A 1,092,089-nucleotide genomic window follows, 5' to 3' on the forward strand; every position below is an offset into this window, starting at 1 on the left:
TATTGAAAAAAATATTTTCACCATGCCATCAAATTTAGTTTTCAGGGTGTCCATAGAATGAAAGAGCTGTCAGAAACGTGTGTTTTGAGGCGTAAAAATGTAGTAGTTGTGACACTTCGAAACATAGCGCAATAGATTGTGGACGTTTACGCAATACCGTACATAAACTAAAATCTTAATCAGAAAGATGAAAGAACATTGTGTGATTCTAGATTACAACCACATCTTCATAATTACCGCTGTAAAGTAATGATGAAGATTCAACCGAAATGCAAACCAATGGTCGCTTGCACAACATATTTGTCCGTGTTCCAACCACATCTTTATAATCAACGAATTTTGTCCTTGATTTTCGTCCTTGGATTATGCAACCCTAACTGTGACGAGTTTCGAGTAATACCTAATTTCTCCTGTGCCATGTTAAAATCTGCTTCTTTTGCATAAACACAGCAGAGTTAACTAATATCCAACTGTCTAACATTCTAATGCAGTTGAAATTGTGACAGAATCCTAAGACAATGTGTTATTAAACTAGCAACTGAGGACAAATCAGGTCAATTGTTACGAGGAAGCCCATTCTCGGTATAAAAATAAACGTTCAACTTCTTCATTTATACTATTGCAAAACCCACAGCAATTTTCGTTTCACCATCTACAGTATTTATGGTCCATGAAAGTTGCATTATCTCATCTAAACAACTGTAGCGCTGGATATGGAAGTTTCGCATATCACTCATATGGCAAAATACTTTCTGCGTACTATCATTTGCCAAAATCTTCTTCTGATATCTGAGACTGTTTATGAGACACGAGGGACTTATGAATATTTCATTCTGGTTTGTTCACTAGCGCGTGCGTTCGTGACGGAGCCGTTTACATAGATTCCATTTCCTCGACGTTGGAGACAAATAGCGATATCCTTCAAAGTTTAAAGAATAATTCAATACGTGATCTCAATTTCAGACGCCACAATACATGACCTAACACGCACCAAACGCAAAGTCATAGCGACTCATGTTTTTTACTGCATACTTCAAGAATTTCGTGCTGTAGTTTACGTAAAACCAAAAAATGGTTCAAATGGCTCTGAGCACTATGGGACTCAACTGCTGTGGTCATAAGTCCCCTAGAACTTAGAACTACTTAATCCTAACTAACCTAAGGACATCACACACAGCCATGCCCGAGGCAGGATTCGAACCTGCGACCGTAGCGGTCGTGCGGTTCCAGACTGTAGCGCCTTTAACCGCTCGGCCACTCCGGCCGGCCTACCTAAAACCAAAGTACCACAATAGCTTTGAGCATTAACGAAATGATAGGAGTTCATCATGAAGCTGACGAATGAAGCTATAAAATATGCGAGAATCAGAATTCATTACCGAATAGTTTGTTTAAAATTGCTTGAGAAAGATTGCAGATCGGCCGGCTTGCGCGGTCTGCTGTTCATCCAGTCAAGCGAGCTTAACAGGTTCCGCATTCAGCACAGGGCTGGCAACTACGCTACCGACCACTCGCTCCGTACTGAAATGTCAAAAGCTGCAACTTATTTTAAACGCACTACAGTTTTACACTGCGGTGGCAGAAGTCACGGTATGCCCCCTAATAATGTGCGAACCTCTTTTTCCCCGGCGTAGTGCAGCATGGACTCAGCATGTCGTTGGTAGTCCCCTGCAGAGATATTGAGCTATGCTGGAGGAGGAGGGTGTTAACCACCCGTCGACAACGAAGTCATTAGAGACAGAGCACAGGCTCGGATTAGGGAACGGTGGAGAAGGAAATCAGTCGTGGCCTTTCAAAGGAACCATCCTTGCATTTGCCTGAAGCGATTTAGGGAAATCAAGAAAGTGCTGCCAGTGCAGGATTTTGTGCACTAACTGATTTCTCGACTACGCCCCATAAAAGTTAGATGGGACTCATGACAGGCGATCTTGATGGCAAATCATTCGTTCGAAAATTCCAAAATGTTCTTCAAACCAATCGCGAACCATTGTGGGCTGGTGAAATGACATCGTTGTTTGGGAACATGAAGTCCATGAATGGCTGCAAATAGTCTCCAAGTAGCCGAACATAATTATTTGCAGTCAACGACCGATTCAGTTGGACCAGATGAGCCAGTCCATTCCAAGTAAACATTATGGAGCCACTAGCACTACCTTACACAGTGCCTTGTTGACAAGTGGGGTCCATGGCTTCGTGGGGTCTGCGCCACGTTCGAACCCCACTATCGGCTCTTACCAAGAGAAATCGGGACTTACCTGACCAGGTCACACTTTGCCAGTTTTTAGGGTCCAAGCGATACTGTCATGAGGCCAGGATAGGCGCTGCAGACGATGTTGCCCTGTCAGCAAAGGCACTCGCGTCGGTCGTGTGCTGCCATAGCCCATTAACGCCAAGTATCACCGCACTGCCCTAAGGGATACGTTCGTCGTACATTCCACATTAATTTCTGCGTTACTTCATGCAGTGATGCTCGTCGGTTAGCACTGACAACTCTACACAAATGCCGCTGCTCTTGGTCATTATGTGAAGGCCGTCGGCCACTGCGTTGTCCATGTGAGAGGTAATGCCTGTAATTTAGAGTTCTCGTCACGCTCTCGACACTGTGGGTCTCGGAATACTGAATTCCCAAAAAATTTCTGAAATGGAATGCCCCGTGCGTCTAGCTTTAACTACCACTGCGCATTCAAAATCTGTTAATTCCCATCGTGCGGCCATAATCATATTGGAAATCTTTTCACATGAATAACTAGAGTATAAATTGCAGCTCCGCCAAAACAGTGTCCTTTTATACCTTGCGTACGCGATGCTACCGCCATCTATATATGTGCATATCGCTGTCCCATGACTTTTATCACCTCAGTGTGCTTAAAGTGTATAAATAAAGAAAATGTGTGGTAACAGTGAATTACGATCAGATTGCACCGCGAGTTTGCATTGTTTATTAAATGCAAAGTTCATTAACTGTGTGGCGCTTTTATAATTGAAAAGCACAAAAACGTGGATATTTGTAAATATGAAGAGCCAGTCAAATGGTTCAAATGGCTCTGAGCACTATGGGACTTAACTTCTGAGGTCTTCAATCCCCTAGAACTTACAACTACTTAAACCTAACTAACCTGAGGACATCACACACATCCATGCCCGACGCAGGATTCGAACCTGCGACCGTAGAGGTCGCGCGGTTCCAGACTGCAGCGCCTAGAACCGCTCGGCCACTCCGGCCGGCAAGAACCAGTCAACATGTGTATCATTTAGTTGTGAAACTTTGTGATGCATAACAGTCAAAGTCAGTATATGTGATGGCGTAATAAGAAATCCTCACGTTGCTCTGATGGCACCGTTGAAACGTATGTGGCTTTCACCCACCTATTTGGGTGACGAACATATATCTATGTCATGCAAGTGACTGTAATTAGTGCTTTTGACTTCACGTATCGTATATGTGTTTTTCTCAGAGAAACTTGGAATGGAAAGGAAGAAAAACACGGAAACATGACGTATTTCTCGAGTAAAATCGAGATAGCTTTCGATCATATCCTCGCCAGCGAAGGATCTATCATTGTTTACAATACCGTGAGCCCTCGTCCACTTGGTACTACAGAAGACTTAAATGTTAGGCAAGGTGGAAATTTCCCCGCCTAGCACTGTCACGCTCTAACACAATGTGCAGAGACACGCACAATCAATAATCTTGCCTGGACTGTGCGGCTGGTCCCGGCCGAAGTTCGACTCCTCCCTCGGGCATGGGTGTGTGTGTGTTTGTCCTTAGGATAATTTAGGTTAAGTAGTGTGTAAGCTTCGGGACTGATGGCAAATGGTAGTTAAGTCCCATAAGATTTCACATACATAATCTAATCTAATAATCTTGCCTCCTGCTAGGCGGCACCGTGATTTGAAAGTTAGCGGACTGTATTTGCAACATTAATTACACCTCGTTAGCACGTTCAATTTGTCTCGAGAAACCCTGCATAGAATGTTGATAATGGAAGTTTAGGAAGACCAGTGAATAATCTTAAATATCTCGATGAAGTACATGTTTATCACTATTTCATAGTGTAATAAAAAATTAACTGGCAAGACAACGTTTCTTATGACGACTCTAGTAAGTACAACGATGATTATTCAGTGTATAACAGACAGCTGTAATGAGATGGCACGTTCATTTTCTCTCACACGTGTCAGCATACACATTCACTCATACAGGGTGTTTCAAAAATGACCGGTATATTTGAAACGGCAATAAAAACTAAACGAGCAGCGATAGAAATACACCGTTTGTTGCAATATGCTTGGGACAACAGTACATTTTCAGGCAGACAAACTTTCGAAATTACAGTAGTTACAATTGTCAACAACAGATGGCGCTGCGGTCTGGGAAACTCTATAGTACGATATTTTCCACATATCCACCATGCGTAGCAATAATATGGCGTAGTCTCTGAATGAAATTACCCGAAACCTTTGACAACGTGTCTGGCGGAATGGCTTCACATGCAAATGAGATGTACTGCTTCAGCTGTTCAATTGTTTCTGGATTCTGGCGGTTCACCTGGTATTTCACGTGTCCCCACAGAAAGAAGTCACAGGGGTTCATGTCTGGCGAATAGGGAGGCCAATCCACGCCGCCTCCTGTATGTTTCGGATAGCCCAAAGCAATCACACGATCATCGAAATATTCATTCAGGAAATTAAAGACGTCGGCCGTGCGATGTGGCCGGGCACCATCTTGCATAAACCACGAGGTGTTCGCAGTGTCGTCTAAGGCAGTTTGTACCGCCACAAATTCACGAAGAATGTCCAGATAGCGTGATGCAGTAATCGTTTCGGATCTGAAAAATGGGCCAATGATTCCTTTGGAAGAAATGGCGGCCCAGACCAGTACTTTTTGAGGATGCAGGGACGATGGGACTGCAACATGGGGCTTTTCGGTTCCCCATATGCGCCAGTTCTGTTTATTGACGAAGCCATCCAGGTAAAAATAAGCTTCGTCATTAAACCAAATGCTGCCCACATGCATATCACCGTCATCAATCCTGTGCACTATATCGTTAGCGAATGTCTCTCATGCAGCAATGGTGGCGGCGCTGAGGGGTTGCCGCGTTTGAATTTTGTGTGGATAGAGGTGTAAACTCTGGCGCATGAGACGATACGTGGACGTTGGCGTCATTTGGATCGCAGCTGCAACACGGCGAACGGAAACCCGAGGCTGCTGTTGGATCACCTGCTGCACTAGCTGCGTGTTGCCCTCTGTGGTTGCCGTATGCGGTCGCCCTACCTTTCCAGCACGTTCATCCGTCACGTTCCCAGTCCGTTGAAATTTTTCAAACAGATCCTTTATTGTATCGCTTTTCGGTCCTTTCGTTACATTAAACCTCCGTTGAAAACTTCGTCTTGTTGCAACAACACTGTGTTCTAGGCGGTGGAATTCCAACACCAGAAAAATCCTCTGTTCTAAGGAATAAACCATGTTGTCCATAGCACACTTGGCCGTTGTGAACAGCACACGCTTACAGCAGGAAGACGACGTACAGAATGGCGCACCCACAGACTGCGTTGTCTTCTATATCTTTCACATCACTTGCAGCGCCATATGTTGTTGAAAATTGTAACTACTGTAATTTCGAAAGTTTGTCCGCCTGAAAATGTACTGTTGTCCCAAGCATATTGCAACAAACGGTGTATTTCTATCGCTGCTCGTTTAGTTTGTATTGCCGTTTCAAATATACCGGTCATTTTTGAAACACCCTGTACATAGAGATACATAGTAGAGACACTGCTTAAGCTATCAGACCACCTTTGTGCATTGTGGGTCGAATGACAAGTACACGACGCGAGGTAGCAGCTTTTAGGTAACAGATGAAAGTCCGCATCCTTAGCTGAGTGGTCGACGCGTCTGATTGCTATGTAGCAGACTCAGATTCGATTCCCGGCCGGGTCGGAGATTTCCTCCGCTCGGGGACTGGCTGTTCTTTTGTTCTCATCGTCATTTCATCATCATCGTCACGCCAGTAGCCCAATGTGGTGTCAATTGAAGAGACTTGCAACTCGGCGGCAGAACTACCCAAGGTGGGGACTCTTGACCACCAACGCCATGCAAACACACACAATACATTAAAATATTTAGATTATGCTACTTCACAAATGACAACATTGTTACAATAATTTTGGCATCAGGCTGATTTATTACGGACGATTTGGATTCACGTTAATGTTGCTTCCATTGAAAATTGAAATATGTCATCAATTACAGAAAGGGATAACCGTATTGAGACGACAGAGCATGGAAAACCATACTTTAAATGTAAGTTATTTTTCAAACAATACAACATTATCAGTGGTTACAATACTACAGTTCTAACTTGGCCAGGCTAGAGAATAGAATAACAATGCGGCAGTTTACGTTGGCGACGTCTCCTCCAAGCCACTCTGAAACTCATCTCTTTTACAGCAAGCTCTTTGGTTTCCATATTTTTAGAGGAGGTAGCATGGATCAAAACAAGAAAAAATGTCCAGTAAAATGCATACCTGAAGAGCTACGTGCACTTGTTTAGTAGAACATATTTGTTTTACAGCAACGAAGATGAACAAGTGCTCATAGCTATTTAGGTGTACATTTTAGACCCAATGTTTACTGGATTTTGTTCTTGTTTGCTCCCATACTACCTACACCAAAAATCTGGAAACCAAAAAGCTTGCTGTAAAAGAGATGTATTTCACAATAGCGAAGATAAACCCATACATACAGGGTGAGTCAGGAGAAAAAGTACAAGCTTTGACGAGTGATACTGCTGGTGATTCTGAACAAGAAACTTCTAATAAACATATGCCCTTTTCTTAACCGACTCCGAGTAAACCAATGAAAACAGCTAGGAACAGGAAAGGTGCAGGTGACGGTAAATTAAGATACTGTTATGTTATGGTTTGTTTAATTGTGTACGTTTCCTCACAGAAGATGTTGAAACAGTCCACCGTCAATTTCAATGTATGTTGCTGGTCTTGTAGACAGGTGTTGTGTGGCCTATCGGAGCTCAGTTTTGCATTCCTTTACCTGGGCACAAGCATGTAAAATACGAGCGAGAAGTTCCTCTCTTGTGTCGACTCTGCGCTTGTAGACGTCGCTCTTCCTCCACCCCCACAAACAGTAACCCAATGGGGTAAGATCGGGTGACCTCGGTGGCCAAGCAATGACTCCAGGGCGACCAGGATACGTTGTGTTGAGATACTATGTCACTGGCCGTACCGAATGTGTAGGAGCTCCGTCATGCTGACAGTACATACGAGCTCGTGTTGTAGGGATATCCTCCACGTATTTAAATGTTCAAATGTGTGTGAAATCTTATGTGACTTAACTGCTAAGGTCATCAGTCCCTAAGCTTACACACTACTTAACCTAAATTATCCTAAGGACAAACACACACACCCATAACCGAGGGAGGACTCGAACCTCCGCCGGTACCAGCCTCACAGTCCATGACTGCAGCGCCTCAGACCGCTCGGCTAGTCCTGCGCGGCCCACCACGTATTCTAGTAACACATTTTGAAGAAACTCAAGATACCGTGTCCCAGTAAGATGGCAATCTAAAACAATTGGACCGATGAGTTGGTCATCACTAATACCGCACCACGTTGACTGAGAAACGTCGTTGAAAATTCGCTTCCACGGTAGCGTGTACATTTTCATTTGCCCATACATGAGAGGTGCACGTGTTGTTGATTCCGTTGCAGGTAAATGTTGACTCATCAGTGAACAGCAAACGTGGAATTAATCGCTCATTGGCAATGATCCATTGATAGAATTCTTGCCGGTTGCAGCATCTCCTTCATGCAGATGTACATTGTGCCGATGAAAGTGATACAGACCGTGCAAGTGTACTGTGCGTATCACTTGTGTTTGTGGAATACCAAGTTGGGCAGCAATTCCTCTAGAGCTAGTAGTAGGGTTGCTTTCCACTACTTGAAGAATGTTCTCAGCTTCATTAAGAGTTTATTGTACGGGACGTTCAGAGACAACATTTACGCTGGGAAGCGTACCATGTTCACGCAATCCGTGAAAGACACTGTTAAACACCCTGCTATCTGACACTCTGCGATTAGGAAATGGTTGTTGGTATTCTCGGACAGCGGCTCTGGAATTCCCATTGGACAAACCATACACAAACACCATGTCAGCATATTCTGCATATGTAAAGATCCGTGGCATTTTCACTGCACAAAACTATCCGTAGTTCACGTAAGAAAACTGTAGTACCGTGCACTACGACAAACTCTGTCGGACTGAGACGTGAGGTAAACAACTGCACCATGCGCAAGTGACCTGCGTACTGACACAGTTAGTAAAGGCGACGCTACACGTTTCCCGTTCCTAGTCGTTTTCATTGGTTTACCCGGAAACGGTTAAAAAAAGGGCATATGTTTATTATGAGTTTTTTTGTTCAGAATCATGATTTTGCTGTAAAAGAGATGAGTTTCAGAGTGGCTTGGAGGAGACGTCGCCAACGTAAACTGCCGCATTGTTATTCTATTCTCTAGCCTGGCCAAGTTAGAACTGTAGTATTGTAACCACTGATAATGTTGTATTGTTTGAAAAATAACTTACATTTAAAGTATGGTTTTCCATGCTCTGTCATCTCAATACGGTTATCCCTTTCTGTAATTGATGACATATATCAATTTTTTTTATCTTGGTCGTTCCGGACCAGGGCCCCTTACCTCAGACTGATGCATTTACCCTTCTCCATTACCCCTGAAAATTTCCAATTTAATCACGAAATCAAGCTACATATATGCATATTACGACCACTGGCATCCGTTCTTGTTTCCAATAAACAAACCTAAAAATAGTTGTATATTTTTTAAAGCGGTCAAAACATTGCTGAGAAATTCCTTTTCGCACTTGCTTTTAGTCAGCATCCAACAAATACGGCAGCCATCTTGTATAGATTACAAAGTATGCTGCAGTTCGTGCCCGCCCGGTTACCCGTGCGGTCTAACGCACGGCTTTCCGGACTGGGAAGGAGCACCTGGTTCCCAGCACGAATCCGCTCGGCGGACTTTGTGTCGAGGTCCGGTGAACCGGCCAGGCTGTGGATGTTTTTAGGCGGTTTTCCATCTTCCTCGGCGAATGCCGGCTGGTTCCCCTTATTACGCCTCACCTACAATATGTCGGCGATTGCTGCGCAAACAAGTTCTCCACGTACGCGTACACCACCATTACTCTACCACGCAAACATAGGGGTTACACTCGTCTGGTGTGAGACGTTCCATGGGGGGTCCATCGGGAGCCGAATCACACAAAACCCCTGAAAGAGTGGTTCGGTGTGGGGCGGCGGAGGGGTGAAGTGAACTGTGGTAGTCGTCGTGGGGTTGTGGACCACTGCGGCTGCGGCGGGGACGGAGCCTCTCCGTCGTTTCTAGGCCACCTGTTAACATCCAATACAATACTACAGTTCGCATTATAATTGCCTATTTCATAAGTCATTAATCCAATATCGTCAAATACCACATTGTGGACTGGCTCCATGTTTTCATCTGCGATTGCGTTTCTGTGACAGCATTCATGTGAATCATGGCCATTATACAGCACGTAATGTGACAGATTCGTTTCGCGGATGAGATTTGAGTTGGCAAACGATAGGTGCGTTCTGTCAGGCACCTCGGTTCGGCCGAGTACTTGCTGAGGATGGTGAACTTCAGAGTGCTGAATGGTGTGCCCAGGCCGCATCTTGGTTGCAAGTGGCCGCATCCGTTTTGAAGTCCGTTGAAAACAGCACTGAGCTTCGCTGCGAGGCACACCGTCTCCAGCTCGCAAGGAAGAGAACGCTTGTCAAGCGAGTGCAGAGAAGTATGCTACTTTAAGCACTGTGTGTGGTACCAGTAATATACGCAGTCGATATTACGATCAGATATTGCGCAGTTTCATGCTGACTGAAAATGGGGGATCTGCCAGGACTGAAGAAATCACTGGAGCTCCGATTAACAACAGGCAGCCAGAGGCCTGTCAACAAGAATGGGAGGTTAGAGGAAAGGGGCGCCGTGTATACAATGTATTACCTGACATAAGGAGCGACTGAAGAGGAGCTACGCCATTCACACCACGTGACACTGAGCAGCCACTCAGACTGTACATGCGGGGCAACTGGAATCCTGGAACACACCGACCTGACCTGTAGGCTGTTCAGTAACCTAGGGTAAACAGGACAACACAGAAATAAATTAACACAAGACACCATATACAACATAGCGCGTAACGAAGCTGCTTGGAACACACTTAACACGTTAGCCAACACAAAATTTGCAGCACTACACACTGGGTACCTAAATAGATGACTGCGTTGCAGACTACAAAATATGCAGAGCTAGGACAAAATTCCACGCGGTAAACAAACTATGATGATCGACGAATGCACAAGAGTCAAGACTCCACACAAGCTATCCACACAAGAAAATATAGACTACAAACGTACGACGTCTAGAAGACACTTAGCGACTAGAAAATAATCTAAAAATAGCCTAAAACACATAAATAGACGTATACAAGGGTGGTCCATTGATCGTGACCGGGCCAAATATCTCACGAAACAAGCGTCAAACGAAAAAACTACAAAGAACGAAACTTGTCTAGCTTGAAGGGGGAAACCAGATGGCGCTATGGTTAGTCCGCTAGATGGCGCTGCATTAGGTCAAACGGATATCAACTGCGTTTTTTTTAAATAGGAACCCCTATTTTTATTACGTATTCGTGTAGTACGTAAAGAAATATGAATGTTTTAGTTGGACTACTTTTTTCGCTTTGTGACAGACGGCGCTGTAATAGTCACAAACATATGTCTCACAATTTTAGACGAACCGTTGGGAACAGGTAAGTTTCTTAAATTAAAATACAGAACGTAGGTACGTTGGAACATTATATTTCGGTTGTTCCACTGTGATACATGTACCTTTGTGAACTTATCATTTCTGAGAACGCATGCTATTACAGCGTGATTACCTGTAAATACCACATTAATGCAATAAATGCTCAAAATGATGTCCGTCAGCCTCAATGCATTTGGCAATACGTGTAACGACATTCCTCTCAACAGCGAGTAGTTCGCCTTCCGTAATGTTCGCACATGCATCGACAATGAGCTGACGCATGTTGTCAGGTGGTGTCGGTGGATCACACGATGGCAAATATCCTTCAACTTTCCCCACAGAAAGAAATCCCGGGACGTCAGATCCGATGAAGATGCAGGCCATGGTATGGTGCTTCGACGACCAATCCACCTGTCATGAAGTATGCTATTCAATACCGCTTCAACCGCACGCGAGCTATGTGCCGGACATCCATCATGTTGGAAGTACATCACCATTCTGTCATGCAGTGAAACATCTTGTAGTAACATCGGTAGAACATTACGTAGGAAATCAGCATACATTGCTCCATTTAGATTGCCATCGATAAAATGTGGGCCAATTATTCTTCCTCCCATAATGCCGCACCATACATTAACCCGCCAAGGTCGCTGATGTTCCACTTGTCGCAGCCATCGTGGATTTTCCGTTACCCAGTAGTGCATATTATGCCGGTTTACGTTACCGCTGTTGGTGAATGACACTTCGTCGCTAAATAGAACGTGTGCAAAAAATCTGCCATCGTCCCGTAATTTCTCTTGTGCCCAGTGGCAGAACTGTACCCGACGATCAAAGTCGTCGCCATGCAATTCCTGGTGCATCGAAATATGGTACGGGTGCAATCGATGTTGATGTAGCATTCTCAACACCGACGTTTTTGAGATTCCCGATTCTCGCGCAATTTGTCTGCTACTGATGTGCGGATTAGCTGCGGCAGCAGCTAAAACACCTACTTGGGCATCATCACTTGTTGCAGGTTGTGGTTGACGTTTCACATGTGGCTGAACACTTCCTGTTTCCTTAAGTAACGTAACTATCCGGCGAACGGTCCGGACACTGGGATGATGCCGTCCAGGATACCGAGCAGCATACATAGCACACGCCCGTTGGGCATTTTGATCACAATAGCCATATATCAACACGATATCGACCTTTTCCGCAATTGGTAAACGGTCCATTTTAACACGGATAATGTATCACGAAGCAAATACCGTCCGCACTGGCAGAATGTTACGTGATACCGTGTACTTATACGTTTGTGACTATTACAGCGCCATCTATCACAAAGCGAAAAAAGTGGTCCAACTAAAACATTCATATTTCTTTACGTACTACACGAATATGTAATAAAAATGGGGTTCCTTTTTAAAAAAACGCAGTTGTTATCCGTTTGACCTATGGCAGCGCCATCTAGCCGGCCAACCAAAGCGCCATCTGGTTTCCCCCTTCAAGCTAGACGAGTTTCGTTCTTTGTAGTTTTTTCGTTTTATGCTTGTTTCGTGAGATATTTGGCCCGGTCACTATCAAGGGACCACCCTGTACATCACCTTGAAACAAGATTTCATTAATGTGAGCGCCATCTCAGTGCCGCGCCCATACCTTTCCATTTGGACATCAGCCTGACAATTAGGAAACTGAAGGAACTGGGGTTAATCATTGCACTCCCTCCACTCCAAGTTATGGGTTTGTTGTGTCATAGTGATGGTGGTGGCCGCAGATGAGAGAAACAGTCGAAATAGATAGCAGGTAACGTGGTCAAAGGAGCTGCGGTGGTAGCAGTGCAAAGGGAGAGATACATTGCAAGTTAGCCATTCGTTCGGCGGTGTTCTGCAAAGTGTTGAAGAAGCCCTAGTTAAAGGAAAGCTGGTGATGAAGCTGTTGCGGAAGCGTACATGTAACATCGACCATCCTTGCACTGAACAGTCACGAGAGTAATTGGAGGAACGTGCACAACATGTCAGTTCAATTATCAGGGCATTCTCAGTAAGTACTGCCTGCAGTCTATTTGTTTTCCGGGTATTGAAAATACGGCATTTGCATAACATCATAGGAGAGAGCTTTGCAAAGGACTATGCACATGTGAAATGTACAGCATTTTTCGTCCCATTATGTTAACAGGAAGTTTTCTTTAAATTGGAATTCTCGATGCGCATCTAACTGGATGGAAGCACTGAGGGAGATGAGTTTAAGACAGTGGAGCCACGTTCGGATGAACAGAGATCCAAATCTCGTCCGACAATCTTCATTTGAAGGAGATACACGTTGTGTGGCCATTTAATATCGCTAAAAGGTTGAGATATCAAGGTACATTTGGCCTGACTTGGTCGGTATTTATCTGGGAGAGTTCAGAATTATGTGTCACACAATAACAATCCATATCTGCTCATAACAATTTGAATGACATCTCGATGCTTCTGTTTCACTTTTCGTGGAAGAATGAGAAAGAAAAATCTCTCTCTGACATGGCACCATGTATCCATAAATTGCTAGACCAGAAACACTGAAGAGCCAAAGAAGCTGGTACACCTGCCAAATATTGTGTAGAGCACCCGCTAGCATGGAGACGTGCACCAACACGACATGGAATGGACTCGACTAACGTCTGAAGTAGTGCTCGAGGGAACTGACACCATGAATCCGCAGGACTCTCCATAAATCCGTAAGAGTACGATGGGGTGGAGATCTCTTCTGAACAGCACGTCGCAAGGCATCGCACATATGCTCAATAATGTTCATGTCTGGGGAGTATGGTGGCCAGCGGAAGTGTTTAAACTCAGAAGGGTGTCCCTGGAGCAGCACTGTAGCAACTCTGGACGTTTGGGGTGCCGCATTGGCCTGCTGGAATTTCCCAAATCCGTCGGAATGCACAGTGGACATGAATGGATGCAGGTGATCAGACAGGATGCTTACGCACGTGTCACCTGTCAGAATCGTATCTAGACGTATCATGGGTCCCATATCACATCAACTGAGCTCGTCCCACACCATTACAGAGCCTCCACCAGCTTGAACAGTCCCCTGCTGACATGCAGGGTCCATGTAGTCAAGAGGTTACCTCCATACACGTAAACGTCCATCCTCACGATACAATTTGAAGCGAGACTTGTCCGACCAGGCAGCATATTTCTACTCATCAACAGTCCAGTGTCGGTGTTGACGGGCCCAGGCGAGGCGAAAAGGTTTGTGTTGCGCAGTCATCAAGGGTACACGAGTGGGCCTTCGACTCTGAAAACCCATATCGATGATGTGTCGAATGGTTCGCACGATGACATTTGTTGACGGCACAGCTTTAAAATCAGCAGCAATTTACGGAAAGGTTGCATTTCTGTCACGTTGAATGACTCTCTTCAGTCGTCATTGGTCCTGTTCTTGCAGCATCTTTTTCCGGCCGCAGTGATGTCGGAGTTTGATGTTTTACCTGATTCCTAATACGGTACACTCGTGAAATGGTCTTACGGGAAAATCCCCATTTCATCGCTACCTAGGAGATGCTGTGTTCCATCGCCCGTGCGCCGACCATAACACCATTCAAACTCACTTAAATCTTGATTACCTGCCATTGTAGCAGCAGTAACCGATCTAACAACTGTGCCAGACACTTGTTGTCTTACATAGGCGTTGCCGACCGCAGCGCTGTAGTCTGCCTGTTTACATATCTCTGTATTTGAATACGCATGCCTGTACCAGTTTCTTTGGCGCGTCTCCCAGTGCGAAGCACAAGTTTCAAATTTGGCTCTAAGGCGCTTACAATTTTCCTCTGTAACGGTGGAAAGGCGTGGCGTCCTGTGACGTCACCCTCGGGCGACTTTTCAGACAGCAAGCTGTCGTCACATGCGAAAGAAACGCTACACCTCAGAAGTTCATGCGACGCGTGAAGTGTGTTAATGATGTCACATTGGCACCAAAGTTCACCACAGTTCTGCCCAACGCCACCGTGAAGGTCGTCACAACCTCTCTTAAGTACAGTTGACGCCACTGCAGAGGAGTTGAAATCGCCACACCCAGCGTTGAAATCACGTGGTGTTCCAATAGGTGACCAGGGAAAGCATTTCAGACTCATCGCCCTTCAGAATCGATACGAAAAGCCGTCAAGATATGGCATAAAGGGCGTTCAAAGAGGGTTCAAATGGCTTTGAGCACTATGGGACTTAACATCTGAGGTCTTGAGTCCCCTAGAACTTAGAACTACTTAAACCTAACTAGGACTACAGGGCTATTACAAATGATTGAAGCGATTTCATAAATTCACTGTAGCTCCATTCATTGACATATGGTCACGACACACTACAGATACGTAGAAAAACTCATGAAGTTTTGTTCGGCTGCAGCCGCACTTCAGGTTTCTGCCGCCAGAGCGCTCGAGAGCGCACTGAGACAAAATGGCGACAGGAGCCGAGAAAGCGTATGTCGTGCTTGAAATGCACTCATATAAGTCAGTCATAACAGTGCGACGACACTTCAGGACGAAGTTCAACAAAGATCCACCAACTGCTAACTCCATTCGGCGATTGTATGCGCAGTTTAAAGCTTCTGGATGCCTCTGTAAGGGGAAATCAACGGGTCGGCCTGCAGTGAGCGAAGAAAAGGTTGAACGCGTGCATCTGGACATGCTGGAAAATTGGCTCATGCCACAACTGGAGACCGACAGCGCCGACTTCATCTTTCAACAGGATGGTGCTCCACCGCACTTCCATCATGATGTTCGGCATTTCTTAAACAGGAGATTGGAAAACCGATGGATTGGTCGTGGTGGAGATCATTATCAGCAATTCATGTCATGGCCTCCACGCTCTTCCGACTTAAACCCATGCGATTTCTTTCTGTGGGGTTATGTGAAAGATTCAGTGTTTAAACCTCCTCTACCAAGATACGTGCCAGAACTGCGAGCTCGCATGAACGATGCTTTCGAACTCATTGATGGGGACATGCTGCGCCGAGAGTGGGAGGAACTTGATTATCGGCTTGATGTCTGCCGAATCACTAAAGGGGCACATATCGAACATTTGTGAATGCCTAAAAAACTTTTTGAATTTTTGTATGTGTGTGCAAAGCATTGTGAAAATATCTCAAATAATAAAGTTATTGTAGAGCTGTGAAATCGCTTCAATCATTTGTAATAACCCTGTACAAAGGGGTCAGATCACGGCCTGTGGTGTTGCAGTCCCACGATGTTCTTAGAGTAGGTTTAAATCTTCCGGGGGCTGTCAGCAGTGTCGAACGTTGTCAAGTACATCGTACTATTGTTCACTGCACGGCGAGCTGTTGTTTTCGACCGTGAACTGTGTCGGATTCAACGCCACCAGGGAAGGGGTGGTTTCACTGATGTCCTTTATGCCATCTCTTTTCCTGTCGATTCTCATTGGTGGTGTGTCTGAAATGTTTTCCTCGGCCACCAACTAGAAAATCGCGTGATTTCAACGATGGACGTCACCATTCGTGCTCCATCACAAATGCGTCAAAATAAGGGACGAAATGTGGCTAGTACGGGCCGTGACGATGTTCCCATCATGTGACACGCCCACAATGGCCCTGGGCAGAATTCTGGTGGAATTTGGTGCTAATGTTACAACTTTAACCCACCTTACACGTCACAAGAACGTCTGAGCTGCGGCTTTTTCCTCGCGTGTGTTGACACTTGCCATTTTAAGCGTCGCCGAGCCAGAGGGTGACGTCGCAGGACGCCACTCCTTCACAGCTTTACAGAGGAAGGTGTCGCTACCTATGAGCCAAATTTCAAACTCATGCTTCACAATGGGAGAGAGTTACAGGGTTTCGAAAAAGTGCCAACTTTACTCTTTTACTAGCAGTGTCGAGCACACAAGGAATGTGGTCGATACAATGCCTGTCTGGTCTTGTCTTCCCTCTGAGAATTTTGCGACGGTAGACAAGTACTTTCTGAAGACAATCGGTACAGATATCATCTGCGGTGTTTCGCGTCGCTATTAACGCATGCCATCTTCATTGTGGGCGTTATACTACTAATCCCGAGTGGCATAATTCCTATTAGAATTCAGTTACAGCCTTCTTCACCTGTAATTGTAATGGTCTCATAAGCTGTTCATCCTGCAACAGGTACTGACAGCAGACGGCTTGTCTCTTCTGAATGGGCTACCATCCGTCATGACCTCTTTCTACGAATTAGGCCAAGTTATTTGTCAAACTGTGCGAAAATCTACTATTTCACACCGTCCTGAAATAAGTAAACTTCAGAAGTTTAGTAGTAACTGGTTTTATTTACAGTACCACTTGTAAACGAAACGGACCATGATGCCTGCGGCCCGGGATGAGATTCCCTCCTTCACCAGACACTCCCTCCCGGCTGTTTTCTTTGAATGGTAGGGCGAGAATAAGTTTTCAACACCGCCCAGGAGCCAAGCTCGCTGGACCAATAAGGAGGTGACTGGCTGGAAGCTGCCCTTTTTAAGAAGTCTCTAAGTAATTGTAAAGTATGTATGTAGAACTGTAAACGGATCCTAGCCAAGGCTCGACATACGTTACGTACCAAGAATAATGGAGATGTAACCCTTGTGCGCAATTTCTGGTTAAGCCATCTCACAAAGACAATTATAAATTTAAAAATTACAGGGTTGCCACCAGCCCAAGGCTTTTCTAACAAATAAGAAAAGACCGAACTGGAAATTATCAGTTCAATTAAATTAAGAATTTAGTTATAAGAATGCAATTTTTTAAACACACTAACAAGATGAACAGCACTGTATGTCGTATACCAACGAGTTTGCTTAATTAAATTGATTTTTCCTCCCATTTTTGTTCATCACAAGCAAGCAGATTAACTTAAAAAAAATCAGGGATAGAAAATAAATTTGACAACTTGCATCAATGAGAAAGATAAAGGACGCAGAATTTATCTTTTACGTAGCACATTTATTTCATTACTGAATTTGATGCACATCCTACGAATACACATGACTGGTGCCTGAATGAAAAATTTAACTAAATAATTCGCCAAAAAATGGTAGAATAGCGCAATTAGAAAAGGAAAATCGCACAAAAGAGAAGTGGAACACAATAATTCAATCATTCCATCTACATACCCACGACAGAAATAGTTCAAAGAGATACCTATCACCATTATGCTCATGTACTAGCTTGGAAAGAGGTTTATCCGATTCGCTAGGTTTGTATAGTAGATATATGACATGGAATCCGCGCCTGCCGCTTACGAACTGCCGAACTTCAGCACGTGGTAAACTTGATTACGAGTTAACTGTTCAGAAATTAGACATTAAACCAGGCACAAACGTAAGAAATAAAATTAATTCGGCAAGGCAGAAACCCTCTCTAGGAGCTACGATGTGTACTCACCAATCGCTAGCTGCAAAATGTCCTTTCTCCACCGAGCTTCGCCTAACTACCGGTGCAACGGAAGCTACCAGAGGAGTAGGCTTCCGCCACCAACCTGACAGACAAACCAACCTCAGACTAAAAGGGGTAAACCTCTCTGTCCAGGTACTGGGATCCTAAGTTGGTCATCCTATGCTACCCTCCAAACGAGAAGCAAACATCACCTGTTCCTATCAGACGACAACCGGCTCAGCGTCCCCCACAGCAGAAACCCGAAACCACTCGTAAAAACACTCGTTCAGTCACATTCACGCACACATTGGGTAGGGTGAAGGGAAAAACGTAATAAATACAGGACATGACTTCCCATGGAACACAAAAAAAAATCAAACATAATCTCATTTAATAAACCTTGGTTTGATTGCTCAGTCTTTCCGGAAGAGTTAATAAATTAAGCCCCGCAATCAGGCGGTGGACAGAATCGGATGCACAGAATCCAGCGAGACAAGCGTCTTAAGAAACGACTCCACAGAGACGTTTCATAATCAGCTTTCAGATGATATCGTACGAAGTGGATTCACTGTCCTTCTTTAGTCGTAACTGACACGAGATGTTAAAATACTCAAACATAGTCTTAAAACTGTTCTAACATGGGTATGTCTTTATCAGATTCAAATCGCTATTCATATTCGAAAAATTCGCGTCAAAGTCGTCAGGTAGCCTCGATGCCAGTGGTGAAGCAAAACTTGATGAGCAAAGACTTTTGTCCACTTTCGAGCCACAAGGGGCAAGTCCCACTGAAACTTCTGCGTGTAACTGCTGGTGTTTTTAGTTATTTTTATCATTTCAACACTGACCTACAGAATTTTCCCTGACAAAGACAACTCAAACTTAACCTATTCATTTATTACCCACAATATACAAGCCCAACGCAATCTGACTGCTATACAATGACAACATGGCTTCAAATAATTAACGCAAAAGAATGGCCCTGAATTGCAAGAAATCCTAACAATAGCCCATACTTTTTCATAAGTCACTTATCTCAAAGAAAATCTTTATAACACGAACTACAGCAATTACAGCAAGCAGCAACTACAGCCAGTTAAAAAAAAGGACTCTAACTACTGTAGGCGCTAACTAGTAGGAGGCATATGGTTAGCAAAAGAAAGATTTTGTTGAAGCTGTAAGCACTATGGGACTTAACATCTGAGTGTTGAAGAGCAAATAAAGTATTTAGAAGATTTTACCTTATTCATGTGACATCCAGTTCCAAAAATTATTTAGTTGTCAATAATCCCACTACCCAAACATTACCAACTACATCCATCCTCATTTTACCATGTATATGCTACCAACACTGACTCTCCACTAAGACATCATGTCCAAACCCTTCACTGTCTGCTCCCTAACTGCTAGTCTGTCCAACCATACAATTTCTTGCCGAGGGCGCAGAACGCTGTCAGTGATGTTAATACAATCTATAGCGCTGCCAACATACAAACAGACTTCTTACATCACCAAGAGCTCATCGCGAAATTATAGTAGTAACCCTCTGCAAAGCGCAAATGAGAATATTTATTCAATTTCAAAACCGATACCTTGCTCAATTTGAAGACTTTAGACACGATATATTTCCGGAGAAATTACTTTCTAGATCTACATCTACATCTACATCCATACTCCGCAAGCCACCTGACGGTGTGTGGCGGAGGGTACCTTGAGTACCTCTATCGGCTCTCCCTTCTATTCCAGTCTCGTATTGTTCGTGGAAAGAAGGATTGTCGGTATGCTTCTGTGTGGGCTCTAATCTCTCTGATTTTATCCTCATGGTCTCTTCGCGAGTTATACGTAGGAGGGAGCAATATACTGCTTGACTCTTCGGTGAAGGTATGTTCTCGAAACTTTAACAAAAGCCCGTACCGAGCTACTAAGCGTCTCACCTGCAGAGTCTTCCACTGGAGTTTATCTATCATCTCCGTAACGCTTTCGCGATTACTAAATGATCCTGTAACGAAGCGCGCTGTTCTCTGTTGGATCTTCTCTATCTCTTCTATCAACCCTGTCTGGTACGGATCCCACACTGTTGAGCAGTATTCAAGCAGTGGGCGAACAAGCGTACTGTAACCTACTTCCTTTGTTTTCGGATTGCATTTCTTTAGGATTCTTCCAATGAATCTCAGTCTGGCATCTGCTTTACCGACGATCAACTTTATATGATCATTCCATTTTAAATCACTCCTAATGCGTACTCCCAGATAATTTATGGAATTAACTGCTTCCAGTTGCTGACCTGCTATTTTGTAGCTAAATGATAAGGGATCTATCTTTCTATGTATTCGCAGCACGTTACACTTGTCTACATTGAGATTCAATTGCCATTCCCTGTAGATCCTCCTGCATTTCAGTACAATTTTCCATTGTTACAAACTCTCGATACACCACAGCATCATCTGCAAAAAGCCTCAGTGAACTTCCGATGTCATCCACAAGGTCATTTATGTATATTGTGAATAGCAACGGTCCTATGACACTCCCCTGCGGCACACCTGAAATCACTCTTACTTCGGAAGATTTCTCTCCATTGAGAATGACATGCTGCGTTCTGTTATCTAGGAACTCTTCAATCCAATCACACAATTGGTCTGATAGTCCATATGCTCTTACTTTGTTCATTAAACGACTGTGGGGAACTGTATCGAACGCCTTGCGGAAGTCAAGAAACACGGCATCTACTGTGAACCCGTGTCTATGGCCCTCTGAGTCTCGTGGACGAATAGCGCGAGCTGGGTTTCACACGACCGTCTTTTTCGAAACCCATGCTGATTCCTACAGAATAGATTTCTAGTTTCGAACACAATACGTGTTCCAAAATTCTGCAACTGATCGACGTTAGAGATATAGGTCTATAGTTCTGCACATCTGTTCGACGTCCCTTCTTGAAAACGGGGATGACCTGTGCCCTTTTCCAATGCTTTGGAACGCTACGCTCTTTTAGACATACGGTACACCGCTGCAAGAAGGGGGGCAAGTTCCTTCGCGTACTCTGTGTAAAATCGAACTGGTATCCCATCAGGTCCAAGACATCAGTCCTAAAATATTGGACCGAGTATTTAATTTTCGCTACTAAGGCATAATTTCTTCAACACTGTAATGTGTTGATATGAGGAATTCTCAATGCCGTTGGAGGCTATAATTTTAACTCCGTGTTTCCTCTGAAAAACACAATTTGGTCCTATTGCACTCACCAGCTTACTGCGTGTGTAGATTAAGGTCAACACAAATAATAGTAAACCATATGCATTAGGTCATGTTTTTTCTAATATTCTCGGAGTGACATTTCTTCATCCGTAACAGTCAGTGTAATTCGTTACACACTTTATTTATATCATTCGTGAATGAAAACACGTTCAGAATCCGCCTGAGACGTTAACTTACCTTTTGTCTGTAAGGAATGAGGAAGTGTGACTTAAGCTGAAATCGCTTACAGCTATGATATCGGCTTATGAATTGCAAGCCTACGTGGCTAACAAATAACCAGGAAGAGCCTTACATCATGATTACGAGACGCGCCACGTCAGAACACCCATCTATAACAGCAGTGAGGAGAGGAGCTTCGGCGAGGTCCTGAAAGGACTTCCTGAGACCCTCCAGCCATCTGTCACTCTGTACACCTCGGGTGACACAGCAGCGCAGCCCCTGTGAATCCTGAGTTGCATATCAGCGCGTCGGGGGCTAACCGTCCAGACAAATGAGAGATCCAGCTTGATTCTAATACCAAGTACAGTAATGTTGTGTAGTGTAGTGCTGTGTACCATTGTGTTGTACGAGGGTAATCCCAAAAGTAAGGTCTTCTGTTTTTTAATAAGTACAGAACTGTTTGTGTGGCAGTTGGTAACACTGTTATGAAGAGTGCTTCATGTGCTGTATGTAAACATGCGCACACCGCGCTGAGGCGCTGTCTTGGCTTCGCAGCCGTTGAGAATGGAGTTCCCGTTGGATGCTACCGCCAAGTGCGAATTGCGCGCAGTTATTCGGTTTTTGAACGCAAAGGGCACTGCGCCGATTGAAATCCATCGACAGTTGACGGAAGTGTATGGTGAGTCGTGCATGGATGTCAAAAACGTTCGTAAGTGGTATAGAGAGTTTGCAGCTGGTCGGACCAAAATTGACGATGAACAAGAGAGCGGGAGACCGTCAATTTCTGAGGAGACAGTGTTGAAGGATGAGCAAAGCATACGTGAAGATCGGCGGATCACTCTGGATGATCTCTGCACGTTGTTTCCTGAGGTTTCCCGAAGTACCGCTCACAGAATTTTAACAGAAACATTGAGCTACTGGAAGGTGTGCGCAAGATGGGTGCCACGCATGTTGACTGAGGACCACAAGCGGCAACGAGTTGATGCTTCCTGCGCATTTCTTCACCACCTTGCAGCCGAACACGACAACTTTCTGAACTCAATTGTCACGGGTGACGAAACCTGGGCATACCACTTCACACTTGAGACAAAGCAGAAGAGGTTCATAACTTTCTGAACAGTATGGCGGCGAGCTGGTATGACATGGGCATACAAAAACTGCCACAGCGTCTACAAAAATGCATAGACAGAAATGGTGATTATGTCGAAAAATAGCTAAATGTTCAAAAAAAAGAAAATGGTTCAAATGGCTCTGAGCACTATGGGACTTAATTTCTAAGGTCATCAGTCCCCTAGAACTTAGAACTAATTAAACCTAACTAACCTAAGGACATCACACACATCCATGCCCGAGGCAGGATTCGAACCTGCGACCGTAGCGGTCGCTCGGCTCCAGACTGTAGCGCCTAGAACCGCACGGCCACTCCGGCCGGCTTTACTTTTGGGATTACCCTCGTAGTAGTGTAGTCCAGAACTATAAATTACAAAATTAGCGACCTACCAATGTCGCATAATGTAATAAGCCAGTAGCGTGTTCCTTCTGGGCTCCGGATGAACAGATATCTGCTCGTCGGATGCCCAAACGGTAGTATGCAGACTTCTTTTTAGTTATTATTAAATCATTATTATTGTTATCATTATTCTGTGTAGATTTTCTCCTCTTAAATAGCTTAATGCTTAGTTGTTACTAACGTATTGAAATTATTCATTCATGCCAATTCATGTGCATCATTCGGTCTTTTCTGTTCTATAGATAACAGACCAAAAGAAAATTGCAAATAAATAAATAATGTCTGTACGTTTCTCAGCCTCTCGACAATTGCAAAAGCTCCTTGTGCGCAAATAATTTTTACAATTGGCTGCTGCGTGGCATCGTCTCTGGCAGACTTCATTTCTCCGCCAGCAGCGTCTTGTTTTCGCTTCCCGTTTTACAGCGCTGCGTTACCAGGAAACCTGTTGGCGCCGCGCCACGCTGAAGGGCCGCACTTCATTCTCGTCACCGGAGTGTTTAACGAGCGAGGGAGCTACAAAGTGTCCGAGCAAACAGAGGAACAACTCACAACTTCAACTACTCTTATGTCGCTTCATATTTCAGTTTACACTTCCTGTTCTCATTCGACTATATTTCAATTGAGTGAGTTTTATGTAATGACCTGAGGGTACGTTTGGGTCCCAGACAATTCTGCGACGATATCAGCTGTGGATTTCTAGAGTAGGAGATTCCTCCTTGGGATCAATGATGAATTGCCTCGCAAAGTTGTATTTTCAGTTCCTGTGTGTCAATAAAACTCTGTTTTCAAATGTATTGTTAATTTTTTCAAAGACTTTCACCGCCCTCATAACTCTTTATTTTAAGCAAGAACGCTGATGATCTCGCTGTTTAACGCACCAAACCGCAAATCATCATCGTAATTCACCATCATGCGTGAGAAAATTTTTGTTCGGTCTAAGAACGGGATTAATAGACTGGTGTGCAAAACGTAAGGACGAAAGTAACTTTCGCATTATGTGTCGAAGCCAACTAACCAAGCTTGATGAAAATTGGACAATATATACCTCCCGCGATATGAGGGTACGTCCACGCGATCGTTTTGATGGTCCGGGTGTTACGGTGTGGGGAGGGCATAATGGTACATGGTCGCACTGACCTCCAAATCCTTGAACACGGTACACTCAACGGCCAAAGTTATTGTGGCACTGTGCTCACTCTCCAGGAGCGTCTTTGCATGTATGCATTCGGCCATGACTTTATTTTTATGGATCACAAGCGCGATCGCATCGGACAGTGCAGGTGGAGGAGAGATTATTGGGCGAATGGGGGGGGGAGGGGGGGAGGGAGATATTGCAGCACATCCACATGCGTCCGCAGCTCGTGGTCTAGAGGCTAGCGTTGCTGCCTCTGGATCACGGGGTCCCGGGTTCGATTCCCGGCCGGGTTGGAGGTTTTCTCCGCCCCGGGACTGGGTGTTTGTGTTGTCCTCATCATTTCATCATCGTCATCATCATTCGTGACAGTGTCTAGTTTGGACTGTGTAAAAAATTGGACTATGAAAAATAAATTGGAACTTTGTACGGGCGCTGATGACCGCGCAGTTGAGCGCCCCAACCTAGCATCATCATCACGTTCACATGCATCAACGACAATCCAACAGTTGTCAACCGCGTTGGTACAGGAATGGAACGCCCTACCACAAAAACTCCTTGCTAACTTTGTGGCCAGCATGGAAGCACGTTGCAGAGTGTGCATTGCCATCCTTGCTGATCACACACCCTATTAAGAATCGTTTCCCGTCTTTTATAATGTCCAGGCAAACATCACGAGTCGCGGTGACGTCAGTGTAATTACTGTCTTTGAATAAAAGTGTCGTTTCTGTTCGTCTCATTCCGTGTTCCTATCAGTTACTCTCTGTAGTTCATTGCAGCAGATCCTTCTGTATGCGGTCGAAATCTCATATATGTATGTTGCTTGCCAGTAACACATCATGACCAAGTTACAGTCGTCCATAAATTTTCCACTCCACTCTATTGGAAAACATAAGTAACAAAGCCTTTGGACACTGGAACCTGGAACGTATGACATAAATTCGTGAGAAAGAGTCTCCTACGGTTGGACGTCAAGAAACCCTTGCGATCTGTACCTTTGTCCACGTGCAGCGTCAACAAAGACCTGGAGAGAGCGGGAGCGGTTTATCATGACCGACGTAGAATTCCAGCGCAACTCTACTGGGTGATAGTCAAATTACGAGTTCCTTGTCAGCCCTTAGATTTAGCTGCCTTTATCCTGCGATGTCCGTGGTGAATCTCGTATGTAAATCAGGGGCTCAGATGATTCTGCGACGATATCGGTTCTGGATTTCTAGATTAGGTGTGGCGTGCGTAGGATTTTCTTTTTAGGTTAGAAGAATCCCTCTTTGGGATCAACGACTAACTGCCTGGCGAAATTGGAGAAAAATCAGCGACATTACTCTCAGACATTCGTCCTTGTAGATTGGATGTAGAAAAGGTTAATATGATATTAGTAAGCTGCAGGGTCATCCATGGTAAGGTCCAGAATTAGTACCGCTTATAATGCCCAGACAGTATAAGGAACAGAAAGATGGTTGAAACCAGAAGTGAATAGCAACGAAATCCTGGTGGCGGCCTACGATAACGTCTAGTGAGATTACTACGGATTCCGAATGTGGAATAATCTGAGTGAAGTTAAGCATCAGAGATGGGTCAGAAATGATAATCGGTTGCCTTTACGGATCACCTGCGTCAGGAGCTGTAGTGGCAAAGTGGTTCAGAGCGAAATTTCACAGTACTGCAAATAAGTTTCCTGGTCACACTCATGTAACACTCAGATACTTCAATTTGTCAGCTAGTGTGTTGGAGAGATCAAAACTGGTGCCAGAGAGAGGTATTCAAGGCACATTATTCTGAATGTCTTTTTCGAGAACTACTTCCAGTACGTATTTAGAGAACCAACCATTGAGGGTAACGTTTTAGACCTCCTAGTGACAAATATACCCCAACTTTTCGAATCAGGTAACGCAGAGGAGGCATCGGTGATCATTAGGCTGTGGTAGCATCAATGACTAAGGATGTTACAAGGGATGGTAAAAAAGGTAGGAATATATTTTTCAGTGTCAAGAATAACGTGACACAAACTGCAAAGCATCTGAGCAGTCAGCATCACATATTCAGGACGAAGATGAGGGGCGCAAATGGATAAACCTCAAAAACATTGTTCAACACTCCTTAGACAAATGTGTTCCGAGCAAAGTCTTAAGGGATGTAAAAGACCCACCATGGTTTAAAACCCGAGTTAGAAAACTGGTACGTAAACAAAGAGGGCTTCATAACAGATTTAAGCGAAGCCAAAGCTAAGCTGACAAACAAAAGCTGAACGAAGCGAGATAACTGAGAAACGCGTTCAATGAATCTGAAACTAAAATATTTCCGACCAAGCTGACTTAAAACATAAAGAAGTTTTGGTCATGTGCAAATCCAGTAAACGCATCGATGTCATATACTCGGTAACTCAGTGGCCATGTTGGCGTCGAAGTGCCAGATTGCAGAGACAATGCCAAAATACTTCATTCCGTCTTCTGAAACCGTTTCACAATGGGAGATCATAACGAGGCTCTTTCTTTCAGTGTTCGCAGGAACGCCGAAGTGACAGGTATTGAATAACCGATTGCCTAATAGTGGGAAAGCAATGCAAATTAAGCAAATCTATCCCAGGAGAAACCTAGCACGAAAATTAACAAGTTACTGGCGGGGAGGGGCTTAAAAATGAAAAATTAAACACTAGTCATAAAATGAGGCATGTTTTGCGGAACTATCACCAGTGAAACAAAGCAAGTAATTAGCTGTGATTAAGTGCAGACGTAAATTAAATGGAAAGTATGCAAATGTTCTGTTACGGATCGCATGACACGATTAACATGAATGATGGCACAATAACAGACTTGGAATAGGTAGAAATGAAGCTCAATAGCTGCGCACAAATTAATCCTGCTATAAAACATTTGAACCTAATGCATGGCCTCTGCACACAACCGAAACTCATCACACTGAAGTAACATTCTAAAAATGCAATTGGTTTTATTATTTTACGGATCACCTAACCCTTAGGAAATTGTAGGAAATCAGGGTTCTCAAAACGTAAGCCATGATTCTGAATACAAAAATTTTATTTGCACTAGTCAAGTGAATAGCTGACAACAAAATAGCACAGAGCAATGTTCTTAAAAACCAAGTAAACGAAAGTACAAATTATGCTAAGTACTGTGAGATTTGCATTTTATTGGAAGACTAGGAAGAAAGATGAATAAAACTTCCTAATTTGGGCAATTCGCGAATTCTAGATAAACGGGACAAGTATTAAATGCAAAAATTCAAAGACCTGAGCACAAGACGCATGACAAAATTAGTTTACTGCGAGAACGAGAACGTCCTTTAAAAAAAAAAAAAATAAGGGAGAGAGAGAGAGAAAGAAACAGGAGGACTCAGCTGAAACTTCTCACTCAAGCAGTGCAAAGATGTATGTTATGATTGATCAGGTCAGTATTGGTACCAATCAGTGTCTTTCCATTGGTTAGCATGGTTAGCGCCATGTCTGGTGACAGGGGCGATACTTCGGAACGAACAGTCCATAAATTGGAGGAAAAGCTACGAATTTCCTCATGCGGGCAGGGTCGCACCGTTAGGCGGCTCTTTTTGATGTGCACACAGAAACGCAAATTTCGCACTCGAGTACCCACAGGGACAGGGGAACTTTGTGGTAGCACTGCGCGTGCTGCAACAGATCGGCACCAGGAACTGATCGCAAGAACATTTCGTGACACAGCGAATACTGCGAATACTGGTCACTTCCGAAGAGGCTGCCGTTCCCTGCTTTTGAGACACAATGAACGTCTTCTATTGATAAATCGGTACACCGCCGTGCAACTGAGACTCACTCCCTTCCTGTGAGAAATTGAATAACTTTCCACTCTCAGTAGAAGTACAAAGCTCACGCAATAAATTATCAAGTAATTGTAGCAGATATGAAGCAAAAATCGTAAAGCGGTAAGTTACGTCACTCTGTCATCACTCCTCAAAAAAAGAATAAAATCCCAGTCTCGAAGAGTAACATTCAGGGGCTTAGAACTTCAGTCCTAGATAAAACTGAAATTGAGAATGAGTAGCTTCTCAGCCTGTGTTGACTGCGCAGGATTGATTTTAAAGATATATTGTTAACTAATTTTAAGTTAGTCAATTGTGTGTGCTTGAAATTTACAAAACAAAATGCAATGATCGTATTGCATTATCGGCCGGGAGACCCCATCTAGTGTTGTTCGGCCGCCTGGTGCAAGACTTTTATTTAACGCCACTTCGGTGATTTAAGCGTCGATGAAGAAGAATTAATGATGGCAACAACGGCCAGTCCCCGCACGGATAAAATCTCCCATACGGCTGGGAATCGGTATGTCAATTGTAAAAAATTGTCTTTTTCCCCTTTTATCAGGCTGTTACGACGTTACAGCAAAAATGTGTTTGCCTAAATGTAACAAAACCCTACATCCAGACAAAATTTTTTTTGTAAGAAAAAATACAGTTGATCACAAAAAAGGTTTCATATCCCTGTGGGTCCATAACAACTAACGAGCTGTATGTGTATTTTAATGTGCTTGTTTTTTTTAAAAAAAAGTCTTTTATGTAATTATGCAGTTTCTTTAACCAACTACAAGCTAATTTCTTGGTAGAATGTCAAAAAATGAAACTTACTCCTCAAAGTAGGGTATAGTAGCTCTTTATATTAGCCTGTTACAAATATTGTTCAGTAAAGATACCGTAACGTGAAGCAGACGTGAGCATAAGTTGCTCCATTCAGTGGTAGCTTTTGCCACAAGTTCAGTTTACAAAAAAACCAGTTATCTACAACTGCACTTGACTACCTCCTACTTGGGGCTAAGATCTTTTAAATAACTAGTGTTTACATGAGAAAATATTTTCCAGAAAATTGGAGTGTACCCCATGTGTGTATGTAACACAGCAAACAAGACAAACATTTCACGATCTGAGCATCTGCTCAGTAACAACAGGATTTCACACATCTTGAGCTTCCTCTCTCTCTCTCTCTCTTTGTCTCTCTTGGCTGATTTGCGTAAAATGACGCCGGCTCAAAATGGCTGCCACGTGTACCCATGTCTCGGCGGTGACACAACGACAAAGATCTTCCTTTGATGCCCCCCCCCCCCCCCCCCTGTGGCCGAAGATCGCTTAATCACCCAGCCGGCTTCCTTTTGTGATGGCTCCGCATTCTACAGGTTGGGAAGAACTCCATCGTCCTGGCCCCGCAATACCCCGTTTCTGCAACAGTCGGGAAGGATTACAATTAGCAAGTTTTACAGTCAAACACAGTTTTACATCAAACATGGTAATCCTAGCATGGAACTTCTTGGCCAAAGTATGATTCTAGAAAGGAATGAAAATCTGTGTAACCGTGAAATTCAAGAAAAAAAATCTTTAACATTTAAGTCCATAATTAACTTACTTAAATAGCAGAGCAATGTAATGCAAAATACGGTTTCCACAGTACTGTTTCTTAACTGCAAGGCCTTTTTCATTACTCTTTTTCAGTTCCACATAAAATTAAAACGTCAGGCCCAAAAATTATATAAATTTTCAAGCGCTCTTCTAGTTGTTTGTCCAAATGATAATGTGGATGAGGTGTTTGCTAATCACAGGAATTTCATACAGGATCGCGAAAATTCAGATAAAGAAACATATTCTAGCTGTCACAGGTAGTAAGTGTTCACAAGTGGCATAGAGAAAAACATAGTCCCTAACACAAATCAAATAAAGATTACTCGGTGTTCCTTGGGGAAAAACTGGCATCTGACAAAAACCTCTAAACATTTCGCCAAGACTCACGGGATTTTGTCTCGATGTAAGTTGTATACCACAAAATACGGTCTGCAGTGTGTCGTTGGACCACTCGGATCATCAAAAATTTGTAAATATTCCAGATGCTAAACACATAAAACTTATATGTAAACATAACCAGACTCACCCTTCGCAACTTAATAATAATGAGAGGAACTATCCACAAAAAAAGCTTTAATACAGAAAATTATATTCATGTTGTAACTGATCACCTCACGAACGACATGAGATAGCGTACCATCCATAGAAACTTTAAAGAAGACTGATAGATGACATATTGTTACCCTTTCCGTCACATTTCAACATCACTGAAAGAAAAAGAAACATGATCGACACATCTCACCGATATCCTCACTGATCGTTGCTGCAACACTTCATCTATAACATTTTATGAAAACAGGCATTACACTTTTGCACTACAGAATTAACAAGCCATGTGTTTATACGGTGACAGGTCAACAAGAAAATACCTAGATACTCTGACACGTCTTACAGTGTGGTTTTGCTGTGCGCGTCTGTTTCCGAGACCCAACGCACAACTTCACAAGCAAAAGGAAATAAATACATTAACATACCTCACTGATGACTGCACCAGTGCTCAAGAATAACATTTCCCCATGTGACTATTAATGCACAGAATTTTTACCAGAAGTAAAAAAGTAATACTTCTGTCCGCACACAAAATCATCGCTAACACAGATGCTATGGACGGCATGTTTACCCGTTCACAGCATATCAAACAGGCTACACAAACAAATACTGATTGGTTAGGAACACAGAATTAAACTCACCCATGTCTAAATGTCTAAGTTTAGACATAAATAACGCTAGACAAACCAATGAAAATCAACTGAATAAATACTTTCATGTTTCATTCAAGTCTGTTAATTTCTGTTGCGAGCTGGGTTTCGAATATCTGTCCCTTCGTTTCTCCACTCTCTTCGATGGCCTTTCACAGCATTTGGCTGATGGAATCTATCACCATTGTTTCCTAGACTCTGATTATGCCAGTTGCTTCTCTGCTTCTGACACCAGCTGCCATCGCCCCTTTAACCAAAATTCTCACTCGCGAACTCATCCTCATGTGAATTAGTGTACTGGTGTCCAGATTCTCTCTTCTGTCCTCCCTCACATACTCGTCCAGATTCGTTAGAATCAATTTGAATCCTTCTAGATCACCTTTCTGGACACGGAGCAGTAACCTCCTCTGTTTCGTCGGCATAATATGGATAAAGAGCAGTATCAGCTCGCCACCATTCACGTGTTTCAAAGAGTACGTCGGGCATGTCTGGAATCGCACTGCTGTCAGTGGCAGAAATTTTATGATGCTTATGCACAATCGATTTTGTTCCGCGGTTGACCGGTACAGTTTCATAACTTCCATATCAAACTCTGCAAACGTTCTGCAGTCTCTTCATAATGGCAAACTCTTGTTCAATTATTTCGCAGCTCATATGCCTGTTCATAAACTCTAAATTCTGCTGAATCGCCACGCTTTTGATGAGCTGTCAATCAACTGTCCGATCGACGCTTTTATGTACATATCTCCGCCTGCGGTGTACGTGAGAAATCCTCGTAACGAAAACAAATTGTTGTTTCGTAATCTTGCCCGGTGACGGGGACAGCCTCTGACGCAACGCCTGTCCCTCTCGCCCTAGGCCTCGCCTGCACTGGCGACAACGCGTCACTGGACTAACATGTCTTACAATTACCTTCTTTCGGGTATGTGCCGCAGAATTCTTTCTACGTCTGACACCGCCGGCGCCACGGTTCATGATCTCTCACCCTCCTGCTTTAATCTGTCCACATCTCGCCGTAGCGTGACAAATTCCTCGGTGTAGGGGAAGAGAACTGCTCCCATGACATCAGACACGATCTCTAAACTCTACACCCTTTGCGAATATGAGGAGTTTACGTCCTCGACTTTCTTCTTTAACGAGTCCAAGCCCGATTCAACCGGTCGCAGCCTAGACACATAGTCCTCTACCATCTTCATTACGTCGTCCAACTTCTCGTTTACTGACCGTAAAATAGAATCTAATTTTCTACATGCTTTTGACAAGGACTGGGTCCTCAACATTGATAAAGCTACTGAATGTTGTCATTGCGCTTAGGCTGCACCAAAATTCTTTATTGTTTATATATCACGATTGCAATTTCGACATTTTGTCATCATCAGGTGGTCTGGATGCAACCAGCCCCAGATTCCCCCCCCCCCCCCCCCCAAAAAAAAAAATTACAGGAAGCTCACATTTTCGATAATAATAAAAATGAAGAGTGTGTAATTACATTTGTGCGGAAACGGTACACACTTAACAACATGATGTTGTCATGTACGGCAGCATGGTACCGAACATTATAAAACAACAACATATGGTGGTATAAAATAAACCCGTCCATTCTTCAGAACACCACGCGAAAACAAATATTATTACCATCGGTTAAAAATGGCAAAGACCTGACACGATGATAAAACGTATGTTCACAACAGACTCATAAGGCAAGTCCCATGTAACGAGCGTGGTGGAAGAACCAACGGAAAGGAACAGAAATGAAAAAATGTATTAAATAAAATGGAGCTGAGGGGGAGGGCTGGAGAGTAGGAGGAAGAGGAGACGACGAAAACGATTACGACCGATTGCTTCCAGACCATCTGACGATTACAACATGTTGAAACTGTAATCGTGATACATAAACAATAAAGAGTTTTGGTACAGCCTAAGCGGAATGACAACTTTCAGTTTCTACATAGCGCTTCAGTCTCTTTCCTGTGACGCTTCGGACTGTACTTATTTTCTGTCTAACTCAGCTTTCCTCCTACCGGCTTCTGCTTGTTCTAAGATCCGCCTAATCCAGAATGGAGTGTAATCCACGGTTCCAGAGTTTGAATTGCTCTATGCCGTGGTAGTTTCCACTTTGTGAACTGCACTAGTCTCACATTTTCCTTAAATAGTGTGGATCCCGGGGTGTCGGGTGATGGGATTCACATTAATGCCTCCCCCTCGGAAAGTTCCGACACAATTTCTAGGGGTCCATATAAACTTCTTGACTATTTTTCTTGTCTCTCTTGAAAGAGGTTCCTAACAAATAAAGTAAAAGCACTGGCTCTTAAAGACTGGGAAATATTGCTAGTGGAAATTTATCAAATAAAAAATAACCCTAATCAACTGCAAAAATTTTGATACGCAAAAAATCTTCACACGCAACACAAGGTATATAAATCCAGCCCACAGACTACACGCACAGAAAAATACACACATCAAAAAAGTTTTGCATCACCCCAGTCCCAGAACTCCTGAAGATAGACGTTGACTGTGGATATTGTATCACAGACACAGTCCCTTTGACTGTTCAGAGATGTCACTAAACCCGCCCAAAGATGTAAACAACCATACATGAGCAAGGCCTATTAGACAGAGGGGGTCTGACAGTCGATCAGTTCCACTCATTCCACCAGGAAGGAGGTACACGGCACGAATTGTCTGTAGTTCAACCATGCCTAGACGGTCAATACCGCTGTTCGATCGCGTCCGCATTGTTACTTTTTGCCAGGAAGGGCTTTCAACAAGGGAAGTGTCCAGGCGTCTCGGAGTGAACCAAAACGAAGTTGTTCGGACGTGGAGGAGATACAGAGAGACAGGAACTGTCGATGACATGCCTCGCACAGCCCGCCCAAGGGCTACTACTGCAGTGTCGTTCTGGCAACAGAACACAGAGGAAACTAAAGAGGAAAGAATGCTGGCACGGATTATGGCTCGAAGGAAACCTGACAGCAACGCCACCATGTTGAATAATGCTTTTCGTGCAGCCACAGGACGTGGTGTTAAGACTCAAACTGTGCGCAATACGCTGCATGATACGCAACTTCACTCCCGACGTTCATGGCAATGTCCATCTTTGCAGCCACGACACCATGCAGTGCTGTACAGAAGAGCCCAACAAAATGCCGAATGACCGCTCAGGATTGGCATCACGTTCTCTTCACCGATGAGTGCCTTCAACCAGAGAATCGTCAGAGACGTGTTTAGAGGCAACCCGTCAGGCTCAACGCCTTAGACACACTGTCCAGCGAGTGCAGGAAGGTGGAGGTTCCCTGCAGTTTTGGGATGGCATTATATGTGGCCGACGTACGCCGCTGGTGGTCATAGAAGGCATCGTAACGGCTGTACGATACGGAATGCTATCCTACGACAATTCGTGCCCCCATCGTGCACATTTTGTGAATGACTTCCTTCAGGATAACGACATCGCTCGGCTAGAGTGCCCAGCATGTTCTTTAGACATGAAACCTATCGAACATGCCTGGGATAGATTGAAAATGGGTGTTTGTGGTCGACGTGACCCACCAACCACTCTTGAGGGTTCTTCGCCGAATCGCCATTGAGGAGTGGGACTATCTGGACCAACAGTGCCTTGATGAACTTGTGGACAGTATACCGCGACGAATACAGGCATGCATCAATGAAAGAGGACGTGCTACTGTGTATTAGAGGTACCAGTGTGTATAGCAATCTGGACCACCACCTCTGGAGCTCTCACTGTATGATGGTACAACATGCAATGTGTGGTTTTCATGAGCAATAAAAAGGGCGGAAATGATGTTTATGTTGATCCCTGTTCCAGTTTTCTGTACATGTTCCGGAACTCTCGGAACCGAGGTAATGCAAAACTTTTTTTTTTATGTGTGTACAAGGAAATCACGGTTCATATGCGCCAAGCTAGCAATGCCTATGCTGCGGCCACAGTTGTTTTGCACGCAGAAAGGAAGACTAGCAGATCGTCGCTACAATTTCTGCATTCTAAGATACACTTCACTGTGTCGTTCTGGCAGCAGAACACAGAGGAAACTAAAGGGAAGAATGCTGGCACGATTGCCATGAAACTTAAGCGTTTGTTTCTAAGCCAAGTCAAGTAGAAAACTGACAACGAGATAGTGCTGAGTCATGTTCTTAAAAACTGAGTAAATAAAGGTAAACAATTATGCTAAGAACTGTGGGACTTGCGTTTTATTCCAAGACTGCAGGAAGGAAAAGGAATAATACCCCATTTCGCAAATTCAACATAAACGAGACAAATATTGTATTCCAGGAATTGAGCATACAAGACGCGTAAGAGAATTAGTTAACTATGAGCTGCATAGAGAATGGATGGATTATGCTGAAACCTGAGCGACACTTTACATTTTCTAAGAACAGCGAGTGGGCACCAGTTGGAACGAGACGAAAGTCGGGACACGAACAGAATTCTACATCTAAGTTCTCTCACCTGAACTGCCCACAATTTTCAAACTCGTCTTGGAGGGGTGACTGAACGCCTCTGCCAGTATGACAAACGAGGCTGTCCTTTACCCAGGAGAACGCTGAGTCTCGTCTCACTCAAACCGTACAAAGACGCGTATTATAATTCATCAGATTATTACTGGTATCGAACAGTCTCTCTCCATTGGTTAACATCGTTGGTGCCACGTCTGCTGGTAGGGGTGATACTTCTAAACGGACAGCCCATAAATTTGAGGGAAAGCAAAGATTTCACGTTCAGATACCCACAGATGATCAATGCGGGGGCCGGTGGCACCGTGCCTATTGCAGTGGGTCAGCACCGGGGCCTGACAATAATAACATTTCCGGAAACAGTACCTCGCTGCGAAAACTGGGCGCTTCTCTCGTTTTGATAAACAGTGAAAGCCTCTTGCTGACCAAACGGTGCACTGAAATGCACACCAGACTCACTCTCTCCCTATGAGAGACTAGTTAACTTTCCACTCCCAGCAAAATATTAAGTACACCCAGTAAATATCAAGTAATCGTAACAGAGCTGAAATAAAAATCGCAAGGCGATATGTGACAATCATGTTCCAGCAGCTGGATCTGACAGATGCCTATGAGGTACTACAGAGATAATGGTCTCCTTTTAGTTGTCTTTCTAGCAGGAGTTTACCGTCGGTAAGTGAAGCAAGAAGGATCAAAGGACAGACGCAGATAATTAGTGGTCTACATCGTGAATATGGATTGGGGCTAAGAAATTAAAGAGGAAGCCGCCTGGTAGAATTTTGCACAGAGCACAACTTAATCATAGCTAACACTTGGTTTAAGAATCATGAAAGAAGGTTGTATACATGGAAGAACCCTGGAGATACTAAAAGGTATCAGATAGATTATATAATGGTAAGACAGAGATTTAGGAACCAGGTTTTAAATTGTAAGACATTTCCAGGGGCAGATGTGGACTTTGACCACAATCTATTAGTTATGACCTGTAGATTAAAACTGAAGAAACTGCAAAAAGGTGGGCACTTAAGGAGATGGGACCTGGATAAACTGAAAGAAACAGAGGTTGTACAGAGTTTCAGGGAGAGCATAAGGGAACAATTGACAGGAATGGGGGAAAGAAATACAGTAGAAGAAGAATGGGTAGCTTTGAGGGATGAAGTAGTGAAGGCAGCAGAGGATCAAGTAGGTAAAAAGACGAGGGCTAGTAGAAATCCTTGGGTAACAGAAGGAATATTGAATTTAATTGATGAAAGGAGAAAATATAAACATGCAGTAAATGAAGCAGGCAAAAAGGAATACAAACGTCTCAAAAATGAGATCGACAGGAAGTGCAAAATGGCTAAGCAGGGATGGCTAGAGGACAAATGTAAGGATGTAGAGGCTTATCTCACTAGGGGTAAGATAGATACTGCCTACAGGAAAATTAAAGAGACCTTTGGAGAAAAGAGAACCACTTGTATGAATATCAAGAGCTCAGATGGAAACCCAGTTCTAAGCAAAGAAGGGAAAGCAGAAAGGTGGAAGGAGTATATAGAGGGCCTATACAAGGGCGATGTACTTGAGGACAATATTATGGAAATGGAAGAGGAGGTAGATGAAGATGAAATGGGAGATACGATACTGCGTGAAGAGTTTGACAGAGCACTGAAAGACTTGAGTCGAAACAAGGCCCCCGGAGTAGACAACATTCCACTGGAACTACTGACAGCCTTGGGAGAGCCAGTCCTGACAAAACTCTACCATCTGGTGAGCAAGATGTATGAGACAGGCGAAATACCTTCAGACTTCAAGAAGAATATAATAATTCCAATCCCAAAGAAAGCAGGTGTTGTCAGATGTGAAAATTACCGATCAATCAGTTTAATAAGCCACAGCTGCAAAATACTAATACGAATTCTTTACAGACGAATGGAAAAACTACACTCCTGGAAATTGAAATAAGAGCACCGTGAATTCATTGTCCCAGGAACGGGAAACTTTATTGACACATTCCTGGGGTCATATACATCACATGATCACACTGACAGAACCACAGGCACATAGACACAGGCAACAGAGCATGCACAATGTCGGCACTAGTACAGTGTATATCCACCTTTCGCAGCAATGCAGGCTGCTATTCTCCCATGGAGACGATCGTAGAGATGCTGGATGTAGTCCTGTGGAACGGCTTGCCATTCCATTTCCACCTGGCGCCTCAGTTGGACCAGCGTTCGTGCTGGACGTGCAGACCGCGTGAGACGACGCTTCATCCAGTCCCAAACATGCTCAATGGGGGACAGATCCGGAGATCTTGCTGGCCAGGGTAGTTGACTTACACCTTCTAGGGCACGTTGGGTGGCACGGGATACATGCGGACGTGCATTGTCCTGTTGGAACAGCAAGTTCCCTTGCCGGTCTAGGAATGGTAGAACGATGGGTTCGATGACGGTTTGGATGTACCGTGCACTATTCAGTGTCCCCTCCACGATCACCAGTGGTGTACGGCCAGTGTAGGAGATCGCTCCCCTCACTATAATGCCGGGTGTTGGCCCTGTGTGCCTCGGTCGTATGCGGTCCTGATTGTGGCGCACACCTGCACGGCGCCAAACACGCATGCGACCATCATTGGCACCAAGGCAGAAGCGACTCTCATCGCTGAAGACGACACGTCTCCATTCGTCCCTCCATTCACGCCTGTCGCGACACCACTGGAGGCGGGCTGCACTATGTTGGGGCGTGAGCGGAAGACGGCCTAACGGTGTGCGGGACCGTAGCGCAGCTTCATGGAGACGGTTGTGAATGGTCCTCGCCGATACCCCAGGAGCAACAGTGTCCCTAATTTGCTGGGAAGTGGCGGTGCGGTCCCCTACGGCACTGCGTAGGATCCTACGGTCTTGGCGTGCATCCGTGCGTCGCTGCGGTCCGGTCCCAGGTCGACGGGCACGTGCACCTTCCGCCCACCACTGGCGACAACATCGATGTACTGTGGAGACCTCATGCCCCACGTGTTGAGCAATTCGGCGGTACGTCCACCCGGCCCCCCGCATGCCCACTATGCGCCCTCGCTCAAAGTCCGTCAACTGCACATACGGTTCACGTCCACGCTGTCGCGGCATGCTACCAGTGTTAAAGACTGCGATGGAGCTCCGTATGCCGCGGCATACTGGCTGACACTGACGGCGGCGGTGCACAAATGCTGCGCAGCTAGCGCCATTCGACGGCCAACACCGCGGTTCCTGGTGTGTCCGCTGTGCCGTGCGTGTGATCATTGCTTGTACAGCCCTCTCGCAGTGTCCGGAGCAAGTATGGTGGGTCTGACACACCGGTGTCAATGTGTTCTTTTTTCCATTTCCAGGAGTGTAGTAGAAGCCGACCTCGGGGAAGATCAGTTTGGATTCCGTAGAAATACTGGAACACGTGAGGCAATACTGACGTTACGACTTATCGTAGAAGAAAGATTAAGGAAAGGCAAACCTACGTTTCTAGCATTGGTAGACTTAGAGAAAGCTTTTGACAATGTTGACTGGAATACTCTCTTTCAAATTCTAAAGGTGGCAGGGGTAAAATAAAGGGAGCGAAAGGCTATTTACAATTTGTACAGAAACCAGATGGCAGTTATAAGAGTCGAGGGACACGAAAGGGAAGCAGTTGTTGGGAAGGGAGTGAGACAGGGTTGTAGCCTCTCCCCGATGTTATTCAATCTGTATATTGAGCAAGCAGTAAAGGAAACAAAAGAAAAATTCGGAGTAGGTATTAAAATCCATAGAGAAGAAATACATTGTAATTCTGTCAGAGACAGCAAAGGACTTGGAAGAGCAGTTGAATGGAATGGATAGCGTCTTGAATGGAGGATATAAGATGAACATCAACAAAAGCAAAACGAGGATAATGGAATGTAGTCGAATTAAGTCGGGTGATGCTGAGGGAATTAGATTAGGAAATGATACACTTATAGTAGTAAAGGAGTTTTGCTATTTGGGGAGCAAAGTAACTGATGGTGGTCGAAGTAGAGACGATATAAAATGTAGACTGGCAATGGCAAGGAAAGCGTTTCTCAAGAAGAGAAATTTGTTAACATCGAGAATAGATTTAAGTGTCAGGAAGTCATTTCTGAAAGTATTTGTATGGAGTGTAGCCATGTATGGAAGTGAAATGTGGACGATAAATAGTTTAGACAAGAAGAGAATAGAAGCTTTTTAAATGTGGTGCTACAGAAGAATGCTGAACATTACATGGGTAGATCACATAACTAATGAGGAAGTATTGAATAGGATTGGGGAGAAGAGAAGTTTGTGGCAGAACTTGACCAGAAGAAGGGATCGGTTGGTAGGACATGTTCTGAGGCATCAAGGGATCACCAATTTAGTATTGGAGGGTAGCGTGGAGGGTAAAAATCGTAGAGGGAGACCAAGAGATGAATACACTAAGCAGATTCAGAAGGGTGTAGTTTGCAGTAGGTACTGGGAAATGAAGAAGCTTGCACAGGATAGAGTAGCATGGAGAGCTGCATCAAACCAGTCTCAGGACTGAAGACCACAACTACAACAACAATCGTTGACGTCAGTCTGTTGCAGAATTATGGAACAGGCTTTCTGCTCATGTATTATAACGTTTTTGGGGAGCGAAAATCTCCTGTATAAAAATCAGCGTGGCTTTCGCAGGCAGAGATTTTGCGAAACTCAGCTCGCTATGTTCATCCATGAGACTCGGAGCGCCGCAGACGTGAGCGGCCAGGTTGATGTTGTGTTCTTTTACTTTAGGAAGGCATATGATGCAGTCCCGCACTGTTATTTAACGAACAAAATACTAGCTTACGAGCAGCAGATCAGATTTTTTACTGAATTTAGGATTTCGTTGTAGGCAGAACTCGACACGTCACTCTTAATGGGACAAAGTCGACGGGTGTAAAGGTAATTTCAGGAGTTCCACGTGGTGATGTTGTAGGACAATTAATATTTGTAACTAATAATCATCATCATAAACTAAAGGCTATGCCTCGTCGATTTAGCCACGTCCCTCTTTCCATTGTCATCCTCTTCAATTCGTCATACGATTTTATCCCCACATCTTCTTTGATGTTATTGAAATACGTTGCTCTTGGCCTGCCTCTTGGTTTGTCCCTAAAACTTTTCCTTTATTCCTATATTCTTTAGGAACTGGTTGTGTCTCATTATGTTCCCTATCATTTTTGATTTTCTTCTTCCTATATAATTTAGCAGCGTTCTGTTCTCATTCACTTCTCTTAAGACTTGTTCATTCCTTTTTCTGTCTACCCAGCTTGTTTTCGTCATTCTTCTCCATATCCACATTTCCATTGCTTCCAGTCTATTTTTCTCTTCCTTTCCTAGAGTCCACGCACCCTTTTATTTTGGAAAGCTTGCTTTGTCAAGGCTATTTTTCTCTTTATATCTGTGATACATTTATTGTCGTCAGTGATTATGTTTCCCAAACAACAAAAGTTCTCAACCTGCTCTAGAACATCATCTTCTAGTTTAATATTAACTTTACCATTTTCTTTTGTCTTCCCTACTACCATAGTTTTTTTCTTATTTATTTTTAGATTAAATTCTCTTAGGATTTTGGCAAATTTTAGCGACTCCTTTGCCTTTAATGAGTCAGCAAGTACTACTATATCATCTGCAAAACGGATACAGTGTATTCGTTCCCCATTAATTTTAATTACTTTGGTTATTATTTTCAAATTTTCAATGGTTCTTTTCAATAAATAAGTTGAACAATGTATGGTGATAATGGACATCCTTGCCTTACCACCCTCCTTATTTTTGCTTTCTTCTTCACACCATTCACTTCTATCTCTGCTTCCTGCCTTTTATACAGGTTCCAGATTAATCTTCTGTCCCTCCAATCAAGATTTATTTCCTTCATTATTCGGAATAACAATTTCCAATTAACCATATCAAATGCTTTTTGTAAATATATAAAGGTCAAGTAGGTTTTCCTATTAACTCCAATTCGTCTTTCTAATACTATCCCCAGAGCTAGTATTGCCTCTCTAGTTCCTTTTCCGGATCTGAATTCAAATTGGTCTTCTCCTAGGTTTGCCTCAATTTTCTTTTTTATTCGATTTTTTATTATGTTTAACATTATTTTGGAAGTGTGGGATAGTAAGGAGATGGTTCTAGTAATATACTAGCTTTTCACACGAGGCTTCGCCCGCATACGCGCATTTCACATACATTGCGCACCTCTCTTTCCCCCCCCCCCCTTCCCCTTTCTCTCTGTGGATCTCCTCTTCGCGTGCCTGTCTGTCTAGCTCCTCCTTCCCCTTTTCTCTGTCCATATCCTCCTCCTGCCTGTCTCTGTCTATCTCCTCCTCTTTACATAATTATCTGTACCACTATACAATACGTATCCCAGAATTCTTAACATGCAACACACAGCAGTTCAACTTTGCTTACTGCTGTAGAAAATAGCCAATACCTTTCAGGAAGAACCGTTATGTGGAGGATGTCTTCTATCTGATGATGATGTAAATGTCGAAAAGTTTAATGGGAAAAATAAAGTATTATAACTCATGCAGATATTACATTTTTCTTCATTTTATCGATATCTGACAAATAATACATAATGGACATCTGAAAGTGCTGTCACCTCGACCTGTCTGAGTCGTAGTTGCAAGGTAGTGGCTATTAGAGTCGCAAAAAGACACCCACAGCGGGTGCAGTGTTCGGCGAAATGGTCTGTGATTCCATTTTGGCCACGTGTGTGTGTGTGTGTGTGTGTGTGTGTGTGTGTGTAACGTAGCTGAAATAAGATTGGGCAGTTCTGATAAGCCTGACTTGCAACGACTTGCAATTCTGTGTTGCATGGAGCAAGTGTTGAAGTACAAGATGTTTCAAAAGATTCGTCCGATTTCACAAGACTGTCTTCTACATGTATGAAGACATAAACCCGAGATAAATTTTTACTTGCATATAGGACGACTATGTTTTTGTTTCCAAGAGAGCTGTGCGATTTTACAAACCCATTTCTTTTACATACATGCACAAAAAACCTCGCAGCTCTTGTCACAATTGCGTTTAGGACCAAAATTTTCATTTATCTTCCTCAAATGTTCAACGTTCTCTCTACTGGACGCACGGAAAATATTTACACTATGGTCAGACTCGTCCCACTATTTTTTACGAAGGGCGTTCATAAGTAATGCAACACATTTTTTTTTCTGGAAGCAGGTTGCTTTTGTTCAGGATTCCTATAAACCATGCTATTCCCTACTCTTTTAGCTATAAAGCCCTACTTTGTAACATAATCTCAGTTCAATGTGACGGCGTCACTCCACCTGGTACCAACATACTGTTCGACGTCGGAGTCTACGTCCTGCTGCATCAATAATCACCTCATCATCCACGTACTCCTTCCCGCAGAGTGCATGCTTTTTTGGGCCAGACAGATGGAAGTCGGAAGGTCAGAGATCCTGGCTGTAGAGTGGATGAGGAAGAAAAGTTCAGTGGAAGTTTCGTGAGCTCCTCTCGGGTGTGTAGACTTGTGTGAGGCCTTGCGTTGTCACGGAGAAGGAGAAGTTCGTTCGCATTTATTTTTGTGGCGATGAACACGCTGAAGTCGTTTCTTCAGTTTCCTGAGGGCAGCATAATACACTTCAGAGTTGACCGTTGCAACATGAGGGAGGACATCAAACAGAATAAAATGATAATTAAATCAAGACCCGATTAACTCAGTTTTTTTTATTACAGAGGGCAGCTAACCCTCTGACCGAACACGCTGAGCTACCGTGCCGGCGTCATCTGAGCCAACGAGGGCACAGAGGATAGTGCGACTGCAGGGATTTATCCCTTGCACGCTCCCCGTGAGACCCACATTCCCAACTTAATGTCTACACACTTCATTCGTAGTACCCCTGCCCATTACACCCATTACTCGCGGCAGACAATCTTGCCGAGTCTCGTGAGAGTTCGGTCAATGCGTGTGCATCCAGCACAGAAGAAGAAGGTCAATGGCCGGTTAGCCTTAACTATATGAAGATGGTATCTGTTCTTTAGGACATGTCCGAAAGAACAGATACCATCTTCATATCAAACAGAATAGCCCTTCTCATCCCCAAAAGATCGTCGTGACTACTGGCTGAGGGTGCGGCTTTGAATTTTTTCTTCTGAGGAGAGGTGGGGTGGCGCCATTTCACCGATTGCTGCTTTGTTTCTGGCACGAAATGATGAACTTATGTTTCATCCCCTGTTACGAAGTTCGACAAAAATTACCACTATAAGCCTTGTAACGCGCAAGTAATTTCGCACAGATGGTCCTTCGTTGCTCTTTATGGTCTTCCGTTAGGGACGACGAACCCAGCGGATACACACGTTTGAGTACCCCAACTGGTGATCGAGTGTGTCAGCATTACCAACAGAGACGTCGAGCTGACCGGCAGTGTGTTTGACTGTTATCAGTCGATCCCCTCGAATGAGAGTGTCCGAACGTTCCCACATTACACGAGTCACAGCTATTTTGCCGGCCGGCACGGGTGATATCGGACAGGTTTGCACGACCTTGCTGCGATGACGACAGACGTCTCGCCCAACGACTCACCGTGCTTTTGTTCACTGCCAGGTCTCCGCAGACATTCTGCAAGCACCTATGAATATCTGCGATCCTCTGGCTTTCCGCCAAAAGGAAGTCAATGAATGCTCTCTGCTTGGAACGCACCTCTGTTACAGACGCCAATTTAAAGGCTACGTACAGCGCCGCCACTAGTTGGACTCCACGAAACTACAGGGGCTGATGTCCCACAGCAAATTCCGCATTTTTTCAGCCGAAATTGAGTAAGAAAAAAATGTGTTGCATTACTTATTCAACGCCCATCGTAGCATGTCTGGAGTTATTTCATTCACTGTTGCTGCTGTGCTGTGACGCAGTTCGCCCAGAAATGGTTGGAAGGGGTGGCACGAAGGTCCCCCACGAAAATAACATCACATATCGTGAGATCAGGCGATGTTGGAAGCTAGTGGTGCAGCGCTAGATCTACTCGCCCCTTACGCTATAGGAGGTTTAGTGCCGGTTTCTTGACAGAAATGACGCCGTATAGATGAAACTGAATTGCACCTGTCGATATGGAGAACTCAAAACGTCTTTTGTTCCGTTTAGATCTCGACTGGACGCACGTTGGGTAATGCACAAGTGCGCGAGCGAACTAGCTTCTCGAGGGGAGGCTCTGCCGGCAACCACTTGAACAACGGGCGCCAAGATAAACTTCGAGTTTCGGTGGGTAACTTAAAATATACCTTTAACTTCTATGTTAACTCTTGTAGAAAATGTAGTCATGTTAAATAATGACTCTTTTTAAAATACTTTGCATTTGTGATGGGAGCACTTGCCTTGGCTCTAGGGCACGCAGAGAGAAATTAACAGAGCAGGGTGGTGCAATTGCTGGCAACGGGGGCCCTAAAACCGAGCAAGTGGTGCCAGGTTCGCCTGCGCAGACACCGGCGGGCCGGGCCAGATGTGCTCACTTTGTCCTCATCTGCCTCTGCACGCATGCCGGCAGGGCTTCGTCACCGCAGGCGGATTTACCAAATTTGCGTCTACGCGAGTACAAAGGCCACATATGCTATTTACCAATACGCTGTGGCCCATACAAAGATTTGCGTCTTAAGAAACTCTTTGTGGCGTCTACGGAATATAGAGTGCTGATAAGATGATCTTCCAGTTGATGCATAGCCCTATAATTGTGTTTTGTCGTTTTCAGTCCGAAGTCTGGTTTGTTGTAGCTCTCCAAACTAGTCCATTCGGTGCGAATCTCTGCATAACGACTACTGCCTATATCCTCTTAAACCTGCTTGCTGTAGTCAAGCGCTGCTTTCCGTCTACAATTTTTACCTTCCATTACCAAACGGAAGCAGGATAGACACCGACTGGAAGTGCAGCACAGAAATTAAAACAAGGATAGCAATGGCAAAAGAGGCATTTTATAAGAAAAACAGAATTTTCTACAGCAGTCTGGACAGAGAACCGAGGAAAAGACTCATAAAATGTTTTGGATGGAGTGCTCTTCTGTATGGCGCTGAAACATGGACTTTCTACAGCAGTCTGGAAAGAGAACTGAGGAAAAGACTCATAAAATGTTTTGGATGGAGTGTTCTTCTGTATGGCGCCGAAACATGGTCTTTGAGGAAGAGAGGCAGAGAAAGGCTGGAGGGTTTCGAGATGTCGACATGGCGGGCGATGGAAAGAATAAGTTGGATGGACAGAGTAAAAAAATTAAAAAGTACTGAGAAGAGTGGGAGAGAAAAGACAGTTACTAGAGGTAATAAAAAGAAGAAAATGAAATTGGATTGGTCATATATTAAGAAAGAATGAAGGACTGATAAAAACAATTTTAGAAGGTTATGTAGAAGGGAAAAGGAAGCGAGGAAGGAAGGGATTTCAGATACTGGACGACGTGATGGACGGTACAACATACAGCAGCCTTAAGAAGGAAGCAATGGATCGCAGAAAATGTAGAGGCAAAGGACCTGCTAATATAGCAGAAAACTGATGATGATAACCAAACGGACGATTCCTTGATACCTCAGGATGTGTCCTATCGTTTAGTCAAGTTGTGCCATACATTTCTTTCCCTCCCCCACCCCTCCGCCCCCCCCCCCCCCATCAGATTCAGTATCTTCTCAATAGTAAATCGATCTACCTGTCTAATCGTCAGCATTCTCCTGTAACCCCAAATGTCAAAAGCTTTTACTCTCGTCTTGTACGAAGTGTTTATCGCCACCGTTTCACTCTCACACAAGGCTACACTCCAGACAAATACCTTCAGAAAAGACTTCCAGCACTGAAATTTACATTCCATGTTCACAAATTTCACTTTTTCGGAAACGTTTGTCTTGTTATTGTTAGTTTGCTTTTTACATTCTTTCTACTGCAATTACTATCAGTTATTTTGCTGCCTAAAGAGCAAAACTGATCTTATACTTTTAGTGTCTCCTTTCCTAATCTAATTGCCTCAGCATCGCCTCATTCAATTCAGGTACATTCTATCACCATTGTTTTACGTTTGTTGCTTTTCAAGACACTAGCCATTCCCTTCTTGTTCCCTGGGGATTCCATTTCAATGCTTTTTTCTCGATGGCTCCATCTGGTTTTCTCAAGGTGTGCCCCAACCAGCCCCACTTTCTCTCTCGTATCTGGTCTTCTATAGGTATCTGGTTTGTTATTCGCCAGAGCTCCTCATTACATATTTTTTCTGGCCACCAGATATTCATGATGCGTCGAAGACATCTATTTGTGAAGCTTTGTAACTGGGATGTTATCTTTTTATTCATTTTCCAGCTTTCACTGGCGTACAGAAGGACAGCCTTGACATTTGTATTAAAAATACGGATTTTTGTTTTGTACATGATATTTCTATTTTTCCATATTGGATACAGTTGTATGAAGGCAGCATTTGCCTTTTTAATGCGGTTTTTCACGTCATCTCCAGCTCCACCATCTTCCGCCACTATATTACCCAGATACAGGAATGAGTTGACAGTCTCCACCCGCTGCTCACCTATTAACAATGGCACCTCTATGTTCCCTGAATTTACTCTCATTTCCTTTGTTTTGCCTATATTTATCTTGAGGCCAGAAGCCTCTGCTTCTTCTTTCAGCAAGTTTAATTTAGCTTGCATATCAGTCAGCCTTGGAGCTAATAAAACTATGTCGTCTGCAAAATCCAAATCCTCCAGACGTTCATGGATCCCCCACTGGATTCCTCGTCTCCTACCTTCTGTGACTCTTCTCACAACAGAGTCTAGAACGAGTAGAAAAAGTGTTGGTGACAAAATGCAACCCTGACGGACTCCAGTTGTTACTTTTATGGGCTCTGTCATATTTCCCTTGTGGAGTACGCAGCATTTGTAGCCATCATATAGATCTTTTATGATGTTTAAGATCTTCTGTGGTGTGCCATACTTCCGCAACACCTGCCAGAGCAATTTATGTTTCACGGAATCGAAGGCCTTTTGAAAATCAATGAATGCCAGGTACATGGTTGCTTGGAATTCTTTGCTTTGCTCTAAAATGATCCTAAGAGAGTTAATAAGATCAACACAACTGCGTTGTGCCCTGAAACCGGCCTGTTCTTTACGCAGTCGCTTTTCAAGGGATTCTTTAATTCTGTTTAAAATAATTCTGGTGAGGACCTTACTGGGCACTGACAACAATGTAATACCACGCCAGTTGTTACAGTCTGACAAATTTCCCTTTTTTGGGAGCTTTACCACCAAACCATTTTTCCACTCCTTTGGAGATTTATCTTCAAGCCAAATATGCTTCAGCAAAGGATGGAGCATTTTAACAGTATTTTCAATATCAGCTTTTAAGAGCTCCGGTGCTATGTTGTCTAGGCCTGGAGCCTTTGTATTTTTTAGTGTTTTCAAGGCAATCCTAATTTCGTCCATTGTGGCGCACTGCAAATTTATATTTTGATCTTCTTCTACTTCCTCTGTAACATCTCTTACTTGTTCCTCTTGGTTGTCTTCACAATTTAACAGTTCCTTAAAGTGCTCCTCCCATCTCTGTAGCTGTGCCTGTTGAGTTGTAAGCATCACCCCATCCTTGTTCTTAACTGGTCCTTCATGTCTGAAGTTCTTCATTGACAACCGTTTGCTAATATTGTAGAGCTCTTTCATATTTCCTTGTCTTGCTGCCTCTGCTGCTAATTTTGCTTGCTCATCTATCCATTTCCTATTATCTCGACGTAGCAATGTTTTCACTTTTTTGTTCGCCTCCGTGTATTCCTTATGCGATTCGCTCTTCTGCGCTCTTGTCTTACAAAAATTTAACTTAAGTTTTAGTTCTTTCCTGTGGCTGATTTCATTCCACGTAGCATCGGAGATCCATTCCTTCCTTTGATGTGCCTTAAATCCTAAGATTTTTTCTCCCACATCTAAATAACTGTCTTTGATTTTTTGCCAGCATGTTTCAATTCCCTCTTCCATAAAGTTTTCTTCAGAGAGGACCTGGAATCTGTTTTGTAGTTCAAGGGAAATGTTTCTTTGATCTGTTGGTCTTTTAATCTTGCCACATCTATTTTCTTGCACCTGTGATTGAGCTTGGTTCTATTTGCCACTATCTTCAGTCTGAATTCCGCCAAAACTAGGTGGTGGTCACTTCCAGCGTCTGCTCCTCTTCTATTTCTGACATCTAACAAAGAGCGTCGGAACTTGCGGCTTACGACTATGTGGTCTATTTGATTTTCGGTAACGTGGTCTGGAGAAACCCACGTTATCTTATGGCAGTTACGATGTGGAAACAATGTGCCTCCAATGACTAGGTCATGTTCAGCGCATGTATCTAGCAACATTTCACCATTTACATTCCTGATCCCCATCCCATGCATGCCCATGATATGCTCAAGCCCTTCATTTTCTGAACCAACTTTTGCGTTCAAGCTACCCATTAAAATTTTTATGCCCCTAGAATTTGTTTGTCTAAGGACTCCGTTAAGCTCTGTATAAAATGCATCTTTTAATTCTCCTTTAGCTATTTCAGCCCTTCACTTGATATTTCAATTCCTTTGCCGTCTCTGACAGAATTACAATGTCATATGCAAAATCTCAAGCAACTTTCTACTTGATTTCCGTTACTGCCACTCAATGAGGTGATAACAGTAGGACAGGTTCCAGCCTTGTCTCTCTCCTTGTTCAACTATTGCTTTCTTTTCGTGTCCTTCGACTGTCCTCTGATTTCCGTGCAAGTGTTAGATATTCTTTTGCTGTATTTTATAATGTTGCAGAATGCAGAATAACTGCAAAAGGTGTCATAAGTGAAGAGAAAAATGAATATGGAATAGGTGTAAAATAAGGTCCTCTGATTTCAGTGCAAGTTTTATTCTTTTGCTGTATTTTATAATGTTGCAGAATGCAGAAGAACTGCAAAAGGTGCCATAAGTGAAGGGAAAAATGAATGTGGAATAGCCGTAAAATAAGGTCTAGGTGACAGGAACAATGAAGGAAGAGTGAGTGTGGAGGTACACTTAAAATAGGTAATGAAGTTCCAGCAAGTATAATTTTTACACGAAGATTAAGTTCAAAAGAGTACACTGCATTGCTTATGTGGCCAGAAATATGAGTTCGGCCTAGTACTGATGTGTAGCGGCATGAAATTTGTATCTGTAAAACGGAAAAACACAGTACGAGGAAATGCAACAACAAAAAATGATGAGAACAAATTTGAACGTTTAGAGGATAAGGCAACTCTATTTTAGGGGGTAGAACATTGCAAGAAAGTATAAAAACTTTGAGAAATTACTTTAGCTACAAGTTAACCGGATATAAAACGAAGTATTTGCAAGGAATTTCAAGGATGGTGTCAGTAATACGTAATGTACTTACTGTCGATACGACCAATTCTTGAGTATTATTCATCAGTCTGGGATATTTTCGAGGTGGGGTTAATACAAGACAGAGAGGGAGATTGAACGAAGGCGGTGCGTTTCGCCACTGGATCGTTTCGTCGCCTCGAGAGAGTTGCGAAGATACTCAACAAACTCCAGTGTCTGACGCTACAAGAGAGCAGGTATACAGGGTGGTCCGTTGATCGTGACCAGGCCAAATATCTCACGAAATAAGAGTCAAACGAAAAAACTACAAAGAACGAAACTTGTCTAGCTTGAAGGGGGGAAACCAGATGGCGCTATGGTTGGCCCAGTAGATGGCGCTGCTATAGGTCAAACGGATACCAACTGCGTTTTTTAAAATAGGAACCCGCATTTTTTATTACATATTCGTGTAGTACGTGAAGAAATATGAAAGTTTTAGTTGGACCACTTTTTTCGCTTTGTGATAGATGGCGCTGTAATAGTCACAAACATATGGCTCACAATTTTAGACGAACAGCTGGTAACAGGTAGATTTTTTAAATTAAAATACAAAACGTAGATACGTTTGAACATTTTATTTCGGTTGTTCCACTGTGATACATGTACCTTTGTGAACTCATCATTTCTGAGAACGCATGCTGTTACAGCGTGATTACCTGTAAATACCACATTAATGCAATAAATTCCCAAAATGATGCCCGTCAACCTCAATGCATTTGGCAATACGTATACCGACATTCCTCTCAACAGCGAGTTGTTCGCCTTCCGTAACGTTCGCACATGCATTGACAAAGCGCTGACGCATGTTGTCAATCGTTGTCGGTGGCTCACGATAGCAAATATCCTTCAACTTTTCCCACAGAAAGAAATCCGGGGACGTCAGATCCAGTGAACGTGCGTGCCTCGACGACCAATCTACCTGTCATGAAATATGCTATTCAATACCGCTTCAACCGCACGCGAGCTGTGTGCCGGACATCCATCATGTTGGAAATACATCGCCATTCTGTCATGCAGTGAAACATCTTGTAGTAACATCGGTAGAGCATTACGTAGGAAATCAACATACATTGCACTATTTAGATTGCCATCGATAAAATGGGGGCCAATTATTCTTCCTCCCATAATGCCGCACCATACATTAACCCGCCAAGGTCGCTGATGATCCACTTGTCGCAGCCAAGGTGGATTTTCCGTTGCCAATAGTGCTTATTATGCCGGCTTACGTTACCGCTTTATGTGAATGACGCTTCTTCACCAAATAGAACGCGTGCAAAAAATCTGTCATCGTCCCGTAATTTCTCTTGTGCCCAGTGGCAGAACTGTACACGACGTTCAAAGTCGTCGCCATGCAATTCCTGGCGCGTAGAAATATAGTACGGGTGCAATCGATGTTGATGTAGCATTCTCAACACCGACGTTTTTGAAATTCCCGATTCTCACGCAATTTGTGTGCTACTGATGTGCGGATTAGCCTCGACGGCAGATAAAACACCTACTTGGGCATCATCATGTGTTGCAGGTCGTGGTTGACGTTTCACATGTGGCTGAACACATCCTGTTTCCTTAAATAACGTGTCCGGACACTTGGATGATGTCGTCCAGGATACCGAGATACATAGCACACGCCCCTTGCGCATTTTGATAACAATAGCCATACATCAACACGATATCGACCTTTTCCGCAATTGGTAAACGGTTCATTTTAACACGGGTACTGTATCACGAACCAAATACCGTCCGCAATGGCGGAATGTTACGTGATACCACGTACTTATACGTTTGTGACTATTACAACACCATCTATCAGAAAGCGAAAAAAGTGGTCTAACTAAAACATTCATATTTCTTTACGTATTACTCGAATATGTAATAAAAATGGGGGTTCCTATTTAAGAAAAACACAGTTTATATCCGTTTGACCCATGGCAGCGCCATCTAGCGGGCAAACCATAGCGCCATCTGGCTTCCCCCTTCAAGCTAGACGAGTTTCGTTCTTTGTAGTTTTTTCGTTTGATGCTTATTTCGTGAGATATTTGGCCCGGCCACTATCAATGGACCACCCTGTGTATCAGGGAGAGTGATATGTACGCTTTTGAATGGAAGGTATGCCCAAACTCTCGACCTACGTATAATCATACTACCCATGCCGATATGGTGCTGCGAAACAGACCAGTACTCAGTAGCTCTGAAGAAGCACTATAATGCCAATCAACAAGAACCCGCACTGCTCTTCAAATCATTCCCGCTCACAACATTCATGATGACTAGAGAACAGATCGACATGCACTAAAAGTACCCAAAATATGCCTGCGTTCATGCAGTAAATATGTCACAAATATGCACAAAAATTTTGGAAATATGCACTACAATTCGAGATATATACATTGAGCTGGAGACAGTCACGTGACAGCGATTTGCACATATAGAGACGGCGGTAGTACCGCGTACACAAGCTATAAAAGGGCAGTGGAATGCCAGAGTTGTCATTTGTACCCAGGCGATTCGTGTGTAAAGATTTCCGACGTGATTATGGCCGCACGAGGGGTATTAACAGAGTTTGAACGTGGAATGGTAGTTTGAGCTAGACGGATGGGACATTCAGTTCCGGAAATCATTAGGGAATTCAATATTCCACGATCCACAGTGTCAAGAGTGTGCCGAGAATACCAGATTTCACGTTTTACCTAACGCCACAGACAACGCAGTGGTCGAAGTCGTCCACTTAACGACCGAGAGCAGCGGCGTTTGCGTACTGTTTCCAGTGCTAACAGAGCAGCAACACTGCTTGACATAACCGCAGCAAATACGACGAATATGTTCCGGTGACGTCTGTTGACGTGGAACGCTCATTCTCGGCATATAAGATGCTATGCTATTAACAGACAAGAGATGCAGTTTCTCAACGGAAAATCTGGAGAAAGTGTTAGTTATTTACTTTGTAATTATGGACATGGACAATAATATAATTTGGATGTTTGTCAATCTCTTTATCTTTCTAGACAATAAAGTGTCAGATTTTGGTCACCTATTTTCTGGTTTTTAGAACCTGTTTTTGTAAGTGATAAAACCTATATTAGATGCCTAATTTAAGATTTTTTAGAACCTAAAAGTCCAAGGTCTAGTCATGAGTCTTCGGAATCGTTTGATGTGGCCCGCCACGAATTCCTTTCCTGTGCCAACCTTTTCGTCTCAGTGTAGCACTTGCATCCAATGTCCTAATTTATTTGCTGTATGTATTCCAATATCTCTCTTCCTCCGCAGTATTTACCCTTTACAGTTCCCACTAGTATCATGGAATTCTTTCCCTGGTAACTTTGATTTCAAACACGTACCCGACTCATACGATTATAGTTTGTGATGACTTTAATTTACTCTCGATATGCTGGCGAAAATACATGTTTAATACCAGAGGTAGGCATAAAACATCATCCGAAATTGTGCTAAACGCATTCTCTGAAAATTATTTCGATCAGTTAGTTCATGAGACTACGCGAATAGTAAACGGTTGTGGAAACACGCTTGACCTCTTAGCAACAAACAATCCTGAGTTAATAACTAGCATACGAGGTTGTCGTAGCGAAACTGAATGTTGTAACCCCCAAATAAAAATAAACTAAAAACATACCTATTCAAAAAAGCTTTACTTGATTACTTTCAGAGTACGCTGATGCATTAACTCCATACTTGACAATCATAAACAACCGTTCGCTCGACGAAAGATCCCTACCCCAAGACTGGAACGTTGCACAGGTCACACCAATATTCAAGAAAGTTAGTAGGAGTAATCCACTTAATTACAGGCCCACATCACTAAGATCCATATGCAGCAGGATTTTGAATTTTGAACATATAGCGTGTTCGAACATTATGAATTACCTCGAAGAAAACGACCTATTGACACACAGTCAACATGGGTTTAGAAAACATCGTTCTTGTGAAACACAACTAACTCCTTATTCGCATGAAGTGTTGAATGCTATTGACATCCCCAAGATAGTGTTATAGGCCCTTTGCTGTTCCGTATTTTTATAAACGATTTGGGAGACAATCCGAGCAGCCGTCTTTGGTTGTTTGCAGATAACGCTGTCCTTTATCGACGAATAAAGTCATCAGAAAATCTGAATGGTGCGAAAATTGGCAGTTGACCATAAATAACGAAAAGTGTGAGGTCATCCACATGAGTGCTAAAAGGAATCCTTTAACTCAGTCAAACATAAAGGCCGTAAATTCATCTAAATACCTAGGAGTTACAATTACGAACAACTTAAATTGGAAGGAACACATAGAAAATGAGGTGGGGAAGGCTAACCAAAGACTGCGTTTTATTGGCAAGATACTTAGAAAATGTAACAGAACTACCAAGGAGACTGCCTAAACTACGCTTGTCCGTCCTCTTTTAGAATACTGCTGCGCGGTGTGGGATCCTTACCAGATAGGACTGACGGAGTACATAGAAAAATTTCAAAGAAGAGCAGCATGTTTTGTATTCTCGCGAAATATGGGAGAGAGTGTCACTTCTGTATGGTTCAAATGGCTCTGAGCACTATGGGACTTAACATCTGAGGTCATCAGTCCCCTAGAACTTAGAACTACTTAAACCTAACTAACCTAAGGACATCACACACGTCCATGCCCGAGTCAGGATTCGAACCTGCGACCGTAGCGGTCACGCGGTTCCAGACTGAAGCGCCTAGAACCACGAGGCCACCCCGGCCGGCTCACTTCTGTATGTTAGAGTCCACATTGACTTCCTGAGCAAAGTAAGCATTATCTACTAAATATATCACTCCGTTGTGCGTGGAAGAGATGTTTTCACAGTTACCATGTCAGTCATCCAGCAGCAGTGAGTTCTAAACGTCACATTACGAGAGCCATTGACTGTCTTCTATCGGTAGTTTTATTTCTCAACTATTGCTCCTGATAATTTCACCTAAGTATTGTCTGTGTATTTTGACTAGCTTGTAATTATTTACTCATTGAGTTTATACAAACCCTGGCTTAATGACTAAGATTGCGAAATCTACACTTTCTTAATGCACTTTACGGTATAATTGTCTTGTGCTTGCTAAGTATTGTTGTTTGGGAATAGTCTTATTATACACAGATCTCACTTTCAATGTTGTGATTGTATTATATCAGTTCTTTGCACAATAAAGTGATGTCTTTAAACGTTCTACTGGGAAGTTCTTTAGCTTCTGAACTTTTGTTGTAAAATTCCTCGGAATTCGATTAGTTCTTCGAAGTGCACCAGCAATCTCAGTACAAGCTAGTGGAAACACATACGTACTTAGAATACAACAACTGATGAAGGTTTTCGTGATAACTACACTCCTGGAAATGGAAAAAAGAACACATTGACACCGGTGTGTCAGACCCACCATACTTGCTCCGGACACTGCGAGAGGGCTGTACAAGCAATGATCACACGCACGGCACAGCGGACACACCAGGAACCGCGGTGTTGGCCGTCGAATGGCGCTAGCTGCGCAGCATTTGTGCACCGCCGCCGTCAGTGTCAGCCAGTTTGCCGTGGCATACGGAGCTCCATCGCAGTCTTTAACACTGGTAGCATGCCGCGACAGCGTGGACGTGAACCGTATGTGCAGTTGACGGACTTTGAGCGAGGGCGTATAGTGGGCATGCGGGAGGCCGGGTGGACGTACCGCCGAATTGCTCAACACGTGGGGCGTGAGGTCTCCACAGTACATCGATGTTGTTGCCAGTGGTCGGCGGAAGGTGCACGTGCCCGTCGACCTGGGACCGGAACGCAGCGACGCACGGATGCACGCCAAGACCGTAGGATCCTACGCAGTGCCGTAGGGGACCGCACCGCCACTTCCCAGCAAATTAGGGACACTGTTGCTCCTGGGGTATCGGCGAGGACCATTCGCAACCGTCTCCATGAAGCTGGGCTACGGTCCCGCACACCGTTAGGCCGTCTTCCGCTCACGCCCCAACATCGTGCAGCCCGCCTCCAGTGGTGTCGCGACAGGCGTGAATGGAGGAACGAATGGAGACGTGTCGTCTTCAGCGATGAGAGTCGCTTCTGCCTTGGTGCCAATGATGGTCGTATGCGTGTTTGGCGCCGTGCAGGCGAGCGCCACAATCAGGACTGCATACGACCGAGGCACACAGGGCCAACACCCGGATCATGGTGTGGGGAGCGATCTCCTACACTGGCCGTACACCACTGGTGATCGTCGAGGGGACACTGAATAGTGCACGGTACATCCAAACCGTCATCGAACCCATCGTTCTACCATTCCTAGACCGGCAGGGGAACTTGCTGTTTCAACAGGACAATGCACGTCCGCATGTATCCCGTGCCACCCAACGTGCTCTAGAAGGTGTAAGTCAACTACCCTGGCCAGCAAGATCTCCGGATCTGTCCCCCATTGAGCATGTTTGGGACTGGATGAAGCGTCGTCTCACGCGGTCTGCACGTCCAGCACGAACGCTGGTCCAACTGAGGCGCCAGGTGGAAATGGCATGGCAAGCCGTTCCACAGGACTACATCCAGCATCTCTACGATCGTCTCCATGGGAGAATAGCAGCCTGCATTGCTGCGAAAGGTGGATATACACTGTACTAATGCCGACATTGTGCATGCTCTGTTGCCTGTGTCTATGTGCCTGTGGTTCTGTCAGTGTGATCATGTGATGTATCTGACCCCAGGAATGTGTCAATAAAGTTTCCCCTTCCTGGGACAATGAATTCACGGTGTTCTTATTTCAATTTCCAGGAGTGTATTTGCGTCTTTTGTATTCTGCAATGCAAGTCTTCAGCTTATATGCTGATTATGATGACTAGTGACTTCTTCAAAAAGTTACGAGATGATGTAACTAGTTGTATTGTGTGAAGAACTGTTTTCTCATGTCGTGAAGGACTTGTTTACAGACGTTATGGAATGGTCTAGTAGTTGCCACTCAGGTATTAGAAATTCTCACTATTTTAGAGTTAGACAGAGTGTAGCAAATGAAAAAAAAACTATTAACTTTATGTTGAGCAAACATGACCCAACTGATTAGTAGTCACTCTTTGCTAGGAACTATCATAGTCTTAATACTGCAAGAGTTGCAAAGTTTTGTTAGATGAACTTTGAAAGTTTAGAAGTAATACACAGTCAGATATCCAGATGCCACAGTTGCCGGTGCCCCATCATGTTGGTAAATGAAGTCGTTCGAATCAGTCTCCAACTGAGGGGGAGAAAAGTTCTCTAGCATATCGAGGTATGTGCTACCTGCAACGGTGTTCTTGGCAAAGAAAAATGGACCATACACTTTTTCGCGTGGAACTGCACAAAACACATTAAATTTTGAAGAGTCCCTCTCATGTTGTACTACTTCGTGCGGTTGTTCTGTGCCCTATGTTCTCACATTCTGACGGTTCACCTTTCCATTTAAATGGAATGTTGCCTCGTCACTAAACACTAAACGTGGAAGAAAACTGTCATCCTCCATCTTGCCAAGAACGAAATTATAGAACTCCAGACGTTGTTGTTGTCACCTTCACGAAGAGCTTGCAGTAGCTGAATTTTGCATGGTTTCATGTGCAAAAGTCGACGCAACACACGCCAGACGGATATCGGAGGCATGTTGAGCTGGCGAGCTGCACGGCGAACGGATTTCTGCGAAGTCCTTGTGAAACGATGGCGGATGCGTTCGACGTCTGTCAGGTACTCGGCGATTTACCTTTGCACAAACAACATGTTTTTCGGAATTGTTCATGTCATCATCTAATGCTCTGTGCTGTAGGAGGATACACACCATACCTAGTACGAAAGTCACGCTGAACAGTTATAACTGACCCGCACTGCGCAAAGCGTAGAACACAAAACGCTTTCTGTTGTCCCCATACCATTTTTACTAGAACTGAAGTGGGTGCACACTGCTGCTACCTAGCGAGAACCATGTAAAACTCGAGAGTTCGCTCTTTTAAACAGTACGTGTCCACGCACATATCTCAAATAACATAACAGTTATGATTTTTTAAAAATCGGATGATTCTTTTTGATACACCCCAGAGTGGGCGGTTTTCTGTCAACGAAGCAGATGTTACACCTACAGCATCAGTTCTAGCAAAGAAGGACGGTACTAACAGATAACCCATTTCTTAAAATGAAATAGAATACGCCGCCGGAGCCGCGAATACAGTGCTTTCTTTTCACTCGTTTCAATATTTCGCAATATGAGCAGATTTTAGCAACAGCAGACTTACGGTTATTCGAATTCATATATGCCAGCAGTGTCTGAATTTAATTGTCGAATGGTAAGTGCTGATGAAACCAAATGCCAATAAATGGAAGAAAGTTAACAATGCGCGGAAATTAGAAACGGCACATCAAAACGAGTTCAAGTTTGCTGGCCGGCCGGAGTGGCCGAGCGGTTCTAGGCGCTTCAGTCTGGAACCGCGCGACCGCTACGGTCGCAGGTTTGAATCCTGCCTCGGGCGTGGATGTGTGTGATGTCCTTAGGTTAGTTAGGTTTAAGTAGTTCTAAGTTCTAGGGGACTGATGACCTCAGATGTTAAGTCCCATAGTGCTCAGAGCCATTTGAACCATTTTGAACCAAGTTTGCTGGGCACGAAAAAGTTCGCAGCACATTCATGAAATGTCGTTTAGTCCATGGACACTGCAACCAGCTTAAAAACCTAAATCTAAGAGCTATTGAAATCAGCACGCACGCTAACAGCAACGTAGAGTCAGGATGGGCATAGCCTCTTATCGTTGAGAGGCTCGCTATTAACAGTCCACACGTCGTTTATGCACACTAGCGTTGAACAGGATTTTTAAGACGCGCTTGGTATGAAGCGCGGCAGTGTAGAAGAAGCCTTACGTCGACCTGACGAATCTTGTGAAATATTCTAGAAGCCCGCAGACATCAAATCTTCATCGTAAGCAAAAAAAATAGACGAGGAAAATCGTCACAATGCTTAACTGGATAAGGCAAAACGTGTCACGACGAGAAAACACTTTCTGCAGTTGCATACACAATACGAGAATTAATAAAGTACTCATCCAGCAGCTGCCGATACCATAGCCACACAAATGAAGAAACTGATCGATACTATTCCAGAAGTATCAATAAGTCTGATGAGTTGATGTAGGTCGAGCCGGCCGTGGTGGCCGAGCGGTTCTAGGTGCTTCTGTCTGGAACAGCGCAACCGCTACGGCCGAATGTTCGAATCCTGCCTCGGGAATGGATATGTGTGATGTCCTTAGGTTAGTTAGGTTTAAGTAGTTCTAAGTTCTAGGGGACTGATCACCTCAGATGTTAAGTCCCATAGTGCTCAGAGCCATTTGATATAGGTCTATTTATATCGCTTGTGCTGTAAATAATGTGCTTCATTTTTAGGTGTAAATGAGATAAACCTGATCAAGCACCATTTTAGGGAAGAAGAATAAAAAGACGTACACACACACACACACACACACACACACACACACACACACACACACACACGCATCAATGTTAATGTCAAGTGTCATAATGTTATTATCATGTTTGAAATGTCCGTCAGATTACATAGCAAGTGTAACTCACATTATTTCCATGTCAGAAATGTATGTCAAAAAGATACATCAACCACACACAAAATGTTTATGTCACGTATTACAGTGGTGTATCCGTGTCTAAAATATCTGTCAAAATACATACAAAGATCTTGACATTTCGATCGTAGACTGCGGCTGTCATTTGTGGTACAAAGATCGAAGTATGAGCACTTGATCTTTTAAGTTCTTAGTAACACATCAACTTACCAAGCGTCATTTTGGAGGGGAAGAATATTATGCATCATGTTCTATACTAGAAATATATAACTGATGGTATTTATTGGCTAATATTTCTTTTTATTGCATGTAATCTGGGCTTAGTCGAGATTCTGTGCAAACAAACTTTTGAGGAAGGCCGGGACATTTATCGATCGGAACTATGGAGCCAAGGCTCTCCACAACGTTTACAGTCTATTAAGAAGATCAATCCTTTCTGTTATTTGGGATCCACTTTAGAGATAGAGGGAATATCAGAGGTAGAAATTAATAAAGGAATTAGCAATGGAAGGAAGATCATTGGGATGCTCAACTCAATCTTATGCAGCTGAAATGTAATAAACTGAACCAAAAGAATCATATATAAGTCAATACTAGAGAGCATAGTTATGTATGGAATGGAGACTTGGACTACTAATCTGAAACACGTAAAAAAAAGTGCAAGCAGTAGAAATGGACTTCTGGAGACGACCAGTCAGAACTTCCAGAAAAGAGAAAGTAAGAAACGACTAAATGATAAAGAGAAAGAAAATAAGAGAAAGAATACATGACGTGATGGATAGAAGGAAGTTAAATTTTTACGGGCATGTAAGAAGAGTGGAGGTAGGCAGAATATCGAAAATGATCCTGTAATGGGAACCGGAGGGAAAGAAGAGAAGAGGACGCCTTGTGACAACCAACCTCCAAAATGTACGATTAACAACGAGAAGACTTGGCGCAGGGGAAGTAGATATATAAGATCGAAACACCTGGAGGGACATCGTGATGAGATAAATTAAGATCTTACGTAACGGATGTAATAACTTCCTGGTATTTGTTATGTTGGAAAAACACAATTCTAGAGAGGAAAATTTCAACAAAGATATAAAAAATGAAAATTTTATCATAATGCTCCAATATACGAGATGTAAAACAACGCAACATAACCAAAGACAAAGAAAATGACCAAGCACCATGTTTGAGGGTGAGGAAAAAGGCGTTTAGATAGGGTCTTTATTGAACTACATAGTTTTTTAATATTCAAATACAAGTCCGTAATTCTACAAATTCGAGATGTAAACATGAACAAAGACAATGGTGGACAAGGCTCTACAGACAGAGGAAAGTTCGATATCTGCAAAATATCACCTTTGCACCAAAATAAAATTATTTTTCGAAATACATAACGATTTCGAGTACAAAACACAGATGTTACTTAAAATAATGCGTAAGTATTATTACAGATCTCTGATTGCGAACAAAAGTTTGAGCTATGCACCAAAATAAAATTTTATTATTTCTCAAATTAACTGAGATTTCGAGTACAAAGCACACATGGCACTACTGTTGTAACTTAACTGTTCTGTAACATTTAAAAAAATGTGTGAGGCCTGCGTATTGGGACTACTGATAAAACTCAGATATTAAAAAGGACTTATTGATGATTGTAGTCGGATACCTGTACCAAACATGCAAGGCACAATTTGACCCTCCTGTATTTCTTATAAAATTACAGTGGCTAGCTTATTTGCATTACTGATATAAAAGTTAATTGACGAACTAAATTCAGTCGTTGTATCACACATTAAATAAACCAGAATACATGAAAACTGGACGTACAACAACACAAAATACACATTGGCATTAATGCAGATGTATCTGACAGCTTACAGTGCATTTATAGATGAGAATAGTCCAATCTCTGTACCAAAGTAAAGAATGTTATTCCCGGATCTCAATTTGTCAAAAACTCAGCTTCGCTAAAGCTGGTATGAAAGTCAGCCATATATTATAGTGACCTCAAAGTTAGGGTATTAATTTTATCTTGCCGTATAAAACGTTTATCATCTTCTGCTGATAATGCTTAATCAAGATGTCACACAGTGGAAACTACATGACACTTTACTTTCCATATGTCTCCAAGTTATAGCAAAAGTGTGACAAAATGCCCTATACATTGCCATGTTACAGGAGAAGTGTAACAAATTGCCTTATACATCTACATGTTACAGCAAAAATGTAACAAACAGCCATATACATCATCATTTACAGTAAAGTTGTAACTAGTTGCCTCATACATTGTGAATTAATGGTGGATACTGTTGGGACAATAATGGTTAGTTGATACATTGACTGCCATTACACATACCTGGATAAAATTTATGGACAATAATGGTCAGCTGATACGGTGATTATCATTACTCTAAACACAACTGGGGGGGGGGGGGGGCGGGGTGATGCTGGTCATTTGATATTGTGCTTGCCATTATCCCACATGCAGTTGGGAGCAATAATGGTCACTTGATAAAGTGACTGCCATTATCCCAGATACTATTGAGAACAATGGTGATCAGTCGACATATGGCGTCTACCATTACTCTGAATGCAACTGGGTCAGTTATGGTCAGTTAAAAGGGTGACTGCCATTACACTCTGATATTACTGGGTGGAGCTATGATGGCAATTAGATACGGTGACTACCTATATCGCAAACACATGGCAATATTATGGGTCCCATAACCTGATAGTGGGCGTCAGCTACTGGATCTCAAATACTGTGGTAACAACACAAGCCTGGCAGTGTGTCTGTGCAGTGGGTGTCAGCTACTGGGCTGACAGCTACTGGATCTTAAACCTGGGAATGGAAAGGATCAGAATGTCAGAAACTTCCACAATGCATTTCACTCACACAGACCATTAAAACGGAATGGAACAGATTGGAATATCAAAAAAAGTTCCACAATTCATTTCACTCTCAGAGATTGTTAAAACAAAATGGAGCAAAATGATATGGATATAACGTCAAGGAAAAGTTCCACAGTGCATTCCATCTGTACAGGCTGTTAACTTGTTGTGGAAAGATGTGGCGTGTTCCAAAATGCAAAAGCAGTTAGTGAGCAATTAAGACTAATTCAACTTGTTCCAACAATCAATACACTTAGTTTCATGACATCATGTGCGTACTGGTCATGACTACAGACTCTCAAATTAAATGTCGCAACATTTTCCCATATAAATTGCGTGTATTATTGTTTTGTAACAGTACAAAATATATGGCTCACTTTCTTGATGCTGCTGGAGCAACTTAGCTGATTCAGGTACACTTGTGCCTAAAACACTACTATGGACCCTCAAATCCAGTCTCTCAAAGCTGTTTCCTTGTCTAATTTGTCTGTGTTGAGTACAAAACATTTGTCATCTCCTGCTGATAATGTGAATTTATGCTGTAACACAGATGAAACCACACGACACTTTGATGAAATAACATAGTGAACAGTAATTTTAACATCTGAATATAATACACATTCAGAATAGTAAGAAACCAGGGTTGCTAATATTTCAGTTGTTCCTCTCCCAACTACTTTCAAGTCACCAAATCATGTAGTGATTGCCGTGGCAGGGTATGAACTTTATTTTGAAGTGAAAAACGGCGTCTCTCGAGTCCCCCTCCACCTCCATCCTCGCTACATGCATGTGACTTCTGAGAGACTGTGTTAAGATGTATACATATAATTACTCAGCAAGGTCTCAGACAAGTCGAAGCACTTTTGTTTGACGATCTGTAGTCGTTTCTTAGGCCTCAGGTGTACCATAATCTTCAAGTTGCACCAGCAGTATCAAAAAAGTGAACCATATGTGTTTTGTACTGTTATAGAACAATAATACAGACAGTTTAGACTTCAAAATAACATTGTGGCACTTAATTTGAGGTCATTTGCTTTGCTCCAATGGGGTGCAAATATCGGACTGCAGTCATCGTTAAATGTACCTTAATCTGTAAGTTACACCAGAAGTATTACAAAGTGTCCCACATGTGTTTTGTGCTGTTATAGAGCAATAACATAGACAATTTAGATATGGAAATATCAATGTGGCGCTTAATTTGAGGGTCCATCTTGTTTTATGCTACAAGGCGCCAATGTCAGTCGAGTGTGGGAATTCAAGGTGCTGCTGGGCTATGGCTAGATGGATGCTGTACCTGTCACCTGTACCAAGTGAACCCTTTCGATATGCAGATTTCCCCCCTCCATCTCAGATGTGATGTGACGAACTGTGTCCAACGGAAAACGATTAGGAAATCAATGGCCCTGACACATGACTCGTGGTTGTAATGTTGGCCAAAATTAATAATAATTAAAGGAATTAAGGGGTTGATCTAACTATTGAAATCAAAGATGGGTCCACTTTGACCAACATTTACTACTATAAAATGCAAAAGGAAAACCAAAAACATTATTCATGAACGAAATAATAACTTCTTCAAACCAAAAGAGAAGAGAAATTTGGAAACAGAGTCCATACAGTACATTCACTTAACGTAAGACAGTACATTGGTGAAGTCCGTAGGAAAGGGGAAAGCATTTGGTACTAAACTCATGTTCATTCAGAAATATCCGAATCGGACATGATGACTGCATCGTTCATTGTGGGATGAAGAAAAACACATGCAGGAAACAAACTACCTGAGTCATGAGCAAGCCATTGCTCACAACGTAATTCGGAACAAGATCCCCTCAACTTCAGAATAATGCTTCTAAGACTGACTCGACAGTACCAATCTGCGGTCATGCTGGCTGCGTGAACTTACCTGATGCTGTGGCGCAAGAAGCTAGACTGCAACCTAAATAGCTGCAGAGTCCAAAGTAAAACTCTTCTACAGTCGAAGTGCCTCAAAAGAGGTGTCCACAGATGTCTCAAAGTGCCCACAGAAGTCTCAAAGAAGAGTCTCCAGAAGAGTGAGCAGGACGAGAATGACCACGAAAGACGCTCTACAGAGTTCTGTACGGGGAAACTACTAAACAACTGTCTATTTACAAACCTGCACGACTGTTAGATGAGCTCCCAACGGAATGCTGCATAATAAAATTTGCCCTCTCTCCTCTGAAAAGTTTATCTATCTGCTAGGCAGTATCTGATTTCTGCAAGTTTAAAAAAGATCCTAATAGTATGGTATAGACTGCCTCTCTCAAAAAGTGTTGCAGCTCAGACCAATGCGAGAAAACCCGCGCCTCGTTGTCCCTGAAGGACAGTGCCTGACCACTCTTTCAACTTATTTACGCTCAGATGAATCATAGTGTCTCCTGCTGAGTACCACATGAGACGGCTCAACAACCTCTTAGTCTTGGTAACAGAAAAATGTGATGGCACTTCTTCGAAAGACGCGCTCAACATTCCACAAATTTACCACATCCAAGGACGTGGCGATGTTATCTCGCGAGATGGCCGTCTGTAATCTGTTCGTTTATGACCAGCGTGCGGCCTATAGACAGCAACCACTACAGGAGCATTGAAGATGGATAGAACAGACCGGTATAAACGCACAGGCCCCTTGCAGTTCCTGAGATTTCTTATTCCACACTGCCATAGGCTATTTTGCACGGACAACGTCGGTCTGAGGCGTCTTGCCACGGTCCGCGCGGATCCCCACGTCGGAGGTTCGAGTCCTCCATCGGGCATGGGTGTGTGTGTCGTCCTTAGCGTAAGTTAGATTAAGTAGTGCGTAAGCTTAGGGACCTACGTCCTCAGCAGTTTGGTGCCATAAGACCTTACCACAAATTTCCAATTTTACGGGCGTGTGCCAGACGCATGTTCAGTTTCTGCGACTGCACACAAAATTCAGCGGACTGGTGACTGACAGCTCTCCCTGGACCAGTGGGTGGTTGAGACACCCTCTGCTATGGCAAAGCCCTCAGAACTTGTGGAAGTCAGTTCCCTGGACGGCTGCACCTTCCGGTCAACTAGACACTCCGACACTGTTAAAGACTGCTCGGACACTGCCAATTTACCAGCCTAGTACAACATGCAAACCCAATATCAAATTAATAATAATGACATAATTAGCTTAATCTCTGCAGCTATCTGTGTCCCAATTCTGAGTATAAAATCTTGCATCTCTTAATCAGGGAAAATAAAAACGAATTTAATTAATGTGTGATCAAGGAAGGAACAATGGTAATAACCTAAATATGGATGGACAGTTGGGGATTTGAACCACTGTCCTCCGAATGTGCGTAAAAATAAAGCAACGGAATGAGGCACCAGCGTGACATGTTTCAGTGCCAGAATTGTTTCAAAGGTGGAAGAACAGTCATGTTATGACATCAAGTGGTTGGGGTACAGAGAACGCTATGGCTGGTGGCTCTGGGGGTATATACTGACTGGCTGTTTCGTTTTTAATGGCCTGCAAAATACGGGACTGTGACTGATATATATATATATATATATATATATATATATATATATATATAGTGCGTGTGTGTCTGTATGCATGTGCATGCCAACTCCGATCCCCCCGTCTCTCTCCTCGTCACCCAGTGTGCCTCTACATGTAGGCAACTGCGTCATGTGACGTCATAAATACGTATACTGTGAGCCAGAGGTCCCATAAATATGCTACTCAAGGAAAATCTAAATATGGATGGCCGGATGGGGATTTGCACCATTTTTCTCCGAATGTGTGTCCAGTTTTACCGCTGGGTCATCTCGCTTGATGTTGTGTTACATAACTTACGAGACAGGATATAGTGTAGCGTAGTGTTGTGTAGTAATGTGTAGCAGAGGCTCTTCGTAATAGGCGCAGAAATCCATCTATTGTGCGGCAGAGCAGTCTTACACATAGATCAATTGTACATCCACCTGCAGCAGTCAGATTCTAGGTAGTAGAATGAAGGCTTTCACGACCGGGTGACATGGCTGTTGATACATTTTCCGGGATGTGAGGTCGTGGTCCAAGAACTTTTCTGCTCCTTACGTTTCGTCCAGGACTGCGCTGGACTTCCTCACAGGCGCTGCTCCGCTGAGTCTTGCCGACTGACTGGTCGGGTGTCTGAGAGCGACTTATATATTGTGAGAAAGGGGGGCGTGGTTCAGGTGACACGTGATGAGCAGTGATAATCCATAGCAAAGATGAGGTTGACTATCGATTACCACCTTGTCAAAAATAAAAATTGTTAGCAATTTTGTAGAGCCACTGTCCATATATCGCTAAGTTTCATAGCCTCCTCTTTCCTATTAAAATTATCGTGATGTTTATAAATTTCGATAGCTTCTCTATATAGCCGTGAATAGTAATTTAACACTGTAGATAAAACTTCGGTATCCGAAAAATTCACTTGGTGGTTGCGTGGTTGAAGAGCATGTTCCGCTACAGCTGACTTTTCTATTTTCCCAAGTCGACAAAGACTTTTATGCTCTTTCAGTCGCGTGTTTACGCTTCTTTTGGTAGTACCAATGTAAACTTTACCACAGGTACATGGAATTTTATACACACCACATGTCGACAGGGTAGGGCATTTATCCTTTACAGATCGTAGTACTTGACTTATTTTCTTTGTTGGTTTAAAGATCGGTTTTATGTCATGTTTTCGTAAAATCTTACCGATCCGATCTGTTACTTTTTTAATAAAAGAGAGAACTATTGTATTTTTCTGTCGTTGTGGTTCATTCTTATCTTTTGGGTTTCTGTTCCTTGGACGCAAAATTCTATTTATCTCTTTTCTTGAGTAGCCGTTTTTTTCAAAAGCCTGCTTCAGATGTTTCACTTCAGCATCCAAATGTTCAGGTGTACATATCCGTTCCGCTCGATCGACAAGACTTTTTATGACACCTCTTTTTTGTTGAGGATGATGATTAGAATTTTTATGTAAATATCTGTCCGTATGTGTTGCCTTCCGAAAAACTTTATATTCCAAGCTTCTATCGGACCGTCTCATAACTAAGACATCCAAGAAAGATATTCTTTTATCCTTTTCTATTTCATCCAAAAATACAGTTTACCATGGAAAAGTCTTGTCGATCGAGCGGAACGGATATATACACCTGAACATTTGGATGCTGAAGTGAAACATCTGAAACAGGCTTTTGAAAAAACGGCTACTCAAGAAAAGAGATAAATAGAATTTTGTGTCCAAGGAACAGAAACCCAAAAATAAGAATGAACCACAACGACAGAAAAATACAGTAGTTCTCCTTTTTATTAAAAAAGTAACAGATCGGATCGGTAAGATTTTACGAAAACATGACATAAAACCGATCTTTAAACCAACAAAGAAAATAAGTCAAGTACTACGATCTGTAAAGGATAAACGCCCTCCCCTGTCGACATGTGGTGTGTATAAAATTCCATGTACCTGTGGTAAAGTTTACATTGGTACTACCAAAAGAAGCGTAAACACGCGACTGAAAGAGCATAAAAGTCTTTGTCGACTTGGGAAAATAGAAAAGTCAGCTGTAGCGGAACATGCTCTTCAACCAGGCAACCGCCAAGTGAAGTTTTCGGATACCGAAGTTTTATCTACAACGTTAAATTACTATCCACGGCTATATAGAGAAGCTATCGAAATTTATAAACATCACGATAATTTTAATAGGAAAGAGGAGGCTATGAAACGTAGCGATATATGGACAGTGGCTCTACAAAATTGCTAACAATTTTTATCTTTGACAAGGTGGTAATCGATAGTCAACCTCATCTTTGCTATGGATTATCACTGCTCATCACGTGTCACCTGAACCACGCCCCCCTTTCTCACAATATATAAGTCGCTCTCAGGCACCCGACCAGTCAGTCGGCAAGACTCAGCGGAGCAGCGCCTCTGAGGAAGTCCAGCGCAGTCCTGGACGAAACGTAAGGAGCAGAAAAGTTCTTGGACGACGACCTCACATCCCGGAAAGTATATCAACAGCCAGATTCTAGGTAGACCAAGTGAATCGTCAACAGAGAGGGTGTATTCTACGTCACACACATAGTGATATGCGAGTGCCTCGTCAGAGAGCTGTGGTCTTGCTAGCACCGTCTTCAGAGAGCTTGCAGAACTTTTTATCAGTGGTCTATACTGCTTACGTCCGTGTCACTTCGTAGGTCTTCCACGATGTTTTAGCAAATAGTCACGATGTCGTATTCAGGTGATCCCTCCTGACTGCTGCTGCGTCCTTGTCGGCGTCCTAATACGTTGGCCGTTACCGCCTCCTTCAGGGTGTGGACCTCACTGTACGGGAACACTTCGTTTTTCTAGGCTAAGCGCGGGATTCCACTCAGTTGCAGCCAGTATCTTTGTTGATTAGACCATCTTGAACCCTAATTTCAATGGCCTCTTGAATCACGCCGTCGCAGAAGGAGAAAGATTGCCTAAGTAGTTTGTTGTTGTTGTAATTTATAGTATGGCCCGTTTTTATACTATAGTCGACCATGAATAATCTGGTGGTCCGGCGCAATTCAATGTGGCCTCGAAATGTTCATGGCACCCCTTCTCTACCATGCATACAGTTTCCCCACAACGTGCTTTGCCACACTGGTGAGGAATTTGGTAGATTCCTGTTTTGAGAAGGCCTGGATCATCCTTTACTGAACCTAGTAGCGGCAAGGTCTTACGAGGGCTGGGCGAAATACACATTTACCACTGTTTCGCTCCAGTATTCTGCCGACTTTTATTGCGGTGTTGCTCACAAGTGGGATGCACGTCAGTGATTTGGTTCTGAGCGCTATGGGACTTAACATCTGTGGTCATCAGTCCCCTAGAACTTAGAACTACTTAAACCTAACTAACCTAAGGACATCACACACATCCATGCCCGAGGCAGGATTCGAACCTGCGACCGTAGCAGTCGCGCGGTTCCGGACTGCGCGCCTAGAACCGCTAGACCACCGCGGCCGGCGTTAGTGATTTGTTCTCCTCTTTTTCTTCCTGCTTTTGTCTAGGTAATACCTCTCTAAGCGCACGTATTGTCTGCTTGCTGCCGCATCCATTTCTTCGGAATATCGTCTACAGGTGTTTCGGCTACGTTAGATGGCTGTCTTGGTCGCAGATGGGTCGCGTCGTATGAACAAGTGTGCGTAAAGCGTATTCACGTGGGAGGCAGGTAGATACTGATCAGTGTATGTAGATTTTCTGCACACATTGTGTCCCAGATTGCCAACTGGTGTCCGTTTCATCTGGACGTGAAGAAACTGAAGTAAGCCACCCAGTTCTACCTCCATGGTAAACTTTATGTCGGTGTGAAGCGAGCTGAGGTGATGGAGAAATTAATCTAAGCTGCTTCATCCACGTGACCAAGCGAAGAACGTGTCATCCACGTAATGGTACGGACAAGTTGGTTTTAGTTCGGTCGGTTCCAGTATCTTATTCTCGAAATCTCCCATGGACAAATTCCCTCAACCGGCAACGATTCTGTTTGCCGAAGCCTGAAAAACAATAGATCGTTATTTTATAGGTTGTATATTACCCAAACAAAACTAGAAAGGATGCGGCTGGGCGCTGCAGTATTCCTTTGTTTTCTGAGCGGCTCTGGTACAATACTGCTCGCGTCATGGAACGAACCGATACTTAGCGTGAGATCGGCGTCGGTAGCTAGTAGTGGTAAAGGAAAATTGCAACTGCAGTCGACGACTAGGTCTTTAGAAAGTTCTGGTTGGTCAAGGACAGAGGAAATAAATGAGCCATACTCTCTTGAAAGGAACAGTCCAGGTATTCCCTACTTGGTTTGAACCTCGCCCCTCCTGAATACGGAGCAGTGCGGCGAAGCCGTGCGGTCTTAGGCGCCTTGCCACGGTTCGCGCGGCTGCCCCCGTCGGAGGTTCGAGTCCTCCCTTGCGCGCGCGCGATCCTGTGTGTGTGTGTGTGTGTGTGTGTGTGTGTGTGTGTGTTGTCCTTAGCGTAAGTTAAAGTTAGATTAAGTAGTGCGTAAGCCTAGGGACTGATGACTTCAGCAGTTTTGTCCCATAGAACTTACCACAAATTTCCAAATTTCCTGAATCCGAGTCCAGACTGCTACGCACTGCGTGACCTCGCAAGCTGTCACTATTACCGTCCGTGGTGCTGTCTGTCGTTCAGCGGTACAATGAAGAAATTCTGTGGCCTCATTTTTTACATTTCGTGGCTGAGTGCCCACGGGACAGATGCCAGTGAAACTACACGCATCCGACGCAGCTGTCTTGTCTGCGTCAGTTTCCAGCGGAGCCTCGCTCGTCTGACCTGTATCCTATACGACAGTTGTCGAACTGTGGTCTCTATTGGTGATCGTTACATGCAGGAGCTAGTAAAGACACAGGTAATGCTCACCAAGAATTATCAGTTTTAAACCAAAATCCGCGGAATAAACTACGTTCAACTGCTCTTCTTACATCATTTCGATAATCCTTTCAAGAGAGAATTACGGCTAGTTCTTAACGAGCCGTAATCTTCAAAGACACTGGAGTTGGTGCACTAGCTCAACTGAACAGAGATAGGGCTACACATCTGTTCTGGCCTGTTTAAGAAGCCGTTGAGATGTTCACTGGACGTGTTATAGGAAAACATCGAACAGTAAAATCAGAAATGTTGGTCGAAGATTGTCACTCTTATTTTCCACAATACTAGTCCAATCTTCCAGCTGCCTCCCTCGGTAGCGACTTCGTGCTGAATACTTCTTTTTATTATCGTATGTCGAGTCTGTGTTTCTAAACCACACAAACTTCCAGCTCGAGAACAGGAATCCTCCATAATTTCATTTGTTCAACAGCAGTGTAAGGCTATGCATCCAGCATTAATTATGTAATACAAAAACGGCAGTTTGTCAAAAGTAGTTTATTGCTTTCGTTCTCCGTTCACTTACAAAGCAGATTGGAAGGGAGGAGCACCGGTTATAACGCAATAACAGTAACCGCGAATAACTTTCTACTTCACACAAGCAGTTTGTGTATGCCTAATCTGTTCTTGATGGCAAAATTTGTGCACACAAATCCTGCTCTACTTGTTTCATTGTCTTGCAAACTTTACTTCTTGTGTGACAAACAGGAAAATAATCGAAGGGACCTGAGTCAAGCGATTGCGGAGCACACGGTATTGAGCTGCAGAAGTACCCAATTCCTCCCTACCTGGAGTACCCACGATCTCGGAACGCTTTCTAAAGTTGAACAGTGCACGCGTAGCTCTGAAGAACTCAGGCCAAAGCTCCGTGTAGGAAGACCGAGGACACCAATGAAGTGGGAGGGAAGACGTTATGGCTGAAGTAAATGAATTGTCGTGTGATACACGAGGTTATCGGCATTCCTTCATTCCAAGTAGGCACCTCGCGCGATTGTCCTGATCTTCCGTGGATCCTGTAAATTAATTCGTACGTATGCTGGGATGACTCCCGTAGCAAGGAGGCGAGCTATTACTTGTTGCTTCTTTTCATGTCCCTTCGTTATGGAATCCAAGCATCTTTTGTGGCTATGACGACACCGGATTCGACGAGACGTTAAACCTTAGCTTACCTTACCGCCTTCCGTTCAAATAGATCTCTTTCTCAAGTTATCTTCTTCACTGTAGTGAATAAGCAATGGAAGCCGAGAGTCCGTCAATAATGATAATAAAACAGTACAAGAAATCAATATTGCTGCACGAACTAACTGCATTTACCTTTCGGTGAACGTTTAGCTGCTGAAAAACCAAAACATTCTGGACAATACCTTTCGGTGAGCGTTTAGCTGCTGAAAAACCAAAACATTCTGGACAATGTTCTGAGCGACACAAAGCATCCGCTATAGTTTAGGCAGTTATCCGTTCTCCTCAGCTTCATAAAGTGTGGTTTCCTCACCTGCGGAAATCCAGTGCTTTCTTTTAACAGCACTGTTGGTCATTGCTGAACGGAACTCTACGCGTTTCTGGCAGTTGTCAATTAATTCCGACATAACGGACGTGTATGTAACATCAAGTGCGCTTATTCTTCCAAGCGTATTTAGACATGTTTATTGGAGCCGTGTATGAAATGGTGCTGCTCTTGTCAGTGCACAACAACGAGGTGATGTACCAAGTGAATTACGTATGTCAGCAGCAGGGAGATGAAGAGGAAGGGGGTGTGACGTCAGCTGCCGTCGTTTGACGTAAGCACTCCACCTGTTGTCGACACGTCTTAATCACAGCCGGATATACGGACGCGGTAGCTTTCTTCATACATGATAAAATTATTGTATATTTCTTGCAATTTTTTGTACTTCTCTTTACGCTAGATGCGACTCTTTTTGAGAACTGATTTCGATTATCAAATACTAGAGGCTTACTGTAATACGTAAAAAGAATGATATGACCACCTCTTAGACCTTAGGATCTACATTTTACGCTAAAAGTTCATTTCACTACACACGATTCTGCAAGTAAAAAATATATTCATAGTCTGAGTCTCAGATGTAACATAAGTTTTGCCAACTATATCTTAGGTCATATTTTCATTGCCATTAACATGAAGCTCGAGCGTAATAGTAGAGCTTCGCCAGGTAGCAATCCAGAATTTTTGTATAAGGTTGTACGAACGTATAGTACTAAGTATAACAACAATGAAACGCGACAAATAGCAGAAGAACTTTAGTTCCTGGTCCATTACATTTCAGGCGTGCAGCGATAGAAACTGCATTCTTTTAGTTGATATCTCGACCGTATAGTTTTCGGCCATCTTGCGAGTGATTTGTCAGAGTGAAGCTGCAACACTCACCTCTATTACTTAATTATGAGGGCCGTGTCACTGCTCGAGTAGCCACAGAATGCACAACGACCACGGATACTGTTAGGTAGCAAAGAGTTTTGTGTTGACGAACTCTGTGTATAGAGGCTCGATCCATGCTGGGATATGGATGCATCAATAAGAGCTCCACTGCGATGACGTTTTTGCAAATTGATAAAAGCAGGGGCCAGTTTACATGTTTTTTACAGGCCGAAACAGCTATATATACACTCCTGGAAATTGAAATAAGAACACCGTGAATTCATTGTCCCAGGAAGGGGAAACTTTGACACATTCCTGGGGTCAGATACATCATATGATCACACTGACAGAACCACAGGCACATAGACACAGGCAACAGAGCATGCACAATGTCGGCACTAGTACAGTGTATATCCACCTTTCGCAGCAATGCAGGCTGCTATTCTCCCATGGAGACGATCGTAGAGATGCTGGATGTAGTCCTGTGGAACGGCTTGCCATGCCATTTCCACCTGGCGCCTCAGTTGGACCAGCGTTCGTGCTGGACGTGCAGACCACGTGAGACGACGCTTCATCCAGTCCCAAACATGCTCAATGGGGGACAGATCCGGAGATCTTGCTGGCCAGGGTAGTTGACTTACACCTTCTAGAGCACGTTGGGTGGCACGGGATACATGCGGACGTGCATTGTCCTGTTGGAACAGCAAGTTCCCTTGCCGGTCTAGGAATGGTAGAACGATGGGTTCGATGACGGTTTGGATGTACCGTGCACTATTCAGTGTCCCCTCGACGATCACCAGTGGTGTACGGCCAGTGTAGGAGATCGCTCCCCACACCATGATGCCGGGTGTTGGCCCTGTGTGCCTCGGTCGTATGCAGTCCTGATTGTGGCGCTCACCTGCACGGCGCCAAACACGCATACGACCATCATTGGCACCAAGGCAGAAGCGACTCTCATCGCTGAAGACGACACGTCTCCATTCGTCCCTCCATTCACGCCTGTCGCGACACCACTGGAGGCGGGCTGCACGATGTTGGGGCGTGAGCGGAAGACGGCCTAACGGTGTGCGGGACCGTAGCCCAGCTTCATGGAGACGGTTGCGAATGGTCCTCGCCGATACCCCAGGAGCAACAGTGTCCCTAATTTGCTGGGAAGTGGCGGTGCGGTCCCCTACGGCACTGCGTAGGATCCTACGGTCTTGGCGTGCATCCGTGCGTCGCTGCGGTCCGGTCCCAGGTCGACGGGCACGTGCACCTTCCGCCGACCACTGGCGACAACATCGATGTACTGTGGAGACCTCACGCCCCACGTGTTGAGCAATTCGGCGGTACGTCCACCCGGCCTCCCGCATGCCCACTATACGCCCTCGCTCAAAGTCCGTCAACTGCACATACGGTTCACGTCCACGCTGTCGCGGCATGCTACCAGTGTTAAAGACTGCGATGGAGCTCCGTATGCCACGGCAAACTGGCTGACACTGACGGCGGCGGTGCACAAATGCTGCGCAGCTAGCGCCATTCGACGGCCAACACCGCGGTTCCTGGTGTGTCCGCTGTGCCGTGCGTGTGATCATTGCTTGTACAGCCCTCTCGCAGTGTCCGGAGCAAGTATGGTGGGTCTGACACACCGGTGTCAATGTGTTCTTTTTTCCACTTCCAGGAGTGTATTAATTAAATCCTTTGACAAATGAGTTTCCTAGATTTCTTTCACTGTTGAATCCCAGAACGATGAAGTCGACACTACAATTTGGACATAGTCGTACAGACCAGGTGGCTAGTGCCGATGCAGTGCTCTGCACTGTTGACTTATTAAGCTATAAAAGCCACGTGTATTTTCGTTATTTCGTGCATCTCTCATGGGCTGTACGTGTCGCCCACCCGATATACGAAAAGCCACGCTCGAAGTGGATCTTGCAAAACCCAGCCTTGTACAGTAAGTCATCCATGACAGAATCCTAAAGTGCTGCTATCTTCGGTGAGGGGGGACCTAGCCATCATATGATTTTATTTTGGTTTTAGCAGGCTGCAGGGACATTTCCGAAACAGGTCCTGTTAAATATAATTTCCAACAAACTCTAGAAGTCAGTATTAGAATTCCGAGACAGAGCGGTAAGAACAGACTCGGTCGGTGCAGAGGACAGTGATCCAGTTGTAAGCGCAGCTGTTCTGCGGCTGTTATCAGCAACACCAGCACATGAGCAGCTGGTTTATCCCGGCATGTCGCCGGTCTCACATTATACTTCCGCCAGTTGTATTAACTATCCTCTGACGAGTGAAGTAACCCAGCTGTAAAGGCTAAAACCGAATAAAACGATTTTAAAATACGGACAGGAGTCTGCTCTACTATCCTTCAAGGTCATTTATCTGCATTTCTTGCAATCGTTGTTTGATCAACGTGGGACAATGCAGGGGTTGGTTTAACAATAAATAAGAACATAGGAACGCTGATAAGCTGTAGAAACAGCACAGCGAACGCATTATCAAAGCCAAGACAGACACATAGCCAAACCGACCACAGACGTAAAAGTTTACTTGCCTTCTACCTTCGTAGATGAAGAAACTGAAAGAATCGATGACGAGGTAAAGTAAATTATTCGTATTGATAAGAAAAATTAATTGTGGTGGCGGACTGGAATTAGATAGTATTACAAGGAAGAGAAAGAAAAACAACAGAACAGCATAAACTAGAGGAAAGGAATGAAATGGGAAGCCATCCGATAGAATTCTGGACAGAGCATAATTTAATCGTCGCTAACACTTGAATTAAGAATCAGGAAATACGGTTGTTTGTATACGACGAGGTGATTTGGAGTCACTAGGGAGCTTCAAATGTGTTATATAACGGTAAGACATAGATTTCGTGAACATCAAAACATTTCCAGGGTCATTGGTTGTGTACTGCGCATTAAAACTGAAGGAATCGCGAAAGATAGAAAATTAAGAAGATGGGACCTGGATAAATTAAAAGCAACAGAGGTTAATGAGAGTTTCACAGGGAAAATTAGGCAGTAATTGGCTCAAACAGCGAAACGAATACACTAGAAGACGAATACGTAGTATTGAAAGGTGAAATAATGAAGGCAATAGAGGATCAAAATAGGCAAAATATGACGTCCAGTACAAATGCTTGGACAACACAAGTGATTTTGCACTTAATTGACAAAGGGAGAAAATAGAAATATGTAGCAAAGGAAGCTGACAAAAGAATCTGACACAAAGAGTTAAATAACAAAGTAGGAACGGCCAGAGGACAAATTCAAAGCTGGAGAAGTATGCATGACTATTGCAAACGTAGATGCGCCTCTAGAAAAAGTAAAGGAAACTCCGGAGAAAAGACAAGCAAATGTGTCGACAGTAAGAGCGCAGATAGCTAGCCAGTACTAAGTAGAGAAGGCAAAGCTGGGAACTGGAAGGGATACGTACAAGGGAAACGAACATGAAGACTATCTAATAGAAACAGAACAGTCCATGCAGATAAGGTGGCTGATATGATATTGTGAGAAGAGTCTTTCAAAGCACTGAAGAATCTAAGACGAAAAAGCATCGTTGAAGTAGAAGACATTCTCTAAGCATTATTGTAAGAACAAACCGTGACAGAACTACTGCACATCATATGCAAGATACATGAGTCAGCCGAAATACTCTGAGGTTTCAATTAGATTTCAATTATTCCAATATCAAAGCAAGCAAGTGCTGACAGATTTGAATATTAGTGAAATATCAGTTTAATAACTCGTAGTTGCAGAATACAAACAAGCATTATTTACTTACATGAGGATAGAAAAACTGGCAGAAGCCGAATTCGGGAAAGTTCAGTTTGAGTTCCGGAAAAGTGTAGCAACACGCCAGGCAAACCGTACTACTTATCTAGGTGACAGAAAAACTTGTATTTGCAGAATTAAAGAAAGCTTTTAACATTTTCTTGAATGTCATTCTGTTTATTTCACGTAAGACTTTACAATTTCGGCCTTATGCCATTTTCAAGTATCTAAAACGGAAGTGTTATACATTGGATACGTTAGTGACACTTGTGAGTTTGACATAGGAACAAGTCATACCTATAGACATAGTAGGCGCATTATAACTTACTTTATGGATGATTCTTTAGTAGTACATTATGCCATTTACAGTATGTCCTTGCATGTTATGCTCATAAAATAAATTAGAGAGCTTTTACGCTATCTTAGGAGCACGTTACTTTCGAGCAGTTGTTGCAAAGCTCTTATATACGTAGTATAAGGTACATGTTTTCACGTATTGAACACTGGGAAGCTTATTATTATTGTACAGAAATTTGTTAATTAATCTGCATATGCTTGTACTCTCAATTCTATTTATCGTTCATCATTGGTGTAATTATACTGTATGCAATGTCTTTAAAATAACTTAGAAATATTTGTTCTCTTATTGTGGAATCATGTCATTTTTGTATAGTTGTTGCAAAGATCTTTTATATAAAATCGATCACAGTACTCTAAGGAAACAGTACTGAAAACTATAAGAGTCGAGTCAAAACTGCTTTACTGTTGCTTCATGTTTCACATTACAGTCATATTTCTTAATGAGTGTAGCGATAATTTTACACTACATGGTTTTGAAATGCTTCGTTGTAGAACTGGTAAAAAGCTGTCTAGAAATTTCCCATTTCATTGGTAATTTAAAACTCTCTCTAACTGATCTTTTAAATGGACATAAATTTAAATTTCTTGCATTACATCCATGATTTTTCCTTTCTGTAACCAAAATAATATTTGAAATGAATAATGTCTGAAACGATCCATCTACATTAGGTATTTTATGGTTGGCGTCTTTCGAGTGGGCATGGGTTATTATTGCTTATTGTCGAGCGTTTTTTAAATCGTGTGCTAACTTTCCTTCCTGTTTGTACAATATAAAATTTTGAGCATTTTCACAGTTAATTTTGTAGATTACTGATTGCGAAAATGGCTCTGATTTCCGTGGTATGTGTTTCATAATCGTTGTAGACTGTCAGTGCTTCTGCGGCTGGTGTATAATTTTGTATTCTTGAAATATCGCGTAATCTTGTCGGAAATGTACCTAGATATGGCCATAAAGTAACTTTATTTTTCTGTGGTTCGTTTGCGCCTCTTGATAAAGTTATTTAATCTATGGAATTGGTATGTGTTTGATTGGTTTGATTTTTGAATAATAGCCGTTACTTACAGCCACGTTTCGAAGAAGATCTAGTTCTTTTTCATTTTTTTTTTCTTTTTCCAATGGTAAGTTGTCCAGTCGATATATCATAGAATCAGAATATGCGATCTTGTGTGCTCTCAGGTGGCATGATTGGCTGTGGAAAATTATGTCTGTTGTCAATGGTTTACGAAAAATATCGAATAGGTGTTCAGATTTTTCGTTTCAAATTTTTAAATCGAGAAAGTTTGTGCTCTTATTTTTTTCCGTTTCCGTAATGAAATTAATTTTTGAATGGAAACTGTGGAATTGTGTATGCATGCTGTTATCTTTCTATTATCGTGTCACTGAATAGGATTGAAATGTCGTTGACAAATCTATAGTAATAAAAGAGTTTTTTGACTGTTTGAGTGAACTTGTTAAAAAATTTCTCTTCTAAAGTACTAACGAAAATATCAGCTAATGTACCTGCTTGGCATGAGCCCTTTACTAACCCATCTTCTTGGAGATAAATTTTATTCTGAAATGAGAAGTGATTGTAGAAGTTCTAATGTTTCACTAACTTCTGCATGAACGATTTGCTAATATTAGAGAAAGATGTTTGTAATGATTTGTACAGTTTCTGTTACTGGAATGTTGGTGTACATGTTAGATATATCGTGTGACATTTTCTTGTAATTTTATATTTTTAATTGACAATTTTGTGACAAATTTTTGCAGTGTGTTCTTTCTCATATGTGTAATATTCCTTAAGGACTTCGTTGAGTTTTTTACTGACAGCAAGCATTGGGCTATTAACCATGTTAACAACTGGACGAATCGTGATTTGATCTTTGAGTATCTTAGGTTGGGCACGCAGTGGTCTTGCTGAATTCATTATTATGGAATCTTTCATGTCTTTTTCTGTGAATGTGAAGTTACATCTTTTTAGTGCTTTCTTTAATTGTGCATTAAATTTATTGGTTGGATCTCAGTCGATAATTTTAATATTATTTTGATCGAAAAATATTCGTATTTTATTATTATTATATTATATTAATATAATATCATTAATTATATTACAATTAGTATAAATTTTTTGTAACTTTTTCCTGGCATAATCGTCAATGTATTTCCTTTATCTGATATTACACTAATTCTACACTCTAATACCACAACTTTAGAAATTTAAAACTCTGCAACGACAAAAGGCAGAGCTAAGCACTATCTGTCGGCGAATTAAGGGAGCTATATAGTTTCATTTAGTTGTACATTTGTTCGCTTGAGGCGCTGTTGACACGGCGTCAGCGTCAGTTGATGCTAAGATGGCGACCGCTCAACAGAAAGCTTTTTGTGTTATTGAGTACAGCAGAAGTGAATCGACGACAGTTGTTCAGCGTGCATTTCGAACGAAGTATGGTGTTAAACCTCCTGATAGGTGGTGTATTAAACGTTGGTATAAACAGTTTACAGAGAATGGGTGTTTGTGCAAAGGGAAAAGTTCTGGACGGCCGACAGTATCTGGAGATGTTAGAGAATTGGCTGTTCCCTCAGCTCGAACAAGAAGCACAACAATTCATATTTCAGCAGGATGGAGCGCCACCTCATTGGCGCTTATCTGTCCGTAACTACCTGAACGTCAACTACCCGAGGCGATGGATCGGCCGCCGGGCAGCCCGTGACAGAGCACTTCATCACTGGCGTCCAAGAAGCCCTAATCTTACCCCCTGCGATTTTTTCTTATGGGGGTATGTTAAGGATATGGTGTTTCGGCCACCTCTCCCAGCCACCATTGATGATTTGAAACGAGAAATAACAGCAGCTATCCAAACTGTTACGCCTGATATGCTACAGAGAGTGTGGAACGAGTTGGAGTATCGGGTTGATATTGCTTGAGTGTCTGGAGGGGCCATATTGAACATCTCTGAACTTGTTTTTGAGTGAAAAAAACCTTTTTACATACTCTTTGTAATGATGTATAACAGAAGGTTATATTATGTTTCTTTCATTAAATACACATTTTTAAAGTTGTGGTATTCTTTTTGAATCACCCTGTATTAAGTTCTTCAAGTTCGTTATTAATCTGAAGTGTAATACTACTGCCCTTTGCTATTATCTTGGTTCTATTTTCTCGTTTTACTTGTGTTTGTACTATTTTTGCAGTTTTACAAGCAATGTGGTTTTGTTCATGAGGTGGCAACAGGACCATGTCAAGCGCTACTTTTGTGTTTGTAATAATATTTAGCATTGTTGACTGGAATACACTCTTTGAAAATCTGAAGGTAGCAGGGAGAGGAAGATTATCTACAACTCCTACAGTCACCAGACTGCGCTTACACTGAGGTGACAAAAGTTATGGGATACCTCATAATGTTGAGTTGTACCCAGCGTAGTGCAGCAACTCGACGTGGCATGGACTCAACAAGTCGTTGGAGGTCTCCTGCAGAAATATTGAGCCATGCTGCCTCTACCGCCGTCCATAATTGCCAAAGTGTTGCTGTAGCAAGATTCTGTGGACAACCTGACCTCTCGATCACGTCCCCCCCCCTTGCTCGACGGGATTCAGTTCTGGCGATTTGGGCAGCCCAGTCATTCGCCCGAACTGTCCAAAATGTTCTTCAAGCTAACTGCAAACAATTATGGCCTAGTGACATGGCGCATTGTCATCCATAAAAATTCCATCGTTGTTTGGGACCACGAAGTCCATGAATGGCTGAAATGTTCTCCAAGTAGCCGAACATGGCCGGTCACAGTCAACGATCGATTCAGTTGGACCAAAGATCGCACGCTTTTACGGAGCCACCACCAGTTTGCGCAGTACCTTGATGACAACTTGGGTCCATGGCTTTGTAGGACCTGTGCCACAATGGAAGCCTACCATCAACTCTTACCAACGACAATAGGAACTCATCTGACCCCGCCACAGTTGTTCTATTATTAATGGCAACTTCAGAGCTGCTCTCTGCTGCCCTTATCTTTTCTGAAGCCAAACTGTACGTCATCTAACACATCAGTTTTCTTTTCCGTTCTTCTGTGAATAATTCTTGAAAGCAGCTTAACGCATGAGCTGTTAATTTGATTGTGCGACAGTTCTCGCACTTATTTGGCCTTGCTATCTTCTGGATTGTGTGGATGATATTTTTCCGAAAGACTAATGTAATGGTACGCCTCCAGGCTTACAGATTGTACAAACCAACTGGAATAGTCGTTTGATTGCCATTTTTTCAAATGATTTTACAAATTCCAAAGCAATGTTATCTTTGCCTTAACCTTATTTGATTGCAGGTCTTCCAGAGCTCTCTTAAAATCTGACTCAATTCTGAATCTCCTACGTCTCCCACACAGACTCCCATTTATTCCTCAATCATGTCTTCCGATAAGTCCCTCCGCCCCTCGCAGAGACCATCAATGCACTCTTTCCACCTATCTGCTCTCCTCTCTGCGTCACTGGAATTCTCATTGCACTCTTAATGTCGACGCCCTTCCTTTTAATTTCAAATAAGCTTATTTTGACTTTTCTTTATGCTGAATAAATCGTTCCGACGACCACAAATTTTCTGTAGCCATTTCGCCTTGGCCCTCTGCACTGCCTATTTATCTCATTGCTAAATGGCATATTTCTTTATTCCTGTATTTCTCCGAATATTTTTTATAGTCCCGTCAATCAACTGAAGTATTTCTTGTGTTAGCCAACGTTTCTTCGCAGTTATCCTCCTTACACCTCTGCCTGACTGTCCAAATTCTGTGATTGCTCTTTCGAGTGATATCTATTCCTCTTCAATTAAACTGCCTACTGTAGTGTTCATTACTGCATTTATCAACAGCCGCACATCTCATCATTCATCAGTGCTTCAACATTTCACTTCTTTACACAACCATTCTTCCAGATGATTCTCTTAAACTACAGCCTACTGCTCATCATGACTAAATTGTGATGTGAGTTTATATGTGCTCCTTGGTACGCCTTACAATCCAACATCTAATTTTTGCAATCTCTGTCTGACGATGATGTAGTCCAGCTGGAATCTTAACTTATATTCCAGTCTTTACCAAGTATGGCACCCCTATTTATGATTTTTAGGCAGTATATTTGCTATTACCTGCTGAAATTTACTGTGGAACTCAGTTAGGCTTTCTCCTCTCTCATCCCTACTGCCAAACCCAGATTCTCCGGTAACTATTGCTTCACTCCTCCTCCCACTACCGCGTCCAACTCCCATGATTGTTAGATTATCAACACCTTTTACATAGTGAATTACGCGTCCAATATCCTCATATACTTTCTCTCTCCCTTCATCTTCTGCATGTGATGTCAGCATGTATACCTGAACTATTGTTGTCGCTGTTGGTTTACTGTATAATCTGATGAGAACTACCCTATCACTGAAGTGTACACAGTAATTCACACTCTATCCTATTTTCCTGTTCGTAACGAAACCTACTCCCATTGCATTTTCTGCTGCTGTTAACATTTCACTTTATTGGCCCCCACTGTATCTAGACTGAGCTTTTGCATTTCCCTTTTTCAGATTTTCTAGCTTCCCTACCATGTTCAGACTTCTAACATTCCGCATTACTACTACTCGTACATTACTCTTTTGTCGGTTGTTCCATCTTTTCCTCATGGTTACCTCCCCGTTGGCAGTCTCTTTCCGCAGATCCGAATGGGAGACTAACCCGGAATCTTTTGCCAATGGGGAAATCATAATGACCCTTTTTCTATTGTAGGCCACATGTCCTGTGAATATATACTGCCTGTCTTTACTGCAGTAGTTTCCACTGACTTTTACATCCTTATGCCGTTGACATTGCTGATTCTTCCGCCTTTTAGGGCAGTTTCCGACTCCAAGGGCAAGAGTTTGGCTCTTAAACTCTGTCCGCTCTTCTGCCCTCTTCAATGAGACTGTTGGCAGAATGAGGGTGAGTCCTTACTTATACTGGCAGTCTTTGGCCGGCATTGCTGATGACTTTTATTCGAAATTTAAACAGTGGTTAGGTTCGAACCCTGAACACAAGAGGTTTTGATTATTGATGAACCCTACCCTAGACCATGGGACGGACTCCAGTCGTACACAAGGGTTTGCTAAATACTTCAAAACTGCTGAAACTGTCAAATAAAATTATAGAACGAGATACAAGTAAGGTACATTGCAATCACCTGCAATAGAGATTGCAGTCCAAGCAAGGCCTGGGAACCTACACTTGCGTCTTTCGTTTTTGTCACAACTCCCGTGCTCAGCAAGTGATTCCTACTCAACTTCTTCAGAAAAAACCAAAAAGCCCCCGATCATCTGGGTGCAGATTAGTTGCTGTGCGCATCATCCTGCACAGTTGGCCTATGTTGTCCCACAAATAATTAACTGGGCGTAGCTGACAAGGGCGTCAGCGCACGTTGAGTCGTGGTTCCAATATGTTTGAGGTGCTGATTAAAAAAATGTGTTAACTAAGTGTCATTGTCAGTTACACTGTAAGCTACGAAGATACGATATTCCGCTCACAGTGGACCACACCTAATATGATATTGTGACTTCAGTAACTGTAGTCATCTTAAACACTGTTCGTCTAGCTATGTAGTTATTTGTAGCGGATGCTAAGGTCAACACACACCGTGATGCGCCGAAGGTCACATGACGAAGCGTCCGACAAATTACGCGTAAGAGCAAAGATACCAGTATAACAAGGACCCCCTTCTGTTCTGTATCAACCTTGGCATTTAATATGTCCGTTTATGGCGATACGTAGTTCGTGACGCTTTACGTTACTCTCACTGTCAACATAATCGTGTGATACTAAATCTTGCAAAAATAATGAGCGTGATTTGTAATCATTATAACCACAAAAGAAGACCCACAGAAATTACAGTAAAGGAGAGAAATGCAGCAGCTGCATTCGTAATCAAAGTGATACATGAAAGAGTGGCAACCAATGCTGATAATATGCATGACGAAAATACAACAGACTAGACTGAAGAATATGAATAGGCACAAGGTGTCTTGCCTGACTGTGAAACCTTATGGATGATACAGAACCTAATAGTGTGCTAGTGATCAAGAGTTGTTACGAAGTGATGGAAGCCAGTCGTCTGCTTACCTACCAAGCTCACCGAAGAGGAAGAAGTGGGATGATATACCTTTCGGAAAGGCAAAGGAGATAATTGCATTACAGGATTCTGCAAAAATAAAAGATTAAGCCTCAATGCAGTACAGAAACGATATCGTATGGTGCAAGACATACATTATACACGATATATACGAAACGTGGTAATGAAATGGAAGGCCAGCGCTCAGAACTGTACATGACTGACGATTTTGTAGCTGAAAACTTCAGGTTTGCGTGAACTGTTCTAGGCGCTAATGTTAAGGACACAGATATTCGTGCTTGAGGTTTAAAAAAGAATCAAGAAATAGGATTGATTCAATTCACTGGATTTATCCACAGATGGGTTGCGGGGTAAACGGAGGCACCATCTTGGTTCATTAGCAATAACAAAATATCTAATCGCCAAAATCTGAAATACATGTGGTCTCGTGAATGAAAGACGTGACGAGTTTCGCAAGGAAGTAATGTTCATAATGAACACCATGGAACCTATACAGATTTACAATACCAATCAATCTGGTATACGGAAAGAACTGCATTCTGCATTTCAAAGAAGGGAAGAAGGTAAGAAGTTCGGTGCAGACTGATCATTCGACACCTCATTCTTACACCACCCACACCGTTATGTCGGCAAGTATATACATGTTTCTAAAGATGCTGATAATTTGCCAGGATCGTAGAGATCAGTTTGGAGTGCGAATAGTACAACACTGCTGAAACCGCAAAATCTGATCTAGGTTGAATCGAAGTCCGGCCTAATCACGAAACTAGTCCTGACGCAATTCTCTCAAGATGTCTCCTTCCCATACGCAGTGAAGGAGTCTCTTCTTCTGGTTGATAAGCCCGGGACATATCGTAAAAAGGCTTATATCGATGCTATCCGATCGCAAAACATGATGTATACAGTTGAAACTACCCCTCCGTCCAAAACTGCAAACCATGGGCAAATATGAACAGGTGAAAATGCAGGTGGAGGTGTTAATCCCAAAGGAGAAGGGTGACTATGTAGTGATGTCAACAGATGAGCTACACTTGTGCCACAGAGACAGAGACAGAGAGAGAAATTCCTGGGATGGTTCAGACGAACATATGAGAGAGGGAAATTCAGTAAATCTAAGGCAAATGGAAAGCAGTAGGATGGAAATGCTGATGCCACACCTAAATTTTCAGATGGATTTGCACTGGCTTTACTGTGTGTTTACTCTAGAGGTACTGATAGAAAACTGCTGCAAATGAGGACAGCCCAAAAAAATTACGAGTTAGTGGAATGTAGTCAATGGTATGACCTGTGACATAGGGGGTACAACATTCTGTCTCACGGCTACCTTCACTGGAACAACCATAACGAATCTGAAACAGCCTTTGTTGCATTGTCTGCAAAAGCCACTAGGCCTGTTACCAACCTAGAACCATCCTATTTAAACGACATACTAAACCTGGATGCCCTTCTTTTGTTCAATGAGCTTATAGCCTCATACAGAGGCCAAATTACCATTGAGTGAATGTACCGACACGTACAGCAGTATCATGATAAGGAACAGACACAACTTCATGACCATAAATATCTCGGTCTCTGGTACTGTACTTTTCTGGTTTTGCTTTCTGTAACCTACGACTACATTAGACAGAAAACTGCCCACACGCTTGAACTCACAGTGCATCAACTACCAATGAACTAGACTAGTTATAGCAATAAGGATTAAGTAAGGATTAAATAGGAAACTACTTGGTAGATAACCATGAACCATGGACCTTGCCGTTGGTGGGGAGGCTTGCGTGCCTCAGCGATACAGATAGCCGTACCGCAGGTGCAACCACAACGGAGGGGTATCTGTTGAGAGGCCAGACAAACGTGTGGTTCCTGAAGAGGGGCAGCAGCCTTTTCAGTAGTTGCAGGGGCAACAGTCTGGATGATTGACTGATTTGGCCTTGTAACACTAACCAAAACGGCCTTGCTGTGCTGGTACTACGAACGTTTGAAAGCAAGGGGAAACTACAGCCGTCATTTTTCCCGAGGGCATGCAGCTTTACTGTATGGGTAAATGATGAGGGCGCCCTCCTGGGTAAAATATTCCGGAGGTAAAATAGTCCCCCATTCGGATCTTCGGGCGGGGACTACTCAAGAGAACGTTGTTATCAGGAGAAAGAAAACTGGCGTTCTACGGATCGGAGCGTGGAATGTCAGATCACTTAAGCGGGCAGGTAGGTTAGAAAATTTAAAAAGGGAAATGGATAGGTTAAAGTTAGATATAGTGGGAATTAGTTAAGTTCGGTGGCAGGAGGAACAAGACTTTTGGTCTGGTGAATACAGGGTTATAAATACAAAATCAAATAGGGGTAATGCAGGAGTAGGTTTAATAATGAATAAAAAAATAGGAGTGCGGGTAAGCTACTACAAACAGCATAGTGAACGCATTATTGTGGCCAAGATAGACACGAAGCCCATGCCTACTACAGTAGTACAATTCTATATGCCAACTAGCTCTGAATATGATGAAGAAATTGATGAAATGTATGATGAGATAAAAGAAATTATTCAGGTAGTGAAGGGAGATGAAAATTTAATAGTCATGGGTGACTGGAATTCGAGAGTAGGAAAAGGGAAAGAAGGAAACATAGTAGGTGAATATGGATTGGGAGAAAGAAATGAAAGAGGAAGCCGTCTGGTAGAATTTTGCACAGAGCATAACTTAATCATGATAGAAGGTTGTACACATGGAAGAATCCTGGAGATACTAGAAGATATCAGATATATTATATAATGGTAAGACAGAGATTTAGGAACCAGGTTTTAAATTGTAAGACATTTCCAGGGGCAGACATGGACTCTGACCACAATCTATTGGTTATGAACTGTAGATTAAAACTGAAGAAACTGCAAAAAGGTGGGAATTTAAGGAGATGGGACCTGGATAAACTGAAAGAACCAGAGGTTGTACAGAGTTTCAGGGAGAGCATAAGGGAACGATTGACAGGAATGGGGGAAAGAAATACAGTAGAAGAAGAATGGGTAGCTCTGAGGTAGTAGTGAAGGCAGCAGAGAATCAAGTAGGTAAAAATACGAGGGCTGTTGGAAATCCTTGGGTAACAGAAGAAATATTGAATTTAATTGATGAAAGGAGAAAATATAAAAATGCAGTAGAAGAAGCAGGCAAGACGGAATACAAACGTCTCAAAAATGAGATCGACAGGAAGTGCAAAATGGCTAAGCAGGGATGGCTAGCGAACAGATGTAAGGATGTAGACGCTTATCTCACTAGGGGCAAGATAGATACTGCCTACAGGAAAATTAAAGAGACCTTTGGAGAAAAGAGGGCCACTTGTATGAATATCAAGAGCTCAGACGGAAATCCAGTTCTAAGCAAAGAAGGGAAAGCAGGAAGGTGGAAGGAGTATATAGAGGGTCTATAGAAGGGCGATGTACTTGAGGACAATATTATGGAAATGGAAGAGGAGGTAGATGAAGATGAAATGGGAGATACGATTCTGCGTGAAGAGTTTGACAAAGCACTGAAAGACCTGAGTCGAAACAAGGCTCCGGGAGTAGACAACATACCATTAGAACTACTGACGGCCTTGGGTGAGCCAGTCCTGACAAAACTCTACCATCTGGTGAGCAAGATGTATGAGACATGCGAAATACCCTCCGACTTCAAGAAGAATATAATAATTCCAATCCCAAAGAAAGCAGGTGGTGACAGATGTGAAAATTACCGAACTATCAGTTTAATAAGCCACAGCTGCAAAATACTAACGCGAATTCTTTACAGACGAATGGAAAAACTAGTAGAAGCCGACCTCGGGGAAGATCAGTTTGAATTCCGTAGAAATGTTGGAACACGTGAGGCAATACTGACCTTACGACTCATCTTAGAAGAAAGAGTAAGGAAAGGCCAACCTACATTTCTAGCGTTTGTAGACTTAGAGAAAGCTTTTGACAATGTTGACTGGAATATTCTCTTTCAAATTCTGAAGGTGGCAGGGGTAAGATACAGGGAGCGAAAGGCTATTTACAATTTGTACAGAAATCAGATGGCAGTTATAAGAGTCGAGGGACATGAAAGGGAAGCAGTGGTTGGGAAGGGAGTAAGACAGGGTTGTAGCCTCTCCCCGATGTTATTCAATATGTATATTTAGCAAGCAGTAAAGGGAACAAAAGAAAAATTCGGAATAGGTATTAAAATCCATGGAGAAGAAATAAAAAAATTGAGGTTCGCCGATGACATTGTAATTCTGTCAGAGACAGCAAAGGATTTGGAAGAGCAGTTGAACGGAATGGACAGTGTCTTGAAAGGAGGATGTAAGATGAACATCAACAAAAGCAAAACGAGGACAATGGAATGTAATCGAATTAAGTTGGGTGATGCTGAGGGAATTAGATTAGGAAATGAGACACTTAAAGTAGTAAAGGAGTTTTGCCATTTAGGGAGCAACATAACTGATGATGGCCGAAGTAGAGAGGATATAAAATGTGGACTGACAATGGCAAGGAAAGCGTTTCTGAAGAAGAGAAATTTGTTGACATCGAGTATAGATTTAAGCGTCAGGAAGTCGTTTCTGAAAGTATTTGTATGGAGTGTAGCCATGTATGGAAGTGAAACATGGACATTAAGTAGTCTGGACAAGAAGAGAATAGAAGCTTTCGAAATGTGGTGCTACAGAAGAATGCTGAAGATTAGATGGGTAGATCACATAACTAATGAGGTGGTATTGAAAAGAATTGGAGAGAAGAAGAGTTTGTGGCACAACTTGACAAGAAGAAGGGACCGGTTGGTAGGACATGTTCTGAGGCATCAGGGGATCACAAATTTAGCATTGGAGGGCAGCGTGGAGGGTAAAAATCGTAGAGGGAGACCAAGAGATGAATACACTAAGCAGATTCAGAAGGATGTAGGTTGCAGTAGGTACTGGGAGATGAAGAAGCTTGCACAGGATATAGTAGCATGGAGAGCTGCATCAAACCAGTCTCAGGACTGAAGACCACAACAACAACAACAACAAGGATTAAATAGGAAACTACTTGGTAGATAAGGGAAAGTGCGAAGAATAAGAAAGGGTTAACTCAGATTGTCTACTGTGAAATGTTTGTTGAGGATTTTGTCAATATGGGAGAATTTCATACATTGTTGTAATAGTCTAAGAGTAATGATTCATTGGGATCACGTCCTGCAGGGAAGCAAGGACTAAACCTAGAAAATGTTTAGAAATAACCCTTGTGGTTTAAGTTTAAAAGGAAAAGTTTAAGTGTAAAAGGAAAATTAAGTTTCCTGTAGATAAATGCCATCTTGTAAACGTATACCGAGATTCTGCAGAACTACCATGAGTAGAAATCCAGAGGCAGGATTTTCTGGACGGAGACGTGTCGCACCACAAATAATAATAAATTTGGCGATGCCGAGAAAAAAATTACGACAACCACAGCTACTGAAAGGGCCCGCACAGACGGTCTGACGACCAGAGCTGACTGAACGTTATTGCAGTGGGGACTGCTCCTGGTACGTCAAGAACTGTGCTGCGACGCCAGGAAGTTAGTACATCGCAGCGTGCAGTCGGAGTGGAGTTATCAACGACACAGTAGGAAGTAAGAGCCGTTGCAGCGTCGGTGGCCCAGTTACTTCACATCAGAGCAACGGACTTGTGGCATATGTGATAAAAACCGATGTTGTAGCGACCTACACGAAACCATGAGCCTACAACTCTACAAGTCCACATTTCATCGAGTAGAACAGAAGTGATTTCTGGCGTTCCCCAAGACAGTGTTATAGGCCCTTTGTTGTTCCTTATCTATATAAACGATTTGAGAGACAATCTGAGCAGCCGTCTTAGGTTGTTTGCAGATGACGATGTCGTTTATCGACTAATAAAGTCACCAGAAGATCAAAACAAATTGCAAAACGAGTCAGAAAAGATATCTGTATGGTGCAAAAATTGGTAATTGACGCTAAATAACGAAACGTGTGGAGTCATCCACATGAGTGCTAAAAGGTTCAAATGGCTGTGAGTACTATGGGACTGAACTTCTGAGGTCATCAGTCCCCTAGAACTTAGAACTACTTAAACCTAACTAACCTAAGGATAGCACACAACACCCAGTCATCACGAGGCACAGAAAATCCCTGACCCAGCCGAGAATCGAACCCGGGAACCCGGGCGCGGGAAGCTAGAACGCTACCGGACGACCACGAGCTGCGGACGGTGCTAAAAGGAATCCGTACAACTTCGGTTACGCGATAAATCAGTCAAATCTTAAGGCTGTAAATTCAACGAAATCCAAGGAATTACAATTACGAACAACTTAAATTGGAAGGAACACATGGAAAATGTTGTGGGGAAGGCTAACCAAAGAATGCGTTTTATTGGCATGACACTTAGAAAATATAACAGATCTACTAAGGAGACTGAGTACGTTACGCTCGTCCGTCCTCTTTTAGAATACTACTGCGCGTTGTGGGATGCTTACCAGATAGGATTGACGGAGTACATCGAAAAAGTTCAAAGAAAGGCAGCACGTTTTGTATTATCGTGAAATACGGGAGAGAGTCTCACTGAAATGATACAGGATTTGGGGTGGACATCATTAAAACAAAGGCATTCTTCATTGCGGCGGAATCTTCTCACGAAATTCCAATCACCAACTTTCTCCTCCGAATGCAAAAAAAAAAAAAAAAAAATTGTCGACACCGACCTACATAGGGAGAAGCGATCACCATTATAAAATAAAGGATATCAGAGCTCGTACGGAAAGATATAGGCGTCTCTTCTTTCCGCGCACCATACGAGATTGGAACAACAGAGAATAGTGAATGAACCCTTAAGTGTGACTTGCAAAGTATTCATGTAGATGTAGATGGCTCAAACAGTCACCCTCTGCGGACTCTGCCACTGCTATCTGCAACCCTGCTGCTGGTGCCAAGTCCAGTGCTACGGACTTCTACATTCAAATGGCTCTGAGCATTATGGGACTTAACTTCTGAGGTCATCGGACTTGTAGAGCCCTCTAACCATTGGGCTACTTGGAGGGCCTACTTCAGATGCTGCTGGACTACAGCACTGGAGGTCTCTGGCTCTCGTCCATGGTCATACAGCGCTCACTTGCCATCGCTTTGACAGGCAAGCTCCTGGCTGCCTACCTCTAACCTGAACAGACATTACTGTCGTGAGGTGTCCTTTTACACTGGGTCCATAACGTGACCTCGCACGCTACAGTGCACCTCATCCCAGACTACTTGGCCACTCCTCGGCAGTGCAATTGTTGGATGCAGATTTGCGGCCTTGCCTTACCGTTCGTATCATCGCTTCTTGTCCTGCACGATCCTTCTGATCCACATGCTGACCACAGCGCCTTCTCCGTCGGCTGTGAACAGCTTACGTCCCACCGATGTTGAACCCTCTGACTATCGGCACAGCTACTGTAATACTGAACAATAAGTGTGCTGCTTATCAACGTTGTCTCCTTGATACGTCAGACGTCTGCCAGGCATCCACTGCTACATCACCTGAGTGGTGGACTATCGACAGACTGACCAACTACCTCATTCCACCATCCCACAGTTGTCGTAGCTGTTACGAATATTTTCAATTAGAATCCACTTGATGCATGTGGTGCATATTTCATCAGGCATACCAAGCCACTGAAATGCAATGATCACTTATTAGAGAATGCAGTTCAAAAAAGGTTCAAATGGCTCTGAGCACTATGGGACTTAACATCTGAGGTCATCTGTCCCCTAGAACTTGGAACTACTTAAATCTAACTAGCCAAAGGACATCACACACATCCACGCCCAAGGCAGGATTCGAACCTCGCACGGTTCCAGACTGAAGCGCCTAGAACCGCTCGGCCACATCGGCCGGCAGAGAATGTAGTACTCTGTTCTTTAGACCATACTGATGTTCAGACATTGCAGAAAATGAATGTCGTCATCAGGAAGGAAGTGAAAGAAAGAGAGAGAGTTGGAGGTTTATTTCCAAAAGTGAACTGAAAGTAAATGGCACGAAATACGATCCGTTTAATGTCACCCTACCTTACTACTTTGTACATGTTTTTCCAGAGATTTTGGATACTGCTCTTGTTTATATGCGTTTCTGATCTCGTTCGTATCAGACTTCGTGCGACATCTTTACCATATGCGTGCATTACGAGTACGTAATACTCATCATTGGCTTCAGACAACCAGAGGTGAAGAAGACGCTTTCTCGTTGGTGGAACGTTCAGACAACGCACATACTTGATTCTGTCGGACACATACTCGACGACAGCAATATTTGTTTACATTTTCGGAATTCTCGTATTCCTGAGATGATGAATGAACTTGTTCAGCTTTTCAGTTAATACAGGCAATAACTGAAACTCAAATGAGTATGACATGTATAAGTTATAGAAGTGTCTTGCAAAAAACCGTGTGCAAGAATTACCACAATGATTACTGTAATAGAGACAGGCTTTGTTCCAATTCAAAAATTATGCATTCAGATTATCCTTAATTTTGGAGTCAGATTCAAAAAATCTTTTGAGGACAGTCCGATTTCTTTATAGTGCCCCATCCTATTGATTCATTCCCATACCTAAAAAAAAGTGTCGCTGAGAAGAGCTTTTAGTTCTATGACGAGATTGTGGAAGCTGTGTTCAGACACAGTCTTAAAGAATGGAACGCATAGATGGAAAAAAAGGTGGACAAATACACACACACACACACACACACACACACACACACACATAATATAAATTTGCATCACCTCGGTTCCGAGAGTTCCGGGACCCTTACAGAAAATTGGAATAGAGATCAACATAAAGATCATTACCGCCCTTTTTATTGATCATGAAAACCACCATACAGCGTGACCTTCAGAGGTGGTGGTCCAGATTGCTGTACACAACGGTACCTCTAATATCCAGTAGCACGTCCTCTTGCTTTGATGCATGCCTGTATTCGTCGTGGCATACTATCCACAAGTTCATCAAGGCACTGTTGGTCCAGACTGTCCCACTCCTCAACGGCGATTCGGCGTTGACATCTCAGAGTGGTTGGTGGGTCACGTCGTCCATAAACAGCCCTCTTCAATCTATCCCAGCCATGTTCGATAGCGTTCACTTCTACAGATTATGCTGGCTACTCTACTCGAGCGATGTCGTTATCCTGAAAGAAGTCATTCACAAGATGTGCACTGTGGGGGCGCGAATTGTCGTCCATGAAGACGAATGCCTCGCCAATATGCTGCCAATATGGTTGCACTATCGGTCGTATCGTACAGCCATTACGGCGCCTTCCATGACCATCAGCGGCGTACGTCGGCCCCACATAATGCCACCCCAAAACATGAGGGAACCTCCACCTTGCTGGACTCACTGGACAGTGTGTCTAAGGCGTTCAACCTGCCCGGGTTGACTCCAATCTCACCTTCGACGACTGTCTGGTTGAAGGCATTTGCGACACTCATTGGTGAAGAGAATGTGATGCCAATCCCGGTCGCTTCAGTCCGGAACCGCGCTGCTGCTACGGATGCAAGTTCGAATCCTGCCTCGGGCATGGATGTGTGTGCTGTCCTTAGGTTACTTAGGTTTAAGTAGTTCTAAGTCTAGGGGACTGATGACCTCAGATGTTGAGTCCCATAGTGCTCAGGGCCATTTGAACCATTTGTGAACCTATCCTGAGCAGTCCATTTGGCATATTGTTGGGCCCATCTCTATCGCGCTGCGTGGTGTCGTGGTTGCAAAGATGGACCTCGCCATGTACGTCGGGAGTGAAGTTCTGCATCATGCAGCCTATTGCGCACAGTTTGAGTCGTAACACGACGTCCTGTGGCTGCACGAAAAGCAGTATTCAACATGGTGGCGTTGCTGTCAGGGTTCATCCGAGCCATAATCCGTAGGTGGCAGTCATCCACTGTAGTAGTAGCCCTTGGGCAGCCTGAGCGATGCATGTCATCAACATCGCTTTGGTTCACTCCAAGACGCATGGACACTTCCCTTGATGAGAGCCCTTCTTGGCACAAAGTAACAATTCGGACGCGATCGAACCGCGGTGTTGACCGTCTAGGCATGGCTGACCTACAGACAACATGAGCCGTGTACGTCCTTCCTGGTGGAATGACTGGAACTGATCCGCTGTCGAACCCCCTCCGTCTAATAGGCGCTTCTCATGCATGGTTGTTTACATCTTTGGGCGGGTTTAGGGACATCTCTGAACAGTGAAAGGGAATGTGTCTGTGTTACAACATCCACAGTCAACGTCCATCTTCAGGAATTCTGGGAACCGGGATGATGCAAAACGTTTTTTGCATGTGTGTATTATTTAGTTACAAGGATACCTCATCAAAAATCATAACTTTTTCTGCCTAGAAAAGTCTGATTACAATGCCCCGAAATTTGTTTCTTGTTCTTGTATTGTTATCACCTTGTAGGCTATCTTTAATGTGTTTGAACTAATATGTGTAGTTTCGAAACTTAGCAGTTGCTATAAATGAATGACTTATTTGCTTGGAAGTAAACGTCGACATTTCAGATTTAAATACGTTCTTTGTGTCACATGCTTCATAATAACACTCCGATATTAGAAACTTATTTTTGTTGATGATATGAATATAGGACGTGGTATGCTTTGCTTTTCATTCTTATTACGATTCTGACAAGAGTTATAATAAGTGTGCCAAGTGCATTAGTAATTAAGCATATATACGTTTGTTAACTCCAACAGAAATAGTTTCATCACAAGAAGACCAAGAAGAAGAAGAAATGAAAGAAAAAAACAGGCCGCAATCTGTAACAACAATTTTTTCCTCTCCACTGTTGTAAACTGTGAATATCACACATACACTGCACTATAATTTCCTTATATTCCTTACATTCACAGTTCTGCATTCAAATTTTTACTGTTTTTAGTATTATTCACCGATCTTATGATTTCAACATTTATTTTCTATTTGTTCCACATATGAATTTTACAAACAGAAGTGTTACTCTGTCTAGACAATTTTGTCAATGTAAACAGTGAATAAAAAAGCAAAGAAAAAACTGCAAATAAACGTCGCGACCCAAATGCACAGTGTATAATTTATGCAGTCTTCGTCAGTCTGCTAACGTCCTTGTAATTTTCACCATCACTTCCACATTATTTTTCAAAATTTCTATACGATTCTGTGTCGTACTGCTATACGTGTATACTTAAACACAGGCTGGTTCATAGCAAACTCGTTTGTAATGTCGCCAACTTATATATCTCTCATTCCAGACCGAATATTTGATACGCTTATTTCTATTTTTTGTGCATTCAGAAATCCTCGGAAAATTGCCTATTTGTAATACTGTACTCTACAACCTAATAAGAAAAGTTAAAGATATCTAGATTTTTTTACCTTCTCGCCACTTATTAAATGAACCATCCACTACAAGTGAATATCTTACCTCGTACTGGCTGATTTTTTTCCAGTCTTATCATGGACCACATCTTTCGGCGAATATGATTTGCATATTAACAGATCAACAAAATGAATTTTCAAGTTTGTACACGCATAGACAAGCGATATCAGGAAGACCATAGAGGTGATATTACGTATGAGAAGTAGTGATCCAAATAAATTAGCGAAGTATGAGACCAGTGTTATTTAATATAGCAAGAAAATATGACATTAAATGCAAGGGACATTGTATTCCGAAGATATTTCAAGTCGGACGACCGCAGTTGATGATAAGAGTCTGACCTTCCGCTGCTTTCTCTCAATCAATACATGTCCGGTTGGCGGCAATAGAAGACACATTACGAAGAAATACGGCAGCACCTCTCATCTAGTGGTCTTGAGAGAAGCAACCGCTGGCAACAGTAGTTATCGTATGGCAACACATGGCACTACGAAGCATTTAGCATGACTTTTCTACAGCACAATTCCCAACTTGCGTGCTGGGTTAAAGACTCAAATTTCGTTCAGCAGACTTCCCTACGGTTTAGAATATAGCCGGTGAGTTGAGATTTGCTGACAATCCTAGTGTTTATAATGATAACCATGTACATAATACGGCTACGTGGTTGGGCTATGCCTGTTTAGGAGCGTCATACTGCACAGTAATGGGGCTCTACGACATGGCTATCATTGTCTATCCAAATAATTACGAACAGCAGATGTTCATAACGATTTATATCTGAATTCTTACAGTGGGGTCATACTTTTCCTTCAGTCTCTCTTTTTCCATATTGAACGAAGACAGAATTCCATCACATTGCGACATGGGCCTTTCTCAAACCACATCATACCTCGCTTTTCCTCTGGTCTGTCGGCCACCTAAACTTCAATAGTTTTCAGTACAGTATCATGATTAGTCCTATACGGCATTTATGGATTTCTGGTAACCCATTAATAGTGTTGCAGTTTATTTTATCAAAGACCAACAACCTTTGTCCTACATAGCTTAAAAAAATCGGAACTATTTGTTTTCATGCCTGCTTCGTTATCATTTTGGATTATTTGCTAAATATGTCTGAAACAAAAGACTTTTATCGTGGCATCTGATTGCAGAAGATTTGGGCCGAAAAACTAGCACAGAGATGTCTTCAAAACTGATCAACGAAACAAAATCAAGAAATGTGTTTTGCGTTACGTAAACATCGAAGTCTTTAGTCCTGGAGTGGCAACTGAATTGAGAAAGGAAAAGTTATTTTGCATTTCTGGGTGGGAAATTCTAGCGGTTGTTTAGTCGCCTAGCAAGAACAAAGGCATCTTTCCTTTCGACACAGTTCATCCAGCGCAATGCGTAATGTCTTACGCACCTTGTTTAGCGTAGATACCTATAACGGGTGTGATGCGACGTGATGGAGGGACAGGGTACAGAAATGTTGTCTACTGTAGTAGGATCGTGCATAATCTGGTGCATTCTAAATCATCATAAAAGATAGCAACCATGACGTCACTGAAATACGGCCATTTTCAACCAAGAATAATTCAAGACAGGAAATAAACTGCTGACCAATAAAACTGCAACAATATGAAGGTGGCATGCAGCATATTTTAAATTTGCATGAAGTGTACGACAGGGTTACACCGAAGATGGACATTTTCGAACTGCGTTGTACTGAGACCGCAGTGGTGGGACGAGATCGTGGTGAGGTACTTGTTCTACACACAAAACGCCGTTTCAGTTACAGTGGAGGAGTGGGACTTCCACCTTTGTTCGTCTATGACAGTTTTGTTTGAAGCAGTGAGGCTATTACAGCTACGCAGCGAATGTTTCGTGTAGAATTCAATCTCGGTCGGCAAGGAGTTGTTCAGAGTCTTAACACAATCCTAAGATGGGTGAAACACTTCACATCAACTGGAAACATAGTGGATAAGAACCGTACAGGCCCGAGACATAGTGTAATGACGTCAGAACATGTTGCGAGAGTAAGGGACACGATACTCAGAAGCCCACGAAGGTCAGCCAGTGAGCTAGCAATCGATCTTGAATTAGTTCGATAAATTTTGCATAAATTAAAATTCCATCTGTACAAACTTCTCATTGTGAAAGAACTGAAGCCAATTTATTTTGCTGTACGTGAAGACTTCGCTTGCGGAACGCTAGTGGTTTTGAATGATAATTTCATTTTATTGATTTATTTTCATTTAAACGCCGACGTCTGGAGCACAACGGACAGTCAGCGCAGTGACCACGTTGACAGCAGAGAGGCGCACCGACAGTAATATGCCCACTGATAAGACTGCACACGGGATTGGCGCCGTGCCTGGAGACAGAGGAGAAGAAAGGTTCTCAGATTGCACGTCGTCATAAGGGACCAGTACCAGGTGCGGTGGTATGGGGTGTCATCACATATACAACACAATTAACTCTGGTTGCGTAGCCGGTAATTTCGACAGTGGCCGCTACATTTCTGACGTTTCAATGCTGGTGACTTCCCTACCTTCGAGATCTCTGTGATTATCTTTCAACAAGGTAACGCAAGACCACATGCTGGTCTTGGTGTCCTGACCCACCTTAACATGGAGTGTGTTCGACCGTTGTCCTGGGCAGCACGTCCTCCACATCCCTCACCCACTGTAATCATCTGGACCTGGGCTACCGACACCCTGGCACGCCAGCCACTATTATTCATAAACTGTGGCATAGAGTTGAATCAACATGGGCTGACATGCTCGAATATGCCATCCGAGCACACACACAGCTCAACTCAATGACCAGCAAGGTTAGTGAGATTGTGTGTTGGCAGCTACACGCCTTAAATTTCAAGCCATGTACACTCTCGTATCATCTTCAAGTTTAATCGTGTATTCTTCATACTGCACTGCTATTGTTCCTTGTGTTGCAGTTTCAATAACCAGCAGTATAGCTCGTTTGTGCAAAGGAATAAAAGTCCAAGACGAAGAAAACAACTTAATGAAACTTGAGTGCCGTGTATGTACGTATGAATGAATGAAGAAATGCATTCCTTTTTCATTTGCTCATATCAAGGTGGTGATGTTTAGTTGCATTTTGAGAGCAAGCATTACATAATTCAGGGATGAATGCTTTCCAGTTGTTTGTACTGTGTCTCACTTTATACTACAGCGTTCCCTGTTTAATGTATGTTTTGGGAGAAGTTTATTCAGTTTTAACTGTCTTCAAGTAGGTATTCTACTTGGGCAGTCCCTAATAACATCGCCACAATTTGTCGCTTGTTCTAAGGCCTACTCAGCGTTGAAATTTAATTAGAAGTTTCTCTTTGCACTGCTTAACCTTTGTATTATCGACGCTTAGGATGCTTGCCGTGTACTAAATACCGTAGTAGAACATTTTAGACTGAACATACAATATGGTACATAAAAAAGGACCACTAAAATTAATGCTGAACACACGCAACACTTATCTTCCAAAATTAAAAAGAGTTGTCTCTTTATAAAAAGAGCAAACGAGATGTGATAAGGTTAATTGGTTTTATTTTTCTCTCAGTATCGCAATTACATCAGTGTTCATTATACTTCCTTTTGATTGTATACTACAACTTGTACAGTCTCTCTTTACACCAAAGTAAGACTTCACTTAATTCTAACTTATATACACTCCTGGAAATTGAAATAAGAACACCGTGAATTCATTGTCCCAGGAAGGGGAAACTTTATTGACACATTCGTGGGGTCAGATACATCACATGATCACACTGACAGAACCACAGGCACATAGACACAGGCAACAGAGCATGCACAATTTCGGCACTAGTACAGTGTATATCCACCTTTCGCAGCAATGCAGGCTGCTATTCTCCCATGGAGTCGATCGTAGAGATGCTGGATGTAGTCCTGTGGAACGGCTTGCCATTCCATTTCCACCTGGCGCCTCAGTTGGACCAGCGTTCGTGCTGGACGTGCAGACCGCGTGAGACGACGCTTCATCCAGTCCCAAACATGCTCAATGGGGGACAGATCCGGAGATCTTGCTGGCCAGGGTAGTTGACTTACACCTTCTAGAGCACGTTGGGTGGCACGGGATACATGCGGACGTGCATTGTCCTGTTGGAACAGCAAGTTCCCTTGCCGGTCTAGGAATGGTAGAACGATGGGTTCGATGACGGTTTGGATGTACCGTGCACTATTCAGTGTCCCCTCGACGATCACCAGTGGTGTACGGCCAGTGTAGGAGATCGCTCCCCACACCATGATGCCGGGTGTTGGCCCTGTGTGCCTCGGTCGTATGCAGTCCTGATTGTGGCGCTCACCTGCACGGCGCCAAACACGCATACGACCATCATTGGCACCAAGGCAGAAGCGACTCTCATCGCTGAAGACGACACGTCTCCATTCGTCCCTCCATTCACGCCTGTCGCGACACCACTGGAGGCGGGCTGCACGATGTTGGGGCGTGAGCGGAAGACGGCCTAACGGTGTGCGGGACCGTAGCCCAGCTTCATGGAGACGGTTGCGAATGGTACTCGCCGATACCCCAGGAGCAACAGTGTCTCTAATTTGCTGGGAAGTGGCGGTGCGGTCCCCTACGGCACTGCGTAGGATCCTACGGTCTTGGCGTGCATCCGTGCGTCGCTGCGGTCCGGTCCCAGGTCGACGGGCACGTGCACCTTCCGCCGACCACTGGCGACAACATCGATGTACTGTGGAGACCTCACGCCCCACGTATTGAGCAATTCGGCGGTACGTCCACCCGGCTTCCTGCATGCCCACTATACGCCCTCGCTCAAAGTCCGTCAACTGCACATACGGTTCACGTCCACGCTGTCGCGGCATGCTACCAGTGTTAAAGACTGCGATGGAGCTCCGTATGCCACGGCAAACTGGCTGACACTGACGGCGGCGGTGCACAAATGCTGCGCAGCTAGCGCCATTCGACGGCCAACACCGCGGTTCCTGGTGTGTCCGCTGTGCCGTGCGTGTGATCATTGCTTGTACAGCCCTCTCGCAGTGTCCGGAGCAAGTATGGTGGGTCTGACACACCGGTGTCAATGTGTTCTTTTTTCCATTTCCAGGAGTGTATGTATAGGGTAATCCTTGTGATATTTGTATTGTCATAGAATAAAGTTCATTTGGTGACGTATATTCTTACTGGTGTTGTAATTTTCACGAGCATTAGTGTTTCTTCAACTCAGATACATCACCTTTGTGTTACATGCTATTTACTTACGCCACAAAAATTTTCCTTTCCATATTAATGTTTTATAGAACATGGGTATGTTTGCCATTTGTTCCTTAAGCTTCATATATTATTTTGCCTGGGGAAGATACATTTCTGAATCGGAAGGCACGCATTTACTACGGCCTGATTGAAATTAGCTAATTAACTCTGAAACGCAACGTATCGAACATTTTTCTCAACAACTACTTCTCATCACAACCTACCCCGCAACACCCTTTTAAGCTTTTCAGACTGTTTCTGACAACCTTGTACAGTGTTCTGTACAGTCCTAGGTTTATTCGGATTTGTTATTTCACTATCTTTGCCACATTATCAGGTAGAGCTGAGATCAGACTTGATGCTGTCTGCTAGTCTTCATTAAAGAGAGACTCCACCCAAAAATTGTACTTCTACTTTGCCGATTTCAACTGAATTTTAAAATCATGTCGGTCACGTGAAGATGTAGCAATACCCAAGTTTTAAAGTTCAGAACTTCATTCGTTTTTGATTTTGAATTATTAATACGATTTTAACGATATTACCGAAAATCAAGTTTTGGCACTCAGACCTCAATTTTCACATTCCAATTTTTAGTACACTCACAAGATATAGTTCAACTGTTCATTTTAAGAAAAATGTTGTTAATTTCCTTTCAGCATTTTTGCAACTTTCAAACTTAAACTTTAACTATCGGTACATAACTGTGATAAAAATAGACGAAGTACATGTTCGATATTATTAATGCAATGAAGTATGCAAATACCTCAGGACTACTTCCTGTGGAAATTTCATTGATATTGGTTAATATTTAGGATAAAAAAGGTTGGCACTGAACTTAGAAACACAAATTAACAGGAAAATGAATTTTAAAATTTAATTAAAAATTAATGCCAGTGCAAGACACCAATTAAAATTCACCAGTACTGTAAGTTTTCCCTTCCTGCTCCAGATAAGCAAATCTTCTAGGACGGTGATAAAGGAGTGCTGGGACTTGCGCATTCTTCTGTCGTCAAACACCCCGTACTGAACCGAGAAACAGCTTCTACAAGACCATAAAAGTGTCACTTTCTTCTTCTGGGCACTTGGTCGACATGGCACTGTGCAAACTTTCATTTGCATTTTGTGTTTTCCCGTTAATGCGTCTTGCCAATAGTGCATCAGATGCAAGTCTCCAATACATAGGCACTACTTTGATCACTTTAGCAGCTGCCAGTGTTCCACAGTCCCACACAAAGTCCATATTTCAAATATTTATTAGGTGAACCCTTAATTCGAATGCAGCCAAATGGGTTTGTGAGCTAAGAGTAAAGATTCCAAAGTGATGAAATAGCGAAAAAAAGTTTTTTTTTTTTTTTTGGAAAAAAAGGAAGTTTTGGGATGGAATCTCCCCTTGAGGCACATGTCTTCATGGTTGCTTCATCAAGATCAAGTCGATACCTTCACTCATTCTTCTCGGAACTCAGCTAATATTCGTTCCTGACAGTACCTGTGCAGAAAAAAATCCAAAATCTCTTGAAACTGAAACGATGACGGCTCTGCTGCATACTTACCTATTTCAGTTGCCAGTTTCTTTGTTTCCTAGTATGGAGGGCAATTCAATATTATTTGTGTCTCTGTGAATTTTAATGATACGGTTGTCTTTAAAATGCGATTCCAATCCCAAGTGTATTCACGTTGTAGCTTGCACAATGGAATTCTTAATTGTTCCCTAAGAATATTATTGGGACGGGGGGGGGGGTGTGTGTATGTTTCATACAACAATTTTGTTAGCATTTAGCATTCAGCGTCTTTATAGCGAACTTTTTGGAGCGGCTTGGTAGTCCCTGATTGGAAGCATGTCAACAAGCAGTCCGCTTGGAGGAAAAGAAGCGATAAATGTTATAAATATGTCAATTATTAATCAATGAACGTTTTATTCATTATATTTCTGAACGGTTTGGAGGTAAAATACTTTTGCTGCAAAAAATTCAGCAGAAATTCCTATTTTATCCCATCTATTAATAAAAGTTGAAATTATTCAGTTCACAAAAACTTAACACGTAAACAGTTTCACTATTTCATTTTAGATTACGAGGATTTTAAATAAGTATTCTGCTATGCCCCCATACAACATGCTGTTTTCAAAGTACGAACTAACATTACGAAAAAATATCTAATTGAGCTGAAAGTGGATTAAGTATGGTTTCTGACAACATAGAATTGGGTGACACGAATGATTACAGAAAGTGGTAAGGCATTTATTAAACGAGATTGTAATACAAGTTTTCAGTCTAGAAGGCAAGCTTCTTCATGAGCAGGTACATGGTCTGGTCCACCTCGAAGCCGTGCAGGTTGTTGGCGTCTCCCTGCAGACGCATCAGCAGGCCGCCGAACGAGACGTACGCTGCCCTGAAACACACAATTATTCGTTAGTGAATGATCATAAACCACAACCAAAATCATATACTCTGTATAGCACAAGATAATGTCATAAAAATTATTTGTACAATCGTAACTTGCATTTCAGTATTCAGTGAGGAGAGCCACGAACAAAGATAAATCAAAAAATATATGTAACAATGTCGTTCACGACAGTTTGAAGAAACAGCTGATAAAACGAACAAAAAGTTGAATGACTACTTTAATGCAGTAGTTAAAGCATATCATCCACCATCGTGGACTTTTTGAAACAGTAAACCTCAGCTAACTAAACGTTATACGTATTGGCAGTTTCAGCTCCGCTTTAGCTTTCTACAAATTCTCGTACCGTCAATCTTCTGAACCTCAATGCACTTTTTTATTTTTTTCTGACACTTTCTTTACAATACTTTGAACAGTCTGTTGCTCCTTATTATTCGTCTTCGGAATCCTCCCTTTTATCTGGAGTTAATCAGCGTTTGCTCTTGGCCTACAACTTACTTCACTGCTTTCAGTATACCCACGGTCCGCATCCCTGTTGTTCTATACCAGCGTTGAAATCAGATTAATATGGCAAATGAGCTGTCGCCCTTGAACTATTAGGCCTCGACGCGAACTACCACTTTTTTGCAGTTTCTTCGTTGATTTTCAACGTTAGCTAATAATTTTATTCCGGAGAAATCATTATGTTTAATGCTGACATCGGTCTATTACTAATTACCAAACCGGTTTTGCTTCCTCCATTTCCCTTTCAAGGTGGTTTTAAAGTTCCTCTTCGCTGACGTTGTAATTAGCTTCAAATGTTCGGTTGGGCAGCAGACTTCAGTAAAGTCACAAATTTCTTATAAACATGTTACTTTTTTCCCATTATGCTGCATAAATGTTATTGATTTTTCGAACAAATACCATCTCGCTAGTGGAGCATGGATAGCTCACGTACAAAAGGTAGTGGCAGTAGTGCAGAAATGTACTTAAAAAAATTTGGATGTACAGAGAGTAACAACTGGCGTACGTGCTGAAGTTTGTTGAGACATACACGAGAGGCGGCGGAACAAGCTATAAGCGTCAGATTTTGTCATTGCAGCCGCGAGAAGTGCACACAGTTTCGTTCATGCTCAAAATCATGGCATCTTGTCCTTTAAGTCTGCACGTTGTCCGAAGAAAAAAATGAACGAAATTCAGGGTTCAACGTCTCTTAGACTGCCAGATCATTAAAAATGGAATGGGCAAGGATGGGGAAAGAAATAGGCCGTATCATTTTTAAAGAAACCGTCCGGAATAAGCCTTAATCTACTCAGGGAAAAGGAAAACATAAATCTGGGTGTCAAGACTTGGTTTGAACCTAGCAGCTCCACAATACGAGCCCAAGGTCTTAACCACTGTGCCATCGTTAAATACGCAGTCCGAGTGGTGGTCATTGTCTAAACGAAATATTTGAAATGCTGGGAGATGATCGCCCTGTTTGTATAGTCATTCTGGGCAGTACTGAGTGCAGGGCGGATGAGTTACATATTGTAAGAAGGTCCAAAGTTATGACGTCGACTCTAGCCTATCACGAAAGAGCATAGCGTGTAGGGGCATGCGACCTAGTAAAGGAGTACATGGCCATTCCTAAACCGGCAGTTCATACCTTTTCCCTCAGACTATCTCCGTATTAAGAGCACGTGGTGATTTGGAACATCCAACGATTTAAACGACGAGGAGGTGCTATTACGTGTTTGTCGATGAGGTTAAATGTTCCATAAATTTAAGGAGAGATTATTTTGTAATCTCAGACGTATGGTAACAAGTGTGGAAACGTGTATTTAGTATACTGACATACCGGCTGAAAGACAAAATTAAATTGAGAGTTCGAACATGAAAACAGAACCTTGTGAGTGCTGAAATGGCGGCATGTTAAAATAATGCCGGCTGGTGTGAGACCAGCTCATACAGCGTAAAGTGCACACCCTAACTTGCGAGACAGCTAGGTGAGCCAGAGCGGGACCGTATCCGAGACTGGTGCACCCGTCAGATGAGTACGTGTTTTAGGCGCTTCCCCAAGCTCGTTTAGTAAGAGCTGAGCTGGTCCCCACTGTCCGCCTCAAAAAACAGGATATGGAAACAGCTAAAATATAATTACGCATAGAACAAAGGTTACACGCTTCACACATGTGACACACGGCTTCCCTCCGTAACGTAACGGACGACTGCCGTGACAGGAAAGACATCCAGCAAAGTTTAATAAAATAAATTTGCCAAATATTTGAGTATAGTGGTCCCTTTTTATAGTACCACATCTACAACTACATACATTCTAGATGGAATTAACGTCAAACAAAAAAATATATTGATCATCAAGCTAGCGGTGGAGCACTTGGAGCTATAAAAACAACAGCCACAACGTAGCCGTGTAACGTGAAGTGCTTAACTCGGCCAGGTCCAGCTGAAAAACATCCGCTACTCTCAAGAGCACACGCGTTGCATCTTCGCCAAATGAGCATACCCAGACACCGCTTCAGAGCCGGACGGTATCACCTGGCATTACTAGGCCGTTGTCTCTTCCTTTGACAGTCTGAAAAGTGTGAATTCCTCATTTCATGAACAGATTTTGAAACTGTGCCTTTTATAATAAATAGGACCACGTATGAGTTTGAATGATGCGACTCTGTAGTTCAACGTCCCGTCGACCTGGCAGTCATCACACAGGGAGTATTGGCTCAGCCGAAAGGAAAACTGCCATCGCGACCTTATTCAAGGAACCAGCCTGATATTTACACTAAGATAACAGAAGTCATGGGACAGCGATATACACATATACAGATGGCGGTAGTATCGCATACACAAGGTATAAAAGGACAGTTCATTGGCGGGGCTATCATCTGTACTCAGATGATTCATGTGAAAAGGTTTCCGACGTGATTAAGGCCGCACGACGGGAATTAACAAGCTCCGAACGCGGAATGGTAGTTGGAGCAGCGAAATTTGGCGTTAATGGACTATGGCAGCAGACGACCAACGCGAAAGCCTTTGTTAACAGTACGACGTCGCCTGCAGCGCCTTTCCTGGGATCGTGACCATATCGGTTGGATCTTAGACGACTGGAAAACCGCGGCCTGGTCAGACGAGTCCTGATTTCAGTTGATAAGAGCTGCTGTTAGAATTCGAGTTTGGTGCAGATCCCTCGAAGCCGTGGACCCAAGTTGTCAACAAGGCACTGTACAAGCTGGTGGTGGCTCCTTAACGGTCTGGGCTCTGTTTACATGGAACTGAACCAATCATTGACTGGAAATGATCATCTGTATGTCAATCTTTTCAGAGATTGCGGGACTCGGCTGTTTAGTACAGACTGTCAAATCAAATACCTTTCAGCCGTCTAATTACACTGCTGAAAGGTATTTGATTTGACATTCTGCTCGGAAATAACCATGTTCGGCCACTTGGAGACCATTTTTAACCATTCAGGGAATATGAAACAAAAGATCACACGCGTAAAGCTGAAATACTAAACACCTTTTTCCAAAGCTGTTTCACAGAGGAAGACCGCGCTGCAGTTCCTTATCTAAATCCTCCCACGAACGAAAAAATGGCTGACATCGAAATAAGTGTCCAAGGAATAGAAAAGCAACTGAAATCACTCAACAGAGGAAAGTCCACTGGACCTGACGGGATACCAATTCAATTCTACACAGAGTACGCGAAAGAACTTGCCCCCCTCCTAACAGCCGTGTACCGCAAGTCTCTAGAGGAACGGAAGGTTCTAAATGATTGGAAAAGAGCACAGGTAGTCCCAGTCTTCAAGAAGGGTAGTCGAGCAGATGCGCAAAACTATAGGCCTATATCTCTGACATCGATCTGTTGTAGAATTTTAGAACATGTTTTTTGCTCGCGTATCATGTCATTTCTGGAAACCCAGAATCTACGCTGTAGGAATCAACATGGATCCCGGAAACAGCGATCGTGTGAGACCCAACTAGCTTCATTTGTTCATGAGACCCAGAAAATATTCGATACAGTTCCGCATTGTCGCCTGATAAAGTAAGAGCCTACGGAATATCAGACCAGCTGTGTAGCTGGATTGAAGAGTTTTTAGCAAACAGAACACAGCATGTTGTTCTCAATGGAGAGACCTCTACAGCCAGGTTGAGATTCATTGGGAGAGTCCTTAGAAAATGTAATCCATCAACAAAGGAGGTGGCTTACAAAACACTCGTCCCACCTATACTTGAGTATTGCTCATCAGTGTGGGATCTGTACCAGGTCGGGTTGACAGATGAGATAGAGAAAATCCAAAGAAGAGCGGCGCATTTCGTCACAGGGTTATTTGGTAAGCGTGATAGCGTTACAGACATGTTTAGCAAACTCAAGTGTCAGACTCTGCAAGAGAGGCGCTCTGCATCTCGATGTAGCTTGCTCTGTCCAGGTTTCTGGAGGGTGCGTTTCTGACTGAGGTATCTAATATATTGCTCCCCATACTTATACCTCCCGAGGAGATCACGAATGTAAAATCAGAGAGATTTGAGCGCGCACGGAGGATTTCCGGCAGTCGTTCTTCCCGCGAACCATACGCGACTGGAACAGGAAAGGGAGGTAATGCAGTGGCACTAAAGTGCCCTCCGCCGCACACCGTTGGGTGGCTTGCGGAGTATAAATGTAAATGTAGATGATGTCATGTCACTGGGCCAATTCGTTCGACGAACATTCCGGACAGTTAGAGTAAATGATTTGGCCACCCAGACCGCCAAACATGGATCCCATCGAACATTTATGGGACATACTCAAGAGGTCAGTTCGTGCACAAAATCCTGCACCGACATCACTTTCGCAATTACGGACAGCTATAGAGGCAGCATGGCTCAATATTTCTGCAGGGAACTTTGAACGTCTTGTTGAGTCCATACCACGTCCAGCTGCTGCACTACGCCGGGCAAAATGGGGTTCGACACGGTATTACGACGTCACACCAGTGTACCTGCATTTATATAATCAGGGTGATCGGACAAGGACGAATGGTAGACTACTGAACCATTGCGCGACTTCGCTCACTGACTGCTTCTGGAGGATACCTAGTTCTAGGAGCTTTGTGGACAATCAGTAGACCTATTATAATAATTAACCCCTTAATACAAAGCAATGCTACTAATTTCGATGGTTTTGGTATGCACATATGAAACTTTACCAATGGCAAATACCACGCTGCGGACCAACAAATCACTAGTACAAAGTGAGTTTTAACCTGGGACCTCGCGATTATTAACTTAGTCTTGTCCAGTGGTCCCAGTCATAGAAACCCGTATCCGATACAAGTAAACGTACGCCACGACAATACGTCGGAGGACCGAGTTGGCGGCGATATGGTGAAAAAGTAAATGAACTAGTGAGGCTGTCAGATTGGGGTGGTATTTGGGAGAAAGATGGAGAAATGTTGGGCGGCGAGCGCAGGTGCGAGTCGGTCCGTTATTTATGTGATTGTGACACGGGGACAGTAGGGAGGCGCGCGGGCCGGCGCGGCAGGAATGCGGCGCTAAACATAGCCGCCAGGCCGGCCGCGGCGAGCGGACACCGGTCAGCTGCTAACGCGCTGGACAAGCCGGCGCCAGCCATTCGGCGGCTGTCGGCAGTATTTTATATTAGCTGAATTACGGCAAAATATGTCGCTAGCACGGCTTATGTGATGTAATCCTCTAAGTAAACGTCCAAACAGGGTGATCCAGTTCGAGGACAAAAGTTTCACTTGACGCGTCAAGTAGAGATGGGTATCACAGATGATATGATAAAATATTTTGGACCGACAATAAATGTCGGATGCTAAGTAATGTTTCACTAGAAACTGCAGTTATAAACATGGAGGATGAAGACTTTTCATTTTTCTTCCTTTTCTCATTTTTATTATACACTGCCAAACCCGGCAATGCTTCACAATTGCTAAGTATGTATGGGAATTTGATATACGTCCTAATCTCCTTCTTCCCCTATCTCTATCCCTCTCCTCCATCTCTCTGTCCATATCCTTCTTCCCCTTTTTTATATCCACGTCGTCCTTCCCCCGTCTCTCTGACCTTATTTATTGTTATCAAAAACGGAACCTTCATTGGCAATGGAAGTCAAAATGAATGGGTAAGTCGGTTGGAATCATTACTACACGGAGTATGAGAGAGACCTTTCCAGCTCCTGGATCTAAGGGGATGGTAGCTTAATTTTTTTTTATTTCGCATGTTTTTTATCTACGAACAGATAGGATTATAAACACAACTTTGTGTTTCTGTTAAAAATGACACCGAAACCAAAACCGCACATTTGGCATAAATTCAATCTTTGCAACACACCAAAGGTATGATCACCATCAATAGCTCGAGTTTGGCCGTCTGTTTTGTCGACGTCTCAAATTATTTTGTGCGTATGCTCCGACTGAGCGAGTCGAACTTGATTTTATCCGCTGTTCCGGAATCATTACCGATAGCTCTTCACAATTTCTTATTCAATTTGCCTCAAAACGCTGTCTATGCTCTTCGTTACCCACTGACTCGACAACCATGTAGTTGGCCTGCGTTGCGCGTACGCCGACCGATATTTCGACGTCACACTGGTGGCATTTTATCCAAAGAAATAAACCACGAACTGAATTCAACTGATTGTTTGCAGCGCAGCAAATTGCTACGAACTGACATCAATTCAATCTTTGCATCACGCCAATGATATGATGACAAGCGATAACACACAAACATATCGCCTTCAATTGTATTCTTTTCCGCAAAATATCAGTATTCAATGCGGAATTTGTTCTTGTTACGAAAACATGCGACAGCACAACTGTCACACTGAACGTCACATTTCTTTCATACCACCCAAATTTCCGACCTCTCCAGTGGATTTTCCAAAATTTTTCTTTCACACAAACCTTGTCCCGACAATTACAAAAACACACAAATCAGTCGAGCCGTTCTCAAGTGATGATCTTTCATGCATACGACAATTGATTATTATTTATATAGATATATGTGTCCAATGTAGCTGATAACACTTATTGACTTATTTACTAAGGACTGATGACAAATAGTATATACGACGTAATGACTCCAGTTTCAGGTTCCCTCTTCGAGAGCTTCTACAAATCAATTGATTGTAAACGACAACGTGACGTAATTCAAAATGGTTCAAATAGCTCTGAGCATTATGGGACTTAACTTCTAAGGTCATCAGTCCCCTAGAACTACTTAAACCTAACTAACCTAAGGACATCACACACATCCATGCCCGAGGCAGGATTCGAACCTGCGACCGTAGCGGTCGCACGGTTCCAGGCTGTAGCGCCTACAACCGCTCGGCCACCACCGTGACGTAATTCTTGCAGGCTAATATAATATACACAGGTGTGCAAAACGTATGGACGAAAGCAACTTCAGCATAATGTGTCAATGCCAAGTAACATAGATCGATGAAACTTGGACCATACACAGAAAGATCTATTACAGTATAGTACACAACTGAACTGAAAGAATTACGCAATGAGACGAACAGAAATAACATATTTATTCAAAGACGATAAATACAGTGAATTCACCTCGATTTATGATAGTCGCCTGGACATTACAAATATTCCTGCGTGCATTACCTGTGTTGACCTCTCGCTGTCTGAGGATACGTCCAATACACGTCGAGCAACATTGTTTTCGTGGTCCAGCTGTTATGGTATGTGCTCATAAAGTTGCATGGACGTACCGACATCCAGATCTTTGCATACGGTGCATTCACCTGTCGGTGTTATTGTGGCACTGTACTCCTTTCTCACGCGCGTCTTACCAAGGTTGCACTCGGCCCTGAAGTCATTTTTATGGAAGACAACGCGCGACCGCATCGAACAGTGCAAATGGGGTAGTTCTTGCAACGAGAAGATAATTGGCCGAATGGGCTGGCCCACCTTTAATCCCATCGAGCACACGTGGGATGCTTTGGGTACACGTACTGTAGGACATGGTCCAACGACACTCCAGCAGTTGTCAACCACGCTGGTAAAGGGAGGGATGGAATGCCCTAACAATAACCACCTGCCGTGATTACACATACCATTAAGAACCGTGTCTAGTCGTTTGTAATGGCCGGTCGGTGTGGCCGAGCGGTTCTAGACGCTTCAGTCAGGAACCGCGCAACCGCTACGGTCGCAAGTTCGCATCCTGCCTCGGGCATGGATGTGTGTGATGTCCTTAGGTTAGTTAGGTTTAAGTAGTTCTAAGTTCTAGGGGACTGATGACCTCAGACGTTAAGTCCCATAGTGCTCAGAGCCATTTGAACCATTTTTCGTTTGTAATGTGCTAGGGACCACCTTAAATAGCGGTGAGTACAGTGTCATTACTGTCTTTGAATAAAAGTGTTATTTCTGCTCGTCTCATTGCGTGTTTCTTTCAGCTGACTTCTGAACTACACTGTGGCAGAACTTTACATGTATGGGCCCATTGTCATCGATCTATGTTAATTGGCAGTCACACATCACCAGAAAGGTACTTTCGTCCCTAAGTTTTCCTCGCCAATCTAATTAATAGAATAACAAGCCCCAGAAATCTGGAGTAATCCGATTGGGGATAACCATAATATTTAATTACGAGTATACGACGACGCCGTGTTATCAGGTTATGTTTTACAGAACTTTACCATTATTTCTACGCATACGGAACCGTTTTTTTTTTTAAATGGGGACGTACTCATTCCGAATTCTTCAGACGTCTTTTAAGAACATTACATGTTTAGCGAGCCAAAATGCTATATAATTTTCATGTTTTAAACCAGATCCCCAAGCTAGAAGAAAATTATGCACATAACTTCAAAGGGCCCATTAAATGAACGTTTTAGAAGAAACAGAAATCTACATAAACACATGTAAATGTCCAGACAAAATTCTTAAAGAAACCAACTTAAAACATAAAATTATACTGACAAGTTCATTGAAATTACAGAACACGACAATGGATAAAACAAATTTGCAGGCAAAGACAACGCCTGCAAGTATTAGCAAAGAATTTACCAATACCACACACAAGTGCATAGATGAATAAGCTGATATGTAACCATGTAACGTCGTTGACTTAACTGTAAATTGAATGTCAAATCTACGAAAAATATTAAAGTCACAACGAATACTACCTAGCAACAAATTCCAATGCTCATACGTTGCATATTTACAATTCCGCCTACGCTACGCCTATGATACGCAGCAGTAAAAGGTATTAGACATCGACAGCGTTAACTACGTGTTATGGAAGTAAATATCACAAAAGATATAAACAAAACTTATTAGTTACAAACAGACACAGATATATGCGGTAACAACTCCGTATGGCGTCGAAATAGACTTATAGCAACAAAAAATAACATCGTAATAAAAATTCGTTGAATATAGCAGTGTTTTGGCTTACTGACCATATAATGTTCTTATTACGAGATACTCGCTTACCGCATTCTGTTTTATAGAACCATCGCCTTTAGAAATTGACAAATGTTCGATTATTCAGTCACCGAATTCAGTATCCGCGGCGTACCAAATCAACTTCGAGGTTAAAAGTTTCGAGAAAAGATGATAATACTATCAGACGAAAATACTTCAACAGTTCATATGTTATAGTAGGACATACAATACATTGCACCATCTATGTTTCGAATACACACGGCACTGGTTTAAATCATGTGCCAAATTAATTCAGTGGGTTGTACACGTTTAGTTACGCTTTAAATTTTATACACTACTCTCAAAGGCGAAAGAACTGACAACTTTAAAGAACAATTTTTTATACATATCTAGAATTTAACCATCCGTCACTGAAGTCGGGTACACTGACTCAGTAAGCATGGCGCAGCGAGTAAGAAGTGGGGTCAAGTTCCACTCCTTTTGAACACAACTGCAGTGCCTTAACCATATCGCCAAAAAGACGCTATTACTGCAAAATAACACGTCAACTCCAGACGCATAGGAAGTGACTTGCCCGAGGTGCAAAAAGTTTTGTGATGGACTCCAGTGCGAGGCTGGAGTAAAGATCGTTGGACACAGTCACGTTGATATCTCATCTGTTTGTCGCCAAGTCGAGAATAAATACCAACGGTCACACTAAATATATACTGCCGTACCGATGACTTTCATGAACATTCTGTAGTGTGTAACGTGTTCCCTTCTCTCTCTTCACTAACTGGTTGCCAGGATCACTAGCCACAGCGAAGCGGGATTAATCGGGGTACGTGAAACTTGTTAAGACGATTATTTCAAAATGTATCCCGATTGCTCTGTCTTCGCTGCATGTCATCACAATAATAAAATGGCACATAATGTACATCCTGGTCTGTATTCGAATCTGCTTTGAAACGCACATCAGATCCAGCAGCTTGGTCTCTCACAAATGAGGAGTGAGACTTCATAACAACTGGAGTCCCTTACACGAAGATGTACGAGATGCTTTAGTCACACGTCATCTATTTTTCTCATCACTGCAAAAGTCACCATTAAACTGAAAGCAGGAATTATTCTTTCAACATTCGGATAGTACGTAGGGATAATAACGTGGAAAGACTTTGAAGTGTGTTTAGGGTTTTATGTAGCTGCTAGCTCGGTCCTTATAGTTGAAGACGAGTCAGAACACTTCGTGAGATCTGTTACCCGACGTAATGTCAGATGAATTTACCTTTTTTATTTAATTCAGTCGCCGTAGATGATTCTCTTTAAGCAGACGTCCTGCTAATCAGTGCCTCTGAAATACCGTGTGTAGCCGAGGAAACGCCTGACTTCTTCGAGTTCTACAGCTGTTGTGGGAGCAAAAGAAGAAAACTTCTATTCACAACACGAAAAAGCACTTCCACTACTTTCCTTTCAAAACATATATTTCCTTGAATGGGTGTACAGATCACTAGAGTGAGTCATGAATTAGAATAGAACACAACTTTTCATACGACATAGACCTCGAAGGCTCCACATGCTATCCCAGATTACAATATATTTTGCCACAAAACCATCTTGTCCTTTGTTTTCATTCTTGGAGAGAGTTGTTGCTCCTTGATGGCCAAGCCGCGACATTAAAACATTAAAGGTTCCGCCCACAGCAGTTAAAGCCGTTTAATTTTACTTGTCATCACACCTTGCCGTTTTGGTATTGCACATCGACCGTTTATTGTCTGCACACACCCGCGCACAATATATGTTCCGCGCATTACTCGCTATTTAATATTATTTTGTCACGATCGTCTTTCCTTGTACTACACATGGAGTGTGAAATGCCGTTTGTTTAAACTGCATGTAACAGTCCAACTTCTTACACGAGTGTCTGAAACTTCTGTTACGACTTTCAACGGAGATACGAACATCAGTCGTCTGCTATCTGCGAAAGAGAGATCGGAGAAGAACAGAGGGCCATTTCGTTCGATGAACCGTCAAGCCTAGGGCAGTCTACCTCTACTCCACCAGAAAACATCAGTACTTTGGTAAACACTTCACAATAAGCATCGCACAGCCTCCTGCGAAATCCATTCAGCATCTTTAGAGTTATAATTACCACACGACCCAAAACTTCCACAGTTCTTCGCTGGCTGTCTTGTTCCGTGGATAATGAGACAGAAACAACAAATTCCAGCAGTGCAGGGGTGGCGTGGAGCTGGTCGGCGCTGTCGGCACATGGCGGGTCGCAAGGCAGTGCGGATAGTGGCAGTGAGCCAATTCCACACAACCAGCTAACCACACTGCCACTGCGGCCGCGCGCTTCCCGCTGGTGTCTGCCTCCTCCATCCGGCGACGTGGCACAGCAGCCGGCACACAGCGGCGACACGGAGCGTGTACTGCCCATCACTCGTGCTGAGTCCTCGCCACCGCTGTCTCATTCCATCAGGGCAACAGTCGACATGCCTCCTCCTTCGTTTGCCGTTACGGAAGGGGGCGCTTCACACGTGAATCTGGGCACGTTGCATACAAGCGTCAACTAAGCTCATTCTTGTGGGATACGAAAAGCGGCAGCGGACGTTCGTGAAGAACTCCGCGAAAGATTTTAATGAAGAGAGCTAATTTACAGTATGCATTCTGAATCCAGGAGTTGAAAAACTTAAAAGGTGCAGGGTTGGTCGGACTCAAACTACATGTAGCTGCTCCGCGGGCAGTGTCCAATCGAGAAAGTTAGGCAACACGCCTCACGCGCTCAAAAAGGCGCGTCTATACCGGACGCGCCGCGCCGCGAAAACCTAGGAAAGATGTTCGGCACAGCGTGGCGCAGCCAGTGCAGACGTCAAACCACGCCGCTCTGCGACGCGCTGTTCGTTCTTGCACAAGTTCCTCGCTGTGTCGGTACTTGAAAGAAAAAGATTCGTTCCTGCGTCGCTCTGTTTGGAGGGAGTTTCTCGTTTTCCATTGTTATTTATGCAATGAAACATTACTACGCACCTACGGTCACATTGCTCCATTCCGCGCAGCTCTTCGCGGCGCGTCCGGTGTGGAAGCGGCTTTAGGTTTAGCCGTAGCAGTCTTCTTCAATTCTACACAGTTCAAAGGCTGTTCGACGGTACTAGAGCTATCGCCCTGTAACACAGGGTACACTGCGGACATAGTGTAGTGTAAATCGGGGAGTGAAAACTGATCGCTTCAATTAATCTATTCCCAAAGTGTACTGAACTACCGTACTTGGAAGAAGAAGAATCACTCTTTGTGATTATAAAGGCTAATGGGAAAGATTCTTCAATACAAGCAAACGAGCATAAACGCCCTTAATGATTGTGATTCTGTTATACAAGCCTCGTCTGTCTGTCCTAGATGTGACTACCCTACTTTGCACACGCTGTACAAAATATTTGCATCTATCTGCATCTATTGCTCCAGTAGAAAGAAGTTTTTCAACACTGCGCCGTACAAAGACATGGCTGAGGTCGACAATGGAAGAGGATCGACTTAATGGCTCACCCTGACATTGATTGTCCTATTGACGACGTAATTAACCAATTTGGCAAGAAGAACAGGAGCACAGAATTCATCATTTAAGGAAGGGAACCACAGACTACTTTATATCATAAGATGCCATTGTCTTGTATATGCGTATAATCAGTTTAAATAAAATTTTCTTAAACTTTGCATGTGACTTGATTATTTTTTATTACGGTAAAAGTAAATGTCAATATATCTTTAGCCCCCCTCCTTGAGGTTTTTCTGTATCCTCCACTGTGCCTTGGGCATTATGTTTATTTCCAAAGAGAAAAACGCGAAAAGTCTTACTTTGGCATATTTCGATGGTTTTGTTTATTCGAAAAAATACTAGCAATAACAGATTAACGCTGAATGTGAATGCCTTAGTACTTTACAAGACATCTTAAACGCAGAATCCCAAAACTGTTTCAGGTCTACACGTTTCCATATGTATAATAAGAGAACCCTAAAAAATTAGTTTATCAGAGTAATCTAGAGCACATCTTTTTCTCCGTATTTGTTTTGTATAGTGACATAGCACTGTATCGCGGTGGAGGAAGCAGAATCGGAGCGACTGATAGGAAATGATGAACTGTAAATGTACAGCTGCATGGTCTCACTGATTTAAACCACCTCAGCCAGACAGAACTATGCATTTCATTTATAAATCCAAATGATATATTTACACCATAAGCTGTCGAAGTATAGAGACGCCATATTCCGCTAAGGCAGTTTTACGCTAGCTAAAAATAGCAGCACAGAGTCCAGACTTAGATTTGTTTCATATAAGGAAACTCCATGGGACTACCGAATCTGCTGGAGTAATGAAGATCTTCGCTCCACTCGGCTGCGCAGCCCTCGTTTACGCTCCGAATTTACAGCCAAGTCAATGGTGGATGTGCTTTGAACATTACACTGCTCCTCGCGAAGTGAGTCTGCTGCAAAAGCAGCCGATCTCCACCCTGATACTACAATAAACGACAGTTCGCTCTAGCACCGTAGGCCACGATAGACACTGAGGTGACAAAAGTCATGACATATCTCCTAATATCGTTTCGGACCTCCTTTTGCCTCGCATAGCGCAGCAACTTGACGTGGCACGGATTCAACGAGTCGTTGGAAGTCTCCCTGTAGAAATATTGAGCCATGCTGCCTCTACAGCAGTCCATAGTTGCGAAAGTTTTGCAGGTGGAGCACCATTTTGTGAACGAACCCAACTCCCGCTTGTTCCATAAATGTTCGATGAGATTCATGTCGGGGGATATGGGTGTCCAAATCATTCGCTCGCATTGTCCAGGATGTTCCTCCTTTGCTGACAGCTTCAAGCGCTGGTGGGTTATAGTTAAGTCATATGTAAGGGCACCAGAGAGGCAGTCTGACGTTGAGGTCGATAATGGAAGCATTACTGAAGAAAAATCAAGACATGTTTATAGGACTAGCCACTTGGAAAAACGTGCGACAATGTAAAATGGTTCAAGATGTTCGAAATTCTGAGAAAAGTAGAGGGTAAGCTACAGGTAAAGAAGGCCAATATACAATACGTACATGAACCAAGAGGGACCAAAACAGTGGAAGACCAAGAACGAAGTGCTTGAATTAAAAAGGGTTTAAAACAGGGATGCAGAATTTCGTCCCCTACTGTTCAGTCTATATATATCGAAGAAGCAACGACGAAGATAAAAGAAAGGTTCAAGAGTGGGATTAAAATTGACGGAGAATGGAGATCAACGATAAGATTCGCTGGTGATATTGCTATTCTCAAAGTAAGTGAAGGGGGAATTACAAGATCTGTTGCCTGGAATGAACAATCTAACAAGTACAGAATACGGACTAGGACTAAGAAAGACGAAAGTAATGAGAACGGCGAGAAACTTAACGTCAGGATTGATGTCACGAAGCAGATGAAGTTAAGGAATTCTGCTACCTAGGCAGTAAAAGAACCTATCATGAACGGTGCAACGAGGACATAAAAACAGACTAGCACTGGCAAAAAGAGTATTCCTGGGCACGAGAATTCTAGTAGCATAAAACACAGACCTTAATTTGATGAAGAAATTTCCGAGAATGTACGTTTGGAGCTCAGCATTCTATAATTATGACTAAAAAAAAAAAGGGTACGTTTTCTTAAAGAATTATTCAACGTATTTATTGCCATCATACCTTTGTGACCAGAACATAATGCTACACATTCATCAAATTTCGACCTCTCCGCAGTGAAGAGGGATAGAGGGACCAATCTCCCGTAAGAGACACCTGTTCTTGTCCTACGCGCATTACTGACTGCCGGTTGGAACACTGCTTACAAAAGCACCGTCGTAAAAATAAATCGTTGGTGAAATGAGTGCAACCGTGGAAAGCAAATACTTCGCAGACCACTCAAGTTACCTGAACGAAAACGAAGAATGAACACACACAACTCGTTCTCATCCATTTTATTCAGCTTTTCACCGTTCTGTTTTCATTGCTACGAAGGTAACTTGAAAGATTCATTTTCGCTATAATTACGTAACACATATGCGTCATTTAAACTTCTATCGGTTCGTAAAACGACTTACATGAGCTGCATCAGCAATAAAATCTTTTCAGAAACAGCAGGTCTCTAAAACGGTAACTGTGCACCTTCGATAATTTTGTATTTACAGATTTATGCGCTTTATTACTCTCTTATTCTTTCTCTGTCGCTCCTCCTTCCTTCCTTTGTAATATTTTATTATTGTCTAAGCTATGACAACCAGTTGAGTTAACTTAAAAATTTTGTCGGTATGGTGCTGCGTCATATTGGAAGCCAACTGTCACTAAATAGAACTTACGCTTTCCTCACGGTAGTTGTAACCTCCTCCTAAGTCTACTTTTGCTGTCCAGAGTCCATTACACTTCGTCACGATTCTCTACTGACTATGGCATTACGTCACAATTTTAAAAAGCTGTTGATCCAACTGGTCTCCTCGGGCGGATGGAGCGGGGAACATAAAATTAGTTTCCTGAGTAGGAAAAAGTGAGAACGTACTACTGTCCATTGCTCCTTGCAGTATGAGAAATGACTGAGAGTTTTCGACGAATGGGGGTTTGGATTCCTTTTTTTCCCTCCACATAGGGTACGTATGTTGCCCAGGACAACTTCTTGCTGGTAACGTTTGTGTTGTAAGTTGTTTGTGTGGGCTGTTGGGCTCCGATGGTTGGCAGTCAGGATGGTGCACCGCAAGAAACGAATGTAATACGCTTTACCACTGTTCTCTCCTTAGGAGACCAATATTTTTTTTTAAATTGTGACAATGTCACGTAAAGAAAAGGAATCCAGACAAAATATAACTGATCCACGACAACAAAGCATACCCTAGAAGATGGCCACTGCGTTCGTGGCCGAATGGTAGAATTTATTCATTGACAGGTATTTTACAATACGGCGCGGTACCATGCCCAGATAACTTTTATGTCAACTGACACTGGCTGTAGGAGCGTAAGCACGTAAACCATCAGAGTATTATGTATATAACTGAGAAAGATATTGGGCCACTACTATCTAAGAGCAAAACTTCACTTGAAACACTGACACAGAATTAGTGGTATTGATCACTCGTTTAGCGCAAATTTGGGCCACTTCAGTGCCTGTGAATTTTATATTATCTTCAACGCTGAGCCTCTCGCAACGTACAGGATTTAAAATCGAAGCTCGCTGCCTCTGTAGTATTCCTCTAGTCTATGGCTGTGAAACTTTTTGCGTCCAAGGCTCCCTTGAAATGAACATAAACGCCTGCGGCTCCTTTTGCACGTAACATCCGACTCGAAGTGAGGGGTAAATGAACTGAAGTAAAAAAACCAACAACAACAACGACGAATAAGAATTGTAACTTCTTTTTGAGTACTGACATTACACGTTTTAATTGCAAACAACGAAATCTATAGGAAGAACTAGCTTGCTTGCTTGTTTGTTTCTTCTTCTTCTTCAATATGGTCTTCAGGTCTCGGTACAAGACTGGAAACTGCGATTCTTATTTGTCTCCATATTCGTTCGCAAAATTTCGTGTTGTCTGCCAAAGCTGAAGACACCTAGTTCACTTACGTAGGATGTTATAAAACTAATACGAATTGTAGTTGTTCTGCGTCACTAAGCTCCACAACCCAAGCAGCGACGAGGAAACAGACTTTAATTATAGTTTTGAGAGTGAGTATCAATACATGTTTCTTGTTCTCCAGTGGTAAATGTTACTGAAAGTTTTGTGCTGAAGTATCTATAATCCACTTGTGTTGATCAACTACTTCTGGAAAGTACCTCAGTACGTAATCATTGAGTTTAGTCAAATGTTCCACAAAAAGTATTCTTCAATCAGATTTTAAAACCATGTGAAGAGCACGGAAAACATAATGCACATATTTACCATCCAACTTTTTCTACCACACTAGCAGTTTCTTTCAAAAGGCTGAGACTTTTTTATCTGATAGTTGCAGAATGTCACTGTCTACAAACTATTCTGAGCCCAAATGTTTGACTTTAACAAGATTTGTGTTTAGTCCGTTCCTGATTTCACTGAAAGGGAACGTGGAAAGTTTTGCAATACAGCTTTATTTATTTAATTTTCTTCGAAGTAATTCCCGCCACATCGAATACAGTTCCCCATCCTCCGAAACCAGTCCCTAAACCAGTTCTCCCCAGTTTCTATAGGGAGTAAGGTATACTCTTTCCAACCACTCACGAGATCCTCATTATTTAAAAATTACACTCCTTTCGGCTTCATTTTTACATTAGGGAATAGTGCAAAGTCACAAGGAGCACGGTCTGGACTGTAAGGAGGACGTTCAAGAAGTTTCAGTCCTGTACCCCGCAAATATTTGGTGGATGCTTTGGCGCGGTGAGCTGGAGCGTTGTCGTGATGGAGGAACCAAGCCCATTCTTGACTTGGGTCGAAGGTTCTTAAAAGATTGGATGACTTTGGGCGGGCACTGCTCACTGTAACACTTAGCTGTGATTGTCTTGTGTGTGTCCAAAACAACACGCTCCCCCATTCTACTCTATCTGAAAAAAAACACTATCGTTTTCGGCTTTACTGATCGGGGTTTTCTGTCGGCTACGTGTGTATCGATCTTCAAAGACCCAAACTTTATTTTGAGTCTTAGACGGCACGTCATAATAGAACAGCCACGTCTCGCCATCTGTCAAGATGTTATACACATACTGAGACTGTCCCTTAGGAAACGTCTTTAACATCTCCTGGCACCAAGTCACATGTCGTATCATCTGCTGTTCCGTCAGTATATGCACCACCCAGAGACGAATGATCATGCAGAATCGAATGAACTGCTGGTGCATTTAGCCCTACGATATCCTCTACCTGCTTATAAGTCACTTGTTGTCTTCGTCTAGTATTCTCCTCACAGCATCAATGTTTTCCTCCCTATCTGATGATCGTGGTCCTCCCGTCCTCTCAGTGTACTCCAGAGAGAAATTTCCTCTTTGGAATTATCTGTACCACCGCAATATATTTGTACGATATGGGCAGACATCCCAGAGTGCAAGAGTCATTTCTTCAAAGCACCTGTCTATGTTTAAACCACGCGCAAAGTTGTACAGCAAAACTGCCCGAATCTCACTTCGTGACTACGATGCCACAGCAAGCACTTCCAACCAACCCTGCTAGTTCACGACTGCACCCACAGATTCCGCACAGTGGCTACGATGCAGGTATGAAGCATTCTCTCAGAACACAGCAATAATCAGCGTCCTGCGACTTAGTGTTGCGTCAGATAGCAAAACTTTCCTAGTACCCTTTGTACATCCTTTCAAGACATTCGCACGTCAAAGACAGCGAAAGTTACTGTAATACATTAGGGAAATGTACTCAGTCTCCATATAAACGGATATCTGTTGCAAACATCTCGACTAAATTGGGCGACTTTTAATGAAATTTACCACTTCCATCACTGGTTGAAAAACTTGATGAGCGACGTCGTTCAAGCTTTGTGATACCAGTACTATTCGGCGGAATACAATGTGTCCAAATAGCATGAGAAGCCTCTTTACAGATGAGAGCTTTGAATCCGATGTAATGAGAGCTTTGAATCAGATGTAACGGCCAGCCATACTAAGACCTCTATCTGTACACATGGCTACACAATTTTTCCATACAATGTTTTCTTCCGTAAAAGAGAGTAGTATTTCGAAGAGGTATGTTGCTTTTGTTCCCACAGTTATTTTCCTGCAGAAAAGAAGATGTTAATGAAATCTGTTGTAATGTATAAGCCACACGTAGCAAATTAGAAGCGCTTCATTGTGAGTGTGTAGCTTCAATCGACTGAACAGCGGTATCACCATTACTTTTGAGTAGGCGCTGATGACCCTCGCCGTTGAGCGCCCATAAGACCCAAACACATGCTTTTGATTTTTTCAACCAAATTATCAGTGATGTCGTCAGCCATATCGAGTGTTCGACAACTAATAGCGTTGTTAGACAAAGGCATACTTGTGAGCCGCTTGGCAGGTGACTCATACAATACCAGATTCAGAGCAGCTGATAAAATATGGTCTTCTGCTACGATGTGAGGTTCTTGCATTTTGCTACACGGTGGGGATATTTATAAGATGAAAGAAGAGTGTTTGTAGGAATCTTAACTAAAGTTCTTTTTGTCTGTCATTGCTTTTTAACTCGTGGGTGGCGTATTTTAGTGTTTTATCTCTCCTATCATGATTTGATCCTAAATGTCGTTTCATTGTATTAGGAAGCATGCATTTAGTAGCTAGGAATTTGAAACAAAGTAACTGTTGTCACATACTCCCCGCATTTTCATCTTTTCCTATATTTAGAACTGCTTCAAACATTTGAAATATCAGATTTTGTGCTTACATTTAAATCTTGTCCATGCTGACAGAGTTACAGAAGTCACAGAAAACAAACAAAAACGATCTGCATTCGATAAAACTGATCTTTCAACTAACCGCTTCTGAATAAAAACAAGTGAGTCATTACCATGGGACTGCGATCAACAACGCTGGCACAGCAAAGACCATACTCGCTGGCTCGCTACGTTTCGCTAGCCGCATCGCTCCCGAGAGCCACGACGCAAGGCTTGAAAATGTTTGCTCCAGTTTGTTTCTCGTCCAGTTTGAGATCACTTCGCTGTCAAACGAAATAAGTTTTCCACTACGCAAATTTGTGACTTTGTACTGCGATACAATGAGTCCACAACAAAAGACAACGAAAATTCACCCTTCATTCCATTGTTTTTTTTTAATCACACAATCTACATTGTTCATCGAGATTAATCATTTTTCTTTCGAAGAAGAGATGTTTGCGCGGTCAGTCTCCAGCGTCAGTTCGTTTATGCCAGTTGACCAAACTTCCAATTTCAATTAGTGAGTACTTTGCATTCCTCTTTGTGTACAAGCAGTCAAATGTGGCACATAATTTGTAACAGTACTTTCCACAGTTACAAAGTCCGCCCCCGGTAGCTGAGTGGTCAGCGCGACAGAATGTCAATCCTAAGAGCCCGGGTTCGATTCCCGGCTGGATCGTAGATTTTCTCCGCTCAGGGACTGGGTGTTGTGTTGTCCTAATCATCATCATTTCATCCCCAACGACGCGCAAGTCGCCGAAGTGTTTATAATCGAAAGACTTGCACCCGGCGAAAGGTCTACCCGACCGGAGGCCCTAATCACACGACATTTGTATTTACAGTACAAAATTATTGAATGTCAGTGACCACTTGTAGATATATTTACCTATTGGCTTCTGTCTTGGTTACTTCGGCCGACGTTCATTTGATAGTTTTTCTGACGTTTCGCCTGCACGTCAATTTGAGGTAAGGGACCGGGGTCGGGAATCGATTTTGTCGAAAGCTGTGAAGAAAAATCGTTCTCATACCTCTGATAGCGAAACTCTTCTGCTGCAAGCTTTTTGCTTTCCATATTTTGGTAGTAGGTAGTACGGACCGAAACAAGACAAAAAGTCTTGTAAAAATGGGCTCGAAAGTGCACACCTGAGGAGCTATGGGCACATGTTTAGTAGATGATGTATTTAACAGTAGCGAAGACGAACAAGTGCCCACAGCTCTTCAGGTATGCAATTTAGAGCCCATGTTTACTTACATTTTTTCCGTATTTGGGTCCGTACTGTATCGTACCAAAATATGGAAAGCAAAGAACTTGCATTAGAAGGGTTTCACAGTCCCAGACGTGTGAGAACGATATTCGCTTATAGCTTTCGATTATGTCTTTCCCTCAAATTGCCACGTTTATCCTTTGCCATCACGCTAAAAGTTTTGTAAAATCATCTCGAAATCGTCCTGTAGAGGGAGTTCTTTTAGGAGAAAAAAATTTCGGAGAATCTCAGTTCTTGTCATGCAATGCCTTCTCACATTCAACACTGCTTAAAGTGAACGGAAGTCTCAGCACAATAATTTAATAACGCACGGTAATTTTGTTGGAACTGTTGCTGCTAAGTTGTTTCACTTCAGACTTCGTGACTTTATACCTCTTTTTTTAATTCGTAGACACTTTCCACATTTGAAACCTACGTAGTAATGGCCATTGTATTAAAAGGACACGCTTTCGGAAAGTTATTATTTCGAAATACTGATGAAATAATGGTAACAGATTAAAACGTGTCTGTTGGGAAAGAAACAATGCCAGCGTATTTTGAAATTTTTGTTTGGTGTAGTATCGAGGCATTATTGGCATCTAAAGTGTCAACATGCGCTGATGTTTACAGCCACAAATATGAAAATCTTCTCTAGCATCTTAAGTCTTCTCCGACTGTGTGTGTTACTGTTTGAAAATACACGCTAGTCGCAGGGACGTACACAAATTTGGGAATACTGGGCAAATCCATTTTTTTTTAAATTCGAAGGCTGAATTGTTTTCCTTCTGGTAACAAAAATAAATTTACATCGAGCTATAAAGCTTTTCCGTAGGAAGTGCTTCTTCTTCTCAGTTCTTAAAGTCACACGAGCTACTTTATGAAATATTAAAACGTAAATACATCGTTGGAAGATCTATTGTCTTTTACATCGGTTTCTTCTCCGTGTACCAATGCTACAGATGGCACATCTACTTCTGAAACATGCCACACGATTTTTTTTAATATTTCAGTAAAATATAAACTTGACTTTGCAAAGAGAATACAAGAAAGTGAGCCTGCCCACCTTTGAGGAAATAGATCCGTGAGAACAGTAACAGGCTCCTGCTCTTCAAAATTTCTCAGTTCCATTCCTCACTCAGATAACTGAATTTAGTTTGAAATTCAAAACTTATTATTAACTATAAGGTTTTCTGATGGCAGTGAAAGCACGAGAATTGAATTAATATGCGTATGAAAGATATATACTATTTAAGTATATTACTGTATGTGCTAACACGTATGCCTATGCTGTGATAAAGGATGGTGTTCTCTACAGGAAGAGGAGGAGGAGATTAGTGTTAAACGAGGTCATTAGAGACGGAGCGCAAGCTCAGATTAGGGAAGGATGGGGAAGGAAAGCGGCCGGCCCGTTTCAGAGGAGCCATTCCGGCATGTGCCTGAAACGATTTAGGGAAATCTTGGGAACCCAATCGGATAGCTGGACGAGGGATTGAACCGTCGTCCTCTCGAAAGCGAGTCCAGTGCGCTAACCACTGCGCCAACTCGCTCGGTTAACACCTCTACAGTCCGAAGACTGGTCTGAGGCAGCTCTCCACGCTAGTCTTTCCGGTACAGGCCCCCTGCTCTCTCAATAACTACTGCAACCTACATCTAATTACCTGTCGACTGCAGTTAAAGCCTTAGTCTACCTTTATAATTTTTACTAACCACTTCTATACCAAACTGTAGATTCCTTCATGGCTCAGGATGCGTCCTATCAACCGATCCCTTCTTTTAGTCAAGTTGCGCGATAAATTTCTTTTTCTCTAATTCTATTCAATACCTTTCATTTGCTATTCGTTTTAATACTCACCATTATTCTGTAGCACCCCACATCAGACGCTTCTAACCTTTTCTGGTCTGAAATTTAAATTTGCATTAGGCGTTAACAAATTCCTCTATTTCAGAAATGCTTTTCTGCTATTGCCAGTCTGCATTTTATATCCTCTCTGCTTCGGCCATCAATTATTTTTCTGTCCGAATAGGAAAACTCTTCTACTACTATGGGAGTAATCCAGTTGCCTCAGCATCGTCTGATTTAATGCGACTACCCTTATTTTATTTTTCTTGATAAACGTCGTTATTCTACTCTCTGAATTTTCCAAATGTCTTCTTGATTACTGTTACTGCTTCCTCATTCTACAGAATAAAGACCGTCGGGGACAGGCTACACCAATGCGTCACTCACTCCTGACCTACTGCTTCGCTTTCATGTCCTACGACTCTGGTTTTCTTTACAAGTTATTGATAACCGTTAGATCCCTATATTTTATTCCTGCCACCTCCAAGAACTTCAAGGAGTGCATTCCAGTCAATACTTTGTCATAAGCTTGTCCACGTGTAACTTTGCAAGTTTAAAAACCAACAAAATCACCTATAGTCAAACAGCAAGCTCTTATCGGGATACGTAATTGTTGAAGAACGGCAATTACTTTGCACATTAGAGCAGTGTGAAGTGAAGTAATGAGAGAGCAGCGGCCAGGCGCTGTGCTGTGGGGCAGGTAGGGCAGTACAGGACAGCGGCCATAGTACAGCACAGTACCTGGCGCTGGCCGGCGCCCAGCCCCGGCCGAGTATTTCTAGACTCTGCTGCGACCTTTACTGCCCGCGCCTTCTCCTGTCCCGAGACAGCTGGCAGCCCGCTACTGGAATAACCGACCCAACATCACTCGCATCTCGAAAGGAGTCGTTTTATTTCAATTTTTAATGTTAAAGTGAAATAACTTACGTAAGTGACCGCACTCATACTAACGTCTGGAGATCTCAATTACGACTGACAAGGGCCCAGAAGAAGGCGCAGAAGAAACTAATCTGAGTCAGCCTGGCTTCCTCTACATTACTATCCGTCGTACGGAAACAGCCGTTTTCATGAATCGGCAAATTTATTTTAACTATGTGAGCGGATACCCTTCTTGTCATGCATCATGTGTCTGCGAATCGTGGAAACTTTGTTCTTGTATTATTGTATTTTAAGTTTGACTAACTGCCCAGTACTAGTCTACACGACCGCTCAAAAACCCTCCTCGGACTGGCCGGTGCACACACCAACGGACACTAATCGTTTGCCTCATCTCCCAGTCACGCAAAGCAGATAAGCAGGTCCAAGTTATTGAGTCATCACTTGAGCATTGATGGTCCTATTCCGCTCATCTGCGGCACGACGAAACAATTTCTAGCGCTGCAGTCTCGGCTCTATTCAGATGTTTCTCAAGACTTCTTGAATTGACGTCTGTATCACTCATTCTCTAAGTAAAGCGATTCATGTGAAAAGGTTCCTGACATGATTATGGCCGCACGACGGGAACTAATAGACTTCGAACTCGGAACTGTAGTTGGAGCTGGATGCAAGGGGCATTACCTTTCGGAAATCGCTAGGATATTCAGTACTCCGAGGTCCACAGTGTCAAGAGTGTGCCAAGAGTATCAAATTTCGGGCATTACCTCTCACCATGGACAACGCAGTGGGCCTTCACTTAACGACCGAGGCCAGCTGGGCTGCGTAGCATTGTCAGTGCTAACAGACAAGCAACACTGCGCAAAATAAACGCAGAGATCAATGAGGGACCTGAGACGAAAGCATCCCTTAGGGCAGTGCGATAAATTGTGGCGCTAAAGGGTTATGGTAGCAGACGACCGACGCGAGCGCCTTTTCTAACAACACATCGCCTCCAACGTCTCTACTGGGCTCGAGACCATATCGGTTGGACCCTAGACGACAGGAATACCGTGGCCTGGTCGGATGAGTATCGATTTCAGTTCGTAAGAGCTCACGATAGAGTTCGAGCGTGGAGCACACCTCAAGAAGCTATGGACCCAAGTTGTCAACAAAATACTGTGCAAGCTGGTGATGGTTCAATAATGGTTTGGCTACCCAAATCGCCCGACAACAGTCCCATCGAACATTTACGGGACATAACCGAGAGATCAGCACCTGGAACGCTGTCGCGAATTATAGACGGCTACAGAGGCAGCATGGTTCAGTACTTCTGCAGGGGGCTTCCAACGACTTGTTGAGTCTATGGCACATCGAGTTCCTGCACTACGCCGGGCGTATAGAGGTCCGACACGATATTAGGAGGTATCTCATTTTTTTGCTTACTTTGACAAGTACAAATTTTCTAGACCCTATCAATAATTCCCCTACATTTTAGCCATTGATCACTCCTGAGATGTAAGAGTATCTTGCCTTGTCCAAGAAATGTGGCGCTCTCCTCGGCCAATTTACTGAATACGTAGTTTTTTTGCTGGTTTTCATTATCCTTCGTGAAATATGTTCTCCCCCGCTCCCGTCGCAAACTGTATGTTAATAACGCCTCAGTCAGCCCCCCAGCCCACACCCAACCCCCTCTACGACTTGGCTTCACAGCTTGCTATCGATTAGCTTGTTCGACTGAGATGTTATCTGTACAGGCTTCTCACTTTTGACACAAATTCCTGTAATATTAAAAGATTTGATAAAAGCAACTTAGTTTATGGCCGTGAATGAAAGCGGACTTATTTTGTCAGAACGCTTTTTCTCGATTTTATCTTTCAAAATTGTGTAATAAAAAGGGTGTACTTCTTGATCTGCATTTCTTTAAAAATTCTTAAATTAAACTCCGTAATATTCCAGCAGACTTATTCGATCTGAGAGTACCAAAATTTCACTCTTCGTTAAATAAGAGTTTTTGTATAAATTGGCACGGAGGTGAAATATGAAGACGGACGCGAAATCTTGAACGTTGGTAATCGCTGACCCCAGTCTCTATGAGTAGGTCATTAATGAGGTCAGGTCTGTTTATTACAAAGATATTTTTCTATAGGTCCGTCGTCGGTGTACTTTTTTCAATTACCAGTGTATCGTAATTTTCGGAGATATCTTTTGAAACAGTTTCACGTCGCCACCACCACATACGAATATTTAATTTTCGTCAATCTATTCTAAAATGCTATCTCCCCTCTATTGTGGAGAACACGAGTACTATTGAATTGAGATTCTCTCTGAAGCTATAATTTAATTTTGCAGAGGTGTCCGCTCGATTAAAGAAGGTTCCGAATAAAATTTCTAGCCTGTTTCCTTTCCGTGCAGCCTCTGTTTCCACGTCAGACGATTAACGACTTTCTAATGCTGCGGATTCACCGCCTCCAGCAACGCAATGTGACCTGTTTAGTAGTTTAACACCTGATACGATCTCGGACAAACTTTAATAAACATCGGACAGGTGTATCATGGTGTTAACACGTCCCATTTCCGATTTACAACCAACTGTAGGCATGGCAAGTGAAGGCAGTTTTATCAGTAGAATTCTGGGAAAACATAGCGCAGCTGCAAAGGAAACCTACTACTGCGTACAGCTCAAGTGTTTTGGTTCCGCACCAGATGAATATCGAAACTTAAAACGACAAATAATGAAAACTGTCTCGCTGTAATAGCAGAACGAATCTCCCACTTATTTGCAACGATGGTAACATAGCGTTCAAAAGCGAAAAGCGTGTTTGTAGCGGTCATCAACAACGAAGTGTACAGCTACATTTTGTGAGGCGGCATCCTCGGAGGCGTTTGTTTTTTGCTTTCATCAAGAAAAATAAAATCAGAATGATTACCAGATGAGAAGTCGTCCAAATGTCGTCCCTGGAACGGCTGGAACTGACCTATTTAAAAGCCTTTGCTAGAATGGATACACGATGATATAACAAATATTTTCTATCAGACTTCGTGTTTTTAAAGTAGCTGTCCAAGGACTGCTGAATATTTCTCTCGTCATAACTGAAGTAAAATACAGCACTGTTCCTTCCTTATATATTACATTCAGTTGTCAATTATTTTGGATAAGGGTACAGAAATATACACTTAAAAAAAACTCTTTGAAGAAGTATGCTTACAACATTCTTTTCTTCTCAGATATCAACTGTGGGAAAGGAGTGATAAATAAATCCGTGACATTCACACCACAGTTCCCCGTGGGTAAGATATTTGGTGTATTTTTTCGTAAAAGCGCCCCCTCCTGGACGTTGTTATGTGTAGGAGCGAAGAGTCAAATTAAAACCTTAAAAGTGTAATTAAAAAATCGACAATTCCCGCCACTGCTCAGTAAGATGACAGTACTGGTACCAATTATGTCCGAAATGCCCTACAGGCAAGTAAACCAGGTCACAATAGCAGTTCAAAATGGCTGCCCCGATTGCGACATGCAGCAAAGATGTCATAGGTTTTCTGAGCAGTGAAGATAAGTAACCTTCTGAAATCCGCAATGAAGATAGGTCCAGTATGGTGACGCATCTCTATCACTGCAGCAAGTGTGTAAGTGGAACAGAAAGTTCAGAAATGGCATGAGTGTGACTTCTCTGACAGACGCTCGGCGTTCGGGTCAGGCACACCGCGTTGTGACAAGTATACTGCAGCAGCTGAAGCCACTGTGATGGAAAATCGCCGTGTGACGGCGGATGAAATAGCCGCAGATACAAACATTATTCATGGCTTAGCACATCACATCACATCACATCACACATGAAATGCTTAAGTTGTGCACAGTGTCTGCGATATGGATGCCATGGCAGCTGACTCCAGAACAGAAAGAGCGTGGCGTTGACGTCACTGAAGAGCTTTTGTGGCGCTCTGAAGCAGAAAGTGACAGCTTTTTCGCAGGGACGAAACCTAAATATACTCCTACTACCACCAACGCGAAACGAAGAGAGCCAACAAGCAATAACGCCATTTCTCATCACCAGAACCCAATAAGTTACGTACGCAGCCATTTGCAGAGGAGGTTAGGCTGACATTCTTTTGGGATGAACGAGGCGTTGTCTTGGAACACTTCAGGACTACGAGAAACGCCATCACCAACAGGGCAGCATATTCCAATATGTTAAAAATCAGCGTCGGCCTGCAATAAGGTCAAAGTGACATGGACTTCTGACTGCCGGCGACATTTTGCAACATGACAACGTTCGGCCTTCATGCTGCCTGTGAAACACCTGCGACAATCGATAACCTGCACTTCGATACTCTGCCACATCCAAGGTATTCACGAGACCTCGCACCGAATGATTACCACATGTTTGGACCACTCAAAGAGGCGATTGTGAGGAAAGAAATTTCGTTCCGATGAAGAGATGCAACAGGCAATGCACGAGTGTCTACTCCACGATCAAAGGCTTTTTTCCCAGAGGAATCTATGCACTTCCTATGCCCTGGAGAAATGCGTTCAATGACAGGGAGACTATGTCGAAAAATGACACTTGTGTTCAGCTTTCATTCAATTAAATTTTTTGAAAAAGTATTTAAGATTTTCATTTGACTCCCCCTCGTAGTTTCTTGAAGTGTCTTTTTCTGAAGATTATATATATGGGGGGCTGGCGCTTCTAAGATATTACCGATATATCTACAGGGTAAAAAAAAGAGTTTTGTAAGACGTCCAAATGCTACATGGGCAGCACGTAATCTATTCTCCACATCTTTTTCAGATGAGCAGTTAGATGACAGTATGCTTCCCAGGTAGAGGAAATGGTCCACTTGTTCCAAGGGTGTATCATAAAGCTGTAGTCATTTCCACCCTGCTATATGGTTGCAAAACCTGTACGTTATATCGCTGTGATCTGAAGAAACTAGAACGCTTCAACCAATAGAAGCTAAGATATATCATGAACCTGAAATGGGATGACTTCATATCCAACACGGCTGTTCTTGAGAAAGCAAAAATAGCATGGAAGCTCTTATCATTGGGCATCAACTCAGATGGGTCGGACATGTCCAGCGGATGAAAAATGAAAGACTTCCACGCCAAATGCTGTAGTACAGCGAAGTGACCACAGGTAAAAGGCCACGAGGTGGCCCTCTCAAACGTTATAAGGATCAATACAAGAAAAATCTTAAAAACTTGAACATCGATCCGAGTAACTGGTCCACAATAGCAGAAGACCGAAGTCGCTGGCGCTCAGCTACCTCAAATGCTCTTCAAAACTTTGAGCTGGAACGTCGAAGAATGGAGGATGACAAACGCCGGAGACGTAAACTCCTCCAGGCTCAGCCACGTCCTCCACCTTCCATCAGCTGTAATGTCTGTGGCCGCCTGTTCCACGCTAGGATTTGATTGCTAAGCTATCAACGACACTTCCACGCCTGAACCGTGACAAAGGAAATCTCAGCAGAGAAATGAAAACTCGGATACGAGTATCAGCCGACGACGACGAAAAAAAGAGTTTAGAAACTGACATGGCACATCGGGAATACAACAACGATCAGGAATCACATAGGAACCAGGATCGCAAACGCCAGGAGGGGCCGTTACGGCCACGAGACCGATGCTTCACAGTGAGCGTCCTCTTCACCGATGAGACTGCGTTCTCAATCAAGGGTGCGATGAAAGTTCACAACCTGCATACGTGGGTGGATGTGAACCTACATCCTACACGTAAGCATGCCTCCCGATGCAAATTTACGCTTAACGTGTGGGCTGGCATCGTCGGAGACGTTTAATTGGGTCGTACATTCTCCAGGACCGAACTGATGGTCCCACGTATCTCCTATTCCTGTGAAAGGTTCTGCCGGACGTGTTGAATGATGTTCCCATGTCTGTTCGTCGCCGCATTCGATTTCAGCACGGAAAGCTCCGCACATTTCAGTAGACGTCTAAGGACACATCTGCAGGTAAACTTTCCCGGCCGCTGGATTGGTCTCGGTAGGCCAGTCGCATGGTCACCACGATCACCCGATCTGTCTCCGATTGATTTTTTCCTGTGAGGGGTTTCCGAAGGTCCTTGAATGTGAAACATCTGTTACATCGCCGGAGGACCTAGTTGGCAGGATTGTTGCGGCACGAGGATGTCTTCGAGATACACTAGGTACCTTTGAGAGGGTGCACCGTTCAATGCTGTGTAGATATCAGGCGGGTCTCGATGCATATGGACAAAACTTTGAGCATCTCCAGTAGTGGGCCTCCATTTTGTAGCATGTGACTAAGTAACTGCAACGCCATTCAGTAGCCCCGGATGGCCTTTGTGACATCCGTGTCATGTCAGTTTGTATTTTTTTTTAATCACCATGTATAGAGAACACAAATACCTACAGCCACTTTCATATCACATCTACATCCATCTGGTTACACTGTGGTAATAAGTACTGAGCGCATCATCTTCTTTCATTCTACGCAAATATACCAAAGAAATACCAAGCTCATTTACACTGAACAAAACTATTCACTGGATCAGTCACTTATTTTTCCACACGCGTTTCGATGGTTCACATTATCATCTTCAGGTGGAGAACTGCGTAGTTACACTGCTGGTGTTAATGAATGGCACGGCACAGACGCGTTTTCACAGCAGCAGATCACGCACAAAGCTGCTTATGTTGTATATTTTGTATTTTGCTGGCGATTTTTTTTTAAGAATTGGCAGTGTTAAAGTGAAACAACATGGATTTGTAAAGGTCGCAGGTTCGAATCCTGCCTCGGGCATGGGTGTGTATGGTGTCCTTAGGTTAGTTAGGTTTAAGTAGTTCTAAGTTCTAGGGGACTTACGACCTAAGATGTTGAGTCCCATAGTGCTCAGAGCCATTTGAACCATACTGCCCCTGACTGTATGTGCTGTTCACTGCACGTTTGTTTCCGTCGCCACTTCAAAGGTGTTGCACAAGTCATAATTACGCTTGCTTACACTGAATAAAAAGATAATAGTGAAGTGCAACTGCTGCAGCTTTGCTATTCGTTTCTTTTATTTAAAAAAAATATGTTTGGGCCGTAGCAATAAACTATGGACATGCGCATAAGCATGATAGAAAGTCATCAAAATAGTAAGGTCAAATGAATTTAATCCAGCGAGCTGTTACGGAATTTAGACGTCTAGTTATAAATGCGTCATGCATTTAGAGGACAAAAAGATAAAATCTAAATTTGCAGGTGCCAAATTTTGGTCATTTAGATTGCTGTATTAACAAAATTTTTCTATAACTGAATTGTGATCTGCAGAAAACGATTTCCAAGCTTCAGGAAATTTTACTTTCCAATTATCTTTGTATTCAAAGTAAGAAGGCATACCTCTGGCATGTAAACTGAAGCGCCAAAGAAACATGCATAGGCAGGCGTATTCAAATACAGAACTATATAAAAAGGCCGAATACGGCACTGCGGTACTGCAACTGCACGTTATCAAGATATAAGTGAGTTTGAACTTGGTGTTATGAGCGAAGGGACACAGCATCACCGAGGTAGTGATCGAGTGGGGATTTTCCCGTACGACCATTTCACGAGTGTACCGTATCAGAAATCCGGCAAAACATCAAATCTCCGGCATCGCTGCGGCTGGAAAATGATTCTCCAAGAACAGGACTAACGACGACTGAAGAGAATCGTCCAATGTGACAGAAGTGCAACCCTTCCGCAAATTGCTGCAGATTTCATTGCTGGGCCATAAACAAGTGTCACCGTGCGAACCATTCAACAAAACATCATCGATATGGGCTTTCGGAGCCGAAGTCACACTCGTGTACCCTTGATGACTGCACGACACAAAGCTTTACGTCTCACCTGGGGCTGTCAACATCGACATTGGGGTGTTGATGACTGGAAACATGTTGCCTGGTTGGACGAGTCTCGTTTCAAATTGTATCAAGCAAATGGAGTGTACGGGCATGGAGACAACCTCATGAATCCATAGACCGTGCATGTCAGCAGGGGAGTGTTCAAGCTGGTGGAGGCTCTGTAATGGTGTGGGCCATGTGCAGCTGGAGCGGTATGGGACCCCTAATACGTCTAGATACGACTCTCGCAGGTGACACGTACATAAACATCCTCCTGTCTGATCACCTGCGTCCATTCATGCCCATTGTGCATTCCGACGGACTTGGACAATTCCAGCAGGATAATGCGACACTCCACATTTCCAGAATTGCTACAGAGTGGCTCCAGGAACAGTCTTCTGAGTTTAAACACTTTCGCTGGCCAGCAAAGTCCATTATTAAACGTGCTGCTCAAGAGAGATTTCCAACTCCTCATACTATTACGGATTTATGAACAGCCCTGCAGGATTTATGGCGTCAATTCCCTCCAGCACTACTTCAGACATTAGCAGAGTCCATGCCCACGTCGTGTTGCAGCACTTCCACGTGCTCGCGGGGGCCCTACATCATATTAGGCAGGTGTACCAGTTTCTTTGGCTGTTCAGTGTATAACTTCTCTTAAGTGACAGCGTAGAAAAGTGTACAGTGAAGAGCACATAAACCAAGTGTCAGTATGCAGCATTTTCTTGACTCTACTTATCTTGAAAGTACAATTTATTCTTACAAATCCGTGTTTTTTAAGTGTAACAGTGACTTTTCTGAAATACTAATTTTATCACCAGCTAAAGACACAATATAAACACTCTTGCACTTTATCTGTTTGTGTGAAAATGCGTCTGTACTCTTCACTAACACTAGCAATGTAACTACACAATTCTCCACTTGAAGATTATGATGTGAACCATTGAAAAGCTTGCGGAAAAACATATGTCTGACGCAGTCAACTGTTCTATTTATCCTTCACGAATGAAAGCTCATTTACCTCATTTACACGTCGTACAGTGTGTGTGTTTTAAATTGGGACAACTAAATATCTTGAAAACGATGCATCGTACGAAAAAATAAGTTCTAGATGAAAAGTTAATATTAGTAAAGAACACGTCGGTCTGTGCTTCAGCTTGCTACCTCTTACCCAACCCTTCCGGGTGAGTAGGAAATCTAGCACCATGATGGTTACAGGCGAGGGGACTCACTGATAGCCGGCCGGTGTGGCCGAGCGGTTCTAGGCGCTTGTCTGGAACCGCGCGACCGCTACGGTCGCAGGTTCGAATCCTGCCTCGGGCATGGATGTGTGTGATGTCCTTAGGTTAGTTAGGTTTAAGTAGTTCTAAGTTCTAGGGGACTGATGACCTCAGATGTTAAGTCCCATAGTGCTCAGAGCCATTTTTGACTCACCGATATCAAACATCCCGATGTGAACAAAAAAACTATTACATCCACGTAGTCGTTCCTGGATCATTAGTCTTTTAAGACATTGAAACAGCTAACCATACTCTACTGTACAATCAAATCTGCAACACTAAAGTAAATTTCGAACATATAAATATCAACCGTTAGAATACAAAGATTTCCATTTACATCTTAAATGAAATATAGAATCAAATGAGTCGGTTTTTAACTGCAAAAACAGAGAATTGATATTTGTCGATCACAGAGCCGTCTACAATCGTCTAAGTAAACCGTACGTATTTTCTGGCGTAGAATCTGAATATGCAATAAAAAATGGGTGGCGTTCCGATTTTAAAATACTACAAAGTGGAGCCCGCCCACATATATTTCGCAACCTACTGCGGGCTACATAACTCCGTATATTTTAAGGTCTCCATCGTTAAGATTAGGTACGAAACTCTGCGTTTAAAATAATCACTGTTCTGTAAACACCACTATTCACGGGCAGCCTATAAAGTGCGACGGAGAAAATGTGCAATGTCCTTAGATGGTCTTACGCATACAGAATATTGTAAATGCAGCTCCATATTCCACAAACAGGTTATGTCACCAGCCAGCAACGCCCTGCTGCAATATGGTGCACATTACTTACGGTGGCTATCGGGAAATGTAAGACAGAACGGAACACGCCGGTACGCTTTGTTTCTGCACCTATGATGTCTGATATTGTAGATTAAAGCTTTACCGACATCGCTAGGCAGAGGATCTACGCTGCTCTCGGCTTACAGCTTCACAATACATGCAAGCTGGTGTCTAGTGCGCAATTAATCTGCTGCTTCTACAATAATAATACCGACGGCCTTGCCGCAGTAACACCGGTTCCCGTCATATGACCGAAGTTAAGCGCTGTCGGGCTGGGCTAACACTTGGATGGGTGACCACCCAGTCTGCCGACCGCTGTTGGCATGCGGGGTGCACTCACTCAGCCCTTGTTAGGCAAACTGAGGAGCTACCTGATTGAGAAGTAGCGGCTCCGGTCTCGTAAACTGACATACCGCCGGGAGAGCGATGTGTTGACCACATGCCGCTCCGTATCCGCTTCCAGCGACGCCAGTGAGCTGAGGATGACACGGTGGCCGGTCGATACCGTTGGGCCTTCATGGCCTGTTCGAGCAGAGTTTAGTTTTAGTTTTTCTACAATAATAATATGGAGTTCCTTCTGATGCAGGTTTATGTTAACTGTACCGTTATATTGTGTTTTCTAGGCATTTCTGGCCACTTGCTACCTTTCCACAATTACCATGGTGCCTTCAGCCTATAATCCACGTTACCCACGAACTAAAATTTATTCCTTAAGGGACAAATATTAATTCTAATACGTCGCTATCTGATTTATCCTATGTAACCAAAATTACAGAGAAAAAGCAACTGACTGTGAGGCTACATTATTTCCTTACCAAAAGACTTTCTACAGAAGTTTTTAAACGGTAGTACTACTGACAACATGACTCGTGCATGTGATGTTATTTATATGTACACTCCTGGAAATGGAAAAAAGAACACATTGACACCGGTGTGTCAGCCCCACCATACTTGCTCCGGACACTGCGAGAGGGCTGTACAAGCAATGATCACACGCACGGCACAGCGGACACACCAGGAACCGCGGTGTTGGCCGTCGAATGGCGCTAGCTGCGCAGCATTTGTGCACCGCCGCCGTCAGTGTCAGCCAGTTTGCCGTGGCATACGGAGCTCCATCGCAGTCTTTAACACTGGTAGCATGCCGCGACAGCGTGGACGTGAACCGTATGTGCAGTTGACGGACTTTGAGCGAGGGCGTATAGTGGGCATGCGGGAGGCCGGGTGGACGTACCGCCGAATTGCTCAACACGTGGGGCGTGAGGTCTCCACAGTACATCGATGTTGTCGCCAGTGGTCGGCGGAAGGTGCACGTGCCCGTCGACCTGGGACCGGACCGCAGCGACGCACGGATGCACGCCAAGACCGTAGGATCCTACGCAGTGCCGTAGGGGACCGCACCGCCACTTCCCAGCAAATTAGGGACACTGTTGCTCCTGGGGTATCGGCGAGGACCATTCGCAACCGTCTCCATGAAGCTGGGCTACGGTCCCGCACACCGTTAGGCCGTCTTCCGCTCACGCCCCAACATCGTGCAGCCCGCCTCCAGTGGTGTCGCGACAGGCGTGAATGGAGGGACGAATGGAGACGTGTCGTCTTCAGCGATGAGAGTCGCTTCTGCCTTGGTGCCAATGATGGTCGTATGCGTGTTTGGCGCCGTGCAGGTGAGCGCCACAATCAGGACTGCATACGACCGAGGCACACAGGGCCAACACCCGGCATCATGGTGTGGGGAGCGATCTCCTACACTGGCCGTACACCACTGGTGATCGTCGAGGTGACACTGAATAGTGCACGGTACATCCAAACCGTCATCGAACCCATCGTTCTACCATTCCTAGACCGGCAAGGGAACTTGCTGTTCCAACAGGACAATGCACGTCCGCATGTATCCCGTGCCACCCAACGTGCTCTAGAAGGTGTAAGTCAACTACCCTGGCCAGCAAGATCTCCGTATCTGTCCCCCATTGAGCATGTTTGGGACTGGATGAAGCGTCGTCTCACGCGGTCTGCACGTCCAGCACGAACGCTGGTCCAACTGAGGCGCCAGGTGGAAATGGCATGGCAAGCCGTTCCACAGGACTACATCCAGCATCTCTACGATCGTCTCCATGGGAGAATAGCAGCCTGCATTGCTGCGAAAGGTGGATATACACTGCACTAGTGCCGACATTGTGCATGCTCTGTTGCCTGTGTCTATGTGCCTGTGGTTCTGTCAGTGTGATCATGTGATGTATCTGACCCCAGGAATGTGTCAATAAAGTTTCCCCTTCCTGGGACAATGAATTCACGGTGTTCTTATTTCAATTTCCAGGAGTGTATTTGACGATTCTGGTGCTGATTCCGCATTTAACATTTGACGATGCCACTATGGCCGCAGTACATTAGGACTTTGTTTTTATGAAACAGATCTGATGATGGTCATTAAAGACGGAAACCGATAATCTGTTAACAAAAAGTTTGTGACCATAGACGTAAATTAAAGGAAACTTATTTCTACAGAAGCACAAACTTTTAGTCTCTACACAAGTGTTAGATTAAGGTACAGCGCCAAACACGTGTCAAGGTATTCAGCTTCTTCAATGTATCATATGTTGTAGAATGTGAAGTATGCAAACGTGAGTCCACAAGCTTGAATTAGTCTCAACAAAATAGTGAATAAAAGATAAAACTACTTCTGGCTTCTACCAGTTGCCATTCAGCTGAAAAGTAAAATTACATGACCGAAATAGAATTAAGGCGGATCCTTATTGTAATAACTGTTTGTAATTTTTAAGACAAGCCGAGAGTAGCGGTCATCAGTCCTGGAAACTAAACGCCTTGGTTTCAGCAATCTCTTCCATGTTGTACGAGATGTCTGAACCTAATTAAACGCAACTTCTCTCTCCATGAATATATAAGGTGCATACTAGTGCCTGTCACAGCTCTGAACTAGGAATTTTGTAGCAGAAGTTGGCAGAACGTCTACATATTTACAGCACGCATTTGTTGCACGTGTTTTGCCCGCGAAAATTATTTCAGACTACACAACTAAGTACCACTACGGAATTACGCTATCATCAACTGTTCTTCCGTTAGATTACCACAAAAAGAATTATTCTAACCAAATTTAACAGTGCATTTGACATAGATTGTGAATATAACTTCCGACAATTACGTTACCATTTGTGAACTTATAATTAGCATCAACTAGACCTTGTAATAAAACACAACATTATGTTTGTAGATTCGAACAGAGTCAGAACGAACAAAAAATATTTTGATTACTTTCCCTACCTACACTTCCTAACTTGTTTGGAAAACCCACATTATTCAATAGTAACCATTATTTTTCTGAGACCATCATTATTTTTCAAATATCGTTTGTGCAATATTGCCGTATAACTTTAGTTACCTCTCTCACCATTTTCGCAACAGTTGCAACTCCAACAGGAAATGAAAATTTTACGTAAGTAAAAGGCTATTAGACATATATCTGAGAATAAATTCATTGTGTATTTACGGTTATGCAACGGTTTTCATGGGTAAGGTATTCAGAATGAATTTTAAGCCTGCAGCAGAGTGTACTTTGATTTGAAACTTAGAATAGAAATGTGCGCATAACTGGGACTGGAAGCCTGTACCTTTGCCTTTTACGAGCAAGTGAAAGTTCCGGGATTCGAGTCCCGGTCCGGCATACAGTTTTAGTCTGGTAGGAAGTCACGGAGATGAAAGCGAGGGCAGGAACTGAAAAACAACACCACGTTATGCAAGGAAAAGGAAGACGCTCACCTACATGACTGCTATGCAATATAATGGGTGAGGCTGTAACAAAGAGCCACTTGCTTAACCACGAATTTATTTTGAAACATGACTCGTTTCGGTCACAAACATTAAACGAAATAATAAAATATCGATGAACTGTGCGATGCTAACACGCTGAAGCACTAAAAACGTGGCTACTCCCACATTTTTAACTCCACATTGTCTTTCGTGAATGTATGTTAATACTTGAATGGAGTTATTTTCTAATCTCTGCTAACTCCATCACTGAATACTGTCTCTATTGACTGCCAAAACAAATAAGTTCGTAAGAACAGCACAGGACGTAAGTCATATTAGAAACATTATGCCTCGATGCCAAATCCCATGTAATACTCACGGTGGCATGGGCGAAAGTTTGGTCACCAATGGACTTTCAGCCTTCTCTAAGTTTACCTAGACCTATACATACCGCAAGCCACCGAATGGTATATAGTGGAGGGTACCATGTACCGTCACTATTCATTTCCTTCCCTATCCCACTTCGCAAATGGAACGAGGGAAAAACGACTGTCTAATTGCCTCCATACGAGCCCTAATTTGTCTCTGCCTTCGTCGTTTTACGCTAAATGAAGGTTGGTGGCAGTAGAATCGTTCTGCAGTCAGCTTCAAATGCCCGTTCTCAACATGTTCTAACTAGCGTTTTACGAAAGGAACACTGTCTCCCTCCAGGGATTCCCAGGGATTTGAGTTCATGAAGCATCTCCGTAATACGTGTTGATCGAACTGAAGGGTAACAAATCTAGCGGCTCGCTTCCGAGTTGCTTATATGTCTTTCTTTCATCCGACCTGCTGGGCATCCCACACACTCGAGCAGTACTCCTCAAGAATGGAACACACTAGTGTTCTATAATGGCCTCCTTTACAGATGAACCACGCATTCCTAAAGCTATCTCATAAGCCGAAGTCTATCATTCGCCTCCCCTATTACCGCCCTTAAGTGCTTGTTCCATTTCATACTTCTTTGCAACTTACGCCAAGATATTTAATCCACGTGACTGCATCTAACAGCACACTACGACATTGAGAGCAAACTGCCATTTGTCAAACCAAATAAAAATTCTAAGACATCCGTATCTTTTTACATTCACTCCAATATGATACTCTCCCGCATACTACAGCGTCATCAACGAACAGCTGCAGATAGCTGCTCACCCTATCAGTCAGATCACTTGTGTTTACTAGAAAACAGGAATGGGCCTCTCTCACTTCCCAGAGGCACTCCTGACGATACGCTTGTCTCTGCTGAACACTCGCCGACGAGGACTGTGTATTGGGTTCTATTACCTCAGAAATCTTACAGCCACTCACTTATCTTTCTTTTGCATATTATCACATTGTAATACTGTGCGTTTCATGTTACACCATTTGATTGGTTTCGATTTACTTTTTAACTATTTTGCAATCATATTTGTGCCGGTTTCTATCAGTGAACAACTGTGAAAAGGTAATATTTGAAGTAGTTCGAAAATAAATCGCGACCGATAAATAGCATCCCGCTTGACAAAGAACTTCATAAAGTTTGGCCACATGTAATGGAAAGAATGAAAACCCCACGGATGTTGGCGAAATTCTTGGCTAAAGCAGTTGGGTACAAGAGAGCTTTTGATCCAGGCGGATCCACAAAGCCAACATTGCTATCAAAATATTGGTAATTTTTACTAAGTGTTATCAGCTGTTCATAACTGACATTTCCTTCTACTAATGAGACACTCCAATATCGATCGTACAGAGTACAATTATCAAGTTCTATAGTATGGCTTTTTCTTTGGAGACTTTTTTTTTTTTTTTCAAGTCAAATGTTACAGCGTTTAGGTTTTAAGTTTGCTCGATGTTTTCTACTTAATCAGCTTAAGCCAACCATTAATTTGCCTCAATACTTACCTCTTGGACTTTACTAAGTAAAGATGTTTCCATTACACTCCAAGATAGCTTCCAATCATTCATTCCCGCTTCTCAAAGGTCTGCGATTCATATTCGTAGCTTCACATATGTCTGTCTTTCGTAACAAGACAACTACTTTTACTTGTACTATTAGCTTGGTCACCGTGGTTCTCATTTTAATAACTGTTGCCCTCGTATTATTATAGAAGCACAACTAGTCGAGTAGCAGAAGTCGACACTGATCCATATCCATAGTACAATCTACAAAGATTGTGATTTACTGTGATTACTTTTCTATCTTTTGTACTAATTTTCATAGCTTCAAGTTAAATAACTGGATAGTGGATAACTTTGATGCATTGTTTCTACGTATACAGTAATGACTTGGAAATGATATTTCGGTTTGTGTATAAGTTTAGACGTCTTATCTCTCCAGTGTTGCACCATTTTTCTCTTCCATTTCTTGACAGTGTATCCTCAAATCTATCATACTGAAGGATTTTTCTCCCTTGATCATTTGAAATTGCATGTTGACACTCATCAGGATTGTTCGTGTTGAAACTATTTGCAGTTCGTGTATTATAGTCTTATGTATCTTATAAACCAAGGTGAAGGTTTTGTTAGAATTGTTGAAATTTCCTCTCACCGTAATTCATTTTCTTACGGCGTATTTAAATCAATTCTGCACTTCAACAGTTCTTCCAGATGAACTTCGCTATTAACAGTGATGAAAAAAAAAAAAAAAAAACGTTTCAGAATCAGACGATATCATGGGATTTGTTTTTACTACAGCATCCTGGAATTCAGTAACTTTGCTCCATCTTCTTTTACCTGCCACTCACTTCTTGAGGGACGTTTGCTGACTTTGTGTGCGCTTTCCGCATACTGAAGAACTGGAAATTACTCAACTGACGACACAGATTAAACAGTGGCAACTATTTTGTATGTAAGAACAAATTTGTTATCTTATGGTCGAATCATTAACTTTCACAACCTCATGTCATATTTATTTTGGACAAGTTTCTCAGTTATGAATATTCGTCTCCTAAGAAGATGATACTTTGATAACAAATAATACTAACAATAATAGAGAGGATACTTTGGAAAATAATAATAATAATAATAATAATAATAATAATAATAATAATACTTTCTCATGACGTTCACTAAAGGAGTGAGACGCTCCTCTTTCTTCATAACATGCAATATAAGCAAATAAAAATTTTAGAGAGGCTGTCCTGTAATTTCGTTGCATTTTACGATATTTTTAACAGTGATACATTATTGTATTTACATATCACAGAAAGATGTGTGATAACAAACGCAGATCACGTCAAGGAGAGCCTGGGCTTGGTAGGTGGAGGAAATGTGTGTGATATGTCAGACGATGGAGGGCATGGGCGGAGTGGATTTGGTTGAACAGTTGGTTGGAATCTGCAGAATCTTTATTTGGTCTATAAGAATGTTGATGTATGCTATACTTTGCTTTAGGTAACAAATGGATAGAATATTGCTATACTGTTAACTAAATCAAGGTCAGTCTAACAAACTACTCGGCGAATTACATTTCCGAATCTTGTGAGGACAGGGACAAACGAAAGAGGAAAGGAGATACATTTAGCAACGAAGAACCTACAAAACCTCTGAACAGAAAAGATGCAGAACAGTGACACTACTTCAGTGACACTACTTCAAAAAAATATACAATGCGATGGTATTAATCACCTCCCTACATGTACATCAGCGCAAAGGTGAATGTAGGTTTAAAAACACACCCTGAAAAATTATCAAGAAATGCTACGCTCAAAATCAGATATTCACCTTTGCGTAAGAAAGGAAGAGATTTCCTTATGGTTTTTCATAAGAAAAAATGTAAAAAAAAACTAATTTGTATGTAAATGTTCCACTTATTCTGATATGTATTATTTACCAATCTTTATGTATCTGAAAGTGCTACTAGTATGTACTTATTCATGTAGTTTTTGAAAATTTCACTTTTGGAAAGAATTTCCACAGCAAATGATTGTGTAAAATGTGTAATTGTTGCCTCCTTATTTCTCATCCTGAACTGTTTCCCAGACAGACGTCTGCTGGACTTTCTTAACAAAAAAAAAAAAAAAAAAAAAAAAAAAAAAAAAAAAAAAAAAAAAAAAAAAAAAAGTACAATTAAATTTTCTCAGATGTATCAATATGTCCATGACGACATGATTATTAAGTGGAATACAGTTCTCAATTTTCAAAACACTTCAGGACTGAAATGGTTAACAATCCCAGAAGTAGCACAGCAGACAGTATCTATTAATGTATTTGTGTATTTATTGCAGCTGTGCGATAAAAGTTTCGTACTGATACTTTTTCCTGGCTGTAGAAGGCTTAACCCTCGCAATACCAAGTGTGTGTGTGTGTGTGTGTGTGTGTGTGTGTGTGTGTGTGTGTGTGTGTGTGTGTGTGTGTGCTTACTTTACTCCCATTTTACAATTCTGAAAAAATGTTTATTGTTTTTAATGAAGAGTCTTCTACCAATTTTCATAAATGGTAGAAATTTTTCATTTAAACTTAACCCAAAATTTAAGTCTTTAGTAGTAGATGTGACTTGACATTCACTGGCATAATGAATATTTTCACGGTTCAGGACCCTACTTACATATCAGTATCACTTCAAAAATTATGTTGCGAGCAGTAGTCAACAGCAATTAATAAAATTTGTATTTTTAAAAACCTTCTTTTGTGGCGGTCATAACTCTCTCTCCAAATCCCCTCTGCCCCTTCCTTGCGCTAGTACACGTTATTGAAGGTGCGTTGATATTGCTTAGTGTGTGCTGAAACATATTTTTAAGTTCTGGACCCTACTTACATATCAGCATCCCTTTAAAGGTATGTTGCAAGAATAAATCTTTCTTTTAATGCTGGGAATACAGAAGTGGAGTACAAGGAACGTACACAGAACTAACTGAAATTTTAAAAACATCTATATAAATACATAATGGAGTTTCCCAAGCAACATGCACGCCTCTAATACCGCATAAAGCCTCAACGCTAAGTGTTGCTAACTATCTGCCGAGGTAGTAAGGAACTACATTTTTTAAACAGAACCATACATTTTTTTCCGCCGGAAATAGCAGCATAGATGAGAGGAAAGTAATGGTGAGAGACATATTAATGTTTACACTCTAATATTTCAATTAAATGCCTACGTAATGTTCAAAACGTCCGATCGAGATTTTCCCTCAGTTGGCATGTCAACATTTTCATGAAAGTTTCAACCAAAAGCGTAACCACGTTTTACGTCATTGCACTCATCAAAAGCCATCAAGTGCAGTTAAAGAAGTACAACCATGCATTACGAAAAACTTTTGTTGCTTCGCGGGCGTCATTCATATTTTCGGGATCAATACAGGAATTTTTTTGTTTTTCCCTATGGTCGGATCGCTGATCGAATCTTTTTAATACGTTGCTTCGGTAACTTTGTGGGTAAAAATATTGAATCTCTATGGAAACATGTGTGTTATGCAGCTAAAATGCAATGACAAGCGTGATTTTCGTAGAGCCACCAGACGTGGAATGTGTTGAGTAGTATTCAGTGATTGGACAGCAGAGGGAGAAGACCGCCGCCTGCTCCACCGCCGCCGCCGCCGCCAAGCCACGGCAGCCCCGAGGCCGGAAGCGAGCGAGCACCGGCTGGGAAGGCCGCGCCAGTCCTGCTGTATTGTTCATTGTCCTCTCTCCATTGTTCTGCGCCCCGCCGTTCCAAAGAAGTCTCCTTACCATTAGGTGAGATAGGGAAAATAACAACCACGACGAGCAATCACATATGCATTTATTGAGTAACTATCGATACCTCGTATTCACACACATAAAATAACAAAAAACACGATTGGAACGCTATATTATTTGCACAGTTACATCACAATTATGGCCAACGCCAGTGAAAGTTGACAATATCGCACATCATTTCCATCACAGACAAAATTATTTCTTTTTTGTTCTTATGACAAACTAAACTAAATTGAACTAATCGTTCTAAAATGAACAAGTCACATACTTTCTAAGACTATAGCAAGACGGCGACCATTTAACAAAATACTTTTAACTTGCAACGAGAAATATGATTTCACCCTTAACGTCCCAGGTGCGGTCTCAGACCACTAGCATTTATTGGTGCTCTGCTGCTAATGCATACGGGTTACAGTGTTGTAGTCGTTTCCCGAAGCTGCCGTGGTTTCCTTCATAAGAAGCCACTTGAGCATGACGTGGACCTATACTATTACTGCTTCTTTCGTGCTAGCCGTCTCTGAGACCGCACATGGGACTTTGCGTAATGAATTCAGTAGCCAGGTCATTGTCTGCTGACAGACCATACTGTTTTCTAATGGTTTGATGACAGTTTAGGACGTGATTTTGAATTAGATGGTGACAACGAAATTTAAAGTGAAAGTAGTTCAGAATATGAACAGTGCGAAAGTGAAGACGAATTTGGTGCGAAAGTGAAGACGAATTTGCTTTGCCACCTGTGAATTTCTTGAAAGAAACAGGTTATCAAAGTGATGACAGAAGTATGGAGACTGAATCTTTAGCTAAAGGTTCTACTATAAATATATTTAGTTGAAACAAATATCTCTAGTCGTCTAAGCCTTTTACAATGATGGCCCACCTGCATTATTTTTTCACATGTTGGACATAATTGGGGTGAATATATTTGTCCTACACAATTCCTACGAAGACAATACTCAGGTGAGTCGCCTTAATTTTTGGAAGATGCTTTTAAAGTCGTTGATGACACCACAGATAAAAAGCGAGTCACATAACTCGTAAACTTTGTGCATCCATTCACTAAGTTTTGCGTGTAGCACATTCAAGAATACAACTCGTCGCAGAACGACTGTAAAAAACGCACAACATGCACCACCTGTTACCAAAAATATAAGAGAAAAACACCTCATATTTGCCATTGGCAATCTAACTTCAATTCTCCACAAAATTTCCAGCAAGTGCAAAGAAAACCTCTGAGAAAAAAACTAAAAATCTAAAAAGTACTAGCGTAATTTTCATTTTCTTCATGTTGCATGGGAGTTTATGTTTTTATTATTACATTTATAATAAAGGATAAAAATTAACATAAAGTAAAATTTAAAATGCAGGGTGTTTGAGTTTCCGTAGCATTAACATTATCACGAGTTTTATGTTCATTTTGTCAGTTTTGTGTGTTAAACTGCGCTTTTTCGCAAAAGTAAATTTTGAAATTTATTTGAATATTTCTTTTTGGTGGTATTAATGTAAACTATTACCTAAAAAACTAAACTGTTTCACTGAAATGGCTGAATGCAATTTTTACGGCTATCTAAATATAGCCATCTATTGAACCGCACCTGGGACAGAGTGACAAAAAAATGAACTGGGAAGCTAACAGTTAAAAAAAGAACATTTAACTGGGTAAATGAAGCATCCTGGCAGCTGCTTAATCACTAATTTTTTTAACAAAAAGTATGATTACGAACTTGTAGTTATGATAATCGCCGAAGTCCGATTCACGAACGATGGCGGTTCGCCCAAGACGAAGCACGGACGGGAACAGCATTGGAGCCGGTTCCAAGCGACAGTTGAGGTATGTGCATACGTGTGCTTTCCGGTCGAAGAAAGCGTGTATCCTGCAAATCATGTCTCTCTCTCTCTCTCTCTCTCTCTCTCTCTCTATATATATATATATATATATATATATATATATATATATATATATATATATATATATATAATGGAATAAAAAGATCACCAATTAACTATCTTCGTTTTATGCTCTCACTGGCTGTGACACTCACAGCACAGTGCTCAGAATATCAATGAACGCACATTGGCTGTCGGAGAATGCACGACGTTGGTGCGCAGAACAAGCCTATACTCGGCCGCCATCGTCCGTGTGTCCAACAGCGATAATGTAGGACAAACTGGCGAATGTGGAAGGAAGCCTGAAACTGCGAAATTGTTGAACGTAGTCAGAGCGCGAATATGGCGTGTTCATACCGAAAAAAATCTGTCAATGGCCTACGAAAGAATCACAATATTCAATTTCGATGTACTAGTATACTTTTTCGATATCTGTTACAAACGTTAGTGTGTTTCTTTGCTTTCAAGAAAGATTTTGTAAAAGATATTTTACAATAATACACGCAATCGCTTAAGTCATCTCCAGAATTCCCTTTAAAATCAAAGGACCAGCGAACCAGCTTCAACTAGCTCTTACGTCCTTAAAACACACAATATTTCAGAGTATTTGCATTAAACATCTATGGGTGACAGATCACCTCACGGAGAAGTTTTACTTGAGACAAAATATGGACGCTTCTCTGCGAGGTTAGGCGTCCTTTAGTATTCGCCAGTCCTTGGACGCAGAGATTTCACCGAACAAGCGAAGCATACTAACCAGATGTCCCGCTTATTACTTATCCCACTAAACTGATGGACTGATTTCAAGAAGAAAACACTAAGATTCAGTGTGCACAAGCGGAGAAAGATTTTTTAGAAGCGAATCAATTTTTCTTCAACCGTCTTTCATACGCACGTCGCAGAGTGCCACTGCCCTGCCGATTCTCAGGGGCGTAACCAGTAGTAAAGATACACCTAGCATCGCCAGGAATTCAGCGAAGATTCTGTCTAAGAAATATCGTTTCGATTACGTGATCTATCACCCCTAAAAGTTTGACGTAAATACACACATCAAAAAAAGTTTTGCATCATCCCGGTTCCCAGAACTACTGAAGACCAGACGTTGACTGTGGATGTTGTATCACAGACACAGTCCCTTCCACTGTTCAGAGATGTGTGTAAACCCGCCCAAAGATGTAAACATCCATGCATGAGCAGCGCCTATTAGACGGAGGGTGTTCGACAGCCGATCAATTCTAGTCATTCCACCAGGAAGGAAGTACACGGCTCGTGTTGTCTGTAGTTCAACCATACCTAGATGGTCAGTACCGCGGTTCGATCGTGTCCGCATTGTTACTTTGTGCCAGAAACGGCTCTCAACAAGAGTCTCAGAGCGAACCAAAGCGATGTTGTTCGGACATGGAAGAGATACAGAGACAGGTAATGTCGATGACATGTCTCGCTCAGATCGCCCAAGGGCTACTACTGCAGTGGATGACCGCTACCTACGGATTAAGGCTCGGAGGAACCCTAACAACAACGCCACCATTTGAATAATGCTTTTAGTTCAGCCACAGGACGTCGTGAACGGCTAAAACCGCGCGCAATAGGCTGCATGATGCGCAACTTCACTACCGACGTCCATGGCGAGGTCCATCTTTCCAACCACGACACCATGCAGCGCGGTACACATGGGCCCAACAACATGTCAAATGGACCGCTAGGAACTGGCATCACGCCCTCTTCACCGGTATGTGTCGCATATGCCTTCAACCAGACAATCGTCGGAGACGTGTTTGGAGGCAATCCGGTCAGGCTGAACGCCTTAGACACACTGTCCAGCGAGTGCAGCAAGGTGGAGGTTCCCTGATGTTTTGGGGTGGCATTATGTGGGGCCGAAGTACGCCGCTGGTGGTCATGGAAGGCACCGTAACGGCTGTACGAAACGTGAATGCCATCCGATCGATAGTGCAACCATATCGGCAGCATATTGGCGAGGCTTTCGTCTTCATGGACGACAATTCGCGCCCCCATTGTGCACTTCTTCTGAATGACTTCCTTCACGATAACGACATCGCTCGACTAGAGTGGCCATCATGTTCTCCAGACCTGAAACCTATCGAACATGCCTGGGATAGATTGAAAAGGGCTGTTTATTGTCTATGTGACTCACCAACCACTCTGAGGGATCTACGCCGAATCGCCGTTGAAGAGTGGAACAATTTGGATCAACAGTGCCTTGATGAACTTATGGCTAGTATGCCACACCTAAAACAAGCATGCATCAATGCAAGAGGACGTGCTACTGGGTATTAGAGGTATAGGTGTTTACAGCAATCTGGATCACCACCCCTGAAGGTCTCGCTGTATGGTGGTACAACGCGCAATGTGTGGTTTTCATGAGCAATAAAAGGAGCGGAAATGGTGTTTATGTTGATCTCTATTCCATTTTTCTGCACAAGTCCCGGAACTCTCGGAACCGAGGTGATGCAAAACTTTTTTTTTTATGTGTGTACTCTTTGGAATGCCCTATATATGCAGAGCAGATTGTTACATTACCAAGAAAAATTTCTCTGCGGATGTTGCTCACACACACACACACACACACACACACACACACACACACACACAACAGAGACAGAGAGAGAGAGAGAGAGAGAGAGAGACAGCGAGGAGGGGAGGGGACAGGGGAGGGAGAGAGAGAGAGAGAGAGAGAGAGAGAGAGAGAGAGCACGCTCTGTAGGTTTTTCAAGACGGGAGCGCAGCGGGCGCCTCGCCAGAGCACAACTGCGAGGCCTGAGTCGGCCAGAGGGTGCCGTCACACTAGAGCCGCGCTCCAGCCCACGCTAGAGCACGGCGGTCATCCTGGGCGCGCTCCAATGCGTGGGCTCAAATATGCGGATCTGACGCGACTAGTGCGTCTCCTCACAGCCCTATCCTCAGCCTTTTACTTTATATAAAAAAAGAAAAGAAGAAGTTTACTGGGGAATTAAATTTACTTCCGAGCAATCGACACCTCAAACTGAAAGCCATCACGTATCCGTCATGCGTATAGCTACGTCGGACATATATTTATCATGCTTTGATTACAGACATCGAACGGTGTCACTCACCAACACACGAGCACGATACATCAGTGCGGCGCTGAATTCGTAAGCTGTCGTCGAATGTAACAAATCGAAATATTTCTTATTAGGCAAAGTTCTCTGGCGCATGGAGCAGGTTGGTTAGTTCATGATAAACAAAAATGACGTAACACATGAAGTGATAGTTCGGAATGGAGAAAAAATAGTGGCAGGGAGTCAATTCAGGAAAGTATGATGCAGCCTAAATCAATATATGAAGGCAGTTTGGAAAGTTCGCGGAATCATCAACAGATGTCCCAACTAGCGCAACTAGGTTCCCGTGTAATAAGAGGTCATCCTTTATTAATAAACATGTGACGCGTCAGCGCTCTCAGTAGATAGCTGTTGTGTGGACGCCTCTGTAGTAGTGGTTCCCGTGTAGTGATTAACTACATCCTTAGGAAAGGTATGAAAGCAAGGGAAATTCATATTGATTTCCAGAACACGTTTGGGAGGGAGGGGGAGGGGGGGCTACTGGCAAGTGGACAAACGAGTTACTTGATGATCAGCGTAGTGGTCGGCCAAGATGTGCCACTACCCCAGAAATTATTACGGAAGTACATAAAATGGACATGCAGGGTCTTCGACTGAAAGTGCGAGAAATTGCTGAAGCTGCAGGGATATCATATGAACGGGCATATGATATTTTCACAGCGTAGCTGCATACAAGAAAATAACCTTCCAGATGGGTGGCAGGAATCAGAATGGAAATGTTGAAACTATGTTTGATCCCGTTTCCGACGAACCAACAAAATTTTTTGCGACAGTTTGTGACCAGAGGCAAAAACACTACTATAATCAGAGGCAAAACAACAGTCAAAGCAATAGAAACATGATTCACCACCACCAAAGAAAATACACGTAACACGGTTGGCCGGATATGTTACGGAGTCAACTTTCCGAAATGCGAAAGGAATTCATCTGGTAAATTGTCTTCTCACTGGTCGAACAATTACGGAACAATACTAACCAATCCCCTGGATCGACTATAGAAAAAGACAACATAGGCCAGTTTTAGCAAGGAAGAAAGTCATTTTTCGTCAAGACAGTGCACGCCCACACAAAGTGTCGATGGCATAGCAAAAATACGTAAACTAAGATACGAACTGTTGCCACACCCGACTTATTTGCCTGATTTGACTTCATCGGATTTCCAGTTCTCAAAATTTTCTTCAGTGGAAAGATCCTCTCTTCATACGAAGAAGTGACAACCGAAGCTGGTGGGTATTTTGCAGACCTGGAGGAATTTAATTATATAGATAACATCAAGGCACTGGAACATCACTGGGCCGAGGCTATTAGCGTACAGGCAGACTACAGTAAAAACTAAAGCTTCGTTGAGGTAGCCGTCTCTTTCTATTCCAGTCCGAGAAGTTTTTAACCTACCCTCGTTCCAGAACGGTGATATGCAGCCCGCTCATCCTTAACACTGGTCCACTGACTCACCGTGACTACTCGCTCGGTTTGGTGACGTTCAGCTTATAATTTGCATACTTCGTCCCGTATTGTCGCACCTAACCTATTTGCAGAGCGCGCATTAAAAGAAGAAAAACATTTTACAGCGATTCGTCAGCTACAGAGACGTTTGGGAAGCAGGACAAGTGCCATCATCAATTACGCAAACACACAACACCGAACATCTCAAGCATTCATCACAGGCCCACACCCTAACCAATCGTTGAACTGTCGAGGAAAATATGCCAGACGTACTTAAATCCTAGACAGCAGGTCGTGGCCGATCCGTTAGCCGTTCTACTCCTCAGGGGAGGGGGCGGCGAGGAGGAGTGAGGAGGGGGAAGGAGGAGAGATGGTTCCTTCCACATTAAAATGCCACACCACAATACTAACTTAGTTCCCTAAAAAAAAAAAAAAAAAAATACATATTCGGAGCGCCGCTAAGGAAGTGCCCTTAAAAGATTAAAAGGGGAGCTGAGGAAATTCTGGGCAGATGCGATATTATGAGCCAGAGCTGAGAGGGAGGCAGTTACCTGTCCGGGTCGCGGTTTCGTTCAGTTGGCAGGTCGTCGAGGCGGCGGCGGCAGGCCGACAGGTGGTGGGTAGTGCCGGGGTGTCGTACCAGATAGTGCATTTACAGAATTCTGAAGGCCGTGTAAACGCGCCTCTGGCACGGGTCCCGGCACTGTGCCTACTCGCTCGCGCATGCCAGCCCAGCAGAACAGCAAACAGGACGGGGCGGGACACCACACCACACACACGCATGCACGCACGCTAGCAGTTACAAGCTGTGCAAGCGCCACGGGGACAGCAGTCTCAACTATTCGCGCTGTGTGCGACCGGGGTAATGACCCTACGTGGCGTATCAACTCGACACATTTACAGTCGACCTTAACTGTGCGTCAGGCCGATTGTATTCGCTTATTTACACACGAATACTGTAAATGCATATAGGAAAAGAAGGTCGCGAGTCTTAAACCAGGAACTAGTGACAGTGGAGCCGATTTTTACGTCTTCGGGCTGTGTGCGCATAGTTGGTATGCTATCTGACTGTTCGTGAAATTCTTTATCAGACCGGCAGCATCGAGTAATTCTTTCCGCGGAGATGTGAGACAAACATCACAACGTGAGTCAAGTAACATACAAAACAGGTACGAGAGAAGCTCCAAGATACTTTTTAATTGAAAACCTCTTAAGAAATACGTGACCCTGCATAACAGCCCACTGAGGCCAACAGGGCTGCAAATCTATTAAGCTCGATAAGCTGCTCTGAGAGATGAAAATAGTCGATCCGTACTTTCATTACGTCGTAAGACGCAAAGCTTAATGACTGGATCTTGTCGTTACGTCAGGAGCTAAATAAGTGCGCACACTTGACAACAGTTTGCGATAGTTGGGGAATGACACTGAAATGCTAGATCTGTGGCATGCACTTAAAGAGTGTAAAGATCAGCGCAGAACAGGGTGAAAGCAAATTCAGTGAAGTATGACACACACTACAATAATTATAGCGATTAGAAGCAATTATCTATAAAGCCATTTAACCAATTAGCTCGAAGTACGAAAGTAAGTATGGGTCTAGCAAAGGGAGAACGTCTTAAGAAGTTTTACCAACTGTGGCTTAAAACAAGGGGAACATAATTACGGCACAAGCAACATGCAGAGAGCAAGCAGGGCAACAGTTTGAAGTAACATGCGGATTCACAAGCTCAGCATTTGATTAAATAATAACACAGCTGCTTTTCCAGAAAAGAATATGTTAAAGTAAGAAAAGAACGACACAGTAGTGAAGCGGAGACTGGTCTGATAGTAATTCAGTGCCATCTACAGCGAGTCTACTTCAAATATCTACTATTACACAACCATCAGCCAAAAAGCCTTTCATAAATTTTTTTTCCTTTACTGCGCTTTTGTCGTAAGCGCCCTAGTTCACAGTATGTAGACGAAAACGGACTTATGGACTGGGATAATTTAGAACTCTGATAATTTATTACACGAATAGGCTCAACAGAAATCGACGCTACTTTTATTTTTTTGGACAATTGTTCACGGAGATGGTGTCCACCGCTGGGACTTCGAGCGAGCGCAGTCCTATGTGCTGTGTTTCTGCGGCAGTACGCAGAGCCGCAGCCGGTCACGTGGCTCGGAAAGACCAGCCAGGAGATGCCGGCTATTATGAGGCTTTACGACAGAACACTGCCATTCTGCACTTACGTAACACCAGTTTAAATAACGTCTAAGTGAGCCCTCTTCGCACTTCATGACTTACTTTTTGTCCTCGCCTCACGCAATCAGTGCTGTCCCTATAAACTGACACGCAATCAGTTCCGTTTATAAAGTAACATTACAAACTGGAAAATACGATCGATCTGAGGAAATAACTGTCCAAATAATTGTTCCGATGCGGAATTTAGCTCTAGATTAGCACTGATATATACCAGCCTATTAAAAGCGCACAAAGATGGGAAAGATTTAATTTAACAATGTAAAAACCCATGCAACGGGCAAGAACATACTTCTAAAAGTATGTAAGTCCGAATATGCTGAATGAGGTTTTATAGATAATTTGGACAATCCGCCACTAATTTCTAACAAGTTGCGCAAAACTGGGGAGGAAACGAGTCTGCGATAAAATGTAACATGTTACTTTGTGAACGGCACATTGCCTTCCTATCATGAACAAGTCTTAAAACAAGTAATGAAGCACAGTCTCTCACAATACTGTTTCGCCTGCCGGCAGACAGATAGCACCCTTCTAACGTTGCAACAAATATAGCGCGCTCCCAGTTGGCGGGCAACCAAGTGGCCGATCCTTCAGAACTGGGCCACCTCCTCGACACGCCTCTGCAGTACATCTTCACACGTACAAAATCACTTTGCACTAATACTTCTGCTGACTACACACGGCACTGAATGAGAGGTAGGCCAAAATTCTGTGCAGAAACGCGGCGGAGATTTGCAGTTGGCGGTGCTACCATTGCTGCCGCCGCTGAAGGTCGGAGGAACCACGCGAGAGGGCAGCGGTGTGTCTCCTCGCCAGGCGTGCAGAGTTGAGATTCACGAAAACTCCGAACACGAACGGCGCTGCTGCACCCCCGGTGCCACCCGGCGGACGACCGCAGTAAGTGCGACGAAGAGTGGCGCTGCTCTGCGGTCGTGGCGTCAACTACACTTAAGGCAGAGGCAGCGGCCGCAGTGCTGCCACGCTGCGGCTTTGTGCCCGCCTTCACTACGAAACGACTGCAGAATGCTGGGGAGCTGCGTGGGCACTGAGAGGAAACTGAAGCTTCGTTTTCTGTTCCATCCGCTCCCGCCTGGGACCTGCGAGCAACTGGCCACTTGAGCCGAACGGCTCTCTCCGCTGCACGCGATCCCTAGCCAGGTTAATTAAAGCCGCAGCGGCTGCAGTGATGCAAGGGAGGGAGCGGGCGCGGCACAGTTGGCACGACTGCTAGCGCTATTCTCGCCGCTCAGTTCGCAGGCACGTGCTACCTGCAAAGCCTTCCGGGACTGTGTGCAATTTCGACACTACAAGATATCTAAAACAAGTAGTACTTTTACGTTTTCTGTTTCCATTTATGATTTGGCTGAAGGTATTAAGCAAGGCAAATACATTACGTTTAGATTCGTTAAAAATGGTAGTCAATGAAGCTTGAGAAAATATTTATGATTGCCGTCCATAAATTCTGTGATATTAAAATGTAAGTAATTTGCATAGAAGAATAACGAGAGCGGTGCTACACAATGATTAATTACTTAAGCGCTGCGTCTGTTAGCTGAAGCAAAACATTTCACTTCTTATAAATATAATCAAAATGTGTTACCACTAGTTTTAGTTTTAAACGAAACCTACTGACGTTACCAGCCGCCACCAATGCTTCAGTCGAACGGGGGGAGGGGGAGAGAGAAAGAGAGACGAGCTGCCAACTGAACATATAATATGCGTAACGAAGGTCTCGAACGTAAGTTTGCTTGACCAACATCACCCTCCGTCTTTCTGGACACACACACACACACACACACACACACACACACACACACACACTATTTCTCTCGATGCAACTTGTACAATATGAATTTACACAAACGGCGATATAAGAGCAGGAAAACTGTTCAAGGTTAAAACACCAACTACTTTTATAAAATATTTATTAGAAACCAGAAATTTAGAGTCTGATAAATTCTCTTCACTCTTCTATTACCTGTGGAAATAGGAGAAATTATTTAAAGTGACTTGTGGGCAAAGGAGGAGCATTTATATGAAATACTGAAAATGGCTGGTAATACACTAATCACGATGCTCCTAACAAATGGTTTCTGAAGTGTCTGACGTAGATAAAAATTTATGTTAGTATTATCTGCATATTATTTTACAAATCGACAACGATATACCACATAAAGCACTTTTCTTCTACGCAGGGCGTATCTCAATTGGTAGCGACAACTGATCTGGGTGAAAGTATACGATAACGGAATTATAAAAGTTGTTGTAAACATAGGTCCACGACGAACCGTATGAGAGATAATAGGGAATGTGTGGTTACGAACTGTCACAGCTTCAGTATCGAGTATTATCCTAATTAGTGCAAATGTATTTGAAACGTAGTCTTTTCGATTAACTCCCTTTCTAATTGGCTTTCAGTTTCACTGAAGGCCTACCTAAATAAGAAATGCAACACTCAGCATGTTACACGTTATTGCTTACAGGTGTGTTTACTCCAAGTGTACAATAAAACTTAAGCAGTTAAATAGTGCTCTATATTTAACACATCAAAGTAAAATTATATACATTTTTTGTATTTCCTTACCACTTTCTGCGATGGAAACAATTTGTAATTTGCAGAATAAAAAGTCCCGTTACTGAAGTAAAAGTAACTAATATTATTTTCAAACTTCTACTCACTTTAATGGCTAGCACATATTATTAAAGCTACAACAATAGGATAGGTAGCATTCTTTATTTCAGTAAAAGCGTCTAAAGATATCAGAAATTGCCTTCAGTTCAAATGAACTGTGTTTTATTGTATAGCAGTGTAACAAGAGTCACAAATTTTATTGCATACGAACGTAAAGCTTTTACCAGATGCCCTAGGAAAGGCGTCAAATGGTACGTCGCTTGTGTGGAGACGAACCAGCCCTGGCAACTATTTAATACAAGTGAAAGATGTCTAAAATCACAAGCGCTTAAGATTTACAAGTGAGCGTCAGTTGAACGATGGCTGGAGACTAGCTACATTACAGTCCTTGCCATCACCCAATTACAGCAGGTTTCATTTCTTCACATTTATTTTTTTCTCCTCCGATTTGCGGTCGTATATTATATGGGAGGTAACTGATCGCATTTGTACCACTATGGTTAGAAAAGAAGGAAATGAAAACTACCGCAAGTCTTCCAGATGTGTACATCTTTACGACGCTGAACACGCTGTTAGGTGTTGTGTGCCTTCCCCTCGATCACCGTCTGAATACACAGCGTGTTTCACTGTTTTACACTGATTTAAAAAACCTTCAAAAAATTTCCCATCTTAAGGGAGAAAGAGAAATACATTTATTAAACGTTACACATTGTCAGTGAATAGTGTACAAAGCCACAGTCCATTTGCAACGAGCGTAGAACACACACACATGACAAACTTAAACCTTTAGATCTCCCAACTTTTATCAGTGTTTCCCGCAAGTATGTTGTTCTGTGTGTCAAGATCACGAAGAATATTCTTTGTATTGTGTGATATGGTATATAACAAGATAACATCTCACAAATGAGAGAACGGCTGTCCGTGAGAAAGACTTGTGTGCATACAAGACTGGGTTACTGCAGGAAATTTGAGAGTATCCATGAAGCACGAAACAACCACGAGCCAAATAATTATTCTCCGTTTTGCACAAAACTAATGGCGATATTCTAGAGACATAAGACGATTCTTCCAAAGACACTATGCAGTGACAAGAAAAATGACTTATGTCGTAGCAGTCAGAGATGAATTTGTGCTCCATTTTATGAATGGCAGGCAGATATATGAAATGTATTACAGAGGTAGATAAAGACATTTAACAAATTAGCGTTATCTGCGACAAATACTTTACACGGTATTAACAAAAATCTAGTAATGTCTATAACGAGATGCGGCATAGTGACAGCAAAAATCGACAGTGATCTAGGAACATACGTATATATTTATTTCAGTCAGGAATCAAAAAATGTTTATACCAGATTATTAATTTCAGTCAGTAATGGCCGTCATCGGCCCTGAAAAAACATGTGCGCACGCAGGTCTGAAGGTAGCCAATACTGACGGAAATTAATATTCTGCTATAAAAAATTTCTGATCTGTATCTAGAATAAATATATGAAGTAAAGTCTAAAGCATTATCTGGAACAGGAGACTTGATTCCGTTGGTTGTGGTTTGAATAAGTTTCCAACAACACACTTCTTTGATGCCTTGATCAAAATCATGCTGCTAGTCAGAGAAAATACATGTACTCACAGACAACGCATGTAATCAGCATCTCGTGATCACGAATGTGAAAAGCTTCGGCTACTGTCATATACGCCTATATAGTACGGATCCGAAATTGCGGCATAATTTTTTTCTGAATCTGTACTCTCGACTCTGGAAACTAACTAATGGCAGTTGCAGGAATCCTCTGAAATTGGCTCGTTTTCCAAGAAGTGCTGTTCGGAAAGCTAATAAATCTCGTTTGGTGTCTTGTCTACTTGTTATGGTAACACTATCATACTGAACATCCATATTTTTATACAATAAAGTAGTAGTGTCGTCGTCGTCCTTAAAGTACGTGAGAGAAAGAATTCTGTGAAACTAGCAAGCTCTCTTAACTTCATTTCTCATTTGCACTTTTGTCACCGTGTGCTGACGGTGGTGCTCGTATATCAGATTGTGACTCAGCGTGCAACATAGATATTTCTGAATCAGTTTGCAATATAGTGTATCAGGTCGCTGTAAGCTGTAAATCTGCTGGGGCCTTCCACGTGTACGTAGGTGACGTTCAACCAACCGTAAGTTTATAGAATGGTCAAAATGGAGGCTAATAATGGTGCAAGACGGAAGAGACCGATGAAGAACATACTGCAAAGCTATATCCTCTTATCTACACTGTCCAGCCACAGGAATGTGCCCACCTGTCAAACGCCTGAAAATTATCTTCAGCAGCGCGGATTGTTGCAGCACGTGCAGGAGGAGAGTCAATCAGCTTCTGGAAGGTACCGATAAGGATGTGGAGCCATGCCGACTCCAATGCCGTGACCAGCTGCGGTAGGTTTCTCGGTTTAGGACCCAATATCGCGTACGGTCCGATCGAGTTCATATTCTCGGCTGGGTTTAAATCAGGCGAGTTTCATGGCCAGTGGAGTACGGAAAACTCGTTCTGTGCTCTTCGAACCACGCACGTACTCTGCGAACTGTGTGACACGTTCCATTGTCCTGCTGGTAGACGCCATCGCGTAGAGGAGAAAAAAAATTGCATGTAGATGTGGATGCGGTTCCCAAGGATAGATGCATATTTGTGTTGCTCCCCTTTCAGAAATGCGATAACACCCACGAAATTCCACGAAAACGTTACCCAACCGTAACGATTCCTCCTCCGGCTTCGATTCTTTCGACAACTGTTGCAGTGTGTTCGCTTTCACACGTTTCCCGCTGTTCGATGGAGCATAACACGTGGTTTATGTGAAAGGGCCTGCTGTCGTCACTCAGTGGACGTCCAGTCGCATGCACATTCCAGCTTCGTCGCCGATTAACAGCAGTCGGCACAAATGCACGAACCAGGCGTCTGTTGCGGAGGCCCATACGCAGCAACGTTCACTGAACGGTCGTTGAGGAGACACTGTTGGTAGCCCCTTGGTTCATGTGGGTGTTCAGTTATTCAACAGTTGCACTTCTGTTCGCCCGCACACATCTCAGCATCCCTGTCTCCTATGGCCCGAGGTGCACCACAGTTGACTCTCGCCGGTTTCCGATAGCGGCATTTTGCCATGCAAGGCGTACTTCGTACGCCTCCGTAGCGCAGCGATAGCGTTTTACCGCCTACCAGTCAAGGGGGCCGGGTTCGATTCCCGGCAGGGGACTGGGTGTTGTTTGTCCATCATCGTTTTCATCATCATTGACACGCAAGTCGCCGAAGTGGCGTCAACTAAAAAGACTTGCAATACGGCAGCCGAACCCCGAAGGTCACTTCATTTTTACGGCGTACCGGTACTTTGATCACGCCGACAAGCTAACCCGAAAGCCAATGATCATGTTCTTTGGACGTCACATAACTGCAGCGTTTTCCCTTCCATCTCGCTTTATATACCCTCCACTGCTAGTGCTGCCACCTGCGCCTGTCACACACATTGGCGCCTAACATAAGCGGCGGTCACATTAATGTGGCTGGACCGTGTAAACGGTACGACAGCAGTTACACCTTACCTCAAAATTACGAATGAATTGAGCGTATGGCTCTGTGTTTAAGAAGGAATGTTAAACGTATGTAATTGAATGGCAGTTGATCAAAGACTATAATCTGCTGACTGAAGTCTTCAGTGTCTTTTTTTTCCGTTATTCACTTGTGGCGTGGACCTCCGTTTACCTTGCGGTTGGTGCGTAGTGGGCTGGGCTGAGCTGTCCGTGCTGTCTCGGAGCTGAGATACCACCAGCTGTGTTCACTCTGCCAACACCCGAGTGAACTCAGAGTGGCTCCCCGCTCCTCGACAGCCAGTAGCGACCACTTGTTGCGGCCCATTCACGGCTCGTCCTCTTCCTCTTCTGCTTCCCTTTCCTTTCCTTTCCTTTCCCGCCACCGCCGACTTCTCGCGCTGCAGGTGGTCGCTCAGTCAGGATTGCTGGACAGGCGTGGCGACTGCAGCCGATGCCGGAGGGACGCCGCTCCCACTGCACAACTGCCGATGTACAGTGTTCGTGCACAACCAACACCTCCTGTCAACGAAGCTAAATTTTGCACACAAACAATGCTACGTTTCTCTTCTCCCTAACACGACAAACACGCCCAAGACTAATTAATAATATACAACGAAATGCTACCGTTGAAGATAGTTGACCTTTATTTCCTTTTTCTGCGTGACTGCACGTCACACTGATATCAAGTAATTTGCGATAAAAACCAAGCTGTTCCTCAGACATCCACTGGGGGATCGCCATTTTCAGATCGCCTCAGGTGGGCTACGGCGAAGCTGTAAGAATGACAGCTCAATAGAGAGCAGAAAGATAATATCAAGCAAGATATGCGGATAGATAAGCAACTGCCTCTATGTCAATAACAATACGGCAAAGGTGCTTCAACGGTTTCAATGTTTCGAACGGTTGCCCGAATCAATGAACAGCACCTGCGGGTTCAGAATAAATTGACGAAAATTTCCACCCCGCACCTATCTCGAAACAGTAGAAACGTTAGTAAAAGCGATCATAAAACAATGATTAAATGTACTCTACTAACAGAGCTAGAGTGCCTGTCCCGTTACATAAAGAGGGATTAAAGGAATAGTAGATCGCCGTAAATAAAAGAATAACGTATCGGTTGTTAACGGAATTCCAAAGAATGGTTTGTCACGCTCCTGAGGGTTGCGAATGGCCACGAAGCACGAGAGAAGGATTGGCGAGATCGAGATCGAAACTGACACATGCGAATAGTGTGTTACATAAAAACTTAAAAATGTGCTTAACAAACAGGACCGGACCTCTGCGTAATCGTTCACTATCGCTGAATGATACCAGTTGGTTATGTAGGAAAACAGTCACCACCAATCCGCTCAAAAGAGATGAAGCACTTGTTTGTTGAAGAAACTATCCCGGTACTCGTCGGAAGGAAACGCTAAACGGACACCCCCTTGTGCGGATTTGGGACATTCTCCTGCCAGTGACTTTATTACGCCACCTCGGCCAGTTTACTGATTCTGTAACATACTTGAAATTCGCAGGGTTACCAACTGGTAAACGCAAAGTACTTGCAACACTTGTTTCATATAATATTTGTCCTATGGCGTTAATTATGCTGAAAGAAGTGTTTGTTGTTGGTATATTAAGTACCATAAACTGCAGATATAATTTAATCAGATCATGATTTTGAGACGACATGCAGTGGATGCAGTTAACGAACTATTTCGGTATCCGTGCTGAGCAGTTGGTCGGAGACTGAATTGCGATGTCCGGTAGTTCGAAAAACACACACACACACACACACACACACACACACCTTACCCATGCTCCTAGTTATTATTCGGTTCGTTACCTGTCTACGGATCACGTAGTATTCCCAGTAATGACTTGTCAATTCCAGATGCGTCACGAAAAGTTGGTTTGCGACAGAAGTCTATAACGAACGTAAAAATTCGTGTCACGGGATTTGGTTAAAAGATTTGGAATTGCTTTAAGATACTGTGGTAATGGACGAGTCTTTATTTCAAGGACGAAGGTCGGCGACACCGCACATTAATAACGTTTCTAGTGCATTTTACTTGCAATGCTACCGAAATTGAACACACGTTTTTATGTAATGAGATGAAATGCATCTATCACCACCAGACATTAAATACGCATGTACTGAATTTTGGATATGCTGAAATGTTAATCTAGAATTCTAACCAACACTTGTAAAATATGACAATCATATAAAGAATTAAGTTTATTGCTAAAACAGTACAGCGACGTGTTGGTATATTTGGCATTGTGACTCGCGGTCGCGTATATAAAGCTGGTTTTATCTGGCATCAGTTGAGCTAAATGAGCGATTATAGGAATGATGCATTGCCCCTTAAATGTTTAAAACAACAGCTGATGGTTAGCGACACGCTGGCTACGCCACAGAAAGTTAGTGATAGTTGAGCTGCTGTTCGCCAGATGGAGGACGCGGCGCACTCACGGGTTTCTGCCGCTGCTCTAGAGATGTCGCGGCGAGTACAATCAATAGCCAGCTAACTATCGAGCGGTTTGCGCTGTTCTGAGAAAGTGTTTCACACAGTTTCCCACCTTTGGACAATAATTACATGTGCGTCCAATACCGTTCAGCACCAAGGTTTCAAAAAGGTCACCGTGGCTACTGCACTGGGGCTGTACTTTCACACACAATGAAGCAGTTTCAACAAATTGCGTCATGTTAAATGCAACGGAACAGGTAACTTAACAAATTGATGCGTACGAAAGTGCCTCACTGTTAGTGAAAATGAGCTGTAAGATAGTGAAGCAAAATCTGAGCAGATCTCACTCATGTGGGCGCGCACACCAGTTTCCTTTTGTAATATATGTACTTTCAACTACGAAATCAACTGCTTAACGAGAAAGGGCGTGGGGTAGGTGAAGTGATGCTCCGGGCGTACCGGCGAATCTGTATGCGGCGCATATGTACCAAATATGCGTAAAGTTTCAGTTTATTTACTTTAAAAACATCCCTCCTGGTTTCAGCTGCAGACAATAACGTACTGTGTGTTTTCGTGAGTGTTGCAAGACATATCGTTTTCCTAATCGCTTTTGATGTCGATAAGTGGTAGTAAAAGAGAGAGTGATTGTTGTTATGATTAACAGAATTACTACTGCTGCGATTTCTGGGCAACCAATGCGTGATTTTCGCTGTTTTCAAGCACCGTTACTAAGCAGGTTTATTAATGTTATTCTGAAGTTTGACGAACTGGTGTAACATTATGAAAAATATTGCACACTTAATGCTGCATAAACTGTTCTTCAAATGTGTTTAGCTGGTGAAATTACTGCCAAAGTTCAATAGAAGTTCAATTACGCATTTCCAGAGTGACGCATGGCGAAAGCTAATATTTTGATGAACTTCGTACAGCGTTTTGACAAGATAAGTGCCAGAAATGTGAATCCAAAAAGTGTTCCTCCGTAATTACTGTATTATTCCTACATTATGAAGAGAAAGACACAATAACTGATTATCTCGAAGCAAAAAGGAAGATCGACCAGTGCGAAATTATATCTATGAACGAGTACGTGTTGCCCGCTTGCTTAGACCGCTTCCTCCACCGGCCAGAGCGCGAGTGCTGATGTTGTTTCCTGTTTGCTTCTAGTCTATTGCAAACATCTGACCGTGGGTACTACAAGACGAGTGACAGTGACTCATGCGACCTGTGGCCTGCTGTACCGGTCCGCTGTGATTCACCTGTGCTCTAGTCTCTCCACTCCCCCTCCCTCCAGCCGGCGCAGAGGCAGCTCATCACAGTCACATGGTATACCCTTACCCCTCCTCTCCGTCACAATAACTTTTGAAATATGTTGGAATACCTGAGAAATATTGTACACTCTGTGAGCAGTATTGGCAATATTGACAGTAATGACAGCCCTCTGCCACGCACTTCACGGTGGTTTTCAGACTATGGAGTAGATGGAGATATCCTTGCCGGTCGCTAAGGTCTCTGGGCTGTTGTGTTCGCTTTTGTATTATCTACTAAAATGATTTCACTACAAGAAGACAGCTCATATCAGAGCCGGAAATTTGAGAATGAGTGTAATGAGTCGTTGCTCACTAAATACAGAGGGTGGTATCCTACAGCTACGAGAATATATTTTTTTAATCTTCAAGAACAAATTTCAGGTACTTTTACGCTCTTATTTCTCATCCACCGTTTTTTTTCTCCTTGTGCTTGCAATAAGTAGAGCAATCACCACAGACCAGCATCTTGATCGTATCGTAAAGCATTTCCGTCCAGACTACCCAATATTATTCAGCATTCGAGGGACAACATCAATAATACTATACAACATCACTGAACAATAATATTCACCGTATGAAGGCAGCTTAAGATTTTATACAGCTCAGGATAGATTACTTTCACGTTTGCATGCTAAGAACAAAGCGGTGCCTTTGGCCGGTTCGTGTTCAACGGGCAAACATTGACTGGCCGAGGAATAATGAGAACGTGGCATACAGAGTAGCGCAATTAGGCGTTTATGAAATATTTGTTTATGCCCAAAAACCAGTTTTCGAGCCTTTTCAGGCCCATTCGCAGATGGGGCATGCCGAAACTACATATTTATTTCTTCTGCATGCCCCATCTGAAAATGAAGTGGCCTGAGAAAGCTCGGAAATTTTTTTACCAAAATCAGTAAATATTTCGTAAGTGACTGGTCGCAGTTATCTGTATTGTCAATTCCACTAATATACAGTCAAGTAGTCTGCAATATCCGTAATGGTGAAGCTTCACCCGGCATGAATGTGCGTTGTAGACACACAATTAATGCAGGAGCGGCATGAACCAGGCTGAAATCAGTAATATGATCTACACACCTTACAACTGGCGATCTGTTCCCTCCGAGCTCTTTAGATACACCTATTGCCACATTGAATATTGTAATCTAATTACTCGTTCTTAACGCAGCAGCATTTTGTTCGAAAACCTGGAGTGAACGATATTACTGTTGGTATAAGTATTGTGATTCAAATGTTATTCGGTCACCGATAGGGAGATTGAGCGTTCAAGACTCGACAGCATGTCGAGTAATAAAAAAACTTGGTCCACAGATTAGGCACCAAACACATGATATTGCTTTTGATTATAGTTTTTGTCACACAAAGTTGATGCGCAGAGTTAAGATAATCGTTCACTCCATTATACGATTTATCTGATACATTTTAACTGTCTCTGAAGATCAATTTCATACGGATGCGAATTTAAAAACATTTTGATGCTTAGTTACGGAATATTTGACACAGCACGTAACTGTACCGCAAAGAATGCCATTTAGCGTGTCACACTGCAAACGGAAGTTTGCCGTTTTAGGAAACATGAGTCTCATTCGGAAACAGGTGAGTCTCATTCGGAAACAGGTGGTTACCTTTGCCACTCGAGTCCATGTTCCATAGACGTTCAGATGGATGTTAAATGCCAAAGAGCGATCGTTTGGTCTCGCAGAATTCTTATCTGCTGTTCACCGGTGTCAGGAGCAATTTAAAAAGAGCCCTCCGATGAAAGAAGAGCACCATCAGAATGCTTTATAGAAGTCCTGTGTCCCGGGTTAGTTAGGCAATCTGTAGATATATGATATCACCTCGGGCTCAGAGTGAGCTTTCGAGGAGACAAAACATAAGCTGAATGTAATATCTTAAAATTATTAAACGCAATGTTGTCAGAAATAGTTGCTGGATTATATTATTCGCCTGCAAATTTAATCGGCTTACAAGATTTCTTCTCAGTACTGAAATATTTCAACCATTTCTTTTCAAAGCTGTTTTCCTCTGTCTTTTAATTATTTTCTTCTTTCTTCCATGCCACGCTATGTTGTGTGGCGCAGTCATAGGCTGAATGAAATGGACTGTTAATTTCAAGAAATTAAGCAAGACCAGTAAAAATCCTAATTCAGTACGGTATATGTGGTGTATTGGAAAATAGCAATACCCATAGGCCAGTGTTGTAGAGAGAAGTGCTCTTACGAATACGGTCGTGTGCAGCGCTAAAAAACAAGAGGCACGTTTATGTCAATGTGGAATTCCGTACTTCCCGTCTTGTCGGTCATAAACTCGCGACTAGTTACTACACGGGTGTGTACTGTCAACGTCCTTACAACAGAAAATGAAGTTACATAGAGGTAAACATGTTTAAGTTAAAACCATGAAAGCAGAACACACATTGTTTACGTAACTCTGGAAAACTTTATTCCAAGGGACAATATGCGAGGATCCTCAGAGAAAGCGTATAGTTTGCGCACTAACAGTACCCCTGTGAGTAACTCGCAATCTGGACCGTTCTATTTGCCGTTGCTGCTAGGCGTGCATGCCGACGACGACGGAGCGCGAAGGCCAACCGACATGCAACGCAGCCAAGATTCACCGTTCAATTAAACCAAGAAACAAATCAGACGCGTAATATTTTTGTGGCATTCTCCAGGACAATTAACATGTCAAAAATCTATCCTCGAAGATAACGACCACCTGAATATTATAATTCACTCCCATGTGAAGGGTGGGAATGGCACAGGCAAGACTTTTATAGCCCCCTCCTAAGTTCCTGTAGTGCACGTAAATCGTGTGCTTCTGGAGCCGCATCGATTCCTCGCCCAGGTGCTTCGGCAGCTGTGCCAAGTGCTGCAAATAGCATAACTTCATATAACCGTGGAGAGGGATAATCATCTGGTTGAATCACACAAGCTCGTCTATCCACTGCCTGTGATACACACGACAGTTATCTGGGCACTACCAGATGGTCAGAATAACGTGATCCGTGAGTGTAGGTAAATTGCAGATTTTGGGCGGGGCACTGGAGATATAATTTTCAAAGTAGAGGTCAAGCACCAATGAACTGGATGTCGATTCCATTGTTAAACTGAGATTAAAATAACTTCTGTGACTGGCGAACGTGAGTAGTGGCGGCGTGATAACCTCCCCCTCCCCACACAACACACACAAAGCTCTGCAGGTGGCTACAGTTTTCAGGCAGCACAGCGCCTGCGCTCAACCTCGTTGTACTTCTGCTAGGCGGTCAGCAGACTGTGTACTCCTGTTTCAGACTGTGCCTTCACCGTTACGTTAGATAATTACACTACTTGGCTCATGATATAGTCACAATTCTGTGCGTATTTATTACGGAGACAGTTGGCAGTATCACTTGATCATGTTCACTGAAAAAAACCGGTCGTGCATGACATATATATATTAATAGAACTGTTGTGGTTCTTGTCAATATTAACAAGAATAAACTGTGGAGCTCAAGATACTCAAGATTATTTTAAAGCATTTTTCATTATCCCATATGGCTTTAACAGGCACTTAACTGACTGCTCAGACAATACTGCATTGTTCTTGTTATTTTATTTCAAGTTATCAATTTCGGGTAAACTTGTCCCACCATTAGACGTGCCTATAAATTCAGGTACACAGAGTTTCCAGTGGTGGGTGGGGAGGGGCAGGGGTTTCCAAAGCACCCCTGAACAACGTCGATACGTGACGGAACGTCCCATCGCTCGGATCCAGGCCTCAGCCACTTTTGACGTACCACCAGTAAGATTATAAAACAATTGTCTAAGTGTAAACACCGCTGGTTTCCACTGATCCCTCATATGTTCGATCTGGTTCATGTCTGAGGAATAGGCAGGCCACTCCATTCTTCTGATCCTAACATGCTGCAGGAACTTGTTCAAAAGATCAGCACCGATGAGCGCGCGAGTTATCATCCAACGAAGATGAAATTGCCACCAAAACGTTGGCGTTAGGGCCACACTGTACACTGCAGAATCTCGTCCCTCCAACGTAAGGCAGCGAGATTGGTTCAAATGGCTCTGAGCACTTAACATCTGAGGTCATCAGTCCCCTAGAACTGATAACTACTTAAATCTAACTAACCTAAGGACGTCACACACATCCATGCCCAAGGCAGGATTCGAACCTGCAACCGTAGCGGTCACGCGGTTCCAGACTGAAGCGCCTAGAACCGCTCGGCCACAAGGGCCGGCGCAGTGAGATTGTCCTTAACAACGAGATGTGTACGATGGCCTAATGTAAGGCCACCCCAGAATATCGAGCCACCACCACTAACTTGTTGCACATGGGGGGGGGGGGGAGAGACATTGTTGGACGATTTCGGTATAATACGGATGGCTCCAAAATCGTTGTCTGCAATTATAATCGTACAAACAGATCCGAGTTTCGGCAGTACACAACAACCGACACTAATCCTTGTCCATCTGCAACGGAGTCCGTTGCGTTGCCTTGTACGATTTGCTGCTCGTCATGGTTGTCGCGAATGGAGATCCGCTTCGTGCAATCGTCTGTTAGCAGTTTGGTGCAATACACGACGTCCTGTAGTGTCTTCGAAAGCTGAATTCAGCTCTGGGACATTCAGTCCACAGATCATTTGAGTCAAAAGTAGCGGATATCTATCATCACGTATACCTGTCGATGTCCGCGCCACATCGCTTTGACTCCGGAGCATATGCCGAGTAACTTGCCTGTTTGACAAGCCTTCTGGGCGTAGCGTGATTATGCGGACCCGATCACTGGTCTTGATTGTCCTTCGTGGCATGACGGATGTTCACGTAACTGTTCCTCACATGTGTCTCTTGCGTCGCTACTGGTGCTTTACTCTCAACTGAAATGCTGCAATCCACCTGAGTCCGGGGTTCTACCCGTAGTTAGAGCTCTGGCAACAGTGTTCATTCCTTTGTTTACTAACAACGTCGGGGGTGACCACCCGATCGGTACAGGAACAATCACAATAGCAACACACTTGCACAACATATCGGGGTGATGCAAAACTTTTTTAACGTGTGTACACCAATCGCTTGATGTCATAGAGTTCTCAGGCGCGTCTGATGACGAGACAGGATTTGTCGAAGACGATAGCATGAAATAAACACAGTGCAGTCTGAGTTGTCGGTTACGTCAGAAAACAGATATTTTAATCGCTCGTTCTTGCCCACATGCCTGGAGGCCCTAAAATATTTAGGGCGGCAGACAGCGCAAGCAGTGTGAGGCGAACCGTCACGTGGCGACGCACGCGAGGCGCCGGCACCGGGATTCGCACGTCGGCCCAAGGCCGCCCCGCTTCACCGCTGCGACGTGCCCCTGTCAAGCCCAGAACGGCTTCCCATCCCTACTTCGTCACAGAGCAATGTCGATAAATTATAGCACTTTCACCACGATTAGTACCTCCGTCTCCGGAGAAATGCCACTGGTGCTTCCCGTTTTTATTCATGCTGTCCGCTAAATTATAGTCTTGTTATGCGGCACGGGCAGTTTGACACTATGCGGTGAAGGGTACAAAGACGCACCTAAGTCACGTTGCATTTCGCATGCCTCACAAATTAGGTCATATCGTACTTAGGATGATTTAACAACCTTGGCCAAGAGAACACCTTTCTTTCCTTGCTACCTATCAAACTGTGTTCAAGAAATGTTATTACAGGCAAAGGAAAAACACAGAAATGTAATTACTGTGCAAAATTATGGTGAGGTCAGGGAACGTGCAGACCATGGAATTGGTTCTCCTCTACCTATCCATCCGTCATGGTAGATGTCAGCCTGTGCATCAGAAACATTTAAGTCTGAAATGTGATGGAGCTGCTTCATGCATAAACCACATGTTTCTTCATTCCAGCAGGGGCATATCTTCTAGTAAGTCTTCGAGGGTGTTCTAAAAAAATCATGTCTGCCTGATCACGAAATTCATATCCTGCCATGTTCCTAAGGAACATATACAGTTAATTCGCTATCTGTGGCACACGTACACAATGGACACGTTAAAGACAGACGAATGACGAATGTATTGTCCGTGGCAATAGAACTCTATCTAGAGTATAATGAGTCAGAAGGAGCAAAGATGAGTGAAGTTGTTAGGTTGTTCATTGATAACTAGAAAACGAAGGATTTTCGGACATATTTTCATACGATTTCTCTTCTTACTCTGATGTAAACTGTCCAAAAAGTTTGTTAAGGATTTTTGGAACACACTGTATAAGTGCAGCAGAGACGAACGGGCAATCATTCTTTGGACGATATCGCCCAAAAATGAGGAAATTCACTCTAAGCGACTTTCACGAAGGGCCAGATTGTTATGACCTAGCGTCTGGGAAAAGAAGCTCTAATGACAACAGGATAAAACAATTTATGTGAAATCCGCATTTCGCCTCTATCCTTTGGAAGGTATCTTCAGTGGCCTGGAATATTTACAGAGTTTTGTTTATAATATTTAGTTTGTATTTAAGATGTTATATACAAGTGCTTCATTTTTAAATGAAGAACTGCTGGATCTATGACCTTCCGAAGGAGGTTTCTTTTTCGAAATATAGGCGTCTTAAAACGTTGTTTTAACGCTATTTTTTCGTCTGAGATACCGTTACGACGCACAGTCACATACCGTGCCAAATCAAGCACTATGTAATACACAGTTCGTCACTTTTTGTTTTTCTATTATGTAATGATAAAGTTCTACTCAGAGATTTCATGGATATTGATATACAGGCTGTGTTCTTCCTCTGACAAGTGTCACTTCAAATTTGGTTTTCTATCCTTCGCAGCATTAGGAATTGAACACACGTTTTGGTGTTATGTTTTGGATGGTGTTGCCAACTGTTCAGTGTTACTGTCAAAGACTGGTTGTGGTGCCTGAGACTTTGTGTGTGTGTGTGTGTGTGTGTGTGTGTGTGTGTGTGTGTGTGTGTGTGTTTTAATATGGCAGCCCGTACGAATGGAATGTATTTTATCTTTTATTAAGTTCAATAGTGTGTGTGTACTGATGTGTGCGCGCTCGTTTATCCGATGTTTTTTGTCAACAAAGCCTTTCTGGACGTGGTAGTTTTCGTGCATTTGTATAAGGCATTTGTTGTGGTTGTCTATTCTGAATACTTTCGTGTCTTGTTCCATGTTTGTACTATGGTGGTTCCAGTGTTTCAAGTGCTCTGCAAATTTGAAATGGTTTGTTTCATACTACCAGCATCTAATCTGTGCTTTGTACCACGGTTTAAAATTATTGCTTGTATTTTCTACGTATACTGCATCGAAACTTCAACATTCAAGCTTGTATATTTCTGATCCCTGGAATCTGCTCCTCTTGCTTGTTAGTTGGCTTTATTTTGACTTGGAGGTTTGCATAATTTTATATGCTACTTAGAAGCCTTGTTTCCTTAGTATATTTGCCACTAGCTGTGTTAATTTGGGTAATTCATAGTGTGTCCTCTGCTTCTTATTTGTGTGGTGTCGTCATTGTGTATGCGTTTTGGGTGTACTTGTGGATTTGGTGTTTGTGAGTTTTCCTGCATTCTGGATAGGTTGAATGTGTTGTGTTTGTGTTGTGATTTTTGACTGGGTGTGTTCTAGATGTGCGTCATACCATTTGTTCGTAGCTGTTTGTTTGACTGTACTCATTTCTTTTTCATAGTTGCTCGTGGAGAGCTAAATCCTAAGACATGTGTCTTAGTACCCCAGCTTCTGTTTGTTGGGACGATTAGATGTAGGGCTTGCTACTGTGTCTGTGGCTGTTGGTTTTCTGGAACTGTTAAAGGAATGTCTGCCATTTTCTTTTATTTATCTTATGTCAAGAAAATTTATTTGATCTTTTCTTTCTCAAGTATAGATTTGATGTTCGGATGTGCTTTGTTGATTTAGGGTGAAGTTGGTCTAATTTTTCATTTGGCTTATCCAACAAATGAATAATGTCATTCACAGGCCTACGTGCCACTACTTTATCGACGATGTAATATGGAAGCACCAATGATTAGCATGGTGACCGATGTACAGTTAACATGTAAAAAACTAAATATTTTTGTAAAAAATGTGATCACTGTAATGTGAAAACGGCAGGCATACGTAAGATAATATTTCACAACACATGGCCCTATTTAGTCATCACCAAATTATCTGGTTTTGAATTAAACACTTAACGCTGAGTATGGAAACATGTACACGAATGTAAACCAAATGAAGATGGACAAAAGTCCAAAACCGGTTTTGTTATAAATAAAATCATCATCTATCGTGACTGGTAGCGGTTATTATTCTACATCCTACAAAGGGAGTGTCAGGGAGTTCAACTGCATCCAGTGTAGATAAAATACATCCATATATCATTATCAATATATTATTTTAAATCTTACACCAGTGGCTATCTTTTCAAAAATCTGGTTTTCTAAATGACTAATAAATACGTTGGCTAAAGTTCCTGATGGTGGAGATCCCACTGGTACTCCATCACTTTGCAAATAATATTCATCCTCAAACTAGAAGTAGTTTTGCTCATTTATCAAACTGAACATACTTGTTATTTCTGTTATTGTTTCTGAAGTGAGGTTGCTGTGGGATGTGAGATTTTTCTATGTGCTATTAGGACTCCTGTGTTTGTAACTGTTCTCTTTGCTTTCTACAGGGTGTATTGTATTGTGTTGTATGTATTGTATGTTAACCGGGGACTAAGAAATGACGGAGAGGCTCCGTACCCGCCGCAGCCGCAGTGGTCCACAACCCCACGACGACTACCGCAGTCCACTTCACCCCTCCGCCGCCCCACACCGAACCCAGGGTTATTGTGCGGTTCGGCCCCCGGTGGACCCCCCAGGGAACGTCTCACACCAGACGAGTGTAACCCCTATGTTTGCGTGGTAGAGTAATGGTGGTGTACGCGTACGTGGAGAACTTGTTTGCGCAGCAATCGCCGACATAGTGTAACTGAGGCGGAATAAGGGGAACCAGACCGCATTCGCCGAGGCAGATGGAACACCGCCTAAAAACCATCCACAGACTGGCCGGTTCACCGGACCTCGACACAAATCCGCCGGGCGGATTCGTGCCGGGGACCAACGGCCGACCGGGCGGGCTTCTACAGGGTGACGCAGTTAAAAGTAGCCCGCCTACGCTTTGGATGTGAATGTAATATTTCGACTTTTGAAATAGAGTAAACAGTTAAAACAACGTGCAGCTTTATGCAATAATCGATTGTTACCATTCTTCTATCAGCATTTCCGTTTATTTCCTCAGTCAAGTTGGACGTTTCTTTTTGCTGTCTTCAAAATGACTTTTTCGATGAAGAAAGAATTGAAATTGTGAAAGCAGATGTGAAACATGTTCGATTAGGGAAACTCGCGAAATTTTCGGATCAAGTATTCGGATAGAGGACTTACCAGCAAAGAGAGCAATACAGAGTCTGCATAACAATTGGCGCACTCAGCAAAATGTAAAACGACAAAAAATTCCTTCAGTTTGCACACCAGATGTTATATCAAACATTCGTCGAAGAATTATTTAGAAATCAAAGTCTACTCGTAAATTGGCCCAATAGGCGCTTGAAGGACGAGGAGTTGCCAAACGGATACTGAACGTCTTAATTTGAAGCCATTATCGTGTCACAGTTGTGCAGCAATTACGGGAGGACGACGGGCCGAAACGTGTCGATTACTGCATGTGGCTTTCAAATAACATCAACGATTGTTTGTTAGACCTTTCCGTCACATATTGAGTGATGAAGCATGATTTCAGCTTTCCGATCATGTGAAATCACAGAACACGAAGTACTGGGCAACGGAGAACCCCAACACTTTGTGTCAGCAACCAATCCAGGATGAAAAATATCGGTGTTTATTGCAGTGTAACAGGAACGCGCATCACTGGACCGATACTGTTTGACACTGCTCTCAAACACGGTTGTACCGGGTGATCAAAAAGTCAGTATAAATTTGAAAACTTAATAAACCACGGAATAATGTAGATAGAGAAGTAAAAATTCACACACATGCTTGGAATGACATGGGGTTTTATTAGAAAAAAAAAAATTGCTAGACGCGTGAAAGATCTTTTGCGCGCGTCGTTTGTTGTTGATCGTGTGCTCAGCCACCACTTTCGTCATGCTTGGCCTCCCAGGTCCCCAGACCTCAGTCCGTGCGATCATTGGCTTTGGGGTTACCCGAAGTCACAAGTGTATCGTGATCGACCGACATCTCTAGGGATGCTGAAAGACAACATCCGACGCCAATGCCTCACTGTAACTCCGGACATGCTTTACAGTGCTGTTCACAACATTATTCCTCGACTACAGCTATCACTGAGGAATGACGGTGGACATATTGAGCATTTTCTGTAAAGAATGTCATCTTTGCTTTGTCTTACTTTGTTATGCTAATTATTGCTATTTTGATCAGGTGAGGCGCCATGTGTCGGACATTTTTTGAACTTTTGTATTTTTTTTTTGGTTCTAACAAAACCCCATGTCATTCCAAGCATGTATGTCAATTTGTACCTCTCTATCTACATTATTCCTTGATTTATTCAGTTTTCAAATTTATACTGATTTTTTGATCACCCAGTACATACGGAAATTTTTTATACTTTTGTGCTCAACTCACTGAATGTTAAAGACAATAATGATTCTTGCAGCAAGATGGGGCAACATGACACTCGTCTAAGGTATCTCTGGAACCAGCCCATGATGTCTTCACTGAGAAACAAACTGTCAGCAAACATTTATGGTTACCACGTTCGCTGGGTCTAACAACATCTGATTTTTTTTCCTATGAGGACACTTCAAGAGTAAAGTCTATGAAACAAATCTATACACAATACAGGAACTGAAATACATCAGCCGCGAAGCGGCCGCCATCTATAGCCCAATATGCTTAGATGTGCACATCTGTGTATTGATGTTACTGTAGGTCACTTTCTACATCTTCTATAAATGTATTTTTCATTGTAAATAAATGATAAGTCCATTTCAGCTCTTCATTTCTGTAATTTCACTGCATTTCCTTTGTACTTACACGGGCTACTTTTGTCTGCGTCACCCTGTATCTTACGGTGTTTTGTGATTATCTTTTGGATATGTTTGGCCATGTGATATGTTGGGGCTTTTCTGCCATTTGTAACTTCTGTCATTGGTGTATCGTTTTTGTGTATCTTTGGTTGGCTTTAGAGTGTCGGTCCTTGTGGGATGTTCAGTGTTATGAAGTATTTTATGTTTATCAGAGAGTGTGTGTTCAATATTTTTAAGTGTGCGTTACAGATTTGCCTGAAAACGAGTGGCTTCTTCTGGTTTCTGTTTATGTACAGAATTGGTATTATGTATGCTTTGGTTTTTATGATGTATTGTTCTTTGTCCATAAGTATTGTTGCATTTCCCTCGTTTGCTCTCGTTATTATAAATTAATTGGTTACTAACTATTGCGTCAACGTTTTCATGGTGCCTGCTTCTGTGTAGTTCTTATTTTGTTTCTGCTGTGTCTGTTTTATTGGCTTTTTTGGCTAATTGTCTTGTTAGTCCTACGTTTATTTCACAACTGTTTGTTGTTCTTCAACTGTAAGGACATCTTCTGTTTCTACTACTACATTTTCCATGCTCTGGTTGTGAAACTTGCTGTTGATACATTGTTTCAACCCTTCTTGCTACCCAAGAGCAGTCTATGTTTTTTGTGTAGTTCTCTCTCTTTCAGGTTTTTAAACAGGCCATGAGGACTGTACAATTTTCTACGTGCTGCGTTAACTCTACATGAGTCTCCCAAAGTATCATATTCAGGTGCTGTTCTAACACAGCATATTAATTTCGTTTAATACGAATACCTTTCTGTATATGATTTCAACTTTCGTGCCATTGTACAAATGTTTCTAATATTTACATTAATGTAACTTTGTTACTACAGCAATGTCAAGCATTCCCCGTCAACATATAAAACGATTTCAAGAAAATACATCTGAGGCGCCATAAGACGAGAAAGCATATAAAATTCAACAAAACCAGTAAGAGGAACAACTTAATTACACGTTACATTAATGTAAAGGTGAAAAACAGTTCTACAATGGCACAAAAGTCGAAATCATATGCAGGAAGGTATTGGGTATTAACGTGTTATATTCACAGAACAGTACCTGAATATGATGCTTTATGTGATTCATTTAGAGTTAGCACAGCACATGGGAAATCCTACAGTCCTCAAGGCACTAACAGAAAAAAACTGAATATTGTACACACACAGTTGTGAAATATATACAAAGCAACTAGAAACAGAAAATAATGAAACTAGCAACAAAAAAGATACAACCATACATTTACATTTGGAACGAGAACAACGTCAACACACATTTCACCCATCTTTAGTAAACTTGACAGAGGCAGAACATCACGACAAAGATAAACTGCTCTTTCAGAAGGGGTTGAAACACCGCATCAACAGTAGGTTTAACAACCAATATACAGAAAATCTCATAGTAAAAAGAGAACACATCCTTACTTGTGAAGAACAACAAGCAATTATAAAAGAAACACAGCAGACACACAGTAAGAACAACAACAATGAAGCAGCCACCTTGAAAACGTTGAAAGAAAAGTGAATAAACTGAATAAATTATTATCATGACAGTAGAAAAGGGAAATTTAACAATATTTGTGGACAAAGAACAATACATCGCAAAAACCAAGAAAAGCCAGTTCCATACAAAAAAAAAAAAAAAGGAAATCAGACCCAACCACTCGATTTCAGGCAAATCGGAAATGAACACTTAAAAGCATTGAATATTCATTCACTGATAAACAGAAATGTCTCATAACACTGAAAAACCCACAAGGAAATGGGAATTTGTGGTAAGGTCATTGCTCCCTAAGCCTACTCACTACTTAATCTAACTTAATAATTTACGTTGATGACACACATAGCCAACCCATGCCCGAGGCAGGACACTCGAGCCTCCGATGGCGGGAGCCGCGCGGACCGTGACAAGACGCTTCAGACCACGCGGCGAATCCACAAGGATGAACACCCCGCAGCCAACCCAAAATACACGAACACAATACACCAATGACAGTAGTTATAAATTTAAGGAAATCCCCAACGTACCACATGGCTAAACATGTCCAAAAGCTGATCATAAAGATCTACAACATAGAAAACAAATAGAATAGTGATAAAAACGGGAGACCTAACAGAATATACGGGTGCCACACAGAGCATCATCGAGTTCATTTCACTTATAAAGCATGTACTCCTCCATCCCTGTCGCAGAAACAAAAACCATAGAACGAAATCTCACATCCCACAGCAACCTCATTGCGGAAGCAATAACAGAAGTAACAACTATTCTCAAATTGATAACTGAACAAAACTACTTCCAGTTTGAGAATGACTATTGTTACCCACGGGATCCCCAATGTCAGGAAATTTAGCCAATATTTTTATTAGTCATTTAGAAAATTAAACACCTGAAAAGATAATCACTGATGAAAGACGTATAAATTTTCTTGACTAAACAATAACAAGGAAAATGGCAAACATACCGTTAATAGCTTGTGAAAACCAATGATCACAAACACAATTATAAATTACACATCTAATCATCCCCACCACCAAAAGCTTGTGACACTTAGACACGTGTAATATGGAATAAACATGAATTCACTTAACAAAGAGCAACTATGAAAAAGTGATATACAAATAGCTAGGGCCAAAGGGTATGGCAGTATGTATGACAGAGTATGCAGTACACAGACTCACTCAAAAAAATCAAAACACAAATACATAACAAACACATCTCATCCAACCTATCCAGAATGCAGGAAAATTCACAAACGCGAAACCCACAAATACACACAAAACACATACACAATGACAACACAACATAGAAAAGAAGCGGATGGCCCACTATGGATTACTCACGCAAATTAACACGGCGAGTGGCAAATATACTAAGAAAACGAGGTTTCGAAATACCGTATAAAGCTGTGCAAACCCTCCGATCAAACTAAAGCCAGCCAACCACCAAGAGGGACAAATTCCAGGGATCAGAAATACACACACCTGAATGTCAAAGTTTTGATGCAGTGTACATAGGCAATGTAAGTAATGATTTTAAAACATGGTACAAAGCACACATTAGATACTGAGGGTATGAAACAAACCATTCCACATTAGCAGAGCACTTAAAACACGGAGACCACCATCCTAAAAACATGTAAAAAGACTCGAAAACATACAGAATAGACAACCACGAAAAATGCCTTACACAAATGCACCAAAACTACCACATCCAGAACGCCATTACTGACACAAAAACATCTGATAAACAAGCACAAACAAAATACAGACACTCCACTACTTAATAAATGAAACAAGAAGATAAAAAACATTCCATTTGTACAGGCTCCATACACTTTCAAAACGAAACAAATAGCCACCTTCACATAATCATACCAAAAACAAAAGCCTGTTCACACACACTACAAAAACAGTCAGTAGTTGGCAATAACATTCAGCGCCATGCAAAACATAACATTAAATTTTTTCACTTTATAATGCCGTGAAGTGCAAAAAAGGACACTTCGGATAGCATTTATCAGAAGAAGCACCCAGGTTCAGCCACGAAATCTCTGAGTAGAACCTTAATTTATTACTATATCATAGAAAAGCATGTGACGAACTGTCATAACGGAAATACAACGTCCTAAATGGATGCTAAATAGTATAAACAAAATATGCACATATTCCACGTCACTGAAGATTATTTGCAAAGAATAAAGGCGAAATGAGTATTTCACAAAAATTGTGTTTTATTAAGTTTCGACTTCAGTTTCGATTCGATGGTCCCAAAGTAATAATTATCAGCATACTGCAATATCAAGCACGTGGTCGTGATATTTGGCTCGTCAGTATGTAAGCCGCAAACTAAAGTGCAGTGCTTGGCGGATGCTGCATAGTACCAATATGACCGATTTCATTTCCTAATGCAGTCGGTACTGAGCAAATGAATGAATACAAACAATATGCCTGTGCAAGCACACCACCCCACCCCCTTACCCCACTCTTCTGTTTCTAACTGTTCCACTGTTGTCACTGTGCGGAGGGTAATAATCTTAAAGCATTTACGAGGGCAGATTCTCGTTATTCCTCTAACTGCACCTGCCACCTTTTTGCGCTGGAGTTTTTTCCGCACGTCTCCAACGATTTGGTGTTAAGCACATTTATCACGTAGAAAAAAAACTCCTGTGTGTACCTTCCTACAAGATAATTTTCTTTCTTTGGGGCTCGCAGTCTACAAGATCTTCACTAATACTCATTGTTGGGTAGATCGCACTTTACTTCCTTCGTAGGCAATGTGCGTCTCCTTATAACATCCCTTGTCCAAATGCAAACACTCCATAAATTTGTTGAAAAATGTTCAATGTTACCTATGTTTTTCTAAGCACTTGTAGCGCTTAATTTTGAGTTAGAAAAATTGGGCCTTATATATTGACGTACAAACAGTCGTACACCCCCCCCCCCCCCCCCCCACACACACACACACACAGAAATGCGCAGTATGGTAGCTTGTAGCTGAGGATAAATGTAGACTTGGAACCATTATTACATGTTTTACCGGCCCGGTTCCCATTACGCTAATGCTAAGCCCAAAAGAAGTGTTTCGCTCGTGTGTCAATAAAATGTCCACAAATCGAATACTAAACAGGCAAGTGAAGCAACAAATAGGCAACTGATGCAACACGCAAAAACCCGATACAGTGCGTGTATCTATAATATCTTTTAGTAGAGAAAAGCTTTTTCCAGGCAGTGTAGTAGTATTTGTCTTAGCTTCTCATCAGAGTTTAGCTGGCGATCTTTAATCATTTCACCAGCAAAGAAAAATTTGACGGGCAACTTACCAGGTGTGTCTAGGCAACTTTTAGATTGTATTAAAAACAGGGACTGCACACTGGGAGGTGTCTTGACCACACCCGGGATGGTATTCCAACAGTATCTGAAGCAATGGACAGGCCTTGCGGCGTTTACCCATGATGATGTCTGTGGGCCACCCAATATAACAGATATACGTGACAGTTGTATTGTACACATGCGTAAAGTCATGAAACTCTATTTCATTCAAAATGTTAAGTTGATGTTTCAATGTGCACATTATTACTTCACTGCCAGTTAATCATCGAGATCCACAGTTTTCACAGAAACTATATACCAATAGTTTAGCATGTACTTCGCTGTTAGTAAATTCACAATAATATCACATTTCTAACACACAAACAAAAGCAAAAAAGTAGCAAAAGCTACATTTAAATGTGTGACATGAGTAATTTCGCATCTCGCAAAAATACACAACTATCGCGCCATGAGATTCCCTTTCCTGAACAGCAGAATCAGTACGCTCTGGTTTGGAACTTGGCGATGAGCCAACGTTATTTCCGAGAAGAAACGAGTCCAGAGTGCTGGTCTATCAAGTTTTTGGCACGGACTTGGTAGCATGCTTCTTAACAACTACGATGGTAAATTTGTGTTGGTAATACAGCAGAGTGAGTTACAGTTCGAAATTAAAGCCTGTAATCCTTCAAGCAAATACCGAAGCATTTCAACGCCTTGGATACAGTCTGACATTTCTTCTCATGGTAATTGGGACTGCTATCTGTACAATCCGTAACATCGATAGATATAAACATGCCCTGCACGGTACGAATGCGACTCGCTTTCCTCCCATGAATTAATTACAACACTAAAAAAACTCTCAAATTCTTTTGACAGGTGACTGTTCATGAGCGCGATATGCGGCAGAGTCCTCATTGTAATAACGGAATCCACTATGACCTCGATATCAATTTCGTCTTCATAAACGGCTCCATCTAATTGCCCCAGCACTTACCCAACTGAACGTTTTAGTAACAATCAAGCGTTCTACTGAAAAGAAAGGGTCGTCTAAATACAGCAAAATCGGAAGCTATTCGTTTACGTTGTGTCTAGGTTATGATTACCAGTACTGCACAGTCTACAAATAAATAGAAAATAAATGAAATTCACTTGATAGCTGCCAGTCATCCCCTTGCAGTACGTGTTTGAGACCGTGAAGCAGCCTCACTGAGCCTTTGGACGGAAGAAATTTTCAGCAGCACGAGTGTGAGGATAGAGGCAATCGGGAAACCGTACCTACATCTGCCAATGAACGTAAACCACCTCATTTATTTTGAACACTGTACTCATACCGAACACTGAAAACCACGTAATCTGACCATACTTAAGGTTCATAAATTTATTTTACGCATGTACACAGTGTATCCCATTAATGAGGTCGGTTATGGGCCATTCTTTAGCACGAGCTACATGCAGTAATTAGTAGAGGAAAGCGCCAAAAGCGAGCCCCCACTTTATTAAAAAAAATAAAACAGTAAAAGATTATGTTTTAAAAACATTAGTATTTACATTGTTATGCACATTTACATTTTACTCAGACAATATCATAAAAACTTATAATGAAAATAAATTTTCGAAAATCTTACATTTAGCGAATTCGAAAAATAGTTATCTAAATCGGACCCCTTCTAAAAACAAGCAAAATAGCACAAAACCATGGGAAAAGGTAGTAAATTTGAGAAAACTATCTACTTTCAAAGTTGGCAGAATATAAGAACTTCCACAGGGTTATAGAATTATTGGATATAGGTTCTACATGGTTCCTTTGCTGAGCCCAATAGCCCTGTTATGGTATGTTCCTAAGGCTTGCTTTCTGACAGTTTGGTTTTGTGACGTTTAGGAAAAACACTAATCCACCTTTCACCAGCAGTTTCATCTTTGAAAGGGTGTTGTTCAATGTTATTCCCATCTGCTAACTGTACGGCCATTTTTCGCAAGTCATTACGAGTAAGACCAAAAGAAAGAAGTTTCCATAGCAAGACAATATCAAATGAGCTCTTAAAGATCTTTACCCACAGTTTTAAGTATGCTTGTTTTGTTTTTGCCAGCCTCTTAAGTGTTGTTTTTGGAACGTTAAACTGTTTACTGGCCTTCTCCCAACCCATCTTTTTCTTAACAGCGCTGATAGCTTTAGCAAATTTGGGACGAACTCTAACTTCTTTGATTAACATTCCCATTATCCTCTTAGAATCTGCAAAAGAATTCTACAATAAGAGTGTGTTCTAATACATAAATCTTTAATAATCATGAAAAACTAACGGGTCCGGTTTAAGCAGCAGAAAGGGGTCCAGTTTACGCAACCACAATCCAAGCGAAGCGGGCGACAGGGTGGCAGAAACCTCAACTCTTACTGCAGGTTTCACGTGAATGTAGGTCCAAGAACCGAAGGTGGGGCGGAGCGGTGGAGAGGGAGGGTGGGGGGGGGGGGGGGCAAATCTGCTTTTGGGCACTTTCATTTATGAACGCATTTTTAGTCTGCAAGGGGTCTCTCAAAGCCTTCGCCGTCATAATTACCACATACACGGTATCTATGTTACTAAACGGCTAACCCAGTCCATGGCGCAGGGTCTCAGTTGTTGGCTGCCTACCCTAAAGGCTTCCTAGGACAACAAAAGCTTCATTTTCAGTGTTTCATACAATTATTGACCGAATTTAAAAAAATTAAGAGCGAACGCATTTAGCAACTTCCAAAACATTACACCTAATTTCAAACCTTGGGAAACATTTTCTCGCTAATTCCCTGCACCCCCCTCCCCCCCCGAAAAGATGATGAAAAATGTACGACAGGTGTTTTAGGAGATATGACGCCATAAACACTGAGATGCGTGAAAAATTAACATTTGCTTAAAGAGAGCGCAAATTACACAGAGTACACTCATTCACTGTTTGGTAAGTAGAGCACTTTACAACTTCCAGTAAACTTTAGTTTCCCACCTTCTCTACACTTTTTCTCACTTACATTCTTAACGTCCAATGCTCAACAGATTAACTCCTTTGTGAAGTATTCAGACGTTTGAAGCTTTTTAAACAAGGGAGTGCGCTCCTTTAAAGAATCGGGGATGGGAGTTATGGTTACAATCCTAAACCGAGCACTTTGAGATAACGAACTAAGTCTGAAATAACTATGCAGTTCTTTTCTAACCGCTTACACCGTATAGCAACAACTACAACCCATAGCAGCAGTTCAAAGCAACTATCACCAATTTCCAAACACGCATTACAGTGGTGAATAATATTCTGCCACATCCTCCGAAAGTTTTCTCGTGTCTATTGTACAATGAGGCAAACAGTTCCTCTTGCTTTCACTACGATCTGAAACACAAAATGAAAAAATCCGCAGTTGAAACATCGCAGAATACTGCGTATTGTTTGTGAACATGGCACGCCAGGAACACCACAATAGTAGTCTATAAACGCGTGGCTCACATCATTGCTCATTCAAAATATCGTACCGCCTGAAACATTGATTTACGACCACTGGTGCCTCATCTCTAAACAGTCTGGAATCTTCCACCACTTTGATGCCAAAGTTCCGAGACAACTGGCACATTTCAGTCCGACAACCATCGTAGTCACAGTATTTCAGGCACACCAGACAATCATTTTAGAGATTCTGGAGTCCATGTTGATGACAGTCTTCTTTGTTGGCCTGGATCTGCTTTCAAGACTCAGACTCTACAAATAATTGGGAAGTGAAGCTCATGGGAACTGAGTTTTTGGTGCGTTTTGAAAAACTTATATGCTACTTAAGAAGACTGAACATTTTCACATCCCCTCTGTCTATCGTGAAATTACCGTCAGTTCATTCTTTTCGATCTATTATTTCTCACTTCGTACACTTTAAATACGCTGCCCTTTATCAACGAAAGTAAACCCGCAATCAACAGTTGCGGCAGTATTTGTGAAAAGGCTGCAAAGTATACACAAAATAAAATTTTTTTTTCCCAACCTTGTGACTGCCTACGAAAAACAAGTTCACAATCTGAGAAATTTATTTCATACAGATCGTGGTTCTGGCCAAAAAAATGGTTTAAATGGCTCTGAGCACTATGGGACTTAACATCTGAGGTCATCAGTCCCCTAGAACTTAGAACTACTTAAACCTAACTAACCTAAGGACTTCACACACATCCATGCCCGAGGCAGGATTCGAACCTGCGACCGTAGCGGTCACGTGATTCTAGACTGAAGCGCCTAGAACAGCGCGGCCACACCGGCCGGCTAATCGTAAGAGATCAGAATTGAAACAAAGTATGATTGAGAAAGGAGCTAAACAATACAATTCTAGTGTACTACTGCACTACAAACGTCTTTAGTGCATCAAAATATTCGAGGACTTAGAAGTAAAATTAATGAATTAATCTGCATTGATGAATTCGAGTTATCAAACCCAGCTGACAATCTGCCCTCGGGTATAGATGTGTTAAGTGTTACAGGATTTGGCTAGCATCTCACTTCTGAAGAGCAGGAATGTAGAAAGGAGAAGTTACCACATTCATTTGGAACTGTTATAAATTTAAGAACATATACATTCATTCATAAATTTTTCTTAGAACAGCTTATACAAGCATGTGTAACAGAATTTCATAATAAATCCTTTGTAATAGTAAGTGTATACAAAACACCTGCAGGTGTTTTAATTTGTTCATAAAATAGCTTTAAATTTTAATGGCCAAGTTAATAGAAAAAAAATATTAGTGGAGACTTCAATGTAGATTTTCTTAAGAACAATTCCAATAAGAATTTATTGCAGCCAATAATATCATCATTGAAATATTTCCTAAAATGGCTTTCCCAACTAATGTAGCAAATTGCTGAAAAATCGCCTTAGATATCACCTTAATACAAAGGGCTAGCGAACAAAATTTTATCCAAAACCCAGAGTCAATGGTGTCGGACATTAACATGCACTTCCTCTTGTTAAGCGTTAATACTGATCAGAACACAAAATTAACTACATCATAGCTCAAGGGATTAGCCAGCATTTCAAAAACTGATATTTTAAGAAACTCCTTATTTGAAAGCTGCCCCCCCCCCCCCCAAAAAAAAAAGAAACCTAAATTACACGAAAGTCTACAAAAAAGTTTTATACAAAAAAGGAAACTGTGTCACTCGGAGACAGATCTGATGTTCATGTTATAGCTCTTTACAGCACATACTACGACATACTGACGACAGGAATACAGACATCAAAGCAAATTCATTACACAAAGAAAGATGTTTATATTAGATAAAATGAAGGGAATGAGGAGCCTGGTAGAACCAGGGATGAAGAGGAACAGTTAGTATTATGAGTAAAAGATACACTGGTAGCAGGTGTGTGTAGAATTTCAAAACTTTTTAACACGCATTTCATAACTGTTACTTGAAAGATTGTGGTGTCAGGACCGGTAGACGTTGCTTCGAAATATCTCAGACCACCTATTACAAATACGTTCAGTTATATGGATATGATGTTCACTATACTAGCAGAAGTACTGTCCACCATAAAGTCTTTAAATTGTAATAGTTATGATAAAATATGAACATAGTTAATTTAAAAAAAATTAGTTCTGGTTTAGCAACATTCTAAGTTATTTGTGTAAACAGTTATTTATCAGTGGAACTTTTCCTTAATGGTGGATATCAGCTTTGTATAACAAAGGCGATAATGAATTACCGTCGAAATTCTGTCCAGTTTTTCTTTAGTCAGCATTCTAAAAGAGTTTAGAAAAGGTAATATGTTATTGGCTTATACAAAGTCACAGTTTAGATTTCTAAAGGGTTCCGGATATTGAGAAGGCTATTTACACATATAGTGGTAACATACGTGATTCATTCAGCACTAAATTGCAGGCTACTGCTATACTTTATGATCTGTCATCGAAGGCATGTGGCAGTGTAAATCACAACATTCCTTTACATAAATTATGGTTCTATACTCCGTAAGTGCCCCCTTCAGTTTTACAAAGTGCGTTGATGTGTGCGCCATGACACGACCGTCTAAGGGTGTTGTTGCAGCGTATGTTGAACGCGACTCGACTCCGTTGCGGATATATAAGCACCGACAGGCAGGCATGAGATTTATGTGGCATTCACGTCTTTCCGATGTTCATGCGGTAAATGAGGAAACGAACTATGACGACTTTATTACCAAATGCGTTCAAACAGAACCAACGTGCTGTAATTCTTTCCTTGCCTGCCAGTAGACACCGGTAGACATCCATCGGAGAATGACGAATGTGTATGCGGCAGCGCGTCTGTCGAAGACAACCGTTGTGGAATGCTGCGCCAAGGGGTGCTTCCGCTTCAACATAATCCACGTCCCCATGTCGCAAATTACCTAATACAGAAGTTTCGCCAAATCAAGTGGGAGAAATTCGAGCACCCGCCCTGTAGTCCTGTCCCTCCCCACGCGATTATCACGCCTTCGGCCCCTTGAAAAACACCTTCAAGCGTCGACGATTCCCGTCGGACAAGGCTGTGCAGCAGGAAGTCACGGACTTCAAGCAGCAGGACACGGTGTTTTACCAAACGGGCATCTTCAACCTGGTACGTCGGTGGAATGATTGCCTTAATGCTCACGGTGATTTTGCCTGATTGGCCTGCACAGCCTTCGAACAGATACTTTTTAATCGGCTCTTATAAATAGTGACCAATAACAGTAAACTTGTTCACAGAATGAAATTTTCACTCTGCAGCGGAGTGTGCGCCGATATGAAACTTCTTGCCAGATTAAAACTGTGTGCCGGACCGAGACTCGAACTCGGGACCTTTGCCTTTCGCGGGCAAGTGCTGAGCTACCCACAGAAGTTTGGTAGGTAGACGAAATACTGGCGGAAGTAAAGCTGTGAGGACGGGTCATGCGTCGTGCTTGGGTAGCTCAGATGGCAAAGCACTTGCTCGTGAAAGGCAAAGGTCCAGAGTTCGAGTCTCGATCCAACACACAGTTTTAACCTGCCAGGAAGTTTCAGTAAACTTGTTGTTTCATTCAGTGTCAATAAGAGTAATGGTAAAGCTACCCGAAAACGTTCGGATTTAAAGTATAGAGAAAAACTCTTCCTGAAAACAAAAAAGTTAATTTTGTACAAGCAATACTCGCTGTCTTCACATATTGGGCTCAGCTGCGAAAATAATTATTACGGCTGGTTGCAGCCTTTTCTTCGGTGAAACAGCCGCACTGTTCTCAAAATCACGAATAAAATAATTTTGTCTAATTGTTAACTCTCAGTCCAAGATACATTCTACTGTCTTCCTCTTAAGTTAATCCGTTCACAATTCTGTGAATGTTGAAGGTATCTGCTGTTGCAGAAGCCGATATGACAATCTAACTCTTATGAATATCAAGGTGCACACAACCCACTTCGCCATGTCAGTCAATGTCTTTCGAAACTCACGCGTGAAGAACGAAAGCAGATGCTCGCATGATCGTTGGTTTAAGAAACGGTATGTCTAATACAGGTCTGCAGTGTGAATTCAAACATTAGGACAAGGGGCCATTTTACTACTGGTTATTTCGTTAAAATAAGTTTTGCCTAATTAATAACATAACCTCCCACCCCGCACTGTTAAGATTTCACATTAGACGTCAGCAACAGAAAGCGGTATTCCGACGAGTCAGTTCCGTTAGATTTTAGTGTTCCCTCTAGAATCCACAGACAATAACGCTACTCTCTCCCATTTCCCCAAGGTTTCAGCGACAATTTGTGACTAAGGTTGGTCGTAAATCTGTTGCCATCGCCATACAGCAGTTTCGGAGTTATTTCCAACAGTGTAACGTTGTTCAGCTCCAGTTAAATCAGTCGCGTCCTCTTTCCACAAGCATTTATTTCTCATTTCTATGTTAAAAGTATAACAATTACAGAACTAGGGGTAACCAATGAAAACATTAAAGGTCCGGCGCTGTTCATAGTCCAGGTGACAATTGTGGCTTCAAGTTTTCCTCATGTGTGGACTTGACCGAAATATTTAAGGTTAGGTATATCATTAAACGAGAAGTTTTTGCAACACGGTGTGCGAATGTGAAACGTTGTCAATTTTTGGTAAAGTGATGGAGAGATTTGTTTAGTGCGATTTTCTATGTTAGTTCAAAAATGTTCAAATGTGTGTGAAATCTTATGGGACTTAACTGCTAAGGTCATCAGTCCATAAGCTTACACACTACTTAACCTAAATTATCCTAAGGACAAACACACACACACACACCCATGCCCGAGGGAGGACTCTAACACCTCCGCCAGGACCTTCGTATGTTGGTATAGTGAGCCTTGCTTGCGGCTAGATTAAACAGGCAACGCGTGTAAGTGAGTGAGTGAGTGTGTGTGTGTGTGTGTGTGTGTGTGTGTGTGTGAGAGAGAGAGAGAGAGAGAGAGAGAGAGAGAGAGAGAGAGAGAGAGAGGGGGGGGGGAGGGGGGATATCGAACAACCTGAATGGCAGACGTCGATTACCTCGCGGAAGTACTAGAAGGCCTTTTCAATGATGAATATGCCCTCTACGCTCACGCAAGGGCCGCTAAGATGAAATTAACTGCATGACGAACAGTGGGACATCACACACACACACACACACACACACACACACACACGGACGGACAGCAACATTGTCATTGCACAAAAAAACTTTGACAAGCGCGTCACAGTGATGTGTGAGGTACCGATGTAGGTGAATCAATGTATGCCGTTGTTTCAAGAGGCTATAGCCCACCGCCATTCGATACTTGACAAAAACTGAAGAGCTGTGATTATTCAGAGTAACGAATGAAAACAGAAATCTGACCGCTGTCACTGTGGAGCGAGGTGAGCAGGTGCCGGGAGCGTCTCCAAGGAGACGCTTACGACAGCAGCTTACTCGCTCCTTGTCACAGACGTACACGGCGGTGACAGGGGACAATCGATTTCGCTGGTATTTATAGTATGCAGATGCTTCTGGATCGCCGAATGCCCGCGCAAGAGGAGCTGCTGTGACTGCAACGTTCCTTCGCGCGAAGACAGCACTCGTCAAACAGCCCCAAACAGTGGGGCAAAAAGTTGGATTCCAACGCCCACAGGTAGCGACACAAACACATCACTCAATTCAACTGAGCGTTGAAGCTTAGGGTGTCTCACATAAAAGTAAATTTCTTTTCCTTTGTTCTTCACATCTTTTCCTTGCAAACTACGGTCTCTTTCCAGCGTTGAAGACTAAGCTGTCTATCCATATTACACTGCTTGATGAGGGGGAAAACAAATGCAATGATACAGACTACGACATACTGAATTTGCGTGTACATCCAGAACGGAACGTTCGACGGAGTGTTCGAAACGAAATTGCTCACCTACTTCGTTCCGGCGCAAAAATAGGTGACCAAACAGAAGCGTAAATCGTAAATAAGAAAATTATTTTACAGTATTCTGTAACGGCTTCATCCTTCCTCAGTCGCGATGTAAATTCTCGTTATGTTTCGTGCACAAACTGTTTCAATACATTGGCATGTTATGCAACTAGGTAAGAAAAATGAAATCTCATTTGCAAAAATGCTTTCTTAAAACAAAAATGACGGCAATGATAGATACAGGATACTTAGGGTTAATGCAGTAATAGATGAGAGGACAACTGCGCGCTTCGTGAAGGATTGGTTTGGACACAGCGTCATTATCACAGAACTGCTGACTCAAATGGTTCAAATGGCTCTGAGCACTATGGGACTTAACATCTATGGTCATCAGTCCCCTAGAACTTAGAACTACTTAAACCTAACTAACCTAAGGACAGCACACAACACCCAGCCATCACGAGGCAGAGAAAATCCCTGACCCCGCCGGGAATCGAACCCGGGAACCCGGGCGTGGGAAGCGAGAACGCTACCGCACGACCACGAGATGCGGGCAACTGCTGACTAATTACAATAGTAAACACTATGACAAACGTACTGACAACAAGTACTCAAGTTTCCCTATATTTAAAAAAGAAATCGAGTAGCCACACGTAGCACGGTGCTACTGCTCCAACGAAAACATAGTACTTAATAGGAATTTGTATTATGTGAGACACGCCCCTCTTTACAAAAATAGATACACAAATGTTTTGAGTCGTAGGAAATATTCGTTTTTTTCCTGTGCGCCGTCGATGATTCAGATTATTTGCAAGTAAAAGTACTTTCAACAAAATGAAAACCAGACTTGGAAGACGCATGATGTGTTTACTAATCGGATTACGAATACAGGATCATGCTAGAACTTTTATACGTGAACTCGGCACCGAAAAACTGGGTGGAATTATCGTCACTATGTTACACAATAAGCACCATGCCAAGAGCGATATGGTAATTGCATTTTTCATGTTCATTGTCCTCTGCTGCAGCAACGTACTCGACCCATTTTTGCCAGCACTGAGTCGAGGAAAACCTCGTATAATTTTAAGGATTAACTGGAATTTATAGAGGCATGTTACAAAATCTATTTGCATGCCAACCGAAGGCAAAAAGAAAGTCTCTCATGAGACTGCTTAAAAAAAGATTAGTACTGTTTAAGAATTGATAACGGATATCTTCTTCCGCGAAATATTAGTTGCAAGTAAGTTGTATGGTTACCAATGTTCTATCCCCGTGAAACTTTTACTATGATCGCCATGAAACGTAGTTAGTTTGTGTGTGTGTGTGTGTGTGTGTGTGTGTGTGTGTGTGTGTGTGTGTGGACGACGACGACACTGCACGCGATATTGTCTCGATAGTTACTGAAGCAGGTATCAAACGAATGTGCAAAATGAACTAAAACTTACGTGAGTCAAATTTGTTACTAATCCACTTGACGTGTTTCGGGGACTGTTCTCCATTATCAGCGATGTAACTGATTTCTGCATGTGTATTTATTCTGAACGGAGCACTGTGGTAACGCATGAGTTCAGTAGCATACACCGAACAACGAGGCTCAAGTCACGATTTTATAGTAGAACTAGCTTAGCGCCCGTTGCTTCGTTCACGTAGACTGCACAGTTTTTTGTTTTTCTTTAATCGATTTTTTATGTTTTTCACAAATTCCAGCTCCTCCTAATTAAGGCAATAAAAGCATGGTCTTACCCGAATGTAGTTCTGTCAAACAGGCGATTATGGTAGCCGGAGTACACGGGATTTTGTTAATCGTGCCTTTTGCGTTCTTTTGTTGGTATTTCCATAGAAATTTTCATCTCCTAACACTTATTTCTTTATATCTAACCGAGAAGTGAAATACGAATTTTCATAGCTTTAAAAATGGTTCAGTAGTTCTTTAATCACGATGCATTTTCAAAAAATTTTCGCATACTATTTTACCCGCTGAGGCGTTGAACTATATTTTTTTCATGCCTAACCGAGAAGCTAAAAACCATTTCTCCAAGATTTGGCTTTAAAAATGGTTTCACAACGAAATATTTTCATTAAACATTTTACTTCTGTTTCACGAGCTCAGAGTCTGAATTTCCGAAAACACTGAAACATGTATTTTTTATTTATAACTGAGAAGTGAAATACCATTTTTCATAGATGTAGCCTTAAAAATACTTCAGTAGTTCTTTAATAAAGATTTTCAAAAAAGTTTTCATCCACTTATCACTCATAGGGGTTAAATTTCCAAAAATCCTGAAACACGTGTTTTTTTACTTCTTACCGAGAAACCAAATACCAATTTTCGTAGTCTTAGCTTCAAAATTGCATAAATAGTGACATATTTAAAAAACCTTTGGTCCGTATTTCATCCCCTTAGGGACGAAATTTCGAAAAACCTCTTCTTATCAACGCCTACAGTAAAAATGAACACCCTCTGCAAATTACACGTTTCTATGCTTAGTGGTTTGAGCCAGGCGATGATGAATCAGTGGGTGAGTCAGTAAGTCGGGACATTGCCTTTTGTGTATAGAGATACAACAGAAAGTATACGTCATGAAGTTACTGTTGTGCCTAACTATTTCGTTTGGTATAATAACAGTCGTGCAAATCCAAATTGCAGTTGGACACTGGCAGCATCAGGAATGCTGATTTTCTTTACTGCGCAAGGCGCTGCTGAACTCAACAAATCAGTGTGTTTCTGTGGTGTAAGAAGCAGCTGGCTCAGCGTGCCTCAAGTATTCTGAAGGTCGCTAAGCGAGAAATGCACTCACAGGCGGCTGGACGGCTCGGTGGCGGCGTCGTCGCCCTCGATGCGGTACACCTTGCCGTACATGATGTACTCGAAGCGGTCGGCGCGCGACCCCTCCGTCTCGCGCGGATTCCAGTCGCCGCTGTCCGGGTAGCCGTCCTCCTGCAGCGTCGTCGCCAGCACCAGCCGAAACTTGTCGCCTGCGAGCACACGAAGAACAGTCACACAACGTGCAGTAGCACGCGCTCCCACAAATACGTACATCAGTGCGCGCCCTGGAACCATACTCAGACGTCACTGTAGTTTTCTAACATTATTTGCTACCAGTCACAGGTATTATCTGCAAATGAATAAGTGGCCTCAATCTAATGTTCAGTCATGTAAATGGGTTATGTTGAATCTACCGATAACCGGGCGTAGGCTTTCACGGGTAACGGAATGATCATGTGGCGTTTGACGTACAACGTGCGCCGAAAGACAGTGGGCACAAAACTGACAATATTTATTTAGTCCACTTTAGATTGGAAGATGAAAGTCTGGTTGTAGTCGTCGAAGGCAACGAATGTGAATACTAAGTTTAATTGTGACATACTAGTAGGTAACACGGCCTCTGATCTAAGTTAGGCTGCTACTGAGGATCGGAATATTTTAGTAACTGTCTAAAAATGTAGGTTCTAGAAAGGATATCTCACTTGGCTAAAACAAATCCGCTGCTAAAAGTAAACAACTTTATTGCTTTACCAGATTTGATAAGAAGAGAATATTTCTCATGAACAAAGCATGTTCAACTGGAAAGTACTTACTGATCCGTCATTAAATTATAATTAACACTTTCGTTTACTGCATGGATATAAACATCATGAAAAAGCATAATTTCGATACCATATATGTGATCAAACATGTAAATGCTATCCATTATGATCACTTACCATCACAAGCACCGTTGTAAGAACTACTTCTAGTGTAGCACTACGGTAACACATCCATAAAGAACAAGTTCGACGTTTATGAGTATGAACCAACCAATGAGGTTAATTCAAAGCTTTCAATTTTAATCGTTACTACAAAATAACAATTTAAATTTTATTAGAACATTTTTCTTAAAATTATGTTCAACGCAGGAAAGAACAGCTATTACTTACTACACTTTACAAATCATTCATGTAGAATTGTTTTAGATTTGTTAAACATCACAGTCCTTAAGTTTTCTTTTTTTTTATGAACACTCAACACTACTAAAACTGTTTTCAACAGTCTATGTGCCGGATCGGGTCTCGAACCCAAACGTTTGCCTACAAGCTACAACCCATGGCGCAACTCAAAACGTCTTTTTAATCCGTCATAAATCTTAATTCCAGATCATAGATCAAGATGCTGTAGGGAACGACGCTGGTACACACACATTTAGAGGAGAGCTGTATCAATGCCTTCATGATCATCATCTGCTTCTCAAGAGAACCTATCTGTAATTAATCTGCATTTAGACAGCCTGCGTCGCTCGGCAGAACGAGGGTGGTGGCAAGGCCTTGTTCAAGTCAAGCGACATCAGTCCAGTGCTGCTTCAGTAATCAGGCCATCTGCAGCATACTATTGATCTGCATTCCCACTCGTCACTGGCCATTACTTCACCAGCACACGTCCTGATGCAGCATTTATCATTACGGAGCCAATGTCAGCGTAATTTCCTGTTAGGTCACGAGCTTGTCTGCTTTGTTCTGTTGTAAAGATGAAGCAGGAAACACTCCGCTATTACTCATTAGCTAAAACAAACAAGCACGCACGCACGCACGCACACGTACACGCACACACACACACGTAAGTGTTCGCAAGTTTATAATTCTGGTACGTGACAAGTATGAAATCAACGCACACTCGTTCTTCTGAAACGGTGGATACGGTTACTGCCCTTTATGAAATGTTGTTGCGGGAAAACTATGTTGTTTGTCGGGCGACCGCTGCCTGCAGCTCAGTGGGAAACATGAGAGGCAAGAGAATGAGTATTCTATTACGAATTTCTGGCGACATTCAGTTAACTTTATGTTCGTCCGCCGCAACTTGTGGCACAGTGCAGGCAACTAACAGACTATCACGGCGATAAACTGAAACATGGTTGCACAATCGGTAGTCCTCCAAGCATTAACACTCTTCTCTAGTCGTGAAACGAGAAATATTAATTAAATCGACAGGTATTCCGTAATACTGCATGTCACTGTCCAACGTCACACTTTATCAATTCAATCATTCTTCTGCTTCGAACTAATCTAATCCACGTACCTGAATACCCGACATGTAGCCGCAAGTTTCCAGATGGGTTCAGCAGAACACAAAAATTGGTTCAGCAGAACAAAAAAAAATTACGAGAAGAGATTAGTGACGTAACTCCAAAAATGCAAAGTGAAATCAATAAAAATTTAATAAGAAACAGCACGGAAACAAACCAGTAAAAACAATTTATTGCTGCTGTGGTGACCTGCATATATGCAAGACAATTATTTTATCATGTTCTTGTTCCAATATATATACGTAAGTAACGATGTAACAAAGGTAATTCACCGTGAAAGGCAAGGGCCCCAGTTATAGTTATAATCCCATAAATAGTTTTATGCCGTGAGGAACTTTCACATCATTCCAGTGCATTTTCCTCAATTACTAGAGAATCTTATTACCTGAGCAACTACCTATGTGTCACGCCGATCTAAGCACCTGCATTATTAAAATGACTGTAATGAGGGATTACCGCAATTGACGCAGAGCGAAGATACGCTGTCTATTGCGATTACGTGCTAACGGCATCGTTCATAAGGGCGCAGAAACGACTTTCCACAGTTAGAACAATAACTTCGTTGTCACCTCAGGTGGTCACTAACAGACACGCTACGCCAGCACAGACGAAACTGCTGTGCGACCCGCGGCTGCTCGGAGACGGCGGACACTGGGATGCTCCACGCCAGCCCGGCGCCGTCCCCAACCTCTCGGAATTCCCGGTGAGCGCCACTTGGCAGACGAGCGCCTGATTCACGAGGGAAGCCCACTGACAACTGTCGCGGGTCCTTTAATGCTCTGATCCACAAACTCTGACCCGGTATGTCACTGCGATGCACGGTCAACTTTCCTTATTACTTCTGCGACAAGCAATTGTTACATTTTGTCCTCAACATTAGCTACACAACTAATGCTGAGAAAAAAAATCTAGGGAAGTTCCGATTAAGACTAGCGAACCGAGGGTTCCGCACAAACTTAATTATGTATACAGACAATCTGATTTTGTCCATTATAAATGGTTTCTTTGAAAGCCTGCGACTGTGAAAAGAATAGGTCTGTTTAGGAATAACTTTTCTGCTACCAGTCACGATTTTCTATCATTCGTATTTTACAAAACATGTTTCGGGAAATTATTCCCATATTCAAATGTTTTTTCTTGGTAATATGCCATTTTTACATAATGTTTTCGATGTCTGAGGTTCTGCTTTGTTTTGTTCACTTTATGTTTTCCTATGGTCAACTTGTGCAGGGTCTCACATATGTTAAACATCACACATAACTTTCAGTGGGCAGTATGCATCGAGAAACACACTTGAAAATGGGAATCATTTTCCGAAACGTGTCTTTTAAAACATGAATGAAAGAAAATCGTGACTGGCAGCAGAAGAGTTATTTACAAAGTCAAAGTTAATCCATTCAGGGAATCGATAAGTTCGATGGTTTTTGCCTGTTATCGTATACCGATATTGGCAAAATACCAAAATATGTGCCATAAATGGCCGCATCTTTTTATTGCATCGACTTGGCAGCTTAATGTCTCACACCGCACAGAGACTGTAGACTTCATTACGTGACAAATTTCAACTTCTTATGTCTACCCATTCCTGAGAAAAAGTGGTCTTAACAGAAGAACAGATTATATATATATATATATATATATATATATATATATATATATATATATATATATATATATATCACTCTTTCTTGTGATACAAATACAAATTAACAATTTTTTCCTTTACTTGTACTGTGGAACCTTGCTTTCTGCTAAATAACATGATTTTAGGCCAACGGGAAGTACCCTATGGGTTTTGAGGAGTACGTTTGAGAGTGTCAAAATATGTGACATTAACGGCCGTATCTTTTGATTCCATTGACGTAGTAGCTTAAATGTTTTACTTCGCCAAGGGATCACATACCTTAGTATGTGACAAATTTGAACTTGAAACGTCTACCCGTTCCTGAGAAACTGTTATTAATAAACAGAAACCAAAGTATCCTATAAGAGCTCCATTTTTATCAACAGATGTACGGAACCCTAAAAATGAAGGAATATCAATGCATCTCTGACCGTGACACTGGTTCGCGACACTATATATACACCACGATTTTTCAAATAAAGAGCATACACGAGAATTGGTTTGTGCTGAACTGACTGCAGAAAAGGGGTGCAGAAGTACGCCACTCATACTGAAGCTATAAACAAAGTTCTGTAGCATCATAGATGGGTTAATACTACTCACCGACATAAAGACATCAATCAATCATAAGCTTTTTGCTACGAATTACGTACGCGAAGTAACGTCCCCGGCACTTTTGGAATAATATATGTTTCTTAAGATGTGATACTACCAACAACAGAATGATAAATACGACGGAACGTGAACGTACCTGGTGTGACTGCCTATTGGAGCGATTACAGTAGCAGCTGCTTGAAATAGTCGATGTGAATAACCGAGCTATGTATTCCCTTAAGTTACACTATGCGCGCTATATTACTGAAAAGGAGAATGGGAGGAGAGGGCGGGAGAGCATTGGAAACAATTCAACGCAATTCAAGATCTATGACATTCACAGAAAATACGGTGCTTGTTAATAACCTGACATTTTGGGTATGCCGTAGTCTATAAACAAATGAATTTATGCGACACCTAAGTATAAATGTTTTAGGTTGGTTGGTTTGGTGAAGGAGACCAGACAGCGAGGTCATCGGTCTCATCGGATTAGGGAAGGACGGGGAAGGAAGTCGGCCGTGCCCTTTCAAAGGAACCATCCCGGCATTTGCCTGGAGCGATATAGGGAAATCACGGAAAACCTAAATCAGGATGGCCGGACGCGGGATTGAACCGTCGTCCTCCCGAATGCGAGTCCAGTGTCTAACCACTGCGCCACCCCGCTCGGTATATAAATGTTTTACACACTTAATATATTGCGGAAGGCTTTCTAATTATTTTTAATTGTTGATTATAAGCGGAACACACGCTCGGAAAGTTTCAAGGATGGGGAAGGTAATCGGTCATGTCCTAAAAGCGGAGCCATCCCAGCGTTTCCCTTAAGGGATTTAGGGAAATCACTGAAGACCTAAATCTGGATGGCCGGACGCGCATTTCAACCGACGTCTTCCCGAGTATGGTAACTACCGCGCCACCTCGCTCGTTTTTTGATGTACAGTAGCTCGGTTAAGTGTTTGGTGTTATCACCACTTCCAGTCCCACAGCATACTGATTTAACTTGTTACTCGGACGGAGAAGGCAAAACCAGAGCAACTTTCCATTTGACGGCAGCTTTACATCTTATTAAAACCATATGAAAAGCGCCAGTGTTAAGGACCACGTTACAGTATGCTCCTTTGCTAATTCGCTAGCTACAGAAATAATGGCTATTTCTCAACAGTTAAGGAATAACTGAAGACAGCAAGAAGCAAAACTAACATTGGGCACACCGTAAGTGTAAAGTCGTTGCATCAAACACATCTTACTTGCGTCTGATGGAGACAAGTTAGTCAATACTGGTCACAGTCACACTTCTGCAAACATCCGCAGAAATAATGAAAAAAACCGTAATGTTCGCCTATTGGTCCGAAAGCGCTACTCATAGTAAGGTACCCTTTTATTGATCATTAACAATGCCCCCCCCCCCCCCCCCCACACACACACACACAATTAAAACAAGTGGCTGAACAAGTGACACACCATGCGGTTCGCCCGGGAGTGATCAAGAGCCCTGAATGAGACTGTGTGTGACCAGTCTGGCTGATTTACTTGTCGCACAGTTCACGTCGGCAGACACAGCTGTTCACCAGCATACGCCGGCCCCCTTCCTATATTCTTCCTGAGGGTTTTCCGAAAAACCTAAGACTTTTTCTGGGCTGTTGCGGTATTCATTCAGTCCTAACACGTGAGCATCTTGTCCTCACGTCATGTTCGGTCATCCTTATACTGCACTCGCTGCATAATTAAAACCGCGTGCTGTTTCGCGATGACACCAATATGAAGATAGCTAAGACAGGCTGTTAGCTACCAAGAGGACAACATATGTTGAGAGAACAGTGGAAGATTCCGTGCCTGGTAGTGCTACAAAACAGCCAACTAATTTGCTCTTTGATCTGAACATCTACTAGTGGAAATATCCGTAACAAACTTATTATTCTGTAATGGTATTTGTTATATCCATATTAGATTTTTATCGCGTCTTGGTAGGCTATCTAAAAGTGTGGCTACATAACTCACTGAAGCCTTATGACCCACCCGTGAAGTTCAGATAATATCACCCAACACAGTAGACAGCTGCCTGGTTATGTTTTGAAAGTTCTCGATGACGAAAAAATCGCTTCAGTATCATGTCCTCACTGCTAAGATGATCAACATTCTTCCGAATTCCGAAGTAGGACTCATACGTAAGCGACAGAGGATTCAGGAAGACTACTGTCAAAGTATGATGCAATCTCACACACACACACACACACACACACACACACACACACACATCTCCCGGCACTATGATACAACAATGTGACAGACTCGGCAGCGCACACACTCACGCGCACAGCACTTTGTCCAGCAGCATAAACAGAAGCTTCACCTGTCACAGCAGCCGCCGGCCAACAGTGTGACAGCACTGTTGCCTGCACGTTGCGTAACATTGAGCAAGTGAGGAGGGAGGCGCCTCGGCAGAGAGAAGACTGCGACGTCGGCGGTACGGTCCCGTGTGTCAGCATACTCACACACGCTAGGCGTACATCAAAGGCGTGGCGATCGATGCGGTAGTGCGCAGCAGGCAGAGAGTGATGTTTACGCTGGCGGCGCGGCGCGGCCGGCAGACAGCCGGGCAGGCAGCCGCCCCCGCCTGCGGAGCCCGCAGCAGCCGGCCGCAGACTGCCGCCGCCACAGGACAGGTCCCTCCGCCTCCGCCAGCGCCAGCGCCCGCGCCCTCGCTGCCCCGACCCCCGGATGCGCGCGCCGGCCTGCGCCAATCCGCTGCAGATATCGACCGCCGCCAGCCGTCGCCGCCAAGCTCGTGTGCTGTGCCGCGCCGCACCGCCCCGCCGTGCCGTGCTGTGCTGTGCTAGGTCAAGTTCGCACACCCTAGGTCAAGTCCTCCCGCATACCTCTCCGGCCCTTGGCGCTGCGCGATTCCTCCGCTCCCCACCTCTTCCCTTCCGAGACAGCCCTGATATACAGGGTGTATCAAAGAGAATCACTCGATTACAAAAAATCCTAACTATTATGTTATGTGAGAGAGGTGCTTGATCGACGTACTGCTGGAGAGAGCAAACTTTCGAGTTTCATATGGTTCCTGCTAGGTAGCAGCAGTGTTCGCCCACTTCAATTCTAGTTAAAAAAATTAATAATGGAGTCGGGACAACAAAAAACGTTGTGTGTTCAACGTTTTGCGGAATGCGGATCAATAATAACTGTTCAGAGCGACTTTCGTACTAGGTAGGATGTGGATCCTCCTGCAGCACAGAGCATTAGACAATGGCTTGAACAATTACGAGAAACAGGTTGTTTGTGTAAAGGCAAATCGCCGTGCCGTCGCTGAGTGTCTGTCACAGATGGGGCACCCGCCATTGTTAAAGGAAGCACATATCTCAGTATGCTTGAGAACATTCTACTCCCATAGCTCGAGACTGATTCGAACGACTTCATTTACCAACAGGATGGGGCACCGCCACACTGTCGTCTGGAAGTGCGGGAATTTTTAAATCAAAAAATTGCTGAACGATGACTAGGTCGCAATGGACCAAATTATTCAGCCTTACATTTCTGGCCTCCAAGGTCATTGGACCTGACTGTATGTGATTATTATTTCTTGTGGGGGTTGATAGAAGACTGTTAATGGGCCACGGTTACCAACAACAATGAATGAACTGAGACATTGCATAACAATGGCTGCTAAAGCTGTAACTCAAGACGCTGCAGTGTGGGAACAATTTGAATACCGCATTGACATATGCCGTGCATCTAAAGGGGGTATGCTGAACACCTATGAAAAGGTAGAAAAAAAACTGAGTTTCCCGTTCATTAAAAACCAAAATTCATTGTATATGTTTATTAGTTTCAGAAATACAGACGAGCCATATCGGATAATTCTTGTTTTTGCACCCTGTATATTGGGAGCTAGTAACGCGTGTCTTCCTGAAGAGGACTGTCTGCGATGACCTCCTTGGATGAGATTCCGAATTATCGTAATCTTCCTCTTTCTAACAGCATGTATGAGGACTACAATGTTCAAATGTGTGTGAAATCTTACGGGACTTAACTGCTAAGGTCATCAGTCCCTAGGCTTACACACTACTTAACCTAAATTATCCTAAGGACAAACACACACACACACACACACACACACACACACACCCATGCCCGTGGGAGGACTCGAACCTCCGCCGGGACCAGCCGCACAGTCCATGACTGCAGCGCCTTAGACCGCTCGGCTAATCCCGCGCGGCAGGACTAGAATGTAGAACGTTCGTAGTTTCTTTAGTAAATAGCGCAACTAGTTCAAATTGCACCTCGAGCTATTTATTATTTGTTATAAGATTCCGTGACTCAAGCTATCCACAGATACATTGGTCATGGAACGAGTCAGTACTTTGTTTACAGAACGATTATAAAATTTACTAACGGAAGTTACTGTATACCTCCTAATACCGTGAGGGGCCTCCTTTTTTTCTGGCGAAGTGCAGCGAATCTACGTGGTATGGACCCAACAAGTCGTTGGAAGACCGCTACGGAAATATTTAGCCATGCAGCCACTATAGCCGTCCATAATTGCGAAAGTATGGATGACGCAGGATTTTGTGCACGAAGTGATTTCTCGATTATGTCCCATAAACGTTCGATGGGATTCATGCTGGGCAATCTAGGTGGCCAAATCATTCACTCGAATCTTCCTGAAGTTCTTCAAAGCAATCGCGAACAACTGTGGCCTGCTGACATGCTGCATTGTCATCCATAAAAATTCCATCGTTGAATGGCTGAAAATGGTCTCAAAGTAGCCGAACAGTATTTCCAGTCAATGATAGGTTCAGTTGGACCGGAGGACCCAGTCCATGCCACGTAAACACAGCCTACACCATTACGGAGCCACCACCAGTATACACAGCTTGTTGACAACTTGGGTCGATGGTTTCGTGGGGTTTGCGCCACACTCGAACCCCACCATCAGTTCTTACCAACTGAAACCGAAATTTACTTGACACGGCCACGGTTTTCAAGTCGTCTAGGGTTCAACCAATGTGGTCACGAGCCCAGGAGAGGTGCTTCAGGAGATGTGCTGTTAACAAACACTCGCGTCAGTCGTCTGCTGCCATAGGCCATTAACATCAAATGCGCACTGCCGTAACGGATATGTTAGTCGTACGTCCCACACTGATTTCTGCGGTTATTTCACGCAATGTTGCTTGTCTGTTAGCGCTGACAACTGTACGCAAACTCCGCTGCTCTCTGCCGTTAAGTCAAGGCTGTCGGCCACTGCATTGTCCGTGGTGAAAGGTAATGCCTGAAATTTGGTATTCTAAGGTCATTCTTGACACTGTGGCTTTCGGAATGTTGAATCCCTAACAGTTCCCGAAATGGAATGTCCCATGCGTCTAGCTCTAACTAGCATTCTGTTTTCAAAATGTTAATTCCTGTCGTGCGGCCATATTCATGTCAGAGATCTTTTCATATGAATCACCTGAGTAGAAATGACAGCTCCGTCAATACACTGCCCTTTAATACCGTGTGTACGCGATACTACCGTTATCTGTGTATGCACATGCCGCTATTCCGTGACTTTTGTTACCTCAGTGCCACAAGGAAATAATGCAACTTTTATTTGAACAACTGGGTTTTATCACTCAGTCTTTTCAGTTGCGTTGGAAGCCTGTTGAAAATGCAACCTGCTGAACAGTGCACACCTTTCCGTACAATGCGGAAGGAAGTGTTACGCAAGTGCACATCGTTTTTTCGTTTTGTGTTCGCCGAATGAACGCTGCAGTTTCTTCTGGATGAGTCAATATCGTCAGCAACAAATCGCCCGACAGAATGCATGTACACGGACTGCGAGTTAGAATTCCGACACACCTGCACAACGGCCTACACCATACAAGATGACAGAGTAACTATAAGCAAAGTAAACAAAAGCCTTCGTGTTTCAGTGTCAGAGACAATAGGAATCATTGTTGTAGTGAAGATAGCACCATTCAGATTCTGCAGAAGATCTTTAATGTGACACTTTCTTGAAATAATCTCCCGTCTACCCTCAGCGGTAAGAACTTAAAATGGTTGACTACACTGCCTGTATGACCAGCTTATTCAGTAAAGAATTCCCAGCAGAAGCAGCATACCGATATAGTGTTCTTGATGTAGCAGGGGAGCATGTTGTTTGTTCAAGTAAGGTAAGGCTACATAATGTTTACGATGATACTACTGACAAGGCAACTGGGACTGGTTCATAGCCCGAATCTGTTGCCCTAGAACTATTCCTTGCTTGGACCAGTGGTTCTGGAGATAATTTGAGGGCAACGAGACGAAGCTGTCTGTGGAAATGAATACGACAGTTCACAACCTATTTTTTTCCAACGACGATTCGAGAGTTAGGTTCACCGATAACACACAAAGATCGCTCATAATGGAAACCACGTTGAGTAACAATCATCCAGCTATACGTGTAATGTAAAGAATCTGCATATTTAACGACGACGTTATGACTGTTTTTATATTATTTTCGGTACAGCCCTCGATCATTGAAATAAGGATGTCCTATCCTTAGCACAGCCAGTGCCACATTCAGTTTTGTGAGCTGATCTTCAAAGATGAGTCCTTAATATGGAAATCAATAAGTTTGCTCATGCCAGACGGCACGTAAATAGAAACGTGTTATACTAACTTACGAAAACATGTGAAGATACTGCGCCTCTTAGGAACTGCAGAAAACTAGACAGACAGTAATCGGATTGAAGGGGTAGAAATTTAAACCCCACATCTCACGAAAATACTAGGATCATTCAGAAAATCACGCCTCTGATTCTTCTGTCTTTATCTAAAGTACCTGATTTGAATACTTATTGTACTAAAGTAAGTACATTGCATATGGAATGACTGTCATTGTGTCTTTTTTGGTGATTATTTTCTAATGATAACTGTCCCACGGATAGGTTGTTATCTCAGTATCATAGACTAGAATCTGTGGAGTATAGCCATGTGCAGGCAAACAGACCACGTATGCAGACTTTATGGATGACTCCTTCGGATGTGGTGAAACATGTGCGAGGTACAAGCAAAGCTCTGCGTTCTGTCCGTGATGGGCCAATCGGGATCGACCGACCACCAAGTAATCCTCTGCCAAAGGCGTCGTCGGACGCGGTATGGAGAGAGCGAAGAATCAGCATACCGCTCTCCGCCCGTCGTCGGCTTTCTCGATCTTGGAGCCGCTACTTGTGACTCAAGTAGCTCCTCAATAGGCATCACGAGGCTGAGTGCATTCCGTTCCAGTCCTTCCAACAAGGAAAAATCCCTGGGAACACCAGAAATCGCACCCATGTGTTCCGCATAGCAGCCAGATACTCTGACTACTGAGATATAGAAGCTGACTGGAGGTACGAGTATATCATTAAGTAAATCTAGAAGATCGAGTGAAGTCGGAGTAGAATATACAACGTGTCTCAGGGGAATGGACGATATTCAAGGAAATGAAAGGAAACACCATTCAAAGCAAAAATGGTTAGTACATATGGCCTCTGAAATGCGTGCCTTAGGAGCTATCAGCACTACGTCTTCGATACTGTAAAACAAGTATCTTCTACTGCAAGCTCTTTTCTATCCACATTTTGGAACGAACCAGTCTGGACCAAAATAAGGAAAAAAAGTCCCGTAAACATGGGCTCCAAAGAGTATACCGTAAGACCCTTGAGCAATTTTTCGACTCCGCTACTGAGAAATACATCTCTTCTCCTGAAGATCCTGAAGAAGTGCTGCTCACAGCCATGTTTACTTGGCTTTGTTTACTCCGAATGATCGTTCCTGGGATCACTCCACCTGGGACACCCTGTATTTTTCGCTTGCACCATGACATGTTGCCCTAGCAAGTACACCAATAATTCGGAATTCGCGAATGCAGGTTTTCAGTTCTTGAAGCCTTTGAGAGATGGACGCTGTCCGATAAACTTTTCCAGGCAGTGAGTGTCTCCTTGGTTCTTTAATATATCAGTCGACATCCGCAGGTTGAGAATTTTTCGAGCACGGCACAAACGCAATTTTTCGTCGTTTACAAAACTGCGTAACTACAACCAGGGAAGCTGTTGAAATTCAACCGTGAAGGAAATGATCATTTAACTTCATTGGCAGATGCTACAAGAAATGTGTATTGTATCTATATTACTGAACCACTACCCCGGAACCCAGTAGCAGTTGTAGGCTGGCAATCTAACGGCTAACAAAAGCAAAAAAAATTGAGTCTCAATATTTCGCATAATTATTTTCGAAAATTAAACCTTTAAAATGCTTTCATCATCTACTTATCAAGAGGTATAATCCTACGTTAACAGTTTAAAATAACATGACACGTATTAGAATTAGAAACTGTGTCTCGTGTGGCAGCGTAACTTACAGAGAGGAAATTATCGAGCCTATATTCGTCCAGTGTATGGGAATGAGAACGCTTAGCAACTTCCAACAAACCTGACAACTAATTTCAAACCTTGGAGAAATGTTTTCTCGCTGGCACCCCTCCCCCTTTACAACAAAAAAATGAATGGAAGGAAGTTTATCGCTTCCAACATTATCGCTGTTCATGCATTGAATATTCAGCATGGGACATGACGCTTTAATTTGTTTCTTCTTTATTAAATGTATTTGCAACACATTTTGCAGACAGTACCCATTTACACTCCTGGAAATTCAAATAAGAACACCGTGAATTCATTGTCCCAGGAAGGGGAAACTTTATTGACACATTCCTGGGGTCAGATACATCACATGATCACACTGACAGAACCACAGGCACATAGAGACAGGCAACAGAGCATGCACAATGTCGCCACTAGTACAGTGTATATCCACCTTTCGCAGCAATTCAGGCTGCTATTCTCCCATGGAGACGATCGTAGAGATGCTGGATGTAGTCCTGTGGAACGGCTTGCCATGCCATTTCCACCTGGCGCCTCAGTTGGACCAGCGTTCGTGCTGGACGTGTAGACCGCGTGAGACGACGCTTCATCCAGTCCCAAACATGCTCAATGGGGGACAGATCCGGAGATCTTGCTGGCCAGGGTAGTTGACTTACACCTTCTAGAGCACGTTGGGTGGCACGGGATACATGCGGACGTGCATTGTCCTGTTGGAACAGCAAGTTCCCTTGCCGGTCTAGGAATGGTAGAACGATGGGTTCGATGACGGTTTGGATGTACCGTGCACTATTCAGTGTCCCCTCGACGATCACCAGTGGTGTACGGCCAGTGTAGGAGATCGCTCCCCACACCATGATGCCGGGTGTTGGCCCTGTGTGCCTCGGTCGTATGCAGTCCTGATTGTGGCGCTCACCTGCACGGCGCCAAACACGCATACGACCATCATTGGCACCAAGGCAGAAGCGACTCTCATCGCTGAAGACGACACGTCTCCATTCGTCCCTCCATTCACGCCTGTCGCGACACCACTGGAGGCAGGCTGCACGATGTTGGGGCGTGAGCGGAAGACGGCCTAACGGTGTGCGGGACCGTAGCCCAGCTTCATGGAGACGGTTGCGAATGGTCCTCGCCGATACCCCAGGAGCAACAGTGTCCCTAATTTGCTGGGAAGTGGCGGTGCGGTCCCCTACGGCACTGCGTACGATCCTACGGTCTTGGCGTGCATCCGTGCGTCGCTGCGGTCCGGTCCCAGGTCGACGGGCACGTGCACCTTCCGCCGACCACTGGCGACAACATCGATGTACTGTGGAGATCTCACGCCCCACGTGTTGAGCAATTCGGCGGTACGTCCACCCGGCCTCCCGCAAGCCCACTATACGCCCTCGCTCAAAGTCCGTCAACTGCACATACGGTTCACGTCCACGCTGTCGCGGCATGCTACCAGTGTTAAAGACTGCGATGGAGCTCCGTATGCCACGGCAAACTGGCTGACACTGACGGCGGCGGTGCACAAATGCTGCGCAGCTAGCGCCATTCGACGGCCAACACCGCGGTTCCTGGTGTGTCCCGCTGTGCCGTGCGTGTGATCATTGCTTGTACAGCCCTCTCGCAGTGTCCGGAGCAAGTATGGTGGGTCTGACACACCGGTGTCAATATGTTCTTTTTTCCATTTCCAGGAGTGTATATCACTGAAGATCCCTGAAATTTTATATTATTGCCCCACACAGAGTTTAGGAGATATTATGTTAAACATTCAAATGCGTGAAAAACTAGCTTTTACTTAAAATGACTTTGCGTACAGCATCTGACATTGGTCACAACAGAGGCTATGCCTCATCGAACTGATGCCATCTTTCGTCTGCTAATGCAGAAGCTTTTCCGCATTGTGTCACACTGCACAGTCGGGCATACAATAGTTTCCAACAAAGCCTCTATATTCTTACGTGATCGCTCCAAATAAATCGCAGTGTCTGTCTGACGGGTTGGTGATGGCAGCTTTAGTACCACGGAGGTATGACGTAACTCTCCCCTCTGCTTTGAAAAACATCGTGAGGACGTGTTGTTCCTTAATAAATTCCACTATTATGTTCGCTACGTTGAAGCACTCTTCCAGAGTTTTCAATAACATTGTGTTCTTTATTAGCAGATCAAATGTATGTTCTGCGAAGCCTATGCATGACGTATTAGTCCTCTACTAATTTTCGTGCAGCATGCATATTTCGTGCGTTGTCTGTGATTACTGCTACGAATCTCTCCGCACCTATTTCACTACTAACTCCAATTAGTTGCGTAGCAATGTAATGTGCAGTTTTCCTTTCCTCACCAATTGCATCCTTTTATACAATATAGATCAAGGTGCTGTCACGATAAAATTGATGACACTATTCCCTGATTCAACCGTCCATTTATCAAATCTTAATGTAAAAGCAGTTGAACAATCCAATTTCTTTGTGATAAATGTCTTCACACTATGATATTTGAGAGAAATAAAAGACGTGCTAAGCAGGTGGTGACTGGGAGGCTCTTAACCAGGCCGTATTTTTTTTGAAATGCTTTCACCAATATTTCAAATGCAGCATAGATAATGGAGCAGCTGAAGCATACTATATAGCCCTAACAACGACTTTGTCAGTGTCGCTATCAATTGTTTTACGGGTATCCTTAAGCCCGGATGAAGAGGATTTTGGTGACTATCAGAAGTTGTTCACTGAGAGAAGAACCAGAAGTCATAGATGGTAGCGTAGATGATGACGCCGTCTTTTATACTTCAGTATTCGGCAACCCATTATTTTGATATTTCTGTTCCCCTTTTTACATGAGATGCATTTTCAGAGGCTAAACGTTTAACACATTGGGCGCGAAGATTTCATCAGATAAGATTTTCTTTTAATCGTGACGCCACGGCGTTATGATATTTAGTTTTACAATATTGTCTGTTGCCTCAGTCGCTACAGTCTAGAACCGCGCGACCGCTACGGTCGCAGGTTCGAATCCTGCCTCGGGCATGGATGTGTGTGATGTCCTTAGGTTAGTTAGGTTTAGGTAGTTCTAAGCTCTAGGGGACTGATGACCTCAGCAGTTAAGTCCCATAGAGCTCAGAGCCATTTGAACCATTCGTTGCCTCAGTCTTACCATCACCTAGTCTTACATTGAAGAGATTCCACACCTTTGATCAAGGATGCATTCTACTAACTACAGTATCCGGTGTGACTGCGTAAGAAAGCACAGCGTAATGTCAACTGAGGTGTGTCAGCACTATCTGGCTTTATACAGAACTGTGGGCTGTGACTAGCTCTCTTCTAGGTATTTCCGGATTCATTTCCTTCATTCCAGTTTGAAAGCCCCTGACACGTATGCAATACCTGCTTCTGTATCGCACAGCAGGTTGCGTGACAACCGGGCTGAAAAGAACCATTCCTACACGCTTTTAAAAGGTTGAAAGCAACATGTTTGTCAATTAAACAGGACTAAACAGTATTTTTAAATCTTTGCATAGCCGTAAGTTTCGACACACACTGTTACATGTGAGAAATAAGAGAGAAGGGTACGACGGAAGTGACCACCACCAAGTCATGGGGCACTCACATTGAACATAGGGGCTAACAGAACCAAGCTCAATTGCAGGAACAGAAACAGAAATGTGGGAATGCGAAAAGACCAACAGATGAATGAAAGAGTTACCCTATAACTAAAAGAGAGATTTCATGTTGCCTCTGAAGAAAATTTTATGCAAGAAGGTACAAACAGGTTAGGAAAACTTAGAGACAGTTATCTAGATGCTGTAGAACATCTTAGGATGTGGACACAATAAAGGAAAGAATCGATCTCTGATGACACATGAAATGAAATTAATCGCAAGAAAAACTGGAACAAAAGTTAAATCACTATACGGGAAGAGGGCAGAAAATCGAAGCACATAAAGGATACAACGGGCAAATAAAAGAGTGAAAATATCGATAACGGGAGATGAAAGTACAGTTAACAGAAGAGGGTGCAATATAGGGAAATAAAAAGGAGTTGTACGGTATCACCGAACGGCTGTCAATACAGATCTTTGTACGTGGAGGACTAGTTAATAGCAACAAGGGCGGACTGATGATTAAGATGCAACAGCTACATCTACAAAGATTGGAAGAGCATTTAAAGGGGCTTTTAAATCGTGAAGACAGGTGAGAGGTGTTCCAGAGAGAGTCAAAGTGGGCCGAGATATGACTATTCCACAATAGACAAAATTGGCATTGTTATGAGAAGCCTAAAAAATGCAAACGCTCCAGGCCTACACAATATAGCACCGTTGCTCTTAAAAAACGATAAAGTTACAATCAAAATGTTCCTACCCTTGTTGAATGAATGTACTTGGCTTTAAGAGAAATCCCAAAAAGAATGCAAAAACTGGTTGGTGGTAAAGCTCAAAAAGAGGAATATATATCGGGTTGAAACAACTGACATTGTATTATACTATTGTCAGTGTCTAGTGCTGTCCTCACCTGAATTATTTTAGATAAGGTTGAACATTCACTTGAAACTCCAAAGCGTTGAGAACAGGCCAGTTTTCGGTCACAGTGCAGTTGTGTTGATCTTATTAATACTCTTCGGATTATCTTACACGAAGACAAAGAATTCTAGGATGTACCTGGCATTAATTGATTTTGAAAAGAACCTCGATTCTGTGACCAATTGCTGTGACAGGTGTATACCACAGTAGATTCATATCATCAAAGACCTGTATGATGGCTACTAACTGTGTGTGCTCCACGGCGAAAATCTCTCAACCCAACAGCGGTAACAACCTGAGTCCGCCGAGGTTGTATTTTATCACCAACAATTTTGTACAGAACTTGACAAGTTATGAGAAAGAGTCAGGGTAGGCAGAAGAACAGGAATGCATTGGCGGATGCGTGAACGTCTGGAGGATTTGTATTTCGCGGACGACACAGTTTTATTATGACAGATACGAAAGTTAAACTCATTGAAAAAAAGGACATATTGCTAGAGTCAAGATAAATGTAGATAATACATGTTCAGTAGACTTAATTCTTCCTTCAGTTTGAGGCTCCCAAAATCTCTAACCCAGGAGCATGCGTTGGCGGAGCCCTGTAGCACGCTGGGAGCTTAAATATCCACGAAGGAGAAATGGTAGGGGGCACTGGTGATGATTCTACTAAACACATATGTACTTTTATTCTTTGGTCAACATATCTGTTGATAGCTCCTGTCTTATATCCACGAAACAAATATCAAGACAACTAAAAGATTGTAAACCAATACGAAATGAGAGACAGCTTGTGAAGCTGCCGCCAATTTAGACATTTGATAAATTTAAAAGGTAGTGAGGTTTCTGCTAATTTATCTTCACATCACTAAGTTCCCACTTCATATCCGTAACGTAAATATATTTTTCTGTACAGATATTCACAAGACAATGGCTTCAAAGCCGAAACCGGCAATGAAAATAATTGACAGCTGAAGCGAAGAAAAAACGCCGCAGTCTTGCAATAAATATTTGGTGATGATACAGTTCATGAAAATGATATATTACGTAGGTGATTTATTCACTTTTCGTTCAAGTTCTTAACTTTGTCATGAGTCGGCTAAGTGAACCCAAGTGTAATATTTGTTTTGTATATTAAACTTGTTGTATCAAACTTAGGTCTTTTCTTTACGCACCTACAAAATCTCCTAAGTTTTCAGCTGAGTCCCTATCATCTCAAAAATTCTAGCTTCAGCCTCGTACATTGTACCTACTTCTGTAAGAGGTCGCCCCTGTTTTACAGATTTCCTGAAACCGCTCGCAGGACACAACCAGAGGTAAGTGTCATGTTGTTTGGCTAGTAGCAGAGCAACGACGCGACAATATTAGTTACTGATGAATATCTCTGAAACATCTTTGGCTCTCTGTCCACTAAGGACATCATTCGTATTGAGGCCATAACCCTGTAGAATAGGCAAATTAATCTATTTGGAAACTATCTCTTCTACATCTCCACCATTACTCTGCAATTCCTATGAAGGTGGGTGCCGAAAGGAATATTTTCGCAATCGGAGAGGAAATTGGAGATTGAAATTCCACGAGAAGATCCTGTCACAAGGAAAATCGCCTCTGTTTTAATAACTGACATCCCAATTCACGTACCATGTCTGCCCTATTTCGCGATAATACAAAATGACCTGCCCTTCTTTCAACTGTTCGATGTCCTCCGTCAATCCCATCTGATGCGGATCCCATACCGTAAAGCAATACTCTAGAAGAGGGCGGACAAATGCAGTCTCTTTAATAGACCTCTTGCACTTTCTACGTGTTCCGTCAATAAATCGATGTGGGTGGTTTGCTTTATCCGCAACATTACCTAATGTGATCGTTCCAATTTGCGTTAATCGTAATTGTAATCCCTTAGCATTTAGCTGAATTTACAGCCATATTTATGTGATTTATCGTGTAACCCAAAATTTATCGGATTTCTTTTAGCACCATGTGGATGATTTGACACTTCTCGTTATTTAGAGTAGATTTCCACTTTTCGCACCATACAGATACCGTGTCTAAATCATTCTGCAATGTGTTTCGATCTTCTGTTGACTTTACAAGAGCATACATGAGTGCATCATCTGCAAACAGTCTAAGAGGGCGGTTCGGACTGTCTCGTACGTCGTTTATGATCAGCAACAGTAGCAGCCCTGAACACTTTCTTGGGGAACGCCAGATTTTATTTCTGTTTTACTCTATGACTTTCAGTCAATTATTATTACATATTCACAGGTACCTTTGCCTTTGATCCAAATAAATACAGTTTCATTACATGATAACTTACGTCTACTACGTGTATATAAAGTAAAGGGTGAGGGTGACATATAGGTCGATTTGCCGAAGTCTTTATTAGCATTTTCAGTAACATGATAAGTTCTGTATGCGATGACATCACGGTCGACAAAGCTTTCGAGGCCGGATACATTTGGCACACCTGAACCACCACGTACAATAGCGACGGTTAACCATCTGTTGCCATGTGTGAATGAATCGTTGATATCGATGCTGAAGTTCAGTCTGCATCCACAGAAGACTGCTGGTCCATCCAGTAGAGAGTGTGCAGCAACAGATTTTATAGTATTCTTCTTCTTGTCTGCAGCAGATGTTGTCATTTCAACGTCTTCAATTGAAGACATGAAATCACGAATCCAGTCTCTCTGAGTCACTGAGACGACACTCATCTGATTGGAAGTCGTTGGGAGGAACGATGTCAAAAGCCTTCTGGAAATTTAAAAACATGGAATCAATTTGAGATTTCTTGTCTTTAGAATTCATTTGCTTCGTGAGCATAAGGAGGTAGTTGGGTTTCTCAAGAACGATATTTTTTGAATCCGTGCTAACTACGTGTCAATAAACCGTTTTCTTCGAGGTAATTCGCAATGTTCGAGAACAGTGTATGTACCAGAATGCTACAGCAAAACGACATTAGTGATATGGGAATGTAATTAAGCAGATTACTCTCATTTCCTTTCTTGGGTGTTGGTGTTACTTGTGCGACTTTCCAGTCTTTAGGTATGTATGGATCTTTCGGCGAGCGAGCGGTTGTATATGACTGCCAAGTATGAACCTATTGTAACTGCATAATCTGAAACTAATCTGACTGGAGAGAAACACATCGGTTTCGCCTCGTTCCTTCATATAAACCCCAAATCCATTTACGTTCCACTGGCCTATGGAAGGCACTTGTTGATGAAGTGTTTCTTTTACTGTGATCTCATCTTGCTGCTGACATTGCTAGTGGACAATATTTTGTGGCATTGTGGTCGAACTGGTTGGTTTTCTCCAGCAGATTTCGTGGTCTTGCTTCTGCCGATGAGTACTCTTCGCATTCGCTTGAGAGCATCAGTGAAACATAGTCTGACTTGTTTGTGACACCCGTTTTTTTGTTTTTGGGTATTTGTTTGTCAGTATACAACCAAAGACCACTTTTGCGACGTTGAATGCTTTGGCGTACTGCAGTTTTGTACCTTCTGTTGGGGTGTTTCAGGCAGCTTTTTCGTGTTGCTACAGCGTGCCACAGCTGACGTGGTAGCTATTGGACTGGCAGAAATGGTCAACCCAAGTGCAATGACAGTAACATTTGTGTGCCCTTGTATTACTTGTTTGCATCTGTGTAGCTGTATCAAACTTTTTCACAGTGTTCTTTGCCATCAAAACGAAAGATGGAGTGAATGTGATGGGCTGAATAGGCTCTAGTGACATGAGAAATGTCTTCTGTTCATTATTTGGCACTCTTTTCTTATTGTGACCTCCTGCACTACACGTAAAAGCCGCAGGTGTTGCTGCGTGACTGTTGGAGCCGTATGTGTGACACCCGCTCCGCGAGCCGCCTTGCCACGATTGCAACACGTAGCCTGTCCCTCAAATGAAGTGGCGTCTGTTCATACCGTTGGCACTTTGGTACGTCGACACTAATTATGATCTGACGTGGAAAAACAGGAAAAAACCATCTCTGTATGTGCTGCATCTTTCAACGACAACACACACTATTAATGATTCGGTTTCTTTAGTTATATACGCTCCTGAAGGAGGCGTTTCATGCCAGAGACTTTTCACAATTCGCAGATTTGTAGTGAAAGCTTCGAACTTTTCTAGAAAATAAAAGTCTGATACGAATATCATACAAAAACTTGCTGTGTTGTTCTATGTTCTCTTCATGATATGAAAACAAGAAAATGAGAAGCCTTGCTTTCGTAACGACGATTATGAGCTAATATTATTTTACAGAAGAAGTCTGTACGCAGTATCAACACGTAAACCACTCCGCCCACTCACTTGATGCCAAAGTCAATTCCACGACAAGCTGTTACCGTGGTTTTCCTTAAACCTTAGCCATTTATCAGGCGGGCTACTAAAGGCACTATATCCATCCCTAACAGTTGAATTAGTGGTCTATTTTCGATGTCCTTGTGGCTGATAAGATGGTAAACAGAGAAGAAAAGCTTTATACAAACGTCAAAGTTTATTTCCAGCCATAAAAATTTTCACGCTTCAAATCCGTTCGCAAACGTGTCATGTAAAATTATACATTTTCTCTCAATCTTACTGATATACACTGCCTGACGAAGTTCAAGCAGCCAGAAGGAGAGGAGAAAACGAAATGAAACTTAACTGGTTGAGCAGGTGTGTGATGTTATTTCAGTATTTTCGCGACGATCCAAAGCTAGTTGGTTATAAATGTTACAAAATAAATAATTCGATTTCATATCATAAAGCCTATAATATGCCTTCGACGTGAATGATTTCGTAACACTGCACATTCTTTGTCATCGAGAGTAATGTTGCTTTTATGATTGTTAAATTACAGATTTTGGCCTTCAGTCTCACCTTGAATCCTTCAGAGAGCTGCAGTTAACTAGTTAGATGGTAGCTTGCTCTTGTTCAGTGCTTTCAACAAATCTGCCTTTAGTACAGTCGATGAACAGTCACGTTTACGTGAACAGATTTCATTGCCTATGTCATTTTACACATGCCATTATACAACTGCTTGCAAGAAAAGCTCACCTAGTGTCTAACTTCTGGAAGTAAAACTCAACAGCCAAAACACCATTGTTGTTGTTATGGTGTTCAGTCCAGAGATTGGTTTGATGCAGCTCTCCATGCTACTCTATCCTGTGCAAGCTTATTCATCTCCTACCCTCCACCATGCTCTCCAATACTAAATTGGTGATCCCTTGATGCCTCAGAACATGTCCTACCAACCGATCCCTTCTTCTAATCAAGTTGTGCCACAAACTTCTCTTCTCCCCAATCCTATTCAATACCTCCTCATTAGTTATGTCATCTACCCATCTAGTCTTCAGCATTCTTCTGTAGCACCACATTTCGAAAGCTTCTATTCTCTTCTTGTCTAAACTATTTATCGTCCACGTTTCACTTCCATACATGGCTACACTCCATACAAATACATTCAGAAACGACTTCCTGACATTTAAATCTATACTCGATGTTAACAAATTTTTGTTTTTCAGAAACGCTTTCCTTGCAAGTGCCAGTCTACATTTTATATCCTCTCTACTTCGACCATCATCAGTTATTTTGCTCCCCAAATAGCAAAACTCCTTTACTATTTTAAGTGCCTCATTTCCTAATCTAATTCCTCAGCATCACCCGACTTAATTCGACTACATTCCATCATCCTCGTTTTGCTTTTGTTGATGTTCATCTTATATCCTCCTTTCAAGACGCTGTCCATTCCATTCAACTGCTCTTCCAGGTAATTTGCTGTCTCTGGCAGAATTACACCATATATACGTTAATATAATCGAAGTTACTATATTCAATGCTGATATTCCTGTAACCAACACAGATGTGCTACCTATTCTTCATCGTTTCATCTGGCAAGAAATGAAAGTTACACAGGCTGTTTTTAGAACAAGGTTACAAAAATAAGAATGCTGGAAATAAGTTACAATTTATACGAGACTGGTTAAACTACAGTATAAAGAAAACGTAGATATTTATTCAAATTTACGTAACAACAACATGAGAAAAGTGTTCTGAAACGAAGTTAACACCGGGACGCCCGCATCTCGTGGTCGTGCGGTAGCGTTCTCGCTTCCCACGCCCGGGTTCCCGGGTTCGATTCCCGGCGGGGTCAGGGATTTTCTCTGCCTCGTGATGGCTGGGTGTTGTGTGCTGTCCTTAGGTTAGTTAGGTTTAAGTAGTTCTCAGTTCTAGGGGACTTATGACCACAGCCGTTGAGTCCCATAGTGCTCAGAGCCATTTTGAACACCGGGACGCTGACGATGGGCCATCACAAGTGATAACCACTCTCACAATCTCCGGACAGCTGTATTCCCCAATCAGAAGCTGGTAACAACCCTGCCTTGAGCAACATCGGCGTTTACGTTGCTATTGATGCCCTATTTTTTTTTTACTTCGTTTCCTTCACCGGTTTACAGTTTTGATGAATAGGACAAGTTGGACGATACTGAGGCTGTCAGGCGAAAGTGTTTGCGGGGGGAGCTGCGCAGCACTTTGCGGGCGCGCAGGCCGGCTGACAGGCAGGGTCCGGCCCCAAGCCGCCCCTGGGGCAGCGGTGACGCGCTAACTAGTGGCACGCAATGCGCCAGCGGCGGCGGCGGCAGCGGCAGCCGCCGATCGATGCTGCAGCGAAGGTCAAAGTGCAGCGCGAAAAACGACGCGGTTTCACTGCCCGCGGCCCCGGCCGGGCGACGCCCCCGCAACCACAAGCCTGGCGCCTATAAATACTACGCTTCGTGGGAAAATCTCAAAAATTACATTGCGTAACTTTTTGTCCGCCTTGGCTCCAGTGACACATGGTACTTTATAGTTAAATGTGAGCAGTAGGCATTTTTAATCTTTTTTACAATGTTGTGCAAGTAGTGAAATAACTTCGTATGAGAATTACAATAGCTGCAAACCGCATGGACTACTCAAACAGTGCCGAAACGTGGAACAACAGGGTGGTACCGAGTGGATTAGATATAGTGCAGTTATTTAGGTAAAAGAGTATAACGAAGAACCGGCAAGACCAAGTCTTTCTGGGACAGCCAAGAAGGCTGGAACATACGTAGAACAGAAACAAAATAGTACACAGATGGAGTTTCGATTCTCTTTCTTTTTTAGTTGGTGGTGGTTTTACAGAAGTTCCATTTTAAATTATTTTAAGGTGGAAGTGATACACAACTTCTAAACAGATTTTTAAGCTATGTCAATCTATTGCAAACAATCGGTTACAGTCAGACAACGGACCATCCTTAGGTATGTATGTGCAATGAAAAAGAACATACCTAAGCACAGAGATCACAGAAAAAAAAACAATCGTCATATATCTGTATAACATTCATCATACATGTTTACAAAGCGACGAAAATTACAGGACGTGTCAAATCATGACAACTTGTTTCCAGAATAGCGCTGAAGACCGACTGCAACAAAATCTCAGTTTACATGAGAGCATCCGACTCACGTTAGGTTGTAAGTTAAAAAAGATTATTTGTACAGAAATGACATGTCGCTATTAACCACGGCAAGATTTTCCAAAAGATTCCATTTTATTTTTCTGAACATCTAGTTTTGCTACAAAGAGCTTTATGACAGTAATCTGAACGGCACTACCTTATAATTTTATGTTGCTTGCGTAACAATCAACTTTGAATAGAAACTCAAGGGGACAGGTCTTGGTGAAACAGCAGTTAATACTTGAAATAGGAAACACTGCGCCTACAGTCACCTACTGTTTCAACGCGCGGTTCGCAATATTTTAACAGACACTTCAAGCGAATGTTGCTCTTTACGGTACCTGACAGCTTTGTGCTCTTCTCAGATTCTTTTTAATTCACAGCAATCTCGAGAGAATATTTACAACTCGAACGCACAGCGAAATAAACTCCCAAGTGTTCATGAAATTCTTGTTGAACTACAGAAAAGTTTAACTTGAGGAAATATGTTTCTCGCGTATCTATAATAGAAGTCTTTAAAACCAGTCTTGTTGTGCAGATTTTCTCCGAATTGTGGCTCTGGCTGTTGTATAACTACGACCGGTGAAACTCAATATTCACAAAGCAAAGACGACTGCTGACCGAGCGAGGTGTGGTAGCGGCAGTGGCAGTGCTAGTCGTAGCGGTAGTGCTAGACTCGCATTCGTCAGGACAGCGGTTCTTATCCCCGATCCCGGTCCGGCCACTACATTTAGCTTTTCTGTGTCTTTCTTAAATGGGCAAAGCCTTTTATAAGCTAACGGCCAATTCCGTTTCCCAATCCGACCTTGCGCTTCGTCTTATTGATCTCGTCATCAGAGTGACGTTAAAAACTATCTTCTTTTTTCCGACGTTCAGGTTAGATATTACGATGGATCGCCGTTGAACTCTATTTTACGTTTAGAAAGTCATCGAACAAGTTTTTACGGCTGTATTAAGAAGCAATTAAGACTCCAATGGGGATAAATGGATACTTGTCTTGCTTGTACATCAAGGAGGAGCGGACTTTTAAAGAAAAAGAATTGTATTGACAGGTGCGTTGGAATGAGCAGATTTCGGGATGGAGGGGAAAAAAGTAGCGAGGGAAAAAAAAAGAACTGCTAAAATCTGCTTTTCAGTTAGTGTGTTTTTAAGCTCACTGGACGAAATGTGGGGTGGTTCGTAGCTGTGAAACCATTCTTCTAAAAATGAAGCGGATGGATAAACATAAATTTGAAGTAAAGTAGTATGAGATAGAAGACGGTGGGTGGGGGAGGGGCGTGAGTGTGGGGGGGGAGGACTTTACGGCTATGTCACCAATATGGGGCCATCTAGGGTGCAACTTAAGTTTCATATGGAGAGATGAACGTCAGATATTAAACAGATAGAGAACTATACGTGATAAAACAATGATGCATTTCATTTGGGCATGACTTCGTTCATTTTCTAGTTATGACTGATGTTTCTTCCTTACAGATGACGTGGACGGCGTTAACACAGGGCCAACGTGTTGACCGCCACTCGGACTGACCACCCATTACCCACAGAGCGCTAGTGGAACTTCTCGGGAAATTCCGTGAAACTGGCTTTGTTGCGAACAAACCGAATGCTGGACGATCGAAAACGGTTGCGGATGAAACAACATTAAAAGTTGTTCTGGCATCTTTCAGCAGGAGTCCAGGGCGCAGTACTCCCCCTTTCATAAGAAACTGTTACCAGCCGTGCACGAAGAATGAGAATTTTGGCCGCAGGTAAATGGCACCCTTATAAAATGTTACAACATATCACTGAGTTCGATCCAGATCGTCCGATTCACTTTGCAGAATGGGAAATACGCAAGCTCTATGAAAACCGACTTTTGCGCTATGACGTACCGTGTATGGTTGAAATTAATTTGTCTGTGAACGGAGAACTAAATAAACATTATCATAGATACTGGTTAAAAGTCAACCGTCACTGGATGCTCCCATCCACCACAACTGGCGCTTCGAAAGTGGTTTGATGTTCAATATGGGGTTCTCGTTCAAAATGGTTCAAATGGCTCTGAGCACTATGGGACTCAACATCTTAGGTTATAAGTCCCCTAGAACTTAGAACTACTTAAACCTAACTAACCTAAGGACATCACACACACCCATGCCCGAGGCAGGATTCGAACCTGCGACCGTAGCAGTCCCGCGGTTCCGGACTGCAGCGCCAGAACCGCTAGACCACCGCGGCCGGCAAGGGGGGTTCTCGTACTGTTGGTACTTCTTTCATTGGGTGTACACCATCAGAAGCCCGTTAACTATAGTTGCTAGACGAAGATGTGTTGCCCTCGCTGCTGCCTCAAGACGGGACGTATTCAACGTACTTTCAGCATAATAGTGCCCTACCTCATTACGGCTAGGCGTTCCGGCAACTTGGTACTCCATATCCAGTTTCCCCGAAGCAGGATAGGTCAGAGGTCTGGTGATGTAATAGGCGCGTTCCCGGGATTTAAGTTCATGAGATTTCTATCTGTGGGGATAGGCAATGACAACTGTGCATACAGTGAAAATCAGAATCCTATCACTCCTAAGGGAGAGGATTGTTGATGCTTTTGGTCGCATCCCGGTGCATGTATTGGTTAAAGTCGACGAGGAATGGGTGAAGCGGATAACATGAGTTGCTGTCACGCCTTCGTATGAAGCAATTGTATAACGATTGGAATTCACGATATCCAGTGATTTATGGTGCTACACGACAAGTTCTTTATTTGGATAGAAGCCTATGGGGCCTGAAGATGGCAGAATGAAATGACGAAACGGGTTGCCTTCAGAATAAAATAAAATAACTTAATGTATAGGATTGTTTGTGAATTTACTGACACTGAATATTTTTTACCTGGCACGCTTGGTTTCAAATGAGCTATTTTTATAATTAGGGACAGGTTGCCCATATTGGACCACTTTTTTATTTTGCTACCCCAAGCCTTTATTAGGTATCTAATTGAAACAAAATATACTGTACAAAAACCTATATTTTTACACTTTTATCAGGTGGTATTATATTTTGAATAAACACGTGGCAAAAATGGGTATCATTTAACATTTAGAAATGCGTGAATGATTCAAATTACTTTTGCTTCATTTGGACCTTCAGTTGCTTGAATTGGACCAGACGGGAAACCAATGAGTAAAAAGTAAATAGGAACTGCAATATTTTAAATAAAGATCCAATTTAACACATTTATTGAACAAACATAATATTTAGGTACTTAAGCTAATTACAAAAACAAAGAGGTTTGAAATATTCCGTTTCGAGTCTAGCTCTTGTTGCTTACGGAGCTGTGTGTGTCACAGAAACAACTACTTTCTGTAAAAGGATATTTATCCCACGTATAAAATCGTGAAACAAACGAGGCTTCCAACGACGAACACGGTGTTTTATATTTCCACTATAATAAAATCCAAAGAAGACTGCTGTATGAATTTCATCTTCCATACCCAGACTCTAAAAAAACATGTGCACGTTGTGTGAGATTGTGGGCTACCTGAGCACGTTTCGCACTACATCGGGCTTAAGAAAAAATTGAAGAAAATAAATAAATAAATGGCAAGAAGTCTCAGCCGAAGTAATAACATCCGTAATATTTTCAGCAAATGGAGAGCCTATACATTCGTGTTGAGGGCCTTATCTCTTGCTCGCAGCTTTTTGCTGAAGAATGTGTAACTCACATGTTGTTCAGTTACATAAGTAGCTCTATATTTGTGTGAATCATGTCTGCTCTGCCCCGTCCCCTGCACTGAGCACTTCAAGGTTGTGGTTGAGGACATTGTTGCACGTTAATCTCCGGAAAAATGTTTGGAATACAAGATTTATTTTACTTTAGTTACTTCTATGCATTTTTCTGTATCATGTTGACCGTAGTCACTATGTAACAATAATTGCGCAAAGCGTTATACAGATTATTATATTCTATTTAGGCCTGCAATGAACCTCGTTATTTTTAATTCTGTCATGCTGTTCTCTTAGTGCGATATTCTCTAAACCTGTTGTTTTTTCGTTCCTGAGTCTACTTCAAGTTCCTAACCCAGCTTCTCTTAATGATTAGAGAGAATGTGATGTCCCTGTGATCATTCTGTACTGATCCTTGTGAATGTAGTTGTGACCAACTGTTCAAAGACTTAAGGCGGCGGAAGAAGCCTTCTCTTTATAAACAGTGCTGCAGATCCTTAACGTCAATTTCCAATTGTTCATCCCGGCTACATCAACGTGCAAGATTAAATCTTCTCTTTCTAATTAATGTTGTAATGCACTCTAGACGTCGATAGATTTTTTTGTGTCAGGTTCTGTACTCACGATCTTAGTTCGAGGGACCCATGGTTGTTCTGATCGGGACTACTTATTTATACATGTTCCGGCTGGAGCAATTACTAGGTGGATTGAATAGCTCAGTAATTGCTGCTGCCAGTCACAAGCCCGGATAAAGGAGGAGGGTAAAAGCCAGAAACACCAAAAGGCAGCTGCAAATTTCCAGCAATACATCCGCTGCCGTACGGACTAACAATCCGTTCGATGAGGGTGAACTGAATAGACGATCAGCCACTCGCCCTGCGCAGACGTCCACCAGCTGACATCAACCATCAACTTAGCATGATGGAAAGGCAAGCATCAAAGCAACTACCTCAGGCCGTAACTCAGAAGAGCGAGGCGAATCTGCTCATTCGGATTCTGGGGGACCAGGACATCATGCAGCGAAGAGTCGGAGCTTCCCAAAACTCCTCAAACCAAAATGAAACCAATTCATTGCTACACTGAACGTACAGACATTAGTCCCCTAGAACTTAGAACTAGTTAAACCTAACTAACCTAAGGATATCACACACATCCATGCCCGAGGCAGGATTCGAACCTGCGACCGTAGCGGTCTCGCGGTTCCAGATTGCAGTGCCTAGAACCGCATGGCCACTTCGGCCGGCCCACCCTCTGAACGCCTCTCTCTACTCACAGTTAAGTGTGCCAATAAGGTCTATACACTGGTAAACGCACATGCTCCAGTCAATAACAATCCTTACAAAAACAAAGTGGAGAAGTTCTGGTCACAACTCGAGTGTGTACTTAACAAGATCCCTTAACACCCTGTCAAAGCCCTGTTGGGAGATTTCAATTTGCAAACTGGCAGAGAACGTGAACAAAGACATATAATTGGGAATTTTTCAGCACATCAACATATGTGGGATAGCCAACCTCCAAATAAAGTCCACTCACTGTAAGAAACCACCGAGGAAAATGTCTACATGGAAATATCGGAGCCGGCCGGTGTGGCCGAGCGGTTCTAGGCGCTTCAGTCTGGACCCGCGCGAACGCTACGGTCGCAGGTTCGAATCCTGCCTCGGGCATGGATGTGTGTGATGTCCTTAGGTTAGTTAGGTTTAAGTAGTTCTAAGTTCTAGGGGACTGATGACCTCAGATGTTAAGTCCCATAGTGCTCAGAGCCATTTGAACCATTTTATCGTATATCAGACTTAATATCAGTACGTTATGAGTAGTTATGCAGACTGAACGTAATTATAACGTCACATACTCGAATCTAATTCGTGCATGTATAAGCATTATTCCAACTAATGCTTGTGCATGTCCGAGGTAAATAAGAATGTGTGCCGTTATAATTACACACAGTCTAAATGGCTACTGAGAACGAACTGATGATAAGTGCACAATCATTTGAAATCTAGATTTGTAATGCAATAAAAAAGACAGACGACATTAAGACGGATGCTGGCCACCTTTCTGTCCTGGACTAAATCACGGTCTAAGGGCACAACCGTTCCCACGGAATCGAACACGATAACTTCTCTGATGCCTACTTGGAGTGCTCAAAGAATGCGTTTACGTCAGACGGAAGGTGTTTCATAACAACTCACAGGATGCACACGCTACTCAGATAAATGGACACAAAGTCAGTAAAGTTGAAATTTCACCAGGGAACGAATGACAAACATGTGATAGTACGCTTCCTGCCAAACAGACCGTGCGTGTTGTGACATGACGACTCGCCCTGTATCTGTGTCGACAGCCTTGTCGCAAGTGCGTAAGCAGTACCGTTCAACGCACAGAACGCCTGTCGCGAGCAACTCCACGTCACCAAATAGTTCATACCTGGTTCCGAAGTAACGAAAAATGAACATTCAAATGTGATGACAAACCGTACGACATTGTGGCTGTCTCACATTTTGGGAAATAATGGCGCTTCGTGACGATCAGGTCGAAGGGTTACTCGAGACGCCACTGAAGCTGCGAACTGTCCCGAAATCTATCACTTCGAGAGTTGTCTGCTAGCTGTTCACTTTCGCGGAGTACGAGAACAAAAGATACAACAGTTTCATGCAAAATTCGCAAGTGATGAAAATGGTGTTAAATAGCCCTCTGGATCGGAAGTACTATCATAAAACTATATCTGTTCATCAAATTAATCTTGGCTGTTTGATTATTTTGTAAAAGGTATGTTGTTAAACAGAGATTGATTCAGCCAATACAAACGTGATTCCGCATGTTTTTCATTTATGTAAGATCGAAATACTTCCAGTGCGAAGACTACAAGTAAATTATCAATCTGAATGAGACGACGACGGAGGAAACCAAATACGCTGAGGAGGCAAAAGCCGTAGGATAACGATATGGACATACACAGATGGGGGTAGTATCACGTACACAAGGTATATAAAAACGGCAGTGCAGTGGCAGAGCCGTCATTTGTACTCAGGTGATTCATGTGAAAAGGTTTTCAACGTAATTATCGCCGCATGAAGGGAATTAACAGACTTTGAAAGCGGGATGGTAGTTGAAGCTAGACACATGGGACATTCCATTCAGGAAATCGCTAGGAAATTCTGTAGTCCACAGTATCAATAGTTTCCGAGAATACCAAGACATTACTTCTTCACCTAACGACCGAGCACAGACAAGAGTTTGCGTAAAGTTTATCAGCGCAGACAGACAAGCAAGATTGCGTGAAATAATCGCAGAAATTAATGTAGGACGAACGACGATTAACGCGCTACGGCAGCAGACGACCGACAAAGAGTGCCTCTGCTAAGAGAACGGCATCGCCTGCAGCGCCTCTCATGGCCTCGTGGCCATATCGGTTCGACCCTAGACTACAACAAAACCTTGGCCTGGTCAGATGAGTCCCGGTTTCAGTTGGTAAGAGCTGATAGAAGGATTCTAGTGTGGCGCAGACCCCACGCAGTCATGGACCCAAGCCGTCAACAAGGCACTGTGTGATCTGGTGGTGGCTCCATAATGGTGTGGGCTGTGTTTACATGAAATGGACTGGATCCTCTGGTTCAACTCAACCGATCATGGACTGGAAATGGTTATGTACGGCTATTGGAGACCATTTTGAGCCACTCAAGGACTTCATGTTCCCAAAGAACTATGGAATTGTTATGGATGTCAATGCGCCATGTCACCGGGTCATAGTTGTTCGAGATTGGAATGTAGAGCATTCTGGACACTTCTAGTGAATGATTTGGCCACGCAGATCGCCAAAATGAATCCCATCGAACATTTATAGGACATAATAGAGAGGTCAGTCGGTGCACATAATTCTGAACAGCTGACAATTCGGCAATTATGGACGCCTTTAGACACAGCGCGGCTCAATATTTCTGCAGGGAACTTTCAAAGACTTGAGTACATGCCAGGTCCAGTTGCTGAAATACACCGGGCAAAAGGAGATCCGACGCGATATCAAGAGGTACCCCATAACTTTTGTCACCTCAGTGCAAAATATTGAACATGAACCTCTTTGAAACAGACGCTAAAGTTATACATGTCCTGGATCGTTTTTTGTATAATGATTTCGAAAATAGGTGACTGCTGGGAAAGCATATTGGCCTGAATACTTGAGTCGCAAACTGATGCAGTATAATTTGGCCATAAGGATAAGCCTGACTCAAAAAAACTAGGGCGAAAAAGGTGATGTTTCAACAAACCCGATCTTCTGAAAGGTATTTGCAATGAGCGTGTTTAAGGTCGCAGAAAGCTGCTGTTTCATTAGTCCAGACAGTGGGTATTACGGAAGGGAATGCACACACTCAGTTGTACGTGCGTTAAACAGCAAGATGTCGACTGCCGGTGCAATTGCCGGCGGCGATGGCGAACGCCGGTTCCCTGCCGCCTGCCCTACGGTGGCAAACGCACAAGCAGAGGCAGAGACAGCCGGCGTGCGGCGGTTGGCGGGACGCCTGCCCGCCCCGGCCAATCAGCCGGCAACACGCGGCCCAGCGATGGCGGCTCCGTGTGTGGCCGCACGTCTGCTAACATTCTGCAGTGACAGCCCGACAACCGAGCGCCTGCGACGAATGTATCGCAGGAAGACTTCACCTTGTAGAGCTTTGTGCGTCAGCGGACGAACAAAGGACAATGGCCTAACAAAAGTACATTCAAGTTATCAACAGACATTTAGTCAAGGGCGGTCCGTGACTGGCAAATTAGGTATAATTTCGTTCCTAATAGGATCTCTTTAGTCACAATTCTGTATTTCTCCGTTTTAGTCCAACGCGTTTCTGAGCTAGGATCGGGGAAAACAGACCGGTTAAGACCGATACCGGTACTTTAGTTCTGAATAATCTCGTATGCAATAGGTGTTTTTTTTATTTTTTACTAATAGAGTAAAAAACCGAACTATCAAAAATGAACAGCAACAGCACTAATTTTTTTAGTTTTTAATAGACCTTTTTTTAAAAAGGAATAATTTTCATTCTTACATTTTCACTGGTTTGAAATATTGCGAATATAGAGAACGGATTAGCGATCACTGCTATTTCAATAACAATGCAAAGAGGGACGAACAGCAAACACGTGGCGTAAGGATTGATACCGTAATGCTGAGACGAAAATGTCTCTGTTGCCTTGTGTAGTAGCTTAAGGTACACGTGTACGTGCAATGGGCAAAGCTTGCCCCCACCTGATCTTACGGTAGTCTCCCGCTGTCGTCGCCAGACATCTGTTGTATTGTAGAATGGCTCCAATACGAGTAGAGAAATATTTTTTCGAAATGACATAGCAAGATTACAGATTTATCTGCCGTTTTAGTGAAATAATAAAAGAATAAGGCCAAATTAACACGAAAACACTGTTTTTCAACCTGTGTTTTCATCCTTTGCCACTGACTAGTCGTAATGCGTAAATAATGGTTTGATCCTCGGTGGCAACATGATTTTTGAGCTGACTTTCAAAAAATTAGAATCAACAGGAAAAAAACTGGTCATTGTTTCTAGTATTCAACCACTTATCACTTTTCCTGAAAAGCAGGGAATGAAGGAGTGTTTTCTTTTATTTGCTTGTTTAATTTAATATATTGGTTCTATGTATCTTGAAACTGAGAGTATCAAAATTTTTCCATTTTTGTTAGATTTCAACGTTTATAACAGGAAATAATAGGAACAAAAACCCGAAAATCGGTTGTTTCAGAAAACTGTTATTTTGATCGGTTTTAACAATAAAGTTAAACCGGTATGCAAAAAATCTGATACAACCGAAAACTAACTGTCTCACTGATAACCGCCATTCCTATTCGGAGCTACAGCTCAATTTCAAGGGCCACATCGCCGTATTTTGGGCAGTGTATTAATTTCATTTTATCGCGTACCACTAAATGCACAACCAGTAGTTACGTTTTACGCGAAAAAAATCCGAGACGAAATTAACGTAAAAAGATACTTTTATCCATTGTGAATGAGGAACACTGCGACTGTGATGAATATAAAGGTTTCTTGAAATTAATGCAACCAGTCGCCTTTTGTTTTGTTCTTCAATTTTTTATTATTCCATTGCCGATTTCGAACCGCCTTGCGATTCATCAGATGGTACATATTCAATAATTGTCTGCAGAAGTGTGAGAGTTGTGTAGCTGACGCAAGATGTATAAACGAAACACGCGCAAGTACTGAGTGCGGCGAGAATTATTCACATTATGAGAAAGATTTTGTTACTTTACTGACAGTGGTTAGTATCCGTTGGTTAGATGTTGGTGTACACAGTATTTCCAGAATACTGGGATGGCGACTGCATCTTCCAACACGATCGAGCACCTGTGCATAATGCACAGCCGGTGGCGGAGTGGTTACACAACAGTACTATCCCTGTAATGGACTGGCCTGCACAGAGTCCTCACCTGAACCCTACAGAACACCTTCGGCATGTTCTGGACCGCCGACGTCCTGCCAGGCCTCACCGACCGACATCGACACCTCTCCTCAGCGCAGCACTCTGTGAAGAATGGGCTGCCAGTCCCCAAGAAACCTTCCATCACGTGATTGAACGTATGCGCGCGAGGAGAGTGGACGCTGTCATCAAGGCTAAGGGTGGGCCAACACCATATTGAATTCCAACATTACCGATGGATGGCGCCACGAACTTGTACGTCATTTTCAGCCAAGTGTCCGGATACTTTCGATCACATAGTGTACGTATTTATCGTCTACAGCAGTGTGGGAGTCGTGTAGCTGTGGCAAGATGCATAAACGAAACACTTAAGTACTGAGTACGGCGAGAATTATTCGTATTATGAGATAGATTTTGTTGCTTTAGTTACAGTGATTAGTGTCCGTTGGTTGGATGTCAGTAAAGTAACAAAATCTTTCTCATAATGTGAATAATTCTCGCCGCACTCAGTACTTACGTGTTTCGTTTATACATCTTGCGTCAGCTACACAACTCTCACACTTCTGCAGACAATTATGAAATATGTACCATCTGATGAATCGCTAGGCAGTTCGAAACCGGTAATGGAATAATAAAAAATTGAAGAACAAAACAAAAGGCGGCTGGCTGCAGTAATTTCAAGAAACCGAAATAAACCTGACATATGAGGATAATTTATAATTACTTTCATTGCCCACGAAATATCCATCATCTGCATAGGTGGAAAAATCCATATTACACTTAATACACTTCAAATGATGTAACATTTATGGCTGCACTACATTAATCAAACGTATAGAAGAAGTAATCGCATTATTATTGGCGTTCGTATCATTATTGTCGTTGTTTTCAGTCCAAACACTACACTATTCTGTGTCTCCAAGCCTCTTCATCTACTGAACCTACAACCATATCAGCCTGCTTATGTATTCAAGCCTTGATGTCTTCCTACAATCTTTACACGCACACTTTTCTCCATTAGCAAATTAGTGATTCCTTGGCGCTTCAGGGCGTGTCCTATCAACCGATCCCTTCTTTTGCTCAAGTTGTGTCATAAACTACTTTGCTCACAAATTCGACTGCAGATCATGTAACTGCTGAGGAGGTACTGACTAGAATTGGGGAGAAGAGGAATTTGTGGCACAACCGGACTAGAAGAAGGGATCGGTTGGCAGTACACGTTATGAGGCATCAAGGGATCACCAATTTAGTACTGGAGGAAAGCGTGGAGGGTAAAAATCGTAGAGGGAGACCAAGGGATGAATACAATACGCAGATTTAGGATGTAGATTCCAGGAGTTGTTCGGAGACGATGAGGCTTGGACAGGATAGAATAGCAGGGAGAGTTGCATCAAACCACTCTTAGGGCTGAAGACCACAATAACACCTCATTAGTTGTTCGATCAACTTGTCTCCTCTTCAGCATTCTGCTGCATCAGCACATTTCAAGAGCTCCTGTTAAATTCTCGTCTGAACTGTTTATAGTCCACGCTTCATTTCCATACACCGCTACATTCCAGTTTCAGAAAAACCGTTCCTAGTAGCTAAATTTTTATTAGCCCAACTTCTCAAAACTCTCTTTCAAAAAAGCTTTGGATAAAAAACGCGATAATAAAATATTTTGACTGTACGCAGCGTATTACTATGAAAAATATTCCTAACCTTAAACCTGATATTGGCTGATTAGCGCAGTTCTGTGGCATGTGAAAAAAATATAACTTCACTTCGTTATTGAGAATGTCCACACTCAGCAGCATATAGAGTGACCGAAATACATACTGCGTAAAACTTTTTTAATTTAGTTAGTAAGCCTGAATATAGACATGACAGCCCTTCAAAGCAGCAAGACATTGGCAACCATGAAGTGGATACCTGTGTCCCCAGGCGAAACAATTCGAAAAGATGTTGGAACTGAGGTCCTCATATAAAGGTACACCTGCCAACTATTCACAAGGCTGAAGTTTTATTTTTGTTTTATAATTGCCCTGAGCTGGTATCTATTCTACATGCAGTTGTCTAATGGGGTTTTCTGGAATCGTTAAACTTAAATCGCGTACAAAATACCGCGCTTTTATTTCCGTTTAACCATAATTTGCATAGCATTACAAGTTTTAAAGTGAATTAACTGAGAGTGAGACCCCTCCGGTAGGACCTGCCTTACAGCCGTCACGCCGCAATACCGCGATTATTATTGCAGTGACACGGTTTTACTCGCTTGCTTCCTACAACAACGATTTACAAATTAATTTTTTTTCGTTAACAGTATCTCAAACAAGAAACTTTTACAATACACTGAAAGGATGATAGATTTCTTTATTACAGTGTGTATGTGTTGACAACGTTCCAGTAAATATTTTCGAACACGAAATCATGCGTAGGCATCACACGACAAGAGTAATGAATGTGCCAGACCTGGTAAACTGGTGTAGTTCGCTGCAGCACAGCAAAGGCATTATGAACTATCGTACAGAAGTATGAAGAGTGGCAGACTGCATAATGGAGACAAAAAACTCCCAGTCTTTGTTAGAAAACTGAACATAATATTTTTAATTCCGTGTCCCGCCTTGTGCTAGTATCTTCCTGGACTGGTGGTCTAGGGTTACACCCAAACGAAGTTATTAGCAACGTTTACCCACTGAAATCATGTATTACAAGAACACATACCGCAATAAAAATTGAACACGTTTCGAGAAACCATGGGCTACTTTTGAACAAAAACACAAACGAATTATTATTCTCTTAAGTTCTTAACCAAAAATCAAAAAAAGCTTTTTACTGGATGCAATATAAAAGAAGCATTCTTATATAAGCTTCCTTTACAGATACTGTTAAGAGACGAAGGAAGGAAGACTACCGATTTAACATCCCGTCGATGATTAGATAACTCGAGACGGAATGTAAGCTCGGATTGGGGAAGGAAACAAATCGTATGCTTTTTAAGTGACCCATCCCGGAATTTACTTAACTCTACAAATAATACTGACTGTCGACGAACGGAATACATGACATTTTCGAAGAAAAATGAAAAATATTTCCATTTTTTATCGTTTACACAACCAACTTGTCTGCAAATTACTGACCAAACCAAACACAAAGAAAATTATGGAAAAAAAAAGAAAATTATGGAAAAAAAAAGAAAAAAACGATCAGCTGAACACAGTAGCATCCCCCCCCCCCCCCGTAAGAATACGAGGGAGTGGAGATCTCTTCTGAACAGCACGTTGCAAGGCGTTCAAGATATGCTCAATAATGTTCATGTCTGGGGAGTTTGCTGGCCAGCGGAAATGATTAAACTCATAAGAGCGTTTCTGGAGCCGCTCTGTAGCAATTTTAGAGATGTAGCGTGACGCACTGTCCTGCTGAATTGTCCAAGTCCGTCGGAATGCACAATGGACATGAATGGATGCAGGTGTTCAGACAGGATGCTTACTTACGTGTCACCTGTCAGTGTCGTATCTAGACGTATCAGGGGTCCCAATACTCCAACTGCCCACGCTCCATACCATTACAGAGCCTCCACCAGCTTGAACAGTCCGCTGCTGACATGAGGGGTCCATGGATTCATTGGGTTGTCTCCATACCCGTACACGTCCATCTGCTCCATACAATTTGAAAGGAGACTTGTACAACGAGTCAACATGTTTGCAATCATCAACAGTCCGATGTCGGTGTTGACAGGCCCAGGAGAGGCGTAAAGCTTTTGTGTCGTGCAGTCATCAAGCGTAAACGAGTGGGCCTTCGGCTCCAAAAGCCAATATCAATGATGTTTCATTGAATGGTTTGCATGCTGACACTTGTTGATGGCCCAGGACTCAAATCTGCAGCAATTTGCGGAATGGTTGCACTTCCGTCACGTTGAACGATTCTCTTCAGTCGTAGTTGATCCCGTTCTTGCAGGATCTTTTTCCGGCCGCAGCGATGTCGGAGGTTTGATGTTTTACCGGACTGCTGACATTCACGGTACATCCGTGAAATGATCGTACGGGAAAATCCCTACTTCCTCGCTACCTCGGAAATGCTGTGTCCCATCGCTCGTGCGCCGACTGTAACACCACGTCCCAGTTCACTTAAATCTTGATAATCTGCCATTGTAGCAGCAGTAACCGATCTAACAACTGCGCCAGACTCTTATTGTCTTACACTCCTGGAAATGGAAAAAAGAACACATTGACACCGGTGTGTCAGACCCACCATACTTGCTCCGGACACTGCGAGAGGGCTGTACAAGCAATGATCACACGCACGGCACAGCGGACACACCAGGAACCGCGGTGTTGGCCGTCGAATGGCGCTAGCTGCGCAGCATTTGTGTACCGCCGCCGTCAGTGTCAGCCAGTTTGCCGTGGCATACGGAGCTCCATCGCAATCTTTAACACTGGTAGCATGCCGCGACAGCGTGGACGTGAACCGTATGTGCAGTTGACGGACTTTGAGCGAGGGCGTATAGTGGGCATGCGGGAGGCCGGGTGGACGTACCGCCGAATTGCTCAACACGTGGGGCGTGAGGTCTCCACAGTACATCGATGTTGTCGCCAGTGGTCGGCGGAAGGTGCACGTGCCCGTCGACCTGGGACCGGACCGCAGCGACGCACGGATGCACGCCAAGACCGTAGGATCCTACGCAGTGCCGTAGGGGACCGCACCGCCACTTCCCAGCAAGTTAGGGACACTGTTGCTCCTGGGGTATCGGCGAGGACCATTCGCAACCGTCTCCATGAAGCTGGGCTACGGTCCCGCACACCGTTAGGCCGTCTTCCGCTCATGCCCCAACATCGTGCAGCCCGCCTCCAGTGGTGTCGCGACAGGCGTGAATGGAGGGACGAATGGAGACGTGTCGTCTTCAGCGATGAGAGTCGCTTCTGCCTTGGTGCCAATGATGGTCGTATGCGTGTTTGGCGCCGTGCAGGTGAGCGCCACAATCAGGACTGCATACGACCGAGGCACACAGGGCCAACACCCGGCAATCATGGTGTGGGGAGCGATCTCCTACACTGGCCGTACACCACTGGTGATCGTCGAGGAGACACTGAATAGTGCACGGTACATCCAAACCGTCATCGAACCCATCGTTCTACCATTCCTAGACCGGCAAGGGAACTTGCTGTTCCAACAGGACGATGCACGTCCGCATGTATCCCGTGCCACCCAACGTGCTCTAGAAGGTGTAAGTCAACTACCCTGGCCAGCAAGATCTCCGGATCTGTCCCCCATTGAGCATGTTTGGGACTGGATGAAGCGTCGTCTCACGCGGTCTGCACGTCCAGCACGAACGCTGGTCCAACTGAGGCGCCAGGTGGAAATGGCATGGCAAGCCGTTCCACAGGACTACATCCAGCATCTCTACGATCGTCTCCATGGGAGAATAGCAGCCTGCATTGCTGCGAAAGGTGGATATACACTGTACTAGTGGCGACATTGTGCATGCTCTGTTGCCTGTGTCTATGTGCCTGTGGTTCTGTCAGTGTGATCATGTGATGTATCTGACCCCAGGAATGTGTCAATAAAGTTTCCCCTTCCTGGGACAATGAATTCACGGTGTTCTTATTTCAATTTCCAAGAGTGTATATACGTGTTGCCGATTGCAGCGCCGTATTCTTCCTGTTTACTTATCTCTGTATTTGAATACGCATACCTGTACCAATTTCTTTCGATCTTCGGTGAATATGCACAACTGGACCACATTTTCCAAACGGGAACATCTGCCCCCCCCTCCTCCTCCTCCTCCTCCTCCTCCCACCATCTCGAGTTGTTAAGCTGCACCTGCGGTATTTCCTCGGATGTGTTCTCAGATGTTCTTCAGAAAGGAACCAGTCAAATTTAGTATATGACTGTGATTTGCAGACGAATAAGTAACTGACAGAGGGAACTGCATAATTAAATATCTGTAGAAAGAAACAGGGGATGGATTACTTTTCAGCAGATTGAATACTGTGTGCTGACTGTCTATGGCCTTTTTAGAGCAATTACTGTAAAACCGAAAACAGAATTTTGCAGGTAAGTGGAATTACAAGTCCGACAATCATCTCGAATTAAAACTCGAGCCATTCTCCAGTTTTCTCAACAAATCCTTCAGCAGTGCTTTTTCAGACACACATGAAGAAACGAAAAGGTGGTTGGTCAGCAGTACTACTACAACGAGCAATTTCCACATTTAACCTTGGAGCAAATGCCATGCAACATGTGAAGTTTGACAAGCCAATTAAGAAAATTGAGGAGATACAGTAGTTTGACCGTAAGTAAGGAACAGATGCACGAAGCTACAAACTGTAATGAAATTAGGTCTAACAACAGTTCCTGGGCTTCCGTTTTATAGTTTTCGTTTTCCCTGTATGTTTATCATCGGATACTGAGGGAATTCATGAACTTCATCTGATTCTACTGAAACAGTTGCTTGGTGTAGCTATTCGATGTAGTTTCACTGCAGGAAACTAGTCTTCTGTGAGTGACGTTTGTTGCTGACCAACTCACGGTTCGCCCGTCATCCATGTTCTTGTTCTGCATTAGCGATGTCATATATATTATTTGTTCTGCATTAGCGATGTCATATATATTATTCCTTCTACATTACCAATGGCGTTACCGAATTGTGTTCGACACCTGCGAGTCAAGGTATCCACTAATGCTTTAAATGGCGCTCCTACATGAAATAACGAAATGAATCAGTCAGTTCCTCCAGTAATGTTAGAGTACATTTCTGGAAAGAAAAAGCAAAGGAAAGTATAAATCTGGGCAGTAAAGCCACAATTCTGAGAAAAAAAAAATCTTCTGGAGCCATGAAAAGCTGGAAAGTTCCTTTAATGGTTTTTATTTTCACTATAATGCCTCCGATAAATATACGCCCTTCAGTGTTTATTTACTGACTTCATATAGTTTTGAAACACCTGGGCTCAGTTTCCTGTCACTGGAAAAACAGCGTGGACGAAGGGCTGCAAAAGGTCGTGGTTCTTAGTACCAAAGAGTGCTTTAAGCGGTTGTGGTCGACGCGATTTACGGTGGTGCTTTAATAGACGCTATAAAGTTCATTTCAATTGCTCGGCATTGTTTCATGTCGATAAAATACAGAAAACCCCACTTTTGGGAAACGTAAAAACGAATTACCTTATACGTCAGTAGACCAGCAGGAAAGCGCGGAATCACAGACAAAGAGGCGTCCTAACCACAGTTATATGTTCTTTTCTGTTTATAGAGGCATAAAACGCTAAACGTATAAAGGATTGTTTCGCAGATACGCGAGAAAATGGCACCGCGTGTCCACTGTTGGATTCAGTCATGACAATGGCATCTTTGTAGGTTCCTCAAAAGCCTAAGCACCGGATGTAGGCCGTACAGCCAAAATAGCAACTGGCGCAACCACGTACTTCAGAAAGAGTTAATACTGCAAGGAGTACTCCACCAGGTTATAAAGAACGCCCGACGTGACAGTGATAAACGTGTTTACAGTGTAGGACATGCGGCTGAACTGCGGAGTAACGCACTTACTGATATTCGTAATGGTCATTTCAAAACAGTCCGTTAAAGATCGTAATATTACCAAGAGGGGTAGCTATGAATGTACGACATGAATTACAAATACATCTTGCGTCAATTCTGAAAGCCAACAGTACACGGAAACTAGGTAATATTGCGCTGACGGAATATTAATGTGCTCGATGCGTTTTGTTTGAGCCACCAAACATAACACCGCGCTTTCCGTAACGTCCGTCGTACGATGACATACGATTATGCTCAATAACAGTATTGCCTTCTAGAAATAGAACTGAAATGTTTACAGCAAATTAACTCTCAATGTCCGAGAAATACATCACAGAACACGTAATGTACAAAGTAAAGGTAATAAGTTATAAGTGACTGGTACATTAACCACCAATTCCTTAAAATTGTATAGTTTAAAATCTCATTTATCACCTAATTTTGGAACATTAATGGCTCATTTCAAAATATGGGCTAATGGGGTAAATACTTTTTTAAAATATAACTATTTATTTCTCTTCTCCTTCATCCATTTCCAAAATTCTCATTTTCTCAGAATGGGCTCTTTCCCTCTCATCTCACCATTTCACTCCAGTTGTTTTCAGTTTGTTGTGTCTTCCTGAAAACCTATGAATTTCCCGATTTCTATTCTGAATTTGTCTGTTGAATAGAGCTCCTGTGCAATCTGCATGCCTTTTATTTCTCCTCGGCCGTTTCCTTTGTTTTCCTGTTTTGAAAGAATATGTGGACCTTCTTTGTCAATCTGGCTGCCTTCATTCTCTCTAGGTGACCATAGAGGTACCACGTCTTTTTCTGATCTCCTCTGGTTTTTAGGGCACAATTTTTAGGCCAAACAATCTATTGCTTTTTTTCAATCTACTCGGTTTCCATAGTTATTAACGTTTTGTATTTCTTCCTGTATTTTCCATTCTCTTAAATCTTTTTCCAGCACACAACTGAGTTATACCTACCAGCTCTCCTTGCGTGACCCCTGATACAATTTGGAAGTTGTTGTTGTTGTTGTTGTTATTATTATTATTATTCCACAGGGTGTGGCACTTAAAACCCGCCCCTACAGTCAACCCACGAACACAAAATGAAATGTAATGTTTTGAATATCATTACTCACATTCCCAGTACTTGCTGAAAGTGTCCTCCGCCAACTTCAGCAGACATGTGAGGACGCTTGAGAAGATTCGTGTAAATCCTTGTCAGTTGCGTTGTGGAGCTATTGATAACATCCTGCATCCTCGTCAGAGTTCTAAAACTGTGTGTAGATTTCATTCGTATACTCTTACCTTTAACAGTCCCCACACGTAAAAGACACAAGTGGGCAAGTCTGATGACCGAGGAGGCCACAAGCCTTGTCCTCTCTGGAGTAAACTCTCAGGCACACGGGACAATAATGCAGCGGAAGTGTGGCATATTGCACCGTCCTGCTGAAGGTAATATAATTGGCGCTCCTCTCTGCCGAGGTTGCATAATTCTTCCAAGATTCCCACATACACATAACTGTTCACTTTCGTCTCAAAGCCTATGGGGCCCCATGACGCGTGTGGCGGTAATGGCACACCAAACACCAGTCTTATCGTCATGCAAAGGTACATGGTGGATCGCGTGTGGGTTTTCTGTCGACCAATACTGGTTGTTTTGGGAATTTATGTATCCAGACTGTACAACCATGCCTCGTCACCCACGATGAGCCTTAGTAGCTCAAAAGATATGAACGGAAATGCACTCTTTTTTGCAGGTGAGACTCCTTCAGTTCTTCCACAACACTTATCCGGTACGGTTTCACCTTCAGTCCCCTTAAAACACGTCTGCAACTTCTCGCATGAATCTGTTGACCCTAAGACGAGTATATTCAAGACGGTTCACAGTTAAAAATAGATCCTGTTACTGAACATTCGACTCGTTAGGAATTATCCACAAGCGGTAGTAACTAATTTGAAGGTCTTTGTACCAAAAATAATTTAAAAACGATGCACTGCTGACTAATATTTACGGAAAGTGATACTAACAACACCAAAACGATTTTTTTCGACGGCGATAGGGGTCCTAATATTCAGCGCGCAATGGAAGAACGATATTTATAGAGAATTAATATTTACTACCAACGCGATAGTAGAAACAATGTCGCATCAACATGGTTCGTTTATTAAGTTTGATCCTCTGTTCCCAAACAATGGCGGTAGCCGCCTTCTCCAGACAAAGCTCTTTGAACTTTCCAAAAATGAAAATCTCATTACCTAGCTGCCAGTTTAAAAAATGACATGAGTCTATAGAAAGTGAAGCGACGGCGAAACATGCACTGGGAAATAAGGAGTTCTAAAGTGGTATGAGCATTGAAGTACACTCCTGGAAATGGAAAAAAGAACACATTGACACCGGTGTGTCAGACCCACCATACTTGCTCCGGACACTGCGAGAGGGCTGTACAAGCAATGATCACACGCACGGCACAGCGGACACACCAGGAACCGCGGTGTTGGCCGTCGAATGGCGCTAGCTGCGCAGCATTTGTGCACCGCCGCCGTCAGTGTCAGCCAGTTTGCCGTGGCATACGGAGCTCCATCGCAGTCTTTAACACTGGTAGCATGCCGCGACAGCGTGGACGTGAACCGTATGTGCAGTTGACGGACTTTGAGCGAGGGCGTATAGTGGGCATGCGGGAGGCCGGGTGGACGTACCGCCGGATTGCTCAACACGTGGGGCGTGAGGTCTCCACAGTACATCGATGTTGTTGCCAGTGGTCGGCAGAAGGTGCACGTGCCCGTCGACCTGGGACCGGACCGCAGCGACGCACGGATGCACGCCAAGACCGTAGGATCCTACGCAGTGCCGTAGGGGACCGCACCGCCACTTCCCAGCAAATTAGGGACACTGTTGCTCCTGGGGTATCGGCGAGGACCATTCGCAACCGTCTCCATGAAGCTGGGCTACGGTCCCGCACACCGTTAGGCCGTCTTCCGCTCACGCCCCAACATCGTGCAGCCCGCCTCCAGTGGTGTCGCGACAGGCGTGAATGGAGGGACGAATGGAGACGTGTCGTCTTCAGCGATGGGAGTCGCTTCTGCCTTGGTGCCAATGATGGTCGTATGCGTGTTTGGCGCCGTGCAGGTGAGCGCCACAATCAGGACAGCATACGACCGAGGCACACAGGGCCAACACCCGGCATCATGGTGTGGGGAGCGATCTCCTACACTGGCCGTACACCACTGGTGATCGTCGAGGGGACACTGAATAGTGCACGGTACATCCAAACCGTCATCGAACCCATCGTTCTACCATTCCTAGACCGGCAAGGGAACTTGCTGTTCCAACAGGACAATGCACGTCCGCATGTATCCCGTGCCACCCAACGTGCTCTAGAAGGTGTAAGTCAACTACCCTGGCCAGCAAGATCTCCGGATCTGTCCCCCATTGAGCATGTTTGGGACTGGATGAAGCGTCGTCTCACGCGGTCTGCACGTCCAGCACGAACGCTGGTCCAACTGAGGCGCCAGGTGGAAATGGCATGGCAAGCCGTTCCACAGGACTACATCCAGCATCTCTACGATCGTCTCCATGGGAGAATAGCAGCCTGCATTGCTGCGAAAGGTGGATATACACTGTACTAGTGCCACATTGTGCATGCTCTGTTGCCTGTGTTATGTGCCTGTGGTTCTGTCAGTGTGATCATGTGATGTATCTGACCCCAGGAATGTGTCAATAAAGTTTCCCCTTCCTGGGACAATGAATTCACGGTGTTCTTATTTCGATTTCCAGGAGTGTATTACAGCGAAGAGCACCAAACGAAATGGATGCAAATTCCTGTGAAACCTCGTGGTTGTAGCTAGTGTTCCTGCTCACGAATGCTTTATCATTCCCAAACTTTCATCAGGAAATGATTTTCTTTAGGAGACTATTTTATATGCGTCAGACGCTAGAGAAAGCCACAGCACTGACATTATCAACGATATCGCAGTTCACTTAATACGATAAGAACATTATCGCTCCGTTTCCGATTGTGGGATGCTTCCAACTGCGGGCTGACAGTGAATTCTACTCTTTCCCTCATTTCAGGAAAGAGCTTCTGGACCGGTCGAAGTGCTGGGGAGGTTATCCATGAAGCCAATGGAATTTTTCACGAAGTGTTTATCAAAATAATAGATGGGATGCCCCGCCAGGAATCAGTACAATGGTAGAAAATTGGCGGAAGAGGTAAATCCCAATGACTTAGCAATTGCAGTGCTGACCTGTTGGAAGGTTGAATGTTGCACAATCTTTGAGAGTTACCCTGGACCTGCGAGTTCGGCGAGAGAAACGGCGGCGTACCTCTTGTGTTAAGGTACGCGTTTTGAGAAGGAACCGTAGGGCACGATAAAGCGCGACGACAGTCTCTCAGTAGTTCTGGTTTTGTGAAAGAGCTTTGTCCAGCGGCATCGACTGATGTATGTAGAGCGAGCGCGACAATTTTAGTGTCCGGTCTGAGTGGTGGCATTGCTGATAGTCGTAGTTAGCTGAAGGAATAACCTTGGCTAGGATGCTTTAAAGCGAATGAAGTGTGTTGCTCCTCTGCAGCAAACATACTTACATCTTAACGACTGCGGGCTGAAGTCGTTTCAACTATCACCGTGTAGCTTTTCTCTCAAGAGATTCAAGGCGATTTGGATGGAGGTCTGTAGGTAGAGGCGAGAAGCGCTGTTTAGTTTCCAGTATAGCGGTCACAACTAAGATTTCTCAGTGCTTTTTTTTTGAGTGCAATGTAACAGCATTTAAAGCAGTGGTGGAAGTGTAGAACCTGCCTCAGTTCGTCTTGAAATGACGACGGCCGTTATTTATTCAAGTTGTTGAGCATGATAGTGGGGCAGCTGGAGCCAACTGTCCTCAGTCCGTAAACTGTTGTGAATACAGCTGGGCTTTACTAATACGGCCCTATTGGAGATTGTATATGCCCTTGTTTTTCTCTAAACTTCGAACTAACTGACGCAGCCAGTTAAAATTGGATTCCGAATCACCTTATACTTTGGCACTTTTTTCACATTTACCTGTCAATGCCAGAGTTGAGAGAGGTGATAGGTGACATAGAAAACACTTCTGATAAAAGTAACACGATTTAATGAGTCTGTAGCATATGCGTCCCACCTTTTCTGGTCGAGTTCTTTATCGGCAAACGCTATAATGGCGACATAGTTTAAACAAGTAGTCCGTACGTGTGTAGTATGGTAGAACATTACGTGCGAGGAATAACAAAATTTATTGAAACCTAGCAATTAGAGCCAACAGATGGCCATTTTCAATCCGTTTGGAGTTAGAAATCACAAACAAAACACAAACATAAAAGTTAGGAACATTTGAACTAGCCTTACCTAGCAAATTCTGATTTCCTTTAGAAACACCACGAACAATATAAATCCTATTTCAGTTTTCTAAGTTGCTTCCTTCTCTGTCCTAAAGGAAACCATCACGCAATGGACAATTTTTTGAAAAATCTATTTATCTTATACAATTTAGTCTCGTTCAAGAGCTCCGTGTTTAATCTCAGAAAATACAATAGTAACACAAGTTTTGCTTTGCTCATGGTAGAACATTACCTTTATCGGGAAGGAATTTTAAAAATTCGTTACTTAGCACTAAATAGGGAATATTTGCACGAGTCTCATAATAAACTTAACTGCCTTAGGTCTAGCTAGGAAGTAAGGGTCTTTAGTCCCCCCATGTGCTGTATATGAGTCTTCTCTGTCTGGTTTACCGTATACGAGATTAATTTGTATATAGGTCTACATTCATGAGCCTGAACTGTACGACCACCTGCTTAAATAGCGTGTTGGTCCACCTTTCGAACGAAATACAGCAACGATCTCCGTGGTATGGATTCGACAATTTCTTGGTAAATTTCCGAAGGTATGAGGCACCAGATGTCTACGAACTAATCACCCGTAAATACTGGGCTGGTGGATTGTGGGAGCAGAACTGGCGACAGATAGCATCTATCGGGTGCAATTCACGTGAATTTCGTGGCCGTGACATGAACCGTGAGTTCACTGTCATGCTGCTCAAGCCACTGCAGTAAGATCCTGGCCTTCTGATACGGACTGTTACCCTACTAGCAAATGGCATCACATCCAGAGAAAGCATGAAAGGTCAAGGGATGGACGTGGTCCGCAATAATAATAGTGTAGTCGACAGCTGTCGTGGTCCCTTCGCTTACTACCACAGGTCCCATGGAACTCCAGGTAAATGCCTCCACCCCCCCCCCCCTCTCTCTCTCTCTCTCTCTCTCTCTCTCTCTCTCTCTCTCTCTCTCTCTCTCTCCGTAGCTTATCACTGCTCCCACTGTACGCTGAACGCTGTGCTCTGAAATACTTCTGCCTGCGGCAGCACCGTACTCCGATGTTAGATCTGCTGCACATCATCGACTATCCTGATTTGCACAGCGGGCAATCCTCCGACCACACTCTGTGTTGAGGCGTGAACATCCAGCACATTGTTGTTTATTCGGTGTTCCACCGTCCTTCAACCGCTTTCCACAGATGCAACGACAGCAGCACGTGAACAGCTGAGTAGCTTCGACGTTTCCGAGATGGGCGTTCCTAAACGCCAGGCCATAACAATCCGGCCTGTGTCAAACCCGCTTATGTTAATGGAATTCCCCTCTGTGGGCCATTTTATCGCTAGAACGATTTCCCGTTCGTCTCTGCTCTGCTTGCATACTTTCCTAACCGTGTCACGTATCCGCAACGCCACCAAACGGCACTGAATCCCGCGATTTTCGCTCTTCAGTGTATTCATCCCCCTGCCCTCTTTTTTTTCAGAATGCATGGCCACTGAGGAATAGAGAACTGAAGGATGAAAGGTAAGAGTTTGAAGTCCCGTCGATGTTCCAGGTCATGAGAAATGGAGAAACACCGAGTGACAGTTATTCAACTATACGAAAAAACTTAAATTAGTTAGAACCTACGGCGTGTACACACTTTATTCAACATGTAAACGTCCATCATTAGCGATGATGTGGCGCAGACGAATAGCGAAATTCTGTATGATCCCTTGAAGTGTCGGAATGTCGATGGTGTCGATGACCTCCTGAATGGCTGTTTTCAGCTCAGCAATGGTTTTGGGGCTGTTGCTGTGCACACTGTCTTTAATATAGCCCACAAAAAGGAGCCGCACATGTTCACATCGTAAGAATATGGCGGACTATCGAGGAGCACACCAGGGCCTCTCGGCACCCCAGAGCCAGAATGCGGTCCCCAAAGTGCCTCTTGAGGACATCAAACACTCTTCTGCATCACCGGGATCGAGCTCCGTCTTACATGAACCATATCTTGTCTAAATCAGGGTAACTCTCGATGCTGGGGATGACATCTTCCAAAATCTACACGTACCGTTCGGTAGCCACAATGCCCATCAAGGAATATCGCCGCCAAACCAAAGCATACAGTGCATACGAATTCCCGTGAAGCCCCGCGGCCAACCGTTAGGTTTGAACGGCCGAACGCAAACTGTTCAGAGTTTTGACGATTTTATTTCATATAATTCAATATTTGTCACGCAGTATCTCCGATTGGGGAAGACTGACCGAGTGCGTATGAAAGAGATCAACGAGGCATTTGCCTTAAGCGATGCAGGAAAACGCCGTAAAGGAGTGGTCACAGGGAATTGAACCCAGGTCCTTTCCCGAGAGCAAGTGCTGTTCCTTAAACATTGCGCCATATCGCTCGATTAAAGTAAACGAGGCACGAACAGATGTGGCTGACGACCGACATTCACGACAATTATTACTGAGACACTTTACACTGTGCTAGAAACACCGCCGGATCTGAGCTGCTATAGAACGCATTAACTATGGTGAATCATTGCTTCACGTCTCACACAAGATATGGACAGTGTGACAAGAACTTTTAAGAGGGTGTTTCATTTAATACAGAAGCAGCGCACAAATTACTTCGTTATTGGATGAAATACATCTTAAAACAAGAGACGCTGCATTGAACTACTTATAGGTCTCTTGTCGTATTCTCTCAATATTTTTGCACTGTGGACGGAAATTAACGAGCTGACTAAGTTAATACTTATGTTCCAGTAATATGCAATCAAAATAAACAGACTTAACTAGCCTGCGAAAATTATACTCAGAATCATGATTGTGTGAGTACTACAAGCGAGTCAGAAAAAAATGGTTCAAATGGCTCTGAGCACTATGGGACTTAACGTCCGAGATCATCAGTCCCCTAGAACTTAGAACTGCTTAAACCTAACTAACCTAAGGACATCACACACATCCATGCCCGAGGCAGGATTCGAACCTGCGACCGTAGCGGTCGCGCGGTTCCAGACTGTAGCGCCTAGAACCGCTCGGCCACAACGTCCGGCTCAAGCGAGTCAGACCATCGTTTTTAAAAGAGTGTTGTTAAAAAGCACTTTTTGAAAACTACATACGCGTAGTCAGACGCCGCACAGGATGCTCATAAAATTAGAGGTAATCAAAGGCCGCAAGCTAGCTCCTTCCGTAATGCGACAGGAGAAGCAGCAATTACAAAAAGTGCGCCCTGGAGTTCGAGAGCTTTATCCTGTTCCACGTATCGGACCATTTCCCCGCTATCTCGACATGACGTTGGTCATTCACTGTTCGTGGGTTTTAGTATGCTGTTTTCCTGTATTGCAGAACCATGACGTCACAGGGAGGGTGGGGGGCGCCTACGCCGTATCGTTATGGGAGCGTGTCAGCGTTTAGCTGACGCAGCGCCATTCCCGCCTCATGGTTACACATCATCCACATTGGATGGAAGTGCAGCGAGAGTGTTTACAACACAGTGGCAAGAAGTAAGTTTGAGATATGCACTAACGTCAATCGTAACTATACATTTGTCACATCCGTAGACAAATCCACTACCGATTAAAATAATTATGGTAAAATGTTGCCTCTTAAGAAAAAAACGCTACCCATAAAATTCTGAAAAAAGAATTATGACCAGAAAAATATCGGAAACCAAACACCGGAAGACTTGTTCCTAATATGCTAAAAGAAAATGTCGCAGAGCATATTGGGTATTAAAAAGGATAAAACTAAAATAGAAAAACAGTAAAAACAAAACAGTCAGTGGAAACCTTAAAACATCGCTATATTCCATTGTGGATAGACTCTCAAAGACATCTGAGTGCACAAAAAAAAAAAAAAAAAAAAAAAAAAGAACCGTCACTCGTGGAGTTGTAAGGTTTGCTTAGACTGTACAAGGAGGAATGGTACCGATATAGGTTATCAGCAGACATTAGATTGCCTCTTTTATGTCGAGTTGCAAGGAGTGAAGGAAGATTAATATCGAAGGCAACTAGCGGTCCTTCCAGGTTTCGCACCTGTAGCTCTAAGTATCTAAGGCTGGCCGTTGTGGCTGACTTAGCTGTATATGGAAATATTTCTCGTGACTAATTCTCTGTTAGTGAAAACTGAATGAAAATATCTCCAGTAGTTCCTGAGATTAGCCTTCACATGCAGACAGAAAAACACAGCAGGAAAGTTTCTACTCATGCAATAAAGCGTTAGAGCGAACTGGGCAAGAATAAGACATCGATCGCTTCGGTCATGGCCTGAGGAGTATTTCTACATTCGCTTTGGATGATTTATGAAAACTCCATAAAATCCAGATGTGGATCCCCAATGCGTGTAGGTGTGCTCGGTAAATGTTGGGTTTGGATCATAAGAATTCGGTGGCGAATGGACAACTACTTTTTAGCGAAACAACGTACCAGAATTCAAAACGACAACATGGCGTGTTCATACATGCATCCTCTGCACTTACGAATAGTCCTCGATTAACCAGAGAAAGTAAGCTAAAACAATGTTTCGTGGCTGCAGTCGCTGACAACCTTAGCAACAGGAAGCCTACGCCGCTTCCTGTGAAAAGCACCAACGTAAATGACCAATAAGCCAATTGTTCTCTAGGCACTGATATAGCAGTGCAGATGTCAGGCATAGCACATTCTCAAAAGCGTTAACTTAAAACTGCAATTGGGCGCAAATTATGTGAACACGTTTAGGAAAGCTGCAAACCACGGGTTTGAGGTAGGCCTATTACAGGAATGCGGGATCCGACCATCTGACCCTTCCCCAGACAGGACCAGTTTTGGCTCTTGCGCTGTCTCGTTTCTATCGGTGTCTCTCAAGGTAATTGTGTAGCCACTTTTGTGTATATACTTTCTTTGGAGAATTTAGGTATTACACGAGTTCGCTTCTGACAGTGCGGCGGGCAAGGATGAAAATAACGGTGAGGATAACATAGAAAAGCATGTGGAGCAGGACCGAATGAGTACAGTAGGGAGAAGACTTAAAAGTGGTGTGTGTGTGTGGGGGGGGGGGGGGGGCGGCGGCGTCGAGAGAAGAGGTCCGGGCGAATGTCTATTAAATTAGTGTTAGTGGTGACATACAATTTGTGTGTGTGTGTGTGTGTGTGTGTGTGTGTGTGTGTGTGTGAACGCGACATTGGTTAACTAGGCTGAGATTTGGGCGAATGCCGGCGACGCGGGCAGCGGGCACGGTATTTGCGCCGGCATGACATCACCTGCTGTGCGAAATGGCCACCCGTGGCTGTGACGGGGGCCCGCTCGGCGGATTGCACAAGCGCGCACGCGCGGCCTTCGGGTACTCTTGCTGCCATCAGCCAAACTGCTGTGTGCGTTCTAACCGCGCCTCGGGCCACAGCGGATCCGAGCCGTAAATGAGCCGCACAATGACATCTTCCAACAAATAAGAAAAGTTTTACGTGCGCAGAACTCGTATTACTTAGCATCCGCTGTGTAAAACAGCGTTTTACTGCATAAACGAGACTGTTATTCACAACTTTCGTTATATGACTGCTATTAAACATGGCCTTACCCTTCCTTTCCGAAACAGGCGAATAAAATGTTGCCGAGACGCTGGACAATTATAAATATCTCTTACCTGCATCCACGTCTGCTGTCGGTAATTAACACGTTGAGCAGGCGATACCCAACATATTCCACTACTTTCATGGTTCTAGGGTATGTTGATCAATCATTTCCTCCTCAACCGAGTTCGCTATCAATACAGAAGAAAGTTATTCCTGCAGATAAAGAATAGTGTGACTATATACTGGCTACTGCGTATGTCTAATGTTACTGGAACATTTCAGATGTTGATTGCAACACAATATGTCCAGAGAACGCGTACGTGCAGTTTAATCGACAAATTTCAGGCTTTACGAAAGTCAAATAATTGGCATAGGTAACATTGGGAACCTGATAGCAATGCTGGTAATTGGCAGTTGGCTGTTGTACAATCATTGAAGAACGAATGGTGACGAAATGTTCTCAGGACAACTGTGTGACCGGAGGAGTAGGCATGGTCCCTTCTAGGAAGACTTTACAGCTACAAGATCGTAGGATTGTGGAACAACTTTATCAAGTAGACGGATATCAACAGCTGAAATCCGGGCAGAGGTAACAGGTAGTGTCAAACAGAACCGTAGGAAACAGATTATTGGAAGCTGTGTTCACATCTCGAGTTTCCATGCGTCATTTACAGCTGATAACATACCACAGACAACAGGAATTTATAAGGTGTGGCGCCTAAGGCATCTGGGAGTTGGCTGAGTGGGAAGTCTTGTAATACGAACCGCGATCTTTGGAGATGTAATTTATTTTCATTTGTCGTTACAAAGCATAGATCGGGATTATATTCTTGTCTCCAAGCTGCTGATACGAATGTTCCTTTATCCTTTGCATCAAACACCAAACATAAGCTATTGTCTTCTGCCCAGTTTACAACAGCTTCACCACATTCATTACTTTGCTTGTATTTCCATTGAGTATGGTGGCTGTTAAAATCTCCGGGGTATATGGCGGGGTGTTGTGACACTGGGACGACCTGTGAAAGCTGAGAGTTTATATACATTAATTGCTGCTAGTTCTATTTTTACTGTAACTTCGTGGATGTCACTGAGATCAGATACAGAGCATAGATGTGCATTCTTGACTGATGATCGTACATATGCTGCCAATCCGTAAGCACGGTAGTACGTTGCTCCTGATAATTCAAAGCCAGGAATTTTTCCTCTCTGATTCATTTGCTCTTCATTTTGAGTATGTGTTGACTGAACAGCAACAACATTGATGTTGTATTTTGATAAAATCTTCTGTAAGACTTGGCATTTTGATACACCGGGTGAACAAAAAGTCTGTATAAATTTGAAAACTTAATAAACCATGGAATAATGTAGATACAGAGGTAAAAATTGACACACATGCTTGGAATGACATGGGGTTTTACTAGAACAAAAAAAAAAATTGCTAGACGCGTGAAAGATCTCTTGCGCGCGTCGTTTCGTGATGATCGTGTGCTCAGCCGCCACTTTCGTCATGCTTGGCCTCCCAGGTCCCCAGACCTCAGTCCGTGCGATTATTGGCTTTGGGGTTACCTGAAGTCGCAAGTGTATCGTGATCGACCGACATCTCTAGGGATGCTGAAAGACAACATCCGACGCCAACGCCTCACCATAACTCCGGACATGCTTTACAGTGCTTTTCACAACATTATTCCTCGACTACAGCTATTGTTGAAGACTGATGGTGGACATATTGAGCATTTCCTGTAAAGATCATCATCTTTGCTTTGTCTTACTTTGTTATGCTAATTATTGCTATTCTGATCAGATGAAGCGCCATCTGTCGGACATTTTTTGAACTTTTGTATTTTTTTTTGGTTCTAATAAAACCCCATGCATGTGTGACAATTTGTACCTCTATATCTACATTATTCCGTGATTTATTTAGTTTTCAAATTTATACTGACTTTTTGATCACCCGGTACCTATGCCTTCAAAGTTGATTTACATATTTTGATGGCAGGTCTAAGGTTTGTAGCTGGAGGGTCTTGAGAAGAACCGTGTGAGTCCATGTCTTGTGACAAATTCATTTTAGCCAGGAGATCTTTGAGAGTATCTGGCTGCCTCTGTTAGATACCTGCCTTGTAGTGACTGTTCTTTAGCACCACCCAGGACATGTGTAACTTATGGTATGTCGCGGACGAGAACAATCGTTGCTGCAGTGGGAGAGCTACTGCAAGATTGTATGGAGAACGTTTCCCAAACAGACGTGCCCCACACCAGTCCCCGTTTGCGGCTATATTGAGACGCCTCAGAGAAGCCTGAAAGTTGCACGCAGGTATTTCCCACCGGAGGAACCTCCATTGTACAGGAAAGTAGTAGCACTTTGTGCTTGGTATTTGCGAAAATCATCCCCAACGTATTGTTTGTCCTTTGGTACGTGCCGAAACGTGTTGCGGGTCGCCCATACTCGGCTAGAACACTACTATTGGAGATGGTCGTGCTGACGACGTTCGAAGGCGACCAGTCACCAACACTCAGCACGTTGCACAGGCGCTGCATACGCGCAGAAGTGTCGTGTGGCGTGTTGTCCAGGAACCCCGTCTCCATCCATACCAACTGCAGAAAGTCCAGACATTACGGGAGGAAAACTACCAATGACGGGTACAGTTAGTGCATTGGTATTTACAACAATGCATACCCCAGTCACAATTCCCGAGCTTGGTGCTATTCACGGATGAAAGCACGTTTACTAGAGACGGCATTTCAAATTTGCTGAAAATGCATGACTCAGCGGACGAAAATCCGCGGGCGCAGGTGATTCAAAATCTGCAACTCAGGGTCGGTTTTCAAACCAACATACGTTCAACACGTTCATATTAGGAAATACTTTATGCACCGTTTTCCTCACTACGTGCTCGCGTGCCTTCACGAAATTCAGAAACTGAGAGATGCTATCCCCTGCGATCATGTCCTTGTGATTAATCAGATAAGCAATCTTACCGTATGAATCGCTGCCTATGCAGTGTAGACGCTCCAATGGCAGTTCTGCGGAATTGTACATCCCATAATTTATTATCCGAAGTGTCTTGTAGAAGGAACTATACTTAAAGCGTGATTAAGCGGCCCCAGTGAATGACTTGAGTGATTGTAACACAGACAAAGGCGTGCATGCATGTCTAATAATGTTCGCACGCTTGCCGTGTGAAGAAAAGATGGGAAGAAATTTGTCTTTTGTGAACATCATACGTTTTATCAGAGCTCGTGCAATTTTTTTCCCAAACGAAAAGAAGAAAAATCCTACCTACAATAATACGGTCAGACCAATAGCCGTCTACATCTACATCTACATCCATACTCCGCAAGCCACCTGACGGTGTGTGGCGGAGGGTACCTTGAGTACCGCTATCGGTTCTCCCTTCTATTCCAGTCTCGTATTGTTCGTGGAAAGGATTGTCGGTATGAATCTGTGTGGGTTCTAATCTCTCTGATTTTATCCTCATGGTCTCTTCACGAGATATATGTAGGAGGGAGCAATATACTGCTTGACTCCTCGGTGAAGGTATGTTCTCGAAACTTCAACAAAAGCCCGTACCGAGCTACTGAGCGTCTCTCCTGCAGAGTCTTCCACTGGAGTTTATCTATCATCTCCGTAACGCTTTCGCGATTACTACATGATCCTGCAACGAAGCGCGCTGCTCTCTGTTGGATCTTCTCTATCTCTTCGATCAACCCTATGTGGTACGGATCCCACACTGCTGAGCAATATTCAAGCAGTGGGCGAACAAGCGTATTGTAACCTACTTCCTTTGTTTTCGGATTGCATTTCCTTAGGATTCTTCCAATGAATCTCAGTCTGGTATCTGCTTTACTGACGATCAACTTTATATGATCATTTTATTTTAAATCATTCGCAATGACTACTCCCAGATAATTTATGGAATTAACTGATTCCAGTTGGTGATCTGCTATATTGTAGCTAAATGATACGGGATCTGTCTTTCTATGTATTCGCAGCACATTACACTTGTCTACATTGAGATTCAATTGCCGTTCCCTGCACCATGCGTCAATTCGCTGCAGATCCTCCTGCATTGCAGTACAATTTTCCATTGTTACAACCTCTCGATATACCACAGCATCATCAGCAAAAAGCCTCAGTGAACTTCCGATGTCATCCACAAGGTCATTTATGTATATTGTGAATACGACACTCCCCTGCGGCACACCTGAAATCACTCTTACTTCGGAAGACTTCTCTCCATTGAGAATGACATGCTGCGTTCTGTTACCTAGGAACTCTTCAATCCAATCACGCAATTGGTCTGATAGTCCATATGCTCTTACTTTGTTCATTAAACGACTGTGGGGAACTGTATCGAACGCCTTGTGGAAGTCCATAACAATTAATACTGTTAGGCCCTTTCCATCAGCACACAATTGAAGAATGGCTGCTTCCAGAATTAACCACAAGAGAAGTCGCCTGCAATGTTCCAATCCTGCAGGATGGTATTACTCTACTTTTTGTTCAGAATTCTGAACTACAGGTTCACCAGTCCCCGGACCTCAACATACTGTTTATTGCGCCCTGGGAACTCCTCATTAAGGAATCCTGTCCCGCCACACAGACGAATCAATTTAGTATCAGTGTGAAGAAAGGAGAAATATATAACGTATATGGAGTACTAGCAAGTGTGCCCAGAACCATTTGTCGTGAAATGGCATAACTGTTTCGCTGCTCACTGCGAACTCATCCTTAACACCACCACCACCACCAGCAGCTAGCTCCTATCCTGTGTGCGCTCTTCCTTGAATGACGATCATCTTACACTGCAGAGGCTATAAAAATTGGAATCGAACTCGGGAGGGTGCAAGCATTGATATAAGAATATGAAATTTTCAACATTGAAAAAGAATTTAAAATGAATGTCAGCCAGGGGCTGTTTAGTTTTCGCACTCTTTGCCGCACAGTGCACAGAACATCGATCGGCCCGGAGAGGAGCTGCAGTGCAGCTGCAACTGGCCGCTGCACCAGGCTTTTCAGGGCCCGCCAGCGCCAGCTGTGTCTTTGGAAGCAAGCCAGCCAGCTAGCCTGTGCCCTCGTTGAAAGGTAATTGCGCCGCTGATGTAACAGAATGGGCTCTTTTGTGTCCCGTGTTACGTCACCGTGCATTAAACATTTTCTGCAATCGCTGTTTATTTCCTATGTGGAAAACGGAAGCGCAGTTTTCCGCTGCAAACATCTCGTCCCCGGTCACGGGTTCATCCGTCCTACAGGAATCCCCATTAGAGTACGTGACTTACATTGTGGCCGTGCTTTTATCTTTTCGAAGCTCTGGCGAGTTTGTCTGCCTTTGACCTCTTCCGTTCGATTTGGCTGATGTATGAGCAAACTGTTTGCGTATTCGTATGGCGTTGTGTTTTTTTGACATAAATATGAGACTGGAAGGGAGGAGAGAGTAACAAAGCAGAGCTGATAACCACCAGATTTGTCGAGAAAAGCACGGAAAGGGATCCGTCCCCATCCCGATATTTCGACGAAGGGTTACCTATATTTGTAAACGGCTGTCCCGAGTCATGATTCACTATCCTAGTTAACAGGTTTGTCTGTCTAGCGGCTTCCAGGGCAACAAAACTTGACTTTCGGTATTTCATATAATTTAAAATGCTGTCTTAACATAATCTTATCTTAAAGGCTTAACACAGACAACTATTATAGTTAGAAACTGTGTGTTTGTCTTGAGTCAGCGCAACTCACGGCGCGCAAATTACGCAGAATATATTCATCCACTATTTGAGAGTGGCAGCACTTAGCAACTTACAACAAACTTTTCACATAATTTTAAACGTTCGGGAAACGTTTCCACAAAATGGTGAAAGGAAAAAAAGTTTATCGCGTACTACATTTTCGCTCTTCGTACAGCAAAACTTCAGCATCAGGAATGTTTTGTAATTTATTACTACTGACTGCATTGGCAACACATCTTAAAGACAGTATCCATATATAATACTGAACACACCTGCAAAGTTACATCGTTGTACATCTCACAGTCCACGTGATAATGACGTTATAAACATTGAGACGCGTGAAAAACGAGCTTTTGCTTAAAACTGAGCGCAGATTACCCAGCCTATACGCAACGCTGCTTGATAATGAGAGCATTTAGCGACTTACAACAAACTTTAAACAATTTCAAATGTGTTCCAATTTTTTTCTGCTTATATGCCTAACGTCAAATATTTAACACATTAAATCATTCTAAAGTAATCAGATGTTTGAATCTGTTTTATGCTTGGGAGTTCTGTGGTTTGTTGGTAAGTGAATATTGCTTTCGGTGACTAAGTAAGTGACACACTGCAAATCCAAAAGGGTAGACGATCCTAGGATTTTTATCGAGACTTAACGCTTTGTTACACCTGGGTCCTGAGCCATCGTTATGCTGTAGGTCCCCAAGTCACTAGCTAAGTCATTTCGGTGATCTTAGAAAGGCAAGGACATGCCACGACCAACCATTCATAGTAAAGAATTGCCTTGTTCAAACCAATTTTCGGGATAATGGCAGTTTTACATACGAATTGTTTATCGCCGTAAACACGTACCGTTCAGGATGTGACGTCAGGTCATTTCATACTGGAAAAACGTTTTGCTGCGATATATATGGTCGCTGTTTCTCTTTTCAGATGTATAGCGAATTAATCTCGGGGAATGCGGCCTAACACTGAGATCAGACTTTCATTCAGATTAGTGCAGTGTGAAGCTTTCGTCACGTTGGCAGTACAAACACTTCTAACGGACAACAAAGTAGAAATAATAGAAATGTTCAAGCACAGTAGGAGACTAAGAGAAGAGCTCCTCAGAGTGGAAAGGTCGAAATGTTGCTTAAAGAGTATGAATAAAGCTTAAAGAGTATTAATTAACAGCAAGCCGTTGTTCGCATGTTCCAAGATTCAACGGATACACAGGAGTTATAAGACTGAATTTAGCTCATCATCATGACTGTTGTGACATGGACAACTGGAGAAGAAAGGACAGGACAGTAACGCTCCGCTCACCTCGCTTTATTATTAAAGAAACTGAGACAGGTTAGCACTATGATGTTTACCCGTTCCAGCTATGGATCAGTCATGCAGAACCCATGGTGCATCTTGAAAGAAAATACAGGAGTTCGAAGTGACGCCCTGTATTCGCATAATGTCACAAGGGGGCCGTTAAAAACGCGTGTAGTTACCTTGTGGAAGATCAGTGTATCGATACGAAAGCGCGCCTTTTGTCAATTTGAGAGTGAAATTGTAAATAATCGCATAAACAGTTAGACGGGTCTGGTTTAAAAGAAAACGTGGAAGGACAAGGGGACGAGTACCAACATTAATCAGCCAAAACTCTGACTAACATGCCACTGTGATAGCTGAAGAGCACGTGGAGAATAAAGAGAAATACAGAAAGATTACAACGCAGTACAACTCACGATACTGTGGCATGGTGGCTGCGCATTCAAGTTTCACATTAGATTGCAAACCTGGTTCGCTTCACAAATGGTAATACCCAGATATCGTGACATTGTCGGGTGAAAAGAGTTAATCGTACACAAAAAAAGCTAACTTGCGTCGTATTCCGGGCTACGTTGAACTGTAGCTCCCCTATGAATGGATGTACCGATTGTCAGGTGGCAGGAAGTAAAGAACATTTCACCTCTAACAAGGGAACCTCCCCATCGCACCCCCCCCCTCAGATTTAGTTATAAGTTGGCACAGTGGATAGGCCTTGAAAAACTGAACACAGATCACTCGAGAAAACAGGAAGAAGTTGTGTGGAAGTACGAAAAAAATAAGCAAAATACACAAACTGAGTAGCCCATGCGCAAAGATAGGCAACATCGAATACGAGTTCAGGAGAGCCGTGGTCCGGTGGTTAGCGTGAGCAGCTGCGGAACGAGAGGTCCTTCGTTCAAGTCTTCCCTCGAGTGAAAAGTTTAATTTTGTATTTTCAGACAATTATTATCTGTCCGTTCGTTCGTTGACGTCTCTGTTGAATCTAATAAGTTTAGTGTGTGTTTTGCGACCGCGCCGCAAAACCGTGCGATTAGTAGACGAAAGGACGTGCCTCTCTAATGGGAACCGAAAACATTTGATCGCAAGGTCATAGGTCAGCCGATTCCCCTACAGGAAAACACGTCTGATATATTCTATACGACACTGGTGACGGCATGTGCGTCACATGACAAGAATATGTTGTCGACCCAGCTAACTTGTACACTTGGCGAATGGGTAAAAAGATTCTTCTACCTTGCCCGATTTCGGTTTTCTTGTGGATGTGATAATCGCTCCCAAAAAAGTGATCGCATCGGACGGACGGACGGACAGATAATTGTCTGAAAATAAAAAATTAAACTTTTCACTCGACGGAAGACTTGAACCTCTCGTTCCGCAGCTACTCACGCTAACCACAGGACCATGGCGCTCCTGAGCTCACACTCTCCTTGATGTTGTCTATCTTGCGCATGGACTACTCAGTTTGTATATTTTGCTTATTTTTTTCATACTTCCACACAACTTCTTCCTGTTTTCTCAATTGATCTGTGTTCAGTTTTTCAAGGCCTATCCACTGTGCCAACTTATAACTAAATCTGAGGGGAGTGCGATGGGGAGGTTCCCTTGTAAGGGGTTCGTCTAGTAAAGCGCTTCATTGTTCAAATAAACATTCGTGTTGAGGACAGCTTTACTGCTAGCACACTGTCTGGAGATCATGAAATGTGCCTGGCAAGTGATGTCCCTACACCACCACGTTTGCACACACAGCTCACTCGCTCCATAATTGTCCTACCGGTCGGATGGGAGTGTGACTTAAGCAGTGGAACGCGCGGTGGGTTCGCAGCCATAAATAGTCTGAATGTAGAGGCCGTTGAATCTCTGGTGCTGTCAAAGAAATATCGTTGTTTGCAAGCACAGCGGTCGATACGCGTGTGGTTAGTTACAGCAGGATGAGACAAGCTCTGCTGGACTACTCTCGGTCCATGCATAGCGGCGTGAGGCGCGCTGCAGAGGCTACCCGCGGGCTGGCAGCGATATCACGCGGCCGCCGGTTGGCCAAGCGCAGCATTGAATCCGAGCGGAGAGAAGAGCGCTGGTAATGAATCGCCCTCTTGGCAGGCCGGCCCGCAGTTCCTGGTAAGGGCCGGCTGCCCAGCGCGAACTGCGCAGTTCACTCGCGGCCCCGCAGCCTGCTGCACACGTGGCTGCCCTGAATGATTCCGTCTTTATTACAGCAGTGCGGAGTATTCGCTAAAATTAACACTCTCATTATCAATCTTATTCGAGATCTGTAGGTCTTTTGGCTACTACTTGAAAGTACCTACAAGTTTATTAGGAACCACATTACATAATGACGTATAGACTTAGTCGCAAAAGTATTCGGACAGCACGTAACGGCGCATAATTTTGCAGTTTGCTGCATGAACAAATACAGAAATTGCACTTTGTAATGTATTTGGGACTCTGGGTACGATGTCGCAACGTGAAACACGCGTCAAATACGAAGAATTGTTGGACATGTGTCTGTTACGTAATATTTCCTGAAAACGGCACGGGAAGGTGCAGCAAAAGTATTCGGACTAAGGCGGACAACGTGAGAGAATAGTTCATTCCGAGACGCACAGAGAGTGAAGCGACTGCAGTGTGTCCGACATTTCCGCGAGACAATAGCGATGATTAGTAAACACGTATCGCGAGCCTGTGCAGGTCGAAGTTAAGTCACACAGTTCTCAGAGCCATTTGAACCTGTGCAGGTCGACGATAGGACGAGTGTTCTACGTTCGAGCAAAGGCAACTTGTCGTTTATCATCACACGAAGGGGAAAACCTGCAGGGAAATTGCCGCAATAGCGAACATGAAGAAAAGTACAGTTCACGACATTATTAAACGGTGCGAGAAAGAAGACCGATTGGAATTCCGTTGCAGTACAGGACGGCCACGGACATTTTCACAGAGAGATGAACGTGTGATTGTGCGAAAGGTACAACAGAATCCGAAAATATCTGCCACACGAATTGCAAGTGAGGTGGAGGGAGACCTTGGTATAAAAGTTCATCCCGAAACCGTGCGGAGAGTAATACGACGATCGCAATACCATGGTCGAGTGGCACGACGAAAGTCATTCATAAATGCAGTGAACCAGAAGAAACGTATGCAGTTTGCGAGGGAATACGCCGAATACGATCAGGCTTGGTGGAATCGGGTGATATTTTGCGACGAATGTAAATTTACATTATGGCAAAGTGACGGAAAGGCAAACGTGTGGCGAAAGACCAATGAAGAGCTGAATCCCAGGAACCTCAAACCAACAGTAAAGTTTGGAGGTGGGAGCATCATGGTGTGGGGATGCATGTCCGGCAATGGTGTATTTGAATATACTGCGAGGACATTTGAAGCAGAGTGCACGACATCTAGGTATTGCGAACAACTTTCATTTTTATCAGGATAATGATCCCAAGCATACTGCGCATATTGTACAAATGTGGCTGCTCTTCAACTGCCCGAAAGTATTGCACCCCGCTCCCCAATCACCAGACCTTAACCCAATCGAACATTTGTGGGATAAATTGAAACGGACCCTCCGTGCGGAGGACAACATCTATACGAAGAAGACCTTGAAAGAGAAACTGCGCCAAGAATGGGCAAATATAGGCCCAGATTTCACGAAAAAACTCATGGAAAGTATGCCTAGTAGATTGGAGGAGATATTGAAAATGAATGGTGGACCCACAAGGTATTGACATTTTCGTCGTACAACTTATGAACATTTATTGGACAGTGTACGAATACTTTTGTAGCAGCGGGGTGTGCAGGATGTTTCATTTTTGTCGTTAATTTTTCTGTTATTTATATTTTGGAAACGAAATAATGCAATAATTCTTTTGTAATTAATGTTGTTACGCATATATATTGCTAATAAATATGTTTGGGTTTCATAGTCAGTGTTTCCCGAGTACTCATTGTGAAACTTCCCAGTGTCCGAATACTTTAGCGACTGAGTGTATGTCTATAATCGTAGTTTTCACAGCCTCGTTCCTGGCCGTTGCAGTTTATCACGGGACGATCCGCGATTTTTCTGAAAGCTTATTAGCGTGTGTTACTCCTATCTTACTTCCCTGTTGCTTTAAAAAAGGGGTTTTTAAAGACAAACTTTTTACAATTATGTTTAGGATGATAATTACGGTTTACTTTCCCTTAAATCTTCATGGTACTCTCCACCGTGTGCACAAACAGCCAGGTGATGGTCAAAATCGTCCCACACTTTTGAGAGTATGTTGAATTTACAAATTCTAAAATGTTCAAGAGGGAGGCACATTCACGGAGACTTTCACAAACCACCACAAAATGCATGTTGTAATCAAATTCGGAATCCAGCGGTACCAGCAAGTATCGATATCTTCGTTTACAAAAAGAAAAAGTCATATAGAAACTATGTCCTTAAATTTCTTTCACGTCTAAATATTCACATACCATATCCGTACAACTATGTTGAAATTTTAACATAAAATTTTGTAAATTCAATTCTCTTCGGTTTGGCTTAGTATACGCCACCGATTTTCTGTGACAAAGATGCAACTCCTCGCTTTGTGTAGTATTTCTATACTACTTCATCAAAAAAATGGCTCTGAGCACTATGGGACTCAACTGCTGTGGTCATAAGTCCTCTAGAACTTAGAACTACTTAAACCTAACTAACCTAAGGACACCACACACATCCATGCCCGAGGCAGGATTCGAACCTGCGACCGTAGCGGACGTGCGGTTCCAGACTGTAGCGCCTTTAACCGCTCGGCCACTCCGGTCGGCCTACTACTTCATCGTGTATAGTCTTGGCGGGAAGTTTTAATGAACAGTGGCCACTTCGTTTTGTAAGGCTGCAGAAGACGTATTGTTGGTTCAAATTGTGTCATCATCGAAACTGAAGAGTTTCAGAATACAAACGTTTAAAATTCGGATGCCTTATTTCGTTTCGTACTTTGAGAATTATCAGATTTGCCTGCGGACATTATCATCTTTCGAAAGAAGACTGAAAAGCAAACGTCAAGACAGGCAGCTAAGTAAAATCTTCGTACCTTCGTATGTGGATATTCCTTCGTCGCGGCTAATTTCATAATAATGACTACGTCCGGTCTGAGTACAACTCATTGAATGTGCAGCACTGACGAGGCATGTTACAGTGTTTATTTGAATTAGGTAAAAATGTCTCTTGTTGCCGTTTTATTGTTACCGTCATCTCGACATCACCCGCATTGGGTGTGGACGAGGGTACGAGCTAGTTGCTCCAGTTAGGGCGCTTACGTGAAGCGACAACTTAAAAACTGGCGCCATGGTGAACATGTAGTTTGGATACGTAACTTAAAATTTGCCCAAGGTTATATCTTCATTCCTACAGAACCTGGGGTGTACAGGCTTATTAGTAGTGCCGCCCCCTCGCCCCTCACTGGGTCTCTTAAAGGGCCACCACAAGTTCAAATATAAAATGACGCGAGTCAAGTTGTTATTCCGAATTTGGATCCCCCTGCCCCGGTGCCAGCTAGACTGGGCTCAAAAGAAATAAGTTCTGCAAGTGACCACTCTCTCCTTTTCGGTGGGTGGGGGGTGGAGTGGGAGGAGAGGGAGGAGTTGTACAAAAAAATGGTTCAAATGGCTCTGAGCACTATGGTACTTAACTTCTTAGGTCATCAGTCCTCTAGAACTTAGAACTACTTGAACCTAACTAACCTAAGGACATCACACACATCTATGCCCGAGGCAGGATTCGAACCTGCGACCGTAGCGGTCGCGAGGTTCCAGACTGTAGAGCCTAGAACCGCTCAGCAACTCCGGCCGGCCGGAGTTGTACAATATTAAAATATAGTTTTCAAATCGAATGAGACTTTTTGAAATACTTGTACAATTAATATCTGGAATGAGGTAGTTCCTACAGTCTTATTACCTTTACAAATTGCCTTTCGTAACTGCGCTGATGCAATGATACGTTGCGTTAGTTTTTCTCGGATTTATCTGCTCTGGAGCTCTACAGAAACTTAAATATATGAAATGCATTTACTGTCATGTTACTAAAACGGTAAGTTTTATCGTTACTGAACTGAAAAGTGGGATATTTTATGTTTCTCAGCTGAAGAAAGAATATCCATCGCTGTAAGACGTGGCGCACTTCACCTTGAAATCTTACAACCACCGACAATATGTCCAGCGTGAGGTGTTCCTGGTAGCTTAAAGTGTAAAGTGGCCAATCGGTTCACGTCGTTATTGTAGTCTTCTGCGTGTTGTAGGTCTACTAAGAAAAGCACAATATTCTGTTGGCCAGTCTGTCAGACTTGTTTCATAGGCCTAATAACTGGCAAGTACTCAGAAAAGACACCACAAGACAACATTACTTTTGTTACTGGTAACAAAATGGATAACTAAACACGCTATGTCACTAGTTCTGGTGTGATAAACATTACTTCGGGCCTTCCCATTTCGATGTTCATCGTTTCACCATCCTTAAGACTAGACTGACTTCCATTCATTGCTGTTGCTTTATAATATTGTTTCTTGACTACGCTGTTATGTCCCGAGCGCCTAGAACAAAATGGTAGCCTAAATTTACCATACATACTCTGCAAAACATCGTACGGCGCGTGCCAGAGTGTACTCTGTACCATTACTACTAATTTCCTTTCCTGTTCCACTCGCGAACAGTGATAGGGAAAAACTGTCCATATACCTCCTTACGAGCGCTAATTTCTCTTATCGTCGTACTCACGCGAAATGTCCGTTGGCGGCAGCACAATCTTTCTGCACTCAGTTTCAAGCGTCGGTTCTTTGAATTTTCTCAGTAGTGTTCCTCCAGAGATTCGCATTTGAGCTCCCAAAACATCTCCGTAATAATTGCACGTTGTTCGACACTACCGGTAAAAAAAGCCAGCAGGAGAATTACTTCGATGTCTTCCTTTAATCCCGCCTGGTGCGGATCCCGTACACAGAACAGTACTCAAGAATTGGTCGCACTAGCGTCCTATATGCGGTCTACTTTACCGATTAACCAATGTTTCTCAAAATTTTCTCAACAAACAGAAGTCGACTATTCGCCTTCACCACGACAATCCTCACATGCTCGATCCATTTCATTTCGCTTTGCAACGTTACGCCCAGGTATTTAAATGACGTGACGGTGTTAAGCAGGGCACTGCTAATGTTGTATTCGAAAATTACGAGATTGATTTTCCTATTCATCTGCATTAACTTACATTTTTCTACATTTAGAGCATGCTCCAATTCGTCATGCCAACTAGAAATTTCGTACACTGCACATATCGAGAGAAATGTGCATTTAATATTTAGTTTTGACCTTTGGAAAAGCTCTTATCTGGTTTACAGCGTTAGAATCATACACACTGGCGTACTAATGGCGTCTCAAGTTATGGTCTGTATGCAAATCATGAACTGTTTGGATAAAGTTTGTAACGACTGTCACTGTCTGATCAGCCTCTCCTTATACAGGGTGTCCCAAAAAATGCCGAAAATGTTAAGTATGTTGTGCGGGAAGGCACACTGATCGATTTTCGAGAAGGAACCCACATCCAGAAAACGCACGGCTCGGGCGCTAGAGAGCGTAGAAGCCGAGATGGATGTGCGTGCCACATTACGTCAATAAAACCAACACGAGCAGGACATCGCGCTGTCTGCATTACTAACTGGCTTCGCATTGCATACCTCCTCCGTCAATGAGGAGCCTAAATCGGTTATGCTGAGCCTCCGAGGACTCGAGCAATAAAGTCCTCCGCTGACGTTAGTGCCGTATACCATACTCTTCATACTACCCCACAGAAGATAGGCGAGAAGTGTCATATCTGGCGACTGTGCTGGCCATGTAAATGGTCTACCACTACCAATCCATCGATGGGTATGCGACGTTGAGGTGATTCCGCACGTCAACATCAAAGTGTGCAGGAGCTTCGTCGTGCTGCAGCCACGTGTCCATCCGAACATTTCGTGCCAGTGCTTGCAATAGGATAAGCAAAACGTCTCTAATGTGAGATAGATCGGTCCTGTTAGTCTGTTTGGGAATAGATACTGTCAAATGATATGGGCACCAAATATCCCGGCGCAGACTATATCCACTAACTTCGATATAGTCGGCGTTGCAGGGGGAGGGGGCACTTGAATGTTACGTCCTCTCTGCTTTTGGTCGCTACGCTTCAAAATCCAGGTCGACAGTCATGATGCAGGTCGCGTTGCGGACCAGGTAGAAACGTAAGAAAGTAGGATAGCTAGGAAATTTATTCACGCATTTCAGTTTCGCATTCTAAAAATTGCGAAGTAATTTGGAAATGTATGATTTCTATTCGTTTCAGGTGTATTTCAGGATGAACGTCTTTACAAAGTACGCTGTTTTCCTAGTGTTCAGAGGTCTGCGTTAAGATCACAGGTAACTACATTGCTCTGCAAAACTGAAGGATGAGCAAGATAAACATATCACGTTAACCACTCGGTGGAAATGAACAAGTGCGGTAGCATGTTCCCAGAGGTCTTCCAGTCGAACAAAGAAAATGGGCGTAAAATGGCATGAGATCAGCTTGATTATACCGCCAAATGGCGTTGACACCGCAACCCGAGGCAGTTGACGAAATGGGGGAAGACAACGTGTGTCAATCCACAAGCAGTTACGGTACACTATGGTGGTGAACTTCATGACACCATGGCCCGGAGACAACTTTTGGATAACTTTATACGGGCAACAATCAACAGCAAACTGGAAGTTAGACCAACTCATACATCCGTAGCCCAGGAGTTCGCTATTGGTCACAGCACTGTTTCAAGTGCTCGGGGAGCTTTCCGAACCACAAGCACTGCTGCCTAACGAGAGGAGGTGGTCGGCTACGCTTAACTACACACTGTCCCAGTTGTTAAGCGCGCTGATGGAGCAAAGGAGTGCCCTACCACAACAACTCTTACCAACTATGTGACCAGCTTCAGAACATACTACTGTCCGTGGTGATCACACATCCTACTGAGAACTATGTTCCGCCTTTTGTAATGTCCAAGGGGCAATCGTAAATCGTGGTGATTTCAGTGTAATTATTGTCCTGGAACGAAAACGTTATTTCTTTCGTTTACTCTCTACACTATACTGTAGCATTTCTTTGTATGTATGGTCCAAGTTACATCGAGGTATGTTACTTGGCAGTGACAAATCATACGAATTTTACTTTCGTCTTTACGCTTTGCACGCCACTGTACCTTGCTCATGTACATCCTAGTTTTTCAATGTCTTCTCTCTGAAATGGAATGAAATGAAAGCTCTAGTGAAATACATATGGTACCCAACTACAATTTTATCGTGAACGGCGAAAAGTGAGGCCAGGGACGTATATATGACATTCACAAAAAACTCAAGAAAAAATAGCCCATAAAAAATTTTGTAAAATAAATTACTCCTCAAAGAATACAAAAAAGTATGATGATGAACTCGAACCTACGCACAAAGAAATTGAGTATTATCTGAACGCAGGCCTTATTACTTGGCCACCGCCCCAATTGACAAAGATTTTTCATCTCAAACATACCTGGAACGTATTGTAGTCACGACCTCTGATTTCTCATGATCAAGGACTGAAAAGTATATATAAAACAATAAGTAATAACAGGTACGCTAGTACTTAAAATTTTTTATTAGTTCCTAATGTGCTGCAGACCGTTTAAGAAAATACAAATTCGAGAAATTCCGCATTGGCGAAGATTTTTCTTTTTGCTAACGAACTGTATCCAAAGTAATCTAAGCCGAACATTGTTAGAACAAGAACAAGAGAACCCAGAAGTGCGTTAAGCACGGAACTTAATTCACCTATCCAGGTACACCCCAAACACGCTGAAATTAAAATTGTCAGCTTGTCAATGTAAAAGATACTGCTAACATTCCATGACACATCTACAGAATATTGACCACATAAAAGAAGCCAGGACGAGCCAGTCAGTCTGATCTGATCCTCAGAAGTTTGGAGTTATCAGTCACTTCACAAAACCTTAAATCTGTGCCCCCGACTGTTTATTACCCAACACAAGGCGTGCTCGTGCTGGTGTCAGGCTGCCGCTGGTTGTGAGTCATGGGAGACGGCCGCACCGTGCCCCGATACCGACAGTTGAACCCGTCCGCGCCTTACAAGGACGCTTACACGTCATGCCAGACTGTGGGCTGATACTTCGCGCAACGCCTCCCTCTTCATCCTCCTCCCACTACATCTAACCAACAAACAATTATATTTTTCGGGTCTCGCTATCTACATGACTGCCTCAAAGGGTGACAAATGTGTGCGAGATACGATACTTTATAACTCTTATCAGTGAGCTAATTACAAATGCAAAACCGTAAAACGATGTTACCTGCTGAAAATTCTTCAGTATCAACAACTGCCCCATATAAATCTATTGTCAGCCTGAACAAGCACGGCCGGCCGGTGTGGCCGAGCGGTTCTAGGGGTTTCAGTTTGGAACCGCGTGACCGCTACGGTCGCAGGTTCGAATCCTGCCTCGGGCATGGATGTGTGTGATGTCCTTAGGTTAGTTAGGTTTAAGTAGTTCTAAGTTCTAGGGGACTGATGACCTCAGAAGTTAAGTCCCATAGTGCTCAGAGCCATTTGAACCATTTTGAACAAGCACGACAAAGAAAATATGTCATTCACTTTAATTTTGCAGTTACTGCGCACCTCAAGCAAATAACTTCGCCAGTCGAAAACACGACAGAATTGTGTGCCGCAGCTAAAGCAATTAAAGAGGATTTAGAAGAAGAAGATGGGAAAGAACTGTGTTTGGAAGACACTGTGTGCATGTTTTTTAACGATATCCCGATATCACTTTAAAGACGGAGGATGAATACGCATGCATGTGGGGAAACGTAATATTCCGTCCGGAATAGGTTAAAAGTAATCCATAAAACTTTCTGCAATCTAAAACTGCAATGATAAAATGTGGAGTACGGGTTCTCATCTGCATAACAGGAGATGAGGTAGTTACAGAAATACTTCAGTTCCCGCCGAGGATTAAGTGTAGTGCCTTTATTTTCTTTTCTTGCTTAGAAAAATTAATGACAGAAAAACTCTCACTTTCTAGTTGATTATCTGGTATATCTTTTGCCGTTAATATTCTGTAAGGAGAGCTCGCACAGATCCTTATTTGACAACACCAATAAAAATAAGTACAGTACTCCTCTTCTTTATTTATATAAATGATATGCCCTCTAGTATTACGGGTAATTATAAAATATTTCTGTTTGCTGATTACACTAGCTCGGTAGTAATGGATGTTGTGTGCAATATTGGCTGTGTTTCAAATAGAGCTGTTCACGACATTAGTTCATGGCTTGTAGAAAATAAACTAACGCTAAATCACAGTAAGACTCAGTTTTTACAGTTTCTACTATACAATTCAACAAAACCCGACGTTTTAATTTCACAGAATGGGCGTATGATTAGTGAAAGTGAACAGTTCAAATTTCCAGGTGTTCAGATGGATAGCAAACTGTCGTGGAAAGCCCACTTCAGCATCTCGTTCAAAGACTTAATGGTACCTTTTACTATTCGAACGGTTTCTGAAGTAAGTGATCGTTCGACGCGAAAATAAGTTTACTTTGCTTATTTTCATTCGCTTATATCATATGGTATTATTTTTGGAGTAACTCTTCCCATTGTCAAAGGATATTTTTGGCTCACAAACGGGCAATTCGCGCAATAAGTGATGTAAGTTCGCGAATCCTAAGACTTAGGAGCTTTCACTCATTTAATATTTGGCAGAAATCCAATTTGCATTTGGATCGTACTTCCTTAACTCTTGTGCAGAAAGGTGTGCAGTATACTGCTGCATCTATTTTCAATAAGCTACCACAAGAATTAAAATATCTTAGCAATAATCCACGCGCTTTCAAACCGAACCTGAAGAGTTTCCTCATGGGTCACTCCTCCTATTCTGTTGAGGAGTTCCTTGAAAAATTAAGCTGATTCCCATGTTATATTGTTGATTGCGTTTTATTTCATCTGTTATCACTTTTATGTTATAATTTCATGTACTGACACGTTCCATGACCTTGGAGATTTGCTGCTCAATTTGGTCTTACGGAACCAGGCGTGTAAATAAATAAATGTTTGTTCTAATAATTAAATTTAATTAAAATAGTAAATAGTAAACTAAAATGAAATTCATTAAAACTTCATCAAAATACACGTGGTTTTTTAAAAATTATATTACCTTTCAAATGTCATATAAATTAATATGACCAGTGATGAAAAAATATAGATTAAAAATGAAGTTTGAACTGGAGTCGAATCGCCGCCGCATACAACTTTATCTCACGAAGCTCGAATGCTAACCACTCGACCACTATTAACACAGACTTCCATTAATACATAAACAATAGACACGTAAAACTTCTCTTGCCATTTTCTCCGCATTGCCAGAGTAGTGCACCTTACTACTTGCACATTACGTTGTTTTAAAGGTCTGATAAAGGTGTACAGAGTTTAAAGTAAATCTGTCATCCCAACGTCGTGGCCTCCCCTTGTAAGATGTTTCACTTGCTAAGAGCAAGGCTCACAGGGACGTACGAAACAATTAGGCCTACCTCTCGTTTCAAAATTCAGAACACTTTATCTAAACCTTCTTAGGAGTAGGTGTCTAGCTGTAGACAATATATTCGACCTAGCTGCAGAAAATGTTCTAGAACAAGAACACAAATCTTGTTTCTAAACTCTCCTTACAAACTCCAACGCCATGTAAGAGTTTTAATAGGACGCTTGTCTTCGACAGTGGTTCCTTTTGAACTCGTTATCAATCCAGCAGCCTTCGTTTGTCTCAAGAGTTTGTGTAGTACAGAGAGGTTTTGTAATTCGCACGTTCTTTCAACGCTGAAATTGTTTCGGCCATTCTACTGTACTTGTAACTCGGAAATAATATTACGTACGTCAATCGCAATGATGGTAAGACGATATATACATGCTACGATTCTCCAAGGAATGAAAACAGCTAATTCAAAAGTGTCGCAAAAAAGCGGAAGATCCGCTGAATTACGTGGTGGTTGTAGTGCATGCAAATGGGCTGGCAGTCAGAGGTAACGAGACTTAATTGAGCCCTCATTCCTCGTTTGGCCCTCACTGTGAACACAGGGTTGCAATGTCTCTTCGCACGGCGTTTGTACAATGAGGCAGGTAAATGTGCACAAACACTACGTTACTGTTCCATAAAAACACGGGAGAACTGCAGGATATCAGTAACTTCCTGCCACGATATTTCGGCGCAGAGTCTTCTGGCCATCTTCAGGTGAATGCCACTGTAGTAGTACTACTGTACTACTACTACTACTACTACTACTACTACTGATATCCTGCAGTTCTCCCGTGTTTTTATGGAACAATCAGTATGCCGGGAAAGCTTTAAACATCACTACGTTACTGATCAGAAGGACAGGTTTTTGAGATTGACGATCCTGCTAAAACAGTGCCCGCCACATAAAAACGCAAAATTGGTGATAAAGTTCATCCGATATACAACACAAATAACATGAGAAAGACATAATAGTATCACAAAGCACCTATGAATAGTAAATACCCTCACATGTAATCCGTCTAGGGAACATAAAGACTACAAAATGCGCATGGGAAGTTCTACACTAGCTCTAAGACTAATCTAATTTGATTTTCAACTGTATCAAGTTCTATTCTGGTGAACAAGTCGCACCCTTGACATTTATTTGAATTTCTTACTGTTGCACTCGAAATGAAGGTAGCGTGAAAACCTCAAGAGGTAGAACTGAGATTTTTCATCACTTTAACTGTTATTTTATATACTGTGTTACGAAAATATTTAGAAACGATCGTTTCCATTGGTTCGTTTCCCATTCGTCAAATTGTCTTCAATAGGCTCTTTTCCTGTGTTAAAAATATGGTTGGGATTGCTGTTATTCTGATTGATTATAGCATATACATAACACTTACGATCAATATTCTTTCAAAATATCTATTATGTTTATGTAATTATAGCTTAAAATCATTAAATATCAAGATCTCGTCAAGTGATAGAAAACCCTCTGTTATTGGCTGATGCTCTGATGCCGTCACAGGCTAACAGTAAGACGAAGCTGTACGTGTGTTAAGGAGCGTTAGCCGAAGTTACTGTGTTTTCACGCACTTTATCCGCAAAGGTATTTAGGGATGGAAAACGCAATTACTACTTTTAAGTAACAACATAAAGGAATTTTGTGAACGGTGATAGTGGAAGCCTAGCGAAAGTATATGGGTTTATGCTCCACGCATTCAGAGCGGCAATATGTGCAACAACGGACATTCTTTTCCTTGCTCCCTGCAACTTCATTAAACTCCCTCAAAACTAAATTTTAGAACTTTTGCAAATTGGTCTGTATATTATACATATTATAACTACATCGTCGACTGCTACGACCCAAAACACAATAAAATTGTTCTTGGAAAAACTTGGTGCTGATTTCCCCTGTGGAAGACATTCAGTAGAAATATTGCATGTGGCAGGTGTTCGGTGGCGCAACGAATAGCGCGTCCGACTGGAGGTCCCATTTTCGAATCCAGGAAGGGTCATACATTTTTAAAAGTTTACATGAAATACGAAAACATCGTTAGCAAGAACTGATGTAGCAGCTGTTTAGATTGTGGGATGTATTATAGCCTATAGGTCTATAGCTTCACATTGGTCTTAGAGATGGACAACAGAGGATAAATGGGTTTACTTTGAGAACAAACAATTCACTTTTTTGGAAAGCATTGCTAGAAGTGGAGATATCATCATACGTCCACATGCAGATGACACAAACGTATGGGCTGTGATGTTTGTGAGTGTAAACAAACGTTAGCGTTTGAAGCAGCCTTACTTCACCTTTATGTAAGATGATGAAACTGCAAAAGTTTAAACACTAAGGATCCCAGCTGGACAGTACGAAGACAAAAGCATTGTTTCTTATAAAGCAAAGCGTGTAGTCACATTAACTGGAAAAAATCTTTCTGAACGTGACTCGTGTGACCAGCGAATGCAAATGTAAGCGCTTGTAAACAGCAAGGAAAACCAAATATTATTCTATTTCTGATCGCTGTGGTGAAGTTTCGTAATTGTGATTTGGTTTTCATAAGAGACGACTGTCGAGTCGTTTTACAATTAAGTTAAAAATGTTCTTTCGGGTTAGATTCGAAGCAGTGATCTATGGACGTCTCATAAAATTCGACGGTCTACCGCTTTAATGACTGAACTACCGAATAACTGAGGTGTAGTTGGGTAAAACGACAGTTTTCACTAGGTATTTAATTTCGTTGAGGAGCAAAAGTACATGAAACCACCCTTGCGAACGTCTGTCCTCTATACTGGTTTATCCACTTGTTCAAGCACTCCTCAAGACGGGGAAATTCGCCCTGACGTGACCTTTTTCTTCCTGTGCCTGAGACACTTCCGATGACACGATCTTTATTTTTTTAAATGTAGATGGTAAAACAGCGAACTCTTCTGCAACATCCTTTTTTGAAAATCCACTCTCAACTGCTTCAATAAAAAGTTATTTTTCCATTAATTGAAAGACGAGTTACTTCTAGCACTGACGGCTTTTCACAGTTCCATGAAACACGGTGTGAAAGCAGATTGTAGACCAATTGGGATATAGGTTGGAGAACCAAAGGGCAGACGGTCTGATCCTGTACTGGGAATCCTAGAAGGAGGTGCCTTCAGTTAAGAGTTTGGTGAGATGCCTTCACCACTACAACTTCAAATTACCGAGGGGAGCAAAACACATCCTTTTTTTCTTCAATTTATCGAGTATTTTGAAGCGAACAGGAGAAAATATCAAATTCTGAGTGATTCGAACTATCGAGAGTCGACTTTATTTTGTTTTGCTACCCCGACATTCTTTGCTTCAATGAGTTAAATAAAATAATATTTTGATATGTGTAGTGTTTCTCCTGCCTCTGTCTTTCCTTTCAAATAGCCAGTTCACTGATACAGAGTTGGATGCCAAACTTTGTCACCAAGTCCGTAATGTAACACTTTCTCATTCGCAAACTTGTTGACTCAGCAGGTATTCGCGGAAGGTTACGATATGTAGCTGTTCTGTGAAGATGGTACCAGCTCTGTAGACAATGCGTTTTGTTCTTGAGATAGAGGCCCGCAAGTAATGTGAAACAAATACTTAGCGTTGTTTTGTGAAGCTTGCAGACGTAAGTTTATTTTCGGAACGCACGCTGTGCAGAGGAGCCAAAATCAACGATTTATTAATAACTAGGAACGAAACCATATTTCATTTACGTTCACACTGGACGTCGTACGAGCACTCCATAAGCAGTCTTCATTATACTCACGATCACCACCACCATCACCACCACCACCACCACCACCACCACCATCAGCAGCAGCAGCAGCAGCGGGACTTAGTATCGTAATTCCATACTGTAAAATCTCGTTAGAACAATTGGTCGGTCAAGTGTATGCCGCTTAATTGTATCCCTTATTCCGGAATAACACGTTTTTCGTGGCGCCCTTTCATTCTGAACTTAGCCGCCAGTGACACACGTATCTAGCAAACTACATTACTGCGATTCACTGCGAATTTTCGTTCTTTCTTCCTCTCTCACAGGTAAACACACTATCAAGCAGCATTAAACTAATGAGATAGGATGAACCAGTAATCTCCCGTGTGTTAATCCTGTCAAAGCTCAGAGATACAGCGGTAATCGGACTGTTTTAATTATTATTCCTCCCCAGAGTTGTTCTGCCTTCCATATTGAGAATAATGGAAGTGAGCTTAATCAGACAATCTAATCTGTATTGAAATTACAGGACCGACCTGTGACTATTCCCTTTAGAAGATTTATTTATATATTTGTTTCATTTTACTCAGACGGAGCGGATTTATTTGTATACTTCTTTTTATTCAGTTGGAGAGGTCGTAGCGTACGCCACAACACACACAAAGCTTCCTGAAAGCAAATAAAACAATAATAAAAAATCATAACTACAATGTCAGAACGAAAACTGCACTGAAAAAGTAATAATAAATATACAATACAACAGTTTACTCAGTTTTACACGATTTTAGATTGGGCATGGATAAGCGCAGGAATTGGCCACAGCATGTTAGTAGGCACCGTTCTCGCAATCGAAAAAACTTTTGGATCCCTATCAGGATGGCTGAATAGGGTGAGGAAGCTGTAACCTCTTTGTATGAATAGCTATCGTACTTCATAATACGTATTAGTGACTTAAAATCGTAATAACGCGGGTACGTTAGCCTAAAGTACTCAAACATTGAACTGCTCTGCCAGCTATTTTCTGGCAGAGCCCATTTGACCAGATACAAATGTTGCACATTTGTTTTCATTTGGTAATTCACTGTTCCGCTTGGCGCAAAAAACCGTAGATTCCGTTAAAAGTGTTAGGTAATAATAGGTATCACATCGCTTGCCAAATAATCTCTTCAAGGTTCGAAAATAAACCACCAGCGCATTACATACGTTTGAAATGTTTCTATATGCGTGTCTTCGCATGTACGTTTCCATGCGTTACGTACTGCCAACTGCCATTTCGTCCAACTGAGGTAATAGTTTTTTACTACCTACGTAACAAAGCGTCAAGTTCAGATGAAAACGATGCAGTCGTTTCAGTAAGGAATGTAGATCAGTGTGTTGCGTGTAAGAAATTGGAACACATTTTGTAGTTTCCAGGAAGTTAGTGTTCTTTCGGAGTTCTTCGTTACCTGAACACCTACTTGCGACTGCTGCACCATCTTCTTCTCTTCCTGGTATAGGGGAAAAAAAAACAAAGGCACTGATGTCAAGCCGCAGTGCCGCCTTGTGCTTAAATGTCGTCATCTCCTTATTCACCTGCATGGCTCGAGTTCTTTGCGTTGGTGTTTTTATTTCTAGTTCGCGGCGCCAAGCAGCTATGCATCTCGGAACTGGAACGTGCGCACGTTCGCGTAGGGCGTCGTGTATTTATAACAGCCTTCACATGACTTCTTTACTTTGGTATTTGAAATATTCTGAACATTGCTGCTGCTCCCAAATGAATAACTGCATGCGCCAAATTAATACCAGGAGGCGAGTATCATGAAGATTTATTGCGTGTAGACCCATCTTCGCAGTTGCAAAACAATCGTCCCACACTGTAGTTACGAGAGTACTAGTCTGCAATAGGGTATTTGTTTTCTCGAAATTGTTCAAATGGTTGACATGGCTCTGAGCACTATGGGACTTAACTACTGAGGTCATCAGTCCCCTACAACTTATAACTACTTAAACCTAACTAACCTAAGGACATCACACACACCCATGCCCGAGGCAGGATTCGAACCTGCGACCTTAGCGGTCGCGCGGTTCCAGACTGAAGCGCCTAGAACCGCTCGCCCGCAGCGGCCGGCTCTCAAAATTGTTTTAAATTATTAATTATGTCATTTTATGCTCCTGATACGCTTTGTTCTCTCCTGAATTTCAGTATTATTTTATAAAAACGGAAATGAAATTCAAATAATTTGAAAGCCCGCTAAAACGCTCTATTCGAGTCACGTGATGCCCGTGAAGTCACTAGTTACCTCACTGCTTCTACTGTCAAGAGTGCTAATTCACACTTGATGTCTTGTTTTGGAATTTACGTTTCGGAAAATGGTTTACAAATGGAGTGTAGTACCACACTGTAGAAATATATTTATATAACTCCTGAAAAGTTGTTTTTTAGTGTTCCAGGAAATAAGGTATGTAGAATATGGTAGCAATGTACCGGAAAATAGCTCAACTAAAAATGTGTTGCACTGTGAAGTTAACATTAACTTCCCCACGACATGGCAGACGCATGGTTGACGACGTATGGAAGATTACTGGGTCTGGCTGCGAGTCGTATACGGATAGCCAAATGGTAAGGTGACAGCTCGCGATAAGTGGGATATCCGGGTTCGAATCCCGGCCCGGCACAAGTTTTCATTGTCGTCATTCCATTTGTTTCCATTGTCGTCATTCCATTCTGCAGCTAATTCTTATTCGCAATTGCGAATTCATTTGATGTGAACGAGTACTCAGAAAAACACGAAAATCCGCCAGTAAATAGAACAACGCTGTGTCTTTCAACTACGTAACGGAAATTTTTCTACTACTTACGGTCCGATTTTTATGCGCCCTTGATGTCGATACACGCCAAACAAAGCTAGAAAACGCATGGTTTCTCCTAAATATTACGCCGTATGTCTCTCCTATTTCAACTAAGATGTAATATTCACACACGAAATGAAATTAGACGTTACCACGATTCCAGTAAGGTATAATATATCTATGTTCGTAATGCAATGTGACCAGAATATGAGCTCAAAGTCAGGGGTGAATCATTATGAAATGGATAATAGTACAAGCTCCAGGAAGAGAGACGCCAACATGGTACATCCTGAGTAACAACCGCAACTATCCTATCACCTGCGATCCCATGGAGGCCACTATGAATATCTATTGTGACGTGGATGGGAAGCAGCTCTGTACGAGGTCTGTACTATTCCGGAACTTTGCCCACAAATTTTTCTACGCTTCCCTTTTATTTATTCTGCATGGTCTCCTTCGAAATACTTTCCTCCACAACTGATACACCGCTCCCAACACCGTTCCACTTCCGGAAACAGCCTTGCTCGATCACGCAAAGCTCCGTCTGCGATTTTTCTTTTATTTCATCAACCATTTCAAATCTTCGTGCTTTCAGGAGAGGTTTCTACAAATTGTCTCGTCACATATCTGGCCGTTTCCTTCTCACATTTACTCGCGGGCGTCACAGCATGTCCCGACAGTATCATTGATTACCAGTCTCTTTGCGGCACGAACTCATGATAAACTAATCCTTCAAAGTCAAAGAAAACTGTCAGCATGGCTTTGACATTTTGATCTTTCCTGAAGAGCCTTTTCGTCTTGGAGAACCTTTTCCGCCCCTTTGTGAAGACTGAACCCTGGCTTCAACATCGTATCAGTAGCCCCACGTCTCAACACCAGTTATGATTCTCTTAAGGAACATCTCGTTCTCATTTGCGCGATCCAAAAGCTCTTCACAGATTGCGAGGCGAAGGTCTTTCTGGTCTTGACTAATGAGCCGTGGATCGAACTTGGCGGCAACAAGATGCATTCCAAGATGCTGTGTCAGGATTTCAACTGAAATGATACATTCTTCTGCAATCTCTCGGACAGTCAGTCTTCGATTGGTGCGCACAATCGTTGACGTTCCCGACATGAGCGTCGTCGGTAGACATCGAAGGGCGTCCTGGACGAGGGTCACTTTAACTTCCGTCCGGCCGTTTTCAAACCGTGTGTCTGGCATTTCGGAATTCGCAAACTGTGCAACAAAACGTTCTATTCAGTACAACACTGAACAATAACTAACATACATACAACAATGAAACTACCGGTAGTTATACATTAAACATAGGCTCCAACACACCATTCGCGTGAAATTACTAAAGTTCCGGAATATTTTGAACAGACCTCATACTGTGTTCCGGGACGATTTTTTGTCGTTGCACGCACACCGTTCATTTCCGGACAAATGTTCATACGATCTTTTTCCCTTCATTTCCAGTCAGGAATTCGTCCCTGGAGTTTGTCGGTTTTATTAATGCCTACCCTTTTCATCTTCAGCCTCAGTTAACAACAAGCGGATTCATGCTTCAGTAGTGGTGACAATCACACAACTCGTCAACAATACATGCGATGTCAGTTTCCATAACAATTTGTTATGGCCAGTAGAAGGAAAGTTTTAACGGTGGAAGAAAATGTGAAAGTGATTGATGAAATCGAGAATGGAGCCAAAAAGTTGACGTGTGTGTAAGGACCTAGTATATCGGGAGCGTCACCGTTATGGACCTTGTCCCGACATCCATACAGCACCAAATTGTATCCCAATTTTGCAAAATAGTATTAAGAGCTTGGCTCAAGTATTCAAGTAACGCTATCTGTTAGCGCAACATGCAAAGGCAGCCTCAGATAGTTTTATACATGTCACCAAGTTTATGCTGACAAGGTCATCTGACAGATGGCGTTGCATGTAGCGTATACTTTATCGATGATGCAAGCACCTTCTGGATCTAGCGTCATCATTCGAGACTTTTCCAGTACTACGGGGCTGGAACTATTTAATCAGCACCACGAGGAAGAATGGAGCTCTTTCAATTAGAATACGGATCTTGTAATACGATTCTTTCTAAACGTAATACGAACAACGAGTCCAAGTTAAAAATGTTTCAAATATTTACTGCGGAGGGCGTGAAATTTATAGTGACTTCTATTTCGATGACTAAAGTATTTTTCTCGACTGTTTACCGTCTGATAAATTATCGTATCATAGCTTAGGAAAACGCCTAAGGATGGAAAGAGGAAGGGCCACTTTTAGGATGATTACACAAAAGAGTGGTCTTTCGTCAAGAAAGGACGTACGGATCAAATAGCGCTGTGAGAGATTTGTAGCTGTTTCGTCTCAGTAACTCACGGAGTTAAAGCAGATGTGAGGCATCACATTTCTAAGAAGAATCATACGCATAGATTAGTGGTAGCATCGACATCAAAGCCTATTTCTATATTCATGATTAAAGACGATACCCAGGACGAATTCCTCATTGCTGCTGCAGAACTAACAACAGCTTATAAAGTTGTCAAGCATCATCAGTCCTTCAGTTCTTTTGACGGTACGGTAAAGCTGAATGCCGTAATGTAGAGCAGTCTATAGCCGGGCCCAAAGCTACAGCGACTGTTAAAAATATTCTCGCACCACACGCCGTGTTCCAATGCATAACACAATTACAAGAAGTTTCACTATACGGCACAGGCACCGACGCATCGAACCACAAGGCTGAAAAGATGTTTCCTTTAGTTGTTCAATACTTTACTGAATCTGACGGAATCTAACAGAAGAAGATGAAATTTGATTTGTTGAATAACGAAACATCGGAGACAATTACAAATTCCATTAGATAAATTAATCGTTTTTTGTGGAGACAGCATCAATAACAGTTTCGAAGGGCTTCATCGATGCAGCCTGCGGAATGTGTTCCACCAAATCAAAAAAGAAGTTGAAAGAGTTCTGTTCATCAGACTTTTCTGTCTCACTCAAAAACGAGAAGGATGTCGTTAGTGTCCGCAGTTAAGCGAATTCTTAAGCTTTGGATTCCATCAAAACAATTTTTTGACGCCGAAGACAGGTCACCTAAAATTTCAAATTTTTTCATTTGTCGTATCAGTGAAATTTACTTCTTGTTTTTGCAGTCAAACTTGGCTTTGTTTGAAAAAATATAAAAAGCGTAGAGAGGAATAGTCTCGATATAAGAAATACATGGTATATACAAAGTCGGGATACACTTTCAATTATTTATTGCACAAGAACCAAACACTGTACAGATATACATACGTCATTTTGAAGAGAAAACCTGGAAGTTTTTTTTCATGTATACCGCCACAGCTTAGTTTGTAAATCTGCTGGTAGACGGCGCTAGACGCAAACATGGTGAGTTCAGGTGCGAGAGCACTTCGCCAAGAGCACTGCCACTGGGTATTCTTACTTGGACTTGTTGTAGCAATGGCTGATGCCTCAAATGCAATCGGACTCTCCGTTCATCTTTCAGCAGGATGGGGCTCCACCCCATTTTCATCGTGAAGTTCATGGGTACCTGAACACGGAGCTGCCGTATCGATGGATCGGCCGTGCTACAGAAGGGGACAGCTGTTTCATGAAATGGCCTCACCCACCAGTAGATCTCACTCCGTGTGACTTTTTTTCTGTGGTGACACTTTAAAGATCTCTTGTATGTACCGCATCTACCACGTGGTGTAGCAGAACTCCGGGAGAGAATACGGGAAGCGACTGCCACAGTCGACGATGCCATGCTGGGACGGGTATGGCAAGAATTCGATTACAGTTTGACGTCTGCCGGGTCACTCATGGTTCGCATATAGAATGTTAGTAAAAAAAATCATATTTTCTCTTCAAAATGCAATATGTATGACATCTGTACAATGTTTAGTTCTTGTGCAATAAATAATTGAAAGTGTTCCCGGACTTTATGTATACCCTGTATATTGACTGACACTCAAAGACGTCTGAATGAAGGGAAGACTGTCAATTTTATTGGCATGCGTATCAAGATAATTTTGAACAAATTTAAGGCGACAACGGCTTTCTGTACCACTATTTCTTTTAATAAATATCACGTATTTGATTGGATGACACTATCTGAATCCCATGATTGGGTGATGATTGAGAACACTATTATGTACCTGACTAAAAATAGTGTGAAGATTTCAGGCGACGATTGTTTTCAGGGATATACATACCTGACGAGCCTGTTAGAAATTAGAGACTTAGCGTGACTCTGCATAATGGAAGTCTAAACACTCCGAAAAAGAAAGGTGGATTTACTTTCTTAAGGAAACCGAATATCCTGAACGCGAACGCCGACTGCTAAAATTAGGTTATTTGTTTTCAATTCGGGCACACAACGCCACTGTGGAAAGAGTATTTTCGCCGATGGGTTGATTAAAGAAATTGTCTGCTGCCAGGACAGTGGAATCAATCTTGCAGTACAATTTTAACAACTAGCTGACGTGCATGGGGTTTTATAACTACGTAAAAGGGAAAAAAAGACTTGCTGCTAAAGGTGCAATTTTCCGAAAAATATGTTGTACCAACTACTACGCTGCAACAAGTTCCATGCAACTGTGCTCTAAATAAAAAGTAATTATATTAAATAAATTTTTCATTTCATTTCTCACCTCTATCTAGAGTGTCCAGACGAGGTCCCAGCTCGATATGGCAACTCTACGTGTGTCGTCAGTTTCGCCTCATGAATTCCACAGCCCAAACGATTTGGAAGAACGAGGATAAAATTGTTACTGCATTTGAACAAGATAGATCTTAAATTAAGCGGTTACGCAAAGCTGAACGGAGCGACGTGGATGAAGCGCTAGTTAAGTGATTTAAAAAACAGGGAATCAGCAATTTACTCATTTGTGGACCTCCCCTTACGGTGAAAGCAGAAGAATTTACCAATAAATTAAAAGATGTGGAATTTGTTTGCAGCAGTGGCTGGACTGACAGATTCCAACAACGTCACGTCATTGCTTTTGGCTAAGTGGGCGGTGAAGCCAACCAACTGAAATAATCCAACAATGGCTCACTATCGTGTGGCCTACAATTCGTGAAGGATACGCAGACTGTGACATCTTTAATGCAGGGGGTACTGGCTTTTTCTTTAGATTGACACCTGACAAAATTGTAAGACAAAATTGTAACATTCAAGTGCGGAAAATGTGTTGACGGCAAGTTATCTGAAGAACGAGTAACAGTTCAGGTTTGTGCTAACGCAGGTGGAACTGAGAAGAAAAAATAGCTCTTGACAGTGGAATTTAAAAAATCCTTGATGTTTTAATCGAGTAAAAAATCTGCTAGTGCACTACAATGGTGATAAAGTCTTGGATGACCTCTGAAATAAGGCGTTCCGATCGGTGTTTAGAAGACAGAAAAGGAACTTGTTGACAACTGTCCAGCACATCTTGCACTCTCTGGGCTGGAAAATATTAACCTTGTTTTTCTTTCTGCAAATATGATAAGCTCATTGCAGCCTATGCACCAAAGACATCAGGAGTCTGAAATGCGAGTATCGTAAGCTCATATTAATGAAAATGATACTATGTATGGAGAACAAGCAGGATTACTTTACTACACTGATGGATGAGGTAAGATCCATTATCGAGGCTTAGAGCCGAGTCACAGCCCATACCAGCAAGAACTGTTTCCATCATGCAGAAATCACAACTGAAGGAATAAATGCCGCCGAAACTGAAGACACGTTGGATGACACTGACGATCTGCCACTATGAACTATGCTGTCAGAAATCAAATGTGATATTCTCAATCAGTGCGACTATGAAATGTATGCGACAATAAATGTTGGCATTGTTACAACAGAAGCGCAAACTAGAGACAGAATTGCAAATGAGGTGAAGATTCAGGGCCATAGTGACCACGAAGTGTGTGAGTGAGATGATGAAGAGGTAGAAGAAAGAAATCAAGAGTCTATCCCCACTGTGAGTGACTCTCTAGAAGCCATTACACTTGTTAAATTGTAGAAGCTAGCGGAGGGAGCAGTGAAATTGCGAATGAAATAATGAACAGAGTAAAATGACCGATTACTTCACTCCTAAGTAAAGTAGTTTGGTGATTACTCGACATACTGCTGTATATACTGTATTCATGTAAGCTTAAGAGTGAATACATATGTAAAATAAAACAAGGCTAAATAAATTTGCCACAACATTAGACTGAAAATACGAATCTCGGTTACAACGACACTCGTTTATAACAACATAATTTTCATGGTCCCTTGAATATTGTTATGGACAGGTTCCACTGTACATACTTGTTAGCCGTCAGTATTGAGGACGCACATGACAAGCAACGCAGGGCGGTAGGAATCAGGTGTGTGATTGATAAACCATTCAAACAGACAAAGCGGGAAGTGACAACAGAAAGGAGACAGAACCACCAGAACATTAGGAGAGAAGAGAACCTGTACATCTAAAAAAAAAAAATTTAATACAGATCCGTGCATTTACTAATAGCATCAAGAGCATGGGAATGGCGGTTTCTTAAGGTTTCAGTTTCTTCCGGAACACTGAGTAACCGACTTTCCTCCGCAGTGTGCAACACAAAGTTATCGCTAACCTGCTGCAGCTGACTTTGGTTGTCAGTCAAATGCATTGTCAAAGCTTACTTGGAATTGGCCAGGTGTTCGTGTTCTTCAAATCTCGAATGAAAATTCTAGTCTGTCTGGCCAATATATCTGCCCTTACACATCTGGTTTGTATTGCATTGAATAAGATGCACGCCAGGTGAAAGCATCCTTTTTGAAAATTTCACGGTTCCTTAACGTACTGCCCAAATCTTTTGGCATGAAAAATGCGAGAACAATATTGGCAGACAACAGTTTCTTTCCAATCAAAAATGGTTCAAATGGCTCTGAGCACTATGGGACTTAACTTCTGAGTTCATCAGTCCCGTAGCGGTCGCGCGGTTCCAGACTGTAGTGCCTAGAACCGCTCGGCCATCCCGGCCGGCTTTCTTTCCTATCCTCTCTGACACTTATCCATGACATGGAGTATTGTAAAACTTGTTCCTTTTCTCCAATGTATTAAGAGTAATTCCTTAACGTGCTCCCCACAATCATTAGCATTTTTATTCAGTTTCTTACCTGCAGACCCTAAATACCCATCAAGCGAAGCAAAATCCTTATTATATCGAACTCTCTTTCATCTATTTAGGATTAATCTAAAGACAACAGTTTATAATTTAAAAGGGAAACCTTAGTACTATTTAAGGTGATCTTTAAGTATTTTGATACCTGGAGATGAGGATGACCTCACATAGTCAAGAGATTTTATTTGTAAGTAACATCCTGTTCTGCCTTATTTTAGCTTATAATTTTTAACTGTTTAGTTCCGTAACTCACTTAAAAGAAAAACTTGCAGATCCTCTCCCATTCCCATGTAACTTTTTTTTTTGTTAATACAGTTTACACCAGATGGCACTTTGTGTTTGCAAAACAGGTCGTGTATGCAATAAAATACAGTTGACTCAGAAACTGTTGTGCAGTCTCTTCATTTTACAAAATAGACTTTAACAGTTGTGGCTGCCCCCACAAGAACATCCCTTTGCCAGTCCCAAAAACGTTACAACAAACTTCGAGGGGTTGTAGAAAGTGCCTTGAGGAACAAATCGAGGATAGGGTCCCATGTCGGCAATCATCACACAATGACGCTACAGAACATCGAACTTACAGGCGCCTGCGCCTGCCACCCCTATGGCAGCACACGTGACTTTATGCTCTGACGGACCACAGGCGGAACGCCTCGCAATGTTGTCTGTTATTCAGTGGTCGCAACTGATTGTCATGGTCGCCAGTGGAGAAGATGGAGCTAGTGGCTGCGTAGCCCGGTCTTAGTCTCCTCCGAATGGGGAGCGATGCTCTGTTGCTTTGGTGGATGACGATTTCGGACACGGGTTTCCATCTGCACTTTACTTTTGTCCTGTATACCAAGAAACATTGGAGATATTACACGGTTCCAGGAGAAAAATAAACTGAGAATGGAAACTCTCTACGAAACAGTCATCTATCGAGACAACTGAACATCGCAATCGTAGGAGAGAATTCCTTTCTATGCAGCAGCTAGCTACATCATCTTCAACGGCGATCGTGGCAACAGCCGCAACCACTGAATACCAAACAGAGCGAGACGTTCCGCCTATGGTCCGTTTTTGGCGTACATGACGTTTGCTACCTAGTGGCACGCGTCGGCGCCTATAACTTCGACGCTCTGTAGCGTCGTTTGCTGATGTCTCCGGACACGAGTTCCTATCCTCGATTTGTTCAAGACACCCTCTCCAACCTCTCAAAGTTCGTCACAAGATTTCTGCGACATCCTGTTTATATGACTGGCCGTGTCTCTCTACAAATGTCACATCACGTAGCTCGCCATTGAGTATTTTTATTCGCCGGTTATGAAACATACAAAGGAAATGACCAGAACTACGAATATTTAGTGTCTGCATCACGGAGAGCGCCTCAGACGTCCTCAATAAGCACATAACTCCTAAAGAATAAGTATTCAGAGATAAGTTTCTCATTTCGAAGAATCCTTTAACAAGACGCATTAACGAAATGCAGTTGTGGTGTATAGTGTTATACAGAATTTAAAAAATGCAAAAGCAGCAACGCGTTTTGCCCACGACGCACATCGCCTGTTAACATCGAGTGCAAGCTGCTTCTCTTCGGGTACTTGGTGATCCCTATTTCCACATGCTAGTCAGCAGGATGGGGCGCAATCAGTCTATAAATGTATATCACTATGTTCTTCCTAGATGTATGTGTGTGAATACTGGTGTATCTATACATATGGCAGTAATACCCAAATCTTGTTTTGTGTAGTGCTCTCATATTTTATCTAGATGGTACTTACAGACCTGCACAAATTTCCAATTTTCTGTTGGCAGCTTTTAAACATTCTTACGCGGTATACAAAAGAACATTTTATTCCTAATTTAGAAACAGTGTCATTAATATGGGTTGAATTGGAAATATCCCAAATGTGTACTAACAACGACTTATTTCTTATTGTATTACCAGTAGGATTTTTATAGCATACTACCTCTATGTATCCTGTGTTACATTTTCTTCTTGTTTCACTCTTCTCAGTATAGGCCTACTGTAAATGTAAAATTTATTTTATGTCAGAATCTGACCTCCTTTAGGCTGATGTAACTTCTGGGATGAGAAGTTCCGCCTTATGCAATACACCTTATTTCTTTTGTTTCACCCATACATGTTTCAGCACTTTTTGTGCTATCATCAGTGGGTTCTATCTATTTTTAACTGTAAATTTGTTGTTAACATATTAATATTTTCGTCGTTTACAACATTATGTAAAAGTTGCATTTATAACTTAATTGGCGAAAAGTAACATACCTTACATTATATTATTGTCCTCTTGTTTTGGTAGCTGTTATGCTACACAATATACAACATGTCATCTGCAAACAGCAAAATGTAATTTATTTTCTATTTGTTATGTATTTACGAACGGAAATAAGACTGTATCACGTTTTCTTTCTGTAACTTACAGTTTTGAAGTTGTGGTAGGTTTTCCTGTTTTGTTGGCGAAGTAAATGGGCTTACTTCTTTGCCTGTGTTCGTGTGGCAATGCAGTTTATCGATTATTCAAAACATAGGCGGAGTTTTCGCTGCCATTACGTGTTGTTGTGGTTGTGTGGCGTTCATTTGTTTCGTAGCCTGTTCTGTTGGCTGAGGCGCGCGAGTTTGAGTTGTATTTGGTGTCAGTTGTGTGTGGTTTATGTGGGTTTGTCTGTGTGTGATGAGTACTGGGGCAGAGTGTGTGTGTGTGTGTGTGTGTGTGTGTGTGTGTGTGTGTGTGTGTGTGAGTGTGTGTGCAACTTTTACATAATGTTGTAAACGACGAAAATATTAATATGTTAACAACAAATTTACAGTTAAAAATAGATAGAACCCACTGATGATAGCACAAAAAGTGCTGAAACATGTATGGGTGAAACAACAGAAATAAGGTGTATTGCATAAGGCGGAACTTCTCATCCCATTTCTTAGCAAGCACGGAGACAACAAGAAGAACTGCACCACAAGATGATTATGATGTAACTTCCTACCAGAGTACGACTTAAATAAATGTGTACTCTGAATTGTTCTCTAGTACATACTCGTACTTCAATTTTTGAAATCCCAGTGTTGATAAAAGATATGTCCTGCAATCCAGTGCACAATGTGCTAGCAACATTAAGGAATGTAGTTTTGTACAACTAAATAAAAGCTTGTTCCCATTTTGTGCGCCGCTCTAACATTGAACAGTCTGGATACGTCATTAAAATAAGTTTTATCGCATTTACCGAATACAAAAAGTAAGAATTATGTCAGCACAAACCACGCACATTTCGGAGGAAATAGCGAAAAACGCCAAAGATGTAAAAAACAACGACGAACATTAAATTACCTCAGTAACAGCATATCAAAGTGCAAAACCAGTTTTTAAGTTTAAGATTCTGCGTAACATCTATCACTCAACTCCCAAGAAATATAACCTACAAGTGTCCTTCCAAATGGCGAACCTACGCAGGAACTAGGAATAACATTATTTACCCGAAAACTATGCGGAATGTCTTATAGAACAAGGCTACACAGTTGAATTGGCGCTTCGGGTGTTTTAGGAACTATAGCGGAATCTAGGGTTTTGCTCCGTATGAATGTCTCACAATAGTATTTTTACGAGGGCATTACGAGCTTGCGCAGCACGCCAATAAAGTCCTGCAGACGGCGCAATGTTTAGCTACTGGACTAGAGAAGCACATTTACACATTCTACAATTGAAAGGCAGATGTTATATCCTGTGGACCTTCACATTAAGCTAAACATCTACAAGTGTGTGTGAGAGAACGGTCGAGTCCACAGCGTTACTGTTAGTTCAACAGCTCCTTCAGATTGCTCGTTAGGTAATGTCATTTGTGACATTCACTTTTAGTTCCTTGTTAGAGCCGCTGTCTATTTTTAAGAGATTCTGAAAAAAAAGTAAAATGCTGAAGATAAAATAAGCTCAGCGTCTTAGCTCACGGAATAAATGCAATGTGCACGTAAGATTTAGGGTATAGTAATATCAGGTGCAAGCCGACTTGAGTGAAGTCACATAAAACATATCCCTTTAAGATAACGGATAAATGCATAACGCAGACACTGAACACGATACTTACCGCTTCTTGTGCATGCTTATTTTCGGAGTCTGTGAACATCAAGTTCTGTTTCATCAGCTAAATGCATCGGCTTGCAGCGAAATGATACGAATTAATATGGTACTTCTTTCTAGAGAGTCAGAAATCATCATGTCACCATGCTGCATTAGAAGTACCGTGTTACTTTGAGACGTGGAACTAATTCCACTAGGAAACAACAGCAACATGATACCAGGTTGTCAAGTTTCTACATCACAAGCATTATTATATCAACGGTTGACCGCATGGTATGCTAACCGATTTCGGTCTGATGAAGACCTTCCATAGTCTATCATACGCGAAAGGCTGCTCCACCGCACTTACCTTAATCAGTGAACTGGTCGTGATATTAAAATTATCTCGTCTACAAAATCTTCACAAGTTGCGCAATTAGATTTTTCTTTATGGATTTGGACGAAGACAGTAATGGACAGAAAGAAGCTGGATAGTCAGATGCATGGACACTACCGCCCCATAGAGGAGCGTCAAGACAGCCACGGTCAGCAACGCTACATGTTCTCCTGACAGGAACGAAGTTTGCTCAAGTTGGTATATCTTTTATAAATTTATTGTGAACTATAGCTAGTTTGTAACTGGACAAATAACGGTAATGTAGCTGTAACCAACTATTTCTTAATAAGATTTAACCTTACCATCATTTTGGTTTCAAAAGACCATTCTTGTCGCCTTCCAGAATATTTGCTTCCTTCCTGTGGGCCCCTGTCACCAGCGTACAGAAAACATCAAGAACATACACAGGCAGTAGAATGTTTTGTTTCAAAGTTGTCGTTCTGTGTAGAATAGATACATATTTTAAGCCTGGTGCTATAATCGCCTGTTAAATGACGTGATTACACCGGTACCTGACGCAGGCCCTCTCAATGCTATTAATTTTTCTCAATTCACTAATGAGCGGTGTATACAATTTCATCTCTGCAAAATACGGCTACAGTAAATCAAACACTTGCAATAAAAATTCTGGTCTATAGCATGGACGTGCTGTCACCGAATACAAGAGTAAGGTACAATTTGCAAAAAATGTTTCCTGACACACAGAAAGGTCATTTGTGAACCGTCCTTTGCTGTTGCTATCTAATACTGATAAAAACATTTTATTAACTTGTACCGTACCACTCATCTCCTAACACGTGGCACGCAGAACTACACCAAGCGCCCCGGTTATGAGGAACAACTGCAGCAGCCCAGACCCTGGTGGCAAGAGGGCCCTCGATATGTATATACTTCGCCGTCGGTACATGGTCCACTTCCGTAAGCTGCCAAAAGAGACGTGTTTCCAAACTATTACCCACCACCTAGCGATAATGCAGTCAGTAACTCGGAAGCTAATTAAATGGATCCCAATTTCTATTACACTGTTCATACCTGTTTTGTCGTCTACTGCGAGCTACTCGTTCTCTTCTAAATGTTGACAATCTTTCACTGTATCTGACAACAAGTACCTAGAACAGAACGTGTACTCATGCACGTTCTAGCTTCTCACATGCATGAAAGTTACGACACTGTGCTAGCATTCGAGGAGAGCGGATTTTATAAATTTTCATACCTAAAAACAACTGCATGGTAAATCTTGGGATATGGTATTGCGATGCCTTCTCAATCGTGCCCCCTGTCTCTCTGTAATAAAGGCCTACAAGTGTATTCCATTTCCAGATTTCTGAGGAATTTATGCTATTTTACAGTTTGAGTCGAAATTTAGCACACGCTAGCTCTAAATATTCGTCGAGATAAGCGACTGAATAGTCCACTGGCTGAGGAACATGTTCTTGCTATCTTTAGCGGTAATATACACTCGTAAAAGGCGCACGTGCCGTCGATAATAAAGAGCACGAACTTTTCACTGTCTGTATTGTGTAGCTTACGAAATACGGCAAGCTGACTTGGACTGTCAAAAGTAAGAACTTTTGACAGTAAAGTCAAAACCTAGAAACACGTACTTCTTGCTACATTTGCGTCGCATCTAATTTTTTTTAACAAGATCAACGTAACAGAATCTGACGGGGAACTGGAAATATACACTAGTAAATGCGTTCACACCACGAAACAAAAGCTACCAAGATTTCGGAGTGTTCGCTCCGCACAGAGAAATTTTCAGATCAAACAACGCACTTGAGAAAGGTAAAGCTTAGAGAACGCTTTGTACAGTATATCCTGAAGTAAAGACTTGCACTAAACTACCGCTGATGGAAGATGGTTTGCAAAGACGCGGAGATCTATCCGTGACGACCTTTAAATGGAGATCATTCGTCTTCAGTCTATAGCGCAGCACACGCCACTTTGGATATACAACGTGCAAGTTACAAGAACGTGCAAGTCGAGACTCTGACTCGCTCACCAGCCGCTGGTAGACACTGATCTTCCAGATGAACCATCCGGAGTCGCCGCACGGACAGATTCAGTTTTAGCTTGACAGCAGTTGACTTACATATCTACGAAACATTACAGAGGTTGGCCAGCGTCGCTATGGGCCTAGCAAGTGTAACGTTACGCGTATTGAGGCGAGCTAATCGGCTGTCCATTATTGGTACAAAGTACGATGCATTTGTTGTACGGCTGAACGCTAGCGGGCCCAGGCTCAGGGTGTGTGCCGTAGTAGCTCCGTCTAGGCGACCACTGCGGACGCGTCCAGATACAAAGACGACCAGCGTCATCGGAAATGGATAAAACCCAAAGCTGGGAATTGGAACGGCTGTTACTCGCATGGCCTTTGTGCAGGAGATCCACCGGCTATGGTGAGCATTCCGACAAACTGAAGGATGGCTTCTTACAGCTGTTTGAGAATTTATAACAATTTACTGTCAATTATTACAGCAAATCTGAATACATCTGCAATCTCGTAAAAATGAGGCGCACCCAATGATACAACAATACTGAACTATCTTTAAAACTACAGAAGTTAATATTTCACAGCATATAAATATTTTCACAACGAACCTCTGAAATAACAAATTTTAAACGCTTCATGCGATTTCAACAAACAATATCTCAGACGATTGCATTGCACTATAGCTATCATGTCTGAAAGCTACGAATCTCTATATTACTACGGAAATGTTTGACAGAACATTGTATTCTCCGCATTTACACAGGAAATGAATGCAGCACGAATCCATCATATTTTGTACTTGTCTGTCAGTTTACTCCTTTGCCAGTAACTTTATTTAAATGTTGATTGTAGGCGCTATTAAAAAAACTGTAGTAACTTGAAAGTGGTCAATCGCATATGTTGGCTGACACCACAATTGAAAAGAGAACCAAGATACGCCTCCGTCAAGAAGGCATAATAATTGTTTAAACAAAATCTAATGACAATTCTTTGTCATTTAATGTGAGCACACGTAGGCAAGAAAGATGGCTTATTTGTTTATGAACCAACTATTACTTACATAATGTAAATGGTCTCAGTGTAACTGAATGTATATGAGCTTACTTTATTTAAATAATGTTATATTAGTTTAGTCCGGAAAATGGTCATGTTGAGTCAAATGAGTCAGCAGAACGTAAGAACGATGTATTTTTTATGGGGACGACCTTCAGTCGATGGAAAAGCAGCCAGTAGCATAACACTAGGGGAGTCAAATGGAGACTGGGACTTTTCGAATGAATAGCTTAAAGGAGCGATTCTGGGCACTTTTACGTTTGTGCTGGAAGACAGACTTCCCAGTGGTAATGTGAGTGATTCAGACGTCTGGAAGATAGATTATGGGCGGTGAACAGCCGCTATAAGGCTAACTTTTGAAGACACTTTTCCGTTAGATCTTGAAGGGGTCTCCTGGATGTTCTTTCTGGAAGAAGGCGGACCTGCCTGAGGTCTCGTGTGGTTTTTGATGAGTTGGTGATAGATCCTGGGTAGTGAACAACCGCTACCATACTTTACGTTCCGAAGGGAGAGGTCTGAATGTGCTCCAGCGTAGGATAACTTTTTCCGCTTGTATTATAGAACTTGGGATAGCAGAGTATGATGTACTATTTTTTTGTATCGCGTGTATCAATTTGTGAATCATCATGTTGAACTCTGAACTGTTTTGAATCATGCTGAACTCTTCAATCTTGAGCTGGTGAATATTTCGTGAATTGTGATTACGAAATGGACTTAGTGTCCGGCTACCTTTGATTATAATTTAGTTTGGGGCTTTTGCTATCATTTTCGTAACGTTCTCAGCGTAACTTGACTGCATTTGATAAGGTTATTTTCTGTCTGCACTTTAACTGAATATCGTTGGACCACTTCTCATTTGAGATGTCCTTTCCTGATTAAACATTACTCAACATAATTCTCTATCGTCTATATCAATTACAGACTTTCGAATAAAATACTTGTTATTGCAACATTCATTTAAATTTTATTTTGTATCTCTACGTATTTAACTCGCAATTCTGGCCACTGCATGGACTATTTGACCGCAGGACTACAGCTACAGTTTATTATTTGCAGCGAACCAGCTGCGGGGCATGGAAGTAGACGTGCGCGGTTCGATCCTATGACTACATCGAGCTATTATTTTTCAACAGAGCTGTGCATAGCACAAGTACCTAATGTACGTGTAACCGCATATAAAGACGCAACTGGTTTTCTCGTATGGGATGCTGTTCGGAAGATTAACTCAGCAGGAAGTAACCATTACAGAGGTCGACATGGGTACAGTATCGCAACTGTTACGGGCACGGAATGTTTTGGTTCGTTAGGGAAGAATGCGATGAGATTAACATTTGCGCTTCTGGGCCTGATACCTAGTTCGGCATACAGTCTTAACTTGGCAGTAATATTGTACCTATAATCATCAAAACAATGTTTTCCAATGTTTTCTCGCATTTGAAACGCGAGAATGCGGGTGTCTTGTCTGTGCAATGAGGAGGACATTACCCGCTGATACCTCTGCACGCAGACCAGACCAGATCAGATCAGAAGTAGCTTATTATATGACGTCAGTTATACAATGAAAACAGACTGCAGTCAGTCATAAGAAAGTACTTTTTGCCCACGACGCGCTCTAGGGTTCCCAGATGATTACTGGATTTTAGCTCGCTAGCCTAGAACTCAGGAATGCAACGCCATTAGATGTCGTGCTGATTAATAGCATTAACCTGACGATCTCCGCATCCACTGATCGATAATTCTTTGTATGAATCAGGTGGTCGTTTTAGCTGCTAAACGTTGCAGTGGTATACTAGCCATGGCTGTGGATTTTACGCAATTTTCCACAGTCACTTACGGGAATGGTGACCTACCTCCCTAACACAGCGCTAGCTAGGTACACTAACACGTAAAGTTGGAGAACATAAAATAACCCTTACACTGTTTGCAGGAAGATTACGTACATGCCTTTCTCTCACACAAAGGGTGTCTAGCTACAGAAATACGCGTTGAGCTCAGAAAGCAAATTCCCATCAGACCCGCAAAAGATAATGGTACCAGAAAACTGGAAGAAAACCCTATTTATATAATTTTGCTTTTCGTGCTTATATGACGCATTACTGTAATGTAAGTGCTGATACATAATGGCAACCAAGGTTGTGGTCTTAAAATGTTTCAAAAAGACTGTATCCTAGTATGCTAGAGCGAGTAATAGTAACATCTCTTATTTCTCGGCGTGTATACATGCACGACCGGCACTAATTCAGATATACCCACTGCACTGCATGTACGTTACACTATGCAACTTTTATTACAAATGTAGGCGCTATGTACGGTATTACTTCAAATGTAACTACACCGAAAAATAAAAGGAAGGAGGTCGTTTTGTTAACTGCAATACGGCCAGTTTTTGAGGAAGGGGAAAAAAAACAAAGTGGACAGGCAGAACCCTGTTTATTTTTAGCAAAATTAAAACAATTTAAACACAAAAGGATTAATAAAATGGTTAGACTTTCAAGGAAGTATGTTGTTAGATACAGAGCTCAGTAATTATTATCCACCGAAACAAAAACCGCGTAACTTTCACGTGTGGAAAAACATTGTGAGCCACTCTTACTTTCAATGTGGGTCAGGATCAAGCAAACAGTGAAAGTCCTCGGGACGTGGAAAAGTAATGTAATCTCTAAGTATCTGCTCCATGTATACTGGAATCACAAGTAAGCAAAATTCTACAATTTCACTCAGTACTTTAAAATTCGTTTACGTACGATATCTAAAGGTAAATTTAGGGGAGAAGTATCTCAGTTATTTCACATAAAAACTGGTATTATATAAGGGGATGGTTTAGCACCTTTACTGTTTACCTGAGTTCTAGAAATAAAAATTAAGGATCTGTAATTTCGAGCTAAAAAAATCATTAAATTGAAGCAACAATTCAGGGAAAGAAAACAATGAAATTACGGTAAACCGCCTGGCTTTTGCAGACTATATCGCAATACTTTCCGAATTTCTAAAGACAGCGAATACGAAAATTTAAATATATTGGAAAAACACCAGAACAGAATAGGGTAGAAAAAATTGCAATAGACATAGGAGTAACAAAATGGAAAGAGTATACGGTTTGACAAAGAATGTTTACAACAAGAAATACACATCTAGAAACACAAAAATTAAACACTACACCACAGTGGTACGACTACAATGTTTACTTGAATGTGAATGCCTAACGGAACTATAAGCTCAACAAAATAAAGGTTCTCAAAAGACGGATCATTAGAAAAATAATGGGGGCAATACAAACTATGGAAAATGAGAAGTAAAGAGAAAATCTATAATATTGCATAGAAAATATCATAACAAACAGCTACGCTATGATTTATCTTTTTTCAACACCTATACCGAATGAATGAGAACAGGCTAACTACATATTTCTGTAAGTAGAAATCGACAACACTTCTGATTAAAGAGATAAGGAAAGAATTAGAAACAACGAACATCTACGAATTGGAAACCTTTTCAAGAATAAAATGCCAAATTTAAAAGCTTTCCAAGCAGCAGAAATAAGAAGTGGGAAACAACACGGACAGAAGAAAGGAAAAGACAACATGGGAGAATATCAGGGAGTACTGGAACAGTAGGAAACAACAAAGCAAGGAGACGAAGATATAACGTGATCCTTGTTGGGCAACAGGAAAATTATATATATATATATATATATATATATATATATATATATATATATATATATATATATATATATATACACAAAATTTATATAGCTGCTGCAGAAATTTGCCGTTCTTACTACACTAGTAATATATTATCTTTTTCGAATAATTGCTTGAACTTATTATTTCATCGAAACGTAACGTTTGACTGTCGACCTCTATCGATGCAGAAAAAGATAGGAAAGCCAGGTTTCAATCGTAGTCTGTGATACAATATTGCGAAGGCCGAAGTCATATCTTTAATTCTATTAATTTTAGTGCTTATCATTTGGTGGCCGGAGGAGTAACACCAAAATCCTAGCACGAACGCAGGTCCTCTACGTAGACTTTATGTCTGCATTCACGAAATCAGGCCTAATAAATCAGAAGTGTGGATGGTTGTTGTAAATGACTTGTTTTATACTAAAATTATGTCCATTTATTAAATCTCATAGTAAACCTTCTGAAGTTTTGTCTCGCAGAACTTTCTGCCAAGCATGGCACCAAAACCATACGTGATATTCAAGTCCGTCCGCTCTGTTGTTACAGCACAATAAGGTGATTATAATAGCGTAGCAACTGGTGTAGGTTTTCTAGAAGTTACGTAGTTTGTTACCGTTAATTTCTATACGTAAGATGCAAGTAATACAATAGGCATAATCATGGGAGACGCTTTGGGTAGCGTTAGTAACCAGTGCAGATGGGCTGAGAATAGATCGCGCTTATCTGGTTCAGCTGCCGTTCCTGGGCATGGGCGTTGTCAAAATAAACCAGTGGGAAGACGGGAACTCACTAGTCCGCTGTTATGACAGCGCGGTGGTGGGGGAACAGACGATCGATGCAGGCTCCGCCCACAGACGCCTCCGCAGCCACCCCACGGGAAGCCACGCCCCGCGGTGACGTCAGTAGCTGGGCCCAACCATTCGCGGGGGTGCTGGAGGATCGGCAGCGTTGGGGTTGGTCCACGTGACCACCAACAGAGCCCTCTGATACGCAACGGGCACGTCGGAAGCAAAGAAATTGTACTGAAGCTGGCCAAATATTTGGCACCAAGCTCAGCAGAGACCCACGATAGGTCTGTAAAGCCGCGTGCGTGCACGCACGCACACGCACACGCACACGCACACGCACACGCACACACACACACACACACACACACACACATTTCTTTAATCATCTTCTATAGTTAGAGGCAGTAAACTTTTCAGATGTTGCACACTCTGTTTCGGGACTGCCTCCTTCAATGACACAGGCCTTAACGTCCTACCGCTTATGTTTCTTTTGTGTCAATCTCCAACACACAGGCACAAGTAACCGATTACAGGGTACGAACTTCGGTTAACTGGAGAAATTTCTGTCAACACTGTTACAAAACAATACAATTTTATATCAAAAGGACTGCAGGCCGTGCAGTGCAGTATGATACCCTGAGGCCGTTCGGTATCTATGGACACACCAAATGCGACCACACTTTGTTCAATGCAGACTGTTACCAAAGTTTGATTCCTGCTATGTGACACACAATGTTTACAACATACCACAACAAGCAGCAGCATTTGGTTTTGGTTAGCCTTAGTTAAAAAGCACCTTTGCTGGTTCAGAATTTACAAATTCATCACCATGCTGCTTGGCTTGGCTTGCATGCTCGTATCAGATCGTCATGATACACAAATTTTTAGGAGTGCCGTCCTGAGAATGTTGAAACTTTTTTTTCTACAACTTTTCCAGTGTACAAAATTCAAGTTGTTCTTAGCGTGTTTCGCACATGCACACACATTGTTCATTATTTTTTACATCTATTGAGAAAAAAATATCGAAACGCACAACGATATTAAAAAATATATTTGTTTTACTAGAACACACACAGTCATTCTAAACGACTACAGCGTAGGACCGAAATTTTAATTAACTGTAGTTAATTTCGTAGCCCAGTGATTCCCCCTACCAAGAAACAAAATGATATTTATGTCTGAAAGACTCAGCTTTTAAGACAGTTTACGAATTTTATTAGAAGTGGCCTTGTCTACTACGAGATGATGTTAGTCACTGTAGCAAGTTGTCTAGAGGCTCTAGCTTGCCAGGTACGTCCAGATGCTTGTACAGAACGACAATTATTGAACTATATGAAGTAAGAATTAAAAAACGCTTTCAATCACAACTTTTCGTGTTTCATTAAGTACACGATGTATTTCGGACCCTGTGGGTCCATCATCAGGTGTCATTTGTCTTAATACAAGCTTTATTTCTTCTCTTCAATGAGGTGAAATGCATATTCTTGTGACGAAAAGATTTAATGTTAGGTTGTGAATTTACCAAGTCAAACGCGGTAAATATGTGCGTAACAGTGGAAAAGATGAACAGTGTAAACTTACCACATAATCCAAGAAAAGCGTTGTTTAACGTTTTAGCACCAACAAGCATTCTTTTCTGCATCACTTTCGTACATGCCACTTCATTCAAGAGGCACATTTGCACACACATGTTTGTGAACACTTCACAGATGTTTTTGCACATTGTTTTGTCAAACATGAATTTATTCGTAGTGCTAAAGACATAACTAGTAAACAATTGACATATGCAGAAAATAACTTTAAAATTACTGAAATAAATATGGTTTCCGCAACTGCTTGTTCATTTAACATAGATTCTGGTTTTTTGATTTTGTGGAGGTATATCTCTAGTTGTTCTAACAGATTTAGGGTCTTGGCTTCGTTATATAATACTACCAAATTGTTTTCTAAACTGTTGATGACATGTTTCGTTTCCAACATGTGTTGTGCAATGACTGATTTTTCGAAGTGGTTGAGCCTAAAAGCATTTACGTGTTCTGATAACGGGTTTTGAAGTTTCTGCCTATTTTCCCTACATAGTAGGCTGGACAACTGCGGCATGATACTTTGTACACTCCGCTGTTATATGTTTGCGTATTTGATTTTATGCTATGGACGAGCAAGCTTCCTAATTTATTATTAGTTGAGAATGCGACTGTTACTGTTGATTTAGAAGAAAACACCCCCAAGAATGAGATAGATACAATAAAGAGCATTGCCATAAGCAAAGGCTACACAGCCAAGAAAATTGACAATTTAAACAGACAACTACACAAAAGTAAGACAAGGACTGGCCACACTGTGAAAGAGGAGAAAATATTCGCCAGTATCCCATAGCTGGGCTCCATATCACAAAAAACGCTAATCTTTTCAGAAAAACAATGTAACAGTTACTTTAAGAGCGTAGTGCCGCCACCTAAGTGTGCGATATTGACATCGGCTACGGAAGTGGGTAAGAACAGACTGTTCTGAAATTCGAAACTGTCACATAGTAACAGCATTTTTCAATTAGCATTAGTTTGTAACTAGCTACATGAATGACATGAAACGTAGTATTTGAGAAAATAAAGCCCTACCAGTCACAAACAAAGATTTAATTATGCAAATAGGCCGCATCATTGCCAAATGTAACGCACTTACACCACGAACAACAAGCTGAAAATCTCGGGACCCAAAAGATTTTATGCAACGTTTTCGCAGTAGAAAAACTGAAAGAACAAAACGCGTTGCATGTTGTGTTAAGTTTGGCATATGAATTGCTCATGTAACAAATAGAAAAAAGATTATTAACAATTAAAGATTTTGCAGGGAAGCCGCGTTAGAGCCGATAATTAAAGAGAAGACATTGAATGAAGTGGATTTTGAAATAATTACTTACAAGGAAACTTTTGTGAGAAAGATCTTCCGTCATAGCGATCGACCAGGGATAACAGTTTATAAATGTACACCTTGCGTGTCGTTTCCGAGTAGCATTCCTAGATGGTGGATACGGCTCACCCGAACTCTGCATCCCTGCCCAAAACTATTCTCACCACCAGTACCTAAAATCCGCGAATATGAGCACACCTGATAAACTTATCTTAAATCTCCTTACTGACGAAAAGGAGACGATGTTTAAATAAAAGAAAATTATGTAATAATGAACAATTGCAATTACTTTTATTCAGAAGATATTTTGAAGTTAACGATAACATAGGGGAAAGTTGCCTTTATTGGACCACTTTTTTTATTTTGCTTCCCCAAGCCTTTATTAGGTATTTAATTGCAACAAAATGTACTGTAGAAAAAGTTACATGTTGGACACTTTCATCAGATGGTATTCTATTTTGAATAAACATATAGCGTAAATGGGCATCATTTAACACTTAGAAATGTGTGAATGATTCAAATGAGGAAACCGATTGCTTGATTCGTACACCCAATTGCTTAAACTGGACCAGATGGTAAGAAAAAGAGTAAAAATTAAATAAGAACTGTAATACTTTACATATTTATTAAACACACACATTATTTATACTATACAAAACAAAATTTTTAAATATTCATCATCAGTATAACGTTTATATTAGGAAATTACTGAAAAATTCTTACTCATACCTATAATCACTTCAAATCAAACCAATAATAAACTAGGAAACTTACTGCACAGAAAAATGTAAGAAAACTTGACACACTGAAATAAACTAACAATTTCTAATGGCTAGGTTAAGAATGGCAAGTTACAATTATGTCTAACCGCAATCTGAACAAAAAATTTCTTCACATTGGCACATCGTGTATGAAACAATAATTTACATGATTTATCACCTTTAATCTTCTTACACAAAACACAGAACCAGTTTAAATTTCCAACAATTCCATTTTACCTTCTGTTCTTTGAGAAATGGAGCTGTGTTAGCAGCTTTTTGTTTGTTTACTTGACCCGTCGACCGCTCTTATTGTTGCCTATAAGGGCTGCTAGTGATTACAGTGGCATTCTGTTCCTTTCCTCTACCTCGAATAGTAGGCTTGTTGTATGAATTTGGAAGGGGTGACACCTTGTTCACAATATTCTTGAATTTCTTCGTGGGTATCATAGGCCTACACTCGTCACGCCTTGAAATGTGAGATTCCTCTCTAACGGTCGTAGAATTGGGTTTCTCTAGACAATTATCATCGGCTTTTAAGCAATCAGCTGGTGATAAAAGATCTGAAAACACTTTCTTATTCACAGGCCAAATTCCTGCTGAGCGGAAGGCACCATCCGCTATTCCAACTGTTGCTGCTCGACCACAGGCTTCATTCAACAGTCCAGATACCTTAAAGAATGTTAATAATTTTACCTATGTTTTCACGTAACCACTTTGCCCACGCTTGATGAAGTAGGTTTGAAGAGGTGTACAAAACGAAACATCAAATAGTTGCAGCCTGGGTAGTGTGCCAACATAATTACAACAAGATAATACCACTATCACGAGCGACTCAACAGCCTCTCGATTTCTGCTGCGTATCGTGTGGCCATGAAGTGGCAGGAGCACAGGCGAATCCTTGCTTCAGTTCACATGGTTTCTGAAGTGTTCGTGCCACAACACAAACAACTCTGAATTCGTGGAGCCAGCATCTGACATGTCAACCACAATTCCTGATGGGTCACCAATTTTAAGTTCTTGCTGCCTCCTCTTACGCTTGAATATAATCATACGTGGAATAAAGTATCCAGCAGCACTGAGTGCAACCTCTTTTCAAATAAAAGGTGATCTGCGGGAAATTTTCCCATCTCAGACGTAAAGGTTGATTGTCTTCCGAATAACTTTAACTGAGAACGTGTTTTTACTATCAGCATGTTTCTCCATTGCAGCTTTGGATACTACATATACGCAAGCACCCTAGATAAGTCCGTGGTCACAGTATCTGTATGCTCGCACGGCGACCTTCAGCTCGTCTTCTATTTCCCGTACATTCCCCTTTTTGCCATCATTCAAACCTAAAAAGGTTACCAGTACCTACTGCTTATTGTAAAAATGCACTTAAATATTATTTGTTATGAGGGTCTCCTAAATTGGACGGGTGTGAATTAGGAAGCAGGCATAGATCCAACTTCGGAAACTGGACGCCATAGAAGTAAAGATAACGCCACAGGAACATATAAAATAAAACTCTACTTTTGCGATGTTTAGTTATTAAAAAACTAATGGCAGTTATGAACTATACTGCAGATAATTTACGTACTTACTCGTACTGTACAGAAAAGCTTATCATTTGTAGCACAGCAGTTGCAGCAAGAGCGAAGTAAATACGATAACGGCAACTGTTTTAATTTCAATAGCTATTGTCGACTACATCTACATCTACATCTATACTCCGCGAGCCACCTTACGGTGTGTGGCGGAGGGTACTTATTGTACCACTATCTGATCCCCCCTTCCCTGTTCCATTCACGAATTGTGCGTGGGAAGAACGACTGCTTGTAAGTCTCCGTATTTGCTCTAATTTCTCGGATCTTTTCGTTGTGATCATTACGCGAGATATATGTGGGCGGTAGTAATATGTTGCCCATCTCTTCCCGGAATGTGCTCTCTCGTAATTTCGATAATAAACCTCTCCGTATTGCGTAACGCCTTTCTTGAAGTGTCCGCCACTGGAGCTTGTTCAGCATCTCCGTAACGCTCTCGCGCTGACTAAATGTCCCCATGACGAATCGCGCTGCTTTTCGCTGGATCATGTCTATCTCTTCTATTAATCCAACCTGGTAAGGGTCCCATACTGATGAGCAATACTCAAGAATCGGACGAACAAGCGTTTTGTAAGCTACTTCTTTCGTCGATGAGTCACATTTTCTTAGAATTCTTCCTATGAATCTCAACCTGGCGCCTGCTTTTCCCACTATTTGTTTTATGTGATCATTCCACTTCAGATCGCTCCGGATAGTAACTCCTAAGTATTTTACGGTCGTTACCGCTTCCAATGATTTACCACCTATGGCATAATCGTACTGGAATGGATTTCTGCCCCTATGTATGCGCATTATATTACATTTATCTACGTTTAGGGAAAGCTGCCAGCTGTCGCACCATGCATTAATCCTCTGCAGGTCTTCCTGGAGTACGTACGAGTCTTCTGATGTTGCTACTTTCTTGTAAACAACCGTGTCATCTGCAAATAGCCTCACGGAGCTACCGATGTTGTCGACTAAGTCATTTATGTATATTGTAAACAATAAAGGTCCTATCACGCTTCCCTGCGGTACTCCCGAAATTACCTCTACATCTGCAGATTTTGAACCGTTAAGAATGACATGTTGTGTTCTTTCTTCTAGGAAATCCTGAATCCAATCACAAACCTGGTCCGATATTCCGTAAGCTCGTATTTTTTTCACTAAACGTAGGTGCGGAACCGTATCAAATGCCTTCCTGAAGTCCAGGAATACGGCATCAATCTGCTCGCCAGTGTCTACGGCACTGTGAATTTCTTGGGCAAATAGGGCGAGCTGAGTTTCACATGATCTCTGTTTGCGGAATCCATGTTGGTTATGATGAAGGAGATTTGTATTATCTAAGAACGTCATAATACGAGAACACAAAACATGTTCCATTATTCTACAACAGATTGACGTAAGCGAAATAGGCCTATAATTATTCGCATCTGATTTATGACCCTTCTTGAAAATGGGAACGACCTGCGCTTTCTTCCAGTCGCTAGGTACTTTACGTTCTTCCAGCGATCTACGATAAATTGCTGATAGAAAGGGGGCAAGTTCTTTAGCATAATCACTGTAGAATCTTAAGGGTATCTCGTCTGGTCCGGATGCTTTTCCGCTACTAAGTGATAGCAGTTGTTTTTCAATTCCGATATCGTTTATTTCAATATTTTCCATTTTGGCGTCCGTGCGATGGCTGAAGTCAGGGACCGTGTTACGATTTTCCGCAGTGAAACAGTTTCGGAACACTGAATTCAGTATTTCTGCCTTTCTTCGGTCGTCCTCTGTTTCGGTGCCATCGTGGTCAACGAGTGACTGAATAGGGGATTTAGATCCGCTTACCGATTTTACATATGACCAAAACTTTTTAGGGTTCTTGTTTAGATTGTTTGCCAATGTTTTATGTTCGAATTCGTGTTGACAGTTATGCCACGTGACCTCCACAACACTTCTCACCAGTGGAGCCAACCTGAAAGTTTCAAGTCACCAACACACAGTGAAATACGAAGGTACAACTTCGGCAATTCTCCCCTATGAGCTTTGTTCGAAAAACATATAAGTGAAATGTGTCCAGTTAAACATTTTTCCACTGCATAATTATGTTCTGGATGAATATTCATTTTCTTTGATCTTCTTGCCAGTTTCTGGTAAGAAACCAGAATTGAGACTATTTAACTGAATATAAGTAGGTCTGTACCGTTCTCAAGTTAGTCTTCACACAAAAAATATGAATGGTAGCGTGATTCAGTTCAAACGAGTTGAAACGAGAATAGAGACCCCGTACATATTCGCCGTTCTTGAAAGCGCGGAGGAATCGTCTGCCCAAGTGAATGTCTCTGCTCTATTAGAAGGGCACGTTGTGGCTTTCGTGTCCACACGGTGCTAGTACCTCTGGTCTGAGCATTGTCAACACTTCTGGTTATGACACAAGCGAGTAAACCTCCAGAGACGGATCACTATTTCATATCGGTTCCAACTTTGTGGTTTAGGAGATACACGCAACCTACTTTAAATTTAACAGAATCAGTGAGAGTCTCATACATTCCTTATTAAGCATCGACGTTAAAACGTGGTTCATGGTGTGGGTTCCTGTAGTCATGTCCTAGTTCATGAACCACGGGCAACGTATGAGTGGCCAAGTAAGTGGTCCCGACAGTCGGGATACCTAGAATAGGGCTGGGCATCTCGGACATATTCTGAGTCGTGGTCACCTTTGTGCTCATACGGCAAAGACTACCAAATCCACCGGTTAGTCCCTCAGCCGTTAGGGGTAAAACCCAATGGGACTCGGGGCAAGTAAGGCTAGCAACCTGCTTCCCTGGTACTTTAAATACGATGCTGGCAATAATCAGAGCAAAATGCCTCGGACCTTTGGAGGTGACGGAGTCCCACCTCTAACTGATAAACCAGGGACTCCTAAGATACGACTTGGCAAACAAATGGTAATGAGATGGGGAGCTATTAATATCAATGGGGGCTACTCTGGGAAGAAGGTAGAGCTGGCAGAGGCTGCAAGTAAGATGGGGCTGGACGTTTTAGCTGTTAGTGACATTCGGGTAAGGGGTGAGAAAGAAGAGGAAGTGGGAGAATACAAGGTCTACCTGTCAGGAGTCAAAGCAGGAATAGCACAATGGGGTGTAGGGCTTTACATCAGGAAAGAAATGGAACCCAGCGTAGTTGCAATAAGGTATGTAAACGAACGACTGATGTGGATAGATTTGACAGTGTCTAGCAAGAAAATTAGGATTGTGTCAGTATATTCGCATTGTGAAGGGACAGACCAAGATAAGATGGATAGTTTTTATGAGGCACTCAGTGATGTAGTTGTTAGAGTAAAGGACAAGGACAGTGTTCTGCTCATGGATGATTTTAACGCCAGGATTGGAAATCGAACAGAAGGGTATGAAAAGGTTATGGGTAAATTTGGAGAGGATATGGAGACCAACAGGAACGGGAAACAACTCTTGGATTTCTGTGCCAGTATGGGCTTAGTAATCACAAACTCCTTTCTAAACATAAGAACATTCACCGTTATACTTGGGAAGGCAGGGGAACCAGATCTGTCATTGACTATATAATAACAGATCAGGAATTCAGGAAGGCTGTGAGGGACACACGTTTATTCAGGGGATTCTTTGATGACACTGATCATTATTTAATCTGCAGTGAAATTGGGATTGTGAGGCCGAAAGTGCAGGAGGTCAGGTCCATATGTAGGAGGATAAGAGTGGAGAAACTTCAGGATAAGGAAATCAGGCACAAGTACATAACAGCGATCTCAGAAAGGTACCAGTTAGTTGAATGTAGCCAATTACAGTCATTGGAAAAGGAATGGACAAGGTACAGGGACACAGTACTAGAAGTGGCTAAAGAATGTCTTGGAACAGTAGTGTGTAAAAGTAGGATGAAGCAAACAGCTTGGTGGAATGATACAGTCAAGGCAGCCTGTAAAAGGAAAAAGAAGGCGTATAAAAAATGGCTACATACCAGAACCCAGGTAGACAGAGAAAGTTATGTTGAAGAAAGAAACAAAGCCAAACAGATAACTGCAGCATCCAAGAAGAAATCGTGGGAAGACTTTGGAAACAGGTTGGAGACTATGGGTCAAGCTGCTGGAAAACCATTCTGGAGTGTAATTAGCAGTCTTCGAAAGGGAGGTAAGAAGGAAATGACAAGTATTTTGGACAGGTCAGGAAAACTGCTGGTGAATCCTGTGGATGCCTTGGGCAGATGGAGGGAATATTTTGAAGAGTTGCTCGATGTAGGTGAAAATGCGATCAGTAGTGTTTCAGATTTCGAGGTAGAATGGGATAGGAATGATGATGGAAATAGGATCACATTTGAGGAAGTGGAAAAAATGGTCAACAGATTGCAGTGCAATAAAGCGGATGGGGTGGATGAAATTAAGTCGGAACTCATCAAATACAGTGGAATGTCAGGTCTTAAATGGCTACACAGGATAATTGAAATGGCCTAGGAGTCGGGACAGGTTCCATCAGACTGGACAAAAGCAGTAATCACACCAGTTTTTAAACATGGAAACAGAAAAGATTGTAACAACTACAGAGGTATCTCTTTAATCAGCGTTGTGGGTAAAATCTTCGCAGGTATTGTTGAAAGGAAAGTGCGAGTATTAGTTGAGGACCAATTGGATGAAAATCAGTGTGGGTTTAGGCCTCTTAGAGGTTGTCAGGACCAGATCTTTAGCTTACGGCAAATAATGGAGAAGTGTTATGAGTGGAACAGGGAATTGTATCTATGCTTTATAGATCTAGAAAAGGCGTATGACCGGGTTCCTAGGAGGAAGTTATTGTCCGTTCTACAAGATTATGGAATAGGAGGCAAAGTTTTGCAAGCAATTAAATGTCAAAAAAATGGCTCTGAGCACTGTGGGACTTAACTTCTAAGGTCATCAGTCCCCTAGAACTTAGAACTACTTAAACCTAACTAACCTAAGGACATCACACACATCCATGCCCGAGGCAGGATTCGGACCTGCGACCGTAGCGGCCGCGCGGTTCCAGACTGTAGCGCCTTTAACCGCTTGGCCACCACGGCCGGCAATTAAATGTCTTTACATGGATAGTCAGGCAGCAGTTAGAGTTGACGGTAAATTGAGTTAATGGTTCAGAGTAGTTTCAGGGGTAAGACAAGGCTGCAACCTGTCTCCACTGTTGTTCATATTATTTATGGATCATATGTTGAAAACAATAGACTGGAGAGGTGAGATTAAGATATGTGAACACAAAATAAGCAGTCTTGCATATGCGGATGACTTAGTTGTGATGGCAGATTCGATTGAAAGTTTGCAAAGTAATATTTCAGAGCTAGATCAGAAATGTAAGGACTATGGTATGAAGATTAGCATCTCCAAAACGAAAGTAATGTCAGTGGGAAAGAAATATAAACGGATTGAGTGACAAATAGGAGGAACAAAGTTAGAACAGGTGGACGGTTTCAAGTACTTAGGATGCATATTCTAACAGGATGGCAACATAGTGAAAGAACTGGAAGCGAGGTGTAGCAAAGCTAATGCAGTGAGCGCTCAGCTACGATCTACTCTCTTCTGCAAGAAGGAAGTCAGTACCAAGACTAAGTTATCTGTGCACCGTTCAATCTTTCGACCAACTTTGTTGTATGGGAGCGAAAGCTGGGTGGATTCAGGTTACCTTATCAACAAGGTTGAGGTTACGGATATGAAAGTAGATAGGATGATTGTAGGTACTAGTAGATGGGAACAATGGCAGGAGGGCGTCCACAATGAGGAAATCAAAGAAAAACTGGGAATGAACTCTATAGATGTAGCAGTCAGGGCGAACAGGCTTAGATGGTGGGGTCATGTTACACGCATGGGAGAAGTAAGGTTACCCAAGAGACTCATGGATTCAGCAGTAGAGGGTAGGAGGAGTCGGGGCAGACCGAGGAGAAGGTACCTGGATTCGGTTAAGAATAATCTTGAAGTAATACGTTTAACATCAGAAGAGGCACCAATGTTAGCACTGAATAGGGGATCATGGAGGAACTGTATAAGGGGGGGGGCTATGCTCCAGACTGAACGCTGAAAGGCATAATCAGTCTTAAATGATGATGACGTTAAAACGTGCTGCCAATGTATTATAAACATAAGTCTATCCAGTTTTAATCATGCTTCTATGCATGAAGTTCACGAAGCTTAGTTTTTTTTCCCACGCTCACACAGTAATACCGTATAAGATCAACGCTTGTGGAATGTTCATAACGAAGGCAGCACATTCTAGACGACGAGCGCCAATCCCAGCCCGCTGCCAGCGACCAGTCATTCGGGCCAAACCTCCCTGTCTCCCTGTGGCTACCACTTGCCCTCCTAGATTCTTCTCTTTTGTATTGTCCTCCTGAGCATGACAGCAAGGCAAATATCTTGCACTTATAACACCTAAAAACAATTAGCTACTAATCATCAATCATCTAAGAAAACAAGGGGCCGGGGGGTTCCCAGGTGCTTTTGTAGCACGGGTGTCCAACCAGAGGCCCAAGAAGTGAGCGTCTATCATACGATTAGCTAAGAAAATCCATACGATTCCGTTTATGTGAAGTTATGGTAAACTGAATATTTTCAATCTGAAACTCCCATCACATGACACTAATCTCTCATTGGTCCACCCCCACACCCCTCTTCGGCGGTTATTGTTAGATTAATGTTAAATATATTACGAGCGACACAAAAATACTAGTTTTCTTACAATGTGACTCAGTTCAGCTGTTCTGTAACCAAAGATATCGCTAGCGAAATTTGAATTGTAAACCGGTAGCGCAATATTTTCTCAAATACTACTTTTGTAGTTACAGAGTACCTTACAGAGTAATGCAAATTGAAAAATGCTTATATCATGTGACAACTTCGGTTTACAAAACAATCTCACTTCACATCTGAGGAAGGTCCACGTATACAGCACGCTTATATCTATATTCCGCAGACGAACTCAGAGTGAGTTGCGGAGGTTTCTTCGGGCATCATTATCAACTTCAACTGCTCCTGTTGCATTCGCGACCGGTGCGTGGGAAAAACGACTGGTCAATAAACCTACGTACGTAGTCGAACTTCTCTGGTTTTTTTCGCAATGTTCATTTCGCGAGAAGTATGTGAGAGCAAATAATATGGAATCTACAGCAAGGAAACAATATTGACAATGGATCGAAGCTAGACGCAAGAAGAAATGAAGGAGATTGTGATCAAGTTTTGGTAACGGGGCGGTCCTAAGAAACAGATAAAATCATCCAACTCTCTTCTTATTATTTAAAATGAAAACCAACATACATCTCGGATACCGTTCTTTTCTTTGCGCGAAGATGTTTAAGGTGAAATACCGACGTCACTCGCTGTGAGTCGCTTAGTAACCGGATACTTTGGAAGCTAAGTGAAGGAAGCGAGCTGAGTCACGGCCACGGAGCGAGATGAAGGCCGCACGCAGCTTTCATTCCGTCAGAGCCCGGTCCTCTGGCACGTGTACACAAATATTTGGCACCTCTCCAAGAGGGCTGGCCACTGGCTGACTTTGGGAATAAGGAGCGAAAGTCCTACAACCGTCCAGCGTTTTGAGGTCAGGTGCGTTCTCAAGTATAGCACCGTGGGCACACGTAATGTGATGTGCAAGAAAATCTGTGGAGGCCATCAGTGCATTTCATTAAAAGGCCATCAGGGCATTTAATTAAACTACCAAATGAAACAACCAAATAATCAAATGTGTGTGTTAGTAACAATGGTCATCAGTTATTGAATTACTTTCCTTCCAGGCAAGAAACAAGTCATCTGAGCGAAATGGTTAAAGAATTCGTAGAAGAATAAACGCTGCTGCAGCAATTTCTCTGCACGCGTGCGTTATTACAAAAAAGAAAACAAATGTTCATCAGAACCAAGTTAGCGTAGACCCTAAGCGCTCTGACTGCGACGATTTAGTTCACGGAATAGAAAACTAGTTCTGAATTATCCATAAAGTTCTCTCATTTTTTCCTACACTAATCTATCTCACTCAGCAATGTCGAGTAATGATAATTAGTTTAACGTTCCGCCAACAATTAGATCATATCGTGTAAAAAACAAGCTCGGATCGGTCAATAGTGGAGCGGCATGTCGGCCGCGACGAATTCAAAGGAACCGTTTTAACAATCGCTTTAACTGGCTTAGGGAAAATCCTGTCTAGTATCTCAACTACTGGGCTACGTTGCTCGATGTACCTCGTACATCGTCCTATAATCTTTGATCGCGGTGTATTAGGCCAAAAAAATGTCTTCGCCGCCTCTGGCAGTTGACTGCAAAAATGGCTCTGAGCACTATGCGACTTAACTTCTAAGGTCATCAGTCGCCTAGAACTTAGAACTAATTAAACCTAACCAACCTAAGGACAACACACACATCCATGCCCGACGCAGGATTCGAACCTGTGGCCGTTGCGGTCGCTCGGCTCCAGACTGTAGCGCCCAGAACCGCACGGCCACTCCGGCCGGCCGCAGTTGACTGCACATTGTTTATTAATGACTGCGCAAAAAATAGAAAATCTAATTCTGTTTCTGTTATGGGACATGCATTGTAGACAGCTCACTTGTATAAAATCAGGCTAGCAAAGTCTCGTTGCTTCGAAGAATATTAGCATGAAATTGTCATTTATATCTTGGGTGTTCGTAGAATTCAAAACAACGCATGGAGCTGTGTGCAGCAGTAATACAGAATAAATGTTCCGTTACCAACCACGCTTTTTACGAAAGTTTGACATTCACTTGTAATCACCAATGGGAAAATATCTTTTCGAAATAGGACATATGTGTAAAAAATATTTCTGTTGGCTTATGTGCTAATACACAAGTACGTAATGGCTTAATTGTAAAATACAAAAGGCCAATAAATAGAAATTCACGTTTTTGAAAGTTTTACGAAGCTACAGACGTTTTAATTTAAGCCCAAAATTTGATTAGTGTTTCTGTTTTAAACCAGGTAATTTGATAACCAATTTGTAACCGAACGGCTTTTTTACAGCCGCAATTCAAGACGGGAAAGAGGTGTGGACAAATTTACATATACGCAGAAACGAAGATGATGTACTATCATACAATTAGCCTATGCATCTTCGTAATTCCTTGTGTGGTGAGGGAATGCAGATTTCCGCATTATATATAAAGGAAAACGAATGCATAACTTAACTAAATGGATGTGGAAAGAGACCGAGGGCTACGTCTGGGTTTAGTGGTGTACCAGATCAACGGTCCTTATCCTAACCGCTGAATTCAGTCCGTACTTATTAATGGCAAGCTCGTTGAGTATCACGTCATTCAACCACGCCGGTGAAAGTGCTGTAGTTACGAATGTGTGTGAAACGTAGAGTATCTTCAACTGTGAATTATATGTAGGACGAGAAGCGAATTTTGAATTATGCTACTACTCGCCCACCATGAGGTTAACTCCTTCTTCGGATAAAATCTTAGTTAACTTCTTTGAGCCATTGCCTCGGCATCTCACCGATTCTGAACTAAAGTATGAAATTAACACGAGCAGAGAAAGCTGATGAAAGATGTCCATTAGGAACTGCACAAATATCAACTGGAAGACAAAATTCATTGCCAGCCGGGGTAGCCGAGAGGTTCTGGGCACTACAGTCTGGAACCGCGCGACCGCTACGGTCGTAGGTTCGAATCCTGCCTCGGGCATGGATGTGTGTGATGTCCTTAGGTTAGTTAGGTTTAAGTAGTTCTAAGTTCTAGGGGACTGATGACCTTAGAAGTTACTCAGAACCAGCTGAACCATTTTTTTGAACAAAAATCATTATTTCCGAGCATCAGTCAAGTAACTACGCGAAAGAAAAATCGGTAAGGAGATTGTTTCAGTCTTGCACTAACAGCTGTTTTCAACTCCAAATCAGGAATTAGTACACAGATTCAGTTTCGCTATAAGAGAGAAGGGCGAGCGGTACTCAGCTGACAGCTGTTTTAACCAGCTTCGGTCGAATGTTTTGTGCGTGTAAATTTTCATGTCACAACAGACCGATGGCAAAACACGCGTAGTTACCTTATGACACTTTTAAGCTGTAATTCCTTCGTTTTACTATCAAAGATAAACATTATTTTGTCAAATACGTAACTAAATAATATCCGCTAAAGTGAAAACTCAGGAAGAAGGAAGATAGATACGAAGTAAGCTAGTCAACGTACGTAATATGTTAAAACTACTGTCTGTACTGGGGCTTGAGACCAGACACCTGTCCTTCGTGGCCAGTGCTCTTTCAGGCGACCGGCAGTAAACGATTTCAAGCAGCCATAGACAGTAGTCAAGCTTTCAGCTCAAGGAGTGAACTGAACTCATAAGAACAGAGACGATTTGCACACAGCACGACGAGCCAACGACGTACTATCAATACCAGAGAGAGAGAGAGAGAGAGAGAGAGAGAGAGAGAGAGAGAGAGAGAGAGAGAAAGCGTTTAGCGAGGTTATTAGCGCCATTTTCTAAAACAATTTGAGATGAATGAAGTAGTAGTTTGTGGTTTTAGTCCGAATAGAGCTTCGATGCAACTCCCCACATTAGTCTATCCTGTGCAAGCCACTTCATCTCAGCAGGGTTGCTATCGACATATCCATTTGATAGGTGTATCCAAGTCTTTGTCTTCCTCTACCATTTTTACCCCTCAAGTATTTTTTGCATCACCAAACTGATGATTTCTTGGTGACGCAAGATGGTCCTATTAACCAACGCCCTCTTTTAGTCAAGCAGTGCCACATATTTATTTTGTCTCCAATTGTATTTAACAGCACGTCGTTAGTTACTCGATTTAACGATTGTATTGAAAAATTGTTTATTTAGAAAAGCCACTTCTAACGTACCTTTTCTAAATAAACCATTTTTATCACTAACAAAAGACGCAAAATAACCTACACTGGTCTGCGACTGTGAAAAGACATCTGTACTCTTCGCCAACGCCATTCATGTAAATAATCAATCATCCACTTGAAGATCGTGTGATGCACCGAAAATGTTTTATTTGTATTAATCAACAGTCGCAACCCTCACAACGGCGTCCTTTACGAACGAAAAATTCATAACCAACAATGACTACCACTGTCCTTGTACGCACGCGTTACCCTTGTACAGTCTTCTTTCCAATCAGATCTTTCTCATTTCCCAGTATTCTTTGCTACTGCAGTCTCCTTACATTTCCTTTTCTCAGACCGAGCGAGGTGGCGCAGTGGACTCGCGTTCGGGAGGACGACTGTTCAATCCCGCGTCCGTCCATCCCGATATAGGTTTTCCGTGATTTCCCTAAATCGCTACAAGCAAATGCCGGGATGGTTCCTTTGGAAGGGCACGGCCGACTTCCTTCACCAATCCGATGAGACCGATGACCTCCCTGTTTGGTCTCCCCCCCCCCCCCTCCCCAAACAATCCAGCCCAGCCCTTTTCTCAGGACTCTCTCTATCAGAAAACATCTATACTGTGCACCTATAAATTCTTTATATATCTTCCACTACCATCATCATCATTATCATCATCATCCGTGGCGTTGGCAGCAGCATTAGTAGTAGTAGTAGTAGTAGTAGTAGTCAGAACTATTTACTCCTATTGCCGCTGCACACACTCAAATCATTTTAATACTCTATTTCTTAGGTAACCATGACCTAGAGCAAATATTGCTTGTGAGAAACTATGGTCCGATTAAAGAGAGGACCTGGTCGTCTTAATCGGATCAGGTTAAATAAACGAACATAATGACAAGTAGTATTCTGTCCATTTTTCGTTCTGTTCATGCAGGAACTGAGGCAGACACCACTTTTGTCCAGGTCCTGAAACGCCTCATGGTGCCTTATGGGTATTACGCGAAAGACCACACTGGCGATAGCAACAGAAAATCTGAATACCACTGACTACGAGAAAAACCGTTTGCAAAAACGTGTAGGTCTGTACTTGAGTCACTTCATGCCGGTATACGTTTACACAATCACTCCGCTACAACTATAATGGATTATTCTTGCGCACAACCGTGGGGTTGTTTCGTCGTGCATGTCCTTTCCAGAGCTGGATGTATCAGATCTCAAGCTCTACCCGGAATCGCTACTCGTCAAATAGCGAAACACGAACACTTTCGGCGGGTTTGTTCGATGTCTTCGGGCATGAATCTACGTGAGTGAAAACTACCTCCACCAATGCGATTGCTAACAGATCTGATTAATCCTCAGCGCCCCAATGTTGTCTACAAAGGTTCCGTGAATACAAGTTCTATTCTTCCACCAACTTCCATGGGCTGTATAACCCGGCGATGATATTATTGCACGTGGCCGTCATCGGAAAAACGCGGTGACGTTACAGTAAACAAGTGGGGAGGTGACTAAGGAAAGGGCACCGCACTGTGATTCCTAGACAGCTGTGCACATACTGTCAAGTGGTTCAGCGTTCGTCGTGAAATATCACGGTAAAAATTCACGATTAGCCGACAGAAGCGCCCTCCGTCCTACGTGCAATAATATTGAGGTCGAAGAATAAAGTCGTGCATATCTGCGCTCAGCTCATAATACATACCGAAGGAATTTTTGCGTCTTGTCCGATATCAAAGACTGGAGTATAATCCACTGTGTGTGTGTGTGTGTGTGTGTGTGTGTGTGTGTGTGTGTGTGTGGTTTTTTATTTTTTTTTTTTTTTCGCAGCCAGTCGATGATGGCATCAGACCTTGTGGTGGTCGCCACACCTTGCATAATGCGTGCCGGTGGCTTCGCGGCGAAGGCACGCCTTGACGCGCTGCAGACCTGTCCTGCAGCGGCGGCGGCAGCTCAAGGCTTTCGGCGAAGCCGCGTCTCCAACAGGATTCAGAAGCGCGCCTATATTTATACCCGGCGCACGGACTGACACCGTAGTTCCGGCCTGCCGATACTCCGCTGAAGGTTTGTCATTGCTCACCTCTCCATGCTTATTACTCGTACTGAAAAACAAAATGGATTTAAAGTTCAGTGATTTTCTCGCATAAAATAGGACAGATAATGAACGACGAGAGCCTATAAGATTGTCCGGTATGCGAACGTGTTGGGTATGTGTAGCACTGCTGCTTCTGCAGTACAGGATATCACCATATTAATGGCTTTATGGTACTTTCAGCGTATATGCGATTGCAGTCTTTCTCGATGTATTCCAATGATGAATTCTTCTCGGGTTATCAGCCGAGTGGTGGCGTCGTCTTGTCGCAACGTTTATTGGTCGACCACAATGTTATTGCGGAGATGATGGGTACGAAACTCATCGAAACGTTGCGACAAGACGACGCCACCACTCGGCTGATAACCCGAGAAGAATGCATCACTTTCAGCGTAGTTTATTTAAGTCAAGCTTTGCCCAGTAAAGATCACGGAAAATTCGCGCCTAATTTAAAGAAAATAAATACAGTCATTTCCGGACACTCTCCGCCTACTAAGTGTCATTTTATGACCATAGCTTCACAACGCAGTATTCTGTTGTTAACTAGAGTTAGGGAACGCAAGAAACCAGAAGTACACAAGGCACAGATATCCTGTCAGCGGAGCGTCTCGACGAGCATGCCATCATCTATTTCTCGGTGTATGGATGTGATACCACGCAACAGAGAATACGGAAACGTTTTATATAAAACAGTATGAACAATATGGTCTAAATATTTACTAGTGGACTCAACACATACTCCTGACTTAATTTTTTTCTGCGTGTATAACGCGTTAATCTCAATATACTTCACAATTTCGCCACAAGTGTACTAATACTAAAGTGTGAATTTAGTTATACTGCAATAAACGTATGAACATTAAGAGTGCGTACTGTCAAGGCCTTGTGCGCAATGCAATTTCTGTACAAATGGTTCAAATGGCTCTGAGCACTATGGGACTTAACTTCTGAGGTCATCAGTCCCCTAGAACTTAGAACTACTTAAACCTAACTAATCTAAGGACATCACACACACCCATGCCCGAGGCAGGATTCGAACCTGCGACAGTAGCAGTCCCGCGGTTCCGGACTGCAGCGCCAGAACCGCTAGACCACCGCGGCCGGCAATTTCTGTACATCCTGTTCGTAGTGATTACTGTATGTAAAGCAGTATATCTACGCTATGGTGACACGAAATACACTCAATTACAATAAAATTGTTTAAATAAAAATGTCTCATTCCTACAGCATATACTACTGTTGAAAACGGGGGGAAAATCCAGAGCGTCAGCACCTCACAGTTTACTGTCTCTTCTTGCTGCAGTTGATTGCTTATATTGGTTAGGTTGTTCTCTGTGCTTAGTCCTCTGACTGTCATGCTGCTGTCAGATCTGGTAGTTAGAACTGTTTCTTATACCGGCCATTCTTTACGTATATTTTGAGGCCGTGCTTGCATTAGAGCACTGTGCGGCTGGTCCCGGCGAAGGTTCGAGTCCTCCCTCGGGCATGGTTATGTGTGTTTGTCCTTAGGATACTTTAGGTTAAGTGGTGTGTAAGCTTCGGGACTGATGACCTTAGCAGTTAAGTCCCATAAGATTTCACACACATTTGAACATTCTTTTGCATTAGAGAAACATTAATGGAGTGCGAGTAAATATTACTTTACGTGGAAAATGGCCAGGAACGGGTAACAGGCTCCCAGAACCACACACACACACACACACACACACACACACACACACACACACAGGGCGCGAGCGCCAACGTACTCAACGCAGCATTCCAGTTGCAGCTTGTTGCAGCAATCTTGGATCATTCGTGGCAAGGACACACTATCGTGCTACACCCACTGTTCGCATGCCGGATATGGAGGAGCGATGGGTATATGATGCTGAAATAAGTGAAATGGTGTTGCTAAGGTAAAAAGCCACATGCCACACACCTTGTGTGCTCGATTCTGCACGAGCCATTGCTCAATCGACAGCGTGCATAACTCTCAGGCCACAAAACCACCATGGCAAATAACAATTCTGCCGATAGATTCTTGGATTCTTTGGACCACTGAAGATCAGCAATTCAGAGACTGCGTTTTGCTTATGTATGAAGTGTGATTCACACAGAGTTGAATAGCAAACTGTCACAATAACCAAAGTGGACAGATGCGAAGTGTCGAGCAATCATGCAAGCACGTCATTCGTGTTGCTTCAGCACCAGTGTGCGGCGGGTGACAGGCTCCCAGAACTAATAACTGCTGTTTAACAACAATTTTAAGAGAAATTACCCAGCCACAGACCACGGTGACTTACGCACGGCGAAGCAACACTCCATTTTCTATGCCGTGAACGACAGAACGTAACAAACGTTTAATCAGTTATTGATTGGTCGAGTAGGACCAGTAATATAGCCTCTCTTATCACCTCACTTTCTCTTATACTGGAGGAAGTGGGGACATTTAAAGGCATCACTGGATTCCACACATCGACGACACGCACACTTTCCAGGAACGCGTGCCCCTTATGTGTGTGTAATCTGCACTCAGCGACTGTGCTATGATTTACAAACGTCACAGCACAGCAATCAGTCGTCCTTTTTTGCAGGTGTTATATGGCAAATCTAGGTTTCGGCTAGTGCCAAGCCATTATCAATGCACTATTTAATAGTATCAATGCACGTCAGTTCCCTGTTGTCCGGGCGTCTATTATAGTTTCAGATACCTTTTTTATGTCTATATATCTGTGCATGTAGCTCAGAACAAAATTCGTCTGGAAATGTTTCACAGGTATACATAGACATTTGTCATTATGCGGAAAAAATATCGGCGCCTTTGTAGTCTACTGAAATCACAGTTATAGATAAATTATATACGCTGCTTACTGCACACTGTGGTTTCAGAAGCAGACAATCCTTATACACACATGCAACGAGCAACTGAATAAGTATCCAAATTTGCAGTGCTGGAAAAATTTAACAAGTATAGCGGTTTAATAAAGATCATACGTCAAAGCTCTCTGGTTTATTTTTGGCTTGTAGACTATATTAAAATGTATTAGAATGCTTCAATAATGAACCATTTACTTTACATTTTTCGGCAACACAGAAAGGTCGATTCTTACTTAGAGACATCAAAGACATGAAGCGTGGCTTGTGCATTCCAGTTTATCTTTTTCGATGAAGTGGTGCCTGCTATTTACAGCAAAGTACTATAAGTTTATTGACGAGCTTTTCCGATTGAGCGGGAAGTGGGACCTACAAGACCGGTTGAGTGCATTTCGTACTCTGCCTCAAAGCGCCCTGCTCAAGAATTCAAAACACTAAACGAAAGGAAGACAGTCATCATACTCAGAAATAGGATCTTCTTAGCGACAAACTGGGGCACACGGAAGACAGTAACGTTAAAATACACCGACGGAAAAAAGAAATCGCAACACCAAGAAGGTTGACAGGTGTGTTTCTACATCTGAAATATAATGTCTACACAAATTACGTGACAGCTGCATAAGAGTGGCGCTACTAGCGCCGCTACGAGGATGTAAATCTGGTTTAAATACACGTTTTAACAGTCGGGAGCGTTAGTTAGCTTTGAGATTGGACGTGGTGAGTTTATGTTAGACAAGGACGCTTTCACGGCGACAAAGACGCCATTATCAGCATCTTACGGAATTTGAACGGGGTCATGTAATACGGCTACGAGGTCAGTTGAGGACCTGGAATCAACCTGCCTCTGGGCTACACACATTGGACCTACACTTGCAGTTATGGTTTGGGGTGCGATTTCGTATGACAGCAGGAGCACTCTCATGATTATTCCATGCGCCCTCACTGCAAATTTCTACATTAATCTGGTGATTCGACTTCTTTTGCTGCCATTTATGAACAGCATTCCTGGGTGTGTTTTCCAACAGGTGAACGCTCGCTCACATACCGCTGTTGTAACCCAACATGCTAACATACTCTACAGTGTGTCGACATGTTGTCTTTGTTTGCGCGATCACCAAATCTGTATCCAGTCGAGCACATACGGGGCATCATCTGACGACAGCTCCGGTGTCATCAACAACCTGCCCTAAGCGTCCCTGTATTGGCCGACCAAGTGCAACAAGCATGGATCTCCACCCCACAAACTGACAAACGTATTCTCGAAATTTCATTACTCTACATTAATTACTTTTTGGTGCTGCGATTTTTTTCCGTCAGTATAGTAGCGCTGTGAACAGCGCACCGTGCGATAGACGAGCGACATCGCAACGGTAACAACCTATTAGCGGACTGAAGCAGCAGTGTCTCAGAACCTCGTTTTCTAGGATACAAAGAGCTTGCCAAGCTCCCTATTGGCTCAAAGTTTAGTTGTGACACGCCGATTTTCCAATTTACTTTTAAGCGACTTCAATTCCAAATCAAGGCATCGTCAGATATAACGATAAGCAAGGCTCAAGGTTAGAGGGGGAGGAGGGAGGGGGCAGATGGAGACTCACTCTCTCTCTCTCTCTCTCTCTCTCTCTCTCTCTCTCTAAGATTCAGCTTTACTGCAGGTCCCCCCCTCCCCCCCCCCCCCCCCAGAGCACATTCCAGATCTAGCGATACATCAAACTGTGAGTAAATTCAATAGATATTGATATATCAAATACCTAATCTAGACCGTGCTATCATTACAAAGAATGCCGCCCCTCTGTTGAAAGGGATTTGCGCATAAAACTACGGCGTCAAGTTCTCCGTTATCAGTCACATATCAGCACCATGTCACAAAAGCGATAGGCCTATACATCATGATCTACTGTAGTCGTTGTGGAAGACAGAAATACTAGGGGGTCGTTCTCGTTGAAATCTGAGCCCATGCACTGATTTTACAAGAGCGAAGAAGAAAACTCGTCGTAACCTCTTCAGGGGGAAGATAACGACATTCGTCTAAATAGATTCAGGGAAACCATGGGAAGCCTAAATCTGGGTGAATGGGCAGGCATTTGGACCCAGCTCCTTCCGAAAGTGAATTAATGTCTTAACCTCTGCCCTTCGTGTATATAAGCAGCAAATAACTGAGGCTACTGTCATGCCGGCCGTTGTGGCAGAGCGGTTCTAGGCGCTTCAGTCTGGAACCGCGCGACCGCGACGGTCGCAGGCTCGAATCTTGCCTCGGGCATGGATGTGTGTGATATCCTTACGTTAGTTAGATTTAAGTAGTTCTAAGTTCTAGGGGACTGATGACCTCGGATGTTAAGTCCCATAGTGTTCAGAGCCATTTGAACCATTTGAGCTACCGTCACGACTTACCCAAAATTGTTCCCACAAGCACTGAATAGAAGAAGGTACAGTTATAAGTATGAGAGAGAAATGTTACCGGAGGTACAGATAATGTTCGAACAGGAAGAAACTCCCACTGAGCATCCGAACGACAACATACAAAAGCACCGGTGGCGCCTGTAGCTGATAAAGCGCAACCAGGTACTGTCACGTTTTTGATACTACATATAGCTCATAATCTTTAATGGGAAATCCACTGCCTGGAATCAGTTCACCTCTGTTTGCAGTATGCACCATCACTGCTAAAGCTGATTTAAAACTTCATAAACTAGTTAATTCTGCATATTTCCATTCACCAACGAGTTCTCGAGTCAGTTTTTCGGAGAATTAAATTCACAGGAAGTTTTTCAGAATATGGAGGTGCGCTATGGGAATTATGTCTGGTGTTAATTCGAGAGCGTCCTGCAGAGACTTCTTCAAAAAAATTTTGCATCTTCCTTCGTCAGAACCAAAACTTTTTCACAAAAAAGTGAAAAGCATGAACGTAAGACTAATATCAAAAACTACTTTTACTTCGAAGTGTTAGCATTAGCACAGAACACTCACATATGGGCACAAATGTATTCAACAATCTACCGGAGCAGATTAAGTCGCGTAGATAATGTTGTGGAATTTTACATTGCATTAAAGAACTTTCCTACTCCACTGAGGAATACCTCCATCCTCCATGCAACCGCTCAAATTTAATGTTTTTAGTTATTTGATAATTATAATTAGCACTATATAGTACTGGGCAACGGCCCTGCCGCAGTGGATACACCGAAGTTAAGCGCTGTTGGGCGTGGCCGGCACTTGGATGGGTGACCATTCAGCCGCCATGCTCTGTTGCCATTTTTCGGGGTGCACTCAGCCTCGTGATGCCAATTGAGGAGCTACTCGACCGAATAGTAGCGGCTTCGGTCAAGTATACCATCATAACGACCGGGAGAGCGGTGTGCTGACCCCACTCCCCCCCTCCTACCCGCATCCTCCTCTGAGGATGACACGGGGGTTGGATGGTCCCGGTAGGCCACACGTGGCCTGAAGACGGAGTACTACATAGTACTAGAGACTTTTGTAATGTTATTGTGATTTCATTGTATTCTACTTAAAATGTAATTACATCTTTGACTACTGTCCACATTCCCGAGATTATGCTTCGTGGGATCCACAGAATGCGACACATATAATTAATGTACTTCTCGGCTTTAAAAAGAGTAAACAACAGATTAACCCTGATTAAGATATACTTTATTCAGAAAGAGAGAAAATTAACTTTTCCAACAGATTCTCTACGGGCGCGAGAATGTTCCGATTTAAAATCGCGAGCAGTTCCACAAAAGACATTATTAATAAACTGTCCAACGTCACTTCGCCAGTTAATAGGGCACCTGGGAGACGAGTGAACGAGATCGTTATTTGAGAAAGTAAAACGAAAACTGAAACTATAGTCGTTTGAGAATTGTTGCAAATGAAACTGTCACAGAGGTACTCAATTTATCAACATAGGCACGGAGAAACAGAGTGGCAGCTGCCGCGGGTAGTTTATGTTTACTTCACAAGTCGCGAATCTGTCAAAATCTTGGGGGCTAAGGGCTGGCAGGCCAGGAAGGCAGCCTTTGGCAGCAGCGGCGGCGGTAACAGTAGTGACGCGCGAAGCGCTCGAGAATGGCTACCACTTGCCGTGATAGCCGGCTGAGTCATTCATCAGGCGAGGTGAGAGGCGTGCGATGGAACCCGCCGCGCAACTCTGTGCGCGCCTCCAGCCTGCCAGCGAGTCCGACTACGAAGAGAACATGAAAAACGGGCCGGCGCGGCGCAGTTAATTACCACCGGCCTGTTCTGCCGTGACCGGGCTGCAACAACAACTACTGTTACGCCACGCCGGCTCTCCAGCAACCTCCTCTTACGTGTTCCTTCAGGTAATTGTCGAGATATGCTCGTGACAACACCAGTCCCTATTCTGGTGCACAACTCAACTCCGTATCTGTAAGTCATGTTACCGATGAGGCGATAAGCCCTAATTTTCCACCATTTTCATTTATGTAAGAAAGGAAGGGTACTGAGTAACATCTGACAGAAACTGAAGTAGAGGTTGCCACAATCATCATAAAATTCACAAATGCTACGCAGTTTTCCCATCTCAACCCAAAATTGTCGCCCCATAGTGTGGATCGATCAAGGGCGCCACACAAAGATTAAAGGGGACATCACTGCTTGTTTCCATGTGTTCCGTTTCTACGACAAATACTGCTACGAAGCTTGCTGTTGGAAGATGGCGTCTTTATCACTGGCACAGGTATTGCTAGCTGTGTCTTGAGGAACTTTACTATTAATACAGTTAAAGAACTTACAAGGTATGACATCTCTCAACGTCGTCAGTATCGAAATAACAAACACGTATGTGTGGCGGACATTGGGAAACAATAGACGACATGGTATAAAAAAATATCGTACAAACCAAAATTTTTACATATACTTTGCCGGCCAGAGTGGCCGTGCGGTTCTAGGCGCTACGGTCTGGAGCCGAGCGACCGCTACGGTCGCAGGTTCGAATCCTGCCTCGGGCATGGATGTGTGTGATGTCCTTAGGTTAGTTAGGTTTAATTAGTTTTAAGTTCTAGGCGACTGATGACCTCAGAAGTTTGGTCGCATAGTGCCCAGAGCCATTTGAACCATTTTCTTACATACACTTTGCGAACATTTCAAGTTCTCAACTCTAACTGCTTCACCTGTTACTGTCCTGGTACACACGAATTTGGTCGTACTGTACATCCGATGATTGACAATGCGACAAATGCCGTCGGGCAGCACTATAGTTTTTAAGTGTGAGGCGTGCGAAGGATACGGTAGAAGTTGCCATTAGATGGATACATCTAGCGACAGCATTGTGTGAACACTGTTGAGGATGAGTGTTGGCGAGAGTTACTTCGTACATCGTGTTCATTTACGAACTACAGCCATTCTATAAACTCCATGTACATAATCACAGGTACTTTTACGATCAGAAATTCCGTTCCTGAACAGAGAATCATCGTGAAATTCGATGTCCCTCACATGGCATCATGGTTATAACAATAAACTCCGTAGTTTCCGCTAAGTATCCAGCAATATAGGAATTTATTTATGAGCTCCCTTTGACACGTTCACCTGATTTTACATTCACGCAGACGGTATCAATAACGCCGGACTTTCGTTAGAGTGCACAAGACCCATTATTTTACATTACCGTCACTCTCTACACCCTCTGATATCTTCAGATTTCTACGTACATTCTTTTGTTCGTTCTACGGACGGGGACCCACCTTAAAGGCAACCATTGCACGGTAAGCTCTGTAACCATTACTCGACTAAGTGACAGAAATAAAGAAAAATCGTTAGCATTCCTGTTCAATGGCTTATGGAACATAGTTGTAGATGCAGAATGTTGTTCAGTAAACGCTACAATTTGTTTGTCGTCTCCGGTGGAAAGACGCCAATAAAGACGGAAAAAAGGGGTGAGGTAGTGCTAAGAAGAGAGAACGAACACGATGTAAACGTGACGAAACTTACGCGTTGCAAGTATTCCTAATAACACAAAGGTGCACGCACTGATGACTTCGAGGTAAAGTTCGTAAATTTCACTCTAGGCTATTTGCTGCTGCTTTATCACGAGGCACAAAAGCTCAGAAGGAACGAAGAATGAATAAATCTTCGCACGGTTTAAGCGAAAATTGACGCCTCATTCTTGCCGGGAACAGCCACTGTGCGCCTATGATTGAGTTCCTTTGTGGAAATTTGTCACGGACTCCCGATACAGTATCATATAAAGAAAATTGTGTACTACTACAGAAAAAGACACCAACCTTTCAGAGACCGTCGTGCAAACATAGATGACAACTCGTCCTGTGTGAAAGGAAAAGGGAACCGCAAGGAAACAGAAAGGAAGAAAATGGTAGATGAATCGCATGTCCTCTGCTCAAGTAACCTACATCTGCATACACATCTTCATCTATGTACATAATCTCCAGGCAACTGCATGGTATATGGCAGAGTGCACCATGTAATTTCCATTTCTATTCCACTCGCAAATGGAACGAGGGACAAACGACTGTCTTTATCCCTCTGAAAGAGCCATAATTTCTCTTGTCTTCGCGGTTCTTACGCAAATAGTACGTTGGAGGCAGCATAATCATTCTGCAGTCAACCGCAAATGACTATTCTCGAAGATACCCTAAGGAGACTCCACGCCGCTTCCTAAGTGGTAAAATAGCCTCGTTCTTCTCAAAAGCCTAAATAGTATACGATGCCCACATTTCATAGCCGAACATAAATTCACTGTTGTATTAACGACGACGTCTATACTTTGTCTAACTAAAAAAGTGAGTGGCCGCAAGACGTCCACGGAGTTGTGAAGTATCCATCCCCTATATTCAATATCCGCGGCTGAAAAACATAAGGTAGAGAAATTTTATTTGCTAAGTTAGTTCAGTTTCATGGCAACTTTAAGACGCGTAGTAGTAGTACACTGACCGCAGTCATTAACTTAAATACAATTTATCATAAAATGGAGAATTTTATGTTCGAAAACTGCTGATGTCGTAACAGAAAAGGTGACGCAACATAAATGTTCAAATGTGTAAAATAAATTGTTTTCATCATACCGTACAATACTGAAACATACTATTCTCACGTCCGCCACACGAGAATTGTGTCCAGCAACACACACTACTTGACGATCTAAATGCCTCGTAACAGATCAGATCAGTAGTTGAATGATACTGTTTTGTTAATGGATTACAAAGGAACACGTATGCCTCGCGAAAATTTATTTTCACTTCACTTTTTTTCTGACGAAAAACTTTTTCGTACCGCATTCTGACTAAGAAAAGGATATATTTATAAGTCTTCCACGTATACAGCAGTTTCTTCAACACGCCAGATACTGACGAAAACCTTCCCGCACTAAGAACTTTTTTAAAATTTACTTTTAGTGGATTTTTGCTGGGAAACAATAAAGTCATTACAATTGCTTATTACGGTCATTGGCGACAGCTGTATGTTAAGTATACAACTATTTTATACATATATGATATTAAAAATGTCACTATTTGGTAAGTCAGATTTATATCCACTTCATCAAGGTAACGTGCTTTCAAACCGTACTTTCTAGGTTGTTATTACTCATTTGTTGGCAAGGGAATCTGCATTCTTGCAACGTTTTCCCAAAATTTATTTTAATTTGGAACATATTTACAAGATGTTGCAATGATGTGGTTAAGATCTGTCGTCTTCTGGACGTTCGCTGCATGCAGTGGAGACACTCAGAAAAACATGCGTGCTCCAACCTTACTCATGTAAATGATATAGCTCCTCGGAATATTCTTCTGAATGTACCACGGATTTCTTGGAACAGTGCGCTGGACAGTAGTCAATGAGAAGCCCTTTTTCTTTAGCAATATCTGCCACTACTGTTCCCATTGTTCGTATGCCTCTTTTGGAAGCTGTGTAAGTAGCGGGACCCTTCTTTGATGCTGTCTTTTGCGAAGGCATGTAATACTTTGGCTTTCATTATTACTTCCACTATCTCATAAATACAGTTATCTTATTTCAACTTACTATGCTCTAACTGCTTCAAAGCACTTCCCGAGTCAGTCAGAATTTATGTTTAGCTCCGTTTTTCGATTCCAAATACAATAACTTATTTAAGCGCGGTTACTTCTGCAGAACAAATACTATTTAACTATGGCATTTGAAACTTTTTGCTATATGCAACGTACCGAAATAATATGCGCAACGAATTCCCTCATGTGTTTTGGATGTCAGATCTGGCCATCCGCTTTTTAGGTAATTTATTACGTCATTATTAAAGCCAAACAGTTGACCCGACCGATTCTGAGTGGCAGGTAAAAGACGTCACGTTGACAGACAGGCCGTTTCATATTCTTTACATAAACATTGTAGTATTTGTTTCTTCTGTGTGAAATGAAACGTGAATCTGAGACATCGTAAGACTTTTACTAACAAGATGATCGTCTGATTTCTTCAAGGTACCGTGACAATTGTTATTACGGATATTTGATTGGTTCAAATGATGTTTTTGTAGTATATACTTTTGGTCATTTACGCATGGTAAATTCAAGTATTAGTTACAGTGTGTATTGGGCCATAGTATAAGATGATGAGACTGTCGGATTGGGCTGCTCACCACATACGATTTACAGCACCTAAGACTTCAGAGCTATTTCTGATTTCGTAACACTATGATTCACGCGTTCAGTGCGAGATAGTCTGCTGTCCAGCAGAAGGCGCAATACCTTTGCTGATGCTCATAAATCTATAAATATCATTAAAGTCCTCCGCCGCATTTTTCTGTCTGTGTAACGGTTAATCCCACAAACTATTTTTTAAAAAAAAAAAGAACTATTGCAGGGACTTCGATAGGGTTTTTACTAATAGATAAACTGATTCACGAGGAAGCTATGCGTCTATAATTTACGCTCTACGAAAGCATGCACAAATAAAAAATAAAAAAAGACGCACTACGAAGGGTTATCCGAATTGTACGGAAATCGGTATATGTGGTGAACATCAGACAAATGATTAAAATTTTAGAAAAATAAGATGATTTAATCAAGGAAAATAGCTTCACAAATTGAGATAGTCAATAACGCTTTGGTCTACATCTGTCCCTTATATGCAAGCAGTTATTCGGTTTGGTGTTGTTAATAGAGTTTTGGGTATCCTCTTGTGGGATATACTATCAAATTCTGTCCAGTAGGCGTCACAATCCCGTGATGACTGGAGGGCCCCGCCAATAATGATCTAAACGTTCTCAAAGGAGGAGAAACACGGGGATCTTGATGGCCGAGGTAGTGTTTGGCGAGCACCAATGCAAGCAGTTGAAACTCTCGCCTTATGCGGGCGGGCATCATCTTGCTGAAATTTAAGCCCAGTATGGATTGTCACGAAGGACAACAAAATCAAAATGAGGCGTAGACTATCGTCGACGTACCGCAGTGTTGTAAGGGTGACGCGGATGACAAGCAAAGGATCTTGCTATGAAAAGAAATGGCAAGAATTATTCCACATAAGATGCCATCTACAATTTTATAATTAGCAGTGCAAGCTGAAAAATTCATTGCATCCAAACTAATACATTGAATACCAATGTAAACAGATGTTAGTAAGTTTAACATTTCATAATATGAAACACACAACAGCGAACGAGCTAATTTTCTGCGGTTTTGCGAATTTCAGCGTGGAAAGAAACTACAATCGACGTACGAAGACTGCAAAACTGTTCACCTGCAAGTTAAGTAGTCAAATGATTTATAAACCAGATCTGCTCGGCTTCACCATTCTTCTTAGAACTACGAAGTACAGACTGCCCCATTTATTAATTCTGACACATAAAGGTACTAAATGTAGCAAATCTTTTTGATGAATGACATTTTATTTCTATGTCCCTAAAACCCGTAGCGTTGTAGCTACAACTCGTCTTATTTCTTTTTTTAATAGGTTGAAATCTTGTTCAGCAAGTGGCATTCTGATAACAGTGTAAACGGTGTAAGTCGTAACTCTCATAGCAGCCGCCTATGTAGCAGCACAAGTTTCTGCTGTTGGTAGAAACAGCTACGAGGGGCATTTCATGAATAAAATACGCACAGCTTGGTGTTAATGTGGATTCTTTCATGCACAATGAAAATTAGTTGGGAGCTTGGGAAGAAGCACGAATTCAGTTTTTCCGCTGTGTACTCTAACATAAAATTGACGAGGGGCAGAAATTGTCACTGCATCGGTCTCGGGTACTTAAGACTGTTGAAGACCTGAGGCGAAAACCCGACAGAAATCCGCAGTGCGTTAAGTGAGATTTGTGATGAGTTTAAGGCGGACCCGTAGTACAGTTTCACGTTGGGTTGATCGTTTTCGTGCTGCTCGTATGAGCATAGATGATAATCAAAGACCCATAAGCCCAAAAACGTCAAACGAACGAAGTGAAATACCGGACGCAGAGGCTCTTGAAAACGATCGCAGGGCGACTTGTGAGGAACTTCCCCAAAATCAATATTCCTTAATGTGACAAATCATTTAAAGAAGAGAAAAATTTCTGCGTCATTGGTCCAACACTGTTTGACTGCTGAAGAGCAACAGAAACGCCTGGACATCACAACCTTGCTCAAACAACGATTCGACCGTGACGGTCAAGGCTTCTTGCATCGAATTGTCGGTACTGATGAAACTTTCATTGCAGTCTTTGAACTGGAGTTGAAATAATAGTCCAAAGAGTGGAGAGCTCCAGATTCTCCACGTATAAAAAAAATTCGAAGTGCTCAATCAAAACTCAAGGAAATGGTGATTTTTGCTTATGATAACCAAAGCATCATTATGACGTACGGAGTGGAACAAATCTCACAGCAATGTATTATCGTTATTTCATGCAAAAGCTGCACAGAAAAATGCACAAACCCCGACCTCAGTTGCTCGATGCTGGACCAATAATTCTCCACGACAATGTTTGTCCGCACATCGGCAATGCTGTAGCTCAAAAACTGCGCGAATACGATTGCGAAGTGATGCCATCCTGCTACAAACCCGAATGTAAGTGCACCAGACTTCGACTTTTTCCCGAAGTTGAAAAAACCTATGCGTCGACATCGTTATCTTTATCTGGAAGAGCTTTCTACCACTCTTAACCGAGCCATTCTATAGATGAACAGAAGTTGTGTCCTGGCTGGAATAATAGAGCTTCCGAGACGTTGGGATTATGCCATAGAGAAACAGGGAGACTATGCTGAAAGACTATAGTGATAAATAGAAAAAATTAGTTAAAAACAATTAGTATTCATTATTTATGATATTCTCTCATATCTGCTGCCAGCTGAAGTAGAGTAGCTGGGAGTTACACAACAGAATACGAAGCGCGCTCCGCCCGTCCAACTGAAAGCCCTGACATAGGGCTTTAGTCCAACTGCGGTCACCAGAAAGCAATCCATTGACACGATCCGTGATATGGTAGTGGGACACCGCCGAATAAAAATTCATGAAATTGCTGAGACTGTAGGCATCTCGACTGAGCGCGTGCATAATATCACGCATGGAGGATTGGCTATGAAGAAGCTGTGCGTGAGATGGGTGCCGCGACTGCTCACAGTCAACCAAATGCGCATCCGGCACAAAATTTCAACACAACGTCTGGCAATGTTTAAATCGCAATCTGCAATGCATTTTTGCGTCGATTAGTGACTGCTGATGAAACCCGGATCCATCATCACACACCAGTGACAACATGGAAGTCAAGACGCTGGACAAAGGCTGGTGAAAGTGCATTAAGACAACTCCGATTTGTCACTGTTTTTTGGGATTCTGAAAGAATAACCCCTTACATTACTTGGAAAAATGCAGAACTACAACTGAACACAATTATGCTTCATTGTTGGATCGTCTGAAACTTGTGTTGGTTGAAAAAAGACGAAGGTTGACACGAAAAAACTGCGTGATACTATATTCTGGGTTAACTCTTCCCATTCACAAAGAGTATTTTTGGGCCAGAAACGGGAAGTTTGAGCAATATGTGGCGTAAGTAAGAGAACCTCTCGTCGTCAACACCTACAGTCTGGGAATTCTGACAGTCTCAATATATATTATCTTTAAAGTCGTTTGTTATTAACAATGTAAGCTTATGCTCAAGAATTACCCATTGTCACTCACTTAATAAAAGGTAGAACACCAGCATTTGGATCGCACTTCCTTGACTTGGGCGGAAAGACGTGTAGTATTCTGTTGCATCCATTTCAGTAGGCTGCCATAAGTATCAAAAAATCTCAGCGAAGGGTTTCTCTTGACTCAATACTTCTGTTTCATCAGGGAGTGCCTGAAAAGAATTTAATCCCCATATTATACTGTTAGTTAATCTAATGAAAGCGTTTAACTTGCCGCTTTGCAGAGAATTCATATACATTTTGTTTTATCTGTTATTACTTTTCTGATGTTAATTTCAAGTATGATTTGTCCCATGACCTCAATGTGGTCCCACGGAATTAGACGTGTAAAATAAAAAAATACAGATAAATACGTCCATTGAGACTTTGATCTGCTGTCTTCCTCTGTCATTCAATTGTTTGACATGCCACCAGACTACCAGCATTGTCATGATGAAAAATGATGCGGCGCTTTCTGTTTTTCTTGATTACCTTGATGACTTACGGCAAACAAATTGTTTTACAGCATTTAGCGTTAAACTCTAGCTAAAGTCCCCTAACGCAAGCGTCGTGACATGTCATATATAAGCAAAGAACCACTTTTGATGGCTTACGTCCACTTTGGGGCATCCCACATGCTGACTGATGCTTAGTTTCCAGTTCGTACGAACATATTGAAGTTTTGTCTCTTCTTACGGTGTTGTATACGGATTTATCATTTATTCGGTCGGATTTTTTAAACATTTCCTGACGTCAGTTGACACGAATGTGTTTTTTGGGCTTCGGTCAGATTTTACGGAGTCCATGTGGGCAGACCAGTTTCGTGGCTATAGGTTCCTGCAGTCTTTAGTGTATCTCATGGCAAGATTCTTCAATCATGCTGCGAACGGCGTCGTTGCTGATCGAAGACGGGAGCACGACCGCTTATAGATTCTGCAAACCAATACCGAAAAGTTTATTCTAAAGACGCGCAACTATTAAAATCTGAACGAAGAGATTCGAGGGGCTGTTGCTGAATTACGCCTTTAGAGAATCGTAGAAAATTAAGAAAATATTTTCTCGTAATAGTATTTCCTCAAGCCATCACTGTATACAATTTACTCGGACAATTTCTGAGCTGCCATTCCTAGAACAATAACAAATGTCAAAACGTCAAACCATAGCTGTGGCACATCTGAATGGCGCCAACTAGCGCTCGTTTCTAAAATCTTACACTCCCGTTGCAGCTAGTTTTGAGCGTAATATTACTTCTTTGGCACACTAGTAACGTAGAACGATCGCTATGATGATACAGTAATTTTTAACGTCTAACATACGGCACTCTTAAAGAGTCTCTAAAAATACTACATGTGCACCTCGACCGTCCTTGCCGCTTGTTCCAACCTCTGAAGCATTGGGAACCACACATTACGGATAATTTTCCCCTAATTTTCCCCAATGAGTACAATAGAGTAATTTTGTATTCAAAAATATCCTAGAATGCCAGAACGTATGGAATTTGTACACCGCATTTTGAACGGAACTAATTTTTGTACTGTATCAGTGTCGCGCAAGCACCGCCCGTTCGAGGGAGAGAAGGCACATGCTGCTCGTTTTCTTTCCTTTGGGAGGAATCCAGGAATTCAGTTATGGTAGTAGAAGGTGAAGTTCCTTAAAAACTGATTGATTTTCTTTTTGTTCAACGAGATGCATAGAGTTGCAGCATGAACTAAACGCAATGACTGGCTCTATCACGTCGTAAAGTAGCTAACATTAGTAGATAACAACAAGACCTTCAGCCATTAAACTGTGAGTATTTATGTGACTACTGCACATCCAGAAAGTGCCAGGTAGCATTAATGTTATTGTATCATCGTCGCATTAAATACTGATGCCAATCGTAATACATGCAACAACAACAACAACAACAACAACAACAACAAATGTCATATACACTCCTGGAAATTGAAATAAGAACACCGTGAATTCATTGTCCCAGGAAGGGGAAACATTATTGACACATTCCTGGGGTCAGATACATCACATGATCACACTGACAGAACCACAGGCACATAGACACAGGCAACAGAGCATGCACAATGTCGGCACTAGTACAGTGTATATCCACCTTTCGCAGCAATGCAGGCTGCTATTCTCCCATGGAGACGATCGTAGAGATGCTGGATGTAGTCCTGTGGAACGGCTTGCCATGCCATTTCCACCTGGCGCCTCAGTTGGACCAGCGTTCGTGCTGGACGTGCAGACCGCGTGAGACGACGCTTCATCCAGTCCCAAACATGCTCAATGGGGGACAGATCCGGAGATCTTGCTGGCCAGGGTAGTTGACTTACACCTTCTAGAGCACGTTGGGTGGCACGGGATACTTGCGGACGTGCATTGTCCTGTTGGAACAGCAAGTTCCCTTGCCGGTCTAGGAATGGTAGAACGATGGGTTCGATGACGGTTTGGATGTACCGTGCACTATTCAGTGTCCCCTCGACGATCACCAGTGGTGTACGGCCAGTGTAGGAGATCGCTCCCCACACCATGATGCCGGGTGTTGGCCCTGTGTGCCTCGGTCGTATGCAGTCCTGATTGTGGCGCTCACCTGCACGGCGCCAAACACGCATACGACCATCATTGGCACCAAGGCAGAAGCGACTCTCATCGCTGAAGACGACACGTCTCCATTCGTCCCTCCATTCACGCCTGTCGCGACACCACTGGAGGCGGGCTGCACGATGTTGGGGCGTGAGCGGAAGACGGCCTAACGGTGTGCGGGACCGTAGCCCAGCTTCATGGAGACGGTTGCGAATGGTCCTCGCCGATACCCCAGGAGCAACAGTGTCCCTAATTTGCTGGGAAGTGGCGGTGCGGTCCCCTACGGCACTGCGTAGGATCCTACGGTCTTGGCGTGCAACCGTGCGTCGCTACGGTCCGGTCCCAGGTCGACGGGCACGTGCATCTTCCGCCGACCACTGGCGACAACATCGATGTACTGTGGAGACCTCACGCCCCCACGTGTTGAGCAATTCGGCGGTACGTCCACCCGGCCTCCCGCATGACCACTATACGCCCTCGCTCAAAGTCCGTCAACTGCACATACGGTTCACGTCCACGCTGTCGCGGCATGCTACCAGTGTTAAAGACTGTGATGGAGCTCCGTATGCCACGGCAAACTGGCTGACACTGACGGCGGCGGTGCACAAATGCTGCGCAGCTAGCGCCATTCGACGGCCAACACCGCGGTTCCTGGTGTGTCCGCTGTGCCGTGCGTGTGATCATTGCTTGTACAGCCCTCTCGCAGTGTCCGGAGCAAGTATGGTGGGTCTGACACACCGGTGTCAATGTGTTCTTTTTTCCATTTCCAGGAGTGTAGAAAGCGATATGTGTGAGTTGCGTCAACAAAAAAGAAATTCGGGTTCTAGCTTTGGTGTGATGGATCTGTAAAAATTATAGTCGGTAATGTTTCCTGTATAAGAAGAGCAAGACAAAAAGAACGGATTACAGAACGTAGGAGCGTCAGAACAGCTAACGGCACGTCTGTACAATACTTGGCAATGAAACTGGCTAATGGGATCATTGTTTATCAGTTGTTGTACATTTTGAAGTAATTCTCTAAGTACACGAATCATGTAAGTTCCTCAGGCTTGTTCCGTATGGATGTTTTTCTTTATAATTATAAATAACTCATCGTACATTCACATTGTACATACCTATGTTCAAGAAAAGAATATAATTATCAAGGGAAGAGACACTGCTTACAGAATTGTGTAACTGGGTAAGAGTCAAGAGATGTACTAAAAATCAAGGTAGCAGATAACAAACCGAGATGGTTGTGTCGCGTTTCAGAATTATTGACAAAGGGGGTATTTGCATTCAGTTGGCTGAAGAGCAAGGCTAATTTTCTTTTACTTTAACACTCGTAAACGGTAACATTACACACAGGGTGAGTCCAAAAGGACTTTACAGATCTGGAGTGTTAGAAATTTATTGAGGTAACTCACAGAATCTGCGGCTATCATTCTGCAGCAAACAACCTCAAGTCTTTCGAATTGACGCCACTTCGGCGACTTTCGGGTCGATGGGGATGAAATGACGATGATAAGGACAATACAACACCCAGTCCCTCAGCGGACAAAATCTCCGACCCAGCCGGAAATCGAACCCGGGCCGTTAGGTATGACATTCCGTCGCGCTGGCCACTCAGCTACCAGGGGCGGACTCCGCCCCAGTGAAAGTAGCTATTTCAACAGTGCACTACGCTGGCGCTCCTGGTGGCGGAATGGGGTATTGACGCATTACGTAAATCAAACTTCAAGTGGTTTGCTGCAAAATGATACATCTACTGACTCTTAAGTTACCTCACCTCAATAAATTTCTATATAATTTCAAAGTTGTAAAGTCCTTGTTGACTCGCCCTGTGTATACTGATTAGCCGTAGTGTGGTGGTTCAGATCTAGCACACAATAAAGCAGCGATTCTGCATGACAGATTCGATAAGCCATTGCTGGGTATGCGGCACAAGATACCTAAGCAAAGATCACGCTAATCTCGTCAATTACGGACCGGTGTTTTGTGGGCGTACAGCCGACGTTCGATAGCATCTCAGATTTATTCCATCGGGTTCAGATTAGGCGAAATCGACGATCAAGACATCAACCTGAGCTTACTGTCATGTTCCTCAAAATCACTGTAGCACGTTTAATGCCCATGATGATGATGATGATGATGATGATGTTTGGTTTGTGGGGCGCTCAATGGCGTGGTTATCAGCGCCCGTACAATTACCCAATCATTGCTCAGTCCAATTTCGCCACTTTCCTGGATGATGATGAAATGATGAGGACAACACAAACACCCAGTCATCTTTAATGCCCATCTGGCACCGATAGTTACCTCGCTGAACGATGCCATTACCGTCGGGGAAGATACTGTATGAAGCATGGAGGTGATAGGCAAAAATGTTCACGTGATCTACAGCTGCCACGGCGCATTCGCTTACTACCAAAGGTCCCAAGGAACCCAAGATAAATATCCCGGGTAGTCTGCATCCGTGGCGCGTTGCATGTTGAAGCCGCGTGTTCGCCTGGATGACGGCGTATCCGGACACGCCCATCGAGTTGATATAACAAAAAAGGTAATTCATCCGACCATGCCACACGTATTCATTTACCCACCGTTCCATCTCGATGATAAAGTGTTCACTGTAAACGTGATTGAAGATGTCGTTGATCGAAGAGGGGAGCACGCAGGGTCGTCTGCTGCGGAACCACATGTTCAACGGAACACTTGCGCCTGCGCCAGCATTGTACTCTGTCAGATCTGCTACAGCTCATCGGCCAGCCTGCTTTACAAAGAGGGGAAGCCTCTGACCACTTGCTGTGATGAGGCGTGGACGTCCAACAGCTTGTCGCCTACACGGGGTTTCACCGTCCCTCAACTGCTTTCCACAGCTGCAACGACAGCAGCACGTGAACAGCCGAGACGCCGTTTCCGAGACGGTCGTTCCCAGACGCCACTCCATTACATTCTGCCCTTTGTCAAAGTCGGTTACGTCACCGATTTCACCATTTGTGACTCGGACCATCGCTAGAATAATATCCCTACTCGCCTCTGCTTCGCTTACATACTTTCCCTAGAGCATCACGTGCTAGCAACGCCATCAGGCAGCATCGAGTTTCGCTGTAGGCTGCAGTCATAAGGTTTTAACTCATCAGTGCAGACGCTCTAGTATCAGTTCACAGAATGACTGCAGCGGTATTTAGACAAATATTATTTATGGATGTTATACAAGGATAAGAAAAATCACTAACTTCCATCCAAAGCAGTATTGTTAATTCACACCAATGAACTCCGTAGTAAATGATACAAAGGAACATTATCAGTCTTAGCACTAGCTTCATTTTTTTGTACATCACCCAGATTTCGAGCAGATAGCACTTTCTTTTATTTACGGTACCGAGAGAAGTATTTTCAGCAAAGTAGGCGCACCAGAAATAACATTTACTACTAAAACTATGATCTTCAGCTTCTCCTTTCATCTTTTATCAATTACGTTATACCAAAGATCTTTATATGGTAGAAGAGTTTCAGCGATACTTTTAATACGAATCCCTTCAGATAAGGTTATGAATCTCCTGTGGAAGTAAGAATCAATTCCTTTGCGTAAACAGCGCAGCGTATATGCTCCCTTCGACACAAAATTGGATAATACGCTACGTGAATCAGGCAGTTTTAATACTGTCTTGTTTCCTCCTCTTCATACTCCACACTCGGCTCCAGTTCATTTTGCGATATTATTAGGGAGTTTTTGCCTTATGTCCAACATGTAAGTTTTTCCTTGTGTTGTTACACACTGTACAATTATTGCATTGTATGAGAAAAATTTTTAGCTATGCTTTCATTTTCATCCTTGAAGTCTCCAACAATGACTTCGTTCTTGCTCGCTTACTTGGGTTCTGTTAAGGTACTTCGCACGAGTATGCATTTCTTTCTCCGGGTTCCTGCGCGAAGACCATTCCAAGCGATAAGACTGCTCCGTTAACTTTTTTTATTACGTCGTAACTTTGAAATATCAAAGCGAAGTCACACACAGGGCAGAATACCAGAATAGCGCTTCCTGTTCTAGAAGGAAACTAATAGTGGTGTAAATACATATATTAGTAAACTTCTAAACCGATTCACGGCACCCGGTGTCAACTGCGGGTTGCCTATCTAACGGCTTCCAGGAGCAACAAAATTTTGATTTTCAATATTTCATGTTATTATTGATGGAATATACAAAATTTAAATGCTGTGATAATATACTCATTATCAGATATCATCTTACGTTAAGGATGTCACACAGTAAGACAAGAATTCAGTTAGAAACTGAATGTCTTGAGGCAGCGTATAACTCTCAGTACGCAAATTACCCAGACTATATGCATGCTGTATTTGAGAATGAGAGCGCTTCTTGACTTCTAATAAAACTTTTACGAAACTCTTAGCTAGCAACGCTCTCCCCCCACCCCCTTCCCCCACCTCAAAAAAACTTGGAGGAATAAAGTTTATCGCTTACTACATTATCACTATTCACGCAAAAAACTGCTGCATCTGAAATTACGTTTTAATTTAATTACTACTGATGTATCCGCAACACATTTTGCAGCCAGTATCCACATATGCCACTGAATACAACTGCAAAATTATAACACTGACGTCAAATCTCCTGAATTGTGTGTCGTACAAACATTGAGATTCGTGAACGACCAGCTTTTGTTTAAAACGCAGCGCAAATTACACAAGACTATGATTATCCAGTGTTTTGATACTTAACTATTTACAATAAACTTCAAGGATAATTTCAAACCTTTTCTAAGCTTCTTCCCGCTTATCCGCTTCACGTCAAATATTTAATGCATTACCTCATTTGTAAAATAATCACACGTTTTAAGCTGTTTTATGCATGGGGAATTAAGAGTCTTTAAAGAACCGATAGTTTACTGGTATTTTCTAATGAGTCAGCATACAGCAGTTACCGACGAAAATGACATCAGTACCCAGCACTGCGTCTGTCAGTGGATTGCCTGATGCGGTATATCATACGGGGAGAGCTTTTGTCCCTTACGACGATATCCGATGTTTGTCCATTGAACCTTCGCCGCAGCTAACCGATGTACATGAAAATATATGCATTTTCCATGATTAACATTTTGTACGAGAGAGATACTGATGTTTGTATTATGATTATTTCTGATCTACGACATCTAAATACTGTACTGCAAGACGCGGCTGACAAATTTTTATGATTTCAAGTAACAAAGCGACAGTAAATGCACTACTGATTTTTTTAAAGTTAAGTCAGCTGCCTCTTCAGTCTCTATTACGACGAATGTGAGCTACACAACTAATACATTTGCTCCACTATACATGACCGGAAGATTTTGTACGAAATGTAATAGATACAGTTTGGTTGCTAGGAACAGAGAGAGGGAAAAAAACCGATCAGCTGACAGTAATCATCGGCAGAACCCAGGTCAAATGAGAAACTGTGCATTCCTTCTAGGTGTCACTATTGCACAGACAGAATGGACACACAGAATAGGCGGTGTGTGTGGGATATTGACTAAAGAACCCCCCCCCCCCCCCCCCACACACACACACACACACACACACACACACACACACACACAGAGAGAGAGAGAGAGAGAGAGAGAGAGAGAGAGAGAGAGAGAGAGAGAGAGAAAGAGAGAAAGAGAGAGGGGGGGGGGGAGAGACCTAGTAACAAATGACTGTAGTTGTGCCTATATGGACAGTCAAGTTCCCAATGAACTGCGTACTTGAAGGGATTCTGGGCAATTACGGAAATGGTCCCACCTCTCGTCAAATGCACCATGGGGTGGTTGGGTTTCGGGTTCCGCTGGATAGGTCAGGAGTCCACTACAAGCAGGGGGCGGCTACACGGGTAGCAGGGGCTGTGTGGCGTGGACTGTGCGGTCTTTTAGGCTAGAGGGTCTTGGGAAAACACAAAAAAGGCTTCTGTCACGAAGGGTGCAGACCGAACACAGGAAGAACGTAGATACAAGAACCATCTGTGTAACAGTTGTAAATTGTCGTAGTGTGTTGGGGAAGTACCAGAACTCCAAGCGCTAATAGAAAGCACTGCTGCTCAAATCGTTATAGGCACTGAAAACTGGCTAAAGCCGCAGTTAAGCACAGCCGAACTTTTTGCGAAGAACCTAACGGTGTTCCGAAAGGAAAAGCTAAACACGGCTGGCGGTGGCGTGTTTGTTGTTGTTAGAAGTTACCATGTCGCGAAACTGAACTACATAGTTCCTGTGAGTTACTATGGGCAGACGTCATTGTTGGCAACCGGAATAAAATAATAATTGGATACTTTTACCGACCTCCCAATTCAGATGATACAATTGCTGAAAGGTTCAAAGAAAACTTGAGTTTGATTTCGAACACGTACCGAACTCAAACGTTATAGTTGGTGGTGACTTTAATTTACCCTCGATATGTTGGCGAAAATACATTTGTAATTCCGGAGGTACGTTATAAAACATCGTCCGAAACTGTACTGAACTCATTCTCTGAAAATTATTTCGAGCAGTTAGTTCAAGAGCCCACGCGGATAGTAAACGGTTGTGAAAACACACTTGACCTCTTAGCAACAAATAATCCTGAGTTAATAACGGGCATCAAAACCGATTCAGTGATTAGTGAACACAGAGTTGTCGTAGCGACAATGAATTTTGTAACCCCTCAAATCCTCCAAAGATAAACGAAAATATACCTATTCAAAAAAGCATATAAAAATTCATTTGACGCCTTCCTGAGAGACAATCTCCACTCATTCCGAATTAATAATATAAGTGTAGACCAGATGTGGCTTAAATTCAAAGAAATAGTATCGGCAGCAACTGAGAGATTTATACCAAATAAATTACCTCCTTGGTACACAAAACGGGTCAGAACACTTGCAGAAACACCGAAACAAACATGACAAATTTAAACAGACGCAAAATCCCCAAGATTGGCAATATCTTACAGAAGCTCAAAATCTAGCGCGGGCTTCAATACGAGATGCTTATAATAGTTTATCTTGAAACCTGGCAGAAAATCGAAAGATTCTGGCCGTACGTGAAGTATGCTAGCCGCAAGATACAACCAATGCCTTCTCTGCGCGATAGCAATGGAGATACCATCGAAGACAGTGCTGCCAAAGCAGTGTTAGTAAACAGTCTTTCGAAATGCCTTCACAAAAAAAGAAGCCACGCCTCGTCGCGGTTTGTGTTGCGATTCATCCAGAAGGGCGGGGAGCCGATGTGCCTGGAGGCATGATGTTCTCCCGTTCGTATTATCGAGTTCCCGACTTCTTGTGGTAAGACTGCTCTTTCCTTGTGCATTGTACCCCCCGCCCTTAAACTGAACGTGGTGGTTTTAACTGTAGCCGCTGGACTGTGAAACTGTGGCCGAAGTAAGTATTCCAGAATTCGAACCAATAACAGCTGCCAACATGAGCAACGTACAGGTTCCTTTCAGAGTATGCTGATGCAATAACTCTATACTTAGCAATATTGTACAACCGTTCGCTCGACGAAAGATCTGTATCTAAAGAGTGGAAAGTTGCACAGAACACACCAATATTCAAGACAGGTAGTAGGCGTAATCCACTAAATTACAGGCCCATATCATATCATTAACGTCGATATGCAGCAGGATTTTGGAACATATATTGTGTTCGAACATTATGAATTACCTCTAAGAAAACGGTCTATTGACACACAATCAATATGGATTTAGAAAACATCGTTCTTGTGAAACATAACTAGCTCTTTACTCGCACGAAGTGTTCAGTGCTATCGTCAAGGGAAATTGATTCTGTATTTCTGGATTTCCGGAAGGCTTTTGACACTGTACCGCACAAGCGACTTGTAGTGAAATTGCGTGCTTATGGAATATCGTCTCAGTTATGTGACTGGATCTTGATTTCCTGTCAGAGAGGTCACAGTTCGTAGTAACTGACGGAAAGTCATCGAAGAAAACAGAAGTGATTTCTGTCGTTCCCCAAGGTAGTGTTATAGGCCCTTTGCTGTTCCTTATCTTTATAAACGATTTGGGAGACAATGTGAGCAGCCGTCTTAGGTTGTTTGCAGATGACGCTGTCGTTTATAGACTAATAATATCAGAAGATCAAAGCAAATTGCAAAACGATTTAGAAATCATCTCTGTATGGTGCTAAAACTGGCATTTGGCCTTAAATAACGAAAAGTGTGAGATCATCCACATAAGTGCTAAAAGGAATCCATTTAGCTTCGGTTACACGATAAGATGTCTAATCCAATGGCCGTAAATTCACCTCAATACCTAGGAATTACAATTACGAACAGCTTAAATTGGAAGGAACACACAGAAAATGTTGTGGCAAAGACTAACCAAAGACTACATCTTAATGGCAGGACACTTAGAAGTAACAGATCTACTAAGGAGACTGCCTACAATGCGCTTGTCCACCCTCTTTTAGAATACTGCTGCGCTGTGTGGGATGCTTACCAGATACGACTGACGGACTACATCAAAAAAGTTCAAAGAAGGGCAGCACGTTTCGTATTATCGCGAAATAAGACGTGAGAGTGTCACTGAAATGATACAGGACATCACTAAAACAAAGGCGTTTTTCGTTTCGGCGGAATCTTCTCACAAAATTCGTCACCAACTTTCTCTCCGAATGCGAAAATATGTTGTTGGCACCGACCTACATAGGGAGAAACGATCACCATGATAAAATAAGGGAAATCAGAGCTCGTACGGAAAGAAATGTGTGTTCGATCTTTCCGCGCACTATACGAGATTGGAATTATAAAGAATTGTGAAGGTGGTTCGATGAACCTCCTGCCAGGCACTTAAATGTGATTTGCAGAGTATCCATGTAGATGCAGCATTGTCTGTGGTCTATACAGATACTAATCGGGCAGCAACGACAATAATTTATGTCCTATCATTAACTGCCTGGGAGAAACACATCAGTCTGAAGTCACTTCCGTGTCTTTCTAGGAAACGGTCAACGGAGTTATCTGGTTTCATTGGGACGTGCAGGTCCAGTTTCGCATACCCGCGCCTCTGAATTCTCCGGGGCACAAGGCAAACCCCGTTAGCAGCCTCTTACTCCAACTCCGAGTGTCTAGTAATGATCTTCACCTTGCGACTTTCGCAAATCATGTTACTGGACAGTATTCTGACGTATCTGATCGACAAAGCATCTTCAGTTTTCTGCAGTAGAATACAAATGTGCCGTATCCAACAGTATCAACGGCCTCTGGAAGAAGCTTTCGCGTGACCGAAGAAATACGAAAATACCATCCGTAATGACCTTAGTACGGTATTCTGACAATGCTTGGTTTCGTTTCGACTTACATTTCCGCTGCAAGCATGATTAACCCTAGATTACTAAACCCTCGTAAAGTATACGACTGTAGGGGTATAAAACAGGATATAATGTGCTTAATTAGATATTTAACGCACCAATGGAGATTTAATAATTATAGTTAACTAATGCATTAGCTATTAATTATGATCGCTCTGAATAATACTCTTTACGATCTCGTTTATCAAACCACTTCCGAACAGCTTTAACTTACGCCTCCGGGCAGGAACTGACTTAATGATATGTATTAAAAAACACCCGTCCGTACAGTAAACTAGCAGAAGTGTGGTTGTAACATGTTCACGCACCTCGAGTACTTACAGATGCAGTCCGTTAAAGGCAGAAATACTACGCCACCCATCAATTGGAACCAGTTATCACCAAATGTTATGCGTAGCTTTCAACAGCGATTGTGTTATAAAAGTCGTCTGTGTGTTCAAAAGGGTAGAAGGACGGAAAATTATCGACGACATCGAGGTCGTTAGAAATTTATTGCTAGCTCAATTAGACAACAACAGAGAAGTTAATTGGCCATGGCATTGCTGAAAAAACCGTCGCGACATGCTTCTCAGTTATTTAGGGAACTTATGGAAAGCCTAAATGAGGTTAGCTAGACGCCTATTTGAAACCTGCCTGTGCCGTTTAGTAAAATGGCTCTGAGCACTATGGGACTTAACATCGGAGGTCATCAGTCCCCTTGAACTAAGAACTACTTAATCCTAACTAACCTAAGGACATCACACACATCCATGCCCGAGGCAGGATTCAAACCTGTGATCGTACCGGTCGCGCGGTTCCAGACTGAAGCGCCTAGAACCGCTCGGCCACACCGGCCGGCGCCGTTTAGTAATCCCGCGTTTTAACCACTGCCCCACCGCGACTGGTATCCGCTCGATGAAATTTGTTCACAATACACGTTGAGTATCTACGTCTGTATGTTAAAATTTCTTTTTTTAATGGAACAAAAAGCTTTTGCATCAAAAGCAGATGACTATCGACTGCAGTGAAACGTAAACCGCGAATGCTTTCCACTGAGATGTAAGTGTCACGTCATGCACATTACATATTACAACTCATTTAGTTTCTTGGAGAAAATGTTTTAATTCCTTTCACAAAATAGTTGTCCTACACGTGATAGAAAAGTTTCTTCGAGAGTGTGTAGCGACGGCTTACGATTGCCATGGTGTCCACTACTTTCAACAGAAAAACTTTTGCAGCTCCTGTTGCTGTATCTCCGCAGTACGAATCTTTTTTATTAATCCCATTTGCTTTGCGAATATTATCTCTATCACGATCGAGTGTTAGTGTTTGCGGTGTCTTGCTCAAAAAGGGATCTCTCAAAATAAGTTGGATGCTATAAAACTTTTGCCATATAGTTTGCAATAGCAATGATACAACGTAAATAGGATCAATCTAAGTTGAGAGTCAAAGTGAATCTGCTGTAGTTACTTGGGAATATTAACATATTACATACAAAACAAGCAAAAGTAACAGCTAACAGGGAAGAGCACATACTAGAGCTTAGGTAGGCTCCTACTGTCAAATACATTCTTCTCTCATCAGCTGCAAGAGCTGCCGATAGTGACGCATGAAACCGAAATTGTGGACGCAGCTGGGCGGCAATAAGTAACATCGCCAACTGCAATGGAGCGCAGTGCGCTCGCCGCTATCTTCCGGACACGCCCCGTCGCGATCACGCGCTCAACGCATGCCGCACTGCTTCTGCGGAGTCTGTTGGTATATCACTAATTGTCCTGAACAGGTACTCTGTGTCAGTGGATGAACATCCCGCAACACTACAAAACTGTATTACGCACAACACACAAATAATTTAACTGTTGCAGTTAACCTGTGCTGACAGCTAGTGGCCTTTAATTGTGTTTCTAGAGGGTTAATTACTTACAAAAAGCAATATCGACATCACCGACCTCTTCCTCTCGTGAAATAGGTCTATAATCTTTTCTCAGATGGACCATGTTTCCATGAAATATAAATCTACACTGAGGCGCTAAAGAAACTGGTATATGCATGCGTTTTCAATTACAGAGATGTGTATGGCGCTGCTGTCGGCAACGCCTGTATAAGCCAAGTGTCTGGCGCAGTTGTTGGATCGGTTACTGCTACTACACTGGCAGGTTATCAAGATGTGTTATAGTCGACGCACGAGCGATGGGACACAGCATCTGTGAGATAGCGATAAAGTGGGAATGTACCCGTATGACCATTTCACGAGTGTGCAGAAGAATGCTGAAGATTAGATGGGTAGATCACATAACTAATGAAAGTATTGAATAGGATTGGGGAGAAGAGAAGTTTGTGGCACAACTTGACCAGAAGAAGGGATCGGTTGGTAGGACATGTTCTGAGGCATCAAGGGATCACCAATTTAGCATTAGAGGGTAGCGTGGAGGGTAAAAATCGTAGAGAGAGACCAAGAGATGAATACACTAAGCAGATTCAGAAGGATGTAGGTTGCAGTAGGTACTGGGAGATGAAGAAGCTTGCACAGGATAGAGTAGCATGGAGAGCTGCATCAAACCAGTCTCAGGACTGAAGACCACAACAACAACAACAACAACAACAACAACCATGAATATCAGTAGTCCGATAAAACTTCAAATCTCCGACATCGCTGCGGCTGGAGAAAGATCCTGCAAGAACGGGAACAACGACGACTGAAGAGAACCGTTCAAAGTGACAGGAGTCCAACCCTTCCGTAAACTGCTGCAGATTTGAATGCTGAGCCATCAACGAGTGAACCATTCAAAGAAACATCATCGATATGGGCTTTCGGAGCCGAAGGCCCACTCGTGTACCCTTGACTGCACGACACAAAAGCTTTACGCCTCGCCTCTCGGCCCGTCAACACCGGCATTGGACTGTTGATGAATGGAAACATCTTGCTGGTCGAACGAGTCTCGTTTCAAATTGTATAGAGCGGATGGACGTGTACGGGTATAGAGACAACCCAATGAGTCCATGGACCCCTCATGTCAGCAGGGTACTGTTCAAGCTGGTGGAGACTCTACAATGATGTGGGACGTGTGCAGTTGCAGTGATATACGACCCCTGATTCGTCTAGATACGACTGTCAGGTGACACGTACGTAAGCATCCTGTCTGATCAGTTGCATCCATTCATGTCCATCGTGCGACGGACTTGGACAATTCCAGCAGGGCAATGCGACACCCCATACGTCTAGAATAGCTACATAGTGGCTCCAGGAACATTCTTCTGAGTCTAAATTTCCGCTGGCCACCAAACAGACACAAACATAATTGAGCATAAGTGGGATGCCTTGCAACGTGCTGTTCAGAAGAGATCTCCAACCCCTCGTACTCTTACGGATTTATGGGGAGCGCTGCAGGATTCATTAAGTCAATTACCTCCAGCACTACTTCAGACATTAGTTGAGTCCGTGTCACGTCGTGTTGCGGCACTTCCGCGAGCTCGCGGGGACCCTAAACGATATTAGACTGGTGTACCAGTTTCTTTGGCTCTTCAGTGTAAACACACACACACACACACACACACACACACACACGTCACAACCATCTTTGCGCATGGCAAGGAGGAGCAACTTTAATTTTTCTGTGATCTTTACTTCTCAAGTAAAAGGTAGGAAAAAACTCTGCACGGATCACGCGCAATATTTTATTATTCCCATAGTTCTCGTGTTAAAGCGTACGCAGTTAAATCACTTACAGATCCCAGACAAACCATGGTCCATAAAACTACGTCGCGCAGTAAGCGTGTTCAGTTTTCAGCAACGTCGAACGTAAAAAGATGAGGTATCTGCAAACCATTCCGACACAGATTCAAAAACGTTGCATAGTATTTTCGGAATTACAATAGGAAACCCCTCCGTGTTGCACGACTCTGGTAGCGTCTGCCACTGGAGTTTACTGAGCAGTTCCGTAACGCTCTCGCGCAGACTAGAAGACCCTGTGATAAAACGCGCCGCTCTTCTTTGTCTCTTGTCTGTCTCTTCTATTAATCCAAACTGCTACGCAATACTCAAGAATCAGTCGAACAAGTGTTTTGCATCTCACGTCCTTCGTGGATGGATTACATGATCTCAGAATCTTCCTATGGATCTTAGCCCGGCATCTGTTTTTCCTACAATTCGTTTTATGTCGTCATTCCACATTTAGATTGCTCCGGGGGCTACTCCTAGTTATTTCACGGTGGTTAGTATTTCTACTTATTTGTCATCCACTGTGTTATCGAACAATTGTAAAATTCTTCGCTTATTAATATGCAATATGGTACATTTACTTTCGTTCAGGACAAACTGCCAGTCTCTGCCTAATTTATCATTAATCCGGTTTTTTTTTTTCCTGCAGTTAGTTACAGTATTTTGTCGTTGCTACTTATCAGTGAACAACTCGTGGAGCTTTCGATGTTATGCACCAGATCATTTAAATAAATTGTAAACATTAAGGGTACTATCACACTTCTTTGGGGTTGTACTGAAATTACCTGTAAATCTGTCCATTTTGTTCTGTTAAAAGCGACGTGATGAATTCTCTGGCCGTCACTCGATAGGTCCATATTTCTTCACTAAACGGCAGTGCGAGACGGTGTTAATGCCTTCCTGAAGTCTAGGAACATGGCATCTCATGCAGGAACAGTGGGGATCTTACGGAGGAACAGAACGAGTTGATCTTCCCATGATCTATGTTTGTGGAGTACAATTCTTCCTCCAAATAATAATAGTTTCTTGCGGCTCAGTGGCTAGGTGGAATCTTTCAATTAAACGACACTTCGGCGACTTGCGTGTCCCTAACCTAATCCAGTAATCCAACCACGGGAAGGGGTGAAATCCGAACCACATGTCGTTCCTAGCGACTCCTCACATCACTGAGGCGTGACGCTGAGTTAAAACGCACACTGAAAAATTAAAGGTCCGACTGGGATTCGATCTCTCAACCTTTTGGTTTCCAATCAAGCGCTTTAATGCTAGACCACCAGATCCGACTCATCTTCCAAACTCGTCGTAATCGTGAATATAACATCTGAGTTAGACACTTCTTGAATACGGGAATGACCTGCGCGTTTTTCCGGCCATTGGGTACCCTTCATTGCTCCAGCGTCCTAAGATAAACTGCTGTTAGAAAGTGAATACGTTCTTTCCCATAATCTCTGCAAAATATTAAAGGTATCACTGGGTCTCAATATCCGCCGTTTCGGGGATCGTGGTGTGATTAAAAGGAGGAAGCATGGTGAAACGGTTTCTGTGTTTTGGCGTTTTCTGTATCATTTTACGTAATCAAGTACCAAATGTCGATTGTCACCTACTGGCGCTGAACATATCATCTATCTGTAGACAACAATGCAGGCGCTGCATCTGCTGCTCCTGGCATGGCATGAACAGTTACCAAACTTTCACGTGGCCACGCTGATGTAAAATCATAGGGAACAGCAGCATATTCGAGGTTATTCTGAATGTAGTTCTAGATGCGACGGGCATTCTCTTTAACCATTCCGATTAGGAAACCTTTTCTTCGGCAGAAGCTGTAACTACCTATAAATCTATTTTCACCTCCAACATAATTTCTATCATATCTGTATTCGTGGAACCGTAAAGAACTGTATCGAGAAAAAGAGACGAATTCCCACACGCCAACGAAAATCGCTTTAGACAATGAATGTACACACAGACTCACATTCAAATAGTGCATAAATATCGCATGAAAATGTACCAGTTTCCTAAACATGGCCGATGGTGACTGAATTCGGTGCAGAATATAACGGAAGCCATTTCACTTATTTTAATAATGACACTACTGAAAGCTGGAGTAATAAATCACACTGGATGCTGTACTCGCCGGTCTTCTTTTGAAATGTTACAGTGGATCAGTACAGATTAATCCCAAAAACTTTCAGAGTGACCCTTGTACACATGAAGGGATTACAAAGAGAAACACTGTAATTAACTGGTAAGTTTTATACTGGTTTACTTCTCAAAAGCATGTTTGAACAAAATATGGAGAGGGTGATTTGTGCGGCTCATGGAGCATTTCTGGCCTAGCCCTGCATGTACCGCAAATTTGGACGAAATAGGTGGTGACGTGCAAGCGTGGTCTCCTTGATAGACCAGTTCTGAGAGAAAAAGTTTTAGGACAATGACATTAACACTTAAGTTCAATAAAGGGCTCAGTGCTGAAACCACTAATGTTGGACATTAGCTGAAATTAAATTCGTAAGTTTGCGTGTGAATGTTGCCAGACATACTTAGAAATGGTTTGTAGTGAACTATGCTTCCGTTCAAGACTGGATGGAGCTCTTGAGACGTTACAAGAACCGACTACAACATACGTAGAATGAAGCTGGCCAATATCAAGCTAGATATACAGGAGCAACTTTCAGGAGTTCATCAATGCAGTCACTCATTTCATATGACAGCGTGTATCTTTAAAGAGAAACGGCGGACAGGTGAAGATGATATGCGTCGAAAGCGGAAGCTTTGCTGATATCTACCACGACCCTGCCTCCACCATGGAGAGCATTGGATTTCGGCTCTAGTTATTTAACAAAACAGTAGACTTTATAGTCTTATAAAAACGCATACAAAACAAATTGAGAGCAAGATGGAAAACACACGTACTCTGTAGCAATGATGAAGATTTTTGTTAAAGCATTTCATTTGCAATTAAAATATCATTTTACAAAACTAGTAATTAACTGCAAGATTTAGATACCGTGACTTAAACGTGAAGCAGCAGCTGTTAACGAACGCACTCAAGGATTAGTTACAGTAGAGATAAGGTAATCCTGCACAGTATACTCTAACAGATAAGAGGTCAAAGAACGATAAACCACAGATATCGTTGCGCAGCTGATCAACTCATGAACACAAACGTACAGCGGCTGCGTCAGCAACCATTGTAAACGGGTCTACTGAAAAAGAAGAACGATGTCGATGATAAGAGAAGTAATTAACTTTGTTTTGTACCTGACACTCTTCCGCCGTGAGAATCACTCTATAATATTTTTCTTCTTTCCCTGATTTTTATTCTTCTTCAAATGTTTTGTGGCACCAGCATACAGCCATTGTCTCTTGTATGCTGCAGCCCCAAATATAAAGGAAGCTAGCGTTGTTTCAGATTACGCATCTCTAGTAGAAATGACATCAGGAAGCTTGCTTAGGAAGTAGCTAAGAAGTGACTATAGATTTTTGAACGTTGTGCTGGAGTGCTGCCACAATTAGTCATTTAGATCATTTGTGCAACATGTAATGCTCTATGACGAGGCACTTTAAAAGCTATGAAACAATTACTTCTACTGATTGAAACATATTGCGTATTACTTACGACCTCATGTTGCAAAATTTAAATGTGCTATAGGTTCCGTCTGAGCAGAAACAGTTTCAGGGAGAAACATTTTCAACATAGCTTTGTTATCTGTCAGACGTCTGATATCGTCAGACAAATGATCAAAAATTTTGATAATACCATTAATGCACAGTACTTAAGGGAGTCACACCTAGTGATACGTGGCTGGCGACCACGGGGTCCCGAGCTGAGTCCTGGCATTGCTTCCACTTACTTATGCCGGGCTCCTCACTTTTATCTTTCCTATCTGGCCACCCTCGGCCAGCTCTTTTTCTTTTCCGACCCTGACGCTATTAGGTTTCGAGGGCTAGGGGTCTTTCATTTTCCAACCTATACTTCTCATGCAGCGTCTGACCCGGAGCGGGCGGCTGCAAAAGGCGTCTGTATCCCATGTTAGGGGCGGCCTCCAGAACTGCGGAAGGCAACGGAATACCACCGCAGATTCTCTTCCCTGCATAATGCAGTCTCCATTTTATGCACAAAAAATGGCTTCCTCTCATGTTAAATCAGTGTCCGGAGGTAAAATAGTCCCCCATTCGGATCTCCGGGGGGGACAACTTGAAAGGAGGCAAAAAACCAAAACGAGAATTGGTACTTGGAATGTCAGAACTCTGCTACAAGCAGGAAAACTGGAAAACCTTAAAAGAGAGATGGAAAGGAATCATATGGACCTCGTAGGAGTTGCTGAGGTGAGATGGAATGGACATGGAGAGTTACAGTCAGATGAATATGTATTCTACTACTCAGGAGGAGAAATAAAAGGAATTAATGGAGTAGGAATGATTATGACAAAGGAATTGGCTAAATGTGTGGAATATGTAGACTATGCAAATGACCGGGTTATTGGTGTAAGGCTGAAAGGAGCACAAAAAGATTTACTGATTGTCCAGGTGTATATGCCAACTTCAGATCATGATGACCAAATTGTAGAGGAAACGTACAATGTAATAGAGAGAATAATGGACGAAAATAAAAAATGCTGCAAAATAGTAATGGGGGACTGGAACGCCATTGTGGGAGAAGGAAAAGAGGGAAGCATAGTAGGCAGTCATGGTCTTGGAAAGAGAAATGACAGAGGTGAATGGTTAATTGACGTCTGCAAGGAAAGGCAGCTGATAGCGGCAAACACATGGTTCAAGAACCATAAGAGGAGGCTCTACACTTGGAAATCACCAGGGGATAAATACAGAAACCAAATAGATTTTATACTGGTAGAAGAAAGATACAGGAATGGAATCAAGAAGGTGCACACATTACCAGGTGCAGATATTAATAGTGACCACAACTTACTTATGGCAGAAATAGAAATAAGAATGAAAAAACTGAAAAAGGCGACAATGGTGAAGAAGTGGGATCTAGAGAAGATAAGGTCCAACAAAGAACAAATTACAGAAATGCTGTCTCGGGACTTTCTAAACACATTACGAGACAAAGAAGCACCTGATAATGCCAACGAGTACTGGAATATGCTGAAAGAAGGAATCATTAAAGCAGGACAGAAAAATATAGGATATGTAAAAGGGAAAAGGTCAAAAAAACCATGGGTCACACAAGAAATGATTTCCAAGATGGAGGAGAGAAGAAAATTGAAAAACAAGAACACTGAAGAAGCAAGAAAGATGTACCGAAGGTTAAATAATGAACTGCGAAGAGAAACAGAGCAGGCTAGGAGAAAATGGCTAAAAGAGGAATGTGATGAAATTGAAGAACTAGACAGGAAGGGAAGATACGACTTACTATACAACAGAGTAAAGACTATGACATGGGAACAAAACAGAGCAGGAAGTGCTACTATGGAAATTTTTAGTAAAGACGAAGAGGTAGTGTACAAAGATCGTGACGATGTCCTCCAGAGATGGGAAGAATATATAAAAGAGCTATATGACACAAATAGCAAACCAGAAACTCTGGAACTTGAATCACACAACAGTGTAAGTGATGAAGAGAAAGGACCGACCATCATAATGGAAGAAGTAAAGTCTGCCATTGCTGCAATGAAAAATGGCAAAGCAGTAGGTACAGATACAATACCGGGAGAAATACTAAAATGCTTGAACCACAATGGAATAAGGGAAATATTGAGGTTATGTAATAAAATATATGACAGTGGTGAATGGCCTGAGGACTTTTTGACAACAGTAATGATTCCATTACCGAAAAAACAAGGAACCAAGAAATGCAGCGAGCACAGGACTATCAGCCTCATTTCACATGCAGCCAAAGTGATGTTAAGAATAATTAATAAAAGACTTGAAAATGTAATGGAGGAGAATCTCGGAGAGGAGCAGTTTGGCTTTAGACGGAATACGGGCACCAGAGATGCAATAGGGCTCCTACGAATCTTGGGAGAAAGGTTTATTGAAAAAGGAAGAGACCTATATATGTGCTTCATCGATCTAGAAAAGGCATTTGACAATGTGGTTTGGGACAAGCTGGCGACTATTATGAGGGAAAAGAGAGTGGACTGGAAAACCAGAAGACTTATAAACTCATTATACCTTAATCAAAAAGTTTCAGTTAAAGTGAGAGGAGAAAGTACAAACTGGATCAGACTAGGGAAAGGAGTAAGACAAGGATGCTGTTTATCACCTACTCTTTTCAACCTGTACTTGGAAAATATGATTGACCAATGCTCATTAGATGACAAAGGAGTAGAAATTGGAGGAAGAAGAGTAGGATGCTTGAGATTTGCTGATGACATGGTCCTTCTAGCCACAGGGGAAAAAGAATTACAGGATTTGGTGGACACCATTGCAACTAACGGAAAAAAAATATGGAATGAAAATTAACACAAATAAAACAAAAGTATTGGCAATAGGAGGAAATAAGGAAATAAAAATTGTGCTGAATGGAGAAACACTAGAACAAGTGCTAAATTTTAAGTATCTTGGAAGCAGGATAGACACCAACTGGAAGTGCACCACAGAAATTAAAACAAGGATAGCAATGGCAAAAGAGGCGTTTTATAAGAAAAGGAGAATCTTCTGCAGCGGTCTGGACAGAGAACTCAGAAAGAGACTCATAAAATGTCTTGTATGGAGTGTTCTTCTATATGGCGCTGAAACATGGACTATGAGGAAAAAAGACAGAGAAAGGCTGGAGGCTTTTGAGATCTGGACATGGCGGAAGATGGAAAGAATAAGTTGGATGGACAGAGTAAAAAATGAAGAGGTACTGAGAAGAGTGGGAGAGAAAAGACAGTTACTAGATGTAATAAAGAAAAGAAAAAGAAATTGGATTGGGCATATATTAAGAAAGAATGACGGACTGATAAAAACAGTTTTAGAAGGTTATGTAGAAGGGAAAAGGAAGCGAGGAAGGAAGAGATTCCAGATACTGGATGACATGATGGACGGTACAACATACAGCAGCCTTAAGAAGGAAGCAATGGATCGCAGAAAATGGAGAGGCAAAGGACCTGCTAATATAGCAGATAACTGATGATGATGATGACGATGAATACTTTGAATTGCTAACGATTACAATCAATTCCACCTTCGAATGGCTTTTTATAGCAAAATGACAGTTGATGGGAACTATCTGTTATTTATAGCCCACAATTGTGCATGATGGACGTTTCTTTGTAAAATATCGATGAGCACTACAACATTAAAGCATACTATACGTATTATCGAATGGGAAAAGACAAAATATGTGAAGTTATTGGTTCGTTTATCTACTTGACTAGCAACCAGCGACTCACCACTGCTGACTGAATTCATTATTTCTATTCTTCGTGTTACTTGAAATTTTATTTATAATGCATTCTTTCGTTTGAATCTTCATCTGCCGTTTGTTGTCCATGGCGCGACAAGAATGTATGTGTTAGATGTTTGTATGACGATTAAATGTTTCCTGACTACTCTCCAAAACAAGGGAAATAACGTAACGAAAAATACATTTCTGACACCACTGGACAGCCAATGGAAATAGATTATTTCGTTTTTCTTAACAGTTCTGCATTTTCAGTATTTCTAATATAAAAAATAATTAAAATCACATGCACGAATATTACAGTCATTCTGTTTTAAAGACAAAATAACAGCAAATGAAATAGTTAATACCATGGTTAAAATCTTGCGGGGAAAGGGTTAGAAATTACATTTAAACCAATTAACGTCATAAATATAACGATCAAAACATTTTCGATGACGATTTGAAAATAAATTTTATCGTACCTGACGAGATTCAAACCCACAGCCCTTTGCACAGGAACGTAGATTAACCACTACGCCACAATACATTCCGAATTTCTTTCTTCGTCGATTACTCGCAAACGTGGGCCCACGGATGTGAATGGCTGCAGGGTGAGATACCTGGGACCCTAACTAACTTCACCGTACAGATGGTTTTGAAGATTCGATCCCATTCATGTGGACATCTCGATGTAGGCTGAGCGGACTCCAAAACTTTAAGTCTTTTCTTCGTGATCCGATTCGGAGAAAATAAAGCCTGTATGTTGCCCCAGACTATGCCCATGTTATGTGTGAAAATCCTTGAAAATTCGCCCAGTACTTTTAAAGAGTAGTACACTATGCCATCAAAAGTATCCAGACACCCCCCAAAACATACGTTTTTCATATTATGAGCATTGTACTGCCACCTACTGCCAGGTACTCCATATCAGGGACCTCAGTAGCCATTGGACATGGTGAAAGAGCAGAATTGGGCGCTCCGCGGAACTCACGTCACGGACTTCGAACGTGGTCAGGTGATTGGGTGTCACTCGTGTCATACGTCTGTACGCGAGATTTCCACACTCCCAAACATCCCTAGGTCCACTGTTTCCGATGTGATAGTGAAGTGGAAACTTGAAGGGACACGTACAGTACAAAAGCGTACACTGACTGACAGAGACAGCCGACAGTTGAATAGGGTCGTAATGTGTAATAAGCAAACATCTATGCAGACCATCACACAGGAATTCCAAACTGCATCAGGATCCACTGCAAGTACTATGGCAGTTAGGCGGGAGGTGAGAAAACTTGGATTTCATGGTCGAGCGGCTGCTCATAAGCCACACATCACGCCGGAAAATGCCAAATCGCCTCGCTTGGTGCAAGGAGCGTAAATATTGGACGATTGAACAGTGGAAAAACATTGTGTGGAGTCACGAATCACGGTCTACTATGTGGCGATCCGATGGCAGGGTGTGGGCATGGCGAATGCCAGTGAACGTCATCACCCGGCGTGTGTAGTGCCAACAGTAAAATTCGGAGGCGACTTGCTGCCTTTGTTGTTTTGCGTGGCACTATCACAGCACAGGCCTACACTGATGTTTTAAACACCTTCTTGTTTCCCACTGTTGAAGAGCAATTCGGGGACGGCGACTGCATCTTTCAACACGATCGAGCGCCTGTTCATAATGCACGGCCTGTGGTGGAGTGGTTACACGACAATAACATCCCTATAATGGACCGGCCTGCACAGAGTCCTGATCTAAATGCTACAGAACACCTTTGGGATGTTTTGGAACGCCGACTTCGTGTCAGGCCTCAACGACCGACATCGATACCTCTCCTCAGTGCAGCACTCCGTGAAAGACGGGCTGCCATTCCCCAAGAAACCTTCCAGCACCTGATTGAACGTATGCCAGCAAGAGTGGAAGCTGTCATTATGGCTAAGGGTGGGCCAACACCGTATTGAATTCCAGCATTGCCGATGCAGGGCGCCACGAACTTGTAAGTCATTTTCAGCCAGGTGTCCGGATACTTTTGATCACACAATATTCATTGCATCCTGTTACACTCCCTTTATCACCTGCTATCAGTGTTTGGCGAACACTTTCTATGTACATACGTGACGCGTTTACTGTTTTATTACGAAGGTGGTATGGAAAGTTCTCGGAATCACCAAGAGAGTTCAGCGCTAGCGCAACAAGTTGTTCAAGTGATATTTATTGGATTGTTGCCTGTAAGCACGTGCCTCGTCAGGGCTCTTGGAAGAGAGCTGTGTCGGTGACCTGGTTCTGTTGCTGCTGCCGCTCAATGATTTGCGAAGTCGGAAAAAAATCGAGATTCGAGTAGTGATTAAGTACTTCGTGAAGAAAGGTACGAAAGCAGAGGACATTCATGCTGACTTCCAGAAAACACTGGTGGACTCTGCTCCTTCATGTTCAACTGTTACCAAATGGACAAATGAATTTAAATTTGGTCGGGAGAGCTTAAGTGATGGTACGCGCAGTGGTCGGCCAAGATGTGTCACTAATCCAGAAATCACTGCAAAAGTGCACAAAATGGTCATGGAGAATCGCCGATTGAAAGTATGTGAAATTGCTCACGCCTGCCAGATGTCATCTGAAAGGGTATATAGGCCGGCCAGATTGGCCGATTGGTTCTAGGCGCTAGTCTGGAACCGCGCGACCGTTAGGGTCGCAGGTTCGAATCCTGCCTCGGGCATGGATGTGTGTGATGTCCTTAGGTTAGTTAGGTTTAAGTAGTTCTACGTTCTAGGGGACTGATGACCTAAGATTTAAGTCCCATAGTGCTCAGAGCCATTTGAATCATTTTTGAAAGGGTATATATTTTAACTAAAGAATTAGAAATGAAAAAAATTATCTGCAAGATTGGTGCCGCGACTCTTGACGCTGGATCAAAAACGCTTGAGAATGGACATACCGGAACAATGTTTGGCCCGTTTTAGGAGAAACGAACAAGATTTTTGCGCAGGTTTGTGACCACAGATGAAACTTGGGTGCACTACTACACCCCAGAGAGGAAACCACAGTCAACGCAGTGGAAACATACTGATTCTCCGCCACCAAAGAAAGCAAAGACAATTCTTTTGGTTGGAATGGTCATGGCATCAGTGTTCAGGGATGCGAAGGGGATTCTGTTTGTCGATTATCTCCCCACTGGGCAAACAATTAGTGGATAATTCTATGCTAACCTCCTGGACAAATTGCAACAAAAGATACGCGAAAAAAGACCTTGTTTAACAAGGAAGAAAGTCATTTTCCATCAAGACAATGTACGCCCGCACACATGTGCCGTCGCCATGGCAAAATTACACGAACTAAGGTATGAACTGTTGGCACACCTGCCTTATTCACCTGATATGGCTCCGTCAGACTTCCATCTCATCCCAAAACTGAAAATTTTTCTTTATGGACGAAGATTAACTTCAAACGAAGGATTGACATCCGGAGTTGACAATTATTCTGCAGACCTGGAGGAAACTCATTTTCGAGATGGGGTCAAGACACCGGAACATTGGTGGACCAAGTGCATTAATCTACAAGGAGGCCACATTGAAAAATTAAAAAAGTTTCAGTGATGTAAGTACTTTTTTTTTCTATTCCGTTCCAAGAACTTTTCAAACCACCCTCCTATTACTATAGATGACATGAGACGAGAAAGTTCGCTAATCTACTTGTTCGCCGTGACATGGAATTGTTTCTTCTAGTTAAATTCGTATCTACGAAGATTTGTACAATCAAACCACCGGAGAAGAGCTTGACTAGCTTACTACCTACACTTCATGTACTTTAATTACCAGTCGCGTTCTGTCCTCTGCTGTGCAGAACTGAGTAATCCACTTGTAGGGAATCATTTAGTAATTCTCCTATCAAAATTTTTTTTCTTAGGATTTGACCTTGTTATAAATCAAGCCGATCATTCATAAGAGTCAGGAAGAACAATAAAAGGAGGACAGAAATTTATGCAATTCCACGAACGATTTCCATCCGGGTAGACACTATCTCCAGACTTCATCATTGGTGTAACAATTTTGTGTGATATGTTGAGTCTGACGAAACTACTCCATACGTATCAGGCGAGAAACACGAAAGCCACTGAAATTTACTTTAAGAATGTTTTCCTATGTAGTAGTACCTGAAGAAGAGTTCTAGGTGTTGAAAGCGGATAAGTGAACACTTGGTTCAGAAAATATGATCATTTTCACAAACTTACGAACTTTCTAATCATTTCAGCAGAATCTTTTAGGTAACTATCAATTTCAAGTCGCCAAAACTGCTAAGTTTGAAAATTCAAACCATGAACTTTTCAGTGAACAATCTTTTAACCATAGGAACTCGCATTCTGGTTGGGAGCTATACGTCTTGATCAAAAATTGTATTTTATATTACTCTTACAGTATCGAACGACAATCTTAAAAAAGAAGCACCAGGTGGTTATGACTGAAGTACAACTACTCATGAAGGTCCACTGTGTGCTGTAATAATCATATGGCAAGCGAAGCTTGTCAGATATACTAATGCGGAACCGATTTACGATGGAAAAAAATTAGTTCCAATTTTAGCCACCAGGTGCAAATGCGGCCCTTTAAAGCATCTCATCAACGTCTACAATCTCATATCGAACAAACTGTGTAAGTCGTAGTTAATAATAAAATCAACAATATGCCATTCGCACTTGTTCGACCTTTTCTGCCCATGTCCTGTTCCTAAACTATTACACGTGGAAACATTTCTATACATCTTTCTTGCATTCACAGCGCCATATTTGTACCTGGTGGCCACACGGGGAACTATTTTTCCAGCGTAAATTGATTGCCCATTAACGCATTAGACTATCTACCAAGTTTGCTATCATATTGCGACTACAGCTCCCCCCCTGGACCTCTGTGAGTAAATGCACCTTAATTGTAATCATCCGGTACTCAACACAGCATTGAATATCACACACGACACGCCCAGCCTGCCATCTTTCGGATTTACATTCAATGGTTTATCTATAGTGAGCCTCTCAGTACACATGCTCCAGCATCAATCACAATAATTACACATAAGAATATATAGTAAGGCGTAGAAGCGTTTAGTGGAAGCTCTATTGCAAGTTTAAAGTTTGATGTTGGAAAAAATTCTAATACTTTCTACATAGTAAAAGGGCAGAACTATATACGTAAGTTTAGCAAAAAAATTCTAATACTTTCTACATAGTACAAGGGCAGAACTATATACGTAAGTTTAGCACATTAAAGTTTTCGGTCCGTTATCGGGTCTCGACGAAGTAATTTCGTTATATATCACAATCTTGACTGACTGCTATTTTTCTTGGCTTTACTACGTACCATTTTGTTGTTCTAGATTTACCATACTGCTCCTGGAGCCTTGTCATCCATCTTAACAAAATTGTACACGTATATTTTCGTGTTTTGAGTGTGTGAAGAAATTTGTGTTGGAGACGTAAACATTCTCTAAAATCTACACTCAGGCTGGCTAGTTGGCTATAACACGACCTTTAATCAATTCCTGTGTGGGCTCTCAATTCTCTGTATGCCTAGCTAATGCTACATCCGTCGGGTTGTGTGTTAGTACAAAGAAACTAAATAAATTAATGGAAAACGACAAGAATAAAAGGAGAGAGATGTAGTGTAAAAATTTATAATCTGAACTGAAAATTGAATCGCGTTTCTCTTCACCCTCAGTTCGCCTGGGGAAAAAAAAGGAGACATTTTACACGTGCGCAGATTCCGGAATGTTCCGTAATGTGTTCCCTAAAATAATACGGAATAAAGTTAAAATAAAACGTGCAAAATGTTGGTACGGTGATTGAAATGTTAACAATATAGTAATTAGGAACCGTGTTGTGTGTGAATAAGCTTCGTCCACATGATTCAGTGCACCGCGCCAGAATTACAGACATCAGCAGGATGATTTGGAAAGAAAACGGACGATATCATAAGAAATAAGGTGCGTAATACGTTTTCACAACTTACCCAATTCCATGGGGTACAGCCACGTGTTGACGTCGAGAATGAGGTCCATCTTGAAGGACTCACTCTCACAATGCAGGCGGCTCACTGCACAGACAAGAAAAGAACGAGAGTAAGCAACAAGTCAAAGAATGGTTACGCCGTTTCCGGCGCTTAAAGGCACTAATGCTGACGCGCTCCAATGACATAAAAAGCTACAACCTCGAAATGCAGTTCCTTACATCACCAAATTAGCATCCAACAATCCATAAACGAATTATTTGGACAGGCGAGTGTAATGAAATCCGATCCAGTGTGAATGAGGCGAAGCGCTTAGGCTGCAAGCGCAAGGATTAGCACAACCCACGCGGCTATGGAAAGGAGCGGGTGAGGCAAGTCAACTTCCCGGTTGTTTGTTGTCAGCCGCTGTAGGCAAGCGGGGAGGGGAGGGTGATGTTGCGGTCACGCTGACGTCACAGTCAGCTGACTGCGCAGCTGCCAGCGCGGCCGCTGCCGTGGCCTTCCTCAGAAAGCCACGCCGAGCAATGTTCCCCAGGTCCGGAGGGGCAGTACAACTCAGGAACATCATTTCAGATCTGTGTCAGGGAGTGTTCTCTTGTGAAAAAGATAGTTTTAAAACCACGTCACTGCTTTTCAGACTTAACGGATCAAATGGCGAATAGTGAAGCAGCTCCGTAACTGTTATCGTATACGTATCCGAGTAATTTCAACGCTAGTTAACACTTCCAATACAGCCATCTGCTTGGACAGGGAGCACATTCAGGAATTACGACGTTGGTGTGCCTATTACGTAAGTTACATAGCAACGAGCACTGCGTCCTCCCGAGGGTCTCAGTTAATATCTGTAGTGTATTAGGTCTTAAGCTGGGCGTACATAAGGCATAAATGATCAGCGTAGAGGCAGCGATTTGTTCTTTCCGAAAACTTGCACTTTACTATTAAGATGCCGCGTAAACAAAAACTCACTTGTACTTGTGTACTAAGCCAGATGGTAAATAAAGACAATGAATATCTCTTGCTGCACTGCGTGGTATTTATTTCATTTGGGGAAGATAGCAGATTAAGTCGTAGCTGCTCTAGACGGAAGAAAGTGTTACATCGTTACCCAGGTTTACATCCACTAAGTACTAATCCGAAGGTAGGAATGATTTTAACTGTTCAGCAGTATTAATTATTCCCCCTCTTAGACGAATTAGCCCAGTCGGTACAGCGTTCATTATAAACGCAGTGCTCCCTCAGTTTAGAAAGAGTGGGAAAGCCATGGCCCATGGGCTTTTGTATGAAGCATTCTTGAATCATATTCACCTTTGAAGCGAATAAGCAGAACTGCGGAAATCCAATGTAGGATGGCTGGATAGATAATTGAATTTGGCTTCTCTAAAAGAAAATCCAATGTCTTACCAGAGATCCCCCTCTCTCTGGTCATTAAATATAAAGCGTGCGGTCCGATTCCGACAATGTTTGAAAAAAAAAATGTTGTAATTTAAATTTAACCACTGTAATTTGCCTATGATTTGGTATCTTGTGAACAGATTCCTAATTTATCGAAGAAGCTCAAAACTGCCAAATACTGGAATTCAAAACAAACTGAGTATATGGCTGGCAGTGACACCACGGTCTCCTATATCGACTTTTCATTTGCCGATAATCTAACTTAAAAGAGCCCTGGGTGTCTGCAAACAACGCCTGTCAAACTTAAGTTTTCTGATTATCTGTGCATCGAGCTCGAAAACATGCGATGATTCATGTATTACACAAAGTGACAAAGGTTGCCGATACGCAAGTAGTGCGATTTCTCAATGGCAGCGATGATTATTATGAACGGTTTCTCCACCATTTGAAGAGAGCGGGTGGATAATACGACAGTCACTTTCCATTACAATTCAGTAACTACAAAAACACACCGGAACTGCGAAATGCACTGCATGACAAACTCATTTGGTACCTCTTAGAAAAACGCCAAATAGAGCATTAAAAAATCTACGAGGAAATTCTTATTTAATACGCTTATTCTGAACAATAGCCACTGCACTTAATACATTTCTTTCTCGTTCCAATGGCTTCTGGCGTCCGCATGATCAACTCCACGTGTCTCAAGGAGATCTTCATTTGTGGGAAGAAGCTGACGTTTCATGGCAACTTTAAGTGACACGTGTCAATATTAATGACGTAGAGCGAGTGTTCAAGAACTTAAGAGGCAGACTGCTGATAAGTCTTTACAAACTTTTATCCGGAGTACTGGGGCGCTGTAAAGATGGAAGAACAAGTTGCCGATTTTCAAAGTTAGTCCGACAGTATCATGGACCTAACTCAGGAATTCTTCCTCATAAGACTTCCCAGTGAGGGTTTTTTGTAGGCTGCGTGCCACCCATTTCAAGACTATCGGTAAGATAAACCACACAGGCACCTCACTCTCCTTTGTTACAAATCGGATTTCCATCCGGCGGGTCAAGTGCCCTCAGTTTCAATAACACACTATCCCTTTTGCAATTTGGTTGGAAATGACACCCGTATCGTGTGTCTCCTATGACAATGAGATGCAAACACCGAGAGGTCCATCTCCGAATTATTGAACCGTTTCTTTGAAGCAACAGAAACGATGTGCCATCTGTTCCTCTATCATGGACTACGGTAACTTCCTCAACTGAAAGTGTTCTTGCAGGATGGTGTAATTTAAAGGTGCAGACAAGCGCCAGAGCTCTTCCGTCTGGCTGTACGTACGTAAATCGCTCGATAAAAAGAAAAGCCAACTTGTGCTGGAAACATGCCCGAGTCTGAGACTGAATAAAATGAATTAAGTGAACAGTAGACCTTCTCTCTTCTTCCCCAAAGACACTGGCTAATGACTGTCACCCACTGAGAAAATTTTGTTGTTGAGAATATGCTCATCGCATTTCTCAGCCTTACTCCAACGTTTCGTTACGCCCAAGTGGTTTAAAACTGTAGAAAAACCATAAGATGTCTTTACTACAGCGGAGAATTGTCTATGTGGAAATAAAAGAACAGAAACAGTTTGCGACGTGTTCACTTGTACATCCATGTTGCATAACTGCGAAAATAGTGAATTAAATAGATAGCAAGACTTGTGCGTCTTATGACCACTGTTCATCACAACCGCCGATTCAGGGACGCCTGTTAGCCTTACACGACTAGCGTGGAAGACAAGTAGTTGCTGCTGACGTGGCGGCAAAGAATCCCGAGGAAGCGGTTGCGAAATGAGGTGGTCTTTTTCTCCTGTTGTAAAGAGCGGAAGCAATGCCAAGGCCGCGACATGTGATCCAGCATAGGTGCCGGCGTGACAGCCGCAAAATCAGTTACATGTGACACAATTTGCCGTCGCGCCGACAGCTTTTAGGCAGTTGTTCGTAATGATATAGCGAACTCAGCATGGAAAGATCAAACAATCTCCCAGTGTGCTGGGCCACTATATGAATCTATCAGCAAAATCTCTCCGGAACCAACATCACGACAATACACACATAAGGCAATGAGTGGAATCGTAGCTGCATTTCTTAATTTACGAAAGAGCGTAAACTGTTTCAGTGTGGTTCTCTGACAGGTTATCTTTCTCACAGCAGAACATAAAAATAATTTATTTTCGTAAATGAAACACAATAATCTGCTTTTTAATTTGACTGGACCACGCTTATCGTTCCATTTTAATAAGTCATTATTACTTAAACTCGTGCTAAGTACAGACAAAAGACTTATGAAAAGGAAGTTAAAATTTAATGAGCCGTCCACCTAGACGTCTACTCAGTCAGGTGGACAGGGCTGGGGACTAAAATCGGTCCACACCCTGGTAATAAGCCCGTGCTCGCCTCCACGACTTTGGGAAACGTGGGTGGGCGGACGAGGATTTATAGTCGGCCCCCTTTCTGTCTACCTATTCAAAGCATGTAACTACTGCGCCACTTCTTTCTGTAAAGATAACATCTGTAATTTTCTTTGACATTCCAACTGCTGCTACACAGAACAGGAAACCTGACCTTTCACATTAAGTCTGCCGGCCGGAATGGCCGAGCGGTTCTAGGCGCTTCAGACTGGAAGCGCGCGACCGCTACGGTCGCAGGTTCGAATCCTGCCTCGGGCATGGATGTGTGTGATGTCCTTAGGTTCGTTAGGTTTAAGTAGTTCTGAGGTCATCATCAGTCCCCTAGAACTTAGAAGTTAAGTGCCTTAGTGCTCAGAGCCATTTGAACATTAAGTTTATAACAAATTCATCCGTATGGGACGATCGCAGACTCAATGACATTTGTTGTTATCCTATGACCTGCCATGCTCTGCTACTATACAGGTTGATTACAATTAACTTAAAAAAAAACCGAAGCGACGTAGATGACGCTGAGACAAGTAATTTGATACAAGACACATGGAGCCGCAAACGCCGGGAAACACTCGAAAAGTGGATGACAAATGCTGAACATGTGGCTAGTTGATCCTACCTTCGCCAGTAGGCTAGGCTTGGCTACTCTGTCTTCGAAAACCTTTTGTAAAAGTGATCTGTTGTACATGCAGTACAAAATTACTGCCCTCGTTGTAACGATGAAAATAGCTGTTTTAATTTTGTACTGCTTTCATTTTGTCCTTTTTTGTTCAGAGATTTTGTTTTAGTAAAGAACACGTAGATCATTTAATGCCAGCTATGCAGTTCGGAAGCCTATACTTGTTTACTTGTGACGCAATGCGGCAGGTTTTTGTTGTATTGTACTTTGCAATTAAACAGCGGAGACCGCGAGACCGGTAAATAAAATAGTTTATCTTACCTCAATGTAAACACATAATTGTCTAATGCAATGCAAAAAAGTACTGCCTGCCAGGTGCAAGATTCAAACCCTGAGCCCCACGCGCTCAAGTCGCGTAAATAGGACCGGAGCCATACCGACTTGAATACTTGACTTGGGTTGGGATGATCAGGTGGGACAGATCGATAGGCTCCACCGCTGCACGTGCGGGCAGGTACGTCATCTGGTGACGTAGATATTCAGCAACTGGTCATCCACTTTTGGGGTATTTTCCGACATTCGCGGCCCCATGCGTCTTATATCGAATTACTTGTCTCAGTCGTCTACGTCGCTTCGGGGTTTTTTAAACATTAATAAGAATCACCGTATATAACGATACTGGTAAGTTTGCATGATGATCTGGCGCACTACGATATGCAGTGGCTGCACAAGTAAGAACGGTTAATGCCTCAAAGAAGGAACTTTTTCAACGACAACACAGATTTTAGCATCTACCTACATCCTCGGCTGGCTAAAGGGTATTTTTTCCATACCTCTCATCAAGATTACTTTCCGTACCATTTGCGCTCGGAAGGTGGAAAACAGGAGTGCTTTTTTGCCCGAGCGCAAGCTACAGTTAACTGTATTCTATCCTTCATTCTCCACACGTGAGCGAAATGTAGGAGATACGCTTTAGAAGCTTATTCCCCGAAGTTTTCCTTCTGGCGTCTGAAAATTCAAATTTCTCAATTTTCACTCACAGAGACAGGACAAACAAATCTGCATTCATTCCCTCCGCCCTTACACGTATATGCTTGATATCCCTATAAGCAGAAGGATCCCACACACTTTATAGCAGTATTCTACTGTAAGTCAAAGTATTTGTATATAACTTTTTTAGCGGACAACTTTCAGAGTCTGAGTATGCTATGAACCAATCGATGCCTAAACTGAAGTAAAGTGATGGTCCCATTCAACACCACATTTTGTCACCCCTAAGCATCTCAATGACACGACTGATCTATTCATGACTAATTAATCTTATTGTCAAGAGTTACTATATTTTCATTTTTTGTGAAATGCATTAAGAGATAGCTGTCAATCTTTACCCTAAGTTGACAGTGTGTGTTACCACTGTTGCATTTACACTGGCTACATTATCGTCGTTGCGCACTTCTGTTAACTGCTGGCTTCGATTAACACTTACTTTAAGCCTGTCAACATACGCGCATACAGTTCTGGAGCTGTGTGCGTCTGTTTCGAAGATGCTTTCGTATCAAATGTAGACGGGGGAATGGGGGGGACTCACAACCTCTTTTTGAAAACTTCAACTACTAATACTTCATACAGTTCTTCTACCGAGCGAAGCTTAACAGTTCGAGTAGGGAAAGGATGACTGAACCAGCGGGCAGCGAATACAGCTGTGGAGCCTGGAGCGGAGGGCACCAATTTCGGCGAGGAAACAGTGCTGCCAAGGCCGGCGCGGCGGCACCCGCAAAGGAACAATGACGGCGGGGATTTCCTCTGATCTCCCTCCTCGGCGACACCAGCGGCGGAGAACTGCTGCACTGTACTCACTTCGCTTCAAATGAGACACGTGTTCCATTGTCAAATGGTTCAAGTGGTTCTGAGCACTGTGGGACTTAACATCGGAGGTCATCAGTCCCCTTGAACTAAGAAATACTTAATCCTAACTAACCTAAGGACATCACACATACCCATACCCGAGGCAGGATTCGAACCTGCGACCTTAGCTTTCACGCGGTTCCGGACTAAAGCGCCTAGAACCGCTAGGCCACCGCGGCCGCCTGTTCCATTGTCAGCAATCGGGCTTAGTACATCGTATGTATGTACCACGAAGGAATTATCCGATAGGGACGGAAATCGGTAGATTCTGATGTACATGTACGTGTGCGAACGAATGAGTACAATTTCAGAAGAAATAGATGATTTATTCAAGAGAAGCAGCTTCACAAATTGCGCAAGTCATTAACGAACTGGTCCACCTGTGGCCCTTATGCAACACTTATTCGGCTTGGCATTAATTGGTAGAGTAATTGGATGTCCTCCTGAGGGATATCATGCCAAATTCTGTCCAACTGGCGCGTTACATCGTCAAAATGCCGAGCTGGTGGAGTGCCCCGACCACAATGTTTCAAACATTCTCATTTGGGAAAAGACCCGGCAACCTTGCTGGCCAAGACAGGGCTTGGCAAGCATGAAGACGAGAACGCTCGCGATGTGCGACCGGGCATTATTTTACCGAAAAGGAAACCCAGAATGGCTTTTCGTGAAGGAGCGCACAATATCGCTGACGTACTGCTTTGCTCTAAGGGTGCTGCGGATGACAACCAAAGGGGTTCTGCAAAGATTCGATAATTCATCCTTGGGCATACAAAATCAGCACTGGAAGATACGAGCAGGGCGAAGAGGGGTCTCTCGTCATGGAACATAGTATCACTATTGGACAACAAACACTGCACCACGGGATGGACCTGAAAGTCAAAATGCTCACACAATTCTTGGCTGAAAGCGACCTATTAGAGTAAGCATGGGGCCACAGAATATAATGATATGGCTGCCGAAATCATCACCCAACCCCCCTGTTCCCCATTTCCACTCTCGGCAGACGTAAACTCGAAGATGCAAACAGTGTGAAAGCAGGACCCATCCTATTAAATGACATTCTCCCATTGCTCCATAGTCCAAGTTTTATGGCTTCCGAATCAAGTTTTTCTGTTACAGGCATTTTCATCACTGATAGTGGTTTTTAAATTCTAGCTCATCCTAAATATCCCTAATTATGGAGCTCCGTTTGTGTTGTTTTGGTGCTGACAGGATTCGCGAGGGCGACATTAAGTTCCGTAGAGAATTTTGGGGCTGTCGTGCTCTTATTTTCTGTTACAATCCTCTTCATCGACAGTCTGTCACAATCACTCAACCCACACTTTCGTCCGCGTTGTGACTTGATTGTTGTTGTTGCGGCCTTCAGTCCTGAGACTGGTTTGATGCAGCTCTCCGTGCTATCCTGTGCAAGCCTCTTCATCTCCCAGTACCTACTGCAGCCTACATCCTTCTGAATCTGCTTAGTGTATTCATCTCTTGGTCTCCCTCTACGATTTTTACCCTCCACGCTGCCCTCCAATACTAAATTGGTGATCCCTTGATGCCTCAGAAAATGTCCTACCAACCGATCCCTTCTTCTGGTCAAGTTGTGCCACAAACTCCTCTTCTCCCCAATTATATTCAATACCTCCTCATCAGTTATGTGATCTACCCACCTAATCTTCAGCATTCTTCTCTAGCACCACATTTCGAAAGCTTCTATTCTCTTCTTGTCCAAACTATTTATCGTCCATGTTTCACTTCCATACATGCCTACACTCCATACAAATACTTTCAGAAACGACTTCCTGACATTTAAATCTATACTTGATGTTAACAAATTTTTCTTCTTCAGAAACGCTTGGATAATGTTTCTCCGCTTTCCCTGTATGCTGTATAAATCTTGGATAAGATGTTTCTTAACATACCAAACCTGTCGGCAGCCTTCGTTACAGACGCACCATTCGAGCACCAACAATTTGCCACCGTTCCAACGCACTGAGCTCCGACGTAATTTACCAACAACTACACAGAGCGCTGTTTTCACCACGACTGACCCTTGCAACGTATTGAAGACAACGCACAGGTGCCGCTCGTTGCCAAATACAACAGCGCCACCTGCAGGTTTGGCTAGCATCTCCATTTACGTTCAAAGATGCGTTCCTCGCGAGGTTTCCACATTTTAGTCCGACCCCTGTAGTTGCAAATGTTTGGTGATAATTTCGCGGACCAAGAGGAGGATAAATACAGCTAGATGTGGGACGTTACGTCATGTGGGACGTTACGTCGTTTAATTCTTAGAATACAGTAGAAAAGGTTGCTGTTTGGCACGGAGTTCGACATCAAGTGATGGACACTTGTTCAGAATATTTCGGTGTCATTCAAAGTTAGACAGAATACTTCATTCTCGTGCAGTCGACGCAGATGAGTGCTAAAGTGTGTGTGTGTGTGTGTGTGTGTGTGTGTGTGTGTGTGTGTGTGTGTGTGTGTGTGTGTGTGGGCGCGCGCGCGCGCAGCGCGGACAGCGCAGCGGTGCCTGACGGCCAACCCAGTGTCCGACGGGGCCTCTGCGCGCCACAGCTCGCGAGAGGGGGGCACCTGTGTGCTGCAGCCACCCAGCCACAGACTAGCCGCGCCTCGGACAACACGCTGTGGCCTCCTCTTCTACCGGCCATTTCCAAGCAGTTCTGTTAGCAGGGAAATGCCCCCTACGTCGTGGCGATAGATCCTTTCCTCAGTATGCAGCAGTGCTGCGTCCAGCTTTGGAGGGCTAAAGAAAGATACTGGCAGAATTGGGGATATGATAACGGTTCGTGAGTCTTGTCTGGATTACCTGAGAAATGCAAGGTTCCATGTTAGAGTAATGCTTCAGCGCATAGTTTTAATCTTACAGGAAATTTCGAAACGGCGTACACACTGTTGCAGAGTGAAATATTCATTCTTCACTCAGTATACTATTCACACCTATCTCCTAAATGGACACACGTTCTGATGCCAACTCTTGGTACAACTTAGTAACTTGCTTCACCTGATGATGTCAGTTGACTGTCGAGCAGCAACCCCACAGCAAATTAGGAGATAGGTAACTATAGAAATACACGCATGTCTATGTGCAACACACCATGCAATCGAACATTATACGTACCCCCCCCCCCCCCCTTTCCAAATTCAGGGAAGTGCCTGTTCCCTTACGTGAAGTACTAAGTTTGAGTTCCGAGGTTTTCCCAATAGGATCGATAGTTGGAATTCATTCTTTTATCCAAATGAGTTCATTATTCCATTATTCTGCACAGTATTTTGATATCAGATCCAGTTGTGACCATGACTACTAAGAAGTCGTGAGATACTGTCTTACAACAGGGAGAGCTGACAATTGTAGGCTAATGAATTGGATGAAATTTGGTACAGATGTCCGTCACTGAAGAAAAAAAAAAGTGATGCTTGTTGGCTCTTAGCTCGACAAATGGTGGTGTTTGATCAAGCTGACGGTCAAGAGTCAACTCCACGGGCGAGTGGCGAGCGCAACCTTCTCTCTCAAAGTTTCTGTATCAGGCTGAAAGTCTGCCACTGGACTTTGAAGGAAGAATATTTTCACTAAATTATTTTTTTCACAAAGTAATCAGCATTTCAATACAATAAACAGTTTCATTCGTTTGTCATGGAAGCATTACTGAAAATTAACAAATCGTCATTTGACGTGGCTTTTCTTCCATTTGTTCGTCGAGCAATATACCTGAATTTGAATACATAATAAACATATACATTCCACATCAAACGAATAGAACTATTTATAATTTTGTAAAGCTAATTAGACTATTCTGACGGAACTACATATTTCACAATGCAAAAAACTTTCTTCAAAATTGGAAGGCAACATGAACCCGCTTACGCACACCGGATCGGCTGGTCAATTATTTCAATCAAAAATGGTTCAAATGGCTCTAGACACTATGGGACTTAACATCTGAGGTCATCAGTCCGCTAAACTTAGAACTACTTAAACCTAACTAACCTAAGGACATCACACACATCCAAGCCCGGGCAGGATTCGAACCTGCGACCGTAGCAGCAGCGCGGTTCCGGACTGAAGCGCCTAGAACCGCTCGGCCACACCGGCCGGCTTTATTTCAATCCAAGGAACTTAAATGACACGGAAGACATTGCTTTTCTCAAAAACTACGGACCTTGGCGCGGAAAGAACGAAAATAGGCGTACTTTAATTTTTTCAATGTGGGACCTGTGAGTGAAACGTCACTGAAATTTGTGCCTCAAAAATCCCCATGTCTCCTCTTTGCTAATTCTACGGAAGACGTCCGAGTATCTTTTTTTTCCTGGCCTTTAACCCGTATCTTTACGTGTGCGCCATGATGATTTTCTGTATTTGGGAATGTTAATGATAGTGGCCGGATGCCCTTCCTGCCACCCCTCGCCCACTGTTGCGAAACGGAATTTGCGTTCGCTATCTGTCTGCATCTAGTGTAACCTCACATGCAAGTGTGCGGACATTTTCTAAATGTTTGCGAATCGACTAACTGAGGCGAGACGTGGGCACCAGCCCGATATTCACCAAGTCAGATGTGGGGAAGCGCCTCAAAACCACGTCCAGTCTGGCCAGCACATCGCCTCCAGTCGTTAATTCGCCGGATTGATACGATACGGGACTAGCGCGCCGCCCCGAATCTCGCAAGCGACGAGCTAACGCGTGCAGCTATGCGTGGGGAAAGGGTGCACGTGGGAGGCTTCGGAGTATAGTGCTTAACAAATGGAAGAGTCAACTCAGATAGGCATTCGAAACTTACCATCTAAACTATGAGAATTTCTCTTACCAAATTTAAAAAAGTCATCCCTTTTCAGACACCCACTTAACTTACCTGTTTTGCACATGATATGAAAAGATACTCACAATCGGCAAGAGGGTCATGAAAATTATAATGGTGCTAGAATGCACTTGAGGCGCTGAGAACCACAAGGGCATTCATTTATGCTTCTGCCATCTGATAATCTTATGGTGCGTCAGGTTTATCTGTGCTGAAGGCCCACATTGTATACACGAACATTCACGAAAAGCTGTGTCACAGGTTTCTCTGACATTCACCTAATTGTGGGCTCGACGCTGGTGTGCTTTAGGCCTTTACGGTTCTTAGTGTTTCATTTGTAATACTGACGTCCTCGTCTAGGGTTGGCGGACAGCAGGACGTTTCTTTCAATAACATTGCCTCTGAATACACTCTGGTTAGTCAAAAAGCAGCGTCTCGAAAAATTCTATTATGTCTCTAACAATATTTGTCAAAAATAGTAAATTACTCCCTCTCCTCGTCTATCGTACTATGTCATATTTACGGAGATTCACTTCATTCATACGACTAAATCTGCTCGCTTTCCATTCGTCTGATCCACCACCTTTAATTTTATTTCTTGGCTTTAACAGAAGCAATTACAATGTTCGATTACTATTCCTATTTTGGTTGTTACTGTTGCAATTATTCTCCTAAATACTATTCTAAATTTAATTAGTGGTAAGAACTGTTTAAGTGTTTGTGCTGACAAAGTACCCAACGTTTAATACATCAGAACACTGTTAAATTGGTGTGGAACGTTGTTTAAGGGTAACTGCAACACCAGCACTACAAGATGTATCACCTGGTAACCAGAAAATACCGCTTCCAAGCAGCAATCATTAACAACTTTAAACACTACCTTAGCGAAATCTCTTCAAGAAACAGTTTTCATATTCTATATTGATCGTGCTACAAACTACACCTAAACCATTTATACACATGAACACTGTAATTATATTACCATTACTGCTATGCAACCGATATTCTTCTTCGGAGCGTATAGGTCTTTAAAATGAAATCTGTAGTTCTTCCCAGTCTCCTCTAACGATTTTCAATATAATGTCATGTGACAACCTATCTTTTACACCAACCGCTCGCAACTTATTTGCTCAATACTGGGTACCGAAAGAACAGGTGCTGTCGTGCATTGGCAGTTACTCAAAGGAAAGTGTCCAGCATGAACTAAACGGTGGCATCGAGAAAAGGTCCTGTTTCGTTAATTGTACGTCCACCATTGAGGGACCATGTCCGTGTACCGAAAACAGTACACGCGGAGCACAGGGCTCTCCGCTATTGATCGCAGCGCCGCCTGGCAACATGGCGCCCTTGACATTGGCGGAGCACAGCCGCAGCGTGACGTCAGGCGGGGGCGCAAGCGCATGCGCCTTGCGGCCGTTACGTAAGATCGAGCGACCCAGATCAGCCGGCTGCCGGGCACGGGCTGTACCTGCGCAATAGCAATAACTATAGCTGTAGCTGTGGTTCCACAGCCACCGCGCAGACCACCGCCAGCCTGTTTAAATGTTCTGCCAGTCGATGCGGCAAGTGAACAGCAGCGTGGGCTTGCAGCACGGTAGCCGTCTCTATGTCGCAAACACACCAAATCTGTTCAGGATGTCCCGCCAGGACCTCTGTGGTGAATTGTGGAATGGGTAGACTGTGGAAATTCGGGGGCAAGCAGGCCAAATATCTTGGATAAGGAAGTCCGCCAACGCGCTGGATATATGTCAGGAGAAAATGGGTAAGGAGAACGTTAATGACGCGCAACATTATCTGACTCAAAGATCGCTAGGAATATTATTAAAAGATTGGTTGTCAAAGAGTATCATTAACCATAGATTACTAAACCCTCGTAAAATTTACGATTGCAGCAGGGTATAAAACAGGTCATTTCGTGCTGAATTTGTGTGTAACGTACCACTGGAAAACTAGTAAATGTGATTAATACATAATCTAAACGTTATGACTTCCTTTGAATAAATCTGGAGTAGTACAATTTACGATGGTTTAGTAGAAATGTAACACTCCCCCCTTTAGTGTTCTAAAGTTGATAAATTGGATTACTAGTAACTGTTCAATTCCAAGCCACACCAACTGCTGCAAAATAAAGTTTATTAAAAATTTTGAAATCTGCTATCATTATACAGTTTCCACATCCAGTAACTTAGATTATTTACAATGAAATTCCATTGTTTTTGCTTGTATCTGCTATTGTCAGTGTACAGTATTATGCTAAGTGTGTTTCGATTACATTGGTATCTCTGCACGATCATAAAGAAAATAATTACGTGGATTACGTTACAAGGCAGTTCTAAATTCTATGGTATATTTTCGGTTGCTCCACGTAAGGATGTTAACGGGGAAAACTGTAAACAAATAACCGTAATAGACTCTCGTATCTTCCAAGGACTTCAACACTGTGTCTCTTTGAATGTGCAAGCTTTTGTTAATTTCATGTGAGCGCTGGACGTATTCTCGGCTATGAGCCTGTGTAATTCTGTCTCAGGACTCAATTTATGAGTTGCCCAATGCAAGAGCGAAGTACACTATTCTAAAAGCAGAAAATACTTTACCGGTATTTCAGCAGAGCCGTTGTGATAGACAATATGCTTTTTTTTCTTTTTAACTATTGGTTAGATACATATTAAAAATGGTGACTTTTACTTTGCTAATACGAATCAAAATCTTTAGTAAAACTTAATGGTTCTAATATCTAAGGCCTCACAACGTGATAATTATAAATTTTGACATCCATTAATTGTGTTCCACAAATTTGAGAGGCTATGAAATACCAGCCGACCAAGACTTCACGCAAATATGAAGTCATGTCCATGTAAGTGTTACTTTGCGGTCTTTCTTCGACCACTCTACAGACTAAATGTGTGAACCACCGGGAAAGAAAGTCAAAATTTCAGTGAAGCTCAAACGTCCCGACACATATGCAACCGTGGCGCTTGGTGCCAAAGTCACAAAAGAGGCAGACCATGGTTTTTAGTATGTATTTAAATGAAAATGCAGCAGCGAAAACCGTCGATGCGAAGCACCGCATAGAAATACGACTGGCTTGGTAATTGCACATTTTTAAAGGGAAGAATGAAGATTAATGTTTAACGTCCCATTGACGACGCGGTCATTAGAAATGGAACACGGGCTCGGATTTGGGAAGGCCGTCGTCTTTCAAAGGAACCATCCCGGTATTCGCTTTAAACGATACAGGGAAATTACTGAAAACGTACACCTGGATAGTAGGACGGGAGTTGAACCGCCGACCTGCCGAACGCGAGTCCAGTGTCCTACTATTGCGCCCCTCGCTGCGTTCAATTCGCTAGAGATTATTAAACACAAATGTGTTACGCGGACTGATTCTCTTTTCTAAATTCCACCATGACTGTTTAGGAACTTTAGTGGTTGTAGAGCAAGAACTGCTTGTTTTCTTTTTACAGACACAAGAAGGCTGTGTGAAAGCGAGAAATCTTACACTCATGACAGTCATTACCGGTATGATGTGCAAGGGGTGCCAAACCAGACGACTTGCTCTAGACAGTGAGTCACAGTTCCTCTCGCATCATTGTCATCGATGATGCACTGAAATCATAGCAGCTTTTAATATATTCAAGAAGTTTTTTGAAAGTGTAGTGGAAATCCCAGAATTCAGGCAGGCTTTATACATATTCTAACGGTGCAAGTGCCGTGGCAGAAGTAAAGTGATAAAAGAAAACTCCATTTCGTTGCGCGTTTCCGTAATGAATAGCAATAACCACAATCTGAAAACTGCATGTCGGAGCGATTGTGTTTAATGTCTAAATTGATAGATCTTCACAAATTACAGTAACTAAATCATGCCAACTCAGGGAAGATATGGGGATGAAACAGAATGGCTGAAAAAAAGCCATCATGTTTGGACGTCCCCACGACAACCGTGAATATGTGGCTGCTCTAGTTGTGTCCAAAGCGTCTATAAAAAGTGATGTACCTGCTCTCACAAGAGCACATAAAGCTGCACACCAAAGTGCCAAACAGCACAAAAGCTGGACACCACTTGTTTGGCTGTGCGTAGTGTGGTTCGACGAGTCGGCACTTTGCCTCTTTTCAAATTACTCAAGTCGTCAAGCAAACAGCCGATCCGACAAGGCTTTTAACCCGCGATGTGTGCAGAGTGTAATTAGGTCAGACGTGGTTCCCTGGTGGTTTCGGAGCATTTTTCGTACCGATACGTGGTCTCACCCACCCAGGTTACCGTGAACGTAGACCAGTATGCGTGTATCAATATCCTTGGTGACCAAGTATTTTTTTTTCTTTAAGGTATTCCTGATGAGTATGCTGTGGACACTCCCATCTTCCAAGATGACAACACTCTACTGGCACGACTGCAGGCATACGTTTCTGGTTTGACGAACTATATCACAACTCGACTGGCCAGTTAAAACACTCGATCTTAATCCCATATAAAATACCTGGGACTTTTTGGAACAGCGAGCGAAACGTAGCAGTTGACATTTCCACAGTTTGGTAACCCTATGGGACCTACCGTCCGCGAGTGGCTTCAGCAGGATATGGCATACCTGCAGAAACTTGTATACATACTTTCCGGCCGAATTCAAGCCTTTATGGAGGCTAGAGGCAGTGTGGCACGGTGTTTGGGTGATGTTCTCCTGCTGGTGACTAATTTCCTGTTGTGTGTCCTTATCTTTCTTATTCGCTTTCACTAGCGACTTCCTTGAACTGTATGTTAGTGAAATTCACTCTAACTCTACTTTGTGACTTATAGTCGAACTTAAACGTGAACATGAGTACCACAAATAATAGAAAACAACTGAATTACTCCACTGTATGCATACTACTATTGACGCTTTGTTAGCATCTTGAAAACACAGTTGCCTCCTCTGGGCTGGCAATTCGCTACAGAGTAACACAACGGGGTAGCCTTCGCACCAGGGCTCCCACTACAGCTGTCGAGTGCGTAGTAACAAGAAAATCACCGTGCTGTGGGAAAAGGGACAGCATGGCACCTCTGGCAATGAAGTTGTTGACGCTCTCACTAAGAGTGCCATCCTCCACGGGATAATGACGTACGATTATGTTCCTTGCACAGACCACCTGCAAGGCGTGCGGCTACAGATTAGAACCTTGCGGTACAGTAAGTGGCGCCTATCGTACCAACAATACTCCACTGCTAAGCAGTACAGACAGTTTCTGATCACCATGTTCCGCTTCAACCACCGACGGTTCCGAGTGCACCTCTATGTCATTGTGGCACAGGACGAAGACCACATTATTCTCGGCTGCCCACAGTGATAGCACGCGATAAATGAATTGCTAAGTGCTTGGTGCTTAGTGGACAACTGCTTCCTACACTGTGTAGATACAGCTCGCAGGCATTATGTATCACTGTTTACTCATATACAATGAAGTGCCAAAGAACCTGGTATAGGCATGTGTATTCAAATACAGAGATATGTAAAATGGTAGAATACGGCGCTGCGGTCTGCAACAAGTGTCTGGCGCAGTTGCTAAATCGGTTACTGCTGCTATAAAGACAGGTTATAAAAATTTTAATGAGTTTGAACGTGATTTTATAGTCGGCGTACAAGCGATGGGACACAGGGTCTCTGACGTAGTGATGAAGTGGGATTTTCCAAGACGATCATTTCACGAGTGTACCGCGAATATCAGGTACCCGATAAAACATCAAATCTCCCACATCGCTGCGGCCGGAAAAGGATCCTGCAAGAACGAGATCAACAACAACTGAAGAGAATCGTTCAACGTGGCAGAAGTGCAACCCTTCTGCGAATTGCTGCAGATTTCAGTGCTGGGCCATCACCAAGTGTGAACGTGCGAACCACTCGACGAAACTCATCGATATGGGCTTTTGGAGCCGAAGATATCCTTGATGACCACACGACACAAAGCTTTACGCCTCGCCTAGCCCCGTCAACACCGACATTGCACGGTTGAGCACTGGAAACATGTTGCCTGGTCCGACGAGTTTCGTTTCAAATTGTATCGAGCGGATGGACGTGTAAGGGTATGAAGACAACCTCATGAATCCATGGACTTTTCATGTCAGCACGGGACTATTCAAGTTGGTGGAGGCTCTGTAATGGTGTACGGCGTGTGCAGTGGAGTGATATGGGACCCCTGGTACGTCTACAAATGACACTGACAGGTGACACGTACGTAAGCATCCTCTCTGATCACCTGCATCCATTCACGTCCATTGTGCATTCCGACTAACTTGGGGTAATTCCAGCAGGACAATGAGACACCCCACTCATCCAGAATTGCTACAGAGTGGCTCCAGGAACACTCTTTTGACTTTAAATACTTCCGGTGGTCACACGTGTGTGTGTGTGTGTGTGTGTGTGTGTGTGTGTGTGTGTGTACACCTTTTCATTTCTAGTAATCAATCATTTATTGAAGGTTGGTTGAATGGATCATGTCCGAAGGCCACAATAAAAGAAAAATACGAAATAAAAAATAGCTGTCGAGTGATGGGCCACGACTGCCAAGCGGCGGTCTCTGAGCTCTTCCCGCCAGTGCGGCGCGGTCTCAGCGAGTGCCTGGTCACGGTGCTCGCTCGTCACAGCTCGTTGCCGCTTCTCGGAATTTCGGAGGCCTCACTGACAACTTCTAGCGTTCCTACGTCTTCAGTGAGTTTTCGTAATGATCAGCAACAGCAAACACTCGCAAAATTACACATAATTTTACGTTGGAAAATGTCGACTAGGAGAATACATCAATTTACAGATGCTTGCATTTCGATGATTTACTATGTCGATAGATGTCTCTCCTGATTAGGAATCACTGCTAAAAACAGCTAGTTACGGAGCCTCGCCGTCGAGAGAGAGAGAGAGAGAGAGAGAGAGAGAGAGAGAGAGAGAGAAGCATGTGAGGGTAGGACGAGGGAAAGGACGTAAGAAAAGTAGGGGGGCTGAGAGAAGGATTAGATGAAACACACAAATGTACTCACATCTATCGGGCGCTTTCTCGAGGGGGAAAAAAAAAAAAATATTTTTATTCAGTCTTATCTCCATTGCGAAGCCGTTAAAAAGACCACACAAATGCGCCGAATAAATTAGCTGTACACTTTTTATTCGGAGCATTGCAGAACACGGTTCAAATTATATAAGAGCCATGCTATTTTAACACCGGGGCACTTCGCTAGGTTCGAAAGTTTGTCAGTCTTAAGAACTATGACAAGTACAATCGGTAACTTTTTCAATGGTTTAGGGCCCCAAACTGTTCTATCAGGTACCCAATAAAGCTTACAGTCTTTCTTCCTTGTCTTCAAATCGAAGAACATGGTACGCTATATAAAAGAAGTTTATGTCTCGCGTAAGTTCGACGGAAGTTAACTATGACTGTCAACAAACCAGTAGTTTTTTTTGTTTCAAACTTCGCTGGAATTTTAAATTGCAATACACTGCACGTAATGTCCTTTCAAAAAAGATACAAAGTTCACATACTTCTTCCCAACCATTACATAGTGCTACGACTGAGAAACCAAATAAAATAGAAAATAAATCACCTTACCGGCACCGAAAATTATGCAGTAGTACGTTAAGTCAAGTAGAAAAACACAATACTGCTTTCTGACAACGTCCTAGTGGTTGTTAGCAGGTTGCAACGAAGGCAGGATTAAAGGCTTCATATATTTTAAAACTTTATACGCGCATTCCTGCATAATAAATATATGTGAAGACCGTTGTATCGTGCACAATAACGATGTTCAGGTACGGTCTGCCCTCGTTTGCGTATTATTTATATATGAAAAACAAGGCAGAATTTAATGTTTCATTAAGAAGAGGTACTAAACCGCGTCCAGTCAGTCTAATTTAGATTTTACGTGGTTTCTCTATGTTACGTTGCCGGCCGGAGTGGCCGTGCGGTTCTAGGCGCTACAGTCTGGAACCGAGCGACCGCCACGGTCGCAGGTTCGAATCCTGCTCGGGCATGGATGTGTGTGATGTCCTTATGTTAGTTAGGTTTAATTAGTTCTAAGTTCTATGCGACTGATGAGCTCAGAAGTTAGGTCGCATAGTGCTCAGAGCCTTTTGAACCCTTATGTTACGTTAGATGAGTGCCGCGATTATAATTTACTGAGTATTAAAGGAATGTCTAACAAAAACCTTCACCTTTAGCGCTCATAAAGGCAACCATCACTCAATAGGATATCAAAAGTAAAGACAAACCATCGCTAAATAGGACACCCAAAGTAAAGCAAACGACCTGATGAGGTTGATAGGGTGACGTCGAATCGAGCAAAATGTTCAAAAAATTATTGCTCTGAAATGCACAGTCGTGCTTATGGAATAATCTTGCCGCTGTGGAGTTAAGGCCAGAAAAAGACGGCGTATCAGCGACGAGCGCGTGACATTTTGTTAGGGAAGCGAGCGTGTTTGGTTGTGTGCAGTACTGCGATTTTTTCTCAATGGGGCGCGAAAATCACTTCTTCGACGAAGATAGCTTTGTACTCCGCCCGCATCTCGTGGTCGTGCGGTAGCGTTCTCGCTTCCCACGCCCGGGTTCCCGGGTTCGATTCCCGGCGGGGTCAGGGATTTTCTCTGCCTCGTGATGGCTGGGTGTTGTGTGATGTCCTTAGATTAGTTAGGTTTAAGTAGTTCTAAGTTCTAGGGGACTGATGACCATAGATGTTAAGTCCCATAGTGCTCAGAGCCACTCTCTCTGTACTCCAGTTGGAGGAACAAGTTTTGACCATTTGCTGTAAAATAAATAAAGTGGTTAGAGAAGAAACTGATATTTCTTTTCATTTTCTTAGTTCACACTTAGTAGTCCACTTTAATTCTCAGAATAAAAGTTCATTAATGCTCTCTGTACATCGCCAAAAATTAAAACATATGGCTTTGGATTTTATTATTTATAACACTGCGCTTTACTGTACCACATGTCGACTATCTTACAAGCGAATGGTCCAATTCGACACGTCGAAACCTACCCTCAAATTTTTCACACTGGAAGAATACACCGAAAGAAATGCGCTGCCAAAATTTTAGCTGCTAAGGCGCAATGCAAGTATTTTTTTAAATATGTTAAATTTACTCATATTCACCGCACGACGAACCGCTTATAACAGCAGTTTGAACAGTCCTCCCTGCCTAGTGCGCGATTCGGGGAATAAGCAAATGCAGCCGTAACGAAGTCCAGTGCATTCATGTAAATTTTAAGCGCTTAAACCATACCAAAAATGTCTCAAACCATTAATTATTTTAAAACCTGAACTTCATGTTGAGAGCTAAACTGTTGCAAATGTAATTGTTAGACAAGTGAGAGCAGACTACATATCGCAGACGCTGAAGACCGGCGTTTTGTTATTATGGTTACTATTGGTGGGAAAACAGCTCAAAGAGATATGGTTCTTTAAGTCAGTGTGTGTGTGTGTGTGTGTGTGTGTGTGTGTGTGTGTGTGTGCTGGCCGGCCGCGGTGGTCTAGCGGTTCTAGGCGCTCAGTCCGGAACCGCGCGACTGCTACGGTCGCAGGTTCGAATCCTGCCTCGGGCATGGATGTGTGTGATGTCCTTAGGTTAGTTAGGTTTAAGTAGTTCTAAATTCTAGGGGACTGATGACCACAGATGTTAAGTCCCATAGTGCTCAGAGCCATTTGAACCATTTGTGTGTGCTGTCTGAAAGCGTGACTGAACTATAGGTTTTCAATATGAAACCAACTGATGAGTGATGTATGAATCGCAAGAGTATAAACGTCCCGTTGCAACTGAAGTCATTAGCGATGGTACAGTTACCTCGGAATGGACAAGAATATTTTAAAGGAATCATTCCGACATAAAGGCCACGTATAGACTTTTCCATCCACAACCCGCCAGGCACATGACCTAGGTAGACGGCAAAAGGGGAAAGAGATAACATGGCACAACGCGATCGTAATTTGTAAAGCGTATTTCAGTTTCCCTTGATAGTTTCTCTGACACAATTGCTCACGGATACTATTCGCTTGAATTTGCAGCTCATTTAATGTCCATAATGATTAGCAATTTCCTTTGCGGTATCACCAACTGTTAGCAATGGAGATAAGACTGAGTAAATTTTCTTTTTTTTTTCGTATATTCTTGCTAATAGCAAGTGTCTTTGTTCAGGTTCAAGAGCGTCACATTAACGTGGAATCCAGTTAATATTTCCAACCTAACAAAAATGAAATATGAAGAACATTGTATGCAGTGAAATCACATGCTTCCTCGGAAGACCTGCATATGTGTTATTAGTTAATTTCTTGCTCAGTCATTCCAATGATGTCTACCTTTCGTTAGAAATTGTGGAAGTAGAATTAGAAGAAACAGGAAATAACTCAGACGATTCCGTGAATTGTGGTTCGAACCATGATTGTTGTGCTAATTAAAGTCGAGAACAAAACTACACTATGTTTCTAGCCAACACAAAACACGTTCGGTAATAGCGCCCAGTGACAAAAAAAAAAAAAAAAGAAAAGGCTGTAAATTATTTGGTTAAACGAAGGAGGGAGAAAACGCTTAAATTTAAGCAGTTTGCCAAGGCGGCTTCGTTTCGTAAAATCTGAACGTGAATTGTATAAATGGAAGAAACATTTACACGAGGTATGAAACATGTGCCAAAATGAAACTCGCCAAGGTGTAAAATAACTATTTAGAAGATTTAGAACTGCTCTTAAGAATCACTGTACCGTTACCGAGGGAGAGCGACGAGACTGGTCCCTCAGAATTGCAAGGGACATGAACATTACTGATTTTCGAGCTTATTCGACCTGGTGAAACAGATTTAGGAAATTATACGGAAAAGGGAGTAGCAGAACTACGAAGTTTACTTGAAGTAAACGTGTGGAGGAAAAATGGTTAAAATGGCTCTAAGCACTATGGGACTTAACATCTGAGGTCAACATTCCCCTAGACTTAGAACTACTTAAACCCAACTAACCTAAGGACATCACACACATCCATGCCCGAGGCAGGATTCGAACCTGCGACCGTAGCAGCAGCGCGGATCCGGACTGAAGCGCCTAGAACCGCGCGGCCACAGAGGCCGGCAAACGTGTGGAGGAGATGCCATTAATAGGTAATACTGTAGTCAAACTGGTGGCTGATGTAAAGACGAAGCTTATTTTTATCCTCTAAAATGTTGGGTATAAAGCCAATCAGTCAGGTTTCGTGCAAGAACTGCGTGCAGACCACCCTTTATCATTTCGAGCAGTGTCGCCTTTGCAGTTGGATAATAAGTGTCAGTGGATTACTGTCTCCGCAGCTATAGAATTTTGTCTTCAGGAAACTCAAGGCACGTTTTAGAAAAAGCTGTATTTAGTTGTAAAACTCGTGTATTCGATGTAGTACAATCTGGAAAAATGGGAGAGAATAATTTTCAATATTACATCCGAAATTTCTTCTTACCATTTGCAGAAAATAGTTCATTGCTTTTGTTGGGCTCTTGCTCTGGACATAACAATACCTTTGTCTTTAGAAGCACGAGGAAAAGATTGTTAACTGGAACTAATATAAATGTCGATAGAGAAAATGGTTGCTCTCGTCATCCAATACTATACTTCATATTTTTTGGCGCCTGTGGGGAATAAACAAGAAACTGCTTCATTGTTAGTAAAATATACATTAGTAAAAATTATCATAGGAACTGTGCTACAGGAATTTTTATAAAATATTTGATATTCAGAAATTAAAGTCCGAATGATAGAAGTCGTCTATAGCTTAACATCCAACTATTTTTCATATGACATCCATCGCGATAGAATTGTTCGTCTAACATGGCATACATAGAGGGAAAAATAGTTTCACATCAATGAGTTTTTACTGAATTTAATCACCTTGTTGCAACAAGCCAACGGGAAAACAATTTACGACGCAGCAGTGGTAAGCGGTTAACTATTTCCACGAACCAGCCGATAGGACAATGACAAGGAAAACGTCTCCGCAAGTGCGTTGCGATGTTCACCACGTTTTCGCAGGAGAAACAAGTAAAGAAATCGCTCGTATGGATTGCAAATAAAAATGGGTATTGGAAGTGTGATGCATATTTAGTCAATAAAAATTCAGCATTCAATTACAAAGTAGCTCTTAGGTGCACTATAAAAATTTTCCAAACAATTCGTCTTCATGAAGACCATGCTCGGTCTGTAGGAGCGTAGAAATTCGAATACTGTATATAAACTTTCTATACTGCTGGATATATAGTAATGCAACATGTCGCTAACAGGTAGTACATAGTCTTCACTTTACACAAAAAGTCACTGACAAAGAAATGCCTAAACTCGTATTACAAATATACCATTTAATTTTCTGTAAGATCAAGCAAGAGAAGCATTACATATGTATAACGATTTGAGCAATAGCATTGCCGTTAGAAGCTGCGGATGGTGGTTCACTACAACCGATGTATTTTCCCTATTCTCTTCACCCCGCGGCTCGACGTCGCGTGTCTGTTTCTTTCCCGTTACACAACGTGTCGACTCAAGTTCATCGGAAGGTCGTACAGACAAGTGCTGCTCGACAATGGTGTGTTGTCCCCCGACAAATACCACACACAACTGAGTATTGTAATACAATACAAAACTTTCAGACTGTTACAAAAAAGTGAAATTGCGAATATTCACTATAAAATGGATGACATCACTGAATGCGGTTTGTTTTTAACAGGTTCCTGCGCACCCATACAAATAAAAAAAGAGTTATCACCTGTCTGCACGTGGATACAAATGTTAGCTCCTGGTAAGTGGTGGCTTACGAGCTCGAAAAAACACTTAACAGCAACCTGAATATTGTTGGCACATTACACGAATGACTTGCGTCCTGCTTAAAATTGCCCATATAATTCCTAGCAATAAGAGTGCACGTTGTTGTTGTGGTCTTCATTCAGAAGACTGGTTTGAAGCAGCTCTCCACGCTACTCTATCCCGCGCAAGCCACCTCATGTTCGAATAACTACTGCAACCTACATCCTTGTGAATCTGCTTACAGTATTCATCTCTTCGTCTCCCTCTAAGATTTTTTACCCCCAACATTCACTCCAATATTAAGTTGGTCATCCCTTGATGTCTCAGAACGTATCCTATCAGTCTAACCCTTCTTTTAGTTAAGATGCCCCACCAATTCCTATACGCCCTAGTCTATTCAGTAACTCCTCATTAGTTATAACATAAGACTTTCCCTTCCAATCTTCAGCATTCTTCTATAGCAGAACATTTCAAAAGCCTTTATTCTCTTCTTGTCCGAACTGTTTATCGTCCACGTTTCACTTCCGAGAAAGGCGACATTCCAGGTAAATACCACCAGAAAATTCGTAACACGTGAGTTTTATACTACATGTTAATTTCTCTTTTTTACAGGTGATTCTCTTGTTACACTCCAGTGTGCGTTTTATATCGTCTCTGCTTCGGCCATCATCAGTTATGTTGCTGCCCATTTAGCAAACTCATCTAATATTTTTAGCGACTCAGTTCCTAATCTAATTCCCTCAGCATTGCCTGATTTAATTCGATTGCATTCCATTATCCTCGATTTCCTTTTATTGGCGTTCATCTTATATCCTCCTTTCAAGAAACTGCCCATTCCATTCAACTGCCACTCCAAGTCCTTTCCTGTCTCTGACAGAATTACAATATCTTCGGCAAACCTCGAAGATTTTGTATCTTCTCTCTGTATTTTAATTACTACTCCAAACTTTTCTTTTGTTTCCTTTACTGCTTGCTCAATGTACAGATTGAATAACATCAAGCATGGGCTGCAACCATGTGTCACGTCCTTCTCAAGCACTGCTTCCTTTTCATGCCCCTCGACTCTTGTAACTGCCGTCTGGTTTCAGTTGAAGTTGTAAATAGCCTTTCGCTCTCCGTATTTTGCCCCCATTACCTTCGGCATTTCAAAGAGAGTGTTCCAGTCAACACTGTCAAAAGCTTTCTCTAAGTCTACAAATGCTTTAAACGTAAGTTTGCCTGTCCTTAACCTGTCTTCTAAGATAAGTCGTAGGGCCAGTACTGCCTCGCGTGTTCCTACTTTTCTCCGTAATCAAAACTGATCTTCCCCGAGGTCGGCTTCTAATAGTTTTTCCATTTTTTTGGTAAAGAATGCGTGTGAATATTGAACTGATAGCTCGGTAATATCCAGGCCTGTCAGTCTTTCTTTCCTTGGAATCGGTATTATACATTCTTCTTGAAATCAGTCTGGGGGTATTCCGCCTCTCTCATACACCTTGCACACCAGATGGAATAATTTTTGTTATGGCTGACTCTCCCAAGGCCATCAGTAGTTTTGACGGAATGTCGTCTACTCCGAGGGCCTTGTTGCAACATAGGTCTTTCAGTGCGCTGTCAAATTATTCTTGCAGTATCATACCTCTAATCTCCTTTTGATCGATGACCTCTTCCCTTTCTATTACATCGTCTTCACGTTCATCTCCCTTTTATACACCCTCTATATACCCCTACTACCTGTCAGCTTTCCGTTCTCTGCTGAGGACTGGTTTTCCATCTGAGTTTCTTGATATTCACTATTCCGCTTCCCTTTTCTACAAAGGCGTATTTAATTTTCCTGTACGTGGTATCTATCTTCCCCCTAGTGAAATGTGTTTCTAAATCCTTACCTCTGTCCTCTAACCATTCCAGCTTAGCCATTTCGCAGATCCTGTCAGTCTCATTTTTAGATGTTTTTATTCACTTTTGCCTGCTTCATTTGGTACATTTTTATATTTTTTCTTTTCATCAATTAAATTCAATATCTACTGTGTTATCCAAGTCTTTCTACGAGGTCCTGTCTTTTTACCTATTTGATCCTCTGCTGCCTTCGGTATTTTATCTCTCAAGGCTACGCATTCGTCTTCCACTATATTCAAGTCCTCTGGTGTCCGTCGTTGCCTTAAGCTCCCTCTGAAACTCTCAACAGCCTCTCGTTCCTTAAACTTATCCAGGTCCCATCTCCGTCATTTCCCACCTTTTCGCAATTTCTTCAGTTTTTATCTACGGTTCATACACAATAAATTGTAGTTAAAGAGTCCACATCAAACCCTAGAAAGTCTTGCAATTTAAAATAAATAAAATTAAATACCAAAATTTTGCAAAAATCCAATGAAGAGAACACAGTTTCAACGTAAGTTGGAGTAGTAAGAAATAAACATACTTGCTGATAAGTTGGACGTTTCATACTGCTCAATATTTTGACGTTTCCCGGGAGGCATTTTCTTAGTTTATGTTTGCTATAAAACGCGTAAAGGACGGTAAGATTGAATCCAGACTGGTGTGACCTGCTACCACTGCCTAAATCAACGTGTTGCTTTTCGGGCATTTTGATTCCTATGTCCCCCTTCGTCGTACCCTGATTTCACTAACATGGCAACGCAGCGCAACTTCCGGTTACAAACCTCGATAGCAGGGAACATTGTAACACTCCACACGGACTCCAAGTCCGTAATTTGCCAACAACTTCGAAGGAGTTTTTATGAAAAGTCAGTCTGACAGAGCGCTAGTTTCGCCTTTATAAGCAAGATGTTATTACGTCTTCATTCTAAGGGCGTCAACCTCCATAGGAAACTATCTAAAGAATTCATACTGCAACATCGTTGACGATGTTCTAAATCGTCCTCCTTGGAAGGGCTTGCAACTTCACAGCTCAGATGCATGAGCCTGCGAAACTATTTCTCGCAAGAGTATTTCCTTCTACGCAGTTGCCATGAGGTGCTACTTTTAAAGCTACAAATGGTACAATTCCGTGCGTGCCCTACTGGAGTAGTTTGGGGGTTGGCTGATTCGGGAGAGGGGACCAAACTGCTAGGTCATCGGTCGCATCGTAGTTCGCCAGGCACCATGTGTCCAGTTTGTCTGTTGAGAGAATTGCCAAGCAGCAGTTACCTCTCCTTTGCTTGATGTATTGAAATGTGCGGAATCTTGACTCAGTAAGACTTACGTGGGAGGTTGTCGTGTTGGTAACCAGGCAGTTTAGCCAAAACTCAAATGACATGTTGATGCTCAGAGACTTTATACGCAAAACATCATAAAAGGAAGAATGTCCCCCTTGCAACATGCTGTTCTAGAAATTCTGGGAGCTGGTAATTGCAAGTGACCCTAAAATTACTTTTACGAACTAAGAAACACAAGGAAAACTGCAAGATACATTATGGCACGCACTTTAAGTATACACTGCAATCTTCATTCGTAGCGAAGCAAGCACATACGTTGACACCACGACCGTTCCTCGCAATTTGCGTTATACCTATATGCACTATGTTCCCAAATCCACGTTAAACTATAGGTTCACGTAGACCCGGATAAGTCAGTTGAAAGAGCGGTGGAAAACCAGAGCGTACCATCTTCATCAGAACGACACTGAAGCAAAGCTCTGTTCAAACAAACCTTCGAATTAAGAAGAGCTTTACCTCTACGCAACAACATTAAAATCGTAATCGAATACCATTTTCGACCTCTTCCACATGCAAAATACAAGTGGCTCTGAGAACTATGGGAGTTAACTTCTCAGGTCGCGCGGTTCCAGACTGTAGGGCCTAGAGCCGCTCGACAAATCCGGCTGGCTGCAAAATACAGTAATTGACTGCTGAAAGTTATGGACAGATAGCGTGGATACACAATTCGCGTAAATTTCTGTACGTCAGTCAGGTGACATGAAGCAGAAGAAACGATGACAGAGGTATTGACAATATGTCAATAACCTTTCACTTGTCTTCCTATCTAACACTAGACGTCAACGAGAGTGTGCGTCATCAGGAGTAAGGCAAGCGCGGAAAATGTACTACAAACTGTCTATGTAAGTAATAAGTAAATGTATGATCTTGCTAGAAAAGGAACGAGGCAGCATTAGGAACTGTATCGTTTGGCAGGAAGATGACTCTTCTATCACTACCTTAACCATGATTTATCAACCTTATACTAGTATAAGCGCATGATATTACTAGCAGGACGACTAAATGTTGTGAACTCTCGAGTTTTGTCTCAACGTTTGGAACGTGTACGGCATTCAAATCGTGAACCAAGTCAGTACAATCACAATACTGGTTTTATAACCAGAGGAAAAAGAAGAAGATATGAAAACCGCATAAATGTAAAGCGCTGCTACCATTCCAACAAAAATTCTGGTAGCAACACAGCTGATGAGTTCCGCAGACCACTACGGATAAAATATTGCTGACAGAGTGTTACGTTCAAACATAAATGGTGCAAATTAACTTGGAAAGATTGTCGTTCTGGCTACTTTCCCGCTTACCTGTCCAACAACCACGCGAATCTTAATCACACACATTATGTCTATGCACAGAACAGAAGTGTGCTTTCGCACTGCAAGTCGGTTTACGTAACACGTGGAAACGACTAGTCGTGCCGTTCCAGTGAGCTGCCGCAGCCCGTCCACGGAACGGATTTCGAAAGCTGGCGTCCGGAAACGCGGCCGGCGTAATTTTGGTAGTTGGTGCGCGGCGTGTGTTTGTTGACGCAGCGGCGCCAGCTGGCCAGCTGAGCAGCTGGCAAGCCGCCGCGCGCGTCCAGTAATAGCCCGTATGCTGCGCGCCGCGCCCACGCCGATGCTACACAGCTGTTCCTCCGTCCATGGCCAGCGTCGTCACGCCGCTCACAACCACGTAACACGAGCGCTCGTCGCAATACCGGAAAAATTATACGTAGTTACGACAAAAATCTGTTAGGATGTGAAACTTGGACGATAACGAGTCATACAAGATGAGAACAAACTTTGGAAATGTGGTGCTACAGAACAATGTTCGCCGGCCGTTGTGGCCGTGCGGTTCTAGGCACTACAGTCTGGAACCGCACGACCGCTACGGTCGCAGGTTCGAATCCTGCCTCGGGCATTGATGTGTGTGATCTCCCTAGGTTGGTTAGGTTTAAGTAGTTCTAAGTTCTAGGGGACCGATGACCTCAGAAGTTAAGTCCCATAGTGCTCAGAGCCATTTGAAGCCAATAACAATGTTCAAGATTAGATGGCTAGACCTTATAACTAGTGAGGAAGTGCTGAATCGAACTAGAGAAAGAAATAAACTTACGGCATAACTCGACTAAAAGAAAAGGTCGGTTGACAAGACTCATCCTGAGACGTGAATGAGTCATCAACTGGGCAATGCAAGGAAGCATCAGTGTGTAGTTGGGCTATAAATTGTAGGAGACCAATACTCGAGTACAGTAAGCAAGTTCAAGTGGATGGAGAATGCGGTAGCTACGCAGAGATGAGGAGGCTCTCACAGCACAGACTTGCGTGGGGAGCTGCATCAAACCACTTTTTTGGCTAAAGAGCACAACAACAATAATCATCTGCACACATCATGTAAAAACATATACTGATCAAGATAAGGCCAACTACCTTCCTTCGATGGGTAGGTTAGGACGTATCCTTGCTCCCCTACAAACATCTCTGTTTCTACGCATCATCAATCCACTGTCCTCCCTCACTAGGAATCACTGGTCCATGAAGCAATATTGCTATAGGGTTCCACAGCAGTAATGATAACAATAATTTCAACTGGACGCCACTTTGTCGACCTGCGTGTTACTAACCTAACCCGGTTATCCAATAGCAGGGGAAAGAAGACCTAAGTTTAATGAGTAATCCGAATCATGTGTCGTTCCCGGCAACTTCTCGCATTGTTCAAAGGTGAAGGCCAGGTTGAAACATAGACTGGAAAATTCTATGAGACGATTCTCGGTTTCCAGATACGTGCTTTACCGCTAGACCATCAGACCCGAGCTGACTGACAAGAAGACCACCCCAGCGATTAGGAGTGAGTAGTACATCTGCAGGCTCATTCTTCGCAAACACATCGGTATACTCTTAAGGATACGTTGCATCACACCGACGAAAGTTAAATATTTGTTCACAAATTTTAGAACTGATCATGGCCTCAGAAAAGGATGAATACTGCACCATGTCAAAATCTGGTGGGTCGTATGCGGCGCAGTGCATTATAAAAATCCACCAAGACGTGCAATAACCATTGGTGAAATAACCATCTGGAACAGTCAACCCAATCAATATGAAGCAAGCCAAGCGCTGTATCATATGTGAAAGGCGAGCCCAGTTCAGTGCTAGTAGCGCCACGTCACCTTCATGCGTCTGCGCGTAGCGCGCAAGTATTCCACCAGAATTAAGAATGAAATTAAAAATCAAAATTTATGTTTAAAACTTCGTTAAAATATAGTTAAGTGTTGTAATGTTTCAAATACCAAGTCTTTAAGTTCTAGTCTTAACAGTTTACGTAAAAATGCCGTTTCAAGATAAAAATAAGTTGCGCTAAATAATGAAGCTAGTAAGCCAGAATTTCGTCAGAAGGTGCAGTTAGAGCTCATAAATAAGTGGTGCAGGTTTCCAAAATCATATAACAAAAATTTAACACAGGAATCCACATTTTTAGGAAAAATCGAAAGCGCTAAATAATGGACTTAGAAACATGAAAATTTGTTTTATGCTTCAGTTCACCCCAAAAATAATAACTGCGAGACCACGTCAAGCTACCTCTTATAGTTTTTGAGTAATTAAGTAAAAACCAATTTTGTAACTAAAGTATACCCAGTCGAAGTACACTCCTGGAAATGGAAAAAAGAACACATTGACACCGGTGTGTCAGACCCACCATACTTGCTCCGGACACTGCGAGAGGGCTGTACAAGCAATGATCACACGCACGGCACAGCGGACACACCAGGAACCGCGGTGTTGGCCGTCGAATGGCGCTAGCTGCGCAGCATTTGTGCACCGCCGACGTCAGTGTCAGCCAGTTTGCCGTGGCATACGGAGCTCCATCGCAGTCTTTAACACTGGTAGCATGCCGCGACAGCGTGGACGTGAACCGTATGTGCAGTTGACGGACTTTGAGCGAGGGCGTATAGTGGGCATGCGGGAGGCCGGGTGGACGTACCGCCGAATTGCTCAACACGTGGGGCGTGAGGTCTCCACAGTACATCGATGTTGTCGCCAGTGGTCGGCGGAAGGTGCACGTGCCCGTCGACCTGGGACCGGACCGCAGCGACGCACGGATGCACGCCAAGACCGTAGGATCCTACGCAGTGCCGTAGGGGACCGCACCGCCACTTCCCAGCAAATTAGGGACACTGTTGCTCCTGGGGTATCGGCGAGGACCATTCGCAACCGTCTCCATGAAGCTGGGCTACGGTCCCGCACACCGTTAGGCCGTCTTCCGCTCACGCCCCAACATCGTGCAGCCCGCCTCCAGTGGTGTCGCGACAGGCGTGAATGGAGGGACGAATGGAGACGTGTCGTCTTCAGCGATGAGAGTCGCTTCTGCCTTGGTGCCAATGATGGTCGTATGCGTGTTTGGCACCGTGCAGGTGAGCGCCACAATCAGGACTGCATACGACCGAGGCACACAGGGCCAACGTCCGGCATCATGGTGTGGGGAGCGATCTCCTACACTGGCCGTACACCACTGGTGATCGTCGAGGGGACACTGAATAGTGCACGGTACATCCAAACCGTCATCGAACCCATCGTTCTACCATTCCTAGACCGGCAAGGGAACTTGCTGTTCCAACAGGACAATGCACGTCCGCATGTATCCCGTGCCACGCAACGTGCTCTAGAAGGTGTAAGTCAACTACCCTGGCCAGCAAGATCTCCGGATCTGTCCCCCATTGAGCATGTTTGGGACTGGATGAAGCGTCGTCTCACGCGGTCTGCACGTCCAGCACGAACGCTGGTCCAACTGAGGCGCCAGGTGGAAATGGCATGGCAAGCCGTTCCACAGGACTACATCCAGCATCTCTACGATCGTCTCCATGGGAGAATAGCAGCCTGCATTGCTGCGAAAGGTGGATATACACTGTACTAGTGCCGACATTGTGCATGCTCTGTTGCCTGTGTCTATGTGCATGTGGTTCTGTCAGTGTGATCATGTGATGTATCTGACCCCAGGAATGTGTCAATAAAGTTTCCCCTTCCTGGGACAATGAATTCACGGTGTTCTTATTTCAATTTCCAGGAGTGTAGATTAAATACCTGTAACTTTAATGATAGAGAATTTTGGTTATAGTGGATGATAAATCATACCAAGTGATAGGGCTATACCAAATTTGAGAGTTGTAGTATTAATAACTGCTGACATAAGTTCTAGTAAAGATATGGTTCAGAGGTAACGATTTACTGTTAGTTCCACTATAAAATTCTAGAAGGCAAAGTTTTCATTCTAGCGAGCTGAAACTTTTTCTATGCTTTCAAACAACGTAACTGAATGAAAATAAATATTAAGAGATTTCTGAAGTAATTTGTAACTATACTATCAAAGTTTATGTGCCCGAGAAAGCGGTAGTTCGGAGGCTGCTGCAGTATGCAGATAGCCGTAGACAACAGATGTTCCCTCGGCCGTCTGCTCCGGCATCTATATAAGTACAGCTCGAGAGGCAGTAGGAAGGTTCACTTCGCAATTAGCTACTGTAATATCCATGTGTGTTAAACGTCGGACAGCGCTCTGCCTCGGATAACGTCAGAGCCGAGCTGTGACACTGCGCCTATTTTGCGGTAAAAACGGATAGTGAACTCGCGAGGACTGTACACCGTCCTGGATCGCTTAAAATTCGCCTAAGTACCTGTTAGAGTGCCGTCCGTGTGAATTAACAATTCCGCGTGGCAAATGGTGACTTTGTTTCCACTTTTATGGCGAACATTAATTTTGTACATTTATTGCAAACTTTCATTGAGTAATTTTAGTCAGGGGGAAAGACAATCTGGTAGGAACGTACCGTAGAAGTCGCCTCTGAACTGCTAAATGTGCTGTCAGAACAGAAAGACTTGCTTTCAATTGAAAATAGTGACTTTCCAAGTGTAGTATGGGAGAAACTTCACGCAATACAATTTTGATTGGAGCTTTATACTTTTATGTAAATTTACAGTCCTGATCCCGCAAAGAAATAGGACAGAAACTTTTCTTTCAGTGGGCTGGACCAGAATGTGGCCATGCACACTGGAAACTAAGGTCAGTATGTTTCCCTTCGCTTTCTGGCTGACGACAAAATTAGTTGCCAGGTTCGCGTGAGAAAAACGGCGAACAAACAAATGATAAACTTTTACCCGCCGCCCCACAAATAGTGATAAAGCATTGCTTCTCGTATAACAACGACATGACGGATTGGGTGACAAAAATAATGTTTTGCTTGTTTTTCATTATTTGTCCAATCAAGTCATTCGCAAAGTCGAAATGACACGGGGACTATCTCTGCGGCGAAGGCCGGAAACACGCACACACATCAGAGGACATAGTAGACGCCAGTACAGAAACTCGGGTATAAACAGCGGTGAGTTGCCAATAATCTCTCACTGCAGTTGGAGGCTGCACAGCACGTCACAGACGTCGAAGCGTCTCAAGAAGGCCAACTATCAAGCTGCGAAGTATTGTGCATGAAAATGGTATTCTGATCGGTTCAAGATACAAGAAAGGTGTTTCCGGTAATTTATAATACGCAGAGGCGTGCCATTAACTCTTCTACGTTTTTAACGGCATTCGAAACCTACTGAAACGCTATATGGTAACATGCATTTACAGAAATCTTAAGTGACCCAGTATGCCTGTCGAATTAAGTGAGGACAAGATGAAATATGCTTTATCCTGATACCCTCGACATGGTTTCTCGCTGCATATAATGACGAGGCCTAGCATAAGAACTCCACAACACAAAGGACCCTCAGAAAATTTCTATTTTGGACAACACGCAGGAAAATTTCAGTAAGTTTGCGGTTTGATGGCCCTCCAGACTCACGTTTTGAGCCATCGCCTTGATTTTCTCCCTAATGTGGCTAATGCCAATGAGCAACAAGGCGAGCGATTTCATCACGATATCAGAGTGATTAAAAGTCTTTATCAACTGATGGCCTCAGAAGTTAAGTACCATAGCGCTCAGAGCCATTTGAACCATTTCTTTTGTTACATGTTTAAAAGGGAAAGATACAAAATAAATATAAGCCAATGGACACATAATGTGAAAGTAGTGATGGAATCGTTTCATGGTACTCTAATAAAATCTTTGTTCATGTTAAACAATTAAATTTCCTTTTATTTTGACCACTCATGTTTTATTTCTTTTGTAGTTCATAACAAAGTCACATTGCGGCAAAAGTGTACGTGATAGAAAAAAAAATTAAAGCCATATATAGGTGCAGAGACAGATAACTGTAGGATCCTAATAAAAAGTAATAAATTAATATCTTTTCGTAGATCGGTGTAACCTACTCATAACTAAACAAATAATAAAATAATTGAAATGAAATTAGGAAAATATAAAAATGTATTAATTGCCTTCTTATTGCAGAAAGTGCTGTGAGGCTGTAGCCCAGTCCTATGATATCACCACGGGTATAGATAAACCAGCTTATTAATCCTCCTGTCAGAGCACATAAAAGCGAATGCATTCCCCTTAAAAAAAAAAAAACTCTAGCAGAAAAGTGGGGAACCAGCTGCCTCCATCCTAGTGAGTTTTATTTTGGAGCACGTTCAAAGCTGTATTTGGCTTCATCACAGACCTTGGAACTTGCTGATGTACACCACGACTCTTGAAGGAAGATACTGTGTTATCAGTGCTGCTTCGAGAAACACAGGGTATCCCAGGACGAATGGTAAATATTTAGAGATATGACAGGAACGATCATTCGAAGCAAAAATTTCTAGTACAACATGGGCTCTAACACGCATATCTTAAGAGCAGTAAGCACTTGTTCAGTAGAAGAGATTTGTTTCACTATATCGAAGATGAAGTATTTGTAGCTCTTAAGGTAGGCATTTTAGAGCGTATGTTTACTAGACCTTTTTGCTTCGAATGATCGTTTGTTTCATATCTCTGAAGATTGACCATTCCTACTGGGACGCCCATACACTGGCGTAATCGATTTCGAGTTTATGCTCTTATCGAAGGGAGAGAACATGATATTTAATGTAGTCGGAACAAACTATATATGGTGTTTCACTTAAGGAGAGCACGTCACTCTTTCACACAAAGTCCAATCTACATGTTGCTGATGCCTCAGTAAACGGGCCTGACTCTTCATTACCGACAGCGGGGCTCCCACTGCTGGAAGTCTGGTTGGCATAGAAGACCTTCTGCTGCGAGTTCACCACACACAGTTTTTCCAGAAAGCACCACCTGAATCGGTTACAAGTTCTTCAGAGAGTTTTCCTGGATAGAGCCAATATTACTGCAGCCTGTGTCTAACCTAGTTCGATGCCTTCAAGTGTTCCAGCCTGTAAAACGAAAGGCCGAACAGCGTTTTTGTGAAATTACTCTGCAAAACACACCAATATTCTATACTCTGCTCACGACCGAGAAATTGTAGCTCCAATGCACTGCTTTCTACCATCTTTGAATCGCTTGCTTATTAAAACCTAGGCGTTCTTCTTGAGTTTACAGCTTAGACAACAGCGAATACTGATGAAATATTGTCGTCTATTTACAGCGACTGCTCACTTCCTGGCATTTCTGCACATAAATGTCTCTTTCAAATGGTGGCAAAAACGGTACTTTTATAAGCATATGGCTCAAGTTACATTTCAGGAATCAATAGGAATACAATGAATAAAATATTCTCGGGTTTCCAACCGCGTCAATTGCTTAAAACTACACGAGCTTTCGGCCAAGCACTCCTTGGCCATTGTCAAGTGGTCATACCACTTGACAACGGCCAAGGAGTGCTTGGCCGAAAGCTCGTGTAGTTTTAAGCATTGACGTAGTTGGAAACCCGAGAACATTTTATTCAATGTTATCGCCGCGAGACTCTGAATTCATACAATAGGAATACAACATTATCCACAATACAGAATGCAAACGAAGTCACGATTCAAACAGTCGCTATATTAATGAAATTTTAAGCTGTTGTAGTGCTTGCAGAAAATAATAACGAATTAAAGAGGGTCCGCCTTATTGCAAGAACACTTTTCTTAATCCCCACATTTTTGTTTTGTTTAATCCGCAAACAAAAGAAAACAAAGTGAAGCCCTCTTTAATTCATTATTTGCTGTATTTTGTTGGTGCTGCGACCAGCGAACGTCGTGGAAAACGAGGCAAAACAACGAGTTTTTGTCCGTTCTAGTTTCATCACAAGCTAGTAACGAGGTACGTGCGCAGTACCTGCATAATGAGTTTGCGCGCGATACGAAACGAAGTGTGGCTGGCTGGAAATCTTCCAGCAGAAGACCGAGGTACTATAGTCGATGCGTTTGTGCTGCAACTTGTCCACATTCTACACTCTACACTCTGGCAGACACAAACAAGCACGCACGCAAGTGTAGAACTGGAACACTGCGTGTAGTGGCGTTTTGCACCACAGCTTACATATGAGCAAGTGGTCTTTTGGAGCAGGTGTCTCCTGCGAGCCGCCACATCGATAAAATCTGCACAAAAATCACATATTAAAAGCAACATCTCGCCTATCAGCTGTCATAGCTCTGTTGAGAGAGGACGAGACAACTAAAAGGCCAGTCTCTCCCTGACGTAACGACATCCTTATGCGTTTAGAGACAGTTACACAAAAAAAACCGTAAAACATATACCCTTATGTTTGAACGGAAACTTGAGACTCGTGCTGCCGAATAGGAAGACCTGTGACACCTCACTAGATCAAAGAGAGCGCAGATAAATATCTACGTAAAAACTAACATTGCTTTTCATATTTCAACATTCAATTATCAAAAATACTCTTCACATTTTAAGGGAAAAATATAACGTTGCCTAAGTAACGTAGTCTGAAAATGGGTTTAAAGCACAAACTATTTATATTAAATTTATACAGTACTTAATAATGACAGTACTTAGAGAGTACCAACAAACTTTATATGTAATTTCAAACCATTTCTATACTTTTTTTCGTTGACATCCCGCACAAAATAATAAAAGGAAAAACGTTTATCGCTTACGACATTCTCTCTTTTAGTGCAGCAAAACTTAAGCATCAGCAGTAAAACTTAAGCATCAAGCACGACGTTGTAATTTACCATTTCTTTACTACTAACTCTATTTGCAACACATTTCGCAGACCGTATCCACATATACCACTGAATGTACCTGCAAAATTATGTCACTGTACGATCCATAGTTCGAAAGAGATAGCCTAAACACCGAGGTGCGTAATAAACTACGTAATTCCGCAGACTACACTCAATCAATGTTTGATAACAAGGGCACTTAGTGACTTCCAACAAACTTGAAACATAATTTCCTAAATTCATCTCGCTTACAGCTGTTTAATTACGACATGGACAGGAATATTTTTACTTGTAATACGCCGTCTTCAGTCACAATGTTATATTTTTCTGTTTAAGTTTAATGCGTTTCGAAGCTACAACTCAATTTTCAAGGACTCCACTGACGTTTTTGGGGACTACATCTACTTTCGTCTATCACCTCCATTTGGCCTCAAAATGTTCATGGTCTGCATTAGTGAATAAAAGAGTATCATCAGGGTGAATGTGAGTGACCTAAACTTTTACCTGGGGTTACAGCGAATACAAGGCAACGCTTAAGAGACGTTTGGCAGGCTAACGAACAGGAGATGCAGTGTGCATGTAGGCGGAGCTTCCCGCATGACGCAACTACAGGAAGCTTTTAACAGTCGAGACGTGGAATAAATCTGAAGCGCAACTATGAGACTGTCTCATTCATCTACCAATCAGATACTCTTACCCGAGTTATTCATGTATGCCACAAAGACGGCCTTTAGTTTTTTCGGTTCCTAATCCAATGAAGAACGTAACAATGATGCCAAAGACACGCCTACGTCGGCAAGACAGTAGTCGTACAGCGTTCCACAGACGGAAATTAAGGCTGGAAAGGTTCCAAAGATAAATAGAAGAATATGAAAGAATAACGAAGGAGCAACATGGTGTCGGTGCAAAGAAAGCTAGCAGTAAATACTGGATGACAAATACAGTGACTTTGACGACTCCTCTTCTTTTAGACTCTCCTTTTGATAGTATAAGAGGTGACGCACTAACTCGACTGCAAAGAACGAGTCATCGGGTCGCCGAAGAAAGCAATTTCGCACTGAACGCAGTAACATACGGATATCAGCGAACACCATATCACGGAGAGCTGATTGGATTTGGATCCCAAATATACTAGTTGCCACAAATCAAAAATCACTAATAAACGTAGCAAAAAATTAAAAAAATGCGTGGTGAATGTAAAAATAGTTTGTAAACTTGATAAGTCATAAATTATATATTAAATATCTATTCTGGAACTTTCAGTACTTTCGAAAAGCGAATATGTCAGTTTTGTGTAGTAATGTCACGCGAAGAGTTGTTACACAGAGTATCAATACAGCACTGTGTGACGCTGCTTATCACGTTGTCTGTGGTGTCCACAGTAGTGAAAGCAAGTCTTGTTGCAAAGCTGCTTCACAGGGCAAGTGCCCGGGAAAGAGAACTGCGAGTAGCACACGCTTCCAGAGGGCATCCCAAACATCTCCTATGAGATTTAAGACAGGAGATCGAGATGGACATCGATGAGCTGAATTAATTGCGGCTGACGATTGTGGCCGAACACTGTCGTCTTTTACGATGTACTGTTGCATCAGTTTAAGGAGAGACATAAATACCAATGATCTCTATGTGGTGTTTCTAAATAGTTGTGCTAAATGTTGAGGGGAAGCGATCCTTGAGATTAAAGTATGACTGAGTGTACATTATGAGCATTAATTTTTGTACAGCAATAGCTACCTCATCATGGATCTGAGACTCTACTCGATGGTAACTGTGTCCTCTCGAATAATTGTACATGCGTCCTGGAGTACGTTGTCCCATGTCGTTGCTGTTTTTAAGGGCAGTATCGTACCCCTTATTTCTCATTTGTCTCCGCAAGCAAGAATCCTGTATGTTAAGGTTACGGGATTTGGTGTACGCTACGTCAGTTTCCTGCTTTAGCTTGTGTAACTTTTTTGAATGAGCGTCAGTACCACTCAAGTGCTGGTAAAAGTTTTTTTTTTGCATGTTATCTTTATGTAGCGCGTCATTAGCAATGATTAAGCGGTGCGACAGAGTAGAAGCAAACCTATCGTTCAGTTTTAATTGCTAACACGAAGCCGGGTCGGTCGTCGAGTCGGAAATAGTTTCATGATTCAAGGAACGTATTATTCGATGTGAAACCCCTTGAGCCAAGATGCTTTTTTGGCTTACTGAGCAATGTGCTTTACGTGACCTGCTCTAATAGCGCAAAGCGTAGTGCACTAACTTGCGAGCCAGGGAAGTAAGCCAGATCAGAGTCAAATACGCACAGCGGATTACTAACAGTGGGCTGGTACACTGGCCTGCCTGACTTATTTTAGGCAAATGCTGGGCTGGTCTCCAATTTCCACCGCAGAAAATATGACACACAAACAGTTGATGTACGATAAGACAGAAAAAAATTCACACAGAAACTGTGCCCACGACTTCTCTCCCTTTCGTTACCTTGATGACTGTCGCATTAGGAAGAGCAAAGTTAAATAGTAATTATAATGAAATTTGCTAAATGCCCTAAACAGCAGGCCTCCAGAGAGCATAAACATTAGGGAAAAGAAAGATGCAACTTCCATTACGTATTGAGAACATAAGTACATCCTATATTATCGCACAACACAGCAGGTAGCGCCACTGATAATCAAATGTTCATTTCAAATCACAGTTTCCGCATTTTTGGTGCCTGTAAATTACTGCATCAACAACCGAATGCGTACGAAGAATCGATACTGACTACATGTGTAATGAAAAATAGAGTACTACCGAACTAACTGGAATTGGGAGCAATGTGCTGGAAAATAGCTCACAGGATTTGAATTGGACTGTGAATTATTATTATTATTATTATTATTATTATTATTATTCAGACGCTCTCTCTCTCTCTCTCTCTCTCTCTCTCTCTCTCTCTCTCTCTCTCTATGTTCCCGCTTGTCGCAACATTACAGATGCTGCACTTATATACTATAGCGGCCTGTGGACTGGAAACATTTTGAGGGGAGTAAAAAGCACTTTGGAGCGTTTTTTGGGACCAGCTTATATAGAGACAGTTAGGCCTTGAATCACAATTCGTACAGCGGCAACAATTGCTTTTAGGCTCACGTTAAAAGACAAACTAGATGCCCCACCGAGACCCCGTTTCTCAGCTTACAAGGGCAGACCTATTCTCCTTTACCTCGATGACCGATCCCACAGACGTGGAACCGTGGCCAAAAACCGGCTTACATCCAAACGGCAGTGCATTGGCGTCCAATCACACATGGACCAAATAGCGCGGTGAACTCTCTGTGACACATTTTCCAGTAATACACGCAAAATCTCCATCAAAATGGGACCGCTGGAAAAATTCTGCTTGTGAGTAAGTATCGTTGGAAGTGTTTCCTTAATTTCTTGCCAGTAGTTGCCCAAATTATACCGCCAACAGAGTTAAATTAGTCCTCAGTTCTATGTACAAGGGAGCTGCCTCTGTCTCATTACGAGTACCCCCATCACTTGCCGTATTTCTTTCTTCGCTTCCAATATTTACTTTTTTTTGGCTGTGATTGTTCGCACGTTCGGAATATCTGTTCAACCACCGTACAGTTGATAACGTTTACCACCTCATAACCCTGATTTACAGTCGTAGCTAGTTTCTGACGTTCTCACATATTTTCACTCTACGATCCAGCACCCCAGCAGCGCGTAGAGAGGAGTGGGGTTTAACACCCGTCTGAGGTCCTTAGAGATGGAACACACGCTCGGATAGAGCAATAATTGGGAAAAAATCGCCGCTTTTCTACCAAGGAAACCATACTGGCATTCGAATTAGACGACTTAGGGAAACCAATGAAAACTTAAATACGAATGGCCGAACAGGCATATGAATCCCGATCCTCCAGAACGCGAGGTCTAGGTCTGTGCCGTAAGCCCCGGCACACGGGACGAGGCAGCTAACCGTTAACGTGCACGCAGACGGGATATCCCACGTCACGAGACACACCGCCGCCGACACACGGCACGAGTTGGTTAACGGGAATTGCGCTATCCTGTGTCGGGTGTCGACTCTATTTGGCTCGCAAACCGTACTGTTTGTTCACAAAAATGGCATTTCTACGTTAGCTCTATTAAAGCGAACATTTCTTCTCCTGACCATATGCTAGTCATGTGCTGCCTGTCGTATAGATAAATAAAAACTTTAATATCCGTGAACGTGTAATAAGACAAACATAGAAGATTCATACCTACTCAGGAAAGACATCAGCTAATAAAGTTAACCACATCAAATTCGCTTCCAAGAGAGAGAGTTTGCATAACATCAAATATTGCAGAAATTATTTCTACTAACTTCATACGAAACTCCCACAACTGTTTAAAAGAAAACACTAAGGTGAAGAAACAATTTTGATACAGTGGGACGCGAACCGGCATCGGATTTCTCCTCAGTTCCGTATCATGTTGCCTCAACCAATTACGCTATATTGAAAATCGATTCACATCAGCATCCTTTTCTGTACTTTAATGCCCTGAGTGTTATTGACATTTAATTATAACAAATCCTAACAAGAACGACACGTTTTCATGAATATGAAATTGGTCGTTGCGTTAAAACGGCTTATCTCATAACACGCGAATAATAAATAAGAAAACACAAAAATTAATAACCACCAATTGACGTTTCGTTCTCGAGACATTCAACGTGCTGTTGCTTAGAGACAGCATATATTCATAGAGTGTAACGTGTAACACAAAACCCATCGAATATGGGCTTCTGCTAAACACGACAAATTCAGTATGGCGTATTGCTTTCTACTTGTGACGTAGGTAGCGTTCTTCTTTCCTATTGGTTCTACTTTCCGTGGCCCGTAGCCGGAATGTCACACAATTCATTTGTGTTTTACGTGACGAAATGACTGCTCAACGATAAATAGCAGGAAGTGACATCACAAAACTCGTATATCGCCACGTCAACTTAGCTAACTCGTTCCCTGTCTTATAAGTATCGTGTGCACAGGTTGCTGTCCGCGCAGAAAAAGCTCCAGATAAAGATGTGCAGATTCATTTGCACGACTGTAAACTAAAAGCATGTCGTCTTTATCTTGCTCTGAAAAAATTTTGTGTCACATGCGCCTACGTACACGGCTTTGCACCACTCAGTATTTGTTGCCCTTGTGGAACTTCGTCATTCCTCCGCTGTACGACATTCTGTTAAGGTGAATAGCCATATATAAAGTATGTATGCCCTAACGTTTGCCACAAATGTTTCGAAAAATCCTCCAGACCACGCACTCAAAGTGAACTACGTTCACTTTGAAGATATACTGTCCTAAACAGATATTACGTGGGCCGGACGTATCACTTTCGCGGATGTTTGAGTGACGAATACATCACTGTTCTTGTAAAACCCAAAACAAGTATACTGTCATTTTACACACTTATTCTGGACTCGGGTATACAGAGAACTACCCTTCATTGATCTACAGTCCAGTGAACATATTGAGGTATTCAGATTTAATAGCCAGGAGTGTATATGATACTAACCAATCGCAGTACCTGTTGTTCTGTACGTGGTAGTTCCATGTAGCATTAATGTGATCGTAGAAGGTCAACTCTCTTGTCAGTTCCCTTATATTTTTTCTGGGATAGTTTGGTTTTTCTCATTTCCTCTAATTTATTGGTTCCAATGTGCACGTTTCAAGTCAGTCAATAGACTGTGGCCGCGCGGGGTTAGCCGAGCTGTCTAAGGCGCTACAGTCATGGACTGTGCGGCTGGTCTCGGCGGAGGTTCGAGTCCTCCCTCGGGCATGAATGTGTGTGTTTGTCCTTAGGATCATTTAGGTTAAGTAGTGTGTAAGCTTAGGGACTGATGACCTTACCAGTTAAGCCTCATAAGATTTCACACAAATTTGAACAATTGAATGTACTGAGACTGAAACGAACTGCTCCAACGAATTTCAGTGTCATCGTGTTATATGGTACTTAAAGTATCTTTCCGTACATACGAATATTCAAGCGAGCACGACACATACAGTTTTATTCCTACACCCGGTGCGTGCCTGATAGCATCACAGTCTGAAATGTGACAGTTTTATGCTCAGTCTACAGTTTTATACCAGCTTCGTATTCGAGAAACGACGCGTGTAGTAGTTTTTGTGAACAAAACAGAGCCCTCTTTAGCAGAACGTGGCCCACCACAAGCTGGTGGCTGGCGCCCGGTAGAAGAAGTGGCGCGGTGCTGAATTCCGCTGCGCACCGAAAACTCCGCCGCTCCCCCCAGCCCCGCCGCGCGGCTGTGTGGCGCAGCAGCGGCGGCAGTGGAATCGGCCAGGACAGGACAGGACAGGCTGCGCAACCAGCGGCGCACTGTGCCGTGCTCTCTGCAGCGTCTCTCTGCTTACACTCCGCGGTGATTCACTGTGCTAGTTCAAAAGACACTTGTGTTTGCCTGTTCTTTGCTCGTATTGTGGCATTACGCAACGTTGCAGACACTGAGGCGCGAGCCATGGTTCGTAGTCACTGTCGACCGTAGCCTCTGCGGCAATTAAGTGAACGAGCAGCATTCGCAGTCGTTGAAATGTACAGCGTCGCATATCGCAGTGGACGAATTTGTGGGTGGTTGTTGAAAGATAATGACGAAACTGCGAACCTAAAACGGATTAATAGCACCTTGGAAAAGATTTAGGATCAGCCGACAGTATGGAAAGGAGTATCTCCTAGCGATATTGAGCAAACATGTATAGAAAAAAGGAAGCTAGCGCAGATCGGATCCTTCGTGAAGAAATGAGAGGAAATGCATACATCACTGTGGTACGGGAAATGGATAGCATCAAATCAATAACGGTTAAAGGCTAATTTGCGTACGTTTTTCAATTGCTTAGTCAGTTACATTAGTGAATCCGCCTCCATAGCTCAGTGGTCAGTGTGTCTGGTCACTATGTAAACGACCCGGGTTCAATTCGCCGTGCCGGCCGGGGTGGCCGAGCGGTTCTAGGCGCTACAGTCTGGAACCGCGCGACCGCTACGGTCGCAGGTTCGAATCCTGCCTCGGGCATGGATGTGTGTGATGTCCTTAGGTTAGTTAGGTTGAAGTAGTTCTAAGTTCTAGGGGACTGATGCCCTTAGAAGTTAAGTCCCATAGTGCTCAGAGCCATTTTTTTTCTTCAATTCCCCGTATTGGCAAGGATTTTTCCTTGGTGCGCAGACCGGAACGGGTTTCACTCAGCCTCGTGACGCTAGCTGAGGAGTTACTTGAGTACCGTCATTGGTATAGGACGGCCTATTGGGGGCCAGCACACAGAGCTTCTATAACGGGCGATCAAAAAGTTTCCGTTTCAGGGAGTTGCTGCAGTTTATATGCAAGTGGCGCGACTCCGATGAGTATAAAAGCACCGACATGTAGGCGAAGGATTAATCTGACATTCGTGTCTTTTTCGACGTTGGCGCGGTAAATGTGAACACGTGAACTACGGCAACGTTATTACCGAATGTGTCCAAACAGGACCAATGTGCTGTTATTTTTTTCTTGGCAGCCGAAGAGGAAATATCGGTAGAAGGTGTATGGGGGCACCATGCCTGTCGAAAACCACCATTGTGAAATTGTTGCGCGACAAGGGGTGCTGCTGCTGTATGATAACGCACGTCCCCATACTGCAAATTTCGTAATCCAGAAGTTACGGCAACTCAATTGGGAGACATTCGAGCACACGCCCTGTAGTCTTTGTTTTCCCGCGGGTTGACGATTCCAGGGTCGAGGCTGTGCAACAGGCAGTTACGGACTTCTTAACGGAGCACGACACGATGTTTTACCCAACCACTTTCAATCTGGTGCTTCGGTGAGATTATTGCCTCTGTGCTCACGGCGATTTTGCCTTATTGACATACCGATTCAGAACTGTATGGCCTTCGAACAGATACTTCTTGATCGCCCCTTCCATATTAACCACATTCCCTTCATGCTTCTCGGATCCGTGACTCAAATACTGTAGGTAGATTAAAATACTATTGAAGGTGAATATACCCACGGATTGAAACCTGCAAAAATCCGATGCTAAAGCTGGAATCGGCGTAGCGCTTTAACTGATGTATGATGCAACCATTCATGTTATATCTGTTAACAAAGTGCACTGCGTCAACGAACGTTATATCACTGAAGTTGTTTTTTAAACGCTTCCGAATACCTTTGAAAACGTATACTACTCCATACAATCCGGGCTTGCTTTTGTATCGCGGTTGATACAAATCATAAGAGATATTACTTACAGATGGGTCCGCAGCTCGTGGTCGTGCGGTAGCGTTCTCACTTCCCGCGCCCGGGTTCGATTCCCGGCGGGGTCAGGGATTTTCTCTGCCTCGTGATGACTGGGTGTTGTGTGATGTCCTTAGGTTAGTTAGGTTTAAGTAGTTCTAAGTTCTAGGGGACTGATGACCATAGATGTTAATTCCCATAGTGCTCAGAGCCATTACTTATAGTTGGTCCTACGGGAGAAAACATTAGAAATGAAACTCACATAACAAAAGAAAAAACTACACATACACTGAGGTGACAAAAATCGTACGATACCTCCTAATATCGAACCAGACTACCTTTTGCTCGGCGCACTGCAATAACTCGACGAGGCATGGACACAACAAGTCGTTGGAAGTCCCCTACAGAAACATTGAGTCATGCTGTCTCTATGGCTGTCCGTAAGTGTGAACGTGTGGCCAGTGCAGTAAATTGTGCACGAACAGACCTCTCGATTATGTCCCACAAATGTTCAATTGGATGCATATCGAGCGATCTTGGTGGCCAAACCGTTCGCTAGAACTGTCCAGAATTTTCTTCAAACCAATCGCGAACAACTGTGGCCCGGTAACATGGCGCAATATCATCCATAAAAATTCCATCGTTTTTTGGAACATGATGCCCATGAATGGCTGCAGGTGGTCTCCAAGTAGCTGAACATCCAGAAGTTCCAGTCCATTCCATGTAAACACAGCCCACACCATTTTGGAACCATCATCACCGTGCACAGTGCCAGTGCCTTTTTGAAAACTTGGATACAGGCTTTCGTGGGGTTTGCGCCACATTCTAACCCTACCATCAGTTCTTACCAACTGAAATCTGGAGTCATTTGATCAGGCCGCAGTTTTCCCAGTCGTCTAGGTTCCAGCCAGTAGTCGCGAGCCCAGGAGAGGCGCCGCACAGGCTGTCGTGCGTGCTGTTAGCAAATGCGTTCGCTTCGGCTGTCTGCTGCCACAGCACATTAACGCCAAATTTCGCCACACTATCTAAACGGATACGTCCTTCGTTCGTTCGACATTGATTTCTGCGATTATTTCAAGCACTGGTGCTTGTCTGTTAGTACCGACAACTTTACGCCAACCCTGCTGCTCTCGGTCGTTAAGTGAGGCTCCCGACCACTGCGTGGTGAGAGGTAATGCCTGATACTTGGTTTAATCGTCACACTCTTGACACTGCGGATTTCGGAATTTTCAATTCTCTAACGATTTCCAACATGAAATGTCGCATGCGCCTAGTTCCGACTACCATTCCGTGACCGAGTCTGTTAATTCCCGTCGTGCGTCTGTAATCACGACAGAAAACCTATCCATATGAATCACCTAAGTACAAATGACGGCTCCGCCAATGCACTGCCCTTTTACACCTTGTTTACGCGATACCATATGTGTGCATATCACTGTCCCATGACTTTTGTCACCTCTGTCTATTTGGATCTCTCCCAGCCGCAAATCCTACTCCTGTGACAACTGCAGTCATTGATTTTTGATATTCTGGATGCCAGGCGCATCTGTTGGTGGGGAATATTTTTTTTTAGAACTCTGAGTTTGCGTAATCCTAAAGAAAGAGATTTTTTAGGGAGTGAAAATGGATAGCCGTTTAAGAACCACAAGCGTCGAGACAGAAACTTCGAATCCGCCGAACTGCTGGCTTCATTTAAGTTTATACTGTGTTTTATCGAGCAACGTTAAAACCATATTGCATGTGGCTTACTACATTAATGTGTTTGTTTCGGCTATACGGGCTCTCAACAGAGAAGTTATCAGAGCCCTGACACGAAAAAACGAATGAGGAGAAAATCGCTAAAATTGTTCATACAGTGAGGATGAAACGTCGTGCATTTACTCCCACCTCACTCACACTGAGCTACACAATCACTCTATCAAAAAAAAAAAAAAATGGCTCTGAGCACTATGGGACTCAACTGCTGTGGTCATAAGTCTCCTAGAACTTAGAACTACTTAAACCTAACTAACCTAAGGACAGCACACAACACCCAGCCATCACGAGGCAGAGAAAATCCCTGACCCCGCCGGGAATCGAACCCGGGAACCCGGGCGTGGGAAGCGAGAACGCTACCGCACGACCACGAGATGCGGGCAATCACTCTATCTCACACGCTTTTAGACAACGGAGGAAGGTGCCATACCAGGGATTACTATGCAAATAATACTACAAAGGAGCTAATACAACATTAAGGGCCTATACAATAAGAAGTTAGCATAATTATGACAACGACTAGTTATAAAAACACTGAAGGTAATCATCAAGCAACGCAATTAGACGTTGGTATTCTCAATATATACGTGTTAAGATATACACCACAGTTGACGACATCATGAGACATTTTGTAACTCTAGCTGGCTATTCACAAACAGAAATGTGGAAGCAAACTAAGCGGGGTTTTCCTGACTGAACCGATTCTCACGTTATTGCGCGGAGGAAATAGTTCATGCCTCAAACAGGCCCAGGTCCCCCCGTACGAGGCCCACGAGAAAGACAGGCGGCGGTGCGTACGTCACGAAGGTAGGCCTGAACTCGCTCGCTCGCTCAGCTCAGCAGACAAAATGAGTTTCTAAACGTGTTAACTCGCAGCTGGGCCTGTACGTACTAACGAGAATTGCATATTCTACTGGAATCTGCTACTATGAAGTCTTATTGATTAATAGTACAACAACAAATTTTAATTTAAGATCAATACTCGATATAAATGGTATAAGGGCTTGTTTATGCATTTAGTCTCTTCTGCTTAACAGTCCTCATTTCATACAAGAAGTAGTGCCTTAAGGAACTGATAATAATTCTGGCATTTTATTTTTAATTTTATTGTACTCCAGTACAGCCGTAACAAATTATAAGCAGCCCTCTGGACGTTCGATCATTGCAGGACTAATAACAGTGAGACTCCATAACAGCTGATTCCAGTAGAAGATGCAATTCTTGTGTGCACGTACACACCTAGTTACGAGTTAATATGTGTAGAAATGTAGTTTGTCTGCTGAGTTGAGCGAGCGAGCGAGCGCACGCCCACTTTCTTGACGTACGCGCCGCGCCCTGTCTTTCTCGTAGGCCTCGTTCCCGTAATACTTACGCAGCTCAAACGGTGTATTCAAGGACTTCCATGTAGCAGTCAGCGCGGCTGAACATGGCGTATACCACTATGGACAAGAACTGTTTCGGAAAAGCTACTGACGGCCACAACACTCAACTGTGTCTCCAACGTAGGTCACGCAACCAGTAAAACAACGATCATGAGAGTTCTGTGCTCTTGTCTCCTACATATAAAATATGTAGACTGTCTTTTGTAGCAGGGCATTCCAAATACTACCTAAACCTTTCAAGATACCACAATGAGATTTGTGTGTAGCTATAGTTACTTATTAATCAAATTATCTATAGTCCGGTTTTTTGCAAGGTGTTAGGCATAGTAATGTGGTCATATAAGACATTTCGGCGATCAAATTAAAAGTTTTCGTAAGGCAGCCGGGAGATACGCTAAATGTGTGGCACAGCGCAGTTTGAACCACGTAACGCTGTATTTGCAGCGAATCTTGGCTGAACATGTATGGTGTAAGCAGCCTTCGACATCTTATTTAAAACATTTCTCGATTATTTCTGCGGAAAAATTCACTTTTACTATTGGTATCGTCTATGACTATAGTACACTATTGAGAAAAGTTTTTACACAATCAGATGATTTCGTTTAAAGGAAACCACAGTTATTATTTTGGAAGACGACAGGATAACGAATATTAACCACACATAAAGAGTGTGATACTATATTTTGCGGGAAACCTTGTTTCGATGCCTCGAACCGTTTGTGCAGTGTTGGAGGTGTCCACGTTGCATTGGACCTTTCCCCTTTTTCGGAGTGGAGTGCTACTGAGGATGTCACAAAAAGATATATGTGCGTGAGCAGGTGGAAGCGATGGAATGCCAACACAAACACTCGCAGAGATTGCGTCACGGGGGAGCAGGCAGCCCGCGTGCGTCACCCTGTTAGCGCCGCGCTGGCGGCCGCGGTCCGGGAGTGCCGTGTCGCAAGCGCGCCGATCACCTTGACACTGCGAGCAGGCAGGCAGCTAATCCCCGGTTCTGTCGCGCACGCGCACACACGTCCGATTTCTGACCTCAAAAGAACTCCTCCTTCACCCGTACGTGAAAGAAAGTAGCTCTTCACTCTCGTCTACGTCTACAACTACATTTATACTCCGCAAGCCACCCAACGGTGTGTGGCGGAGGGTACTTTACGTGTCACTGTCATAACCTCCCTTTCCTGTTCCAGTCGCGTATGGTTCGCGGGAAGAACGACTGCCGGAAAGCCTCCGTGCGCGCTCCGATCTCTCTAATTTTACATTCTTGATCTCCTCGGGAGGTATAAGTAGGGGGAAGCAATATATTCGATACCTCATCCAGAAACGCACACTCTCGAAAACTGGACAGCAATTTACACCGCGATGCAGAGGGCCTCTCTTGCAGAGTCTGCCACTTGAGTTTGCTAAACATCTCCGTAACGCTATCACGCTTACCAAATAACCCTGTGACGAAACGCGCCGCTCTTCTTTGGATCTTCTCTATCTCTTCTGTCAACCCGACTTGGTACGGATCCCACACTGACGAGCAATAGTCAAGTATAGGTCGAACGAGTGTTTTGTAAGCCACCTCCTTTGTAGGTGGACTACATTTTCTAAGGTCTCTCCCAATGAATCTCAACCTGGCGCCCGCCTTACCAACAATTAATTTTATATGATCATTCCACTTCAAATCGTTCCGTACGCATACTCCCAGATATTTTACAGAAGTTACTGCTACCAATGTTTGTTCCGCTATCATATAATCATACAATACAGAATCCTTCTTTCTATGTATTCGCAATACATTACATTTGTCTATGTTAACGGTCAGTTGCCACTCCCCGCACCAAGTGCCTATCCTCTGCGGCTTATAAACCTTCAAACTGCAGAGTGTAATTTCATTCTGGAAACTTCAAGCGTTTAGTCGGAGGAAACTACAGAAGGTATAAATTTTATACCATTTATTCTCTACGCTACTGGTTTTCTCCTTTTGCATTTACCGAGCCTATGTGAAACCTCTGTGCCTTATGGAAGAATTTCTAGGCCCCATTCTCTTAATGAATCATGAGTACAAATTCTTTGTTAAATTATACTGTTAACAGGATACGGAGTACAGTTTATCGTTGTATTTAAAATGGATGCTAGACTTTCTTCACAGGAATACTACAGTGCTTTATCAGAAGTATAAGGCTTCTTGGAACACACTTGGGAAATCTGATGAGCATCGTATTTGACTCAGCCATTTTTACCAACTGTTATTTCACTTTACCTGAGAATATTTCAACCAGGTCCACTTTACAAAGGAGCACGAAAGGCAATGAACACGCACACCATCCATATTACAGTCCACTGCCCCCTCCCCATTTTTGGGCGTAGGGAGAGGGGTGGTAGGGGAGGGGGGGAGTAGTCACTTAAACAACAACATTCACTCCGAGGGAAAGATTGCAGGAAGACAAGGATATTACTGGGGTTGAATATTTCTGCAAGTCGAAACTTGTCACGGATCCGTGTTCAAACTAAAATAGCCGTAGCGCTGTACCAACTGAACAGACGCAAACAGGCACTGCCATCTCCTTCGACGCTGTACACTTAGCACGACAACGACTGCTGTGTATTAACAGGTGGTGACAGCCAGAAGAAGCTTTGCACAGCTCTTTCTAAACCATTGGGACCGCCCTGACTGCAATTATGGCCAAAGTCGGAGATCCAGAGGTGATTCCCCATCCCCAGCCGGCACATAGGCTTCATCTGCCACAAAGGTTCATTTCAGCGCACACACTGGTGCATACTGATAGACTTCGTTCTAAAGCAGCAGACTGCTAGACTTCATTCTAACAAAAGCTGGGGCTGGAACGATGAATCCTTTGTGTCGATCGGTCCCTGGAGATTGTTGAACGAAGCAACATAAATGTTTTCATTGCACTGTTCGATCGAATAGTGCATAGTACAGCACCACTGCTGTATCGTTAATTATTACATCAACACGACCTCTCCGTTCTCATCTTCCCTAAAATCCAGTGGATTGCCTCCCTGACAGTCAAGTGTTAAGTCCACTGAATAATCCCAGATGTGTTTATGCTGCAACGACTCAAACATTTCTCATACTGCACGATGTGCACTGGTGAAAACTGATGGTCTTGCTGAATTCTATACTAGCTTCTACAAACAAAAACGTCAGCATTCACACTATACACTGCGCAACAGAATTAAAGGATCACTTTTTCGAAACCCCGTAACAGTCTCCCACTGCGACGCACAAGTTTGAATTTAGGTCGAAAGTGCCTACAACCTTCCTCTGCAACGGCGAAAACGCGTGGTAACCTGCGGTATCACCTTTGGGCTCCGCGACGCTTCAAATAGCAAGGTGTCGATCCATACGAAAAAAAGGCCACGGCTCGGAAGTTCATGTGACGTGTACGGTGAGTTAATGACGACACATTGGCACCTAATTTCACCAAAACTGTACCCAAGGCCATCGTGGACGAGTCACATGACAGGAAGGTCGTCACAGCTCATCTTATCCACATTTCATCTCTTTATAGTCGCGTTGAACAACTCGCATTTCTGTCCGATCCCGAGATTACAACGAAACTGACTTGTCATTCGGGCATCCTTAACTACTTCCGAGTAATACTAAACAACAACATTGTATTTCCAACAAACATATAATTTTCCTAAAGTCTAGATTTTAGTCACGAAAATGTTAAATAGTCGTGCGAAACGTGCTATGAATACAAATTCCTTTAAGATTCATTCCGACACTCTTTTGAAAACAATTCTACTCAATAAACCCGCCAAAAATATTGGCACAGCAATCACAGGAACTTAAGTACATTAGATTTTTAAAAAATTTAAATTTATTTTAAAATACTTTTCTTTAGTAATGTTCTAGTAAATATAAATGACTGTAGATGAGAAATTTTCGGGATGCACTACTCAATTTAGGCGACTGGCTAGTTTAAGCCCCCTTACATGTTTCATGAGGCCACAGAAATAATGCATAGGAGACTAAAGCACTCACTGAAAGACATACACATCCTTTACCGTCTGTTTCTTCATACACAATCTATTTGGAATGGGACAAACTAAAGGGTAGATGTATCAGAAACAGGTTTTCAGGTGGTCATCACGAAGGAGAATGACTACCATATCTATACGCACATACCTGTATACTGCTCAAGCTGCCGTATAGTGCATGGCGGAGTGTACATCGTACCAATATTATCGATTTTTTGTCCTGCATCATTCGCGCACCGAACAGGCAAAAGGAACTTCTTACCTGTCTCTATACGTGCCCCAAATTCCTCATCTTATTCCCCATCATCTCTACGAGAGATATACACTATCTCATCAAAAGTACAAGGACATCTGTACATAATGTGGAATTCACCATCACATGTCGCGAGAAGTAGATTCCCCAGTATAAAAGGAGGCTTGGAGTATGGACTGCCGCTAGAAATGCATTAACAGCAAAGGCATTTCTGTTATGCTTCCAGACGGGCTACACCGACCTGTTACGATCTTAGAAGCACTTCGTGAATTCGTTCGATGTATGTTGTAATACATATATGACAACGGCTCCAAACAGTGCAACTGGGCTAACTACCTTCTCGTATGTTATTTCCTTTGGAGATGCAGAGCGTTTCCCCAGAACCTTTCCAATAAATGTAAGTCTTCCACTAGCTTTGTTATTTTACTTTACTGTCTCAATTCATGTCGTCTCCGAGTACTTCCGCTAAATACTTATACAATGTAACTTGCTCAAGACGTTCATCACGATTCTTGTGATAGGCTACTATTAGGTTCTTCCGTTTTTCTTTATCGGCACAATTTTACATTTATCTACAATTAATAGAGAGTTGGTATTCGTTACACCATGTGGAAATTTCGTGCAAGTCTTTCTGCATTTCGTACGATCGTCCATCGGTGATATTTCCATATGGACAACAGCACCATCAGCGAAACACCTTACAGCGTTGCTGATACACACAATAGTGGAAACGAGTATAAAGGCAGGATTCCTGCGAAAGTAATATATAATGTCTGAAGCATACATGTATCTAATTTATCGTGAAAGTGGTAGATACATACAAGACGTAAACAATCATGACGGAATTACATAGCTTCTTTGAGTAACAAAATAAGGCATCTGAATTTCCTGGATACAAATTGGTATAAATGCACTCACCGTCCTGTTGTGTTATTGCAGTGTCAGTACTCTGAGTAACCTTCGTCCTTGCTAACTACCAATAAATTCTCTTCGGCATTGACTGTTGGGGTTTGTAGTTCTTGCAGTGAATTTGTCGCTCACTCTTCTCGTATCGCTCTTTTCAGCTTACGGCCTCAATTTGCTTTCCATTGCGATGACCACGTCTTGCAAGTATTCTCCAAAGGCTTCCCACGGGGTTCAAATCCAAGCTACTTGCAGGCCACGGCAAGACATCGACATCTTTAACTTTAAACAACTTTTTTGTTACGCTAAAGCTGCACAGATCAATTACCTTGTTGAAACATTAGACTTTCGTCCCCTAGGTCCAAATATAGGCTATTCTAATCCATTCTGTCTCTAGCATCTCAGTGTACATATTAGATTTCATTCTAGTGTTCACCTAAGCATTGCGTTTGTTGTTTTGTTTTGCTCTAGGACGCAAAAACAACCGGGGTCATACGCGCCCATGTCAAAACTATCGCACACGAAGACAGAGAGGAGTTAAAAAACGACTATACGTCAGTCCCAATTAACATAATAGAAGACAGCTAAAACAGGCACGTGGAAAAACGGCTAAAAAAGACACCATACAGAAACGGAAATTCAAAACAAAAAATTAAATGGCCTTCGCCATATTGCTTTGGCGGATAAAAAGTAAAACGTGGTCGACAGCCCGCGCGTCATTTGCTAAAACGGCCGATAAGTCAGGCGGCAAACCCAAGCGGGAACATAAACGGTTAAAAAAATGCACAATCCGTCAGGAAGTGGCGGACAGTTAAAACTTGGGCGCAATGTGTACAAAGTGGTGGGATAGCGCCACTTATCAAATGACGATGGCTAAAAAGGCAGTGCCCAATACGCAGCCGAGTTAAAATGAACTACTCTCGGTGGGACGGCCGAGAGGAGGTCGTCCAGGGCGCTGGAAGAGGCTTAATAAGCCAGAGCTTACTCCCGTCAAGGGAGGACCATTGGCGATGCCAAAGGGACACCACCTCCTGGCAGACGGCAACACAGAGATCATCAGAAGGAATATAGGAACTAGTGGGCTGAAGTACGAGGACTGCAGCCTTGGCAGTAGCCTCGTTTCCCGGCAGACTGATATGAACACGAACGCACGTAAACATCACAGTGGCTCCAACAAGAGCGAGCAAGTGACAATTTTCCTGGACCCGTTGCACTAAGGGATGGGCGGTGTACAGCGCACATAGACTTTGAAGGGCGCTCAGTGAGTCTGAGCAGAGGACACAACTGGAAAGTCTGTGTTGCCGGATGTACTCCATGGCCCGATACAGGGCGAAGAGCTCGGCTGAAAATACTGAGCAGTGTGCCGGAAGCCGATACGGAAAGACACGGGCAGCAATGACGAAGGCACACCCGACCCCACGGTCAATCCGAGAGTCATCAGTGTACACAAGGTACTATAGCGAAGATCCATGCGATGGTTCAAATGGCTCTGAGCACTACGGGACTTAACATCAGAGGTCATCAGTCCCCTAGAACTTAGAACTACTTAAATCTAACTAACCTAAGGACATCACACACATCCATGCCCGAGGCAGGATTTGAACCTGCGACCGTAGCGGTCGCGTGGTTCCAGACTGTAGCACCTAGAAAGGCTTGGTCACTCCGGCCGGCCCATGCGAAGTTTGTGAAATTGAAGGCGATAGAGCGAGGCTGGGGTAGTGTGCTTAGGAAGCGAATGAAGGCCAAGATTAATATGGGCCGCTTCATGAAGCCAAGGCGGTGAAGGGTTTACACCCACCGGGAATGTTGGAGGTAGTGTGAAGTTAAGCCGCCGTAGAAAGTACCGAAAGCGGACTGCAAGAGGTAACAGAGATGAGAGACGTTCCCATACTAGCGATAAAAGGAATCATCGAAGAAGGAGGCATAGGATGGGTGGCCATGCATGGCACACACATGGCATGCATACCTCCTGAGGAGAAAGTCACGGCGATAGGACAGTGGTAGTTCAGCAGCTTCAGCAACCAGACTCTCAACCAGGCTTGTGTAAAAGGCGTCAGTGGCCAAACGGATAGCACAATGGTAGATAGTGTTGAGACATCGTAAGAAGGATGGACGCGCAGACGCATAAACAAAGCACCCATAGTCGAGTTTCCAACGGACAAGGGACCGGTACAAATGGAGGAGGGTGTTTCGATCGGCAACCCAGCAAGTACCGTTGAGAACACGTAGGACACTGAGGGACTACGTACAGCAAGCAGCCAGGTAAGATACATGGGAGGACCAAGAGTGTTTCCTATCGAGCATGGGCTCCAGAAATTTTGTAGTTTCAACGAACGGAAGATGGTGGGAAAAACTAATTGTACCGCCAGAAATTCATGCATACAATTTTGTCAGTAGTAGAAAAACGAAAGCCACTGTCGATGTTCCAGGAGTAAAGACGATCAAGACATTGCTGAACACGCCGCTCAGACAGGTCCGTGGAGAACGAATAAATGGCAAAATCGTCACCAAAAACCGAGCCAGAGATGCCCGGCGGGAGATACGAAATTATAGAGTTAATGGCGATAGCAAAGAGGATGACGCTCAGGACGGTACCCTAAGGAACACCGTTTTCCTGGATAAAGGTGTCCGACAAGGCAGAACCCACACGCACCTTGAAAACTCGGTTTTTAAAAAAATCCTGAAGGGAACAGGGCAGGCGGCCATGGAAGCCCCACGTGTAAAGAGTACAGAGGACACCAGTTCTACAGTAGGTGTCGTAGGCCTTCTCCAACTCGAAAAACACGGCGACAGTCTGGAATTTCCGCAGAAAACCATTTATGACATGGATGGACAAAGTAACGAGATGGTCAACTGCAGAACGCCGTGCTCGAAATCCACACTGTGCATTCTTCAGTAAATTGCGCGACTCGAGCCACCACACCAGCTAGGCACGAATCATACGTTCCATCACCTTGCAAACGCAGCTGATGAGAGAGATGGGGCGGTAGCTAGAAGGAAGGCTTGTGTCCTTACCAGGCTTCGGTATGGGTATGACGGTGGCTTCACGCCAAAGTCCGGCAAATGTGCCCTCTGCCCAGATGCGGTTGTACGTGTTCAGCAAAAACTGCTTGCCCCCAAGAGAAAGGTGCTGCAACATCTGAATAAGGACACCGATGGCCCTGGGGCGGAGGATCGGGATGAACTGAGAGCATGATCTAGCTTCCTCATAGTAAAGGCGGCATTGTAGCACTCGCGATTCTGAGAGCAGAACGGTATCGCCCGAGCCTCCATCGCTCGTTTCCGATGGATGAAGTAGGGTGATAGTAGAAAGAGCTCGAAACTTCCGCAAAATGGCCGCCCAAGGTGTTGGAGATAGCAATAGGATCCACGATAACATCGCTTGCTACTGTCAGGTCTGAAATTGGCGAATGGATCTTGGTCCCAGAGAGCCATCGGAAATTGGCCAATACGACAGAGGAAGGGGTGGAATTGTTAAAAGAACTAGTGAATGAAATCCAGCTAGCTTTTTTGCTACGACACTTCGCACGCATCTGTTTATAATGAATGCAGTTTGCCATCGTAGGATGACGGTTAAAAACGTAGAGAGAACGTCTCTGTGCGCGAATTGCGTCGAGGCACACCTCAGTCCACCAAGGGACTGGGACACGGCGTGGTAAACAGGAAGTTCGAGGAATGGAACGTTCCGAAACAGTAAGGACAAAGTTTGTGAGATATTCCACCCGGTCATCACAACTGGGGAAATCTTGTTCTTCGAAGAACGCCAAGGAGGAGTAAAGCCGCCAGTCAGCCTTAGTAAGCTGCCATTTGGGTGTGCACGCAGGTGGGGTAGGTGTCAGCAAACGGATAGCACATGGGAAATGGTCGCTCGAGTAGGTGTCAGATAGAAAGGATCATTCAAGACGATGGGCACGCTGGGCAATGCAGAACGATAGGTCCAAATGGGAATACGTGAGCAAGAAGTCTGAAGGGAATGTGTGTGCTTTGGTGTTAAGGCAGAAGAGGTTGAGTTGATTACGATCAGCCAAGAGGACATCTTTCTGACAGGTTCTGGGAGAACCGCAAAGGGGATGATGTGCACTAGTCATCGAATAAAAGAAATGAGGAGGTAGCTGCCCAATAAGCTGAAGGAAGTCTGCCCTGGCGACATCAAATGATGGAAGGACATAAATGGTACAGACGGAGAAAGACAGATGAGGAACGACAAGGCGAACTGTAACAGCTTGAAGACAGGTAGTCAGGGAGACGGGTTGACTATGAACGTCACCCAGTATGAGCAGCATGACGTCCTCATGAGATGGAATGCCAACCTGGGGAAAGGTCAAAACGAACCAGAAAGAAATCTGAAAGCTCAAAGCGGTCGTTAGCACGCAATTTTGTTTCCTAAAGACAGAGTACAAAGGGACACTGCGATGTTAGGACCAGCTGTAAATACTCTTTGTAGGTCCGAAGGCCACAAACGTTCCATTGGAGGAGAGTCATGATGAGGAAAAAATAAAGAGGTGTCATCTCGGCGGCTGCCGAGTGGCATGCTGCAAAGACTCACTGCTGCAGGGCACCGAAGCAGGAGGAGGCTGTTCCATGATGTCCTCAGAAGCATCGGCTTGCTTGTGCTGACGGTCTGTGGAGTTCAACGCTGAAAAAAGGTTAGCGGTGCACACCGGCGACACGGAGGCTGGCAGGGCTAAGGTATCACGTGGCGATACCGTCGAAGAGGATCTTCGAGTCAATAAAGGAGAAGATAGCTTGCCTTTGATGGACTTCTTCGAGCCTTTCCGGTTCGAGGAAGACTCGGCTGTTGTTTGGCTGGAGGGAGGTAGGAAGTCTTCACGGGGGTACTGTCCTATCCGGCCTACTGGTTGAGTAGGTGGTGGCTTCGCCCCTTGACGCGATTTCACTACCTCAGAGCTGAATTGGAGGTCGCACGTCTGTGTGGCCATGTCCTTCATGGAGCGAGGGGTAACAAGAACTCAACTATAGGTGCCAGACGGGAGAACGCAGGGTTTGCGACTAGCCAGTAACTTGCGAGCAACTGGGTAAGGCACTTTTTCCTTTACCCGGACCTCTTGGACAACCTGCTCATCAGGATACACGGGAGAATCCCGAGAAGAGGTGGCATGACCGCCAATGCAGTTGATACGGGGGGAGGGGGGGGGGCGGGCGGGCGGGGGCGGACAATTGCCCTCGTATGCATCCCCAACAAAGGTGACACATTTGTCTGGGTGTCGACAAGACGTTCTACTGTGGTTGAAACGATGACACTGATAGGAGCGCATCGGGTTCGGAATGTACGGCCGGACTGTGATAAGTTCATAGCATGCTTTGATCTTGGACGGAAGTACCACCATATCAAAAGTGAGAAAAAGAGTGCGGGTGGGCCCTAAGCAGGAATCTACCTTTCTCATTACACGATGGACGGTATTGACACCCTGATCAAAGAGGTAAGATTGGATTTTGGTCTCTGTTAGACCGTCGAGCAGCTTAGTGTAAATAACACCATGGGAAGAATTCAAAGTTCTATGGGCCTCGACACTAACAGGGTAGCTGTGGAGAAGGGAGGCGACAATCAGTTATTGTGCTGAGAATCAGAAGTAGTCTCCAAAAGGAAAGTGCTATTCCGTAAACTGGAGCAGGAGTTCACAGGGCCGGGAATTGCATCAACACCTTTCTAAATAATAAACGGATTTAATGTGGCGAAGGACTGACTGTCTTCAGTACGTGAGACCACGAGGAACCGAGGTGCAGCAGGAAGGGTCTTTGAATCGTTAGCCTAATTACGTTTACGTTTCGTAGACGTCGATTGTGAAGGTTTGACTCATTGCGAGAATATCCCCCATGACTGCCAGCATCTGCGATGGGGCGCTCCTTCCAACTGGGGCCCCCTTCACGAGGGGGGCGCACCTGCCTTAGGTGATTTTTCACACCTCAGGCCACACCTCCCGAGCACCTGACAAAGGGACCAATCGGCAATCTGGGAAGGTTGTAGCGAAGGCAATCACTCCTCCCTGGTCCCGGCCTGTACCAGAGGTACGTGCGAACCCTACCTGTCAACCGGGGGGCTGGCCTTTAGGAGCGCACAGGGAGGAAGAAGAAAAAGAGGAATCTCAAACGCCGAAGTGGAGGAACGAAAGGAGAAGGGAAACAAAGAAAGGAAAAGGGAACGAAAAACGATGGAGAGACTTCTTACGACAGCGACAAACAGTGCAGAACATTCCCAATAACACCCCAGACACGTTCCCCAAGGGAGGGAAAAAAGAATATCAAGAGGATAGACATGCAGCACGGAAGGGAAAAAATGCTGCCCCGTGGTAGCCTAGCACGAACCTGCCAAAGGGTGGCGAGGCCCCTGGGGGAAGGTAAGCAATGCGTGATTTACCTTCAGTGCAGTAGTGCAGAATGCTGCTCAAATCATATAACACTTCCAACACCAAATTTTCTGTTCATATTTACCCGCTGCTCTGTTCTCAGATCATGCCAATCACACTGAAATCCATCGAGATCCTATGAGTTAAACTTGTTCTCGTTACTGCACATCACTTTATCCCAATTTTCTTTAACTCGAAAACAGCTTGTTTATGTTTGGGTCTTGCAGACAGGTTTCTGCAGTCGTTTCTTGAATGCAATACGTTTTGATGTGACAAAATTTGTTGAACACATCAGGCACTTACCGGCAACTGTAAATCAGCAACTAGTTTAGAGGAATAACGGTTTATGGCCCTTGCTTTGCGCAGTAACCGTTTCGATGCCACAGATACTTTTCTACTTTTCCCTTATTTTGCATTCTGTCCACATAGTGCGTCGAATCTAACGAAATTAAAAATCAGTGTACTTGAACGGTTCAACTTTTTTGCCATTTGACAATTAGAGAGCCCCGTTTCTTTCTACGCACCAATGTTTGCTTTTTCGTCGCACGATAACTGTTTCCTGCGTAGCTATGTAACCATCTTGGTGTATGTACACAATACGTGCTCTCGCTAATGGAAAGGCACGTACATACACACTAACAGCGTACAGAGCAGACTGCCTTTATACAGAGTTCCACCCTCTTTTACCTGAATCGCTTATGTCTTATTATGTACTTTACTACTGATGTCCAATACGATCCCATTTGACTACATTTGTCAATATACTGGATCTCTTGCTGATGCATATACACAGTGTGCAACTATTCCAACCGACAGTGTTAACTTTTATACAAATATCCCCGCCGTTATACTGATTTCCACTACTGTATGGGCAGTACCATGCCTGGCCAACTGTACATTCCACTTGGGACGACACTGAGCATTGCGGCCAGTTTAATCTGAATCGCAGAGTGCTCAGATAAATTAGGGCAGCTACGGCAGTGCTGTCACTCAGACGAAAGCACTTAGCACGTCTAAACTGCTTCCTCTTCTTCTGAAGGCAGTACAGTGATGGGGGAGCAAATCGAGACGAGGCGTGCGGCACTCAGTAGCAGCACTGTAGAGGAGACGCGGGCAGCGGGGCGCGGGTAGGCCGCTATCGCGCCGCAGAGGCAGAGGCAGAGGCGGCGTGTCCTTGCGAACAGCTGGCCGGGCGGACGTCACGCGGGCCGCAGCTGTGCGTGCGTGCGCGGGCGCGCGTCACCGCCAACCAGCCCGCCGCCTCCGCGCGACGCAGCGCTGGCGCACAACCGACACCTCAACCACACCGCTCTCCCAAGTGTCTGCAATCTACATCCCGTCTCCGTAAACAGCCATTCCTAACGAGACGCAGGTACAAGACAGCCTACACTCTGCAACATTCCGTGGCGTCGGGGTGTACCAGTGTCAAGACTTCTCATCCACGAAAAGTGTCGCCATCGTTACTACCGTTTTTAATTTTTTCATAGTTTACCATGATTATCAATGCCTAAACGGCAGTAGCGTTCCTTCTGAAGGAACTAGAATCAGTCTGGGAAGAAGTAAAAAATCATCACGGCGTAATGCCCACAAACAGCTGTGCTGCATAGTATCCGGGAACATTTTCTTTTTCGCCGTAGCCGTTACAGTGTAGTCTGCATGTCTTATTCGTATTCGTCCCCCTCCCCCCGTTTCCTGTCAAGGTCACAAACGATAAAGAACGTTGTGTGTATGTGGTTCAAATGGCTCTGAGCACTATGGGACTTAACATCTGTGGTCATCAGTCCCCTAGAACTACTTAAACCTAACTAACCTAAGGACATCACACACATCCATGCCCGAGGCAGGATTCGAACCTGCGACCGTAGCGGTCGCGCGGTTCCAGACTGTAGCGCCTAGAACCGCTCGGCCACTCCGGCCGCCTGTGTCTGTGTGTGTGTGTGTGTGTGTGTGTGTGTGTGTGTGTGTGTGAGAGAGAGAGAGAGAGAGAGAGAGAGAGAGAGAGAGAGAGAGAGAGAAGGGGGGGCAGGTAGAAGATAAATATAATTATTTATTGGGGTTTTCCTTTACTAAAGAGTCCGCTTATTCATACTGATATGTTTTTCACATACTGAGCTGCACCTTACTCTTAGTTGTGTATGTGTACAGCGACAGAACAACTGAACGGTACGTCGTATACTCCGTGGTCCTGTGTTGCTAACAGAGCAGTCACAGCAGTTGGCACCAGATGAAAAACTGCCTAAGATCGCCGAAGAAGTCTGCCATAATTTAATGGCGTGTGAAGCACGACGAGCCATAGGGTGAATTATTGCGTTGTTCTTGACTTCTGTCTCTTGTCTGCTTCCTTTTTCGTTGCAAGTTTTCTATCATTCCTCTAAATTGTACGTGCTTGTAATCGATAACGGTATCAGTAATTCAATTATTCTGTACGTATAGGGTTTCCCATCTCGCTGGGACAATATTTTTAAGAAATTGTCACGATAAATGGAGTAAAACTATAAACACGAACATTTTAAGTTAGGTTTGCCACAGACCGCCACTGGCATTGGCAATATTGTAGTAACAAATTACTGTAACCAGTCACATTTATTATTCTTTCTGCAAACATTTTCTGAGGATCCTACTTCCATCATCAGGTGGATTTATGACAATTAAATAGACACTGACGACTTTTGGATACCTTGTAACGTTACCCTTTCGCAGTCATGTGCTCATATTCCGATCGTATTTAAATCACATACACTTTGTATAGTTTACAAAAATACGGCCAAGTTGTTCTACGTGACGAGGGTGCAGTTTTCGCAGCTACCACACTATCGTTCAACCCTTTTCTCAACTTTGTCTTTCAACAAACTGATGATAAAAAATATTGTGCACCACTTTGCCTGTATCAACTACATATAACTATCCTATAATTAGACAACATAGCTGCATGACAATATGGCGTAACTGAAAAGAACAGAGGTGGGCAGAATTCCAAATAAAACATAAAAAGCGAGCAGTCACAATTTTAAAAAATCCAAAAAAGCGTCGAAATTTTTAAAATATATATAACACATTAGTATGGATAGATTTCAGATACCACGGAAGAGTTCCCGAGTTTGAACGCAACAATCAGCTATCACAACCGTTAAATAATAGCTATAACAAAACCACCTCATTTGTAATTAAAAGAAAGTTTCCTTTGTTTTCTGGCATCTGGCCTTACATAGCTATGTCATAAAGAATGAGAATCTACGCGTGACAAAGAAACCAATGATTTTATTCTTACTTTTCTTGCTGTTCCAATTTTACAGCTTTGTCTTGCGAATCCTCCTTATCTGCAGTAAGTCCTACTTCTGGCGTCTTTACAGACCTAGATTATTGTGTAAGTATAACTAACCCGCTGGCACCAGGTACCGTAGTGCTTGTTGTTAAGACATCCAAACTAGACTCATTAGGTACTTCTGGCCTACGTCATGTTTAACTTACTGATTCCTTATTGTGTAACACACTCCCGGCAAGCGACTGCTACCTGCGGCAGTTCGTTTTATTCAGTCTGTGCGCGAACTCACACCAACTAAATCCTTTTGTCGATAGCTGCGCAAACTCTTTTTGATTATCATGCATCAAATGCTAGATATTGCCCTCGGTCGACGTGAACGTTGTTAAGTCGCGATGGTGGTAGAAACTGACAGCAGTGAGTGAGATTTAGTGGTTCTCGTTGTAAATAAAGGTGACGGAAAGAGAGAGCAGACGAAAACAGACAGGATAAAACGTGTTTTAATGTTAACGCTAAAAGAACATTAGGAGAGGGAGAAATCACACCACAGTGTTGGCAGGAAGACACATCACTGCCGTTCACCCGCCGAACGGCAGGGCTCGACGTAAATCTGTATTCCGCAACACGTCGTACAGTATGTGGCGGACGGTGCACAGCGTGTTGGAAACACCCCTTCCTGTTTCGTTCGCGGGCGGCACACCAGAACGGAAATTGTCGGTAAGATTGCCGGCCGGGGTGGCCGAGCGGTTCTAGGCGCTACAGTCTGGAACAGCGCGACCACTACGGTCGCAGGTTCGAATCCTGCCTTGGGCATGGATGTGTGTGATGTCCTTAGGTTAGTTATGTTTAAGTAGTTCTAAGTTCTAGGGGACTGATGACCTCAGAAGGTAAGTCCCATAGTGCTCAGAGCAATTTGAACCATTTTTCGTCGGTAAGTTTTCGTTATACGGTGGTATCTTTGTGGTCATTAGGCGTGACACATGTTGCCGGAAATAATATGTTATCTCGTTTTGGAACGTAGGCTCTCAGGATCTAGATCTATACGTCGCAAAACCCTTACGTGCGTGGCGGAGGGTAGTTTGTGCAGCACTTACATTTCCCCACTTCCCTTTTCCAGGCGCTAATGGTGCGTGGGAAGAAGGATCATTTGTAAGCTTGACCGAGAACTCTAATATCTACAACTTTGCCTTCGTAGTCTTTTCGCGAGATACACGTAGAAGGAAATCACATACTGATTAATATTTCCAGCAATGTATGCCCTAGGAATTTTAACAGCAAAATCACACCGACGTCCACATTGTCTCTCTCGTTGTGCTTTCCACTGTAGCTGGATGGACAGCTCAGTGTTGCTTTTGTGCTTACTTCGACTCCGAGATGCACAACAGTACTGGGGTAATAAAGAGTTCTGTTGCATATAACAAGGTTCTGTTTACGTCAGTATCATGAGGATCTAACACCCCACTCTTTCCTCTCTCCTTCACCTCTCCCTGCTCCAAACCACTATGGTGGACCTAGCCCGTTTGCTCACAGTTAAAATGACGGTGTACAAAAATCCAAGCTGGCGCAAATGGAAGTGCCTTAATAGATATCTAGCAGATTGCCCACGTATGTTTCAATATGGTTGAAAACGCGATGTATTATTTATTTATCTATAAAAAATAACAATGGAGCAGGTAGCATCGCCATTGCTGGAGTATACAGCGCTCACAGAGCACGCAGATGAGGAGGTAACTGTCAAATGTCGCGCTGTGCTCAAGGAGACACGAGCCACCGCCAGGGCAGAGTTTCGCCAGCTCGGAGCGGTGCATGGGGAAGTATCGGCTGAGGTCCGGTTCCACATTTTTTCCCCACAAGACCACCTGAGCTGTTCACTTTATGCCCCTTCCACTACTAGTATACTGACTGGTTTGAAGAAGCACCCTGTGAATTTCAGTTCGTTCACCTCCACGACGACGACGACGGCGGCGGCCACCACCACCACCACCACCACCACCACTTCTCTACAGGCCAGTTTTAACAAATTCCCTACAAGTTTCTAAGGCTGTTTCGGTTCTGTTGACGACTGTGTCATGAGCGAGGCACATTGCAAGATGGCTGTGTGTGTTGCAGGTGTCAATGAAGGAGAAGTTAAAAGCAGCGGCATACAATATTATGAGAAGTTTGGTGGTAATGGAGAAAGATAACACTAAAGGGTTAAATATCTCGATTCGTACCGCATCCCACCTTAGAGCAAGACAGAAAAGAGAACTATGAGGCGGCAAGCAACGAGAGTATAACAGAAGTTATCCATATGAAGTAATCCACATGAGCAAACAAATCCGTCGCATTTACACAATAACATTAACAAGTTACCAAGCTAACAGGAAGCATTAGGTAGCAAGTTCACAATGAAAGTAGTATGCACAAAAGTAAAACGAAATCAGTATAACATGAAGGCTGGGGCCACAAGAGCGGAATGTGTCCACAAGGCAAGATATGCTGCGACGAAATGCACAGTCCTGTTGCCATGCTGCCAACTGCGGAGCGGAATGCGGAGAGCCAAAATCTGACTCATCTGCTGTATTCAATAAAAAATTGTTTACACAAAACAAAGGAAAGAACATCTGTATCTATTGTTGCCGTCTCAGTAAAACTTTTATTTTGGCATAAAAAATTAAAAACCGTTATTTTTGGATTGGCCTGTCTTCTCCACTGTGCAGTTTTTCTTTGAGGAAATTATTCGAAAAAACGAACTAATTCTTTCGCGTATTTCAAATATGTATCGGTAGCAACTGTACTTATAAAAAATGAATATATACCGGGAGTTTTAGAGTCTTTAAAGTCTTTGTCAGAAACATCCATGTGTGGCAGATCACGCCACATGATATAACTTTTATTGGAGACTGACGTGACGCTAGCCGTCATTTGAGTCTGGACATTCCCTGAGTGGCGGCAGTGCGTAGGCACTCTGCAGCATTAGTATGCAATGAGAGTTGCCTATCATTCGCTCTGCGTGAAAGATGGTGGGCTGATCATAACTGAAGTGCCTAATTTGCTTCTAAATATCTTTCTTCGCTTAGAGACACTCTTTGTTATGGTTTTCTTGTCGAAGATCACTGTATCGGTTCACTAGTATAGGAAGACCGGGTCAAGAGACCCTGCTAGTTAGGTGAAATTTCGTCATCTCACGGCGGCGAATACTAAAGAGCGCCTAGCATCGTTGGGAATCGTCTGCTAGTATTCTGTCTCTAAAAAAGTTATTTCTTACGTCATAATCTAACACCCCTAGGCATTTGTCGCAAAGACTTTCAAACATCATGAATATATCAAGGAAGTAATCGGATTTCCTTGAATTTCACAAGATAAGTTAAAGAGCTTTTAAGTAGACTGCCCAAGGGATTGATATGAAACAACTATAACGCTGAATGCGAGTTCTGTGTATAATAAGACCATCCATGAACAGCAGGGGATTTTTGCGAACATATGACAATTTACATCCGATTGTGCAGCAAGAAAATACAGACTTCGGACACCGGCTCACTTAAAATGACAATTAGAATTCGTTGCCACAGGGAAACTAATACGGCAACACTGAGATCCATGTGGCAGTGGGCTAGGCAACGGGTACCTTGACCAGAAAGTGAGTGTGGACTGCAACGTACAAAAGTGACACACACTAACAAATGTAGGGCACTCTACTGAAGCATGACACAGACAAATTATCACCTTCGTCCAAACTCGCAACGGCACCGAAATGTCGAAGCTTTACAACTGAGTAAAGATGAAACTTTCTCGTCAAATCAAGTTATGTATCAAACTACGAAGTAGCTGTCAAATACGATAATATTGTAATACAAGAGAGAGAGGACAAAACGTGGAGACGTCGAAATGACGCTACATATTTGTTATCATCTTCACGTCAGTAAATGTACAACACTAAATTTCCTCCATAAGTATATATTTCGGATGTTCTGTGAGAGTATGTGTATGCGTCAGCATTCCATAGAACTTGGTGGCGACAAATTATTAGCACACGGCAAGACATAGCCTACGCCAGAATTGTGCGTTAAATATCTGTATCATCTGGTAAGGCTCCAATAGATAGAAATTGCTGTTGTGCAAGTACCTAACAGCGAAGTACAGAATGTAACTTCAATCGATGGCGTTCTCAACTCACCCATACGTGACTTACTGTCCTTGGTATAGTATGAATACATTTAGATAATTTTACCGCAACACAAGTGGGCTAGATTTGTCATCTTGGATTGAAGGGGGAGGGAAGAAAATGAGATAATTACGTATTCCATACATCATTTGAATGACAGTTCTATAAAAATGACTTGGAACAAGTCAGTTTACGGAATATGTATACGTGATTAGCGGTAACATTAGTAGCACAATTTTTATTCTTACTCAGAAACTAAAATTGAAAACTACCTTTTTTTTTTTTTTTACAGGTTATCAGTTATTAAGTAGTAATTCGTCTTGGAACAGAAATAGTTGTTCAGGCGAAATAATTTTAGATTACATTTAAAAACTTTTTTCTACCTGTCAGAAATTTTATGTTATCGTGCAAAAAATCAAAATTTTTTGTTATTACATCGTGAATTCCTTTTAGAGCCACTGATAGCTTTAATAATGGGTAATAAAGATCATTTTTTCCTTTAGCATTGTGGCTAAAGGATCACCATTCTTCTCAAATTGTGGTTAATTATTTGTGGCTAATTTCATTAGCGGATGTATGTATTGTGATGATGCAATTAAAATTGCCTAATTCTTGAAGACGTACCTGCGTGACAATCACGGGTGAACACCGTATATTATTCTTACTGCTTGCTTTTGGGCAATCAGTACTTTCTCTTTAAGTAATGTGCTACACAGAAAACTATTCCGTAAGACATTATTGAGTGGAAATATGCAAAATACGTCAAGAGGTTAATTAGTTTGAAACTTCCTGGCAGGTTAAAACTGTGTGCCGGACCGCGACTCGAACTCGGGACTTTTGCCTTTCGCGGGCAACTGCTCTACCAACTGAGCTACCCAAGCACGACTCACGCCCCGTCCTCAAAGCTTTAATTCCGCCAGTACCTCGTCTCCTACCTACCAAACTTTACAGAAGGATGGGGCGTGAGTCGTGCTTGGGTAGCTCAGTTGGTAGAGCACTTGCCCGCGAAAGACAAAGGTTCCGAGTTCGAGTCTCGGTCCGGCACACAGTTTTAATCTGCCAGGAAGTTTCATATCAGCGCACACTCCGCTGTAGAGTGAAAATTTCATTCTAGTTAATTAGTTTGTTTCCCAGACTAACAACTACACGAAGAGCAACAGTTTTTGAACTTACCTATTTGAGCGCCTCACTAATTTGCTTTTTCACGTCTTCGTCAGTATTTGCATCTTCAAATTTAATTCATCTGACCCTGCTTACTGACTCCTGTTTACTCGCTATCAACTGTTGGGAAGGCTATTTGTTGTATAGAACTGAATGTAGTGCTTTTTCTCAAAATTAAGATATAGCCCATTTTCAGGGAACAACTCAATAGTGCTTTGAAAACACGATTAACAACATCTTCTGTTGCTTTCTCTCTAACTGAATTTAGTATAAGACTAGCATCATCCTGCAAAAAGTACCAATGTCCTTGTTCAGTGCTAAGAGGAGATTCATTCACATGTGTAAGGGATAAGAGTGGACCCAAAACTGAACCCTGTCTGTACAGATTATGTATAAAAATGAAAGGTAGATAGTCATTCATTGATCGCTGTGTTTAATAACGCGAACTAGTGCTACTACCTCTAAATATTTGTACGTAGACTACATACTGTAGTTCCAGCTGCCATCATACAATTATAGTGAAGAGGAGAATTTCATTTTAAGTTACATTCAGAGCTAGATCCAATACCTGCAACAAGCCAACTTGAGTTAGGTTGTTGCGGCAGGTGCTACGGTACCCCGGCCAGCTGGGGCAGCGAGCGGCAGCGCCAAGGCAGTTTCGCCACTGGCCGCCGTGCGGCGCAGGCGTTGGCGGGAGCGATTACTGCCAAAGAGCACGGGGCAATAAAGCCGATGGTGCAATGCCCACTGCTTCCTTACCGACTCCGACACACCACACTGTCGACTAAGAGTTCATTATACGATTAACGACTTTTTTATAAATTAACTCACGATCGGGCCCAAAAAGAAATTTTTGCACCGTCGATAAGAAGAAACGCGGTTAGATGTAACTCAACAGCGAATCTGAAGAAGAACCAAGCCAACTGCACCATAAGCATGCATAAATTATAACGATTTTGTATCATAATGACGAAAACAACCACATTAAATGGTGGTTTCAATGTATGGAGCTTGTCCTGCTAGACTGAGAATATTTAACAGTAGAGAATAGGTGTGCGAGTGGATGAGTAAGGATGGGGGATGGCGGGGAAAGGTGGCACCCCCCCCCCCTTAGAATATGCAGTACAGATTTTTTATTCATTACACCATTCTCATAAACGTTAATCAGGGATACAATATTTTTTGTGTTGCCTGTAAAATTTAGGTCTTGTGGCATGGCAGGTATCGAAATTGACCAACTCATTGATATCAGAAATGGTAACTTTAAAGACTTGTCCCCTCCTAGATAAATTTCTCCGGACGCCCATGTTTGCGAGTAAAACATAAATTTCACAAGAGAAAATTTCTTTTAGTCTCTTCATGATTCTATGACAGATATTACCATTGAGTGGAGAAACGCCTCTAACTCTGTTGAAGTGAACATCAAACGACAATATCTGATAAAGACTGAAAGAAAATCTCCATTTAACTCGCGGTAATGTACCGAAACTTGCGTTTTTATAACAAAAAAATAAGGACGTTAGAACCGAGAATGCAGAAATTTAATTCGGAGACGTAGACAATTTTACGTTAGTGGCACATGTCAACAGCTCTTAACAATTAAAAGCAAAGCCCAATAAACGTCCTGGAAATTCACAGATACACTGAAGCAAAGCAAGCGCTGTATCATGTGTGAGATACAGAGGCGAGCGAGTGTGCCGGGAATTACCCCAGTTCACTGCTAGTAGCGCCACGTCACCTTCACGCGTCTGCGCGTAGCACGCCAGTATTGCACCACAATTAAGAATGAAATTAAAAATAAAAATTTATGTTTATAACACTAAACTATATTTTAACAAAATTTTAATGTTCCAGATACCGAGTCTTTATGTTCTAGACTATATAGTTTACGTAAAAATGCCGTTTTAAGAGAAAAATCAGCGGCGCTAAATAATGAAGCTAGAAAGCCATAATTTGGTCAGAAGGTGCAGTTAGAGCTCATAAATAAGAGGTGCAGCTTTCCAAAACCACATAACAAAATTTCAACACCGGAATCCACATTTTTAGGAAAAATCAGAGGCGCTAAATAATGGACTTAAAAAACATGAAAATTTGTTTTATGGTTCAGTTCACCCCAGAAATAATAACTAAAAGATCACGTTAAGTTACCACTTAAGAGTTTTTGAGTAATTAAGTAAAAAACCAATTTTGTAACTAAAATTTACCCAACTGTTGCAGATTAAGTACCTGTAAGTACCAAGTGATTGGGCTATACTAAATTTGAGAGTTGTAGTATTAATAACTGCTGACATACGTTACAGTAAAGATATGATTCAGAGGTAACGATCTACCGTTAGTTCCACTATAAAAATTCAACAAGGCAAAGTTTTTATTCTAGCGAGCTCAAACAGTTACGGTGATTTCAAACAACTTAACTGAATACAAATAAAAATTAAGAGGTTTCTGAAGTAATTTCTAACTATATTATTAAAGTTTATGTGCCAGACAAAGCGGTCGTTCGGAGGCTGCTGCAGTATGCAGATTGCCGTAGACAACAAATGTTCCCTCGGCAGTCCGCTCCGACACCTATATAAATCGAGCCCCTGAGGCCGGGGGCGGGTCGGCGGGGGCTTCCCTCTCGGGTCGGTGCGAAACTCCTCCGCCCGTCCCACCCAAATCTCCTGGTTCCGACCTACTCAACGAGGGTATGTGTGTATTCCTCCGTCACTCACCTATCTTAATAGACCTAGACGAATTACGTTTATCAGGACATTCCTATCCGTAAGGTTCCCCCATTCTCGTATCAGCCAGGAGTAGCAGGCAAAGCACAATGAATGCTAACACTGCACCCACACGTGCCTGGGGATGGCGCTTTATGTTAGCGACAGCGACAGCAGTCGAAGGGTTCACGTCGCAATCAGCTACTGTAAGATGCACGTGTGTCAAACGTCGGATCGCGCGCGGCCTCGGATGACGTCTGAGCCAAACTGTGACAAAGCGCGTATTTTGCGGCAAAAACGGATAGTGAACTCGCGAGGACTGTACTCCGTCCTGGATCGCTTAAAATTCGCCTAAGTAACTGTTAGAGCACCGTCCGTGTGAATTACAATTCCTTGTACATTTATTGCAAACTTTCATTGAGTAATTTTGGTCAGGTCGAAAGACAATCTGGTAGGAACGTACCATAGGGGTCACCTCTGAACTGCTAAATGTGCTGTTAAAAAATAGGGAGACTTGCTTGCAATTGAAAATAGTGAATTTCCAAGTGCTGTATGGGAAAACTTCAAGCAATACAATTTTGATTGGAACTTTATACTTTTACTTAAAATCATAATCCTGATCCTGCAAAGAAATATGAGGGCAGAAACTTTTCTTTCAGTGGGCTAGACCAGAATGTGGCCGTGCAGACTGGAAACTTCGCTTTCTGGCTGACCACAAAATTAGTTGCCAGGCTCGCGTGAGTAAAACGGCGAACAATTAAAGATTAACTTTTATCCGCCGCCCCAAAACATCGTCCATAATACGCTTCAGACCGTAAATACAAACATATACGTATTTAACAGAGTGCTGTACGTCATGCTCACTCGTATACTTACTTGAAATGGTTAACTAGAAATCGCAAAAACTGTTTAAATAGTAGGATCGTATTCATCATGAAATGACAAATGGTATAATGATGGCTATTTGTAGGTAATTTATATCGAAAATAGGAGACCGATGACCTCGCTGCTTGGTCCCCTCACCTGAATCAGCCAACCAGTCAAAAGGGAGGTCAGAGTTGAACGTCCCGTCTAGAACGAGTTAATAAGAGATAGAAATTTATGTAGTTTTCAAAATGTTTTATTAGTTAATCGATTAAACTATCCTGCAACTTGTCTTTCTCGTCAGACTAGAAGGAAAACGGGTGGTCATGGTTACAAAAAGAACAGTAATACGAATGTATCACTCACGTATGTATGGCAATCTGCAATGAAAATCTGCAACACGAAGGGAATGATTAAGAGCACCATAGCACTGACTTCTTATGCAATGGAACCTAAGCCTGTAGCAATTAAATAGTATTTTAACGTAAATAGGAACACAATTGCGCATCAAATGACAGATTTTCAGAGTGAACTGTTCCCTGTTTCAAACTGAAGCTGACAAACAACTAAACTATCATGAATAAAATTATATGAAAACAAAAAAAGTCATGGACATGGCTGGAGCCAGCACTAAATTACAACAAAATGGAAACAAATATCCAATACGTCCGCCCCCTTGCGCTTGACGCTTAGATGAGGCAACAGCAGTAACACAAGACTGCCTGTTCAAACTGCGGCGTGGCCGTCAACAACGGAGTACACGCTCGACGTTGAGAAGCGTGGCCACCGCCGTGGAAATTCCCCGATAGCCTTACGAAACGCGACTGCCGCACCTCACCCGCTGCCGTCCAACGTTCCACAGGTAACGCGAGCCACAAGGCACACATCCCACCTGTCACTCACGAGAAAATTATCCAGCATCCTGCGTCTGCGAGCATGGCTTACCTGGTCGCTCTCTCTAAACACCTCTACACTAACACATATGTACACATACGAGAAGGTACGTAACACGTATTACGCTACGGATTAACGACGTCTAGTACAACGAAAACCACTTGCGAATCGGATACGTGGCTGCTACGTGAGAAAGTAAGCATACACCCATACTACAAAAGCCATCTACCAGAAGAAAAACGTGTTTATTTATGTAACCAGAATAATTTGGTTGACTGATGAACTAGTAGGCTGTTCTACAAAGCCTGAGAAAAAAAGTGAAGTACCTAGTAGGCATGGTCGGATATCAATGTAACATAGTTCACGTACCCATCATCAGCGTTATGGTATCTAAAATATTACAGCTGCAATTGAGGTGTTCCCTGGAGACGAGAAGTATTCCCTGAAAACGTTTTAAATGAAATAAAAATAGGACAGTAATTCTTATCTATTAAACTATCACACATATTCTGAAACTACGATGTTTCGTTTATATTTTGACTGAAATTTAGTCCATGTACGAGACTTCAAAATGAATAAAAAAAACTATTTAAAAACGTTTGTTGCTCCATACTTCAAGCGCAATATACCGAGTAGTTATAATTGAACTTTCCCAATTTAACGCGTTATAACACGGAAGCTAACTACCGTACGAATACCAAACTTGGTAGTATTAATGTCCAGAGTATTGGCCGCATGATTTCCATGCGTCACAGCGCCACCACCCAGTTCCAACATGAAGGGGTTAGGGAAGGGTTCTCTTTCTCCACCTGCAGTACCGAGCATGATGAAGTTCGAATTAACTGGAGAACAGGGCGTCGCTCCGGGAAGAAGCCGACGACCGGTTGCACCATAGATGATTGATGAAATCACTCTTGCTATGGCAGACAACGCTGCGCGCAATTCCCGATCTTCAAGCAGTGCGCGTCCAGTGTCACGACAGTTGAACATCCTGTGGTCCACAGTACGGAAGATGCTTCGAACCATTCTCAGATGGTATCCGTACAAGATCCATATTGTACCGCAGCTTGCACCACAGGACGCACAACGACGTGTTGACTTCTCTCTTCGCTTTCTCGCAAGGATTGAAGTTGACGAGGGCTGGCGCTGACCATCCTATAGACAGACGAAGCTCGTTTTTCTCTGACGGGTGAGGTGAACACACAGAATTGCCCAGCGTGGGGATCTTCACCTCCAGTCACAGTGCATGAAGTTTCTCTGTAAGGTGAACGTATCACCGTATGGTGTGGCTTCACAGCAACGTTCATCAATGGCCCTTTCTTTTTTGAACAGCTTGGCGCTTGAGGATCAAAGACTTACAGTGTGACTGGCCAGCGATACTGCGATATGCTTCGCCAGCATGTCGTGCCCGCGTTACAGGAGAGAGAAGCATCGAACTCAACAGTTTCCATCCAAGCTTGGGTCCCACCGCACATCGCTCGTGACGTTCACCTGCTTCTCCGAAGCACCATCACCTGATCTCACTCCCTGTGGTTTCTGGTTGTGGGGCTACCTGAAGGACAGGGTTTACTAGGGGAACATTCACACCTGTGCTGATGTGAAGCGCAGCATATCAAGAGAGGCAGCCAGCATACCTGCGGGCATGGTTCGTTCTGCAGCGCAGATTGCAATCCTGAGCTTTAAGACTCTTCTGCACACTGATGGGCACCGTATTGAGCCCCCTTTGGTACCAGTAATGTTACCGGTATGTAGTGGGATGATGTACCGCAGCAGCACATAAAAGCATTTCAACTGAATTGATTCTGCATTGTTTCTTTTCCCCATGGCCTTGACATTAATGCTACCAAGTTTGGTACTCGTACGGTAATTAGTTTCCGTGTTATAACATGTTAAATAGGGAAAGTTTAATTATAACCACCAGATATCTCAGTTAAGTAGTCGTTCCTGAGGACGTCTCAGTTGTTTACGGTAGGTAGTGTTGTTCGTGTTTAGTGCTGTTATCGGGCCTAGTAGGGTATATAAAAGTAGTGAACAGCGTCAATGTTAAGTGATAACTATGAAGGACACGGAGATGGTGAGGGGAGCCGTCTGATATACCTACACGTGACGGCTGGTGGTGATTCAGGGAACTCTTGATGACACATCGGTACTTTGCGGCATCTTGCGCCCTTACGTGCCACTTATCATGCGACATTATCGTGGTAGCATTTTCCAACATGTCAGTGCTCGTCTACACAAGGTACTTGTGTCTATGAACTGTCTGCGTGATGCTGAGGTACTCCGGTAGGTAGTAAGATCGCCAGATCTTTCCCGATCGAACGTGCGTGGGACCAGCTCGGACGTAAACTTCATCCCAATGCCAATATCTAGTCTATCAAGGATCAGATAAACCAGGAGAGGCTTCAACGTCTTTATGAGGCCCTTGCCAGTCGAATTAGTGCATGGAACCAGGCAACTGGGGATGGAACGTCATACTGATACGTGGACCCATAGTGCCAAGTTCTTTGCAAATTTGGTTTGATTATGTAATCACTGAAATAGCGTCACAAATCATTCAAGCAGTGAAGTTTCATTTCGTTACCGCGTCCCCTTCTGGGTACTTCGCTTTTTTTGTTAGGCAGTGTATATGCAACTACGTTAAGTGTGTTGTTTTAAATTATAATATCGTTTTCGTTTGTGTGTTGTAAAACAACACGTCTGGCCCGAAATCATACAATCTATCTTACTCTATGGTCCGCGAGAGAAGCGAACACATTTAAACAGAACTTACTGTTGCGCGGGGAATTTATCTAGGTTGTAATTCTGAAAATATTTCGTATCGTCTTGTATTTTACCACATTATGTTCAAAAACTGTCTTATATTATTTCACTTTTTTCCAGCTTATCCATGTCCTTTATTATTTACTACCTTCCAATTGTATAAACATACTGTATCTTCGAAAACGTCGAAGTTATGATTCCCATGTGTTATTTTAGTTCAGCTGAAGTAACGGCTACTCTCTTGTTAGCGAACAAAGTTCACGACAACTGAATAATCGACCCACAAAGCATTATTTCACGATCCATTAATCAACTAGTTTATAGCTGAATATGTGGTTGTAGACACCTATGTTTTTTTTTTTTTTTTTTTCTTAACGAACGAAGTCAAACATTCAATGTCCGTCGATATCACGATGATTCTTCACTGACTGAATTTCGCAGTACATCTTTGGAAGTGATGTCAATGCCACTTACTGCTTTTCTTTTTTCCGCCGCCTACAAACTGAGAACTCTTTTACGGTATCTACCACGAGCAGTTCCCGCTTGGGAAGAGAAACAAAAAGCTGGGGATTGCGCAACGGAGCGCTGTACTAAGGATTCTGAGAAATGTGCCGGATCCGGTGTTTCTTTTTTGAGGCGCAAAGCGAGGAGGAAGCGCAGCGCGGCGCGGTGCTGGCAGGCAGCTAGCCGCAGCCGCGACGTGGCACCAGCGCCCGGCCCGAGCCGTGGCGTGGCGTGGCGACCTTGCAGAAAGGCGCTGCAAGCCCGGCCCGGCCGAATTGCGGATACCCGTAGGCGGCCGTCACGTGGCCACTCGACTCGCGGAAACGCGGCCAGCGCGCCTCGCCGTGATTCACGGCGTCACATCACATCACATCACATCTACTGGCCCGACCCGACCCGGCCCGTCAAGGGCGACGCTCGTTCTGGCCCGTATCGCCCTGCCAGTGTTTTCCCACGGGCACCTTGTTTCGCAAGTTTACATATAAACATAGCGAAAAAAATTATTCAATGTCTAACATACCGCATTACTGATTTGTAGCATAGCTAGTTGCATATTAAATGTACTATTTATGGCTGTGCCTACAAGGAGTGTCAAACATTCCTGGACACTTCACAGGGGCGCCAGAGGCACCCCAACTATAACATTTCCAGGTGTTGACACTCACTACTTAGATTGAGGCGGGATTCCAGAGAAAATTGAAAACACCAGTCGCCTTTATTGACCTCTCAGCAGCTTACGACACTGTGTGGAGAGAAGGCATCATGTACAAAATTCTTCGAGCAATTCCTTGCAAATCTATAGCACGCTTAATAGACAGCGTACTCAATGATAGGGTGTTCCAAATAAGTATGGACACTGACTACAGCTCCATCAAAAAAACTAAAGAATGGCTTACCACAAGGATCAGTGCTCGCACCACTGCTGTTTAGCCTCTATATTGCAGACCTGCCGGAAACACAATCAAGAAAGTTCGGGTATGCTGACGATTGGGCCCTCGCTACAAGATGTAGCACAATTGAGGCATCTGAGGATATCCTAACGAAAGACCTGAAAATAATGGGTGAATATTTCCGTAAGTGGACACTTCAATCAAATGCTTCCAAAACTGAGGTTAGTTGCTTCCATCTCAACAACAAACTCGCTGGAAAGGAACTCACCATTCGATTTGAAAACACCGTTCTCAGGCATAATAAGACTCCGAAGTACTTGGGCATGACGCTGGACAGAACACTATCTTTTAAAGAGCACCTAACAAAGACTGCCGAAAAATTAAAGACAAGAAACAACATTATTCAAAAGCTTTGTGGTACTACCTGGGGAGCAACGGTCTCCACTCTCCGCACCTCTGCTTTAGCAATTGTATTTTCGGCTGCCGAATACTGTGCTCCGATTTGGCTAAACAGCCCACATGTGAAAAAGGTGGATGTCCAGTTGCATAACACTCTAAGGATGATTTCTGGAGTAATTAAACCCACTCCAACGCAATGGCTCCCAATATTAAGCCACATCCCGCCGCCACACCTGCGACGTACTGACGCCCTTGTACGTGGATACAAAAACATCATGGGAAATCTAAGCCTGCCAATCCACCAAGACATTGAGGCTGCAAACACTAATAGGCTCCGATCTAGGAACCCGCCAACAAGAACAGCAAGGAACTGTGTACAAGAAGGTTTCAGTATCACAAACGCATGGTCTGAAAAATGGAACGCATGGCAAAATCGTAACATGCCTTGCATCACACAAAAACCACCTGGTGTTGACCTACCACGCAAAAAATGGTCCACTCTAAATAAGATTAGAACTCGTCATGGCAGATGTGCTTACTCCTTGTATAAAGGGGTAAAATACTATCCCCTCAGTGTGACTACGGAGAAAGTCAGACCATCAGCCACATTGTTGAAGAGTGTGCCAGAAGAGCCTATAATGGGAGCCCCGACGACTTCCTGCTCGCAACTCCAGAGTCGATAGATTATATTAATAGACTTGATGTTTGTTTGTAATCCTTAAACTTTGTTATATTAGTAATGTTTGTTTGCAGTTATTAACGTTGGCGGTCGCAGGTTCGAATCCTGCCTCGGGCATGGATGTGTGTGATGTCCTTAGGTTAGTTAGGTTTAAGTAGTTCTAAGTTCTAGGGGACTGATGACCACAGATGTTAAGTCCCATAGTGCTCAGAGCCATTTGAACCATTTTATTAACGTTGGTTATATTAGTGATTTGTCCGTTTCTTTCTATGTGTCTGTATTGACATACGATAAATAATAAATAAAATATAACATTTCCATCAGGGCGTGTTACAATTAGTAGTGGCCGCTTGCGGGGGCCAAGCTGAGAGAGGTTCCCAACTGCATTTGTATAAAGAGCGCATCACAATTAGGAGCGAAAACTGGCACGGGTACTATCTACGAGGGAAAAGGGATGAGAGTGAGGAGAGGCGTCAAATGACAAAGTTTCTAAAAATGTTCTCAATTGGCCCTAACTTCACAAAGTATGTAAATAAAAAGCCTGGAACAGGAATTTTAGCTTCCCAGGTACTGCAGGATTCGCAACTTAGTTAAAAAAAAAAATTAGTTCCGAGCACTATGGGACCTAACATCTGAGGTCATCAGTCCCCTAGAACTTAGAACTACTTAAACTTAACTAACCTAAAGACATCACACACATCCATGCCCGAGGCAGGATTCGAACCTGCGACCGTAGCGGTCGTGTGGTTCCAGACTGAAACGCCGCAACTCAGTTACTTCAGAGGTACGATAGAGGGAAAATCTAGTCAGTCTAAAAAGAAAACATTGCATCCTAGAGTTCTGCTGAAGTCTGTGGGACCCACACCAAATAGCATTAACAGAGGATATTGAACGTTTCTACAGAAGGAAAGCGTATGTGTTCACGGATTTCTTTCATTCACGGGAGTGCTGCAAACCTGAATTGGCAGACGGTCGAAGACAGGCCAGTTATTCTGCAAACGTCTACTCACAACAAAATTGATCTCATTCGGAACGCGTAGACAAGACCAGACTAATTACAGCGTGCACATATGCTCTTAAGCGGTCATTTTTCCCGCATTCAACTTTATATATATAAAAAAAATTGGTTCAAATGGCTCTGAGCACTATGGGACTCAACATCTTAGGTCATAAGTCCCCTAGAACTTAGAACTACTTAAACCTAACTAACCTAAGGACATCACACACACCCATGCCCGAGGCAGGATTCGAACCTGCGACCGTAGCAGTCCCGCGGTTCCGGACTGCAGCGCCAGAACCGCTAGATCACCGCGGTCGGCCAACTTTATATCAATGGAACGGGAAGACGCCCTAACACATTATCCTATGGGAGTTACTCTTTGCCACGCACTTTCCAGTGGGTTGCAGAGTACAGATGTAAATGCAGATTAAAGGACACGGCCGATTTTCTTCCTCAATCCGAGCTTGAATAACGTCTCTGATGACCTAGTCAACGGCTAGTTAAACAACGATCTGTCTTCTCTCCAAATCTCCGCATGCAACTGGAAGAGTTAGACTTTATTGACAATCAAATTAACGACGTATTTCCTAAACAAAACACACAAAGAAACCTGCACCCTCAGATTCCTAGAATTAAAGACCTGAGAAAGAGTTCATGCAGTGTGGTGGAGTCAAAGACATAAAAGTGTTAAAAAATAGCTAAATGTTGAGTACCTGACTGGTTTAAGTCGACAGGTTGCGAGTTAGTCGTGTCATTGTATTTGCTTTATATGCTACTTAAAATACATATTTTACATTACTCCTACAGCAAGTTTCAACTTTCATACAATATTAATGGAGGAAATATATTACAGTTGTTATTAAATGGTATGTTTGCAACCTGAAATGGTAGATAAAATGGTTCCTCCATCGCTTCACTTCGAATCTCGTCCAATGTACTTAAGATTCCGATACCTATATTCATTCTGTGAAGAACGGGATCTACGAGGTGAGCAGTAAATCCTTTAACCTCTATCACTAATCCCCAGGCACTTAGGGTGACTTTCCACAGGTCATCACGGCTTCTTGGCACGAGGTGATGCAGGTTCTATCTTGTTCGTTTCCTTTCGTTTCTACTCAAATGTCTTTATAGGGGTTTAGGCTGTTGGAGATCAGCAGTGAAGATAATCTCTTTCTGTTCTGCAAAGCCACCATCGCAAGTACGTAAGCTGGAGACTGGTCCTGCTGGAAACATTATTCCCTCACTGAGGACATAGAACCACACTGATACGATCGTGTTGTTACTTTAAATACAAACCGGCCTTCTATTATGTGAGGCATGTCACGACCAGCAAATGAGTTCTAATGCCGCGATGACACAGACACATTGTCACACTGATACAATTCGTGGATTATTTAGCGTGAAATGGACTATTTTCAGTACGTATCAGGCAATCATTTTCTGAAGAAAACATCTATTTGTATGAAATATAACGTTTCACAAGTAACGATTGACACAGTATTCGTCAAATACTCGACGATAGAGTTGATCTTAAAGGTAAAAGCCTCTCCTTGAAGAAAGCTTTGTATCCCGCCCTCCCTAATACGGCGCCTAACTGTATCTTATGACTGGGGAAACGCGGTAGTACGCCTCAATTGCACTGCGTGCTAAAATGCATTTGAACTTGACGTATTAACCGCATCAATCGAAAAATGTCTTTCCAATGCATGTAAGACGATCCTATGAGGTTAGGCGTAGAGCTATTCACACCGATTCATATACCCCTGCTTTGCACAACCAAAAATTCTTAGGGTGATACGTTGTCACACACTGTAACTGGTGACATATAACGGGGGAGTTTTGCCGCCGAGAGTATATAGCAGCAAGTAGTGTCCTGAACAGTACGACGCCATGTGTTTCGAGTCCTCAAAAATATTTCATTTTCGTATTACATTTTATGTAAAGGGCGTAAAATATCATAGGTTTGTAAACAAGCAATAAGGCTATGTTACATGAGAACAATTTTATTAACTGTCTGTGACTGGTGCTTAGTATTCTATTGCGGACGCTGATTGTTATTAAAACTTTTCTCAACTTACTCGTATTTACCTCCGATCGCTAATGCTCTCACAAACATCGTATCCGCTTTCTCGAACTAAGAGTATGTTACGACGTTAGACTAATCTGATTACAATACTAAATATTTTTAAGGGTGGAAACTTACATTCAGAGTGGATTTTTTCGTATTGGTCATATGCAATAAATTTATCCACAATCATTTCATTCCAAATAAATCAAGTTGTTATTAAACACTAGCACTGAAACTAGAAGAACAATTCTCAGGCCATGAACAATTTATTCTTTGGCCCTGTACCACAGCCATTCGGTGGAAGTCTGCTAATACAGAAGACGTGGCCATTAAGTTTCCAGGTAACTGCAAATTTCATCCTTCTGGCCACTGGAAGCGAGTCCATCGATTTGTAGCCAACTTACCACACGCCTACGCTCAGAAACAGTTTTTGACATAAAATCTGGCCTCTGGCCAGGAGCCCCGCTAACTCAACACGGCCGAACACAAATTTGATAATAAGCTGTCGGAATTTTTTAATGCGTGGATCTGCATAAGTTGCCAACATCTCAAGCGGTAGCAGTGCGTACAAGGATGTCTCTATCATTTGAACAGAATGTTGCACGCGCCAGTTCACTACGCATCGCAACTACCGCCTCTTGTACGCAGCACTTGCTTTTCTGCTAATCACTTCAGCTAGTACGTAGCGCTTTAATGTTGCGTAATTTTTAACAAAAAGTGTCTACCATAAAGAAGGTTGAATACTGTGATGATCACGTTCGATGGGAACATAGATAAACTATTCAGATTTGAGCTGCATGAATTGATTCCTGAATGACTGAAGGAGTAATACAAGAGCTGTTAAATTAAATTTTATCAAATACTCATACGCAGTGTACCTAGCACAGAATGGTGTAAGAACGAGGTGGATGCTAGCAAAAAGTCTGCAAATTCTATATACGGTTGGGAAAATTATCGAAGCGATAATTTCTCTGACGGGAACCGATACAATTCCAATCGACTTATTGTCTTACACCAAAAAGAATTGCGAAACGAGCTTGCCTGAAACTCACAGAGCAGTAAATTACTGTGTCGTATACGAGCGGTAACATGCTAGTGCATATAAATCCTGTACTGTTAAAAATATGTAGCTCACATTTCAGACGCCGGCCGTTGTGGCCGAGCGGTTTTAGGCGCTTCAGTCGGGAACCGCGCAGCTGCTACGGTCGCAGGTTCGAATCCTGCCTCGGGTATGGATGTGTGTGATGTCCTTGGGTTAGTTAAGTTTAAATAGTTTCTAAGTCTAAGGAACTGATGACCTCAGATGTTAAGTCCCATAATGCTTAGAACCATTTGAAACACATTTCAGTCACAAAGCGAATACTGGAACGTTCAGGACAAAGGAAAACTGGTTCAAGATATCTAAATGTGGTTTTTGTAAACCAATTCACGAAAATCTCTTTACTCTTTTGCAACAGAAACTGCAGTACACACAGTAACGCTGCGTACGCTCATGGCAGTGAGTGTGTTCTACAAGAATCACTAGGAAAACATTACGGATTCCTGAGCACTTACGATGCTGAACTGCTAACGTTTTGTATATGAGCAGCGGAGGTCAGTGGCCACTAGGCAATGACTTACGGGAGAAAAAATGAAAACACGATTCGCAATAATGTGCTAGTTTTCAAAAATAGCCTATTCTGTTCAATTTCGCGAGGCCGATTTCAAGCTCTTTCTTTAATTTCCTGGCCCGGACGTTTTGTTAACATACACTCATCTTCTTGAAATTACAGAAAATAGCAGTCTTCAATAACATCGACTTTCCCAGCACTTTAATCGCCGAACTGACTTATCGGTTTATATAAAAAGCAGCAATTACACTCATAATTTCATTAGCGAACCAAAATTACGCTCTTGTAAATTAAATCATCGATCTTTTTCCTTGTTTTCCCTTCGTAATTGTTGATAGGTCGTATGGCTGAGCGTTACACCACGTGACTGATTTCTACCACATTACTTAATTTTCATAGCTGTAATTTATCAGCTTCATTTTTTCTGACTAAGGAACTCACGTGGTTGTGCACTGAACCTTCCTGTTATTGCCTCTCGCCTGGAAGAGTAAAATGAGAAAATTAACACATGTTTTACTAAGATATATTGTATTACTGTCAACATGTACCAGCGACATACTATAATGTCCAATGAGGCTCGAAGCTTCAGATACGTGCTTAGAAATGACCAAAGGTCGAAATTAGCGTTCACATAGATAATAATAACAATAAAAATTACAGCCTGTCTGGCCCATGTCTTCAGTCTAAAATTAACAGGGTCTTGCCTAGTTTGATTCACTGTTGGACATATGTGTAGGCCATTTTCTTATACTGAATACACTCGACGGAAGATAATCCACGTACTGACTCCGGCACAAAATATACAGTAATCAACATCCACTCTGAAAAGTCTGTTATTCTGTACAGTCGCCTTATGGTAAAAACAGAAATCGACAACTGCGTCACGTCACCTGATACGATTAGCAACTTACTACGTGGAATGTCGTTCAGCACTTTTATGAAGCTTGTTTTAGAGACCAGGATGCATTTTCCTCTACAGGAAACAACCTCGTGGCATTTGCAGCTTGTACACGTACAAGAAGTACTTCTCTTGAAAAGACCCACTCTGTTATCTGGAAGGGACGAGTGAAGGAGGAAAACAAGAGCTTTCAGAATACTGAGAAAAGATAGGTACAGTCGCAACAGGATGATACACTCTGTTTCATTTCTAAACAACTGCGCTCATGTATAACATGGCAAACAGCCCATGCTGCGAGAACAGCAAAGTAAACGCGTTGTAATGTGTGACTACAATTATATCTGAAAATCAGAGAGCGAAAAATTAATCAAACAATCTTAAAGTGACAAGGAAGGAGCCGGCGGGGTGGCCGCGGGGTTCTAGACGCTACAGTCTGGAACCGCGCGACCACTACGGTCGCAGGTTCGAATCCTGCCTCGGGCATGGATGTGTGTGATGTCTTTAGGTTAGTTAGGTTTAAGTAGTTCTGAGTTAAAGGGGGCCTGTTGACCTCAGATGTTAAGTCCCATAGTGCTCAGAGCCATTTGAACCATTTGATAAGGAAGGAAGTGTTTGTCATTCAGAAAAGAAGTTAACGCTCCCCCTTCCACATCAATAAATCATTTATTTTCCTCCTTGTACGATTAGGTTTCGGATTAAACTAAGTATTAACTATATTCTGTAAGGATAGATTGACCACTAACTGTTTCTCAAAGTAGCCAAGGCTATTTTTGGTGCTCGCAATCATATCAGTGACGAACTTCTTTTGAGGTGTAAGATATTATTCTCTCAGTCATTTACTACTTACCCACAATTTACCAAATGAAATGGAAATGCACAGGCAAATCGTTTTCCGGTAGTAAACCACGCACAGCTACGAAACAAACATACAATGAGATTGGTAGCGCAAAAGTCAGCGGGGAACTCACATCTGGGCGATATTTTGCTCTTAATGCAGTGCTTTTAGATCGAATGAGGATCAGTCGCTGTGCGTTTCTTCCTCATCTAATTCCACCAGATGTGCGTACAAAAACAGAGAATTTAGGATGGCTGATTTTAAAGGTTGCTGCGTGCAACGTAATTTTGGAGTTCATTGTCGTGCGCGGCAGAGATGACGACACTGTTCAACTCAACAATTTACTTACAATATTTTAAAAGAGGAACATCCAGGCAACTGTAATCAAGTAAACAGAGACATGAAATGAAGCGTGATTAACGGCTACCTGTCCAAAACGCTTGTGGAGCCACCCAACTCCTGGCCTCCTACTCGTTCAGCACACATGATAAGCGCCAAATTTGTTTTGTGCGCCGAGATTAACGCACATACGAGACACCATTTGTCGATGGGCGGGCTGTAAAAGTATTTCACAGGAGTTGCATACTCTGCGCAAAGATTTCAACATTTCGATAAAAACTGTATCGGTTTCATGTAAATAAGGCAGTAAATGTACGCAGATCTTCACTCACCAGTCGGAAGTGTAACGTAGGCAAATGAAGTTATAACAGTAAGCGACATTTAGTCAGTTTTCTGAAACTCTGACGACTTGCAGTGCAAAATGCCAGTCAGCTAAGGGAGATTAGTATCATTCTGCAGGTAAGAAGCACAAACTGAACAACAGATATGAAGTTGCGTTTGGGATAATAATTCAGGCAAATGGTTTCAGTGACATAGTGAGTATTAGAACTTACCTCGGCGATCAGTACACAGCAGATGATTCTTACCTTTGATATTACTGGGGTATTATATCGAGGCAGTTTTAGGTGGGGGTGTTTTGAATTATGGTTGCGTTGATATCGGCCGAGGTCGGGCCTGAACTGTCGCTGTCAACCTAACAACAAATGCAATATAGTCGCTAGATACTGCTCTGGGTACACCACTTTACTTTGTGTTGTGCGTTGCTTGTTGGTTTCTTTTCTTATTTTGAAATGAACGAAAAGACTAATCGTGATCCATCAAGGGGTTCGAGTGTGACTAACACGTCACCAGAGATACCGGCGATCCCTACACCACATGTCAGTTCTGCAGAGAACACAGACCTACCCTGCCGACACTAGGTGAGAGGGAGGCAGGGCTTGTACATCTCAACGCTCCTCTCCCCGCGGGCGGTGTTAAGTTCTCGTTTGTTTATGCTTGGGCCCACAGTCACAATAGTGTCCGCACATTAAGCCAGCGCAAGACGTAAAACGTCCAGTATAGAAACACCAGCATCCAGTGGTGAGTGTGCTATAGTTATTCTGTTTCTAGCTGCGCTCGAACGTAGCGCCAACAGTAGAAATAATGAATTACTGTATTTTGTACGCAACATACACTGCAACCGTCAAGCTGCAATATTCGCTATCTGTTGAATGGTACTTTAGTTATCTTGTGTGCTAAATTAAAACGCTGGAAGAAGCAATCTTCCGGGCACATGTTGGAATAACTGATTTATTCAGAAATGTGATTATTAAGAGAGGCAGACAAGTGGACAAGCAGTTCATCTTATTTTCAGCACAAGCAGTTTATCGGAAAAATCCGTAATTACACTAATAAGCAATGACATAGCCTCTGAAAGTATTACTTATGCAATTTTTATTGACATTGGTAACTGTCTACGAAAACTGTCAGAGTGGTACCTTCCATTAAATGTCAATGTATACAGAGATATCAGTAGGAGGTCAGTTACTGGTTATGGCATCAGTTGATGTGATGAAAGACAGAGAAAAAAATTCGGCATGTGTAAGGTTGGGGTGGCAAATGGGCTGTAGCCTTTTTCAAATAAATGTTACAGCATTACTCCGAAGTCACGGAGGCAAAGCGTAGCAATGACCCAATGAAACAAACATACCCTCAGCTATGCTGCAGCACCCGTTTCATCCTGTGGACAAAGGCAACAATAGTAGTGCCATGGACACCACACGACAGCAAAGGTGTTGCGCGCCCACCGTGATTCGTGGCCGTGAAATAGCTGATGACAACTACGGGAGACTGGTCGGATCAGGGTCCAAGAAGCGCACATTCCTCTCTAACCATCTCCCGCACATTCCTCTCTAACCATCTCCAAATGCGCTAATTACAACTAACATTAGTCGCTCACGAGATCAGTTACTTTCATGTCCACAAATAGTTCATCGAATCACTGACTGATATGAACGAACGCATTGTGATACATAGTCTTACTGAAACCAAAGATCTCCCATAGGGTCTTGTCGACAAAAAACGGTTCGTTATGATTTATCAGTGGGTTCCATTTTCACTGGCCAGTGACGAATGTCCCAGAGTGACAGAGAACTCATTTCATCCTATGTCAATACTCTATCCCGGGTTCGGAGTTTACGTTAAACTGTAGAAGCTCTATGCTTGGCTGGGAAAAATAGTTCAGAGGAAAGCAATGGCATACTATATCCAATAGCACCATGCCTAGTACAGCACTGTGACGTTCAAACCCATCTTCGGGTTGATGACACCTAAAACTTTTAAATATTCTCGACAGGAGGATATCACCACCGTCCTCTACTACACTATGCTGGCAGGAATGATAAATTCCCGTACGTCCTTTTGACGGCATGTACAAACATGCAACTTGTATATCAGAGCGATACTTTTCGATAGTTTATGCATCCAATAGTGCTGTTCTTGCGATCATGCTATTTTCGCCCATACCTACAGGCTATGTGAGGGAATCAGCTGAGTCACCCCGAGCGCCTCTATTCGCTGCTAAACCCAACATCGACGCACCGGAAGTTCTCAGCGTCGTGCTGAGCAAGTCGCTACCCCGACAGGTACTGGTGGACGCCTCTGTAGTAGGTCTACTGCGGACGCACATCGTGCAAATACTGCATACCCGGGATTGGCGCACTACGACTGGTACACAGCCCAACGAGAGACTTCCCTACAGCGCAACTGCACGAAGTCATAACCATTCCCCTCCTCAGACAGGGCCGCCCGCGGTGGCCGAGCGGTTCTAGGCGCTTCAGTCCGGAACCGCGCGACTGCTACGGTCGCAGGTTCGAATCCTGCCTCGGGCATGGATGTGTGTGATGTCCTTAGGTTAATTTGGTTTAAGTTGTTCTAAGTTCTAGGGGGCTGATGACCTCAGATGTTGACTCCCATAGTGCTCAGAGCCATATGAACCATTTTGAACCTCAGATTGTGTTACTGAAAGACAGCACAACAGTTTAACGAGAACGTACGGCATGCCCAGAACCGTCATATACAGGCACTTGAAATCCATCGTGGATGAAGGAGTGAAAGGGATCGTAACAAATTACTATCAATTAATTCAAGGACTAAACGAAACGGAATGAAAAATCTGAAGATAGTACACTTTAATAACACCATCAAGACTTAACAGAAGACTCTGCAAGGAATAGCGCGAGGTGGCACAGTGACAGGACACTGGACTCGCATTCAGGAGTGCGAAGATATAAATTCCCATCCGGCCATCCTTACTTAAGTTCTCCGGGGCCTCCTTAAATCCGTTACGGCAAAAGTAGGAATGATTCCTTCGACGGATCACGGTCAACTTCCTTCCCTACTTTCCCCAGGAGCTTGTCATCATCTCTAATTACCTCGTTGTAGATGGGACGTTGAACCAAAGTAGTCATCTTTCCTTTCCCTGCAAGAATTCCTCTGCTCCCTTGCTTCCAGCCTCCAATGCTGGTATTCTTGCGTGCATGATAGTTTAGTAGATGCCATCGGGAAGTAGACGCCTTTATCCCATTTTGTGAAATAGTTGTAATTTTATGTGATCTTTCGGTATCCAAGTAATTACAACACAACGAACAAAACGACTAGCTGATGTAATCCCCAATCGGGACTTTGGTATTAATTCGAATCAGATTCACATATGCAGTGTGTATGGAACTGAAAAACGAAAACTACAACGCTGCCACTGAGTCATCAGAGACAGTGACAGTGAGATAGGAAGCGTAAACGAAGATGGAAGCATCAATTATGGCTGGTGGCAAGTGGTAAATTCCTATGGGACCAAATTGCTGATGTCATCGGTCCCTAGACTTACACACTACTTAATCTTAACTTAAACTAACTTACCCTAAGGACAATACACACACACACACCCATGCCAGAGGGAGGACTCGAACCTCCGACGGACGGAGCCGCGCGTTCCGTGTCATAGCGCCTGAGACTGTGCGGCTCAATTATGGCTCACCACCCCACTAAATGGTGCAGTGATTTAAGTTGGATTTCCATATGCAACTACAGTGACACCAAGACTGCTGAAACGATAGTGGCACCTCATGTTGCTGTTTTCCACACATTCCTCTCAAAATTTTACAAGAAACCATTTACAATATGAGATTACCTGGATGGACAAATGTGTTGTCCTTCAGGTTATGGCATGAGCCACAAAACGAGTTAAGAAAAAGAGAAAGCATAGATATTAAATTCAGAAGTGGATTTTGCGCAGAAATAACAGGGGGTGTCAAACAAACTAGTAAAGGAATCAGTACATTAAGCTGAAAATCCATACACAAATAAAAACTGGAGACATTTTTCCCCACATAGTATTCAGTTTCAAGAAATGCCTAATCTCTTCCAGTTCTGTCTTTATAGCACTCATGTATGTTTGTGATTATATACTTATGTAGCTATGTATGGGAACTCTTCCCAAACCCCTGGATTGCTTTCAAACAAATTTGGTTCATGAACAGGAAAAGAAGAATTTCAGCACTGTGGTGTTTACAATCTCCTAGCTCCAACAGGATTTGAGAGAGGACCAAAAACGTGTTTTTTCAGCCCCTCCTGTATAGGCTACCCTGCACGACATTAGTGTTTTAAGGAAATATCGCCGGCCGGAGTGGCCGTGCAGTTCTAGGCGCTACAGTCTGGAGCTGAGCGACCATTGCGGTCGCAGGTTCGAATTCTGCCTTGGGCATGGATGTGTGTGATGTCCTTAGGTTAGTTAGGTTTAATTCGTTCTAAGTTCTAGGCGACTGATGACCTCAGAAGTTAAGTCGCATAGTGCTCAGAGCCATTTTTTTTTAAAGGAAATAGTATCAAACTGCCTCATCGACCAGCTTTGCAAGGCAGCCTACATGTCAGGGGAACAGGAGGAGATGGAGAGAGGGAGAGGAAGAAATGTTGAGAGAGGAAGAGGAGGAGGATATAGGTCAGAGAGGTGGAGAAGGGTAAGGAGAGAGAGGGGGCCACAGGTGATTAAACAGAGAGGAGGAGAGGCCGATAGGTAGGGGGAGGAGGTGATGGTCACAGAGGGGACAGAGAAGATGGATGTGTAGGCTGCCCTGCTCAACAGGTATGTTATGGGAGTAGTATGGGCATGCTTCATCAACATGTTTTGCATGGGCTATGCTTGGAAATAGGCACAGTTGGGGGAAGGTTGGAATGGCTACGAGAGATATTGTAAAGAAGGGGACAGGCGAGGATGACAAGGAGAGGGGGGCAAGTGGGGATGGACAAGGAGAGGAGGGGAAGAGAAGATAGATGGGGGGAGAGGAGAGAGAGAGAGAGAGAGAGAGAGAGAGAGAGAGAGAGAGAGAGGAGGAGGAGGAGATGGGCAGAGGTGGAGTGAAGAGGGTGTGGAGAATATTTAGTGAGACAATATAACACTTAGCCACCAAGATACACAACAATAAATAGAATTAAATGCTTATCAGACATACTGTGTTAAACATTAAATGAATAATTTCAATGTTTGTAGGGCAATAACCATCACCGTATGACAACAGATTTGCTCATAAAGTAAGTGGATTTTTTATTCGTTCTTGTGCTGGCACCGTACAAAGTGTACACTGCCACATTGAAAAGTCTAGCAGCAAAGTTAGATACAAAAAATGTTATGTCTAAGTCATTACTAATGGAATATCACAGCACGAAAAGCATAATTCACACAGAAACGAATAATCTGACGATCTCCACAAACTGTCGTTATGATTCTTGTCTTCCAGGTTAATTTTAAGTGTCCATTGTTTTCGTCTTTCTTATTTGTCGGAAATACTACAGACATGTAGCCACCGTCACAGCAATTTTTGCGGTTACCAGCGGAAAAATCTGGAATTGCTCTTTACTGTGCTTAAACATTAAAGCTATTTTAGTTACAGTATCAAAACGCCAATCAATCAAAATTTAGTGTACAAAAGTAGGTGTGGAAATCTAATGTGATAGCCATCGCCGCAGATTCGACTTACAACATGATTCGTTTATCTATGTTAAATCGAGTAAGACGAACCGACAAAGGAAATGAAGACCCATACCAAGACCTATTGTATTTCTACCAGCAAATAATTACACCATGGAATAGGTACTGGGAGCGCTAAAATCGGTCTACAACAGCACCGCGCATTGCAGTTCAGTCAAAAACACGACAGATAAAAAACACACGGCATCTTGAACTCTCGGCCAATCAGCATCAATATCACCAATTCCCTCTCCCCCCTCCCCCCTCTCTCTAATCGGTGGACGAGAAAGGAATGTGGAGTCATGAAAGTGAAGTAGGCTAACTTTCAATGGCATGGCTAAAAATGCCGTCAGTCGAGTGACGGCACACGAATCTGTGTTTTTCAACACGCAACTTCCGTGACGCCACTCGGGTGCGAGCTTCATATGGAAAACCAGTTTATGACACTGGACTCGCAATCAGGAGGAACTGGTTCAGATCCTCTTTTCGCTCGTCCAGAAACGTGTGTGCTGCCTCTCTAAAGCGCGCAAGACAAATCTCGGCAGCATATCTTCGAGAAGTACGTGGCCAATTTTTGTCCTCGAAATTCGAGCTCTTACTCTGTCTGTAGTGACCCCGGCGTCGAAGGGACCACAAGGATCGGGAGGGAAGGCACAGATGGCCCTCTGACAGCTAAAACGGAGAAGCTGGGGAGAGAGAGCTTAAACGATACAGATAACACGCAGGCGCAGTTTCGAAAGTACATTAAATTAAAAATGTAGCCTTCACTTCGGTTCGGTGTTATCTTTCTGTCAGCTTAACACGTATTTAGAGATAAATAAAGAGCGGTATCATCGCCAGTTTTTGTAGGTATTACATCGAACAATTTTGAACATTGTTAGGCTCATCTGCTGAATCTTAGAAGGTGGGTTTTGCAGTTCACAAAAGGAAAAAAAAAAATTGACTTTGCTACACACTGTAGGGCGAGGAAAAGTTGTGTAGGTTGTAGTTTTTGTTAATCTGGCATGCATAGGCAAACACAGTGCCAAGCAGCAGAAATCAAAGATGACGTAGTATTTTAAGATATGAAAGTACTTTAAGATATGAATGTTAAAATTGGGCTTCAGTAGCAGCTGAACTGACACTTCTGTATTCTCCACACGAACAACAGAATAGTCAAGTGAAGAGAAGAGAATGGACGGAGCTTATGAGAAGACATGGCAGGCTGGCGATATCCTTGGACAGCACAGCTGGGCTCGCTCCGACATTTAAAACGGACCGAGTCACGAAACACGAGTGGCCTTGGGCCGCAAACGTGCCGCCCGCGGGCTATCTTCCACAAAGACTAGCGCCTCAACAGCTTCACTGACCCAAAAGCCTTACGTGGTCAGCGGCAAGCCTTATGTATGCCAAGTGTCTACATCCGAAGCTCTGGATGCTCTCAATCCCTTACCAGTATCGAACATATTTGTGAACGGTAGTGAGGATCTGGCAATGTAATTGGAATGTTCTTACTTTTATTAACCAAATCGTGGTGTGTGCGATTGCAGACAATCCCACTCCAACCTTGAGAGTAGCCAGCCTGGGTGGCCGAGCGGTTCTAGGCACTACAGTCTGGAACCGCGCGACCGCCACGGTCGCAGGTGCGAATCCTGCCTCGGGCATGGATGTGTGTGATGTCCTTAGGTTAGTTAGGTTTAAGTAGTTCTAAGTTCTGGGGGACTGATGACTTCAGAAGTTAAGCCCCGTAGCGCTCAGAGTCATTTGAACCAGCCTTGAGAGTAGCTGAAACATGAAACTGGTATTCTTATCGTAGAACGCGTTGTTAACAGTGGGACATTTTCCTAGACCGAGAAAGAGATACATTCGGGAAGCTGAAAGTGAAATCAGGTCGACGCAGTTGGCCAACTCTGAAAACTGTTACTTGAAACGAATGAGTTTTATTATCGAGGTGTTACGTAATATCACTTTCTTCTAAAAAATATTACGCACATCAAGCTACTTTATTTATCGCTCTTGGTCGATTTAAGAAATATAAAACAGTAGACACGCAGTTCGTTAACTAGAATGTTACAGTTTCTCAATACTGTAAACAAGCTATGGGCAAGATTTCCTTTCTTATGACCGACAGTCTTTTAAAAACACTGCAGTTTAGAGTTTGCAATTCATTTTCGATAACTCTAAGAGAGAAAGACTGCACGATGCAGTACGTTCTCTTGCATTCTGGGAGAGAATCTTCGTAATACGCGAGCATCAATACTGACTTAAAAGGGCTTCTTGACAGAAATACCATAGTACGTCAAGAAATGCATAGCTTGGACTAGTTGGTAGCTCTGACTAAGTAAAACTTGGCAAGACTCCTGTAGTTAGCAATTAAATGAAGAACCGCTGTTTGAATACTAGTTTATGTAAAGAAAACGAGCACCACATGTAGTCACGCGAATTCGTGTTGTATACTGAAAAATGCTCGTTCGCGCCTGCTTACAAACTTTCCTACAGACCCTACGTAAATTCATCTTCTGGATCTGCAGCTCTTGTCTTTCTTTCCGCGTTTTCAGTTAAATTATTGGATACAGGTGCCGCCTTTTATGCAAAAACACTGTTTTTTTTCTTGTTACTCAAACATGTTTCGGCACGTCTGTGCCATCGTCAGTGGGTTTTTTTCAGTTTTCAATAAACAAAACCACTGACGATGGATCAGAGGTGCCGAAACATGTTTGGGTACCAAGAAAAAACAGTGTTTCTGCATAAAAAGCGGAACCTACATCCAATAAATTGCCTATACGTAATTTCATAACCAAAGAGATACCTGAACCAAAGCTACTGTTGTACGCATTAGAAGGAAAAGAAACTGAATGAAATGACTGTCTGAATTTAAAAATAAGACACACAGAAGACATACATTATAAATCTGAATTTAAACTTACGACACACAGAAGACATGCATTACAAATGAAAGCTCAGCTACCACAAGGAGAAGCGATCGCGTTGTTAAGTTAAAATTATTTCTGTCCAGTTCTAGAAGAGGCGAGAATTTCTATACAGGCCTATAGTATATTAGATACGTGAAAGATGGCCAAAGAAATCAGTGTCACTTTTCTTACATTCATGCGTAAATGATGAACCACTGAGACACAATAGGCAGACTAAAAACGTTAGAGATAGCACATGATAACAAAATGTTATGGGTCACAGTAAAATGACAAGAACATTCGTGTAATATGCAGCGTGAACATTAATACGAGGTGCATTGAAGTTCTAAGGCCTCCGATTTTTTTTCTCCTGACTGGAAAGAGATAGAAACATGCGCATTGTTTTAAAATGAGGCCGTGCTCATTGTCAATACGTCCCAGAGATGGCAGCACCGTACGGCAGATGGAATTTTACCGCCAGCGGCGAGAATGAGAACTGTTTTAAATACTTAAAATGGTTACTTTTCCTTACTTGAACAGCATGCAATCATTCGTTTTCTGAATTTGCGTGGTGTGAAACCAATTTAAATTCATCGACAGTTGAAGGAGACATGTGGTGATGGAGTTATGGATGTGCCGAAAGTGCGTTCGTGGGTGCGACAGTTTAATGAAGGCAGAGCATCGTGTGACAACAAACCGAAACAACCTCGGGCTCGCACAAGCCGGTCTGACGACATGATCGAGAAAGTGGAGAGAATTGCTTTGGGGGATCACCGAATGACTGTTGAACAGATCGCCTCCAGAGTTGGCATTTCTGTGGGTTCTGTGCACACAATCCTGCATGACGACCTGAAAATGCGAAAAGTGCCATACAGGTGGGTGCCACGAATGCTGACGGACGACCACATGGCTGCCCGTGTGGCATGTTGCCAAGCAATGTTGACGCGCAACGACAGCATGAATGGGACTTTCTTTTCGTCGGTTGTGACAATGGATGAGACGTGGATGCCATTTTTCAATCCAGAGACAAAGCGCCAGTCAGCTCAATGGAAGCACACAGATTCACCGCCACCAAAAAAATTTCGGGTAACCGCCAGTGCTGAAAAAATGATGGTGTCCATGTTCTGGGACAGCGAGGGCGTAATCCTTACCCATTGCGTTCCAAAGGGCACTACGGTAACAGGTGCATCCTACGAAAATGTTTTGAAGAACAAATTCCTTCCTGCACTGCAACAAAAACGTCTGGGAAGTGCTGCGCGTGTGCTGTTTCACCAAGACAACGCACCCGCACATCGAGCTAACGTAACGCAACAGTTTCTTCGTGATAACAACTTTGAAGTGATTCCTCATGCTCCCTACTCACCTGACCTTGCTCCTAGTGACTTTTGGCTTTTTCCAACAATGAAAGACACTCTCCGTGGCCGCACATTCACCAGCCATGCTGCTATTGCCTCAGCGATTTTCCAGTGGTCAAATCAGACTCCTAAAGAAACCTTCGCCGCTGCCATGGAATCATGGCGTCAGCGTTGTGAAAAATGTGTACGTCTGCAGGGCGATTACGTCGAGAAGTAACGCCAGTTTCATCGATTTCGGGTGAGCAGTTAATTAGAAAAAAAATCGGAGGCCTTAGAACTTGAATGCACCTCGTAAAACCTACAAACAGCAGAGATAGATTCCTGACTTGAAATGGAGGAAAAAAGGTGGTATGAACATGTATTCGGATATTCATCAGTGCCACGGTAGACGGTGCTGACGAATGATAGTTCCTCTGACCACATGCCGTGTTTTCCTTGTGTATTGTAGGCTGTGTGACTGACGCAACAGAACGGTTCGGTGTTCGTGCCAGGAATATGTCGAGGTGGTGTCTGTGTACGGCCAAGCAGATGGAAACATTCGAGAGGCAGCGCGGCTATATTAAAACAAGACACTCACAGATACCAACCACATCACATACAATTTCAGGCCATTTTTGGGTGTTTGTGTGATCATAGGTCCTTTCAGACAGACTTACGTCCTGGGAGGCGGCGGACTCCGCGTACACCAGATTTGGACAGTTTTCTACAGAATATTGAGACAATATCCAAGCTCCACGCAAGTGACCCGCCAACATGGTGCACGCCAAAGTACGATTACGTGTATCCTGCTTGACAACAGCTACTATCCCTATCACCTGCAACGCACAAGGAGCACACGGCACGTGCTCTGAGGAAGTGTCAATCGTCAGCGCATTCTGCCGCGGCAACAATGCATTTCCGGTCACAAGTTCAAAGGAGCTTCTTTTCACCATTTCCAGTCAGGAATCCGTCCCTGCAGTTTGTCGGTTTTATCAGAGCTCACCCTTTATGTAACACTGCCGTAAATGCGCTAACAGAAGCGCTTATAATCTCTAAGTTCTAACACACTTTATTTCAAGGAAACACAAAGTACACAGGAATATAACGTAGCACTCATACTCAGCATGATACACATCTAATTCTTACATTCCTAGGGAAATGAGACCCTTAAATAACTTGTTTGTTACTCTCATGATCGGCTTGCGTTACTAATCATTTGAGTATTCGCTCGGGTTTCTTACGATGTTGAAAGTTATACAGTATTAAAAAAGTAAATACACAGTATTGATGTTCCTCAATAATATTTATATAATTGTTCGTTATGAATCGACTCGCTAGGCCATCCTCAGATTACTTAAAATAGGTAGTCCACATACAAACAGAATTCATATCAATACAAATATTGTTTTCCAAAGATGAGTGACATTTTACGACTATACATCGATACAAAACACATGCATAATGAAATTCACAAAGAAGCTCTGAACAAATACATCTTATAATATTTTATACTCGAAGATTAAAAGTATAGGAATGCAAAAGGAAAAAAACGTTGTACAAATGAGAAATGGCACAGACCACTATCATAAGTGGGCAAACTGGTCAAAGTGATGAAAATACCGAAAAAACGGGGAGCAGAGGAGAGGAAGGAATCTATGGAATGTTGGTGTAGCAAGCATATTAGACTCCCTGCTGCTACTTTATTAAGGGTGAATAAGAAGACTTGAGTTTGGTCGCGAAGAAGCAGGTCTGTATTATTTGAGTGTTGTCGACGAATGTTAGTTATCTGCCTTTAATTCCGATATGGAAAACAACGCATTTAATATAATAAGAATGACATTCATTCAAAACATGTTCAGCATAGGTGGAATATTTGTTTTTAACCTCCAACTCCTTCCTTGGTCCGTCGGTCTAGTAGTTATAACCTTACCTGACTGACGTACATATAACTTGTCACCCAGGTTGCAGGAAATTTTATACATTTCACTCTGTTCTAAAAGTGGAATCTTTACTGTTGAACAGAATGTGCGCAACAATATTCCTAGTATAAAAATCTGGAGTATATTTCCTGGATTTTGGTCTGTTAGCAAGTACCTGAGAAGTCTTACCTATACATATATCAGGGAGCCCTATCAGTGTGGTTTAGTGCTTACCGAGGAGGATGGCAAAGTGCTATTATCCTCAGCCTCCTTTTGCTACTCAGGGTGTCAATTAGGATAGGACTATAACCACTGATGTACGCAATTTTTAATTATTTTCTACAAATTTTCAAAATTGATTTGGTTTGTGGTACAGATACTAGGTAGTGCACGATGGAGTGGGAGACTGCATGTTTGTGTGTAATGGGATGCTGGGAACTGGCAGGTATTACTGTGTCTGCAGAGGTTACTTTCCTGTACATCTTAAATAAATGTTATTGCTAACAAATATCAATGGAAAGGTCTAAAAAGTCAATAGTCCCCCCCCCCCCCCTTACACCTCCGTAAACTTAAATGGTGAAAAAATTTATTTAACTGTCTGGTGGTACCTGTCCATAGGAACAGTACATCATTCACAAACCTAGTCCAGTATTGTCTTTGAGAACTTTGGGGCTCTTTATGAAAAATATTTGTTGAAAATTATCCTTGATCATTTCAGTTAATAAGCGTTTAGAGAGAGGACCCAATCACAATCCCATCTGACTGACTATACAGAGCCCGCTGAAATTGGAAACAATTTTACTTTAACAATGTCTCTGATGCCAATTTTATACCGTCAGTCTCCACTGGCTTTGTTCTGTTTTATATAAAATTTCTGGAGAATAGGCTGCTGACATCAAGTGAAGCTGGCTTACCGATAGGTGGAATTGATACATCTTTTAGATTTTTTACTAATACAAACAAATTGCGTATTCCAAATATTGGTTGAAATTTAGTTTTGTTTTGATTTGTGAATGTAACTCTCTGGCTAATTTGTGGAAGGTGCTGAAACTCACGACACTACAGGTCGTATTGGAACACCTTCTTTGTGAAGCTTAAGTAACCCATAAAAATTGGGTGCTATTGGGTTCAAGTCTGTGAGGATATTTGGAATTATCATCAGAAAATATGCGGTTTGTGTAAACTACAATATCGGTCAGAGTCCATTTGCAATATGTCAGATGACTTCTCACTTTAGCATCACAGGTGTAACGACGAACAACAGTATATTATCTCCAAGACAAATGGTAACAGAATTAGTACTGATATTGGTCTTCTGGAGTGAAGCTGTGGCAGCTCTCGGTGGATCACTTGCGAAATGACGTAAGAACACAATGTACGGGAATAAACGAGACTATAATGAAGACACTTGAGATATTTATTAGGCGATTGCTGCAATATAACTGTAAGAAAAGGATAAGGAGCAGGTGCAGGTGGGATGCGAAAACGAGCAACAGCCGTAAAATATTCGCACTTATTATGTAGAGTGCCCGAGAAGTCCGTATGTCCTCCTTTACTTCATCGCAAAAGAACAGCTGAACTTTATGCACCGCGATCAGTGGCGCAGGATCGCATTGAAAGTGAAAGTAATTAAACCTATGTTTGTGATTGGTTCAAATGGCTCTGAGCACTATGGGACTCAACATCTATGGTCATTAGTCCCCTAGAACTTAGAACTATTTAAACCTAACTAACCTAAGGACAGTACACAACACCCAGTCATCACGGTTTGTGATTGAATTGTCACAGAACGACAACGAGCGCAATCTGCCAAGTTTTGTTGGTACAATTTTCTAACGCCTTATCTCGCTCAAGAATGTTATTTTCTTATGATTGTGTCAAATATCACAGTTCACATAGGAGGAATGTGGTATACTGGTCTAAGGAAATTTCCCATTGTGTACTAAAGTCCGGAAGGAATCTGCCTCACATTACGAAACGGTAGAGATGTCATCCGGATACTTGTTTCAAATCATATTTTTTTAAGGGTACGGGAAAGGAAATTATCAGGAAACGTTTCCAACGTGGTTCACAGATCAAAGACAAGCGAATCCTGGATCACGTTTGGTTACAACAACAAGACGATCCAGCACAATTTGCTATTCCTGTGCCTGAGTTCCTCGATTAACAAAATCGAGGCCTCTGGATTGGGAGTAGTGAAGTAAAACCCCGGCCCCACTGAAATGGCTACTACAAAGTCTGGACCTTACCACGACGGGAAACTCGTTGTGCGGAATAGTGATGTCCCATGTGGCTCAGCGTCTGCAGAACACTAATAAAGAAGTGCGGGAACGCTGAGGAAGCCTTTCGAAGCATAATTCCTGATATGCTACGCAAGATATCGAGGGGGTCACGGACACGCAAAGATCTCTGTGTATAGCACGATGGAGAACACAAAGAACCGCTGGATACGTACGTTTTTATATACTGACAGAAAAGAAATCACAACACCATATAAGCGAAAGGTGGTAGACGTGTTTCTTCATCTTAATAATGAATTCTACTGAAACTTCGAGCCAGTCGCACTACGAGGATGCAAATCTGGTTTGCTCTGAATACACACTGTAACGGTCGTGAGCGTTAGTTACCTATGAGACTGGACGTGGTGAGCTGATGTTAGTAAAGAGTGCCCTTAAGGCGACAAAGGCGCCATTAACAACAGCTCACTAAGTTTGAATGAGGTCGTGTAATTCGGCTGCGAGAAGGTGGATGTTCCTTCTGGGATATTGCAGACAAACTTGAGAGGAATGTAGCCACTGTACATGACTGCTGGCAGCGGTGGTCACGAAATATACGGTAGCAAAATGACTGGGCTCCGAACGGCCACGTGGCACTAACGAGAGGGAAAACCGTCGTCTTAACGCGTACGGCACTCGCGGATAGTACTGCATGTGCAGCTAAAATTTGAGCAGAAGTTAGCACCACACTGAAGCAAAGAAATGTTACAAATCGGTTACTTCAAGGAGAGCTCCGAGCCACACGCCCTGTAGTTGTCGTGTGCATTCCACTGACCCGAAACCACCGCGATATGCGATTTCATTGGTGTCAAACGAGAGCTCACTGGAGAGCAGGGAGGAGGTCTGTTGGGTTTTCGATGGAAACTGGTGCTGACCCTGTGCCAGTGATGGCCGTGTGTTGGTTGGTAAGAGACCAGATGAGCACCTGCAACCAACCTGTGAGCGTGCTAAAGACACTGGACCTACACCTGGAGTTATGCTCTGGGAGCGATTCCGTACGGCAGCAGGACTCTCATGGTTATCCCCCACATCAAGATTGCAAATCTGTACGTCAGTCTGATGATTCGACCTGTTGCGCTGCCATTCGTAAACAGCATTCCATGGGATGTTTTTCAACAGAATAACGCTCGCCCACATATCGCTGTCGTGACCCAATATGCTCTACAGAATATCGACATGTTGCCTCGGCCTGCTCGATCACCAGATCTGTCTCCAGTCGAGCACATATGGGACGTCATGAGACGACAACTCCAGCGTCATCCACGAACAACATTAACCGTCCTTGTATTGACCGACCAAGTGGGACAGCCCTGGTACTTCATCCCACAAACTCACATCTGGCACATGTACAACGCATTGCACGCACGTCTGCATTCTTGCATTAAACAGTCTAATGGTTAACCGGTTATTAATGTACCAGGATTTCACATTTGCAATGGCTACTCTCGTGCTTACATTAACCTGTGATCTCGCAATGTTAGTCACTTAAATATGTTACTTAGACGACTGTACTCCCGTAATTTCATTACGCTACATTAATTATTTCTTGGTGTTACTATCTTGTTTTTAGTCCGTGTATGTTAGGTAGTCCAATTTACAATATACCATTTTTAGGCAGGGGCACAGGCGCTGCTCGGACCCACTGTGGACGCGTATTTATGTGATTTCATGCGCTACAACATTCTTAAAAATGCGGACGCGAACAGAAGGCCTTGTAAGATGTAGTCGCGCACGAGTGCTTGCGCACATCGGTGGGTCGAGATCGTCTATCGGCTGGCAGGGACAGCCGTGCCGTGCCGCTGAGGGGTGACAGCTCGAGGCGGCCGCTGTCGGCGGGCTGGCGCGACGCGGCACTGGTTCCTGGAAGCGTTTCGACACGAGGAAGCGACGCGCACAGCCCCGCGAGGTTCGCCAGCACATATTCCGCACCGCACATCGCGGGCCTCGCCGCGCCGCGAGCTGCTGCGAAAGCGGCCAGGGGCCCGGGCCGGGTGGGCGCTCGCACCGACCTGACGTGACGTCAGGAGCCGCGCGAAACAGCTAGTACTGCCAAAAAAGTCAGGTCGCTCGTTCGCTCCCTCACCCGGCACGGTGCCGCGTTCTCACACACACGCACTTGCCTTCTGTTAAATTTAGTTCCAACATATGCATATTCTCTTCGCACCTGGCGCTGGGGCTGTAAGGGCCTGCCGTCGTCTAACAGCAGCACAAGGAGCTCATCACCGTAGTATGCAATTTAAATCTCCAAGCTATAATCACACTCTCATTTCTTGACCATCTTCGATATTAAAGTCCGTTCATCTTTCGCAACACTTCTATTTCCTTACCTACAAACTTCAGAGAAGCCACCTGCTTGCATCGTAAGTGTGTAAAAATAATCTATAATATTCCAAATTGCACTGTAGCAAATACAATCAGCCACTTGTGGGTGGTTGCAATATTTCATACAGTGTAATTTACGAAAACACTGCGGTGTTCTCTAACCAAAATGGACAAAACAATATAATAGTCTATTTTTAATCCTGTTACTGTGCAGGCAATGTTGTTTCTACATTGACGAACAAATGCGTGCCAAATAGTGAACATCATCCGAGAGTGCGAGATATTGTCGAAGTTCTCAGCGCGTCAATTGAGAAATAACAACCAAGCTTTGAAGATTACCTTTCTCCCTTAGCCAGAGGCAAAACAGGCTACTATCATTCCTGTTTATGTCTGCTCCAGCAATACATTCTACTCGCGATGACAAAGAAGAACTAGTCCTTGAAACATTGCGCATTATTTCAAAATAACGTAGCCAGAACATGGAATGTTTGGGTATGAAAGCGTATAAGGTAGTTCTTGTTTCCAGCTGTAATTACGATATCAATTTGGCATTATTTAAAAGCACAAAATGTCATTCATTAGGAAACTTCCATATATGTGATGTTCCGAAAGCCGTATCCAATAGAACAAATAGAGTGAACCAGAACTCCACCGACAAACTTTCAAAGTGTTAGTATGGACCAAAACAAGAACAAAATGTGCACTAAACAGGACCTCTAAAACGCATAACAAGAAAAAAAGTGCAGTAAACAAGGGCTCTAAAGTGATTACTTTAAGAGCTATGGGCATTTGTTCAGAGGAAGACGTATTTTGCAGAAGCGAAGATGAACAAGTGCTCACAGTTCGTACGGCATCCATTTTAGAGTCCATATTTAATGGACATTTTTTCCTAGTTTTGGTCCATACTATCTTCTCTGAAAGTTGTCGGTCGAGTTCTGGTTCACCTTATTTAACCTATGGAACATGACTTCTGAACCAGCCTGTAGATACTCCGCAATATACTGTACAGTGTATGCCGGAAGATACCAATATTGTCCTTTTGTTGGCCTCGTGCATTCTCGTAGTGAGCGAGTGTAAAATGACCCTCTAACTGCCACATCTTTCTCAAGATCCCTGTGCGATATGCAGGATGGAAGAAACAGCACAACTGTAGCACAGACTTCTTCGAATACCGGTTCTTAAAATTTTCTCAACCGGATTTCGCTAGAAAGTCGTAACTTTCGACGGTGGAATTCATGTTGATTCCATTTTTATATCTATCCGTAAGGCATTGGACACTGTCTCTCACTAACAGGATCGTCGGTAAAGCAGATGCCAGACTGAGATTCATTGGAAGAATCCTAAGGAAATGCAATCCGAAAACAAAGGAAGTAGGTTACAGTACGCTTGTTCGCCCACTGCTTGAATACTGCTCAGCAGTGTGGGATAGGGTTGATAGAAGATATAGAGAAGATCCAACGGAGAGCAGCGCGCTTCGTTACAGAATCATTTAGTAATCGCGAAAGCGTTACGGAGATGATAGATAAACTACAGTGGAAGACTCTGCAGGAGAGACGCTCAGTAGCTCGGTACGGGCTTTTGTCAAAGTTTCGAGAACATACCTTCACCGAAGAGTCAAGCAGTATATTGCTCCCTCCTACGTATATCTCGCGAAGAGACCATGAGGATAAAATCAGAGAGATTAGAGCCCACACAGAGGCATACCGACAATCCTTCTTTCCACGAACAATACGAGACTGGAATAGAAGGGAGAACCGATAGAGGTACTCAAGGTACCCTCCGCCACACACCGTCAGGTGGCTTGCGGAATATGGATGTAGATGTCTTAATGAAATTGCATGCCTGTGGAGAATCGATTCGTTTGTGCGACTAGATTCGTGATTTCCTGCCAGGAAGGTTAGAGTTTGCAGTAACTGACAAAGTCATCGAGTTAAAGAGAAGTGGTAGCTAGTGTTTCCGAATTAAGTGTTATAGGCTCTCTGTTGTTTCCGATCTATATAAAAGATTTGGGAGACTGAAGAGCCCTCTCAGATTGTTTGCAGATTATGCCGTCGATTATCATGTAATAAAGTCGTCAGAACATCAATATAAATTACAAACTGACTTAGACAATATATCTCTATGGCTCGCTGAGTGGCAATTGACCTTGGAAAAAAAAAAGTGTGAGGTCCTCCACATGCCTACTAAAAGGAATCCGTCAAACTTCGGTTACACGATAAATAATGCAAATTTAAACGTTGTCGATTCAGCCAAATACCTAGGGATTACAACTAGAAATAAATTAAACTCTAACCATTACGTAGAAAATGTTGTGGCGTCGGCGAAACGAAGACCCTGTTTTATTGGCAAAATACTTAGAATATGCAACATGTCTACTGAAGAGACTGCCTACACTACGCTTTTCCGTCCTCTGCTAGAGCACTGCTGTCCAGTTTGGGATCCTTACCAGACTGAATTGACGGAGGACATGGAAGAAGCTCAAAGAAAGGCAGCTCGTTTGTACTATCGTGAAATAGAGTGTGTTACGGATACGATGCGCGAATTGGGGTGACAATCATGAAAACATAGGCGTGTTTCATTACGACGAGCTCTTTCCACAAAATTTTACTCACCAACTTTCTTCTCTGAACGCGATTCCATCTACGTGGGGAAAACGACCATGGTAATACAATAAGGGAAATCACAAATTCCACGGAATAAATATACGTCTTCATTTTTTCCCAAGTGATATTCGACAGTGGAACGGTCGATACATATTCTGAACGTGGTTCTGTGAATCCTCTGTCAAGAACTTGATTGTGACCTGCAGAGTAATGCCGTCGATGCACATGACCTTGCCAACGAATATTTTAAAATTAATCATTCTCTCCTGTAAGTGACTCTCGAATGGGTAGTAATTTTCTCAATTTAGCTGATGTTTCGTCTTATCAGCGATCGCTGCTGAGCTCTCCAAATGTTTTAAGCGCCGCTCTTGCATTTAATTGTACCATCAGTGATGTTTTTAACATGGAAGATTACCCCTCCCTATGTACTGCCGCATTTTGTTTGCATCAAGTAACTTCCTATCATATACACGATACAGCATGCCCGCCGGGGTGGCCGTGCGGTTCTAGGCGCCACAGTCTGGAACCGCGCAACCACTACGGTCGTAGATTCGAATCCTGCCTCGGGCATGGATGTGTGTGATGTCCTTAGGTTAGTTAGGTTTAAGTAGTTTTAAGTTCTAGGGGACTGATGACCTCAGAAGTTAAGTCCCATAGTGCTCAGAGCCATTTTAGGATTAACATAGTTAGTAGGAAAGTGCTGGTAACATAAGTATTATTTAACGGTTTTGTCAACTTTGATGCACGAACATTTGCATCAATGGCTCGAAACTCTTCGCCGCTGAATTAGTGTCGTGAAATCAATGATCCACGAATTCTGTAACTGCTACCGATATCCACATATAACCTCCATAATAACACAGAGACGGAAAACCAATACTAGCAATGCTGCAATTAATTGAATTACACCGAGGTAACGCACGCCACGGGATAGCGATTTGCATATATACAGATGGCGGTAGTATCGCATACACGAGGTATAAAAGGGCACTGCATTGGCGGAGCTGTCATTTGCACTCATGTGATCCTTGTAAAAAGATGTCGGACGTGATTATCGCCGCACGACGGGCATTAACAAACTTTGAATGCGGTATGTGAATTGGAGCTGGACGCATGGAACATTTCATTTCGGAAATCGTTAGGGAATTCAGTATTCCGAGATCTACAGTGTCAGGAGTGTGTCGGGAATACCAAATTTCAGGCATTATCTCTCGGCACGGACAACACAGTGGCCGACGGCCTTCACTTAACGACCGAGAGCAGCCGCATTTGCGTAGTGCTAACAGACAAGTAAAACTGCGTGAAATAACAGCAGAAATCAATGTGAGAGTACGACGACCGTATCTATTTCGATAGTGCGACGAAGTTTGGTGTTAATGGGCTGTGGCAGCAGACGACAGAAGCGAGTGCCTTTGGTAACATCACGACATCGGCTGCAGCGCCTCTCCTGGGCTCGTGACTGTTGGTTGGACCCTAGACTGGAAAACCATGGCCTGGTAAGATAATTCCTGATTTCAGTTGCTAAGACCTGATGGTACGGTACGAGTGTGGCGCAGAGCACACGAAGCACGGACCCAGGTTTGCAACAAGGCATTATGAAAGGTATCGGTGGCTCCATAATGGACATGGAATGGGTTGGGTCTTCTGGTCCAAATGAACCGATCATTCACTGGAAATGGTTATGTTCGGCTACTTGGAGCCCATTTGTAGCCATTCGTGGACATCATGTTCCCACACAACGATTGAATTTTTATGGATTGCAATGCACCGTGTCAGCAGGCCACAATTGTTCGTGATTAGTTTGAAGAACATTCTGGAACATCTAGCCACGGGGATTGTACGACATGAATTCCGTCAAACTTTTGTGAAACATAACAGAGAGCTCAGCTTTTGCGCGAAATCCTGCACCAACAACACTTCCGCAATTATGGACGGCTATGGGGACAGCATTGTTCAATATTTCTGCAGGGGACTTCCAACGACTCGTTGAGTCCGTGCCACGTCGAGTTGCAACAATACTCCGGGCAAAACGAGGTCCGACGCGATATCAGGAGGTATCCCATGACTTTCGTGACATCAGTGTATAAGGAGCACTTTTGAAGCGAAGTTTTCAGTATCTGTCTCGGGTTCTTCGGCTGAGCCAACAGGCAGTTTGTCTTCAGTACCTCACAGTAACATTAGTAACTCATCAGTAGCAACGCTGGATTGCGCGCCATATAATCAGAGCGGCGCTCACTTGATAGAACACAGGAAATGAGATGTATGGGAGATAGGCACTGGTGAGGGAACAGGATGAAGCGAAATGCCGTTACGGAAAGTCCATGGCCAGAAGGCATCGGTAAAAAAAAAAGTGCGCGGGACAAAGGAGCGCAGAGCGTCGGTTTGGGAGTCGGCAGCGGACGCTGTAGCGAGCGCAGAGGCCCAGGCCCGGCTCCGCCAATGGCGAGCCGCGACCTTGTCCGCGGCCGATGACAGTGAGGCAGGACCTGCGCTCACGTCACCGCAGGACCTCTGCGGGCAACACCTCGCCGCGCCGCGCCGCTGCCAGGGCCGCGAGCCTCGGCCTCGCGCTGCGCTGTGCTGAGCCCTCCGTCTCCCACCCAACTACCTACATACACTGGGATAATGATACAAGCTGAAGAAATGTATCAAAATTTGTCACGGCCGGGACGTGACCCGTGTATAAATTTCGATTCATTTCTTCAGCTTCTGTCATTATCGAAGATAAAAGTTCAGACTAGTATGTCTCAAGGAAATTTTATTTCCATCAGATCTAATTACACTGCGTTTGCGAAAGTACCCGCTGCTATTCCCCTTGCACAATAACACGGGCATGGGGCATCTGATGTTGACGTGGACGCGGGCGGGAAATCCATCATCATGAAACACACAGCCCGCGTCACATGAGACGTGCTAGTTAACGTGATTTGTGACTACGGCACTCTTCGGCGACAGCTGTCACATGTACCTGGTTCCCAAAAAAATAGCTTGTTTACGAAACTGAACGCGTGTTGAATTCCTACGGTAACTGAAGAGAACTTCACAAGCCAAGATCGTTGAAAAACATTTTACTAGATGACTGGTTTCGACAGACTTATGCTGTCATCATCTGATCTTATGCTTTTGAATCTTTACAACATATTATACGTCAGTGTCACAAGTTTCAAAAGTTTAAGTTCCGATGATGAAAGCATACCTCTGTCGAAATCGGTCTTTTTTTTATTTTGGCATGCGAAACTTTCTTCAGTTGCCATACATTGGCGATCGTCGCCGGACAGGTCAGGAATATATTGAATTTCTACGTTAGCGCTATTGAAACGCACATTTCCTCCCAAGTCCCTGTGCTAGTCGTGTTGCTCTGTCAGCAGGATACATAAATAAAAGCCTCAATATCCATGAACATGTTAGAAGGCAAAGAGAGAAGTTCCATGTCCAGTCAGTAAGAACATTAGCTTATAAAACTCCACCATTCGGACAAACTCACTCCTGGAAGAGAGAGGACTTATACCTACATAGCCTCGAATAATACACAAAATATTTGTATTTTAATAAGAAAGTCCCACAATCTTTTAGAAAATGCGAAGTTGGAAAAAAAAGTTTCGATACAGCGATCTCGCTACACTTTGTTGATGGTTCAAATGGCTCTGAGCGCTATGGGACTTAACATCTGGGGTCATCAGTCCCCTAGAACTTAGAACTACTTAAACCTAACTAACCTAAGGACATCACACACATCCATGCTCGAGGCATGATTCGAACCTGCGACACTAGCGGTTGTGCGGTTCCAGACTGAAACGCCTAGAACCCCTCGGCCACTTCGGCCGGCACGCTTTGTTGAGTAACTCGGTGTCCCTACCATCTACGCTATGAGAATTTCTATAGCAGAGGACCCAGTCTTTCACTTACGATTCCTGAAGGCTTTAATCGCTGTTATGTTAACTGACGTTCAATTATAACAAAGCGTACCAAAAAGGGCGCGTTTTTGATGAATCTTCAATGCGCCGTTGCCTTACAACGGCGAAGTTTTATAGCGCGTTACAACATGAAAATAACTACTGCTGACAGGAAAACTTCTATAACCACCAGTATAACGTTTACTGTCATTTTACCGCAACAAATCGTACCAATAATGACGGGTTCTCGATAGATTCTCAATGTTCTGCTGCTCAGAAACAGCACATATTCATAGGGTGTAGGTTATAATATAAGACCAACGAAGTATACGCTTCTGTCGAAAACTATAAACAGAAAACCTTTCGTAGAAAATTGCCAAAATATCACAAATTTATTTTTGTTTCCTGCGCGCCAGTGGTTATTCAAGGTGGAATAACAGTTAGTGACGACACAAAACTCATACAGCTTTACACCAATGCTAGCTAACTAGTCTGGGCGATGACGGTTTAAGCGGTTGTCAATTTACATCAGCAGGTGTAAAGCTCACTTCAACGGTATATGCACGTGCCAGACGGATCGAAACGTTTGACGTTCGACCGCCGATCAGTCCTATGATTTATATCAATTACTTATGAATTGTTTCCCCTCTGCCAACGTTTGTTAACGTGAAATATGCCGAGTACCACCTTAGTTTGGAGACAACATTAAACTGCAGGTCAAAGTATAAGTGGCAGGGCGAAGGTTGATTCACACGGCAACCGAACATGAAATCAACAATTTCAGATGCATTATCGAATGAATTCAGATAGACCGGTTACGGAACAGGGCATCTACGTCAACGATTCTCAGGAAGAAATTTTGACACTGATGCTGCAGGAGGGAGGGAGGGAGGGAGGGAGGGAGAGAGAGAGAGAGAGAGAGAGAGAGAGAGAGAGAGAGAGAGTCTCATCACTTGTTAACATCGGAAGTTAACGTACAAGTGTCGCGCTCACTCATTTTATAGTTGTGGATTTTATGCTTTTGTGTCTTTTCGACTTTAATTTTAGTTACCTTTCTTTTCCTAACATTTCCCAAAGGTTCTGTCAGGCGCTAAACATTTTTCCTATTAGTGTTCTTTCACAAAACGTGAAAAAATATCTCAAGGCGAAAAATGATTTAGCTTTCACAATACTTGGACAAAGAAAAAGCCTACACTGTGCACAAATAGGCCAAGACATTCATGACACAAATTTTATTAGGTAAACTACTTTAAACAGAGACAAAATCACTTCTAGTAAACGAAAAAAGTAAGAGTTTTTGGCACCTAGGAAAGGATATGAAACTTAATGCGCAAGGTAAAAAGATCCATGTATTTCCTTCTAAATGTTATTTTATCTTTATATATGAATAGATTTTCTCGAGCAAATAAATATACTATAGTATTCCTTAAACTCATCTGCAACGTTCCCTCCAGGGCTAAGGAAGTGACGTTGTCTTGACGTTCCGTATAGTGTCCAACGCCTCCGTTGCAGTAAATCGGTTCAAAACTTAGGCAAGGAAACATCACTTCCTATACGACGTTGGATTTGTAAAAGTTGGTTATCCCCTTTTTGCATAGAGGTCCTCAGTTTCAATGGGAAAGACACCATGCTATAGCACGACAGAACTTACTAAACACACAGTGAATATAAATTTAGCTTCTGATTTTATTTATTTATTCATCGTATGGCAACAACAGCAAACATTGACAAGTACATAAAGTTTAATTTTACATGTATATTTGGTTAAGTATTTACATATACTTTTGTTTTACATTTTGGCTCAGACTGTATACACGTTTTTAAACTGTGAAAATTACTAACTTAATATTACTGACTACTTTGACTGATATAATTGCAAGTTAAAAAAGGAAGGTACATTTAATCATAGTTCAATATCTAATGATTCAAGCCAACTAACAGCAGAGGGAGTAGCATTAATAAAGTCACTATATGGTCCAGGATACTTCCTCTGAGGACTGTTTCTAACAATATGTTGAACAGTTTGTTCTTGGGCCCCACAATGATGACAATGTTCAATAAAATCTCGGTAAACTAGTGAAACTAGCACACTGCTGGTTCATCTACAGTATGTGGGAACAAAATATAACAGAGGGCTATTTCGGGCTATTACGTAATGCAGCTAAACTACGCAACTCGCTGAGTGTTAAGATCCTAAAATAATGCACAAGATTTCAAGCCCAGGGTTTGCAAACAGGTCCGTTTTTATTCCGCCAATAAATTCTGCATACATTGGGGAATGACAGTAACCTCATTCGGTATTCAGTAGCAGTTCCATAACAGAATGGAAAGAAACTGTAATTATAGTGTGATGAGTTTAACATCCTAATCCGCCATCCAAAACCTTTACCTTTTCTTAACAGTGGAAGTAAGCTAACCGTTCTCCAGCAATTGGCGGCAATCCTCTGAAACTCTAGCAGTAACTTAATAGCACTGAAATAAAAAAAACAGCGGCGTCAGTTACGATGATCCGGCGTGGGACTTGATTCTTTCATATATTTTTAGTCTGAACTGGTACATTTGCGACACTGCACGCCTATGTTTCGTTTGTACGTCCATGTGATATCACTGCCAAAGCAGAAGTAAAACGCTTATTGTTTCTCTAACGTTTCCAGTTCGAAAGTGCTTTGTGGTCTCCGACGGGGGTTGGCTACAGAGATAAAACTTAGCAGAGGTGGGTGCCCAGTGAGATCAATACTGAACTGGAGAGAATACTCGAAGGCGTATTTGCATAGAAAACCGTGACGTCGTTTGGCGGGTATGCCATATTGGCGAAGGGCATTGGGGTTGTTAGCACAATTTGTGCTTGCGACTTTCGATCTATTATTTCACTGAATTAGAAACTAATCCTCAACAACGTCACGTAGTATCTGTAAACAGTAATTCCATTTCTCCTGTTAAGCAGAACGATTTAGCCGCTTGCCCTGACCTGTCATGGTGCCTGTGACGTATTGCGTCACGGATTGGCTTCATGGAGTAGTCAGTAGTCACTCCGGTGAGCTAGTCTTGAGCTCACTGGAGCTGCCGCCTACTCGGTTGAAAAAGAAAATACGTTTAGAAACGTTGTTGAGGCGAGCCTAGACAGTACTTTCAGTCATTTCCAGCGATGGTAGTATCACAGGACAAAATGCTTACACTTTTCAAAATGCGCAGTAACGAATAATTAGTTTCTGAAATGTGCGACTTAACTTTTATTCATTGCTACAATTTTTAATCGAGACACAACAATTTCCTACAACAAAACACTACAAAATATCGGCAACTTCCCAAATTTTCAAAATGTTCAGATTCTTACACCAGCTACGCCAAACGCAGATATTAATATAGTGTGCTAGGCACAAATGTTTCGAAGGTGGATATATAGCATTTGTAGGTGAGCTGAACAAAATAAAATAAATCACTGGCGACTAGCAACGCATTCGCGTCAGCCTCGGAAATTGTTAATCTGCAATGCTTCTCCTCAAAAGAGGTAATAATAGCTCACAAATCATTCACATACGAGAAACTGTGGGTACAAATACATTACTGTGGCTACGATGCTTTAGCGCGAATAATGCTGCAAACTGCGTTCCCAGCTTTTGACGAGTACACATAATACCCCCCTTCCCAAAAAATAGCTATGTTGGTCTGGATGCCGATGTGCCGAAACGAAGTAGCACTAGCAGCGCGGTGTGGTGCTGTACAGCCTAGCAATTCAGTCGCGACCACGCAGGCATCAGGAACGAGCAGCGTACGTGGTTCGCTGGCGAGGGCTGCCAGCACGCTGGTCTGGGACCCTTGACACTGCACGACTGCTGCGTATTCCGCGTTGCGCTACATGCGCACCAACAAAGTTCTAATTGTGAGGGGCTAACAAAATCCCTGACTTTTACAGTCTAGCACCCAAGCAAAGATCCTTTGCCACGTAGAGATTAAAATTGAAAATGTATCGTAATAAAATCACCGTCTAGTCGGTAGAACGCAAACCATATGTAGGAGGAACGGTGCAGGGGTGCAACTGCGAAGCAAGCTGCAACCCGGCGATGAGATGTGAGTCGCCAGTCAATACAAGAACAAGTTAACATAATTTCATAACTGAAATCAACTAGTATTACAGCAGCTAAAACGACATATGCAGACGACATAAGAGAGAAAACGAACGCCGTAAGAAGAGAGCTTTTACACAGGTGTGCTATCTAGCGTAGCGGAGCATTCTTGCGTTGCCACAGCATCTGTTTCTCCCTCTCTTGTTCTCGTTTTGATTTTACTTCGGGAAGAGTAAATGCGTAAACTGAAGTCCCTGGGAGGTTTACATAATATTTCGTAGGAAGAACGATCCAGCAGAAAGTTAAAGGCTCGCTGCCTAAAGCGAATGGGGAATATTTTGACGGTAAAAACAATTTAAACGTCATACAGCATTGTTGCCTGCAAACCAGTATCCATGCTGTCTGCAAGATTTTGACATAAGCTCGAAAGACTACAAAATCATGACTTCATTCTGTGTGGCCCCATTAGTCATACTTTTATATACATAGAGACGACTCGACAACAAGAATGGGGGCAGTTTTCGTCTTGTTGCAGTCTATAAAGCTTGCTGGAGATGCGTTATGCTGGCTATCACGAATGCGTTGCAACCAAGAGACGGCTTTCTCCAGAACTACTTCTTGTACCTTTCGTTGTCAGAGAGGAATTTCACAGCCGTAAAATTAATCTATGGATACACTAAAGGTAATTTCTACCACACCCCGTAACATTCCACCACTTTTACACGTACCAAATGAAACGCTAGTTCGAACACCGACATAAAGCTGAATATGTGGGAATTTAAGTTTTAAGCATTTGTATCCCATCCTGGACACAAGGACGCACGGCTATGTTACCGATTATTCGTGGTAATTACGAATGATTTTTTCCTACTTTGCGACAAAATTAAATTGATCCACATTGCATAAAAAATAACTTAGGCCCAAATTATTTTTCTCCGAGATATAGTGTAAAATCGGAGAGGTTTAATGGAATGTTGCAAATTCGTTAAAAATGTTGTCAAATGGGACAATCTGGCATAATCTCTGTATAATTAAAGATATGATATAGTGAAAATGACACGCTCCTTGATGTCCACGGTAGACGGGAACTGCGACCGAGACACTATCTGATCCATACTTTGGAATGTAACATTTATACTGTTGTTATCTATCACTAGAAGGAATTACGACTGGAGAATTAGTGCCGGCACTCCCGCCCTTTGGCCGCTTCAGTTTTCCTACCAACACGTTTAGCCTACGTAATGCAGGAATTCAAAGACAGTGGAGTTACTTTCTGTTACTTTGCGATGAAAGTTTCTTTTGTCCATGAGACCTGTAACATGGCTCGAACTGAATCCTGCCAAAGTCGTATTTCTTTCCAACAGTTCGCATTTGGTTCTCTGATCTGATTTTGTTAGGAAGCAGCTCAGGACAGCGTCAGTGTGTGTGTGTTAGGGAGGAGGGAGGGGGAGGGGAAGGGGTGTTACACTGGAGGGAGAAGGTAAGGCTGGGTGGTGTCAGTATCGTCGTTTCTAAATAATCGATCCTCCAGAAACACAAGTAATGGCCGCCAGCTGTCAGCACTGGTCAGCGACTACGTGCTGTAACCGTCGTCACACGAAAGCTACTTCGCAGTTTATTCTTTCTAAAGTTAAAGACGACGACACAAGAATCAAAATGACATTCGCACTTACAAATTACCTTATTCCAAGATTTCAACCTAATTATTAACATAAACGAAATCTGGTCTCATGACATGATTCATACGCAACACGCTATCACCAGTGCGGGACATTTGATATTGCAAATGTCTGCCAAACTTTTAAGAGACGAGGATGACACGGCGGCCGGTCAATATCGTTGGGCCTTCACGGCCGGTTCGGGAGGAGTTTTAGTTTCTTTTAAACTTTTAAGAGACTGCTACCTTATAAATCATAACACGTAATGCAGCATAAAAATAGTCATCTTACGTTGTAAAAGATGAAATGTCATGTGTAAAAATAAGCTTCGTCGAAATATTGCCGGTGTTTTTGCCGTTATGGAAAATGCTCTTATTGAAAGTATCGAAAATAAAAATTCATTTGTAAAAGGCAGTGTGCAGGAAATTAGGATTTAATATTACATCAACTACGAGGTCATAGCAGTCTGAACACGAATTCCGATAGGCCGAAAATGGGAAAGCAAATCAGATATAGCGAAGGACGTTTCCGGCAATCGCCATAACAGATTCACGACAAGTGTAAATCGTTAACGTCGGACAGGGTTTTTGACCGCGCCTATCCCGAATGCGATCCAGTGTGGTCACCACAGTTCACTTTGCTCGGTCCCTGAACGGTCCCTGAACATGAGTTTAAGGTCTTCACTACCTACCTCGCTTCAAATGAGTCAAGCGGCTACCTAGCACCTACGCTAAGAATTTGGACTAACACATAATAACTACTGTAGTGTACGTCTACGTTTGTAGAAACAAATCGAAAACTGAAATACATCGTTCATTACAGGAAAATGAAGTCTAATTTCAAATGCAAATAAGGAAAAAAAAATTGTTACGGCATTGAACCTATTTTCTGTTACTTTTCTTTTCTATAACACAGTTACCTGTTGTGTTTATTTATTCGACGCGCCTGTTATTATCAAACTAAGTGTGACATGAGAAACAGGAATGTTCATGTAAGTGCAACAAGGAATTAAAACTTGTATCCGCACTTTGAAATGTGTCTGCGTTATGCTGAACAGTATTACTCAAATAAAGCAAAAAGAGAAACAAAATAATATGGAATGCAATGGAACAGTTAAATCTTCTAAGACCAAAGTTTTAGCGCTAAGTAAGAAATTTAAAATAGCTGTCTCATGATTGTGGGAATCTCGGGTTACTTCTAACACTGTTACCTCTGAAAAATCTGGATTACAGCCACGGGAACAAACGTATTGCTTCCACTGTCGCGTTGTACTAATGCGCATCAGTAACATGATAATGCATACTATTTCGTTGCAACAGTGAAACGTGTAACCTCGGGGCCACGCCTCAATGGTGCTTACGTTGCGCAGGACATCAAACTCGCGCCTCACCGCAAATAATCGCCCCGCTTTTGCATGTCAGTTGAGTGAGTGGCTACAAACTTTATCCGTCTGTACCCGTCAAAAGGAACGCGGTGTCTATGTATCTACGTTTCGAAAAAGTATCAAAAAGGGCTAGTGATACGACAATTCCGGGAAAGGAATGGACGAGTCACACCCACACGTTATGGCCGCCATTTGTGTAGTTCCGACGCAAGGCATAGTTCCCCCTTACCAAAAGAAAGTCGCAATACTCTTTGACAGTTCGCGACGTGCCGGCCCGCACGTCGCACTACGTGAGTATACTAGTAGGAAAACGTATTACGATACAGAAGGGCAAAATTAACATCGAACAGTGAGGCGCCGTCCGCCGGCCTCGCTAAAATGGCGAACATCAACAGCTGGCAAATCGCGCACGTCACTGTCATACTCTAGAGCTGCCCGCTCCGGAAGAGACATATACGTGCACTCTATTGCGTAACAGCGAAGCTCTTCTGTGAAATCCTATTTGGCCGGCCCGGCAAGAAGGTCAGGGTTTTATTTTTCGCGCGATGTGGCAGCGCCCGCCGGTGATCAATACCGGAAGGCGACGCCTCCGCACTTTACTAATCGCGTAGGTCTCGCAGGTGGAAGCTGCGGTGCCGTCGGCAATTAATTGTGCCGTGAGGTACACCGCGGTAGCGCCACGCTACAGTTCGGTCCCGCAGCTCCCGCCTGTTGCTGTGGCAGCAAACGAGGGAAGCGTGCGCGCGCGCAGAGCGGCGCCGGCAACCTAGGGCAAGGAGAAAAGCGAGGGCGCGTGCCAGAGCAGCGAGCAGGGGGTGGGGCCAGCAGCAGAGCGGAGCTCGGCTCACCGTCATCCCGTGGCAGCCGCGGCGTGGTCCCCGCGCAGCAGCGCAGGGCGCCTCTGCCGGCGACGTCCGCAGCCGCGGGCTGCCGTCAGACAACTGCGCCGCAGCGCCGCGGCCGCCCGCCCGCTTGTTATTTTCACGGTGAAGGTCGCGCCAGGCGGGCAGCCGCGCAGCGCAGTTGCCATGTCTCGGTATCCCTTCTATCGCGAAACTGCTACGAACGCGGGCAACTACCACCTCCTCCGCTTCCTCCTGCCGGTGCTCCTGACCCGGGTCCCCTCCGCCCCGCGAAAATCGCCAGCCAGCGCACAGCGCATGCGTCGACGGTGTTCGACTCCAGCTCCTAGAGCGCCGCTGCCCGCCGAACTACCGCAGACGAGATGAGAATCGACAGCACGATCGATAGTATCGCAGGAGAGGATATCGATATGCTAGCCGAAAACGTCATCTAACGCAGTCTTTTCTTTTTCTTTCGGAAATGCTTTATAGCTCCCAAGCAAGTGACGACATGTTGGGGGAAGACCACACTGTCTCTTATTGAAGGAAAACCAGAGCGGCAGGTCTTTGGCAGCAACAGTGTCATGCTGACCATGGCAACAAGCTGAAGCCGACAAATACAGCAAATGAAATACTCAATGAGAAGTTTCAGCCAATACTACAAATTATTATAACCAGTCACAATTTACTATTATTTCCACCAGCTATCTCAAACCGCTACTCCATCACTACGTGGATTTGTTAATGAAACTAGCTACTTCTGTAAAATATCTGGGAGTATGCGTGCGGAACGATTTGAAGTGGAATGATCATATAAAATTAATTGTTGGTAAGGCGGGTACCAGGTAGAGATTCATTAGGAGAGTCCTTAGAAAATTTAGTCCATCAACAAAAGATGTGGCTTACAAACCACTCGTTCGACCTATACATGAGTATTGCTCATCAGTGTGTGATCCGTACCAGGTCGGGTTGACGGAGGAGATAGAGAAGATCCAAAGAAGAGCGGCGCGTTTCGTCACAGGGTTAATGGGTAAGCGTGGTAGCGTTAAAGATATGTTTAGCAAACTAAAGTGGCAGACTCTACAAGAGAGGTGCGCTGCATCGCGGTGTAGCTTGCTGTCCAGGTTACGAGAGGGTGCGTTTCTAGATGAGGTATCGAATATATTGCTTCTCCCTACTTATACCTCCCGAGATCACGAATGTAAAATTAGAGAGATTCGAGCGCGCACGGAGGCTTTCCGGCAGTCGTTCTTCCTGCGAACAATACGCAACTGGAACAGGAAAGGGAGGTAATGACAGTGGCACGTCAAGTGCCCTCCGCCACACACCTTTGGGTGGCTTGCGTAGTATAAATGTAGATGTAGAACTAGGCAAAGATCTTAGTTTAGGGTATACAAAGTGAATGTGATGTAAACACGATAAGATACGTTCCATGCGACCAGTGACAGAAAAGCTACACATATAATAAAATACATCTCTGCCATACATAATTTACATAAATCACCGGATGACGGAGGTGAGCACTCGACACATCTTATCATTCAGTACTTTGATAATGTTGTTGATCTTTTAGCGTTATCTGCTTAACGAGGGGACCCTGCCTACTCGTCATCACAGATTTCGTCCAAATTTATGGTACATGCACGGCTTAGGCAGAAATAAAACTGACGGATCTCCAGATGGCCTAGCATATAGAAAAAGTAGAATTTTGAATGCAGGTCGGGCGAGGGATGAGCCATTTATGTCAGCGCAGTTCTCAGGCAGGGTTGTTGGAGCGGAAAGTGTACAGAACAGTAATCCGAGGTAGTTTGGATAAATGGCAGCATCCCGACGTGTAACACGGAAAATGTTGTTATTATGACATGGGCCTACAACGTTCGAATAGTTTGCTCTGAATATGGCCACACCGTGACCGAAATCGGGCTGTAAAATAAAGGATTTCAATCTTGCTTCCATTTATCCAAAATATATTGACGGTCGTGGTGCACAGGTTCCCAATTAAATTAGACATCAAGTAATGCGAAGGTCGTACGTTCGAGACCCCTGAGGAAATCAATTTTTCTTTTTTCTTTTTGTTTACGTTCCTTACACTGCGAATAAAACAGAAATATTGCTCAATATATTGCATATTAATATTTTCATAAGACTCGTAAAGGAAAGGCATAGGACAATGTATCACTGCAAATAAATTTTCAGGAAGGGATTGTAAGGTGCTGAGGAGAGCTTCGTATATAAAATTACATCTATTGGTTTGCAGTCGATGATTTACGCGTGCTGGGGTGACATTCGTAATAAAAACTGAGGAAGTAGTAATTTTCTCGGCATCTTACACATGTTATAAGCGCTGCATTTTTACAATTGCCTGGTTGTCTTAAACTGCCTTTAGAATAACACAATCGGTTTACACTCATTGAAGATTCATCCTCGTCGCACAGTTTTGCAGCAAACAACACCAAATATTGGGGCAGTTAGTTTATGATGTAGAATCGAATGTATTTTGATGCACTCTTCTCGGGCAGTGATTTCTTTTTTTCTCTGGACAAAATAAAATCAGTTTTGAATATTTTCGATTAAATTCTTTACAAGACATCACGAGTACTCCACGATGGCAAACCTTTTTCATCTCGAAAAATCTCGTCGTATAATAGTGAATCTGTTTGTTAATTACCAAGGGAAATTTTTTCCTCTGCACATAGGGCTTAATCGCATCAGTCTAAAGTCTTTTGTTGTATACGTCTGTTGTACGTTTCCTAGATTTTGCTGGGATACTGACGATATTCCCGTATTTTGTCGTGTACTCATCCGCCATTGTTTGAATCTTCGGTCCAAAAGAGTCAGTCCTCTCTTGTAGGCATACCTGGACCGTTGGCAATAATTTTATAGAAAGAGTTAAAGTATACTGCGTTGTACACGAGTGGTTTACTCTGTATATATACCGTCATTTCACGAGAACTACTTTTACCCCTCCATGGTCCAGGGTTCGGTTTAAGTCCACTGGTACTGACAAACTAGGAAGAGAACACGCAAATGTAAATATTTTATTAGACGTGACATTCAAAAAATAAAATACAAAAGAAATATTGGTTTCCCCATAGGGACTTGAATCTACGACATTCGGATTACCTTTCTGTACTCTTTCCACTGCCTGAAAACTGTGCCCACATAAATGGCTCATCCCTCGCCCGGTCCGGATCCAAAATGCTACTTTTTCTAAACGCTGGGCTATTTGGATCTCCGTCACTTCCATTTCCTACCAAGCCCTGCAAATACTATCAAGCTGGTCGAAATATGTGACGATAAGTAGGCGTGGTCCCATAGTAAATAAAATATCCAACTTAAAAAATCCTGTGATTATCATTTTTATTTTTCGAATGAACCACGTACATTTCTTTCCCGAGTGGAACGACCACGAAATTTAGAATACGCCGTATATTCACGCATCACCACTTCAAAGACTTTATAATTAATTGCAATACCACAACTGTAGTTTTAAAACTATGATTCTCTTCACCTAACAGGATAATGAGTTTAAAACATGTAATACATTACAAAAAATACGATAATCACAAGTGTTAATATAAACAACAAGAAGCGTGGTGGTATAACAGCAACATAAACTGACATAACCAGCATTCATAGTTGTTATTTCGTACTGTTTCCGCCGTGTTCGAGGTCCGTACGTTAAGAATACTGTATTTATGTGGCTATTCCAGCCGTCATCTTGTCAGTTCAACCTAAGAGGAGTGGGAGATTCGTGCCGCCATGTGTGTGCATTAAGGGCACCCTTCATACCGTGTATCTTCAAGTTTTAACTGACTATTTAACGTTATCAGTTCTCACTCTGTCCCTCACAGTTCAACTTCTAATGAAACGTAAAAAATCTGTACGCTGTTTATTTTAGTGTCATTAATCTGACACCATATTCAGTTTAATGTATTATAATCATAATTTCTTAAATTTTTCACTTTGACTGTCTCGTTTACAAAATTGCTAAACACAGCTATGCAAATTGGTAAAGTGTCCAACCTGTTCTACTGTATTATTCTGCTACCGATTCTAATGGTGGTTTCTGAATGTTACAGCCATAGTCTTTGTTTTTGTTTCTGAAATTTTCCAATTAGACGTGATGAGAATTTCTTAACATTCGTGTGCAGATCGCCTTAGCTTTCAACTATTAGTATCTGGTTGTCAGAATATAGAAATGTTAACTGTCTTTTTATATCAAATGGATTTGTTTCTTTTCATTTCTGATCCTCCGAAACCGAATGAAAGCATAAATGGTGTATTTCAGAGAGAAGACCTTAGCAGCACAGTACTGCTTAAGCTTCTTTGTCAGACGCAAGTTCTTCCACATCGAAGAAATAAATTCATGATAGCCCACATGATACATTGGCACTTGCCAAAGCTGACGATCATAAGCTAATGCAGATAATCGAATGCGACACGTCATTTCTAACTGCAGAATCCTTCCGGAGATTATGTGAAAAACAAACAGCAGTATACGTCGTATTTACCAGTGTTTCCCTCAGACTTAACAGCAGAGAGATTACACTTTCACGAGATATTCAGCTATCAAGATTACTTACCCATTTCCTTAGACGAAACTTAAATAAAAAATAAAAAAACTTAAAATGCAGCAGTCTTTTCGAACACTGCATCATAAAAAGAGAATCTTCGTACGTCATTTGTACTCCTACTAGAATTTAAGAACAGATCCGCCACTCATAGGCCTATATTGACTTCGTCAAATAAAAAAGCACTGATACCAAATGTGAAACAGATGTTGATATTTGACGATTTCTGAAATTTGAGAACTACCAACACGACCTTTTTTCTCTCTGATAATCAAGAAGTGATAAACTTGGGATACACCTTCGGCGGCGTCCTCGCTCTCGGGGTATCGTGGCCACCTCGAGAAACCGAGATCACCAGTTCGAGTCTCTTCTCGCACAGCGATGTGGGTTTCATTTGTATCGCTTTGTTTTGTCCAAGTCACTCTACACAGTCTCTGTGTTACAATTGATGATAACAAATAAAAATGAGCACCCCACAAGATACACACACACACACACACACACACACACACACACACACACACACGAGAGAGAGAGAGAGAGAGAGAGAGAGAGAGAGAGAGAGAGAGAGAGAGAGAGAGAATGGTAAATTCATGGGTATCGAGAGGATAAATTTTTTAAATTTAGAATGGCACGAAACCCTGCGTTGCCTATGAGCAGAGTTTAAGCATCTTTCCAACAACAGTATTCTACTACTTGTATGGTTGTCGCAAATCTCCTGGTCCATTCACTGAATTGGGAAAATGATACTGAACAATATTTACTTTACTGCGGAATACATATGTGTAGCAATAGGGTTGGATTGTTTGGGGAAGGGGACCAGACAGCGAGGTCATCGGTCTCATCGCATTAGGGAAGGACGGGGACGGAAGTCGGCCGTGCCTTTTCAAAGGAACCATCCCGGCATTTACCTGGAGCGATTTAGGGAAATCACGGAAAACCTAAATCAGGATGGCCGGACGCGGGATTGAACCGTCGCTACCACACATTTCCTTGTAAGGAAGTAACATGTCAGCGTTGTGAGTCACAGATTTCGCTGCTTTGATCAAATAAGCAAGTATGAAAGCTTACCATGACGCTGGGTAATCGCGTGGCAGTTTTACAGCAGGTAAAATAATCCTGTGAAATAATAGCAAATGAAAGCTACTAATGTCGTATGTGGGGTGTACGTGGCAGCACTAAACACGCTGAAGCTATTGATGTATTCGTACTTTCATGTTACGGACTACAAATTGAGGGAATGGATGCACCTTACCTTACCAATTAACGATATTCGTTGTCCAGATCAACTTGCGGAGCAGTAATCTATTTTTGACTTATTTAGTAAGTTTTCACATTGAAAAAAAGGCACTAGACTTAGCTGACGCGCTTTTTTGGCAAAGGGGCGTAAAATAAAATGATCCCCCGAATAGAAACGATACAGGATTGATGTTAAAAAAATGTAAACTTGTTCTACGAGTGTGTATTGTAATACTCAATAATTCTGCAGTTGTTCATTTCTGCCACATGTTGTACAACATGAAATCAACAACTAACCTTATTTTATAGCGCAAATATGTCTGTACTAGTGAATGATCATTTTCGCCACTGACTTGAAATGCTGTTTCCTGGACAGAGTTTGAATGGTTCTACCAGGTGCATAACGGAAAGGAGACAATTTGTCGCTTATTGAACCTTTTGCCTCAGAGTTTGCGTCACTGTCATTTTTTACAAAAGAACCGATTCGCGAAAACAGATTAGAATGTTGAAAATAGACGGAACTAGGTCACAAGGCTAAAATTTCTCTCTGAGGTTATTACTTTACTGGTGTGCGCACATTTCTGCTAGCCGATACTTAGAACACCTTGACAAGACCTGACGTCCTTCCACAGGCAGGGCTGATAAGGACTTGCAATCGGTTCGTGAATTTTTGCATTGCCATAATGGGTTATTAACGGACTGCTAAGGACATCATTAGAGATAAGAACGGGACAGTAATCCCGCCGCGTCCTTTGCAGAGTATCCATCCAGGCACCTCACTCGGTGTGATCTCTCAACTGGAAATTAATTTCTGAATACGGTCTAGCCAATGCGACAAAATGATTGATTTTAAGCTCTATATGTTTCTGTCTTGGCTGGTGCTGGCGTATTTTTGCTACAGTTTTTCATTGCCACAAAATTTTTTGAAATGGCGTTAGTTTCAATATGCACAAATACACTATTAGGTTCCTTACTATTCTTCTAGCCCCTTCATAACATATGGAACATGAAACAAGACAGCTGGAATGTGCATCAACTGGAGTTCAGCATAATAAAAGTCAAGTGTTTTACAACTGCACCACTTCGCCCGCGCCGTGAGACACTTTTTGAAAATTTATGGGCAGAAGCTATTTATTAAGAAAAACAACATCATTATGCATCAGAATCCATGCACCGTCTCACACGACCCCGACTAAGGCCACATTTGGTTGGATGTTTTTGTGCTGTTTACAGATTTTCCCAGTCTATCAGTTTGTCTCGACAACATGATATGCAAAATTCATATCAACTACGAGTTTCATTGGAGTCCCAAAACGCATCATCCATGTGTTCGCAATGCACAATTCCTTTTCAAAGGATCCATCGCGGCAGCTGTATTCAGTACTTTGGGGAAACCAAGAAAAGATAAATATGGATGGACTGTTTTCAGCTGTGGACACACACTCGTATCATGATCAAAAATTTCGCTAAACAACAGACTATTCCTGGTCTGCGGTATGCATCTGGTAGGACGTTTCCATTCTTGCCCAAACACCTTTAATTATTACGGCCACGTTAGTGTAGAAGGCAGAACTCAATAATTATACGTTATTTTCGTGAAAACCTTTTTGCTGAGCGATGCAGCTCAGCAGTAGGACACTGGACTTGTATTTGGAAGGATACTGAGACAAATTCCATTCCGATTTAGGTTTTTTAAGGTTTAAGGTCGTCTTATGTAAATAGTTCTTTTGAAAAAAGAAACGGCGGATTTCCTTCACCAATCCGAGACTATGCTTAATCTCAAACTTCGCCGTCGACGAAACGTTAAACTTGATTTTCCTTCCTTTTTGATAACGTTTTTTACTAGCTAGTTGTAGCGCTGCGTTTCTTAAACTATGCAATTTAAAATTGGAACGATCAGAGAAGTCAGTGACGAGTGACGTAAAGCGTATCTGAGATGCTAAACTAACGGAGCAGGGGCTCTGCCCGCGAAAGTCAAGTATCCGAGTTCGTGTCGTGGCCGCGTAAGAGTTCTTTTTCACGTGCAATTAACACAGCGCACTCCGCAAAGAGACACTGGAAGGTTTCAGACTGATTATATAATGGTAAGACACATTTTTTCGAATCACATTTTATACTGTAAAACATTTCCAGGGCAGATGTCGACTGACCACAATTTATTGGTTCTGAAATGAAGATTACAATTAAAGAAATTACAAAAAGATAGGAAATTAAGGAGATGAGAACTGGATAAGTTGAAAGAACGAGAAGTTATTGATTATGCTGTGAGGGAACATTAGGCAATGGTTGACTACAACAGGAGAAGGAAACGCAGCAGAAGACGAATTAGTAGCAACGAGAGATGAAATACTGAAGGCAGGGAGGGGGCCAAACGGGCAAAAAGACAAGACGTAGTAGATATCACCAACAAAAGGAAAACAAGTGCAATGAATGTAGCCGAATTAAATCGGACGATGTTGAGGGAATTAGGATAGAAATCGTGTCACTAAAAGTAGTAGGTGACTTTTGCTACTTGAACAACAAAATAAGTGACTATGGCCGAACTAGAGTGGATATAAAATGTAGACTGCCAATGGCAAGAAAAGCGTTTCTGGACAAAAGAAATTTGTTAACATCGAATATAATTTAAGTATTATTATTTTCTGAAAGTATTTCTACGGAGTGTAGTTATGTATGGAAGTGAAACATGAACGATACATAGTTTAGACAAGAAGAGAACAGAAGCTTTTGAAATGTGGTGCTGCAGAATCGAAGGGGGGAGAAAAGAAATTTGTTCAATAGCTTGACTAAAAGAAGGAATCGGTTGATAGGGCACATTCTGAGACATCAAGGGATCACTAGTTTAGCAATTTTAGGGAAATGTGGGGGTTAAAGATTATAGCGGCAGACCTACATATGAATATAATAAGCAGGTCCAAATGGATGTAGGTTGTAGTAATTATTCGAAGATGAAAACGTGTGCACAGAATCGAGTAGCGTGGAGAGTTGTATCAAACCATTTTCGGACTGAAGACCACAACAAAAACACACTCTGCAAAGAGTAACATAATTTTACTTCAGGGATGTATTAAAAATACAATGCTATGCTTCAGTTCAGCAGCAAACCCTACCACAATTCATATATACGAGCTGCTGTTACAAAAACCCATGATTATGAAATAGGATACAACTGGAACTTGCATATACAGGATAATTACCGATGAATTTGACACTTTATAGAAAGTGACAATATATACTTGAGGTGGACAGGAATATAAATATGATCGCTTTGGTTAGGAAAATCAGCCCTATGTCTTCCGCTAAGACAAATTCTCCAAAAACACGCTATTCGCAAGTCGTTTAGTCTGATATTTAGTTCCTTTGTCGTATTTTACTTCCAAAGAGCATGTCGTGTGCCTCTTGATGAACAACAGTTTTACAATCCAGCAATGCCCGCTAACTAGTTCGATAACCATTGAATGCAGCATTATGGAGACTAGTGCTCTGCAGTCTTTGAAGATTTTCAAAAGCAGATGTTTCTTAACACTTTGCAAGGATCAGAAAGCTCTTAATATTCTCGCGCTATAACGAGAACTCTTTTCGTCATCACAGACGCAAAATGACACCGATGACAGACAATAGTTTTCTATTCTCCTCAGCACTTCACGTTTAATACGTTAACAGTAATCTACGTATAAAAGCATGCTATTTTTGAGAGCTATTTCATGAATTTAAGGTACCTCTTTTTCCTTTTCGCTCTCCCCACTATAACACTTAAATAGAGCTATTCTACCGATACTAGTTGGACTTCTGTATGCACTCGCTCAAGGACTACTGTTTGTGTATTTTACGTTATTCTCATTGTTGTTTGTTTACAAGTATAACGACTTTTGCTAACTGGTAAGTGGATTTGACAAAAGTTGAAAAAACAGGGAAATGAACACTAGAGAATCAATTATTTTCCCTCACTACAATACTCTGCACGAACGACATTTCCATCAAGAATGCACAGTTAAGCACGGTAATGTTATTTTAAACAGTGTAACGACATGCGGAAAAAAACAGTACTTGCTTTCACAAAATGGATTCTTGACACACAAATAACGTCAAAAAGTAACTTGTCGGCTGATTACTTGTTTCATATTTGCTAGCGCAACGGTTCCGTAAAGGATCTGTAGTTCTAGCAACACAAAAAATGAAATGTGTCTCAATGGTTTATTTTTCGTGAAAACTATCCGTACCACCATCCCATAAAATGTTTCTCTTCCTTCTCGAACACTGCACATAGTCATATGAGCCGCAATGCCATAGATTTACTTTGCTTTTACAGTGAATAATGTTATTCCTCACAGCCTCAAATGCACTAGACCTCTGTTAGCTATAAACCAACTGAGGGTTTCGCAACGTTTGTTTCATCTTCTTCTAACCCGTTTCTAAAACCCCGCCGTCATCCTTCTGGGCTGTGGTGCACTTCTCTACAGATTTGAGACGACGGCGGCGGGAAACGGGCAACAAGAAGATAGAACAAATGTGCCGAAACCAGTCCAGCCGTTAGTATTAACGGTGGTATAGTGTGATCGAAACAAAATCATTCATACATAAATAATTGTGCCGCTTTGGCATGAAGGCTATTTTTTTAAAAAAAAGCACACTCCGCGCCACACATAGAGTTGATCCTGAATTAATCAACAGTGATCAGCAACTAGCGTAGCCGGACAAAGAATACGTACAAAACTGTCATTGCTATTTCTGCTACGGTCTATATGAAAGAACTAACGACGTCAATACGCCTAGAATATTTATTACGCCAGAGGAAACGTCAGTGGGAAAAAGAACCAAGAGTGACAAGCCGCGGCATCTTACGTAAAACTGTAACAAATATTTGTGCAGCTTTTTTTGGGACACGCGCGTCAAATTCGTCGCAAGTCACTAAAATTGTAATAATTTCAGTGCAGGAGAATAATCACTAGCCGGCCCGTGTGGCCGTGCGGTTCTAGGCACTTCAGTCCGGAACCGCGTGACTGCTACGGTCGCAGGTTCGAATCCTGCCTCGGGCAGGGATGTGTGTGATGTCCTTAGGTTAGTTAGGTTTAAGTAGTTCTAAGTTCTAGGGGTCCGATGACCTCAGATGTTGAGTCCCATAGTGCTCAGAGCCATTTGAACCATTTTTGAATAATCATTACAGTTTCATTCATAAATCATGTTACCGTTTGTACACAGAAATATTACTCCTGAGGATTACTCCAGCGGTTAAGTCAGTCACATCGGGTGCTAGGACGTACAGCCTCGTTGTTCTGACTTCCACAGAAATCAGTGTAACAACGACAGCCCGCCCGTCTAGCTAGATACCGTGTGACACTGAGCATTCCTCCACACCGGTTGTACGAGCTGATTGACAGACCACAGGAAGTACATGTGAAAACTTTCATTGCGACTCAGGGCAGAAGGGAAAACTCGCACTCTCAAGTCGTTTACAGTGTCCACTAACCGATCACATCTGCAGAGAACATTCGGTAAATCTGGCCACACGTCAAAGGGCATTTTTCTCCCCAGAAAAGTCTCTACTGTCTATACTACAATTATCTAGAAATTAAATACCACTATCGTAAACAGGGTGAACCCGAACCCACCACCAAAATTTCTAAGGGTTTCCAAAAATATTTTCAGAGTATTTTGGTGCAAGAGATCCGTGGTCGCTGGTGATTCTTTATAGAGCAACTACCTTCATTTTGATTTCTTAGCCCAGTTTATCTTCGCACCTGTACCGAGTTGAGTAAATCTTTACAACAATGCCAATGTCGAAGGTACGCACTGTATGCCTTGTTTGGAAACAAACTTGATCATTCATTCAAGGTACTTGTTGTGAACAATATTGACCAGTTGGACCCAAGTCTGCATTCGGTACTACTCTGTTCTGTCCTGGGTTTGTTTGTCCGGCAGCGTTAGTTGTACATCAACAGTGACGAACAACAGTGTAGATAGGTTCACTTATTAAGAGTTGACCGATACGCACCTCCTGTGTGGGTTCACTGAACGCAATAGAAGGCCGCCTACTGAGCTGACCCGCAGCGACAGCGGTCGCATCGGAGTACTTTTGCACCGCTGCGCCTACGAAAAACTTTATCCTTCTGGGTTGGAATGACTGAATGTTAAGGCTTTTTCAATGTCGTGAAATTATTTTCGTAGAAACAAAGGAAACTGTGATAACAAACCGCATAAATCATAATTACAGTTACTTTGAAACGTGTCTCGCAAGGTATCCCTGATACCAAAATACTCTGAAAACATACCTGAACAACCTCTGAAATATTGACGGTGGTGTTACGGTTTACTCTGAATGTATTTTGTCTTCACTATCACGCATTTCTATACGCGGCGATTTCAAAATAACAGTTAGCTGAGTCATTTTCTGCTTCGGATTTCACAGTTTTAGGTTAAGATAAGTCTTAATTTCATTCTGCTATCCGATGTTTTCGGAAAGCCTGAAAATGTATCACTAATTTTTTAAATAATAAAACACTGCACCAGTTATTTTTTTTAATGCATAGTCACAATGCGATTCACGAATTTATTTCTATTTTCAGTCGCAGCTATTTCTGTCCGTGATGTGTGTGTGTGTGTGTGTGTGTGTGTGTGTGTGTTCTGCTTTTTGGGCCTTCAGTCTTCTTTCACGGTTTTACTGCAATCGGTATATAGTCTGTTCTTTCGTAAGGCACTCACAATACTTGTTCTGGGACTCTAAGCGCCACTAACACATTCGCTTACGCCTGCCTGTCGATCCGTGCAAATTGTCATGTAACTCCTCAAGATGACTCGAAGAACCTCTGGGAGCTATGCGTTCACACTATTGTGCATCGCAATATTATCTTCAGTTTGTGCACTCATGGCCAACGGAATCAAACGAGATGTGTGTGCCCAGACTATGGTAGTCCCATACGGCACTATTAAAAAGTATTGAATAGTTTCTTTAACATATGTGGTCGATAGAACCTTTTCCGTCCTAAACTAACTACATTTGTTCATTATGCTTACTCTTTTCTCCTCACCTCCTGCATACGTACAGAGAAGTTGCAGCTATCGTTGAAGTTAAGGTGCCTAAGTACAAAGTAATGTCATTTGGAATGTTCTCGTTTGTAACCATACGATTTCTTATATGGCGCCCTTTAGTTGATGTGTGTGTGGCTTAACGTAGTGCAATTTGCATTTTACGTTCAACAACAACAGCTAACAAGTCTGGCAGAAGCCCTAAAGTTGTTTTCTTACATTTCTGCAGTTGATATGTACTGTTTCCTCGGAGTATTAAGGTCTCCATTTCTTCCAGAACGGGGTCTAGCTATCTCTGTAGTGTCTGTCACAAGCAACACAGAGTGCGGAAAGTGACAGGTACCACATGGTTGGTTGGTTGACCTGGGGTAGGTGACCCAACAGCAAGGTCATCGGTCCCATTGGAGTAAGGAAGGATGGGGAAGGAATTCGGCAGTGCCCTTTCAAAGGAACCATTCGGGCATTTGCCTGAAGCGATTTAGGGAAATCACGGAAAATCTAGATCGGGATGGCCGGATGCGAGTTTGAACCGTCGTCCTCCCGAATGCGAGTCCAGTGTGCTAACCACTGCGCCACCTCGCTCGGTGACAGGTAGCACATGGGGAGCTCACCCATGCACCGCCAGAACTAGAGCGCTAGCGTTCTGTCACTTCTGTGCTGAATATGAATGTTCAGTATGGTACAAGTCCGGCCATATTAGAAACATAGGTGTGGCACTTAAAGAGAACTGTCGCATTAACACGGATTTTTTAAGAGCTACACATGCAGATAAACTCAATTGTCTTGCTGGCATAGCCCCTCCTGAAATTAGACGCGCGACAGCTACTACGTGCTAGAAAAATAAGACTATGACAACACCTCGAAGCCTTCCCTTTTATATGGCCGTCAGACGGCACTTTTTCGGCTGAAATCAAGAAAGAACTGAAGAGGTAATTACTGAAGTTGATACAGGATGACCGCACGAAGCAAGAATCTCAAAGTGGTGGGGGAAATGTCAACATTTGGAGAAATGGATTATTCCGGAGGAAGACTCCCGCCTGGTAATTCAGAGAAGTGGAGGACATGGAAGGCTGTAAAGAGACTACGCTCTAGAACCACGAGATGCAAGACCAACCTGCACAAGTGGAGCCTCCCTGTGGAGTCAGTTTTTTGCAAATGTAGTGCTATGCAAACAACCATCTAATACAGCGTTCTTAATCTCCAACCACATGCAGCATGACAGACCTGACGAGGACGACACCGAATGCACTCGACGTCGCCAGTTTCTAGTCAACCAATGTATAAACTGATGTCAACGATCTATGTCTTTTTGTTGACTGTACGAGTTGCGATCAAAATGTAACAGGAATTTTTGTTTTTCTGAAAGAATGTTATGTATTCTTCGACATCAACTTTTTCGCCCTCAAAGTAATGTCCCCTCAGGTATAATAAAATTGTACCAGCGCTTTTTCCCATCTAGGAAGCACTTCTGGACCTCACTTTTCGTTATGGTTCTCAGCTTCTTCAGCGATGCTGTTTCTGTCTCATCAATGGTGGCAAAACGACGTCTTTTGATGGTTGTCTGCAGCGTCGGGAATAGAAAGAAGTCGCAGGGGCGAATACGGTGCCTGAGGCAACATAACGGTTTTGTTTTTTTCGCCAAAAAATCACGAACAAGCGTTCAGGTGTGAGCGGGAGCATTATCGTGATGCAATTTCCAAGAGTGGTTCTGACACAATTCAGGTATTTTTTTTGGAACTGCTTGCCGCAAAGGGCGCGTAACTTCCAGGAAGTATTCCTTATTGACCGTACGACCACAAGGGAGGAACTCGTGATGCACTGCTCCACTGTAATCGAAGAAAACAATGAGAAGAACCTTCACATGTTATGGAACTTTATTTTTTTGCGGTCGTGGCTCTCCAGGCAGTTTCCACTGGTACCACTGGGCCTTTGCTTCGACATCACACCAAAATACTCCGTTACAACCTTCTAAACAAGTTCGGGGTCGTCGCCGACTACATTTAGCAGCTCCTGAACAACGTCAACGAGCCGTCGTTTTTGGTTGAAATTCAACAATTGCGGAACAAACTTTTCTGCTACAAGTTTCATGTCCAAAACATCCGATAAATTGGTTATCACTGTTAGCATTCAATCGCGATTCTTATACATATATTTTAACAACGCGTTTCAAGAGACAATGCTCTCATCATCAAGTTGTAAAGTCTATGTCATGAAATTAAACGGACTAAAAATACAACATTTTTTGTCTTTTTAGTCCGTTTAATTTCATGACATAGACTTTACAACCTGGTGATGAGAGCATTGTCTCTTGGTGATGAGAGCATTGTGTCTTGAAACGCGTTGTTAAAATATATGTATAAGAATCGCGGTTGAATGCTAACAGTGATAACCAGTATAACGATAACTGCTACCTCGACCCCATAATGGATTATATTAAATCCGATAAATTGCTAGGAATGAGGCAAAGAATATATCGACATCATCACCAACTTCGTTGATGTTAATCTGGTGATTTTCCAGAACCATTACTTCTTCCACATTGTCGTCAGTAATTGATGTGCTACGACGTCCAGGACGGTCACCGTCTTCAACGGCTCCTCGACCCTCTTTGAAAGGTTTACACCACTCGTAAAGTCTTGTCTTACTCAGAGCAGATTCGCTAAAAACCACCGTCAACATCTCGAATGCGGTTGTGCACTATGTCTAGTTGTCAAGCAAAATTTAATGCAAATTCTTTGATCCACCTTTTTCGAAAGTAAAAATTCGCCGAACACTCGAAAATACATATAACCTTTTCGACTGTCAACAATAATCTAAATATTCGTAACAACTAAAAACGCAAGTATACGTCAGGAACATGATTACCAACAAGATAAAAAAATTGAAAATCGGACGTATACAATCAGGGAAGTTAAAGTTTTGATCACACTTCGTATACTTTATACTTACGACACGATAATTAATAAACGTTGTAGGTTTATGGCCCGAAGCGTCGGTTCGCATATTTGATCGCTGGAGACAGTTTGCCGCCAATAGTTTGGGTGCTCCCACAGTGTGTTCTCCGTTATTTTCTAACTGTCAGTAGGGAATGGTAGGAGGGGTAGGTGTGACGCCTCGCCCACCCCTGACTCGGCCATTGACCGGGGTGTGTCGGGGACGGAGATGCGCGCCCGCAGGCGCAGGGCCGGGTGGTGCTTCGGCGAGGTGAGGCGCCGTAGGCAGTAGCGGGCAGTGAATGATGCAGGCAGGCGGGCGGGCTCTGGCCCGGCGCCCCGCAGATCGATGTCTGCGGCCGTATCGAGCCCGCCGCCCACCTCCGGCAGCCCGGCGCACCCGCGCCCACACGTGCTCTCCCCCGCTGGATTTACGGCACTGCACTGTCTGCGTCCAGCTGCCGCCGGCCGCTGCACCTCGCCTCCAGACAGACGTCACCGGCGCTTCTTACACAACAGGGCTAAAGCAAAACATTACGGCGACTGGTGACACTCCCAATATAAAATACTTACACGGGTATACCGTTCGGAATCGTCTGTCAGGAAACGACAGTTTTCGATTGTAGTTTCCGTATACTCTACTGGACAGCTTTTCAAATTTGTTTAACCTTCTCACGAAGAGTTCACGCTAGAAGTCCGGCCAGTGGTTCACTTTGTCACACAAAAATCAGTCACATCTCTATAATGTAATACACGAAGGCTATCCATTAAGTAACGAACGTTTTGGTATATCGCGGCGGTAGGCGGGGTTACAGCCGTCATCTTGGTGCCATAACGTTCCTATACTCACGAGGGGACCTTCTGGGAGGTGCATCGCGTTATGTGCTCTCACTTCGCCTTCTTATAATGTGGGTAGGCACCTATCACACCCTAAAATTGTAGGTGCCAATGCGGCCTAGTTTTTGAAATATTGCCTGTTAAAGTTTAGGCAGCTCTTTATATACAGAAAAGTTTCACTATAGTGGCAAGTGAGCGAGTAGCCTAGCGGCAAGCGAGCGAGACTCCCGTCCAGGCGACCCTGGTTCAAGATCCGTCTATGCTACTTTTGTTTCCTTTTTGTTTTTTCAAATGCCTGTCTTAATTTATAAATAATCATGAAAATTCCGCAAGGAACCGATTAAAAAGAATTACAAGCCTCCATCAATCAAAATTACACATTGAATGTCAAATTTTGTTTTAACCTTTTGCGGTTTTTTTTATTTTAACAAAAAATTAACCGTGATTAAAACGTTGGCATACATAAATTTGCCTGTTTACCTGAAACTTGAGAGAAGTTGTTAAAGTATTTATTCGAAAATAGTCATAAACCCGTCATACAAATGTTGGGACAGGGTTCTAGAAAATTTTATACCTGTCAGATCGCTGACGCGTCGTCGCGCCCAATCCTGTTTATGGTCTGTGATAGTTGGCGTTCCCCTATTTGTACCTGCCGTTCCACGAATAAAGGGACTCTACTGTCTGTGTACTTGAGTAGCGACGGTTATAACTGCCGAATAAACGTTTCTCGTCAGTTGAAAGCTTGGCTTTGAAGTGTGCAAACGTTTATCCTTTAAAATGGAGCAAAGTGCAAGTTGTTCACGAGTTGTCAGTGAGTGAAATTTTGACAACACTGAACATTTGATGGAAGACCAAGGAGGTATTTTGTGGGCTCCACCTAACAATGAAGAACGGCAGGAGTTAACAGATTCAATTCATTGTCTACGGCAGTTACTTATCAGATATTTGAGGGAAAAAAAAGTATCATAGACGGGTCTCGAACTAGGGTAGCCTGGACGGGAGTCTCGCTCGCTTGCCGCTCGACTACTCGCTCACTTGCCACAATAGTGAAACCTTTCTGTATATAAAGAGCTGCCCAAACTTTAACAGGCAACATTTAAAAAACGAGGCCGCATTGGCACCTACAATTTTAGGGTGTGGTAGGTTCCTACCCACATTATAAGCAGGCGAAGTGGGAGCTCATAACTCGATGCACCTCCCAGAAGGTCCTCTCTTCAGTACGCATCCAGCGGTGGTAGTGTGCGATCTGCGTCTCTGCTACTTTCCTTGCTGTGAGGTGTTAAAACGTACTCTGCAAAAGAAAACCTCGCCACTTGTGAGGTGAGTTCTGTGCTCAGGTTTCCGTTGGCAAAAAAACAGCAAACCAACTGAAATTCATCGCGACCTTTGTGTTGTGTAAGGAAAAGGAATAATGAGTGAATGCCGATTGAGGCAATGGTGTACTGATTTTAAAAATGGCCGTACCAATGTTCACGATGATGGCAGCAGTGGTAGGTTTTGCCTTGAGACCGACGAACTGTTGATGAAAATCAACGACTAAATATGTGAAGAACTGTCATTTCACGATTACGGAAGTTTCGCAACATTTCCCGCAAATTTCTCAATCATCAAGCATAAAATACGCAATCTTTTTGGGGCGAAATGCCAGATAGTTTGGGTAAGGGTGCGAAAAGAATCGTCAATGGCCTTATTCCCATCCCGACGCTGATCGTGAGTGGTTTAAGAAACTGAGTACTGATCAGATGGGACTTTGAATCCCGACCTCTAAAACAGGAGCCCAGTTCCTGAATGACAGATCCATCTCACTCGATATATTTTAAGAAACAAAGCTACAGCAGTATACGCAAGAAATTACCACTTCTCGATGCGAAATATAAAAAATACAACAAATCTGTGCACGAAGTTAAGCCTTTGAAATTCAACTGTTTGATTTCATACTATAATGTGTTGACCCAGTATAGTCATACTGGAATTTTACTGACACGTTTGTGCTTATCTTACCTTCTAAAACAAGGAAGAAACCGCTGTTACACAGGAGCACAATGTCACTTAACAACATTTGCCTTAAGCTGCAACACAATGTTCATGCCTTCTTAATTGTAAGGTTGCTTGCACTCTTACGAAAGTAACGTTCCCCCACGAGATTTGCAGACTACTGGAGTAAATTCAATAGTGACACGTATTACGTTTAAACTCGGAGTTGTTCTACGGCGCAGGTAAGACTAACACTGATTTTAACATACTACCAATTTTTAATAAAATGATTTGCTTTAAGATTGCGTTAAGTTCTGTAGGCATGCATAACATTTCATACTGTCCTTGTCTTCTGCAGGCATTCCTCTGGATAAGGTCATCCGGTGCTAAAGATGCTCCTGAAATTCCCATTAATAACGGCGGAATGCTGCCAATAACACAATGTTCTTTTCTTTTGCAGCTCGCTTAATTCACGAGGAAATGCATCTGATGAAATAGAGCATAGCAACGCCTCAAATAAATACAGAGAAGAAAACATAGCTATAATTTTTCTCACTCAAAAAATTAATTTTCCATACATCATGAACTATCGTTCCATTATCTGCAAAACACTAATAGACTATTTCTGGCACCTCTTTTTTCAATATTTATTTGTCGACTTAACGTTTAATTTTTTTTGCAGTGACACATCTTAATTGCTTGAAGTTTGTTAAACTGTTTCCTAACAATTCACGAAGATCGCTTTACAAAATAGAAGGCCTTACTTGTCCGTCAATAATACCCCCGGAGTTCGTTTAATATGTAAATGCGAGAGTTCCTTTCTGTATTGCAAAACGAACATTACGAGAGTTATGTATCGAATTAGAACTGACTGTTTCTTCAAAATAACTTTCAGCATATTCAATGCCTCTCTTCATCATTGGAGACTACTCATCAAACCAGTTTTACCAAGCTTCTCACTGCCTTTCCATTCATCGTCTCACGTCTGTATGACTTCATAACCAACAAAAATATTTCCACTTTATTCGCTTGCAAACTCAAGGCAAACTCAAATGCGGTAGTATGGAAATTACGGAGAGGATGATCAACATTTTTGAAGCCTACTGAAGTTCAACAACCGACAAAAATTTTTGACGTTTTGTTAGACCGTTGTTATGACAGAAGCAACTATCAGATTTCAGTCTTCGATGCATCGGGTTAATGGGCACTGCGATTTCAGACCGGAATTGTTTCGCGTTCTAGTTCACAGAGACTCTTTGCTGAAAACTTTTAAGTTCAGCGACACCCATCAACTACAGATGCAATTACAAATTCAAACATCTGTTGCTTGCGTCAATTAATATTTGTTTTTCCCCTTTTAAACCTTACTGTACTTTAAGACTGTTTTTCAGAAGACAAATTTATTTACGGAACAGCTTCACTGGTCGTTCCGTAAATAAGGTATATATAATATGTTCCTATATTTAGGCATTTATAGATTAAAGACTGTTCTATAAATGGCAAAATGAAGAAACATGCCATATTTATTGAATGCCTACTGAAAATGCTTTGCATGTTAAAGCGAAACGCATCCCGTGGAAAACAATCTTAAAAGGGAAAACTGCGATAATAATTGATATATAACAGCTGCTGTGGAAGAGGGCCATGCAAACAAATCTATTGTTTTGCGACTTTGTATGACCCACCACATCACACAAAAGAAAACACCTCACACACCTCTCTCTGTCTCTCTCCAACACACACACACACACACACACACACACACACACACACACACACACGCACACAGTTTTGTCGTATGTGTCTGCGTTTTTCGGATGAAACGAGTACCTTTAGATTTCATTATTATTTTTATTATTATTATTTTTATTATTATTATTATTATTATTTGTATAGAAATGTGATGTGTCATCCGATCCACAGCGAAATAATGTGGTATCCACAGAAAACTGAGTTTTCTCATCTTATTGTGGTCGAGGAGAATGGCATGAATTGAACCTGCAGACAGATTCTAGAATCCCCCTATCTGGTGATATGACACATCTCCTACCTTTCCGTACTGAAAGGAATTAGCTTCAATGGGTGCCGAAAGGGGGTCGACCTGAGCGCGAAGCGTCTTCCGAAACTATGAACCAAATGAAATGACACAGCGTAGCGGACAAATTTCAATAAGACATTGGAGACACCATGTTGAAGTCATCAAGAAGAATTCTTCCACGAACCTTTGTAATACTTCTGTTTCTTCTAATATGTCAGCTTTTGACACTGGCTGGTGAAACAGCTACGAGAAAACAGCTACAATGTGTCACTGTGCTCTGCTCATATCGTTGGCAAACACGAAGCTAGATTACTCAAAGTGTCATAGTCAGGAGATCCTCAGATTATCTGACTGCCAGTATGTGCTAGTTCATTTAGCGTTACCCAGGGTGCACGTGTAGTGTTACACTACGGACGCGAATCCACCAAGACATTGAGGCTGCAAACACTAATAGGCTTCGATCTAGGAACCCGCCAACAAGAACAGCAAGGAACTGTGTACAAGAAGGTTTCAGTATCACAAACGCATGGTCTGAAAAATGGAACGCATGGCAAAATCATAACATGCCTTGCATCACACAAAAGCCACCTGGTGTTGACCTACCACGAAAAACGTGGTCCACTCTAAATAGGATTAGAACTCGTCATGGCAGATGTGCTTACTCCCTGTATACATGACGTAAAATACCATCCCCTCAGTGTGACTGTGGAGAAAGTCAGACCATCAGCCACATTGTTGAAGAGTGTTCCAGAAGAGCCTATAATGGGAGCCCCGAAGACTTCCTGCTCGCAACTCCAGAATCGATAGATTATATTAATAGACTTGATATTTGTTTGTAATCCGTAAACTTTGTTATATTAGTAATGTCGGTTTGCAATTATTAACGTTTGTTATATTAGTGATTTGTCTGTTCGTTTCTTATGTGTCTGTATTGCCATACGATAAATAAATAATAATAAAGCTAGATTAATAGTCTGGATCCTGTGGAGTGTTGGGCTGTCATGTTGATTTCTGCCGTGCCAGTTGCGACGGTATTGATCCTTGTATTCCGGCCGAAGTGAAACTCATATCAAACAGTGTCTCCATCTTAATGTGCAACTGCTGTGTTCTCTACATCTTTGTCGCGACATCGTCGGAGTTGAGAAAGTCAAGCTGTGTTGAAGGGGACAGTCCCTATTTGATTTCTCGTACATTGTTTTTGTTGAGATACAAAAAGGCTATTCAGATTGGAAGATTCGTCTGCTTGCCGTGCAACTGTAGCAATTGGCAACTGCCCCTCGAATTATTGTATTCAAATAAAATACACTGTCTTATTCTAGCCCTGAACAAAGCCCTTAAACGTTGATCGTCATGACTAACTATTGGCTCAATAATGTTTACGTTAAATTGATCATTTACTATATTAATCGGTAATATATGCACGATAATATTTACATTTAACAGATAAGACGTGCTATCTTAAAAGATAAGAAACTGATCACGCTGTGACAGTAGGCTGCTGAAGACTGCGCCGCCGGTCGCTTATCATTCTTCTTGTCCTATACACACTTTTCAGTTCGAAATACCACCATCATCAGTACAACCGCTTTGGAAAATCAAAGGTCAGTTTCAACGAGGGTAACAAATTTATTGCACAACTGTTAGCCGTTGAAACAAGTCCAAGAGTCACCAGCGATAATATTGGATTTCGTTTGCTGCTCTCAATTGTAATAAACGAAACAATTCAACAAACATCTCGTCACAGTACGTCAGCTGGAGTGCGTTCACCAACAGCACAGCAAGTTCCTTCATTTTTGTACTCTGCCTAAAGGTCTCGATATTTTCCAAGCGACTGCCGTGAGGAAGTTATACTAAGTGATGCCCACCCAGAAGACATGGGTGGATGACAATGTAAATACCATCTGAGGGTAATCAAGTAACTGCAATTCTCTGTGATAGATTGAACGGCCACCAGAACCCATTAAAGTTGTTGGTGTTTATCTTGTTACCAAGCCTGATGGAGTTTGGTTTATAAGGGGGCGTGAACAATGTCAGACGTCGAGTCATCACTGAAGGACACGGAGAGACAGCTTACTTGCGGGAGACAGTGTTATCAGTGCCGCACTGAATTTGAAAGACACCTCATAATGGGTCGTCTCCATTTGGCTAGCTGGTCGACTGATGCAATATCCAGATTTGTGCGGCATTCGGATGGGACAGTGGCCCAATGTTGGACTTCTTGGGAACGTAAGGGTAGCCATATTTGTCGTCAAGGTTCCAGTCAAATGGTTCAAATGGCTCTGAGCACTATGGGACTCAACTGCTGAGGTCATCAGTACCCTAGAGCTTAGAACTACTTAAACCTAACCTACTACCTACTTAAACCTAACTAACCTAAGGACATCACACACATCCATGCCCGAGGCAGGATTCGAACCTGCGACCGTAGCAGTCGCGCGGTTCCAGACTGAAGCGCCTAGAACCGCTCGGCCACAACGGCCGGCAAGGTTCCAGACAACCACGCCCGACCACTACGAAGGAAGTTTGCCGTATTACGTTTCTCTGCCTCGTGATGACTGGGTGTTGTGTGATGTCCTTAGGTTAGTTAGGTTTAAGTAGTTCTAAGTTCTAGGGGACTGATGACCACAGATGTTAAGTCCCATAGTGCTCAGAGTCATTTGAACCATTTTGCCGTATTACGGACCAAACACAATGTAACCCCTTCGAATTCCGCGCCTGTCAACCGAGAATATCCTGCAACATATTAAGTCGCCCCGTACCATTGGTCGGAGACTAGCAATTGCCGAAGTACGGAACTGCCGTCCCGTGAGTAGGCTGCCATGTATTAACACAACAAAAACGACTGAGTTTGGAATAATGCCGTGAAGGCGAGACATGGACCGCTGATTGGTATCGCATTATGTTCAGCGATGAATCACCGGTAAGTGGGCTCATACTGCCCAAGTTATTTGTGAATTTGATTCGATTTTGTAATCACTGAAATAACATCACACACCCTCTCAACCCGGAAAGTTTCATTTCGTTTCCTATTCCCTATCTGGATGCTCCGGTTTTTGCTTTTGTCAGGCAATGTATTTAGTGTTCCCTAATTAAATGTACAATACCACTGATTTCAGTTCACTTTTGTATACAAATAAACACATCGCGACTGGCTGTATTGGTTGTGCACGAAGGATAATAGCTTGAAAAATAAAGAGACACTCCGAAAATTAAGTTGCGTTAACAGGTCCTGGCAATAATGTAATTCAGGCGTCATTTTGTACATGTGGTATGCCAAAGATTGCCATTTTTCCTACACACAAAAGTTACGTGTCACACGAACATCAACAGAACAGAATGAAACCGGATGCCCGCGAGAGATTCGGGGAATTATTCCATTTCTAGATGAGCCACTGACAGCCTTGATAATCCACCCTGACATCTATCTAGCGGTATTACGTGGGACAGGCTAACAAGGAAATCAGTGCCTCATGGGTGAACTGGGAGTGTTAAATTCAGTACGTGAGGCAGAGAACAAAATACGTCAATGTCAAAAGTAGTTATTCAACTGCTACAAAATCTCGCTGCAGCAATGTCAAAGAACTGACGATCTAATAAGAGACTTCTTTTGCGATGTGCATTTACGCCCTATGTTTCTGCCTTTGTTTAGCAGAGAATACCCGCAATGTGAAACGGGTCTTTTATTAGGAACTAATCAACAGTTCTATGACCACGTGTAGCCAACAGGGTTCATCTTCTACCATAGAATCTGCACATAACAAACGTTCTCAATCCATCTCTCTTAGTCTACACGAGTAAATTCCCGATTCTTTAAAGACTCGAATTCCCTTGCATAAAACAGCTTCAAACTTCTGATTACCTTAGAAATAAATTCATGTGCTAAATATCTAACGTTAAGTATGTAAGCCAGAAACAATTTGAAGAGCAAAAGCCTGTTTTTCACGCATCCCAATGTTTATGACGCCATATTTCTTGAAGTGTGTTTTGTACAACGATGATTTTGAAGATACATTCAATGGTATATGTGGATACCGTCTGCAAAATGTGTTGCAAATAGAGCCAGTAGTAAAATGATTCAAATGGCTCCAAGCACTATGGGACTTAGCATCTGAGGTCATCAGTCTCTAGACTTAGAACTACTTAAACCTAACTAACCTAAGGACATCACACACTTCCATGCCCGAAGCAGGATTCGAACCTGCGACCGCAGCAGCAGCGCGGTTCCGGACTGAAGCGCCTAGAGCCGCTCGGCCACAGCGGCCGGTGCCAGTAGTAAAGAAGAATAAGTTAAAACGTCTTGCCCGATGTGGCTATTTTGCTGCATGAATGGTGAAAAAGAAGCCATAAACTTTTGGCATTTCATTATTCTGGGAGCAGCGGTGGTTGAAATTATTTGTAAACCTTGGTAATCACGAAGTGCCCTCATTATCGTAAACTCTCAAATGTTAAGATTATGACAGTATTTCATATTTTTAACTTTGGTCAATATTTCATAGAAATACTGGAAATCATACATTTGTTGCCACTGATAGCCGTTAGAAAGGCAGAGAGCTATTGGGACAGGGTGGCCGTGCAGGACGTTAGTCATTTCGTAATGCAGGTAACTTCCGACAAAACAAAATGCTGCCAAAGTTCCACTGCAACTGACAGCTCTAATTATCATTTGAAAAATCGAATGCGCGACAGCACATGGACGTTGACTGGGTTACAAAACACTTCTAAAACAGATATTTGTCTGTAACGTATTTTTGTTTTAGGAACAAGGGTGGCATTAGAAGAATATTCGGCGAATTTGAAACGGTGGCGATCTACATGTTGTGGATCCACGAATCTTATCAACATGTAGCAGGCAGTTCACAACGGGAAAAGGACACGTTGCACAATTCTCTACCAGGAACACTAATATTAAGATACAAGAAAAGAAAAGCTAGCAATCCAGTCAAGGGGGGCAACGTCTTTAAGCATAACCATTAATAATTTGATAATTTATTGCGAGTCAGGGAAATTATGATACGCCTTTCGACGATTCGCCTCGCCTACTGCAACCCATCTGCACTACAATGCAATTTTACAGATAGTGGGATTAACTAGTTTTTGCCACTTGGGAATTAGAAGAGAATTGTTGCATCAATAACAGGAGAGATATTTATCGCTAAAGAAACGTTTGAAACGAGATACCAACACGAAATGAGAAAATTTTCCATATGAACGACAGTGTAAAGTTGTTCGGTACATAAAACAAAGATGCATAACAAAAAATACAAAAACGCACAACGAATCCCATCTACTTACCTAAACCTGCTTCCACTAACGAAAGTTTTTTTTCTTTCCAATGGCACTAGATACTATGTAGGGGAATAAGAACCATCTAATAGGAGAAATGGACCCAATACCGACGAGGAAATAAAGTGTGCTTAGAATGATCCTTTCCCAAATTTATTTCCAAAAACTGAAATATATTCGTGATTTTTTTTAACGCCGAGCGAGTACTCACGATAGTATTTCCACGCAGTACTAACAAGCAAACCTATCCACGGGATACACTTCGAGTTTGATCGAAGTCTTAGTGTAGAGCAAAATACGAGAGACATATTATTGTATACATGCCCATACAGTCGATAAGGGGGTGAAAAACCCCATGAAAAAAATTGGGTTTAATATTTATGAATGAACACCGTTGAAACGGTAACTTTGTGAAAAAGTCTTATTCTTCGACATCCTCCGTGCTTGGTGCACAAATTCAAAGAGTATTCATCATTTTTTTGAAGCAAAAAATTCTGCACTTCCTCATTATTGTATAAACTTACAACCATGTTAGAAAAATAGTGTACAATTTCAAATACAGAATAATGAAATCTGAAAATTTACAACTTAAAAAAATGCAACAAATGCAAAAAGGAAACAAGTACAGCTCATGATTAAGATGTGGAGCTTATCGTGAAACTGGCTGTCCTTTAAGGAGTAACTGCAGATAGTGCGCCAATACGTTTTACACGCATGGAAAAATAAACATTCAGAGGATGAATTTGGCCAGTGGTTCCAGGTATGAATTTAATGTCACACGCTTTTCAGGACGGATAGTTTGCTCTAAAAGAGTTCGATTTTTATAAACAGACCAGGAATCAAGGAAAAGCAAAAGGGAAAGCAAAAGGACTGCTCATACCATAGTTGTAGTTCCCTTATGCCTATTACCCTACTCTTGCTTTCTGTGACGTAAATATTCCCTTCTGCCACAGCAGGATCGCGCGCACGACAAAGTCATAGGGGGGCCGAACATCTCCAACTTTTCACAGCACAATAAATAACTTTGCAACAAAATTACCGCCCAGATTAACAGTCGGTATAATTGTACACGATTGTATTAGGAAATTGTTAGTTGATATAACTCTCTTGGCAACTCTAATTTCCAGGGTTCCTTTCATATCCATTTCCTCTTCCGAACCCGATTGGTCGGAGTTGAAAACAAATTCCTTACTGAACGATGGAACAAGTTTGTTTATCTCATCTACCAATTTTCGGACCTATTCCGCAGTTTGCTGTGCATCATCAATTTGGTGCTTGGTTTGCAATTTCGTTACCTGTAGCAGTGTTTGAAGTTATGCGACCATCCACTGCTTTCCTTGGAATCACCGTAACCAATGTCACCCGCAATTTGATGTACTAACGTAGTCGCTATCGTGCAAATATCGCAAATTGTACGGAACATCCTGGAAACGTCCAAACACCAGTTTCTGTAACAAGTGCGCCAAGTCCTCCCTCGAATATCCGTAGTTTTTCTTATGCATTACCCTGTCATATTCTCGCAGACTTATTCGACATCTGTTCAGAATTGTTTTTTTACTGCGCCGCGGATGAACTTCCTTTTAAGTAATTATGATTAGTACCCACTCCTTGGACAACGACTACGTTTCACTGGAGACGGGATCTGTGGCTTCCTGTCCGACACAGATGATGAACTAAATGATTCGACACCTGTTTTAATATCGCTTTCACTTGTTAAGCACTTATCGTCGTCATTGTACACGTCAAGCACATGTCCGCACAGTCGAGCGCATACGATACCGCACATTACACTGAACAGTCTTGCAGAAATCTCATCTGCCATTTCTTTCTTTCTCTGCGGAATTCCTTTGTTTTTTTAATCACGAAATATCAACTTCTGGAACTGTTACTGGGGATATAATGCAATATTTTCTTTGTTTATAGTTGCCTTTGCTCTGCTTTGTATCAACACCACTACCATTGTAGCACTGTTCTCAGTTACTCGCCGACAAAGCAGTTCCAACTACGCTCCGTAGACACACGCTGTGCTCACCACTGGATACCTCCGGTCCCGCCCCCTGTTGTAGTTAGCAGCCAATACTGTTGTTGCACGGTAGGGAATATGTTGGGAGTTGAATGCCATAAATATCAATGGCCTTTTGCAAACTCGCACTCAAGGGATTCCTTCTCATTTAAAATGCCTATTAGTACTTTTCCACGTGCGAAACGAAATAAAATTCCACTTTTTATCTCAAATATACTAAATCGGATAGTAATTAAACTGGAAAATTTCGAGTTTGTTCGGACGTTTGGAGGGTGGACAGATGCGGCAACTAACGACCTCCAGTGGCTGATTCCAGAAGAATTGCATCTTACGAGAACTGAAGGGCGGCATATACACTCCTGGAAATGGAAAAAAGAACACATTGACACCGGTGTGTCAGACCCACCATACTTGCTCCGGACACTGCGAGAGGGCTGTACAAGCAATGATCACACGCACGGCACAGCGGACACACCAGGAACCGCGGTGTTGGCCGTCGAATGGCGCTAGCTGTGCAGCATTTGTGCACCGCCGCCGTCAGTGTCAGCCAGTTTGCCGTGGCATACGGAGCTCCATCGCAGTCTTTAACACTGGTAGCATGCCGCGACAGCGTGGACGTGAACCGTATGTGCAGTTGACGGACTTTGAGCAAGGGCGTATAGTGGGCATGCGGGAGGCCGGGTGGACGTACCGCCGAATTGCTCAACACGTGGGGCATGAGGTCTCCACAGTACATCGATGTTGTCGCCAGTGGTCGGCGGAAGGTGCACGTGCCCGTCGACCTGGGACCGGACCGCAGCGACGCACGGATGCACGCCAAGACCGTAGGATCCTACGCAGTGCCGTAGGGGACCGCACCGCCACTTCCCAGCAAATTAGGGACACTGTTGCTCCTGGGGTATCGGCGAGGACCATTCGCAACTGTCTCCATGAAGCTGGGCTACGGTCCCGCACACCGTTAGGCCGTCTTCCGCTCATGCCCCAACATCGTGCAGCCCGCCTCCAGTGGTGTCGCGACAGGCGTGAATGGAGGGACGAATGGAGACGTGTCGTCTTCAGCGATGAGAGTCGCTTCTGCCTTGGTGCCAATGATGGTCGTATGCGTGTTTGGCGCCGTGCAGGTGAGCGCCACAATCAGGACTGCATACGACCGAGGCACACAGGGCCAACACCCGGCATCATGGTGTGGGGAGCGATCTCCTACACTGGCCGTACACCACTGGTGATCGTCGAGGGGACACTGAATAGTGCACGGTACATCCAAACCATCATCGAACCCATCGTTCTACCATTCCTAGACCGGCAAGGGAACTTGCTGTTCCAACAGGACAATGCACGTCCGCATGTATCCCGTGCCACCCAACGTGCTCTAGAAGGTGTAAGTCAACTACCCTGGCCAGCAAGATCTCCGGATCTGTCCCCCATTGAGCATGTTTGGGACTAGATGAAGCGTCGTCTCACGCGGTCTGCACGTCCAGCACGAACGCTGGTCCAACTGAGGCGCCAGGTGGAAATGGCATGGCAAGCCGTTCCACAGGACTACATCCATCATCTCTACGATCGTCTCCATGGGAGAATAGCAGCCTGCATTGCTGCGAAAGGTGGATATACACTGTACTAGTGCCGACATTGTGCATGCTCTGTTGCCTGTGTCTATGTGCCTGTGGTTCTGTCAGTGTGATCATGTGATGTATCTGACCCCAGGAATGTGTCAATAAAGTTTCCCCTTCCTGGGACAATGAATTCACGGTGTTCTTATTTCAATTTCCAGGAGTGTATATGCTTATCGTTCCTTGAACAAGGACTTCAGCACTACCGGAAATTATGGCGCTGATAGCTGATAGACTTAAGAGACGACATGACTTCGAATTGATGACGCCGCGACACAAACTGTGCGGTGTGCTAGGAAGAACAAAGGACGGTATGTTTTATAACGTCCCGTCGACGACGAGATCGTTATAGACGAAGCACAACCTGGGATGAGGAAGGGCAGGGAAGGGAATCGGCCGGGTCCATTTCTAAGGAATCATTCGAGCATTTTCCTTAAGCAATTTTCGGAAATCTAAAAATGGTTCAAATGGCTCTGAGCACTATGGGACTTAACAGCTATGGTCATCAGTCCCATAGAATTTAGAACTACTTAAACCTAGCTAACCTAAGGACAGCACACAACACCCAGTCACCACGAGGCAGAGAAAATCCCTGACCCCGCCGGGAATCGAACCCGGGAACCCGGCCGTGGGAAGCGAGAACGCTACCGCACGACCACGAGCTGCGGACTCGGAAATCTAAATTCGGATGGCCAGGCGGGTATCTGAAGCGCCGTACTGCCTAAAGCGAGCCCAATGCGCTAACCAATGCACCGCGGCATCGATGCGATTCTACGGTTTACCTTGAAGCTTAGTTCAAATAACAGTAGTTTGGTCTTGGGGATAAACTCAGTCAGCATTCAAAGACACCAGTATCCCGGGATGTGTTGGTATATTGTTTATACTGATCATAATAATCGCCAGTTTGAAAACGTTACTACGGAAACAGTTGTTAATCATAAAGGAAATGTTCACGATTTGCCTGAAGTGTATTGCGTAAATTTTTTAATCTCTTTTGTTGGTTTCACTTACCCACTCCTATGATAGTTTTGAGAATGTAGTAAAGTGGTTCACAGGCCCAGATAGTTACGTGTAGCACGTCACATAGCCCAGCGACGAACCATTACAAACCCACCAAAGATCCAAGATTCCCAAACGTAGCTCGTTAGTCGTTAGAATTCATGTTCTACTTGTGCGCAGAGTGATTCTGTAACGGACGCAGAAACTTACATAAATGACAAAGAAACAGAATGGTAGTGACATAAGATCAGGAACGAGTGCCTGGAAACGGCAATTTATAGCCCAATACAGTGACCGACGGCCAGGAAGAGGTAACAACACACTAGGAACAACCATTAGGGAGAGTACAAAACAGTGATAACGTACAGAAAGTTTTTTCAACTGGGAACAGCTGACTTCTTGTATCGTGTCTTCCTTATTCGATCGCTTATGTGTGTGCACTTTCAGCGATAAAGATAGGTTTCTTTCAAAAAATATTCATATGTGTGTGAATTCCTAAGGGACCAAATTGCTCAGGTCATCGGTCCCTAGACTTACACACTACTTAAACTACGCTAAGAACAACACACACACCCATGCCCAAGGGAGGACTCGAATCTCCGGCGGGAGGGGCCGCGCAATCCGTGACATAACTCCTCAAACCGTGCGGCCACTCCGCGCAACTACAGGTTTTTTTAATATTCTATATAGTAACGCAGAGTGTGATATGAATCCGAAGTGCAACAGTAATGAGAAGCCACTAACGAAAGTTCTTGGTGTTACGGAGAGTGAATATAACTTAAATCAACACAGATTTCAGGCAATCTGCAGAGATCACAACCCACGTCTTTGAAGTCTGCACACATTGTTTGACGTGCGACTGGACAAAGGATGCAAACGTCCAAGCACAGGACTCTTATAAAAATCTATATCAGGAGGAAATGTAGTTGGAGGTTTTTTGCACGCCAAGGTGAGTCAACATGCCATTACATAAGATGATCATTACGTTCTGGCTGATAAGAGTATGCTTAGCAGACGTCCATTTTTGTTACATACTAAAAAACAAAACAGTATTCAACTGGTCATTAAAACACACAAATAAATATATGGAGTAACTGTATTATCAAAAGCAGTGCATCTTTCTGTACTACTATTCGTACAGTGCGACTCAAAACTAAGATATCTTATAGGTATTGGCTGAAAACAGCATCTATCGAATAAATGAAGTCTTCACGCTGAGTGAACCTTGCAAGGACAGCATTTACATATTAATGTGGCTTCAAGATCTGCGTTTCCTGCGTCTCTAGACCGTAGCCCGTTATGTAACTTAAGCCCGCATTTGAAGAGACTGAAATGGTCTCCACTGAGACAAGATAATACACAGCCTCTTCTCAAAATTTTAGTCTCCGGAGTATGTTAAGGTCCGTCTTCCCAATAAGCTCACTATGTTGGGCGTTATGATAAGAGGTAAATTATTGTCGCGCATATATAAGGCGATGTCTTGATTGACTGACTCATTATCGCCCAACCCCAAATGGAGAAGGTGTGGCTCTTACACGGTAGGTGTCGTTTAAGAAGGTATTTTTGGAAATTCCTGCGCTAAGGGGGGTGAAATAGGGGATGGAAGACTTTTTGAAAGTATACCGCTATTAAGGCAATTTTTAAGTTAGATTGGTATTTGGTTTATCGGTCAGAAAAAAAGAAACACGTGTTTCAGCATTTTTTGGAAATTCAACCACTAAGAGGGTAAAACAGTGGGTGAAAGTTTTTTGAAAATAAATAATTACTAAAGAACTACTAAAGAATTTTAAGGTCACATCTATGAGAATTGGTATTTGACTTCTTGGTTAGAAATAAATAAAGAATTACGTGTTTTAACGTTTCTGGAAATTCAACCCTTAAGGAAGTGCAATAGGCCAGAAAATTTTAGGAAAATATTTCGTTACATTAAAAAATTTTAGAGCTAAATTTTTCAAAATTGGTATTACAATTCTCGCTTAGTGGATGAAAGTTACTATGGAAATATCTCCACAAGAACGCAAAAAGCATGATTAACAAAAACTTTGGACTCTAGCCACCAGAATTGCTCTTTGGTCAGAAGTACATTCGGAAAAGATCATATTTATATGGCCTTAATTAGCGTGAAAAGCTTAGAAAGTGTTGCAATTTAAACAACATAAAAATCAGTTAAACAAAAAAATATCCTCAGGCTATATAGTCTACGCGGCCGAAGAAGCGGGCGCTAAGTCAGTAACACATATTCGGTTAGGACTCCTCTGTCATTAGCGTCTCATTTATGCTAATCTTTTGCTAAGCTTCATCGCGAATCTTCATCCTTTCCTAAATCAATCAACGTTTGAAAAGGGCTCCAATAATGCCGTATACACATGTGCACCTTTTTCATAACAAAAGGTCAGCAAAAACTTAAGTTTCGTTTACAAATGCTGGTGACATTGCGGGACTGTTTCCGCTTCCAATATTTACCTCCGTAAGGTGGTTGTTCTTTTTATGAACATACGTCATCTGTATTGTGTGTTCGGGTGATGATACCTACTAGTAGAAATTTCTGATCATACATAGCTATTTAAAGCTTCCTGGCGCTAGACTTTAGCACAAAAATGCCATTTCCCTAACGAGTTTGCAGAGTTTCTTTCGGTTTATTATATCACAATACTTCCTTTACAATGAGACCTTGACCTGCAATGAAAAAGGGGAAGCTTACATTAAATAAGTTGTCGTAATCATTAGCGAAGATGTTAAAAGTGCCTCTTTAACAATCGATTACTGATTTTTTCGATGTGATTTTATCTTGCAATAACACTGCATTTCTCCTTCTACTAAGGTTAGAAGTCATTAGCTCGTCTTCATTGTGTTCGCTGGTATCACTAAGCACCCTCCACATTAGGCAGCACATAGCGGTACATTTTCTTGGATACAGGTCATTCAAAAACATTTACTGCATCGGCCTCACCTCGTGGGCGCGTCGTACATATTCTTGGCCTTTCTCTCTGACATTATCACATCGTCCTCTATCAACTTCACGTAATTTCATAGATGTGTTGTGATCATGGCCAAGCGGTTAAAGGCGCTACAGTCTGGAACCGCGCGGCCGCTACGGTCGCAGGTTCGAATCCTGCCTCGGGCATGGATGTGTGTCATGACCTTAGGTTAGTTAGGTTTAAGTAGTTCTAAGTTCTAGGGGACTGATGACCTTAGCAGTTAAGTCCCATAGTGCTCAGAGCCATTTGAACCATTTTTTTGTTGTGATTATTCCGTCTTAAATCTCTTCCCTGTTGGCAGTAAAAGCAGACTTTCACTCAACGCTGTTGTGCGCCGCACGCTAACGAATGTTAGATGACAATTTTGTTCATGCGAGAGACAGAGAACGCCATGTCCGTAGCAATGATCACAGCAGGCGTCCACCTTGTGCAGTGTGAGTCCTTCGTTCTCCGACGTTACTCGAAAAAAAGTGCTTTCCGAGGCAGAATTACGTACTTCCTGATGCTTTGTTTCGAGAATATGCTGCAAATTCGCTTCTTTCAGCAAAGATATTCATTCCAACTGCACATTTATGGAACAAATTACACCGTAATTTTGTATGACGAAAACACGTAGCATTCGAGTATTGGCAAATTCTCTTTGGCGTAACTTGATTCTTAGAGACTCTATGACATCTCCCATACCTCTAACAGCATAACAACATATGTACCCCACCCACCATCAACCATCGTCTTTCTGCCCTCCTCTTGTGACCCATTACCTCTTGTTGCATCTTCTCTTCTCTGCGGACGTAATTAGTTAGGGCTGCATTCACAATTAATTCATGTCCTGTAGCTGACACGGAGGTGGCCCCCTTACTGTTCTTCGATGAAAATGTAACGTGAGATATGTATGTTTGGTTAAGTGAGGGGGCTATTATTATAATTGGTTACACATTCATTGTTATTTTCATTACGACTACATCGACTGTTATCACTGCATAATTTCCGTTTTTCCGTTGTTTACTACAAAGAAATTGTACGACTGCATTCGATGTACGGGTTAGTCTAATGGTTGCGAATACGAAGTCACGTCCTTCACCGAGACCTCGTACTTATAAAACTACGCAATCATCAAGTGGTGCACAAACAAGTAAATACCTTGGTGGAACAATAATCTCGAATTGCGGAGGAAGCAGGTAAGAAGACTACTCAAGTTTGTACGAAGGAAAGGGCAGTGGACAAAACATCGGTAGGCCCTTGCCAAATACAGTCTTGTTATTAAGCAAACGAAACTATCATCCTGGAAGGTATTCTGTGAGGAAGTGGAAGATACAGCTGTCTGGGCCAGACTTCACAAAATCCTCAGAAGAATAGCAAAAAATCCAGGAGGTACACTAAAAAAGGATAAGGACGAGTATACAAGGGCAGCGCATGAGATGTTGGATATGCTTCCCAAGATTCTCTTCTCTCAATAAACTGGCAGATGACACGGAAACATATTCACTTCCTGTGACGTAGTGTGGGTACGTTTCAAATGTTCAGGATGTCTAAATGTAATTTTTCTGGCTCTTCTGCAACAAGCATGAGAGAATAAGACTTCTATGCAGACCGTTTATAGTCAGTCTAGCAGTAGTCTAATGCTTTGAGGAAAGCGAAGTCCTTTTTTCTTTTCATTTCGAAGCCAAAGAGAACTTGATCATACTAAGGCTAAGGACATGAGACAGATCAGTCTGTTCTCCTTTCTTTTAAGGCCATTAGGAAAATTGGTTAATGTGGACGCTAGGGAAATTATGTCAACTGAAGTTCCTCTACACGAAAACGATTATGCATGTCAGCCAGGAAAGTCATGTAAAACAGCACTTTATCAGCCTGATGGGAAGGTTGAAAAAGCTGCACACTTTCAAGAAATTGCTCTCTACATCTTCCTGGATATTCAAATCCATGGTCAGAGCTGCAGAACACTATGGCATTAAGATCCCTATATATACAGGGTGGTCCATTGATAGTGACTGGGCCAAATATCTCACGAAATAAGCATCAAACGAAAAAACTACAAAGAACGAAACTCGTCTAGCTTGAAGGGGGAAACCAGATGGCGCTACGGTTAGCCCGCTAGATGGCGCTGCCATAGGTCAAACGGATATCAACTGCGTTTTTTTTTTAAATAGGAACCCCCATTGTTATTACATATTCGTGTAGTACGTAAAGAAATATTAATGTTTTAGTTGGACCACTTTTTTCGCTTTGTGATAGATGGCACTGTAATAGTCACAAACGTATAAATACGTGGTATCACGTAACATTCCGCCAGTGCGGACGGTATTTGGTTCGTGATACATTACCCAAGTTAAAATGTACCGTTTACCAATTGCGGAAATGGTCGATATCGTGTTCATGTATGGCTATTGTGATCAAAACGCCCAACGGTCGTGTACTATGTATGCTGCTCGGTATCCTGGACGACATCATCCAAGTGTCCGAACCGTTCGCCGGATAGGTACGTTATTTAAGGAAACAGGAACTGTTCAGCCACATGTGAAACGTCAACCACGACCTGCAACAAATGATGATGCCCAAGTAGGTATTTTAGCTGCTGTCGCGGCTAATCCGCACATCAGTAGCAGACAAATTGCACGAGAATCGGGAATCTCAAAAACGTCGGTGTTGAGAATGCTACATCAACATCGATTGCACCCGTACCATATTTCTATGCACCAGGATTTGCATGGCGACGACTTTGAACGTCGGGTACAGTTCTGCCACTGGGCACAAGAGAAATTACGGGACGATGACATATTTTTTGCACGCGTTCTATTTAGCCACGAAGCGTCATTCACCAACAGCGGTAACGTAAACCGGCATAATATGCACTATTGGGCAACGGAAAAATCCACGATGGCTGCGACAAGTGGAACATCAGCGACCTTGGCGGGTTAATGTATGGTGCGACATTATAGGACGAGGGATAATTGGCGCCTATTTTATCGATGGCAATCTAAATGGTGCAATGTATGCTGATTTTCTACGTAATGTTCTACCGATGTTACTACAAGATGTTTCACTGCATGACAGAATGGCTATGTATTTCCAACATGATGGATGTCCGGCACATAGCTCGCGTTCGGTTGAAACGGTACTGAATAGCATATTTCATGACAGGTGGATTGGTCGTCGAAGCACCATACCATGGTCCGCACGTTCACCGGATCTGACGTCCCCGGATTTCTTTTTGTGGGGAAAGTTTAAGGATATTTTCTATCGTGATCTACCGACAACGCCTGACAATATGCGTCAGCGCATTGTCAATGCATGTGCGAACATTACGGAAGGCGAATTACTCGCTGTTGAGAGGAATGTCGTTACACGTATTGCCAAATGCATTGAAGTTGGCGGACATCATTTTGAGCATTTATTGCATTAATGTGGTATTTTCAGGTAATTACGCTGCAACAGCATGCGTTCTCAGAAATGATAAGTTCACAAAGGTACATGTATCACATTGGAACGACCGAAATAAAATGTTCGAACGTACCTACGTTCCGTATTTTAATTTAAAAAACCTACCTGTTACCAACTGTTCGTCTAAAATTGTGAGCCATATGTTCATGACTACAACAGCGCCATCTATCACAAAGCGAACAACGTGGTCCAACTAAAACATTCATATTTTTTAAATATTAATAAAATAAAATATGTAATAAAAAATGGGGGCTCCTATTTTTAAAAAACGCAGTTGATATCCGTTTGACCTATGGCAACGCCATCTAGCGGGCCAACCATAGCGCCATTTTGTTTCCCCTTTCAAGCTAGACAAGTTTTTGTTCTTTGTAGTTTTTTCGTTTGACGCTTACTTCGTGGGCTATTTGGCCCGGTCACGATCAATGGACCACACTGTATAATTGGATGAAGACCATGCTGAATACAGTAAAGTCACCTCGATGGACATTCAAAATCAACATCAGAGTGTGTCCGTAAGGCCACGTTTTGTCCCCACTACTGCGTAACCTAGTGGTGAAAGAGCTAATTAAAGGGTTAAATGCTATATGTTACATTTGCCAAGGATACATCGCCGACTTAGTCATGGTAATACTTGGCAAATTTGCAAGTGCCGTTAGTCAAATGGCAAAATGCGCTCTAAACATAACGTAAAGCTGGTGTAGGAAGCAGGACCTAAGATTAGTCTCAAGAAAACCGTTGAAGTAGGGTTCACGAGAAGCTGTATCGAGGTCACGTACTGGAATCTTAGGACTCTTCGACGAAATTCTGCCACTAGATGGAGATAGTGACGCACCTAGGGATAACGCTGGATGCGAAACTACGATGGATTCCTCATATAAAAGTTCCAAGGGGAAAGATACTCTTGCTAGCACTAGATAGGCCTGTGGTAAAAACTGGGTGTCTAAATCCCAAGAGTATTACTGGGTACACACCTCTTAATAAGACCTACGATAATTTACGGGGCTACAGCATGGTGAAATAACGCGGAACGGGAGGTGGCCGCTATGGAGTTTGGAATGGTTCAGAGATTGGCCTGCCAGCCGTAACAGCTGGAATTAGCAGCTCACCTACTGCTGGAATGGAGACCATGCTGGACATGCCCCCATTACATCTGAGTTACAATGGAGACAGCGTCAGGGGCATACAAGTTAAAAACTAAAATCTTTTATAATATCCAGAACCCCACAGTAATATAATGAATGTGGTGAATATAGGTACAGGCGGGGAAATGACGGCTTACTATACTATGGCTTCCAGCTGATTCAACGACCCTCATCAATGTAACAACTGGAAGTAGGGAGCAGTGAAAGACTGAATCACGACAACGTGCAGGAAACATTTTAGTTTACTGACGGGTCGAAAACAGACAAATGTGCTGGAAGTACAGCCTATATTATACTGTGCAGTCTCTCTACAGAAAAAAAGCTGTGGTATTCCAGACAGAGATATTCGCTATTAGAGTAGGTGCACAGGAGTGATCTATTACCGGACGAAACTCTGTAACAGTTCTGAAGCGAATGCCAAGAAGTACTTCCTTCAATTTAAGAATCTAGTCTAAGTCACAAGGGCTTACGTCCGGGGAATGTGGTGGATGGTATAGCACTTCTTAGTCCAATCGACCAAACAAAACAGTCACAACATGCGCCTTATGTGCCCTGATATTGTCCTGCAAAATGATGGGCGAGTCCTGCAGAAACCGCGCTGGAAGCAAAAAGAGACAAAACATTTGGGTCATTAATTCTACAGAGATTGTGTCTAACAAAAATGTGGTAAATGGTCTCTTACTACTCTTCAAGGGCACTGACGGGCTTCACTGGAATGACAAAAAGAGAAACATCACAACAACCTCAGTTTTAATGCGGACAATAGGAGGCTAAGACCACTGTCTCTCTGATCAAATCAAATCAAATCAATGGTTACGAATTTGCTGGAAAAAATGACCGCAAAAAACGTTTCATGAATTATCGGCATATGTTTAACGCTATCGCTTGAGATCATTTCATTAGCATTCACCGACAAGCAGCTTGAAACCACCTTAAGAGTCAGTACTCTTGACTTTTCACATGTTTACCACCCACAAATATAAACTAAAGAGCCAAAGAAACTGGTACACCAGTCTAACATCGTTTATGGAACCCGCAAGCACGCAGAGGTGCCGCAACACGGCGTGGCATGGCCTCGACTAATATCTGAAGTAGTGCTGGAGGGAATTGATACCATTAATCCTGAAAGGCTGTCCATAAATCCGTAAGAGTACGACGGGGTGGCCGGCCGAGGTGGCCGAGCGGTTCTAGGCGCTACAGTCTGGAATCGCGCGACCGCTACGGTCGCAGGTTCGAATCCTGCCTCGGGCATGGATGTGTGTGATGTCCTTAGGTTAGTTAGGTTTCAGTAGTTCTAAATTCTAGGGGACTGATGACCTTAGAAGTTAAGTGCAATAGTGCTAAGAGCCATTTGAACCATTTTGAATGACGGGTTGGAGATCTCTTCCGAACAGCACGTTGCAAGGAATCACAGAATTGGTCAAAATGGCTCTGAGCACTATGGGACTGAACATCTTAGGTCATCAGTCCCTTAGAACTACTTAAACCTAACTAACCTAAGGACATCACACACATCCATGCCCGAAGCAGGATTCGAACCTGCGACCGTAGCAGTCCCGCGGTTCCGGACTGCAGCGCCTAGAACCGCACGGCCACCGCGGCCGGCACAGAACTGCTCAATAATGTTCATGTATGCGGAGTTTGGTGGACAGCGGAAATGTTTAAAATCAGTAATGTGTTCCTGGACCCACTCTGCAGCAATTGTGGATGTTCGGGGTGTTGCACTGTGCTGCTGGAATTGCCCAAGTCAGTCGAAATGTACAATGGACATGAATGAGTGCAGGTGATCAGACAGAGTGCTAACATACGTGCTATCTGTCAGAATCGTACCGAGACGTATCACTCCGGCTGCACACGCCACACACCATTACAGAGCCTCCTCCAGCTTCAACAGTCCCCTGCTGACATGCAGGAACCATGCATTCGAAAGGTATTCTCATATCCGTACCGACCATCCGCTCGATACAATTTGAAACGAGACTCGTCCGACCAGGCAACATGTTTCCAGTCATCGACAGTCCAACGTCGGTGTTGACGGGCCCAGGAGAGGCGTAAAGCTTTGTGTCGTGCAGCCATGAAGGGTACAGTAGTGGGCCTTCAGCTGCGGAAGCCCGTATCGACGATGTTTTGTTGAATGGTTCACGCTGACACTTGTTGGTGGCCCAGAATTGAAATCTGCAGCAATTTGCGAAAGCGTTGCACTTCTGTCACGTTGAACGATTCTCTTAAGTCGTCATTTCGTCGTTGGTCCCGTTCTTGAAAGATCTTTTTCCGGGCGCAGCGACGTTGGAGATTTGATGTTTTACCGGATTCCTGATATTCACGGTGCACTCGTGAAATGGTCGTACGGAAAATTCCCCATTTCTTCGCTACCTCGGAGATGCTGTGTCCCATCGCTCGTGAAACGACTATAACACCACGTTCAAATTCACCTAAATCTTGATAACCTACCATCGTTGCAGCAGTAACCCATCAAATAACTACGCCAGGCACTTGTTTTATATTGGCGTTGCCGTCCGCAGCGCCGTATTCTGCCTATTTATGTATCTGTGTATTTGAATATGCATGCCTATACCAGTTTCTTTGGCGCTTCAGTGTAAGAACGGCAGCCAAATATAACTGGCAAGTAATCCATGCCTGAAGTTACTATTTTTGGTTATTTTGGTATTAATGCTTGCTAGAATTATTCTTTGAGGCTGTCCCGACTACCTGCAAGTGATGTGCTGCCGCTTCCCAAGACGCAGCCACGTGATTCTGTGACAGTAGAGCATAGAATTATGATTCCAGTTACGTATGGTTCTGCAGTGAATTTAAATTGTTATTGCGCGTCAAGTGTCGTCTTCTGAATGTTTAGACTTAGAAAAAGGGATGAAAAACTTACTGACGTTCGGTGCCTTTCATTGCAGTTCATATGAGATCAATCTTTGAGGGTAGCATCCCGAAGTGGAAAGAAGCCGTCGTGAACGATCATGAGATTTACTCAGTGACACTCTGGTACACGGTCAAACTTTAATCGAATCTCTCATACATCAAACTGAGGAACCGCAGAGTGCCAACTACCGTAAGTTAAAGATCCACACCTTTAAATGTTTTACTTCTGATACATTGTCAATCTCTATTCGAATTCTGCAGTTTTTCATTAAGAACCGACAGAATGGAAGCACGAGAAACAGCACTACCATCGGTTATTTCATTTTCAACTTACGTAGGTCGGGATATACATATTCCCCGCATAGAGCACTAGGCAAAACGTACGAAGTCAAAAGTGTACCACAACACTCCGCCTGCGAGCAGGATTTACGACCGGTGCGCATGCTTAAAGTGGCACGAAACTCTTAACAAGGGTTCGGAAATTATCTGACTATGATGAATGAGTGACGACAGGCGAAGCTTCGCATACAGTTCGTTTGCTTTTAGCGAACTCTGTACAGCTCATCCTGGTCACGATTTCTTGTCACTACAAACAAGCATTGCTAGCTTTTCCCTCCCATAAGGTCGCGATAGGTTCGTTTCTCACTTCCTGCCCGAGACAAACAAATGGTCCATCATTAATAGTCCTGTAGCTAAGAAGAAAGTAGAAATTGTCGAATGCAGGAGGCGGATACGAACAATATATATCATTCCAGTAAAAAAAAAAAAAAAAAAAAGCGAAAATGTTGGTGAACCTTCAAACCAATAAATCACCAAATCATTACTTCTGTGTTACCGAAAGAATAGGTCATAAGTTTCAATTAGACCAATTTCACCATTTATTCGCGAGAAATATCTCTGACTGTTTTACAGCACAATTAACAATTTTTTACATAAGACTCAACAACCTACACGCCGACGTGAACGTGTCAACCACCAAACAGTCTTTCAAACCTGCTACTCTCCAACTGCATACCATTTTTCCATTTGCCACAACGCACGTTGCTATACAGACGGTAAAGTATTGTCATACGAGGCTCTAGGCAGAAAATCCAAGTGTCAACGTTCATGTATAGACCTATCCGTACTTGCATTCTAGTCAACAGTATGAGAACATCGTATCAGTTTCGTCGTCTTTGTTGATCAAGTTAGCATCGGATTGTGTCGCAATGGAAGGCAGAAGAGTGGCGACCTCTTTTTTTTCTCTCCAGACCTGACAGTGGGTCAGTGCTTATAGGAAATGTGTCTAGTGAGGGGCAATAACTTCGAGGAACCTTTTGTTTCGTGGAATGCTCCTCCGTCAATAGCTGAAAACTAAGTTTATGAAGGGAAACGGCCGTCTGTCATCCTATCATGCATGGGTCTTTCTCCACCTGCAAGTCTCCCCAGTCCGGCTGACCGCATCAAATTGAGTAAGAGTTAATCTTTTTAGGTATCACTGTCCTTTCCACAGGAAAAGATGGTTTACTGTGTCCAAAAAGAGAGACCCTTAAAATGCAGTTGAAAATATCTGGCGATGAGACTGCATCTGTAGCAGTCTGAAAAATCTGCTCCGGTAGAAGAGGGCAATGCTTAAAACCCCAATATTTCTTTTACTCAACAGTCATGTCATTAGCAACACAAACGGGCAACTCAAAAACTCCTTTGCCGGCAGCGGTTACTGTGTATTTTTTCGAATGGTTTTATAGATTAAGAATCTTGCGAGTCTACAGCAGCACGTGGGAAAATATAGTATGCTGCAGGTGTCGACGTAAGGCCATTAGCCAACTGGGAAAGCTAAGACAGTTTAATTTTGAGATATCATTATATCTTTGTTTATTCGTGAAATATAACGTTACTTCTAACGACTACAACACTATTTTATAATTATCTATGACTGCCGCTTTATATAAACGACGGTTAGATTCTTCTGTTCTGTTCTGTTTCATTCTATATCAAATAATACTGAACAGCAAAATGGTTCAAATGGCTCTGAGGACTATGCGACTTAACTTCTGAGGTCATCACTCGCCTAGAACTTAGAACTAATTAAACCTAACTAACCTAAGGACATCACACACATCCATGCCCGAGGCAGGATTCGAACCTGCGACCATAGCGGTCGCTCGGTTCCAAACTGTAGAGCCTAGAACCGCACGGCCACTCCGGCCGGCCTGAACAGCAAACGGGAAGTTTCGATTTTGTAGGTGCATATCGCACATTGCAATTCTTTGTACGAATTCTGGTACCAAGAAGTAGGCCTATTATTACAGGAATTTCTGCACAGACAAGACCATTTTGTCTCTAATTCCATGAAATAGAAGACGGCAACAGCACACTGAATTAGTGCAGTTTTTCTAATACCTACATAACCTGTGAGCAAGTTTTCATTGAACTAATAATGAGCACGATTTAAGCTAGGATTCTTGCTCGCTTACTAGGTATATAAGTATGAAACTGGGATTTCTCTACAGGGCGTCTGCGGCGCCATCTGCTTCCTGTAACGGCTGACGATGAATGTCAACATACACAGTAACCCAAGTTTCATACATCGGTATCTGTTTCAAACCGTAAACGTGTCGAGTTTTATACCTTCGAACTACGATTTGCGGACAGCATTATATCATTTGAAGAAAACTACTGCAGAATCGCATCGAATGCTTGTCAAAGCTTTCGGCGAACATGCTCTTGGGAAAACACAGCGTTTCGAGTGGTTCAAACAATTCAAAAAGCAGTGTTTTTGACGTGAGAAAGGACGAGTGCAGGACACCACCGAAGAAGTTCGAAGACAACGAATTGTAGGCCTTATTGGATGAAGATGATACTCAAACTCGACATGAACTCGCGGAACAATTGAATGTGACGCAGAATGCGGTTTCTCTTCGGTTGGAAGCTGTAGGAAAGGTGCAGAAATTGGGAAAATTGCTTCCGCATGAACTGAATGAAAGACAGCAAGCAAATCGAAAGAACTTTTGTGAAAGTCATTGCTCCAACGAATAGTGACAGGTGTTGAAAAACTGACATGTTTTGAGAATCCTAAGCGTCGTAAATGATGCGTGAATCCAGGCCAATCATCTACATCCGCTGCAAGATCAAATCGCTTAGGAAATAAGACAATGCTCTGCGTTTGGTGGGATCAGAAGGGTGTCATCTACTATGACCTGCTAAAACCTGGTGAAACCGTCAACACTGATCGCTACCAACAGCAAATGATCGATTTAAATCGAGCATTACGTGAAAAACGACCGGAATGTGGAAAAGGCAATACAAAGTCATATTGCTCCAGTATAACGCCCCACTACACACAGCAAAACGAGTCAGGGAAACGATCGAGACGTTCAGTTGGCAATACTAGGGCATGCGGCCTATTCTCCAGACTTGGCTCCATCCAAATATCAGTATTTGCATCACTGGGACACGCTCTCGCTGAACAACGTTTCATTTCGTATGAAAAAGTACAATGTGGCTAGCTGACTGGTTCGCTTCATAAGAAGAACTGTTTTTCTGGCATGGCATTCATAGCCTGTCGGAGATGTGGGAGAAATGTATATATGGCAATGGAGATTATTTTGAGTAAAATGTTGTTTATCAGTTTCACACAAAAGACCAAATTCCGGTTTCATAATTCTACACATGGTATACGGTGTTTTGCATCATTTAAAGGGGACCAAGGCGGCAACACTCTGCTGATTTGGTTAAAATTAGTGGCAAAAACACACCTTGGTATGAGACGATAGTTAGGTGACGCATGCGCTTATAGTGTGGTCGAACAACTCTGAATGACGAGGAACGACGTGGGATACCACCTCTCTGCGAAGCACAGGGGTTCGAATACCAGCGTTTCACAACCAAAGTGATAGTGGATAAATTCAAAAATCACACATGGATCAGTTTTTTAATATCTTGCACACTTTTAATATGGAAAAGGTCACCACCCGTTGGGTTCTAAGACTGACGACACACATTCAAAATGTCTGTCGAACCGTGGCAGTAGCCGAAATAGTCCAGTGGTTTCGGTCCCAATCCGGGAGACCAACTGCTTAATAACTATGTATGAGTGCTGGTTGTATAAATAGAGCCAGAGACAAGACAGGCAAAAAAAGCAGTGGAAACATGTGGATTCATGACCGCCGACAAAGGAGAAGACCCAATTATCGTCGAGTAAGATGGTGGAAAGTGTTTTTGGGACTGCCATTGCGTGGTGCTAACAGATTTTATTAAAAAGAGCAAACTGTCACAAGAGGATACTACCGAGATCTGACTACGTTACGAGAGGCTGCCAAGACGAAACGTCGGGGTGTTTTTGATCTTCGCCAACGCCCCAGCTCATTTCGCACACGACGCAGTCACACAGGCTGCTTCTTTGGGCCATCAAATTTTACTCAACTCCCGACATGGGAATCCGTGACTATTTCCTCTTTCTTCGAATGAAGAAACCATTGCGTGGCAGGTATTCCAGGATGACGACTAGGAGACTTTCGAGCTGGAGCGTTTCTGAACAGCCAAAACACTGACTTTTGCAACCAAGGCTTCCGCCAAGTCGTCAGTCCTTGGGGAAAATGTGTCATACCGAAGGGTGACTATGTACGGAAGGGACGACACCAGCGCCAAGTTTGGTGGCAGCAGTTGGAATTGCTTGGGGAGCAGCGCCTGACGGCACCTTGCTCGAGCGGGCCGCAGTGCGGTCATATGCACGTACCCCAGACCCCAGGCCGATGCGACATGATCGCGCGGCCCACTTGGCCGGTTGCCGCTGCTGCTAGCGTATCGAGCGACAGCGCCCCGTCTATTACCGGCTCAGGCTCCCCCGCAGCGGGCCGCTGGAGGTCCGGGTGCCGCCGACCAATAGCGAACCGCCAAAGCCGGCCCACACTTCCGTATTGGGACGCCAGTCTTCCGCCGCCATTTTGCGGGGCCTTTGGCGAAAATTGACACTGCTGCGCGCCGGGTCCACACACTGGGAAACTCCACCCTGTTCGCTCCAACCAGTCGCCATTTTGAATCCGTTGCGATGGACCCGCTCGTACCTACAAATAAGTATCTACAAATAAGTTATCCATCAGTTTTCGTACTCGGAAACGCATACAGCTTTTGGTATTAAGGATCCTTCGTGCTCCACGTAAATAAAGGAACGACAGAGACCACCAGCAATCGCACGTTTGGATACACTGCAACATTGAGGCAGAGAGTTATTTATTTCAAGTTTCTGCTACCAGTCACTTTTTATTTTATGCTTAATCTAACACAATGCAACGCGTTTCGAACATGTTCTGTTCATCTTCAGGCGTTTATACATACATACATACATACATACATACATACATACATGGAGAAATGTTACTTAAAAATGAACAGTCTTAAACTAGATTAATCTAGAACACTTTGTCCATTGTTTTTTACTGTAGCTGCTGGTATGGCATTTGGGGGGGAGGGCAGTGTATGGCTAGAAATCGAAATCAGTGATGTCTTCTGCTGGTTTTCTTCTTTGTGGTTGACTATGCATATCACAGCCCGTAGAGGATGCAGATAGATTTGCATCAGTTATGTATTACGAAAATAGTGTGAAAGGCTTTTATATGACAGTTGATCTCTTACAATTTCATCATCTTAGTACTTCACTTGCATCACTGGTGTAATGGCGGAGCTGTTGATTGACATTACACTATTGCACATTACATTTTGTCACTGATTGCCAACGTAATTCACTGCATAAATTGCTTCGATGCTATACACACAACACAAGATGGCGGACTGTAGCATGTTTGTCTGTATCGATTATCGAGGTTTTGTATCGATATTCTTGGTACTGACGGATTTGTAGTCAATTATTTACATTGACGTATCTTGAATCTATTGAGTTAGAACTGGCTTAAGACTGTTGAAGAATTTTGAGTTTTTGAATTCGATTATTTCATTAAGAATGTTATCTCCATGCTTTGTGTTATGTATGAAAATTTCCATTTCTTCCATGATATCCATTCTTTTACTTTTCCTATTTTGTATAAAATTTCGAGGTTGTCTTCGATTTTCAAAGGACGGCCTGTGTCTTTAATGTGAGTTGCTACTGCTGATTTGTTACATTTATCAAGCCTGTAGCAGTCTAAATGTTCTTTGAATAGGGTTCTGAAATTTCTGCCTGTCTGGCCGATATAATATTAATTACACTGGCTGCAGGCAATTTTATAAATGCCAGATGCATCAAGACTTGTATCTGGTGGTTTTATATTTTGAGTAAGCTTCCTACTTAGGTTGTTGTTGGTGTTGAAGCTGATTTTTACTTCTGTGTTTTTGAATAGTCTTCCTAATTTGTCAGATACTATTCCGAGATATGGCATTTTTACATATTTGACTGCTGGGGCACTGTCAGTGGTAAATGTAGTTTGATGTTGTTTGCTCAGTTTGCTTTTTATCTGTTGTGACATGGTATTAATTAGAAGAGTCATATCCATTGTTTATTGCAGTATATGTTATCAGTGACAAAATATAATGTGCAATAGTGTAATGTAAATCAACAGCTCCGCCATTACACCAGTGATGCAAGTGAAGCAGCAACATGATGAAATTATAAGTGATCAACGGTCATATAAAAGCCTTTCGCACTATTTTCGTAATACATAACTGATGCAAATCTATTAGCATCTTATAGGGGCTGTGATATACATAGTCGACCACAAAGAAGAAAACCAGCAGAAGATAAGAAGACATCAATGATTTCGATTTGTAGCCATACACTGCGCCCCTCCTTCCCCCCAAATGCCACACCAGCAGCTACAGTAAAAAAACAATGGACAAAGTGTTCTAGATTAATCTAGTTTAAGACTGTTTATTTTTAAGTAACATTTCTGTATGTATGTATAAACGCCTGAATATGAAACGCGTTGCATCATGTTAGATTAAGCATAAAATAAAAAGTGACAGGTAGCATAAACTTGAAATAAATAATTATCCCATACAGTCACGGTTCAAAACATAGCCATTATGGCTGAAAATAATTATGAGGCAGAGAGTGCTGAGGGGTAACGCTCTAAGTGCCACAGATGGTTATTTTCTAACTTGAGAAAAGTCTGGAGTATCGCAGAAACCTCCTTCAACTAGATTTACAGTGTTTAAGTGTTTTGTTTGTGACGTAAGGAACGCTGAATGTGCCGAGCGTAGTTAAGTGCAGTGTCAAACATGTTATACGCTAACCTGTTTCTCGCTCGCTTTCCTACAAGCAAGAAGCACTAGTAGATTATATTTCATTTATTTTCGACGTGAATCTTTTGTGTACAGTGATTTATGACGGAAAGGAAAGGCTAGGCTACAAATATTAAGCAGAAAACTGACCTAAGCCGTAAGAGCCGGCTGTAGAAAGAACCATCACAACATGATGTGCGTTGACATCATTGGAATCTGGAGAAGAAAGCCACTACTGAACGATTAGAGTATTGGCGACAAATCACTGGCAGAAAAACGTCATCATTGACTACCATAAAATACCTTGAGGTAAGCACTGTAAGTGACCTAAAGTGGAATGACTACATAAAATAAGGTTTGATTCCTAGGGGAAACAGCTGTAGCCAACGACTGCTTTCATTTCAAGTACTGATGGTTGCAGCAATCAGTCGCAATGACATTTATTGCATATCTAGATTTCAGTGCTAAAAACACATGTAAAGAACCAGTTACAATAAGGTAACATGCACGAGATCTTAAATTTACAGTTGCAGAAGATTTAATGGTTCAAATGGCTCTGAGCACTATGGGACTTAACTGCTGTGGTCATTAGTCCCCTAGAACTTAGAACTACTTAAACCTAACTAACCTAAGGACATCACACACATCCATGCCCGAGGCAGGATTCGAACCTGCGACCGTAGCAGTCGCGCGGTTCCGGACTGAGCGCCTGAACCGCTAGACCACCGCGGCCGGCGCAGAAGATTTAAATGTAAGTCAAGTTCATATCAGAAAACGTAAGGTAAAACATTAAAAACACATAAATATGAACGTAGTCCTAATCTGACTATTCATGTCAGACGCTGAGTTCACACTGATGTCACTTTTTACATTAATACAGCTGTCTTCAGTGCACATCATACCAATCTACAATGGAATTCTTACATATATGATGCATTGACAACATGATAGTTTATCTTCACAATTCATATGTGCTATCATTTTATTTACTGTTTCATGCTTACTTACGTACATAACACAAAAGAGATGGCTATAATTAAAAGCAGTGACCTATGTTTTACAGTTGTACATGGTGGTTACTGTGTGAACTATCCAGTGGTATCCGTTTCTGCTGCGCATTTTACAACTGAACATAATTTTAAAAAATAGGATACAGACCTAGTTTAATAAAATTTTATTAAAACAGTGTTATACACAAAGTACAGTTAAAGAAACTGGCACAGACAAGAGTGGTGCTATGTCGTCGTACCATCAGCAATATGCCGCAAAGACCAGGAACCTTTCTCCTTTAAAACGTCCTCTCCTATGAGTTTCGTACTCAAATCCATTATAATTTACACAGTTTGGTGTTAAAACTAATCAACCGTCAACTACATCATGTAATAATGTAGGAAATACATTACATTTGACTTCAGAGACTTTGTTCCCACATGCGATGTAGAAATGATCATTGTAACTAGATCGTTATTGTCAGATCAGTGCGTCTGTTGGGATTGGCGCATAGTAGCCGAACCTCAGTAATTTTTAAACAGTTCCCAAAACTGGAGCTTCCCGTGGCTACTTGCTCATTTAGCAGTGTCACGGGAGAAGACACTTAAAAGACATTTCAAATTCTTCGAACAGGTCCATACATTTTCCCCTCTCTTGCAGATGGAGCGGCGTAGTATGTGAGAGCGGAATAGGTGCGCCGTGTCCCTTTCAACGAAGTTAGATTTTTCTGTCGCATTTTTGCCATCTTATGCGACATGTTCGCTGAACCTGGCTTTCAGTACATAGCAAAGCAGCCAGGATGCTGCTAATTAATTATTTAATCAATTTTTACACACATACATTTAATAAGGCATGCATGTTACCTTCTTGAAACTTGGTCTTCACATGTTTTTAGTACTGAAAATTGCCACGCAGTGACCGAAATCTCGACGTGCAATGAACATCATTGCAACCGATTGCCGTACCCTTTACTACTTCATATAAAATAAACTGTAGGTAAATTAGGTGCGATCCACAAAAGAAGAGTTTTACAGAACAGCTATTTCGACAGATTCTTTAATATTATTCGTCAGTCTAGGACCCTATTAGATAAGAGCTAAAGAAGAAATGAACGAGATCCAACGAGAGCATTACTTAGACGCCCAACTGACTCCAGTGGGGGACGCTACAAGAGTAGCTGTACTACGCAGAGTGGTGCACTACTCAAATTCCGAGAGAGTACTTTCCGGGAAGAGTGTGACAACATATTACTCGCTCCCACATACATCTCGCGAAATGACCACAACAAGAAAATCTGAGAAATTAGAGCTAATATGGAGGCTTACCGTCAAAGGAAAAGATAATGGCACCAGAAGTATCTTCCGCCACACACTGTCGAGTGGAATTGCGGAATATTGGTGTAGATTTGACTGTCACTGAAGCACTTCAATCTCACATAAGCTAACTTAGCTGCTGCAAGACGGACAACAGGATGTAATAAGATTTCTATGTCTCATGAACTTTCACGTCATTAAAGACGAGGCACGAGCCTGGCGGAAAAGGAGGGAAAGCGGTGGCAAACGTTTTCGGGATTCCTATTCGCTGTTTTTGGACAACCAAATATTAAACTGATCTGAGAATTGATCGTTGTTCCTCCCGTATTTGTGACCAGTGCAACAAATAGTGCGGCACTTCGTACATTCATCATAACTGAATTACAGCATTGGTGGAGGTGTCATCTGTACTTCTGTGATTCACGTGAAAAGGTTTCCGAAGTTACTATGGCCGCATGACGGAAATTAACAAACTTTGAACGCGAAACTGGTAGTTGGAGCTAGACGCATGGGACATCATATTTTGGGAATCGATAGGGAATTCAATATTCCCAGATCCACAGTGACAATAGTGTGCCGAGTATACCAGATTTCTGGCATTACCTCTCACCAAGCACAATGCAGGGGCCGACGGCCTCCACATAACGACTGAGAGCAGAGGCAGGTCTGTCTGCGTCGAATTACCAGAGCTACCAGGCAGACAACTATGCGTGAAATGCGTCACAGCTGATGGAGGCCACATTGAGTAGGCTCAATGTATAGCTAAATGTTCCAAGTACGTTCACAAAAAATTTCGTTCTCCTCCTGCAAAAAATAAAAAAATTAGCGGCGACCGTGCAAAACTTTTTGAACGCCCTTTGTAATTCGTCAGCACTTAGCTTTATAACCGCTACAGCTGCAACTGCACACTAGAAATGTAAACATACTACTATGCTTCATTATGTATAGTTAATATTAGCTGTTACCCGTTGTTTCGCTTGCATACCAGTAGTTTTCTTACGATGAGTGATAGTGAGTAAGCGAGTTAGAGAAACATATGTATAAAAAATGTATGCAATGCCTGTGTGTAGGTTCATAATGACTATGTTTCTATTATTTTGTTTTCTGTCGAATCTGAAAGCGTGCGTTGTACACTGAAGCGCCAAAGAAACTGGTATAGGCTTGCGTATTCAAATACAGATATATGTAAACAGGAAGAATGAGGCGCTGCGGTCGGCAACGCCTATATAAGACGACAAGCGTCTGATCCAGTTGCTAGATCGGTTACTGCTACTAAAATGGCAGACTACCAAGATCTGAGTGAGTCTGAACGTGGTGTCATAGTCGGCGCACTGGCGAAGGGACACAGCATCTCCGAGGTAGCGGTGAAATGAGGAATTTCCCGTACGACCATTTCATGAGTGTACCGTGAATATCAGGAATGCGGTCAAACATCAAATCTCCGACGTCGATACGGTCGGAAAAAGATCCTGCAAGAACGTGACCAACGGAGAAACGACGACTTAGGAGGATCGTTCAACGTGACAGAAGTGCAACCCTTCCGCAAATTACTGCAGATTTCAACGCTGGACCAACAACAAATTTCAGCGTGCGAACCATTCAACGAAACATCATCGATATGAGCTTTCGGAGCCGAAGTCCCACTCTTGTGCCCTCGATGAGAGCACGACACAAAGCTTTACGCCTCTCCTGGGCCCGTCAACACCGACATTGGACTGTTGATGACTGGAAACATGTTGCCTGGTCGGACGAGTCTCGTTTCAAATTGTATCAAGCAGATGGACGGTAGGGAAATGAGAATACCTCACGAATCCATGGTGCCTGCATTTAAGGCAAGGGACTGTTGAAGCTGGTGGAGGCTCTGTAATGGTGTGTGCAGTTGGAGTGATACGTCTAGGTACGATTCTGACAGATGGCACGTATGTTAGCACTCTGTCTGATCACCTGCACTAATTCATGTCCATTGTACATTCCGACTGACTTGGGCAATTCCAGCAGCACAGTGCAACACCCCGAACATCCAGAATTGCTACAGAGTGGGTCCACCAGGAACACTCTACTGATTTTAAACATTTCCGCTGGCCAGCAAACTCCGCGGACATGAACATTATTGAGCATTTCTGTGATTCCTTGCAACGTGCTGTTCAGAAGAGATCTCCACCCTGTCGTACTCTTACGGATTTATGGACAGTCCTTCAGGATTCATGGTATCAATTCCCTACAGCACTACTTCAGATATTAGTCGAGGCTATGCCACGCTGTGTTGCGGCACTTCTGCGTGCTCGCGGGGGCCCTACACGATATTAAGCATGTGTACCAGTTTCTTTGGTTCTTCAGAGTTTTTTCTAATTATTTTTAAAAATGCACTTTAAATTTGTGCAGGAGTAGAGTTTTTATGGGCTGTTCTGGCTCACGTAGTACTGGATGTGCGATTCTGCCACCATAGCACAAACCGTTTCTCCCTTCCTTTTCAAGGCATTATGTTGCCTACATTTTTTATCAATCCTCCTTTAATGACTAATTTATAATTAACATGGTCAGTTAAATCAAATACAGCCTCGCCAAAAGCCTCTCACGTTCCACACTAACGGTACAACACTGTGTTCGTCGTACAGCCTTTAAATGATGCCGTCGTTCAGAGTCTTTAAGCGTCATGGAAGCTGTAATAGACGCCCGACGCTCAGTGTCTGAAATGCGACGGGCTTGTGGCTGTCGTAATGTCTGTAGTTCTTACGGCCACTTGACGTTCTTCATCGAAGTTCTGGCGGTCATGAGGTTGCTCTGAGGTTTGTTGGATTCGAGTAACTTTAGCAGCTTGAGCTCTCTTAAAACTATGTCTGATATAACGCAATCACAGTCTGTGAGGCTTATAGCACTAGTTTTGAATACAGTTCTCGGGCTTACTGTCCGTTTTTATTGTTTTATGTCCACCAAAACTCTTCAGCTATGCCAAGTGGTGGAGGAACAGAATATGATAAACCACGCGCACAGTAACATTGGATTTTCACAGCCACGGAATTATCTACAGACACTAAGAGTCGCCGAACATCGCGCCAGTGTCGCCTGCATGCCACTCACGTGTACTATATTTAAAAATGTCAATAAAATAAAAAAATACAAGTTTTAAAAGAAGCCTATGGCCTCTCTCTGGGTTCAAGGTATCTCCATACCATATACCAACGGAATCGATTCAGCGGTAGAATTGTGAAAAACTTAACAGAATGAGTTACTTTCGCAATTAATAATACTGGCATTAGTACGGAAGTATGGATTAAAAATGTGGAGAACTGAGTAAGCATTGTATTGATTACGTTCAATCACATTACGTAAAACATATCAATCAGTAAGAGGACTCTTATAAATATGATACAGTTCAGAAGTTAGAGTAAATAGCTTCTTCAAAGATTAAATATTTTTTCCTCAATTTGCCCAATACTCTTCAAATCAATAAATACTGTTCCTATCTCACGCCAAATTTCATGGACTTCGGTTCAGCGGTTTAGTCGTGTAAATTTAGTAGGCAGAGTTACTTTCACATTTATGGACTGGCATGGATTAAACACATTGAGGATTGTATAAGCACTGTATTCTACGTGTTACCCACGGCTGCGCTCGCGTAACAGTAAAATGAAATGAAATGTGCAAATGGTTTTATTGGCCGGGAGACCCCGGTTGGGATGTTCTGGAGCTTTGTGCAACTTATTTTGGTGAGATTCACGTAGATGATGATAAAATGATATTGGGGACCAATGTGTTGGCGAACGAGTACAAACGAACCTTCCGGATTGGAAATCGCCTGCTCTCTATGCGAGCAGGAAAAAACCGACCGAGGGATAGTAACGCCGGCCGGCCGAAGTGGCCGAGCGGTTAAAGGCGCTACAGTCTGGAACCGCACGACCGCTACGGTCGCAGGTTCGAATCCTGCCTCGGGCATGGATATGTGTGATGTTCTTAGGTTAGTTAGGTTTAAGTAGTTCTAAGTTCTAGGGGACTTATGACCACAGCAGTTGAGTCCCATAGTGCTCAGAGCCATTTTTTGATAGTAACGCCAACCGCATGACCACCAGGTATTCACTCAAATCTGAAAGCAACGAAGAAGTTATAAGAGACGCATGACGCTCAGCGCCTAAATGTGACGGGTTTGTGACTGATATTAGTATGTAAGTATGAATTACACACGTACATGATTGTATAAACACTGTATTCATTACATTGAATCATAGGATGTAGAACTTATCAATCAATGAAAGCATTTTCACAAATATGATGAAGTTCAGAAGTCTAAAAAAGCAAGAAGTTATTTCAAAAAGTTCCAAATTTCGCGTTATATTCTTCAACTCAATAAATATGTTGTACTACATACTTTATAAAGTAGCATATGCTCTTCCTCAACGCTTAGGCTGTCTCCACACCAAATTTTACAAAAATCATTACAGCAGTACAGTCGCGAAAGCGTAAAAGTCAGAGTTACTTTCACATTTCTAATATTAGTACGGAACTATGAACGGATACTTATGTGTTGGCGAACGAGTACAAACGAACCTTCCGGATTGGAAATCGCCTGCTCTCTATACAGGACACATGTACACTATGTGATCAAAGTATCCGGATACTCCCAAAACATACGTTTTTCATATTAGGTGCATTGTGCTGCCACCTACTGCCAGGTACTCTATACCAGCGACCTCAGTAGTCATCGTGAGAGAGCAGAATGGGGCGCTCCGCGGAACTCACTGATCCGAACTTGGTCAGGTGATTGGGTGTCACTTGTGTCATACGACTGTACGCGCAATTTCCACACTCCTAAACAACCTTAGGTCCACTGTTTCCGAAGTGTTAGTGAAGTGGAAACATGAAGGGACACGTACAGCCCAAAAGCGTACAGGCCGACCTCGTCTGTTGACTGACAGAGAAAGCTGACAGTTGAAGAGGTCGTAATGTGTAATAGGCAGACTTCTATCGAGACCATCACACAGGAATTCCAACCTGCATCAGGATCCACTGAAAGTATTGTGACAGTTGGGCGGGAGGAGAGAAAACTTGGATTTAATGGTCGAGCGGCTGCTCATAAGCCACACATCACGCCGGTAAATGTTGTGGAGTGACGAATCACGGTACACAATGCGGCGATCCGATGGCAGGGTGTGGGTATGGCGAATGCCAGGTGAACGTCATTTGCCAACGTGTGTAGTGCCAACAGTGAAATTCGGAGGCAGTGGTATTATGGCGTTCTGTTTTTTTTTTTTTTTTTTTTTTTTTTTTTTTTTAAGCACCTTATTGCTTCCCACTGTTGAAGAGCAACCGGGGATAGTGATGGCATCTTTCAACACGATCGAGTACCTGTTCACAATGCACGGCCTGTGGTGGACTGGTTACACCACAATAACATACCTGTAATGGGCTGGCCTGCACAGAGTCCTGGCCTGAATCCTGCGATACACCTTTGGGATGTTTTGGAACGCCGACTTCATGCCAGGCCTCACCGACCGACATCGAAACCTCTCCTCTGTGCCGCCATTCACCGAGAAACCTTCCAGCAACCGATTGGACGCATGCCTGCGGGAGTGGAAGCTGTCATCAAGGCTAAGGGTGGGTCAACACCATACAGAATTCCAGCATTACCGATGGAGGGTGCCACGAATTTTTAAGTCATTTTCAGCCAGGTGTCCGGATACTTTTGTTCACATAGTGTACAAGAAGAAGGAAAGACGACAGATTAGGGTTTAATGTTCAGTTACCGAAGAGATTGTTAGGGCTGTTCGCAAGTTATCTTCGCTCAAAGAGAGGGCAGGAATATGGTCGTAGTCTTTTCAAAGGAATCAGTCCAGAATTCTTCATTGCTGTAGTCTTCTTCAGGAAAACTTTCTTTGCCACGATAGCAGGAAGGACAAATCGATTATTAGTTTCGACACAGTTAAGCGGCCACCTTCAGATCACATAATTAATGAAAGCATAGCGTACATCGACCACTGAAGCACAACGATTTGCCACAGTCATGTTTACAATTCCAAACACAAAATTGTAGTTGTCACAAATCGTCTTGCTTCAATAGTCTATTACTTCAGCAGTCGATGTAGACTCTGCTTTCTATTATGTGATCTGAAGATGACCATTTAATTGGTATCGTAGCAAATATAAAGTTGCCCTAAAGAAGCGCTTCCTTACAACACAGAATGTCAGGTAATTATTATATCCCAGTATTTGATTTATACTATTTCAGAAAACCACGGTACTAAATGCACAACATAATAATAATATACCCCAACATTTCATGGTTCTCTTTATCATGATTTTCATTTAGCACATTCTCGGGCTAGAGGTTCAGATAAAACTACCTGTTCACCTAGTAGTTCTGTTAAGTCTATAGGTTTAAAGTTTCATCTAGTAATTTTGTTAAGTCTTTGGGTTTCAAGATCCCCCCATGAACCATGGACCTTGCCGTTGGTGGGGAGGCTTGCGTGCCTCAACGATACAGATAGCCATACCGTAGGTGCAACCACAACGGAGGGGTATCTGTCGAGAGGCCAGACAAACGTGTGGTTCCTGAAGAGGGGCAGCAGCCTTTTCAGTAGTTGCAGGGGCAACAGTCTGGATGATTGACTGATCTGGCCTTGTAACATTAACCAAAAAGGCCTTGCTGTTGTGGTACTGCGAACGGCTGAAAGCAAGGGGAAACTACAGCCGTAATTTTTCCCGAGGGCATGCAGCTTTACTGTATGGTTAAATGATGATGGCGTCCTCTTGGGTGAAATATTCCGGAGGTAAAATAGTCCCCCATTCGCATCTCCGGGTGGGGACTACTCAAGAGGACGTCGTTATCAGGAGAAAGAAAACTGGCGTTCTACGGATCGGAGCGTGGAATGTCAGATCCCTTAATCGGGCAGGCAGGTTAGAAAATTGAAAAAGGGAAATGGATAGGTTAAAGTTAGATATAGTGGGAATTAGTGAAGTTCGGTGGCAGGAGGAACAAGACTTCTGGTCAGGTGATTACAGGGTTATAAATACAAAATCAAATAGGGGTAATGCAGGAGTAGGTTTAATAATGAATAAAAAAATAGGAGTGCGGGTAAGCTACTACAAACAGCACAGGGAAAGTATTATAGTGGCCAAGATAGACACGAAGCCCATGCCTACTAAGTAGTACAAGTTTATATGCCAACTAGCTCTGCACATGACGAAGAAATTGAAGAAATGTATGATGAGATAAATGAAATTATTCAGGTAGTAAAGGGAGACGAAAATTTAATAGTCATGGGTGACTGGAATTCGACAGTAGGAGAGAAGGAAACATAGTAGGTGAATATGGATTGGGGCTAAGAAATGAAAGAGGAAGCCGCCTGGTAGAATTTTGCACAGAGCATAACTTAATCATAGCTAACACATGGCTCAAGAATCATAAAAGAAGGTTGTATACATGGAAGAATCCTGGAGATACTAAAAGGTATCAGATAGATTATATAATGGTAAGACAGAGATTTAGGAACCAGGTTTTAAATTGTAGGACATTTCCAGGGGCAGATGTGGACTCTGACCACAATCAGATTAAAACTGAAGAAACTGCAAAAAGGTGGGAATTTAAGGAGATGGGACCTGGATAAACTGACTTAACCAGAGGTTGTACAGAGTTTCAGGGACAGCATAAGGGAACAATTGACAGGAATGGGGGAACGAAATACAGTAGAAGACGAATGGGTAGCTCTGAGGAATGAAGTAGTGAAGGTAGCAGAGGATCAAGCAGGTAAAAAGACGAGGGCTAGTAGAAATCCTTGGGTAACAGAAGAAATATTGAATTTAATTGATGAAAGGAGAAAATATAAAAATGCAGTAAATGAAGAAGGCAAAAAGGAATACAAACGTCTCAAAAATGAGATCGACAGGAAGTGCAAAATGGCTAAGCAGGCATGGCTAGAGGACAAATGTAAGGATGTGGAGGCTTATCTCACTAGGGGTAAGATAGATACCTTTGGAGAAAAGAGAACCACTTGTATGAATATCAAGAGCTCAGATGGAAACCCAGTTCTAAGCAAAGAACGGAAAGCAGAAAGGTGGAAGTAGTATATAGAGGGTCTATACAAGGGCGATGTACTTGAGGACAATATTATGGAAATGGAAGAGGATGTAGATGAAGATGAAATGTGAGATATGATACTGCGTGAAGAGTTTGGAAGAGCACTGAAAGACCTGAGTCGAAACAAGGCCCCGGCACTAAACAACATTCCATTAGAACTACTGACGGCCTTGGGAGAGCCAGTCCTGACAAAACTCTACCATCTGGTGAGCAAGATGTACGTAACAGGCGAAATACCCTCAGACTTCAAGAAGAATATAATAATTCCAATCCCAAAGAAAGCAGGTGTTGACAGATGTGAAAATTACCGAACTATCAGTTTAATAAGTCACAGTTGCAAAATACTAACACGAATTATTTACAGACGAATGGAAAAACTGGTAGAAGCCGACCTCGGGGAAGATCAGTTTGGATTCCGTAGAAATGTTGGAACACCTGAGGCAATACTGACCTTACGACTTATCTTAAAAGAAAGATTAAAGAAAGGCAAACCTACGTTTCTAGCATTTGTACACTTAGAGAAAGCTTTTGACAATGTTGACTGGAATACTCTCTTTCAAATTCTAAGTGTGGCAGGGGTAAAATACAGGGAGCGAAAGGCTATTTACAATTTGTACAGAAACCAGATGGCAGTTATAAGAGTCGAGGGGCATGAAAGGGAAGCAGTGGTTGGGAAGGGAGTGAGACAGGGTTTTAGCCTCTCCCCAATGTTATTCAATCTGTATATTGAGCAAGCAGTGAAAGAAACAAAAGAAAAATTTGGAGTAGGTATTAAAATCCAGGAAGAAGAAATAAAATCTTTGACGTTCGCCGATGACACTGTAATTCTGTCAGAGACAGCAAAGGACTTGGAAGAGCAGTTGAACGGAATGGACAGTGTCTTGAAAGGAGGATATAAGATGAACATCAACAAAAGCAAAACAAGGATAATGGAATGTAGTCAAATTAATTCGGGTGATGTTGAGGGTATTAGATTAGGAAATGAGACACTTAAGGTAGTAAAGGATTTTGCTATTTGGGGAGCAAAATAACTGATGATGGTCGCAGTAGAGAGGATATAAAATGTAGACTGGCAATGGAAAGGAAAGCGTGTCTGAAGAAGAGAAATTTGTTAACATCGAGTATAGATTTAAGTGTCAGGAAGTCATTTCTGAAAGTATTTGTATGGAATGTAGGCATGTATGGAAGTGAAACATGGACGGTAAATAGTTTGGACAAGAAGAGAATAGAAGCTTTCGAAATGTGGTGCTACAGAAGAATGCTGAAGATTAGATGGGTAGATCACATAACTAATGAGAAAGTATTGAATAGGATTGGGGAGAAGAGAAGTTTGTGGCACAACTTGACTAGAAGAAGGGATCGATTGGTAGGACATGTTCTGAGGCATCAAGGGATCACCAATTTAGTATTGGAGGGCAGCGTGGAGAGTAAAAATCGTAGAGGGAGACCAAGAGATGAATACACTAAGCAGATTCAGAAGGATGTAGGTTGTAGTAGGTACTGGGAGGTGAAGGAGCTTGCACAGGATAGATTAGCATGGAGAGCTGCATCAAACCAGTCTCAGGACTGAAGACCACAACAACAACATGTGCTTTCCACCTACGTATTTTAGCACTAGATTTTGCAAGGCGTCTACAAACTGTAGGGAAATGAATTCTGGTGTCTCCCGATGAGAGTTGGAAAAATAAATAAATAAATAAATAAAATGTTGGCCTCCCTCAACTCCGATGAAGAGTGCTTTTGAAAACTTCGTAATAGCAAAATTTCTTAAATGTACATCGTTATCATGGACATCAACTTTTGTTTTGGTACTGAGGTTGGTAACGCTCTTAATGGTTCTGAAATAGTCAGATTCCATTTTACAGACTGGAATGCTGAAACCAAGTAACGTGAGGGAGGAACGGAGTGGGGCATTTCTCCATGAGCTTTCAGCTTTTATGAAGAAACAGGAGTCGCTGTAGCTAATGAGCGTTATTGCAGCAATGAAAATTTGTGCTCTGAGCCCCATATGGAAGTGGGTATCAGAGAAATCGGTCAGACAGCTTTTCACAAATGTTCATATAAACACCGTATGGGTAAGGCGCAGATGAAACTCGTTCACCGGAAGATCAACAAATGGCAGGAGCATACGTATGTGCTACAATCTGAAAATCGACGACTGTGTGCTTCACATCCTTATGATTCTCAGGGCATCAAATCTTTGACAAAAGGTGTCAAACATATTCACCACGCTATTGCAAATATATATATATCTTTACAACGAATGTTGCTGAACACAAATCAGATGATAGAAATTCACGATCCGCGAGGGATAGCATGTGAAGAGAGTAATACAGTGAAATGTACAAAGACAGGCCTTATGAGAGTCGCCTGTATCCGTCACATTGATTACATACGTAACTCTCGTCCTGAGTCTGCAACTTTTCTAGCATTTCGGTCTGCAAAAGAAAAATGTGATTTTCCTTTGTTTGGGAGAGTGGGGGCGTCAATAGTGCAGCAGATTTGTGGAAGCTCTTTAAGAAGTAACGACACTCTGAAACCAAGGAATCATTTGTGATGGCTGTTTAGATTAGTAACATGTATTTGGTATGAACCGAGTGGCAGTGTTTTGGGCCGCGACCATAACGGCGGCGGCAGCGGCGAGTGACGTGGCTGTCGGTGCAGGACGCAGCTGCGCCACATCCGCGCAATTGTGCTAACAGCCGCGCCCGCGCCACGCTCCATTACGTCAATCACGCCTCCCCTCACCAAAGCCACAAAACACCTCACCGCGCCGAAAAACTGATGCTCTGCCTAGCCCAATTTCTCGTATGCCTCTCGACATGTCAGCACGCAGAAATAAACCTCCCGAATCGTGAGTTATGAGACTTTCCCCGGCTGATTTATGGAATTTATATTTCTGATCGCACAGGCGGGTTGACGATTTCATTTCTCTGTTTAGTTTACAATGACTCATGAAGTCAACTTCATTTGGTGCTCCAAACGAAGCTAACGCATACCGAGGCTGTGTGGCTTCTAATCAGGGATCGCCTACCTAAACTAGACAGAAGAAAAAATATCGTCAGCCCAGTTTCACGTAGCTTATATTTTATTCCTTGCCACAGCATACGATCTCTTCACCAAGTACCTGTACAATGAGAAAGTTACATGAAATTCTTAACTAAGACAACCCTGGATTGATTCAGCCGCCTCGCTAGAGGGCTCTCTTCTCTTGGCGCACTACTACTACTTTCCTTCACTAATAATGAAATGTATGAAGCTTAGGGTTTAGTAACAATGACTAACGAATACATTTGCAGCTTAATGTTTCTGTTGTTTGTAGTGACTACAAGAAAGAAATGGGTGGGGGAACAAATTCAGCGCCCATACATCCAATAATACCAAAGGGAATATATAATATATTCCACAGAAGTGCGCAGTAAACTATTATGTAATGTTGACAACAGAACGTCTTCCAGAAACCCTTTGAGTAACCTTGGGATTCTATGTGCCAATGTTCATCACCAGTTTTCTGCTATGTAAGGATATCTTTAGCTTCTCCGTTAACTAAGGTCCACTGCCTCCACCTAAATGTCGTTGCACGTGACGCCGTCCTGCACAGCATTCTCCATCTCTTGCTCCCCAATCCTCCCTTACCCTCCACAAACTCCTCTTTTTATAAGCCACTTCTATTTCTTAACATATGTCCAATTCAGCGACTATTCCTTCTTTTCATTACATTCAGTAATTGCTTTTGCTCTCCCATTCTTCTCAGTATCTCGTCATTCTTCTTTCCATCCATCCATTCAACTTCTTCATCTTTCCACCTCAAAAGCTTTCAGCCTAGTGCTATTTCTGGTTAATAATAAGAGTGAATTTAGGAGAAACTGTTAAATTCACAACCACATTAAAGTAACTACCATGTACGAGGTCATACTGGAAAGTAATGCCTCCGAATTTTTATGTGAAAACTTGTGATGCTTTTTAAATAAAACAAACGTTATTAACATTATACATCTCTATTCTTCATGACTACGTACTTGGGAGCCCTCTGCCACTAGAGGACTGTGAACTGTGGCATGTCAATTTGGTGTATGGTGGTGTGTAACCATAACTATGGCGATGCGTAAGAAACAGATGCTGTAATCCCGATTTGAATTCGACCATGACAATGCCAGACAACAAACGAGCGCTGCGAAATATGCAATACTCTGATGCCTTTGGTTCACTGCCATCGATCATCCTCCATACGATCCCGACTTGGCCCCATCCGATTTCCATCGGTTTCCAAAGCTCAAAGAATACCTTCGAGGACTTCACTTTGGTAATGATGAGGCGGTACAAGCAGAGGTGAGGATGTTGCTCCATCTGCAGCCAAACATTCTAGTGACAGTATCAACAAACTGGTCTCTCACTGGGAGAATAACATCAGTTTTATTTTAAAAGTTTTGAGAGTTTTCACGTAAAAAAAGGGAGGCATTATTTTTCAGCACGCCCTCATGGACTATGGGGGTCTCTCTCTCTCTAGGGTTCTGAATGGAATCTGTTATAGATTGCTGACATATCACGCAAGAAATTGGAAATCTTCAGATATTCAAAACAACAGTAAAAGCAAACCTTACCAGCTGTTATTTCTTTAGTTAACCAGAATATCGGAAATGTAAATAGTCATTATCACTAATCGTCACATTAAAGGAAAGGGAGCTGATACCGATATATAAATTGGCACAATTACTTACAAGCTTGGCACTAAGTAGCAGAATGAAAACAGCAGATGAATACTGTTAGCGGAATTAGTTGCTTTTCTCCTGATAGATGAATTAATCCAGAAGTAAGTTCCATAATTAACAGTGTGAGTAGATTAGCACTAGTCGTAAGTTGTATATTTGACAGAAGTTGCTGACAATGACTGCTTCTGCCTCTGAAATTATAACGTGACTCGTTCCAGCTCATCCACACTATGGTCCTGGATCTTACCCATTGAGACAACTCGATCGATAATTTTATTATGAAACACGCGTAGTTATTATTTTGCTACAGGTCAGTGTTACTTTATTGTTAACTTCAGCATGTAAAGTAAATCGTACACGAACCGAACGAACGGTAACGAGGATATCAACATTAATTCATAGATCAATGTAACTGACATCCCTCATTTTTAGATATTCAGTGACTCTCGTTTATCAGTTTAGATGAATGCCGCGAAGGCTTGTGCAAACACCTACACTCTTCGAGAAAAGTATTCAAATATCCCTCTGTTCCACTGCTTTATCTTGTGGATTATGTTTATTTCCACACAGCGAAGCAATAAACTTTTGTTTTCTTATTCTGACTTGCGAAGATGTGACAGTAACTTACCAGACTACAGTTCCGCGCGATTTCCTAATGGTGTCAGTTTCTTCACAACAGTTCCAATATTTGGTATGCACTTATTTTCCTTGCAGGATGATCGACGTTAGCAACTGCAGACGCCACGAATTGAAGGTTCAACGCATTCTTCAAAGACGAGACACAATGCAAACAGAGATCCTCAGCTCAGCAATACATTCATTATTATTCTTATTACCACATGTAACAAAGTAATTTGGGTGAAATAAACGATATTTTTCCGACGCCAGTGTTCTCCACTCCTTTTTAGTTAGCAACTAACAGAACCGAACAACGTGATTTTGCCAGCGTGTCTCAGAATCACCTGGGATATTGACCACTCGGGTTCATCAGTCCACCTCATTCGTGGAGCCCCGTTTTAGCTTTATGCTTAACACTGTCCCTTTAAATGAGCGCAGCCGTGGTGTGAACAGAATAAAATAATTATTTGCTCCCGACTTTAAATATAAAGGAGATATTTACTGTTTGTTGACCGCTGAAATTTGTTTACGGTCAGCGCCGAAAAAAAAACACTTCCCAATACGGCGAAAAAGACGCAATGTAAAGGTTTCCGTTGCTGCACTATTGAGAATATTTTTTTCTGGATTGTTTTCAATGACTGGAAAATAAATTCTAGTACATATTCTAATGGTTAAGGGGACAAGACACACAAAATTAAAATTCCCGTCTAACTCGATTGGTTCAACACTATTAGCCACAAATGGTACAATGCCACGACTTATTTTCTGCCTGATTTTCAATTCAGTCTTCGCACACTGTTGCGAACATACATCAGCAACAACAAGCAAAACTGTAAACAAATGGAATGGAATGAAATGATACGCTCTTTGTACTGGTCAAAGTCGAGGAATATTTCTGAGAATGCGAGGGAGAAACAACTGATTCCAGGAAATACCTGATATTTCTACTTTCTATGACCCTCCTTGGCCGGAACAAATGCGAACCTTATGCTCCATAGGAGCAGAATACGTCTATGGGTAAGGATGGCTAACAAACTATATTTCCTTCGATCGATCCGTTGGAGTTCTTATAGGATATTTTAAGGATGGTGTTTCGGTTTTATTCAGACTTTTTCAACAAACATTTTCGATTCAGTTTTTAAAATTATGAACTTGATTATGGAACAAGAGTCATTCAATGGTTCTGTCTCCAAGTAGAGGAAGTGAGAATGTACCAGTGATTTGACTAGTCTCATCGCTAGATCTAACATCAGTATCACACAACCTACGATGGTGGTGTTTTTTTTTTATCATCACTAGTTTACTGGACTTTCCGTCGTACCTTTGTTTCATTCATTTTGCTTTCTCTCCATCAGCGATTTGTTTTGCGTAACAAACCAATATATACAATACGAATAAAATTTCGTATCATAATCGATGCATGAAATACTCTTTAAACGAAGAAAAAACACTTATGCATCTCACGGTCAGAAATCGTTTTAACAGTCAATAAGCCATCAACTTTTTTCTCTTTTTTCTGTCAGAGGCTTTCTAATAGGCCAAAGGCGTCTTACGAGGTCTGCATCGTGCCCGACAATTTATATATAAATACAATCTGGTATTTAGGTACGTCAAGGATCAGAAACGGCCGTCAATCACACTAGAAACGCAGCGCACAACGGAGGAATTCTTTTTGGGATCAGATCGTTACAGGAACTGGATCTTTGTAACGTTCATACGGAAACTAAATTTATTTCCTATTTCATTAAAAGATTCGTAACAACATTTTGCATCCGCAGGGCACATTTTGTGCTCCTGATGTTCTGAAGCATACTATCTGTACTATGTTGGCTGCACTATTTTTTCACGGTTGGTCACGCTGGTTTTTTGGGGTGACACGAAAATATATTTCCAGCAGTTGGTTTCAAGATCTTTACATTGCCTTATGCACTCAAAGAAAATATCACTGTATTACTACTACTACAATGCAAGTAAATGGTTTTGACCACTCCGGTTTCATCATGTTAATCGAACATTTATTTCCGAAGTGAAAGCAATTTTCATATTTTCATGTATATCATCAGGTAATAATTGTAAAAGCAAATGCAACAACAGACTACAATAAATATATTTATTGAACGTCTTTAAATTGTGCAGTACGTGATTTATTTATTTTATTTAGCGTATGGCTCATAACATCACAGTAAAAATTACAGAAATAACACGATTTAAAAGAAAATCACATATGCGTAAACAGAGCAATAAATAACAGTTTGTATATAAGGACGCCGCCAATTGTAAATTTACACTCACAGAAGAGCAATCACAAGCAGACGTCCAACTTAGATAATAAATAGTCGATTGCCTCTTGGGTCGCCATTAGGAAATCCTGTGGGTCACCCTCGTATGTCCTTAGTGAGCACTCTTGACGATGTGTTTGACCGTCTGTCTCTCAGCGCCACAGTCGCAAGCGGCCGAAGGAAGTTTACCCCATCTGTGTAAGGAGTCGGCGCATCTCCCACAGTTGGTTCTGATGCGATTAAGAGTTAACCAAACTTTGCGAGGGAAATCAAATCCTTTTGGTTTACTAAAGATGCATGGCATACTGTGGCAGTTTACTGCTGTTCTGCTCTCCCATTCCTCTTTCCATCGGTCATTTATTTTAAAGTTGGTTTGGTGCAGAGCCTGTGCGGTCTTTAGTGGAGGATGCCTAGACCGGAGTCGGTTTCCTTGGATGTCGTGAGTATCTTCATGGATTTGTAATTGAGGGTTGGTCATGATTTTTTGAAATTCTCTAGCCAGAGCGTGTTCACGGCGCAAGTTAGGAGGGGCTATGTTACTGAGAACGGGCAGCCACACTGTAGGAGTTTGCCTGATTGTGCCTGATATAATACACATTGTTGCATTAAGTTGGCTATCTACCATGTGCGTGTGTTTGCTGTTGAGCCACACTGGGGCTTGGTTTCAAGATCGACATACAACCGTTTGGATGCTGATCTCTTAACCCATAAGACTGACGCCATCGGGGGAAGATTCAAAGACAAAAATTAATACATGGATACGTACATCGCTTTACCAGCAATGGTGTACTGCAGGACGTCGGCCTTCAAATTGAGACACCGAGCAGGTTACACATTCCTAATTCCTATTACAAGCTTCTAGGGGTTGTAGAGGACATTCAGTAGATAAAGTTTTGATATGAAGCACGTGTTCGGAAGTGTACCGTTTGGATGCCAAAAAGGCTGAATCGCATATCTTTGAAATCTCCCGCTTCACGGTACGCACGTGACGCACACAATGAGCTTTGACTTGTACGTTCTACAGCAACTGGTCCAAGTGGCGATCCTGCTGTTTGTGGCACAAATCGTATCTATGATGCATGCCTTTATCCACGCGGCCCACAAACCCCGGTGCGCGCCCGTGCGGCACTATAGGCAGCCCTCTTAGTTGCGCACGTACGTTTTCTCGATTCAGTGCTGTAGTCGGGCGAATGTAGTATGTGATGACTATTACAAACGATCCGGTAAACGTTCTTAATACACGCGTTGTGCAGCTCTACCGTTACGTACTTTAATGTGAAGCAGGAGATTTGAAAGTGACTATCTGTAAACTTCTTTTATATCGAAAAGGTACATTTCCGAACATTGACTCCGTATCGAAACTTGATTCACGAAGTTTTCTCTACAACCGCTAAGAAGCCTGTAATAGGTACTATGAAACACCGTAGAAGGGTTTATGGCTACGGCACTAGAATATTAACACGTTCTACGTGTACCGCAAAGAATTAACAAATTACAGAAAAACTGGCAGCACATAAAAATCATGTGTCTATGCATATCAAAAATTGTCAACAAATTCAGGCGTATACATTTCCTACGCATTAACTAATGAAAGACGGACGCAGGATTTGCTTACAAGTAAAATGTTTTTAAAGGTCAAGTATTAAAATGTGACTCGGGGAAGGCGGGGCGCAGGTCGCGCAACGGCGGAGCGGAGTGACCCGAAAACACGACGCGGAATCAATACGTCTCTAGCGGCTAATGACGCAAGCACAATGAAACATTTAAGAAGCGTCAACGACCGGCCTTGGTTGGAGTGATCGTTCTAAAGATAAACGCTACCGACGAAACAGAATGGAACATAAAGCACATTAGGCCACTGCTATACAATGTTAGGTTGCTAATTCTTTACTACACACATTAACCGATAAATTTAGATATCCCACATCTTGTAAAAATACAGGATTAAAACATTACAGAAAGTACACGGGCAATATGTACGCGAGTTCCGTCGGTTGACTATGCGTTAGTCTTCTCCCTTAGTTCGGCTCGAAAAGAAGGCCAAGATCACCATACTTATTCAGTGTTGCCTAGCATGTTACATCTAATATTGTGGGTGTAATGACGTTTGATCACATAATTGATATTTATTTTTCCTCTTCCTCTGGTTCAATTTGCAATTTAGCTTAAAACAAAACGTCGGTAAGTTATAACTGGAATCAGTAACAAATTTTCGCAGGCTGTAGTCTCGAAAGCAACAATCACATGGAATATCACTAAAACGCCACATATGAGCTACATCATTCCTCAGTTCAATGAATAATTCTCGGTAAACATTACAGATCATGCACAATATAACTGTCAGGATTAAATTAATAGGAGGCGCACAACAAAACTATTTCCTAATCTGTAATCAATATCTCTTGTAAACGTTCTTGGTATTAAATCTGCGCGTGGTAAGGCCTCAAATCCTTAAAAACTAAGTTCAAGTCTTGGTGCACCATGCAACTTTAAATTGTCAGAATGATTAAGTTCAGGGAACACTGGTTTGTGGAGCGACAGCTTCAATCCGGAACCAACCTACAGGGTTTTCACTACGCTATCCGTCCATAACTGTTGATGCAGCAGATTACCTCGGCGCGTCTTTGTGGAGTTCATGAAAGTGGACGAGATTAACATATTATCTGTGCGGTTACCCGAATAATGTGCAGGTCGAGATTTTGAACACTGCTTCTTCCGAATGAGTCCAGTCCTTATCCAGTGTGTCACATCGCTCAATATACAAACTGTTCTCTCGGTCCGACATACAAATTAATTTGTCAGGAAGGCACAAAGTTTTGTTTCGTTCAAGTTTTCTCTAGGGATTACTTGGTCGGAAAACATACTTTCAAACTGAACACTGTTACTCACATTCGTATTTTACTGCATAAATCGTTGTGTGCATATCAGATGAATTTTTGGAACGCCAAGACAGATTTCACCTTTACAACAAAGGAGTTGAAAGATCCTAAACTTTGCGGATGGGAGTGACATTTTATAAAAAATTATTTTGGGATAGCAGTGTAGTTCCATGTCGAACAGACATGAAGGACGAGCCACTAGCGGAAATTTCTGAATCTGCGAATGAATTTAATAGATTTCGCACGTTTACGTAACTCAGGCAGCGTTACATCAGACGACTGCGTATCACAGGTGAATACGCAACTGTTGGCTGACAAAAGTTATATATTACTGCTAACATCGCCATATATCTAATACGTAAAAATAAATTAGCTTTGTTGTGCGCTCTCTAAAGTTGAACATGTTTACGCAATAATAAAAACATTTTTTTTCTGTAGTACTCAAATAGGTGCGAGTCTCAAATAAAATATTTGTTGAATACTAAAGCTTTTTTTAGTTCTGTTTATTAACAACGCATCTTATGGAAAAATTGTTTACATAGTCATTATAAATCGTAATTTGAATATAATAAGAAGCAAAGCAGAACACTATCATAACGAAGCTTTGTGATGCATGAATGAGACAACATATTTATGGACGCAGGCCTCCAAAGGATATCCACATAATATTAAGTCGCTATTGCTCACAAGAACAGAAAATACGGTTCGAGCCGTGGGAAAACTTTGATTTAATGTTATCCGAGTATTTCCTATACATTTTTCAACTGGGAAAAGACTTTGTGAAATATCCAAATTGTTGAAATCATCAGATGGAATTATTCTGAGTTTCAAAAGTGCTACCAGGAGTCCAGCTAGCACAATGACTGGGCTCAGGCAGTTAAAAAGGGCGGGGTACAATGGTCCAGCAGCTCCTGAAAAGTCACACGTTTCTATAATGCATGTTAAGCGACGCTTGAGGCGGTGTAAAGAGCGAAGCCACTGAACACTGGTGACTGGAAACGAGTGACTGGGAGGATGAATCACGCTATACCCATGATAACCCGATGCGAGGATTTGGCGAGTACCTGGAGAGCGTTACCTGGTCATCCCGTGTAGTGCCGACAATGAAGTACAAAGCAGATGGTGTTACGGGATGGGGGTGTATTCGTGATTAGCATGTAGTCCTCTTATTGCGCTTAAGAAAGCGCTACGTGCGGAAAGATATGAAAGTCATATTTTACAGAATTGTGTTCTTTGTACAGTAGACGAACAGCTCGGAGACTATAACTGTTTGTATCACCACAACGCACCCTGTCATAAAGGAGCATTTTGAGAGAGAGTGATTTGTGGACAACAGCATTCCTGAGATGGAATGGCGTGTCCAGAGCGCCGATCTGTAGCCAATGGAATACCTTTAGGATGAGTTACGGGACCTCGCTCCTGACCCCAGCATCGAACATCACTACCTCTCTCATATGGATCTTGAGGATCAAAAAGCAAGCTCTGCAATTCGGTGCGTAATCGCGGCCGTATATCTGAGAAGCGTGGCAGCACTCGCCGCAGTCTTTCTGCTGGCGCACTCCCCACGGATGCAATCTAGTCACAAACGCCGGCAAAATACAGCAACCTAACAGTACAGTTTACTTCTCGCCAAGAGAGGTGTAGTGTGTCGTCATGCCACGTAGCACGATGTAGGAGTCTGATGTATAGTTTGAGGCGCATTTGTGTTGATAAACTTCTCGGTTCCGGTCACGACGGATGTGTGATGATACAACACTACAGACAAGGTGGAAAGCTCCATTGGTCACATTTTTCTTCTGCCGGAAAACTTATTTCCAACAGTTAGGACACTTACGTAAGTACGTTATGAAATAACGAAGAGATTAAGTCATTACAGTAGCAAGTGGGCTTCGTAAGAATAAGTTGGGTAGTATATTAAAACTAATCTTTCTATTACACTGAGAAGAAAAAAAGTCATCGTATAGCGATAAGCACATCTACAAATGGCGGTAGTATCGCGTACACAATGTATAAAAGCGCAGTGCATTGACAGAGCTGTCATTTGTACTCAGATGATTCATGTGAAAAGGGCAGATTTGCGTAGAGTTGTCAGCGCCAACACACAAGGAGAACTGCGTGAAATCAATGTGGGATGTGCGACGAATGTATCCGTCAGGAGAGTGCAGTGAAATATGGCGTTAACGGGGTATGGCAGCAGACGACCGACGCTAACAGTAAGACATCGCCAGCAGCACCTCTCCTGTGCTCAGGACCATATCTGTTGGAACCTAGACGACTCGAAAACCGTGGTCTGGTCACGTGAGTCCTGATTTCAGTTGTTAAAGAGCTGAGGCACTGTGCAAGCTGGTGGTGGCTCTGTAATGATGCGGGCTATGTTCACATGGAACGGATTGGTCCCTCTGAACCATCTCAACCTACCACTGACAAAATGGTTATGTTCGGCTACTTAGAGATCATTTGCGGCCACCCACGGAGTTCATGTGCCCAAACAACGATGGAATTATTATGTCACTGAGCCACAATTGTTCGCGATTGGTTTGAAGAACATTCTGGACAATTCTCCTACTCAGTCTGAATTCACAACGTGGACTTCACCTTTATGCAACAGTGAGTTTCTGTAACCTATAATTACTCATAGGAAATTGTTTCGGCCATTCTAGACCTTGGTCAGTAAGACAAGTGTTTCATTGTGTTATTCAATCTTGTCGAAGTCTGAGGTGTGTGCAGTATAGATAAGAAGAAATGCCTAAAGTGAAGAAAAGTAGTCAAGTAAAGTTACTGCAGTTCATCCATCTCAATATGATGGTAAAATATTGTACTGTAAATTGTGCGACGCGGAGAAATCATTTAACATTCAGCAGCAACTGGCAACGTAAAAACATAACCGTGGAATCAACGGATTGAAAACTGAAAACACTTAGCAAATGCTCTAAGGGTAATCCCACTAATGTTATTCACCATTTCATGATGAACATTGTGCAGCATTCCCTTCAGTAAAGTGAACCATACAAAACTTCGTGGATTCCCAGAACATAACACAGGCAAATCTCTTTCTGATTCTTGTACATTAAGGAAGGAGTACATCAGCCGAAGCCAAGAATTTTTTTTTTTTAAAAGTAGCAAACCAGACAACGGGTTGCAAATAAAATAAATAAGGTTATCGGTTGATAAAACCACAATTTCCTTACCACCATTTCCCATTCTGACAAGATGGGGGTCGAAGATAAACGCTGCAGCTCTTACTGCCAGAACCTCAAGGTTTTAAAAGTCATCATTGATTCATTCGATAGCCGTGAACCGGCTTCAGTTGGATTAGCCCAACAATTGATGCCTAATGCTGAAATTTCAGGTTAACTTTCGTAATTAAAATCAGAAGCGCCGCTAGCGAACTAGATAGAACGAGTGAAAGAAATTGTGTATAATTAAAAGCTGTTTGTGTTAAAGTGGGAAAAGAAGTGTCAAAATGGAAAAGGTTTCAGAAGAAAATAGAGCGCATCAAACACTGTGTCGCATTTTAATGATTTTGCTGTATGAAAAGTTCTATCTTAATCATTTGGATTTAGGTTCTGTACATTTTAAAATGCTCCTCTTGTGTTGTCTGAAGTAGAAATACGCTTTTCAAAGTACAGCCTTTGTTGGCTGACAATAGGAAATGATGTTATTTGAAAATTTGCAGAAGGTATTCAATGCATATTGCAATTCACAACACATAAATTGACACAAAAATTGAGAAGAAAAAAACTGGGTTAATTACGTTTAGATAACGTTAATAAAAAGCATACTACAACATCAGCTTTCATAGTTGCTTCTCTTGTGCATTTTATTCATAAATAAATAGTTCCTTATAATAAACTGACGTATTACTTTATTTTACAACAGAAATTTTACCTCATTTAATATTGTTAAGTCATATTCTTATGTTATTATGCATATTTTTGTAAAGGAGAGAGAGAGTATGAGGAATGGAATGCTAAGGGTAATAGTGAAAGAGGAACCTTTGCAGAGCAAGATAGAAATATCAAGGCTAAGATGATATGAGCACTTAAAGAGAGTGGAAAACAAGATGATACCTGAAATGGAGATGCGAAGGAAACGACCAAGAGGAAGACCAAGGGATAGATGGCTGAACGGTACGGAGAAGTGTATTGAAAAAAGAGGCGAGGAGTGGACCAGAGTGAACACAGAAAGATGGTGGGAAAACAGGACTACATGGCAAGGCTTATGTTCCAAATGGACCCAGCCTGAATTTGGAATCAATTCAAGATGATCATGATCATAACAACATACTTTTGTGCATATTAAGGTGACTTTTAGGTCATAAAAATCTCAGCCCTAGTCATGACACTAAGTAGGAAATGTCAAAATCGAAATCTCATCATCGCCCACATCATGTATCAAATATGTTACAAATATTGTGTGTGGTACAACCGTAGACCTACAGAGGAAAGTCACTAGTTGATTAAAAACAATGTAAATGCTAATTCCATTCTGGAATATAAATACAGCCCGTTGTATGCTTTTTTTCAAATAAAGACATTATTGGAGAACCGTGTCTCCTATATGACATAAAATGTTTATAATATGGGGCAGTAACCAGTCACATTTTAGTTTTGGTTCACCGGTAGTTTATTGAAGAAGCAATGTTACCAGTTGCCAATCTATACACTGATCTTCAGATGCCTTACATGCTTTTGTATCAAAACAAATGGACGTCGATTCAAAACCACTAACGGCGCTTCTTCAATAAAGTAAACCAAAATCAAACTGTGATAACAATAACATTGGTAATACACATACATATTAACAAAAAAATCATTTTTTGTAGTAAGAAGAGACGGACTGCTATACATTATACAGGATAATGATTGCACGTGTACAAAAGTGTGAAAATACAGTATACAGGACGAATGAAACTATTAGAACCAGCTGAAAATGCTCCTGTCGGACCACAAAAAAGCAGATATGTTCCTCTTTCGAAGACTGACAAAAGTGGGTAACCACCAGCCTCAATCCTCATTCCACCTTCCTCACCATAAATTTTGGCATGTGATTATTTTCACGCTCTTTTAATATAGAACATTCTAAAGCCTTTTACTCAGTCTCTTTTTGTGCCGACGCCTTCGTACTAAGCATGCCCCCTCTCACTGCCAATGTCTATCTACAGTGTGTGCTTCTCCTACTGTCTTCTTTTTCTCCCACTGCCACTTACTCCTGTCTGTCTCTTCCGCCAATCATTGTCTCCATCCCTTTCTCTCGTTCTTCCTTACCACTGTCTCCTCTGCCACTTTCACTGCCTTTCTCTTTGTCCCCTTCTTTCCCTCGCTTTCTTTCTGGATTATAGTCTGCTGCCCCCCCCCCCCCTCTTCAGTCACCACTGTCTCCTCTTCACACATGTTCTTGGGGATCGGGGTTTATACCCCTACACCGAGAAAGTTTCCATACTACTCTCTTTTTCATTTCCATTGTCTCGTGTCTCTTTTGCTCCCACTGCTACTATCTCCATCTATCTCTCCTTTCTTTCACTACCATTGTTTCATTTACCATCACTATTTGCTCTCTCTTCGGCTCCCACTGATACTGTCTTCAACTCTCTCTCTCTGCCGTCATCACAGTCTGCTTTCTCTTTCTCTTACCACTGCTATTGTCGCTTCTCTCTTCCACCATCTCCGTCTCTCTACTACTATCTTCCAGCACAAAAAGCGCGAATATGTTCGAATGCCAAAATTTTTACTGAGGAATGCGGAATAGGCGGAATGAGGACTGACGCAGCTGGTTCCCCACTTTTCTATCACTGTATTTTGAAGGGGAGCATATTCGCCTTTTTTGTGCTGCAACAGGAGTATTTTTCAGCCGGTTCCTTTCTTTTTCTGTCACGGCAAAATGTGCAGCTCATATAAAACGAATTCCGTGCGTCAGTAACGTTCTGACAGTTTATTTATGCGCTTCGACACATTTACAACTTTGACACATAAACAACAAATAAGTACGGTTAAAATAAAATCGTCTCCTTTCCGGTGCAGGTTCACTCTGCGTGCTTTACATAGAAATGCACAACATTTTTAGGCGACACTTAAACAGTGTACCAAAAAATTGCGTGTTTTGATATGCAAGTACAAAGAATTCGTGTGATAATTTTTTGTGAAGTGATTACAACTCAAGGTAGCACCACCGAATAATTTCCAGGTCAAGACAGCCTGTACAGGCGGGAAGTGTCCATTATACAGAGACAACGCCTCAAAGTTTTATTGGTGAAAAAATGGCGGTGGAAGCATAGTTTATTCTCCTCAGGATCTTTGCCACGAGTTCACTACGTCAGTTAAAACTACATTTACGCCTCAGACCTGATGTTACGTGCGTAAGTACGGCAACTTTGAACCTCCTGGATTTGGTAACGGACAATAACATAGAAAAAAGTTTCAAGGTTCTCGGAGATCATCATATTAAGAACATAAAGTAAAATTTTCGAAGATATGCCACGAACAGAAATTATAGAAATGGCAATCCACACAACTCCTACTTTGGTTGCCCAAAAATCATGATTTTTCAAACTCTTCTCAGGACTCGCTCACGAAGAAATAGTGTTCTTTTTTATAAGTCTACGGCTCACTCTAGACCATACCATACGCAAAAGAACCAACCTATTTGCTCTATTTGAGTGGGCTGGAGGAAGAGTACGATGTTAAATTTTGACCCTGTACTATAGTTAGCTACAGTGTGCCCGTTTTCCGAAGGGGTATACAAATGATTACTAGGCCAAGGGCTATCCAAAACACTTAGCCCGTTATCTCTGTACTCCATAGAACACCCTATATCACCCCCTGAAAAATCGCATCTTCGCGGGCAGCTTTTAGGAACATAATGGTATCGTGCACTGTTTACTGCGCTACTGTTGCTCTGTATGACACTCATGTTTACAATGTCTCAGAGTTCCATATTCCACTGCACCTATCCTATCCTATCCTTTCCTTTCCTTTCCTTTCCTTTCCTTTCCTTTCCTTTCCCTCCTGGAATAATAAAAACGAACCTGTTTGTCTGTGTGTGTAGTTAAAGCCCATGTACGTAACCGTGAGAATTAAAGTAGACTGATACTGTTCAAATGGGACTTAACATCTGAGGTCATCAGTCCCCTAGAACTTAGAACGACTTGAACCTAACTAACCTAAGGACATCACACACATCCATGCCCTAAGCAGGATTCGAACCTGCGACCATAGCGGTCGCGCAGTTCTACACTGAAGCGCCTAGAACCGCTCGGCCACATCGGCCGGCTGTTTGCCTTGGTCGAACCTTTTGCGCAGGCTGGTACAACAAGGGTTACTACCGCGGTTTCGTTGGGGGAACAGGGGCCACTACCGCGGTTTCGTTGGGGCAACTCTTCACTGTTCGCTAGGAGTTAGGTGAGATCTATTGCTCTGAAGACTTCAGTCCAGCTGAACCCCTAATGCTTTTCTCCTGCAGCTTTATAGTCTACTTGTTCATGTGACTAATATTATAATAATATTCATGTTCAATATTTGGAAATTTATGTGATTTCGTAAGCTACTGGTTGCTTGAACTAATCACTTGAACACACAAAAGTATGTCGAACTAGATAACGATTCAGTTCTATCAGCTGCTCATTTTTCTAACCGCAATTGTGTATACATTTTGCCCCTGATTATTCAATCCGTTTTATTCTGTAGTTTCCACTGTTCGGCACTTGCTTTTGTTCATTACTACCATGAGTTAGTGTAAATGTTTAAGAGACTTCAGCTGTCACATCTTGTTACCTTTGCGACAAATTAAATGCAATTCCAATACATTTATCCTGAAATTCCTATTTGTTCGGTACTTTGCTCTGTTCATTACCAACACATTCTCGTGTTCTGGCGTAAGAGCTTTTTGTGCGATAGTTTCTATAATCTTCCACGATACATTTAAATTAATCGTGTGTTTTAGTTCATGTCTGATCTCCATCTTTGTATTTCAACGGTAACCTTACATGTTCATTCCGTGTGTTTAAATCGAGGTAGCAAGCATCAACTACATGTGGGTGTTAAGTGTGTATGTGGTGAACACATCCTTTGATTATTCCCGTTTCAGATGAGGCACCAGCAACTGTCATAATCTTTCACGGTAAATGATGACAGCCAAAACAGTTGCAGGATAAAGATTCATTAAAATTTTTGACCACGGTTTCGGTACTTCATCAGAAGTAAAATATACCTGTTTTCAGGATTTTAAATGAGATGTCCATGTATTTCGAAACAGCCTTTGAAACCTGGGCCGGTACATATTTCAAGATTTTAAACAGGGCTGAAACCGTGGTCAAGAATTTTAATAAATCTTTATCATCATTTACCGTGAAGAATTTCAAAAGCTGCTGTTTCAGCCATGTTTAAAATCTTAAGGTTAGACAGGCTGGCTCTTAAATTTTTAAACGCACAGTCTTAACTAGTAAACCAGAGCCAAGGCTGTAGCCGCAATACTTAAGCCAGATAATTTCCGCACAGTACGCGAGCTACCATAAGTAGCAGTGATCACTGTGTTTCCGTACTTAATATTACAACCCTTACAATAATATAGCAACCTTTTAATGTATCTTAGCGGTTCGGTAAACGTATCACGTAAACACGTAGATGAATCACACTGAATACTGTAAATTATTCCCTTTCACCATGTTTCTCTACAGCGTGTATCACATTACAGCAAATGTCGCTAACAACTTAATGTACCCAGCATGTAATATCAGTTTGGCACAACTGGCCATTAAAATTGCTACACCACGAAGCTGACGTGCTACAGACGCGAAATTTAACCGACAGGAAGAAGATGCTGTGATATGCAAATGATTAGCTTTTCAGAGCATTCACACAAGGTTGGCACCGGTGGCGACACCTACAACGTGCTGACATGAGGAAAGTTTCCAACCGATTTGTCATACACAAACAGCAGTTGACTGGCGTTGCCTGGTGAAACGTTGTTGTTATGCCTCGCGTAAGGAGGAAAAATGCGTACCATCACGTTTCCGACTTTGATAAACGTCGGATTGTAGCATATCGCGATTGCGGTTTATCGTATCGCGAAATTGCTGCTCGCGTTGGTCGAGATCCAATGACTGTTAGCAGAATATGGAATCGGTAGGTTCAGGAGAGTAATACGGAACGCCGTGCTGGATCCCAACGGGTCCGTATCACTAGCAGTCGAGATGACAGCCATCTTATCCGCATGGCTGTAACGGATCGTGCAGCTACGTCTCGATCCCTGAGTCAACAGATGGGGACGTTTGCAAGACAACCATCTGCACGAACAGTTCGACGACGTTTGCAGCAGCATGGACTATCAGCTCGGAGACCACGGCTGCGGTTACCCTTGACGCTGCATCACAGACAGGAGCGCCTCCGATGGTGTACTCAACGACGAACCTGGGTGCACGAATGGCAAAACGTCATTTTTTCGGATAAATCCAGGTTCTGTTTACAGCATCATGATGGTCGATCCGTGTTTGGCGACATCGCGGTGAACGCACATTGGAAGCGTGTATTCGACATCGCCATACTGGCGTATCACCCGGCGTGATGGTATGGGGTGCCATTGGTTACACGTCTCGGTCACCTTTTGTTCGCATTGACGGCACTTTGAACAGTGGACGTTACATTTCAGATGTGTTACGACCCGTGGCTCTACCCTTCATTCGATCCCTGCGAAACCCTACATTTCAGCAGGTCCTGTACGGGCCTTTCTGGATACAGAAAATGTTCGACTGCTGCCCTGGCCAGCACATTCTCCAGATCTTTCACCAACTGAAAACGTCTGGTCAATGGTGGACGAGCAACTAGCTCGTCACAATACGCCAGTCACTACTCTTGATGAACTGTGGTATCGTTTTGAAGCTGCATGGGCAGCTGTACCTGTACACGCCGTCCAAGCTCTGTTTGACTCAATGCCCAGGCGTATCAAGGCCGTTATTACGGCCAGAGGTGGTTGTTCTGGGTACTGATTTCTCAGGATCTATGCACCCAAACTGCGTGAAAATGTAATCACATGTCAGTTCTGGTATAATATATTTGTCCAATGAATACCCGTTTATCATCTGCATTTCTTCTTGGTGTAGCAATTTTAATGGCCAGTAGTGTATTATCTTCAGTTTTCAAGTTGTTGACCGCTCCTTGGGTATTTCACAAAACTGATTTGTAATAAACAAATATTGTTTGCTTTTGACCCTTAAATATGAAACTTTTCTAGCACGAAGTGTCGCAAGAATCCACGAATACACCACGTCGGTGAGGTGGAGGGAAGCGAGGGAATAACAGATGCCGTGAGAGGTAGTGCAACACTTTTGGCCTGGGTGACGCGGCCGCACTGCAGGGTGGGGCGGGGCAGGGTGGGGCGGCGCGGCGGTGTCCGGCGGCAGCGAAAGTGCTCGACGCCCGCAGACTGCCGCCCACGGTCGCCGCCCGCGCTGCGCCGCGTCGCGTCGCGTCGCGTCCCGTCGATCAATACGCGCCGCACACGTAGACCGCCTGCCGCCCACGCTACACCTGCCGCCACTCTCTCCTCGCGTCTGCTAACTAGATTCGCCACTTACCGCCGTGTTTCCTCTTAGTGATAGACTAGACAATTGGTGCACAAACCACTGCTGCGCCTGCACTCCAGGATCACTTGAACGAAAAATCTTCTGTCACAATTATTATTTTGATTCGTCGTGTCCAACAGAGGTATTTAGCGCTTTTTTCCCCTCTTATTCTCACACTCACTCTTCATTCGTTCACTGTTTTTCTTTTATGTTATTCTGTCCTTCCTGAAATTTGTCGGACAGGCTTCTCAGCAAATTTGTGTCTGTGAAATAAGGTTCTTAATTTCGTTCAATCTCTAATGATTTCTTCACGAATGCCATCTTATTTTAGGTCTTCATTAACTTCCAGACTGTTGTATTACATCCATAAGATTAAGTTCAGAATAACTTTATCTGCCAGTTGTTCACTCTATATACCGGGTGATCAGAAGGTCAGTATAAATTTGAAAACTGAATAAATCATCTAATAATGTAGATAGAGAGGTACAAATTGACACACATGCTTGTAATGACATGAGGTTTTATTAGAACCAAAAAAATACAAAAGTTCAAAAAATGTCCGACAGATGGCGCTTCATCTGATCAGAATAGCAATAATTAGCATAACAAAGTAAGACAAAGCAAAGATGATGTTCTTTACAGGAAATGCTCAATATGTCCACCATCATTCCTCAACAATAGCTGTAGTCGAGGAATAATGTTATGAACAGCACTGTAAAGCATGTCCGGAGTTATGGTGAGGCATTGGCGTCGGATGTTGTCTTTCAGCATCCCTAGAGATGTCGGTCGATCACGATACACTTGCGACTTCAGGTAACCCCAAAGCCAATAATCGCACGGACTGAGGTCTGGGGACCTGGGAGGCCAAGCATGACGAAAGTGGCGGCTGAGCACACGATCATCACCAAACGACGCGCGCAAGAGATCTTTCACGCGTCTAGCAATATGGGGTGGAGCGCCATCCTGCATTTTGGTTCTAATAAAACCCCAGGCCATTCCAAGCATGTGTGTCAATTTTTACCTCTCTATCTACATTATTCCGTGGTTTATTAAGTTTTCAAATTTATACTGACTTTTTGATCAGCCGGAACATTGTCGGGGAAAAAAAAATCACAACACGGAGGAGTTGTAAGACGTAAACGAAAGTTGGTAGGCGTGTTTCTACATATGAAAGATGATGTCTATTCAAATTTCGCGTCAGCAGCATAAGAGTGGCGCTACTGGGTGCAAATAAAGTTTGCTCTGAATACACACTGTAACGGTCGTGAGCGTTAGTTACCTATGAGATTGGACGTGTTGAGTTGATGTTAGTCAAGAGTGCCTTGAAGACGACAAAGACGGCATTGTCATCATCTCATTGAATTTGAACGAGGTCGTGTAATAGGACTACGAGAGGCTGGATGAAGCGATATTGCAGAAAGACTTAGTAGAAATGTAGTCAGTGTAGACGACTGCTGGCAGCGGTGGACACGTGAATTTACGGTCGCAAGAAGACCGGGCTCCGGACGGCCACGTGGCACTACCGAGAGGTAAGATACATCGTGTTTGGCGTATGGCTCTGGTGCATCGTACTGCATCTGCAGCAGCAAGTGGAGCTGCAGTTGGCACCATAGTGACACAACGGACTGTTACAAAGCGGTTACTTCAAGGTCAACTCCTAGCCAGAGGGCTTGTACCGTGCAATCCACTGAGCCCAAATCACCGCGATTTGCGATTTCAGTGCGTCAAGCGAGAGATCATTAAAGGCCTGTTGTGTTTTCTGATGAAAGCTGGTTCTTCCTCGGTGCCAGTGATGGCCGTGTGCTGGTTAGGAGGAGGCCAGTTGAGGACCCGGAATCAACCTGTCTAGCTGCTAGAAACATTCGATCTACACCTGGAGTTATGGTTTGTGGTGCGATGTCGTATGACAGCAGGAGCACTCTCGTGGTTATCACACGCACCGTGACTACAAATCTGTAAGTCAGTCTGGTGATTCAACCTATTGTGCTGCTATTCAAGGACAGTAACCCAACATGCTCTAAAGAGTGTTGACATGTTGCATTTGCCTGCTCGATCACCAGATCTGTCTCCAGTTGAGCACATATGGGACATCATTGGATGACAACTCCAACGTCATCCGGCACATGTACAACAGAAGGCACGCACGTTTGCCTGCTTGCTTTCAACATTCTGGCGTTTGCAATAGTTATTAATGTACCAGCTATATCGTGCTTACGTTCACCTGCGGTCTTGCAATCTTAATCACTTAAATATGTTACCCAGGCATCTGTATTCTCTACATTTCGTTACTTTGCTTTTTTTTGGTGTTGTGAAATTTTCCGTAAGTGTAGCTAACCGTAAACAGTAATTGCCGTTTCCTAATACTATCTCTGTATCTGTACTTGATGGATCTCCTGTGGTTTTTTTTTTTAATTAAATTTCGCATTTTGGTCCGAAGATCTTTCTTTCTTTCTTTCTTGTTTTTCAGTGATTTTGCTTTGTGGTCAAACATTATTTATCACGGTTTCAGATGCGTGAAGAGCTTCTGAACAAACAACAGTGCTATAGTAGCATGTTCCATTTTATGATGCAGACTTTTTGTTGTTGTACCTGTTCGACGTGACATCCTCTGCTCTTACTGATTTTGCTATTGTTTACCTGCGGGCTTCCCAAGTAGCCACGCTGGTTCAATATTGTCTCCTAAATACTTAAATTTGACTACACCGGAGTTTTTGCCAAGGTTGATTGTTAAAAGTCTACTTCGGCTCTTTCGTATAGTGCGTCTTCTCATAAGACATTCCAAGTCCAGTTTTGGCTGCAATTTAATGGAATTTGTCGACAGATTTAGATTCTTTCTGGTCTATTATTGGAGACGATTTCAATGTCATCAGAAAATGCTACACAATGAAACTGAACATTATTATGGAGGCTTCTTCCGTTTACCGTTTATTTCATTTTATCATTTCTTGTTAAATTTTTCCACAACTATACTGGTCAGTAATGAAGATAATCAGTCAACTGTTTTCATTTTTAATCGGCACCGTGTGTTTGAGAGCACGTCCTTATCAAGAAACCTGAAACCACACAAATCTCGAGTCTGATTTCGAATTAGAAATCGAAAACGCAGTTTTGATTCCCATTTGTAATGCATGTAGGCAGCTGAACGAAATTGTTCGAAGAATTTAAAATGTTTTTTACAGTTTACACAATGAATAAAATACTCGAATAAAAGTTGAAGGTGAATCGATTTCTTGCAAGATTTTGCGTAATCCCTTACAACTATTGGTTTAAGTTCCTACAATTACAGCGCTCCAACATAAGACAAATAACCTATTTTTAACATGTTGATGGGTAGCTTTATACGAAAACTGATTTCACTGCTTGTAAATAAACTTTGATATGAGTTTTAGTTTAAGAGCTGCATCTCAAAATCGTTTTATGAGATCACAGCAACTATGTGTGTTCAAGAGTTACAAGAGAATGTTCTTCGTTCATTACCAGTAAATAAGAGGCACAAAAGTCCACTTCTTTCTATCTGGAAGTGCAGCGGGACAATTATTCTATATTTATCAAAGAAAAATCGCCAAACAGCTCTATGTTTCCGAAAGTTATTTTATTTAGGCGACCAGTTTCAATCAGATACATCGATACATGCATAACTGGAGCAATCAGTATCTGAATTCCATGAATCTGAAACTGCTGCAGTTGCTGTCAAGCCTTCGAAGTACTCACTCCCCCCCCCCCCCCCCCCCAAAAAAAATATGGAATCGATATACTAATGGTTCCAGTTATGCATGCAGCGATGTATCTTCACAGAGTACAACGATGTCTGAAAATGGCACTCATGAGATGCCGAAACTGGTTGTACAAATAAAATAACTTCTGAAAACGTGCGGCTGTTTGGCGATTTTTCTTTGATAAATATCTGACTGGCCGTTGTCCCGTACCCACGATAGATCAACACAGATCATTAAATAACCAGTAAAGATGCTAGACTTCATAACGATTTACTGAGGATTTGAAACTGACAGGCACATATAATTGAGAATTAAAGCGTACGAGATGGTAAGTTCTGAACTCTGGAATACCGTTAGATGATATCACGGGTGTGATCGATAAGTATGATGTCTGCTGAATTTGAAAATCACGATATCAAGTGAACTTTTTACTATGAAGCTTTTGAAATTTTGCTTTTCCGCTATGTTCAACTGGCGTACAGGAAAAAGCCGAACCAGTAGTATGCCGCTTTAGCGGCCACAATGCACAGATGGTCCTGGCGAATGCTGTGTCTACCCCAACTCTGCAACCTCACACATGTGCATATACAGTAAGGTTTGAGCTGAAATTAGAGGCTCTACACGTCGTGACATAGTACTAAATAAGGGCTATTACTGACTTTCTATTCTATTCCAATGGCATATTGAGTGACGGAAAAATAATTATCTATATGCTTATGTATGTCCCCTAATATCTCTTACCTAGCCTAAGAATTACCAGAGAAAGTTAAGTGGAAAAGGACTGTGTCTACATGTTTCAGGATACCATTACCCATATTTATCTGATGGTCGGCAAGTCAGGAGATGTTAAGCAAGCCAGCAAAGCAATGCTACCCTTCGTTCTCCGGCGAAGACTCACGTGTAGTTCTTCACAGTGTTACTGAATTACATTTACTAGATGGTGTTTTAAGAAGCAAGGGAAGTAATTTGGGCTCTGCTGTGCATCTGACGAAGTTGTTCCAGTTCAAACCGCCGGCCATGCGTAGGTGTAGAATCTCTTTGCTATATCTAATACTGACAGACAGTGGGTTTCATCTAACACCTTTGCGGCCGTCACAGCACGACTCATTTGAAAACATTGCATTTCGACTCTGTTCACGCCAATGACGAGCTCTCTACAGCCTGAGCTTCACAGGATACGGCAGTACGGCACAATCTGTTCGGGCACAAAGTCGCGATCATCGAGTGCTGAGCTCTCGTTGCGCGGCTATCTGCCCCTCTTCTCTGAGTATGACCCTCTGCAACTCAACACTTATGCCGGCGATAAAAATAAGAAATAAGTTGTTTAAAATTATTTCCAACAGCAGATACTAAATTATGTGACATCGGGAATAAAAAAATGACACCGGGATGTTTCAGATTAATCGTATAATGGTTAAGACGATAATTTCGAAACCACATTTTAAATTGTATGACATTTCATTACGCAGATGTACACTGATCACAATTTGTTGGTTATGAACTATGGGTTAAAACTTATTAAATTGCAAAAAGGTTAAAAATTAAGGCGGTGGGACCTGCGTAAGTCCAAAGAATCAGCGTGTTGAGAATTTCACAGAAAGCATTAAGCAACGTTTGACTGAAACAGGGGAGAGGAATACCATAGAAGACGAATTGTAGCTTTGAGACACAATAGTGAAGACAGCGAAGAATCAAATAGGTAAAAAGTGGGCTAGTAGAAATTCTATAATAAACCACCAGACAGCCTACTACATTTAATAGAAGAAAAGTGAAAATTAAAACTGCAACAAATGAAGCAAGCGGAAAGGAATAGAGACGTCTAGAAATGAGACTCACACAAAGTGATACACAGCAAAAACAGCTAGAAGACAAATGCAAGATTGCAGAAGCATGCATGACTAGCGGAAATATACGAGTAGATGCTGCCTACAGGAAAATTAAAGACTTTTTTGGAGAACGGTAAGGTAGCGGCATGAACTTTAAGAACTCGGATGGGATGCTAGTACTACACAAAGGGAAAGTTAAAAAGTGGAAGAAATACATGGGAGGGTTATGCAAGGGAAATGAACTTGCAGAGAATATTATAGGAAGTGACGAAGAAGCAGATGAAGATGAGACAGATATACGATACTGCAAGAAGAATTTGACAGAGCACTGAAAGACCTAAATAGGAACAAGACTCCTGGAAGAGACGACATTCCCTCTGAACTACTGCTGATATTCTTGCGAGAGCCAGCCATGACAAAACTATTCCATCTGGTGTGCAAGATGTACGAGTATGCGACATGCGTAATACACTCACACTTCAAGAATACTGTAATAATTTCAGCTGCTAAGAAAACAGGTGCGCTGACGGCTGTGAATATTACCGAATTATTAGTTTAACAAATCATGGTTGCAAAGCACTGACACGAATTATTCACAGAAGAATGGAAGGAATTGCTGATGCCGACCTCAGTTTGCGTTCCGGAGAAATGTAGAAACACGCGAGGCAATATTGATCCTACGACCTCTTCTAGAAGATAAGTTTACAAAAGACAAAAAGGACGGGGTAAGACAGGGTTGTGGCGTATCCCCGATGTTATTCAATCTGTACATTGAGCAAGCTGTGACGCAAACAACGCATGCATTTGGAGAAGCAACTGAAGTTCAGGAAGAAGAAATAAAAACTTAGCGGTTTGCCGATGACACTGTAATTCCGATTGTGAGAGAGAGAGCAAAGGAATGGGAAGAGCAGTTGAATGGAATGGACAGTGTCTTGAAAGAAAGACATAAGATGAATATCAGCAAAAGCGAAACAAGAATACTGGAATCTAGTCGGATTAAATCAGTAAAAGTTGAATGAATTAGATTAGGAAATGAGACAATAAAATAGGGGATGAGTTATCCTATTTGGGTAGTGTTACTAATGATGGCCGAAGAACAGCCGATGTAAAATGCAGTCTGGCAATGTCAAGAAATGTTTGTCTAAAAAAGAGGAATTAGCTACCATCGAATACATATGTCAGGATGTCTTTTCTGAAGGTATTTGTATAGAGTGCATCCACACAAAGAAGTAAAACGTGGACGATAAACAGTCCAGACAAAAGAAAACATAAGCTTTTTTGAAACGTAGTATTACAGAAGAATGCTGAAGATTAGATGGGTAGATCATGTGAATAATGAGGTGGTACTGAACAGAACTGGAGAGAAAAGAAACTTGCAGTACAACTTTACTAGAAGGAGGGATCGGTTGATTGGACACGTTCTAGGACATGAAGGCATCATCAGGTTAGGAATGGAATTATAGAGGGTAAAATTTGTACAGTGAATACAGTAAACAGGTTCAAACGAATGTAGGTTGCAGTAGTTACTCGGGGATGAAGAGGCTTGTACAGAATAGAGTAGCATGGAGAACTGCAGCAAACCAGTCTTCGGGCTGAAGACAACAACAATATGTAATGATTCAATAAGTGTAACGAGAACGGTCATTAGAAGAGACAGAGTTTAAAGAATATGGATAAAGCACGACCATCGAATGGTTGTGGAAAAATAATAATCTTTCACCGTTGGTTTAGTGAGAAATAACATGCATACACTGTCTATACAGTGTACAGTAAATATTGTTGCAATAGTAAACACAACATACACTATCTGATCAAAAGCATCCGGACACTCCCAAAAACATAAGTTTTTCATATTAGGTGCATTGTCCTGCCACCTACTGCCAAGTACTCCAGATCAGCGACCTCTGTAGTCATTCGACATCATGAGAGAGCACAATGGGGCGCGCCGCGGGACTCACGGACTTCGAACGTGGTCAGATGATTGGGTGTCACATGTGTCATATGTCTGTACGCGAGATTTCCACACTCCTAAACATCTCTAGGTCCACTGTTTCTCACGTGGTAGTGAAGTGGAAACGTGAAGGGACACGTACAGCTCAAAAGCGTATAGGCCGACATCGTCTGTTGACTGATGGAGACCGTCGACAGTTGATGAGGGTCGTAATGTGTAATAGGCAGACATCTATCCAGACCGTCACACAGGAATTCCAAACTGCAACAGGATCCACTGCAAGTATAACGACAGTTAGGCGGGAGGTGAGGAAATTTGGATTTTATGGTCGAGCGGCTGCTCATAAGCCACACATCACGCTGGTAAATGCCAAACGACACCTCGCTTGGTGTAAGGAGGCAACATTGGACGATTGAACAGTGGAAAAACGTTGTGTTGAGTGACGAATCACGGTACACAATGTGGTGATCCGATGGCAGATGTGGGTATGGCGAATGACGCTGAACGTTATCTGCCAGCGTGTGTGGTGCTAACAATAAAATTCGGTTGCGGTGGTGTTATGGTGTGGTCGAGTTTTTCTTGGAGGGGGCTTGCACCCCTTGTTGTTTCACGTGGCACTATCACAGCACAGGCCTACACTGATGTTTAAAGCACCTTCTTGTTTCCCACTGTTGAAGAGCAATTCGGGGAAGGTGATAGCATCTTTCAATACAATCGAGCACCTGATGCACGGCCTGTGGTGGAGTGGTTACATGACAATAACATCCCTGTAATGGATTGGCCTGTACAGAGTCCTGACCTGAATCCTACAGAACACCTTTGGGATGTTTTGGAACGCCGACGTCGTGCCAGGCCTCACCGACCGATATCGATACCTCTCCTCAGTGCAGCACTCCGTGAAGAATGGGCTGCCATTCCCCAAGAAACCTTCCAGCACCTGATTGAACGTATGCCTGCGAGAGTGGAAGCTGTCATCATGGCTAAGGGTGGGCCAACACCGTATTGAATTCCAGCATTACCGATGCAGGGCGCCACGAACTTGTAAGTCATTATCAGCCAGGTGTCCGGATACTTTTGATCATATGGTGGACCATGTCCGGCCCGTAATGAAAAAACCAGGTATCAGCAAAATATATCAGTAATATTAACTAAGTTTCCACTATCTTAGAAAAGTCGTTTGAGTATTCAAATGTATGTTAACTAAATGAGGGGTAAAGAAAGCCGTTAATAACTTATTAGAATTGAGTGCTTCAAGACTGTTCCCTGCATTAACTAAAAGACTGGTAAACTGACTACCCGATGTCTACATTGTATGGCAGCTGTAGGGATATGCCTTCATTAGTAATCACAGCAATAACGAAACTTATGTCTTGCGTTTGGGGACAGTTCTTCTGGCGAAACTCACGAATATGTTGCTGCCAATACGTCTGATTTTTGGAAGAAACATGAGGATCTTGTAAAAAGACATAATCCAGGAGAGGTATCTGCGTATTTACCAACCAAGTGAACCCTATGAAATCTAACCCTCTTGAAAAGTAGGAAGCCATCAACCTTTTCAATGGAATATATAAACTGGTAAGAATTCATTTACTCTACAAGTCAACCTGAGTGCCTTGTGAGCGTCTTTTTCCGAAATCCGGAGGCATAGTCACCCGAAAAGTAAACTGGCTCTCTGGGAAATATCTAGAAAAATGGTGTTCTGTTCCTGGACAAGTCTTATTTTTATTTTTGATGCACACAACAGTGCACATCACGTTTGTGTTACTGTTTCGGTCGTACTGGGCCACATTTACATTCACAACTGAAATGCTGTACTGCTGCCACCACAGCAGCATATGTCCAGTATTCAAGTTGTAAATCTGAAGATGGCTTAATTCAACCGAAACCGGCCATAATAATTACACAAAACGTGATCTGGACTTTTTGTGTACGAATCTAGAAAAGTTAATTTTTTTTCGGCGGCGTATCAGAAAAATCTTTCACGTCGACCTAACTTATCATTAAGAAAATAATTTTGCTTGCTTGTGTGTAGAACTAATCGAGGAGTACGTGTTTGTTGGAGTTTGGAATATCTGAGACCCTCGGTCGTATATCATGAAACTAATGAAATGAAAACTTCAGGGAAATTTTGAGGATAAATATAAAGCAGTTTGCTTTAACACGTTTTTCATGCACATGTGAGACATGTGAGACTTGGTTTAAGAATCATGATAGAAGGTTGTATACATGGAAGAACCCTGGAGATACTAAAAGGTATCAGATAGATTATATAATGGTAAGACAGAGATTTAGGAACCAGGTTTTAAATTGTAAGACATTTCCAGGGGCAGATGTGGACTCTGACCACAATCTATTGGTTATGACCTGTAGATTAAAACTGAAGAAACTGCAAAAAGGTGGGAATTTAAGGAGATGGGACCTGGATAAACTGAAAGAACCAGAGGTTGTACAGAGTTTCAGGGAGAGCATAAGGGAACAATTGACAGGAATGGGGGAAAGAAATACAGTAGAAGAAGAATGGGTAGCTTTGAAGGATGAAGTAGTGAAGGCAGCAGAGGATCAAGTAGGTAAAAAGACGAGGACTAGTAGAAATCCTTGGGTAACAGAAGAAATATTGAATTTAATTGATGAAAGGAGAATATATAAAATTGCAGTAAATGAAGCAGGCAAAAAGGAATACAAACGTCTCAAAAATGAGATCGACAAGAAGTGCAAAATGGCTAAGCAGGGATGGCTAGAGGACAAATGTAAGGATGTAGAGGCTTATCTCACTAGGGGTAAGATAGATACTGCCTACAGGAAAATTAAAGAGACCTTTGGAGATAAGAGAACCACTTGTATGAACATCAAGAGCTCAGATGGAAACCCAGTTCTAAGCAAAGAACGGAAAGCAGAAAGGTGGAAGGAGTATATAGAGGGTCTATACAAGGGCGATGCACTTGAGGACAATATTATGGAAATGGAAGAGGATGTAGATGAAGATGAAATGGGAGATACGATACTGCGTGAAGAGTTTGACAGAGCACTGAAAGACCTGAGTCGAAACAAGGCCCCCGGAGTAGACAACATTCCATTGGAACTACTGACGGTCTTGGGAGAGCCAGTCCTGACAAAACTCTACCATCTGGTGAGCAAGATGTATGAAACAGGCGAAATACCCTCAGACTTCAAGAAGAATATAATAATTCCAATCCCAAAGAAAGCGGGTGTTGACAGATGTGAAAATTACCGAACAATCAGTTTAATAAGCCACAGCTGCAAAATACTAACGCGAATTCTTTACAGACGAATGGAAAAACTAGTAGAAGCCGACCTCGGGGAAGATCAGTTTGGATTCCGTAGAGATACTGGAACACGTGAGGCAATACTGACCTTACGACTTATCTTAGAAGAAAGATTAAGGAAAGGCAAACCTACGTTTCTAGCATTTGTAGACTTAGAGAAAGCTTTTGACAATGTTGACTGGAATACTCTCTTTCAAATTCTAAAGGTGGCAGGGGTAAAATACAGGGAGCGAAAGGCTATTTACAATTTGTACAAAAACCAGATGGCAGTTGTAAGAGTCGAGGGGCATGAAAGGGAAGCAGTGGTTGGGAAGGGAGTGAGACAGGGTTGTAGCCTCTCCCCGATGTTATTCAATCTGTATATTGAGCAAGCAGTAAAGGAAACAAAAGAAAAATTCGGAATAGGTATTAAAATCCATGGAGAAGAAATAAAAACGTTGAGGTTCGCCGATGACATTGTAATTCTGTCAGAGACAGCAAAGGACTTGGAAGAGCAGTTGAACGGAATGGATGGTGTCTTGAAGGGAGGATATAAGATGAACATCAACAAAAACAAAACGAGGATAATGGAATGTAGTCGAATTAAGTTGGGTGATGTTGAGGGTATTAGATTAGGAAATGAGACACTTAAAGTAGTAAAGGAGTTTTGCTATTTGGGGAGCAAAATAACTGATGATGGTCGAAGTAGAGAGGATATAAATGTAGACTGGCAATGGCAAGGAAAGCGTTTCTGAAGAAGAGAAATTTGTTAACATCGAGTATAGATTTAAGTGTCAGGAAGCCATTTCTGAAAGTATTTGTATGGAGTGTAGCCATGTATGGAAGTGAAACATGGACGGTAAATAGTTTGGATAAGAAGAGAATAGAAGCTTTCGAAATGTGGTGCTACAGAAGAATGCTGAAGATTAGATGGGTAGATCACATAACTAATGAGGAAGTATTGAATAGGATTGGGGAGAAGAGAAGTTTGTGGCACCACTTGACCAGAAGAAGGGATCGGTTGGTAGGACATGTTCTGAGGCATCAAGGGATCACAAATTTAGTATTGGAGGGCAGCGTGGAGGGTAAAAATCGTAGGGGGAGACCAAGAGATGAATACACTAAGCAGATTCAGAAGGATGTAGGTTGCAGTAGGTACTGGGAGATGATGAAGCTTGCACATGATAGAGTAGCATGGAGAGCTGCATCAAACCAGTCTCAGGACTGAAGACCATAACAACAACAACAACATGTGAGACCCTGTTACCTCGTTATGTACCAGATACCATGTTTTACAAAAATTAATGTGAAATGTTGCTTCAGATACGTCGCAGTTACAACACAGAAGGAACCTTATCAGAATGTTTACAGTGCAACGGCGTATCATAATAACCACACTGGAATTAAAATAAAGCAGCCAAAAGCTGCATTGACAACTATTTTATTACAATTTTTTAGGTACAACAATTTTAAATTTAACGCTGAGGAACCACGCTCGTGTAACATCCGTGATATCCGTCTGGAATATGCTTTAATAGGCTGAGTACACCGCGCAATTTTATTTTTCCTCCTCGACTGATACCGGTTTATTATACAGAAATAGAAGAGTAGCGTTAAATTTTTCCAGGAATTCTTCGGTAAGATTACGATCTTTCAGCTTCAATGATATTTCTTCACCCAAAAAGAAATATGTGTTGTTAACAGTTAAGGAATCTGGTTTGTCGCAGAACAGAAGTGTGGCAGACGCAGCAATTGCATTATCGGGTGCTCTAAATAATGCCCACAGTGAACAAACGTGAAAGAAATATCCCTGCTGCATTCCGTACCCATTAAGGCGAGGAGGGGGGGTGGGTGGGGTGAACGTTGTGCGTTTATCACGACCTGTCCCCACTCCTCCGGGCAGTACACAAACGGAATGCGATCCCTCTACATATCGCTCTACTCGGCCGTAGTCTCTGTGAGATGGCAACGTAATGTGCCCAACACGTTTTACACGACCGCTTGCCAACAATTTAAGCCAGAGGGTTTTTGTTTTGGCCGCAGCACTTATCTGATATTACTATAAGTTTATTGCACTGTATGTCATTCATGATGAAGTGTTTCAATGTGCAACTTGCAATTCATCACTTCTTCTTCTAGCAGTAGCCTCGTCCCAGTAATAAAAGTACCCTGCGTTATTGGAGCAATCACGAATGCTGAGGTTGTAGCAACACAAATTTCTTTTGTAGAATGCAGGTCCTGAGGATAATTTCGAATGGGGAACACTTGTTGGAGATCAAAAGTTAGAACGAGGACTTCTTTGTTCTCTGGTGTATTTTGCAAAATAATTTGGGTGATGTTCTGACTTTAGCGTCATTTTTGTCTTTCAGCTTGTTGCGCTTCAATTCTAATTGACTCGCAGTCCTTACATGTGCTTGTCTTACGAGCTTTGAATTCTATATTAAATTATTCCGTAAATACAGGCTGACACAGAAAAACGGGAACATTTTCACAATCCAATAAAATTAGAAGGTTGAAGGAAAGAAATTGCATTCAAAGTAATTGAAATCTTACAATTTTGCAGTTTACGAAACATTGATGGCATTTATCATTTTTTTAAAAATTGCGTCCTTTAGATGACGTCTTTCTGTACGACTACATTCGTGAAATCTGCTGTTGAGATTCCTCATTGACCGCTGCAACTTCTCAGCTTGGATACTGCGAATTGCATACCAAATTCTCTGTTTTACTCCATCCAGGGTTCTTGGTCGAGTCGAGTAGACTTTGCTCTTGAGGTAGCCCCACAAAAAAAAAAAAAAAAAAAAAAAAAAAAAAAATCTGGCGATCTAGGGGGCCAGGTAATGTTACCTGATGGTGAGATCACACGGTGGCCAAATAATTCTCGCACATATGCCATTGATTGCCGTGAAGTGTGTGATGTCGCTCCGTCCTGTTGTAATCAGGCTTCTTTAACGTTTGGAAAGTTGTTCCATGCAGGTGTAACGAAAGTTCGTAACATCTCCACATAACGATCGGCATTAATAGTTGTGTTTCCCTGTTCATTTGCGAAAAAATATGGTCCGATAATCCTATGTGATGAAATACCACACCATATTGTCACTTCACTAGCGTGTAAAGGGTGTTCATGAACGTCATTAGGATTTGTGACTGCCCAGTAACACACAACCTGGGAGATGAAAATGTGCCTCATCTGTCACCCACAACTTACTTTTAGAAATTCATCGTCATTGTTTATTTTTGTTATCATTTGTTAACAGAATCCTAATCGTAACTGGTAAGCGTTTCCTTCAATTGTTGCTTCGTCTGTAGTTCGTACGGATGAAATTTTAAATCAAGACGAAGAATTCTGCGAACACTCTCCCGGGACATACCAACCACTGCTGCTTGCTTACGAAATGAACGCCGTGGGCTCCGTAAGACATACTCGCGTACATCATCATCACACTCCTTGAGGGCAGATCCAGTCTCTTCGAAGTTATTAATCCCACATTTTATCGCGTGTCTCACCGGAACGGCATAATGAGCATAATGACGTCCTGAATTACCAAAACGTCGAAACTCCCTCAGCGCCGCTACTAAACTATCACTGTTCTTATGATACATTTTTATGGCTGACGCACGCTGTCGTCTGTTCCCCTGATCCATGATTACTGAAATGGCGGACTTTTTACTCGCTAACTGTCACGAACCCGCAGTGTTGCCACCTGGTCAGGCTGCCACTACTCATTTCAAACAGTCCCGTTATGCTGTGTCACCCTGTATTCTTGAACTTGGCTGAAGATACAGGACTGCTACTGGATTCTGAACATAACTTAATATATTCTTCAGAACAACGTCGAACTGTATATTCCATAAACATCTTATGAGGATTTCTGTGTCTGATATAGTGACTCTTGTATTTGGGCAGTTTTGATATAAAGTATGCACATTTTTTGTATCATCTATGGAATACTTTTTTTTATGGTGCCCATGTGCACCTTTTTCATGTGACGGAGTATGAGCACTACTTTTTTCAAACCAAAATTTCTACTCTTCCTCTACTTTCTGCAGTTCATGGACGTTCAGGAAAGCAGTTATACATACCGGGTGGTTATAATTAAACTTTCTCAATTTAACGCGTAATAACACAGAAACTAATTACCGTACTAGTACCAAACTTGGTAGCATTAATGTCAAGGACACGGGGAAGACAAATGATGCAGAATCAATTCAACTGAAACACTTTTAATGTGCTGCTAGCGTACATTACTGCTACGAAAGGGGCTCAATACGGGGCCACGAGTGTCCAGAAGAGTCTGAAAGCGCAGGGTTGCATTCTGCACAGCAGAACGAAGCTTGTCCGTAAATATGCTAGCTACTACTTCTGCGATTCACATCAGCACAGTTGTGAATGTTCCCCGGGTAAACCCTGTTCTTCAGGCAGCCCCAAAACCAGAAATCACACGGAGTGAGATCAGGAGATCGTGCTGACCAAGCATTTGGAAACGATCGCTTGATAATTTGATCGTTTCCAAATGTTTTTCGGAGAAGCAGGTGAGCTTCACGAGCGATGTGCGGTGGATCCCAATCACGCATGAAACCTGTTGAGTTCAATGCGTATCTCTCCTGTAGGGGGGTATGACGTGCTGGCGAAGCATATCGGATTAGCGCTGGCCAGGCACACTGCACATATTTCGTCTTTGGGCGCCAACCTGGTCAAAAAAGAATGGGCCAATGATGAACGTAGCCTTGAAGCCACACCATACGGTGACACGTTCACCATACGGAGGGACTTCATGCACAGTGACTGCAGGTGAAGATCCTCACACTGTTCAATTCTGTGTGTTCACCTCACCCGTCAGAGAAAAATGACCTGCGTCTGTCTATAGGATGGTCCAGGTCAGCCCTCGTCAACTTCAATCCTTGCGAGAAAGTGAAGAGTGAAGTCAACACGTCGTTGTGCGTCCTGTAGTGCAAGCTGCTGTACGATATGGATTTAGTACGGATACCATTTGAGGATGATTCGAAGAACTTTCCGTACAGTGGACCACGGGATGTTCAACTGTTGTGACACAGCACGCGCAATGTCTGACGATCGGGAATTGCGCGAAGCGCTTTCTGCCATAGCAACACCGATTTCATCTATTACCTGTGGTGCAACCGGACGTCAGCCTCTTTCCGGAGCAACGCCCATTTCACCAGATGATTCGACCTTTTCATCATGCTCCCCACAGTAATCCTTTCAGCCGGCGATATTCTCGAGGCGCAGCTACAGCATTACTGTTGTTTCGTTGTAGAGCTTCATCAATAATGTCCCGCTCCTTTTGTCCAAGCTCATGTTGACTCCTCAACAAGTGCACTGCGACTGGTCAGGTGTGAGATTAGGAATGAGTGATCGCGGCAACTGGTGGCCATAGTGGGAACTGGACGGTGGCGTGTTATAACGTGTTACATAGGGAATGTTTAATTGTAACCGTCCGGTAGGTCTACTTTTTGCCCTTCAACCAAAATATTGTTAACTAACAGTAATTTTCTTCGTGAGGGACTTCCACTTGTTTTCGTTTTTCTGGCAGTTTTTTTAACATCTAGTACACCAAACAGATAAGAGTTTTGGATCTTATAGTTTCCTTATAAACTGAACTCCTCAAACCAGAGTGTCGTCCGTCGGCATCAAATTTTGAAAAACATTTTTTCTTACAAAGGCAATCTAGGCCTGTGTCTCGAGGGACTTGTGGATTTCCTTTCCCTCGTAAGACAAATAGCTATTACCTAAATTTCTTAATTTTTTATACTTTTTCCGTTTATCCTGTTTCTTTTTTCTATATTTTTGTTAGTATTTTCCTGGTTTTCTACGGTATCTTTTTGCTCAAGACGTGCCGACGATCCTGCATGTCGGACTGGACTAGGCGGATTAGATTTTCCACAAGCAGCAGGCATTGTTTCCATATGACTGATATTTGTGGACATACTGGCAGATGGTTTAAATTTACAGCCCTGTTGATATTGAGCACGGTCTATTTCTGAAACAAAACACGGAAAACTTGTTTCCAAAGGCTAGTATCCTTTTTAAAACAAATAATAAAAGGGATAAGAATAAAAATTTCATGTGGCTCACGATCTTGGCGCTAGTCAATCAACTTGAAGCCACTTTGGAGGTTCGCGTGTCCCCAACCTGCCACCGAAGTAGTGCGAGCTGTATCTGGCGTACTTCGTATCTTGTTGAGAGGAGAACGGCCGGTCTGAAGATTAGCTGAAAAAGTTTCGCGATACGACCAGGAATCGATTCCATGAACTTCGGTTTGCTAATCAAACGCGTAAGTCGCTACACTACAGAGCGTGCGGTAAGAGTGTTGTGTTTACATTTCAGGTGAACAGTTTTTCTGGGGAGCTGAGTTACACCGTAACAGACAAAACCCAGAGTGGATTCAACCTAATGGATGTAAAACATGGTGACTAGAGAAGATACCACGTGCACCTTCGCACATATTCATAACCTGCGAACCAAAATGAAGCCTATTTCGGTTATCGCAAATACTACACCGTGTTTATGTTTTACCAAGATCAGTTACGACATACTCGATTCATTTTTGATAAAAGGAATGTTCAGAATTTGCGTTTTTGAATAGGTTAAATGCTTGGAACAGGCTGTATAACTTGCTAAGCGCAGGACATACCATATTTTACTTTAAAACAGGTTAAGAAGTAAACCATCTTATGAGTAATTTATATCCGATTTGTTTGCACTCATAAACAGGATAATATTCCGGGTCTTCATCTTCGTCACTGCAGACAGAGCTGTTGTCAGATCTACTGCTAGCGCTCGGAACATTACATTCAAAGTTCATCAGCACGAAACAAACTGCGTCGGGCGGCCATGTTTCTTAGTTACGTTGTTTTACCTCCAACCAGCTGTCATTTACGATAACTTAATACCGATAAAACTTCTTAAGAACATACACATTTTCTACAGATTCTTTCACCAGCCTATGATATCAGCTGTAAGGAATCCGATGTTGCCAAAAACGCCAATTAGCAAAAAATGTTAGATACCATGTTTTACGACCGAGTTTCTCATTGTGCTTTGCGATTATATTTATATTTGATTTTATACATATGTTGGTCCAATAAAGAGAGAATAATTTCCATTTTTCGCTTTTGTATATTGAACAAGCTATTTCGTGTTAAATGAGAGCTTTAACGAAAGTATATAAAAACAATACTTCGCAATGCTGTCGGTGTCGATATTTCCGTTCTGCGATTAAGGTTTGGATAGGGGTTTAAATGTTGATACTGATATCAAATATGGTATCAAATGCTTGCTGGAACGTCCCTCTGCAAAGATGGGCAAACACTGGAATAGATGTAGGGAAAGGCGGGGCAAGACGGGGAGGTGGGGTAGCTATAAGCTACAGTTGGAGTATTGATATCTGTGGGTAGCTATGTCAACATCATCAATACACAGGTCCCAGTGTGTTGACATTGCTGAACCTTAGTTTCGCGGCGGTTTCTGTGAGCTTTTCAAGGTACGTACAATTGTTATACTGATCTGCAATGTTTTACACCTTTCGAGGTCCTAAAATATGTGTTTCGTGAACATTTGCCCAGACTGCATATACAGCACTGAATAGTACGTCTTATTAACAGTAAACTGCTGTGTCAGTAGTCAATGTTCACTACATAGTGTTCATGTAGGCGTAATATGACCTGACAGAATGGTAGGGGGCAAGACGGGGTGGGGCAAGATGGGGAGCTTCCCCGTCTTGCCCATCTACATCCATACTCAGCAAGCCACCTGACGGTGTGTGGCGGAGGGTACCCTGAGTACCTCTATCGATTCTCCCTTATATTCCAGTCTCGTATTGTTCGTGGAAAGAAGGATTGTCGGTATGCTTCTGTCTGGGCTCTAATCCCTCTGATTTTATCCTCATGGTCTCTTCGCGAGATATACGTAGGAGAGAGCAATATACTGATTCACTCTTCGGTGAAAGTATGTTCTCGAAACTTTAACAAAAGCCTGTACCGAGCTACTGAGCGTCTCTCCTGCAGAGTCTTCCACTGGAGTTTATCTATCATCTCCGTAACGCTTTCGCGATTACTAAATGATCCTGTAACGAAGCGCGCTGCTCTCCGCTGGATCTTCTCTATATCTTCTATCAACCCTATCTGGTACGGATCCCACACTGCTGAGCAGTATTCAAGCAGTGGGCGAACAAGCGTATTGTAACCTACTTCCTTTGTTTTCGGATTGCATTTCCTTAGGATTCTTCCAATGAATCTCAGTCTGGCATCTGCTTTACCGACTATCAACATTATATGATCATTCTATTTTAAATCACTCCTAATGCGTACTCCCAGATAATTTATGGTATTAACTGCTTCCAGTTGCTGACCTGCTATTTTGTAGCTAAATGATAAAGGATCTATCTTTCTGTGTATTCGCAGCACATTACACTTGTCTACATTGAGATTCAATTGCCATTCCCTACACCATGCGTCAATTTGCTGCAGATCCTCCTGCATTTCAGTACAATTTTCCATTGTTACAACCTCTCGATACACCACAGCATCATCTGCAAAAAGCCTCAGTGAACTTCCGATGTCATCCACCAGGTCATTTATGTATATTGTGAATAGCAACGGTCCTATGACACTCCCCTGCGGCACACCTGAAATCACTCTTACTTCGGAAGACTTCTCTCCATTGAGAATGACATGCTGCGTCCTGTTATCTAGGAACTCCTCAATCCAATCACACAATTGGTCTGATAGTCCATATGCTCTTACTTTGTTCATTAAACGACTGTGGGGAACTGTATCGAACGCCTTGCGGAAGTCAAGAAACACGGCATCTACCTGGGAACCCGTGTCTATGGCCCTCTGAGTCTCATGGACGAATAGCGCGAGCTGGGTTCACATGACCGTCTTTTTCTAAACCCATGCTGATTCCTACAGAGCAGATTTCTAGTCTCCAGAAAAGTCATTATACTCGAACACAATACGTGTTCCAAAATTCTACAACTGATCGACGTTAGAGATATTGGTCTATAGTTCTGCACATCTGTTCGACGTCCCTTCTTGAAAACGGGGATGACCTGTGCCCTTTTCCAATCCTTTGGAACGCTACGCTCTTCTAGAGACCTACGGTACACCGCTGCAAGAAGGGGGGCCAAGTTCCTTCGCGTACTCTGTGTAAAATCGAACTGGTATCCCATCAGATCCAGCGGCCTTTTCTCTTTTGAGCGATTTTAATTGTTTCTCTATCCCTCTGTCGTCTATTTCGATATCTACCATTTTGTCATCTGTGCGACAATCTAGAGAAGGAACTACAGTGCAGTCTTCCTCTGTGAAACAGCTTTGGAAAAACCATTACGTTCTTATCGTCTCATGTGTTTACCTCGCTGCGGGTTTTGAACACGTACATTTTACGTTGAATACAATTGTAAATAGAATGGTATTCGTTATTCCAACATTTTCCTAATTAATTACAAAGTATGCCTTAGGCTATATGGTGAATAAAAACACACAAAACGTGCAAAGTCAGTATTCTTGCCATGCTTTAACGACTGAGTATTGGAAATATGGTATTTACTGTATAATATAGATTACCAGGAATGATCTGACTCAATAGTACGTTCCACGTGTTTTATTTCAGATGGTTCGCAAGTATCGGCGACAAACGTCTAGGCAAGATTGGTCATTGGAGTCAATGGAAGGCGCTGTAAATGCTGTTATGGAATATCATATGGGTTCTTTCAGGGCTGCTCGACAGTTCAAACGTGCCACAGAAATATGTGTTTCAGCGTCGGGGTGCCCACGACACTTGTGCAGGGACAGAAAGTGATGATGACGAGGCTGTCTACACTTGTGTACTATGTGAAAGTAAATAAAACGTAATACCTGATTCTACAATTCGCAGAACCATGTTTCGAAACCTTATCGTCACATGATTTCTTTATTCCAGTCCTTATTTAAGCTTTAGAGATGAATTAATGCTAGTTCCCCATCTTACCCCGCATATGGGGCAAGATGGGGAATTGGTAGTTTATGTTTCAAATCGAGATATTTCTAACTAAATGTAATAAGTTTGCAGGTTTCTTAGCATGCTATTGTAATTAAATTGTTAAACAAATGATAATCAAACCTACTTGAATCTGTTTGTTTTTGTCCCTTTTGTAAGGGTTTAAAGTTCGCTTCCCCATCTTGCCCCGCCTTCCCCTATGAAACGAAAGTTTTGTCTAATTCGATCACTGATTTGTTCTTGGCGCTCTACATAAAGAAAACAATATTCGCCAAAGACGAAGGGCATACTGAAGACTCACCACTCCCTCTAGATGAAATATGGAACGGAGACTTTTTAAAAATCCATTATACCTCCACACAAAATCGACGTAATCATCGATGGTGATATACGTACCTGCACGTAGCGTTTCCAGTGAAAAGAACTGCAAGGCTGGAAGCACATCGGAGGCCTTGGGCCGCGAGCAGTGCTGGCCGGCCTTGCTGCTGTGAAACAACGGTACAGCAACAGAGCGGAAGGCGCAAGGACACTGCCGAAACAGACAGCCGGGCGAGCAGCACAAAGCGGCCGCACCGGGCGTTTGCTGGGTACACCGACTCCCGGCGGCCAGCAGACAACCGGGGTCGATACGGAAATATACTCAAAGCTTTCAACGCGGGACATTACAATGATGTGGAATTGTCACCTGGCGAGGGGAAGTGCTGAAAACAACACGACAACCACCTTCGAAGATCGTCTTAATAGCGGTATGTTCCAGGAAGTACCGGAGTTATCGAGTAGGACAGAAATGGGAAGTAATATTCAAAAAATATTTACGGTCTACTTTATGTATAACTTATTATAGGGGACGTACTCCACATAAACATGAAGATGGATCGATTTCCAGAATGAAATTTTGACTCTGCAGTGGAGTGTGCGCTGATCTGAATCTTCCTGGCAGATTAAAACTGTGCCGGACGGAGACTCGAAGTGGGGTACTTTGAGTACGGATCGTTAGACGTGCTTGGGTAGCTCAGTCGGTAGAGCGCTTGTCCATGAAAGGTCCCGAGTTCGAGTCTCGATCCGGCGCACATTTCTAATCTGCTAGTAAGTTTCATATAGATCGATTTATTTTTTATTTTGAAAAGGAGTGAGACGAGATACTGGCAGAAGTAAAGCTGTGAGGACGGGGCGTAAGTCGTACTTGGGTAGCTCAGTTGGTAGAGCACTTGCCCGCGAAAGACAAAGGTCCCGAGTTCGAGTCTCGATCCGGCACACAGTTTAAATCGGCCAGGAAATTTCAAGGAATGCTTTGATTGAAACTACTATTCCACACATCATACAATGTCGAAAATTACTGATATATGGAATAATAGCAGGGGACTGATGACCATAGATGTTAAGTCCCATAGTGCTCAGAGCCATTTGGAATAATAGCGACTACGATGGTAATCACGCAACAGCAAACTCCAACGACGGGCACATGATAAAAATTAAACTGTATATTATTTCTTTTATAGTTTTTACGTAGTACATACACGCAGAGTTTCTTCTTCTTTGGATTACTCGAATTGCCCCTGATTTTTTAAAATTAAATACGGACTTCCCGTTACCAGAGAAACTTTCGCTAAACATTACCACTGTTTCTGAACTACATGAAATGGAGAACTCTGTGATAATTTTCATTTAGTTAAAAAGAATTTACGTTAGTCCCGCGATAGACCTCATGATGTCTTCGTATGTGCTAAGAAATTTGACCACCCGAATGTTTATCTACTGTACCTACACTTAACGGTTATCTAGAGAAAGGAAAACGAAGACAGGAAACAGAAGCTCTATCGCTCTGGCCTCAGACGCGCCAGCCGGGGCCGACGTGTCATCCTCAGCCAATGGAGTCATTTGGCTGTGGTATGAAGGGGCATGAGTGTAGCACACCGCTCACTCATATTTCCTGTGCAATTACATTAGCTCCGTTGTCGTTTGACTTATGTTTAATCCCACTTATGGCACTTTTCACACTTTCTCCGTTGTCTTAACCCTCGCAATATCAAGGAAGAGTGGGCAGAAGAGAGACTTATTGTCCACCTCTTGGAAATATTGTAATATAGTCAGTTACAGAAAACGTATTTGTTTTTAATTCCTCTACCAAATTCCAATTGTTTCAAATTTTTCATCTAAAAGTAACCAAAAATTTAAGTTCTCACTTTCCCCAATGATTGCCGTACTAAATAATTCTACGTTTTGGGCCTTACTTATATATCAATATCTCTTTAAAAAGCATGTCGAGAATAAAATCAACAACAATGAATTATATTGACATTTTTAAATGTTTTGGGATGGTCATGATGTCGGTAGTACATGTTATTGAAAGTGCGTTGATACTTCTACGAGTGTGCTAAAAGGTATTTTCAGATTCTGGACCCTACTTACACATCAGTAGCTCTTTAAAAGTGTGCTGTTAACATAATCAGACAATTAACGAATTTTTTTCGGGTGGGCAAAAACACTCTCTCCTCTTGGTAATGCGCGTTAGGGAAAATGCCTTGGTATTGCTAAGGTTAAGGCGTGTGAGATACAATGACTGTGTGGGTCAACACGAATGAGTTGGGATTAAATGAGAGTCATTTTGTAGTTTTAATCCTCACTGTTATATTTTTGGCCATTTTATACACATTCGTTTCTTTTAATATTTGCGAGGGCGCCGATCACTTCGACAGAGTGCGGAGCATAAACTTCATGTATATCAGCTAGCACAGATCACGCGGAGGAAGTTTTGGAAACTTTTCTTGTAGTTCGGCTATTTATTTACGATATCGTGCTCTTCTGTGACATACTACACGTATTCCTACATCGTTCCTGTCTTATGAGTTATAACAAAGAGTATGTATTGTCCTATACGCCATAGCGTGCTATTTTTCTTTGTTCAGATGCGATGGCGGGCAAGAAAACATTAACTAGGTAGAAAATGTGGAGAGACGGAAGGAGGGGTTGGGGGGGGCGGAAGTTGATTTGAACCAAACAGTACTTTATAGTGGTGCTCCTGAGGATGTGGTATGCTGTGGCTTTAATACCATTAAGTTACCTATATTAACTGATACTTTGGCCTGTTGCTTCACAAATAAATTCCAGGGTTCGCTACGGTCGCAGGTTCGAATCCTGCCTCGGTCTTGGATGTGTGTGATGTCCTTAGGTTAGTTAGGTTTAAGTAGTTCTAAGTTCTAGGGGACTGATGATCTCAGAAGTTAAGTCCCATAGTGCTCAGAGCCATTTGAACGATTTCCATCCGTGAAATAAATTTCCAGACATCCGTTGTGAGGAGCTTAGTACCGATCAGTGGTGTGAAGTACCTCCGCATTTCGTACGGTTGGAGAAGTAAACAAAGTTACGATCATGAGAACAGAAATGAACCGAATTTGTCATTTTCAGCTCATAACATTTCATCTACTACTTTTGTAAATTTTCTTCCCATTATATGCTAACAACCTGAAAGCTATTTAGAAACAGACACTAGTCAGTTAATTGTTAAGGGGCTCCGGAAAGGTTCAAAATCATGAAATGTTCAATTTTTACTTTTTTGCATTTTTCGAGGGACATGAAAGGGAAGCAGTGGTTGGGAAAGGAGTGAGACAGGGTTGTAGCCTCTCCCCGATGTTATTCAATCTGTATATTGAGCAAGCAGTAAAGGAAACAAAAGAAAAATTCGGAGTAGGTATTAAAATTCATGGAGAAGAAGTAAAATCTTTGAGGTTCGCCGATGACATTGTAATTCTGACAGAGACAGCAAAGGACTTGGAAGAGCAGTTGAACGGAATGGACAGTGTCTTGAAAGGAGGATATAAGATGAACATCAACAAAAGCAAAACGAGGATAATGGAATGTAGTCAAATTAAGTCGGGTGATGCTGAGGGAATTAGATTAGGAAATGAGACACTTAAAGTAGTAAAGGAGTTTTGCTATTTAGGGAGTAAAATAACCGATGATGGTCGAAGTAGAGAGGATATAAAATGTAGACTGGCAATGGCAAGGAAAGCGTTTCTCAAGAAGAGAAATTTGTTAACATCGAATATAGATTTAGGTGTCAGGAAGTCGTTTCTGAAAGTATTTGTATGGAGTGTAGCCATGTATGGAAGTGAGACATGGACGATAACTAGTTTGGACAAGAAGAGAATAGAAGCTTTCGAAATGTGGTGCTACAGAAGAATGTTGAAGATAAGGTGGGAAGATCACGTAACTAATGAGGAGGTGTTGAGTAGGATTGGGGAGAAGAGAAGTTTGTGGCACAACTTGACTAGAAGAAGGGATCGGTTGGTAGGCCATGTTCTGAGGCATCGAGGGATCACAAATTTAGCATTGGAGGGCAGCGTGGAGGGTAAAAATCGTAGAGGGAGACCAAGAGATCAATACACTAAGCAGATTCTGAAGGATGTAGGTTGCAGTAGGTACTGGGAGATGAAGAAGCTTGCACAGGATAGAGTAGCATGGAGAGCTGCATCAAACCAGTCTCAGGACTGAAGACCACAACAACAACAAGATTACAACTACTTTTAAAATAGTTTTGAAACATGTTCTGCATGGGCGTGACCCACTGTGGAGCTGTTAAACTACTGTCAAATGCTGTACTCACGAATCTACATGCCCATATACATCTTAGTGATGAGAGAGAAAGTAATTCTTACCAGGTAAATGTTGTGGCTAACCTTCGATAGTTCGACATATATTGCTCGCTCGATTGTCGTGTTTCATCTTTATTTACTCTTCTGTAATCCTGAAAATATTCGTAATGAATTCGGTTCATTGAAATCTCCGTTTTATTGAAGGATAATCATGGGTAAACGTAAAGTGACTAGAAATGCTCTGAAGACTTCTAAGAAAAGAACTGTTGGAAAGCCGAAGGTAGGTGTTGTTACCGTAAACAATAAAGACGATAACCCAGTGCGTGAGCTTAACCTTGCTGGTACATCTGCTCACTGCAATGAAAGGGAGAAAGAACGTACTTCACAGAGGAAGCTTGGTTCAGTTAGTGAAACGTATGAATGTTTTATGGGCGAATCGGATGTGAATGAAATATTTGATATTTCAGTTCTCAACGGATTTCTTGCAAACTGTGTAAGGTATATTCTGTGTAGTTACGTCGGTCTGGAAATATATATATATATATATATATATATATATATATATATATAAAAAATCACGTAGGACTTGCCAGCGAAATGGAAAGTGTTCATATATGCCCACCTTTTGGAACAGTATTGCAGTAACGCCAAATGAAGAAAATGGTAGCACCATACAGGAACACAACATTAGATTTGTTTATGCCATGCGTATAGTTATTAAGGGTGCTACTGCGGGTACAGTCTTCTGTGGCATGATGAATCTTCCAACTCCCCAACCAAATTTTCTAACTATAATAGATTTATAGGGTCTAAAGCAGAAGATGTCTGTATAGAATATATGAAGAAAGCTGTGGAAGAGGCAGTAACAGAAAACAGTGGTAACAGAAACTTTACTGCGGCATTCGATGGTACCTGGCATAAACGAGGGCACACATCTCTTCATGGTGTAGTATCTGCCCTCAGTATGTGTACATGGAAAGTTTTAGATGTAGCAGTAATGTTTGAATATTGTAGCTGTCCACAAAAAAATAAAGGTACACATGAAAATAATTGCACAGCTAACTATCGTGGCAGTAGAGGAGGAATGGAAGTGGCTGGTATTGCTAGTATATTTCAACGTTATGTTGCGGGTGATAAAGTTTCAAATATATTCAAGAACTCAAGCCCTATGGTGACGACGTTGTAGTGCAGAAATCTGAGTGTACTGGACGCGTACAGAAACTAATGGGATCAAGATTTCAGCGACTGAAAGATTCATACAAAAAACAAAAACTCAGTGATGGTAAAGGGTTGGATGGGAAGGGAAGGATAATTGACTGTCTAATTAACACAATACGTAACTATTATGGAATGGCTATTATGCGACACACACACACACACACACACACACACACACACACACACACACACACACACAGTGTCGATGAAATGAAGGCTGTTTGGCTCTTTTTTTAATACTTTTTAAAGCGATGAAAAGTCCCCAACATTACTTGTGTCCCAAAGAAGAAAACAGTTGGTGTAAATACAAAAAGGGATTACTAACTGGTGAAGTGTACACTCACAAACATAGTCTGATGCAGTAATGAAGGAGATAAAACCTATTTTCAGAAACTTAGCAGCACTGAACTGTTGAAAAAGTGTGTTCATGGAAAACTTAAAACCCCAACAAAAGTGTAAATAGTGTTATATGATCGAGAATTCTGAAGACTGTGTTTGTTGGAATACAAATACTTCACTTTAGTTTGTATGGCAACGTTATAAGGTGCAAAGTATTTCGAAATATTGGAATGAAGATAGGTTTCAACATGGTACGAACAATGCATGGTTTAGACAAGGAACGTCTTCGGACTGCTGACAGGGGTGTAAACAGCCTAGAACTACAAGCCAGAGTACACAGGGGAGGAAGCTGGAGGAGGAGGAGATTGCAGGAGACGAAGATAATAAATCCTATGGACCTGGAATGCACTACAAAGGTAATCAAAACTTTGTCGCGCGATTTTCATACAAATAACATGTTTTTCAGGATCTACCAAGCCAATTTGCTTTAAATTTTCAGGAAATTTTACACACTGCCTTCTGCGTAACTTAACGCACCCTTTTTTCAAAAACCTGTACACTGTTGAAGTTATAAACAAAAATTGGCACAAAAAGTAGTGATTTTCATTACAATAGAAAAAATTAATCTCTAACAACTGAACACCTCTGTTAAGTTGTAGCCAATACTCCAATAAACAACCTGTAAAAATTTCAGCTTCCTAGCTCAAATATTTTCTGAGGCAACAAGCAGTTTATAAGCGATATTTTAACACTGGCTTTCTGGAACCCCTTAATGATTTCTCTCCAAACGGGAAAGAATGTCAAATAGTTGCAAGTAAACACTGAAACATTCACCATGTGGTGTTTGCGTTTCCAGTCTGGAAGGAAATGACGGTTTTTGAGTCATGTAACAGTTACCTACTGTCAGAAGAAAGAGAGTAAAGCTAATGTGCCATCCAACGTCGTTAGCAAGCAGTATTCAACTGGTCTTGATTAGCTTGCCACTCAGGATTTTCAAGTGATAAACGATCCGACTACTTGTGCTGCTGCCGCAAAGATGATAAAATCGTAGCTCATGTATAGTAACGCTAACCTTCAACACTCACTACGTGTTTCCTCGGAACAAAACATACAGTTACGCGAAATTTAGGAAACGTACCGTTCAGGCGACAGCGACAACGTTTATAACATTATTCATTTGCGTTTTTTCTTTTTTTTTTAATTTTCTTAATTAACATGTGACATGGCACTAGTAAATCACGAACGCGTAGTTACAGACGCATGCTCTGTGTTGTAACATATTTAACCCTGGAATACTAAACCCTCGTAACATTTACGATTGCAGTTGGTATCTCTTCTTAGTTCCCGCCAACTTAGATACATTAGCGACACGTGCTCTTGGGTACCTTGATGGAAAACATCAGTTAACAATGTCTGAACTATTTTTTGCCCGACTCTAAGAGGTTTGCTGCACTGATGCCCTTGTCGTAAACATTACGAATGTTTAGTAAAGGTGTGTGTGTTTTCTAATACTCGGCATACTTTATTTATCGCTTAGAATTTATCTCAGTATGGCATCGTACGTGAAAAATCAAACAGTCACAGAAGAGTGTTAACTTATATCACACTGGTCCTCTTCAATGCTTATCTCGTCTTTTTCCTACTGAAACTAGCACAATATGTGTGGGGCTGAGTTTCATTTTGACACTAACATACTGAGTGATTCGGTTCAAGAAGCTGATGAGGTCACAGACACTGGAGAATTTAGTGTATTGTAAGATTTTCTTCGAGAAGATAATTTTGAGTGTACACATGACAGTGATGTATACCTAGACGTTGAAGCAGTAAATGAGGAATCTGATGAATCCCTGAGTGACCGTAGAAGAAAGAATATAATTTTGTGCGCGGAACACTCTTGAATTCACAATAATTTGTAACTTGTGCATAGCATAAATTATGACTTATCAAAATAACATTCTGTATAGTAAAACTGCCCTAATGTAAAACTGAGCAGTTTGTTCTTATTTTGTACGTAATACTCCACTGGAGATCTAATAATAGTTATTAACTAATGTATAAACTACAAACTGTGACTTAATTTGAATAAACTTTGGTGTAGCAAAATTTACGATGGTTTCGTAATAATGTAGTATTTTCTCCCTTTAGTGCTCTAGCGTTAAAATTTTCAGTGCAAGTCCGTCAACGCAGCATACCACCATGTAACGTCTGGATGATATGTGCTCAACTCTTAACAGAAATACAATAATACGTGAAGCCATTAATTGCTGTGTCTAACACTTCTGTAACCCCTTGCTAACACTCTAAGCTGTGCGGCAAAGGTCTGGGAAAGACTATGGGTAATAACTGCCACCAGACATCATCCACATATGATCTTTTAGATTTTTGTCGAGAGATCAATTTCACCGCTCTACGACGCTACCGTAATTTGACCGAGTATTGTCTTCTTGGGTGAAAGCATCAACTTTATCAGTATAACGACGTTCATGAAGAATGTTACCTCTACAGACTGCAAAAAATTTCATCTAAAACGACATAAAGGTGCACCGTACCAGTCACAAAACACTGCATCATTCTAATACATTCATTTTACGGATGTGTCGTGATGTGCAATAGGTTCCGGCATATCGCTAAATCTAAACATGTCAGTGAAGAGAACCGTCCTCAAATGATCTGCATCCCAGTGAATATGATGGTGCGTGTAGAGCGAACGCTCCATCCTATGCATTCCTCGCCTACATAGAGCCTTGATATTTCTGAGCCTCCGCCGCATGTACTCCACTACACAGCGCTTTTGGTGGAAAAGGGAAAACTTTCCAGTAATTCTCGTGAGGTTAGATGCTGATGCCATTGCTAAGTACAGACGATTCAAGTTAAGTGCAGTGTGGGTAATTTGCGTTTGGTAGTTATGTTAAGCACTACTGTAAAAACGTGCTTAAATTCTGTATCAATTTTTGTTGTTGTCCCTCATCAGTGTTGTTTTTATAATTCACGGAAATAATTATCGTCCTCTAACACTGATGCCATCAACTTCTAGACTTTGACATGCAGGTGGATCGATACATCATCTTAACGTAGATATTTGAAAGAACCATGAACAATAAATGCATTCCTATATTTCCACAATGTAACGGAGAATGTTCTACGTGAATTAGCAACAATAATGAGAAAAATACGAAGCTGTTTGACGGAGAATTCAAGTCTTCTATCCTTGGAAATGCTTTTCTATCTTTTTTATCCCGCGACAAACATAGCTTTGGCGAGCGACGTGACGATTTCAGCAATCCTCTGCGTGTTAAAATTTGTGGTGCTCAAAACTTTCTGAAATGATGCATGCAAGCGTTACACTTAGAAGCGGTGCGCTTCACAACGAAAGTTCACATCCGTACGAAAACGCGATTGAATATAAGTCAGTCATCAAAAATACTGAACGGCTCTCTTTTGCGGCGCCACGCAAGGGTGGTATGCTGGAGCTGTATCAACAACTACTTTCATTCCATGGTTTGGATTCTATTTTCTGATAGTCAATCTAATTAATCTACTGAATGTTGCAATAATATTAAAGGCAAAGTCTCGATTTTGAGGTTTCCGCGACGTGGCCGGAGCCTGACACAAAGTACTTTATATGACACAATAAATCACAAATACAATGAGAATGAAAAATGCATTATGGACAGTGGTAAGCGTAATTGTGCTCCTACACATAATTTTGATCAGTTGAGGATGTTTCATTTACTTTCAGCCTGAGCCTTCGAATTTCTCTAGGCGAAAAGGACAAGCGAGAATGACTTTTCTATGGAGCTTTTAAAATCTAGCTCCTACAACTGATAGTCAACGTTTCCGTGGAGTATACAAACAGGAGTATTTTACTGACCAGTCAAAAATCATGTGGTAAGCACACACGAACCCCTTCACTAATCCTCCTTGTTAACTTATCACATGACTTTTCTCTTGATACAAAAGAGTGAAATCTAATTTCGTTGTTCAACTATTTATTATCCAATGACCTTCATTTTAGAGCTCGTAAAAGTTACAAACGATTCTAGATAACGGTGAGGAGGCTTCTTTGATGTGCGCCACTCGACATTCTCAGTGAACGATATTTCCTCGTCGGGCACTGTACTGTATCCATATGAGACAAGTAGTAGAGACTGACAAGAGGGACGACCCAGTGGAACGTGCAACAGCACAGTGAGATCAATAAGGGAGGATTTGCTGCATTCAAACTGACCCCACTGGACTGTTGCAGGAAGGATTGTAACAATTCGTGGTGTGATTTTGGAATATAGTATCATCAACAAGCTATTATTGAAATGATTATTACTGTCGAAGGGAGCCACACCTACGATGTTATTCATTATATGGCCACCTGTTTCGGTGCTTTAGTACACTATTGCAGGCCTTAATTGACGGTGACGGGGTTATCTCCAATCGTATACGCGATTCCATCAGTGGCCAACAGTTGTGAACCTGTTTTCGCAGAGTGCGACTGGAGTGGGGGGAAAAGTGTGATCTCATGACAAAAGAAAGTTATTGTTAACTAGGGAACTGTTGTTGGCACGCACCGTCAACTCAGTGCAGCAGGCAGAAAGCACTCTCACAAAGCCCCACGAGTTGAGCTAAACAGATCCGCTTCACCAATGAATATTACCTGGGATGATGCTAATGACTCTACTGGCAGCTTTTCCGACAGAACCACTTCACGAAGACTGCAGCGTCTGTTCGAAAGGTGAGCAGTGCAGCCAACAGTCTCTCAGCCAGCGTCTTGCCAAATTGTTCTGTTTCTCACTGTGAATGAGGTCTGCTCTGGACTTCTGTTTGACAACGAATCCCATTGTAAAGAAACATTCTGGACACCAGCTAACGTAGGGAACACAAAAAAGTGCCACGATACTCACAAACATAATCGATCATAACTTCTGTGGTGGATGCAAGAAGTTGCTATGATCACTACAAGAACGCCGACCCCTATTCTCGTGGCAGGATTGATCATCACGAGATAACTTGATGTAATAAAATGGAACGCCTACAGCCGCACCTACGATGTTATTTATTATATGGCTACAAGTTTCGGTGCTTTAGTACACTATTTCAGGCCTTGACTGACGGTGACGGAGATAACTCCAATCGTAAACGCGATTCCATCAAAATGGTTCAAATAGCTCTGAGCACTGTGGGACTTAACATCTGAGGTCATCAGTCCCCTAGACTTAGAGCTACTTAAACTTAACTAACCTAAGGACAGCACACACATCCATGCCCGAGGTAGGATTCGAACCTGCGACCGTACCAGCAGCATGTTCCGGCGATTCCATCAGTGGCCAACAGCTATGAACCGGTTTTCGCAGACTACCTGTAACAACGATGTTGTGTCTCCAACCATCAACTACTTGATGCCCCGAGACAGTGGAAGATATTCGATTTTCAGTGGTGCAGTGGACGTTGACTTCAATTTCAAACTACGCTCTCTCAGAATGACCTGTGTTGTTAAGGCAATTGATAGAAACGAATTGTATCCAAACTAGGCACACGGGACTCCCATAAAGCACTCAAGGAACACACACTGAAGACATCCTGCGCAAGTGATGCCAAATCTCGGACTCTTCGAGACACGGTGCGTCCTCAGCACACTCCGTAAGGCGGTTTGCGGGAGGAGATATTTAGATATAGATTCTAACTGTATTGAAGGAGCTGTGACACAACCGTCTACAGAACTTCTGAGAAGCCATACTGAATGTGTCCCAAACAGATAGAGGTGTTGCATTGTTATTCTTGGTGGGAGTATAACTTTCAGATTTTTTTGGTTCGCATGGAATGACAACAGCTGCAGAATTATCTATGAATGATTTGTGTATTACGACTGATGTCGCTATCACTGTAGGGGAGACAAAGTAACGTCACATTTATTCCACGCTGCTCCGAAGATGGCTTTGTTTTCGGTGCCTAATGCTTGTACATAAGCCCGCCAATTCTATAACTGTTTGATGGCCCAGTACTAACATTAACAAAAATTACACATTATAATACGTGGTGGTATCTCAGTAACGATCACAAACGAAGTAATTTCCCCCTTACCCCCGAAGCTGTTTATTCTGCTGAGCAACACAGCAGTCTTAGTATAGGGTGTTGGCTAAACTTGAGTAATAGCTCCGATGGTAAGGAAGTTGCCAATGATAAAACACTCCTCAATTTCCAGGTCCAGTAAGACATTGTGGCAGCGTACACGGCCGGAAATGGGATTTTTAAAAAGTACACTTTCATAAGTTTTGAATGAAATGTATACTGTTATACACACGTAAGCAGACAAGCTTTTTCAACTGTTACATACAACGACAGAAAAATGTGAAAATTTATTCCGAAGTTCACACACATCACAGAACGCAATCTCGCAGCCAGCCATTATTTGTGTCTTAGAACCAAACTTCATGCAGCAACCGTTTACCTTGCCCAAGTCATATCCGTAACATGGCAGCGAATTATTTACCATTTCTATTTTTTCAGTGGGTCTCTGTAGGTCTCGATATGTACGTAACAGCTTAAACAGTTCTTAGTAGGAAAACAAGAACAGTTTTTGAAACTCGTTGGTGACTCTCCTCTGACGATGCAGTATTTAGCAGCCGGCGAGGAGTATTAAAGTCGCCGATCAGTGCTCATGGAATCGCGCGGAGACAGTTCGGCCGATACACCTGTACACTGACAGAGTTGGGCGCATAAACCCTCTGTCGAGACCAGGTTACCCCAAGTTCTCAGCTATTTCCCAGGCATCAGAGTACTAGTGTTGGTGAGATTTATCGCCACCTCGTCCGACGAGTCGACGCCGAGGCTTATTTCTACAGCATTACGTGCAGGTCAGGAGCGGAACTAAGGAAAAATCATGACTCCCTCCTCCTCCGCCAGCAGCACAAAAAACCGCCTGCATAAAACATTCAAGCGATGAAGAGACTGGTCACGTCTACAGTCAACAGCAAAACCGACACGATGCGGGAGAGCACAGGTAGCAACGGCAAAGAAAAATTCAGTGACTCAACACAAAGGGGAAAGATCCTAACAACTAAGACTAACTTTCCAAATGTAGGTATAAACGACTGAAAGATACAGAATTCCTCCAATTTACATGTTGGCACAGCTACAGTCTGCGCACTTGTGTTCACAATCGCGATGCTAAGTGAAATATTGGTGAGTGCACAACACGACTTTGTACTGTGTTAGTTATGACGCCAAAGCTCTTTGAGTTTGCTGCTGTTACAGTTCTTAAATTAATTGTATGAAATATTTACTTCTCAAAGTGCCGATGTAAACATATGATTATACATTAGAGCATTTTATACACTGAGGTGACAAAGGTCATGGAATAGCGATATGCACATACACAGACGGCGGTAGCGTAACGTACACAAGGTACAAAAAGGGCAGTCCACTGGCGGAGCTGTCATTTGTACTCAGGTGATTCATGTGAAAAGCCTTGCGACGTGATTATGGCCGCACGGCGCAAATTCACAAACTTTAAACGCGGAATGCTAGTTGGAACTAGGGGCATGGGAAATTCCATTTCGGAAAAAGAGAATTCAATATTCCAAGATCCACAGTGTTAAGAGCGTGTCGAGAATACCAAATTTCAGGCGTTACCTCACTTAATGAGCGAGAGCAGCGGCGTTTCCACGTCGTCGTCAGTGCTAAGAGGCATGAAACACTGCGTGAAATAACCGCACAAATCAATGTGTGGCGAACGTACACGTTAGGGCAGTGCGGCGAAATTTGGCCTTAACGGGCTATTGCAGCAGACGGCAGACTCGAGTACCTTTAATAACAGCACGACATCGCCTTGTAGCGCCTCTCTTGGGCTCGGGACCGAATCAGTTGGACCATAGATGGCTGGGAAACCGTTGGCTGGTCAGCTGAGATCCGATTTCAGATGGTAAGAGCTGATGGTAGGGTTGGAGTATGGCGAAGACTCCCTGAAGCCATGGACCCGAGTAGTCAACAACGCACTGTGTAAGCTGGAGGTGGCTCCATAATGGTGTGGGCTGTTTTTACATGCAATGGATTGGGTCCTTTGGTCCATCTGAACCGATAACTGACTAGAAATAGTTATGCATAGGTACTTGGAGACCATTTGCAGCCATTCACGGACTTCATGTTCCCAAACAAGGATGGCTGATAATGCGCCATATCATAGGGACACAACTGTTCACATCTGGTTTGAAGTACATTATGGACAGGTCCAGCAAATGATTTGGCCAACCAGATAGCCGGATGTGAATCCCATCGAACATTTATGGGGCATAATTTAAAGGTCAGTTCGTACACAAAATCCTGCAACAGCAACACTTTAGCAATTGTGTGTGGACGGCTATAGAGGAAGTATGGCTCAATATTTCTGCAGGGGAATTGCAACGGTTTGTTGACTCCATGCCAGGTCATGTTACTGCACTACGCCTGGCAAAGGGAAGTCCGACACGATATTAGGAAGTATCTTGTGACTTTTGTCACCTGTGTGTATATTTTATCGTTGTTATTACTATTAAAATCGTTGGCGTTTCTAGATCGTTAAACGTAGGCGTGACGTCAAATTATATCGGGGTGGTGGCGACGGAAGACAGTAATAAACTGTGAACCCCAGATCCGAACACCTATGCAAGCGTGGGACTAGGTGGTCCAAAAAAAAAGAAGACCTCAGGGGCGAAGGCCGTGAGGCCGGTCCAGCAGTGGCGGCGTCGCGGCCCCGAGGGACTCTCAGATACTAGTGAACCTAACAACGAGAACGACTGCGCCAGCGAGCACGGCGCGGCAGAGAGACAGTCTACCTGGCAGTATAGTAATTATTGCATTGGCTGGCTGTGAGTGACGCGGAAACCCTGACAGGTGGTGGTCGGCGAGCGAGGGGTAAGGGTGCGGAGGGGTGTTCGATCGGCCTTGACCCCCGGCGGCACTGCGCCGTCCTCCTCCGGTATCGACCTGACCCAGCCATGGCGCGCCATCTTGAGGGGGGCGCGGGCGCGAACCCGGCCGGGGCACACCTAACGTGGCTAGCGCTGGGGTCAGCTCACGAACATGACCATAGCCTCTCATCACGGCCCACTATCAAAAAGTACGATACCACGGCGGTTTCATTGTGGTTGAATTAAATTACCTGGCGGCTGACGTTTTAAGTCCAAAGTTGCGGTAACTACCATCTTCAAGCAACCAACACTGAGATCCGCTCACCGTGGCGATAGAAAATCGCTTTAAAGTCTATCTCGTACAAAAACATAAAAAATCAAACTCTCGTTTTGTTTCGATCTGTCTAATGCCTTTAAGCACATCAAAAATCTTTTCTTAATTTTATTTAGAGCCACGTTTAAGTTAGTTTGTTTGAAGTATGTATCTACTTCCCCTTTTTGAATCAGTCTCAAAGTTGTCAAATCATTTCTCGAAAGTATTGAACTCTGATTTTGTTTACGCTGATTAGCAAGATACCTCACGGCCACTTCCAGAGTTATGTATCAGACTGCGTTTACAGCGTATACGTTCGGAACCTCGCGTTTTTTTTTTTTCAGCTTTGCCAATACATAAATTTTAACAACCATGGCGTGTAAAGTGTATACGTCCTACAAAAATAACAAAATTCTAAAATTCGCATACAGTACGTCCATGACTACAGTTTGTGTAACCAGGACGGAAACCCATTTTAATCGGGTCTAGAGCTACGATTTTTTCTTGAAATTGGATAAATATTTTTGCGGAGCGCTAGTGGCAACACGCGAGAGCTGATAGTTCGAAGCTCTCATTGGCGTATTATAAGGCGGAAACAGTCCAGCCCGCTAATTGTACAGTACCAACTACTTTAAATTCGCAATATCATTAATGTACCAACTGAAATTGAGAGATACTCGTACAATCACTTGGAGTAAATGGGGAAACTGGAATACTAAATATCGACTTCCACAATATTATTTCTACCCTCCGTGGAAAGAATAAAATTGTAGGCCGTCGTGAGTATTTTACACGTCAAATAGTTACAAATAACATTGCTACACCCCATGCACACATTTCGCTTGGCCTGGAAACAAACGTTTAATTACATTTCCATGTAATTACGAGTAGGCCGTTATGGAGTAACGGTCTGCCTTTAAAAAATAACGGTACGCTATAAGTTTGGCAAACTGCGAGGTGGTGCCACCGATATGGTCTTAAAAGGTGACAGCGCCATCTGTGATCGGGAGACGCGAGTAATGAAAATCAACAACACCCGCATACTGGTAGCCAATTGCCTGAGTTATTGAGTACAATATTTTTCCTATGTGCTGATAATTACTTAAAACAATATCATTTTCATACAGGTGAATGTAAAACTTGTGTTGTACCGTATGCGAAAGGTAGAAAGAGACACGGAATAACGTGTAACAGTTCGATTTAGTATTAAAGCAACGTACTGCTTACGACTTTCATTTCACACTCGATGACGATCCGCTCCTCGAAAAGTGAAGTCCGATATCTTCATCGCTGTGTAATCTCAAATGTAACTGAAAGAACGAATAAATGAATGACAATATTCGAGTGAACAGTAATTCAGCTCGAATTTGAGGTTTTTCTTAGCTATTTTCTGACTCCAATTTTGTTACAAGTCAAACCTGCGGCTGCACTTGTTCCCGAAATAAACAGCGGCGTTTGTTCCCAGCAAATATGAGCGCCAAACACACACTGCACTTCTTAACGATGGTTAAAACACAACACGTCCGATGCCAGTATGGCTAGACACGTCCGAGTTTTTCTAGTAATACAACACGGACACAAGTCATCTGTAAGATAGCCCCTTCTGTCAGCGAGAAAATTATGAAATACGAAACCGGTACACTTTCGGAATTTAGTGCTGCACAGATGTGGTACAGCGCAAACACCTAGTTTCATGCAACTGCAGCGACGCACCATCCGAAAACTTGTCATTAAATAAAAGAAGAAAATTCAGCAGGGCCGATACAGCTAAAGCTAACGAGCTGCTAGCAGAGCAAGAAGTGAAGTCTAGGAAAGAAAAGTCATACGACACGTTAAAAACGAACTCTGTCGAAGATGGTGAGTTTCTGACGAGTTAAGGGAGTCTTCACTGACCTTCGACGTTCGTCTGATGCCAGATTTCCGTCACAGCACCGCGCTAAACAAGAGATGTGGCCTTGGTATGCTTTCAGCCCCGTCCCTCTTAATTATGTTTGCCTTGCGCTGACAGGTTTCTCGACGGGGCGCAAGAGCAAACTCCAGTTCCATCTTTGTCCATCGACTGCGAGTTTCTACAGTGACAACGCCACTGTTTGCCACTCGAGAGAGAGAGAGAGAGAGAGAGAGAGAGAGAGAGAGATCAATGAAACACTTCATCCCACTCTCTTGGTTAAAAGGCATAAGATGTGCAACAAGCAGATTTTCATTTAAAACACTAAGAAACGAATGCCATAATTTGTGTGATGAACATATTTAATGACACCGATATTGACAGGGCAAACCATATTGTTTCTTCATTTTTACTTATATCAGGACAGTTTGTTGGCCATTCTGCGAATCTACTCCCTCCTGATTTCCATATTTACTTGATGCTGAAGACAGTTTCTCCGAGCTATTCTAGTACAGACATGTTTTCTATCAAGCACTATGCCTATTTTAATTTTTTTGGGATCACTTAGTAGCGGAATCTGGGTAGAGTATCCACTGTATCACAAGATTCAAGTCACAGTAAAGCAATTTCAGTTTTTTGGCCTTAATGTGAAGGAACAGAATGACATCCTACAATGCAGAGCATTGATGGTGGGGAAAATTTTCCAAACCTTCCAGTTTGTTTTTTTCGTGTAACGAAACTGAGAGTGAAATTCTATTTGCAGGAGTAATTACTTTGAACCCAAGGGCATACTGTTTCTTTCATCATAGTGGCTACTGGCCTTATTTGCTGTATTATGTACTTCCATAATAATTCTCTGTTTGATACTACATAACCAGTCATTCTTCACAGAAGGCAACATTTATGCAAAAATGTTTCATCACCTACTATCCAGGTTGTTCTAGACTTTAACTGGCATGCCAACCAGGCAGTCTTTTGCCGCCCCCCCCCCCCAACCACCTGTGAAAGGACATAGCACATGTACCATGTATCCTCTGTAAACACACTGAGACAGATTACACATTAACATTGCATCTCTTGCTACGCTTATATTAAAAGTAATGACCTGTATGAACCACGCATATGCATCCAACTAAGGCAACACAGATATCACAATAACTTAAACTCCGTAAAAGAGGATTATGATACAATGTATTCAACATTAATTTAGTGAATAAACTCTATGCCTTCATTCAATTAGGCTCTATTGTGACATTTATTTATATTATGACATTTGTTTGCCATTTTCCTTCTCCTAAAGTAAAAGTCACGTGCACACAATGTTATCACAATATACGAAGTCATATACACAATTCTCACAATGTGAACTTTTAATTCAAACCAGTTACAGCAAATGTGTGTGTCATTTTACTTAATTTCGTTACAAAGAAAGCCACCAAGTTGTTCTCATACCTACATTAATGAAACACAATCATTCTTTTTATTTCAAACATTTCTTCTATCAGATGCTTGTAACGACTAACAGATACTGAGACTGCTGTTGTTGTTTCATTTCCGAACATAATGAATGCTTTAAGACTTCTCAATGGTTCATTTAAGTGACTTCGTTAACTTTTGCCTAGAGCACAAATTACAAGGAAATAGTTTATCATCTCGTAAATGTTAGTGTCAAAACACTAGCTTATATAGGGGAAGAAAGTAATCTGAGGCTATCAAGGGAAACAATGAAAAACCTTGCCTCTGCTACTGTTAAACTTTCACTGTTGCAATACAACAAATTAATTGTCAATAAAACATACTAATAAAAAAGGTCTAATCTTTTTCAATTAGCTGCTACAGAAATTATCTTTAATAATTTATGAAAATATAAAATTTCAAATTCACTAAACATTACACATTTTGAATTAACTGCACACTACTAGGCAACGATAAGAAAGAACAAGGTTTTAGCCTGTACCAGAATGTTTGATGAAATTTTTGTATTTGTTGCTATCCTAACTAAGTGAAATGTAAACAATCTGATTACGGGTTCACTCTGTCCAAGTTAGTAACTTATTGGCACTGCACATTTATTATGCAGAAAACCTTATCTAGGAAGAATCCCTGTTATGCCGCACTAGTGAAGTCAAAAAATGCTTCAAATGGCTCTGAGTACAATGGGACTCAACGTCGGACGTCATCAGTACCCTAGAACTTAGAACTAGTTAACCTTAGAACTAACCTAAGGACAACACACACATCCATGCCCGAGGCAGGATTTGAACCTGCGACCGTAGCAGTCGCGAGGTTCCTGACTGATGCGCCTAGAACTGTTCGACCACTGCGGCCGGCTAGTAAAGTCACTTCCATTTGAACTGTGTGGCAAGATCCGGGCTGGTTTGCAGTCCAGTGACACAAATGGTCACTTGAGGTGCTAGAGTGCATATCTGTGGTGGATATCATAATTAGTAGTGAAAGATATCATTCATACAAGTATATAAAAGAAAAAGAAGCATGAACACTACCACTCAGCTCCAGACACAACTGAAATGAGTAATAGGGCCAGGAGAGCCAACTAATGTCTGTGGGAAGGGAGTGGGACTGGCAGGTGCCAATTATATGATGCTCGTGTGCAAAAATGTTCTCACATTGGCCCTGGCCAACACTAGTTTACTGCCTCAAGCAGCTTGTTAATTGCCGTCACAAAGATGGGTGGACTCTGTTCCACGCTATTACATTTCAGGGTGATTTGAATGTTTATGTAATAGATTCATGGCAGCATAGTTATGGTCCTAACAGCTGTAAGTGTGCAGGGTTAAGTGCAGTGAGAAGTGGGAAAAATCTGAATGAACAGTGCTTAATTATTTCTTCTTTCATTCAGCTAACAGGTAACGTACACCCAACTGAAAAGCACATTTGTTAAGACACTGGCCCCAGATTTGGAAGGGTGAAGACTTCAGGCTATCCTAATTTAAGTTTTGCTGAATCATTTCAGGGAAATGCAGGGATGGTTACCTCAACAGTCCTGTTCTCTCCTTATTAAACATGTATGTTTATATGTCTGTATAGTTGACATATTTTCTTGTTGTAAGCTGACGAAGCCTGCATCATTGTAAAATGATACATGGGCAAATAAATAACTGATACTTAATCACCCACACTTCAACATATCTTTGAGAAGGAGTACAAACAAGTACACACTCATTATAGATAGGAAACTGTCTATATCTTTATTGTATTAATTAGGCAATTATCACTACTCCCATATCAAAAGTTTGCACCATGAATGAAATTTATAAGAACAAGAACAAAATATTTGATGTTAAGATGCTATGAATATTTTTCTATTGCTCATAAAGCATTATTTATGATGTTACTTTCGAAATAATAGTAAAGTAATGATAGAAATAATGCCTCATCACAAATTATGACAAGAGTAATTAACAGAATTGAAATGACGATATCGTATTTCTGAGCAGGAGACCCAGTCCGGTGGCGTTTAGCCCCTGATGCACATCTTGGGCAAGGGGGTTAAGCGGGATTAAACAATGAGGCGATCAGTCCCTTCTTTTTTCATAATCAAATATAAAAACATTTCATGAGAAGCAGGTTGACATCCAATTTGAGTTTTTATTATATCTCAGGCATAGAGCCACATAAGTAATAGAGGAGGAGAAAAAAAAAAAAAACTAGTAAGGAAGAGTAGGAATAATGTCCCGTTGATGACAGTGTTACCTGACAGAGCACCATAGATTATGAAAGAATGACATAGGAAATCATACATCTGGATGCACAGATAGCAACTTGAACCCAAACCCAATTACAGTGTATCAGAGTGAAGGAAAAACAACCATAGGAAGTAATAAAATGCAGTGAGATGTTGAATATCAACTGGTCAAACACACACACACACACACACACACACACACACACACACACACACACACACACACACACACACACACTACAAATCTGCGCAGAACTTCCCGTCCTCCAGATTTAATGTTCTCACTTGCAAGGCAAAAAGGAATTTATGAAATGAAAAACAGTATATTTGTAATGTTGTAACAAATAAGAAGCCTATGTTAAGGATAAGAAGAAGCAATCAGTGACAGGCAACAGATTATATGATTTGCAAATTGTATCTGACCGCGTATCATGTTTGCATTCTGCTGCCAATAACAATGTTAAACTTATATTTCATGGCTGCAAACAATTGTATCACATTAACTTTACTTCACAGAAATACGAACTTATCGACACTTGGCAATAACTGACAACAGATTGTCCTTATGATGGATCCTGATGATTGCAGCATTATGATGACAGATTTACCCAAACTGGTAAGGTCAATTTTCTTGATAAACTGTTGTGTGAAAGTGGGCAGCGGCCTATCCATTGACATTTTGAAGGAATGCTAGATCTACACTTGGTGAAAGCAAGCCACAGAGACAGCCATACTATGTGTATACATAATTAAAGCGGAAAAATGGATGTATGATCAACCTTCACTAGGATTTGTGTTCGAAGCAGAAATCTTACAACAAAATGCCTGCATATGGAAATTGGTGGCAAATTCAGCGACGGACTTATTTAGGTTACTTGAGTATTACAAGAATATCGCATTTCCTCCCAGAAAATTTTAACTTGGTTAGTGGTGGGAAAACCAATTCTGGCCACATAGGGCCTACCGAAGTTTGGACTTATTTTTTGGGTTAATTCTAAAGTTGTTTACTAATAATCACAGAGATGGTCCATGGAATGAAACATAGAATAGGAAAGTAATAAAACGTCACAAACATTTTTTTTAAAAAAATCTCGTTTCCAAACCACAAAGAGTCTAAATTATATGTAACGATTTTAAATCATGTTTTTCTGGTGCAGCGAATTCTTCTGCTTGACGCGCAACAGTTCCCCAGCATGCCTACTGCACAACACGAAATTTGCGACTTCTCACACTGCTTCACAATAGCACTCATTGCTTCATTATGATTACAGCGATATGCTACGTGTGTCGACTGCAAGACTGAATACAATCTTCAATTTATTACTGGCTTGATTACGCACGAAAACTGCTAACATCCCACGTTACACTCGACACAAACAGCACCAGCGCCATCACCCACCCACACACACACGCTCACCAGGTGATGCACATAACCTCAAAATTACTGTCATGAAATGGTTATCAAAATGATTCATCAATTTTACCAGCCACAAAATTGCGTAACACTATACAAAATAATCCTACGAACTAACCTCTGTCAAACTTCTTTCCTTCAGGATCAATATCTTTCACATTAAATATATCTTCAAACAACACGCCCGCCATCGCGAACCGGAAACAATAACATACAACCACCAACTTTGGTACACCGTCTTTGATATCGACGTGATTCATGTAATCTACAAGGCATTTAGTAAGTATATTACTTACTTCGAGATACTCTACGACAGATTTTTGAAGTGTTACATATAATAAATTATATTTTTCCTAAAGTAATATAAAAAATAATATTGAATAATATCTTTGGTAAAGTTGACATTTCCAATATAATCTTTGAACTGTATATGTTATGGTTGATAGTTCAGCAAATGAAATGGCGACATTACCCCCAAGGAAAAACGCGACACCTACAAAAATATCAAGACAGTATCTATCACCATTGCAAATACTATTGCAGATGGGATTTCCCAAACATAGAGCGTAAGGTCACGTTTTAAAATTTTGAATGCCTATATCAATGTTTGTTGTTCGATTAAAAACGTGTGGTTGCCAATACTCTTTCATTAATAAAGAATTTTCCCTGTGAATTTGTATTGACGGGTGACGGAAACGAAAGTTTAATCTTCTATATAAATTAACACAGGGAACTTGTTTCCTAGATTGTCTGTTGACAAAAAAGGCGCAGAAAGAGCAATTACGGTGCCAGTTTTCATCCGGTGGTATGCATTTCAGGGAGAAGGCATTAGCAGCAACCGGCCATAGAGGTGTTCAGCTTGCATCTGACTGGCTGCTAGCACATGTGAATGACCCGACACTGGATGACAATAGCCCACGAGAGTACATATTATATGCATGCCCAACAGGCCCATTCTTTGAACAACTGGAAAATTTTTGGAATTTGTCGCTTGCACAGTGTGGTTGGAATGGTGCACACAGTTTCATGCCTCATATAACATTAGTTTCATTTTTTAAGGTACGGAGAGAGAAAATTGGTTACTGTTAATTGATGTAGGTTTGATAGCTTCACTGAAGTTTTTGTGGCATGTTGATTCAGGCTCCTGATGAAAGTGCCCAGCAGTTAGCACGAACTCTCAAGCATGTTGTTGAACTGCAAAGAGTGAATTTAAAGGAACCCTTGAAACTGGAAACGTATGTCTCACAGAACTTCATGGGTTTTTTTGTGCATGAGGAGCATGCTGATATTCTGAAAAGGATTGCCCTGCAATATGTTAAAGAGGTGTCAAATGCAAGTAAGTAATTTCTTAGTTATTGAATGAATCATAGTCAAAATACTTTCTGAAATTTCTCTCTGGTAAAAAAAAGAGGAAGTTGATTTTAGTGAGATGCCGAACAAAGTTGTGATGAGCTGCATGTTGTGACAAAATACTTTCCTTACTCTTTTTTTCTGTACTTACTGCCTTTCCTATACTCTGTGTTCCTTTACAGTCATAAATGATAATTACGAACACCTCGACGCACTGTCAGCTTGTTTTCCATGGTGCACCACAGCTACTGATAGATATGTTCCTCGTGGAGTCAAATGTAAGCTCACTATGGGTTGAATGACATATATTTCATTATGATTTGGCATGATGTTGAAGTGCATGATACTGCTCAGTAATTCTGTGTCGTCTAAGGTACTGACCTTTCATCAGCTTAATATAACCAAGGCCATTCAAATAGCTGAATAGTTTTGCCTAAGGATGTAAGTATTACCAGAACACATGGGAGAATTAAGGGTATTTCATCTTTTTTATCATTTTGCTTTCATTTTTGCTGTTACAGTTTGCAGTGGATCCACTGTTTCTTTAATTTATGTGAAATTCCTCCAGTTTTGCAGTCTATTCAGTTGGGCAAATATTTTACTCTCTCTTTTTGGTTTTGTTCTCCTGTGGAACAAATTTTTATTATTATTATTTTTTTATTTGTACTTCATTGTGTGTGCTGCTTCACTGTCTGGTACAGTTCAGAAATATTGTACTAATACCCAACAAGACTGTGCCTATATAGGGGCTATGTTTAAGGTATTCCTTTTCAACTAACTTTCCAGCTTGTTTTTTAGTGCTTAGTATTCCTGAATTAAGATATCCCATAATCCAGCTTGTGTGCATACTTCTGGTGACCAAAGGCTGTATCCAGCTTCAGTGTAGTAGGCCTATATGTTGCATGGCTTCTTTAGCAGTTTCCTTTCAGTTATGAGAAACTGTGGTTCAGTTATAGTTAACATTGACCCAGTATCAGGCATTGCTGTTAGAGTGAGTGAGTGTGTGTGTGTGTGTGTGTGTGTGTGTGTGTGTGTGTGTGTGTGTGTGTGGTTTTTTTTTTTTTGCCGTTACTACCAATTAACTCATTGGTCTGTACTTTTGTGATATTTCCATTACTGTGGCTTTTAAGTTTCACATTTCATTATTTTCTGTGTACCCATGGCACAGAAGAATTATATAGAAGTTAAATTCTTTTCTTTCTTGCTAGTGTTGACATGAAAAAATATCTGATTCTTCCACTGCCTACATTGCCACAAACAGTATGCCAGTAAATTGTATGAGTTTTCTGATGACCTCTTCATGATGATTTCAATTATATTTGTTAGTTGACTAATGTGTGTACTTCTTCATTCAACACAAGTAACGCACTCAGTATTAATTAACCCACTCATATAGTTAGATCCCATGATTGAGAATTTCAAAGGGTGTTAAATTGTAATATATTGTTAAACTGCTATATTCCGTTTGTTTGCATAGGCTAAAAGCAACTAAATGAATTATAGTAACAGAAAACCAACTACCTGGGAAAAGTCTGCTACTTTTACAGTTATATTAACTTAATATTACTGTGTGTTTAACATTTATAATAATAGTGGAAATTCCTGGATAGAACAATATGTAAAATAAGGGAAAGCCAACCACTCATCTATAGCAGACTGATGTGTGGCGCATACACACACGTAACAGGAAACAGTGTTCACTATCTTTTGAGCTCCAGCTTTTTTTTCTAGTAGAAAATATCTGTCTCCACGTACTACTGTGGCTGCAGCAACAATGAATAATAACAGTAATCTAGCAGCCCACGTATGAATTGTTTTGATGTATTTAATCCAACCTGGTAGGCACCCCAAACACTCAAGCAGTACAAGAGTGGATTGCACTGGTGTTCTCTTCACAGTCTGCTTTACAAATGAACCATGTTTTCCTAAAATTCTACCAATAAACTAAAGCTGACAATTCGCCTTCTGTACTACACTCTGTACATGATTGTTCCTTTTCGTATTGCTTTGCAAAATTATGCCTCAATATTTAATCAGTGTGATTGTGTCAAGCGTTCACTGATCACCTGCATTAACTTAACAATTTTCTGCATTTATTATTATAATACATCGCATTGATCAGCTATGTCCCTGCTTTCAGGGCTACTCAAGTAGTAGAACTTGATTTGTTGTTCTTGGTATTCTGATCATGGAAAGTGAACTAAACACTGGGCATTGGTTGGTGAAGTGTGATTCTGCATTGGAACATGAGGACATGACTTGGATGAAAGGGATTTATCTGTGGGTGGAAGTAATGGAGTGGAGTGAAATGGGTAAAGAGTTATAGAATGGAGTTGTTGGTAAACACATAAATTTCATATTTCAAGTAGAACTATTTTGATGGCTGCTGAAGAAAATACATTCATGTGAGATACCTAGCCAGGTTTTCAGATGAAGAGAGAATTTTTTGACAGGCTGACTGCAGCAGATCATATCAACAGGTAGTCATTCACTGAAACAGCAGAAAGTTCAGTACTCACTCAGAGGAGCCTGATAAAACCACTACTATCAATGTCTGATATAAATAATAAAACAATGGAAAGTACAGGATGTAGAAAATTGTTTAGTTAATGCAGGTGAATAGGAGTTGTGTTCGAATACAGCATCAGTAGTGAGTGCTTGACACAATCACACTGATTAAATATCTAGGCATAATTTTGCAAAGCAGTACAAAAAGGAACAATCATGCACCGACTGTAGTAAAGAAAATGAATTGTCGACTTTAGTTTATTGCTAGAATTTTAGGGAAACATGGTTCATTTGTAAAGCAGATATAAATAAAGTGCAGGTAATATTATTGCAATCTTTCGCTTTCTACAAGTGGCGTGATTATGTACAGATAAAAGTTACCTTAAAAAATTGTGTTAGGTATCCACTGAGACATTGACACAATGTCAACTTGATGTAAATACTGGAAATGAGGTTTAAATATAGACTAACGGAAAATTATGGACTTCACAACATGTAAGGAAGTAGAACACTTGGTGGGAACATGAAGATTCGAAAGGGAATGGCAGGGTTTGACACATTAGTAGACTGATAGAAAACTGTGGTTTACTTAAAAAAGAGAGAGAGAGAGAGAGAGAGAGAGAGAGAGAGAGAGAGAGAGACTGCTTATGAACTTATGAAACCCCCATTTTACCTCTGCAGGAAAACGAATATGCAGTGTCTATCTCAAGTTGAACTAACAGAAGACATTCAGCATACAGAGACAAGACCAATAAATTTTTTCTGGTGTGCTTCACTACTGGAACAGTAGCACAAAGCACAGTAATTTTATGCAAGCACTGTTGAAACTACATGAGGCTTTATCAATTTTCAATTATTCGAGCATGTACGAGCATACTGACATACACACATTTTAGCCTTGAACCTATATAGGCATGTAGAAGCAAATGAGTTTTGAAGAAATCATTGTAGCAGTAGTATATCGAGTGAATTGGAACAAATCAATTGCAAGTTCCTGGACAAGTTTATTTCATTGTATTTGAAAGGCTGTCTTGCCTCAAGAATTTTAAATAAAAAAATCTATTGCTATAATACAAAAAGGAATGTTGCATATATTGTGCTTTCGATAATCAACAAAGCATTTGACTTGTCATAGACAGACAATTTGTTATTTACATTTAAATTATCTCAAAACCAACAGGAGTTGATAAAAAAGGAAGACATGTAGAAATCTGACATAGGAAGAGATGAGGTTCAAAAATCATCACTCGTCATACACATATGTATAGCTGGTTATTCCTCTAAGAGAAATCAAAATATGGCTTTCATGTGGTGTTACAACTTCTCTCTGCATTGGATCCTCCATTTTACAGACGATGACAGGTTCTGATACATTGTTCCACTGAGACTGAAATAATTACCAATAGTGTGGGTACATTTTCAGCTCACAGAATAATTTAATGTGAGAATAAATATTTCATTAACAAGCCATTACACTGCACATCATATTTCCTCTTTAATTTTTTGATTTGACATCATAAAAGCCAGCCAAACTGAGCAGGCCAAAGTTGTCTGAGCACCATGTCTTTGAAGCACAAACTAACACTTAGACAAACATGCTTGTCAAGCTTGCAGTTGTGTGTGTGGTCACCTTAACAGCCGATACAGGTTGCCTTGATATCTGTGTCCATAAATGAAATAAACACAAATTTAAATATATGTACCATAAAACTACCGCTGCTGTACACCTTATAGTGATTACACAAGCCGAACAAATTTTGAGTTTCAAACAAAGTTTTTGTGAATTTAGCTTATTTTTACTATGTTTTTAAGTGTGCTGAATCCAAAAATGTTCTCCATTTTTCTGTACAATATGCCATTTTTTGCAGTATTTGATTTTATTCTCTATTGCATACAGTTATTTTGTAGTATCATATTAAAAACTTAGTAAAAGCTTCTTGACATAAAATTGTTGTGTTATAATATTTCATACCAACTCTCTAGAACATATTTATCATCATTAACATTCCCATACTAATGTGTACTCCTTCTCTTCTCTGTAAAAGTCCATGTGTTGCTCTTCCTCATATGAGATTACTCTGGATTTTCTCAATGTAGTGACTGGCAAAAGTCACAAATTACAGAAACATTCCAGTTTTCAAAGAGATTTTGGGATTGCAGCTGGCCATCATTAACTTCACTCCATGATATTTCAGCTGGACACGTGGCAGTCATCTTTAGTTGAGCCATCAAAAACTGACGAGAATGTTCTCTGCTCCGTCTTATATAGCATGCTGATAGTACTGCTGCGCATGCATCAGAGTCACGGTGATAGAAGGTCCACAAAGCCTGGCAGCAGCGCCCTCGCTATTGGAACTGCAAGGACCAACTTCGGTGTTGCTGATCACCGCAGTTATCAGAGTATTGTGGTGTCTCCGTCTGGAGCAAATCTCGGAGATGATGGGATTCCATGCATTCTCCAGCTGGTAGCTATTGTCACAGTTCATTAGATTTTCTGCGATGTGTTTTTCAGTCGATTCTTTTATAATGGTGTCCCAAAAAGATGTTGTTGTGGCCAAAATTAAAGTTTTGTATACTCCATTGAATGTCCATTGGAGATACAAAGTTCCGCAATTGCAGACTTGCTGGATTGCAGAAGGCAATTGCAACATTTATGTTCTGTGCAAAGTTCTTCCACTGTGTGTGTTGTTTGTCTTATATAGTCCATACCGCACTGGCAAAATGTTTTGTAAATTTCCGCCTTCCACAATAACAAATTATCCTTCACTGATTCCAGCAGGTTCAAAATCTTAGGTGATGGGCAGAAAATCATCTTCATCTGAAAATTATTAAGGATTCTTGGTATTTAGAAGGAAATACAGTAAAACCTGTTCAAAATTGAAAAGCATGGGACTGAAACAATTTTCCAATTTGGACAAGTTTCCGGATTACACAAAACTCATTAGGCTGCATAAAATTGGGCAGAAACATGCACAAAAGTATAAATTTCTAATTATGCACGTATTTACATACCTTCACTCCTGCACGGAAGATGTTCATTTATTGTATGATGTTCAACAGAACACTAGACTCTACAGATAAATGACACTGCATTTCTGTATTATTTCTCTAACTTTAAATTTGTTTATTGTTGTATGTGTATACATATTATTCTCGCATTTATTTGCCTTACATTTCACTTTTTTGCCACTTTTTTCCTGTTCAGAAATGTTTATTCTATGCAATTTTTTGCACTATACAATGATTCCAATAGCTTGGGAGGATTTGTGGGTGCTGCAAATTGCATAACATCGATTATGCGTGCAGTAGCTTCTATTTTTCTAGGGATATCATTTTGCTCCTCTTCTTCTCCCTTTGTTTCTTCCTGATCAGCTTCCATGATGCGGATTTCTGTTATATCTGTTACTGTTGCCATCACTTTGAATGTTGTCTTCTGCACTACACGGAATGTTTCACATTTTAATTAATTTGCTATTAGGTTGTACAGTATTACACTGCGTTGCTACTCTTTCCTGCACATTCTCAGCTTTCCCTCACACTTCATGTTGCACGTTGTGGTGATTAGCTATTAAACTGTCAAGCCATCCTGTGGATGTTGAACTCCTCATTTCCAAGCAAATTAACGACTTCCAGAACCTCACTCTCCAACATGGTTCTAGACATATCTAAGTTTTTTTTTTGCTCGCACGCTTATGAACCATTCCCACACTATCTCGTTAATTTCTTCATTTCCCATCTTCTTCCCTTTCATTTCCACGTTCCCTTTCATCCACCTTTTCCCTTCGAAAATTTGTGTTTTACCGCTTTCAAATGCAGCATCATTTCATCCAGAGAGAGTTTCTTTCTCGCATGCCTCGACTACCTTAATCTTTTCATTAAATGTTACCGGCACATATTTTTTGTTTGACATCATGTTACCAGTGTCACTTAAAGTGCTCCTAGTGAACTGAAACTGACAGAAGATAATGCACACAGTGCATTGATATGGAATGCTTGACCTTACTGGGTAAAATCATTGTTGGGTAAAATCATTGTTTAATCATACAACACCCACCTCTATCACTGCGCGTATTGCAGCAGTGTGTTCGTAAGTGCGCACATTGTTCGTGTGCTCCAGCGCGCACCAGTAATAATGGAAAACCAGAAAAGCTGACAAACGAGCGAACCATTTCCTTCAGTGTACCAACACTGCGCCCACCATGCTCGTTGTTGCACTGAGCAGCGCAGTTTGATGGCACACCAGCAACACAGCAGCCCTGTGCCGGAACTCTTTTTTTCTGATTTTGAACCGCTCAGCAGCATAGTCAGTTGTGTTAAAAATAGTGTCCTTAAAATTTGCATTCCATTTCCACGTTAGGCACATTCTGCTTTAGGTGAAATAATACTGTATTGAATGCGTCGGGACTGAAATACTTGTATGGTTTGGGCAGATTTCCAAGTTCTACATGTTCCACTTTGATCAAGTTTTACTGTATTTGCAACGAAGGGAAGAAAAACTAGCAACTTTGCTGGCACATTCTCCTCTTTATCCACTTCACGGTTCTTGGTTTGAGCTGAGAATGCTCTGTTAATTTGCCGGGTTGAGTATCCATTGTCTCTGAACACTGTCCATAAATGTAAAAGCTCCTTAGGTAAACTATTTGTATCCAACACTGTATGGGCCCTGTGTACAAGCATTTTAAGCACACTCAGGTTACTTGGTAAGAGAGCAAAACTTTCAAGTTCTTTAAGTTTTTAATGAATGTTGGCACCATGGCATTATACTAAATTTTGCCAGAGTGACACATTTTTTTAAGACGGTCACTGCACGGAAGATAACGGGGAAGGCAAGTCACACTTTTGTGAATGAGAGGCTTTGTTATATGAGACAAAGGTTGAACACCATTTCAGTAGGACTGTTCCACCTACATCTAAAGATTGCAGCACTTCTTTCTCCTGTGTCATGGGACTGGGGTGATGGATTGACTTCAGCCAAGCTTGATTGGGTGTATAAGGATGCGAGATCTTGGCAAATGTTGAAACTTGATCACTTGGTGCCAGAATAGCTGTTGCCACAGGGAATAATTACACAATGTTCTGTTGTTAACTTCACCAAGAAGAATTTGGAGATGCAACACTGTCTAGTTTGGGTAAAGGACTCAATTTTGCACCTACACCAAGTGCAGACTTCTGATAAGTTTCATGAGCGGTGTTGAAGAAGCTGTACAATGCCTTCCTATGGATGCTGCTGAAGAAATACGAGGGTGAGTCAAATGAAAACCTAAAATTTTTAATAACAAATCAAAATTTCACGCCGTTGGTTGGTAAGCGTGCTACAAACAGCGTGCAGAATGGCCTATAGGTGGCAGCATAGTGCAGATGCACACATACCGTCACAGTATCAGTATAAAGATGGCCGCCCCACTTGCGACTTGCACTAGGAAAGAACAGCATTCTGTTATTTGGTTTTTGCATAGTGAAGGTGTGAAATCTATTGAAATTCATCGACGAATGAAGGTTCAGTATGGTGATGCATGTTTGTTACAGCAGCAAGTCTACGAATGGAGTAGGAAGTTCGCAAATGGTGTGACTTCTGTGGAAGATGCTCCGCAAATGGTGTGACTTCAGTAGATGATGCTCCTCGTCCAGATCAGGCACAACAAGTTGTGACTTCACAGAACATTGCAGCAGTTGAAGCTATAGTGAAGGAAAACTGCCGAGTGACACTGAATGACATTGCAGCATGTTTACAGATTAGTCATGGGTCAGCACACCACATTGTGCATGATGTGCTCCAGTTTCACAAAGTGTCTGCAAGATGGATGGAGTGCGACAGCAGCTGACTCCTGAAATGAGAGAATGACGTGTTAATGCTTGTGAAGAACTACTTCGGCGCTTTGAACGAGAAGATGATGGCTTCCTTGCAAGAATCGTTACTGGGGATGAAACCTGGGTTCACTTCCACCAACCGGAAATGAAGAGAGGGAGCAAGGAATGTCGCCATTCCTCATCACCAAAACCAAAGCAGTTTCGAACAGAACCATCAGCAGGAAAGGTTATGCTGACTCTCTTTTGGCACGAAAAAGGTGTCATTTTGGAGCAGTTCATGTCTATAGGGGCCCCTGTCACCAGTGCATCGTACACAGATCTCCTAAAATATCATCTGCGGTCTGCAATCAAATCAGAGCTACGTGGATTGCTGTCAGCAGGTGTTCTTTTGCAACATGACAATGCAAGGCCCCACACTGCACGTACAACAGTTGTGACAATCGTAGACCTGCATTTTGAGTGCCTTTCTCATCCACCATACTCACAAGGCCTTGCCCCAAGTGATTTCCATATGTTTGGACCACTCAGTGATGCAATGGGAGGAAAGAAGTTCCGTTCTGATGAAGAGGTACGCCAAGCGGTGCACGAGTGGTTGCACGGACTACATAAAGAATTTTTTTCTAAGGGGATTTATGCACTTTGTAAGTGCTGGAGGACTTGCATTGAGCGTGGGGGAGATTATGTCGAAGAGTGATACAGCTTTGTACCACTTCTGCACAATAAATAATATTTTAAAAAATATTTAAGGTTTTCATTTGACCCACCCTCGTAAGAAGAGAACTTGCCATGCTCTTTTTTAAAGCTCCTCCTCAGCGCTGTAATATTACCTCTGAAGAAAGGGCTGCACTACGAAATGTCCAAGAGGATCCGGACACAGTGGTGCTGAAGGCTGATAAAGGTAACTCGACTGTTCTGTTATCTCATAGTTTGTATTTGGAGAAGATGTATGGTCTACTTAGTGATGCTATGTATAGGAGATTGATTACAACTGTACAGCACGTGTGCAACCGAAGATGTGTACACTCCTGAATTCATCCTCGTTATCTCCCGAGACCATCAGGCGGTTAAGACCACGTGGCAACCTACCACGAAGAACGTATGGTCTACATCTACATCTACATTTATACTCCGCAAGCCACCCAACGGTGTGTGGCGGAGGGCACTTTACGTGCCACGGTCATTACCTCCCTTTCCTGTTCCAGTCGCGTATGGTTCGCGGGAAGAACGACTGTCTGAAAGCCTCCGTGCGCGCTCTAATCTCTCTAATTTTACATTCGTAATCTCCTCGGGAGATATAAGTAGGGGGAAGCAATATATTCGATACCTCATCCAGAAACGCACCCTCTCGAAACCTGGCGAGCAAACTACACCGCGATGCAGAGCGCCTCCCTTGCAGAGTCTGCCACTTGAGTTTGTTAAACATCTCCGTAACGCTATCACGGTTACCAAATAACCCTGTGATGAAACGCGCCGCTCTTCTTTGGATCTTCTCTATCTCCTCCGTCAACCCGATCTGGTACGGATCCCACAATGATGAGCAATACTCAAGTATAGGTCGAACGAGTGTTTTGTAAGCCACCTCCTTTGTTGATGGACTACATTTTCTAAGGACTCTCCCAATGAATCTCAACCTGGTACCCGCCTTACCAACAATTAATTTTATATGATCATTCCACTTCAAATCGTTCCGCACACATACTCCCAGATATTTTACAGAAGTAACTGCTACCAGTGTTTGTTCCGCTATCATATAATCATACAATAAAGGATCCTTCTTTCTATGTATTCGCAATACATTACATTTGTCTATGTTAAGGGTCAGTCGCCACTCCCTGCACCAAGTGCCTATCCGCTGCAGATCTTCCTGCATTTCGCTACAATTTTCTAATGCTGCAACTTCTCTGTATACTACAGCATCATCCGCGAAAAGCCGCATGGAACTTCCGACACCATCTACTAGGTCATTTATATATATTGTGAAAAGCAATGGTCCCATAACACTCCCCTGTGGCACGCCAGAGGTTACTTTAACGTCTGTAGACGTCTCTCCATTGATAACAACATGCTGTGTTCTGTTTGCTAAAAACTCTTCAATCCAGCCACACAGCTGGTCTGATATTCCGTAGGCTATTACTTTGTTTATCAGGCGACAGTGCGGAACTGTATCGAACGCCTTCCGGAAGTCAAGAAAAATAGCATCTACCTGGGAGCCTGTATCTAATATTTTCTGGGTCTCATGAACAAATAAAGCAAGTTGGGTCTCACACGATCGCTGTTTCCGGAATCCATGTTGATTCCTACATAGTAGATTCTGGGTTTCCAAAAACGACATGATACTCGAGCAAAAAACATGTCCTAAAACTCTACAACAGATCGACATCAGAGATATAGGTCTATAGTGGTCTTCCAAAGTGCACAAAGGAGGTCTTCCTTTACGGCCTATAGTGAGTAATATTGAAGCCCCACATATGATATAGCCAAACATCTAGTTTTCTTGCTGAGACCATAGATTGGCAAAAGTCCACATCATATCTGGAACTGTGTCGATTTTATCTGCTGACTGGGGGCTCTCCATCTAAGTTGTTCGGATCTTCTAGTGAGCTTTGATGTAGTATCTCTTTTTAAAAATGAACCTCTTGCTGATTCCTTGGCTCTAATTGGTAAACAGTTTGTCGGATATCATTGTTTTGTTTTGACAGGCTCTTTCCGTAACCTATTCTATGTTTAACCAAGAATGTTTTGAACAAACTGAAGGCATGGAGGATTTTGAGGAAAGAGCACTTGAATCAGCAGTTTCTAAACCAACAGTTTTTTGGAGGTACGTGGATGATACGTTTGTAGTGCAGTCCCACTGAAAAGATGAGTTAATGGAGTTTTTACATCATCTTAACTCCATTCATGAGAACATTCGATTTATATGGAATTAGAGAAATGTGATTGTCTCCCATTTCTGTATGTTTTGGTTAGACGGATGAGTGGTGGCTTTTCAGGACATTCTGTTTACCTTAAGACCACTCACACTGATTTGTATTTGACCTCCTCAACTTGCCATCACCCATCCCAAACAATGAGTGCAATTAAAACCCTTGTACACAGGGCCCATACAGTGTCAGATGCAGATAGTGTACCTAAAGGGCTTGCACATTTAAGGACAGTGTTCAGAGACAATGGATACTCGACCTGGCAAATGAATAGGGCATTCTCAGCTCAAAACCGAGAACTGGGAAGTGAATAAAGAACATAATGTGCCAGCAAAGTCCCTAGTTTTTCTTTCCTTCGTTGGAAATATTTCCTTCAAAATAGCAAGAATTCTTAATAATTTTCAGGGAAAAGTGATTTTCTACCCACCGCCAAAGATTTCAGACCTGCTGGGATCAGTGAAGTATAATTTGTTATTGCAAAAGGTGGGAATTTACAAAATACCTTGCCAGTTTGGTATGGCCTACATAGGACATAAAACAATCACAGTAGAAGAACATTGCACAGAATACAGATTTTGCTCTCTCCTTCTGCAATCCAGTAAGTCTGCATTTGAGAAACATTGTATCTCCAACGGACATTCAATGGAGTATGACCAAACATTAATTTTCGCCACAGCAACATCTTTTTGGGACTCTTCTTTTTTTTTTTTTTTTTTTTTTTTTTGAAAGAATCCATTGAAATACACAATGCGAAAAATCCAATGAACCACGACAGTGGTTACCAGCTGGACAATGCATGGAATCCCATCATTTCTAAGATTTGCTCCAGATGAAGATGCCAGAATACTCAGATAACTGTGGTGAGTGACATCACTTAAGGCAGTTAATCCTTGCAGTTCCAATAACGAGGGCACTGCCGCCGGGCGGTGTGGTCCTTCTGACACCATGACTCTGACACATGCGCGGCAATACTGTAAGTGCGCTGTACAAGGTGAAGCGGAGAACACCTTCCTCAGTCTTTGATGGCTCACTGGAAAATGACTGGCAGTGGTCCAGTTGAAACACGGAATGTTTCAAAATGAATTTACGGGTTTTAAGGCTTTGTAGCATTTATTACATTCACCATACAATTATAGATAGTACATCAAATGAAGGAGCAACTCAGGCAGTTTTGTTTGTGTACCCGTACGCAAAGGGAAGAGAATGGAACGAGCCAAAAGTGACTGAACAATGTGTTGAATGAGTGAGAACCTTTCATGCATAGCCCGAAGAAATCAGTTCGGAAGGTTAGTCATGAATTAGCAGTTCCAGTGGCATCTGTGTGAGGACTTAATGAGACCCGTACAACTACATCCTTATTGTCTGCAGTTGTTACAAGCTCCAAAGCCTACAGAGTACGGTTTATGTGCCAACTGTGCTGCATGGCGATGAAGATTTTCTGGATCGTGTCGTCTTTGGTGATGCATCGACATTTCACTTAAGTGGAAATGTGAACACAAGTAACATGCGCATCTTGGGTTCAACAAATCCCTACGAGACGGTATAGTTGGAAAGTGGCTAAGCTGATTTTTTCTGTGCCATATCCTGGCAGAAAGTTTTTGAGAAGCCTTTATTTCTCGGTGAAGCAACTATAACTGATGTTTCTTATCGTGATGCTCCAAATTATGGCAGACAAATGGTGGTAACATTGAACACTTGTAAGAAAAACTGTTTCAGCTGCTCTTTCATTTGATGTATTATTTATAATTGTAAGTTGAAAGTAACAAATGCTGCCGAGTCTTAGAACCCGTACGTTCATTTTGAAATGCCCTTTATTGTGGAATGAAGTTAACGACGACCAGCTGCAATCCTGAAATCTCTTCAAACATTTAATACACAGGGAAAATTTTAAATTTCACACATTCCAGTGTCCTTGATATCTTCTCTCCATGACGCAAATGTCCTGATGAAAATTTTCCCTCTGCTCTTCAATGAATGCTCTGACATTTTCAGGAAGTAATTCCAAATGTCATTTAAGAATGCGAAGTTTCAAGCTCATTAGGCAATCCAGTTTTTCAAACTTCTGAAGCATGTTTTGAACAATACTTTTGTAATCTGCATCCTGTGTATTCCCCATGAAATTGAAGATGACATCTCTTAATGCAGTCCATGCCTCGTCTTCATCATATGTCATTGTAGCAACAAATTCGTCATCACATATTAATATACAGATGTCAAGTCCAACAGAAACACCTTCTTTGAGTTTGGCCTCCGAAAAGTTAGGAAAATATTCTCACAAATATGTGAAACATCTCCCAGTTTTAGGGAGTGCTTCATCGAACCTAGCTTAATATGTATTTGGGGTGGGGAATAGAAGTTTTTCACAGTCAATAAGGCTCAATCGCACAACATTTTTAGTTCCACGAACAAGATTTTGGAAAACTCTCCATTTGTCTCTGCTTCAGTGTTGATATCTGGCTCTGTTGTTCCACTCATACATAAAACTTGGGTACTTTGTAAATCCTGCCTGCTGGCCAAGTACCGTACATATAACCTTTGAGTCCGCAAAAATCATTTGTTTACGATCTGAGTGTTTTACTTTTGTAAGGGAGATGCTGAGTCACAGATAGGTACAACAAAAAGACTGTCACAATATAGGCTTTCGACCATCAGGACCTTTGTCGAAAATAAACGACACACACACACACACACACACACACACACACACACACACACACACACACACACACACAGATATATATATGACTGCAGCCTCTGGCTGCTGAAATCACAAGATTTCATAATATTGTTACGTTACATCCTGGATTTTCCATTGTTTACTTTTGTAAGAATCAGTTTTCGGCTTCTTTTAGAAGAATCAGTAAAAAGCCTCAGAGGTTTTATTTTCATACTCTATTCCAAACTCAAGCATTAATCCAGGTATGTCGGAACAAAATGCCAAGTCACCTTCATGTTCAAAGTAAGGTGTAAACTGCAACTCTCTCTCTCTTCCTATAGAAATGAGCAGACATACTTTCAGCCAGTATTTTGTTTTCTTCTTTCTCTCCCAATCTAGTTCTGCCTTTTCTTTGCGTACATGTAGGCCTCTCACAAGGTTACTGAGTTCAGATTGAGTAAACACCTCAAGGTTCAGATGTCTAGCATGCTTGAAAGAAGTATCTGCTTCATCATTTGAATCTGATGAGTCACCATCACTTGACATGTTTGTAGGAAGTATAATTTTGTGTAGTGACTCTGGAGGTTGAGGTATTTGGAATGCTGGACCATGAGGAATTAGGGGTGGGGGCAGATGGAAGGTGTAGGTATACAGTGTATTTTTTGTTAGTGGAATTATAATCGCTAATTACAGTGCAAGAAAAGTAACAGTTGTCACAGTGATTTGTGTGCTCCTGCCACACCATTGGGGTGCCGAATGTGAAATTTTTTCATTCCCCTAACCATTTCTATGCACACACAACATACTTTATGAGGTGCCCCACATTATCTTGGTCACACAATTGAATACCAGACTATGCAGAGTACACCTTTTTAATGAAGTCTTTTATGTTCTATTGATGTTTACGTATCACATATTCACCACAAATATAACACAATGAATTTGGGGAATTCACACAACCACGAGTTGCTATACTGCACAACACAAACTCACAATGAATGTTTTTCAGAGTCTGGAATACTTCTGATTTACTTTGATTATGTGTTATTGATGATTAATAAAAAAAAAAGGGTGCACGAAATGGGGGGGGGGGGGGGGGGGGAGTACTTACATGATTCCTATAAGCGTCCAACAAGTCATGAACCACAAATTAAAAATTCTGAACGAACTGTATGTGCTAAAAATATTTTATGCTGATCTTCATGTTAAGCAGGAGAAAATAGATAACAGGAAACTGGAACTATTAAAAAAGTTTTTTAGTGGTTGGCCATTGTTATTTGTAGAGTATAACTGAAGTTTACAATTGTGGTGAGAGTTACTAGTTACTCATGACAGAATTTGTTAGTTGGGAGTCAGAAGGTAGCTAATTAATGAGCAACTTCAGCATTTTTGTTTTCTTTAATAACATCTGCTTGTTCTCTCATTGCTTCATATCATTATTACTCTGAATAATTTTCCATCAACACAAATTGTGCTCAGAATCCATTTTCACTTTGCAGTGGAGTGTGTGCTCATATGAAACTTTATGGCAGATTAAAACTGTGTGCAGGCCAGAAACCGAACCCAGGATATTTGCCTTTCTTGGGCAAGGGCTCTACCAACCGAGCTACCCAATCACGACTTACAACCCGTCTTCACAGCTTCACTCCCAACAATACCTTGCAACACACCATTGGGGTTAAGGTTAGGGTCAATTTGATTTTTGCCACTAACATGGACTGAATATCCCTGCTCAAGATGCAAGTCTCTCATTATTCCAGACCAGGTGTATGCGAAGGAATTTTGTGCAAGGAATTAGAAGGAAAGGTTGGCCCCAACATATGGACCTTAATGTGTGCCCTGATAAATATTAATAATTGCCAAGTAGTGATTGGGACTATCAGGTACTGTAGTGAAACAGGTTTTGCATATCACAATATCACATACATTTATTGATTGCAGATTCAATGATTGCTCAGAACAAATAAGGATCAAATAATCATCCCGAGAGAATTAGTGCACTTTCATATATGAAAGTGTGATAATTGTTGATCTTCAGAAAGAAAAGGACTGGAAAAGTTCTCATAGAATGGACCGAATGGACAAGAAATTGTGTTAACTGACTACTAATTGCAAAATTAAACTGGTCGTGATGATTGCATTGCAACATTAGGGAGTAAAGAGAAAGAGAATCCAAAGAAGAAACATCATGGTTGAGAGGTCACTGTATAGTGACTGATTGATTAATCTGAAACAACGCACCTACCATCATGTATAATTTCATACACTGTATTTGTGCGAAACTTACATTAATTGTGGGAGCCGAAATATGGCAAGGTTGCAGGTAGAGGCAGAAACTGGCTTGACACGCATCCCATATGCTCGCAAGTCAGCTGCTCTTCTCCAAGTCCAAACTTTGAATCTGCATCAGATCCATGCATCAACTACCTTGCTGCAGTTCCTAACACTGAAGCGTCCCTCTCTCTACCACTAACAGCAAAGAAGTGACATTGATACTGTTCTCTCCTGCTCCATCTCACAATCTGAGTCCACCAAAAATGTCATTTTTGCCCAATCTGAGATCATGTAAGTTATTTCTCCAATCCAAAAACTCCTAACAGTTTTATGCTGGAAAGCTTAGCATCACTTTTTGGAAGATTGCGAGTACCGGTCTATCGGAAGATTGTGATTGCCAATCTATTGCAAATCGTCGTGCCAAAAACTTATGAGTGATGCCCTATGGCAAATTTCCACTCCCAAAGATTGCGAGTGTTGACCTATCAAAAGCCATCCCACCAAGACTTTCAGTAATTTGGCCTTCTCATTGTTTACACTGGAAATGCCGGCAACATCAAACAAAAGACTCACCTTTGGAGGTACCTCATGGCTTCTTTACAACAGTGAAATGTTATCTTACAGGATAAATTGTTTGTGTGGGTGCCCTGGTTCCATTGGAGAAAAAATTGTATTCATATTTGATGCTATGGCGAGGGCTGGGTGAGTACACCACACTCGGCATACAAGTAATTTCTTTTGTGAGTATTGCTAATCCTGTCAAAGAGACACACTGCACTCTTCCATACTGCTCCCAGGGACTGTGGCATCCAGTGTTTACCCCCAGTTGCACATGTCCGGTCACTTGCCTCACTCACTGAAGGCAAACTGAGATGAACAAAAACTGCAAGAGACTTGATTCCACTCCCTGCTAACTACCAGAAGTATCTATTTAATATGCATTTTAGAATTAAAAGAAATCATCGTGCACTCACATGTATAATACTGCTCCTTTGCATATACACCTGAAATTATGAGTTAGGCCCATAATATTGTGGAATTATGTATGCCGAGTGAAAAAGAATGAATCACAAGGCTGGCGCCCCCCTGCGGGTTTGGGGGTTAGAATAGGCCCGCGGTATTCCTGCCTATCGTAAGAGGTGACTAAAAGGAGTCTCACATGTTTCAGCCTTATGTGATGGTCCCCTCTCGGGTTTGACCTCCATCTTTCTAAATTCTTCCGAAGAGCGAGCCAATTGGGGAAGGGCGCCTTACATGGTGCACTGTATCCGTCGGGCAATTAGACCTTTAGCCGTCTTTCTCGTCGTTGCAATGGTGTCCCGCTCGTTTTCGATCTTTTGGGCGATTACCACACTGCACTCTGCAGTGTTTCTTTTAACTGCGACGACGACCTTGGCCATTTTTGCACCTAAGATCCAGCACGGTAGCCAGTCCGTTGTGGTGGGGCCGCCATGTACCCTCTTGGTTGTAGCCCCCTGACAACACAGGGATCGCTCTACTGATGCCTGCGCCGTTAACTCCCCACGTATGCCAAGGAGTAGATGCCCATCGCCCTGGGGCATCGGGACTCCCGGCAATGGCCATCCTGCCAGGTGGCCTTTGCTGTGGCTGGGTGGCGCTCGTGGGGAGGGCCCTTGGTCGGAGTAGGTGGCATCAGGGCGGATGACCCGCAATGAAGCGTGGTACATCATCTATCGCTGGTGGGCCTCCACCGGCAGTCTCTAAGCGATCGAGGTCTAACCTCAATGGGAAGAAATTGGATCAGAGATCGTTTCCCTCCCTAGCTACTCCATGGGAGGAACGTCTTGCTAAAGAAGGCAGTGGAGAATATTCACCCCGGTACCTCGTGTGCACGCGGGTTGATGGAGAATCGTTCATGTCGACCAAGCCCCAGTTTTTTGTGGAGCATTTAGAGGACAAGTTCGGGGAGGTGGAGGGCTTGTCCAAGATGCGCTCTGGTTCTGTGCTCATCAAAACGGCATCCTCTGCCCAGTCACGGAGGTTGCTCAATTGTGACAAGTTGGGGGATGTTTCCGTTAGCATCACGCCGCATAAGTGTCTGAACATGGTCCAGGGTATTATATTCCACCGGGATCTTCTTCTGCAGTCCGACGATGACTTACGCGCCAACCTCGAACGACGAGGTGTTCACTTCGTCCGGCGCGTCCATCGGGGTCCGAGGGATAATCAGGTCGCCACCGGTGCCTTCATCTTGGCCTTTGAGGGTGATGTCTTACCCGAAAATGTTAAGGTGATGGTTTACCGTTGTGATGTGAAACCATATATCCCTCCTCCGATGCGGTGTTTTAAATGCTGGAAGTTCGGGCACATGTCCTCTCGCTGTACTTCCAGCATCACGTGTCGGGATTGCGGACGTCCTTCGCATCCTGATACTCCATGTGCTCCGCCTCCCATCTGTGTTAACTGTGGAGAACACCATTCCCCCTGCTCACCGGACTGTCGGATCTTCCAGAAGGAAAGGAAGATAATGGAATATAAGACCCTGGACCGCCTAACCTACACCGAGGCCAGGCGCAAATATGAGCGGCTCCATCCCGTGCCCATGACGTCTACCTATGCCACTGCTGCAACACGAGTTCGCTCTCAGCTCTGCCAGAATTCACCGGCCCCCTTGGTTGCGGGGGGCACTTCACTCCCTGTTGCTCCTGCTCCATCTCTTTCAGGAGCAACACCACCCCAACCACCGGGGACATCTGTTCCCCCTTCACAGCCGGAGAAGCGTGAGCCTTCTTCGGCTCCTCTCGCCCGGAAGGGGTCCCTTGGGGCCCTCCCATCCCAGGCTTTGCCCAGTGCCAAAGCGGACGCCCACAAGTTTGTCAAACAACCACCAGTCGCTGGTCGTAGGGCGTCACGGTCGTCTTCAGTCCCTGAGACTGACCCAGTGAGGCCCTCCCAGCCAGACCCACCTAAGGCACAGCGCGCAAAGCAGTCGAAGAAAAAGGCTCCCAAGCATCCTGAAATTGTGGTGGCACCTGTCCCTCCGCAACCTTCTCCCTCTGCATCCGAAGATGAGGTGGAGATTCTGGCGTCCGCTGAGGACATGGATCTCGCCAGTCCCTCGGATGCAATAGATAGCTGTTGTCTAGGTGGTGACTCAGTAGCAGCAGGGGCCCCGGAGGCGTAATCTGCCTCCCCAGTCCCTTCACGCCTTTCCCATCCATGGCTAATACCATCCTCCAGTGGAACTGCAGCAGTTCCTTCCACCATCTAGCTGAGCTCCGCCAACTTCTCAGCCGTCATCCTTTCCTTTGCATTGCTCTGCAGGAAACTTGGTTTCCAGCAATGCGAACCCCCGCCCTCCGTGGCTATCGGGGTTATTTTAAGAACCGGGCAGCTTATGAAAGGGTGTCTGGTGGCGTCTGCATCTATGTCCTTAACTCTCTTCACAGCGAGTTTGTACCTCTACAAACAGCTTTAGAGGCTGTCGCTGTTCGGGTGTGGACGCCACAGGCTATCACCGTCTGCAGTATTTACCTTCCACCTGATGGTGCTGTTGCACAGCATGTCCTGGCTGCTCTGATAGCCGAACTGCCGCCACCTTTTTTGCTGCTGGGCGATTTCAATGCCCACAACCCTCTATGGGGTGGGACTGTCTCCGATGTTCGCGGTCGGGCCGTGGAGCATGTGTTGGCTCAGCTCGACCTTAGCCTCTTGAACACCGGTGCTCCCACGCATTTCAGTGTGGCCCATGGCTCGTTCTCGGCCATCGATCTCTCTATTTGCAGCCCTGGCCTTGTCCCATCCCTCCACTGGAGAGTGCACCCTGACCTGTGTGGTAGTGACCATTTTCCCATCTATTTGTCACTGCCCCAGTGTCATTCTTCTGGGCGCTTGCCCCGCTGGGCTCTCCACAGGGCTGACTGGCCAGCTTTTACTTCCGCTGCAACCATTGAGTCTCCCCCACAGGGTGACATTGACGAGGTGGTTCGTGTTTTAACCACGTCCATCATTTCAGCGGCCGAGGCTTCCATCCCCCGTTCTTCTGGCCTCCCTCGGAGGAAGGCTGTCCCCTGGTGGTCGCCGGAGATTGCTGAGGCTATTCGCGACCGTAGGTGGGCTCTCCAGCGTCATAGGTGGCACCCGTCTCTGGAGACCCTCATCGCCTTTAAGAGACTCCGTGCCTTCACCCGCCGTCTTATTGCACGGCGTAAGCAGGAGTGCTGGGAGCGGTATGTTTCCTCCTTGGGCTCCCGTGTTTCCCCCTCGCTCGTGTGGTCCCGGATACGGCGGATTTATGGACACCAGACCCCTACGGGTGTCCCTGGGATCTCTTTGGACGGCGCTGTGTGCACGGACGCTGCCGCCATTGCTGAACACCTTGCTGCGCACTTCGCTACGAGCTCTGCGACTGCAACTTATCCCCCCGCCTTTCGCTCTCTCAAGGAGCGGGCCGAGCAGACGCCATTATCGTTCCACACGCGTCGTTCTGAAACTTACAATGCTCCTTTCAGCGAGAGGGAATTCCTCGCTGCCCTCGCCGATTGCCCTGATACAGCACCAGGACCAGACTGCATCCATGCACAGATGCTGAAGCATCTCTCCAGGGACTGCCAGAGACACATTCTCGCGATATTTAATCGTATTTGGAGCGTAGGCGTGTTCCCGTCGCAATGGCGAGAGGGTGTTATTGTCCCCATCTTGAAGCCCGGTGCGGACCCACTGGCGGTGGACAGCTATCGTCCCCTTACCCTCACCAACGTTTTGTGCAAATTGCTCGAACGTATGATGGGGCGGCGTTTGTGTTGGGTCCTTGAGTCGCGCGGTCTCCTCGCTCCATCCCAGGGTGGCTTCCGTCGGGGCCGGTCTGCAGTGGACAATTTGGTGCGGGTGGAATCTGCTGTCCGTATGGCCTTTGCCCGACGTCAGCATCTCGTTGCTGTGTTTTTCGATCTGCGGAAGGCGTATGACACCACATGGAGGCATCACATCCTCGCCACATTGCATGAGTGGGGTCTTCGTGGTCGGCTCCCGGCTTTTCTTCAAAGCTTTTTATTGCGCCGCTCTTTCCGGGTGCAAGTCGGTGCCACCTCTAGTTCCTCTTACATACAGGAAAATGGGGTTCCGCAGGGCTCGGTGTTGAGCGTCTCCTTATTTTTAGTGGCCATTAATGGTCTGGCTGCAGCAGTGGGGTCGTCGGTGTCTCCTTCTTTGTATGCCGACGACTTCTGCATCTCATTTAGCTCCACAACTACGGGAGTCGCCGAACGCAGGCTGCAAGTCGCCGTTCGCAAGGCAGCATCATGGGCTCTGACTCACGGTTTTCAGTTCTCTGCACCCAAGACTCGAGTTATGCACTTCTGCAGGCATCGGACGGTCCACCCTCATCCTGAACTTTACCTCGACGGCCACGTGCTTGAAATGGTGGACACTTGCCGCTTCTTGGGACTCGTGTTTGATGCCCGACTCACATGGGTTCCTCATGTTACTCAGCTGAAGCAAAAATGCTGGCGGCACCTCAACGCCCTCCGCTGCCTTAGCCACATGTCTTGGGGTGCAGATCGCTGCACGCTGCTGCGGTTGTACAGGGCCCTTGTGCAGTCCCGGCTTGATTATGGGAGCCTGGCCTATGGGTCTGCGTCCCCCTCAGTGTTGAAGTTGTTAGACCCCATACACCACTGTGGGGTTCGGCTTGCAAATGGCGCTTTTCGCACCAGCCCCGTGGATAGTCTACTGGTGGAGGCCGGGGTTCCCCCGCTGCAGATTCGCCGCCATCGTCTGCTCGCCGACTATGCTGTCCACGTACATTGCTCGCCAGGCCATCCCAATCGTCGCCTGCTTTTCCCTGCCATGGTCCTCCATCTGCCCGAACGGCGACCTAGGTCTGGGCTTTCCGTCGCTGTCCGTGTCCAGTCCCTGCTGTCCGAACTGGGGTCATTCCCTCTTCTGCCTCCCTTCTGGGTCCGTACACCTACGCCTCCCTGGTGTTTGTCCCGGCCGTCCGTCCGTCTGGATTTGGCACAGGGACCTAAGGACTCGGTTCCGCCTGTGGCCCTCCGTCGCCGTTTTCTTGCGCTCCTCGAATCATTTCCGGGCCGTGAGCCTGTCTACACTGATGGTTCCCTGGTTGATGGTCGCACTGCCTACGCTTTTGCTCACGCTGCCCATGTTGAGCAACGCTCTTTGCCGGTTGGCTGCAGTATTTTTACTGCAGAGCTGGTGGCCATCTTGTGCGCTCTTGAGCATATGCGTTCCTGCTCAGGTGCGTCCGTCGTCATCTGCAGTGACTCCCTGAGCAGCCTCCAGGCCATCGACCGCTGCTATCCCTCTTCTCCTCTGGTGTCCTCTATTCGGGAGTCTGTTTCCACCATTACCCACTCTGGTCGTTCGGTGGTTTTTGTTTGGACGCCAGGTCACGTTGGCATCCCGGGGAACGAACGTGTTGACAGGCTGGCCAAAGGGGCGATAGACGCCCCAGCTTTGGAGATCGGCCTTACGGCTCGCGACCAGCAGCTGGTGTTGCGCCGTAAGGTGCTTGGGATGTGGGCTGCTGAGTGGCGTGGCATGACAGCCCCGAATAAACTGCGGGCTGTCAAGGAGACGACCGCTGTGTGGCGTTCCTCCCTGCGGGCTTCTCGCAGGGACTCGGTGGTCCTGTGTCGGCTGCGCATCGGCCATACGTACCTGACGCATGGCCATCTCTTGCGTCAGGGGGATCCCCCCCCTGTGTCAGTGTGGGTCCCGGCTGACGGTCGGCCACATTTTGCTGGAGTGTCCTCGACTGCGCACACTCCCGCAATCTTTTAATCTCCCGGGCACTTTGGCTTTGGTTTTATCCGACGATGCCTCCATGGCTGATGACGTTTTAAATTTTCTCTGTGGTAGTCCGTTTTATGGTTCGATTTAGGGAGGTCCTGCACCTTTCCCTTTCTGTGTCTTTTGTCCTTGTGTCTGTTGCTGTTCTCGTCAACCAGTCTCCGGCCGTCTTCCTTTCTTCTGTTTCTTTCTGTCTGGTGTTCCTCTGTCCTGTTCTTGTCTGTAATGTTTGTTGCTCCATTTGTGTTCTTTTAGCGCCTGGGGGGACGTCTCCTCCCCCTTTGGTTTTTACCTGCTCCGTAGATTTTCGGCTCGCCTGATTTTGGAATGGGGGACTGATGACCTTCGTTGTTTAGTCCCCCTTAAACATCCCAACAACCACCACCACCACCAAGGCTGGCGACACCCTGACACATTTCAACCTCGTCGCTTACCTTCAAAGCTTCATAGAAGTTCTGCATAAATTTCAGGATTAGAACCCCTTGAAGGAAAGATGTTGTGCGCTGAATGATTACTCAGACCCGAATCTTTGTCTTCTACGAACAGGTTCTCTACCAACTGAAGTACCCAAGCATGAGTCAAGATGTGTTCTCACTGCTACATTTCTGCCAGAATCTCATCGCCTACTGTCCAAGTTTCACAGAAGTTCCTCTGCAAAACTTGTGGGACTAGCACCTGCAAGAAAATATTTTCAGAGACGTGGCTTAGCCACAGCTTGCGAGATTTTTTCCAGAATGGATTTTCATTCTGCAGTTGAGTGTGCACTGATATGAAACTTCCTAGCAGATTAAAACTATTTGTCAGACCTGGATCTGAACCCTTTCTCTTTCGTGGGCAAGTGCTGTATCAAATTAACTACCCAAGCAAGCCTTATAATCCGTCATCACAGCTTCACTTCCTCCACTACCTGTTATCGTATGTCATAGACATATTATGTAATCTTGAAAAATTGTATGACACTAAGTGGACATTGATATACTCGGCCAGCTTCACAACTGATGCTTGCATGGAAGTAAGTTTCATATCAATGCATACTCCATTGCAGAGTGAAAATTCGTTCTGGAAATGATCCTACAGGCTGTTATAAAGCTACATCTTCACAATATCGATTCTTCCAGGAATGCTAGTCCTCTCAGTTTTGCAGGAGAACTTCTGTGAAGCATGGAAGGTGGGAGGTGAAGTACTGGTGGAAGTAAAGCTGTGAGGATGGGTTGTGAATCGTGGTTGGGTAGCTCAGTTGCCTGTGAAAGGCGGACATCCCGGGTTTGAATCCAAGTATGGCACACAGTTTTAATCTGCAAGGAAGTTTCATTAATTGTACTTTTTGTATTGTATATAACACACAGTACATATCATTTCACCAGTATTGTTCTGTGATTGTTGATTAATGTAGTTTTTAATAGGTAATTAAATTGATACCAGTTACACTTGGTAGGAAAAGAATGAGTCCAAAATTATTAATAACCTATGGTATAACTTTGCTTATATTTGTATTGGCATGCATAAAATTTTCTCCAGCTAAGGCTGCATCTCTATTCTCAAAATCACTGTGACATTTGTTCCTGTTCTAAATACAGTTGTTTCCCAACAATCTGCATTAAAATGAGAGCTTCATGTAATACTATCATCTAATTGGTTTGCATTTACATTTCAACTAATGGGAATTCTTATTTATAACTTGAAACTGCCAAAAATTCATTAACAATTCTTTTAAATGTCTTGATGATTTCACCAACTGAAGTGCCACGCATTTAACTGGGTACCAATGGTAATTTGGCATGATAGATCACACAGTTTGAGGAATGAATGCTTAATTCATTCATATCAGATGTCCACAGAAAAATTCAACCGAATAAGCCCTTAAAATAATTATCTGTGTCTTTTATGACTATAGGGGGACCCACACCACAATATTAAAATACTCAGTATGTATGTATTAATGAAAGAATATCATTATGGAATGATTATACAAAGCTTATTATCATATCACAAAGAGACAACTTTTATCATTAACATGCATTTATTAGGCCATCCTTAATACTGGACCACATGCTTACCATAACTTATGAGCAACTTCGGGAACATTGCATCATTTGCAGTGCCTTGTCCGTTCTTTCAGGTGAACTTGACATCAGTGTGAGTTTGCACATCAGTTTTTTCATTGTACTACATCAAAATGAAGGAATCTGATTTATTCCTTAAATTTTTCCACCATGATTATGATAATCTTAAATGATACAAGGAAATGAAGACCATTATACCTACTAGTTTATCCACACACATATATACTAAGTTCATCATTATGCTCATTTTTACTCCAATTAACTGCCTTACAATCCTCATTTGTGTGAGTGCATCCACTGTAAAATCTGACAAGTCCAAACTGGTTTTCTTCCATATTCTAGACCTATCACTAGTAAATCCTATTTTATCCAGCAAGGATGAATAGACAGTCTTTGCTAATAATGCACAATATTTTGTTGCAAAGTGTGGTTCATTTCTGCAAGTCCCCTGGTATCATCTTACACTAATACATTCTCTTATAGTGTATTTTCTGTTGCATATCTTGTTGCCTCCTTTAGGACTTCTCTGCATTTCCTCATTTCTCTTTCAGCAGTGTTGATCTTCTGTGACTTTGTATTTTTGTTCCCCCACGCCTTTATATTTTATGAAGAAACAAATTGTGTTTGTTGCAGAGCTGCAACTTTTATTATTTACATACCAATGATGTATTTCACCTGATTCAGGCATCTTCAAATTGACTGATATTAGATGCTGTTAGGCACATGGGACACTGAATACAAAAAACACTGTAGCAAGTGATTCCCCTTATCATATATTTGGAAACATAATACGGTGTCCTTTTCGAGGCATGCAACATAGTCTAATGAACACAAAACAGGACCAGGCCTATACAGATCATTTGCTTACGATCTGAGTGTTTTACTTTTGTAAGGGAGATGCTGAGTCACAGATAGGTACAACAAAAAAGACTGTCACAATATAGGCTTTCGACCATCAGGACCTTTGTCGAAAATAAACGAGACACACACACACACACACACACACACACACACATATATATATATATATATATATATATATATATATATATATATATATAATTAAAAAGAAAGATGATGAGACTTACCAAACAAAAGCGCTGGCAGGTCGATAGACACACAAACAAACACAAACATACACACAAAAATCTAGCTTTCGCAACCAACGGTTGCCTCGTCAGGAAAGAGGGAAGGAGAAGGGAAGACAAAAGGATATGGGTTTTAAGGGAGAGGGTAAGGAGTCATTCCAATCCCGGGAGCGGAAAGACTTACCTTAGGGGGAAAAAAGGACAGGTATACACTCGCGCACACACACACATATCCATCCGCATATACACAGACACAAGCAGACATTTGTAAAGGCATACATTTACAAATGTCTGCTTGTGTCTGTGTATATGCGGATGGATATGTGTGTGTGTGCGCGAGTGTATACCTGTCCTTTTTTCCCCCTAAGGTAAGTCTTTCCGCTCCCGGGATTGGAATGACTCCTTACCCTCTCCCTTAAAACCCATATCCTTTTGTCTTCCCTTCTCCTTCCCTCTTTCCTGACGAGGCAACCGTTGGTTGCGAAAGCTAGATTTTTGTGTGTATGTTTGTGTTTGTTTGTGTGTCTATCGACCTGCCAGCGCTTTTGTTTGGTAAGTCTCATCATCTTTCTTTTTAATTATATTTTTCCCACGTGGAATGTTTCCCTCTATTATATATATATATATATATATATATATATATATATATATATATATATATATATATTTAAAAACAAAGATGATGTGACTTACCAAATGAAAGTGCTGGCAGGTCGACAGACACACAAACAAACACAAACATACACACAAAATCCAAGCTTTCGCAACCAACGGTTGCCTCGTCAGGAAAGAGGGAAGGAGAAGGAAAGACAAAAGGATATGGGTTTTAAGGGAGAGGGTAAGGAGTCATTCCAATCCCGGGAGCGGAAAGACTTACCTTAGGGGGAAAAAAGGACAGGTATACACTCGCACACACACACACATATCCATCCACACATACACAGACACAAGCAGACATTTGTAAAGGCAAAGAGTTTGGGCAGAGATGTCAGTCGGGACGAAAGTACAGAGGCAAAGATGATGTTGAAAGACAGGTGAGGTATGAGCGGCGGCAGATTGAAATTAGAAATTAGCGGAGATTGAGGCCTGGCGGATAGCGAGAAGAGAGGATATGCTGAAGGGCAAGTTCCCATCTCCGGAGTTCTGACAGGTTGGTGTTAGTGGGAAGTATCCAGATAACCCGGACGGTGTAACACTGTGCCAAAATGTGCTGGCCGTGCACCAAGGCATGTTTAGCCACAGGGTGATCCTCATTACCAACAAACACTGTCTGCCTGTGTCCATTCATGCGAATGGACAGTTTGTTGCTGGTCATTCCCACATAGAATGCATCACAGTGTAGGCAGGTCAGTTGGTAGATCACGTGGGTGCTTTCACACGTGGCTCTGCCTTTGATTGTGTACACCTTCCGGGTTACAGGACTGGAGTAGGTGGTGGTGGGAGGGTGCATGGGACAGGTTTTACACCGGGGGCGGTTACAAGGGTAGGAGCCAGAGGGTAGGGAAGGTGGTTTGGGGATTTCATAGGGATGAACCAAGAGGTTACGAAGGTTAGGTGGACGGCGGAAAGACACTCTTGGTGGAGTGGGGAGGATTTCATGAAGGATGGATCTCATTTCAGGGCAGGATTCATGAAATCCTCCCCACTCCACCAAGAGTGTCTTTCCGCCGTCCACCTAACCTTCGTAACCTCTTGGTTCATCCCTATGAAATCCCCAAACCACCTTCCCTACCCTCTGGCTCCTACCCTTGTAACCGCCCCCGGTGTAAAACCTGTCCCATGCACCCTCCCACCACCACCTACTCCAGTCCTGTAACCCGGAAGGTGTACACAATCAAAGGCAGAGCCACGTGTGAAAGCACCCACGTGATCTACCAACTGACCTGCCTACACTGTGATGCATTCTATGTGGGAATGACCAGCAACAAACTGTCCATTCGCATGAATGGACACAGGCAGACAGTGTTTGTTGGTAATGAGGATCACCCTGTGGCTAAACATGCCTTGGTGCACGGCCAGCACATTTTGGCACAGTGTTACACCGTCCGGGTTATCTGGATACTTCCCACTAACACCAACCTGTCAGAACTCCGGAGATGGGAACTTGCCCTTCAGCATATCCTCTCTTCTCGCTATCCGCCAGGCCTCAATCTCCGCTAATTTCTAATTTCAATCTGCCGCCGCTCATACCTCACCTGTCTTTCAACATCATCTTTGCCTCTGTACTTTCGTCCCGACTGACATCTCTGCCCAAACTCTTTGCCTTTACAAATGTCTGCTTGTGTCTGTGTATGGGTGGATGGATATGTGTGTGTGTGCGAGTGTATACCTGTCCTTTTTTCCCCCTAAGGTAAGTCTTTCCGCTCCCGGGATTGGAATGACTCCTTACCCTCTCCCTTAAAACCCATATCCTTTTGTCTTTCCTTCTCCTTCCCTCTTTCCTGACGAGGCAACCGTTGGTTGCGAAAGCTTGGATTTTGTGTGTATGTTTGTGTTTGTTTGTGTGTCTGTCGACCTGCCAGCACTTTCATTTGGTAAGTCACATCATCTTTGTTTTTAAATATATTTTTCCTTCGTGGAATGTTTCCTTCTATTATAACCATATATATATATATATATAATAGAGGGAAACATTCCATCATCTTTCTTTATATATATATATATATATATATATATATATATATATATATATATATATATATAATAGAGGGAAACATTCCATCATCTTTCTTATATATATATATATATATATATATATATATATATATATATATATATATATATATATATATATATATATGACTGCAGCCTCTGGCTGCTGAAGTCACAAGATTTCATAATATTGTTACGTTACATCCTGGATTTTCCATTGTTTACTTTTGTAAGAATCAGTTTTCGGCATCTTTTAGAAGAATCAGTAAAATATGAGCAACTACACCTGCATAATGTTTATATGGTGACAGATCTATGTAGGCACAATCCTGTTTTGCATTCATTGGGCTACGTTGCATGTCTCAACAAGGAGACCACACAATGTTTCTGAATGTTTGACGAGGGCAATTATTTGCTGAGACATTTCATATGCTCAGTCTCCCATGTACCTGACACCTTCTAAGATCAGTCAGCTGAAGATGCTGAATCAGGTGAAATGTGTCATTTGTAAATAAATAATAATTTAAGCTCTGCAACCAATACTGTTTGTTTCTTGATCATATATTACTGGTTGCTGTACTATCCGTGCCATAACGTGGAAAAAAAATCTTTGTATTTTATATTGTCTGTTGTCTTGTTTTTCTCCTGAGCCGTAAACTAATTGTTCTTGTTTCCTTCCCCTCTATCAATGTTCGTCTCTCTTCTGCCTGAAGCTGCAGTTTTTCTCCCCTGACCTCTGAAATACCAACTACACCCTCTGCCAAATGTCACTTGGCACATCTTCAAATATTATCTGTTCCTTCTGTTATTTGAATAAGCCCCAGGTTCCAAAATTTAGTTGGCCTATATCCTAGCTGCTGCCTGCAGACACGTATGTAACTCCTCTACTTTTATCTCAAAATAGTTAATCTTTAGTACTTGTCATGAAGTTAATGTAAATGGCATGCAGTCTGCATTTTTTTTTAATAAGCAGACTTTTCAGAAATTATTATGATAAAAAAACTCGTAGTTTAAACAGTCAGTTTGCTTTAATTGCGTGGGAAATTGTGTGTGAAAGTAGCCTTTGAAGTGTATGGGAAGATAAAGTTCAATCATTCATTCATTCGTACAATGTGCTCTGTAAATCACACCATAAAGGAGAGTCTGTAACGATATGAAAAGCATTGCATTATGCATTAACTTGGACAAATAGCCACCATAGGTAATGTCTGTAAAGAATTTGAATATTTACTCATTCATTCATCATGTTCTGTAGATCCCATCTAGAAGGAGAATCTTCAGGGATGTGGATTAAATCGAGATACACATTAATATGAGATGAAGACATCATAGAAACATAATCTGTACACTGTATGAACAATAAACTACCATTATACTGCTTAATGGTGTTTACACTTATGCCGTCTAAATTTAATTCAGTAAATTAGTAAAAAATATCCTTCTTGGAAGTTGCTGCTTATCTACTATTAGTAAATTTATGTTTATTTTATTACAATGATATTTTTCAAGAAAATGTTCTTTTTTAAAATATATATAGAGTGACTCCTGTGAGTAGTACACATTATTACTCATTACAAAGCTTTATAACAAACATTGCTATTTGCCATTTAGCTAACAGAACTTATGAATTCCTGAATCTATATACCCAGTTAATTTGAAGAAACAGTGGCAATCAACTCATATTTTTTATTTTCTTTTGAGCCGGTAGAGATTCCCCGTGGTTATGTAATATGATATGAGCTTTGTTGAATATATTGTCACCATAGTACATAAGATCTTCCTGAACCCAAGATAAGGAGTCAAAGTCTACATAAAAATGATTTTTTGTGGCTTCTGTTGTGATAGTGTACATCACAGTTCAGTTTTAAACTGATTTTTATCATCAGCAACAACGAACAGTCAGGAGTAAAGTGAGCATAAGAATTCCAAGATCCTTAAAAAGGCTTCTTCAAGTTAGATGGTTATTTACTTACCACAATATTCATATTGCTCGTTGCTGCTGAACAAACTTTATTTACTTTAGGTGCACAGCACCAGAACATAATTGCATGAGACGAGAGGGAGTGATAATAAGCAAAATAAGCAAACACCCATGTGTGAAGGTCAGTACAATGGGAGATGTTTCTAAGGGCATAACGTACTGAAATGTGCATCTTGTTTAGTGTATCTGTGTGAACCCCAAGGAATTTTACACACTGTGCTTCATTCAGTGTATGGCTATTAATATATACTTACGGTGCTAAAAGCCATTATTGCTTGTTTGAAATTGCATAATGTGTATCTTTGTGAGATTAAGACTTAAGCTGTTAGATGTGAACCAGTTGTAGGCCAGTTCAGATATAATGGAGCTGTGTCTGTGAGAGTTGAGTATGGACCCTTGGTTAGTGTGCCTGTATCACCAGGCAACATTACAATTTGTGAACTGCCCTTTAAAGTCAATGGCACATCATTTATGTAGGTTAGAAACAAGAGTGACCCCAGTACAGGTACCTGTGGTGGCACTCCATATGTTATGTTCCATTCTGAGGTTATTAGCCTGCCTGAGATATAATCAGTTATGAGACTCTTTGCTTTCTCTTATGGAGGTAGAAAAGTCCATCCATGCATGAGGGATGCCATCAATACCATAAGTCTTCAGTTTGCCAAGTAGAATTTTGTCATTCACCCAGTTGAAGGCATTGGAAAGGTTGCAGAATATGAACATGATAATTTTAACAGATTATGACTAGTGAAAATGTACTCCTGGCAATAAATATAGGACTTAATTCTAGATTGCTTTATGTATATGAGGAGAAATGCAGCTACTGTGGGAGAGGAGAGAGCTATTGCTGCAGCACTCAGCTACTGTTTCTCTACTACTTCGTACTATGCATTCACAGGCCACTATAGTTGTACTTTGTACAGGAAAAATTTAAACTCAGAAAATTATGAAGCTTTCTTAGCTGCATTGCCCCAGAAAATTATACCAGAGGACAATATTGAGTGAAAATAGGCACATCTGCAGGTGGAAGATTTACAGGTGCAGAGCATACAGAGCTGAATGTGCAGGTGCTGCCGTGGTTTATTATGTGTGTTGATTTAAAGGCATACTGAGTTAGTGTTGATCCCCTTCACAAATAATCTGTTAAAAGATTTCCTCATTTTTTAAATATTTTCATCAGTAATTCTGCAGTTATCTTCAGCTACAATCCTTTGCTTTCAGATATCAATATTGTGAACTGAATTACATCTCAGGCTGTGTATTCAGGTGTAATTTTTACAGGTTTAGTTACATTAGCAGAATACAGTTTAACTGCTATGCATATGTCTCAAATAATTAGTTGACATCTTCATTCAAAATATGCTGTAATCTTGCTAGTTTATTGAGGTAATCATATTTTTCCATGCACATTTTTTTTGGATTTTTAGGAAACATTCTCCCTTTATAAAATCTTGTCGTAATTGTTGGAATTTTCTTGTACATGCAAGCAAATGATGGACGTGTTTATAAGAGGCCAACAGGTGAGTATAGTATACACTTCTCTAACCAGAGTGTAGAAAAAGGCCATTACTTTTTTGTTATAAACTTACATTTTCATTTTCAAACATTGTTGATTTATTAATACTTGTGTAACTGAAAGAGCATCATCAGAATTTAATCAGTTTCAAGACTGTGCCCTTAAGCTGTAATACCCTTGCTGTAGCAGTCCTGTTAAATGAATCCAGCTGTTTGTGTTTCATGTATTTGCACTGCTGAAAACACTTCCTTACTAGGTTGTGTTTTCTATATAATATTCTTATAATTTCTTCTCTGTTCATTAAAAAAAAAGAAAGTAAATGATTTTGAATGTGACATGCCAGCTGTTCCTCCACTTCACTGATTTATAACATTTGGACATGGTCTCACCGTATATTTTTGATGTTGCTATTTTTTCTGGAAGACAAAAGAGCTTTTGGTCAAGCTTAATCTTCAGTTTACCCTAAACAATTTTTAAAGAAGAAAGGCCTGTAAACCTTCACCTGGGCGTGATCTTAGTCCCTGTAATCCTTCCATACCAATGTCCAGGTTTCTGCTGGTGATCTCCTTACAGTAAACTGAACTTGATGTTGGTACATTGTTGTCTGTGAACCTACAAATCTTTCCATCATGGAAAGCAGTACTCAAGAAGAGGAAACCCACTAGATGCATTGAGATTCACTCACTCTCAGTGCTTGGCCAACTGATTAATAACAGTTTCCATTTATAGTTTTTTGTTGGAGAAAGTGGAACTACTATGCCACAACCCACAAGGAAAGAATTCACATTAATATCAATTGCCCACTGTGTTTTGTGGAGCAGCAATGTCTACAAGATATGAATACATAGCATCGTGTCCTCCTCACAATCTACTGGGCATAGTCCACTCTTAGCACCCCGAGACGACATGGTAGTGTGTGTGTGTGTGTGTGTGTGTGTGTGTGTGTGTGTGTGTGTGTGTCTACATCTGACAAAGGGTGTGGTCTCTTAACTGAATGATATCTAGCAGCCTTTTTCGTTGTGCCTGTTTGTTACTCAATGCCTCCTCCTACTTTGTAAGTAGGTATTGAGCCTTTCAGATCCTATGTTTTTCATTGTTTGACTTTGTGGATATAGTAATATAAAGTCCTTGGACTAAAAATAATGTAAGGAGTAAAGGTAACAACTCACTGATTAGATGAGCTGCCGAGCTGTCGACAGGCACATAAACGAGACTGTGTACAGTGCTACATTTTGGATTAACCCTTCTCCAGAGCTTTAAAATACACATACATGGCCACATTGTCCCAGATGACTACACTGTGCACTAGACTGGGAGTGAATGGGTGTGACGGGTGGAGTGGGTGAGGGTAGCGAGGGCTGGGGAAGAGTGGCTGACAGCCTGACAGCACAACTGGGAGCAGGTGCACAGAATAGGGAAGTGGCACTGGTAAGTTCATTTTGGCTGCAGGCAAGGGGAGCTGTACTGAGCACTCAGTGACAAGAAAGAGGGGATAGGGAGGGTTGGTTAGAACACAGAAAGTGAGAGGTTGTGGAGAGGAGTGTGAGAAATCAGGGAACCAGGGATAGTGAAAACTGATGCCAGGGGGTTGTGGTGTTGAAGGATATGATGTGAGAACAATTCCCATCTATGTAATTGAGAGAAGCTACAGTGAAAGATGGCTATGTTGTTTCAGCTTGGGATGATATTTGGTGATGGTGCATACACTGGCAGACAGTACCCACAAACCTGTCTACAAATAGTTTTGCATGCCATATCCACAAATGCCCCTAATCTTCTTACCACCATCAGGAACCAGCCACAAAAGAGCACCACATCCCCTCACCCTTATCGCCAGTAAGAGTGACTTAGCCGTACCCTTTACCATGGCTTCTCTGAATTACATAGATAGGAATTGTACTTTCAGCACATCACTTGTCACGTAATGCTCCTGGTATCAGTCTTCACTAGTCCCAGATTGACACCCAGCCCTATCCTGTCCCTGTGACCTTAACTTCATTCATTATGAATTCACACTGTCCTCTCCAGTCTCCTCTTTCTATGTTCCTCTTTCTCCTCCCAGTCTAATTTTTGGCATTGAGGGCTGAGCACAACTGCCTCTACCTGCAGCCAGAATGAGTTGGCCACTGCCACATGCCTATTCCGTGCTTTTGCTCTGTGGTTTCAGCCACTCATCCCCAACCCTCCCTCCCTCCTTCCTGCTTCATTCCTCCCCCTTGCCCATTCTTCCTGAGAGAATCCATCACCACAGCAACAGTGTCAGCACAGAGAAGTCAGCCAGGACAAAATAGACATGCCGGGTGGTGGAGAGAGAGAGAGAGTGAGAGTGAGAGTGAGAGAGAGAGAGAGAGAGAGAGAGTGTGTGTGTGTGTGTGTGTGTGTGTGTGTGTGTGTGTGTAGGGGAGTATGGGTATGAGTATGAGTACTCTTTACCTTTGAGGAAAGATTCGTGTGAAAGTTAGCAATGTTCTCAGTGCCTTAATTATTCATTGAATTGCTATCTTTGCTCCTCAAATTATTCATTGGTATAATCTGATGTTCTAGACACAGTGCTTTTGAGTGGATAAGTTGTATAAAATCCAACCTTTTAATTTTTTATCAGTTTTAATGATGTATATACTGCAGTGTCTGAGCATTAAATTTACACAGTATGTAAAAGAATTGAAATTCTGTGTGTATAAAATGCCGGAAACAATTTTTCACAAGACTGATGATATGTAAAATTTGTTAAAATATTGTGTAAAATGAACCAAAAAATTAAAAAAGAGCATTGGGGGCTAATGTGCAAATTTTAAAACTTTCCCCAGATTTGTGTATTGCCTGATTTCTCCCTAAAATAATAATTTATCAAATAACCAGTTCAATCTGTGGTGTGTGTTGTTCTCCTCATTACAACATTAGAGGCTTTAGTGTATATATTGGCTGTCCGACTCTGTAGCGTAGCATTACCACCTACCACACAGGGGGCCCGGGTTTGATTCCCAGCAGGGGACTGGGTGTCGTGTGTCTTTCATCATCATTGACTTGCAAGTCACCGAAGTGGCGTCAACTAAGAAAGACTAGAATTCCCCCGAATGAGACCTCCCGACCAGCAATGCCATCCAATCATTTCATTTCATATATTCATTACACATCGTTCAAATTAAATTTATTGGTTGAATAAACTGTGCATTTTGATTTTAATTTTTGTGTATATTCTATGTGTGGTAACAGCCAATTCAGGGAACTTTGTTGACAGCATCTCACATACATTTATTATTATTGTTGTTATTGCTACTATTATTATCATTGTTATTATGCAAGTACTTCTTGTGAAGCAATGAAGAAAGCAGTGAAAAGATTTTGTTCTATGTGGATAAGAAACTTTAAAGTTTATTTTGTCATGGAAACAGAGCTTACAATCTTATTGATGACAAAGTGAAAAAGACAGATCACAGTCTGTCCTAAACTGACGAGATGACATTGCACAATACCTCCAAGGATGCCGTCTATACTAGGACATTCACCACCTAACACAAATGGACTTCCCCTTGTGCCATTACAATATCAAACAATTTAAGGAGCAAAGGTAACATCTCACCAAATAGGTGAGGTACTGAATAGTTGATAGATATATATAAACAAGGCTGAGTACGTTGCTAGCTGAGGTGAATCCTTCTTCAGGACTGTAGAGTGAACACACACACACACACACACACACACACACACACACACACACACCCTTGCATGGCTATGTTCTTCAGAGCTTTAGAATATTATACATACACATTGATTTATAGATGGATTTCTATCATTGTTTAAGAGCTATTTTCCAAGGAAAAAATATGCACTGACAAGACTCCAGAAAAGCTATGAACTACAAAAGGAATCAGAATATCATGGACAAAGAAAAGAAAATTATATCTGCAATTGTAGTGTACAAGCCACCACCTTAATTTTTTCAGACTTACGGGGAAAAGTGATATGCTCTTTGAATTCTGACCTTAAACCTCTGTGTGCCACTCCTGAGCACTCCTCTGGTAGCATCTACCACTGGAGTTGGTTAAGCATATCCATAGGCCTCTCACACTACTAATCAATCCCTTGACACAACTTGCTGCTCTTCATTGTATGTTTTCTGTCTCCTCTCTCAATCCAACATCGTAAACATGCCTGACTGATTAGCAGTACTCAAGAAGAGTTCTTGCAACTGTTTTCTAGACCTTTCACAGAGGAATTACATTTCCTTAAGTTTCTACCATTGAATCTTATTGCATGGCATTAGAGTTTCTTACAACTACTTGTATGTAACATTTATCTTTTTTAACACTACAAGATTATTTGTAGGTATTTTATGGTTGTTACTGTTTCTAGTAGTATTTTGCCAATATCATAATTTTACAGTTATGTGTCTATTCACCTATTTATGTGCAATATGTTACATTTATTTAAATTGAGGTCAACTGTGAGTTCTTCCACTTATCATCAGGCCTCTAGGAGACTTTCTGCATTTCTCTACAGTCTTCTGGTATTGTGACCTACCTATAGATAACAGCAACGTCTGTGAACAGCCTCTTGGAGCTTCCAACATTATCCACTAAATATGAAATAACCAATAACAGTGCTCTAATATTCCCTTTGAGTATTCCTGAAATTACCATCACATCTGTTGATTTGAAATGGTCAGGACAAGCAGAAAGGTAGGATTATTTCATATTCCAAGAAATAGTATGCTACTGTAAGAAAAGGGCAACTAAAAAGTGGAAATATTTACATGCTCAGCAAAGTATCTGCAGGTAGTAGTGCCATCTGTCAAGGAGGCACTTGAAACATTTAGCTCTTGCCAGAAGAATATGGGGGAATGTCGCTCAAGTTTAAAAGATTAGTTGACCAACCACTGCATGGGTATGTACAGTCGACAGAACAAAAGCTGTCTACACAGAAAAAGGCTAAGTCCCACATTGGACATTCTCAGTGTGTACAGCCACGTATTAATTTATGCAACACTTTTCCCCCTTGATGTCGATGTTGTATTATAGCAGCATATTGAGGTATTGAATAGGATTGGGGAGAAGAGAAGTTTGTGGCTCAACTTGACTAGAAGAAGGGATCGGTTGGTAGGACATGTTCTGAGGCATCGAGGGATCACAAATTTAGCATTGGAAGGCAGCGTGGAGGGTAAAAATCGTAGAGGGAGACCAAGAGATGAATACACTAAGCAGATTCAGAAGGATGTAGGTTGCAGTAGGTACTGGGAGATGAAGAAGCTTGCACAGGATAGAGTAGCATGGAGAGCTGCATCAAACCAGTCTCAGGACTGAAGACCACAACAACAACAACATTGTTATACCATTCAGACATGCTACATACAAAATTCGAAATTAATACCAATTAACCACTATACAATGTAGTATAGGATATCAATGATGATTGCAAAAAATCTAGCAATTTGATGGGCAGCTGAAAGAGATGTTTGTGTTGCTGTGTGAGTAGCTCACAGTCAGAGTGCTTGGTTCTCACTCACTGAACCAGAGTTCGGGTCTGCTGTATGGCTATATTTTTGTATGTTCCCATCACAGTAGGTGCCAGTGGCCTCTCTGAGGTAGTGTCTCTTTTCTTCTTGACTACAGCACTGGTGCATATTATTTGTAGTCTTTAAGAGAACTATTCTAGTACAGGCTAACAGGAACTATATCTAAAAGCTAACAAAATCTTGGAACAAAATCCATTCAGGTTATTTTAAGGCCATTCATTTCATAGAAGTGAGAGAATGTTGTTATTTTGAGGGGTAAGCGATTTTAGATCAATCAGACTTCTAGCAAAATTCTGCCTTTTATGAAGCTCATATTTCAGTTTTGGGAGAGAGTAACTAATTGAATAATTATTCAGTTCTTTGTCATGAATGAAGCTGGTAATGATATATTTTTTTTATCAAATTCCACAAAAGTTAGCACCATGCTCAACAGCAATCCTTTTGCTCTTTTATTCGAGAACAGTAAAATTTGCTATCACTCTCAATTTTGAAAACGTTTAGGTCCTAATTAAGTTGGCAAAGAAAATGATTTGTCTGTTTGCATAAAACTATTCCCAGACGTAGCAGACAGAATGAGCAGAAAAAATTATTAAGAAGAGATAAGTGTAAGAGAGAATAAATGTTTGATGATGAGCACATAAATTTTGATATTGAAGTGAAATTACAAAGAACTGGAGAAAAATAAGTTCAACTATTCAAAATAATGGCTCTGAATAAGACAGTGGAATTCTATTGGACAGTATTTTTTAAAATTCAGTTATACATGTATAATGATCCAAATGAGTTATCCCTTCCAGTTGACAGTACAAGTGTAGAATACAGTTTTCCAAGGGAAAAGTATGGTTTATTTCTCTGTAAGTTTTAAGAAAAATAGAACTCAATAACATTGGTGGTCTGTGGCTATGACACTACAGATACCAGGTGATGGAATGCACCACTATTTGCCTTAATGCCGTTATAATTTAGTTTGAGAAAGTATTTGAGTTCTGACTTGATACTGTGTTTAATTTACCCAGAGGATATTATCATTACTGAAAATGAGTTCGAATATAGAGGAAAGGAACCTATTACAAGCGAGTTCACTAATATGAGAAATCTAGATTCTGACTAAAATGAGTGTTCAGCTCTGTTGGAAGGTATTAGAACTTATATGCTATTGCAGTCTTTCTCGGTTTATTCCACTGATGAATTCTTCTTGGGTTATCAGTTGAGTGGAGGTGTCGTCATGTCGCAATGTTTCTTCGCCAGAAAATGATGGGTACGAAACGTTGCAAAAAAGACAACGCCACTGCTCAGCTGATAACCTGAGAAGACTTCATCAGTATCAGAACTTAAGTTTTCACAGCACCTGAGGCATAGAGCAGTGACAATAAGACATTTACACAGCTGGATAATGTTGAGAATCCTTGATGTTAAAAGTGTTGAATTTCATTTTTTGAGTGTATGTGATTGTAGGGCTTTAAAATTTGAAGTTGCATAGATGTTGTACCAATGTTCATTTGATTATATTCTTCACAAAGCACTGTTTCATTTGCTATAATGAATTGTCCTTCAAACCAATCATCATAACTAGGAGGCTAGGTTTCTAGTGTAAGATGGCTTATCCTAATATGTGACACTATGGGTATCGTAATACGCAACAATATCACATATTAGAACACGGTATCTCATATTAGGGTATCTTCATCTTGCTACCTCAGTAGCTAGATTCAATCTCATGTTTTTACTAAGTGGTTTGACAATTTTGTAAGTTTTGTGAATCCATCTGATGGTGATCTTGTTGTGCTTACACTTGATGAACATCAAATCACATTTGTGTGATAGACAAAGCAAGAGAAAACAGTGACCACATGATATGTTTATCAACCCATTTCTCACATAAAATACAGTTTCTTGTGTGGAATTCATGGGACTATTTACAATGCATTATCCCCAAGAAATACAAACGTGGTGGGCAAATTACCCAGGTTTGCTAAAATGGCCTATAGAAAATGGGACTCTTCCATGTAACAGGCCTATACTTAGAGACAATGACTTTGCAAGACACCAGGAGTTTGCCATACGAGAAGCAACAGCAGAGTAAATGCGAGTCCAGTTGTTTTCTGGCCAGCTCTGAAAATCAAGAGCCACCTGATGTAGTAAAATCAGCAAATCCTGAAGCTGTGAAACTGCTAACATTGTTTCCATACGGGGAGCATTTGAAATGATTCAAAGAGATGAAAAGCTGTAGCAGATTCAAAGGAGACACAAGTGAAAAAAGAAATAGAAAAAAAAAACCACAGGAAAGAATCTACTAGTTATTCATAGCCTGATACAAATTTGATTGAGGCCAGTGCTTCAGATGTGCAATCTGAAGAAAAAGGTGCCAAATGCATATCCTCCAATGGTAATTTCTTTGAAGACTAACATGGAGGAATGGGCACAGAATGTGTGGAATGCTGTCCTTGGGCTCCTGAAGAATGTTAACTTCAGAAAGAGCTTTAGTATGCCCTGACTGCAATTTTTATGCACAATGAACCCCAAAAATGTTGGAGAAGGAGTAAGGAACAGAACATTATTATTTTATAGTTTGGTTGTTCGTATATTGGTTGATACTGTTTTCTCTGACTGTCTCATATTGGGACACCATTTCTATTTCTATTCAGTGGTAATGTGTTTGATTTTTTTTTTCCAATTTTACATGTATTAAGCAGAACAAATTCAATAAATAAAATGTAAAGTACTATGATTCCATGTAGATTTCTAATTAATAAACATACAGTTGTATCAAATATTGTAATATAAAGTGGAGTAATGTAGGATGAAAAAATGGAAACTCCAAGAAGGAATATCACCAATGTAAGAAAAGATAGATTGCTACTTATCATAAAGAAGACACGTGAAGTTGCAGACAGGCACAATTAAAAGACACGTAAGCCACATCCTTCATCAGTAATACACACACACACACACACACACACACACACACACACACCATTCAGAGACACAAGCAAGTTCACCTCACGCACATGACTGCCAACTCCAGCTTCTCAGGCTGAGATGCTGGAGTTGGCGGTCAGTTGTGCATGAGGTGTGCTTGCTTGTGTGTATGAATGGTGTGTGTCTGTCTTTTACTGATAAAGGCTGCGGCGTAAAACTTTATGTAACAGTCTTTTAATTGTGCCTGTCTGCAACTTAACGTGTCTTCTTTACAGTAAGCAGAAATTTGTCTTTTCCTACTGTGTAGGATGAGAAAAGTTTCACATCAGGGATGTTGCTGGTATGAGGTCCACCCAGCTTTGGCATCAGTTACCTGTCTCATTCGATGAGGCATGGGGGCAGTCAGCCTCTGAAAATGTGTCTCATCGCCTGTGAGACTCTCCCATCTGTCCATCTCTAGGCCTGGAGTTCAGAGTCTGCTAGTGTAAGATCATGTGATGCTTCATTTTGTCCCATAGATTTTCAATGGGATTCAAGTCTGGCATTTGGAACAGGCCAGTCGATCAGGTAGGCATCAGCTTATTGTGAAAACCATTGCTGAACGATTTGACTCATGTGAACCAGTGAGTGATCCTACTGGAACTGAATCACTTCATTTGGACAGTGTACTGAAACCATTATACGGAACAAGTGCCTGAACACTATTTCTCATGGTCTGCATATGCTGAGACATTTCGACAGTAAATGACTGTTTGTGTTATACTTGTCTGTGTTGCATTGTTTTATCATGTTCGGTATACTGTGGCTGCATTTGTGTTATGCTTGCAAAACATCAACAAACAATACAATGTAAAAAAAAATGGCATCAAGGGAATGTGGATCTTCATTACTTCCATCGAAATTCATATTCCTCAAGCACTGCCACTTTGCTGCCATGTAAGTATTTAGGTCTTTTCTTAATTATGTATTCAAGGCAGAAACATCTCGATGTTTCAAACAGATAAAAGTAAGTGTTATAGTGTATAGAGGGTGTTACAAAAAGGTAACATGTGGACATGTGTCCAGAAACGCTTACTTTCCATGTTAGAGCTCATTTTATTACTTCTCTTCAAATCACATTAATCATGGAATGGAAACACACAGCAACAGAACGCACCAGCGTGACTTCAAACATTTTGTTACAGGAAATGTTTCAAAATGTCCTCCGTTAGCGGGGATACATGCATCCACCCTCCGTCGCATGGAATCCCTGATGCGCTGATGCAGCCCTGGAGAATGGCATATTGTATCACAGCCGTCCACAATACGAGCACGAAGAGTCTCTACATTTGGTACCGGGGTTGCGTAGACAAGAGCTTTCCAATGCCCTCATAAATGAAAGTCAAGAGGGTTGAGGTCAGGAGAGCGTGGAGGCCATGGAATTGGTCCACCTCTACCAATCCATCGGCCACCGAACCTGTTGTTGAGAAGCGTACGAACACTTTGACTGAAATGTGCAGGAGCTCCATCGTGCATGAACCACATGTTGTGTCGTACTTGTAAAGGCACATGTTCTAGCAGCACAGGTAGAGTATCCCGTATGAAATCATGATAATGTGTTCCATTGAGCATAGGTGGAAGAACATGGGGCACAATCAAGACATCACCAACAATGCCTGCCCAAACGTTCACAGAAAATCTGTGTTGTTGACGTGATTGCGCAATTGCGTGCGAATTCTCGTCAACCCACACATGTTGATTGTGGAAATTTACAATTTGATCACATTGGAATGAAGCCTCATCCGTAAAGGGAACATTCACATTGAAATGAGGATTCACACATTGTTGGATGAACCATTCGCAGAAGTGTACCTGTGGAGGCCAATCAGCTGCCGATAGTGCCTGCACACGCTGTACATGGTATGGAAACAACTGGTTCTCCCGTAGCACTCTCCATACAGTGACATGGTCAACCTTACCTTGTACAGCAGCAACTTCTCTGACGCTGACATTAGGGTTATCGTCAGCTGCACGAAGAATTGCCTCGTCCATTGCAGGTGTCCTCGCCGTTCTAGGTCTTCCCCAGTCACGGTCATAGGCTGGAATGTTCCGTGCTCCATAAGACGCCGATTAATTGCTTCGAACATCTTCCTGTCGGGACACATTTGTTTTGGAAATCGGTCTCGATACAAACGTACCGTGCCACGGCTATTGCCCCGTGCTAATCCATACATCAATTGGGCATCTGCCAACTCTGCATTTGTAAACATTGCACTGACTGCAAAACCACGTTCGTGATGAACACTAACCTGTTGATGCTACATACTGATGTACTTGATGCTAGTACTGTAGAGCAATGAGTCGCATGTCAACACAAGCACCGAAGTCAACATTACCTTCCTTCAATTGGGCCAACTGGCAGTGAATCGAGGAAGTACAGTACATACTGATGAAACTAAAATGAGCTCTAACATGGAAATTAAGCGTTTCCGGACACATGTCCACATAACATCTTTTCTTTATTTGTGTGTGAGGAATGTTTCCTGAAAGTTTGGCCGTACCTTTTTGTAACACCCTGTGCATAAGGTGATACGTTGTAATTATACACAATCACCAAACATCGAAAAGGTCTATAAATAAAATCATTACATTAAGGGGCTCCGGAACGCCCTATACTTGCAATGTTAAAATAACGCTTATAAATTACATCTTTCCTCACAAAGTATTTGAGGTAGGAAGTTGAACTTTTTACAGATTATTTATTGGAATATGGGCTACAACTTAACACAGGGATTTTACAAAATTTTAGTTCAGTTATTAAAGATGTTTTTTTTTCAATTGTAATGAAAATTCACAACATTTTTTTGCAATTTTTTATTTATATATTCAAAAATATACAGTTTTTTGGAAAAAGGCTGTGTTAAATTATGCAGAAGGTACTGTGTAACATTTACTGAAAATTTGAAACAAATATGTTTGGAAGATCCTTAGAAAACATGTAATTAGTATGAGAAAATAAAAGTTTTGGGAATCGAGCGAAAAAGATTGGATTAACTTTTTAGTGCATTCCAGGTCCATAGGATGGATTATCTTCATCCTCTGCAAACTCCTCCTCCAGCTTCCTCTTGTTCCTCCTCCTGTTTATTCTTGCTTGTATTTGAGCCCCTTAAGAAGGCAAAAAATACACATCTAAAAGTGTGTTACTTATGGCACTGCCACCATTGCCAGCGTGTGTGTTTCATTTTCACAGGTGTGAGCACTACACAAAGAAAGATACGCAAGCTTATCAAGAGATGCGAACAGTTTTGTATTGTTGACTGTACCTGGTAAAACAGTCGATGACAGAAGGGATCCTTCACGATATACAGTCTCTGTAAAAGAATGTCTATAGAAATAAAGACCACTGCACAGTCATTATATAAAAGTATACAAGTATAGATAGAAAAATGCTAAATGAATTACATTTGGCTGTCAAAAGGGCAACCCACGGTTGCTTCATCAGGAAAGAGGGAAGGAGAGGGAAAGACGAAAGGATGTGGGTTTTAAGGGAGAGGGTAAGGAGTCATTCCAATCCCGGGAGTGGAAAGACTTACCTTAGGGGGAAAAAAGGACAGGTATACACTCACGCACACACACACACATATCCATCCGCACATATACAGACACAAGCAGACATATGTAAAGGCAAAGAGTTTGGGCAGAAATGTCAGTTGAGGCGGAAGTACGGAGGCAAAGATGTTGTTGAATGACAGGTGAGGTATGAGCAGCGGCAACTTGAAATTAGCGGAGGTTGAGGCCTGGTGGGTGACGGGAAGAGAGGATATATTGAAGGGCAAGTTCCCATCTCCGGAGTTCTGATAGGTTGGTGTTAGTGGGAAGTGTCCAGATAACTCGGACAGTGTAACACTGTGCCAAGATGTGCTGGCCGTGCACCAAGGCATGTTTAGCCACAGGGTGATCCTCATTACCAACAAACACTGTCTGCCTGTGTCCATTCATGCGAATGGACAGTTTGTTGCTGGTCATTCCCACATAGAAAGCTTCACAGTGTAGGCAGGTCAGTTGGTAAATCACGTGAGTGCTTTCACACGTGGCTCTGCCTTTGAACGTGTACACCTTCCGGGTTACAGGACTGGAGTAGGTGGTGGTGGGAGGGTGCATGGAACAGGTTTTACACCGGGGGCAGTTACAATGGTAGGAGCCAGAGGACAGGGAAGATGGTTTGGGGATTTCATAGGGATGAACCAAGAGGTTACGAAGGTTAGGTGGATGGCGGAAAGACACTTTGGTGGAGTGGGGAGGATTTCATGAAGGATGGATCTCATTTCAGGGCAGGATTTGAGGAAGTCGTATCCCTGCTGGAGAGCCACATTCAGAGTCTGATCCAGTCCCGGAAAGTATCCTGTCACAAGTGGGGCACTTTTGGGGTTCTTCTGTGGGAGGTTCTGGGTTTGAGGGGATGAGGAAGTGGCTCTGGTTATTTGCTTCTGTACCAGGTCGGGAGGGTAGTTGCGGGATGCGAAAGCTGTTTTCAGGTTATTGGTGTAATGGTTCAGGGATTCAGGACTGGAGCAGATTCGTTTGCCATCAAGACCTAGGCTGTAGGGAAGGGACCGTTTGATGTGGAATGGGTGGCAGCTGTCATAAAGGGGGTACTGTTGCTTGTTGGTGGGTTTGATGTGGACGGATGTGTGAAGCTGGCCATTGGACAGATGGAGGTCAACGTCAAGGAAAGTGGCATGGGATTTAGAGTAGGACCAGGTGAATCTGATGGAACCAAAGGAGTTGAGGTTGCAGAGGAAATTCTGGAGTTCTTCTTCACTGTGAATCCAGATTATGAAGATGTCATCAATAAACCTGTTCCAAACTTTGGGTTGGCAGGCCTGGGTAACCAAGAAGGCTTCCTCTTAGTGACCCATAAATAGGTTGGCGTACGAGGGGGCCATCCTGGTACCCATGGCTGTTCCTTTTAATTGTTGGTATGTCTGGCCTTCGAAAGTAAAGAAGTTGTGAGTCAGGATGAAGCTGGCTAAGGTAATGAGGAAAGAGGTTTTAGGTAGGGTGGCAGGTGATCGGCGTGAAAGGAAGTGCTCCATCAAAGATGGTTTCCGGGGGTAACAGACTGGGTAAGGATTCCAGGCGTTCGAGAAAGTGGTTGGTGTCTTTGATGAAGGATGGGAGACTGCATGTAATGGGTTGAAGGTGTTGATCTACGTAGGCAGAGATACGTTCTGTGGGGGCTTGGTAACCAGCTACAATGGGGCGGCCGGGATGATTGGGTTTGTGAATTTTAGGAAGTAGGTAGAAAGTAGGGGTGCGGGGTGTCGGTGGGGTCAGGAGGTCGATTGAAAGTTTTGTAGGGGGCCTAAGGTTCTGAGGATTCCTGAAGCTCCACCTGGACATCAGGAATGGGATTACCTTGGCAAACTTTGTATGTAGTGTTTTCTGAAAGCTGACGCAGTCCTTCAGCCACATACTCCCGACGATCAAGTACCACGGTCGTGGAACCCTTGTCCGCCGGAAGAATGACGATGGATCGGTCAGCCTCCAGATCACGGATAGCCTGGGCTTCAGCTGTGGTGATGTTGGGAGTAGGATTAAGGTTTTTCAAGAAGGATTGAGAGGCAAGGCTGGAAGTGAGAAATTCCTGGAAGGTTTGGAGAGGGTGATTTTGAGGAAGAGGAGGTGGATCCCACTGTGACGGAGGACGGAACTGTTCCAGGCAGGGTTCAATTTGGATAGTGTCCTGGGGAGTTGGATCATTAGGAGTGGGATTAGGATTGTTTTTCTTCATGGCAAAGTGATATTTCCAGCAGAGAGTACGAGTGTAGGACAGTAAATCTTTGACGAGGGCTGTTTGGTTGAATCTAGGAGTAGGGCTGAAGGTGAGGCCTTTGGATAGGACAGAGGTTTCGGATTGGGAGAGAGGTTTGGAGGAAAGGTTAACTACTGAATTAGGGTGTTGTGGTTCCAGATTGTGTTGATTGGAATTTTGAGGTTTTGGAGGGAGTGGAGCTGGAAGTGGGAGATTGAGTAGATGGGAGAGACTGGGTCTGTGTGCAATGAGAGGAGGTTGAGGTTTGCTGGAAAGGTACACTATCAGCATGGTAGTATGTGTTGGCAGATGTGTACATGTTCCAGAAACAACGTGCGGATAATAAGTTCTGTATGTTTGTCAGTTTTAACTATTCATAATTTCATGTAGTTTTGATGGGATTTCTGTATAATAGGACATAAAGACAACTGTTGGTTTCACTGATTTGTCATGTGGCATGAATTCTTGGAATTTCTGGGGGCATGGGGGCCAGACTTATAAAAGGTAGTGGCCATTTTGTCACACTTACAGTTAGTTGGATGCTGTTGAATAGGCAGTATCTACATCACTCAGGGCAGGAATCTAGCCACACAGATTTAAAAACATAATGTTTCGATACGATTGTTGTGACACGTCGAAATATTTCATACGCTAGTTCAAAGGGATTTATCATTATTTTTGCAGTGGTCAACACTTGGAATTATTTTTCGAGTGTCTGACAGATGCACATTTGTCATTTTTAGTTTTGATTTGAACGTAGAACAATCTAGCTTAGTGAACACAAGCTGTGTTAATGATTATTTTAGATGTGTAGTGACTTTACAAATCAATGTATTGGATGCTTGAGCTATGTTAAATTTTCTTTGCACAAGTGAAGATTATAAACCACCAGGCTGCAATTTATTTTGCCAAAAAGTTATTTATAACCTAATGATTATTTATTCTGATTTATACATCAAGGACAATCAATTATTTTTATTTAATAAAGCTTCTGGTATGGTTGCAGCATCCTCTGTGACAACACCAACAGAGCCAATATGTTAATAAAACAGTACAGTTAGAGTTGGGGGGCTTTTTCGGGATTTAGTTTGCTAGGCAGCTAAATACGAAGGTTAAGTCAGATAGGTGTTAGGTGCGTGTGAAGGTTTAGTCATGAAGGGGCATGAATTTATTTTCTCGTCGTGAACACGTGGACACCGTTGGCATGACAGCAGTGAAGCAGTCTCCATGACAATGCAGCAAAGACCACACATGCACAGTGTGTCCAGCTATATTGCATCGCAGCAGTGGCTGAGCGATGCCACTGGGCTTTGCCAGCACAGCAGCAGAGTGTGGCAGTGGTCTGGCTGCAGCTCGCAACAGCAGCCATCAAGAGTTGCTTGTGGTCGTCAGCAACACGGCAGCGCAGTGCAGTTCACGCCTGCATGGAGGGTCCGGATCTCCAGCATCCGACTGCAGCCACAGACTGAAAGTTAAGTGCAAGCAGTATTTGTAATTATCCTAGTATTGTATTTGCTGATTGTTAGCCATAACGGCTGGGGGTGGGGGGGTGTTAAGCAGTCACCCACTGAATGTGGTTTTTATCACATAGGCAGAAAGCTTTTAAAGAGTAGATCTGAAGGGGAAGAAAATAAATACCCATTTCGAGTTCAGTTGATGCATATTATGCAGAAACTGGGAGCATTAGATGAAATAAGGAGGCAAAATGAGGGAATAAACAGTCAGTTTGATGAAATAAATATGTAAATTGAAAGTCAGTCACTATCATTCTCACAACAGGCATGATATGGAGTTACATAAGAAGTATGTGCCCATTTTTATTTAATTTTAAGATTTTATCAGTGCTATTATGGACTTTATAAAAAATACATGAAGTCACAGATTATGTGGTGACTACTTTTTGTAAGTGTGTGTTTCGATTTATGCATCATCAGATTAATCAGCTTTTGGGTGAATCCATCATGCATTGGTATGGAGTCATCTGTCTTCTCGCCCAAGGGCCAGCATGACTGAAGAAAATTCTTGCAACAGGCTTGCACCGTCTTATCGATTTCTGAAAATAGCTGTGGCCCATAGTTTGCTTGGAGAACAATTTGTTTGGCAGTTTTTTATTTGACCACGAATGGAGGTAATATTTTCCCCTCGAAAATCAAGAGCACCATGATCTCTGCCCATTGTTGGTTTCATTCCCAGTTACTGATCTCCACAGTTTGAAAGTTGTCATTCCATTTCTGTGGTCAGAATACCAAAGTCAAAGTAAAAGGTACTGTCTGTTGCATAGTGCATTATAATCAACTTTTTTCACGCCAGAGGGCATAAAACTGCCCAAAATTTTTAGAAGACTTGCAGCACAGTCCAAGGACAATACCCTGAGAAAGACCCAAGTGTGTGCATGGTACAGACAGATTTTATGAGGATGATAAGCAGTTGAGAATGCAGCTGGATGTCATCTCCTGAGGACCATCATGACTGTGGAAAGTTCTTACAATTGTCTTTTTTGATTTTAAGGAGTTCTCATCTGTTTTTTCCATGAACATTGTACTTTGAATACTGCATACTATTGCCAACTTTTTGACCAAACAAAATGTGCGTATAGTCAGAAAAGGCATGCAGATGGGATTGTGCTTCATAACATTCCTCAACCCCACGCAGCTGCCAACGAAAAATTCAAGAATTGTTCAGGACCAGTCTAGGACATCCTCTGTACAGTCTGGGCATACCACCCTATTGTTTTCATTTGTTTGTAAGCAGTCAGAGGACACAGATTTGACAAAGATGGTGCTGTCAAAGTGTTCGTACACAACTATTTGCTGTAACAGCCATGTTCATTTTTAGAAAAATGGCATCAAGAAACTAAGCATCCACAGGAAAAACATTTCCTGTACAGAAGACTATACAGAAAAATAAGTTCATATGTATGAATTTTTCTAAAGCTTGAACAAATGTATAAAAATCCAGTTTATAATTGATTCACCGTCATAGCAATAAAAATAGTTTTGTGTTCCCTGTAACTAGCCTGAAAATTAAAATGGTAACTGGGTGCTAAAGCAGTCCACTAAAGCAGTCCAGTTAAGAGTGAAGTTATTCTAGAGGCAACACTTGATGTTGTTATCTGTGTGCAATGATTTTTTGTAGTCCCTAATCTGTGCATCAGTATGTTGTTGGGAACTGACTTCTTAACTAAGTAAGCAGGTGTCATTAATTACGAGCACTAGTTCATTGATGAGATCATTGGTGCTTACCACAAGGTTGTTAGGTTTAAAGATGTGATGGCATGTTTGTTTATAGATAGGTGTTAGTAGTTAATGATTTGCTGTGTTGTTATTATTTGTATGTATGTATGTGTGTATTATTATTATTATTATTATTATTATTATTATTATTATTATTATTTGGTGTGTTCATGTAACATTGTGTTTTCATGTATTTGTTTACGTTAATGTAAAATGTAAATTAGCTTTGCTTCTTTTTTGATTTATTGTTTTGACATCTCATGTTAGTTTTTATGTTGTTTGCATTGTGAGAGGGCTTGCTTGACATGAGATACCATTCTCTGACACATGCGGTGTTATTGTCATTGTTCTTTTATGGTGAAGACACAGATCACAGCATGAGAAGTAAAAAACTGCAATCACATGTTTTGTTGTTTACATTGTGGTTGTGATTGCATTCTTTGACTCCTAATGATGTCTTTATGATCTTGTGAATTTGGTCTGCCAAGAGGGGCTTTGGATAGCTTCATCTGTGGTGGACGTGATTGAATTATTAGTCAAGGAGTTCATGAATTGTGTTTGTTTCTTTGGTAGAAAATGGTCTGGTTGGCAAGACCTAACAGTGATGCAACAATGATGGCTGTACTGAAGCTACCACTGTCTGAGGAAGGCATGCACAAACACCAGATGCAGTGCAAGAAGTTCAGTGTCATGTGCTTTGTAGAGTGAGTTTGTTGTTTTGGTGCTTCAAATAAGTGTAGATTCAAAGGACAGTTGTCAGCAACTTGTGAAGTTCCCCTGAAAACATCGTACACATCAGATTAAGAAAAAGACATTTAATGTCTAAGAAATTGAATTATTTTTGTAATTTATTTTATTTGTTACTTTTAATCAGCTCAGTTTGTGTGCAGGGACAGATTTTGTAACTCCAAACAGTGTCCCAGTAATTGAATTTTTTATTTTTGTCTGCAAAGTATTATTCAGCCTTTCACATACAAAGGTACATGTAGAATTAGTTGTTTCTATTTTTATGTGTATTTTTGTATGAGAACATGCATTCCCATTAGTTTTAAAAGTGTTAACCTACAAATTACAACATGTTTAGATTGTAAGATGTCAGAAACGTGACACACTAGTTCACCAATTTGTTACAATTTTTATTAGGTTGGTGCATAAGTGTGTAGTGTATTTGTTTTGCATGTTGGTATTCTGGTTGCTATGGTTTATTTATTGATTGTAATTTTTTATTTGTATTTCAAAGTTGCTATATGAAACAATGGAAAATCCAGGATGGAATGTAACAATATAATGAAAAGGATAGTTGCTACTCACTGTATAGTGGAGATGCTGAGTTGCAGAAAGGCAACACAAAAAGACTATCAGAAAGTTAGCTTTCAGCCACAAGGTCTTCGTCAGAAGTAGACAACGTACACACATTACCTTTGACAAAGGTCTTGTTGGCCAAAAGCTAACTTTTTGACAGTCTTTTTGTTGTGCCTTTCTGTGACTCAGTGTCTCTGCTATATGGTAGTAGCAACTATCCTTGCTATATGAATTAACATATTGTCATTTTATTATTTGGAGATAGTGAGTGGATGGATACTGGAAAATGGAGTGCCAAGTGGAGAAATCGGAACATTTCTGACATATTCTTGTGTTTCAGCTCAATATAAGACTGACAAGAGCAGAAACAGCCAGAAACATTAGTGCCATATGTGAGGATAATGCCATTGGACAGAGCATGACAAGAAAATGGTTTTATCTTTTTCAGGTAGATTGTTTTGACATTAGTGACTCTCCACATTCAGGAAGACCTTCGGAGTTTGAAGAAGATCATTTAAATGCATTAATTCACAATAATCCACATCATTGTACTAGAGAACTGCCAGTATGACGAACTGTGATCATTCCACCATCATGTGACATTTGCATGCAGTGGGAAAGTTTCAAAATTCAGGTGAATGGGTACCTCATGCTTTAATCCAAAATCACAAAAATCAGCAGGTGGCCATGTGCGCATCTCTTCTTGCTTGTCATCAGTTAACTTGTGAACAACACCAACCATTCCTATCCTGTGTCATTACTGGTAACGAGAAATGATGTCTTTATGCTAACATGTTGTTGTTGTTGTGGTCTTCAGTTGAAAGTCTGGTTTGATGCAGCTCTCCATGCTAGTTTATGCTGTGCAAGCTTCATTATCTCCGAGTAACTACTACAACCTTCATTCCTATGTCCTCTGAAATTCCCCCCCCCCCCCCTTTCCCGCTTCCCTCCAGTACTAATTTGGTGATCCCTTGATGCTTCAGAATGTGTCCTACCAACCAATCCCACAAATTTCTCTTCTCCCCAATTCTATTCAGTACCTCCTCATTAGTTATGTGATCTACCCATCTAATCTTCAGCATTCTTCTGTAGCACCACATTTCAAAAGCTTCTTTTCTTGTTTTGTCTAAACTGTTTATCATCCACATTTCACTTCCATACATGGCTCCACTCTATACAAACACTTTCAGAAAGTACTCCTCACGCTTAAACCTCAGGGCGCTAATGACCATTGAAGTTGTGCGCCACAAAAAAAAAAAAAAAAAAAAAAAAAAAAAAAAAGCTTAAATCTATACTTGACGTTAAAAAATTTCTCTTCTTCAGAAACACATTCCTTGCCATTGCCAGTCTACATTTTATATCTTCCCTACTATGACCATCATCCGCTAGTTTGCTTCCCAAATAACAAAACTCATTTACTACTTTAAGTGTCTCATTTCCCAATACCCTCATCATCACGTGTTTTAATTCCTCTACAATCCATTATCCTCGTTTTGCTTTTGTTGATGTTCATCTTATATCCTCCTTTTAAGACACTGTCCATCCCATTCAGGTGCTCTTGCAAGTCCTTTGCTGTCTCTAAGAGAATTACAGTGTCATCGGCAAACCTCAAAGTTTTTGTTTCTTCTCTCTGGACCTCAATTCCTATTCTATTTTTTTCTGTTTACTGCTCGCTCAATGTCCAGATTGAACAACATCGGGGATAGGCTACAACCCTGTCTCACTCCCTTCTAACCACTGCTTCCCTTTCACGCCCCTTGACTCTAATGACTGCAGTCTGGTTTCTGTACAAATTTTAAATAGACTTTCACTCCCTGTATTTTATCCCTAATATCTTCAGAATTTCAAAGAGATTATTCCAGCCAACATTGTCAAAAGCTTTTAGAAATGGGTCATTCACGAAATATCGGGACCAAAAGAACGGTTTACCAAGATGAATGGAAAGAGTGAGGAACGAATTCTAAGGAATGGTGGTTCATAGTTCACTTTGGTCGCAGATTCCTACTTATAGTTCCTGGGAGCGTGAAATGGTCAGTCTCGTTTCCGCAACGGCACGTCTGTCTCGTTTCCGTAACGGCATGTCTGCCTTTGTCCCGTTCCCGTCTGTCTCTGTCTCGGTTGCGGCTTTCTACTTATAGTTCCCAGGAATGGGAGACGGTTGGTCTTGTTCCCGCAACAGCATGTCGGCTGGTCTCGTTCCAGCCTCTGTCCCGTTCCCGTCTGTCTCGGTCTCGCTTGGCCGGACTTGTTGTTCTTCCTGCTGCCACTCGTCGCAGTTCTACTGCCGACTGCTCGTAGTTAGTTCAGTATTGAATTGTTGTTTGTTTCATTCACTGTGCACACCCCTTCTAGATCTGTTTCAAACCTTTTTCGTATTCTATTCAGCATCCATGACCAGTAATTAAAATGTATTTTATAATTACGTAAATTACATAAAAATTACATGGTATGTATTACATACATCTTTTCACATAGCCAAATGGCAGATTAGATTACTTCACTATTTCAATAAGCAGCAGAATAAATACTTGCAAAAAAAGCAAGATTTTTTTGTTATTACACATGCAAAGGAAGTTGGCACGGTACACACAAGTAGCCATTTTCTGTCTTTTTATGATCCAAAGTAAAAGGGCATGTTCATTTTTATGGAAGGCAGACTGACTTACAACCGAATGAAGCCCGTGCTCCATAATCGAGTGTCTGGTGTCGCATTTTGTAAAGAGAATATGATAACTTCTACAATATTATTTCAGTGGTACAGAGTGACACATGGAAAATCGGCCCTAAGTACTAGACTCCTCATTGTCACCCAGCAGTCATCATCTATTGTTTCGAAGTTATTGTTTGCATTAGCTTATTTGTTATTTCTTCACTGCCTAATTAATACATGTTTATCTATTATGCTCATAGCGGTCAACAAATCGTGCATAATAAATTGTGGTCAGAGTCCACATCTGCCCCTGGAAATGTCTTACAATTTAAAATCTGGTTCCATCTATTTTATTTTGTATTTATAATCCTGTATTCACCTGGTCAGAAGCCCTGTTCCTCCTGCCACCGAACTTCACTAATTCCCACTATACCTATCTTTAACCTTGTACTCGGTGCCAATTTCTCTTGCACCACCTTATATTATTTCACTGCGATCAGCCACATAACGTTACATTTGGCTAAACCAGAGGTTTTGCTGAATCAAGAAAATTACAAGTGCCTGAGAATTCTGTTGTCAATAAAAACTCTGTACTCCAGGGGGGAGGCAAGTGCCCCCTCTTGGCACCTTCCATCTTCGGTTACCTATGCCACTAATTTTCAATTTTTCGTGAGAATCATATACCAAGCACAAATGAATGATGAACGAGTAAAAATAAACGGTTCCCAAAAAAAGAGCAATCACCAGTGAACTAGTTCCCAAAGATGAAAGAGTTTGCACATCTCTAATAGCTTTCTCTAAATCTACAAATGCTATAAACATAGGTTTGCCTTTCCAAACCTATTTTCTATTAGAATTTATAAGGTCGGTATTGCTTCGTGTGTTCCTACATATCCAAAGTGATCTTCCCTGAGGTCAGCTTTTACCAGTTTTTCCATTCTTCTGTAAAGGATTCATGTAAGTATTTTACAGCTGTGACTTATTAAACTGATATTTCACTAATTTTCACACCGTTCACCACCTGCTTTCTCTGGAACTGGGATTATTGTATTCCTCATGCAGTCTGATGTTATTTCTCATGTCTCATACATCTTGGGCACCAGATGGAAGAGTTTTATCATGGCTAGCTCTCACAAGGCTATTAGTACCTCTAACGGAATATTGTCTACTCCAGGGTCCTTGTTTCAACTCAAGTCTTTCAGTGCTTTGTCAAATTCTTCATGCAGCATCATATCTCCCTCCTCATCTTCTTCTACATTCTCTTCCATTTCCATAATATTGCCCTCAAGTACATCTCCCTTGTATAGACCCTATATATACTCCTTCCATCTTTCTGCTTTCCATTCTTTGCTTAGGACTGGTTTCCTATCTGAGCTCATGATATTCGTACAGGTGATTCTCTTTTCGCTGTAGGTCTCTCTTAATTTTTGTGTAGGCAATTCACTATTTCATCTCTCAAAGCTACTCACTCTTTTTCTACTGTATTCTTTTCCCCCTGTTCTTGTCAATTGTTCCCTAATGCTCCCTGTGAAACCCTCTACAATCTCTGGTTCTTTCAGTTTATCCAGGTCCCATCTCCTTAGATTCCTGCCTTTTTTCAGTTTCTTCAGTTTTAATCTGCAGTCCATATCCAATAAATTGTGGTCAGAGTCCACATCTGCCCCTGGAAATGTCTTACAATTTAAAATCTGGTTCCATCTATTTTATTTTGTATTTATAATCCTGTATTCACCTGGCCAGAAGCCCTGTTCCTCCTGCCACCGAACTTCACTAATTCCCACTATACCTAACTTTAACCTGTCCATTTCCCTTTTTAAGTTTTCTAACCTACCTTAAGTTAAGGGATCTGACATTCCACACTCTGATCTGTAGAACGCCAGTTTTCTTTCTCCTGATACGTCGTCCTGAGTAGTCCTCACCTGGAGATCCTATGGGGGACTGTTTTACCTCTGGAATATTTTATCTAAGAGGATGCCATCGTCCTATAACCATACAGTAGATCTGCATGCCCTCGGGAAAAATTATGGCTGTAGTTTCCCCTTGCTTTCAGCAGTTTGCAGTACCAGCACAGCAAGGCCATTTTGGTTGATGTTACAAGGCCATATCAGTCAATCATCTAGACTATTGTCCCTGGAACTACTAAAAAGGCTGCTGTCCCTCTTCAGGAACCATGCATTTGTCTGGCCTCTCAACAGATACCGCTCTTCTGTGGTTGCACCTATGTTACAGCTATCTGTATTGCTGAGGCTTGCAGGCCTCCCCACCAATGGCAAGGTCCATGGTTCATGGGGTGGGGGGATATGCTAACAATGCTAACATAATGAAAAGAAATGAATGGTTGAGCTGATATGAAGCAGTAACTACTTGTAAAAAGACCTGCATGCATCCACAAAAGATAATGTTATGTATTTGGTGGAACAGCAGTGGTGTAGCACGCTACGAATTGCTTCCCCAAGGTATGACCATCACTGCTGACGTTTATTGTCAATAACTCAGACACCTTGCAGCCGCAGTCAAAGAACAGTGACCAGGGAGATTGCACGAAGTGATACTACTGCAAGATAATGCTCATGAGCATTCTGCTAGACAGACAAAAAAAAACACTACATAGGAGCTGGGTTGGGAAGTCATTCTCCATCCACGTTATTCACCTGATCTTGCAACCTGAGGTTTTCTCTTTTTCCTCTCTCTGTTAAACAATATTCAAAAAACTTCCTTTCCTGAGGAAAATCACTCTGCACTTGGCTCAACAAGTTGTTTGTCTCAGAACCATATGATTTCTACAATCATAGAATTGAAAAGTCACCCCATCATTGGCAGGCTGTTTTAAATAGTGAAGGAGAATATATTATTGATGACTAAAGTTTCTTTTATGTGTATCTGTTGTGATTATTAAACTTATGGAAAAACTCTACAAACTTATGCACCAACACAATGTTTATGTATTTTTGCTGACAGTCTTTGACACTCTTTTGGTGGAGTGATTTATTTTGGTGCTAGTTCTGTGTCATATTGACTGTGTGAAAGATAAGGTAAGTGGAAGTATTGTGAGGTGTCTTACTATAAAGAGATCAGAGATGATTGGTTTTATTCTTGCATGGCTTTTGTCTCACTTGCTCCATAGTGTGGAGGTTGGCAGTTGCAGCGATGACAGCTCACAGGAAGGCATGGTGGACATGGGAGGTGAGGTGCTGAGAGCATGCAGACATGTCAAAATTTGCACAGGTGCAGACAAGACATCATTGCCACACTGGAAGCATGCACAAAGAACTCTGTGCTTTTATCTACCTTTGCACACATGACGTGTGAACTTTAATACCTACATATAAGAGACTATCACCAGCCTGTTACTTAGTTTTTGAAAAAGTTGAATAAACTTAATTTTACACTTTAAAAACTGGTTAAAGGTATTTAGCATACTGCACCTATTTACAAGCTAATGATTATATATTCTGATTTATGCCTTAGGATAATTATTTATTTTTATTTAATAAAGTGTCAAGAACAGTTACAGCATCCTCTGTGATGATCGCAGAGCCAATAGACTATTTTTCTATGTCAAAAATATGGTTTGAATTATTGTTGTTCTGAGTGATTATAATATTCAGATAGCATTTTTGGTCAATATTGTCAAAAAATATGTTATTTTTGTGTAATTAGAAGAACTTAAAAATCATTAAATTTCAAGGTTTGGCCATGTGATCAAAAATGCTCTGTTATTTGCTGAAGCTCTGGTGATATCACAGACTAGGGATGTGGCAAAGCTATATGTGTGTTACGGAATTGTTAGCTGAAGTTACTAACTTTTTCCATGTTTTTTCTGCAAACAGTGTAGCTATTTAGTGATGGAAAATGTATTTACTACTTTTGAGAAACAATGGAAAGGAATTTGTTGAATGCTGGTAGGGGAGACCTTCCAAAAGTGGATGTGATTGTGTACCACCCATTTAAAGTGGCAATATGTGCAAGGGTGGGCATTCTTTTCCCAGCAACCTGCAACATAATTAAACTTGCGGAGAATAGGCCTGTATCTTATATCTAGATTGTCGACTATCAGATTCATGTGAAATACACTTTCAGAAACTACATGAGCTTAATTTGTAAAATGAACCATCGTTCATTGTCACTGCAGTCAGGGACTAAGACCCAAAGCACAATAAAATTCTTGGCAAATCTTAGTGCTGTTTTCCTCATCTACAACACAATCAACAGGACTAGTGCAGTGTCAGTCTATTCTGATGCGCAACAAATAATGCATCTGACTGTGGATCAGGCTCCAGGTTCGAATCCTGACATCTTTGTAAATTTTTAGAAGTTCGACTCCTGGCAAGTTCATAAAAAGTGTTACGTGAAATATGATAATAGTATTTACAAGAATTCATTGTGACAATTGTTTTGACGGTGGAATGTATTATATATACCTCCGCATTAAGTTTTGCTCAGCAATATGGACAACCTAGGATAAATGCATTTGATTTGGGCGTACACAATTTACTTTTTTGGAAAGCATTGCTAGTGAGGAAGTTGTCACCACATGCCTGCCGTACATGTTTGCGAGTGGAAACTAACATCAGTGTCTGAAGCAGATTTACTTCATCTTTATGTAGAGAACGAAACTTTAAACAATAATGACCCTAGTTCGACAGTCCAAAGGTAAAAAAGGATTGATTGTAATAAAGTAAAATGTATGGTCATATGAACTAGAAATTTTCTTGACAGTGCCATGTGTGAACAGTAATAGCAAATGTAAGTGCATTGAAGTGGTTGAGAAAATTCAATAAAACATTGTTTCTGTGGGGTGTTGTGAAGTTTTGTTAATGTGATTTAGTTTTTGTTTGAAAGGTCTGTTGAATTGTTCGCAAATAAGTTAAAATTTTTGTTTGGACAAGACCTGAACCAGCAACATTTAGGTAATTACTTATAAATCATTAGAGTCCACCGCTCTACCAACTGTGTCACCAAAGTGTGTGTGTAATATTGGATATAATGACAGTCAGTTCTCTCAATTTCCGTTGCGAGTTTAATTTTGTTGAATGATGCTTTTGCTTTCTTGCAGGGGAGGGGGGGCCTTAATATCTCAGATGTAAATTAATATTGACATACATTGACATCATGGCATTTTGGCAGTACCGTGCGCACCATGTTTTACACATCCTCTCATTTCTTAGAATACTCAAAACCAATATTTCAAGAGTTTTTATAGATTTTTTTACATAGTAGTACTACACACCATTTGTAACCCATTTTTTGAAACATAAATTTCGAAACAAGATGTCACTGTGACTGCGCTTAATAACAGTAGTTGTAGTGAGCTAGCCAGTGATGTCGCAGACATCACATGAAATGAATGGAGCATTTTAGCAGTCTTTCAAATTATTTTAAATTAATTTTTTTTATAATTAAGGTGATTTCAAGAAAACAGTCAAATATCCTATTAGGTAATAAGACTGTACAGTCACACATTGTACTGTTTGTGTCTAGTGCAGATAAATTTCAATAGTAGGCATATTTTCCTGTGTTAACAATATGGTTCAGATTGTTGCTATTCTGAAATATTATGACTTTCAAATAGAATTTTTGCTCAGTTTTCTCGCAAAATATCTGTCATTTTTGTTGAATTAATATGAAAAAATCATTAAATTTTGGAATTGCAGATGCTGTGTTATTGGCTGAAGCTCTCGTGGCATCACATACTAGGAGTAAGACAAACTTTGTGTGTTATAGGAGTGTTTGCCAAAGTTACTAGTGTTTTTCTGCAAACAATTTTGTGAAAGCTGATCGTGTAAATCTACTGAAAGTTGATGTGTTTGTGGGCACTTTGTACCTCAAAAGATTTTTGCGTTCTGGAATTAAGAAACGTGTAGCTGCATTGCATGGTGACTGGGATGGAAGTACTGTGACATGGCTAAAAGTTGCAGAATTGTCTTAAAACTGAGGGTATCTGCAACTGTATTATTTTCTCAGACTGTGCTGGAAAGTTTTTCCAGGACAATTTGTGAAAGCCTGCACAATAAAACACATTGCAAACTTTTTCTTAGTGAAGGGAGGAGGCAACAGTCTTAATGTGTTACATTAAATAACTTTTTTTTTTTTTTAATGTGAGGGTAAATGTTGTGTCATGCCAGGCAGGTTGGACTTAAGGTATTTTACTTTTGATATTAAACTTGGCACATTTTATAAAGATGACTATTGTATGTGCCATGCTGGATCACTTCTTTGTAAGTCAGCCTATGGAACAACTGACTATTGTTACCATTGCATATACTGTTCTCACTATAATACCTGCTGTACAATTGCAAATCATGGCAAGTGATGCAATTTTTAGTAATACAACTGGCCATTTTCCTCCTTCATTGCCATCATCTTGGAAGGTGAAATTTTTAACTACATTCCACGTAGTCTTGTTGGCCCATAATATGAAGGCATGACTACAGCTAATGATGATATTTTTCAGTGCATGTTCACCGCTTTTTTATGATCGTGAAAAAAAATAAAAACACCTACAGCCTTCCTTGTGATTTTATTTTATTTTGTCACTATCAGTTTCAACGCTTCATTGCGTCATCTTCAGGCTGTTCTGATGCGGTACGGGTTGATATGATCCCCATGCATAACCCATCAGTTGCCAGCATTACTGGATACACAGACAATGTGTCAGCACTCTAACCATCAACTGTGTCAGCACTCCAACCATCAACTGCCCAACACATTATCTGCATATCCAGTACTGCTGGCAACTGATGGGTTATGCATGGGGATCATATCAACCTGTACTGCATCAAAATAGCCTGAAGATGACACAATGAAGCATTGAAACTGGTAGCAACAAAGTAAAATAAAATCATAAGGACAGCTGTCAGTGTTTTTATTTTTTGTCACATAGTAAACGGCTGTCATTCGAGAGACCTGCTAAAAGGATGGACATACTAAAGCTTTTTTATGATGTGAATGACCTGAAGATAGTTGTAGAAAACAACTAAAACTAGCCATTGTCCTTTAAATGTATACAGAAAATTGCAGCCTAGACATTAAAAATCTTTAACATTAAAAATCTTTCTTTAATAAATTAGGAAACTTTTATATTTAGTAGGTGAATCTGATTGTTAATTGCTGTGGTTGTTGCCAGAACTACTGTTTAACCTGTATCACTTTCCTCAACTGTCAAATTGGCAGACAGCATAGTAACACTTGTGAGGAACTGCCAGAGCATCATTGTATTTGTCTTCAACAGCTTTATATATTGTAGGTTTTCTGTTGCTCCGGGTCATTAATTGAAACCTTGAGAAAGTTATGTCCATAAAATGTGTAGTTGGTACAGCAAAACCTTATCTTTAATATCTGTTGTCATACTGCCTACTTAACTGCTTCTGAAGCAATATGGTTTAAAAGTGCTTCAGTTAATGTCAGCAAGACCAACTTTCATTTTATCATAATATCCTGGTCTTATGACATTTCCTTGTGGGTCGCTTGCAATTTTCACTTTTTCTCTTTGTCAAAATCATACAGCTTCACAACAAGCTGGATGGAGACAGCTGCAAGTGGCAAATTACTGTTTTCAATAAATTTTTTTGGGAAGAATGGTCAGAAACTGTTAAATGGTTTCCCAGATTCTTCTGAATAAAAGCTACTTCTGGCATGAAATACAGTTTCTTAACACTATCCCAATTTATCTCAAAATTGGTCAGGTGTAAAATGAAGCTAATAAATGAAAATAGGCATTAAAATGTAATGTGATATAGAATTTAAAGCTCTTGAATGTGATATAGAATTTAAAGCTCTTGCATAACTGTATTATGAATAAATCTAAAAACAAAGATGATGTGACTTACCAAACAAAAGCGCTGGCAGGTCGATAGACACACAAACACACACAAACATACACACAAAATTCAAGCTTTCTCAACCAACGGTTGCTTCATCAGGAGAGAGGGAAAGACGAAAGGATGTGGGTTTTAAGGGAGAGGGTAAGGAGTCATTCCAATCCCGGGAGCGGAAAGACTTACCTTAGGGGGAAAAAAGGACAGGTATACACTCGGGCACACACACACTTATCCATCCGCACATACACAGACACAAGCAGACATTGAAAATGTCTGAATGTATCTGTGTATGTGCGGATGGATATGTGTGTGTGTGTGCGAGTGTATACCTGTCCTTTTTTCTTCCTTTTTTCCCCCTAAGGTAAGTCTTTCCACTCCCGGGATTGGAATGACTCCTTACCCTCTCCCTTAAAACCCACATCCTTTCATCTTTCCCTCTCCTTCCCTCTTTCCTGATGAAGCAACCATTGGTTGCGAAAGCTTGAATTTTGTGTGTATGTTTGTGTTTGTTTGTGTGTCTTTTGACCTGCCAGCGCTTTTGTTTGGTAAGTCACATCATCTTTGTTTTTAGATATATTTTTCCCACGTGGAATGTTTCCCTCTGTTATATTCATTGTATTATGAATAAACTATATTTAAAAAGGTCAGTACTATTAAGTGAAGAGAACTGAAAGGCTTAAAAGAATGCAAAAAGAGAGAGAGTTGCTCCAATTGAGGATCAATTTTTATGTTAAGAGATAAATAGGTGGAGAGGAGGCCCTTTATTTATTCCATTTGTATGACATGATTAGATTATCTATGTTGTCATTTGAAAAGACAATCAAAATGTTGGTACAGTGTTGCTCTGTTACTGCTTTTTTTTCTCTCAATAAATACACTGAAGCACCAAAGAAACTGGTATAGGTATGCATGTCCAAATACAGAGATATGGAAATAGGCAGAATATGGGCTGTGGTCAGCAACTCCTATATAAGACAACAAGTGTCTGGCACAGTTGTTAGGTCGGTTAGTGCTGCTACAACGGCAGGTTATCAAGATTTAAGTGAGTTTGAACTTGGTGTTATAGTTGGCGTATGAGCAATGGGACACATCTTTAAGGTAGTGGTGAAGTGGAGATTTTCCCATATGGCCATTTCACGAGTGTACCGTGAATACCAGGAATGCTTTAAAACCTCAAATCTCTGACACTGCTGCGGCCGAAAAAAGATCCTGCAAGAATGGGACCAGTGATGACTGAAGGGAATCGTTCAACATGACAATAGTGTAACCCTTCCACAAATTGCTGCAGCTTTCAGTGCTGTGTAAACCATTCAACGAAACATCATCGATATGGGCTTTCAGATCCAAAGGCTCACTCATGTACCCTTGATGACTGCACAACATAAAGCTTTATGCTTTGCCTGGGCCTGTCAACAGACATTGGTCTGCTGATGACTGGAAACATATTGCCTGGTTGGGCGAGTCTCGTTTCAAATTGTATTCAGTAGATAGATGTGTACAGGTATGTAGACAACCTCTTGAATCCATGGACCCTGCTTGTCAGCAGGGGACTATTCAGGATTGTGGAGGCTCTGTAATGGTGTGGGGCATGCAAACTCCCCAGACATGAACATTGTTGAGCATATCTGGGATGCCTTGAAGCATACTGTTCAGAAGAGACCTCCACCCCCTCATACTCTTACGGATTTATGGACAGCCCTGTAGGATTCATGGTGTCAATTCCCTCCAGCACTACTTCAGATCTTAGTTGTGTTGCGGCACTTCCGTGTGCTCGTTGGGGCCATACATGATATTAGACAGATGTACCAGTTTCTTTGGCTCTTCAGTGTGTAATGTGTGTGTAATATGATAGTTGTATTCCACTACAAAATGGTTGTGAGTCCAGTCATGCCAATGAATATAGAAAACTGTGTTAGTGTTAATAAGCCGATCTAAAACTCATCCGTGTGGTGAAGATAAAATATTTACCAATACTGGATGTTAATTTTTGTGCAAAACATTTGGAAAACAGTAACTGACGCTAATCTGTGTTTGTGACCTCGTGGGAAAGAAAACAACAGTAAAATGAGTGGTAGAATAAACAGAGATGATGGAGAACATACACACTGTTGAGAAACTAAGTGGAGTTATTACTCTTCCTGTCAATAAGATGAAGATGATTCTACTAGACACTGATGTGTGGACTATAATTGAGCCTGGTGAGACGGAACCTGGTGAAGGTGCATCAGCTGCTGATAAAAAGGCATATATAACACATCGAGGTAAGGCACTAGTGAAAGTTGTACTTTCTACTTGCAACGAGCAGCAAATGCATATACGAAATTTGTGAAATCCAGAAACAGTATAGCAAGCACTTAAAAAATTATATGCCCCAAAGGATAGCAGATTTTGCACTGTGACACTGAGACGGAAGTTATATTCAATAAAAATGAAGAATTGTGAATCTATGGAAAATTATGTATGACTTATAAACAAAGCTATAGTAGATCTAATGAACATTGGTTATGAAATTGAAGATGGAGATGTAGCAATGACTATTCTGAGTGGGCTTCCAGTTGAATGAGATGTAGTAGTTACAGCTTTGTACAGTTTGCCAATTAATGAGGTTAGTGTGCTACAGTTAAAATGTGTCTGCTTGCTGAAGATTCTAGATGTCATGAATATAATGAAAATAAACATTCTGCAGTGTCATTGAAAGCTACTACTAATAATCAAAAGTACCAAAAAATGCCAGTTATGGAACGTTGCAAAGGACATGAACAAAGAAAGAAAGAAAGAAAGAAACAACACAAAATTGTTTGGTACAATGTTCACAAAATTGATCACATATCCAGAAACTGTCCAGAAATGGGTAAATTTGAAAAGGAACAAAAGAAACTAGGTGCTTTTAGTGTGAGTGCTACCTGTGGCACAATAACATTGAATGATGGTAACTAGATAGTGGATTCTGGGGTAACTCATCACTTGGCTCCAAATGAAAATTATTTTTCAGCTGTTGATATAAATATTGTAGCTGAGGTCATAATGTTGGCTGATGGCAGAAAAACATAAGCCATGGGGAAAGATATAGTAAGGTCAAAGATAATTAGCAGCAAAGGTTTGGCTGAGGAATCTGTTGGTGACAATACACTACTTGTGCCAGAGATCAACCATGTAATCTTATTTGTGTAGCAGCTCACTGAAAAAGATAGAAAGGCTGTTTTTAGTAAAGGTTGTAAGATCTACAGTGAATCTGGAAGTTTGCTCATTAAAACTCAGCAGAAATGCTGTTCATTTGACAGATCAAGAAACATATTGAGAAATAATGAATGTAACACAAAATCTTACGGCATTGTCAAATGATACACGTTAGTAAGCGTATAATAAACAACACGATGAGAAAGGAAGCTGTGCTGGAATTAGACAGTAAAAGAAGGTGAAATAAACCCTCGTGAAGGCTGTTTGGTGGTAAATCAACACAAAGACTGTTTCTGAAAACTGTATCACAGGATTTGAAGGAACAAACAACCACTTTTGAACTTGCTCGTAGTGATCTCATGGGATCTATTGATGTTCCAGTTTTGTAGGCAATAGATATATGTGTGTTGTAGACGACACAACCAGATACATATTTCTGTGTCCCTCAAAAATATAAGGATGAAGAATTCAAGAAATGGAAGATTCAAATGGAAAAACAAACTAGAACACTTGAAGAGAATTTGCAAGGACAGTGGCCAGAATTCTGTTCACACAAATGATTGCTGTTTTGTGAATCTGAAGGAATTTGGCATGAAATAACAATGACATACAAACCATATCAAAATGGTGTAGCTGAATGCCTCAACAGAATGATAATGGATATCGTAAGGTCACAGCTGCTAGGAAGTAATTTACCAGAGAGTTCTTGGGCTGAGCTGATGTATGCTGCAGCATACATGTTACAAATAGCCACAACAATGAAATAATACCTTATGAACTGTGGACAGGTAGACAGCCTAGTGTGAGACATTTACGTGTGATAGGATGCCAAGTTGTCATTGACGTGCCCAAACAAAAATGTCATTCTAAATTATTCACAAAGGCAGAAAAAGGTATTCTCATAGGATATTCTCTATATGGCCATGGATACAGGTTCTCGATGCCAAAAACGAAACAGATTGTGGAATCCAGGGACTTTATATTCAAAGAATTTTTGAATGGCAAATGATCAACTGAGAATAAGAAACAGAAAGACTATTGAACTGTACAATGATGGAGCATTGTCATTTCCAAGATGAAATATGAAGTAAATGGGAGATTCTAATAATGAAGAGGAATTTTATGATTTCTCGTTTCAAGAGGAATATTTGGAAGAAACTGAAAGTAATCAGGAACTTGTGGAACATGCTTAAACTTCACGGAGTAGATGCAGGCTAAGAAAGGATGTGACAGAAGAGAAAACAGTTTTAAGGAAACTGACACTTCATTCCAGAGAGAAGGCTTTTGCTGAAAAAGCATAAACAAAGATTATATGAGGAAGGTATAGTGATGAATTATCATCATATCATGAAGCAGTTAATGGAATGGGTAGTTGTAATGAATGAATAAATTAACTCCTTGAAAATCATGATGCTTGGAAATTAAGTTACCATTCTGTATAATTCTTGTAAAGAACAGATGGGTATTTAGGCAGAAGACACTTGGCGAGCAGCACATCGTTTTAAAGCTCATTTAGTTGCAAGGGGATTTAGTCAAATAGAAGATTTAGACAATAATGAAATTCTCAAATTTTGAAACAATTCGTCTATTGATATCAGCCAGTGTTGAGAAAAATAAACATATTGATCAGTATGGTGTGAAGAGTGCAATATATATATGATCCAGCCAAAAGATTTCATCAAGAAGAGTCAAGAAAGTTTGGTTTACAAGTTAAACAAGTCAATATATGGACTGAAATAAACTGGCAGATTCTGGGATGATCATTTCAATAAGTCACTAGAAAAACTGGAATTTATTGGAAATGGTATAGATCCATGTCTTTACGAGCTAAGTGCAAAGGAAGGTAAAGCTGTTCTGCCTGTATATATGGATGATATGATTACATTTACACAAAATAAAGAGATGAAGCAAAAGGTAAACACTTTTGCAGAAAGTTTTTTTAAATTAAGCACATGGGTACCGTGTCCCACATTTTAAGACTGAAATTTGAGAACAGTGAAGATGGAACAATTAGTCATTCTCAGAAGAAGTACATTAATCAACTGCATGATAGATTTGGGCTTCAAAATGTTAAGTGTACCAAAACCTCAAAGGAAATGAAACAGAGTTTCCTTGATGATAAGTGTGATGAGGAAAATAAAAACTTTCCATATTGTGAGCTTATTGGTGGCCTTCCTTACCTTTCACAGAGGACTTGGCTAGACCTAGCTTTTTCAGAAGCAAAGTAGCCACAATATTGTTCAAAATTTATATGAACCATTGGAATGCAGCAAAAAGGGTACTAAGATTTGTGAAGGAAACAGTGCATTAAAAACTCACTGATCGAAAGTATCTGGATACCTGGCTGAAAATTACTTAAAAGTTCATGGTGCCCTCCATCGGTAATGCTGGAATTCAATATGGTGTTGGCCCGCCCTTAGCCTTGATGAGAGCTTCCACTCTCGCAGGTGCTGGAAAGTTTCTTGGAGAATGGCAGCTCATTCTTCACAGAGTGCTCCACTGAGGAGAATTATTGATTCATTTGGTGAGGCCCGGCATGAAGTCAGCATTCTAAAACATCCCAAAGGTGTTCTATAGGATTCAGGTCAGGACCCTGTGCAGGTCAGTCCATTACAGGGATGTTATTGTCTTGTAACCACTCCGCCACAGGCCATGCATTATGAACAGGTGCTCAGTTGTGTCAAAACATGCAATTGCCATCCCCGAATTGCTCTTCAAAAGTGGGAAGCAAGAAGGTGCTTAAAACATCAATGTAGATCTGTGCTGTGATAGTGCTACGCAAAACAACAAGGGTTGCAAGCACCTTCCGTGAAAAACACGACCACACGATAACACTACTGCCTCCGAATTTTACTGTTGGCACTACACACACTTACAGATGACATTCGCCAGGCATTCGCCATACCCACACCCTGCCATTGAATCACCATATTGTGTACCATGATTCGTCACTTCACACAATGTTTTTCCACTGTTCAATCGTCCAATGTTTACACTTTTACGCTCTTTACACAAAGCGAGGTGTTGCCTGCTCATAAGCCCCACATCATGCTGGCAAGATGTGTGGCTTATGAGCAGCCGCTTGACCATGCAATCCAAGTTTTCTCGCCTCCCACCCACCTGTCATAGTACAGCAGAGTCCCGCTAGTCCGAACCCTGGTAATCTGAATGTTCAGTTAGTCTGAACATAAAAAATTTTAGTCTAAGTATGGAAAATTGTGTAGTAAACTGCTGTACATACACACTATTTTAATTTACATGATATAGTAAATACGTATTAGAAAAATTGGAAAAATTGGCAAGAAAACATTAGATTTAAACACTGCATAACAACGAAAGAAAAGCTTTAAAATTTACTAAAATACAGCGGACATTTTATCCCTACTTTTTAGGTGACAAAAACTCAGTAATTGTTTTTTGGCGTAATGAAGACAGTCTGTTATATGACGCATAGTTGCGCCATCATCTCATAAACATCAAATCAGCAGGTGTAGCAGTAGGCTGTTGCTCCAAATAACGTAGCGTGAGGTGAAGGGATTCTGCTGCGTCACTGTGTGGTGCCAGTTCTCCTTGGTCCCTTTCAGCCTCATTGCCACTTCTGTCACAGCAGTCCACTTCTTCCTGGTCTTGAGCCACTGCAGCAACTAAATCAGTCAGTAAGGTTCTCCACACATGCCCCATCCACTCATCTACGTCTCCTTCACTAGCTTCTTCACATCCAGGGATTGTCTGAATCATTTGTAGCAGATTTTCCTCTTCATTTTGAACTAGGTTGTCCTAAAATTCAAGAGATGTCCACAGTTTTTTTTCCAGAATTTTCTCTGAGTATTTTCTGAAATATTCTGCCATGCCTCAGTGGCCCAATAAACAAAATCCTTCACTTTGGTCTTTTTTATTTTGTTCACTAAAGGAATGCTATCGTCTTGGATCAGCATTTTTAAAAATTGTTTTCTGTAAATCAGTTGTAATGTTTGCAGTATGCCCTGGTCCATCGGCTGTGGAAGTGGTGTAACATTCGGCGGCAAAAACTTCACCACAATTTCTCCATCACATAATTCCTCAGTGCTGGGGTGAGATGGCACGTTGTCAATCAAAAGGATTGCACAGGGAGACAAATGATTTTCCTTATAAAATCATCAAACAGAGGAACAGACTGGCTGTGAAACCATTCTTTGAACAGTTTACCATCCATCCATGCTTTTCTCTGGTTGCAATAATATACGGGCAGAGACTTCGCATTGCAGTTTTTAAAAGCTCTGGGCCTAGCAGATTTGTCGGTCAGCATTAAAGGCAGCTTGTGATTACCACCAGTGTTGCTGCACGATAATGAAGTCACATGGTCTTTGTGCATTTTAAAACCAGGAACATGGTCTTCTGCTTTTTATGCCAGGCTTTTTGTTGGGAATGCCATAAAATTAAGGCCATGTTCATCAGCGTTATAAATTTGTTGGAGAGAATATTCTCTTATCATTTTTCCAAACTCACCCAAGTATTCCTTCGCTCCATCACGTACAGAAGAAAGCTTCTCTCCAGTAATTGTTAGCTGTCGGATTCCTTGACGTTTTTTTGAATCTGTCCAACCAACCATTACTCACACTAAAAGACTCATCACCATTCATTAAGTTATTCTGGTAAACAGCCTTCTCTTGAACCAGTGCTCCACTCAGTGGAGTTCCATTTTCTCTTTCCTGCGTAAACCAAAGGGAAAGAGCTTCATTCACTTTATCGTACTGGGACTGTTTCAAAGTCTGCTGAATTTCGAGTGTTTTTTCCCAAAGACATTGCACAGGACTGTTCAAGCTTCAATTGGTTCTTCTTCCAATCACAAACGGTTGTTTTACCAACACCCAGTTCCGTGGCCAGTTCAGATACATTCTCACCATTGTCTATCTGCTTCAAAGCATTCAGTTTTTCTTTGAGAGTTAACGTTGTATGTTTCTGTTTGCTCATGGTGAAAATATGTACACTACTACACCTGAACGAATACAATACAACTGTTACGCGTGCCAGTGATCGATAACTAACATAACTAAGCACTTTGCGAGCCAACTGGCAGTGCACTTACCTCAGACACTACAAATGTCTCAACAGTGCACAACAAGGGCAGGGAGTGAGAGTGAGCCATTGTTCCCATACTTGTTTCCATTTGTTACCTGGTGTGCCTACTTATCTGCTTGGTATACTTCATTCTAGAAACTCGTCACAATAATTCCAGCTAATCCAAACAAATTGGTAATCCGAACAAGGTCCGGTCCCTATTAGTTTGGATTAATGGGACTGTACTGTACTTGCAGTGGATCCTGATGCAGTTTGAAATTCCTGTGTGATGGTTTGGATAGATGTCTGCCTATTACACATTACAACCCTCTTCAATTGTCAGCTTTCTCTGTCAGTCAACAGACGAGGTCAGCCTGAATGCTTTTGTGCTGTACCTGTCCCTTTACATTTCCACTTCACTATCACATTGGAAGCAGTGGACCTAGGGATATTTAGGAGCATGGGAATCTCGTGTACGGACGTATGACACAAGTGGCACCAAATCACCTGACCACATTCAAAGTCCATGAGTTCTGCGGAGTGCCCCATTCTGCTCTCTCCCGATGTCCAGTGACTTTTGAGGTCGCTGATATGGAGTACCTGGCAGTAGGTGGCAGCACAATGCACCTAATATGAAAAACATTTGTTTTTGGCGATGTCTGGATACTTTTGATCCCATATTGTACCATCCCACAGGTCAAATATTTGAAGCATTTGCTGATGCGGATTACTGGTACAGATGATCATAAAAGTATTACAGGATATGTAATATGACTGGCAGAACCTCTGATGTACTGGAATAGTAAGAAACAAACTGCAGTTGCACTGAACACAGTGGAAGCAGAATACGTGTCAGTGGCAGCCTGTGCAAGAGCAGTGGTGTGGATGAGAGAATTACTGAAGAGCCTTAACCAGAGAGCACTGATTGTAGAATCAACACCTGTGTGGTGTGGTAATCAAGCAGCAATCATACACTCCAAGGGTCATATAAACAAATTAAGAACATAAGTTTGCCCTTTTATCCCAATCCTTTCATTTTTTCCTCTATAATTATTTGTTGCAGACAATTCCTGCATTGTATATCTCCCAGCCAAGATTGTTTCCTCTTTCCCATCACTTCCAGTAATCTTCCTTCTTCCCCTATTTTCTTTGTTACACCTTCATTTCTGAGCCTGTCAGTCCACTTCACATTAAACATTCTGCTCCATAGCTACATTTCAGAGTTGTGTAAACATATTTTTTCTGTCTTCTTAACACTGCTGTATAACATTGCACTCCAGATATAACATTTAGCAAATCTTTTGCTCAGCTCCATCTCATTTCTTCTATATGTTAGTTACTGTTTCATCCTCACAAGTGTTCTCTTTCCCATAGAAATCTTCTCCCCCCCCCCCCCCTCGTTTATTTCTTTTGTAAAGCTTGTGTTCCATATCATTAAACTTCCCAGACACAGAAAGGATTTTACTTGTTCTGTCTCTTGTCCATCTAAGAACTGGAGCTCCCTTCTTGCTTATTTTACCACCTTTGTCTTTACTATATTAATTTTCATTCCATACACCTTGCCCCTTATTGCAACACCCTTCAGTATTTACTGTAGATCCTCTTCAGAGTCCACTGGAACAGTCTGATCATTCACATAACATCTTTGGTAACATTGAGTATCCTTGCCCTACAACCCATCAAATGCTCATCTCTTCACTCTGTCACTTTCTGCTTTGTGTACTTCTTTATTAATCTTCTATATTTCCACTCTGTATCAACAACTTTTAAAGTTCTCAGCAACATACTCATGTTGACTCTCTCAAAAGCCTTCTCCCAGTCGATAAAACAAATATGCGTCACCTTGTTCATTTCTGTCATTCTTTAGCCAGTCACCCCCAGACAACCTACAGCATTATCGTGTTCCTTTACTGTTTCTGAACCTGAGCTAGTCTTCACCAGTATTTTCTTCAGTTTTGTTTTCAATACTCCATAGTATGTATCTTGTTACAGCTTTTGTAACATGACTGAAAAACTAATTGTCATGTAGTATTTACATTCTTTTGAGTTGTACTTTCAGGTAAAGGTACTCGAATGTTCTTGCGTAGACCTTTGAGGCCAAATTCGTATGTCATAAATTCTGTTTACTACGTCATTCAATCTGGCTGTTGAATCTGGACCTAATACTTTCAGTACCTCAGATGGTATTCTATCATAGCCCAGTGATTTCTTTTCCTGGAGCTCTTGAATTCCCTTCTCCAATTCCATTTTCAGTATCTGAGGACATTAGTCGTGTTCATTCTTGTTCCCCTTCATCTTCGGAACCAGTCAGTCTCACCCAACTCTCCGTCCGCCGCTCGTGGTCTCGCGGTAGCATTCTCACTTCCCGAGCACGGGGTCCCAGGTTCGATTCCCGGCGGGGTCAGGGATTATCACCTGCCTCGAGATGACTGGGTGTTTGTGTTGTCCTCATCATTTCATCATCATCCAGGAAAGTGGCGCAATTGGACTGAGCAAAGTGTGGGTAATTGTACGGGCGCTGATAACCACGCTGTTGAGCGCCCCACAAACCAAACATCATCATCTCACCAAACTCTGCACTGTATAACTCCTTCACATAGTCCATCCACATTTTCTTCTCATCTTCTGTACATACCGTCGTCTTCCAAGTTTCATATAACATTTCGTGTTTGTTTATTTTCCTTACTTCTCTTCATGTAAAGGATTTCAGTGTTCTATACGTTTCTCCCTGTTTTCCTTTGTTTTCTTATCTTTATATTTCCTCGCATTGTTTCTTCACCGAATTTTCTGTAGCCTGGTCAGTTAACTTTGTTGTTCATTGTTCAGTTTTCTGTACAGTTTCTTTCTTTCTTCCAAATATTAGTTTTTCCACTTCCTACATCCATAAATTTTACCCAACATACATCATGTTTTCCACTCTTTCTTATTTCTTTTTCTTTTTATGTCTCCAATTTCTGTATCTAATGCTTCCAACATTGCATTTCTAATGGTATTCCACTCTTCAGTGACTTCTGTGCTTCTCCTTACATGTTTCAATTTATTTTCTACGTAGTGATTGTACTGTTTCTTGAAGTCCCCAGTCTTCAGTTCCCCAACATTCCATTTTCTTATGTGTTGTACTCTGCTTACTGAACTTTAATCTTGTCCTAGTATCTCCTATGAGTCAGTTATGATCCTGGTTGGCATCTGCACATGGAAAGGATTTTGCCATCTTAATGTTGGTTTTGAATCCCTCATTGATTATAAAAGAGCCTGTTTTATACGCAGTCAGAGCTTTCCATGTGTGTAGTCTCTGCTTATGGTGCTTAAACCAAGTATTATCAATTTTTTTTATCATATAGATAAGATAAGAAAAATCCATCTGTGTGTGTGTGTGTGTGTGTGTGTGTGTGTGTGTGTGTGTGTTTGAGCGCACATGCGTGCATGTGCGTGCCTAGCATGAATAGTTGAAAAATGTATGGTACACACAAATAAATTCAGTTGCAAAAATAGAATTTTTCTTATCTATGTGATAAAACATAATTGAAGTTATCAACTGAGAAAAATGGCTGTAGATATTGACAAGTATTACCAATCCAGAGATCAAGTTGTTCAAGAAGGCTATCAGTTTTTCTCCTCTGTCATTGGACATTCCCAGTCTGTAATCTCCAACTACATTGTTATTTCTTCCCCTTTCCATTATATTGTTCCAGTCTCCCATCATTAAAGTTCATTCTTGTCCTTTCCGTTTTATTCATAGAAATCATTCATTTCGTCCACTTCATCTTTTCTTGCATCTGATGTTGACATGAAACATGAATAATCAATGTAGCCACAGAGTTGCTCTTCAGTTTCACTGCTAACCCTCTGCCACTCACTGGAATAACCCTCACTACGTTTTTGTACAGATGTTTCCTGTATACAACCTTGTCCTCATTTTCCTTCATTTCTGATCCTTTGTAATAATTCAGTATTGCTACAACCTACAAATAACTCAGAAGTTTAAGAATAATAAAAATGATGAAGAACAAAATGTCTTTAGGGACTGATGAAGTATCTGATTCAGTCATAATAAAATGTGCCAGTTTCACATCAGAACCACTCTCCATATCAGAAGTATTTTTATCATTATCAGAAGGAGTGTTTCCACATAGTTTAAAATTTTCAAAAATAAAACCAGTGTATAAAAAGTGTGAGAAGGAGTGTTTTCCCAAAGATTAAAAATTTCAAAAATAAAACGATTGTATAAAAAGGGAAGTATATGTGAAATGGGAGACTATAGACCAGTAGCTTTGTTATCAGTATTTTCAAAAGTAGTAGAGGCAGTCAAGAAACACAGGATTACAAATTTCCTTGAAAAATTCTCTCTCTTGTGTCTAAACCAACATGGTCTTCACAAAGACTTGGGTACAGAATCAGTTCACTGATAATATTGAATGGGATTAGACAAACAGCAGTACAATAGGAATAAACTTGGACTAAACAAAGGATTTTGAATAGTGTCCAACATGATATCTTGCTAGACAAATTGGAGGCTCCTGGTACACAAGGAAGTGCAAAAAAATAGTTTCAGTCTTATCTCCATAACAGGAGACAGGTAGCAGAAATTACCTCAGCCAACATTAAAAACTAAAGTGTTGGTTATAGATCAGAGTTGCAGACCATACCAATAGAGGCACCACAATGAAGTGTTCTAAGACCTCTCTTATTTCTTGTTATATAATTGACATCAAGATTCCAATCAATGATACTCACATAACCCTGTTTGCTGGTGGTACAAATGTTGTTTAACTGATATATACCAGATATTGGCAAAATCTGCAACTAGAGTTTTGGAATATTTACATAATTGGTTTGAAATGAACAAGTTAACTATAAATATTTCAGAAACTAATTATAAGCATTGCAGGAAAACAAAGTCAGATAGAATACAAAATAAAGAAATGGTAGCTGTTACAAATTTTTAGGTGTCCGTAGACTGGAAAGCCCCCTTCCATTGCATCACTAACAAGTTAAGTTCTGCCTGCCGTACATTAAGTGTAATTAGTATTGTGTGTAAGACAGTGTAGCAGAATTGTCTGCTTTTCTTATATTCATTCTGTTATTATCTATGGCCTCACTTCCTTGGGCCATAACAAGACAAGTATAGAAACCATCTTCACATTACAAAAACAAGCTGTTAAGACTAATAACCAACAGGTCAAGGCTAACACAATCCAAGCACTTATTTCAACAACTAAATATTCTACCCTTACCATGCCTTTATATACGAACAATGTAATTAATAAAAAAGGTACACTGACAGTTTCAAAACTGGCTGAGATATGCCTTCATACAATACAGGAATGTATTCATATAAAATTAGTAAACAAGGCTTTAGCACAAAAACAAACAAACATTCAAGGTATTCAGTTGTATAACAAACTTCCGATACAGATAAAAGAAATTTTAAAAAATTGTTTTCATTTAAGGAAGCAATATTCAAATTTTTAATGACCAGCTGCTATTACAGTGTAAATGAATACCTGCAATAACCTAGTAGCAAGTAACTATATTCGTACATTATATGCTGCAGTCAGTGTCAATAATGTCTTCAGTCGAGTGTTTACTATGATCCGAATGAATATTTTGAACAAATGCGTTATGACTATTATGTATTTGTATATAAATTCAACTAAGTATTGCATATATAAATTCTACTAAGTATTGCATATAAAATATCTTTTTCATTCATTTGCATAATTAATCAAAGATGTGTGTCTAGTTTTGGATGTAATATTGTGTATTGTACTATGCACCATTGTATTGCATGAGATACTGTACTTGCTGTGTGTGTGTGTGTGTGTGTGTGTGTGTGTGTGTTTGTTTGTTTATTTATTATGCTATGTATTTTCTGACAAAATCCTTACAGCGTACATTGTCTCTGGACAAATAAACCACCACCACCACCACCACCACCACCACCACCTCCTCCTCCTCCTCCTCCTCCTCCTCCTCCTCCTCCTCTTACTCTCCGAACATAAATTCTCCTCCTCCTTCCAACTGCCCCTTGCTTAACCCTAAAAGAATGATATTACATCCCTCCATTTCTTTCTTCATGTTTTCTAATTTTGCTTCCTTATTCTTTGTTTCCACATTCCCTGCAGCAGTCCTCAATAGAGATGTTTCTCCATTTCCACTTTTTATCTTGATTTAATTCAGTGCACAGTTATTCCAGTTACGTGCCCACCCAGATATCCAGTTGTGTGGGCCTATGCCAGCATATTTCTTGTCAGGAACAACCGTAGTTGAGAGCACAGTTCAATGGGACCAGGATACCATATGGGTTTTTAGTGCAGTCATTTCCCCTTGCATTCTTTATGCTATGCCAATATCCTTGCCAGGCTTATCCACCTTTACAAGTGATTTCCCACTCCAAGATAAAGAGAGTGCCCCACTCACGCATCGAAGGAGGCTGTTGGCACTTGGCAAAAGGGATCTCCTTATCTAAAGAGACATTCGGTCCCTGCTTCATTAATTGCTTGTGAGACAAACTTTGCCCCTTCTCTACCACATGGAGGTGATGTGCATGTATGTACGTATTTGCGTTTCGTATTTTTACCTCTGAAGAAGAACATTATCAAAAGTTCAGCAATGTTTTCAGTCTTGTTTATGTGACAGTCAACTGCTCAGTGACTCAGCTGTACAATCTCATCATTCAGTCAGTTGTATAACAGCCAAGACTTTTCAGTAGTCTGTTACTAACCTACTTGAGATACATGAAATTTCCATAAATTGTAGCAGTTGATTGAATGGTGGCAGCTTAATGGCAGTTTGTTAGCTTGTTATTTGCATAGTCTAGAATGATGCTCTCTTAATACCCCTCTAATGTAGAACATGTCAAATATGCACAATGATCTACCTTTGAAATTTCATTATGAAAATCTATAAAAAACTGCAGACCCAAAATTGTTTAAGACTGCCTGTAACATACAGTTTCTAATTCAGTTGTTATCAATACTTAGTTTTTTTGAGTCGCAGTTATCCTGGTTCATAAAGAGCTGTATGCAGCATGTTACTTCTAAGTACAATGATGATAAAAAGAAAACAGGGCATCAATAATTGTAACAAAATTTTCACTTATAAATCTTTCTATAGGTTTGTAAGTTGTAAATTAGATTGTGATGCTCCCTTCATCAAAAAGAATAACTTTTACCATTGTATCATTGCTTATATACAACAACAACAGAAATATACAAATATTGTAACATATTGCTTGCTGCTAGTATTTTGGCCCAGGAAAATGATTTTCATGTGCAAAGAATGTTGTGGTTTCCATAATCAAATGGTCAACTGATAGATGGAATTTGGAATGTGTATGCCTTCCTAGAATCACAGGTGTGACTAACTTAAAATTTTACTTTTCCAGAGATGCACAACTTTAGTACAGTCTATTATGCTCCCCAACTTTACAGAATATTATCAGTGTGAAACTTACTAACAGACGGATTTGTAATTTATAATGTAAGGGTCCAAAATTAACATACTTTTGTCTTAAAAAGTACATTGTTAAAGTGATGCATTAAGTGTGTAACTAATTACTACCATTTGAGTAGCACATCATCATATTGATTGAATGGTTGTCATACCACATTCTTCTATATTGCAACAGTTTCTCTTTTTAGTCAAGTCTAAGGATAATCCCAGTCCAGATTGTTCAGCTGGTACACTGTGCCTACTGTACTATGCAGATGGCAGTTTTAGTTTTCAAAGTCTGTAAGTGTTTCACAGAAAAACGTTATTGTAGCTGCAACCAAAATTTCTGTAGGTGTGGTAATATATGTGCACATTATTTTGTTTTTTCGACATGTACACAATTAGAAAAACAAAAACCTACTTACCCTCTTCTTTTTGGGAATATATATCACCTTGGAATTTACTGCAAGTTAATATATCTGTTTTTGTATAGGTGTCAAGGGCCGCGTCCCCTCCTGTCACCCCCCCTCCCCCAGTGAACCATGGATCTTGCCGCTGGTAGGAAGGCCTTCATGCCTCAGTGATACAGATAGCTGTACCATAGGTGCAACCACAATTGAGGGATATCTGTTGAGAGGCCAGACAAATGTGTGGTTCCTGAAGAGGGGCAGCACCCTTCTCAGTAGTTGCAGGGGCAAAACAGTCTTTATGGTTGACTGATCTGGCCTTATGTTATCAACCAAAACAGCCATGCTGTGCCAATGATGCGAATGGCTGAAAGCATTAGGAAACTACAGTTGTAATTTTTCCCGAAGGCATGCAACTCTATTGTATGGTTAAATGTTGATGAAATCCTCTTGTGTAAAATATTCTGGAGCTAAAATACTACTCTATTTGGATCTGTGGGTGGGGACTACTCAGGAGGATGTCGTTATCAGGAGAAACAAAACTGATGTCCTACAGATTGGAGTGTGGAATGACAGATCCCTTTATTGGACAGGGAGGTTACTTTAAAAAGAGAAATGGATAGATTAAAGTGAGATATAGTGGGAGTTAGTGAAGTTTGGTGGCAGGAGGAAGAGAACTTCTGGTCAGATGGATAGAGGTTTATACATACAAAATCGAATAGGGGTAATGTAGGAGTACATTTAATAATGAATAAAAAAAAAAAAAAAAAAAAAAAGGAGCATGGATAACCTACTACAAACAGCATACTGGACACATTATTGTAGCCAAGATAGACAAGAAGCCCACACCCACTACTGTAGTACAAGTTTATATGCAAACTAGCTCAGCAGATGAGGAGGAGATTGAGGAAATGTATAATGAGATAAAATAAATTATTCAGATAGTTAAGGGAGACAAAAATTTAATAGTCATGAGTGACTGGAATTCGATAATAGGAAAAGGTAGAGAAGGAAAAGTAGTAAGTAAATATTGATGGGGGGAGGGGGAAGGAATGGAAGAGGAAGCCGTCTGGTAGAATTTTGCACAGGGCATAATTTAATCATAGCTAACACTTGGTTTAAGAAGGGTGTATATGTGAAAGAGACCTGAAGATACCATGAGGTTTGAGATTGATTTATATGGTGGTAAGACAGAGACTTAGGAATCAGATTTTAAACTGTAAGACATTTCTAGGGCAGATGTGGTCTTGGGCCACAATTTATTGATTATGAACTGCAGATTAAAAATGAAGAAACTACAGAAAGGTAGGAATTTAAGGAGATAGGACCTGGACAAACTGAAATAACCAGAGGTTGTAGAGTTTTTCAGAGGGAGCATTAGGCAATGATTGACTAGAACAGGGGAAAGAAATGCAATAGATGAAAGAGTTAGGCAGCAGAGGATCAATAAGGTAAAAAGCCAAGGCCTACTGGAAATCCTTGGATATCACAGGAGATAATGAATTTAATTGATGAAAGCAGTAAATATAAAAATGTGGTAAATGAAGCAGGTGAAAGTGAATACAAACGTCTATGAGAAAAGAGAAGCAGCTGCTTAAATAGCAAGAGCTCAGATGAAAATCCCAGTCCTAAGCAAAGAAGAGAAACCTGAAAGTTTGGAAGAGTGTATAGAGGGTCCAATCAAAGGACACTAACTTTAAAGGAATATTATAGAAAGGGGAGAGGACGTAGATGAACATGAGATGGGAGAGATGATATTGTGAGAAGTATTTGACAGAGCACACTGAAAGACGTTAGTTGAACCAAGGCCCTCGAAGTAGGTGACATTCCATCAGACTTCAAAAAGAATATAATCATTCCATTTTCAAAGAAATCTGGTGCTGATAGTTTTGAAAATTACTGAACTATTAGCTTAATAAGTCACGGTTGCAAATAATAACACAAACTCTTTACAGAAGAATGGAGAAACTGGTAGAAGCCAACTTCGGGGAAGATCAGTTTGGGCTCCAGAGAAATGTAGAACATGTGAGGCAATACTGACCCCACAACTTCTCTTAGAAGATAGGTTAAGGAAAGGCAAACCTACATTTGTAGTATTTGTAGACTTAGAGAAAGCTTTTGATAATGTTGACTGGAATGATTTCTTTAAAATTCTGAAGATATTAAGGATAAAATACATGGAGCAAAAGGCTATTTGCAATTTGTGAAGAAACCAGATTGCAGTTACAAGAGTCAAGGGGCATGAAAGGAAAGCAGTGATTGAGAAGGGAGTGAGACACAGTTGTAGCCTGTCCCTGACATTATTCAGTCTGTATATTGAGCAAAAACTAAAGGAAATAGAAGAAAAATTTGGAGTAGGAATTTAAGTCTAGGGAGAAGAAATAAGAACTTTGAGATTTGCTGATTATATTGTAATTCTGTCAGAGATACCAAAGGACTTGGAAGAGCAGTTGAATGGAATGGAAAATGTCTTGAAAGGAGGATATAAGATAAACATCAACAAAAGCAAAACAAGGATAATGGAATGTAGTCAGTTTAAATCAGATGATGCTGAGGGAATTAGAAAAGGAGACACTTAAAGTAGTAGATGAGTTTTGCTATTTGGGCAGCTAAATAACTGATGATGGTTGAAGTAGAGAGGACATAAAGTGTAGACTGACAGTCAAGAAAAGCATTTCTGAAGAAGAGAAATTTAACATCGAGTATAGATTCAAGTGTCAGGAAGCCCTTTCTGAAAGTGTTTGTATGGAGTGTAACCATGTGTGGAAGTGAAACATGATGATAACTTGTTTCAACAAGAAGAGAATAGAAGCTTCTGAAATGTGGTTCTACAGAAGAATACTGAAGATTAGATGGTAGATCATGTAACTAATGAGGAGGTACTGAAAAGAATTGGGGAGAAGAGAAATTTGTGGCACAACTTGACTAATACAAGGGATAGGTTCGTAGGACACATTCTGAGGCATCAAGGGATCACCAATTTAATATTGGGTGGAAGCGTGTGTGTGTGTGTGTGTGTGTGTGTGTGTGTGTGTGTGTGGGAGGGGGGGGGGAGATAATAATCATAGAGGGAGACCAAGAGATGAATACAGTAAGCAGATTCAGAAGGATGTAGGTTGTAGTAGTTACCCAGAGATGAAGAGGCTCCCACAGGATAGAGTAGAATGGAGAGCTGCATCAAATCAGTCTTCAGGCTGAATGCCACCACAATAACTTGGTTGTCAAGATTTTGAACTGATAATCAATCCCTTATACATTGTAATTATTTATAAGAGCAGAAATATGTTCAGTGAATACTCTTGTGCCAAATTGGCGTGTATTTAGATTAATGTGAAAATACTGCTTGCTTTCCCTCCCTCAGTTCCATTCTGGTGCATGTTTTATTTTTTGTTATGACTTCCTGAAAACCTTTTTTTGCTAGCATATACTCTGCATAGTCTTATTGTGTTTACAATTGTACAGTTATTTATCTTTTTCCAGCTGTCAGTATGGAACCACACGTGAAGTCCTTACATTTGACTCTGGCTTACCAGTTTTCTCCTACACAGTTCGGAGCATTGAGAACTTTGGTAGAAAGCCTAAATCCTTGTGCTCCTGGCAATTGGGAAGTACGCCTGTACTCCAGGGACCCTCGGTTGTCTTCGAAACAGGTATTGACTAATGGATTAATTTAACTCTTTCCTGGCATTGTTGCAAGGTGTATGTGTAAAGTGATTTTCATTAGAGCATTGAGAGTATTTTTTTAATATTAATAAATTCAGCCAATTTCCTTGAGCATGGTGAAGTACATATTGCATTCCAACTTTGGCATATTTTGTTTATTTATTTATGTATCAGTATGGAATACTGATGCCCACTTGTCCAGATGAGTGCTTTATTTAATCTAAAATCACAACATGTTTCAGAAAGACATGATCCCATTATCAGGTTCTTAAAAGTTAATGTGTTCTCTGAGAATATTAATTGCCACAAGTATCTGCAAACATTATACCTTGACAAATTTGTTTTCTTGGTGATTATTTGCAGCATGTGTGTAAATATTTGTTTCATAAATTGAAGTGCCTTTTTCTTGCTACACTGTATATTTTTTTACAATCCAGTTGCATTTTGCCTTTAACAGTAAGTAGATTTAATCTGGCATAATAGATTTCTGTTTTTATATGCAGTACTTGCAGATTAGGAAACAGTTCACATTGTAATTGTTACTGTCATTTATTATTTACACTTGTTCATTTTTCCAGCTGAAATATGCATTCCTCATCATTTGAACAAATCGCTCCACATTTGCAGAGCATCTCAGAAAACATAATTACAACCCAACCTCTTGAGAATAATCAAAATAAACAGTAAAAGAATCATATAAAATCACAAGAAAATTATTATATACAATAAACCAAATCTGAAAAGAAAACCCTTTTGAATGACCAGGAATATGTGAAACACAATTTACTATTTACAGTGGTAGGTAAAATAGTAGAATAACATTCCAACAGATGATATCAGAATGTTATACAACTACTTTCCCCTCACTCTTCCATGATGCCCTCCAAATAACTTCTAAACCAAAAATGCCATCTTCCAAACACCTTGATCTCTTTATCCACTTTCTGACAGCCATTAGATCCACATCCAGATGTCTGCGACCTCTTCTATGACTAGCCACAATCCCATCCTGCCAAATGTCCTAACTTCATCTACATCTACATGATTACTCTGCTGTTCACAACAAAGTGCCTGGTGTAGGGTTCATTGAACCACCTTCAAGCTGTCTCTCTACCATTCCGTTCTCAAACGGCACACAGGAAAAACTAGCATTTAAGTTTTTCTGTACGAGTCCTGATTTCTCTTATTTCATCATTATGGTCCTTTCTCCCTATGTAAGTGGGTGCAAACAGAATGTTCTTGCAATTGGAGGAGAAAACAGGTGATTGAAATTTCATAGGAGTCCATCGCAACAAAAAACGCATATGTTTTAATGATTGCCATACCAATTCATGTATCATGTCTGTAGCAATATTATCCTATTTCGCGATAGTACAAAGCAAGCTGCCCTTCTTTGAACTTTTTCAATGTCATCCGCCCACCCACCTGATGCGGATCCCACACCGCACAGCAATACTCCAGAATAGGGCGGACAAGTCTGGTGTAAGCAGCCTCTTTAGTAGAGCTGTTACACCTTCTAAGTGTTCTACCGATGAATCACAGTCTTTGATTTGCTCTACCCACAACATTATCTATGTGATTGCTCCAATTTAGGTTATTTTTAATTGTAATTGTAATCACTATGTATTTAGTTGAATTTACAGCCTTAAGATTTGTGTGACTTACTGTGTAACCGAAATTTAGTGGATTTCTTTTAGTTCTCATGTTTTGTTTATTCAGGGTCAATTGCCACTTTTCGTACCACACAGGTATCTTATCTAAATCATTTTGCAAATTCGTTTTGATCATCTGATGACTACACAAGGGTAAATGATAGCATCATCTGCAAACAATCTAACAGGGCAACTCAGATTGTCTCCTGTGTCGTTAATATAGATGAGGAACAGTGGAGGGGCTATAACACTTCCTTGGGGAACACTGGATATTACTTCTGTTTTACTCAATGATTTTCCGTCTGTTTCTACGAACTGTGAGCTTTCTGAGAGGAAATCTTGAATCCAGTCGCACAACTGAGGTGATATTCCATAGGCAAGCAGTTTGGTTAGAAGACACTTGTGAAGAATGGTGTCAAAATCCTTCTGGAAATTTAATAATATGAAATCAATTTGACATCCCCTGTCGATAGCACTCATTCCTTGATGATGAGTATATAGAACTAGTTGTGTTTCACAAGAACGATGTTTTCAGAAACTGTGCTGACTGTGTGTCAATAAATCATTTTCTTCGAGGTACTTCGTATTGTTCGAACACATTAAATGTTTCAAAACTCTACTGCAAATCAACGTTAGTGATACGGGGCTGTAATTCAGTGGATTACTCCTACTTTCCTTTTTGGGTTTCGGTGTGACCTTAGCAATTTTCCAGTCTTTAGGTATGGAAATTTCTTTGAGGGAGCAGTTATATGTATTTACTAAATATGGAGCTATTGTATCAGCATACTCTGAAAGGAACATGACTGATATACAATCTGGACCAGAGGCCTTGCCTTTATTAAGTGATTTAAATAGCTCTGCTACATGGATGATATCTACTTCTGTGTTTCTCATCTTGGCAAATGTTCTTGATTGGAATTCACTAATATTTACCTCATCGTCTTTGGTGCAGGATTTTCGGAAAACCGTGTGTAATAACGCTGCTTTAGTGGCACTGTCATCAGTGACTTCACCGTTGTTATTGCGCAGTGAAGGTATTGATTGTGTCTTCTCACTTGTTTGCTTTATGTGTGACCAGAATCTCTTTGGGTTTTCTGCCAGATTCCAAGCAGAGTTTTGATGTGGAAATTATTAAAAGCATCTCTCATTGAAGTATGCACTATATTTCATACTTCTGCAAAACTTTGTCAATCTTGGGGATTTTGCATTCTTTTAAATTTGGCATGCTTTTTTTGTTGCTTCTGCATCTTCGATCTGACCCATTTTGTGTACCATGGAGGTTCAGTACCATCACTTATTAATTTATGTGGTATATATTTCTCAATTGCTGTCAATACTATCTCTTTGCAATCATTCCACATCTTCTCTATACTTACGTGATTAGATCAGAAGGAGTGGGGACTGTCTCTTAAAAAGGCATTAAGAGCATTTTTATCAGCTTTTTTAAAAAGATGTGCTTTGCATTTCTTTTTGATGGTTGTAGGTGTTACAGTATTCAGCCTAGCAGCAACTGCCTCATGATCGCTAATTCCTGTAGTCTTCATGATACTCCCCATTTGTCCAGGATTATCTGTTGCTAAGAGATCAAGTATGCTTTCCCAACGATTTACGCTTCGAGTGGGTTCATGAACTAACTGTTCAAAATCATTCTCTGAGAAAGCATTCAGTTCAAATTCGGCTGATGTTTTATGCCTGCTGCCAGCTTTAAACGTATAATTTTTCCAGCATATCGAGGGTAGATTGAAGTCACCACCGACTACAGTTGTGTGAGTGGGTTACCTATTTGAAATGAGACTAAAGTTTTCTTTGAACTGTTCAGCAACTATATCTTCTGAGTCGAGGGTTGATAAAACAGTCCAATTAGTAGTTTAGTCTGATTGTCATGTATAACCTCTACCCACACTATTTCGCAGGAACTATCTACTTCAATTTCGTTGCAAGGTAAACTACTTCTGACAGCAATATATACTCCACCACCAACTGTATTTAATCTATCCTTTCTGAACACTGTTAGATCGTTTGAAAAAATTTCCACTGAACTTATTTCCAGCTTTAGCCAGCTTTCTATACCTATAACTATTTGAGCTTCAGTGCTTTCTATTAGGGCTGGGAGCTCTGATTCTTTCCCAACACAGCTATGACAATTTACAACTACAATACTGATCGTTTCTACAACTATCTTACTGTGTTTTACCTGCCCCCTTGTAGACGGACATTCTAAACTAAAAAACTGCCCAGTCCCTCACACGGCCCCTACTACCTATGTAGCCACTACCTGTATGTAGTGGACTCCTGACCTATTAAGCAGAACCCAGAAACACATCACTCGACGGCGCAAGTCAAGGAATCTGCAGTCTACATCGTCACAGAACTGCCTGAGCCTCTGATTCAGACCCTCCACTTGGCTCTTCACCAAAGGACCACAGGTGGTTCTGTTGACGATGCTGCAGATGGTGAGCTCCGCCTTAATCTTGCAAGCAAGACTGGCAGTCTTTACCATTTCCGCTAACCACCCGAAATCAGAGAAAATCTCCTCCAATCCTAAGTCACAAATGTCATTGGTACCGACAAGGGCCACCACCTCCCAGCCATGTTCCTAAGGCCTAATGTTGGAGCTCCCAACTACCAGCAAACCCACCCTCTGTGAATGCCCAGGCCTTGCAGGCCGAGAAGCTTTAAATTGATGTTAATATCTTAGAACACACACACACACACACACACACACACACACACACACACACACACACACACACACAGGTAGAGGGAGAGGGTGGGATGGGGTTGGGAAACAAATAAGAAACGAAAATCAAGTGAACATATACTTATGGCACAAATAATACACAGTTCTCATTAGAAAAATCTGCATATATTGCCAGATGGCAGGGGCATTCTCTGCATTTAGTTTATGAAATATGAAAACTACAAAGCAGTGTGATCACGACACAAAAATGTGTCACTGTTTTATCATTGAAGTGACAGTGTGACCTGTAACACAAAACCAAATTTAAAGAAATGCAGATTTTGATTAGAAAAGTGAATACCTGTAGGTAATAACTTGTCAGCATAACAGTTATAATGTGAAGTGTTCTGTAATCTTTTCAAAACGTGTTCTGATTTTAAATTAAGTACATGATACCTTTGAAGGACTTGTGTTCCAAATCTTCATACTGATTTGTGTACTTTGCCTCTTTGCAACAGATTTACTAATGTAATTCATTTTAAATATGTACTTTTTAAAAGTAGTTTCCATATTGTTAGTTTCGGGTTAATTCATCATAATCGCCACCATCACTGTAATCATCATCAACAACAACAACAACAAAAAGTACAACAACAATTATTTGATATTCACTGCTGGGTATAGGCTTCCTGTAGACTTTTATGTGCATTATTGTTTTCTAGTAGGAATATAATATTGTTTCAGATTGCTTTCTGATATTATCTATTCATGTTCCATTAGATTGTTGTGTCTATCTTTCCTTTTTCCTTGGAATCCAGCAAAGAAGTTTGTCCACCTTACATTCATTTGCCTGGCTATATATGCTGCCCACATCCATTTCATTGCCATTAAAGTAAGAACAATGTCTTCCACTCCAGTCTGTTTATTGATCTGTTTGTTTGTTTGTCATTGTAATTTAAAACAGTTTCTCTCTTTGTTTACTGAGGAACCCTCAGTTTTAGAATGGTTTTCATATTAAAAGTCTGTGTCCCCTTGCCGTGATTGTGAATTGGTTTTACCCAATAATTATACTTGCTGTACTTTACAGACACATTGATAACTTATTTTTGAAAATCCTAAACTTCTCGTTTCAGACACGTTAAAATTTTTATTTTGAATTCTCAATTTAAGTTTACCAACTGCTTTCCAGCCCATTTTTAATCTTTTAATTATGTTTTTTGCTACCCACCAATGAATTGTCTTCAGTTGCCCATAAAATAAAATCTTATTATTTATCTATTTTTCTTCATTGTCAATTTTTACTTTGTTCTTTTTGATTTGTCCTTTGCACTTATTTCAATCAACTTGTAACTGTTTTTTAGGTGTACTTTCAAATTTACTTTATTAAGGTTCCTTTAGTTATTAAAGTTCATCCACACTGAAGGCAAGTTGCACAATGTCTTCGGCAGAACTAAAAAAATATTCCAGTAACATATATTCCTCCTTATTTCCAGTACAGAGATCTGTAAGCTTCCTATACAGGAACTGAGAACAGTTTTAATGGTATCCAGTATTTGTGCATGGTCCCTCTTCTAGTTCTGAGTTTCTTGTTATTCTGACATAGTCAAGTTCTTCAGTGTACTAACATAGGTTAAAAGAAAGCCTTGTTTTTCAATCTCTCTCAGTAAAGATTTTCGCGGCACTTCAGAATGTCATTACTAACAATCTGTGTTTCCAATTTATCTTCAAAAAATACAGACATTTAAAAACAGTAGGAAAGTTCTGGTAGAATGTAAGTTATGTAGGAGTAAAGGAGATCACTCACAGAATAGTAGAAGCATTGAGTTGTCGACAGGCGCACACAAAAGAGAAAGAAAATGTGCTAGTTGTTGGCTCTGCACCTACCAGCTGGACACACAGTGATTGGCTGGTATGGCCCATCTATTGAAACCCGAATTCCATGCTGATGTAATTGCTGAAGATTATGATTGTGGCTGTCAATTCCAGATTTTCCATAGAACTTCAGCCCTTCGATGTACAGCAGGTGGAACATTCTCTGAGAATTTCTTGCTTTGTGATAGCCAAAGTCAGTTTTCTGTAAGATAATTGACAGTGGCATCAAGTTAATAATGAATAGCAGAGGGCACAAGTCCTCCTGGAAAATGCCCCTCTTGATGTTGAAGGGTCTGCAACTTTCTTTTCCAACCAATAGTTATGTTTTCGAGTGTTTCATCCATTTACTGCAAATTTCGTAATGTTGTTGTTGACCCTGATGGCTTCCAGGAAATTCATTATTCAGTTCTGTGACAGTGAGTCGAAGTTTTTTTTGCAAGCAATCCAGCTCATATACAAATTTATTTTCCAGCTCTTGCAGGTTCACAAAATCATTTTGTTTATCGCGAGTTCATCTTTTGTGTCCCTGCTTATTTGCTTGTTCCCATTTTTTTCAGCTGGTAGATGTCGTATTCTTCCAGAAACTTCTGAATTCTATTGGCTGTAGTACCTGTCGATGACTTGAACATGGTGGGAAAACATTTTTGGGTGTGGCACTTTTAGCTGGTCCTTCTGTATTAAATATGTTTTTCCAGTTGTTAGCCATTCATTGATGTTTCCTATCTGCACAATGCATTAAACAGCTCAGTCATTTTCACATGCAGACTGGTCAGACATTTTGTGCCAGAAACTATACAGTATATTGTTGCTGGGGGATGTCCAGTTCATGACTTTCTTCACTCTTTTCTCAACTGTTTCAGTTGTTATATCCAGCTGTTGCATTCTGTCCGTAGAAAATTTGTTTCCGAAGCCCTTTATCCATCCAGCAATTTTTTATTTACCTAGGGCTCTATCCAGAGCTGGGTTGTTGTTTCTCTGACTTTTCAACTTTTGTGTCAGCTTGCTGGTTCCGACTGTGGTAGAACTTCCTTTGGTTGGATTGAAAAGTTTAATTTTGCCGGTACTTGATATAATGGCCTTGGACCTTTTGATTATCCTGGTTGTTGTAGTTATTTCTTGCTTCACAATTTCCAAAGATACTTCAATTTTTCTCATATTCAGCCAATATTTTTTTAACTGGTACTCTTTGGCCTTCCAGTTATTCAGTTTATTCTCATTCATGTTCTTCAACTTACTTGCATCATATCTCTAGCTTTTGATTTTTGATTCCATCTGAACTTTCTACTTTGGTTTCCCAGTCAGTTCTCCAGCAGATTCCGACTGCATTAACCCCAGTTCTTCTTTTACTGTTAATGCTATACTACAGGTGAGCTGTTTCATTTCTTCAATTGTTATATTTGGAAAGTTGCAAGGGCCACTTTAACGTCCTTCATCAGTGAAGCCATTTTTTTCTGTGGACAGTTTTCAAAGTCAGTAGCCTCTGTTTCCTACTTTAGATGACACATGTACCAGAATTTTGTCTTTAATTACTTTTTGTCTTTGGGTCAATTTGCTGGGCATTTTATCAATGACTTCTTGTTCATACCACATTATTCATCAGGTTCAAATTGTTCCATGACTGCAGTGTTGCTGGTGCCAAAGGAGATTGTTTTACTTCTGTTTCACAAGTTCTGTGAATTTCTTTGCGTTTCATTCCTTTTGATAAACAGTCTATGATCAGTTAGTTGTAGTTCTCTTATCTTCAAGTATGTGTATTCTTGCTTCCAGAGGTGGTAAATGTGCTCGTGGTATCCACATTTTTGTGTTTCCAGCAAATAGTATCATTTCACAGCTTTGTGATTCTCTGACTTACAAGGAACCCCTTTAGTGCAAGGTCACAAAATGCCAATGATGTTTATGGCATTTGACACCCCGTATATTGTCTACTGTGCAACCAAAATATTGGCTGCTAATGGCAACAAGGAGCAGGACTGGAGGTATCGTACGGTGAGCTTAGCATGAGGCTAGGTAGTGCAGCTGAACTGATTACTTGATGAGTAACTCATAACAGTGATACAATGCTAAGGTGTTGATGCAACACAGAGCAACTGCAATGATAAACAAAGCAAACATTTCATTACATCTACAACAACAGTTGCCAAAGTTGACATTTTGTCAGAAAGGAAAACAAGGAATTGCACAGAGTGAGAAAGAATTGGCAGTTGAAATATTAGCGTTTCTGCAAGATGACTCAGTGGAATGGGTTGTGTCGTATACACTCAACTGTGCGGGCAATTTACGTTAGGAGTACAATGATATGTGCCTAACAAGTGAAAGTGATATCGAAGCAAGTGACAAGCCATGTAGTTAATGATCCTTGCCGGACAGGAAGCCACAAATCTCATCTCCAGTGAAATGTAGTAAAGAACAATCACTGTCCAAGGAGCAGGAACTAAACATAATTACGTACATTGAAGATCATCTGCAGCATAATAAAAAGACAATTATTAACAGATCTCAAATAAGATCACATCAATATAACCATGTAGTGTGTAAGAAAAACTATGGATATTCAAAGGAGGACAAAGTGCACTTGTTACAAAAACTGATGTTGGTGTGTTTGTAGTGTTTGTAGGATGGTCGAAATAATTTGCAGGATGTGCATGCTAGTGACCTCCTATGCTATGCACATCAAATTGCAAGTGACATAGTGATTTCAAGGAAGAAGTGAATAACTGCATAACTTCAAACAGTGTTGCAGAATTGGAAGACATAAGACAAAATTTCAAATAAAGCATCAATTTGATGATGCAAAGCAAACTGCAAAGTCGGCCCAAAAATTTTATATGAAATAAACAAACTTATCCCATCGTTCACCAGGAATTTGTTTTCATCTCTGACCGATCATGATTTGAAGATAAAATACATATGAAAGGAACCTTGGAAATACCAAGAGACTTGTATCAAAATCAATGCCTTAACACATTCGTACACAAATATGCTGACTGTTAATCTGCATGGTAAATTGGCTGGAATGTTATTTATTATGCTGTGAGAAGTTGGGTGTGCTTTGCCCCCTACAATTCTTTCTCTTGTGCGACATTTTGTTTGTAATGGCACTAGAAAATATCTACATCACAACAAGCAGTAGTGGGAAAATGGATGAAAGGGAACTACAGCTATTGTATGAGTACTACTTTTGGTCAGTAGCTGGTCAAAATAACTTGCTTTTGCTCGGTTCCTGTCCTGTGTATAAAAATCATACTCCTTTAGAGTAAGCCATCCCTCCCAAAATGTGGGTAACATTGCAGCTCATATCACCTGGAACTACTGGGCAAATGTAGCCTTCTGGAAGTTTTTTCTGTGCCTATATAACATGTACGCCCCCCCCCCCCCCCCCATGAACCATGGACCTTGGCGCTGGTGGGGAGGCTTGCGTGGCTCAGCGATGATACTGATAGCCGTACCGTAGGTGCAACCACAATGGAGGGGTACCTGTTTTGAGAGGCCAGACAAACGTGTGGTTCCTGAAGAGGGTCAGCAGCCTTTTCAGTAGTTGCATTGGCAACAGTCTGGATGATTGTCTGATCTGGCCTTGTAACACTAACCAAAACAACCTTTCTGTGCTGGTACTGCGAAAGGCTGAAAGCAAGGGGAAATTACAGCCGTAATTTTGCCCGAGGGCATGCAGCTTTACTGTATGGTAAAATGATGAAGGCGTCCTCTTGGGTAAAATATTCTGGAGGTAAAATAGTCCCCCATTCTGATCTCCAGGTGGGGACTACTCAGGAGGACATCATTATCAGGAGAAAGAAAACTGTCATTCTATGAATTGGAGTGTGGAATGTCAGATCCCTTAATCGGGCAGGTAGGTTAGAAAATTTAAAAAGGGAAATGGATAGGTTAAAGTTAGATATAGTGGGTATTAGTGAAGTTCGGTGGCAGGAGTAACAAGACTTCTGGTCAGGTGAATAGGGGCTATAAATACAAAATAAAATAGGGGTAATGCAGGAGTAGGTATCATAATGAATAAAAATAATAGGACTGTGGGTAAGCTGCTAAAAAAACAGCATAGTGGACACATTATTGTGTCCAAGATAGTCACGAAGCCCACACCTACCACAGTAGTACAAGTTTATATACCAACTAGCTCCGCAGATGACGAAGAGATTGATGAAATGTATGATGATATAAAAGAAATTCTTCAGATAGTGAAGGGATATGAAAATTTAATAGTCATGGGTGACAGGAATTCGATAGCAGGAAAAGGAAGAGAAGGAAATGTAGCAGTTAAATATGGAATGGGGGTAAGAAATGAAAGAGGAAGCCGCCTGGTAGAATTTTGCACAGAGCAAAACTTAATCATAGCTAACACTTGGTTCAAGAACCATAAAAGAAGGTTGTATACATGAAAGAGGCCTGGAGATACTTGAAGGTTTCAGATAGATTATTTAATGGTAAGACAGAGATTTGGGAACCAGGTTTTAAATTGTAAGACATTTCCAGGGGCAGATGTGGACTCTGACCACAATCTATTGGTTATGAACTGTAGACTAAAACTGAAGAAGCTGAAAAAGGTGGGAATTTAAGGAGATGGGACCTGGATAAACTGACAGAACCAGAGGTTGTAGTGAGTTTTAGGGAGAGCATAAGGGAATGATTGACAGGAATGAGGGAGAGAAATACAGTAGAAGAAGAATGGGTAGCTTTGAGAGATGAAGTAGTGAAGGCAGCAGAGGACCTAGTAGGTAAAAAGACGAGGGCTAGTAGAAATCCTTGGGTAACAGAAGAAATATTGAATTTAATTGATGAAAGGAAAAAATATAAAAATGCAGTAAATGAAGCAGGCAAAAAGGAATACAAATGTCTCAAAAATGAGATCGACAGGAAGTGCAAAATGACTAAGCAGGGATGGCTGAGGACAAATGTAATGATGTAGAGGCATATCTGACTAGGGGTAAGATAGATACTGCCTACAGGAAAATTAGAGAGACCTTTGGAGAAAGGAGAACCACTTGTATGAATATCAAATATCAAGAGCTCAGATGGAAACCCAGTTCTAAGCAGAGAACAGAAAGCAGAAAGGTGAAACGTGTATATAGAGGGTCTGTACAAGGAAACAGTGTTATGGAAATATTATAGAAATGGAAGAGGATGTAGATGAAGATGAAATGGGAGATATGATACTACGTGAAGAGTTTGACAGAGTACTGAAAGACCTAAGCTGAAACAAGGCCCCGGGAATAGACAACATTCCATTAAAACTACTGATAGCCTTGGAAGAGCCAGCCCTGACAAAACTCTACCATCTGGTGAACAAGATGTATGAGACAGGCAAAATACCCTCAGACTTCAAGAAGAATATAATAATTCCAGTCCCAAAGAAAGCAGGTGTTGACAGATGTGAAAATTACCGAACTATCAGTTTAATAAGCCACGGCTGCAAAATACTAACACACATTCTTTACAGACAAATTGAAAAACTTATAAAAGCCGACCTCGGGGATGATCAGTTTGGATTCCACAGAAATGTTTGAACACGAGGCAATACTGACCCTATGACTTATCTTAGAAAATAGATTAAGTAAAGGCAAACCTATGTTTCTAGCATTTGTAGACTTGGAGAAAGCTTTTGATAATGTTGACTAGAATACTCTCTTTCAAATTCTGAAGGTGGCAGGGGTAAAATACAGGGAGCGAAAGGCTATTTACAATTTGTACAGAAAGCAGATGGCAGTTATAAGAGTTGAGGGACATGAAGGGGAAGCAGTGGTTGGGAAGGGAGTGAGACGGTTGTAGCCTATCCCCGATGTTATTCAGTCTGTATATTGAGCAAGCAGTAAAGGAAAGTAAAGGAAAAAAGCAGTAAAGAAAAAGTCGGAGTAAGAATTAAAATCCATGGAGAAGAAATAAAAACTTTGAGGTTTGGCGATGACATTGTAATTCTGTCAGAGACAGCAAAGGAGCTGGAAGAGCAGCTGAACAGAATGCACAGTGTCTTGAAAGGAGGATATAAGATGAACATCAACAAAAGCAAATCGAGGATAATGGAATGTAGTTGAATTAAATTGGGTGATGTTGCCGGAATTACAGCTACATCTACATCTATATCCATATTCCGCAAGCCACCTGACGTTGTGTGGTGGAGGGTACTTTGAGTACCTCTATCGGTTCTCCCTTCTATTCCAGTCTCGTATTGTTCGTGAAAAGAAAGATTGTAGGTATGCCTCTATGTGGGTTCTAATCTCTCTGATTTTATCCTCTTGGTCTCTTCGTGAGATATATGTAGGAGGGAGCAATATACTGCTTGACTCCTCGGTGAAGGTATGTTCTTGAAACTTTGACAAAAGCCCGTACCGAGCTACTGAGCGTCTCTCCTGCAAAGTCTTCCACTGGAGTTTATCTATCATCTCCGTAATGCTTCCGTGATTACTAAATGATCCTGTAATGAAGCACTCAGCTCTCTGTTGGATCTTCTCTATCTCTTTTATCTACCCTCTCTGGTACAGATCCCACACTGCTGAGCAATATTCAAGCAGTGGGCGAACAAGTATACTGTAACCTACTTCCTTTGTTTTCGGATTGCATTTCCTTAGGATTCTTCCCATGAATCTGTCTGGCATCTGCTTTACCGACGATCAACTTTGTATGATCATTTTATTTTAAATCACTCCCAATGCCTGCTCCCAGATAATTCATGGAATTAACTACCGTATTTACTCGAATCTAAGACGCACTCGAATCTAAGCCGCACCCGAAAAATGAGACTCGAAATCGAGGAAAAAAATTTTCCCGAATCTAAGCCGCACCTGAAATTTGAGACTCGAAATTCAAGGGGAGAGAAAAGTTTTAGGCCGCACCTCCAAATCAAAACAAAGTTGGTCCATTGTAATACGAGACACAATTTAGGTCGAATGAATGACGATACAGCTACAGGAGTTTGGTTCGAGTCGTAAGCTTAACAGTTAAGTTTTACCAGGTAGCCATTGCTATACGTCAGGCGCTCCGTCCATATTTATACGGGTACCCTTCCTTTTCACGTGCTTCGTCTGGTTTGAATCGATTGCTTATTTTGCTTTGATCTGATAAGTGCCGTTTTCTTTGTTATAGGTCTTAACGTCACTCTGAGCTGAAAATGCATTACTGTACTGTGTAATGCATTGTTTGTCTCATTCTGATAGTGCGTGTTTACGGCCTGTCGCCGCGCGCGGCATGGCTTGCTTTTGTGCGCGCTACCGCCGCTTACAATTAAAAAAAAAAAAGAAAAGAGAGGAATCGTCTCACTAGCGAAACAATGGCAAGAGACTGCTATTTGTTGTTACTTACACTGCTTTCTTTGATAATGATCAACAAGAACCAAATAATAGACTGCATATGATAGAATATGTTCTGAACAAGAGTTAGGCGAAAATTTTTCTCCGTTTGAAAATCTTTGCGGCCGCTTCTCTAGTACGTCAAATTCTGCACAGGAATTAGTCATCTTAGATTTAAAAATCTAATCAGTTGCCGTGCTTAATTTCTGACTGTATCACTATTAGGCATAAGAAAAATACGAATGTAAACATGACACGATACGTAAATTCTTCCGCGTTTGCTGTTGTCTCACTCTAGTTTCGTAGTTTATTAGGCAGATAGGATTTAAATGAAATAGCAGCAAACACGAAAGAATACGTGGCATAATGTTTACATTCATATTATTCTTATGGTGAAGAGAATACTGCATGTGATTCACATTTTGTCAGGTTCCTATTAGCAACCACCTCTTCTCACAGGTAGTAAAAAATTCAACACGTAGAGTTGGCCATATTGACAAACATCCCAAACAGTCTGGCCAGTCGGATTTTCGTAGTACATTGAAATTCTGCTACATTCGAAGATGAACAATACGGAACAGTACGAAAATGCAGTGGTCGAAACTCGGGGCGGAGAAAAAAGCTCGTCTTCCACCTTTTTTTTAATTTATTTACTGACGCAGAGATTTTGGCGCCAGTATTTATCTCTGTGCCTACAAAGCATCCCCTTGTAGCGCTACATATATTTGACGGCAGAAGTTAGTTGTGGCGGCACCTACCAACATTTTTCAGAACTTCCGCTTGCTTTGCACTCGATTCTAAGCTGCAGGCGGTTTTTTGGATTACAAAAACTGAAAAAAAAGTGCGGCTTAGATTCGAGTAAATACGGTACCTCCAGTTGCTGACCTGCTATATTGTAGCTAAATGATAAAGGATCTTTCTTTCTATGTATACGCAACACATTACACTTGTCTACATTGAGATTCAATTGCCATTCCCTGCACCATGCGTCAGTTCGTAGAAGATCCTCCTGTATTGCAGTACAATTTTCCATTGTTACAACCTCTCTATATACTACAGCATCATCCACAAAAAGCCTCAGTGAACTTCCGATGTTATCCACAAGGTCATTTATGTATATTGTGAATAGCAATGGTCCTATGACACTCCCCTGCAGCACACCTGAAATCGCTCTTACTTCAGAAGACTTCTTTCCATTGAGAATGACATGTTGCGTTCTATTATCTAGGAACTCTTCAATCTAATCACACAATTGCTCTGATAGTCAATATGCTCTTACTTTGTTCATTAAATGACTGTGGGAAACTGTATCTAATGCCTTGTGGAAGTCAAGAAACACGGCATCTACCTGGGAACCCATGTCTATGGCCCTCTGAGTCTCGTGGACGAATAGTGCGAGCTGGGATTCACACAATCGTCTTTTTCGAAACCCATGCTGATTCCTACAGAGTAAATTTCTAGTCTCCAGAAAAGTCATTATATTCGAACATTATACGTGTTCCAAAATTCTACAACTGATTGACGTTGGAGATATAGGTCTATAGTTCAGCACATCTGTTCGACGTCCCGTCTTGAAAACGTGGATGACCTGTGCCCTGCCCTTTTCCAATCCTTTGGAACACTATGCTCTTCTAGAGACCTGTGGTACACCGCTGCAAGAATGGGGGCAAGTTCCTTCGCGTACTCTATGTAAAATCAAACTGGTATCCCATCAGGTCCAGTGGCCTTTCCCCTTTTGAGCGATTTTAATTGTTTCTCTATCCCTCTGTCATCTGTTTTGATATCTACCATTTTGTCATCTGTGCGACAATCTATAGAGGGAATTACAGTGCAGTCTTCCTCTGTGAAACAGCTTTGGAAAAAGACATTTAGTATTTATTTTGGCCTTTAGTCTGTCATCCACTGTTTCAGTACCATTTTGGTCACAGAGTGTCTGGACATTTTGTTTTGATCCACCTACCGCTTTGACATAAGACCAAAATTTCTTTGGATTTTCTGCCAAGTCAGTACATAGAACTTTACTTTCAAATTCATTGAACACGTCTCGCATAGCCCTCCTCACACTACATTTCGCTTCGCATAAATTTTGTTTGTCTGCAAGGCTTTGGCTCTTTTCCATCTCTTACGATATTGCTTGGCACATACTCATCTAATGCATACTGTACGATGGTTTTGAACTTTGTCCACTGACCCTCAACACTATCTGTACTTGAGACAAAACTTTTGTGTTGAGCCGTCAAGTACTCTGAAATCTGCCTTTTGTCACTTTTGCTAAACAGAAAAATCTTCCTACCTTTTTTAAAATTTCTATTTATGGCTGAAATCATCGATGCAGTAACCGCTTTATGATCCCTGATTCCCTGTTCTGCGTTAATGTTTCAAATAGTTTGGGTCTGTTTGTCACCAGAAGGTCTAATATGTTATCGCCACGAGTCGGTTCTCTGTTTAACTGCTCAAGGTAGTTTTCAGATAATGCACTTAAAAAAATTTCACTGGATTCTTTGTCCCTGCCATCTGTTATAAACGTTTGAGTCTCCCAGTCTATATCCGGCAAATTAAAATCTCCACCCAGAACTGTAACATGGTTGGGAAATCTACGCGAAATATTTTCCAAATTTTCCTTCAGGTGCTCAGCCACAACAGCTGCTGAGCCAGGGGCCCTATAGAGACACCCAATTACCATGTTTGAGCCTGCTTTAATGGTGACCTTCACCTAAATTATTTCACATTTCAGATCTCCGTCAATTTCCTTCGAAACTATTGTACTTTTTATCGCTATAAACATGCCTCCCCCTTCACTGTCCAGTCTGTCTCTGCGGTATACACTCCAATCTGAGTTTAGAATTTCATTACTGTTTACATCTGGTTTCAGCCAACTTTCTGTCCCTAGTACTATGTGGGCGTTGTGACCATTTATTAACGAGAGCAGATCTGGGACCTTTCTATAGACGCTCCTGCAGTTTACTATTAGCACATTGTTATTCCCCATTGCGTTTTGCCTACTATTACCTTGTCGCGTCTCAGGAGGGGTCTTGTCGGGCCTAGGGAGGGAATTCTCTAACCTAAAAAACCCACATGTGCACTCCACATGTCCTCCACTACCCTTGTAGCCGCTTCCTGCGTGTAGTGCGCGCCTGACCTATTCAGGGGGACCCTATATTTCTGCACTGTATAGCGGAGGTCAAGAAATTTGCACCCCAGATCTCTGCAGAATCGTCTGAGCTTCTGGTTTAAGCCTTCCACTCGGCTCCAAACCAGAGGACCGCAACCGGTTTTGGGAACGATACTACAAATAGTTAGCTCAGATTCCACTCCACGAGTGAGGCTTTCCGCCTTCACCAACTCCGCCAACCACCTGCATGAACTGAGGGTGACGTCTGGAACCCAGACGGCAGGAGTCATTGGTGCCGACATCAGCAGCAATTTGCAGTTGGGTGCACCCAGTGCTCTCTATCCCCGCCGGCAGGGCCTCCTCCACATCTCGGATGAGACCCCCCCCCCCGGCAAGCAGACAGAGTGAACACTGGCGTTCTACACTGACCTTTCCACTATCTCCCTAAGGGGCTCCATCACCTGCCTAACGTTGGAGCTACCAATCACTAATAAACCCCTCCCCCCAGTACTTGAAAATTAAAGCTTCCTAAAAGCAAAAACACACGGAAGAAGAAGTGACAAGTACGAAAAATACAGTTAATACTTAAATTAACGTAGCTTGCTGCACAGCAGATGTGAAGCAGACGGCAGTTACGACGACACTGATTAGGAAATGAGATGCTTAAAGCAGTAAATGAGTTTTGCTATTTGGAGAGCAAAATAACTGATGATGGTCGAAGTAGAGAGGATATAAAACGTGGACTGGCAATGGCAAGGAAAGTGTTTCTGAAGAAGAGAAATTTGTTAACATCGAGTATAGATTTAAATGTGAGGAAGTCTTTTCTGAAAGTATTTGTATGGAGTGTAGCCATTTATGGAAGTGAGACGTGGATGATAAATAGTTTAGACAAGAACAGAATAGAAGCTTTCGAAATGTGGTACTACAGAAGAATGCTGAAGATTAGATGGGTAGATCACATAACTAAAGAGGAGGTATTGAATAGAATTAGGGAGAAGAGAAATTTGTGCCACACCTTGACTAGAAGAAGGGATCAGTTGGTAGGACATGTTCTGAGGCATCAAGGGATCACCAATTTAGTATTGGAGGGCAGCGTGGAGGGTAAAAATCATAGAGGGAGACCAAGAGATGAATACACTAAGCAGATTCAGAAGGATGTAGGTTGCAGTAGGTACTGGGAGATGAAGAAGCTTGCACAGGATAGAGTAGCATGGAGAGCTGCATCAAACCAGTCTCAGGACTGAAGACCACAGCAACAACATGCACCATGGTATCACACTATCTGCAGCTACATCTTAAACAATTGCCTTTTTATGATAAGGTCCATGACGGACTGTTTTGCATTTTGTTGTATGCTACTACTGTCCATCACTGCTCATCACCCTGTTAAGCAAATATGATTCTATATGCATGCTTTAAGAGTGGATAACTAGCTGAATGTCCAACACAGTTTGTAACTCCCTAGGAGTTCTCTGTCAATCTCATTGGTGCAAACCTTTGTGATCACTGTGGCGTGTTGTTTTTAATTTGGTGTTCATGATGCAAGATAATGGTTTGTTTGGAACATTTCTTGAATGTCAGTGATGTCCATTTTGTGAAGTGTAATACATACATCCAATAGAAGGCTGATCTCTGCATCTCCTGGACATGCATATTCTCTTGCCCTCCTGATGCACATAGTGATTCATTAGCACCTGACATTTTTCTTGTCATAACTGTTAACACAACACTTTCAAATGAGCCTTACTGAAGACTGAACTTTCAGTGCCGCACTTTCTAATTAGTGTATTTGTGTCACTTGTGAATTTTTTTCCTTTTGTTGCTGCAGTGCACATGTTGATGGGTGTCCAGGTTCCACAGCAGCTGCCATGATTCTTTCTATCCTGGGTGATGACTGAGCCAGTGAGGCTTCCCTTTTGTTTGGGGATCCATTGGTGCAAATAGGGTGTAATGTATCTGCATGTTTGAGTGGTGAAGGTGCACATAAGAATAATGGCTTGTTTATTCTGGTTACAACTATCAGAAGATGAAATATTACTGGTTATTGTACAGCTCTGAGGTGAGTTACTGGTAGAGATAACATTACTGAGTAACTGTGTTGCGGTTTCATAATGATGCCCAAACACATTGAGTTATAGGTTGAAGCCTAGGTCCACAAATCATTGTCTAGGGAGAAAAAAGATCCATCCAGAATTGACAATGATTGGCACTGGGTTTGTGTTGGGAATTACTTTGAAGGAAGAACCACAAGGTGGTCACAGCACAAATGCCCAGCATCAATTCTAATGGCAAGCTGGCTTCTGGGAGGCCATCCGCTGGCCTTAATGTTTGATAAACACAACACAGACTATTTTCAGCATGTCTCTTACGAAGGTAAATAGTCCCATGCTGTCCTCCTGTCGTCAGTTGGGGTGCCACATGTTAGCAAGAGTAGCATCTTAATGATCGCATCCTGAGTTCCCAGTGATAACAAGCTGCTTTATTATTGTTGTTATGCTGGCTTGGTACCCAGAACTGTTGTGGTTGCAGCTGGATCGCAAATGCCAGTGCTAGTATCTTCAGAATGCAGGTACTCAGGTGGTTGTGTGGTTGGAGTGTAGGTGTGAATACCACATCCCTCCTTTCTTGGAACAAAGATGCATAGCTATCTTGCTAGTAGCCACAGACTGTGCACCCCATCTCCTCTAGGGGAAACATATAGATAGTGAAGCCATTGAATTGATGCTGCGTAGCCTAAACACCCTTCCCCCACTATGAGCAGAGAGAGATGACAGTGCCCACCCAATTCTCAAATACTTGGTGACAGGTGTTCACACTGGAATTGTGCCTCATTCGGGTGACGAGGAATACCAGATTGTGTCCGGGGAACCATTGGTGCATGCAACCCAGATCTTGGAACTGGTACCCGAGATTGAGAGGTGTCACCATCAATATATCATGGACAGCTCAGGCATGGCTGAAAAGGAATCTGAGTAAAGACAGGTCGTCACAACTGGACTTATGGTGTAAAGCATCAGTGAAGAAACATGGAAAAGGAAGAATAGGCCTCACTGAAGGAATGAGGAATGTAAGGTTCTGTTGAGCCAAGGAGGCCAGCAGAAAGAGAGCAGTGCACTGGAGGAGCCCGTCGAGTGTGAAACTGCTGCAAGCTGGCAGAGCCCTGGTGGCAGTTGATTCTTGGAGCCCTGACTGTGGTTAACTCTTGAGGCAGTTGATCCATGGAGCCCTGGTGTCGATACCGTGTTCCTTCTTCCTTGAGGAGTAGCCAAAGGTCCTGCAGGTTGGATGTACTTAATCCTCCTCCTCAACTTTGACATCTCCAGTATGATGGAATCTGCCAATAGTTTGTACTACAGCTGACACATCTCTCAGCTTCACTGGATCACTTACCCTCAACCTCTGCATCAAGATGATATGTTTACATTATTATCATCAACTGCAACACCTTCTCTCTTATCTGATTCACGTTGTCCTCTTTAACCCAATATCCCACCCTCTTGTACATTGACTTCCACCTCTCCAAGGGCTTTATCCACACCTCCATCCATATTAAACCCACCAGCCACCAACAGTACCTGCATTTTGACAGCTGTCATCCCTGCCATGTCAAAAAATTCCTCCCATGCAATCTGACCACCTGTGGGTGGCATATCTGCATACTGAGCATTCCCTTGCACAGTATGCTGCAGGTCTTGTGAGAACCTTCACAGACAGGCACATAGTCTACAAACAGACTTCCCATAACATACCCTCACACACCTCCAAAACCCCTCACGACACCCAAGAATCAGCCACAAAGGAGCACCCATCCCTCTCCCTGTCATCCAGTATCATCTTGGACTGTAACAATTGAACCATATCCTTTGCAAGGGCACTGATTATCTATCAGTGTAGCCTGAAATGAAGGCCATCCTACACAACCCAACCTACACAACATCCTTGTCCATTCCTTGGCCACTCCCAGTCTCAACCCCTGTGCCTCAAGGATCATACACCAGTGAAAGTCCCTAGTGCAAGACCGGCCCAATCCAGCCTCAGAGTACTTCATCCTCCAATCCTGTTGCAGGCTTATCCTCTTCCATCAGAGGCAGGGCAACCTGTGAAAGCAGACATGCCATATACCAACTCTGCTACAATTACTGCACAGTTTTTTATGTTGCTAAGAGAACCAACCAGCTGTCCATCAGAATGAATAGTCACCACTTGAATGCAGCTAACAACAAAGTTGTGGTGACACAACATACAGCCAAGCACAACTTGCTTTATTCCAATGGCTGCTTCACTTCCCGAGCCATCTGGATATTTCCCTTCCACCACCAGCTTTTTCTGAACTACCCAGATGAGAGTTATCCTTACAACACATATTTTGCTTCCATCAGTCTCCGTTAACCCACTGTCCCCCTACCCTTTTCCCAACAATTTCCACTTCCTCTGCCCCATCAGTCTCTCCAAATTCACATCTCAAAGCCACCTTTGTCAAGTGCTGCTCCCTCACCAACTCCAACACCTATGTATCACATTCCTCACCAGGGCATCCACCACCCCTCCCTTCCCACAGTCCTGCTCATCAAACCGGTTTGTCCCTCCGAGTCACTAGCTACCTGCCCCCAACCCCTCAATCCTGTCTTCAGTCTCCTCCCCTCCCCCCCCCCCCCCCTACCCTCCTACCCAATATATCGAACTCCGCTCCCTACTCCAGTCCATGCAACAAACTACAATCCTGACATTGTTTGTCCAGCAGGCACCATAATTTAGGGACATAGGTGTTGTTACTTATGCACATGCACAGGTGTGGGTGGGCACCTGTATGTGAGCATGGGATCTGTGGGTGGGTGTGCGTGCATGCATACATTTTTACATGTGTATTTGTACTCTAACTCGAGAAAGAATTAATTCCAAAAGCTAGCAAGTTTTTTTTTCTATTTTATGTGTGCCTCTCAATGACTCAATGGTTCTGCTTTTTGGTGAATGGTCTCTTTTAATCCTGAAGTATTTACATTTGATTATTCTGTCTTATTCATGAAATGATACTCAAACACTGAAATTCTATTACCAATGTTGGTGTGTTGTGAAGATGACAGGTAAACTTCCAGTAATAAACACAAGAATTCAACAACAAGGAAGGGACTAGTCTGTGAAGTTATATTTTCTGATTCTTTTTTAAATCACCAGGATTTAAGCTATGACCATACCACCTTTTACATTACTGACCGAGATTTGAGGACTTCCTCTATTCTCTTCATGATTTGGGCAGATGTTGGACAAATAGTCTTTGTGTGATATAGTTCTTTTGTTGACCAAATTTGGAATACTATGAGCTTACTGGGTTGGGTTGAATGCATCTGTATTGAGGGTGAATTCATGCAAATTCCATAGATTTTTTACTTGATATACCATGACAGCAACCATTCATCATTGCAGACACACACAGCCTCCATTATACACACTTTCACAGATAATTACTGACACAGCTTTCAAATATTACATTATGCGCCACTCAGAACATGTCTACTCGAACTCTCCTTCTCTCACTCTCCCACTATAAAAATTTTATGTAATGCTCTTTATTGTACCTGTTTTACTTCCCTTACAGTTACTAAAGTTTCACTTTGCTTTTTAAATTATTTTCATTTTCCTGCTGAATATTCTGTCCAATCAGAGGCTATCTCACTTGTTCCTCATTCCTTACATGTTAGGCAGTGTTCTGACACAGCCAAATACTCCACTGCGTGAGTGAGCAAGACAGAATGATCTGCAGTTCATCAGACTCTTCCCTAAGGTAGGTCCGCAGCAGTCCAACCAGAGTACCACCTCATGCCCCCCCCCCCCCCCCCCTCTCCCTCCTATGTTACAGGCAACCACACCCCTTGTTAAGCTGTTTAGGATTCCTCACACATCAAAGCATTGGTGTTATCATTTGTTGAGAGATGGGTTTGAAATTTTGTTATTGTTCTTCTGCTTATATCCAACAGACCTGCATTGCTATAAAAACTACCTCACATACACTAAATTGGTCAAAAATAAGTATGCCATTTTCCCATGTCTATGTAGGTTAAAATTTGTGGGCGCTGCTAAAAATTTTTTACATTCAATATCTTTCATGGAAGTGCATTCCCACCCACATCCGTAATAAACAAATACATTTGAAATATTATGGACGAAACTAGCACTAAGGAAATCTATAAATATCGTTTTCTTCTCTAGACATTCAAAAGCAGGCAGATGTTTTCCTCTTCTTTTTATATTTCCATGTAACACTATGTACTGTTATTACTTTTCTTGTTCTTATTCTCATGTAATTTCATTTATGCTTAAACTAATACAGACATTGCCCCCCTCTCTCTCTCTCTCTCTCTCTCTCTCTCTCTCTCTCTCACTCTCTCTCTCTCTGCCTCCCCCGCCCTCCTTCCCCTCCCGCCCTCTCTCTCTCCAGTATCATATTGATGATTCCTTGATGCCACAAAACATATCCTATCAACCAAACCCTTCTTTTAGTAAAGTTTTGCCAAAAATTTCTTTTCTTCCCAATTTGATTCAGTACCTCCTCGTTAGTTAAGCAATCTGTTCATATATAATCTTCAGCATCCTTCTACAGCAATACTTTTCAAGAACTTCTATTCCCTTCTTGTCCAAACTGCTTATTATCCACATTCCATTTCTGTGTGAGGCTCCATACAGATACCTTCAGAAAAGACCTCCTACCTCTTGAATTTAAGTTAGATGTGTATGAATTCCTCTTTGTCAGAAAATCTTTTCTTCCTGTTGACAGTCTGCATTTTATGTCCTATTTACTTCGGCCATCTTCAGTTATTTTCCTGCCCAAATAAAAAACTCCTCTATTATTTTTAGTGTCTCATTTCCTAATCTCATTCCCTCAGCATAACCTGATTTAACTTGACTGCATTTTGTTACCCTTGTTTTAATTTGGTGGTGTTCATATTATAACTTCCCTTTGAGGCACTATCCATTCTGTTCAGCTGCTCTTCCAGGTCCTTTTTCATCTCTGATAGAATTACAGTGTCATTGGCTAATCATAACTCTTATTTCTTCTCCCTGTACTTTAATTCCTCTTCCAAATATTTCATTGGTTTCGTTTTCTGCTTACTCAGTGTACAGATTGGTTATCATTGTGTTAGTCTATAACCTTGTCTGGTCCCTTCTCAACTGCTGTTTCCCTTTCATGCCCTTCAACTCTTATAACTAGAGTCTGGTTTCTGTACAAGTTGTAAACAGCTTTTTGCCTCCTGTATTTTATCCTTGCTTCAATCAGAATTTCAAAGAGTGCATTCCAGTCAACATGGTCACAAACTTTCTCTGAATCTATGAATGCTATAAACATAGGTTTTTCTTTCTTCAATCCATCTTCTATGATAAAACATAGGGTCAGTATTGTCTTGGGTGTCCTAAATTTCTCTGGAACCCAAACTGACCTTTCCCAAGGTCAGCTTTTACCAGTTTTTCTGTCCTGCTGCAAATAATTAGTGTCATTATTTTGCAACACCAACTTATTAAATTGATGATTCAATGATACTAACACCTGCCATCACCTGCAGTCTGTGGAACTGGAATTATACATTCTTCTTAAAATCTGAGGCTATTTCGCCCTTCTCAGATATTTTGCACACCAGATGGAATAGTTTTGTAATCACTGGTTCCCCAAAGTAACTCAGTAATTCTGAGGGAATGTCATCTGCTACATCAGCCTTGTTTTGACATAGGTTTTTCAGTATTTTGTCAATTTTTTTCCACTGTATCATACCAGTAAACTCATGATTCTTTAAAGAATCGAACTCTCGTGTATAAAACAGCTTCAGACTTCTAATTACTATTCACAGGAGTTAATTTGTTAAAATATTTGAAGCATATAAGTGAGAAAAGGCTTAGAAAAAGTTGAAATTGTGTTCAAAGTTTGTTTGAAGTTGCTAAGTGCTCTCATTAGCAAACACTGAATGAATATAGTCTGGATATTTGCGCCCAGTGAGTGTTGTTGCCTCAGGACATATACACAGTTTGTAACAGTTAAATTTGTCTTACTATGTTGAACTTTTCACATAATTTTTAAAATTCAGTCACTGTGTGTGTGAAATACTGAAAAATCGAAGTTTTGTTGCCTCTGCAACTGAGTCCAGGCTCCGTGCCCCAGTATAGTTGCTCAGTAGTATAGATGTTCCAACTCACCTTCAACTACTTCCTCTTCTCTTGCTACAGAGTTGTGCACAAAAAACCAGCCTCAATTACTGGATTCCCCTTTGTCACCCGCCAATTGTCATCTGTTGTTTTGAGGCTGTTGCAACTATGTTTTTTATTTGTTTCTTTATTATGTAATTATTAGATATTTATCTATTTGTCATCATATGTGCTCATACCAGGCAACAGTTCATGGGTATTTGGTGAGCAGTCTGTACTCGGGGCCAGTTTCTTGTGCGCCACACTATATGATATTACCTTCAAGTTCATCTCCCTAGTGTCACATGAAAGTAAATATTATGATTTCCAAATGAAAACTTGATATTGAATGTTAATCATTCAAACAAGTTGCAAATAATAATATGTAATTAATAGAAGCTTAACCTTCCAGCAGGTGCGCCTATGTATAATGTGCCCAATGACAAATGACATTGTATTGAACCATTTCATTGTTGTTTTACAATTGTGAGCCCACACCTATTTCTTCAGTGTGGTCATACACACAAGTGAGCAGCAGTAATATAAAATAAACAATGAGCTAGGTGATAAAAAATGTACAGATCGTGCAAGGAAGTGACCCACATTCCGAGCTAGCAGCACAATTCCACAATAAACATTTATCTACAAGATAGTTAGTAATCCAAAAAGCAGCAGCGATCTGATGCAGCTGTGCTGCTTAATGCTTGAAGTGTGTCTTTACTGCAGGATAACACTTGTATGCAGCAGCAGAGTGATAATGTAACTTAACTTTATTATGTGTTATTGAACAGTGATACCTTGTTAACATGAAGACAGCTATTCTTTACATGTGAACAAAGTACGCTGGGTGCCTGCTTGTGTTACAAAAAATGGCACACCTGCTCAAGGGTTAATATTGTGATGGGTTCTGGCAAATGCAGTGTGTGTAGTTTTTGTGGTATAAGGCATTTCTTATGGTCAGCAGTTCATACTCGTTATCCTCCTTGTAACCTTTTGGTTTATCATAACAAATTTATGTTCTCTTTGAAGATATATTGGCAAAAGTAATTTAAACTATAGGTGATTTCCATCTAAAGTAAGGCTAAAGTGATATTACTTCAAAACTTTCTTGTGTTTACATTTCATTATAAAGGTTTCCAATATGAATAATGAATTGAATCTCAGGTTTTATGAATCACATGTTGCTTGTCATAAGGAAAAAAAAGATCAGAAGTAAAAACATTAAGACTGAAGTTGGAAAGGCAGATTACTTTTCTGTGTCCTGTGCTTCTGAACTCTATGTAGATATTTGTGGCTTTTCGAAATTTAAGTTACTACTTATTGAGCAAACAATATAAGAGAAGCAGCCTTATTAGTTTCTCCCCAAAATTCGATTGTCTTCTGTAACCAGTTTCTTGGAAGTAAAGCCTTATCATTCTAATAGGTTCACAAAGTTCTGTATCCACATATGCCACGTGAATCTGATGAACTTGAGCTCCGCATTGGTGATTACATTTATATCAGCAGTGAAGCACTTGTTAACACACCAGATGGTTGGGTTGAAGGCACTTCATGGCTTACCGGTGAGTGGACTTACCAATGCTACATTATACATTATTTTAATAAATGGTAAATATAGTATTTTATAAGCCAGCAGCAATTTTTAGATTTTGGACATGGTGCGGTGAGAAGGAAAGACTCTGTCCTTCTCAGCCTGCCTGAAAGTCTCCTCTGACCCAGGGTTCTGGGCAACTTTCCTGAACTCGCCTTTTTCCTAACCTCACCTGTCCTTTTCCTTCACTCCCCTACCTTTCTCTTCAACCCTTCTGCCAGAAGAGGCAGGCACTGGCTCCAAAAGCTTGCAAATTTAAATACTTTTATATATATATTCTTCTGCTTGGTGAGTAGTTTTTTTATCTGTCCATTTGCTGTTCAGTCTGTGCGCCAGACATTAGTAATAACTGAAACTTCCATCATCTATATGTAGTGTTCTGTCATTGACCTCCCAAAGACACACCTTAAATTGATCTTCCTTCCAGCCCCTCTTATCAACTTTTCTCGAGTGTGTAAGAGCTATTAAATTTACGTTGCAGGGCAAGCATCTCAGAAAAAAATTGTGAACAAAAGTTTCACAGTTTCCAAAGTTTTTTTTTTTTAATAGATCAACCTGCAACTGAGCACATGCCTGATTGTGGTATTATGGTGTGGTCATGTTTTTCATAGAGGGGGCTTGCCCTTGTTGTTTTGCATGCCACTATCACAGCACAGGCCTACATTGATGTTTTAAGCACCTTCTTGCTTCCCACTGTTGAAGAGCAATTCGGGTACGGCAATTGCATCTTTCAACATGATCAAATGCCTGTTCATAATGCATGGCCTGTAACGGTGTGCTTACATGATAATAACATCCCTGTAATGGACTGGCCTGCACAAAATCCTGACCTGAATCCTATTGAATTCCAGCATTACCGATGGAGGGTGCACAAACTTGTAAGTCATTTTCAGCCAGGTATCCGGATACTTTTGATCACATAGTGTACGTTGGAGAGCCACAATGAATTTGACTAAGGTACTAGTAGATTGAGCCTTTGAGCCTATGAGCTGTGATCAGATGACTCAGTTAGCTTCCAAAAGAAAGAGATTTGAGCCTCTGTAGTGGAGGTAGTTGAGATGTACTGGCAGAAGTAAAGCTGTGAGGGCATGTTGAACATTGTGCGTGACTAACTCAGTCAGTAAAGCATTTGCCTGCAAAAGGAACATGTTCTGGTTTCAGACTACAGTCTGGCACACAGTTTTAATTTGCCAGGAAGTTGCAAAAGTATAGCTTTGTGTGTGACACTGATAGCATACACAGCAAGCTGGTACACCTGTTGGAGGATTTATGTACCCATTCTCTCTGAATACATCAGATTAAGTGAGCTCTGCAAGCAAAAACAACAGTCCAACCAAAGGGAGAGGAAAACAAGACATTTAAAGTCTATAGCCTTTCTTCCACATGTGGAAAATGTTTATTCAAAAATTGCCCAGATCATGAATCGTAAGTTAGATGTAATCTTCGACCCACTAGCCAAGATAGCAGCTCTTCTATTACCTGTCAAAGATGACCTTCTTTAACAAAAGGTGGCTATCTATGAAGTTGCTTGTCAGTGTGGTAAAAGATGAGTGGGACAAACCATACACAATGAACAATAATGGTGCATTGAACAACAACTGCACACACACACATCTTCTGCAGCCCAACAAATCTGTGGTGACTTGAATGTTGTATGTCCACTGGCCATTCCAGAGAGTACAGGAAGGTCAAGGTACTAGCCACAGTCTCATCCTATCGGGATGCTGTAATTGAGGAAGCTGCAGAAATCCAATTTTCAGACAACTTGCTCAAACCAGATGACAGTTTCCATCTCGATGTTTCATGGAAACAACTCATTTCACATCTACAGTCTTAGAGGAATTTTTGTTCTGAATCTTTGCTGCCCATCTTTCCAAACTTTATCATCCTTTCTAATAATTAAGCTCCTAATTTTCAAGCACTGTGAATTTTGTTGACTAGGTACTTGCTACATATTTATCTTGGATGCGAAAGATTTATCTGTGACTGATGCGATTATGAAGACTGTATTGTCTCTGATAGTGCTCGAGCCTTTTTCTCCACAGTGCATCTTTGAATCAAATAGTTTTAGCATTTCAGGTTATAAATAGATGCACTTGGGCACACAGAACTCAGCACTGGCTGATCTTGTAGTTGACTGTATGGTTAATAACCAAATTATTGAAAGATTGAGTATTGCTGTCCTGGATGCATGCACAAAAGATGGTGAAGCTGTATGTGGTAGATGTGAATTAGAGGCAGATGAGACATTTACATCTCCATCAGAGTGTCTAAACTGTTCAGGTGATCATCCCATGTGGATCAGGGATTTCTGTTTTTATGTCGAAGAAAGAAAAATTCACGAATTGACAGTGACGAGGAGACCCCATTACAATGAGGCTAATAAAGTCCTTAAAGTGATGTAACTTCTAGCATTTGGCACATTCCTTGCAACAACTCCTATGAAAAATTTCACATAAAGCAATGCATCAGCCCAAACTGAAACATCAGAGCTGGGCACAAATAAATGCAATTCTAGTTGAATTTACAAAGGGAAAATTCCCTTTGAGTCTTCAGGTTCACCAAAACCAGCAAGCTTTCCAAATGAAAATATTCAGTCTCAAGAAGCTGAAAACTTAGAATCTTTCTCAGTGCAACCCACACCAGCTTCAGATAGAGAAAAAGACACCGTCAAAAGCCAACCAAAACTGAAATTGGTTTAAAACTACTGGATCAGTGAGGGATGCCACTTGCTGATGGTTAGGCAATGTTGCAGACGTGTCCTTATGAAGAAACCAGGTAGCCTATTGAACTTTCCTTTTTCATCTGCTGCATATCACCATGACAAAGAAAAAGGCCTCCCTGATCAATGGCACCTATAATTCAATGAAATGTGAATCAGTTCATAACTTATATTCTGGAGTTAAAATTCATAGCACAGAAAATACCACTGTACCTTTGTGCGCAGGAGAGAGATTTCAAAACAAAAGTATTGATGTCCCTGCAGTAGGAACCGACTCTCTCCACAGGAAAGATGGTGGTAGCGGTGACAGTGGTAAGGGTAATTGGCATCATTCAATAGTAACACATGCCACAGCTCAACTATCCTACTCACAGTCAGCTTGCATGCAGTAGCAGTTATCATCCATGCATCACTGAATATAACTACATGCACAGCATACATTCCACCTCATGACTAGAGATTCTCATAGACCTAATTAGACATTCCCCCACCAGTCCTCCCACGTGCTTCAGGGTCCCACAATACTTGCCCAAGGAGTCTCTTATGCGCTGAGGTCAGATGACTGTCTTTAGCTCAACTGGAGGGTTGTTCTTACTCATTGAACTTTCTGTCTGGTTGGGGAAAGAATTTATGAAATCCATTAACATCCAACTGGTCATAAGAGTGTGGGAGTTTATCAGAAGTATCTACAGTAAATGCAGAGTGACATCTATCTCTGTCATAATGAAAGATGAGAATATTTGAACTCTTTCAGCTCACATGACACAGGAAGTGGCCAGTTGTTTCCATAGTGTAAAATCCTATGTCAGAAAGCATTTGGAGAAAGTGCACAGTCTGAAATTGGTAAATGCATTGATGTGCATTTTCACCTTCTCGTGGCGTAATGAATAGTCCATTAAATTTCAGCATGCAACCACGCAAATAAAGTTTCCTCCACTGATATTTCATCCGCATAGCATCCGGCCATCCTCTGAGTGAGTCACAAGACTGACGACAAAATGCCAAGTGCGGCCTTATATGCTCCAACACGGTGGTACTGTGCATGCGGGTCACAGATGATGGTCAGTGGCAAAGAAATATGCTTACGCGTGCGCCGCCTGTGGTGAAGGTGTACAGACATTTGATTCGCTTATCGATGTATGATTAGCAGCGGTGACACCATGAAGACTTCTCTGCAGTTTAATTACCCCAAGAGCCGGATTCCAAACTTTGTCCAAATTAAAAACATTATCTCTAGTTGTTAAATTATTAGCTAATCTAATCTCTATAGCCTCCTTGAAGACAAATTCCCAAAAAGAAAAGATGATGCTGAATGCTTCATCACTACCAAAGGAAGTCATAAGAAGTTTAAAAGTGTGGGGTGTAGTACCACCGAGATTTTATGGTCTTCCTAAAGTATACAAGATAGATAAGGATGAGTGTCTAAAGGACTTGTCTATGAGGCCTATAACAAGCACTATTGGTTCACCAACGTATTTTTCTGCCAAATATTTAGCTTCCTTATTAAAACCATTGTGCCTACACATTTGTAATTCTATGGATTTTATTCAGAAATTTAGCAGTGTCAGGCTAAATAGTACAGATGTGCTTGTTAGTTTTGATGTGGTATCATTATACACCAAAGTTCCTTTAAAGGACTCTTTATCTCTTATCACCCAACATTTTGATACGAACATTACAGCCTTATTTGACCATGTGCTTTTATCACATTATTTTCAGTTTAATGGTGAATTTTATTAGCAGATTGATGGCGTTGCTATGGGAAGCCCCGTCTCCCCTCTGGTAGCTAATTTATTCATGGAAGACTTCGAGGACAGGACACTGGACTCAGCAAGTTTTAAACTAACAGTCTTCTGGAGGTACATGGACGACACATTTGAGGTATGGCCACACGGGATGGATGAGTTACATTGATTTCTTGAGCATTTGAATTCTATCCATGCTAGTATCAAATTTACTGTCAAAATAGAAAATGACAGCTGCCTCCCTTTTTTGGATGTTGTCATTTGCCACAAAGTTGATGGCACATTAGGACATGCTGTTTATCGGAAACCAACACACACAAATCTATATCTACATGCCAGTAGCTGCCATCACCCTTCACAGACCATAGTGTCCTTAAGACCTTAGTGCACAGGGCGCACTGTATATCCAATAAAGATAATTTGCAAGAAGAGCTCACGTAACTCGAGAGCATTTTTAAAGTGAATGGATTTTCTCTGCAATAAATTCTTAGAGCATTCAATGCAATCCTAGAGTGCAGGTATGCCATGGGGAAGAAGATAGTAGTTCCTCCAGATCAAGTGCGTTTTTGCCCTATGTGGGTGCTCTTTCCTCAAAGATAGGCCGTATTCTTGAGAAACACTTTGTTATGGTGATCTTCTGGCCCCCCATGAAGATTGCTGCTTTACTTGGCTCTGTAAAGGGTGATTTACTGCTTCCTAAAGTGGGTCTGTATCAGACTCCTTACAGAAATTGTGAGAAGTTATACATAGGTCAAACAACACACACCGTTCATGAGAGATGTGTGGAGCATCAAAGATACACATGCTTATCACAGCCAGACAAGTCAGTGTGGCTGAACATTGTATTGATACAGGGCATTCCATGAATTACAGTCATGTGAAGATTCTAACATCCACCTTTTCCTTTTGGGAATCTGTCTTCAAGAAAGCTATAGAGATTAAATTAGCTAATAATTTAATAAATAGAGATAATGGTTTTAATTTGGACAAAGCATGGAATCTGGCTCTAGGGGTAATTAAACTGCAGAAAAGTCATCATGGTGTCACCGCTGCCAATCATACATTGATAAGCAAATTGAATATCTCTTCGTCTTCGAGAGATGGTGCATGTGTAAGCGTATTCCTCTGCTGCCGAGCAGCAACTGTGACCCACATGTGCAGTACCGCGACAGTGGAGGAAATTTTATTTGCGCAGCTACATACCTGAAATTTAATGGTAAATGCATTTATTTATTTTTTTATTTATTTATTTCATGTTCCGTAGATCCTGGAATCCTGGAAGCGAGTGAATCGCCAGGATATGGAACGTGTCAAATTGTACATAGTTCAAGCATAACTTGTATAAATACATACAATAAAGATACAATGTAAATAAAATCAATAGACAACAGCACAGTCAATAAACAGAAAATTGTTTTTCACATATTAAGGATAACATATATATGATATGGAATGTGTCTGATTGTACACACCTGAAATATATCTTACATAAACGCAACAAAAAGATACAATGTAAATAAGATACCAACTAAACAACAGCACATTCAATTAACAGAAGTTTTTGTTTCACATGTTAAGGATGAGTAATATATATACAGGAATCAAGATAAGTTCACTATTACAAGGCAAATACGGAAATACCAATAAACAATTTTCATATGCCTATTCAAAACAAAATTAATTACACTATTTATACAACACTTGCAAGTTTAGTGATTATATACATTTTCTTCCACATATTCATCAATTATATAAAAAGATTTCTCAATCAGGTACTCCTTGAGAGTTTGTTTGAATGTTGGCGATCTATTGTTAAGGCATTTGATGTGTGGTGGGAGAGCATTAAACAGCTTAATACTGGAGTAGTATGCTCTTTTTTTTAACCATAGTGAGACTTTTCAATTCAATGTGCAGACTGTTTTTGGTCCTTGTGTTATAGTCATGAAATTGGCTGTTATCTTTGTAGATAGAAGGGTTATTACAGACAAAGTTCAACAAAGAAAAGATATACTGTGAGGCGGTGGTAAGGATCCTCATCTTTTGAAACAAGCATCTACAAGAGTGTCTATGATGGACACCACTCATTACTCTGTCAGCCCTTTTTTTTCTTTTTCTCAGTGAAACTTTTCTTTGCGAGAGGTTGGTTCCTCCAGAATATAATAGCATATGTCATTAATGAACGAATATAACCGAAGTAAGAAGCCTTAATGGTATCTACATCAGCCACTGAAGCAATAACCCGTAGTGCAGATATTGCTGAGCTAAGTGTTTTGTAAAGGTGAAGAATGTGTGTCGACCAATTACATTTGCTTTCTATATAAGCCCCCAGGAATTTTGTAACCTCAAATTTTTGTATTGCTTGATCTCTACACTTACTGTTAATTTCTTCCAGATTTCTTTGTTGAGTATGGAATCTCATGTAAGGGGGTTTTATCTGTAATGAGTGAGAGACCATTTGAAGAAAACCAATTTACTATATCATTGAAAACTTTGTTTGTAGTTTGTTCAAGATTGTTATCTGTAAAATCATCAATTAGAAATGAAGAGTAAATTTACTCTTTGTATCAGAACAAAGTGAGAATCATTAATGAAGATGAGAAACAGTAGTGGACCAAAACAGAGTCTTGTGGCACACTACAACGTACTGTGCCTCCCTCAGATGAGGCAGGTTCTCCAGATGTGCTATTCAGCATTACAGTCTGCTTTCGGTCCTTTAGGTATGACTAGAGCTATGAACCAACGGTACCACCCAAAACATAATATCTTGCTTTTTTTCAAAAGAATTAGATGGTTTACACAATCAAAGGCTTTAGAGAGAGGTCACAAAAAATATCTACTGGAGACATCTTTTTGTTCGTGGCTTCCGGAACGTGATTGGTGAAAGAGAATATTGCTTTTTCTGTACAAAGACCTGCACGAAAACCAAACTGACTTTTGTTTAGGATATTGTGGAAGCTGAGATGATTGACAATCAACCTGTGCATCAGTTTTTTAAGAATTTTTGACAAGATAGTTAAAAGGGAGATTGGGCAATAATTTGTAACATTGTCTTTCTCACCTTTTTTTAAAGTGTGATATCACTACAGATTGTTTTAGCCTGTCAGGGACAATTCCTTCTTGTAGCAATGAATTGAATATGTTGCATGAGTCTGGACTTATATATTTGTAGTAACATTTCAATATTTTACAGGAAATGTTGTCCACATCTAGACTTTTTATTTTTTAATGAGGTAATAATTCTTTCAATCTCTTTTACTGTAACGTGAGATAAGGGTACCTGTGGGGGGTCTGTTACTGATAGCTGTCTGTAGAAGAGCCAATGACTCATCCACAGAACCTTTACAGCCTGTCTCCTCTGCTGCTGACAAAAAGTGCCTGTTGAAGATTTCTGCAACCATTTCAGGTTTCTTTACAATATTGGTACCTTGTTTAAGTTCTATGGGTGTCGTGTTCCCCATTTTTTGCCTGTTTCCCGCTTTATTACATACCAAATTGTTTTTATTTTGTTGTCAGACTTATCAATTTCAGATTTACTGCACATATTTTTTGACTTATTTGTTACCTTCTTTAGGAGGCTGCAGTAAAGTTTGTAGTATTGATGTTTTTTTGGATCATTACAAGTTCTGGGGGAATTATATAGCATCCTCTTTGTTCTGCAGGATGTTTTTATCCCTGCAGTGATCCATGATTTATTGATAGACTGTTTATAATTATTTTTTTAAAGGAAAGGTGGCTTGAAAAACAGACATAAATTCATTTAGCAATGTATTATACTTTTTGTTCACATCTGCTTCATTGAAAACTGGACTCCAATCTATCTCTTGCAGGCTGTTGTTGAAATTTTTGATGGTTTCATCATTTATTATCCTAAAAGATTTCCAAGAATTCTCATAACTGTTGCACAGATTGATTTCAGTGAATGTAAGCAACTGAACTCCATGATCAGAAAGGCCAAGAACTGGACGTACACTGATATTGTTGACTCTTGACTTATCTATAAATATATTGTCAATCAGACTTTGACAGTTCTCGGTAACTCTAGTTGGAAAATTTACTACTGCCATCAGATTATAAGAATCAACTAGATGTTCTAACTCGCTTTAGCATTGCTTTCATTCAGGAAATCTACATTGAAATCACCTGTAATTATTAGATCCTTAGATTTTGAGTACACTTGGGACAAGACAGAATCTAAGTGACTCAGGAACACATTAGTGTTCCCTGTGAGGGAGCTCTGTATAGTGCTAACACTACAACTGTACAGTCACTTAAGTAATTTCTACACCACGTATTTCAATATCTTGTTCAATACAGTGACTCTTTAAATCTAATGTGGCATATGATATGTTATTTTTTAAGTATATTACTACTCCACCATTCTCCATGATAGATCTACAGTAATGTGCTGCTAGATAGTAACCACTGAGCTATAACACTTCAACATCTCTCACGTAGTGTTCACTAAAGCATAGAACATCAGCATCCTTTATCTCTTGTGGATCATCTAAAACAACAGAAATTTTGTTTACTTTGTTTGTAAGTCCTCCTACATTATGGTGAAAAATTGTCATAGCTTTCGACAACTTATGTGAAACAACAGCAATTTCTTGACATATTGCAGTTTTCACGTAATTGAGTGTACGAGGTTTGTTGCAGTACACTTACTTTTTAGGTAATCCCATAAGAAGAAGTCACAAATAGACAAATCTGGTGAGTGTGCTGGCCAGTGGACATCGCTGAAATGTGAGATTACATCTTGAGGAAACATTTCTTGAGCAACTGTCATCGAATCATTAGCCTTGTGAGCTGTGGCTTCATCTTGTTGGAACCACATGTCTGCCATGTTTATCCCCGTAGTGTCCAGTTGTGGCTGCATGAAATTGCATAGCATTGCAACATAACGTGCAGCATTCACTGTTACACTATCACTGCCTTCTTGAAAAAATAAGACCCAACGATTCCCCCTTTGGACACTTCACACCACACTGTGCAGTGGTTTTTTATGCCCTTCTTGTGTGTTATTTGCTGCCCAATAGTGTTTGCTGCCCAATAGTGACTGTTTTAATTGTTTACATAACTGTCTAAGTGAAAGTCCATTTCATCACTCATCAACACATCATTAGCAGCAAGAACATCAGTCATTTTCTCTCAAAGCTGTCTCCGTTCACCATAATCAGGGTAGTGGATCATATGCACAGTCATAATTTTGTAAGGATGAAAAGGTAACTTATCCTTCAGGATGCACTGCAGCGAGTGACGAGACAAACCTGGAGTTGCAGCACACCACCTAGTGGAGCGACGAGGACTTTGCAGAACAGGTGCTCTGACTTTATCAACATTTTCCTGTGTTTGCACTGTGCGAGAACAACCAGGTGTTATCTGCTTTATGACTGACCCAGTTGTGCGAAAAGAGGTAACCCAACACAATATTGTGTTGTGGTCAGGTATCGAACCGTTTTGTGGAACATTGAAGTGTGTACGGAAAAACCATTGCACTGTGATTGCAGAGTCATTACTTTTGAATAAATGTTCAACAGCAAATTTGCAATGTCGCAGGGTCCACTGCACCATTGTGACTGAGACAGGATACTTTGACCTACAAAACAACATGTTCCTCAGCCCGCCATTCCAGTCCCACCACTGATACTACCCAAGTCAAATCCATGTGTTCTTTTTGTGCTGCCCTGTAGTATGCATGACATAATCCTGTGTTTATTTGTTGACTTCTGCTGGTATATGCAACAGTTAGAAATTGACATATTTTTAAATTACTTGTAAGACTACCAGCACTTGTGATAAGTTTCCCTTGGATTTTGGTAGCACACCAAAAAGATGCTATTAACCGACCTGGTTTATTAGATGTCACATGATATGTGAATTACTTATGTTGTATAGTTAGCAATTTTGTTTTTGGTACTGCACGTACTCCGCAAGCCAAGTTATTAAAAATCACATATTTTTGGATCATCATGATGGTACGTCACAAATAATACTATCTTTTCTTGGTTTATATTCAGTTTCAAAGTGGTATTGTTGAAATGCAAGTGCCGATCTTGTCAAGTGACTGCGTGTCAGTTTACATTTTTTGTGCACATCATGACATGTCTTCCAAGCACACACCATGATATGTCTTCCAAGCAGATAGACTTAACACTTAGTAAAACCCCAAATGAATACCAATGCTTTTATCTCAGTAACAGTGTATTTTCTTTCCCCAAACAGTTAATGCTCTACTGGTGAAGGCAGTTGTGTGATGCTCAGTTCGGCCATCGACCTAGTACGCTTGAAATAGGTATCTTCAAAAGCTTTCTGTTATTTCACTCCCTCAGCTCCATACTGGATCTTTCCTTTGTAATTTCAGTATGTTAGATGATGAAAGGCTGCACCCAGTGAAGAAGTGATAATACCCAGCAAATCTTAACTATCCTTTCATCTGTATTTGTCACATCAGTAAAGAGAATTACTAAGTTGTCTTTCTCTTCTGTGAGTCGAGTTCAGTATCTTTTTGCATAATCATGTGTCCAAGAAATCTTATTTATTTCTTTCCAACCCCAACTTCCTCAATATTATGTTGACTCCAGCTGTCTAAAATGTATTTATAACACAATGTAAGCTGTCCAAAAATTCCTCCTGCAGTACTGAACTAATTAAAATATCATCAACATAGGCAACGATGAACTTAAGTAGCTCTTACCCTAATACCTGATTGAGTACTCCCATAAACACGGCAAACAATACTTTCTAACCAAATGAGGATCTCTTAATTGATAGTTCCTGCCATTTAGTAGAAAAACAGGGTATTTTTAGCTTTCTAGGTGTAGTAAAAGTTGTCAGTAACTGCTCGTGAGGACTAAACTGCTCAAATACTTGCACCATTAAATTGTTGTAATAACTCCTCTAAATGCTAGAGTTGATCACTTTACAAAAAAAGTATTTCGTAATTTCTCTGACAGTCCATACAGATTTTAGCAATTCTGTTTTGCTTCGTTACTGCATGGATGGGATTTCTGTTCTCTGAAGCTCTTTGTCAAAGGCAGGTTTCTTGGCTGATGGCATAGAGTAAGATTTTGTATGAAATACTTCATGAAGTTTTACTTTTAATTTGGAAATACATCCTTTAATTAGTCCAGGTTGGGATGAAAATAAATCTTGGTGGTACTGCAATACTTTTCTAAACTCTTCCTTTTGATACTTGGCATATTTTTTTAATTTATTTAATTTTGCTTGAATAGCTACAACAGCACCATTCATCTTATACCACATCTTTGCATTCTTTTTCCTGAAATTGCAGAATCACAACTCCTGTATCTTCTTTCATAGTAATAAAATATAGGTTCATGCTTGCAGTACCTGCACAGTCTTCATCTACAATTCCTCTAAAGTAAATCTTCATCTCTTCTTTGTGATACTTCACATAAGAACATCCTTGAACAAAATTGAATCAGTTGTGTTTTTTATCATCCAGTCTGTACTGAATACAATTCCAGTGTTCAAAATCGTCTCCCAGAATTTGATATTTCAACAGAACTTGTTCTCTAATTGGCTTGCTTTGATTCCCAACTCTGGTTATGATTCTTTCTCAATTAGCAAAAAAATAGGCATCTTTAGGTGATCATTGAGTTCCTGAAATTATTTTCTGTTATTGTGTGTGCCACTGACCCAGAGTCCAGTAAGATATCAACATCAGCTCTGCACACTTCCACTGTAACAATTGGTGTAATGGCATAAGTCTTGCATGACATCCCTTCCATTGTCATGTTGATAGTTTGTATTGCTATAGGTGACCCTTTGTCTGAACATTCAGTTCCGGAATGGGTCATGTCTATGTTGTGCAAGTTGATTGTAAGTCCCAAGATTGTTGTTCCTTAAGAATTTGTGATGATACACTTGCTGTCTGTTTTATTGTTGTTGTGGTCATCATATCTTCTTTGTTTGTTATGGTCATTCAACTGATTTGGTGCCCTGAAGTTCCATTCATTATTATGTTAATTTTGTGGCTCTTCATTGACAATGTTTCTTATATCAGGAAGATTGCTCTCACACTGTATTATTTCTGTGTTAAGGGTTTCAATTTTAATTGCAATCAAAAATATACATTGTCTATATCTTTTTTTGTGAGAGCTAATCTCTCATGAACAGAATCTCTGTGAGTTCTGTGTCTTTGACAGGCACATCCAGATGCACCTTATGGTCCCAGTACCTCTGCAAAAATCCACAAATGGTCCTTGACTGTGGCCATGTGGTGGCAGCATCAGTAATTTTGATCTGATTGTACACTGCTGTTGAGCAGGCCAAAATTTATTCAAAAAGGCTGCTTGAAATTCACTGGAAATAATGTAACTATCAGCTACTCTCATTCCACTCATATGTGCACTGTGACATTTCAGTGCCTGTGTTGTTCTGCCGACCGGGGTGGCCGAGCGGTTCTAGGCGCTACAGTCTACAGTCTGGAACCGTGTGACCGCTATGGTCGCAGGTTCGAGTCCTGCCTCGGGCATGGATTTGTGTGATGTCCTTAGGTTAGTTAGGTTTAATTAGTTGTAAGTTCTAGGGGACTGATGACCTTAGAAGTTAAGTCCCATAGTGCTCAGAGCCATTTGAACCATTTTTTGTGTTGTTCTAATTACAATGCAAAGTTCCTTTGGACATACAATGGAACAGGCACTGCGGCAACTAAGCCATTATGAAATACGTTAAATGTCCAAAGGAACTTCGCATCGTAATCAGAATAACACAGACACTGCAATATCGTATTTCTCTGTCTATACAGAGCATGCGACTTGCAAGTGCAAGATCTCACCTGTATGGGAATATACATAATGGATGTTAGAGTCCAAGTCATAAGTGCATGGTTGATGACATATGGAAGTTTAGATCTGGTCATGAGTCATGCACGGATAGATGACCGCTCGTGATAAGCAGGAAATGCGGGTTCGTGTATTGGGATGGCACAAAATTTCATTATTGTCTTTCTATTCTACAGCTGATGGTTGTCATTATTTGCAACTGCAAATACATCTATTGCATATGTGCTCTGTTCCTCAAATTGGTCACACAAAAATTTGTTCGTTTCTTCGAATGAAATGTTGGAGGAGGAGATTTGTGTTTAACGTCCCATTCTTACAGCACACATTCATGTAAAGAGATTGCTGCAAATGTTCAAATTTAGTGGCCAAGCATCTGCATTGTTTCTGTACACCAGCTACCATTTTAATGAGTGAGTGTTTATGCTGTGAACAATGACTCTTTACTGTCGTGTTCTGAGCAGTGTGTTCATCAATTTTATTTCGCACCTGATTGAGTGCAGTTTTATTGTGCATCCAAACAATGGAAAGTCCAGGTTAAAATATCAACAGTAGTATGAAAAGGATAATTGCAACTCACTATAAAGAACTTACGCTGAGTTGCAGACTGGCACAATGAGAAGACTGTTACATGCTGTGCTGTTGGCTACAGCTTTCTTTAGAAAGGGAAACACACACACAAGCAGGCATACCTTATGCAAATATGACCACTATCTCTGGCTCAAGCTTGGATTGTTCCATCATAACTTTTCTACATAATTCATCCTGTTTCCCCTTGATCATACTGATGAGTTCCTTTTGTGACTTGTCTGATGCTTCTCGGCTTTCTTGTGCATTCTTTTGGATTAGATCCTCCACTTGGTTTAATTCTCATTTAGGAACATCAGTTTGCTTTCTATCTTGCTGTTTATCATCATCATTCATTGCCATGATGTACTCAAACGATTGACTTAGTCCAACCATTACTGGTTCATGGCTGCCCATTGGTGTGATAACCTCCGGTTCCCCAAGTTTGTTTGTCACAATTTAAGCTACTGTTATTTAACAAAATTGACAAAATGTTTTTAGAATCAACATTGTTGGTTAAATTGTTGTGCGTACTGATACCACCTATGTCCATGGTTCGACCTTCACTGTTAGCAGTCATTGTTAAGTGTATCACATTATCTGTTGTTCCTAAAAGTCACACCTATTCACAATTTATAGTTCACAAATTATCTCTCCTTTCCAATGTCATTTTTATCAAAAGAAAGTGCTGCTATGCTGGAATATTGTGCACTCATCATTTATGGCAGTTCTACTATGTCGAACATCCCCGAAGAATGCGATGCAGCTGACATCCCATACACGTCATCAGTTGTGTGGTTCCTCTTTGTTATTCACTTTCTTAATAATTACTCCTGTCCTTGGTGATTATGAATTATTTCATCATGACTTTTGTTATTTGAGGATCAGTTGGGTCAAGTTCTTTAAACACAGCTGATTGAAATGCCCCTCTTAGTTTGTTGTATCCTTTGTTGAAAGCTATTATTGAATTATAGTAACAGCATTATGCCAGTAAACTTCAGCTTTTGTGGATGTTTCATTTCTACTTGGAAATTACTGTTCAATATTCTTTCAATGCATGACTGTAAAATTCTTTCGAATGCTTCCTTCGACCAGATGTTCGTGACTAACCACATCAGAAGATTAAAAATAACAATTGCCTGTGTTCAAATCCAAACCACCATGAAACTCATTGTTGAGTCCAGAGATGGTTAACCACACATTGTTGCACCTCACAAAGGTTGCATTTTTTATTGTATTGATCAAGATGCCGCATTGAAAACCTCACGTAAATAGCTGAAAGGTTAGTCCAGTATTTATTGCAGATTTGAGGGAATGCATTCCAATGATGTAGAGACAAATCTAGTATCTCTCTCTTTTCGTGTTGGAGCAGTGGTCTCTTCTTTGTTGAAGACTCGGTAACGAAGGAAATATGACTGAAATTTTAACTCTGCAGCAAAAATTGTGGTTGTATGAAACTTCCTCTCATATTAAAACTGTGTGCTGAACTGAGACTTGAATTTTGGACCTTTGCCTTTCACAGACAAGTGTTCTACCATTGAACTACCCAAGCATAACTAATGACCAGTCCTCACAGTTTTACTTCTACCGGAACCTCGACTCCTACCTTCCTAACTTCACAGAAGTTCTCCTGCAAACCTTGCAAAACTAGCACTCCTGGACGAAAGGATATTGTGGAGATGACTTACCCATGGCCTGGGGGATGTTTTCAGAATGAAATTTTCACTCTGGAGTAGAATGTGTGCTGATATGAAATTTCGTGGCAGATTAAAACTGTGTGCCGGACCGAGACTTGGAACTCAGGACCTTTTGCCTTTCACAGGCAAGTGTTCAAGTTGTAGAGCTCTTGCCCACAAAAGGCAAAGATCCCTAGTTCTATTTTCAGTCTGGCACACAGCTTTAATGTTACAGGAAGTTTCAAGAAGCTACGAGTTGTTGGTAGCTCAAATGCTGTGTATCTGATGCCATCATTTGAAGAAGTGTCACAGGAGAGGTAAAATCTAATGGGTACTCAGTGTGTGAGTACTCAGATGAAATTGAGCATCAGGTGGTAGACAGCATTCTGGGAGCAATTTAGAGCATAAATTACAGTCAGCTATATAGCATTACTTGTGTCAGTACCAACGACATTTGTTGTCTGTATCTGATCTATTTTTGGTTCTTTTCTAAGTGTGGCAAAAGTGAAACGAGCTGACAGAGGTTTCAGTAGAGTTGTCAGTTTTCTCTGGAAAAAGTATGCATTTGTTGTTGACTGTAAGTTGAAATTCACACTAAGTAGTATTCAACACATTATTATTCTAGTGTCTTCAACAATTAATATAACAACCACCACACACAAGATTTATTTTAAACCTCCTGGTCGCAAATGGATCCAATATTTTGAGAGTGTAATTAAAGAGACAAGGATTAGCAGCCATGTTGCTATTACTGGGATGATAGTCACAAAAGACAGGATCAACAACAAAGCCAGAAGAGCATTTGCATTTGATACAATTGATGGACAGTCACTGACAACCTGTTTAAAAGACAAACTAAGAAAATTTAGTTTAGATTCATCAAAAGCAGAACAACTGTACTTGAACCTCAGACACATCGAAAATGCATATATTGTGCTATAGATAAACCTACATGCCACATAAAGTAATAAAATATGGCAAAGATTTGTCATAGTTTAATGATAGCATTTCCATAGTCAGATCCGTGTGAAAGATTTATTGGCAAATCGTAGGAAGCTACTGCATGATGTCAGTGAATGAATCCAAACCTTTGATTCATCTCTCTTATATGAATCTGATGTTGAACCGAAAGACATAAGAGAGAAAGCCAAAACATTAGATTATAATTTAAAAATTTATTTACACGTAAGAATACCACTGTACTAATGTTTGACTGCCATCCTCTCATTTGTGAGAGCAATTGAAATAAATAGCCCTGGTATTGGTAAACAATTAACTACTCACAGGGAACAAAACACCAGACCCTGACAGAATTTCTGTTAGGTTTTAGACTGAAGACACCATGAGAATTAGCTAATTACCTGGTTCATATTCATCAAGAATCTCTCTGTGTGCAGAAAACGGTGCAGGTTACTCCATTGAAAGAGGTTGAAAGAATGGAGTCACAGAATTTACCTTTTGTAGGACAGTAGAGCATATTTTAAGCTAGACATTACTGGAATAAATGTAACTTCTGTCAGGGAATCAGCATGGGTTCAGCAAAAACCACTTATGTGAAACACAGCTTTTTTTGTTAATATACCACACAGTTCATTCAAAATTAAATAAACCAGAGGCTGTAAAGTGAAAATTGCCGAAGGGATCGTAATGCTATTGCCTATGGAAGGAGGTGAGTTGCTATAGGAGTGCTGAGGCTCCAGACTTGCACTAGAAGGACATGGGTGCACACGCCGATGACGACAGAGTTAGCAAGTGCACGCGTTGTCGTCCACTGCATTCAGAAGTGCTAAAAACAGATAAATTGAAGCTTCAAAAGGAGAGCAAAGGGGTGCAGTGTGTTTTCTTACAGAGGAAGGAGTGCAGGCAATTCAAATTCATTGAAGGGTGCAGAAATGTATGAAGAGCATAGCATGTCTGTTACAATTGTGACACTCAGCCCCTCCTCTGGGGCAATGTGTACTGCAGAAATGCTCTGGTGTTGAATATTGATGGTGTCCACCTACTGGACAATGGTACCAGTAATGTAACTGTGGCATTCCAGATCACGCATAACTGGCCAGTGACGTCTGTTTGTAAATCACTTGTCACACCTTGTCATCAATCAACATTGCCATTTTTAAATTGAGCAAACCAATTATACACTTGAGTTTTTCCCATAGTGTCATCTTCGTAAGCTGTTTTCAATATTAAGACTGTTTGAGCAGCATTTTTACCAAGTAGAAAACAAAATTTCACAGCTGCACATTGTTCACATAAACAGAGAGACAGAGACAGAGAGAGACAGAGACAGAGAACAGCCCTAGCAAAAGGAATCACTGTAGATCAACAGGACAAGCCAAGAAGACAACACAGGCAGCGCTGAACTGGCAATGGCCCAGTGGCAGACGTGTGTATTGCACAAGCTCCACCCAGGGCAATGTTATTCCTGTTTTTCTTTTTTACTCTCTAGTACTATATTATCGTCTAATAAACAAGTTCAGGTCATATGCAGTATCCTCAAAATACTAATGGAAATCAGTGTGTTATGGCAGACAGTGACTGTTGATCAGAAATGAAAGTAGCTTTGAGTGTGCAAGGAAATGTTAAGGAAATGCTCATGTTTTCAGTATACATAAAATAGAAATGCTCATTTTCGGTATACATAAACAATTTATCAGGTAGGGCCAGTAATTGTATCAAATCATTTGTTGACTATGCTGTTGCCTACAATGATGATTCTAAGGAAATGAAGAATTTTTTGGATAGAATTTTCATTGATGTAATATGTGGTAGCAAGATAATTCCTATAGGAAAGAAGAAGAACCCAATGATAAATGATTACAAGATTAATGCTATATCTTTGAACTGTGTCACGTTGCTGAAATACGTGGGAGACATTCTAAGAACTAAAATGAAAGGATATTAACATTCACCATGGGTGAATGGCTAGTTTATATTTTTAGAAGCATTTTGGAAATGTGTAATGCAATTTTGAACAAAATCTTGTACAAGAAACAAGTTCATCCTGTTACTCATATAGAGAATTGCTTCAGTGTTTGGAGTCCTCATCAAGTAATCAAAATAGCCGAGACTGAATGAATTTAAAGACACAGTGTCAAGATTGTAACAGGTTGGTATAGTTTATATTAAAATGTAACTGACCAATAGTTTGTGCTATGTGTATAGAAATATGGATGTGGGCCTCATTCCCATTTAGAAGATCTGGGATGCCATTGAGCGACATGTGTAAGCCATTTATCTATTTGCAAGTAATCGCCTGTAGTTGTGGTTGATGATTGATTGGTCATGTATTAAGATGGCTCCCCAACACTCCCATTTCCCCATGAACTCAATGCCATAGCGCAATGCCTCCACTATCAAGTTAATAGGGAGTGTTGAATGCAACTGGGGATATGTCTCTAATTTGGTTGCTCCCGTGACCCTCCTGCTCCGGCGCCCCTCCTGCTCACGCGCCCCTCCTGCTCCCGTTCCTGTCCTACTCCTCGCATTCCCGTCTTTTGTCACTCCCTCCTCTTTTGTTGCACCTCACACTTCCCTTGCATGTCTTTCTTCTCTTCCCTCTGTCTTTTCTCCCTCAGTCTTCTCCCCCCTCCCCCCACTCTTCTCTCCCCTAGTCTTGTTTCGCCACACACTTTTCCCCCGACTCTTCTTTTCCCGTACTCTTCTCTCTCCCGCTCTTCTCTCCACCCCTCTTTCTCTCCACCCCCCCTCTCTCTCTCTCTCCACCCCCCTCTCTCTCTCTCCACCCCCCCTCTCTCTCTCTCCACCCCTCTCCCTCTCTCCCTCCACCCCTCTCTCTCTCTCTCCCCACTCTTCTCCCCCCACTCTTCTCCCCACCCAGTCTTCTCCCCACCCAGTCTTCTCCCCACCCAGTCTTCTCCCCACCCAGTCTTCTCCCCACCCAGTCTTCTCCCCACCCAGTCTTCTCCCCACCCAGTCTTCTCCCCACCCAGTCTTCTCCCACCCAGTCTTCTCCCCACCCAGTCTTCTCCCCACCCAGTCTTCTCCCCACCCAGTCTTCTCCCCACCCAGTCTTCTCCCCACCCAGTCTTCTCCCCACCCAGTCTTCTCCCCACCCAGTCTTCTCCCCACCCAGTCTTCTCCCCACCCAGTCTTCTCCCCACCCAGTCTTCTCCCCACCCAGTCTTCTCCCCACCCAGTCTTCTCCCCACCCAGTCTTCTCCCCACCCAGTCTTCTCCCCACCCAGTCTTCTCCCACCCAGTCTTCTCCCCACCCAGTCTTCTCCCCACCAGTCCTCTCCCCACCCAGTCCTCTCCCCACCCAGTCTTCTCCCCACCCAGTCTTCTCCCCACCCAGTCTTCTCCCCACCCAGTCTTCTCCCCACCCAGTCTTCTCCCCACCCAGTCTTCTCCCCACCCAGTCTTCTCCCACCCAGTCTTCTCCCCACCCAGTCTTCTCCCCACCAAGTCTTCTCCCCACCCAGTCTTCTCCCCACCCAGTCTTCTCCCCACCCAGTCTTCTACCCCCCCAGTCTTCTACCCCCCCAGTCTTCTACCCCCCCAGTCTCCTCCCCCTCTCTCTCTTCCTCCCCCTCTCTTCCTCCCCCTCTCTTCCTCCCCCTCTCTTCCTCCCCTCTCTCTTCCTCCCCCTCTCTCTTCCTCCCCCTCTCTCTTCCTCCCCCTCTCTCTTCCTCCCCCTCTCTCTTCCTCCCCCTCTCTCTTCCACCCCCACTATCTTCCATCCCCACTCTCTCTTCTCCCCAACTCTTCTCTCTTCTCCCCTCCTCCCACACTCTTCTCCCCCCACTCTTCTCTCTTCCTCCCCCTCTCTCTTCCTCCCCTCTCTTCCTCCCCCCCTCTTCCTCCCCCTCTCTTCCTCCCCCTCTCTTCCTCCCCCTCTCTTCCTCCCCCTCTCTTCCTCCCCCCTCTCTTCCTCCCCCCTCTCTTCCTCCCCCCTCTCTTCCTCCCCCTCTCTTCCTCCCACCTCTCTTCCTCCCCCTCTCTTTCTCCCTCCCCTCTCCACCTCCCCCTCTCTTATCCTCCCCCAATCTTTTCCCCCTACTCTTCTCCTTCACTCTCCCCCCAGTCTTTCCCCCCACTCTTTCCCCCACTCATTCCCCCCACTCTTTCCCCCCACTCATTCCCCCCACTCTTTCCCCCCACTCTTTCCCCCCACTCTTTCCCCCCACTCTTCCCCCCCACTCTTCCCCCCCACTCTTCCCCCCCACTCTTCCCCCCCACTCTTCCCCACTCTTCCCCCCACTCTTCCCCCCCACTCTTCCCCCCACTCTTCCCCCCCACTCTTCCCCCCACTCTTCCCCCACTCTTCCCCCCCACTCTTCCCCCCCACTCTTCCCCCCACTCTTCCCCCACTCTTCCCCCACTCTTCCCCCCACTCTTCCCCCACTCTTCCCCCCACTCTTCCCCCCACTCTTCCCCCCACTCTTCCCCCCACTCTTTTCCCCCACTCTTTTCCCCCACTCTTTTCCCCCACTCTTTTCCCCCCACTCTTTTCCCCCCACTCTTTTCTCCCCACTCTTTTCCCCCAACTCTTTCCCCCCCAACTCTTTCCCCCCCAACTCTTTCCCCCAACTCTTTCCCCCCAACTCTTTCCCCCCAACTCTTTCCCCCCCAACTCTTCCCCCCAACTCTTTCCCCCCAACTCTTTCCCCCCAACTCTTTCCCCCCAACTCTTTCCCCCCAACTCTTCCCCCCCCAACTCTTCCCCCCCAACTCTTCCCCCCCAACTCTTTTCCCCCCACTCTTTCCCCCACCTCTTTTCCCCCACCTCTTTTCCCCCACCTCTTTTCCCCCACTATTTCCCCCCCACTCTTTCCCCCACTCTTTTCCCCCACTCTTTTCCCCCCACTCTTTTCCCCCCACTCTTTTCCCCCCACTCTTTTCCCCCCACTCTTTTCCCCCACTCTTTTCCCCCACTCTTTTCCCCCACTCTTTTCCCCCCACTCTTTCCCCCCACTCTTTCCCCCCACTCTTTCCCCCCACTCTTTCCCCCCACTCTTCCCCCCCCACTCTTTCCCCCCACTCTTTCCCCCACTCTTTCCCCCCCACTCTTTCCCCCCCACTCTTTCCCCCCCACTCTTTCCCCCCACTCTTTCCCCCCCACTCTTTCCCCCACTCTTTCCCCCCACTCTTTCCCCCACTCTTTCCCCCCCACTCTTTCCCCCACTCTTTTCCCCCACTCTTTTCCCCCCACTCTTTTCCCCCACTCTTCTCTCTCTCTCGCCCACTTGCCTGTCACCCCTTGTTCTTCTCCCCACCATATTTCTTTCCCCACATCTCTACCCCTCACTTCTCTATCTCCCACATCTGTATCTCCCACCTATCTTTCCCTCATTTGTCTGTGCTCCCAACTCTAAGAGGAACAACTCATTGAAGTCCTACACAGTAACTGCAGTGTTATTGTATAGTTCAGAAAAGTTTCACTGTAATCATTTGCTGTATCACCCAGTGAAAATGACCACTGTGTAAAATTTCTTATGTTCTTTGCACCACAGGATGCACTGGATTCTTACCTGAGAACTACACAGAAAGGACAGCTGAGTCAGATGCCTGGACATTGCACAGGTTTGTACCTTTAATTTTCCATTTTTTGTAATTATATTATTTCATCTGTTACTTAAAGTGATTCATGATGGGAGGACTGAATAAAATCATACTGGTTTTCAAACTTTCTGTATCCATCAAGCATTATTCATCATTTTCTGTCAGTGTTTAAGCCCAACCTTCATTTCTGTGGCCTATTTCCCTAGCAGTATTGAAATTGTTGCAGGGAGTTATATCTCAGCTTCATTTTTATAATCAAATCTCAATAAGTTGCCTCATAAACCAAAATTTTTGTCTCATTAAACTGTATTTTGTGGTTTAAGCTATGTTTTCCTGATTTGCTCTTCTCTTCCCCCCATCCCCCCCCCCCTCCCGCCCTCCTCACACACACACACACACACACACACACACACACACACACACACACACACACACACACACACACACACACACACACACACCCTTTATGTGGTACATCTCTTCAACTGGACACTGGACACCATTGTGAGTGGTTTTGAAAGTGATAAAATGTACTCAATTAATACTGTATACATCAGGCTCTCTAAGACCTCTGTTATCTTTAACGAGCCACAACATTTACTGAATCTTCAGGGGTGTGCTGGAACAATTTTATCAACCCATTCTTTTAAAGTATATGTCGTATACTGTTATTTGTAACTTCACAGTACATAAGGAAAGTTGCTGCATCATGAACCATCCTTCATTGCTTGTAATTAAAAGTATCCACTGTTGCAGTACTTACCAATGTATTAAGAGTGTTTCTCTAGGTGGGGTACAGTAGGCTTAAGTCCTGATATCAGGCCTACTGATATTCATAGCTCCTTTTTCTGTCTGTGGCTGATCAGCTTACCACCATCCAGCTACTACTTCGCTGTTACTTCACATACTACAGTGGGAGAATGTACAATTAGTAATGACACCTGAAAAATACTAGAGAAAACAGTGTCTCTGTACAACTTCCTATTGCAGACTCCTGTCAGGTGTCCTGCTTGGAAAGTGCAACTTCTCCATCACAATAACTCTGTAACGTATGTTCTTTAAAGAAAAAACACTTTTCCCGAATGTCCTGACACACTACTTTTTTTTAAACATTAATGACATCCTGGAAATGATTAATTCACATTCATGATGACCAGGTCCTTTACAATGTCAGTTATATTACTAAACAAGTAACTCAGGGCACTGTCACCATGTCCCAGTTGCACATTGCCTGTCGATCAGCATCCAAGGATGACAAAAATTTGGTATTCAGTATTTCATATAATTATTGACTGAATTTAAAAGTTTAAAATGCTGTTATACTCATCAACATGAACAATCTTATGTTGAAGGTTAAAAAGAGTAAGGCAAGTACTATAGTTAGAAATTGTATGTGTCTTGAGGCAGCATACCTCACAACACAAATTACTGAGACTATATTCATCCAGTATTTGAGAAAGAGAGCATTTAGCAAACTTCACACATAATTTCAAGCATCTCCCATGTCTTTTTCACTGACATCCTCACAAAATGATGAAAGGAAGAAAGTTGATTGCTTATCATATTTTTGTTGTTCATGCAGTAAAACTTCAGCATCAGGCATTACATCTTAATTTACTACTACTTTGCTGCTAACTCGATTTGAACATATTTTGTAGACAGTATCCACATTTACTACAGACTGCACCTACAAAATTATGTAATTGTACTATATATAGTTCAGGAGATTTGGCATCATAAACATTGTGATGCGCAAAAAATAGTTTTTTCTTACAACAAGACACATATTACCCAGACTGTACTCATACAGTGTTTGATAATGAGAGCATTTAGTGACTTCCAACAAATTTTAAACACAGTTTCAAACCTTCTCTAAACTTTTCTCACTTACATGCTTAACATCAAATATTTAACACGTTAATTCATTTGTAAAGTAATCAGAAGTTTGAAGGTGTTTTATACAAGTGAATTCATTTCTTTGAGTTATCAGGAGTTTCTTGGTTGGTTTAAAATTGAAATCATATGAAAGTTTCATTCTCAGAGTTATCTTTCAGAGCTCGCTAGCACCGTAGTTTAAGTCAATCACTAAAATTACATGGTAAACTGTTGTCGATAAAGTTTAATCATTGCTGCTCACACTAAAGTCGATTTCACTAAATTGCTCTAAATAGTTCTACGCACATAAATAAATCAACTTGCCTTGCAGCATTTAGCACAGACAATATAACAGAAAGCAGATAATAGACATTCAGACTCCTTCAATCATCTGTTACATTGTTCAAAAATGTTCTCGCAATGAACATTTTAACAAAACCTTACATATCTAAAGCAGAATGCAGTAAGACAGAGAAACTGTATCAAGACACAGACCCAACTCCATCTCTAGCTGTCCTTGGGGGCAGTTTTTGTTCACAGATATTTCCAGCATATAAAAAAGCTAGAGCCAGCAGCTGACTCTAGTATAATAATCATTTTGATTATTAAGATTGTTCAATTCTTGTCCACTTGGGACCGTGCAATACTTCAATAATTTTCTACAGTTAACAGATCTTCTTCTGAGGAAACCTCATTATGAAGTGTCTCCCAATCCTCCCAAATAAAAAGAACAGAAATTTTTGTAAACATGACGTCACTACCTATGTGCTCTGAAAGAACCATTTAACAGTGGATTGTGAGTCAAATATCTATGATGCACTGGCCAAAGACCGCACCACATCATTAAATTCTAGAGTCTACAGTATCTTAGAATTTCAGAACTGTAAATCAAAACCCAAGAGTTAGATAATATACACTGATTTTACTAAATTTGACATACCATTTGTTTTTACCAAATTTACAGTCAATGTTCTATATAGAGAAAAATCATTTGAATGAATGACAGCGTATTGTAGAGGTTTCTGCCAAATTTGGAATTTCTATTATAGAGATATGGCATGCCACAAGCTAAATAATTTGCAAATAGTTATGACTGTTGAGCAGTGATCAACAGGGATATTGAAAGAATAGTGATTCGGTGCCTCTCTCCATTTGGCACCACACCAGCTATTCTCATTTTGGCTGTCTGCCCAAGACTCTTGGTGCTATATGCACACGGATATCATCAAATCCTTTTTGCATTGCAAGTGCCTCAGTGTTGTTGAAGATGCCATACTTCTACTTTGTTGTTCAGATGTCAGGAAAAACTAAAGCAAGTTCTTTCTACACATTTTAACATAGAATTCTAATAGCCCTGAGCAGCTGCCAATGACTCCCAGTTCTGCAGTTACAATACACATTCTTCTGTAAACTGAATTAAGTTTGTCATGTTCCTGTACTTCAATCCCTCCATCATACAGGGGAACAGTTGAAAACTTATCCAACATTTTTTGTTGGTTATGGAAAACCACTGCAATAGGTAATCTGTAGTGCTGCATTCATGATCTCGTGGGGTATATTTTTTACAGGGGCATCAACAGAAATTTACTGGCTAAAGGTCCATATTTAAACTAACCAGAAGCAGAAAAGTGCATCCCTTGGTAAAAGAACTAACATTAACTTAATGCAGCATGCATTCTGCCTGCAGTTGTGGCTGTTACTCCAGTAGAATTGCTCTTCAATCTCCTCAAGCTCCTAGATATAATGATGCTGGTATTGCAAACACTGATGGGGATAGTATGACATCACTTAAACCATGTTCAGTCACCGCCATTTTCCAGTTGAAAATGACAACTGCAACAGCACAGGGGAGAGGGTGACAAAACCACATTCCACAGTGAGAGCTATGGTACACTTGAGTGTATCAGCTTATCACCAGTCCACTCCTGCTACTGCCATCAACAACACATATTGAGGACTTCATCTTCTGTGCGGAGTTAGAGATGGAAGCAATAAGTGTCACCCACTGAAGCTTTGATACTTCCACCTGCAAAGAAATCATACTACACTGTCAGCAATTCACATCAGTATCCTGCTACCATCATTGGGGGGTGAGATTAACTCCTTTTTTTAAGTTTTTGTAGGATCTCTCTTGCATATATCAATTTCTATTCATGGTGATTTTTTTATTGTATATTATTTCTATAAAAACACCCATAGTTCACCGTGTTTGTGATATTTTTCATAGTTTTGTAGAAAAAAAATTGAAAGGGGCAATATTACACCATGACATGGGATTACATGGACCCCTATAATTTGGTTTGGTATAAACACATGCAAAATGGTCCTGAGAGAAATGTTCTAAAAAAACTTTTACTAACAAAAAACATTCAACTTCTTTTACTAAAATTCTCCTTGAAAATTTATTCAGAATTCTATGACCATCTGCCTGTAGCTTTGGTGGAAGCAGCTGCCAGTCACATGGCATAATGGGACAGTGAATGTATCATGTTCTTTGGGAACTAATGTAGGTTTCATTTACTCAGTGGAGTGAAGCCCCATTACTTCAACTACTTTTTTCTTTTGTTGCAACTTTTTGAATAATACAAACATAGTGGAAAGTTTCCTCTCCCCTTTTACTCCAGCTACTTTCACCATAATAAAGTCATTTGGAAAAAACTATTGACTCTCGCATTTAGTGAGCAGAAAATCTTCAACAACAGGATTGTCTGAAGGATGAAAACCACTTTCATCAGTTCCCAGAGTCTCTGGCAATTTCATTACATCAAGCTTATCTTCTGACAAAGAATTATCACATTTTTGGAAGATATTTTTCTTGGCTTTTGAGATTTCTTCATTAGCGGAGGATGACTTGGAGCAACTAGCCTGAGGATAGTTTGTACTGTTTGTAACTGCAGACAATTTGAACTTTTTATGTAGTGCACACACAATCTCATTGGATGACCTTTTAATGAGATTGGACCAATGTTCAGTGCATGACCAGCTGTAATAGCTTTACCTGGGCTCACATCAATTTTCTTTCATATGAAAGAGCTATTGGTTTCTTCTTTTTATGTAGAGACTTTAAATAAGAAACTAGAGATTCAGTTACAGCTTCCTTTTCCTCTTCCATACCCTGTCCATCTGGGAGTTTAGAGCATACAGCTTCTTTTTAATTAACAAGGCCATTTCTTCCAGCATTTCCTTATCCACATCTGGGTACTGTCTTGTACTTGAAGACTTTTGGTAAGTTCTAGGCATTCCTGTCAAATTATTAATCTAGTTATGGCATTGCTTTATCTATTCAGACTGACAATTTATTCTTTAACTTCACTGTCTAATAAAGTTATAGTCTACTGTGTCCGTTCTTTACAGTTAAAACGAAACATGAATCTCAGTCTAAAACTTCTGCAAAATGTGGAACACTTGTAACAACAGAGACTGTCCAAGACTGGCTATTTATTTAAATTTGTTGTTACCCCAATCTTAATTTGTAAACAATTATTATAAGTTACACTTTCGTTTACTGCCATATTTAGGCAGTAAATTTGGTGATAAATATTTAGGGAGTGAATGTTACCCATGATGGAAAAAAGTTAGGGGTCCAACATTAATCTTTTTCAAATAAATATGAATCTTTAATTTTTAGAACTGTTTCTATTGTCAACAGGCTCAGACAGATTCATTAAAATATTTGAATTTGAACATATAAGAATCTGATGATGATAGTATTAACCTTTTCTTCTGAATCAAGAAACTTTTTCCCAATTGAATTTATAAGCAGATATGCAGGGCTGGCTTAAAAATTCTTTTTGTACTGCAGTATGTTTTAAATTTTATTTTAAATGTGTTAATTCAAATCAACAAATTCCATTGTATTATATGATAATTTTTATTCTCAAGGAAGTCCAGAAATGGAAAAAAGGATGAAATTGACCTGCAGGTCTGTATTATCTCCGGGGGTCAGAATCACCCTGGTTGATGGTACATTTCAGTAATGCCACTTTTATGAGAATAGGAGCTGCTATCTTTACATTCTATGCAACATGTTCCATCAACTGCTTTAGAGGTTCTTTGCCCTGATGTTGATTGATATTGTTAAGAAAAGAGACTGAAAGAGTATTACAAATTTGAGTATCTAGCAACAAAAAGGAAGTGCAAAATTACTAAGCAGTGATGGCTAGAGGACAAATGTAAGGATGTAGAGGCTTTTCTCACGAGGGGTAAGATAGGTACTGCCTAAAGGAAAATTAAAGAGACCTTTGGAGAAAAGAGAACCACTTGCATGAATATCAAGAGCTCAGATGGAAACCCAGTTCTAAGCAAAGAAGGGAAAGCAGAAAGGTGGAAGGAGTATATAGAGGGTCTATACAGGGGCGATGTTCTTGAGGACAATATTATGGAAATGGAAGAGGAGGTAGATGAAGATGAAATGGGAGATATGATACTGCGTGAAGAGTTTGACAGAGCACTGAAAGACCTGAGTCGAAACAAGGCCCCGGGAGTAGACAGCATTCAATTAGAGCTACTGACAGCCTTGGGAGAGACAAAACTCTACCATCTGGTGAGCAAGATGTATGAGACAGGCGAAATTTCCTCAGACTTCAAGAAGAATATAATACTTCCAATCCCAAAGAAAGCAGGTGTTGACAGATGTGAAAATTACTGAACTATCAGTTTAATAAGTCACAGCTGCAAAATACTAATGCGAATTCTGTACAGATGAATGGAAAAACTGGTAGAAGCCGACCTTGGGGAAGATCAGTTTGGATTCCATAGAAATGTTGGAACACGTGAGGCAATACTGACCCTAAGACTTATCTTAGAAGAAAGATTAAGGAAAGGCAAACCTATGTTTCTAGCATTTGTAGACTTAGAGAAAGCTTTTGACAATGTTGACTGGAATACTCTCTTTCAAATTCTGAAGGTGGCAGGGATAAAATACAGGGAGCGAAAGGCTATTTACAATTTGTACAGAAAGCAGATGGCAGTTATAAGAGTTGAGGGACATGAAAGGGAAGCAGTGGTTGGGAATGGAGTGAGACAGGGTTGTAGCCTATCTCCGATGCTGTTCAATCTGTATATTGAGCAAGCAGTAAAGGAAACAAAAGAAAAGTTCGGAGTAGGCATTAAAATCCATGGAGAAGAAATAAAAACTTTGAGGTTTGCCGATGACATTGTAATTCTGTCAGAGACAGCAAAGGACTTGGAAGAGCAGTTGAACGGAATGTGCAGTGTCTTGAAAGGAGGGTATAAGATGAACATCAACAAAAGCAAAACGAGGATAATGGAATTTAGGCGAATTAAGTAAGGTGATGCTGAGGGAATTAGATTAGGAAATGAGACACTTCAAGTAGTAAAGGAGTTTTGCTATTTGGGGGGGCAAAATAACTGGTGGTGGCTGAAGTAGAGAGGATATAAAATGTAGACTGGCAATGGCGAGGAAAGCGTTTCTGAAGAAGAGAAATTTGTTAACATCGAGTATAGATTTAAGTGTCAGGAAATCGTTTCTGAAAGTATTTGTAGCCATGTATGGAAGTGAAACATGAACGATAAATAGTTTAGACAAGAAGAGAATAGAAGCTTTCGAAATGTGGTGCTGCAGAAGAATGCTGAAGATTAGATGGGTAGATCACATAACTAATGAGGAGGTATTGAACAGAATTGGGGAAAAGAGGAGTTTGTGGCACAACTTGACTAGAAGAAGGGATCGGTTGGTAGGACATGTTCTGAGGCATCAAGGGATCACCAATTTAGTACTGGAGGGCAGCATGGAGGGTAAAAATCGTCGAGGGAGACCAAGAGATGAATACACTAAGCAGATTCAGAAGGATGTAGGCTGCAATAGGTACTGGGAGATGAAGAATCTTGCACAGGATAGAGTAGCATGGAGAGCTGCATCAAACCAGTCTCAGGACTGAAGACCACAACAACAACAGCAACAAAAAGATAAAAATTAAATGTAGAGTGAAAAAAAAAATGATGAATTCCACTGTTGCTATTTATTCAGTTTTGAGTCACTCTGTGCCACTGGTTCACACTTGTGGCCAGTCGAAGGACATCACCTTCAGCTAAGAGACCATATACTGAAGCACAGAATGAAATTCAATTAGGAATGTAGTATTTGAATGACAAGACATATGTTAGCAGTGATAAGAACAGCAGAGTTACTCATTGTCCACAAAACTCAATTAAATATATTTCAATTCTAAACCCTGTATCTACTGTGCACTGCTGTGAAGGACATTGGAGACTTCTTTATAGATTGTGTGTGTTTCAGTGAATTTTAGAGGGGGAGAGTCCCTGTATCCATTTATAGTTAAAACTTCTAATGAGTTTAAGTGTTAGACTGAGAGAGAGAGAGAGAGAGAGAGAGAGAGAGAGAGAGAGAGAGAGAGAGAGAACATGTTTCAGTAAGTTGGAAGAAGCAAAATTAGGTTAGCAACTAGCCATGGATCACAATTCAAAGAGGATGTGGCTGGGAATAGGTGTAGATGTGTCAAGACTACAGTGGCACTTTCCACTTGGTAGCTGCAAGAATATGTAGTTCAGAGGAAACTGCTGCTAAGTAATAGATTGATTTTGATGTTCATTATGGTAGGCAAATGGTCAACAACAAATACGTAAATAACATCTATAAATGTTTCTAAAATCAAAACAAAGAACAAAAGAGATTGAACACTAAGAAAAGATGAGGAAGCAGAATAGAGAATTAGATAAGAATAAAGGAGAGTGCAGAGAAAGGAAGGCAAAGAATTCTTGAGGCATTTGATAGTAAAAAAACAGGAAGGGAATTCAAGAACAAAAAGGGAAGATCCAGTAGTGGAATATTTTTTGAAAAAAAAAAAAAATCAGGAGAGAGATGCAAAGAAGCTGTTACTAAGCACAAATTTGCATTTGAGGAAAGACAGTAAAAGGAAAATTCTGGAAGAAACTAAAGTCCACTCTGAGTTTGAGAGGTACAAGGTGCAATGGAAGCCATAACTGGAAGAATGTGGATATGTCAAAAAATGAATAGTTACTAGTACTTCAAGTAAGTATTTGCAATGCAGTACTAGTCGCAGGACTAACATAATTACTGAGTAGATCTGATTACCACAAAATACACAAATAATATAGGAATTTATAGAAACTGATCTTCTAAGATGGAAAACAGTAGATGCCACAAGCAAGTACGGAAAGGGCTTGCAGGCTGTGTGATAGACATTGAGGAAACATTTTGAAAAGATTTGAATCAGATGGACTAAATGGGTGATAAATGAGAGAGGTAGATGCAATGAGGTCACTTAGAAGAGATTTGTGTTAGTTACAAAGAAGAGAATGCTTGGGATAGTTTCTAGTATGAAGGAGGACATGAAAATAACAGCTTGAATCTAGATGTCACATGGTTGAGCATAACGCATACTTACAGTGCAGGTGGTCAGCAAGAGATAGCTGCAGTGCAGTGTTAGAATGAAGATCAGATTGAAGAAATGTTGTGGGGGATACAAGCCAAAATGAGGATAGGAAGATGCGAAAGAGGAACAAGAAAACTATTAATGGTTTTAGATACAGCCATCAGAAGAGAAGCAACAGGCTGCACCACGTAAGCCTAATAAAGAAAGAATAAGGTGAGGCCGGAAATGAGAGAGAGAGAGAGAGAGAGAGAGAGAGAGAGAGAGAGAGGGGGGGGGGGGGGGGAAGGGGGCAGGGCAAGAAATTAAGAGATACGTACTAATGTTACTGAAAGTGAGAGAGGAAAACTACATTTTGAGATGAAAAGCATTAAATAAGAAGATAGGCACAAGTGGGAGTGGGAAAAATTAGTTTTTGAAATCAATCTATATCCATGACCATAATCTGTAAGCCTCCTTACAGTGTGTGGTGGAGGGTACTTTGCTTACTTCTATCACTTTCCACCTTTCCATTCCAGTCAAGAATGGTGTGCAGAGATAAAAGTAGGAGGAAGCAGTATGTTGGATGACTTTTCTAAGAATGTATGCTCATGGAACTTTAACAGTATACCAGTGGGGAACCATTGTTAATCAACGCATAAGGTAGTTTCGTTTTAGTGAGTCACTGTGGATCTTTTGAGAAGGACAAATATCTAAGTCCAGTTGCTTCTATGGAAACACCCAATGAACTACTATGAGATCATTGTATGGAATGTTGCACCACAGCCTCTACTGGTGCAATGAACAGCTCCTGCATCATTTCAGCTGAACAATGTCTCATGGAGGGTATCACAAGTTAGCTTGATAACCGGGTATGGTGGCACTAGACAGCATATTCAGTAAGCAAGAAGACATATTCAGTGCCCTGACATTGCAAAACATGCTGTCCAGTGCATCTGAAAGTCAGAGTTGTGACCTGTTATGATAGTGGGAACACAGGATGGCTGGGTGTGAACAGCAACTCTGCTGAAGATGGAGGCAGTTACAGCAGAAAAAAAACAGTTTGTAGGTACAGGGACTCTACTATTAATGTTTGTTTACAACCATGGGACATGGAAACTGCATGTGGTGATGGCAGGAGGTAAATATGCCATCACAGTGTACCCCAGTATGTTGGGCTCTGGCTGATGACACTGTGCCCTGCTACCATTGTTACTATGTTGTGAGAAGTTTGTATTCCCCAGTCGCAGGTCGCAGTATGCGGCCGGGGGGGGGGGGGGGTCGGATGGTACAGGGTTATTCTAAATGATGGACCTATTTTCGAAACTTTGTATTTATTCAAGTACAAATGCAAAATGAACAAGCTTTATACCAATGAAAAGAGGAAGTTTCAAAGTTTTTTTCATATTGTTTAATATCGATTTAATAAATTTAATAATTTTTAATAATTTGTAATTTATTAGTTTTTAATAATTATTTAATAATTAGAAATGTGATAAATATTCAATGTGGCCACCATTGGCTGCACAGCAAACATCGACGCAGTAGCCAAACTCGTCCCACACATGCGAAAGCGTATCTGTTGTTGCTGAGTGCACGGCAGCAGTGATCCGATTCCACAGATCTTTCAGAGTGGTAGAGGTGGGACATAAACAGCTTCCTTCACATAACCCCATAAGAAATAGTCGCAGGGTGTGAGATCAGGAGATCTCGGTGGCCAGAAGTGCAGAGCCAGGTCCTCAAGTCCCCTACAACCAATTCAGTGCTGAGGAAGGGAGTCATTCAAACAGCCTCATACATTATGGTGCCAGTGGGGCAGAGCTGCATCCTGTTGGAAAATGAAGCCATGGGAATCTTTTGCGAGTTGGTGGTTGAATACCAAATTTGGTACAAAATGCCTACTGCACTGAAATTTTCGACTCACTTTTCGCGAACTCAAGAATGCAGAAAACCTTGTGCTCCACAGTCGCCATCTCACTTGCAACTGACTGTGAAACAAACTGATGGGCCTATTGCCATGTGAACTGTATCAATCACTTTTGACACCATCACCACCCGCCCACGGCCAACTGCTGAAAACTTTGAAACCTATTCTTTTCATTGGTATAAAGCTTGTTCATTTTGCATTTGTACTTCAATACATACAAATTTTTGAAAGTGAGTTCATCATTTAGAATAACCCTATACATCTGGCTGTGTTATACTTCAGTGTCCCAGAGTGTACAAGTCTTCTGTTGACATCTCTGTGGAGGTGGGGGTGATTGGGCTGTTGCATTGTACCCCAGAGGTGGCGACCAAGTGCTGAGTTGCTTGAACATCCAGGTACTCAGATGACATAAAGGGATTTGTGGCCTGGCAGTGGTAGACATGGCTGCATCATCAGCTATTCACCACAGGCAGGGCATCAAGTAACTACCCCAGCTGTTCGATGATGATGACCTGGTTTGGGTGGGTTTAAATACTGCTGCTGCTTCCTAAGTTTACGGTAGTAGCTGTGTTTGTATGTCATGCTGAACAATCTGGAACATAGGCAATGACCGGTTGTCAAAAGTTGTCACAATCGGCAGTGAGACGAGCTGTAGAGACCTCCTGGAGACTGACTCGGTATCGGCACACAGATGTCTGATGACACAGGAGAGGTTGCTTCCAGTGATCACACAGTTCAGTGAGCAGTGCTGGCTGGCTATGGCTTTGGCATGATTACAGCTCTGGGCTCCATCTTCTGCTTCAAGCTCTGGAATAGTTTTATTCCCTTTGGCTCCTGCCTCCTAATAAAATAAATCTGCCCTTGGATTTCTGCTAAAAATTTTGCTGTAACATAGCCACTAATTTATTTACCAATATTTGCACCTCACATTTTTAAGTTCTCTCTTGGTGACAATTGCTCGTTTACACTATTAACACTTCCTTTCATATCACCCTGGCACTTAGCTCCAAATAGAGGTTTTGTTCCGGGCTGATTCTCTCAGTGGTGCCATTATGACTGGTTTTACCCATAGGTTGAAGATTGGCAGGGATGGTTTTTGGACTACCTGTCACATGAACTGGTAGTAAGCAATACCTATTATAGCAAAAATTATGCAGGCAGCTGATTTTGAAGTTCCAATAGCTATGAATTGGTGATGATGTTCAGTGTGGTACTTTGTTATGTAGAAATTGCTCCATTGATATGCGGCCATTTTGTGCAGGTATCATTTGGTCTAAGGAGGCGAGCAGGATCAGGTCTAATGTGTTATTTAAGTTGGTCAGACTTTAAGTGGACTTTCCAGAGTGATTTCAGGTCAATGTGTGGGTGATAGTCAGGGTGGTAGTTCCAGTTAGAGTGGTGGGTAATCTAAAGGTTGTTCCAAAAATATCGTATCGAGTACCATTGACCAAATAACTCTTGATCTTGTAGCTCAGTGGGCTGTAAGTCACCATGTCATCCATGCTTGTAACCAGTAAAAGTAATAACTACTGGGTTTGTTACAAAGTGTAACCAGCGTAGACCTACTTTTTGGAAGAATTCCGTTGTTAGCTTATTATTCTTGCTCATGGCTTAAGTGTGTTGTGATGTGTTGGGATAACTGTAGAAGTGTCCTGTTTTTCTTGCCTAATTTCAACATTCTTTTCCTTTTGCCCAGGCTCTCCCCTCTCCCTTCAGAAGGTGCTGTCCAAAGTCCTTTAAAAGGATTTGCATGATTTACATTAATTCCTGTGGCAAGAGTTCAAGGTTTTGATTCGATATTGACAGGTGACATCATTTCGATCACTTGTAATTTTCACTGATAATGCATCACATTTTTTTTGTCTTTCCTTGTGGTACACACTGAAGTGACAGGGTCATGGAGTATCTCATAATAATGTGTCAGACCTCCTTTTGCCTGGCATAGTGCTGCAGTTTAATGTGGCATGGAGTTAACAAATCATTGGATGTCCCATGCAGAAATATTGAGCTATGCTGCCCTTTATAGCAGTCTGTAATTTCAAAAGTGTTGCCATTGTGGGATATTTTGTACATGAATCATCCTCTAGATTATGTCCCATAAGTGTTTGATAGGATTCATGATGGGCGATCTGGCTGGTCAGATCACTTACTCAAATTGTACACAATGTTCTTCAAACAAATCGCGAACAATTATGGTTCGCTGATAAGGAGGATTGTCATCCATTAAAATGCCATCATTGTTTGGGAACATGAAGTCCATGAATGGCCAAAAATGGTCTCCAAGTAGCCAAACATAAACATTTCCAGTCAATGATTGGTTTTGCTGGACCAGAGGGTCCAGTGCATTCCATGTAAATGCAGCCCACATTATTATGGAGCCACCAATAGCTTCCACAGTGCCTTGTTGACAACTTGGTCCTTCGTTACTCATCTTTCCAGGCCAATGTTTTCCAGTCATCTAGGGTCCAACCGATATGGTCAAGAGGCCAGGAGAGGTGTTGGTCAAGAGCCCAGTAGAGGCACTGCAAGTGATGTGCTGTTAGCAAAGGCACTCACGTCAGTAGTCTGCTGCCGTAACCCATTAATGCCATATTTCACTGCACTGTCCTAATGGATATGTTCATTTTGTGCATTCCACATTGATTTCTGCAGTTATTTTACTCAGTATTGCTTGTCTGTTAACACTGACAACTCTACACAAATGCCACTGCTCTCAGTCATTAAGTGGAGGCAGTTGGTCACTGCGTTTCTCAGTGGTGAGAAGTAATACCTGAACTTTTGTGTTCTCAGCACACTCTTGACACCATGAATCCTGGAATATTGAATTCCCTAACAATTCTGAAATGTGTCTAGCTGCAACTACCATTCTATGTTAAAAGTCTATTAATTCCAGTTGTGTGGCCATAATCGCATCATAAACCTTTTCACGAGAATCACCTGAGTACAAATGCCATCTCGGCCAGTGTAATGCTGTTTTATGCCCTGGGTACATGACACTGACACCATGAATGTATGTAGATATTGCTATCCCATGACTGTTGTCACCTCAGTATGTAGGGATTGGTTGTCATAACTCATCGCCTTACATGATACTTTGGTAATAGTGGTATCTTATTATGAGTTCTTTCTTGCTATTCCAAAGCTTTGGCATTCAATTTTTTCATCCACCGCCACATATTCTTCAATCTTTGTGGTGGTAGATGTTGCTATAACACATAAGAAAATGTCACTCTCTTTTTACTGTTCCAGTGAAAGATGTTTATATGAAAAATGTGACTTTAATTAATAGTATGATAAAGAACTTGTACTGTGCCTACATTTGTTGTTGGAATTTATGTGCAGATATGAGAAAGAAAAATGGGGGCACAGCAGAGAAAGTGATGATGGATGTGTAATTTGGACTGACCAGTGAGGGGTTACTTGCACTTTGCAGTTGTGCTTTGGGGGTGCTGTGGACTCCAAAGAAGAAATGGGCCTGACGACAGTGGTCAAGCACTAAAGAAAAATGAATGTTGTTATATGGACTCTATTTTATGATATCTCGAGTTAAGTACGAACTTATGGTGTTCGGCAAGAACTGAAGCATCATGTATGAACATGTTGTGTGAAAAGCTTTTAGTGATCTGGAAAGATGAGAACTGGTCTGGTTGTCAATAAATCTTTGAATTTTAGAAAATGCTGTTTAAAAATCTGGAGACCATTGAAATTTTACCCCTTTTTCAATAAGTGGGTGTGGGGCCCTGCAATTTCAGCAAATTTTGAAACAAATTTTCAGTAAAAATAGGCTGGAACTAAAAATGACTGTAATTCCTATATTTTAGTGGGTGTCAGAAAATTTTTGATAGCATCAATCACCCGCATATTTGTGTGTACACCATTTTGACAGATAATATGGCACAAGTAACAACAGACTTCTTGTGAAATGAAATGGCACTTTCCAACGCTAAAAGTTGATGGTGCTGCAGGTAGAAAGTCAAAGACTAACACAATTATATAATGTAAATAGACCAGGCATTGCTTCAGTTTTAATCCTCGCAATACACCATCTAACAGCTGCTGGAAAGTAGCTGGTGTGTTTTTCAGCTCAAAAGGTATGTGACAGTATTGATAATCACCAGGGGGCTTGGGAATGTTGTTTTCGGGTGGTCTTCAGGTGCTACCTCTAATTAATGGTACCCACATTGTAGGCTTATTATTGTGGAATTTATTTGGCATGTGTTATACATATATCTGAAATTACCTTCTTATTTAAATAATAGTAGTTGGAACGGAGCTATATCCTTTACTGCAGTATGGAGATTTCTTTGGGACAATGTCAATGGGTGCAGAACAAGGGCTGCTACTTATTTCTGTGGTCCCGTCTCGACGTAGCTGGTTTATAAATTGTCTCATGACTGATGTAAATGCTATGGGATTCTGTGCAGTTTCTTATAGTGAGGTGCTGCATTCCTGGTGATAGTATGATGTTGAGTTAGTGGTGTGGCAGGCAGTGGTTCAGGAGGACCAAATAATGCTATGTACTTTCCATGTCCTCCTTGTCCCTTTCCTCTAGATGTGCTACTTTCTTCCTCACTGCTGTCAAACTGACAGACTGTCCTGGAGCTGCATAATTTGATACAAAACCCCTGTCCAATTCGTCCTAATCAAGTACTCCTAAATTAACTACCACATGATAGCTGTACTACTTCTGTGCTAAAGTTATCAAATCTGACAGGCACAACACTGCTTCCATCAATTTCCTATATGTAGGATAAACTACACCATGAAAGACATTGTACTTTATCTACCTTTTTGAAGTTTAAGACAGCTCAACAACTCACAAGGAATTCATCAGCAGATCAGCTCTGTCATAAACACAAATTAACTTTCCATTACCTTTTGGTATGATATCCTGTGAGTTGACCTTAAGGAACTGGTATGCAAAGGGGCTGCTGCCTCGAGTGTTACTTGCACAGTAATGATTTTCAGACTGTAAAATGAAGATGAAATAGTGCTCCATCCTATTCTACAACATGCCATTCTAAGTCAGCTATGGTGTGATTCCAACCCAGAAGTATAAACCAAATTGTCTTTGTAGTCCCTACCTACTGTAGAGAGAACTTCTACACTGATCTGAAAGTTACCCCCCCCCCCCCCCCCAACTTGGCAACTTATTACCACTGAATCATGTGAATCTGCACAACCCCCACCTACGTTGCTTAATGTCCAGTGTGGCAGATTTTATTCTTCTTTACCAAATATTGCCCTATTTGCCACTGATGCCTGAGATCCGATAACTGATAAGAACTACACAGCTTTCCTTTCTTGTTTCCACTCAGAAAAAACATCTGCCACTGATTTTGTGCAGAGGTTACCTGTGCTAAATCTTAGTGGGAGCATTGAACAATGTACATAACACCCATTTAACGACACGGTATAAGGACCAACTTTTGACCGTCTTCCATGTCTCTGCAGATTTCTTTTATTACAATTCCATTTGGAATGTACAAAACACTTAGAAGCCTAATGCATTTGTTCTCTGAAATTTCTCTTCACATAACCTGTACGACCCCATCTGGAATATTTAATATTCATATTAAAATACCATGTTCTTCTCCCATGGCCTGGTGACCACATCTGTCTCAGACAGCACATCTGTCTTACACAAGGCTGTTGCAGCTTCCACTGTCTCATACAGCATCTTTGTAAATTCCATATGAACTATGTGCAACATGAAACTTCCTGCCATGTTAAAACTGTGTACCAGACTGAGACTTGAACTTGAGACCTTTGCATTTCATGAGCAAGTGCAATTTGAGTCCTGGTCCAACACACAGTTTTGATTTGCCAGGAAGTTTTCTATCAGTACACAGCCAGTTGCAGAGTGAAAAATTCATTCAGGAAACATCTTCCAGGCTGTGGTTAAGTCATGTCTCCATGATGGCCTTTATTCCCAGAGTGCTGGTCCTGCAAGTTCCACAGGAGAACTTCGGTGAAGTTGGGAAGGTAGGAGATGAGCCAGCCAACCACTTTGCACAGTCTCTGTACAGGAGGTGGTCCTGGCTAGTAGTCACTGCTACTTGATGAGCATTGATTGGGAAGTCTTGCAAGCGGCCATGCATCGCTCCATCTAGGGTAAAACACGCTGCTTCCAGGCGGCCAAACTCAATGTCGGTGCTGATGAGGAGATATGATGATGCATCAGTGTTAACATGCAGAGCAGTGGGCTGAAAATGAATTTGATAATGGTAATTGTTCACGAAGAGATCCCAATGTTGCAGACACTGTGCTGGTTTGTCTGATAGGAGTGAACATGAACCAAGAAATGAGGGGTTTGTGGTCTGTAAGTAACTGAAACATATTCCCATATAGGAAAACATGGAATTGACATCATACATAATGGATAGCATCTCCTCAATTTGTGAATAATTTTGGTGTGTCTGCAAGAGTGTCTTCTTGTTAGGTGCAAAAGTGGTTGATTACTCTTTACCAAATGAATGGAATGCCTTTCTTCCTCAAATGATTCAATGGATGTGTGAGGTGAGCTGCCTGGGAATGAATTTTGCATAGTAATTCACTTTCCCCAGAAAAAGACAGCAGCTTCTTCATTGCATCAATGTGCTCTGCCATCAGCATGATGCCTTTGCTGTGTAACATATGCCCCAAATATTGCACAGAGGCTGCAAAAAACTTTTTTTTCATCTAGGTTACGGTGGATCCTGTACTCCAGCAACTCCTGAAATAGTGTTTGTATGTTTTGCATGTGCTGTTCCCTAGTAATAATTGTCACCAAAATGTCATCCAAATAGTGTACACATTTTGGAATACTGCCAGTTTGTTAGTCTGCTTACCTTTGGAAAATTCCCAGTACTGAGGCGACACTAGTAGGCAACATCTTGCATTAATGCATTCCAAAAGATGTATTTAGTACCAGGATTTTTCACTTTTCTATGTCTAGAAGTAACTGCAAGTATGCATCTGTCAAATCAGTTTTTGAAAGATACTGCCCCTAACTTAACTAAAAGTTCCTCTGGCTGAGGGATTGGGTAAATGTTGATCTCACTTTGTGCATTAATCCTGGCCTTAAAAGCACCACAGAATCTGATAGACGGATTTGCTGTCTTCATGACGACCACATGAGTTGGCCATTGGCTAGCTGAAGTTGTCACAATCACTCCCAATTCCTGTGACCTGTCTAACTCAGCATTCATTGCATCTTGCATTTGGAACGGAACTGGCCGTGAACAACAAAGTTTAGGCACTGGGAACTGCATAAGTTAAAGACACGCTCCAAACTCTTTGGCCCAACCCTTCATATTTTGGAATAACTGATTATCATTTTCTAATAACGATTCTAAATCCAGGTATTGTACTGAGATGGATACCCATTTCACCTCACTTAATATTTGATAACCAACTGTGATGATTGCATCTAAACCAGAAAAATTTACAGCTGATGGTGAACTTATGACCAGCAAAGTGATATGCCGCTCTATATTCTTGTATTTTCCCCTACAGTCATTTGCCTTCACAAAGAAATCTTTTGCTGGCTGAATGAAATAACCTGCTGCTGCCATGGCTGTATATTGGGGGCGGGGTGTCCAAATACTGGTAGGTTCTCTGGTTACTCAAAGAAACTTCAGCCCCCATATCAACCTGGAAGTGGGCTGTAGTACCATAATTCTACTGATATCCAAACCAGTCGGGAGTTTATTAGGTACTTGGCCAATTTCTGCTGAGACAAAGTAAAGCAAACATCAAGTCTTGGTTCCACAGTATATTGGCAAATACTGGGCATTGGCCAACAATGTTGTTTTCCTGCCCAGGCACACTGCTGCTAAACGCCCTCATGACAGGAGTAACATACGTCATACAAATGTGGCCACTAGATACATTTGTCTTCGTATATCCATAATTAAAACGAACAACTTGGGATGTCAGCTGGTATAATATATGTTTAAAAAAATGACCTAATTCCTCCAGCTGTATTAAGGTGTTGGTTTTATTGGCAACTAGTTTCGATGTTGTTACATCTTCATCTTCAGGCCCATACTTGTTGACAACAAGTATGGGCCTGAAGATGATGTAGTGTTAGACACATACGGTTACTGTCAACAAGTATGGACCCAAAGATAATGTTATAACAACATCGAAACTAGTGGCCCATAAAACCAACACCTTAATACAGCTGGAGGAATTACGTCATTTTTTAAACAGATACATTTGTGGCTTGAGTAACAGTCTGGCAAGAATTAAGTGTCATTGGTGGTGAACCCAATGATGAGAGGGTACTTTTCTTATTATTTAAAAAACAGGATTTATGTTGAGACACCCAGCTAGGTTGCATCTGTGCTAGGTCACTGCCAAACGCATTGCCTCTTGTCATGAGAGTAGAGCCAATTAAACTGTGTACAAAGTCATTAAGACTCAATTCGCACAGTGAAGTTCCACAGGACACAGGCACTCTGGCTGAGTACGTGTGCAGGTATCAGCGAAGATCTTGTGTTATACATGAAGGAGCATTGCATGTAGAAGTAGGTGGGGAACCTATGGCTCCTATCAGTGTAGATAATTTTGGTTTATAAAGTGATTTTGGCAAAAGAATTGATAGTTGTCAATTTGGATATTCTGGATTGAATGGTTTACACAATCTTAAGTGTGGCCCTTAGTCATAAGCAAACCACCAATAGACCTGCAGATGTGCAAAATAAACATGATCTGCTAACTCACAACAAGATCAGTTCTGCAGAATACACAGAATTAATAGAACTTTTTAGAATTTGCATTAACTTATAACTTTTTTACCTTCAGTGGAAAAATATATCAACAAACTAGTGGTCTTGGTATGGGTAACAGTTTGGCTGGTACGTTAGCAGACATTTTTGTGAATGATTTAGTATGTAAGTTCTTTGCTAAGTTTCCACAACTAAAAGAGAAGACTATATATTATAAACACTATGTCGATGACATCTTGCTACTGTTAGAGGGTGACGAGAATGAGGTTACCACATTTGCTCAAGCCATAGGCAGCATGCACCAAAAATGGCTTTCACATCAGAAGTAAAAGAAGTGAGCTCCATTAACTATTTAGACCTTACTATTAAGAAAGTTGATAATGGACATAAATTTTCAATTTTCAGAAAGCCTACATGTACAGACACTGTTATCGGTGCTAGTTCATGCCATCCACCACGATACAAAAGGGGCTTTTTCACCTCTATGATTCACCGACTCTTTCTATTACCATTGGCCGACAGTGAAATATACGAAAAACTTAGTATCTTAAAGCAAACTGCAGTAGCCAATGGTTTTTTGGCAAATAATGTTATGCGCCCATACAATAGGATAAAAAACAGGAAATACACTCCTGGAAATGGAAAAAAGAACACATTGACACCGGTGTGTCAGACCCACCATACTTGCTCCAGACACTGCGAGAGGGCTGTACAAGCAATGATCACACGCACGGCACAGCAGACACACCAGGAACTGCGGTGTTGGCCGTCGAATGGCGCTAGCTGCGCAGCATTTGTGCACCGCCGCCGGCAGTGTCAGCCAGTTTGCCGTGGCATACGGAGCTCCATCGCAGTCTTTAACACTGGTAGCATGCCGCGAAAGCGTGGACGTGAACCGTATGTGCAGTTGACAGACTTTGAGCGAGGGCGTATAGTGGGCATGCGGGAGGCCGGGTGGACGTACCGCCGAATTGCTCAAAACGTGGGGCGTGAGGTCTCCACAGTACATCGATGTTGTCGCCAGTGGTCGGCGGAAGGTGCACGTGCCCGTCGACCTGGGACCGGACCGCAGCGACGCACGGATGCACGCCAAGACCGTAGGATCCTACGCAGTGCCGTAGGGGACCGCACCGCCACTTCCCAGCAAATTAGGGACACTGTTGCTCCTGGGGTATCGGCGAGGACCATTCGCAACCGTCTCCATGAAGCTGGGCTACGGTCTCGCACACCGTTAGGCCGTCTTCCGCTCACGCCCCAACATCGTGCAGCCCGCCTCCAGTGGTGTCGCGACAGGCGTGAATGGAGGGACGAATGGAGACGTGTCGTCTTCAGCGATGAGAGTCGCTTCTGCCTTGGTGCCAATGATGGTCGTATGCGGGTTTGGCATCGTGCAGCTGAGCGCCACAATCAGGACTGCATACGACCGAGGCACACAGGGCCAACACCCGGCATCATGGTGTGGGGAGCGATCTCCTACACTGGCCGTACACCACTGGTGATCGTCGAGGGGACACTGAATAGTGCACGGTACATCCAAACCGTCATCGAACCCATCATTCTATCATTCCTAGACCGGCAAGGGAACTTGCTGTTCCAACAGGACAATGCACGTCCGCATGTATCCCGTGCCACCCAACGTGCTCTAGAAGGTGTAAGTCAACTACCCTGGCCAGCAAGATCTCCGGATCTGTCCCCCATTGAGCATGTTTGGGACTGGATGAAGCGTCGTCTCATGCGGTCTGCACGTCCAGCACGAACGCTGGTCCAACTGAGGCGCCAGGTGGAAATGGCATGGCAAGCCGTTCCACAGGACTACATCCAGCATCTCTACGATCGTCTCCATGGGAGAATAGCAGCCTGCATTGCTGCAAAAAGGTGGATATACACTGTACTAGTGCCGACATTGTGCATGCTCTGTTGCCTGTGTCTATGTGCCTGTGGTTCTGTCAGTGTGATCATGTGATGTATCTGACCCCAGGAATGTGTCAATAAAGTTTCCCCTTCCTGGGACAATGAATTCACGGTGTTCTTATTTCAATTTCCAGGAGTGTAAATAGTAGGCAGATGCACAATTACCCAGCAAAAAGAAGTAATAAAGAAAAACTGAAAACTATTCCAATGAAATTTTACAGCAAAATGTACCAACAAATAAAAAAAATGATTCACAAAACCTAAGGTTAGATACGGTTTTCGAGTTAACAACACTCTCAAACTCCGTGTAAAGCATAATTAGGGTAATAATTCTCACAAATTTGATGGTTCTGGTGTTTGTAAGATCATTTGTAGCAATTGTGACTGTTATAACGTCAAGTTGAACAAATATATTTCAAGGATGACACAATACATGTAAGTCACAGATCAAGTAAACAAAGTAAAATGTGTGTACACTTTAACAGTCAAATCCGAAATGAGTCCGAGTCTAGCGGCCGCTGGCTGGCTTGCCGCTTACGTGGTGCTGCTGCTGCGTGGCTGCCAGACAGCGCCGCATATAGAGGACGTGTGTAACTGAGCGGCAGCACTTTGAAAGATCGGCGAGTCACAACATTTTTCCCCCCCTTGAAGTTTTTTGCACATGTCTTGATGGAGGTGGCCCTGTAGATTGCTAACGTCCATAGGTGTTGTTTGACTGGCCGTAAAGTCTCGAGGAGGAGGAGGCTTCCCGTACAGACGGAAGTGTCCCCGATGATAATGGGTCGAAATGACAGGAGATGTGGGGGTCGCATTGGCTGGGGCCCTATGCACCAATCTGCCCATTGCGGCAAGTCCGGTTGTTATAACAGGAGACATGGGCGATGTGTACGCGTCCATAGAAGGAGCCAGTAGAGTTGTTCCGACAGATGGTGGTCTTCTGGTTCCTGCATGGGCACGTCTCCTGTTGGCGTCAGTTCATGTGCTGGCACTGAGCTGATGGTGAGAGGACTGCGTTGTGAGTAATGAGATATTCCAGGATCCCGAGCAGCAGGTAGAGCCGAAGGTGGTGTAGCGGCATCCAGAGCAGGCGTTTCTGGCACACGAGGCCGAAGCTTGTCCGAATGACGCACTGCAACACCCATGTCTGTCTGGATTTCATACAGGCGTCGGCCACAGTGTTGTAAGATGCGGCCAGGACTCCATTTTGGTCACCTGCCATATCCCCGTACCCATACAAGGCCACTGGCAGTGAACTGGCCAAGCGAAGGCACCCGCGGCCGTGAGGTGGAAGGCTGCAGAAGATGAAGTAGCGTGCGGGGCTGTCGGCCATGTAAGAGCTCAGCCGGGCTTTGGTCACCCATGGGGGTGAAATGGTAAGAAGCCAGAAATTGGAGAAGCGCATCATCATCAGCAGCAGAAGAAGTCGGGAATTTCCTCATCTGAGCCTTAAATGTGTGGACCAGACGTTCAGCCTCACCGTTTGACTGTGGATGGAACGGAGGGGCTGTGATGAGCATGACGCCGTGACGGGCACAAAAATCTGCAAAATCGGAAGAGGCAAATTGCGGACCATTATCAGTAACAAGAGTAGAGGGAAGGCCTACCAAAGAGAAAATGCGAGGTAGAGCATTTTTGGTTGCCGCGATGGTAGGCGACGTGCAACGGACAATGAAAGGAAAGTTAGAATAGGCGTCAATAACGAGAAGCCAATAAGTACCTAAAAAAGGTCCCACGAAGTCAGCATGAATACGCTCCCAGGGCTTTTCAGGCGAAGGCCACAGTGACAAAGATGACTTTGGGGCGGTGGCCTGTAACGCACAAGGGCCGCAGTCAGCGACCACGTGTGCGATTTCAGAGTTGATGCTGGGCCAGTACACATGACAGCACGCCAGAGATTTTGTGCGAGACACACCCCAGTGCCCTTGGTGAAGGAGGCGCAAGACCGAAGCACACAAAGACACAGGTACCACAACACGTGGCGAAGCATTGTTGGTGGAAAGGAGGATAACACCATCCCTAGCCATGAGGCGGTAACACAAAGTGTAGTAGTTCCACAATGGATCAGAAGTCTTAGCGGACAGACGATCTGGCCAACCCCTCTGAATACAGCGTAAAACCCGGGAGAGGGTAGGATCAGAACCCGTAGCAACGCCACCCAGTCCCTGGTGATAGGGAACCCATCCACAACCCGCTTGTCGGCAACATCCAGGTGGAAACACAAAAGTTCGTCCCTATCGAATGCCAGATCAGGACCCATGGGAAGGCAAGACAGTGCATCAGCATTCACATGTTGAGCCGTCGGCCAGAAATGAATCTCAATTGAAACGAGACAAATAAAGAGCCCAACGCTGGAGGTGGTGTGCAGCCTTGTCAGGAAGTGAAGTTGATGCATGAAACAAGTAAACAAGTGGTTTGTGATCCGTAACAAGATGAAATTTGTATCCATAGAGAAAAACACCTAACTTATGAAGAGCATGAATAATGGCCAAAGCTTCTTTTTCAATTTGACAATACTTTTGTTGGGCATCCATGAGAGTTTTGGAAGCATAAGCAATGGGTTGTTCAGAACTGTCAGAAAAACGGTGCGCAAGGACTGCACCGACCCCATATTGAGAGGCATCCGTGGCAAGAACAAGATGTTGGCCAGGTCGATAAGTAGCCAGGCATGGGGCCTGTTTCAGCATAGTCTTTAATTTCTGGAAAGCTGCATCGCATGATGTGGACCAGTGAAAAGGCACATTTTTATGCAACAGGCGATGCTACGGCTGAGCCACCAAAGCAGCAGATGGTAAAAACCTGTGATAGTATGCTATTTTCCCCAAGAAGGCCTGCAGTTCCTTAACAGACGTGGGGCGAGGAAAGGCATCGATCGCAGCGACAGTTTGCTGAAGCGGCCGAATTTCAAAAGACTGAGCAATGGATAGGACTTCATCTAGAGTCGAATTTGCCAACTGAAGGGCACGTTGCCTAACTTCTTTGTCGGGCGCCGACCTGTAATAGCATCCCATACCATGTAATCAGCGTAGGATTCTTTGTGAATGTCAGTAACAAATTGACACTTTCAACTGAGGCCGTGAAGTTCAGCAGCCCAAGTGTGATAGGATTGATTCGGTTGTTTTTGACAACGATAAAAGGCAACACGAGAGGCTACCACATGTGTATGCTTTTGAAAATATATGGACAGAAGTGAACACATTTCACCAAAGGACAAAGACGTAGGATCTTTCAAAGGAGCCAGTTGCGACAACAACCGATACATTTGAGGTGAAATCCATGAAAGGAACAGAGACTTACATGTTTGGTCGTCCGCGACATGAAATGCCAAGAAGTGCTGTCTAAGACGTTTTTCGTGATCAGACCAGTCTTCCGCCGTCTTGTCGTAAGGAGGAAAAGGAGGGGGAGACAACGATGAGAAAGCATTTGATGCTGCGACGAAATCACGAATTGAATTTGTGAAAAGCGTTTGCTGTTCGATGACACCTTGCAATAGTTGCTCTAAAGTAGCCATGGAAACCTGTGGGTCAACGATGAAAAAGAAAAATTCACTACCTCGTCGCCAATTGTTATAACGTCAAGTTGAACAAATATATTTCAAGGACAACACAATACATGTAAGTCACAGATCAAGTAAACAAAGTAAGATGTGTGTACACTTTAACAGTCAAATCCGAAATGAGTCCGAGTCTAGCGGCCGCTGGCTGGCTTGCCGCTTAGGTGGCGCTGCTGCTGCATTGCTGGCAGACAGTGCCACATGTAGAGGACACACGTAACTGCCGGCGGCACTTTGAAAGATAGGCGAGTCACAACAGTGACAAATTTTCTATTGATCAAACTGGCTGTTCTTTTAAAGTAAGATTCAAGAAGCATTTACAGGCATATTAAAAAAAACTGCAATGGGAATGCGTTTGGCAGAAACTGGCCACACTATAGGCAATACTGAGAATTGTTTGTGTATTCTGCACAAGGCGGAAAAGGGTCATGCTCTCGATTTGTTAGGGGAGTTGGAGATCTACAAAGCAAAAAAGAATGAGCCCACAAGGGTACTCAATGGACAGAGCAATTTTGTCCCCAATGCTTACTTTGCTTTATTTGGTAACATATTACAATAACCACTTAATGTCTCGCTTATTTATATCTAGCCTTGTTGATCTATGTCGAGAACAGTATGCATTTGCCTTATTTCCGTACATGTGTCGCTCTAATGATGAGTTTTGCTATTTGGGGAGCAAAAACACCGATGATGGTCAAAGGAGAGAGGATATAAAATGTAAACTGACAATGACAAGGAAAGCATTTCTGAAGAAGAGAAGTTTGTTAACATTGAGTATAGATTGAAGTACCAGGAAGTCTTTTCTGAAAGTATTTGTATGAAGTAAAACATGGACGAAAAATAGTTTCGACAAGAAGAGCACAGAAGCTTTTGAAATGTGGTGCTACAGAAGAATGCTGAAGATTAGATGGGTAGATCACATAACTTATGAGGAGGTATTGAATAGAATTGGGGAGAAGAGGAGCTTGTGGCACAACTTGACTAGAAGAAGGGATCGGTTGGTAGGACATGTTCTGAGACATCGAGGGATCACCAATTTAGTATTGGAGGGCAGCGTGGAGGGTAAAAATCGTAGAGGGAGACCAAGAGATGAATACACTAAGCAGATTCAGAGGGATGTAGGTTGCAGTAGGTACTGGGAGATGAAGAAGCTTGCACAGGATAGAGTAGCATGGAGAGCTGCATCAAACCAGTCTCTAGACTGAAGACGACAACAACAACAACAATAAAGCTGTTGTAAAACTGTTGACACAGTTATAAAACAAAGGTCTCAAATTCCACTGGATGGTTGACTTTCAAGTTGCATTCGAAAAGCTGGAGGAGACACTAACATCTCTCTCTGTACTAGTATTTCTGAATTATGAGAAGGAATTTATTCTTTTCTACAGCACAAGCAGCCAGGCAGTAGGGTGTGTTGTAAGCCAGGAACTGAAAGGGAAAGAGCACCTAGTGGCTTACACATCAAGGCAGTTAAATAAAGCTGGAAAAAAGAAAAATCGTCCACAGAAAAAGAATGTTGAGTTTGTTATGTGGTGTCATGTAATGCAGGTATTACCTGTGTGACAGAAAATTCAAAATGTTAACTGAACATGCAGCATTAAAATGGCTATTAGGATTAAGAGACCCTTCAAATAGGGTGATTTCATGGATGTTGAAATTAAGCGAATGAGATGATTCACTGTAAAGCAGATGGACTAAGCTGGAAGATTGGGGTCAAACGTGTGCTTGGTCAAAGCCTTGCAGAATGGCAGAAGGTGCAGTCCACTGATGCAGATTGCAAGCTATTCAGAAAATAGCTGCTGTTTGCTGTCCATGATGGTTTGTTGTATAGGACAGTGAAGTTTGGGCCACACATTATAGTGCCTGTTGCACCACAAGATGAAGTGTTGAAAGAATTGCGTGACCACATGTTGTTGGGACATGTAGGTTGCAGAACAACAGATGATATTGGTAGAGAATGCAGAAACAGGGTGTCAACCAGAATGTGAGAAATAGTGTGCCAAGTGCCAGCATGCAGACTTAAGTCATCAGCCACTACTGCTTCAGAGATTACCAGATGAATCCAAACCATTCAAAATGGTACAGATGGTCATCTTGGGTCCATTTAGCCAAATGCCAGAGGATAATCTCTATGTTTTGACAAATGCAGGCCACATTTCATCCTTATGATTGTCATTCCAAATCATCAAGCACGTATAGTAGCACAAGCAATGATGAATAACTGGTTGTTGATGTCTGACATCATAATTATGGGTTGGGGAACCAACTTCATGTCATCGCTAATGAAACACGTGTGCCACCTGTTACGAATCTGGAAATTAAGACCTAATCCCTTGTATGCCCAAGGTAATGAGAGGACTGAATGCATTACTAAACCATGGGTAAGATGGTAAGCTATTACATCAGTAGTCACCATAATGAGTGGAATGTTTATCTATCCTATGTCGTGGCTGCTTATAATTCAAAGGAGCAGGACAGTGTTGGTCTCTTACCATACATAAAGATGTATGGAAGGAAAGTGTCACCACCTTTTGAGGTTATTCAACCTAAGGCAGGGAAAAATAAGGAACCAGTACAGAACATTGATCAAATATTAAGAGAATGCAGAAGGCAAATATTCAAGAAAATGGGCCTGAATAGTGTTAAAAAGCAGGAGTATACTGTTGGCCAATGGGTGATGTTAACTAGCTCCTATACACAAAAGTATGAAATGAAGAAATTTATTACACAGTATCAAGGGCTGTACCAAGTTGTGGAAATGACATTGCCAGTAAACATTAAATTGCAGTTGCTGATGTAGGCATCTGTTGTCCACATGGGATACATTAGATCTTTTAAGGGCACTCCAGATGCCCCACCGAAAGTACCATCACCACTTCCACTTCCTCAGAAGAAGGTAGGGAGCAAAATGGGGAACACGGATAAATAAACTCAGGTGCCGATGCACACAAGATGCCTTACTGAGGTCACACGAATAAGTAGATACACTAACGTATGTAATTGGAGAATATTTATTGTAAGCGATTAATTACGTAAGAGACACAGAACTCATGGTGAGCATTTTAGCAAGTTCTGTTGTGTTGCATAAGTAATATGAGGATATGTTGTCATAATAGTATGTGTTACATCATTGGTGTGCAATGGTGAGTCACAGACACCCGGTTCTTTTGTGAGTGGGAGAGAGAGTGATGTGAATTAGTTTTCCCCATGTGGCATTATGATCAAGGATGACCATGATGTTTGCCATAATTCTGTTGACTCTGCAATCTGCATTGGGGAAGTGCTAGATGCATTGTGGAATCAGCAACTAGGAGGAGGAGTACTGCACTCAAGACATGAGGACATCATTCTAACCAGCCACCATTGGACACTGAAAGTTGACTTACAAACTGTGGGTGGTAAGGAATGAAGTGTGGATGCTGGAGGAAATAGTCACTGAATTGCATCTTGAGGCTGAGAGGAGGGGAGGAGAGTGCCAGGGATATTCCCTCCCACAAATGGCTACAGGAACATCTACCTCACGTACTAGTTGTGGTGCCACACACATTATTGCTTCACTAAAGAGGATCATTGGTTCAGGTGAAGACAGTCTTCGGACTGTAGATGGTGATGATATCCAGGAATTAAATGACATGCTTTGATGAGTGAAATAAGTGTCGAATAAGAATAGAGTTTTTGCAGTGTGGGATATCACACAACTAATCCACTTAAAGGACTTGGAAGAACAACTGAATGGAATGGACAGTGTCTAAAAAGAGGATATAAGATGAACATCAACAGAAGCAAAACAAGGATAATGGAATGTAGTCAAATTAAATCGGATGATGCTGCGGGAATTAGATTAGGAACTGAGAGGCTTAAAGTAGTAAATGAGTGTTGCTATTTGGGGAGCAAAATAAATGATGATGGTCAAAGTAGAGAGGATATAAAATGTTGACTGGCGATGACAAGGAAAGTGTTTCTGAAGAAGAGAAATTTGTTAACATCGAGTATAGATTTAAGTGTCAGGAAGTCATTTCTGAAAGTATTTGTATGGAGTGTAGCCATGTATGGAAGTGAAACGTGGATGATAAATAGTTTAGACAAGAAGAGAATAGAAGCTTTCAAAATGTGGTGCTACAGAAGAATGCTGAAGATTAGATGGGTAGATCACATAACTAATGAGGAGGTATTGAATAAAATTGGAGAGAAGAGAAATTTGTGGCACAACTTGACTAGAAGAAGGGATCGGTAGGTAGGGCATATTCTGAGGTATAAGGGATCACCAATTTAGTATTGTAGGGCAGTGTGGAGGGTAAAAATCATAGAGGGAGACCAAGAGATGAATACACTAAACAGATTCAGAAGGATGTAGGTTGCAGTATGTATTGGGAGATGAAGAATCTTGCACAGGATAGAGTAGCATGGAGAGCTGCATCAAACCAGTCTCTGGACTGAAGACCACAACAACAACAACAACAACAACAACAACAGTAGTTTTCTTTTGTGTCAATGTTCTTTTAACTAAGAAATTTTATGTTGTTATTCGACCTATAACCCATTGGTTAGCGATGCCATAATTCTGTCAGAAGTGGGCGGAGCCTCCAGTGTATATAGTAAGATGTGCACTGGTTTCTCCAGTAGTGTGATTTACCACCAGAATGAGGTTCTTGCTCACTGGCAATTCATCACTTTATAGCTTTGCAGCTTTATATATTATTCTTTAATGTATGTAGCCCTTTGATCAAACTTTGTATTTGACTTGTAGGTCTGAAGATGACCACAGTTGTGGTTGAATCCGGTCACTGGAATAAATAATTTGTGATCAAGACTGTTTTTGATAGTAAATATTAGTAATAACATTGATCACTGTTTGCTCCCTCAATGTATTCCAAAGTAATCTGTCTGAGCAGCCCTTAGAAAATGCCAACTGTACCGACTGACTGCCGTGTCATTCTCGGCTGAGAGGCATCACTGGATGCAGATATGGAGTGGCATGTGGTGAGTGCACCCTCTCCCAGCCATTGTCAGTTTTTGTGACCAGAGCCACTACTTCTCAGTCAAGTAGCTCCTCAATTGGCCTCGCAAGGGCTGAGTGTATCCCACTCATCGGCAGTGCTTGGCAGACTCAGACGATCATCCATCCAAGTGTTGGCCAAGGCTAACAGCGCTTAACTGTGGTAAACTGACAGAAACTAGTATTTCCATTTTGGCAAGCCTACTGGCAAAGTTTGAACTGGTAGAAGCATATTAATGAGCTTCTCAAACAATTAAGTTCAGCTACTTTTGCTCTTTGTGTAATAGTTAATTTTGGAAACACATGGATTGACCTGATATATTTTGCATTTTTCCACTCAGTAATATCTTACAATATAATTTTGGGGGGGGGGGGGGGGTAACAGGTAATTCATAACTTGGAAAGAAAGTACTGACTGTACAAAAGAGAGCAGTAAGAATAACGTGGTGTTCCCCATGGATGTCATGCAGGTACCTCTTTAAGGAGCTAGGCATTTTAACTGCGCCATCACAATATACATATTTGTTAATGAAATTTTTCATAAGTAATCCATCACAATTTGAAAAGAACAGTGATATACATACCTACAACCCTAGAGAGAAAATGACCTTTAATACCCATTATGAAGGCTATCTGTGGCTCAGCAAGGAGTTTAATACACAGCAATCTTTGATTACTTGCCCAGTACCATAAAATGCCCTGCAGATAGCAAAGTAAGTTTTAAATCTAACTTAAAATATTTTTCCTGGACAACTCCTTCCATTCAATTAATGAATTTCTATTTAAAAACTGGTAGCCAGTAAAAAAATGAGTAAATGAAAGAAAATAATAAAAGAAAAAAAGGAAAAAATCTGTTTTTAAGTGCAGTTGCATGAACAGGACTAAAAACGTACTGTGTTCGTTAATGTTAACACTAATCATGTGTGCATATTGTATAAACTGACTTGTTCCACATAATTTTGATAAAAGAATCATTCAAATTATCTATGGAACTTGTAACTAACTAACAAAAGACTCCTGGAATTGTCAACAGAACTGATGATGGGGTGTGTGAAAGAAACTATAGGCACAATGACTCAAGACCTGAACATGATGCAGACCTGGCTGGATCTCTTAGGTGCCAGAGTGGCAATGGAAAGACTACTGTGGTTACTAGCTGATGCTAGAGTAGAGATAACAGCACTACAAGAGGTGATACACCATATGGTACATTGGCAATTGAGTCCTACAGTGTTATTCCTTCTCCCCGAAACAGTTTCTAGCTGGCCTGTGGAAGGCGCAGAAGGCATTAACAGCAGAACTTCAACATGTTGTTAAGCCAACAGAACAGAGCTTGCGATGATTTTATCATGTGGCAATGGCAGGAATTGGCACCAATAGAGCCCGACTCCATATACTAGTCCAGTTTCCAGTGGTCAGTATTAGACTTGGCTACTGTTTCTATGTTTCGGATCAGTGTATCAATATGTGGAACTGTTTCAGTGTTTTGAAACGGCTATGTTTCACCGTTTCGAAACAGTGGTGTTTCATTCCGCTCTGTGTCGGATAACGGGACCTGATTCGATCTCGAGCCAGCCACAGAAACTGTATCGTTGTTTCAAAATAACGCTGTTTCAGTCCACTTGTGCTTGGAACGGACTAACTGTATCGAAACAGTGATGTTTCATTTCGCTTTGTCTCGGACGAGATTCGGGCACGGCACAGATACGGAAATACGTTTAATATACTACTTCATCGAACTCTTTCAAGAGTGTCGAAATCCTTTTGACACACAACAGCATGAAGCTTAAGATTTCCGAAAATAAAGCTTCGTTTTTAATTGATTGCTCTATTCCGAAATGGCGTAATATATACTTTATAAACACTAAGAAACAACTTCATCGAACTCTTTCAAGAGTGTCGAAATCCTTTTGACACACAACAGCATGAAGCTTAAGATTTCCGAAAATAAAGCTTCGTTTTTAATTGATTGCTCTATTCCGAAATGGCGTAATATATACTTTATAAACACTAAGAAACAACAAAATAAAGCACACTATTCGCATTCAAAATAATAAAAGTGTGAAAAACATTCAGTTAAATTACACATCTCCTATAACATATGCTTATCTGTTGATGTACAGTAATCATAATAAAAAACTCAAGCAAACCTACAACATTTTGAATTAGAAAAGGCGTAGAGTGGCAATTTTTAGACATATACGTAAATTGGATGCACTTGAAAAGCAATATGATTGACAGATCATTGATGATGTAATGGTGAACGGGATGGGCTGAGAAGCATGGTGGATGTATAGTAATGATTCGAAACACCTTAAGGGACAAAATTTTTTTGTCTTATATTTTGTCATTTATTCGAATTATGTGGCTTTATTTGTGAGTCTATAGTCAATGTGCCTATTCTCCACAGTGATTTCTTTTGTGTGCATGGATATTAGCAGGCCGGGTATATATTATCCATACTAACGAAATGTGGGAATCCCAGTAGCGTATCCATTGTTTCTGCAGTTTTTTCCCACCTCCAGTACAGTTCGTGTTGGTTCTTCTGTCTTCAGCTATGGCGTTACGAAGTCCGGTGTGGGATTATTTTATGAAGATAAATCCTGAGAAAATTAAATGTAACTTGTGCTCGGCAGTGTTGTCGTTTAAAAGTAGTTCAACTTCTTGCTTAAACAGACACTTGCAACATAAGCATCCAACAGTTAATTTAAGTGAAACTTGTTCGAAATCAGTCTTTATGAATCTGAGCAGTGACGAAACCAGTTCAGTTTCCACAGCAACTGTTCAGGAATCTGCCATTCCAGTGCCTGTGCGTCAAGATGAACAGTCTGTGCAAGAAATACCCAGCACTTCCACCAGTTCAGTTCTGGGTAGGTGTGGTAAACAAACAAAGATTACTGGATTTGCATCAAGACCAGTGCCTTCATTCAAACGAGCCAAAATAGACGAACAGATTTTAAGACTTGTTGTTAAAGAATACCTTCCATTTAATGTAGTTGAGAGTGTAGAGTTTAGAAAAATGACTTATTTATTAAATGAAAACTATGTACCACCAAGTAGAAAAACACTCTCCCACAGTTTACTCTCTCAAGTGTTCGATAGCACACTAGTGCGAGTAAGATCTGCAGTGCAAGCTGCATCCTACATATGCATTACAACCGATGGACATCTGTGAAAAATGAGAATTATATTGCAGTGACTGCTCACTTCATTGATGAAAACTGCAATCTGAAGTCATATTTGTTATCTAGTTTTAAATTCCATGACAAGCATACAGCAGAAAACATTTCCAATGAATTACAAAATGTGACTTCAACTTGGGGTATCACCAATAAAATTGTAGCTTACACTACAGATAACGCACCTAATATGGTGAAGGCAGTGATGATGTGCAAATGGTGGCATGTACCTTGTTTTGCACACACACTGAATTTAATCATGCAAGCAAGCCTTGAACCAATTACAGACCAAGGGCAAAGGTGAATTCAATAGTGGAATTTTTCAAAAGAAGTCCTCAAGCACTTGAGAAATTACACAATATTCAGAAGCAAATGGGTGTTCCTATTTTAACACCGAAACAAGATTGCCCTACGAGATGGAATTCCACATATGAAATGTTTGACAGGCTTTTGAAAACCAAAGAGCCTTTGCAAAGCACCCTTGCCATCCTCAGTGTGGATTCACAAACAAAACTGTCCAATGAAGACTGGATGGTTATTGAAAAATCTTGTGAAATACTATCTCCTTTTGTACAAGTCACAACAGAAATTAGCAGTGAAAGAAATGTAACCTTGTCAAAAGTTGTCTTATTAAGCAAAGGTTTACAAAGTCATTGTCTGAGACTAAAAAACTCAGATCACAGCAATGAAGCCACTAATACAGTAATTGCTAAACTTGAGGACGGAATCTGTACCCACCTCGTTCAAACGTTTGCAGATAAAGCAATTGCTTGTGAGGCAACATTACTGGATCCTCGCTTCAGGGAGCATGGTTTTCCAAAAACTGGGCATCGATTAAAAGAAACAAAAGATGCCATAATTAACAAGTGCTGTGCAATACGACAGAAACCCACTCGGTGTTCTACAGAAAATCCGCCACCAGCCAAACCAGTTGAGGTGAGCACATTCACTTCTAGCAGTGGCAACATTTGGCAGGATTTTGACCAAGCTGTAGGTGGCTTGATCCAAAGTGTAGACAATCCACGTGCTGCAAGTATAGTCGAGCTTGATAAATATATGAAGATGCCACTGATACACAGATCACAAGATCCATTGCTGTGGTGGAAAGAAAATCATGTGTTGTTTCCTACACTGTTTGAAATAATGAAATGACGTCTTTGTATTATGGCCACCTCTGTTCCATGTGAGCGCATATTTTCAAAGCAGGGGCAAACAATAACAGACAGATGATCCCATCTTTCAAGCGAAAAAGTATCAAAAATGATATTTCTAAACTACAACTTAGAATAGGCACAGCAGATCTACTCAGAAATGAAACAGGAAAATTTCAATTGATTTTGTTCTTCTCTGGACAGAGTGCACTGAATTTATATTTGATTGTATTTTGTTTAGTCCCCTAAACTGTGCATGTAGCTACCTTACAAGAACATTTTTCTCAAATTTGTTGCACACAGAGGACACATTTTTGCTCACCATTCAGTGAGTTTAATTTTTTTTAGTACGTTATTTATTCATTTATGTGTTTGAGAATAATTATCTGATTTGTGTATGTATATGTTTGTGTGTATATTTTTGTAAATGTGCTGTGTTTCGTTATTACACTATAGGCATCTTGATACTTGTGTATGATAAAAAATTCTCAGGCAAATCAACAATTGTACTTCGATACTTTTGTTTTTGGCGTTCAGATACTGTGATAAAAATTGCATTTCTACAACAACGTAATTTCATCTCTGATTTCCTGGGCAAGTATATAATAAAATGGTAATACATCTGCTTGCTGTGACTACTTGAGGGAACTCCATGTACCTGTACCTCAAACAAACTTCTTTAGCAAGAACTATAAGTGGTGTAGAGGCAGATTTGCCATGATACAGGCATCACAAAGGCATTACACTGTAGGAACTGCTTTAAATTTTTGTCTGGATTTTATACTTTAAAGAAACATACGAATCTCTGCATTTCAGTTACCTTGAAATGTTTTCCTGTTCTATCAAGTGTACTTACTATGAGATGTATCCAGCTAACTTGTGAATGTTTGATGAGAAACTGCCATACTTGACCATTGCGCTATATCCTCCAGTCTGTTACAGTAATTTTTTGATCTGTGTGCATCAGTCACTTTGCATCCTGCTCTGTGTGACAAACAATGGAAAATTTATCTGCAGGTAGTAAAAGTGTGAGTGGCATACTCATAAATGTTAATTCAGTGCCTCACTTCCAGGATGTTATGTCAATAAATTATATCTCATGATATGCCTTTTCAAGAGCACATACAGACATTATCACTCTTAAAACCTATCAAAATTACGCACTAGAATACAGGGAAATGAGTTTGGCAAAATCTGTTATGTCAAACATATTAAGGCTGACCTCGGCCAATTGGAAAGTATGAAAGTCACATGACACGAAAGCAGTGCATTTGCTGCTACACGAAATATGGAACTGCAAAGACGCCTACGTGAAAGTTTCACACTTTCTGCGATGTGATTGGCGATCTCGCACCTCATTTGTGTTTTTATGACAATATTTATACAGTAGACACTCAAGATTATATAATGTAACGGCCTGTACTATTCTAAGACACAAACTGTTTCACTGTTTCGAAACAGCATTTCGAAACATTACATTGTACTGTTTCATTTGTTTCGGAACAGTTAGGTGTTTCAGTTTGCCCATCTCTAGTCAGTATGAATGCCTGAATGATAAAATTTTTGCGTAATTCTCACCTACCCAGTAAAGTGGGAAGCTCTAGGGAAGTTCATATAGATAAAGACACAGGAGATGCTGCTGATCTTCAAAGAAGAGGGAAGCTACATGTTGAGTTGATGGATGAGCTCCGTCAGTGCCAGAGAGAATGAGTTACAATATGCTCGATCCGAATGATGTAGACTGACACAAAAGCAAGTGAGGCACAATTGTTTTTTGGGACAACAGAAGCAGTGGTATTTGTACGAGATATTCTGGTGTTGCATCTTTACTTCCAAAGGGCCAGCATGCATTGGATCTCTTCCATGTTCACAAACAACTCTTATGAGCATGTTTGAGCATGTTTGACCTAAAGGGATGATGAGGCTAGGACTATGAGGTAGTAGGTTACTGATTAATGGTACAAAATTTGATGCAGCAGGAACATCTTTTTGTTTTCCATTTACTATCACTAGGACTATTATAGTGAATGTGACACAGGCTTTATTGTACTGGCTGAACAAGCCAGACCAGAACCTAACTTATGTGAACAACATCTTGAAATTTGACTTCCTCCATTGACTGAATGAACGTACAGATATGCTAAAAGGATGTATTACCATGGAACAGACACACCAACACATATAACAGTACCATGAGGACAATGCAGTAAAGTCATGACAATGAGTATCTCAGTTTCTTCTACCGTTGTGGTTGTAACTCTTCTTTGTGTAACCTGTTTCTACTTTAGGCAGAAAAATGCCTGAACACTCAAGCTCTTTGTGCATCAACTGCCAGTAAGATGGGTTAGTATTACAAAGTAGTGTGTATATAAATAAGCTGCCAGTGAACTTTGTGTTCACACTGAATTAGAGTAAAAGAGGAATGGAGAATGTTGTGTATATTTGCCAAACTATGGAACATGTAGTTGTAATTTTTACAGAAATGTAAACAGGTTGGAATCCAGTGGACTGAATCTCTCAAAAGGGAGAGGAGTGTTGCACCATGGTTTCAGCTGATGTAATGAACAGCTCTTGCACTGATTCAGTAGAACGACATCACAGGGAGGGTATCATATCTGCTCAATAACTAAGTGCCATGACACAACACCATGTATTCAGCATGCAAGAACATGTATTCAATATACTGATCTTTGTCCTGCCCAGTACTTCTCAAAGTTGAAGTTGTAACATATTGAAATGCCAACACGGCTTCTGAAGGAGCTGACGGTACAGTAAAGAAAGAGCAGATGATGTCACGATTTCCAAATGGTTAGTCCCAGCAGCTCCAGCCTGTTATGACTTAGTGGACAGGAATGTTGCTGTTCGATAAACACAGAGCCAGCCTGGCTCAGTCTCAGTTATACTCAGTATGGTCAGTTACTCAGTCAATGCCAGCTCCCAGTCATGAGAAGAAGTCTACTTGTAGTCTGAGGTGAACCAGCTAGCCAACACCATCAGACTTTGCAGTCAGTAGCTGCAGGATGATGCCTGATCTGAGTCAGAACACTGTTGGCACCTATGCATTGTCGGGCCACCAGCTGGGTGATTTCATCTGCTGCTTGTCACTTTCTTGATGGGCCATGAGTTCAAGTGTGGGCCAACTAGCTGCCCACTTACCACTGCCCAGGTGAACACACTGTTCTGTTCATCACCCTGGGCCGCTATATACAGTTGCAGTCCACTGCCTGGCCCAGTCACACACCATCATCATCAGCCATGCCAGACATCATAGTTTGATCCCCCGTCCCCAGTGTACTTCCTACTGAGCTGCATGAAGAGTCCATCAGCTCTGGCCACTTTCTGCTGTCTATCAGGTGCTGCCACCACCTTGCGTCATGGCTTTGGACAACAGCTGGCACCTGTAGGTACACGTCACTTGATGTCCTCCTGGCAGCCTCTTTCTGACATCAGCCCACTACTTGGTCTGTGGCTGCCTACATCATGGAGGCCACCGACCACATCAGAGCTCTCTGACTCCACCACTGTACTTAAATCGAATAAAAACCTTTCTCAACTATCCAGTCATGCTCTGTGGCAGGGCGGGGGGTGGAGTGTGTGCAGCTTGACACATCAGCAGCCCAAGTCAAAGATCACAAATGGAGATTCATCTTACCTGTTTACTTGCAAAATGAAGCTAAAGGCCATAATATAGGATGTTTATAAATGACTATCAGGGCTTTAACACTTTATAATATTTATTATATTAAACTTACAGTTATAAATGATATGCCAAATAAAAGAGCAACTCAAAGAATTTTACCAAGAACCTTCAATGTGAGCACCATTTGTCACATGGCACACATCAAGTCTATAGCCGAACGCTGGATAGGCCACAAGGGGCCCAATGGCAGGGCTTGCTTTGCATGGCCTCCACGTTCACCCGACCTAATGTCATGTGATTCTTTCCTTTGGGGCTTCATAAAGGATCGTGTGTACGTGCCTCCGCTACCAGCAGACCTCCTTCAATTAAGAAACTGGACTGAAGAAGCTATTGCTACAATCACTACACACACTTAACAACGTTTGGAAAGAACTCGGCTATAGACTTGATGTGTGCCATGTGACAAATGGTGCTCATATTGAACATTTATAAGGCTCTTGGTGAAACTGTTTGAGTTGCTCTTTCATTTGACATATCATTTATAACTGTAAGTTTAAAATAATAAATATTACAAAGTGTTACAACCCTGATATTCATTTATAAACACCCTGTATATAGAAGGTCATAATATACAGATACACAACAGAGTAGATAGTTATCAGTGTTAACAAGCGAACACATTTGGAACAAGATGAGTCATAGTAAAAGCACCTGGAAATATGTATGTCATTATTGGATTCATGTAGCAGACAGAAGAGTAACGATGTGTGTGAGAAATTTAGGGAAGCTGAAAATTCAGTGAGTGATATTTAAAGCAACCACCAACAGAAAGAAGTTTTTGTTAACTCTCCACAAAGATGTGCTCAGAATGAATTACAAGAAAGAGAATCTTGAAGGGAATCTCAACAGGAAGAGGAGTGGTGAAATAGGAAAACAAAAAGCAGCAAACCATGAAGTAAATGTGGCCACTAATCCCATTCCCAGTCATGAATTAATAAACTCTGACACAGTAAACAGTATGAGGTGGTGCAGTAGTAAAACACTGCATTTACATTTGGTAAGATGGCAACTCAAGTCCTGTTATAGCCCTTCAATTTTAGTTTTTTTGTGGTTTCTTTAAATATATTACGTATGTGCCAAGATGATTTCTTCAAAATGGACACCACCAATATCCTTCTCCATAGTTTCCCAATCCGAACTGGTGCTCCATGTTTATTGACATTTCTGTTGACTAGAAACGAAACCCTAATTTTCCTTTCTTTCTTTGGATGCAGTAAATAGTGGTCACTAAAGATGGTACAAAATCAGAAAGAATGTAAAGATGGAAAGCTGTCAAAGAGCAATAGAAGGCAATAAGGAAGATGACATCGGATGGAAGAAGAGTGTAAATAATGTTCTTAGTAGATAACAAAGAGTGTAGTTCTGAGCACTAATTACATGTGACGATGCTAGGCAAAACAGCATTGCATATATGTGTTTAGTTTATGTTGTGGGGCTGGAAAAGATTCTTCCATGAATTGTAAAATAATAGCAGACAATAAGTATGCAGGAGCTAATAAGTGTTCTTTAGTGAGTAAAGTGGGATGAGATTGGTGTGTGCAATTAAGTTCACATTTATAGATTAAGCCAAAAGAACTGTGAAGGAAAGAGTAGGACAAGTAAAATATTATTTGAGGTACAGAGTGTTACACTAAAGAACTGACTGAAATTTATATTTCTCTTATCTGAACTCTTCATTGAACCAACTCAGCATGGGAATACACATTCTACATGACTGAACAGAAGCAGCACATGCAGTGGAATGATGGCACCTCTTCATTTCCTTCCCTGCATTTTGGTGTCAGCAGGTCACAACCTTGATGACTGTAAACATTAGAATAGTTACTTGAACATGACATTCCAGAGATCGATTACATGATCCAGCAGTGACAGAGATATGACTAAATGTGTTCACTGATAGTGAGTGGAGTGAAAATAAAAAGCACTCATTTCTTTCTCTACATTTTGGTGTCAGCAGGTTGCAACTGTAATCATTGTAAACATTAGAACATATAATTAAACATGACATTCCAAGGATTGGTTAGATGATTCAGCAGCAACAAAATGTACTCAGTGATAGAGTGTGAAGTGAAAATAAAAAGGAGGAAATTGTTAACAGAAAATTTAAATGAAAAGAGGAATAAAATAAACTATGATTTGTATTTTCATGTACTTTCATGTAAGATATGCAAAAATTTCTGAAGAAAGCAGGCCGTAACAACTCTTGCCTATTTAAATAATGTAAATAATTGTCCATGTAAAGGAAAAACTCTATAAAATGTATCTATATGAATCGTCTGGGGGTGTTTGATTCTCATACACTCCCTCACATGAGGGCCGTACTGATAAGTAAGTCATCTTCAAGAAATTCCAGGTGGTTGACACAGCAAGCGATCTTTCCTTGAGAATTTTCAAATAAATTGGGCTGAGAACTTTCTGCTGTTGTAACTGACTACTATTTTCAAAATGTGGTTGGATGTAAATTTGGAAAGACATTGCATAATGGTGCTTGGGACTCATGTGAAACTTTTGTTTCTGCTGTATAGTAGAGCCTGCGTAAAATACCACAGTAAAAGTTCAGTCATGGGCTCTCCATTACAAGAAAATTAATTTTATTAAACAGGAATGCTGGGATAGTGGTAGAAGTGTTAAAAGATTAGACATAAATAGTAAAGTAAAAATATAATTTCGCTAGCTTCATGTCACATTGTCTTACCCCCAAAACACAGTCAACTTACATTAAGACTGAAAGTAAACATGTTCAGAAATGCTGTTGGTGAGTAAATCTCAGGAAGCACATGCAAAATTCTTCTATTCATGTTTCTTTGCCAGGTGTAAATGTACCTGTTGAAATTATTCTTCCATGTGAGCCTCCATGTGAGGATTATATCAGTGTAGGGTGACTGAACATATGGTTGTGGGTCTGAATGTCACATTGAAGCCTCATTATGGGACAGGGTAGAGGAATTTTCTGTCATTTTGAGTTTGTGAATGTTGGCAATAGGAGGATCAGCATGTCATTAAATACTGCTTATATCTAAGGAGGGATCTTCTATGCTGGAAGTAGTTCTCGGTCTCATCTCCCATCAGCAGATTTTCTGAACTCTGAAAATGAAATCTTTTTCTATCAATAAATACTGAGCTCATGGCATGCACTTTGTCTTAATGTACACATGTCTGTTCCATAGCAACTTACCACAAATTTCCAAATTTCATCTTCCACAGAGTAATGCATCTGGGAGATCTGTTATTTTCTACTGGATTTGTCGATACCAAAATCTAATGAGGGAGGTTGTAAATGTTTTCTTATATTTTTGTCAGAATATTTTTTGTGAATTGTAATTTGCCTTATTTTATGCTAATTTGCTTATATGTTCGAGAGTGACAGCATATTGATTAATATTAGTAGATGCGACGAATAATATCAAAGAGACTGGTTACAAGTGCCAGCTTGTGTGTTGTGTGAAATGTCTTTGCTGGAGTCGTCTCTGGCTGTAGTCTGTCGGCAGTGAACACTCGGTGTGTGACAGTGGAACAATGTATAGGTCCCCGTTATAATAATTTGCAAGTGACCAGCAAAAATGAGTTATTCTACTACTTTTTTATATAAACATCAAGAAGGAAGCACATTCGGAAAAATGGTATTTGAAGCACCAAAAATGAGGCAAGTGCATTGAAACAGGACATTTCCTCAGCCGACAAAACAGCATTATGAAATCATACTCTCACTAGACGACTGAAGCCAGCACAAAAAAGTCAAATATCATCTTATAAACATCCACGGAAAAGTGAGTACTCTCACGAAATATGCTAAATTCAAGTACATAAAAGTAGTGAGCATATTTCAACAGCCATCCTTTCTCCCACTTCCTATATACATTTTCATTCTCTCAGCCATTCTTTCATAATCTGTCTTCCCAATTAATTTATCCCAATTTTTTCTCTATGTTTTACATTCATTGTGGATTATGTTTTGAAGGCTGTGACTGTCAGAGTGAAAAGCATCAGTTGCCAGGTTTTGTTTTTATCCACAGTGCATTTCAGCAGTTAACAGTCATCATCAGGTGGAAGGCATCTTCCACATATTTTTTGTTAGTGGAAAATATTGCTAATTTTACTTCGTTGTGTTCTGTGGTTAATTTGCTCAGTTATCCACAGTGAAAGTAACGACGTAACGTCATGGCCACCTCACGTGCTGCTGCACAAAATCACCAGCATTTTCCACCTGATAATGATGGTTAACCATTGAAAAGGGTAATGGATAAAACAAAACTTTGTGAACAATGCAGCATTATGTTTTTTCACTCCATTTTCCTGTCTTCACTTTTTACTCCATTATTGGGGTTTTCTTTTTCCTTTCTTTCCACCTGTCTGTCTGTTTGCCTTTGATCCCCCCCGCCCCCAGGTTCGATTCCAGGCTGGGTTGGGGATTTCTCTGCCCGGGGACTGGATGTTTATGTTGTCATCACCGCAACCACCACCACCACCACCATTCAAGACAGTGGCTAGAAAGGACTGTGAAAAAAATTGGACTGTGTAAAAATTGAGACTTTGTATGGGTGCTGACGACTGTGCAGTTGAGCACCCCACAAACCAAACATTCCCCCCACCCCCTCCACTCTATCTTCTTTCATTTCGTTTGTTTATGCCCTGTTCATTGCTGTTGAGTTTAGCACTCATATTTATCTAGTTGGCTGCCATTAGCCTTTTTTTAGTGATACTTTTAGAATTTGAATACTGATTGTTAGTTTGTTACTGCCCATTTGTTAAGATGAATAGCATAACTTTTGATCAAACTGGGTTCACAAAAGATAGAATATAATGAGTCTGATGTAAGTTGTTGAGCGTGTCAAGGGAGCCACAATTTTTCTTTGAAAGTATCTGATCAGATGAAAGACACTGTTGTGAGTGTAAAGACGATAGTGGGGAGAAGAACTTTAGAGGATAGGCCTGGCTGCAAACAAACTCTATAACTGAAACTTATCTTGTGACAAAATATTTGAGATGGAGCAAGATGACACAGTGATTAAGGAAGTGGAATCCAGAAGACCATCCAGATTTAGGTTTTCCATGGTTTCTCTATAGTGAATGATGGGATAGTTCTTTTTAAAATCCAAGTATGTGTCCCATCTATAATGCTCATGTTATCAGTGCAACGTAAATCCTACCTGCCTTACACTATAACATATTTGAAAATGACCTTCAAAGTGTCTGTTGAAGTACTTCATGTTTTTAATGAACAAAAAAAGTGCTTTGTAGATAAGAAGTTTCTACTTTAAATTTTTATGTGAAGCATTACAGAGGGTTATCAGAATAATAAAAACATCCGTGAGGTAGGAACTGCTTGCACACAAATGATGACCTGCTTCCAGACGGATTTTGCACCATTTGTGGTACTACACGGTGGTTTTCTGAAAGGTAAGGGAGATAATCTGGAGTGAATTACACGCAGTGTGGCAAACCAGAGTTGCACATAAATGTTCATTGCAGATAATAAGTAGGCTATGGGAGGCACTAAGTTTCCTTTTAATGTTCATCCATGTGTAAATATACCTAGTGGTATAAACTGGTCGCTATCATCGTGGATTACAGGGTACATACAAGAAGCATTATTTGCTTTACCGGATGCACTTAATGATCTAAAATATCTGCTAATCCATGGATATAATACACCCTTGCAATGTAACAATGATACCAGCATAACAGTGAGACCAGTTGCCTATGCTATCACAGTGCTACCACTATGTTTGGCTGTAGAAAATAAGCAGCATGACATACACAATTTTTGCCCTTAAAACTAGTACACCCTGAAGGTGGCATGGAACAAGTGTTGAATTGGCATGAAGTGCATTATGTGCTTGGATATACAAATGATTAGCATCTCAGAGCAATGGCATAAAGTATCTAGTACTAACACTATCTATATTCTGTATTTAAGGAAATATTATGCAGTAGGTTTCTCATTCAGAAATCACATTCGAACATTGGCTATGTGCGGTAATATCTGTTATACCTTGTGTAAGGAGGAGAAACATCTGCAAATAGGTGACAGAATTGAGCAGCAGCAGGACCTTGGCAAATTGAGACTGCATTTTATCATTTGATGATATTGCTTCCCACATTGGCCGAGATCCCACAACTGTCGTGCAGATGTGGAACTGATGGTTTTAAGAGGGCCATAATAGACACCATGCAGGATCTTGACAGCCCTACATGACTCGTGCCCAAGAGCACAGACATATTGTTCACTGGCTGTACAGGATTGTACAGCTTCATAACATATCTCATGTCAAGAAATGAGCTTGCTTGCAGCCAGGAAAATACCCATACCAACAGTACGATGATTTTTGGAGCTCCACAGACTGTCAATAGGGCGAATGTTGTTGTAGACCAAGTGAGGTTGAATATTCATCCGTGTGTAAATATACCTAGTGGTTGAAACTGGCATCACAGTGGACAACATTTCAAATATGTGTCGAGCAATCCAGATTTAGGTTTTCTATAGATTTCCCAAAGTTGCTCCTGGAAAATGTCCGGAGTGTTCCTTTGAAAGAGTGTGGCTAATTTCCTTATCCATCTTTGAAACATTCTGAGCTTGTGTAACATCTCTAATGACCTCAGCGTCCTAAATGTTCCTTCCTTCATCATTGCAGCTTCTCTCATAGTGGCAGCAGATAGAGTCACACCAACAAGTAGTTCTCCTACTCATTGGCACCACAATGTCTTTCCAGATGAGTCCTGGTTCTCTGTAAGGCTTCACCATATTTATATCTATTTGAGATGGCTCAGAAGAAAACAAACATTACCAGATCGTATTTGTCATCATCCTATGGATGTGATGTTACAGGGTCGCCATTGAATACACAATACTATCGCCTCTGGTTCCCACAGCTTGTAATTTAGACAACAGGCATTACTATTTTTTGAGCTCTCCATGACATTAACTTTCAAAGATAGAAGCAACAGTGCATGTTGCCTGTGCTGTCCTGATCGACCCCTATTCAGAGTGTGTTCAACTGTTGTCCTGGCCACCACATTCTACAGTTGTCTAACCAGTTGCAAACGTTGTGTCGTGTTGCCGAGAGACTCTTTCCACTCTGATTGTCAATGCAGCTGGGAAAGACGTCATCTAAGTTCAGTGTGATAAGGTGCCTAGTTAGTTGAGACTCATGTTACTGCCAGGGGGGGGGGCACTTTTGTGTACTAAATTTTACACCCTTTATGTTCCCAGATCACCTCCAAATGTAATCATGTACTCTTCTGTATACAGTACACACAATAAGTAAAATCCCTTTATTTGCTGTCCTGCCTGGTGTTGCAGTTTTAATGGCCATTCATAAATCCAAGCTGTTGCTGTAAAGATGGTGAATGATGGCTTTGCAGCCCTTGACTCTTTTTTTGATTGTTGTTAGTTCGTACTGAAGAGTTTCTTCAGTGTCTGTCATAACACCCTCTTCTTATTGGTGATCAGAAGTTTAGAATCAAAAAATGTTCACTGTAGACAAATGCACTTCATTGACTTCAGTTAGATGTTTCTGAATCCAAACACAGTTAGCTGATGGCTCCACGATCTATGACGCCTCTGCCTACTGAGCCCGTACACCCTCACTAAACCACAACACTCACCTGGGAAACCAGAGAATGACTTATAATAATTCCATGTTTGTGAACAGGAATACAATTTTGAATTCTTGTGGGCTTTACATACTGGAAAAATAATTTTGTTGGTCACTAAAGGTCAGTAACTACCAACTTCCGAAATGTTGAACATTTTTAAAAATCACCTTCACCCCAGGGGACATACAATTTGCATCCTACATCCGGTAAAGCCTCCTAATAGACTCCCTGATCCTGTGAGCAGCCTATCACTCCTGAAAAGGTTTAAAAATTCAGGACTTTCATCCAGCAGCCTCAGGAGTAGATGGAAAGTATTCCCATCGGTAATTTCCTTCTCCTGTTAATAGCACTCTATTCAAAAGTAGTGCTTTCTACCAGGACTTTTTGCAAGTTTATTTCCAGCAAATGTTGTAAAACAGCATCCTTAAGCCAGATAAGCCGGCTCTTATGACAAGTAGCTTTAAGTGAATTAGGGGAAAAGCCATCCTGTCAGTTCCAGGATGGACAAACATCAAATGCATCGGATGTTGGATGCTAGTTCTTGCATCCTCAACAGCCAATAGAATGATCCCATGGTCTGGCTGGGAAAACTGTGATACAGTGTTTACAGTCTTTTGATAACCATCAACATTTTTCAGTTTTATATGTATGTTTAAATAAGTTTTGCACTCTTTGTATTGTTTTCAGAACAGTTAGTCTTAGTGAAACATCACTGCCATCTCCCCCTGTGACAGAGCCGGATGGAACAGTGAAAACCATGGATCCTTCAGCAGATCCGCCTCATATATTCTCTGAGTCTGTGACAGATGCTACTAGCAGCTCCAAACCATCAGATGCAACCAGTGATTCTGGTGACGAGAAACATACTGAGGATGGAGTGGTATGTTAGACTACATTTTATATGATTATTTTTTTTTAGTTTTCTGGCTACTGGCATGTTTTGCTGTTTCAGTGCAGTGTTTAGCTTCACATTCTACTGTGTTTACCTGTGAGTACCTATTGCAACCAACAGCCAAGATAACCTGTAGTACTTTCCTACTTCATATGTAGTTAGCTTTTTTTTCCCAGCATTTTTGCCATCTTCTCGTCAGCACTTTTCCCGTCTTCTCGTCTGACCCATCTTCAGTATAATAACTGTATGCAGTGAGGTAGTAATTAAGACACTTTAGTTGAGTTCCAGAGGACAGGGATGCAGTTCCCCTTCTCACCATCCAGACTGAGCTCTTCCTCGGTATCCTCAAATCAAATGAGGCAAATGCTATAGCAGTTTCTTTAAAAGGATATGGCCAGTTTCCTTTCCCATCTTACTGCAGTCTGAGCTTGTGCTTTGTCTCTAATGATCAATTGCTGTGAATGGGATGTTAAACTGTAATTGTCACTCCCTTCATTGTAATTATGCAATAAAGTTTGTTTACCAACCAGCCCATAGAACAGTAAGTGCACTTGATACCTTACTTTTCTGGCTGTTACGATGAAATCAGTTTATGTATACTGATGTTCTGTATTTCACAAATTTATAGCATAGCTCATAGAAAATGCTATTCACCATGTGTCTTATCATTTACTGCTAGAAGAAGCCCTCCTCCATATTTCTTTGTGCACTGTAATCTTCAGCTACAAGCATCTTGAACTAGAGGCCATGCGTTGCAGAACTCTCCAACACTTAAGCTCTGCAACTTTTTTGTTAGGAGTAAGATCAGATTTTGGAGGTGAAAATGTCAAAAAGTTGACTTACTTTTCCCATTTTCATTTACTGATGTCTTATGACATAATCATCTTCCAGGGTAATTCATCACTGAGGAAAAAAGTGTTTGTTGCATGTCACTGGGTAATAGGAGTAATATGTTGTGTCCACTTGAAAACCTCTTGTAGACAGCTCTGTAAACAGTTGGGCCTTCTGATAACAGCATTCCTTCAGGACAAGTTTGTGGTCAACAATCAATCACAATTTGAAAAAGGCAGAAACATTTAACAGTATAGTAGTAGAAAGAGAAATAATGCTCATTATCAATTTCCCAGCCCTAGTGCGGCACAGATAGGCGTGAAGTATTCAGCTATAAAAAAATTTGACTGTCTTCGTGTGTGTGTGTGTGTGTGTGTGTGTGTGTGTGTGTGTGTGTGTGTGTGTGTGTGTGTGTGTGTGTATGTTTTAAGAGAAGGAAGGAGAGACATTAAACACAGTTAAATAAATATTACTGTATGCATAGGAAGAAAGAAGAACATTAAGAGATTGTGTAAATGGTCAGTATCTTGCCATGTTTTACACTGAAATGTTGTACTATAATTTTAAAACTGGCTCATTCCATGCTGTAGCGAGATGTTGCAATAATAATCCATGAAACTCATAACTGACAAAACTAACTGCCTGCCCAACTTCCTAACTGTGTCTTATTATATGCATCTTTTCTATTGTCTTCTACCAACCTTCCACCTGTGCACTATTTTGATCTTTTCTTATCTCTTGGAATTCAGCAAAGAATTTCCTTCATCTATTTGCCATTAGTTCCTCTGGCGACAGGTCTTGTCCATCCAAATTTCATTTTCATTACACTCATAACATACATCTTCCACTCTAGTCGGTTCTATGATCAGTTTGTTTGTTTTCCTATCTCTCCCACTTTCTATATAGTGTGCTTACTTTCTGAACATGCATTTAGTTTTGTACATTCAGTTCTTAGCTGTGGTGTTCTTTTCTGGGAGACCAATAGACAAAATATGAACACAATTTTCACACTCAGGAAAGGGCTATAAGAGTAATAATCAAAAACAGTAGTTGAGCTCATTGTAAGAGTCTGTTCAAAACACTGGGTATTTTGACTGCACCAGTGAATACATTTACCAGGCAGTTGCACACATCAAAAATAATTTTACTCTACAAACAGCTCTGTCCATGATCATGGAATAAGGTCCAGACTCGCCCGCAGCTCGTGGTCGTGCGGTAGCGTTCTCGCTTCCCACGCCCGGGTTCCCGGGTTCGATTCCCGGCGGGGTCAGGGATTTTCTCTGCCTCGTGATGGCTGGGTGTTGTGTGATGTCCTTAGGTTCGTTAGCTTTAAGTAGTTCTAAGTTCTAGGGGACTGATGACCATAGATGTTAAGTCCCATAGTGCTCAGAGCCATTTGAACCATTAAGGTCCAGACTGAACTTACATTACCCAAGAAGGAATGAACATAAAACTCAAATAGTATTTTCTACCAAGGAATAAAACTGTACAGGAAATTACCAAAGGAGACTGCTAAAATTGGTAAAACAAACTTATATAAAAAGGCAGGTAAAAAGTACCTGTTAACCCAAACATTCTACATGAGGTAGGTTACTTTGATAATACAGAGTAGGATTTTGGTAGAAAAAGGTAACACACGTAATAATAAAACATCTCTACATAACACTTTCTATTATTATTTTTCATTCTTTTTGTTACTTTTCTGGAGAAACTTACTCCCAGAAATAAGAAATGTATAGCGTGAACCCCAAGTCTTGTTTCTGAGCTCAACGTTGCACTTGTTGTAAAGTGATGCTGACTCAGTTCTGCAGGCTAGCAAATGAATAGTTGCTGTGCACAAAATGTTCCTGATGTCAGCTGGAAGTGTGTGTAGTGCATAGTTTGTATTGTATGTGCAGTGACTGGGAGTAAGAAATGAATGAATAGTAAAGTACTAGACTTTTCAATTATCAAGTAACTAATTTCTAAAACAGTGTTGTATGCTAGGGTAAACTGAATGAGGTAGCATTGTTTTAAACAGAATGGCCTTGTATTTGGAGGGCTGGAGGCTCCAATTTTCATCCAGTCATCCTGATTTAGGTCTCCTGTGGTTTCCCTAAATTATTTCAGTCAAATAACAGGGTGGTTCCTACTATAAGCCCACTGCTGACTATCTGTCCCCTCCTTGTCATACTAGAACTGTAAGTCTGTAAATATCTGTATATGTGAATTACTTTATTTTTGTTCTTCTTAAATTGTAATACCAAGACTTGTCCAATATACTTGGAAAATAGATCTGTAGATGGATAAAACAACAACAACAATTAAAATTTGTCATTTACATAATGTGTCACGTTTTCTGAGGTTGTAGTTGTGGTAACCACTATCTTCCATTTCCTCCTCTGTTTTGGACACATTAATTCAATATACATCTCTTAAATGAAATACACTTTTGAAAAATCACAACTCTGCTGCATTTGTTTATTTATACAATCAGTTAGGAAATTGTGTAAGTGTGTTACGAGAGACATCTATAATCCATACACAAGTGTTATTTTTTCATGCAAACTTACAGGTTTGTACAAGTGCAGAGTCAGAAGCAGCCTCTGAGGTAACGAACAGTGAACCACGCCACCTGTATATTGTTCGTCATGGGGAGAGAATTGACTTTACATTTGGAACATGGATCCCATACTGTTTTGATGAACAAGGTACGTTATATTTTTATTTTGAGTTTGAAAGTATGAAACAGTAAAGTATTGCTGGCTGATGTAAATGATGGTAATGTCTCAGTGTTCTCTTGTTGTCACTGGTCATGGAACTATGGATCAGTGATTGAGATGTGTATATAGATTTTGATAGAATTAATAGAATGAGATTCGTAAAGTAAATGATCATGTTCCAGATATATTCCCACCTGTTTTGTGATTTCTGTGTAACTTGGCATATCATACCATGTGTAGTACATAAATTATTTAATGATAGCTCTCTACTTTCCTAGTTTTCCACAGAATTTGTTTCTTTAACTGTAGTACATTTCTTGTCCCATGCTGTGGCCATAGGTTACAATTTGGAATATAAATGTATGTATTTGGAAAGGGAATGGGAAAAACTTCGTGACAATGGAAAGATGAAAAGTGGATGTGTTAGGGGTGGCAGAAACAAGGTGAAGAGATGAAGAAAGGCATAAATTGAGAAACAAGTTTAGACTACTGGACAGACAATGATAGTGGCACCAGGAATGGAGTGGGTATAATTGTCGGAGTTTGACTATAAGAGGAATTAACTATAATACACGAGAGAATGATGAGGACAAAAGTATCATTGATGGGGACAGCATTGATAATATTACTTGTATATGACCCCCCCCCCCCTTCCAGAAGTAGTGTATTTAGAGCAAAAAAGAGGAGTTTGTGGAAGAAGTGCAGAGACAGATGACTGGGCAGAACACACTTGTAATGATAGATAGTGATGTACATATTGGTAGAGAGAGACACAGACATAAAAATATATCAATTGAAGACATAAAGTCTATGTGTGAGTCAGCAATCATATTTTTAACTTTATTAATAATTGTCTGTCTTGAAAACAAGATGGACAATTATTGATAAAGCATGAAAATATACTTGGAAAAATGGCTGGGGAAGGTGAGACAGTGAAGGTAATAGATTATTGGACTTTTGAAAGAAGAATGAATTTAAAGTTGGAACGTCATGGGTTTTATATATATATATATATATATATATATATATATATATATATATATATATATATATATATATATGTGTGTGTGTGTGTGTGTGTGTGTGTGTGAGAGAGAGAGAGAGAGAGAGAGAGAGAGAGAGAGAGAGAGAGAGAGAGAGAGAGCTCCATATTGTAACATGGTGTTGCAGTGATTGTTTTAAAAAGTCAGTAGTTGATTATATATATTAGTAGATGAAATGATGAGAAACATTGCAGTTAGCAAGATAATGCCATCAGATGCATCAGATGGTGACCATCACCTGTTAGTAATGAACATCAGAGAAATAAAGGAGAGAAAAGGGGGAGAAAACCAAGAAAGGCATATGAGTGTGTGGAATGTAAAAGAAGCAGAGTTAAAGGAACATTATCAGAGGAAAATAAGAAACAAAATCCTTCTGGGTGAGCTGCAAACTATGGAAAACGAGTGGAGGAGCTTATGAGCACAATGATGGAAGCAGCAGAGGGAAATGAGTGCAAGAAATGGCAATAGAGTTACTTGGTGCCACCTTGGTGGGATTCTGAAATAAAAGGAGGAGTTTTGGAGAATAATATATTTAGATTAATATTTCAATAAAGCATATTAAAGCATGGGAAGAAGATGAAATGAGATAGGAGGTGGCACAGGAAAAGAGAAAGTGGATGGAAAAATGGACCACAGTGATGGAACAGTTAGTAAAGGAAATAAGAAAATACTGTATGGAATAATCAAGAATACTAGAGGAGAAATGGCAGAGAATGTAAAAAAGGGTGGTAAAGATGGAAATGAGGTAGAGGCGGAGGAGGATCTGAAAGAACTGTGGTGGGCATATTTTGAGAATTTGCTGAATACGGATGGAGCAGTGGAGGAAGATACAGATGTAGAGAAGAATGCTACTGAACTATAAATGGATGAAGATCTAATATGACTAGAAGTGGGGGAGTCACTGAAGAACATGAAAGAGGAAAGGCATTGGGGTTGCACGAGCCAAGAGCGGAAATTATCAGAACAGCAGAGGTGGGGGCATGGCAGCTGTCTAGACTTATCAGTTCCTCTTACTTTGATCCACTGTCATGTAGCAGATACACCAGACAACCTGTTCCTGCTCACAGCACCCTTGCAGTTAAAGTATTGTATTGAAATGTCTCACTGTGGGCACACATTCTAACCATAAAAAAAAGTTAGTGGCATAAAATGTATCTGAATGAATCTCTCACTCTGCAGTGGAAAATTCGTTTTGTTGAGAACGCTCTTATAGCGCAACCTATCCGAGGATGACTCAGAACTGGCCCTTACAGCTTCAGCTTTACTTCTGTCAGTAATTTTCTCCTGACTTCTGAACTTCACAGAAGTTCTCCTGCATATCTAGCAGTCTTTCACATTCATGGAAGAAAGGATATCACAGAGTAATAGCTTAGCTTTAACTTAGGGGATTCTTTCAGGAATGAATCTTTCACACTGCAGCAGAGTGTAAGAGCGTAGCCCAAAAAAAGGAAAGTTTCTGGATTTGAGTCCTGGTCGGGCACACAGTCCTGGTCCAGCGCACAGTCCTAATCTGCCAGGAAGTTTCAGTATAAAATGGATTCAGGTCTGACCCTTCTACAATTTTTATATGACCGTTAAAATTAATGTCTAACTCCTGGCTTCAGCTGTCAGAGACTGTGGTCATGAATGTGTGAGTTGCGTGTGTACGTGTCTGTGTATGTTGTCTATTTTTGATGAAGGACTTGTTGGCCAAAAGCTCACTTTCTGGCAGTTTTTTTGTTGTGCCCATCTGCGACTCAACATCTCTGCTGTATGGTGAGTAGCAACTATGCTTCTCATAATAATGTCTAACTTTTTCAAAAAACATATTTGGACTTGGCACTTCTACAGAAGTTTGACTTATGGTTAAAGAATGTATCAGTATAATAGCTGGTCATATTCCCAACAACTCTTAAAAAGCTGTGATAGATATTCACTCTGATGCATAACCAGAAACTAGAAAAATAATTTCACAGCACCCACAATGTGAATCCAGTGATGGTACAGCCAATAGAGACAGTAATATGATTCTTCTTGTCAGTTGATAGTGATGAAGAACCTGAACTGTATGTTCAGTCTTTGTCACTATTTTCAAGGCATAATAAATGAAAAGTGAAAAATAATGGAAGTGAAACATGGACGATAAATAGTTTGGACAAGAAGAGAATAGAAGCTTTCGAAATGTGGTGTTACAGAAGAATGCTGGAGATTAGATGGGTAGATCACATAACTAATGAGGAGGTATTGAATAGGATTGGGGAGAAGAGTAGTTTGTGGCACAAATTGACTAGAAGAAGGGATCGGTTGGTAGGACATCTTCTAAGGCATCAAGGGATCACCAATTTAGTATTGGAGGGCAGCGTGGAGTGTAAAAATCATAGAGGGAGACCAAGAGATGAATACACTAAGCAGATTCAGAAGGATGTAGGCTGCAGTACGTACTGGGAGATGAAGAAGCTTGCACAGGATAGAGTAGCATGGAGAGCTGCATCAAACCAGTCTCAGGACTGAAGACCACAACAACAACAACAATAAATGGAAAACCAGTTGTTCTACTGCATCTGTGAATACTATTAGCAAAGCTTGCAGGGGCACTTTCTTCTCAAATGTAGACTTTTTGGTTTTTGTTGCAGGCCTTTTTTGTGAAGATTGGTTTGATACAGCCCTCTGCATTAGTGTAGCCTATGTAAGAGCCCTCATCTTTGCATAACTGCTGCAACCTACATCCAGTTGAACTTTCTTGCTGTAGTCCAGCCTTGGCCTCCCTCCAAAAAATTTTATCGCCCCTCCCCCCCCCCCCCCCTCCCCCTGCTGCACCCATTACTAAACTGACTATTACTTCTATTACTTGATGCCTCAGGCTGTGTCACCAACCCATTCGTCCATTTAGTCATTTGTACCATAAAGCTCTTTTCTCCAGTACATTCTCATTAGTTGCTTGTTCAGAATTCTTCTACAGCACATTCCAAAAGCTTCTAGCCTGTTCTTGTTTGTGCTTCCTATCATCTACATTTCACATCATATGACACTGTAGTCCAGACAGCTATTTTCAGAAAAGATTCCCTAATACATATATTTATATTAGATGTTAACATAATTCTCTGCACAAGTTATTTTGATACCCAAATGGCAAAGCTTATTTAATTCTTTTTGTGTCTGATTTCCTTATCTGATCTGTCAGTGTCACCTGATTTAATTTTAGTGCACCACATTAGCCTAATTTTACTGTGGTTGATGTTGATCTTACAATCTCTTTCCAGGATGCTATTCTGTCCATTTAACTGCTCTTTCAAGCAATTGCTGTCTCTGCCAGAGTTTTTGTGTAATCCAAATTCCTTCTTGTTTTCCTGTACTGTTTGTTCTATGCACAGTTAAGTGACATGGTGGTTAGTGTATTAACCCTTTCTCACCTCCTTCTCAACTACCACTTCCTTTTAGTGTCCTTCAATACTACTAACTGCAATCTGGTTTCTGTCCAAGTTGTAGATTTCATTTTGCTCCCTTGGTTTGACCCCTGGATAACTTCAGAATTTCAAAGAAAGAATTCCAGTCAACATTGTCAAAAGCTTTTTTGAAGTTTTACATTGCTGTTATTTATGTATAATAGCACTCTTTTATTTTGTCGTACTCATGGAGTACACATTCCTTGTAGCTAGCATCCCAAATATTTTCCAGTTATACCTGGATTAACTAATATGAAGATTCATTGTTTTTAATTTTTTGTCAACTGTACAGACATTATTATTGTAAGTAGAGTAACAAACAACAGCAGTTCAATAAACTGCACAGCCTCTTTATAACTCTACAAGATTAAGGGCTACAACAAATTCAGATTCTTAAAGGTGGTACTTTACTACATGGGGAACATCCTTCTTGTTGTTGTTGTCGTCTTCAGTCAGAGGACTGGATTTTCCAGCTTTCCACACTAGTCTATCCTATATAAGCCTCATTAGCTCTGCGTAAGTACTGCAACCTACACGCATTTGAACTTGCGTACTGCATTCAGCCCTTGGCCTCTAAAATTTTACCCCTCCCCCCTTCCATTACCAAATCAATGATACCTTCTTTTAGTCAAGTTATGCCACAAACTTTATTTTTTGCCAATTTGACTCAGTCCCCCTCATTAGATACTCAATCTGCCCATCTAATCTCCAAGATTCTACTGCAGCCCTATATTTCAAATACACATATTATTTTCTTGGTGTAACTGTATATCATCCAGTGTAACTGTTTATCATCCACCTTTCATTTGTATGCAAAGCCACCCTCCACGCAGATATCATTAGAAAATATGTTCTGATACTTAAATTCATACTAGATGTTAACAATTTTTTGGAAATGCTGTCCTTGCAGTAGCCAATCTGTGTTTTATATGCTTTCTACTTCAGCCGTCATCAGTTATTTCAGTGTCCAAATTAAAATAAAAGTCATCCACTACTTTTACCAACTCATTTCCTTCTATTTTCCTCATGATCTCTTATTTAATTTGACTACAGTCAATTGCCGTTGTTTTACTTTTGAACATGATAATCTCATAACCTCTTTCCAAGACACTATCCATTCCATTCAGCTAGTCTTTCAAGTTCTTTGCTGTCTGGTTTTTTGGACCTTTGAATAGAATTACAGTGTTGTCGACAGAACTCAAAGCTTTTCCTGCCTCACTCCCTTTGTGACATTCGCCTGCTTTACTTCTTCATTGAGAGTCCTTGGTTTTGACGCACTGCATTGTTATATTGGCTGAAAAATGGGGGATGGATGTTCAACACTGACTACTGTAAATGATGTAGCCGACAGTTGCACAGTTTCAGCACACTGCTACAATACTTTGCTGCTGAACATCTATGAGCAGTAAATACCTAACCAAACCGTTCTTGAAGAATATTAAGGTGCATGTGACACTATTTCTCAAATAAATTGAACAGATACTGTCATTGTTTTAACACACAGCCTATTGGTGTTACATTAATTCCAATGTTAAGTTAATGCATTTTGTTGCGCTAACTGATACAGACTTCTCGTCTGAAAATTGGCCTTGGACTGACTGTCTCGGGACCAAAAATCGGGCCTTTATATATCCTCACAATAATAGGCACTGAAACTATACATTGTTCGATGTTTAAATTACAGAAATTACAATTAAAACATAATTCATTCAATTCATTGAATACATTGAAAAATGTCTTCTTCTTAATAGTTTCTTCTGCCCCAGAGGTTAGGCTGAATTATTTGTTTAAATAATGAAATTAACAGATATATGAGGTGCTACAATAAAGTAATGAGACTGATGTGAAAAAAATATTGCGTACCGTTTTAGTCAAGTTTAGTGTTGTCTCCTACAAAGTAGTTCCCTTCTGATTGCACACACTTTTTCCAGTGCATCTGCCATTGATGGTAACATTTCTGGAACTCATCTTCTGTAATATCCTCCAAGACCCTCATCACAGCTTTTTGGACATCTTGTGTTGTTTGAAAATGGTGTCCCGTGACCGCTGTTTTGACTCTGGAAATAGAAGAAAGTCGCACGGAGTGATATCTGGTGAATAAGGTTGCTCTAACAGATTGGCTTCCACATTTTTCCGTGTTTCTCGCTGTTGTGGTGCGAGATAATCTTTGATCATATCGTACGAGTTCACACACCCTGGCCAAGCTGAACTCCATCTGTGAGGTTGATGGTTGTCCACTGTGGTCTTCATCTTCAACATTCGTTCTGCCTTCACTAAACATTTTATGCGAACAAAAAACTTGAGCTCTTGACATAACCTCCTCTCCAAAAGCCTTCTGAAGCTTACCGTAAGTTGTTATCGCGTTTTCATCCCCATTTAATGCTAAAATAAATGGCATACCATTGCGCAATATTATATGGTTCTATTTAAATGGCATACCGTTGCGCAATATTATACGGTTCCATTTCCTTGACGAGAGACACAAACACGAGTTAACTTATTACAGCAAAACTCACAACTGAGCAGTTGCATCAATGTGCCGCTTGGACTAGAAGCAGCTTATAGACCAAGGTCAAAGATATTGTGCCTATGCAAGCCAAATTAAGTAAGGGCTGGCTGCGCCAATATGTTTTCGAATGGGGCCAAATAAATACTTTAAGAATCCTAGTACTTCCTCTTCCAAAAGGCATCTAAGTCACGAAAAAACTGCTGATTTCACCCCATAACAAAAGATATTACCTAGGAATAGTCAAAATAAATTAGGAAATTGATGACATACACAAAACTAAGCACAATATTGGATCTTAAGACTAAGGGTCAACATTTCTCATTTATAAAATGCAGATTATACTCATGTATGTTAATGGCAATTAGCCAAAAATGAAAAAAAGAATGAATTTAAGGAGGCAGATGGCAAAACCAGAGAGGAAGTAAAGAGATCCCAGCTTGGTGTGTCACACCTTCTCAACTACTGCTTCTTTTTCAGATCCGTTGACTCTTATAACTGCAGTCCTGTTTCTGTTCAAGTTGTAAATAATGTTTTGCTCCTTGTATTTTATCCCTCCTACCTCCAGAATTTCAAAGAGAGTGTTTCAGGCAACATTGTCAAAAACTTTCTCTAAATCTATAAATGCTATAAATTTAGATTTGCTTTCCTCTAACCTATCTTCTAAGATATAGCATTTATTTATTCGTCGGTATTGCCTTACATGTTCCTGAATTTCTCCAGAACTCAAGCTGATCTTCCCCACTGTTGGCTTCAATCTTTTTTCCATTATTCTGTAAATAATTCATGTTGGTATTTTGCAACAATGGCTTATTAAACTCATAGTCCAGTAATAACAACTGTTGGCATGTGCCTTCTTTGGAATTGGAATTGTTGAATTCTTCCTTAAGTCTGGGGGTATTTTGCTTGTCTCATATAACTTACACAATAGGTGAAATAGTTTTGCATTGCTGGCTCTCCCAAAGATATAAGTAGTTCTGAGGGAATGTCACCTTATTCCAGGAGCCTTCTTTTAACTTAGGTCTTTCAGTGTGCAACGTACAGGGATATAATGATTAAGAAACTTCTTGTTTCATTACTGCTATCTGACCTCAGCTCTGTTTAGATGTGGGACTATACCCCCAGTATCGTTTGCATCAAATTAATATGATAATTTATTTTATTAATAAAGCTCTTATTCTATCAGTAGTTTGCCCCTACAGAAATGATAATGCTTCAATTATGGTCTGTTATTAAATCTTACATTTATTCATTAAAAACAGGATGAGCAATATTTCTAACCTAAAACATTACAATCAAATTAATTCTCTAAACTAACTATCCTACCATTGGCACAATGGAGCCTCTATCCCTAATCATCCCTTTCCCTAACTTACGTAGGTTAATACTGGCCATGCAAGTGGTTTTACTGAAGTTCCACCTAGACGAACACAGAATCAGAGAGCTCAAGCAAAGAGCTAGTGGAACACATACGCAATTTCAATTACATTGCCCTACTTTGCCAACTGTTTGCTCTAATATCACCATAATTCAGCACGTAGCTTATGACAGTCGTCCCAGGCACCAGCATGATGTCGCCTTTCCCCTGTGAGAGCTCTTGCGGAGCTGACCCTCAGCACCCACCTAGCATCACCGCCGACACCAGAGTTCCCATCATGTTGCCGCCAAACTTTGCTGTTCCTCGCACATGTATCCATACGTGTTTTTTGGCCAATCAGAACTCTGAATTTTTACGTGGTTCTTGTTGCCGCCAAACTTCGCCACTCCTCTCACATGTATCCCAATGCTTTTCGGCCAATCAGGACTCTAAAATTTTGTGCAGATCTCCCACCTTTCATGGGCATGCCGTATTTATATCCCATTAGCTGCAACGGCAGGAAACAGTCTCTCTCTGTCTCACACGTATGCGCTCTCTCCCTCTTCTTCCACCTGTGAGGTCTCAGGCACCTGTGGTCACAAGTGCCACACAACTGACAAAGCAGCCGCCGTGTGAAGCACCGGCCAGCTGCTGGCCACCTCGCTTGTTCGACATGACAAACAACTCTTTCCTGTGTCCATCCAAACCACCTTCCCAATGATAATATGCACAGTTCTAAAATCTTATGTACCAGTATTAACCTTGATATGTTGATACTAGTATATTACAAGTGCTTTTGTCAAATACTTCTCACACTATCATATCTCCTATCTCATCTTTACCTACTTCCTTTTCTGTTTGTATAATACAGTCCTAATCTTTGTTTTGTATAATACAGTCCTTATCTTTGTTTCCCCGTATAGACACTATATAAATTTCTTTCACCTTTCAGCTTTTCCATCTTTGCTTAGTACCAGTTTCCCTTATGAGCTCTTGATATTCATACAGCTGCTTCTTTTTCCCCCAAAGGCTTCTTTAATTTTCCTATAGACATTATCTATCTTCCACTAGTCATTCATGCTTCTACAGCTGTGTGTCCACCCTCTAGCTGTTCCAGCTTAGCGATTTTGCATTTCCTGTCAACTTTGTTTTTTAGACACTTATATCCCCTTTTGCTTCATTTGGTGCATTTTTATATTTTTTCCTTTGCTTAGTTAAATTCAGTATCTCCTGCGTTATCCAAGGACATTTGCTAGGCATTGTCTTTTTACCTACACGATCCTTTAATGCCTTCAGTATTTCGTATCTCAAAGCTATCCATTAGTCTTGTATTGTATTTGTAGTTTCTTATTCTTATTACACCTATTCCTGTATTACCTATATTTGATTTAGTGTTTCTAACCCTTTAGTCATCTGATCAGAAGTTTTGTTCTTCCAGCCATCACACTACACTATTTCCCACTATATCTAATTTCAACATGACCATTTTCATTTTCAAATTCTACTGTTTACCTACCCGATTAAGGGATCTAACATTCCTTGCTCTAGCATGTAGAATGCCAGTTTTTTCTGATGATGATATCCTTCTGTGTAGTCCTTGCCTGGAGATCTGAATGAAGGACTATTTTACTTCCACAACATTTTACCCAAGATGGTATCAGAACAGCAAGGCCACGATGGCTAATGTTATAAAGCTAGATTAGTCAGTATCCAAAATGTTGCCCCTGCAACTGCTGGAACGATCGGGGCCCCCTTGAGGAATCATATGTTTTCTCCACAGATTTCCTCCATTGTGATTATACATACAGTACTGCTGCCTGTACCATTGAGGCTCGCAAGGTGCTCCCCCTCAAGTTCCATGGTTTCTGAGAGGGACATCCTTCATAGCTAAGAAACTCTTTCTGCTGAACATCACCTGGGGGCAATTGATAAAATACACAGTCTCTGTAACTGTAACGGATTACATTCTCTTCTGGGGAAGATCAGTTATTGTACAAAACATATTACCAAAGTACAATATTATCATACACCTTCTAAATTTTTGTTTTCGGACAACGTCTGTGTTGTCACTTTATGAAATAGTCAGTTTCGATCAGAAAGGGGCACATCCTCAGGTACGGTGTGTCATCACTAACCAGAAGCATGGCATATTGTAACTATTAACAAGCATCATGCCATAACCAATATGTTAAACCCAACTATAATACTGGAATGCATGCAGCACACTGTAGGTAATGTGACAAAGCATATGGCGGAGTCGTGTCATGTGCTTTGTCATGTTACCGATTGTTTACTGTGTGTACTCCAGTGTTACAGTTGGATTTAACTCATTGGTTTGTATCACAAAGCTTGTTAATAGCTAAGATTTGTCATGAATTTGATTAAAGATGTTACATTATACCTGAGGATTGCCCATTTTTGACTGAAACTTATTTCTTAATAATGTGACAGTAAAGCTATGCGTAAACTATGATTTTTCCAAAAATTTCTAGAAACAGGAAATCATCATGTCCCTCAAAATTAACTTTGTAAAAAAGTGTCCCTCCTCACAGATAAGTTTGTTGCATGCAGTGCAGCCTCATGTCTAGCCAATTATGCCCTGATGGAACTGTTCATTTTAGTTTTCACTTGTTTTAATATGGTATTGGGACCATCATGATGCTACAGTATGCTCAGCTGTTCTTGTATTCAAAACTCTTCCTGCACCTCAAGCAAAATTACGCAGTAGTCAAGGAAGAATGTTGGCCAGCATGCATTTAACCAAGATGTTCCCCCACACATCTTTATATGGACCCCTGTTCATCTGATAGCAAATCACACACCTCATAGCGTTATTCGGGTCACACTGTATAATGAGGTATCCAAAAAAGGAATTATTTTGTAAAAGCTATATATTCTCAAATTATTTACAAAACAACCTTTTCTCCTTCAAAATACTTTCCATTTCAAATAATACATTTGTCCCACCAGTGTTTCCACTGCTCAAAATGCTTTTTGTAGTCATCTTTAGAAATAGCTGACAGCTTCTCCCCCTCTTCTTCTTCTTCTTCTTCCCCCCCCCCCTTTTTTCCCCTTCAAATCAGTGTCCCTTCATGCACGTTTCATGCATGGAAATAAGAAAAAGTGGCATGGAGCCAGGTCAGGCGAGTAAAGTGCATGGGGCAATGGAACCATGCCATTTTTAGTCAAAAACTGTGTAACAGAGATGGCTGTCTGTGCAGTTGTGTTGTCATGGTGGAAGAACCAGTCTTCTATCTGCCACATATTGGGTCTTTTTTGGTGAACATTGTTGCGCAATTGTCTTCAAACTTCCAAATAAAATGTTTGATTGGTGTCCTGACCTGGAAGAACAAACTCTGAATGAACTATGTCCTTGGCATCAAAGAACCAAATCAGCATTGTTTTGATGTCTGATTTGACTTGATGACTTTTTTGGAGGAGTGACGATGTCTTCCATTGGCTTGACTATACAGAATTTTTTCAATATTTTCGGCAATTTGGGCAGTTGATTGACATCCAGAATGAGGTTCGTCATCAGTCGCCATTTGTAAATTGAGCAAACAACTCATACACATGCGGTTTTCCCATAGCTTCATATTGGTAAGATGTTGTTGTTGTTGTGGTCTTCAGTCCTGAGACTGGTTTGATGCAGCTCTCCATGCTACTGTATCCTGTGCAAGCTTCTTCATCTCCCAGTACCTACTGCAACCTACATCCTTCTGAATCTGCCTAGTGTATTCATCTCTTGGTCTCCCCCTACGATTTTTACCCTCCACGCTGCCCTCCAATACTAAATTGATGATCCCTTGATGCCTCAGAACATGTCCTACCAACCGATCCCTTCTTCTGGTCAAGTTGTGCCACAAACTTCTCTTCTCCCCAATCCTATTCAATACTTCCTCATTAGTTATGTGATCTACCCATCTAATCTTCAGCATTCTTCTGTAGCACCACATTTCGAAAGCTTCTATTCTCTTCTTGTCCAAACTATTTACCGTCCATGTTTCACTTCCATACATGGCTACACTCCATACAAATACTTTCAGAAATGACTTCCTGACACTTAAATCTATACTCGATGTTAACAAATTTCTCTTCTTCAGAAACGCTTTCCTGAACATTGCCAGTCTAGGTAAGATGTTATGAACATTAAAACAGTTTCAGGAGCTTTTTTTTACTGAGTAGAAAATAAAATCTCACAGCTGCATGTTACTCTCTTAAACTTGTCAAAAATAAATAAATAAATAAAAGCGCTAGCAAAAAACGATCACTCTGCAGATGAACAAAATAAGCTAGGTCAACAACACAGGTGACACTGTACTAGCAATGAGTTGCGCTTCTGAGTTTAGGAGGAGAACACCATTGTAAAGTGAGAGCCATTACTTAAGTGAAAAATAAGCATGGAGGCCACAACTGGCTGAAGCTGGAAGCCACATGAACAAATCCTCCAAAATGAAATTTACCATGTATTACAGTGTGACTGGCAGAAATGTATACTACATAAGCTCTGCCCACAGCAGTGTTATTCCAGTTTTGTTTTGGGTACCCCCTCAGAAGCTCTTGGTGAAGACCACTCAGAACTAATAACATAGGATACTCTAAGTTCCCATAACTACAGAATCCACCTAAACACAATCAGTAATTCAAGTGATGTGGATGCACTGTCATAGTTTCCTATAGAGCCCAACATGACCTTTGCTGAGTAGAAGGGACTGTTATTCCTGCATAATATGGTGATACAAACCCAATAGAAACTTTCCTGTTAATGTGGTAAAAGTTATCATGCTACATGGCAAGATGTCACACTGTAATCTATGGTAAATTTCATTTGGGAGGATTTGTTCATGTGGCTTCCAGCTTCAGCCAGTTGTGGCCTCCATGCTTATTTTTCACTTAAGTAATAGCTCTCACTTTTCAGTGGTGTTCTCCTCCAAACTCAGAAGATGATGATTGAGGAGTCAACATTCCTCAGTTTCATCAGACATGTAATACCAGACACACGGGGGGATGACTTACTGAGCACCACACACACAATGTCTTGTATGTAGGCCAGACTGCAATATCAAGTCAGTGGTTCAAGTATATGATACCACATTTCACAATATAACCATGCCTAGTCCATTTACAATGCACCATGGTTTCTTTGAAGGGGGATCCACCTGTAGGACATCATCCTGGTTGTAAAAAATGAGGCAAGCCATCAGAACCAGATATGTTTCCTCCATCCACAAGAAATACTGGGACGTTCACCAGGTTCAAGCTAGTGTCCACTGTGATTCCTAAAGGTTGATTCAGCTGCCCAACACACCTCAGAGCTGTAAAATGGATTGATGTCCAACTATTTTCAACCAGCACTAGCACCATCACTAAGCATCCTAACTGTCAGTTGTTCTCAAGTTGCTACCTAATGGCACCTGTCAAGGCTGTCACCAACAGTCTCTTCACTCAGTGCAGCAAAGATAGAGTTGAATATTTGTTGCCCTTTGCGCCAACTTCATTTATCATCATTCACAATACAAGTGGCTCCTGCTTGCTAAGGATAGCATCACTGGTTACAATTGGTGGCTTATTTGGACATATACACCAGAACTTGGCCCATGGCATACATTTACAATTTACGCTTACTTTAACATAGAAGGTGTCACAGGAAGAATGGTCAAAATTGTGGGATATCACAGGAAAAGTCAATTGAAGCAAAATCTCTAGTAAAAATGGCTCTAAAATGCACATCTGTAAAGCTATGAGCACTTGTTCATCTTCACTAATCTGTACACATATCTCCTACGGAGCAGGCACTCATAACTCTGTAGATGCGCATTTCAGAGCCAGTGTTTACTAGACTTTTTTTGGTTCAAATGATGGTTGTGTCATGTCCCCAAATACACCCTGTGTATCCAGAAAATACTATTTGAAAACCCCAGCAATACCAAAGTTTTTATAAAGGCTGTGCATTGAAATTTTCATAGGAACAGTTTAACGTAGCTCCTGCTCCAGCGAGAGGACCCTCCAATGTGGTTGAGTGCCCATAACACCATATCCATCCACATCCTCCAATGTGTGGTACTTGTGGCGTCCAGGTCACTGTGCGCCACATTTTACTGGATTGCTTTTTATTTTCTGACCAGGGGTCCGTGGCTGACTTGCCGGCGGACCTGCCATCTCTTTTAGGAAACACTAGAACGAATGTGGTTAAAGTTTTAAAGTTCTGTGACCTGTCAAATGTTTTTACAAAGATTTTAGGGAGAGGGTCTTTATTTGCTCACTCTGTGACAAGTTCACCCATATTTTATGTCAGTGGCCAGCCAATGACAATTTCCTGTGGCATTCTTGCTGCTTCATTTTTGTTTTCCTTACATTTTACTTTCTTATACAGCATTTTCCTTCTTTTCCTGCTTTCTTTGCGTGTGTGCTTCGGTTTTGCTAAGTCTGTCCAGATTCATTTCTTTTAATGTGTGTGTCAGGGTGCTGATGACCTCGACATTGAGCGCCCGTAAGCCCCAAAACAAACAAACAAACACACACACACACACACACACACACTCACACTCACAGTTTAACGTTGCCTGTCTATACATACTATTTCATTTATTTGCAAAGCATTATATTTCTTATAGACCTGCCAGACATCATTTATTGTAAACCAAACAATTTACACACAGTCTGCAAGATTGCTGGATCATCATAACATAAAGACAACTGTTCCAAATATTATTTACACAAGTCATTGTTGTAGTCAGTCCATTGACAGTATGAGCATTATTGAAGCTAGTAAGCAATCCAGTCAGTGACCCTAAAAAAAATATGGAATTCTTTGGCTGGTTCAAAAAGTGCTGATACATAGACACAAGCTGTTTTTGTGAGTAAAGTATATGATGGTGCAAGCTTTTGTTGTTTGGTTTTAGGATATTCAGAACTGTGTTTTCTTTTTTTAAGTCATCAGTCTTCTGGCTGGTTTGTTCCTTTCCTCTCCGATTCTGCGCAGAACCTCCTCATTCCGTATCTTATTCAGTCCAGCTAATTTTCAACATTTATCTGTAGCACCACATCTCAAATGCTTTGATTCTCTTCTGTTCCAGTTTCCCCACAGTCCATGTTTCACTACCATACAATGCTGTGCTCTAAATGTACATTCTCAGAAATTTCTTCCTCAAATTAAGGCCAATGTTTGATACTAGTAAACTTCTCTTGGCCAGGAATGCCCCTTTTTGCCAGAGCTCGTCTGCTTTTGATGTCCTCCTTGCTCTGTCCAACAGTGGTTATTTTGCTGGCTAGGTAATAGAATTCCTTAATTTCATTTATTTCATGAATTTCCTGATGTCAACTTTCTCGCTGTTCTCATTTCTGCTACTTCTCATTACCTTTATCTTTCCTTGATTTACTCTCAATCCATATTCTGCATTCATTGGACTATTCTTTCCATTCCATGCTTTCCATGTAATTCTTCTTCACTTTCATTCAGGATATCTAGTGTTATCAGTGAATTGTATCATTGATATCCTTTCAACTTGAATTTTAATTCCACTCCTGAACCTTTCCTTTATTTCCATCACTGCTTCTTCATTGTACAGATTGAGCAGTAGGGGCAAAAGACTACACCCCTGTCTTACACCTTTTCTAATCGGAGCACTTCGTTTTCGGTCATCCACTCTTATTATTCCCTGTTGGCTCTTGTACATGTTTTATATTAACCATCTCTCCCTACAGCTCATCGCTATTTTTCTCAGAATTTCGAACATCTTACACCATTTTACACTGTCTGATGCTTTCTCCAGGTCGACAGTTCCTATGAACATGTCTCGCATTTTCTTTAGTCATTCTTCCATTATCAACTGCAACGACAGAATTGCCTCTCTGGTGCCTTTACCTTTCCTAAAGCCATCATCTAACACATCCTCAATTTTCTTTTCCATTCATCTGTATATTATTCTTGTCAGCAACTTGGATGTATGAACTGTTAAGCTGATTGTGCGATAATTCTTGCACTTCTCAGCTCTTGCAGACTTCAGAATTGTGTGGATGACATTTTTCCAAATGTCATATCGTATGTCACCAGATGCATACACTCTACACAGCAATGTGAATAGTCGTTGTGTTGCAACTTCCCCCAATGATTTAGAAATTCTGATAAAATGTTACCCATCCCCTCAGCCGTGTTTAATTCAAGTCCTCCAAAGCTCTCTTAAATTCTCATTCTAATACTGGATCCCCTATCTCTTCTTAATCGACACCTGTTTCTTCTTCTATCACATCAGACAAATCTTCTCCCTCACAGAGGCCTTCAGTGTACTCTTTCCACCTATCTGCTCTCTCATTTAACAGTGGAATCCCCGTTGCACTCTTAATGTTACCACTCTTGCTTTTAATTTCACCGAAGGTTATTTTGACTTTCCTATATGCTGAGTCAGTCCTTCGACAATCATTTCTTTTTCAATTTCTTCACATTTTTCATTCAGCTATTTTGTCTTAGCTTCCCTGCACTTCTTGTTTATTTCATTCCTCAGTGACTTGTATTTTTGTATTCCTGAATTTCTCTGAATATTTTTGCACTTTCTTCTTTCATCGATCAACTGAATTATTTCTTGTGTTACCTATGGTTTCTTCGAAGTTACCTTCTTTGTATCTATGTTTTTCTTTCCACCTTGTGATTTCCCTTTTTAGATATGTCCATTCCTCTTCAACTGTGCTGCCTACTGGGCTATTCCCTACTGCTGTGTCTATAACATTGGAGAACTTCAAGCAAATCTTGTCATTCCTTAGTACTTCCGTATGCCACTTCTTTGCATATTGATTCTTCTTGACTAATCTCCTAGACTTCAACCAACTCTTCGTCACTGCCACATTGTCATCTGAGTCTGTATCCACTCCTGGGTATGCCTTACAAACCAGTATCTGATTTCAGAATCTCTGCCTGGCCATCATGTAATCTTATTGAAATCTTCCATTATCATCCAGTCTTTTCCAAGTATACCTCCTCCTCTTGGGATTTTTGAACGAAGTATTCACTGTTACTAGCTGAAATCTATTACAGAACTCAGTTAGTCTTTCTCCTATCCCATTCTTTGTCCCAAGCCCATACTCTCCTGCAACCTTTTCTTCTGTTCCTGCAACTGCATTCCAGTTCTCCATGACTATTAGATTTTCTTCCTCCTTTACACACTGTATTGCCCTTTAAGTATACTCATATACTTTCTCCATCTCTTCATCTTCAGCTTCTGATGTCGGCATTTATACCTGAACTATCATTGTCAATGTTGGTTTGCTGTCGATTCTGATAAGAACAACCCTATCACTGAAGTGTTCACAGTAAAACACTCTCTGCCCTACCTTCCTATTCGTAATTAATCCTACTCCAGTTACACCATTTTATGCTGCTATTCTATACTCACCTGACCAGAAATCCTTGTCTTCTTTCCATTTCACTTCACTGCACCTATTATTTCTAGATCGAGCCTTTGCATTTCCGTTTTCAGATTTTGTATCTTCCCTAACATGTTCAAGCTTCTGACATTCCTTGCCCTGACTCATAGAACATTGTTCTTTTGTTGGTTATCCAACCTTTTTCCCATGGTCACCTCCCCCTTAGCAGTCCCCTCCCAGAGACTTGAATGGGGGACTATTCCAGAATCTTTTGCCAATGGAGAGATGGTTATGACACTTTTTCATTTATGGGCCACATGTCCTGTGGATACATATTGTGTGTCTTTAATGCTGTGGTTTCCATTGCCTTCTGCACACTCATACTGTTGATCATGGCTGATTCTTCTGCCTTTAGGGACAGTTTCCACCCCAAGGACAAGAGGGTAACCTGACCCTCTGTCCGCTCCTCCACCCTCTTTGATAAGGCCATTGGCAGAAAGAGAGTGACTTCTTATGCTGGAAGTCTTTGCCCGCCAATGCTGATTATTAATAAAAAATTTAGGGTGTGGCAGGTTTCGAACTTGGCACCAAGAATGTTTTGATTTCTAAACAAAGATGCTACCCCTTTTTTTTATCTCATTTTGTTTGATTTCGTTCGTTGCATCTGCTCGGGGCAGACGTCGTAAGACACCCATTTAAGTTCGTTGTTGATTGATTAACTCAGTTTTTTTATTACAGAGGGCAGCTAACCCTCTGACCGAACACGCTGAGCTACCGTGCCGGCTACCCCTAGACCATAGGTACATCTGAGATAATAGGTGCATGTAAAAAGTCTTCATTGATGAGTGAGCATTAAGACAGGTAAAACCTTTCCATCGAATATGTTACAGCAACAGCAGTCTTGTAGTCATAAGGTAAAGTGTTGTAAGATTGATCGCCTCTTTATTGGGGTGGCATGTGCCCCATTTCTGGCGTGATGAAAGTTTTACTCTCTGATACATCTGTGAGGCTTGCAACTATAACGTATCTTGTAATATTGTCTGTTGTAGGTTTAAAATGCTGGCAACGACAGTTTTTTTGACAGAAACCATGTACGGTTCAAATTTCGTTGTATCCACAAATCAATAATTGCTTGCTTATATTTACTTGATGATATTACAATTTATTTGAATTATAGTGTCTTGTTAGAATATTTGTTACAACCAATTTCAACAATGTGCTACTGTGTCAGTTGGTAATTTTTTGTTGCATGATTAACACTAAATAATGGAGCACAGCTTGTATTAACATGTATATAAAATCAAAAGTTTTTGATTTTATATACAAAATATATGTTATTGTGAAACATAAATTATCCAGTAATTTATGTTTCACAATACTATGGCTGAAACCAAAAGTGTTTATCTTTTAACTACCCACAGAGCTAAATCCTAGAAACTTTCAAATCAACAACCTATGCATAACAGTATTATGTTTATGTCATATCTTTGATATTACTTCTAATAGCCTCCCAGTTTTGAAATCTGGTATTAGAAGAATTCACAAAATAAAAGTAATAAATAATGGCATGTACCAGCTATCATATAATTTTCCCTAAAATATTTATTCACTTGGCAAAGAACCTCATTCTCGTCTGTTACACACGTTAGTGTGTGCGTGTTCTATCTTTATTTTTTTAGATTTAATGTGAGAAATGAGTAGTGTTGTTATGTTAATGCAGTTTTTTTCCTCTCTTGCACAGGTTCTCACATCAGTTGATAACTTTCACATATTAATGTTTGATACAACTGTCTAAACTTTTTGAATTCACTCGCATTATTGGGAATTTATTCTAGAACTATAGGCAGTTTGTAAGTCTCCAACTTTTATGCTTTCTACCTTTATTTCTTTATGTTGGTATTCCTGCCCATTCAAAATCCTGAGAAGATTAACATTTGTTTCAATTGGCTACCATTTTATGACATAATTCTACATGTGACATTTGATACAGATAACAGTACAGGTGTTTATTTCAGTCTAAATTCATTCACTAGAATAAAAGTTTATTTATTTTAACACGTTTTTATCAGGCCTTTTACTTGCCTGTTTGTTCAGTACATGTTTTTCAATTAATTTTAACCCTTTCAGACCTGAATTTTTTCTGGAGTGTAGAAAATTTTTATTTATGTGGCAATGCCTGTAACAGGGTGTATACACCCCAGGAAAATTGGGAAATCCAGGAAAAACCTGGGATTTTTTTCATCCAGGAGAAAGCCAGGAAAAACCCTGGAATTTTTCGGAATTCCGGAAATTTTTCATTGTTATCATTTTCAGTTAAATTTTTTAATTTTGACTGGTACAAACTGATACCCTAACAGAAAATATTACTCTGTTGTACTACTGCAGAATAGTGCTGCAGCAATAAAACATAAACAAGAGAAAAAAAAAACAAAAGCAAAATGTTAGTTGCAAAGGAAATGGGCCATTTACAACAACAAAACGCCTTGCATACACAAGCATCTGCAAACAGCAAAATGTGCAAAGACCTTAGGATGAAGAGTATGCAATATTTCATGACAACAAACAAACTGCTTCCGATGAGCATGACGTCACAACTGTTTACATTAGGTTCATTTGAGCAGTTGCCAATGAGATTACAGACATGCGCAGTTGAGTCGTGTACGAGCAGTACCCACTTCTGGCTATTTGGAAGTATGGTGTTAGCTGTGTCAGCAGTAGCAGCAAGAATGCAGATGCTAAGTGGAAAAATTTTTCTGGCGTGCCCAAACTGCCAGATTCAGACTTTGGCATAGCAGTCAGAGTTGGCATGGGGAGGGGGTAGTCTCCACGTGACCTGTGTTTATTACAGCTGGCTTTATTCACGTGATCACAAGATACAGTGAATAACACAGAGTATAAACCTTATAGCTAGTACACTAGCGTCCTCTCAAGGGGGAGCTTACTGTGGGCGCTGGTTACTGGTGGTGTGTATCCACCAATGATACTCGTATGCTAAACACAAAGCAGAAATAATTACAAGAATTAGCATAATTACTGTCAAAGAGAAATTTAGGTGAACAAGGCCGGTATTGCTCCTGAATGTTTGAAGCCTCAGGAGTCAGGGCAAACTAAACATTAAAAACTGGCTCCCTAATCGACGACCTCCCTGTACATCAGCCTAGTGATAGTCATTTTTTCAAAAAGGCTGAAGACCCAAGAAGTTCCACACAGCACCCATGTAGCGATGACTCTTAGCTCCCTAACATGGAAGCCAAGACAAAGGAACTGGTGGGCAGATGACGGTGCCCGTGTTCCCCTCTAGTTAAGCGTAACGGTTGAGAATTCCACGCTGTGGGCTGCCAGCTGGAGAGCGCTGACCGCATGCCTGACCAACAGCATGTCGTACTTAGTCGGCTGCTACTGGTGACACCAGTTGGTGTACAGACATTTGCAGTTGTATCGTGTATGAGCAGTACCTTCTCCCGCTTCTGGCTACTTGGAAGTGTGGCATTAGCTGTGTCAACCTCCAGATTCTAACCAGAAAAATTTTTTTGGCACGCTCAAGATGTCTGCGCGCGGACAGAGCAGTCAGATTTGGTGTGGCGAGGGGTTACTCTCCCTGTCACCCATGCTTACGTTTAGTGATTTTGCTGTTTCCTCTTTGTTTACAGCTCCCACGTTAAATGAAAAGAAAACAGTTTTCTGTGGCCGGGAGCTATCAAGTGACTTAAAATATGTTCACATAATTACAGAAGCCTAAAATATATTATTTGTTTGTTTTGATTTCCATGTTTTTGGCAGTCAAGCATTTATTGCCTTGCAGCACAATGAAGTTATTTTTGTCAATTTGCTAAGGAAATTTGGCCATTATTAATCTTTCCTGCTGAGGTAATTAATTTATTTGAAATGAAGTGTTTCATTCTACAGTATTGGCTAGTTCATGATGTTGCTGAATTTCAAGTATGCATTTTCATCTTCTGGCACATATGACATTATGCCACAATAAAGAACCAGACATTAGATAGTGCAGTGCTGATACTCCAAGAAAATTTACATCCTGAAAACCACACTAAAATGCTTAATATCAGGTTGGGACCTACTTCATTGCGAATCTGGACATATGAATGTGCACTTAAAGTCGAATTATGCATTTTGGTATGGTTTATGAAATTCTGATGCTCTTGGAGTATCTTCTGATGTCCTTTTTCTTTTACAATGTAATGTGAGATATCTTAACGCTTTATATGTATGAACATATGGGCTTTCTATGTCATTGTAACTGCCGATGTGCAGCAACTCCTGTTTTCCGGCACTCTCTGTCAACTGTTGAAATGAACCTATTTCTAACAACACTCAGAAAAATATTGTGCCTCGTGGTTTGAAAAGCGTTACTTTCAAAGTAAATTACCTTTTATGCAAGGTAAATATGTTTCAAGCGAGAGTTTATTAAGTCATAGGTTGTCTGACTCTCATTTAAAACTTAACACTTTGAGACCAGCCACTCAGATGAATTTTGAACCGAGAAGACTAGACATTTATGTTGTCATTGTTTTAAATTTTTCTAGAACGTTTGTGTGACATAAGCAAAAAAGACCAATATTACGTGTGAAAGCTTAGCTCCTCTTGTAGTTTATGAATCTTAGAGACCAATATTATATGTGAAAGCTTAGCTTTTCTTGTAGCTACACTATGCATATTAATTTAAACCATTAACTTTTCCTGTTTGTGTGTTCGCACTATTTAACAGTGATGTTGCTATTGGCTCTGAATATCTGCTGTCATCAGCTGACGAGATCACTTGACGTGAGTTATGATTGGCTTACAAAAGTGCATCACAATCTCAATTTCAATGCTTCGGAAACTGGCTTGTTGTGCTTGGTGGAATTTGAATTTATACTTTCGTAATATGAAAATATGGAGCATTCGTGTTGCTGCATATCAAAGAGCTTTCCAAAACTTTTTCCTGGCTTTTGTTTTCTAAAGTGCTGGAAAGATTTAAGCCGGAGTATAAAACATTTTACTGTCACATAACAAGAAAAAAGTATATTTTCACCTGTGAAAAAGTGTATTTTTTAACAATGACATCTGGGAAAAACCCGGGAATTTCTTTTCGCTGTACGCACTTATACCCTGTCTTAGTGATTTTTTTAATGATGTTAGAAGCAAGATTTATACAAAAATTTGTACCTATTTGCAAAAACGTAATTTGTATACTTGGCTTTGTTTTATGGCCTAACATAACTAACTACAAAATATTCTCTATTGTAAAAAATAGTAAAACGATCACTCAATAATTACCATGCAAAATAAGAATATTGAATTATACAGGGTTATTACAAATGATTGAAGCGATTTCACAGCTTTACATTTACTTTATTATTTGAGATATTTTCACAATGCTTTGCACACACATCCAAAAACTCATAAAGTTTTTTTAGGCATTCACAAATGTTCAATATGTGCCCGTTTAGTGATTCAGCAGACATCAAGCCGATAATCAAGTTCCTCCCACACTCAGCGCAGCATGTCCCCATCAGTGAGTTCGAAAGCATCGTTGATGCGAGCTCGCAGTTCTGGCACGTTTCTTGGTAGAGGAGGTTTAAACACTGAATCTTTCACATAACCCCACAGAAAGAAATCGCATGGGGTTAAGTCGGGAGAGCGTGGAGGCCATGACATGAATTGCTGATCATGATCTCCACCACGACCGATCCATCGGTTTTCCAATCTCCTGTTCAAGAAATGCCGAACATCATGATGGAAGTGCAGTGGAGCACCATCCTGTTGAAAGATGAAGTCCGCGCTGTCGGTCTCCAGTTGTGGCATGAGCCAATTTTCCAGCATGTCCAGATACACGTGTCCTGTAATGTTTTTTTCGCAGAAGAAAAAGGGGCCGTAAACTTTAAACCGTGAGATTGCACAAAACACGTTAACTTTTGGTGAATTGCGAATTTGCTGCACGAATGCGTGAGGATTCTCCACCGCCCAGATTCGCACATTGTGTCTGTTCACTTCACCATTAAGAAAAAATGTTGCTTCATCACTGAAAACAAGTTTTGCACTGAACGCATCGTCTTCCATGAGCTGTTGCAACTGCGCCGAAAATTCAAAGCGTTTGACTGTCATCGGGTGTCAGGGCTTGTAGCAATTGTAAACAGTAAGGCTTCTGCTTTAGCTTTTCCCGTAAGATTTTCCAAACCGTCGGCTGTGGTATGTTTAGCTCCATGCTTGCTTTATTCGTCGACTTCCGCGGGCTACGCGTGAAACTTGCCCGCACGTGTTCAACCGTTTCTTCGCTCACTGCAGGCCCACCTGTTGATTTCCCCTTACAGAGGCATCCAGAAGCTTTAAACTGTACATACCATCGCCGAATGGAGTTAGCAGTTGGTGGATCTTTGTTGAACTTCGTCCTGAAGTGTCGTTGCACTGTTATGACTGACTGATGTGAGTGCATTTCAAGCACGACATACGCTTTCTCGGCTCCTGTAGCCATTTTGTCTCACTGCGCTCTCGAGCGCTCTGGCGGCAGAAACCTGAAGTGCGGCTTTAGCCGAACAAAACTTTATGAGTTTTTCTACGTATCTGTTGTGTGTCGTGACCATATGTCAATGAATGGAGCTACAGTGAATTTATGAAATTGCTTCAATCATTTGTAATAGCCCTGTACAATGAAGTGTAGTGAACCAGTCACATCCACGTTCTTTGGTGGTCATGAGCTGCTGCGCACTGCTTCATTAACTTGCTGATATTTTCATAGTGATGCCCAAAAATTGGCAGCACTTGTGAATGATGAAACGGCTGAACATTTACAAACGTGTACCTCAGGTTTCTATTTTCTGTTGCAGCTAAGACACAATAAAAGTTAATGTACACAATTGTACCCAGCGATTCTGAAAGGGTTACACTAACTTCCTGATGAGCTAGACATTGAAACTTTTATTATGGTTCAGAAGCGTATGACATTGCCGTATGAACTTTCTTTCTTGTTTGATGTTTGGTAGAGGGTATTTTATTGACTGCTGTCATTTCCCAATTAGATAGATTTGAAACTTTCAACATATCTCTGAACTTGGTGACAAGACAGTATTAACCTGCTTTCATGTCTGATGTTGTGGAGCATACTTTGTGTATCACTACTATTTCCCCATTTTCTTGTTCCATTTGCAAATGTTTCATGGCAAGAACAGTTGTTGGTAAGTCTCCGTGTGAGCTCGATTCCCTCTAATTTTTACCTCTGAAATCGTTTTGTGCAGTAATCCATTGGAGGAAGAAATGTATTGGTTGACTCAGGCAAAGAGAAACTTGTTATAACCTTTAATTCACTAATAATTTGTGTGGATATACAAACGTAGAAACAATAGTGAGTTTCATGCTACCAACTCCGTATCTGTCACTCAACTGCCGTGCCGTGACATGCGGCCGGCGCCGTTCATAGCTAGGTTGCGCTCCCGCGCTCAGTCGAGCTGTGGAGCGCCTCTATCGCCGTGTTCGCGTACTGACGTAGCGGCACTTTTAAATCTCGTGGCTCTGTCACAACACTTTTCCCCCCTTGAAAAAAAAAGACACTCACTTCCTTGGAGACACGGACAGTGCGGAGACATCCATGGCCTCTTGGGAGACCCCGAGAAGATCCCGCGGAGAAACACGAGAATATGGTCAAAAATGTCCAGGACGGAAGCTTGTGCGTGGAACGTGCCTCCTGGACGAGATGATGGGTGAAAACTCCGGAGCAGCATCCATAGGTGTCGCGGACCTGGGGGTGTGCTCCAGCGAGATGGGTCCCGGAGAAGGTGGCATCGCGACTGGGGCCGGTTCTGGTGTACTCGGAAGCGTCAGCGACGTTGGCTGCAGCAACACGCACAGGAGATTGGCAGCAGCGACAGGACTGCCTTCTCGGGCTGGTGGAGGCGAAAGAAGGGGCGGTGGCACCGGTGTGGCCACCACTTGTCGGCGCATCTGGTCGTAATGGCGAACAACCATGCCGTCGTCCGTACGTATTTCACAAAGCCGGCGGCCGCGAAGAGCCTTGACCCCCCCTGGAATCCATTTAGGGCGAGATCCATACCCTCGTGCCCACACGTCGGCACCAACCGAGTATTTTCCTGCACTAGGGGACACAGTACTAGGCCTGACAGGGTGAAGCAGGTGCAGTAGAGTGCGCGGTTGGTGGCCATGCAAGAGTTCAGCAGGGCTGCGATCACCCAGAGGCGTGAAGCGATGAGAACTCAGAAATTGCAACAGAGCGTCATCGGTAGAAAAATCAGTAAGGAATTTTTTCATCTGGCTTTTGAAAGTGTGGACAAGGCGCTCGACCTCCCCATTCGATTGGGGATGGAAGGGCGGTGCTGTAGCATGATGAATCCCTTGTCCAGTACAAAAATCACGGAAGGCCTGCGAAGAGAACTGAGGGCTGTTGTCCGTGACAATCGTGGATGGAAGACCTTCTAGCGCAAAGATTTTGGACAAAGCCGGCGTCGTCGCCACAGTGGTGGGCGACGGACATCGAACAACAAATGGGAACTTCGAGAAGGCGTCAATCAACAGTAGCCAATAAGTGCCGAGGAAGGGGCCGGCAAAGTCAGCGTGCACCCGTTCCCATGGCTGCGCCGGATCAGGCCACGGAGAGGGCATTGTACGGGGTGCAGCCAGTTGTTGAGCACACTGACCACATGCAGTGACCATGTGAATGATGTCCGAATCGATACCGTGCCAATAAACATGCCTGCGGGCCAGGGACTTTGTCCGAGAAATACCCCAATGGCCCTCATGCAATAGTTTGAGAACATCTTTGCGAAGAGAAGCTGGCACCACGACCCATGGAGATGCGCCATCCGTGGCCAGAAGAACAACACTCTCACGAACAGACAGATGAAGTCGCAAGGCATGGTAGTTGCAAAGGGGATCTGATGCCCGGCCCTTGGTCCTGTCCGGCCAACCCTGTTGAACAAAACCAATCACCTGACGCAGGACCGGGTCCCACGCAGTAGCCGACGCGACCTGCGAACCTGTAAGCGGAAAACCCTCGACCGCACGACGTTCTTCCTCATCAATGTGGAAACAGAGTAGTTCATCTCGATCGAAAACCGGGTCGGGGCCCATCGGCAAACGCGACAACGCGTCAGCGTTGGTGTGCTGGGCCGTGGGGCGATAGTGAATCTCATAGTGAAAACGAGACAAGTATAAGGCCCAACGTTGCAGGCGGTGAGCTGCCTTATCCGGAAGCGACGCCGAGGGGCTGAACAGAGAGACCAGCGGCTTGTGGTCGGTGATGAGGTGAAACTTAGAACCATACAAAAAAACGCTGAGCTTTTTTAGAGCATAAATGATAGCGAGCACCTCCTTTTCGATTTGAGAATAACGCCGTTGGGCATCGTTGAGGGTCTTGGAAGCATAGGCGATGGGTCGTTCCGACCCATCCTCATACCGATGGGCGAGAACATCCCCTAGGCCATACTGTGACGCATCAGTCGCCAGAACCAAGTGCTGACCTGGACGGAATGTGGCAAGGCAAGGCGCCGACTGCAAATGAGCCTTCAGGCGGACAAAAGCCTGCTCACACTCGTCGGACCAACAGAAAGGAACGTTTTTGTGTAACAGCTGATGCAGAGAATGAGCCACCGCCGCCGCGGATGAAATGAATTTGTGATAATAAGCAATCTTGCCTAGAAACGCTTGAAGTTCTTTGACCGTAGACGGCCGGGGTAGAGCGGTAATGGCCGCAACGTGCTGACATATACCCTCACGGGACAAGTGGAAACCGAGATACACAATGGAGGGTTGGAAGAACTGTGACTTGTCCAGATTGCACTTCAACCCAGCTGAATGCAGAACCCAAAATAATGAATGCAAATTGCGAACGTGCTCCTCAGTGGAGGCCCCCGTGACAACAATGTCATCCAGGTTGTTGATGCAGACAGGAACGGAAGCCGTGAGCTGTTCCAAAAACCACTGAAAAATGGCCGGCGCGCTAGCGACACCAAATGGTAACCGCTGGTACTGATACAACCCACAAGGAGTGTTGATGACGAGAAATTCCTTGGAAGACGCATCCAACGGCAACTGATGGTACGCCTCCGATAAGTCAAGTTTGGAAAAGAACTGGCCCCCAGTGAGCTTGGTAAATAACTCCTCAGGACGGGGAAGAGGATAAGTGTCAATGAGGCTCTGAGCGTTGATAGTGGCTTTAAAATCGCCACACAATCGCAGACTCCCGTTTGGTTTAGAAACCACCACGATTGGCGATGCCCATTTGCTGGAGGTAACAGAGAGGAGAATCCCTGAAGCTGTTAACCTGTCTATCTCAGCCTTGACAGGTGCACGCAACGCCATCGGAATAGGGCGTGCCCGGAAAAACTTAGGGTGAGCTGTAGGTTTAAGAGTAATGTGGGCTTTAAAGTCCTTGGCACGACCCAGACCAGCAGAGAACATGGACGAGAATTCAGAACACAATCCATCCAGCTGTTGATACGGAATATCCTCAGATATGAGGTGCACATCATCATCAATGGAGAACCCAAACAACTGGAAAGCATCATAACCGAACAGATTTTCAGTGCCCGCATGATCCACCACATAAAACGTGAGGGGCCGAACAACAGACTTGTAGGCAGTGGAAGCATCAAACTGGCCAACGATAGGAATTTTCTGTTTATTATAAGTTCTCAGATTTCACGTAACTGGAGACAAGGGAGGGGAGTCCAACTCCAAATACGTGCGAGAATTAATGAGAGTTACTGCAGAGCCAGTGTCCACTTGCATGCGAATGTCTTTATCCAGAACACGAACAGTAACAAACAACTTATTTGTTTGAGAAAGCACACAGTTAACATCCATGTCCGATGCCTCGTCCTCGTCGACAGGAACTTTAGGGGACTGACACACAGAAGCAATGTGGCCTTTTTTCCTACATGAATTACACGTGGCCCAATGTTTTGGACACGCGACCCTGTCATGCTGTACGAAACAACGTGGCCAAGAAGGAAGTGTGGAACGAACCTGCTTCTGTGGCTGCTGTTTTTTCTGCGAGTGTGGTGGCCCAACGCGACGTTGTTGACGTGAGTGAACCGCCGCCACATCTTCGGTCCCCTGGGAAACAGGCAAATTGTCCGTGTCGAAAGTGGTCTGTATAGCGCCTACATCACACCACGCGTCTATTTGCGCACCAGCAGCGTGAGACACTTCAAAAGATTGAGCGATGCTTAGAACTTCCGACAACGACGGGTTTGGCAGTTGTAAGGCATGTTGTCGAACTTCTTTATCAGGAGCAAGCCGTAGAATAGCATCCCTAACCATTGAATCAGCATAAGACTCATGATGAGTGTCCGTGACAAACTGACTTTTCCTACTCAGACCATGTAGTTCTGCCGCCCAAGCCCGGTAAGATTGATGGGGCTGTTTACGACACCGGTAGAACGCCACATGGGCGGCAACGACGTGGGTGTTTTTTTGGTAATAGTTAGACAATAAGTCACACATTTCTTGGAAGGACAGAGAGGCAGGTTCCCGTAGAGGGGCTAACTGAGATAGCAGCTGATAGATCCGTGGGGAAATCCAAGATAGAAATAACGACTTACACATAGGAGCGTTGACAACGCCGAAAGCCAAGAAGTGTTTCCGCAAATGCTTCTCATAATCCTCCCAGTCTTCAGCGGCCTCGTCGTAAGGAGGGAACGGAGGCAGAGAAGAGGAAGACAGACGATGAGTAAGCGACGTCGACAACGCCTGAATAGCAGCCGTCAGCTGTGTTTGTTGTTCAATGAGCGCTTGCAGAAGCTGTTCCATGTCTGCCCAGACACGAACGCACAATTCCCCAACGCAGGAAAAAAAAAAATATCCGTCCTCATCGCCAAAAAGTGTTATAACCTTTAATTCACTAATAATTTGCGTGGATATACAAACGTAGAAACAATAGTGAGTTTCATGCTACCAACTCCGTATCTGTCACTCAACTGCCGTGCCGTGACATGCGGCCGGCGCCGTTCATAGCTAGGTGGCACTCCCGCGCTCAGCCGAGCTGTGGAGCGCCTCTATCGCCGTGTTCGCATACTGACGTAGCGGCACTTTTAAATCTCGTGGTCTCGTGGTAATGTCACAACAAAACTGAAATAAACCTAAAAATTACATCATCTCTCTCTCTCTCTCTCTCTCTCTCTCTCTCTCTCTCTCTCTCTCAATCTCTCCCCCCCCCCACCCTCCTCCCTCCCCCTTCCCCTCCCCCTCCCCCTCCCCCTCCCTTTCAGTGTGCTCCATTGCAGTGTTTGTAATACTGTGTGTGTGTGTGTGTGTGTGTGTGAGAGAGAGAGAGAGAGAGAGAGAGAGAGAGAGAGAGAGAGGTGGTGGTGGTGGTGACGAGAGAAGGGAGATAGTGAAAGCTGGTACCAGCACACAGCCTACACCTCATGAGTAGCACCAAGGGGGGCTGCCAAGCTTAATTTCCCCATCTGACACACGGATCACCATCAACAGTGCCACATGTCCTCACTTCATGAGACACTGTGAGAGGTTTGGCATTTAAACCAGTACATTGGTGGTGATCAGGAACTTAATGCCACCATCTCTCCTCCACTTGCTAGCCAAATACTGACAGAAAATTTTTCTACGAATGACGTTCGAACCACCTTATCGCTGAGTTGAGCACCACTGCACAAACATACATTAGTGACCTTGGGCATGGAGGCAGATTCACATGTCTCTGTTGTAAACTCATCAAAATGTTTAAAATTGATTGTAAAGATGCTGAGTCGCGATAGGCTCAACAAAAAGATTCACACAATTACAGCTTTCGGCCAAAAGGCCTTTGTCAGCAGTACACACACACACACACACACACACACACACACACACACACACAAAACTTGCACTCGCATCTACAGTCTCAGAGAACTGAAGTGCGTGTGCCACGGTTTCAGTTCTCTGAGACTGCAGATGTGTGCAAGCTGTGTTTACGTGTGTGTGTGTGTGTGTGTGTGTGTGTGTGTGTGTGTGTGTGTGTGTGCGTGTGTGTGTGTGTGTGTGTGTGTGTGCGCGTGCGTGCGTGCATGCGCATGTACGTGCGCTTGTGTGTCTACTGCTGACACAGGCCTAATGGCCGAAAGCTATAATTGTGTGAATCTTTTTGTTGTGCCTATCGTGACTCAGCATCTCCGCTATATGGTGAGTAGCAACTTTCCTTCTCCAGTATTGTTACATTCCATCCTAGTTTTTCCATTGTTTGATTAAAATTGATTGTAAAGTTTCACACACTCAAGACTACACTGCAGAAAATAATTATTTAAATACATTTTTAAAGATGTTTTCAAATGAGATGAAAACATGTAAAATAATTTTTGCTGGCACCATACAGTTTCACAACCCCATAGAGATGGTCCTGAAAATTTGTGCTTTTGAATTTTTTAATAGTAATGAAAATACTAGTTGAATTTAAAATGAAAAATGTGGGGTACATGCAATACATAACTTATGTATAATAGTTACCTTTTGCATGTGCCCCAATTTTTCTTTTTTTATTTTGAATTCTACATGTATTTTCATAGCTATTAAAAATTAACAGCCACAAATTTTCAGGATTATCTGTATGTGGTTAGGAATCTGTAGGGGCTAGGACAAATTATTTGATACTTTCTAGTCCATCTTAAAAATCTGTTATATTAAAAAGATTTTTATGTAAAAAATTTATGTATTTGCTCTCTATAGGCCAATACAAGATTTATTTTTTGATTGTGAAAACATATTTCAGACCAATTACAGAAATGTAATATACGAGGGTCACTCCAAAAGAAATGCACAATATATATATTTTTTTTAACCCATCTTTTATTCTATATGTTTGAAAGTCTTACAGTGTGTAGATACATCCTTTAGGAACAATATTTTCATTTCTCCACATAATTTCCATCCTTCTCAACTGCCTTACACCATCTTGGAACCAGCGCCTGTATACCCGCACGGTAAAATTCTGGACCAACCTGTTGGAGCCACTGTTTGGCAGCGTGCACAAGGGAGTCATCATCTTCAAACCTTGTTCCACAAAGAGAGTCTTTCAGTTTCCCAAAGAGATGATAGTCACATGGAACCAGGTGAGGACTGTAAGGCAGGTGTTTCAGTGTTGTCCATCCAAGTTTAGTGATCGCTTCCATGGTTTTTTGTCTGACGTGGCCGTGGATTGTCGTGCAACAGCAAAACATCCTGCTTTTGCCGATGTGGTCGAACACGACTCAGTCGAGCTTGAAGTTTCTTCAGTGTCGTCACATATGCATCAGAATTTATGGTGGTTCCACTTGGTATGATGTCCACAAGCAAGAGTCCTTCGGAATCGAAAAACACCATAGCCATAACTTTTCCAGCGGAAGGTGTGGTTTTGAATTTTTTTTTTTTTTCGTGGGTGAATTTGCATGATGCCACTCCATTGATTGCCTCTTTGTCACAGTTCTTCCAAGAAATTCATCTCCACCATTCTCATACTGTTCCAAAAGTTCGCTGCATACCGTTTCTCTTGTTTCTTTGTGAGCCACTGTCAAGATCCTGGGAACCCACCGGGCACAAACCTTTTTTAACACCAACACTTTCAGTATTCTGCAAACAGTTCCTTCCCCTATCCCAATGTAGTGTGACAATTCGTTCACTGTGATGCATCTGTCAGCAGTCACCAATTCATTAACTCTCTGCACATTGTCTGGAGTGTGTGCAGTATGAGGCCTGCCGCTGCGAGGACAATCCTTAATATTGCTGTGCCCACTTTCATCACGTAACCTGCTTGTCCACCGACTAACTGTACTGTGATTGACAGCAGCATCTCCATAAACCTTTTTCAACCTCTTGTGGATGTTTCCCACTGTCTCGTTTTCACAGCACAGAAATTCTATGACAGCACGTTGCTTCTGGCAAACATCAAGTGTAGCAGCCATCTTGAAGACATGCTGTGACAGCACCAATCACAGGAACTGGTTGAACTAAGTTCGAAAACAAGCAGGAAAGATGTATCTACACACTGTAAAACTTTCACACATGCAGAATGAAAACTGTATTTTTACAAAAATAGTGAGCATTTCTTTTGGAGTGACCCTTGTATCTGAATTACTCATTGTGGCAAGAATGAAGATAATCTACTCATCTGAGAGGCCCTTTTTAATACTATAGAAGAAAATTATTATTAAGAATAGTTGAGAAATTCAGCATTTCCAGCTTTGTACACACGGAATTTACTTTTGACTTATAAAGCTTTTTGATTGGCGATGTGAACGAAGAGCTCATTTGCGTCACTAACATGGGAGAGAACCACATAGAGCTGACTGTGGGAAAAGCATCTGACATAAGGGTCATGTCTGCAACATGCAGCGTCTGGCTTTGTGCTTTATTTATGGGCATGGTAAAACATAAGCTTACTGGAAGTTGGACATGTTTAAAGCAAAATGATAAATAAGTTGGAATAGGCAAGATGCAGGGCTCAAAGACTCACTTGCCTACACCACTTCCCATCAAAATTTCCACTTCTGTGATGTCATGTTGTAGAGAAGTAACTTTAACACATTGGAGGTGACGGATGTACTAGAGACATTCACTATTTTTAACCATAAAATCCGACCGATGTAGGCACCTCGTACAATCTCCACTTTCAACTTATTTATTTGTGATGTAAATGTGTATTCTACATTTGTAAGTGGTGAGACAAATTGTTTGGCTTGTTGTAAGTGCATTATTGATGGTAATGCATGCCAGTCTCTCGTGAGTGGTACCAGCATTACATAAACTGCATGTGTGCTCGAAATATTGTTGAAGGTTGTTTTGTTCTATGTGGGCTGCCATATTGTGCTATTGTGTGCATCCGTCCTATGTATAAAAATATATAAATAGTTAATATGGCTAACATACATCACTTGTCAAACTTAGAGATTGAAGAACTCTTGAACAATGGCTCAGAACTTGGCGATCTTTCTGATGACATCGGCGATTTTTCAGAAGACGACAATGACTCATGTGAGCTGGAGAGCGAAACCTATGGTGCTGATAGAAACGATGGTAGTGAGCATGAAGAAGCAAATGCACAACTTTCTATTAGGTTTGTCATTCAGTTCAACAGCCTGCCCTTCATAATGAACGGTGTCATTTTGATGCATTCCCTGAATTACCTCTTTTGAAGAAAGAATAGGTATTCAGGTTCCTGTTGATACCTTATCAACAGAACTAGACCGTTTGTTGCAATTTTTTGATCACAGCATGTTCCTAAAAGTAAAGTCAGAGACAAATATCTAGTCTTCTGATACTACACTCCTGGAAATGGAAAAAAGAACACATTGACACCGGTGTGTCAGACCCACCATACTTGCTCCGGACACTGCGAGAGGGTTGTACAAGCAATGATCACACGCACGGCACAGCGGACACACCAGGAACCGCGGTGTTGGCCGTCGAATGGCGCTAGCTGCGCAGCATTTGTGCACCGCCGCCGTCAGTGTCAGCCAGTTTGCCGTGGCATACGGAGCTCCATCGCAGTCTTTAACACTGGTAGCATGCCGCGACAGTGTGGACGTGAACCGTATGTGCAGTTGACGGACTTTGAGCGAGGGCGTATAGTGGGCATGCGGGAGGCCGGGTGGACGTACCGCCGAATTGCTCAACACGTGGGGCGTGAGGTCTCCACAGTACATCGATGTTGTCGCCAGTGGTCGGCGGAAGGTGCACGTGCCCGTCGACCTGGGACCGGACCGCAGCGATGCACGGATGCACGCCAAGACCGTAGGATCCTACGCAGTGCCGTAGGGGACCGCACCGCCACTTCCCAGCAAATTAGGGACACTGTTGCTCCTGGGGTATCGGCGAGGCCCATTCGCAACCGTCTCCATGAAGCTGGGCTACGGTCCCGCACACCGTTAGGCCGTCTTCCGCTCACGCCCCAACATCGTGCAGCCCGCCTCCAGTGGTGTCGCGACAGGCGTGAATGGAGGGACGAATGGAGACGTGTCGTCTTCAGCGATGAGAGTCACTTCTGCCTTGGTGCCAATGATGGTCGTATGCGTGTTTGGCGCCGTGCAGGTGAGCGCCACAATCAGGACTGCATACGACCGAGGCACACAGGGCCAACACCCGGCATCATGGTGTGGGGAGCGATCTCCTACTCTGGCCGTACACCACTGGTGATCGTCGAGGGGACACTGAATAGTGCACGGTACATCCAAACCGTCATCGAACCCATCGTTCTACCATTCCTAGACCGGCAAGGGAACTTGCTGTTCCAACAGGACAATGCACGTCCGCATGTATCCAGTGCCACCCAACGTGCTCTAGAAGGTGTAAGTCAACTACCCTGGCCAGCAAGATCTCCGGATCTGTCCCCCATTGAGCATGTTTGGGACTGGATGAAGCGTCGTCTCACGCGGTCTGCACGTCCAGCACGAACGCTGGTCCAACTGAGGCGCCAGGAGGAAATGGCATGGCAAGCTGTTCCACAGGACTACATCCAGCATCTCTACGATCGTCTCCATGGGAGAATAGCAGCCTGCATTGCTGCGAAAGATGGATATACACTGTACTAGTGCCGACATTGTACATGCTCTGTTGCCTGTGTCTATGTGCCTGTGGTTCTGTCTGTGTGATCATGTGATGTATCTGACCCCAGGAATGTGTCAATAAAGTTTCCCCTTCCTGGGACAATGAATTCATGGTGTTCTTATTTCAATTTCCAGGAGTGTATTTCTGAACTTTGCTGTTATAACAGAATAAAACCAAAATCTTTATGGAAGGTATGGAGAGCAGTGAGGATACATGAAGTATATCAATTTTTTGCAATTGTTTTGCATGTGTGTGTTGTAAAGAAACCTAAGCTTAGGGATTATTGGTCTGAAGACCCTGTGCTTGCTTCACCATTTGCTTCTCAGCTAATGTTATGAGACAGATTTTTTTGCCGTATTCAGGATGCTGCATGTGAACAATAATGCACTATGGATACCTCAACAAGAACCAGACCATGACCCTCTGCATAAAATAAGACATGTTTGGGACTTTTTCACAAAAAGATGCAGAAAAGTCTTTTATCCATCACAAAATCTGACTGTGAATGGAGCAATATGTCCTTTTTGTGGAAGAATTGGTTCCGTGTTTATATGAAAGACAAATCTGAGAAATATGGGATAAAACTGTATGTTGTAAGTGTTGCTCAAACAGGTTACATGTGCAATGCTGAAGTTTATACAGGAGGAAAAGGAAATGTTGACAATTCTGTCAAATCCCTGCTGCTTAGGCACAGCATAAGATGACTGCTTCACATGTCAGTGTAAAATCCAGGAGTGGATATGCTGAGGTGGTAAAGCAAGACATTATTCTAGACTACAACTCGTCTAAAACAGGTTTTGACAGAGGAGACCAGCTGATGAGTTACTATCCCTTCCAGCAAAAGACTGTAAAATGATGAAAAAAGATTTTCTTCCATATTTTTATGAGGGCAGTTGTGAATGCCAACATTATTCATAATATAAAAAAAGAATGCATTAGCAGAGTTTATCTGTAATTAGCAAAGCAGTTGTACACTTGTTATGTAGGTATTGAATGTTTTGATCCAGCACTTTGGAACCTATTTTATTTTCCCATAGGCGATATTTAGGTTTACCATTTTTGTAATAAGACACCTCTTAGTTTCACATATTAGTAAGTTACATTCAGTTCAATAAAAATATGTGAGAAAATACAGTTTTACAAAAAAAATTGGATCGTAATTTATTTAAATGTAAACCTCCCTTACCTAGGCCCTTAGTTCTTAAGAACTTACTCAGTTATGTAGTCACTGCATCCAAACTATTACAATTTTTACGGATGTTCACAGTTTTCCCTCTCTGTGTATTGATCACTAACAGATCTGCTGTAAGGAAATGCTACTCACTGCAATTTTAGATGTTTTGTTGAAGCTTCTAGTAGACTGGATTAAGTTTTCTCATTTAACTAACAATTTTCTGTTCACTACTTCTTTGAAGTGAATTAGTACCTAGATGTGTGAAGACTCCTTCATAGTTCCTGCTAGATTCATCTGCTGAACTATTCTGCAAACTTAACTTGTTGTTAAAATGTTAGTGGTGTGTCCTTATTTCTGGGCAAACATCTACTGTGGAATTTGGCACTACCATTACCATGGGATCACTTATTACAAGAAATTAATTTTTTATCGTAAAGAGCACCCACACTATAATTCCACTTTCAAAACACTATAGAAAGAGAACACTGCTCAGAATGGTATCAGATTTGAACAGCATATTATCAACGTAGAGGGAAACGTCAAAACATCATGGGGAGGGGGGGAATTAACAAATGGTTGACCAGTAGATGGCACTGTAAGCATCAGAATATGCACACCAACACAGCCACAGCCCACAGCTGTTGCTCAGTTTGCATCTGGGATGCCTAAAAAGACTGTATCCATAATGGATCTTGCACTGCTCATAAAGCTCTTTTTCAAGAATGATTACTGTGTGCCACTAGCCCTGCAGAAGGTCTGGACACTCAAAAGAGTGTGAAAGAAGGCATTGGTATGATGTCTGTCGAGGGTATGGAGAAGATGATTACAAAATAAAAAGAAAAAAATTTCCTCTGCAGTGCAGTTTTGCAGAGGGAAGAAATAAGTTGATCTGACGCGTGTTGAAGATGTGATCACAGCACTGCAGGAGGGGTCGAGCGGTGGTGTGCAAACATGCAGTGCATGGAGAATTGCCTGAATGTTGGACATGACTGCATGCAAGGTGCATAAAATCCTAAAAAACTCCCTTCATTGCTATACATGATTGATTGACAATTCATACAGTGAACAGTTGTTTAAATACAGATGTTAGAAGTATTAAAATATAAAACTGAATGAAAAATCCAATAGTCTGCTTTAACTGTATTTATTTAAGTCAATAAGAGACCCACACAACAGGTTTCACAACTTTTAAGTTGTGCCTTCTGGTGTATGCCTTTACAGATTTTTTTTTTTTTTTTTTTTTTTTTAAATTAATGCTTTGACAATCAGGACCTGAAGTTACCTGAGATATCTTAAAGTACTGATGGAATAGACTTAAAATGGAAGAAAATATTATGCATCTAGTCAGGGAACTAGATGTGAATCACATAAGCACCACAATTGAATGGACCTACATGTATTTAATAAATAAAATTTGTAATTTCGTACCAAAAGTAGGTTACTTGCACATGCTGTGTTATACATTAGATTGAGTAGTTACAGATTGGTACAGAGTGACAATTGTCATTGCTAACCAAAGTTCTCAGCCCTCCTCAGTTGATAAAAACCATCATCAATGATGAATGTCATGTCTAAAAATTGAAAGAGTAGAATTTGGGATTATATGCTGATACTTTGCGAAGCAGTAACTCAGATGAGAAGGAGATTTTGACTGTCCCCATTTATGTGGAACAACTGCCAAAAATGGGACTGACCAGTGTTAAAATCGTGAATTGTCATTACTTTACCAATTAAAATATATTCCTGTTGGCCTATTTCAAGCAGCAGACAACACCCCTCATCAACATTATCTAGAAAGTATTGGGTCGTGTAGTGATTGAAGAATGAAGTAATGTTTAATATTTTCTTCCATGTTTAAGTCTATTCATTCAGTAGACTAATATACCTCAGGCACCTTTTGTTTTCCATTATCAAAACATTAATTTAAAAAAAAATATCTGTGTGGATATACACCAGAAGACACAACTTAAAACTTGTGAAACCAGTTGTGTGGTTCTCTAATTGACTTAAATAAATGCAGTTACAGCAAACTATTGGACTTCTCACTCAGTTTTACATTTTAATAGTTTTAACACCTGTATTTAAAAAACTGTTCACTCTATGAATTATCAGCCAATCAAGTATAGCTATTTTAGCCGTAGTTGTCCCAGGTTTAAAATTATCCTGTATTGCTATCCATACAAAATCACCCACATTCAGAAGTTGCATCCTGATGACCTGCCAGCAAAACAGAAGTTTGCTCTGAAATTTCCTCCTTGCATGGAAGTGGGCAATGAATGCCCATGGGACATTCTTCGGACAATACAAACCGCATTTCCGTCTCCAAGGACATGTCAATATGTAGAATATGGGCATTGTAAAATTCTCACACAGATCAACCCATACCACTTCACTTCGCAAAGGTAACTGTGAGGTGTGGGTCGATGACATTGTTTATCGTAGGGCCTAATTTTTTTGAGGAGATGAGTCTTGCTGGTATTGTTTACATGTGCATCACTGGTAAATCCTATGAAAGTCTTTCGCACACCAGCATCATTCCAACTCTTCAACAGCATGGATGTGTGGGTAGAATCATTTTTACGCAAGATGGTGCTTGTCCGCGTATTGCACAGCCAGTGAAGCGGCTGCAACAGAGGCATTTTGGAAGTACTAGAGTTATCAACCACCATTTCCCTACGGCTTGGCTATCCAAATCACCTGGTCTTAATCCGCGTGACTTCCAGCTGTGAGGTCATCTGAAAGATGTGTTCAGTGCTCCAATTATGAAGGTTGTGCATTGAAGACACTTGTTGCACAACATGTTCTGAATGTGACTCTTGAGAAACTTCAGTCTCTTATGGAACATGTTATTTCTCAATTTTAACTTGTGGCAGAAAACTGTGGACACAATATTGAACATGTCTTGCACCTGTCTCATGACAATTACAGATGGATGTCATTTTGCTTTTTATCTGGTTTTTGGCCTCAGGACAGTTGGAAGTGATTTTTCCCATCCAATGTGATACAAGCCTTCCTGTCGTGAATGAAAGATTTATGTAACTAATAGTGCCACAAGTGTTGATTGCTGAACTTGAGCAGTCTCACACATTGAACAATACAAGTGGTGTAATATGCAGCTCAAGCCACAGCTGTCATATTGCAGTTCATGTGTCATTTTTATCCAAATCCATTTATGTTACGACGCTTAAGATGTTTCCCCTTTGATCAATAATGTGCTTTTCACATTTGACATCATTCTGAGCAGTTGTTATCTTTCTACAGCGTTTTGAAACTGGAACTTTAACTATGGACATACTACATTTTTCAGTGCTGTTATGTTGTATTTGTCCAATTATATTTATATTTTAAATCTGAAACTATTATGTTGGTACATAAGTTCATAGCATTTTTGTTTTGGATGTTGTTGGTATTCCAGTTGCTATAGGTTTATTTATGCGGATATGTGGCGCTCAGTGGGAGTGTAGATCGGCCTTGAGGTGTGCTGAGATAGCCCATGCAGTTGTGGTAATGCTGTGTCCCGGATGGTGCAGTGGTTACCACTCCTGCCTAGTAAGCATGAGATCCCAATTTCGAATCTCTGTCTGGTACACATTTTCGCCCATTGCCACTGATTCTGCTTAATGTCCTGCTGCAGCTGACAGCAGTGATCCCCTTCAGTTTATGTGTATAAGGTTTATTTATCATTTGTCATTTTTATTTGTAGTACATTGTTGCTGTTTGAGTTTAAATATTGTCATTTTGTCATTTGGAGATAGTGAGTGGGGTGGTGGGCACTAGAAAATTGAATGTCAAGTGGAGAAATCAGAAAAACATTTTCAACATATTCTACTGTTTGAGTTCAGTGGAGGGGTGACAGCAACTAAGGCAGCCAGAAGCATTTGTGCAGATATGAGGATAATGCCATTAGACAGTGCATGGCAAGAAAATGGTTTTCTCATTTTAAGGAGACTAATTTTGACATTAATGACTCCCCATGTTCAGAAAGACCTTCAGGGTTTGATGAAGATCATTTGAACACATTAATCTGCAGTGATCAACATAAGTGAACTTGAGAACTGGCAAATGTGATGAACTGTGCTCATTTCACCATCATGCAACATTTGCATGTTGTGGGAAAGGTTCAAAAATCAGTTGTATGGGTACCACATGCTGTAAGCCAAAATTGCAAAACTCATTGGGTGGCAATATGTGCATCTCTGCTTGCTCGTCGTCAGCTGCCTCATGAACAACAGTGACCGTTCCTATCCTGTGTCGTTACTGTGACAAGAAATGGTTGCTTTGTTCTTGAGCCCAAAAAAAGCAGCAACTCCCTGTACAAAGATCTGTGTGCATCCACAAAAGATGCTGTTATTCATCTGATGGAACAGCGATTGTGTGGTGTATTATGAATTGCTTTCAATGAGGTGTAACCATCACTGCTGACAGTTATTGTCAACAGCTGAGATGTCTGGCAGATAGAATCTAAGAACAATGATCAGAAAGACTGTGTGAAGTGATGCTACTCCATGATAATGCTCACCTGCATTCTGCTAAACTGACAAAAAACATTATACAGGAGGGGTTGAGAAATCCTTCCACACCCACCTTATTCATCTGATCTTGTGCCTTCAGATTTTCACCTTTTCCACTCTCTATCGAACAGTCTTCAAGGAAGTTCCTTTCCAGATGAAAATGTACTCCAAACATGGCTCAATGAGTTCTTCCCCTCAAAACCTGTTGATTTCTACAGTTGCGGAATTGAAAAGTTCCCTGGCAGACTGTGGTAATATGAAGGAGAATATATTATTGATAACTAAAGTCTTTATTATGTGCATCTGTTTTATTTATTAAACATACAGAAAAATGCTGTGAATTTATTCACCAACCCATAACAGGAGGTTGTATAGGTGCAACGGGCTCATTATATGGATGACCAAAGTTATCTCTCCATCTGTTAATGTTGTTTTGATAATATTTACCCTTAGTTATCTTACAAAAACAATCTTTTTCACACTGCAGATCACAATTTTCTCATATTGGCAATGTTATTTCTGCTTTTAAAGTGTCAATGTACTAAATAGCACTTTTTTAATTTCGTCTCATGACTCACAATCGATGTAAGTTTCAGTGATAATGCATTGTAGAGAGCACATGAAAGTTAGCTTGACATCACATCAATATTTATACTCCTATTAAAATTACTTTGTGATTAAGAAATTGTAGTGGGGGAGGTTGCAGGGAGAGGGGTTCAGGGAGAGCGCAGTGATGCCAACATGCAGCCAGCCACATTTCACAAGGTGCTGCAAAACAGGCCAAATAGGCCATGCGCCAAGCATGTGGCACTCAAGTAAGAGGTATGATTGGATAGCAGCTAGCTCCTACCACTCGACTTGCTGAAATGTCAGTTGCAAAGTAATGTTAATCAGAGTATAACTAGACACGCACTGTCCTGTTGGTTACTTGCTGACTGTGTGTGCAAAGCAGAAATGTTTAGGTCAAGTTGTTGACAACACTGGAAGAGTTATTCCAGAATAAACCAAGATCCTTAATATGTGCTTGCAATGCACATAAAAGAAAACAAAGCCAAATTAGTGTATTTACCAATGCAAGGCAACATATGTTTTGGTGTGTTAAGATGTTTAACTGTACGCATCTTGTAGGGATGAAATTAAATCTTTTCAAAAAATGATGTGCACTGATTCACAACTTAATTTTAATTCGTGAGTATGTCTTCTTGTGGATAACCTTGGGCTCCGAATCATTGCTTCTCTTACCTTCTCAATGTTTTCCAAGTCCTTACAGTCATATTCAGATAAGGTGGCTTCTTCTTTAGAACACCTCCTGTTCTCAGATTGCGAAGTGCCTAAGAATTGTGTTGTAGCTGTGAACGTTGTCTCGATGCCCAAAGCTCAAATTAAAAAAAGCCACTGAGGTGCCATGGCAGACTCAGACTCACTATTGTGTACACATGCATCATATGGAAACACAAAGTGCCCTACTGCCCATTTTCCCCATCTCTACTTAAATGGCTGTGTATAGTGAGGGCACCTGCTCAATCTAAGCTGGCCGAAGTGGCCGTGTGGTTCTAGGCGCTGCAGTCTGGACCCGCAAGACCACTAGGGTCGCAGGTTCGAATCCTGCCTCGGGCATGGATGTGTGTGATGTCCTTAGGTTAGTTAGGTTTAACTAGTTCTAAGTTCTAGGGGACTAATGACCATAGAAGTTAAGTCCCATAGTGCTCAGAGCCATTTGCTCAATCTACCACCCTATTTGCCTAGGTGCTGCACATTAGCAGCATGAAAAATGTCCAGTTCCCTTTGGTCACCATGTGCTACAAATGATAGTCATGAAGTTTTAATGAAATCCTCTTGGCACAGATCCCTAGAAAGCCACTCGTGGAGACAAAACAAAACGGCACAATGTTGACTGTCTGTGCTGAGTTGTTGGACGTGTACTGTAGCAATGCACCATCACCTGACAGTGTGGTTAGGTACTGCAGATGTTACCTGTGTAGACAAACAAATCCTGACGGTGAAGAACAGTGTGGCACATTCCCTCTCATCCACGTCTACTTCTGCATGATTATTCTGCAATTCACAATTAAGTGCTTGGCAGAGGGTTCATCAAACCACCTTTACGCTACTTCTCTACCATTTCACTCTCAAATAGCATGCGGAAAAATGAACATTTAAATCTTTGTGTGTGAGCACTGATTTTTATTATTTTGTTATGATCATCATTTCAAAGGTCCTGCCACAGTGAAAAATACCTTTGTTTTAATGATTGCCACCTCGATATGTGTATCATATGCATGACATTTTCTCCCTTATTTTGTGATGGTATAAAATTGGCTGTCCTCCTTTGAATTTTGTGATGTCTTCCATCAATCCTATCTGATGTGGATTCCACTCCACACAGCAGTACACGAGAAGAGGGCAAACAGGCTTAGTGTAAGCAGTCTCTCTAGTAGATCTATTACGTTTTAGAAAACATTCTTCCAATAAATTACAGTTTTGGGTTTGCTTTCCCCACAACATTATCTATGTGATAAATATCATTCATAATTGTTATCACTAAGTATTTAGGTGAGTTTAGAGCCTATTGATTTGTGTGATTTTTCGTATAACTGAAATGTAGTTGATTCTTTTTAGTGCTCATGTGGATGAGTTCACACTTTCCATGATTTAAAGTCAACTGCCACTTTTTACACCATACAGATATTTTGTCTAAATCATATTGCAATTCACTGTGATCAATGATGACTAAACATAATGGCAAATGACATCATCATTTACAAATAATGTAAGAGGACTGTTCAGATTATATCCTAAATTGTTTAGGTTAGGCACAACAGAGGGCCTGTAAAACTTCCTTGGGGAACACCAGATATTACTTGTGTTTTACCCAGTGACTTTCCAACAGTTATTACGAACTGTGACCTTTCTGACAGGAAATCACGAGTCCAATCACACAACTGACATGATACTCCATAAGCACGCAATTTAATTAGGAGTCGCTTGTGAAGAAGAGTGTTAAAAGCCTTCTGGAAATTTAAAAACATGGACTCCATTTGACATCCCCTATTGGGAGAACTCATTACTTCGTGTGAACAAGAACGGTGTTTTCTGAATTGTACTGGCTATTGCTCAACAAATCGTTTCCTTCAAGGTGATTCATAATGCTTGAGCAGAGTATATGTTCCAAAATCCTATTACAAATTGACATTGATGATATTGATCTGTAGTTCAGCAGATTACTCTTATTTCTTTTCTTGGATAGTGGTGTGACTTTCTCAAGTGTTTTAAGCTGGTTCACTACACCAAGGATATCTGCTTCTATGTTCCTCATGTTGGCTGTTATTCTTGATTTGAATTGTGGAACATTTTATTTGTTGTCTTTTGTCAATGAATTTTGGAAAACCATGTTTTGTAACTTTGCTTTAGTTGCACTGTCATCAATAACACCATCATCATTGCTATCATGCAGTGAAGGTATTGATTGCATCTTGGTGCTGGTGTACTTTACATACAACCAGGGTTTCTTTGGGTTTTCTGCCAGATTTTGAGACAGAGTTTCATTATTGACACTATTAAAAGCATCTTGCATTGAAGTTTGCACTAAATTTCAAGCTGCAGTCAAATTTTACCAAACTTGGGGAATTAGTGTTCTTTTAAATTTGGCATGCTTTTTTCGTTGCTTTTGCAATAGTATTCTGACATTGTTTTGTGTATGATGGGGAATCAGCACCACCCCGTATTAATTTATTTCATATATATCTCTCAAGTCTCTTTGATACTATTTCTTTGAATTTAAACCACATCTGGTCTGCACTTACATAGGCAGATTATAAGGATTGGAGACCGTCTCTTAGAAAGGTGTCAAACAAAATTTTATCTGATTTTTAAGTATATATATTTTGAATTTATTTTTGGTGGTTTTGGATGTTATGGCATTCAGTCTAGCTGCAACAACCTACGTAATCCCTGTGTGATCACTAATCCCTGTACCTGTCATGATGCTTCTTGTTTGGTCAGGATCATTTGTTGCTAAGAGGTGAAGTATTATTTTGCAACTATTTACACTTCTCGAGTGGGCTCCTGAATTAGTTGTCTAAAATAATTTTCTGCAAAGGCATTCAGTATGATTTCAGATCATTTTTATGCCTACCATTGACTTTAAACACGTATTTTTGCCAACGTGTAGTGGGTACATTGAACTCACCACCAACTATAATTTTATGAGTGGGGTACCTATTTGAAATGACACTCAAATTTTCATTGAACTGTTCAGAAACTGTATTATCTGAGTCAGGGGGTCATAAAAGGAACCAATTATTAATTTGTTCTGGTTGTCAAGTATAACTTCTAACCATACTAAACCACAGGTACTGTCAACTTCCATTTCACTAAAAGCGAAGCTACACTATGTGATAAAAAGTATCCAGACACCCCGAAAGCATACATTTTACATATTAGTTGCATTGTGCTGCCACCTACTGCCAGGTACTCCATATCAGCAACCTCAGTAGTCATTAGACATCGTGAGAGAGCTGAATGGGGTGCTCCGCGGAACTCACGGACTTTGAATGTGGTTAAGTGATTGGGTGTCACTTGCCTCATAAGTCTGTATGTGAGATTTCCACACTCCTAAACATCCCTAGGACCACTGTTTCTGATGTGATAGAGAAGTGGAAATGTGAAGGGACACTTACATCACAAAAGCGTACAGGCTGACCTCGTCTGTTGACTGACAGAGACTGCCGACAGTTGAAGAGGGTCATAATGTGTAATTGGCAGACATCTATCCAGACCATCACACAGGAATTCCAAACTGCACCAGGATCCACTACAAGTACTATGACAGTTAGGCAGCAAGTGAGAAAACTTGGATTTCATGGTCAAGCAGCTGCTCATAAGCCACACATCACGCTGGTAAACGCCAAACGGCACCTCGCTTGGTGAAAGGAGCATAAACATTGGGCAATTGAACAGTGGAAAAATGTTGTGTGGAGAGACAAATCATGGTACACAATGTGGCGATCTGATGGCAGGGTGTGGGTATGGCAAATGCCCAGTAAATGTTATCTGCCAGTGTGTGTAGTGCTAACAGCAAAATTCGGAGACGGTAGTGTTACAGTGTGGTCATGTTTTTCATAGAGGGGGCTTGCCCCCATTGTTGTTTTGTGTGGCACTATCACAGCACAGGTCTACATTGATGTTTTGAGCACCTTCTTGCTTCCCACTGTTGAAGAGCAATTCGGGGATGGCGCTACATCTTTCAACATGATCGAACACTTGTCCATAATGCACAGCTTGTGGCGGATTAGTTACACGACAATAACATCCCTGTAATGGACTGGCCTGAACAGAGTCCTGACCTGAATCCTATAGAACACATTTGGGATGTTTTGTAACACCGCCTTCGTGCCAGGCCTCACCGACCGACATTGATACCTCTCCTCAGTGCAGCACTCCATGAAGAATGGGCTGCCAAGAAACCTTCCAGCATGTGATTGAACATATGCCTGCGAGGAGAGTGGAAGCTGTCATCAAGGCTAAGGGTGGGCCAACACAATATTGAATTCCAGCATTACTAATGGAGGTTTCAAAATTTGTCAGGGAAACATGCTAAAACTTGTCTGTAAATCAGGGAAATATCAGGGAATTTCACTTGGGGAAACTTGTGGCAACCCTGGATGCTAACAGATTATTATCCAAAGAGGCAAATTGTTACAAAAGCAAAACAACATTATCTTCTAATGAGGTTACAGGAGGATCTGAAGATAGCATTACACGAAACTCTCCCAGCTGGTCACTTTGCTCCAGCAGTGCCACAGCTCATTCTACACAGTACTCACTGTCAGCCACACATACTACTTCTTTGGGCTCTCAAATTTTGCTCCAACAACTTATTTTTGTGACTTGATACCCAGTGACTTCCTTGTCTTTCCTTGCGTGAAGAAACCATTGATTACAGGGTTTCCAGAATCGTGACAAGATGGTTTTCAAAGTTGAACATTTCCTGAACATCCAAAGTGTGGGTTTCACCACTACTCAAGGTCCCTACCAAGTTGACTATCATTGGGAAAAATGTGTCACAATGAAAGGTGAATCAGAGTAGAAGAACTAACAGCGTCACCAAGTTTCTTGATTGCAGCAGGATATTTTTGAGGCGATAATTAAAGCTTCATGACTTCCCCTTGTACAAATAAAAAACTGTGCTTTAGACTGGGACTCTGACCTGGCACTGGGCTTCCATATGCTGTACTCAAATTCCAGATTGCCACATTCACCTCCACATTTCATTCAAACATTACAAAAGGAAGATACACTAAATAGTACCCCAGTTACAGCAATGAAACTACAATTTATCCATTTTCTTTGGAATGATAGGCCTACAGCTTTGTGGGAGGAGAACCTGTGTTGACTTTGCAAGAAATGGAGAGAGGGCCATTCTGTAGTTGAGCCTTTGAATCAATCAGTGATGCTGCTTTCCAAAACCGCGTGTCAGGTCTCTGTCCAGCACACAGTTTTAATTTGCTATCACATTGTGGAAAGAATCTTATCTCAGTTGGTTTATGCCACTCATAACCAACTTTACTAGTATATGTACTGTCTATAAGTCCCAAAGCAAGTACTGATGGAATTATTACTTATTGTTACTCTTCATATTTTGTAGGTAAATATATTCGCAAAGATCTCAACATGCCACAGTTAGTCCCAGCTCGAAGGGGTGGACCACAATCGTTTTTCAAAGACTGTCCCCTTACATGTGTTGGGGAACTACAAGCTAAGCTAGTGGGAGAGGCATTACGAGGTTCTGGAGTTCAAATGAAGCATGCATTCTCATCACCTTCCCTTCGCTGTGTGCAGACTTGTGCTGGTGTATTAAGAGGTAAGTCCAGCTTGTTATTCTCAAATTAGTGCCATTTTGAAGGGCTGATAATCCCCTGTGTTAAATTTAGATTCTGATACTCTGGTACTAACTAAAGTGTAATTCTTATAAGGAACTGGTGAGCTGAATTTGATCTTGTGGCATGTGCAAAGCTATTGAATTTTTGGGTGGAGATCAGCTAATAGTAAAACCAGAGTATTGATCCTGGAATTTGAGTTATTGGGAACAGATTACATTTCCGTGAAGAAAACAGGGAAAGAAAAGGTAAGCAGATAGTGGAAACTAGGGACAGTGATGTGAAAACGAAGGGGGAGAAGCTAGATCAAAACTAACAAAAAAGAAAAAGAACAGAACACACATTTGAAAATAGAATATGGGTGAAGGAGATTGTGTAAGGTAAGAGGCAAAGAGGAAACTCTTATTTCATACACTGGTCATTTGAAAATCATGAAATTTGAGTGTGCACAAAGTAGTAAGAGACTGTCCCTCAACTCAACCATGCACTATAGTGTGACCTTATTGGAATTGGCCAGTGATCAGTTTGGGGTCCAGGTGATAGTGTTTCCCATGTCAGAAGAGGGTAATTAGATTGGTGTGGGATGAAAAGAAAAAATGGTAAAAAAGCTGAATTGTGAAACAAAAAAAAAAGTTATGTTCTTTATGTTGCATGGAGAATTGTGTAATTAAAGAACTGAAATACATTAATGAGGAGTAGTAATTGTGACATAGGTGTAGGATGCCTTATTCAACCAATGGAAAATCCAGGATGGAATGCTTTATTCTTTGCATACAAATGAGGCATCATTTGGGAGGTGAGAAAAGTATGATTAATATAACCAACCAACCTCAACCAACCTAAGACTGTACATAAATTTAAAGACAAACTTTAAAACTAGGGTGAAACAGTAATTAAATAATTATGAATTATGAGCACATTACTCAGAGCATCAGTTGTTACATACACGGATGAGCAAAAACATTATGACCACCTGTTGAATAGAGTGTTGTTCGACTTCTCAAACACAATACAACAGAAATTCTGCTTGACAAGGATTCTACGAGTCCGTGATAGGATTCCAGAAGTATGTGGCACCAGATGCATATGCACAGGTCAAGCAGTTTCAGCTAACTTTGGGATGGTGGTTTATGGGCAAGTGCCTGACACCCAAAGTGTGTTCCAAAGGGTACAGATCACGAACATTTGCTGGCCAAGACATCAATGCCCCTCAAACAACTGCACCGTGATTCTGACCTTGAAACATAGTTATCCTGCTGGAAGATGTCATTGCCATAGGGGGAGACTTCAAGCATGAAGTGATGCAGTTGGCCCACAGTAATGTTCATGTAGTTCACTGCTGTCATGATGCCTTCGATTATCACCACAGGTTCTATGGAAGCCCAACTCAGAGTACCCCATAGCATAATTCTGCCCTCACTGGCCTGCATCTGTGGTGCGGTGCATGTTTTGTGCAACTGTTTGCCTGGATGACGGCATGTTAGTACCCAACCATTGACCTGGTATAACAGGAAATGCGATTCATTCGAAAGGCAACATTTTTCTACTGATACACAGTGAAAACTCAGTGATGTTGTGCCCACTGCGATCATAACTCATGATGTTGCTGGATCAAAATAGGAACGTATAGGGGTTGTGTGATGTGGAGCTCCATGTTCAACAGTGGCCTTTGAACAGTGTGCTATGTAACACTTGTGCCTGCTTCAGCACTGTGCTCTGTTGTCAGGTCTGCCACAGATTGCTGCCTATCCTGGGTTATACAGTGGGGATCCTCCAACCTCCACATTTTGTGTTGAGATGTTGTATCCAACACCATACAGTTAATGCAGTATTCCACCATCCTTAAGCCAATTTCCACAGGTGCTCACAGGAGTAGTGAGAACAATAGGTGACCAGCATCACCATTTCAGAGATTCTCCTTTCCAAACACAGTGCCACAACAATGTGCCCTTTTGTCAAAACCACTTATATCAGTGGATTTCTGCATTTGCAGCCCGTATCTTCACTATAATGACTGCCTGTTCAACTCACTCCTGCTTACACTCTTTCCTTACTGTGTCACGTGCCTGTAACACCCAGGAGCCATTCAGCCTTGTGGTGGGAAGTGGTCATAATATTCTGGCTGAGCAGTGTAATTTGACGAAGTTGAAAAGTAAATTTTGACCAAGAACATTTCTAGTACTACTTAAGACTTGGATGACCATGAGGCTTCATCCAGTATTAATCAGCTTGTAAGTGCACTTCTGTATCTATCAACATCTACTCCATTTTCATACATAGTCCACAAGGCACCGTATGGTGCACAACAGAGGGTAACCCATGCCATTAAGAGTTGTCTTCCTTTCTATTCCACTCATAAAAAAGAAACAACTGTCTATATGCCTCCGTGTCTATATGCCTCCATATGAGCCCTATTATTTTTGTGGTCCTTATGCGAAATGTATGTTGGTGGCAGTAGAATTGTTCAGCAGTCAGCTTCAAATGCTGGTTCACCAAATTTTCCCAATAGTATTCATCAAAAAGAACATCACCTTCCCTCCAGAGATTCCCATTTAAGTTGCCAAAGCATCTCCATAATGCTTGCATATTATTCAAACCTCCTGGTAACAAATCTAGCAGCCTGCCTCTGAATTTCTTCAATGCCTTCCTTTAATCCAACCTGGTACATATTTGAGACATTCAAGCAGTGCTCCAGAATAGGTCACACTTGCAGGATATGTGAGGTCTTCTTTAAAAATGAACCACACTTTCCTAAAATTTGCCCAATAAGCTGAAGTCAACCATTCGTCATGCCTACCACAGTCCTTACATGCTTGTTGCATTTCATATCACTCTGCTATGTTATGCCCAGATGATTGAATGGTGGGACTGTACCAAGCAGCACACTACTAATGCTGTATCTGAACATTAGGGGTCTGTTTTTCCTCCACATTCACATTAACTTGCTTTTTACTACATTTAGATCTAGCTGCCATTCATCACATAAACTAGAAACTTCATGTAAGTCATCATGTATCCTAATTTAGTCACTCAGCTTTGACACCTTCCTGTACACCACATCATCATCAGCAAGCAACCACAGATTGCTGCCCATCCTGTCTTCCAGATCATTTATGTATATAGAAAATAGTAAAATAGTAGTGGTCCTACCACACTTCCTTGGGGCACTCTTGATTATACCCTTGATTCTGATGAACACCTGAATTTACTTATAAGTTTTGTAATTTAGTCAATACAATGAGAAGTTAAGGCATGTGCTACAAATATAATTATAAACTTTTGATCATTAATGATGGAGTAAGGAACATGCACAAACTTTACTGTAGTTAGTAGTTTCTGGACAATTTTGTGGCAGGATGTGTGTAAGCATCCTGGGGATTTTCAAGCTCCCAGTAACTTATGTAAGCTAATAGATTGCCTTTATATAGACTAACCAACATTCTTTTCACAATTACAGGAACTTCTATAAAATAATTAGTTTGATTGTTTTTATAGCAAACATTTTTTTATAAATTCTATTTCAAAATAACTTATATTTCTTTGAATATTTGATTAATAATTTGGAAATTTATGTGAATATGTGGTCATATCCAAACACATCTGAATTTAATTGGCTCTTTATAACCCTTGCTTTGTGTAGCAGGCAGTTTCACAGCAACAAAATCCCCTCCATGGAAAAAAGCTTAAGGTTACAAGAGTAATGCAGCATTTCACCTTTTTTACTACTTCCACCTGCTGTTGCAACTGGGAAATGCAGACTGGATCACATGTCATTCCATCACATTGCACAGGTGCTCATTGTGATACATCTCATGACGGTGTGAACCAAAGAATGACTCACATCTTGGGGAACACATTGAGTTTGTATGCCAACTTTTCCTGCCAGAAAAATATATGGCTCTGATATAGGAATGGTTACAAATAGGCTGCAAGATGATCTGTGTCTATTCTGCAGTTTTTCCATATTCTTTCAAACACCACCACTCATTCCTAGAACTGTCCACATCCTGAAGTCTGGAGTTTGTCCTGTATGTCATTACCTGATGTAGGCCTGCTTGTAGTAGTTTGTACTGTAGACACTACTGCATTTGGAAGTGACTATCAGTAATGCCAGGGCAGACTCTGTTCTTATTACTAAACACAACTTTACACAATTCTTCACTCCAGTTACATCATTCACTAAATGACATCGTTCACTAAATGATTGGAGGCAGGTTACTTGGTGACAAGCGGTGAGAGGGTAAACTGATGCAGAGTGCCCTCACTTGTAGCTCAGCTTGCTGCATAGTAGTCCCTGTTGATCATATAATATATTGTAAATGCAACATGATCCTAATTTGTGCTGCAGTGTCTGGGCTATCAGCACTGGCAGCTCCTCTGATGTGACAGTCCAGGTGTGATTTTGTGTCCTGCTGTCATTGAGGATTATGTACACCATTCTTGGGCCACTGCTTCGCTGCTGATACACAGCTGACACCTCAGACCCATTATGCTAAGCAGATCTTCAAAATAATCAGTCATTCGCAATAAAATGTTGCTGAAATTCTGTTAATTGCATGACTAGTGCTCATTTATGCTCACCTGGCAGCATAAAAATATTTGCTAATACAGTAAGATGATCAAAGCAGCAAGTAACACTTTCAGCAAGGCACATTAATTTTTTTATGTGCTCAACATTTTCTTGTGACATTGTCAATGGTCAGCAGTCAGTGGTCTGTAGGATTGGGACATGAACTTAACCTTCTTCGTGGTGTTGGTTTAATCCTCCCCCTTCTCTGTTGGGTTATTAAAAGCACAAATATGTCATGCCAGTTTGCAATTCACTGTGTAACTGATTCAGCTAGATGGCAAACTGTCACTCTTACTCCTTCCTTTTTCTAGGCTAAATGTTTACACCTAAGATACCTGATGTGATAGTATAGGGTGATTCAAAAAGAATACCACAACTTTAGGAATTTAAAACTCTGCAACGACAAAAGGCAGAGCTAAGCACTATCTGTCGGCGAATTAAGGGAGCTATAAAGTTTCATTTAGTTGTACATTTGTTCGCTTGAGGCGCTGTTGACTAGGCATCAGCGTCAGTTGATGCTAAGATGGCGACCGCTCAACAGAAAGCTTTTTGTGTTATTGAGTACGGCAGAAGTGAATCGACGACAGTTGTTCAACGTGCATCTCGAACGAAGTATGGTGTTAAACCTCCTGATAGGTGGTGTATTAAACGTTGGTATAAACAGTTTACAGAGAATGGGTGTTTGTGCAAAGGGAAAAGTTCTGGATGGCCGAGAATGAGTGATGAAAATGTAGCACGCATCCAGCAAGCATTTGTTCGCAGCCCAGGAAAATCGACTCGCAGAGCTAGCAGAGAGCTGCAAGTTTCACAATCAACTGTATGGAGAGTCCTACGAAAAAAGGTTAGTTATGAAACCTTATCGTCTGAAATTGGTTCAAGCACTGTTTGCAGCTGATAAGATTAAAAGAATCGATTTCTGTGATTTTATCCTTGCTCAAATGTAAACAGATGAATCTTTCATTTCAAAGATTGTGTTTAGTGATGAAGCAACTTTCCACACTAACGGGAAAGTCAACCGTCACAATGTCTGTATATGGGGCACTGAGAATCCGCGGGAAACAACTCAGTATGAACGTGACTCGCCTAAGGTGAACATTTTCTGTGCAATTTCAGCCAATAAACTTTTTGGTCCCTTTTTTTTCGAAGGTGCTACTGTAACTGGACTACAGTATCTGGAGATGTTAGAGAATTGGCTGTTCCCTCAGCTCGAGCAAGAAGCACAACAATTCATATTTCAGCAGGATGGAGCGCCACCACATTGGCACTTATCTGTCCGTAACTACCTGAACGTTAACTACCCGAGGCGATGGATCGGCCACCAGGCAGCCCGTGACAGAGCACTTCATCACTGGCCTCCAAGAAGCCCTGATCTCACCCCCTGCGATTTTTTCTTATGGGGGTATGTTAAGGATATGGTGTTTCGGCCACCTCTCCCAGCCACCATTGATGATTTGAAACGAGAAATAACAGCAGCTATCCAAACTGTTACGCCTGATATGCTACAGAGAGTGTGGAACGAGTTGGAGTATCGGGTTGATATTGCTTGAGTGTCTGGAGGGGGCCATATTGAACATCTCTGAACTTGTTTTTGAGTGAAACAAAACCTTTTTTAAATACTCTTTGTAATGATGTATAACAGAAGGTTATATTATGTTTCTTTCATTAAATACACATTTTTAAAGTTGTGGTACTCTTTTTGAATCACCCTGTACTTACCTTCAGCAGGTGAAATTTGTAGTACTGCCGATAGACACACACACAGAAGCGTAAGTGACACACAATCCTAGGTTTCAGAACTAATAGTTGCTTCTGTGGGGAGGAGAGAAGGATAAGTTGGGGAAGATTAATGGGGGGGGGGGGCACACAAACCCTCAGATGAGAGGAACCCACCTCGCTACAGATTGTACAGTTCAAGCTGTTCAGAATGTGTTGAATTGAGGGTAGCAACACAGGCCTCTGCTTGGGCCACCAAGATGAGAGGGGCACCATGCAAGTTCTAGTGTGTATCAAAGTAGCGGAAATTGATGTGGCTGAAAGTGTGTAAGGGAAAAGGGGGTAGGGGGCGCTTGATGAGGAATTATTTATGTCGAAAAGTGTTCTCAAACCAGCCCTCACCAAGGTGTAGGTATCGGATCAGTACTAACATGGAGTTATAGCATTAATATTTCAAATATGTTACAGTGATATGACTCATTTTGCGACTTACATTACTAGCTTTTCATTTCACAGTACACTCAACAGTTCCATCACTTTCATTATTTGATACCAAATATTTGTATATTCCTAAATATACTGTATTTTTAGTATCTACTAATGAATGGATGTTGTAAGATTTAGTTTAATAATTTAGCTGATGTGTTGGAATATATATGTATTAGTATCTCTCCTGTGCAGGGCTTGGACAAGAAGATAAACTGCCTATAGCAATTGAACCTGGTCTCTTTGAGTGGTTAGCATGGTATCCCGATTCTCTTCCTGACTGGATGACTATCGAGGAATTACAAGCAGCAGGTTTTAATATCTGTGCAAACTATAAGCCACTTATACGTGTAGAGGAACTGCATGACCGACAAGAGAGTGTTGAACAGTTTTATATGAGAAGTTTTTATGTAGCACAAAGTATCGTGAAAAGCACTGCTGATGTTGGTATGTATGAAACAACTTATAGCTTTAAAATGTAATCATTGTATCTTCATTATAGAAATTATTGTATTATGTTTTTCCGATTTTTCTAGGAGGAAATGTTTTGCTAGTAGGACATGCAGCAACACTTGATGTCTGTTCCCGTCAGCTGACAGGATGTGCACCTAGAAATCGTGCTGATATGACTCGTTTGATACAGAAGATACCATATTGTAGTACAGCTACAGTTCGTGAGGTCAGCGCTGGAAAATGGGAACTAGATGAACCACCAATACCACCTGTTACACACTCAAATAATATGCGCTTTGATTGGAAGGCGCTTCTTTCATAACAGTCACGTAAGTATATGATTTCATCTGAATATAACATCTAAACAAAAAACTGGAAAATTAGAGTTGCCATTTTGAATTAACATGTATAAATAAAAGACAATCTTTATTACTAGAAATGTAAATTGATATTAAACAAAATAGAAATTTAATTGGTCAAATTTAAAGTACTGATGTCATCAGCACTTCTTTGGGGGAAAAGGGGGGGGGGGGATACGGTGTTCATAGGTATGGACTAGACAAGCATAAGAAACAGGAAAGCACCAGGGTTAAAATAATAAAGAAGATGGTAATAATGAACAACTGTAAGGAAAAATTCATTTGCTGGCAGAATCAAGGCTATTGGTGAAGATACATTGACTGGAGATGGATTTAAAAGAAGTTACAGAAGCTGAATAAAGTGGCATAGAAAGGGAAAATGATTAGTTGCTTGGAGAACTGTGACTATATTGATGTGAAGATTTACTGAATATTGGCTAATGGAATATCAATTAAAGAATCCAGTGAAAGACTGATTAAACTGGTGGACAACATGAACAATAATCTCAGCTCAGGAAGTAGGGGCACAAGTAAAAGGAAAGTAGTGGCTGTATTTGTCAGCCAGACATCTAAAAACAGTATGTTTTTTGCGATCAGAGATGATTTGCTTGTATAGCTTAATGCGTGTCATGCCAGACTGTTTTTTATGAATATGAAGATAATGAATTTCACTGAGGTGAATTGAGATGAAATCTATGAAAATGAAATTATGTGGAATGATTTCAGTAAAGTAGTGCTCAGAAATGATTAACTCCACTGTGTTAATCATGTTGTGATCAATGAATATTTGTAGCATATTATCAGTGGTCATATTTCAGAATGGAGAACTATTTTTGTAGGTTTGGACATAATAATAGGAAAACCATTGACAATGAAGGTTTAAGTCAGGTGGGGAGAGTTGTTGAGATTGCTTAATTGCCTAATATGTTAAGCTATTGCTTACAAAAAACAGGTAACCAGGGTTTGGGTATTGATCTAGTATAAATTATAATTATTAGGGACATGTCATAGAAAGATGAAACCTGCTGAGACTGAATCTATACACCAGATTAATTATTAGTTTGTAGGCAATTTCTTCACACATCTGTAGATAAATACTGTGCTGATAGCTAAATAAGTGCCCATTATTTGTGTATTCTGAAAATGGGATTACTCTGAGGAAAAGCAAAAGTATATGAATATCTGAGTACCCCCACCAGTGAACATATCTATGGCCATAGATGAGCTGGTGAAGGTCTCATGGCATAGTGTAGGAAGATATCGCAGATGGTACATGTGGAGTATAGTATGGACAGACCCACTAACCCAAGTGTTTACTTGCTGAACGCACTAGACTGGGCCAGTCAGTTCGCATGCTGAGATCAACCAACATGGTCCTAGCTTCAGCACTGCACTGTGCTCTTGGTTCCGTGTGCTTTTTGCTTTGATCATTCATGCTGGTTGCATTTGTTCTTACTCTGTGCCAGTCTCTTTATGATGTTTGAACTCTCTGTTCCCCCAAGGATTGACCCATACAATATGTTTTCTATCTCTCATTGTTCGACTCCCTGGTTTCCCAGTCAAGTACCCATCATCAACTATATTAGTGACATTTGTGCCAACTGGACAATTTAGTGAGATTGTCATGCCTATGCAGATAAAAAAGCAGTGACAGAGGACATCCGTACATGTGTGATACTTTTTTCACCCTCATAGTGTTAAATTGTAGCCACCATGGTTCCTACATTTATGCAATGCTGACAGCAACAGTTGTGGCTCTCAGCTGCTCAGACGGAATGTGGAACTGATGCACTCCCAATACTGTACTAATGGCAAGCCAGGCACCTGCAGAGAAGTTTTCTCCCCCACTGCGCCCAACACTGTTCACTGTTTTTGAGGAAGGTGGAAGAATTGCCTGCACCAGTTCCTGCTGCACTGCCATGTAAGGCCTAATGTTGATCCACCTCATAAGGTCACCTTGTTATTGTCCAGAAGTATGGAGTTGTACAAAATTGTGCTTAATTTGAAGTCCTGTAGCTACTCTGAGAAACTTAACTTTGAGGAGCTCTGTCAGTTACTCACACAGCATTTTGGACATCAAACACATGTGGTGGCAGTACAGTTGCAGTTTGACAAGCACTGCATGTGCCCCATTCAGTCATCTGTGTCTTAGTTGCCAATTTGCAAGGTCTCTTGTGTAAGTGTTAGTTTCAGTGTCCCCATTGAGCTACCTGACATGCAGACTCAATGATTAGAAATGTCATCGTCTGATTAGAACCTGACCTTGAGATCCAGACTTGAGGTATTAGCCTCGTCTGACCCTTCTTTATCCAAAGTTGCCAAAGTTGCTGAAACACATTAAGTTACGGCAGTGGCAAATGATGCACTTTCAGACATATGGCAGATAGCAAGGTTAGATATGCATGGTAAACAGAATTAACTGTTCCATCAGGTTGGCCCAGTGACATTCCCTCTGCTGATCCATCATGTGATGACACCATTAATGATTGAGTGGGATGATGTCACAGCACTGCCTGTCTTCACCTGGTGGTGAACTTGATAGTGCAAGTGAGTTGAAGAGTCAGGGTCACTGCTTGCAATGTTTTCGAGCTCTCAGCATCTCTCTCCTTCCTAATATGTTTCCACTCAATGGGAAAGTCAGTGGTCCTGCCCCAATTGTCATTCTGTGCGCATTAGACAGGATTGCCTGTCTAATGTGTGAGATATGCCAAGAGCTAGACCATTTGGTATCAGTTTGTGATAGTCGGCGAGTCGCATGATGGTCGTCAGAGACCCAGTATTTTCCCAAGACTCAGAAGCTGTCCCTGATGCCCCATGAACCTTGTCCCACTGTATTCTACTACTGTGGTTAGGCGACCGATTGCATTTCAAGCCAACATGACGGCAGTGGTTAGCCTAATTAACTTACACATGTACAGGCTCCTGGGCTGCCCTGTGTTCCAGCAACCACATTTTCAAGTAGCGTTTTATAGTAAACAATGTATTTCACTGTGAGACAGTACTTCATCTCAGCACTTTATAAGAATGTGGGATGGTGGCAACTTTCATTGTTATTGGTAAATTTACCATTGGTGCAAAATATTTTTGTGCTAGATGGATTTCCTGTTTTTGGATTCTAGATAGTTGTCAAAGTCCATTTAGTGTCCCAATCAGTCCCCTTTCAAGATTTTTACCCTTCGCTATGGAAATTCAGCCAGCAGTTTTAGAATACCTTTGGTCATGCAGAAAATTTGAGACCCATGTTTCTCTCTTAAGCCATCAGCAATACATAAATGTATTCATTGCTGCCCCATTCCATTTTCCATGTGTGACGAGTTCAAAGCCAAGTTGCAGCATTGACAGGAACTCAACATCATCTTTCCTATTTCATCTAGTCAATGGACCACTGCTTTATTGGTGATTCAGAAGCCAGATGGCATTGTGTACCTTTGCAATGATTTTAACCAAGCAACCAGCACACACTGTGTCATGGATTAGTATCCCATTCCATGTCTGGAGGAGTTATTGGTGAAGTTGTCAAGGGGGCAAACTAATTATTTGTAGGTGAAAAAGGGTGCCCTGTGTATCATTTTTGACATTACAAAGTTTAAGATTTTTGTGTGTGTGTGTGTGTGTGTGTGTGTGTGTGTGGAGCTAAGTTCCTTCTCATTCCTGACAACAAACCGCTTGTTTTGTTTGTCAGCCCTCATTCTAAGCTACTGGATAGGATTGACCATTGATTGCAGATGTGGACACTTTTTCTCAATAATTATTGCTATGACATTCTTTACAGTCCACTGCCCAGAAAGCCAATGCAGATGCACTATCGTGGTTGCTGAAAGGACCAGATTCAGAGTTCGATCACAAGAGACTCTTGTTTTCGCCTTGGATGATACCTTGCAGCAGACATTGCTGATTTTTCTGTTGACCGTGCAAGAGGATGCAGCTGCCATGCCCACCTACCCACTTCTCTGAAAAATTATCTCAGCCATCAGGGATGGCTCAAGTTTCCTCATAGGGAGTGGGTTCAGAGTGGTATACATTTTACTTACTATGAGGTCAACTCAACATTGTCCAGTGTGTCCTCAAGCTTGCCACAGTGGAGCAAAGCTGTTGTGACTTATCATCCTTCCAGCACTCTGTCGTCTCATACTCCAACTGCTGTATGTAATGCACTCAGGTATGTCCCATGTGTTGGCTCTGGCATGATGTCATGTTTACTGGCCAGCAATCGATCATAACATTGAACGTTTTGTGCGGGATTGTGCAGTCTGTGCGCAGAACCAGACTGCATCAAGTCAGTTTTCCCCTTGTTCAGTACCAGAGCACTCTTGGCACGTGGTAGCTTTGCAGACTACTTTTTTGGGAAGCATATGGTTGTTATTGGTGGATGGTGGATGTGTTGTCCAATTTCCTGTATGTAGGCAGAATGTAGAATTTATGAAACAGACAACATACCATCAGACTTTTGGAAAAATATCATCCACAAAGTTCTGAAGCTAGCACGAGAAGTTAAGTGCAAGCACTATTGCACAGTTAGCTTAACAGCTTGTGCATCCACATTGCTGACAATAATAATATACAGAAAAATGAAAAAGAAAATTGAGGATCTGTAAGATGACGATCAGTTTGGCTTTAGGAGAGCCAGTTCTGATGTTGCACTTGATAATGGAAATAAGAGTGAAGAAAAATCCAGACATGTCATAAGCTTTGTTAAACTGGAAAAAGTGTTCAGCAGTCTAAAATGGTGCAACTTGTTCAGAATTTTGAGGAAAATAGGAGTAAGGTATAGGGCATGACAGATAATATAAAATATGTACAAGACCCAAGAGGGAACAATGAGACTGGAAGAGCAAGAAAGAAGTTCTCAGATTAGAAAGGATATAAAACAGGGATGCAGTCTTTCTACTCCTCCTGTTCAGTCTGGGCTATAAGCAGCAGTGATGGAAATAAAAGAATGGTTCAAGAGTGGGATTAAAATTCAGGGTGAAAGGATATCAGTGATAAGATATGCTGTTGACATTGCTGTCTTCAGTGATGGTGAAGAATTGTTACAGAATCTGCTGAATGGAAATAACATGCTAATGAGTCCCGAAATATGGGCTGAGAGACAATAGTAATGAGAAGTAGCAGGAATGAGAATAGCAAGAATCTTCACATCAAAACTGATGATCACAAAGTAGATGAAGTTAAGGAATTCTGCTGCCTTGGAAGCAAAATAACCAATGACAGATGAAGCAAGGATGACATAAAAAGCAGACTAGCACAGACAAAGAGGGCGTTCCTGGACAAAAGATATGTGTTAGTATCAAACATAGGCCTTAATTTTAGGAAGAAATAAATTGTATGGAGGTGAACCATGGTCTGTGGTAAAACAGAAACAGAAGAGAACTGAAGAATTTGAGATGTGGTACTACAGAAAATGTTTGAAATAAGGTGGACTGATACGTTAAGGAATAAGGAAGTTCACCAAAGAATCATTGAAGAAGGGAAAAATTGGAAAACCATAATTTCTTCATGTATGGATTCACAGCCACATTGTATCATCTAAATGATATGGTGGTTAAAATGGTTCTGTCATTTAGACAATGTGGGAAAAACAGACAAAAAGAAGGGACAGGATTATAGGACAGGTGTTACAATGTCAGTGAATGACTTCCATGGTACTATACCGAGTTCCAGAGGGTAAAAACTATAGAGGAAGGGAGCGACTGGAATACATGCAACAAGATTTTAGCATAAGATGTTATGTCACAGATTTTCGCATTTTCAGTGGTATCCAGGATCTAACTACCACTCAGTTTCACCTGGGTTCTTACTTAGAGGTCGAAGAGTTCATTGAACTTTCAAGCCCCAAATGATGAAGTCTGTTTGACTCATGCCACGATGATGGCTTTCTGGCCATGGATGAGGTGCAGCCGATTAATGAGTGCAGGCCGGCAGAATGTTTGCATGGGTGTGAGCCACGGGACTTCTTGGATTTGTGTGGATTTGTTACACCCTGAGTTGCATGCCCTGGAACATTGCAGTGCAATGCATTTTCCTTGCGGGGCTGCCATTTGGGCCCTGTCTTTCAGCTGGAAGCAGGTATGGCTTCCAGGTGTAGTGGTGGGCCATAAAGGTCTGCCTTCATTTGTGATGGATGTTGGCAAGGAGCAGGTGACCCATCATTCAAATCAGTTGTGTCTGTGACCCATTGGACATGTGAGGCCACTGTCTCTGCACCATCTGGGTGACAGGGTTGATCACAGCATTTCCTTGGTTGCAGCCTCCCAACTGCAGCAGCATGCACACCATGTTCTCGTTCTCACTGCACCCATCCATACTGCACATGCCACTGTCCTAATTTTGTCCGCAGACTAGGGTGCCAGCGGCAAATGCTCCTGTGGCTCCCAGTGGCTGAGACATGGACTTGAAAACTGCACGCTCCTTTCCCGACTTGCCTGTGGATGAGTTGTCATCCGCACCATTGCAGACAGAACAGCTTTCTGCCAGCCTTCACATCTTGGCCGCATGTTGCCTTGGCCTGCTCAATCACCAGATCTGTCTCCAGTCAAGCACATATGGGGCATAATCAGATGATAACTCCAGTATTATTCACAGACAGCATTAACCATTCCTATATTGACAGACCAAGTGCAATAGGCATGGACCTCCATCCCACAATCTGACATCTGACACTTGTGCAACGGAATGCATGCACGTTTGCAAACTTGCATTCAACATTCTGGTGGTTACACCGGTTATTAATGGACCAGCATTTCACACATGCAATGGTGTATCTCATGCTTACATTAAACTGTGTTCTTACAGTGTTAACCACTTGAATAAACTGAAGAGCCAAAGAATCTGGTACACCTGCCTAATATCATGTAGGGTCCCCTGAGCACACAGAAGTGCCATGACACAACGTGGCATGGACTCGACTAATGTCTGAAGTAGTGCTGGAGGGAATTGACACCATTAATCCTGCATGGCTGTCCGTAAATCCATAAGAATATGAGGGGGTGGAGACCTCACGTTGCAAGACATCCCAGGTATGCTCAATAATGTTCACATCTTGAGAGTTTGGTGGCCAGTGGAAATGTCTAAACTCAGAGTAGTGTTCCTGGAGCCACTCTGTAGCTATTCTGGACATATGGTGTGTTGCATTGTCCTGCTGGAATTGCCCAAGTCCATGGGAATGCACAATGGACATGAATGGATGCAGGTGATCAGATAGGATGCTTACAAATATGTCACCTAATAGAGTCATATCTAGACCTATCAGGGGTCCCATATCACTCCAATTGCACACGTTGCACACCATTACAGAGCCTCAACCAGCTTGAACCATCCCCTGTTGACATTAAGGGTCCATGGATTCATGAGGTTGTCTCCATACCTGTACATGTCCATCTGGTTGATACAGTTTGAAATGAGACTTGTTCACCAGGCAGTATGTTTCCAGTCATCAACAGTCCAATGTTTGTGTTGATAGGCCTAGGCGAGGTGTAAAGCTTTGTGTCATGCAGTCATCAAGGGTACACGAGTGGGCCTTCGGCTCCGAAAGCCCATGATGTTTTGTTGAATGGTTCTCATGCTGACATCTGTTGATGGCCCCGCATTGAAATGTGCAACAATTTGCAGAGGGGTTGCACTTCTGTCATGTTGAACGATTCTTTTCAGTCGTCGGTCCCATTCTTGCAGGATCTTTTTCCAGGCACAGAAATGTCAGAGATTTGATGTTTTACTGAATTCCTAATGTTTACAGTACACTCTCAAAACGGTCATAAAGGAAAATCTCCACTTCATTGCTACCTCAGAAATACTGTGCACCATTGCTCATGCACCGGCTATAACACCACGTTCCAACTCACTTAAATCTTGATAATCTGCGATTTTAGCAGCAGTAACTGATCTAACAACTATGCCAGACGCTTGTTGTCTTGTATAGGCATTGCCAACTGCAGTGCTGTATTCTGCCTGTTTACATAGTTCTCTATTTGAATACGCGTGCCTATACCAGTTTACTTGGCACTTTAGTGTATATTACCTAGAAAAATGTATTATGAAAATTTTGCTACTCTACATTAATTAATGTTTGATGTTATGATACTTTTTCCGTCAGTGTAATTACTGTTACATCATTCAGTATCACTGGTGAAATGCCACAGTTTTTTTTTTTTTTCATAAATTTTGCTCATTCAAACACTTTGTTGTTTATGTGATGGAATTAACTCATGCCCATCAACACCAGGCTGTCTGTGTCCCCCAGCCTCACACGGAGTAAAATTGTCGTTAGGACAAATGTCACCATCATCATTAGCTGTTAAGGCTCACTCTCATCTACTTCACGCTCATAACCATATTAAACGTTTTTTTTTTTTTTTTTCATAGAAAGGGTGTAAAGAAGAGAGGCATGGTGCAGAGTGAAGTATATACAAGAAGTGGTGGGAAAAGGGGTGGGAGTTTTCGAAGGGAGGAAAAGGATATCTATTGCAAGAGAATGTGACTCAAGGGAATAATATCAGTAATTAATAAATAAAGATCAAGGGGAAACAGGTAGCTCTGGAGTCTCCAAGAGGAGAGAATGTAATAAGATACGAATGTTTAGAAGAAAAAGGCTAGATCAGACAAGAGATGAACTCACTTAAAGCCAGGGTTTCTTGGGAACTATAGCATGTATTGGAAGAACACGTACCGTTACCGTGGCTCACAGGAGTTAAGTTTGTGGGGTACAAAAGAGAGAGACAATCTGTATGATAAAAGATGTGAAATGTTTTCACACTAGGGAATATATTGTAACATTTGTGATAACTGGAAGACCAATAATGTTATAAGCTCACCAGACAAAAAACTGGTTACCTCAGTGTGCATTGCACAGATGAATCGTTAAGTCTTCGTAGATGGCACAGAAATCGAGTCACGTGCTCAGCCACACACATTACCTCTGTGAGTATAAGACAGTGGTGATTAGTGAGACATTTATGTTTCAAGTGGACATTGTTCATAAACATGAGTAAATGTAAGGACATGACAGATTGGCAAAAAGGGATAATTGTGTTTGGCCATGTCCTTGCTGTACAGTGTGTGAAGTTGCTAGATTTACTGGTGTTTCATGGTAGATTATTCAATGTGCTTACAAGCAGTAGCGTAACACATGTGGTGACGGAACATGATATCAGAACTGAGGCCGGAAAAACATCCTGACTGAGAGGGACCAGACACACGTTTCATAGCTTGTGAATTAAAATCGCTTCCAGATCCACACGTACAACAGGAACTGCTGCAGGCAGTGAATGAAGGTCCATTCCCATCTTTTAGTGAAACAATATTGCACTGAGAACTGCATACAATGAGCATTTGGAGTCAGTCACCTCACAGTGGGACATTGATACCCCTATTTTTCAAGACGACAACAGCAGTGTTCATTGAGTTGGAAGACTGTGGAATAAAGATAATGAAGGGATGTTGTCGGTATGAGTCCAAGACATGAAGACAACATTACTACATTTGAGGCAGATGGATGGATTGTGTTAGTGGACTAGAAAGCTTATACCAAGTCAGTTGTAAACACATTCATAGAGAAAAAAGTGTACTGAAGTTTTGTTTGTACATCAGACCTGCAAAAGAAAATAAATTGTATGGACCATGCCATGGTGAGGTGGCCTGTATGCCTCAATGATATAGCCAGCCTTAACCTAAGATATAACCACATTGAAGGGGTATCTTTGTAGAGGCTAGCCTAACATATGGTTCCTGAAGAGGGGCAGCAGCCTTTCCAGTGGTTGCAGAGGCACCAGTCAGAATGATAGAATGACCTGGCTCAGAATTAGCAAAACATGGCTGTATTATGTTGGTATTGTAAAGGACTGAAAACAAAGAGAAACTGCAGCTTATATTGCCCAAATGCGTGTAGCTTTACTGAACGGCTTAATAATGATGAAATCATCTTAAGAACAGTATTCTGGAGGTAAAACAATCATCCATTCAGATCTCCATACAGGGACTACTCAGGAGGATGTTGTCATCTAGGGGGGGAAAAAAGTAGGTTTGTGGGTGTGGAATGTTAGATCCCTTAATCAGGATTTAAAAAGATAATGTGATAGGTAGAAATTAAATGTGGTGTGGTGGTAGGAACAACAGGACTTCTGGTTGGGTGAGTAAAGGATTATGAACGCAAAATGAAATAGGGATAATGTAGGTTTATAGCAAATAATGACTACATCTACACCTATACTCTGCAAACCACTGTGAAGTGCAAGGCATGGGGTACATCCCATTGTATCAGTTCTTAGGGTTTCTTCCCATTCCATTCACATAAGGATTACACAAAGAATGATTGTCTGAATGTGTCTGTGTGTGCTGTAATTATTTTAATCTTATCCCCATGATCCCTAATGAGTGATATGTAAGAGTTGTATTATATTCCTAGAGTGATCAGTTAAAGCTGGTTCACGAAACTTTGTTAATAGACTTTCTCGGGATAGTTTGCTTCTGTCCTCAAGAGTCTGCTGGTTCAGTATCTCTGTAACAATCCCCCATGGCTCAAACAAACCTGTGACTATTTGTGCTGCCTTTCTCTGTATACTTTCAATAACCCCTGTTAGTCCTCTTTGGTACAGGTCCCCACACTTCAGAAGTATTCTAGAACTGGTCATATGAGTGATTTGTAAGCAATCTCCTTTGTGGACTGATTGCACTTCTGCAGTATTCTAACTATAAGCAGAAGTCTACCACCTGCTTTACCCATGACTGAGCCTACTGACCTTCCATTTCATACTCCCTACAAAGTGTTATACAAGGTATTTGTATGAGTTGGATGATTCCATCATTGACTCATTGGTATTATTGTCATAGGATACTACATTTTTTTCATTGTGTGGAGTGCACAATTTTACATTACTGAACACTTAAAGCAAGTTGCCAATCTTTGCACCACTTTGAAACCTTATCAAGAATTGACTGAATATTTATGTGGCTTCTTTCAGGTAGTACTTCATTATGGATAACTGCATCATCTGCAGAAGGTCTGAGGTTACTCTTAATATTGCCTGCAAGGTCATTAACATACGACATGAACAGCAGGTGTCCCAACATACTTCCCTGGGGCATACCTGAAGTTAGTTGTACATCTGAAGATGACTCTCCATCCAAGAACACATGATGCATCTTCGCTTCCAAAAAGTCCTCAGTCCAGTTGCAAATTTTACTTGATACCCCATATGATTATACTTTTAACAATAACCAAAGGTGTTGACTGAATCAGATTCTTTTTGGAAATAAAGAAACACTGTGTCTGTCCTGCTGCCTTGTTCCAAAGCTTTCAGTACGTCATGTGAGAAAAGAGCGAGTTGATTTTCACATGATTGATGTTTTCAGAATCCATGCTGGTTGCCATTGAGGAAGTTATTCTATTCAAAATGCCTCATTATGTTTGAGTGCAGAATATGTTCTAAGATTGTAAAACAAATCGACGTTAAGGATATTGGACGGTTGTTTTGTGTATCACTTCTACTACCATTTTTGTAGACTGGTGTGACATGATTTTTTCCAAGAACTGGGCACAGTTTATTGTTCGAGTGATCTACGAAGGATTATAGTTAGAAGAGGGGCTAACTCAGGCACAAATTCTGTATAGAATCTGACAGGGATTCCATCAGGCCCTCGAGCTTTGTTCAGTTTTAATGATTTCAGCTGTTTCTCAACACCACTGACACTAATACTTACTTCATTTATCACTTCAGTGGTACAAGGATTAAATTGCGATAATTTCCTGGATTTTCCTTGTGAAGGAACATTTAAAAATGGAGATAAGCATTTCAGCTTCTGTTTTGCTACCCTCAATCTCAGTTCCTGTCTCATTTGCAAGAGACTGGGTTTTGTGAAAGATCAATTGACAGTATTCTGCTATGGTAGTCATTGAAGGCATCATGCGTTGCTCTCTTGACAGCTAATCACGTTTCATTCTGCATCTCTCTGTCCATAGCCCTACGCTTTGTTTTACACCTATTATGCAGTAATCTCTGTTTGTTTAGAAGTTTGTTTACAATGACTGCATACCATGGAGTGTCACCCCATTATGAACTGTTCTCCTTGGTACATATCTATCGAATGTATGGTCAATTAGTTTTTAAACTTGAGCCATATTGCCTGTACTTGCTCATGCCCCGTGTTGAAAGTTTCAAGTTCTTCATTGAGATATGACACTACTGATTTTTTTGTCTAGATTACTGAACATATATATCTTTCTGCTTGGTTTCGTTGCCCTTTGTATTTTGCTAATCATTATTGCCAACAACTCTGTCATGGTCACTGATACCAGGTTTGATGCGGACGTCCTCAAAGGGGTCAGGTCTATTTGTTGCCATAAGGTCCAGTATATTTTCATCATGAACTGGGTTCATAACTAACTGTTCTATGTAGTTTTCAGATAAGGCATTTAGTAAAGTTTCACAGGATGTCTTATCATGTCCACCACTTAAAAATCTGTGATTTTTCCAGTTTATTGTTGGATGATTAAATTCTCCGCCAATTATTACAGTATGATTGGGGAACGTATGTATCAAGTGAGCTGAGGTGTTCTCTAAAGTTTTTGATTACATTAGGAGACAGTCTGGTGGGCAATAGAATGATCGAGTAATCATTTTATGCCTATGCCTGATATTGTACCCTACCCAAACTATCTCAACATGCATCTTCAGTTTCTATCTCGGTGGATTTGAGTTTCTTGTCTTCTGCGCCAAATACAACACCTTCATTTCTCATTTGTGTATCCTTTTGATATACACTTAAATTTCCCCCAAAACTTGGACTGCGATCAATTTCAGTTTTTAACCAGCTTTCTGTACCTCGTATTACATGAGCTTTACTGCTTTTCATGAGCGCTTCAAACTCTGTCACTTTGTTGTGAATGCTTCAGCAGTTAACCATTAGGATTTTAATACTCTCACCAGTGGGAGGCTTTTTTTTTTTTTTTACACTTACATACTTACACTTTTGAGATTCCTACAACTATCGTTATCTGGATTGGATGGAAAGTCGCCTAATCTAAAAAACTCTTGTGTGCACCCCACACACAGTCAGCTACCTGAGTAGCAGCTTCTGACTGTGCACCCCATAACTATTTAGGGGGACCCTACAGTTCTGAACCATATGGTGCAACTCTAGGAAATCGCAGTCAAGCTTGTCAAAGAACCTTCAAATTCTCTGGTTCAGTCCTTCCACTTCACTCGGAACCAAAGGGCCATGATCAGTTCTGGGGACAATGGTGCAAACTGTGTGCTTCAATGAACCTCCATGCACAAGGCTGGTCTTCTCAACTTTTTCTGCCGGGCACTGGACTGACCCAAGTATGATCTCGGAGCCCAAAAAGACAGGCATCATTTGTTCCAATGTGTGCCACAATCTGCAGTTTGTTGCACCCTGTTCCCTCAGTGTCTGTTGGAATAGCCCCTTCAACATGTTGAATGAGGCCCCCAGGCATACACACCTAGTGCATCTAGTGTCATTTCCTGTCCCTTGCTGCCATTTCTGTAAGAGTTACCATCATTCACTGCATGTTTGAACTGCCGATGATTAATAGACACCTATCCTTTTGCTTTTGCTTCCTTTTGATACCAGACAGAACAGGTTTCCCCAAAAATAGATGAAGTGAGCTCACTGGCTCAATTTCAGTTTCATCAAAAGACAGCATCTCAAACTTGTTGATTAGGGGGATCAGTGCAACACTGTGGTCCCTGTCCACTCTGTAAAGGACACCACCTACATCTACCATTGACACACCACTTGCATTCAAATAGATGAGTAATGATAGATCGCGTACTTTCTGCAGAGGAGTCAGGATCCACACAAGAGGACAGGACTTGATGCATCTCTGGTACCAGTATCACATGTACATGACTCTCCGGAGCTCTTCCAATTCACAGTAGCTGCCAATCATTTGAGAGTAGTTGGGGCTGTTTCCAGCTACTTACGAACATCAACAAACTCATCCCGTGTTCAAGGATGGCATTCACAGTGGGGCTGAATTTTGACTGGTGCAGTGTCACAAAAACCAATTTACTACAAAATACTCATAGATTATACAGCGACAGTGGTACCTTACAGAAATTCTCGAACTGCACATTTACTTGCCTCAATATATAATGAAATTCAGGTGTGATGTATTCTGTGGCAGTAACTGTGAACCACAAACACTGATTTGCTATGGAATAAGTTACATATCCCGAACACTTGTACTGCTAACATATGAAAATACAGTTTTGTAAGCATCCAAAAAAAGAACCTGTTTCTCATGTAATTATACAATGAAGTTAGAGAACAGTTGTTTTGAATGACGATAGGCCCACTGTTCTCAAATAGTTTAAAAGGGCACAATTTATGTTTAAGCCTACAGTTGACAACAACACTAGCAGATTACACAATATATCACAATACAAACAGATATTGATACAGTCAGTGAAAGATTATGCAGAAGCAACACGAACAGTAAAATATGTGAATCTAGAATTTCCAATCTGCAGATGAATCTTGTAGAGATGGTCTTATACGAAGGAAAGTTCTGAAATTGGTTTTTATATATAAATAAACGTGCAAATTGCATGGATTTTTCACTTAGCTGTTTTTGTGCCAACTTCTACACTGGCATATCGAAGAAGAACAGTGCAGCATGAGTTTACCTCAGTCAAAATTGCTATAATATGCGGCACCAACAAAGCACAACTTCTGCCTGTTGCAGTTAAGAAAATAGGAATGAGAGTAAGCTACTATGAATGGCATAGCGAATGCTTTAGACTGACCAATATTGGTATAAAACCAATGCCTGTAATAGCAGTAAAGGTTTATATTCCTTCTAGCTTCATAGATGATGAAGTGATTGAAAGAATGATAAAATAAAAGAAATTATACTGATAGTTACACAAGACAAAAGTTTAATTGAGATGGAGGACTAGAATTCAGTAGTGGGGAAAGGAAGACAAGGACAAATAGTAGAACAATATGTATTGTGGGAAAGAAATGAAAGAGAAAGCCACCTCACAAAACTTTGCGCAAAGCCAAATTTAGCATTGTTAACACTTTAGATTTCTACAAGGGTCGGAACTTTAACAGTGGCAACTATTTATTTACAGCCCATACGAAAGAGACACGTGTTTCAAAGTTTTACTGGACTTCAAAGTAGTCATCAGCATTGCATATAACCTGTTGCCAGCTATGTGGAAGTCATAGGATACTCTTAGCAGTGCCAGTTTTGTTGACAGTTCGAGCATTGTCGTCTGTTGCCCGACAAATTTGTAGCAGTTCTGAAGCAAATGCTGTGAAGTGTTTCCTTCAGTTTAGAAATCGAGTTGAACTCACGAGGGCTAAGTCAGGGGAGTGCAGTAGGTGGTATAGCACTTAGCAGCGCCATCAGTCAAACAAATCAGTAACAGCTTGCTCAGTATGTGCTTGAGCATTGTCCTGCAAAATGATGATCAGGTCCTGCAGAAAGTGTCATCCCTTATGTCTCTATGCTGTTCATTTTTGGAATACAACCTACAACCCGCTCAGAGACCTGTAGTTCTTGGTATTTGAAACATAACTTTTTTTGTTGAAACGTGTTGCTACAGGAGAATGCCGAGGATAGGCAGGTAGATTGAATAACTTTTGCAGGGATACTGAAATAAATTGGGAAAAAATATATGGTAGAATTTGACTAAATGAAGGGGTTGGTTGACAGAACACATCTTGTCACATCAAGGAATTGCTAATTTGTTAAAGGAGGGGAGTGTGGGAGGAGGTGTAAAAACTGTTGAGGGAGAACAAAGCTTACCTACAGTAAGCAGATTTCAAATGCATATAGGTTGCACTTGTTAGGCAGAGATATGAAGATGCTTGTGGTTGGACAGGGTAGAGAGTAGTGCAGAGAGCTGCATCAAACGAGTCTTCAGGTTAATACAGCCGCAGCAGCAGCAGCAGCAGCAGCAGCAACTAGTATGCAAAGCAGCAATGGATCAAGTTATAGTGTGGATTTTTTTATTTATGACCAGCAGTATCTTTCGAGTGGTATTGTTCACACAGTGAATTTTGTGGCATTGCTGCTAACATCTCAGCCTTGCTTCCATATCCATTCCAGAGGATGTATACAGTAGCTTACAACAAATGCATTTGAATATGAAATTGTACATTACAGAACAAATTATGATCTAGATGTTGAGACAACAAAGATAATTCTTTGGAAAGTAATGTCTCCTGTGTAGCCAAGTTTATGTAGCTATGGACCTAGCTCTTTGGAAGGTAATGTTTCCTGTATAGTCAGGTTTATGTAGCTATGGACCTACACCACTCAATAACCATTCAGATTTGAGTCTAAGGTTTTTAAGTTCTTGCTGGAATCTCCTACATTAAAAAACAGTTGTCTGTTAGCAGGAAGATGGGAATGTATAGATACCATTATTTACATTGAAATAAAGTATCAAGTGGCAAAAAGGTCCACAAACTGTGAAGACAGACAGTCATGTTATTTCCTCTCCAGATCTTGAATGGTTATGGTAGTAACTTTTATTAAACTATGTAATATTTTCTTCCAATTTAATCTTAACATTGACTTCTTCTGTACTGGATCACCTTATATAAACTTCTACAATATAATTCTGTTGTCAAAATTATGTTTAATATGGTGCATCTGCTCCTGAACATAAAAAGTTTTGCATATATAGAATCACATAGAAACATGTTAGAGCGATATCTGTCAGTGGCAATTTATATTTTGAAATGCATTATTTTGTATGCAAATTCATAAATAACAACAGATTGTTATATGCAAATAAAAATGGACCCATCTACGAGCACAGAAATTAGTACTAGAAAAGATGAAGGGGCAAAGTATTGATTAATCATGGTGATACAGAAAAATAAATGAATGGCTACCTCATGTGCTAATCCATTCATTTATTTATCATACAGATAAATAAATGAATGGCTACCTTATGTATTACTTGATTCATTTATTTATCTGTATTACCAAGATGAATCAACACTTTGCCCCTACATCTTTTCTAGTGCTGATTTCTGTGCTCATAGACAGGTCCATTTTTATTTGAAATGCATTATTTTTATCATGTCTGATGACTAACACTAATGTAACTAATATCGTGCTTTATCATCAACATAGAGAAAGACAGATTGCTATTTATTGTAAAGAAGACACGTCAATCGAAGACGGGCACAATTAAAAGACACTCACAGTGTTCAGTTAATTTAACATATATTTCATGGCATTGTGATCACTTCATCTAAAGTTTCTCTTCCACCTTTGTAAATTGTAATTTCTTCAATTTGTTGCAGGGATACTGTTCTAGTTCCTGGTGATAAAAGCATTGTGTATGTTGTATGTATTAAGAGGTTTGGACTCTCTTTTGTGAGCATACTCTGCATATGTTTCGGCAGCTAGCACTACCAAAGTTTTACCCCCTGAAGTCATATGGTAATGTGAACTAGTCTGTTTTGCTGACAAGGCACGCAAGCACCATGCCAAAGGTGTTCCCAAATACAAGACCATTTGTGTATTATTTATATAATTTCTTGGACAATATTAATAAAACATTATTTTTTAAATAATATTCTGTTAAACTTAATTAATATATTTTAATATTACAGTTACATATCTGTTACTTATGGATACAGGATTTTTGAAATATTAGTGGGCTGGCTATTTAAGATTCAATATATTTTTATACATGTTGTTTGTTCATATTGTTTAGATATGTAGCAGGTACTGTAGCTTGACAGAAGGTTATATCCAGTAGTTAGTGACTTCTGGTGATTAATGTCACTGAGATATGGGAATTGAATCGCTGCATCTCCACCCTTAAATTTTTGTGGCTAAACGGTCTTGGTTCTCCTTATGCCAGTCAAGAAGCTGCTTTAATAAAGAGCCAAGTGCATTAACACACATGTAGCAGAAGAGAGGTTAGACACGTACATTTTTCATTCTCTTTTTAATTATCTTTTGTAACTGAATAAGTGAACATTATGGAAAGTCATTGTGACAGTTCAGTTTTAAACACAGGCACAACTCGCTTGAAGGTAAATTTTATAGCTGTTTTCAAATGTAGCCTGCCCCACCGGTGTCAAAGAGGCTTTTAGTTCTCATTTTTAGTGGATTAATATCATAAAATTCTCTCAAAACACTACATCTTATAACCTAACAGTACCAATCAGCTTGTTATAAATAGTAATGATACAGCTTCTCCAGTTTTGTTTCTACACACTTATGTGGCAGCATTTTCAAGTCAGGAAGTTTTTAAGATAATATATGTATATACTTATTTTACTCTTGTAAATTGAAATCTCGGAGTACTTAATATTTTACTATTAATGAATGAAATATCTTCAAGACATCTATCGGTATTACATGTCGGTGATGGAATTATTGATGATTTAATTTGTCACTTTCACTTTACTTGCTGTCCACTTAATGACCTTTTGGGTTTGGTAAGGCAATTGTGGACTGAATATGTGCTGCAGTACACCATTTAGTTTGTGTAGCAACTACTTCTTGGATATATGTGGACTTCGTGAAAAGATTCTGCCAAAAAGCTATTTGTAAACACTAAACTTTTCTGTCACTCCATTAATATAGACTGAGGCCATTGATGAGCTGATTTGCACAGAAATAAATTTGGAAGACACCATATTCTAAAAGGCAGTGGAACATGAAAAAAGTGAAGATGAATTTCTTCCATTAAATGTTTGTGCAGTGAAATTCAGAGGCAATAGTTTCTGATATTTAAAGTGACATTTTGTTGTTACAAACAGTGTTGCACTGGGGTACCGAAGAAAATTTTTGATTGTGTTGATTTCCTAGCAGTTATTCTTTAATTTTAATTAAAATTGCTCATGCTTTAGTACAACACACAAATATTTATTTATTAATGTTGTCACAACAGTATTTTAGTTGTCAAAAGAAATTTGAAATAGGTTTCTGTAAGTACAAATTTAGTTGAAGTAACACTTATTTTAAGAATTCTGTGATTGTCTGTTAAGAAGGGATTTAAGTGTGCAATGCAATTATATTTCAGGAATGTCATTAAATGTGATGGGATGTACGGTCTAACAAAGATTTGAACAGGATAAAACTGTGTGCTGGACTGGGATCTTTGCCTTCTGTAGCCAAGTACTGCTCTGGTTGAGCTATACAAAAGTATGATTCACAACCTGCCCTTGTAGCTCCACATCCACCACTACCTTGTCTCCTATCTTCAAGACTCACTGCTGTGAAAATTTTTGATTAATCATGTTGCTTTATTAAGGAGTAGGTGCTACAGAAATAGTAAGACTGGTAATAAATGAACAGTCAACTGGTAAATTTTTCATACAACTGGACACAGCACATTAATAAATAATCTTCAGTGATTAATGGCATTCCTGATGAACTTAATTTTTAATTTGCATACACCAACTCCTTCACTAAATGTCTTGATACTTACCTTTTTTCATTATATGATTTGTACAATAACTTAGCACATTCCGTTGAGAGTAATAAGTGTCTTAATTAGATTTCTTTTAACTAGAGAATAAACTTTAATTCTTGTCTGTGTGGGAAATGGAACTTACCTGTCCAGGCAGAAGTTACATTTCTGTGACTCTTGTAAGCAGCTGAATAATGGTTATGCCCTATTGACCATGTTATCCCTTATTAAGTACATGTTTGAGATGTAGTAAATTTGAACAAAAATGACAGATTAAACGGAAAGGAACATGTATGACAGTATGTATATGTAATTACCAAAATTTCTTGTAATTCCATTTTATTTTTCTTTGATGGAATGTTGTCATGCAGAGTTTCAAGAAATATGTACTGGAGTCAGGTTCTTATGACTGGTACAGCATTGTATGATTTTTTTAAATGAATATTTTTCTTCTAATTAATATTTTGAAGAGAGAATGGGTTTTCTATTGCTCAGCTATTAAAGATTTTTCTTGTATCAATGAATATTTTACAATACAATGTGAAAAATCATGGCTGTGTTGCAAGTTATTGCTGTAATTGCTTTCTATTTTAACATACCATTAATAGTGGTAATATATTATTCATGTTGTGCTCAATATTGTATAATTCAGACTGACATCCTCCCAAAGATGAAATATATGTATATTTTAACAGTTGTTACCTGTACGTATACACAATGTTTTACAGATGTGTTCAATAAATGCTACTTCCATTGAATTCTGCATTCACAATTATGTTACCTTCTTTCTACTTCAGTTTTTTTCTCTCCTTCAGAACATTAAAGAGGAAGACAATTCCATGATTTCTCTTGAAATGTATAGAATGACTCTGGTTAAATGCTGGCCATTTGTGGGTTACTAACAAGGGAACATCCCCATCGCACCCCCCTCAGATTTAGTTATAAGTTGGCACAATGGATAGGCCTTGAAAAACTGAACACAGATCAATCAAGAAAACAGGAAGAAGTTGTGTGGAACTATGAAAAAATAAGCAAAATATACAAACTGGGTCGTCCATGCGTAACATAGGCAATATTAAGGGCAATGTGAGGCGAGGAGCGCCGTGGTCCCGTGGTTAGCGTGAACAGCTGCGGAACGAGAGGTCCTTGGTTCAAATCTGCCCTCCACTGAAAATTTTGATTTCTTTATTTTCGCAAAGTTATGATCTGTCCGTTCGTTCATTAACGTCTCTGTTCACTGTAATATGTTTAGTGTCTGTGTTTTGCGACCGCACCGCAAAACCGTGTGATTAGTTGACGAAAGGACGTGCCTCTCCAGTGGGAACCGAAAACATTTGATTGCAAGGTCATAGGTCAACCGATTCCTCCACAGGAAAACACATCTGATATTTTGTATACGACACTGGTGACAGCATGTACGTCACATGACAGGAATATGTTGTCGACCCACCTAACTAGTACACTTGGCGAATGGGTGAAAAGTTTCTTCTACCTTGCCCGATTTAGGTTTTCTTGTGGATGTAATAATCACTCCAAAAAAAGTGATGAAAACATAAGAGTTTTTCACATAAACTGAAAATAAAAAGTTAAAATTTTTGGTCGAGGGAAGATTTGAACTAAGGACCTCTCGTTCCGCAGTTGTTCACGCTAACCACGGCACCACGGAGCTCCTCGCCTCACATTGCCCTAAATATTGCCTATCTTACGCATGGACGACCCAGTTTGTATATTTTGCTTATTTTTTCATAGTTCCACACAACTTCTTCCTGTTTTCTCGATCGATCTGTGTTCAGTTTTTCAAGGCCTATCCACTGTGCCAACTTATAACTAAATCTGAGGGGGGTGCGATGGGGATGTTCCCTTGTAAGCAGATCTATATGTTAATAATAATAATAAAAAAAGAAAAAAGCTTGCTACCAGTGAGACAGTTAAATTTAACAACAGTAATAAATACCTTGTACAGCAGAATTTCTACTAATTTTCATGGAAGAATTAGTTGCTCGAAAGAGACAGTTTCAATGGCTGCATATTGCTCTCTTGCGTAGCTGTGAACATCAATATTATTTTTATTTTTTTCCCTTCAAACTTTGATAGATAACTTATGACAAATTTTATTAGTGAACTGTGCAGGTGCAGTCAGAATGTCTACCTCCTTGAAGAGGCTCTGGCAAGACAATTAACTTACTCAGAGTATTATGGGAGAAGGAGTGGAAACATGCACAGTACGTTAGAGAACTTGATCCCTCCGAAAGTTAACTACACAAGGAAGATTTTCTTTGCAGCTTTAAATATAAAATTTTTTTGCAATTAAGGAAAAAGCCCATTTGCTGAGAAATTGATTACTTAAAATTTCCTCTGTTGCTGTCTAAGAGGATTGATTACAAAGCTTGTGTAATCTTCAGAAAGTACCACTGTGTGATGTATGTTGAGTAGAGGGGCATTCATATATTAAGACAAATGAGGGGGCCCAAAATCAGGGAGAAATTATAGTCCTCCACAGGGGTTAGTCACTAAAATTTTGTCATCTGCCTATATTGTTTTTTAGGTAGCATATATCCTTTTTGTAAGTATTACCATTACTCTCCAAACTAAACCTTTTTGAAGAGAATATCATGATCTGTGCTCTCAAATGTCTGTTCTTCAAATTAGTTTAAGGGTTGTGCAGATAATGGACAATATAGGATTCCAGTTTCTTTGATTAATTTTTATGTGCTTCCATTTAAGTAGATAGGACTGAACTACTTTAAGATAGTAACATTATCTATTTCAAATCTCATCACAGTTCTGCTGCACTATAACAGTTACGAAAAGCTCAAAGATATAGTCATACTCTGGTTAAATGCTGGCCATTTGTGGGTTACTAAGCAGATCTATACGTTAATAAAAAAAGAAAAAAAAGGCTTGCTACCAGTGAGGCAGTTAAATTTAACAACAGTAATAAATACCTTGTACAGCAGAATTACTACTAGTTTTCATGGAAGAATTAGTAGCTAGTAGAGACAATTTGGCAGAGGATACTTTCCATTTCACTACATGTCACACTGTATACAGACCATGGAAAGAATGACTGCTCAAATGCCTCTGTGTGCTGCAATTAGTCTAATTTTGTTTTTGTAATCCCTATAAGAGCCAAATGAGGGGAAAAAAGATAAGGTGCCCTACTGATAAAATTTTGGCATTACATACTACATATGACAGGTTATGTTGGAATTTGTGCCCAAAAATGTGCAGCTAAGATGGTATGACTCTGTCCTCAATACCACTACAATATTGTTTGCTACCAGCCCAATAAAGCACACAATATCTCATGCAGAAATGTACTGGCTGCATATGCAACCATCATTTAATGCAAATGAGACATACTTCCACCCCTAACACACACAAATCAGTTGAATTCTTACATTCAGTGCATCCTGAATGGTTAACTGTCAGTGTTATGTTCCCCATACAGTTGTTAACATTGCACTGAACAAATGATGCTGCATGCACTATTGGTACCCACAGATACCCTTTGTAGTGAACACTGTGAATAACAACCACTTGGCCAACAAAGCTCTAATTGTCATACTCCAGCAAAGAACTTAGTCTCTATTTAAACAATAAAACCATACCATGCTCAAGATAATAGTCTTCCTCACAATACAGCGAAAACACACTTTTCGCTTAGTACAAACTATGGGTTTGGAAAAAAGCAGCCTGGCAAATGACCCAAAAACCACATCAAATGCGAGTTTGATTTCACGGTGTATGAGAGCCATTAATTATGTTTGTAACTGCTGAAAGAATACCAATTTTTTACACTAATCTGGTTACATTGTTCTACAACATAAATGAAGATTATAATAGTTCTTGACATAAGTTTCTTGCCCTCCTTATACTTCAACGTGTTGGGAAGAGAGAGAACACCTCTTCTATCCACATCTGCCATATTTACTTGAATCTAAGCTGCACTTTTTTCCTGTTTTTGTAATCCAAAAAACCACCTGCGGCTTAGAATCGAGTGCAAAGTAAGCGGAAGTTCTGAAAAATGTTGGTAGGTGTTGCCACAACTAACTTCTGCCGTCTAATATATGTAAGCACTACACAAGTATGCTTTGCAGGCACAAAGATAAATACTGGCACCAAAACCTCTTCGTCGGTAAATAAATTAAAAGAAAAGGTAGAAGAATGTAAACATTATGCCATTTATTCTTTAATGTTTGCTGCTATCTCATTTAAATCCTGTCTGCCTAATAAACTACGAAACTAGAGTGAGACGACAGCAAACGCGGAAGAATATACATATCATGTCATGTTTATATTCGTATTATTCGTATGCTGAATAGTGATACAGTCAGAAATGAAGCACGGCAACTGACTATATTTTTAAAATGGCAACTGACTATATTTTTAAATCTAAGATGACTAATTTCCGTGCAGAATGTAATGTACTAAAGAGGCGTCTGCAAAGATTTCCAAATGGAGAAAATTTTTCGCTAAAATCTTGTTCAGAACATCTTCTATCATACGCAGTCTATTATTTGGTTCTTGTTGATCATTATCAAAGAAAGCAGCAGTGTAAGTAACAACAAATAGCAGTCTCTTGCCATTGTTTCTCTTATGAGACAATTCCTCTCTTTTTTTAATTGTAAGCGGCGGTAGCGCGCACAAAAGCAAGGCATGCCGCGAGCGGTGACAGGTCGTGAACACTCATTATCAGAATGTGTCAAACAATGCATGACACAGTACAATAATGCATTTTCAGCTTAGAGTGACGTAAATCCCTATAACAAAGTGAACGGCACTTATTAGATCAAAGCAAAATAAGCAATCGATTCAAACCGGACAAAGCACGCGAAAAAGGAAGGGTACCCATACAAATACGGACGGAGCGCCTGACACATAGCAATGGCTACTTGGTAAAACTTAACTGTTAAGCGTACGACTTGAACCAAACTACTGTAGCTGTATCTTCATCCATTCGACCTCAATTGTGTTTACCGTTACAATGGACCAACTTTGTTTCGATTTGGAGGGGCGGTCTAAAACTTTTCTCTCACCTTGAATTTTGAGTCTCAAATTTCAGGAGCAGCTTAGATTTGGGAAAATTTTTTTTCCTTGATTTCGAGTCTCATTTTTCAGGTGCGGCTTAGATTTGAGTAAATACGGTATACTGTGCACACCTGGAGCATGGCAGAGGATACTTTCCATTTCACTACATGTCACACTGTATACAGACCACGGAAAGAATAACTGCTCAAATGCCTGTGTGTGCTGCAATTAGTCTAATTTTGTTTTTGTAATACCTATCAGAGACATACATAGAGGGATGTGGTATGTTCCTGGTTCTTGAAACTTTATAAGCTTGCACAGTATATTTGACATATATATTCAAGTGTCTGCCAGTTCAGGTTATTCCACATTTCCATGAATCAAACAAACCCAAGTCTATTCAGGCTGCCCTTCATTGTATATGTTCAATATCCCTTGTTAGTCCTGTTTGGTATGAGTCTCACACACTTGAGCAACATTCTAAAGATGGCTCTCACTTGTGTTTTGTAAGCAATTTCCTTTGAAAATTTGCAGCATTTTCACAGTACCTCACCAATGAACCACAGTCTTGTAAATCATGAAATTCTGCTAGACAAGCTCAAATATTGTGGCATGAGTGGGACAGTGCACAAATGGTTTAATTCGTACCTAACTGGAAGAGTGCAGAAAGTTGAAATAAGTAGTTCTCATAATATGCAAAGATCAGCACATTCCTCAAACTGGGGAACTATCAAGAATGGGGTTCCACAAGGGTCAGTCTTGGGTCCTTTGCTGTTCTTAATATATATTAATGACTTGCCATTCTATATTCATGAAGAGGCAAAGTTAGTTCTCTTTGCTGATGATACAAGTATAGTAATCACACCTGACAAACAAGAATTAACTGATGAAATTGTCAATACTGTCTTTCAGAAAATTACTAAGTGGTTCCTTGTAAACGGACTCTCACTGAATTTTGATAAGACACAGTACATACAGTTCCGTACAGTGAATGGTATGATGCCATTAATAAATATAGACCTTAATCAGAAGCATATAGCTAAGGTAGAATATTCCAAATTTTTAGGTGTGTCCATTGATGAGAGATTAAATTGGAAGAAACACATTGATGATCTGCTGAAACGTTTGAGTTCAGCTACTTATGCAATAAGGGTCATTGCAAATTTTGGTGATAAACATCTTAGTAAATTAGCTTACTATGCCTATTTTCACTCGTTGCTTTCATATGGCATCATATTTTGGGGTAATTCATCACTGAGGAATAAAGTATTTATTGCACAAAAGCGTGTAATCAGAATAATAGCTGGAGTCCACCCAAGATCGTCCTGCAGACATTTATTTAAGGATTTAGGGATATTCACAGTAGCTTCTCAGTATATATACTCTCTTATGAAATTTGTTATTAACAACCAAACCGAATTCAAAAGTAATAGCAGTGTGCATAACTACAATACTAGGAGAAAGGATGATCTTCACTATTCAAGATTAAATCTAACTTTGGCACAGAAAGGGGTGAATTATACTGGCACTGAAGTCTTTGGTCACTTACCAAATAGTATCAAAAGTCTGACAGATAACCAACAAGTATTTAAGAAGAAATTAAAAGAATTTCTGAATGACAACTCCTTCTACTCCATAGAGGAATTTTTAGATATAAATTTAAAAAAAAATTTAAAAAAATAAAAAATAAAAATAAAAAAACACAAAAAATGAAAAAGTTGTTATATTAACTTAAGTATGTTGTTAAATTAACTTAATTATGTCATGTATTGGAAAATTTGACTCGTTCCACATCATTACGAAATATCGTATTCATGATCCATGGAACTAGTATTAATCTAATCTAATCTAATCTTACACTTGATTCGTATCACCACAAATTGTTACATCCAGGTATCTGGATTAGTTAGTTGATTCCAGCAGTGACTCATTAACATTTCAGTCAAAGTGCAAAAATTTGCTTTTCTGAACATTTACCTCAAGCTGACAAACTGTGCAGTATTTTGTGGCCTTGTCAAGATCTGACTAAATATGTGTGCTATATTTTCAGGCAGTAATGATAGTTCACTGCATTATTTGCAAAAAATCTATTACTATTAATGCTGTTTGCTAGGTCATTAATATACAGTATAGACAGTGTGAATTCCAACTCACTCTGCCAGGGCATACCATAAGTTACTGCTGCTACCTACTAGTAATACTGCTGCTACTACTACTACTACTACTACTACTACTGCACCAATTGATAACTCTATATCCAAGGTAATGTCACAAGTTTTGCCTGATACCCCATACGATTAGCATTAGTGTGGTATTGAGTGAAATGCTTTTTAAGATGTCAAGAAACAGTGCATTTACCTGCCTGTGTCACTACCACATCGGTAACACTGGTTCCTATCAGATCACCAAAGTTAAGTGCTGTTGGGCTCGACTAGAACTTGGATGGGCGACTGTTGATGTCTGCCGAGTGCTGTTGGGTCATGGGGTGCACTTAGCCCTTGTGAGGCCAATTGAGGACAACAGTCAGAAAAGCAATGTGCTGACTACATGCCCCTCTGTATCCACATCCAGTGTCACCCGATGGCTGAGGATGATACAGCAGTCACTCAGTATCTTTCGGCCTTCCAAGGCCTGACTAGATGGAGGAGAGAGCCATTCTTAGTAAGAGATCTTTTGATAAGGTTCAGCTACAGTAGTAGCTGATGGCTTCATGCATTGCCCTCTTGCCTGCTAAATGGGTTTCATTTAGCATTTATCTTGGTATAAAGCAAATTATTTAACAGATTGTTGGAGTACAATGAAAAATTGTATTAAATTAAATTTATTGAAAGAAAAAGGCATACTGCATTAAGTCAGACAAATTAATTTCACTTTCTAACAAAACAAAGGCTTCTTCACTTTTTATTGTCTATTTAAACAACAGCAACATCAAACATAATTCAGTCACAATAACAGAATAAAAGAGTTTTTATCTACTTGCTTAAGTTTAACTCTCAACAGAGATGCTGAGATCTTTCTTCCACAATCATTCCAAATTTTCATGTTAAAATTGCAAAAAATTGCCCAGTCAGGAAATAGAGGAATGCTGCAGAAGAAAAGTGCTGAAAACTGTAGACCGCCATAGCCAAGTTCTGCAGTAACCATTTCAAAATGTAAATAAAAGCTGATTTTTAAAGCACGTACCAAACTTCTTAGGAAATTACTTGTAGAAAGCACCAACACATTCCTGTGAGATAGTATGTTGTACACTGCTGCAATAACTATGAAAAGACCTCTAGATTTTACAAAGAAGAATTAACTTTTTTGGGTGTTAGTAGTTTACAGAAAAACAAAAAGGAGAGGAAAAAAGGAAAAGAATATGCCAGGCAACTACCTTGACAAATCCACCTATGGGAGTAAAGAACTACAGAAACAAAATATATATGCATTTTTTCCATCTTGGAAGACCAAGCAACTTTAACAGGAGCCACAGCAGCTAGTGTGATTAAAATTACTTGTTATGCCTTAAACAGATTTCCTCCTATCAGAGCTTTCACATCACATACCAACTGTCTGCTGTTAACAGTGGATCAGCTCACTTACAGTGTCACAAAGACACACTTCTGGCCAAGGAAGTGTGTGTTTGAGTGGCTGTATGTGTGACTGTGTTTACTATTGCTAGAAAAACAACTAGTGCTCAAAAGCTGGTGTGAATGCTGTTTTCTATTATGTGTTTTTGTGCTCCATGCATCAATCCACTATATGTGTGTGGTTGTCTTTCCTTTATTTTACACATGCATTAACCCAGTGACAATGGGTATAAGTGGAATGAAGTCATTTTAATAATGAAAAATACTTGAAGGAAGGCAGTGAAGTAGGTGTGTGGAAGCAAGTCTATTTAATCACTTACAACAGATGCAGCATAGCAAAAAGAGCCAGAGAGAGATTGACTCCCTTTCCTCTCCCCCTCCTCCACTGGGCCAAATGTGTGAACTGCCTGACTGCACATGCAAGATAGTGCTCAACAACATATTAAGGATTAATTAAGGAAGAAATTTCTGGGTATGAGCCTGTGATCACTGTGAATACTTTTATGAATAAAACTGTCTAGATCATGTATTAATTTTTTTTTTAAATTTTGATGTCTCAGCTACTGCCATAATCAAATATCTGCAGTAGAGATGAAAGAAATATAGAGAGAGACAGGCATTCACCCTACACAGTGACAAGCTATATATATAAAATTAATAATAATAATAATAAATTAGAAGTTTAAAAAAATATTTTTAAGGGTACACTCACCAAAATGCTTAAAACTGATAAAAGATTCTGTGTCAGTACTAAAACCTATGCCTAAGTGGGGTGTCAACTAACAGCTCCATTCAAAAATTTTACAAAGATGTAAATTTTAGTCAACAGATGGTGCTAGTGTTGGGAATGTTGCCTTCATATTTAATTTTATTTTATTATTTATACATTTTTTTCTTTTCAGACCTATAATAAGACAGATTGTAGTTAAAATATAAAAATCCGAAGTCAAATTATAAAACACAATTTAAATGAGTATACTTGTCAAATTAGCCACTCAGGTGGTGACAGTTAGCCCATGTGGAGTTCTCCGAACTAACAATGATTCATTAAATCTGCTACACAATAATATCTATATCACGGCTCATGAACTTTAGTATTAAATGTGTTGTTTATATAAACATGATACAGAGATTATAAAACTAGTACCTCTGATACTTTTTCTTCCGAGTGTACTTTTAAAAATATTTTTAACCTTTCAATTTATTAACTTTTGGTAGCTTCTTGTGGTATGACAAACATCTGTCTCTGTCTGTTCATTTCATGTTACAGCTCCCATTTGGATTTACACAATAAGAAGAAAATATAACTGTATGAACACGGGAAGCATCTAGCACTTGATCAGCATTGTGACTGCTAAGACGTACAGAATGGCATCTACTGACCTTTGTGCACTCTAACATGTCTTAGAGAATAATTATTAAACTACAGGCAATAGCTGAAGAACATGAAAATAATAAAAACTGAATAAACAGCCCACTCTAGGGATTGATCAATGACAGGATATTGATAAAAAAAGGTCTAATGAACATATGTCCAGCAGTGCACGGTCTCCATGCTAGAGACCATTTATTCAATCATACATTGTCACAGGGACTTGTGGTCTGCACCATGCAGCCACAGTTACAGTATGTGCTGAAATTGGTTTCCATGTGCTTCAACATATGCTTGTATGTGCTGCAGCATGTTCTGTCTCACACGTTCACACTGGCCAGGCTGCATCTGAACAGTGTCAAAGGTAGCCTGAATCCCAATAACCAGAAACCGCATGGGTTGAGATCTGGTGAATGAGCAGGCCACACAACTGGAAACCCTCCCCCTCTCCCTGTCTGATCCATTGACCAGGGAAGACACGGCTGAAATGCGTCCAAAGATTAACAGTGAATTGGGCTGGAGCATCATCGTGCAGCAGCCACATAACCCTTGGAATCATCAGTGGCACTTCTTCCAGCAAGGGAGACAAAATTACCTGTAAGAAAAGTTGATAGTCCCAGCCTGTTAGGCGATGTGAAAGGAGGACCGATTACAAAATACGGTTTCCAATTATCCTGGCCCACACATTCCGGCTGCACTGATGCTGATCATTCACTGTCACCATACCATGCAGGTTCTACATACTACCCCACAGATGACCATAATGGTGGCCTTGCCTGTGAATAGGATGGATGACACAAATCCTGAAATCATGATTGCCTGGCGAAGAAACCAGTGACAAAACTGCTCTCAATGTGGAAAGTCTGTAGCTAGTAAGCCCTGCACACACTGCAAGTGATAGGGTAGTAACAATTGTCATGGAGAATGTTTCGCAACGTTGTCTGGTTTAGTCTGTACTGGCAGACCAACTGCCTGGTACTGACACAGCAGTTGCCTTCCACAGTGTTAATCACATTTTCCTCCAAGTCTGGTCCTTCACGATTTCCTGCTTCCTGAAACAACCCTGTCTCAGACAAATGGCGAAACACCATTGCAATGCTATGATTGTTGTCAATGGGATAGCTCTCCTGATACAGCCTTGCTGTGTGCCACTAGTTGCCATTTGCCTTTCCATAAGTAAACGCCATTTCTGCAAGCCCTCACTTTGAATACGGAACCATTGTGAACAACTCTGTATCACATCCACAACAAGTTGAGTCAGCATGGGAAGTGAATCGGACAGAACATTACCAACTACTACGGCAAGAGAGGGCGCTATTACATGACATGAGGAACAGTACCAACCTCTAGGAAGAAACCATGCATACTGCAACTGTGGCTGCATGGTACAGTTAGATTGCAGTCTCTGTAACAAAGTATGATAGAATAAATGGTTTCTAGCATGGAAACCATGCATTTCTAGACATAGGTTCATTAGATCTTTTTTGTTCCGTATCCTCTCATTGATCAATCTCTAGAGTTTGTACATGGTGGAAAAAATCACCCTCTATAACCACTACTTTCAATTACAAACTGTGGCCTCATCTGGCAAGGACAGTAACTTCAGAAGAAAATTACAAGCTCAAGAAATATCTGACAGAATTTTATAATGATGTGAGTTATTCGTAGAACAAAACAGGTTCAGGAGTGGCAATAATCATTAATAGCACACCTGTCCATCAGTTGATGTACACACTAAAGAATGGTTGCATCATTAACCAAGCAGAACAATTAGCAATCTTGTGAGCCTTAGAGAAAGTCTATTGAAATACGAGACTCGCAGATATGAGTAGACTAGTGAATCAAGGTCTGTTACGGTATTCTTTTGTGTGTGTTGTAACGGCGTCAGTAGCAGCAGTGTGTTGGGAGATTTAATTTGTGAAAATGCGCTACTCAAAGAAAAAGAAATTTTAATAGGAGTACGAAAAATATGGACGCAGGGAGTAGTGATAAGGAAACAGAACCTGAGCCTCAGGGTGAGGCACCATAGCCGGTGGCCCAAATGAGGTAGAGTTGTCCACTAGTGTGATAACAGACAGGGATGCCAAGATATTGGAGTTGTTGGTGGTATTAATCACAAACGTGCATTCACTGAACACAGATAAGAGTTCATTGAAAACAGACATGCATTCACTGAACACAGACATAGGTTCATTGAAAACGGAAATGGGTTCCCTAAATGAGAAATTTGAGAAATTACAACTGGGAAGAAGAATTAAATGCTAAGGTTGAAGAATTTGAAACAAAAGTATCTAAGGATATTAATGATTTACATTCTGAACTTAAAGGAAGAATAAATGAAGTAGACAGTAAATGTGATATTATTTCACAAGGGCATACTGATTTATCAAACAGAGTCAGTAGTTGCAAAAGTAGCTGTCTGAAAACCGGTGTGCAGATCGAAGATCTGCCCACAAAAATTACAGATTTTGAAAAGAATCCATGTAAGGGTATTGATAAGTATTTAAAGGAACAAACTTCAAAATCAGAGGAAGATCTTAACGAATGGATTGTGGTTAAGAATAAGGAGACAGAGGAGAAATTTAATAACGCTCTCGAAATGAAGCGATCCGAACTTATCGAAAGGACACAATCAGAAAATGACGAACTTGTCAAGTTTTTTATTGATGAATTTCAGGCAATTAAAGGAAGGACAATTGAAGAACTGCTGAATGGGCAAAGGGACACGAATTTTTAAATGTCTGATTTAGGTCGGAGGTCATCACAAAATGTTTAGACTGACGGTAATCATTCAATGGACAAATCGAAAAGCAATCGACACTGTAGTGAGAGTAAATGTAACTGCGGTAGCTCGGTACCTGATAAATCTTTTGAACGTTACGAGAATGATCATGATCCGTTTGTACAGAGATCTATCGTCTCTAAAAGTTGAAGCTAGCATATTTAAAAGCAGGCAATTTCCAACATTTTCGTCAGAGAAGGACAACATTCATCCCAAAATTTTCATAAATAACTTCGAGAGTATTTTTCCACATAGTTGGTCGGAACAAGATAAGCTTCAGTTCATCGTATCCAAAATTACAGGCGAAGCAGCACTGTGGGCTGCAGAAGGAAGCAAGAACTGTAGTACTTGTGCAGAATTTGAGCAGCTTTTTCTGTCAAATTACTGGTCTAAGAGCAAACAGGAACAGTTGCGTAAGGAAGAACCCAAAATTATAACAGTAAGTGAAGTTCACTGCGACAGTATTTCGAAAAATACATTAACAAAACGAGATACTGGAGTGAGCCCATCTCACATCGGGAAGTAATACGCACTATAAAGGGAAGATTTCCAATTCATATTCGCGAAAAACAGATAAATGTACCTGATTGTGATGTGGAACAGTTTTTGTCTGTAGTTGATTCTATTGATCTGATTATGGAAGATGCCAGAATTTGGAATAATAATCAATAGTCTATTAAACAGTGTAATGATACTGGTATTAATAATCATGGTGGTTGTAATGACAACAGAGATAGGAATGCTAAACCTACACTAACAGAAGGAAAGCAAATGATGCACTATGACTATCATAAAATTAACAACGAAAGAGATCAATATAAATGCGTAAATTATGTCAACACGGGAAAGCCTGATTGTAAACGCAGACATGATAGATATCCGGAAGAAGACCTTGATAGGATACAACCGTGGGTAGATTATCTGCAAGATACTGCCCCAGCATCACAACTGCAATGACCGATACCATTGAATGACGTCCGCCGCTCGTGGTCTTGCGGTAGCGTTCTCGCTTCCCGAGCACGGGGTCCTGGGTTCGATTCCCGGCGGGGTCAGGGATTTTCACCTGCCTCGAGATGACTGGGTGTTTGTGTTGTCCTCATCCTTTCATCATCATCCAGGAAAGTGGCGAAATTGGACTGAGCAAAGATTGGGTAATAGTACGGGCGCTGATAACCACGCAGTTGAGTGCCCCACAAACCAAACATCATCATCATCATCATCCCATTGAATGACAAATCCATAACGAACTCTGAACACAATATTCGTATAGTGGAAGTTCATGAACCACCGATGAAGACATCCACTAAAAGGTTAAACTAAATACGGTCTCCAAAAGTCTTCCTAGGATAACTGGGGATGGAAAGGAGGGCAAGCATTGTTTTTCAGTAGATGTATTGAGATATAATAATGATTTGGACTTAAGGGAAGAGTTGAGTGAAGAAGTGCCGAATATTTCCAATAAATGTGGACGAATTTTACAAGCTGTCGTGCAAGCAGCACTGAATGGTATCAATATTGAGATCTTGATCGACACAAGGCTGCTGCCCCTCTTCAGGAACCACATGTTTGTCTGTCCTCTCAACAGTTGCCCCTACGGTACATTAGCGTCATTTCCTGATACTGGATGCACTGTATCAGGCGCATTTGGTGCGAAAGCACAGAAATCTCAAAACAGGCATGAGTCGACATTATAGTGTTGGGGGCTACTACAGACAGTAACTTCCTGATTGTTTCGAAAATGGCCGTAACCTGTGTTTGGGGCATTGATTTTATGTGTAGAGCCGGAGCAGTAATTAATTTGAAACAATGGACGTGTACTTTGAATTTCGAAAGCGAGATTGTGACAATTCCTATGATGATGGGCCAAGTAGTCACAGAGCAATGTTGTATAAAGCTAATGGTTAGCTATATTGGTGTTAAGTGTGATTCGCCAAAAGAAATTTATTTTATCGAATCTTCTGAAGAAGAGAGAGATCAAAACACAATATGAGACAAAGTCTTTGAATCCGAATATCTGATGTCAGATCAGAGGGAAGACTTACTACTATGTTTGTTAACTAATTATGCACCAGTATTTAGTAAACCCTACCCCCATGAACCATGGACCTTGCCATTGGGGGGGGAGGTTTGCACGCCTCAGCGATACAGATGGCCGTACCGTAGGGGCAACTGTTGAGAGGACAGACAAACATGTGGTTCCTGAAGAGGGGCAGCAGCCTTTTCAGTAGTTGCAGGGGCAACAGTCTGGATGATTGACTGATCTGGCCTGTAACGCTAACCAAAACGGCCATGCTGTGCTGGTACTGCAAACGGCTGAAAGCAAAGGGAAACTACAGCCATAATTTTTCCCGAGGGCATGCAGCTTTACTGTATGGTTAAATGATGATGACGTCCTCTTGGGTAAAATATTCGGGAGGTAAAATAGTCCCCCATTCGGATCTCCGGGCGGGGACTATTCAAGAGGACGTCATTATCAGGAGAAAGAAAACTGGCGTTCTACGGATCGGAGCGTGGAATGTCAAATCCCTTAATCGGGCAGGTAGGTTAGAAAATTTAAAAAGGGAAATGGATAGGTTAAAGTTAGATATAGTGGGAATTAGTGAAGTTCGGTGGCAGGAGGAACAAGACATCTGGTCAGGTGAATACAGGGTTAAAAATACAAAATCAAATAGGGGGTAATGCAGGAGTTGGTTTAATAATGAATAAAAAAATTGGAGTGCGGGTAAGCTACTACAAACAGCGTAGTGAGCGCATTATTGTGGCCAAGACAGACACGAAGCCCATGTCTACTACAGTAGTACAAGTTTATATGCCAACTGGCTCTGCAAATGATTAAGAAATTACTGAAATGTATGATGAGATAAAAGAAATTATTCAGGTAGTGAAGGGAGATGAAAATTTAATAGCCATGGGTGACTGGAATTCGAGAGCAGGAAAAGGGCGAGAAGGAAACATAGTGGGTGAATATGGATTGGGGGAGAGAAATGAAAGAGGAAGCTGTCTGGTAGAATTTTGCACAGAGCATAACTTAATCATAGCTAACACTTGGTTCAAGAATCATAAATGAAGGTTGTATACATGGAAGAATCCTGGAGATACTAAAAGGTATCAGACAGATTATATAATGGTAAGACAGAGATTTAGGAACCAGGTTTTAAATTGTAAGACATTTCCAGGGGCAATCTATTGGTTATGAACTGTTGATTAAAACTGAAGAAACTGCAAAAAGGTGGGAATTGAAGGAGATGGGACCTGGACAAACTGACTAAACCAGAGGTTGTACAGAGTTTCAAGGAGAGCATAAGGGAACAATTGACAGGAATGGGGGAAAGAAATACAGTAGAAGAAGAATGGGTAGCTCTGATGGATGAAGTAGTGAAGGCGGCAGAGGATCAAGTAGGTAAAAAGACAAGGGCTAGTAGAAATCCTTGGGTAACAGAAGAAATGTTGAATTTAATTAATGAAAGGAAAAAATATAAAAATGCAGTAAATGAAGAAGGCAAAAAGGAATACAAATGTCTCAAAAATGGGATCGACAGGAAGTGCAAAATGGCTAAGCACGAATGGCTAGAGGACAAATGTAAGGATGTAGAGGCTTACCTCATTAGGGGTAAGATAGATACTGTCTACAGGAAAATTAAAGAGACCTTTGCAGAAAAGAGAGCCACTTGTATGACTATCAAGAGCTCAGATGGAAACCCAGCTCTAAGCAAAGAAGGGAAAGCAGAAATTTGGAAGGAGTATATAGAGGGTCTATACAAGGGCGATGTACTTGAGGACAATATTATGGAAATTGAAGAGGACGTAGATGAAGATGAAATGGGAGATACGATACTGCGTGAAGAGTTTGACAGAGCACTGAAAGACCTGAGTCGAAACAAGGTCCCAGGAGTAGACAACATTCCATTAGAACTACTGACGGCCTTGGGAGAGCCAGTCCTGTCAAAACTCTACCATCTGGTGAGCAAGATGTATGAGACAGGCAAAATACCCTCAGAATTCAAGAAAGACATAATAATTCCAATCCCAAAGAAAGCGGGTGTTGACAGATGTGAAAATTACCGAACTATCAGTTTAATAAGTCACAGATGCAAAATACTTATGCGAATTCTTTACAGATGAATGGAAAAACTGGTAGAAGCCCACCTCGGGGAAGGTCAGTTTGGATTCCGTAGAAATGTTGGAACACGTGAGGCAATACTGACGCTATGACTTATCTTAGAAAATAGATTAAGGAAAGGCAAACCTACGTTTCTAGCATTTGTAGACTTAGAGAAAGCTTCTGACAATGTTGACTGGAATACTCTCTTTCAAATTCTAAAGATGGCAGGGGTTAAATACAGGGAGCGAAAGGCTATTTACAATTTGTACAGAAGCCAGATGGCAGTTATAAGAGTCGAGGGGCATGAAAGGGAAGCAGCGGTTGGGAAGGGAGTGTGACAGGGTTGTAGCCTGTCCCTGATGTTATTCAATCTGTATATTGAGCAAGCAGTAATGGAAACAAAAGAAAAATTTGGAATAGGTATTAAAATCCATGGAGAAGAAATAAAACTTTTGAGGTTCGCCGATGACATAGTAATTCTGTCAGAGACAGCAATGCATTGGAAGAGCAGTTGAACGGAATGGACAGTGTCTCGAAAGGAGGATATAAGATGAACATCAACAAAAGCAAAACGAGGATAATGGAATGTAGTCGAATTAAGTCGGGTGATGCTGAGGGAATTAGATTAGGAAATGAGACACTAAAAGTATTAAGGAGTTTTGCTATTTGGGGAGCATAATAACTGATGATGGTCGAAGGAGAGAGGATATAAAATGTAGACTGGCAATGGCAAGGAAAGCGTTTCTGAAGAAGAGAAATTTGTTAACATCGAGTATTGATTTAAGTGTCAGGAAGTCATTTCTGAAAGTATTTATATGGAGTATAGCCATGTATGGAAGTGAAACATGGACAATAAATAGTTTGGACAAGAAGAGAATAGAAGCTTTCGAAATGTGGTGCTACGGAAGAATGCTGAAGATTAGATGGGTAGATCACATAACTAATGAGGAGGTACTGAATAGAATTGGGGAGAAGAGGAGTTTGTGGCACAACTTGACTAGAAGAAGGGATCGGTTGGTAGGACATGTTCTGAGGCATCAAGGGATCACAAATTTAGCATTGGAGGGCAGCGTGGAGGGTAAAAATCGTAGAGGGAGACCAAGAGATGAATACACTAAGCAGATTCAGAAGGATGTAGGTTGCAGTAAGTACTGGGAGATGAAGAAGCTTGCACAGGATAGAGTAGCATGGAGAGCTGCATCAAACCAGTCTCAAGACTGAAGACAACAACAACAAACATTTAGTAAACGAACATAAAAGAGTTCGAGTTTAATATTCAAACCTATCCTCATGAAGCCTTTTGTCACACTTTATACTCTATTCCGTGGTCTAAGATAAAGGCAGTGAAAAAAGAAATCACTAAGATGTTAGAGTGGGGAATAATAGAACCCTCTAATTCTCAATATTCAAGCCCTCTCTTGGCTGTCATAAAATTGAATGGTGATGTAAGACTAGTTCTTGGCACTAGGGAAATTAACAAAATTATTATTCAAGTACAAATGAGACCCAAGAATTTAGAAGAACTTATTCAGAAGTTTAATTGAGCCCACTTTTTGACAGCCCTGTAAATGAGGAGTTCCAATTGGCAGACGAGAATATTACCTGAATCACGGAAGTACACTGCTTATATCTTTGTTGGAAGAAGCTATCAATTCACGGTTATGCTATTTGGCTTAAACAACAGCGGAGGAGTGTGTATTTTCGCATTAGATACCGTACTAGGACGAGATCTCCTTGACAAAGTTACCTTGTATGTAGGTGACCTTATGATCGCGACTACGATGTGGGAGGAGCATCTCGATTTGTTAGAGAAAGTATTGATGAAATTATCAGAGTATGGACTGACAGTGAATCTGGAAAAGTAAAAATTTGCCAAGAATCAAATAAAGATTCTCGGACACATAATTACACCGAACGGAATTATGACCGACCCCAAGAAGATGAATGTTATCAAAAAGTGCCCGTATCCTCGGAGTAAAAAAGATTTAAAGTCTTTTTTGGGGCTTGCTTCATTCTTCCATTGATTTCTACCTGACCAAATAATTAGCCAAGACTGTTTACTACAACTATTGCGAAAGAACATTACTTGGCAATGGGCCCAGGAATGCAGTCAAGCATTTGATAAAATCCAGCATGCTTTGATTAATGCTGCACCATCCAAATCTTGAACAAGACTTTTGTCTTGCAATGGCTGCTTCAGATACAGGATTAGGTGCCACATTGTTTCAAATAGAAGATCTGCATGACCCAAACACCATCAAAATTATAGGGTTTGCAAGCAGAACATTGTCTAAATATGAGAGAGTGTATTGTACCACTGAATTAGAGGTTCTGGCTGTCATTTGGGCACTCAAAAAGTTCAGATATTTTGTTTATGGCAAGAGGACTACCATATTCTGTGATCATAAGGCTTTATCAATTATCTTGACAGATCAAATGTTTCATTCACGGTTAACCCGATGGTCCTTGTTGTTAAAAGAATACAACATTTCGTTGCAATACATAAAGGGAAAAGACAACGTAATAATGATTTGGACTTAAAGGAAGAGTTGAGTGAAGAAGTGCCGAATATTTCCAATAAAGGTGGACGAATCTTACAAGCTGTCATGCAATCAGTAGTAAATGGTATCGATATCTCAACTACCAAAAGGGAGAACGAATGAAGAGGATGATGAACTACCTTTAAATTTTACAGTAATGGACATATCAGAAAATTATTATGAAGAACAAGTTTCAGAGCTGTGTCAAAAGCTGCCACAGTTGCAAGAAGAAGATCTACATTGGAAGTCTATAAGGGACAAGATTAAGCACAAAAATCCTACTAATAATAAATATCAATATACTGTACAATCTGAGGTATTATTTAGGAAAGAATCTACCAATACCAACTGGGAAGTTTGTGTCTCACATGGCTATATAGAGCCATTACTTTGGTATATTCATTTGAAATGGGGACATTTTGGGCCTTCTAAATGTAAAGCCAAGTTGGGTGAATATTGCTATTATCCGAACCTAGAATGACTAGCGAATAATATTCTGAAAAAGTGCAAAATATGCCAACAAACCAAACCCATAAATTATTGTCAAAGAATCGAACTACATCCTATAATTCCTCACCTACCTTTATCACTAATAGCTTGCAATGTATGGTCCGTGTCCGAATGCACGAGGAAGATTTAAGTATATACTGGCTTTTTACGACATTTTTTTCAAAATATGTCAAATTATATTTGTTATGGAGTCTGCATGTCTGACCAATGTTAAGGACATTTATCATCAGTTATATTACTGATTATCGGAAACCAAAAATAATTCTGACTGACAATGCAGCATATTTTACTTGTGGATTGTGGAAAAGGACTATGAAGGAACATAACATCAAACATATATACATATCCCGGTTTTATCCTTGTGGGAATCGATAGAGAGACTATTATGGGAATTAAACCGCTTTCTACGGGCACATACAACACAGCGACAACACCAATGGATTGATTGGTTGCCAGAATTCAAGAGGATCTACAATGACCTACCACATGGTTCTACTGGATATTCACCGAACCAGATAATGCATGGAAGAAACGAATTTCAAGATTGGTTAGGGAATTGGCCCAGAATTCAAGAAGATGATCGTATGCAAGGGGATATTCTGCAAAAAGTTTATGAGAACCTACATCAGACTAAACTACGGAAAGCAAAGTTTGACAAAAGTGTAAAGAAAGTAATCACATATATAGTTGGTGAGAAAATGCTATTAACAAATCATCCAAAACCTTCCAGCAAGAAGAAACTTAACAAAAAGTGGCAGTATTTGTATACCAGGCCTTACAAGATAATTAAGTTACATATTAGCTGATTGTGACTCAGATACCATAAAGGGATTGTTTCACCATAAAAGAAATTAAGAAATACTTTCAGTAAGAGGAGAAGGATGTAGTTGTTGTTGTGGTCTTCAGTCCAAAGACTGGTTTGTGCAGCTCTCCGTGCTACCCTATCCTGTACAAGATTCTCCATTGCCCAGTACCTACTGCAACCTACATCCTTCTGAATCTGTTTAGTGTATTCAACTCTTGGTCTCCCTTTACGATTTTTACCATACACGCTGCCCTCCAATACTAAATTGGTGATCCCTTGATGCCTCAGAACATGTCCTACCAACCGATCCCTTCTTCTGGTCAAGTTGTGCCACAAACTTCTCTTCTCCCCAATTCTATTCAGTACCTCCTCATTAGTTATGTGATCTACCCATCTAATCTCCAGCATTCTTCCGTAGCACCACATTTCGAAAGCTTCTATTCTCTTCTTGTCCAAACTATTTATTGTCTGTGTTTCACTTCCATACATGGCTACACTCCATACAAATACTTTCAGAAACGATTTCCTGACACTTAAATCTATACTCGATGTTAACAAATTTCTCTTCTTCAGAAACGCTTTCCTTGCCATTGTCAGTCTACATTTCATATCCTCTCTATTTCGATCATCATCAGTTATTTAGCTCCCCAAATAGCAAAACTTCTTTAGTACTTTTAGTGTCTCATTTCCTAATCTAATTCCCTCAGCATCACCCGACTTAATTCGACTACATTCCATTATCCTCGTTTTGCTTTTGTTGATGTTCATCTTATATCCTCCTTTCAAGAGAATGTCCATTCCATTCAACTGGTCCTACAATGTTATCGGCAAACCTCAAAGTTTTTATTTCTTCTCCATACCTACTCCGAATTTTTCTTTTGTTTCCTTTACTGCTTGCTCAATATACATATTGAATAACATAGGGGATAGGTTACAACCCTGTCACACTCCCTTCCCAACCACTGCTTCCCTTTCATGTCCCTCGACTCTTATAACCGCCATCTGGTTTCTGTACAAATTGTAAATAGCCTTTCGCTCCCTGAATTTTACCCCTGCCACCTTTAGAATTTGAAAGAGAGTATTCCAGTCAACATTGTCAAAAGCTTTTTCTAAATCTACAAATTCTAGAAATGTAGGTTTGCCTTTCCTTAATCTTTCTTCTAAGACAAGTCGTAGAGTCAGTATTGCCTCACGTGTTCCAATATTTCTACGAAATCCAAACTGATCTTCCCCGAGTTAGGCTTCTACCAGTTTTTCCATTCGTCTGTATAGAATTCGCTTTAGTATTTTGCAGTCGAGACTTATTTAACTGATAGTTTGGTAATTTTCACATCTGTCAACACCTGCTTTCTTTGGGATTGGAATTACTATATTTTTATTGAAGTCTGAGGGCAGTTTGCCTGTCTCATACATCTTGCTTACCAGATGGTAGAGTTTTGTCAGGACTGGCTCTCCCAAGGCTATCAGTAGCTCTAATGGAATGTTGTCTACTCCCTGGGCCTTGTTTCGACTTAGGTCTTCCAGTACTCTGTCAAACTCTCCATGCAGTATCATATTTCCCATTTCATCTTCATCCACATCCTCTTCCATTTTCATAATATTGTCCTCAAGTACAACATCCTTGTATAGACCCTCTATAAACTGCTTCCACCTTTCTGCTTTCCCTTCTTTGCTTAGGACTGGGTTTACATCTGAGCTCTTGATATTCATGCAAGTGGTTCTCCTTTCTCCAAAGGTCTCTTTAATTTTCCTGTTTGCAGTATCTATCTTACCCGTAGTGAGATAAGCCTCTACATCCTTACATTCTCCTCTCTAGCTATCCCTGCTTAGCCATTTTGCACCTCCTGCCAATCTCATTTTTGAGACGTTTGTATTCCTTTTTGCCTTCTTCACTTACTGCATTTTTGTATTTTCTCCTTTCATCAATTAAATTCAGTATCTCTTCTGTTACCCAAGGATTTCTAGTAGCCCTCGTTTTTTTTACCTACTTGATCCTCTGCTGCCTTCACTACTTCATCCCTCAAAGCTAACCATTCTTCTTTTACTGTGTTTCTTTCCCCCATTCCTGTCAGTTGTTCCCTTTTGCTCTCTCTGAAACTCTGTACAACCTCTGGTTTAGTCAGATTATCCAGGTCCCATCTCCTTAAATTCGCACCTTTTTGCAGTTTCTTCAGTTTTAATCTACAGTTCATAACCAATAGATTGTGGTACGAGTCCACATCTGCCCCTGGAAATGTCTTACAGTTTAAAACCTGGTTCCTAAATCTCTGTCTTACCATTATATAATCTATCAGACACCTACCAGTATCTCCAGGCTTCTTCCATGTATACAGCCTTCGTTTAAGATTCTTGAACCAAATGTTAGCTGCTCTGTGCAGAATTCTACCAAGTGGCTTCCTCTTTCAATTCTTACCCGCAGTCCATATTCACCTACTATGTTTCCTTCCCTTCCTATTCCTACTATCGAATTCCAGTAACCCATGACTATTAATTTTTGTCTCCCTTCACTATCTGAATTATTTCTTTTATCTCATCATACATTTCATCAATCTCTTCGTCATCTGCGGAGCTAGTTGGCATATAAACTTGTCCTACTGTGGTAGGTGTGGTCTTTGTGTCTATCTTGGGCACGATAATGCATTCACTATGCTGTTTGTAGTAGCTTACCTTCACTCCTATTGTTTTATTCATTATTAAACCTACTCCTGCATTACCACTATTTGATTTTGTATTTATAACTCTGTATTTACCTGACCAAAAGTCTTGTTCTTCCTGCCACCAAACTTCGCTGATTCCCACTATATCTAACTTTAACCTGACCATTTCCCTTTTTAAATTTTCTAACCTACCTGCCTGATTAAAGGATCTGACATTCCACTATTTTACCTCCGGAATATTTTACCCAAGAGAACGCCATCATCATTTAACCATACAGTAAAGCTGCATGCCCTCATGAAAAGTTATGGCTGTAGTTTGCCCTTGCTTTCAGCTGTTCGCAGTACCAGAACAGCAAGGCCGTTTTGTTTAGTGTTACAAGGCCAGATCAGTCAATCATTCAGATTGTTGCCCCTGCAACTACTGAAAAGGCTGCTGCCCTCTTCTTCAGGAACCACACGTTTGCCTGGCCTCTCAACAGATACCCCTCCATTTTGGTTGCGGCTACAGTATGGCTACCTGTATCGCTGAGGCACGTAAGCCTCCCCACCAAAGGCAAGGTCCATGGTGCATGGGGAAAGAAGAGAAGGATAATAATATGGAAATAAACTGCAGGAAAGAAAAAGAAAGAAATAATTTGATAGTGAGATACCATTAATGGAATGAAGCCTTATGAATAATACAAAGGCATATCATGAATGCTATTGTGTGTTGGTAACATACAGTTAAGAAGAGTATTTTTTTTTCTTTGTTATGAAACTAGTATATGTACATAGTAGAAAGTACACTCCTGGAAATTGAAATAAGAACACCGTGAATTCATTGTCCCAGGAAGGGGAAACTTTATTGACACATTCCTGGGGTCAGATACATCACATGATCACACTGACAGAACCACAGGCACATAGACACAGGCAACAGAGCATGCACAATGTCGGCACTAGTACAGTGTATATCCACCTTTCGCAGCAATGCAGGCTGCTATTCTCCCATGGAGACGATCGTAGAGATGCTGGATGTAGTCCTGTGGAACGGCTTGCCATGCCATTTCCACCTGGCGCCTCAGTTGGACCAGCGTTTGTGCTGGACGTGCAGACCGCGTGAGACGACGCTTCATCCAGTCCCAAACATGCTCAATGGGGGACAGATCCGGAGATCTTGCTGGCCAGGGTAGTTGATTTACACCTTCTAGAGTACGTTGGGTGGCACGGGATACATGCGGACGTGCATTGTCCTGTTGGAACAGCAAGTTCCCTTGCCGGTCTAGGAATGGTAGAACGATGGGTTCGATGACAGTTTGGATGTACCGTGCACTATTCAGTGTCCCCTCGACGATCACCAGTGGTGTACGGCCAGTGTAGGAGATCGCTCCCCACACCATGATGCCGGGTGTTGGCCCTGTGTGCCTCGGTCGTATGCAGTCCTGATTGTGGCGCTCACCTGCACGGCGCCAAACACGCATACGACCATCATTAGCACCAAGGCAGAAGCGACTCTCATCGCTGAAGACGACACGTCTCCATTCGTCCCTCCATTCACGCCTGTCGCGACACCACTGGAGGCGGGCTGCACGATGTTGGGGCGTGAGCGGAAGACGGCCTAACGGTGTGCGGGACCGTAGCCCAGCTTCATGGAGACGGTTGCGAATGGTCCTCGCCGATACCCCAGGAGCAACAGTGTCCCTAATTTGCTGGGAAGTGGCGGTGCGGTCCCCTACGGCACTGCGTAGGATCCTACGGTCTTGGCGTGCATCCGTGCGTCGCTGCGGTCCGGTCCCAGGTCGACGGGCACGTGCACCTTCCGCCGACCACTGGCGACAACATCGATGTACTGTGGAGACCTCACGCCCCACGTGTTGAGCAATTCGGCGGTACGTCCACCCGGCCTCCCGCATGCCCACTATACGCCCTCGCTCAAAGTCCGTCAACTGCACATACGGTTCACGTCCACGCTGTCGCGGCATGCTACCAGTGTTAAAGACTGCGATGGAGCTCCGTATGCCACGGCAAACTGGCTGACACTGACAGCGGCGGTGCACAAATGCTGCGCAGCTAGCGCCATTCGACAGCCAACACCGCGGTTCCTGGTGTGTCCGCTGTGCCGTGCGTGTGATCATTGCTTGTACAGCCCTCTCACAGTGTCCGAGCAAGTATGGTGGGTCTGACAAACCGGTGTCAATGTGTTCTTTTTTCCATTTCCAGGAGTGTATGTTGTTATCACTATATAGCGGTTATCACCAGTAAAATGGAAAGCAGTTTAGCCAAAATATTAGCAAAATTAAAGAAATTAGAAGAGACAGATGATTTAAAAAGACAAGGGGAGGAACTGTAAAGTAGTATTACCCATGGACAAGCATCAGAGGAAGCATCTACGGAAGTAGGTAAGATTTCCATGATAGAAGCTATCTTTGTAAAGTTATCTAAGGAGTTACAGAACACAGTCAAAAAGCAATGTGTTTTAGTAATAAGGCAGGTGGAAGAGTGGTTTAAAGAGGTACACAATAGATTTAAGGCCTTAAATGATCAAATCTCTGATACACAATGCTGGGTAAAGGTGTTAGAATGTAGAAGAGAATTGGTTGATGTAACTAGTGACACACATGCTACTGACCAATTTGGAAGGATGGTTACAAGAATTTGTGGATACAAGAAAGCTACACTCTGCCAAAGCTACATCAAAATCTGTGGCTGATACAGCAGAAAACTGACAGGAGGTTCTAAAGTTATGGACAGAATTGGAAAAGACCCCATGTGAAGCTTCCTGGCAGATTAAAACTGTGTGCCCGACCGAGACTCGAACTCGGGACCTTTGCCTTTCGCGGGCAAGTGCTCTACCAACTAAGCTACCGAAGCACGACTCACAACCGGTACTCACAGCTTTACTTCTGCCAGTTCCTCGTCTCCTACCTTCCAAACTTTACAGAAGCTCTCCTGCGAACCTTGCAGAAAGGCAAAGGTCCCGAGTTCGAGTCTCGGTCGGGCACACAGTTTTAATCTGCCAGGAAGTTTCATATCAGCGCACACTCCGCTGCAGAGTGAAAATCTCATTCTGGACCCCATGTGAACTTTATAAAAGATCAGTTACAAGGAATAATGGGATGGCAGGTGACTGATAAGTAAAAGTTCAGTTAGGAGCAGACATGACTATTGAAACAATTTCCTAAATCCACATCTGATGGGAACAACATCCTATCTATGTTTTAAGAGTATCCTCCAGAAATGGGAGAGCTCGAAGAAAATAGATTTTGCACTCAGTTACCTAGTAGGTGATGCACTGGAATTGGGAACTGCCCATTCAGAATTTAAATTCTTGGATGATTTTTGGAAAAAATTCAGAAGGAAATATTGATCACCTAGCACACAGGAGAAGTTGAGATTAGAATTACTAGATGCTAATAACAACAGTTCACGGGATAGCTATAAGAAGTATATTGAGTGGCACCTCACAAGATCAAAATATTTAGATAGTCCTGTAGAAGAGATTGCATGGACTACCATATTATGCGAGGAAAGAGGCCTGGTATCGAGGATGGATCACTGTTCTTTGTTAACCTTTACTGAAGGCCTGGATATACGTAAGGGTATGCTTAAGGGTAGTAAGCTCAGGGAGAAAACTGTAATGCAGACAATAATGAAGAAAATCAATATCCATCAAAATTTCACAAGATAAAAGAGAATAACTTCTGTTGTCTAGGTCTTGGGATCTATCTTGAGGATCATCTTTATTTCTTCAGCCCTAAACACACTTATTCTTATGTTTCATTTCATTCATCTCCAACAGAAGAACTGATTCTCCCGTCCCTCTGTCCACACTCATATGTTTCTATCATTGAAACACTTCTTTTATTTGTGCCACTGTGGTAACTACAACGTGTTTCCACAGGTGAAGTCAAGAGATGATTCAGATAATCCAGGGAAACAAATGTGTGTCATATCAACAATGATGTAGGGCACCGACTATATTTAGTCAGAAATGCGCAAGGTAGGAAATGGTTTGCAAAGTGCCAGCCGCAGGCTGGCATGGGTGTTATGCCTTACAAAATAGAACACAGCTGTTGCAGCATTGCGAGGTAAGGGTCTCGCAAGGTGTGGAAGTAGATGACGCAGCAGTACCTAAGTTAAAGAGTGAGAAGACTTCCCACATCGGTGGCTACAGAAATGTTTAATAAACATGCCACATGGCACAGAAATGCCCAAGCAAGCACATCTCGGAAATCTATACATACCTAGCCATTTCACACTAATGTGACTTCTGTTAGTCTCGCAGCTCTATCACCATGGGGTTATGATGCTCAGACTCCATCTTAAGTGCTGTTTGTGGACTGCAGTTCGACCCTACATCAGGGGAGTTCCCTGAAACCCCAGGACCTGGAATTGCCACCATATCGGGCCAGCACCAGCCCTGTAAAGCAGCTTGCTGGTAATCAACATGGAGCAGTGGGTTACTGCCGTTATGTCACCTGCCTGCCACCTGCTGGCCTGCCATAATACCCATGGCCACAGCTAGCTGAGGCCACCCAGACTGAGTTGCCGCTGATGGAGGTAGGTGTGTTACGAACCATTGCACTACCGACACTGCACTCTGTCAGCATTGCGAAGCAACACATAGGAGACCACTGGATGCCTCAGCCATGCTGTCGCTTTATGTATTGAGCCGTGGGGAGGAGCCGTAACAAAGAAATTTGTAATTTCACGCTATTCGATTGGCACCCCAAATCAGCCAGTCTAATACATAGTCCTTTTTTTGCATGGTAAGCTAAAGCATCATTGGTATTGGAAGGAAGGAAGGAATGAAGACTGGATTTAACATCATATTGGAATTGAGGTCATTAGAGATGGAACACAAGCTTGGATTGTGTCAAGGATGGGGGAAGGAAATCAGCTGTGTCCCTTGAAAGGAACCATCCCAGCACTTACCTGGACCGATTTAGGGAAATCATGGAGAACATAAGCTGAATCGCCAGGTGTGGGTCTGAGCCGTCGTCCTCCCAAATGCGAGTCCAGTGTGCTGACCACTGCACAGCCTTGGTCAGTGATCATTGGTACTGTCATCTCAGATTAAAATTAAAAGGAAGGTCAGCATTGGCCATAATATTGATGGTTTATTGATAGCAAAATCGATTTTCAATCACATAGTGATCATCTTCAGTGCTGTGGTGTACAAATTAAACTCATAGACACTGGTATCACGTTATCAGTAACCAAAACTGAGAATCGGCCAACGCTGACCTTCCTTTTAATTTAACATATATGGTCATTGTGCACACAGCACTCCATGGAGTCACCAATCAATAAAGTCATCTCAGATATCTGTTAGCAATGGCAAATAGACAGGAGGGGAAATGGGCATAAAGGATAAAGGAAGTAAGTTAGTAGTGGTCCCAAAAGGAGATGCTGATGCACTAACATGTCATAGCAAACAAAATAATGTAACACAAAGCTTTTGGGCTTCAGTGCATAAAATTTGGCTTGCTGCTAGAAAGAGAGTGCTGAGCATTGTTAAACAAATGAGAAGTAAAATTTGAGAATGGATAAATTAAAGCACTATTAATTAAAGGTTTTGTAACTTGTATCTATTAGAAGAGAAGAAGTACAAATTAACAACATAATAGGAACGAAACTTCCTGGTACCTTAAAACTGTGTGGCAGACTGATACTTGAACTCAAGACCTTTGCCTTTTGTGGGCAAGTGCTCTACCATCTGAGCTAGCAAAGCACACTACCATCTGAGCTAGCCAAGTATGACTCACAACCTGTCCTCACAGCTTTACTTTCACCAATGCCTCACCTCCTGCCTTCCAAACTCCACGGAAGCTCTTCTGTGTTGCTCAGTTGAAAGGTGAAGGTCCCGAGTTTGTGTCTTGGTCCAGTACACAGTTTTAATCGGCAAGGGAGTTTCATATCAGCACACACACCACTGCAGAGTGAAAGTTTCATTCTATAAAAGTAGGAGTATTCTCAGCAGCAGGTGAGAAGCTAGCTTATCACATATATAGCAAGTATTGGTATAAAAATACGTCCTGCCAGAGGTTCGAGTCCTCCCTTGGGCATGGGTGTGTGTGTTGTACTTACCATAAGTTACTTTATGTAGTGTGTAAGTCTAGGGACCGATGACCTCAGCAGTTTGGTCCCTTAGGAATTCCCACACATTTGAACATTTTTATAAAAATACGAAGAACGAGAAAGATAGAACCATTGGGTCCAAGTCATCCCAAACTGCAATTTTGTGTGTGTGTGTGTGTGTGTGTGTGTGTGTGTGTGTGTGTGTGAGAGAGAGAGAAGGAGAGAGAGAGAGAGAGAGAGAGAGAGAGGGAGGGAGGGAGGGAAATGTGAATGCTTTGATGATCAGCAAATATAAACATAGTAGTTTGGTAACAATAAACAGACCTTTGGTGAACTGCCTTTGACAACAAGTGCAAGAAATAGAATGTTATGCATAAGAAATGGGGAAAATAAAAACAGAAAGGATAACATGAAACAAGACTCAGTACTGCAGAATTCAAAAGAAGGAATTAGGAAATACATGTTTGAAGAGACCAGGTAGAGCCATTAGTCTACAGAGAAATTTCACTATTGGAAGCTATAAAAAGAAAAGGTCAGATACTGAGCATACAGTTAAAAATGTTAAGATGGGGTGGACCCAATTTTGTGTAGATATGGGAGAGAGGAAGGATTAAAGAGTGAGAAGACTTCCCACATCGGTGGCTACAGAAATGTTTAATAAACATGCCACATGGCACAGAAATGCCCAAGCAAGAGAGGAAGGATTGATGAACCCAGAGAAGGGGTGATCTAATCCTTTGTCAGTTGAATTCATGGAAGAAATAACCTGTACCACATAATGAATGTGGTGGAGAGTAAAGGGTACATGGCCCTGGGGAAGGGATGGCTTATGCCTAGGTCAAGTGAATCCATAGAGGGAATGACCTGAACTGTTTTTGTATGAATGGGTAAAAGAAATGGACATGTAAGATGACAATGTGTGTACACAATATCAGCCTACTGAGGAAGATGTAAGTGAAGCATTTGCAAAGAAAGCATGCTGTAATGTAACTATGAGTAACACTAAAGAAGTATTATCCAAAATAGTCAAAAGCAAGTAGACTTACCTGGACAATGATCCTTTAAATTTTCATTTCCTTGTATGTTCACTTACCGCAAATCAGATTTGAAATTAGGGAAAGTGGTGTAGAGTGAAATGAAATGTCAGCATGCAACTCCTCATGGCAAATAAAGATTTAAAAGTTTTCTATTTTAATAAATTTGAGTACCTTGTGCTGTTATAGGCAATGATTTAATAACAGTGAAAAACAAATCACCTTTGAGTAAAAGTCATGAAATAATGATCAAGCCCAATCAAATAGGACAAATATTTCTCACAAGTCTTCTTACCTACAAAAATATAACAATGTACCGGGTGATCAAAAAGTCAGTATAAATTTGAAAACTGGATAAATCATGGAATAATGTAGATAGTGAGGTACAAATTGACACACATGCTTGGAATGACATGGGGTTTTATTAGAACCAAAAAAATACAAAAGTTCAAAAAATGTCCGACAGATGGTGCTTCATCTGATCAGAATAGCAATAATTAGCATAACAAAGTAAGACAAAGCAAAGATGATATTCTTTACAGGAAATGCTCAATATGTCCACCATCATTCCTCAACAATAGCTGTAGTCGAGGAATAATGTTGTGAACAGCACTGTAAAGCATGTCCGGAGTTACGGTGAGGCATCGGCATCGGATGTTGTCTTTCAGCATCCCTAGAGATGTCGGTCAATCACGATACGCTTGCGACTTCAGGTAACCCCAAAGCCAATAATCGCATGGACTGAGGTCTGGGGACCCGGGAGGCCAAGCATGACGAAAGTGGCGGCTGGGCATACGATCATCATCAAACGACGCGCGCAGAGATCTTTCATGCATCTAGCAACATGGGGTGGAGCGCCATCCTGCATAAACATCGTACGTTCCAGCAGGTGTTTATCAGCGAGGCTGGGGATGATGCGATTCCGCCATCTTTTGAAACGCTCACACCGCAAATGCCCTCCACTTCACTACATCGCCAGGTAACATTTCATGATGCCGGTGGATTTTGTATGGATAGCATCAGAGGGTACGCCTAAGTGCCAACCAAACAGTAGTGTATGGAATGTTGGTGTGAAGTGCGACTGCACGAGCGCTGACTTCCCCGTGCATAGACGAACCTGCTACAGTCTCCATTTCTTCCTGAACTGTCTCAGCAGCATTACACCTTGTGCTCGGTCAGCCACTACGGGGTCTATCACCTAAACAACCCGTGGTTTCGAACTTTGAAATCATTCTCGCCACAGCTGCATTTATCAACAGATCTTTACCCATTTAAATTTCCTTCCTATGGTGATAGGATCATAACACTGAACTAGCACATTCCCCATTCTGATAATACAGCTTCACTAAAAGCGCCTTTTCAGGTAACGTCAACATGCTGCGACTGCTAGCGCATCTGATTTTCTCTCTCATTACAGCTCCTTTTATACATGATTGTCATGTGCAGTCACTGACATTTTGCTGTCCAGTGCCATCTGTCGGACATTTTGTGAACTTTGTTTTTTTGGTTCTAATAAAACCCTATGTCATTCCAAGCATGTGTGTCAATTTTTACCTCTCTATCTACATTATTCCCTGGTTTATTAAGTTTTCAAATTTATACTGACCTTTTGATCACCCGGTATATACAAAGCAAATGGATGTTTGTAAGGTGTAAGAAAAGGTGAAACAGTTAAGTGGGTATTTGCCAGTAATTTGAACAAGTTATGTTGAAAGAGAAGTGAACTAATTGAAAAGACACGATACCTTACTCTCAAGTAACCTGAAATGGCTCTTTGTAATTAAAAAAACTACTTAGTATGATGTTTACCACTGCTAATTCACAATAATCAGGTTGTTCACCCAGAAAAGCATGTTACACCTCTTCCCTGCAATCAGATGAAAGATGTTCATGTGAAAACATTGTTTAGGTAGATAATATGTAGAGAACTTCCCACTGTGCACAAGCTGGTTTGATGGATGTACAGAGTCAGAGTGAGAGACACGATTACAGAACACCACCAAAGTGCGACTGCGACTGAGCATCTCCTCCTGCTGTGGCGGGGTCCCTTATGCTTTGGTGTTGTGGTGCTTTGGAAGCCAGAGAATGCATGCTGACAATGACAGTGCCTGGGAAAAATAGCTGAAAGATCTGTTCAGAGGTGATGCTCTGATGTACTGATTAACAAGAGATTTGCTCACTCTATGTTGTAATTATTGTATCGGATCAACAAAATCACAAGAGTTACTGAAAGATGTTTACATTATTTAATAGCTTGAATAATTTGAAGCTCTTGTCCAGCCCTTGGCCCTCTGCAAGCGGAGAAGTCACATGGCAAGAGTTGGTGGTACTGTGTAGCAGGTCCACTGCATCAGGAGAATTCAAGACAAGAATTCAAGACAGGCAACCACATGAGAAAATAATTAAGATAAAAGGTATGCAGGATAAGATCAGGGTGACAGATCTTTTGGAAAGTACCATGTCTTCTGGGCTTAGCCCCACCGCAGAACAGCAAGGTTACGTTCCAATTTCTGTCTGTGTAAGTTGACTAACTCTGCTTCTCTATGACAAACAGGTTTTGCTCTGTTCTGGTTGTCAGCAGTGTAGCATTAAGACTTATTTAAATGGTTGAGGATAAGGGATATTCTATAAGTAATGCAAGACTCTTTTTCTGAAAGCGGGTTGGGTTTATTCAAGCTTCCAATACATAATATTATTCCCATTTTTTTGGCTACAAAACCCTATTTTTCAACTTCACCTCCTTTCAGTTGATAGCTTATGCCACCTTAGTGAGAGGGTCCATATGCCCGCATAGTAACACACTACTGGTCAACAATGGAGCCAATGTTTTGCTGCATCAACAACCTCCCCATCATCCATACACTGCTTCCCACAGAGTGCATCCTTCAGTAGGCCAAACACATGGAGGTTGGAAGGTGCAAAATCTGGGCTTTAGAGTGGATAAGGAAGAACAGTGTAATGAAGTTTTGTGCAATTGTGATGCAACATTCAATTAGTTTCAGAGGTCTTGCACAGTCATGGAGAAGGAGACGTGAAGTCATTTCATCAGTTTCTTGAGGTTTGCACACCACACTTCAGAGTAGATCATTGCACCATGAGGGGGACATCAAACAGAATATTGTCTTCAGAGTCCTTGAAGACCCTCGCCATGATTTTACTGGGTAAGCGTGCGGCTTTTACTTTTTCTTCGGAGGAGAGACACTGTGGCACCACTCCATGGATTGCCGTTTTGCTTACGGTTTATGTCCACAGGAGACACACAGCCCACCCAGTCACAACAGAATAATGCACAAAAAGTTGTACTTGGTGTATGGTGATTCTAGTGTTGAGGGTTTTACTGTATCTGTGATAGGCCAATAGCCCTTTTTTGAACTTGCAGAAGCAGTTAGTCCATCTAAGACTGCTGGTTTGAAATCCTCTTCTTAGAATCATACTTGTGCAACTGAGAGGTTGTGCAAAGGATATGCAAGAATGAGAGAAGCCAATGAACTGGGCTAAGACAGCTGAGCCAGAGATCAGCTGATATGTGGAGCCTGCCCGCACCAGTACAACTGAACATTCGCTGCTCCTATCTCGTGCCATTATTGTCATCACCAACATCCACTGTGACCAAGCCTCACCCCCACTGAGCAAGTCATCACAACAAATCACCATGAGTAAACAAACTGCCACGTACGAATGAAGCAGATACCAATGACACAGGACGGCGTAGGCAGTTTATCCCTAGTGCAGAAACCCTTAAACTAAATACCCCATCTTTTAACAGCAGTAAAGACAAGTTGAATGAATTCTTGGACAATAGTGATGGAGTGTTGAATTAGTTCCAGGAGCAGAGCACAGTGTTCTCTTGAAGCTTGTCAAAAACTAAAATAGTTGGCCCAGCCGGAAGTAAATTACTTAAGAGGGACTTAACAGCACTTGGCATCATTAGTGGGTACCTCTATAGATTCTTTGCAGCAAATTTGGAGAAGCAATTCATGGGATGATGCAACCATCAGAGCTAGTAGGAAGCTTAGCACTTGTCTGGAAGTATAGTTATGCAGTTTTCATTTAATGGATATACGATGTGAGAATCAAGACAATAGTGCATGCTAGAGGGGAACACATTATGCTAAACGAAGCAATAGAGATTGCACTCACTGAGAAATTGGCAATCATAACACTAACGAAAAAGAATTCTGGCTATAAACCTGTGGGATGTCAGGGCACATCGCGAGAATCTGCTGAAGCATCAGCAGATATGCTAAGTGTGTCCAAACTAACCACAGTGCCTGAGACTAGATATGAGAAATAGATACACACAGTCTTTCCAGTACCACCACACAAAAAATCCCAGAGGGAATATGAAGAGATGTGTGATGAGATAAATGAATATAGAGAGGGAGTCAGAAGAACTGGAAAGAGAGATGAGAGAGATAAGAGGAAATTCCATGGGAACTGTTAACAGACAACTGTGAGGTGTGAAACTTGCAACTTACCAGGGCACAGTGGTTTCAGCACAAAAACGGTACCAGTCATACGCTACAAATGCAGGAGCTCAGGACACTTAGTGAAACACTTCATAAAGTGCATCTGGTTGGTGGTAAAACAGATGCAAAAGAACCACAAAATGGGAAATTTGTGTAAATGAGCGGTCTATTTATACCAACCCAGGTGATGTGTTAAGCAATATACTGTGAGAATAAAAATTAATTTATTGATTAGAGTGTTCACAAAGTAACACTAAAAGACTGATTGTTCATAGACAGTGGAGCACAAATTAGCCTTATACACAAGAAATGCTTGATGAGGGTGCAATATAACCGAAAAAGGAGTATGCAAATTAAAGGCAATAGCATGCCAAGTGGTGAATACTAAGGGAACAGTGTATTCAAAATTAAACATTGTTGGTGGTCTAGAAGTGCCTCACAAATTTAACTTTCTGGGAGAAAGCTCTATCTCCTATATATTGGATTAAAATGAATAGATTTATTTAAGAAATACAAGGAAGGTGAGAGTTTGTGGATCAGAAATATATGGGTGACGTCGCATACAGAAGTGCAGCTGAAACCGCAAAGCCAGCAAGTAAAGAGAAACAGTTCGCGGAGAGAAGAGCAGTGAATGAGCAAAGTAATCAAGTGTTATAGTCAAGTGGGAACAAAGTTCAGCAACGGAACCACTGGGTCAAAGCACAGCAAGTCATGGAAGATAAGGAAGCAAGAGGGTTAAGTGACGCTGCACTCTCAAAATGAGAATTTCAGGAAGTTGTATATGAGGGTAAGTTAATTACTATCTGCAATTTAGTTATATCTTTGTTTATTTTGGTAGTACTGTTGTTTTACGTTGATGATGCATGCTTTGTTTATTTGTGGTTATATCTTTGTAATTTTCAAGCTGCTAGGTTATTTTCGTTATCGCTGGCATGCTGTTAATCATGGCTGCTCTGCTGTCTATTTGCACCACAGAAAAGTAACGTTCAGTGATCCGTTTTTCGTGGACGGAAGGCGATAAGGGGCCGAAATTCATCAAAGACTTTCGGTACAGTATGGGAACAGTGTTTTGCCACAAAGGACTGTCTACGAATGGATTGAAAAATTCCAAAATGGTCGCAAAAGTGTTATGCACGATGAAGGAGCCAGACGACCATTTACTGCCACAAATGAAGAAACCATTGAGCATTCATGTGAAATGATTCTCTCAGACAGACGATTAACTATTGACAAACTGGCACATCGCCTGCAAATTAGTTGCGGTTTTGCCTGAGAAATCTTCCACAACAGACTTGGGTTTCATAAAGTTTGTGCAAGATGGGTCCAAAAACAACTCACACAGTTGCATAAACAAATTCGCTTGGACATCTGCAGAAAACATTTGGGTCACTATGGTAATAAAGGGGAAAACTACTTAGACAGGATCATTATGAGCTGGAGAGTAAACGGCATGGTATGGTATGGAAACATCCAAATTCGCTGTGCAAGAAAAAGCTCAACACTCAACCGTCTGAGGAAAACTGATGCTTACGGGATTTTGGGACACATAAGTTCCAGTACTGGAACATTATGGGGAAAGGGGCACAACAATAAACAGTGTACATTACAGTGTGATGCTTATTGCAAGGCTAAAGCCTGCAATTTGAAGCAAACGCCAAGGATTGCTGTCAAAAGGTATTGTGTTGTTGCTCGACAATGCCTGTCCGCATACTGTTGCCCATACTGGTGACGAAGTGCTCCAGAAACTCAAATTTGAAGTACTGGATCATATTCCATATAGTCCTGATCTTACCCCTTCTGACTATCACTTGTTTGGTCCACTCAAACAAGCACTAAGTGGCCATCGGTTTGCCTCGGACAAAGCAGTGAAAGAATCGGTGCATTCCTGGCTCGCAGCTCAACTGAGAACCTTCTTTTATGAGTGCACCAGGAAGCTTGTACAACAATGGACCAAGTGCATCAAAACATAAGGAGACTATGTTGAAAAATGATGTTCTTATCAGTTTCCTATTTGATTCCAATAAAATTTTATAACTACTTTGCGGATAATAATTGACTTGCCTTATATCTTCCAGAGGCATTAGCAAACAAATGGTAACTGTGTAACCATAGTATTAAATATGATCTCCCAACTGGTCACAGTGAAGTATCCAGCAATTGGGGTGGAAGCAGTGCCAATGTAAATTGTGCACACAAAATCCTGCACAAAGAACATAGTGGAAAATGTCCCAGGTGAGGAAATCGCATGTTGCCAGATTAAAGAAAAACATGAAGATAAAACATTAGAACGCATTGGAGAAACAGTTGATTGCTGAGTTGTGCACCACTAACAGTGGCTCATTTTATTCATCAGATCATGTAACCCATACAAATAGTATCAAGTATAAGATAAAGTTATTATCGGAAGCCAAGGGATGTGTAATCTATTCTTACTGGATACTGTCAGCACGAAAGCAAGCATTGCAGCAAGAGAGAGACAAAACGTTAGATGATGTAATAATTTCAAGTAGCAACAAATGTAATTTTTCACTTATAATGATCCCAAAGAAAATGGCTGCTACTGGTAAAAAAAGGCAGATAGCGGATGATTACTGCCGCTTAAGTAATTGCTGTGTCATCACGGTTTTTCCTCTTCCACACATAGATGAAGTTCTAGGTAGTTTGGAGAATGAAAAGTATTTCTTGACCTTGGGGCAAAAGGACACTAGTGGGTGTTACTAGATGAGAAAGACTGACAGAAATGGGCTTTAATTACACCTCACGGGCATTATGAATTCAAGTAATTGCCCAGGGGATTAAAAGCTACCCCCAGTGCATCTCTGAAGTTAACGAATTCTTTCATTATGAATTTGCAATGTAAAACTGCCCATTTACTCAAGATGATGTCATTTTCAGAGGCCTACATTAGAGAAGCATAATGCCAAATCAGCGGAAGCATTAAAAAAATTGAGGCTTCATAATATAGACTGATAAATGCAAGTTATTACACATGGAAGTCATTTATTTGGGACATGTTGTCCTGAGATGGAAATGAGACCCGAGAAAGATTAGTGCTGTAAAATATGAACCAAAGCCAAGCATCACAAACACAATTAAAATAATTTCTCAGATTCATCAGATTCTACCAACAGTTCATAAACAATTTCAGCAGGATAGCTAGACTGCAGCATGAAATTTTAGACAGGAGTAAAATTTGATTGGGGTAACAAGCACAAAAATGCATTTCAGATGTTAAGTGGAAAGATAAAAGATCCACCCTTATTGCAGTATCTGAATTTTAAGAAACAGTTCATTATAACCACAGACAGAGCTGTTCTGAGTCAAGGTAAGGTAAAAAAGGACCTATCTGTCCCATATACCTCCAGAATACTTATAAAGGTGGAGCAAAATTAAAGTACTATAGTATGGAAATTGTTCGGTGTAGTAAGGGCTATGATGTATTTCTGGCCAAATGTTTTGGGATAAAGTTCACAATATGTATGGATAATAACCCACTTAAATGGATGGCAAGTATGACTGATCCATCGTCCTGCCCAATAAAGTTTAAACTGAAGCTTGAAACACTCGATTATGAGATTGTATACAAAAGTGGCAAAAATAACAAAGCAGCTGACGCCCTGTAACATATAATGGAGAGACAGACTTCAAACAAGACTTAACACTCTGTCAGTTCTGACAGCACTTGAAGAGCCAGAGGTAAGTTTGGAAGAGAAAGAATTTTGTAGGTAACCCTCAACGGAGGGGTATCTGTTGAGAGGCCAGACACACATGTGGTTCCTGAAGAGGGGCAGCAGCCTTTTCAGTAGTTGCAAGGGCAACAGTCTGGATGATTGACTGATCTGGCCTTGTAACAATAACCAAAACGACCTTGCTGTGCTGGTACTGCGAACGGCTGAAAGCAAGGGGAAACTACGGCCGTACTTTTTCCCGAGTGCATGCAGCTTTACTGTATGATTAAATGATGATGGCGTCCTCTTGGGTAAAATATTCCGGAGGTAAAATAGTCCCCCATTCGGATCGCCGGGCGGGGACTACTCAAGAAGATGTCGTTATCAGGAGAAAGAAAACTGGCGTTCTACGGATCGGAGCATGGAATGTCAGATCACTTAATCGGGCAGGTAGGTTAGAAAATTTAAAAAGGGAAATGGATAGGTTAAAGTTAGATATAGTGGGAATTAGTGAAGTTCAGTGGCAGGAGGAACAAGACTTCTGGTCAGGTGACTACAGGGTTATAAACACAAAATCAAATAGGGGTAATGCAGGAGTTGGTTTAATAATGAATAGGAAAATAGGAATGCGGGTAAGCTACTACAAATAGCATAGTGAATGCATTATTGTGGCCAAGATAGATACGAAGCCCACACCTACTACAGTAGTACAAGTTTATATGCCAACTAGCTCTGCAGATGACGAAGAAATTGAAGAAATGTATGATGAGATAAAAGAAATTATTCAGATAGTGAAGGGATATGAAAATTTAATAGTCATGGGTGACTGGAATTCGAGAGTAGGAAAAGGGAGAGAAGGAAACATAGTGGGTGAATATGGATTGGGGGAGAGAAATGAAACAGGAAGCCGCCTGGTAGAATTTTGCACAGAGCATAACTTAATCATAGCTAACACTTGGTTTAAGAATCATGAAAGAAGGTTGTATACATGGAAGAACCCTGTAGATACTAAAAGGTATCAGATAGATTATATAATGGTAAGACAGAGATTTAGGAACCAGGTTTTAAATTGTAAGACATTTCCAGGGGCAGATGTGGACTCTGACCACAATCTATTGGTTATGACGTGTAGATTAAAACTGAAGGAACTGCAAAAAGGTGGGAACTTCAGGAGATGGGACCTGGATAAACTGAAAGAACCAGAGGTTGTACAGAGTTTCAGGGAGAGCATAAGGGAACAATTGACAGGAATGGGGGAAAGAAATACAGTAGAAGAAGAATGGGTAGCTTTGAGGGATGAAGTAGTGAAGGCAGCAGAGGATCAAGTAGGTAAAAAGACGAGGGCTAGTAGAAATCCTTGGGTAACAGAAGAAATATTGAATTTAATTGATGAAAGGAGAAAATATAAAAATGCAGTAAATGAAGCAGGCAAAAAGGAATACAAACGTCTCAAAAATGAGATCGACAGGAAGTGCAAAATGGCTATGCAGGGATGGGTAGAGGACAAATGTAAGGATGTAGAGGCTTATCTCACTAGGGGTAAGATAGATACTGCCTACAGGAAAATTAAAGAGACCTTTGGAGATAAGAGAACCACTTGTATGAAAATCAAGAGCTCAGATGGAAACCCAGTTCTAAGCAAAGAAGGGAAAACAGAGAGGTGGAAGGAGTATATAGAGGGTCTATACAAGGGCGATGTGCTTGAGGACAACATTATGGAAATGGAAGAGGATGTAGATGAAGATGAAATGGGAGATACAATACTGCGTGAAGAGAGTGACAGAGCACTGAAACACCTGAGTCGAAACAAGGCCCCCGGAGTAGACAACATTCCATTGGAACTACTGACGGCCTTGGGAGAGCCAGTCCTGACAAAACCTGACAAAAAATACCCTCATACTTCAAGAAGAATATAATAATTCCAATCCCAAAGAAAGCAGGTGTTGACAGGTGTGAAAATTACTGAACAGTCAGTTTAATAAGCCACAGCTGCAAAATACTAACACAAATTCTTTACAGACGAATGGAAAAACTAGTAGAAGCCGACCTCGGGGAAGATCAGTTTGGATTCCGTAGAAATACTGGAACACATGAGGCAATACTAACCTTACGACTTATCTTAGAAGAAAGATTAAGGAAAGGCAAACCTACGTTTCTAGCATTTGTAGACTTAGAGAAAGCTTTTGACAATGTTGGCTGGAATACTCTCTTTCAAATTCTGAAGGGGGCAGGGGTAAAATACAGGGAGCGAAAGGCTATTTACAATTTGTACAGAAACCAGATGGCAGTTATAAGAGTCGAGGGACATGAAAGGGAAGCAGTGGTTGGGAAGGGAGTGAGACAGGGTTGTAGTCTCTCCCCGATGTTATTCAATCTGTATATTGAGCAAGCAGTAAAGGAAACAAAAGAAAAATTCGGAGTAGGTATTAAAATCCATGGAGAAGAAATAAAAACTTGGAGGTTCGCCGATGACATTGTAATTCTGTCAGAGACAGCAAAGGACTTGGAAGATCAGTTGAACGGAATGGACAGTGTCTTGGAAGGAGGGTATAAGATGAACATCAACAAAAGCAAAATGAGGATAATGGAATGTAGTCGAATTAAATCAGGTGATGCTGAGGGAATTAGATTAGGAAATGAGACACTTAAAGTAGTAAAGGAGTTTTGCCTTTTGGGGAGCAAAATAACTGATGATGGTCGAAGTAGAGAGGATATAAAATGTAGACTGGCAATGGCAAGGAAAGCGTTTCTGAAGAAGAGAAATTTGTTAACATTGAGTATAGATTTAAGTCTCAGGAAGTCATTTTTGAAAGTATTTGTATGGAGTATAGCCACGTATGGAAGTGAAACATGGATGATAAATAGTTTGGACAAGAAGAGAATAGAAGCTTTCGAAATGTGGTGCTACAGAAGAATGCTGAAGATTAGATGGGTAGATCACATAACTAATGAGGAATTATTGAATAGGATTGGGGAGAAGAGAAGTTCGTGGCACAACTTGACCAGAAGAAGGGATCGGTTGGTAGGACATGTTCTGAGGCATCAAGGGATCACCAATTTAGTACTGGAGGGCAGTGTGGAGGGTAAAAATCGTAGAGGGAGACCAAGAGATGAATACACTAAGCAGATTCAGAAGGATGTAGGTTGCAGTAGGTACTGGGAGATGAAGAAGCTTGCACAGGATAGAGTAGCATGGAGAGCTGCATCAAACCAGTCTCAGGACTGAAGACCACAACAACAACAACAGCAAGCCTGGAAGAGAGAGAATTTTGTAGGTAAATGTGGAAGAGAGGGAATTTTGTAGCTATTCCATAATTCACCTCTAGGCAATCACCAAGAAATGAGTAATGAAATATGAAATGTGGCTGAATATGAAGTAAATCAAACGATGAAAAATCCAGGATGGAATGTAACAATATTATGGAAAGGATAGTTGCCACTCATCATACAGCGTAGATGCTGAGTTACAGATAGGCACAATAAAAAGACTGTCACGAAATAAGCTTTCAGCCAACAAGGCCTTTGTCAAAAGTAGTGCTGCTGGGAAATTTGCAGGGGCAGGGTGGAGAGAGGGTAGGATAGCTAGGCATAGTCATGACATTAGTCGGAGGGCAGGGGAGTAGCGGAAAAGGAGCAAAGTAAAAAGACTGGGTACTTCAGTGGAATGAGGGCTGTGTAGTGCTGGAATGGGAACAGGGAAGGGGCTGGATGGGTGAGGACAATGACTAACGAAGGTTGAGGCTAGGAGGGTTATGGGACATAGGGTATATTGCAAGGAAAGTTCCTACCTGCTCAACTAAAAAAAAACTGGTGTTGGTGAGAAGGTAGCATATGGCACAGGCTGTGAAGCAGTCATTGAAATGAAGGATGTCATACTGGGTGGAATGCTCAGCAACAGGGTGGTTCAGTCGTTTCTCGCTCACATTATGTTGGTAGCCATTCATGTGGACAGACAGCTTGTTGGTTATCATGCCCACATAGAATGCAGCACAGCGGTTGCAGCTTAGCATGTAGATCACATGATTGGTTTCACAGGTAGCTCTGTCTTTGATAGGACAGGTGATGTTTTCAAGAATTTCACTAAGGCCTTCAAGACTGTAATCATCCATCCAACCTTGCACAAAAACAAATCTCCAATGCCTTATCTTTCTAGTCTCCCAATACCTCCCAACATCTCACCGTCCGGCCACAGTGGAGCACTACTCTCGTAACTCAGTACCACACAGGACTGGAGCAACTGAATTACATTCTCCACTATGGTTTTGATTACCTCTTGTCGCGATTTGAAATGAAAAATGTCCTGTCCACTGTCCTTCTTACCCCTCCCACAGTGGTAGTCTGCTGTTCACCAAACATATACATTATACTTATGCATCCCACACAATCCCTGTTGACAACTCCTTACCTCATGGCTCACATGCCTGATAGACCTAGATGCAAGATCTGTCCCATACATCCTCCCACCACCACCACCACCACCTGCTCCAGTCCGGTTACAAACATCACCTATCCCATCAAAGATAGGTTTATCTGTGAAACCAGTCATGTCATCAACAAGTTAAGCTGCAACCACTACATATGGAACCTTCCCACCAACACCAGCTTTTCTGAAATGCGCAGGTGAAACTCTCCTGCAATATATCCTACGTTCCCATAACCCTCGTACCCTCAACCTAAGTTGGTCATTGTTCTCACCAATCCAGCCCCTTCCCTGTTCACATTCCAGCACTACACAGGCCTCATTCCACCAACGCACCCAGTCTTTTTCTTCTCTCCTTTTCCGCTACCCCCTCCCCCCCATCCCCTGGCCTCAGTGCATCTAGCTGCCCTATCCTCTCTCCAACCCGTCCCTGCACACTCCCCAGCAGTACTCCACTATCCCCCCACCCCTGCCCTGCTATCCCACCCCCTCCCCAGCCTCCTCCTTACACCCCAGCCAGTTCCCTCTCCCATCATGCACTGCTGCTGCTCGCAGTGTGGCTTCAGCTACCAGAGACGGCAGTTTTGTGTGTGTGTGTGTGTGTGTGTGTGTGTGTGTGTGTGTGTGTGTGTTTGTTTTTCTGGTTTTGAAAAAGGCCTTTTTTGTTGAAAGCTTATTTTGTGACAGTGTTTTCGTTGTACCTATCTGCGACTCAGCATCTCTGCAATATGGTGAGTAGCAACTGTCTTTTTCATAATATTGTTATAGATATGAAGTAAGATATTACAGAATACATTCAAAAGTGTGAGAGCTGCCAAAAGAAAGTCACGAAGCACCAAATAATGATACCACTACAATTAACACTGAATCCTCGACAAATATTTGAGACATGGAAAATTGACATTGTGAGGGACCTCAATCAGATGGACACCTATTCAAGGATGCATTGACAAAATTCTTTGTTGCAGAACAAACTGAAAAACAAGACACGAAAACAGTAGATTGTGTCTTAGTGGAGAAGTTTATTTTACAATTTGCAATCCTGTCTGTTTTATTAAGTGACCAAGGAAGTAACTTCGTAAGTGGCACCATGAAAAGATTGTGCAAATTACTTAAAACTGAGAATCCTATTGCTGCTGCACTGCAGAATCATGGGACAAATCCAGAACCTTCAGCTTGAGAAATTCTGCTCATCACTAATATTTTACTATGATAATGAAGCAAGGTACAGATTTACAGAGTAACTTGGAAAACTGAGAGATATTTAAACTTAATGGACCATCAAAAAATTGTTGGACAACCACTGATGGACTTGGTCATAGGATTCTATAAACAAAAACTAACCCACATAGACACTGATAACACAAAGTAATAATGTACAAGAAGCAGTAAGTTGGCATGTAAGAAAAATTTACAACTCACAAAGCCTAATTGGGCAATTATCATAATGAGAGTGAGACAGAAATGTTGTCACTCAATTTTGTGAGAGAAATTAGTAAGCTACTATTTGGCACACTGGATGAGCAAGACACTTTGTATTTTAAAACTAAAACAGATCAAGTGGAAGAACAGGGGCAACTGCCAGAACTAAGGAACAGATCACAGTGGTTAAGGCAGTGTTAACTGGCTTTAATCACACAGTAGCTAACCTGGCAGGAAATGAACTAGTTGCAGCTAGGATGGAAAAGCTCCAAAAATACATAAATGAATATACCAACTGTATGGAGCATACAGCAGTTAGCTATACTGATTGTAATGAATGAAAAGCTGATTCAATTAACCAAAATATTTAGTGCACTGAGTGCCACACACAATTAGGTGGCTTGTGGAGTATGATATCGATGTAGTAATCTCCTCGCTAATAAACGTGCAAAGGGAATATTAGACCCACAAATAGTGCAAGTTGTATGCCATTCACAACTGATACAGGATGATTTGAGTGTTAAGAAATTCCCCTAAGCACTCTCAGGAGAATGAGTATCAATTGCTCAGAATTCTTGATACAGTTATTTGTTTAGGACATATATTGAGCTATGTCCCGAATGAACCACTGGTGGAAAATCATGTTTGCATTGTATATGGAGAGTTACTGTCGCACACAGAAATTGGTGCCTCAAAACATTTATATCTGTACATAGCTCCAGAAAGAGATTTATGTATCACTGACAAAGCTAAACAACAACAATATGTCAAGTTGGGAACAGAACAATCACAGTGTATGGAAATAGACAAAAACAGTAAAATATGTGAGAAAACCTTTGTGCTAATGTCTACCTACAACCACAAAACCTTTGAAGGCAGAATGTTGCAGCCCATATGTCATTCCAGCAGAATGTGTACAGAAAATTGCCACTTAAAATGAGATCATTTGGACGTCCCTACGTAATAACAAATGGCTATTTGTAGCAACTAAAGGGAAGGTCTTACCATCTTATGCAATGATAACAAACCAGTAGACATGTTAATTCAAGGTACAAGTAAACTGAAGTTTATAGGAAAATGCAAGGGTTTTGGAATCCATGTTTTCATTCAGCTTGAAAAAATAATCAGGTTGAACATAACAAGTGAAGATATCTTGCCTCACTTGAACAAGGTCACTGATTATTGTATCAGACTAGGAGAAAAGGAATATTTCTGAGTTTAAATTGCATTTACCAATGGGGATAATAGCACGACAATCTCAAGATAGCAGGGCATAAATTAAGTGAAGAGGAAATGTCATTCAAACAAAAGCACAATTTTACAGATTTTCACTTCTTGCCTTATTCTTTTGCCACCAACAGTGGAATCTGATTTGCTGTCTTTGTGTTTACGCAAATACTAAAAGCGCTCTCAAGACGGTTTTAGATTGTTTTGGAGGTACATACCAGGTGACTATTGCAAAAAATATGAGTTTCCCACTACTATAGCGAGCAATGCAGAAACTACAGAGGGTTCACATATTCAGTGTAGATGGGGCTTGTGTACACTCACATGAGGGTGGTTTAATACCCCTTCAGAACCAAATAAACCCATACATTTTTGCAGAGTGAAAGTCGAGAACTTATGTTAGCCACCAGAAGAGATAGAAGATAAGCTGTAACCAAAGAACCATATTAAATAAATAAATAATCAAATAAATAAATGTAAACCTTTACAGACATTTCCTTTAATAATAATAATGTACACGACGGAAAATCCAGGAGAGCAGAGATTCTCTGAATGGAGGCTCAGTAACTGGCCACAATGGGGCATCCTAGGTGGATGGGTCTCTGAATGTTAGGAAGGTAATAGAAGGTAAAGTGCAACGAGTAGTAGGGGTAAGGAAAGAGACTGACTCAGGGGAGAGTTTCTGAGATTGACCTGATGATTTTAGAAGGGACTGGAGGACCTGTTGGATTGCTGGAATGGGGTCACTGGGTCTGTAGTGGATCAATCTGACAGCCGGTGAAATCCCTCCACCAAATAATCTCTATGGTTCAAAGCGACAGTGGTGGTGCCTTTGTTGGCACATAGGATCACAATTTTAAGTGGCGGATAGCAGTTCTTTCTGTGAATCTAAGGTTAATTTCCATATTGTGGAATTTGGGGAATGCGGTGAGCTAAGGTTTGAGGTTAAGAAATTCTGGAACAATAACAGGGGGTGATTTCGGAGCAATGGGAGTGGATCCTGGTTAGAAGGAGGAGTAAATTGAATCAGGCAGGGTTCAGCTTTGGTCTTGGTGAGAGTCTGCAGGGACCAAGAGAAGATTGTTAACAAGCCCAGCAGGACTGAATCTGTGAGCTGGGCAAAGGGTAAGGCCTTTGGAAAGGACTGGTACTTTTATGGGACTAAAGCTTTTGGAGGAAAGGTTCATGACTGTGTTTCGGATCTGTTAAGGTTCTGGATTCTATATGATGGCAGGAGGGAGTTTGTGAGGGTGTGGTAAATGTAGTACATCTGCAAGTTGTTGCTATGAGAGGATGTGTGGGAGGTTTGGAGGCTGTTGCAGAGGTGGTAGACTGGTTATCTAAGATGGGAGTAGCAGGTGAACACATAGGAGAATTTTTTGGTGTTGTTTTGTGCATGCTACTCTAGTTCCTGGAGGGTAAGATTTTCAATGTGGGAGATGGGATGCACGTATTTTGGATTGCAGAATAGGAGTTTTACAGATGGACAGGAGGTATTGCAAGATTGTTTGTTTGGGCCTGATTTAAAAAGTTTTGCAGGACTAGATTGTTGAGGCTATGGAATGGCAGAATTTGAACAGACAGGGGTAATTGTGGGCGGAGGGATTATAACTGGAGCTGGGGAATTTGATAGTAATGCTACCTGGGGAGGTTACATGAATTAGAAATGCAGGAGCAGTTTGTGGGACTGGGTTCTGGCTAGGAATACGGAAACTTTCCTGCGTTGGTGCAGACGGAAGGAGCCAAGATCCATGCTTGACGATAAACTGGTAAAAATTCACAGGAAAAATAACAAAAAGAATATAAGTACAGGTGAGAAGGTGAAATCCAAAGGGGAGGGGCCAACAGTGAATGGTGAAAATGAACTAAAATCAACATGAAAACATAATGAGATCAAACAGAAAAATAAAAAGAAATAAGATAACATGTGATGCATGTCAGTGGGTGGATATGTGAGAAGAGAGGGGACAGCACCTGAAATTGGATTAGGCAAGGTTAGTTTGTGCTGGGATAAGGGAGGAGAAAGGGGGCATGGAAAGTTGGTAGATCGAGCTTCAATAAGTTTGTGTGGCACAGGAAAATACAGAAAATACACACAAAAGTATGTGAGATGAGGCAGAGAGAGTGATCTATGACTGTCTGCAGGGATAATGTGGAATGAGAGATGCTGCATCAGTAGTCATTGCGGTCAAATAAGTGTGTGTGGTGCACGGATAAGACAATTGATACATTATTGCTTGTAAGTCAGAGCATGTGCGGTCTGGAAGATGACGAGTGAAACACAGGAAAGAAAAGGTAGACATTGAGTAAAGTTAAGCATAAGATATAGTAGCAAAGGAATTGCAGGCTGGAAGAAAACCTGCTAGACAAAGTCAAACAATGGAAATTCCATTATGGAGCAATGACAATATTGGCCACTGAGGCTGAATTGCATACAGCAACTACACCTAACAGAAAAAGCAATCTGCAGGTAGTAGGGGTAAATACAAAAGCCAAAGTCCCACAGAAATGTCAGCCCTTTCCAAAAGCCTTACATTTTGCCCCACTCGCATATTCAATCATGCTGGACTTCCGACAGACCTCCTCTTGGTCCCTGTAGTGGAAACATGTTTCTGCCAATCCTACCAGACTCAACATGAAGCCAGCATCAAAACTGGCTTCCTCTGATTGTGACCCATCCCTGTTGCCCTCAAATCACTGTCTTAGCATCCCAGAATTTCTTAACCTCAAACCTTGCCTCATCGTCATCATCAATCATCATCTTTCAATATGGAAAATAATTCTTCATCCGGAAAAAAAAAAAAAAAAAAAAAAAAAAAAAAACTGTGCATCTAAAAACTGATCCCAGCATTATAATCTTATATGCATACAAAGCCTCCACGACTGGTTCTGCATAACAGAGATTACTTGGTGGAGGGACTGCACCAGCTGGCTGTCAGATTTGTCCACAAACAAACCCTGCCACAGTGACGCTATTCCAGAAATCAAACGGGCTCTCCAGTCCCTCCTCAAATAAAGGTCCATCCCAGAGCCTCTCTCCTGAGTCTCTCTCTCTTGCACACACACACACACACACACACACACACACACACACACACACACACACACACTCTCTCTCTCTCTCTCCCTGCTCTCCTACCATCTACATACTTCCTGAAGTCCAGAGTCCTATCCACCCACATCATCTCACTGTAGCACATTACTGTGCCCCCACTCAGAGAATCTCTCTTCTCACGGAACAACACCTTCAGCCTATTGTCCTTAACCCACCTGCCTCCTCCATTGAACACTACCTTTTCCAACACCCAACTGACTCGCTGACTCCACACCTACAACCTCCTTCCTGGTCAGTATGACCAGCTATATCCTCGCCCACAATTCCTTCACCTTTGAACATGTTTCCTACAGACAAATCCCTGGTAAGCAATGGGCACAAACACATGGCACCATCCTATGCCAAACTATTCATGGGCCATTTAGAGGAATTCTTCGCTAACTACCCACGATCCCCAACACTTCACCTGGTTCAAATTCATGGATGACATCTTCATGATCTGGACTGAGGATAAGGGCATCCTAGCCACATTCCTCCAGAACCTCAACACCTTCTCCCACATTTGCTTCACCTGGTCCTCCTCAACCCAACAAGCCACCTTCTTCGATGTCAACCTTCACCTCAGAGGTACCTCTGTGTGTCAAACAACAACCACCAGCGATACCCCTACTTTGACAACTGCCTTGTTCCATACCAAGAAGTCCCTTTCATAAAGCCTAGCTACATGTGGCTGTTTTATCTATGGTGACAAGCAGTCCCTATCAAAATTACCAAGGGTCTCACTGACGCCTTCACAGACTGAATTACCTTCCCAACTGCATACAGAAACAGACCTCCTGGCCTTCTCTCTCTGGCCATCTATCACCTCCCATGTTCCCACCATCTGGCCACAAAGGAGCACTCACTCCACGGTTCAGTACCACACAGGATCGGGCCAACTGAATCACATTCTCCACCAAGCTTTTGGCTACCTCTCGTTGTGCCCTCACATGAGGAATATCCTACCCATTATCCTTCCCACCCCTTTCTCAGGGGTAGTCCGCCGGCCCACCAAACCTATGCAAAATCTTTGTCCATCCCTATCCCTTGCCTCATGGTGCATCTCCCTGCAATAGACCTAGATGCAAGACATTTCCCGTACATCCTCCCACCACAATCTACTCCAGTCCTGTAACAGGTGTCACCTATTCCATCAAAGGTGAAAGCAAACCAGGCTGCAAGAACTGTGCTGTCTGTCCACATGAATGACCACTGACAGACTGTGGCCAAGAGAGAGATGGACCACCAAGTTGATAAACATACTACCCAACACAACATGCTGCACTCCACTGATTGCTCCACAGCCTGCTCCATCTGGATACTTCCTACTAATATCAGCTTTTTTGAATTTACAGGTGGGAACTCTCCCTGCAATATATATCCTATGTTCCCGTAAGCCTCAACCTTGGATGGTCTGTCATTCACCCACCTATCCCCGGCCCTGCTCCCACTTCAGCACTACACAGCCTTCTATTTCACAATCGCATCCACTAGTCTTTTTCCCCCTCTACTTCCCTTCTTGTCCACTCTTGCCCCTCCCCCTCCAAACCAATCCACTGTATCTAGCAGCCATATTCTGTTGCCACCATGTCCCTGCATGTACACAGAACCAGCACTACACCTCCACTCCCTGTTCCAGCCTACTCTGTAGTACTGCCACCCACAGTTTGCTTCTTCCTTCAGGTATAGTTCCTGTGTGCAACCCAGCCTCAGCAGCCAGAGACAGTACTCATCAAGTAAGCAGGTGTGTGTGTGTGTGTGTGTGTGTGTGTGTGTGTGTGTGTGTGTGTGAGAGAGAGAGAGAGAGAGAGAGAGAGAGAGAGAGAGAGAGAGACCATGCATCATTTGCTAAAACAGCGAATAACTAAGATGGCAAATCCAAGCAGGAACGTAAATGGTTAAAAAATGGACATTCCGTCAAGAAGTGGCGAACAGTTAAAAGTAGGGAACAATGTGTACAAAGTGTTGGGTAGTGCCACTTATCAAATGATGATGGCTAAAAAGACAGTGCCCAATACGCAGCCTAGTTAAAATGACCTCCTCCTGGCAGGATGGCCAAGAGGAGGTTGTCCAAGCTGCTGGGAGAGGCTTAATAAGGAGCAGCTTATTCCCATGAAGGGACAACCATTGGTGATGCCAAAGGGAAACCACCACCTGACAGACAGCTACACGGAGATCATCAGAGGGGGGAATATAGGAACTAGCGGGCTGAGGTACGAGGACTGCAGCTTTGGCAGCAGCATCAGCAGCCTAGTTTCCTGGCAGACTGGCATGACCAGGAACCCACATAAACATCACAGTGGCTCCACCAAGGTGAGCAAGTGGACCTGCTGCACTAAGGGATGGGTGGAGTACAGTGCACAATGACTTTGGCGAAACGGATGCCACAATGGCGGATAGTGTTGAGATGGTGTAAGAGGGATGAATGAGCAGATGCATAAACAAACACCAATAGTCCAGTTTCGAACAGACAAGGAACTGGTACAAACAGAGGAGGCTGGTTCGATTGGCACCCCAAGAAGTACCACTGAGGACACATAGAACATTGAGGAACTGCGGACTGCCAGGTAAGACACATAGGAGGACCAAGAGTGTTTCCTATTGCGCTTGAGCCCCAGGAATTTCGTAGTTGCAATGAATGGAAGGGCAACAGTCCCAAGACATAAAAATGGTGGGAGAAACCATTTACACTGCCAGAAATTCATACAGACAAAAGTCAATGGAAAAATGAAAGCCTTTGTCGATGCTCCAGGAGTAGATATGATCAAGACAGCACTGAAGATGACACTCAGTGAGATAGGGCCATGGAGAACTGCAGTAGGTGGCAAAATCATCAACAAAAAGGGAGCTGGAGATGCCTGGTGGGAGACAGGCCATTATAGGGTTAATTGCGATAGCAAAGAGGATGACACTCAGGACAGAACCCTGAGGCCCACCATTTTCCTGGATAAAGGTGTCTGAAAAGGCAGAACCCACATGCACCTTGCTCGGACTTTTAAAAATTCCTGAAGGAAACAGAGATGGCGGCCACAGAAGCCCCACGTGTAAAGAGTACGGAGGATACCAGTTCTCCAACAGGTGTCGTATGCCTTCTCCTAATCGAAAAACACGGCCACAGTCTGGGATTTCCATAGAAAACCATCCATGACTTGGATGGATAAAGTAATGAGATGGTCAACTGCAGAATGCCGTGCTCTAAATCCACACTGTGTATTCGTTAGCAAATTGCGATACTCGAGCCACCATACCAGCCGGGCGTGAATCGTACAGTCCATCACCTTCCAAACGCAGCTGGTGAGAGAGATGGGGTGGTAGCTAAAAGGAAGGTTATTGTCCTTACTGGGGTTGGGTATGGGTATGACAGTGGCTTCACGCCAATGTCTGAAAAATGTGCCCTTTTCCCATATGCGGTGGTATGTGTTAAGCAGAAAGTGCTTGCCCACAAGAGAGAGGTGCTGCAACATCTGAATACGGACAGCGTCTGGCCCTGGGGCAGAGGATCAGGAGGAATTGAGAGCACGATCCAGCTACCTCACAGTAAAGGCAGCATTGTAGCACTCGCAATTCTGAGAAGAGAAGGGTATTGCCGAAGCCTCCTCCACTCGTTTCCGATGGAGGAAGGCAGGGTGATAGTGGGAAGAGCTTGATACTTCCACAAAATGACAGTCCAAGGTATTGGAGATAGAATAGGGTCCACGATAACATTGTCAGCTACTGTCTGGCCGGAAATTGGCGAATGGATCTTGGTCCCAGAGAGCTGTCGGAAGTTGGCCCACAGGAAAGAGGAAGGGGTGGAGCTGTTAAAAGAACTAGTGAATGAAATCCAGCAAGCTTTTTTGCTATCCCGAAGAAAGCGAGGACACTTCACACACATCTGTTTATAATGAATGCAGTTTGCCATCGTAGAATGACAGTTAAAAATGCGTAGAGTATGTCTCCGCGTGCAAATTGCGCCGTGGCACACGTCAGTCCACCAAGGGACTGAGACACGGCGTGGTAAAGAGGAAGTGTGAGGAATGAAATGTACTGCAGCAGTAAGAATAATTTTTGTGAGATATTCCACCTGGTCATCATAACTGGGGAAATCTTGTTCTTCAAAGGTCGCCAGGGAGGAGTAAAGCCACCAGTCAGCCTTAGTAAGCCGCCATTTGGATGTGCATCCAGGTGGGGTAGGAGTCAGCAAACGGACATGGGTAATGGTCGCTTGAGTAGGCGTCAGAAAGAAAGGACCATTCAAGACAATGGGCAAGCTGGGCAGTGTACAGAAGGATAGGTCCAAATGGGAAGAGGTGTGCGAGGAGTCAGAAAGGAAAGTGAGTGCTCCAGTGTTAAGGCAGGAAAGGTTGAGCTGATTAAGATCAGCCAAGAGGGCACCTCTGTGGCAGGTTCTGGGAGAACCCCAAAGTGGATGATGCGCATTAAAGTCACCGAGTAGCAGAATGGGGAATGTAGCTGCCCAATAAGCTGAAGGAAGTCTGCCCTGGTGACATAGAATGATGGAGGCCATAAATGGTACAGAGGGAGGAGGTCAGGTAGAGAAGAAAAAGATGAAATGCAACAGCCTCGGTTGACTATGAATGTCATCCCATACGAGCAGCACGACTCCCCCCAGAGATGGAATGCCGACCTTGGGGGGAAGGTTGAAATGAAGTGGGAAGAAATGTGGAAGCTCAAAGTGGTCGTGAGAGCGCAATTTTGTTTGCTGAAGGCAGAGTACAAGGGGACACTGTGATGCTAAAAGCAGACGTAAATCCTCTTTGTTGGACCGTAGGCTGCAAATGTTCCATTGGACGAGAGTCATAATGAGGAAGAGATGTAGGGATGTCACCTCACCGGCTGCTGAGTAACAGCCTGTGAAGAATTGCTGCTACAGAACACAAAAGCAAGAGGATCCAGTCCATGAGGTCCATAGAAGCATCGGCTTCCTTGTGCTGTCGGTCTGTGCAGTTCAATGCAGAGAAACGGTTAGTGGTGCGCACTGGCGGCAAGGAGGCTGGCCGGGCTAAGGTTTCAAGTGGCAATACCGTCAAAGAGGATCTTAAGAGTCAGCAAAGGAAAAGACCATTTGCCTTTGGTGGACTTCGAGCCTTTCTGGTTAACAGAAGACTCTGTTGTTTGGTTGGAGTCATGTAGAAAGTCTTCATGGGAGTACTACTCCTGTCCTTTCTGGCCTACTGGTTGTGTAGCTGGTGGCTTTGCCCCTTGAGATGAGAGTTTGGTGGCTTGTTGCACAGCTAACGGGCGGGGGTGGGGGGGATGGCAATGCTACCTTGACACTGGGCGATTTCAGCTCAGAGCTGAATTTGAGGTTGCATGTCTGCGTGGCCATGTCCTTCATGGAGCGAGGGTAACACGAACAGAACTGTAAGTGCCAGACAAGAGAATGCAAGGTTTGCGACTAGCCAACAACTTGCGAGTTACTGGGTAAGTCACTTTTTCCTTTAACCAAACCTCTTGGATAGCTTGCTTATCAAGATACACAAGGCAATCCTGAGAGGAGGCGGAATGGCTGCCATTGCAGTTGATACAGTGGGGAGGAGGAGGCGGACAACTGCCATCTTGCGCATCCCTACCACAGGTTACACATTTGGCTGGGTGTCGATAATTTGTTCTAGTGTGGTTGAATCGGTGACACTGGTAACAGTGCATTGGGTTTGGAATGTATGGCTGGACTGTGATAATTTCATAGCCTGCTTTGATCTTGGACAGAAGCACTGTGTGTGTGTGTGTGTGTGTGTGTGTGTGTGTGTGTGTGTGTGTGTGTGTGTAAGACCTTCTGGCCAAAAAAAGTTAATATGTATAGCAGTCTGCTTTGTTGTGGTTGTGCCTGTCTGCAACTTGCTCTTTTCATTATATTTCCTGGATTTTCCTTTATATACATGTAAGTGTAGATTTGATTTACATTTTCTCTTCCCAATTCTTGGTGTTAAACGAATGTTCTTAATTAAAGGTTTACATAAAATTATTTATTTAATGTGTGCCTTTGGTTACATCTTGCCTTCTGGTGGCTAATGTAAGTTCTGGACATTCATTTTACCCTTGAGCTGGTTCTGATGATGGCACCTCACTCTCATGTTAGTTGCTAAGTGTGAGTCATCTACAATGAATAAATATTCTATTGGTAGTTTCTGCATAGCTCACTGTCGCAGTGGGAAACATTTTTCTACAATAGTCCATCTGGCACATACTTCAACAAAATCTGAAAGTCCTGAGAGCACTTAGTATTTGTGTAAATACAAAGACAAATTAGACTCCAATGTAGGTGGCAAAAGAATGGGGTGAGGAGTGAAAGACCTTAAAATAGTGCTTTTCTTTGAATGAAATTTCCTCTACAGTTTCACTTACATTATGTCTCACCACGGCCTCCATCGAAAATTCAATTTGAGCTCAGAAATATTTTCACCTGGCCTATGATACAATAATCGAAATCCATGTTCAAGCCACACATGGTATTTTCACTTGTGTTAAACTTACTTTTTCGGATTGAATGAAAACATGGTTTCTGTAGCTCTTGCATTTTCCTATAAACTGAACTTCACTTGTACCTTGAATTAATCATTTCAGCTCAAATGGCTACAATTGTGTCTGGTAATTTTTACGGTGTCTTAGCTGCAAAAGAAGCATTTCTTTCTAATGGAATCCTGAGGTACACATTTTTAGTATTCCACCTTTCCATCATACACAATTGCTGCCAACTCCTGGGCATCACTATCAGCAAGTCAATGTAGCAGCGTGCAGCAGCTCGTGACTGCCAGAATACATAGGTGTGGTTGGTTCGCTATATTCCACTGTATAACTGAGTACTGTTATTTTGCATAGTAATTACTGAATGATAATTTTACTATTTAGTAAATACAGAATATTTCTTAATGAGTTATTTTAATCCATCAAGTGAGGCCAAATGTAAAAAGTATGTTTTGAAAACAGGTACATAGTTTTGTATAAATATTGCAGCTAAAAAAAACATTTAAAATATCATCTTAGGGTGTCACCACATAAAGGAACATTTTCCTTCCTCCAGACAAAAAAAAAAAAGCAGGTCTTAAAGGATTAATTTGTCTACTGGCTTGTTATCACTGTGTAAAATAGTAAGACTCTCCCTTTGGGAGCTCCAAATAGCCATTTATTATTACGTAGGGATGTTGAAATGCTCTCATTTTAAGTGACAATTTTCTGTACACAGTCTGCTGGAATGTCATATGGGCTGCAACATTCTGCCTTCAAAGGTTTTGTGGTTGTGCAGACATTAGTACAAACGTTATCTCACATATTTTACCATTTTTGTCTATTTCCATACACTCTGACTGTTCTCTTCCCAACTTGACATGTTGTTGTTGTTTAGCTTTGTCAGTGTACGTAAGTCTCTTTCTGGAGCTATGTACAGATATAAATGCTTTGAGGCACCAATTTCTGTGTGCGACAGTAACTCTCCATATACAATGCAAACATGATTTTCCACAAGGGGTACATTCAGGACATAGCTCAATATATGTGCTGAACAAGCACCTGTATCAAGAATTCTGAGCAACTGATACTCATTCTCCTAGAGTGCTTAAGGGAATTTCTTAACACTAAAATCATCCTGTATCAGTTGTGAATGGCATACAACCTGCACTATATTTGGTTCTAATAGTCCCCTTGTGCATTTACAAGAGTGGAGAGCAGCTACAAAGGCGGGTGAGGGTCGGGTGCGCAGAAGCATTCTGAAGTGTACCACATGACTCACAGCCAATCGCGCACCAGTGACATTCTTGTATTCGTTCTGTGCGGATCATGCTGTGTTCAGAAGTTCTAACTGTTCATTTCAGTCATTGTGTACCATGCTGAGTGCCTTCATAGTGTTCTTTAAGAGTGATGATAAGCAATCACGCCAAGTGTTACACAAACAGGCAAGAGGAATAGTGTTCATGTGTGCCAATGCTTTAAGAGACAATCTTCCACTGAATCAACACTAGCACAAGGCGTGGGTCTCGCCACTGCCAAATGCCAGGAGCAGACAGCTGAAGCCTGTGCTGTTGGTTTGAGGGCCCTTCAGAGATTATCCAGCAAAGCTAAGACATCTACGGAAGCCTGCGGCTCAGCTGGTTTCATCAAATCACCAGGGAAGCAACACAACTGCAAAAAAGAAGTGGGTGAACTACAAGATTTCGCAAAAAAACGTTTTGCGGTGCATAGTGTTCAGCATGTATGCTGCAGCACAGAAACTAGTTTAGTGTATGAAAGACACTGAAAATTGTAATGGAAGCAAATGGACCATGTTGAGGATACTGAAAGACATGAGGTTCAGGTATCAGAAAATGAACGATGGTAGGAAATTATTAATGGAATGAAGAAATATTGTAGCTGCAATGACTGTTTTTGAGAACAATGCAGAAGATCAGAGAAGCTGGCACATTTCGAATTTATTATTTAGATGAAACTTTCGTTAATCAGAACCATGCAAGGGCTACGTGCTGGAAAATGAGTGATGGGTACAGTGGATTAAAAGTTCCTGTTGGTAAGGGTAAAAGAATTATAGTGCTTCATGTCTGATCAGCAGATACTGGCTTTATTCACCAGGATAAGCTGATCAAGGCATCTAAAACCAAGAACTCTGATGTTTACCACTGAAATGATGTACGGCATCTTGAAAAAGTGGTCTACACAACAATTATTGCCACATATTCCCGAGTCTTCAGTTATAGTAATGGACAATGCAAGCATCCACTCAGTGCAAGTAACAAAGCTCCTAATACAAACTCTTAAACAGGCATACATTATTGCATGGCTGTCATCTAACGGAATACCTCATAACTCGTCACGAACTCCTTCACCAAAGACAACAAAATAGATATTCCTGAATTCCAATCAAGAACAACTGCCAAGACGAGAAACATAGAAGTAGCTATTCTCAGAGTAAAAAAAAGCAGCTTAAATCACTTAATGAAGGCAAGGCCTCTGGTCCAGGTTGTATACCAGTCAGGTTCCTCTCAGAGTATGCTGATAAAATAGCTCCATATTTAGCAATTATATACAACCACTCGCTCACAGAAAGATCCGTACCTAAAGACTGGAAAATTGCTCAAGTCACACCAATACCCAAAGAGGGAAGTAGGAGTAATGTGCTGAATTGCAAGCCTATATCACTAACATTGATTTGCAGTAGGGTTTTGGAACATATACTGTATTCGAACATTATGAAGAACCTAGAAGAACAATTTATTGACACACAGTCAGCATGGTTTCAGAAAATATTGTTCTTGTGAAACACAACTAGCTCTTTATATTCATGAAGTAGTAAGTGCTATCGACAGGGATGTCAAATTGATTCCATACTTTTAGATTTCCAGAAGGCTTTCAACACCATTCCTCACAAGCGTCTTCTAACCAAACTGCACGCCTCAGATGTGTGACTGGATTCGTGATTTCCTGTCAGAATGGTTACAGTTCGTAGTAATAGATGGAAAGTCATCGAGAAAAACAGAAGTAATATCCGGTGTTCCCCAAGGAAGTGTTACCGGCCCTCTGTTGTTCCTGATCTATATTAACGACATACGAGACAATCTGAGTAGCTGTCTTAGATTGCTTGCAGATGATGCTGTCATTTACCGTCTCGTAATGTCATCAGATGATTAAAATGACTTGCAAAATGATTTAGATAAGATATCTGTATGGTGTGAAAAGTGGCAATTGACCCTGAATAAGGAAAAGTGTGAAGTTATTCACATGAGTACTAAAAGAAATCAGCTAAATTACGATTACATAAATCACACAAATCTGAAGGCTGTAAATTCAATTACATACTTAGGAATTACAATTACAAATAACCTAAATCGGAATGATCACATAGATAATATTGTGGGTAGAGCAAACCAAAGACTGCAATTCATTGGCAGAACACTTAGAAGGTGCAATAGGTCTACTAAAGAGACTGCTTACACCACACTTGTCTGCCATATTCTGGAGTATTGCTGTGTGGTGTGGGATCCACATCAGGCGGAATTGACGGATGACATCAAAAAAGTACAAAGAAGGGCAGCTCGTTTTGTATTATCGCAAAATAGGGAGATAGTATCACTAGACATGATACGTGAATTTGAGTGGCAATCATTAAAACAAAGGCGTTTTTCTTTGCGACGGGATCTTCTCATGAAATATCGATCACCAGTTTTCTCCTCCGATTGCGAAAACATTCTGTTGGCACCCACCTACATAGGGATAAATGATCATCACGATAAAATAAAAGAAATCATGGCTCTCACAGAAAAATTTAAGTGCTCATTTTTCCCGCGTGCTGTTCGAGAATGGAACGGTAGAGACAGCATGACGGTGGTTCATTGAACCCCTCGGCCAGGCACTTTATTGTGAATAGCAGAGTAATCACGTAGATGTAGGTGTAGACTAGAGCAAAGTTGCTTGTTCTCGTCGATCAACACAAGCCTGCATACAGAGTTTATGCGATACATGAAATTGCACTGATTCACCTACTCAGGACAGCAAAGACAATGGCGTGGATTTCTTGCTGTGAAGTATGTTAGTATCAATTACCGCTACTTATGAATGTGCTGGCAGCAGCATAAAAAATTATAAGTAGGCCAAGTTTCATGTTTCACCTCATAACAATGCCGTTTTCTTCGTGAAACATATTTCGTTAAATAAAGTACATGTACTACCAGTAACACACAAAATGACTTATTTCTGATATCCTTATGGTCACAAATTATTAAAACTTTAAAATGTTATAATGTATTCAATCACTGTGGGTGCTTAATGTAAGCAATGCAAAAATTCGTTTGATTAACAAAACAAATCTCTGTCATTCAAAAGAACATTAAACATTGACAGCATTTAAAGAAAGAATTAAGTTACATCATGAAACTTCCTGGCAGATTAAAACTGTGTGCCCGACCGAGACTCGAACTCGGGACCTTTGCCTTTCGCGGGCAAGTGCTCTACCATCTGAGCTACCGAAGCACGACTCACGCCCGGTACTCACAGCTTTACTTCTGCCAGTATCTCGTCTCCTACCTTCCAAACTTTACAGAAGCTCTCCTGCGAACCATGCAGAACTAGCACTCCTGAAACAAAGGATATTGCGGAGACATGGCTTAGCCACAGCCCGAGGGATGTTCCCAGAATGAGAATTTCACTCTGCAGTGGAGTGTGCGCTTCTCCAAGTTACATCATGATTACTGACAAAATAGTGTGTGTCTCGGGGATAGTACTGGCTTAACTACTGTGACCTGCTCCTTAGTTTCTGCATTTTCCTCTGTTCTTCCACTGGAACTATTTTAGTTTTAAAATACGAAGAATCACATGCCAAATTAACACTTCTTGGACATAATAACACTGTAAATATTAACACTTATCAGTGTCTAAACTGGTAAGTTTTTGTTTACAATGACCAACTGTGTTAATGGTCTGTTTCAATAAATTTGTAGTTAATAAAATTCCATCATGATGCACATTACAGATTACACCAAGTCCAGGTGTAGTCAGAGAAGGGCAGGTGGAAGAGGCATGGCTCTGGAAACGGGGTCCTCCTTAGAATAGTATGATAAACTGCAGTTCTGGGTAATTATTAATGAGTTACATGATTAGCAACTGAATCATGTATGTCTGCTAGTATTGAAAACAAAAGTCATCAGGAGTCATGACTGTTAGGTAAAGCACCTTTGAAGCAGTAACCCAGTAAGTGCTTTACATACAGCTATAACACACAGGAAAAAGCCTTCAAAAATGCCATAATAATAATAATAATAATAATAATAATAATAATAATAATAATAATAATATCATGAATACTGCTGAAGGTTAATATTTCTGTTAGTTCTATGATTAGTAAAAAAATGGAAATATCACCTACAGATCTTTTATTTAACAAAAATAGTACACTGGTATAAAATTTATAAACATGATAAATCCCATTGATTCCATATACAAACATACATTTGTGTATATACTTTAGCACCACACAACCTGAACATATAACCCACACCTTAGTTGTGAACAGTGTTGACTAGTTCAGGAACTTCAGACATTAGGAAAACAGCAAGAAATATAGGTGTAAAGCTTTAATTACATAATGAACTAAACATGTTATAATATTAATGCTACTCTTTTACTTTTAAGAAAATGTGCTCCTGCATAGCTTCCTGCGTGTGCTGCGGTCTCTGAATTGCTTCCAGTATGAACCTCCCATTTCTCTGAAGTTTATGCAGTTATGAAACTTTGTTGGGCAGCCAGACCCTCCTTTTGCAAGAGTGCTCAGTAGGTATGAAAAGTGTGCTGGCACATTGAGGCTGTCAGCTATGCTGACAGTGACTAAGAAACCATTTGAACCATTGGTCCAATAATAATGACTAACCTTTAAATCAGCTGGCCTTCAATAAGACAAATCCAACATAAAATACAATAATGAGGAACAATTATTGATGTATAGCAGACAGAGAAAACTGATTACAAAGACGTTCAGTCATGACTTTAGAATGCACTATAAACAGCAATGTTACTACAGAGAAAATGTGGATTTTGCAAGCATTTCTCAATTCAAGAAATTAAGCCAAGTGTTACAGAGCAAGGAAATCAAACAGTATCTGCCACAAGCCATTTAGATTGAGATAGTGTACAATGAAATACATGCAAAAATTGTCAAACCAAAAACTAACATCTTATTTCAGTTAAGAAAATTTCTAGACAACAGACGACAGGGACAGTGATAAGATGTAAACACTATACTTTTACACTGTGCTTATGAATACACAACTCATAGCAAAATTAAATTTTTGACACTAGAACAGAAGTAGGAGAAAATATATACACAAAACATTTTTGTACAATGACAAACATTCTACAAATGCTGAATTTATGGCGTCTCCATATAAAAAATAATACGTGAAAAGCTAAAGAAAAAGAACTTTTGATTTAGACCACATTAACTGCAGGACTAAATCAACTTCTCTATTTGATGAACTTGTTATTAATTCCAACTGATTTTATATGTTCCAGCTTTTTTTTAAGAACAGAATGTCCCCAAATTGAGCTTTACCGAACATGTTTTTCTATATTTTAAATGTAAAAGCATTTTCAACAAAAATGTAAACACAAAGAATGACAATGTGCAGAATGCAGTAATTGCTACAGTACTGCCACATTTGCATTGCAGGTTCATTTACATAATAATAATAATAATAATAATAATAATAATAATAATAATGAAACAGGTTAGACATGTCCTCCCTCCTTAAGTTTTGTGACCAATTCATCAACATCAGCTAGGATGGAACCTGCCTGTCTCACTGGTGGGTCTTCCACACTCACAACCTCAATTCGTGCTGCAGTATCAACACCAAGATCCTTTGGTGATAATTTCTTAATAGGTTTCTTTTTTGCTTTCTGAAAACAAACATTTGTTTACAACAACAAAACTAAAAGATGAATAATATTAAACACTAAAATACATAAACAGTCCATATCAGCTTCTCCCGTCTTTTATAATAATTGTAATCAATATTTCCATTTGCATTTAAGTATTATGAACTTTAAGTAAGTTGTAAAAACTGACAAACCATGAGATACAAGAACTGTTACACACCATAATGTTTGGCAGTGTTGCATATCTTGGTTCATTTAACCTCAAATCAGCACTGAGGACAGCTGGCATCTTTATTTTGATCATTTCAAGACCACCATCAATTTCTCTGGTCAGTTTCAATTCACCATTTGTCTTTTCAATCTGAAAAAGTGGCAGCCATTTAAATGTTTGGAACATATTTTCACCAAGGGACTGAAGATCATTTTTAACATCTTTAAAAAGAAGAACACTGCAGAGCTTACAGCCTGAAGTGTGAATATAGCACTGAGAAATGGTCTAACAAGTTCAGTTGATCCCACAGGTAGAATTATCAGACGATACAATAGTTTGTTTACCAATTTTTCAATTTGATATAAACTGTCACAAATAAATAAGATAGCCTCACCATTATGAAATTGCAATGTAGCATTGTGTAGTAAAGTAGAAATGTCTAATACTTGATCAGGCACAAAAATTTGCTGTTGGCTAATAACTGCCTAAATTGGAGTATGTTACGCAGAATAATAAAATGCCAAATTACTGGCATTATCATACATAGGTAAAAGTACATACAACAAATAAACTAATCAATTATTTAACTGGAAGAAGCAGAAAGGGGGGCACAAAGACTTCATTCCTCTGCAATAGGTGAAGTTGGTAACAATTCACCAATGAGAGCTACATCCAGACAGAGTCCGTAAGTAACACAGCCATCATACATCACATTGAAGCATCTGTGTTTTTATCTGTTTCTCATAGCTGACTTGTCATAACTATTTACATTCACCCATTTTGTTATGTTCAGAGACTGCTGCTGATCAGTAACTGTTCATTCAATTAATGAAAGACCAGTCCAGTTGCTGAAGTCTACTTTGTTTAAGTTCATGACCAATTTCAGCCATCACATCCAGGCCATTTGCAAATGGATCTGGAACTGCCATTGTTAATGCATAATGTATGGATATATCTTACAGAAAAGTACACAAAAAACTAAGCTCATCCTGCTGGCCATGAAAGTGATATGCCTGATGATATTGTAGGAAAAATGGTAATGTAAAGATTATTAAAACTACACAATTCAATAAATAAAGTATTGTCATGCTTTAGCTTTAATATTATCATGCTTTAGCTTTAAAAGAAATTACATTATGACATGTTCAATATTTCAAGTCTCATGTTTCACCAGTGAAAAGCTAAAAATAATATTTGAGATTTAATAGATTTCTAAGATAGTTGCAATGGGGAGCACTTCGACCTCAAGTGGAAATTTATGCCCTCAAGTTCAGCAAGCAAAAGTTAAACCAGTAACTGTCAGGGGGCACTGTGTGTCTGATGCAATGTGAACTGTTAACAGAAACATGTTTACTGAGATCTAGTCACACCTTTGAAAGCATGAAGTACTTATAAAGTAAAGGATGTCGTCAATAATGAAGCAGCCCATGTTTAGGAAACTAGTCTCTCACACACACACACACACACACACACACACACACACACACACACACACACACACAGACAGACAGACAGAGAGAGAGAGAGAGAGAGAGAGAGAGAGAGAGAGAGAGAGAGAGAGAGAAGGGGGAGGGGTGGGGGGAGAGAAGGGGAGGAGAGAGAGTAAGAAGGGATGGGGGGGTTGGAGGAGGAGGGGGGTTGAAAGGGGGGAGGGTTGGTTGGTTGGTTTGTGGGATTAAAGGGACCAGACTGCTACGGTCATCGGTCCCTTTTTCCAAGTACTAAAAAAACACCCACAGAGAATAAAAACGGTTAACAGAATAGAGCACAGACGACACAGAACAAGAGAAACTGAGACAAAGACCAGACAAAACGAACTAAAATCACACAGAGTGTGACGGTGGTTGGCCGACCATAGAAATAAAAAAAGGAAAAGCCAACCACTTAAAACACATTAAAAAATCAGTTTAAAACCGGAGGCCAGAATCCACACAAAACAATAAGACAAAACAGAAACACTTAGATTAAATGATAAAAAACTCCTGCCCGAATAAAACGTAAAACTAAGTCAGCCGTAGCAGAGTCATCTGTTAAAAGGGCAGGGAGTGTGTCAGGCAGTGCGAACGACTGCCTGAGCACAGCTAAAAGCGGACACTCCAATAAAATATGGACCACAGATAAAACGGAGCCGCAGCGACATAGAGGTGCGTCCTCACGGCGCAATAAGTGGCCGTGCGTAAGCCGAGTGTGCCTAATGCGCAGCCGGCAGAGGACAACAGACTCCTTGCGGGAGACCCGCTTGGACGACCGCAACACAGTCGTCGTCGCCTTGATCGGACGGAGTTTGTTGGGCGTGGGCAGATTGTGCCATTCAGCGTCCCAAACCGAAAGAACTTCGCGGCGTAAGACTGCCCTCAAATCAGTCTCCGGGAGGCCAATCTTCAGAGATGATTTACTAGTGGCCTCTTTCGCCAGGCGGTCAACATTCTCATTGCCAGGTATCCCAACATGGCCTGGGGTCCACACGAAGACCACAGAGCGGCCGCAACGCGCAAGAGTATGCAGGGACTCATGGATAGCCATCACCAGACGAGAATGAGGGAAACACTGGTCGAGAGCTCGTAAACCGCTCAGGGAATCGCTACAGATAACGAAGGACTCACCTGAGCAGGAGCGGATATACTCTAGGGCTCGAAATATGGCGACCAGCTCAGCAGTGTAAACGCTGCAGCCATCCGGCAAAGAACATTGTTCGGAATGGTCCCCTAGAGTTAGCGCATACCCGACACGACCAGCAACCATTGAACTGTCAGTGTAAACAATTCCAGAGCCCTGATACGTGGCCAGGATGGAATAAAAGCGGCGGCGGAAGGCCTCTGGAGGGACTGAGTCCTTCGAGCCCTGTGCCAAGTCGAGCCGAAGGCAAGGGCGAGGAACACACCACGCGGGTGTACGCAGAGGTGCCCGGAAAGGAGGTGGAACAGGGAAAAACCCAAGCCCGGAGAGAAGCTCCTTGACGCGTACGGCGATCGGACAACCCGACCGGGGCCGATGGCCTGGCAGATGGACGACTGACTGCGAGAACAGGACACGGTAATTTGGATGCCCGGGCAAGCTAAAAACATGGGCAGCATAAGCAGCCAGTAATTGTTGGCGGCGTAACCGCAGTGGAGGGACACCTGCCTCCACTAGTATGCTGTCCACAGGGCTGGTGCAGAAAGCACCAGTGGCAAGGCGTATCCCGCTATGGAGGATTGGGTCCAGCACCTGCAACGCAGATGGGGAAGCTGAGCCATAAGCCAGGCTCCCATAATCAATCGAGACTGGAGTAACACCTGGTACAGCCGGAACAGGGTAGATCGGTCGGCGCCCCAGCGGGTGTGGCTCAAACATCGCAGAGCATTGAGATGCCGCCAACACGCCTGTTTGAGCTGCCGGATATGAGACAGCCAAGTCAACCGGGCATCGAAAACCACCCCCAAAAACTTGTGTGATCCCACCACTGAAAGAAGTTCGCCGTTAAGAGAAAGCTGCGGCTCCGGGTGGACAGTACGTCGCCGGCAGAAATGCATAACGCAGGTCTTGGCTGCCGAAAACTGGAACCCATGAGCTACAGCCCAAGACTGCGCATTGCGGATTGCGCCCTGTAGCTGACGTTCAGCAACTGCAATGCCAATAGAGCTGTAGTAAAGGCAGAAGTCGTCAGCATACAGGGAAGTGGAGACAGAACTTCCAATGGCTGCAGCGAGCCCGTTAATGGCTATTAAAAACAGGCAGACACTTAAAACAGAACCCTGTGGCACGCCGTTCTCCTGGACGTGGGAGGAACTATATGAGGCTGCAACTTGCACGCGGAAGGTACGATACGACAGGAAATTGCAGATAAAGATCGGCAGAGGGCCCCGAAGACCCCATCCATGAAGTGTAGAAAGGATTTGATGACGCCATGTCTTATCGTATGCCTTCCGCATGTCGAAAAAGACAGCGACCAGGTGCTGACGGCGGGCAAAGGCAGTACGGATGGCCGACTCCAGGCTCACCAGATTGTCGGCGGCGGAGCGGCCTCTCCGGAACCCACCCGAGACGGAGCCAGAAGGCCCCGAGACTCCAGTACCCAATTCAAGTGCTGGCTCACCATCTGTTCGAGAAGCTTACAAAGAACGTTGGTGAGGCTAATGGGGCGGTAGCTGTCCACCTCCAAAGGGCTCTTGCCCGGTTTCAAAACGGGGATGACAATGCTTTCCCACCATTGCGACGGAAACTCACCCTCGACCCAGAGACGGTTGTAAAGGTCAAGGAGGCGTTGCTGGCAGTCCACTGAAAGGTGTTTCAGCATCTGACAGTGGATGCGATCGGGCCCGGGAGTGGTATCAGGGCAAGCGGCAAGGGCACTGTGAAATTCCCAATCACTGAATGGAGCATTGTAGGATTCAGAAGTGTGGGTGCAAAAAGAAAGACTCCGACGTTCCATCCGCTCTTTAATGGAGCAGAAGGCCTGGGGATAATTCGCAGAAGCGGAACTCATAGCAAAATGCTCTTGTAAGCGGTTTGCAATGACGTCGGAGTCAGTACAAACTGCTCCATTCAGTGAGAGCGCAGGGACGCTGGCAGGGGTGCGATAGCCGTAGACGCGTCGAATCTTGGCCCAGACCTGCGATGGAGTGACATGGAGGCCAATGGTGGACACATACCGCTCCCAGCACTCCTTGCCTTGGCGGATAAGGAGGCGGGCCTGCGCACGCGGCCGTTTGAAGGTGATGAGGTGTTCAACGCAGGGATGTCACTTGTGACGCTGGAGCGCCCGCCGGCGATCTTTAATCGCTGCAGCGATCTCAGGCAACCACCAAGGCACAGTCCGCCGCCGAGGGGACCCAGAGGAACGGGGAATGGCAGATTCGGCAGCAGTAACGATGCCGGTGGTGACCGATGTAACCACCGCATCAATGTCATCATTTGAGAGAGGCTCAATAGTGGCAGTGGAGGAGAACAAGTCCCAGTCAGCCTTATTCATAGCCCATCTGCTAGGGCGCCCAGAAGAGTGACGCTGTGGTAGTGACAAAGATCGGAAAGTGGTCACTACCACACAGGTCGTCATGCACACTCCATTGGACAGCCGGTAAGAGGCTAGGGCTACAGATTGAAAGGTCAATGGCAGAGTATGTGCCATGCGCCACACTGAAGTGTGTGAAGGCACCATCATTCAAAATCGAGAGATCAAGCTGCGACAATAAATGCTCAACGGTGGCGCCTCGACCTGTTGCCACTGACCCAACCCACAGAGGGTTATGGGCGTTAAAGTCGCCCAGTAACAAGAAAGGTGGCGGCAATTGGCCTATCAGCGCAGCCAGGACATGCTGCGCGACATCACCCTCCGGTGGAAGGTAAAGACTGCAGACGGTAATAGCCTGCGGCGTCCACACCCTAACAGCGACAGCATCTAAAGCTGTTTGTAGAGGGACAGACTCGCTGTGAAGAGAGTTAAGGACATAGATGCAGACGCCACCAGACACCCTTTCATAAGCTGCTCGGTTCTTATAATAACCCCGATAGCCATGGAGGGTGGGGGTGCGCATTGCTGGAAACCAAGTTTCCTGCAGAGCAATGCAGAGGAAAGGGTGAAGTCTGATAAGTTGGCGGAGCTCAGCTAGATGGTGGAAGAAACCACTGCAGTTCCACTGGAGGATGGTTTTGTCCATGGCTGAGAAAGGCGTGACGGGACTGGGAAGGCAGATTACGCCGCTGGGTCACCTGCTGCCTCCGATTGAGCACCTGTGCTAGTGCTATTCATGGCGTCTGAGGGACCGGCGAGATTGAGGTCCTCAGCGGACGCCAGGATCTCCACCTCGTCCTCAGACACAGAGCTGGAAGGTTGCGGTGGGGTGGCTGCCACAGCGAGTTCCATGGGCTTAGAGCTCTTCTTCTTTGATTTCTCACACTGCTCCTTGGGTTTAACTGGCTGGGAGGGCTTCACCGATTCAGTCTCCGGGACTGAGGAGGATCGTGAAGCCCTCCGACCAGCTGATTGTGGGCACTTACGCCACTGTCGGTCGTCAGCCTTCCCGCTGGTGGAAACCTGGGAAGGGAGGGACCCAAGGGACCCCTTGCGAGTGTGAGAAGCTGAAGAAGTTGGACACTTCTCCGGCTTAGAAGCAGGGACCGACATCCCCGATGGGGGGGATGGTGTTGCTCCTGAGGTAGGCGGCACAGGAGCAACCCGGTGGGTAGAGCCCCCACTGGCAAGGGGGCAGGAGGAGTTGTACCACTCGTCGATCCGGCCGGAAGTCGCGAAACTGATGGGGCGAGCACAGGTGTTGTTGCAGCGGCGTAGGAAGATGTCATTCTCACTGGATGTAATCGGTCGTATTTCGTTTTGGCCTCAGTATAAGTCAGTCGGTCCAGGGTCTTATATTCCATGATTTTGCGCTCTTTCTGGAAATTCTGCAGTCTGGCGAGCAAGGTGAATGGTGCTCACCGCAGTTGACGCAGATGGGAGGCGGGGCACATGGAGTATCGGGATGAGATTGGCGTCCACAATCTTGACATGTGAGGCTGGAAGTGCAGCGGGAAGACATATGGCCGAACTTCCAGCACTTGAAGCACCGCATCGGGGGAGGGATATAGGGCTTGACGTCACATCGGTAGACCATCACCTTGACCTTTTCCGGTAACGTATCACCCTCGAAGGCCAAGATGAAGGCACCGGTAGCAACCTGATTGTCCCTCGGACCCCGATGAACGCGCCGGATGAAATGAACACCTCTACGTTCTAAGTTGGCGCGCAGCTTGTCATCAGACTGTAAAAGGAGGTCCCTATGGAAAATAACACCCTGGACCATATTTAAACTCTTATGTGGTGTAATAGTAACGTTAACATCCCCCAACTTGTCACAAGCAAGTAACCTGCGTGACTGGGCGGAGGATGCCGTTTGTATCAGTACTGACCCAGAGCGCATTTTAGACAAGCCCTCCACCTCCCCAAACTTGTCCTCTAAATGCTCGACGAAGAACTGAGGCTTTGTGGAGAGAAAAGACTCCCCATCAGCTCTCGTGCAAACTAAGAATCGGGGCGAAATACTGTTACCTCCATCCTGAGAGTTACGCTCTTCCCACGGCGTGGCCAGGGAGGGGAACGTTTTCGGATTGTACTTCTGAGCATTAAATTGAGCCCGAGAACGCTTAGAGACTGCTGGTGGCTGGCCGCCAGCGAGAGATGATGTACCACGCTTCATTGCGGGTCATCCGCCCTGATGCCACCTACTCCGACCAAGGGCCCTCCCCACGGGCGCCACCCAGCCACAGCAAAGGCCACCTGGCAGGATGGCCGTTGCCGGGAGTCCCAATACCCCAGGAGGATAGGCATCTACTCCTTGGCATACGTGGGGAGTTAACGGTGCAGGCATCAGTAGAGATATCCCTGTGTTGTCAGGGGGCTACAACCAACAGGGTACATGGTGGCCCCGCTACAACCAACAGGGTACATGGTGGCCCCACCACAACGGACTGGCTACCGTGCTGGATCTTAGGTGCAAAAATGTTCAAGGTCATCGTCGCAGTTAAAAGAAACAGTGCAGAGTGCGGCGTGGTAATCGCACCCAGGGACGTATCCTCGCCCAAGAGATCGAAAACGAGCGGGACACCATTGCAACGACGAGAAAGCCGGCTAAAATTGCACGACGGAGACAGTGCACCATGTAAGGCACCCTTCCCCAATTGGCTCGCTCTTCGGAATAATTTAGAAAGATGGAGGTCAAACCCGAGAGGGGACCATCACATAAGGCCGAAACATGTGAGACTCCTTTTAGTCGCCTCTTACGACAGGCAGGAATACCGCGGGCCTATTCTAACCACCGAACCCGCAGGGGGGGGGGGGGGAGGGGGGTAGTTGAAAGAGAGAGAGGTAGTTGAAAGAGAGAGAGGAGGGGGGTAGTTGAAAGAGAGAGAGGTAGTTGAAAGAGAGAGAGGAGGGGGGGAGTTGAAAGAGAGAGAGGAGGGGGGGGGAGTTGAAAGAGAGAGAGGAGGGGGGGGGGGGGAGTTGAAAGAGAGAGAGGAGGGGGGGGAGTTGAAAGAGAGAGAGGAGGGGGGGGGGAGTTGAAAGAGAGAGAGGAGGGGGGGGGAGTTGAAAGAGAGAGAGGAGGGGGGGGGAGTTGAAAGAGAGAGAGGAGGGGGGGGGAGTTGAAAGAGAGAGAGGAGGGGGGGGGAGTTGAAAGAGAGAGAGGAGGGGGGGGAGTTGAAAGAGAGAGAGGAGGGGGGGGGAGTTGAAAGAGAGAGAGGAGGGGGGGGGAGTTGAAAGAGAGAGAGGAGGGGGGGGGGAGTTGAAAGAGAGAGAGGAGGGGGGGGGGAGTTGAAAGAGAGAGAGGAGGGGGGGGGAGTTGAAAGAGAGAGAGGAGGGGGGGGAGTTGAAAGAGAGAGAGGAGGGGGGGGGGAGTTGAAAGAGAGAGAGGAGGGGGGGGGAGTTGAAAGAGAGAGAGGAGGGGGGGGGAGTTGAAAGAGAGAGAGGAGGGGGGGAGTTGAAAGAGAGAGAGGAGGGGGGGAGTTGAAAGAGAGAGAGGAGGGGGGGGAGTTGAAAGAGAGAGAGGAGGGGGGGAGTTGAAAGAGAGAGAGGGGGGGGAGTTGAAAGAGAGAGAGGAGGGGGGGAGTTGAAAGAGAGAGAGGAGGGGGGGGAGTTGAAAGAGAGAGAGGAGGGGGGGAGTTGAAAGAGAGGAGGGGGGGAGTTGAAAGAGAGGAGGGGGGGAGTTGAAAGAGAGGAGGGGGGGAGTTGAAAGAGAGGAGGGGGGGAGTTGAAAGAGAGGAGGGGGGGAGTTGAAAGAGAGGAGGGGGGGAGTTGAAAGAGAGGAGGGGGGGGAGTTGAAAGAGAGGAGGGGGGGGAGTTGAAAGAGAGGAGGGGGGGAGTTGAAAGAGAGGAGGGGGGGAGTTGAAAGAGAGGAGGGGGGGAGTTGAAAGAGAGGAGGGGGGGAGTTGAAAGAGAGGAGGGGGGGAGTTGAAAGAGAGGAGGGGGAGTTGAAAGAGAGGAGGGGGGGAGTTGAAAGAGAGGAGGGGGGGAGTTGAAAGAGAGGAGGGGGGGAGTTGAAAGAGAGGAGGGGGGAGTTGAAAGAGAGGAGGGGGGGAGTTGAAAGAGAGGAGGGGGGGAGTTGAAAGAGAGGAGGGGGGGGAGTTGAAAGAGAGGAGGGGGGAGTTGAAAGAGAGGAGGGGGGGAGTTGAAAGAGAGGAGGGGGGGGAGTTGAAAGAGAGGAGGGGGGAGTTGAAAGAGAGGAGGGGGGGAGTTGGAAGAGAGGAGGGGGGGAGTTGGAAGAGAGGAGGGGGGGAGTTGGAAGAGAGGAGGGGGGGAGTTGGAAGAGAGGAGGGGGGGGAGTTGGAAGAGAGGAGGGGGGGAGTTGGAAGAGAGGAGGGGGGGAGTTGGAAGAGAGGAGGGGGGGAGTTGGAAGAGAGGAGGGGGTGTTGGAAGAGAGGAGGGGGTGTTGGAAGAGAGGAGGGGGTGTTGGAAGAGAGGAGGGGGTGTTGGAAGAAAGGAGGGGGGTGTTGGAAGAGAGGAGGGGGTGTTGGAAGAGAGGAGGGGGGTTGAAAGATCTACAGGCAGTGGACACTAAGAAATACCAGTTTCCTAGATATATGTCACCCCTTTATCAAGAATTTCCTTCACAAGTAATGTGCAATTTCCCAGCTGCATATAAACAGGTTTCTGTAAGCAGTTTACAGCTAGTGCCCTCTACAGTTCCTTGTTTTAACTTCTGCTCACACTACAAGATGTAGCTTTATACTATCTGAACACACATCTTCCACTGCAACTATTCCGGAATTTCATTAAATCTATAAAATGCATGTTTGACCAGTACCAGTCACTGACTGTCTTTATGGATTCAATCCAAATATACAAAAAAATTATACGTAGTATATACGAAATGTTGTAAATTCTTTTACAAAGAAGTGCAAAATATGCATGAATACTTGCAAGGTTAAAACAGTTTAAGCCACAACATCATATCTGTCATTACTTAAATAATTGCATCTCATGTGTATGGCAGGTCATGAATTCCAGTATACAACAATACAGGACTTAGACACAAACCCACTAATAACAAGCATAAACAAAGCAGTACTGAAGAGAAGGGGTGTAAGTATTATAATTACAAAATATTAAGTAGTTGGTCAAAGATTTTTAGAAAGTATTTTCATCATGTGGTATAAAAATATCTATGACAAGTTTCTTGCTAAATGCAGAGGACCTGGCTATCTTTGGTGAACATATTTGGTTTAGATTCATGTATAAACAGAAAACGAAGTTGGTATCCCGAGTAACATCGATCTTACAATACAAGGTACAGACCATCATAAACTTGATGGAACAGCATCATAATTATTGCATACACTAAATGAAATGTACATTAACAAACATCAATTATATCATAAATGTAACGAAAATAGTATCCATAACATTAAAAAAAACTACAATACAGTGTTCAGAAAAAGGTTTAAATGTCACTCAGCATTCATATGCATGTAAGATAGTAGTGAACAATCACTGTAAAATATTGACTATATTTAACGGGAAGGATGATATGTAAATGAAGTTTCGTTAAAGTGCTTAGAAGCCTAGTATATCCGTAATACTGAAGTGCGCGTCATTTACGACGGGGGCCAAGTTTAGGTTCATTCTGCGCATCTGACGTCAAAAAACACAATCAGCCAATGCACAGAGAACGACATTGCCAGAGCTCGACTACAGTGCAGAGCATGGACGAGTGTCTTCAGTTTTAGAAACGTTCAGTCATAAATAAAGTAGTTGAACAAAAGCAATGTCTTGATAGCAGACTTCCTTTTATAGAAAGTTTGGAAAAGCATTCTTTATACCAATTGCTTTATATTCTATTGATTAATTAAATCAAACAAGCAATAAGCCTCCTAATTCAGGCGATAACAAGGAAAGGTGTTTGCATCATTCTCATGAACCGCTTTTTCGCAATAAAGAACAGAGGTAATTGTTTATTTCCTATTGAACTTCAACAAAAAGTGAGTAGTTCGTAGTCATACCAACAGTGTTTGTCGAGGTGGTCTGTAGAATGTCGAGCTGCGATAGCGTAATGGTTCAGGTGTTGGGCTGTTAAGCGAAAGGTTTGAGTTCAATCCTTGTTCAGTGCTTAATTTTTTCTTATTTAAAAACAATATCGAAGTGCCTTACTTCATGAATTTTATTCATTTGAATGTAATTTTTTGAAATTTCTAGTGCTTTGTCTCTTCATTATAATCATAATAAGTTTTCAGTTTTTCTAATTTTTTCCTCCAATATTTCTTTTCACAGCAATTAAAAACAATGAAAAGTCACACATACAATATTCATGTTATCTGTTTTGTTTGTATATCTTCTCTTCCGCAGTCGCTGTTTTACTATTCATATTGACATATATTCTTTGGCGACAGTATTAAAAGTATTATGTAGAGCAGAATTTCGGCTCTTAAGGTGCCGAGCTACTTGACTGTCTGATGCAATTCTTTGCTTCGCTGCTTCAGCAACATCATATTCAATGTTTTTGTCGACTGAAGTACATTTCAGCAAGTACTTGCTGTCCGTTGTAACAAACACAAATTGTTTGTGCACTGCGCCTCACTGACAATATATTTTAGTTTCTATGTTTTATTACATCCACAATTCAATTTTGTGTACTTCGCAAACCTTGTTTTAATCAGAACTTTTTAGAAAAAATTTTGTGTAATGGTTTACTACATTTCATGCTGCACAATAACTGCGTTGAACATCGAAACAAAATTAAGTCATTTATGGTGGGAAGGTATCGGCCAAGAAGATGTGTAAAAATCAAATTTTTGGGCCAAATAGTTTTTGTGAAATCGAATGATAAGTGTGTCAAAGCAGTCTGAACACCATGTGTCTGCACAGGCAAGCAGTGCAGTGGTGACAAAATCGCGCACAGCGCGGAATGTGGGGAGCACACCTCTGTAGCAGCGAAAGGGTTAATGCGGCCGTGGTGGCTTTACTTCATAAACTGCACGCTCCCCCTAAACGTAAGTTTGCGAACTACACTATACTATGGCACTGCTTCTCTTGGCGCGCACGTTGTTTGCAACTGGCAATGCAGCAATCTCCTGCGTCTGGGCGGGCATGCGCGATCCGCCAAGATAAAAGAATTGAACTATTGTACCATAAAGAAGGGGACTGGAGATGAATAACCACAGTATAAACAACCATGTGCCCAAATTTGGCTTTAAGGAATACTGACACATATATATAATGGTGGTAGTGATGAGTAACAATCTTTAACCAATGTCAAACTTTTAGCTAAAAGCCATTAGAGGCTCAGCCACTGAGTATATATTTTGAGAGGCAAATAGAAAAAAGTTCTTCACGTAATTGAGGCAAGTGATTGCTAAACAAAATATGTACTTGCATATATAAAGACTTAAAAAAACATTAAACGGAATGTACACCTTGGGCTACAGATGACTTATCTAATATATCAATACATGAAGGTTGCGTACACAACAAAAATGATCTATTGTTCATTAAAATAAGAAATACATCTTGGGAGTAAGACCATACTTCAAGCAAAAGACAACTTATTGACTAAGTCCATGTCAGATACAATAAAGTTAAAAATAGGATTACTGTGTGTGCAAGATACTAAATGAAAAATAACAAGAGAGTAGTAATAAAGATTTTATGAATGTTTATGCTGGACAACAGTAGTTCCACATGATGTGGGTAACATACTGTAATACAATCCATCTGTATTGCAGTTGTGTAATGAGGAAACCTAACAGGGGTTATACGAAAATTGTGTGTAATAATAGTGTCATTAGCATCAATTGTTGACAATGTACTACATAAAACTTGTCACATTTATGTCAGGCAATCTTTTCATATAATAAAACTAAGCTATAAGGTTTATCATTAAGACTAGCTTGCGGGGGTGACAGGGAGGGGAGTAGTAGTAGAATTTGAGGAGACAGGTTATATAATAGAACAAGGTAAGTGAAAAACATCAGAAAAATTCCCTAAAAAAAAAGCCTTATTTTTCAAATCTTTTTGTTAATTGAGAACATCATTTGAATGGTTTTTCAAAGTTACAAAAAATATCAATTTTATCCAGAAGGTTTATACTTAACCCTTTTTGCTTGATGATGTATTTTCATATTCTCATCAGCGATACCTATTGTATGGTTACAAGCTTTAATGTGGAAACCTAGAGCTGAAGTGTTTAAAAGATTATTGTGTTTAAGAAACCTTGTCTTTAGTTTCTGCCCAGTTCGGCCTATGTAAAACTTTTCACATTGTTGGCAGTTAATTTTGTAAACACATGGCCTGTGATACACTGACTGTTTTACACCTACGTTCTTTTGCAGTATTGTTGCAATCCTATGAGTTTGGAAGGCCAACGTCAATTTACTATTCCTAAATACATTGCTTATTTTGTCTGAGATACTACTAGGTACAGAAAACATATAAATGTCTTTTTAAATTCTTTTCGGTTTAGTTAGGGTAATTTTTTGATTCACTCTATATGCTTCAGCTTGTTTCTTTTCCCCCGTAAGATTTTGTCAACTAGCTGTGCTTGGTATCCATTACCCACAGCTGGCAATTTCTGTTTATTTACTTCATTGTTAAAGTTTACAGCAGACATGGTTCTTAGCAACCTGCAAAACACACTATGGAAGTATGCATACTTATAACTTATGGGGTGGAAGGACGTTTCATGAATGATGGAATCTGTTGAAGTTTGCTTCCTGTATACCTAAAAAGGTTAGATTGTTGTCTCTGCTTTCAAAATCTCTAGGGCCAGTAAGTAATTTTATTATCTTTTCCTCCTCCTATAATGAATTTTAAATTAGGATGGGCATTATTAAATGGACTGTAGATCTCATTGACTACTTTGTCATTACCATTGACTAGTGTAATGGTGTCATCTACCTACCTTTTACAGATAATAATCCTGCCTGTCACCTCTGATTCACCGTTTAGCATCTTGTTCTACATCTACATGGATACTCTGCAATCACCTATAAAAACCTGGCAGAGGGTTCATCAAACCACCTTCACAATTCTCTATTACTCTAATCTCGTATAGTGCGCGGAAAGACTGGACACCTATATCTTTCTATATGAGCTCTCATTTCCCTTATTTTATTGTAGTGATCGTTTCTTCCTATGTGGGTTGGTGTCAACAAAATTTTTTCGCATTCGGAGGAGAAAGTTGGCAACTGGAATTTTGTGAGAAGATTTCGTCGCAATGGAAAACACTTTTCTTTTAATGCTGTCCAGCGCAAATCGTGTATCATTTCTGTGACATACTCTCTCCAATATTTCGCGATAATACAAAACGTGCTGACCTTCTTTGAACTTCTTCGATACACTCCATCAGTCCTATCTGGTAAGGATCCCAAACCGCGCAGTAGTATTCTAAGAGAGGACGGACAAGTGTAGTGTAGGCACTCTTCTTAGTAGATCCGATACATTTTCTAAGTGTCCTGCTAATAAAACATTGTTTAGCTTCCCCACAACATTTTCTGTGTGTTCATTCCAATTTAAGTCATTCATAATTTAATTCCCAGGTATTTAGTTGAATTTACGGCCTTTAGATTAGACTGATTTATCGAGTAACCGAAGTTTAACGAGTTCCTTTTAGCACTCATGTGGATTACCTCACACTTTTCGTTATTTAGGGTCAACTGCCACTTTTCGCATCATCATTCTGATATTTCGTCTAAATTATTTTGCAGTTTGTTTTGATCTGATGACTTCATTAGTCTATAAACGACAGTGTCATCTGCAAACAACCAAAGACAGCTACTCAGATTGTCTCCCAAATAGTTTATATAGATAAGAAACAGCAAAGGGGCTATAACACTACCTTGGGGAACGTCAGAAATCACTTCTGTTTTACTTTATCACTTTCCGTCAATTACTACAAACTGTGACCTCTCTGACAAGAAATCACAAATCCAGTAACATAACTGAGACGATATTCCATAAGCCTTCTATTTCACAACCAACCCCTTGTGTGGTACTGTATCAAAAGCTTTCTGTAAATTCAGAAATACGAAATCAATTTGAAACCTTTTGTCAATAGCACTCACCACTTCATGCAAATAAAGAGCTAGTTGTGTTTCACAAGAGCAATGTTTTCTAAACCACTGCTGACTGTGCAAATGGACCATTTTCCTCGAGGTAACTCAATGTTCGAACACAATATATGTTCCAGAATCCTGCTGCATATTGATGTTAACGATATGGGCCTGTAATTAACTGGATTATTCCTACTACCTTTCTTGAATATTGGTGTGACCTGTGCAGCTCTACAGTCTTCGGGTACGGATCTTTCGTCGAGCGAACAGTTGTGTATGATTGTTAAGTATGGAGCTAATGCATCAGCATATTTTGACAGGAACCTAATTGGTATACAGTCTGGACCAGAAGACTTGTTTTTGTTAAGCGATTTAAGTTAGTTCACTACTCTGAGGATATTTACTTCTACGTTGCTCATTTTGGCAGCTGTTATTGATTCGAATTCTGGAATATTTACTTCGCCTTTTTTGTGAAGGCATTTTGGAAGGCTGTGTTTAGTAACTGCTTTGGCAGCACTGTCTTCGGCAGTATCTCCATTGCTATCACCCAAAGAAGGCACTGACTCTTTCTTGCTGCTAATACTTCACATACGACCAGAATCTCTATTGATTTTCTGTTAGGTTTCGAGATAAAGTATCATTGTGGAAACTATTATAAGCATCTCGCATTGAACTGAACACTAAATTTTGAGCTTCTGTTAAAGATGGCCAATCTTGGGGATTCTGCATCTGTTTAAATTTGGCATGTTTACTTCGTTGTTTCTGCAACAGTGTTCTGACCCATTGTGTATCATGGAGGATCAGCTCCATCATTTGTTAATTTATTTGGTATAAATCTCTCAATTGCTGCCGATACTATTTCTTTGAATTCGAGACACATCTGGTCTACACTTATATTTTTAATTGGGAAGGAGTGGAGACTGTCTCAGGTAGGCATCAAATGAATTTTTATCTGCTTTTTTGAATAGGCATCTTTTTCATTTATTTTTGGGCGATTTGGGGGTTACAATACTCGATTCACTACGACAGCCCTGTGTTCACTAATCCCTGTATCCGTTTCGATGCTAATTTTTAACTCAACATTATTTGTTGCAGAGGTCAAGTGTGTTTTCACAACCGTTCACTATTCAAATGGCTCTGAGCACTATGGGACTTAACTGCTGTGGTCATCAGTTCCCCTAGAACTTAGAACTACTTAAACCTAACTAACCTAAAGACATCACACACATCCATGCCCGAGGCAGGATTAGAACCCACGACCGTATCAGCCGCGTTCACTATTTATGTGGGCTCATGAAATGCTCGAAATAATTTTCACAGAATGCATTTAGCACAATTTCGGATGATGTTTTATGCATACCTCTGGAATTAAACATGTATTTTCCCCAAGGGTAAATTAAAGTCCTCACCAACTATTATCGTACGAGTAGGGTACATGTGTGAAATCAAACTCAAGTTTTCTTTGAACCTTTCAGGAACTGTATCATCTGAATTGGGACATTAGTTAAAGGATCCAATTGTTATTTTATTCCAGTTGCCAACAATGACCCCTGCCCATACTAACTCAAAGGCAATATCTAATTCAATTCCGCAACACGGTAAACTACTTTTGACAGCAACAAACACTTCACTGCCAACCGTTTCTAGTGTATCCTTTTGGAACACCCTTAGGTCATTCGCAAAAAATGTTGGCTGAGCTTATATCCGGCTTTAGCCAGCGTTCAGTGCCTGTAACGATTTAAGCATCAGTGCTTTCTATTAGCACTTGGAGCTCTGGTACTTTCCCAACACACCTACAATTTACAACTGTCATACTGATGGTTCCTGTATCTACATTCTTCCTGTGTTCAGCCCTTTGTGACTGAAGCCCTTCTTGTGTTTTCCCCAGAGACCCACTAAACTAAAAAACCACCCAGTCCACACCACACAGCCCCTACTACCCGTGTAGCCACCTCATGCGTATAGTGGACACCTGACCTATTCAGCAGAATCCAAATCCCAACCACCCTCTGATGCAAGTCGAGGAATCTACAGCCTACACAGTCTCGGAACTGTCTGAGCCTCTGATTCAGAACCCCCCCCCCACCCCCCACTTTGCTCTGTACCAGAGGGCCGCAATCGGTCCTGTAGACTATGCTGCAAATGGTCAGTTCTGCTTTCATCTTGCAAGTGTGACTGGCAGCCTTTACTACTTCTGTTAGCCACTCTAAACCAAAGGAAGATCTCTTCTGATCCAAAGTGACACACATTATTGGTACCAGTGTGAGCAACCACCTGCAGTTGGCTGCACCCTGTGCTCTTCATGGCATTTGGGAGGACCCGTTCCACATCTGGAATGACTCCACCCCATATGAACACAAAGTGCAAATTGGTTTTCTTCCCCTTCTTGGCAGCCATGTCCCTAAGGGGCCCCATAGCGCACCTAATGTTGGAGCTCCCAACTATCAATAATCCCACCTTCTGTGACTGTCTGGATCTTGCAGGCTGAGAGGTTTCCTTGAAACAGGACAGGCGACAGCATCTGGCTCAGCGACAGTGTCAGCCACACACAGTACCTGGAACCTGTGTCAGACAAACCGTGGATGCCTTACGTGCAGCCGCCTGCGAAGTCTTTCGGCACATACCTCCCACTCAACCACAGGTGAGGGTTCAACCTCAGTGCGAGCAGTAACTGGGCTGGCCACCGGTGAGGACTGATGTGCTGGACGTCCGTTGGATCCCCCACAGCTGGCCCACAACAGTGGTGCCCATCCACTGCAGTCTCAAGCTGTGTAACTGAAGCCATCACTGCCTGAAGCTGAGAGAAGTGTCACCAACTCAGCTTGCATTCACACACAACAATCATAGTCCCTGTCCATACTAAAGACCGTGGAAAACTGAACTATGCAGACAAACAGACTATTGGCACGTGCTGCACAACTCTGCTGTAGACCCTGATGAAAACGCAGTAACTGTGTCTAATAAATTAGATTAAAACGCAGAGGTTCAAAAACCTAACTACCGAAGCACTCGGGTGAAACTAAATAATTGGCCCCTGATTGGGGACTTTTAATATGTCACAAAATCTTTACTTTCTGATGCAAACGAAAACACGAGAACTGTGGATGTTAGATATTAAATTAACACACAAAATCTCTAGAAAAAGCACACATATTATAAAATTCACTCCTGGCTAGGAACTCTTAAAAGTCACAATATTGGTTACTTCCCTGTTGCTGTTTGTGTCTCTGCCAGCTACTGCTGCTTGACTCCATGATGATATCAGCTTATTTTCCAGCTAAGCACCACCCCATTGAAAACCCTTGAGCTTGTTTATAGAATCTATCATTAAAAGTAAAATAAAATAACTGTGTGAGAACTCAAGTTTTAACTTAAATTCTTTCTGATCAGTTCGGTAGTTCCACCAACTGGGATGTTGGTGTATAAGACAGTGATATCTAATGAAGAAAGGTGTGCATAATTATTTAACTAACTCTAGGAGATCAGAAATATTTTTTAGGATACATTTTTTGGAGGAGACATATTCAACCATTCAAATGGAATTTAATTTTTGACTCAAAAGGCACCCTGGGCTAATTTAGGGGCAACAGGATTCATAATTATGAGTGACATTCTTTGCTGTTTGTAAGTAGGAAATTACAGTTTTTAATAAATACCCTCATTTTGTCTTGGAATATTGCTGTAGGGTCCCTGTCAATTTTACAAATCTCATTGTCAACAAAAAGTTGTTTTAGGAATATAATCACTGATACACATAACAACTGAATTTCCCTTATCAGCTTTCAAAACAAGTGCTTCCTTGACATTTTATTTTTTAATGGCATGTATTTGTACTACATCTCTATTATTTTCTTCTTCCTCCCCTCTTATTATTACACAAATATTTATAAAAACCTGTACCACTTCGTCACAATTTTGTTTGCTGTTTAACCTGGTAACTGATCTATAGCAATTTTTGTGAGAGCAACTAAATGCTTTGACCAACTCAATATTTTGTTCAGTTTTAATACTTATACTACTACTATTCAGTACTGCTCTGTTTACACTTATTAGTATGTTTGCTTCTAAAAGCCCTGTGTTGTATACTGAAATCCATGACATGCTCTACACATGAGACGTGGCCATTATTTAAATAATGACAGATGTGATGTGGTTTGAACTGTCTAGACCCATTCCTATGGAAGAAATATTAGCAAGATTGCATAATGCCAAATACTTGAGTATGCTTGATTTAACTGAAGGTTACTGGCAGGTATCTTTAGTGGTGAAGTTTAGTAAACCCTGGCTTTCCTTTCTGAAAGCAAATGTTATCATTTTGAAGTCCTAACTTTTGGGCTAAATGTATGGGCTGATAACTAGCCCAGACCTTGCCTCTGGAGACGAGTCATTGGGAAAAGTACCTGTCTATACAGAAGATGTACTGGTTCTATCCTAAGATTGGAAGGACCATATACCACTTTTAGAAAACTCTGCTGGAAAAGTGATCTGAGAAAATTCTCCAATGCACATTTCAGTTGTGCCAAGATTAAATTTCTGGGGTTTACCCTTAGTTAAACATGAATTTGGCCTGACCCAACTACGATACAAGTCACAGATACGTATCCAACTGGATTTTACAGATCATGTTCCAAGCAGTATAATTAATGCTACTATGCTTCATTCATTACTAAAATTAAAGACTCATTGGTCTTTGAGTGGAAAATGTCAAGAAGATTACAAATTTAACAGGAGCTTAATAGATCACAGGTACTAGGATACCCAGAGAATAAAGAATTCTGTATTATGGTAGATGCTTTGGAGTATGGTTTGTGGTGTGAGGTGTTTCTACCAGTTAAGGAAAGGGCAAAAGAATTGAAGTTACAAAGGTAGAATGAGTAAATGCAGGTAGAAAGTAAAGGAAAAACTGCAAACTCAAGTTTACACATACCAGAAGTGTGCTCCAATGAAGGCAACAAAACACTTCCAATTTACTTATTGCCCTGTTAGCACTTTCCACTATAATAACAATGGCATCAAGGTCACTGGATGTCATTTACTGGAGTACTTGCCACCCTTCAATCTTAGCTGCTGCCATGTGGTTTTGTAACAGTCATCTCTATTGCAGCAACATCTGCTCGTCCCTTGAACATACTTGGCTGGCCCTCTAAATTCAAAACAATGAAGTCTAGTTCCTGGATTGCATCCACATCTGTTGCCACAAGGACACACACATACCAAAGCAAACACAAAGCTCCCATTTAAGAGGATGGCTGGTACTTAATCTGCAGCTCAGGAACCCAAGGCCCACCAAACATGTATGAAGATAGGACACACCTAGTTCTCTTAGGCACTTACCATCTGGCATGACGTAAAGGCACAGGTGGTTGATCAAATACCAAAGACATAGCGAGTGTTAAGAATCATCATCTCTCCCTACTGCTACTCATGTTCTACGTCAATGACTTACATGATAATTTTAGTTGCCATCTGACGCCTTTTGCAGGTGATTCTGCTATCTATGAAAAATTCTATCTGGTAAAAATTTTAATACACTCTTAATAATATATCAATCCAGTGCAACAGGCTGGGTATCAGCTCAATGTATTTCTGTATACTACAGTGTGATTGTGTGAAGAAATGCAGGAACTTTAGTTAACTTAATAAATTCCTAACTAACATGGCATGCAACATACTCACCCACCAGCCCATACAAGTAAAAACTTTATCATTGTATGCTGCAATGGGTGACAATAAGGTGGCAACGGGTGACAATAAGGTGGCAACGACCAACTGAATTTCCTTGTCATATCCATAACTAATACAAATGCGAAGTATACTTTAAATATCGAACTATTAACGTCCCAAACTAACAACTCCAAAGCCAACTACAAACCTGTAGCCAATATTTACCAGCACTACAGTAACTCATTAACAAAGCTCCAACACAAAACTGCAGTACAAGAAAACAAGTAATATTAACACCTGGCAACACTGCACCAGTCCAATCACGCAATAACAACACTCAAAATCAACTCTGTACCTTTGAGATTCTATACTAGAGAGCACACCACATAATACTGAAGGATACAGTTAGAGGATGGCATGACAATGCAACAGTTATGTTATGAGCCAAAACAGACAACCTGTACCACAAATCTCAGCTTACTTGCTCAATAGCCTTCAATGGTTTTCTTCACAGTACAACCCACAAAACATATGAAAAATCATAATTATCCTTATTCAGGTAAGTTGTGTTATTAGGCTAGGTCACTGTTACTATGTGATCATTCTCTGAAACATTTGTAATTCTTAAGTCAGATTGATTGTCCTGCTCCCATTGATATATGTATTCCCACACAAAAAATGTTGGAATTCTGAAGAGGCTACTATTAGTACTGAAAGTGCACCTTCTGAAAATATGGCTTGATATTTTGTAACTATACAGCACAGAACGAGAAAAGTTGGTCAACTGATTCCGCCAGTCAGGTCACTTTTGTTGATTATGTTTTTTATATGGTGCCCCTTCCACATGCTGCATCTTTATGTTTCAAAGTTGCCTGTTAGATATTTCAGAGAATGATTTGATGCAAGCTGAGTATGTCAGGATGTTATTGGAAGAGTATGTGCCAATTTGCTAGTGAGTTATTTTGATGTTGGATATTGTGGCTGATGGAGTCATGTTTTTGTTTGGAATTATTAGTGCTGTATGTTTCTTATCATCAGAGATATAATTTTTTTTCAGATGGCAGTCACAGATATGACAAATTTGAGTATATCGCTGCTTGCTGCAATGGGTGAAGACAGGCTGTCTATGATCAAATTACTACAGTTATTTTGATCAGTTGAAGACTCTGCGGGCAGTGAAGGTTAGGATAACTGGTTTGATGCTTTGAGTGTGTTATTTTTTGGTACTGAGGGCTTTTTGCTTCTGCATTTATTGGTTGTGCTGCGTGTTGAAAATCTTGTGTGCTTGATTTTTTTGATTAGTATTTGTTCTGAAATGGTGGTATTATTCTGACTGTCACATATTTAGTTTGGTCCAACCCAAAACGCCCTACTTCTGGCAGTTGCCCTGTTAGTTTCATTGTACTGCTGGAGTTAAATATTTCACAAATTATTTATATTCGTTCATTGCCATATCATATGCTTTAAATAGGGGTGCCTACCTCCTGTCCGTGAAATATCATTTATAACCAATAATAGTGTGCTGATATTCTCTGTCCATACCAACATCAGTTAATAAACAGATATACTAATTAACACCTGAATTAAGCACAAGTCCTAATACTTGGCAGTAACTACTTCCTGTGATTTCACTACATCTTAGATTTTAAGTGAAGTATTAAAGGCAGATCTACAGAAAACAAAGTTACGGTTGAAAATGCGATTGGTACGACTTGAGAATGGTTTTGAAGAATTATATTGAACAGGTTTTGTATACTATGCCAGCCTAGTACTGAGTGTTCAGGCCCAGCAAAGATAAATAAAGACTGTATCATGGAACTGTACTAGTATGATTATTCAGACTCAATTGGATAATAATATACTGTGGAGAATTTATTTCTGGTTTTCTTTCAGGCAGTAGGTTAACTAGTAATCAAGGACAACCAGAAGGATATATGTAGTTCTTGATTATTTCCCATATAAACATTTGCCGTAAGGATTCAAAAATACAGTGAAACAGCCACAGTCTTAGTCTCACACAGCCTTAAGTGATTTACATATAAATTACCAAATCATCAATGAATAATTAGTCTAATCATGACATTTAACCACACTAGAATCAACTATTGATAGTTTTTACAGCAAATGAGAAGAGTTGTGCATGAGATATATGATGTTGCACATAAACATCAATTTGAAAAACATCCCGGGGAAAGGTTACCTCTACCTTGGATATGAAGGTTCCCTGTGGCCAGTCCAAGAAGGCTGCCGTCATTTGTGCTGTCTGGTTTGAGTCGTCATCAATTGCCTGTAACATGTGTTTTTTATCTTTCTGATAATCCTGATACATTGGAAAACAAAATAAAAGTTAGTAATATAAATCTACATAGGAAAAAAATGTCTGTAGTGCCAAAAAATGGTACTTTACTTAAAGAAGACATTCTCTGTTGACATTACTTATAACCTGTATAGTCACATGGTACATTAGCAGTACTGTTTTCATGTTTAGTGAGGTGAACCTAAAAGCAGATACCTAATGAGGCTAATTTTCAGTCGAAAGCAGAATCTAATTCAGTGTCAAGTCAGGACCATGTCCACATACTTACTTGCCGTACAGATTTAACTACAAGTTAAATACTTGATTGTCAACTACGGTATAGTTTGCTTAAAGGCAAGAAAACACAGTAATTTCAGTACGGGAAGAAAAAGTGTTTTACATATTTCATAAATGAAACTTACCTGTTTGCCAACAATAACTAGATCAGCTTTCTCATCTTTTGCAATTTTGGCAAGAATCTGGGACACATGAATGGGTTGCAGCGTCTCATATTCAGGACCTGAGATTTCAACGTGGATACCACGGTCCACTCCCATCGCAAGAGCAGTTCTCAAGGTTTCCTATAAATAAAAATACTGTTTTGTCTATGATTTATTATGGGAATTAACTTCAATGTAGTTACTTTCATACTAGCTGAATGTCACCTATGTATTTGTAAGATTATCAGCTTCAAGACATTTTCACTGTTCCTATAACAATGTACAATTTACTTTATACATTGATGGAACTACAAAGACTGGAAACATATATCGACAAGGGAAAAGTGTTACTCTTTTCTGCACTAACTGCAGTTTCTTTTTAATAATATATTCAAATCTTTTGCCAAAAATTCTAATAGGCTTCATTATTCCTAGGACGAATACCAGATTGATAATAGAAGCCAAAACAGTACATTCTTCGGCAGTCCATTGATAAACTTTCGAAATACAAATGCAGTTTAAATTATCGTCAGACTCTGTTGGCAACAAGTCTTACAATAAATTTACGAATTATTTTACTTGCGCTTGGGCTGGTCCACAAGAAACAGCAACTATTTCTGAGGCTAATTTTTTTTCTTTCATTCGAACCGCCTCCTCCACGGCGATTTCATCAAATGGATTCATGGAGTGTTTGACACCATCTGTAACAACCCCTGTTTTATCTGGTTTTACACGAATCTGAAAATGTAAAGTAGAAAGGCTTTTAATATGTGTGAGCGGACTGATTATGTAAGTTTCTTTCTTTTCATATATTTGGAGAACTTAAAAGATTTAGAAACTTTCTACAGACATTTCGATTAAAGAAATTGAGAATAGAAATGATAATTACACACCTTAACAGCATAATCTATAACGCGCTTCACACCAACCAAAACCCGTGCCATTTTATTACTACAGTACCACCTACTTAAGGACTTAAAACCTTTAACCCCAAAGCTCCTCACCACTGCCCACTGTTTCAAATGCACGCCTTCCACAGATGTTCCGCCTGTTTACGTTGCAGCAAGTAAAACAAAGATCGCCTGCGAGTTGTTCGAGCAAGGCGCATTTAGTACAAGCATAGTATTTACAAATGACAGCCATTTAACATAAAAATAATCAACAATCTTTACTCTCCACAACAATGAAAATCTGTGCCAGTCTATGGATGTGGTTGATTTTGATTGACTGATTCATATTTGCTCCCGTTTGGCTACATTTTGTACTTGCAAAGATCGATTCACACTGGATGTCAACGAACCGTCACATCACGTCACCGTCACGTAATGATGCGTACACACTGGATGTCACGTAACGTCAATTCGTAGTCCAGTGCCGAATGGTAAAAATGATGTTATGCCATCCATGATACAAATACTCTGAGTATTGTATTGGCATTGAGAAACTAACAGCATTGAATCGCTGATGCGCTAATGTAACCCTGGAGAATTGCGAAGACCTACTGTTTCACTGCCTACCACAATACGGGCACGAAGACTCTGTACATCTTCTACCGCGGTTTCGTACACAAGAGCTTCCAACCCTCCCACAGATAAAAGTGTTATGGATCTAGGTCTGGATAGCGCGGACGTCAAGGAACTAGTCAATCTCTACCAATACATCTGTCACGGAATCTGTGGACCAATTCCTTAGCCTCTACACTTTCCAGACTTAAACCCACTAGATTTTTATTTGAGGCGGCATTTGAAAGCTATTGTGTATGGAAACCTTATGCAAGATGCACAGAGGCATCGTCTGGTGTAACATTCGCGACACTTCGCCTTGATTTTCTTGCCTGCTGCTCCAGCAACGCGCCAAACGGCCAGTAAGTAAAAATGGCGCGATCGTGGAAGCGAAAGCGAGTAGTAATTGTTTATTTTCGTTTGTACAACGGTTTTTACAAACGGGAGCGTCTGCAGCACAATGAATTGCAGCAACAGCAGGGCGAAGACACCACATCTGCCTTATTATATGCTAATATACTATCATGTTACTAAACTGTATCGTTAGGATTTGCTGGCAAACTGTGTGTGTATTAATAATTAATATTTCAATTTAGGAGTAGAAAATGGCTAGTGAATAGCAGACGAGATCTCATTAAAAAAGACCCTTTTTACCTTTATAACAATGTTAAGTTTTGTTCGCTACACTTCGAAACAAATCAGTTCATGAATGCAAGCAATAATAAAATCGTGTGGAATGCAGTACCCACACTGTTTGATATCCCAAATAAGCCACCTCAACTGACAATGAAGAGGAAACTGCCACATAGGTTCGACAATCCGTCTAAAACTATAAAACACTCCTATGGCACAGAAGCAGCCCGTTCAACACCCCACATGTCAGTGCCAGACTGATCTCAATCGTCAACACAGATCTACTTCGATGATGAAGTGATTAGATTAAGTGCCATTATTCATGTCTTGCAAAAGCATGTGAAGTGCCATGCAAAAATATTGTGGGACAAGGAAAGTGCCTATCATTTTAAGCAAAAATAAAAAAAACTGGATCAGATGGATCAAGTGAAGAAGGACAAACAAATTTTTAAGACTATAGGATCCAGACATTTGAAAAGGATGCCCCTGACTTGTTGTTAAGTCAGATTACCATGCCACTGAAGGAGAAACGAGCTGCAAGATTAAAAGACGAAAATAAGCTGTTTGCTCTACGTTTTTTATGTTGCAGCACTCAGCATATTGGTTTAGTCAGGATGTTTTATACTTCCATCAGTCCATGCATTACTGAGGTATGTGGAAGTCATACAAGTAAAACGTGGGATAAGTGATAAATTAATGAATATGTCATTGGATGAAATGTCTCTAATGGGAAAATGGACATATGACAGCCCTTCTGACAATATCATTGGCTTTGAGGACTTGGGGTTTACGCACAAAGCATATTTCTCCCACTATCTTGCAGTTGCCTGTCCCACTTAGGATTATATAAAGATGGAGGTCGCACTTGTGGCAATAGGTGTCAATGACTAAAACACAGTAGGCCTATGGAACGACAAATGGGGCATCGATCCCTTTTGCACATAGAGGTACATGTCTGTGCTTCTTATGTGTGAATCTGTGTGTTTATATCCTTTCGATATCAACGAGGTAATCTGCAGTTCTATCCAATGTCACAACTGTTTCTTCACGAATATGTTGTAGCTTGCCACTGGATTCACGATTTTTGTCCCCACTTGTGCTTATTTTAGAATCATTTTTAGAAACATCTATGTCTTCTTGGATCAAAAAATATTTTGTAAATCACGTAGGAAGGGAATGCAAAACAAACACTATGCTTAAAATGCATCTGACATTCTCCTTCCTCATCACTTGGAGGGCTAGCATCACTCCAGCTGCTAAACGGAAACAACTTCTACGGTAGTGAGTGTCGCGATTGTTATGGACTGTTATGTTAGACTGTGTCTATATTGTGGGAGGCTGTGAAACAACACACAGTTCTCCAGGGATACATCAGTGTGCTAGGGATTCAATGCTGCGACAGACTGATGCATATATCCTCCTTGCTAATGGAGTGCGTTTTCTACATTTCTTTTAGGAATGTTTTTTATACTGTGCTGATTCGTTATTTTCTTGCGTGTTTCCCATGATTAATGTGTTGAAGGGTTGTATAAATTGAGCAGTAACATGGAAATAAAACATTTCGTGATACATGTCCATATAACATATTTTCTCTGCATTTGTGGATGTTTTGTAAAAGATTGGCCATGCCTTTTTTATTATATCCATCATGTTATTTTCTTACATAGCAAAGAACGTCATAAACAACTGTATTTTTTCTTTCAATACAGCTGACTTTTTCACACAGGAAATGTATTAATTGAAAATTGTTTCATCAACTTATGTGTTATATTTTTGTATAAATAGGGTAGTCGTCAGCTCTGTTCTGTTATAGTAGAACCTAAATCAGTTTTCATTTTCACATATCTGGCCTCGCTTATGGAAGATCACTCAATGGAAAAATATTTAAGTCATCATGGAACAGTTGCAGTTTGCCACATAATAAAGCAAATTAATAAAATAAACGTCAGCAGCTGAGAAAATATGAAGGAGGGTTCAGAAAGGAATGATCACACGTGGAACAAATTTGAAATCTAAAGTTTATGATCAGGTATAGAAGAATGCGAGCTAGAAGTGTTTCTATAATACTTAAATACTTCCAATAAGTGTGTGATTCGGCTAACAGAGAAAAATTATTCAACGCCTTAAAGGAGTTTGGAGCTGACAACATATCAGTGGCAACCAAAAAAGACACACAAACAAATACAGAATTCGAAATCAAATTTTTATGTGAAACCTCCAAGGCTTCTGAGATCAAAACTGATGAGATGGATAGACCCCACTGCTGTTCAATTGTGTACTAGAAGTGATAATCAGGGAATGGAGGAAAAGAACAGAATAAGAAAGAATTTTACTAATTAAAATTGGGAGAAACGGAGGTAATCTGAGACCTGATTGTTTAGATGTTGCAGACGATCTTCCCATCTTAGCTGAATCTATAGAAAATGTAGCAGTACAGATAAAACTCTCACAAGAGACAGATTCATTAGCAGGCCTATGCATGTCTTTTTTTAAAAAAGTAGAGTATATGACAGAGGTGAAGGAGGCACTAAAGTGCATGACACCTAATTATGGAAGAATAAAAAAAGGCTACAAAATTTGAATATCTAAAAAGTAATACAACCAAAAGCTTTGGATAAAGAAGCTAACTTAGCAAGGGCAAGGAAAATGGAAGTGGCTTTTAAATTAACAAAAACATGTATAACAAGAAATGTATTTCCATAATTGCTAAACACCAGCACCAGAGTAATGTCATTAGACGCATTTATGTTTCAAAATGCCTCTTTTGAATACAGCAAAACAGTAAGGTGGACTATGAAAGAAGGAATGGAAAATACCCAGGAAAATCTTGAGACCAAAATGTTACAACGAGAAAAAGAAACGAAGAAATAATAATGAAGTTTACAAAAGATGAAAAAGAGTAAAAAAAGAGTTTTTAACTTTTCTGAAAGAAACCCAAAAATATCAGTGATGACCGCCAAAAAAGTTAAAACAGGTTTAAGGGAATTGGAAATAATGGGTAAGAAATAGGGGAAAGAGAAAAGTTTAGAGCAAAAGTAAAAATTTTCAAGTTCTTCCAGGAGAAAACAAAGAAAAAGACAGGTGTGATATGGGCACTAGAAAGAATAGAAAAAATGTGGGGAAAATATGAAAAACTATTGGAAAGAAAGAAAGGAGAAAATTTCATGTGGTCCTCTGTAGTTCAAACCAATAATAATAATAACAATAATAATAAATTACAGATAGGAAGCTACAAAAGTACAAAAGTCACAACTGTGACACAAATGAGCATAGCTAAAATGGGTTACCTTTTAATGTTGCCAGATGACTACACAGTCCCTCCCCTTCCCCCTCCCCCTACCTAACTCCATCACTGTCAGAACTTCCTTCCTGAGAAACCTTGACGCATTCTGAAACATAAAGGCGTCTAATGACGTAGATGTTGTGATTTGAAGCTCTATGTGGAGTATATATGGAGTATATTGCAATGAAAAACTCTGTTACTGTTATTGAAGTGGCTTTGTCAGTGTTAAATTTTCGTCTTACTGTTCGATATTGTCCATCGTTTGATTAATTTTTCCAAAGAAATGCGTGTTTTTGGCGATTTTTGCGTTTCTGATGTAGTGAGGTAGAAACTTGTAATGTTGCTGCATGAATTTGTTCTGAAATCGGTGCTGATATTCAAGACAATAAGAGCAGGTTAAAAGCTGTGAGCTATCTGGGGAAGTTAACCTTGCATTACTGAGCAACTGTTTCACCAGGTATCCAAACTAGCTTACCAAATTCCCAACCAGACTAACATCAATTATAATCTTTTAGTACTCAACTTACGATAACCGGTGATATATATATAAAAAGACAATTTAAATAAAAAGAAATAAATCTGTTTATATTTGGACATTCATTTTAACATTGATCATTGTTCCGTTAAAATTTCAGCATATTAAACTTGATTCATAACTAAACTGGTGCCTTATTTAGGATTGTAAATCTTTTGTAATCTTACGGAACACATCAAATATGGAGCCAAGATTGGGAGACTGCATACAACACTGCATTCATAAAATAACACATGAAGAACGTTGAAACATATGCAAGAGGAAATTAACCACAACCAACCGATTCAATTTTCACCCAAAGAAGTTACGTTTGTAGCGCAATCCTGTCCGTCATGAAATTACCACACACTGGTATACTAAATTCATACTAACTCTCTGTGAAATCTTACCGAAAAGAATACCTGAGGGCCACTTTGATGATTACACTACATGCTTCACGTGGTCAACTTGGTTTACACAAAGAGTGTAACTCCACAATAATTTTGATAATTAAAATAAATTACATCGAAACACAAATCACAAAAGAAAAACCTCGAACTGGCTACTATCGTCTTACTATTAACCTGATGGGTCAAACAATTATATAAGCACGTGGTACTGGTCTCACAAAGTACACTCCATGTGGGTTGAACGTAAAGAAAAGTTGCTATATTGAAAAATATTGTCAAGACGAGACGTTATAATCTCACACATATTCGCATTTAATATTGGTGATCTTAGTTAGAGTTACAGATCATCCACACGTGGTTGCACTTTACTCACAAAGTAGTGATAAAGCAACTACTGGAAGATATTCTGAACTCCACACTCGAATTACACTGTGTTGCAATTTAAGATAACATTAGATATTTTAGATCTAAACCTGAAATAAAGGTGATTAAATTTTCAATTAGGCTGAACTTAAGAAATCCATTGTCCTACGGACTTAGGAGAGATGCGCTTAGCCGGAGATCTTACCACTTCAGACCTGCCTGTGCCCCTACAGAAGGTGCTTAACAGATACAAATGGAAGTGACCAGAGAGGCAGCTTCCTATACCAACATGACAAGGGACAGACAGGACCATACTAAGAATATAAACCTCTTTGCTTTTAGAAAGCGTAGCTACCTGTTCTGACGTTGGTCCTACTGTTCTCTAGCAGACAGGCTTGTCTGCTACCATCAAGCATGCAACTAGAAATACATTTGCTCATTCATCCTTTCACACAGAAGGGAAGGGGGATGACAGTATCTATCATATACAGTATATAAAAGAAAGCAGATGTAGGTTCCATATGAGACTGTGTGACATGAATTACATATAAACTGTATTTTAAAGTGTAGTAGTGTAACAGATCATTCTTGATTATGTGTAAAAGTAACACGTTTCACTGCTCAGTCTCTTCCCAAATAGTCAGAAACACCACAGTAAATTTAGAAGTGGAATGTATGCCACAAATGACAACAGTTTTAAAAAAATAACATGAAAGGAATCCAACAGAGACCTTTCAAACTGCAATGTTAATTTCACTTCCAAGTTTTCATCATCATTGTCTTATGAGCCCTAAACAAACTGTAAAGATGTCTTTTGTGTAGGATCTTTAAATGACCTACATATATAAATAAATATTCTCGTCGTCCCAAAGTGGGAAAGATATAGTAGGGAGGTATGATCATCTCTGTAAGCTAAAAGAAAATTGAAGATCAAAATACCAATTATTTTATGTAACTCTTTAGTTTTTTTCACCGATCTCGGTGTCTGTCGGTCTTTTGAGCTGGTGGGAGAAAGACGTATGTAATTCCGTTCTCTTAGTATTGTGTTAAGTAAAATTTATAATATGTGGAAGTCGCAAGTTTTCATTCTGTTACCAAACTAGTTACTAATTTCCTACACCTGGTACTAAGTGTATTTGTATTTTAGAATGGACATATTCAGAGATGAAGTCAACACGAATAGAGAATAGCTGCCTCAGCCACACCGCCATTGTTGTACATTGTTGCGGAGAAGAGATAATTACCAAGTTCCACACCGAAACTAAAAGGAATTAACATTTATTCAATATTCCAGAACCGATACAACCTTCCTAACATGCATGCATCTATGCCTGCACATGTTTCTGGGCAGACAACTTTTGGTGTGGCTAAACAATAATTATCGCAGCTGTGGACGATCTATATTATCTCTCTCCCCAACTGCTATATCTGGCGACCTACACTATGGCGTCGCCATTGCGAGACAGTTAGCATGTTTGCAATAATTTAAAATAATTATATAATTTTGTAAATTTTCTATTATACTAATTGTTGTCTTTCTCTGTTTCATGAATAGGTCGCAACGAGGATGGAAATCACATTATGTGCAAAACGTTAAATGTGATCAACTGGAGAATTAATTCTGGAATGACCGGGAAAGCCAACGAAAAGGTTGGAAAATTCATGATCAATTGCACGCATGGCTGGGCTTAGTATCGTCTCTGTAAATAGGGATCGTAGTATTTTTTCTAATCCAATTCCCAAATTAAAGCATTCTCGTAAAATACGTAGGCATTTGTATAGAAAATTAATTTCAGGGAGAAAATGTGTGCACACAGTTGAATTACGCCAAAATGTGTTTTGATACATGTTAGCAAGGCACCACTGAATAGATTTCGTAGTAGTATCCTCATTATTACAAAACGGAATTTTTTATTTTCGAAAGTATTGATTTATTTCGTCATTTTGTAAAACGATTAGAAAATGGGTACACACAATAGGCACATTGTTGCCAGTCCATTGTCAGATAGCCTGGCACAAGATGTTGCTGAAATGGTTGTGGCAACAAATGAAATCGAAACTGAAATTGTCGGGCGCAGTGACGACGACCGACCACAGTTTTCAATTAACATGTACACAGATGACAGTAACATTACCATTCGAAATTATACAATGATGATAGTAGATGAGACAATGCAGGCTTTCAAATCATGATGAAATGAGGTGATGTGAGGTGGCCCTCAATTACGTACCCTCAGACTCAGAGTTGAAGTATTAAAAGTTTTGGCTGGTTTCGTTGTCTAGGGGCTGGGATACGTAGTTGCCACATTACAAGCCAAATACTGCTGAGTCTCTAGTATACGATATGAATATACACATGAATCGAATGGTCAAATGTTCCTATCACTCGACATTTGCGAATGTAACGTAGAAATTTATAAATGACAGATTGCAATCAAATAAAATCTGCAGGTACTATGTTAACGACTTTAAATGATGAGTACAATAGCAGGAAGTACTTTTGAGAATGCGGTATATTTCTGCAAAACAGTTATTGGTGTCGATGGTCCAGCAGTTAAATAAAATATGAGTTGAATCACAGGGAAACAATAGATTCCTACTGCACGTAATTAGTTATGAATTAGGTCGCGAGATATTCACTTCTAAGCGCATACTACGTCTTCACTTTAGACACCTCGGAAATCTCACAAGTTCACAAGTCCGCACTCTGAAGTATTTCTACCTCTCGCGACCAAGCGCAAGCCGCTCCACACTCACCAAGTCTCCCTCGCGACCGTGTGTCCGCCACGCTGTACTGCCCTGGATTCCCCATGTCCTGTGCGACTGTCTCTCGCGCCGGATTCCGCCGAACTCCCCGTTGCCGCTTTTACCCCTTTTCTTCCTTTTTTTTTTTTTTTAGGACAAACTCAACATCATGCCTGATGGGATTCGAAACCAAACCTCAGAGGGAGCGGCTTCGGGAACTGTGGCATGGCGCCTCGACTACCTGCTGGCCGCCCCTGTTGAACAGTGGGAGGGAGGAGAACTAATTTCTTCCTCGCCACTGTGACAGCACCGTCGTGTTTACGCCAGAGGAACAGAGAGCGGGGAAGCAGTCTGGCGTACACGCCAGTATTCTTATGAGTGGAGCGTTGCCAGCCTGTTATGCGCCATGCATTTACTCACAACTAATTTTGTATAAAAGGCGAGATCTAATTTGGAAATTCGAGTGCAATGTTCGATACTGCGGGAACATGTTAAGCCTGAAGCAATTTTGCGAAGCCCTTCAATGGCATGAGTGTTTTATTCTTCCCGCATTATGGAAAACAATGGTTGAACATTACTACAGTCAAACATGTCCAACACCTATAATGGCTAGAAGTATTCCGAATGGGTAAATACACTGCGAGGAATTACAAGGGATAAAGACATTGCTAATAAGCCTGGCATAAGTTGGGTTTCGATGTATTTTTGAAAATTTTTGCTATCCGTTTCTGAGTGATAGGCGGACGTTTTGGTTTTTGAGCCATGAAACACCTGTCTCCACCTGCATGAACAACAATTAAACTCTGACCAGCACTTTTGTTTGACAATCCTAACGCACACTATCACTTTACCAACATTTATTTACTGTAAAATGAGTGTGAATCCATGTTTCATCTTAGTAAACTACAGGTCGCTTTGATTCTGGTGAAAACCTGAGAAAGTATGGTCTTTTAGCAACAATACCCTCTCGTCCGCATAAAACAAAACGTTAATTTTGACACCTTCTAAAACGAAAATCCATAGACAGAACATATCTTCTAAGGGTTTCCTTGCTAGCTTTGAAGCTCATTTCTGTTTTAGTTTAAGTAGTGTGTAAACTTAGGGACTGTTGACCTTAGCAGTTAAGTCCCATAAGATTTCACACACATTTGAACATTTTTGTAAATTCTCAAGGTTTATTAAAATTAGCTAGATTTCTTCAATCAGGTTTGACTCCATTTTTGAGCTTGTGCCCAGCGACTGTTTTGTACAAATCTGTAGAGAATGTTACCAATCAGTCGCAATTTTTGTCTTTATTTTCCAGATCTACATAGATTTCGGACACAGTATGGCTATTCTCAATGCTTTGAGTTACGTTTACATCTATACTTTCATGCTGAACGTAACTGTCAACATTACGGTTTAGATGTGAGCACATACTGAAAGCCTTGAGACTGGGCACTCAGTGGCCGAAACCTAGGTAGATCTGAAAAGTAAAAACAAAAATTGCAATTAATTGCTGACATCTCCTACAGATTTGTTTAAATAAAATTCTACAAACGTTTTGTAAAAAAAAAAAAACGGGGGGTGGGGGTGGGGGCGGCAATTCAGCAGCTCGCACTGGGTGGCACTTGGGCTTGCGCTGGCTCTGTCTTATGGCCTGACGCGATCGATAGTAATCGACCACTTTGACCTCCGATAACTCATGCACTATTCAAGTTACATGCCTGTAATTGGTACCAATTTAGGTCTACACTAATAGCTTTCTAAAGACACGTCGATCGACAAAATCGGATTAGCCGTTTAGATTTTGGAAATTCATTGCTGGGTGTTACTTGTATAATTTGTCGTCAGATACTAAACTTTGAACTAATAAAAATATTGAAAATATGACTACACCATCAGAATCATCGTGCAAATAATGGTAATGCACATGCTTCTTTTTGAGGTATCAGGATTGATCTGGCTACTATTAATTTCTATATGAACTGTGAAATGTCTGCCATTAATTTTTCACGAAGTCCGCCATCTTTGTCACTCCCGGCATGTCTCCTTCATATTTCCAGGGCGCCACAACTCGCTCATTACCTCACAACAGGGTCACTGTTTTCTCCAGAGAGTATTTTTTCCCCTGGTGAAAATCTAAAGCACGACAGCGTGGAATTTATTAAATCATTATTTGCGTGCCAAACTTATACCTAATGCTAACGTGACTCGACAGGGTGCACTGAGCATACCAGAAACCCTGATCATGATGTAAATTATTTAAACAAAGCTTCAATGATTTTATGAATGAGTATAAGGAAGAGCAAAAACAAACGTTCAAGCTAAGTACTAACAAAAAATTTAATTAGTTTTCTAAATAAAACATAGACACACAAAGAGAATTACTTGAACAACAAAAGCAAACTCTTGATGCTTTCAAAACTGAAATAACACAACAGTTCAATGACTTGGTAAAAGACCTGCATGCTGATCTTTAAAATGAATTATCCGATAAAATTGTAAGTATGGTGGAAGACGTAAAATCACAATTGCTCAGTGATTTGTCAAAAGGTATAAATAATTTAAGCCAAAAGTGTTGTCAGTAGGCGAGACACAAGAACGGTTCTCGAGAAAGGTGAATGAGGTATCTGAGGTTCAGGCAGAAATGCGGCTGGAGCGATCACAATTGTGCCAGAATATGAATACACTCGCTAGTACCGCTGGCAGGTTGCAAACAGCTCACAAGGGTCTACCCGAACAGGTGCAGGACCTCTCATTGCAACTAAGTAGCGTAATTTTAAAAACTCAGTTCATGAAAAAAGAGCAAGGAAGGATAGATAAAGACATTAAGAAAAAAGGATAGAGCCAAGGCAGGTATCATAGACCAAGGTAATACCCTGGCACACAAAGTAGTCCACGAACCTTTATTGCTCGATTTGTATGCTACTTCCATATACATTGTTTCCCTTTTGTTGCAAAGAATATGGGAATGCGGAGGTCTGCTTTTCCACACTATGTCCTTTTTACTCCAATGTAGCTGTCTTTTTGTGTTTTTACATCATTAACCATAAGAATACAAGTTTCGCAAATCTGTTGAAGTAGAAAAAAAACCGATTAGTTTTATCTTTACCATAAGGATTTACATGCTGACATTTTGAAGTACAAACCTCTTTACGGCTTCAAATCTCAGATTTGTGGTAAGTCACCATGTGTGGAAACAAGAATACAAAGAATCATCAGTGTCCAGGCATGTTTATTATACTTTAACTATTTTGGAGAACACTTCAACAGCGTGACTGATTGTCACCATACAGTTTCATATCTCAGTAAGAGCTGCACTTATCTTATTCTATTGCCAGATCCTGTGAACTATTTTTTAATATCTCTGATGTGAATGTCCCTCATGTTATCCCTGTCCATGAAAGAAATTGTATAGGTCATTCCTTCTATGGATTCACCTAATTGTTAATTACTGATTTTCCAAGATGTACTCATGACTACTAAATTATATGATTTATCTTTCTCTATTGCCTCTGTGGGAACATTCTGCTGACACAAAAACTATCCCAGAGGATCGAGTTCAATAATAACATACTCTATCCTTCGCCTCTTGAGACTTATACCTGCATATATATATTAAAAGCCTCATCTCAAGTCCTACTAAGAATAAATTGAAGTTGTTCTTACACTGCATCTACTCTTCTCCATAATTGTAAGGTATGACACATCTCCTTAATATCTCAGCAGTGCATCAATATCAGGTTAAAATACATAATGTATTAATAACTATTGCCTATTTATTGCATTTGTTCAAGTCACTTATGTACTAGCTCTATATTTACAGAGATAACTTGAGTCTCATATATTACATTCGCTGATAATCTATTGATCAGTCTTACTATTCTTTCTCTACAGATAATTACGTACTCAGATAGAGTCGCCAGACAGTTTTGTGTCTGGAGTACTGCTGTATGTTAGTCTGTCACACCTACATTCACTTAGGGAATGGATTCCATTCTCATGCTTCCTACTTTTTTGTGACATGGCTAACATATGTGATACTACCAAATACATCGTTTGTGTCAGTTTAGTGTATGTGTGTCTTGTCATCATATGTATCATATAGAGTAACTGTAATGGTTTCTGTAGTATTGTACCTATTTCGAATGTTTGTGAGAGGATTACTGTAAGTCTCTCTATGACACGTCACTCAGTGACTAAAATTAGGATAGGATAGTGAGAGATACATTCGAGTTAAAGATGGAGATAGCAAGAGTAAAAGAAACTACTTCATAAAATGCTTCAGAAATGTGAAATACTGAAACAGCTGATTTGGATACGTCATGTATGTCAACCTGCAAAGCCCATTCATTCTCTTGGGGATTCTAAATTTCTTTAATACGTCGGTGTTCTACAGATATTTCCCTTGATCTGTTCTGGGACCTGCAAGATACAAAACGTTAGGATGTGACAGAAAAAAGCTTGTCTCTTCATATTTAAATAATGATAATGTGATGTAATCATTACACTCCAGAGATTACATAGTGTTCATGTCTTATGCTCGAAAGTCCATCGATCGTATTTAATCCACTTAATCTAACAGCTGTCTCTTAACAACAGAAGACACTGTTTACTTTATTCCTCATGTAGCTCAAAAAGCTCTCCTTCTGCTTTAACCAAGTGTTAAATAAACAAGTCTCTAGAACCTAAGGTAAGCAGTAAAATTAATCAGTAATGTAATAAAGTAACTAAGATAAATGAATATAATCATACACTCTTAGTAAATAAATAAAGTTCATACGGTTTTCAACCATACCATGTGAGAGACATCATGTCACTGATGATCCTTGACATCCCCTACATTAATCACTACAGCCTCCTCCAACAACCTCAGCAAAGAGTTCACTTGTAAAAACTCTGCTGTCAAGTAGTAAAGGTTACAGCATCAATCGCAGATGATGCTTATTACATATCTAGAGTTTGGTCACTGTGTGGCCATTTTCAGTGCAGAAAATACGTTAAGAACCAGTTACAAGAAGGTGATGTTTATTCCTTATAAATGCACACTTGCATAAGCTTCAAGTATAAGTCAGTCATAAAATACTTACCAGTAGATGTAAGTTAAAATATTAAAACAACCTGTATATGCATATTATCCCAACTGGACTATTCATGTCAGCTGTTTAGTTCACACTGAGGCCACTGCTTACAGTTAGAACGCAGCTGTCTTCATTGTACGTCATACCAATCTACAATGCCCTCCTTACATGTAAGACACATTGACAACATGTTTTAACTTATATTTTACAATTCGTGTGCTTTATCGTCTTATTTATTATTTTATACTATTTATAAACTTGTGTTCATAAAACAAATAACGTGGTTACAGCTAAAACCAGTGGCTAGTGTTTTACAGTTATACATTGTGGTGAGTGTGTGAACTAGCCAGTGGCGCCAGTTAGTGCTGCACGTTTTACAACTGTGTATAGTTTAAAAAATTCACAACATCTTGTTCAAATATATGCACTGACAAAATTTTTATTGAAACCATGCTACATAGTAAGTACAGTTAAAGTAATTAGCCCTGAGTGATGTATAAGGTGTTGTATGATCAGCAGGATGTCAAAGAAATCTTTCTGCTTCAAAATGTCCTCTCTTATGAGTTTCATACACAAATCCAGTGTAATTTAGGGAATTTGGTGTTGTAACTAATAAACTGTAAACTACGTTAGTGTATGTAACAATGTGAGAAGTACATTACATTCATCTCCAGAAGCTTTGTACTCATATGCGATCTATGAGGAGTGTAATCATAACTAGGTCATTATATCTGACCAGTGCATGTATTGGGATTGGCGCTTAACAGCCGAATCCAAATGATTTTTAAACAGTACCCAAAGCTGGCAGCTTCTCGAGGCCACCTGCTCATCTGGTAGTTTGTCCCAGATAGCAAGCATTTCAGTCAGGACATCTATTCTATTGACACCTGACATATGGAAAAGATTTATTTTTTTCAATACTATTTTTTTAAAAATTCTACCCTAGTTTCTCTTGTCAGAAAATTCCACATTTGCTTTTTGTTTTCTAAAAACAGAGGGCCACCCTACCTCTAATTTTACCATAGTATGGTAAAGAAATACATTTGCTATTGGTGTCTTGTCCTATTTGGAACTATTTTCTTTCTGCCTTTTGTTTACAGTATTGTTATACGTATCATCAGAGTAATATGCTCAGTTTCATGCTCTCTACTTGAGCCGCATGAATATAAAAATTTGGAAACAATGTATAAAAATTGGACATGGCTGTTGACAAAAATGACTGTTTTACACAGCAAAAAGACAGATCGTCAGCTGCATAAATTAAAATATAAAGGGCTGATTTGTTGATTAGTTAAAATATATACCCAGATGAATGTAAAATGAGTGTTGCACACGTATATAGAAAACAGATGAAGAGCTGCGCAAATTAAAAGGTAAAAGACTGGAGTATTGACTGATTAAAATAGATACATATGTGAGTGAAGTGATATATGTATGTAGACTGCCAAGGATAAGGGTATCATGGGAACAGACCATTCAGGGTAGCATGTAGGATGGTATTTTGTTGATGGATGTTTGTAGGAGAGATTTGGGTTGAGTAAAGAGGGCTGGAACTTAGGAAATGGATGGAGAGGAGTGTATAAGGTGGGTATACAGGGTGGTCCACTGATAGTGACCGGGCCAAATATCTCACGAAATAAGCGTCAAACGAAAAAACTACGAAGAACGAAACTTGTTCTAGCTTGAAGGGGAAAACCAGAAGGCGCTATGGTTGGCTCGCTAGATGGCGCTAGCATAGGTCAGACGGATATAAACTGCATTTTTTAAAATAGGAATCCTCATTTTTTATTACATATTCGTGTAGTACGTAAAGAAATATGAATGTTTTAGTTGGAGCACTTTTTTCGCCTTGTGATAGATGGCGCTGTAATAGTCACAAACGTATATGTACGTGGTATCACGTAACATTCCGCCAGTGTGGACGGTATTTGCTTCGTGGTACATTACCAGTGTTAAAATGGACTGTTTACCAATTGCGGAAAAGGTCGATATCGTGTTGATGTATGGCTATTGTGATAAAAATGCCCAACGGGTGTGTGCTATGTATGCTGCTCGGTATCCTGGACAACATCATCCAAGTGTCCGGACCGTTCGCCGGATAGTTACGTTATTTAAGGAAACAGGAAGTGTTCAGCCACATGTGAAACGTCAACCACGACCTGCAACAAATGATGATGCCCAAGTAGGTGTTTTAGCTGCTGTCGCGGCTAATTCGCCCATCAGTAGCAGACAAATTGCGCGGGAATCGGGAATCTCAAAAAGTCGGTGTTGAGAATGCTACATCAACATCAATTGCACCCGTACCATGTTTCTAGCACCAGGAATTGCATGGCGACGACTTTGAACGTCGTGTACAGTTCTACCACTAGGCACAAGAGAAATTACAGGATGTTGACAGATTTTTTTGCACGCATTATATTTAGTGAAGAAGCGTCATTCACCAACACCGGTAACGTAAACCGGCATAATATGCACTACTGGGCAACGGAAAATCCACGATGTCTGCGACAAGAGGAACATCAGCGATGTTGGCAGGTTAATGTATTGTACGGCATTATGGGAGGAAGGATAATTACTCCCCATTTTATTGATGGCAATCTAAATGGTGCAATGTATGCTGATTGCCTGTGTTATGTTCTACCGATGTTACTACAAGATGCTTCACTGCATGACAGAATTTCGATGTACTTCCAACATGATGGATGTCCGGCACATAGCTCGCGTGCGGTTGAGGCGGTACTGAATAGCACATTTCATGACAGATGGATTGGTCGTCGAAGCACCATACCATGGCCCACACGTTCACCAGATCTGACGTCCCCTGATTTCTTTCTGTGGGGAAAGCTGAAGGATATTTGCTTATGTGACCCACCGACAACGCCTGATAACATGCGTCAGCCCATTGTCAATGCATGTGCCAACATTACGGAAGGAGAAATACTCGCTCTTGAGAGGAATGTAGTTACCCGTATTGCCAAATGCATTGAGGTTGAGCAACATCATTTTGAGCATTTATTGCATTAATTTGGTATTTACAGGTAATCACGCTGTAACAGCATGCGTTCTCAGACATAATAAGTTCACAAAGGTACATGTATGACATTGCAACAACCGAAATAAAATCTTCAAACGTACCTACGTCCTGTATTTCAATTTAAATACCTACCTGTTACCAACTGTTCGCCTAAATTTGTGAGCCATATATTTGTGACTATTACAGCGCCATCTGTCACAAAGCGAAAAAAGTGGTCCAAGTAAAACATTCGTATTTCTTTACGTACTACACGAATATGTAATAAAAATGGGGGTTCCTATTTAAAAAAAACTCAGTTGATATCCGTTTGAACTGCGGCAGCGCCATCTAGCGGGCCAACCATAGCGCCATCTGGTTTCCCCCTTCAAGCTAGACAAGTTTTGTTCTTTGTAGTTTTTTCGTTTGACGCTTATTTCGTGAGATATTTGGCACGGTCACGATCATTTGACCACCCTGTATATCAATGCAGATTTCATGGTCGCATTAAGTAAAGAAGATTAAAGTTTCGTTGGGAGTGGACGTGGAGGTTGTGGAGGTGTAGTGTTGAGGGAATGTGGTGCAGCAGAGTAACACAGTCAGTGAGCAGGAGGGAAACTAGGGGTGGGTAACGTCGAGTTTGCAGGTAATGTAGGATACTCGAAGGTGTTTATGAAGGAAGAGTAAATTGGGTAATTTTGTAGGTTAGTAGAGGATATGGGTGGGGGAGAGTAAGCGGATCCGAAAGGCTAGGAGGCATGCGTGGCATTCAAGGATCTATGGGATGTGATAAAACGAGTGAAAAATGGAAATCCATGTCACACTTGCATAGCAGAGGACGGGTCAGATCAGGAATTTATAGGTGGGGAGGATCGTGGAAGAGTGAAATCCCCATGTTTGGCCAGTTATTAGTTTTAGTAAATTTATTCTATTGTGGACTTTCTGTTGAATGATTAGTAAATGGGTTTTCCATATCAGCCAGCGATCAAGTGTTAGCCCAAGGTACTTTAGTTTATTAGTTAACAGGATAGGATGGTTGTAAGTGGTAATGCAAAAGTCATGGGGCAGAAGCTGTGTGTGGTTCAGCCTATAACTATTGCCTGGATTGTTATAGGGATGATTTTCAATTGCCACTGGTTGCACCAATAGGTGAAGTAATTGAGACGGATTGCAGGAACCGTTGGGATTTCTGGAGGGTAGGGTAGAGGGTGAGGTAGGAAGTATCAGCTGCATGCTGGAGGATATGAACAGAAGGAAGGGACTTTGACCTATTGGTGGTGTAGAGAACATATGGGATAGAAGAGATGACAGATCCTTGGGGCACAGCTGTAGTGGGATGGAAGATACAGGAGTTGGTGTCGTTGATGTTGATATAAGATGGGTTGTTAGAGAGAAAAGGTTCGATTAGGCTGACACAGTTTATGGGAAGCACATAGGTATAGAGCTCAGAGGGGAGGCTGGAATGCCATTAACTGTCATATGCTTTTTTGAGATCAAGGGAGACAAAAATGGCGGGTTTGCGGTTGTTGATTTGGTGGGACTGGAGGTAAGATGCAAGAGTTGGTCATTATAGATTGGGATGGAAGCCACATTGATGGATAGCAATGGGTAGGTGTTCTTATAGGTGTTTATGGATGTATCGGAATATGTTGCACTCAGAAACCTTGCTAAGCATGGAGGTAAGGCTGATGGGGTGGTATGAGGAAGTGTCAGTGGTAAGCTTATTAGATTTGAGGAAGATGAGGATTCGAGAGATTTTCCGTGACTCAGGGCAGAAACCCAGGAATAGGATTATATTGTAAAGAGTCGCTAGGTTTCCAGGAAGGAGAATGGGCGTTCTTTCAGGTATCTGTGGGTTGTGCAGTAATGACTGGGAGCAGTGTTGCATGTGTTGTACATTATCTGTTGAATGTCTTACATTGTTATTGGAGTATTGAGTCCTGTCTTTGCGACGTTGTAAAGGTAATGGAAGCTAGGAGCGAGGGGCGATTGTCTTGCAGGAGAGGTGTGCCAGTAAGGCGGTGAAATGCCTTCCAGTACTTAAAAGATATTATGGACTGTGTGGTGTTGAGGGTTGTGCATGTTTGGCGACAAACTCGGCGATTCTTTGCATTTAGCAGATTTAGGATGTGTCATTGCTGTTGTCAGTGGCATGTAAGTGTGTCTTGGCCATGGGTGTGGAGGTAGAATCCGAAAAGGAGACAGGATTCATGGAGGAGTAGGAGATTACGTGGAATAGTGTGGATCGACTGCCATCGGAAATTGGTGAGTTATGGCGATTGACAAGGTCTGTTGTACGAAGGTGGCAGCATAGTGGAACACATTGGTGTGTTGTAATGATAAACGATGAGTTCTGAGTTGCGTATCACTGGATTCCCTGTTGGCATCCCAGTTGATACAGGAGTAGTCCTGGAAGTATTTGGGAAAGGCAGGGGAAATGGGTGCACAGGTAGGATGTGTAGTGTAGAATGGGGAGATGCTCGCTTCCAGTTAGGATGGGGACTGCTACAATAATGCTCCGAAGGAGGTTAGAAGAGGTGAGGATAACATCAGAAGCGCTTTCATGGTGGGTATGCAGTGGAAAAGGGACAAAATCACCACGGAGGGAGTCAGTAAACTGACGTCACCACTGAAGATCAACACACGAGCGGTTATAGATGTTAAGCACAGCGTCCATAATAGAGGTCGAAAGGTATGGCCAATGGATACAAATATACACGGCAGTGGTCACGCGCACGTGGGTTGTGAGCTGTGACGTCACAGTGAATACTCCCGCCCCGCCACACTGCATTGAAGCTTATTCCGAACACACAGATTTATTCTTCAAAACAATCTCTTAAACATTTTATTACTGTAACTGCCTCAAGCTCACATAGGGGTGTATTACATATCGCTAAAATACGTTTTCAATACTTATAACATTCTTTTCATATTCAATTCCAATAACAAATAATCCTGTCAGAGGAACATCCGCAACTAAGCATTATACCAGAGGTAGAAAATACCGCTACAGTTGTAAGGTTCTTTTATTTAGAACACGACCAGTTTCGGGCTCTTATACGCCTGTTATCAGATGTTATACGGAAAATAACAAGACTGGAGATTATAATAGTTTTTACACGCAATAATACACATAAAAAAGCAAAAAAAAGAGAGTCATATAACTTTTTAGACACCACCAGCCAGGCTACGTGCTGTGAAACCTAAGTCAATGTGACACAAGACAGTGTTATGGATGACTGCCTGTGTAAAGAAATGTGAAATGAATACCTGGACACTTACTCTTCATGCTTTGACCCCGAGCGCCGCAGTGGACGAGTACAGGACGTGGTGTATTACCACTGAGCACAGAGCACGGAGTAGCGCACATTAAGATGGAAGCAAACTGGTAAACCAGGGTGTGTAACGTACCCTCTCTGTTGTTTTGTGTTTTTGTAGTTGTATAGATATGAAATTATTGTAGCGGTTTGCTTAGTCAGCCGTACTTCAGAATTTTTGACATTAAATGGAGCCTGAAACTTGTGTAATAAATACTTCGCCTGAAGTGCGATTTGCGGCATAAACAAAAATTAGTTGCGGAGATGCAATCCACTGAATAGTAACAGAAAAGCTTTAGAAAAATGCGCACGACTGACTAGACACATTCAGAGGGTACGTACATTCGCGTGCGAGTGGTTGCGATCTGACGAGAAAGATCTATCTTAATTTTTTTTGTTTTTTTTTTTTGTTTTGTAAAATAATTACGTCGTAACACACTCGGAGATTGCGAACGTACAATCTGGGTAGAGGCACGTACGTTCTATCATTTCCCGTGGCCTGGGTAAAAGAATTGCAATTATTTAAATTTAAGAATATTTCTTTTTCTATCGGACTCCTATTTTTATACGAAAAGGAAGATTGCAGGTTCTGCATGTCTCGGCAAAAACACATCGGAATTAATCTTAGCGGCCACCAAAGGAAAGCAGTGAGCACAGTCACGTACCTCTATTGTTGAGCAGCGCCGTCGTGAAGATCGTCGCCTCCATCTAAAATTCGCCTTATCGAATTATCAGAATAATTTGTACTCCACTGGTATGGGATTTAGGCTTGATCTTGACAGAAATTATAAAACACATTTTTCATCATTTAACACCTTCATTTAACACTCACATAGACATGAAATTATACAGTACTTCTTTGCGCCAGCACATCAGAACAAAAAGGTAGTTAATACTAGAAGTAATAAAAGAATCTCGAAATTAGTCCTTTGTCTATCAAGGATAAAACAGTTTTTTAGAGTATTCCTCTGGTATGACAGTCGAACAAATTTTCTTCTCGTATCTTTGAGATTAAATTACAACATTTTTTTAGTTCCTTTTCAAGCGGAAGAAGTACTGCCATCAGTTGCCAAGAAGAAGAAGAACGTGGTGCCACTAGCCTGGCTGTCCACAATTTGAACTGTTACAAAATATTCATCGATGACATCATACTTTTGTTTAATGTGACCGACGCACAGCTGCAACATTCAACATGACTAACAAAATGGACTCCAAGATCCAGTGTATGATATGTATGATAGAATACCACTCTGTCTTTACACTCCCATTTTTGGATTTGGAAATTTCGTTACAGGGCAGTAAAGTCCACTTTAATATATTTAGGAAACCAACCACGACTTGTACTATTATTCAGTGCTTTTCAGTTAATCCAAAACAGCAAAAAATGGCAGCTCTTCATGCAATGCTTTTCTTCACGGCTAGAGTCTCTCACTCAAAACAGCGTGAGTTGGATATCATTAAATTTATAGCACATGCTAATGGCTACCAGCCAAATGTTGTTGATGTTCTTCACCAGCAAATACAATTGAAAGCCGCTTCTAAAAAATTGGTGCTGGGCTACCCAGTCATCTTCTAGTAATGATAACACTAACAAATTTTTTTACAGGATCCCATTCGTACATGTTAATTCTAAATTACCTCTCACTAGCCACCCGAAGGATCATAACCATTCCATTTCAAATATAAACACAAATTGCAGCATTCTACAAATTCAACATAAGGGCCTGGTTTTAAACATTTTAGAAGAAATAGAAATTATCCGCAGCATTTGCGATGATCTGTTGGGCATTTTGAATGAGCAAACAGCCCTTAAGTACACAGTCCTGCTGAATAACTTTTCTTTTTTGAAGCAGCACCCAGCCTCATTTGCTTCTCTTTGTAATTTCTGATTATTGTACACCATACATGTATATTTGTTAGTGGCTCAGTGTTTTTCGCCATTACTTCTGTGGCCCTTAATTAAGCTTAACGAATGTAAGGCATATGCCTGTCTCCTATAGTGAGGTCAGCAAGGTCGACGCTGTCTATTTTACATATCTGTAAAATGTCCTCTTTTAGTAGAAGTTTGCATGTTTTTCAAAAAAAAAATGGTTCAAATGGCTCTGAGCACTATGGGACTTAACTGCTGAGGTCATCAGTCCCCTAGAACTTAGAACTACTTAAACCTAACTAACCTAAGGACATCACAAACATCCATACCCGAGGCAGAATTCGAACCTGTGACCGTAGCGGTCGCACGGTTCCAGACTGTAGCACCTAGACCCGCTCGGCCACTTCGGCCGGCCATGTTTTTAATTTCTTGTCCTAAGACTATGGTGCATTACTGTGCTGCATCATTATCTATGTCCTCACTAATTTCAAATTTACCTGTCTTTCATAATGTAAATTTGTCTCAGGTCTTATCTTATGTAAGCCTCAATTATGTGTCGATATTTAGTTAGCTGGTTTTAAATTGACCCCACTTTTAATGTGACCCTTTAGTGCTATTGCTGCTAGCTATTAAATGGCATAATAGTTTTGGCAGACTGGACTGTAAGGTTTCGATACCTTCCATTTTGTTCTTCAGCAAGATGGTTTTAAATAGGAGTGGTAGATGTGTATGTTTGAGAGATTGAAGGGCACTCTCACTTCCAAAATGGTGTTACGCTGCGTAATGGTCTTAGAGAAGTTGATCTGTATTTCTTGGTTGCTGTACCTGGATACGATCTGACTTCATACATCATGATGAAATGGTGGGCAGTAGTTAACGCTCTTCACTTACAGTGAAAATGTGCTTAATTCATTAGACAAAAAATTGCAGGCAACTGGTATATTTTGTGATCTGTCAAAGGCATTTGACTGTGTAAATCACAATATCCTTTTAAGTAAACTAGAATATTATAGTGTAACGGGAAATGCTGCAAAATGGTTCAAATCTTATATCTCTGGCAGGAAACAAAGGGTGTTATTAGGAAAGAGACATGTATCAAGCTATCAGGCATCATCCAACTGGGAACTAATTACATGTAGGGTCCCACAAGGTTCCATTTTGGGGCCCTTACTTTTTCTTGTGTATATCAATGACCTTTCATCAGTAACATTACCAGATGCCAATTTTGTTTTGTTTGCCGATGATACAAACATTGCAATAAATAGCAAATCAAGTGTAGTCTTAGAAAGATCAGCCAATAAAATATTTGTGGACATTAATCACTGGTTCCTAGCCAATTCTTTGTCACTAAACTTTGAAAAAACACACTACATGCAGTTCAGAACTTGTAAGGGGTGTCCCAAGAGTATATGTCTAACATATGATGACAAGAAGATAGAAGAAGTGGACAGTGTTAAATTCTTGGGATTACAGCTTGATAATAAATTCAACTGTGAGGAGCACACCACAGAACTGCTGAAGCGTCTTAACAAAATCTCTGTTTGCAATGCGAATTTTGTCAGACATATTGGATATAAAAATGAAAAAACTTGCATACTATGCTTACTTTCATTCCATAATGTCATATGGGATTATTTTTTGGGGCAATTCATCAAGCCAAGCTAAAGTTTTCCGGGCACAAAAACGTGCAGTAAGAGTTATATGTGGTGTGAACTCAAGGACATCCTGCAGAAGCCTGTTTAGGGAACTAGGGATACTAACTACTGCTTCCCAATGTATTTATTCCTTAATGAAATTTGTCATTAAAAATATATCACTTTTTCAAACCAACAGCTCAATTCATGGAATCAATACTAGAAATAAGAATAATCTTCACAAGGATTTAAAGTCACTTAGTCTTGTACAAAAAGGTGTGCATTATTCAGGAACACACATTTTCAATAACTTGCCAGCAGCCATAAAAAACTTAACAACCAATGAAATTCAGTTTAAGAGAAGCCTAAAGAATTTATTGGTGGCCAACTCCTTCTACTCCATTGATGAATTTCTTAGTAAAACTAACTGATTTGTATATAAGTACAACATAACTTCTGCACAATTTCAGTGCAGTAATGTGTTCATTGAAAATTTGTGTGTGTGTGTGTGTAAGTATAATCTAACTTCTGCACCATTACAGTGCAGTAATGTGTTCATTGTAAATAAGTATCACAGTAGTTGTATTACATGTTTATTACCTTATAAATAAATAAAAAACTTTTTTATTTCAAATTCAGTGCATTAGTATTTGTAAAATGACTCTTAGTGTTCATTAAAAGATGTGGAATGGTACATTAGCTTACTTGTTTTAGTTGTAAATATTTGTCGCGTATTGTTGTTTATCTGACATGTTCCACATTCTGGAGGACCTCCTCACTACGGATCAATTGGAATGAAAGTAAATCTAATCTAATCTAATCTTCCTTGTGTGCTCTAGTGAAGAAATAGCGGTAAGCTTTACCTGTGTTCAAATGAATAAGGCGCCAATTTAAACGACTGCAGTAAAGCGTACAGCAGCCGAGGGCTGAGGGAAGCGTTTTTTCTGCAGAACCTGGCTGAAATCATTTGCGGACTGTCGAGTTCCGCTGTCTCATTGTGCAGACACGCTGGATGGCGCCGGTCGGTCGGTGTCAGCATCCAGGTAGGCTGACTAGCGCTGAGAAGTCGCCACCTCAAAGGGCAGAGCATTGAAGACCGGCAATAAAGCAGAGGATGGGCCCTTGCTAGGCAGGAAGCCGATGAGGCGACTGTGAGCTTTTTGCGATTTTCTGTGGGACAGGTCACTGGCACCCGGACGTCCAGACTCTGTTACAAAACATATTGGTGAAGGCACGAGGCTTTTAGCGAGTTTATGGCCATTCCTTGGGAAGTTCGAAATGGATGTAACAGGGGAGATAACGATCTTTTTATGGAGGGCTGGGATTCCATCCAGGTCATGTTGGTAGCAAAAGACATGGAATAAACATGTGGGAAAGAGGCAGCGAAGCTGAATCTTTTTTTCCTTTTCTCCCAATTAACTTTAAAAGTCTCTGATTGGTCAAATCTGTGTATGCAGAGCCAGGGGCAGTCTCCCATCTTCGAATGCTGCGCTCCAGCTAGTGATTGGCTTGTGATAAAGTGGGATTGGTCTAAGATGTAAATGTGCTTTGCTACCAAGCTGGCGAGGAAAGCAGAGAGCAAGAGATGACACTCTTGTACTGGTACTTCGCTAATAAAGAACTACAGGTCTTTACCTAAACGGTGAGACTAGTGTCCTTTGCTAATGTGCCACTTAGAGCCTGTGCCAATCACCTTCTGAACCATCAGAGAGACTGCTTCCAGCATCACGCACACACGAGTGGTGCGTGGGTGTAATTATTTGTTTTGAGTCGGTCGGCTAAACATTTGACATATTCCGTCATGCATAGTCGTGGGACGGAATCAAATTGGTTTGGCAGACCAGCAGACGGGTCCACCTGCATCCTGGAATCCACTGGGGTTTCAGAGGCTCATAGGGAAGTACCTGCATTCCGAATTAGGCGAACGCAAGACCGCGTACTTGCATTTTTCGGGCGCGCGCCATTAATAACAGATTGCTGCCCTCCATGACTTCACTCGCCGAACGCATCGTGGTGTGCCGCCCTGACCAGCAGGAGGGTAAAGTATTTGCTGCTACGGCGTAGGGCTCCAATATATGCTTCTCAATACCCTGTTCTTTGGAACCATATTTTTCATTATGGAATTGTAGAATATAGATGCTTGATTGTGGCGTAGTTTTTGTGCCACGTGTATGAAGTCAGATAAAGCGATTAGTGTTCTGGTTAGTGTCGAGAGTCGATCCCCAATTGATCACTTTGTCCACCTTAGACCCCATATTAGTGAAAGCGTTTGTCAAACAAAAATGTTTGTGTGACGTTTCTTTAGACTTTTTTTTTGTCGAGCGATGGTAAGAATTGGTAATTGTTATTCAGATCACAACTCTCCCTGTCTTCTGATTAACATTACCTTTGCCATTTTTATTAAAGTCTTGATTACAAAAGAAAGTAGGAAGCTTGCAATTGGAGAACCGCTGCCAGGATCTAGGTCCTTGGCACTTCTGTGACGATGTCATTTAGTGTCCTTGTCATACAGGTCCATATTACGATGAAATAAAAAACAAAAAAAGAAAAATATGGTTCATTAGTATGTTGTAGATACTTAATTCTCTGATTGTGTTGTTTATGTGTTTATTTGTTTTATTTACAGTGTATTTATGTCAGTGATTTCTGTGTCACAGGTCGACCGTTTTCCCGTCGTTGCTAACGGCGTTGTCGTATTGTTTTTGTGGTCTTTACTATCGCATTTGTTTTGTATTTGGTTGTTTTTGATTCTGAATCTAGTGTACTATTGTCGTTGTCTCGGACTACGTACTGCTTTACTATTTTTTGACGTCATTGTCTTGTACTGCGTGTATCTTGTGAGTTAGATAATACGGCTGTCCACATTTTGCACGGATAATTAAAGTTTGTTGTTGATAGAGAATTTGAATGATAACGAGAAGCAGGACAAGACAAGTAGACTGGGAGTGGCAAAATAAAGCGTACGTCGTGGAGGAAGAGCGCAATGAAACTTTGGAGGCACGGTTTGAACGTAGAGAGGCGTTGCTGTTGAACGGTGTTAGCAACAAAGATGACGTGCAACAAGGAAATCAGGGAGACGGAAGCGATATGGCTTTTCTTGAGGGGGCGGACAGTGTCATATCGCGTGTGATAGATGTGAGCGTACCACAACATATGAAGGGTTTATTTCAATAGTGGTACAAGCCCATTACCTCCACTTTTCTGTCTACAATGCTTCTGAAATTAATGAGCCAAACAAACAGAAAGAAAGGTTCATCTTTAGCAAGAAGCCATATGCTTGACTATTTCTGGTATCTCAACTGCAGATTTTTCAGCGCTCATTTAACTTTAGGACTCTGTATCTCAATATAAACAAAAATGGACTTGTACCACTATTGAAATAAGCCCTTCATATCGAAGCAGAGGTGATTACTAGAAATCCGGACAGAGAAGACAGGACGGTATCAGAACGCAATGATGCGGAGACAACACCGTAGAAATCAAGTATGAGTTCGGCCGATCACGATACTGAGGAAAAGGAAGAGGACTTGAATCTGGTGGCATTTTAATGGGTATGGAGAAAAATTGGAGGAGGAAATTAATGAGACGAGGACGGACATCAAAAATATCGGTGCTAAGGTCACTCAGATGCGAGCTGAACACAAGTCAAGGGCAAATGAACTCCAGGAAAACCTACATAAAGTAAACAACAAAGCAGTGAAAGGTTTAAAGATTGCACATGATGCTAAGACGGCAGAGAGCGCCAAGACAGTCGCAAGTTTCGCCAGACGAGTAGCAGCTGAAGCATCGAATGCGAGTAAACGCACAGAGCGGCAAGGACGAGAGGCAGTAGTCAATTTGAAGAAGAAGGACGGACGTGACAATTGTAATTCCATTGAGTAAGAGGTCCGGTCGCTCTTGCAACCTGAATTCGAGTCTCGGTCCGGCACACAGTTTTAATCTGCCAGGAAGTTTCAATTTCAAGTTTCGTGCTGCTCTTCTTTGAAGTTTCTCGATGTACTCCGTTAATCCTATATGGTAATGATCCCAGATCTCGCAGCAGTACTCCAAGCGAGGACGGACAAGCTGGTGTAGGTAGTCTCTTTAGTATATCTGTTCTAAGTGTTCTGTCAATAAAACGCATTCTTTGGTTTGCTTTCCCCACATTTTCTATATGTTCTTTCCAATTTAAATTTTTCTTAAGTGTAGTTCCTAGGTATTTAGTTGAAATTACAGTCTTGAGATTTGACTTAGTTATCATGTAACCGAAGTTTAATGGATTCCTTTTAGGACTCATGTGGATGACCTGACACTTTTTATTATTTAGGGTCAATTGTCAATTTTCGCACAATACAGACATATTTTCTAAATCGTTTTGCAATTTGGTTTGTTCTTTTGATGACTTTACTAGACGATAAACGACAGAATCATCTGCAAAAACAACGTAAGACGGCTGCCCAGATTGTCTCCTAAATTATTTATATAGATACAGAACAGCAGAGGGCCTATAGCACTACCTTGGGGAAAGCCAGAAAACACTTCTGTTTTACTCGATGACTCTCCGTCAGTTACTACGAACTGTGACCTACCTGACAGAAATTATATTTATTATTATGATTTTATTTCTAACTCTTTTGAAATAAAGCTTCTTACTATATTAATTGTTTTGGCTGCTATAACTAAATGAGCTCACATTCCCTTTTCTTCTTGACTTCCTGCTGCTATGGCTGCTCCTACTCCCGTTTCTGCTTTAGTTTATTCTTCTAGTCTTGTTACTGCTGGAGTTTATTTATTAATTCGTTTCAGACCAATATTAGATACTTATAATTGTGGTTGATTTTTACTTTTAATTGGTTGTATAACTATATTTATGGCTGGATTGGGGGCTAATTTTGAATTTGATTTGAAGAAGAGTATTGCTCTTTCTACTTTAAGACAACTTGGTTTCAACCACCAAATTTAATATTCAAGCAATAGAAATTAAAATAGCAACATCACCAATACGATTAGAAAGTGCAGTTAATATACCAGCACTATAAGATTTTACATTTTGGTAATAAATAACTAAACAATAAGAAACCAAACCTAAACCATATCACCCTAACAAAATTCTAATCAAATTAGGACTAATAATTAAAAAACCTATATAAGAACAAATATTAAAACAATAATAATAAAACGATTTTTATTCTTTTCACCAAAGAAGAAATATATATAACAAAAGTCATAAAAATAAGAGACATTCAATCCATGGCCTAAGATGAAAAACTTCATATCATTGATTCCACAATACAATATTTTAAAGAAAGAAGAGGTACAAGCCATTAAGGATCTCAACGCCGACAAGAGTATATTGGTACTGCCTGCCGATAAGGAGAATGCGACCGTTGTAATGAAGACCGAAGACTATGAGCAAAAGATCCAAGACCTATTAGATCCGACGACGTACCGAAAACTAAGCGCAGATCCGACGCAGCGTATCACTCGGAATACGAATCAATTAATCAAGGCGTCTTCTCTGCCGGCGGACATACAGAGAAACCTGTGCAACATGGAAGCCCTACCACCTCGGCTGTATGGATTACCCAAGATCCATAAGAACAACGTTCCACTGAGACCGATCGTTAGCGCTCCTGGCTCACCAACGTATAATCTGGCAAAACACTTGGCCTCTCTGCTCCAGCCACACGTGGGGAAGACCGACACATACGTTAAGGACTCAGGACATTTCATTGAGAAGCTGAAGAAACTGAAACTTGCACCAAACGACATCTTGGTCAGCTTTGATGTTGTTTCGTTATTTACGAAAGTGCCACTCAGTGACACTCTGGAGCACATCGGTTCCATTTTCCCGCAGGACATCAGAAAGCTCTTCCATGCATGTCTCACCACGAGCTATTTCACGTGGAATGGAGATTTCTACGAACAGCTGGAAGGCGTCGCCATGGGTAGTCCTCTCAGTCCAGTGGTGGCCAACTTCTTCATGGAACAATTCGAAGCACAGGCACTGGACTCGGCGACTTGCAAACCTAAGGTGTGGTACAGGTACGTCGATGATACTTTCGTGGTGTGGAGCCACGGTGAAGAACAGCTCGGTGACTTCCTAAGACACTTGAACAGCCTCCATGCCAACATAACATTTACCATGGAAGTAGAAAAGGACAAGAAACTGCCATTTCTAGATGTGCTGGTCACAAGGGACGGCGAAAACCTGGGACACAGTGTGTATCGAAAACCGACACACACGGACCGATACCTGCACAAGCTGTCAAACCACCACCCGAGCCAGAAAAGAGGCATGATTAGTACGCTCGTAACGAGAGCAGGACGAATATGTGAGCCGCAACACCTCAAACGAGAAATGCAACACCTGGAAACTGTCCTGAGGTGCAACGGGTACTCCACAAATTATATTAGAAGTGTAACAGAGCCAAACACTCGGCGAAGTAAGGAACCAGAAAAAGAAATGTCGGGTACGGCCTTTCTGCCATACATTCCCAGAGTGACGGACAGAATTGGCCGTATATTGCGCAAACATGGCGTAAAGACGATTTTCAAACCGACAAGGAAGATCAAAGAGTGTCTTAGACCGGCGAAGGAGAAAAGAGACCCACTTGCAATGTCGGGAATATACCGTATACCATGCACATGCGGAAAAGTTTATGTCGGAATGACTGGACGATCCATCAACACCAGGATCAAAGAGCATAAGCGACATTGCAGGTTGGGGCAGGTGGAGAAATCGGCCGTGGCAGAGCACGCACTGAATGAGACCGACCACGTAATAAAATTCGCCGACACGGAAGTTCTGGCTGTAGAGAAGCACTATCACACGCGCTTGTTCAGAGAAGCTGTAGAAATACAAAAACACGCGAACAGTTTGAACAAGAAAGAGGAAAGCCTTAAGGTAAACGGATCCTGGCTTCCCGTACTGAAGCGAACGACCGTCACAGGTAGCAAGAGGAGAACCGTACCAGAAATGACCGCAGAGAAGCCCTCAGACGTTGGCGCGCCAGGTACATATAGTCTGCGCCAGCGAGCTCGGCTCCAGTTCACCACCGGCAATGGAGGGTGAAGCTTTGACAATGCCAGCCACTCGTGCTGGCGAAACGTTGGAAAAATCATTATATGAACGTCGGCCGAAGAACCCGAGACAGAAGCCAATAGGCAGTTTGTCAACAAGTGGCCACGAAAGCCTTAACAATTTTGTAAAAACAATTACGCTGTTATCCCTAGGGTAACTTAATCTTATGATCATAAATTATGGATCAAAACAAGAAACATAAATCAATGATATAATAATGAAGAGTTTATTTATTCTTCATGTCACCCCAACAAAACATCATCATTAAATATAGAAAGACAAACAAAAAACTATATAAAAGTAAAATGTTAAGCTCTATAGGGTCTTCTCGTCCTAAAGAAGAATTTAAGCCTTTTGACTCAAAAGTTAGATTCAAAAATGTATTAAGAGATAGTTGATTTCTCGTCAAGCCATTCATTTCAGCCACTATCATCATCATCATCATCATCAGCCAATTCAATCATTAGATGATGTGGCCTCTTCGAGTCATGGATTCAGGTAGGCTTTCAGCAGTCTTCTCCAAGTGGGACGGTCTTGGGCAGTTCTCTGCCAGGTGTTACCAGCGATCTTCTTGATGTCTTTGTCCCATCTGTCTGGTGGTCTTCCTCTAGGCCTCCGGTGCTCTCTCGGACTCCACTCCAGTACTAGCTTCGTCCACCTGTTGTCTTTTCTTCTTGCGACGTGGACAGCCCACTGCCATTTCAAGGAACCTACTCTCTCTAAGATGTCATTAACCTTCGTCACAGACCGGATGTCATCTGCCCTTTTCCTGTCCTTTCTTGTATAGCCCAGCATTGATCTCTCCATGGCTCTCTGTGCTGTCCTAAGTTTCCCTTTTGTGAATGAGTTCAGTGTCCATGTCTCGCATCCGTACGTCATCACAGGAAGAATGCATTGATCAAATACTGCTTTCTTCAGGTTTACTGGCATTTTTGATCTGAATACTTTTGAATTCTTCCCAAATGCTTGCCAACCAAGCTTGATGCGTCGATAGATTTCTGGTCTTATGTCTCCCTTCATGTTTATAATTTGGCCAAGGTAGACATATTCACTGACCTCTTCTATTAGACTGTCCTTGACTTTCACATCTCCAGCTGGGACCCATTTGTTGGATATTACTTTTGTTTTGGAAAGGTTCAAGTTCAAGCCAACCAGCTGACATTCCGATGCAAGATCTGTAACTAAGTTTTGGAGCTCTGCGAAGTCTTTGGCCAGTAAGGCAATATCATCAGCAAATCTCAAGTTGGTAAGCCTTCTTCCATTAATTCTGATTCCCTTACCTTCCCAGCTCAGCTTTGACATAGCCATTTCCAATACAGCAGAGAACAGTTTTGGGGAGATGGGATCGCCTTGCTTGACACCCCTCATGATGCGGAATTCTTGAGTTGATTCGCCGATGTTAACATAAGCTGAAGAATTCTCATAGATTTTCCTGAGCACTTCAATGTATGCTGCTCCCACTCCTTGCTCACTCAAAGCTTGGAGGACAGCTACATGGCTAACGGAGTCAAATGCCCTTTCAAAGTCAACAAAGGCAATGCAGAGAGGCAGTTGGTATTCATTCGCTCTGCTTATCACTTCACTAACGGTCAGAATGTGGTCAATAGTGCTAAAATTGCTTCGGAATCCAGCTTGTTCTATATGTTGGGCTAAGTCTAGGGTGGAACTAATTCGATTTAACAAGATCTTTGTAAAAATTTTGTACAAAATTGAGAGCAAGCTGATAGGACGGTAGTTTTTAATATTGTGAATACTTCCTTTCTTGTGTATCAAAATAATCTTAGCCTTGTTCCACGATAGTGGGATTGAAGCATAGTGCAGGCAGGAAGTAAATACTTTTGCCAAGTGATTTATTGTTACCTCTCCTGCCAGTTTGAGGATGTCAACGCTGAGCTCATCATCACCCGGCACTGTTCTCTTCTTCATGCTATCTAGAGCACACTTGACTTCCGATGGGAGTATATCTGGAACACTAGGTATATCATTTAAATTAGATACACTCAAATTTTCCCCTGTATTGCTATACAAATTGCTATAAAAGTCTCTGATGAACTTCAAAACCGCCTCCTTTTCAGTGATTCGACTGTCATTTCCATCGAGTGCGATAATCTGCTTTTTACCGATTGTGAGTTTGCGTTTGGCTGACTTTAAACTTGTCTTGTTCTCCTAGCTTGCTCGTAAGGTGTCTTCAGTGAATTTCTGTATGTCAGTTTTCATTTCTCTTCGCACTGCCTTACATAGTTCGGAGTACGCCACCATATCACGATCGGTTTGGATTTTCATTTCTCTCCTCTGTTGTAAAAGGGTTTCAGTTTTGGCACTGAATTTCTTTGGTTGTTTATTTTTTTGGCATAGGCCACCGACTTCTTGTGCACTTGAAACAATCATTTCCGCCAAATCACAATCTTTAGTTACGTGGAACTTGCTTTGGAGGACTTCTTGGAATTTCGAGGAATGTTCTTCCAGGTTTTTGAGGTTGATTACCCTTCTCTTCCCTTTCATAAGTTTACTCCTTTCATTTCTTACATTGAGTTCGACCCTTGCTCTCACAAGACGGTGATCACTGCCAGTGTTGAACTGATTTAGCACTGATACGTCTTTTATAATCTGCGGAATATTTGACAGAATAAAGTCTATCTCATTTTTGACACTAATTAAGAGACAAATGATTATGCCACCTTTGCACGGTCAAAATACCACGGCTCTTTAAAAATCTGCTCAGTGAGCTGACCAGACCTCAAAATATTTTCAAGAGGACATGTGTTTGATAAACAGGTGGAAATCAATTTCGCCTAGTTCCTTATAATAAGTTTACAAGGTAAAAATTTTGTACAAATAAATATACTAATTCTATCATTATGACAAAAATTTTAAAATTAAATTAATAATCTTAATAAAAAACCTAAAATGTTTATAAAATCAAAATAAAAAATAATAAACTAAAACATAATCTTAAAGATAGCTGGTTTAAAGCTTACTATTAAATTTTTAGAAAACAAATTATAGGTTATTAACTTAAAAGCTTATCCCTTAAAGAATAAATTAGTTGATATTTATACTTAAAAATTAAATAAAAGCAATTAACTTCAAAAAATTAAATTTTTTCTTAAGAAACTACACTCCTGGAAATGGAAAAAAGAACACATTGACACCGGTGTGTCAGACCCACCATACTTGCTCCGGACATTGTGAGAGGGCTGTACAAGCAATGATCACACGCACGGCACAGCGGACACACCAGGAACCGCGGTGTTGGCCGTCGAATGGCGCTAGCTGCGCAGCATTTGTGCACCGCCGCCGTCAGTGTCAGCCAGTTTGTCGTGGCATACGGAGCTCCATCGCAGTCTTTAACACTGGTAGCATGCCGCGACAGCGTGGACATGAACCGTATATGCAGTTGACGGACTTTGAGCGAGGGCGTATAGTGGGCATGCAGGAGGCCGGGTGGACGTACTGCCGAATTGCTCAACACGTGGGGCGTGAGGTCTCCACAGTACATCGATGTTGTCGCCAGTGGTCGGCGGAAGGTGCACGTGCCCGTCGATCTGCGACCGGACCGCAGCGACGCACGGATGCACGCCAAGACTGTAGGATCCTACGCAGTGCCATAGGGGACCGCACCGCCATTTCCCAGCAAATTAGGGACACTGTTGCTCCTGGGGTATCGGCGAGGACCATTCGCAACCGTCTCCATGAAGCTGGGCTACGGTCCCGCACACCGTTAGGCCGTCTTCTGCTCACGCCCCAACATCGTGCAGCCCGCCTCCAGTGGTGTCGCGACAGGCGCGAATGGAGGGACGAATGGAGACGTGTCGTCTTCAGCGATGAGAGTCGCTTCTGCCTTGGTGCCAATGATGGTCGTATGCGTGTTTGGCGCCGTGCAGGTGAGCGCCACAATCAGGACTGCATACGACCGAGGCACACAGGGCCAACACCCGGCATCATGGTGTGGGGAGCGATCTCCTACACTGGCCGTACACCACTGGTGATCGTCGAGGGGACAGTGAATAGTGCATGGTACATCCAAACCGTCATCGAACCCATCGTTCTACCATTCCTAGACCGGCAAGGGAACTTGCTGTTCCAACAGGACAATGCACGTCCGCATGTATCCCGTGCCACCCAACGTGCTCTAGAAGGTGTAAGTCAACTACCCTGGCCTGCAAGATCTCCGGATCTGTCCCCCATTGAGCATGTTTGGGACTGGATGAAGCATCGTCTCACGCGGTCTGCACGTCCAGCACGAACGCTGGTCCAACTGAGGCGCCAGGTGGAAATGGCATGGCAAGCCGTTCCACAGGACTACATCCAGCATCTCTACGATCGTCTCCATGGGAGAATTGCTGCGAAAGGTGGATATACACTGTACTAGTGCCGACATTGTGCATGCTCTGTGGCCTGTGTTTATGTGCCTGTGGTTCTGTCAGTGTGATCATGTGATGTATCTGACCCCAGGAATGTGTCAATAAAGTTTCCCCTTCCTGGGACAATGAATTCACGGTGTTCTTATTTCAATTTCCAGGAGTGTAGATATCTTAGGAAATGATTAACATCTCATTTCTATAAATAATTTAATAATAATTATGATACATTAACTATAACTAATTTATAAGTCAATCCAAATGAAACAAGTAAAATAAATACTAAAATTTTGATAAACCCTGATACAAAAGGTACAATAAATAAAATCTACTTTAAAAAATTTAGAATAATGTTTCATAAAACACTTACATTACCAATAAACTATAATTTAAAAAATCAATGCTATAAATATACTAAGACAAAATTCAACAAAATTATTAATATTAAATAATTAAATAAACAAAAAAGAAATATAATAAAATAAATAATCAAGATATCCTGATTTGCACAGAAAATTTTTCAGTTGAAGTATGACACTTTACTAATAAGTTATATCTTGAACCTCTTCCTAGATACACTTTCCAGCACATCTACTATGTTATGACTTATCTCATCTAAATTGAAGCTACGTTAAAATAATAAAAATAGAATAATCAATAATGAGAGCGACGGGCGATATTTACACACCTCAGCACCAATATCAGTTAAATTAAATAAATTAAATTACTATCAAATCCACCTACATTAACAGTATTTCACCATCAAATCCGTTATAAACAAAAATCTATTGTAACCCACCTCCTCTTAACTATAAGCTGCACCTTGACCTGAAATATTTTATAATTATAAATCTTGATAGTTATAACTCTAAAAAGATTCTCTGATAACGGAGATACACAAACAAATAAATTAAGTAGAGTAAATCGTGTATTATCAATCACAGGGTAAGTTCGTCTGAATAAAATGAGATAGTGCCAAATTCTTTGGGTTTTAAAGACCTTAACTAATAGTACCCTGGTAAATATAATTAGCATTTAAAATAATAGGGTATCTGATCCTAGTTTATTATTTAAATTTCACAGATTCATAAAAAGAGCTAGAAATAAATTTTAACATTTCACCTTACAAATTTATATTTTAACCCTAATAATATAAACAACTGTTTTAACCAATAACATTCACTTGTATCAATTGTATAACCGCGGCTGCTGCCACTAATTATGCCGATACTAAATCAATTGTTAAATCCAAAATCACTTGATAATGAAATCAAATTACTGCAAAAAGAACATTTGGTCTAACAAAACTTGCATATAATTCAAAGGAAAAGTGAATAAACAAGCAAGAATAAAACTTTTAAGAACAAAAAATAAGAAATTTAAAAATTAATTAAATCATGAAAAAATAAAAGATTCAAATATTTAGAGAAAAAAAAAGAAAAAATCACAAACTCATGACAACTACAACTTCTCTATTGTATATATACATAGATTAATATGTAACATGTATACCAATAAATGTATTATTATATTCTTTCTTATTTAATCTTACTTTTCACTAATAATAAAGAAAGATTAAATAATATAATAAATATATTTTTTACAATTATGTAAATTAATGTAAATATGTTATTAATATAAAATTAACTTTATATTAAGTTAACTTAAATATTCAATGGTTAATTAATCTAATTATAGATAACTTAATAATTATGTTATTATAATTAAAGTAATTATTTATATTTATATAATATTTTATATTTAAAGTTATTAATTTTATTTATTATATCCAATTATGATAATATTTAATATTAATTTACATATTATAATATATATTATAATACAATTATTGATTTTAAGCTAAAAACATAAGTAGCTATATTCCTCATTAGTTAATGTATTAAAATAATCACTTAATAATAATAAAATAAACTTATAAGTATTTAAATTTAATTAAATGTAAGTTATTAATATAAATTATTTTATATGTATATATATCGAGATAACCAAAATAAAACATAACCAAATTAAAAAAACTTTTAATTTGTGTATTAAATAAATGAAGTGCCTGATTAAAGGGTTGCCTTGATAGGGTAAATTAAGTAAATAAAAATTACCTTCATTAAACAAATTACATAAGATAGAATTAAACTACCTGTTTTAGTATAAAAAGCTAATGTGCATCATACACCTTAATGTAAAAAGGTAAGCTAAACAAGCTAATGGGTTCATACCCCATTTATAGAGGTATCATTCCTCTCCTTTTTACTGACCAACATCTCTACAAAACTTATCTTCCTATCAACATTAATGATAGGAACGATCCTGTCCATTTCATCAAATTCCTGATTTGGAGTTTGAATAGGACTTGAGATCAACTTACTTTCATTTATTCCACTCCTAACAAGAAATAAAAATATAATAATAAATGAGTCTTCAATTAAATAATTTATTGTCCAAGCAATAGCATCGACAATACTATTATTTTTAATTTTGTTGATTCAAATAAAGTATCCAATAGGATGTGAAACAGAATTTATTCCATCAATAATAATCAGATCTAGATAATTATTAAAGATTGGAGTTGCACCGTTTCATTTCTGATTTCCAGAAGTAATAGGAGCTTCGAGATGAGATAACTGCCTAACATTAATAACATGACAAAAAATTGCTCCAATAATGGTATTAGCATATTGTATTCGACTAAGAACTTTCGTTTGAACAATTATCATTTTAAGAATCATTATTGGAGCAATAAGAGGTTTAAATCAAACATCTCTACGCCAACTTCTAGCATATTCTTCAATTAGACATTTAGGGTGAATAATTAGATCCCTAACAGTCAGAGAAAACATCTGAGAACTGTATTTTATTATTTACTCACTCCTAAGATTAATCATGGTTTTATTATTTAAGCAAATAAACGTATTTTTCATGAACCAAATTTATTCAGCCAGAAATATAAAAACTGAAATTAAATTCATAATATTTTTATGTCTCCTATCTCTAGGTGGTTTACCACCATTTCTTGGATTTCTACCAAAATGAATTGTAATACAATCATTAATGGAAAACAAAATAACAACTATTATAACTATTATAGTCATATTAACTACAATTACACTTTATTATAACATACCAATTAGATTCTCAGCTTTAATTATGTCATACACAGAAAATTCATGATCGATAAAGTCTCAAAAATCAAGAATTATTCTTCCTATAACAGTAATAATTTAAACAATAGGATTGATTTCAACATCAACCCTAATCTCATTATACTAAGGACTTAAGTTAATTAAACTAATAACCTTCAAAGTTATAATTAAAAGAATAATCTTTTAGGCCTTAGTAAAATTTTACACCTCTAGAATTGCAGTCTAGAATCATAATTGACTATAAGACCAAAATATGGTAAGAGAGAAAATATCTCATAAGTAGATTTACAGTCTACCACCTAAAATTCAGCCATCTTACCGCAAAAATGATTATTCTCAACAAACCATAAGGACATTGGTACTTATACTTCCTATTTGGAGCATGAGCACGAATAGTAGGAACATCAATAAGAATACTTATTCATGCTGAACGTGGTCAATGTGGATCTCTAATTGGAAATGACCAGATTTATAATGTTGTTATTACAGCCCACACATTTGTAATAATTTTCTTTATAGTAATTTTTTTATTATTTTGTTATATATTATTTATTATAGTTATTTTCTTTTAATTGGTGGATTTGGTAATTGACTTGTACCATTAATAATTGGTGCACCAGATATAGCATTCCCACAAATAAATAATATAAGTTTTTGATTACTACCACCTTCATTAACCCTTCTTCTTATATCTTCTACAGTAGATAACGGTGTTGGTACAGGATGAACAGTTTACCCCCCTCTAGCAGGAGCTTTTCCACGTGGGGGTGCATCTGTAGATCTAGCTATTTTCTCACTCCACTTAGCAGGTGTATCATCCATTCTTGGTGCAGTAAATGTCATTCCAACAGCAATTAATAAACGATCAGAAAGTATAACTTTAGATCAAACACCTGTAGCTATTACAGCCCTTCTTCTCCTTCTTTCACTTCCAGTTTTAGCAGGAACTGTTACAATATTATTAACAGATCGAAATTTAAATACATCATTCTTTGACCCTGCGGGAGGAGGGGACCCAATTTTATACCAACACCTATTGTGATTCTTTGGGCACCCGGAAGTTGACATTCTAATTCTACCCGGATTTGGTATTATTTCACACATTGTATGTCAAGAAAGAGGAAAAATTGAATCATTTGGAACATTAGGTATAATTTACGCCATGTTATCAATTGGATTAATGGGATTTATTGTATGAGCTCATCATATATTTACAGTAGGAATGGATGTTCACACGGGCATACTTCACATCAGCAACAATAGTTATTGCCATACCTACAGGAGTTAAGGTATTCAGATGACTAGCTACACTATATGGAACTAAATTCAAGTTCAGTCCACCATTATTATGAGCTCTAGGATTCATTTTCCTATTCACAATTAGTGGATTAACAGGATTAGTATTAGCAAATTCATCACTTGATATTGTATTACATAATACATATTATGTAGTAGCCCACTTCAACTATGTATTATCTATAGGGGCAGTATTCGCAATTATAGGAGGTGTTATTCAATGATACCCACTATTCACAGGATTAACCATAAACAACACATGATTAAAAATCCAATTTACAATTATATTTGTTGGAGTAAACTTAACATTCTTCCCCCAACACTTCTTAGGGGTAGCAGGAATACCACGACGATATTCAGACTACCCAGACGCATATACATCGTAAAATGTAGTAACAAGAATTGGATCTACAATTTCTATTGTACGAATTATTATATTCATTGTAATTATATGAGAAAGAATGGTTACAAACCAAGCAATTATATTTAGAGCTAATATAAGAAGATCAACAAAATGGCTACCAAATAATCCACCTGCAGAACATAGTTACTCAGAATTACCATTAATTTCTAGATTCTAAAATGGTAGATTAGTGCAGTAGATTTAAGCTCTACAAATAAAGGTTTGACCTTTTATTAGAAAAATACTCATAATGGCAACATGATCAAATTTATCCCTTCAAGATGGAGCTTCACCCTCAATGGAGCAACTATCATTCTTTCATGATCATACTATGGTCATATTATTATTAATTACAGTAATTGTAGGTTATGCCCTAAGTTATATTTTATTTATTGCCTGTACAAACCGAAACATACTTCATGGACATTTAATTGAAACAATCTGAACAGCACTACCAGCAATTACCCTAATTTTTATTGCTTTACCATCATTACGACTATTATACTTACTTGATGATTCAGTAGACGCAATAATTACAATTAAAACCATTGGACGACAATGATACTAAAGATACGAATATTCAGACTTTATAGACGTAGAATTCGACACTTATATAACACCAGAACAAGATCTAGAAAATGATGGATTTCGACTTCTAGACGTAGATAACCGAACAATTCTCTCAATAAATACAGAAGTACGAGTATTAACAAGAGCATCAGATGTTCTCCACTCATAAGCAGTTCCTGCATTAGGAGTTAAAATTGATGCAACACCAGGTCGACTAAATCAAGGAACATTTACAATAAACCGACCTGGCTTATTTTTCGGACAATGTTCAGAACTGTGTGGAGCAAACCACAGATTTATACCAATTGTAATTGAAAGAACTTCAGTAAATTTATTTATCAAGTGATTATCTAAGATAATCTAAGGAGTTAGTTAAAATATATAACATTAGAGTTGCAATCAAAAATAACTAAACAATTACTACACCTTGAAACATCAGATGACTGAAAGTAAGTAATGGTCTCTTAAACCAGACAATAGTAAATTAACGACTACTTCTGATGGGGAAATTAAATCTAAATCCCTCAAATATCTCCTCTCATATGATTCTCCCTATTCATTATATTTTCAGCTATATTAATCCTATTTAATCAAATAAACTTTTTCTCATTTAAACCTAACCTTATTAAAAGAGCAGAAAAAAGAACAATTGAGATAAAAAACTTAAATTGAAAATGATAACAAACTTATTCTCAACATTTGACCCATCAACTAACATCTGCAATTTATCATTAAATTGAACTAAAACATTTTTAGGACTATTATTAATCCCATCAATGTTCTGACTTACACCATCACGAATTAATATTATCTGAAATAAACTAAACCTAACCTTACACAACGAATTCAAAACACTACTAGGACCAAAATCCTTTAATGGAACAACATTCATCTTTATCGCAATTTTTATTATAATACTATTTAAAAATTTTATAGGATTATTCCCTTACATCTTTACTAGAACAAGACATTTAGCATTAACATTTGCAATCGCCCTATCTATATGATTAAGATTCATATTATTTGGATGAATTAATCATACTAATCATATATTTACACACCTTGTTCCACAAGGAACACCACCTGCATTAATATCATTTATAGTATTAATTGAAACAATTAGAAATGTCATTCGACCAGGTACACTAGCAGTACGACTAGCAGCAAATATAATTGCAGGACATTTGCTATTAACCTTACTAGGAAACACAGGACCATCTATAGCAATAAACTTAATCTCACTACTAATTATTGGACAAATAGTTCTATTAATTCTAGAATCAGCAGTGGCAATAATTCAAGCTTATGTTTTCTCAATTTTAAGAACTTTATATTCTAGAGAAGTATATTAAACCTATGTTAACAACTCACTCAAATCACCCATTCCACTTAGTAGACTATAGACCTTGACCAGTAACAGGAGCAATTGCAGCAATAGTCCTAGTATCAGGATTAGCGAAATGATTTCACCTATTTAACATTAACTTACTTATAATTGGATTTGGAATTACCTTACTAACTATAATTCAATGATGACGAGATGTAGTACGAGAAGGGACATACCAAGGACTACATACAGGGTTTGTATCAATTGGACTACGATGAGGAATAATCCTATTTATTGCATCAGAAGTATTATTCTTCGTTTCAGTCTTCTAAGCCTTCTTTAGAAGAAGATTAGCACCAACAGTTGAACTAGGAATATTATGACCTCCAATAGGCATTCAAGCTTTTAATCCTATACAAATTCCATTACTTAATAAAGCTATTCTTTTAGCCTCAGGAGTAACCGTAACATGAGCACATCATAGTTTAATAGAATCTAACCATACTCAAGCATTACAAGGATTATTTTTTACAGTATTATTAGGACTATACTTCATAATACTTCAAGCATATGAATATTGAGAATCACCTTTCACTATGGCAGACGCAGTTTATGGATCAACATTCTTTGTTGCACCTGAAAAATTTAAGGGAGCCAAGTTCTTTTCATAAAAAGACGTAACCAGAGGCGAATTTAAATATTTGCTGCTCCTAGGCAAAAAAAAAAAAAAGACTCATGCCCCTCATTTCGACATGAATGTACCACCAAGTAACTTACTTATATACAAAACTGAATACTACAACTGCTGCTGGTAATGATAGTAATAACAATAATAAATACATGCATACTCTGCTCACCACGCTCAAATCAAACAAAGTATTTTACACGGTGCTTTCTTTGTAGCTAATTCGTCAATCACATCTTCATAATATAGTTGCTGTGTTATGCCAGAATCCATGGAGTGAACGGCAAGATTGTTGACTTGCTCCTGTGGCATTGATGACAGCAAATAACTCTTGACTCTTTTGGGGAGTGAGAAAGTGCACTCGGCCGAACAACTGGTTGAAGCGATTGACAAAAATGTGCGTAGTGAAGTCTCCAAATTAGGAAACAGGTTTTGGACGTGGTTTTCACGCTATACTCTGTACCAACTACTTAGGGAGGCGATTGTTATCTTTGCTCCTCACGTACGCTTAAAAACGAATAATCTTATCACCCAAAAGTTCCTCCAAGTTCTCTTTACAACGATTTTGCAGTTTACTAAAACATTTCAACAGTTCAGTGTTGTCTCGTCCAGAAAAATTATTTAGAAACTCAAAACTGCTATACAATGATTTTTTGCTTTTTCCGATTCAAATATGAAGCTGTCTATAATAACAAGAAATATATTCCCCCGAAAATATTCCTTTCCTTCAAAAGTAGTTGGCTGTTTCATTCACTTTCAGTTTTCTTGATTTTTTCCTTTTTGTGGCTTGTTTGTAAGTATTTAACTTTTTCTTTTCGATGCCAGCATCTTCATGTTTGAAACGATTCTCTCGAATACATTCAAGTGAGAAATCGTACAACTTTATTACAGTCCCAATATTGGTATCAACACTTCTCAACAATTTGTTTGTAGTATTAAATTTCTTCAGTATGGTTGTCCAAAAAGTTTCCATATTCTATAGGGGGCTCAGCATTCCAGTCACTTCGCATCTTAGTGAATCCTTCTGAGTTTCATTATCCTTAATAATTTACAAATCTGATATTATTTCTCCCCAGTTATAATGGAAACTATAAAGGCATCGTGATCCACTGACCAGCGTGTTTCGAAAGACCGTTTTACAGAGACTGAAGTATTTAATTTGGGTGCAAAATATTGCAATGGTTCGTTGATGCTTGAAAGTGTAAATCTATCGCAACAAACGGAAAAATGAAGCCGCTTGAGGACAACGCATTGCTGCACATGATCCCAATAAGTTAAGGGAGTTAGCTGCACATGGAGTATACAAAGCAAGAGGGGTGATGTTTTAAATTATGGCTTGGAGAGCAGTAAAAGTACCAGCCATACTGCTTGATTTGTCGTGTTACTAATTTCTCCATAAGTGAATGTCCATATCATATTTACTTATTAAGTTTATACGTGAATAACCTAAATGTCCTGAATTAGGGATAAAACAGATAAATCTTTCAACAGGAAATCCATCTTTCGACAAAAACCTTATAACAAAAGACAGCTGATCCACATGATATTATCTGGTGTGGAGTCTCATATGGTGGAAAAATATTTAGTTTACTTCACTTCATCTGCAATCTACATCATGTTCAGAGAAATTAGAACAGATTGAACGACTAGAGATAGGACATACATGTTCACAGGACATGTGCATTAGTATGTTCTGCAGAAATGATTAACATTTCAGTCACCTCAGTTCAAAATGTTTCCTGTTGCCTAGTAGGCACACGGTCTGCCATTGGTCCAGATAATTACTCCGTGCGTGATGGCATCGACTCGTGTAAGGCGTGAATGGCGCCCTATGGTATAGCCATCTATGCTGCAATCATCTGGTTTCAAAGTTCATCTGTATTGGTTGGTACTGTGTCACAGTACTGCATCCGTCATTTCATATATCCCACACATTTTCGATTGGCGACAAGTTTAGTGCTTTGAGAGGGGGAGGAGACAGGGCAAAAGGCTGACGTCCTGTGACATCTCGAGGGCACGTGTTCATGCAGCAACACGTGGTCTTGCATCGACTTACTAAAAAATGGCGTCTGTGGTGTTGTGCAGAACGGGTATGGCTATGGGTCACAGGACATCATTCACGTAGGTCACACTGGTCACAGTGCCTGGACACGCCTAACTGTGATTTGTGGTTGTACCCAACAGCACCCCACACCTTAAAGTCTTGTGCTGGAGCTGTATGTTTTGTGCGAATACAGTCATTGTGATGCTGCTCCTGCTGTCTGCGCTGAACCAAAATGACGCCATCATTTTCAAACGAACAGTGCAGGTATAGTTAGTGATTCTCGCTGGGTTTTCATCTGGCGTGAACCAGGAACCAGATAACAACCCCTTAATGTCCTTGAAAGGGACCTGTATGGAGGTTGTGGTTTGATGGTATGGGGTGGGATTACGATTGGTGCACGTACAACCCTGCAAGTCTTTGACAGAGGAACTGTAACAGGTCAGGTGTATCGGGACGTCATTTTGCACCAGCATGTCCGCCTTTTCAGGGGTGCAGTAGGTCCCACCTTCCTCCTGATGGATAATAACGCATGGTCCCACCGAGCTGCCGTCGTGGAGTACCTTGAAACAGAAGATAGCTGGCGAATGAAGTGGCCTGCCTGTTCTACAGACCTAAACCCTATCGACCACGTCTGGGATGCTCTCGGTCGACGTATCACTGCACGTCTTCAAATCCCTAGGACACTTCAGGGGCTCCGACAGGCACTGGTGCGAGATTGGGAGGCTATACCCCAGCAGCTGCTCGACCATCTGATCCAGAGTATGCCAACCCGTTGTGTGGCCTGTGTACGTGTGCATGGTGATCATATTCCATACTGATGTCTGGGTACATGTGCAGGAAACAGTGACGTTTTATAGCATATGTGTTTCGGGACGGTTTTCTCAACTTATAACCCACACCGTGGACTTACAGATCTGTGTCGTGTGTGTTCCCTAGGTGCCTACGCTATTAGCGCAGTTTTGTGTAGTGCCACGTTGTGTGGCACCACGTTCTGCAATTATCCTTAATTTATGTGCATGAGTGTATCTGTACAGCAATGATGAAGACAGATGAGGCAGTTCACCTGAAAAAGGAATGCAAAGAATTTCGGCGGGAGCAGTATCAGGATAACAATCTTAAACTGGTTAAAAGTTATGTAGGTGGTGCAGTGCGCCCCAAAGTAGTTGAGTGCAATCAGAGACACAAAAGCGTTTTGTTCAGAAAGAGAAAGAAAGTCGAAAGCCAATAGAAAATTGGCTTTTCAAAGAAGTGTGTGGATTTACTGTGACTTTTGAATTAGTCAAAATCAGCGTGGTGTACTATACAAGTCGTGACCGCGAACTGAACATTCGTAGTGATCAGTTTGTGTAATATATGAGCGAGCATGCTGTCACAAATAATCCGTTTTGTAATACTTTTTGGTATTAGATTTGGTTCGATATCGTAAGCTGGCTATTAAGAGTGGCGAATTGCGTGTGGGTGTCGATACTGTAACTTAAGACAAGCAGGAGACTGGAAGTATTTTCATATCAAACAAGAGACAATATATTGAAGTTTTCACTCACAAACTATCTATCCTTTAACAGCTCCGCTAACCTAACACTAGAAAACATTTGGTGTAACCCGTAGAGGTGTGCAGTGTAGCTAGTTTCTGCTAGTTTTCTCCAGCTGACGAACACCCCAAATGTTCTAACGGCTCAGCCGTGTGGACTGGGTTGGAGAAGAAGAAATTCACCGCAAGGTGAGTGAACATTTCTTTAGCATGAACAATTAACATCGCCGTTGCAGATACATTTACACTTTCATATGTCTTCTCCAAAAAACTGTAAGAAACAAGATTTCCAGCTGTGTCTGTGTCTCTAAATAACAGTAACTTGTAATTTGTCGAGTGCTGCATTTATTGCAGATTGAGTACTGTTATATATTCTGTAATGCATGAATTTATATCTGAGCAAAGATCATCTGGGATTTATATCTGTGTAAACTTAATCCTGGATTCATATCTGAGCAACGCTCACCCTGTACGCCCGTACCGTTGTTGTATCATACACTGAAGCGCTAAAGAACCTGGTATAAGTATGTGTATTCAAATACAGATATATGTAAACAGGCAGAATACGGCCCTACGGTCGGCAATGCCTATATAAGGCAACAAATGTCTGGCGCAGTTGTTAGATAGGTTACTGCTGCTAAAATGGCAGGTTATCAAGATTTAAGTGTATTTGAGCGTGGAGTTATAGTCGGCCCACGAGCGATGGGACAACATCTCCAAGGTAGCGATGAAGTGGGGATTTTTCCCGTATGACCATTTCACAAGTGTACCTAGAATATGAGGAATCCGGTAAAACATCAAATCTCTGACATAGCTGTGGCTGGAAAAAGATTCTGCAAGAACGGAACCAGCGACGATTGTAGAGAATCGTTCAACGTAACAGAGGTGCAACCTTTCCACATATTGTTGCAGATTTTAATTCTGGACCATCATCAAGTGTCAGCATGCGAACCATCCAACAAAACATCATTGATATGGGATTTCAGAGCTGAAGGCCCATTCGTGTACCCTAGATGACTGCAGGACACAAAGCTTAACGCCTCGCCTGGGCCCAGCAACACCGAAATTGGACTATTGATGACTGGAAAAATGTTGCCTGATCTCGTTTCAAATTTTATCGAACGGATGGACATGTACAGGTATGGTGTGGGGCACGTGTAGTTGGAGTGATATTGGATTCCTGATAAGTCTAGATGCGACTCTGACAGGTGACACACACATAAGCATCCTGTCTTTAGTGGCACTACCATTTGGGATAGGAAAAGTCAGTTTTTGTGCAGTATTTCTGAGCGCGCAAGTTGCTACCAGGTGCAGGCCTATTTACAGTGAGTTATGCTCACCAACAGTTGCGAAGTAAAACAGAAGCCAGAGGGGCATAGAACCGCCAGAAAAAGTACCCGCAGCGGTTTGCATAGCGCAAGTCACAGGCAGAAGGGGCCCACTGGCCAACCTAAGTGTTATGAGTAAGTGACACGCAGCAGCATGTTTTGCAAAACAGAGGTGCACAGCCGCATATAAATAGGTGCCGGTTGACTAACAAAGCATTCAAGTGTGGCAGCTCTCCTATACGGTGGGGCATGTCACATCACCAGTTACACACTGCAGCAGATGGGGCGCTAGCATTCCAGTCCACGGCGGGTCGTTGGTTCGATCCTCTGAGGCCGATGCAGGGTCTGTAGCCAGCCAGCGGTGGGCCACTTCATGGCTCGCTACCACAGACAGTCGTTTTGGCTTCCAACACGCACCAGAAGCATCGCGAGGCGAGGGCCACAGATTCGGACTGCGCATCATGAGCGCTTGTTGTCGCCGCGACCTTAACCATGACGAAGAAGAAGAAACACAGTGGGCTGCCTGAGGATCAGACCGTGAGGCACTGAGGCAATGGGGACATAGGCTGCTGAGTCGGCTGCTGGCGCATCCTGATGACGCCACAACTCCGTGGCCGTACAAGGCCGACACACAGCAGTGCGTGCACAGGTTGCTGCGGCAGCCATTCCACGCCAAGCCGTTTCACGGACAGCGAAGGGGTGTCCTCAGCATTGTGGGACCCAGTGATGCAGACTGAGGGGAACGCGGCACTGTAGATGGAAACAATAAATCACTTGAAAAGCTCGGATGAGTCTTAATACGGTGCCTTCTACCTCTTCCCGCTACATTTGGTATTGCTGTTACATTTGGTGTCAGAAGTCCCTACTACATATCTAATCACCTGCATCCATTCATGTCCATTGTGCATTGGGGCAATACCATCAGGACATTGCGACACCACAGACATTCGGAATTGCTACAGAGAGACTCCAGGAACACTCTTCTGAGTTGAAACACTTTTTCTGGCCACCAAACTCCCCAGACATGAACATTATTGAGTATATCTGGGATGCCTAGCAACGTGCTGTTAAGAAGAGATCTCCATCGCCTCGGACTCTTACGGATTAATGACAGCTCTGCAGGATGCATGGTGTCAGTTCCCTTCACCACACTTCAGACATCAGTCGAGTCCATGTCACATCGTGTTGCGTCACTTCTGCGTGCTCGCCGTTGACCCTAGACGATGTTAAGAAGGTATAACAGTCTGTTTGGCTCTTCAGTGTAGCATATAATAATTTTACACAGCCTCTATTCCATCCCGTGACCGACAATTCGAGGTATATGTGGCTGGTTTCAGTTCTGTCCTATGAGCAGTCGAATGATTGCTATTGTCAACTAGCTCACGGCTGATCGATGGTTGTGCTCTCCAGTCACTGCTGCCTTGCAATTGCTTTTGAGTGTTCTGCCTCGGTTGTCTTCATGTACCAAATCGGCTGCATCTAACAATGGCATAAATTTTTCAGGGTTAGACTCCAATAGACGGAGAAGCTTTTCACGAGCCTTTATTGGCAATTTTGCGTTGAAAATCCTTAAAAGATTACAGTGTGACATAGTTTCGCTGCAGTCACGGGTTTTGTTTATGTACATCTCAAATTATCTTCTTAAGCTACTGTTCCTGAAGTGAAAAGGTCGTAGGTTAAAAACTTCCTTTCACAATCTTTCTTACACACAGTTTGACCACAGGGAATGCCTTCTCGAAATCTACAAAGATGCGACGAGAATTGACTACTTTCGTTGCTCACAAGACACTGTCACAGTGAATATAAACATTGAAGAAGTTTCTGTGTCATTTCAAGACTATGGAAGTACTCCACGGAATCCATCTATATTACTTTCTTGTCCCGAGAGTATACTTGAAATTGTCGGTGTTTTTGTAACTTTTCCTCCCTCAGAAATGTTGCATAAATAACTTGACATTGTCCCCAGCGCACCATGCACATGAAGTGAAAACTTCGCAGCATGTACTGGTGTGTTCTGATTCTGGAGCTGATACCTGAATCCGTTTAGAATCGTGGATCTCCGATTAACAATCGTACACCAGCCTCCAAACTACTGTTACCACTTTCTGCACTAATGACACTGCTCCATTACGCGAAATCAGTAGGGAACTAAACCTCTATCTCGTGCAGCTGTTGTTTAATGCTTTTTTTGACGGTATCCTTTTCAACTGAGATGTCACGAATAGCTGCTTGAAGTTTTTCATCAACATGCTTGACAGTTTTAGCGTCCTTTTCCGCTGCTCACGACGCAAGTTCAGCAGCGAATTGTTCTTTCTGTACGATGAACTGTTCGTTAATTCTTTTATCTAGCTCTGATGACACTGGTCACATGTTCGGATGGTTGGCAAATGGTCTCTGACAGTGGCTATGGTTCTTGTTTGATCTCACATTCTTCAGTTGTTAATTTGGTAACTGCTTCAGGTAACAGTTACGTAGCTTTTCTCAATTCTAAGAAAGTCCGAAATTTGCTCTTGCCTATCGAAAATTTCCTTGCCGAAGCTGGCTTGTGACTTAGTAGTTTCTCCTCACAAGTATTGTTTTGTCGGAATATCTAATATATCGTGCTTATTGGGCATATCAGCTAAGTCTTGCTTAATCGGCACGACCGTTACATGGTAGAATACTGCGTCCAGTTATATGCCTAACACTTCAAATCCACGAGAAAGTCTTGGGATCGGATCTTTATTTTCTGGCCTTGGCGCACCTGGTTTATAATTTTAGCAACTGGCTGAACTTTACTTCCACTGAAATGATCCATTTTCACCAGGTGTCTAGTTTTTACTATAACAAAGGACAAACTACCACAAAGACTTGAAACTGTTGAAGTCCGTGTTACATTGTTTTTGCCATAACAAAGGAGAAACTACCACAAAGACTTGAAACTATCGAAGTCCGTGTTAAAATTATAAATAACTAAACACAATAAACATGTACTGAGTAACAGTTCCAGTAAAGAAGCACTATTACTACGTTATAACTAAAAACAAACCTGTTAACACTTCGACTTACTGCTGTGCGTCTCACAAGTTTTTGGTGGCAGAATTCAGTTTCATTACGACTATTTTTATTGCAATCCAAAGGGCCCAATATCTGGAAGCAACGGAGTGTGTCGCAGCCTACCCCTAGCTCTCAGGGAAAGGAAAGCATACTCTGTAGTCATGTGTTTGTCTTTCAAGAAAATGAATTAAAAGTCGGTGTAACGCAGATTTTTAACTGGGTGGAACTGGAACTTTTTATGGCTAATTGCAAGGCGCCATACGTCTCCCAAAATCGGTGTGCATGCGACAGCATGTTTACCAACATGTTCCAAAACACAGCTACTGTTAAACTATTGCATAAAAAGGAAGATAAAAACTACCGCCCAGTCATAATTTGGCAGCTTTATCCAAAATTCTTGAAAAGTAATGTATTCAAGTGTAACTTACATATTTGTAAAAATGAAGTACTAACTAAAATGTCAGTTTTGGCTTTCAGAAAAGCATTTCAGCAGAAAATACCATATATGCTTTCACTGATTAAATGTTAAATGCTCTGAATAACTGAACATCATCCACTGGGATTTTTTTGTGATCCCTCAAAGCCTTTTACCTGTTTGGATCATGAAATTCTTTTAGATAAACTTAAGTATTGTGGAATGAGTGGGACAGTACACAAACGGTATATTATTATTTAACTGGAAGAATGCAGAAGGTCGAAATTAACGATGTGATAGTCTGCAAAAATCAGCAGAGTCCTTTAACTGGGAGATATCAAGAGCAGTGTCCCACAGGATTCAGTCTCAGGTCCCTTATCGTTCTTAACAAATATTAATTATGTGCCACTGTGTTTTCATGAAGATAAAAAGCTAGTGCTTTCTGCTGATGATACAAGTATAGTAATCACATCCAACAGACAAGAATTAGGCGAGGAAGTTGTAGATAATATCTTTCAGTCAATTATTAAGTGGTTCACTGCAAATGGACTCTCACTAAATTTCGAGAAGACACAGTATGTACACTTCTGTATAGTAAATGACATAACACCATTGATAAACATAGGCTTTGAACAGAAGTTTGCTCCGAAGTCAGAATATTCAAAATTTCTCGGTGTGTGCACTGAAGAGAAATTGAACTGGGAGAAACACATTGAAGATCTGTTGAAACGTTTCAGTAGAGCTGCTTATGGTATTAGCGTTATTGTAAATTTTGGTGATAAACATATCAGTAAATCAGCTTACGATGCCGATTTTCATTCGCTGCTATCACTTTTGGGATAATTCATCGTTAAGAAAAAAAGTAGGCCTATTCATTGTACAAAAGCATGTAATCAGAATATCTGGAGAACATCCAATATCACCTTGCTGTCGTTTATTTACGTAACTAGGGATAGTAACAGTACCTTCGCAATACATATATTCACTCTTGAAATTTGTTACTAATAACCCATCCCAATTCAAAAACAATAGCCAAGTGCATAGGTACAACACTAGAAGAAAGGATGATCTTCATTGTTCTTGGTTAAATCTGACTTTGGCACATGAAGGGGTGGATTATTCTGCCGCAAAAGTCTTTGGGCATTTACTAAATGGCATTAAAAATCTGACAGATAGCGAATTAGCTTTTAAAAACAAATTAAAAGAATTTATGAATCACAATAGATGAATTTTTAGATATGAAGTAGTAACTGTTAAAAAAATAATTGTGTCGTATAAAGAAACTTTATGTTGAACTGACGAGTTCCACATGATTATGAAATATTATATTCATGATCTATGGGACAAGTATTAATGTAATGTAATGTAGAAGAACGTAGGTGACTGTGGCTGTTAAACAGGAGACAGTGACAGTTGCAGAGCCACAAGAGATAATGTCAGTCAATTGGGCCGAATGAGTGAGTGAGAATGGACAGTTGGGACTGGATGAGCAGGAGAGAGATACAGCGATGGACTAGTGTTTGAAAGTAAGTTACAATTAGAGCAATATGTGGGGGTTAGAGGTGCATTGTGTGTTAAGGAGAATGTGAATGCGCTCGCATGCCAAAATATTTGGGATAATTTTAAAGGTGCTGGGGGAAGGAAGAATGAGTCAGCTGGTACCCCACTTTCCAGTCAGTGGTTTTGAATAAAGAGGAGCATATTCTCCTTTTTTGTGCTTCAAAACTGCATTTTTCCACTGGTATTAAAAATAGTCCATACTCCAGGTCTAGTTCCCCCCTCCCTCCCTTTACAAACTATCAGATGGGCACCTTTATTAGGTCATTGCCTGTAAATGCAATTGAGTTGAGCAATTTGATTAAGACAGCTTGGTAAAAGCAAAAGAGAAAGCAGAGAGAAGTGCTTTGTATATTTGACTTACTTATTGTCACGACAAGAAGTTCACGTATGTTGGGCTGCATCTCGGCATTAAACTGCAAGTATTCCTCTGCCCATTGATAAGTACCATAAAAAAGAAGAATAACAAACTCTTGTAACATAACAATAATATAATAAAATACAAAGTCATGTCACTCTCAGCACCATTTAATATGTCGTGATTAAAATATGTCTCTTCACAGATGAAAAGAATAAATTATTTCTGTATTACATTTATGTAAAATTTGCCTGTTAGGCGCCACACATATACCGCATTTTATATATTTGAAAATCTGCCTCGCCGGCCGCGGTGGTCTAGCGGTTCTGGCGCTGCAGTCCGGAACCGCGGGACTGTTACGGTCGCAGGTTCGAATCCTGCCTCGGGCATGGGTGTGTGTGATGTCCTTAGGTTAGTTAGGTTTAAGTAGTTCTAAGTTCTAGGGGACTTATGACCTAAGATGTTGAGTCCCATAGTGCTCAGAGCCATTTGAACCATTTTTGAAAATCTGCCTCATAAACTTCTTTCAAGTAATTTTTTTTGAATGTTAGAGCAGATGTTTATGTATGCTGCAGCTGAAAGAATATCGCGCACTGTGTAATGCACGATAGTATTGCAAGTTCATGTTCAACAATCATATGTATTGGATTTATATTTGAATTTTATATTTGAATACAGCCCCCAAACAATGCTCCCCAATTGCAGGTTCTATATTGCTTGACCATTAACCAGCAAGAATTCCAGGTCATAGATGTTATATTAATATGAATGTAGGGAATTTGAACCATAATTGAAGAAATAAGAAAATCTAATGTTAAGATAGAACGTCTCACCGATTTACGTTTAATTACCAAATCTCCATACAAGTTAAATATACAGCACATCACAATTCCGTTGTCCAAAAATGGCTGATGCTGTAACATAAGAATTCGACTATTAGGAGCAAAAGAGTGGTAGCTGACTCATAGAGAATAACGCATACATTGCATTCTAATCTTCTTCTGCTACAAACAGTTACTCTGACCGACACCTATCATATGAAGTACTATCATGAAACATAACAGTGACCTGCAGTGCGTTTTTTAACATACACAAATGTCTGTAGAAACGTTCATTTGTAGATAGAAGACAGATTTTTTAAAATTTTCCACCACGTTTACAAATCATACTTAACATCATATTGCATCTCAGCTTAAGCAGACTGATAGTGACATCATAGAGTGTCGGCCATTTCTGGGTCATAAATTAGAGAGATAAAGATAAGGCAACGTAAATATATAGTGACAACTATGTTTTGATGGTGGCAGACGTAGTTTCTCCTTTGCAGATGAACTAGCTCTAAAATACATAAGACAGCAAATGTCCATACTACAGGAAGACATATAAAAAGAACATTAAATTACAGCTTAAGAACTGTTTACTATTTACCGCAAAAAGTGGATTTGACATTAGCTTACTGTAAGACAATAACTGAAAAAATAATACAAAACATATTTGCTTTCCTATTTAAAGTACCAAAAGGAACCGTAGTATTTATTTATTGACTAATTAGAGCAAGAATAATATAGTTCAAATACTATGGAAATTTGAAATACACAGTTCAGGTGTATGATGAAAATCATGATGTAAAACAAGTCTAATTTATAATTTATTAGAAATGATAAATTAACTAAGAAAATTCTGGAACAGAACATGATAAAGAGCGTATCATCTCTGTATGAAATAACATGGGTGGTATCTTGATAAAATTTAAGTGACAAGAGAAGGGTGGAAGGAACTTTCTCTGTAACTTACAGATGCACGAATATTTAATTAACTAATCCATTAAACTGAAAATAACGAATGGAATACGTTTATAGAACCTGAATATATAATCGAATGAATCAGAAGAATTATGATTTTTTCATAGCTATCAGGAAATGTGCTGAAGACATTAGTACATTTATATGATAATTTCAGACCAATAAACCATAGTATTTGGGCATAGCTTGAATTTGTTGATTATTGAGGAGAAATAATATTGTTTTGTTTTGGTGCTTATAAGGATTCAATAGATAGGTAAACAGTATTCCATACTTCAGAAGAATTTAAAATGGACAGAAAAACAAAGGTAATCATCTGACAGACTTAAAAATGTACAACTTCCAAAGTTAAGTCATGGGAGAAACTTCAGAAGCGTTTCAAATCTACACCGGTGTTCGGCAAGGAGATGGACTCCCCTCCCCTCCCTCCCCACTTTCATTTAACTTAATTATGCAAAAAAACTGTGAAGATATGGGAAAAGGAAATACAACTCAGGATTAAAAAAGAGCATTGAATCAAAAGCAAAAATGTCTGGGTTTCGTGGGCGGTCTCGCTGTTCTAACAAACAAAATAGGAAAAGCCAAAGTTGCCCTGGAGAAGCTTCAGGAAATCTCACAGAAAACTGGCCAGCAAATTTCATACGAGAAAACTCAATAAATGGAAAGGAAGCGTGCAGAGAATCTCTCCATTATAGTTAGATACTTGTATACAAAACTGAACACAATGGTCAATCAAGAAAGAATCTCAAAACTACTAAATGCATATAATCTCACGTGGAATAACGGCAATAAAAAATCTATCTCTGGCAACTCCAAACTACTTTATTACAACACAGTAGTTCTACCAGAAGCACTCATCATCATCATGTTGAACAGTTTCCAGCCCCAGGGTGGGTCTGTTTGGAACATAAGCCTCTCCATCTAGCCTCGTTTTCCCGCCATCTTTCTGTACTCACTCTGGTCCAGTCCTTGCCTCTTTTTTTCAACACACTCCTCCACACCTTTCAGCAACCTATCACTTTGTCTTTCTCTGGTTGTTTCCTTTGCTTCTCCATTTCGTGTATTTTCTTGGGAATCCTTTTGTTTTACATTCTCTTTAAGTGCCCACAGCATTTTAGCCATGATGCTTCTATCCTTCTCTGCAAGGATTCTTCTTTCACTGTTTGCCTTACCCTTTCATTCCTCTTCTTGTCTTTCTTTGTTATTCCTATCCTACTTCTGGGGAATTTCATTTCACATACCGGCAATCTGCTTACATTTCTTTGATTCATTACCAATATTTAAGATGTGTAGGTCAATATTGGGATGGAGTAGCTTCTATCAATAACTGCTTTGATTTCTTGTGGGACGACTTTGTTCCAAACCAGGCTCCTAACACTTCTAAGGAATGCTTCTGACTGTCTGCCACGTTCACTGATTTCTTTCTCAGTTCTTCCACTGTCCTCTATCACACTGCTCTGGTACTTGACACTATCTACCTTCTCCAGCTGTTCACCTCCAGTCCTTAGTCCATTAGTTGGTCTATCTATGTTTCTGGTTGTAACCAGGATCTCAAGTTTGTTCACATTAAATTTAGCACACTGAACTCGCATTCGGGAGGACGACGGTTCAAACCCCGTCTCCAGCCATCCTGATTTAGGTTTTCCGTGATTTCCCTAAATCGTTTCAGGTAAATGCCGGGATGGTTCCTTTGAAAGGGCACGGCCGATTTCCTTCCCAATCCTTCCCTAACCCGAGCTTGCGCTCCGTCTCTATTGACCTCGTTGTCGACGGGACGTTAAACACTAACCACGACCACCACCACCACATTAAATTTCATCCCATACTGTCTCAAAGTTTCTTCCCAAGCATTCAGATTTTCCTTAATCTCCTCCTCCCTGTCTCTCCAGATCATCAAATCATGCACGAACACTTTTGCTTCATCTTGTTTTCTCCAGTATTTTCTGCCACGTTAAAAATTATCTCATCTAAGACCACAATGTAGAGGAGAGCTAACAGTGCACTGACCTGTTTCACACTAAAGGTGATTCATGGTCAAACAAAGAAATAAGAGAAATTTGAAAAGCAGGAAAGAAAAATTCTCATGAAAATATTCAAACGAGTTTTTCGTGAAGGAATTGGAAAAAAAGAGGTTGTTGAGAGACATCTACAAATAGAAACAATAATAGATATCTTTAGAAAAAGAAGGATGATATTTTGTGAATATATCAATTGGATGAACAAGAACAGGCTCGTAACACAAATCTTCGAGATAGCAAACCCTAGCGAAAGCAAGACAATATGCGTGACTGAAAGAGAAGATGATATTAAAGAAGTGGGGATCAACATAAGCAATCGAGAGTAGTTCAAAACATCATAAAAAAGCATGCACTTAAACGAAAACACGGAAAAGAGAACAGGGAATAAATAGGCCGAATAACGCAAAAGAAATTTCTTCGAACGTATTAAAAGAATTTAGGAAGAACGAAGGAACAAGAGACTCATGATTATTCAAGTTCAGATGTACTCTTGAAAGGAATTATTGAAAATTTTCATCAGTCTGAGGTTGTCATTTTCTTTTGGTTGCTTCTTTGAACATGATACGCAAAGCAGAAGGGAGTTACAAATACTACGTCTTTCCTGTCGTAATCTACTTTTGCTGTCAATAAGTATGCACATCACTTAATGGGATTCAGATCCTATTAGCGCCAGAGGATATCCCTGAAGGGTTACAAAGTGAAGCCACTAAATTACATTCGTTTCCGTGGAAGCTTGCAGAGTGGTTTTTGTGCTATCTTTATGTGTTGTCTTTCAACTATTTCATATTGTGTTGTTGCGTAGATGATCGGTGGGCCAGATGGAGACTGTATAAACTGTTGGCTACTGCATTTCCAGACCAGCGGTGGAATCTCGAGAACCTCCCGAAAGTGTTCTTCGACGTCCACTTTTCCGCTTCCATTCACCATTTTGTACATCAACGTTCGTAGTAGCACGTCACATTAACTGTATGTGCCACCCAACACACACTGTCATCGCCTGAAGGGCGTCGGGCGCCGGTTTGTAGCGCGTATACGTCGTGCGTGTGCCGTGTGACTGTAGAAGGGGCCGTCGAAAGAGCGGATGCGGTCAGGAGGCAAATGAAGGGGGCGATCAACGCGCGTTTCGCGGTCGATAAGTGTTGTTGCAGGAATGATACAGTTGAAAGTGTACAGAGATGTAGAAGGGAGAGGCGTCATTTGTTTTGTGATTGGCTTAGTCGTCTCAAGACCACCTACAATACATCAGACCACAACACAGAAACCAAGATGGCGCCCGTCTTAGGCCAAGTATTTCAGCGCTACCGTAATACGAATAATTTACAGACTTCATATATGGAAAGTAGATTCTAAATTGCGTAAGAAATGTATTGTTATGTATTTTTCTATCTTTAAACTTAAATAAAAAGTTGTCACTAAAGCCACAAATCACGTAATAAGAACTATGACGAAGTAAAATTATGAGATGCAACTGAAAACCAAATCCAAAAAACTACTACAAAACACATGTAAATGGCATATTTGGACCCTAATAATAATTTGCACAATAGAAGCTACATAGCAATAATAAATGAAGCGTGTAACTAAAGCACAAAATTGTATTAAACAATATGCAGTTAATTCCAGTCACTGTCATTACATAATATGTTAGAAGTGTTTGATTTTGAGTACCTGTTGGATTTATTTGCTGCTCAGCTTGGCCACTTTGCGTTTTGTTATTTTTGCTGCAATGTCTTCATGAGTTCCTCTTTTTTGTTTGACTAGTGTTCGAGCAATTTCCTTTGAAACACACTTTTCATTCAACAGTTTTGTGTAATTATTAATAAAAATATTTGAAAGCACTTTAATACTTTTCTTGATTATTGTCTTTAAAGGAATGCCACATTTGCACACATCACTGAGGTTACTAACGGCATTTTCACACAATTCAGTTCCTAAGGCAAGTACTGCATCTCTCTGATTTTCAAGTTTTAGGAATTCTGGTTCATATGTGCTGCTAATCAGAACTTGAAAAACTTTATATATGTTACAACACAAGGAAATCATTATAGAAGAAGGACACTTCAATCCCCCACGATTCAATTGGTTGAAATAGGAAAGGAGTTCTTTGGTTTCACACTGCAACAAAATTTCATCCTGTGTCTGCAACATTTCTTCACAGCCTGAACATTTTCCACTTTTTTGCAGCTTCTCAAGCACTGTTTTGCTGGTGTAGCTAGCAATACGGACCAAGACTTTCAAGTCTTCATCCATCATGGGAATGTTTGCTAGTTCCTCTAGAGCAGGTTCTAATTTATCCAAATTTTCATACTTTTGGTTTTTTATGCTGTAATTTACTTTTGCTGCAAAATCATTTAATGTAAATTCACCATGTTTAGTAGATCTGAGCTTTAGTAGACTTATTACTTTCAGTTTCCTCTCAGATTCCAAGATTTGCTCAACTGAAACATTATATGTGCAGCCACTTAGCCTTCTGTAGGCTCCAAATCTTGCTTCCAAAGCATCAGTTTGTAATTTTGCTGTAAGAATATAGGACCAGTTGTAAGTGTTAAAAATGTATCTGCATAACTGAACTGTTGCTGCAAGTGTGTGAGAGAAAGCAGTATATGTTTCATTGGTTAATTTTCCATGAGTAGGCAATGCATGCCAGATATCAAGAAATGTTTTCAAATTTTCAAGAAACACAAGTTTGAAGTCAGTAGGTCCAGTGATTGGGCTAGAATTATCATCTGATGTGTATTTGCCTTTCATGGGATGCTGTACATTAGAAACTGTCCACCATTTAATGATTAATTTCAAAAACTGAATAGTGCCATCAGAAATCTCAATCCCCTGAGTTTTCAAAATTTCTAGTGCTGCCACATTTTTGGAATCAAAAACACTGAGAGCAAGGGTAACATTCTGTCTCTCAATAGAAGTTGGATATACTGCTTTTCTCACTAGCTTTGGGGCAAGTTTCAACAGTTTATTTTTCTCAGAATGAAACAGGTTCCTCAAATCTGAAAACTTTGCTTCACTGACAGTATATTCACATGCAGCATTCCCTTCATCACTGTGTAGAAAGGTATTGATGAAAGCAAATGTATCCTCAATATTTGGCATTATGAAGGATTCATTTTTTGCATTCAACCAGTTATTTCTGATACACTTAAGCAAGTGCACATTGTCAAACAGAAGAAAGAGAAATTTGGATGGAGCGACTGGATTTGTAATACACGGCTGTAAAGTGCCACCACACATAAGCTGATACATTTTTCTATTAGTGCTATGGTTATCTGTTACCAGGCATATAATATCATACTGCAGCTCATGCATTAACTTTAATACATCAATTGTCATTTTCAGTAGAGTATCAGAATTAACATTTTTTACAGGAAAGAGAGCTATCACTTCTTTATAATGAGAATGTAAAGATGATGCCATGAAAACCTGCATTGTACCTGCTCTTGTAGTATCTGAAGTATTCTCAGCAACACCAAGTATCTTTCCTGCCTTATAAGATAATTTTGAATTAACATAAACTTCATCTAGCATCACTGAAATTACCTTGTCACTTCCCTGAAGAAATTTATTTTTTTCCCTCAAAAAAGCAACCTGTGATGGACCAATACAAGGTTTATTTGGACCCATTTTGCATAGAAAATGCCTTAAATAGACAGGATGAGGTAATGTTAATACATTTGTTTTTCTCAAGTGATGGTAGGCACCAGGAAATGAAAAGCAAATGGTTGCTGCCCATATCAAAAGCTCAGGAGAATATCTGCTTTGCTTTGTTATTGCGAGTTGTAATTGCTCCAAAACAAATTCTATTTTAGGTGCTATTTCAGCATCAAAATCACTACCAGCTTTTAGTGCTTGTTTGAGAACGTTGACTAAAATTATAATCTTGTCAGTGGTGCCAGTAGAGTTATCTGTGAAACCATTTAGGTGACTCACCAGATTATCAAATTTCGTCCACTTGTCACATTTCAAGTTCTCTTCCTCCCCAGACTGTAGTATCCATTTCAAGGTTTCCGTAGGCAAACACACATTTTTGTGAAACACTTTTACTTCCAAGGAACTTGATATTTTGAAGCACACTGAAACTAATGGCACATCACTGACTGAATCATCCTTTAATTTAATGAAAGATATGTAGTCATCCTTTACTAAAATTGTAAATGGACAAACATTCCTTTTCTGCCCTTCGCTTTTAAAATGCTGAAAGTCAGGTATATTGTCATTTTCGCACCACTTACTGAAACTACATTCATCACGTTCCAGTAGCTGTTGAACACGATCTTCAGGATTATTCCTTTGCTTAGGAACTGGTACTGTGTGATAAGAAGGTTGATTAGGAAAGATGGTTGGGATTGCATCATTTGTTAGTTTTGGTATTTTTCGTGGCACACGTATTGGTTCACTATTTTGCACAGGAAAAATGTCTTCCCTAACCACAAACTTAGGTTCAAAATGCTTAATGCACACCACAGCTTTATCGTTCACTTCAAAATTATCTCTATTAATTAGTTTCATCCATTTGTTCCTCAATGCTGTTTCCTTGGGAAACTTAAATGTTGAGGTATCGTACGTTTTGCCGTAATTGGATTTACATCCTGGTACACAACAACTACGACCCATCGCAAGAACAGTTTACACTTTAAATTATGCCGAACTTACTACTGAATATAGAAAATAAATACTAGCGTAGCACTTTTGACGACATTCACACCATATAGCATAAATAACAGCTAGTAATAAATGCTTTCGCTTCTCCTGAACGTCACGTATACAATGTTACACACACGCGTTATGGAAACACAAGCACGCTGGTTTGTTTCCCCCACGATTGCCGCCATATTGTCAACTATCGATATCTGCCTTAAGGTCTGATTTATTGTAGGTGGTCTTGGTCGTCTGTGGAGCGATGAGCGTAACTACCGGTTTTGTCGTTTGTTGTGTACCCAAGGTAGAGGTGTATGTGTGGCGGTGCATTGTTGTAGTTTGTGCCCGCCCACAAGAAAATATGGCTGCAGTTCACCAGAAAATGCTTCAGAGTCCTACCAAATCAATCCAACGCCTGTCGCTAGAGACTAGAATATCACGTCGCTCATGCTGACGAATATTCCACCTGGATCTACACGTGCATCCCTGCTGGGTGTTTGTTCTTCATGTATTAAAACCAACAGATGTTCCTCAGTGTCTCCTGTTTTGTGAGTGGCTGTTCATTGAGATAATAATGTTTGGCTTGAACATGGATCTGTTCTTTATGTCTGATGAAGTCTGGTTACACCTGAGCGGTTAGCAAAAAGAATCGCAGGTTCTGGGCAGCGGAGAATCCATGTAACTTGTACGAAACGCCAGTGTATGATCAGAAGGTTCGGGTTCGGTGTGCAGTGTCCGGACGCCGCATTATTGGTCCCATCTTCATTCATCAGACACTTAATTCGGAGCGTTACATTGCCAACATTTAAAAACCATTTGTGGCAACATTAACGGAGGATGAAAAGACCTGCAGTTACTTCCAACAGGATGGAGCAACTGCCCATATAGCCGACCAAACCTTGAGGCACATTTACGCAATCTTCTCGCCTGACAGAGTTGTTAGCAGAGGCCAGTCTGGTCGCCGCGCTAGCTGGCCGCCCAGGTCACCTGATCTGTCAGTGTGCGATTACTTTTGTGGGGAGACCTCAAGTATACGCTGCACAGCAACAACACTAGTAGTCTTCAAGAACTGCAGCAGAGCATTTTGTATGAGACTGCAGCAATTCCAGCTGTCCAGCTTCGATCCGACTCCAACAACTTGCTGACCAGCGACCAGAAGTGCCAAGAGATTATTGGTGGACACATCTGTCATAGTCAGGTTAGTACTGTATTTCTTTTTCTCTGTCGTGTTTCTTTGTACCCTGGAACTCTGTTCTCTGGGCCACTTTTATTTGCGCCACCCGGTATAACTGGTCTCGCGCATCGCGCATTGTTAAAATTCTGCCCGTGGGTGCCTGTGGGAATTCGTGCAACGATACAGAGTTCCGAGGACGGACGAAAGGAACACACCATTTTGATCCAGCAGCCACTATGAATTAAGACACAAAGAAATTAAAGACATTGGCTCCAAGTAGGTATTGACTTAAATCAATAGGCAAACATGAAAGTTTGTGCCGGACCGGGATTCGAACCCATGTCTACATCTACATCTCCATCTACATGAATACTCCATGAATCACACTTAAGTGTGTGGCAGAGGGTTGATCGAACCACGTTCACAATAATTCTCTAGTATTCCAATCCCAAAGAGCGCCCGGAAAAACACCTATATCTTCATGTGCGAACTCTGATTTTTATTATTTTATTGTAACGATAGTTTCTCCCTATGTAAGTCGGCGTCAACATAATATTTTCGAATTCGGAGGTGAAAGTTGGTGACTGCAATTCCGTGAGAAGATTCCGCCGCAACGAAAAACGCCTTTCTTTTAATAATGTCCATCCCAAATCCTGTATCATGTCAGTGACACTCTATCCCCTATTTCGGGATAATACAAAACGTGCTGCAGAGTGAAAATCTCATTCTGGAAACATCCCCCAGGCTGTGGCTAAGCCATGTCTCCGCAATATCCTTTCTTTCAGGAATGCTAGTTCTGCAAGGTTCGCAGGAGAGCTTCTGTAAAGTTTAGAAGGTAGGAGACGAGGTACTGGCAGAAGTACAGCTGTGAGGAGGGGGCGTGAGTCGTGCTTGGGTAGCTCAGTTGGTAGAGCACTTGCCCGCGAAAGGCGAAGGTCCCGAGGTCGAGTCTCGGTCCGGCACACAGTTTTAATCTGCCAGGAAGTTTCAATTTCAAGTTTCGTGCTGCTCTTCTTTGAAGTTTCTCGATGTACTCCGTTAATCCTATATGGTAATGATCCCAGATCTCGCAGCAGTACTCCAAGCGAGGACGGACAAGCTGGTGAAGGTAGTCTCTTTAATATATCTGTTCTAAGTGTTCCGTCAATAAAACGCATTCTTTGGTTTGCTTTCCCCACATTTTCTGTATGTTCTTTCCAATTTAAATTTTTTTTAAGTGTAGTTCCTAGGTATTTAGTTGAAATTACGGCATTGAGATTTGACTTATTTATCATGTAACCGAAGTTTAATGGATTCCTTTTAGGACTCATGTGGATGACCTGACACTTTTTATTATTTAGGGTCAATTGTCAATTTTCGCACAATACAGACATCTTTTCTAAATCGTTTTGCAATTTGGTTTGTTCTTTTGATGACTTTACTAGACGATAAACGACAGAATCATCTGCAAAAACAACGTAAGACGGCTGCTCAGATTGTCTCCTAAATTATTTATATAGATACAGAACAGCAGAGGGCCTATAGCACTACCTTGGGGAAAGCCAGAAAACACTTCTGTTTTACTCGATGACTCTCCGTCAGTTACTACGAACTGTGACCTACCTGACAGAAACTAACGAATCCAGTCACATAACTGAGACGATATTCCATAAGCACTCCATTTCACTACAAGTAGCCTGTGTGGTACAGTGTCTAAAGCCTTCTGGAAATCTAGAAATACGGAATCAATTCGAAATCCGTTGTCGATAGCACTCAACACTTAGTGTGTGTAAAGAGCTAGCTATGTTTCATAAGGACGAAGTTTACTAAATCCATGTTGATTGTGTGTCAATAGATCGTTCTCTTCGAGATAATTCATGATGTTCGAACACAATATATGTTCCTGCTGCATATCGACGTTAATGATATGGGCCTGTAATTAAGCGGATTACTCCTAATACCTTTCTTGAATATTGGTGTGACCTGTGCAACTTTCCAGTCTTTGGGTACGAATCTTTCGTCGAGCGAACGGTTGTGTATGATTGTCAAGTATGGAGCTAATGCATCAGCATACTCTCAAAGGAACCTAATTGGTATACACCGGAAGACTTGCTTTTATTAAGTGATTTAAGTTGCTTCACTGCTCCGAGGATATTTACTTCTACGTTACTCATGTCGGCAGCTGTTCTTGATTCGAAATCTGGGATATTTACTTCGTCTTCTTTTGTGAAGGCATTTCGGAAGGCTGTGTTTAGTAACTCTGCTTTGACAGTACTGTCTTCGATAGTATCTTCACTGCTATCGCGCAGAGAAGGCATAGTGACTGTGTCTTGCCGCTAGCATACTTTACGTACGACCAGAATCTCTTTCCATTTTTTGACAGGTTTCGACACAAAGTTTCGTTGTGGAAACTGTTATATCTGCTATTATATCTGCTTACTAGGCAGATGAGCTGATCATTTCACCATCCAGATTCAGTGGTCATCGCAACTGCAAGGACTACCCTAGTATGCCTCCCGTCTTAACCAAATTCGCAACTTATCCACGCAGTACTAATGTAGTGTCCCTTGTCCATGATCCTCATTACTCGCGGCGTTTCACCGGTGCCCGTAAGAGTTCGAGCCTGGTATGCATCGGCACTGAAGAGATAGTTGGCCGTCTCGCCTCAACCCATACTAACATTATAAATGCGAAAGTAATTCTGTCTTTTACGCTTTCACGAGTAAGACGACAAACCGATTTTGATGTAATTTCGTGTGGAGATATCTTGAACGCTGAGGGAGAACATAGACCACTTTAGAAGGTATGTAGTACACGATAATAGTTGATTTGAAGAATATAACGTGAAATATCGAACAATAATTACACTCTGAAAAAGCTATTTACTTTTTGAGATTTGAAATTTATCATGTTTGTGTGTGTGATTCTTTGTTTTATGTTCTATACTGAAGAGCCAAAGAAACTGGTACACTTGCTTAACATCGTGTAGTGCCCCCACGAGCGCTCAGAAGTGATACAACACGACATGGCATGGACTCGACTAATGTCTGGAGTAGTGCTGGAGGGAACTGACACTATGAATCCTTCAGAGCTCTTCATAAATCCGTAAGAGTACGACGGTGTGGAGATCTCTTCTGAACAGCACGTTGCAAGACACCCCAGATATGCTCAATAATGTTCATGTCTGCGGAGTTTGGTGGCCAGCAGAAGTGTTTAAACTCAGAAAAATATTACTGGACCCACTCTGCAGCAATGCTCGGCGTGTGGGGTGTCACATTGAAATTTGCCAAGTCCGTTGGAATGCACAATGGCCGTGAATGGCTGCAGGTAGTCAGACGAGGACACATACATATGTGCAACCTGCCAGAATCGTATCTAGACGTATCAGGGGTCCCGCATCACTCCAACTGCATACGTCCCACACCATTACAGAGCCTTCACTAGTTTGAACAGCCCCCTTCTGACATGCAGGGTCCATGTATTCATGAGGTTGTACACGCCCATCCGCGCGACACTATTTGAAACGAGACTCGTGCGACCAGGGAACATGTTTCCAGTCATCAACAGTCTAATGGCGGTGATGACGGGCCCAGGCGAGGCGTAAAACTTGGTGTGGTGCAGTCATTAAGGGTACACGAGTGGGCCTTCGGCTCCGAAATCCAATATTGATGATGTTTCGTTGAGTGGTTCGCACGCTGACACTTGTTGATGGCCCAGCAGTGAAATCTGCAGCAACTTGCGGAAGGGTTGCACTTCTGTCACGTTGAATGATTATCTTCAGTCGTCGTCAGTCCCGTTCGTGCAGGATCTTTTTTCAGCCGCAACGACGTCGGAGATTTGGTGTTTTACCCGATTCCTGATATTCACGGTGTACTCTTGAAATGGTCATACTGAGATGCTGTGTCCAATCGCTCGTGCGCCACTATAACACCACTTTGAAACTCACTTAAATCTTGATAACCTGCCATTGTAGCAGCAGTAACCGATATAACAACTGCGCCAGACCAGCGTTGTCTTACATAGGCCTTGCCGACGGCAGCGCCGTATTCTGCATGTTTGTATATCTCTGTAACTGAATCCACATACCTATACCAGTTTCTTTGGCGCTTCAGTGTATATAATACGATTCAGCGTAATGAATACAAAACTTATACAATTATCAATGTGTTTAAGTCATAGTTCTGTACTAATATCAGTCACAGGCCTGTCGCATTTTAGCCGCTAAGCGTCAGGTATCTGTTATAGTTTCTGAGACGTAAGAAGACTCACAAAAACAACGAATTTTAAATGCTGTATGACAAAGATGGAGACTTCGTGCCTTTACATGTATATCGTGGGAGGCTTTTAATGAGGCAGTTTTTGATTATGATATCCGAGCGCAGCAGTGGATAACAGGCAGCAACGTGAGCGGCACAGCATTAGTGCACGTACAAATGTTACAAAATTTGCCTACACTGAACTTAAAATAATTTATTTTCTTTCTTCCTCACTTTAACGCTGTTTAATAATATTTGGAAGACCACGTTTTATTTTAGTATCATAACCATTGTGGTGCTACAGAAGAATGGTGAAGATTAGATGGGTAGATCACATAACTAATGAGGAGGTATTGAATAGAATTGGGGAGAAGAGGAGTTTGTGGCATAACTTGACTAGAAGAAGGGATCGGTTGGTGGGTCATATTCTGAGGCATCAAGGGATCACCAATTTAGTACTGGAGGGCAGCGTGGAGGGTAAAAATCGTAGAGGGAGACCAAGAGATGAATACACTAAGCAGATTCAGAAGGATGTAGGCTGCAGATGAAGTGGCTTGCACAGGATAGAGTAGCACGGAGAGCTGCATCAAACCAGTCTCAGGACTGAAGACCACAACAACAACAACATCATCACCATCAATCATCAAAACCAAAGTATCGTTTAGCTTCAACAGCTAGTTGTCTTTTGGTTAGCCTTGCTGACCTTCGATCACGGGAATCCCGGGCTAGCGTTGCCGACCTTCGATCACGGGAGTCCCGGGCTCGATTCCGAACCAGGTCAGATGTTCTTCGCTCGGTACTGGTGTGTGTCTTGTCCTTATCATCGTTTAATCATTATCGACTCGTAAGTCGCCAAAGTGGTGTTAACTAAAAAGACTTACAGCAAGTGGCCGAATATCCCGAACGGGGTCTCCTGGCCAATAAAACCGGACGCATATTTCATTTCAATTTGCTGATACGCGAGCGCAACTACGGGTAACAGCTAGTTAAATATAAATGGTGTCTGTTCTTTCGGACACAGGCAGTATAGTGCGGATGCACACCACGCTCGGACTCCTTAGGAAGCGACGAAATGCTGGGAGTAATGAGGATAATGGGCAAGGGGCAGTACATTAGTAGTGCGTGGATAAGTTGAGAATTTGGCACTGACGGGGGGCGTGCTAGGTGGTCCGTGCAGCAGCAATGACCGAGTTGAAACTTCCTGGCAGATTAAAACTGTGTGCCGGACCGAGACTCGAACTCGGGACCTTTACCTTTCGCGGGCAAGTGCTCTACCAACTGAGCTACCCAAGCACGACTCACGCCCCGTCCTCACAGCTTCACTTCTACCAGTATCTCGTCTCTTACCTCCCAAACTTTACAGAACCTCTCCTGCGAACCTCGCAGAACTAGCAGTGCTGAAAGAAAGGATATTGCGGAGACATGGCTTAGCCACAACCTGGGGGATGTTCCCAGAATGAGATTTTCACTCTGCAGCGGAGTGTGCGCTGATATGAAACTTCCTGGCAGATTAAAACTGTGTGCCGGACCGAGACTCGAACTCGGTCTGCAAGGTTCGCAGGAGAGATTCTGTAAAGTTTGGAAGGTAGGAGACGAGGTACTAGCAAAGTGAAGCTGGGAGGACGGGGCGTGAGTCGTGCTTGGGTAGCTCAGTTGGTAGAGCACTTGCTCGCGAAAGGCATAGGTCCCGAGTTCGCGTCTCGGTCCGGCACACAGTTTTAATCTGCCAGGAAGTTTCATATCAGCGTACACTCCGCTGCAGAGTGAAAATCTCATTCTGGAATGACCGAGTTGTCCAGATGACGCAGTGGTCAGCGCATCTGCCTAATGAGCAGAAGACATAGGTTCGACCGAGAGAGGTGGCGCAGTGGTTAGCACACTGGACTCGCATTCGGGAGGACGATGGTTCAATCCCGATTCCGGTCATCCTGATTTAGGTTTCCCGTGATTTCCCTAAATCACTTCAGGCAAATGCCGGGATGGTTCCTTTGATAGGGTACGGCCGATTTCCTTTCCCATCCTTCCCTCACCCGAGCTTGCACTCCGTCTCTAATGACCTCGTTGTCGACGGGACGTTAAACAGTAATATCCTCCTCCTCCTCCATAGGTTCGAATCCTGGTCCGTCACAAATTTCAACTTTCCCCGTCGATTTAAATCGATGCCCCCTCGCAGCGAATGTCTGTAATTCCTTTGTGTCTTAAAGGAACATTTCGTCTGCAGCTTGTACATCGCACTGTATCAGTAAATTTCTGCGTCATTCCATCCGCTCGGGGGTGACAATATTCGTCCTCCTCGAGCTGCTTCAGTGCCACATTTCTCCCGAGGAGCTGTTACAGGAGCCGATCGGAGTCATTGAGGCGGCAGGTCGGGTGGTGGTGTGGCGTCACGGCCTTTGCGGCTCTAATCGATGAGGCGGCTGCAGCGCGGACGGTGGCGGTTATGGGCGCGCGCTGCCACGGCTGGCCGCCGCTTATCGGGCAGTTACGGCGCGAACTGCCCTTTGTTCGGCGCCGGCGATGCAGAGCACCGCCCCAGTGGCGCGCCGCCGCCGCCGCCGCCGCCGCCGCCGCCACCTCCGCCACCACCCGCCCACCTTCTCGGACGCCGCCGCCGCAGCCCTCACCACACCGCTGGCACAGGTACCGGACCAGCCGCTCCTATGTACCGGCTGATCGCGAGTAATTATCGCCTTCCTGGGCCACTATCGAGTCAGTTCCTCGCGGTAGGATGCTCTCAGTTCAAACTTAATACAGGTATGCTCACGGATAAAACACTAATCAACACTGTGTAAGAGTCCAATTGTCTTCGAAACGCTGCAGATCACTGGTCGTCAAACGTTTTCGTTTAAGAGCCAATACTGCATTGCAGGGCGACATCTCATGTCGCATGAATAGGACAAGGTTGGGTTGGGGGGCGGGTGAAGGAGGGGGGGGGGGGTGACGGGCGACGTTAAGTGGCCACTAAAACACAAATTCGATTTTCACAATATCACGGTTATTCGTAGAAGCTTACCACTCACACATTTTGGTTGGTTCAAATGGCTCTGAGCACTATGGGACTTAAACATCTGAGGTCATCAGTCCCCTAGAACTCAGAACTACTTAAACCTAACTAACCTAAGGACATCTCACAACACCCAGTCATCACGAGGCAGAGAAAATCCCTGACCCCGCCGGGAATCGAACCCGGGAACCCGGGCGTGGGAAGCAAGAACGCTACCGCACGACCACGAGCTGCAGACCGGCCACACTGGCCGGCTCACACATTTTGAATGTTATAAACTACAACACCAAACATTTGTAAGTGCAAACGAAAATGATATACGAGGCGTGTTTTTCAAGTAAGTACCGTTTTGAAATTAAAAAAAAAAAAGCCGTGTTAAGATATCTCAATAATTTTATTTTAACTTGAAAGCCTGTACCTTAATCTACTTTTCTACATAATTTCCGTCAATATTGAGGCACTTGTCATAGCGTTGTACCAGTTTTTGAATACCCTGCTCATAGAAGTGTGCCGCCTGACTTGTTAACCACTGCATCACCGCTGTTTTGACTTCGTCGTCGTCTTGAAGATGCTGACCGCCCAGGTGCTTCTTCAAGCGCAGGAACGGATGGTACATCTACATCTACATCTACATCCATACTCCGCAAGCCACCTGACGGTGTGTGGCGGAGGGTACCTTCAGTACCTCTATCGGTTCTCCCTTCTATTCCAGTCTCGTATTGTTCGTGGAAAGAAGGATTGTCGGTATGCCTCTGTGTGGGCTCTAATCTCTCTGATTTTATCCTCATGGTCTCTTCGCGAGATATACGTAGGAGGGAGCAATATACTGCTTGACTCTTCGGTGAAGGTATGTTCTCGAAACTTTGACAAAAGCCCGTACCGAGATACTGAGCGTCTCTCCTGCAGAGTCTTTCACTGGAGTTTATCTATCATCTCCGTAACGCTTTCGTGATTACTAAATGATCCTGTAACGAAGCGCGCTGCTCTCCGTTGGATCTTCTCTATGTCTTGTATCAACCCTATCTGGTACGGATCCCACACTGCTGAGCAGTATTCAAGCAGTGGGCGAACAAGCGTACTGTAACCTTCTTCCTTTGTTTTCGGATTGCATTTCCTTAGGATTCTTCCAATGAATCTCAGTCTGGCATCTGCTTTACCGACGATCAACATTATACGATCATTCCATTTTAAATCACTCCTAATGCGTACTCCCAGGTAATTTATGGTAAATAAGTCACTGGGCGCAAGATCGGGGCTGTACGGAGGATGATCTAGAGTTTCCCATTGAAAAGATGTGATGAGATCTTTGGTCTGATTCGCCACATGTGGACGGGCATTGTCTTGCAGCAAAACGAGGTCCTTGCTCAACTTGCCACGTCTTTCGTTCTGAATTGAACGGCGCAAATTGTGCAATGTCTTACAAAAATGGTTCAAATGGCTCTGAGCACTATGGGACTTAACATCTGAGGTCATCAGTCGCCTAGAACTTAGAACTACTTAGACCTAACTAACCTAAGGACATCACACACATCCGTGCCCGAGGCAGGATTCGAACCTGCGACCGTAGCGGTCGCGCGGTTCCAGACTGAAGCGCCTAGAACCGCTCGGCCACACCGGCCGGCGCAATGTCTTACAGTAAGCTGCTGCATTGATTGTCTCAATCGAGGCAAAAATTCCACAAGCAATACTCCTTTTCTGTCCCAATAAACTGTGCAGTGGTTGACAAGTCAGGCATCAGACTCCTATGAGGAGGGTATTCAAAAACTGGTTCAACGTTATGACAAGTGCCTTGATATTCACGGAAATTATGTAGAAAAGTAGATTAAGGTACAGACTTTCATGTAAAAATAAAATTATTGAGATATCTTAGCACGTCTTTTTTTAATTTCAAAACGGTACTTACTTAAAAAACACGCCTCGTACTAGAATTACATGCATTTTTCTGGAGGCTTACGCTGTGACCAGTTTTCCGTACCTAAGCGAGAACTGTGGTCAGTGCCATCGCAACAAGATCCCGTGTTTGTTGCTCTGACTTCTGAACATATTTTGTAGCCACCTTGATGTACTAGTATCTGATGGAATGACAAACGGCTGCAGCAGACCTTTTTCAATCGGACTTTTGTACTGGTCAGTAGTAATCAAACTGCAACTACTCACAGATATCCAATGCGGGCTGTAATTATCGTATGGCAGCGAAACTTGGTGCGTATTGTAATGCGTTAATCAGGAACCGATTTCCACTGGAAAACCAGGTGCAAGATCGTAGCTGTGAAGCAAGATTGTCGCTGTGAATGCAAGAAAGACATATAGAAATGTTTCCATATGTAATGGATTAGGAATGGGACGTGGGCAGGAACGGTGAAACAAGCCAGAAAGGCATAATTTTGATTTTATATTAACCGCCACTTCACAATTTGTTCAATATGGGCACTTAAGACGTCGACGAGAAATTGTAAAAACTGTTCAAATGGCTCTAAGCTGTATGGGACTTAACATCTGAAGTCATCAGTCCCCTACACTAAGAACTACTTAAACCTATCTAACCTAAGGACGTCACACACATCCACGCCCGAGGCAGGATTCGAACCTGCGACCGTAGGAGCAGCGCGGTTTCGGACTGAAGCGTCTAGAATCGCTCGGCCACAGCAGACGGGTGAGATATTCTACAGCGACCCATATTTACCGAGTTTCGCTGGCATATGACAATTACGCTGGACCTCCCTGAGTAGCTACGCTTTAATTATAACTCTCGGTATTAGGCCAAACAGAACAGAGACAGTTTCAAATAATGCAACTTTATTTGGTCAAACTGTCACAAAGGGATAGAATGGCGGATTATGGCTTTGCATATAAAAGAGTTTACAAGTCAGTGTTGTTTGTCATCTTATGCAGGTTTCCTGGAAGTAATTAAGTCTCATTGGGGTGGGCACTTTGGCCAGTTTTCCCGACGACTAATGGGTCACTTTTTCCGACCGGGCGTCATGTCCGCATTAGTAATTCACAGGAGAAATTATCACAGTGAAACAAATACCAAGGAACTACATTGTAGGCCAAAAGACAATGTCTACAAATTGATATAGGAAAAAAATTATTACCCTCCATGCAAGTGAGGTAGCAAGAATAATATAACTGACTTAACAAACATCAGACAACTGAAAAACAATTTTTTTGGGTAAAAAATAACAGAACAAGCTTCGTCTGTCAATGTCACTGACAACAATGGCGATATACAGTACATTAGAACTAGACTGACAACTTCTCGCGCCGTCCGGGGTGGCTGAGCGGTTCTAGACGCTACAGTCTGGAACCGCGCGACCGCTACGGTCGCAGGTTTGAATCCTGCCTCGGGCATGGATGTGTGTGATGTCCTTAGGTTAGTTAGGTTTAAGTAGTTCTAAGTTCTAGGGGACTGATGACCTCAGAAGTTAAGTCCCATAGTGCTCAGAGCCATTTGAACGATTTGAACAACTTCTCGGCAGACAACAGCGCTGTTCAAGGCAAAAACTATGTAATTGGCTCTGTTCCCCATCCTAGCCGCTTTACCATATCTCTTGATATTAATTGAGAACCTACATACATTAGTATGTTACACTAATTAATAACTAATTGCAATATAAGGACTGATCGCATGTGTTTAATCAATGTTCTGAATGCCATTTTTGTTTTACTCATTTCATTGTGTGACAATGACCTCAGTTTTATTTCTTATAACTTGCTACAAATATGTACCACTTTTGAAGATGATCGTCTCTATAAAGAACATTCACGAATCCACGTTACTTCCGTTTCTCATTTATACCACAGCAGCAGATCGGTACTAGCTGCGCACGACCCTGTGTTGTCAGCGTTGGAAGACAAACAATATGATATTCCCCTCTGACGTAAGGGGAAAACCTTACTGAGTGAGCTCACCGCAGAATTCACCAATGTCACTTCAAATTAAGCATATCTTAAAATATTCCTGGCTCTGTAAGTATTTTTGTTTGGTATTGAGTATGAAAAATAAATTCTTAAGAAGCTCTTAATGCTAGTTGATGTTTATGGATTCGGCTGTTAGTTACTAGAAGCGTATTATTATAAACAACAGCTAAGAATCGCGGGCCTCACGAACACTTGGTGTAGAGCTGGTATTAGGTGGTCATGTGGCTCTCCACCGCTGCCGTAAGTGATGACAGTGAAGTGGTGTGCGCCAGTCGGTTGCACGGAGTCAGTGAAATAAAGTATGCCGACGTGACAGTATGGCAGAAGCGAGCTCTCGTATTTGGGCGTGCTTCGCAATCTCACAGTGTCTGGAGTTGCCTGATTTGTTGCTGTATAAATGATGACTTTCCACGATGGCAACAAAGAAAGACGTACCGCTCAGAACCGTGTATTGCGGCGTAAGAAGAGTGTTCGTAAAAAGTTTCTAATTGATTGGGATCAGAGGCGCTGTCAGTGGCAATTGATTTCATTCCTCATAGGAACTGCTGCAGGCAATGGGAGCCTGTCCATCTGTAAGTTTCCCAGTGACGGCTGTGGAGTGAACGGCACGTAATGGACGTTTTGAGTCGTGCCACAGAACCTAACGGTTACTGCTAGTATAGTGCTCTTCGAAACAGCATCCCGTACGGGCAAACCTGTGAATTCTCGTTCTTTAGGTACCTTGGCTATGCACTTCTCCGTTTAAAAAGACTAGTTCGATGTAGTCATAGGGTCGAGCCACGCACGTGTGCTTTCCTGCCCCACAGCTAATTCGCTACAAATAATAACCTGCAGCAGTGATCCTGCAGCGAAATAGTCTGTGCACTGGCTAGAACTAATGGAATTAACAGAAATACAAATGAAACTTAAATGAATAATTTAATAACACGCATTCTGTTCTAGCGTGTGTAATTGATGTAGACGACAGAGAATTATGTTGAATAATGCTTATTCAAGAAAGGATATCTCAGATAAACGGGACATGATCCTACGATAGCCAGTTAAAATAGAAACAAGAAATACACTTATCAAATGCAGTCAAGTTACATTGAGAGTGTTACGAGAATGGTAGCAAAATCCCCAAAACAAATAGTCATCAAACATACGCGAAAACTAAGACCATTTCGTGATCACAATACATGAAATATTGACCAGTTCAGAACAGTTCAGAGTTCAACATGATGACTTACAAATTAATACATGCGACAGAAAGAATAGTAACACATATTCTGCCTGACGTCAGATCCGTAATACAAGCAGGAAATGTTAGAGTCCTAATCTATAGTCCACTCAGATCTCTTGAAATGTAAAGTCCCTTGAGAAAGTATGGTAGCGGCCGTTCACTGCCTAGAATCTATCAGATACTGCATCAAAAACCACACGGTGCCACAGACAGGTCTGCCTTCGTCCAGAACGAATGTCCAAGCGTGCGCTTCAAGATCTAACCGTAAAGTGCCCTCAAAACTTAAAATCTCATAGCGGCTATTCACCACCCAGAATCCATCACATATACATCCCTGACTAAACTAAAATAGTGCAACAATATTTAAATAAAGTATTGTTATAAATATTCGGTCACACTCAAATCAATCACAATAATTACAAACAGAGGTTTGTTCGTAGATAAATAAGCTAGCATTCTGCTAATACGCTGCTCTGCACCAGAGGTCGCCTGGAATGGCCGCGCGACTTCCTCGTCCTACGGCCTCATAGCCAGCCAAGCAATCAAATGCAGCTCTCCTCGTACCAACTCCAACTGGCTAAATCGCTCGCCTGCATACGCGTAAGGATCCAGGTGGGTACCTTGCGAAAGGTCATTGCTGACGGTATTACAGAAAGCTGCAATGGACCGAACAACGCAGAAACTGGAGAATAGCTGAATAGAGGCGTGTAGCGTGGTCAGACGTGTTGCGTTTTGCTTCTTATCAAACGATGCACCGCAACGAGTACACCGGAGATCCAATGACGTGTTTACCCGCAGTGTTTGGAGAGTGTACTTTAAGCAGGAAGTAGTTCTGTGATATTTTGTGGTTGTTTATCCATACCATGACTTGGAATCACTCGTACAGGTTATCGTGAACTTGAAACAGGATGTATGTTTCAACATTATCGGTGACCAAGTGTTGCTGTTCCATTTTTTCCAAGATGGCATCAGCAGTTATCATTGGACTGCATACATACGTTTCTGGTTTGACGAATACCTTACTGCACCTAGACTGGCGCCCCAAAATAGCCAATCTTAATGTCGCAGAAAATGTCTAGTGTTGTTTGGAACAGCAGGTGAAAACGATGGACAGCCCAGTAATATGATAACTCTACAAGATCTAGACATGAGTGACTTCAGATGGCAATGGCAAACCTGAAGAAGATCGCGAAGTCTCTTCACCGCCGAAATCAGGCCATTATCTAAGACGGGCGCCGTGTTACACAGTATTAGCACGTCACCTTCTGGAGGTAACAAATTTTTTGTTAAGTGACTCCCTATGGACCTGAGGTAGAAATTGTAATGACTTTTTGACTTGACCTCAGGTAATGTTTCTCAACTTCAGTGGTATTTACAGTGACATTCTCGAGGCGATGTAGCTTAGAGTGTAGAACGCCTTTGACGAAGAGATTATTTGAAATGAAGTCCTCACCATAGTGCTAAGACGGCGAAGGAAGTCAGTAGAAGTATCGTCATTCGCCTAAAGTGATTTTAAAAATTATGTAAAACAGCTCCTACGGGAAGTGTTTTAACCATTGTGTCACCTTGCTTTGTCAATCGAGACTCTGTAGCTACGAACTTAAGAACCTACAATCTAATTCTTTGAATGGAAAAAAAAAAATGTTTCTCATGGGCTTTGGTCGTTGGCCGCAGAGTAACTGGTACTAATATATTTCCCAGAGATGGATTAATTAGACCCACATTGGACGTCTGTTTAAGCAGTGATGGTATTTGTTTAGCCTAACAATGAGAAGCTTATTAAAGTTAGTTACAGTTATTAATTCTCAAGTAATAGCATATGAGTGTGGCATTTGCAGTTAAGGACAAATAAAAGCTAAGGATCTTCACCTGCAGTATAAACAGAATGTATTATAATTGCTTTCGTTTTCACACACTACAATTATTTTGAGCCCTTGCTAGACTGATTGCACTTACTCTTTACAAAAGGCACTGTGATATGGCTAATATCGTTCTATCACATACTACAATAAGAAACAGCAGTATGCCTATTATATTAACGAAAATCTCAGCGTCGCTTTATCTGAGCTTTAGTTATTACTTTAGGAAAAATTGAAAATTGGCATGTGGGTTTTCATTGGAGTGATACAGTGCTTGTCATTGCCCGATAATGTCTGGTCAGTAGGCAGCACCAGCCAATGGGTGTGCAATCTGTGTTCCAGGGGAAGAGGGATCTTTGTCAAGAACAGTCAGGTGTGCAAGTCCCGACCAAGTGGAATACGAAAAAAAATGGCTCTGATCACTGTGGGACATAACTTTTGAGGTCATCAGTCCCCTAGAACTTAGAACTACTTAAACCTAACTAACCTAAGGACATCAGATACATCCATGCCCGACGCAGGATCCGAAACTGCGACCGTAGCGGTCGCGCGGTTCCAGACTGTAGCGCCTAGAACCGCTCGGCTTCTACGGCCGGCCAAGTGGAATACGACCTCTGGAACTAGCAACAATAAAGGTCACTAACCGTTGTCGTGTGTGTCCATAACCAGACACACGCACGACCTCTCTGGAAAAACTGGAGTGCCTCGCAAGAGGTGATGCTGTCAAGTGTAAGCGTCTCCCACGAATCCCTGCATCGAAGTGTCCCTCACTGCGATCGTGTCTCCCCTAGCGTTGTGCTGATTTGGTTCGGGCATGTCCATCCATGTGATTTCCCGCCTTGGTTTCTTTGGCTCGCTATTATAATTACTTGGTAGCAACTTTTGCTACTTTTCCTCAAAGCCGTTCCCCACGCTAAAAGACATAGACTCACCGAAAATGTTCGTTTCTACAAGTGGTCTTCGGTAATCTTCAGTACTTTTTAGTTGTTTGGAAGTTGTCATTTGTCAGGTTCATTCGACAGTCTCCATTGCATACCACTTTACACTGAGGTGACAAAAGTCATGGGATAGCAATGTGCACATGTACAGATGGCGGTGGTGTCGCGTACACAAGATATAACAGGGCAGTGCATTGTCGAAGCTGTCATTTGTACTCAGGTGATTCATGTAAAAAGGTTTCCGACGTGATTACGGCTGCATGACGGGAGTTAACAGACTTTGAATGCATTGTTGTAGTTGGAGCTAGAAGCATGAGATATTCCATTTCAGAAATCGTTAGCGGATTCAATATTCCGAGATCCACATGGTAAAGAGTGTGCCGGGAATACCAAATTTCAGACATTACCTCTCAACACGGACGACACTATGACCGACGGCCTTCATTTGTAGACCGAGAGCAGCGGCGTTTGCGTAGAGTTGTCAGCGATAACAGACAAGCAACACTGCATGAAATAACCTCAGAAATCGATGTGGGATGTACGACGAAAGTATCCGTTAGGACAGTGCGGCGAAATCTGACGTTAATGGTCTATGGCAGCAGCCATACGATGCGACGGCCTTTGCTAACAGCACAACATCAGCTGCAGCACCTCTCCTGGGCTTGTGACCATATCGGTTGGACCGTGGTCTAGTATGATGAGTCCCTATTTCAGATGGTAAGATATGATGATAGGGTTCGAGTGTGGTGCGGATCCCATGAAGCCACAGTCCGCCGCTCGTGGTCTCGCGGTAGCGTTCTCGCTTCCCGAGCACGGGGTCCCGGGTTCGATTCCCGGCGGGGTCAAGGATTTTCACCTGCCTCGAGACGACTGGGTGTTTGTGTTGTCCTCATCATTTCATCATCATCCAGGAAAGTGGCGAAATTGGACTGAGCAAAGATTGGATAATTGTACGGGCGCTGAAAACCGCGCAGTTGAGCGCCCCACAAACCAAACATCATCAACATCATCCCATGAAGCCATGTACCCAAACTGTCAAGAAAGCGCTCTGATAGCTGGTACTGGATCTATAACGGTATGGGCTGTGTTTACACTAAATGTAAAGGGTCCTATGGTCGAACTGAACCGATCCTTGACTGGAAACGATTATGTCTGGCTACGTGGAGACCATTTGAAGCCATTCAACGACGAGTTTTTTATGGACGACAATGCACCATATCACCGCACTACCGTTAGAGTTGGTAGCGATTGGTTTGAAGAACATTCTGGATAGTTCGAGCGAATGATTTGGCTATCCAGATCGGTCTACATGAATGCCATCGAACATTCATGGGACATAATCGAGAGGTGAGTTCGTGCACAAACTCCTGCACCGTCAACACATTGGCAGTTATGGATGGCTATAGGGGCAGCATGGCTCAATATCACTGCAGGGTACTTCCAACAATTTGTTGGGTCCATGACACGTCGAATTGGTATACTAAGCCGGGCAAAAGGAGGTCCGAGAGGATATAATTATGAGGTATGCAGTTCATCGTATCACATAACAGGGCAGGACAATGAACACTTGAGTACCGCACTGTGATTATTTAACAGCTCTGGCAGCGAATGCTACTCCCCACGTTGAAGTCCTAGGCCATGGACAGCGAGCTCATCTCGAGAGCAGCATACGGGAGAAAGTAACGCACGAGTTTTAGGCGCCCTAAAACTGCAACTTTTTGGCGAAGGGAGGCAAGGCCGACAGAAAGTCAGGCGTGCTGAGAGGATTTGAGGAGGTGGCCCCACCAGTCAAGTAGCTTATCAACAGGTAATTACCCTCTTGTGGGGGAAGATATAAAGACACCTCCAAACTACCAGAACAGCCACGGAACAGATCAGAAATCACAAATGACGACCAGGACAAGAAACAGTATAAAATATTTGGAGTAATTTCTGTATGGCAACAATGAGCGATCGCTGTTACAAGTTGCGCCAAAAAATAAAAAGGTTCAAATGGCTCGGAGCACTATGGGACTTAACATCAGAGGTCATCAGTCCCCTAGACGTAGAACTACTTAAACCTAACTAACCTAAGGACATCACACATATTCATACCCGAGCAGGATTCGAACTTGCGACCGTAGCAACAGCGCGGTTGCGGACTGAAGCACCTAGAGCCGCTCGGCCACAGCGGCCGGCCAAGTTGTGTCCACATGAAAACAACGTGTAGAACTGTTAGACATTCCAGGTATAATTTATGTGCTCGGAACAGCAGTTTATAATCAGCAGACTATTCTTTTCTTACAAAGGTGTGTGGAAAACAAACTGTTGTGTCCATGACAACAAGACACGTTACGTCGATTGTGAGGGAACTCGATGAAGAGTGCTGCCTGTCTCGAGGGCTGGTGACTTTTTCGCTCCGTGCGCTGGGTCAGAACAGCTTCCTCGTGTCGACACAAAAGCGCACAGAGTTGTAAATTTGGAGTGGCAATAAAATTTGCGCGATGCTGTTTAGTGCAGGCTTAGTACCCAGCCGTGGCGATTGTCACAGATGTTCCACACTGCCGGCAGCTAGCGGCGCCTCCTGCCTCCTCACCACGAGGCAATGCGCACTGCCATCGCCAGTGGAGGGAGACATACCAGCTGTCAGTTGCACTGCCCAACAAGACAGGCATCGCCGATCACGAGAGTGCCTTTTTAAACTCTGAGGTACTTCGGGCTGTATGGAGCCCGGTAATCGAAATGTCAGTTTCAACGTAACGACTGTAGTGTATCTTTTAGTAGAAAGGAAGTGTCATGTGGCATTATTGGCTGGGGAACCGTGGTGTAGTAGGTTCAACCTAGGGATGGTGGTTATCGATGAAACAACCGATTTTCGGTTACATCGTTTCTTTTCTTTTTTTTTTTTTTTTTTTTTTTTTTTTTTTTTTTTTTTTTTTTTTTTAGAAATCGAACAAAGATTGAAAAATTTTTACTCCCTTAGTTTCAATATACATAGGCTCAAAATACTAAATTAAACAGGCGAAGAAAAGAAAACATGGTCGGTCCACCATTCGCTGCTTTACACGAAAGTCATAAGTCGTTGAATACAACAAAAAATCACCATGATTTCCCACCGATTCTGCTTCCTTGAAACTTTGCTCAAAAATTATGTTCTAATGGAGGACCTTAACGCTATTTGGGCATTAGGAATAGTAAGTGTTAATTTCTCCGTTTTCAAGGGCTACAAGCACATAAAGACGTAATGGTTCAAATGGCTCTGAGCACTATGGGACTTAACATCTATGGTCATCAGTCCCCTAGAACTTAGAACTACTTAAACCTAACTAACCTAAGGACAGCACACAACACCCAGCCATCACGAGGCAGAGAAAATCCCTGACCCCGCCGGGAATCGAACCCGGGAAGCCGGGCGTGAAAGACGTAATACGTAGACACAGGCAACAGTTCAGCTCCTTTCAGTTTTTATTGTAAACTATGAATGAATTGGCAAGTTATAATTTTTCTCCTTAAGCGATGTAACAAGTTTGTTGTGAATCGTCTCGTTCTGAATCTTCTAAAGGAAATGGAGCATTGTACTTCATTAGTACCATATTTTGTAAAATACTACCAGACTAGGGATTCTGCCGTTCTGTAATACAACTAAGACCCGACAACGACAGCGTGAAACTGCGGTGGTGATCAGATGGGGAAGTCTCGCTCAGTGCACGTACACGCATGCCATCCAATAGGCCACGCCATATGGTAGCAGGTTTATTATTATGTCAGCAATGCTGTACCAGTCTTTGTACCCTATGTTTGTTGCTCGTTTCTGTCGGCATAGTTATTTCCTATTTCCTATATTAACGCAATATTTAAAAAAAAAATGGAAATTTTAAGGATAAAAATTACTGTTTTTTTTAAAAGGTTTTGTTTAAAAATCAAAAATCTGCAGCAATGGCTCACTGATATTTCCATTTTTATCCGGTTATTAGTAAAAAAAATAACAAAAGCACCTGTTATAACAGAGAGCAAACAGATACAGAAAAATACTGGTTATTCAGAACTAAAGAACCGGTATCGGTTTTAACTGGTCGGTTATTCCCATCCCTATTCAGCCGTCTAATTGAGAAGGGTTATATTTCTGCAAGCACAACGCCCCATTCCACGCAATACAGATTTTGCGTCCAAAGACCAACCTCCTATCTAAAGTGTGCCTGTTGAATGAGTGTAATGGATATGTGTATTATTTGGTATCATGTTCGCGTGGTATGATAATGAGAGAAAGATGAGGGTGAAACCCGCTGCCGGCACATAATCTACTTCTTTCGAAGACAACCAGCCCATGTGGCCGAGCGGTTCTAGGCGCTTCAGTCTGGAACCGCGCGACCGCTACGGTCGCAGGCTCGAATCCTGCCTCGGGTGTGGATGTGTGTGATGTCCTTAGGTTAGTTAGGTTTAAGTAGTTCTAAGTTCTAGGGGGCTGATGACCTCAGATGGTAAGTCCCATAGCGCTCAGAGCCATTTGAACTATTTGAACAACCAGCGAGCCCTCCAGCTTAACGTCCCCATTCGACTGTCAGCAGGGTAACATGCACTCACTCCGTGGGACACTGTGGAGAAGTCTGAAATTTAATCGAGGCCTTTGGCGCAAAGGCTGGTGGCCAGGAGCTTTACGTCACCCCTTGCCGGTCAGATACTGGCCGGGAAAATTTCTTCTCTCTCCGAGTCGAACGCCCCCGCACACACGAATGTTAACGATATCGGCCACAGAGGGCCTTTGGACACAAAATCTGTTTTACTAAGCCGCCATCCCAGAACCTTCGTGCAGTTACGGGTTGCCTATCTAACGACCTCCAGCGGCAACAAAATTTGAATTTCAATATTTCGCGTGATTATTAACCGAATTTAAAACTTTAAAATGCTGTTCTTATCTACTCTCTAAGAGGTATAATTTAATGTTAAAAATTTAAGGGAGTAAGACAAGTATTACAGCTGAGAACTGTGTGTCTTGAAAGAGCGTGATTAATGGCGCGCAAATTCCCGGACTACATTGATCCAGTATTTGAGAACGAGAGCACCAAGCAACGTCCAACAATCTTCACACATAGTTTCAAGCCTCTTCGAAACTTTCTCTGGCAGACGCCCCCCCCCCCTCCCTCTCCACAAAATGATGAAAGGAAAAACGTTTATCGCTTACTACATTTTGACTTCTAATGCAGTCAGATTCCAGCATCAGGCATGGGATTTTGATTCATTACTTCTTTACTACTAACTCTATTCCCAACACATTCTGAAGACAGTATTTGCATATGTCGCTGAACATACCTAAAGTCTATATCAAGGCGTAACATGTAGTGGCGGCCGGGGTTGGCCGACCGGTTCTAGGCGCTACAGTCTGGAACCACGCTACCGCCACGGTCACAGGTTCGAATCCTGCCTCGGGCATGGGGTGTGTGATGTCCTTAGGTTGGTTAGGTTTAAGTAGTTATAAGTTCTAGGGGACTGATGACCTGAGATGTTAAGTCCCATAGTGCTCAGAGCCATTTTGAACAACATGTAGTTCAGAAGATATGACGTCATAAACACTGAGATGGGTGAAAACTAGCTTTTACTTTGAACAGAGCGCATATTATCCATACTATATTAATCCAGTATTTCATAATGAGAGCATCTAGCGACTATCAACAAATTGTAAGCGTAATTTCAAACGTTTTCTAAATATTTCCTCGCTTACATGCTTAAAATGAATTATTTAACGCATTAACTTATTTCAAAAGTAATCAAACTTTTAAAGCTGTCTTATAGATGAGAGTGGTAGTTTCTAAATAATCAGGTATTTGCTGGTATCTGTGTAATCGAATAGGAGGTGTGAAGTCGTGTCTACAAGCTCGCGTACGCAGTTGCTTCCCATTCGCATGTAACTGTGTGAAACTCCAAAATGAAAATGTTTGTAGGCTTTCAGTATGTCTTGTACACGTGCACAGTCTGATGTCCAAGCACAAACAGAAGCTTCTTTTCCAATGATAGACAGTTATTTAAGGGCGTTTACTCAAATGACAAGTTGATTTAATAAACAAGTTGTAAAACGTTCTCGCTTAAAGAGCCGCATCGTAACTTAAAACTGCTGCCAAAAAAATTTTCGCACAAACACTCCAAACGTTTTCCAAGGTGACGCGGGAGGCAGTGTAAGGGTGGTCAGAAGCAGCCTGAAAAACTTGTAAGAGATTTGCGGGGTAGGTTGTGATGAGAAATAATTGTTAAGAAAAAAATTCGTTACGTTGCGCCGTTTCCGAATTAGTTAGCATTGAAGTTAGCCAACCAGGTCGTTGTGCGCGTAAGTTCAAGCGGCCCGCCAGATACAATTATGGTGTGGTGAGGTGCTCAGACAGCGTGAAAGATTGTAGACGAGGCAGGTTAGCTGTGGCTTGGGTTAGATGCTTACTACCACCCCATGTCCTATTTTTGTACAGCTCTCTTTTTCCTTTTTAGGAGCCCAAACGAAGAACATGTTTGGTGACAGTGCGTCCGGCAGGCTGTTTGAATTTGCGCATGCGACAATCTGATTAACTAACTTCAACCCTATTTAACTCGGAAACGGCGCAACTTACCGATTTTCTTTTTGTCAGCAGTTACATCTCAGCTTAACCTACTCTGCAACACCCTTATAAGCTTTTCGGTCTGTTTCTGACCACCCTGTATATGAATAGTCGTTACCTCCAACCTATATATTTCCTCGGCGTGAAGTGTCCAGTGTGTATATGTTGCGCGGATGATTGTGACGAGTGCATCTGCTATAGAGAGTATCGAGGCAGTAAGAGGGGGAGCGTGGAACTGGGTCCGGACACGCAGCCCTCTCCTCTCAAGTAACAGCACCGGCTCTATGTAAGCAGCCGCTTCGCGTAACCTCCTACAGACGGACTAATATCAACTCTATGGGACACTGCGGAGAGATTCAGAGTTTAACGCGGGACACAACCTTCCAATCACCCTGATGGCCAGAATGTGGTGATAAAAGTTTCTTCTGCAATCAAGATTTGAACTGAGTACGTACAAGCGGATTACTGCAGTCAAAAATGCGCTCTCTGCCCCCACTCTCCTTTCCTCTGTCCCTAATAACGAAGTACGCTTCAGCAAAATGAAATAAATTACTACTCAAAATAAACACAAAAGCCGGCCGGAGTGGCCGAGCGGTTCTAGGCGCTACAGTCTGGAACCGCGCGAAGGCTACGGTCACAGGTTCGAATCCTGCCTCGGGCATGGATGTGTGTGATGTCCTTAGGTTAGTTAGGTTTAAGTAGTTCTAAGTTCTAGGGGACTGATGACCTTAGAAGTTAAGTCCCATAGTGCTCAGAGCCATTTGAACCATTTTTTAAAACACAAAATGAGCTGTATTATAGAACAGATACTTCCCCCCCCCCCCCAAAAAAAAAACAACATTGAGGCGCTATGACTTTAAACGATCTTTGAGATGGCTGTGAACGCAATACAAGGGCTATTCGGAAAGCACGGCGAGCACGCAGATATGCCTAGAGAATAGTGTTCCCGCCAAGTATGACGATCTGGTGAGAGACTTCGCCTGATGTCAAGCAGCCCACACAATTGTCATAGGTTCCTTCTTCGTGACAGTCCGTAGGTCGTGGTCTAGCGGTCGCGTTCTCGCTTCCCGAGCACGGGGTCTCGGGTTCGATGAACGTGGCGAGATTGGGCTGAGCGCCCCACAAACCAAACATCATCATCATCATCATCATCATCATCATCATCATCATCATCATCATCTTCGTGGCAATTCTCAGCCGCAGCCTGCAGGGACAATGAAAATGAACCTCCGGCGTTTTCGATGGGAAACATTTGATCACCCACAATACATCCCATAATTGGCTCCAGCCGAGTTTCATCTCTGCTCACGTGAATTGCTGGCTATGAAGACAACGTTCCGGCACAGACAACGACCTGCAGATCACCGTGGAGAATTGGAGGGAAGCACAGGCGGCTGCCACCTACTGGAAAGTTGCTAAAACTTCACGACGAATTGATTGGCGACTCCATGGCGTGTTGTGTGCACCACGACCAAATAGTGGATAGAATTGGAAGGAAAATCAGCATTGGCCGTATTTTGTTGTTTCATTGTCAGCAAAATCGATTTACGGTCACTTAGTGACCATCTTCAGTGCTAGAAATTAAAAATTTTAACATAACGATCAGAGAGTATGAAACCGAAAATCACTACTACATCTGCGTATGAACATAACAGTTGGTAGGAACATACCTGTAATATACAATTAAAATTGATAGGCACTGGTATCAAGCTATAACCACAAGCTTAGAGCGATCACATAAACTGAGGCCGCTGTTTACATGCAACTGTACAGCAGAGCTCGGTGTGACAGGGCTTGGAACGCCCTCTGTATGACATGTGTCACGTGAAGACTTAATATTACTGGTTTTGCAAGATATTAACACAAAATACCTCTTGAGAATTTGTGACTCATGAAGTAATTCAAATTTAAAATGTACGTAAAAAACATAGCAGACGAAGGGGGAGGGAAACATCTAAAATACACTGGCGTATTGTTTTTTAAAAAACCAACTTACAAAACATAAGACAGATCGATAATAAGTTGTCAGAATGCAGGACAAGTAAAAGAGAAAAGAAAAGGAAAAAGAATAATACATTAATAACATGAAATGGGGTATAACACAGTTTTTAAAAAAAACATAGTACCCACCATCTGGCGTGGGAAGTTAGAAGTACAACGCTCGTGATTTACGTAAACTGTTGCGTTAAGACTAAGGAGTGAAATATATAAAAATAGTGATAGTACGAAAATGCCATTACCTAATAATTAAAATGCCGTGAAACACAATATTCATTATAAAAGTTTTGAAGGTGTAGACAAACAATTTTATTATCATATTTAACCGACATGATGATGTACATCTCGTTTGTCCCTTTGGACAAGCTAGCATTATTATAACAATGGTTATACGCTTCCGTATAAGCACTGGGTCAGAACCCATACATACATACATAACATCAAACATACACGGTTGCTTAATGTAAAACATGCACCCACAATTTGGCGTAGGAAGTTAGAAGTGTATCGTTCTTGATTTACGTAAAATATTACGTAAAAACGGTGACTAGAGAAGTTGCTGGAAGGTGTAGCTAATTGTCGCAAATAAAACATTTTTGATTTTCACAGTGGTTTCCATTTCGCTATCGATCCGAACTTACTTTTCGAAAAGCTGTTGTATTTTACTTCAATAGACACCGCAGACGAGACACTTCTCTCCGTAGCCTACACGCAGCTCACTTTCAGCGCACTCTGCTGGCGCCTGGTTTATCTGAACTACGGCACTCAAGAAAGGCCTGTGAGAATACCTCTTCCTTACGACTTTGGAGACATAATACTGTGGGCCTGCGGTTCGGTGATTTCGGGTTTTCCGTGCTTTCCAGAAATTGATTGGGGCGTTTGTTGGCACGGTTCCTCTGAGGAGTTCAGCCTGTTTCCTTCATCATCCTAGTCTAATCCCAAGCTCTGTTGCGTCTCAAATTACCTCATCACTGGCGCGAGGCCAAAGTCTAACAAGTATCTCGTTGAGTGCGAGGTCACAAGTTCAGTCTTTAGTGAGGCTCATTTGAAAGTGTTAACAACTATGACAGAAAAAATATTACCTACTAATGTTTCTTCATGTCCATCTGGAGGGCGACAGAATTGAGTATTACAATTCACAAAAAGGACACCGTCGACCATCAGGAAATGTTCAAAACAAACTATTGGCTTGCACCATGAACACTAAATGCTACATACCGCCACAGTGACCACAAACTTTCTCTCCATCAAGATCGAAGGCGAATTCCTTGGGAATTACAAACCGTGCAAGACGTTCAGCTAGGTATCCACCACTAAAGAATGTATACAGAATCATATTGGCGTAACGAGGTGATCAGAAGTGATGGAATATGATAGCATGCTGCCGAATGCGAGACAGTATGTCGTGGAGCTTATAGCGAAACTGGCTATCCTTTAAGGCGCAATCGCAGATAGTGCGATAACATGTCTTACAGGCACGAAAAGAAAAAAACGTCTAGAAGCTGAATTTGTCTAGCGTTTCCAGTGGTATGAACTGCAGTGTCACACACTTTCCAGGAGGGATAGTTTGCTCTAAAGGAGTGTGATTTTTATACGCAGACGAGGAATCAAGCAAAAGCAAATTATTTTGACCAGCTATTGGCCAAAAACAGTGCTCATACCATAGCTGTTATTCTCTTGTACCCATTTTCCCACTCTTGCTTGCTGTGACGTAAATATTCCCTATTGTCCTTGCAAGGTCACGCACACGAGAAAGAATCGTAGGGAACAGAGCACCTCCAACTTCCTGCAGCACTATAGATAGCTCTCCAGCCAATTTACCATCCAGATTAACAGTCGTCATAATTGTATACGAATGAATTCCGGCATTGATGTTAGTTGATCTTGATACAACTCCCTTGGCGTACCACTAATTTCCAGGGTCCCTTCCATATGAATTTCCTTTTCAAATCCCCATTGGTCGGAGTGGAACTGTTGTATATGCCATATACAAATTTTCGGGCCGATTCTGTAGCTTGCTATGGATCGTCAATTTGATGCTTTGTTTGAATTTTCGTTATCTTATGTCTTCCAATTCTGTAGCACTGTTTAACGTTATACAGCCATCCACTGCCTCTCTTGAAATCACTGTAGTCTATGTCGCACGTAATTTGATGTGCTTAACGTAGTAGGTCAATATCATACCCATCCTGCATGTTGTACTGAGCATCCTTGGGGCGCGCAGACACTAGTTTTTGTGACAATTGCGCCTTGTTCTCCCTTGAATATCCGTAGTTTTTCTTGTGCACTACTGAGTCATATTGCTGCAGACTTATTCAAACCCATTCATAATTGTTTTTATTATGTGCTGCGGATGATCTTCCATGTACGTAATTACGTTTGGTATCCGTTGTTTGGAGAACATTTTCCTTTACTAGGTTTCACTGGAGACCGGATTTGTGGCTCCCTATTCGACAAGCATATGAACTATATGGCTCGACTTCTGTTTTAGTATCATTTTCACTTGTTAAGCACGTATCGTCATCATTTTACTCCTCATGTACATTGTCCGCATGGTGTAGTGTATACGACACCTCACTTTCCACTGACTCAACTGGTAGAAACACTAATATTTCATCTGCCACTTCTTCCCACACTCCGAAAGTCTCTGGTTCCTTTCTGACGAAATTGACGAAATCTCAACTTCGGCAACTGTTAATGTAAATATATATCGTTTGCTTTGTTTATCGTTGCCATTGCTCTACTTTATATCAACACCACTAGCAGTGTTGCACTGTTGTGAGTTACACGTCCACCATTCCCGTCCCCTCTTGCTGTTAGGAGCCAATTTTGTGCTTGCCTGATAGGCAATAAGTGCGGCGTCGAATGGCTTAAACATCGTTGGCCTTTTGCGACTTCGCACTCAAGGGGTTCCTTGTAAACTTTGTTCCTTCATTTCCCTGAGGTGTCAGCAATCAGTTATACTGCTTGTTCTCGATATTCAATGAACAGGCGTTGCACGAACATCACACAAACAGGTTCTACCGGTGTCACTGCGACGCGTGATGCCTTAATATACGAATCGGAGTGGCGTTAGAACTCTTACAATCGCACCAAAATGTATTGGCACACGTGCGTACTTATCGTTGCTGGTTACAAACGCCGCACCTTCCGGTACACAGCACATGTACGTGCTACCTCACATACCAGACATTACAATTCTGCCCACAGTGCCTACCATTAACAAAGACATGCAGTGTTAAGGGCAAACATGTATCTCCTCTGCACACAAAAGGTATCGGCACAGAGCGTGGCTTCTCGGTGTATTGCTGGGTTTTCAGGTACCAGAATTCCATCTGCTAACGCAATAGACACTGCATGTTGTTGACGGTCCAGTCGTTAGTATGTCGCTGTATTGCGCGAGCCGAAGAAGAAGGAACATTCAGTAGCGTTGCGTGAGAAAGTGGTATTGCTCCATTCACAAGGGAGAAACTATCGACAAATCGGAGTAGAGGTGTCTGTTAGCTACACTACGGTACGAGCCATCATTCATAAATATAAAGAGACTGGAACAACAATGAATAAGTGTCGTCCTGGACGTCCAAAAGTGCTTACAACCCGAGAGCGTCGCCGTATCATCGCACTTTCTCGGAAGAAACCTGCTACAAGTGCAGCAACTATTTCAGAGGTTGTTCAGACAACGTGCGACAAGACGGTTAGTGTTCAAACTATACAAAATGTGTTGAATGAGGCTGACATGCACGGATGTTCTTCCAGGAAAAAGCAATACATATCGGAAATTAACCGGCAGAAACGCCTGCAGTTTGCCAAGGACTACATCAACAAGCCGATGGAGTTTTGGAACACTGTGATATTTAGCGACGAATCGAAGTTCAATGTGTTCGGATTTGATGCAAGAAAGAAAGTTTGGCGCAAGCCTAATACGCACCTCGACATCAAACACATGCATCCCACAGTCAAACACGGTGGGGGCGTATCATGGTCCGGGGCTGTATGGCGGCGTCCGGCCTTGGGAATCTAGCTGTAATCACGGTACAATGGATCATATGAGATACATCGACGTGTTGCGAGGTAATTTACACGCTAGTGCACAGACATTGGGCCTTACTGGGGTGTTTCATTTCCAGCAAGACAACGACCCAAAACATACCGCCATGAAAACCCGGGAGTGGTTACTGTACAATGCCCCCAGAAGGGTTCTAACACCACCTAAGAGCCCTGATTTGAACCCCATTGAGAACCTGTGGGCTCATCTTGACACATGTCAGAAAAAGGCGTCCGTCCGGTAAAAGCGACTTGGAGAAAATTCTCCTGGAGGAATGGTCGAAAATTACCCCTGATATCACCCGGAATTTAATACAAAGCATTCCTAGGCGTTCACGTGCTGTTACAGATGCTAAAGGGATGCACACTAGCTATTAGAAGGTGAACATCAACGAAGAAAACGAACACACTGTCCGATTCATACGCGTGTGGCAATACTTTTTAGGATGCAGAAGAGCTATGTTTATTTTCATAACACTGTATGTTACTTTGCGGACAGGTGATTTGGACATATTTGTAATCTATGTAACGTAAGGTGGCACGTGTCTGGGTTCTGTTCTGAAATGTATGTTTAGTTTAACCTACAACCACTAAAATGTAACTGTGCCAATACATTTGGTACGATTGTAAGTCTCCAACAGAGCAGTATTCCGTAAGTCAGCAGCATTCTCTAGTTCTCATTTGAATCAGTGGTCATTCGCTCAGCCATTTACAGAATGACTTACAGTTAAACGTGGACTCCGAACTACGGTAGCTGCAGACATTTTTCACATTAAGAAATTATTGCCGTGGTAAAAAAAGGAGGGATAGGGGAAAAAGTATTAGCCTTGACAAAGTATTGGATGCTCTACCATCTGAGCTACCGAAGCACGACTCACGCCCGGTACTCACAGCTCTACTTCTGCCATTCTAGAAACATCCCCCAGGCTGTGGCTAAGCCATGTCTCCGCAATATCCTTTCTTTCAGGAGTGCTAGTTCTGCATGGTTCGCAGGAGAGCTTCTGTAAAGTTTGGAAGGTAGGAGACGAGGTACTGTGAGTACCGGGCGTGAGTCGTGCTTCGATAGCTCAGATGGTAGAGCACTTGCCCGCGAAAGGCAAAGGTTCCGAGTTCGAGTCTCGGTCGGGCACACAGTTTTAATCTGCCAGGAAGTTTCATATCAGCGCACACTCCGCTGCAGAGTGAAAATCTCATTCTGTTTACATTAGTATTAACGTCAAGTGAAAATCACACGTTACTGATCTTGTTAAACGTGTAAGCTCTGAAGCTTCTGTGTTACGGATAATATCAGATTTTGAGGACCAAAATGTCAAAAATTAGACTTACTTTTCCTACTTACATTCACTTTCCTACTTTTCCTACTTACATTAACAATACATATTCTAGGTTAAGCAGCCGCTCTTTATAACAGCACGGTTCTAAGCGCTTCAGTCCGGAACCGCGCGACTGCTACGGTCGCAGGATCGAATACTGCCTCGGGCATGGATGTGTGGGATGTCCTTACGTTGGTTAGGTTTAAGTAGTTCAAAGTTTTAGGGGACTGATGACCTCAGATGTTAAGTCCTATAGTGCTCAGAGCCATTTTTGTTTTTATATAACAATAGGCATGCTGACAACAGCCTCACGGTACGTTTACTGTCTTATGAAATTTGTTGTCAACAATCAAAAATGTTCAGATGTGTGTGAAATCTTATGGGACTTAACTGCTAAGGTCATCAGTCCCTAAGTTTACACACTACTTAACCTAAATTATCCTAAGGACAAACACACACACCCATGCCCGAGGGCGGACTTGAACCTCCGCCGGGACCAGCCGCACAGCCTATGACTGCAGCGCTCTAGACCGCTCGGATAACCCCACGTAGCTGTCAACAATCAATCACGATTCGAAAACAACTGTAACATATGCAAATTTAATAGCAGAAGGAGCTATGGCTTACACTGTCCTTCACTCAGGCTTAATGTGACGTAGAAACGAGTGAGGTATTCAGCGATAGAAATCATTGACCGCCTTCGCAACGACATAAAGAAATTGACACACACACACACACACACACACACACACACACACACATATATATATATATATATATATATATATATATATATATATATAAAAAATCAATGACCCTCTACACAGAGACGTAAAGAAATTGATACACACACACACACACACACACACACACACTCTGTGTAGGGGGTCAATGATTCTCTCTCTCTCTCTCTCTCTCTCTCTCTCTCTCTCTCTCTATATATATATATATATATATATATATATGTGTGTGTGTGTGTGTGTTTGTGTTCGATCGCGGTCGGTTTTAGGCCCATGCTACACAGGCGGCCGCTTAAGCCGGTAGACCGATACGTGTTTGTACGGTGCCTCGCAGTTAGTAGCAAAAACTGACACAGATGAAAGTATACGATAACGGAAGCAAAAACGTTGCAGAAAACATGGACCCGCAGACGAGCGATTTGCGAGACAGCTGTGAACGTGTGCCTACGAGGCGCCAAAGACTTCACTATCAAGACCTGCTCTAGGTGGTATCTAGGTAGCTGAAATTTGTCGTCCTCACTTTGGAGGTAACACTCCACTCGTCTCTGCAGTGAGTTACTAAATATTTCGGGCACCCACGTATCATCTCGTAAATCTTACAAGACTGCAATTCGTTTTTCCAGTCTTCAACCGTATCAATGGGAGTGATGTACTATTCACTTCTGAGAGGATCCTAGACGGAAAAACCGAGAGTATGATGGTCAGCTGATCTTGGTGGAGAAGGTGCAGGCTGTGGTCCAACTCGGCTCGTTAGATGTCGTCTTAACCTCAACAGCAGGCTGCATGCGTGAACTACATTCGCCAACGTTGTACAACGTAAGGTACGCCATGGGTGAAATTTGATCCCACTTAGATGCAGATTAATCATAAAAAATAAATTTAAACTGTGTTTGTGCTAGCTAGAGTTATATTTCGTATTGACGTCAGTGGCGGTTCGTAGCCACAGTAAAACGCACGTTCCCGTGTCCGTGTTTCCTAGAGCGTTGATCTGCAGCGTATCGTACTCTTTAATACCAAAGATCACGCGTAATCAGTGCATGTAAATTGCTGCAGAGTCATATTACAAATACACACATCAAAAAGAAGTTTTGCATTACCCCGGTTCACAGAACTCCTGAAGATAGACGTTGACTGTGGATATTGTATCACAGACACAGTCCCTTTGACTCTTCAGAGATGTCACTAAACCCGCCCAAAGATGTTAATAACCATGCGTGAACAGCGCCTATTAGACGGAGGCCGATGCGTTCCAGTCATTCCACCAGGAAGGAGGTACACGGCTCGTGTTGTCTGTAGTTCAACCATGCCTAGACGGTCAATACCGCGGTTCGATTGCGTCCGCATTTTTACATTGTGCCAGGAAGAGCTCTCGGCAAGGGAAGTGTGGGCTTACTGGTAGTTGGGAGCTCCAACGTCAGGCGCGTAATGGGGCCCCTTAGGGATATGGCAGCAAGGGAGGGGAAGAAAACCAAAGTGCACTCCGTGTGCATACCGGGGGGAGTTATTCCAGATGTGGAAAGGGTCCTTCCGGATGCCATGAAGGGTACAGGGTGCACCCATCTGCAGGTAGTCGCTCATGTCGGCACCAATGATGTGTGTCGCTATGGATCGGAGGAAATCCTCTCTGGCTTCCGGCGGCTATCTGATTTGGTGAAGACTGCCAGTCTCGCTAGCGGGATGAAAGCAGAGCTCACCATCTGCAGCATCGTCGACAGGACTGACTGCGGACCTTTGGTACAGAGCCGAGTGGAGGGTCTGAATCAGAGGCTGAGACGGTTCTGCGAGCGTGTGGGCTGCAGATTCCTCGACTTGCGCCATAGGGTGGTGGGGTTTCGGGTTCCGCTGGATAGGTCAGGAGTCCACTACACGCAACAAGCGGCTACACGGGTAGCAGGGGTTGTGTGGCGTGGGCTGGGCGGTTTTTTAGGTTAGATGGCCTCGGGCAAGTGCAGAAAGGGCAACAGCCTCAACGGGTGCGGGGCAAAGTCAGGACATGCGGGGACCAAACAGCAATCGGTATTGTAATTGTAAACTGTCGAAGCTGCGTTGGTAAAGTACCGGAACTTCAAGCGCTGATAGAAAGCACCGAAGCTGAAATCGTTATAGGTACAGAAAGCTGGCTGAAGCCAGAGATAAATTCTGCCGAAATTTTTACAAAGGCACAGACGGTGTTTAGAAAGGATAGATTGCATGCAACCGGTGGTGGAGTGTTCGTCGCTGTTAGTAGTAGTTTATCCTGTAGTGAAGTAGAAGTGGATAGTTCCTGTGAATTATTATGGGTGGAGGTTACACTCAACAACCGAGCTAGGTTAATAATTGGCTCCTTTTACCGACCCCCCGACTCAGCAGCATTAGTGGCAGAACAACTGAGAGAAAATTTGGAATACATTTCACATAAATTTTCTCAGCATGTTATGGTCTTAGGTGGAGATTTCAATTTACCAGATATAGACTGGGACACTCAGATGTTTAGGACGGGTGGTAGGGACAGAGCATCGAGTGACATTATACTGAGTGCACTATTCGAAAATTACCTCGAGCAATTAAACAGAGAACCGACTCGTGGAGATAACATCTTGGACCTACTGATAACAAACAGACCCGAACTTTTCGACTCTGTAAGTGCAGAACAGGGAATCAGTGATCATAAGGCCGTTGCAGCATCCCTGAATATGGAAGTTAATAGGAATATAAAAAAAGGGAGGAAGGTTTATGTGTTTAGCAAGAGTAATAGAAGGCAGATTTCAGACTACCTAACAGATCAAAACGAAAATTTCTGTTCCGACACTGACAATGTTGAGTGTTTATGGAAAAAGTTCAAGGCAATCGTAAAATGCGTTTTAGACAGGTACGTGCCGAGTAAAACTGTGAGGGACGGGAAAAACCCACCGTGGTACAACAACAAAGTTAGGAAACTACTGCGAAAGCAAAGAGAGCTTCACTCCAAGTTTAAACGCAGCCAAAACCTCTCAGACAAACAGAAGCTAAACGATGTCAAAGTTAGCGTAAGGAGGGCTATGCGTGAAGCGTTCAGTGAATTCGAAAGTAAAATACTAGGTACCGACTTGACAGAAAATCCTAGGAAGTTCTGGTCTTACGTTAAATCAGTAAGTGGCTCGAAACATCATGTCCAGACACTCCGGGATGATGATGGCATTGAAACAGAGGATGACAAGCGTAAAGCTGAAATACTAAACACCTTTTTCCAAAACTGTTTCACAGAGGAAGACCGCACTGCAGTTCCTTCTCTAAATCCTCGCACCAACGAAAAAATGGCTGACATCGAAATAAGTGTCCAAGGAATAGAAAAGCAACTGGAATCACTCAACAAAGGAAAGTCCACTGGACCTGATGGGATACCAATTCGATTCTACACAGAGTACGCGAAAGAACTTGCCCCCCTTCTAACAGCCGTGTACCGCAAGTCTCTAGAGGAACAGAAGGTTCCAAATGATTGGAAAAGAGCACAGGTAGTCCCAGTCTTCAAGAAGGGTCGTCGAGCAGATGCGCAAAACTATAGACCTATATCTCTGACGTCGATCTGTTGTAGAATTTTAGAACATGTGTTTTGCTCGAGTATCATGTCGTTTTTGGAAACTCAGAATCTACTATGTAGGAATCAACATGGATTCCGGAAACAGCGATCGTGTGAAACCCAACTCGCTTTATTTGTTCATGAGACCCAGAAAATATTAGATACAGGCTCCCAGGTAGATGCTATTTTTCTTGACTTCCGGAAGGCGTTCGATACAGTTCCGCACTGTCGCCTGATAAACAAAGTAAGAGCCTACGGAATATCAGACCAGCTGTGTCGCTGGATTGAAGAGTTTTTAGCAAACAGAACACAGCATGTTGTTATCAACGGAGAGACGTCTACAGACATTAAAGTAACCTCTGGCGTGCCACAGGGGAGTGTTATGGGACCATTGCTTTTCACAATATATATAAATGACCTAGTAGATAGTGTCGGAAGTTCCATGCGGCTTTTCGCGGATGATGCTGTAGTATACAGAGAAGTTGCAGCATTAGAAAATTGTAGCGAAATGCAGGAAGATCTGCAGCGGATAGGCACTTGGTGCAGGGAGTGGCAACTGACCCTTAACATAGACAAATGTAATGTATTGCGAATACATAGAAAGAAGGATCCTTTATTGTATGATTATATGATAGCGGAACAAACACTGGTAGCAGTTACTTCTGTAAAATATCTGGGAGTATGCGTGCGGAACGATTTGAAGTGGAATGATCATATAAAATTAATTGTTGGTAAGGCGGGTACCAGGTTGAGATTCATTGGGAGAGTCCTTAGAAAATGTAGTCCATCAACAAAGGAGGTGGCTTATAAAACACTCGTTCGACCTATACTTGAGTATTGCTCATCAGCTTGGGATCCGTACCAGATCGGGTTGACGGAGGAGATAGAGAAGATCCAAAGAAGAGCGGCGCGTTTCGTCACAGGGTTATTTGGTAACCGTGATAGCGTTACGGAGATGTTTAACAAACTCAAGTGGCAGACTCTGCAAGAGAGGCGCTCTGCATCGCGGTGTAGCTTGCTCGCCAGGTTTCGAGAGGGTGCGTTTCTGGATGAGGTATCGAATATATTGCTTCCCCCTACTTATACCTCCCGAGGAGATCACGAATGTAAAATTAGAGAGATTAGAGCGCGCACAGAGGCTTTCAGACAGTCGTTCTTCCCGCGAACCATACGCGACTGGAACAGGAAAGGGAGATAATGACAGTGGCACGTAAAGTGCCCTCCGCCACACACCGTTGGGTGGCTTGCGGAGTATAAATGTAGAAATGTAGATGTAGAAGTGTCCAGGCGCCTCGGAGTGTACCAAAGCGATGTTGTTCGGACATGGAGGAGATACAGAGAGACAGGAACTGTTGATAACATGCCTCACTCAGGCCGCCCAAGGGTTACTACTGCAGTGGATGACTGCTACCTACGGATTATGGCTCGGAGGAATCCTGACAGCAACGCCACCATGTTGAGTAATGCTTTTCGTGCAGCCACAGGACTGTGCGCAATAGGTTGCATGAGGCGTAACTTCACTCCCGACGTCCATGGCAAAGGTCCATCTTTGCAACCACGTCATCATGCAGCGTGGTACAGATGGGCTCAACAACATGCCCTCAATGGACCCCTCAGGATTGGCATCACGTACTCTTCACCCGATGAGTGTCGCATATGCCTTCAGCCAGACAATTGTCGGAGACGTGTTTGGAGACAACCCGGTCATGCTGAACACCTTAGACACACTGTCGATTGAATGCAGCAAGGTGGAGGTTCCCTGCTGTTATGGGGTGGCATTATGTGGGGCCCACGTACGCCGTTGGTGGTTATGGGAAGCGCCGTAACGGCTGTACGATACGTGAATGTCATCCTCCGACCGATAGTACAACCATATCAGCAGCTTATTGGCGAGGCATTCGTCTTCATGGACGACAATTCGCGCCCCCATCGTGCACATCTTGTGAATGACTTCCTTCAGAATAATGACATCGCTCGACGAGAGTGGCCAGCATGTTCTCCAGACATGAACCCTATCGAACATGCCTGGGGTACATCGAAAAGGGCTGTTCATGGACGACGTGACCCATCAACCACTCTGAGGGATCTACGCCGAATCGCCGTTGAGGAGTGGGATAGTATGTGGATAGTATGCCACAACGAATACAGACATGCGTCAATGGAAGACGACGTGCTACTGGGTATTAGAGGTACCGGTGTGTCCAGCAATGTGGTCCACCACCTCTGAAATTCCCGCTGTATGATGGTACAACATGCAATGTGTGGTTTTCATGAACAATAAAAAGGGCAGAAATGATGTTTATGTTGCTCTCTATGCCAGTTTTCTGTATAGGTTCCGGAACTCTCGGAATCGAGGTGATGCGAAACTTTTTTTGATGTGTGTACTTACAGGTTTCGAAAACCTCATCACGCCTTATCATTCCTAGTATCAAACGCACAGAGTCTTCAAAACACCCCATACTGTTTAAGTGATATCCTGAATGTTATATGTTCCACAGCACTGTGCACAGTTCTATCGTAGCCAGTTTTGAGCTTCTTCTGTTTCAGTCTTCAAGAACTTAAATATATCTATCGGAAGAGTGAACAGTATCCTCGAGTGTTAAGAACAATGAATGACGTTACTTTAGTTAGTTATTTATCTGCAGTTTTCTCAGTGAAACGTACGGCAACATGCTGACAATAGGAATGTAGTGGACATTCAGGAACCAAATTGACGTTTGACCTTTGGGTTGCCTGCATGCAGGGGCAAGGGTAAACGCGAGACAACAAGCTGTAGCCCTCCCTTCTGTCCCCTTTCTCCCCTCCGCCTGCCCCTCTTCTCCCCCTCCCTCCCCCTCCCATTCGATCTAATAGGTACACCACTATTTTGGAAATAGGCCAGTCAGGCAGTTTCTAAGCCAACGCAGACATCTTTTGCTCTCCCAGTCACAAACCAATATTTTATTCCCCTTAAAAATGAAACAGCCAGTTAGTAAGCATCCCAGAAACGGCCATCTTTTTCTCTGTAACCCACTTGCTGCCCAAACAAGACTGTTATTCGGCCTTCGTACCCACTTGGTACAGGGCATAATGTACCCTCGAATTAAATGTCAAAATGTTGTTCCCATGCCAAAATTGTTTGATTATTGTTCTATAACAATACAAAACACACATGCCCCACTTATTGGCACTCTTCGTGTAACCTACAGGTTAAAGAACACTTGGCCACGACTGCGGTTCTGTCTTTGTACCAAAGTAAAATAACACTTCGAAGAAACAAAAAAAATAGTCTGCATTATTTCTTTAAGTCTACGAAGCACACATGGCTTATTTCTTCGCGCGACTGATCTAACTTACAGGTTAAGATACACTTTGTGATAACTGTGATTCGATACGTATACCGAAGTGAAATAGTAGTTCAAAGAAAGCCAAGAATTATCTGTATTAGTTAGGAGAATAAGTGTAGCTTTGTGCTTTAACACTACAAAACATTTGTGGCTAATTTATTGACTTTACCGATATAACTTAACAGTATAAGGTACATTTGACGCCAAAACCCAAATGTGATTTGATCTTTGAACCCACTTGATATACGGCACAATATATCCTCAGACTTAGTGTCACAATGTTATTTCCACATCTAAATTCTGTCTATTATTTGTTGAAAAGTCGTCTTAGTTAAGCTAAAACGACATAGCAATGGCTGGAGTCTGATGATCAGAGTGCAGCGTATGTGGTGATTGATTCCTCCCTCCTCTGGTATTGGAAACTACACAATGCTGGAAACACATCTTGTGTATACCATGTACAACACTTCTGCTAGCTGAGAGCACTCAAGAATTAAATTTTTATTTAATATCGAGCTTAATTATATTACTTAGATGTTTCCCATTCTCGTGGATGGGTGTAGCCAGCTCTTCCGTATATTGTAGTGGAATTTGCATACAGATGTTTAAGTTTACCACAATAGCAAACAAATGGTCATTAAATGTGTTTAGACCATCAATTTTAAACTCTACGAATGTGACACTAAGTCTGAGGATATATTGTGCCGTATATCAAGTGGGTTCAAAGATCAAATGTCGAGACCATTACATTTAGATACGATATGAACATCGTTTTACCATAAGCAGAATCAAGAGGGGATGGAGGATCAGAAACAGATTTTTCATGTATCCTCTAATATAATAAATGATCTTGGGGGCCATCATTCTCTGTAAGTACTCCAGCGTATGGCCATATGCCATTGGTATTTACAGTAAATTCTATGTTGTATCCCTCTCAGTCATATCCTGATGATTCCATAGACTGCATTTAAAGTAATTTTTTAGCCTTATCTGCATATGTACAATGGATTTTTCTTAATCCAGTAGCAGATTATATTCTCCCCTCATGGCAAATATTTTCACCAAATATTCCAATTTATGTGTTTTGATTTCATCTTTTGCCATTTCCAATTTCCTTTTTGTGCGCTTAACACATCTACTGCACTTGGAGGAGTGATATCTGTAATAGGGAAAAGTTCAAGTCTGTTCGACAGATATGTTATTTTGTCTTAAGACCCGAGGAATGAGATATTCATGGATACCAATTCTTATTTGGTAGCATCTATATTTGATTGTATTGTGGAGAAGAATAATCTGGATGGTTGTCAGAATCTGCGGGCATACAATGACAACAGCAATAAAAAAAAAAGAAGGTTTAACAGGTTAACTTCAGTTTAGTTTTCCAGTTGGGAGTAAAGTTGCGTGCGTTCTGAAGTTGGTGAACATACAATCACCTGGTCAGAAGGGTCATGGTAGACGATCAGTTATGTCACAGAGTCCGGAAGCTATTAGGAGGGAGAAGGGAAGGAGGGACATCGAGCTTCGGACAGAGCCGAGAACAGAGAGAGCGAATATCTCGACCGACGCTCTGCGCGCATCCCTGAGGCAACAACGTGATTCGCTTCCCACACTCTCTATTGGTCAGTGAGACTGGAGATACTTTGCCTGTCAGCATATATTTCTTGAACAATCTGCCTTTACGCTGAGATGATGATTCGAGCCACCACGTAGTCCACGAGAATTACTGTCAGTGACAATTTAAGTGTGTAAATTTTTTAAAATTAATTACAAAATTGTCCCTTGGACAAAAGACAGTAAAAATACAGAGTAACTTTAAAAATGTGCTGGATAAGCGGACTCAGGACAATATACTAGCATGGAAGAAGAGGTGTTTCGGAGTTCAATTGAACAGTGCGGTCGGGAACGAAGTGTTGCTACCACTTTCTTTGGATGTCAATGTCGGGTATGCAGTGGAGGAAGAGAAGAAAGAGGCGTCACAACTGGCTGGGATGCGTGATTCTCCGTCTGTGAATTTATTCCTCATCATGGAGCATTGGCAAAGAGTTCGGTAGTTTGCTGTGAAGAGCAGTTGCAATTTTTTAGGTCAGATACTCTGAGGTTAATAACATCTAATCACAAGTATTTTACTCACGTTCTAAATACAACTTTAATCTCTGTATATGAATTGTAGTGTTCTCGCTTTTCGGTGGTCTTAAGTTCGATTACTGGTGATCATCACCATCTGAACTGAAACGCCTGGCGCTGAAATTGCGTCCCATGGAAGTATTTGGACCAATACCTGAGCTACATTAAACTTAGGACTTTTTATCTATAAACATTACAGTAATATTTTTATTCTTATACTGGTTGGATCATAATTAGTAGTGAAAATTGACTCCAGTGGAAGTATGTGACAACACAAGAAAACACGTTCCAGTAAATATGGGTCTACAAAAGAGCCATGTGCTAGATAACTGCCAATGTGTGGTTACAAACCGCAACTGACTTCAGAATGAAATATTGTCCTACTTAGTACAAGTATACTTGAAATTTAAACTTTTCGATTAAGTTCTCATCTAGTTGGGCTAAAATTTCAGTCATGGCCTACCTTACTTTGTACAATGTTGGGAAAGTGGTTTATGCAGGATTGGGCACAGACGCTTTTTTCTGCCGACGTTAGACGACGCCAAGATGGATAATTCGAGCAGAACTTGTATCTTGACCATAAAGATCACCTCACCTCAGTGTTCTAGATAATATTGTCTGGGTTCATCTCAAAAATGAAGTGTACACAGCACTCCCACTCATATGGTTGCACAACTGTAAAAGGGAGCTGTTCCGCTTTGTCGACATTTACGACATCCGGGGGAGTCCAGTATTCCCGTCAAATGTGAGGAGGACACGTGGAACAACTTCTAACCTACGAGTGGACAGTAAATTGTAACATGCAATGTGCTGAAACAGTGTTTTATTTTTTGTTAAGGTATCCCATAGATGAAGTACCCTTGGAGGAAGTATGAAGCAGTTAGATGGGAAATTAATCGAAAAGTTTACATTTCAGATACAGTTGTACCAATCAGGACAATACTTCATATTGAGGTGTGTGCTGCCTCGTAAACATATATTCGCTGTTATCTAGCGAATGGCTCTTTTCCAGGTCCTTATTCACTGGAAAGTTTTTGTTTCTATTATCTCGTAGTTTCCTCCATATCAGTCTTCGATACTAATTAAGATACACCCTATTTACAAATTTTGCACTTGGGCGCACGTGGCCCCAGTCAGTTTTGTGCCCCAAGTGGCCGATTGTGTCGCACGGCACCCAAACAGGCTCTGCACAAACATCTCCCCCCCCCCCCCCCTCACCACACACACACACACACACAGTTGTAACGTTACACCAGTATGCACAATGTTTTGTAGAACTGCTAGTTAATCCGCAATATGATGCCATAAGATTTTTGTGAATGGAAATAGGCAAAGTAAGTCAACGTTTTGACATTGTCCTCTTCAGTTCTAATATAATAGAAGACCTTTCACATGTAACTTGTAGTTCACGTTTTATCAATGTAAACACATGATAATACAAAATATTTTCTTTCACTTATTGATTTACTCTCACGTATTATTTATAATGACATGTATTGTGTTTTATTTAAATTCAATGATAGTGTATTTGCAGATAACTACTTATATATGTTCAGGAATATATTATCTAGATATCCAAGTGTTGCATTTAAGACTAAAAAGCTACACACCACGAAGGAATTATCAGAATGGGACGGAAATCGGTAATTGTGATGCACATAGAAATAAATACAATAACGGAAGAAATTGGATGAATTATCCAAGAGAAAGAGCTTCACATACTGAGCAGATCAACAACGCTTCGAACAACCTGTGACACTAATGCAAGCTGATTTCGGTTTGGCACTGACTGATAGAGTTGTTGCGTGTCTTCACGGGGATATCGTGCCAAATTCTGCCCAACTGGCACGTTATATCTTCAAAATCCCGAGCTGATTGGAGGGCCCTGCCTTGCTTCAAAGGTTCTCAGTTGGGGAGAGATTAGCGACTTTACTTGCCAGGCTAAGGTTTGGCAAGCACGAAGATGAGCAGTAGAAACTCTCGCCGTGTGTGGAAGGGCGTTATGTTGCTGAAATGTAAGCCCAGGATGGCTTGCAATGGGGTGTAGAATATCGTCCACGCACCGCTGCAAGGGTGCCACGGCTGACAACCAAAGGGGTCGTACTATGAAGTGAAATGGCACTTAAGACCAGCACTCCTGGTTGTTGGGTCGCATGGCTGGCGGCAGTCAGGTTGGTTGGTATCCCATCGCTGTTTGCGGCGTCTCCAGCCACACACGTCTTCGGCCTGGATTCTCATTGAGTGAATTGCTGAATTGTGTTCAATGATGAATCCCGCTTCGAACTGACATCCGATGAAAAGCAAAGACGTGTCTGGGGCACTCCGAATCTCTCCCCAATTGAGAACGTTTGGAGAATAATGGGTAGGGCCGTGTAACCATCTCCGGATTCTGACGATCTAATGCGCCAATTGAGCAGAACTTGGCACAACGTCCCTCATGACGTCCAGCAGCTCTGTCAAGCAATATCAAACTGAATAACATCTCGCATAAGGGCCAGAGGAGAACCAACGAGTTCCTTACTTGTTGAATTATGTGAAGTTCTTTCTCTTGAGTAATTGTTCCTTTTTTCTGAAACAGTATTCATTTCTTTGTCTGTTCAGGTACACCACATCTATCGATTTCTGTCCAATTCGGATAATTCCTTCGCGGTGCGTCTTTTTTTGTCTTAGAGTGTATACAGGGTGGTCCATTGATCGTGACCGGGCCAAATATCTTACGAAGTAAGCGTCAAACAAAAAAAAACTACAAAGAACGAAACTTGTCTAGCTTGAAGGGGGAAACCAGATGGCACTATGGTTGGCCCGCTAGATGGCGCTGCCATAGGTCAAACGGATATCAACTGCGTTTTTTTTAAACAGGAAACCACATTTTTATTACATATTCGTGTAGTACGTAAAGAAATATGAAAGTTTTAGTTGGACCACTTTTTTCGCTTTGTGATAGATGGCGCTGTAATAGTCACAGACACATGGCTATCAATTTCAGATGAACACTTAGTAACAGGTAGGTTTTTTACATTAAAATACAGAACGTAGGTCCGTTTGAACATTTTATTTCGGTTGTTCCAATGTGATACATGTACCTTTGTGGCCTTATCATTTCTGAGAACGCATGCTGTTACAGCGTGATTACCTGTAAATACCAAATTAATGCAATAAATGCTCAAAATGATGTTTCTCAACCTCAATGCATTTGGCAACACGGGTAACTACATTCCTCTCAAGAGCGAGTAGTTCTCCTTCCGTAATGTTGGCACATGCATTGACAATGCGCTGACGCATGTTATCAGGCGTTGTCGGTGGATCACATGAGCAAATATCCTTCAGCTTTCCCCACAGAAATAAATAAGGGGACGTCAGATCTGGTGAACGTGCGTGCCTCGACGACCAATCCATCTGTCATGAAATGTGTTATTCAGTACCGCCTCAACCGCACGCGAGCTATGTGCCGGACATCCATCATGTTGGAAGCACATCGCCATTCTGTCATGCAGTGAAACATCTTGTAGTAACATCGGTAGAGCATTACGTAGGAAATCAGCGTACATTGCACCATTTAAAACTTCCTGGCAGATTAAAACTGTGTGCAGGACCGGGACTCGAACTCGGAACCTTTGCCTTTCGCGGGCAAGGGCTCTACCAACTGACCTACTCAAGCAGGACTCACGTCCCGTCCTCACAGCTTTACTTCTGCCAGTACCTCGTCTCCTACCTCCCAAACTTTACAGAAGTTCTCCTGCTGTGAGGACGGGACGTGCTTGGGTAGCTCAGTTGGTAGAGCACTTGCCCGCGAAAGGCAAAGGTCCCGAGTGCGAGTCTCAGTCCGGCACACAGTTTTAATCTGCCAGGAAGTTTCATATCAGCGCACACTCCGCTGTAGAGTGAAAATTTCATTCTATTGCACCATTTAGATTGCCATCGATAAAATGGGGGCCAATTATCCTTCCTCCCATAATGCCGCACTGTACATTAACCCGCCAATGTCGCTGATGTTCCACTTGTCGCAGCCATCGTGGATTTTCCGTTGCCCAATAGTGCATATTATGCCGGTTTACGTTACCGCTGTCGGTGAGTGACGCTTCGTCGCTAAATAGAACGCGTGCAAAATATTTGTCATCGTCCCGTAATTTCTCTTGTGACCAGTGGCAGAACTGTACACGACGTTCAAAGTCGTCGCCATGCAATTGCTGGTGCTAGAAACGTGGTACGGGTGCAATCTATGTTGATGTAGCATTCTCAACACCGACGTTTTTGAGATTCCGGATTCTCGCGCAGTTTGTCTGCTACTGATGTGCGGATTAGCCGCGACAGCAGCTAAAATACCTACTTGGGCATCATCATTTGTTGCAGGTCGTGGTTGACGTTTCACATGTGGCGGAACACTTTCGTTTTCTTAAATAACGTAACTATCCGGCGAACGCTCCGGACACTTGGATGATGTCGTCCAGAATACCGAGCAGCATACATAGAACACGCCCGTTGGGCATTTTGATCACAGTAGTCATACATCAACACGATATCAACCTTTTCCGCAATTCGTAAACGGTCCATTTTAACACGGGTATTGTATCACGAAGCAAATACCGTCCGCACTGGCGGAATGTTACGTGATACCACGTACTTATACGTTTGTGACTATTACAGTGCCATCTATCACAAAGCGAAGAAAGTGGTCCAACTAAAACATTCATATTTCTTTACGTACTACACGAATATGTAATAAAAATGAGGGTTCCTATTTCAAAAAACGCAGTTGATATCCGTTTGACCTATGACAGCTCCATCTAGCGGGCCAATCATAGCGTCATCTGGTTTCTCCCTTCAACCTAGACGAGTTTCGTTCTTTGTAGTTTTTTCGTTTGACGCTTATTTAGTGAGATATTTGGCCCGGTCACGATCAATGGACCACCCTGTATACCAAGACTAGAGGACCCAGCTTTGGGATCTCTATGGAACTCCCGTAGTGATTATTGCTTATTCTGAAGATGCTGTCTCATTGTGTACACTCCACTACTTTTCTTAGTGAATTATTCTGTATCATTTTACTTAGACTGAATGACAACCAGTTGGCAGAAAGTTTTGTGATACGACAATATTTGAACTTATTTATGGAAAAACTATGATCTGTACAATGAAATGATTTTAACAAGGCGCAGAAAATATCAATTGGCAGTATTTGTCATTTACATTTTCTATAATCTAATTCTTAAACTGAAGAAAGCATATTCTATGGAGGGATGCTTTTGAAATTGAAATTGAGACTGACTAACGGCCTTATTTTGAGAGAGATTCGTAATATTTTCCGATATCTTCGAGAAGGAGGGAAGCAGTGAAATGGGTTAGGAGATGTTATAAATTTCTGTCAATATTCAACAGTTACAAATCGTTACTTAGACAATAAACAGTTCCCTGATAGATTTCTTGTGATCTGTCTTATAGGGAGGAACAGAGTTCATATCTTCGTCCTAATGTTCTGCTTGAAGTTTTCCGAAGTGTCTTGCAATAATTTAAAACATTCGCCGGTACAGTTCCATACAAAAGAACATTGCCAAAAGTCCTGCCTCCCCTCGTCCAGTCGCCGGCTGGAGTGGCCGAGAAGTTCTAGGTGCTTCAGCCTGGAACCGCGCAACCGCTACGGCCGCAGGTTCGAATCCTTCCTCGGGCAGGTTAGTTAGGTTTAAGTAGTTCTAAGTTGTAGGGGACTGATGACCTCAGAAGTTAAGTCCCATAGTGCTAAGAGCCATTTGAACTTCGTCTAGTCCTACCTTAAAGACATTAACATCTTCGGGATGATAAACAGTAGCGTCTCTTTCTCCTGGGTTCCTTTTACTCATCCGTAGTTATTTTGCATGCTATCGCGTCTCACTGTTCTCCGCAGAACGTCACAAGCTTTGGAATTCAACTGCCGCTCACGGTCACAAAATTCGAATAGAACTGCCTCATGCGGTAAATAATTACGTCTGCTTTCAGTTACATCTTGGTGGAGGTGATTTGCTCTTGCAGCCCTTCTATATGTAGACGTCAAAAGAAATGCAACCTTTCGGGAACAGACCAGCTAGAAAGTAAACCTTTCGCTAAGTAGGTCAGCTTTAATTTCGTCTCTACAAGGAAATCAAAGATCTACAGAAACACAAAGAAATTACTGTTGGCAATAGAAAGAAATAACACAGAATAAGTGTGGTCTCTTGATGTAACGAAAGTTGGGCAGCAGTAGCGAAGTCCTGAATACTATCGGCAGCTATGTTGTGCATCTGAAGAGTGTCTGAAGCTGGCAGATGACTCTAATGTGTCCATCTCAGTAGTCGATATGAACACATCGGACAATAAAATATTCAAGTTCAGGAGACATAAAGCTAAGACGATGTAACACCGCCTCTGGTCTTGGCGAAGAAAGTTCGTAAGTTTCTTCAGCCAAGCCTTATCCAGATTACTGCTGATTGAATTTTGTGCAGCTATAGTTTCAAAGGTATTGACTACTACTTTTCACTCGGTATTCCAGATAGCTTCACAGATTTTCTGCGGAATTAAGAATGAGTGAGTTACCGGACCAGTCAAAATGTGACAGGGTGCTCGAGTGAAAGTTAAACCAGGAAATGTTGTTACGGAAAACGGGGGTGCCCACAGTATATTCACCAACATTTGCTCATCGAGTATGTTGAAATATACATCCTAGTTTACGGTCACGGTAGCGTAAATGATTAGGCCCAAATTCTGGTACGTAAAACACTCCAAAACACCACATAACCCCTCTCCGGCCTGGACTGCACCCCCTACTCACTGCAGATTAAACGCCACATCGAGCCGTCCGTACGTCTGACGCCTTGCATTATTCGAAAAGAGGCCAAATCTGAACTCGTCAGAGCACACTACACGCTTCCAGTCAAGTATTTTCCAGTTTCTGTGTTCTTTGGATATTTGAGCACGTTCAGCTTTAAACGCCGTTGTGAGCAATAATGTTTTGCGAGGTACCCGACTCCAAATGTCCACAGGGCGCAGTTCCCTTCGCAGTGTTGGCTCGGAAGCTGGTTGAAATAGACTTGCATTCACTGAAAGCATCAATTTCCGACTGTCATTGACAGGGCGTGAAATTTGTCTCCGCTTTCTTTCGAACAGGATCTTTTTACGACCACTTTTCTTACGCCATGTTAGATGGCTGCGAGCGGCGCATCATGCCTTGTAGACTCATTGGACGGTTCACGTTTATGCGAGGGGTGTTCAATGAGTAATGCAACAGTTTTTTTCTGAAGGCTGGATGGTTTTTTTCGGAATTCCAATACACCATATTATTCCCCACTCTTTCGTCTACAAAACGCCATTTTTCAGCATAATCTCCGTTCAGTGCGACTTCATTACACCACCTTACTGGAAGGGGATGCATACCCGCTTGGTATCACTCTATTGGTCCATGTCGGAGCTAACATCTTGCTGCATCAATAACCGTCCCATCATCCACTTACTGCACCCCGTGGAGCGAGTGGGCAAACAGAAGGAAACCGAAGGTGTGAGATACGGGCTGTAAGGTGGATGAGGAAGAACAGTCCAACGAAGTTTTGTGAGCTCTCGGGTGGACAGATTTGTGGCACGCCTTGCGTCGTCATGAAAAACTTCGTTTGCATTTTTTTGGCGACGAACACGCTGAAGTCGCTTCTTCAGTATACTGTGTGTGTGTGTGTGTGTGTGTGTGTGTGTGTGTGTGTGTGTGTGTGACGGAGAGGCCTTGTACCGCCATAGCCCTCAGTGGTTCACAACAGACCACAGCGGTCCACCAACCCCACCGCTGCCACACACCGAACACAGGGTTATTGTGTGGTTCGGCTCCCACTGGACCTCCCGCCCTCCCCCCACCCCCCCTCCCACCCCTGCAACCTCTCATACCAGACGAGTGTAACCCCAAATGTTTGTGTGGTAGAGTAATTATGGTGTACGCGTACGTGGAGACAGTTGAAACCTCGTAGTCAAGGGAACGCAGGATTCCGTTACGATTGTGGACGGGGACATAATCAATTACAACTGGTTGCCTTTTACAGCTACACACAATTTATTTTAAACCAGTAATTCCAGACTCAACAATAAATAAAAATACCACACGTTATTAATGAAGGAATAAACAAGTGTGTAAATAATAGTGTTTTCAGTGAGTTACAATTTAGCAAATCACAGCAGATACAGCAGATAATGTTTAAAAAGCAAGCCACTGTGATCTGGGCAGAAGGCCTTACACTTCACGAACGCCAATAATATAAAAAATTTAGAAACCTGCTGTAAAACAGCAAATATAATAGCAAAGGTTAATTAAAAAACAAGCAACTGATCACCAAATAGGTGAAATAAGATGATGGTAAACTTTATAACACAACTCTTAACGTCTACTGAACACTACACTGCTAGATTTATTACAGAAGGCGACCAGAACTATTAACTAGACATATATAACCTTTTATGTAGGCATTACAAGATATTGTAATAAATAATACAATAATAAAACACAAGGACCAGTACATAAGTTCCTTGAAGGGTACTGAGGTAGACTATACTCGCAGAAGGCGTGGGCTGAAGGAGCGTTACACTGAACTACTGGCCACAGACTTGCTTTTAGAACACACATGTCTTACAATAACCAAGGGGCTACAGACAGTGCTCCAGGAATCGACCTCTGATATGTCCAGCAACAAACACTTTCGCGAGCGATGAGATAGACAACCAAGAGTTGCAATGACTTCAGAAGATGGTAACTCAGACTAGTGGCAGTCTAACGAATGACTAATGATAATCTTGCTGAAGCTACCTGACGTCCGATAAACTAAATGCAACGATGGAACAATACGCCAAAGCCAGAACCGGCGGTCTGCACTACGACCTCAGAATGCTGGCTTTAGAGCGCCCGGAACGAGAAAGGAATCACTACCACCAGAGTAGAAGAATCACCAACCGGCCTACGATCAAGAAAGCTGTCAAAACTACACGTCTTTCCGGACAGCAACGGCAAGGCGACGAAACGTACACTGCCGTTACATACACTTACCCCCAGGGCAGGTAACTGGGGCGTTAGCGGCCACCAGGCAAGAAAAATTACCTCTGGTTGAGCTTAACAAATGGTTCAAATGGCTCTGAGCACTATGGGACTTAACATATGATGTCATCAGTCCCCTAGAACTTAGAACTACTTAAACCTAACTAACTTAAGGACATCACACACATCCATGCCCGAGGCAGGATTCGAACCTGCGACCGTAGCGGTCTTGCGGTTCCAGACTGAAGCGCCTAGAACCGCTCGGCCACACCGACCGGCTGAACTCAACAAATTGTAACAAGTTGAACGCAGTAAACAGTAATAAGAAGTCGAGGAAAGCTAATCAGATCCCCCTTCCCGAAGCACTCCACTCGCTGCTCTTCGCCTCCGCAACACTACGAGCGGCAACACGAACCCAAGTCACTGGACAACCGCGGGATATTGCAATGGTGGAGGTTTCTCTACTTGAATCCGAATGCACTCAAAGCTTGCTGGATCCGGTTTACGACGAGGTCGTGCACCCTCGTGACCACAGCCATTCCATCCGGCAGTCCATGCGTGCCGCCAGCGGTCCCGGCATGTTGGGCCATGCGCGGACCTGGTTCATCTTGAGTCCCCAACCGAACTCGCACACTCACACCACCCAGAAAAACAACGACTTCGCAGCAAAGATAGGGCAACAGTTACCACATACCGATAACCGACCTGCTGCCACTAGCGGACAGGACACGCTTGCGAAACGGAGTGGCGCCAGTCAACACGAGAAGAAGACAAACAACTGCAACCATGCCAACTAAACGATACCGTCTGGCCTCTAAGAGATGGCGGAAACATACAAACAGCAGCAACGCGAGCCACAGCACGGCTCAACAATAGTTGCGCAGCAATAGCCGACATAGTGTAACTGAGGCGGAATAAGGGGAACCAGCTCGCACTCGTCGAGACAGATGGGAAACTGCCTTAAAAACCATTCACAGGCTGGCCGGCACACCGGACCTCGACACTAATCCGCCGGGCGGATTCGTGCCGGGAACCGTCACGCCTTTCTGCTCGGGAAGCAGCGCATTAGACTGCACAGCTAGCCGGGCGTGCATACTGAGAGTACTACAGTACACTTCAGAGTTGATCGTTGCACCATGAAGCAGGGCATCAAACAGACCGTCACCATGACTTAAACGACTGACGACGTGGCGTTGAACTTTTTCTTCAGAGGAGACGTGGTTTGGTGCACTCCATCTCTGGTTTGAAATAATGAACCCATCTTTCGTCGCCTGTGACGATGTTCGACAAAAAAATGTCACGCTCAGTCTCGTAAAGCGCAAGCGCTTCCTCAAATATGGTCCTTCATTGCTCTTTATGGTCTTCTGTTAAGCCGCGCGGAGTGGCCGCGCGGTTTGAGGCGCAATGTCTCGGACTGCGCGGCCCCTCCCGCCGAAGGTTCGAGTCCTCCCTCGGGCATGGATGTGTGTCTTGTTTTTAGCATAAGTTGGTTTAAGTTAGTTTAAGTAGTGCGTAAGTCTAGGGATCGTTGACGTCAGCGGTTTGGCCCCTTAGGAATTCACAAACACACACACACCCTTCTGTTAGGTGGCAAGGAATAGAGGGCAAGAAATCCAACGGGCACACACCTCTGAGTATCCGACAATTGTGTCAGCACTGCAGACAGAGACGTCGAGTTGTGCAGCTAGGTCTGCGATTGAGATCCGTCGATCACCCCGAATGAGACTGTCCGCACGTTCCAACATTGCATGAGTCACAGGTGTGTGCCGCCGGGCGGCACGCGGGATATGGGACAGGTTTGCTTTATCTTGTTGCGATGATGATAGACGCCTCTCCCAACGACTCACCATGCTTTTGTTCACTGTCAGGTCTCCGTAGACGTTCTGCAAGCACCTATGACTATCTACCACGCTCTGGTTTTCCGCCAATAGAAATTCAATGACAGCTTTCCGTTATAGACGCCATTTTGAAAGTTACGTATAGCGTAGCTACTAATCGGGCTTCGTGAAACTATAGGGACTAAAGCGGTAGTATTTCAGTATGTCCCACAACAAATTCTGCCTTTTTCAATCGAAATTGGCAGAAAAGAAAATCTGTTGCATTACTTACTGAACTGCTTTCGTATACCAACAAATCGGACAATTTCATTCACGGTGTAATCCTGAGCACGTCGAAAAACTATAGTTCCTTCCTGTCGTTCTGGCACGGCTCCACGTTGACCAGTCTTACTGCTCTGATTTAATACCACCGACTGGCAATTTCAGAACAATTCACTGCCATACATCAGTGATGGGGAGTCTGGTACGAGTCCTACACCTGCTACAATGTTTCAAAGAGAGCAGCCTACAGTGTTAAATGCTCGACTAATAGTTTGTCGAGAGACTTTATTCGAAGCGTTACGTTTCAGACAGTGCGGCCTGTATATGAAAATAACAGGAAGGGAGAGGCTGAAACTCGGCGGCAATTCGTAGTTTCATCGAATAGTACTAACGAGACTGTCGAGGTAAACAAACCTTTCGAAAGGACTGGTCGTGTTTAACAGTATCTCATTCCTTCACTGCACTGTGCACTGTAGAGAGCGAACCGTTTTTCGTACTAGAAAATGTACTTTGTCTCATTCGCAGTAATCGCACCAACAACATGAGGTTGGTGCAGCACTAGGTTACCACCATTTAGTGATCTAAATGAAAATTATGCAGGTGTACAAACTTTCGGAGAAATACAACTCCTTTGTCTGTCAGTCTAAAGTGTTAAAGAAGATTCAGGAACATGCACCAAAACGTTTGAAATGGCGCTATGTAAGCCACTTTCAAGACAAAAAAACTTCTGACCCCTGTAAGGCGTCGTTTTTCCAACGAGGTTCATTAGATCAGTATCCACAATAGTATCCATCGAAACCACGATATACAAATTAGTAATGGTCAAATACAACTTCAGTATGTCAGAAGCTGTCTTCTCACCCAGAATTGACGAAAGAAGCACGCTAAAACATGTAGAAACGGAAAGAGCGAGGAATTACATCTTCGCGTGATGTGTATCGCGCTCTCATCTGTCCGTGCTGTGCGGAATTACGGACTGCGTCCGAGTGGCGGACAACATCCACTTGTGATATCTGACGTCACAATAGCTGGCCAGGAAAACGCCTGTTGTGTTGTTCGAGTTTTTGGCCAATGGAAAGCTACTGGCTCCATTGCGGTGCAGTTTGCGTGCGCGGCTGGCGAGGAAGCGGTTTGCGCGTCGTTCTGAAATGGGCATCACGGTAAGTACGACACCGCATTAATTATGAGGATCAGCAGAAGAGTGAGGGATGTTGCTACGCGAACAGCACTCATCACATTCGTGAGTCCGAGCTCCGATTCTTACTGAGAACTCCACACTAGCGCCGAAAAGTTGAGCGTAATCGGAAGAAAGAAAAACGTGAGAAATGTAAATGATACGATTTCACCACAAACTAGTGCTGCGATATTAGTCTAGGCAAGGAGTACTTCTTCTTTAGAACAGGCAGATATGGACTGAGAGCTAAACCGAAGTCCGCAACACACTACCAAGGACTATTCTGCACAGCTCTTTTTCCGGAACTGCTCCCACTGCCAACACAGGTCGTCAGCTACATCACGCCAGTTGTTTGAAGCTTCTGTGGCAGCAAGGGGTAAGCTTACCGCTTATTAACTGTGCTGTTATAGTGAAAAGGGCTGTCCAGTTTTGAGAAACAAATTATGACTGTCTTCGGCATCAGAACTTCTGTCATCATTCTTACTGCTCATAAGCCATCTTTCATAAACCTCCTCTTTCTCCTTCACCTTTGCGGTAATAGCGTCATCCCACCAATCACTTTTAAAGTTACCAGACTTGTTCTCAGCTACTCCAAGACTTTCAAAGGCAACTTCATGAATAGCTCTCACAATTGTCTTATACGCTACTTCCACTACTGTATCATCAGTCTAATGTAGGTTCCCACTCAATCTAAGCTTGTATAATAAGGCGAGGATCCTGCAGTAAACTTAACATATACTGTAGCTGGTCCAGTACTCTCCATTCTCATTGCAGTAGTTTCGGCACTTACTGATTTTCGGAAAGAGGAACCAAAGTGCACACCGAAGCAGGAAATGATCAGATCCGCATCCTGCTCCCCTGTAGACTCTGCTATCCTCCACCTTTGTACGATTACTTTATTTTTCTATAACAAGTCAATTATAGATTGTACCTTCCTTATAGGCTTTGTCTAGACATATTTATGGATCTCTCTGTGTTGAAAAAGGCCATTCCATCTCTTAAGACTGTACTGTCCACACATTTCTAACAGCCTGTCTCCATTATCATTCACAATATCCTCCAAAAATTTGCCTACAACATTGCTAGCTGTATGATTACCCACTCGTCTATTAAAATCTCCTAAAAAAAAACAGCTTCTCCCTATTGCCAATGGAAATGAGCGGTTGGCGTCATAGACCGGGAGGCCTCTTGTGGGCAGGTGCGGCCGCCTTGGTGCAGGTCTTATTACACTCGACGCCACACTGGGCGACCTGCGCGCCGGATGGGGGTGAAATGATGACGAAGACAGCACAAGACCCAGTCCCTGAGCGAAGAAAATCCCCGACCCAGCCGGGAATCGAACCGGGCCCGTAGGACGGCAGCCCGTCACGCTGACGAGTCAGCTATCGGCGCGGACTATTGCTAATGCCATCTACGGAGGTTGTCGAATCATTAAAGAAATTCTTCTTCTTAACATCAGCAGCTTTATTTGTGGGTGCATATCCTGCAATAAGCGATATGTTGTGTCCTTTTAGCGTCACATGTACACACGTCAGACATTCGTTCACACAGTCCAATTTCTTAACGCATTGGTTCCACTTTTTATGTACCGCAACCGATGTCCCCTTCTTTGCCCAACATACTTTTTCACTCCACTGTATGTGTGAATATAATAATCTATTCCCTTACATTTCTTTTTTGTTCGTGTTATTATGTCCTCATTGTTTCGATGGATTTTGAACATTTCTGTTTTCTTATTTGCGATGCACTGGACGTTGCATGTACCAAAATTCCTCTACCGTTTTCTTTTTGCTGGGTCGATTCTGTTTAATTCTGAAATTTTACTATTGGATTTTTTTGCAGGCTGAATTTTTCCGAGCGGTGTGGGGCAGGCCCAGTGCCTCAACCCTCAACTTGGAGGACTAGATAATTTTTAATCAAGCTTTTCTTCCTTTATACCGGTTGTCGTTCCATCCTTGTTTTAATCAGAATTCCGCCGCTGTACCGAGGTCCATCCTCTCCATTGTCGCCGCTGTTGGAGACAGAGTAGGAAAATGAGACACCCTCGGACCTCGAAACCTAATACCGTTGGAGAAAAAAACGGCCAAGGGAGACAGATGGAAAAAAAAGAACAGAAGAAGCTTGACACAAGTAAGCAGGAGGTAGTGTCAGACTTAGGTAAGGGTCCACGTGGCTGTCAGCCACCTACGACCAAGTAGGGAGCATTGCTGCTGTCAGCATAGGTCAGTGGATCACTGAAACACACTAACCTCCCGATCAGCGTTAAGTTGATAGTACATGTGGATGTCATCCACAGCCAAGTAATGTCCCCACGACGTAAAACGTGGCTTCCACCTGCGTATCATGCACGCACTCGCTAAGTCGCAACACCCGTCTACGAAACCTGGAAAAAACTGATTACAAATACACGCTCACGCGAGGGCTCGGACTTGAGAATTCTCGTACGCTTTCCGTATTGGAAGAAAGGAAGGAAGGTTAGGGTTTAGGGTTTTTTCCGTATTGGAATAATAACTTTGTGGATAACTCTGGATTCCTAACTAGAGAATCATGTGGTGTACAGTAAGGGGTCTCGGCGGAAAGGTTTGGATAAGCTCTTGAAATTGGCATGTTTGTGACTTCTGAGGTGCTGATTACGGGTTTGCTATTAGTATCTCGAATTCTCTTCGGATATCTTTAAAAACGAAAGAAACACGAGAAACCAGGATTTCTTCATGTTCTGTGGTCATAATTTGAAAATAATGGATTTTTCGGGTAATATCATTCTATACTAAATTAAACAAGAGCACATTTTCTACAGCGTAGATCATAATGACTTTTTGTCCGGCATACCACCTTGGAGCAGGCGTGTATCGAAGTAATTAGTAGGATTGCACTGTTTGCGATTTGCTTCGTTTTCTTCTCTCTTCCCCCTCCTCGTCCACTCCTTTGTCTGTCATTGACGCTCTCACTCTCAATCTGCATCTCAGCTTATGTATTCCGAGCCCGATGCCAGGCCTGCACAAGTGGAGATATTTTGTTTGGTTCCTCCTCCTTCCACTCAGCATCACACTCCCAAGGGCTCTATCTCGTTTTCACGAGGACTAGTGGGCTATTCTTATTCTTTAACTAGCGTGTTCCATCGATTGGTTCTTTTAAAATATATTTTCGAAAAAGCGACGAGACTGAACTCTTTAATTTTTACTAGCGCATTAGAGTATGTTCACCCTTGGGTAGTGGAAATGCTGTGACAGAACTGAAACATAAATGCTTGGAAGCAAATTCTGATGTCAGTTTGCATAGCATAGGAAGGGCTCTTATCTCATGGGAAAACGTCAATAATAGTTCATGATAAATGTCAGAAACAATACAGTATAGCGATGAAAAGCCAACTGTTGCATATGTAAAGAAGATTCAACAAGGACGTCAGGTCTAATACTTACGTTCATCTATACCTGCCTTGGGAATCAAAGTTAGTTGCTTTTTGTGCAGGTCAGTAATAAACATCGCACTTCCAACATGACTAAATCAAACTCTCATAGGCTGAGCACAATTATATATACAGTGCTCCAAAAAATAAAGACATTAGGAAAATATACTGTAACTATACGAAAATCTCGGCGATGAGTTTTGAGTTTGAACTAGCCATAATATATGTTCAATCTAAATGAGATTGTAGATGCAGATAGGCAGGATCGTCTTATTTTGTGCTTGATGAGAGCGTGAAGAAAGAAAAGCACAGATCTTGTCAGTATTGAGATTTAGGCAGCCGTGCATTTCATTTTCTTTTTTCGAAAGAAGTAAGTGGGAAAACGTCGCGGGTATAGCCATCCAACTCTAGTGGTAGACGCTACAAGAAATGTGTAGTTCACCACGGTATGGTTTACTGTTGAAATTTCAAGAGTATCCACTTGTAGAAACGTCAAATTACACTTTACTCTTTTCTACATGTACCGGCTGGTTATAATTAAACTTTCCTTATTTAACACGTTATAACACTGAAACTAATTACCGGACGAGTATCAAACTCGGTAGCATTAATGTCAAGGACATGGGGAAGAGAAATAATGCAGAATCAGTCCAATTGAAACGCTTTTAACGTGCTGCTATGTACTGACTTGGCAGAAAATCCTAAGAAATTTTGGTCTTATGTCAAAGCGGTAGGTGGAGCAAAACAAAATGTCCAGACACTCTGTGACCAAAATGGTACTGAAACAGAGGATGACAGACTAAAGGCCGAAATACTAAATGTCTTTTTCCAAAGTTGTTTCACAGAGGAAGATTGCACTGTAGTTCCTTCTCTAGATTGTCGCACAAATGACAAAATGGTAGATATCGAAATAGACGACAGAGGGATAGAGAAACAATTAAAATCGCTCAAAAGAGGAAAGGCCTCTGAACCTGATGGGATACCAGTTCAATTTTACACAGAGTACGCGAAGGAACTTGCCCCCCTTCTTGCAGCGGTGTACCGTAGGTCTCTAGAAGAGCGTAGCGTTCCAAAAGATTGGAAAAGGGCACAGGTCATCCCCGTTTTCAAGAAGGGACGTCGAACAGATGTGCAGAACTATAGACCCATATCTCTAACGTCGATCAGTTGTAGAATTTTGGAACACGTATTGTGTTCGAGTATAATGACTTTTCTGGAGACGAGAAATCTACTCTGTAGGAATCAGCATGGGTTTCGAAAAAGACGGTCATGTGAAACCCAGCTCGCGCTATTCGTCCACGAGACTCAGAGGGCCATAGACACGGGTTCACAGGTAGATGCCGTGTTTCTTGACTTCCGCAAGGCGTTCGATACAGTTCCCCACAGTCGTTTAATGAACAATGTAAGAGCATATGGACTATCAGACCAATTGTGTGATTGGAATGAAGAGTTCCTAGATAACAGGACGCAGCATGTTATTCTCAATGGAGAGAAGTCTTCCGAAGTAAGAGTGATTTCAGGTGTGCCGCAGGGGAGTGTCATAGGACCGTTGCTATTCACAATATACATAAATGACCTTGTGGATGACATCGGAAGTTCACTGAGGCTTTTTGCAGATGATGCTGTGGTGTATCGAGAGGTTGTAACAATGGAAAATTGTACTGAAATGCAGGAGGATCTGCAGCGAATTGACGCATGGTGCAGGGAATGGCAATTGAATCTCAATGTAGACAAGTGTAATGTGCTGCGAATACACAGAAAGATAGATCCTTTATCATTTAGCTACAAAATAGCAGGTCAGCAACTGGAAGCAGTTAATACCATAAATTATCTGGGAGTACGCATTAGGAGTGATTTAAAATGGAATGATCATATAATGTTGATTGTCGGTAAAGCAGATGCCAGACTGAGATTCATTGGAAGAATCCTAAGGAAATGCAATCCGAAAACAAAGGAAGTAGGTTACAGTACGCTTGTTCGCCCACTGCTTGAATACTGCTCAGCAGTGTGGGATCCGTACCAGATAGGGTTGATACAAGACATAGAGAAGATCCAACGGAGAGCAGCGCGCTTCGTTACAGGATCATTTAATAATCGCGAAAGCGTTACGGAGATGATAGATAAACTCCAGTGGAAGACTCTGCAGGAGAGACGCTCAGTAGCTCGGTACGGGCTTTTGTCAAAGTTTCAAGAACATACCTTCACCGAAGAGTCAAGCAGTATATTGCTCCCTCCTACGTATATCTCGCGAAGAGACCATGAGTATAAAATCAGAGAGATTAGAGCCCACACAGAGGCATACCGACAATCCTTCTTTCCACGAACAATACGAGACTGGAATAGAAGGGAGAATCGATAGAGGTACTCAGCGTACCCTCCGCCACACACCGTCAGGTGGCTTGCGGAGTATGGATGTAGATGTAGATGTAGATTACATACCGGTACCACTACTGCTACAAATGGGGCTCAAAATTGCGTCCATCAGTGTCCAGAAGAGTCTGAAAGCGCAGGATTCCATTCTTCGCAGCAGAACGGAGCATATACTTAGGTATGCAGGCTATCTCTCTTGATATGCTGCGCTTCAAATCAACACGTGTGTGAATGTTCCCCTGGTAAACCCTGTCCTTCAGGTGGCCCCACAACCAGAAATCACAGGGAGCCAAGTATTTGGAAACGATCCGATTTTAATTCGATCGTTTCCAAATGTGTTTCGGAGGATATAGCGATGTGCGGTGGGGCCCCATCTTTCATGATAACTGTTGAGTTCAATGCGTTTTTCTCCTGTAGGGCGGGTATGACAAGCTGCTGAAGCACAACGTAGTGACGCTGGCCAGTCACGTTGCACGTCTTTGGTGCTTGAGGGCCAACCTGTTCAAAAAAGAATGGGCGGATGATGAACGTAGCCGTGAAGATACACGATACGGTGATACGTTCACCACACAGAGGAACTTCATGCACAGTGACCGGCAATTCTGTTGTTCACCTCACCCGTCAGAGAAAAATGAGCTTCGTCTGTCCATAGCACGGTCCAGGGCCGGCCCTCGTCAACTTCAATCCTTGTGTGAAAATGGAGGGCGAAGTAAAAACGTCGTTGTGCGTCCTGTCGTGCAAGCTGTGTACAATATGGATCTTGTACGGATACCATTTGAGAAATGTTCGAAGCACCTTCCGCACATTAGAACACGGGATATTCAAATATCGTGACACAACATGCGCACTGTCTCACGATCGGGAGTTGCCTGCAGCATTTAATCAACCATTGTGCTGCAACCGGTCATCGGCCTCTTCCTGGAGCGACGCCCAGTTCTCCAGTTGATTCGAACTTCTTCATCATGCTCCGCGCAGCAGTTGGAGAAAGAGGACCCTTCCATAATCCTTTCAGCTGGCGATATTCTGGAAGCGTAGCTGCAGCATTGCTGTTGTTTTGATAATAGAGCTTCACCAATAATGCCCTGCTCCTTTTGTTCAGGCTCAGGTTGACACGTCAACAAGTGCACTGCGACTGGTCAGGTGAATCATGATGACCGATCACGGCGCCTGGTGGCCGTAGTTGGAACTGCACGGTGGCGCTGTGACACATAGAAATCATGCACCTCATACTCAGGACATTAATGCTACCAAGTTTGGTACTCTTACAGTAATTAGTTTCCGTGTGTCGTGAGCGTTTGTTGCCTTTGAGATTGGACGTGGTGAGCTGATTTGAGTCAAGAATGCCTTTAAGGCGACAAAAACGTCATTATCAGCATCTCACTGAGTTGAACGAGGTCCTGTAATAGGACTAGGAGAAGCTGAATGTTCCTTCTGCGATACTACAGAAACACTTGACTGGAATGAAGCCACTTTACATGATTGCTGGCAACGGTGGTCACGGGAATGTACGGTTTCAAGGAGGCAGTCTCCAGGCGGTCACGTGGCCCTACAGAGAGGGAAGATCATCGTGTTAAGTGCATAGCAGTGCATCTGCAGCATAAATTTGATCATCAGTTGGTACCACATGCGGACAACGAACTTCTACAGATCGGTGACATACAGGATAATTCCGAGCCAGGCGTCCTGTAGCGTGCTTTACACTGACCGAAAATTACCTCCATTTACGACTTTGGTGGTGTAAAGCTAGAGCTTATTGGACCGCAGGGTGCAGGACTGTTGCGTTTCCTGATGAAGGCTGGTTCTGCCTCGGTGCCAGTGATGCCCGTGTGTTGGGTAGAAAGGGGCCATTTGATGCCCTGTGACCATCCTGTCTGCATTCTAGACACACTGGACCTATGCCTGGAGTAATGGACTGGGGTGCGATTTTGTGTGAAAACAGGAGCTCTCTCGCGAGTATCTAAAGCACTCTGACATCAAATTTGTACCTCAGTCTGGTGATTTGACCTGTTGTGTTGCCATTCATGAACAGCATTCCACTGGGTATTTTCCAACAAGATAACGCTGGCCAACATATAGCTGTTGTAATCCAACATGCTCTACCGAGTGTCGACATGTTGCTTGCTCGATCACCAGATTGTCTTTAATCTTGGAAATACCATACATCGCCGAACGGCAACTCCTCCATCTCCACAACCAGCATTAACCATCCCTATATTGACCAACTGGAACAAGCTTGGAACTCTGTCCCACAAACTAACATCCGTCACCTGCAGAATACAATGCATGCATGTTTGCATACTTGCATTTAACATTCTGGCGGCTACACCGGTTATTAATGTACCAGCATTTCCAATGGCTTATCTCGCACTTACATTAACGTGTGGTCTTTCACTGGTAAGCACTTAAATATGTTATCCACACAAACGTATTACCCAACTTTCATTACTCAACATTATTTATTTTTTACTACTTCGATTCTTCTTCCGTCAGTGTATCTTGCAATAAGACAATGAATGTTAAATTAGAAAGTTTAGAACTCACGTGGAGTGTTAGCAACTGCCGTTCTTCCAGCGCAAACTTCGCCTCTTGAACAGGAGAGGGAAGTGGCAGTGGCGCATGAAATCAGGGCCGGTTCAAGGCCCAAGCGACACGAGTTTCCGCTTTGGGCGCCAGAGGCGTCGCAACTACAAGAATTATGCACCACATGAGGGATCACAATTAATAGCGGCCGGTTTAGGCGTCAAGCTAAAAGGGCCGCACAGTTGCAAGATTTGTACACATTGTAACTTTTCTGGACAAAAATAAGTAATATAGCGAATATTATGAACTGTAAGTATACTGTACTGAACTGCTTTCCTATCTTTAACTTAGTGTGTGTCTGTGCTGTAATGCTGAACAACACGCTATATAAGAAAATGAGTCGCCAAAGTATCTGAAATTCTGTAATTGTATTTGAATAAAACTTTATCAAAATAATCAGAAAACCTAAAATTATACTAAAGAAACTATCCTGTGAAATTCTGTATAGTGCAGAGCAATGTACGTTGCTACAATATGTGACGTCACTGCACGTGACTTGCAGTTTCAACATGCAAAACTAACAGAATAAGAATGCTTAATGAAATTACAAAACAAATTTTGAAATAGTAAATAACTAAAAATGTTTCCCATCGGCAACCAACTTAGCAAATTTCCAAACTCTATGTGATACACACGCAAATGTAACACTACTCTGTAAGAATGAGACTGTTTATTTATTTATTTATTGTTCCGTGGGACCAAAGTAAGGAGAAGTCTCCATGGTCATGGAACGAGTCAATACATGAAATTATAACACGATAGTAGAAACAGATAAAATGAAATATAAGAAAAAAACATATTCAGGCGACAAGTCGTAAGTTGAAATAAAGAAAATCAACAATGTAACACTGGAATTTGCTTAATTTTTTAGCTCTTCCAGGAGCTCCTCGACAGAATAGAAGGAGTGAGCCATGAGAAAACTCTTCAGTTTAGACTTAAAAGAGTTTGGGCTACTGCTAAGATTTTTGAGTTCTTGTGGTAGCTTATTGAAAATGGATGCAGCAGAATACTGCACTCCTTTCTGCACAAGAGTCAAGGAAGTGCATTCCACATGCAAATTTGATTTCTGCCTAGTATTAACTGAGTGAAAGCTGCTAACTCTTGGGAATAGGCTAATATTGCTAACAACAAACGACATTAAAGAAAATATATACTGTGAGGGCAATGTCAGAATTCCCAGACTATTGAATAGGGGACGACAAGAGGTTCTCGAACTTACACCACTTATAGCTCGAACAGCCCGTTTTTGAGCCAAAAATACCCTTTTTGAATCAGAAGAATTACTCCAAAAAATAGTACCATACGATATAAGCGAATGAAAATATGCGAAGTAGACTACTTTTCGTGTTGAACTGTCACTTATTTTAGATACTGTTCTAATGGTAAATAAAGCAGCATTTAGTTTCTGAACAAGATCCTGGACATGGGCTTTCCACAACAGCTTACTATCTATCCGAACGCCTAGGAACTTGAACTGTTCTGTCTCGCTTATAATATGCCCATTCTGTCTGATCAAAATATCGGTTCTTATTGAATTGTGAGTTAGAAACTGTAAAAACTGAGTTTTACTGTGATTTAGCATCAAATTATTTTCCACAAGCCATGAACTTATTTCATGAACTACATTATTTGATACTGTTTCAATATTACACACAAGATCCTTCACTACCAAGCTGGTGTCATTAGCAAACAGAAATATTTTTAAATCACCTGTAATACTAGAAGGCATATCATTTATATAAAGAAGAAACAGCACTGGCCCCAGCACCGACCCATGGGGAACGCCCCACTTAACAATGCCCCATTGGGACTGAACATCACTACCACTCTCAATATTGCGGAGAATTACCTTCTGCTTTCTGTTCTTAAAGTAAGAGGCGAACCAATTGTAAGCTACTCCCCTTGCTCCATAATGGTCCAACCTCTGCAGTAATATTTTGTGGTCAACACAGTCAAAAACCTTCGTTAAATCAAAGAAAACACCTAGCGTTCGCAACCTTTTATTTAATCCGTCCAAAACCTCACAGAGAAAAGAGAATATATCATTTTCAGTTGTTAAACCATTTCTAAAACCAAACTGTACATTTGACAGCAAATTATGTGAATTTAAATGCTCCAGTAACCTTGTATATACAACCTTCTCGATAACTTCAGCAAACACCGATGGCATAGAAATAGGTCCAAAATTGTCAACATTATACCTGTCTCCCTTTTTATAAAGTGGCTTCACTACCGAGTACTTTAATCGGCCAGGAAACCGACCACTCCTAAAGGAAAAGTTACAGATATGGCTAAGTACTGGGCTAACATACATAGAACAATACTTCTATTCTGCTAGATACCCCGTCATATCCATGAGAGTTCTTGGTCTTTAGTGATTTAATTATTAACTCAATCTCCCTCTTGTCAGTATCATGGAGGAGCATTTCAGGTAACAGTCTCGGAACACTTTTTTCTAAGAGCGCTATATGGTTCCCTGTTGGGATTAGGTTTCTATTTAGTTCACCGGCTATATTCAAAAAGTGATTATTAAATACTGTACATATATGCGACTTACCAGTAACACGGACATTCCCACTACGCACTGATTCTATATCCTCGACCTGTCTCTGCAGACCAGCCACTGAGAAGAAATATAATTTAAACTCAACTCTACCTACCTGAACCCGATATTAATTTTGAAGTGCAACTAATTTCTGTGAATAAATTAACTATTCTGGCTGTAATTTTAAACTGCCTCTAATTTATATGGCTTGCCTGTGGCAACGGAAACTCGGTGCTGCTTGAAGTGGTGAACATAAAAATATAGCATAGCAGCAAAACACTAAATAAAAGACTTGCTCAGGTTGAATGGAAGGTCGTGCATCTATTCTAAGCAGATCATGCTTGAATCACTGTGGTCCGCATAGTGCAATGCGGCGACACACATTATCAGAAAATAAAATTCATGATGAGTCGCTGGCATTTGCTAAATGATTGAGAACATCCAAAACTTACACTAATCAACAGGAAAATCATGTCTACCTACCTAACAGCCGGTATGTACACCTTTGACACGGATAACAGCGGCGACGCGTCGTGGAATGGAAGCGATGAGGCCTTCGTAGGTCGCTGGAGGGAGCTGGCTCCACATCTGCACACACAAGTCACCTAATTTCCGTAGTTTCATGAGCTCTGACGCCACATTCAATCACATTCCAGGTGTGTTCGATCGGGTTCAGATTTGGAGAGTTGGGAGCCAGCACATAAACTAGAACTCGGCACTGTGTTTCTCGAACCATTCCATCACACCCCTGGCCTTGTGAACTTGCGCATTATTTTGTTGAAAAATGTCACTGCCGTCGGGAAACACGATCGTCTTGAATGGGCGTAAATAGTGCGCAACCAGTTACGATACTCCTTGGCCGTCATGGTGTGTTGCACGAGCTCCAGTGGACCCATGGATGCCCACGAGAATGTTCCCCGGAGCATAAAATGAGGGTTATCCAGAAAGTAAGTTCCGATCGGTCGCAAAATGGAAACCACAGTGAAAACCAGAAACGTTTTATTTGCAACAGTTAGGTACACCTTCCACCTACTTCTCTACATAGTCGCCGCTCCAACTTCGAGTTTTGTCGTAGTGTTGTATCAACTTCCCAATATCCTCGTCATAGAAAGCACCCGCCTGTGCTTTCTGCCAGTTATCTACACTGCTATGCAGCTGGTTGTCTGTGGAAAACTTTTGTCTTCATAGCCAGCGGTTCTTGTGAGCAGAGATGAGACTCAGGGGGAGACAATTACGGACTGTATTGTGGGTAATCAAACACTTCTCATCGGAAACTCTGCAGGAGCGTCTTCATTGCACCTGCAGTGTGCGGCCGAGAATTGGCATGAAGAAGGAACTGCTCGACAGTTGTATTATGTGGGCTGCATGACACAGGCGAAATCTCTAACCAGGCCCTCATACTTGGCGCGTGACGCTATTCCGTATACATCTTTACGTTCTCACTGTTCATTCAGAACTGAAAAGAGCGACGCGACACGATCGACGGGTACACGAGAGACACTGCCCAACACATCTGTGCAAAGCTTAATTGATTTTCTCAGTGGTTTCCATTTCACGACCGATCGGAACTTACTTTCTGGACAACCCTCGTAGAACCGCCGCCAGCTTGTCTCCGCCCTACTGTACAGTTGTGAAGGGGCTGTTCCCTGGAAGACGAAAAATTCGTTGCTCTCCCTTCGGCATGCTGGAGGGCATCGGGATGCGTCAGTCCATGCAAAGATCTGCCACTGAGCTAAAGTCCAGTGCCAATGGTCACGTGCCCATTTCAGTCGTTGTTGCCAATGTCGTTGCGATAACATTGGTTCATGCGTGGGCCATCAACTGCAAAGGCCCATTGTTAGGAGTGTTTGGTGCACTGTGTGTTCAGAAACACTTGTACTTTGCCCAGCATTGAATTCTGATGTTAATTCCGTCACTGTTCGCCGCCTGTCCTATTTTACCAGTCCGCCCAGCCTACGGCGTCCGACATCTATACTGGTATCCAAAATTAAAACAACAAACTTTCCCGTCCTGTGTCTAATTCACAATAGAATTATACAGTCTGTCAACAGATGTAGTTGCTATCGTGTTCTGCACGGGGGGTAGCATTCCGATTAACGGAAAAACACGGCAGCAGTGACGTCAGGGAGCCTGTCGAGCGCGTCAGTGTCTGCAGGGTAGTCCCACATTCATAATCGCTGCGTACATCGTCAGTATGGCACAGGGAAGACGCCTACGGACTCGCTGCCGTAGAAAGCTGTAGGAAGAATGGAAGCAGGAAAGTCGCAAACTGATGTGGCCTGAGGGCTTAAAATGAATCGTTCTGTTGTTTCTCGGATGAGGCGACAGTTTATAGAGACCGAAACTTTATCTTGGAGTCCACCACAGGGCCGACAACGTGCGATATCAGAAAGAGTGGAATGTTATTTGGCTGTAAGGGCACGACCATACAGCCTTACTACTGCACTTTAACAGGCATCTGACCTCGCAGCATCCGCTGGACTTGTATCGAGGCAAACGGTATACAAAAGGCTTCCTCAGAGTGACCTGTACTGTTGAAGACCAGCTGTCTGTTTACCTCTGGCATGTCTTCACAGAAGTGAACATCTAGATTGGAGCCGTCAACATGCCACCCGGACGGTCGAATAGTGGGCCAATGTCCTTTTCACAGATGAGTTCCGATTTGGTCTGGAGATCATGAAGGCACATGAAACACGATTTCGGGACCCAAACATTGTGGAAAGAGACCGATATCGAGCAGGATCCCTAATAGTGTACGTAGGGATTATGTTAACCACTCGAACACCTCTTCAGGAAATTGCACCGGTGAATCAGTAAGATTTGACTGCTGTCAGGTACCATGAGGAGATTTTGGGATCTCATGCGCAGTTGTTGCAAGGTGCTGTGGGCCCAGACTTCGTATTGATGGACGACAATGCTCGATCTCATAGGGCACGAGTGGTTGATGTTCTTTATGAAATGGAAGATATTGCACACATGGCGTGGCCTGCTCGCTCACCCGATCTGAATCCCGTAGAGCATATCTGGCGTGGACTAGGATACGGGCTGCATCACGTCAGCATTCACCAACCTTTCTCCAAGACTTGTGAGCAGCTCTGCAGGAAGAATGAGCGTTATTACCTCAACATGAAATTGATGACATAATTCACAGCATGTCGCGCCGTTGTCAGGCCTGTGTTGGTGCGAGAGGTGGTCACACCCCATACTGAGCACATTAACCATTTGTCAGAATGTGAGAAAATCCGTTAAGTTGAAACAAAAAACGAAGAACATTTTTGTCTAACGTTATGCGTGTTGCACTTGATTACGTTTTGTATTTCTACTTTACTATCACCTGTTTATACCGTTTTGTGTCAAAATAAACTGAACCTTGGAAAATTTCCGTTTGTTGCTTTAATTTTGGACACCAGTGTATAATGAGGGTTGGCTACCCAGCCAGATGTCTGGGCGCGGTTTCACTTTGATTTCGCCACGGGTTGAGGACACTCGCCGCAGCATTCCTCTAACAGCTGACAAGTCGCGCAGTCTTCCCGAGCCTCTGAGCCATTACAGTCTGCCTTCGCTCAGACTCAGATTCTACACATGGAAGGCATGTTTGCTGATACTACACGCACCGTGCGAGAGGATGACTAGCAATTATTCATCGTCAGGTGTGGTTCCTATCGCCTGAAAGGGTTTATATCGATAGCAGTAGCGGTCATAATCTTCTGGCTGATCAGTTTATACTGAAACTCTGATACCTTCTTTAACAATTACAACCGTCTTTACAAAAATTACTCCTTATTAACGATACAATCTTGCCATGAAATTAATTACTGAAATGATAGAACAGTGGTAAATCTGTAACTCTGAGTGCAAGCTATATGGACAGATAATTTTACTTAAGCTCATCTCGACAGTAACATTAACTAAACAGAACCTATAAAGGGAAAAATAGTCTTCTAAACCCTTCCGTTTTTCAAACACATCATAAATTACACGCAAACAAGCAGTACAGCAACAACATTACCTGATAATTCCCACACTTCTCATATTACTTTTGAATTTCCAAAATTCAACATCCTCTGTATCTTTATGTCTATGCTATGCAAACTGTTTCCAGACTACTCAGCAGCATGACCAACACCTGACTCACTCACGTACCTCTCACAGAGTGCTACTGACAACGACAATGCTACTGATAACAAAAGAGCACAATGGCTGTACTCAGAACCTCTGCATCGCAACATATCGACTATTGTAAACTACTGTTTGAAAAAGGTCCAGAATATAGATATGAAGCATGACACATCGAATGAAAGAACAGAGCTCACATCACATTCACTGCACTCCAGAAGTAAATGAAAAAACATACATTACCCCATCCCTCTATACCAATTAAAATTTTGCAGGATACTACTTTCAAACAGCAAGGAGTAAACAACAAATGCTCACATAAAAGGCCGTAAAACGGAGGAAAAGGAAAACTTACAAAGAATGTGTAAGCAAAGTATGAGTAGAATGACTATGACGTTAAGCTAAATTTATTACACTTCCACATTGTAACACAGTAGTAATGAAATTAGACGTTTGGTTACATAAGGTATGACATAATCGATAGATATATGAGTAAAGCAAAAGACTTACGTTAATACGGAACCTGCCGGCCGTGGTGGCCGAGCGGTTCTAGGCGCTGCAGTCTGGAACAGCACGACCGCTACGGTCGCAGGTTCGAATCCTGCCTCGGGCATGGATGTATGTGACGTCCGTAGGTTAGTTAGGTTTAAGTAGTTCTAAGTTCTAGGGGACTAATGACCTCAGCAGTTAAGTCCCATAGTGCTCAGAGCCATTTTTAATATGGAACCTATACAACAATATAAATAAAGGACACTATTCTGCTCATGGTGGAAAGTAAAAATACATCACACATTTGTCACACACACATCACACCATGATACATAGGGATTCTGAACAGTTTATAATCACGAATGAAATCGGTAGAAAGTGTTGAAACAATACATATTTGGGAACTAGAGGAAAGGAAACAATTGAACTACAAACACATATGAGGATGGGAAACAACAGTGGTTGGACAAACTAATGAAAAGTTCTTGGAATGCATTCAAAGAATAAGCTGCTTGGAAAGTCATTATTCATCAGTCAGTCACAAGAAAAATCCTAAAATATCATTCTGCGCTAACAAAGAAGATGCCAAAAAGATAAATGTGGTACTCCAAACAATAAAAATTAAATAATGTTATAAATGACCTGTTTTGTTGTTCCAAATCTATCAGTTTTGTTTAAATAGAGTCAGAATGCAAATAAAAGAGGACTTGGGTAAAGGTAGCAGCAAAAAACAAACATGTTCTTTCAGTGCACTAACCTTACAAAAATCCCCATTTCCTTCCTTACTTCTTCTTATATTTTTCTCATTGTAAACATATTACTTCTTATACCATTAGCTCTTATACTTTCATTTTCACTTACGTTTATCATATATCTCATTATTTATCATGTCACCTCTCCCTTTTATACATTTAGTTTCATACACATTCAACACCTGTAAAATAACGTCTTTATTTCATTTTCATATTTCTTTTGTAAATCTCACAGTACCATATCTTACTCATTAACTTCTACACATTTCATCCATCTTATTTCTTCACAACCATCAACATCACAAACAACTAGAAAACCTAAATACACTACTCGCCATTAAAATTGCTACACCACGAAGATGACGTGCTACAGACGTGAAATTTAACCGACAGGAAGAAGCTGCTGTGATATGCAAATGATTAGCTTTTCAGAGTATTCAAAAAAGGTTGGCGCCGGTGGCGACACCTACAACATGCTGACATGAGGAAAGTTTCCAACCGATTTCTCATACACAAACAGCAGTTGACCGGTGTTGCCTGGTGAAACGTTGTTGTGATGCCTCGTGTAAGGAGGTGAAATGCATACCATCACGTTTCCGACTTTGATAAAGGTCGGATTGTAGCCTATCGCGACTGCGGTTTATCGTACTGCGACAATGCTGCTTGCGTTGGTCGTGATCCAATGACTGTTAGCGGAATATGGATTAGATGCGTTCAGGAGGGTAATACACAACGCCGTGCTGAATCCCAACGGCCTCGTATCACTAGCAGTCGAGATGTCAGGCTTCTTATCGGCATGGCTGTAACGGATCGTGCAGCCACGTCTCGATCCCTGAGTCAGCAGATGGGGACGTTTGCAAGACAACAATCATCCGCACGAACAGTTCGACGACGTTTGTAGCAGCATGGACTATCAGCTAGGAGACTATGGCTGCGGTTACCCTTGACGCTGCATGACATACAGGAGCGCCTGCGATGGTGTACTCAACGACGAACTTGGGTGCACGAATGGCAAACCGTCATTTTCTCTGATGAATCCAGGTTCTGTTTACAGCATCATGATGGTCGCATCCGTGTTTGGCGATATCGCGGTGAACGCACATTGGAAGCATGTATTCGTCATCGCCATACTGGCGTATCACCCGGCGTGATGGTATGGGGTACCATTGGTTACACGTCTCGGTCACCTCTTGTTCGCATTGACGGCACTTTGAACAGTGGACGTTACATTTCAGATGTGTTACGACCCGTGGCTCTACCCTTCATTCGATCCCTGCGAAACCCTACATTTCAGCAGGATAATGTGCGACCGTATGCTTCAGGTCCTGTACTGGCCTCTATTGTGGCCTAACAAATTCAGGTTCTACACTACTGGCAACAGAAGGATAATGCAGATTCTTAACAAAAATGAAATGCAATCAAAAAACTTTCAGCATGAAATTAAAAACGAATTTTGAGAGAGTAAAATCAAAAAGTGTTTCCCAAAACATTCCCTGTGATCCTATATAAGCAACCTGACAAAAAAAAAAAAAAAAATCCGAACACTAAATGATACACATGCAAATGTAATACTGCTTTCTAAGAATGAGACTGTCTGGCAAGAAACGTAATGTAATCTCTGCTTTACTTAAACTGAACCTGAAACTGATTTTGAAATGCAACGCATGACTGTGACCGATTTACCTGTCCTGGCTGTAATTTTAAACTGACTCTAACTAAATTATGTAGTTTACCTGAGTAGAAGAGAACAGAAAAGTGCTGAAGTCAGCATCAGCGGTTAGTGGCGTCATATTAAACCTGAGACAATTGTACGCGTCATATTTCGCTAACAGCAGCATCAGCATTTCTTATCTCTAAAGCCATACTGGGAACCAGATACGCCAAGGTCAACGAGGGCAGGGAAGGGGAGGGCTCCCCTGCAATTCTGCAGATTTTGCATGGAGCACGCCTTGCCCCAAGCGAAGACTGCCCCGCTCGGCAACCAAATACAACAAAGTATCCGAATAGCCGAAAAATTGGTAAACTACGCTTGCATTACTGAATTCCAAAATTTTGTTTTCGGATTGGCTCATCAGTCATATTGGTAATTTTTACTTGAAGCTGTAAGTCTTTTGTCATAGGCTATTGGAATGAGTGCGTAGCACGTTTCTCAAAAGACAATTGAAGGGCTCAGAGCAAGATGTGCTATGCCATATGTTCCAGTTAACTGAGTTGGTAGTTTCCTCATTATCGCTAGGTGTAGCACCATCCAATATCTCTGTTAGTTTGTCATGATAGGCTACAGTTAGCAACACAGATAATCAAGCTTCTTATTGCCTCAAAGAGATCACACTGAATATTTCAGCAAGAGTAAGAAAAAGCCACCAGTTTCACAAGATGGTGTCGCCTGATTGTAGCAGTGGGAAGACATCATTGTGGAAAAGCTTCATACGCGTATTACAGGAACTCTAGTGATTAAGAATCTTTTCTCTCAGATTCTGAAGATGAATACATTCCTTGCACATCTGATGAAGAATATTCTGAGAAAGAGTCATCTGGGATACGTATTATATTTTCTTTGATATTGTGGCGTGACACTGCATTGTGTGCTGTAACCGAAATAATTTATCTGACCTTTATGGAACGTGTAGGTAATGTAATTAGTATCTCAGAAGGCGCATATTTGTATATTAAGCTTATACGGCGTGCTAGACTAAACATAGACCTCGTACCTCTTGAATAAGTAGCATAGTAATCTGCAGTGGGCATAGCGCTATACTGCCGAAATTTTGTGCAATGTATTTATAATCTCTCAAAGTCAAGGTTTAACTGCTATGCAACAATAACAACCGTGTGCAGATTGTTGACAGTCTGTTTTACGTACTGAGTAAATTGACACAAAATCTTCATGAAATATAATAACATTTAAGACTGTCATTTTGTATCATTTAACCTATATTTTTGTGTCCTTTTTATAGAAATAATCAAAGTGGTGATGTTCATTTCCAGGAAGAGTATGAAACTACCATTAGACCAACTATCACAACACCTGTGAAGATTAAGAAAGCTCTTTGGAGAAACAGAAGTCCAAATAGTACCCAAAAATGAAGAGGCAAGTAAGAAGAAACGAAGGTTCTCCCTAAGTCAGAGACAGTACAAAAAAAGTATTTGGCATAGGACCTGGGACCTAACTGTAAAAGCAAAAGGCAGTGCTGGATATTAAGAGTAGATGAAGCTTCCATAATTTTTAATTTTTTTTGGAATATGTCTGATTTCAACACATAAAATAAGTACTTGTTTTCTTGCATTAAGGCAAACGCAATTTTGAGGAAGTATGTAAAAACGCATAAACATGCTGATGAATCTAGAAGAAACTTTGCATATTCGTATTCAGTAAATGTTTCGGGAAAACGTGTAGATATTCGTTATGATCAGTTTTTATCTTTGCGTGGGTTACGCAATAACAGAGGACGTCTTCGAAATATTCAAAAAATGGTAATAACAGGTTTAGTGCAAAGTTATGGTAGAGGAAACCATTCAAACAGACCAAATAAGTACTCTGACCAGCGTGTGGAGAGTATTAGGACCCATATATGCCTTATTCCGAAATACCAAAACCCAAATAAAGTTTATCTGAACTATGACTTAACCATACAGTATCTTTACACAGACTATTATGTACCACGGTGCAATGAAAGTGGTCTTGAAATTGTCATTGCCATGAATACAGACATATATTTTGTACTGAGTTCAGCACTGGATTTAGGATCCCCCAGCTGGATACGTGCAATTCGCGTGAAAAGTTAACCATAGCAAAAGATAATGCCAGTAATATTAAACTACATTGTACTTAGAAAGCTCGAAGACGAACACAAAGCCAATTTACTCGGCATGGAGGGAATGAAGAATCTTCGCTGAAGAAGCGAAGGGAAAAGCTGATTCACATGTGATAATCATGGATCTTCAGAAAACGCTTCCTACTCCTATGCTGACATTTTGACCGGCGTTCTACAAACGCAAATTGTGGACTTGTAACTGCGTTGTCCATGACTGTGCTAAAGAGGAGGGGTACATGTTCCTGTGGAATGAGACAGTGGCGAAACGAGGTAGTGACGAAATTGTTAGCTGTGTTATGAAGTACTTACGAATCAACGATACTAACAAGGAAAAGAATATTGATGTGTTCTCAGAGAAATGGATGGGGCAGAACAAGAATTGGAACATTATAAGTTTCTGGCATGTAGTGACCAGTGGTCAATTTGATTCTGTGGGTACTGCTTTCTTATCCCAGGCCACACTTTTCTGCCTTCAGACAGGGATTTTTCTAGAATCAAGAAGCTCCAGAAGGCTCACTGCGGAAATGTGTATACCACTAATGAGTGGATCATATTATTTTGAAAATCTGCAAGAAGAAACTATTCAAAGTCACCACTATGGAGAAAGAAGATATTTTTAATGTAACTGACTGCTTTTTGAACAAATTACGGTAGAGAACAACTGCTGATGTCAAAATTCCTCTTAAGTGCACCAACGTTTACAGTTTCAAATTCCTGAGTGAAACACTGGGAACAGTGTATGTGAAATTTTCTGTGCGTGGTGAAGCATCCCCAGTCACAAATGCGAAACGAGGAGAGCCAGCAGATGTTCAACTCATTCAGAAGTACAGGGAACCAATTCCAGTTGAGTCAGAGAAGTTCAAGGGTATGCAGGATCTACTCGAGTTCATCCAACCAGTGCATCGTTAATTTTATTATAGTATGAAGTGCAAAGAGATGGGACGTATAGAAAGTGGTGATGATTATTACTGCCCTCTTGATGTTGACTGAACAATCTGTGCTTATCATCGGGAAAGAATATTTTCATTTGCTCGACATTTGTTACATATATCACATAAAAACATACCTTTATTATACAGGGTGAGTCACCTAACGTTACCGCTAGATATATTTCGTAAACCACATCAAATACTGACGAACCGATTCCACAGACCGAACGTGAGGAGAGGGGCTAGTGTAATTGTTTAATACAAACCATACAAAAATGCACGGAAGTATGTTTTTTAACACTAACCTACGTTTCTTTAAATGGAACCACGTTAGTTTTGTTAGCACATCTGAACATATAAACAAATACGTAATCAGTGCCGTTTGTTGCATTGTAAAATGTTAATTACATCCGGAGAGTCTCTTCTGTACCTAAGGTCCATCACCGTTCCCTTTGGATCCCTACGTACTTCGGTGCTCTCCGATACACACAATCGAACAGCGGAGGAGTGGTGCTCAAGCGTCAACTTTAGGTTACAATATCTTCGGATGTAATTAACATTTTACAATGCAACAAACGGCACTGATTACATATTTGTTTATATGTTCAGATGTGCTAACAAAAATAAAGTGGTTCCACTTCAAAAAACGTAGGTTTGTGTTAAAAACATACTTCCGTGCATTTTTTTATGGTTTGTATTAACCAGTTACACTAGCCCCTCTCCTCACGTTCGGTCTGTGGAACCGATTCGTCAGTATTTGATGTGGTTTACGAAATATATCCAGCGGTAATGTTAGGTGACTCACCCTGTATATTGCCAAATATTTAGTATGTAATAGTTAATAATTAATAAATGTCATTCTTTATTGACATATTGTGCCAAGTTCTGATGCAAGAACGTGTTAAACTACCATTGTTCATGCATGCCTTCATTTAATTACAATTTATGCACGGTTTTTAAGACTTACATGAAATTATACAAACTGAAAACATGTAATGACTGACATAAGCCAACATTATTAAAGGTACTTAAAGTAGATTACGAATATCTGATTTATGTAATTTTTTGAAGATTTAAAGAGTATTTTTCTCAGAAACACGAAAGTGTGGTACAGCACTATCTTGCTCCGAGCCCTTCAATTAAAAACCAATATTTGCTTGTTGTTGTTGTTGTGGTCTTCAGTCCTGAGACTGGTTTGATGCAGCTCTCCATGCTACTCTATCCTGTGCAAGCTTCTTCATCTCCCAGTACCTACTGCAACCTACATCCTTCTGAATCTGCTTAGTGTATTGATCTCTTGGTCTCCCTCTACGATTTTTACCCTCCACGCTGCCCTCCAATGCTAAATTTGTGATCCCTCGATGCCTCAGAACATGTCCTACCAACCGATCCCTTCTTCTAGTCAAGTTGTGCCACAAACTTCTCTTCTCCCCAATCCTATTCAACACCTCCTCATTAGTTACGCGATCTACCCACCTTATCTTCAGCATTCTTCTGTAGCACCACATTTCGAAAGCTTCTATTCTCTTCTTGTCCAAACTAGTTATCGTCCATGTCTCACTTCCATACATGGCTACACTCCATACAAATACTTTCAGAAACGACTTCCTGACACCTAAATCTATATTCGATGTTAACAAATTTCTCTTCTTGAGAAACGCTTTCCTTGCCATTGCCAGTCTACATTTTATATCCTCTCTACTTCGACCATCATCGGTTATTTTACTCCCTAAATAGCAAAACTCCTTTACTACTTTAAGTGTCTCATTTCCTAATCTAATTCCCTCAGCATCACCCGACTTAATTCGACTACATTCCATTATCCTCGTTTTGCTTTTGTTGATGTTCATCTTATATCCTCCTTTCAAGACACTGTCCATTCCGTTCAACTGCTCTTCCAAGTCCTTTGCTGTCTCTGACAGAATTACAATGTCATCGGCAAACCTCAAAGTTTTTACTTCTTCTCCATGAATTTTAATACCTACTCCGAATTTTTCTTTTGTTTCCTTTACTGCTTGCTCGATATACAGATTGAATAACATCGGGGAGAGGCTACAACCCTGTCTCACTCCTTTCCCAACCACTGCTTCCCTTTCATGCCCCTCGACTCTTATAACTGCCATCTGGTTTCTGTACAAATTGTAAATAGCCTTTCGCTCCCTGTATTTTACCCCTGCCACCTTCAGAATTTGAAAGAGAGTATTCCAGTCAACATTGTCAAAAGCTTTCTCTAAGTCTACAAATGCTAGAAACGTAGGTTTGCCTTTTCTTAATCTTTCTTCTAAGATAAGTCGTAAGGTCAGTATTGCCTCACGTGTTCCAACATTTCTACGGAATCCAAACTGATCTTCCCCGAGGTCGGCTTCTACCAGTTTTTCCATTCGTCTGTAAAGAATTCGCGTTAGTATTTTGCAGCTGTGACTTATTAAACTGATAGTTCGGTAACTTTCACATCTGTCAACACCTGCTTTCTTTGGGATTGGAATTATTATATTCTTCTTAAAGTCTGAGGGTATTTCGCCTGTCTCATACATCGTGCTCACCAGATGGTAAAGTTTTGTCATGACTGGCTCTCCCGAGGCCATCAGTAGTTCTAATGGAATGTTGTCTACTCCCGGGGCCTTGTTTCGACTCAGGTCTTTCAGTGCTCTGTCAAACTCTTCACGCAGTATCTTATCTCCCATTTCATCTTCATCTACATCCTCTTCCATTTCCATAATATTGTCCTCAAGTACATCGCCCTTGTATAAACCCTCTATATACTCCTTCCACCTTTCTGCTTTCCCTTCTTTGCTTAGAACTGGGTTGCCATCTGAGCTCTTGATATTCATGCATGTGGTTCTCTTTTCTCCAAAGGTCTGTTTAATTTTCCTGTAGGCAGTATCTATCTCACCCGTAGTGAGATTAACCTCTACATCCTTACATTTATCCTCTAGCCATCCCTGCTTAGCCATTCTGCACTTCCTGACGATCTCATGTTTGAGACGGTTGTATTCCTTTTTGCCTGTTTCATTTACTGTATTGTATTTTCTCCTTTCATCAATTAAATTCAATATTTCTTTTGTTGCCCAAGGATTTCTACTAGCCCTCGTCTTTTTACCTACTTGATCCTCTGCTGCCTTCACTACTTCACCCCTCAAAGCTATCCATTCTTCTTCTACTATATTTCTTTCCCCGCTCCTGTCAATTGATCCCTTATGCTCTCCCTGAAACTCTGTACAACTTTTGGTTTAGTCAGTTTATCCAGGTCCCATCTCCTTAAATTTTCACCTTTTTGTAGTTTCTTCAGTTTCAATCTGCAGTTCATAACCAATAGATTGTGGTCAGAATCTACATCTGCCCCAGGAAATGTCTTACAATTTAAAACCTGGTTCCTAAATCTCTGTCTTACCATTATATAATCTATCTGAAACCTGTCAGTATCTCCAGGCTTCTTCCATGTATACAGCCTCCTTTCATGATTCTTGAACCAAGTGTTAGCTATGATTAAGTTATGCTCTGTGCAAAATTCTACAAGGCGGCTTCCTCTTTCATTCCTTCCCCCCAATCCGTATTCACCTACTATGTTTCCTTCTCTCCCTTTTCCTACTGACGAATTCCAGTCACCCATGACTATTAAATTTTCGTCTCCCTTCACTACCTGAATAATTTCTTTTATCTCGTCATACATTTCATCTATTTCTTCATCATCTGCAGAGCTAGTTGGCATATAAACTTGTACTACTGTAGTAGGCATGGGCTTTGTGTCTATCTTGGCCATAATAATGCGTTCACTATGCTGTTTGTAGTAGCTAACCTGCACTCCTATTTTTTTTATTCATTATTAAACCTACTCCTGCATTACCCCTATTTGAGTTTGTATTTATAACCCTGTAATCACCTGACCAAAAGTCTTGTTCCTCCTGCCACCGAACTTCACTAATTCCCACTATATCTAACTTTAACCTATCCATCTCCCTTTTTAAATTTTCTAACCTACCTGCCCGATTAAGTGATCTGACATTCCACGCTCCGATCCGTAGAACGCCAGTTTTCTTTCTCCTGATAACGACGTCCTCTTGAGTAGTCCCCGCCCGGAGATCCGAATGGGGGACTATTTTACCTCCGGAATATTTTACCCAAGAGGACGCCATCATCATTTAATCATACAGTAGAGCTGCATGTCCTCGGGAAAAATTACGGCTGTAGTTTCCCCTTGCTTTCAGCCGTTCGCAGTACCAGCACAGCAAGGCCGTTTTGGTTAATGTTACAAGGCCAGATCAGTCAATCATGCAGACTGTTGCCCCTGCAACTACTGAAAAGGCTGCTGCTCCTCTTCAGGAACCACATGTTTGTCTGGCCTCTCAAGAGATACCCCTCCGTTGTGGTTGCACCTACGGTACGGCCATCTGTATCGCTGAGGCACGCAAGCCTCCCCACCAACGGCAAGGTCCATGGTTCATGGGGGGAATATTTGCTTATAAAATATGAATAGTGAATGAGTTTTACATTAAATACTATTCCACAAACGCAAATAAAAACAAGTCCACTTTCATATCCTGCTAGCTCCTATCACCAGCAGACGGCTGCGCTGTAGAGAACGAACGCTTAGCGCCACCAGCAGATTTCTGCTTTGTAATAGGCCTATCAATGAAATCCGATCTATGTATCACGATTTTGCACTGCCACCAATAGATTGCTGCATAGCTGAAAAACGCTGTTTAGTGGTAAATTAATTGTTTTCCGCATCTAAGAAGTTGAAATACACTCCTGGAAATTGAAATAAGAACACCGTGAATTCATTGTCCCAGGAAGGGGAAACTTTATTGACACATTCCTGGGGTCAGATACATCACATGATCACACTGACAGAACCACAGGCACATAGACACAGGCAACAGAGCATGCACAATGTCGGCACTAGTACAGTGTATATCCACCTTTCGCAGCAATGCAGGCTGCTATTCTCCCATGGAGACGATCGTAGAGATGCTGGATGTAGTCCTGTGGAACGGCTTGCCATGCCATTTCCACCTGGCGCCTCAGTTGGACCAGCGTTCGTGCTGGACGTGCAGACCGCGTGAGACGACGCTTCATCCAGTCCCAAACATGCTCAATGGGGGACAGATCCGGAGATCTTGCTGGCCAGGGTAGTTGACTTACACCTTCTAGAGCACGTTGGGTGGCACGGGATACATGCGGACGTGCATTGTCCTGTTGGAACATCAAGTTCCCTTGCCGGTCTAGGAATGGTAGAACGATGGGTTCGATGACGGTTTGGATGTACCGTGCACTATTTAGTGTCCCCTCGACGATCACCAGTGGTGTACGGCCAGTGTAGGAGATCGCTCCCCACACCATGATGCAGGGTGTTGGCCCTGTGTGCCTCGGTCGTATGCAGTCCTGATTGTGGCGCTCACCTGCACGGCGCCAAACACGCATACGACCATCATTGGCACCAAGGCAGAAGCGACTCTCATCGCTGAAGACGACACGTCTCCATTCGTCCCTCCATTCACGCCTGTCGCGACACCACTGGAGGCGGGCTGCACGATGTTGGGGCGTGAGCGGAAGACGGCCTAACGGTGTGCGGGACCGTAGCCCAGCTTCATGGAGACCGTTGCGAATGGTCCTCGCCGATACCCCAGGAGCAACAGTGTCCCTAATTTGCTGGGAAGTGGCGGTGCGGTCCCCTACGGCACTGCGTAGGATCCTACGGTCTTGGCGTGCATCCGTGCGTCGCTGCGGTCCGGTCCCAGGTCGACGGGCACGTGCACCTTCCGCCGACCACTGGCGACAACATCGATGTACTGTGGAGACCTCACGCCCCACGTGTTGAGCAATTCGGCGGTACGTCCACCCGGCCTCCCGCATTCCCACTATACGCCCTCGCTCAAAGTCCGTCAACTGCACATACGGTTCACGTCCACGCTGTCGTGGCATGCTACCAGTGTTAAAGACTGCGATGGAGCTCCGTATGCCACGGCAAACTGGCTGACACTGACGGCGGCGGTGCACAAATGCTGCGCAGCTAGCGCCATTCGACGGCCAACACCGCGGTTCCTGGTGTGTCCGCTGTGCCGTGCGTGTGATCATTGCTTGTACAGCCCTCTCGCAGTGTCCGGAGCAAGTATGGTGGGTCTGACACACCGGTGTCAATGGGTTCTTTTTTCCATTTCCAGGAGTGTATTTTAAAACGTCTGCAAAATACGTCAGCAGCACTCAACGTGCAATTTTTACATAGCTATTTGACGTTAATACATGTAAAATGTAATGTTATATCACAAAGATGCAAAAACATATTTGCAATGTAAAAGAAAGTACGAGTTAGATTCCACATATTCACATATTTGCCAAATTAATGCCTCAAATTCTAAAGTAAGTATGCCAGTGGTAAATTTCAACGCCTAGTAACAGATGACATTTGAGGATGTAAGTCTGAAAATTCGGTTTCAGAAAACTGCCCTGATCAGGCTTATAGCTGACAAAAAAAAAAAAAAAAAAACTATCTAAGCAGGCAAATAAACAGATGGAATGCAACCAACTGGGCCTAATTTTGTTGTAAAGCACAACACAACTTCACATATTACTGCATTTAAAAAAAGTTCTCAAGCACCATTGCAAGAGGGACAAAGACAATACAACATGTTGTGATTCTTCAGTTTCTCTCGGCGTATTTCTTGCTTCTGTCCTTCAAACAATCATTTCTCTTACGATTTCTTCACATTTTTCATGTAGCCATTTACTCTTAGCTTCCCTGCACTTCCTATTTATTTCATTTCTCAGCGACTTCTGTACTTCTGAGTTTCCCAGATCAACTGAAGTTATTCTTCTGTTACCCATGGTTTCTTGGCAGTTACCTTCTTTGTACCTTTGTTTTTCTTTCCAACTACTGTGATGGTCCCTCGATGTCTCAGAACATGTCCTACCAACCGATCCCTTCTTCTAGTCAAGTTGTGCCACAAATTGCTCTTCTCCCCAATTCTATTCAGTACTTCCTCATTAGTTACGTGATATACCCATCTAATCTTCAGCGTTCTTCTGTAGCACCATATTTCGAAAGCTTCTATGCTCTTCTTGTCTAAGCTACCTACTGTCCATGTTTCACTTCCATACAGGGCTACGCTCCATACAAATATTTTCAGAAAAGTTTTCCTGACACTTAAATCTACACTCGATGTTAACAAATTTCTCTTCTTCAGAAACGCTTTTCTTGCCATTGGCAGTCTACATTTTATATCCTCTCTACTTCGACCATCATCAGTTATTTTGCTCCCCAAATAGCAAAACTCGTCTACTACTTTAAGTGTCTCATTTCCTAATCTAATCCCCGCAGCATCACCCGATTTAATTTGACTACATTCCATTATCCTCGTTTTGCTTTTGTTGATGTTCACTTAGATCCTCCTTTCAAGACACTGTCCATTCCGTTCAACTGCTCTTCCAGGTCCTTTGCTGTCTCTGACAAAAGTACAACGTCATCGGCAAACGTCAAATTTTTTATTTCTTCTCCATGGATTTTAAATCCTACTCAAAATTTTTCTTTTGTTTTCTTTACTGGTTGCTCATTATACAGACAATAACATCGGGGATAGGCTACAACCCTGTCTCACTCGCTTCCCAACCAATGCTTCCCTCTCATGCCCCTCGACTCTTATAACTGCCATCTGGTTTCTGTACAAATTGTAAATAGCCTTTCGCTCCATGTGTTTGACCCCTGTCAGAATTTGAAAGAGAGTATTCCAGTCAAAATTGTCAAAAGCCCGAAATTTGTTACAGAACTCAATTAGTCTTGCTCCTCTCTCATTCCTTGTCCCAAGCCCATATTCTCCTGTAACCTTTTCTTCTACTCCTTCCGCTACTACTGCATTTCAGTCCCCCACGACTATTAGATTTTCATCTCCCTTTACATACTGTACTACCCCTTCAATATCCTCATGTACTTTATCTATCTCTTCCTCTTCAGCTTGCGACGTCTGCATATGTACCTGATCTATTGTTGTTGGTGTTGGTTTTCTGTCAATTATGATAAGAACAACCCTATCACCGAACTGTTCACAGTAACACACTATCTGCCCTACCTTGCTATTCATAACGAATCCTACTCCTGTTGTGCCATTTTCTGCTGCTTTTGATATTACCCTATTCTCATCTGACCACAAATCCTTGTCTTCTTTCCACTTCACTTTACTGAGCCTTTGTATTTTCCTTTTCAGATTTTCTAGTTTCCCTACCACATTCAAGCTTCTGGCATGCCACGCCCCGACTCGTAGTACGTTATCCTTTCGTTGATGATTCAAATTCAATCTTTTTCTCATGGTCACCTCCCCCTTGGCAGTCCCCTCACGGAGATACGAATGGGGAACTATTCAGGAATTTTTTGCCAATGGAGATGTAATCGTGACACTTTTCAATTACAGACCACATGTCCTGTGGATACATGTTACATGTCTTTATTGCAGTGTTCTCCATTACCTTCTGCATCCTCATGCCGTTGATCATTGCTGATTCTTCCTCCTCTAGGGGCAGTTTCCCACCGCTAGGACAAGAGAGCGTCCAGAACCTCTGTCTACTCCGTCGCCCTCTTTGACAAGGCCGTTGGCACAATGAGGTTTTGATACCGGAAGTTTTTGGCAGCCAATACTAATTATTAATCAGAATTTAAGCAGTGGTGCGGTTCGATCCCGGGACCGAGGACGTTTTGATTAGTGATCAAAGACGCTACCCCCTTATTTTGTTACATGATTACATTTAGGAAATGTGTACAAATGATTATTCTAAAAACTGAATGTTACAACAACAAAGGTGGTATTCAAAGAATAAACAAAAAAATAAAAATGTAAATCACTAATGCAATTCTAGCGAAAAAAAGTTCTTCAATAAACGCAACCGTTTCCATTTGGTACATCGCCATCGGTATCTGATATATTCAACAGCGCCTTTGAAGGGTAGCTGCAACCGAGGCATTCTGCTTCGCCAGTGCCTCAAGGAAAACAGCAATCCATGAATTAGCCCGAACTCGTTCTTCTCGCATTGCTGACAAGGCAGGACGTTCAGCCGTAAGTGTGATGCAGCATGGAACATTAACTGCAGCTTGGCACACCCCATCTGAGTGTTGGGAGGGGGGGGGGGGGGTGGGGGAGTCGACAGAAAGTTGTGGTGTATCTATTTCCACACTCTTGGCTAATGAACCGTAGGGTACTTAGTTTCCACCACATTATGTGGAACAGCTCGCAGAAGGTTGGTATAAAAATCTTTCGTATTTGGTGGACGCGTGGCGGGGAGGTTCGAGCTTACACAGCTGTATTCAAGAATGAAGGTCGGCACATGGGAGAGCTGTGGGGCGACGTGCGCAACCAACACCGGCAGGACGTGAGAGACTGGCATCAGAACGTGTAGTAAACGACCCGTGAGAGAAGGATGTTGACTTTTCCATCGTTTCCACATGTTGCTCATGAAAAGGGCCGCTGCTCTTGGCCTGACGTTGACCAATCCCAGTCCCCCTTCCCCCCCTCCCCCCCTTGTGCAATGGGAGGGTAAGAGTGTCATATCGTACCTGCGGATATGTAGTAATTGAAGACCAGTTGAAGCCGGCGACCTATCTGCATCGGTAGCGGGAGGACTTGTGCCACATGGTTGAGTTTTGATGCAACGTATAGGTTCAAGTATTCAACACGTTGTAGTTGATTCAAGTCCCGGAGCAGGTTCTGGCGCACCATCGCGCGTATAATCTGTAGTAACCGTCGATAGTTTGCTGCAGCTGTTTTGTGTACATCCTTTGTGAACGTGATTCCAAAATATCGCAGATCAGAAACTGGTTGGAAGGGAGTGAGGGCTTCCGATCTGAGACCACACCAAATATCCAACGCCGCCAACTTGTTGATGTCCAGAAGACTGCCTGCGTCCTGTCCGTATCGCTCGATCCAGGTTAATACGCTTCGAACTTCATCATTGTAACGAACCAGCAGTAGCAGGTCGTCAGCGTATGCCCTATAGCGAAAGGTGACGTACCACAGCGTGATGCCTGATAGCCTTTGGTTAAGGCCGCCGAGGAGTGGGCACTTACTTTAAAATTCTGGACAATAATTTGGCAAACATGTGTATGCGTGGAAATTAACTGGCATCCCTTTTACATTTCAGACGTTTTTGTACCTTTGTGATATCACATTAATTGATTTGAGTCCTACAGCATTTTACTTGTATTAACCTGATTCAGCTATGTAAACATTGCATCTTTCACGCTGCTGACGTATTTTGTAGAAGTTTAGAATTTTTCAACGTCTTAGATGTGGAAAATAATTAATTTACGACTTTGTTGTCTTTTTAACTGTGCAAAATTTGTAGGAAAACCTGGACTAAAGATCGAATTTCCCCTTAACTAGCTAATTAAAACATCGCACTTTTCGTGCTGCTGACTTATTGCTCAGACATTTGAAAATTTTTCGAGATTTTAGATGTGAAAATCAATTAATTTACCACTTTGTTGCGTTATTTAACTGCGTGGGGATCTATTGGCGGTAGTATGAATGTATGGCACATACATCGAACTTCCTTAATTTAACAGTGCAACAATCTACTGGTGGCGACAGCATTTGTTCTCTACAGTGCAGCCATCTGCTGGTGATAGGAGCAAGGAAGACGTGAAAGTGAACTTTTCAGTTTTTAGAGTTTGTGCGATAGTATTTAAAGTAAAACTCATTTTCAACAAGTATGAATTACTAATTTGTTATTTATATTTTATGAGCAAATGTTAGTTTTTAATTTATGTGTAGAGAAACATACTATCTACTTGTTCCAATATTACATAATGAATGAGTTATAGCTTCAAATAAAATTTACCAATGTGACTGGCGATGCAGTTCTTAAAGCAATATTTGGAAGTCAGTAAGAGAAACATAGTTATTTAGAGAGATTCTCTTAGTTGTACTAATTATTCATTCAAAGCACGACCATTTGCAGGATTTTAAAATCCTATCTTCAGGTGTATGAAACTGTAACATACAAAGGAGAGGTGGGAAGAAATATAATGCAACATATGTGTAAAAACCAAAGCAGCAGACTACCGAAACAATGCGACTTACTTTTTGTATTTGGTAACATGGGACAGTCAGAGCAATAGTTCCAAATCACCACATGTTGGCGGAACTAGAGAAAAGGGGATAGCCTAATAATCAAACTGACCTAAAATTGTAATATCCAGGTGGATGGGACAAAGGAAACAGAAACCGAGAACAAACACTGTACTCACACTGTCCGTTGCTGGGCAGCCGCACAGTAAGAACGACAACCATGACTGAGTGGAGGGCGACGCCGGAGATCTGGAGGCGTGGTACAGCGGAGGTGCCAACGATGTACAAGCAAGTAAACTGATGTTACCAGCAAAGATGTAGAAAATCTGGGCTAACTGGTCCATGCGCTTATAGTACTTCATTTAAGAACATAATGGAATATGAATGAGCTGTGGCATGTCGATAGGCTAAATAACTCTCAAACATGTGACAAAATGAGACGTTTTTAGGCAATAAGGTAAAATGAATGGACAAAGGATAATAACAGTAACAATAGTGATAAAAATTAATGGTAATACAGACCACGCAAAGTGAATTGTCATGTGTATGATATATCATGGGCTCAAGTGACGAAAATAAAATATGCAAACACCATCACAAATCTAACATGTGGGTATAGAATGTAATCAGCGAAATAACAAACAAAAATATCATACTGGGCGCCATATATTACGCAAAGCAATAAGGGTATGGAAATGTGGCTGAGAGGGACGCATTAAACGAGTGGGAGCAAAAACCCTGATCCTTACAGACTTGTAAAAATATATGCGATAATAGGCAACAGGGCAATAGTAGGTAGGCCAAATGAGTGAAGAGGGGATTATACAGTAAAATCTGTGTTAAAGAGTAATTGCAGGATGCGCTACACCAAGTTAGCCATCATATATGTAGGATACATTATGATCTCAAGTGTTGTATAAAACTGTATAAAAAGTAGTGAAAACCACCATAAAAATTCTAAAATGTGAGTATAGCGACGCTAGGGGCCGAATGACAGATTAACATGATCAGGCTGAGCGCCCTTTATTAGACGAAATAACACTAATATGGAGAAATGATTCATGCTGAACAATGAATAAGTGGGTAGGTTTAGAGGAATAGGCTAAAAAGGTGACACATTATTTTAGAAACTTTTAGTTTCTCGATAGATCCGTATGTTTCAATGTGGTTTGGTCATTTAGTTTATGTGGTGGATACTGATTCAAACTGCGTAAAATTTCAATTTCCTCCAGTTAAGTTAAGGACTCGGCATTTCGGCTGTACATGGAGGATACTTAAAGTTGTTGCCTGTGTCAGGTACTTTTTCTGCTTGTAGGTAATTAGTTAGGTAGCTCTCGAATTCCTTAAGTCCTGGTGTTCTTTGAACCGAATTACGAAAGTACATCCTATTTGTCTAGCATAAAGGCATTGACAGTCGTCACAATCAATCTGACAGTTACCTGACCGTGCATGTGGTTTGTGGTTATGGGTTTCGTCCTATCTAAACTGTAGGCCCACTTGGGGTGGCATATAAAACGCAGGAGTTATATCAGCCTTTTTTTTAAAACTATTTGCCCACTTTGTCAGAAATAACTCCTGTTTATGGTATTTTACATTATACGTTCCATGCCGAATCCTTAACGATAGGTGTGAGGGTGGTCCTGTGATTCTTATTATATTGCCTCTTACTGCCGTATCTGTTGCATAAGCATGTCTACTGTTCTACTGTTTGCGTAGAGTATAGTTTACTATGTGTTATGTATCTAATAATTTTCATTTCTTCTTCATAGTCTTGTGTGCTGAGTGGTATTTGGTTGGCTCGCTGCAACATATTTGTGTGGGTGGTTGGATGAACTGCGAATGGTACTTTTAGCAGTTGTGTCCTTCCAATAAATGCCCTACATAATTTTATTGTCTTGTAAGGTAACAAGGAGATCCGAATATGGAAAAGTAAAATTGTTGTGGTGTTTGAGTGCAAATTGCATATTCGGATGCATGGTATTTAGATCTTGGTGAAACTGTCGGACACAGGGGGAGGGGACCATTGTACAAGAGAAGTAAATCGTCAACATAGCGTCGGTAACACATTACGTTTTGCGAGTGATTCGTGTGGACGAAAAGGACTGACGCCCTAGATGGCTAACGAAAATATTGGCGATTATGCGCGCTAAAGTGGAGCTCATAGCCAGCACTTCAGCTTACCTATATTGTTACTGGGCATTATGTTTTTTACAGTGTATGTGGTAGGAAACTAATGTGCAGCAAAACCTATTCAAACTCTTTAGGTGGCCAATAATCCGGAGAGTCAGTGGCGTTCACTTTCGCTTTTAGATGAGAATTTGGTATATGTATCTTAAGTGAACCTCTTAGGGCCGTAGTTTTCGGAATCGTTGGTAGTAATGTCTTTTTTAAAATGAGGTCAAAACTTTCTATATGTTCCTGAGTAATTTTTAGTTTCAGCTGCGAATTGAGACCTTTGATCAAGGGGGCATGCTAGTGTATTGCTACTGTCAAGAAACCCATGGGTTGTTTGTATGTAATCAGTCTCATTAACAATAACAGATGTGCAGCCTTGGTCAGCTGGTATGATAAGAGCCAGGTTATCTTTGAGTTTCTTATTGACTTTCCGAACTATCTGCTGCTCTTTTGTGGCAGCGTATGGCCTTTGTGTTCTCATGCTACCACTAACCTGTGTGTACTATTTAGAAAATTCATTGTCAATAGCCTTCTTTAGTTTAAAGGTAGTAATTTTTGTTCGAAGCATCACACTCGATTGGTCAAGGGCAGCAGTAGTATAAGCCACTAGAGATGCTGCAGGTTTATAATCAAAACTGGAGTGCGTATTGTATGACAGGACCTTATTCAAGGAGTCACAACTGAAATCAATATTGCTAGGGGCGTCCAGTTTATTATGGGAACGGGGACTACACATGGGTGCATCAACTGATTCTGTTTTGTCAATTCTTAGGCTCAATTTTCTAAACTTCCGCTCATGGGTGTTCTCATGGTCAAATAAAAACAGTCAAGCTCTTTAGCTACTTGTAAATGCGCATTATACATTTTCTTATTAAGAGAGTCCTTCTTTACGTACGATTGTCTAATTTCTTTCACAGTTGCAGTTTTTATCAAATTCCGTATATCACGTGGCATGTGAGCATGTTTCTTATAGAACAGTTGTTTCATAAAATTAGAAAGGACGTTATTTTCTAGACAAATTTTCTTGAATGTTATCCCATCAGAGATTTTAAGCATCTTCTTCCGCGAGCTGAGAAGGTTATAATAACTCTTGGCTGCCCTGCACGACACTTTATTGCACAGAATTTGGCATGTAGGACGTCCGCAACTGAGAGAGAATGATTAATGTAGAGAAATCTACTTCAGTTGTACCAATTATTTGCCGGCCGCGGTGGCCTAGCGGTTCTAGGCGCTTCAGTCCGAAACCGCGCGACTGCTACGGTCGCGGGTTCGAATCCTGCTTCGGGCATGGATGTGTGTGTTGTCCTTAGGTTAGTTAGGTTTAAGTAGTTCTAAGTTCTAGGGGACTGATGACCTCAGATGTTAAGTCCCATAGTGCTCAGAGCCATTTTTTGTACCAATTATTTAGTAAGACCACGACCGGTTTTGGGATTTTAAAAGCTGTATGAAACTCTAACATGCAAAGCAGAGGAGGGAAGAAATATAAATCAACATATGTGTAAAAACCAAAAGAGTAGACTACCGAAACAAGGCGACTTAGTTGTTATATCTGGCAATGCATAATATGCTGTAAGATCAGCCAGCTCATGAGCTCCAAATCAATGCATATTGGCATAACCTGAAGAAAGCAGAGGCTTTAATAATCAAACTGACCTAAAAATCTAAAGTCTGGGCGGATGGGACAAAGGAAACAGAAACCGAGAGCAAACCTTTACTCACACCGTCCAACACCTGGCGGCTTCACGATGGGACCACCAACCACGACTGAGCGGAGCGGCCCGCCGGAAATCTGGAGGGGCCATCGGTGTACTGTATAAGCAAGTAAACATACGTTATCATCAAAGATATAGAAATTCTGGACTGACTGGTCCGGGCGCTTACAATACATTTAAGAACATAGTAGAATATGAAAGAGATGTTTACCTATTATCGTTGCCTCATTGCCTACAAGCGTCACATCTTGTCACATGTTTGAGAGTTATTTAGCCTATCAGCGCACCACATTTCATTCATATTCTATTATTTTCTTAAATTGTATTGTAAGTGCTTGGGCCAGTCAGTCCTGATTTTCTATGTCTTTGCTGGTAACATTAGTTTACTTGTGAATTTTAAAATTTTCCTGACTAACTGAATGTTCAGACAAATTTCGAGCTTGTAGCTGGTCGTCGTTTAGTTCATTGCACGATATTTCGACTGGGCATCTGCCAGTCATCTTCAGGTGAGCCATCGAAGACTGACGAGGAGTTGCTCCGTTCCGCCCCCTACAGCGCGCTTCGAGTACTTCGCGCATCCGTCAAAATTCAGGTTGACAGACACACTTCAGGGCGGCTGCGCCCTCGCTGCTGAAACCGCGGAGCTCTGCTGTACTCTGCGTAACCACTGAACACGGGCATTGGCGCGCTCTGTAGTCTTCGATTAGAACAAGTCGTGGAGAAGATGGGGTTCTACCAGTGACCCCTAAACAACCTGGATGTAGAAGTCTGGTCTGAGTATAGAACTGCGGCTTTACTTCATCCATCATGTTGTAATCTGGCAAACAAATTTCCATCGGTCTGTACGTGACAAAGAACTGCAACCTGATTTCTTGTTCTGAACTTCATGTCAACATGTAATGTAATACGCTGTTGTGGGAGCGGAATAGAAATGTATTTTCTTTTCTTGTTTTAGTAACTTTTCTAGCAGCCATGTTGTAGTTTGTCAAGAAACGAAATATGTGAATCTATGGGTGGCACGATCACAGAGCTGAAGTTCAACATCCAGTTAGTATAGAGATCACTGGGTTCCACGCACAGTCCATCTGGTAGCCTCCATCACGGATCATCACATTTTCAGCCAGGGATATTTAAACGAATTTTTTAGTAATGGACTCCCGAAAAGATGTAGCTGTGCTCAGAGTCACAGTTCTACCATACTCCATTGAATGTCCAGTGGAAATACAATGTTCGGAAGTAACAGACTTGATTGGCTGGAAAAGCGAATGTAACGTTGATGTTCACTGCAGCTTTCTTGTACAGTGCGTGTGGTCTGTCCTATGTAGGCCGTACAACACTGACAAGATATTTTGCAAATTCCTGTCTTCCGCAATAACAAGTCGTCCTTCACCGATCTCAAAAGGTCTGAAATTTTAGATGGTGGACGGAAAAAACTTTCACTTGAAATTTATAGAGGATTTTTGCTATTTTAAACGAAATGTTGTCCACAAAAGGAAGAAAAGCTAAAGATTTTGTCGGTGTGAGTGCCGGCGAGTGTGGCCGTGCGGTTCTAAGCGCTTCAGTTTGGAACCGCGTGACCGCTACGGTCGCAGGTTCAAATCCTGCCTCGGGCATGGATGTGTGTGATGTCCTTAGGTTAGTTAGGTTTAAGTGGTTCTAAGTTCTAGGGGACTGATGACCTCAGATGTTAAGTCCCATAGTGCTCAGAGCCATTTTGTCGGTGTTTTCTCCTGTTTATCCACTTCTTGATTCTTGATTTTAACTTTCAGTGCTCTGTTAATTGGCTGGGTGGAATATCAATTCCTTCTAAAAACTATCCTTAGGTGGGCGAACTCTTTAGATAAACTGTCTAGATCTGAGACAAATGTGAGCTCTGTGTGCCAGAGTCTTAAGCACTCTCATACTTGGCGGCCAGTGATGACATCTTGGAGCTTGCAAATATAAATCAGTAAGAGTGGGCATACAATAAACTGAATGCTCCAGAGAGCCTTCTTTCTATTGCCTAACCAACACATCCAAGAAAAGTAGACAACCATATTTCTCTGTTTCCATGCTGAACCGAATATTGTTATGAATGGAGTTGAAGTGGCGAAGAAACTCCGTCAATTTATCTTCTCCATGAGATCACACTATGAAAATGTCGTCCACATACCTCCAAAATATATTTAGTTTAACGGCAGATGACTCAAGCGTTCTCTCCTCTATATTCTCTACAAAAAGGCTTGCGACCCTCTGTCTCTTGTCTAGTAAATGAATCAATCAGTTATGAGTTTTTGTGAATTAGAAGCTTCAGTCCGTCGCGATTTAAAATGAGATGGCCACATTAACCTAGCTGGAGTGATGTCAGACTCATATTTACTGGAAGAATTCCAAGGAAGTACAATTTGCACGTGAATATGGTAACTCACGAAGCGTTTGTTCGACGAATCCTTGAGGTCTGCTCGCCAGCCTAGGGCCTTTACTAGAGTAGTGCAAGCGCACACACGGCTAATTGTGTGCTGTTCATTCGGCTTCGGTGCACTAGAGATAGGGTGAAACGGGGTGGACAGACTTCGTAAAGGTCAGCAGACGCTACGTCAGATGATGGATATTACCCCGTGTAATGACAGCCACATACTCGGCGTGATCAGTCACCTAAATCTCGTGCAGCTGTGCCATCTTGCATATAGGGTGTGAAGCCGCAGAGTGCATAGGTGCGATGTGCTTCCCGCAGTCGACAGTACACCTCACGCAGTGTCGTGCTGTCGTCATCCGCCGTATTCACTCTGCAGTGTGGTAGAGGCACGCACCTGTCGCGTGACACTTTGCGAGTGCTCGCTTGTATGAAAGCGAGTGCGGTAGCTGCCAGCTGAGTGAAACTGAGCTGTGCGAAGAACGAGTGACGGCGAACGAGAGCCGCTCATGCAGCTTCGCCATGCAGATGGAGGGCTCTAGCCCTTACCAGTCTATCATGAAGCAAGAGATATGATGAAGTCACAAAAGAGCTGCACTTTTCGTTGCGGTCAAGACACAAAGGAATTAAAGACGTTAGCTGTCAGTAGGCCTTGACTTATATTAGTGGGCAAGTTGAAAATAGGTGCTGGACTGGAATTCGAACCCGTGTCTCCTGCTTACAAGGCAGATGTGCTGACCACTACACCATCTGGACACAGTGGTCACGACAATCGCACAGACTAGTCTAGCCCGCCTCCTGTCAGACCCAGGTACTCAGATTATATCTCACACTGCTGAACTAGTGCCCCTGCATATTAGCCCCATTACCTGTGGCGTCTCCCTGGTTCCCGTAAGAGTTCGAGCTTGGTGAGCATCTGCACTGAAGGGATCACCTGCTATTTCCACAATTATACACAACAGGAAAAAATTAATACACCCTATTAGAGGTTTCCAATTTGCTCAAGATTCATTGTTGCACATAGAGCACAGGAAATGATTACATTCACAGATAAATAGCACAAGTCGTCCTGAGGTACCCGGTATCACCCATGCTGAAACACCCATATTAGTATGTGATGCAACCGCCATGGATATCAGTGCAGGCGCAGATGTCGAATACTGTTTTGGGATACGTTATGCCAAGCCTGCTCGACCTATTCACATAGGTGTCTAAGAGTTGTTGGCTGATGAATCACAAGAGCCACTTCTCGTCCCATCATATCTCACATGTGCTCTACTGGATACAGGTTCAGAGATAGTGCTGCCCAGGGAGTTCCTGCACGTCTTGCAGAGCACGTGTGTGTTTCACAGTCAGTATGTGGGCGAGCATTATCCTCTTGGAGCAACCCGTCACCTTCCTTTTGCATCTTAAAAGTGGTTCTCTGACGGCACCAATCCAGTCGTGTACGTCGATGATGTGGCATGAGTGGAAGATGGGCTAGAGGTGTGTGTGAATATAGTACAACTGCTAATAACCGGTTTGCAACAGTTAGTGCTGACACGTCCGGGCTCACAAGCCATCTTATCTGTGTGAAACTTCTTTATTTAAATGTGTGTGCCAGAACTTAAATTGCAGAATGACTGAGAAGATGAAACTTCTACATTAATTAATTCTGAAACAGCTGAGTAAAACCGAACGTACTGAGCCTACTTTCTCTTTACTTTTTCTTACGATGTCAACACTGACCCACAATATTCTAGCGCAACGCAATCTGACTGCTCAAAAAAAAAAATTCAACCTGACTTCAAATAATTAATTCAAAATAATGGCCCTGACTAAAAAGATATCTTAACAATAACCTATACATTTCATTAAGTACTTACCTCAAAAAATTTTCATAACGCGAACTACTGCAATACAGCTAGCGTCAATATTGCCAGCTAAATAAAAGATTCTAACTACTAAAGCCACTAACTACTAATAGGCATGTGGTTAGCAAAGGAAAGATTATGTTGCAAACCAAATAATGTATTTTTTTACCTTAATAATATGACATCCTGTTCTAACACGATTATAAATCGTCACTGACATCTAGTACAGAGGTATATAATCATGAATAATATTCAATCTCCATGTCGAACATGTACAGATCGTTAGCCTACGCTAACACTTCAGACTTCTACTCTCCATCAATGCTAACTTCTCACATCTAATATCCATTACTGCTGGCTGTTCACCTCCAACTGCCCAACAGTACTTCCATCACTGCTGGCGACTAACTTCAACTGCCCAACACTACTGGCGATTAACTTCCAACAACGAGTCCAATCAGCCACAGAGTCTCTTACAAAGAAAGCGCAATCAGAGATCCAATGCAAAACGATGCACAGCGCTGCCAACACAGAAGCAACCCACTTACATTGATCCTGGCCACTGCCCAAAATAATTAGTAAATTTTTTCTGGGGAGCAGGGGGGCTATGTAAGTGGGCTGCTTATGAAATGATATGTATAGGTTACTGTGAAGATTTCTTTTTAGTCAGGGCCATTTATTGAATTAATTATTTGAAGCCAGGTTGTAATTTTTTTTTTGAGCAGTCAGATTGTGTTGCGCTAGAATATTGTGGGTAAAGATAAGAAAAAGTAAAGAGAAAGTAGGCTCAGTAAGTTCAGTTGTACTCGGCTGTTTCAGAATCAAATAATGTAGAAGTTTCATCTTCTCAGTCATTCTGCAATTTAAGTACTGACACACACATTTAAATAAAGAAGTTTCATGTGCTGTGACAGCTGTACGATCTGCGACTACTGTCCTTATAATGCGACGATCCTGGCGTGTGTCTGTGCTGCGTGCACGTCCCGAACATCTTCTATGGGCATGAGAGTGTTCACGGGACCGCTGACACCGTCATGGTTGCACAACTGACGCAGCACATCCAACATGTGTGGTATTCTCCGAAAGAACCATCCCGCCACTCGGAAGGCCAAAATTTGACCCTTTTCATACTCACTCAGTAGTTACCTACAGGAAACACGAGTGCATGTCCATGGCATGGCTGCCTGCTTGCTTCACACGTCTGCCCACACTGAGCCTTCTGGCTGTGAGCATTCACTATTAAAGAGTAGACACAGATGGCGCTCTGTTAGCTATCTTTTGGCGGACGACGTTGAAACCATTGTCAGTACATCTACCATCCACCAGGTGGCATAAGCCGTCATCGGATCAAAATCGACGTCGCCTTTGCAGGTGTACTAATTTTTGCCGCACTGTATATACACTCCTGGAAATGGAAAAAAGAACCCATTGACACCGGTGTGTCAGACCCACCATACTCTCCGGACACTGCGAGAGGGCTGTACAAGCAATGATCACACGCACGGCACAGCGGACACACCAGGAACCGCGGTGTTGGCCGTCGAATGGCGCTAGCTGCGCAGCATTTGTGCACCGCCGCCGTCAGTGTCAGCCAGTTTGCCGTGGCATACGGAGCTCCATCGCAGTCTTTAACACTGGTAGCATGCCGCGACAGCGTGGACGTGAACCGTATGTGCAGCTGACGGACTTTGAGCGAGGGCGTATAGTGGGCATGCGGGAGGCCGGGTGGACGTACCGCCGAATTGCTCAACACGTGGGGCGTGAGGTCTCCACAGTACATCGATGTTGTCGCCAGTGGTCGGCGGAAGGTGCACGTGCCCGTCGACCTGGGACCGGACCGCAGCGACGCACGGATGCACGCCAAGACCGTAGGATCCTACGCAGTGCCGTAGGGGACCGCACCGCCACTTCCCGGCAAATTAGGGACACTGTTGCTCCTGGGGTATCGGCGAGGACCATTCGCAACCGTCTCCATGAAGCTGGGCTACGGTCCCGCACACCGTTAGGCCGTCTTCCGCTCACGCCCCAACATCGTGCAGCCCGCCTCCAGTGGTGTCGCGACAGGCGTGAATGGAGGGACGAATGGAGACGTGTCGTCTTCAGCGATGAGAGTCGCTTCTGCCTTGGTGCCAATGATGGTCGTATGCGTGTTTGGCGCCGTGCAGGTGAGCGCCACAATCAGGACTGCATACGACCGAGGCACACAGGGCCAACACCCGGCATCATGGTGTGGGGAGCGATCTCCTACACTGGCCGTACACCACTGGTGATCGTCGAGGGGACACTGAATAGTGCACGGTACATCGAAACCGTCATCGAACCCATCGTTCTGGCAGGAATCGTTCTACCATTCCTAGAACTTGCTGTTCCAACAGGACAATGCACGTCCGCATGTATCCCGTGCCACCCAACGTGCTCTAGAAGGTGTAAGTCAACTACCCTGGCCAGCAAGATCTCCGGATCTGTCCCCCATTGAGCATGTTTGGGACTGGATGAAGCGTCGTCTCACGCGGTCTGCACGTCCAGCACGAACGCTGGTCCAACTGAGGCGCCAGGTGGAAATGGCATGGCAAGCCGTTCCACAGGACTACATCCAGCATCTCTACGATCGTCTCCATGGGAGAACAGCAGCCTGCATTGCTGCGAAAGGTGGATATACACTGTACTAGTGCCGACATTGTGCATGCTCTGTTGCCTGTGTCTATGTGCCTGTGGTTCTGTCAGTGTGATCATGTGATGTATCTGACCCCAGGAATGTGTCAATAAAGTTTCCCCTTCCTGGGACAATGAATTCACGGTGTTCTTATTTCAATTTCCAGGAGTGTATGTCGTGTCTGTTCTTTCGGATATGTCTGAAAGAACTTGAAAGCGTCACAGAAATGATCAACAAATTGCAGTAGGAGACGCTAACATATCGGCGATGTACAAACTGGTGAGCCTTAATCACAAAATTGCGAGAGCCTACGTTCGAAAACTTGTAAATATATATATACTCAGGCATACATACAACGCAGTCCCCCATGCGGATCCTCTACAACCTCATTCCTTTCCCCATCTGCTCCATTTCCTCGAAAATATCTGCATACTCTACACCTCCCGCCGCCTTGATCCCCCGCACCCCCCTGTTGATCCTTTCCTCTCCAATCCCTGCCCACCGCACGCCTTCACTGTTGTGTCCTTCCTACCCTCCATCTCTACACACTTCATCTCCTTTCCCAAGGTGGCTTCTGTCAACTCCCCCTCCTGGATGAAGCCCTCTCTCCCTCCATTTATCCCTCCTATCAACTCTGATCCTCACCCCCCCTCCTTTCCTCTGTCCTTTCCCCGGGCTCCCTCTTCCCCCCTTCCATCCTGTTTTCTCCCCACCTAACCTCTCAACCTCTCTCTGCCTCTCTTCTCCCCTCCCCCCCGCCCAAGTCCTTTTATATTCCCCTCCTCTGCCTTCTTTCCCCACTGCCTGTCGCATCTGCCCAGAACCTCCCCCCCCCCCCTTTCTTATGGGTACTCGTCCTCCATCGGCTCCTTTCCCCCCTCCCCCCACTTCGTTTTTTCTCTCTTCCCCCCCCCCCCCCCCATTTTCTTTCATCTGTCCAGGCTCCCCCCGTCTGCCCTCGGCTGTGGTATGTCATATTTGTGCCAACCTTTTAGTGCAGCGTTCAAGTGAATGTTCCATGTTGTTCGTCTTTCCAAAGTGTTGCGAACAGAAATCATGCTGTCGCTGGGTGTGAATTTTATATCACTTGCGAACAGAAACCAGACTGTCGCCGTGTTTTTTAATTGTCTGTATATTATTTTACCTGTCTGCTTCATATGTATTCGATTAGCATCATCAACCATTTGTTTTATGTTTTAAGTTCCACGGTTTTTCGCCATTTTACCATTTAAGTCACCGAATTTATCGCCTGCTTTTATTATTTATTATCTTCA

General features: G+C 41.9%; 3 protein-coding genes across 6 annotated transcripts; 1 reads left to right on the forward strand and 2 right to left on the reverse strand.

Annotated features, from left to right (window-relative positions):
- Window positions 1–102,828: 102,828 nt before the first annotated feature.
- On the reverse strand, window positions 102,829–592,211 carry LOC126184263 (DNA-directed RNA polymerases I, II, and III subunit RPABC3). 2 transcript variants are annotated; one of them, XM_049926640.1, is made up of 4 exons: window positions 592,071–592,211; window positions 353,117–353,200; window positions 192,645–192,822; window positions 102,829–103,000 (listed from the first exon to the last, which is right to left on the reverse strand). In XM_049926640.1, the coding sequence occupies exons 1-4, from the start codon at window positions 592,141–592,143 to the stop codon at window positions 102,883–102,885; spliced, it is 453 nt and encodes a 150-aa protein (XP_049782597.1). In that variant the 5' UTR covers window positions 592,144–592,211; the 3' UTR covers window positions 102,829–102,882. The 2 variants fall into 2 exon arrangements, with proteins under 2 accessions (XP_049782597.1, XP_049782604.1); XM_049926647.1 differs by lacking the exon at window positions 592,071–592,211 and adding an exon at window positions 469,290–469,423.
- Window positions 592,212–592,390: 179 nt separating this feature from the next.
- On the forward strand, window positions 592,391–848,793 carry LOC126184280 (protein UBASH3A homolog). 3 transcript variants are annotated; one of them, XM_049926659.1, is made up of 14 exons: window positions 592,391–592,518; window positions 592,771–593,011; window positions 593,093–593,288; window positions 593,485–593,580; window positions 625,515–625,547; window positions 674,309–674,478; window positions 700,689–700,827; window positions 722,847–722,916; window positions 769,534–769,726; window positions 773,124–773,259; window positions 820,811–821,026; window positions 828,007–828,258; window positions 828,348–828,593; window positions 845,910–848,793. In XM_049926659.1, exons 1-13 carry the CDS (start codon window positions 592,412–592,414, stop codon window positions 828,584–828,586), a joined length of 2,088 nt encoding a protein of 695 aa, XP_049782616.1. In that variant the 5' UTR covers window positions 592,391–592,411; the 3' UTR covers window positions 828,587–828,593; window positions 845,910–848,793. The 3 variants fall into 3 exon arrangements, with proteins under 3 accessions (XP_049782616.1, XP_049782623.1, XP_049782631.1); XM_049926666.1 differs by lacking the exon at window positions 625,515–625,547; XM_049926674.1 differs by lacking the exons at window positions 593,485–593,580; window positions 625,515–625,547.
- A 59,839-nt stretch (window positions 848,794–908,632) lies between these two features.
- Window positions 908,633–934,999, reverse strand: LOC126184305 (electron transfer flavoprotein subunit beta). Its single transcript, XM_049926684.1, has 6 exons — window positions 934,664–934,999; window positions 934,350–934,508; window positions 933,753–933,911; window positions 933,241–933,321; window positions 910,371–910,511; window positions 908,633–910,171 (listed from the first exon to the last, which is right to left on the reverse strand). The coding sequence occupies exons 1-6, from the start codon at window positions 934,712–934,714 to the stop codon at window positions 910,001–910,003; spliced, it is 762 nt and encodes a 253-aa protein (XP_049782641.1). The 5' UTR covers window positions 934,715–934,999; the 3' UTR covers window positions 908,633–910,000.
- Window positions 935,000–1,092,089: the final 157,090 nt, after the last annotated feature.

Source organism: Schistocerca cancellata, chromosome 1, assembly GCF_023864275.1.
Source record: "Schistocerca cancellata isolate TAMUIC-IGC-003103 chromosome 1, iqSchCanc2.1, whole genome shotgun sequence".
Lineage (NCBI taxonomy): Eukaryota > Metazoa > Arthropoda > Insecta > Orthoptera > Acrididae > Schistocerca > Schistocerca cancellata.

Bases quoted from the DNA above. Each gene is read 5' to 3' on its own strand.
- LOC126184263 (XM_049926640.1), bottom strand. From the start codon at position 592,143: ATGGCGGGCGTGTTGTTTGAAGATATATTTAATGTGAAAGATATTGAT. The intron at 192,823-353,116 runs GTAAGTTGTGAA...GTGTGCTCGCAG, and splicing joins GCTGTACCCCATGGAATTGG to GCGACAAGTTTCGGCTGGTG. The intron at 103,001-192,644 runs GTGAGTGCATTT...TGTGTGTTTCAG, and splicing joins ACCGAGCCGTCCAGCCGCCT to GGCAGCGTACGTCTCGTTCG.
- LOC126184280 (XM_049926659.1), top strand. From the start codon at position 592,412: ATGGCGACATTACCCCCAAGGAAAAACGCGACACCTACAAAAATATCA. The intron at 593,581-625,514 runs GTAAGCTCACTA...TGTACATGCAAG, and splicing joins TGTTCCTCGTGGAGTCAAAT to CAAATGATGGACGTGTTTAT. The intron at 821,027-828,006 runs GTAAGTCCAGCT...TCTCCTGTGCAG, and splicing joins TTGTGCTGGTGTATTAAGAG to GGCTTGGACAAGAAGATAAA.
- LOC126184305 (XM_049926684.1), bottom strand. From the start codon at position 934,714: ATGGCACGGGTTTTGGTTGGTGTGAAGCGCGTTATAGATTATGCTGTT. The intron at 933,322-933,752 runs GTAAGTTTCATT...CACATGTTACAG, and splicing joins TAGTTATTGTTGGCAAACAG to GCAATTGATGACGACTCAAA. The intron at 910,172-910,370 runs GTGTGTAACAGT...GTTTGTTTTCAG, and splicing joins CAACACTGCCAAACATTATG to AAAGCAAAAAAGAAACCTAT.